Source organism: Natator depressus, chromosome 11 (assembly GCF_965152275.1).
Source record: "Natator depressus isolate rNatDep1 chromosome 11, rNatDep2.hap1, whole genome shotgun sequence".
Classification (NCBI taxonomy): domain Eukaryota; kingdom Metazoa; phylum Chordata; order Testudines; family Cheloniidae; genus Natator; species Natator depressus.
Genome location: NC_134244.1, coordinates 75785600 through 76935215, shown reverse-complemented (window position 1 = coordinate 76935215; position 1149616 = coordinate 75785600). Strand labels below are relative to the sequence as shown.

Here is a 1149616-nt window from a genome sequence, read left to right as displayed (position 1 = left end):
TATGGCCGACATTCTTTGTTCCCAGAAGTATGCATTTACCTTTTGCCATATTAAAGCACATATTATTTGCTTACGCCCAATTTATCAAGCGATCCAGAGTGATTGGAATCAGCAACACTTCATTCTTTGCCACTCCCCCAATTCTTGTGTCATCTGAAAACTTTGTCAGGGATGATTTTATGTTTCCTTCAGGTCATTGATAAAGATGTTAAATAGTGTAGGGCAAGAACTGATCTCTGCAGCATCCCTCTGGAAACAGACCTGCTTGATGACGATTCCCCATGTACAGTTACATGTTGAGAGCTATCAGGCAGCCAGTTTTTAATCCATTTACTGTGTGCCATGTTAATTTTACATCATTCCAGTTTTTTACTAAACATGTCATATGGTACCATGTCCAATGCCTTACAGAAGTCTATTAGGTCATCACTATTACCTTTATCAACCAAACTTGCAATCTCATCAAAAACGCTATCCAGTTAGTTTGACAGAATCTATTTTCCATAAACTCGTGTTTAAAGGAGAAAAGGTGGGGGAGTTGCATTATATGTACGGGAGCAGTATGACTGCTCAGAGCTCTGGTATGAAACTGCAGAAAAACCTGAGAGTCTCTGGATTAAGTTTAGAAGTGTGAGCAACAAGGTGATGTCGTGGTGGGAGTCTGCTATAGACCACCGGACCAGGGGGATGAGGTGGACGAGGCTTTCTTCAGGCAACTAACAGAAGTTACTAGATCACAGGCCCTGGTTCTCATGAGAGATTTCAATCACCCTGATATCTTCTGGGAGAGCAATACAGCGGTACACAGACAATCCAGGAAGTTTTTGGAGAGTGTAGGGGACAATTTCCTGGTGCAAGTGCTGGAGGAACCAACTAGGGGCAGAGCTCTTCTTGACCTGCTGCTCACAAACCGGGAAGAATTAGTAGGGGAAGCAAAAGTGGAGGGGAACCTGGGAGGCAGTGACCACTAGATGGTCGAGTTCAGGATCCTGACACAAGGAAGAAAGGAGAGCAGCAGAATACGGACCCTGGACTTCAGAAAAGCAGACTTTGACTCCCGCAGGGAACTGATGGGCAGGAGAATAACATGAGAGGGAAAATAACATGAGAGGGAAAGGAGTCTAGGAGAGCTGGCTGTATTTTAAAGAACCCTTATTGAGGGTGCAGGAACAAACCATCCCGATGTGTAGAAAGAATAGTAAATATGGCAGGCGACCGGCTTGGCTTAATAGTGAAATCCTTGCTGATCTTAAACACAAAAAAGAAGCTTACAAGAAGTGGAAGATTGGACAAATGACCAGGGAGGAGTATAAAAATATTGCTCAGACATGCAGGAGTGAAATCAGGAAGGCCAAATCACACTTGGAGTTGCAGCTAGCAAGGGATGTTAAGAGTAACAAGAAGGGTTTCTACAGGTATGTTAGCAACAAGAAGAAGGTCAAGGAAAGCGTGGGCCCCTTACTGAATGAGGGAGGCAACCTAGTGACAGAGGATGTGGAAAAAGCTAATGTACTCAATGCTTTTTTTGCCTCTGTCTTCACGAACAAGGTCAACTCCCAGACTACTGCACTGGGCAGCACAGCATGGGGAGGAGGGGACCAGCCCTCTGTGGAGAAAGAAGTGGTTCGGGACTATTTAGAAAAGCTGGATGAGCACAAGTCCATGGGGCCGGATGCTCTGCATCCGAGAGTGCTAAAGGAGTTGGCGGATGTGATTGCAGAGCCATTGGCCATTATCTTTGAAAACTCATGGGGATCGGGGGAGGTCCCGGATGACTGGAAAAAGGCTAATGTAGTGCCCATCTTTAAAAAAGAGAAGAAAGAGGATCCAGGGAACTACAGGCCAGTCAGCCTCACCTCAATCCCTGGAAAAATCATGGAGCAGGTCCTCAAGGAATCAATTCTGAAGCACTTAGAGGAGAGGAAAGTGATCAGGAACAGTCAGCATGGATTCACCAAGGGCAAGTCATGCCTGACTAATCTAATTACCTTCTATGAAGAGATAACTGGCTCTGTGGATGAGGGGAAAGTAGTGGACATGTTATTCCTTGACTTTAGCAAAGCTTTTGACACGGTCTCCCACAGTATTCTTGCCACCAGGTTAAAGAAGTATGGGCTGGATGAATGGACTATATGGTGGATAGAAAGCTGGCTAGATCGTCAGGCTCAGTGGGTAGTGATCAACAGCTCCATGTCTAGTTGGCAGCCGGTATCAAGTGGAGTGCTCCAAGGGTCGGTCCTCGGGCCGGTTTTGTTCAATATCTTCATTAATGATCTGGAGGATGGCGTGGATTGCACCCTCAGCAAGTTTCCAGATGACACTAAACTGGGAGGAGAGGTAGATACGCCAGAGGGTAGGGATAGGATACAGAGGGCCCTAGACAAATTAGAGGATTGGGCCAAAATAAATCTGATGAGGTTCAACAAGGACAAGTGCAGAGTCCTGCACTTAGGATAGAAGAATCCCATGCACTGCTGCAGACTAGGGACCGAATGGCTCGGCAGCAGTTCTGCAGAAAAGGACCTAGGGGTTACAGTAGATGAGAAGCTGGATATGAGTCAACAGTGTGCCCTTGTTGCCAAGAAGGCTAACGGCATTTTGGGCTGTATAAGTAGGGGCATTGCCAGCAGATCAAGGGACGTGATCGTTCCCCTCTATTTAGCATTGTTGAGGCCTCATCTGGAGTACTGTGTCCAATTTTGGGCCCCACACTACAAGAAGGATGTGGAAAAATTAAAAAGAGTCCAGCAGAGGGCAACAAAAATGATCAGGGGGCTGGAGCACATGACTTATGAAGAGAGGCTGAGGGAACTGGGATTGTTTAGTCTGCAGAAGAGAAGAATGAGGGGGGATTTGATAGCTGCTTTCAACTACCTGAAAGGGGGTTCCAAAGTTGATGGATCTAGACTGTTCTCAGTGGTACCAGATGACAGAACAAGGAGTAATTGTCTCAAGTTGCAGTGCGGGAGGTTTAGGTTGGATATTAGGAAAAACTTTTTCACTAGGAGGGTGGTGAAACACTGGAATGGGTTACCTAGGGAGGTGGTGGAATCTCCATCCTTAGAGGTTTTTAAGGTGAGGCTTGACAAAGCCCTGGCTGGGATGATTTAGTTGGTGTTGGTCCTGCTTTGAGCAGGGGGTTGGACTAGATGACCTCCTGAGGTCTCTTCCAACCCTGATATTTTACGATTCTATGACAACAACATTCCAGTCATGGGAGTTGTCCCACCACCTTTCACTAGCACCAACTAGATCCAATTTATGCAACTTATCGAATGAGCAATTCCAGTTCCGAAGTGTGATCCTCACCTGCTTCCATTTGGGACTGTCTGGTAGTGGATCTGACTGCACTGGGAGCTGGGAGCACCCAGCCCCTCTGAAAATCAGCTCGCTGCTATTTAGATGCCTAAATGTAGAGGCAGGTATCCTGAGTTTGTGTCCAAACTGGCCTCCCCAGTCATGGTGGAGTTGGGGCCGGGCAGACACGCTGTCCCAGTGTATGTCTACACTACGAAATTAGGTCGAATTTATAGAAGTCAGTTTTGTAGAAAACGTTTTTATACAGTCGATTGTGTGTCCCCACACAAATGCTCTAAGTGCATGTAGTCAGCGGAGTGTGTCCACAGTACCGAGGCAACCGTTGACTTCCGGAGCATTGCACTGTGAGTAGCTATCCCACAGTTCCCGCAGTCTCCACCACCCATTTGAATTCTGGGTAGAAATCCCAATGCCTGATGGGGCTAAAACATTGTCACGGGTGGTTCTGGGTACATATCGTCAGGCCCCTGTTCCCTCCCTCCCTCCATGAAAGCAAGGGCAGACAATCGTTTTGCGCCTTTTTTCTTGAGTTACCTGTGCAGACGCCATACCACGGCAAGCATGGAGCCCACTCAGCTAACCGTCACCGTAGGTCTCCTGGGCGCTGGCAGACGTGGTACTGCATTGCTACACAGCAGCAGTTTATTGCCTTTTGGCAGCAGACAGTGCAGTATGACTGGTAGCCATCATCGACGTAGTCCTGGGTGCTCTTTTAACCGACCTCGATGAGGTCGGGGCGCCTGGACAAACATAGGAGTGACTCAGCCAGGTCATTTCCCTTTTAAGTTTCATCTCATGGAGATTCAGTCCTACCAGCTGTGCTCTGTCTTTTAATCAGCAGCCAGCAGAAGACGATGGCAGGCAGTCATACTGCACCGTCTTCTGCCAAGCACCCAGGAGATGATGATGGCTAGCGGTGGTACTGCACAGTCTGCTGCCAGCAAGATGTATAAAGATAGATGAAGTGGCTCAAAACAAGAAATAGACCAGATTTGTTTTGTATTCATTTTCTCCTCCCTCCCTCCATGAAATCAACGGCCTGCTAAACCCAGGTTTGAGTTCTATCCTTGAGGGGGCTATTCTGTTTCTCACAAAGCCACCCCCTTTGATTTTAATTCCCTGTAAGCCATGTCGTCAGTCGCCCCTCCCTCCGTCAGGGCAGTGGCAGACAATCGTTCCGCACCTTTTTTCTGTGCAGACACCATACCACGGCAAGCATGGAGCCCGCTCAGATCACTTTGGCAATTAGGAGCACATTAAACACCACACGCATTATCCAGAAGTATATGCAGCACCAGAACCTGGCAAAGCGAAACCGGGCGAGTAGGCGATGTCAGCACAGTGATGAGAGTGATGAGGACATGGACACAGACTTCTCTCAAAGCATGGGCCCTGGCAATGCAGGCATCATGGTGCTAATGGGGCAGGTTCATGCGGTGGAACGCCGATTCTGGGCTCGGGAAACAAGCACAGACTGGTGGCACCGCATAGTGTTGCAGGTCTGGGACGATTCCCAGTGGCTGCGAAACTTTCGCATGCGTAAGGGCACTTTCATGGAACTTTGTGACTTGCTTTCCCCTGCCCTGAGGTGCCAGAATACCAAGATGAGAGCAGCCCTCACAGTTGAGAAGCGAGTGGCGATAGCTCTGTGGAAGCTTGCAACGCCAGACAGCTACCGGTCAGTCGGGAATCAATTTGGAATGGGCAAATCTACTGTGGGGGCTGCTGTGATGCAAGTAGCCAACGCAATCAAAGATCTGCTGATATCAAGGGTAGTAACCCTAAGAAATGTGCAGGTCATAGTGGATGGCTTTGCTGCAATGGGATTCCCTAACTGTGGTGGGGCCATAGACGGAACCTATATCCCTATCTTGGCACTGGAGCACCAAGCCGGCGAGTACATAAACCGCAAGGGGTACTTTTCAGTAGTGCTGCAAGCTCTGGTGGATCACAAGGGACGTTTCACCAACATCAACGTGGGATGGCCGGGAAAGGTACATGATGCTCGCATCTTCAGGAACTCTGGTCTGTTTCAACAGCTGCAAGAAGGGACTTTATTCCCAGACCAGAAAATAACCGTTGGGGATGTTGAAATGCCTATAGTTATTCTTGGGGACCCAGCCTACCCCTTAATGCCATGGCTCATGAAGCCGTATACAGGCAGCCTGGACAGTAGTCAGGAGCTGTTCAACTACAGGCTGAGCAAGTGCAGAATGGTGGTAGAATGTGCATTTGGACGTTTAAAAGCGCGCTGGTGCAGTTTACTGACTCGGTTAGACCTCAGCGAAACCAATATTCCCACTGTTATTACTGCTTGCTGTGCGCTCCACAGTATCTGTGAGAGTAAGGGGGAGACGTTTATGGCGGGGTGGGAGGTTGAGACACCAGGGCGGTTAGAAGAGCACAGGAGGGTGCGGTGCGCATCAGAGAAGCTTTGAAAACTAGTTTCATGACTGGCCAGGCTACGGTGTGAAAGTTCTGTTTGTTTCTCCTTGATGAAACCCCCCCGCCCCTTGGTTCACTCTACTTCCTTGTAAGCTAACCACCCTCCCCTCCTCCCTTCAATCACCGCTTGCAGAGGCAATAAAGTCATTGTTGCTTCACATTCGTGCATTCTTTATTCATTCATCACACAAATAGGGGGATAACTACCAAGGTAGCCCAGGAGGGGTGGTGAAGGAGAGAAGTACCAGGAGGGGTGGTGGAGGAGGGAAGGACAAGGCCACACAGCACTTTAAAAGTTTAAAACTTTAAAACTTATTGAATGCCAGCCTTCTGTTGCTTGGGCAATCCTCTGGGGTGGAGTGGCTGGGTGGCCGGAGGCCCCACCACCACATTCTTGGGCATCTGGGTGAGGAGGCTATGAAACTTGGGGAGGAGGGCGGTTGGTTACACAGGGGCTGTAGCGGCGGTCTGTGCTCCTGCTGCCTTTCCTGCAGCTCAACCATAGGCTGGAGCATATTAGTTTGATCCTCCAGCAGCCTCAGCATTGCATCCTGCCTCCTCTCATCATGCTGCCACCACCTTTCAGCTTCAGCCCTCTCTTCAGCCTGCCACTCACTCTCTTCAGCCCGCCACCTCTCCTCCTGGTCATTTTGTGCTTTTCTGACATTGACTGCCTCCACGCATTCGTCTGTGCCCTGTCAGTGCGGGAGGATAGCATAAGTTCAGAGAACATTTCATCGCGAGTGCGTTTTTTTCGCCTTCAAATCTTCACTAGCCTCTGGGAAGGAGAAGATCCTGTGATCCTTGAAACACATTCAGCTGATGGAGAAAAAAAAAGGGACAGTGATATTTAAAAAGACACATTTTATAGAACAATGGGTACACTCTTTCACGGTAAACCTTGCTGTTAACATTACATACATAGCACATGTGCTTTCGTTCTAAGGTTGCATTTTGCCTTCCCCCACCGCATGGCTAGCCCCTCATCCCTCCCCCCTCCCCGTGGCTAACTGCGGGGAACATTTCTGTTCAGCCACAGGCAAACAGCCCAGCAGTAACGAGCACCTCTGAATGTCCCCTTAAGAAAAGCATGCTATTTCAACCAGGTGACCATGAATAATATCACTCTCCTGAGGATAACAGAGAGATAAAGAACGGATGTTGTTTAAACGCCAGCAAACATACACTGCAATGCTTTGTTCTACAATGATTCCTGAATACATGCTACTGGCCTGGAGTGGTAAAGTGTCCTACCATGGTGGATGGAATAAGGCTGCCCTCCCCAGAAACCTTTTGCAAAGGCTTTGGGAGTACATCCAGGAGAGCCACGAATGCCAGGGCAAATTAATCATTAAACATGCTTGCTTTTAAACCATGTATAGTATTTTAAAAGGTATACTCACCAGAGGTCCCTTCTCCACCTGGTGGGTCCGGGAGGCAGCCTTGGGTGGGTTCGGGGGGTACTGGCTCCAGGTCCAGGGTGAGAAACAGTTCCTGGCTGTCGGGAAAACCGGTTTCTCTGCTTGCTTGCTGTGAGCTATCTACAACCTCATCATCATCATCATCTTCCTCGTCCCCAAAACCTGCTTCCGTGTTGCCTCCATCTCCATTGAAGGAGTCAAACAACACGGCTGGGGTAGTGGTGGCTGAACCCCCTAAAATGGCATGCAGCTCATCATAGAAGCAGCATGTTTTGGGCTCTGACCCGGAGCGGCCGTTCGCCTCTCTGGTTTTCTGATAGGCTTGCCTCAGCTCCTTAAGTTTCATGCGGCACTGCTTTGGGTCCCTGTTATGGCCTCTGTCCTTCATGCCCTGGGAGATTTTGACAAATGTTTTGGCATTTCGAAAACTGGAACGGAGTTCTGATAGCACGGATTCCTCTCCCCATACAGCGATCAGATCCCATACCTCCCGTTCGGTCCATGCTGGAGCTCTTTTGCGATTCTGGGACTCCATCATGGTCACCTCTGCTGATGAGCTCTGCATGGTCACCTGCAGCTTGCTACGCTGGCCAAACAGGAAATTGAAATTCAAAAGTTTGCGGGCCTTTTCCTGTCTACCTGGCCAGTGCATCTGAGTTGAGAGTCCTGTCCAGAGCGGTCACAATGGAGCACTCTGGGATAGCTCCCAGAGACCAATACCATCAAATTGTGTCCACAGTACCCCAAATTCAACCCAGCAAGGCCAATTTCAGCGCTAATCCCCTTGTCGGGGGTGGAGTAAGGAAATCAATTTTAAGAACCCTTTAAGTCGAAAAAAAGGGCTTCGTTGTGTGGACGGGTGCAGGGTTAAATCAATTTAACGCTGCTAAATTCGACCTCAACTCCTAGTGTAGACCAAGGCTAAGTGACCCCGGGCTCAGACTCAAGCCGATTAACCGGAGATTAGGAGTCACACCCACATTGCTATTTGTAGTGCTCTAGACCTCAGGTGTCTAGCGGTGAGGCTCAATCCCAGCGGCCGGGCAGACATACCCATAGGTTTTGAGGCCCGAAGGGACCATTTCATCTGAGCTCTGCTGAGCAGAGGCCAGGAAATGGCACCAGTGAATTCCTGCATCAAGCCCATGACGTCTGTTTGAGCTAAAGCTCTTTTTAAGGAAGACATCCAGTCTTGGTTTACCAAACAAAGGCCCCCCCAATTTTCACTTCTGGCATGAGAACCTCCGCTGAGGTAAGGGGGAGTCCGTGCCCCAGGACACATTAACTTGGAACATCACTGAAGTTCAAGGGGGTCTCATTTTTATTAGAGTTGGTTGAAAAATAGAAATTTTCCCCGTGAAAAATGTCACAAAAGCCACATTTTCTGACAAAAAATATTTGGTTCAGAGACATTGCCTATCTGTAATTTTCATTCCCAGTCTCTCACTGTAATATGTATTTTGTGCCTTTTGTTCATCTTTGGGCCATTTGCATAACAGCCAGTCCAGAGGAGGTCTGTGCCCCGGAGGCAGGGTGAACCCATAAATGCTGGGCATTTCCTGTCCCCATTTCTGCACTCGGTCAGTGCTGTCATTTCGTTCTGCATTTAACTTCCTGTCCAAGGAAGGTTCAAGCCCCTGCAGGCCTGTTTTGTTAATTCTCAGTTGCCATGCATATGTACAGCAGGGCTGGGGGAGGGAGGTGTTCGATAACAAAGACAGACTTTGGCCCACTTCTCAGCCTTTTACTGTAACTTTCCTTGTTTGAGGCTAGTGCTGCTCCGTGTCCTTGAGCCGCTCCTTGCCCACAGGCGATAGGGGGTGTCGGTGTGAGCAGTGCTGAGCTCTGCTGGTTAGGCCGGGCTGGTGGGGAGAGAAGTCGAGTTGGCATTGCTGAACACACTTTGTAAGGAAGGCTGTAGGAACATTCACTGCACAGCTGAATTCCTAAAGGGCAGATGGACACATACAAAGCAGCTAATCACCCTCTGATGAGGAGTTCAACCAACACAAGGCCGAAAACAGGGGCTCTCAAACCGGGGCTCAGGACCCCTCATGGGGTCATGAGGTTATTACATGGGGGTTCATGAGCTGCCAGCCTCCACCCCAAACCCTGCTTTGCCTCCAGCGTTTATAATGGTGTTAAATATGTTAAAAAGTGTTTTTAATATATGAGGGGGGTCGCACTCAGAGGCTTGCTATGTGAAAGGGGTCACCAGTACAAAAGTTTGAGAACCACTGGCCTAAAGGAGTAAATTAGGCCAATTAAGTTTTGGAGGAAACCCAGGGAGTGCTAGGTCCTAATTGCTGATGAAGTCCAGCTGGAGAAGGAGGCAGTTAGTAGGCTGCAGGGAGGAAACCAGCAGTCATATTCCCTGATGCAGGAAGCTGTAATGATGGAATAAGAAGCAGCCCAGGGAAGTGGCAGGGAGGGCTGAGAGAGTAAAAGCCCAGAGCTGCTGGATCGAGGGTCCCCAGACTGGAGCCTGGTGTGGAGGGCGAGCCTGGGTTCCCCTACAAGTCACTGCTGAAGTGACACACTAGAGAGAGCCCAGTTGGGGACAGCTAGAAGCAGTCTGGAAGCAGACTTTGGTGCTACCCTAGAAGTGGGGAGAACTTTAATGAGACTTAGCCAGAGGGCTCATCCAGGATGAGAAAAGGGCTGCCATTCCCGGCTCCTGAGAAGCCATGGAGTGAGTGAGTGGAACCATGGGCTGAGTAACTGCTGGAAGGGGTGTCAGACCAGGTAGCAGAGCTAATTCCCCAGACAAACCACAAGAAGGCGCCACTGAGCAGTGAGTAAAGCAGACCCTGCTGCACACCCGTGCAAATGGGTAACTCATCAACTGGCAAAATAACCATCAGGATTAACCCAGTAACATGCAAATGCAGATATGTCACTTCTCCCCTTTTCAGAACATATCCCCCAAAGGGATGAAAGACACCAATCCACAGATATGCCTGTCCTCCCTGTGAGGCTCACTTGTTCCCCAGCATGCTAGATTGTCACACATGTGGACAGGATTGTTCTGTCAGATAATAACAGCTGAGATCTCTACGTTTCTTAAAGTAAATTGTCTCTTTATTAAAAGAATTATGTACAGAGGTGCTGCAGCTGTAGCTGGCATTCCAGCCATGCTCACACAGACTGATATCTTGGTTGCACTCCAAACTCTCGCCTGCTGCAACCCATGTTCCTCCTTCCAAGGCCCATGCAGGTTCTACATCTTTCTTTTTAATAAGTGTTGTTGTCATTGGCATGTTTCTTGTGCAAGCGTTTGCTGATGTGTTGGGGCAGAGGCCAGAAGTAGATAGCCCATTACAAGGACAAGCCCTTTAGTGCCAGCCTGTTGAGGCCTATCAAGCCTCAGTCCTTCAAGTGTGCTGTCTTCAAACCAGTCTCCCACACCTTGTTGTGTTATCACTGTTAGTGGGGGGACTTACTGCCTGCCTTCATTCTGTTGGGTGAGGATCAGCAGGAGGGTCTGGGTATGAGGGGGTGTCAGGGTTCCTTCCCCACTCTGAACTCTAGGGTGCAGATGTGGGGACCCGCATGAAAGATCCTCTAAGCTTATTTCTACCAACTTAGGTTAAAAACTTCCCCAAGGCACAAAGTTTTTGCCCTTGGATTAGGTAAAACACTGCCACCACCAAGTGATTTAACAAACAATCAGGGAAAGGACCACTTGGAGTTCCTATTTCCCCAAAATATCCCCCTGAACCCTGTGACGATGTAACGCAGCAGGGAGAGGGAAGAGTTGACCTGGGAATGTGCCCTGGGGATGGGAGACCTGAGAGCCTGTCACCTGAGCCAGGAGGGGGAGGTAACACCTCTGCCCAGGAATGTGAACAGAGGCTGCAGCAGGGAGCCTGCTGGGGGGGGGGTTAGTTTCAGTTTGGGGCTGGGTGGAGAAACGCAGGGAACCCCAGGGCTGGGGTCTAAGCTCCCTGCTCCCCCAGAAGGACAGGACTGAGGGGTCCTGGGTGTCCCCACAAGCTCTGTTTTGGACTGTGTTCCGGTTGTCCAATAAACCTTCTGTTTTACTGGCTGGCTGAGAGTTGCAGTGAATCCCAGGAAGAGGGGTGCAGGGCCTGGACTCCCCCACACTCCATGACAAGCCCTTACACCCCCTTTCCTGGGGAGGCTTGAGAATAAACAAGATGAGCACAGACCAGCCTTGGATTTTTAAGACCCCCAAAAAACCAATCAGATTCTTAAAAACCAGATCTTTATTAGAAGAACAAAAAAAGATAAGAGAACAACTTTGTAAGATCAGAATGGAAGATAATCTTACAGGGTAATCAGATTCAAAACATAGAGAATCCCTCTAGGCAAAACCTTAAGTTATAAAAAGACACAAAAACAGGAATCTACATTCCATTCAGCACAGTGAATTTCACAAGCCAAAACAAAGAAAACCTAACACATTTTCTAGCTAGATTACTTACTAACTTTACAGGAGTTGGAGGGCTTGCATCCTTGATCTGTTCCTGGCAAAGGTATCACACAGACAGACAAAAGCCTTTCCCCCCGCCTCCAGATTTGAAAGTATCTTGTCCCATCATTGGTCATTTTGGGTCAGGTGCCAGCCAGGTTAACTGAGCTTCTTAACCCTCTACAGGTAAAAGGACTTTGCCTCTGGCCAGGAGGGATTTTATAGCACTGTATAAAGAAAGGTGGTTACCCTTCCCTTTATATTTATGATGGTCTGGATGTGTGGGGGTTGGGTGGATGTGAGAGAAGGTCCCTGTACAGTGATCCCTCCTCCTTCAGCTGAGAAGAGATGGGTGCAGGAAACATGGGGTAGGGGGACAGTTTGCAGAGCTTCCTACAGTTGGAGGAGAAATCTAGGGGTGGGTCTGACACAGCCCCAGATGCCATGCGGGGAAGAGGAAGTCCCATCCTCCCCAGCCCAGCCGGGACTAGCAGAAAAAGTTTTCTCCAGTCCCGCCCCCTGCGCCACAGTGATTTACCTCTCTGCTGGCTGCCCTGGGCACCCGAAACATACTTCTGAGGAGGATCGTATGACTACTCTTGTGGGTTCCCTTTGCTTCCCCGTCAGAAAGTCATTTTTCTGCAGGGAAGCAAAGAAATCTGCGGAGGGACATAAATTCTGCACATGCACAGTGGCACAGAATTCCCCCAGGAGTAACCTGCAGCCAGCATTCTAGCCATGTGCACACAGACTGATTTCCTGGTGCTTCCTCCACACTCTTCCCTCCTGCAAGCTGTGCTCACCCCTCTGAGTTCCACGCTGGTTGCTCCATCCAACATGCCAGCGTGTCATACACACAAGGCTGGGATTGCTGTGGATGGCATGTTGATGAGTTCCAGGCACGCTACATGTATGTGCAAACAACAGCACTTTATTCTCAGAAACAGCAGCATCGGCTGCCAGTTCCCCAGTCCCACTCCAGCCCCTTTTGGGTGCTCTGGAGATGCAAAGGGCCCAGGAAGCTAGTATAACATGTCAGCTGGGAATTCTCTGGCCTGGAAGAATGCCTGGGTGGTTGGTGGTCAGCTAGCACTGGCTCTACACCACCCGCTTCCCCCAGGCTCAAGCATAAGAGGCGCGTCAGGGTGTGGCTGTGGGGAAGGGGATGTGTCCCTGGGGCTACAGCCAGCTGGCAGAGTGTAGAACAGCTCCCAGCGCCAGGAGCTGCCAGTGTCTGCTGTGGCTCTTCTCCATCCCCAGGCATGCCTGTCTTGTGCCCCATATCTATTACACAGGCAATCCCCCGGGTGGAGCCCAGCTCATACGAACAGCCCCAGTGCGCGGATCAGATTGCAGGATCGGGGCCCAGTGAGTTCCTACAGGTTCTAACCATGAGCAGTGTCTCCCTTGGACAGGAAACTTGTGATTTAGGAGCAATCACATGCCTTTGAGCAAAGCATACCAAGAGAGTTAGATTGTATTTCCACCAGGGATTGATAAGTAAGGCTCCAATTTATTCCAGTAAACTAGTACACAAGAAGCCATAGTTCCATCTGCTTACAGTCCCAATTGGACAAAACTTCCAGTCTCATCAGTTGTTGTGGTAAATGATTACAGGAAATGCTGTGTTTTCATGTTCCCCATGAAATGCTTGTATTTAGCTTCCAAGTGACTGGGACTTGCAATATGTAGGCCAGAAAAACACAGCTGGAGAAATTTTTCTGAATATTATCATTAGCAAAGAGAGAGAAATCATGATGGGACATCAGGATAATTCAGTCACATCGTATCCTTCACATCATGTTTCTGGAGATTTTTTTTTTCCTGGCAAAAGGACACTTTTGTCTGTTGTAACATTTAGTTCAGAATTATTCTAGGGGGCTTGGGAGATAAACTATCGATTGAAACTAAGAGATGAGTTGCCCAGTGCCTCTAGTAATAATTTATTTCAATGGAAGAAATGGAGACTTCCTGAGCATAGCCAGCTTCCCTGGCACCATTGTCCTTGCTTTCTGTCCTGCGCACATTGACAGACAATGCCGAAATGCGTTCCGGTGGCCAACGCACTGCTTCAGACACTGCTTTGGATTAATATCAGAAGGGTGCACACACTGTAGTTAATTGTTGTGCAAGCCTCTATCTACTCTAACAAAGTACTTGGAAAGGCCTCTCTTCATAAGAAGTCTTTACTTAAACACTGGGGTACACTCATTGGTCCCGGCTGGTTGGACTGCTGTGTGCCAGCCCAGCAGAACAGTTTGCAATTTCCAAAATGTTGTGATTGATTTTAATGGAATTTACTAATCTCTTGTTAAGTGTTTCATTATATCCTCATAAACAAGCATGTCCTCTGTAGCCAGTCAGCATTGTGATTTATCCAACACCAGTTATCATTATCATGAAGATGTCATCGCAGCTAACTTACAGATCCATAGGGAACCCTGCTCAGCTGGCGAGATAGCTTGTTTTCTACGTCTCTTACGGCTGGAAGGTTGCGCAATAATAGCACAGCTGGGATCATTATGGAGGAGAGCTGATCAAAAAGCAGAATTTCTACTGCGATGAGGCAGAGAAACTGCCCCTCAGCACAGCAGGGGTTAAGGACAGCCTTTGGGCCCGGCTAGCCCCACCCCCTTATACCTGCAGCCAATGCCAGGCCTGGAGGGGGGAGAAAAGGAGGGAGCCTGGCTCAGTTGGGGGATGAGTGGCGAAGGGGCAGGAGCTAGCCACCTCCCGACCTGAGAGGCAGGGGCACTAGCCTGCCAGCCAAGGCAGCCACCGGTGAGTGAGCGCTGTCTCCCCAGCCAAGGGAGACTGCAAAGGAGACCTAGGAGCCTCCAGCTCCAGAGGTAACTGAGTGAGGGAACCCACAAGAGGGTACTATGGGAAGCAAGTCACCCAGCCAACTGGGCTTAAGGGCCCCACCCCAAACTGGACGGACACAGGTAGGAAGTAGCCCAGGGCAGAGGATTGAGACTTCCTGCTGGGAGAGCTTCTCCTGTTCAGGGGTTGATGCACACAGGCCCTTGGGCTCGGACCCGGTGCAGAGGGAGGGCGTGGGATCCCTATCCTCCTGGTCTTAAAGACTGAGGCTCCTCAACCAAGCAGGGGGCCAAAGGTCTAGCACTCCAACCACTCGGCCACCCAGCCCTCCAAGCCACCCGTTACAGATTGGTGGAGAACACGGGCAGATGTCCTCGTCCCTGCATAAGGGAACTGAAAAAAACAGAAAGAGAGAAAGAAACCCTTAAGCCACCAGCAAATCCCATCCTGTTAAATGGAGATGGAGCCACTACTAACACAGATGGCCGAACAAAACACCCACCAGCAGCTGCAACCACAACTGCTTCAGCAAATGGCCGACAAGCAGCAGCAGCTGATCCACAAGCTTGCAGCCCAACAGCTGGTCCAGCTGGACCACGATATTCTGGCCACCCAATCTAGCGAAGCCAGCAAACCACAGCCCAGCTGGGACTGATGTTCTGATCAGGCTTACCAAGATGGGGCCCGATGATGATCCTGAGGCCTTCCTTGTAACCTCTGAGTGAGTGGCCATAGTAGCTCGGTGGCCCTGAGACCAATGGGCCGTGGTGCTGGCCCCATACTTAACCAGAGTAGCACAAGCTGCAGATCATGTGTTAGATCCTGGTGATGCCCAAGTCCATACACATGCCAAGGCAGCCATTCCTGATGCCTTGGACATCTCAGAAGAGACATTCCAGCAGTGCTTCCATTGGGAGCAGTACCCACCAGGGGCAGGACCCCACCTGGTTGTCCCGAAGTTACGAGAAGCATGCTGGAGGTGGCTCAAGCCCAAAATAAAAATGGGGGCCCAGGTAGTCAAGCTGGTCCCCCTTGAACAGTTCACCCAAACACTGCCCCTTGGGGGAAAGCAGTGGGTGTTACGGCACCATCCCGAGACCATAGTTGGTGTTGGTCCTGCTTTAAGCAGGAGATTGGACTAGATGACATCCTGAGGTCTCTTCCAACCTAATATTCTATGATTCATAGCTGATGCCATTTGGCTCGTCGAAAATTACCTCCTGCCAAGACCTCTGTAATGACATAGCACTAGGGGTCTGTGGCGACTAAGAGCCCCACAACACCAATGGAGGAAGCAACTCATGGAAGACAGGTTTCAGAGTAGCAGCCGTGTTAGTCTGTATTCGCAAAAAGAAAAGGAGTACTTGTGACATCTTAGAGACTAACCAATTTATTTGAGCATAAGCTTTCGTGAGCTACTGCATCCGATGAAGTGAGCTGTAGTTCACAAAAGCTTATGCTCAGATAAATTGGTTAGTCTCTAAGGTGCCACAAGTACTCCTTTTCTTCATGGAAGACAGGGTCTCAAGGGACCCAAATTAACTCCCCTATCACTGGGACACCAGAGGGCCTGGAGATCTAGGAGCCCCACGGTCTTCTGGCCCAGAAACCTGGGGCTATCAGCTCGCACCCCAGTCCAAGAAACGGCTGACCCACCAGAGGTTAAGAAAGGGATGTTGCTGAAGCCTGAACTCAGGGGATCCCCTGGGGACGAGACCGCTCGAATACCCAGGATGTGGGCCAGTCACCACAGCCAAGATCAAGACAGATGTTTCATCTGGGGCGTCCCAGGCACTGGTCCCGAGATTTCCCCGAGAAGGAATGCAGCTTTGGGAAGATCTGAACCCATGGGCATGAGCTCAACAAGGGAACCTGCGAAGTTGACCACCCCTGTACGAGTCAATGGGATAGAAATGGTGGGGCTTGTTGACTCAGGGTGTGCCCAGACCATTGTCTAGAACTCAATGATTTCTAACCCGGGGCTGACTTGGGGCTCCATCCGGGTACAATGTGTGCCTGGGGACGTGAAACCCTATCCATGCATTCAATTGATTCTAACAGTGGGGGATGGCACAAAACCCCTGATGGTTGGCCCTGCACCAATGCTCGCCTACCCCATTATTGTCGGCTGACATGGTAACTATTTTGAGCAGTTGCTAAAGGAGCTTGTGGGACCCCCCGTGAGACTGCAGGACCTCCCCACTCCCAGCCATAGGTCCAGCTGAGCCAGTGACCCTTGCAGGCATGGGAGAGATCCCCAATCTGGGTGAGGGGACATCCCATGCATTTGAGCCAACCCAGCAAGACAAGACCCCTTCCCAGCATCACGAGGAGGCGCCCGATTACCTGAGTCAGGGATTCTGACCCAGTTCTCCAACTTCGTAGAGGAACAATGAGCAGACAACACGCTGAGGCGGGCATGCACCCTAGTGGCGGTGGTAAATGGGGAGACCATTGAGTGTCATCAAGCAGCAGTGTTTCCATACTTTGGAAGTCAGGATGACACCCTATACCACACTGAGAAAGACCAGTAGCCCAGGGAAGTTTGGAATCAACTTCTGGTACCCCAAAACTACTGGAGGAGGTGATGTGACTCACCCACACCATACTCTTCACAGGGCACCTAGGGAGGGAGGGCTCCCATGTACAGGGGTTGATGCACACAGGGCCTTGGAAGGGGACCTGGTGGAGAGGGAGGGCCTGGGTCCCCCTATTTCCCTGGCCTTAAAGACTGAGGCTCCTCAACCAAGCAGTGAGCTAAGAGCCGTGTGCTCTAACTACTAGTCTGTCCAGCCCTCCAAGCCACCTGTTACATCCTCCTTATAGGAAATTCCAATATTTGGATATTTGTTTTTGTCCCAAAGTGGGACAAAAAGTTGAAACTTTTATTTATTTATTTATTTATTCACTGGGGATAAATTCAGAAAAAGTCAGTCTGGAAATGTCAAAATGTGTTTGGAGTCACTTCAATATTAAACCATCTCCATATGGTGCTATGGTGTCTCATGGGAGTTTTTCATTTGGCTGACCCTGTTCTGCCCTTTGGGCTGGACTCTCTTGCTGCACTACATCTCCCAAGATGCACTACAGCCATGTGACTCAGGGCTCAGTCAGATGTATCCTGGGAGATGTATTCTGGCCAAGAAGCCCACTCCATGTGAGAGAATCATAGAATCATAGAAGCTCAGGGTTGGAAGGGACCTCAGGAGGTCATCTAGTCCAACCCCCTGCTCAAAGCAGGACTAATCCCCAACTAACTCATCCCAGCCAGCTAAATGGGGGCAGGAGACGCAGTTGAATATCAATCTGACAATACCAAAATGTTTCGGTGCAGTTCAACAAACCATTTCAATTTGGGTTAAAAAAAAACCCAAAATGAAATGTTGTCGTTTGATTTTCCCAATAGAAAATTGAAACGTTTTGGCAAAATTGAAATTTTCCTGTACAAAATTTCATTTTAGCAGAAGCTTCATTATCTGTTGTCAGATCATTTTCATGAAAATTTCAATTCCATTTCAATTATGGGTTCATGTAACTTGCGTGCCTTCACTGTGCATTTCCATATCTTAATGTCTTTTAAGTTTACCCTAGTCCTGAAATTCCTGGGTTTAGAACGCTCGGTTTTATTTAGGATAATTACAACACTCTTGTGATGTGTGTTAGCCTGAATTTAATGATATGCATTTCAACCTTAGCACTATCTTAGTCATTTGGTATTTTATTTTCTATTATTTTTGGTCTGGGAATAGCTATAGATCTATAATGTGTTTAGTGTATGTAATAGTTAAATTTAAATTAGCTATAACTCTTATGAAGTTCAAACGTCTATTCTAACTCCCCCTCCTTTCGCCTCCCACACTTTTCCAGTTCCTGATGTCATTTTCTAACTAAGCCCTTTTTGGCTGAAATTCTCCAACCTCGATGTCAGCCTGGAGGTGAACTTTTTAAAATTATATTCTTGAGCTAAATTGGCTCATCATAAACCATTTTTGAGTTATATCTTCCAGGAAAAGAAGTGCACGTCCCATACGTTCTGATTATAAATACTGTGCAGTACATGCAGACCTACAAGCGTCAATCTTGACTTGATTTTGTAGATTTCAGTGAGATCGCAAACATATGGAGAGTCTGAAGAAAAGCCGTCCAGGGGTTTTAGTGCGATGAGCTTGTGAAAGTTGAACAGAACGATGCGGTGCCTTCTTGCACTGCACGAGTTATCACTTCCTTTATTACATGGTGCTGGGCACGTAACTGGGCAGTTGCTTGAACAGTTAACAACACAGAGATGCAAACTTACATTGTGAAGTACAAAGTGCCAGGTCTCGGGGGAGGGCGCAAGAAACAAAACGCACGTTGTCGTCAGTAAGTGCCAGGCAGCTCTGGCTGACGCCATGAAAACTGGGAAGCAGGAGCAGTGCCCATGCCTAGCGCCACATGGGGACCTAGCCAGTGAACCGGCTACATTGACCACCAAACTCATCCTGCAATATAGAATCACAGAATCATACATGTTCTCCAGCCAAATGCTGGCCCATCACAGACTGGCTACTACTATTGACCTTTGTGAGTGGGGCTCCTGGAGCATCTGCACCTGATCACACTCACTGTGTTACAAACCATGAGGAATGAGTAATCCTGTACAACTGAGATACTAAGAGAGTATCATAACCCATGGGTTTCAAACCCAGGCCTACAGGGGCACCCATGCTCCTATCCTCCACCTGGCAGCCTGCTGACAATTGCTTATCTGGGACCCATGAAGCCCAGCCCCAGTGTGAGGCTCTGCCCCAAGATCCAACTGGCAGAATCCCAGGGCAGCTGATTGGCCCAGTGTCCCTACTTAAGCCAGCAGCAGGAACAGGAAGCTGTCTGAACAACTGGGCTCCACCCTGCTCTGGACTGGGTGCCTTGTGCTTCCAGCTTCTGCTCCCCTGGCTTGACTTCCTGGCATCCCAACCCAGGGTGACTTCTGGCATACAATTTGTGGTTTCTGACCTCCAGCATGGCTCTTGCCTCTGACCCTCTGGCATCCTGACCTAGCCTGACTCGGGTTCCCAGCTCGTGGCTCTGATCTCCAGTTTGTCTCCTCCTTCTGATCTCCAGGTATCTTGACCCAGTTGACTCATGTCTCAAGTCTGCAGACTCTGGCTCTGACTGCTAGGTCTGGCCATCCATAACCTAGCCATTATTATCTATTTGGCGTATGCAATCCGGTCAAGCCCTGCCACAGCGTCTTATCAACGATGTTCAAGGCACGAAGACCTCCAGGAAGATGAATTATTTTGCCATCCTCAACAATGCGTGTCATGGTTTGTGGCCGCCCACATTGACATAGTGAGCCACCTCTAAAACGCCACCGAAATTCTGCTGCAACACAAATGCCATGTCCGGTATGAAGCCGGTTGAGAAGGCTCCATGGTAAATCATACCCAGGTTGACGCTGAGTGGGGTCCGAGACAAGATAATTATTTGTCACTTTTCCTACGAACCATGAAGCTCACCACACGTCCTCTACTGTAAATCCTTCACCTAGTAAACTTAACCACAGTGGGCGCCATGTGGTGGATTAAACAAGTCTTATATGAAGGGTAGATGTGGCATATCATTCAGTTTTGTCATGAGCTTTGCTTCACTTTCCTTTCTGCGAACATTTGGTGGAGCAATACGGCAGCGAACCAGTAAGCAAGGTAGAGGAGTGGATTTAAGTGTGCCTGAAATAATACGCATGGTGGGATTAAGTCGTACGTTGATCATCCTTGTGTGAGGCGAGTGAGTCCAGACTGGAGCGCAGTGCTCTGCCGCTGAGTAACAGCGCGGCCAGGCTGAAGTGCGTAATGTTTGGGCTTTGGCTTCCCATATTGTTCTGGCCTGTTTTCCAAGCAGGTTGTTGCCCATTTTGACCTTAGTCACTGTCTTTGTAAGATGGTCACACTATGTGAGAGTTCTACCCAACATGATACCTAGATGGACCGGGTGTGAAGCCATGACAAGGAATGGGATGCCCAAATCCCATTGAAATCAATGGAGAGTCGGGTTCCTGGCTCCTTTCTGCCCCTTTGACGTTCCAAGCTAAAGCTACTTGTCGCTGTTCTGCAGGTAACTTGCCCAGTCTGGAACAGCAGGCCTCTGACCTCAAGCCCGTGCAGGGCGTGTGGGAAGAATATGGGCTGCAGGACTAGGAATCTGGTGAATGCACTGGTGCTCAGCTCCTGCCCAGCTCCCTCCTCGTTACTCTGCACCACCCAAATCCTGGACATTGTGCCTGAAGGCAAATTCAGCCATACTCTGTGGCTGGGGCAGGCAGGGAGCAGCGCTGGTGCTCACTGCTGACCACGGCACGTCCTGCCATCAAGGAGGTGAGCACAGACTGTGCTCTGACGACAGAGAAACTTTTGGTGGAATGCTGTGGTGAGCTCCGCAGAACAGCATCCCAAGGAGTCACCAAACCCTGTGCGCCCCTGCCCGGCCCCCTCCTCTGGCTGCTCTGATGACATCTGTCTCACCCCCAGTTACTACGCCGGTAAATATGAGCCACATGCACTCATCATGGCCTGGTCCTCGTGTTTCATGACATGTTTGTTTCCTCTCCTTGTAATTTTTTTCTGATGTTTCAGACAAAACGTCGCTATTCACCACCTGTCTTTGTACTTTTACTTGTACTGCTTCAGACAAGAGATCCCTATTCATCACTTTTGTCAAACCATTTTATCGTGTGCTAGATTGGGGTGTTCTTGTGCTGGCCTGCTGGACTGTGTTTACACACAGGGTGACCAGGTGTCCGGTTTATGACTGGAACAACCTGTCGAAAGGGGATCCTGGCAGCTTCGGTCAGCACCGCTGACCGGGCCGTTGACTGTCCGGTTGGCAGCACCACGCAGGCTCCCTGCTAGTCTCCACACTGCGCAGCTCCTGGGAAGCAGCCAGCATGTCCGGCTCCTAGACTTTGGGGCAGCCAGGGGGCTCTGTGTGCTTCTCCCACCCCTTGCCCACAGGCGCAGCTCCCATTGACCGGGTCAGGGCAGGGGACAAACTAGCGCGACTCGCGAGTGCTCAGCAGGCAGCTATTGAGGGGTCGTCCTCCTGAGTCCACCGCCAGCCTCAGCAGCCATGGACTCTGGGCAACTCCTCCCACACAGCCCTGCACCCTCATCACTGCATCCCTCCCTGTCCCAACCCCCCCCCACTGCCTCCCTCCACTGTCGCATCCTGCCCTGCCCCCCACACCTACCCATCCCAGCCCTGTACCCCTTACAGCGCTCTCCCACCCATCCTCTCCATGTCCCAGAGCCACCACCCCCATGTCCCTCACCCCCCACAGCCCTGCACCCCATTCACCTCCGTACACTGCTGCACTCCCATTATGTTCCTATACACCCCTCTAGCCTTCTGCCTCCCCCTGCATCCCTATCCACCCCACATAACCCCCACGCCCCCTCCTCTCTCCGTCACTTTCCCCTCTCACCCCCACCTTGCTCTCATCCTTGGCCTCTTTCCCTCCCCATCCTCTCTCCTCCACCCCCCACATCTTTTTCCCTCCAGCCCACCCGCCTCCCTTCCCGGCTTGGTGATTTAGGCAGCCCCTGGAAGAGTGGCATCCTCCCGAGCACCATCATAACCACAGAGAGAAAATAAAAAGACAATAAAACCAGACAATGAAACTCAGCCAGCAGCCCGGGGCCCAGGCAGAGCAGAGCCCTCTCAGTGCCAGGCGGCCGCCTCTGGCCCTTCGCTCCGGGGCCCAACCTTCACGCCGGGCATGGCAGCGCTGCAGCCCCGAGGTGCGAGGTGCCCGCGGGCATGGGAAGTCTCCTGCAGCTAGGGTGACCAAGCGACAGAGGGAGGGGAATGGAGTGAGCGGGGGCGGGGCCTCGGGAAGGGGCGGGGCAGGGGGCGGGGCAAGGGTGTTCGGTTTTCTGGAATTAGAAAGTTGGCAGCCCAAGTTACATATTCAGTGTGTTTTAGCAGTACTGGCACTGGCTTGCAGGCGGGCCCCTGACTGTTGCTCAGAGCGTACCGTTGGCTGACTTCGGTTCAGGCCTCGGGCCTTGCACCAGGCCCATGCCTCGGGCTCTCCCACGGCTGCTAGAGAGGAGACTGGGTTTCACTTTGCTGGCAAATGACTACGTCTCTCTGACCTGGAAATAATGAACAGAACAGAGCACCAGAGCTTGGGCCACCTTCGGTGAGATGTGTTTGCATGGTAGACACTCTCCCCACCGACTGTGAGCAAACAGGCCTGGGCCAGCTTGGCACAGAGAGATGGCTGCAAAGGAGGGTTGGGTGGGTGGAGCAGAAAACCCCTTTGTAACGTGACTCAGCACTGTGAAAAATGTATGTTGAACAAGCCAAAATGGTACTTTCAGCAAGAAGGAGTGTGGGACCCCAGGGCCTGTCTGTGCTGTTCAATGGTCCTGGAGCTTAAACAGGGATTCAGGTGCAGAATGTGTATATATAGACTGCTTTGAAACAACGCCACCCCCCGCAAGCTGTCGAAAGTGGTGTCTGGGATACGTGCAGGTCAGCAGGGCATGCTTCAGTCAGATGGTTTCAGTATGGGGCTTAGAGTGCCCAGAAAAAAGGACCCTCTCTAAACTGAAAACCAGAATATGGGCTGGTCACTTTTCTGGGGATGCCACAAGAGACAGGGGGCGGGTTAGAACATGAGTTCCTAACAGTCGCCGAAAACCTGCATCCATCCAAGAAATTCAGCTGGGTCCGATTGCCACTGGGCAGGCCCTGCCTGGCTCTTTGCCCAGCCCAGCAGCGAGTCCCTAGAGAGGTACCGCTCCGATATGCAGATTTATCCAGCCCCAGGAGCAGCACAAAGGGATGGATCAAACAAGGGGTTGGATTGGCACAGGGACCGCAATGAGTTAGGAGACAAGTGTCTGGGTGCTGGAGATGGGAGCACTTGCTAAGCTGTGTTAATTAAAGCCTGCAGCTTTGGGGGCGTGGTTCAGACCCTGGGTCCGGGTTGCAGCAGGCTGGCGTGTTTGGCTCGACAAGGCAGGTTCTGGAGGCCCAAGCTGGCAGGGAAAACTGGCTCAGAGGTAATCTCAGCACATCAGGTGACAGTCCCGAGGGGCTCTCTGTGACCGAACCTGTCACATCAGCAAACTGTGACCGAATGAAGATGAGAACCCTCTCTGGATGGGAAGGAAACGGCCGGTTTCCTTCTGGTCAGGAGATAACACACAGCAGGCAGCAAATGGCCTTGGCAAGCCACCCCCAGAGACCTCTTCTGGTGAAGCTGCTGCTCACAGGAGGGGAGGGTCTCAGAGCTTGCGGCGGTGGCCCCATCGGGCTGGCCAGGCAGGACGGCTCAGCGCTCCGTCCGTCAGCCCCCGGGAGGGAAGGGCAGCACCTGCTCTGTGGAGATCACAGCTCTCTGCTCTCGCCCAGCTCCCCTTTCCCTGTGCCCTCTGCTGGGTGACTGAGGCCGGCGTTAAATGGCATGTTCCCGTGGAGAGAACTTCTTGTAAAGTCTAGATAAGCGGAAGCCTGGGCTAAGCAAGAGTCAAGACTGCTGGTCGCGACTACATAACCCAGCCGCTCAGACTTTCCGAAACATACAGTAACTCAATGCTGTGCACTGTCTTCCGCAAGCCAGCCAAGTCCTTCTCCTCTGTGTGCGAAGGAATCCACACCCATTAAGTTGTTGCTCTTCCACTTAAAACGTTCCTGCTTCCATCCCCAGTGGAGAGGCTGGGCCCAGAACTCCCCAGGATTTCTGACCTATCTCCCCAGCTGTTAAATGAACCCTTTAGATGTGTATCTAACATGAAAATGGAGTACACACGTATGTGGTGTTTTCCTTAAGTACCTCATGCCCTTGGAGCAGCTTTTCTGACCTCAAACGGTCCGGGGGAGTGTTGGACACCACCCTTGTCCCAGCGAAGGCCTGGGACATAACGAGGGGCTGCAGTTCGCTTGCTCTGAGAGCCTCCCAGGGAAGAGCCGGATGTGTGGTTAACAGGATGCAGCTGCTGGCGCCTACGGCTGAGTCACCCCAATGGAGTCCCAGCTGGAATTCCTTACAGCTCCTCCGAAGAGGGTGTGTTAAAGGAGGGTTAATGGGGTGGTGGGGGGGAGGGGATGAGAACAGATGCAACAGGTTAAGTCTGATAACGCCCAGCTCTTATCTAGAGCATTTCATCCACAGCCTTCAAAGGGCTTTTCAGGCTTTCATGTATTTATCCGCACACACCCCTGGGAGGGAGGCAAGCAGCATTATCCCCAGTTTTACAGACCCTGCTCCATGCTCAGAACTAGCCTCAATATCAGCAGTGTGAGAGCAAAACCCAGCCTCGGATTTCACTGAGAGCTGTGATGGGGTGTGTGCCCCACACAGGCCCTGAAGGGTTGAATGTGGGCCTGCAGGGCCAATGAGGACACCCGGCGGCACCTGGAAGGAGAGCCAGGCCTCACGGAACAAAAAGCCCAGCGGGGCAGGAGTGGGCTGGATTATAAAGCCGGGAAGTTTGCAGCGGAAGGGGGCTGCAGGCAGGCGGGCTGTGGTCACTCTCTGGGAGCAGAGAGGAGGCGGGGGGAGAACCCAAGAGGGGGAATAAGCCCTGGGGGGGTCTAGCCCTGGCAGAAGAGTCACCGCCTGCAGAGCTGTGGGGAAAGGAAGCCTGAGTGGGCTAGGTAGAAAGAGGCCCATGGAAACAGCAGCAAAGGGTGGAACTGTGCAGACCACAGCTGCTCGTTACAGAGGCCCTGGGTTGGACCCCAGTGTGGATGGCAGGCCTGGGTTCCCCTGCCAGTCACTGGGGAGTGGCACAGGAGCGTGGGAGATGCCAGCTTGACAGCTGGTCTGGAGAGACACAACTCCAAAAGGGGAGGACTGCAGTGACCTGGCTGGGGGGCCGAGCCGTGAAGAGAGAGAGGGTCACAGCCTGAGTAACCGGCAGAAGAGAGCACCAGAGCTGATCTCCAGAGCAGCCACAAGGAGGCGCCGCCTGCAGCGATTGGACTGTTCAGGAAGGCATGAGCCTGAAATAACTTGTTTGTTATAGGTCCTACTCTAATTATTATCTACTGTACAAAACTGATGCACCAAACCAACCAATGTGCTCGATTGGTGTGGGGTGCGTCTCGTTACTGACACAGGAGCTGGGACGGGACACGCTGTCCCCATTCAACAGAATCTTCCTCCTCTGTTAACGCTCCACATCCCACAGGAGATTCCACTTTTATTAGACAAACAGTGGGCCAGGCCCCTCCCCCGCAGGCAATCACACTGGCTCTAGTGACTTGACGAGCTAACGATTTGGCCCAGTGACTTTGGTTCTCCTGAAAACCAGGGCTCAGAGCCCTCCCCAAAGCCACGCACGCTGCAGACAGGCTCAGACTGCGCCTTGCCAGCCAGTACCCTACTGCATATCTCCCATGGCCCGTACAGCCCCGCCCAGAGTCCCCTGGGCTTTGGGGACAATGTGTCTCCTCGGCACTCCGGAAAGTACCTGATTCCGGTGCACTCAGGACTTGCTCGTGAAACACTCTCCTTGTCGCTGGAGGTCCCCTGGGTTCACCCACAGCGGGCTTGTGGCAAGCCCTAGTGCCGTCACGTCAGCCGGACCAGCACAGCCCTCCCCCTGGCCACAAACAGTTTGGGGTCCCCCTGAGACCGCAGGGGCCTGCAGCCGTAGAGCCCAGAGGTTGGCCTGGGCAGGGAGGGCAGGACAGAGCACAGTGGCACACATCGGGCCATGGCAGCCGACCCTTGGCCAGGTGCTGGGACTGGTCCCGCTGTCTGCGGGGCAGGGGAGGGACAGCAGCCATGGACTCTGCAGGCCTCCACAGCCAACGTGGGTGGAGCTCCATGGACTCAATGACACTACGGCAGGGCGCAGGGTTTCTCTGCTTCGTCCACGGCAGGATTCGGTGCCTGGATGCCCTTCGTGTGCGAGCCAGAGCTGTTCCCAGCAGCATGCTCAGCAAAGGAGCCATTGCCTGTACTGGAGCTGAACCAACAGCATCCCCCAGTTTCGTTGTTTCTCTGATTCGCTTTCAGGCTGACTTGCCACTTAACAGCCGATTCCGTACTTATTCTTGCTACAAAATCGACGCCTTGTCCCAGCAAAGACAGAGGCCGCCACTGGGTAATACGCGGATGTCGTGAGCGGCGGGAAGAAGAATGTGCTGAAGGCACTTCAGCAGGATGTCCTCTGTATACACTCCGGAGAGACCACGCTGCCTCTTGGCTGGCTGCGGGTGGGTGGTCTGGCAGGGAGGAGCTGGCTGATAAACACTTGCACCTGGTCAGTTGCCCGGGGGCTCAGGCAGAAAAGTGTGCTACGTCTTGGAAAGAGGAGGGCAGGACCACAGCATGAGAAACCTCTACCCCCACCTGTATGGGGACAGAGGGAGAGGCCCCTCTAAGACATAGCAGGCATTAGGAACTTTAAGCCAACTGTTGCCTCTGTTACATGGTTTATGGCTCAAAACCCCGTGGAGGGCACTTTCACCGAGTGCACGCCACGATCAGTGACCTACTGTGTACCTGTCGAGCTGATTTTTCAGACGGGGAGCTGAACTGAACAATTCAACCTGGATTATTTCAAGTCACCCCCAAAGGAGCATTTTCCACTGATGTTTGGTGAAAAGAGAAAGCTGAGAAAAGTCCATGTTGGATGGAAGGAGTCATTCCAGAGGCTCTGAGATGCCAGTTGGTGGCACTGACACAGGAGATGTCAATGGTGCCAGGCCCCTGCCCTGCTTGGGTGTGCTGACAATCCCGCCACATGCCTGTCTGCATCTGGAGGGCTGGATCCCTTGGTGGCTGTGGCCCTCAGCGGCTTGTGTCCCCACTGACTTTTAACAGGACTCCAGCTTCTCAATGCCACAGGGTACGTCTACACTGGGTTTAAAAACCCGCGGCAGCGAGTCTCAGAGCCCGGGTCGGCCGACTCTAAAACAGCACTAACAAGAGCAGTGTAGACACTGCTGCTCGGGCAGGAGCCTAGGGAGGGGGTGGGCTTCAGAGCCCCAGCTTTACACAGCTGCTCTTAGCGCGGTAGTGCGAGCCCGAGTCCGTACACCCAGGCTCTGAGACTCGCTGGAGCAGGCTTCAAAACCCAGTGTAGCCCTGCCCTGGTGTAAATGGGGCTCTGGCCCCTCAGTCACACAGGAACGTTGTAAATGTTACTCGGTATTTTCTGGGTGGATTAGCAGGAACCTGGCCAGTTGTGTCTTGTCTGTAAGAACTTTATCTCAGCTTCCTATTCTCCTTGGCTCATGGCAGCCAAACAAAATGAAAGGCTGGTGCTCTTTATCGAGCTGTGAAACTGGAAACCAGCGCCCACAATTGACATGAAAACACTGTTTTTTCAGCTGATTTTTAGCAAACAATTATTCGCCATTGGAACGCTATGGGAACCTTTGTGCTGCGTTAGTGCAAATAGATCTGCTACACTGCACATCTTTCCCGGGAAGCAGAAATTTCCATTAGGCCACTTGACAATAATTTTGCTTTATTATGTTTTTTAAAATAGACATTTACTGCCACCTGTATAAGATTATTCCATGAGAAACTGTCTCACAGACACTTCTGGTGCTGTAGGAATAACTTTTTTTAAAATAACTCAGAGGTAGGGTTGCCAGGTGTCCGGTTTTCGACCGCAACACCCGGTCATAAAGGGACCCTGGCAGTACTGCCGACCGGGCCGTTAAAAGTCCCATCCGCGGCACAGCGGGGCTAAGGCGGGCTAGTCCCTACTGTCCTGGCACCGCACCGCACCCCAGAAGCAGCCAGCAGGTCCGGCTCCTAGGCGGGGGGGCGGGGCACAGGGCTCCGCACGCTGCCCCTGCCCCAAGCACCAGCTCTGCACTCCCATTGGCCAGGAACCACGGCCAGTGGCTCTGGGGGGGTTGTACCTGCGGGCGAGAGCGGTGTGCAAAGCCTCCTGACCCCCCCCTCCACTTCTGCTTAGGAACTGGACCTGCTGGCTGGGGGCCAGGACAGGCAGGAAACCTGCCTAAGCCCCGCGGTGCCACTGCCCGAGGTAAACCCATGCCCCAGCCCCGAGCCCCAACCCCCTGCCCCAGCCCTGAGCCCCCCCCAAACCCAGAGCTCCCTCCTGCACCCCAATCCCCTCCTCCCCGGCCCCTCTGCAGAGCCCACACTCCCAGCCCAGAGCCCTCAACCCCTCCCACACCCCAACCCCCTGCCCCAACCTGCAGCCCCCTCCCACCTGCTGAATCCCTCATCCCCACCCCCCAGCTTGGAGCCCCCTCCTGCACCCCAAGCCTCTCAGCCCCACCCCAGAGCCTGCACTCCCAGCCGGAGCCCTCACCCCCTCCCGCCCTCCAACTCCCTGCCCCAGCCCAGTGAAAGTGAGTGAGGGTGGGGGAGAGTGAGCCACCAGGGGAGGGAGAATGTAGTGAGCGGGGGGGCAGGGCCTCAGGGAAGGGGTGGGGCAGGGGTGTGGCCTCTGGAAGGGACGGGGCTAGGGTGTTCGATTTTGTGTGATTAGAAAGTTAGCAACCCTACTAGAGGTCTGATCCCAGGTCATAGAATCATAGAATCATAGAATCATAGAATATCAGGGTTGGAAGGGACCCCAGAAGGTCATCTAGTCCAACCCCCTGCTCGAAGCAGGACCAATTCCCAGTTAAATCATCCCAGCCAGGGCTTTGTCAAGCCTGACCTTAAAAACCTCTAAGGAAGGAGATTCTACCACCTCCCTAGGTAACGCATTCCAGTGTTTCACCACCCTCTTAGTGAAAAAGTTTTTCCTAATATCCAATCTAAACCTCCCCCATTGCAACTTGAGACCATTACTCCTCGTTCTGTCATCTGCTACCATTGAGAACAGTCTAGAGCCATCCTCTTTGGAACCCCCTTTCAGGTAGTTGAAAGCAGCTATCAAATCCCCCCTCATTCTTCTCTTCTGCAGACTAAACAATCCCAGCTCCCTCAACCTCTCCTCATAAGTCATGTGCTCTAGACCCCTAATCATTTTTGTTGCCCTTCGCTGGACTCTCTCCAATTTATCCACATCCTTCTTGTAGTGTGGGGCCCAAAACTGGACACAGTACTCCAGATGAGGCCTCACCAGTGTCGAATAGAGGGGAACGAACACATCCCTCGATCTGCTCGCTATGCCCCTACTTATACATCCCAAAATGCCATTGGCCTTCTTGGCAACAAGGGCACACTGTTGACTCATATCCAGCTTCTCGTCCACTGTCACCCCTAGGTCCTTTTCCGCAGAACTGCTGCCTAGCCATTCGGTCCCTAGTCTGTAGCGGTGCATTGGATTCTTCCATCCTAAGTGCAGGACCCTGCACTTATCCTTATTGAACCTCATCAGATTTCTTTTGGCCCAATCCTCCAATTTGTCTAGGTCCTTCTGTATCCTATCCCTCCCCTCCAGCGTATCTACCACTCCTCCCAGTTTAGTATCATCTGCAAATTTGCTGAGAGTGCAATCCACACCATCCTCCAGATCATTTATGAAGATATTGAACAAAACCGGCCCCAGGACCGACCCCTGGGGCACTCCACTTGACACCGGCTGCCAACTAGACATGGAGCCATTTATCACTACCCGTTGAGCCCGACAATCTAGCCAGCTTTCTACCCACCTTATAGTGCATTCATCCAGCCCATACTTCTTTAACTTGCTGACAAGAATACTGTGGGAGACCGTGTCAAAAGCTTTGCTAAAGTCAAGAAACAATACATCCACTGCTTTCCCTTCATCCACAGAACCAGTAATCTCATCATAAAAGGCGATTAGATTAGTCAGGCATGACCTTCCCTTGGTGAATCCATGCTGACTGTTCCTGATCACTTTCCTCTCATGTAAGTGCTTCAGGATTGATTCTTTGAGGACCTGCTCCATGATTTTTCCAGGGACTGAGGTGAGGCTGTGAGGAATGGTACGCTGAGCTGCAGCTGAGCGTCTCCACTGCCTATTCCTCTTCCTCCTCAGCCCCGTGGCTCCTCGCAGAGCTGGGCCGACGCCCAAGGTCAGCCCCGGACCCGGACCCTAGCTTCCCTGCAGGTCGTGGGTATACCCAGTGCTGGCTCACACCCACTGCTCCTTGCCGCATTTGCAAACATGAGCCTATCGCTGGACATTGCCTTCCTCCAGTGGCCCAAGGGTTCGCTTTCGTGCTGGGTGCTGCGTTGCATCTGGAACTGGGTTATTACTCAAAATACCCATTCAAGGGACAAGTCATGCTTGTCTGCCTTGTGTGAATGAGAGGGGCTGGTGCCCAGCTGGGGCTGCAGGCCACCTACCTCCCCCCACCCCAGAGCCTGCAGGGAAGCGTTAAGCCTCTGCTCTGAGATGTCACAGAGAAGCGTTTTGGGGGGGTGGGCGGGAGATGAGGGAGGTCAGTGAGAAAAAGGGAAGAAATGGGGGTGCCCTCTGCCACCCCCCCTTTGGCTCAGGCCAAGTCTCGGAGATGGGAAGCACTGTTTATACTCCCTGACGCGTCCCTCCTCCCTCACTCTCCCAGATTTGACCCATTTTAAAGCGGGCCAGGTTTGAGGCCCGCACTACAGCCGGGCCACTTTGGCACGGGTTGGAGGGCGAGGCTCCCCGGAGGCTGACGAGCTGCCAGCCTCCCCCTGAGGCCGAATGACATGTTCTCCAAGTGCAGGACGGAGCGTCCTAAAATCACTTGCTAGCACGTGTGCCTGGCAGGGAGGAGCAGCAGTACTTCCACCGAGGGGGCCATATCTTGTTTTAATTGCACGGTTCAGTCAACGTCCCAGGAACTTGGCAGCTCTGCCTGCCCCTTCCAAATGTTTCCATTTATGGCCGGGATCTTGACTTCTCTTTCCCTCAAACCAGCACACAGATGGAAAAGCTTAACTGGACAGGCAGCAGCCTTAAGAGCGTCTCCAGCAGCCAAGGGAGGAGGCGGCGGGAAACACACACTGCGTACACCACACTGTACGCTTCCAATGCCTGCCCAGGAAGCACACAGCTCCAGCCCGCCCTGGCCGTGCTGAGCTTCCCAGAGCGTCGTGAGGGTCCTTCTGGCACAAAGCGAGTGACTCAGGGAGCCCTGCTGAGTCCGGGCACAAGGGCATCCAGAGACAGAAGCATGATGCTAACCTGGGCATGTCCTTCAGGCTGCCAGCACACTATGTGCCTATGGCTTATTCCATGTGCAGTGTGGGTATGAAGGAAAACAGGGCTGCAGCAAACATGTGGGCAAGGGGGATCCAGAGTGTACTTGGACTTTCAGAAAGCCTCTGACAGGGTCCCTCACCAATGGTCCTTAAGCAAAGTAGAGACAAGGTGGGGGAGGTAATAGCTGTTATTGGACCAACTTCTGTTGGTGAGAGAGACAATATCCTGGGACCAATATGGCTTCCTGAAGCAAAGTGAGCTGTCACGGGGTAAGAGGAAAGGTCCTGTCATGGATCAGTAACTGGTTAAGAAACGGGAAACAAAGGGTAGGAATAAATGGTCAGTTTTCAGAATGGAGAGAGGTAAATAGTGGTGTCCCCCAGGGGTCTGTACTGGGACCAGTCCTATTTAACATATTCCTAAATGATCTGGAAAAAGGGGTAAACAGTGAGTGGCAAAATTTGCAGCTGGTACACAGCCACGCAAGACAGTTAAGTCCCAAGCAGACTGCGAAGAGCTACAAAGGGATCTCACAAAACTGGGTGACTGGGCAACAAAACTAGGTAATCCGACATCCTGATATTTTTGGGACTGTCCTGAGATTAGGGGCTTTGTGTTATATATGCAACTGCATGGAACAGCTTCCAGATGAGGAGAGAGTAACAAGACTGGGACTGTTCAGGTTGGAAGAGACGACTCGGGGGGATCCGATTGAGGTCTATAAACTCATGACTGGGGTGTGGAGGAAGTGACTAGGAGAGTGTTAGTTACCCCGTCATGTAACACAAGCACTAGGGGTCACCCAATGAAATGAATAGGCAGCAGGTTTAACACAAACACAAGGCAGTATTTCTTCCCACACCGCACAGTCAACCTGTGGAGCTCGTTGCCAGAGGAGGTTGTGAAGGCCAGTAGTATAACTGGGTTCCAAAAAGAACTGGATAAGTTCATGGAGGCTAGGTCCATCAATGGCTATTAGCTAGGATGGGCAGGGGTGTGACCCCATACTCTGGGTGTCCCTAAACCTCTTTCTGCCAGAAGCTGGGAATCGACAACAGGGGATGGATCACTTGATGATGACCTGTTCTGTTCGTTCCCTCTGGGGCACCTGGCAGTGGCCACTGTCAGAAGACCGGATACTGGGCTAGATGGACCCTTGGTCTGACCCAGTCTGGCCGCTCCTATGTTCTTATTTCCTCAGCTGGTGTAAATCAGCTTAACTCACTGGAGCTACAGCAACAGACACCCACGGAGGGGCTGGCCCAGGATCTCCAGTGCAGCGTAGAAGAGAGGTGGAGAGTGACCAGATTGCACTGCTAGTCCATATTGTCAGGACAGGCTGGAGGCTGCAGCGGGGGCTTCGTTATGCTACAAAACCATTGAGCTGATTGTTGGAGTTACTGCATGGGTACTGGAAATGGCACAAAGGGGTTACTGAGCAAGCCCAGCCCAGGCCAAACGAGAGCGAGAGAGCGAGAGCGAGAGCTCTGTGCCGTGAGAGTCCTGGCATCGTAACCACAGAACAATGTGACAGGGTGGCAGGGGGGTAACAAAATGCTCTGTGCCATTGCTGTAGCTTCAGCAAACAAGGATATGGGTGCAAGGGTGTACGGCATTTGGGATTCATACCTCCTCTATGTTACACGTGTGCCTATTACAAAAGCCGGCCAGTGCTTCTTTGGAAAAAAACCTACGCGGCTTCTGAATGTCTGAAGGACAGATTCCAAAGGCCCTTGGTTAGAGCTGGTGCTGGAGAAGCCTGTTGCTCCAGGTGCTAGGAAGAGGTATGTTCAATATTGTGTAGCACGGGATTGTCGTAAGCACCTCATCAGGCGTTCCCCTTCCCATCTCCCTCACACGCCGGCAGGCTCTGCAGCGCTGCTCATCCAGCCTGTGCGGCTACGTGGCTAACCTGGAGCAACGTTTGGGCTTCGGCCGAGCCGAAGCGATTTTAATGAACAACGTGTATGTCACCGCTCCACTAGAGCGCTGGGCTTGGGACGAGGATGGATGCTGTCCTCTTAGGCCCTGATTCAGCCAAGCACTTGAGTGGGTGCTTCAGACCCACTGACGTCAACGGAACGGAGGAACGTGATTAGTGCTAAGCGCATCCTTCAGTGCCTGGCTGAATGCGGCCCTGGCCTGGGAGAATGAGCGTTCTGCAGAGCGCTGCAGTCTCCGGCCCCCTGGAGGAGGTCCCGCCCAGAAAGGCAGGAGCAGGAGGGATGTGGTGGGGTGATGAGAGAGAGATTGCTCAGCTTTGGCTCACAACATATGTACCTATTCTCCGTGGGGAAGCCATCAAAACAGGGCATAGGCCTCATTCTGGCTCTGCACAGGGCCGAACTTCATCCTGTGACACCAAATCCCACAGCCTCCCCCTCAATTCCCACCCCATGAAACCGCCATCGAAGCCAGCTGGAGTCCTGGTAGAGCTGGATTGGTATTTTATTTTATTGTTGTGTGTTTTGAGGTAGAGCCTGGAAGCCCTAGTCCTGGACCATGGCCCCAGGGTGCCAGGCGCTATACAAACAGAGAACATAGAGATGGGCCCTGCCCTGCAGACCCAATGTTCTAAGTACAAGACAAGAGACGCGATAAAAAGGACCAATGAGACCATATTGGTCAGCCTTAGGGGCAGTGCTCCCGCCCTCATTGAGCTCTTCGCAGGCACTGCAGCAAAGCGGGGCCAGGGGGCTGTGAGGTGACTTTGTGGTGGGAGCTGGGTGGCCTTTTTCAGCCAAAACATCAGGTTTCGCCAAATTGTTCATAGTAAAACACACACTGGAAAAGTCAAAACAGTTTCCACATTTCCCAAACAAAACGTTTTGACTTTTCAGTTCAACATTTCCTTTGTCAAAGTCAGATTCAGGACTCACATAATCTGTCAGACCACTCTGTTTATTAGCAAAGCGCTTTGCTAATGCACCCAGATGTGAGCCCCTCTCTGAGGCTCAAGATAACTTATTTATACAACTAAGCCAAAGCCAATTTAACATAAGAGACAAAAGAAAGCAGAAACTGACAAATATACATACATATCTTATTTGCATACTAACGTTTACCAATCTCCTAGCTCAGTAGGAGCTCTAAGTTAATTAGTTTGAGGACCCATTGTCTCACACTCCTTAATGTTTCTCTTCCTGACAACTATATTTCAACAAACCCTTCAAGTAGCATTTCTTTAATGAATTATAATTTCAATATAATTCATTCTACTTTCACACCTTTAATTTTGTTTCATATATTTTAGGTCAAACAAAGTGTTTCATTGGGCCCAGAATGAACTGTTTGATTCACCAGAAATTTCCAAAGGTTCAGTTTTGAGTTCCCCTGAAATGAATGGGGGGTTTTCCAAGCGTTGTGAAGTGGAAAACTGCACAGCTGTATTTGTGACTATACGGGGAACACCTCCCAAGTGTGAGGGGCAGCATGGGGAAAGCACAAAGCTGCTTGTATGAAAATGTAACAGCTGGGACTGAGGTCACGGGCCGCTGGGAGGCAGGAACCTGGAAAATGAAGACAAGCAGCTTATGTTTGACACGACTGAGAAGCAGAGTTGGCCAGGGCAGAGGGGAGCAAAGAGCCCTGAGTTAGGATGCTTGCCCTGGCTCCTTTCACTTCCACACAGACTGGAGATAAACTATTCAACTTTTTTTAAAAAGTTGCTTAAAATATTTGGCCTGTTTCTGTGCAGAGTCTTGTGACTTCTGCAGAAGCCTTGGAAAACGGGGCCTCAGTTTTCCAGCCAAAATTGACAACACTTGGCAGATCTGATTTCTGTTGAATCCTGTCTAGCAGGCGATACCCTGCGTTCCGTTCCCGCAAACACAGCCCTGGGGGTGGGTAAAGCCACCCCGGGACGGATGAATGCCTTAACAAATCCTGTAACGCCTAATGAAACGGAGCGTGCTTCGCTGTGGGCCTCTGGCACAGCCAGTGCTCCCTAAAGGGAGGGAGATCCAAGAAGAATCTGTTGTTATAGTGCATCCTTCACCCTCCTGTCTCAGGTCCCTGGAAGAGGACCCAAAGTGCAGAGACCAGTTCCTAGGAATAGGAAGCGCACCAAGTCTGATCCAATTCCCCCTGAAGTCAATGGGCGTCTTTCCATTAGCTGCAGGGGGCGCTGGATCGGGCCAGCCAGCACTGGGCAAGCTATGCATCTCTGATGGCAGCCGGCAGTAAATTCCTTAGCTGGGGCATGTCACTACAAAACACTTTCAAGACCCCTGACTTGAGTGTATACGTGGGGCACGCCGACCTTGGCAGCCGTCTGACTAAGGCTAAGCTGGAAAGAGGGGCAAATTGCCCCCCCATGCAGAGATCAGCAATGGACAAAGCAGCAAGAAGCAGCACCCCCAAGTCAGGCCTAACAGGGAGCTGTATGTTAAATCAGTCACAGGATGATTACAGTAGGACCTCGCTAATTCACAGTCCTGCTGGCAGAACCCATGTCCCTAAGCCTCTGTTTGCCAGAAGCGGGGAATGGGCAACAGGGGATGGAGCACGTGGTGATGCCCTGTTCTGTTCCTTCCCTCTGGGGCACCTGGCACTGGCCACTGTCGGCAGACAGGACACTGGGCCAGATGGACCTTTGGTCTGAGCCAGTCTGGCCGTTCTTATGACCTAGCACATTTTGGTAAACGAATGACAACACGAAAAAGTGAGTCTAATGCCGTTCCAGATGTGCTTTTTCCTTTCTTGGCAATTATGGCTCTGCTCTGCTTAGCTGTGATCCTGCATGATACACTGTACTTTCCCTCCTCTGTCTCCCACTACTTCCTCTTACCCACGTGGCCCCAAAAGCCAAACCCTGAACCAGAGGCGGTTTGGCCATTTGCTTAAAACACAAACCACGACTGAGGTTTTCTTCAAACCCAACACCGCCTCCTTCTGCTCCATGGCGTCTCCTCTCGCCAGGCAGTTCTCCCTGAGAGAGGACGACATTCCAGCTCCGCCAACGCAGTGGTCTGGCAATGGCACTCGGACGCTCATGAGGCAAGGCTTGAGTAACTTAACCGCACGTGGTCGGGACTTTTCCATCGGCTGCTCTCACAGTCTTCGTGAGCGGGATCCCCAAACGGGGATGTCCACCTTCCCCCTGCCCCGCAACTTCTTACTAACTCCTCCTTCCCCACTCCCCTTTGCAGCCTCGTTTCCTGGCCTGCCTGCTGCCCCACCCGCCCCAGTCCCCAGCTTGCTCTTCCTCCAGTCTCCCGGTAACACAGCGCCGCACTCCACCTGATTGTTGGCTTAGGGTTTGGATTACGGTGGTGCCCAGCCCCCTCCAGCAAGCTATGGGTCCCGTTGTGCGAGGTGCTGAGACAGAGACTCAGTGATTCGCCCAAGGTCACACAGGGCACAGATACAAATGGAACCTGGGGCCCCTGAGCCCCACCCCAAGTGCATCCTTCCTCCTGGGGAGTCAGACTCGGACCTGTCCTCTGAGCCGTACAGAGCGCAGCGCCCAGGGGCCTGGCCAAAGCGAGCTGGACAGCCGCGTGCTACCCTGCTCACTGAGGCAGAGTTGAAAGCAGGTGGTTGACATAAGTACACACATCCGTGTGGGGGCAGCACTATGGGTTCACACCAGAACTGGCCCTTCTCTCCTGGGAAACCCCCTCGCTTTGGTGCTCATGGGAGGGGGCGGGCTGCGGTTGGCGTGCTGTGCACCGGACCAGAAGCTGTCTGCAGGCAGGGCGGTAGCTGTGTGGCTGACGTACCCCAAAGGAGAAGTGTGTCCCTCGTATTGCAGGTACCCAACTCTTCAGACCGGCTGACAAGCAGCCAGCGATTGGAAACGGGTCTGATCCTAGGAAGGTGCTAACGACCTCAGTGCACTGGGCGGCCTCCCCACATGCAGCTACCCCTGACATACGGCACGGCTGCTGGGCCTAGGAGACTTTCCTAGCCAGGCGCACCTCACTGCCCGGTGACTCTCTGTGAGCACGGAGGAGCAGGAAGACGAGAACAGCTCAGCTTGTGACTTCGAGCTTGTGCTGAGCCAGGTGCACGGCGCTGGCTGACGAGCGCTTCATTCCATGGCGCACATGTGGTCCTGAAATTAGGATTAGCCACGTCTTCAGGCTTGGGACAGCAGGCTTGACTTGCCCCGGCCGGACCCCAGAGCATCAGCGGCAATGGCCCAGCCCCCAGCAGCTGGAATGGGCAAGGAGCGAGACCCTGTGCTCTGCGCTGGCTGACAGTGTGGTGTCCATTGAGAACACTGGGGAGAACGGAGGGATTTTTTTGGCCTTTGAGGTTTAAATATCTACAGTTACTTCCACACTGGCCAGGAATCCTCACTGTTATTCGAGCAGACAAGCTCCACTCAGCAGGGGCCAGGGACCAAGCTAGCAGGGATTGTACATGTCTGAAACCTGTACACAGTACACACGTACAATGCTCCCTGTTGCTATGGGCCTGGTACAAAACAGCGTGGCTGGATTGAACTCAGGCCACCCCCATTCATACCAGCTGAAGGTCTAGCCCTATACGTATACAGTGTATAAAATCACGTGTAAAACCATCACCACTGCTGGGTCTGGTTCTGGGGCAGGGATGGAGAGCCGGGGCAAAATACTTTGGAGCTTCCCCATTATAGGGCTGTGCCGGGGCCTGCATAAACCCTGGTGTAAGCAGCCCTGAGGCTGCTCTAAATTATGCTCTGCTTCCCATGGCACTCTCTAGCCATAGTGTAGCCCAGCCACGCCCCGACCCACCCCACCACTCTACAGGGGCTGGGAGTAGGATGCTATTTCTTTTCCGGACAAGGTGGCATTCTCCAGGGGCTTTCTCCACTCACTTCCAGGCCCCTCTCGGCCGCCAAGGAGTACGAAGGGGCCATAGTGTAACTGAGAGTTGGGCCCGTTGTGTCTCAGCCAGTTCGTTTGTAATGAAACAATGTAAACAGGTTTCTTTGTTCATTTCTCCTCCATGTTCTTTCCTGCATGGCAGCAGCTGCTGCTGCTGAACTGCAGGGCGAGAGGGCGAGAGGGGTGCTGGAGGTGCACGATCATTTGTTCATCAATGGGTGAATGATCATTTCAGTTTTCACCTTCGAAGAACCTGTTGTCTGTTCATCATGCGCTAAAGGTGAAAACCCAGCCGCCACTGGCCTGCAGATGGCGTCCTGCATTTCCATGGTGCCCCCATGAGCCAGGAGAAAATCTAACCTACCGTTCTGTACCACCTACCCGTGGAAGGGTTATGCAGCGTTAACAGCAATGGCTGGATTCCTGCAAGGACAGGCCATCCTGATCCCCAGCCAAGCGCTGCTTGGAGAGCAGGGCAGTTCTCCGGATTGAAACAGCCAGAAAGAGCAAAGAAACCGAAGTCCCTCCAGGCTGGAAAAGCGCCCCGCTGTTAGCTTTGTGTACCCAGCTAGCTAAGGTAGACCCCTACCTTGCCCTAGCGTCCAGGGATGAGGATTCACCAGGCCTCTCAGCTCTCCACACAGCACTCCCCTCTCATGCATGCTCCCACTCCTGATTTGGAGACGCCAGCGTGAAAGTGACGAACGCTTTCAGCACGGCGTTCTAGCCATGGCTCGCCACGGTCTTTGAGGCCTCGCTGACTGGCGATGCTGTGATGGAGTCTCACGGTGCTGCCACGCTCCGGCTGGCAGGAGCCCCTTATCCATTTGCTTTACAAGGTAGACAGACAGAAAGGGGCCTCTGTGGGCAAAAGTTTCCCTAGGGTACAGCAGGACTGCCAGTGCATCTCCGGGTGCCTGGCACAAGTGATTAGTGTAACCTAGGACAATGTCAGAGTCATCTTCAGGCCACAGGCCTCTTCTTTCAGTGGTTGCCATGACAGGCTTCCCTGCTGCTGGAGCAGTTTTCCAAAGGAGTCTGCTATTGGTCTGTGGAGGGGGCATGCGTGTATCTACGGGTGACCCCATCTTTCTGTGGGATTGCACCGGCTCTCATGATGTCAATGTGCCTTGCCATCCTCGAGCAGCGAGACTTTATATAACGGTTTAGGAGTCTGCGGCCAGGCTCAGGCTGCCAGAGCTGGTCCTTTATACACAACACAAGAACAGGGGCCGCCCAATGAAAGTAACAGGCCACAGGTTTAAAACAAACACAAGAAAGTATTTTTTCACACAACGCACTGTCAACCTCTGGAACTCCTTGCCAGAGGGTGTTGTGAAGGCCAAGACTATAACGGGGTTCAAAAGGGAGCTAGGTAGATTCATGGAGGCTAGGCCCATCAATGGCTATTAGCCAGGATGGGTAGGGATGGTGTCCCTAACCTCTGTTTGCCAGAAGCTGGGATTGGGTGACAGGGCATGGATCACTGGATGATAACCTATCTGTTCATTCCCTTTGGGGCACCTGGCACTGGCCACTGTCAGAGGACGGGATACTGGGCTTGATGGACCTTTGGTCTGACCCAGTCTGGCCGTTCTTATGTTCTTTAGATCAGGCAGTAGAGCAGCATGCTTCCAGATCCCTGTGTCCTGGGTTCAGTCCCGGCTCACAACCTGTCCAAGAGCATCATTAAAGGAGGTGCTCTGGGCGCTTTCGGGTTTGAGCTAAAGGCTGAGATCTCATTAGCCCAGAGGGAGCAGTAGACTCATGAATCTCAGTGATGCAGACAGAGTGTAGCAGTGGCTACATCTACATTGATTATTTGCATTATAATAGCACCTAAAGAACCCAGTGAAGATTGGGGCCCTTTGTGCCAGGTGCTGAATCAACACATCAGAACTCTCTGCCCCGCAACACATGCAGTACAAATGGGTGGCCCAAGAAGGAGCCAGTGGCTCAGAGCTAGCTGGTCACCTTGGCTTCAGTGGAGTTAGTCCCAGTTTGCAGCAGTGCAAGTGAGAGAAGAGTCAGCCCTTTGTCTGTGGAGGCATTTGTGTGCTAGTCACGCCCTCCTCCAGGCTCGGGGCTCTCGCACTCACTGTCCCCAAGAAGTGCAGCAGCTTGGAACAGGAGGGATAGGATTTTCTGGTAACTTCCACTAGAGAGAAGGGGGAAGCCTGACAAGTACTTGGGGAGTGACTTCTGGAGAAGGCTTGGGCAGGCTTTTCCGTCGTGTGCACAACTGGACCAAGTGCCCGTGGGAAGCAATGCAATCGTGTGAGCACGTGTATGTCTAGGAATGTGCATCACTGGGCTCCCGGGGTGCCCCGGGTCAGGTACTGCTCCTCTGCAACACATTTCCATTCCCGCAATGAGGTGGAAGCCTTGGGTACGACACCAGCATCTGGGCTGGAGTTATAAACCCCAGGTAAAATGTGTGGGTTACAGATACCCCAGCAAAGGACGAAATCATCCAAGCCATCAAATTCTTAAAAAAGGGGAAAGCTCCTGGCAAGGACAATTTGAATGCAGAATAGTTCAAGGTGAATCCTGAGTTAGCAGCCTCTATCCTGGCCGCTCTATTTACATCAGTCTGGGAAAGGGAAAAAGTGCCAGATGAGTGGACCAGTGGGGTTATAGTGAAGATACCAAAGAAAGGAACTCTCTGAGATTGTAATAACTGGCGTGGTATCACTCTTCTATCTGTGCCAAACAAGGTATTGTGTAAGATCATAGTCCAGCATATATCGGAGGCAGTTGATAGTGTTCTCAGAAAAGAGCAAGCCGGTTTTCGGAAAGGGCATCGATCCATGGACCAGATCTTCGCTGTACAAAACACAATAGAACAATGCTTAGAATGGCAATGGCAACTCTACATAAACTTCATATACTTTGAGAAGGCTTCTGATAGCATTCACAGGACCAGCCTATGGTGCATTCTGCGGGCATATGAAATTCCTCTCCATATAATCAACATCATCAAAAGCTTCTATTCCAACTTTACATGCAGTGTTGATCACAGTGAGCTCAGTTTTGAAGTCAAAACAGGAGCACGTCAGGGGTGTGTCATGTCCGCAATCCTCTTCAGCATTGCCATCGACTGGGTAATGCAGCGTACAACAGAAGACATGCCAAGAGGCATGAAATGGACACTCTTCTCATCCCTTGAGGACCTGGACTTCACAGATGATCTCACTCTCCTATGATATACCCAACACCATATACAAGAAAAAACAACTCGACTCAACACATTCAGCCAGCAAATCGGACTGAAAATCAACAGCAATAAGACAGATCTCATGACCTTTAATATTGCCTCACCATCACCAATATGGATAGAGGCTTATGTGCTCACCAATGTAGAAACATTCACGTACTTGGGCAGCACCATAAGCCAGGACGGTGGAACAAGCCAGGACATCCGGAACAGAATCAATAAAGCCAGGAACACTTTCAGGAGCTTAAATACAGTCTGGAAATCATGAAAATACGACACCAAAACCAAACTCAAGATTTATCAGAACTGTGTCGTTTCAACACTACTTTACAGTGCAGAATGCTGGGGAATGAGAGAGTCTGACATGTCCAAACTGTCTTCATTCCATACAACCTGCCTCAGGAAAATCCTCTGTATCTTTTGGCCCGGAACAATCTCAAACCAAGACCTATCCACACAGTAAAACCAAGAGGATATGAGCACCATCATTGTCAGGAGACGTTGGAGATGGATCAGTCATGTGCTTCGGATGGAAACTGATTCCATCACCAGAGTAGCAATCAGATGGACACCTGAAGGCAAGCGAAAACGAGGCCACCCAAAAACAGCATGGTGAAGGGCTGCGGAAGCCGAGCTGAAAAGCCTGGGGCACAGCTGGGGAACGCTTGAAAGACGTGCCAGAAACAGACGGCAGCGGAGGAGCTGCCATTAGCGCCAGAGACATAATGGGTATGTAACTAACTAAAGGTGGGGCTTTCCAGGGGCCCTCCAATATGGCCACAGGCCATGCACCGCCAGCAAAGCTGTCAGTGGGTCTCGCCTGCCTGGCGCTCCTGGGGTTTGCTGCTTGAAGAAGAAGGGCTGCATTCCAATCAGCTGGAAGGAAGCCAACGCTTGCCCGCACTGCAGTCCTTTCCCTAGGCCCAGAGGGTAAGTCAGAGCGGGGCAGAGATCTCTCCGTTATTTTTATTATTTACTATTTTACTGGCAGGATCAGAGCCCCTTTGTGCTACGTTCTGTGCAGGGACCCAGACAGAAGCAGCCCCTGCCTCAAAGAGCCCACAGCCCACCTCGCAGCAGGCACTGTCTCAGGAGAGCGTTCTCCTCTGAGCCGACCAGCAGGAGGTGCCATTGTGCCAGGCAGTGTCTCAGGTCCTTTTCTCTGGGCCCAGGCTGGGTTCCGTTCCCGGCTGCTGGCCCTTTACCCTTCAGGATTCAGTGTCCGAGCTGGTGTCTCTCACAAAGGTATTTGTGCAGATGGCCCAGCCTAGGATTGCATCCGCCAAACCCCACCAATGCGGGGTGCTCACCTGCATTCAGGATTGTAGTCAGTTCCCATTGGACAGCTCCACTTTCACACCCCCACATGCTCCTAAAGACAAGCCTGGCAGCTGGGGACTGCCAGTCCCTTTTCCAAGTGGGGGAGGACGGACATACCTTTTGCTAATTAACTCCGTTGCTGATGCTGAGTGGCCCTGATCACAGGTATAACCTTGAACTCCACTCCCTATCTGTCTTCTAGGGCCTGACCCACAGCTCAGCCAAGTCAATGGAAAAGCTCCCCCTGACTTCACTAGATTTGGGATCAGCTCCTTCCCGCTGTATGATTCCCTTTTTCCAGTGCCATGTGAAATGTGAGTTGCCCACACAACATGAATTACTGTCCCAAGGGTCCGGGTCACTCAGGAGCCAACACGGGGGGACGTTCCTTTAAGAAATGGAACAGCGGGGCAGTGCACGGACTCTGGGATTAAAGGCAAGAAAAGCGATTCCCATGGAGATTTCAGTCTCTCATCCCTAACACTTCCTTGCCAGCTCAGTGACCCGCCCAGGGAATGGACACAGGAAAGCCACACTCACTCCATTTGGGAACGATTTATTCCCAGTTCCAGAGCTGCGAAGATCGCTTGGTCGCATCTACAAAGCCAGAGGAAAGTCTTGTTTTCTCCCTGACTCCTTTAAGCTTCAGCCCCCTCTTTTCCCAGACTGCTGAGCCTCTTCTGATGGCTAATGCTCCGATTAAAACCTTTCCTCTCTATTTATAACTGCTTAGTCACTGCGGCGGCGTGGCTTCATGGTTTGAGTTAGCCAGTGTGTCCCGAGGGGATATTATTCATTCAGTCAACGCAGGCTAACAGCAGAGAGACTGGATGGGGTCTGTAACCTTAGCCCGAGGCATTACTTCATGGGGTGTTGCTGCCTTCAGGTTCAGGCAGTAAAAGGCAAATGCTTCCCTAGAAACGAGGTAGAAAAAGGGAATTCAGATCCATTTTCTTAGGCGTGTGTATGCAGTGAGGGGGGTAGAGAGGGAGGGAGTACAGAAATGTATGTGGGTTGGACCATCACTGGGCCTGGCAGGGAGAAGGGAGCGGGCTTTTCTCCATAAAAAATACATACGTGAGTTGTTAAGATTGCCTGGGAAGATCAGGATTTTCCCCCTCGTTCCTCTGGTGACAAGAAAACAAAACACATGCAGCTGGGTCACTCGGCTCGAGCTGTCTTTCACCATGGAACGCCAAAGGCAGAGGAAAAAGCCATCTTGTGCACCCCGCCGTCGAACCCGACGGTGCTAACCCTTGCACTGCCCTGGCCGAGGACAGGGGAACTGGTCTGCAATGCCCTGTGGGAACTGCACGGCAAATCAGTGGAGCGGCGTATGTCTGCACTGCAGTGGAAGCCCAGGGCTAGTGGGACTCGAATCAGCTGACCCACGTGAGGGACCCCTGGGCTTGAGTGGCTACATAAGAATTTTCTGACCCATGCTCAGACGTAGGACTCTGGGGTCCATACTGCAGTGGAGGGGGGGATGGGATGATGGCCACACCGGTAGACACCCACACTAGCACTGACTGAGATCAAAGCAGGCTCGAGTACCAGGAGCAGTGAAGCCATGGCACCGGGAGAGACGGCACAGGGTAACCACTCGAATCTGCAGCCAGGATCCTGCCCACGCTGCCCTGGCTTCACTGCTCTTGGTACTCTACTTAGATCAAAGCTAGCTGGGGAGCATCCACACACGCTGCAGTCCCACCCCTGCCCTGCAGTGCAGCCACACGCAAAGAGTATGTCTACACAGCAACTAAACACCCGGGGCTGCCAGCCCCCTCAGGCGTGAGAGGTTCAGGCTGCGGGTTGTTTATCTGCTGTGCAGATGTCTGGGCTGTAGGACCCTGCATGGTGGGAGGGTCCCCGAGCCCAGAAGTCTACGCAGCAATGAACCAGCCCTGCAGCTGGAGTCGGCTGGCCCAGGCCGGCCGCGGGTTTTCTTTGCTGTGTGGACATATCCAGAGAAATCTGCTCCAGCCCTGCCAGCAGTGATGGGTGGGATGCAGGAATTGCACGCTAAGGGTCTCTGGCCTGTGCAATGCAGGTCAGTCTAGACGGTCACAGTGCTTCCTTCTGGCCTTGACATCAATGACTCTGCGAAGCCTGTCATTATTGCAGGGCAAATTACGTTGCTGGCCTCCAGCTGCACTTGGAGGTCCATGTTAACTTTCTAAACATCCTGGAGCCTTTGGCTGAGTGGGTGAACTCCTAGGGAACAGAGCCAGAGCGGGAGCTGGCCAGTGCGCGTTTGCACGGCTGTTAGAGAGACTGTCAGTGCTGTCACCGCCCGCCAAGATTCAGGCATAACGGGTCTCTGGCTTATCGATTCAGAGCTTACACACCTTCCAGTGGCTGCTGTGGGCATATCACTGCTGCTCCCAAGGAGCTCTATCTGGCACTTATACAGCCCCATTGCTAGAGCAAAGGACCAGATCAAAACCACTCCCGGGACACCAGCTCGTGCTAGTATCTCCATTGTACAGAGGGGGAAACTGAGTCACGGAGAAGCTAAGTGACTGGACCATGGTGACACCAGGATGCTGCAGCTGAATAATGCCAAGTCTCAGGCTAGCCCCTTAATCCCTGGACCATCTTTCTACTCTCTTTCATCTTAGCCTCAAATCCCATGCAGTGGTATGCCAGTCTCCCTGCACCCACTGGGTCATACCACCAGCCATAACAATTCAAAGGCACTTCGGTTCAGTTCTGCTCTTTCATGGCCCCCAGCCCCCTGCCCCCTGGATAATGCTGCTGAAACGGAGCTTCCACGGCCTTTTCTTGCCAATGCCTCCCATTCAACCCTGTAGCCTTCACCTCCTCCCTCTTATCAGGTCCGGCGCCAAAATGACCCAGGCTAGACCAGTCAAACAATTGCTTTTGATGGCTGCTTCATGTTTATTTCCTGGCCTGAGAGAGGGGTGGAGAAACCTCTCACAGCCCTGGGCTGCAGTAAATGAGCATTTTCCAGGTGGACTTGCAGGGAGCCTGGGCTGCTCTGGGCGGTGCAGCGTGTGTGTTGGAGCTGTGCGGAGGTTGTGTGCCAGTCCCTAACTGCAGGAGTTCTAGTGCCAGTCTGCACGCCCAGCCCGAGCCGTACGTACAGGGGCAGTCCCACTCCCATTCCAACCCTGTTGTTCTAAGAAATTCCTTTGGGGAGGAACTGTTTCCATGCCGGCAGTGAGGGGATCCACTGATTTACTGCCAGCCAAGGGCTTTCGATTGTGAGGCAAGGGCAGAGATCCTGGGTATTAATCTGGTTTCATCTTTTGGGCAATGGATGCATATTTCTGGATTCAGAGCAGATTTTGCTTCTCTCCTCCCACTGTTGAACTCCACTGGCCTCCAGCTCCAGTCTTCCCAGTTAGGAAGGTAAGGAGAGCAGATTTTGAGAATTTAAATCCCTTCTATGTCTCTTAGGTGCTTATCTGGCCCGCATCACCATGGTACCTGAGCAGCTCACAGTCTTTCCCGGATTTACCCTCAACCCCCCACCCCCACCCCCGTTCTGCAGGGAAGGGCTGTTATCCCCATTGGACAGAGGGGAACTGAGGCACAGAGAGGCCAAGTGCCTGGCCCAAGGTCACACTGAAAGTCCATGGCAGAGCAGGGAACTGACCAGGTCTCTGACTGGGGCCCAGCAAACCCTCTTAACACTTGTATCACAATTCAGTAACAGCTGATGTATCAGTATAGTAGAAAGGTTAAGGGCTCTTCCGCAGCCCATAGATGATAACTCTGGGGTGTAGAGAAGCTACAGAATCAGGGAGTAATCACAGCAAAGGGAAGTTCTCTGGTGGTGTAAGGTTGACACAACAGACCTACGCCAGCCTCCATCAGAGGCCCAGGGCTTAGCTGAGAAGGGGAGGGGGAGGTGTGGCCACGGCACACTGCACTCCAGCTATTCTGGGCTGCTTGCCAGCTACATAGGAAGCTGTGCAGGCAGAAGAGGTTAGAGTAGCCCTGGGGCTGCTCTAGCTTACAGTGAGGACTGTCTGAATCCGGGAGGCTCAAGTTGGGGAACCAGAATCCAGGCCTATGTTTAAAGCTGCCATTTCTGAATGAGTTCCTCTGCTGGGTGAGACTGTGGAGAATATCTGTGTTACTACAGGTGCATTCTTTACAGCTAAGGACTAACTGGGAAGGGAGGTGAGGTACTGAGGGAGAAGGAGGGGGGAGGAGTGATAGAAAATTTTTGTTAAAATTGTGTGAATACTCCTTGGCAGAGGCCCTGGGCCAGGCTCTGCTGACAGCTGCTCCTCGTGACTGGACTAACTGATCTGTGCCTAGATCTGACAGCGTGCACTGAGTCAGCTCTGCCTTCCCCACAGTGCCCAATTTCACAGCCACACAGCGAAGGTGGGAACTCCAACCCTGCACCCGCACACACCCCCCAAGCAAGCAGGTGACTCCATGAGCTCCCCGGCAGATGTGCCCTGAATCATTCTGCCGGGGGGGGAGAGGGTGGAATTTGTGACACACACACACACACACACACACACACACACACACACACCCCACCAGCAGGAGGCCTTGCCTTCATCTAGGGTCAGGAGCATCCAGGCAACCCCCCAGTGACTCTGCACTGATCCTGGTGACCCTGCTCCAGGACCCTCCCTCTGGGGCATGCCCAGCGGGAATGTCCATGCAGATTTCCACTCAGACACACTTGGCAGAGCTCTGACTCCTGCCCAGCCTGTGCCCACAGAGCCCCCCGTCTGAAAGGGCTTCCACAGTGTCTAGTGGCCGGGTGGAACACGCAGCAGGAACGATGTATCTGGGGCCTTTGGGGGTTTCCTGCATGCTGCACAGCAGACTGTGGCCCTCGGCTTGGCATGGAGATCAGGGAGGTGGCGTGGTCCGGTGTGTAGGACACTAGACGGGACAACTGAAGACCTCCGTTTTTCTTCTACCTCAGCTGCTGGCTGACCGTGGGCAATTCTCTTCACCTTGTGGTGTACCTCATATATCTCGTGTGCACAATGCTATCCACCCTTGTGACAGGTTGTCCACCCCACACCGGGCTTGAAAGGCTTAAGGTGTCCGCAGGGCCAATTAGCTCCCCAGGCTGCACCTGGAAGCGGAGCCCGGTTTGCAGCTCAGCGAGGCAGGAGCAGGCTGGGTGAAGCCCAGGAGCTGAGAAGGCTGCAGGGAAGCAGGCTGCAGTCACTCTCTGGGAGGAGGGAGTTGGGAGGAAGCCAGGAAAGGGCTTAGGAGGGAAGCAGCAAGGTAGGACAGTGGAGGTGTAAGCAACGGATTGGTCCCGCTATTGTGGAGAACTTTCCTGGCTTATACACTACCCCGGTGGGGTGGGCTAGCGAAAGGATCTGAGTCCTCGCTCCCACTCCCTTTACCCTGCTTGACCTCGAGGGCCCCCCTTCCACTCTCCTGTGGGGCGAAGTCCTCATAACCCCGACAAGGCTGGGCCCAAGAGTCCTGGGGTCTCGACCCCCCCAGGCTTGTCATGGTCTCTTATGCCAGTGACTACGGTGTCCCCACTCCAGGTGCTCTCTCTGCATCAGACGCCTCCCGGGCCCACTGATCAGTGCATTGAGTTCAAGCCAAACACAATTTATTAACCAGCAACCAGGAGAAAACATAAGGGGAAAATGGGAAAGTTTAAAGGAAAACCGGTCACCCCGCTGCGTGGCGCGAGGACGCCACAACCAGCTGCCTCTGGGATGTGAGGGAAGCCCACAGTCCATTCCTCACTGCTCTGGCGGCGGCCACACGCCCTCAGGCGCTAGGTGGCAGGACCCTTCCCCCCGCATCGCCCCCCGGTCAAGTCACGACACCCCTCCGAGTCCGGCCTGCCAGACCCCTTGTCCAGAGACATCTCCCTGTGCTGGGCCCTGGGCCCAGAGCCCCCCTTGCTCTCTCGTCCGCTCACCGTGCTCGGCTCCAGTGTCACTTCTGGCACAGCGGGTTCTGCCCCCCAGCTCCAGGCCCGCGGCTCCCCGCGGCAGCTTGGCCCTGGTTGCTTGTCCATGCAGCCGGTCTCCACTGCCCCAGCTCCAGCTCCAGCTCCACTCTGCGTCCTCTGGCACCGCGCTGCTGCTCTGCCCCCAGCCCTGCCCTGCCCCAAGCCCAGCTCTGGCTCTGGCCCGTCCAGCTCTGATTGCTGCTCCTCCAGCCCAGCTCAGGCTGCTGCTCTCCCCTTAACTCTGCCCTACCCCAGCTCACACAGAGGATGGGACCCCACGCTCCTGATTCCCTCGTTGGCCTGCCCACCCTGTCAATCAGGCTGACTTGGATCATTGGGCTCTCCCCATTGCCCCCGGCGACTGTTGGTCTCAGGCGATTGATTTCTCATTGGCCATTCCCCTTCTTTTGGTACTGGGAGAGGGCTGACTAAAACACCCTGATAAGTGTCAGTGGTGGGCCAAGAGCCCCCCGACACCGGCAGTGGCTGCAGACCGGGGGCCCCTGAGCTGGAACCTGGAGGAAAGGGCAGCCCCGCATCCCCCTGCCAGCCCCGGGAGGGTGGGACGCTCGGAGCTGTAACAGGAGGACTGCCATTGTGTACAGAGAGATTTTGACACCCCCCATGAAGGGGAAACACCTTTGGTGGCCGGGCTGAGGGAGAGGGAGCCCCTGGAACAGCAAACAGCGAGAGGACGAGGGGAGAGACACTGCTGGAGGAATGCTGCTCGCCCCAGGACAGCCAGGAGGAGGCGCCACAAGCAGCGAGTGGACCCTGTGACAGCCCTACGTCGGAGCACCCGGGAACCTGCTGCTGAAAAGTGCTCAGTCAGGCCAAGACTTGTTATTACTGTTGTAACAGTCGACCCCTTCCTGCATGGTCTCTGGGGCAAGCTAAATCTTGCGCAAGCCTGGAGCAAATGAAACCACCTGAATCCCTCAGTCTGAAGGGGAACCTGTCTCGGATCCACAGGATCTGTGCTACGCCCCAGCTTTTAAATGGTCTCTGGGGGAACCCCATTAGTGTGCCAGAACCCCAAGGGGTCCCACTCTTCTTTCAGGGTAGGCCATGCAGTCTCACCGCCTCCTAGACTGAGCCTCTGGTCCCCAGCCCTCCTGCTTCACCCAGTAAGCGGTGCCCAGCGAGTCCCACTGAGCCAGACTCTGCTCATAGAATCATAGAATATCAGGGTTGGAAGGGACCTCAGGAGGTCATCTAGTCCAACCCCCTGCTCAAAACAGGGCCAATCCTCAACTAAATCATCCCAGCCAGGGCTTTGTCAAGCCTGACCTTAAAAATATCTAAGGAAGGAGATTCCACCACCTCCCTAGGTAACGCATTCCAGTGCTTCACCACCCTCCCAGTGAAACAGTGTTTCCTAATATCCCACCTAAACCTCCCCCACTGCAACTTGAGACCATTACTCCTTCTTCTGTCATTAGCTACCACTGAGAACAGTCTAGATCCATCCTCTTTGGAACCCCCTTTCAGGTAGTTGAAAGCAGCTATCAAATCCCCCCTCATTCTTCTCTTCCACAGACAAAACAATCCCAGTTCCCTCAGCCTCTCCTCATAAGTCATGTGTTCCAGTCCCCTAATCATTTTTGTTGCCCTCCGCTGGACTCTTTCCAATTTTTCCACATCCTTCTTGCAGTGTGGGGCCCAAAACTGGACACAGTACTCCAGATGAGGCCTCACCAGTGCCGAATAGAGGAGAAAAACCACTTCCCTCAATGTGCTGGCAATGCTCCTACTAATGCAGCCCAAAATGCCGTGGGCCTTCTTGGCAACCAGGGCACACTGTTGACTCATATCCAGCTTCTCGTCCACTGTAACCCATAGGTCCTTTTCTGCAGAACTGCTGCCGAGCCATTCGGTCCCTAGTCTGTAGCGGTGCGTTGGATTCTTCCGTCCTAAGTGCAGGACTCTGCACTTGTCCTTGTTGAATCTCATCAGATTTGTTTTGGCCCAATCCTCTAATTTGTCTAGGTCCCTCTGTATCCTATCCCTACCCTCCAGCGTATCTATCTCTTCTCCCAGTTTAGTGTCATGTGCAAACTTGCTGAGGGTGCAATCCACACCATCCTCCAGATCACTTATGAAGATATTGAATAAAACCGGCCCGAGGACCGACCCTTGGGGCACTCCACTTGATACCGGCTGCCAACTAGACATGGAGCCATTGATCACTACCCGTTGAGCCCGACAATCTAGCCAACTTTCTATCCACCTTACAGTCCATTCATCCAGCCCATACTTCTTTAACTTGCTGGCAAGATTACTGTGGGAGACCATACCAAAAGCTTTGCTAAAGTCAAGGAACAACACGTCCACCGCTTTCCCCTCATCCACAGAGCCAGTTATCTCGTCATAGAAGGCAATTAGATTAGTCAGGCATGACTTGCCCTTGGTGAATCCATGCTGACTGTTCCTGATCACTTTCCTCTCCTCTAAGTGCTTCAGAATTGATTCCTTGAGGACCTGCTCCATGACTTTTCCAGGGACTGAGGTGAGGCTGACTGGCCTGTAGTTCCCAGGATCCTCCTTCTTCCCTTTTTTAAAGATGGGCACTACATTAGCCTTTTTCCAGTCGTCCGGAACTTCCCCGGATCGCCATGAGTTTTCAAAGATAATGGCCAATGGCTCTGCAATCACATCCGCCAACTCCTTTAGCACTCTCGGATGCAGCACAACCGGCCCCATGGACTTGTGCTCGTCCAGCTTTTCTAAATAGTCCCGAACCACTTCTTTCTCCACGGAGGGCTGGTCACCTCCTCCCCATGCTGTGCTGCCCAGTGCAGTAGTCTGGGAGCTGACCTTGTTCGTGAAGACAGAGGCAAAAAAAGCAGTGAGTACATTAGCTTTTTCCACATCCTCTGTCACTAGGTTGCCTCCCTCATTCAGTAAGGGGCCCACACTTTCCTTGACTTTCTTCTTGTTGCTAACATACCTGAAGAAACCCTTCTTGTTACTCTTAACATCTCTTGCTAGCTGCAACTCCAGGAGTGATTTGGCCTTCCTGATTTCACTCCTGCATCCCCGAGCAATATTTTTATACTCTTCCCTGGTCATTTGTCCAATCTTCCACTTTTTGTAAGCTTCTTTTTTGTGTTCAAGATCAGCAAGGATTTCACTGTTAAGCCAAGCTGGTCACCTGCCATATTTACTCTTCTTTCTACACATCGGGATGGTTTGTCCCTGTAACCTCAATAAGGATTCTTTAAGATACAGCCAGCTCTCCTGGACTCCTTTCCCCCTCATGTTATTCTCCCATGAGACCCGTACGCTTGTCAGGCACCCCCGCCAGCATCTGCCTTGCCACTAGTATTTGCAGCCGCAATGTTTTTAAAACAGAGCAGGGTTTATTAGTCAACCCTGGCAGTCCGTAGGTTAGCACAGAGAAATAAAAGTTCAAGCATAGTCCATTCTGGCCAATCCAGCACCATTCAGCAGCCAAGCTGTAATGACTCCATTTCATGCTCTGTCTCTCTCTGACCCCTCCCAGTCAGTCCCAGGGGAGAGCAGTCAACTTCGACACTTCTCCTCTGCTGGACACGGGTCTCAGTCCTTTGTTCTTGAGCTGGGGTCTCTGCTCAGCTTCCCTTCTGCGAGGGGGACACCCAGACCCCATGTCTTGCCCTGCCCAAAGACAATGCAAAGTGCAGGGGGAAACTGAGGCATGCGTAGAATTTCTAAAGATATTACCGAAAATTCCCACTTTGGCACAGAACGTATGAGGGAAGTTGGGAGAGATGGTTGCAGTGCTTCCAGGTTGACCTGGAAACAACAGGGATTTCAGACACCTGCAAAAAAACATGAAAGCAAACTCCATTCCTCGGCATATAGGCAGGGGAGACTGCTCTGATAATGCAAAGACTACACCTTTTGTTGAGTCTCTTAATATACATTTATCAAGCAAGGCCCTGCAATGGAGCAGTGCATGCTATTGAAAATGCACCAACGCACGGTGAATTTCCCAGTACATGGATACTGAAGTAGAGTGCAGAGTAACCACAGTGTGTGCAGTGGAACCACTGAAATCACATGAGATTCCTGGTCCCCATCCCTGGGGCAGACCTATTTGAGTTAAACAGGAAAGATTAATTTGTACTGCGGGGCTGCTGCTCAATTTTAAGAAAAAACTCAGCAGTTACCCAGCCTCTTGAGTAACAACATAATAATGCTTCGTAAATCACGTTACTTACCATGGGAATGCAGATGAATGACTAACAGCTAACAGCTGTGACTTGTTCATGTCAAGCCCAACCTATGCAAAGTCAAAGGTGTTAGCAGAAAAGTCAGCCCAAATACCAAAGAGCAAGGAATCTGATTTTTTAGAAAAAGCTGGCTAGATTGTCAGGCTCAACGGGTCAATGGCTCGATGTCTAGTTGGCAGCCGGTATCAAGAGGAGTGCCCCAGGGGTCGGTCCTGGGGCCAATTTTGTACAACATCTTTATTAATGATCTGGATGATGGGATAGATTGCACCCTCAGCAAGTTCGTGGGTGACACTAAGCTGGGGGGAGAGGTAGATAAGCTGGAGGGGAGGGATAGGGTCCAGAGTGATCTAGACAAATTGGAGGATTGGGCCAAAAGAAATCTGATGAGGTTCAACAAGGACAAGTGCAGAGTCCTGCACTTAGGATGGAAGAATCCCAGGCACCGCTACAGACTAGGGACCGAATGGCTCGGCAGCAGTTCTGCAGAAAAGGACCTAGGGGTTACAGTGGACGAGAAGCTGGATATGAGTCAACAGTGTGCCCTTGTTGCCAAGAAGGCCAACGGCATTTTGGGCTGCATTAGTAGGAGCATTGCCAGCACATTGAGGGAAGTGGTTTTTCTCCTCTATTCGGCACTAGTGAGGCCACATCTGGAGTACTGTGTCCAGTTTTGGGCCCCACACTGCAAGAAGGATGTGGAAAAATTGGAAAGAGTCCAGCGGAGGGCAACAAAAATGATTAGGGGACTGGAACACATGACCTATGAGGAGAGGCTGAGGGAACTGGGATTGTTTAGTCTGCAGAAGAGAAGAATGAGGGGGGGATTTGATAGCTGCTTTCAACTACCTGAAAGGGGGTTCAAAAGAGGATGGATCTAGACTGTTCTCAGTGGTAGCTAATGACAGAACAAGGAGTAATGGTCTCAAGTTGCAGTGGGGGAGGTTTAGGTTGGATATTAGGAAAAACTTTTTCAGTAGGAGGGTGGCGAAGCACTGGAATGCGTTACCTAGGGAGGTGGTAGAATCTCCTTCCTTAGATATTTTTAAGGTCAGGCTTGACAAAGCCCTGGATGGGATGATTTAATTGGGGATTGGTCCTGCTTTGAGCAGGGGGTTGGACTAGATGACCTCCTGAGGTCCCTTCCAACCCTGATATTCTATGATTCTATGAAAGCTCCATTATTAGATCATCACAGTGCCCCTCACAACGTTATTATCAACATCTCCAGTTCAGGGACAGAGAGGGAGAAAGGGAGAAACCATAGAGCCAGCCTCTAACAGTCATGCTGAGGCAAAGAAAATTACCTGTCACTTAAAGCAGCTTCTGTACCAGAAGACTAGCGTAATGCCGATTTTTAAAAAAGGCTCCAGAGACGATCCCAGTAATTACCGGCCGGTAAGCCTCACTTCATTTCCAAGCAAATTGATTGAAAGTATAGTAAAAAAACAGAATTATCGGACACATAGATGAAAACGATTTTCTGGAGAAGAGTCAACACAGCTTTTGTCAAGGGAAATCATGCCTCACCAACCTATTAAATTCTCTGAGAGGTTCAACAAGCATGTGGACAAGGGGGATCCAGGGGATATAGTGTACTTAGATTTTCAGAAAGCCTTTGACAAGGTCCCTCACAAAAGGCTCTTAAGCAAAGTAAGCTGGCATGGGATAACAGGGAAGGTCCTCTTCTGGATCAGTAACTGGTTAAAAGTCAGAAAACAAAGGGTAGGAATAAATGGTCAGTTTTCAGAATGGAGAGAGGTAAATAGCGGTATCCCCCAGGGGGTCTGTACTGGGACCAGTGCTGTTCAACATATTTATAAATAATCTGGAAAAAGGGGTGAACAGTGAGGTGGCAAAATTTGCAGATGATACAAAACTACTCAAGATAGTTAAGTCCCAGGCAGACTGCGAAGAGCTACAAAAGGGTCTCTCAGAACTCGGTGACTAGGCAACAAAATGGCAGTTGAAATTCAATGTTGATAAATGCAAAGTAATGAACATTGGAAAACATAATCCCAATTGTACATACAAAATGATGGGGTCTAAATTAGCTGTTACCACTCAAGAGAGAGATCTTGGAGTCACTGTGGATAGTTCTCTGAAAACATCCACTCAATGTGCAGCGGCAGTCAAAAAAGCGAACAGAATGTTGGGAATCGTTAGGAAAGGGATAGATAAGAAGATAGTAAATATTATAACGCTGCTATATAAATCTATGGTACGCCCACATCTTGAATATTGCGTGCAGATGTGGTCGCCCCATCTCAAGAAAAAAACACATTAGAAATGGAAAAGGTACAGGGAAGGGCGGGGGAAAAAAGACAAAGGATATGGTACAGCTTCCATAGGAGCAGAGATTAAAAAGGAAGGGACTGTTGAACTTGGACAAGAGACAACTCAGGGGGGATGTGACAGAGGTCTATAAAATCATGACTGTTGTGGAGAAAGTAAACAAGGAAGTGCTATATACTCCTTCACGTAACACAGGAACCAGGGATCACCCAATGAAATTAATAGGCAGCAGGTTTAAAACAAACAAAAGGAAGTATTTCTTCACACAACGCACAGTCAACCTGTGGAACTAGTTGCCAAGGGATATTGTGAAGGCCAAGACTATAACAGGGTTCAATAACGAATTAGATAAGTTCATAGAGGATAGGTCTATCGATGGCTATTAGCCACGATGGTCAGGGATGAGACTCCATGCTCTTGGTGTCCCTAAACTTCTGACTGCCAGAAGCTGGGAATCGGTGACAGGGGATGGCTCACTCGATAATTGCCCTGTTCTGTTCATTCCCTTTGAAGCCCCTGGCACTGGCCAATGTCGGAAGACAGAGTACTGAGCTAAACGGACCATTGATCTGACCCAGTATGGCTGTTGTATGTTATATTGTATGTATACATAAGAACAGGCATAGGTTCAGGGAGTAGCCCAATGACCTTATGTGTGTATGTATGAGCTGCTCCTCCAATTGTGTGTATGTATTGTATGTGTACATACAATGCGGAGGACACACACAACCCCGGCTCCAAGTGTAGATGCAGCCCAGATCTGTACACAACGGCACAATGGGGCTCTGATCTCAGTTGGAACCTGTACTGGAACAGAAAGAATCAAATAATACCATATGACTGGCCCCAGGGGACATCTTCCAAGGGAACATGGTCTAAACTCAAAATCTGCTATGCAAAAGCTGCTCAGAAAGTCCAGAAAGATCCGGACAGAGCACACACTAAAATGCACAACACCGGGGCACTGGAGAGCTGTAATGAGCCACAGCTGGCTTGGAAGTGACCGCGCGGGCTGCGAGCTGCATGTCCCTGGCCCAGCAGAGGGCACTCGCGGAAGGAGTGCTGGGCACAGGGGACGGCCCAGGGGACTGCAGGAGAGAGGAGGGGGGAAGCACTCGCAGACTCGTGCATAGGAAAATGCAGCAGCTGCGTGTTTTGACTGTGTATCTCTCCCCCGCCCCCCCATGCCTTGTTTTGTTGCTTGGTTTGGTATGTCTAACTTTGGATGGCAAGCCCTTTGGGGCAGGGGAGGCTGGAATCCAAGAAACTTGGAGCCCCTGACAGGTGAGACCCCAGGATGATCCCGAGGCAGGACCCACCAACATCAAACCCCAGCGTGATGACATCATCATAAGCTGATGTGGGGGTGTGCTGATGATGTTATACCTAGGGGGTGTCAACATCCCCAAGAGAGATGCAGTAACATCATCATAAAGAGCAGGGGCCTCAGTGACAACACTGCTGGGCAAGGAGGGATGGTGACACCACAGGCCAGGGGTTCTGGCTCTACCCTGTGACTAGGGAGAACTGGGTTCAAGTCCCTGCTCTGCCATAAACTGCTTGGGTGACCTTGGGCCAGCTCCTGGGTGCCTCAGCTCCTATCTGTGAAATGGAGAAATAGCCTTGCTCTCCTGCCCAGGGCTGTGTGAGGCCCAGTGCATTAGACACTGGGCGGGGCTCAGATCCAGTGGCAATGGGGGCCATGTAAGTGCCTGAGATAGATAGGCGACATGTCTGCTTTGTGGTCTGGGAAACACCAAGTGCACTGCTGGCTCCTGGATAGACACTGATAATATGGCAGGTGCAGAAACCTGCCTGGAGCATTGGGGATCGGCCCAGAAGGGATGGGGATGGAGGAGGCACGCAGAGGTCAGTCTGCGTGCACATGGCTGGAGTGCTAAGGAGTCACTGGAGCAGCTCCAGGAATAGCTGGTTGACTAATGAGCCAGTTAAGGTTAATAAGAAGGGAGTCCTCTCCTGTTCTGGCCCAGCACACCATGCATGAAACAATAGGGAAAGGGGTAGAGGCCGGGTTTGGATGTCAATCCAAGGGCATGAATTTCTAGCTCGTGCAATCATTTGCAGTCACTCTCCACAAAGGGTATAGTATATCATGGTACTGTCTCTTTAAAATTAGCCATGCATAATCCCCAGGGGGTTTCACACCCTGAGGATCTCACCCATGAAGGGGGCAAATTCAAGGTCTGCGTGCTCAGGGCCTCTTGTCACATGCCTAGTGGAGTTCTGCTTTAGACTTTACAGCCCTGGTCTGGCTCCAAAAGCAGATTGGCTGCAGCATCCTCCCAAGGACGACACTGCCAGCTGCCTGCCTATGTCAGAAAGCAAATGGGGGGCATGCCGATGCAAGTGTAAGCAGGGTATGAATGAGCTCTCCCCTGACAGCTAGCTGGGAGGGGGAGAGACTTCAGGAGCAAACTGTATTTACATGAACACACCTACTCTGCCTAGATATCTAGCAGATAGAGCGCTGTTGCTCAAAGTAACCAACTTTGGCGGGTATTGGGTTACAAATCACTGAATGTGGGGGTAGTGAAATGCTGTTATCAGTGTTGTCTTTATTGTATGAATAAAGGGGAGCAGAACTGTGCTTAACCTGTCCCAAATGAGAGGGTCACCCTCAGCTGAAAGGACCTCATTAAGCCAGGGGCTCTCATGCCAGACCCCTGTGAAAGTAAGAGGAGTGGGGATAGGTATCCCAGCTAGGAGATGTAGACGCTCCCTAACGGTCCTTGGTCAGATTTAGCTTGTTTCTCCCCACTATTCAAAGATAGGCTTCATTAGGAGCCTTTTGTTATTTTAAGTGTGCAAATGAGCTGAACTCATTTGTGGTAGGTCAGCATTTCTGCCCAGCCTGCAACGCTAAGAGCTGACAATCACTAAGAGGCTGACCAGCGGAGGTCACAGCAGAGAGGCAGCAGAAGGTAGCTGACAAGCAGCCAGCCAAAGCATGTGCTCAGATGGCAGAGCAAGCCAGGTGCCTTTCTTCCCTGGGTGGGAGGTGAACTCACACAGATGAATCTCTGAACCCTGGGTCCTCACTGACCAAGGACAACAACTGTGAGTGGGGTATGGTGAGGGAGCAGAGGGGGGCACGGCAAAGGAACTTTTGGCTGTAGAAGTCAAGAACGTGAGGTGGAAGGTACTGCCTCACGCACTCTGGGGTGGGCATCCTGCTCACAGTTTTAGGTTTATGAATCCTGCTTGTGGTATTTTCCCTCATTATTGTTGGGTGATTTCCTTCCTTTCATTAAAAGTTTCTTTGCTACACTCAGACCCTGTGCTTGTGAGTGGGGAAGGATTGCCTCTCAGGCACCCAGGGGTGGTGTGTAATTTTCCCAGGTTACTGGGTGGGGGTTCAAGCCAGTTCTGTGTTGTATTGTTGAAAAGGAACCCCTAGATACTGAACCCAGCCCTGGTTGTTGCCGGCTTCACCTGGCAGAAGGGTTACACAAGAAGCCAGGCCCCACACATCTGGATGCTCCTACTGAAACTTTTGGGACTCTACCAGCTGGATCACCCCTCGCTCCTTCTCTCTCGGCCCTGAACGTGGGTGAGGGAGGTGCAATGGTTGCTGTGCTCCACCGATTTTGTAGATGCTTCGGGGGGGGGGGGGCAGCTCTTTGGCAGGTATTTCTCAGACTGTGAGCTCTTTGGGGCAGGGAGCATCTGTTTCGGCCATGCCTGGCACAATAGGGGCTTGGTCCAGGATGGGGGTCTGGGAGCACCACCACAATAATGAGATTTCTGAACCTCAAAAGGAGTTTGTTTGGCTCAGGAGTTTATGTCCCTTCCATACGCGGCCAGAGATGACAAAAAGGTTTTCTCCTCAACCGTTTTTTCCCCCCTCTCTATCTTCCTGGTCCCAATACACTTGCTTTTAAGATAATATTTAGAGAAAACAACCTATGCAAACTGAAAACTGTTCTGCTCCAGTGCAGACTGTACATGTTGTGTTTGGTGCTGCACAGCTGGAGTTTATACAGCAATGTCAGTCTCTCAGGGGTATATTTTATGACCCAAGGAGTTGGCACTGAGCAGAGTATTGCAACAAATGACACATCTGATTTATGACGAGGAGACAGTTAACATCATTTTTGTCTCTATCTGGAATTTCAGTGTTTAGAAAATGGACCATGACTAATCCTAGTTATTTGGCTGATGAATTTTTAAGCAGTCAATTTGCAAACATCTAGAAGATAATAAGGTGATAAGTAACAGTCAGCACGGATTTGTCAAGAACAAATCGTGTCAAACCAACCTGATAGCTTTCTTTGACAGGGTAACAAGCTTTGCAGACAGGGGGGAAGTGGTAGACATGGCATATCTTGACTTTAGTAAAGCTTTTGATACAGTCTCACATGACCTTCTCATAAACAAATTAGGAAAATGGAACTTAGATGGAGCTACTAAGAGATGGGTGCAAAACTAGTTGGAAAACCGTTCCTAGAGAGTAGTTATCAGTGGGTCACAGTCATGCTGGAAGAGCATAACATGTCGAGTCCCGCAGGGATCAGTTCTGGGTCTGGTTCTGTTCAATATCTTCAATATCTTAGATAATGGCCTAGAGAGTACACTTACAAAGTTTGCAGACGATACCAAGCTAGGAGGGGTTGCAAGTGCTTTGGAGGATAGGATTAAAATTCAAAATGATCTGGACAAACTGGAGAAATGGTCTGAAGTAAATAGGATGAAATTCAATAAGGAAAAATGCAAAGTACTTCATTCAGTTGCACAGATACAAAAAGGAAAATGACTGCCTAGCAAGGAGTCCTGCGGAAAGGGATCTGGGGGTCATAGTGGATCACAAGCTAAATATGAGTCAACAGTGTAACACTGTTACCAAAAAAGCAAACATCATTCTGGGTTGTATTCAGAGGTGAAAGTAAGCCGGTATGGCGTACCGGGGTGGATCGGCTTCCCCAGGTGTAATTTAAAGGGCCTGCAGCTCCCAGCAGCGGCTGGAGTCCCCAGCCCTTTAAACTGCTGCCGGAGCCCTGGGGTAGCGGCGACGGGGCTGGGGCGGCGATGTAAAGGGTCCGGGGCGGTAGCGGCAGCCGAGCCCTGGGCCCTTTAAATCATCCCCGGAGCCCCGCTGCCGCTTCCCCAGGGCTCCGGCAGGCTCCAGGGACGATTTAAAGGGCCCAGGGTGGTAGTGGCGGCCAGAGCCCCGTCCCCCGGAGCCCTGTGGCTGGAGCCCTGGGGAAGCGGCGGTGGGGCTCCAGGGACGATTTAAAGAGCCCAGGGCTCCGGCCGCCGCTACCACCCAGGGCCCTTTAAACCACTGCCAGAGCCCTCGGCTGCCGCTGTTACCCCGGGGAGGGAGAAGGAGGCACTTGCCAGTACAGGGTGGGCCGGGGCTGGCTCTGACCTCCCCCAGCCCTGCCCCTTCCGCCCGAGGCCCTGCCCCTTCCAGGGTTCAGAGCCGGCCCCAGCCCAGCCCTGTACCGGTAAGTCCCTAGACTTACTTTCACCCCTGGATGTGTTAGCAGGAGTGTTGTAAGCAAGACACGGGAAGTAGTTCTTACGCTCTGCTCTGTGCTGATTAGGCCTCAGCTGGAGTATTGTGTCCAGTTCTGGGCGCCACATTTCAGGAAAGATGTGGACAAATTGGAGAAAGTCCAGAGAAGAGCAACAAAATGATGAAAGGTCTAGAAAACATGAGCTGTGAGGAAAGATTGAAAAAACTGGGTTTGTTTAGTCTGGAGAAGAGACGACTGAGAGGGGACATGAGAACAGTTTTCAACTACATAAAAGGTTGTTACAAGGAGGAGGGAGAAAAAATGTTCTTAACCTCTGAGGACAGGACAAGAAGCAAAGGGGTTACTTTGCAGCAAGGGAGGTTTAGGTTGGACATTTGGAAAAACTTCCTAACTGTCAGGGTGATGAAGCCCTGGAATAAATTGCCCAGGGAGGTTGTGTAATCTCCATCATTGGAGATTTTTAAAAGCAGGTTGGAGAAACACCTGTCAGGCACAGACTGATAATACTTAGTCCTGCCATGAGTGCAGGGGACTGGACTAGATGACCTCTCGAGGTCCTTCCAGTCCTGTGATTCTGTGCCCCTAGGGCCAATGTCAGCACACTTGCATACTATCCTACACTTAAAGATACAGTGCACATCGAAGTTATCTCACTGCTACCATGCAAAGCCGCACGACTGCGTGCTCTGAGGGCCAGAGGGTTCCCTATGTTGGCAGCTGCAGATTCCTTCTGCAGGCAGGAATCCTGGGAGGTGTAGCGCTGGCTGGGTAAAGCTCCCTGGGGGCCATTAGGAGCCAGTACAATTTCAAGCAGCCCAGGGGCATGACAGGATGAAGCAGAGCTGGGCTAGCGGTGAGGATCAGGGCTCTCGAGAGGGTCCCGGGTAATTTATCATTTATTTTCTAATGTATCTAGGCAAAGCCATCCCTCATACATACCATGCTAAGCTGCACACTCCGCCACGCTGCTGTGAATCTGGGGTAATGGCGCTTACCTCCATGAAACGATTTCCCTTTTCCACCAATGGGTATGTCCACATTTCAGTCCTGGGGCGTGACTGCAGCTCACATAGACAGCCCGAAGCTAGCTGTGAAGCTGCGGCAGCATGGCTAGCTACTGAAGTAATTACCAAGGATCCAGGCAGGCTTGTACCACCCGTACTGAAGACCATGCTGCTGTGGCTTCACTGCTCCAGTACCTGAGCTGGCTAAATTAAAGCTGTGATTGCAGCATAGGCATTGTAAGGGCTGGGGTGGGGTCTCGAACCTGCAGAGCTGCCACCTAGCAGCAGCTGTAACCAGCTTGCACTCCACTACCTCTGACCCACTGTGGACACAGATCATGGGAAGTCCCACCTCAAGGGGTCTGACAGGCAGCGGCCTCATGGCTCCTGATTTGGCTCCGTGCCCTATATAAACCCAAGGGGCATTTCAGGAAGTGCCCAGACAACAGTGCAGATCTCCTGTAGCTGTCATGACCACTTCTGGTCTTGAATTTTGACCTCGGCTTGATTTGGACTCTGCTTCCTAAGCTGAACCCTGAAACCTGACTTGGCCTCTGACCTTTGGTCTTGACCCCGGCCTGGAACCTGACTAAGAACTCCTCCACTACTCCCTGCCTCAGGTTTGGCCCTGCTCTAACTCTTGCTCCTGACTCTCCTTGCTGGGATCCTGATGACATACCCCAAGAGTAGAATTTGGCCTACATTGTACACGCGTGGACTGAGTATATTTCTTATGGTATCTAATGAGTCAGATACCAGATGGGTAGGGAGTCATGAAAATCTATCCATCTGAGAGTTGGTTGAAAGATTCATTCGTCTGAAATGTTTTGGCTTAAACTTTCAATTTTTGCTGGAAAAATTTGAAACAGTTTTTATTTTGATGCAATTTTCAAAAATCTGAAAACCTTGAAAATTTTGGATGTTTATGTTTTCTCCTTTCTGTTTTCCACTACTGAATGCCATAGAATGAATTATATCTTGGGGTTTGCTTGTTTTCTTTTCTTTTTTCCCCCCTTTTTCCACTCTGTAATTTCTCAGGATTTCTACAGCTTTGGAAAAGTTAGAGTAGCACATTTATATTCTAAATTCACATTCCTTGTTGTTGCTTATTTTTATTATTATTTCAAGCATATTTCGTTTCATACCATATGTGCTTCACAAAAGGAAACTGCCCATATATGACTGTACCCTAAGTCCTGCCTCCAGGGTTCTCCAAGTTTTCCACTCTGCAGAGCATTCTGGGAAAGAAAGACCTTATCATGAGCCAGCTGCCCACCTCACTGCTTGGTTCTCAAATATTCCATTCCGTGGACCACCAGGAAGGGCTCTGTGACCTTTGGTAGTCCCTACACCACAGTTTGAGAACCACATAAGTATATGGAAAATAATTGGAAAATTACATGCAAGGGCTCTTTTTCCATGTCCGGCTTTTCCATGTCCAGTACTGTGGAGTGAATGACTCATCAGTAAATCAGGACTGCTAGCCTGGTGAACTGAAATGCATGGGGCACACTGGGCATGGAGCAGTTACAATAGCAGGAAAGCAGCAAAATTCAGATTAGGAAAACAAATAGTAACACGGGTATTCATTGAAATGACGGGTCTGGCTTGTACTGGGAACCCAACGGGATGCAGCCTGTGAGAGCTACGCACAGACTACAAACCCAGCACCACGACTGGCAGATCCCTCCGAGAGGCCAAGGGCTGAATGGGTTTGGAGAGTGACCTGGTCCCCCACCCCTAGACTGGGAGGTCAGTTCAGGGCAGTGTACATGGGTGGGGAGGGAACAGGACGATGTGGGGACACTGGCGCTGCCATTCACCCTACTGTGTTTGTCTTTGCATTAGTGACATTAATGGGGGTTGGATCAGGCCGTTTTCCTGGCCAGGAGGTTGCCAGGGTCCCTGAGTAAGAGGTGAATATTTGTGAAGTCTGTGGGAAGCTGAAGTCTGAGGCCATCCTGTTTTGAAATGTGCCCGTCCATTTTATGCATTCTTCTCAAGATAGGTTACAAACAGGGGGAAGAGGAGTAACATGAGTGAGTGGTGGAAATCCATGTGGCAGGCACAGAGAGAGCTCCTGTGCTTGGAAAAATATGATTTCCTCTTCCGTTTTGTTTTAAAAAATCTCCTAACTGCAACATTACAACTTCCCCCCACCCCACTCCAGACACCCCCCAGGAAAAGGAGTGGGAGTTGGAGGGCGATTCCCTCTCCCCAGCCTCACCTAGTGGGGCTTCGATGGATGCGCAGTGACACCCTGTGGATACTCGGAGTAAGGACGTCTTTGACCCCTGTCACAGACCGAGTTGAAGGAGGAGAATTATAAAGTAGGCAGTTTCTTTTTTGCCAGAGAACAGAGGCTCTCGGCTGGAGAAGCCACTGCCACTCCCAACTGATCCCTTCTCTTCATCAAAAATAGACACCAAAAACTCTAAGAAAAGAAATCCAACCCTTCCAACGGAAGATGCAGAAGCCCTATTGACTCAAAGATTCCAAGAATTTTCCCGATTTGACTTTCTGGAGGAAACTTCAGTCTTGTTTTCAGGTAGGCAAAGACTCCTGCTTCACCATTTAATATCTCCACAAACCTTCCTGCTTCTTTTGAAGCTGCTGCAGACGTGAACAGGGAAACTAACCTTTTTATCTCCAGGTTGTGTTTGTGCATATAATCCATCCAGTGCTGCTGGTTGTTGTGAACTCTTGATCAGATTGACACAGGAGACTTTTTAGGCATGTTGCTTTCAGAGACTAGCCACAGTAAACAGATGGATATTTCACTTATCTCTCTGAGCTGCTCGATAGTTCAGGGATTTACATGTGTGGATGTTTTGGGCAACAAACTCTCTTAGGATTAGAATAATTGTTAATGAGGTCGCTTTCTGAAGGAAAGCTTTTTGGGAGAGATTCTGCAGTCTCTTGTATAGGAACTCAAGTTTCAGGCGTCAGGGCCAAGGGGCTAGTCAGTCACTGTAAAACTTGTTGGGCCAAATTAATCCCTTGTGTAACTCCACTGAAGCCAGCGGCGTTATCTGAGGGACAAACTTGGCCGACTGTAGCAGTACCAGCGTGTTGATGCTGCTACAAAGCCTGAATTATTAGACCCAAGGGCGGCTCTTGGACTTTCAACCACACACGAGTACAAGATCCTCTTTGCGCCCCACAGAAATCGGGCGTTTTGTTCTGTTGAATTTCACAAGCGTGTCTGTTTTCTGCAAAGAGGTAACCGGCAGGATTTGAACGGGGCTCAGTGTTGTTGCGAGAGTACGCGTGACTTGCTTTGTTCGGGCTGATGGTTTTGAGGAGCGTACTCTGATTTCATGCTCACCACTTGAGCTGTGCATGTGGCTGGGTTGCTAGTACTGCAATGCCAGCAGTTCGCTGATGGGGGTGGTTAACAGGGCAGTATAAGCCAGCCCCTGGAAGAGGTGCCGTGTCTGCACAAGTGAAAATGGCAACCAGGCTGAGATTGTTCCTCCCTCACAAAATGACATTTCCAGGCCTCTTGCCGCCTCCTTCCCGTGTTATCTGTGCTGGTTGAAGTCCTGTGTTGTTTGCAGTAGGACAGACGTGGTACAGCTGGGTGCCGGGCAATGGAGGGGAAGTCTTTATAGTGGGCGATCTGCCTGGGAATCGACAACTGAGCACTAAGGGAAAGATCTAAGCAGATTGTTTGACACACACTGAAACGACTGGCACCTGCACTGAGTGAGCCCAGCCTGTGTGTGCCTGAGGGCAGGAGGCAGGCATTTGCCTGGGCATTTGTTACAGATGGAGGCACAGATTTCTCCTAGTCTTATCTTACTTGATTTTCAGAAGAAACCCTAGTGCCTTGGACAGAGCTAGAGCAGAGGCTGCCTTTCTGACTGCAGACCTAGGCACAGGTGTCAGGGTTGTACCCCGAGATCACATATTCCAGTGCACGTATCCTGCTTCTCCACACACTCAACACAACCCATAGCCACTGCCATGAAAACCATGGGCCTGGGTGGTTCTCCGAGCAGGAATACAGAGTGTGAAACATTACTGTACATTTGCCATTGGTGAGATGATGCACGTGGGAATAGCTCTCTTCTTGTAAGCGAAACACATCTCATGGCATTAACTCTGCTTCTTCCATACAGTGTTAGCCCAGACGCTGGGGCTGGGACTGGTTTGCTCGGGTCTGCTAGGGGCACCTCAGGCAAGTGACATACTCAGGACTCTCTCAGGGATGCCAAGTAGATCTTCAGTGTAGGAGGTACACAAGATGGGGACACCCAACTGTGAGAGCTGGGAGCATCAGCAGGTGAGAGAGTGGACCAGAGTGATATGGGGGACCCTGGCTATGCAGGGAGGTTCTGGGGCACTGAGCTGGCCCTTCTGGCATGTTAGGGGATCTGCAGGCTGTCTCCACTGTCAAGGATGGGACAGAAGGTCTGTCATGTCTGCTGGCTGGTGTCCCGCTGGTCTGCGAGCAGAGGGAATCTGTACCCCTCATTGTGAGATTACTACCACATTTCACTGGACTCTACACTCCACCAGCCAGAGTCTCCCTTCTGTTGTAGGAAAGGGCAGCAGGGACAAATGATTTGAATGATCTCACCGTGTGCAACAAGGCTTGTGGGGGAGGAGTTCAGGGGAGGGAGAGGTGCCTTTCCATTCTGCCTGCAAGCGCAGAACTAGCAGTCTCCTGCACGGCCACTGTCCTTGCCAGGCCACTGCTTGGCCATTAGGGCGTGCTGCAAACAAACAGAGCAACCTAGGACTGGTGCGGATGGGTGAGCTCCTGGGCTCACTCCTGTGCATCGCTCCTGCACGCGCCCCCTCAAGTCTCCATTGATCGCTTGAGGTGAGGCCTGAACCACGTGCAGGGAGAGGGTCACAGCGCAGGCTGGGGCCTTCCGCGTCCGCTGCGTGGACGTGAAGCCAGGCCTGGCGAGTCCCAGGGCTGCTTCCTCCTGTCTCTATCACCAGCAGGGACATCACACTTCTGACTCCCAGCCTCTGGAGGAGGGGAGGTCGGGGGAAGCTCTGAGAGGGTCCCCTCATGGACTCTGCTGAGTCACTCCCTCAGCCCCCACAGGCCCATGAGATCAGTGGGAGGCCACTCCCCATCATGCCAGGCTGCCCAGGACGCCCTAAGCGGGCCAGAGTAGGCAATACTGTCCAGGCAATACGACCTTCCCTGCGCACCTGTCTGCGGGGCTGCCTGGAGGATGGTCAGTATGTCCGTCCGTCGTCCCCCACTCCCCCCGCTCGCGCACACCTCCCCAACTGCCCACTACCTCCCTGTGGATCCTGGACTCAGGAGAGAACCCTCCACGGGATCCAGGGGGAAGGCAGGGGACAGCGCCCAGCCAGTGACCGGCGGTCCTGTTGGCATGTGGGCCTGGGGAACACGCTGCCCCCATGGGAGGCTGGGGGAAGCAGATGGAATGGTACCACCTGAGATGGGGCGGGGGTGGGTGGGAGCTGAGATGGGGTAAGGACCCTGGCTGCTTTAACTGCTGCTCATACAGCGACTCTTGATGGGAGCAGGCCAGTCCCAGAGGAAACCTCTGGTTGCAAACGCCAGGTGGTTTGCCCGGGGGCTCTAGGGGGGCACAGAGGAGAGAGGGCTCTGGGTACACACCAGCAGCTCCAAGCCAGCCCTACTCTTCCAGTAGCATCATTCCTCCTGGTGCAGAAGAGGCCGTGGCTGGCAGAGCTTCCCCGCCCCACGCAGCGAGTGCACCCCAGCCCTCTGCCTCTCGCCCTTCCAGCAATCTCTCACCATGCCCATCCCCTCCTTGGCTTCTCCAATAGGGGGCAGCAAATTGCCATGCGGGGCCCAGGGATAATCAGCTAATTCTTGAGCCAGCCTGTGCTCCAATGACTGGCCCCAGACTGCACAGCAGCATCGTCCTCCAGGGCTGCAATCCTCACCTGTCTTTGTTGTTGGGAACCTCGGATTCTCTTGCCTAGAAATGACCGTTCGGCCCGGGGGCTGCTGAGACCCCATGGAAGCCCGGGAGCTGTTAGGAGCCTGCAGACCCTGGCTGCACTTTTTCTGCCTCTTGAGCCAACTCCAAGTCCTTGGTGCTCTGAGTGCAGCTGGACGTCAGAGGGAACCTGGCCCTTTCCTGCAAACTAAACAAACAGGGCGCTGATTTCGCTTTGCGAGCACAGCTTAAGTATTTCTTTAATAGGCAGATGCTCTTTGAATGCTGGCTACAGTCCTGGGGCTCAGGATGGGGCCCAAAAGGGCTGAGGGGTAATACTGGAGGATTTGGGGGTCTCGGAATGCTTGGCACATCTCTCATCCGAGCCCCTCAAGCACTTTGCAGACATGACTGTGTTTTCTCAGCGCCCTGCTGGCAGGCAGGAAGCTGTGGCATGGGATCCCGATTCCCAGGTGAGGAAAGAAAGGCACAGTGGTTCAGTGACTGGCATGCGGCCAGACAATGGCTCTGAGGCTGATCTCACATCCCTGTGAGTCAGGAATAGCCTTGTTGGACCCAATGGCGTGACGCTGGTGGAACCAGCGTGAACCTAGCGAGTCAGTGCAGTCGGGACAGCCTGACTCCCACGTTGCTGCGCTGGCCACCAGACCCCATCCCTTGGAGCAACATGGGCTGGGGAAGCAACCGCCCATCTGGCATAAGGTAAAAGCCACTTAAAAACAACTCCCAGCCACACTCCAAGAAGAGGGGTGTTTAAAATAACGTAGCTGGATTAGTTAGACCTGAAATCTAACTGAGAGTCCCCGAGGTACAGCCACTCTGTGATGAATGAGGGTGGAGCCGCGCTCTGGCCTGCGCAGAGAGCACTTTGCTTGGTGGGTCACTACCAGCATTGCCCCGTGCTGTGAATTGTAGATTCCAGGCCCTGAAGGTCGCACTGTGATCATCCAGTCTGCCCTCCTGCAGAGCACAGGCCAGGGGACTTTGGGGATTCATTCCTGTTTAGACGAGGGCGCTGTCAGAGAAACATCTGCTCCTGATTTTAAAATGTCCAGTCGGGAGAGTCCAGCCCAACTCTTGGTAAGTTGTTCCGGTGGCTAATTACCCTGACTGACTCCTGGGCTCGGTTTGTTCTCCTGCAGGAAGCTGAATGCGAAGTGGCCTGGCCGAGATGTCCCAGCCGGCCTTTTTTGCCGTTCTTCTTTGCATGACGCTGGTTCCCCTCCAGGCTCAGTTTGATGAGGACGAGTACACAGCCTTCAGTCCTCGCCCAACTGCCTGTCCAGGTACCTGCAGGAAAACTTGTCTCTCTGCCTCTGTCCTCTGTATTTAGCATTAACATTGAAAACTCCCCTGGGTTCAGTTCTAAAGGCTGCTCAGAGGGGCCACACCGTGGCATCTCAGAGCTCACTGCTCCTTTACACTGGCTGAAAAGTACCAAGCCCCGAGGAGCTTCCTTGCCCTGTGGGTGGGGCAGGGCACACATGCAGCTCCCATTTCTGAGGGATGAGCTGGGGCACGGATGTCTGGGCATGAGCAGCTCAGTCTGGAGGGGTGGGGAAATCTCCCCGGCTTTTAGAAAGGAAGCAAGATCCATGTCACATGTCAGGAAGTAAACCTGTCCTGTCGCACACGAATGAGAGAGGCAGATACTGGCTCAGACTTGACAGATGCGGGGGGCAGGGGCCGAGTGAGTATGTGTGCAGGAGGTGGGATGCCATTGTAGACAGCATGGTGGGCCCAGTTTGTGTGTACGTTCTTTGTTACCATTGAGACCCTCCCCACACCTCCCTCCCAAACCCATTCTAAGAAGTCAGCGTAGACAAAGCCCAGTGTAGACAAAACTGGGTGACTGGGCAACAAAATGGCAGATGAAATTCAATGTTGATAAGTGCAAAGTAATGCACATTGGAAAACTTAATCCTAACTATACATATAAAATGATGGGGGTCAAAATTAGCTGTTAAGAGCATAAGAACGGCCATACTGGGACAGACCAAAGGTCCATCAAGCCCAGAATCCTGTCTTCCAGCAGTGGCCAATGTCAGGTGCCCCAGAGGGAATGAACAGAACAGGGAATCCTCAAGTGATCCACCCCCTGTTGCCTAATTCCCAGCTTCTGGCAAACAGAGGCTAGGGACACCATCGCTGCCCATCCTGTGTTATGAGAAGGAGTAAATAACGCTTCCTGATTTACTTTCTCCACACCAGGCATGATTGTATGGACCTCTCTCATCTCCCCCGTGAGTCGTCTCTTTTCCAAGCTGAAAAGTCCCAGTTTTATTAATCTCTCCTCATACGGAAGCCGTTCCATACCTCTAATAATTTTTGTTTCCATTTTCTGAACCTTTTCCAATTCCAATATATCTTTTTTGAGATGGGGCGACCACATCTGCATGCAGTATTCAAGATGTGGGCGTACCATGGATTTATATAGAGGCAACATGATATTCTCTGTCTGCTTATCTATCCCTTTCTTAATGATTCCCAACATTCTGTTCGCTTTTTTGATTGCAGCTGCACATTGTGGATAGTTCTCTGAAATCATCCACTCAATGACTCCAAGATCTTTCTTGAGTAGTAACAGCTAATTTAGACCCCATCATTGTATATGTATAGTTAGGATTATGGTTTTCAGTGTGCACTACTTTGTATTTATCAGCATTGAATTTTCTCTGCCATTTTGTTGCCCAGTCAACCAGCTTTGTGAGATCCTTTTGTAGCTCTTTGTCTGTCTGCTTTGATCCCCCTTGTCCACATGCCTTTTGACCCCCTCAAAGAATTCTAGTAGATTGGTGAGGCATGATTTCCCTTTACAAAAACCACGTTGACGCTTCCCCAACAAATTATGTTCATCTCTGTGTCTGACAATATTGTTCTTTACTATAGTTTCAACCAGTTTGCTGGTACTGAAGTCAGGTTTACCGGCCTGTAATTGCTGGGACTGCCACTGGAGATTTTTTTTTTTTTTAAATGGAGTCACATTAGTTATCCTCCAGTCATCTGGTACGGAAGCTGATTTAGAAGATAGGTTACAGACTACAGTTAGTAGTTCTGCAATTTCACATTTGAGTTCCTTCAGAACTCTTGGGTGAATACCATGTGGTTCTGGTGACTTATTACTGTTTAGAATATCTTTTTTTTTTCCAAAACCTCCTCTAATGACACCTCAATCTGGGACAGTTCCTCAGATTTGTCACCTAAAAAGAATAGCTCAGGTTTCAGAATCTCCCTCACATCCTCAGCCGTGAAGACTGATGCGAAGAGTTCATTTAGTTTCTCCGCAATGGTCTTATCGTCCTTGAGTGCTCCTTTAGCGTCTCCATCGTCCAGCGGCCCACTGGTTGTTTTGCAGGCTTCCTGCTTCTCATGTACTTAAAAAAAATTTTGCTCTTACTTTTTGAGTCTTTGGCTAGCTGTTCTTCAAATTCTTTTTTGGCCTTCCTAATTATATTTGCACACTTCATTTGCCAGAGTTTATGCTTCTTTCGATTTTCCTCACTAGGCTTTAACTTCCACTTTTTAAAGGATGCCTTTTTGCCTCTCACTGCTTCTTTTACTTTGTTGTTTAGCCATGGTGGCACTTTTTTGGTTCTCTTACTATGTTGAATTTGGGGTAAACATTTCAGTCGTGCCTCTCTTATGGTGTTTTTAAAAAGTTTCCATGCAGCTTGCATGGATTTCATTTTTTGCACTGTATCTTTTAATTTCTATTTAACTAACTTCCTCATTTTTGTGTAGTTCCCCTTTCTGAAATTAAATGCTACTGTGGTGGGCTGCTGTGGTGTTTTCCCTGCCAAAGGGATGTTAAATTTAATTATATGGTCACTATTACCAAGCGGTCCATCTATATTCACCTCTTGGACCAGATGCTGTGCTCCGCTTAGGACTAAATCAAGAATTGCCTCTCCTCTTGTGGGTTACAGGACTAGCTTCTCCAAGAAGCTGTCGTTTAAGGTGTCAAACTTTATCTCTGCATCCCATCCTGAGGTGACATGTACCCAGTCAATTTGGGGATAGTTGAAATCCCCCATTATTATTGAGTTTTTTATTGTAATAGCCTCTCTAATCTCCCTGAGCATTTCCCAGGCACTATCACCATCCTGGTCAGGTGGTCAGTGATATATCCCTAGTGCTATATTCTTATTATTCGAGCATGGAATTACTAGCCATAGAGATTCTATGGTACAGTTTGGTTCATTTAAGATTTTTAGTTCATTTGATTCTACGCTTTCTTTCACATACAGTGCCACTCCCCCACCAGCAGGACCTGGTCTCTCCTTCCGATATACTTTGTACCCTGGTATTACTGTGTCCCATTGATTATCCTCATTCCACCAAGTTTCTGTGATGCCAGTTATATCAATATCCTCATTTAATACGAGGCACTCAAGTTCGCTCATCTTATTATTTCCACCCTTCGCATTGGTATATAAGCACTTTAAAAACTTGTCACTTTTCAGCTGTCTGCCATTACATGATGTAATTGAATGGGACCTTTTTTCATTTGACTGTTTCTCATCAGGTCCTACCCATATTTTATTGTCTTCCATCCTCTATTCCTGACTAGGACATAGATAATCTCCATTAAGAGATCCTCCCCTAAGGGATGTCTCTGTCCGAACCACGTGCTCCTCCACACCTGTCGGCTTTTACCACTCAAGAAAGAGATCTTGGAGTCATTGTGGATAGTTCTCTGAAAACATCCACTCGGTGTGCAGCGGCAGTCAAAAAAGCAAACAGAATGTTTGGAATCATTAAGAAAGGAATAGATAAGCAGACAGAAAATATCATGTTGCTTCTATATAACTCCATGGTACACCCACATCTTGAACACTGCCTGCAGATGTGGTCGCCCCATCTCAAAAAAGATATATTGGAATTAGAAAAGTTTCAACAAAAGAGCAACGAAAATTATTAGAGGTATGGAACAGCTTCCGTATGAGGAGAGATTAATAAGACGGAGACTTTTCAGCTTGGAAAAGAGATGACTAAGGGGGGATAGGATAGAGGTCTATCAAATCAGAACTGGTGTGGAGAAAGTAAATAAGGAAGTGTTGTTTACCCCTTCTCATAACACAAGAACTAGGGGGTGTCACGAAATGAAATTAATAGGCAGCAGGTTTAAAATAAACAAAAGGAAATATTTCTTGACCTTCGCAACAACCTCTGTCAAAGACTATAATGGGGTTCAAAAAAGAACTAGATAAATTTATGGAGGATAGGTCCATCAATGGCTGTTAGCCAGGATGGTGTCCCTAGCCTCTGTTTGCCAGAAGCTGGGAATAGGTGACAGGGGATGGATCACTTGATGATGACCTGTTGTGTTCATTCCCTCTGGGGCACCTGGCATTGGCCACTGTCAGAAGACAGGATACTGGGCTAGATGGACCCTTGTTCTGACCCAGTCTGGCCATTCTTATGTTCTTATGATGTGGTTTCTAACCAATAGCCATTTCCAGGAGCCATCACTAGAAGCACCTCCAGGGGTGTTCCTTGTGCAGAAGGGGTAGGTCTGTGTCGTGCGCTCACTGCTCTGTGGGGTTTGCACCTGCCCAGTCTGGTGCCGGAGGGGCGCACTCCATCCCACTCTGATGCTATCTGCCCCATTGTCTCCACACAGAGAAGACCGACTGCCCCATCAACGTGTACTTTATCATTGACACCTCGGAAAGCATTGCCCTGCAGACTGTGCCGATCCCGAGCCTGGTGGAGCATATGAAGCAGTTCATCCACGCCTTCATCAGTAAACTGGAGACCGAGGTCTACCAGAACCAGGTCTCCATCACATGGAATTTCTGGGGACTTCACTTCTCAGACTTGGTGAAGATTTACAGCAACTTGACCAACAGCAAGGACGTGTACCTCGCCAAGCTGAATGCCATCAACTACATTGGTCGGGGCACGTTCACAGACTGCGCGATCTCCGAAATGACCAAGCAGATCATGAGCCACGCAGTCCCTGCCGTAAAATTTGCTGTGGTCATCACCGACGGCCATGTGACAGGCAGCCCCTGTGGCGGGATGAAGATGCAGGCCGAGAAGGCCCGGGATGCAGGGATCAAGCTCTTTGCAGTGGCCCCCAGCCAGAACATCTTCGAGCCGGGTCTCCGGGAGATCGCCAACCTCCCCCACGAGCTGTACCGCAATAACTATGCCACCACCAAGAGAGGTGCCATCGAGGTGGACGAGGACACCATCGACCGGATTATCCAAGTCATGGTAAGGGACGTTGGCTCACACCACTCCAGCCTGACGCTGCAGCCAGAGGGCGCAGGGTCAGGCCGATGTGACACACGTAGGGATGCAATAGAGATCTTGTCAGACTGGGCTGCTGGGACAGAGGCACTGGGGACCAAGGAGAGGCGATCCAGGGGCTTGTCTATACACAAAAGTTGTACTGCTCTGACTGTACTGGTGCAGATAAGCCAGCAAACCCCCAAGTGGATGCAGTTATACCAGGATTAAAGTGCTTATGCCAGTACTGCTTAGTCTACGTGTATGCTATGGGGCCTGTACCAGCGTAGCCTTCTTGTGCAGATACAACCTACACCAACAGAAGGAGCTTTTCTGTCCGTGCAGGAACGCCACCTCCCCAAACAACATTGGCCACGTCGACAGAAGCACTCTTCTGTCGACATAATTGTGTCTGCACTGTCGGGGTAGCTCCGGCTGTCGGGGTGCGTTTTTTCACAGCGGTAGCTATGCCGACATGACTCTTAATTGCAGACCAAGCCTTACTCCACAGGGGAATGAGGAGAATAAGCTATACTGGTATAAGCACCTTTATAGCGGTAGAACTGTGTCCACACTAGCCAGTCGTACCGCTCTAACCCTCCCTCCTGTTAGCAGAATGGGTGAATCAGTACAAAAGGCGCGTGCAAACCAGGCCTGGCCCGGACATTGAGCACCATTGAAGCAGCTGGCGCACACAGTTTAATAAGCTGATAGTAAATATTTTGGGGGGAAGCTTGTGTCAGATCCCTCCCCCCTCCGGACAGTTCGTCCCAAGGAGAGAGATTCTGATGGACCACGTCATTGCCGTTTGTCATCGCCACGTCTGTGTTCCCTCCCTATATCCTAGAACCCTCGTAAGCAAGATTTGAGCCACCAGTTTTATGGTGAATTACTTTACTTCATAATGTTAGAATTGGTGCCAACACCTCTTTGTGGGAGGAGGGGATGTAAACAGTCGATCTGCAGTTCACCAGTAGCTCTCCTGGGTGAGGAAGGTTAGCTCCTGAAACCGGCATTTTGTCACTCTGGGAACGACAGAGTCTCCACTGCTGTCAGTTTCCCTCTATTCGGTATAGGAGTCAGGATGAAAAGAAGCTTCACCCCCAATCCTAAATCCCTCCCACAACCTCTCGGAGCAGGATGTCTCTGCTGGAGTGAAATGAAGGGGAGGGATAGCTCAGTAGGGGGAGGGATAGCTCAGTGGTTTGAGCATTGGCCTGCTAAACCCAGGGTTGTGAGTTCAATCCTTGAGAGGGCCATTTAGGGATCTGGGGCAAAAACTGGGGATTGGCCCTGCTTTAAGCAGGGGTGGGACTAGATGACCTCCTGAGGTCCCTTCTAACCCTGAGATTCTATGATTCATGGTAGGCGGCAGGAGGAGAATTAAGGCCAAATGTTATCTGTAACTAGAAGACAATGGTCCAAGACATTTAAAACAATTTTAAGGGGGAGGGATAGCTCAGTGGCTTGAGCATTGGCTTGCTAAACCCAGGGTTGTGAGTTCAATCCTTGAGAGGGCCATTTAGGGATCTGGGGCAAAAATTGGGGATTGGCCCTAGCTTTGAGCAGGGGGTGAGACTAGATGACCTCCTGAGGTCCCTTCCAACCCTGGTATTCTATGAAGTAGTTAGCCAGGCTGACACTTCACGGAGTTCTTGCCCCCGTGGGATGAAAAGGTCAGCTCACAGTGACCTGAGGAGGACAGATGCTGTCGGTCTCTCTGCATGCTCAGGAAGACCCAGGGCTGGTGCAACCACTAGGCGGTCGCCTACGGCGCCAAGTGATTGGGGGCGCCAGAAAGCGGTGCCCTGGCTCGGCAGGGAGGAGCCGCCTTCCAGAGGCACCGGAGAGCCAGAGCGTCGGCTTGCGGGGGCGGCGAGCCCCAGCCACGGAGGCGCAAGCGCGGCGCAGGGGGGCAGCAGCCCCGCAAAGGCAGAGGGGATCAGCTGCGCCCCCTGCCCCTCCTGCAGCCAGGCGCTTCCCCCGGGGGCTCCTGCAGGCTGCAGCGGATGCATGTGGGCGGCAGCCCCCGTGCGCCCCCTGGCTCCCCCCTCGCCGCACTCGGGCTCGGCAGCTCCCGCTGCCTCGGCACCCTGCGGGGAGGGGCTGTGGGCGCAGCAGCCCGGCAGCGTCTTTGCCCCCCGTGGAGCCAGTGTCTGACCAGCATGGGCATGGTAAGGGGGGTCCCGGCCGGGGGGCAGGCAGGGAGCGGGGGGGGTGGTTAGATGGGGTTCTGGGGGGGCTGTGAGGGGGCGGGGAGTGGTTGGATGGGGCGTGGGAGTCTGTCTGGGGGCGGGGGTGTGGATAAGGGTTGGGACAGTCAGGGGACAGGTAGTGGGTAGGATCCTAGGGGGGCAGTTAGGGTGGGGGGGGTCTCAGGAGAGGGCAGTCAGGGGAAAAGGAGCGGGGGGGTTGGGAGTTCTGAGGGGGGCAGTCAGGGGGTGGGAAGTGGGAAGGAGTGAATGGGGTGGGGCTAGGGAAGGCCCCCCCAATCCTCTTTTGTGATTGTTGAAATATGGTAACCCTAGGCGAAGGAGGAGCCAGGGGGGTACATGGGGGGGCCGGCGCCTGCATGCATCCGCTGCAGCCTGCAGGAGCCCCCAGGGGGGGTGCCGGGCTGCAGCCGGGGCAGAAGGGGCGGGGGGCGCGGCCTTTGCAGGGCTGCTGCCCCCCTGCGTCGCGCCGGCTCCTCCGTGGCTGGGGCTCACCGCCCCTGCAAGCGGACACTCTGGCTCTCCGGCGCCTCCGGAAGGTGGCTCCTCCCTGCCGAGCTGCTGCATCGGCCCAAGCCCGGCAAAGCCAGTGAGTGGACTCGGGGCAGGAGCCACCGGGCTGGGGTGGGGAGGGCTCGCGGGGGGGCTGTGCACCCTCCAGGGGAGTTCAGGGGGCGGAGGGGGGGAAACTGGTCTGGGCACAGCTGGCCCCTGGGGTGTATAAAGGCTCGTTGAGATTTGTCCCTCAATGAAGCAATGTGCGGGGGGTGGGGCACAAGGTGGAAGTTTCGCCTAGGGTGCAGAATATCCTCGCACCGGCCCTGGGAAGACCTGGACACCTTGTGCAAGGCAAACTCTCAATACCAAGATAGGCAGAGCACTGTAAGCATTTACAGTTAGGTTGTCTCCAAAGCCATGAAGGGGGAGAAACGGTCAGGTGCTGAGCTCCCTCCAGATCTGACTTCAGTGACAACAGCGACACTGAGCATCTTTGACAAGCAGGACGTGTTTTTACAATGGAAGCTTCGCTCTTGCAGCAGCTGATGGACCCACAAGAAGTGATCAGTGGGCCACCTACTCAGATGCATGCAGTTAAGAACGTGCATACGCGTCTGCAGGCTCAGGGTCTGACTGAAAAGTTATTGGTAAACTTCCTTAGGATTCTTACTGGTTTCATGTTCAAGGCTTAGTTAATTCTTGCCTTGTTTGCAGTGTCTGATTCTCCAACCCAGCAAACACGCTTGTACTTTACTAGGAAGGCTACAAACGTCCATAAGTCTTGAAAGGATCAGGGCCCAAATTTGCACAAAATCAGTGTTCCCCCAAATGTTCAGCTCCTCTTCCCTCTTTGCACCATACTGCACTAGGTGGGGTAGACCAGTGTATGCAGTCGAGTATTTAAAACTACAGTCGTACAATCCACTTCACCTCATAGCCAACAGCCCTTATTTTCAGCGGAAACACCTGCTTTTCATCAGTGCCAAGTACCCAGGAAACTCATTCAAATGCCCAAATAATGAATTAGGAGCCTAAGTTTAGGACCACTTTAAAAAAAAATCTTGGCAAACAAAGTCTATGAGAGAGAGAAGGTGGATGAGGTAATATCGAGCTCAAAAGCTTGTCTCCACCAGAAGTTGGTCCAATAAAAGCTATTCGCTCACCCACCTTGTCTCTCTAATATCCTGGGACCAACACGGCTGCCGCAACATGGCATAATTAAGTTCATGGATGTTTTGTTCTATCCAAGTATTGTCTGACATAAATCCATCCTTTAAAACCTTATTGGCGTAATAGCACTCGAAGGCCTGTCCTGCAAACGCTCATGTCTGTGCTGAACACTCAGCATGGGAGTCACACTCCATTGAAATCACACACTGCAACGGAGGCGAAGGATGGCCCCGTGGTGAGGGCACTAGCCCAGGACGTGGGAGAGCTGTGGGGGTCAAGTCCTGGCTCTGGCCCAGATTTGCTGTGTGACCTTGGGCAAGTAACTTCACCTCTCTGTGCCTCAGATCCCATCTGTACAATAAGGACAACAGCCCTGCCCTGCTCACGGGGGGGAAGTCCAGTACCAATTGTGAGGTGCCCAGACCCTGGGGTGACAGGGGCTAGAACATCTCAAAGGACAAAGCTGCAGTGACAAACACTCTCTGTTCCTAACCACCAGTAACTGGGAAAAGGGGCCAAGACCTTGCCTTTCACTGTCACTCACTGAAAACACAGGGGCAAAACTTGACCAGAGCTTTCAATACAATCCAGTTCCCGGCCCTGCCTCCTCAAAGCTCACGCACGAGCTCCACTTTGGACAGCGTGTGCCGTCCCTTTCACTGTAGCAGCGCTGTGCACAGGGCGTAACGTTACGCCCCAGTGCACGTCTCTGCAGGACTGGCCCCACGGCCCCAGCTGGGGAAGGCAAATGTAGTGCGCTCTTGCATTCTCTATGGTTTAAAATGTGTACCAGTGAGAAGTGCTACTCTACATGTAAACTAAAAGGAGACAGAGCGAGTTAGCCCTTCTCTTTTCTTGAAAAGGGCTGTCTGTGGCCCCAGGCTGCAGGCTATTCCATCCAACAGGCCTGGACTCCCACCCAGAGGCCTGGGCTCATACAGAACAATATGCAGAATCGGGGCCTTTGTCCTTGGACAACAGGATCCCAACCTCTGTGTCAGAAATCGGAGTAGCTGTACCTCACACCTGGGACTGAAAGTCACCACTGCTTGGGTTACTTGTATGGTGCTTTTAAACCATACAACTACTGTCTCCCGCTTTCCCTGCTCCTAAGGGGAGTGCCAGGACTGCCCAGCTCCAGGAGGGTGAGGCGCTCCAGGTCTCTTCATGCTTTTTTATCTAAATGATCTGTTTTCTCTCTCTCTCTCTCTCTCTCTCTCTCTCTTTCACAGAAACACGAAGCCTATGGAGAGGTGAGTGAACAGCACCTTCACGCAGCTTGCTCACTCCAATGAAATTGGATTGCACCACAGATGAGTAACCCTGATCCTGCACTGAGCTCCATGCAGCTGGACCCCTGCACCCATGTGGAACTCAGTGTGGGGTCAGGGACAAGGTCATGTTGCCTTTTAGTTAAAGTTCCTGCCCTAAATCCCAGGTTAGTTTTGCTGAGCATAAATAAACAGCTGCTGTGTACCCAGAGGTGGCTGCATTACAGTGCTGGGCATAGTGATTTCTGCCTATGTAAAGTTTTGTGAAATGTTTCTGGCTCCTTCAGGCTGGAAGGAAATATATATGAGATTCTGGGTTAGAAAACAGCAGCAGGACCTAGCAACCTGCATCACCGCCCTGGAGGCTGCAAAATCACCATCAGATGGAAGAGGCAGACACTGCTCCCATGAGGCTATTTAGTCCACTGTGATGGTTTGTTTTATTGAACTGCTTTGGGGAGTGAAAGAACTTAATGATTCAATGCCCAGGCCAACTCGAGCCCAGATCTTTCTCACTTCTTTATTTGTTCAACTCTCGGGGGGCTCAGCTCTGGGTGTGGATAGTATTTAAGTACCTTAGCTGGCTTTTATATCTCTTATAAAGACCCCTTAGGCCTACTGGAGCAAATCGGTGGCTGCATTCCTGCTGTAGAGACAGCCCAGCTCTCAGCTGCAACTGCGCACATGGAGGCCCAACTTGGAGATCTTTGTACCAATAACACAGGCTGTGCGGCCCCTCCATTAATTCACTTCGTGTCACCTTGGACCTCTAGGGGAGAACATGGCGTTTTCCTGCCCACCTTCCTCAGGCAAAATCCCCAGGCACTTTGTGGCAGTTTTTCATGAGAAGAGCTGGCTGAGACCATAGCCTCAGATATCCTGCCTGGCTGCCCAGAGCAGAGGGCAGCAGCAGACCCAGCCCTTCGATACCAGCAAAGCCCATTATAGCATCGATCGATCGGTCCCCAGGCCAACTGAGGAGAAAGGAGTAAAAACGTGCAAAGGGGTCTCGGCGGCTTCGTGTTTCAGCTGGTGTCTAGCCTCACCTATGCTCCCGCTGTCCGTTTATCTGCCCACACAGACGCGCAGGAGAGCTTCAGCCGCACCAGGCCCCAAAGGGCACAAGAACTGCGCAGAGATGCTCTTTAAACCCAGCCAGGCCAGAGCGCAGTCAAGGCTAAGCGTTAACAGTCCCTGCTCCTCAGGGCTACCCCTAGCCAGGCCAGGATTTGGGGGCTCCTGGCCGGTTCCCATTCTGAAGTCTAGGGTGGGGTTTTCCAGCACGCTGCCTGGTGGCCCCACTCGGATCCCATCAGCGCAAACGGGGCTGTTCCCTCGAGGCCTGTGGGAGCGGAGCTAGACCGACACGGTGCAGCGTCGGCATCCCAGCCCCAACGTTCCCTCGGGCTGGGCACTCCCTAGGCCAAAGCTCAGTGTGTGCCGGGCCCAGCCTGAAACCCCAGGCTGGCTGCGGAGGGCAGGGCCCATGCACAGAGCAGCAGCAGTCTCCACCTTCTCACTAGCCGGTGGGCACAGCGAGATCAGCACCTGGGGACTGAGAATTAGGCTTCTGAAGACCCGTAAAGGCTACCCGTTGTTTCCATTACCTCTGTCATCCTGGCCTGGTTCTCCACCTGGCTTTCCCCACGCGTCCTGCCCCATGCCTCATGTTTAATCTGGTTTATTTCAGTGCTACAAGATGAGCTGTCTGGAGATCACAGGCCCGCCTGGACCCAAGGGCTACCGGGGGCAGAAGGTGAGTGACGCTGGCCTGGTGGGCAGGAGGGGCCATGCTGGGTGAGTCCTTCGACTGGGCTGGGCTTGGAACTGGGCGATGACACCGACCAGCCAAGCCCAGGCTGTCACTGCCTTTGCTGGCCTGCAGGATGCAAACCCCACAGCTGCAGCCGGGCCCCCCTTGGCAGAGAGAGGTGCAGGGAAACCAGCCCCCTGCAGCGTCACAAACCCAGCACCACCCCACTCTCGCTGTGCTGGAGACAAAAGGAACTGGGGACCCCTCCCCACGCCCAGTAACCGCCCCTGCCCTCTGGGCTCGAGGCTCACTCATAACCACACCTGCAGGCTGCCCCAGGCCAGGCTCCTGTGCTGACCCTGACTCTCCCTCTCTCCCCAGATGCCCCTTTCTTCTTCCGCTCCCCCACTCCTGGGGTGCCCGGGCAGTACCCCTCCACCAGCACACTGCAGCCCCAGCCAGGCTGCTCTTTACCCTGGGCTAGTCCCAGCTGGGCTGCCTAGTCCCTCCCCCCGAAGCAGAGCTCTGAGTCCAGATTGTATGTCTGTCCCTCTGGTTGTCCATCTCCTGCGCTCCTCGGCACTGAGCCCAGCCCACTCCTCTCTGGGCCTGCTCTGCCGCTGGGGGCTCTGGGGGAGAGGGGCCAGCACACGGTGCCCTCTGCTGACCACGAATGAAAAGTCACGGTGCTCTTTGTGTGCTTTACTTGCAGGGTGCGAAGGGGAACATGGGTCAACCAGGAGGTCCTGGGCTAAAAGGGCGACAGGTGAGTGGTGTAAAATCCCCCTTCCACCGCTGGCGAGCAGCACCGTGATGGGTCAGCTGGAGACTCACTGACTTTGGACTAACTCACCATATCTTCTCTCTTGAAGGGTGACCCAGGTATTGAAGGTCCCATCGGATACCCTGGTCCCAAGGTAAAGAACCCTGCGCCCGGTGGCTGAGCTGCCTGCCTGCATTCTGGTTCGGATTCAGCAGTGGCGTGCGTGCGTGTGTGTGATGTGCGGCTGCCAGTCTAGTGCGCGTCTTACAGCCCCGCTGCGAGGCCATGGGGCTGGATGAGGGCACACAGCCTGCCCCACAGCCTGCCGGAGTCAGTGACTTGTCTCCCAGGGACTTTGGATCCGTCCACGAGAGAGGAGATTTTTGCTGAAGCGAATCTATTCAGCCGAATTTTGGCCTGCAGCATCGTGCCAGCTGGGTGCAAGACACAGTTATAACAAGGCTTGCTGTCTGCCATGGACAGGACAGATGGCCCGTAGCCCGTGCGCTACCGCAGCCCACCTCAGACATGCAGGAAGGCTGCAGCCTCAAGTAGCTGCTTGGCCAAAGAGGTGCCCTTTGCACTGCCCCCGGCAGGTCGGCAAACAGGCAGGCTCCCAGCCAGAGAGCGTTCCTCCGCCAGGGCCCTTTGCCAGATAGGCCTGGCCTCTAGCCACTGCACATCAGCTCTGTGCCGCATGAGGGCGCTCGAGCAGATGGCTGGTCCCTAAGGCAGGTCCCTAAGACCCGGAAAGGGCTGGGTTGGTTGGAACAATCACCCTGCATGGAAGCTGGAAGCGGATGGGAAGCCAGGGCAGCTCCTGGGGCACATCAGGAGTGTTACGTGCTCCTGGCCCCCATTCCATTCAGCAGTCAGGTCCGTCCCCGCCACCACGGCACCAGGGGATGGTCGAGTGGTGCCGCAGGTTAGCCCTGAGGAGGGGCATGGCAGAGACCAGCCTGGAGACTGATACTGCCTGTCAGTACAGATCATTATAAAACAGGCAGAGCCTCCATGTTCCTGGAGGGCACTGTATGTTCGTTGGGTGGGAATGAACATGTGTCCAAAGGGGCCGGGTCTGATGGCCGCTGGCCCTCAGCACTCACTGGCTGAAGGCTCCATCAGGATCCAGACACTGCTGTTCTGTGTCTGCACCAAGCAGTGTGGAGTGCTGAGGATCTCGGCTTGTCTCTCTCTCACTCTAGCTGGCCATCTCCTACTTGCTGCAATAGTTGCATCTCTGAGTCCACTTGTCTGCCTGCCTGCCCAGAGCCCCTCGCTTCCCCCACCTCCACCTGCCCGCCCACAGACACTAACAGAAAGGGTTTTGTGTTTTTTCTTGCCCTAGGGTATTCCTGGTCTGAAAGGAGAGAAGGTAAGAAAGAGCCTCTGATCCTGATCTGTGAGCACTGTGCAAGGGGCCAGCGGGGCATTTCCACGGGAGCATTGTTTCTGGTGCATGTTTAGAGACGGGGCTGGGAACAATCGTAGCAGTAGCTGGGAAAATGAGGAGGAATATTCTACAAGTATTTTGCTCACAGTGGAGCTTGATTGCGGGCATCTCTCCATGTTTGTGGCCTTTCCCGCAGCACGTCTGTGCTTTAACTTTGCTACTTTTACTACATGCAAAGCACATTTCAGACGCCCACGACTGACACTCATCGACAGTGAACTCAGGATTGTATATTGAAAGGTAGTGCACCTCCACCCCGATATAACGCCGTCCTCAGGAGCCAAAAAGCCTTTTACCGCATTGCATCGAACTTGCTTTGGCCTCAGGCGTTTCCATTATTAATAGTCGCTTCCTGCCCAGAATCCCCGACTCATCCAACCCTCCACCGCTCCTAGTCCCCTGACTACCCCCTCCACAACCCCCCCAGGACCCCACCCCCTACCCAACCACCCCGCTCCCTGTCCCCTGACTGCCCCGATCGCTATCCAAACCCCCACCCCCTGACAGGCCCCCCGGGACTCCCACGCCCTATCCAACGCCCCCCAGAACCTCAGAACCATCCAACCCCCCCCTGCTCCCTGTCCCCTGACCGCCCCCCGAGACCCTCTGCCCCTTATCCAACCCCTCAGTCTGGGCCCGGCACCCTTAACATGCCGCTCAGAGCAGCGTGTCAGAGCCAGACGCACTGATCCCCGCCCCCCAGAGCACTGCTTTACCACGTTCTAGCCGACTGCGTGTTATATCGGGTCGCATTATATCGGGGTGGAGGTGTATTTGAAATTGAAGTATGTTGGTAAATTACATAAATCATCCTATGTGGGAGCAGAAACAGCAGCATGTGATTTATGCAACTAAGCAACACGTGGCCAGACCAGGACTGGTGTAGGTCAGGGTAGTTCCTATGAAGTCAGTGCAGATATGCCAGTTTACGCCAGCTGAGGATCTGGCCTAGGGTGTGGCGCATTGACGACAAACTGCCCCATGTCTGTGCCGGAGGAGTGAGGAGGGGTTGCTGCGAGGATATAACTGAATGGTTGCCAGTAACGAGCAAATCTGAGAACTCGGTGATCTGCTTACAAACACTTTTCCTGAGCAGAAAGGTGGGGTGGGGGGCACCTGGGACACGTGGTCATCATTAGGAGGGGTAAGCGGTGCAATGTACCCAGAGCTGACTACGCATTGTCCCCTTTCTCCGCAGGGCGAGTTTGGAGGCGACGGCCGGAAGGTAAGAGGGCACCTTTCATGCAGCACCTATCCCAGCTTAGAGCCTCAGAGAGTCTCTAGCAAGATAATTACTTCTTTTCCTTTGGTCCCAGGGGGCAGCTGGTTTGGCAGGAAGGAACGGCACCCATGGACAGAAGGTAACGCCACACAAGGGACGAGCCGTGCCCAGTCCAGCTCCGGTGTTCTGGTCGTTAGCTGATGGGGGCTCCTGAGGCTGGAGAGAAGCTGTTACAATCGATGAAAACGAACCACAGGAAAATATCCGTGAATTCTTTCCCGGGGTGGGGGAGGTTCCGTCCCACTCCCGTACCTGCCCAAACACCTTCATTGCTTCCACAGAACAGCCTTCAGCCCTCCCTTCTACACCACCTCTGGGCACTGCGGGGGTCTCAGCCCCCACAGAACCCAGCCTGAGAAAGAGACCTGATATATAGGCAGGGCATCACTCCCGTGCCCCCTCTGGGGCATTGAAGCTGCCTCCCCGCAACGCCTGCAGGGCGTCACTGCTGCCTGCCAGGCCTTTCACCAAACAGGGCCAGGCCTGTGCTCTCTTTTTGGTTTAAGGTCGATGTTTGCAGTCCCTTCTCTAACTGGCCTCCTTGGGCCAGACCCTTGTGATTAGCTGTGGGTCAATTATTAACAGTTATTTACTGTGATAGAACAGAAACTCCTAATTCTTTCCCCCTAACTCTCAGGTTTTCTCTCACCTCTTTCTGTTGTAATCCCTGCAGGGCAGGCTGGGACGGATTGGATCCCCTGGCTGTAAGGGAGACCCTGGGGACAAGGTAGGAATGTTTTCTCGTGCTTAATCAGCCAACGTGCAGTTCACCATAGCAGGGCGGGCTTAGCCCGGCCTTACCTGTCGCCGTGGAGCTGCATCCCGAGCAGTGAGTCTTCCTGCTCCGTTGTCCTGATGCAGAGTGGAACGCACACCACGGTGTCAGAGCGCTCGTGTCTCCTGCCAACGCACGGGGGAGCACCAAGGGGATGAGAGCTGGCCTCTGTTTTTTGTTCCCACTAGCAGCAAGTTGAGGCCATTCTTGTATCTGAAGCTGCTCTCCCTGCAAAGTGATTTTCTAGGGGAGGTGTTTTATCTGGAGGAGAGCTGCGCACTGTTATTACTGCAGGCGGACAGTTCCTTGTCCTTTCCCTCCCTAGGGCCCTGATGGTTACCCAGGAGATGCAGGAGACCAAGGAGAACCAGGAGACGAAGGCATAAAGGTACGTGAATTTCAAACCAGAGAGCAGAGCTGCAGAGTCTGGACAGAGCACCAAGCGGGAGAGCTTAAATCCCCGGGCCAGAGCCAGAACTTGCAGACCAGGGGGCAGCCGTGTCCCCAGCAGCAGAGCAGTGCCCAGTACCGCCCGCGGTGAACACAGCCCAGTGGGGAATGGAGCAATGCCGAGAAAGTGGGAGACTTCCCCTGACAAAGTGTTGCTCAGTTTCACTGCTTCCTGTACCCGGCGTGCACTCGGGTGACCTGTGAAAGGCACCTGTGCTCCCCCAGCCCTTGTCTGCGCCCTCTGGGGACCTGTCAGAATAAGAGGTTGCGTGTGTGTGAGCACGGAGTTGGCCGCAGTACAACCGTGGGAGTGACACAGCCACTAGGTGGCGCACGGGAGAGACTCCAGCTGAGAGGAGGAGGTGACTTGTCTGGAGTCCTGCCTGTGTCCCTGGGAGGCTGTAAGAAACACAACACCACACAACACACCCCGCACACACGCTGTTCTGAGCTGGCCTGATGCCCTGACTGAGGCTCTCGTGTGAGCACTTCTCCCAGAGCCGGGAGTGTGATGGCCCCACCGTCAAGGGTAAGTGCAGGTGGACGGCGCTCCCCACTTCGCTCTCGGGGAGGGTGGAGTTCAGGTTACTTGCTCCCCCACGGGCACAGATCAGCCACGAGCAGCAGCTGGGACCCCTGGGGAACAGGGCGGTGATGTCCCTCGTGACTGTTCTTCTCTTGCTGTTTCAGGGAGATCCTGGCCGCCCTGGCCGCAGCGGACCCGTGGGATCTCCAGGAGAAAAGGGAAACCGGGTAAGTTCCCCGCCATACCGGGATCAGGCCCCTCCCGCTGGAACCTGCCTGTGATACTCTGGGGCCACAGATAAAAGTACTCACAGACCCAGTGGTCCTGGGGCACCTGCAGCCCCAACCCGCGGGCCATGGCCCAGCGAAGTAAAGAACCAGCCACTCTGAGAGCTGAGATCTGCCCGGTGGGTAGGGCTCGCACCTGGAAAGGGCAGGGGATGTGCGCACGCCTGCCAGTGCCCCAGGTGGCACTGAAGGAGACACCCCCTGCAGCTCACCAGGCGGCTTGGAGCAGGAGCCGTGCTAATAGTCGCTGGGAGACACGGGAGCAGGGCTGCTGGAATGGAAAGGGAAATCTGTACTCTGCTGCACAGCCGCTCGACAGCCGAAGTGGAAGTTACACCTGGGAGTGGTGGGGGTGCCAAAGAGTGCCTGCGGCCAGGTGCCACGGGGGGGCTGGAACCTCTTCTTCCTGGCCCAGGGGACCACGCAGGCTCTGCCGCTCCAGCAAATCCCTTGCTTTGAGGCCCGCCTCATTCCCATCCCTTCGCTGGGTGTGCTGGGCCCCAATGCAGCCGTCCCAGCAGTAACCCCAGTGCTCACCATTTGTTGGCACTGGCAGCTGTGGCAGGAGCTTTAGCACCACAAAAGCAAAGCGTAGGGAGGAACAGCTCACAGCCTTAGCAGAGGTCCTGCCCCCTCGCTCAGGCCAGTGCCTCAGTGTCCTCCAGGAGACAACTCCGATTGCGCAGGGCACAGCTGCTGCAGGGGTGCCTGGGCTCGGGGACACAGGGCCAGGGGCTGGGGGACACAGTCACAGTCCCTGGGCTCCCTGATCAGGGACAGAGACAGGGAGGTCTGGTGGGAGGGGGAGCCAAGCCCCTCGGAGCCCGATCCCCTGCACTAGCTAGGTGAGAGGGGAGGGTGCGGCACTGCTCTGTGCTGGGCCTGGAGCCAGGGGGGCTGGGCAGCGTGTGTTTGGTATGGGTGGCTGGGTGGGGAGGGGTGTGGCTGGGGGGCGTGTGGGCGGAGAGGGGAGGCGGGTGACCCCTGCTGGCTGGCCTGTCCGCTCTTGTCAGACACGCTCTGACTATTTCTTTTCTTTGCAAAGGGACCTAAAGGGAACAACGGAGCCCCTGGGAGCCCTGGTGCCAAGGGAGGCAAAGGCAGCCCAGGACCTGCTGGACCCAAGGGAGAGCCGGTGAGATCCCAAGTGGTTCCCCTCTCCCTGCGTGCTACATAACGCCTTGCAGTGGGTGATCCTGGCACCCGGTGGGCACACTGACTGTCCCTGCAGGAAAGGCAGCTAAACCGCATTCCTGCAGTGAGCTGGCAACGCCTGGCATCCCCTGCCCGCCCTGGTCGCAGCACCCCCAGGGGAACCCCAGCAGGGAACTGCAGGGATTCGAGCTCCTCATCTGTTGCAGTCGGAACTGGGATGTAAGACGCTGTCTTTAGCCCTCTTGATTGCAAAGGAAACCTTGAAAACCTGAAGTGAGAGGTCTGCCTGAGTCTGCAGGCAGCCTGAAACAATAGGTCAGAGGGACGTGGGACTGGCCCCATTTGCCTGCATTGATTCTGCAAGCCCAAAGATGACCAGTTAAAGTCCACATTGTTAACTAATTCACTGCTGATCATTTTAACAGCATCACCCAGCCAGTGTGCTACCCCCAGGCCCAAATCACCTCTCTTCTCAGCTGCCCTCTCCCCAGTTCCCCCCGAGCTGTGATTGCAGGCAATGCGATACGAAGAGCAGAAAATGACAATGTAAGGGCAGTGGAGAATCAATTGATTTTCAGATCAAAAGAAAATCCTGGCCCCTGGAGCTGCAGGACTGAGCGTAACATCCGTTGTCAGATTTCCTCCATTCAAACCCTCCGCGCTTCACTTACACGAAGCTGCTGCAGAATCCGCAGTGCTCTTCTCGGGCGTGGCAGAATCCAGGGAACTTGCTACAGACTGTGGGCCAGCTCCCCCCGGCGGGGCTGTAAATCGGCACAGCTCCCCGGGGGAGGGGCGGTAAATCGGAGTCGATCCGTCTGAGTCAGTAGACAAGTTCCAATGGCGGGAAGCTGACACTAGACAAATTCAAGCTAGAACTAAAGTCCCATTTTTAGCCGAGGGGAATTAACTGTCTGTGTCCCTGTGGGAGCTGCGCTATGTTGACTCTCCTAAGACAATGCTTAACAACAAACCCAGCCGCTTCCCGCCATAGGGCAGCGCAGCCCAGCGAGGCCATGGGGGCCCTCTGCTCCCGTCCCGGGAGCCCCGTGCTGCCAAGGGAGGGCAAGGAGAAGTGAATCTCAGGCGGGGTGTGCGGCGGGGGGGATGGACATCAGAGGGCAGCAAAGCCGCAGCAGGTTAACTGAGCTGGTTTCCACCTTTGTGCCCCGTCTCTCTGGTTGGTGTCGGTGTGCGCAGGGTCGTCGCGGGGACCCAGGGACAAAAGGCAGCCCGGGGAACGCTGGGACCAAGGGAGAGAAGGTGAGTGCTCGGGGGACGACGTGCACGGCTCCGTCAGGCCCAGCCGCCGGGCTGAGAGCGAGCTGCTGCTTCCCCCCAATGCCACCAGTCTCCCCTCCTGCGGCCCCGGGGGGCAGTGAAGGCAGGCCGGGCTTGGCTGGGACACGCTTGCTCCTGCCGAGGAGAGCAGGCTGAGTGCAGGGCGCTGAGCCGGGCTCTCCAGCTCAGGCGGGAGGCGTGGACGTGGGCTGCCTTCGGGTCCATACCCTGAAAGACCGAGCCATCCGTTCACCCCCACACCGGCCCTGGCTCTGGTGGGGTCTGGGCTCTGGCAGAGGAGTGCCCTGCACCATTCTAGCAACCCCTCTAGCAGACGCGGGAGCAGCTACGGGGGGTCCTGCTCCACCTGGAGCCTGGGGGGCCTGACCTGGGGCTGAGGGGGTGAAGAAAGGGCAGTGATGGATGCTCCAGGCTGTGCGGGCGGCTGAGGACACCTGGCCCTGATCATCCCCCCCCACCCCCCCAAAGAAAGGAACCGGGCTTGGGGCTCTCCTGAGATGGCGCCTCTCCCTGGGCAAGCAGCGTAAGCAGCTGGAGCTGAGCTGGGGGCCCTGGGTAGCTGAGACACACTCACTGTCCGGTACTGCCCTTGGGCCGTATCTTCTGACCTTTTTCTGCCAACAGGGAGACCCCGGCCCCGAAGGCCCCCGGGGCCTAGCAGGAGAAGTCGGCAGCAAAGGAGCAAGGGTAAGCACGAATTCCAGGCTCGGGGCAGCCAGCAGAGGGAATGGCTCATTGACGCCCTCCCCAGCCCGTGCAGGATCGCTCCCTGCAAGGCGGCCCTCAGATGAGCTGTCTCCACAAAGTGTCCGCCCCCCATGTCCGACTGCAGCGCGTGTGCCCTTCCTCCAAGCCCCCGGCAGGCCCCGCTCTCCAGCCCCGTGTGGAGCTGCTGCCCCTGGCTGTGCGAGAGCCGAGGGGGGGATCAGAGCAGAGCCTGCCTGCAGCGTGTCCCCTCGTGCCGACCTCCATCACACAGGAGGGCTGCCCAGAGGGCAGGAATCCGTCTGGATGCTGTGCACGGTCACGCAGGCAGGTGTCCCAGCCATGAGGAGATCAGAGCCTGGTGTGGGAAGCCACGTTTCCCTCTCCGCAGTACCCGCCGCCCCCCCCCCAGCCAGTCCCTGTAATCTGGGTGCTGGAGAGAGGTTTCCTTAACCCTTCTCTCCCTTTCCACAGCGCCACAAACTTGACCACCTGCTGCCCCTCTTGTGCTTGGCCCCGGGATGAAGAGGCAGCTGCTTGCAGCTGCCCTGTGGGTGTCAGCTGGGAAGGAGCCCCCAGAGCGCCAGCCGGGGGATGGCCCAAAGCAGAGGAAGCTGGGAAGACGCCCACTGGCACCGCACCTGGCAGGGACACTAAGCTAGGCCTTCCCTGGTAGCATAGCCCTGCCCGGGGAGCAGAGTTCGAATGCTGAGCACTTGGCCCCGCTCCTGCAGTGCCAGCGGGGAAGGGAACATCGCGCTGCGTGCTCAGGCGGGCGGCTCTGCCATGAGTTAGTACAGCACCAGGAGGGCGTCCCTTGGGCAATCTGCACCCCCGGGGCAGCAGCGAGAGGCTTCCCCTGGGAGAGGGGACGCTACCAGCCAAGGGCTCACGACTCAGAGGTGCCCAGCTGGAAGCCTAGACTGCCCAGGAGCCCTGGTTGACCCCACCCCATCCAATGCCCTGCTGCCAGTGACCCCTGCCCTGACGGCGCTGCGTACGCTCTGCGCTGCCCGTTAGCTGCAGAGAGCTGGTGTGGGCCTGTCTGCTCAGCGCGGTGACCTGTCTCCTGGCTTTGTTCCTCAGGGCGATCGAGGAGTGCTGGGGCCCCGAGGCCCGCAGGGTGCCGTGGGAGAGCCGGGTAGGCCTGTAAGTTTCCCGGTGATTGTGGAATAGTGTGTGACTTTGATAACAGCCCCTAGTATTTACAAAGAACGGTACAAACATCCGCTCACCCTGCCCACCTCCCCACAGTGGGGCCAGCATGTTTTACAGATGGGCACAGGGACTTGCCCACAATCCATGTCAGAGCCAGGGTCAGAATCCGGGACCCGTGCAGTGGCTCCCGCTGCTGTGCTCTGTCCACTAGGCCGCACTGCCTCTCTCCGACCTGACTTCCTGGTTGCTTGGCCAGAGCTGGTTTCGTTTGTGATTAATTCCAGCCTCGTTTGGTGGCAGTGGTGGTTTCCGCCTGGAGCCCAGTAGTGCCGAGAGAGCTAGGTGCATGGGCCCTGCGGGGGCGTGAGCAGTAATTGAAATGGGGAATTGTTCTGTGTTATATTAACCCCTGTAACTCCCAAGCCATCCACAGCACCATCCCCTGGCCCAGGGTGCAATCGGTGCCCTCAGCTTACCCTGCTCTCTCCCACGCTGTCTTGCAGGGATCTCGTGGGGACCCGGGCGACATGGGCACAAGGGGCAACCCAGGGCCCCCAGGACCAAAGGTAAAGTCTAGATGTACGTCCAGTGCAGTAGAAAGGGGGGAACCAGCGGCTTCACCTGTGTGCTTCATGGGGGCCGTGAACGCCCCCACCTCAGTCTGCACCTCTGAGACCTCACCTGCCCCCTCCAGTCCTTCCCCCGGCCAAAGCCACGCCGCTGACACCTGGGTGAAGTGTCCAGGCCCATGACGGCTCCCTGCCCAGCCTCTGCTGCCACCAGGCAGCCCCGCTGTCTCTGGAAGGCCGGTGCTGTTGGTGCAGAGTGCTGTGCTGAAGGCATCGCTCTCCATGGCTTCTCTTAGCCCCGTTCCTCTGCCTGACAAACCAGGACGCTCCTTCTAGAGAAGGGAAACTCCTGACTCGGTGACGTCGCCAGCTCAGCCCGCGCTGGGTTTTAATGTTCTGCTTTCACTGACCTGTTCTCTCTTTCCCCCCAAAGGGAGACCGAGGCAGACCTGGCTTCAGCTACCCTGGCCCCAGAGGACTTGGGGTACGTATGGCTCAGGCAGAGGCGGATTAAGCTTTTGTGGGGCCCTGGGCCAGAGCAAGTGGGGGGGCCCCTCCCACCCCTTCTGCTTGCAGTCCCCCCTGCCTCCCGTCCTGCACGCCGGCTGGGGAAATGGGCTTGGGTCGCAGTCCCCTGCTGTCCGGAAGGCGGAACAGGTTGGGGCACAGGGGCGCCCATTTTTCTGGGGGCCCCCAATTAGACGGGGCCCCTGGCCACGGGCCCCATTGGCCCAGTGGTTAATCCGCCCCTGGGTTCAGGCAGCACATTCTGGCCCGGCATACTAGCTGCTAGGGCTGCAGCCGGCTGTGCAGGGGAGATCCCAGCTCTCCCAGCGGCCTGGCCTCACTCTGCAGAGGAAAGCAGTGGGGAATCCTTCCCCCACAGCAGAGGGGCAGGCCTGGAAGGAGCGGTGAGAGGCTGGCAGGCGGGTTCCATTGGCAGGGGTAAGCATTATTGCTCCCCTGAATGAGTAGGAACAGAATGGTCATGTTGGAGGGTCTGGTTTCCTCACACCCCTTTGAATTCAGTGTAATAAACCAGGGTTTGCACGTTACGAATCCCCTGCTCCCTGATGGGTAAAGGTGGTGCGAGGAATGCAGGCCTGCTCTAAACATCCCCTATGAATCAGACTCTGCATCGAATAGGAGACTTACTGGTCTCTGTGTTAAATAGCGGCCTGCGGATTATCCCAGCCTGAGCCAGCTGGGCAGGGTGCGGAGAAGTGCAGTGATACGTGTTCCCACCACAGTTCTGCCGGGGAATCTTACCCTCTGCTCACAGCCATCAGCCGGTCACTTGTGGGGCGCCAGGGCCAGGGCCAGAGCCCATTCGACTGTGGAGAGCCTCCCACTGACTCCAGTGGGCTCTTCTGGCTGGGCTGTCAGAGGTGCTGGGGACCTGTAGTCCCCACTGAAGTCCAGGGAAGTTGCAGGGGCTCCACCCCTTCCTAAAACCAGGCCACAAGTATATTGGTGTATTATTTTGAAATGTGCCCATCACCATTGTCTCTGGGCACATGTGCAGCAAATTTCAATCCAGCACAAAACTGAAGCTAACTAACTCCTGTCTGTTCCCAGGGCGACAAAGGCGAGAAGGGACCGCCTGGTCCAGAGGTACGGGGTGTGTGTGTGTGTGTGTAGGGGGGTGTATTTATGAGGTTATCGAATTGACCACTGAGCTAAGCAGCTAGTTCCTGGCCTGTCACTGAGTGACGGAGGAACCCTGCACTGATGGGCATGGCTGACCCGTGACCTGCGAGCAGCTCTGTTGATCCCCGGGGGGCACTAACCTGGGGGCCTGGTGACCTGTGTCCTACGAGCAGCCCCATTGGTCCCAGGGGTCACTCACCTGTGGAAGGGTGAGCAGGACCCTGATCCATTTGGCTGGATTTAGCGATCTGTGTACACACAGACACAGGGGTTCGTGTCGTGGGGTGCGCTGCCCTCTCTCAGCACACGCAGGGAGGGTGCATTGCCCTGGCACTAACATTCTGTGCCCCCCTTCTCTGATGTGGGGTCTGAGGACGGGGCTGGCGCAGCAGCGCTGTGTGGGCGCCACCCACCCTAAGGATTCCCCTGACCCAAGGGAGCCAGGCACTGCTCTGTGCCAGCTGCCCCCCCCCCCCCCCCGAGAGCCCTGCAGTGAGAGCTCGGGCACCGCTGGTGTCTAACAGCTGTGCAGCTTTCCCAGCACACGCTCTGGACTGCCATCACATCTCTCCCTCCTCTGAACAGGGTGGAAGGGGCGACTTTGGACCGAAAGGCGCTCCCGGGGTGAAAGGAGACACAGGGGAACCTGTAAGTACACTGTCAGTGCCGCTCCCACGTCCAGGCCCCGCTTTCCTACCGGGCTGGCAGAGGTAGAGGGGACGCCATACGGACCCTGCCGTTTTGCACGTCTAGCCTCTGGGGCGCCTGGGTGTGGTAGACCCAGGTTTAAGGTCAATAGAGCTCCCACCTGGCATTGCTACTGCGCCCCAGCCTGGGCAATGCCTGTCTCTGGACACTGGGAGTGGAGCTGGAATCGCAGTCTGCCCCCGCTCCCACCCCCCAAGCCAGAAACCTGAACCAAACTGGCAGCTTGCGGGCCATGCCACTTGCAAGACCAGAGCACACCCTGCACGTGGCTGGACGCCGGACGTGTTGCCTGCCGGCCCCTTGGCACATGTGGCCCCTGCACCAGGGGCACCGTGTCTCGCAGCCACTCCTGCGGCTAGGAGCTAGTGTCCAGCAGCCCTTGGGGTACTCGGCTGGGGTGTTGCTGACCAGGGCGAGTGGGAGGGGCTTTTCCTTCAGCAGTATCACCCACGTCATGCCTGTCCAATTCATTCCTTTTCTCTTCCTGCCAGGGTGACCCCGGCCCATCTGGCGAGCCTGGCCCCAGAGGCAGCCCAGGCCCAAAGGGCATCGAGGTACCGTACCGTGCCACCGTGAGATCGGTCACGCCCAGCTGCTCCCTTTCTCCCTGCATCTTCCATGTGCTTGCAGCAGCTAGGCTGAGGAAGCCCTGGTAGGGCCTCCCCCCGCCGGACTGGCAGGGGGCTGCTCCCTTGCGGGCCAGCCATTAACGATTCCAGCTGGGCGCTCTGGGGTCTGTTACCGTTCCCCTTCCTGCCAGCGCCTGCCTGAATCCAGCCCCAGCAGGCAACTGTGTCTAGATCCCAAAGGTGAGTCCCAGGAAAGGGCATGACACTGCTGTGTTCTTCTTACAGGGTGATCCGGGCCCACCCGGAGATCCTGGCCTAACCGTAAGTAGAGCCAGGTTCCTAATTACCTCATAGGGATACAGCTGGGGGGCAGGGGGATGGCGCCCACCCAGGGACGGTTCCCCTGCAGCATGCTGAGTGGGACTGAGACTCAGAGGCAGATCCTGCTCTTGGTGCCAGGGATGCAGCTCTGGCTGGACTCACCCTGTAGCACAGAGCAGCAGCGAATGCCCCTGTTGGCCGCAGAACTCGCAGGAGAGCGGTGTGGGACTGGCCACAGCCAAAGCGGAGTCTGAGGGAGGGAATGCAGAAGGGCATGATCAGAAGGGAAGCCGGGCTGCGGGCCAGGAACGGTTGGGGCACCCCCACCGTATGGGCAGGCTAGCATTCACCAGCTCTCTGCTCCTTGTGTTTTGCTGGCAGGACTGCGATGTGATGACCTATGTGAGAGAAACCTGCGGCTGCTGCGGTCAGTCCAATGCTCTTCTCTTTGGGGGCTCGGTCAGTGCTGAGCAGCTTGGCTCTGAACCCCGGGGGGTCCCTCCCCAGTCATCCCCCTCCGCGCCTCTGGTGTTAGCAGGAAGGTCGTACGTGGCAGACCTCACCCCGAGGAGAGGGCCAGCTCTCCCCTGTGTGCCACTGACGGCCTCAGAGTTGGGGCACAGCAGGACTCTCGTGGGTTTGCTCACAGACCGTATGGCCCGCAGGCACGGCTGCTGCCCATTGGCACCGTTCGTGCCGAGCGTGCCCTGCCCGTGGATGCGATGCAATTCCCAGCAGAGCACAGACCCACTGCTCAGTTTCAGGGAAATAACAACCCCTCTGGGCCTGACTGTCCATGCCGGCCCCTGCACGCTGAGCCATCGCAGCGATGAAGCTGCCCAGACGGCGTGAAACAGCCCGGCTGGTCTCTAGTGCTCTCCCAGCAGAGGTGCTGCAGAAAGATCTCAGGGAATGGTGGGTCGCAGCCGGGCGCAGCCTTCCTCTGCCAGGGACAGGGACTGAGTCCCTGCTGAGCTGGGTGTGTAAAGGGCTGGATAATTCACTCAACTCTGCAAACTCAGATAAGGCTAATGAGCGTCCAGTCACGTGCGTGCCTCAGAGCATCAGCTTAGTTTCCTCCCAGAGGTGCCCAGCTGCCTGTGGATAGCTTCGCTTTCCTTCAGGTATTGGCCGGAGGCCGGATGGCAGGGACCTGATGGGGGATCTTCCCGTGGACAGCCTCCCATGCGGAGGAGACCCTCCCTGCTCTCTGGGCAGTCCCTGCTGGCCTTGTCCCCCCTGTGATCCACTCCTCTCTCCCATCCCCAGACTGCGAGAAGCGCTGCGGTGCCCTGGACATCGTGTTTGTCATAGACAGCTCCGAAAGCATCGGCTACACCAACTTCTCCCTGGAGAAGAACTTTGTCATCAACGTGGTGAGCCGCCTGGGCTCCATTGCCAAGGACCCCAAGTCAGAGACAGGTGCGGGATGCGTGTGAGCAGTGGCGTGGGGCTCTGAGGGAGAGACAGATGGGGCCCTCGGGCCCCCACCTCTTAACCACCTGCCCTAAGGGAGGCGTCCACACGGCAAGCAGCCTATAGGTCCTTGTGCAGACTGGGCTCCGAACCAGAGGAGAGCCCGGGAAGAGGCGGCTGCTATGTTCATGACACGGCCGGCGGCCATTGCTGACTGTCTCCCAGCCCTCCTGATTGCTGGGGGCAGTCACATGTTTCTCATGGGACTCCCTTCCCTCCGCAGGCTCCCACTGATACCAGAGAAACTCCATTCTGTGTCCCTGGCTCCCATTTTAAATAAGCAAGAGTCACTCCACCGTTAAAGGTCACAGTAAAACTGGCGGGAAAACCAAATTAGGGTAACTCTGCGGTAACGAGAACGGTGGGACTGCGAGGACTGTTGGCGTGCGTTCCAGCATGCTTGGAATTGGGCGTGCGCAGGAGGGAGCTTAGCAAACGTGCCTAGACAGTTCGGACAGGACAGTAGAAAAGGCAGTGTGGCAGTGGGCAGCCAAAGGCACTGACGGGAGAGAACAAAGAGAGAAGAAAGAAGCTTGCTGGGTGGTCCATTGACATTAGCAGCAGAGGGAGAGAGCTCAGGAGAAACAGTCAGCAAGTGGAGTAAATCTGTCAGCCAGTGTGGTGTAGGGCGGTGGGAGTGTGTATGTTAATAAAGACGAAGGTGTGTGTGTTGATGGTAAAGGGAACGTTTACATGTAAGATTTAAAGAAGTGTTACCGCTTGCTATCAGCGACCTGTGAGAGGTGGGTCAGCTGTCATAGACCGCAGCTACTTAGGAGCATTTCAAACTGTAAGGCAATATGATTTGGGGTGCTCTTTAGCTTTGTATTTGTGTTTTAGAACAGCAATAAGGGATTGGTGTTTTAGATTATTATTGTATTAGGGATTGTTCTATACAAAAATCCAGGTTGTTTTCTATTGTTCAGAGCCTGAGAGAATTGGAATTGTCTGGATTTTGTTTTAACCCCCGTTGTTTTGTAACACCGTGTCAGCACTTTGACCGTGTGAAACCATTCTGTCTTTCAGTGCTCGTCACTAGTGCATGTCATTGGCATGCATGACGCAGCGTGGCAGTGTCATGATGTCACATGTGATGCTGCCATGCAGGGGTCTGGAGTGATGATGCCCTCCCCAGACAATTTGGCATTTATAGTGTGGTGCCAGTGTGTGCCCTGCGTAGGGAACACACCCCAATTAGCTGCGGGAGGGTGCCAGGGGAGTGAGGATGGCGGGGTGTGACCATCTGTCTCCCTGCAGGTGCCCGGGTCGGGGTGGTGCAGTACAGCCATGAGGGGACATTCGAGGCCATCCAGCTCAACGACGAGCGCATTAACTCGCTGTCCAACTTCAAGGAGGCGGTGAAGCGTCTGGAGTGGATCGCTGGGGGCACCTGGACACCCTCCGCCCTGCAGTTTGCCTACAACAAGCTCATCAAGGAGAGTAGGCGAGAGAAAGCCCGTGTGTTTGCCGTGGTGGTGACAGACGGGCGCCACGATCCGCGGGACGACGACAACAACCTCCAGGCCTTCTGCCAGGGAGACGTGATCGTCAACGCCATCGGCATCGGAGACATGTTCAACCAGCCAGACCAGGACGAGACCCTGCGCTCCATTGCGTGCAACGAGCAGCAGCGCGTCCAGAAAATGAGGCTCTTCTCGGAGCTGGTGGCTGAGGAATTCATTGACAACATGGAGGACGTCCTCTGCCCAGGTCTGCACCTGCCACCCTGGCTCAGTCACCGAGCGAGGCCAGGGCTGGGGTGCGAGTTGGTCAGTTGTATGCAGCACACAGCGCGGTAACACCGGCTGCCAATGCATGTGGTTGGGTCAGTTACACTGGAGAGCGCATCTCCCTAATGCAGATCAGCACAACCGGCTCTTCCCCAACCAGAGAGCAGATCCCCATGGATCCATGGAGAGCAGATCCCCATGGGCAGCACCCACCCCGGTGTGTGTCCTCGCCCACCATGGGGCGAGAGGCCTGGCCTGCTGCTGAGGCCATCTCGCTAGCTGCTCCTTTATTCTCGTTTCAGATCCACAGATCGTCTGCCCAGAACTGCCCTGCCAAACAGGTAAAAATAATGCCAAACGGCTCCAGATCTTCCGCGCCGCACAGTAGTGTCATGGGCTGTGGGGTGGGTGGGGAACGGCAGCCTTTCTAGCCACGCAATACCCCGGGGGGGGCAGAGAAAGGGGCTGTCACTTTATCTCAAGAGAGGCCCCAATTTCCTGCTTTGCCTGTCTGGCTGAGGGCTGTCCACAGGCGGGTACGTGTGTGCAGTACAGCCATGCTCAGCCCTCTCTCCCTTCTCCTCATCCCAGTGGAGATGCCTAAACCTCGGATCCTAAATGCCCACGGGACCTGGCAGGGCTTGGAATCCAAATCCAGGAATGAACTGCTCACATGGTTCCTGTCTGTTATCGGACGAGCCGAACCCCCAGAGCCAAACTCCCCACCCTTTGGAAATCCTGCCCTGCAGGTCTCAGTGTGGCACCGGGCATTCCCTGGGGCTGGGCGGGCAGTACAGTGGAACTGGAAGGCTTCCAGCGGAGACTTGGCTCACACTGGCTGTACTGAAATGAACTAGTAACACCGAGTTGGGGAGCAGGGTGCAAAGGGGCTGTGTGATGGGGCGGGACAACCCTGTGGGGTAAGAGAGGCAGGTGCTGCTTGGTGCAGATCCCGGTGCTTGGACCACGTTCTGCCTGTTAAGTGGTAAAACTCCAGCCTCAGCTACTGTTGCTAGCACAGAAAGTGCAATGTCTCTCTGTCTGCAAACCTGCCAACGAGCTCTGTGCAGCTTGAAAGCTTGTCTCTTTCCCCAACAGAAGTTGGTCCAATAACAGATATTACCTCCCGCTCCATATCTATCGATCTAATCATAGACCCGGTGTTTGGCGATATGCGAGTCGTGCGGGTTACAACAGGTCACGCAGTGCTGCCGATACTTGTGGTTTAGTCATGAGTCTCACCATGTTGTTTTCCGAAAGCCTCCGCTCCACAAGTCAGGGGACTGCGGGATCTCAACCTACGTGGACCGGAAAGTGACTTGTTTAAAAAGGAATCTGTGGAGCAAGGCTGGAAAACGGGCCCCCTGCAGGCTGGGAAAGCAGACGGAAAGAAAAAGAATCCCAGTTTCTTAGCTCTTTAAAATCTCGTGATTTTTCAGCCAGTCTCATGACGTTGGGGGCCCTGACTTGTGAATTTGGAGTGCAAGACTGAGGAGGGATTGCAGGGAGCTCCGGGCCATGCCCTATGGCGAGGGTTGTCCTGGAAAGCCATGTGTAGGGAGCTCTCCTTCCCGACTGCCCTGGGGAAAATACTGTGCAAGCTTCTTTAGAGAGAAACCTCTTCCAGGCTGCCCAGCCTCCCTCTCTGGGGAAGACTGGCCAAGGACTGCTGGGAGGTGGGAGAGATGGCAAAGCCTTGAGCAGGGAAGACGGTGGAGTTTTCCACCTTGTGATGAAAGTGCCAACCTGCTGTCCCAGGCCACAGAGGGGCTAGCTGGGCGCCTTCCCCTCCTGCCGATCTGCTGCTGTGCGTCGCGCTGACCGTGCCTGCTGCTGCAGCCGTGCCTGGCACCTGAGAGTCGGGTCAGTCTGTGTGTTGTGCACGAATATCCAGTCGGGACTGTGCAAACCCCGCTGACTCCTTTCGCTGACTCAGGTTTAACCCTGCGCTGCGGAGCTGAACGGCTAGCCCCGAATGCGGCACCTTCCCCCCGACGGTGCACTCCAGCCCCTCGTCTGATGGAGTCCTACCCAGCTGCTTTGAATCTGGGTCTGGAGAGATCTCAAGGGATGCAGCAGCCTGCTCTTCCAGCCGCTGCTTTGTCGTAGGCTGCGCCAGGCGTCTGCTTCAGAGCCCTGCTTGTGCTTAGTTGCGAGGTCAGACTGGCAGTGGGGTGGGAGCAGTGCCATGGGCGCAGGATTGATTTGTAAAGAGGAACCATGCCAGGGCAGCGTCGCTGGCAGCTGGAACAGCAGCATGTTCGGGTTCTGCTCGGTCTGGGCCAAGCGTCCATCCGGAGTCCCCGGGCCCGGGCGAACGTGGCCTTCGTCACACAGCAGCTCTCGGCCATTCTCATTGCCCGCGCCAGGTACGGCACCGCTTAGAACCACTTCCCTTTTCCTGCACTGCACAGGGCTGGATCAGAAACCCCCTGGGGGGAGACAGGGGACTCTCAAAGGGTCCCCCAGCGGAATTCCCCCACCCAGGCCTTAGGCTGGACAGGGCTCAGCCTGCACCCACAGAACACGGCTGTTGTAGAATGACTCCCCTCGGGAGCGGTGGCCGAGAAGGCGTAGGCCTGGCGGTGACGGGTGGGTGTCGCTTTGCTCTGGGTGGGTGGAATTCCCACTGGGCTGGGGAGTGAGTGGGATTTAGGGGGCGCCCGGGTGCCCCCCAGCGCTGTCCTGGCTCTGGCTCCCTGCCAGGCTGTGTGTGACATCTGGCAAGGTCCAGCTGGGTTTGGCCCTGGGAAGCCGGGCCGTGGCCAAAGCTGGGAGGAGCCCAGCTGTACTGGAGGAGCCCAGCGACGGGCAGCATAGGCGAGCTGAGGGCTTGGTTGTACGTGGCTGCAATGCTGTGGTGGGCTCTGCTAGACAGAGCCACTCTGACCTTGAGCTCTCTGCCCTGTGGCTGACAGCTGGGTCCGTGCTGAGCTCTGAGGAGCTGCCTGTTATCTGGGGTACATGAGATGTGCATGTGTCACCCGCCCCTCAGATGGGTCAGTGGCCAGCCAGGGCCTGGAGCCAAACACAAACAGGCCTGGCCCGGGGGCACGCCAAGGAGCCCCACCCCCACTAATGCCAAGCCCTGGGTCTTACAGAGCGCATGTCAGCAGCAGGCCTCAAGGCACTCGCAGTCTCTAATGGCTTTCCCCTGGCCCCAGGGCAGGGCAGGGTTGGCATACCCTGGGCAGGTAGGGGCTGGCACTGGGAGGCTGAATGTCTCGCCCAGGGTCACACAGGCAGGTCTGTGGCAGGGTGGAAATTGGCCTCAGTGTAGCAATCTTGGGGTTCATTAAACATCCAGCCAGGGAATTAGAAAGGAATAAAACTTGTAATAAAACAAACTAAAGAGCATCTGAGGTGAGGCCAGCCTCCCGAGCCCACCCCAGCCTCCCGAGCACCTCTGTAAAGTCCCGTATTTATCACACTGTCCCTTATGAGGGAGCATCTCTAAATTATAATCTTCCCCAAACATGTCTCTACATCGTCCCTCTTAAAAAAACAAATTAACTCTTTATATACATATCTATTAATAGCTAACAACTATCTAACAACACCTGCATTAAATTCTCAACCCATCTAGTACATTTCCATAAACCCAATGTGTCCTCTCCCTAGAGATTACCAGCACATCACTCTGGAGTGAGTCTTCACCACTCACTTTTCTCAACTACCCCTTCTCCAGGCAGGTTAGCAAGTCTCTGAGTCTTTCAGGATGTTTAAGCTCCCTCTCCAATCTTCTCAATATCAGTCTTTTCTTTCATTAGAGTCTGAGTTCTCTTGTTCCTTGACAGTTTCTCCTTTCTCTGGTGATGATAAAGGATCAGTCAGATGGGAAATGCCAGAGTCCACCTCAGCTGTCAATGTGTTGGAACTTTCTGGGATTACTCGTAGATCCCTTCAGTTATGCCAAAATGTGTCCCACTGGTCTATCAGGATGACATAAGACCTTGGACACTGTTGTTCTTTAATGGAACCCCTTTGGCTCCAAGTGTCAGAGGTGTGATTCCTCAGGCACACCCCGTCACCTGGGTTAAGAGATGGGAGATCTCTGGCCTTTATGTCAAAATTATATTTCTGCTTCCACTTCTGCTTTTCTTTCATTTCCATATGGTTTCATTGATATGAGCTTTCAGCAAGTTATCAGTGATTGGTACCTTAGATCTGGGCCTTCTTCCCATTTACAGCTCAGCTGGAGAAAAGTCATTCTCCAGAGGTGCACTTCGGTAAACCAATTACACTTTACACCAATCACCCCCACTGGCAAAAACCTTTTTCATAAAGTTCTTTACTGTCTGTAGAGACTTTTCCACAAGTCCATTTGATTGGGGATAATTCAGACTTGATGTTTTGTGATGAAAATCCCAATCTAGGGCAAATTGCCTAAAATCTGCACGAAAGACGTCATCTGGAATTCCATGTCTGGAGGAGATTCCCTTCATGCCAGCTATCACTGACTTACTGTTGGTACTGTCCAGTGTGCACATTGCTGGCTACAGAGAATAATCTGTGACGATTAAATAATCCTTTGATTGCCAGGTAAATTAGCCAGCACGAACCTTCTCATGAGGCCTTCGTGGAACTGGGTGAGATCTCAGTGGCTCTGCCTGTTGGCTTGGCTTGTTCAAGCAGGAAAAGCAGTTTCCTACCACATTAGTAATGTCATGATTGATCCGCAGCCAATACAGCACCCCTCGTGCTCATTGTTTGCACTTCTCAATTCCTAAACGACCCTCGTGGATCTTCTGTGGCATTTCTTTTCAGAAGCTCACTGGAATGACAACCTTACTGCCCTTGAAAACCACCCCATCTAGCACGGAAAGTTCATGTCTGCTGTTCCAATAGTCTCTTATACCTGGACAGCAACTGCTTATTTCTTCAGGCCACGCTTTAATTATCACTTCTTTGAGGATCCCCAATTATTCATCTCTCTCCATGTCCCCTCTGATTTGTTGCAGTTTCCTGATAGCTATGGGAATTGACTTTACAATCAAATCTACCTAGGCTTGCATTTCTATCTCTAAAGTCTTCTCTGGTTTCGTGGGAGCCACTGCTCTGGAAAGTGCATTTGCAGTGAACACGAATTTACCGAGAGTGTAGGTCACAACCACATCGTACTTTTGCATCTTTATCGTCATGCTTTGACTCATTAAGGTGCAGTCATTTAACAGTTTGCGAAATAACACTATCCAGGGCTTGTGGTCCATTTCAACTTCCACTGTCTGGCCATAAATATACTGAGTGAATCTCTCACAGGCAAACAATATTCCTAAAAGCTCCTTCTGGATCTGTGTGTATCTGGTATCTACCTCAGTCAGTGATTTGGCTGGATATGACACTGGTTGCCAACAGTCCTCACCAATGTTCCCTCTAATTTTTTCCATCCATGTGTGGAATGAATTTTGTTACGGGCACCGAGGTAATATGCGGATGTGCGCCACCAGTAGAAACGAAAAACCTACATAGAATATTTATTTTTCAAAAGTTACCATAGGGATAATTTACTCCAGCCAGGACAGGTTAGGCATTTAAGAACTCACTATTCAAAGAATTAAACTTAAGCATAAGAGAGAAATAAAATTATGAAATGCACAGATCAGTCAAACTAAAATAACAGCACTTTGAAAGAATAAAATTACAGAGACTATCTCTGCATTGCAAGAAGTACCAAGAAGTAATAACCACAACACAAAAAGAAAAGGAGGACTTGTGGCACCTTAGAGACTGACCAATTGATTTGAGCATAAGCTTTCGTGAGCTACAGCTCACTTCATCATACTGTGCATCCGATGAAGTGAGCTGTAGCTCACGAAAGCTTATGCTCAAATAAATTGGTGAGTCTCTAAGGTGCCACAAGTCCTCCTTTTCTTTTTGTGAATACAGACTAACACGGCTGCTCCTCTGAAACAACAACACAAGTACGTGTTGGGAGATGAGTATGTCAGAGACTGTGAGAGTGTGTGTGTGTGAGAGAGACACAGAGACTGTGTGTGTGAGATTGACACACAGAGACATAGTGTGTGTGTGCTGGGTTCTGGGGAAGTCTATGAGAGACCATACGCCGTGTCTTTTTAAGGCACTCACAACAGAAGGCTCAGATTCAGATTACAGCAGCTGAGCTGTCCTGCTCCTGAGCCCTGTCCCCCCTCCCCGGCTCTGGAGAGACGGGGTACGTGGGTAGGGGGGAAGCAGGGGAGAGGGACACCCTGACATCAGCACCCCCTTCTTCCCCCGGGCTCTGCAGAGCCAGCAGGAGGGTCCCGGAAGCAGCTGCCAGGGGCTCCAAGGCAGAGGGCAGGAGCAACGTGGCTGCAGAACTGTGGGAGGAGGGTCACCTGAACACACGTTGCCGTGTGCGACTCTGCTCATCAAGTGTGTGGCACTTGTTTCACTCCTGGGCCGCTGCACAACCGCACAGCTTAGAGGGAACACAGATCTTCACGCGTCTGTAAAATCGCTGCACCTAACCCAGACTATGAAGCGTTTGCTCAAATTTCTAATAGGCCATCCTGGTGGATAGAACTTCAACACTGGTTCGTGTATTAGTTTGTTTGTTTTTAAATCTTCCTATGATTCCTCCTGTTCTGCACCCTGATTTTTATTCTCTAGGAGTTTTCTCAAAGCCGCTGCTTTGGGAGAAAGCTTATGTATGAATTTTCCAAGGTAATTAACCATTCCCAGGAACCATTGGACATCTTTCATTGTGTGGGGACATGGCATCATTTCAACAGCTGAAATCTTCCTCTGATCAGTTTTTACACCTTTGGTGGAAATAAAGTCCCCAACAAAAGTCAGTTCTGTAACCCCTAAAACCCATTTCTCCCTAGTTAGTTTGAGGTTTGCAGCTCTAGTTGCATCTAGGACATCCTGAAGTCTGTAATCATGTTCCTCCCTAGTTGAGTCCCAGGTGAGGATGTCGTCCACTGAGGTGTCAATGACATTAATGTTTCCATAGATCATCTGTATGGTTTTGTGGTACACTTCTGATGCTGAAGCTAAGCCAAAGGGTAAACGTAAGAATCTGTATCTTCCAACCGGGATATTTAATGCGCATAGTTTTGAGCTTTCTTAGTTAATTTTAGCTGCCAAAATCCTGAGGCTGCATCCAATATACTGAAATACTGAGCATTTGCAAATTGCGCCATAATCTCTTCTCTGGTTAGTAGTTTGACATGTTCTCTTTTTATAGCCTTGGTGAGGTCTCGGGGATCTAAGCATCTGCCTAGCAGGCCGCTGCCTTTTCTCCACAACGACTAGCGAGCTCACCCATTCTGCTGCCTCCTCAGTTGTTTGTGTTACTTTCATTGCATCCACCCTTGCAAGCGCAGCCTTGAGTTTGTCACCGAGTGCAAATAGCATCTTTCCTGCAGGGACGGGCACTGGAGGGACCTGCTTGTTTGTCTGGATTCTGTGTTCACCCCGCAAGCAATCCAGCTCTTGAAACAGATCACAGTATTCCTGAACGAATGCCACGTAATCAAATTCAGTGTGGTCTTGATGAGGGAGAGCGACGGGTCTTGCAGTTTTACAGATTGAGTTGCTCCTATGCAGCCAGGCCTAAAGTTGGTGTCTCCTCCTTTGGCACTACAATGCAAGGGAGCCTGTACATGTTGCTATCAGTTCACATCCCCTTCATGGGTATATTTGTTCCAGAATAACCAGTTACTTTTATTTTTGTTGGTCCCAGTTCTGGTCTTATTTTTAGTCTCTCATAATCTTGTTCGGACAGAATATTAACCTGAGCTTCTGTGTCCAGGTTCAGTGGACTAATTGCTCCATTCACTGTCATAGGCAGTATCCAGGCCCTCTCAACCGGCTTGCTAGATCCCAGCATGTCTGTGGGAAAACTCCTCAACCAGATTGTCCTTAACTGAATGCACTTGACTCTTCTGCAGTTGGGATCGGCAGCATTTTTCAAAATGCTTATTTTTCCCACATTTATGACAGAGTTTCCCAAAGGCAACACGCTGTCGGGGCCATGCTGTGATCCACACCTTCGACATGACGTTCTGTCCCCAGCCTTCAGCTAGAAGTGGTTTTCATAGCAAGTGGTTCCACTCTTTGATTTGACCTGTTCCGGCTATCTGCCGTTGTACTTAGTAGATGGAGAACCCCTTCTGGTGAATGCAGCTCTCTGGCTTGTGCTTGCACCATTTCGGCTGCCCTGTAGGTCTGGAGAGCTTTTTCTAAAGTGAAGTAGTCTTCGCAGAGCAGTCTCTCTCTTAGGATCACTGGTGGCATTAAAGGCCATGTGTTATCTCTGATCAGAGACTCGGTCAGCTCACCAAAGTTTCCTTAATTCTGCCACGTGTTACTATTGGTGTCGCCATTTTTTTTTTTTTTTTTTTTTTTGCATGCATGTAAACGATTTGTCTCTCTCAGAGGTCTCATTCCTTTTTGGCATGCAACGTACCTCAAATTTAGTCAGTATTTTACTTAACTTCATACTTTCACCGTCTCCAAACTTCAAGTTGTTATAACTGTCCAATGCTTCCTCCCCAACAACGTGCAAAAAGATCGATGATTTCACTTTATCACTTTTCTCAACTGCCCCTATATACAATTCAAATCTCTGTCTGAATTTTTTCCAGTTCTCTGCAACTTTGCTGGACAATGACAGACTGGATGGAGGTTGCGACATATCCATTTTTGCCTTCTTATCCCCTTCTGAAGCTAGTCAAGCTATTGTTGTGCTCATAAAATGCATACACGAGCCTTAGCTCTTCTCTGTTTGCTGCTCCCCTCGCCTCTGCTTTCAGTTTCAAACACAGGAGCTAACCTCACAATGAGGCAGTCTCCTCATTTGGCACTTCTCAGGCCATGTAACACTCCTGGGGTTCATTTAACAGCCAGCCAGGAAATGAGAGAGGAATAAAACTTCTAGCAAAACAAACCAGAGAGGGCTGTGGTGAAGTGCTGTGCTTGGTCTCTCCGCCCCCATTTGCAGGGCACCTCTCTAAATTCCTGTGTTCACCCTTCTGCCCCCTGTGAGGGAGTGTCTCTGCATTATAATCTCCCACAAACATGTCTCTACACTCAGGTCTCCAAAGCGGTAGGCCAGCCTGCGCACAGCCCCTCGGCATTGCAGTGCCAGCCCTGGAGGGGTCCCAGTGACTTCTTCCACCACATGCTGCCCCGGGGTCCATCGCCCAGAGGAGGCAGCCCATGGAGCCAGCTGCACCGCACCTACTCCCCACCGGCATAGGAGGCCCAAAAAGGTTTCTGCCCCCCAGCGCTGCCAGCTCCTCAGGGCAGCTGGGGCCTAGCAGGAGCCCCAGGCCCCTCCCATGCACAGGGCTGCTCTTGCTGGAGAACAGGGTATTTATTGCTTTGGGGCCCATGCTCAGCGTGCGGGGCTGAGCACAGAGCCCACCTGAGCTGAGGTAAAGGCTGGCATGTGAATCTCTGTGGGTCTGGGGGGCCCCTTCCAACCCAGGCAACCGTCCGCTGCAGACGAGCGCTGTGTGGCGTGTTAGGGGGCCGGCTCAGTGCAGTGCGGGAATGTAGCCTGTGTTCGTGGGGTGGCTTCTGGTGGATGCCTCGTTGGCTGCCCGTGGCTGTGCCCCGATGCACCCTGTTGAGTTCTGCATGGATGGGCCCTTGGAAACTCTCTGACAGCTGTCCAGAAACAACCTGGCAAACCCTGCTGTCTGCTGCCAGCTGACCCCTTGCTCAGAGGGAGGTTGGACAGTTTCCTTCTTCAGCAGCTCTCTCCGTAGCGGGAGGTGCAGGAGGAAGGAGGGGACATGCATCAGTAGCTGTATAGAAGCTTCATACATTTATTGCAAATCCTCTTCCAAGTACTGTCTAAGGGCCCAGTCCAAACCCCATGGGAGGCAGCAAGCAGCTCTCCCTTCACTTTGGATCTGGTCCTTTAGTGAGATAGGGCTACAGCGGAGCTTCCAGGCTTTGGTCTTTGCTGCTCCCTCCCGTGCTGGCTGCCTTTCCTACAGTGCAGGGTACGTGAGAACCGAGCAGCAGTGGGGGACACACCAGTGCTAGCGAGCCCTGAAAATATTCTTTTGACACTCACTTGCAGATGACAGGAACCCTGGGAATGCAAACCCACTTATTTTCCGCCCCATGGAAGAGGAGGTCAAGATACCTTTCCCCTACACCAAAGAGTCAATCGCCCAGTTCCTAAACTCTACGCGGGAAATCCAGGACCCCAGCACGTACAGCCAGCTGGTGGCCACTTTGGCCTATACCGCCGAGAACGCCAAGTTTGCCACTGGACATGAGCGGCAGGAGTGGATGGACCTGTTCATTGACACTTTTAAAATAGTGCACAGTGAAATTGTGGGGGATCCAGAAACCGTGCTGGGGCTCTGCTGAGCTTTGCACTAGGGACAGTGTACAGGACTGGCAGCTGAGCTGGAGCAGGTGCTCTTGGGAAAAGCAATGTTCCCTGTAAACAGCGCCTCTTGAGAATTCCCGGGAGGGGCTGGGTACCATGGTGGACGCACTGAGCTTAGGAGGAGCCCAGAGAGTCTCGGTGGCTCCCAGCCAGTGATTTGATGGCGGGGCGGTTCTCTCCAGTGTGGCTGGCAGAGCAGCCCGGTGCATCTTCCCAGACACCAGGAGAGATGCTCCTGCTTCACCCACTGTCTCTGCAGCACTTTTTAAGGGAATATTGGGTGCTGGCAGAGGAGCTGTCCTGTCCCGAAGAGACACTCCTATTCTCTCCTTCTAAACACGCCAAGCCCACAATGACAGGCTAGCCTGTCAAATAGCCCTCGTGGGCCCTCCCAGCCCTCAGTCCCACCTGGGCTCCATGGCTGAATCAGGGAGGTTGCTTGCCGATGTGTACCTGAGGGCCAGAGCAAGCCCTGTCTCAGCGATGGGTGTAGGGATGTGTGCTAACATGTCTGTTTTCCTACATAGCTTTTGTTCTGATTGTCCTTGAATTTTCTCCTGTGTTCTCTTTTTGTGTTTAACTAACCAGGCTTTCCTTGGGTTATGCCAGCCCCGAGAGAGGCCAGGCTCCCAACTGAAAAGCCCCACCACGCTACCCCCTTTGCTATAATCACGTTTAATCACTCAACTTGCGCTGTAACCTGTGCTATTAAAGAAAAGAGAGCCGTGCGAGCGGTTCGGGGTGGGCCCCCTTTGTGTCTCCCTTGGGCTTTGCTGGAAACTGCCCCGGTCTCAACATGTGCCCTGTGTCTTTGTCTGAGTGTCATTCTGCCTGCATGTCGTATGCATACTGGACTTGCTCTTCTCACTGTCCTGCAAGCCACATGCCTACTCCTAGGCAGGAAAATCCAGCACATGTCGGAACAAGGAGCTAAAAGCTATTCCCCAGTGACTGCGCCGTTCTGAAATACCGTAATGTACCCTACATGTGCGAGGCACTAGGTGTAAACATGCTGTCATTCGGGGCATGGAAAGTTCCTAACCAGCTGTGTACGCGATTCAGAGAGGTTACAGTCCCATCGTGTGAGCCCTGCTCATTATAACCTGCTCCAAGGGACCACATGGGGAGAGTTTCAAAGGCACCTAACTCCCATTGACTTTGAAAGAGAGTTGGGCACCATGCTGCTATCTGTGCTTTCAAAACTCTCTCCCATAGCTACAGAAGAGCAGACCAAAGAGTATGGGGCACAAATATTAGGTTCCAGTGGGTGAATTCTGCTAGCCCCCGGCATGGAGGTAGCCTCATTGCAATGACTTCAGCTATCTTGTGCATTTCATTAGTTAATATGCAGATGAAAATACCCAGAACTGGACTGAGCATCCCATCGTGCAGTGATGTTTGGGCTATAATGCCGTCTGCTTTCAAGGGCCTACAGCGGGTACATTTGCCAGAGCACTAGATGGGGCCAGGGTGGGAAGCAGGAGCTGGAACTGGGAGTCTGCAAACCTCAGAAATGTTTTGTGCCTCTGCACCCCAAATCCTGGCTAGGTGCGAGAGCTTCACCAGAATGAGCCAGAGCTCTGGGGCTTGTGAAACCAGGCTGAGCATTGCATGGCAATAGGCATGCTCAGCTGGGATCTGCCATTTTCTGCTTTGGGTGGGGCAGATGCCCCTCTTGCTCTGCAGCCGGACCCTTTTGCTGCCAGCCTGCCCCATGGGAGGGAGCTCGGAGAATTCCAGCGCTGGCAAATATCGAGAAAAGGGCTGACAACGCTTGGCCAGGCTTTTGAATGGCTTGGCTTGGCTTGAGCTTTGAGCAAAGGGTTGGGAGCAGGGCGAGGTCCTACCAGTGTGAGTCCATTTGTCCGTCTCTGGATGTAATCAACGTAGGTAAGGTGGGGTAAAGTGAACAACCTCCCCACACACCACCACCATTTTGGTGTGTGACACTAAAGAGAGCCGTGGCTTTAGCTTGCGGGGGTGCAACTGAGAAGCACTAAACTCAGAGCATTGTTGCTGCTTTGACCTGAGCCAAAGACACACAACTGTTTGGCCCAGGAGGAATCCCGTCTGGTTTCTGCGGGGCTGCCTGAGGCCTGGCGTGTTTTGCTGAACCGGCTCCTAAGTCAATACAGCTTAGTTTGTTTTAGCCAGGTGAGTTTATCCCTCCTCCCCCTCAGGCTGCAGCTAGTTGTTTGGTTTCCTGGGCGGAGCTCGCCCAGAAAGGGAACACGACAAATCAGCAGAAATCTAAGTCCCAGAAGACAGGAACAGTATCTCCGAGGGCAGCCTCAGGATCTCTGTGCAGTTCTGAGCCCGTGAGTGGAGAACCTGCCCTTGGCAAGTCCCTAGCAGCCCCCAGGCAGGCTCTGATGCAGAATCCACGTCTTTCCCTCTGCCTCACGGCGCAGCAGACAGGTGGGGGGATTGAGGGGACAGATGATCTCAGGGGGAGGGGGTTGCCGTGAGACTGCCCACCATGCAATGGCAAAGGGGTTCCCTGGCTGCTGGGGCTCTTCATTGGAGGGAAACGATAAAAAGACATGGAGAGAATTGCGAACAGGGCCGTGGGTGGTTCTGTCAGAGCTCGGAATTCCCCGCATGTAAACTCAGGTGGTCGGTGTGGGAAGCAGGGGTGGGCGGGACGGGCTGGGTTATCGGTGTGGGACAGGCAGGGTTCTCTGCAGCAAAGCACTGGTTCAGTTGATCTGCTTTACCCACCGTCTCCATTCTCCCTGCGCCGCCTGCTGCCAGCTCCTCGCTCCTGGTGCAGCCGTAGCCTCCTTGCTCTGTACGCTGCAGGGGATGGACCCGTACTGCAGTTGCAGCTGGCTGTGAAGAGCACAGGCTGCCAGCCCTGGGCTGGCTATTGCGGGCCTCGAGGATGCTCCTCGGGGGTGGGGGTGGCAGATTTGCCGAGCTTAGTGGCAGCCCTCCCGTCACATCCCAGTGGGGTAGTTGATGGAAGCAGCCCCCGTCCTTCCCGGGAGAGGAGAAACATCAGCCCCACCTCTGGGCTGCACCCACAGCCTGGCTGGCAGCTGGGAAGACAAATGATGGGCAGCAGCCTGACACCAGGGACCACTAACGCTATGGGGGGCTTGTCTAGATCTGCTTCCCCTGCCCCACCTTGGGGGAGCCTCCAGCCTAGGGGGGGCCCTTCCCTCCCTCCCTCACCTGAAATCAGGCCATGCCAAGCAGGGATCTCGGGGGCAGCTCTTCCCCACAGAGGCGGGTGTGTAATCCCCCTGACTCAAAGGGCAGCCGTACCCACAGCCCGGGGCAGGGAGCCCTGAGAGTGGAGTAACGTCCCGCTGGTGTGTGGGTGCAATGTGAACGGGCTGGGAGCCCGCGGACGTGCCCCTCCACGCCGGGCAGGGAGCACGCCCACGTTCCAACTGGCTCTGAGTGCGCCCGGCCATCGAACGGGGTGGCAGGAGGCTCGGGCTGACCTCTCTGCTGCGGGCCACAGCACAGGGCTGAGGTGAGTGACGGGTGAGCCCCTTTCGGACGCTGCCGCAGCCCCACCCCTGGGACAGAGCTCTCTGGGCCCAGCTCAGCCAGCCGCTGGGCTCAGGGGCCTGGCACGGCACAATGGAAGCACCCACTTGTTGGGGGCAGGCCGGGCAGAGTCTAAACAGCCTTTTTCCCCCATGGCGTCATCCCTTGCGCCTACGATCGGTAGCTGCCTGCAGCTCTCCTGGTCTCGCTCCTCTGGGGCAGGATCCCTGCTGGAACTGACTGGTGGCAGGTCTCAGCCCCGGGACAGAGGGGCTTGGGCAGGGGGAGGTGTCAGGGAGACATTCAAACCCTACAAGGGCTTTGTTATACTCTCCCGCTTCCAACAGCCCCGGCCTGAGGGTGCTGGGGCTCTGTGAGAGGAGCCCAGCGAAGACACACCCGGCAGAACAGCCAGTGCCCCCAGGGAGCACAGTGCCCCAGTGAATGACCAGACCATGGGGTACACAAGACAGCTGCCAGGGAGAGAAAGAGAGTCAGCCCCCTCTTCGTCTGTTCTGACACTGAATGGGGCTTCCCCTTCCACTGGGCTGTGGCAAGGAGACTGCTTCCTTTGTCTGCCAGCCCTTGTGCTGGTCTGTACCCCACGCCAGGGGTGGCTGCAGAGCGGGTGGTTTCCCGCTGCACCATTGCCCTCCTCGCTGTGGCTGCATGGCACAGCCCTTCCTCAGCTGCCTCACACCCCTGCTCAGACTGCGACTCTGGCCTGGTGGGGAGCAGAGGAGAAGATTGGGGCTCCAGGGAAGCAGTGGGGGGTTGCCCCCACAAACACATCGCTCTCGTGCAACCCAGGCAGCGTGAGGAAATGGCGGAGCCCTCCCCTGGTTCCTTTTCCCCAGGCTTGACGTGACTGTTTTCCCTCTGCCCACAGAGCTGGCGGTGGCGCAGTGCACACAGCGCCCTGTGGACATCGTCTTCCTGCTGGATGGCTCAGAACGAACCGGAGAGGTGAACTTCCACAGGGCCCACAACTTCGTGGAGGAGGTGTCCCGCCGCCTCACGCTGGCCAGGGGTGACAATGACAACATGAATGCACGGATCGCCCTCCTACAGTATGGCAGCGAAGAAGAGCAGGTGGTGCTCTTCCCCCTGACGTACAACCTGACCTACATCTCAGAGGCCCTGTCCACGATCAAGTACCTGGACTCCTCCTCCAACATTGGCTCTGCCATCATCCATGCCATCAACAACATCGTCATCAGCCCGCAGAACGGGCAGAGGGCTGCCCGGCGCAACGCCGAGCTCTCCTTCGTCTTCATCACCGACGGCATCACGGGCAGCAAGAATCTCAACGAGGCCATCAACTCCATGAAGAAGCAGGACGTCATGCCCACAGTGGTGGCCCTCGGGAGTGATGTGGACATGGATGTCCTGCTGAAGATTGGCCTAGGGGACCGAGCTGCCATCTTCCGGGAGAAGGACTATGCCAGCCTCTCCCAACCTGGCTTCTTCGACAGGTTCATTCGGTGGATCTGTTAGTTCAGGGGAATGCGCGTGTGCCCCGTCACCAATACACACACCCATGATATTCCTTGGTTTGTTTTGTTCTCTTGCCATTCTATGGTTGTAGGCAGGCCCAGAGCGGTCGGTACAAACTGCCCTCTGGACGGTCTCTCTTTTTTATTTTTTTATTTTCATGATGAACAACAGTGTCACTCACGTTAATGGTGCTAATTATAACCGATCAAAGAAGTATTCAGAGCCATACCATGTCATTTGTCATGCCCTGCGCAAACTAAACCGCCCTTAGTGTGTGTGTGAGCGCTGTGATCCTATGGGCGCTAAACCATGGGGCAGCAAACCTTTCCAATTCAGCAGGAAGAAGAGTCATCTCTGGCCCCCAAGAATGTGTCCAGCCACCAGCTCCACAGCCCCCGTCCCCACTCTTAGGTGGAGCTTGCGTCATGCTGAGGGCAGTGCATCCCCACTGCTGTTGCTCTTTGTCCCAGGATCAAGCTCAACGGCTTCTAAGTGGGCCTGTGCACTGAGCTTGGACCTCAGGTTTATTCATAGTTAAAAGGAACAGAAGAAACGTAACTGGAGCCTTCATTATCCTAGTGGCATCCCCAGGCTTTGACACGTTCCACTGGTGAGCACCTTCTTTTCCCGCTCCCCTCCCCTCCTGCCCTCGCTGAGGGGCTTCAGGGGTAGATTGCCTCTGGTGCATCACGGTATGTCTTGATGTGGCCAGCAAAGTGCACTTCCATTGCCTCCTTACCTGTTCTTACCAGGGGGGTTACCTGTCCCCCGCCCTAGCAATGATGCATTGGTCTGTTAGCCAAAGTTCAGATCTGAACCATTCCTTAGCCAGATGCTCCCAGGTGACCCATTCAGCCCTACATCTGCCTTGCATTTCACTGGCCTCCTCCTGCATCCAGACTGTTCTGTGACTCTCCTTATCTTGCTTCCTTCTGCTGCCATCACCCATCTCTCCTGAGTGCTTGTGCATTTACCACCTCCATTAGAGTCCTCATGGGGAGGACCAGGGTGCAGGGGGGCTGGCAGCACCCAGCCAGGCTCCTGACGGGGCGGTCTGAGCTTGAGCGCACCCCAGGGTGTGCATGTGAAACCAGGAAATTGCAGCTTAGAGCACACGTGCGACTGGGGGCACCTGAATGACAGCCAGCCCTGGACTCCGCTTGTGCTCTGCAAAATACATCAATAAATAAACTACCCCACCCTAAAACTGTTGTGTGGTGTGTGTGTGTTTGGTGCATCTGGGAAATGAGCTCAGGTTCCACCTGGGGCATCTCAAGTGGAGTCAAAGGGCCAGATCCCCCATGCTGATGCAAATCACCATGACGCAACTGAAGTCCCAGGCCCTATAACTCCTGAGTGAGTCCCAGCAGCACTGGGAGGCTAGGGTTGTTTCTAAGAAGCCTCTGTTCCATAGGATCTCTGTGCTGTGGGGAGACAAATAAGAGAGATCATGTCACTGACCCCTGCCTGGCCACTACAGCATGTTAATCCTGGCTGGACAGAGCCAAAGTGGAGCAGGAACTTCACTGGGGACACTCTCCGCCAGCCTAGGATTATTGTACTTGGAAAGAACTGAAGGACTGGCTCTGCACACCCAGCACCTCCTGGGGATTGGCCACCTCGTTCCATAGTGACCCTGAATGCCCACCCACCTATGGATAAACTGGGGGAGCGGAGGAGCAGACTACGTGTCCATAGACACACCTGTTTCCCCAGTGTGCTCGGCAGACAGACCTGCTTTGTCAAGGTGATCAATTTTGGCTGTTTTGGGTTAAATTTCACGTAATTCTTGGAGGTGGGCTGATGAAATGTTGTTCTCCTTATTGTATGAGTCACGTGCAGCAGAACTTAGCGTATCCTGATTACTCCTAGGGGAATTCTGCGCCACTGCACAAAGCGGAATTTTGCAGAAATTAATGTTGGGTGAGCAGAATTTCCATTTTTCCCCACAGAAATGGGCTGCAGAGATGTTGGCTGCCACTAGCCACAAATACAGGACAAAGCCGGGGGGGCGGGGATGTGGCGGGAACTGGAGGGTGCCCAGGAGCTGCAGTTCCCAGCATGCCCAGAAGGAAGGAGAGGGTGGTGCACGGGAAACTGTGCAAGCCAAGGCCCCAGCATCTGGATCCCTGGGCTCCGGTGTGTGTGTCTGGCCTGGCTGGCCATGGGGGCCGTGGTTGGGCTCGGGGGTAGGGGGGTTGTGAGTGTCTGGGCTGCAGGGGCCACTAAGCGAGGGGTAGTGAAGTAACTCCCAAGTCATGGGCAGATGGGGTGGGGTCAGGTGTTTCTAGGGCGAGGGGAGAAAGGACTTTGTTTAAGGGTCCTAGACTTCATTTGACCCTCCCCCTCCAGCGATTAAAGATGAAGCTGCATAGACCCCACGGAGAGTCTTTGTCCCTTCTCAGTGACCACGAGAGTTGAAATCACTGATGAGCTGGTCTGGGGCTGAGCCTTAGACCCTGGGAGGGGCTGGAGCACTGGGGAGTGGATGCAGGAGCAGTGAGGCCCCCACCCCTCTTAAATCACTGGGAGCTGAAATCACAAAGAACGAGGCTTGGCGGTGGGACCTCAGATCCCCCCGGTGCAGCCAAAGGCAGCAGCGAGAGACAGAGCAGCTGCATCAAAGGTGCCACCGCCCCAGCAAATTCCACAGCTGGGATTAAATAGAATCATAGAATCATAGAATATCAGGGTTGGAAGGGACCTCAGGAGGTCATCTAGTCCAACCCCCTGCTCAAAGCAGGACCAATCCCCAATTAAATCATCCCAGCCAGGACTTTGTCAAGCCTGACATTAAAATTGCCACTAGCTGGGCTGGGTGGCCATGGCGCTGCAGGACCGGGCTGAAGTGGACCAAGGACCCAGCAGGGCAGCAGCCAATGCAGCCGCAGACCAGCAGTCACAGGGCATCACTCGCCCACCACAGGGGCACAGGAGGTGAACCCACAAACACCCTCCTGGATGCTGGATCTTTGCTCACCTCACACAACAAACTGTGAGTGGGGTGCAGCGGAGGCAACGGGGGAGTGGCATGTTAAAGGGCCATTCGGCCATCGGACTTTACCACTGCCGGGTGGAAAACTGAGGCAAAGGACACTGCCCAAGGTACTGTGGGATGGGGTTTCACATACTGTTTGTGAATACTTTGGAGTCACTGCTCCCTCTTCCCAAGTTAATTTGCTGTTCCTGCTCCGCTCACCACAAGATTTCTGTTTGTTGTGCCCAGACTCAGGGCTCACGTGTGGGGAAGAATGGCCTCGTAGAGGCGCCCAGGGCACTGTGTCGTTTTCCCAGACATCTGGCTCAGGGCGCACACCGTTCTGGTGTGCATTGCGAAGAGGAACCCTCAGGTATCGACCATGGCCCTGGTTGCTGCCGATACCACCTGGCAGAGGGGTTACATAGGAGGGGAAAATCTCTTCAGTGACAGAGGGGAAACGAGCCAGGTCACGAGTTTAAAATGCTTCCAGACAGAAACTGAACAAACCAAACAGAAGAGAATCACTAGCCACAAGGTTACACGACATTCATTTCGAAGAGGGAGCAAAGGGCAGCGGAAAAGCGAACTGGAGCCAACTAACAGACGTTCTTAAACTGTCTTTGGCTTCCGCTGCTGATGTGCCACCGATGTGAGCCAGGCCGGCGGGAGGCGCTTTCTTAATCCGAGTCAGAACTGCTGCTCGATCCACTTCCATGCTGAAAGGGACAAGGATTGACGTGTATTAGATGCCATGAGACTAGCCCTCTCCCACGGCTGTCTGCATTCACAGCAATTACCGTCCCACAGCCTGAGTCACAAGGCGGGAGCTGGCCCTGCTGCCGGCCCAGCTACACTCCGGCTCCTCCTGTGTCAGCTGTACGTGGTGCCCTTCACTTCCTGACCCAGACTTTGGCATCATTTTCTGGTGGCTCCTGGGAGGGACGGCCAGGGCTAGTAATTGGTTTCTCTGCTCCCCCGTACCAGACAGAGCTAGGGATGATGATGGAGGGTCTCCTAGCCAGGCCCGCAGCAGACATGGGGGGAGCCAGGGCTGCTCAGGCATTGAGGAATGAGCTGGGGTGTGAAGGTGGAAGGTCCGACCTTCGAGGGGAGTGCAAGCCCACGAGCTACCCTTCAGGAACGGCCCTGGCCGGCTGGGGGACACTCCTGGCCAGGCCTAGCCAGCAGGAAGGATACAGGAGGGCTGCAGCCCTGGCCCTTGAGCATGCCCAGTGTGATGAGAAGGCCCTGGGCACACAGGAGTGGCCAGGCCCAGCGGGCAGCCGGGCACCTCACAACGCTAAACCATGAGCCAACTGCACAATATTTGTTGCCAACCAGGAGGCTGCTTCACCTTGGAAAGGATTCGCCCCGGCAGTGACGAGCTGCACAGGGAGACACTGAGACAGCCCGACCGGCAACCCCTGGCACTGCCCAGGGGAGGCTGGGCTTTGAGTCCAGTTCTCAGCCCCCAACCTCTGCACCCCCCATTCTGCTGGGCGTCTCTACACCCGGCAGGTGATTCCAGGGGCCAGTCCCCGCTCCTGAGCCCAGCCAAGTAGAATGGCCACTAACTGCACCCCCACAGCAACCCCGGGGCTGCGGCAGCCCGTGTGTGCAGTGCTACGGCCCCCGCCGGACGCCAAGGCCCCGCCCTGCAACGACGTACCCGTGGCTGACGGTACCTCGGACGTAGCAGCGCTGATTTCCAGGTGCTGCTTACAAGCTAAGGCTGAGGATGTGCACACGTCTTTGCAGGCTCGGGGCCTCAAGCAGGGAGTCAGCCCCTGCAAGGGCTCCCAGCGCGGGGCTCGGGGGCAGAGGGATGTTCTGGCTGGATGACGTGTTTTTACAAAGGCATCACACCCGGCAAACTGGGCTGGTTTGTTGCAGCCGCATGGGCCGGTACATGAGTGAGGCTGGCCACAGAATGCAGGGCAACATGGGCAACATGGGCAACAAGGCTGGGCAACATGCTGGAGAGGAGCCTGGGAACCCAGCCGGCATTGTGAGGAGGGTCGAGATGCCACATCACGGCTGTGATATTCTGTGCTGAATAGGATTCCCACCTGTCGAATCGCACAAACCCAAACACCCTAACCCTGCCCCGAGGCCACACCCGTCTCCTGCCCCTTCTCTGAGGCCCTGCCCCTGCTCACTCCATCCCTCCTCCCTCCGTCGCTCCCTCTCCCCCCACACACACACTCACTTTCACAGGGCTGGGGCAGGAGGTTGGGGTGTGGGAGGGAGTGTGGGCTCTGGGATGGGGGGTGGGGCTGATGGGTTTGGAGTGTGGGAGAGAGCTCCAGTCCGGGACAGGGGTTTGGGGTGTGAGAGGGGGTGTGGGCTCGGGGAAGGAGTTTGGGTGCAGGAGGGGGCTCAGGGCTGGGGTTGAGGTGCAGGAGCGGGTGCCGGGTGCAGGCTCTGGGAGGAAGTTTGGGTTTGGGAGGGAGCTCCGGGCTGGGGCCAGGGGTTGGGGCGCAGAAGGGAGTGAGGGGTGCGGGCTCTGGGCGGCACTTACCTCCGGTGGCTCCCGAAAGCGGCGCCATGCCCCTGCAGCTGCCATTGGCCACGGTTCCCAGCCAATGGGCGCTGCAGATTCAGCGCTCGGGGCGGAGGCAGCGCACAGAGACCCCCTGGCCACCCCTGCCTGCGCCTAGGAGCTGCAGAGATATGCCGCCACTTCCGGGAGCCACACGGAGCCAGGGCAGGTAGAGAGCCTGCCTTAGCCCCACTGTGCCGCCCTCGCCAACTGGACTACTGGCTTAGTAAAATCTCCCAGATTGCTTTCAATAGCAACTGGAAGATTGACGCTGATTCCAGGAGACTCCCGGCCAAGCCTAGTGCTGAGCTGAGTTCTCCGTCCCAGTCGAGTGCCCTGAGCTGTGGCTGCATGCTAGTCCTGCTCCCTCTGTTTCAGTTCCTGACGCTGACTGTAGGAACACCGGGGTTCCCAGCAGAGCTGGGACGGTCCTGCACTGGTTTGGCTGCACAAGGTGGGATGCAGCAGCCTGTAGGGGCAGGAGGGTTTGGTTTGGGGTTTGAATACAGGAACCAGTGATGCCCTGGTCAATACAAATCCTAATCCGGAATCCAGGGACCTGATGAAAACAGCCGACTCTTAAGGAAAAGGAAAATGTTTCCCGGGACTGGTGTAATATCCCCTGGCTGCAGGGAGCAGACAGGGTGGGTTCTCATGTCCCCCCAGCCCCACGTACGGGTTGGGAACAGAGCAGTCCCTAGCCCAGCTAAGCTTTGGGCTGTGGGCTCTGCACGGCATCCCAGCACAGAGCTGATGCTAATGGTGCAGCTTCTTCTCCAACGTGGCCCCCGCACCCAGTGACCAGGGCTCCGTACCTTGTGTCCATGATGACCATGGCCATGCTTCTTATGCTTCTGCTTTTTATGATGCCCATGAGGACTACCTGGGGGATGACACCCAGGAGGGGGAGGGCATCCAGGTCCACCGGGCATCGGGGGTCCATGTGGGTGTCCATGAGGGTGGTGTCCATGCGGGTGGTGTCCATGAGGGTGGTGTCCATGCGGGTGGTGTCCATGCGGGTGTCCATGAGGGTGGTGTCCATGTGGGTGTCCATGCGGGTGGGGTCCATGCGGGTGTCCATGTGGGTGGGGCACACCAGGCCCAGGGCATACAGGACAGGGAGGAGGACAGACAGCAGGAGGGAATGGATTCATGCCAGGCCCGGGGTAAGGCCCAGAGCATGGTCCAGGGGGAGGGGGACAATTTGGCGCATATGGTGGGGGCATCCCACCAGGCGGTCCTGCCAGACCAAAGGAAAGAAGAGGAGATGCGTTAGGGACCACGGCACAGGCCCTTCCCCCATCCTGACAATGCCCCAGTCCATGGTGCAATCGCTTCGGCCAGACGACTCATGCCGAGAAGGGCATTGCCTGATTTCAGTGGCCTGCCAGCTCTGGAGTAAGGGGGCTGGGGGAGGCGAGGAGGCAGAATGGGGCCAGCATTTGGAGTTCCTTTCAAACCGGGCCATGAATCCGACCCACGTATATGTACACACATCATGCTACTGTTGGGCTGGGTGCTGCAGTCCTTACACAGGCAAATCTCCCAGGGACAGCCATGCTGTCTGTCTCACAGCCAATCCCTGCTTTGGCCACGGCCCCACACAGAGAGCCCTGAAAGCCATCTGTGTCCCCGTAGAACAGAGGAACTGCCCTTAGACTTAGGCCCAGGAAACAGCCCTTGATTTCCACAGCTTTAAGCAAAGCAGCCGGAAACAGCCCATCCTGGCCCCCACCCCGGCAAGCTGGCCTGTGCTGAGCCGGGGTCTCACCTGCATTCGGATGCCACATGTCGGGTGTGTCTGTCAGCACCTGCCAGGGGAGGAGAGTCCTGGTCAGAAGGTTTCTCCCCCCGACCCCACCCTCCATTCACCTGCCTCACACCCCTGGAGCCGCTCTCTGCACCAGCGCAGCAAACCACGGAAAAGCCCCATCAGCAGGGAGGCAGAACGGTCCCCGCCCGCAGCCTGCGCCCCCTGCACTGCCCCGCTGCCTGGGGAGGTCGGGGAGGGGGACACAGCCCTGCCTCCTCCCTGGGGAGTAGGGAGTGAGCAGGCCCTGCACCCCAGCACTGGGGCTCGGGTTCTGCTGGCCCTTGCCCACGCCCTCCCACAGATCCAAGCCGCGGCCAGGGCTGGGAGGTGCCAGGCACAGAGCTCAGTTCAGAGCCAGGAGCAGCAGCAACGGGCTATTGCCCCCCCAGGCTATGGCCTGTCTCCTCTTGGCCAGTGGTCTCCCAGCCAAGGGTTAGAGCAGCTCCTGGGGGCTCTGCCCAGCTCCGCTGTCCCTCCCACATGGGGCTGGGGCAGGCGGTGGTGCACACCAGCTCCCCCCACCTGCACGAGGAGGGGAGCTGCTGCCAGCGTGCGACGGCACCGCACACACACGCCCTGCTCCAGCTGGCTGCCAGCCTGGACGCCCGGCCTGCCTCTGCCACAAGCTGCTGGGTCACCTTGGGCACTTCCCCCGCCCCGTGGTCTGCCTTGGCGGCAGCTCCTCAGAGCAGGGCCTGTCCCAGTGCGTGTGCAGCACCCCGCACCAGGGACCCCTCAGCTCAGCTGGGGCACCATGGGGCTGCTGGAACACACAGCGCAAGGAACAGGAGCCGCAAACCCACAGGGCCGCTGCGCTCAGGGCCGTGTACTTCTCTGCCTTTTGGAATGGGGGATTGGCTCTGAGCTACCAGCCTGGAGCCACCTGAGCAGCGCTGTGTGTCCAGCCCTCTTGGCGTCATGCACTTAATGCCCTGACTGCCAATCCCGTGCAGCCTGGCACTGCTGGCACACAATGCCCACCGCACTCTGCTAGCCTGGCATTCCTACTGCCCATTGCAGCGTGTGCCCGGGCGCCTTACAGCACACAGCTGGCATCCCGCCGTCTCCAGACCGGCCTCTCCATAGCCAGCGGCTCTGGGCTAGATCGGGATTGCGCAGAGCCATGGGCGCTGGCTGGTGCAGACGTGGCACCCCCGAGGGCCACTGCCTATCTAATCTCCGAAGTCTGACTGCGCGGCTGGCCCTGGCAGACATGGCTCTGCTGCCGCAGACATGGAGAAGGTGAGACATGATTGGCATTTGGCCTTGCGGCAGTGCCCAGAGACCAACCAAGAGTGCCCTCCCCCGCCGTGCCAGGCACTGCACTAACCCAGTCCAAGAGACAATGTTTGCCCCAAATAGTTTAGGATCTAAACAGACTAGACAGACAAAGGCCGGGAGAAAGGGATCGAACACATGCGCTGAGGGAAACACACACACACACATACACACACACACACCCCCATAGCCGGGGAAAGTGTTGCAAGGAGCAATGCTATTTCAAGCCTAGCAAGCAGACTGAAGCTACTAAACAAAACTGCCTACGATACGAGCACGAGACGGTTACACAGACGCCGCTCCCTCTGGCTGCTCTCTCCGGTCTGGCTAAAATGTGCTGAGAGAACAGACCACAAGTCCCTTAAATACGCTCCCCCACCCTGCCCATCGTCGGCTAAGCCAGTGAGCAGCAGGGTGCACAGAGCACCAGAGACGCTGTGGGCAGGGTTGGGTACAATAAAGCTGCGTAACTGGCTTCTCACCTCTTGCCTCCCGTGTTGCCAGGCCCTGGCGCTGTGTACAAACATGACGTGAGTACTCCACACCCAGGTGAAGAGCGAAGGTCACAGTGGGCTGGGAAGGGCTGGCGCAGTGCCCTGCGTGGGACTTTGTTTAATCCCACTCCCGCTATTGTCCCACTGCAGGGCTCGACACTGGTCCTGCGCAGGGCTCCAGGCAGGTGCGCAGGCTGGAGGGGTGGGTGGTCACTTCCTCTCCTGGCTCAGCAGTGATAAATCATCAGCTGAGTGAAATGAGTCCTACTTATTCCGATTGCTCTTGGGCATGGGCCTTTCCCGTGCCCGCACTGTCATCAGCGCTCACCCCCGTGACTTCCATGGGCAGAGGCCCGGGCCTTGGGGGCAGGCTCTCCTTTCTGCTCTGGCCACCTAAACTGGGCATAAAGGTAAAGCTGATGTGGGTTGGGAACGTGCGTGCAGCCCCGGGGCCTGTGGATGGCGAACAGCACCAGGCACCCCCTGCCCCTCCCGCAGGGCCCAGCGGCCATGACGCGGCCCAGGGAGGAGGCGCTGCAGCTGCTCTCTCCAGACAGCAGGTACCAGCCCTCACCTACAGGCAGGGCCTGGAGGGGAGGTCAAGGCCTCGACAGGCCAGGGAACCCCACAGCATCTCCCCCCGCCTGCAGAGGGGAGAGGCCTGGGGCACCCAGGGCAGGGGGCTGGCAGTGAGGAGGAGCCTGGAGAGTCCTTGCGGAGCGGGAGGGGCAGGGCAGCCAGCTCTCGCAGTGACATCATGACCTCCGTGGACGCCGTCCCATCTGCCATGACATCATTGCCACGGCGGGCCCCCCCCCGGTGCCATGACATCATCACCACAGCAGAGGCCCACCCTTCTGACATGACAGAACTTACAGCCCTGTCTGGGATTGGCTGCTCTTCCCCAGGAGGCGGGGCAGTGGGGATGGCAGCCACTCAGCGCTGCTGCAGGAGGCAGAGGAATTTGGGGTCTGCTCCCTCCTGTGCCCAGTGGGTCAGTCTGACCCCACTCCCACCCCATGAGCACTGAGTCAAGCTGCTCCCGCAGTTCTGCCCCTACTCTCCCCTGCCATGCAGCACCAGCCCTGGGGCGGGGGGAGGGGGTGAAGAGCCCCTGGAGGGGCAGGTGTGGGGCTCAGGGGCAGAACTGCATGGGGCTGGGAAGGGGCATAGTCCCCGCTGGGTGGGGGAGGGGCAGGTATGTGGGGGGGGCACAGAGTTAATCACTAAGGATGTGGCACAGGGTGAAGCTGGGAGCTCTGTCCTGTCCAGCAGCCGCGAGAGCCCCTGCAGGGGCCACAATCACCTCCCTGTGCACCCCCAGCGAGCTGGCAGCACAGAGACTGTCACCCACACCCCTCCACCCTCCCCTAGCCCGGGGGGCGGGAGTCAGATGGCAAGGTCACAGCAAAATAGAGGGTATTTAAATCTCCTGAGTTTAAAGGTGAGAGTCCTGATTTTTAAACTTTTGGGGTAGGCAAAACTGAGGGACTGGGGGGCATGAGGGAGGGGTGATGGGGGTATGTGGGGCAGGGGCAGTGGTGCCAATCATTGCTTGGGGGAAGGGCAGCTGCTCAGGGGTACTGGAACAGTTTGTACCGTGGGGGGCCTGAACCAAACTGTAAGCCCTGGATATGGTGGAAACCACGACAAGCCAGGGGATTCAGTAGCCCCGCCAGCCCCCCTCGGGCCAGCACCTGTGGGGGTGGAGTGTGAGTAACACTCCTCAGTGAGCTGAGTCCGCGGGCAGGTGGTGCTTGGCGCGGCTAGCTCAGTGCCGTGCCTGTAGCAAGGTGAAGACGGCCAGGGGTGCGGTATTACCAGGCGGGTGAACAGAAGCAGTGGAAAGTGTCCAGAGTCAGACGACAGCACCGTGACAACGTGCCGGCTGGATGACTCATGTGGGCCGGTGTCGGACACTGGGCGCGGAGGGGGTATTTTTTCCTCTGATGTTTTTCCTGTCCGAGGCCCTGCTGACAAGCCATGGGGAACATGTACAGGAGTGGACAGTGGTGTGCTAACTGGCCCTACACATTTACCCTAAGTGAGCTCAGCTGTAACAAGTCCCAGTTCTTATTGTGATCCTGGCAGACCAGGTGCCAACTTATGCCAAGGCCCCGGGCCCCACCACCCACTGATAAGCGCATAGCTGGAGCAAGTCTGGCTCCCCTGTGTGTTTGCGTTGTTAAAACAGATGTTATGTTGCTACGAACATGTTTAGTGTGGAGACGTGAGGAAACCTGTGTTGGCTGCTGCATGCAGTGAACTCGCCGATGACCTCTGGATCCCATGCTGTAAAGTTATAATGAGTGTTTGCATTGTAAAGCTCTGTAACTGTGTAACTCCCCCATCAGGACAGCAGCGTTAAATGAGTGTAACGAGCTGCTCCTGCCCACAGAAACGCCCATTGAAACCAAATGAGCCATTGTGAAACGTCGAAGGACAACGACTGTGAATTGCTCCCCCCCCCAGCCACGAAGAGGGGACCTGCGTGTGAGCTCGTCCCAAAGGCTGGAACTCTGGGGGAAGGAAGGAAGGAAAATGCCTGACAACACACTGGATCTCCCGATGCTGCGTGCAATTCGGAGCAGGCAACATAAGCCAGGGATCCCCACTTCCTAGCTTGGGTTCGCTCTGGAGGCCATAGAAAGCGTGCACATTGCAGCAGTTTCTATTGCCTTTTGGAACTTAAGACTGTAGCTCATTTGTGTGTGTGTGTTTACCTGCTTTAGCCTAGTAAATAACTCTCTCATTTCTTTTTCTCAGCTAATAAATCTTTAGTTAGTTTATTATAGGATTGGGTACAAGCGTTGTCTTTGGGGAGAGATCTGAGGTACAGTTGAGCTGGGGTAAGTGACTGGTCCTTTGGGAGTGGGAATAACCAGACTATTGTGACTTTTGGTGGAAGGGCCCATCTATCACAAAGGCAGGCTCAGCTGTCTGTGACTCCATGGTAAGTCTGCTCTAGCGCTTGAGTTCACACCAGATACTTGAATCTACAACACACAACCCATTTGGGGTTTGTGCCCTGACTGTGAGCCACTCGCGACAGCCTTACACGAGACAAGTCGTAATAACCTACAACAATCAATGTTTATGGGAAAAGGTACGAAAGGGAGACAGACTGAATTTGACCAAAGTGACCTACTGCTGTCATTCAAAGAGTGTATTAAGATCATGCTGGGTAAACCAGAACAGCGTGAGACTGAAAATGTATGAACCAAAATTGGTAAGAACATAGGAGCGGCCACACTGGGTCAGACCAAAGGTCCATCTAGCCCAGCATCCTGTCTTCCGACTGTGATCAATGCCAGGTGCCCCAGAGGGAATGAACAGAACAGGGAATCATCCAGTGATCCATCCTCTGTTGTCCACTCACAGCATTTGGCAAACAGAGGCTAGAGACACCATCCCTGCCCATCTTGTGTTATGAGAAGAAGTAAATAACATTTCTTTTTTTACTTTCTCTGCACCAGTCATGATTTTATAGACCTCTATCATATCCTTTCTTAGTTGGCTCTTTTCCAAAATATGGAAGCTGTTTCGTACCCCTAATAATTTTTGTTGCCCTTCTCTGTACCTTTTCCAATTTCAATATTTTTTTTGAGATGGAGCAAGCTGATCTGCATGCAGTATTCAAGATGTGGGTGTACTGTGGATTTATATAGAGGCAGTATGATATTTTCTGTTTTATTATCTATCCCTTTCCTCATGATTCTTAACACTCTGTTCGCTTTTTTGACTGCCGCTGCACATTGAGTGGATGTTTTCAGAGAACCATCCACAATGATGCCAAGATCCCTTTCTTGACTGGTAACAGCTAATTTAGACCCCACCATTTTATATGTATAGTTGGGTTTATGCTTTCCAATGTACATTATTTTGCATTTATCAACATTGAATTTCATCTGCCATTTTGTTGCCCAATCACCCATTTTTGTGAGATTCTTTTATAACTCTTCTCAGTCTGCTTTGAGTAGTTTTGTATCATCTGCAGATTTTGCCACCTCACTGTTTACCCCTTTTTCCAGATCATTTATTAACATATTGAACAGCACCGGTCCCAGTACAGGGATAAGAGGGAAGGTCCTCTCATGGATCCCTAACTGGTTAAGAGATTGGAAACAAAGGGTAGGAATACATAGTCAGTTTTCAGAATGGAGAGAGGTAAATAGTCATGTCCCCCAGGGGTCTGTACTGGGACCAGTCCTATTCAACTTATTCATAAATGATCTGGGAAAAGGGGTAAACAGTGAGGTGGCAAAGTTTGTAGATGATACAAAACTACTCAAGATAGTTAAGTCCCAGGCAGACTGCGAAGAGCTACAAAGGGATCTCACTAACCTGGGTGACTGGGAAACAAAATGTATGCAGTGTAGCTGTAGCCAGGTCGGTCCCAGGATATTAGAGAGACAAGGTGGGGGAGGGAATATCTTTTATTGAACCAACTTCTGTTGGTGAGAGAGACACGCTTTCGAGCTACACAGAGCTCTTCTTCAGGTCTGGGGAAGGTACTCCCAGTGTCACAGCTAAGCACAAGGTTGAACAGATAGTTTAGCATAAGTAGTTAGCACATAATCTAAAAGACCATTCGAGGTGGAGTAACACGTTAACACCCCAGTAGTCAGAGGACAAAAAGAGGGGGTTAGTGGGTTACCGATTGTTGTAATCAGCCATAAGTCCAGTGTCTTTGGTAAGACCATGGTTTTTTGAGTCTAGCAAAATGATGAATTTAAGTACCAGGCGTGAAAGTGCTATGCAGGTTTCCTTCAAGGATGAGGACTCAGAGGTTGGAGATAGAGTGATTGCTTTGTGAGAAGTGTTCACCCACAGGTGATGGGAGCGTTCATCCAAGAGTGCAGTGATTGTCTGGTCTCACCCACACCGTTGTTATTTGGGGCAGTTAGGGCACTGGAGGAGGTACATCATATGTTGTGATAGGCATGTATCAGACCCTGGGGTCTGGGCAACAAAATGGCAGGGGAAATTCACTCTTGTAATACAAAGTAGTGCACATGGGATTATGTTTTCCAAACTATACATATAAAATGATGGGGTCTAAATTAGCTGTTACCACTCAAGAGAGAGATCTTGGAGTCACTGTGGATAGTTCTCTGAAATCATCCACTCAATGTGCAGCGGCAGTCAAAAAAGCGAACAGAATGTTGGGAATCGTTAGGAAAGGGATAGATAAGCAGACAGAGAATATCACGTTGCCTCTATATAAATCCACGGTACGCGCACATCTTGAACACTGCATGTAGTTCTGGTCACCCCATCCCAAAAAAAGATAGATTGGAACTGGTAAAGCTACGGAGAAGGACAACAAAAATGATTATTAGGGGTATGAAACAACTTCCATATGAGGAGAGATTAATAAGCCCAGGACATTTCAGGTTGAAAAAGAGATGCGTAAGAGAGAATATGACAGAGGTCTATAAAAGTGTGACTAGTGTGGAGAAAGTGAATAAGGAAGTGTTATTTACTCCTTCTCATAACACAAGAACTAGAGGCCACCCAATGAAATTAATAGGCAGGAGATTTAAAACAAACATAAGGAAGTATGTCTTCACACAACACACAGTCAATCTGTGGAACCAGTTGCCAGGGGATGTTGTGAAGGCCAGAACTATAGCAGGGTTCAAAAAAGAATGAAATAAGTTCATAGAGGCTAGGTCCATTGATGGCTATTAGCCAGGATGGGCAGCAGAGACACAACTCCATGTGCTGGGTGTCCCTAAACCTCGGACTGCCAGAAGTGGGGAGTGGATGATGGGGTGGATCACTCGATAAATTGCCCTGTTCTGTTCATTCCTTCTGGGGCACCTGGCATTGGTCACTGTCAGAAGACCAGATACTGGGCTAGATGGACCATTGGTCTGACCCTGTATGGCCATTCTGAAGTAAGGGCCTTACATTATAGCACAATGGTGCACTGGGTCATTCTTTTCAAAGTTATCTGCAAGCATGATGAACTCCATGAAAGCGAGGGGGCTATGGAAAGTAAAGTACCACAGTCACTCTCCCTTTGCTTATAAGACCCATGAAACCAAATAGCTAAGGCGGTGAAAGAGTATCCATTGGATGCGTGGTTATTGTCCCCAGCTCTTCCTTCTTCAAAACACCTCCCCGAACTTTGGGGGAAGTTGGCTGTTGTCAGACAACAGGGCAGCTCTGAGTTACGAGAAGCTGAAAGAAGAGAGGAGGCTTTTCATTCTTTGTAAAACTTCCTACCAGTCACTGGACCATGCCCTCTTGGCAAGGGCTGGCTGTGTTATCTTTGTCCTCACTGAGATCCGGTGTCGTGGGCTGCCTGGGACAGGAAGTGCTGAGCCGGATCACTCTCTCCTGTGGAAAGCCTTGCTGGAAGGGGTAGGGGGGCGGGGGGGGCATGAGGTTTTCCTTCCAAATTGCTCCACTGGTGGGATGGATTTGCCCCACAAACAGATCACAGGGCCTGTCTGCAAAGCCAGCAGTTCCCCAGGAGTTGCCTCAGCCCCTCTGTGGAGGTTCTGGGGGCTGGTCGCCCCTGGCTCGCTGGCAGTCTGGCTCTTTGGAGTTGTGCTGCCAGGCCCTTTCCTACCAGCAGAGCACCCAAGGTCGCCCTCGCAGCAGGATCCCGGCCACACTGGTGGTGGCGCCCCGTGTGTACGGGAACAGCACAGATACCACCTGGCCTCTGCCGATGCTGGAGCCACTGCCCTGGTGCGGCAGAGCCCATGTGCTGCCTGTGAGACTCTCCCCCCCCGGAAAAGCCCTAAAATGCAGCCTATGAGGTCACAGGGGGAGAAATGAGCCTATTCCCCCAGAGCCCAGCCTCATTGCTGCAGCCCCAGCCCCTCCAGAGGGCAAACCAGGGCCGACGGGCCCCAGGCAGGGAGGGGGAGAGCTGGGCCACCATTACCCAGTCCCATCTCTCTTTGGCCCTCCAAGGCCTCACCTGTGCAGATGACGGAGACTCTGCAGCTTTGGGGGGGGGACGGGGTGGGAAGGGGCAGGGCAGGGGACAGCCACTCTGCACTGCCTGCACCGCGTGGTAACAGGTGGAAATCCACCCCACAGCTGCAGCAAGGGGAAGGTTGGTGCTGCAGGGAGAACCCAGGGCCAAGCCACTGCATAGGAGCCATGCTGTTGCAGGGATGGGCAGGCCAGGCAGTAGGTAGAGGGAAAGGCGTCCCACGGGGAGCTGCAGGGCAGCTTCGAGTTCCCCACTGATCAGCTCCCCTCCACGGCTCACGCTGCTTCCCTGGGAGGGTGTGACATCCCTTCGCACCACAAGCCCTGACCCAGAGTACTGGCCACCGGCCACGGGTGAAGTCTGCGCTGGCCGCAGCCGTGGGCCCGTTACGGGACCGGAGAGCATGGTCTGTCTGGGCAAGGACAGCTACCTCATGACGAGACCACAAGAGGAGCGAGAACATTTCAGGTTTGTATTCTGTGCAGTTGGGCCAGCCGAGCCAGGCCTCAGCCCTAGCACTGCCAACGAGCGGCCCCCCTCTCTCACTGCCCCCGGCCCTCCAGCAGCTCCAGGACCAACGCCGCGCTCTGCTGGGCCTCCGCCAAGAAGCCGGAGACTCTGCCGTGCGTCTGTGTGTAAAAAGAAAGTGAATTGTTTCCCACTGAAAGGGCAGCGGAACTATTTCCTCTTCCCCAGCCCCCGTCCCGGGGGTCCCCCCTCTTGCACTGTGTATATTCCCCTCATCCCAGGCGGGGTCCCTTGTCAGATGTGGATGCAGCACACGGGGAGCTACGTTTCCAGAGCCTGCCCCGCGCCCCCAGCCTGAGGCGCGAGCGCCCACAGGCCAAAGAGGAGCTTCCCGCCCAATCCATTGTAACAGCTGAACGGGCCAGCACCCTCTCCCAGCAGGCTTCCCTTGCAGTTAACGGTTCGCGCTTCGGGACAAACTCAGCAGTGATGTCAGTTACGTGTAGGGTTGCCCGGTGTCCGGTTTTCGACTGGACCGTCCTGTCGAGAAGGGACCTTGGCGGCTCCAGTCAGCACCACTGACGGGACTGTTAAAAGTCCGGTCGGTGCAGTGGGGCTAAGGCAGGCTCCCTACCCGGCTCTGTGCAACTCCCGGGACGTGGCCGGCGTCTGCCTCTGGCTCCTAGTCAGAGGGACACCTCTGCGCACTGCCCCCACCCCCACACCCCAACCCCCTGCCCCATTCCACATCCCCCTCACACACCCTGAACCCCTCATTTCTGTCCCCACCCCAGAGCCTGCACCCCAGCCCAGAGCCCATACCCCCTCCCACGCCCAAACCCTCTGCCTCAGACCGGAGCCCCCTCCCACACCCCAAGCTCCTGCCCCAGCCTGGAGCCCTCTCCTGAACCCCAAACCCCTTATCTCCAGCCCCACCCCAGAGCCCATACCCACAGCTGGAGTCCTCAGCGCCACTCCCCCCTGCGCCCCAACCCTCTGCCCCAGCCCGGTGAAAATGAGCGAGTGAGCGAGGGTGGGGGAGAGCGAGTGATGGAGGGAGGGGGATGGAGTGAGCAGGGGCATGGCCTCGGACAAGGGGAAGGGCAGGGCAAGGGTGTTCTGTTTGCTGCAAATAGAAAGTTGGCAACCCTAGTTACGTGCATGGTGTAAATGGGTTCAAAGTGGGTGTGAGTGCTAATGTGGTTAAGGCAGCTGGCCTGAATTGGGCATTTAGTGGGTGAGCAGCATGAGAAGTCACTATTGGGCGAGGTGAGATAAGCAGCGCCCTGCCCCACACCCCCATCTCCTGATTCTTCAACACTTTCTCCCCAAAAGGGGCTCAGAGGCCTGTGGCTTTTGATGGTTCCAGCAGTAGGTAACATTTTCCAAAGCACCTAAGTGACTTAGGAGACTATGGCTCCGGATTTACACTCCTAAGTCACTTGGGAACTTTTGAAACTTGTGCCTAGCGGCTCAACAGCTTGTCACTTTCTGCAGGCCCCGGGCTTGTTTCTCTCCTCCCGTCCTGCGGGTCTCAGTTTCCCCATGTAAGGAGCCCAGCGCACAGTGGACCAGCACCGGAACAAGTGAGACTGGAAAGGAAATGAAAAACCTGTCCCTCCACAGGGCCACAGAGTATCCTCTGGTCCTTGCAGCAGGGAGTGCCACAGGATGGCTGGCGTACAAGTCGTTTCCCAGGCAGCAGGGCAATGGAGCTGGTGTGTTGGATGGCCCAACGAGCCAGGGCAAGAGATGCGGCATTTGTCTGAGCTCCCCTGATCTGGCTTCGGGAGGCTCCTGATTGCTATGGCGCCCTGAGATGCACCAGATACCACACGAGCGACACAGCCGGGCAGGGCGGCTCTGAGAAGGGGCCAGTGTTTCACTGGGATGGTGCAAGGTTGGCTGGCTGGAGTGTACTAACTGTGCTGCTCTCATACCCTTGAACTTGCCCATTGTTTTAAATTCCCGAAAGGGCAGGGGAGCAGCAGAAGAGCCCGTGCCCTACAGGGGGCAAAGAGGCAGAGGCAGTGACCAGACTGCCCTGGGGTGGCACTGTGAATTACTCCCTGGGCTCTCTCTGGAAGGCTGAGGGACAGACTCAGTGTGCACGCCACACACGGGGCTAAGCGGGCTGCTTCCCCCTCCGGAGCGAAGAACTACTTCGTGGGGCCTTTACCCCCCAGCAGGAGCTCCTGGGCCAGCCACGGGGCAGGAGAGAGGGTGCTGGGGACAAGAGACAGCCTGTTCCTACATCCCAGCTCTTCCCAGGCTGCCATAAGGACTACAGCACTCTGGCAGCTAGACACAAGTTTAGGCAGCCCTCAGAGTAGGGGGCCCTACACTGGGCTCCCCCCTGGAGCAGGGCTGAAGTGGGGCACAGAGAGTATCCACAGGAGAGGTGTAATTCTAGCCTGCAGTGCCATCGCCTGACACATCTCTCCCCCACCGGGCAACAGCCCAGGGGCAGGTGAAGGTTCAGACACATTACGCCTCCTCGGGACCCTGTGTCCCCAGCAAGGGCCTGGGGGACAACTGGAGGAGCGACCTACCTCCTTCCTGAAGGCTTCATCCGTTATATCTTTCAGGTTGGTCACCACATTGAAATAGGCACCAAACACTCCCGCTTCCAGTGCTTTAGCCGCCACCTGAATGCAAGTGTTAAAGGCATGTGTGAGGAGCTACCTGCATAGCTTACGTATGCCGGGCTACCCCTTCCTTGCTGTAAATTGGCACGGCTCCTCCAACCTCAACAGCCTGAGGCTGATTTACACCCACAAAGATCTGGCCCAGGGAGTGGATCGTGTCCAGATACCGATACTCAGACCAACACTCCAAACTGCCCATGAGGTGGCACTTGTCAGCTGTAGATCTCAAAGGAGGGGAGCATTATTGTCCCCTTCCGACGGTCAACATTTTCTAAAGATGCCACTGGTTTTGGCCATCAGAACCTGCCAAAAATTTAGGCAGCTAAAATCAGTGGCTAACTTTGAACCCGTTGGCTGAAGTGACTTGCCCAAACTCAGACAATGAGCCACTGGCAGGTCCTCCACCTCTCATTCTGGCAGCCTGGCCACTGGACCTTGCTGGTACAAGACAGCAGGGGATGTGGGACAGACTCTGGGGCACTGCACTTCTGTGGCAAGTCAGAAAAATTATGGCCACCACCGGGATTTTTCCACTGCTTGGGCAGAGATGTGGATGGTCCAGTGGTCAGGGCGCTTGCCTGGGACTTGGGAGACGTAGGATCAGTTCCCTGCTCAATCACAAATTTCTTGGGCAGATCACTTAGTCTCTCCAGACCTGAGTTCCCCACCTGTACCATAGCAGTAATATCCTCCAGGGGGGAGGTGAGGATTGCATTACAGATTGTAAGTGCTCAGTCTGGTGAGGGGAGTCATACAAGTACCAGTGATCGACAGACCGTTTGCTTCCTAACAACAAAAACGAGAATCTGTACAAGTCCTCCCACTGCTCAAAGGCAGATTTCTTCCATTCTGCACGCCAGCTGGGCCAAACTTCTTAAAGAGCTGCGAAAGACTCGGAGCCCACTGCCAGCACTCAGGCCAGTACCTGGAGATCTGATTTGCAAGCGAGGTTCCCATACTGAGCCATCTCTTTTAACATGGGCCACAAGGCGTTCACTTTCTCTGCCAGTGAGAAGGGGACACCTACAGCCTTCTTCAGCCCCTGCTGCATAGCAGCTGTGCGCCTGCGAAAGGCAAGACATAAAGTGAACCTGACTGCAAAAGGCAAGCAGGGAAACCATTGTGAGAAGGGGTGATATCGCACCATGGACACTAGTCTGGCCAAACCATTAGGCAAATACGTTGGTTTTAGGTTCTATTTGCTCATCCAAAAATGATCCACCCTGTGATGAGTTAACAATATGCCTTTCCACAGAGCATGGGGCATACACAAAAAATGATTAACAAACACTGAAAGTAGGACAAATGTCCAAAAAAATCCACCCAAACGCCCACCATTCAGGGCAACTCACTGACTCTGCTGCCCCCATAAGAAGCCTGAGGGAAGCCAAACTTTAGCTTTGCAGTATGGTGTGAGGATTTCCTTCTCTCTCTCACACACACACACAAAATGAGGGCCTGAGCCACAGCCCACTGAAGCCAATGAGAGCCCCTCCATTGACTTCGGTAGCTCTGGGTCAGGCCATTGGCCTTCAGCTCATTCCAGCGGCTACCCCAGGGGATCATACGCCAGAGTTTGTGTTTCAGCTCTTCACACAATACAAACTTTTCTCTCTCTTCTGGCGTGTTCTTAGGCAGCTTCATCGCATCCTGTTGAGAAACAAACAAACAAACATGCATCAGACCAAGGATGCTGGAGATGGAAGAACTACCCCAAATAAAGTACAGCTCCTTGAGCCTTCGCCCTTCCCCACTGCCTGACCCCAGCATGGGCCTGTCTGCACAAAGGGGGAATGTTTCCATCCGGGTGGTGTGTTTATATCCCACTGCTGGCTGAAGTGACATGCCAGTCACCCTCCACTGAGGACGCTGCCCTGCCGTGCACAGTAAAGTTGCCCGGCAGTTGCTTAGTCACATCAAGGCTGGGGCGGACCCTCAGTGTTGGGATGAAGAAGACAGAACTGCCCCCTTCTCTTTGCTCTTCTGCCTAGCCGAGTGCTGGTGCCGGAGGGAATCTGTCCCACTGGGCACGGGAGGACATTCCTTGGCGTGCCACCCTTCCGGTCACTCTTTGCTGCGACTCTCAGCCTGAACACCTGTGGGAACGGATGGCTCAGTGTGATGGCTGCAATGCAACCCTGGGGAGCCAGAGTGCAAAACTAGCGGGGCAGGGCCCCAGGAGCAGCTCCGGGCACCCTGGGCACTCAAGCAGGCTGTGGATCTGTGAGGGGCAGGCTCACATGTTGTGCAGTGCTTTCTCTGCCCCTCGTCATCCTCCCATTCAACTGGTTTGTGCTCGTTCGTTCTGTCGTAGGTCTCTTCTTGTTACGCAGCAGCACCCTGGTGTGCCCTGTACGTATCTCTGTGCAGGAAGAGTCCTTTGCTTGCTTCTCTCCTCGCAGCCTGATCCGTGGAGCCGATCTCTCAGCACAGACAAGACAGCTAAATCGTGAGAGATTTTAGGATCCGCCTTTGATGTATCCTGTAAGGTCACTGGAATGTCATCCGCATGGATTTGGTTTGTTGTATTAATTTGGCTTTGGGGCTGTTCTTAGTTAGATACAATGCACCTTTCCTGAACTCTGGCTTATCGCACTGTTTCATTTCAGAATTCAGGGCCAGGCCCTCAGCTGGTTGAACTCTGCCCAGGCTCACTGATCTCGATGGAGCTGCAGGGATTCTCATTAGCGGAGGATCTGGTCCTCTCTACCTGTCATTATGTCTATGCCCAGGAGACATTGGCAAGCTCAGCCCTCCACCTAAGCAGGGCTAAGTAGGAAATCTACCACAGGCAACTATCAAGTCAGCCAAAATTTTGCAGAGAGTCCCAGCATAGCTCCTTAGCTTTACCCAGAGCATCACGCTATGGGAACGACCAGAGAGAGAGCAGGCTTGCGAGCAGTCCCCACATATAAAGGGGTGAGAAATGGAGAGACGTGCAGCTTGTGCAGTGCTTAGAAACCTCACTCACCATGTAACTGCTGAAGGCAAGTGAGTCCGTGTCCACCATGACGATCAGCTCATTCATGGCCTGATGGAACGGAGGGATCAGCTTCCTCATGACCAATTCCAGTGCCTCAAACTGACGCTTCCCGTAGGACATCAGCCCCACCATGCAGCCCAGAGCTGCCCCCTGCAAGGAGACATGGCGAAAGCTCCACGCGTGTGCTCTCCTCCAGCCACAAGAGACATTAACCTGAGTGGATTGCCATTGCCATTCCCCCCACGACACACACACACCACCATGCCCGCGACTGGGCAAAGAGCCCCCAACCTGCCCAGGAAGAGTGCAGCGAGACACTCAGATGAAGGACGAGGGATACTTGGGCACTAAAGAATCAGCCAGGAAGCGCTATTTGGAAGAGAGCTGAATGTGAAGCCAGCAGTGAGACCATGCCAGACGCAGGCGAGTGAGTACAACAGTTACCACATATCACTTTCACTGGGCCACCGAGGAGGCTGATTTGCCACGTCCCATTGCCAAGAGGCCCACCAGCCCAGAGTGCACTCTGCACTGCCCGACAGCTGCTGGAAGGGGGCGCCTGCTTGTTACATGCACCTGGCTTCTGAGACTTCCTCAGTGACCTCAGCCAGGTGGCTACACTGGCCCAACTGCAAAGGTATTATTTGTCAAAGGCGATGAATGTCAGGGTCTGAATGAGCTCTCCCCTGCCATCTAGTGATGGACTGGGGGAAAAGACCTCACGAGCAGGCCATATTTGCATAGACACGCCTAATCTGCCAAGGTGCTCAGCAGATGGATCTGCTTTGCCAAAGTGATCGATCTGGGCTGTTTTGGATTAAAATTCACTTTAGTGTTGGATACGCGGTAATGAAATGTTGTGCTTATTGTACGAGTAAAGGGCAGCAAAACAGCACTTAATATGTCCTACTTGAGGGGGGTCACCCTCACTTGCTAAGCACAGGTAGTGATGCCAAAGCCAAATCGGGGGGGAATGGGTGTTCCTGTCTGGAGGTGTAAACTCTGTTTAAAGAGTCTTAGACACCGTTTGATCCTCCCTGTAGTGTTTAAAGATGGAGATGATTGGACTCAATGGGGAGCCTTTGTTTCATCTACAGTAGAACCTCAGAGTTACAAACACCAGAGTTATGAACTGACCAGTCAACTACACACCTAATTTAGAACTGGAAGGGGGGAGTTTTAGCTCAGTGGTTTGAGCATTGGCTTGCTAAACCCAGGGTTGTGAGTTCAATCCTTGAGGGGGCCATTTAGGGATCTGGGCCAAAAATGGGGATTGGTCCTGCTTTGAGCAGGGGGCTGGACTAGATGACCTCCTGAGGTCCCTTCCAACCCTGATATTCTATGATGCGGAATTAGGCAGCCGCAGAGACACACACAAAAAGCCAATACAGTTCAGTGCTGTGTTAAACATACAGTACTAAAAAAAAATAGAACCATAGAATCATAGAATATCAGGGTTGGAAGAGACCTCAGGAGGTCATCTAGTCCAACCCCCTGCTCAAAGCAGGACCGATCACCAATTAAATCATCCCAGCCAGGGCTTTGTCAAGCCTGACCTTAAAAACTTCCAAGGAAGGGGATTCCACCACCTCCCTAGGTAACGCATTCCAGCGTTTCACCACCCTCCTAGTGAAAAAGTTTTTCCTAATATCCAACCTAAATCTCCCCCACTGCAACTTGAGACCATTACTCCTTCTCCTGTCATCTGCTATCACTGAGAACAGTCTAGATCCATCCTCTTTGGAACCCCCTTTCAGATAGTTAAAAGCAGCTATCAAATCCCCCCTCATTCTTCTCTTCCGTAGACTAAACAATGCCAGTTCCCTCAGCCTCTCCTCGTAAGTCATGTGTTCCAGACCCCTAATCATTTTTGTTGCCCTTTGCTGGACCCTCTCCAATTTCTCCACATCCTCCTTGTAGCGTGGGGCCCAAAACTGGACACAGTACTCCAGATGAGGCCTCACCAGTGTCGAATAGAGGGGAACGATCACGTCCCTCGATCTGCTGGCAGATCTGCAATGTTCTGCAGTTCCATCACTTGGCCTGCTCCTTAGTTTTTAAGGTCAGGCTTGACAAAGCCCTGGCTGGGATGATTTAGTCGGGGATCAGTCCTGCTTGGAGCAGGGGGTGGGACTAGGTGACCTCCTGAGGTCCCTTCCAACCCTGATGTTCTATGATTCTAACACAGCATGGCAGCTAGGGGGAGCAGCCCGCGGCAAGCCGAAGGGGTGGAGCCAGCAGAGACAGCGGTGAACAGTGGCAAAGGTGGCAGCAAGCAGCGGTGAGAACAATGGCAGCAAGTGAGCAGCGGCAGAGGCCTCTTAGAGTCACCCGGGGCAGTGTGTAGTTTTCCAGATGGGGGCTCGAGCCAGTTCTGGTGTGCATTGTTAAAGAGATTCCCCTAGATAGTGACCCCAGCCCCTGTTGCTGCCAACACCCCCTGGTAGACGAGCTACAGCAGGGGTTCTCAAACTGGGGGTCGGGACTCCTCAGGGGGTCGCAGGGTATTACATGGGGGGTCATGAGCTGTCAGCCTCCACCCCGAACCCTGCTTTGCATCCAGCATTTATAATGGTGTTAAATATATTTAAAAGTGTTTTTAATTTATAACGGGGGGTCGCACTCAGAGGCTTGCTATGGGAAAGGGGTCACCAGTACAAAAGTTTGAGAACCCCTGGGCTACAGTTTCTCCTACTACTCACTTGTGGACAATGTCAGTGTTTGACTTAGAGTGGGCTCCCACCCCACCCAGGGCAGGCTCTCCACCCCGCTAGGAAGCAGTCGCCCTGCTGTAACACAGGAGAGCCAAGCGCAAACCTACCAGAGCAGACATTGCTGCAGACACCGATCCTCCCCCAGGAGCTGCTGACCTCGCACCAACGGCACGCACGAACGTGTGGAGAGACTTGGACACCAAGCCTCCGTCTGCCTCACCGTTCTGCACCAGGTACCTGCCAACAGCAAATCAGGAGGAACTCAGCCCTTCCCTGCTCCAGGCCAGAGTGTCAAGCAACTGCAGGGAAGCCAGGCATTCTGAGCAGCCCCAACCATGCTCCGACGGCTCTTCCCAGCATGCCCTGATAATTCCTTTACCAGAAACCTGAACCGGGGTCCCATGTGGCACCCTCAGGCCTAGACCATCACAGCCAGGAGCTGCATTGAATTCACTGGGCCTTTCGGGGCTATATCTGTGGAGAGAAACTCCACCCCCAGTTTGGGAAATGGAAACCAGCAGCAGCCTATCCTGAAGGAGAACTGCTTATTCCAGGGCCTGCGTGGGGGAGCCCTTAGTGGAGACACTTCTGGCAGAAGGGATCGTTCCTCTCTCCTGCAACGCATGAACCATCCCCACAAAAATCCAACTCTTCCCCTTTAAAAATCCCCTCCACTGCTCTGAGCAGAGGCGTCTCGGAGCTGGCAGCAGTGCCGTGAAATGAGAGGAGCTGCTCTTCGGGGCAGAGAAGGGACTGGGCACTGCCACTTGCCAAGGCATCGTCCCCCAACCCCATGGGGAATGACCATGCTGCTCTTCTCAGGGGACAGCCACCAGCTGGGCTGAGCCTGCAATGGCCAGTGATGAGTGAGGGTGGGAGGGAGGCCAGCGGAGGGTATCCAGCTACAGAACAGTCCTCCAGAGTCTGACCAGCTCTAGGAAACGCTGCAAACCCTTCCTCTTGGAAACAGCCCTTCCACAATAAACCAGAGACTCCATGAAGTCCTCTAGGAACTTTGCTCTTGCTAATGACTTTACATGCAAGGTGCTAGATACTATGGTGAAGGGAAGCAGCATACAACCCTGCAGGTGTGTCTGCACTGCGATTGGCAGGTGTGAGTGCAGCACGTGTAGACACCCATGCTGGCTAAACTGGATATGCAGTGGCATGTTAAGCCAGGTACGCTGATTGCTAAGCAAACCCTGGATGCTCCTGATGGTGCTGTCTAAACCCAGCACTTCATTGTCCAGTACTAGAACTCGGCAGACACTGGAATTTCTTGCCTGTGGGAAATTCTGACATTATGAAGAAAAAAAAACGTTCTGAATTAGAACAAAAAGCCAAAATTTTGAAATTTCCTATGAAATCAAAATTCTGAAAAAGTTTGATTTGGGACCACTGAAAAGTTTCATTTCAATAAAGTCAGATTGTTTTGTTTCAATAAGGTAAAAATGTGTCATTTTGACAGTGTTTCATTTTATTTTTAACATATGTTATACATAAATATGTCAACTATTAAACGTAACATACATTATATTTTATTAAAAACTTAAAGTCAAAACAAAATTAAAGTGATAAAGTTGAACCAAAACTTTTTTACCTTATCTAAATGAAACATTTCAGGATTAGTGAAACAAAATGAGAAAATCAAAGCGATTCTTTTTGACTTTTTCCCATCAAAAATGTTGTTGAAATCAACATTTCATTGGGCAGCCAGGAGCATTTTAAACCCTGTAGGAACACAAATGAGTTCCTAATGGCATCCCAGGAAGATTGTGCTACTTTGGGATCTGAGCAACAGTAAATTGAGTCACCAGCTATTCTCCTGGGCTACAAACAAGGAGAGTGACAAAAAAAATGGACAAGGTGTCCATACTCAATAATGCGCTCCTGGGGGTTAAATGAAGACAAGGAATCCAGGCCCAGCCGGCTGACTACCTGAAATGAAGAAAGACACATTCATCAAGGCAAAGTCAACATATTAGCCTTGCTCACTTCTGGGGGAGAATATTCAGTTCCAGGGCTCATCGGATGGCCAGGAATTCCGAGCGAGTGATTTGATGTAAATATCCAGCCAGTAAGGACTGGCCTCACTTGGGACACTTAGGTCATGTACACGTTTCTAAAAATCAATGTTAAGTTTTTACAAGGAACAGTATCAAAGCTAGTAACCTACAATTGGTTCCAGCCATGAGTATGTTCTGATATCCATCCAAGCTGTCCATCACCATCCTCATCATCATCATCGTAATTAACTAACTCTTATCTAGGGATTTTCACCCACCCTATTCAAAATGCCTTAGCAAGACATTAACCCAAAGTGTGATATCAGAGCTAAACAAAACTGGTCCTTTTTGGTTCTAACGAAGCGTGACATGGCATTTGAAATACAGCACCATGTCTTTAAAACCCTGAAAGCTGATTCATTTTCCCTTTGTATATTATTTTTAAAGGGCACCATACATCATGATACCTACCACGTGGAAAATGAATTATCCCGTGGGCCAAGGAAACAGTTGCCACTTGGGTAAGGCTCTGGGAAGCTCCTGTAGAGTTTTAATAAACCCAATACACACAGAAATAGATTCCTTAAGGACATTAAGCAGGTTGCTTTCCCACACAGCACTTCTCCAACCTCCCAAGTCACTGAACATCCCTTTGGAACCTAACCCAATGAATGCTGTCTCATTCACAGCAATAAGTCCTTCTTCAGAATGTCACTGGGAGTTTTATCTGCCTCAGGGGCTTGGTTTGGTTTCTGAGCAAGGGAATAAATAGGAACCTCCAAATCTTTCATATTCTCTGGTGGGAAAGGAAAAGACAGATCTGATTTTGCTCCATTGCTTTTTGCCTGACCCTCTGTGACCCTCTGTGCCCCAAAACAACACCCTGGCACTCCCATATTCACCACTGTCATATAATTAGGCTATGTTTTGTACAAAGTATGCGTTGTGAGGTATCATTCTAAAAGTCTTGATCTGTTGAACATTAATATCCGGTTGGATTGTATGTGTTGTCATTGTATGGGAAGTTATGAAGTTTTGCTGTGTGTGTGTTATTGAAATATGTTGTGAGGCTGGGAACACCCACAACCAGCCTTTCAGGTACAACAATGAAGAAGCCAGACAGTACTAATGGCCCCATTAAGGGGAATCCACACGCTCAGGGACTATCTCAGGAATTGTTTACGATGGAGGTTTCCCAGAGGGATCACATGTAGGCAATGGAAGATGCTTGACCAGGGGCCAGGGGAGAGTGGAGCGGAACCCCAAGTCATGAGCAAAGATCTTTCTAGCAAGGTGGAAGAAGCTATAAAAGAGGGGAAGTGACATCATCACTTGGCCTCACTCCCCTTGCAACTGAACACCTGGAAACACCTTAGGAAAAAAGACTGAACTGGAAAAGGAGGTCTCACGTGGGACAGAAGAATTCCAGCCTGTGTATGTAAAAGCTGTAACCTGCTTGTACGAGCTAACAGGGTGAGACACCGCTTGATTCAAACCTTACCTAGTTTATAAAGCTTAGATTGCATTTTTGTTTTATTTCTTATGTGACCCGCTTTGATCTGTACGCTCAGTACTTATAATCACTTAAAATCTATCTTTCTGCAGTTAAGACATTTGTTTTGTATATTTTTACCTAAAACAGTGTGTTTTGCTAGAAGTGCTTGGGGAATCTGCTCAGGAATAAAAACTGGTGCATGGTCCTCTCCACACTGAGAGAGGGGAGGACTGGGTAATAAACTTATACTGGTCGGGCCTTTGACCAGGGCAAGATGGTACAGCTCTGGGGTCCTAGGCGGTGGAGCTGGGGGGAGCTGTCTGGGGCCTCTCCATTGTTAATTCATGAGTGGCTGAGGAGAAGCATTCATGTCACTGCAGCTGGGTGTGTCCCTGCCTGTGTAGATGTTTGTGTGAGTGTAAGACCGGGAGCAATCTGCAGCTTGTCACAGCCTCACAGTGTGAGATGGGGCCCAGATTGGTATGTCAGAGGGCTCAGCAGTACCCCAGTTCCAGGTTGCACCCCAGGGAAACCCATCACACCCTTTCACAGGCAAGAAGCTGCCAGCTCAGCTGCTATCATTTGCAGTTCCCTCCAGGGAAAGATTTCTGAGCAGGGATGTCAATGGGCGTTGGCCTTACCAGTCTGATTTTCTGTTCCTCCTCCAGGATGAAGAGGTTTTCTTTCTGAATGTAATACTCTGCTGCATCAAGCATGGCCTTCTTGGGGACAAGCCCCACCAACTGGGAGCCCACCACGGGCAGGCTCAGCTTCTGCAAACAAGGACTAGCATTTAACAGCCCTTTAGCATTACAGCCTCCCTGCCTGGCCACCTCTCCCACTGCCCCCGACTCTTGATCCGCGCCAAGGGGTGCTCCGGACTCAAGCAGGCCCCTTCCCATTCTAGGGATTGGGACTCATAGTCAGAGATCTCACTTTGCTGGTCCTTCCTGCTGCTGTTTGGACCCAGCCAACTGACCCCTCAGTCCCATCCGCAGCACACAGGGTCTGTGCAGCTGGTCACCTGCTCGCCTCCTCGCCCCCAGTTCTACAGCACTGGGACCTTAATGTCACCACGGGGGCCTGCTGCCACCACGCCCCTCACTCCAAGGGGTAGACATCCCAGTGTGCCTGGTGCTTATGGGGAAATGCCAGGGAAGGCTGTACAGGGGAGGGAGGGAGTGAGCTGGCTGGCTGGCTCCCTAAGGGATAAGAAGTGGGTGTACGCCATTTAGCAGCCTCCTGAAAACATGAGAGGAGGAGAGGATAGCTGGCAACTCACCAAACAAGGCCATCTGGACTCCCTCCCGAAAGGCACTGAAGGTAGGGTACAGAAGCAGAGGGGAGCCCACAAATAGCCTTGGGGTCCAGGGTGTTCCCTGTATAGGCTCACAGATCTTAAGCCTAGGCCAACAAACTTGGCCATGCCGCTGTCCCATGCCACGTGACTGCCAGCCCGGAGGGGACGGTGCAGCAGCTGGCACGTCTCAGGAGGCACACATTCCTGCTCCCTTAATGCCTTAAGCATGGAGGGTAGGTTGTGGCTCCCTGTGTATTCACACACACACCTCCTACAAGACAAGCTCTCATGCCATAGGTGCGAGAACTTTCTCCTTCTCCACCAGCCATGGGCAATTTGACTGTAATTTTACTTCTCTGAAGGAGGCTGGTTGCGCTGGGTAAAGCTGCTTCAAACTTGCATAGCACCTGTGCAACTCACCCGGGCATCTTTGCAGACCTCCTCATAGACTGTGTGGAGGGAGGTGATTTCAAAGTCCAGCAGGTTTGTAGAAACCTGGGCAATATTCTCCTCATCCAAGTACCAGCCCATGCCTTGGACCTTCTTCAAACGCCCCGGCTGCAAAGAACAACATACTTCAGAGCTGTGGTGGCTGACAAGCCAACTCAACCCTGGGAATAAGTCTGTGAGAGAGAAAGCATTCTGCAGATGAGGGGAACTGACTGATATACAACTGGAGGCCACTAGCCCACATATTTGGGTTTGCTGATGACCCAGAAGTAACAGCAGCCAAATATTGTACTATGAAGGAAGAAGAGTCCCTACTGATAACGGATAAAGTTGCCTTCATATTTACTTGTACAGATTTAATGGTGTGGGACTGTGACCCTTACCAACTCTCCTCTAGTTATTTGTTCTGCTTCATAGGTTTGCATGGGGCCTTGCATACTAATAGAAATGGCAGGTCCCTGCTCTAAGGAACTTACAGGCTAAAGACGGTGTGCACAGATAAGAACCTAACAACATAAGAACGGCCATAGTGGGTCAGACCAAAGGTCCATCTAGCCCAGTATCCTGTCTTCTGACAGTGGCCAATACCAGGTGCCCCAGAGAGAATGAACAAAACAGGTAATTATCAAGTGATCCATCCCCTGTCACCCATTCTCACCTTCTGGCAAACAGAGGCTAGGGACACCATCCATGTCCATCCTAGCTAATAGCCATTGATGGACCTAACCTCCATGAACTTATCTAGTTCTTTTTTGAATCCTGTTATAGTCTTGGCTTTCACAACATCCTCTGGCAAAGAGTTCCACAGATTGACAGTGTGTTGTATGAAAAAATGCTTCCTTTTGTTTTTTTTAAATCTGTTCCGTATTAATTTCATTCGGTGACCCCTAGTTCTTGTGTTATGAGACGGAGTAAATAACACTTCCTTATTTACTTTCTCCACACCAGTCATGATTTTATAGACCTCTGTCATCTCCCCTAGTAGTCTCTTTTCCAAGCTGAAAAGTCCCAGTCTTATTAATCTCTCCTCAGATGACAGCTATTCCATACCCCTAATCATTTTTGTTGCCCTTTTCTGAAACTTTTCCAGTTCCAATATATCTTTTTTGAGATGGGACGACCACATCTGCACGCAATATTCAAGATGTGGGAGTAGCATGGATTTATATAGAGGCAATATGATATTTTCTATCTTATTATCTATCCCTTTCTTAATGAGTCTCAACATTCTGTTCGCTTTTTTGACTGCCGCTGCACATTGAGTGGTTGTTTTCAGAGAACTATCCACAATGACTCCAAGATCTCTCTTTTGAGTGGTAACAGCTAATTTAGACCCCATCATTTTATAGCTATAGTTGGGATTATGTTTTCCAATGTGCATTACTTTGCAGTAATCAACATTGAATTTCATCTGCCATTTTGTTGCCCAGTCACCCAGTTTTGTGAGATCCTTTTGTAGCTGTTCGCAGTCTGCCTGGGACTTAACTATCTTGAGCAGTTTTGTATGATCTGCAAATTTTGCCACTCACTGTTTACCCCTTTTTCCAGATCATTTATGAATATGTTGAATAGCACTGGGCCCAGTACAGACCCCTGGGGGACACCACTATTTACCTCTCTTCATTCTGAAAACTGACCTTTATTCCTACCCTTTGTTTCCTATTTTTAACCTGTTACCAATCCATGAGAGCACCTTCCCTCTTATCCCGTGGCAGCTTACTTTGCTTAAGAGCCTTTGGTGAGAGACCTTGTCACAGGCTTTCTGAAAATCTAAGTTCACTATATCCACTGGATCCTCCTTTGTCCACATGCTTGTTGACCTCCTCAAAGAATTCTAGTAGATTGGTGAGGCATGATTTCCCTTTACAAAACCCATGTTGACTCTCCCCCAACAAATTATGTTCATCTATGTGTCTGAAAATTTTCTTTACTATCGTTTCAACCAGTTTGCCCAGTACTGAAGTCAGGCTTATCAGCCTGTAATTGCCGGGATCATCTCTGGAGCCCTTTTTTAAAAATTGGTGTCACATTAGCTATCCTCCAGTCATTTGGTACAGAAGCAGATTTAAATGATAGGTTACAGAAGACAGTGAGTAGTCCTGTAATTTCACATTTGAGTTCCTTCAGAACTCTTGGGTGAATACCATCTGGTCCTGGTGACTTATTGCTGTTTAGTTTATCAATTTGGCCCAAAACCTCCTCTAATGACACCTCAATGTGGGACAGTTCCTCAGATTTGTCACCTAAAAAGAATGGCTTAGGTTTGGGAATCTCCCTCATATCCTCAGCTGTGATGACGGATGCAAAGAATTCATTTAGTTTCTCTGCAATGGCCTTATCGTCCTTGAGTGCTCCTTTAGCATCTCCATCATCCAGTGGCCCCTGTCATAAATAGAAAGGGAAGGGTAAACCCCTTTAAAATCCCTCCTGGCCAGAGGAAAAATTCTCTCACCTGTAAAGGGTTAAGAAGCTAAAGGTAACCTCGCTGGCACCTGACCAAAATGACCAATGAGGAGACAAGATACTTTCAAAAGCTGGGAGGAGGGAGAAAAACAAAGGGTCTGGGTCTGTCTATATGCTGCTTTTGCCGGGGACAGAACAGGAATGGAGTCTTAGAACTTTTAGTAAGTAATCTAGCTAGGTATGTGTTAGATTATGATTTCTTTAAATGGCTGAGAAAAGAACTGTGCTGAATAGAATGACTATTCCTGTCTGTGTGTCTTTTTTGTAACTTAAGGTTTTGCCTAGAGGGATTCTCTATGTTTTGAATCTAATTACCCTGTAAGGTATCTACCATCCTGATTTTACAGAGGTGATTCCTTTAGTTCTATTAAAAGTCTTCTTGTAAGAAAACTGAATGCTTTTTCATTGTTCTAAGATCCAAGGGTTTGGGTCTGTGGTCACCTATGCAAATTGGTGAGGATTTTTACCAAACCTTCCCCAGGAAGTGGGGTGCAAGGGTTGGGAGGAAAGACGTGTCCAAACTACGTTTTCCCAGTAAACCCAGTTAAAGTTTGGTGGTGGCAGTGGAAATTCCAAGGGAAAGGGTAAAATTAATTTGTACCTTGGGGAAGTTTTAACCTAAGCTGGTAAAAGTAAGCTTAGGAGGTTTTCATGCAGGTCCCCACATCTGTACCCTAGAGTTCAGAGTGGGGAAGGAACCTTGACAGCCCCACTGGTTGTTTAACAGGCTTCCTGCTTCTCATTTACTTACAAAAAAATTTGCTCTTACTTTTTGAGTCTTTAGCTAGCTGTTCTTCAAATTATTTTTTGGCCTTCCTAATTATATTTTTACACTTAACTTGCCAGAGTTTTTTCTCCTTTCTATTTTCCTCACTAGGCTTTAACTTCTACTTTTTAAAGGATGCTATTTTGCCTCTCACTGCTTCTTTTACTTTGTTGTTTAGTCACGGTGGCAGTTTTTTGTTCTCTTACTATGTTTCTTAATTTGGGGTATACATTTAAGTTGAGCCTCTGTTATGGTGTCTTTAAAAATTTTCCACGCAGCTTACAGGGATTTCACTTTTTTCGCTGAATCTTTTACTTTCTGTTTAACTAACTTCCTCATTTTTGTGGTCCCCCTTTCTGAAATTAAATGCTACTGTGGTGGGATGCTGTGGTGTTTTCCCTGCCACAGGGATGTTAAATTTAATTATATCATAGTCACTGTTACCAAGCAGTCCAGCTATATTCACCTCTTGGACCAGATCCTGTGCTCTCCTTAGGACTAAATCAAGAATTGCCTCTCCCCTTGTGGGTTCTAACTAGCTCTTCCAAGAAGCAGTCGTTTAAGATGTCAAGAAACTTTATCTCTGCAGCCCCTCCTGAGGTGACATGTACCCAGTCAATATGGGGATAGTTGAAATCCCCAATTATTATTGAGTTTTTTTATTTTAATAGCCTCTCTAATCTCCCTGAGCATTTCACAGTCACTATCACCATCCTGGTCAGGTGATCAGTAATATACCCCTAGTTCTAGATTCTTATTATTCGAGCATGGAATCACTATCCATAGAGATTCTACGGTACAGTTTGGGAATCACCCTGGCTGTAGTCAGACGTGCCCAAGCACTGCTGGGCTCAGTGGTTCCACGTTACATCTGCTCTGCCCAGACTATGCATTCCAGTACAATATTCTGCAGTGCATTTTTGCGTTATGCTAACAAAGACCTTAAGCTCTCCTGCCAGACTGACTGAGGGTATTTCCACACGGTGCTAGGCACTAGTGACTGCAACATATGTAGACACGCCTGAGGCAGCTTTCATCTAGCTAGAGAACAATAGCAGGGAAGTGGCAGCAGCATAGACTGCACAAGCCCATGCGGGAGGCTGGATATGTATGTCAGTGGCTAACCCATGCTGCTCAGCTACACTGCTATGGGTACCCACACTATCTAGACCAAAGCGAGCTTGGGTTTGTCTTCACATGCTGCAGTCACCCCTCTGATTGCAGTGTAGACAGACCCACAGCCTAGCTCCAGCAAACAGGTGTTTTATGCTGAAAGCAACCTGGCCAGAGACCAGTAACACTCCCCCCAACAAAAAATCAAACAAACAAACAAGTGCATCCTGTTTTATTTATGGTGACAGCCTCAGTGTCCAGCCTCCCATTGCTCAGCCCCAGAAACCCACCCTCAATCTCCTTGCAGATGGATCCCTCTAATCGCCTGCTCAGATACACTCCCATCCTGTGGAGCACTAGATTCCCACTGTCAGACAAGGGAGTCCATCCTGAAATCTCTCTTGTCTGTGAGCTCACTTTGGCAAGCCCCGCCTGCTGCTCTCAGGCTGTTGGATCACATGAGAGATTGACAAGGCAGTTCTATAAAGTGCAAAGTATCTCTGGGTGCTGGCGAGGGACATAAGCAGCTTCCCTTCTCTCCCAGATACAGTAGATGGACCCTCAGACAAGGCTCTGGGATGGCCCTGGGGGATGACTCAACTGACACACTTAGAACATGGGATACTCCCATGTACAGAGTTTGATGAAACAACAACAGACACCACCCCAGTGGGAACCCAAGCACACGCCTGCTGGGACATCATGCCTGCCCTAAGCCAGAGAGCACCATCACATACTATAAATGGGTAGATATGTCAAGGAATATAGGAACCAGCTTACATTAATCAGAGCCTCATATGCTCTTCACATCAAAGGTCAAAAAGCCAATGTTGCTACAACAAAGGTTGCATTTACCCAGCTACTCTGATCTAAGGATCCTAAATTCCTCCTCCCCCAGAACCATAATTCAGCAGTATGAAAATAGCTGAGGGGGTAGTAAACCTGTACAAGCCCAGTTTGTAATTTTTGTAGTGATCAATTCAGGTGTAGCCTGTAACACAAACTGGCACCAGTCTCCCTTACTTTGGGACAGCAAAGATGGACAACTCAAATCTGAAGCACTGTGGAATTAGGAGTGGGTGGGAGAGGGATTTATTCATTTTTTTATTTTTGAGCCAACGCTCTAGTTATCCAGTGCCCTCTCCCAGGGAAGCCTCATTATTCTGAATAAGGAACTGAATGGGCTTACCTGGTCCTTTGCACGGCCCTGCTCCCGGATGTTGAGAGCAATCCGATGCGCCAGCTCCTTTGTGCACAGGAGGTTGATGTTGTACGCAATGAGGAATGTGCGTGCACCAGTGACTGTAGCTCCCCATCTTGGAACAAAGGATGCAGAGCCAAAATCAGGAACCCACTCGGCCTTTGTGAGCTTAGAAGAGAGCAAACGAAAGGAACAAAATCCATTGAAAAGGAACTCCTCATCGTTTAAGGTCAGCCGGGTTTATTTGTCACTCCAGAGAGCTGATTGCAAGAGTTAATTCAGAGTTCATAGACCGTCCAGCCAGAAATGGCCATTAGGATCTCTAATCTAGCATTCTGTGTAATGCAGGCTGGAGAACCTCGGCCCATCATTCTGGCAGGAAGCTCAGGAACCTGTGGCTGAGCTAGAGCCGACCTTTTCGAGAACATCCAGTCCTGATTTACAATTCCCGCTCTTGGGAATCAGCACCGGAGACATGGTGCATTCCTCACTCAGAGCTATTCCACGCCCAGTCGCCAGGATTGTGGGTCAGTGTGTGTGTGTGTTCCAAGAGCTGGAGCCAAGAGCCCCGATCTTAGCCCAAGGCCAAACAACGTGTGGCTCAAACAAATGACTGGGGTGGAGAGGAAGGACAAGGTCACAATGGACCCACCATGCTGAGCGCGATCCGCAGCAGCCTCAGTGCAGCACACCGGCTGCCTGGCCAAAAGAACACGTTCTGGCTGCACAGAAAGCATCTGGGAAATTCCGGAACAACTCAGAAGTGCTCCCTCTTCTCCCCATGAGCCAGCACAACCAGCTTCATTAGCCTTTCCTCAAATTTCTCCCGATGCCCCCTCTTGGCTGACACCAAACAAGAGACATTTCAGCCCCTACGGGAGACTCTGAGAAACTATTAGGAATGAAAACAGGAGCTCACAGAGCTGCCACGTTCTGCACAGCTCCGTGGGCGACGTCTTACCAGCAACCAACCATTGCTGACTCCCTCCTGGCACCCCAGGCTGTGGGGCAGGTCTGGTGGGGAGGCACGAGCCATCCCTCACACCATGGAAAAGGTAGTGACGGGGGACTGGGGAGATGCAGGGGGCACTTGGCGAATGGGGCAGCCAGAGTAAATGGGGAGCCATTGATTAACAGATCAATAGGGCTTAAGGCCAGAAGAGACCATTAGATTATCTCGTGTGACCTGGGCAAAGAACTCCCCCAGTTACCCCTGTACTGAGCCCAATGACTTGTGCCTGGCTAAAGCCAATCTCTTCGACAGGCATCCAGTCTGGAGTGGAAGACATCAAGAGATGAAGAATCCACCACTTCCCTTGGTGGTTGGCTCCAATGGCTAATCACCCTCACTGTTAACAATTGGTGCCGTACTTCTCCTTTGCAGTTGTCTGGTTTTAACTTCCAGTCATTGCTGTTTGCTCTGCCTTGCTCTGCTCGACTAACGAGCCCTTTAGTCCCGAGTACTTTCTCCTAGTGAAACTACGAAGTATCGAGGTGCCTCCCTGGCTTCTTTTTGATCTGCTAAACAGACTGCGCTCATTAGTCTCCCACTGTACGGCATTTTCCTCAGGCCCCAGATCACTTTTGTGGCTCTTCTCTGCACCCTCTCCAATTTCCCAGCATCCTTTTTAAAACGGGAACCCCAGAACTGGAGGCAGTATTCCAGCATTGTCTCACCCTTGCCATGTACGGAGGTAAATCACTGCCCTACTTCTCTGCACTCCCCACTCTACACATCCCAGGATCGCATTAGCCCTTTCTGTGTCACCATCACACCGGAGCTCACGTTGAGTTGTTCTCCACTCTTCTTTCAGCGCCACGGCTCTCCAGGTCACAGCGACCCGCCCTGTCGGCATCCCTTCTTCACAGATGTCTATAACTTTGTATTAGGCTTTATTAAAAAACATTTTGTTTAAAGGGGCCCAGCTTACCAAGTGATCCAGATCAGGCGGTATGACTGTCTTGTCCTCACTAGTTACCACTCCACCAATCCTTGTGTAATCTGCCAATTTGATCAGCAGTGATTTTAGATCTACTTCCAGCTCGGTGATGGACATGTTGAGCAACATCAGGCCTAGTGCCGATCCTGATGGAACCCTGCTGGGAACCGCCCCATTTGATGGTGATTCCCCATTGACAACTACCCTGTGCGATCTGTCCATTAGCCAGTCCTCCGTCCATTACCAGGCGCTATTCACGCTGTAGAGAGCTAATTTCAAACAGCGTTGTGTGGTACAAAGTCAACTGCCTTCCAAAACTCAACGTGTACAGCCACACAGTTACCTGCACCAACCAAACGGGTGAGCTCCTCAGAAAACCATAAGAGGTGTGTTTGACATGACCTATTTCCATAACGCTGCAATGAGTGGCAGTAATTATATCCCTGTCCTCAAATACTGTATTGATGGAGTCCCATATCAGCTCTCCCACTGAGGACCAGAGCATTTCAGGGAGTCAGAGACTGACTATGGAGGAGGAAGCCAGGGGGCTTGCCTGGAGATGGGAGAAGGATTGAAGGAGGGCCTGAGGCAACTAGGAGACATTTCTCGGATGAAGCCTGTAGAAGCTGGGGGGCAGGGGCATTTTGGGATGAGGCCTGTGGCAGCTGCGGGGGAGGGGGTAGGGATGAGGCCTGTGGCAGGCAGCTGGGGGGCAGGAGGGTCATTGCAATTAGGGCTGTCACAGCTGGGGGGCGGGGGGGCCATTGGCTTGAGGCCTCTGGCAGCTGGGGGGTGGGGTGTCATTGGCATGAGGCCTGTCACAAGTGGGGGATAGTTGGGGTGAGGCCTGTGGCAGCTGGGGGGTAGGGGGATCGTTGGGGTGAGGCCTAGGGTTGGCAACCCTCCCAATTTTGCTGGGAATCTCTCGGAATCGGGCTCTATCTCCCGGAGGCTACTGCAGCCAAACCGGGAGATTTTAGGGTGCTAAAAGTGTGGTGGCGCAGCTGGGTTAAGGCAGGCTCCCTGTCTGCCCTGGCCCCATGCCGCTCCTGGAAGCGTCCAGCACATCACTGTGGGGGGGCAGGGGTCTCCTTGCACTGCCCACGCCCCGAGCGCCGACTCCCCAGCTCCCATTGGCTGGGAACTGCGCCCAATGGGATCTGTGGGGGCGGTGCCTGCAGGCGGGGGCAGTGCGCGGAGCCCACTCCCCACCCGTCAGGGGCTGTAGGCACGTGCCAGCCGATTCCAGGAACATCGCAAGGCCAGGACAGGCAGGGAGTCAGCCTTAGCCTAGCTGCGCTGTCGACTGGGACCCACCCAAGGTAAGAGCCACCCGATCGGAGCCTGCACCCCTCACCCCCTCCCGCACCCCAACCTCCTGCCTGAGCCCTGAGCCCCCTCCTGCACCCATTCTCCCTCCCAAAGCCCGCCCCACTCACCCCCTCCCACACCCCAGTGTCCTGCCCCAACCCTGAGCACCCTGCTGGAGCCTGCACCATGAACACCCTCCCGCACCCCAAACCCCTGCCCCAGGCTTAGCCCAGAGCCCCCTCCCACACTCCAAACCCCTTGGCCCCAGCCCAGAGCCCGCACCCCCTCCCACACCCACTCCCCCTGCCCCAGCCCGGTGAAAGTGAGTAAGGGTGTGGGGGAGCAAACGATGGCGGGAGGGGGGAAGGGAGTGAGCGGTGCGAGGCCTCAGAGAAGGGCCAGGGCAGGTGCATAAAACCAAACACCTTTCCCTGATGCCCCGCCCCTTCTCTGAGGCTCCACCCCCGCTCACTCCATCCCCCCTTCCTCTGTCACTCGCTCTCCCCCACCCTCACTCACTTGCTCATTTTCACCAGGCTGGGACAGGGGAGTGGGCAGCAGGAGGGGGTGCGGGCTCCGGGATGGGGCCAGAAATGAGGGGTTGTGGGTGCGGGAAGGAGATCCAGGCTGGGAATGGGGCCGAGGGGTTTGGCGTATGGGAGGGGGTTGGGATGAGGCCTATGACAGCTGGGGAGCGGGGGGTTGTTGGGATGAGGCCTGTCACAGGTTCTCCCTTCTTCCCCAGCTCTCTGGAAGCAAGTCACTGATGCCATCAGCTCCTGCTCATTCTTCCCATCATCTTGGCTCTGGCTTGGCTGGTGCCAGGCAGGAGGGCACTGCAAAAAAGAGGAGAGATGCCCTCAAGGGCAGGTAGAGCCTGAGCTGAGGCATCCTGGCAGCCCTCTGGCTGTGTGAGATGCTGGGCAGATGTGGGGGTGTTGGGCCCAGACCCGGGCCCTGGGCAATGAATGGGCACCTCAGCCATAGCATCACAGCACAGAGACAATCCTTCACTCACACCCTGGAAAACACTGGCCTGGGTCAGGGCCAAGCCTGGCTCCTGGAGGTGATAGAGGGGGGAAAAAAAAAACAATCGTGTAAAGCTATGCTTCTGTCTTTTCTCTACGCTTATGGGTAGAAAGAATTTGCACTGTGTGTAACCTTTACTTCCTGTGCGGGGAAAGAACCCCTTATAAAGATAAGCCTCCATGTTCATACCACAGGACCCAAACAGACTGGGTTTAACTGGTTTGAACTGGAAGAAATGTCACAATTTATGTTGAGCCAAGCTATAAAAGCTCAACCTTGTTCTTTGTTCAGGGCTTCGCCATTTTCCTCCATGTGGGAAATTGGTGAGCCCTTCAGCTGTCCTACTTGCTAGCGTTAAAGTGCCTCATTTTATCTAAGAGCCACGACTCTGTGTTTGTTTGGCTAATACAGAAGTACAGGGAAGGCTGCCCTCCCGGCCCTGGACGGGAGGGGAACCCTTTTTCCCTAACAGAGGAGTTTGGCCAACAAGTTCACTGGGCACAGGGTTAGGCTCCTCCGTGGGGTTTACCCTTCTGGTTTTACTAGACTCCTCTCAGAAGGGGTGAGATTTGTAAAACCAATTGTACTACAAATTGTCAGACATATATTTGTCACAAAAAAATTCCAATTTGGGTTGACCAAAATATTTAGCAAGTTTGTACAGAAAAACAAACAAATTCATAAGAACATAATAATAAGAATGGCTATACTGTGTGAGCCCAGTGGTCCATCTAGCCCAGTGGCTCTCAGCCTTTCCAGACTACAGTACCCCTTTCAGGAGTCTCATTTGTTTTGCCTACCCCAAGTTTCACCTCACTTAAAAACTATTTGCTTACAGAATCAGACATAAAAATACAAAAGTGTCCCAGCACGCTATTAATGACAAATTGCTGACTTTTTCATTTTTACCACATCATTATGAAATAAATTGACTGGAATATAAATATTGTATTTATATTTCAGTGTACAGTATAGAGAGCACAGTACAAACAAGTCATTGTCTGTCTGAAATTTTAGTTTGTACTTAGTGCTTTTTATGTAGCCTGTAGTAAACTAGGCAAATATCTAGATGAGTTGATGCACCATCTGGAAGACCTTTGAATAAAACTCAAAATTAAACAAAATTACCCCTCCAGTTTTTCAGTTTGGTCAACGAACTAAAAACTTGGTTATTTGCATAGCGGTAATGAAGGCACTGCCTACAGAACGTCTCTTGGTCATTGTGGCATGCGTCACCCCAGTGTTACTCCATGGACCTCCACTGGAATGAAGACAAGCCTGGGTGAAACTGGGGTGTCAGAGGGAAGAATCAGGCTCAGAGCTTGTACCACCACTTAGAGAAGTGGCTTATTCATCTCCACTTGTTAATAGCAGATGAAATGAGCAAAGGCAAAAATAGGCTAAGAGGTCTCCGATTACTGGGCATTCTCTTCATTGCCTCCAAAATAAAATGGCATTTAAAACATGGGTGTTTATGCTGAAAGTAAGGGGGCTTTCCTGTCAATTAACATTTCTTGAAACCTGTAAAGAGTTAGCCAGCAAAGCTCCCGGCATGGGCAGTGCTGATGCTGCCTGATCAGCCAGTGCTAAGTATGCAATATCCCAACACCACAATTCAAACCTTCAACTCAAGACTGCTTTGTGTTTCAACATTTCCCCTGATACATTTTGTTTCAGTGTGTGTGTGTGTGTGTGTGTGTGTGTGTGTGTGTGAGTGAGAGAGAGAGAGAGAGAGAGAGAGAGAGAGAGAGAGAGAGAACTGGTTTGGGACCGTCCCAAGACTATTTCCCCCTCCATTGTTCGGAATGGCTGGCAAACTGAAAAATCCCTTATTCACACAGCTGTAATCCGAATCCAGCAAACCCACAGGGCATGATTACATGCCTGTTCCACTGAGGTTATACTGTACATATCACAGCCATGGCCACTCACAGGGTAGGAGCTGGGTTTTCTCTGCTTCAAGAACATGTATATTACAGGGTTTTAAGCCTCCCTCTGATGGTGCCATTAGTCCTTGGGATGAACAGGGTGCTGGTCTGGGTGAATCACTGTCTGTTCCGAGCGGCCGTTCCCATGCTGATGCATGTGCGTGTGGGAGAGAATTGCTTGCTGTGTGAGGAGCGATGGCCCCGCTTCCTTCTAAACATCTGCAAACCACTGGCTGTTTAGGTATTGCAGGCCCTAAGCTGCCTTCTCCGCCCCATTTCCTTTACACCACAAAGGATTTGAAGGAGAATGATTCTGCCAGTGATGGCATTCAGTTCAGTGTCTCAGGACTGATGATCTGGAGAATGGCGTGGATTGCACCCTCAGCAAGTTTGCGGATGACACTAAACTGGGAGGAGAGGTAGATACGCTGGAGGGTAGGGATAGGATACAGAGGGCCCTAGACAAATTAGAGGATTGGGCCAAAAGAAATCTGATGAAGTTCAACAAGGACAAGTGCAGAATCCTGCACTTAGGACGGAAGAATCCCATGCACCGCTACAGACTAGGGACCGAATGGCTCGGCAGCAGTTCTGCAGAAAAGGACCTAGGAGTTACAGTGGATGAGAAGCTGGATATGAGTCAACAGTGTGCCCTTGTTGCCAAGAAGGCCAAAGGCATTTTGGGCTGTATAAGTAGGAGCATTGCCAGCAGATTGAGGGATGTGATCATACCCCTCTATTTGGCACTGGTGAGGCCTCATCTGGAGTACTGTGTCCACTTTTGGGCCCCACGCTACAAGAAGGATGTGGAAAAACTGGAAAGAGTCCTGGGGAGGGCAACAAAAATGATTAGGGGGCTGGAGCACATGACTTATGAGGAGAGGCTGAGGGAACTGGGATTGTTTAGTCTGCAGAAGAGAAGAATGAGGGGGGATTTGATAGCTGCTTTCAACTACCTGAAAGGGGGTTCCAAAGAAGATGGATCTAGACTGTTCTAGACTGTTCTCAGTGGTGGGAAGTGACAGAACAAGGAGAAATGGTCTCAAGTTACAGTGGGGGAGGTTTAGGTTGGATATTAGGAAAAACTTTTTCACTAGGAGGGTGGTGAAGCACTGGAATGCGTTACCTAGGGAGGTGGTGGAATCTCCTTTCTTTGAGGTTTTTAAGGTCAGGCTTGACAAAGCCCTGGCTGGGATGATTTGTTGGGGATTGGTCCTGCTTTGAGCAGGGGGTTGGACTAGATGATCTCCTGAGGTCCCTTCCAGCCCTCATGTTCTATGATTCTATGAACTGTATCAGATGTCCCAACAAAGCACAGTCAGCCCCTAATGAGAATCGTTACACTGTCCCCTAGTGCCAATTCCAGGTACTGCAATTGGGCAAAAAATAGCTCAGGAAAAGGTAACCAATCACCAGCTTTCAGCATGGGATTTCATCTTTCTTAGCAGTCTAAAGTGCTAGAAATGTCACAAGAAATAGCTGATCTTCCACTTGCTCCCGGGCTGGTCCAGCACTTTTAAGAAGCTCTTTTATGCTCGAAAAAACCAAGCACTTCAGGCTTATCAAGTTCACTGACTTTTCAAATTTATTTCAATTTTTAAAATAACCAATAACCTGCCTTTGCAAGGCTCTAGGGCTCAGCTTGTTAAAGGTATTTAGGCACCGATGACACTTAGTCTCATTTGAAAATCCCATTAGGTGCTTCTGCATCTTTAGGCACCTAAATATTTGTAAAAATCTGGCCCCAGAAGCCCCTACACACCTTAACACTACGATACAATCTCAGCAGCATTAACAGAATCAGCTCAGCAGCAGCTCCGCCAGCCACCTCCAGAAACTCCTTTCCATCCCTGCATGGTCTAGGAAGGACAACCTCCGCCCTCCAAACACCATTTTGCAGCACGCCTAGAAAGTCACCGTATGGGCGCTCCTGTCAGTATTGCCAGCCCCACACTTTTAAAATCATGAGTCGGGACCCCCAGAATGGTGAGATGGCCTTAAAAATCAAGAGACTGATGTAAGCAGAGTCAGATGAGCTCCACCCTGACATCTGGTGGTGAGGTGTGGCAAGTTGTGGAAAAGAACTTCAGGGGCCAATCTCATTTGCATAGGCACACCCACCCCACCTAGAATGAGGCCATAGCTGCCCAAATGGTCACTTTGGCTGCTGTGGGATCCCCAGTGTCTCTGTTATTGGGACAGGAAGAATAAATTGTTATTACCCTGATTATGGGAACTGTGCTTGGAACTGTACTTGGCCTTTTGTTATGATGGAGGGACTCACCATCAACTAAGTAGCACTCGCTAGGCAAGGGTCATGGGTTCCAAAACTCTGTGAATTGAGAGAGATTGGGGATAAGTATTAATACTTGGTGGTATGGGCCCCTTGGTGAGGGCCTTATATGCTAATTGTACTTCCTTCTCTCTCCACTGTGAAATATCAGAGCTAATTTTGATTCCTTTAGGAGTCTAGTTACAGGCTGCTGAGCTCACTTTGGGCTAATGGTGCACCAGCACTGAGGCTCCCCTACTACAAGCTGAAGTCACCTAAGAGCTGAAATTGCTGAGTGTTGTGTTAAGTAGTGGGGGGGCCTGAAGACATAATGTGGAGCAGTTTGTGGGACGGCTGGAGTGCCCTGTGGACAGGCTGGTGGAGCAGTTCATAGGCTGGCGGGAGCTGCTTGTGGACAGGCTGGTGGAGCAGTTCATAGGCTGGCGGGAGCTGCTTGTGGGACACGGAGCAGAGCCCTATGGAGCTGCGGGGCAGTCAGCTTCAGATCATGTAAGGTACCCCTTACCTCTCTTTCCCCTTTCCCCCCTCCTCCCCGATCTCCACCCAGGTTGGGAGGTAAAGCTCTGCAGCTAAACTTTCAAACTCTGGGGCTGCCCTGACCAGGGACAGAGACTTTTGGGTCATTGGACTTTTGGGATTTTGGGTGATTTCGGGTTGCTGGACTCAAGAACCAAAGGGAAAGGACACAATCCAATTTGCTTGGGGTGGGTTTTTGCTCATGGGTTGTGTTATGGATCCTGTTGGTGGTGTTTCCTCAACATAATGCCACATTGTTTCTCTCTGTTATTAAAAGGCTTTTTGCCACACTCAGACTCTGTGCTTGCGAGAGGGGAAGTATTGCCTCTTGGAGGCGCCCAGCGGGGGTGGTATATATTTGTCCCAGGTCACTGGGTGGGGGCTCAAGCCGGTTTTGCATTGTGTTATTGGAATGGAACCCCTAGATACTGAACCCGGCCCTTGTTGCTGCCAACTCTGACGGGCAGAAGGGTTACATTTAAAAATAAAAAGACTGAATAAGAAATGTGAGGTTCTTTCTATTTGCCCTCTGGCTTCTCAGACCTCGGCTGCACTTGGGTCACATGTTTACATTTTTCTCTGTAACCAAGAGAGCTAGAAACTTCCTTTGGTTAGGAAATGAAAGCCAAGAGTCTCACCTCATCAGATGCTTCCAGGAGCTGGAGCTTTAACAGACACACCAAATACCAGGAGAGTCATTGCAAAATCACAAGTGTTGGCAACACTGTATTGTGGACGAAGGCTGGCAGCAAATTCCGGAGTCTCGGAGACCTGGTAGACATCACCCAGCCAGCCCCCACCTCTCCTCTGCTCAGGCGAGGCAATGGGAAGCTGCCTCCTTTCTCACACACAACTGCACATGCATATTTCCCACAGCTTTCCAAAGCAAAAGCAAGAAGAGAAAAGTACCAAGGTGATTACCATCACTAACTGAGTGCTGACACTGTACAGGATGCAAACTAAGACCCAGGCCTTTCCCTTCCCCAAGGAATTTGAAAGTTTTTAAGGTAAAAGTCTCCTCCAGTCACAATACCCGTATTTGGCTTGTGCATTTTCAGAGAAAAGTGGAAAATACCATTGAGGTGGTGATGTCAAACTCTCTAGTCAACCTCTCTCCAGGCCCAAGAACGGCCATTCCTGTCAGCCTTAACAAAGTGTTTTGTCTGGAATGAGAAGTGTATTGAAACCATCTATCTGGTCCCTAACACTGTGATACTATCAAAATCCCATCCTTAGCCAATGACAGGTCCAGTGCACAAGACCACCTGACACCCTGCTGGCAGACTGTAAGTGTAACAGTGAAAACGCCCAGAGCATCCACGGAGGCTCCCGCACTCTAATGTGAGCAGCGCCCCTTTGGGTCCATATGCAGCATGCTACTCCCTCCCCGCCGTTCCCAGACACCACGAGGACTCTAACCTTTTCAGGGAGGGCTTCGTATTCCCCAGCTCGGATTGCTGGCAGTGATTTCCTGCTCTCCTTCCGCGCTGCTTCTCCGTACAGGTACACTGCAAGAGGAAATGCATACGTGACGGACCACTGGCCTGAAACCATCCAACACATGCATGTTAGTGTGGGTGCGGACACTGGGGAAAGCCCTGGATATCGCCCAAGGTGTTCAAATACAGGCCAGCTCTAACATAAAGCGCCAAGGCAATGGACACCACATTCTGCCCCCGGTGAAATCACACGTAGCTTAAGGGAAACCGGAAAGCTTTTAAAAGAGATAAAAGTTCTCGGGTCCTAATTCAATAACTAGGCCTGGATATCACAAATATACACCGAAACCAGCTTCTCCTTCATTTGCTGTCCAAGTCATGAGTTAGTGATTCGGCACTTTCCCTGCCACCAAGAACAGAGGTAATGTATGAAGTGCTCTCAGCAGGGCTTATACGTTTTTACTAGTACTTCCAAGAGTGCCTACTAATTAGGGCTTAAAATTTGAAAAGCAGCCAGTGATTTTGGGTGCCTCCAGTCCTGAGACTCTTCAAGTGAGCGGATGGCTAGGCAGCAGTTCTGCGGAAAAGGACCTAGGGGTGACAGTGGACGAGAAGCTGGATATGAGTCAACAGTGTGCCCTTGTTGCCAAGAAGGCCAATGGCATTTTGGGATGTATAAGTAGGGGCATAGCCAGCAGATCGAGGGATGTGATCGTTCCCCTCTATTCGACACTGGTGAGGCCTCATCTGGAGTACTGTGTCCAGTTTTGGGCCCCACACTACAAGAAGGATGTGGATAAATTGGAGAGAGTCCAGCGAAGGGCAACAAAAATGATTAGGGGTCTAGAGCACATGACTTATGAGGAGAGGCTGAGGGAGCTGGGATTGTTTAGTCTGCAGAAGAGAAGAATGAGGGGGGATTTGATAGCTGCTTTCAACTACCTGAAAGGGGGTTCCAAAGAGGATGGCTCTAGACTGTTCTCAATGGTAGCAGATGACAGAACGAGGAGTAATGGTCTCAAGTTGCAATGGGGGAGGTTTAGATTGGATATTAGGAAAAACTTTTTCACTAAGAGGGTGGTGAAACACTGGAATGCGTTACCTAGGGAGGTGGTAGAATCTCCTTCCTTAGAGGTTTTTAAGGTCAGGCTTGACAAAGCCCTGGCTGGGATGATTTAACTGGGAATTGGTCCTGCTTCGAGCAGGGGGTTGGACTAGATGACCTTCTGGGGTCCCTTCCAACCCTGATATTCTATGATTCTATGATTCTATGATTCTAAAAGGGCTGAGCAGCCCCCGTCTACGATCAGACTCTCTCCATTGTCTCTCAAGTTGGGCTCCCCAAATCACTTGTGATAGTTTTGAAAATCTCAGCCCTCCTTGCTCATGTGTGGCAGATTTCAAAGTTCATACACTTCTCTTGCTGGGATAATTGAATGACCGACATTTTAGCCTAAGTTAACTCTTGTAAAAGGGGTTTGTTTGTTTTTATCACGGCAGGACAGTCCCAGTGCAGAAGCAGAACAGAACCATGTACTGTGTCCATGTGAGCACAGGGCGAGATGGTGGAATTACTGAAGAGGTCAGAAAAGAGGTGGATACAGACAGAATTCTCTCCCCTCCCCATCACCAACTCACCAGGCACGCCCAGCTCCACTGACAATTGCTGCCCAAACAGATTGGCACAGCGAATGCATTCTTCCATGGTGACATTCCTCACTGGGATGAAAGGACAGACATCCAAGGCACCCATCCGTGGATGTTCTCCTAGGAAAGCAAAGCACCATTCCAGAGATGTGCACAGAGGCCTGGAGGGGTATGGGGGTGGGTGGGATGGAGGGGAGGGGAGGATGAGCCAGTTTAGATAAGGCCGGACTTTATTTATTCATTCCTTATGATCTCAGGACTCAGCTAACACCCCTCCTGCCTCAGGACCATTGACGCGACAGGACTAACCGATTACGCTGTCTGTATTTGCTCAACTGACTGCCTTGTTTATTCCAGCCCAAAAGAAAACGACCACAAGTTCAGGGTCGTCAGAGGGAGATGCGGAATCTCTGCTCCTATCGCAGCTTGCACCTGGCTGGGTAGATTTGTTGGCCTCCCACAGGACATGGGGAGGCTGTTTGAAAAGTGACTGCCCTTTGTGTTTGTGCAATGTAGCTCCAGCTGCAAGGAGCGCACGGCTCCCCTAACAGCTGCCCGCCAGGCTTGGCTTCCATTGTACATCACAGGGAGGAAAAACCCTTAACGTCATGAGACGGGAGAGGGAGAGCCGTCCAGTAGCAATCTGAGTAGTGCTCGCAGGGAGACCCCGTGACTCGAGCACAGCCCACACTCATGGCTGCTCCGGTTTGGGCCTGTAGTTGCTGCTCTGCGTTGGCTTTGGCAAATCACCTCAGCCAGCTCCATGCTGGACCTGACAGCTGAGACCTTTGGCAGCTCACTCCCCTGGGCCCCGCCGAGCAGCCCGTCCTCCTGCTCCGCCACCACCCTGATCACCTCTGTGCCTGCCCATGTCAATGAGCTGAAAAGCCACTCTGGCTGCACGCAGAGCCCCCTCGACGACGGCGTCTGGACTCCCCACAAAGGTGTAGACCGTCCGGTTGGTGGATGGGCCGGCATCCACATCCAGCAGGACGCACCCCGGTGTCTGAGAGACAGCCTCACCAATGGCATCGATCACCTGCAAGAGAGCACAGCCGAAGAAGGGTGTTCCGCCATTCAGAGCTACGCCCGGCTCATTAATGCGTCCTCTCAAAAGGCAGCCCAGCATGGAGTCTGCTAAAGAAAGGAGCCAAGGCATGGCTGGGTTTGTTAATGTTTCAAATGCACCCCTAAAAGTGAGCCAGGAGCCAAACGTCTGCTTGCAGCGGAATCATTCACGTTCAAAGCACAGCTCGTAATGTCACCCTCCAGCTCCAGATCACGGCCTGCCCTGGGGTCTGCAAAATAGCTGGTCAGCGTAATCAGAGCAATGTACGACTGGAAGGGACCTTGAGAGGTCATCTAGTCCAGTCCCCTGTGCTGAGGCAGGACTAAGTATTGTCTAGTCCAGTGCTACTCAAAGTGGTGGTCCAGGGACCGGTGCCGGTCCACGAGGCATCGGCTGCTGGTCTGCGCGCACATTGGAAAAAAAAACTGCCAGTCCCCCACATCCGATAGCTTGAGAAGCACTGGGCTAGACCATCCCTGACAGGTGTTTACCCTGCTCTTAAATACTCCAATAGAGGAGATCCCACAACCTCCCTGCACTATTTGTTCCAGAGTTTAACTACCCTGGTCATTAGGAAATCTCCCTTGCTGCAATTTAAGCCCATTACTTCTTGTCCTGTCCTCAGTGGTTAAGGAGACCAATTTATCATCCTCCTCCTTGTAACAACCTTTTATGTACTTGAAGCCTGTTCTCATGTCCCCTCTCAGTCTTCTCTTCTCCAGACTAAACAAACCCAATTTTTTCAATCTTCTCTCACAGGTCATGTTTTCTAGACCCTTCATCATTTTTGTTGCTCTTCTCTGGACTTTCTCCAATTTGTCCACATCTTTGCTGAAATGTGACACCCAGAACTGGACATAACACTCCAGTTGAGGCCTAATCAGCACGGAGTAGAGTGGAAGAATGACTTCTCGTGACTTGCTTACAGCACTCCTGCTAATACAGCCTAGGATGATGTTCGCTTTTTTTGCAACGGTGTAACACTGTTGACTCATATTTAGTTTGTGATCCACTAAAACCCCCAGATCCTTTTTTGCAGTACTCCTTCCTAGGCAGTCATTTCCCATTTTATTTGTGTGATTGATTATTCCTTCCTAATGTGCAACTTAACCTGGCCCCTGTTGTGTATGCGTCATGTTAATGTATTTAATTACATGAACATATAGAATTGCTCACATAAGACAAAGTTCCCATATACTGTTTTTTCCTACAACCATAGAGATGCATGTGAGCTGCTTGTAACCTATGTATTACACTGCATGCCAGACAGTCCGCAGAAGTCTTTTATATGAATACTAGACAGTATGCTGTACTTAGAAAACTGACTACAGATGATGTATAGCAACACAGAATAATGGGGAAGGGCTAGCATATGTCATATAAGGCTTTAGAATTAAATTGCAGCAAGGCTGTAACACTGTTAACGGGGTTTCATTAATGTAGCTTTCAGTAAATTCTTTCCATCTGGAAACAAGCATACTGTGATGAAGGGGGGAGATTTTCCTAGCGTTGTGCATGAACACTGCGTGTGTCGGTTTTCCCTGCGTGCGGCATGTGTAACAAGGGGTGGCAGAGAGGGGTTTGTTACTGCAAAGGGCCAGGTGTGACCTTGCCTAGCAAGCTGGCCCCTGGACAATGGCCTGGATGCTGTGGAACTTAGTAGCCAGGGACTTGGAGGCCCAGAGGCCCACCCCATCTTGGGAGCCAGATGGTTTTGGCCAGGGGAAGGACAAAGGGCTGAGAAGAGAGGACTCTGGTGATCAGACCTGGCAGGGATGGAAGAGAGAGGGCCCAGGTGATCTGTTTGCTCAGGACTGAAGACAAAGGATGGAGGAGGGGCTTTGGGGAAGTTGATATATGGTGGTCGGCTGGAAGGAGGGGGCTTCTAGACCAGGGACAAAGAGCAGCCTGAGCCACCTGGACGCTGGACAGTCCCATCCAGACTGTGCTGAGACTTTGTGTGCTCAAGGCCCTGAGAACTGTCTGTGCTGTGTTCCAGACATACAATAAGCCCCTCTGTTTTAGGCTGGCTGAGAGTCACGGCAGGCTAGAGATCATGGTGGCATTGCTCCCTCTGGGGGTGGAAGCCCCGAGGGTCCAGAGCGAGTGAACTCCCTGGTGAGAGACAGGCGTCCTGAAAGCTTAGAGGTGTGGTCCTGGGAGGCAACGAGGCCAGAGGGCCTAACCCCAGGGAGTGCAACCTTCACAAAAGGATAACACACTGAAAGGGGTTACTCCCAGGGGTGAGAGCACTGGGCCTGTGAGTCCGTGACACATACATTTTTATGTCAGTGTATGAGATAATTCACTGTTCAATACCCTTGTTGTTGTCCACTTAGAAATATACTGATACCTTTCAAATCAAGTACAAATTCTGGTATATAAGGTCACCTGCATTAAAGAAACAGAGTAACAATATTTTACAGCACGTGCTTTACTCAGGGAAGTTGTTTATGGACTTTCGCAAGACAATCAGATTGTAGGTCATATGCAACCTGTGTCAGCTCGAAAACTTGGCTCTCTCCCCAACAGAAGTCGGTCCAGTAAAAGACATTACCTCCTCCGCCTTCTGTCAGGAGTGAGGCCCTCAGCTGTGCCTGCTCAGTACCCCTGACACCCTAACGAGCCCGCCAGGCTGCCGGAAGGACTGGCGGAGGAAGCCAGCTGGCCACTTTTTAAATCTAACAGCAGCAGTAGCTTGCTGGCTGCTCAACGCCCATGGACACTCTGCCTCCCTGGGCTTATCTCTCCAAGCCCTGCTCCTGCTTTGCTCCTCCACCGCTCCAGCCCAGATCCTGCCCTGCGCCCAGCCCTGTGCCCATCCTGGTCCAGCCTTGCTCCTGCATCAGAGCCAGCCCAGCCCCTGCCTTCCCTGACACCTGGTAAACCGGTTCTGACTCTCGGCTCTGACTCCTGACTCCGACTCTGCCTCTACCCTTGTCTCTGGCATTCAGCCTCCGACCACTAGGCCTGACCGCCTCTGACCTGGTCTGCTGACACCTTGTCTCTTGAATATCCTGGGACTGACATGGCTACAACAACACTGCATGTCTGAAAGGGCAAAACTCCTCTTCGGAAGCCAGAGCACACGGGTGCTGAGAATGGCTGGAACTGCCAGTCTGGGAAAGAAGCGAAGGCCCAACCTGAGAGGTGCTAAACATTTGCACTGCCCACGGATGTCAGCAGGAAAGCCTGGCCCCCGTAGGCAGTGGAAGTTGGGGGCTGTCATAAATATAAAGGGAAGGGTAACAACCTTCCTGTATACAGTGCTAGAAAATCCCTCCTGGCCAGAGGCACAACATCCTCTTACCTGTGAAGGGTTAAGAAGCTCAGGTAACCTGGCTGGCACCTGACCAAAAGGACCAATAAGGGGACAAGATACTTTCAAATCTAGGGCCGGGGGGGGAGGCTTTTGTCTGTCTGTTCTGTGTGCTTGCCGGAGAGAGATCAAGAAAGCAAGCAATCCAACTCCATTAGAATTAGTAAGTACTAGCAAGGAAATGTGTTAGCTTACTTTTGTTTTGGCTTGTGATTTTCTCTGTGCTGAGAGGACGGTGTATTCCTGGTTTTCTTTTTGTAACTTTAAAGTTTTTGCCCAGAGGGAAATCCTCTGTGTTTTAAATCTGATTGCCCTGTGAGATTAGCTTCCCTTCTAATTTTACAGGGGAGCTTCTTTTACCTTTTTTCTTTCTAATAAAGTTCTGTTTCTTTTAAAAGCCTAACTGATTTCTCTATTGTCCTAAGACCCAGGAGTTTGGGTCTGTGATCACTTTGTAACCAATTGGTTAGGATATTATTCTCAAGCCTCCCCAGGAAAGGGGGTGTAAGGGCTTGGGGGGATATATGGGGGAAATAGGAATTCCAAGTGGTCCTTTCCCTGATTCTTTGTTAAATCACCTGGTGGTGGCAGCGTACCCTCCAAGGGCAAAAAGTTTGTGCCTTGGGGAAGTTTTAACCTAAGCTGGTAGAAATAAGCTTAGGGGGTCTTTCATGCGGGTCCCCACATCTGTACCCTAGAGTTCAGAGTGGGGAGGGAACCTTGACATGGGTACACAGCAGTTCTCCCCATTGGTGCCCACCTGGATAAGGTACAGTGGAACAGTGGTGAGGGAGAGCGTCAGCCGTTGTAAATTCTTATTGCTCGGTCAATGGAACAATGACAATTTACCCCAATTGAGGATCCTACCTCAAAATGTGTGAGTGTACAAGACTAACGTCGATAATAACAACAATAATCCCTAGCTCACATCTAGCATTTTTCATTGGGAGATCTGAAAGTACTTTACAAAGGGAGGGGAGGTTCAGTATCATCACCCTGATTTTACAGGTGGGGAAACTGAGGCACAGAGCCATGATGTGACCTGTCCAAGCCCACTCAGCAGGTCAGTGGCAAAGCCAGGAACAGAGCCCAGGTCTCCTATGTCCCAGTCCTGTGTTCAGAGCTAGGCCACACTGCTCTGAAAAGAAGCCAGTGTACAAGATGTTACACATGTGACTAAGGAAGTAGAAAAAATGGTCTACTATTGTATGAGCTGCAAATCGGCATGTGATCATGTAATGGAAGACGTACAATGCACGGAGGGGCAGAGTTAAAGCTGCAGTCCATTTATTATCATTACTATTACAGTAGCGCCTAGGAGCCCCAGAATTGGCCCAGCCCCCCCCCCAGTGCTAGGCGCTGTACAAACACACACCAAAGAGCTGACAATGTAAGTAATCGGAGCACAAAGCCGGGCACCCAGAGGACGTGGCAATGAAAGAGTGAAAACAACACTCTCAACTGGCCTTTTCATAAGATGGGAGCGTACCAAGCTCTGGGGCTGGAACCCTGTGTTGCTGTGGCAACAAGATGCTGTTCTCCGAAAATCCAATCCGCTGATCCAGACAGTCAGATCCCTAACTCAAGGCCAGAGTGTAGGCCGGTGCAGAGTGCAGCGGTGCCTGTTAGGCAGTGCTGCGGCTTGGCGGGAACACATGACTGCTGTCTCCTAGTGGCTGTGGTCTGCTGCAGCTGATCGTGGCTCCTGGATTGAATGTAAGGTGATGGTTCTGAGCTATAAAGCCCTGCCTGGCCCAGGCCCTGATGCTAGAGAGACGCCTTTCTCTCTGTGCCATGCAGCTACAGCGCTGCTCAGCAGAGGGGCCCTCCGTTTAAAAGAGCGGGGGCTGTTGGTGACGAGTTCTCCCTGGGAGGGGCTGGACTAGCCTAGGGCAGCTGGCCTTCAAGAGGCCTCTGTGTGCACAGACTGCTGCAGAGAGAGGGGTTTGGTGAAGGCTGCTCTGGGGGAGGTGGGGAACAGGCGTTTAGTCTTCTGCTAACAGTTTTATTTCTGGTTTTGAACTTTATGGCGGGGGCACCTAGCGCAATGGCCTGATGCCCCTTTTATACACCTCCAAATACACACATCACAGCTACACACAAAAGCTATGCTAAAAATACTAACGCCGCAAACTCAAACACTCAAAAGTTCGGAAATGCCAGAAACCAGGCTGCCCGTGGACCCTTAACAGAGCCCCCTGGTGCACATGCAGGATTGCACTGCCTTCAATGACATGATCACATGCTATTTTTTCCTCCAGACTCCTGCCTCTTTCGGCGCCCAGGGGAGCACTAGACGGGGGAGAGACACCCACTCTGCCAGCGGGTTTCACAGATTTTTGCTGGCAGCAGAGGAAGGGTGAGACTCAGAGATCCCAGGCTCTGTGGGGTAGGGGATGGGGGGGCTGCATATTCTCTAGAGGTCACAGATCCTTCTTCCCCCTCCCCTGAAACCTGTCCTTGTCCCAGTCCTGCCTCTTCCCCACATCCCAGTTCAATTCTCCTCTCCTAGCCAGTTCCAGTCTCCACTCCTCCGCTCTCCCTCTTCCAGCTCTTTGTGCAAGCTGTCTGGCTCTCCCGTCACTTCCCACCGTCACCCACATTCCACACACCGCTGGCTCCCCATCCCAGGCTGTCTCCTCGGATTCCCCATCTCGCCTCAGTGCCCTTCCCCGCGCCGTGTCCCAGTCTCCTCCTCAAACGGCTGCTCGGCCCTGGGTGGAGCATGCTCAGTGCAGACAGGCATTACAACGCAGGGCAGGCTGCATGTGTGCAAACTGCGATTTTTCTGTGGCCAAATCAGGGTGGATTTTTAGAGGGATGGCAGAGGCACCTTCCAGACACAATGGCCGGGAACGCCACGTTTCCAGTGCCTTCTCCAAACACCGGAGCTCCTCATAAGAAAGGGGTCCGAATTTTTTAACGTGGGCAAACTGGTGTATTTTTCCCTGACCATTTTCTCAGAAATGACTGAACTGTTGGGGGTGAAATGTAAAGTCAAACTGAAGAGCAGGCTGAGGACAACACCTGCCGTGGAAAATTTCAGCCCAAATGGTTAAAGTTTGGCAAACTTATAAGCAACTGAATCAGGGTCTTATAATGGGTCCTGCCGGTCCCACCTGTAATTAGCCCTGGGAGCTCCGGGGAGGAGGTGCAGCTGGGACCAGAGGGCAGCAGGAGCGAGCGGCGATTCCAGCTGCTGTTCTTCGAGAAGAGCGGGGCAGTGAGCTTGGCCTCGGGCCTTTCCAGCGCTGGCCGGGCAAAGGCAACCTCCACCAGCAGCAACGGAGCAAGGGCAGGGCGTGGCAAGCGCACAAGCTGGCCCCCACTGGAGAACCGGAGCAGCCCCTGGAGCTGGATGGTCTCCTCAGCATCTCGCCATGGCACTGGGGAAACTAGCTTGCTCCAGCCAGGAGCGCTCCGGGGGAGGGGGTATGGGATGGCATCCTCGCTCAGCCCCAGCTCGGACGACGTGGGAGCCAAGCCACAGCCACGAGTCTCCCCTTTGGGGCAGCGGAGGTGATGTGGAACAAAGGGCTGTGACATGTGCACCGCAGGGCCTCTCCACGCCCCTGGAGCTCAGGGAGTCTCACCCTGGATTCCCGTGGGAGCATTTGAGAAGCGCCGGGGGAGGGGAGGTCATTGGGCCGTGCACCCTGGGGGCCATGCTGTAAGCTGCCGCAGATACGGGTCGGAGGAGCTGTCATCCAAGGACAAGCTACAAGCATTAACTCCAGCCCAAACGCCATCGCTTCGGCTCAGAGGCAATCAACACAAAGCAGCACCCAGGGCAAATGAAAAGCAAACAAGCCAAGGCCTTGCACACAGTTTATCTCCACAAAGCAAGTCACGCAGCACAGAGAGAACCCAGCCCCTTACCTCTTTGTTATTGCCCTCGGAAAAGTTGGGGACACACTCCACCAGTTTGGACATTGTGCTGGTTTCGTTCCTCCCAGGGGAGTGCCTTGGCCTGGACCGCACTGGGGGTTTGCTCTGACCTGTGTGGCTTCAGAAATGGAACTAGAAGAGCTGGAGCCTTTTACGGCCTAGCCAGTGACCTTTCCCAATCTCCAGGGTTTCTCATTAACTACCCAAAACTGCAGCCAATAGAAGGAGAGTTTCTTAATTAAACAAATAAGAGGAAACTTTTGGCAGGGAGGCCCATCTGGCCTCTAGTTACTGGCCTGAGTCTACTGTCCGTTATGCTGGTGTCACTCAGGAGTGACACCCCTGCACTCGCAGATCGTTTGTACCTGGAACCTTAATGGTCAAGTCTTGCTCTGTTATAACCTGGGCTTTAGTCTCTGCTGTCAGGCTCTTGTCTGATTCAGTTTCATTAAGAGCAGCCAATATTTATTTATCCATGTAACAGCAGTTCTAAAATACAAATAAAATATAAACATATGTTTTTGTTACAACAGAATAAGACACAAATTATACCCCAATTGAAAGGCTATCTTCTGCCCCTCTACTTTTTTTTTTTTTGCTGATAAATCAACCATAGAAGACACTTTCTTCAGTTGCCCACAATTTATTCTGTGCTCATAATCCTACACAGAGGTAAGCAAATCCTAGACATAGACACGCAAGGATTTAGTTATACATAGGAACACAAAGAATCCTAACAACAGTATTGGTCCTTATTACATGGCAAAGGCAGAAATTGTTTTTGCATTATTAATGATTAAAGAGGCCAGAAGTGTTTAGTAAATATTTCTGTTCTGTATTTGGGGGGAAAAACAGATGATGTAATCTCATCCTATGATGACAACATTCTTTCCTTTCCACTATCATTTCAGGGAAATGTCACACAACAACTACTAAAGTTAGACATTTTTAACACAGCAGGTCCAGATAATTTGCATCCAAGAGTTTGAAAAGAGCTGACTGAGGAGCTCGCTGGACCCTTAAATGTTGATTTTCAGTAAGTTTTGGAACACTAAGGAAGTTCTAGAAGACTGGAAGAAAGCCAATGTTGTGCCAATATTTAAAAAGGGTAAAAGGGTTGCCACCTTTGTAATTGCTGGCAACTGAATCCCCGAGGCCCCGCCCCCTGGCCCACTTCTTCCCCCCAAGACCCTCCCCTTGCTCTGCCTCTTCTCCCCAAGGCCCTGCCCCACCTCTTCTCTCAAGTCCCTGGCCCCTTCTCCATCTCTTCCCCCCAAAAAGGCTCCACCCCCATCACTTGCTCCTCTACCCCCTCTCCCCTGTCGTTCATTGGATCATCTCAAGGAGCCTGCCTACCTAGTAGTCAGAGTCTGCGATCATGAGACAGGACTCTCAAGAGTCGGCTGGGTCAGGATACCAGGGGTCAGAGGCAGGAGACAAACGGGAGATCAGAACCACCAGTCAGATGCCAGGCATCAAGCTGGGTCAGGATGCCAGGAAAATGAGCTGGGGGTGGGGGGCAGCAGGAATGGGTAGCAGAAAGCACAAGGCACACAGTCCAGAACAGGGCAGAGTCCAGTTGTCAGGCAACTTCCTGTTCCTGCTGCTCTGGGACTCGGCCAGTCGGACCTCAGGGGACTGGAGCCTCCCAGGTATCCTGGGCCCAGCCTTGTCGAGGTTACGAGGACTCTGCCCCACAGGAGAGTGGAAGGGGGGCCCTCGAGTTCAGGCAGGCCTCTGGGTAAAAGAAGTGGGAGCGAGGCCTCAGATCCTTTCGCTAGCCCATTTCACCGGGGTAGTGTATAAGCCAGGAAAGTTCCCCACAATAGCAGGACCATTCCCCCGCTTACATAATTGGCATCATGGACAGACTCCTATCCATAAGGTCCACCCCATTGGTTTACTGGTTGAGTTCCTACCATGGCTGGAATTGAAGAACTACAGGCCCAGTTTGCTGAACTTCAGCGCAGATTATCAGACCAAGCTGAGGCATTACAAAAAACTAGAACCGAACAGAGAGAAGCCTTATCGCTGACTAAGGCAGTAATAGACCAACAGGCAGCAGAAGCTAAGAAACCCCCGATTATTTATGCCCTATGGGAGCAGAAGGTCCCAGAGTTTGGTGACTTCCTGACTAGACCAGGAGACATTATGGTAGAGGAGTGGGTCAAGTCTGTGAAGGCAGCTCTGCGTGTGCTAAGAGTACCTGAAGAAGATCGTTTGGACTTCATAGAGGAGCACCTCAAGGGCCAGGCCAAGGCCACAGTAAAGTTCATGGCAATGAGAGACAAGAAAGATGTGGAAAAGGTATTTGTACTCCTCCTAGAAGTGTATGGAGACAAGGCACCTATTGGAACCCAACTAAAGGAGTTCTTTGAGAGAAAGCAGGAGCCCGGTGAAACTGTCTGGGCATACAAGTATGATCTCCAGGAGAGAATGAGCAAAGTGGAGCGGCGAGACCCTCGATGAGTTCCAGACCCAGATGCGGTTCTGAAAGAGCAGTTGGTGCAGGGGCTCTAGGATGACTCCCTCCACTGTGAAATGAAAAGAAGGTTGAAGGAAGAGCCTGGTAAGAAGTTCCATGAACTCATGCAGGCTGCCATTATGTGGTCGGAAGAAAAGGAAGTTCCTGTGGAAGAGACGGTTAAGATTGGAACATTTAAGCGAAGGTGTCCAAAAACTGGCGGTCCAATGGGAAGAGATGCTGAAAGTGATGACTGAGTTGATGAAAGAAAAAAATCCCATTAGTATGCCAAAATCTCCAAGGACACCGGGATCCCCCTGAAGGATGAGCAGGGAAGGTACATTTGTTACACTTGTGAAAGGCCAAGGCATACTAGATAAGAATGTCCACGCAGAAGGAGAACAGAGTCCCAGGCACTCGAAACCAGTGGGGCACCAGGAGCGAGTGGTCCATCTGCAGTAGTAGGCCAAGCAGTGGCAGAAGGATTCCTAGGCCTGTCCTTTGTGGAAAATCACTCTGCATACAGTGTTGAGAGGAAAGCGGGCAGTGCCAGCATATCTAGTGACGTCTGCAAGCGAGCATTTGGAGACTGTCTAACTGGTGAAGTATGTACAGCAGGGGCGAAGACCAGATGTTTGTTAGATACCGGCTCAGAAGTCACCACCATTACTGAGTCGCATTTTCAAAAATATTTGAAGGACAAGGCGCTGACCATGCACAGCACATGGTTTGTATGTCTAACAGCAGTTAATGGACTGGCAAGCCCAGTGGTGGGATGCCTTGAAGCAGACATAGACTACATGGGTCAGTCACTGCCAGGGAAATGCAACTTCATCTTGAAAGACAAAGCCTCTGAAGGGAGCCATATGGGAGAAGGAGTACCAGGGATTCTAGGGATGAATATCATTAGTAATCTCGGGGGGAGGGATAGCTCAGTGGTTTGAGCATTGGCCTGCTAAACCCTGGGTTGTGAGTTCAATCCTTGAGGGGGCCATTTAGGGATCTGGGACAAAAAAAAATTGGGGATTGGTCCTGCTTTGAGCAGGGGGTTGGACTAGATGACCTCCTGAGGGCTCTTCCAACCCTGATATTCTACGGTTCTATGATGATCTGAAAGAGCTACTGTTGCCAGGAGAAGGAACCAGCACAATGAACCGTCATGGGCACTCTAAGAAGAATGCTGTGCTAATTAGAGTACTGGCTCGAGCGGAGAGGCAGAATCGTTCCCTGGGCCCCGTGGGGCAGATTGGAAATGTTAAAGTGGGCAGAAAACTGTTATTCCTCCTCAGAGAGGGAAGATCCTTGACGAACACTGCTGGGTACCAGGAAATACCAATAGATAGGGAGCTCTTGTAGAGCCTACATCTGGGGTAAACCTACCTAATGGGCTCCAGCCAGCCAATGTACTAACTAATGCCCTCAAAGGAAGAGTACCAGTGAGTCTTCTAAACTCGAGTGCAAAGGCTATGGAGTTGCATCCTGGACACAGAACTGCAGAGGTTCACCGGCCTGAGGAGGTGGTTCCTCAGGTGAAGGTAACATTTGAAGAGAATGGCAATGAGCTGCGGGTGACAAGAAGGGAGAAGGGAGAACAAGTTACCTTTCCTCGAGAAAGATGTGGTGGGAGACTGCCAGCGTCAGTTCAAGCAGTGCTCAAAGGGCTGATTCCTCGCAGGTGGCTGACTTAAGGGCCTTGCCTCGGAAGCATCAAGAAGCCTTTTCTCAGGATGAGGTGACCAATTTCGATGTCTGGGTCAAAGGTGTCCATGACAGGCCAAAGACAGCCAGCGAAGTTGCTCTCAGTACAACTAAAGACACAGCCCAAAGTAGGAAAAGGACTTACGATCGCAAGTCCAGTGGGGCTCTCATCAGGCTCGGTGACTGTGTTCCAGTTCGTAGCCATAGACACAGGAGACATCATGAAATACAGGACAAGTGAGAGTCAAATCCCCACACTGTGGTCACCAACAACAATCCCGAACTGCTGGTTTACACTATCCAGCCTGAACGAGGAGGTCCTGAGAGAGTAGTACATAGAGACCAGCTCAAACGTTGGACTTTTAGTCTGACCAGGGCTCGTAGGAGGCATAAAGCAGCATTTCCTGAGGAGACTGAAACCAATGGGGCAAACCCAAACCCTGATGAAAATGGCCAGATCCCTCACATTGACCTGGTGTTACCCAGGGACAGGGCAATAGAAAATATGGGTAATGAACCATCAGTCTGAAGAAGGTCCTGAAGAGAACTACTAAGATTATATTGCCTGTTAAACTTAGAAATGACGATGTTATTTGTTCTATGTAGTGTTTTAATGAATATTATTATGTATAGTATGAAGAATTAGACACAGAATGTTAAATGTTCTTTTCTTAATTGTTAGTGTTTTTTATATGACATGATGTGGGCATATGGTGTCACTCTGGGGCCCGGATGTACTGATGTGAATACTGTCACTGTGGCGGAATTTTAGCAAGGGGGGAATGTAAGGGGACTGTTGGCCCCTTACTAACATTCAGTGGGGCTGTTTTGGTTGGGTACCTCCCAGTACCAAAAGAAAGGGGAAGGGTTGATGGGAAGTCAGGACCCTGCGACTGACAGTCCCCAGGGGGAATGGGGAGAGACCAGTGTTTCAGGTCAGCCTGATTGAAAGGGTGGGCAGGCCAATGATGGAGTCAGGAGGCCAGGGGTGTCCCATCCTCCGTGAGCTGGAATTGCCAGGGTCCGACAGAGTGGGGCCAAGCTAAGGAGAGAGCAGGGCTGAGGCCCGAGCTGAGCTGGGGAGCAGGGCCGGGCCAGCCAGAGAGAACAACCAGAGAAGCAGCCCAGGAAGCAGGTCCGTCCTGGGAGCAGAGCCACAGAAACAGCCCTGAGAGCAGACCTGTGCTGGGAGGAGTCCAGAGCCAGGTGCAGGGAGCAGCTGGGGAGAGCGAGGGAGGACCCTGGGCAGTGGGCCCAGTGCAGGGAGACACCCCCAGCCAATAGACCCTGCAGGCCAGACTTGGGTGTGGATCATAACCCTGACAGGGTGGGCTGATGCTGGGAAGAAGGGTCCTGCCACCTAGAGCCTGAGGGCGTGTGGCCACCGCCAGAGCAAGTGTCCGACCCGCAGCATCCCTGCAGCACAGCCAGGGCCGGAGAAGGGGCCTGGGATGTGGGAGGAGCAGACTGTGAACTGCCCGGACGTTCCCGAGCTGGCTGGCTGTGGGGTCCCCGGGCCACAGAGCAGGGTGACGGGTTTTCCTTTCACCTTTCCCATTCTTTCCCTATATTTTAAAAATCGGTTGCTGTTTAATAAATCGTATTTGCTTTGAACTGCATGTGATGGTCAGTGGGCCAGGGAAGTGCCCAGCGCACAGAGAGCGCTCTGGAGTGGGGACACCCTGGCCCCTGCCCTAAGTGACCGTGACAAGGTTGGGGGTCAAGCCCCCCCAGGAATCCTGGGCCCAGCCTTGTCAGGGTTACGAGGACTCTGCCAGACAGGAGAGTGGAAGGGGAGTCCTCAAGGGCAGGGAGGCCTCTGGGTAAAGGGAGTGGGAGCGAGGACTCAGATCCTTTCACTAGCCCACCTCACCGGGGTAGTGCAGAAGCCAGGAAAGTTCCCCACAATAACCGGACCATTCCCCCGCTTACAGTATCAATGATTGTGGGACAGGTCTCTGGCCTGTGCTGTACAGGAGGTCCGACTAAATCAGGGGTGGGAAACTACGGCCCGCGGGCTGGATCCGGCCGGCGAGCTCCTGCTGGGGAGCAGGGTCAGGGGCTTGTCCCGCTCCAGCGCTCCAGCCAGGGTGCTGGGTCAGGGGGCCACACCATGCAGCTTGGCCCCGCTCCAGCCAGGGCGCTGGGTTGGGGGCTACACCATGCGGCTCGGCCCCACTGCAGCGTTCTGCTGGGGCGGTGAGTTGGGGGCGACTCCACGTGGCTCCCAGAAGCCGCAGCATGGCCCCGCTCCGGCTCCCACATGCTCCAATGGCCCTCTCCGGCGTGCCGTAGGAGCCGGAGAAGAGACATGCTACTGCTTCCGGGAGCCACATGAGGTAAGCGCCGCTCGGAGCCTGCACCCCTGAGCCTCTCCCCAACCCCCTGCCCCAACCCTGATCCCCTTCCCGCTCTCCAAACCCCTCGGTCCCAGTCCGGAGCACCCTCAGGCCAAAAAGTTTGCCCACCCGTGGCCTAGATGGTCACAATGGTCCCTTCTGGCCATAGAATTGATGAATGCCTCTATGAATCTCAGCACCCTCTCTCCAGGCCCCAGCAACACAGTGCTGGTGTCTCTCCCCAGAAGCGGAGGGCTCTTCCCAAGGAAACAGAGCATACTGGACCCTATTAATGCTGACTCCTCCGCAGAAGATAAAAAGCATATCTGTAAATGGCCCAGGCTTCCCCTCCTCCCCCACTTATCTATGGGGTAAGCCTTATTCAGACCAATGGGATTGCTCACATGAACAAAGGCTACTCATGTGAGAAAGGGATCAGGGCTGACTGCACCAGTTGTCCAAGAGCAACACGCTAATCGTTAAATGTTACCTAATCCTGGCTAAATCTTTAACAGGGCTCAGGCCAGAGGCGGATTTTCCATGAAACAAACAGTGCGGTGGCATGGGGCTCCCAACGACAGGGGCCCCAAAATGCAGGACAAATCTCATCTGACAACCTGCCCCCAAGTCCCAGCCGGTGGCGCACCAGGGCTCAGGCAGGCTGCCTGCATGCCTTGGCCGGTGGCCCCATGCTGCTGCCAGAAGTGGCCGGCTGCTGGCAGGGGGCAGGTGGCTCCGCACACTGCCTCCACCCCGGGCAGTGCACGGAGACCCGCTGCCCCCCCCTCTCCCCAAGGGGCGCAGAGACGGGCAACCAGCAGCACAGGTGGGCTCAGGCCACCCCTTGCCCGTGCTGTCTCCCCTCCCTCTGAGGGGTGCGCCGGTCACTTTGGGACCCACACCGCCCAAGGTAAGTGCCACCCCCCTGGCCCCTCCCACACCCCAACCCCCTGCCCCAGCCCAGAGCCTGCATCCTGCACCCAAACTTCTTCCCAGAGCCCGACCCCCGCACCCCTCCTGCTCCCTAACTCCCTGCCCCAGCCCAAAGCCTGCACCCCGCCCCCCCTCCCGCCCCCCAACCCCCTGCCCCAATCAAGGTACCTCACTTTATTGTCATTTACTTCCTATTATTTATAATATAGGAGGAGGATGAAGAAGAAAAGAATGGAAAATGGGGGGGAGATAAGAGAGAATGTCCTCTTTCTTGGCTGGGTCCCGAGGTGGGGCCCCGGAAGTGAAGTTGCGCACAGGGCCCCACTAACTCTGAGTCCGCCACGGCCTCAGGCTGCTCAAATTAACAGAGTTACACATGCAGGATCCGATGGCCACTGCCTGGCAATGCAACAAGCCATAACACATACTAGCCCTTTGAGCCGGTTTCTGGCCCCCCAGGAAACAATGAAATGAGCTTCCCAACCTAGAGGGAAAAGATCACAGCTCTAAAGCCAAAGGCAACCCTGTGACGCTTTGCGTGTGTGTCCCTCTCTCTCCCTGTAACCCTGGGTGTGTACGTGTACATCTTCCTCTCTGTGAGCCTGTGTGTACGCGTCTGTGTCTCTCTCTGTGACCCTGTGTGTGTCCCTCTCGCCCTGAGACCTGTTCTGTGTGTCCCTCTCGCTCCGTGACCCTGTGTGTGTCCCTCTCTCCCTGTGACCCTGTGTATGTGCGTATGTGTCTCTCTCCCTGAGACCTTTTCTATGTGTGTCCCTCTCGCTCCCTGTGACCCGTGTGTGTCCATCTCTCTCCCTGTGACCTTTTCTGTGCATGTCTCTCTCTCTTCCAGTGACACTGTGTGTGCGTGTCCCTCTCTGTGACGCTTTCCGTGCGTGTCCCTCTCTCTCTGACCCTGTGTGTGTGTCTCCCTCTCTCCCTGTAATTGTAACCTTTTGTGTACGTGTCCTTCTTGCTCCCTGTGGCCGTGGGCGTGCGTGTCCATCTGTCTCCCTGGAGCCCTCTGGTTTGTGTGTCCCTCTCTCTCCCTGTAACTCTGTGTGTGTGTGTGTCCCTCTCGCTCCCTGTGACCCTGGGTTTGGGTGTCCCTCTCACTTTGTGTACCCCTCTCTGTCTCCCTTTGTGTGCACATATCCCTCTCTCTCTGTAACTGCTCTCGTTTTCCTCTTGCTCCACGTAAACCTTCATGTTTGCATCTCGCTGTGTTTTTGGTGTATAAACAATGTTAGTGCATGAAGACCCAGGCCCGACAGGCCCAACTTTGCTCTGGTACCCGTCAGACTGGCTGGCTGTTTCCATCAGACAGGTTCGGGGTACAGGGCATTTCCTTTCCTTGCCCGGCGTCTGTTACAGCATCTCCTACCGCGGGCAGGCTGAGCAGAGCCAGGACACACTGGCGCTTGCATGTGGACGCTCCAGTACCGCATGGCGATGCTCGATGCTTTCACGTGTGGTGGGCGCTACCCTCACCCTTGACTAACAACATGGCGACAGGCCAGATCCTCCCACAGCTGGCAGAAGCCAGTTTCACTCCACGCCTTTAATGGGGGCAGGCTGGTTTGCACCAGCCAAGGATCTGGGCCTTATGTCTCAGCCCTCTGCTGGCCCTTCAGGTCGCCCTGGGCTAAGGGACGGGCAGCGGGAGGTGAATGGGAATGGATGGGGGCTACAGCATTGGTAGGAATCTGCCTGGTGGTGGCACACAGCATCTTCCAAACCCCCTGCGCGAGCCGTGCCGGGGACATCTGCACCTCCTCCAGCAGGCGACGCTGCTCCACGCCGGAGCCGCTCTGGCTGGAGCCGGCTGGGGGAATCCAGGCAGCCCTCTCGCCAGGGCTGATTGAAACGGCCGTGGTAACCGTGCCGTTCCAGGGGGAACCCAGGCCACGGCTCCCTGCGCGTCGGCCACTTTTGCTCATGGAGGCTCTGGCAGGGCCACGACCTGCTGATTAGACCCAAGCCCCTCCCCACCTCTCCAGGGGGGCTTTTGGAAGGGCCCCTATTCCCAGGGCTGGGGGGTGCATTTAGGGTTTATTTGCACCCAGGGCATTGCCAGGGCTGTTAACTGAATGAGAAATGGAGGAGCAGGCTCTCTCCCCCTCCTGGCCCTGGGGACCAGCAGCAGACACACAGAGGGCCCTGGCCAGTGACCACCAAGCCTGGGTTGCTGCCCTCCTAGGGCGGCCCCAGGACTAAATACACGTCAGGGGGTAGCTCGCCCTGCACAGCCTCACCTGACTCTTCAGGCGGGGGTTTGCTTCCGAATTCTCCACCCAGCCGCCCCCTGCTGTGGGCTCCTCCTCCTGCTGCAGGGGGGAGACAGCGCAGCCAGCTGCCCAGCTGTTACACCCCCGCTGGGCCGGAGGCGCCTGTCTCATGGCAGTCTGGGAGCCCCTCCAGGAGACAAGCCTGGGGAGTGCCACGGCCAGCTCCCACCTGACGAACTCACCCCTTCGCTCTGCTCTGGAGTCTCCGCTCTGCACAGTGGGGACTGCTGCTTGCCTTGTGTCTGTACAGCGCCTAGTGCAGGCCCCAGGCCGCGAGCGAGGGTCCTGCAGCGGGGGCCACAGCACGGTGCTCACTGAACCGTCTCGCTCGGACACCGGGGCAGCCCCGGGGCGCCTGACATGTCAGGAGACGGACTATAAATATGGGGTCAGCTTTTCTAACAAGCCTTATGATTTGGGGGGGCCAATCTCATGGGAGGTTTCAGGGGGCAGGGGGACGACTCATGATTTTAGATGTTTCAGGGTTGGCAGCGTGGTCAGTGCCCAAACACTGTTCAGCTAGCAGAGTGGGGAGGGGACGTCCCTGTGTCCCCGCCTGCCCCAGAGCACACTCCCCACAGTCATAGACGCACTGGAGGTCCAGTCCAGTCCCCTGCACTCATGGCAGGACTCTATTAATAATAGACCATCCCTGCCAGGTGTTTGTCTAACCTGCTCTTATCAATTTCCAATGATGGAGGTTCTACCACCTCCCTGGGCAATTTATTCCAGTGCTTAACCACCCTGACGGTTAGGGAGTATTCAAGGGATATCGAGCAGCAATGGAACGAGATCATTCATGCTGCCCGACCCCGCCGAGCGCGGGAGCACAGGACTGGCTCACGGCGCGATCCCACACCTCGTACCAGATACTCCATGGGACAGGAACTCTCCCAGGGCCAGCGCTCCCCAGCGCAGGCCGGCAGCACAGCCGAGCAATGAGTACATTTGTCAGGCAGCTGAACGAGATTTCACACACCGCTGCTGCCTCAAGGTAAAAACTATGATAAAAATACCTCCGTGCTCAGCCGAAGCCCTGGCAGCCTGTGCCTGCAGGAGCTTCTCCTCCATCTGTCTCAAGGACAGAGCGAGCAATGCTGCCCCCCGGCACGACGCACCATTAGCCACCACCCCGCTCCCTTGAGGGATAGTTAGGTGGGAGACAGCCTGACCTACAGCGTGGCCTAGTGGACAGTGTACTGGCCAGGGACTCTGGCAACCTGGGTTCTGGTCCCAGCTGGCCCACGGGGTGACCTAGGACAAGTCATGTGGCCTCAGTTTCCCCAGCTGTACAGCACGGATAGTGACACTGCCCTCCTGTGTAAAGCGTTTGGAGAGCGACTGAAGAACAGAGCTATCTGTAGGATAGTACTTGGCCTTAGGTGGGGGAGAGGGGGCTTGCAGAGCACCAGTGTGACTGAGGTACCTGCCTTTTCACGGGGAGACCAGCTCCACCCATGCCCCACGGCAGTGCGTGTGCACAAGGCCGTGCCAGGCTAGTTATACAGAGCTCGGGAACAGGCCCTGCAGCACAGCCGGGGAGGCAGCTCCCAGCACCAAGCAACACTGCCACAGGCAACGAGGCGGAAATCGAGAGCACCCCAGGGAGGGAGAGGGAAGCCCCCTTTGCTAAGTATCCCATCTGATACGCTGAGCTGGGGAGGGGCAACTCTGCAGGGGACAGCGAGGCCACGAGCTGGAGGAGACATACCCAAGCTAGGGCACCACAGCCGTGCGAACAGGGGGAAGGGCGGGCGCCTTGGGTACATCGCTACGGTCTCAGCAGGATTGTACTCAGAGCACCCAGCCCCTCCCGCTGCTCTCACTGGGGCAGATAAGCTCTGCCTCCAGCATAGGGGTTTCCACGCTGTGGGCCACAGAACAGCTCCTAGCTATCCCCTGCCTGCACCCTGAGCTGCTCCCGGCCTGCACTCATCCCCTAGCTACTCCCTCCCTGCACCCTGAGCTACCCCTGGCCTGTACTCATCCCCTAGCTACTCCCTCCCTGCACCCTGAGCTACCCCTGGCCTGTACTCATCCCCTAGCTACCCCCCTCACACCATGACCTACCCCCTGGCTGCACACAGCCCCTAGCTACTCCCTCCCTGCACTGTAAGCTGGCTGAAAGGCTGAAAATTGAAGATGAGATCAGGTTGAGTCTTGCTAACATATGTCCCCAGCTGGAAAAAAAGTGCAAGGAGAAGCAGGCACACCTGTGCCATTAGGAAGACTCCTGGTCTGTAAGTTATTTTATATTTTTATTTACAATATTTGACCTAATTAGTAGAGAGCTGAGCTGGGTCTTTACTTACACACCGTAAACATTCAGATTTTACACTAAAAAAAAAAAAAATAGAAAACACAATATTGTGTGCTAAGTTGGCCAACTATTTTGTTTTAAAATCAAAAGAACACAATGTGTAATTATTCAACAGTTGTGTTACCATTGTTGTGTTGCTTATTGTTCCATTGTATACCGAAGTGCGTTTTCCTTGTGAGAACACCACATTTTGCTCTCCACGGGGTTTAAAGCGTAGCTTTACCGACCGGTTTGGTTTCCGAGACCCTGGGGCATTTCTCTGAGTGAGTGCTGCTCGGGATGTCCAGCTGAGATCACAAGGGAAAGGAACCAAGCACATCGTTTCTAGTGTTATCGTTTATATGGATGCAGTAATTAAAATTAACGGGTCTCCTCAGGAAGCGTTTCTAGTGGGCGGCAGCGCCCATGGCAGTTACACAGGTGGGCCTCGGGGAAAGAGGTTTGGGAACCCCAGGGTCAGGGCATGATCTCCGTCTCAGCGAGCGCTGGCGTCTCCTCCAGCTTGAAGTGCAGACACCTGCTCGAGGTCACCCGGGTAGGCCCCACCCCACAGCAACCTGCCCTGCACGGCACAGCCTTGTGACACAAGGGAGCCGGGAAGAGGGGTCCCTTCAAGCCAGGCCCCAGCCGTACAGCATGTTTGACTATAAGCCAGCCAGTGCCCACACACTCACTGCCCCTGCCAAGGCTCAGACAGAGGGGGACCCTAACAGAACCCCATCCCACGTCCCTCCAGCCAGGATCTCCTCTTCGCCGTGCAAGGACCTGGGCTGCAGCTTGCCAGCAAGGCTGCTGCCGGGGTGCAGGCGTGCAAAGCGCCCCAGGGCCCAGATGGGGAAGACGTTGCGGTAGGAGGTGTAGCTGATTGCACAGGACTTGTTGAACACTCCAGAGATGTTCTCCTGCGAGAGGAGAGAGACAGAAAGAGGCAGGATTGGCAGGGTGCTCACGAGCAAGGGGAAGTCCCACAAGCCCTTTGCACTCTCACAGGTCTGTTGCAGGTACTGTGCCAAGCAGCCATGTTATGACTGATGCACCCATGTTTCCCACATGTCCCGGCACACGGATACACTCCCTGCCCTCCTGCTCACTCCTGCTGAGGCAGGACTCACCGCACACACCCAGGGCCAGGCTCCCCACCCACTCCGGTGGCCCCTAGGGGCCAGACACTGGCCAGCAGTGCCTAGGTGGGGACTGCCCTGCCTGGCACAGAGCCAGCGTTAACAGGCTCTTGCAGCCTCCAGCATGTGGCGTGGTCGTGGCACGGATGGAGCGTGCTGCTGGATGGGATTGCGGCCAGCCCCATGTACTAAAACAGTCCTTGGGCTGCTCTAACGTGTGCTGGGGCCGGCCCCAGAATCAGGCAGTCAGACCTCCCCACCTCCCAGAGCTTCCCTGCAGCCCTTTGCCCATCCACTCCCATCCCCTTAGCACACGGTGCCCGCATCTCCCCGTACACCTCCAGCCACTGAACAACAGGGGTCAGCAAATGAGCCGCGCCCTGCCCTGTTCCTGGTTCCAGCTGGATCCAGGGCTCCGCTAGTCGAGGGCACGGGGCCCTGGGAAGGGTCAGGTAGAGTCACACAAAGCCACGCGGCCTGAGCGAAGGGGGAATACCCCAGAGATATATAGAAGAAGCCTCGTCCTGCCCACAGTCCTTGCACCCAGGGTTCCCTGCGGTATGGTGAGCCACTGGGATGCAAAACGGATCCACATCCAGGGATTTTACAGGCTACTTCCATGTGCACAAAGCAGCAAACCCCACAATGGCCCCAGCTCCACATAACGCGGAGGGCGAGTGCTGGCAGGGGAAGACAGGGCACACAGGGTTGGCTTGGGGCGCTCTTTAGTTTGCCAGCATGAACAGCGGGGAGATGACAGGCAGCTGGCAAAGCGGAGCCCAGGGGCAGCGTGGTAGGGAGAGGAGGGAGGTCAGCCAGAGACCCTGCCTCATCTGGGACACTCCCACTGCCGAGGGCATCTGCTCCCACAGCATTTCGCTGCTTTGCAGCCTTGGGCTGCTTTGGGCTCTGCATGGTGCCTGGATCCCCAAGCAACCACGACAGCAAAAGCCCCCTCACCTCATGGCCTCAGCCCGAAGCCTGCACTGATCAGAAGCAGGGCCCACCCAGAGTGTATCCCGGCACCCCCACCTCTCTGTGAGATCTACAGCTCATTACTGCAGCTAGGGATGGACCGACATGCTCTGAACAGCTCCTGCTGGTTCAACATGCTGCAGCTCCCTGCTCTGCCCCACAGGTCACCCCAGTACCTGCTCCCCTCTCACAGAGTCCAGGGCAAGGGCTCCAGCTGCTGTTTAAACCTTCTCCACCAGGGAGATCGTCCCTTCTCCTGAGACCCATGACTTCTCCTGACAACTGCATTCCACCAGCTCACCCAGACAGGGAGGCTTTTCAATACATGAGACAGTTCTCCCTGGAGCTGGACCTGGACTGTGGAACTCACTGCCACATGACAGAAGAGACCACAGGCCGGAACGAAATGCAAAGCTCAGCGATTCCACGGAGCCATCCTCAACCAGCGATTCCCCCTCACTGACAGCTCCCAGCAAAACCCTTTGAGTCGTCAGCCTGCTTCTCCCACAGCTGGGAGGGACGAGAGGGAGAAGGCTGGCTGGCTGAAATGCCTGCAGTGATAGGGGCTGGACACATTAGAGAGAGCAAAGAGGAGCTGCATACCTGAGGCCAGTCACCATTGGGCAGCTGCTTGTCAATCAAAGCCTTGATCCCCTTCTCCAGCACCCCAACATCTGGGTATCTGCAAAGCAAAGGGGCTGAGGTCAGTGGGGCTGACTCCGAATAGCATGCTAGCCCCCGACCCCTAGCGCACGCAGCCACAGCCGGAGCTGTCCACTCTCCCTCCCCGGCACCGCAGCGGGAACAGGAAAGCTCTTCTCCTCTCCCCACTAGCCCCCAGCACTCACACTATGGCCACACACCCCCCACCTCTGTGTCATTCACAGGCCGGCAGGGTGGGCACCAAAGGCCCCAGACAACCAAGCAGGTGAGGAAGCACCAGGCATTAAAGCCAGGCCTGCGACAGCAGCCACATCCGGCCGTGCCAAGGCTGGGGTGGCAGCTCTGGGCTGCGCTGCTGCCTGGCAGAGCCCGGACGCTCGCTGTGGGGAAGCCGGTGGCGTGACGACGGCACCAAGAGCCAGCCCGTGGATCGGAGCGGTCACTGGCTAACCCCTCTTGGCACGGGCGCCTCCCGATCGCTGGGGCGTGTGTTCTGGGCTACCCAGGCCAGGACACCGCAGAGCACAGCAGGGGGCAGGCATGGCGCGAATGAAGGCTTCCACGCCAGCGCCCCGGTGCCAAGCTCCTTGGCAGGGCCGTGCTCTGTGAATGCGGGTGAAGAGGGCGATGTTCTGCCGTGAGAAGCGGCGTCGGTGCTCCTACCTGACGGCCATGAGCCCCAGCAGGGCCCAGCAGGTGTTGTGGATCTGGGAGGTGGGGCTCTGCACGTATCTGCGCTGCTCGCAGGACTCAAAGTCCTCTCCCCAGCCACCGTCCTCCATCTGCTTGGAGACCAGGAACTGGCAGGCCTGGCTCACCTCCCTGCATGCGGCTCTGAAGGGACAAGGCAGAGCAGTGGGAGTCACTGGGGGCAAAGGGCCTAAGCCAGGGCGGCCTCGTGGGGCTTTGGGGGAAGGGGCTGGTGGAGCAGGCAGGGGCAGGAGACAGTGTGAAGCTGGGCCAGTCAGGCTCTAGCAGGAGCCTGGGGCTCCGAGATAAGCCCTGGCCCCGGGGGTGGGAGCAGCAGCCTAGGGCCAGGCGAGCTCCTCTGGCGAGTGCACAAGCTGGCTCTGAACACCAGAGCCCCCAGCTGCGTGCGGCCAACAAGCTGGAGCAAGGGGACCACGGGCTGGGGACAAGGCCCCAAGGGCTGTGACTGTCAGTGAGTGGAGGACGGGAGGGCTACAGGACAGGACAGAGGAGCCCGGCAGGGAAGGCTGCTCTGGGTTTGAACAAGCTCCTCTCCCAGCAGAGTGATGCAGCACCTCCCGTGCTCCAGGGATGGCGCCAGCCCCTCCAGGCCATGCCCTTCAGGCCCCGGGCAGCCAGGGAGCCACGCTCAGAGCCGTGCCGGATTCCCACACTCACCCGTTCTCGTAGGTGTGCTGCAGACAGGCCAAGGCCTCCAGTCCGAACCAGGTGCCGTAGGTAAAGCACACGCCCCAGCTCCTGACGGGAGGAGAGCGCCGGCGTCAGGCAGCGCAGAACACTCTGCGGCTCTAAACACCACCGGCCCCCCGCACCACAGATGGGCATGGGAAGTCCCCCCCTCTCAGTACAGTCCCTCCCCGCCACAGACCATGGGGAGGACCCTGTCGCCTCCGGCTGTCCCCTCAGGCTACACTGAGCCTTTACTAGAGCTGTCGCACACACACGGGCCAGGAGTCACATCCCATCCCACGTCGCTGCATGTCTGGCTCGTCTCTAGTCCGCAAGCTAAGGGGGCTAGTCACTCACTGTACAGCACCCAGCGCCACAGACTCCGGTCTGCAGCGGCACCCTAGACACAACCATAACAGGCCGGACTGCTGTGGGCTCCCTGAGCCAGCCCCCCACACCCCGTCCCCCAGACCCTGGCACACCCAGAGGGAAAGGGGAGAGAGGGTTGCCCAAGAGTGCAGACACCAGCCCCTCTCCCCTCACCCCAGCCGCCTCCTGCCCCGAGCAGCAGGGAGTTTGCTGCACGAGAGGTGCCCGTGGCCACTCACCCTTCCCACGAGCCGTCAGCTCTCTGCAGCCTGCAGCAGTACTCCAGGCCCTTGCGCAGCGTCTCTCTAGACAGGAGGAGAGGGGGTTCCTTAGTGTGCATCGTCTGTCCTCCTGCCTGCCCGACCCAGGGGCTCCTTGGGAGCTCACATCCCCTCTGAGAAGTGGGGGCCTGGCCCCTATTAAAAGGATCACCCGAGGGCCTTAAGCTGCAAGCGGGACTGAGCTTCCACAGCCCCTGGGGGCTCAGATGGAGACAGGACCTCCACCCCGGGACGTTTGCTAGTGGCCTCCCAGCTGGTCTGCAGATGAAACACATCCTGGCCTCACACAGGAAGCAGATGTACTCAGGTGGGCTGTTCTGAAAGGGTAGCTAGGAAAGGAGGGTGCCCCCCACTACCCCAGGGCAGGGCTGTCCCAGGGGCGTGCACCCAACCAGCGGCACCCGCTGGGACAGCAGCTGCCATGTTCGGTTACCGGGTTCGTTCCCGGAGCTGTGTGCGGCAGGGTCTGCCCTGCGGGTCAGAGCATACAGGCGGAGCCCGCGCCAGGTTCATCCCAGCAGGCCCCACTTACTGACCTCTCCAGGGTGCAAGCTTTGAACTGACACTTCGGTGCTCCCTCTCCCTGTTACCTGACCTCCTGGGCCCGGTGCTCAGGGAAGGCCTCGTGGAAGTGCTTCAGTGCCTGCACGACGGCCGACGTGCACTCCACATAGCAGTAGTCTATCATGATATCACCTGCCAGACAGGAGAAGCAGCAGTGAGCATCCCCATCATACAGGGACTCGTGGCCAGCAAGCAGCTCGAGGACAATGCCAGGCGCTGACAGGGGCCCTGCCTCCCCGGTGCACTCCCATCCAAGGAGCTGTGCAGAGGGGCTGTCTCTGGGGATGGGCACTGGCTGTGTGACTGGGCCGAGACCCCCCGAGCCTGCCTTGGGCAGCACTCCCAGCAGACCTGGCCCTGCCTCCCCTCGCGGTGCGAGCAACAGTAGCTGGAGAGAGGCACATCGCGCCTACCCTTACCGAACACCTCCGAGGGGTTCAGGAGCTCCAGCAGCCGGCCCCCCCTCTTGGTTTCGTACGTCGCGAAGCCTCCATCAGGATTCCTCATGCTCAACAACTGCCCGGACATGGAAAGGAAGAGATTGACAATCCAAACCAGCCTTGTTCACTCCCTGCTAAAAATCAACCCCCTCCCCACGACCCCCACAATCCCTCTCCAGAACCCTAGATCCCAAGGCCAGAAGGGCTGGCCTGACCTTCATAGCACAGGCCAGAGACCAGCCCCAAAGTAAGTCTTTTCCAATGACAGCAGACCCTCTAAAAAACAGCCAATCTTGATTTTAAAATGGCCAGTGATGGCGAATTGACCACAACCCTTGAGTTGTTCCAAATTTTAAATACCCTCTCTTTCCAGTCTCAATTTGTCTGGCTTCAGCTTCCAGCCATTGGATCATGATAGACCTTTCTGTGCTAGACCGAACAGCCCATTATTAAATATTTGTTTCCCATGTAGGTACTTCTAGACTGGACTCAAGTCACCCCTTAACCTTCACGTTGTTAAACTAAACAGTGATAGACTCAAGGAGGTCAATCTATGGGACAGGTCTTCTAATCCTTTAATAATTCTCGTGGCTCTTCTCTGACCCCCCCAGTTTATCATAGTCCAAGAAGGATTTTGGACACCAGAACTGGGCACGGGATTCCAGCAATGGTCACACCGGTGCCAAATACAGAGATAAAATAACCTCCCTCCTCCTACTTGAGATTCCCCTGCTTATGGATCCCAGGATCCCATTAGCTCTCTTGGCACTGGGAACTCCTGTTCAACTGATTCTTCAGCAGGCCCCCCAAATCTTTTTCAGAGTCCCTGCCTCCCAGGATACAGTCCCCCATCCTGTAAGTATGGCCTGTACTCTTTGTTCCTAGATGTATACATTTACATTGAGCCATATTAAAATGCAGTTTGCTTCCATCCAGCTTACCAAGTGATCCATATCGCTCTGAATCAGTGACCTGTTCTCTTCATTATTCACCACTCCCCCAATCTATGTGTTATCTGCAAATTTTATCAGTGATGATTTTATGTCCTCTGCCAGGTCACTTATAAAATTTAGGGCTATCAAGCGATTAAAAAAAAAATTAATCATGATTAAATTGCATGATTAAAAAAGTTAATCGTGTTTAATCGTGCAATTAATTGTGCTGTTATACAATAATAGAATAGAATTTATTTAAATATTTTTGATGTTTTCTACATTTTCAAATATGTTGATTTCAAGTACAACACAGAATACAAAGTGTACTGTGTTCACTTTATATTTTTTTATTACAAATATTTGCACTGTAAAAAACGAGAGTATTTTTCAATTCACCTTATACAAGCACTGTAGTGCACTCTCTTTATCATGAAAGTGCAACTTACAAATGTAGAATTATGTACAAAAAAATTGCTTTCAAAAATAAAAATGTAAAACTTTAGAGCCTACAAGTCCACTCAGTCCTATTTCTTGTTCAGCCAATCGCTCTGACAAACAAGTTTGGTTACAATTTGCAAGAGATAATGTTGCCCGTTTCTTATTTACGTCATCTGAAAGAAAGAACAGGCATTTGCATGGCACTGTTGTAGCTGGCATTGCAAGATATTTACATGCCAGATGCACTAAAGATACGTATGTCCCTTTATGCTTCAACCACCATTCCAGAGCATGTGTCTATTCTTTCGACTCATCGGGATGGTTTGTCCCTGTAACCTCAACAGGGATTCCTTGAAATACAGCCAGCTCTCCTGGACTCCCTTCCCCTTCATGTTAGTCCCCCAGGGGATCCTGGCCATCTGTTCCCTGAGGGAGTCGGCATTGATGCCGATCCCCTGTTTACAATTACATTTGGAAACCCATCAGTTAGCCAGTTTTTAATCCATTTAATGTTTACCATGTTAATTTTGTATCGTTCTAGTTTTTTCACCAAATTTTGTGTGGTACCACATCAAACATCTTACAAAAGTCTAAGTCTTACATCAACACTATTACCTTTATCAACCAAACTGGACAGGATCTATTTTCCATAAATAATTTTTGATTATTCTAATTTTATTCTCAATGGTGACTGGCATTAATTATATTACCCTCCTTTAATTTTTTATTAATGGAGTTCCTTAGCCGCTCCATTATCTTGCCAGGGACTGATGTCACACTGACCGGCCTATAATTAACTCAAATATTTTATTTACCCTTTTCAAATACTGGCACAACATTAGTTTTCTTTCAGTCTTTTGGAATGTCCTCAATGTTCCAAGGCTTATTGAAAAATCAACATTTACAGTCCAGTGAGCTTCTCAGCCAGCTCTTTTAAAACTCTTGGATTCAAGTTATCTGGACCTGCTGATTTTAAAATGTCTAACTTTAGTTGCTGCTGTAACACCCTCCAGAGATACTAGTGGAATGTAAAGATCATCATCATATGATAATGACAACACCATCTGGCTTTTCCCCAAATACAGATAAAAAATATTTATTGAACACTTCTGCTTTGTTTTGCATTATTACTGATCATTCTATCATTTTCATCTAGTAATGGACCAATACCATTGTCAGGATTCTTTTGTTCTTAATATCTTAAAAAACTCCTTCTTATTGTCCTTAACTCTGCAGGCCATAGATTTCTTCTTGTGCCTCTTTGTTTCCCACATCCATTTTCTACAATTCTTAGCATCAGGTTTCAACTTCCCTTTTCTTTCATTTGTTATATATTGTTTTCTTATTTTTATAGGTGCCCTCACTTCCCCTCTTATCCAGGTGTTTCGTTATCCACTACCGCCTTCTTCCTTGATTGTGGGATTGTAGCTTTTGGACATCGAATTGTTCTTAAACGATTCCCAGTTATCATCCACATTTTCTCTGATTAAATTCTTCCTCCCAGCTGATTTGGGTCATAATTGTTTAGCTTTGTGAGATTGGTCCTTTTAAAGTAACAAGTATATATGCCTCTGGTCTGCACTTTATTCTGTTTGCACATTACTCATGTGATCAAGTTATGATCACTTGTACCTAAGCTACCATTAATATTTAGTTGTGTGATCAGTTTCTCTTTATCTGTCAAGACGAGGTCCAACATAGAATTCTTGCGTGTCTTTTTGAGTTAGGAAACGGTCAATGAGATTTTGAAATCCCAAGGATGTTTTGGTACTGGCTGCATGAGCCCTCCAGTGCGTGTCACTCTGACTGAAGTTCCCCACGATCACACAGCTTTTCCCCCTACACACTGTAGATAGGTGCGTAAGGGTCCGGTCATCCTGGCCCCTCGTGTGATTTGGGGTCTGTAGCAAACACCAACTTGTGCTCTGTCTGTCAGAACATTGATCTATTAGCATTCGAGATCATTGGCTTCTGAGTTATCGGTGACTCAGGACAGGTGATGCCATTTTTTATGCAGATGCCACTTCCCCTCCCCTTCTGCCCACTGGATCCTTGCTAAATAGGCCGTATTTAACATTACGATTAACGTTAACGATTTTAACATTCCAGTCGTGAGACTCGTCCCAGCCGGTTTCAGTAATGCCAGCTAGATCACATTTATGCTCATAGATGAGCAATTCCCATTCCTCTTGTTTGCCACCCGGGCCCTGAGCATTGGTGCATAGGCAATTCAAGAATTTTTTTCTCTTCATGTTCTTTGGCTCCTTGATTTTATTCTCAACATCTCAATTTTGTGCTAAATGAGGCCTCATTTCTTCCCTCTTTTTTCGTTTCCCTTTTGCTAGGAGCTGCCCAGAGCCAGAGGCACTTTTATCCTCCCCACGGAATAGCCGCCTGGTCTCCAAGGCCCTGGAGCCAGCTCGGGACGCTCGCGTCTGCTCCCCAAGACCTGGGCGAATGAGCTCCCTGCCCAGGGTGTCTGTGCTGTGAGCAGCCTGCCCGCCCGGGGAAAGGCGCTGCGCTGTCACTCCACGCACCCCTGCAGGGACTGAGAACAGCTCTGCGCTCTCTCCCGCACCCAGGGCAACCTGGTCGTGGCCTGTCAGGCTGCATGCGCTGCTCCTCTCTCAGGACTCGGGAGCGACACCCGTTGGCAGCGAGAGGCCCTGCACTAACAGCCCTGCCGGGGCTCCTCCTGGGGTTCATGCCAGCCAGGCCCAGCTCACATCCAGATGTGATCCCAGGCTCAAACCCAGCAGGTCGTATGTCCAGCCACAGGACGCCGGAGGCCACAGGGGGAGAAGATCCCTCACCCAGAAGCCATTTTGTTTTAAGCTGTTCCGAGAGACGTGGCGCTGACTCGGAGGGTCTCCCTCCCCACTGGGTCTCCGCCACCTCTTACCACATTCACAGCATCAAAGAGGCGCCCCGTGGGGACGTGCTCTGCTATGAAGGGACACGTCTCCTGCAGCAGCATCACCGACTTCAGCCCCTCCGCAGTGCAGTCAGCCACGATCCAGCCGCAGTCACGGGTGCTGAAGGGGAATCCGCCCTGGGGAGTCAGGCACCAGCACTCAGCCCCAGGAGCACGGAGAGCGAGGGCAACTCCCCCGCCACGCTCTGCCCTGCCCTGCCCAAGGGAAGGTGGAGCCCCCTCATGCAACCCCACATTACAGCTCCGCTTGTGCACACGAACTGGGGAGAGAACGCTCACAACCATCCCCCCCGACCGAGTCCAGCAGGAGGCTGGGGAATCCCTCCTTAACAGCGAGGTGGCACCAGGAGTTACTGCAATAGCTTTCACGCTGGAGGCTGGGACCAAACCTAGGTCTGGGCCCCAAGCAGAGTGCCAGCGACAGGTGAAGTCCAGCCCATGCCATGGACAGGCGTCCTCACAGACAGTCACAGTCACTGAGCAGCTGGGCCCAACGGGAGCCCCTGGGGCAGGTGAGGCCCAGAGCTGGCACAGCGGGGGCTGCCGCGGAGGAGTCTGGGGGCAGGAGCTCGTGCTGTGTCTGGCTGCCCTTTGCCTGTTATATGGGACCCTCATAATTTCCCAGGTGAGGCAGCCTCCCTCACCAAAAAATACCGCACTGGAGAAAACAACGCTGCCCAGCCCCAGCCACAAACAGGCCTTAGTGGGATTGTGCCGCATCTCCTTCCACGGCAACTGGCCTGGCGGCCACCCCTGCACCCACACCCTATCGGCCTCGGCTTACAGAGCCCCTCCGCTGCGATGTGATGTGTATCGGCCAAGCCCCGCCCGCATATACGGACACCAGGCCACCTGCTGTTCTGCTTCATATGCCACGGGCACCGCCAGGTAAACGCCAGCTCGTGCCCTTCTTCCAAGCAGGCAGAGCGTGTGCGCGGTGGCCCAGCCTGTCTAACTGCCAGCCCCTCGGCACCTGGGATCACAGTCACAGCCGCAGACTCCTCCGGGCACCAGAGAGTCGCTCTGCGGCCAGAGCCTCCCTCTGATGCTATCACAGGATAGCTCCGCTTTGAGTCTAACAGAGCTAGGGGCAGCCGGACACATGAGGAACGAACATGGAACGACAGGGGAGAATCATCCCAGGGAAATCCAGGCCTGTGGCAAGCTGTACCTTGCTCATCTGGCGATAGTATTTCTGGTAGTCGGGCGGGTTATCCGGAATCTGCAGGAGATACAAGGAGCACCAGTGAGGAGGAACGGCAGGAGGTCCCGTACGCCCCACCGCAAAGGGCAGGGGTCCCACAGCTATGGCGATGGCCATGGGATCAAGGCCAGCCGCGCCCACAGAGTACTCCTGTCTGCGCTGCCACAGTCTGATCGCCAGAGGCCAGGCTGGGATTGGTGCTTGTCCGTGCCACGTCTTCCTGGATCGGCCCAGGGCCAAGGCTGGCCCTAGACTCTAGCGCTGGGGTGGGGGGATGAGCAGAAGGGACTTCCACTGCTGACCTATTGCAGTATGCCCCGGTGCTGCCCTGGCACAGCTGTGTCAGCACACATGGCACCTGGAGCTCTCCCCCCAGCCCGGCCGCAGAGGGCCCTGTGCGTCCACTCGTTTTCAGTGCTTCACCCCCCAGAGCCCTGAGAGGGCCCCATGGCTCAGTCCGCACCAAGCTTCCCATGAAGCTGCCCTGCCACGCGGGGCCCAGCACCAGGGACAGGGCAGCCTGAGAGCCGTCGGCTGCGGGGGTCTGACCCCGGGCCAGGCAGCCCTGCTTAGAACAGGCCTGGACGATGCAGTGGTGAGAACACCAGCGGAGGTTCACTAGCGCCTGGGGAGCAGCCCCGGGAAACGGGACCAGCGCAGGGACGTCACAGGAAGCTCAGGGCCAGCCAGGCCCGTGTGCCAGCTGTGTCCAAGAGCAGGCGGGTCTCCCTCCCTGAGAGGGACGAAGCACACTACCGTGCCCTGCAGCACTTCCCGCCCTGGCTCCAGGGCTGGGTGGGGAACAGCTCACTGCGAGAACTCTCACTGGAGCTGCAGGGGGACAGAAGCAGGGCTCTGGAAACGGGACCTAGAGAGAACCCGGCTGGGTCAGCCCCTACAGAAAAGCCCCATGGAATGTAAGAAGGAGGAAACCTACAGATCCAGCGACATTCGACAGGGGCGCACAGAAAGGACTCTGCAAACTAGTGCATTTGACAGACAACAAAAGCCCCTGAGCTGCGCAAGCTTGTGGGACACACAGCATTCGCCTCCCTGCCACGCTGCTTTAAAATGCCCCGGGACTCTGACCCCCAGCCCCAAATGGAGTTAAGCATCTCAATACCTTTGAGACTCTGGGCCTCTCTCCCTACCGTGGTCTGGTACCAAACCCCTTCCCTCCATATCTCCTAGGACGGCCAGTGGCGCTGGGTGCTGAAAGCCAGCTAACGAAACTGTAAACCCTGTGTGTTCAAACGCAAGGCGAAAAAACACAATTCCCGCTCCCTCCACAGGGGGGCAGCACAGCTCCGGAATTCTCGAGAACTGCAACGTAAGGCTAGCTTCATTCCAACAGCACCAGCGCACGTTTCACAGTGAAACCTGGGGGAGCTGCACCACCCCCCGGCCCCTAGCTCCCGCGCCTACAGCGCACGGAGGGGATGAGCCGCATGGCTGGACGCCGGGAAGCTGTGCAGCAGCTCCGTGCACGGGAGGACACTGCAGCCTTACCGAAGTCTGACTCCCCACATCTGCGACCCCAACTCAGTGCTCACCTGGGTGATTTTGAGGAACTCATGGGCCTGCCTCAGACAAGAAGCGAATGCCGGGTCATTCTGAGCGCCAGCCTAGACAAGCAGGCAGACACACAAAATAAAGAGACGTCACTGCTCAGTTCTGTGATCAGCTTAGTTCTTCGGGAAAAACAAATGAGAAGAGATCTCCTGGAATCTGTGCCCGGCACAATCACTCCCTGGTAAGAGTCAAACACAGCACTCTGGCCAGCCAGGGACTCCGGGGCACCAGAGTTTCACCCAGCAGATCTGCACTAGGGTGGCTCATCTCGCACTGGCTGGTACAGGCGAGGAACAGGAACTCTCAGGCTCTGAGCGACTGGCAGAGCAGCAATGCAGTGCCCAACGCTGGAGCTACGCCAAGCAACACACCTCCATCGCGCGCTCGGAGCGGTCAAACCCCAGTCTCTATATTCCAACACCGCTGCTGGCTCCGAGCCGCGCTGGGCCCTGGGCGGGTTTTACACAGCTGGTGCGATGTGGCCCATCTTCGTACCAGTGCCCCAAAGAGAACACACTGCGCGTGCAGGGAAGAGGTAACAGGAACTCCCCTTGATCCCTGCCCATATGCACGTCAAGGCCTACCCACCAGTGCCGTGGGGCCACGTGCCTGCACCTGACGGGGGCTAGGACAGTATTTGCAGGGGCCATCGCTGGCAGCATGCCACATGCCTATGGAACAGCTATAGTGGCTTCTCCCTGCAGCTGGCCAAGTGCAGGTTCCCAAGCGGCGAGACAGTGCTGCTCATCTCTGGGTGTTTACTACCGGGACACGCGCAGAGCCCCACGACATTCTAGCCTTCCTCCGATGACGCCTCGCACCCAGCGTTCAAAGGCCAGTCCGCCTGCAAACCTGCACACACCTGCCTTTGTACGCAGGTGCGTCCACCCGACGCTACGGGGCACTAGCTGTTCCGCACCCCTGGCGTGCATTCGGAGCTCTTTGGGATCGCAAGCCTGCAGGTCTCTCGCTAACAGCTGCGCTCTGGCTGCGCCACCGGTTACCGCAGGGGTGGCCAACCAGAGCCTGAGAAGGAGCCAGAATTTACCAATGTACATTGCCAAGGAGCCCCAGCAATATGTCAGCAGCCCCCATCAGCTCCACCCCCCACACTCCCAGCACCTCCCACCCACCAGCAGCCCCGCTGATCAGCGCCTTCCCCTCCCTCCCGATCAGCTGTTTCGTGGCATGCAGGAGGCTCTGGGAGGGAAGGGGAAGGAGCGAGGGCACGGCAGGCTCAGGGGAGGGGGCAGGAAGGGGTGGAATGGGGGCAGGGTCTGGAGCAGAGCCAGGGGTTGAGCAGTGAGCAACCCCCAGCATGTTGGAAAGCTGGTGCTGGGCCCCGGAGTCGGTGCCTGTACAAGGAGCCACATATTAACTTCTGAAGAGCCACATATGGCTCCGGAGCCCCAGGTTGGCCACCCCTGGGTTACCGGCTCAGTGCAGGGAGCTCAGGGTGACATTCTCTGGCCTATGCTATGCAGGGGCTCAGACTCGATGATCGTAACAGTTCCGTCTGGTCTTGACACCGGAGGCTGTAGAAACCTCTCTCTAGTGTTACTGTTGAGTGTAAACTGTAGGAGCTGGGCCCCCAAGAGCCATGGCACTGAGGAAAGTGCAGGATGGTGCCTGTCTGAGACCCACATCCCTTGTGGGGCGGCCAGCAGGCTGGCACAACAGCAAACATTACCTCCAGGAAGGCTTGGACGGCAAACGCTGTGTCCCAGAGCTGGGATCCGTTGGTGCCCTGGAACAGAAGAGCGTGCACTGAGAAGCAATTTTTCCATCCGCCCCAGGCTTCCCACCCACCCCTACAGGACACGCTGCACAAGTGCTGCCACGCTGCCTGCAGGCTGCCATCACGCTGTACCCATGGGCCCCGCAGACAGAGGAGGCTATAGGGCACACTGGCTGGGTACCGCCACGCTGCACCAATGGGCCTCGTGCACAGGGAGGGCTGCAGCCTAAGGGAACCCACTGGGGCAGAAACGGGCAGCAGGAGCAGGGTTATGGGGTTTTTTGGTTTGGGGGATGGGAGTTAGAATTTCCCTCCAAAGCTATTTTAGGGTCTGATCCTGCAAGCCCAGTGGACCCAGTGCAGGATGGCTCCAGGCACCTCACCCAATCCAGTGCTGGTGTATACAGCACCCTAGGCTGCACGCTGCATCCCACACACAGCGACTGGAAAAGAGAGAGAGCCCCCAGCAGCAGGGAGAGCGCGAGCCATCGGCACGGGCACGGGGGAGAGGGTCTCCGAGCCGAGATGTGAAGCGAGGCAGAGCCAGGAAGGCTGGCCCAGAGGGAAGGAGCTGCAGGGAACATGGCTCTCGCATGGTAGAGGAGGCCGGAGGGAAGGGGAGAGAAGCTGCAGCAAGCCAACAGAGGGGTTCAGAATGAGGTCAGTTTGGCCATGGATCCCAAACCCAGAGGGGAGCGCGAGGAGGGGACTGGGATGGGCCGACGGGGCTCCAGGCACATGGGGGGCTTGGGCAGCAGCCTGTGGGTCCTGCTGGGTTCTGCGGGGCTGGGCCGTGGGGCAGCCCAAGAGAGGGCAGGTGCGGTAGTCAAGCCCAGAGGAGCTGAAGGCTGGGAGGTGGTCTCGATGGAGCACTGCACTGCTAGACCACCTGCATGGCGGATCTGTGAGTGCTCTGTCAGCCGGGACCAGGCCACGACACCAGGAAGAGTCCTTGTTTGCACAGACAGACAGCAGTGCGAGTGGCTGGCTGGGGGCAAGGGGAGCTGTGGGGCAGGGTAGAAAGGAGGTGGCAGAGCTGCGTCTGGGGGATGCGCCACTGTCCCAGGAGAAGCAGATTTGCCTGGGAGACACTGAGCTGCAGGAGGTGGGACAGAGAAGCAGGCCTGCGTGGCCAGGGCGTGGGGGAGCAGCACGCAGCCCCTTTCCTTGCTGGACACTCAGCAGAGGCCAAGCAGCCGTTAGTGCTCTGTTCCAGCCCCCAGCACAGGCAGGAGTGGGGCTGCCCGCTAACGTGGGGGCCAGAACCGCACAAGCAGAGACAGGACAGGACAGGGCTCCTCCCCTAGGCTCCACCTCAACAGCAATAAATGTGTGGCAGGGGCGGAAAGCCAGAGCAAAGGGGCTGGGCACGGGATGACGGGTGCCGAACAACCCCCAGAGGTGCAGGGGAAGCAGCTGCCTGAGAGCAAGGAAACACATACTGCTCCCGACACCTATCCCTTCTACCCTCAGCCAGGAGGAGGAGCAGGGATGGGAGAGGCGGCTGCCACGAGCCACACAGCTGGACCGGGGCTGGTCCTGCGACTATCAACAGCCTGGCAGGAAAGGGAGACATTGCAGGGGTGGCAGATCCCCTGAGGCAGAGCAGCCTGGCGAGACCCCCTCTGCAGTACACGCTCGGTCCCCGGATGAGGGATCCCTGCCCAGCCCTGCGAGCCGTCTCAGCAGCAGCGAGAGCGCGCCCAGCGTCCCTGCGTTCGCTGCCAGGGCCACAGCGCCGTACCTGCATCTTCAGGCCGTCGAGTCCCAGCCTGCATGGAGAGAGAGCACATCATTGCAGCAGCCTGGGGAGCGCGGTGCTGTCCCCAACCTCCCACAACCACCCGGCGTCTGACAACACTGCTGCCGGGGCATGGAGTACTCGGCTTCAGTGACAGTCTTTCAGCGGATTCCCCAGGGGCCCTGGCCGGCCCCTTCCCAGCCCTCTGGCCCCCACCTGACTGGGAGAACTGGAGCGAGTGGGACTTGCTAATGACAAGCCAGCGTCTGGAGCTGGCTGCTGATCAGTGCGGGACCCCCCTGTTCGCATGCTGCCTGCAGAGAGCTCCCTGCTCCTGGGGCCTAGGCAGCGGGGTAGCCCTGGGAGCAGAGTGGGGTCCCCCACGGCAGGGCTGGGCAGCGGGTTCCCTGCTAGGGCCTGGGGACTCCTGCGCAGGACAGCGGGGCTCTCTCTAGCAGAGCCCTGCACGGTCTTCGGGGCTGGGGAGGTGCATGGCCCTGGCCTTACCAGAGGTAATCAGGAATCCTGGAGACATGCTCCTGGAAGGCTGGAGAGCTCTCCCCCTCCACGTACCAGCGAACCAGCATGTTAATGGTCTTGGAAATCTGCCGAGAGAGAAGGCGTCACTCCCCTGCAGAGCACAGCCGACCTGACCTTGTGGCCAGCCACAGGAGCAAACCCCAGGCTGGGGGCTGTCTGCAGGTGAGCGAGCACGTCTACATGGGGCTCTGGCCACAGAATGGACCCCTTGGCACCCCCACGTCTGTTCCCCATCACAGTGCAGGAGATCACTCTCCAGCCAGGGCCTTCCACCAGCTGACTCCACACCCCGCAGCTGTTCCCAGAAGACTCCGCAGAGGGGGACAGCTGGCATGCCCTCCCTCCACTGCCACTGGACAATGAACAGGCGGCTGCTCACGCCCCTAGTCATCTACTGGGAACTCTCCTGTGTGCAGCGCCCAGCACCACAGGCCCGGAGCCAGCCTGGATTGCTGCTTGCTATGGTTCCATGCCAGGGCATCTGTGCAGAGCCGGGGAGTCCCAGGCCGGTCTCTCCCACGCCTGGGCAGGAATCGGAGCCAGCTCCGTTTAGTCGTTGGGAGCGGTAACGAGCAGCCTACCGGGCCAATGCTGATGGCCTTGGTGAATCTGTCATCAGCCTTGATGTGGTCGTACAGCTCCGCGATGGCTCGCTGCCTCAGCCGAGCACTGTGGTGGGCTTCGTATACGTTCAGGATAGCTGAGACGGGAACGAGAGAGACACAATAAGGAAACTCTTACCAGCTGCATGGTCCCAGCTCCTGTGCAAGCAGGGCCTGGCCCCGAGCCCCAGAGAGCTCACCCCACCCCTTCCCTGGCTGGCCAAGGCTCTGGGGGGAGCAGGGCACAAGCCCCAGAACACTCCACACCTGGACTAAACCCTGGGCGTCTCACTGCTGCTCAGCCCGATACAGGGCCAGAGGGAAGGGGGAAGCTGCTGAATGGGGGACAGAGCCTGAGGAATTAAGATTCACTCAGTGCCCCAGCACACAGGCCGCACGGGACTCAGAGCCTCGGCGCTGTTCTGCGAGCCCTGATTTGGCACCAGTGGCACCAGACACTCAGGATGGCCCTGGGTTCAGCCTCCTCCAGCGGCAATCAGCACAGAGCCCTGCGCCTCTTCCACCTGCTGGGCCCAGGCGGCTGCTGCTGGCTCGTGGCCGACGCAAGCAGGCCAGGGCAGCACGCAGACTGCTCTCACGCCCACTGGGCAGGGCAGTAACTGTGGCGCTATGCTGAAGCCAGGCGGACACTGCTTTGTCAGGCACATGCATTCCCTCCCGGCTTAGTAATTTACTGCCTTGCCAGCTTCTGCCCCTGGCCCCTCTGAGATCCCACTGGCAGGGCAAGGCTGACAGGAAGCTTGGGGGCTGCACTGGGGTCGGATGCAAGGCTACGGGGCAGCTCTCAACTCCGTCAGTGACCCATGGCTGTGGGGACAGAAAACAACCTGCACATCCGCTATCCCTCGCCCTGCCCTGGCCAGGCCCAGCCAGTGCCCCACTCACCATTGGCGAGCGTGAGAAGCCAGCTGTGCGGGGTGTAGAGATCGCAGGCTGCCACGTTATTCCTCTGGGCCGGCCAGTCAATGCTGGAGTAGTCCTGGACGTACAGCTCCTGGCGGGGAGCAGGCAGGAGATTAGCCAGCCGGTCACTAGCGCGCCATGGGAGCAGACCCATGAGACGGCTGCAATTGTCTGCACGGCAGCATTAGCAGCCAGGGGGAGTTCAGCATGGAGTGCGCAGGGCAGCACCAGGGAAGGAGGACAGCGCTGCCTGGCCCGCTCTGCGGGCTCCACACCGGCCACCAGGAAAGGTCCCATGTGGGAGCTGCTGCCAGCGCCCTTCGCTAAAGAGACTTAACAAGAGCAGAAAGCACCTTCAGATGTGGGGGGCCTCCAGGGCCCACATAGCCCAGAACAGGGGGAGCATGCTGGAGCATGCTCAGGCAGTAGGGAGGGCTAACACTTCAACTTAATTCTGGCTGGAGGCCTGTGTGCAGGACTCCACCCCCCTCCAATTCACAGCAGGTCTCCCACAGCCCCGTGGGCAGGAAGACGACGGCCCCCTAAGGCGTAACTCCCCTTCAGGCCTAGGGGTGTCAGGTGCCCAGCCTGAGACACCAAGTCTGATTTGCAGAGGGCAGGGCTCAGCTCTGTCAAATCAGACCCCTCCCGGGGGGCCAATATGGCCTCCCAAAATATCACTCTTCCCTTTGGAAAGTGCAGGCCTTAGGCATTGTGAACCAGTGTGTGGCAAGTACCGTGCCACGGCATTCACAGGGAAAGTCTGCTCCCTGCACAACCCCAGACACTCTGCCCTTGGCTTTCCTTCCTACCTTGTCCTCCCAGCTCTCTCCTTCCTTCCCCAAAGCCCACCCCAATTCCTGCCCCATAGGGCTCCCTCCACCCCTCCCCTCCCATCAGCCAAGGTTATCAGCAATGGAAGAGCATTAATGCGGTGCCTTACACTGGCTATTTGAGGAGAGCACTCCCGGCCCCCCCTGACTGTCCTGGCCACTGATTATCAGAAATAAGACTGGCAGGTGACTGGATCACAGGGCAGAAGAACCTTCACAGGCAGAAGATACCAGGTACCGAAGGGCAGAGAAAGGCAGAACAAGAACCAGTGGCTGAAGCTGAAGCCATAAGGCCCGAACAGTGAACAACGAGGATGATCAACCACCGGAATGAGCTGCCAAGGGAACTGGCAGACTCTCCATCTCCCGACTGGCTGCTTTTCTGGATGGCACGCTGTACTGAAGCCAGACATCGCTGGGCTCAGACTGGAGTAACCGGGTGACGTTCTCTGGCCTGTATTATACAGGAGCCTGACGAGATGATCTACCAGTCCCTTAACGTGATGATTCGGCCTCCAGGCTGTCATGCAGACAGCAGGGCATCGGTCCCATGCAGCTCCTGTTTGGAAGGTTACTACCACACGTATGATGGCAGAGCCTTTCCGTCCGCTAACGAGAGCTGGGATGCTGCACAGAAGTAACACACCAGTGGCCACATACTGACATCAAGGGGCCCAACCCAGCATGGGCCAGTCGTACCTCAGCCCTAAGCTAAAAGGAAAGCATGGAAGGGCCACGTGGCTCAGTCAAGCAACAACCCCCTGAAGGAGCAGAAATGCAGCCCACACGACGCCAACAGACAGAAGCATCAGCTGTGACAGGGAAGGCGTAAGGAGGCTCAGAGGGAACCGGAATGGCCAGCAACAAATAGGAACTTCTGTAAGTCTCGGAGAACCAGAAGCTGGCGAGAGCCGCTGGCCCCGCTAGAGCGGCAGGGAGTGAGCGGAACAATCAGAGAGGACGAGACGCTGAGTGGCAGGGCTGCCAAAGTCTTCGCCACAGAGAACGAGGGGAGATTCCCACCCCAGAGCTCCTCTTTGGTAACAGAGATGAGGCAGCAGGAGGAACGGAGGTGTCAGACACGGGGCTGCTGGGACATGGCGCAGGGCCATCGTGGTTAGTGCCCAGGCAGAGGGGAAGACCCAGAAGCTCTGGTGGGATGGGGGAACAAGGGACCGACGTGGGGATCACATCACAACACAACGAGCCCACAGGGATCTCCAACAAAGCACCACCAGGTGCTGCAGGGCCTGCGATTCAGGTCCAGTGAGGCGATTCGGGTCCTTGCGACTAGACACAGCTGGGCCACGGCAGGAAGGGTCTCCAGGCCACCGCTACCCAGGGTGGGTGCTCAGGGAGTTCGTTTACCTGTCTGAGGCTCTGGACAAGCTCATCCTCCCCGGCAGTCAGGCGCATGGCGTAGCAGTAGCTCATCGGCAGGTACACCTGGCGGCAGTGACACCAGAGCGTGGAGGGGTGGGCTGGCATCCAGCTCGGGAGCAGCCTGTCACACCACAGAGGGACGCTGTCGGCAGGGTGCGGGTTGGGGAGTGGAGGGTCGCAGGGACACGGGCACAGCTAAGGACAGGGCTGTGGGGCAGTCAGAGGGGTAATGTGCCCAGGAGACACTCGGGGGCCAGGACAGCTGCTGCCTCAGCGTCAGAGCAGCCCTACAGGACAATGCGCAGACCCCAGGCGATCACTGCTCCATGCTCCTGGGGTGCGGCGGAGCTGGAGGAGAAGCCGGAGCCCTCGTTTGGAGCCAGGAGACTGTCTCCTCCAGCCCAAGGAGAGCGCTCCAGGCTCTCCCAGCAACGCAGCGAGGCTGTTATCCTGGGCGAGGCCTCTGCCAACAGACTGCATCTGATTCACTGCACTCCCAGTTCCAGGACGGGGACAGCCATGGCATGCCAAATGGGGAGGAACCATGTCAGGACCCAGCACAGGCTCAGCCCCAGGAGGAAGGGATTTGAGGCAAGCACAACGTGTGGGTCTGGAGGCTGGCAGAGAGGGCAGGAAGGCTGGAGCTCGAGCTTGGATGGGGGAGGGAAGGTCATCAACAGAACATCCCTCCTGCATCAGCCCACGCCCCAGCGTATCCCCTCTGCTCCAGGTCCTGGCAGGAATGGTGCCTGGTTTCTGTGCCTGAAGCCTGCTGGCCCAGGCTGAGCAGGAGAATGGGGGACTGGTGCAGGCCGGAGACTGCTCTCAGGGTCCCTGGTGTTCAGTGTTGGGCTCTCTGCTAGGTGCTGCTGTGAGGGGACGGGGCTGCAGCTTGGGACTGAAAATCAATACACTCTGCAGATACAGAATAGCACCTACCACAGCTCAGGGAGCAGCGTGTTCATTCCCTCCCAGCTGTAAACATTCAAGACGGCCAGCCAAAACTTCCCCCAGGACGGGATTCCCACAGCACCACCTGGAGAGACACAGACACAGATCTGGGCTCTGATGGCAGCTACAGGGCCTGGGGACACGGACCTTACCATGTGACAGGGCATGAACAGAGGCTCCTGAATCCTGGTTTGGTCGTGCGGCAGGCCAGGGGCCCTGGACAGTTGCAGGCACACAAAGGGCACTGCACACCGACAGACAGCCATTCAGAAACGACATGTGGGAAAGGCACGTTTTCTGTGCAAGGTGCAGCTGGTGAGAGCACTGAGCATCGTGTCATGGAGCCACCTAGTGAAGCTAAGCCACGTGAGGGGTGCTGGAGATGGCGATTTAACCCACAACCGACTGCTGAGAGATGGACCGGATATTTGCAGAGATGGACGTGCCTCCCAAACGGAAGTGTTTGCAACCGGTGAAGGAGCTGAGGTTTCACCATCACCCCAGAAGGTAAGCACTGTAGGAGAAGCTAGGGGCGGCAGGGCAGAAACTAATGTGCGAACCGCACACGCTGCCATGCAGCCGAGGACAAGCCATTGCAAAGGCTCACGCCACTCTGGGAACATGTCCCCTCACCTACCACTCACCCCTTCGAAGCTGGGCAAGTCCTTCTCAACAGTCCCAGCCCTATGACTGCTGGGGTGAGAGGACAGGATGTCAGAGAGCTCCAGCCACGTGCTGACCTTTGCTGTGGAGGTTGATCCGAGCCCTCACGAGGTCAGGGTCATCTGGCCCAACTCCCAGGATCCTCAGGGACACGTAGTTGAGTGCTGTGCCAAACACTGTCGATTTGTCTTCCACGTGCCTGCCACATACAGAGAGCGGGGAAGTCAGACGTGGCTGAGCGCTTGTGCCATCAACCGAGACTGGTTTTACTGGGGCAAACCTAAGCAGGGGATTAAAGCTAACTGGGCAAACTAACCACTCTGGGCCATGCTGCTGGGAAAAGGGAAGGAAATGTTCCCGGTCCCTCACGCTAGAGGTCTCCCCGTGGTGAAGAAGGGCTCTGGTCACGCCACATGCTGGCCTCCACGGCACTGCAGCACCAGCAGTCTCGCACTCAGCAGAGCTCCGAGCCATTTCCCACACGTAAGGGAGCACCAGGCCAAGCTCGGGATGCTGCGGCGGGGGCAGGAGCTTCAGAAGCACTCAGCCATGGCCTAGCCTGTCCCCGCTGAAGCCATGGGCAAGCGCTCTCGTCAAGCCAAGGGGGAGCAGAGCGACACCAACGCCACGTACTTTGAAACCCCCACCGTTGCGTTGCTGGAAATGCTGATGAAGTGGGGCTTGATTTGATAATGAAATCAGAGTGTTTTTCTCCCAGGGGCCAACTTGAGGGCTGGTGGGATTTCAGTGATTTTGTTTAATCGGTTGAAGGTGAGACACACTGAAAATGAGCCAGTTTTGAACATTCTCCCTCATTTCCTAATGCTCCTCCGGGTCCCTCTCTCCTTCGCTGGAATAGGGAAACCTGCCTAGACAGTGGCGGAGAGCTGGCGGTGCAAGCGTCCGTTTCTACCATGATTTCTTTCCCTTTCACCAAGGCCTCTGATCACAGACCCTCCTCCTAGAGACGGGAAAGACATTCTTCTCCAGTGAAGCCAAGACAGAATGCACGTAACAAGGGCTACAGCCACAATGCCTCTGCAGGCCGGCCCCTGACACCACCCCAGCAAAGTTCCCGGCAGTCCATCCCTGCCTGCTGGAAGGCTCCCCTCGCCCTTGTTTCTGTGTCCTCCTTCCCTGAGTGTATTTAATGACCCAGCCAGCCCACCCCACTAACACACCTTGAGCCACTACAGCTGCTCTGCACCCCCCCAGGAATGCCATGACCCAGGGCGGGCTAGTGACGGGCAGCACAAAGCAGGTGGAGCAGGACCTAATGCCTGGCAATAATGTCTCAGATATAAGGCTGTATTAGAGTAGATTAACAACACGCGAGGCAGACATCTCAGGAATGGAACCGGCTTTTGTGCTTGCGAGGGGCTTCTGAGATTTCTATACCATTTTCACTGGCTGTTTAGTACAGGGACAGACAGATAGGAACCATTCCTCTGGTCAACCGGGTCTGGAACACACAACCCGCCCATTGCAGCAAGAAAAAGAAGAAAGGAGCTTCTCTGCTACTCACAAGCCCCAGCCTCCATCAGGGAGCTGCACCGAGCGCAGGTAACGCACCATCTCCCTCCTGTACCCTTCTGGCAGTGGGATCTTGGCAACGTGGCAAGTGATCAGGAAACCTGTTGGACAAAACAGTCCGCCCTTTAGGACAAACTACCCCCCGATTTCAGCCACTGGCACACTCTAGTTGGCTCAGAGAAGCATTCAGAGCAGCAGCCGTGTTAGTCTGTGTTCGCAAAAAGAAAAGGAGTACTTGTGACACCTTAGAGACTAACCAATTTATTTGAGCATAAGCTTTCGTGAGCTACAGCTCACTTCATCGGATGCATAAAGTGGAAAAGCTTATGCTCAAATAAATTGGTTAGTCTCTAAGGTGCCACAAGTCCTCCTTTTCTATTTTCAGAGAAGCATGTGTCCTCTTCATGGTCAGCACAGGACACAAGAAATCACTGTAGCTAGGAGTCCCAAGTAAGCACTGCACTTATAGCTAACAGGGAGCAGCTGCAGCCCAAGGCTAAATGACTCCAAGGTCATCGTCTGCTGGAACCCAAAAGTGTCATCAGGGCCATTCAGACAGCATGCACATCAGCCTGTAACAACCACATGACCTTCCCTAGCAACCCCGGTTTCAGCCCCGACGGTGGAACAGGCTGTTGGGGTCAGAACTGCACCAAAGGACCCCCCACAACACACACACACACTTTCAGCAAAACCAGACAGGGGATTTAACTGGCTAGGTAGTTCTTGGTGCTTCACAACAGACGCCAGCTCATTATTAAAGACACGTTCATTGGGGATTAACTGTAGTGCAATGCAGCCGGGGCATTTCCTAGGTCACTGGCTGGGGAAACAATTGACCACTAAAGGTTTAGTGCCCAGTGCGCTGGGGAATAACAAGACGCTGCCCTGCCTGGGCCTGCGACAGCGTCTGAGCCTGAATCATCCCCCAGACAGCTAAGCAAAGAGCCCCGGACCCCACAGACCCTGGCAACGCTGCCAGACCCTGCTTGGCACCCGCTATCCCAACCCTAGGCAGGTAACTCTGTAGGGAAGTGCTGACGCTCAGAGCACACGGCGCAGCCCTTTCATCCACCGTACCTGGCAGCAGGAAGAGGGGCCCCCCATAGTCACCGGCCCAGTGCCCATCCTCCGCCTGCAGGCCAGAGTAAAACTTCATCCCATTCAGCGCTGCTTCCTGAGCTGTGCAGGCCTGGGGCAAGGCCTTGAAGAACTTACTCTGCAAAGAAAGGAAGAGGAGCGGGGAGAGACACAAATTAAAAGAGCAATGCTCCAGCTCGTGCACAAGGAATGGTCAGCGGCCAAGACACCAGCAGGCTCCCAGCACCGCACTAGCTCGTGCAGGAAGGGCAGGGGAGGAATCATGTGCCCTATGTTAGGGAATATGGCAGCACCGCAGGCCCATGGGTAATCCGGGTACGTGTACCTCCCCCATGGCCTGCACTGCACTGGCCTTTCACACAATGCTTAGTAGCAACGCCAGCAACCAGACACCAAATCCAGCACCAAGCAACTGTGCGGCACCCGCGTAGGGATGAAGAGGGCATGGGAGGGGAGCAGAGGAGGAGCATGGATACAAGTAGGGTGCTTGCTGCCTTGAAGCACCTTCTGAGTCATTCAGTGCATTATCCGCAGAGAGGACCAGGCCTGCCTAGCCCAGCATGGGTCAGCAGGCAGGGACAGAGCAGGGCAAACAGTCTCCCCCCATATTTTCATGGGCCAGATTCCAGGGCTCCAGGCATGGAGGAGCCAGGGGATTCTGGTCCCAGGTGTGTACGATGCCCTCTTGCAGGGGGCTGTGACACCTCCCCTCTTCCCCAGTAACCAATACAACCAGGTTGGCATGGGGTTGCGCATACTGCCCCTGATGCCGGCATTACCTGTGCCTGCCCTGTAGAATTATCAAGCACATGAGTCCAAGACAGTCACTGAAAAGAAGCCTTGCTTCAGAGACAACAGCTCAGCATTTGGGGGCAGGAGACAATGGCAGAAATAGGGGAATTACGGCCAGCCACAAGAGCATAGGGTTCAGGTGGGTGCCCCCTTCCCAGCCTGGGCAAGTGCTGCGCTGCGCGTGAAGATCAGCCACCCACCGTGTCCAAGCCGAGGCTGTGAGCCTCCAGCCCGCTCTGCTCTCGCTCACATTCCTCGCCAGCCTCCAGATAGCGCCATCTCTGCCGCCCCTCTTCATTGCTCAGTCGCCAGCGGGCGAGGTCACTGGCAGGTTCTGTTTTATACGGGCCGCCCCTTCTCCGCAAACACCTGGAGAGACCACAGGGGACCAGAAAAACCCCAGGCGCATCACCAAGCGCTGCTGGCTCTGAGCATCAGGCGGCCAGTGCCCTGGGCCGCGCAGTAGACAGGAGAAGCCAGAGAGCTCTGCACTGGGCCACGCGCTGGCTGCCATCACTCAGATTTTGCAAAACAAGAATGAAGGGGCAAGCACCTGACAGGCCCTCAACCGGGCCCGTACAGGGGGCCACTTCTGACAGCGCTCCCCCTTCCTGGCACCTTCCCGCCCCACGCTGCCCTCCTGTCCTCGCAGCAAGTTCATGGGGAGCCTCCCATCGGCCCATGGGGACCGGTCACTGCAAAGGGGTGGCCGCTCTCTCACCTCCCGCCGTGCTGGGAGGGGTGTGGCAGCTCATGGCTTTAAAATGTCTCGAACTCCTCGGAGCCCCGGCCCCGCCCGCACTGCATGGGGGGGGGGCTGCACTGCATGGACCAGTGACTGCGGGCACCGCGCTGTACAGCGTGACACCCAGCCGTACAGCGCCGAGCACAGGGCTCGGCCCGACTGCCCGCTCCGGGAGCCGCCGGAACAGAAACAGGCTACAACTGGGCTGCAGCAACAGCACCGGCCAGGGACACACAGAGAGGCGCTCTCGCAGAGAAACGCGCCCCCCCCCCGCCGCGCACACTCACGTCTCGCGCCCCATCTCGCGGCCGCCCCGCAGCCTCTGGCGGCCCAGGCCCCCGGCGCGCGGCTCCCCGGCTCGGCAGACGTGGGCCCACGCGGCGCCGGCCAATCGCGGCGGGCCCCGCCCCCGCCCCGAGCCGCGACCGGCCGGGCCCGCAGCGCCAGCCCCGCCCCCCGGCCCCGGCCCCGCCCCCGCAGCCCCAGCCCCGCCCCCAGCCCGCCAGCCTCGCCCCCGCCCCCCAGACCGCGCTCGGCCCCACGAGCCGGCCCCCAGGAGGCGCCCGCGCCGGCAGCCACGCCCCTAGGGCCCCCCCCCCTCCCGGACACTGCTACCCGCCCCCGGAGACCCCCCCCCGAACACAGGGTCAGACCCCCCCCGGACACTGCTACCCGCCCCCGCAAACCCCCCCCCGAACACAGGGTCAGACCCCCCCCGGACACTGCTACCCGCCCCCGGAGACCCCCCCCCGAACACAGGGTCAGACCCCCCCCGAACACTGCTACCTGCCCCCGGAGACCCCCCCCCCCCCGAACACAGGGTCAGACCCCCCCCGGACACTGCTACCCGCCCCCGGAGACCCCCCCCCGAACACAGGGTCAGACCCCCCCCGGACACTGCTACCTGCCCCCGGAGACCCCCCCCCCCGAACACAGGGTCAGACCCCCCCCCCCGGACACTGCTACCCGCCCCCGCAAACCCCCCCCCGAACATAGGGGCAGACCCCCCCCCGCACACTGCTACCCGCACCCGCAAACCCCCCGCCCCCGAACACAGGGTCAGACCCCACCCCCCCCCGGACACAGCTACCCACCCCCGGAGACCCCCCGCCCCCGAACACGGGGTTAGACCCCCCCCCGGACACTGCTACCCGCACCCGCAGACCCCCGCCCCGAACACAGGGTCAGAATCCCCCCCCGACACTGCTACCCGCACCCGCAGACCCCCCCCCCGGACACTGCTACCCGCACCCGCAAACTCCCCGCCCCCGAACACAGGGTCAGACCCCCCCCCCGTTCACTGCTACCCGCACCCGCAGACCCCCCGCCCCCGAACACAGGGTTAGACCCCCCCCCCCGGACACTGCTACCCGCACCCGCAAACCCCCCGCCCCCGAACACAGGGTCAGACCCCACCCCCCCCCGGACACAGCTACCCGCCCCCGGAGACCCCCCGCCCCCGAACACAGGGTTAGACCCCCCCCCCCGGACACTGCTACCCGCACCCGCAGACCCCCCCGCCCCCGAACACAGGGTCAGACCCCCCCCCCGACACTGCTACCTGCACCCGCAGACCCCCGCCCCGAACACAGGGTCAGAATCCCCCCCCGACACTGCTACCCGCACCCGCAGACCCCCCCCCCCGAACACAGGGTCAGACCCCCCCCCCCCGGACACTGCTACCCGCACCCGCAAACTCCCCGCCCCCGAACACAGGGTCAGACCCCCCCCCCCCCGTTCACTGCTACCCGCACCCGCAGACCCCCCCCCCGAACACAGGGTCAGACACCCCCCCCGACACTGCTACCCGCACCCGCAGACCCCCCGCCCCGAACACAGGGTCAGACCCCCCCCCGTTCACTGCTACCCGCACCTGCAAACCCCCCCCCCCGAACACAGGGTCAGACCCCCCCCCCGGACACTGCTACCCGCACCCGCAGACCCCCGCCCCGAACACAGGATCAGACCCCCCCCCGGACACTGCTACCCGCACCCGCAAACCCCCCCCCGAACACAGGATCAGACCCCCCCCCCGGACACTGCTACCCGCACCCGCAGACCCCCGCCCCGAACACAGGGTCAGACCCCCCCCCCCGGACACTGCTACCCGCACCCGCAAACCCCCCCCCGAACATAGGGGCAGACCCCCCCCCCCGCACACTGCTACCCGCACCCGCAGACCCCCGCCCCGAACACAGGGTCAGACCCCCCCCCCGGACACTGCTACCCGCACCCGCAAACCCCCCGCCCCCGAACACAGGGTCAGACCCCCCCCCCGGACACAGCTACCCGCACCCGCAAACCCCCCCCCCCCGAACACAGGGTCAGACCCCCCCCCGGACACTGCTACCCGCACCCGCAAACCCCCCGCCCCCGAACACAGGGTCAGACCCACCCGCCCCGGACACAGCTACCCGCCCCCGGAGACCCCCCGCCCCCGAACACAGGGTTAGACCCCCCCCCGGACACTGCTACCCACACCCGCAGACCCCCCGCCCCCGAACACAGGGTTAGACCCCCCCCCGGATACTGCTACCCGCACCCGCAAACCCCCCGCCCCCGAACACAGGGTCAGACCCCCCCCCCGACACTGCTACCCGCACCCGCAGACCCCCGCCCCGAACACAGGGTCAGACTCCCCCCCGGAAACTGCTACCCGCACCCGCAAACCCCCCCCCCCCCGAACACAGGGTCAGACCCCTCCCTGGCATCCCCACCCCCCAAACACTTTCTTGAGGACTCAAACCCCAGACGGCAGGGTTCGTTGGCTGACCGGAGAGAGACAGGCAACCCCAGCAAGGTCCGAACACAAAGCTCTTTATTGAAGAGTGCACACAACAATAGAGAGCAGCCCGTCTCCAGAGAGAACCAGCCGCCTCTAAGTAAAACTCATAGGTTTTATAGACAGTCCCGTCGCGTCACAGATTTATTCATAAAGCAGCCCACCCCTCCCCTATCTTAGTTAAAATCCTCTTTCTCTGTATGCATCCACATCTACCCCCCTTATTGTAGATAACTTTTAGCAAATCGTAGTGCTTCACTAACTGTCTTATCAGTGTGGGTGTCAACCAGGAGCCGAGGAGTTAACACAGACATAACACCAGAGCAGGGAGTGGAAAACAGCGCCTCTGTATGTCAAGGACTGTTCCCAGCACATCTGGCACAGGAATGCAGGCCTCCCCTTTTTTCTCACTCTTTGTAACTTAAACCAATATTCCTTCATTCTACTTTTAGAGACTTTCCCAGCAGCCTCTTTTAGCCTGACTTTGGTTCAGTTGGCATAACTGCCTTTTATTTAGCCTTTTTTACCTAACAACTTTTACATTCACCCGCAAACCCCTGGCCCGAACACATGGTCAGGCTCCTCCCTGGCATCCCCCCTCTCCCCCCCGGACACTTTTACCTTAACGCACAGACCCCCTTGCCCAAACACATGGTCAGACTCCGCCCTGGCATCCTCCCCCCGCCTGGACACTTTTACCTTCACCCGCAAACCCCTGGACCAAACTCACGGTCAGACTCCTCCCTGGCATCACCCCCCCCACCCCCCGGACACTTTTACCTTCACCCGCAAACCCCTGGCCCAAACTCACAGTCAGACTCCTCCCTGGCATCACCCCCCCACCCCCCGGACACTTTTACCTTCACCCGCAAACCCCTGGCCCAAACCGTGGGCACTAGGATGGCTCCCCAATACACCAGCCTCTTCGTGAGCCGCCTTGAGAGGAAAGTCCAGACAAATGCACCCCGAAACCAACGATCGCCTGAGTGTGACGGGATCCCCAGGGTGCAGCCTGGGAGGGTGGGCGTGCTAGGCCTCCTTAACTCACGGCTCTGGGTCGTCTCTCACAATGCCTTACTGGTGACCAGCAGTAAACCCCTCCCGGTGCTGTTCCCGCTCAGTACAGCCCCAGGTGGAGCCCCACACCCAGCCAGATTGCCCGAATGCTCCCGCAGGCACTCGCAAATCACACAGAGCAAGGCACCAGCCAAATCCCCCCCGTTCCCGGCCTTGTGCCGCCAGAATATACCGTCTTGCACTGCTCAAGACCCTATCGTGAGCAATGAAAGTTTATTAATTGGTTCACCACTTCATCAATGGAAAGTGGACATACACCAGCCTTTGTAACCTGAGCAGATTTACCAAACCTTTCAGTCAAACTCACTGGTCAGGATAAATATTAGAATAAGTCTATTGATTACAAAAGATGGATTTTAAGTGATAGGCAAGGAGTCAAAGTAGTTACCAAAGGAAAATAAAAGATAACCATGCAGTCTAAATTCTCAGCCTCATTAGACCAGGCAATATCTGGACTAAGCAGTTTTTCTCCCCGCACTGGATATTGCAGGTTGGTTACAGTCTTTCATACACAGGCTCTCCCTGTTAGCCTGGGGACCCATCTCCTCAACTCCAGCATCATATGCACCAACTTCCCCTCTTTCCTGTGGGTGCTCGACCCCCTCCAGCCGTGGCCCCGCCCACACTCCATCCTTTCCATGAGGCCCTGCCCCTGCTCCGCCTCTTCCACTCCTGCCCCAGCCCCATTCCAACCCCTTCCCCAAAGTCCCTGCCCCAACTCTGCCTCCTCCCTGCCCCTATTCCAACTCCTTCCCCTAATCCCGGGCCCCGCCACTTCCCCACCTCCTCTCCTGAGCACGCCATGTTCCTGTTCCTCCCCCTCCCTCCCGGAGTGTGCTAACGCTGCCAAACAGCTGTTTGGCGGCAGCCGGGCAGGAAGCGCTGGGAGGTAGACGGAGGAGCGGGGACGTGGCACGCTCAGGGGAGGAGGAGGTGGGGTGGGGGGTGAGGGGAGCTTGGCTGACAGTGGGTGCAGAGCACCCACTAATTTCTCCCCATGGGTGCTCCAGCCCCGGACTTAGCGCCTATGTCCAGCGTTCTCGTTGACTTCAGCATGGGTGAGGGAGGAGAAAGGACAAACCATGCAGCCTCTATCCCCTATTTTATTTCCTCAGTCATGTGCTTGGAGAACACAAGTCCAGGTATGTCTGGTGGGCATTGCTGAAAAACCAGGCAAGGCTAAGCAATTCCCCTGGTGTGGCCTTGTGCAAGTGAGTCATTGAATTGTAACTCCCTCACTAGACAATGTTGTTGATGATTGTTCAGCACTCACCTGGGTGTTTGTTACCTCCCTTGTTGTTGTGTCTGGGGAATTAATATCTGGGCGATTCCCCAACTCACCATCAGAAACGTACCAGCTGTCTGGTGCAAAAGGCTCTTCTTACTCTCAGTACTCCCAGCCATGTGGTAAAGAGGAGCCCTGCCAGTGAGCCCTGCTGGGAATCTGGATAAAAGCCACCAAGCCAGTTACTGAGTTTTCATAAGGAAATCCATCTGTGCCCATGGTGCTCAGAGGGGCCACACTGAGAATGCTTATTCAGGGCAAACTGCAAGGAATAGGGCAGACAATCCCCACAAATGGCCGTTTATTCTATACTTAGATTCATCAAGCCAGTAACAAAACAGTGTCTGTAATACCACAGTGATTACCAAAAAGCCAAAATGCAGTCCCCTTTAAGCAATCCAGCCTTTGGCTCCCATCCAAGCAGCCAAATCTAGTATAGTGAGAGATTACTAACAATCTTGTTCACCGTACTTAAAGTTCTATCAATCCAAGGGACCAGACACATTGTCCACCAGGTCAAGGAATATTTCAGATCTCATCCAAATACATGCTTACAGCTAGTCCTTATTAACTAAATCTAAGATTTATTAATAAAAAGAAAAAAGAAAGAAGAGTGTTGCTATGGTTAAAAGATCAATATACATACATATATGAGTAAAGTTCTTAGATCAGTTTCATAGCAGATATGCTGAGGCTGCTGATTTGTAAAAGTCTTTCTGGAATCAATTAAAAAAGTTATAGTCCAATAGGCAGTGCATGTGCAGAGTTTGTTACAAATGGTTTGTTGTCATACTGGGAGGATGTCTCAAGTGGGGTCCCACAGGACTCAGTCCTGGGTGCGGTACTACTCAGTATTTTCATTAATGACTTGGACAATGGGGTGGAGAAAATGCTTATAAAATTTGTGGATGACACCGGGCAGGGAGGGTTGCAAGTTCTTTGGAGAACAGGATTAGAATACAAAAAAGACTTTGATAAATTAGAGAATTGGTAGGAAATCAACAAAATGAATTTCAATAAGGGCAAGTGCAAGTACTACACTTAGGAAGGAAAAAAATCAAACGGACAACTACAAAATGGGGGATAACTGGTGAGGTAGTAATACTGCAGGAAAAGATCTGGGGGGCATAGTGGATTAAAAACTGAACACGAGCCAACAATGTGATGCAGTTACAAAAAAGGCGAATATAATTCTGGGAGGTAGTAACAAAAGTGTCATATCTAAGACATGGGAGGTAATTGTTCTGCTCTACTCGACACCGGTGAGGCCTCAGCTGGAGTATTGTGTCTAGTTTTGGGTGCCACATATTGGGAAAGATGTGGATAAACTGAAGAGCGTCCAGAGGAGAGCAACAAAAATTATAAAAGGTTTAGCAAATGTGACCTATGAGGAAATGTTTAAAAAAAAAACGGGGCATATTTAGCTTTGAGAAAAGAAGACTGAGAGGACCTGATAGTCCTCAAATATCTTAAGGGCTGTTATAAATAGGACAGTGATCAATAGTTCTCCATGTCCACCAAAAGGACAACAAGAAGTAATCTATTCAATGTGCAGCAAGGGTGATTTAGTTTAGATATTAGGAAAAACTTTCTAACTATAAGGACAGTTAAGCACTGAAATAGGTACCTGAGGGAGGTTGTGGCATTCCCATCACCGGAATTTTTAAGAACAGGTTAGACAAACACCTGCCAGGGATAGTCTAGGTTTACTTGGTCCTGCTGCCTCAGCACAGGGTAATGGACTAAATGACCTTGAGATCCCTTCCAGCGCTACGTTTCTGTGATTCTATGATCTCACTGGATGTGGCTGGAACTCCTGCTACAGCAAGCAGAACCCCTGCTCTGTGCTTCACAGAAGAGGTGATTTGAGGATTTTTGCTAACTACTAACTCCTGTTGCATTTGTGGTAGAGGAGCTTCCCGACTTCCTTTCCATGCTCTGGTTTGTACTGACATCGACTGATGCTTTAAAGTTGCCGTATTTGATCTTGTGGTCAAGACTGAAGAAATAAACCCCTTTTACAGGAACTCAAATGTCCGTAAAGAAAAGGAATAGTTCTGAGGAAACTATCTGGAGAATTAAGGCTAAGAAAGGTGTTCTGGACACAGACTTCTTTCATGGTAACTTATCTTAAATGATGACAGGTTTCAGAGGGGCGGTCGTGTTAGCCTGTATCCACAAAAAAACGAGGAGTCCTTGTGGCATCTACTGTATTTTCCACGGCATGCATCTGATGAAGTGGGTTTTAGCCCACAAAAGCTTATGCCCAAATAAATTTGTTAGTCTCTAAGGTGCCACAAGGACTCCTCATTCTTTTTATCTTAAATGGAAGTTTGTTGATAGAAAATTATAACCACAAAGCGTCAGGAGATTGTGTTTTTATTTTAAAAAAGAAATATTGACTAACGAGCATACTTAGCAGATTGCACCCCAAAACTACGTAAAAACAATGTTATTTAGGTTGCAAAGGAAAGAACTTGACAGTTAGGAAAGGCCAGTATAAAAAGGTACGTGGCCCCCACTTAAATGCAGTTGGGCTCAGCTCTCCTGTTCCAGTCCAGGTGCACCCTACTTTGGTGTAGTGAGAAGGGTGGGGCTGCCCCTGGAGTTATAAATGAGAGATCACAATCCTGAGAGGGAAGTTCCAAACCCCGAGTCCAAAGTCCTGTGAGAACGCAGGGCTAGTCGACACTAGAAGCGCTCCATCGGCGCAGCTGCTCCAATGCCACGGTGCCACTGAAGCGCATCTGGGGAAGATGCTCCATGCCGACAAGAGAGCTCTCTCTGCTGAGGTCGCTGTAACTGACATCGCTCAGGGGGGTGGCTTGTTCATGCCCCGGAGTGATGTAAGTAATATTGACTTAAGCGGTAGTGTAGACCTGCCCTGAGAAGGAGAGTTGAGAGCCCAGAGCAGAAAGGAAGAGAACCCAGAGAGTAACGGGAGCTCAGAGGCAGAGCAGAGCTGGGCGCAGAGCTTTCAGGGGGGCTGTCCCTGAAGGGGGAAGCAGTCAGTTCCCCAGTGAGCAGTGGAGCCAGAGCAGGCTGGTGAAAGCTGCAGACAGGCAGGCAGGGGTCACCTACAAACTTCCCCAGGCCAGAAAGCCACAGCTAGAGAGGGCTGAAGGCTGAGAACAGCAGAGGGAGATGCCTGCTGGCTCCCTGAGCTGGAGACCTGAACTCAGAGGGCCGCTGAAGGCTGGGGAGTGATGGAGGGTGAGTCCACTGATGTCTCCAGGCAAGAGCCGGAGCTCTGCCTGGCAAGAAAACAGGGTGGAGAAACACCCAAGCTAGAAGTGTGGTGAGAGACACTGGAGCCATACCTGGAAGCTAGGGTGTGAGGAGAGCAGCCAGAGCTGCACCTGGGTGCTGGGGCAGGTAGAGATATTAGAGCTGGACTTGGTGCCGGACTGTTGGGACGAATGTACTGTTTGGACTGCACTGGGGGGATTCTGATAAGAAGGAAACCGTGCAAAAAGGGCTATTGATATACTTTGAAGGCTGCATTGAGTTTATTTGAGGAATCAAGATGGAAACTGAGGTGGTGGGCCACTTGCAGGGCTGCCCTCGGGACACATGTTTACAGCCAGATTTACACTAGCCCACGTAACCTTAATTCTGCTCCTTTGTAGATCCAGTCTGTGCACCAAATGAGGCAGGGGTCCTGTGGGTAAGATAAGATGTGATCATGTAATTAAAGACCATACCATAATGCATGCGCACAAGGGTGAGAAATTAAGGTTGAATGGAAAACTGCAGATCTGGCATTTCCCAACTTCTGAGTGTTTGACTTTGCAACCTAAATAACATTCTTTGAACAGTTTACACTGTGTGTGTGTCATTTCCTAGCTATTTTTTTTAAGAATGTAAAAACTAAACTAAAAGTCTATTAAATACAATTGTTAACACACACAGAGCATCATCATTGGGGTTTGAACCTTCAGTGCTGCAGGACACTGGTACTATGCAAGCTACAGGGAAAGCTGGCAGCAGGAGAAGGCTGTTTTTCCAAAGGGGTGGGTGGATTGCTGGGTCTGGAGATGGCTGGGGGGAAACCAACTTCAGCCCAGCCAGGCTCTCTCTCTCGTTTTGCTCTTGTGTGCTACATCAAGAAGCTCTCCTCTATCAGAAATCTTCTTCCTGCATCTGTACTTGTAGAGTGTGATCAAGTCACCTCTCAACCTTCTCTTTCAACCAGTTTAATAGACTGAGCTCCTTTAGTCTCGCGTTGGAAGACATGTTTTTCAGACCTCAGATCAGTCTTATGGCTCAACTCGTAACCTTCTCCAATTTTTCATCATCCCTTTTAAAGTGTGGACTCTTAAATGGTCTCAGTGATGCCTTATTCAGAGGTAATAGCACCTCCCTACTCCTGTTTCATACTTCTCCTGTTTATATTTCCAAGGCGTGCATTAACCATTTTTGTCCCAGCATTATCGCACTGATAGCTCGTTCACTTGGTTTCCTCCATGACCCCTAGTTACTCTTCAGTAAGTCCAGGACACAGTGCCACATCCTGTAATTGTGTCCTACATTCTTTCTTTGTTCCTAGATGTACAACCTTACATTTGGCTGTGTTAAATGCATGTATATGATTGTGTCCAGATTACCAAGGCTGAAAGTAGAAATCAGCTAAATTAACACTAGAAATAAGGTATCAATTTGTGTTAGTGAAGGAAATTAACCACTGGAACAGCTCACCTAGGGATGTAGTAAATTCAACATCACATGGAGTCTTTAAAACAAGATTGGCTGTCTCTTTCTAGCTCAGTCACGGGTTACTGGGCTTGACACAGGAAACACTGGGTGACATTCTATGGCCAGAACATCTTGGGCCAAAGGTTTTTTTGCCAGTGAGTTGTCCCACATCCAGCGTGTGTCTCTATGAAACACATGGATAACACAGGTTCTTTCAGTCTTTGAATCATTACCAGCACTTTGGTCTCCAGTGTCCCTCTGACTTCACCACTCAGCTGGGGAGATAGGAGTGTAGAGGCAGAACTGATTATCAGCCTAGAAGTGGGAGGAAAGGTCTCCTGTTCTCGGCAGTGCCTTGCATTAGCCAACAAAGAGAAAGAAGAAGAGCTGACAGGCTCCGAAAGGCACCTAATCTAGTCCTCATTAGCCAGAAGACCTGTGGCCACAACTCAAGGCATTTGCAGGTAGTTTGTACAGCAGAGAAAGAATGAGGAATTCTTCAAGGTTCAGAGCTCTGAAGAACCTCCCCTCCACAAAGGCAATGTGCCAGGGAAATGGGTTATTGAGCAGGGATAGCATTGCTGTGAAACAGACATGTTTACAGAGGACACTGTACATGGAGCTTAGAATTCAATTATATTCATCAGGAAGAGGAGGACAGACTGACAAGAAAAATCAACCCAGGAATGGAAAATTTAACATACTAAAAAGAGACAAACCAATCCAGCACCATAATGTCTTGGGCTCACAGATCGGAGGGGAAATACTGCTGAGAGCCCCAGCGCAGTATTTTGATGTGGGTTTTTGTTTTTTTGTTTGTAACATCTACATCATGTACCTGAGGCCAGTCACCATTGGGCAGCTGCTTGTCAATCAAAGCCTTGATCCCCTTTTCCAGCACCCCAACACTTGGGTACCTGCAAGGCACAGGATGGAGAGGTCAGCAGTTCTCATGCATGATACAGAGCTGTGGAGAACTGCAGGGGTGAGTTCCCTGTTCCTCCATTATCCTCCTCTGGAAAATGAGCCTATGCCCATCCCTGGCACCAAAGTGGCATTTTGGTGGAAAACTTCAAAGAAGAGAAATTGTACATGTTCTTGGAGCGCCCTTTCCTCTCTGAAAGGAGGGCTTGCCAGTTGGTTCTGAAAATAGTCTAGTAGCCCGGGCATTTTCCCTGTCTTACAGAGAACAATGAATCATTTTCAAAACAATGACAATTGCTTAACAATTTCATAGATTCATAGATTCATAGATATTTAGGTCAGAAGGGACCATTATGATCATCTAGTCTGACCTCCTGCCCAACGCAGGCCACAGAATTTTACCCACCACTCCTACAAAAAAACCTCACACCTATATCTGTGCTATTGAAGTCCTCAAATCGTAGTTTAAAGACTTCAAGGAGCAGAGAATCCTCCAGCAAGTGACCCGTGCCCCATGCTACAGAGGAAGGCGAAAAACCTCCAGGGCCTTCCAATCTGCCCTGGAGGAAAATTCCTTCCCGACCCCAAATATGGCAATCGGCTAAACCCTGAGCGTATGGGCAAGATTCATCAACCAGATACTACAGAAATTTCACAACCCCTGCTCCTGTTAAGTGCTTCATCCATGATCCAAATGTCCAGCTTGCCCATGCGTGTGGTGCAGTGTGACCCCACTGATGAGACAGAGGGACACAGAAAAATGAGGGACTTGTAACAATTTTAATCTCAAGGAGGGTGGCGGTCATTCCCCAGACATTTATCTGAGCCCATCCTGCCCAGCTTTGAGAAACACCTGAGAACACGTCTTTGGCAAAGGTGATGAACCTGACTAATATCAGCTCCTTCATTTCCCTTCTTCCCATGCAGTTTGTACTCTGGGTTTGGCTTGAAGGACGGGTGTTGAAAATTATATTAGTTCCTTACTGCAGTCTATATTGTATTGTATTCATTGTAGATCCTTGTACAGCACCTTGCGTGGTCAGGGGGCTTCATAAATAAAACTGTTAATCATATTATGAAGACGCAAACGTGCTAGAGACAATTAGTTATTCTGCACCAGTTATTACTTTGTTCTACTGACCATTCAGTGACGACACCAAGGGTTATGTCTCCACCGAGGTTCATTGGGTTAGTTTGGTAACTTCCTGTCTGATAGTGCAATCAGAGCATCAGGCACATAGGGTAGGGTAGGGATAGGATACAGAGGGACCTAGACAAATTGGAGGATTGGGCCAAAAGAAATCTGATGAGGTTCAACAAGGACAAGTGCAGAGTCCTGCACTTAGGATGGAAGAATCCAATGCACCGCTACAGACTAGGGACCGAATGGCTCGGCAGCAGTTCTGCAGAGAAGGACCTAGGGGTGACAGTGGACGAGAAGCTGGATAGGAGTCAACAGTGTGCCCTTGTTGCCAAGAAGGCCAATGGCATTTTGGGGTGTATAAGTAGGGGCATTGCCAGCAGATCGAAGGACGTGATCGTTCCCCTCTATTCGACATTGGTGAGGCCTCGTCTGGAGTATTGTGTCCAGTTTTGGGACCCACACTACAAGAAGGATGTGGAAAAATTGGAGAGAGTCCAGCGAAGGGCAACAAAAATGATTAGGGGTCTGGAACACATGACTTATGAGGAGAGGCTGAGGGAACTGGGATTGTTTAGTCTGCAGAAGAGAAGAATGAGGGGGGATTTGATAGCTGCTTTTAACTATCTGAAAGGTGGATCCAAAGAGGATGGATCTAGACTATTCTCGGTGATAGCAGATGACAGGACAAGGAGTAATGGTCTCAAGTTGCAGTGGGGGAGATTTAGGTTGGATATTAGGAAAAACTTTTTCACTAGGAGGGTGGTGAAACACTGGAATGCGTTACCTAGGGAGGTGGTGGAATCCCCTTCCTTAGAAGTTTTTAAGATCAGGCTTGACAAAGCCCTGGCTGGGATGATTTAGTTGGGGATTGGTCCTGCTCTGGACAGGGGGTTGGACTAGATGACCTCCTGAGGTCCCTTCCAACCCTGATATTCTATGATTCTATGATAGCTAAAGAATTGGGCTGAGCTCCTGGCCCACTGAAGTCAATGGCAAAACACCATTGTTTTATGTTCTGCCATTGAGAAGTGGTGTCGGTGCTCCTACCTGATGGCCATGAGCCCCAACAGGGCCCAGCAGGTGTTGTGGATCTGGGAGGTGGGGCTCTGCATGTATCTGCGCCGCTCGCTGTCCTCTCCCCAGCCACCATCCTCCATCTGCTTGGAGACCAGGAACTGGCACACCTGGGCCTCCTCCCTACATGCAGCTCTGAAGGGACAAGGCAGAGAAATGGGAAGATATTGGACATGATAGAACAACACTGACTTGTATTAAAGAGCTTTTCTTGACTTCCTCTAGTACAGTGAGAAGACCAATAAGAAAGGCCACAAGTAAAGTCTACACAAGAGAGCCCAGTGTGTTTGCCCTCTGTAATGAGCTACAGTCACCATGACAGCAAAATGTCACATGGAAAAGAAAGACATGGCAGCTGCCGGTTACAGGCATCCTATAAGCATTCTCCTTTCTCAGAGACAAGTGCCCTCATTTGGACAAGCTAACCAGCTCCTGGGAAATTCTTAAAGCACAGGTCTATTATTGCACAATCCTCCGTCAATATAACAGCGCTACTACAAGAATTTCTTGATTTAGAGCCTTGAAACACACCCTACTCTGTGAGAAATCCAACTTCTACATCCTTGCTAAAGAACATGCTAATATTGCTCAGTACGGCACAGAGAGGATCACGTCATATCCTAGGGGCCCTCCGGTGCAGACTCCTGGAGCTGCCAGGCTGGGTCAGATCCAGGAACCATTATATGTTCCACATAATTAAATAACTCAATAATAGTGAAAAGAATAGCTCGTAGCCCCATGAGTACAGGAGCCAGAATATGCAATATGGGAGATAAAAGGGAAGGCATCACATATGAGTTATTTGATCACACGCCAAAACACACATGGAAACTTCTCCCGTAATCAGCGATCAAGCAATACAATTCATCTGATGAGGCAGCATGAGGAGAACTAAGGGGCCAGTGAAACTCAGACACAGTTTGTCATGTGCTCAAGTTCCAGATCCTACAGCCCACACCGTATTTACTGACTACAAAGGAGGCGTTGGGGTCTCCCTCCAACACAGAATTTAAATTCACAACCCAAGACAATTGCTTAAGAGGAATTCTCCATTTTTCTGCTCTCTGCCAGGTCAGCTAGCCCCACACCTTGTTTCTCTAGACTCACACAAAGCAGATAAGTCCCTCTATGACTAGGACTTCTAAGTGACCCGCCAAACTTGTTCACTTAGGCCCAGATCCTCAGAGCTATTCAGGTGCCTAGCTCCCACTGATTTCAAAGGGAGTTAGGTGCCTAAATACCTTTGTGGATCTTAGCAACTTAAATATAGATACGGGATGGTGCTGTGTGTTAAAACTGTACAAGAAGGTAACTTCCCGTGCTCATGGCCACACTGCTTTCTGTCCTCTTCCATTGCTTCCCGTTCAGGCTGTGCACTCAGATAGCGCCAGACCCTTGTGTTCCCAGCTGTTCTGTGGGGAGTTAAGAGCAATGGCTCGGCTCTGCTCTTTGGGCCTCGGAGTGCAGTGGTTCTGCGGCTTGCCTTCAATGCCCGGTACAAGACCCTTCCTATGACAGGTTGTGGGGGCGTCCAGCCATGTTGGTTCCACTGATCAGGTTGCCAGATAAGAGAGGGAGTAGCGCCCCACCCAACTCGTGGGAATCAGATGGCAGCTCCTATCAGTGCCATGTTCCCCAGCATGTCCCGTAGATGGCAGTGCTGCATTGCAAATTGTCCACAGGGGGCAGGGCATCTCCCAGGCGAGTCCCAAGCACATTCATTGTACTTGGGAAGAATTCCTTTGACCTTACCTTACGTCAAAGCTTACAGAAATAATTTAAGTTGTGAGTGTGAGTGAGGTGTGTTCTCACCTGCACCACGTGGTCACTTTACATTCTCCAGGCGTGCTATACCTCTCAATAACACCTGGGATCCTGGCCCCATGGACAGAGCTGGCTCTGCCTCCCAGCGGCCAGGCAGGCGGAAGTGACAGATTGGCGAGCCCTGCGGGATGGAGGAGATCCAGAAGGCAGTCTGTTCCAGTGCACTACACAGGGGGCAAGGAACTCGGGTCAGCCCTGACCTTGGATTCTAACCGTGGCATTAATCAAGTCAGTTCACCTTAGTGCTCTCATTTGTAACGTGGAGCTAGGAGCACCTAGCTCACAGGGGCTCTGTGCCATGGAATGCGCTGCTGCTGTATAAATGTTACGCTTCACTGCAACGCACACAAAGCAGCCACCTCCTCCCGGGACATGCAATTTGCCAGTTGTTCCAAGAGCCACTGCTGCTTCCTCTCTGCCCCCTGCGCAGCACTTAGAGCAACCACTAGGAAGCAGCCCCTCCATTGGGTGGGAAAGGATGGATCCCAGCTCCCTCCTCTGTGGGCACTGCTCTGTGCTCCCGTAAACTGCACATCTGGATGCTTGTTGTCAGTGCGGATTTACACTTTTCTGACTCTCTGCGTATCAGTTCTTCCTTGGGAAATCTGTTTGGTCCTGACAGTCAGTCTGATGGCCCCCAACACCCATTATACTTGGAATTCACTACAGTACCGCATAACTGCATAACATTACGCACCCTTCCCATGAGCCATCGGCTCTTTGCACCTTCCGACAGTATTCCAGGCCCTTCTGGAGCGTCCCACTAGATAAAGGAATGTAAGTATTTTCTTTACAGTTGCAAATATCCAATCAGGCCAGGTTTATTTTGGTATCTAAATCCAGATCTGGGTGTCTGACTTTAGGCACTTGGATTTGAATATTTTGGCCTGAACAAGTAGACAGAGTGTGTGTAAGAACATCAGCAGGTCCTGCCTTGGCTCACCAGGCCCTGTGGCCAATGTCCTTTGTGACACACTGTCTTCTCAGGACAAAACTTGACACTTGAGAGGCCGCCTCTCTCCCACGTGGTGCTGCAGATGGTTCAGACCCTGAGAGTTCTGAGCAGACATACCCTCCAGGTAAAATTGGGGTGGGCCCATGTTAGGGTGTTCTTCCATTTTTAGCTGGAGGGTTTGCCAGCTCCAAACTCTCGGAGACTATATCTGCTGCAGTATCACATGGGAGAGAGGCAACCTCTCAGGTAGACAGAGTCCAAAGCAGGTCAGGTTTATTAGGGCAAACTAGCACCTTGAATTTCACTTGGAAATCAGCTGGCAGCCAGTGCAAGACACAGGACCTGATGTCAAGTGCAAGAACAAGGGCAACATAGGAAGTAAATACACTGAGAGCAGCGACCCAGCATTTTTGTGGGCAGATTCGCATCTGACGTGCAGCAGAAATGTATCAGAGAAATAATATTCCATGGATCCATGGTTATACTTTAATCTGGTATATGTCTTGAAATGGCTCTGTTTCAGAGACGCACGCTGCTGTGTTCAGCTTGCCCCTGATTTACCAGCTCCAGTTCTTATACAAGCCGGTTTATTGTTTGCTTTGCTGGGATTTAGGAAGAATAGTTTCCTCTGTGTGTCACACTGCGCAACTGATCAGGTGCATTGTGGGAGGGTTCATCTTCCTGGTCCGACACAGGTGCAAGATGTCAGACCACCTGGTCCACTGGTCCAGCCAGGTGGAGCAAACCCTACCTGCACTTCCAGAGCTGAGTGAAGAACGGATTTTTAGGTTCAGTGGCTGAACCAGAAATTTTTTTTAAAAAAATTGGTTCATTTCGAACCAAAACTGAATTGTTTTGGTGACTAAACAAATTAAAAAATAAAATAAAATTCATTCAGGTCAAAATGAACCACTTTGAAGGTCAAAGCAAAACCAACATTTACTAAACGAAATGTCAAATCACAATGACGGTTTGAAAATGAAATGTTGAGTCAAAATATTTCAGTTTTTTTCAAAACAAACAGTTTTGATATTTCCAAACTTTTTGTTTTCAGCAGTGTTTCGTTTTAGCTGAAGCTATTTGCTGACTTTGCCCCAAATTCAGGAGTAGTTTTGATGCCCCCCAAAATGCATTTTTTAGCAAATTTACTCTTCACCCAGTAAATTCAACCAGCTCTATTACTTTCACAAGCTTATTCCATTCATTTGCATTAATATCAGCAGGCATCACTGTACTGACCTCCCCAGGGTGCAAGTTCTTTCCCAGGGACAATAAGCTCTGAATTGAAGGTTTCAGGCATCTCACTTTAAGACTTCCCCTCCCTCTCTTGTTTCTTCCTCAGTAACTGATCTCCTGGGCCCCATGCCCCAGGAATTTCTCCTGGAAGTCTTTCAGCACCTGCACGACTGACAAAGTGCACTCCACATAGCTGTAGTCTACCATAATGTCAGCTGCAAAACATGAAGAGGAGAGACAATGGCACCATCCTGCCCAGTCGAGAGGGGTAACCAGCCATAGCATGAGGAAACAGCTGAGGCAAGATATGCTCTAACCCAGATGGCAGTTGAACTGTATCTGTTTAAATGGACCCACTTTACATGTTTCAAAATATTGCACGGACTTTTTTAATTGCTTAAAAATGTTGATTTAATTGGTGATTTAGTTGGGGTTGGTCCTGCTTTGAGCCTGAGATTGGACTAGATGAGGTCTCTTCCAACCCTAATACTCTATGATTCTATGTTTTTCTTTGATCATTTTTCCTTTTCCTGTCTTTTCTGGACAAGAGACCCCTAAAGCAGGGAGAGGGGACAGGGAGCGACTCTTGCTGAGAGGTGAGTGGGAGAGACCCACAATGGGGAGAGGTATGGGGGAGATTTATTCCCAAAGCTAGTGATCCAGGTGGAAGGGAAGCCCCCCAGAGAGGTGGCAGTGATGAAAAGGGGAGACACGCCCAAGAGGAGAGGGGCTTGGCTAAGTGCATATGAGAAGAGAGACCCCAGGGTAGTGACCATAAGTGGGGAAGGAGATCCTGGGGAAAGACGAGAAGAGAGACCTCTCATGATGGAGCCTGGGGGAGAATGAAGCAGAAAGAAGCAGAGGAGTGGGCTGGCAGAGAGAGGGAAAGGGGGACAGTGACACAAGGGAGAAAGGTAGTCAGAAAGTAAACATGAACTGGAAAATGGTGAGAGAAACAAGGAACAGCCAGACTGGATCAGACACACTGTCCATCCAGCCCACTGTCCTGTCTCCAGCAGGGGGCAGCACCAGGGCCTTCAAAAGAACCCTGCGAAGGCAGCTATGGGATAATCTACCCCTATAGACATCTCATCCTGGTCTCCAATAGCTAGAGATTAAGCCCTGGAGCCAGATGTTTTATCTCCCTTCCAATACTCTTTTACTGTTTACTCATTAGCTGTTATAACCCTGGATATTCAGGATCGCCATACAAAAGTCCAATCTGTCTAGGGTGACCGGACAGCAAATGTGAAAAATCGGGACAGGGGGTGGGGGTAATAGGAAGAAGAAGTATATAAGAATATAAAATATATATATATATATATATATATATATAAGAAAAAGACCCCAAAATCGGGACTGTCCCTATAAAATCGGGACATCTGGTCACCCTAAATCTGTCTTTGGTTTGTGTTATGTTCTGGGCCTCAGCAGCCACCTGTGGCAGTCAGTTCCGCAGTCTAATTACATGTTGTGAGAAAAAGTGTTTCCTTTCATTACTTTGTCATGGAGGTCGTGGAAATCTCAGAATCAGTGACTTCCAAAGACCTCCGTGACTTCAGCCCGCCAAGGCTGGGAGCTGCAGGGTCCCGCCGCTGCCTGCCGGGAGCTGTGGGGTATCCTGCGCTCTGAGCCACCATGCAGGGTGAGGGGCCTCGGAGCTCCCAGCCAGCCCCCACAGCTGCCCTGCAGCTCCCCATTTTGTCATGGATATTTTTAGTAAAAGTCAGGGACAGGTCACGGGCTTCTGTGAACTTTTCTTTATTGCCCGTGACCTGTCCGTGACTTTTACTAAAAATATCCATGACAAAATCTTAGCCTTATTCATTACTTTTGAATTTTCTGCCTTTCAATTTCATTGAATATCCCCTTGTTCTTGTGTTATGAGGTACAGAGAACAGAAGCTTCCACAGTAACATCCCTAGATCAGTCATTAATAGAGTTTAAGACCATAACGAACCATTATGATCATCTAATTTAACTTCCTGTGTAACTCAGGCCACAGGATGTAACTCAGTAAATTCTGTATTGAGCCTATCAGAAACGGTTACTTTAACTCTGGTTCTTTGAGATGTGATGCAGACGTCTATTCCAGGTAGATGTGTGCAGGCCCCGCGTGCTGGAGCCAGAGACTTTTGCCTAGAAGTACCCGTGGAGGGGCAGCACTCGCCCCTCATGTCTGTAGCCCCTCCCCGGCTATACGGGCAGCACTGCCCCACCCCATTCCATTCCCTTGCACTCAATATCCAGGCAAAGACTCCAATGCAGCAGGAATGGAGGCTGCTTCGTGGAATACACGTTGGCATCACATCTCCAAGAACCACCGTTACAGTAAGTAACCATTTCTTCTTCTTCACATGGATGCAGACGTGTGTTCCAAGTAGGTGTCTCACAAGCAATAACCCTTGTTGGAGGTGGGGCTCGGAGTCTATCAGAGTAGGGACTGGAGGACTTCTCTTCTGAGATTAATGTCTGCTCTGGAAAATGCAGTGATAGCATAATGATCTGCAAATGGATGGATGGATGACCAAGTGGCCGCCTTGCAAATGTCTACTATGGAAATGTCATTGAGGAATGCTACGAACGTTGACTGTGCTCTCGTCAAATGAACCCATATCTGCTGAGGAGGTGTAGCCGACGTTATCTCATATACAGACCTGTCAAGGCTGATTCCTCACTCTGGCACTTTGAGTGCAGAAGATGGGGGCCCGCAAGGATTTTAAAAATTAATACTGGCCACTCCAGGCTTGTATTCACTCCCCGGGTTACAGCTTTTCTCTGACCTCGGCTTGGTAAACCCACCCAAATGCAAAAAAAACCCCTTGGACCCAGGAAGGAGCACTTGGGAATTCCTCCCTGTGGGGTACCCTCAAGCCCTTTCACCCCCCACCCCCCGGGGAAGAGCTGAGAAAGGAAACAAAGGAAATTAGCTGTTGCCACCATCTAATTAAACAATATGCACAAATCTCTTAGGACACCAAAAATCCAATCCTGTTCTTAAAAAAGGTAAATTTGATTAAAAAGGAAAAGGAAGACAATACATCTGGAACTTAAGGTTTTGCTAGATTTTAAAAGAGCAATTCCAAAAATTAAGTACCACGAATAGCTTTCTTGGGGTCCAGCTTAAAAGTTACAAGCAAACAAAAACACCTGGGGGTTAGCACAGAGGAGATCCACAAGCCAAAATAAAAAAATAAACCTGATTGCGTCTATTTAAACATTCCCTGTCCCAAATGATTCCTTCTAGGTATGGAAAATGAATTTTCATACCTGGTTCAAACCTTACACAGCATTCCTGCTTATAGCGTTGCTGCTCAGTGTCTCCTTCTCTGGAGAACAACAGACAAAGGGAAAGTTTCTTTCCCAATTTTAAAAAGTTCTAGCCTTCTGTGACGTGACTGACATAAACTGTGACCGTACAGATCATTGTTGCAACCAAGGTCCTATAGTTGCACCAAATCTTATACAAAGAAGGTCCAGTAAGGTGTCTATGGAAAGGGTATGATTTGCTGGTTATGATTATGCTATCTGTAGGTGTGTATCATTTTTGTAGTTAAAGTTATGAATATTGGCTCTGTACTTGTATCTCAATGTGTTTTGATTCTAAGAAGCCTCAGTGAAGCATTTGGACAGCTTCTTGAGAAAGGACTATTTTCAGTAAGTGCCCAATCAAGAAACACTTAACTGACAATGGACTATGGAAGATGCCAATCCACATCTGAGCTTTCCTGGGAACGTTCAAACTAACACATAAACAATGGTGTTGGCCTGTAAAGAACTGAGTCATGCATGGACATGCAACTTGCCCATGTGACTCCAAACTCCATCTTGCTGGTGTGATCTTCCACTGGGCAGAGGATATAAAAGGCCCTGAAAACTCCTCCATTTTGTCTTCAATCCTGCTTCTTGCCTCTGGAGGGACTTTGCTGCAAACTGAAGCTCTGAATAAAGGACTGAATGACCCATCCCAGCTGTGGATGTACTCCAGAGACTGGATTTGAACCTGCAGTTTATTCCATCACTGCTACAAGACTGAACCAAGAACTTTGCCATTACTATATGTAGTTGATTCCATTTAACCAATTCTAGCTCTCATCTATATCTTTTTCCTTTTATGAATAAACCTTTAGATTTTAGATTCTAAAGGATTGGCACCAGTGTGATTTGTGGGAACATCTGATTTGTATATTGACCTGGGTCTGGGGCTTGGTCCTTTGGGATCGGGAGAACCTTTTTCTTTTACGGGGTATTGGTTTTCACAACCATTCGTCCCCATAACGAGTGGCCCTGGTGGTGATACTGGGAAACTGGAGTGTCTAAGGGAATTGCTTGTGTGACTTATGGTTAGCCAGTGGGGTAAAACCGAAGTCTTCTCTGTTTGGCTGGTTTGGTTTGCCTTGGTGTGCAAAAGAACCCCAGCCTTGGGCTGTAACTGCCCTGCTTTAAGCAATTTGTCCTGAATTGACACTCTCATTTGGGTCCCACCAAAGCCAGCATCGTTACACCTTCCCATTGGCTCTTTTGGTCAGGTGCCCACTTCCTTTTCTTTACCTGGGGGACTTTTTAACCCTTAACAGGTAAAGCAAGCAGAGAACAGCTACCAAGAGGGATTTTACAGATAACTGGTTGGCTGGGTGTCCATAAAAGGGCGCTACCCCCCTACCTCATTTATCAAAAGACCTGATACAAGATGTTATCCATCTAGAGCTGGCCTGCACAGAGACCCCTTGTCCCTTCATGCAGTCCACATATGACACAAGCAGGCGAGGCGAAGCACAAAAGAGTTCTGTCCTGTTCAGATAAAAGGCTAGACCCCATGTAATGTCTAACATATGGAGACGAAGCTCCTCCAGAAAGGAATACGGCTTAAAGAAGAACACAGGCAAATATACCATCTGGTTCAAATGAAACTGAGAGACCACTTCGGATAAGAACTTTGGGTGTGGCCGAAGCATTATCTTGTCCTTGGAGAACTGAATGTAATGAGGCCCAGCCATCAGGGCCTGCGACTCACCCACCCTCCTTGCACCCACTCACTGTCTTCTGAGACAGAAGGGGCAGTGGACAGGATGCAAGAGGCTCAGATGGAGGCCTCATTAGAGGCACTAAGACAGTGGAACTGGCTCTCTGATCAGAGGATGCAGGCGGAGAAGTCCTTTCAGAAATCTCGTCACCATGGTGTTGGAAAAAACTGGATAGGAGGATGAAATGCTAATACTGTTGCCAAGTGCACTTGGAGAACTGAGGGCCAAGATCAGTTTCTGAAGGTGTATTAGGTACTCTAAGATGTCCTGGATGTAAGCCTCCACCGGATGGGTCCCACAGGCCAAGGACCACACTGAAAACCTCTTCCACTTCGCTAAGTTGGTCATCCTAGTGGACAACTTCCTATTGTTAAGTAGGGCCTGTTGGACTGTCTCCAAGCATAGAATCATAGAATATCAGGGTTGGAAGGGACCTCAGGAGGTCATCTAGTCCAACCCCCTGCTCAAAGCAGGACCAATTCCCAATTAAATCATCCCAGCCAGGGCTTTGTCAAGCCTGACCTTAAAAACTTCTAAGGAAGGAGATTCTACCACCTCCCTAGGTAACACATTCCAGTGTTTCACCACCCTCCTAGTGAAAATTTTTTTCCTAATATCCAACCTAAACCTCCCCCACTGCAACTTGAGACCATTACTCCTTGTCCTGTCCTCTTCTACCACTGAGAATAGTCTAGAACCATCCTCTCTGGAACCACCTCTCAGGTAGTTGAAAGCAGCTATCAAATCCCCCCTCATTCTTCTCTTCTGCAGACTAAACAATCCCAGTTCCCTCAGCCTCTCCTCATAAGTCATGTGTTCCAGACCCCTAATCATTTTTGTTGCCCTTCGCTGGACTCTTTCCAATTTATCCACATCCTTCTTGTAGTGTGGCGCCCAAAACTGGACACAGTACTCCAGATGAGGCCTCACCAATGTCGAATAGAGGGGGATGATCACGTCCCTCGATCTGCTCGCTATGCCCCTACTTATACATCCCAAAATGCCATTGGCCTTCTTGGCAACAAGGGCACACTGTTGACTCCTATCCAGCTTCTCATCCACTGTCACCCCTAGGTCCTTCTCTGCAGAACTGCTGCCGAGCCATTCGGTCCCTAGTCTGTAGCGGTGCATTGGATTCTTCCATCCTAAGTGCAGGACTCTGCACTTGTCCTTGTTGAACCTCATCAGATTTCTTTTGGCCCAATCCTCCAATTTGTCTAGGTCCCTCTGTATCCTATCCCTGCCCTCCAGCGTATCTACCACTCCTCCCAGTTTAGTATCATCCGCAAATTTGCTGAGAGTGCAATCCACACCATTCTCCAGATCATTTATGAAGATATTGAACAAAACCGGCCTCAGGACCGACCCCTGGGGCACTCCACTTGATACCGGCTGCCAACTAGACATGGAGCCATTGATCACTACCCGTTGAGCCCGACAATCTAGCCAACTTTCTACCCACCTTATAGTGCATTCATCCAGCCCATACTTCTTTAACTTGCTGACAAGAATACTGTGGGAAACCGTGTCAAAAGCTTTGCTAAAGTCAAGAAACAATACATCCACTGCTTTCCCTTCATCCACAGAACCAGTAATCTCATCATAGAAGGCGATTAGATTAGTCAGGGATGACCTTCCCTTGGTGAATCCATGCTGACTGTTCCTGATCACTTTCCTCTCATGTAAGTGCTTCAGGATTGATTCCTTGAGGACCTGCTCCATGATTTTTCCAGGGACTGAGGTGAAGCTGACTGGCCTGTAGTTCCCAGGATCCTCCTTCTTCCCTTTTTTAAAGATTGGCACTATCTTTAGAAGAAGAAGAGCAACACTCTTCTTCTTCATTTAGCCATGCAGCAGCCATGCCATAAGGTGCAGGGAGCAGATGACTGATGCAGCATGAGGCCATGGTCCTGTGTGAGGAGGTCGGGATGGAGAGGAGCTGGTATGGGAGGCTGAACTGACAGAGCAAGGAGTTCTGAGAACCAGCACTGTCTTGGCAACACTGGAGTGATCATGATGAGCCTGGCTTGATCCACCTTGTGCTTGGTGATGACCTGAAGAATGATTGGGATAGGAGGAAAGGCATACAGCAGAGTCGACTGCCAGCTGCAGAGGAAGACGGCAGAAAGGGAGCCCGGGCTGAATCCCCTGAGAGCAGAATAGATGATACTTCCTGTTTTCCTTCATCGCAAATGGGTCGATCGTGGGGATGCCAAACGTTGCAAAGATGATCCAAAGGACAACTTGCCTTCAGGGACAGCTCGTGGCTCAGGGAGAAGATCCTGCTGAGATGGTTGGCAAGACGATTCTGCACACCTGGTAAGTGGACAGCTGCCAGGGTGATGTCCTCTTCAATACAGAACTGCCACAGGTGGATCGCCTCTAATCTGGAGTGGCCTCCCCATTGTTTGTTCACATAATACATCGTGGTGGTATTGTTGGTGAGTATGTGAACTGCTGAATGCCTGATACAGTCCCAGAAGGCACAACATGCATTGTGGATGGCCCAAAGGTCCAGCACATTGATATGGAGTGAGGCTTCCTGTTCCAACCACAGGCCCTGCACTTCAGTGTGTCCAGATGCGCCCCCCAAACCAGAAGAGAGGTCTCGACGACCACTGTCTTGGTTGGAGGGGGCTGAATGAAGGAGTCTCCTTGACACACGTTGAGCGGGGACTCCATAGGTACCAGGAGTTGAGGACTAAAGGTGGGAGGTGCACTCATTTGTCCAGGGAGTGCATAACCATCCCAAGCAACATGTGAAGGGGGCAAAGGTGCAGGCTGGTGAACTGGACCCCCTGTGTACAATCGGACAGGCTCAGGCACACTGAGACAGTTTTGGAGGGCTGAGACTGCAGACTGAGGAAAAGCTGTTGGACTGCCTTGAAGCAGTAGGAATGCTCTTGACTTCATGGAATCTTAAAGTGCCTCAAGTAACTCGATTTTTTGAGCGGGAGCCAAGGTTGACTTTTTGGTGTTTAAAATGATTCCCAGATGGCTGAGCAAATCTCAATGTAGTGTTGACATGGGCAAGAACCTCCTCTTTGGAACCACCCTTCAGCAACCAGTCATTGAGATTCAGAAAGGTGTGGATTCCTTTCCTCCTGAGATATGACCACTGCCATGCATTTGGTGAAAACTCAGGGGGCTGAAGAAAGGCCAATAGAGGACAGCCAATAGAGCGACCAAATGGAACCTCATGTACTTGATGAATTTGTTGAGGCCGTGAACGTTGAGGATGGGTCTCATCCCGCCCTAGGATTTTGGTATCAGGAAGTACCAGGAGTAAAAGCTGTGACCCCAGTATTCTGGCAAGACTTCCTCCACCACTTCCAATGTCAACAGAGAGCTGACCTGCTCTATGAGGAGTGTCTTGTGAGAGGGGTTCCTGAAGAGGGACGGGGAGAGAGGATGCGGAGGAGGCGTGGAGAGAAACTGGATGGAGTAGCCTGATCTGAGAGTGTCTAGGACCCAGCTGTTGCAGATGTTTGAGACCCAGGCATTGTAAAAATGGATCTGCCTGTCCCCAAAGGAATGGAGGTACAACTGGAATGGCGCTCTGGACAAAGATGTCAAAATGGGACCTTAGCAGGCACCAGAAGAGGGCAAGAGGATCAGCCAAGTCCCGAACTTGAGTGTTTCCTTTTCCTGGGATAGTCTCGGGGGAAAGAGCTGCACGAAGGGATGCTGTGGCCTATTCTGCTGTTGTTGCTGTGCTCCATAGTGGCATCTCTGCCTTGGCAGTGTGTACACCCAGAAGGATCTTAAGGTAACCCAGAAATCCTTAAAGTATTCCTTAAAGGAATGCAGGGTGTCATCCATCTTATCTAAAAACAAGGGCTGGTTAGCAAGGACATCCAAAGTGATCCCCGAGTTTTGCAGCCAGAAAGCCTTCCTCATAGTAATTGCAGAGGCCATCATCCTGGCCAAAGTGTCCGTAATGTCCAGGGCAGACTACAGTGACATCTTGGCCACAAAGCAGCCCTTGGCGACTGTGGCACTCTGTGCCTCAAAGCACCACCCTGGAACCCCCATATCCACCCTGGCATATGGTATATTTCATACAAAGTGTGACGCTGTATGGAATATGGGAGAACATTTATAATATTTTTGATACCAATGTTATAAAACTGCAACAAGTCTGACCAGATATGCCAGGTGAGGTATCTGCAGAAATGTTATAATTTGCCCAGTATGATAGTCTTGTTTATATGTTTGTATCACCTTTGTATTATGAGTTATAGATATGTGGGGTATATCTGTAATTCCAAACGTGTGCTCTGTTTCTGGGTGACAACCCTAGACAGATTGGCATCAGCACTGCTTAGCCTGTTGGATGGCCCATCAGGGGTCATCAGCTGTATGATGAATCAATTGAAAGGAATTAGGGGATACACCTTATGAGTCAGCAAGACATGTGGTATGCCTGTGAATAGAGAACTCTAAGGGTTTTCCATGCCATGTGCTGGGCAGCTTGTGTTTGGGACAAAGGAAGTACAAGCCACATGGCAAAAGGTGTAAAAAGGCAGCTGCATCTTCTTGTTTTGTCTTCAGTCCTGCTTCTTACCTCTAGAGTAACTCTTCTACAAACTGAAGTTCTAAACAAAGGATTGAATAACCCATCCAAGCTGTGGATGTGTCCAGAGGGACTTTCAAGCCAGCAAATTCACCAACACTGCTAGGAACCTGATATATGGAGTTTGAAGTCTTTGTATGTATGTGACTGTTTTACCATTTAACAACTCTCTTCTTGTTCTTGCTTTTGTCTTTCTAATAAACCTTTAGTTTTAGACACTAAAGGACTGTCTGGCAGCGTGGTATTTTGAGTAAGATCCAACCTGTTATTGACCTGGCAATGTGGCTGGCCTTTTGGGGTGCAGGAGAACATTTTGTATAGTGAGCAGAATTTTTAAATAACTCCTCACTGTACTGGACCTAGGGGCTGATTAGGAGCTAGAGAACTGGAATGCAGTAGAAGGGGCTGTGTGGTTTCTTTTTCTTTTTTCTTCTTCTTCTTCTTCTTTTTTTTTTTTTGGCTTCCTGATAACCAGTGTGGAGATCAGAAGCACAGTTTGTGAGTGGTTGGGAAGTTTAACTTCAGTGTTACGCACCAGTCTTGGGAGTATCCTCTCTCCTTTTTGCAGCCTGCCCTGACTTTAGCATTTCCAGTGAGGGCTACCCCAGGTCACACAAAGCATGCCATGTAAGATGTCATATAAAAGGTCATGATCTGCTGAAACCCATTGTTCTGTCCAAATATGTATATCATTGGTGTGTGTGAAGTTATGAGATTCTGCTGTATGGCTGATACTGAAACATGTTGTAAGTTTGAGACTCAGTACTGCCAGGTGGGTGTTAACTGACCACTAAGCAACTCTATGACTCAGTTGCACAAGTCCACACCATGGGGGTTGACTCGATCACTGTGATTCAGCAAAGCCCACCAGGACATGTCTGGGCAAGTGCTTCTAGGCATATGGACTAAAGATATAAAATAGGGGACAGTGGCCCCATGTTTTGGCCTTTCTCCTCCCCCAACCACGCTGGAAGCAGCGAGACAGAAACTTGAACTTGTTAGGGGGCTTATTCCTTCACCCACTTATCTCCCTGGTCCTTATCGCATGAACAGAGAGCAACAATACCCGAAGTCCAAAGGTGCAAACAATTCGATGTTTATTGGGGTGAACTTCCAGCAAGCATGATTCCAGTTTCCTTCCTTAGTATCCTCCTTCCCAGCTCTGACACCACAGAGCCTTACACCTGTGTCCCTGTTCCCATTCCTGCCCTTAGCCAAACATGATTCCAATTTCCTCACCCCCATTCCCTGTTCCCATTTCCCCCTTTAGCAAAACATGATTCCAATTTCCCTACCCCCATTCCCTGTTCCCATCTCCCCCACCCACACACCCACCCCCTCACTTCCTGATTGACTGCAGACTATATAGTAAAACTTGAGTTCTGCTTAGCTATACCTTAACCAAGCATTTTCCTGAAATTTAACTAACCAATCCTAACATGATTATGTAACCAATTATAGCCCACCACCTTAATTAGTTTACACCAGCAAAATTAATTATACAGCAGACAGGAACAATCACAGACCCAGACAGAGATTATACAGACAAACAATAGCAAAGTGGGAACTATAATGACAAAACAATACAGAAGTGAGGATTTCACATCCCAGCTATTGATAAGCGAGTTCTTGCCAGACAGGATGCTATCAAACGAAGTTTCCTTTTATATTTTCTAGGCACTTCCCTTTCTCTGGAGGCAATGGGCATTATCAGGACAGGATTGTATTCCTAACAGCCCAATAGCACCTTATTTCAATGTGACTAGTTTGGAATGTGGGGATGTGACCGTTGGCTTCCCAGCTTATGGCTGCCTCTGCTGCTTAGCCAAAGGCCTTAGCCTAAGCACAGGGCCTCAAACTGTCACAGTAAGAGAAGGCCCTTACACCCGCAGACAGTGATTTTGATTCTTTCTTTTGTACCTCTAGAACTAGCCAAGTGATAAGAATACACCTAAATTCTTAGAGTATAGGCCTTTACAGACAGGCCTGAATATCTATATCCTAACAGAACTGAAGGAGATTGGTCCCAGGTGAAGCCTGTGTATTAAGAACTGTAACCTCCGGTGGGGTGAGAAAACTGCTTGATCGAAACACTGCCTAGTGTTATAAGGTTTAAGATTTAGATTGTGTGCTTATCTTTTATTTTCTTTGGTAAATATAGCTGATCTTTTATGCCTACCACTTATAATCACTTAAAATCTATCTTTCTGTAGTTAATAACCATGTTTTATATTTTACCTAAAGCAGCGTATTTTGTTTGAAGTGCTGGGGAAATCTCAGCTCATTTACAAAGGCTTGTGTATGTCCCCTCCACATTGAGAGAGGGGCGGACTGGGTAATAAACTTACACTGGTCAGGCTTCTGACCAGGACAAGGCAGTACAGCTCTCAGGTCTTAGGCTGGGGAGCTGGGGGGAACTGGCTGGTGTCTCTCTATTGTTGGTTCATGAGTGGCTGGGAGAGCATTCATGTAACTCAGCTGGGTGTGTCCCTGGCTGTGGATGTCTGTGTAAGTACAGTACTTGCCAGAGGTTTGCAGCTTGACACAGCAGCACAGTGTGACAGGGAGCCCAGATTGGTGGGACGGGGGGCTCAGCAGTAACCCAGTTCCAGAATGTACCTTGGGGAACCCAGCACAGCAACCCTGGAACTCCTCACAGGAGGGCTTGGGCAAGTGATCCACAAACTTGGACATAGCAAACCAATTGAGAAAATCATATTTGGACAGCAAAGCTTGCTGGTTCACAATCCTCATCTGTAATGACAATGAGGTATAGACCAGGGGTGGCCAAACATTGTTTGTCCAACACATGGTTTCAAACAGTCCTTTCAAGCCCACAACGCTTCCCAAGGTTTACATTAGCCGCATCTCCTCTTTACAGAACTTCCATACAGTCCCACAATAAAACAGAAACATTTGCATTTTTAATACAAGGATCTCCTAAAACACTGCACCTTAGTTCAATATCGTATAACTTTATTTACTAAGGTTTGGTGAGATGTGCTGGGGTCTACAAAGCCCACACTGGGCACCCAGGGGTGAAGGAGCTGCTCTGGGCCCAGCCAGCCAGCCCTGCCACACCTGCGAGAGATGCACAGACTGGAGGAGGAGCTAAAAGGGAGCGGACCCGCTCACTGGGGGGCAGGCCAGGGCTGAGAGCCGACCCACAAGTCGCAGCTCCTGAGGAATGGGCTGAGAGCAGGTAGGCACTCTCCCTACAGCAACTGCCCACAGGTCCCTTCCCGAGGGAAGGGAGGGCCTGCTTCGGATGCCTCCCTGGCAGGGTGTATTCCCCTCCCTCTCACACGAACTCAGTCTGTTTGTGTTAATTCCCTGGTTTGGTTTAGGGACTGCCCCAGCAGGGGAGAGACTTGGCGGCCCTGACCTGGCCGCAGGGCCAAGGCCCGGGAGCAGGCAGCTGCCACCCTGAGAGAGAGAACGGCCACACCTGGCCACGAGGAGGCGCCCAGTGGTGAGCTGACCCCCTTCGCTCCACCTTGCTACAGACCGTCAGCAACAGCGGGGTGGGAAGTGGCCCAGCGAGGGCAGCCTCAAGGGGCTCCTGGGTGTCAGACCTTTGATAGCCCTCACAGGGCCCTGGGCTGGAGCCTGCTGGAGTGGGAGGGCCCTGGCTCCCTTACCAAACCCCCCCTCCGCACTTCCAAGGGACAACCCCCCCCAGCCACTAGGCAACGCTCCCCACGAGTGAAGGCCATCACATCAGGACCTTGCAGGAAATTGCCATCTGCCACAGGCAGTGAGAGGAGGGATAGGCCTCACTCCACTCAGACACGGGCTGCGTTCCTGCCCCTCCCACGCCCTGCCAGCTCGGCCTCCGTTCGCAGCAGAGAGTTCAGCCCTCTTGTTATCCTCTGGTAAGACCAAGCAAAAGGTCAGAAAAAAGACACAGGATTTTTCAGAGCCTGTGAAGGGGGAAGTGTCTAGTTGGCAGGCGGTGTCAAGTGGTGTGCCCCAGGGGTCGGTCCTGGGGCCGGTTTTGTTCAATATCTTCATAAATGATCTGGAGGATGGTGTGGATTGCACTCTCAGCAAATTTGCGGATGATACTAAACTGGGAGGAGTGGTAGATACGCTGGAGGGGAGGGATAGGATACAGAAGGACCTAGACAAATTGGAGGATTGGGCCAAAAGAAATCTGATGAGGTTCAATAAGGATAAGTGCAGGGTCCTGCACTTAGGATGGAAGAATCCAATGCACCGCTACAGACTAGGGACCGAATGGCTAGGCAGCAGTTCTGCAGAAAAGGACCTAGGGGTGACAGTGGACGAGAAGCTGGATATGAGTCAACAGTGTGCCCTTGTTGCCAAGAAGGCCAATGGCATTTTGGGATGTATAAGTAGGGGCATAGCGAGCAGATCGAGGGACGTGATCGTTCCCCTCTATTCGACACTGGTGAGGCCTCATCTGGAGTACTGTGTCCAGTTTTGGGCCCCACACTACAAGAAGGATGTGGATAAATTGGAGAGAGTCCAGCGAAGGGCAACAAAAATGATTAGGGGTCTAAAGCACATGACTTATGAGGAGAGGCTGAGGGAGCTGGGATTGTTTAGTCTGCGGAAGAGAAGAATGAGGGGGGATTTGATAGCTGCTTTCAACTACCTGAAAGGGGGTTCCAAAGAGGATGGCTCTAGACTGTTCTCAATGGTAGCAGATGACAGAACGAGGAGTAATGGTCTCAAGTTGCAATGGGGGAGGTTTAGATTGGATATTAGGAAAAACTTTTTCACTAAGAGGGTGGTGAAACACTGGAATGCGTTACCTAGGGAGGTGGTAGAATCTCCTTCCTTAGAGGTTTTTAAGGTCAGGCTTGACAAAGCCCTGGCTGGGATGATTTAACTGGGAATTGGTCCTGCTTCGAGCAGGGGGTTGGACTAGATGACCTTCTGGGGTCCCTTCCAACCCTGATATTCTATGATTCTAAGTGCAGTGACTAGGGCGGGTGCGGGGAGTCAGGACACCTGGGTTCTATCCCCGTCTCGGGGCCGGGTATCTGTCGCCTATGGCCAGAGCAGGAGTCTGGACTGTAAGGCCCTCGGGAGCTGGTGGCCCCCGACGTCTTGCTCGGAGCCTGGAGGGGACGGCGGCCGGTCCCAGCCCCGCCCGGCTCCGGGAACACGCGGGGATCTACCTCCACAGCCAATCAGAAGCCAGCGCTCGGAGACGGGGTTGGTTTACACTCGGTGGTCGGCTGTTGGTGGAGTGGTGCAGGGCGAGATGTGTCACAGCCTGGGTGCTCCCCATCCAATGTCCCATTGCCATGCAAAGGGAAGCTTGGAACCTGTGGGTGCTTCCGGGTGCTGAAGGGCCTCAGCCCAGCCGAGACCATTGACCTGGAGGCTGAGGACGATCCCAGGTCACGCTACCAAGAGCCAGCCGAACTGTCCTTTGGACTCCAGGGCAGGGAGCCTTAGCACCACGCTGCCTGCTCAGGGGGGAGCCCTTGTAGGAAACCTCACGTTTACTTGTGAGTTTTAGGCTGGCTGATGAGTACATCACTCTTCCCAGAGCAGCTTCCCCACCCCCATTCTCCCTGGGCTGGGGCTGGGAGGTAGCCAGGGGCGCGGGGGGTTGGGCCCGTTGTGAATGTTGGGGGTGGAGGGTTTAAGGTATTGTTGATGGTTTAATATTCGAGTTACTCCTGTTCTTTCCTTAGCCCCAGGCCTTTCGTCCCTCTACCCAGTAAAGCTCCCCCTCTGGTATTGTTACTGGGACGTTGGGATAGTTATTTTCTCCCTTGTGCACTGGACTATACCCCTAGTGTATTATATGGTACTAAACACTTCCCCGGGGCACAGCAGCCCTTGTGACCCAGCCGCTAGGAGGGGCCCCCTGGGGTGGAGTCAGCAGGTGCCAAGAGAAGGACCCAGGTTCCATCCCCCTGAGGGAAGAAGCTCCACTGAGCAGCCAGGAGAAGGCTTGATCCAGGCCCCAGGGCAGGGGTTGCAGGGCTTTGTCTTCTCTTTCTGGCTCTCCTATTGCCCTGCTGTGGGACCCTGGGCAGGTCACTTCTCGTCTCTGCACCTCAGTTTCCCCATCTGTCCAGTGACAGTGTAGACACGTCTCAAACTCCTGGAAGTAGTGAGTCCTGATCAGATCATGAGTGTTGAATCCTGTGAGCTAACAAGGCAGTGGGAGGGTTGTTTGGGCAGAAATCCTTGCTGATCTGCTGGGCACCATCCAAGGCCAATAACAACACGTCTTTGGGCTCCTGCCTCATACTGGGAATGAGGGGCGATCAACAGGTTATCTCAAGTGCTTATATACAAATGCACAAAGCCTTGGAAACAAGCAGGGAGAACTGGAGGTCCTGGTGATGTCAAGGAACTATGACGTGATTGGAATAACAGAGACTTGGTGGGATAACTCACATGACTGGAGTACAGTCATGGATGGTTATAAACTGTTCAGGAAGGACAGGCAGGGCAGAAAAGGTGGGGGAGTAGCACTGTATGTAAGGGAGCAGTATGACTGCTCAGAGCTCCGGTACGAAACTGTGGAAAAACCTGAGTGTCTCTGGATTAAGTTTAGAAGTGTGTGCAACAAGAGTGATGTAGTGGTGGGAGTCTGCTATAGACCACCGGACCAGGGGGATGAGGCGGATGAGGCTTTCTTCCGGCAACTCACGGAAGCTACTAGATCGCATGCCCTGATTCTCATGGGTGACTTTAATTTTCCTGATATCTGCTGGGAGAGCAATACAGCGGTGCATAGACAATCAGGAAGTTTTTGGAAAGCGTAGGGGACAATTTCCTGGCGCAAGTGCTAGGGGAGCCAACTAGGGGGGGCGCTTTTCTTGACCTGCTGCTCACAAACCGGGTAGAATTAGTGGGGGAAGCAAAAGTGGATGGGAATCTGGGAGGCAGTGACCATGAGTTGGTTGAGTTCAGGATCCTGACGCAGGGAAGAAAGGTAAGCAGCAGGATACGGACCCTGGACTTCAGGAAAGCAGACTTCGACTCCCTCAGGGAACAGATGGCCAGGATCCCCTGGGGGACTAACATGAAGGGGAAGGGAGTCCAGGAGAGCTGGCTGTATTTCAAGGAATCCCTGTTGAGGTTACAGGGACAAACCATCCCGATGAGTCGAAAGAATAGTAAATATGGCAGGCGACCAGCTTGGCTTAATGGTGAAATCCTAGCGGATCTTAAACATAAAAAAGAAGCTTACAAGAAGTGGAAGGTTGGACATATGACCAGGGAAGAGTATAAAAATATTGCTCGGGCATGTAGGAAAGATATCAGGAGGGCCAAATCGCACCTGGAGCTGCAGCTAGCAAGAGATGTCAAGAGTAACAAGAAGGGTTTCTTCAGGTATGTTGGCAACAAGAAGAAAGCCAAGGAAAGTGTGGGCCCCTTACTGAATGAGGGAGGCAACCTAGTGACAGAGGATGTGGAAAAAGCTAATGTACTCAATGCTTTTTTTGCCTCTGTTTTCACTAACAAGGTCAGCTCCCAGACTGCTGCGCTGGGCATCACAGAATGGGGAAGAGATGGCCAGCCCTCTGTGGAGATAGAGGTGGTTAGGGACTATTTAGAAAAGCTGGACGTGCACAAGTCCATGGGGCCGGACGAGTTGCATCCGAGAGTGCTGAAGGAATTGGCGGCTGTGATTGCAGAGCCCTTGGCCACTATCTTTGAAAACTCGTGGCGAATGGGGGAAGTCCCGGATGACTGGAAAAAGGCTAATGTAGTGCCAATCTTTAAAAAAGGGAAGAAGGAGGATCCTGGGAACTACAGGCCAGTCAGCCTCACCTCAGTCCCTGGAAAAATCATGGAGCAGGTCCTCAAAGAATCAATCCTGAAGCACTTACATGAGAGGAAAGTGATCAGGAACAGTCAGCATGGGTTCACCAAGGGAAGGTCATGCCTGACTAATCTAATCGCCTTTTATGATGAGATTACTGGTTCTGTGGATGAAGGGAAAGCAGTGGATGTATTGTTTCTTGACTTTAGCAAAGCTTTTGACACGGTCTCCCACAGTATTCTTGTCAGCAAGTTAAGGAAGTATGGGCTAGATGAATGCACTATAAGGTGGGTAGAAAGCTGGCTAGATTGTTGGGCTCAACGGGTAGTGATCAATGGCTCCATGTCTAGTTGGCAGGCGGTGTCAAGTGGTGTGCCCCAGGGGTCGGTCCTGGGGCCGGTTTTGTTCATATAATATCAACCCTGATATTCTATGATTCTATTCTATGATTCTACGTCTGAAGAGCAGCTTTCCCTGGGTAAATCTCACAGCTCTTTACAAGAGCAATCCCCATAGTGCAGATGGGCTCAGAGAGGGGAGAAACTTGCCCTAGGTTCCACATGTCACTCATGAAACCAGCCAGTCACAGACTCCACTCACCACCTAGAGCACCTCCTCCTGGCCTCTCTGGGGATTGGCTCTTTCCATGTCTGACACCCCCTTCTGCTGCTTGTTCACATGCCCCGCCATCCCCTCTTTCTGTGACTCAGCATGCTCTGTCTTCGTGGGTTGGCCCTCCAGCCAGGCCGCTATGGGCCTCCCCTTCTGGGGTAGCAAGAGCAGCCTTCACCTCCACTGCCAGCCCCGTGCCACTTGCCCAGCGGCTTGTAGGGGAACTGAAGCCTGCCCACCTCTCCAGGTTCCAGCCCAGGGACCCTACAACCAACAGCTACTGTTTATACTGTACCAAACTTCGTACTAGTTCCCTGGGTTGCTCCTACTTCACTTCCACCAGGCTCCTTCTCCACCCTCCTCTGTGTAAACCCTTCCCTTAGGATCAGCACCCCCCGAGCTTCTATTCTCCCCCTGATTTCCTCCTTTCCCTCTGTAAGGCTAAAGAGCGACTGCAGGGTCCACATTACAGACCCTTCTGTTCTCAGCTTCCTAGTTGCCTACCAACTCAGCCTGTTCCTGTCCAGAGTAGCAGCCGTGTTAGTCTGTATTCGCAAAAAGAAAAGGAGTACTAGTGGCACCTTAGAGACTAACCAATTTATTTGAGCATAAGCTTTCGTGAACTACAGATTACCCAAGAATCATGCGGTTGCCAATCCCTTAGTATCTAATATCTAAAGGTTTATTTATAAGAGAAAAGAAAGAGGAGAGAGTTAAAATGGTTAAAGGAATCAAATACACACACTCACTGCAAAGTTCTTGGATCAAGTTTGTATCAGTGATGGAATAAACTGCTGGCTTATAATGTCTCTGGTAACATCCAAAAGATTGGAAGGTCATTGGTTGTAATGCTCTTGTTAATGTAAGCCCATAATCCAGAGATCAGAGCAGGAAAGAGGCAAAACAGAGATGCTTCCAGAGTTTTTTATAGTTTCTCCCATGTGGAGGGAAACTCATTGTCCCAAGCAAAGCCCCCAGCACAGTTTGTGGAAAAGTACAGGCACAAGATGGAGTCCAATGTCACATGAACTGGTCACATGCCCTTGAATGCTTTGATGAGTCAGGGGAGGGGCCATTACCCATGTTCTGGTTCAAACGTCCACAGGAAAGTCTATCGTGGGGGGACAACCTTCTTCTATGGCCCATTGTATTTGTTAATGGGCCATCAACTTGAATAGTCGATTCACAATGTGCTGGCTAGACTGGATGTAATAAATCTCCCCACTGTATTTTCCACTGAATGCATTCGATGAAGTGAGCTGTAGCTCACGAAAGCTTATGCTCAAAAAAATTTGTTAGTCTCTAAGATGCCACAAGTCCTCCTTACCTTGTGGGTGTCACCCCAGGAGCAAACACATTTGAAAGACAGGTACATAGTCAATATTCATAACTTCAGATACAACGATACATGAATACAAATATGATAATCATATTGAGCAACTCATAACTCTTCCATTGACACCTTACTTGACATACTTCTTACAGTTTTGTTGCAATTATATAACAGTGGTAGCAACAATGATATACATGGTCATATTTCATTTGTATAACCTCACAAAGACCACAACACACAGCCATAGAACCCAGGAGTCCTGACTCCCACTCCCTTGCTCCAGTCATTGCAGCAGATCCCACTTCATCTCCAGGCCAGGGCCAGTGAGAACAAGAGCCAGGCTGCAATTCCCAGCTCTGGGAGGCAGTGTGCTGTAGTGGTTAGTGCAATGGCCTGGAAAGAAGGACCCCTGGGTTCCATCCCTGGCTCCGTCAGTGACTTGTGACCCTGAGCCAGTGGCTTCCCCAGCCCAGATACCGTTCCCATCAGAGGGGCTAGGTCCCCAGTCCCTACAGCCCAGGGGTTGGGAGGCTTCAGGAATGTGTGTAAAGTGCTGGGGGATCATGAGCGGGGAGGTGTCACCCCCCCCACACACACAGAGGGTCAGTGTTCTGGCCCCTGCTGCTGGCCTGAGAGTTCCCATCCCTTGGCAGTAGGACCTGCTCTTCTTTTCACAGACGTCATCTGCCCAGTGTCTGCACCCACCCTGCTGCCCGGGCAGTGTGAAACCCCAGGGCAGGACCCCTCCAGCCTGCACTGGGCGAGGAGATCAAGGAGAAGGCAGGGGGCAGGCAGTGACCTGGAACATCTGTCTCTGTTGCTGCAGCGAGTGAGTGCCATGCAGCGTTTCCTTATCAGCCTCTCCTTTCTGTCCGAGCAGGGGCAGAAATGGGGGAGAATCTCCCCCAATGAGAGATTGATTTCTAAGCACAGCCCCCTGGAGCCCCTCACTTGGGGCCTGGGCAGCACGTTCCCTGCACGTTCTCCAGAGCCAGCTCCAGTGTGTTTAGAAACATCCCAGCAATGGGCCCCCAGCCCTTCCCTTGTAGGAGACTGTTCCCCAGGCTGGAAGTCTCTGGGGGGGCCAGACCCTGGGAAGTGCTGAGCACCCACAGCCCCCACTGAAATCAATGGGAACCCAGGCACTCCACTCCCCACGACTGGGACCTTCTGAATCTGAGCCAGGGAAGTTTCCCAGGGGAAGCCCAGACTCTTGGGTTCCCTTCCTTCTCAGGCCAGGGAGGTAGTGTGGCCTGGGGCTGCAGGAGGGAGCTGTTTGGCCAAACTAACTGCAGGTCTCAATCCCTGACCCCACTGCTGGGAATGGGTGAGACTCCCCTGGTGTCCCTGTGCCAGGACGGGAGCAGCCTGTCCTATCAGCTCCTGCCAGTGCGTGCAGAGCCCAGACCAGGTGCCCCTTGGTGGGCGTGGGGTGAAAGGGAGTCTCCCGAGCTGGGGTGCAGACAGGCCCATTGCCCCAGACTCACAGCTACCCCCGCTCGGTTCCAGGATGGACGTGCTAAGGAGGATGCAGAGGAGGACGGCTCTGCAGGTGGCCCCGGAGCCCACTGGAGGCAGCTGCCAGCAGCCCCAGGCAGAAAGGGCCCCCTCAGTCTCTGCCGGGAGGGAAGCAGCCACCAGCCAGCCCAGGACAGGGACACATTTGGCCTTCCTGACCAGGAGGAGACCAGCAGGCACTGAGCGGGGAGAGGCTGCATCCGCCCTGAGAGGGAGGTGCCCCAAGTTCTGTCCGGGCAGGCGGGACCCAGCCCACGACAGGAGCCAGGCAACGCAGCTCTGGGTTTGCTTTTGCTGCAAGGCCAGCCCCCAGGAGTCCAGCCCTGTGGCCCAGCAGGAGGCATCTCCCGGCCTGCTTCCTGGCGACCTCGCTGCCTCCCCAGGGCAGGAGATGGGGGATCCCTGCCCCAGCACCAGCAGCTCGGCCTGCTCCCAAGGGGAGAGCAGACGTTTCCTGGGGGGTCCCTGGAGCACGGAGGCCGAGTGCTCCTCCACTGCAGGTGAGGAGACCCCCTGGGCACGGGGAGGAGTAAGGAGCCATTTACACCCCGTGCCATGTTGCTCTGTCAGTCATTGGGGGATCCCAGCCTGGGCACCAAAACTGGGGGGGCATGGCCCCCACACTCTAAAAGTGGGAGCCCTGTGCCCGCCCATTTTTTAACATGGGCATAGTTTGGGGGGTAGGGGGCTGCATTGTTAGTTAGTGCCATATAGGTGCTCCGGGAACCCGCCCAGGGACCTGCTGCAGCTGGGGGAGGGGTGCCCCAACTTAGCCCAGCTCCCAACCTGCCGTGGCCAGGGGACGGACGGCCCGAAACCAGCCCCAGCCCAGATCTGCTGTGGCGAGGGAGCCCCTACCCTGCCCAAAACCAGCCGCGGCCAGGGTGGCTCGGACCTGCCGTGGCGTCTGGACCTGCCGTGGCTGGGGCACCCCTACCCCAGCCCAAACCCAGCCCCAGCCTGGACATGCTAGGGGAGGGGGGATGCCTATCCTGTGGTCCCAGCCCTGGAGCTGCCGCAGTGGGGAGAGGCGCCTCTCCCCCACAGCCCAGGTACTGCTGCGGGGAGAGAGAGCTGGGGGAAGTCCTCTCTCCCTGCCGTAGCCCCACCCCAGAGCCCACACCTCCAGCTGGAGCCTGCACCCCCTGCATCCAACCCTCTATCCCAGCCCTGAGCCCCTCATCTCCAGCCCCACCCCAGAGCCCACACCCCCAGCTGGAGCCCTCACACCCCTGCACCCCAACCCTCTGCTCCAGTCCTGAGCTCCCTACCACACTCCGAATCCCTTGGCCTCACCACATGAATTTAGTTATGTGCACCAATATGAAGGTGATGTGTCACACCTCACCTCCATATTGGTGCACATAACAAAATTCATTCCGCACATGGGTGGGAAAAATTAGAGGGAACACTGCTCATGGCACTGGCTCCTCCAGTTCTACATGGTTCCAGTGCTCCTGGATTCCAGCCAAGGGGTTTAGCCTGAGCTTCGTGAGCCCAACGATGCCAGCAGGAGTCACACAGCAGCCCCCTGCAACAGGGCATGGGGGGAGCTGCTGGCAATTGGGTCCCTGATGCTCTGGGGGTGGGCTCTTCCAAGGGAGGAGAGGGCAGTTCAGGGCTCTCTCTGCCATGAGGCCCTGGGGCTGAGAGGGTCAGTGTGGGGCCCTCTCTGCCATTGGGCCCTTACATGGCAGTTGGAAGCATTAACACTATTTTCCCTCAGGGCTCCTGTTCTTCCTCTTCCCCCCCATAGCAGCAGCAGGAGTCACCCTCTGCCCTTCTCTCCCCGATGCAGACTATCTCAGTGACCTGTCAGAGGCGAACTGGCCATGGAGGAGGAGGAGAAGGAACCAACCAAGAAGGAGGAGAAGGAACCAGCCACGGAGGAGGAGGAGAAGAAGGAACCAGCCACAGGGGAGGAGAAGGAACCAGCCACAGAGGAGGATAATGAGGAGGACTCAGCCACAGAGTAGGAGGAGAATAATGATGAGGACCCAGCCACAGAGGAGGTTATAGCCAAATATTTATTTTAATAGAGGACTTATGGTTGTAGTTATACACAATCATCTAAGGGGTGATGAATAGGTTCAAGTAGGACAGGATCACAGGCGTATAAGGTTGATAAGCATTTAGGAGGGATGAGTGTATTCAGTATATAAGCCAAGTAAGGCTGTAAAGCAGGGCCTACAGGCTGAGGCCTGTAAGATTTCAGCTTCATTACACTAGTCCTGAGGAGGGTTGACGTAAGTCAGCGACCCAGAAATAATCCTGTACCAGTAAAGTCACAAGATTACTGTAAAGAATGTTCCAGTGGGTGATGTTCAGGACAATATACCACAATGCACCCATCTAAACCGCAAGACACCTGATTGTGACATCATGAAAAATTCTGCAGTAACTACAGGTTACCATGGGGACTTGTTTACCTAGATGCATAATGAGAAGAAGGGGATCTAAGGGAATAGCCAATGAGATATGGGGCACCCAGAATTACTGGGGTGTGGAAGCATGGATAAGGAAAAAGGGGTTGGAACCCTTATGCACATGCATGAGCCGTAGTGGGTGTAAGCTTGACTCAGAATAAAAGGTGTTGGCCAGCCTGTGTGTGGAGGGAAGAAATGCACAGGAAATGCCAGGATGTCAAACCATGGGTTGTAACGACAGCAATGATGAGGAGAATAATGACTGATGTTTCAGGGTCCCCCAGCAAGAGATGGGAGATGTGAGTGAGGCTGGTGATAGGGCTAAACACTTTGCACTATCTTTCTATCTGCTATTGAGTATGTGTGGGATTGTTTATCTGTTTAGTGAATTTGTTAATAAAGCAAAATTGTTTCTTGTGTGTTCTAGGGTCTCTTAATACTAATAATATTCCCAATGCTGTAGCCCTCAGGAGACCAAATCTTTAACCAATGCTGTCTAAGAGATTAATCAGTGATCAGTACACCGATCCATAAATAAGGCTACAGATTAGGGACCCATCTCGGGTGCCATGGGTCATTTTACCGACCTGTTACAAAGGTAGAAGGATTTATGTAAAGTGTATGTATGAAATAAATAGACCTTTAAGAAAGTCCACTAAAAATCTGTTTGCCTTAATAATTAGAAGGGTAATAAGTTAAGGTCAAGTATATTAAGGCATAAATTGTCTCTATGCCTATAAATTGTAGTTTTTGTGTAATCTTTTGGTCAGGACTAATGGAATAGCAAAAGTTACTAAAGCTCTTCAGGCAGCACTCAATATGTTGCTGTACATAGAAGGGGAAGTAACTTTGGGGAAATTTATCTGCGAGAAGAGAGCAGACTAAGCAAACAGGTTGAACTTAAATGTGGCTGAATAAAATTAAAATTAGCGTCCCAGAAGCCCATGTTAAAATTGTTATTTTAAATTGTCTTTGTCATATGGCGCATCTAATATGGTCATTTAAAATAGTATAAGTTAGATAGTTTAGGGTTTTTTTTAACAAGGCTATGTCTGATGTAAATGTAAAAGGTGACTTAGTAAATAGAGGTAGGGAAAAACTGACCCTACCTCTTGCAGATGACACTAAACTAGGAGGAGTGGTAGATACACTGGAGGGCAGGAATAGGATACAGAGGGACCTAGACAAATTAGAGGATTGGGCCAAAAGAAATCTGATGAGGTTCAACACAGATAAGTGCAGAGTCCTGCACTTAGGGTGGAAGAATCCCATGCACTGCTACAGAATAGGGACCAAGTGGCTAGGCAGCAGTTCTGCACAAAAGGACCCAGGGGTTACAGTGGACAAGAAGCTGGATATGAGTCAACAGTGTGCCCTCGTTGACAAGAAGGCTAACAGCATTTTGGGCTGTATAAGTAGGGGCATTGCCAGCAGATTGAGGAACATGATCATTCCCCTCTATTCAGCATTGGTGAGGCCTCATCTGGAGTACTGTCTCCAGGGTCTCCAGTTTTGGGCCCCACACTACAAGAAGGAAAAATTGGAAAGAGTCCAGCAGAGGGCAACAAAAATTATTAGGGGGCTGGAGCACATGATTTATGAGGAGAGGCTGAGGGAACTGGGATTGTTTAGTCTGCAGAAGAGAAGAATGAGGGGGGATTTGATATGTGCTTTCAACTACCTGAAAGGGGGCTCCAAAGAGGATGGATCTAGACCAGAGGCGGGCAAACTACGGCCCTCGCGCCACATCCGGCCTGTGGGACCGTCCTGCCCGGCCCCTGAGCTCCTGGCCAGGGAGGCTAGCCCCTGGCCCCTCCCCTCCTGTCTCCCCTCCCCCGCAGCCACACTGCGATGCGGGCAGCACTCTAGGCAGCGGGGCTGCCCACTCATGCAGGGCAGTGCGGCAGCGTGTCTGGCTCTGGCTGGGCAGCACGGCAGCCAGACATGCTGCTCTGAGTGGCATGATAAGGGAGCTGGGGCCAAGGGTTGGATAAGGGGCAGACGGTCCCAGGGGGCAGTCAGAGGACAGGGAGCAGGGGGCGGTTGGAGGTGGTGGAGGTTGGGGGGGGGGCAGACGGGGAACAGGGGGCGGTTGGATAGGGCAGAGGTTTGGGGGGGGCAGTCAGGGGACGGGGAGCGGGGGGGGGTTAAATAGGGGGTGGAGTCCCGGGGAGTGGTTAGGGGCAGGGGTCCTGGGAAGGGGCAGGAGGGGGACAAGGAGCGGGGGGTGGGAGGAGGGGTTGGATGGGTTGGAGGTTCTGAGGGGGGCAGTCAGGGGGTGGGAAGTGGGAGGGGGTGGATAGGGGGCAGGGGCCAGGCTGTTTGGGGAGGCACAGCCTTCCCTACCTGGCCCTCCATCCAGTTTTGCACCCCAATGTGGCCCTCAGGCCAAAAAGTTTGCCCACCCCGATCTAGACTGTTCTCAGTGGTACCAGATGACAGAACAAGGAGTAATGGTCTCAAATTGCAGTGGGGGAGCTTTAGGTTGGATATTAGGAAACACTATTTCACTAGGAGGGTGGTGAAGCATTGGAATGGGTTCCCTAGGGAGGTGGTGGAATCGCCTTCCTGAGAGGTTTTTAAGGTCAGGCTTGACAAAGCCCTGGCTGGGATGATTTAGTTCGGGATTGGGCCTGCTTTGAGCAGGGGGTTGGACTAGATGAGCTCCTGAGGTCCCTTCCAACCCCGATATTCTATGATTGTATGACCCGGCTCACTACCCCTCTAACCTGTGAAGTATGGCGGGGAAAGAGTGAAGAAAACAAAGGTAAAAGTCTGGGGTAAAACTGAAATATTAAGTACATGTATTCTTGTATTGCTGCAAGTTTGCATTATTTTTGTTGTTAAAAAAAAATTGGGTTGTTGAACGAAAAGAACGTATTCTTCAATTGAACCAATCAGTTATTGCCTGTTATTATCCCAAAGAAAGGTGTCGAGTCCGTTACAGTTCCGGACACACCCACCATGGGCATGGTAAAGGAAATCAGCAATCTTTCTGTTTTACACGGGAATCGTTCTTCTAAGGAAGTATTAAAACCTCTAACAAAATAAATGTAGCAGCCTCTGCTATTCACAAATAACGATCATGGTTATTAGTATTAATTCTTAATAAAAGTGTTTACACGTCTTCCTTATAAAGTGTTTATAATTCCCTCGGTAAAATAAAGCATTTGTTAATTTTTTTAATCATTTGTTTTGTTTTCTTCTTTTTTAGGATGTAAATATTCAGGATAGACACCTTCGGCACCCAACTAAACTGTTTACATCTTAATTTTGCTTGTTAAAATAAGTTACTCTAACTAAAATGTAGTTGTTAATTCAAACAGGGTTTGTTTTTTGTTTGTTCATTTGGTTTTTAGGTATCATCCTGTTTAAAAACGAACAAATTTCCAATGCCCGTCTGCCTTATTGATCAATCTTGGTGGTAACTAAGTATTAAGCAATTAATAATTTTAACCCTTAGGTTTCCTGGACCTGCCCTAAACAGCAATGTTTAGAGGTCTGTTTTATGTATTTAACTCTTTGTTCTCTGATGTTCTGTTTTATGTTTCAACACAATTATACTGAAATTGTTTTGTCTTTATTTGTCCCTTAGTTATGTTTTAGGTCATGTGACTGTTGTGGGTTTTCAATTTGCGGGGGTTATTTTATTTTTGTTGTTGCAACAAAAACATTTTTTGCACAAAGGTATAAAAAAGCTAATTAATAAAACATTTTTTGTGGTCCCACACTATTTCAATATTATAATTAGGCTATAACCACTATTGGTGTACTGTTACAATACACGAATGATAGTTCTTTTTTGCAAATGTTAGTCATAAATACAGGTATATTTGTTTATAATTAAGTTATGTATTGATGCAATGTTTTTGGTTAATCTTAATTCGGGGTTTGTCAAGCAATGTGGCAAGTTGTTTGGAACAATCAGGTTAAAATGTATAAGTTCATTAAAGGCGAACTATGGCAATATTTATGTAGCATTAATAGCTGTGTTATGGCTACAGTGTTTTACAATGTAACTCTATATTGATTGGTTATCTGTGTTTATAAATTGTTAAACATCATCAAATTAATGCAAATAAAATCAGGTTCCAGCTAAGTAACACAGTAGTGAGGTCGTTATCAGGGCTATCCCCCCAACAAGGGGGCGAAAGGGTACACACCCGAAACCTAATTTTGAGAGATTTCTTTCAGATCAAACTTCTGTTTATATGGGTGTCAGGAGAGGCTTGTGTAATAGCATTTTCTGGGGCATTCTCAGTTAATATTTGCATTGTATTCTTTTTGGATTTTGGTTTGGTATTTTGAGGGTTCACCTGTTCAAACGGTTCACTCCTCGAGTATGCAAAAACACTCACTTGTTTTATTATTTTAGCCTCTTGCCTGAGCAAACCACTTTATGTTTTCAAGGTAAAAGCTCACTTCAAGCGGCTGCTTTGTAGGTCCAAACAATAAAGCTAATTTGTTAGCTAAAAGAGGAGCACGAAGAGGCATGATGTAAACAGGCTATGACACATTTATGAGTCACCCTGTACCCTCATCCATTGTCTTCAATTAAGGGAAGTAAAAACCATCTCAGCCTTTGATGTAAAAGGCCCTATAAAGGAAACTAAAATGTTTGTAAAACAATTTGGCAGTTAAAACGTTCAGTAGAGGATGTTCCCTCTGAAAAACAATTATACCCTCCAAACTGATTTTATAGGACCACTACCTCTTAAACATAAGTTAAGTGATTGTGGATCCAAAATGGATAAAAGATTTTCCCTTTAAGGTTAATATTTCTGCCACCACTAAGGCTCTGGGAGAACAGATATTTGGCGCTGGGGACTCTTATCAAAAATAACATCAAGGCAAGAAGAAAAACCACTTTATTGGTTCTATATTTCAAAAATATTGATAATATTGTTGACAGTTTAACAAAGTTCCACTTCCCTTATTACTCATAGGTTTGAGGATAGTGGAAAGGATCAATCAAATTAAAGGGTGGTAAATGCCCAAAGCAAACTGGGAAGCTTTTAATTCCCATAATTTTAGTGGCTTTTTAAATAACTTCTGTTGCCTCAACTGGCCAACCACCCTTGAGGTGATGACCAAAAGATAAATGGAATTGAGAAAATTAAAATTAATACATAGCTGCAAGTCTTATACAACCATGGATGCAGGGTGCATGAGTTGTCAAGATTGGGAAAATCCAAGTGTGACAGGGTGCACCTGACCGTTTGAGGCCCCCTGCTGGAGGCCCTGCAATCCTATCACACCCCACCCCAGGGAAGGAGCAGCGGATGTAGGTCCTCCAGACCTTCCTAGAGAGGCCTTGTGGAAGCAGCCAATCAGAATCCAGCAAGCTCAGATAAAAGGAGCTGCAGGGCCTGAGCAGGTCAATTCTGGGCTCAGACCAGAGGCATGGGGAAGGCTCTGCTCTCTCCAGAGGAGCTTGACTAGCTCATTTACTGGCCCTGGGATCAAGAGGACCAGAGAACTGTAACCATAAGGTAATAGGTGAAAGGAAAAAAGCTAGGTGGGAAAAGGCCCAAAGAATAGCAGCAGCAGCAGCAAATGAGGCAGCAGTACATGGCTGCTGTGTATAGGGTCCCTGGGTTGGGACCCCGAGTAGTGGGTGGTATTGTGATATTGGCACTCTATTTGGATTTGCATATTGAAACGCATAATGTGATAATATTGATTTGGGCTTGAGAACAAGTGAAACAGGATCAAGGACTCAATTTGATTGCATGCCCATCAGCTAAGATTGTCTTCAAACACAGAGATCAACTAACACAGGGACAATCGATAACTAAGACTTGGGATAACCTATTGCTCACAGCATGGACTAACAGTAAAACTTTGAAAATTCATAAGGTACAAAGTTGTATGTATAGATGAGGGATCCATATGACATTAGATGGCAGACAAAACATTTTATTGTGGAAGTATTTCCAATTGGAAATCCAAGAAGCTGAAAAATCTGGTGGAAAATGTGCATTATTTTCCAAAAAACACAGTAGGCTGAATAATTTTTCCAACGCAAAGTACAGTGTTGGAAATAACAACCACCCATAACTGATTCTATCAAAAAGTTAAGCAGATGATAAACAAGGAAATCATCCTACTGTACAGTAGGGTGGTACTCTCCAGTACGCACTACCGGCAAGAGATTTTTAGCAGGTACCGGAAAGACATGGGGCTAGCCAATCCCCTTTCAACCCCTCCCCCTGCCTCCAGAGCCAAGTCATCTGACTGAGTATTCCGTTTGCCTTTTGTCTTTGAGGAACCAGTTTGTGCCTCCTTTTCTAAAATTAGCATATGTCTCAGTAATGCTATATTGTAGAATCTTATAACTTTACTTACGATCTTGCCACACATACTTTGCCAGGATGAAAATAATGATCCGATTCAGTACATTATGAGTTTTCAAATTATAAGTGATCCAAGGCATACTTTGTACAAAATCCAATATAGCTTTGTAAAAATGGTGAACAGGGGGATCCAGATGGTCACAGGTACTATGTAGGGTATTGTTTTAGGTACTGGAAATATGCTCTGCATTCTGGATGAAGGCAGAGTTGACAGACAGATTTTCTGTTAGACAAACTATGTTCACCCATCACCTGATTGACATATAAATTAAGCATTGTAAGCCAACACCATGAAAGCCTCATTTACACACAAAGTCAACAAGGGGACAGGAAATCAATAGGGAAGAAGCAAGACTCAGGAAAGAACAAACAACCAAAGGTTTCACTGTCTCTGAACTTTCGGGATATAAGTAGAAGGAAAAATACACCCCTTTATCCTGCACCTAGGAAGTTAATGCACAGCCCGTTCATGTTCCTGAAAATGGGGTGCCAACCAGGCTTGGTTGAAATGCCCCAAACGACATTTGGGTAACACAAACTTCCTTAGGCAGAAGGTGAGCCTGATTTTTTTGTTTCCAGTCTCTTTACTCACGATCTCTTGAATCACGAATTTTTGATGACAAACCTACCCTTGTTTACACCAGATCTAGCTCAGCACTGTGGTGTCACTCAAGTAGCTGATGCTGAGATGAATCAGACAAGCTGGTGTGTGCACTGTTCTCTTGGGGACAACAAACCTGGCATTTCTGCGAGTGTTCAGGGGAGAAAGGGCTGGACACTGTAGGGGAATGCTCTAAAGAGGCTTGGGGGCTGGGGTGCACCTATTGTTGAACTGGAATTGGCAAAGCTTCAGAAAAGGGGCAACAAAATGAGTCGGGGTAGGGAGCGTCTGCCATATGAGGAGAGATTAATAAGACTGGGACTTTTCAGCTTGGAAAGCGACGACTAAGGCGGGATATGATAGAGGTCTATAAAATCATGACTGGTGTGGAGAAAGTAAATAAGGAAGTGTTATTTACTCCTCATAACACAAGAACTAGGGGTCACAAAATGAAATTAATATGCAGCAGGTTTAAAACAAACAAAAGGAAATATACAATACAACACACAGTCAACCTGTGGAACTCCTTGCCAGAGGATGTTGTGAAGGCCAAGACTGTAACAGGGTTCAAAAAAGGACTAGATAAATTAATGGAAGATAGGTCCATCAATGGCTATTAGCCAGAATGGGCAGGAATGGTGTCCCTAGCCACTGTTTGCCAGAAGCTGGGAATTGGCAACACGGGATGGATCACTTGATTACCTGTTGTGTTCATTCCCTCTGGGGCACCTGGCATTAGCCAATGTCAGAAGACAGGATACTGGGCTATATGGACCTTTGGTCTGACCCAGTATGGCCATTCTTATGTTCTTATTGTTATCCCGCCAGGCAAAGTAAGGGCTGCCATTGCCCTGAGGAGAGGGCTTGTGTGACTAACGAGCTGGAGGTGTCATGGAGCTAACACCCTGAGAAGCACAAGCAGGTCTCCCTCTCACTGGAGGCAGGGGGTACAAAGGGATCTCACTAAACTAGGTGCCTGGGCAACAAAATGGCCCATGAAATTTAATTCAAAGTAATGCACACTGGAAATAATAATCCCAACTATACTTACAAAACAACGGGGTATAAATTAGCTGTTTCCACTCAAGAAAAAGAACTTAGAGTCATCATGGCTAGTTTTATGAAAAACATCCACTCAATGTGCAGTGGCAGTCAAAAAAAAAAAAAAAAAGCTAAGAGTGTTCAGAAGCAGAAGGAAAGGGATAGATAATACAACAGAACCTATCACGATGCTGCCACATAAATCCACAATACACTCGCACCTTGAATATTGCATGCAGTTCTGGTCGCCCCATTTCATAACAGATATGTTAACATTCAAAAAAGTGCAAAAAAGGGCAAGGGAAATGATTAGGGGGATGGAAAAGCTTCCATAGGAGGAGAAATTAACAATACTGGGACTCTTCATCTTAGAAATCAGACAATTACAGGGAGGATGTGATAGAGGTCTGCAAAATCATGAATGGTGTGGAGAAAGGGAAATGTTGTTTACCCTTTCACGTAACAGAAGAACTAGGGGGGTCACCCAATGAAATTAATAGGCAGCAGGTATGAAACAAACAAAAGGAAGTACTTCACACAATGCACAGTTAATCTGTGGAACATGTTGCCAAGGTATGTTGTGAAGGATGTTGTATAACAGGGTTAGAAAAGTTTCAGAGTAGCAGCCTGTCATAAATATAAAGGGAAGGGTAAACACCTTTAAAATCCCTCCTGGCCAGAGGAAAAACCCTTTCACCTGTAAAGGGTTAAGAAGCTAGGATAACCTCACTGGCACCTGACCAAAATGACCAATGAGGAGACAAGATACTTTTAAAAGCTGGAGGGGGGAGAAACAAAGGCTCTCTCTGTCTGTCTGTCTGCTTTTGCTGGGGACAGAACAGGAATGGAGTCTTAGAACTTAGTAAGTAAGCTAGCTAGATATGCGTTAGATTCTGATTCCTTTAAATGGCTGAGAAAATGAGCTGTGCTGAATGGAATATAGATTCCTGTTTTTGTCTTTTTGTAACTTAAGGTTTTGCCTCGAGGGATTCTCTGTTTTGAATCTGATTACCCTGTAAGATATTTACCATCCTGATTTTACAGAGGTGATTCTTTTTACTTTTTCTTCTATTAAAATTCTTCTTTTAAGAATCTGAATGCTTTTTCATTGTTCTTAAGATCCAAGGGTTTGGGTCAGTGTTCACCTATGCAAATTGGTGAGGATTTTTATCAAGACTTCCCCAGGAAAGGGGGTGTAAGGTTTGGGAGGATTTTTTGGGGAAAAGACATTTCCAAACAGGCTCTTTCCCAGTTATATACCTGTTAGACGTTTGGTGGTGGCAGCGATAAAGTCCAAGGGCAAAAGGTAAAATAGTTTGTACCTTGGCAAAGTTTTAACCTAAGCTGGTAAAAGTAAGCTTAGGAGGTTTTCATGCAGGTCCCCACATCTGTATTTTAGAGTTCAGAGTGGGGAAGGAACCTTGACACAGCCGTGTTAGTCTGTATCCGCAAAAAAAAAAAAGGACTTGTAGCACCTTAGAGATTAACAAATTTATTTGAGCATAAGCTTTTGTGAGCTACAGCTCACTTCATCGGATGCATTCAGTGGAAAATACAGTGGGGAGATTTATATACACAGAGAACATGAAACAGTGGGTGTTACCATCTGTATGTTTCATACACCCATTGTTTCATGTTCTCTGTGTATATAAAATCTCCCCACTGCATGCATCCGATGAAGTGAGCTGTAGCTCACGAAAGCTTATGCTCAAATAAATTCTAGTCTCTAAGGTGCCACAAGTACTCCTTTTTTCTTTTTAGGGTTAAAAAAGAATTAGATAAGGTCATGGAAGATAAGTCCATCAGTGGCTACTAGCAACCCCTTGCTCTGGATGTCCCTAAACCTCCAGCTGCAAGAGGCTGGCACCAGACAACAGGGGACAGATCACTTGAAATTGCACTCTTCTGTTCATTTCTGGCACTGGCCACTGCTGGAAGACAGGATAGTGGGCTAGATGGACTGTTGATCTGACCAAGTATGGCCATTCTTATGGTGACTTGCAGTCATGGTACTTCAAGAACCATCACATAAGGACCCCCAGCTAGTCTGTTTACCTGTTAGCTTAACCCAAAAGCAATCTAATGAGTGCAGTTGGGCCCCACTTGAGCCACCTGATTGGCCAAACCACCTGATTGGCTGAAGGGATTAGCAGACCTATACTTAAAACAGGCAACATTTGACTTCAGCACTGTTCCCTTCTGCTCCTACCTTGTTTCCGTCCCACTCCTCCCTTGTTCCAGGTCTGCCCCAGCCCTGCTCATCCCTCGCACCCAGCTCTGCTCATGCCTTCCCTGACATCAGGTAACCTGCATTCCTGCCTGTGACTTTGGCTTCCCTAGATTCATAGATTCCAAGGCCAGAGGGAGCCATTGTGATCATCTAGTCTGACCTCCTGTGTATTACAAGCCAGGATTTCCCGTCCCCACAAAGGGATGCAGGGCTGAAGGTGCAGATTATAATAACTCTACTTAACTCCTGATCTACCCTAGCGCTCAGCTACCCTCACAGCCAGCAGGGAGCCCTGAGCTAGCAGCCGGAGCAGAACCTGCCACTTGCAGACTGATTTATCTAGGAGCTGAAGGGCTAATTCAGTTGGGGCAGGGGGGAGTTTTCCCAGCAAAACTCTACTCACTGGGTGTCACCTTGGAAAGGGAAAGGCCCAGGCTGAGAGTGTTGCTGCCAGACCCCAGAGGACAGTTCTCAGGGGGACCCTGCATGCAGGCCTTGGACTCACCAGCTCACCTGCCCTTTCTGTGGCTGGCTCAAGACCCCTCCAACATGGCTTCTCCCCTCTCCTGGGGGCGGGTATCGCACGTCTGTTGGTCAGGCTAACTCCTCTTCCTCAGCTCTGACTTGTCAATGGACTCGAACCCCCCAACCGCCCCCCGTCTCTCAGACACTGCTCCTCCCCTGAGCTGGTGGGTGGTGGCCATCCAGGCACCCTGCTATCTCCTCAAGACAACAGGGCCCCCCATCGCTCAAAACAGCATCTCTCCCTCTTGGTTACCCAGCAGCCTCTGCGTCTGCCCTTGGCCCCTGTTCCCCAGCGAGCCCAGCCCTGAGCTACAAGCACACAGAGACCCAGGAACCAAGGAAAGCTCCACGGGGGGTTACCCTTAATTCACTAAGTTTGGTGAGGAGATTGCAGAAAATTCCCATCTCTGTCTCAGGCAGTGAGAGGAGGGATAGGTCTCAGACACAGCTTGCTACAGGGCAGGGACAGAGGCTGCGGGGGAGAGTGAAGGCGAACCGGGGACTGGCGCCCCTGACCAGCTGGGCGGTGGGTGGGGCCAGACGTGGAAGCCGGGCGGCCGTAGACGGCTCCTGGGGTGAGACGTGGTGCTGGGCCTAGCCTGGGAGTCCGGCATGCCCCTTGTTTTCCCACCCTGGGCCTGGCCGGTGTCGCCCGCAGCACAGCCCAGGCTGTGAATTGCATGTGCCCCTTGGGGTCACAGCCTGGGTCACGGAGTTGGGGGAGACAAGGCCCTGCACCCCTGGCTTCCTGCAATTCACCATGACTCTCAGCCAGCCAATACAACAGAAGGTTTATCTGGACGACAGGAACGCAGTCCAAGACAGGTTTTGCAGGTACAGACAACAGGACCCCCTCAGTCAGGTCCATCTTGGGGAGGCCAGGAGGTCTGTCTGGAGCTGGCTGGGAAAATGGAGGGGAGACCAAACTGAAACCCTCCAGCCCTTCCTCTCTGGCCTTTGCTCTTTCCCAGGCCAGGAGGTCACCTGATCTCTTTGGTCTCCAACACCTTCAGTTGCACCTTTGCAGGGGAGGGGCCCAGGCCATCAGTTGCCAGGAGACAGGGTGTCGGCCATTCTCTGTCCAGACAGCCTCACACTGGCCATGCAGGGCTCTGCAACAATCACACACCCTTATCCCCCCACCTAGATACATAAGCACTGCATAGGGGAAACTGAGGCACCCACACAGTATTCAGAGAGAACATCAAGAACAGTCCCACTTCATCACAGCCTGTCACTAAAAGCTTGTTGGTGTGTGTGGCCAACACACCAAAATGCAAGTTGGCCCAGGGCGCCATTTTCCCTAAGGCCGGACCTGCCTGTCTCGGGGCGGGTATCTGTCATCTATGGTTAGAGCAGGAGTCTGGACTGTAATGCCTCGAGAGCTGGTGGCTCCTGATGTCTTGCTCTAAGCCTGGAGGGGATGGCAGCCAGTCCCAGCCCCTCACTGGAAAGTCTAATACCCGCTCCTCTCTCCTGCCAGCAACCTGCAACCAGCCCTGGATCCAGAGCTGGAATCTCACCTCCTGTGGGCCACCATGCGTGGCGTGTTCACCATGGGCATGGACAAGGACCCTCCGAGGAGCAGGAGCAGCCTTTGGGAACAGGCCGGAGCGTCAACAGAGGCGCAGAGAGAGGCCCTTCCTCCATCAGAGATTCCTTTACCCTCCATGTGGGCCCCTTTCTTCCTTCCACGTTCTGTGCTTTGGAGCCTGGAGCCTGGCCACAAGCCCAGCTCCCATCCACAGCTGCTTGGCTCTGCCACCTTGCTGTGTGCCAGGCCCTTGGCAGAGAACCGCTAAGATCAAGGCCTGAGGAGGGGCCAGCTGTCATCCTGCCATGAACTCTGGCCAGCTGCCCGCTGAGGGATCTGAACAGGAGAGGCTGGGCCGTGTGTTTGGGGTCTCATTGGGGCTCCCCTTAGCACCCATGCCCCTGACCCAAGGCTCTCTCTCCACTCAGGCTCTGGATAGAACGCTGAGGAGCCTGCTGGCAGCGACCCCAACACGGACCAGCTGCAACTCCTCTCGGAGGTGAGCAGGATGGGGAGAGGCCAGGGGATGAGGGGATTTCTGTTTGAACCCTGTGGGGGCTGCAAAGGAGAACCTGGAAGATCCACATTTCCCTGCTGTCCTCCTGTTCGGAACCCATTGGGCCATCTTGGCCAGGGGAGCTGGGACTTCAACCCAAACCTCTGTACGGTTCTGTTAAGCACCAATCACAGGGCCTCAGGCTGGTTTGGGCAGAGTCCTCAAACCCATTAGATCCAGGAGATGCCCTTGAGAAGAGTCATCGGCTCCTCTCTAGGAAGACCCTTGGGGAATCGACTGTGACACTGAGACCATTTGGCAAGGGGTCTGCTCTTCTGTGCAAACAAAGACTTGACAAACTCATTGACACCAACTCATGTCCTTCAGGGTATTTATCCTTGCATGGTACCATCTAAGGTATCTTCAGAAAGTTGGTGGCTTATCCAGATTCATAATCATTTGTATGTGCAGGCTATACAGTATAGCCAAGTTCAAGAGACAAAACTGAGTCAGACCCCCCCAAAAGTCATGAGAATAGCCCCAAAAACGTAAGACTTTTTAAAAATAGTGTTTTTAGGTGAGTCTGTTGATGTTTTGAACCCCCCCTACCCATCCCCAGGGCGTGCGCATGTGACAATTGTGTTGCCCACTCTCCCATCTGTACTGGATCAGGTGAGTTTGGCCCCTGCTGCAGAAACTTTTACCCCCACATCTGCTCAGCCCCCCCCCCCAAAGCTCATCAGCCTTGACCCTCCTCGCTTCAGCCCCCCTGGAACTCCCAGCCTCATTTCCGCTCCTTAGGGTTCTTCCACCTCCTCAGGCCAGGGGTGGGGGGCTGCAGTGGGGTCCCTCTCCCACCTTCCAGACTGGCAGGGGAGCAGCTGCCCAGGGTGGCTGACAGGATTTCTAAGTAAACTTAAGGCTCACTTTTAGAGCTCTCAAATGTCGAATTTTTTTTCAGTTGATGCTTATTTGAGGGTTGCCTCCCCCTGCCCCTTTCTATCTCCAGTAAAAAGAAAGGGAGTACTTGTGGCACCTTAGAGACTAGCAAACTTATTTGAGCATTACATCCAGTAAAGTGTCTCTTCCCTGCTGGCGTGTAGCCAGCTCTGTCTTGTTAGCTTGATAGCTTTGTTTATCTGATATGTAAATGAATTCTCATTGTCTTTCAAAGTACTTTGGAATTAACTGCCCAGTGAAGGAACCACATCCCTTTGTTTGTGGGGGGTAACGCCTGGTTCACTGGAGACACATGATTTGTGCCGCAGCTGAAAAAAGAAAATCCGGACATTTGAGCGTTCTGTGGCATGATCATGAGTGAGAGGCTTAATTTTACTCAAATCACGACTCTCACACTCAGTTCCTGAGAGTTGGCATGTCTGGGTTATATTTAAGGAATAATGTAACTGTGTTGGAAGTATGCTTCGTGGTCTTGGAGTAAAAGTTAGTCACCATGGGGATAATGTGTCTTGGTGAGGGGCCATTATTTAAATCAGCTTGTGTACTAAATGACTGGAGGCTAGCTAACGTGATGCCAATTTTTAAAAAGGGCTCCAGAGGTAATCCTGGCAATTACAGGTCGGTAAGCCTGACTTCAGTACTGGGGCAAACTGTTTGAAACTATAGTAAAGAACAAAATTGTAAGACACATAGATGAACATAATTTGTTGGGGAAGAGTAAACATGGTTTTTGAAAAGGGAAATCATGCCTCACCAATCTACTAGGATTCTTTGGGGGGGGTCAAAAAGCATGTCAACAAGGGGGATCCAGTGGATATAGTGTACTTAGATTTTCAGAAAACCTTTGGCAAGATCCCTCACCAAAGGCTGTTAAGTAAAGTAAGCTGTCATGGGATAAGAGGGAAGAGCCTCTCATGGATTGGTAACAGGTTAAAAAGTAGAAAACAAAGGGCAGGAATAAATGGTCAGTTTTCAGAATGGAGAGAGGTAAATAGTGGGGTCCCCCAGGGGTCTGTACTGGGACCAGTTCTATTCAACATATTCATAAATGATCTGGAAAAAAGGGGTAAACAGTGAGGTGGCAAAATTTGCAGATGATCCAAAACTACTCAAGATAGTTAAGTCCCAGGCAGACTGCGAACAGCTACAAAAGGATCTCTCAAAATTGGGTGATTGGACAACAAATGGCAGATGAAATTCAATGTTGATAAATGCAAATTAATGCACATTGGAAAACATAATCCTAACTATATACATACAAAATGATGGGGTCCAAATTAGTGGTTACCACTCAAGAAAGAGATCTTAGTCATTGTGGATAGTTCTCTGAAAACATCCACTCACTGTGCAGTGGCAGACAAAAAAGCGAACAATGTTGAGAATCACTAAGAAAGGGATAGATAATAAGACAGAAAATATTATATTGCCTCTAGATACATCCATGGTACACCCACATCTTGAATACTGTGTGCAGATGTGGTCGCCCCATCTCAAAAAAGATATATTGGAATTGGAAAATGTTCAGAAAAGGGCAACAAAAATTATTATGGGTATGGAATGGCTGCCATATGAGGAGAGATGAATAAGGCTGGGACTTTTCAGTTGGAAAAGGGACGACTAAGGCGGGATATGATAGAGGTCCATAAAATCATGACTGGTGTGGAGAAAGTAAATAGGGAAGTGTTATTTACTCCTTCTCATAACACAAGAACTGGGGGGGGGGGGGTCACCAAATGAAATTAATAGGCAGCAGATTTAAAACAAACAAAAGGAAGTATTTTTTCAGACAATGCACATTCAACCTGTGGAACTCCTTGCCAGTGGATGTTGTGAAGGCCAAGACTATAACAGGGTTCAAAAAGGAACTACAGTTCATGGAGGATAGGTCACTCAATGGCTATTAGCCAGGATGGGCAGGGATGGTGTCCCTAGCATCTGTTTGCCAGAAGCTGGGAATGGGCAACAGGGGATGGATCACTTGATGATTATCTGTTCTGTTTGTAAGCAGGATCTGAATGAATGCTTCCCTGACAGCTAGCTGGGAGGGGGAGAGACTTGGGTGTGTTTATGTAAACACAGGTTGCTCCTGCTCTGCTTACATACTGAGCAAAAAGTGATCAACTTTGGCTGGTGTTGGGTACAAACCACCTTAGTACTGAATGCAGGGGTAGTGAAATATGGTTACCAATGTTGTAATTATTGTAGGAATACAGGAAAGCAGGACTGTGCTTAACCTGTTGCCCTCAGTTGAAAGAACCTTGTTAGGTCTGGGGCTCGAATGTCAGAGCCCCATGAAAGTAAGAGGGTGGGGATATGTGTTTTTAGTTAAGGGGTTGCACATCTTGTAGAGTCCTGTTGTAATCTGTTCTTTTCCACTGTTCAAATAATACAACTAAATAGACTTTATTAGGAGCTAATCAGAGCTGAAATCAGTTGTGATAGGACTGTGTTTCTGCCAGCCTACAAAAAGCTAAAAAAAATCACTGAGAGCTGAAATCATTTGAGAGGGGGCAGTGTGTCTTCCCGGCCTACAAAGAAGCTAAAAATTATTAAGAGTGCTGTGCAGTGGTCCCAGCAGAGAGGCAGGTGGTAGTAGAAGGTGACTGATAATCAGCTGATGAATGTCTGGTGCGGTGGAGAGGCGCAGTGAGCGGCTAGCAGGACAGCTGGTGGAGAGGCACGGTGAGCCGGCAGCCAGCGTGAGTGGCCAGCTGGGTAGCTGGCAGAGAGGGGTCTTGTGAGTTTGGTCCCTCTTTATCCCGCCCCTGGCGGGGGTGATGAATTCTGCACATGCACCTCTGGACTCTGGGTCTGTGCTGACCAAGGACAACAACTGTGAGTGGGGTGCAGAGAAGGGTTGGGCACATGAAAGGGACTTTTGAGTTGCTGGACTTAAGAACCTGAGGGGAAAAGGACACTGCCCAACCTACTTGGCGGTGGGTCTTTTACTCATGGTTTATGTTTATAAATCCTGTTTGTGGTGTTTCCCCAAATTAACGCGAGTTACTTCCCTCCTTTAATTACAAGTCTTTTCTACACTCAGACTCTGTGCTTGCGAGTGGGGAAGTATTGCCTCTCAGAGGTGCCCAGGGCTGATGTGTAAATTTCCCAGGTTACGGGGTGGGGGCTCAAACCGGTTCTGTGTTGTATCAATGGAAAGGACCCCTAGATATTGAACCTGGCTCTGGTTGCGGCTGGCTCCACCTGGCAGAAGGGTGATACGTTCATTCCCTCTGGGGCACCTGGCATTGGCCACTGTCAGAAGACAGGATACTGGGCCACATGGACCTTTGGTCTAACCCAGTATGGCCGTTCCTATGTTGTCTCCCCTCCCCTGATAGCCAGTGAGGTAATGCAAGGCTTACCTATGTAGACTTGGGGTGGAGCAAGGCTATCAGTGGAAACCATCAGAGACAACTGCAAACCCCTGAACCCGCTTGAGGTGAAAACGGAACATGAGCCAAGGCAGGGAATTACCCTAGGGAGTGGGGAGAGGCCTTCTGGAGCCCAGTCCGGCCAATATTCAGAGATCAAACGTCATGAATCAGACTCCCCAAAATCATGAGATTGGCCCCAAGATCATGACATTTTAAAAAAGGATATTGTGTTTTTAGGACAGTCTCTTGCTTTGTGAACAACCCCTGCCCTTCCCAGAGTGTGTGCGTGTAATAGCCGGCAGAGCATGAGCAGCAGCAAGCCACTGGGTCATCTGGCTCAGTTAGGGAGGAGACGGGGCTGGGGGCAGCCCACCCTGTTCCATGACTTAGTCCCTTAAAGAAACTGGTTTAAGGGACCAGCAAACAAGCTGGTGAATCTCTCCTCTCAGCCCCATCACCCAGAGAGCTGTGGATGTGGGCAGGGATTGTGAACCCCTGCCTCATGATGGAAGCAGGGGATGGGTCCACAATGCCTGACCATGTATCATCCCAGGCTCTGATGAAGTGGGACAAAACCCAAAGGACACGGGCCGAATCCTGAGAGGAGCAAAAGCCCTTCTAAGGCTCTTCTCTCAGGAAGTCCCATATTCCACCATGGCCCCTGAGGATTAGCCCCGGGAGTGGGGGAGGGGAAGGGGCTCACTGGTACAGAACATTGACCATGACCTGCCTCCTTCTCCCACAGCACGTTGACTTCTGGATCCAGTCCGGAGCCAAGGGAGAGCCAGGGCCACGAGGAGCAGCACCACCCTGCTGCGATTCCCCACCGGCCTCCTGGGATTTGACGTGAGTGACCTTTACCCCTGGGTCCTGCTCCTCGGCGTAGCCAGGGCCAGTTCTGACGGGCAGCGGGAGCTGGGGCTGCAGGTGCCCAGCCGGGCAGTAGGGTCAGTGCTGGGCTTGTGCTCACCCACCCAGAAGTGTGAGGAGAGCTGAGCTGGGCCTCATGGGCCAGAGCCTTTCACCCTCAGCTGGAAGCTGTCTGGGGCCTGCCCTTCCTGGGCACGTCTGGTGCCTGGCTGAGGGCTTCCTCCCAGACCCCTTCCAAGTAACGTCATCTTGTTCCTGACTAGACAGGCTTCTTCAGAGGCCCCACCAGTTCTCTCCTTTCAATCAGTGGAAAGTGCCTGCACAATTTTCAAGGTACCAGTGGAAAATCTGAATGGTTGTCCTCGGAAGAAGAGCGCTGGGTGGCTCGAATGCTTGTCTCAACAGAAGTTGGTCTCACAAAAGACGTTACCTCTCTCCTCTCTAACAGAGGAAAATACAGTCCACTGATCCAGCCCCCAGCCAGCCTGCTGTCCTAAAGCAGCCATGCTGTACGTGCCGTGATTTATTTAGTCTGGTTCTTGGTGTTTTGCTCCAATGATTGAAAACCCGCCTTGGAGAATCCAATTTTCTGCCTACTTTATTTTGTCACCATTAGTGCAAGGATCAAAGCCCTTCTGTTCGACCAATAGGGCACCATAGCAATGGAAATGTCTGCTACCACCACTTGCTGAAAACATACTCGGACATTGCGCAGGGGATTCTGCTCTCTTTCCATTTTCCCAGTGGTTTGAAAAACTAGTTTAAACTTACAGAGCAGGAGTTTGTTAGCAGTGGCTGAGAACTGTGAAGTCACTGTTCTTCCCCATGTTGGTGTGATTCTTATTTACTCTTGCAGCTCTAGCCAGCACTGAAGTCAAACAGTACAAATCAGTCAGCTCGCTCAACTGCCTGAATGTTCAGAACCTTTTTACAAAGCAGCCGAGTGACCTACTCAGCAGAACCTTCTATTTAGGTGGCTTGTTTGCATAAGACATCTCTAAGAAATACCCCACAGTCCAGACCTCTGTTAACGTCCCACAATCTTACAACCCCTGCCAGCTGAGCAGCTTGGTATCTCTCACATGCATTAATCAAGTGTGGTGAGACTCAGTTATTATAGACAAGGAAACTGAGGCACAGAAAGGCTAAGGGACTTGCTTGTAAGTCTAGGCTCCTAATTCACAGTCACATGCCCTGGCCACCTCCCAGGAAGGGTGGGTAAATAGGGCTAACACGTAATTAATGCTCCTACCAGCATACATTTTCTTTTTAGGGTTATTTCAATTTTAAGAGTCAAAAAGAATGAAGGGAAGACTGCTGACAATATCAGGTCTAGAGTGGGAAACATCTCATTAGCAACAATTATTCAGATAGGATCAGGGTTTGTACTCTAAGTCTGGTTTGCACCCCTCCAGTGCAACCGGCGTCCAGGGGAATTCCCAGGTGCCGGCCATCCCTCTCCACTAAGCACAGGGGGCATGGCCAGGCAAAAGGGATTGTGTCTCATCTGCTGATGCTGTAATGGCCCCGGGGGGCCATTGGCCGCTCTGTGGCAGGTGAAGCATCCCTGAGCATGTCTCAGCCAGTCCAGCAAATCTGGATCAGACTTTTTCCCCCACTAGTATAATATGCAATTGAACTATTTTTGGAAGGGACCATTCACTTGCTGTCCTAACCTGTTTAGTCTTGCAATGCCCCGCTCACCAGTTTGTGCATTTCAACCCTGATGTGGCTGTATAGGATTGTATTTAGGTGCTGGTTTTACTAGGAATTTATTATAGCTGCATGTGGTACCCAGAGGTCTCTACGTATTAATTGCATTGATTCTCTTTCCCAGTTCATGCAAATCAACAGAACAGTTACCCCAGAGCGCACCTGTTCTGCTGACTTGGTACTTTATCAGTCACACAGTACCTGCAGGGGGCACGATGAACGTATAATACCTTCAATTCGTACAGTCTAGGAACACTATTGTAAACATTGTAGATAGAGACAGATGTTACCACTGAAAGGGTTGTAATGGTCCCTCAGCTGGGTTTTTGGTACTTTATGGACAGTGCCTAACCTGAGACTGGAAGGATTGACAGAACTGCTATTTTGGAGGGTCTGATGCCCCACACATCAGTGATCCATCACCATGCATTTCCCAGCTCACCATTTGTGACAACTGCCTGCCACGGTCAGCAGCAAGGACTGACCCGGAGCCCTCTCACCTAAAAAGGGTCACACATGAACTGCTACTGCTTGAGCTAAATGAGTAAATCCAGCTGGTAGCTGGAGCCTGTAGCAGACTCAAAGGCCTTGTGTGGGACTGGCCACTTGAGGGAGACAAAACCCAAACTGAGTTAATGAGGGGGACACACACGTATCTTACCCTCAGAAACTGACTGATAAATACCTTTTAGTGGGGCTGCACGCACATAGATCCTGCTGCAGGATTGGGGCCTTCATTAGCAATCAAAAGGGCTGAAAAATAATAGAACCAAAAATTCCCAAAGATGTCAAAAATATGATGGTGGGAACACTGAATGCTAATTTACTTTTTTCTAAAGAACTGAACTTAAAAATAAACCCCACAATCACTTGGTTAGAGCTGCTGCTTTAATTTGAATCCGAATGTAGGGCAGTACCTTTCCTACATGCATGTCCTTAGCAAGGAACTATAGAAAGATATCTTCATTTCCATAAAACATAGGGCATTTTGTAAAATCAAATTATAGAACATTTAAAATGTATAAAGTGATAACCTCACTCTGCATTCTTTATATCCAAATACAAAATTTAGAATTTGAAACACTATTTCTAAACATCCCAGAAATTATATATACACATATTTAATATGGAAATTAAGGCCATCCAGATAATATCATACAGGCAAACTTAAAGTGACTCCCTAATTTAATTTAATTTAATTTTTTACTGTTCAATATTCATTAGTCCAGAATTAAAGTTTATCACTGACCCATTGCTGAGCTATGGGGAGATTTAAATTGTGGCCGACTCTTCTGAGCTGAGTTTGCTTGCTTGCACCATGAATTCAGTAGCACATTTGGAACGTTAGGGTATGTCTACACTGTGGAGACTGTATCAGCATAAACTGGGCAGCAGAGCCCTGTAATGGAGACCCCACCGGGGGGTTTCTGTAGGTGTAGGAATATCACCTCCCCGAACATTAGCTGCAGCAAAGGAAGCAGCGCTCTTCTGTCAACACAGCTGTATCTACGCGGGGGGGTTATGGCAGTTTTCACACCCCTGACTGAGGGAGCTATGCCGATATAACTTCCACGTGTAGACCAAGCCTTAGTCTAGAGAGTCAGTATTCTGAGATGGTCCATGGAGATGTACATCTTGTTCTGACCAGTCAGGATCAGTGGAGCAGGATTTTTATAAACATGCTTAAAATGGGTGAAGGATATTAGGTTCCTGGATCTCTGAAAGGGATACAAGGACCCACCACCAACACAAAACCCAATACAATAGCTATATTACTAGCCCACAACGGTAACGTGATAGTGTTTTTCATTCCTTCCTTCCCAGCGATCAGTCAGGGTAACTTTATACTGGGGGCGCTGTCTAAATGTACCGCTGTCTCTAGCCTATTTTTTTCAGCTCTCTCATTATCACGGTAGGTTTATGTGCCCTGAGTGCCCCAGCACCTATTTCTGCGAGTAGTTAAACAGTAGGAAGAGTTAAAAATAAGAGAAAAAGCCTAGAATGTTACCTGCTATGCCTTTTAAAAACAATACTGTTGAAGATAAATAAGCTGCTGAGAAATGAAAATGCTCATGCAAGTGTAGTGTGGCCACTGAGTAATTAGCAAGCATCCTATCTATTGTTCTTTCACCATTCATATTGCCCACTGGGTCTGATTCAAAGCTCACTGAAGTCAGAAGAAGTCTTGCCATTTAGTCCAATGAGCTTTCGATTAGGTCTCTGTTCTCCAGTCCCTTTATTACTTACTAACCCCCCTTTTTAAAAAAAAAACAAAAACAACCTTTACAATAAAACTTGGACGACTTTGGAAGGTCTATCTACTTGCATCTGAATCTGTGTATATATCTGGGCACGTAGCAGGAGAATGCTGTGCACGCTAGTTAAAGATAGATATAATACACATGCTGCTTAAGAGCTAGGCAGACACTGGCAAACAGCCCTTTAAAAGACATTTATATGTTTCCATTCACAAAGCACACTGATCTTACTAAAACTACTTAGGATTAGCAGACTCACTCCTAGTAGCCCCTAAACCGGCTTGGTATCTCTAAATTAGAATTCATATTCTATCTTTAAAATCACACACAGCAGGTTCTTGGTTGCTTCTCTGATGTTTCACTCATGTTCAAAGAACTCATGACAAGCAGAAGTGACCATGGCAATGAAGGCTACAAATTCCTGGAAGTCGCATTCAGCGTCACCATCGGCATCCAGTGTCTCCATCACCTTATCCACTGTCTCCTGATCTTTAATTTCCTAGCCAAAACAAGAAAGAGCAGTTAAAGCTGGTGAACAAGGGATAGGGCTGTGAATAGGATTTAGGAGTCCTGGTTCGTAATCTGGTTGTCTTCAAATGGAGCTAATAGACAGTACAGTAGATGTCACCATACTGGGTAGTCTCATCATTCACTGTTTATTCAAAACACATCCAAAGAAGTTTCCCTTTCGTAATGTATCCGTTTTCCATGTTGCCTTCCAAGCACTGGCACAGGACTGTGGTTCCTTTTGCAGCTTCCTTGCAACAGAGACCCACATGAAGTAGGAACGGTCAGGCACTTTTGTTTACTGCATTGACCAGTATGTAAAACCACTTTGGAATAACGGTTTGTTTTTCCGTGGAAAGATTAAGGTGGTGGACATTTAAATCTAATCTGACTGGAAATGCTGTAACAGCAGAAAAGAAGCTCGTTCTTAAATGATCGACACATGGGCTACAATTTGGCTATTATTCAATACAAATATTCTGGGTCTGCAAAGAAGAATCATGTCTTCCCAGGATCTTTAATACAAGGACACACATTACGACATAGGCATGGAATTACTATTCATAGAGATTCTGTAGTACAATTTAGTTAATTTAAAATTTTTACTTCATTTGATTCTATGCTTTCTTTCACATACAGTGCCACTCCCCCACCAGCAGGACCTGGTCTGTCCTTCTGATATATTTTGTACCCTGGTATTACTGTGTCCCATTGATTAACCTCATTCCACCAGGTTTCTGTGATGCCTGTTATATCAATTCCTCATTTAATACGGGGCACTCTAGTTCACCCATCTTATTATTTAGACTTCTAACATTGGTATATAAGCATTTTAAAAACTTGTCATTTTTTGGCTGTCCCCCACATGATGTAATTGAATGGGACTTTTTATCATTTGACTGTTTCTCATCAGATCCTCCCTGTATTTTATCATTTTCCATCCTCTCCTCCTAAGGGATGTCTGAACCACACGCTCCTCCGCACCTGTCAGCTTTCCCCTAGCCCTTAGTTTAAAAACTGTTCTACAACCTCTTTAATTTTAAGCGCCAGCAATCTGGTCCCATTTTGGTTTAGGTGGAGCCCATCCTTCCTGTATAGGCTCCCCCTCTCCCAAAAGCTTTCCCAGTTCCTAAGAAATCTAAACCCCTCCTCCCTACACCATTGTCTCATCCACACACTGAGACCCTGCAGTTCTGCCTATCTAACTGGCCCTGTGCGTGGAACTGGGAGCATTTCAGAGAATGCGACCATGGAGGTCCTGGACTTCAATCTCTTACCTAGGAGCCTAAATTTGGCCTCCAGGACCTCTCTCCTATCCTTCCCCATGTCATTGGTACCTACATGTACCACGCCCACCGGCTCCTCCCCAGCACTACACATAAGTCTATCTAGATGTCTCGAGAGATTCCCCAACCTTCACACCAGGCAGGCAAGTCACCATGCAGTGACTATTTCTTTTTTGTCATTCAAATGGATTTTGGGTCATGGCTAAATCAGGCTGAAGGAAGGCTCGTACCTCAGCTTTGGATCCACAGCCAGAACCCTCTCCTGGAGTCAGCATAAGCTGTTTCTTGTGAGAATGGCCCTGGTGTACACCTAACTCCACACCAAACAGAAGGGTGGAGAGAGCGGTGGTGGACACCTCCCTTAGCTTTAGCCCAGTGGTTAGAGCACTCAGCTGGAATGTGGGAGACCCTGGTTCATTTCCAACCCCCAGCTGATGAGGAGAAGGGATCTGAACAGCAGTTTCCCACCTCTGCTTCCTAACCACTGGACAAGGAGATATTCTCACCTGGGGCTCTCTCAATCTTGTGTATCAGTGACTAAATACAGTATGCATTGGGCCAGAGAGAGTGACTATAATACAGGGGTTATGGCACTCGCCTGAGACATGGGAAACCCCTGTTCAAATGCCTTCTCTTCTTCAGGCAGAGGTTGGAACTAAGCTGGGTCTCCCACTGCCCAGGTGAGTGCCCTAACCACTGCGCTAAAGATCAGAAGGGAGTCCCCGCCTCTTCCTCCTGCCACATGTGTGGAGTTATGTATGCTCTGAGCACCCCTACATGTGAGCAACACCTCCCTCCATTGGGTTCGAGCATGGTGCTGGGGCTTAGGCATGAGACAGGCATCCAGACACCTGCCTGAAGCAGCAGTGCACGTGCACAGAGGCAAAAACATAGGCACCTAGGGGGCTTTTAGAGTACAAATTTAGGCATTTATAGGACTGGGCATCAGCTGAGCAGGGATTTTGTGGATCAGAGGAGCAACTAAAGCTGCAATTTAGGTACCTAAATTTGGGGATCTGGGCCCTTGTGCTTTCCCCCACAGGTGACTGGACCTTGATACGTACAGTCTGGCCCCTCACATATAAGCACCTGGGAAATACACAAGAAAAGCAAAAAGATAATTCCACGGAGAGAGAGCCGCCTGCCATCCAGAGGGGATATGCTTTGCCTTCTGAATGAGCTAACTCCCTTTTATTGCCCACCCTCTGAGTAGCCATTAAATCAGGACTGTCGCTTCCCTACCCCCAAGAAACACAGTACAAGACAAAGGCTGAAGTACTGGAAGCAGTCCATTGCACTGAGCCCTTTGACAGTCACAGCTTGAGTATATGTACTGTTCCCATTGCCACGGGAAGCAGCCTGCTAGCTAAAACTATTTCAACAAACAACATGAGCGCTGAGAACTGTTGAAGGCTACAGTAAACATCTTCAGGCATCTCGACATTTGGTACACAATAGAGTAAAGGGCAAGTCATTGTTCAAAAGGCAATACTCACGCCTAAAAAATGGGGGAGCTCATTGTTAATGAGCTCCTTTAATTCAGATTTCTTCAGCTTGTGTTTGTCTCCCTCCTTTCCCGAGTACTGGTGGAAAGCTTCAATGATGGCAATCATGGCCTTTTCCAGAGCAGACATTGTTACAGTGGCACTGGCCTAAAATGAAAGGGATTGGGAGGAAACACCATGTTAAGCTCAGCGTGTGGGGGGTTTAAACGCCTTTCTGCCTTCTCTGTGCAACTAGACAACCCTTGGCCCAACAGTGTTATGCCACAAGGGCCTGATCCAAAGCCCATGGAAGTCAATGGAAAGATGCCAATAAATTTCAATGGGCTTTGAATCAGGCCCCAAATGAGCACTTAAGGAAATAATGCCAGCAAAGAGCTGACCATCTGTGGAAACTTATTTCAATTGATGTAGCTTAAGGTTGGGAAACACGTGTGGGACATTGTTCTTACTTTAAAACCTTGGGTAACAAGCAGAATATTTGTATATTGCCAAAACAGAGTCAGCACAGACCTATTGTTAAAAAGGAGGTACCCTGCAGTACTAGATGGTCCATATATTCATTAGCTTATCGTCAGCATCACTAACAAAAAGTAATATTCTGAAGGGAGGATTACTGGGTAACATAGACATAGGGGTTTTTCAATTTCACCATTACATTCAAGAAGAGTGCACTGTGGGGTGTTAGGGAGGGAATAGCTGCTATCTGTCCGGAAAATTCCCAGACTTCCCTGAAGTGTGAACACAAGTTTTGCACCTTGATCTCCACTTTGGCAGAGTACAATAAATACATAAAAGCCAGCAAGCTGTTAAAAGACGTAAATATGGCATAGTCAAAATACACAACCCTCACCAATACATCAATGATTAATTGATTTTTTTCTGTAAAATGGTACTGACTGCCCTGCTTTTCAGCGAATGGGCCACCAAGCCACAGAGAAGCATTTCACCCCAAGATGTCAGGGAAGATCCTCAGCACTGACAGAAAAAAGGGGAAAAAAGCAGCAAGTGAAGGTCTGAAAAACAGTTTGTCAACTGAAGTGCCACAAAACTATTTTCAAAGGGACATTTTGGCCAGGTTTCAGTTTCCGGCCTAGCTCTTTAAAATAAAAATCTGTTCAATCCAGAGACTACTAACACTGCAAAAGAACTAATCTTTGAAACCATCTGTGACCATGTAACATATTCCCGTGGCAACTACGGCCATTGCTTACATAGGAAAGTATTTAATAGATTTTTAGCTTTTTTTAAGTGCAGTTTAACAGCTGGGAACAAGGACAACCAGCCCCGTGGGAATCGCCAGCTTTCTGCAGACCACCAGGAATGCTCCATGAACCACGATCTGCAGCCCACAAATTGGGAACTACAGACCTACACCAATTGCCTGAGCAACACATCACCTCAATTATGGTATTTTTTGAGGTTCTGGTTTTTTCACCCTTTGGAGATTGTAATCACATATGGAAAATACTGCCCTCAGTATGAAAACAGTGTATAGGTCTCCAACACAGTATCTTTTCCCCAAATTTGCTGCAGAATCACAGTTCCAGTTTCCTGTGCTGAGATTTTTCTATTTAGGTTCTTACTCTAGTGTGACCTTGTCTTATCAAAAAGCATCCTTTCTTACTTCAAAAGGAAAAAGCTTACAATTTTTGTCACATCACAAGAACCTGTCTTAGTCAATTACATAGCACTGGGGAACCGCAGGGTGTAAATATTTATTTACACATGTGAGTTTTCTTGGTTCCTAGCATGTGTTATTGTTACTTCTTATGTTGAGTCTTTGAGCAGCTGATTTGCTCCATTTTTAGTCTGCTGGATTTTGTACATTTGTGTTTTCGGTGCTTCACAAAGTTCTTTGTAATCATCTCTATTCTCCAGCTTTTTCTTTCTTTTACTTCTCAGATTTGGTTGGCTCTGTCTTTATTACCCGATCACTGAACGTCTCTATCCCCCCTGAACCAACAGTACATTATGAGATCCAGTTTTCATAAGCACTAAGTGCAAGCAAATATGCTCATTTCCCTTCATTCTGCATTTGCTTCTGATATGCTATTTATTATGCTAGCGATAGAATTTAAGTGATGTACGTCCTTACCTCCTGAAGTTACATAAATATTTGATTTCCAGGTTTCCTATAGATTTCATATAGATAATAAACCCCCTTTAAAAGATTATGATGTAATGGGAAAAGATGTAGAAAAATCAGGCCCCAAAGTTTCACAGTACTCTGATATTAACTAAAACCTTTCTTAACAAAATAAAAGCAGACTTTGCTTTTGTTGGGGAAAAAAACGTGGTGCTTGAAGATCCTTGCTGGTGCAAGTCAGCACTGCTCTATTGACTTTAAAGGAGCTACTACATCAGAGACTAAGGACTTGCCTCATGATGTAACTTGCTATTATAGACCAATCTTTCTCAGCCACAGGAGTAAGAGAACGGGCAAATTGGCTTAAATTAGATACAATTAATGCTCTTTGGAAAAGTTACAGCCAGTAACTAGCACTGCTCTTCATTTATTCAAATCAATATTCCCTGCTCATGTTGTAATGGAAATTGCTTGACAGACACAATTACATTGTATCACTGTCTAATTTGACGACGTTTGCAGACATAACAAAATGCATGAAAAGTGTGCCACAACTCTGTTTTGGCTGCTGCTTCCCCCCTCCTTATTTTCTTTTTTTAAGTGTTTAGTTTGACAAAACCCCAATGGTTTGAAGGTTCCAAAGTGGGGGAGGGGGGAGGGAAATGACTCCTACTTCAATAATTAGGTTGGTATGTGACCCACCTGCATAAATATTCAGAATTAGCATTTTCTAACAAAGTCATTTCCTTCTAAACACCATCGTATTATTTCTGCTACTCACCTTCCTTCTGCGCCCACTTTTTGCTGGAATCAGAGCAATGTCTTCTAAGCCAGCAAGGGGGAAGCTTCTTATTTCATCTGTGGGGGAGTGGAGAAGTCCATCGACTAAGATGCTGTACTTCTGCAGAACAGCAGCAGCCAATGAGGACCTGAGGAGGAGGTGGGGGTAGGAAGGAGGCAGCTGATTCTTGGACCTGATTTCCTGGAATGGGTGGAAATACACACAAGGGTGCATTGAGCAAGCTGTTATCCCACATCAGTTTGCTCTGGGAGCTGCTAACTGATACACTGGTACCAGCGAAAGAAAGATCTCTTGTAAGGAAAAGTAGACAATCAGCTTTTTAATTCCTAACAAGAAGTTTGTCCTGGGTTTCTTGTTATTAACAAAATAAGGGAGAGGAATTAGCTAACTGCAATAGAATGTATATGCCAGCCCTCTGGTGACAAAGTGGAGGCAAGGATTAAAACTGGAAGAATGACAGAGGGATCACATATTTATTTTTCAATAGTTACTAATGCTAATAACTCTCAGTAACAGCAGTGTTGCAGTTGCAGATCTGCTGTACTGTGGGACATCAACCAGAGCCAAGGGAAGTAAAATTAATTGACATTTTTTAAGGGATGCCAAAGGGGTTCAGATAAAACATTGGCTGGACCAGTACTTAAAACTCAAATCCAACCTGACTATTTTTTAAGTCAAAAACAGTTTAGTTAACTATATCTGTTACATACCCCCACATCATTAGCCTCTGCACCTCCTGCTCTTGCCCAGCTTGAGAAAAGAAATGCCATGAGAGAGAATCAGTTTGAAATCCTTGCAGAAACAGCCTATTTTAGGGGTTTATACTGCACCTTCCACATAAAATCGATAGTAATAGCAAAATTCCTAGTGGACTTCGTGGAGTCTCTGGCACGTCTCCTTTTTCAGGGTCAAGGCATTGTTTGGGTTTTTTTAGATTTTATTAGTCCCCCTGAGAACTGTCCTCTGGGGTCTGGCAGCAACACCCTCAGCCTGGGCCTTTGCCTCTTCAAGGTGACACCCAGTGAGTAGAGTTTTGTTGGGAAAACTCGCCCCCCCCCCCCCCGACTGAATTAGCCCTTCAGCTCCTAGATAGATCAGTTCGCAAGTGGCAGGTTCTACTCCGGCTGCTAGCTCAGGGCTGCCTGCTGTCTGTGAGAGTAGCAGAGCGCTAGGGTAGGAGATCAGGAGTTAAGAGTTTAGTAGTTATTATAATCTGCACCTTGAGCCCTGCATCTCTGTGTGGGGAGGGGAAATCCTGGGAACAGAAGCAGCGTGACTCCTGCAAGAAGAGGACGCCTGCCAGCTGTGATTGTCAGCCCTCCGCAGTGGCTGAGGACTCTAGCTTCATCTCAGACCCCGAGGATGCTTCATGGAGTTGTGAGTCACCATCTTGTAGTTAGACGATATCGTTGTCACAGGACATCAAGAGCCCCTATGAAGTACGTGTGCCAATGGGATGCTAAATTTTACTCTTGCTCTATCTGGTCATGTGACTAGGGAAATTCATGAGGATTATCAGTGACCCCGAGAGTCATATTTCACCCTGTTCTGTTATATTTCCTCCCTGTCTATACATTCAACAGAGGAATTATATTATTGTGTGTTTGTAGTATTTCTTGGGAGTCTCCAGCTATCTGGCAAGTAAGTGGAGGTTACCCCATGGTTAGAATTTTCCTTCCTAGCTGCCGTGGTGATCCTGCCAGGAAAGAGCGCGGAGGGTGGAGGCACCGCCAAATAAATTCCTATGAGAAGAAAATAAGGAAGTTGCACCCTGCTGGAGGCGGGAGCCAGAAGAACTCAGGGCTCTCTATCACAACCTGTAAGTAGATTGGCATTAAAGGAGGTAACTGGGAGGACTGGGGCAGTACATTGCACTTACTGGGCAGTACTGGGAGTGCCACTCACTACAGGGATTGCTTCTCAACAAGAGAGGTGCCTTTTAAAGCCCTGGGAACCGAGCATCACTAACAGAAGAAACTTGTTCAAGCCCCTCAATAGGAGAAGAAGAAAAAAATTGAGTGCACAAGTGTGTGTATTATATTTTTTAGAAAAGAAAAGAAGAAAGGGGAAAACAAATGTTCCAACGCATTCCAGTGCTTCACCACCCTCCCAGTGAAATAGTGTTTCCTAATATCCAACCTAGACCTCCCCCACTGCAACTTGGGACCACTGCTCCTTGTTCTGTCATCTGCCACCACTGATACTCATACGTCATGTGCCCCAGTCCCCTGATCATTTTCGTTGCCCTCTGCTGCACTCTCTCCAATTTGTCCACATCCCTTCTGTAGTGGGGGCCCCAAAACTGGACACAGTACTCCAGATGTGGCCTCACCAGTGCCGAATAGAGGGGAATAATCACTTCCCTCGATCTGCTGGCAGTGCTCCTACTAATGCAGCCCAATATGTCTTTGGCTTCTTGGCAACAAGGGCACACTGTTGACTCATATCCAGCTTTTCGTCCACTGTAATCCCCAGGTCTCATAGACCTCATAGATATTAAAGTCAGAAGGGACCATTATGATCATCTAGTCTGACCTCCTGCACAACGCAGGCCACAGAATCTCACCCACCCACTCCTGCAATAAACCTCTCACCTATGTCTGAGCTATTGAAGTCCTCAAATTATGGTTTAAAGACTTCAATGTGCAGAGAATTTTCCCGCAAGTGACCTGTGCCCCAGGCTGCAGAGGAAGGCGAAAAACCCCCAGGGCCTCTTCCAATCTGCCCTGGAGGAAAATTCCTTCCCGACCCCAAATATGGCGATAAGCTAAACCCTGAGCATGTGGGCAAGATTCATCAGCCAGATACCCAGGAAAGAATTCTCTGTAGTAACTCAGATCCCACCCCATCTAACATCCCATCACAGGCCACTGGGCCTATATACCATGAATAGTTAAAGATCAATTAATTGCCAAAATCATGTTATCCCATCATACTATCTCCTCCATAAACTTATCGAGTTTAATCTTGAAGCCAGATAGGACTTTTGCCCCCACTGCTTCCCTTGGAAGGCTGTTCCAGAACTTCCCTCCTCTGATGGTTAGAAACCTTCATCTAATTTCAAGTCTAAACTTCCTGATGGCCAGTTTATATCCATCTGTTCTTGTGTCCACATTGGTACTGAGTCCCCAGCCTGTAGCGGTGCATGGGATTCTTCCATCCTAAGTGCAGGACTCTGCACTTGTCCTTGTGGAACCTCATCAGATTTCTTTTGGCCCAATCCTCCCATTTGCCTAGGTCACTCTGGTCCCTATCCCTACCCTCCAGCATATCTACCTCTCCCCCCAGCTTAGTGTCATCTGGGAACTTGCTGAGGTTGCAAGTCAAGATATATCACATCCACTGTTTTCCCCTTATCCATATAGACATCCAAATATACAACACTGATGTTAGGGGACACATAGTACAAGCACTCGTCTTGGTGAACAAGGTGAAAGGGTCACTGAGAGTTTCAAGCAGCCCTGTGTGCTGCTTCCCTGCACCCCCCAGCTGTGTGCGGTTAAATTTAAACCAGCCATTGCCCATTGTCACTACCCAGCTACATGGAGGCAGGATGCCAACCTCTACAACACTCCTACTTGTATGATATTAGAAAAATCTCTGCCTTCCAATGCAACCAGGAAACAATGTGCTTTTGGGGCATTTTTTCTTCATATTCAAGGGACACCAGCCAGAAACTGAGTCAGTTGAAAATAGAGTTATAAGCAATCTCCAGTTCCACACCTTCCATGTGTCTCCAATTCTTCAACCTCAAAAAGGAGGTTAGTCCTGAAGTATGCATTTCAGTTTATTCTGTCACAGATGAGAAGTGAGAGAGATGCTTATTGCTCCATCAGTTTGATGAGAATAAGGATAAGAAGGATGCTCATTACTACGCTGACTAGTAACCATGGGCAAATCTTAAATGCCTTCTTCCTGGTCCAAGAAGGTAATGAGAGAGCTTGTGTGAGATTTCTCTTGCTTATTCTTTTGATTAGCAAAACTGGTAGTTCTTTGGGTGAAAACTCCCAGAAAAATCCCAGAGCTTCCTTCCAGGGCTGCAACCCTGCATACTTGCTCTCCAGGCTGAGGACTGCCCTGGCACCAGGGGCCAGGGCTCCACACACCCCAGCACTTCCATCCATGGGCTGCAGTCCCTATGGAAAGCAGATTTACGGGGCTCCAGCCAGGGATGGAAGTGTTGGGACATGCCAAGCCCCGGTCCCCGGTGTCAGGGCAGGACGCAGCCCAGAGAGCAGTACCATGTGACCCTGTGGGCCCCCAGCATCCCCATTCCACATGTAAAGCCCCAGCATCCAGGCAGCAGCCCTGCCTGCAGCCTGGGACCCACTGCTTCCATTCCTGGCTGCCAGCCCACAAACCTGCTGGCAGCTGGGCTTTCACATGGAGTGAGGGTACTGGGGGCCCACAGGTTTGCACAGCAAAAAAAATGTTGCCAATAACCAGCAAGCCTGTTGCCAATATCCAATTAATGCTGTAGTTAACTGGATGATATTGGTGACAGGCAAAATGTAACCACCAACAGAAAGGTGTGATTAACAGGGTTGCTGTTGACATGGGAACCTTCAACCGTGCTACCATCAAAAAAGCAGAAATCTCTGCCAGGGGCTGAAAAGAGAACACCCCAGGTTACCAGAGTTGATGCTATGCAACATCAGCAGGCCAGCCTAGCTGAATGGCTTTTTGGTCCTGGGTTCAGGAAAGAGAAAGATCATTTAGGACATCCTGCACAAAATCATAGAAATGAAGGGCTGTAAGGACTTTGAAGAGTCATCAGGTCCAGCCCCCTCTGCTGAGGCAGGACCAGATAAACCTACACCCTCCCATCAATGGCCACAATGTCTGTCTGCATTAAAATTCAGAAGAGAACCTTACGAGATGAACACTTCTGCCACTTCCAAAGCTGGGAGAGGTAGCACAGACAATGTAAACGAGCCATCGGTTCCTATTTGTCTTGCGGATGGATGATGAATCTACGAGCTCAACATTCTCACCAGGAGTCCAGAAAGAAGTCCCAAGCAACAGCTCATCACAAGACAGCTGGGGGCAGGATCCAGTAATGCGGCCACGTCCCCTGAACTTTCTTGTTGAGAAAGTATCTATTCAAAGGACATCTGAAGCTTTTAATTTTCCATGCGGAATGACAGGTGACATTTCCCTGATGACCAATATAAAAAGAGTACTAGAAAAGGGCAAAGCTGTCGTTTGAAGCTGGACGGTGTGTGCCTGTGTAGACGGTATTCTGGTTTCCATGCTATCTGTTTCCCAGGCCAGCTCCCAAGACAGCTTCTCCGATGTTTACATTTCATAAATGGCGTGTCAGACTGGAAGAAATTGGAAGCTAAACTAAGGAAGCATGAGGCATCAGAGGATCATATGAACTGTTACTTGGTCTAAAGAGAATTGCGCAACTGTCAAGAATTCTGTGACTATTGATGAAAAGCTGCAGCAGGAAATGGAAGGTGAGAAACACAACTGGTATTTAATATTGCAGAGACTTCTACATGTTATACTATTTCTTGGTGAGAGAAATCTGCTACTTCAAGGGGATGTTGAACACTTGGGGAGACAGATGGAATTGAAACTTCCTGGGAGGGACTGGAGTTAAGTATATTCCTGTTTTGGCAGGTCATTCGGAAGTGAAGGCAGGTGCAAATGTGCATGATCTTAGTAAATACACTCAGAATGGGTTTAGTCAACTGTTGGATCAAAAAATTAAACAAATTCTGATGCAAGTGAAAACTGCAAAATACTGGGCGTTGCTTGACTGTACGCTGGGTTGTTCTCATGTGGAACGAATATCTTTAATTCTTTAGTGTGTAAAAGTGAATGAAGATGAAGCATCTGTTCAAGAGCCTTTTCTTGTAGTTCTGAATGTCAACGGCACTACTGGAGCAGAACTTGCTGAAAACGTTTTAAAGCAACTAGACGACATGGACTGAAAACAACAGACTGCAGAGCTCAGTGTTATGACAATGGCTCACCCCGGAGGGGCAAGCACTAGGTTTTACAGGCATAAATTAGGAAAGTTAACTCCCATGCCATGTGTGTGCTGTGCTGTAGTCCCAACTGGAACTTACTGATTTCTGGTGCTGCTGCTCCTTGCCTTGAGTCCAGGAATGTATTTGGTATACCGCAAAGACTGTATGTATTATTTGGGGGAATCTCCTAAAAAGGTGGGATATTTTAAAAATGCCTGTAGCTATTTCCCTGCAATCCCTCTCTGAAAGAGGATGGGGAGGCAAGCAGAGACACTGTAAAAGCTGTTCATTAACATCTCCCCCAGATTTGTGATGCACTCCTGGAGCTACATACCTGTACCTCTGACTGTATGGTTCATTCAGAGGCAAAAATCACTGCAAGAGAAACTCCACTTATCTCTTCATGGCAATCCCCACTGGGTGGAACAAGGTGCTGAAAGAAAGCAGCACAACCGACAAGCAGGGAAATTATCTGGATTTTAGTATAGCATGCAGATACACAGAAACAGCAGCAGCAATCTTCCAGGATTATTGAGAGACAGATTTTTAAACAGCACTTGAGAAAACAAAGAAATGGCTCATGAGTTGGACGTAGAGCCAGTGTTTCCAGTTATTCATTCAAGGATACAGAAAAGGTTACCTAAAACAGCAGCAGATGGGAGAGTCTTCATCCTTTAGAGGAATCATCACAGCAAAATACTGCCACAGTAGCCAATGGTTTTTAACTCTTAACATCTTACCTCCCCAATAAAAGGACCCTAAAACTGGCTCTGCTGGACAGCATCTTCCTTCACTCTCCCTTTTGCTGAAGTGGCAGCAACATTAGGTCCATATTAGGGTTAGCAACTTTCTACTCACACAACACCAAACACCCTTGCCCCGCCCCCTGCCCCACCTCTTCTCCGAGGCCCAGCCCCCCTTGCTCTCCCCACCCTCACTCACTCATTTTCATTGGGCTGGGGAAGAGGGTTGAGAAGTGGGAGGGGGTGAGGTCTCTGGCTGGGGGTGCAGACTCTGGGGTTGAGCTGGAGATGAGGGTTTTGGGGTGCAGGAGGGGGCTCTGGGCTGGGGCTGATGGGTTCGGAGGGCAGAAAAGGGATCACAGCTGGGGAAGGGGTGCAAGGGGGGGGTGAGGGCTCCAGCTGGGGGTGCAGTCTCTGGAGTGGGACTGGGGTTGAGGGTTTTGGGGTGCAGGAGGGGGCTCCGGGCTGGGGCTGATGGGTTCGGAGGGTGGTAGGGGGAATCAGGGCTGGGGCAGGAGCTTGGGGCACAGGGGGGTGTGGCTCCTGGAAGCAGTGGCACATTCTCCCTCTGGCTCCTACATGGAGGCATGGCCAGGCAGCTCTGCATGCTGCCCTGTCTGCAGGTGCCGCCCCCACAGCTCCCATTGGCCGCTGTTCCTCGTCAATGGGAGCTGCAGAGCTGGTGCTTGGGCTGGGGCAGCGTGTGGAGCTTCCTGGCTATCCCTACGTGTAGGAGCCAGAGGGGGAACATGCTGCTGCTTCTGGGAGCCGTGCAGAGCCAAGGCAGGCAGGGAGCCTGCCTTAGCCCTGCTGTGCTGCTGACCAGACTTTTAACAGTCTGGTCAGTGGTGCTGACCGGAGCAGACAGGGTCCCTTTTCGACTGGGCATTCCGGTCGAAAACCAGATACCTGGCAACCCTAGCCCATATGGACCCATCAGAGCTTGTTTTCTGAAGCACGGCACCTGCAGCTCTATCCTAGGCTAGAAGGGCATACCCATGAAATAAGTTAATCAACAAACCCCCTTACATAAGGTGGGCATCAGCCAACACAGCCTTTGGCAGGCTGGCCAGGGATGGCCACGATACGGTTGTAGACAAATAGTAAAATAATTATACAGAAATTATCCCCGACCAACACCCAACCCTGGAACGGCATGGCTGGATTCTTCGTTCCCCACTCTCCTTGCTCTGTCAGTAACATCCCACTTGTCAAGATTCCTGGCTAAGGACCTGTCAGAGAAAACCTCTTCTGACCTGTTAATCTCTTTTCCTTAATGACAGCTTGGCTAAAATTGATCCTTCCCAGCTGTGAAAGGATCACCCTCTCTTTCTTCTCAGATGAGCCCACCTAACATAGTCCTCTCTAGGCTTTTCCCTAAAATAACACTGGCCAATCACTATTTGCCTTTCCCCTCTCTGTCCAAGAGTGGGTGCCACACTGGAGCTGTAGCATGCACCTGTTTTGGAGTTACGGCTATGGAAGGGTCCATCTGTCCAGGGACATGACCAAAGAAACAGAGATAAGGGTCACTGTGACCCTCCTTGCCTGTAAAAGTTGCCTGGCTTCCAAACCTCCGGCAAGTACGTGGCACCTCCCGTATGAGGGACTCCTGGCCAAATTGTTGTCAGAGAAAGATTAGCTGCCAACAGAAAACATTGTTAGCTTATTTTGAATGGTACCCCTGTGGGTTGTTTTCTTTGTTGTAGCTCACTACCATGGAAAGTAAATCAAACCAGAGACCCCAACTCACTTACAACCTTCACTGCTGGAGGGGTTTAATTATTCATCTCTCAACTCTGAATATCACAAGGGGAAATTATGTAATATGAATTTGTAGTTCCATAGGACACAGGAGCTCCTGCACACTAAAGTCATGCCCACGACTAGGTACTGAAAAAAGACAGCCCCTGCTCCAAAGTTATACATGGCAAGGAGGAGGCTTTTTAAAAAAAGGGCTTTCTGGATCTAACACCACCACCTTCCACTTCCAGAGCACTTTCCAGCAGGAGGTGACAAAGCATTTTACAAAGGAAGCAAGTATCATTAGCTTCACGTTACAGATTTGGAAGCCAAGGCACAGAGAGGTGAAGTGACTTGCCCATGGTCACCTAGCAGGCCGGTGACAGGGTTGGAAACAGAACCCAGGTCTCCTGCACCTCACTCCAATGTTCCACCCAATAGACCACACTGCCACACCCCATTATGTTATGGATACATTGGCGAACACAGACCTCATATCAGAAAGGTTACATCAGTTAACCTGCAGAGATAGAGCAGAGGAGAGGTTTAGGAATTAATATTCGAAAGTTGTGAATGCTGACAGTGACTTTAAATTACAAGAATAAAATATAACCCTACTGCCATAGCTATAAGGTAATGAACTAAAAATAAATAAATGTATCTGCTATTGGGAAGTTCTTCTCACAGAATAAATCGTTCCCAGTACCCATGGCCTGAAATATCTCTATAGGAAGGTGTTAGGGCACAATTCTGTAGTGGTTTTAAATGGAAGTAAGGCTATTTCCATAACAGTATTGACATTACTGTGTCTGGGCGATTTCCTAGGAATTATGTAGTTTTGTTACTCGTCAGCACAATGCTTCCACTGTTCCCCCCTCTCTTTATCTAGTTAACACACATATCAAATACCGCTGCCTCTGCTGGTTTTCTTGTTTTTTTAAATGGTGAATAAACTGAATTCATGGACTTGCAGCTGCTTTCTGCCTACCCGTTTACAGTTTCCAAAACAGCTCTTTTTTAGCATAGCAATTGAGGTTGGAAAAGGGACTAAAATCTCTTCAACAACTGATCTTGGGTACTTCCCAAGAAACAAATACTCATGCTGGACAAATTCAGTCGCAACTACTGTCTAATCTTAGTTCTTATAGCTGAAGCCAGACAAATTCAGACTGGAAATAAAACGTTACTGTAAGAATGAGGGTAATTAACCATTAGAACAATTTGTCAATGGTGATGGTGGATTCTCCATCACTGGCCATTTTTAAATCAAGACTGGCTGTTTTTTTACAAGCTCTGCTCTAGGAATTATTGTGGGACAGGTCTCTGGTCTGTGTTATACAGGAGGTCAGACTAGATGACCACTATGGTCCCTTTACCAGTCTTGGAATCTATATTAGCCCCCATTACGATAGTATCCGCCTGCCACCCCATATTCAAATGACAACAATGAAGTCTCTCTGTTTCCTGCTGGCAAGATATTTAGGCTCAGAGTTGTTTTTAAATTATTATGGAATATAGAAGAGTCAGAGGCGGTGTGAGTTAGGGCAGTTTGGCTTGATCCTATCCTAATTGAAATCTAAGGCAAAGGGCAGGAGGGACCATTCAATCATCTAATCTGAGCTCTTGCACAATTCTAGTAGTAGAATTTCACTCATGTATTGAGCCCTTGTGTCATTAACGTGTGTCTTCTAGACAGTCACTGAGTCTTGAAGACTTCCAGAGATGGAGAATACACTACTTCCCTTGGTAGCCCGTGCCACAGGTGAATCAGCCTCACAGTTAAAAATGCATGCCTTATTTCTACTCTGAATGTCTGGCTTTAGCTTACAACTATTGGCTCTTGTTATGGCTTTCTCTGCTAGATTAAAGAGCCCTTTGTTACCTTGAATTTTCTCCCCAGGAAGGTGCTGACACACCACAATCAAGTCACCTCTTAATCTTTTTTAAAAACTAAGATAAACACATTAAGCTAAGTCTCCAGCTTTTGAATAATTTTTGTGGCTCTTCTCTGCACCATCTCCAATTTCTCAACCTTTCAAAAGTTGACACCAGAACAGGCCAGTATTTCAGTATCAGTCTCACCAATGCCACAGACAGAGGTAAAATCACCTCCATACTTATTACTGCCCTGTTATACATCCAAGGATTGCATTAGCTCTTTCACCACAGCATTGTACAGGGAGTTCATATCGAGCTACTTGTCCACCATGACCCCTAAATCCTTATCAGAATCCATGCTTTCCAGGATACAGTCCCCCATTCTGAACGTATGGCCTATATTCTTTGTTCTATGTCTATGGCCTTGAATTCAACTGTATTAAAACAGGTTTTATTTGAATGGACACAGCTCACCAAGAATCTAGATTGCTCTGTATGTCTGCCCTGAATCTGTGTTAAAAGTCACACCCTTTCCTAGAATTCCTTCATAATGAATATCTTAGATCGTAGAATCATAGAATCATAGAATATCAGGGTTGGAAGGGACCTCAGGAGGTCATCTAGTCCAACCCCCTGCTCAAAGCAGGACCAATCCCCAATCAAATCATCCCAGCCAAGGCTTTGTCAAGCCTGACCTTAAAAACTTCCAAGGAAGGAGATTCTACCACCTCCCTAGGCAACGCATTCCAGTGTTTCACCACCCTCCTAGTGAAAAAGTTTTTCCTAATATCCAACCTAAACCTCCCCCACTGCAACTTGAGACCATTACTCCTTGTCCTGTCCTCTTCTACCACTGAGAATAGTCTAGAACCATCCTCTCTGGAACCACCTCTCAGGTAGTTGAAAGCAGCTATCAAATCCCCCCTCATTCTTCTCTTCTGCAGACTAAACAATCCCAGTTCCCTCAGCCTCTCCTCATAAGTCATGTGTTCCAGACCCCTAATCATTTTTGTTGCCCTTCGCTGGACTCTCTCCAATTTATCCACATCCTTCTTGTAGTGTGGGGCCCAAAACTGGACACAGTACTCCAGATGAGGCCTCACCAATGTCGAATAGAGGGGAACGATCACGTCCCTCGATCTGCTCGCTATGCCCCTACTTATACATCCCAAAATGCCATTGGCCTTCTTGGCAACAAGGGCACACTGCTGACTCATATCCAGCTTCTCATCCACTGTAACCCCTAGGTCCTTTTCCGCAGAACTGCTGCCTAGCCATTCGGTCCCTAGTCTGTAGCTGTGCATTGGGTTCTTCCGTCCTAAGTGCAGGACCCTGCACTTATCCTTATTGAACCGCATCAGGTTTCTTTTGGCCCAATCTTCCAATTTGTCTAGATCCCTCTGTATCCTATCCCTGCCCTCCAGCGTATCTACCACTCCTCCCAGTTTAGTATCATCCGCAAATTTGCTGAGAGTGCAATCCACACCATCCTCCAGATCATTTATGAAGATATTGAACAAAACCGGCCCCAGGACCGACCCCTGGGGCACTCCACTTGACACTGGCTGCCAACTAGACATGGAGCCATTGATCACTACCCGTTGAGCCCGACAATCTAGCCAACTTTCTACCCACCTTATAGTGCATTCATCCAGCCCATACTTCTTTAACTTGCTGACAAGAATACTGTGGGAGACCGTGTCAAAAGCTTTGCTAAAGTCAAGAAACAATACATCCACTGCTTTCCCTTCATCCACAGAATCAGTAATCTCATCATAGAAGGCTATTAGATTAGTCAGGCATGACCTACCCTTGGTGAATCCATGCTGACTGTTCCTGATCACTTTCCTCTCGTGTAAGTGCTTCAGGATTGATTCCTTGAGGACCTGCTCCATGATTTTTCCGGGGACTGAGGTGAGGCTGACTGGCCTGTAGTTCCCAGGATCCTCCTTCTTCCCTTTTTTAAAGATTGGCACTACATTAGCCTTTTTCCAATCCTCTGGGACTTCCCCCGTTCGCCACGAGTTTTCAAAGATAATGGCCAATGGCTCTGCAATCACATCCGCCAATTCCTTTAGCACTCTCGGATGCAACTCGTCCGGCCCCATGGACTTGTGCACATCCAGCTTTTCTAAATAGTCCCTAACCACCTCTTTCTCCACAGAGGGCTGGCCATCTACTCCCCATGTTGTGATGCCCAGCGCAGCAGTCTGGGAGCTGTCCTTGTTCGTGAAGACAGAGGCAAAAAAAGCATTGAGCACATTAGCTTTTTCCACATCCTCTGTCACTAGGTTGCCTCCCTCATTCAGTAAGGGGCCCACACTTTCCTTGGCTTTCTTCTTGTTGCCAACATACCTGAAGAAACCCTTCTTGTTACTCTTGACAACTCTTGCTAGCTGCAGCTCCAAGTGCGATTTGGCCCTCCTGATATCTTTCCTACATGCCCGAGCAATATTTTTATACTCTTCCCTGGTCATATGTCCAAACTTCCACTTCTTGTAAGCTTCTTTTTTATGTTTAAGATCCGCTAGGATTTCACCGTTAAGCCAAGCTGGTCGCCTGCCATATTTACTATTCTTTCGACTCATCGGGATGGTTTGTCCCTGTAAACTCAACAGGGATTCCTTGAAATACAGCCAGCTCTCCTGGACTCCTTTCCCCTTCATGTTAGTCCCCCAGGGGATCCTACCCATCCGCTCCCTGAGGGAGTCGAAGTCTGCTTTCCTGAAGTCCAGGGTCCGTATCCTGCTGCTTACCTTTCTTCCCTGCGTCAGGATCCTGAACTCAACCAACTCATGGTCACTGCCTCCCAGATTCCCGTCCACTTTTGCTTCCCCCACTAATTCTTCCCTGTTTGTGAGCAGCAGGTCAAGAAAAGCTCCCCCCCTAGTTGGCTCGTCTAGCACTTGCACCAGGAAATTGTCCCCTACGCTTTCCAAAAACTTCCTGGATTGTCTATGCACCGCTGTATTGCTCTCCCAGCAAATATCAGGAAAATTAAAGTCACCCTTGAGAACCAGGGCGTGCGATCTAGTAGCTTCTGCGAGTTGCCGGAAGAAAGCCTCATCCACCTCATCCCCCTGGTCCGGTGGTCTATAGCAGACTCCCACCACTACATCACTCTTGTTGCTCACACTTCTAAACTTAATCCAGAGACACTCAGGTTTTTCTGCAGTTTTGTACTGGAGCTCTGAGCAGTCATACTGCTCCCTTACATACAGTGCTACTCCCCCACCTTTTCTGCCCTGCCTGTCCTTCCTGAACAGTTTATAACCATCCATGACAGTACTCCAGTCATGTGAGTTATCCCACCAAGTCTCTGTTATTCCAATCACGTCATAATTCCCTGACATCACCAGGACCTCCAGTTCTCCCTGCTTGTTTCCAAGGCTTTGTGCATTTGTATATAAGCACTTGAGATAACCTGCTGATCGCCCCTCCTTCTCAGTATGAGGCAGGAGCCCGCCCCTCACAGACGTTCCTGCCTGTGTTTCCTCCCGGTATCCCGCTTTCCCACTTACCTCAGGGCTTTGGTCTCCTTCCCCCGGTGAACCTAGTTTAAAGCCCTCCTCACTAGATGCTTTTCTCTTTCTATACTATCTTTCCACATTCTAGTGCGGGAGTTGCCTCAACAGTTAACTGCCAGGGAATCAGGAATCTGAGCTGCAGAGGTTATTTTTACTCTTTTTTTAAAGAAAATATTTTATATTTTTTCAAAAAAAATCACGATGGCAGAAAAAGAAACAAAAATATATCAGTATGGAATAGTGATAAGACATTGCATTGTAGAAAAATATATTTGAGAGAGTAGTGACGAAGGAGCATCTTAGCAGTAAAACAAAATACATTTACATATAAATGCTGAAGAAAAAAAAAAGGACGAGTCTTTGATATGTCATTCAATACTGGTTGATAGTTTTAATAACTGAAATGTTCAACGGAAGAACATCCATGCTGGGTCAGATCAAAGATCTATCTTGCCCAGTATCCTGTCTTCTGACAGTGGCCAATGCCAGGTGCCCCAGAGGGAATGAACAGAGACAGGCAATCATCAAGTGATCCATCCCCTGTCTCCCATTCCCAGCTTCTGGCAAACAGAGGGTAGGGACACCCAGAGCATGGGGTTGCATCCCTGAGCATCTTGGCTAATAGCCATTGATGGACCGATCCTCCAAGAACTTATCTAATCCTTTTTTGACCCTGTTATAGTTTTGGCCTTCACTTTGGGTTGTGTGCGTTGGGTGTAAACCTCATTTTTATTTGGGAGTATTTTATCTGAACATCTGCAAAGTACTCCTAAAGCAGCCCAAATGGTCCCCATTGCCTTTAGCAGTGAAATTGCCCTTCTCAAGCGTGGTGTTTGTATTTCTGTGGTGACTTAGGAAAACACCAATGAAGCACAGGAACAAGTTATTGGATTTAAAGGCCTTGTACCGAGACATCTAGTCCCCGCAGCCCTACACAGCTCAATGGAAGCCCATAAATGCCCCATCCAGAGCCCAAAGAAAAAAAGAGTCCCATCACTGGGATATTTGCAGTCCTTTAACTGCACCCTCCAAACTGAGCCTGACTGTAAGAGGCAGCTTCTATCTCAGCCAGATCCTAAAGCTTCCCCCATCCCCTTCCTATACCTCAGCCCTGCAGATACTCCCAAAATCAGTCCATGTTTTGGGGCAAGCAGGCGATGAAATACCCACTTCAACATAAGGGATTCCTGCCTAAAGCAATAAAGAATCGGATTTCTACTGATACCAGACACACCTCAGCACAAGTGTCACCACAAACTAAAGCCTTATCCAAGATGACCTCATAGCCATGGCCCCCTAATTAACAGCAATTCACCAATCGTTTCTCGAGTCAATGAAAGAGAGACCTTGCAAGTGTTTACTATACCAAAAACAGGATTCATGCTGCTAAGCTGCCTGACCAGTAACTATCTGGCCATGCCTTCCAGCCTCCCCTGGGGCTGAGGTTTTATAACCAGGCACACCCCAGTGCATACTACTGTGTTTTCACTTTGCACAATCATTTGTACGAATGCTTCTAGCACCAAACAAACAATGCAGCTGACAGGAGGCCTTTGTTCAGATGTCTATCCATTTACCAGACTCGAGGCTTTCAGAGATATCAGACTGCAGGCAAGCACACAGATTTAACGCATAAGATATAAAGCCTGCATCCAGATGCTGCTATCACTGATAAGAAAATCCTGTCCTACTCTTTCCCTGTATAACTCTGGCCTTTGATTATTAATTATTATTATTATTATCTGTATCACCACAGCACCTAAGAGTCCTTCTCATGGCCCAGGACCCTGTTGTGCTAGGTGCTATACAAAGAGAATAAAAACAGTTTCTACCCCCAGGGAGCTTATAATCGGAGGGCTTGTCCACACTGGAAGTGCTACATCGGCACAGCTGCATCTGCAGCGTGTCTGGTGAAGACGCTCTATGCTCACAGGAGAGAGCTCGCTCATCGGCATACTGAGTGGTGGTAGGTATGGTGATGGGAGAAGCTGTCCACACCAGCGCTTAGGTTGGTGTAACTTACGTCGCTCGGGGAAGGGGGGGGGGCTTATTCACACCCCTGAGCAACATAAGTTATTCTGAAGTTAAGTGATAGTGTAGGCCTGGCCTAAGTATAAGACCAAGTGACAAAAGATGGAGACAGATAGATGAGGAAGTCCAAGGAAATTGTATTGGTCAGCATGATAGACAGTATTAACAGCACACCAACGGCCTAATCATTGTCAAGTGTTTTTTTAGTCATCACGGCAAAGGAGAGTTTTGAAGGAGGATAATTTTGCAGATGCTTATGGGGAGCATCTCCAAAGCATGAGGGACAGTATGTGAGAAAGCCTAAAGGTGGCTGAAAATTTAACAAGTGAGCAATGAAGGCTAACAGCATGGGCTGATTGAGAGATGACAAGCGGGGTGGGGATAGGCCACAAAGGGACGTGAAAGTGCAGACAAGCAGCTTTCATTTGATATGATAGAGAAGATCCCAGTGGAGGGATTCAAAGAGGGTGAATTGGAATAGGTTCAGAAAAGGGCAACAAAAATGATTAGGGATATGGAACAGCTTCCATATGAGGAGAGATTAATAAAACTGGCTCTTTTCAGCTTGGAAAAGAGATGACTAAGGGGGGATATGCTAGAGGTCTATAAAGTCATCACTGGTGTGGAGAAAGTAAATAAGGAAGTGTTATTTACTCCTTCTCATAACACAGAAACTAGGGGGTCAGTAAATGAAATTAATGGGCAGCACATTTCAAACAAACACAAGGAAGTATTTTTTCACAGAACACACTGTCAACCTGTGGAACTCTTTGCCAGAGGATGTTGTGAAGGCCAAGACTATAACAGGGTTCAAAAAAGAACTAGATAAATTCAGGGAGGACAGGTCCCTCAATGGCTATTAGCCAGGATGGGCAGGGACGGTGTCCCTAGCCGCTGTTTGCCAGAAGCTGGGAATGGGCAACAGGGGATGGATCACTGGATGATTGCCTGTTGTGTTCATTCCCTCTGGGGCACCTGGCCTGGGCCACCATCGGCAGACAGGATGCTGGGCTGGATGGACCTTGGGTCTGACCCAGACTGGCTGTTTTGTTTTCATATGACATGGTCACAGTGACAGGCTAGGCAAAGGACCTGCAGCAGCAGCATTCTGAATGGACATGAGCAAGGCTAGAGAAAAGGAGGTTGCATTAATGGAGCCTTGGGATGGGGAGACCCTGGATGAGCCGTGTGGGTGGATAGGAAAGGCTGTGTCTTAGAGCTGTTATGCAGAAAATCAGCAAGACTTAGGCATGGCCTGGATGGGAGGATCTGTACAGAGATGCGAGTTGAAAAGGATGCCCAGGTTACGGGATGAGTGGCAGGCAGAATGATGGTGACCACAGTGATTGAGAAAGGAGGGAATGGGGAGGATTTGGAAAGGAAAATTCAGAGCTCTGTTTCAGCCAAAGTGAGTTTAAAATGATAGTTATAGATGAATAAACAAACTAGTTTTCTTGGTCCTACTCATTTATCCTTCTGTTCCTGGCCTAGGCCTTACCCTGTTCTCTCTTTCCCATTTCTTTCTCAAAACTTCCTATCTTCCCAGGGACCTGTAACCCTCCAGAGACATATTCCCCCCACCCACTATCCTTTCCCCCCCGGAGAGAGGCATCACTGCCGCTTCCCCAGCTTTCCTCAGGAGGCAACCACCAAGCCCTGGGAATTCCTCCCAGGGCAGAAAACTCCCTCCTTGAGGCCCTATTGGCGGAGAGGGATTACGTGCTGGCTTCCCAGCCAATCAGCGCCAAGGTTACCGGCGCTCAACAGTCTATGAATGGACAGTTGGCCTCCAGCAGCTATGGATCCTTCCTGAACCTTCTGCTCCCTGGGCTGGTTCTCTTTCTGTTAAAGCCGTCGCACCTGCAGCTGCTATTTGTGGCCATATATTTTACATTCATCTAAAAGGGCAACATATGGTTTCCCTTCAGCAGTATTAGCAACGATATCTATTATCTTAACATTGCCATGTGGTACTTAACCTGAATTGTAATATATGATGGTCACCTGTAATACCTCTGATATTACCATCAATCCACCCTGCAATGAGCAGCTTTCCTGCTTGGGTTCACACTGACAGACTTTTTGATAAGGATAGAACTGTGAACCGAACTCAAGTTTTCCTATCCTGCTGATGGCAGCTGGGATAGATGTGGTCCAGAAGTTGAGCCAAAGCAACAGAAGTCATTCATTCATGGAGAAGCAGCAAAAAGGCACAACAGAAAAGCAGTCAACATGCAGCAAAGATCCTTCCTAAGAGCAACCTCTGGCTACAAGGTCTTTCTGATTGTATAGGATCAGAGGCCCAGTTGCTATGTGGTCCAGAGTCAGAATGGGGGCCCTGCAGACCCTCATGCAGAGCCTGGGGTGGGCCAAAGCTTTTTATTCAAACACAGCTACAAAAAATATCTTCTGTTTCTTCATCAGAAGAACTGAAACCCCTTAGTTAATATTATTGCTCACAGCCCAGGCGCGTAGAGGAATATGACAAGTAGAGAAGTAGTCTGTATACGCAGAGGGGCCAAAGGAATACAGAACAGATTCATTATCTGATTTGCTTTCATGTGGATGTCTGAGTTCCAACCCAGATGAGCTTCAGGCCAGCTAGAGGAGTCACTTGGCACTAGCTGTGTTTGCAATAACTAAACATCATGGACTTTACATTTGTTGTTATATAAAAGTCCCTGTAAACACTCTTTCCAGCTCAGGACCATTTCTTGTAAGAGTGCGTATAGCTTTGGATGCCATAGGAGAATGAAACCTATCAGAGAAAACTTAGCTGCAATGCAGCAAAGAGGGTGTTTCACTGTAAACATGGCAGTTTGGGTGGGACACCATGTAAATACCAACAACCAAGCACAAAAAAGAAAAAACCCACAAGATCTTCCCCCTCCTGCTACTTCTGGATATACAAAGGGAAGTGGAGGTTGATAATCACAGATCACATGCAGAACAAAGCTGATTTTCATAGACTTCAATTGTCTTTTGTGCCTAGCAAAGCTGTGTCTTGAAAACGAGTCTGAATCAAGGCTGTGACGCATTATTGATCCTTAAAGTCTGCAATGCTGCTCTCTCAGTGCCACTGAATCAATAGTTGCATAATTTCACAGGGACTTTATTGCATTCTTATTCAGTGCAGTGGATTCAGAACAAGTCAGATTTTTTTCATCCATAAATGTCAGTAAACGTCAATTTCACCAACATACAAACCCGTGAAAAATATTTCCATCGGTAATAATCAAAATTTACAGATAGACAAAGTAAGAAAAATGCTGCTTGAGAACTTATTAGTTCAACAGAAGGATATTTGCTTTGTATAGTTTGACACGTGATGTGGACAGTGTTTTAATGTTTATTAAAGCTGTTAACTTTTTGAATCTCAACATCTGTTGTTAAATAATTATTGCCTAATCTCCCTTTTGTCTGACTCCCCATGATTACCCACTACTGTGAAGTTTTAAAATCAATAAAAATTAAAGCTTAAAAATAAACATTGATATCTGTCAAAATTGAATCATAGAATTAGGTTATATTATTCCATTTCTTAAGTAGGTTTCTCCTCTCTCTCCTTCTTTCTCATGATTTTTTAAAGTCAAATCTCATCCCCTTACCTGCAGATGCATCAGAAATGGTGCAAGACTGAGTCAGACATACTTCATTCCAATCCCATGGCCTCTATGCAGTCTGAAACCAGACATTATGGCTGTCACATTCTGGAGTGCAATCCAGACCAGTGAGGGGTTGTGTCACTGCCTGCCCCATAACCCTGGGCACCTCATAATGCTTTCTCATTGTAGCTCCCCACCTGTGCAGCTCTCAAACAACCTAACAGCATGAAGGTCTCACCCTGAGTGTCTTTGTATAGCAATAGCCCTGGCCCAGCAGCAATGACCCCAGAGCCTGTCAGCAACACTCCAGTCACACTCTGGCTTCCACAAGCCTGGGTTACAACTTGCAGGGTGACCCCAGCACACTCCCAGTCCTGGATTTGCCCCAAAATGTGTGTTTTGGGCTATTTAGGTATTAAAGGTCCATTCTCCCTGCAAGGGGTCAATATTCAACAATCAGCTACTTTCACTGGAGTTACCCAAACAGTTCAGTTTAAACACAACACTGGATTAGTTTTTATTTTAAAAATAAAACCAGGTTATTTAACTACAAAGAGAGAGGTTTTGAGTACAAGTATAAGGTATTAAAGTCAGAAATGGTTACAAGAGAAATAAAGATAAAACACTTTCTAGTAACTAAAACTTAACAAGCTAGACTTGGTTCAAGGTAATATCCTTACCAGATGGTCCCAGCAACAGGCCTGACCCAATTCTTAGGTTAGGATCTCCTCTCAAAGTCAAAGGGCTGGTTCCTTTGTCTTCTTAGGTGAAGGGGCTGGGGAAAGGTGGAAGATATGCCTTGGGGTGTTTTTGCCCTTCACTTTTGTAGTCCAGTCACTCTTTGAAATGGATTCTTCTGCAGCTTACCCCTCAAAGCAAAGATTATTCAAACAGTAAAGAAGGCAACATGGAGTCTGATGATGGAGGTGCCCTATGCTCTTTCTTTTCTCCTTTGCACACTGAAATGCAGATTTGTCTTGTCTCCTGCCATTTCCCACTTTTGCTGCCCGAAGGACCCTGTTTATTACTTATATATACACACTTCAACATGATATTACTGACGACCAATGTATTAGTTTTCAAATGATACCCCACAGGGCATATTTTTTTTTTTACAAATATTATTACAATAGTGAGTAAGGGGTGAGTAGAGGGGTGCTTTCGGTCACAATGACTCAGGAAGAATGAAGATTCTTTTCCTCTGGAGTCTTCTGAAGGTGAAAAACAAACAAATCACTTTGTCCTCATAACCAAGAGCAGTGTTACGGATGCTAGCTGCACTAAAGACGCTAATATTACTTTTGAAAGATTTTTGTATTATTCTCAACTTGTGAGCCATCCTGTGTCCCATTCTGATGGCTGCCTGTGTCAAGCTGTGCTGACTCAGATTGAAGGACATTTTTAAAGATACACTTGCACCTGGTAAGCCTCTTGTTGAGATAGCAAAATCCTGTTCCCCAGAGGCAGAGCCTATAAATATCTGAAATTGAAACCAAACGAGGAAGGAGTCTCACCCCTTCCCACCTGACTGATGGGGCAGAGAAATGGGGCATTCAACACAACAATCCCTCATTGTGAGGTCTGTCTTTCATTTTAGACACATTCTCCTCCACGTAGCAAGATGTCCCATGTATTTAAAAGGGAAATGCTGGATTCAGTAACCGAGGTTACAGACAATATGCCTTCTGCAAAAGAAATTTAGCCTGTGGCATTTTAATCTCAATTCCCTCACAGATCACATGATTTTATAAGCATCCCATGGGAATAATTCTCATTTCCCCACATTTGTGTTCTTTTGTGTCAGCCTCAGGCAGGTGTGAAAGGCCCCGAATACTCATGAGGCTGGGGGACCCCCACAGGGTAAGACCTGGGCCTGGGGATATTGCAGGGACCCTACAGACCGAAGGCTCTGCTAGAAGGCCTTGAGGACTAAGAACATTCTGAAGGCCCTGCAAAGTGACAGCCTCAGGCCAGACTGAGAGGCCCTCCCTGTGCAGATAGCGTTGGAGCCGAGATTGCCGCAAGTCTGTTTTAAGGGCAGATAACATTAAATAGAGAAACCAGCTGCACCCACAGGCCTCCCATAAGCCCGCCTCACCCGGCAGCATGGCACATAAAGCTCCCCACAGCAGCAGGATTTCAGTCTCTTTCCTTAGGGATTGGTTTATTTTTCAAAACTGTCCAATACAAATCAAGAACATGCAGCAGGGCCTGCTGCCTGCCCCCTCCTCCGGTGTCTTCCTCACAAGGATCCTGTCCCCATTCAGCCAGCAGGTTTTCCCAGCCAGGTACTCCACCTCAACGGGGGGGAAGCCCCATTCCAGGTTCTCCCCCTCCGGTCTCTTCCTCACAAGGATCCTGCCCCCATTCAGCCAGCAGGTTTTCCCAGCCAGGTACTCCACCTCAACGGTGGGGAGCCCCATTCCAGGTTCTCCCCCTCCCTGCAGGAGTCTTCCTTTAACTACTGCTGCTGCTGCCAGCTGGCCTTTTACTGAGGACAAGGTGCCCTGCAGCTATCATCTGATCCCTGGTATCAAACTCATCACATGGGAAGCAGCTAATTAGTCATGGGGGTGGGGGGGTGGCTAAGCCCCTTTCTTATAGGACCATCCCACCCTGTGACACTCCCCCTGCCCCTCTCAGCCCCAGCTCATTTGCTGCCCCTTTTCTCACCCATTCTCCCAAGCAGCTGTGGAGCACAGGAATAGTGTCCTGCCCCCCCGTCTGCGTCCCTGTGCCTTGTGGTCATGATATAACACACAGAAGGGCTGGTAAGAGAGAGACTTTATACCCCAGCCCCAGCCCCTGCAGCTGGCTCAGGGTCGAAAATTTCATTCCCCTGTTGCCTAGCGGGAGGTAAGAGACTCTGGCTCCACTGGTTTCTGTCCCATGACTCACTTCCCTCGTTTTCAGTGTTTGCCGTGCAGTGGCAGGTCCTAATTTCCCCCTCCCTTGTTAATGTGCTCGTCTGAGAGATGGGGGCATGTGCACAAACAGGGAAGCTCTTGCCCTCACCTGGTGTCAGAATCTGCCCCTGGGAGCAGAGCCGTATATTCAGAAGGAGAAACAGGGGAGGGGCCAGAGAAGGATAAGTTGGGGGGAAAGAAGCAAAAGCACTTCAGGGGCCTCCGTCATGAACGTATGCCAGAGAGACGTCCACTGCCTCTCCAGTTTGCTAGAAGGGCAGGGATGAGAAATGAGACATGGAGGGGAAAAGGAGTGAGGCAAAGGTGAAACACCATAGCATTTGGTAGAGTTAGACATCACTGTGCAGTTAATTAGATAACTGGGGATAGGAAAAAGTGGGAGGGTTTTTTTCCCTTCATTTAAAACATAACCTCCACTGGCAGAGAGAGAATACTGGCCTGGATGGACCTTGAGCAATTCCTGTGTTCCCCAGAGCTAAGGTTCATGCCTAATTCCAGAGTGACAATTAAATCTACAGATATTAAAGTGCTTATGTGGCCACATTGGCCTGAGTCTAAAAGAACTTAATCTGAGCTCAGGACCGCATTGTGCCAGCCAGGTTACATGGTCAGAGACCATCCCTGCCCCAAAGAGTTGACATTCTAAACAGATGAGACAAAGGGCAAAAGAAAGTGTTATTTGTCCCCATATTACAGATTTTAATCTATATTATAATGGTTCTTATCCTCCCCTCATTCCTGTAGGATCTGAGCATCTTCCAATAGCACATTAAGTGATGTGACTAACATCTGTCATATGGAATGGGGAAATTGATCATTTGGGGAGAGTATTTTAGTTTGGGTTGCTTTGTATGGGAAGCTTATTATGCAGTTGTTATCCTGGTTTTGTATTTAAATGTTGTTGGAGTGCCTAGAGCCACTCGGGTGAGATTTTTAAGAGGTATCTAAATGCAATATATGAAGCGTGGTGAGTGTGAAGTGGTTTTCATAACGTAGATACCTGTCCAAGGGAAAGTAGCCTCTATTCACCATCTGCTTTCACATAGCCCACTAAACAGTCTTCAGATGGTTTGGGTCATTACTGAATTTAGATTTGAACAAAAAACTTACAGGAAAAAGTGCTTCCTTATTGCTATGAGCTATAAGCTTTCAATTCCTACTTACTTCCTTCTTGTGCAGAAAAGGTAGGGAAAATAGAATGTATGGATGGAAAAGAAAATCTGGAGAATCCCTTTTAGATCGTTCTGTTGCAGATGAGACATGGTGTGAGCATGCAGGTAACAGTCGAATCTCTTGTTTCAGTTTCACCATGCAGAGGTTAAACTTTGTGCAGTTCCCACATGCAGGGTCTCAGGTTTGGGGAAAGCTAAATCCCTGCAAAACTAAATGAATCTACACTTTCTTCTAATTGCAGAAGCGATAACTCCGTCTGTTATACCAATGGATCTTGTATCCATCAATTGAATTGTAAAATGTAGCGTCATCTATGCTCTCAGACCTCTGGCAGGGATATCTGAGTGCTTTTAGTGAGTGGGTTTTGATAGCTGACAGCATTTGGCAGGAACCCTATGCCACCCAGTTTTCAAGGGTATTTGTATTCACCTACGTACACAATATAAGTGAAGGGAAAAGCAGTCAGCCGGGGAAAAAATACTATATATTTTCCTCAGTCATAGCTAATCAATCTCACTATTTTCTCTCTTCCACTGGCCAGGCAATGCATTAATGTACAAGGTTTAAATTCCTAAACCAGTTTCCTGCTTTGTCCTTCCTTCCTTCTATTATCCCCGCTTCCCCCATGTAGACCTTACTGGTAAGGTAACCCTTCCTCGGAATGGAAGAGGGAAAGGTGGAGGATGCTCTGTAGCAGATGCTTCATGGCACCTTTACAATTAACTCTCATTTCTAGTGCTGGGGGCCCATTAATCCGAGGATTCTGAGCTGGGTTAGATGGCATCGTGGTGTAAGAGCAGAGCACGTCTACACTAGCGCTCCTGCTTCGGCGCTGTGCTGACGACAATGCAATGGTGGGAGATTTTGAGGAAAGCAGTAATGTAGACAAGGCCTTCAGGATCAGGATTAGTTTGGGTCACAACTGCCAGTAAGTTCAATGAAGCAAAATGTACAGAGATCCAAACAAGCCAACCATGCTTGCAAAAGAAACCTCTGTCTAGAACATTGCACCTTCCTAAAAATGGCTGAAATGGGAATTGTTTCAACAGGACATGCACAGAAGCAATGCAGGCAACAGACATCCGGTTTCATTCTCTGTTAGTGTGCTGGGCTATAAGTCAGACATACTCTGTGGGACTTCCTTGCTATTGCACTTACGTTGTATGGAAAGGTGGATGCACCGCTGGTGTGCCCCCTCCTGGCCAGGCACAGTCTACCAGCTCTTTCCCGTCTAGTGCCCCATCTCAATGGTCACTCCAAACCTGTGGGGGTCCACCTCTGCTGGCCAGGTCAGGGGGTTAGTTCCACATCCACGTCAGGGTAGGCAAGTGCCAAGTCCACATAAAACAATACCCAAATTTTCAGTCTTTTCAGCCCCTCCTTTTCTGGGGGTTACTAAGACCCATGGGTCCTCCCCTGGGATCTTCAGCGAAGGCCACTCACAGAAAACTCAAGGCCTTGAAGTCCCACTCAGCACCCCCATACTTTCCATACCCTGGCTCAGGCTCACTACGGTCACAAGAACTCTCATTTCCCCGTCATGGTCTTTCCTAAGTCTCTGCTCTGTACTGGTCTGCTGCAGTAAAAACCACCATCGCCTGTAGCACTATCCCTACCCAGGGTTTTCCCTGCCTTGACTAGCATTCCCTGGCACCCTCAGCTTCCTTCCCCGGGCCCACACCCGCTCGACTTCTTAGAACCTGACACCAGCAAAGTTCTTTCTTGCTCTTATTTCAGAGCAGTGCTTCCTCCCTGCCCCAGGAGCCTGTCCCTTACTGCAGCTCCTCCCCCCAGGCCCGCAAACCTCAGTCCAACCCCCCCATAGGCTTTAGGGTCACTGCCTTTTGGGTGTCACCATCTCCAGCTTCCTCCTGGCACAGGACAACACACCTCTCACCCCAGCCTCCACTGCCCAGAGCCTCTCTCTTGACTCTGAACCCTCTAGTGCTGGCTCCAAGCTTCAGGCTTCCCATGCATCTCTTCACCTTTAGCCCAAAAGAGGAACAAAACTCCCAGCTGAGTCCTCCCTGGCCTTTTCCCCCACTGCCCTACACACCCTCCTTTCTGAAGCCCCAACTCCCTCCCAGTGAGGTTTGATCACCAGTTATGCCTAATACATCTCCAGCTGCCACTCAGAAGCCTAATTGGGCTCAAGCTGCTGTTAACTCAGGATTAACTACGGTTGGGTTTATATATCTTATCATAGATTGACTATAGGTCATTTTAAAGCCCCCCCCCCAAAAAAAAGGTTAGCAGCCACTTCCAGTTCCTCTTATTCTTGTGTGTGATCAGTTATTGCCGTGTCTTAAAAAAGCAAAAACCCCACATACCCCATAAACAAGGCACTGGTAGAACTTTACTACTGCAGTGATAGCTCACAAGCACCAGCTGTAAGGTCTGGGCATTAGGCTTTTAACAGCCCAGATTAGCAGGAGGGGATAGACTGGCTGGGCATGGAGAGGTCTTGAAAGCTGCTTTCCAGATAGTCAAATTAGCCAGAACCTAGAGGAATATTATGTTTGAGACTCCTAGCAAGATGAAGAGAATTTTAACAGATACTGACCGTTTTTAAATAGATATATATGTTCTTCCCATTTACTCTCACTTTCCACCCTGAATTGTTCTTAGCTTCTGTCCTTACTGGCAAAGCCTCCCAATAACTTCAACAGGCTTTCGATCAGGACCACATTGAAAACGCCCAGCAGTATTAGTTATATATCCCCATTGTACAACTAACTGTCCTGCCCCATAAATAACTCTTAAAAATAATGAAAAAAGACAGATTTATTAAGAAGTTCCATCTAGAAGTGTTAGCAGCCTGGTTCAGGCAAAGATGGGCCCCAATACTATCCTGCAGAATGAAGATGCTCTGAAGGGTGATTATTTTGGATGTTGACTGTTAGACTGGGCTCATCAGCCTCGTTTGTGGGCAGTATGCAGCCTAAGGCAGTGAGTCCAGGGTGTTCTGGTCTTGAAAGCATATTTGTAAGGGGGAGGCGTTGGTGATACTGTGGGGCAATGCTCTGACTTTTTACCTCTGGACAGCTTGAATAAAACATTAGGTTGGATTTCTAGGCCTGCTGCAGCTCCTAGTGCCCTCACTGGGTTCTGGATCAGGCCCCCTATCACTAATGAACGTTTTTCTACATTGCTGCACATTGGCAATTCCAGCTCGGGTACAGTCCAGACTGAACGGTAAGGGGGTTGGGGGGGAGGGTGCAGAAATATTGCTTACTGCCAAACTGCTATTCTTGGCCTGGCCAGCACTATTACTTCATCGCTTTCAGGATTACATACCGAATTGCTTTTTAAAGGGACACTATGTTATTTTAAAATCGATGGCCAACATCGTCAAGTGACCTCAAGTTTGGGGTGCTCAGGATTAGTGGAACAGAAAGGTGGCTTGGAGCCAGTCCCCATCCTCTATCCCACTTTCTTCAGCACAGTCTAAATTCAGTGTAGCTGAGGATCCATCCCCAAACGGTTAAAGGAATAGGGAGCAGTACATGAAATTGTGCTATGTCAAATATTTCACTCTTCTGTTTGCACCCCACCCTCTTCTTGATAAAAATACAACGAGGCCTTTTTACAGCAGCCGCAGATGAGAGAGCCAATTTATTTCTTTGTTCTCTATAAGCGTATGCGCACCAGGCTCTGCCTGACAACGGAATAGTAACTGGCAGGTCTACTCTGCTATGGGAGAAAAGAAACAAGAGCAGGAGATCTTTGGGGGGGGGGGGAAGGGGTGCCACCAGCTTCTAGTTTAATCACAGGGGTTCACTTGCAAACACAGCTGCACGGAAAAACACCTTCTGCAAGAGCAGAATGCATCCAGCTGCTTCTAACAGCTAATTTCATTGTGTAATCTTCCCCTTTGTAGCTGCTGGGTTGATTCTAAAACATACAAAACCAGAAAAACAAATGTGGAATTCTCAGCTGACTCCCACGTAGACGCCATGGACTATAAGGACCCATAGTAAATATGCTGATGGGCTGGCCCCTGGGCCTGGGCCTGATCCAAAGCCCGTTGAAATCAATGGAAAGACTCACACTTACTTCCTTGCTGGGGACCTGATCCAAAGCCCACAGAACTAAGCAAAAATTATGGGGAAGTGAGGAATAAATGTTTGTTAAATATAAAAGGCCAGTCGATGGGGAAAGAATTACTGTCACATTTCTAAACTGCCAGGGGGTGCTCCCCCTGGCTCCATCCAGGCCCCACCCCCACCCCCACCCTGCTTCTTCCCACCCCAGCTCCACCTCCTCACCCCACTCGCCTGCCCCACCTCTTCCCGCCTCCTCACCCCACTCGCCTGCCCACCTCCTGCAGGGTCCCCCAGAGCACGGGGCCCAGGGCGGTCACTCCGATTCGCCATACCCAGGGATGGCTCTGCCTGTGCATGATGAACAGACAGCTGTGCCCAAACACCTCAAGGTGCGCACACAAAACCAGAGCTAAGGTAAGGGTAGAGCCAGGGCTCAGATCCATCCTGCCCCTCCACCTGGGCCTGCCATTGCGTACAGGCAGGCCATAGAGCTCTCCCTAACCCTCCAGTCGGGGCACAGGACCTGGCCCTACCTTGTCACAGGGGGCAGAAGTGAAGATAAGGCAGTGACTGAGTGTTTTTAATTTTCTGACATTGAAGGGTTAGGAGCTAAAGACCTTGGCACCGGGTATTCTGAGCTGCATGTCTCGGGAGGTGCAGCCTGGTGGGGGGTTGGGGCAAAAGTGGCTTTACATCAGCTTTCAACCTCTTAAATCCTGGGCCCCAGAGGCTGTTCTTCCTTAAAGCTGTTTCCCACAGCCTATAAGCCAGAGCTTACTAGTCATAACCCTCCCCAGCAAGGCCTTACTCTGGGGCTATGCAACGGGTAGCACAAGACCATGTTGCTGCTCCCAGGCTAACCAGGAACACGCCTATGGCCTGGGTGTGCGCCAGCAGCTGGCATTGTGAACACTTTAAGAAAACAAATATTAATAGACTTGCAATAAACTAGGCAAAGTTGACAACACTGGGACCCTCCTAAATCATCTGAAATCTGGTCAGCGTTGGGTTAGTTTAAATAGATAAAAGCCCTTATATAATGCATTTAAAAACAAACCTATGATTGTTTAAACTCGAGCAAGTCTCTGGGTAGACAAGGCCTAACACTGCTTTAACCTGCATTTCTATGTCTGGGCCTCATTCTCCAATGCCCTGCTCAGATATTTACACCAATGCAAGAGGAGTGCAAACACTACCAAATCAGCACTGGCAGAGGCCTGTCCTCACTTTGTACGGGTGTAAAGGACAGCAATGGAGACTCAAACCCTGGGTGCTTCTCAGGCTTTCAGAAGAGGTGCCAGTGTCTTAGGTCTCATGCTCCCTCTCATGGCTCTGCTGTAGAACGGCACAAAATAATCTAGCTACAAAGAGATCTTACAAGGTCCATTTCCTTCCCCCGAAAAAGAGAATCGTCTTTCTTCATCTATCGAATCCTTTGCAACTTGTTCATATTAAATTCCCTATCGCACAGAACAGGGCTGGGGCTCTGGCGTTTGCAGTACCTTTCAGAGTTCCATTTATTTCAGTGTAACCGCCTAACAGCTGAGCCAGTTGTAAGTTATATTGATTCACATATTCGGGGCAGAAGACAAATGGGAAGAGGATCTAGTTTCTGTCTCTTACTACAGCCATCTTCTGCATCTCTACATAACATAATCACATTCTAATGCCTTTAGTCAGCAGAACAGTCTTGCATGAATGGAGTTTTACTTTTTTAATCAAGCTCTAAAGTTCAGAATTATCAAAACTATAAAACAAAAATTAGTGTTACACAAATACCAGGAGATTTCATTCCACGTAGCAATATTTTGATATTTGGAAGTGAAACTATACTGGTATAGTTAAAGTGGTAGCAGTCCCCTGGTGTGGACGCCCACATACCAACACAAAGGTGAGGACAATCGTGTAGCGTATTCTTGTATCAGAAGGGAAGGAAGCTATATCAGTATAAGGCACCTTCCATGCTAGGACTGTACCAGTACAATTATTGGGAAAAACAGCCCTAACCAAAATAGTTATACTGGTACAAAACCTGTGTGTAGAGGGGGCCTCAGATATTTTGCTGTCAGAGCTAGGCGGAGCGCTGGTCTGAGCCGGCATGGTGCTTCCTATATTCCTAAACTGAGCAAAACAAGAACAACTGTTGTCATGGGGGGGTGAGGTTCCTCCTATCACATATAAACTTCTATATAAAACGCATTGCAGGCGAAAATGTTGCATATACCAGATTTTCATTGCCATTGTCACTAACATTTTTACATTTCCAGCACTGATTCAACATCATCTCAGTAAGTTAAACGTGAACAAAAATGTAATGCAACTGTCATAGGCATTGCAAAATACCAGCAGGGCTACATGGAAGTTGCACCGCTAAGGTAGCTTTTGCATTACCATTCTTTTAGGTTCCTTCGAACATTTTCCATACCATTTGTCTTGTTCAAGATGCAGTCTGATTTTAACAGTTGTAAATATATACCTGCAGCAAAACTGCTGTGTACACACACACACACACACACACACACCTCTCTCGATGTGACATTGCAGCACCTGTGCTTCCTTTTCCCTCTTGTATTCGTCAGCCTGTGCTGGCCGCAGGGGTGGCCTGACTCTCCGACCATGCCATGTTCAAGAGTCTGACCCCATCTGGGACCACAGAGGCCTTTAACACGTCCCAGAGAATCATAACTAAATCCTCAGCCCCAGTCAGGCTCGTCTGGCCATCCCGTTCCTGCGCAGGCAAGCCTCATTCATCATCAGCATCCTCACTCCATGCCACAGTCAGGGCCCGACAGTTCTCTGCCTTCCCAGGGGTCCAGGGTCCCGCAGCAGCTCCTGATCCTTCTGCTGGCTCACCTCAGGGGCAGCCTGTCTGTTTTTCTCCATGTCTGCTGAAGGTAGGACAAGAAGTAATGGGCTCAATCTCTAGCAAGGGAGATTTAGGTTAGATATTAGGAGACACGTTCTAACTAGAAGGCTAGGTCAGCTCTGGAATGGGCTTCCGATGGAGGCTGTGGAATCTCCATCGTTAGAGCTTTTTAAAAACAGGTTGGACAAACATCTGCCAGGGCTGGTCTAGGTTTACTTGGTCCTTAGCAGATCAATCTGGACTTGATGACCACTTGAGGTCCTTTCCAGCCCTACATTTCTATGGTTCTCTAGCCGTCTATCATCCCACTTCCCGGAGGGAGGGAGTACACTACGTACTCTCCTCTCCCAAATGCCTTCTCTCTCCTCTTTTAAGTCCACCCCCCTCCCCGGACCACACCTTCCCCAGGTGCAATCAGTGAGGTTGAGGTTCCTGACACTCTCAGGTTCCCTTAACCCTTCTGGTGCTTGTACATCACTATATCATAAAATACAGATTTACATAGCTAAGCAAACCCTGCTATAGAAATCTTAGCTTCTGCAGTTCTTCTATCGTAAGTGCTTATATAGTCCCCATTAGTGCAATATCCAACCGCCTCACAAGCTTTAATGTATTTCTCTTCACAACTCCCCGGTGATGTTGGAAAGTGCTGTGATCCCCATTGTACGGATGGGCCCAGAATCCTAGATCCACAAAGGGATTTAGGCTCCTAACACCTTTGTGGAACTGGGCCCAAGTGACTTTCTCAAGTTCACGCAGAAAATCTATGGTGGAGCAGGAACTTGAACCAGTCTCTCCCAAGGGCTAGATTAGGACCCTAATTCCTGAGCCATCTTTCTTCTCTGCATTCATCTGAAACAAGCAGCCTTAGTTTTGCACTAATCTTGCTTTTTATATATAACTAATTTGGGTTTAAGACAAGTATGTTTGCCTGCACTTCATATTAGCATTGACAATTAGACTTTGAACTTCATCCCTCATAAGATGCGTGATGTAAGAAATACACATTCTAAACCATATTGGACAATTAATTTAATTAACCTATTATCTATTAGACTACAATGCAAAATTAGGTCAATATAACTACATCACTCAGGGGTGTGAAAATTCCACACCCAGGAGAGACGCAGTTAAACCGACCTAGCCCCTGGTGTAGACAGCGCTAGGTCGATGGGAGCATTCTCCTGTCGACCTAGCTACCGCCGCGTGAGAAGGCGGAGTGCCTACGCCGTCAGGAGAACCCCTCCCATTGGAATAGCACTTCAGCAGCACACAAGCCCTCAGGTTCTTTCTATATCTGTTCCTCAGCTAAAATACAGACTGGGGAAGTATGGTAAATGTATCCATTTATTAGCCAAAATAGAATTTCAAAAGCAACTAAGAAATTACAGAAGGTCAAATAAAGCTGGTTAGGTGATAGTGTTGACAGTGTTTAAAAGAATGAATTAAACATGGAATGTTACAGTTGACCAAGAAATAAGAACTGAGAGAGGGTTGGGGTTGCACCTTCATGTAGCCAGGGGAGGGGCTATGGCCATGAGGTGCAAGCACCACCCTCTACAGGTACCGGTAGGCAAATTTCTCAGGCTCCAGTCTGCTGGGTCCACACACACCTATGTGGAATACACGGCTGCATCTATCTGAAGAAGAAGATTTAACTATAGTGTTACCAACTCTTAAAAACGTAATGCAGCTCTCATTATATTTGGTGTTTTCCAGCCCTAGCTGCTAGAATCAAGAGACTGAATAAGAAGCTCAACTTTCTTTTCTTTCCTTTTTTTAAGGGAGATTCTAGCCCTCGTGGTTGCAGGGAAAAGTCTGAAAACATGAAGCACGTGCACGCTAAAGACTCAGAAACCAGAAGAAATAAAAAACTTCAAATGTATTATTTTTAAAACACCACTGGATTTTTAAGCCAAATTTCATGTTTTGGGGGCTGGACTCATGATTTTCGCACGCTTGGGGTTGGCAAGGCTGCACTGAGGGCTTGTACTCCTTTAACCTAAGGTGGGAACTTAAGCTCTTTCAGTTAAAACTCTGCACATCCCTGTGTAGATATGCTTATTTCAATTTAAGAGTGGCTCTTTTTGATTAAGCTTAAAACTGCTCCCAATCAATCTGTTACGTGGGTTTTGTTGGCAGAAGTTTTTCTGCTTTTGTTTTATTCTTCCGCCTGAGATCATAGAATCATAGAATCATAGAATATCAGGGTTGGAAGGGACCCCAGAAGGTCATCTAGTCCAACCCCCTGCTCGAAGCAGGACCAATTCCCAGTTAAATCATCCCAGCCAGGGCTTTGTCAAGCCTGACCTTAAAAACCTCTAAGGAAGGAGATTCTACCACCTTCCTAGGTAACGCATTCCAGTGTTTCACCACCCTCTTAGTGAAAAAGTTTTTCCTAATATCCAATCTAAACCTCCCCCATTGCAACTTGAGACCATTACTCCTCGTTCTGTCATCTGCTACCATTGAGAACAGTCTAGAGCCATCCTCTTTGGAACCCCCTTTCAGGTAGTTGAAAGCAGCTATCAAATCCCCCCTCATTCTTCTCTTCTGCGGACTAAACAATCCCAGCTCCCTCAGCCTCTCTTCATAAGTCATGTGCTCTAGACCCCTAATCATTTTTGTTGCCCTTCGCTGGACTCTCTCCAATTTATCCACATCCTTCTTGTAGTGTGGGGCCCAAAACTGGACACAGTACTCCAGATGAGGCCTCACCAGTGTCGAATAGAGGGGAACGATCACATCCCTCGATCTGCTCGCTATACCCCTACTTATACATCCCAAAATGCCATTGGCCTTCTTGGCAACAAGGGCACACTGTTGACTCATATCCAGCTTCTCGTCCACTGTCACCCCTAGGTCCTTTTCCGCAGAACTGCTGCCTAGCCATTCGGTCCCTAGTCTGTAGCGGTGCATTGGATTCTTCCATCCTAAGTGCAGGACCCTGCACTTATCCTTATTGAACCTCATCAGATTTCTTTTGGCCCAATCCTCCAATTTGTCTAGGTCCTTCTGTATCCTATCCCTCCCCTCCAGCGTATCTACCACTCCTCCCAGTTTAGTATCATCTGCAAATTTGCTGAGAGTGCAATCCACACCATCCTCCAGATCATTTATGAAGATATTGAACAAAACCGGCCCCAGGACCGACCCCTGGGGCACTCCACTTGACACCGGCTGCCAACTAGACATGGAGCCATTGATCACTACCCGTTGAGCCCGACAATCTAGCCAGCTTTCTACCCACCTTATAGTGCATTCATCTAGCCCATACTTCCTTAACTTGCTGACAAGAATACTGTGGGAGACCGTGTCAAAAGCTTTGCTAAAGTCAAGAAACAATACATCCACTGCTTTCCCTTCATCCACAGAACCAGTAATCTCATCATAAAAGGCGATTAGATTAGTCAGGCATGACCTTCCCTTGGTGAATCCATGCTGACTGTTCCTGATCACTTTCCTCTCATGTAAGTGCTTCAGGATTGATTCTTTGAGGAACTGCTCCATGATTTTTCCAGGGACTGAGGTGAGGCTGACTGGCCTGTAGTTCCCAGGATCCTCCTTCTTCCCTTTTTTAAAGATTGGCACTACATTAGCCTTTTTCCAGTCATCCGGGACTTCCCCCGTTCGCCACGAGTTTTCAAAGATAATGGCCAAGGGCTCTGCAATCACAGCCGCCAATTCCTTCAGCACTCTCGGATGCAACTCGTCCGGCCCCATGGACTTGTGCACGTCCAGCTTTTCTAAATAGTCCCTAACCACCTCTATCTCCACAGAGGGCTGGCCATCTCTTCCCCATTCTGTGATGCCCAGCACAGCAGTCTGGGAGCTGACCTTGTTAGTGAAAACAGAGGCAAAAAAAGCATTGAGTACATTAGCTTTTTCCACATCCTCTGTCACTAGGTTGCCTCCCTCATTCAGTAAGGGGCCCACACTTTCCTTGGCTTTCTTCTTGTTGCCAACATACCTGAAGAAACCCTTCTTGTTACTCTTGACATCTCTTGCTAGCTGCAGCTCCAGGTGCGATTTGGCCCTCCTGATATCTTTCCTACATGCCCGAGCAATATTTTTATACTCTTCCCTGGTCATATGTCCAACCTTCCACTTCTTGTAAGCTTCTTTTTTATGTTTAAGATCCGCTAGGATTTCACCATTAAGCCAAGCTGGTCGCTTGTCATGTTTACTATTCTTTCGACTCATCGGGATGGTTTGTCCCTGTAACCTCAACAGGGATTCCTTGAAATACAGCCAGCTCTCCTGGACTCCCTTCCCCTTCATGTTAGTCCCCCAGGGGATCCTGGCCATCTGTTCCCTGAGGGAGTCGAAGTCTGCTTTCCTGAAGTCCAGGGTCTGTATCCTGCTGCTTACCTTTCTTCCCTGCGTCAGGATCCTGAACTCAACCAACTCATGGTCACTGCCTCCCAGATTCCCATCCACTTTTGCTTCCCCCACTAATTCTACCCGGTTTGTGAGCATCTGTTCCTCCCTGGCACTGGAATGAGGGTGTGACAATTAAAAGTACTAGCTTGAAAACGGAATGAACCGACTGCAGACTCTGCTCAGACAGCATTAGGATGAGACACAGGTCTCCATTTCCTGTCCCCTAACACCCTATTACTTTCTGCAGGGCTCTCCTCAGCAGCAGGGCTAGCATGTCATCATGAATGGTGTGGGACGCACAGACCAGGCAGGACAGGATTTCCAGGAGCTTGCCAGGGCGAAAGGCAGAAAATGGGGGTTGGCTCCATTGGCAATTCAAGGCACTTTCAGGAAAGTGATGTAGGTGGCCCCAGATGACCCTGGGCACCCAAGTGGGAGAGAGAAGGCAAGGAGCAGGGAGAGAATGGAGGGTAGATTCTATAATTGGCAGCATACATAGAGACCCCCATAGTTCAGGCTGCCCGACACATCCATTCTGGGCACTGAATGAGGCAGGAGCCCTGCGGGGAAAAATGGTACGTGACAGTGTAAATTAAAACTGTACCACAATGTATTTGCACAATGTATTTCCACAAGTGGCCAGGATTAAAGTTGTTTGGGCAAAATCAAGCTCCAGTTCTGGATCAGTTTGAGAGCCCAGCCCAGCCCAGGTCTGGGGGTGGGTGGCGATAGGTGTTCTGAGTTAGTTTAGGGCCTGAGCCATGTAGCTTTCTCCCACCTGAGGAAAAAGGGGCTCCTGGAGGGATTTTCCTCTCTCCTCCCATGTTGACAAGAGACAGAGGGCTTGGCAGCTTTGCAGCTGGGGATGCACCAGTTAAATAGGAGATGATGCGGGCTTCTTCTCCTCTGCCTAGGACTTGCTAGAGGATCACCACCAGTCATCTTAGGGGTGGCTCCCGCAGTCAGTTGACCCAACAGATGTGCAGACGGATGGTGCTGAGAAGCCAAATACCCCCATGTGTTGTGGGAATGGCCATGGATGCCGTTCACTGGGGACAGCCCTGGTCAGGGCATTGTTCCTCCGCCGGGTGGTCTCTCTGATGCACATTCAGGCTGGTTTTCTTGCGGAACCCCTTCCCACACTCCGGACACGTGTAGGGCGTCTCGCCAGTGTGGGTCCTCCGGTGTGCAATAAGTGGGGAGCGCGCATAAAAGCCCTTTCCACACTCAGGACACTTGTAGGGCCTCTCTCCTGTGTGGATCCGCTGGTGGGCAAGCAGGGCGGAGCTCTGACTGAAGCCCTTCCTGCACTCGGGGCAGTGGTAGGGCCGCTCCCCCGTGTGGTTCCTCTGGTGTTTGATGAGGGCGGAGCTGTTTGTGTAGCTCTTCCCGCACTCGGCACAGCGGTAGGGCCTCTCGCCCATGTGCAGCCGCTGGTGGGCGGTGAAGTCCGAGCTTTGCGTGAAGCCCTTCCCGCACTGGGAGCACCGGTAGGGCCGCTCCCCCGTGTGCACTCTCCGGTGCGTGGCCAGGTTGGAGCTCTGGCTGAAGCCCTTCCCGCACTGGGGGCATTCGTAGGGCTTCTCTCTCGTGTGGAACCTCTGGTGGGTGATGAGGTGGGAGCTCCGGCTGAAGCCTTTCCCGCATTCGGGGCATTGGTAGGGCTTCTCTCCCGTGTGGGTTCTCTGGTGGGTGATGAGCTGCGAGCTCTGGATGAAGCTCTTCCCACAGCTGAGGCACTGGTAGGGTTTCTCCCCAGTGTGGATGCGCCGGTGCTTAGCCAGGGTGGAGCTGACAGTGAAGCCTTTCCCGCACAAAGGACACCTGTAGGGCTTCTTGCCCGAGTGGATTCTCTGATGTCTAGTAAGACCTAAGCGCCCACGGAAGCTTTTCCCACAGTGTGGACACGTGTTCTTTCCCTCTCCTGGGTGGAGTCTCTGCGGGATTGCGAGGTCATTGAGGTCACCTCCCCCAAGCGGGATGGATTTCCCCAGTCTCTTTGCCGGAGGGTTTCTTTGCTCCCTTTTGGACCTACCTGGACTCTCAGAAGCTTTGCCCTGCTCAAGAGAGCAGAAATTTCCCTTCTCTTTGGATCTTCCCAGTAACGTCCCATGAAGTTCCACTTGCTCAGGATCTCCCTGCTGAGGACTCTCCTTCTTATTCTCACTCACCGTCCCCTGACCTGCTGGGATAGAGAGAGTGAGCCAGAAGTGAGTCGCTCCCAGGATGCCTCAAACGGGGCAGGGAGGGTGCAAACCAAAATAACTGTTTGGGATATTGAGGAATCCGGAACAGAATCCCCCCAGCCATTCCTCCGAGGGGAGTGAGGAGGGACTGGTTCTACCACCTTGTGCCATCCAAACTCTGTGGAGGACAAGTGGCCACGAGAGGGAATTACCAGAAGGTGGCAGTCAGGATTACTGGAAAATCACAAGGATACGACACCTGCCAATAAACCCTAGCTTTCTACTCCCTCATCTCAGGTTCCTGACATCAGTCTCCCATGTGCCCTACCTGTACAGGTGTTTCTTCGGTTCTCCATTTCCAGGACCGACGGCTCTTCCCCTCGTTCCATCTGCGAGATCACATCGTAATTAGACACAGTGCTGGGCGGGGTGGGGGGGGAGAAAACACATCAGGGTAAATTACATGATTGTGGAATCTCTCACAAAAATCTCCCAAGATATTATACAACAGTAGAACTCCTGAGCTTGCTCTCAGTGCTCAGAGCCATAGGGGTCCGCATTAGCCAGCCGCTGAGCCCCTGGCTATGTCCAGTGCCTTTTCCCCTGAACCCCACCTGGCTCAGCTCTCCACACACGCAGTATTGCCAGCCTCCAGAAACCAAAGATCAGGAGGGGTTATTTATATCAAACCCTGTTTTTCCATCTGTCTTTTGACTTTTAACTCTCCTCTGTTCCTCTGCCACTGGGGGTGTCAGAATTCCACATGAAAAGGCAACCTTTAATGGACACAACCCATGCAAGTGACTCCATTTACCATCTCCTCACCCCTATCATAGAGGAACTGCCATCCAATTTGTATTACCCAAGTCCCCCTGCTCCCTCCTCTACCTGGGTCCCAGCAGCACAATCCAACTTGCCATTCCCTGCCTCCCATTCCCCCAGGCCCCTCTCTCTGTTCCAGGGCCATACAGGTCAGATCTGAACCCTCAGCCCTACAGCACTCGCACAGAACGCTGCCCACATGCCCAGCCCAGAAGATTGTGGGTTTGCAGTGACTTTTTGAATCAGTGTGACAGCTCCTGCAGGGACCAAGATCCTAGACTCTCGATCAGTTTGTGAGAGTTTGAGTTGGCAACGCTGCCTTCCCCTGGCTGCAGGAAGGGGACTGTTCTCTGCACCCCCTCAGCCTCCCTCCTGCCCCCCACATTCCCTCAACTGCCCTTCTTCCCCTCTCATTTTCCCCATCCCCCTGTCATGGTGTCTCTACTGCTCCTCACAGTCCCTGTGTCTTGTCCAGCCCCTTCAACCTGTGGGCCTGGCTTCAATCCCATGGAAAACAGTGGGAGGTGGCAGTCAATTTTATGAAGGGTAGCCTCACATTAGAAGATGGCAGCCATCTTGCAGGCTCCAGCTGCACCGATAGTAAGGGGAGATGGGCATTTTGAATAAGGGAAAAGTCATGAGTTGGCACCTTTAGTCACGTTTTCATGAGACAGGACCCCCCCAATCACCAGAGTTGTGATCAAATCACCAGAGTTGGCAATACTGGGTATGTCTCCACTTCAATCAGATGTGTGACTGCAGATCAGAGAGACATAACTAGCCCACGCCGGCACGGCTAAAAGTAGCGGTGTAGACGTGGTGACATGGGCTACTGTGCTTGTGCAACCTACAGAGACAGGAGGTAAGTCTATGCTTGTATCGGTTGCAATTTACTTACCGATTCTGTGCTACAGAACTCTCTCTGACTTAGTGTATCTGGACAGGCCATGAACTCATATCCTCGCTGCAGACTACAGCTGGGTTTTCTATAGGAACCCTCTAAATACTAAAAAGTGGAAATTATAACAGGATTTGCTTTCTTTTTCTGCTTCTTAAGACTCCAGTACCAGTTTTCAACATAACACAGTTTCACAAACACAAACACACACGCAATTAGCAGTTTCAAATTTCTTTTCCCCCCATTCGTTTCTTTTTACTGAATAACACTCCAAAGACAAACCAGTACAGCACAGCAGTGACAATGAACCCTAGCTGGATTAACATCACCAACGAGAGATGCGTTACTTTCCTTAAAATGAAGAATATAGCATAGAGCCTACACCCAAAAATATTTATATTTAAACCTTGCAAAGTAAGGGAGATTGGGACTTTTGTCAAACAAAGATTATCTACTTTCATGCAGGCTCGGCCTAGGTATTATACTGACAACTAGATCAAACATTTGGCTGCCTGGAGGGTAGGAGTAAGATCCTGACTCAGACACCAAGAAATCCCAGCCCGTCCGATTTGTTTGTAGCCAAGAAAACAGAGGGGGCTGGTGCCGATGGTGGAAATGGTACCGCCGGCACTGAGTACACCTCCATTGTTTGCGGTGCCAGGAGCAGTGTTGACCCCAAAGTCAGCATCGGTACCGAAGTAACTAACAGTGCTGAAGAGGAGGGCGGTGACTGATGGCACAGTAACATTGGCAGAGCCAGCCACAGGATACCGAAGAAGTTCCCTGTGCTGAGGAGGGAGCCCCGTACCAGCCCCATTTCCACTGAATGTGGAAAGGAAACACTGGGGTGTGGTGCTAACAGACCCATAGGTTCAGCAGCGTGCCCAGTCAGCAGGGCTGTAGACGATGCAAGTCTGGCAAAGTCCTGGATCAAGTGGGAGGTCAGGACAGAAAGGCAGAGGAGGTCCACTGCTGCCTGATACAGAAACAGCCAGGGCCGGCATTGCCCTCGTCGGCACCGGGGTCAATGGACACCCTGGGGCCAGAACCGGAGTCAATGGTAAGGGATCTCTGACCTCCCTGCACAGTGCTCGGGAGCTGTTGACAAATCCTGCTCCATCCTGCACACTGGCACTCACACTGTGACAATCCACGCTCCTTCTGGAGGAGGGAGACGAGTCCCCACGGGAGCTGGAGTGGCCTCAGTTGGTCTCATGTGACATTTTCCATGGCATACTTGATGGGGAAGGACTCTTTGGGGAGCTGCCAGCCCCAGGACGTGAAGCAGCAGCTCTTTCCGACCCCAAAGGCGACTTCTGAGCCAACGAGGCCTCGTGCTGAAGCAGGCTGCGTGGCCTGTTCAATGAGTCCGTTTGGGGAACGAGCTGCAAACCAAACGCTGCTCCTTGCTGTGGGCCTCAGCCAGCACCGGTGTGGAGACCGCCCTTCCCCTGCCCCAAACAATGTTTCATCCCTGGGGAGAGCGTCACCCAGGAGCACTTAAATTCCAGCACACACACACTATACTAGGAGTACTAATGAACTACACGCAAGTCGAAAAAAGTCACTGAATAGAGGATTACGAGGATGAAAACCACACAGACCTCTGACTCCAGCCGTGGGCACTAAGAAGGAACTGTGGGGGGTCAGGCCCCTCATGTAGCTGGGGGACAGGCCGCCCCTCTACAGATACTGCTTGGTAAAATTCTCTGGCTCCGGCGCTCTGGGTGCGCACACAGCTAAGTGGAATACACAGCTGCATCTACTCAAGGAAGAGAAATTACTTATTTTCGTTCTTGGAATTAAAGACGTTAACATATAAATGCTGCAGACCAACCTGTAAAATTACAGGAAATTCTATTGAGAGCCAACCCACAGATTCAGTCTACATTACCCCTGGCAGCTCCATCTTCTCCTCGCTGGGCTGGGCTGGACCTACCGGTGCTCAAATGGTTGCCAGTTTTCAATCCCTAATAGAACTCACTACAGATTGGTAAGGAGCTTTGAGCTTCTAACTAAAGATGCATGCCGGGGAATGTCTGCCCTTAACGAAAACTTCCACACCAGCTTCCAAACAGCTCCTGAGCTGGTTAACAACTTCCTGCACTCCCTCTAGCGTGCTGAAATAGCAAACCCTTGTCTGCAGTCCCTTGAGCCTCTCTCAAGCCACCTTGTCTGGGAATGTTCCCTGTCAACACAGAGCAAGCAGAAACAGCAGCTGAAACTACAGCAAAAAGCCTTCTGCCTGAACCCTGGAAAAGACAGGAAAGTTATGGATGTGCAGCCCACACTGTTGCGCTTTTTAGCCATGCTGGCAGTGGTAAAGCTAGAGTGGGTGTAACCCACACACTTTCTGAGTGTGGTGTCCTGTCCCATCGAGTGGCACTGAGACCCCATAGAGAGCAATTAATGAGTCTGCTCTACAGTCTTGGCTAACAGCAAGTTGGCTTTTAGCTCATGCGGTAGAGGCTCGTGCACTAAGCTCCAGAGGTCCCCAGTTCGATCCTGCCCACTGATAACCAGGGTCTGTCAGCGTTAGGTGTGCCCTTACTGCAATCAAATCTCCGCCATCTGCAGATGGTGAATGTGGGAAACCTCTAAGACTGTTTGCCCTCGGTGGAATCTGTCCGTACAGCTTCAAAAACAGCTACTGAACAGGTCCACTAACTCCCACACCCGCCTCTGGGCCCTTCTAACGAAAGCCCTGTCTACACCAGCACTTACATCAGCAAAACTTTCATCGTTGGGAGTGTGAAAAAAGCCACCCCCCCGAGCCACATAAGTTTTGCCGGCATAAGCACTTGTGTGCACAGCACTATGTCGGCGAGAGAGGCTCTCCTGCCATCATAGCTACCACCGCCCGTTATGTCGACGGGAGCGCGCTCTCCCATCAGCGCAATGTGGCTACACAAGCGATCTTACAGCAGCACAGCTATATCGGTACAGCCGTGCCGCTCTAAGTGTAGACAGTATTGACGTTTTTGGCCCTGCTATCTTAGGCTTTGTCTACACTGGCCCTTTCATCGTTAAAACTTTTGTTGCTCAGGGGTGTGAAAAAACACCCCCCGAACGACAAATGTTTTAACAATGAAAAGGGCCTGTGTGGACAGTGCTTTGTTGGTGGGAGCCACGCTCCCGTCAACGAAGCTACTGCCCTCATTCGGGGTGGTTTTATTTTGTGGCTGGGAGAGCTCTCCCAGCAGTGCGCAGTGTAGACATAGCCTTACCGGGGGTGTCTTTGAAGAGCCAGGGGCTGCTTCTGCTCAGTGAGTTTTCCTGATCCTTTAGGGCTTGTCATCGTTACAAATGTTACTGTAACCTACATGTTTACACTACAGAGAGGCAGGGACATGGAATTTAGCTGAATTCTTTGTCTCTGCACACTCTCATTATTCCCCTGCATGACGTCCCTGTAGGGAGTCCTCTAATGAGGGGTCAAAAATGTCTGCTGCCTACACGGCCACCACCTTGGAGTCACTGGCCCCTGAGACATCCAGCATCCCCCACTCAGTGGCTGCTCAGCACTGAACCCACCAGCTCAGCCCTGGCCAGGCTGCGAAACACCCACTGGCCGACAAAGACCAGGGAACATTCCAGTATTGCCAAAGCTTCTGATTTAATCACGTGTCTCACAATAGATGGTTTCAGAGTAGCAGCCGTGATAGTCTGTATCCACAAAAAGAAAAGGAGGACTTGTGGCACCTTAGAGACTAACAAATTTATTTGAGCATAAGCTTTCGTGAGCTACAGCTCACTTCATCGGATGCATGCAGTGGAAAATACAGTGGGGAGATTTTATACACACAGAGACCATGAAAAATGGGTGTTACCATACACACTGTAACCAGAGTGATCAGGTAAGGTGAGCTATTACCAGCAGGAGAGAAAAAAAACCTGTAGTGATAATCCAGGTGGGCCATTTCCAGCAGTTGACAAGAATGTCTGAGGAACAGTAGAGGGGGAAAATAAACATGGGGAAATAGTTTTACTTTGTGTAATGACCCATCCACTCCCAGTCTTTATTCAAGCCTAATTTAATGGTGTTCAGTTTGCAAATTAATTCCAATTCAGCAGTCTCTCATTGGGAGTCTGTTTTTGAAGTTTTTTTGTTGAAGAATTGCCACTTTTAGCTCTGTAATCGAGTGACCAGAGAGACTGAAGTGTTCTCCGACTGGTTTTTGAATGTTATAATTCTTGACGTCTGATTTGTGTCCATTTATTCTTTTACGTAGAGACTGTCCAGTCTGGCCAATGTACATGGCAGAGGGGCATTGCTGGCACATGATGGCACATATCACATTGGTAGATGTGCAGGTGAACGAGCCTCTGATAGTGTCACCACAGAACTGTATCATGTTCGTGGGGGTGGAGGAGCAGAAGGAGAGGCCACGAGATAGCCCAGCAGAAGAATCTGTCCTAAGAGTATAGCTGGATAGACTAACCCAGGAACCTATCCTTGCAACAAAGCCTGTTGCCAATTGTGTCCACATATCTATTCAGGGGACACCATCATGGGGCCTAATCACATCAGCCACACGATCAGAGGCTCGTTCACCTACACATCTACCAATGTGATATATGCCATCATGTGCCAGCAATGCCCCTCTGCCATGTACATTGGCCAAACTGGACAGTCTCTACGTAAAAGAATAAATGGACACAAATCAGATGTCAAGAACTATAACATTCAAAAACCAGTCGGAAAACACTTCAATCTCTCTGGTCACTCGATTACAGACCTAAAAGTGGCAATTCTTCAACAAAAAAACTTCAAACACAGACTCCAACGAGAGACTGCTGAATTGGAATTAATTTGCAAACTGGACACTATTAAATTAAGCTTGAATAAAGACTGGGAGTGGATGGGTCATTACACAAAGTAAAACTATTTCCCCACGTTTATCTCCTCCCCCCACCCCCGGTTCCTCACACGTTCTTGTCAACGGCTGGAAATGGCCCAGCTTGATTATCACTACAAAAGCTCCCCCCTCCCCTCGCTCTCCTGCTGGTAATAGCTCACCTTACCTGATCACTCTGGTTACAGTGTGTATGGTAACACCCATTGTTTCATGGTCTCTGTGTGTATATAGAAAAGGAGTACTTGTGGCACCTTAGAGACTAACCAATTTATTTGAGCATAAGCTTTCGTGAGCTACAGCTCACTTCATCGGATGCATGATGAATGGATGAAGTGATGCATCCGATGAAGTGAGCTGTAGCTCACGAAAGCTCATGCTCAAATAAATTGGTTAGTCTCTAAGGTGCCACAAGTACTCCTTTTCTTTTTGCGAATACAGACTAACACGGCTGTTACTCTGAAACCTGTGTGTATATAAATCTCCCCACTGTATTTTCCACTGAACGCATCCGATGAAGTGAGCTGTAGCTCACGAAAGCGTATGCTCAAATAAATTGGTTAGTCTCTAAGGTGCCACAAGTCCTCCTGTTCTTTTTACAATAGCTGGTGCTTTTTACAGTCCCAAGTGCTCTGCCGGAATCAGATTATTACCTCAGAATCACAGCTTCCCCCCCCCGAAGCCTCTCGCTCTCCTGGTTGCAGAAAAAGCATAAAATTATGACCTTGGAACGCACCAAGGCCAGAAGGCGAAGAACAGGACCCGGCATTATTTTTAAAGATCATGATTTTTAAGCCACTCTCGTGATTTTTTTTTGGGGGGGGGGGTGTCCTCGTAATTTTTGAACGCTTGGTGGTGTCAACACTGCGGTCAGTGCCGCCGGGGGTGGGGGGGGGGGGACACTTTGGAAGAGTTTAAGGGTTTGGTTCAGAAAGTCCGTGTTTCCTGTGGGACGGGGCTGGCTGGAGCCTGGGGCCCCGCTGCCGGGGCGGCCCCTCCCCGCATTTCACACCCGTCCCGTCCCCCGTGGGGTTGGCTTCCAGCTGCAGCGGCGGCGGCGGGTTCCCGCCCCCAGCCTGGCCCCTTCGCCCCCGCCGCCCGGGGCAACCCCCGCCCCAGCCGCCGCCGGACACGTCCCCTACCTCGGCCCGCTGCCCCCGGCCTTCGGGGCCCGCGGATCCCGCTCCCGGGCGGGGGTTGTGGCGAGGGACACAGGAAGGGGCGGCCCGGTCCCGGGGGCAGGGCTGGGAGGGCCCCCGGGGCGCGGCGGCAGACAGGGCGAGGCGGGCAGAGGCCGAAGGGGGCAGAGGCCAGGCCGCCCCGGCAGCGTCCCATGCGTCTGTCACAGGGAGAGGGACCGAGAGAGGCAACGCCAGGGCCTGCCTCTGCCTCCCCGCCATGCTGGGCCCCGGGGCCCTGTCCCGCCCCGGCGGCTCTTTCCCAGCCCGGTTCAGAGCCTCCCCTCGGCGGAGGGCGTCAGCTGACTTGGGCCGGGGCTGCAGGGCCGTGAGGCCAGGGAGAGTCCCCCAGCGACCCGGGCTCAGGGTGTGAAGTGGCCTCAGGCCCTGCTGAAAGCGCCTCGCTTGCCCTTTTTGCCAGAGAGGCGGCCAGGTTTGGCTCTGGGGCGCCCCGTCATGGAGCCAGCTCGGATAGGAGACTGGAGGGAGCGGGTGGTGGATTTGTCTTGGAGGAGCTGTAAATACACCGGGGAGGTGAAAGGGGCGATGGGACGCAGCACGCGCTGGGAAGAGTTGGCCTGACTTTTGAGGACAAGGCGAGATGGGAGGGGGCAGGCACTCCCCAATGGGACCCAGACATTCGGTCTCCGGGACACGAGGGAGCTTTGGGAATTGTTTCGGCCCCAGGAAGATGGATGACACCTGAAGATCCCCAGAAGAGTCTCTCTGAATCGTCCAGGCCTGCCAAATCTAAAACGTGGGCCCTGTGGAGCCTGGCAGGGGGAGCAGCAAAGGGATGGGCGAGCAAGGAGCTCCCGGGGACTGGTTCTGTCAGCACAGAGAGCATTTGCTATGGTCCCAGTTTCCAGAGTCAACATTGCTGCTGGTGCTTCTGGTGCTGACAGTAATTTGCACCAATGTCTAGGGGAGAGCAGCAGGGCTGAGGGAGGGGTGGGGGGTGGTCTAGAATTAGGAGCATCCTGGAAGCTGGGTCTGAAGCGGGGCTACGGAACTGTCACCGTCACCAAAGGGCGTAACGCGCACACAGCACAAATGTGACAGTCTGGGGTCGTTGTGATGGTCACTGCAGCAGGGGAACTGAGCAGCAGATTCTTGGGTTAGGTGCCAGTGACCTTCGAAAAGGAGGCTGTGTATCCAACCAAGGGCCCTGTCACAGGAGAATGAGGAGATGCTGAGCTCACAGGATGAGGGCTTGTTTTCCCTCATTCGTTAAAAGCTGTGAGGTCCTTGAAGTGCCCAGTCTGGCGTTAGCCCAGGGTTTTTCCTGCTCTATAGTATTTCTGGTGCATTAAGGCCTATCATCCCCAGAACCCACCCGAGAGGGATAGTCACCTCCACACCCAATCACAGAGAGGTTCAGGATCTCCATGGGGTTCTCTGATCTCCCCATCCCCGGAGCTGCTAATAGGGAAATTTACTTTGTCCATGTTCATTCATACACAGATAGAATCCCCTCATTTCTGGCTTCATGCTCTGAGCTACTCAGGTATCTCTGCAGGTTTAGCAATGAGCAAGTGATTGAATGTTTGCACTGTGACTGGGATCCAGGCCCCAGTGTGTGTGGAGGGCCCTGAATCTTTCTCGGGACCACATCTCCCACCAGCTGTCAGACTTTCTCAAAGAGTTTCCATGAACTCTTTCCCATCGTTTCTGATAAAACAACCCCCAGTAAAGACAGCAGCTGGCTGTATGCTCATAGAACATCTGTATTACAATATCTGATCTCATCTGTTTTAATTAACATGCATGGGATTTCTGATTCCTAAAGCCGATGTGACCTCCCAAATGGAACAAGGGGAAGAACTCTGTGTCCCAGATCTCGAGGATCCAGAGGACAGTAAGATCCTGAGAAGTGCCAGTACAGGTGAGGAGGAAGTTAGACCAAGTCCAAACCCATCTCTAGAATTCTCACAAACCTCATCTATCTCTATATTATAACCAGCAGTTGTCTCATGCCCATGACAGATTTCCCACAAGGCTTTGCAAGAAGTATGTAGTTCCTTCCCTTACACAATTATCGGAAATGTCATACTGGTTCAGACCCAAGGTCCATTTTGTCCAGTGTCCTGCCTCTGACAGTGGCTAGTGCCGGATGCTTAAGAGGAAGGTGTAAGACCCTACAGTCACAGATGTGGGGTGACCTAACCCCCACATAGGTCTCATCCTGGTCTCTAATACTTAGAGATTGTTTTAAGCCCTGAAGCAAAAGGCTTCTCCCTTCGCAAATGTTTGTTAACTTTCATTACAACTCTGGATATTCCTGTTATCTGTATAAATGTCCACTCTCTTTCTGAATCTTGCTAAGTACTTTGCCTTGATGACTTCCTGTGGCAGAGAGTTCCACCTCTAATTTCTAAGGTAACAAACCCAATCGTTTCAATCTCTCTTTATAAGAGTTTTTCCAGCCTCTTCATATTTCTCATTGCCTATCTATATTCTGCCCTTCAGCAGGGGCAGTGCAGCTGAGAAAGGCAGGAGGAGAGCAGCAGCTGCCTCAGGCCTCTCCTGCACTGCTCAGCACAGAGACCACGGAGGTGTTAGGTGGCGAACAGTTTTTGTTTTAAAGAGCCCAGCCTGCTCCTTGGGACTTTGATCAGGACTGCGCCAACCCAGGGCTGGGTTTACAAACCCAAGCAATTTGAGATAGTTGGCAAGTATAAGGACAGGCATGTCTCCGGCTTTGACCAACCTGATGACTGTGAGCAGCATGGGTAATTTTGTCTAATCTCTCTCCATGTTTATAACACACACATCACACAATACCAGGGCGATCAGATCTTTTAGTTCTGCAGCCACCTGACAAACTGCTGTGATTTTGCTCCATGGACCACTTCACCTGCTCTTTGCTCACTCATCCTTCTCTGCCAGGGCTCTTTATAACCATCCTTGCCTCTAAGCAACTTTCTAACAGCTGCTGCTTTCAGTGAAAGAAAGGCCATCACAAAAATATTTCCTTCCATTGCTCCTGGATAAAACATACAGCAGCTCAGGAGAAAAAGAAGGATTAGAAACGCCCCTGCTCTGAAGTGCAGTACCAGTGATACTCATGCCTGAACAGGTGACAGGTTCAAAGTCTGATATAGCACATGTGGAGTGTCAACTGCTGCTGGATCCCACTGAGAACCTTGCTGTTTGTGCACCCTTATAGGAACGTAGGGCCTGCCAGACTGGCTCAGACCTGTACCCCATCTACCCCAGCATCTTGGTTCTGACGGTGGCTGGTGCAGATGCTCCAGCAGAAGCTGCAAGAATCTCCGTAGTGGACAATGATGTGATAATCTGCCTGCATGGGAACTTTCTTCTGAAACCCAGTGAGTGGTTGGCATTTGCCGTAAAGACTGAGGGTTTCAACCCCATTTAATAAACCTCCAATATCCTTTAATAAATCTCTTGACTCATGTAACTGGATGGTCTTGATATTAGGATTAATGGCTCCTCTCCCGAGTTTGCTTTCTACTCCAAACCCCAGTGAAATTCTTTTGCTGAAGGACCCTAGCTACAACCTTAGCTCTGTTTAGACATTGTCACGAATAGCTACAGCGTGCATTGAGATCCCTGCATGGGAGATGCTAGAGAAGAGCAAAGTGTTGTGCTCCTGTGAAAAGTCCCTTGGATCTTAATAGCCATTCAGGGCCCCACGTGGCAACAAGGGAGGAGGGGCACACGTAACCCGGGCCATAAAATCATAACACTCACTGAGGTTCATCTGAGGACAAAGTCTCAGAAGAACCTACTATGAGAAGCCGTTCTGGAACCAAAGCTCTGTGGGTCATATTTTTACCATTGCATGATAAAACTGGTGAAGTCCAGGGACTTCTCCAGACTCACAACATCCACTCCCAGAGATGGGGGAGAGAGGAAGGTTTATGACAGCGCTGAACCAAAAATTACTCATCTGAGAAAAAACAGGTATGAAGGGAGCAAAGACAGGGATGTTGGGAAGTTGGCATCCTTTGGGTGCCTTAGCTGTGAGTTCCCAACCTTCGTAATGTTTGTTTCTTTTAACTGCAATCTGAAGTCTGAATTTTCTGCCTCTCTAGTGAGTGCTATTTTGATAACTGCGATGTAATAACACAGTGGTATGAATTCTCAGCCTTAACTCCAGCTTAGTTTTTGTCTGTGAATTCTTACTAGTGTTTAATCCTTTCCTTTTATCTAATGGCGCATCAGTCTCTCTCTCTCCAGTTGCTTGCACGATTCCTTCAGCTTTGATTTTATTGCCTGCCGTGGCAAGATCCACTCACTGCAGTGTTCTTGGTTAGTTCCAAAATGAGATGTGCTGAGCTGGGTTCTGTGAACTAAGCTGTTTCTTGCTCTCCATAAAGAGTAATGTCAGCCAAATGTAGTCTTTATTTGGAAAAGCACAAGTAAAAATGGGCCTTCCGCGGTGCAGGACGAGCTCTTGGAAAGACACCGATGTTTTATTTCACCAGCCCTGGTAGCCACGGACAGCAGATGTTTTGGCGCATGCGGCTGTTAGTAGCTGCCCTTCTCGATGCAAATAATGGGCCTTCTCCTGCCATTATTGCTGGTTCTACAAGTCCCAATCCTGATTTAGGCCACAGTCCAGCAAAGCACTTAAGTGTGTGGGTGACTAAGTAGAACTTGCATGCATAAAGTTAAGTACAGGCTTTGGTATGTTGCTAGAGCAAGGCCTTCCTCTGCCAGACGGAATTAGGGCCATGGAGCATGAAGAGTTGGCACTACTCCTGAAAGCCTGTCTCCAGTGAGTCCAGCAAGACAGGTGTGAGCTGGGAATCGGCTAAAGGTTTACAGCAAGGTTGGATCTATCACTGGCCAACAATGGGCCTGCATTGGTTGTTTAGATACATCTATAATGCCCCTTCACCACTTCTGCACAGCCTCAGAGGCCACTATATATTTCAGGGCCAGATTTGAAATCCCATATGACCCATCCTACTTTAAAAGTGACCTGCAAAAAACCCACTCTACCACCAGCAATACATCTCCCCCTCCCACCCCCGGGCTTGTCCCCTCTTTTGGTCTGTTTTGATGTATAAAGAGGGGTTTATTGGTTTTCTACATTCCCAAGGTCTGGCCCTTCCCTAGTGTTGCTGGGAAACCTGCTGGATGTTTCAGACCCTGGCTCTCATGAGCTCCTTAATTGATGGGGTGTTTAATCTTTGACAAAGATTCCTTTATCCAAAATGTTCATTCATCACTAGAGTTAAATTGTGTGTTAAAAACAAAAAAGAAAGCATTTAAACAGTTTGACTAAAAAGCCTTTCCCCTCTCAACTGCTCTCCTCTTGGCTTGTGTGATATCACTGTCTGAAGCATTCTTTAGTCACTGTCTTTCACTTTTTTGCAAAGGAAAGCTACAAGGTGGTCTCATGAGCAGTGGTTTGCACACCTCTGCAGACGTGGTTGCTTTGCAGTCAGAAATGAAACTGTTCTCGTAACAGCTCTGTAATGCAGCCACAGGCCGCCCCCGCTAGACTTGCACAAGCTGTACGCTGACACAAAGGAAGGCACTGTTAGTGTCAGCTGTCCAGTCCAGTATACGGAACAAGCGTCAACCACATTGTGAGGTTTAATTATAGCCTGTGTTTAATATTAACTAGTGCTGGGGCACTGCAACCTGCTTCTCCAAACTTTATTACAGCTCAGACCTAACTGGCTCCTTCCAGCAGGACTAAACCCACTGAGGCATTTTGAAACCCTCCCAGTACCAGAATCTCTGAAAGAGCAGAATCAGAAGCTCATTTTGGCATATCCCTCTGACATGTTCCCTAGGACAGTATATTCCCTTAGTTACTAGGCAGTGGAAAGCAACTGGTTTTTCCTCTCTCTTTCTCACCTTATTTAAAGGAAAGTAAATCTCCCCAGCGATGATGCAGTAAATGGACCTAGACGAGTCTGGGAACTTTAACAAAAGCCGCCACGTAAGCAAAATATAACCCTCTCCCTTTAAGAGCTTTCAGATCCCTACACCACAGGGAAAAGTGGCAGAAACTCCATGAAGTCCACTAGGGCTGTGGTTCGTAACCAGGGGTACGTGGTGTTGAAATGGATCTTTTAACGACCCACAGCTGGGCAGGTGTTTACCGATACCAGTGCGAATTCGGAAACCAATATGCTTAATGCACAGTCATTTATTTGAGAGAGAATCACACAAGCAGTTAAGGTTACATGGTATACATTCTTTTCCATAAGCCTCAGTTCCCCAAGCATAAACCCTCAGTAACTATATTGGCCTTACTGAAACCTAACAGTATCCTGATTGGCCAACAAAGCAGGTATAACTACCAGCTCTAGATGGAGACTTCTTTTCTTCTCTTCTTTCCCCTCTCAGGCACTTGGTCTGTCCCTCGAAGCAGGGCCTTGGTTACCCTGACGACTTCTGGTTCTAAGGTCTTGAAAAGGTCCCTCAAGGCGGGGTTTTGGTTACCCCGATGACTTCTGTCTCACAGTCTCGAACCTCTTCGTATATTAATTGGGGACTTAATCTGACTCATTTACTTTGCTTAGCACTTATATATCTTTTTGTTCTCAAAGGAGCCACATGTTCCAGAATTGTGCCTCATAGGTGTTATATTACTGGTTTACTTCATAATTTTGGAAGGGATTGCAAAGCAGACACACAGACCAAAGCTCAGCCATAGTTTACTCTCTCATAAATCATTCACTTAAGCTCTTAGAATGACCCTTTTTGGATAACCTCACACTGACCCATGTCAGCCATGTCACCAGGCTCACTGATCGCATGATCTTACGTGTTCTTTACTTTGTGAGCGGGTTCGCTGCTGAAATATTCCCGAATTCGGGGTTAAAACACACATGCCCATTGAGCCGTTGTTAACCACTCCAGTGCAGTTTCAGCATTTCCAGTAGTATTCCACTCCATTTATCAAATGCTAAGAGTCCTGCTCCCAGAATCCTCTAGCCACATCGAACTTATGCTTGCCACATTCATATATATCAGTCACAGCAATTCATAATAATTTGGCACAGTCTCAACATGTGTGCCCATGGGGGTATGCAGAGGTCTCCCAGGGGTACCTCAACTCAGCTAGATATTTGCCTAGTTTTACAACAGGCTACAGAAAAAGCACTAACTAAACGAAAAGGTCATACAATGACTTGTTTATACTGTTCTGTATACTATACACTGAAATGTAAGTAAAATATTTATGTTCCAATGGATTTATTTTATAATTACATGAGAAAGGAAGCCACTGGTCAGTAACAGTGTGCTGTGACACTTTTGTATTGTTATGTCTGATTTTGTAAGCAAGCAGTTTTAAAATGAGGTGAAACTTGGGGGTACACAAGACAAAGCAGACTCCCGAAAGGGGCACAGTCGTCTGGAAAGGCTGAGAGCCACTACATGCAGCAGATGCTCTGACCTACAGTGATGGGCAGCAGTGTAAAACTCAGATAGATGGATATTTAGTTACCTAGACAGCTTTCATTGCTCCTTCCTTCTTCTTCTGCCCCTTTAAGGCTCTCTGGCTGGGACACTTGGTCACTGTCCCATTCCCGGGAGCAGTCTCTTTCCCTGAGCTGGATCAGCTCCTGCAAGTGCTATGGGGAGAAAGAGCCTGTGTCAGTAACAGCAGCAGCTCTGGGACTTGGTAAGGAGGGGGCTTGTGCAGTCACTTCCTTTCCCTCTCTCAATTACCTGGGGTCTGTGGCTCGGGTGAATATCTGCAGAGCCCCTGGGGCTTCTCTAGGGGCTAGATCAGGCCAGAAGACGGTGAGTGTTGCAGCCCGAGCTGGTATGGGCGACACAGGAAGGGGATGGAGTAGCTGATGGTGGCTGTAGCTCTGCACTGGGAGAAGGGGAGGGGAGGCAGGAAGTGGATGATAAGGAACAGAAGGGTCAGGGACTGGACAGCTCCTGGGTGTAATTTCCAGGCTGCAGCACAGCCACAGCGGAGACAATAACCTGCTCTCCCAGGGGAAGGGAAGACACAGGAATACGAGGGACGGAAAGGGGCAGGCGTGAATGTCCAGGTGCTCATCTTGCCCTGATAGGCTGCAAAATAGCGTCCACGTTTCACTCCCCATTGCCCTCCTCTGATGAAGATGGGAAATGGCCACAGGGGAGACGCTCAGGTAGGGGATTTCTGGGGACTGGGTGTGTCCTGCAGAGGGGAGGGGATGTAAATACACTGTGGGGCTGAAGCTGTCTGTTCAGGAGCTGTCTGGGAGGAGAGACTTGCCAAGTCACTCACTTGGTGGGACAGCCACATGCTGGTCCCACCCATCACTCCTCCCTGCTCAAATGCCATTCAGACAGTGGTGACCAAGGCCATCCTGAAACTCCTGCTTTCCGCTTCTAGGGGTACTAAGCAAGCAGCCGAGCCCCACTTCTACCCTGGCCCCACTCTGCCTCTCCTGACAGCATGGCAGGGCAAGCATTAGGAAGGTTAGTCAGACTGTGGGGAGAAGGCCGCCAGCACCCCTGCACATTCACACTGAGCCTCAGCAGCAGCTCATCCCATTCTAGGAGGGGGTTGCCACGGCTGGGGGGTTACAGAAAAGAGGGGGCCTGGTGGGTGGGATACAACCTATGAGCTGAACAAATTGGGAGAGGGGTCATGGCGGTACAGGGAGAGTACCCCAAGGACAGGGACAGGTGAGGTGTTAAGAGAAAGGAGGAAAACGGAGATGGAAGAGACTGGCACGGAGAGAGAAAACAGATGGTGAAATAGAAGGAGATGGAGGAATGGGACTGGGAGGCAAGGCTCCCAGCAACTGTCCTGCAGCTTTCTGTCTGTAAAAATGAGTTGATACTGACCTCAGCTCCTGGGCAGGACGGTGCTGGAGAGAGAAGCTGAATCCGAATGGGTTTTCCTTGCTCATGCACCTGAACAATATGCCTGGAGGAGCTGTGGGACCCGGAGCAGCTCTGGGCGTGGCTTATTGGAACCTGACCTTTTAGGATCAGACACCTCGGGTGGGGAAATCCACAAAACTGAAGAATCTAATGCCCTGAAATGCCTGAGGCTTCTAGCCTGGGATTTAGCACCGCTGTGACTGACAGGGACTTCTGGGAATTGTTTCCCACCCCCAGATGTATATAATAGTCTGTGTAATCCCAAGAAGTGAGAGCGCGAACCTCTCAGCCCTGCTGAGGCCCAAGCCTGGGCCCTTCAACTCCTGCAAGAAGTGAGGCAGAGAAAGGGAAACAGAGGGAGCTCAGGACAAAGACAGATCTGTTCCTCTAGTGGTTAGCTGCAGCTTCCCAGTACTGGCAGCATTTACAGCTATAACAGGGAGAGGGCAGCAGATCTCTGAAGCCTGTGAAATATGGGAGAATGGAGAGGAAGTGCTGGCCTGGGGCTTCTCAGGATCAGTAGTGGGATTGTTTCAAGGGCAAAAGGTATTGAGCGGGAGATGCTTCTTTTTTCAGGTACCAGTGACCATAAAGGAAGTGGAGGACTTGTGGCACCTTAGAGACTAACCAATTCATTTGAGCATAAGCTTTCGTGGGCTACAGCTCACTTCATCGGATGTGACAGTCTATTGCACCAAAGGGCAGTAGGTGCTTTTGGACTCTCATCAGAGGGTCTTCTACAGGGATGTCATGCAGGAGAATTACAAGACTCTGATCTCCCTGGGTAAGGGCTTGTTCTCCTTCACTTATGAGAAGGCTGCACTCTCTATGAAGGACATAGGTCAGTTTCTGGACAGGGATCTTCCCAAGTCCCTTAGAATTCTGGGCAATCAGCACAAAACTGTGCGAGAGAGAGAATGCCACAGTCCCACCTCTTCCTAGGGAAAAGAAGTTGCAGAAACACAATGGCAGTGCTAATTTCCCCAGAGCCAGAGCTTGCACTGAGGGAGGAGATATTATATTTATTTGTCCAGGGTCATTTATGTACATGTAATCACTGTATTTCTCCACTTCATCCTCTGAGTGTGTTCTGGACACTCTGAAGGTTTAGTAATGGGCAAGTGGCTTAATGTTTGCAGCTCAGCTGAATCACTGAGTCCTGCAACGGGTGGAGACTCAGTCTGAATCTCTCTCGGTCACATCTCACACCAGAACACTGCCTTTCCCAAAGAGGCTCAGCAAACTCTTTCCCATCCATTTTGATAATACAAGCACCAGTAAAGAAAGACACTGGGTTTAAAATCACAGAACACTTTTTGTAACCAACCTGGATCTCCCATTTTGCTTTCCGTGACCAGGATTTCTGACACCTAAACCTGGCAGGATCTCCTGCACAGAACAAGGGGAAAAGCCATGGGTCCCTGGAATCAGAAGAAAGTAAGATACCAGTGACACCTGTACAGGTGAGGAGGAAAATTAAGTCAGAAACCATTACTAAGTGAAAAAAAGAGCTGAAGTCCCAACCAAGCCATTGTGAGCTCTCACGTTTGTGTTTCATCAAATTCAATACTATAAACAGCTGTTCTCTCACGTCCCTCATAGATCTCCCAGAGGTCTTTCTAGAAGCCAGTAAGCCCTCCCTTCACTCGGCCTTTGTAGAGCTGAGGATATGGGATGTTGGCACTGCAATGCTCTCTCCTCTGGAGAAGGGATTTAAAAGAAACTGGCTCCTGAATTTCAATCTGAATTAAAACAGACAAAAATCATGATGAACCCTCTGCAATTTCCTTTCTCCTTCACACAGAGAATGAGTGGTGTCTGAGTTTTTGTTTTTTCCAGCAGATGTTTGGATCGTGAATGAGAGTGCAGAGAACCTTCAGCAGAAAGGACTTGAGCAAGGGGAACCAGATGGAACAATTTCAGGGAGATCCGAAGAGAATGTTTTCCAGAATCCTGCTCAAGAAAGAGCCCATGAGAGTTGTAACTGCCCAGAAAGACAGTGGGTAAACTCTCCAAAAGAGAGAGAATCATAGACAAGGTTAGACAAACACCTAGGTCTAGGTGAAAATCCACTCACTGTGGATGAGACCTCACAAACATCAAAGGCACCACTGTCCATCAGAGAGCTGTCGCCACAGGCAGTCAATGAACACTAAGTGTTGTGAGAAAAGGTACAGTAGGAGCTCAGGCCTCAATGGCTGCCAAAGAGCCCCGATGGGAAAGAAATCCTATCCATGTGCAGACTGTGAGAAGGTCTTCAGCTGGAGCTCAGCCCTGATCACCCACCACAGAACCCACACGGGTGAGAGGCCCTACAAGTGCCCTGCCTGTGGGAGAGGCTTCAGCCAGAGCTCCAACCTTGTCAGACACCACCGCACCCACACCGGGGAGCAGCCCTACGAGTGCGGTGAGTGCGGGAAGAGCTTTGGCCTCAACTCCCACTTCCTCAAGCATCAGTGCACCCACGCCAAGCCCTACCCTTGTGGGGTCTGCCAGAGAGGCTTCTACGGCTCCTTGGCCTTGGGCAGGCACCAGAGAGCCCACGCACAGGAGCAGTGCTACACCTGTACAGACTGTGGGAAGAGATTTCGGGTGCGCTCGGCACTAGCCCAGCACCGCAGGACGCACACAGGTGAGAGGCCTTTCCAGTGCTCCAACTGCGGGAAGGGCTTCAGCCAGAGCTCCAACCTGCTCACACATCAGCGCGTCCACACTGGGGAGCGGCCCTTCCACTGCACTGAGTGTGGGAAACGCTTTGCTGTCAGCTCCCACCTCAGCACTCACCAGGGGAACCATCGCGCGGAGCGGCCCTGCCAGTGCACTGCCTGCGGAAAAGGCTTCGCCAAACCTGCCAAGCTACTTGCCCACCAGAGACGCCACACGGGGGAGCGGCCCTTCCAGTGCCCCGAGTGCAGAAAGTGCTTCAGTGACAGCTCCCTCCGGATGAAACACCAGCGTATCCACACTGGGGAGCGGCCCTTCCAGTGCCCCGAGTGCGGGAAGAGCTTCAACCGGAACCTGACCCTACTCAGACACCGGAGAGTGCACACCGGGGAGAGGCCCTATATCTGCCCTGCCTGCGGGAAGGGCTTCAGCCAGAGCTCCCACCTCATCACTCACCAGAGAGTGCACACAGGGGAGCGGCCCTACAAATGCCCCACCTGCGGGAAGGCCTTCAGCCAGAACTCCAACCTGATCCGGCACCAGAGGAACCACAAGCACCAGGGCACACTGTAACCAGCTCATCAGCACTTGCCTCACACAAGCAAAACCTGCACAGGCACACTTTGTGGCAAAAGCTTCAAACAGAGCTCAGACCTTACAAGGAAACAGGGAAGCCACATGGGGAAGGAAGCGACGGCTGTCAAACAAATCAAGTCCTACCATTTGAATAGTGCCGAGGAAGTGCTGAAAGCAGGAAGCGGTGCACTGTAGGGAAGTGATTGCTTGGTGATATTTTTGGATGGAGTAGAAGGAGAAACAATGTGACAAAAAGAGGGGGATAAATCTGATAAATCTACAGGCATTTGAAAGGGATACATACCAAGGGCAAGGAGAACTTATTTAGGGTTGCACAACAGATGCAGCTAACAGCAGCCGGATGAAATTAAAAGGGGAAGCATTTTTTAAAAAAGTTCTTGACAGGACTATGTATTATTGAGCAGTTGGATATTATCCCCAGAAAGCAATGGTAGCTTCCTCATTTGGGACTTTTTGAAATGTGTTTTTCAGGTTAATATACTAGAGGGAGACAGGGAGATGGATTAGATGAATTCATGAGTCCTTTCTACCTCTCATGTCTCTGATTCTCTCAAAGGAGGGAACAAAGGCAAAGTTGCTAAAAACTATAGTGGTAAAGGAAGGTGAATTTGTTTTAATCTCAAGTCTATTGAATGATCCAACCTATCCTTAAAATATGTAATTTACTGATACTGGATACATGATTCCTGCCATCCTTCTCTCCAGAACAATAGGGTGAGCCATCTTGTTTAGACAGTTTTACTAACCTATTTAATGCTGGTATTTTTATTGTAAAGCTAAGTGATATCAGAGACCAGAACAGAATGCAAATAAGTTTCTCTACCTCTCTAAGAGGAGTAAGAATTTAAGGCTTCCCAATTTTAAGCCCAGATATGCAAATTAGACAGAACTTGTTGCAGAAAGGAAGGTATCTGAGGACTAAAGCCACAGACATTACAGTCCTTACCTTGCCGAGAGGAGCATTATCTATCAACAAAATCATACGTTAACTGGAAAGGAGAAATACTTGGACAAAATTACAGCAAAAATATGTGGATTGTGAGTGGTATAAAAAGGACTTTCCATACAAATTGCAGAGATTGAAAAAGAAACATTAACATAGGAGCAGTTTGGTTCACTGATACTGTTTTGTAATTCTCTCCAGTTAGTTCTGTCTTTTCAAACGTTTCCACTACTTTCTGCACTGTGATTTTACTATCTGAATTGTCGCTGTACATCTTAGCTCTTCCCCCGACTCCTCAAAGACAGACCAAGTATTTTTAGGACTAAGAACCCTCCCCTTTTACTAAAGCAGCCTAGACATGAAATTATCAGCACCCGTAGAGGGTTTCTTATTTATGCACATTAATATCCGATGAAGTGAGCTGTAGCTCACGAAAGCTTATGCTCAAATAAATTTGTTAGTCTCTAAGGGACCACAAGTCCTCCTTTTCTTTTGGTCTTGTATCGGTATCCTGATAGCATACTTACAAAAATGCATTGTTTTGTTCACCGTTAATGGTATGTGCACTCAGGAGAGAGCCAAAGGAAAGCTATGAATTTGTATGTTGACAGCAACAAAATGAATCTGGAAGGGATTAAATCCATACATCTGTTGGTCCCTCATTCTCCTAGGCTGGTATTTGCTGTTTGCTCCAATTTAAGTGTTCATTCCAGCAGCACAGTGTCCCCCACTGTAAAGAGCCACTGAGACTGCTAGAGATGTATGTCACTGGGCTTTCAGTTTGTAAACCATTCCAATCTCAGGCATGTTACTAGAATGTTTTAAGGCAGTGGTTCCCAAACTTTAACAGCCTGCGAACCCCTTTCACTAAATTGTGAAATCTTGTGAACCCCCTCCTAAAAATGAATATTTCCAGGGATTTAAGTTAAAATTTCCTCTGCACTCCATGGGGCTTCTGCTGCTGGACCCTGTTGACCGCCCCGGTCAACTGAGCTCCACTGAGCTCGGGCTGCAGGTCCTGCTGACCGCCGGGGCTTGGGGTGCCAGCCCCAACTGCTCAGCCCCGCTCTCCCTGGGGCTTGGGCTGCCAGCCCTGCGTGGAGCACTGGGGTTCGGGTGGCTGGCTCCCCTGCTGACTGGGTCAGGGCTCGGGCTGCCAGCCCCAACTGCCTGGCCCTGCTCTCCCTGGGGCTCGGGCTGCCAGCCCTGCAACTGGGTCCCACCTTCTGCCTCTAATGCCCAAGGTCCTCTGGCCGCCATTAGTGAAATTTTTCTGGCGAACCCCCTGTAATGTTCTGCGAACCCTAGTTTGGGAACCACTGTTTTAAGGGAAACAAGGTCTTTTATTAATATTATTTAGCCAAGTTCCTTTACAATGAAACACAAACCACAATTTTTTTAGTGCCTGATGAGTGAATTAGAGGAGCATTGTGATGAATGAGACTGACCAAGCATGTGACACTTTGGACATCTGAATCCTACTTTGGTGGGAAACTACTCTACTGTAAATAACCCCATTACTATTTTCTCAGCAAATGGCTAAGATAAGGGGCTAGGATAAGGGCCATGTGTCAGGGCTGACCCAATCTCTTCTAAACACACAAATGATTACAGAAAGCAGGTGAATCTGTTCCATGGGGAAGGTGGCACTTCATCAAAAAAGCTTTCCCAGCTCCAACAGGGAAAACATTACCCTCCTAAAAAAAACCCCCAAATCATTGCACCATTGGATGGATCTTGAAATTCATGAGTAATTAGAATCAGGTACTATAAGTTACTTCAGTATGGAAAGTTACTTTCATTTTTGAGAGGGAGGTGACACAAAAACAATTTTTTCTGCTTCCTTTCTGTGCATTAGGCTGAAAAATACAGGGATTGGCATTATTTCCGTTAATCACATTTTTGAACTTGCTCTCTCCTAAGAGTTATATTTCAATCTACATGATTTGCCCAGCCTTACTTACATTAGTGTAACATTCAGGGCATAATAGAGCATACTTTCATTTTTCCACTCTGAAATACTCCTTGAACTTGTTTTTTTAATTTACAATTTCTGGGTCGATCCTGCATCCTGGGCTTCCGGTCACTGGGAGAAGACAGCTGACAGAGCAGGAAACTGAAAAAGCAAAAGGGGAAGATTAAAAAAGAAAAGGGGGGGAGGGGTGGAGATGTAAAATGGAAATAAATAAGCACAAAGGAGCAACATGGTGGGAAGAAGATAGCCCTTAAGAAGTTTCTTTTGTCATCATCTTTGAATTCTGAATGGAAGTACACTACGTTGCAAGAAAGAACACAGCGTGCCAATGACTTCTACATTTTGTAAGGGGAATATCACAACTAGCAGAGAAATATTATATAGCTAGCTAAAACAATTTAAAAGTTTTAAAGGAAGCTAAACTACTAGTGATTTCCATTTTACTTTGGGCAGCAAATAGTTTAGGGTAAAATCAGAAATGTCAGGATGGACAAATAGAGAGCCATATATAGTGGTTATTTTAATAGGCATATTGAAGTACAAAAAGATAAACTCTACTTGTATGGCACTGCTCCATCACACGACTGCAGATATATCCCAGTGAGTCTGGTCCCTCTCAAAGAACATTACAGTTCACAATAGAATGAATCTAAAGTCTGTAGCAAAAGTTTGCATTATAAGTTACGATGACAATAAACTCTGACTTATATCAGAACTTCTATTTGTCTGTTTGAATACTGCAAGTGTACAACTCAGCTATATAAAAATATCAGGTCTGCGAAAGACTTTTTGTACCTCAGGTCATCCACTGTACAGTAAATTCTGAAGACAAGTCAAAGGATTCTTTCATCAGTTTTGTTAACTGTGAACGTGCTGTTAAATTGAATTCAATTCCCCCACAGCGTAATTCATCTGACTCAATTCTTTGATATATTTACAATGCATAAGTTTTCATTCCAACTGCAACAGTACATTTTTGGCCTAAAAACATGGAGTTGTGAGTATGCAACAGAGAACCAAAGACACATGCCTTTCTAAATATATCCTTAAAGTGCAAAATGTGTGTTTCCACACAACGGCATGAAAATATAGTTAGTCTGAGAAAGTCAATGCACTCAATATAGAAAATAGGAACATGCATTTAAACATGCTCAAAGTATGGAAACTATTTCTTCCTTTTTTTCCTGGCATAAGTGACTTTTTGTGTAATAATAAGTGATAAGTAAACATTTAAAGTAGGTTCTATAAGAGTGTTGCTAAAATGATTTAAAGCTTACAGGAACTTAGGACGAAGCCCTGATTTAAGAAGAGCTATGCTGTCATAAAGGCACCACATTTTCCCCTGCTGTTTTTGTTTACTTTAAAAATATGTTTAGCGCTCCTCAGAATCTGTAGAGTGTCATCTCAGTTCTGTTAAAGATGATCTCTCGGCCATATTTAACATGAAATCCCATAATGACCGCAGTCAAATCAAGTTATTTCCAAGTTTTCCCAATGTAATAGGTTCAGTAACCAAAGACAGCAATACGTTAATAGTATACTTGATTTGGCCAAACAACGTCAGAGATTAGAATCTCTCTCCACCAACAAATTTTCTGTTCTGAAAAGCTTAAATTAAAAAAAAAATTTTTACTCTTTCAGCTTTGATACAAAATGATGTTCTGGAAGTTCAAAATTGTTCAAAGTAAACTGAATTACAGATTCACCCCACTTGCCTTATTTATTTTCTGAAATGAAAAAAGGCTGATCTCCAACATCACACAGTAAGACCTGCCACTCTTCAAACCTATCTCACTCAGGGCACCAAGCCGTGCTCGGATGCTGAACAGAACTTTCCTTTCCCTTGGGAAAGTAAGAAAAAAAGGCTCAGACACTATTTTCTAGATATTTACAGTGCTTTAGAAAAAAATTGCACTTCACAGGTTAAAATTCCATTAATCTTTCCCTACCCAATTTCTGGTACCAGCGTAAGCAAAAAGTTGGACTCCAATTTGGGCAGGAATGTCACTTTCTTTAATCTTCACCCAAGGGATCTCAATTTACATCTTGCAGCCAAAGACTCACCCCCCCCCCCTTTTTTTTTAAACAATCCCTATAAAATTGAACATTTTGGCTGAATGGTAATCCTTACGACTCTAGCTTAGAAGAGGCATCCTACCTATTTAAAACAAAATAGCGAAGGATGAACTCTGTGAAACTCTATTGTAACCGTGTAACATTTTGAACACAACACTGATTGTATGGAGCATTGGGAGACTTCTTGGAGAGATGTCTGGTGTGACAAAGAAAAGTGTTTGCCTTGCACCTTTAGGATGCAGAATTCCACTTCAGAATGTTTTCTTGAACAACACTGGTGTGACACGGGGTTTTTATTTGATAGAAATTAACTCAGCCACTCCCTCCCCCATTTGGGGTGGGGACACAGGGAACCACACCCAATTTTGGTTTTAGTGATTATTTACTGCTCTCCATCTTGTTGCTGCTCTCTGTCATGCTGATGATGTTGTTCTGGGCGGTCATCTTGGTGCAGCTGTTTCTGTTCCTGCCTTTTCTTTTCAGCTAGTGCTTTTGCCCTTGTAGTCATTGCTCTGGGCCTGACGTCGCACCCCTCTTCATCCTGCTGATGCTTTTTACAATGTTTCTCAAATGTAGACATTTTGGCATAAGTCCGGTTGCAAACCATGCAATGATAGGGCCTCTCCCCACTGTGCGTTCTCATATGAAGCTGGAGATAAGAAGACCTAGAAAAAGTTCGGCTACAAACAGAACAGCGGTGAGGCTCACGGGCTTCATGTGTTTTTAGGTGCTGTTTGAGAGATGACGCCTGCTTAAAGGCCTTACTGCATGTGGTACATTTGAAATTCCTCTCCCCAGACTCAAGGAGCTGATGCGACATGAGGTGAGCGGAGGAACGGAAGTTTTTCCCACACTTCTCACATTTGTAGGGCCTCTCACCAGTGTGAAGGCGGATGTGCAGGATTAGCCCTGCCTTCTGTGTGAAGGCCTTCTCGCACTGGGTGCATTTGAAAGGCCTCTCCCCTGTGTGGACACGTCGGTGAGTCTTCAGGTGTGAGGCACGCCCAAAGTTCTTCCCACAGTCCTCACATTTGTAGGGCTTTTCCCCCGTATGGATTGCTTTGTGCCTCACAAGGTGCGAGGACTGTAGGAAGAGCTTCCCACACACATTGCACTTGTACTTCCTCTCGCCTGTGTGCGAGCGCAGATGCAGGGCCAAGTGGGAGGAGGAGATGAATTTCTTGCCGCAGAGCGGGCAAGTGTGGGGTCGCTCGCCAGTGTGAATGCGTTTGTGCAGTACCAGGCCAGAGGACAGAGCAAAGGTCTTCCCACACATGGGACACTTGTAAGGCTTCTCTCCTGTGTGAACGCGCTGGTGCTTCACCAGAGCTGATGTCTGCGCAAAGGTCTTTCCACAGAGCTCGCAGCGATACGGTCGCTCCGCAGCGTGAGACATCTCATGAAGCTCCAGCTCTGTCAGCTGGGCAAAAGACCTGCCACATTCAGAGCATTTAAACGGTTTGCTAATGAGAACTGATTTGCTGGGTGGATTGTTTGTTGATAAGTTACTAGTCATGGAGCTATTAATAACAGAACTACTGGGTACCATTGTTGGTAATGAGAAACTTTGAGAATTCATCATTGTATCAGCTTGGCATATAACGTAATGTAATGTAACGTAACGATGGGGGGAATGGTACTTAGTCACGGAGAATCATAACAATGGTCTCCTCAATTTAAAGAGGAACAAATTTCAGCATCAGGTACACAGATGAATAGTTAATACCTGAAAGGGGAAAAAAGACGACAGAATGACATTCACCCTCACAATGCAATTCCACAAAACAATTTGATGTAAAGTGAGCCAATGCTAAGCGCTGTCATTGTCTCACGGTGTTTCTCTGCTTTCTGCTTGTGACCTACTGCGCCATGGTGTCTCAGTCTTGTGTGTTTGGGTTTTGTCCTTGTTTTAAATTAAGGTGTCTCTGCGGCTACCAAATCAAGAATGGGTCTGTGTAAAATTTTCAAAAATACCTACGCGATTCAAGTAGCCTAAGCCTCATCCTGAACAGTGACACAGGCACTTTGGCGCTTTCCTCACCCCCTTGTTGTTACACGTTTCAGTAGCTGCCCAGTGACCACGGGCAGGAACAGAGGCTGCCTGGTCAGACGCGCAGAGTTGATGATTAAGACTAAGAGGAGGTCGCAGAATCGATGACATTCCCCGCTTCAGCCTCAGGGCAGCGGGGCTGGGGCTGGCAGCCAGCCAGGCCCCTCCCGCCCGCCGCCGCCGCGGGCGCCAAAGCGGGACACCCTGGAGCTCCCAGCCGGAGTGGCGGTGGGTGCCGGACGCCGCTCCCTCCCCAGGGCTCGGGCGCAGCCCCCTTGTGTGGCGGTTGTTTTCAGTGAGAGGCAGGGACGGGGCTGGGGCGTCCCTGACTGTGTGTTTATTGCCCTGACCCGTCCCTGACTTTCACTGAAAACAACCGCGACAAACCCTTAGCCTGACTGGTGACACGGAGCAGCGCCGGCCCGCCGGCCGCTCAGTGAGGAGCAGCCTGCCGGGCCGGGCCGGGCCGCGCCGGGCCTGGCCGCCACCCACCGCAGGACACGGGCGCGGGCCCCGAGGGCGGAGCAGGAGCCCCGGGGGCTGACAGCGCCGGGCTGCCCGGCCACGCAGCCGCGGGCTCCTCGCCCCCCGGCCCGGCGGCAGGAAAGGGCCGCCCCGCCCCCGCCGCGCCCCAGAACCGCTATTACCCGGCACCGGCAGCTTCCCAGACTGGCTTCCACGCCCCGGAAACGATCCCTGCGACCCGGAAACACAGCACCGGCGCCGCCGCCCCACACTGCGCATGCGCTCCGGACGCACACGGCAGGGGTGGGAGGTGAAGGCCCCAACCACCCCCCGCCGCGGAAGTCCCGTGCCCACCGTTGCCTGCCCGGACTGGAATTTGCGACACACGGGGGGCGGGAGGGGGCGAAGCTTCAGGCTGTGCCCCGCCCCCTCCGAAGCCGGCTGGGCACGTCCACCTATGGGACTGCTGCACGGCACAGCGCACGGCAGGGCGGGGTTCCAGGCGCACGCCGCTATTGGGCACCGTGCTTTCCACGGTAGCTCGTAGGGGCCAAGACAGAGTGCGCGCTGCGTACTTAAGAATCCGCGAGGCCAGAAGCTCTGCGCCTGCGCGCAACGCTGCCCCCATCACCTAGGAAACCCCCTCGCTACAGACTTGTTCCGGCCCCGCAAAGCCTCCCACGTCGCCCCGTAACCCGCCCGGCCCCTCACCCCGCCTCGCCGCCCCGTAACCCGCCCGGCCCCCGCCCCCTCACCCCGCCCCACCGCCCCGTAACCCGCCCGGCCCCGCCCCCTCACCCCCACCCCGCCGCCCCATAACCCGCCCGGCCCCTCACCCCGCCTCGCCGCCCCGTAACCCGCCCGGCCCCCGCCCCCTCACCCTGCCCCACCGCCCCGTAACCCGCCCGGCCCCGCCCCCTCACCCCCACCTCGCCGCCCCGCAACCCGCCCGGCCCCGCCCCCTCACCCCCACCCCGCCGCCCCGTAACCCGCCCGGCCCCGCCCCCTCACCCCCACCCCGCCGCCCCGTAACCCGCCCGGCCCCCGCCCCCTCACCCCCACCCCGCCGCCCCGTAACCCGCCCGGCCCCGCCCCCTCACCCCCACCTCACCGCCCCGCAACCCGCCCGGCCCCGCCCCCTCACCCCCACCCCGCCGCCCCGTAACCTGCCCGGCCCCCGCCCCCTCACCCCCACCTCGCCCAGCCCCTGCCCCCACCGCCCCGTAACCTGCCCGGCCCCGCCCCCTCACCCCGCCGCCCCGTAACCCGCCCGGCCCCCGCCCCCTCACCCCCACCCCGCCGCCCCGTAACCCGCCCGGCCCCGCCCCCTCACCCCCACCCCGCAACCCGCCCGGCCCCCGCCCCCTCACCCCCACCCCGCAACCCGCCCGGCCCCCGCCCCCTCACCCCCACCCCGCCGCCCCGTAACCCGCCCGGCCCCCGCCCCCTCACCCCCACCTCGCCCAGCCCCTGCCCCCACCGCCCCGTAACCTGCCCGGCCCCGCCCCCTCACCCCACCCCGCCGCCCCATAACCCGCCCGGCCCCGCCCCCTCACCCCCACCTCGCCCAGCCCCTGCCCCCGCCGCCCCGTAACCCGCCCGGCCCCCGCCCCCTCGCCCCTGCCTGGCCCCGCCCCCTCACCCCCACCTCACCACCACATAACCTACCCAGCCCCCACCCCCTCACCCCGCCTCACCACCCCATAACCCGCCCAGCCCTCACCCCCCCATTAACCCGCCCGGCCCCCGCCCCCTCACCCCGCCTCCCAGCCCTCACCCCCCCGTAACCTGCCCAGCCCCCGCCCCCTCACCCACCTCACCACCCCATAACCCGCCACAACCCTGCCACACCGCTCCGTAACCTGCCACAACCCTCCCACGTCACTCCATAACCCCCCCTCACTCCGCCTCGCCGCCACGTAACCTGCCCATCCCCTGCCCCCTCACCAACCCATAACCTGCCCCCGCCTCGCCGCCCTGTAACCTTCCACAACCCTGCCATGTCACCCCGTAAGCTACCCGAACACCTCACCCTGCCAAGCCGCTCCATAACCTGCCGTAACCCCCGCCCCAGAACCTGCCTCAACTCCACCACCTCACCCTGCCACAGCCTGGTGTAACCCTGCCACACCACCCCGTAACCTGCCCTAACCCTGCCACACCGCCCCATAGCCTGCTGTAACCCCACCAAGTCACCCTGCCACGCTGCCCTGGAGCCTGCTATAAAAGTACTACATAACCCCCTGCCACGCAACTGGCCATAACCGTGCCATGCAACCCATAAGATAGAATCAAAGAAGATTAGGGGTGGAAGAGACCTTGGGAGGTCATCTAGTTCAACCGCCTGCTCAAAGCAGCAGCAAACATAACCCCCTGCAGGCAAACTGCCGTAACCCTGGCACAGAGTCTGCCATAATCCCACCACATCACCTTCTGCGATGCAGCCTACCGTAACCCCACCATCTCACCCACTGCCACGCAGTCGGCTGTAACCCAACCAGGTAAACCCCTGCCATAACCCTGGTATGCCACCTCATAGCCTGCTATAGCCCTGCCACATAATCCCCTGCCATGTAACCTGCTGTAATCCCACTACATCACCCTGCCACGCAGGCGCATGGCCTGCCAGAATCCCACCATGTCACCTGGCCGCACAACCTGCCCTAACCCACCATGTAATCTGCTGTAATCCCACCACGTAAACTCTTGTAATCCCCGCCTTGTCACCCTACCACACAGCCTGCCCTAACCTACCATGTAACCCTGCCATGCTATATCACCCGCTAGCCTGCTGTATCCGTACAATGTAACCCCCTACCATGTAACCTGCTGTAACACTGCCACAGCACCTAGCCCCACCCCCTGCCATAAACTTGCCCCGCAGCCTGCTGTAACCCAGGCACATCACCCCAGCATGCCACTGCATAGCCTACCATAAACCCACCATGTAACCTGCCACACACCTTGCTCTAATCCTGCCATGGTGCCCTGTAGCCTGCTATAACCCTGTCATGCTACCTGCTGTAACCCCACCAAATCACTTGGTCACCCACCTTTCCCCATTGTAACCCTGCCACGGTGCCCCATAGCCTGCAATCTGCCGTGCAGCCACATCCTACAGCAAAGAGAGGGGGGCTTTTGTGTGACTGCAGCTGATCCATTCCCCAGCTATGGACATGTTCTCCCATTGTCCCAGCCGTACCCACTCCGGTGCTGTGTGCGGGTGTGGGGTAGCTGTGGCGCTCAGGAGGCTGCGTTTGTCACAGCCATGACCCACATAGTAGAAAGGTCAAGCTAGCATTTAAGTGTGGACCAGGCCAGAGTCCTGCTGCTAAGGAGACCCAGACTGATCATTGCTGTGTGGAGACCGAACAGAGCCACCAGTGCTGACAACACTGTAATTTGCATTGCACAACACGATAGGTGAGCACTTGAAGCAAATTGCATTTCGTCGTAAGAGGGATGGTCTAGGTCGGGGTGGGCAAACTTTTTGGCCTGAAGGCCACATCGGGGTTCCGAAACTGTATGGAGGGCCGGGTAGGGAAGGCTGTGCCTCCCCAAACAGCCTGGGCCCCGCCCCCTCCCACTTCCCGCCCCAACTACCCCCCTCAGAATCCCCACCCCATCCAACCCTCCCTGCTCCTTGTCCCCTGACCACCCCTCCCGGGACCCCCCATCCCTAACTGCCCCCCAGGACCCCCCCCATCCAATCCCCCCCCCCACTCCCTGCCCCCTTACCATGCCACTCAGAGCACCAGGACTGGTAGCCGCGCCGCCCGGCCAGAGTCAGCCACGCTGCCGTGTAGTCTAGATTCCAGAGTGCTGGCAGCACGGTGAGCTGAAGCTGCGGGGGATGGGGGGACATCAGGGGAGGGACCAGAGGCTAGCCTCCCCAGCCAGGAGCTCAAGGGCCAGGCAGGACCATAGGTTGCCTAACTCTGGTCTAGGTTGACAGTCATGCCTCAGTACAGGGGGATGGACTATATGACATCTCAAGGTCCCTTCCAGTCCTGCTTAAATCTGTGATGTACAAATGAAAACATTTACTTTGGATCAAGCCAATTTCAAATGTGGCAGGATAAACTGTAGCTTGCATAATATTTATACTCTTAATTCTGCATTTTAATTACTAAAAAGGGATGCTGTTCCTAATTTACAAACATATATATATATTATAAATATTAAAGTATATACACACACACACACTCAGATGGAAAGTTCCCATAATTTCAAAGAAAGTGGAATGTAGAAACATTAGAAACCAGTGTGCCATTGGAGCCTTTATACATTACTAGTCATATGGGATAAATCCTCTAATTTACTGTAAACTAATGTAGACTTTGCTGTGCCTAAATCTGGAGGAAATCCACATCCTCATAGCTGAATGCAGCAAGCATGGAAAAGCTGCAGAACATTCTTTGTTTCTGAGTACAGCTCACAATGGTCTGTTAAAGAGAAATGGCAACATGCAGCATGACCATTTAAAAAAGTTTATTATATTTTTAAACTTACAGACCACTTCATGTTTAAAACAAAAATACCAGTGTCCAGTCATCACAGCTAAACAATTCTGAACACTCTGGCATCATGCTGGAATAATTTGCTACTCACAACTGTTCTTCCACCATTGCTGCCACTCCATAAACAAACGATTGTGCATTTGTTTGATCATTTACTGATAAATTGAATACTGTATTGCAACTAACCATGATTATTGGCACTACTAGGTGTTTACGAGTGTCCACAGTCAAAAACATATTGTCAGTTTCTGGGATAACTGCACCTCTGACTTGCTGGTCTCTCTGAGCCTCAAGTCCGAGGCCTTGAGCTGTCACCTCTCTCCAGGTAGAATCCTGAAATTCTCTCACTCTCAGCCCAGGCTTTGGGCTGCAGTCCCCTGGTGCTGATTATCTCCAGCAGGTTGGACTTAGGTTCAGTCCCTGCAGTTCTGTTCTCTGGGAGCTCTGACCAGCAGTGACCAGACAGCCTTCTTAAAGCAATCCAATTGTTTATTTGGAACCAAAGCATTTCGGAGAAAGATGATTTTAGATAAACAGCTTATACAGATGTCAAGTTTACCAGATACCACACGAGAACCTGCTTCCACACAGAAATAAAACCCCCTCCGATCACACACTCCTAGCTGTCACCCAGCACCCCCACACTGGAACCCATATTCGATGGGGACCCCATCCTGAAAGAAATCTTTCCTGAGCCCCCTCTTCTGGCCTTCAAACAACCCCCCAACCTTATTATCAGAGGCAAGCTCCCAACAGACCAGGACACAACTCAAAGTGGCACCAGATGCAAAACCTGCAGACATATCTCCACTGCTACAATGACCAACACTCCCTACAACATACCTTTCAAGATCCATGGATCCTACACATGCCTATCACAACATGTGGTGTACCTCATATGGCCCACTAATGCCCCAGTAGCAACTATGTGGGTGAAACCAGACAATCACTATGCTCTTGAATGAACTCACACAGGAAAATGATAAAAGACAAAAACACCCTGTCACCTGTGGGTGAACACTTTTCACAAAGCGATCATTCTCTATCTGACCTATGAGTCCTCATCCTCAAAGGAAACCTGCACAGCACTTTCCACAGGTGCGCCTGGTACTTAAATTCATCATTTTGCTAGACTCAGAAAATCATGGACTGAACAGAAACATGATTTATTGAAACAATCTATAATTCACTACCACCACCTGCCTTTCCCTAACCCCACCTTTATTTCCCCCCTGTGACTGGAAGGGTGTTAACAGGATACTTCATCTTGAGTGGTCTCTTGAAATGTGTGTTAGCTACTTAGGCTAAACAAACTGTTCCACCTTGTACTTAGCTGTGACACTGAGTACGTTTCCCAGACATGAAGAAGAGCTCTGTGTAGCTTGAAAGCTTGTCTCTTTCACCAACAGAAGTTGGTCCAATATAAGATATTCCCTCACCCACCTTGTCATCTTCCACCTGGGCATACTGGGTAGGTCTAAACTTCCAACAGAACCCCAAGACTTCTAGGGACTGGGTGGCATAATCTGTTCCCTTCACATTCAACACCAGTTCAGCCTGTCTGCTTCAGGGATCATGTTTTTAGATTCTGCTCCATCTTTTGATGACCACCCTTCACAGGGTCGAAGTCACTTTTTAACTGTTTATAGCCCTTTGATTGGTTAACTCCCACCACTAGGAAAACAAGGTTTGTAATTTTGTTGGAGACAAAATTGATGTAGGATCCCTGAAGCTAAGATCTTTCCCCACTGTCTTTCAAGTGTGTGCTGGACTATTCTTATCTGGGAGTTGTCTTGCTGGCTCACCCTCCACTGACTTAAACCAATATAAACATATAATAAAACATTTCACAAGCCTCATACAAAGAGAGGTTACTTACCTTGTACAGTAATTGGAGTTCTTTGAGATGTGTCCCCCTGTGGGTGCTCCATGCCTGTGCACTCTTGATTGGAGATTTTTGTCAGCAGCTTCCGCATCTGTGCCCCAGGCAGCCTTGTGCTCCAGGATGTGGGTTTCTGGGGGAATGGGGGGCTGACCCTGCTGCCACCAGTCTAGTTCCTTCTTAACCACAGAAGTCCGACAAAAGACTGAGGCAGAGGAGAAGAAGAGCTGGTCGTGGAGCACCCACAGAACACAAATATAAAATAATTCCAGTTACTGCACAATGTTAGTAACCTCTCCTCCTTTGAGTAGTGTTCCTATGGGTGTTTCACATGAGGAGATTCCTGAGCAGTACTTCAGTTACAGAGGAGGGTGATGTACAGACTGTGGAATAGCATCACCAAAAGCTCTGTCACTTCTGGAAGCAGCCACGAAAGCATAGTGCTAGGGAAATGTGTGCACCAAAGACCAGATGGCTGCCCTGCAGCTGTCTGAGATAGGCATATTTTTCAATAGGGCTACAAGGATAGATTGAAGCCCTGGTGGAATGAGCAATGGCTCTTAGGGTGGGGGAAGAGGGAATGAACCCCTGAGGCTTCGTAACAGGTTAAGATGCATACTGCAACCCATTTGGACAATCTTTGGGTGGAAAACACTTGTACTTTCATTTGCTCTGCAACTGAGATGAAAAGCTGGGATGAAGTCCTAAAGGGCCTACTCCTGTCTAGGTAAGGGTGAGGTCTCTTCTTACATCCAGTATATGGAGGCTTATTTCCTCTCTCAAAGAGTGAGGCTCGGGTAATACACTGGTAGGTGAATCTCCTGATCAATCTGGAATTCTGAAGAAATTTTAAGTAGGTCACAAAGCTGTGTGTGATGAGTGACAAGGCTCCAAGCTCCACTACCTTCTGGAAGTGATGGCTCTGAGGAATGAGATCTGAAGGGACAGATGAAGGAGGGAACAGTTCCCTATAGGTTCCAAATGCGGGTTTCCTCAGGGCATTGGTCACACACACACACACCCCCACCCACCACCGGAGTGGATACAGCTGGAACGATGGGAGAACATGGTGGAGCTGGTTCCTTGACAGGAGGGAAGAGATAAGAAGGCCCTTGAAAATCCTTGTAGTGGTTGCGTGGGTGAACAGTGAAAACCTCTCACTGGGAGGAGCGAAAAGCTGTGGTGAACTTTAATGGAGCTCAGCGATAAGCCTGTTTTTAAATTCAGCAAGTAATTGAGAATGTGTTAGTTGAGATTCAAGAGGCAGTATCGATTGGTTACTACACCAAATCTAGAAGTGTTACTATGAAGCAGTACTGTTTGTACTTCTGGGGAGCAATCTTGTTCTATACCAGAGAGCCATCTAGTACCCATGCCTTGGGGTGAAGCACTAAGAGATTGGGGTGGGTGATGAATTCTGATTCCGGGGTGAGGAGCTTTGCTGTCACAGACATGAACCAGCTCCAGGAGCTACACCTGTCTTGGCCATGATGATGATATGCGGATGGCTACTAATTTACCTGTTTCAGTTCGTTCAGGAACTTGCCCAATAAAGGCGTTAGGGGATAAGTGCATAGCAATATGCAAGGCCAAGGAATGACTAGGGCATCTCACATTGAACTCCAACCGTGCCGTCTCCTCAAGCAGAATCATCTGCACTTTGCATTGGATGGTGTTGCAAAGAGCTATGTGTGGATGACCCCACATTCAGCTCTCACTTGTGGTTGATGGTGAAATGCCTGCTGAGGGAGTTCGCTACTGAGTTCTGCAGTCCTGGTAGGTGCTGAGATGCAGTGCAATACACACCCATTCCATAGCTTTACTGATTTGGTGGGATCATGCTACTCTGTTGTCCAGCATTATTCTGACTGCATGGCCCCTGATGTGGGGTAGGAAGTGCTGGAAAGCATAACAAACCATTCTGGGTTCTAACATGTTGATATGAAGTATCACCTCCTGAGGGGTCTATTTGGCTTGAGCTGTGAGGTTTTGGAAGGCTGCACCCCAGCCTATCAGGGAGGCATCTGTAGTGATAGTCCCTGTGGGAGGAGGCTGCAAGAACAAAACTCCTATGCATACCTTTGTGGATCCTTCCACCAGTTTAGAGAATCGAGGACACTCCAAGATATGGACAACCACTTGGATAGACTGTGCTTGAGTGTATCGATGGTTCTCAGCCAGACTTGAAGATGCTGTCTTGCTACATGTGTCACAAACTTACCAGCTGCCATATGGCCCAGAAGTTGCAGGCAGGCCCTTGCTGTGGTTTGCAGCCTCTGTTGTATTATTGAGATGAGGCTGGACATAGTGGCAAATCTGTCCTGGGGCAACTGTGCTCTGGCAGTGGAGGAGCCCAGAGTGGCCCTGATGAAATCTATGAATTGAATGGGTGTGAGTACACTTTTCTGCACTGAGGCAGAGGCCCAGTGAGTGGAACAGAGAGAAGGCCGTGCTAGTTGCTGCCTGTATATTGAGGAATGAGGGACCTTTCAGGAACCATTCATCCAGGGAGGGAAAGGTGATTATTCCCATTTGGCGAAGATGAGGTGGTGGGGTTCAAACAGGTTACGAGATGCCAGGTCACTATGCGTATTTGACTTTTCTGGGGTATTAAAGTTTCTTCTAACAAAGTCTCAGGCAGTCTTCCACTTCCCCAGTGGCTGGCAGGGGAACCAGGGTCCACCCTCTAAGCTGCGTTCCAGCTCAGGGACCCTCTAGTTAGCAGCTGTCTGTTCCCTCACTGCCTTTCCCTAAGCCCCTTCCTTACCTTCTGGCGCTCCACTCCCCCACAATCTCTGGATTTGCCAGCTGCACAACTCCTTTCCCCCAGGGAGTAACTGGAAGCTACTTGCCTCTGTAGCCCCAAACACACCTCTCTTCTCCCAGGAGTGACTGCCGCCTATGTCCCAGCAGCCATCTTTGCATTATAAATTCAGCCGAGTTGGTTCCTCTTCAGCTGGGCTCCCTCATTCAGTCAGGGGCTTACTTAAGCCACCTGATTCCTCTCAGCTGTGGCCTGTCTTGTTAATTTGCCCCCTTCTTAGCCTACATTAAACCCTTCAGGCAATGTGGGGTGAACACCCCATCACAGGGTCTTTATTTCAAGTTCTGTTCATCACGCCACTTTATATAAGCAATAACCCATTGTAATAGGAAGAGAGCCTGAGACATAAGCCCTTGTATGAAATCCTGCTCACAGAATCTGGCAAGAACAGGGCTGATCTTGCAGAAATACATATTCCTAAGAAGTGCTAGTCACAGAGTACTCACGCAAACACATCCCAATATCAAGTGGTACCAGAACATCGCGATATCAAGGATGGTACAAAAACATTCCCCAAAGATAACAGGAACACACTGACCCCTCCTAAAAGAGAAGGTCAGCATGACAATACGTAATAGAGATGTTTTGATTGAACCAACATGTACAAGATGATAACTAGCCACATCAGGGAGCAGTAACTGTGCTAAAGGGGCAGTACTAACTTGTTTGTATTGGGGAATAAAGCTGTCTCTCAGAGGGAGTATCTTCGTCTGGCCAAGGGAGGAACGGAAAGTCCCGCCGTTCAGTGGTCCATTGTTATGGGCATGCATGTATTACTGGTCTGGTAGAGTCTGCAGGAGACTAGTACCATGCTTTGCCAACAATAAACCTGGCTGGGTGCCTTCGTCCCTTAATGGATCTTGTGGTCATTGAATGGTTCACTTGAGGTCTGCCATGCCAGCTCTCTGCGCAGGGTTGGGGCGGCACACAGAAGGAACACACACACAGAGCCAAACATCTATCAACATCTAACCACACTGTATACTTCCCTGGGTGTGCGGGATGGAGATGACCCAGTAAATTCTGGTTCTTGCCACAGAGTTGAGCGTATCCAATCTCCATCTTCACATTGACATCAGGCCACAGGAGTCCATGCTATCTCCATTGCTAAATAAAGAGGGAATTTTTTTCAAGACGATTTCCCATACACTGGATCTGTCTGCAGTACTTTTATATGAAGACAGACTTGGTTTGGAATGCGAAAGACATTTTTCTGTCACCATGAGCAGCCAAAAATTCTCAAATCCAAGAGGTTTGAGGATCTGTCATACAGACTCAGTATGAACAGATCTTTAATATTTTTCCTTAGCCATACTGCTCCAAATTGTCATCTATTGGAATTCTCTCTCATTTCCCTTTTCCTCCTTGGTGACTTAGGAAATTAATGAATCTCTGATGTCTGTCATAGTTCAGAGTTCTGTAGTAAACAGTTTGGGACGGGACTATGGAACCTTTAATAATATATATATATATTGCTACAGTCATATGTAGTATGCAGCTGTACGCCTCTAGTGTGTGATCTCACCACAACTCATCCACTACACAAGGTTGGGCCGGGACACTGCTTGCATGGAAGACCTGTAAGGAAAGCACCAAAAGAAATGGTGGTACTGATTAAGCAGGTGATACACTTCCCTTGAAACAAAATACTTCAGACCCCGCAAGACGACAAATTCTTTCCCACAAGACTCTCACCACAGGTTTCAGTGCATTTTGGTCTTAAAAGATTCTGGCCTCTACCCATCCTCCTCCCATTTCCCAGCTTACGCACCATAGGGAGAGGCTTTGTAGCTCATCCAGTGTTCCTAGCCTCCCTCCAAATCTAGTTTACCTCTCAGAATGGAAACCTTTCTTCCCTCCTACTGACAGCAGCAGCCAGACTTCTCGCTCAAGCTCTGGCCTAACGAGTCGGGAGAGTGTCTCAGGAACTTGCTCCTTTGCCTGCTCAAGAGCAGGGAGTGCCAACGTGGGACCCGACTGGCAGTGGCTGGTTTTCTTCCTCCTCCTGCAGCACTCAAGTAGACGGGGAGAGCTACTCTGATGGCTGCTGCCCACTGCAGTGATTGTGTCTTGAACATCGTGGTGGTGGACACACAATTAAAATCTAAGCAAGTCCTGTTTGAAGTAGTTTTAAAGAAATTCGCAACGGAAGTTTTAAAAACCTCACTACTGAGAGAAGTATTTAGCAAACCCTAAATGTGGACACAAAACTGCTTTATAGTGACTTTCCATATAGACAATAGAAAACTTTTTTTGGGGGTGTTAAGATATGACAACTTTTAACATCTGGCAAATCAAATTTCCAATAGTCATTTTCAAATGTTTAATGTGCTTTTTTAAATCTTACTTTACAAGGCAACTTATCTCACTGTCACCAATATATCAATACAAAAATCTTACAATGTTTTATTTGCTAAAAAACTACAACATTAAAATTGGGGTTAAGTAGTTCTTTCCTCTTGCCTGCTGTTTTACTACAAGGATGTCCATTAGTCCATTGCTAAGACTGCTGCATTTAATTCAAACAATAAGTTACACAATTCTGTACATAATTACAACAGAGTCAAATTAAAGTTCCAAGGTATGTATCTGTATAGTATACCACAGTCAAACACCATGAAGGAAAAGAGAACTACTGTATGTGACAGCCTTTTTTGGGAAGATTTTCTAGTTTGCTAACCAAGAAGAGTCATTTAGTGTCCTTATGTTGGGGAACTGACATCCAGATTTCTTAGGCACTGATCCAGGCATCCTGTCTTTTGGAAAAACCTGTCTGTTTCACCAAACTCATGCATTATTTAAAAAAATCACATAGCCATTATTAGCTATACAAAAATAATTATTTGCTAAAGTCATGCCTCTCTTCAGACATTGGAAGCAGCTGAATGATTTTACATTCTCTTTCAGAATTAGGTTCACGATAATATTAGATCTGGCAGAAATGTCAAGAGTGTTATTTATTGGACTCAACCACAACTGGATATTTTAGTTTGAACAAAAAAAGTTTGTCTATGCACAACTAAAAGATGAAATTTTACACCATGGCAGATCCAGCTATCTTTATCAGATGTGTTCCATGGCGAGAAATCATTATCTCATAACTTTTAGTTCAGTTCAGTATTTTAGTTCAGATACTTGGTGAATAATGTATCGGAAGATCATGCTTTCAGGCATTTACACTAATGATTCTGATTCTTTTGGCATTGGAATGAAAATAATTGTTCAAAAGTTGGCATTATGCAGGGCAATAATTAATAGCTTAGCACTACGAAAACAAGCACATTTACTGTTTAACTAATATGAAATTATGAAAACAAGAAAGCAAGCAAGCCTCCTGTATATCAAGTAGTTTAAAACCAGATACTAATTTATCTTTCTACAATAGAGTGTATAATGCTACAGAATCCAGTATGGCACTACGAGTAACCTTGTTAAAGAAGCAGTATTCAGTTTTGCTTGGTACTAGAAGGCTGAACAACATTATAGTTTTAAACGCACAATCCAGGATTGGAGTGAGTTGGTGTGCTCCGAATGTGCTGAGTCATTGGTTAAAAATAAAAAATGGCTCTGCATTTTTAACCTCAAATATGTACAAAAACCATGCAATACAGTAGAGGACAAGATGGAGATAAGAAAAATTGTGAAAGTTATGTGCCAATGTAGTTACCAGACATCAAACCAGAATGGGGAGGAAAACCTGGAGGATGACTAGCCACAACTTTCCTCACTGTTCCCAAGAGATGTCTTCAGCTGGTGTTTTCTCCCCACCCGTTTTTATGTTGCATTATGCAGTGCATTAAGATACTGACATTCATAAGTATTGTAAAAAAAAAATTAAAAAAAAATTGTTCCTTGACAGTTTAACAAATTTCCTTCAAGAATTCCAGTAATTCTCTGTCCTAATAGAGGAGTTGTAATGGATTTATGAAAGCCAGTGCGGTGTGAGAGAAGTTCCATGAAGACTGGCACCTCGTTTTTCACTAAGGTCTTCAAAAGCTTAAAAAAAACTCAGCAAACTGATTTAGATCCTATTCAGAATGCCTCTAGATTTTGGTGCTTCAGCGTCAGTGTGGTTTTGTATTTTCACATGTTGTAAGCGACATAAATAGGATCCAGTTGGTCAGCTAAAAATCCATCTCTCAAGTGCATTCGCTGCTTTTCACCACGAGAATTGATGGGAATAACTCCCGGGTCCACAATGACTACAACACCAACTATGAGATAATGTTCTTCCAGAACCACATTTGTTACCAGTGCCACCAAATCCAATGCTTCCTGCTCTGAGCCTTCTAATTCCACAACCACCACCAGCAAGTTGGTCCATGTAAACACAGCACTGTTGGTATAAAACAAGCATTAAATGTGTGTGTGGGGGGAAATAAACTAGTATGAATAAGCACCAAAGAAAAAAGTTCTCCTAGACAGAGGCTAACTGGGGAAAAAACCAACACCCAACCCTGCAAAAATACTTGAGATAAACAATACAGTCAATGTAAACAAACTCTGTTGATATAAAACTAAGTACATAAGAGACAGATGTGGAAGTTCTAGTTGAACAAAATCTGACTCTGCCACCTCTTGATTACATTTTATTATTGTCCAAACAACAACATATTAAATATCAAAGTATATCTTTTTTCTCCTATAAACATTAACGTGTATCTAAGATAACACATGACCATGAATTTAAAGACTGCACTGTAATGCGTAAGTACATGGGGACAGAGTTAAGATTGATTGTTCAGCTTTAACTTCCTTGTTTCTTGATTTCAAAGCATTTACAGTCATTTATTTATTTTGCATTTAATATATACAGGTTGTCCAAGGAACAAAAAGGAAACTCTCTTTTATAACAACTAGCAACACTAACATCCGATGAAGTGAGCTGTAGCTCACAAAATTTGTTAGTCTCTAAGGTGCCACAAGTCCTCCTTTTCTTTTTGCGAATACAGACTAACACGGCTGCTACTCTGAAACCGCCTTTTCTTTTTGTGAATAGAGACTAACACAGCTGCTACTCTGAAACACTAACAGGGTAACTGGCCCCTTAAATGAAACCAGGCCCAGCCTCCTGTTGCAGCCCAGGTGTGCCCTCACTTGGTGTAATGATGGGGTGGAGATGCCCCCTGCACATGGGAGATGGCCCAAAGGCAAAGAAGGGAGGGTGGGGGGGGTCAGAGTCCTGAGAGGGAGAATCCCAGAATCAGAGAGAGAAGAGCTGAAGGTGTCTAGAACAGTAGAGAGAGAGCTCAGAGGCAGAGCACAGCTCGGCGAGCACTTCAGCGGGAGGTGCTGTCCCTGAAGGCGGGAGTGGTGAGAGTTCCCCAGTGAGTAGTGGAGCCAGAGCAGGTTGGTGAAAGCTAAAGGCAGGGGGTCACCTATAAACTTCCCCAGGCCAGACAACCACAGCTAAAGAGGGCTGAAGGCTGAGAGTAGCAGCAGGAGATGCCTGCTGGCTCCCTGAGTCAGATGGCAACAGAAGGCTGGGGAGTGATGGAGTGGTGACCCCACTGACGTTCTTTAGGCAAGAGCTGGAGCCCTGCCTGGCAAGAAACAGGACAGAGACGCACCCCAGCTGGAGGAACTGGGGTGTGGTGAGAGAGATCAGAGCAGTACTTGGTGATGGACTGTTGGGATGAATGTATTGTTTGGACTGTGCTAGAGGGATTCTGGTTTATGGTAGTGGGACTTTTGCAATAAATTAACCCCATGGAAGGTCAATTTATATACTCCAGAAGCTGTACTAAGTTTTTCTGAGGAATCAAGAAGGGAAACTGAGACAAGGGACTGCTTGCAGGGCTGCCCTGAGGCCACCGGGGGTGCCTGGGAGATAGCCACCAATCCACAAACACCATCAGTCAACTCTACACTTTTAGAGTGAAAGGGATCTATCAGCAATTGGCAAATACACCTATTAGCATTGTACGCTCAGCATGTACAATGTGAAATGCACCATGCAAGAAATCTCTAAGGTATTCTACGTACCTCTAATCCAGCCCTCCAGCTCCATATTTTCTTCCTTCAAACTGAGTTTTTAAAGTACATATTGTGTGGTATGTATCTAATGACTTAGATTGTGTCTAAATGGCTTAAATCCACTGTAAGGCTATGTCTACACTATGTGCTTGGGGTGTGATTCCCAACTTGTGTAGACATACCCATGCTTGCTCTCACTGAGCTAGCAAGTTGAAAATAATTGTGTAGCTGCGGAAACCTGAGCTAGCCACTCTGAGGTCCCCAGGGGTTCAGACGGGCTACCTGTGCCAGCCCTCTCACTGCTGCCCCATGTGCTGCCCCACCTGCTACCCCACCTCACTGCTACTTTTAGCAAGCTAGCTCAGCAGCAGCTAGCATGCATGTGAGCTGGGAATCACACCCCTAGCTCCAAGGGTAGACATAGCCTAAGGGCGTAAAAAATGATTTATGTTGCTTATGGCTGGGCTTTTCAAAGGAGCCTTAAGGGAATAAAGCCCACAAATCTCACCAAAATCAGTGGGCGTTGGGTGCCAAAGTCTCTTAGGTTCCTTTGAAAATCCCAGCCTTTAGCCTAAAGTTTTAAAACTGCCAAACATATTTCACACCACACAACTGGGGGAAACAAGAAGAGAGCTGGTGGCTCCGGAGTTGGAACATACAGATTGAGAGGCTGCAGTTGGGCAAAGCTTGACTGCTTCTTTTTAACCAGTTTTGAGTGGTATTCACAATCGAAGCTGCTGATCCATGCACACCGCATCAATCTACGCATGCTCTTCGGATTTAACATGGGAAGTCCATTGCACACGTTCATAATGCCAGCTACAAATGCCCTAGCTCACTCAAGTGGTTCTTTCCAAATCATGAGGAGGACTCTCTCAATGATGGCTTTGGTTTTCCAAGCTCCAGCCATTTTTGCTGGAGTCATGCTCAAGAAAGCAGGTAGAATATTTTAAGTGGCAGAACTGTAGTTCCTACCTTCACCTCCATTTTCCTGCAAATCAAATATATGAAAGCATTTTCCTCAAACTTTCAATCACAAATATCACCTTTGAACAGAAATCAAACATGGGAAATATCAGTTTCCAAAGACAACTATCTGGGAAAGCTAAGAGAACGGGGGGTTTTCATGATAGAGTTCTTGCAGCTAATTATAGAGTTCCCCACCATCCTGACCTCTGTGACGTGTGCCATTTTATTTTATGGCATACTATGGAGTAAAAGTACATTAAAAAAATGTGTAAAATCAAATAATTTTGCATGGTTAATACATTGGTAAAAGTACAGAAGTATCTGATAAGCCCACAAAGTATACATCAAAACTAAAGGCTACACAAATTTACTGATAATTTTCAAATCAAGTTGCGATACAAGCAATTCTCAAAGTTTCTACTTGGATGCAACTTTAAAAAAAGTTCTTTTCTTAACTGATCATTTAACTAAGCATGTGAAATTTATGCTCGTTATGCAGAAGGCGCAAAACATATAGCGTAGCTCAAAGATAAATGTAGCACAAATTGCTTAGACTGCCTTTCCACTAGCTACAATATATGTTACTTATGGAGGACCGGCCCACAGAGAAGGCCAGTTAAAGTTTGCTATTCCACTAACTAGAAAAACAGGCGACGTTAACTGAGGGTTGGATGTTGGGGCCATGGAGAATTACTGTAGGGTTAGAGGAACAACAAGAGGGAAATCAGTGAGGGAACCTGCTCAACATTTTAGATGTTTATACACAAATGCAAGGAGAATGGGGAATAAATAGGAAGAACTGAAAGTATTAGTACATAAACTAAATTATGACTTAACTGGTATCACAAAGACTTGGTTGGAGAAGTCTCAAGATACAAAATATATCGGAAGTACAGAATAGGTTATACTGGTTGGGGAGTGGCACTATATGTGAAAAAGCACAGAGTCAAATGAAGTAAAAATGTTAAATGAACCAAACTGAACCACAGAATCGCTATGGCTAGTAATTCCATGCTTGAATAATAAGAATATAGCAGTAGCGGTATACTACTGACCATCTGACAGGATGGTGACAGGGACTGTGAAATGCTCAGGGAGATTAGAGAGGTGATAAAAATAAAACTCAATAATGGGGGATTTCAACTATCCCCCAATTGACTGGGTACATGTCATCTCAGGATGGGATGCAGAGATAAAGTTTTTTGACACCTTAAACGACTGCTTCTTGGAGCAGCTAGTCCTGGAACCCACAAGGGGAGAGGCACTTCTTGATTTAGTCCTAAGTGGAGCACAGGATCTGGTCCAAGAGGTGAATATAGCTGACCCGCTTGGTAATAGTGACCATAACATAATGAAATTTAACATCCCTATGTGGGGGAAAACACCAAAGCAGCCCAACATGGTAACATTTAATTTCAGAAAGGGGAACTACACAAAAATGGGGAAGTTAGTTAAACAAAGTAAAAGGTACAGCACCAAGCTGTAGGGCAGGGGTCCCCACACGGTGCCCGTGGGTGCAATGGCGCCTGCTGGGGCAGTTGTGTGTGCCCGCAGGACACCACGCCGCCGAAAAGCTGCCGCTGAGCGTGGCTACCTGAGAACCGCCTGCCGAAATGCCACCGAGAAGCGTTGCCATTTCTCAGCAGCGAGGCTTCTTTCCGTTGCCACTTCTCAGCGGCATTTCAGCGGTGGGGTGCTTGGCACACGCCATAGTCTGTTGGGAATAGGAATGTGCTATTCCCACAGAAAGGTTGGGGACCACTGCTGTAGGGAAATCCCTGCAAACTGTAGGGAAACTTTTCAAAGACACAACAATAGAGGTTCAATTTAAATGTATGCCCCAAATTAAAACATAGTAAGAGGACCAAAAAAGTGCCACCGTGGCTAAACAACAAAGTAAAAGAAGCAGTGAGAGGCAAAAAGGCATCCTTTAAACAGCGGAGTTAAATCTTAGTGAGGAAAATAGAAAGGAGCATAAACTCTGGCAAATGAAGTGTAAAAATAACTAGGAAGGCCAAAAAAGAATTTGAAGAACAACTAGCCAAAGACTCAAAAAGTAATAAAAAAAATTGCTAAGTACATCAGAAGCAGGAAGCCTGCAAAACAACCAGTGGGGCCACTGGACAACCAAGATGCTAAAGGAGCACTCAAGGATGATAAGGCCATTGTGGAGAAACTAAATGAATTCTTTGCATCGGTCTTCATGGCTGAGGATACGAGGGAGATTCCCAAACCTGAGCCATTCTTTTTAGGTGACAAATCTGAGGAACTGCCCAGACTGAGGTGTCATTAGAGGAAGTTTTGGACCAAATTGATAAACTAAACAGTAATAAGTCACCAGGACCAGATGGGATTCTCCCAAGAGTTCTGAAGGAACTCAAATGTGAAATTGCAGGACTACTAACTGTGGTATGTAACCTATCATTTAAATCTGCTTCTGTACCAAATGACTGGAGGATAGCTAATGTGACACCAATTTTTAAAAAAAGGCTCCAGAGGCGATCCCGCCAAATACAGGAGCCTAACTTCAGTACCAGGCAAACTGGTTGAAACTATAGTAAAGAACAGAATTATCAGACACCTAGATGAGAATGATTTGTTGGGGAAGAGTCAACATGATTTCCTGTAAAGGGAACTCGTGCCTCACCAATCTACTAGAATTCTTTGAGGCGGGTCAGCAAGCATGTGGACAAGGGTGATCCAGGGGATATAGTGTACTTAGATTTTCAGAAAGCCTTTAACAAGGTCCCTCACCAAAGGCTCTTAAGTAATGTAAGCTGTCATGGGATAAGAGGGAAGATCTTCTCCTGGATCAGTAACTGGTTAAAAGATAAGAAACAGAGGGTAGGAATAAATGGTCAGTTTTCTGAATGAAGAGAGGCAAACAGTGGGGTCCCCAGGGGTCTGTACTGGGACCAGTGGTGTTCAACATATTCATAAATGATCTGGAAAAAGGGGTAAACAGTGAGGTGGCAAAATTTGCAGATGATACAAAACTGCTCAAGATAGTTAAGTCCCAAGCAGACTGCAAAGAACTACAAAGGGATCTCACAAAACTGGTTGACTGGGTAACAAAATGGCAGATGAAATTCAATGTTGATAAAGGCAAAGTGATGCACATTGGAAAACATAATCCTAACTATACATATAAAATGATGGAGTCTAAATTAGCTGTTACCACTCAAGAAAGATCTTGGAGTCATTGTGGATAGTTCTCTGAAAACAGCAGCAGCAGTCAAAAAAGCTAACCATGCTGGAATCAATAGGAAAGAGATAGTAAGACAGGAAATATCATATTGCCTGTATATAAATCCATGGCAAACCCACATCTTGAATACTGCGTGCAGTTCTGCTCGCCCCCATCTCAAAAAGATATATTGGAATTGGAAAAGGTACAGAAAAGGGCAACAAAAATGATCAGGGGTATGGAACAGTTTCAGTACGAGGAGAGATTAATAAGACAGGGACTTTTCAGCTTGAAAAAGAGACGAAGGGGGGAATGTGACTGAGGTCTATAAAATCATGACCGGTGTGGAGAAAGTAAATAAGGAAGTGTTATTTACTCCTTCTCATAACACAGGAACTAGGGGTCACCAAATGAAATTAATAGGCAGCAGGTTTCAAACAAACAAAAGGAAGTATTTCTTCACACAATGCACAGTTAACCTGTGGAACTCTTTGCCAGAGCATGTTGTGAAGGCCAAGACTATAATAGGGTTCAAAAATGAACTGGATAAGTTCATGGAGGATAGGTCCATCAATGGTTATTAGCCCCAAGATAGACAGGAATGCAAAACCATGCTCTGAAGTGTCCCTAAGGAATGGGTCACTTGATGATTGCCTGTTCTGTTCATTCCCTCTGAACCAGCTGGCATTGGCCACTGTTGGAAGACAGGATACTGGGCTAATGGACCATTGGTCTGACCGAGTATGGCCGTTCTTATGACTAAAATATTGGTATAGAGGGGAATAGGTTATTCAGGAGGGACAGGCACGGTAAAATGGGCGGAGATACCATATTATACATCAAGAATATATACATTTGTTCTGAGGACCAGAAAGATGTGAGAGTCAGACCAGCTGAAAGTCCCTGGTGAAGATAAAAGGGGAGAAAAAGAGGCGATGTCATGGCAGGGATCTATTAAAGACCACCAAATCAGGAGCTGGATGAGGCATTTCTAGATCAAACAACAGAAATATCCAAAACATAAGACGTGGTAGTAATGGGGGAATTTGCTACCCAGACATCTGTTGGAAAAGTAATGTGGCAAAACACAAAATGTCCAGTAAGTTCTTGGAAGGTATTGGGGACAACTTCTTGCTCCAGTGCAGGGGGGCTGGACTTGATGACTTCTCGGGGTCCCTTCCAGCCCTGGGGTTCTACAATTCTAACTGCTCTGCGCAGGCCTACATTTTTTGTTTTCACTCCCAGCTAACTGATCTAACAAGCAATTTATTCTCTTTTTATTTCTGTCAGACAAAAGCAAATAAGGTGGGTGAGAGGGCTCCTGGCAAGTTGCCTACAGAGCATTCTCGGTTGCAAAACCTGGGCTTTGATGCTTTAAAAAAAGAAAAGGACACAGAAAAATTTCTTAACTGAAAATGCATATAGCTCTGAACCTCTTACCATTCGGCAATACTTTTGTGCGCTCTGATCACAGAGGTCTCAATATCAATGGGATGATACCTCATTCCTCTCAGCTCCAGTGTTTCATCCAAGGAACCTACCACATACAGGGCATCATGCCTCTCTGGAAACAGTGAAGACATTCAGGATATCAATGAATGTGAAGAACAGAAAGTCTAAAATTCACATGCACGTACATTAATCAGCTGGCCTAACATTTTCACGGCCCATTTCCTATGAGGAGAAGCAGCATGTAATAGATAGTCCTCCCAAATGGCAGAGCATCCTGAGTTTAGGAGCCAGCTCAGTGCTCCTCTTAGTGACTCAAGGTGAGATCTGCTGAACTATATAGAGTTACCCACTGATAAAAGGTGTGACCTGGCAGACCAGGTCAGATCAGTGTATTCAGGTCAATTCACTTGTGTGTTAGTATAGATCGAAGTGTTAAACGTATAAGTGTGTATTCAGATGTTTAACCTTCATAAAAACTAGTGGAATGTTACTTGTAATGTTTTTACTTAGCTGTTCTTGTCAGAATGTAATAGCAAACAGTTACATGGCAAATACCCTTGTAACTAAATTACCCATCAAAGAAATCTTGTGAAATGCTAATGAAAGACTTAAGGACTTTAACACAAAATGCTAATTTCAAAGCAAGTGGCATTTCTCACCCATCCTCAACAAAGGGAAAACCCAGGTGGGTAGAGACACGGTCAGCTTGCTTTCTGTGTGAAGATACTATAAATATAGATTCAAAGAAAGATCCTTAATCTCCGAACTATCTTGGACAGGGAAGTGTACCAGATGCAAAGTGGAGATCTCCAGAGTTATTCTGGGTACCTGAAATAAGTTTTGGTAGACTGGCAATTTATTACATCTCTACCACCATTTTGAGTTACAAACTATGACTCACCTGTTAATATATTTTACCTGCTTTAATCTTTCAGTAACTCATTTCCTTTTCTTAGCTAATAAACCTTCAGTTAGTTTACTATAGAATTGGCTGCCAGCATTGTCTTTGGTGTAAGGTCTGGAATACCAATTGATCCGGGGTGAATGACTGGTCTCTTAGGACTGGGAAAAACCTAATGTGTTGTGATTTTTGTCTGGGTGGCAAGATAGACTGGAGAGGCTAAGGGGACTGTCTGTGACTCCATAGTAAGACTGGTATAGTGATCCAGGAGTTCACATTTGTTATTGGCTTGGTGAAATCTAATTCTAGAACATACCCCTAGTTTAGGATGTCTGCCCTTGTTTACGGACAGTCTGCCCCGAGACAGGCCCTCATGGTTGTGAGCTACTCCACACAGCTGACAACAGGTACCAGATGTTGAATGAGACTTATCAGATTCACACTATTTTCTAAATTGGACCAGCTACAGTGGGGTTAGTGTAGTAGGCTTTCACCTCTGGAGAACGGGGAAAACGTTCCCACTTGTGCACGTTCCAGAAGCACCAGATAATTTGGTATAAGTAGAAATCTCAGGATGAGGACTGGAATGTGAGTTATCCGCAGGTGAAGAATGCGGTGCCTGACAGAGCTGACTGGAATAGCACATGTGATACCCTTCGGATATGCCAGTGCTACTAGTCTCCCAATTTCAATCCAAAATAAAAAGGAAGATGGTCACATTGTTAAAATAGTACAGTGGGCAGATGCATTACCTATTTTGCCTCATTATTCAGAATCATTACATTCAATGAACATGTGCCCATTAAGGGCCCGAATTCCTGGGAAACTGAGTATTTATTATTTCTCACTGAAGCATCTTGCAGGATAGGGGCCTTAATTTTCCACAGACAATTGAAATTTCTCTGACTTTCTCTGCCCTGTGCTGATTGGCTGTTGCTTCACTCTCCTCCTCCCCCTCGGCTTCACTCCCATGGGTGGTGGGTGAATCACAGGCCTGGGGAGGCTAGCCCCCGCCCCGGCCTGCCCCTTCTGCCTGAGGCCCTGCCCCTCTCGCCCTCCTCCCCTGCCGAAGACCAGAGGGGGGGCCCCCCCCCAGCCCCGGGCTGCCCAAGCGCCTCCAGCCCTGGACAGCAGGCGACCCCTCACCAATTCTGGAGCGCTGGGTGGCGCATGGCCCCCCCTCCACCCCAGCGCTGGGCGGCCCCAGACACCCCAAATCCTGGCTGCCGGTCAGCCACCCTAGCTTCAGCAGGATTCCCAGAAGAGGAGCCGCCTGCTTGTGCTGCCGAGTAGAGGACAGCGAGCAGGAGGGGCCCTCTGGCAGCACATGGGTGGAGCCACGCAGGGCTGTTGGGGGAGGCAAGCCATCCCCTGCCTATGCTACGGGCCGCCCATGTTCACTCCACATTGCCCCTGTCTCCCCTGCACTGTCCCAAGTCATCCAGTCTGTTCCCTTTTCTTTCCACTTAGCCGATCCCCTCCTCAGTAAACCCACCGGGGCGGGGGGGGACGGACCCTGTGGAACTAACATGACCCTTGCTGCCATCGCATCATTCTCTCTACTGGTGTGTTCTACCCCTTCCCTCACCCTATGTCTGTCTTGTCGAGGTTAGCCAACACACTCATCATTTTCTTCTACTTGCTCATCTGTCTGTACCCATCTTATACTGTGTCTTGATCTTATACTTCGATTGTAAGCTTCCTGGGGCAGTGTTTGTACAGCGCCTAGCACAATGGGGCCTGGTCCATGCTCCTAGGTGCTACCGTAATACAAATAAATAATACAGACTTACTCTTTGCTTGCTCAGCTACATAAGGAGTTACAAACAAATGCCCCTGTATGTTAGGTGACACTACCAAGACCTGGTTTCCTATCTCACCTCCACTGGCATCAGTAAGTTCTGTCCTGCGCAGGAAGCCCAGGTACCCGGTCCGTGCCCATACTGTCTGTGTGTCTCCAAAACTCAGCCGAGCGCTGAAGTGGTCAGCGTGCAGTGCCTCTTCTCCATAGACTGTGTAATAACCAGTAGCATTGTGTGGACTACTCACCCAAATCTAGGACATAAAACGTAACAGGAGGAACCCATGGCATTATATATAGACACTGTTATTTTCCATATTTAGACAGAAGAATTTCCTGATGGAATAGAAATCTGTCACACTGATAATCTTGGTGCCCAAGAACTGCCAAGAATGATCTTTTAAAGAGAACAAACTTCCAGTGCACATAAAATTAAAAGTAGTAGAAATACAGCATCTTCATTGCATGCAACTAAAAACACATTTCAGAGGCCAGCAGAGCTCACTTAAATGGATCTCTTTCAGTTTGGTGCGTGGAAAAGAATGTCTTAACAGGCCTCTTCCATCAAAAAGGGCTTCCGGTTTAAGTGAGCCCCACTGTATGTAATAGCACAAAATGCTTTGTTTGTTTGTAAAATAGGGATCTGTATAAAATCAGGAAATACCACTATTAAGCCAATACTCTGCACTGATGGGGGCAGGCAATGCTAAAGAAATGGTGGGACATTTATTTTACCACCCATGGCTGCTAATTAGATACAGGTCAGTAAGCAAGCACAGATTACCTCATAGTTCAGAATGGAGGAGAAGACAGGGCATGCAGAAAGCTGCTTAGGCATGTTGACATTTTCCTTGGTTTTGTTACAAAGTTTCAGCTATCCTGGTTTACTAATCTCTGTCTGACAAAGTGATGTTATCAACATTTACCTCTCCCAAATGTGAATCTCCGAGAGGTCCCTTAGTTTCAGTGTGTGCTATAATAACCTTTACGCCAGGCAGAATCTGCAACAGGAAACAAATATTGTAATGTTAAAGTCATGTTCATTTTTTAAACTCACCTCTCTCGGTGAACTCAGTCGTTCGATACTTTGACTAGAGATTAATTCTAGGCTCTCTCACTCCTCTTGTTCTCTATAAAGCGTGATTGCAAAAGTGTATGAGGTTTCTTTAACCCTAGATAAGTGAACGAGAGTCTGTGCTGTGCCTCTAACATTACTGGGGCAGAGGCTAAGGTGGCTATAAGCCAGCACTGTACTATCCTGATTCTGGGCTGCTCCAGGAGCCGATGCAGCCCCGGGACAGGGAGGCTAAGTAAAGGCAGGATCTCCAGAGGGGTATGGAGGGTAAAGGGGCTGGGGTGAGAATCTCACATGGTGGTTTCAAATTAAAAATCCATTCAATCCCCATCCCATGCTTTTAAACTTTAAAACCATCGAACTGATTTATTTAAACTTGGTTTGTTTCTTAGATCTCATGATATGTACAAATCAAGCAAAGTTTGAACAAAAGCAATTCAGTGATTTGGGCTGTTTGGTCATATTACCGATCAGAACATATGCAAACACTTCTAATATGCAGTTAATCCATTACACTGAAAAGGACGTCTGGGTAGATCATACCCACCCACATGGTCAAACCAAGAGTCCTTTCCAGATTGGTGGAAACCAATTATTATTTTGTCACATGCAGAAAACAACAGATGAGCCAATTATACTCCAACTTCCAGAAAAAAAATTACCTCAGGACTGAGATTAAGCGCTGAATATTTTAGCCAAAAATAACTTTTGCTGGAACATGTAAGGGGGAAAAGAAGAGAGGAAGGGTTTACAACAGAAGCTGGAACGCAAGTGTAGCTATACTGTGCCCAAGTTAAACTCCTGAAGCTTGCCTTTTAACTTGGCTAAAACAATTTATTTTTAATTTCTGGGGGCTCTATTTCTATGGCATGAAGTTCACCTCTCAACTTAGAAAAACATATTTAACTCCCTAAGCAATTTTCGAGATAGCTATATCCAAGCAAAGAAGCTGAACACTGAGAAAACAGTTCATGAGACAGCTTTACAACAAAAGCCATCCACTTACCTTTCCAGACTCCATCAACGGCAAACTGTGCGGAGAACCCCGCTCCACCAAACGTACCCTGGAAAGGTAAATGGAAAATGCTTTTGCTCAGTAAAGATTTATTTGTGGTATCACAGCGACATTTTAAAAATGGGCAAGTGGGTTTACATTTCTTCTCTACTAAATAATTTTGTTTTCCTTTCCTTGACCTATATTTTCTGTCAACGCCTATGCTCGGTTGCCCATGATGGTGCTCACTGGCTGTGGTAGCTGGCAGTTAGTGAGCCCCAGCCATCTTTGGGAACTCAGAGGTGACCACAATGCCTCCATATTGTCCTGGCCTTCTAGGAGTGCCCCAAAACACCAAGAACTCATTTCAAAAGCAATGCTAGAAATTCACAGCAACTGCATTCGCAACTGTTTCAACTAGATTCCAAAGTGCCAAGGGCACCAAATGCCAAGCCACAATGTGTCTCTTCCAGTCAGATCACATTGATGTCATTTTGCTCAAATGAGGACACTGGCACCTACTGACTACAACCATTCTAGCCTCACCTAACTCAACAAAGAAGCAGATCTCAGCTTCTTGTATGAGTGGTGGGCTCCACAGATCTGGCCAGCTGAAAATTTCATCTACAGTTGAAACATCACCTTTGTTGAAACTCTCATGACCAAATTCAGGGGTGATGTAAATGATAGTGCAAGTTAAATGTCAAGAATTTAGCAAGCAAACGGGCAAACCAGGATGAAAGTAAATGCCATTGTAGCATAACCTGCACTGAGCTGGTGTGCAAGTACATGCCAAGAGGCCAACAGCTGGGTGTAGCAGGAAAAACAACAAACAGAAGGGCATAAAGAAAACAGCCCCCAACTCCAGGGGCCAAATTCAATCCTGAGGCAAACAGACATCACTCCCATTGCCTGATATCAGACTCATCTCTCTATTCCAGGGGCTGAATTTGGTCTCAACAGACTGATCTCTCTTTGCGAGTCTACATCCGGCTCTATGATAGTATGACAGTGTGTGCCCTAGAAATGAACTAGACAAGGGGAGATTACGTTATTGCAATTTAAGATGCTTTGCTCAAATGCTGCGCTGGTTGAAGTTAGGACCACAAATACTGTTACATAATATTTTGACTGTGATCCAAACACTAAGATTTGTTTTAGTACGCAGAAATTAGAGATGATGCAAGAGGGCAGAAGAAGCGGTGGGAGGGGCAGGCTGGGACACTTCCAGGGTGGAGGGGCAGTGGGTGGAGGGATCAGGAGCTGACAAGCACCTTTTAGTATAAAGCACAATGTGGTGAGGATGAACAGACTTGTCTGCAGTGTTTCAGGGGTTACTGCTATGTATTATCATGTGTACCTGTCGTGTCGAAGTGCTCTCATGTCTACGTAGACTGTTGTTGGATCTGGTCCTGCAGTTCCCTAAGAAGAAAGGGGGGGAGGAGGGGACGGACAATTTTAACATAAACCAAAAAATCTTGTTTCTGTTTTTCAAATCACCCTCTGTCTTTCACTGACACACAGTGTTGTCTCTGTTATACTGTGAGTACAGTAAAGAGCTCTTCCTACCGCCAAGTCCCACCATGCAGCTTTGGTTTTTCATACAACTGACAAGTAAACACAGAAGCAGCTCATGTATGCATGGAAACTTTTCAAGGCACCAAATTTTATTGTGGTACTAATGCACTCCTCTAAAACAGGATCGCGTACTATGCAGGCATAACCCTGTTCCCGATACTCAATTTCTATATCCAATGATATGATCCTAGAAAGAACAAAACTCTTTGGTAATCAATATGTACAACCAGTCAGGCTATAACATCTTTTCTTTGTAAACTTTCAGGAGCTGAGTGCTCGGGGAGAGAGGTTATTCTTTGCTGGAGTTAGAAAGTGCCACCTTGTGAGCAATTCTGATAAGTGGTTTCTAGACCTAACAGTGGACCTGAGTCTCAGTGGATGAACCACACAAGGCACCATTTAATTCCAATAGTGCTTAAACTTGGAGCAGTTTATAAGTTTATGCTCCAACAAACTGAAAATTAGACAACTCCCCAGCTGTATCCCTCCCCTTCACCCCACACAGGGAAACACAGCATGGCATTAGGGGTCTGTTTACACTGCAGCTGGGAGGTGAGATTTCCAACCTGGGTAGACACACTTACGCTAGCTCTGCTGTGGACATGGTAGTACAGCTGGCGGGCGTGGACTCAGGCAGCCACCCCAAGCCATGGCCCATGTCACAATGTCCACGCTGCTATTTTTGGCATGCTTGCTCAAGCAGAGCTGGCATGAGTCTGTCTACCCTGGCTGGGAATCAGACCTCCCAGCTGCAGTGTAGACCCACCCTAGTACGGACCAGGATCCATAAGAAGACAACAGTTTGTAATCCGCTCAAGATTCCAGGGCTGGAACGGTAACCAGCGGTTTCCTTAGAATAATGTGCCTTAGTGCTCTGTAACAACGTTGATAAAAAATCTTGTGTGTTGTTTTCTGTAAGTACAGTGCTGCTCTGTAGCCGGGTTAAGAATGTGAGCTCCATCTCTGGGAATGAACCATTAAACACTTCCTCTAAACACCTGTGCTCTATACAGTGACCTCTGCTTGCTTAACAAACAGGAATTCTTGTACTTCAGCTAGAAGTGACCTCTGTGAGCAAAATACAATTTCTTTAAAATGAAAAACTCGTTTGACTAGTTTCAAGGGAACTCCCTTAACCGGGTACATGTACAGCGTGTGCAGTGAGAACGGAGGACTTTAGGGCGTGACAAGCACACACATGCATCACTGTACCTGTTCAGCCAGCTTGCGCAGCCTGTTTGGCTGACAGAGGGACCACAAACAGAAGTGACAGAGGCCAGCGAAGTGTGAGAAACAGAGAAAAGAAAAAACACAACAAAGAGGCACAGGAGACATGAGATACACACAATAGAACGGGAACAAAATGTCATTGTATCTTAGAACAAAAAAAAGGAATTTCCATTTCAGATTTTTTTGAAAGGACTGACATGGATTTTCTTTAAATCATTAATTGGGAAACATGCACAAATCTCACAAAGCACTGAACCTGCATGCTTACTGCCATACCTTATTTAAAAGTACTTAATGTTATTTATGGCTTCAAAAGGAACCTTTAAATCAGTCTGTTAAGATAGGAAGATGTTATGTATTATTTCCATACTAAACAGTACCAAATATATTTGGCTTGGATAGCATTGATATGCACTTAAATAGAACATTGCAGAATGAGAATGTTGTGGGGTTTTGGGGGGTGGGGGGAGGAACAACTTAAAAAAATCTTTTCAATACAAGTGGGCAGTGGTCAGAAAGCGCATGTTGGGTGAACTTTTCACTGTCCATACTGCTCACTCCTAGACAGGTTTCTTAGGAAGAGTTTAAAAATAGGAATTGTTTACATTTGTGGAGTACTATAGGTGCTTAGGGGTTAGTCCATGTCCATAAAATAGACACTTCCATTGAAAAAAACATGGATCAGACAATCTTTTGTCTCCCACTACTTATGAATTCAGCAAGCAGATCTCTTCATACGGGCTCTCTAAAGGATGGCTCTGTGAGGGGTACAGATTTCCAGAGGCTCTTCCCTCCCCTATTTTGCTTGCGAATATCTGCTGTGCCTTCATTTTCAGTTGTAGGGGAAACTTTCAGTGGGCCCAAATTAACCTTTCCCATTCTTACTTTGTCATCACAGATATTGCCCAAGACTTTAAAAAAAAGGTGTCTAAAGTTGGGCTCCTAAATCCTTATTTAGGCACTTAAAACCCTTCTACGCAATCACATTTCTACGCACTCCACTCTTGATTTTATGTATCTCTTGAGTCTTACTCTGGGATTTTCAAACAGACACAACACACGTTTGTGTCTATATGTGTGGGTAACTTATCTATTTGCTCTCCCATGTAATAAGTTCATTAAATTACTTTATTTACACCTATTTTACCTTTGTATTTAGGTCTTTTAATTAATCTTCCTTCATATGTGCAAAAAAAGACACTGTAGCTCTTTTAAAGTGCAATTATACCAGGCACAGCATATTCAAAAGGTTTGAGGTTCTCAGTCGTAGAATAAGTGATATCATGCATGGCCCATTCTGAAGCTGAAGTCTGCTAAGAGGAAATGCTACTGGCACACAATCCAAGATCTGGAGTCTTGTCAGTTATCTTGGAGGGATTTAACACAAGAACTTCAAATGCCGCAATATTACTAGGTGCTCTCCTTATGTGGTACTGCTGCTACTATATTGATAAATCATTTCTTCTGCGGGTTGTCACCTGTCTAGCTCCTATCCGAGAAAACGTATTTATACAGGATGCAAAGTGTAGAACACCAACTTGCACTTCTGAATTCATTGGGGTTATAACATCTATTCGCAAGGATGAATTACAAGAGACTCTGCACATAAGGTTAGAGATGCAATATGGAGAGAAGGAGAAAAGAGGAGTTTGAAAAGCTGTCAGCTATAAAAATCAACAGACTACAAATATGTGTCAAACCATTTTTAAAAAAACCTCTTTCCCTTCTGAAAGAGTTAAAGAAAGGTATTCTTTTAGGGTTAAGATTCATACAATTTTTGCTAAGGATTATTTCTCTCTTCTCGTGGGAGCATCTAGAGTAATAACATGCAAAGATGCCCAAAAGGATATAACACAGCCTGTAGCTGACATTTTAGGAAGGTGTGGTAACAACCTGTACCGAAACGCTTCCAATGCGCATTCACTGGCTGATTGCAAGAATTTACAACTTCAGGCCCCAAACCTGAAAACAGTTATACACGTGCTTAACATTATGCATGTGATTAGTCCCACTGACTTCAGTGGGAATTCCCACGTACATAAAGTTAAGCATGGGCATACATCTTTGGAGGAAGGGGGCTTAACACCTGACAGATTCATTGAAACTTTCCTTTATCAAAACAGAGTTAATGTAGTCAGTCTTCATATAGGGGTATCTGCCACTTTACTAGACTATAACCCTTCATAGCCACAGGATGCTCTGTAAGAACATGTACTGCCCTTTTTGGGAAGAGGGAGCACCATACCTCTGTGGTTGAACAGAACTAGATTTAAGTCCAATTCAGTTAGCCAAAAAAAAAAGGGTAGCTGTGACTGAAGTACCAAACCACCAAAACAAGACACAGCTCAATGCAATCCTCCCGACTCTAGAAATGCTGGGCTGTGCATTTTAAAGGCCTATCCACTGTGTGTCTGATTATCCTTTTTCCTGGAAAAAGTCTGTTGTCTTTGAATGTGCCACACTAATACTTTGCCCTGAAAAACATACCGTAAGCCAGATGGCATGCAAAGAAAATTGTAGAACTTGTCAACATGACAGTCTCTTTAACATGGAATTTCTTATCTGAAGAACTCTCCAATTTGCTCCATATATACATAAGCCAGTATCAAAATGCAAAGTTTAAATCATACTCCCACAGAGCTAGAATGATATTGCTTGGAATATTTATGATGCACAGCCATAGCAATGTACATAGTTATCTTAGTACCGTTCGTTCATAGCAGACAATGTCATAATACACCTTTTTGCACTGATTAAAAGCTAACTCAGTTGGCCATCCACCACTGCAGAAGGGCAAGACTGACATATACTCAAAATCCCCCATTCCAGCCATGTAAAAAAAAAAAAGAAAAGAAAAAACCTTCAGAATTTATTTCAGTGATTTAGTAGTAGAAAGGCACACAGGGAGTGTGTGGTTTAGAACAAACCACTGATAAAATTCAATAGAAAAAATATATTCTAGACACAGCTGTATTTAATTTTTCTAATCAAGTTCTCTGATATGCATTAGCTGAAGGGAAGGAATATAATCCAATCTCACCTGCAAGCAAATTGCTACGTTGACCCTGCAGCCAAATGTGGTGCTCACTGAACGTGCAGAGAGGCCCAGGTCTTTGAATAATTTAGAGAAGGACTGTGTTAGTGCAATCCTTGGTCTCTCTTCTGCCACCACCATACATGTTCGTACACAGGACAGGTTAACTCCCTTCATCTGTTGGAGAGGGTGTTTGAAAGAAGACAGGGAGAAAAAACAATACCTCATGACACAGAAATTAGCAATTTCAGGAGACTCCTACTTCTGCAGTTGGATTAAGGGATAGACTGACTTTAGAAATGTCAGGAAAAACTGTGTATACTGGAGGAGGGACCTAGGAAATGTAATACATACTATTAATATATACTTATGCTTAAAAATATAATATCTAATCAATAACCTCTCCTCTTTTCGTTTTTAAAGGGATCACAACGAGACTACCAGGCAAAAGGAAGTCTACTACTGTCAGCCAGGTTAATGGTAATGATTTTTTTGGCATTAGCAGTAAGAATGAACGAAGATAGTAACCTCTGAAGATAGCAACTATAATAGGTACCCACTTCTGGGTCTTTGCTTCTGTATGTTTCCAACTTAGGAAAAGTCCCCAACTACAATTCTGAGTAGTAAAATCACTGCTTCAGTGTGAGCTCTTCTGCCACTGAAATAAGACCCGAGTTCCTTTTCAATCAAATTATGGGTCTCAGAACAGAAATCTTCCCCTCAAACATAGAAGGGAAAAAGGGTGCTGTAGATGAACATGGAACTACAGTATAATTACCACCTTTAGAGAAAAAGATTGAGAGATAGCTTATTTATTCTTCCCTTAAAAGTACAAAATAATGGATTTTTTATTGTATACTAAAAACCTCCAGAAAGATCTTGCCAAGCAAAAAATATGCAACGATAAATGGTTACCCAGTGCATTAAGATGAGTTCTGCTAACAGGTAACCATCAGAAATGCAGTGGGTGATTTATTTGGGATTCTGCTCAAATTGATGTGTTGGTGTAAACTGCAACAAAAATTTGGATTGATTTTCAAGGACTTGTGTGTCCACCCAAACGGATGCTTTTGTACATTTAGCTTAAGGAAAAGAACTTTTAGGAGTGTGATGATTGACTAAGGTGAAATTCTGACAGCACCTTGGAATTTGGGAGGTATAACACGCCTGTAGGGCTCTGCTGCCTGATTTGTCATATGCTAGCTCACTGTCACCCACTTCCATATTTGAAAATTGAGATCCCTGAGCTCAGGTTGCTCAAAAAGAGGCTGTGTCAGCTGAGGGTGAGTACAGTGTTACTCCATGGCACAGATGCCTCAGAAGTGGGAACAGGATGGGAGTTTTTAAAAAAACAATAAGCCCTTAATGAACCAGCTCACTCCAAGCTGCCATCCTTTCTATATGCTCACTGGATGCTGAAACTGCTGCCCAATGTATCTAAAGGGAAGAGGTCTGTAAAATATAAATATAGACAAAATATAAAATGTTATCAGTCTGTGTGGGATATACACAGACCTTCACAAAAGTGGTATCGCAGCAAAAACCCATGTTACTTGTAATTGATGGGAAGTTGCAGGTTTCAACTGGTAAGCTTTTGTTCTTGCCAATTGCCAAAATTTAGAGCTATGTTCTGGCTCAGAGTACAATTTATTATGTCCATTCTGGTCTTTGTGTCTGTGTGGCAACAGCTAATGGACAACTTAATGGTTCAGAACTTTTGATGTGGAGAATTCTGACATAGGAAAAGAAGGGACTGACAAATGGGTGGCAGGATTCTGTTTTATTTTTGGCTTTCATTTTTCAGAAAGAACGAGTTCACTGAACCTGCGGAGTATTTTCCTCAAAATTTCAAAAATAAAAATACCTTGTTACTTGAGATCAAGCATGGAAACACCAAATCCAAAATGTGATTTTTTTTTTCTGAAATTTGTGAGCAAGTGACAACTTCCTGCAATTTCAACTATAGCATTTGCCAAGAAGCAAAGCATAATCAAGGGCTTTCAGAGATTCCATGAAGGAGCTCATTTTTCAGCTGATGACCTACAACAAACTAAAAACATTAGCGAGAGATACTTGTACATTAGTATACGCAGAAGTGAAGTCCACTTACCCGAAGAACGTCTGTCTGTGTTCCCAGGCCTTTGGTGCACATCTCCATGACCGAGTAAGAACAGAAGGTGACCCGCACTTTGTACTGACTGACAGCAGACAACCACAAAGACACATTGCTCTCCAGTTCAAGAGGAGGGACCAAAATAGACTGATGTCCTGAGTATACACTATCCGCCACCCAAGAGAGAGAGAAACACACCGATAAAGTACACTTCAACTATGATGAACAGGCATCATGCCAAAAGTGAGGAGGCATGGAAAGACCGAGATAAAGCAGACCAATAGCAGAGCTAAGTACCCAGAGCGCCTGCTTAAAACTCAGTTAGCCCTCCATTCAAAGCAAGCATCCAGGCATCCCACTGGGGTTTGCAGAGTGACAGCTTGCGTCAGAGCTAAGGGAAGTCCGTCCTCCAATATAATGAAGTTTGATTTTAATTTATGAAAGCCAAATAAAGTGATTCAAAGTGTAAAGAGGGATTAAATTTCAGGGAGCGTATACGCACCCTCAGTAAATCATACCAAAGGGCTGAGGACAAGTAGACTCTCACCTTGTGCACTTCGTCTGCTCCTGGACCCCTCAAACTCATGATCCCATATTGTCCCTCACCCATTTTCAAATGGAGCCCTCCACTACCTTCCCAGGCCTCCCACAGAACCTCCAAGTTAAAGCCATCCAAAGAGTCACCCCACAGCTGGGTTGTCAGCCTCAGCCTCAATGCTCTGCTGTGGTCCACATCCCACCTCCTCCTCAGCCAGAGATCTGCTGTGGGCTCCATCTCACTAGTCTCTGTTGCAGGCATAAACCACCTCCCACACTGCTTTCTGAGCAGAGGAAGAGGAGAGATGTAGCAGTTGGCGGAGGCTGTTCTCCCAGAGGAGCCAGTGGGCAGTGCATGAAGCAGGAATATGGGGCAGGAGGGGACTCAACCCAGACTCTCCACCTGTGAGTATAAACCACCCACCCCCTAGAGGTCTCAAAGTCTCGGAAATGAGTCTATTCCCAGGTTACATCCATCGGGGAACTGGCCATTTTCCTCACTGTTAATATCAGTGTAAGACAAAAACAGAATCCAGCATGCTAAATTTGCCTTCAGTGGAAGGTTTTATATATACACACAAGCTACATGAGAAAAATTAAAGTGTTATACACAAGATAATTTTTCTGATTGTAGGACAAAAGGTGGGCGATAAAGAAATACTCCAAACTTCACTGAAAAAAGAAAGGTAGCCAGTAAACACTGCCTGCTAAATGTATTTCAGAATGAGACAACAATAAGGAGGAGTCCTTTTGAGGAGGACTTGAACTTATTTTCATGATGCTGAAAAACTAACGAGGGAAGCAATGCCAGTTTAAACATTTCACTAGACAGCATACATTAAAAAAATAAAACTTGCAATTAACAAAAAAATTCTCTATTGATAATTTAACAAATAATTACAGCACATGATGGATCCAGAATGTGAGACAACAGAGAGGTTGAAGAACTCATCAAGATTTTACGACCAGCGTTATTTCTACCCATCATGCGTGTACATTTAACCCCACTCTTACTAGATACCCTCTGATTTTCCCTTGACAGAAAAGTCAAATATCTCTATCTTTCTATCTCTTATCTTCTATCTTATTCGTTATAAAATACGAATGCTGGCCTATTACAAAAAGGGTTTTGTCACTACCTACCCACAGAAGATTTTAGTACTACTGTTCCCACAGTAGTTACTATTCCTCATAAATTCAACTGCCTTTCACATATTTGTTAGATAAATGTATAATGTTGTTAGAGAATCAGTCTTCCAGAAAATGCACTAAGTGGTTCCTAATGGGTCAACTGGATCTTTGGTTGACTGTAGATCCATTCACCTTTCAATGTCAATGAAAGTTTTATTGTGTTCTCCCCAGCAGGTGCCCTGGATCTGTCAGCTTCCAACGAACAGAGTCTATGTTCATATCAAAGATTTTAATTTAGAATCTGGTTAACAGTTAGCAGATAGGAATGGAAAGCAAGAGAGAGTTTGAATTAGTTCCAACTTTATTTTTTTAATATAGTTTGTTAATTTCAAAATGACAGATGTATGTCTGTGTGATGCTACATTGGTAAATACGGTCTTAAATCAATTAGTGTCAAGGGAACAAAGGAACAACCCTTTCAGTGGCACACTGAAAAACAGGCTCAGAAGAGTATTGTTCAGAGTGTTCCAGCTTCCCCAGTGTGCATTCAGTGGGTGACCATGTTCCCTGCCAGGCTCGCCCCTTCAAAAACTTTTGGCTTGTCAATGGCCAGTACTACAAAGAGGTTTGGGTTTTTTAAATAGCTCCTCTGTATTCTGTTTCTGGATCAATTCTGTACTCCAAATAGATTAAAAAAACAATAATGCTGCATTCAGAGAGAGCAACCTAGCTTTGTATAAAGAAAAGGAGTACTTGTGGCACCTTAGAGACTAACCAATTTATTTGAGCATAGCTTATGCTCAAATAAATTGGTTAGTCTCTAAGGTGCCACAAGTACTCCTTTTCTTTTTGCGAATACAGACTAACACGGCTGTTACTCTGAAACCTAGCTTTGTATGCAGTCCAGCAGGGCTTATGTAACGTGAGAAAGCACCTCATATATGCAAGTCCCCTTTCTTTAAAAAACGCACACCAATAAAGAACACAGACTGTCTGATTTTATTTAACTGTATTTTGAAACAATGCTTTTTTCCCCGCCCTTGCTGAAACCATAAGATGTTCTCAAGATTTAAATTAAATTTATTCTCCTTCCCCCACTATTTCCCCACCATCTAAAATGCAGGGTACCTGACTTATTGCAATGGTCTCGATTTTCGATCTTTGTTTAATTAAACCTCTTGTATTCCATTTATGTATCGATTCATTAACCATCTAAAAAGTGAAAGCATTTCACAGCAGAGGGCGGCTCATACCCAATCAAAAACTAAGTAATTAGCTTAACTCAATTTAAAATGAATTAGGTAATGAGACACGAACAATTGTACAACAGTACTGGATGTGTTGAATTTTTAGTGATTTTACTATCTGAGCCAAACACTTCCCCTTGCATTTTAGGAAATGTTAAATTGCTTGCTTCTAATTACATTGTTATTTATTACTGTATAATGCCAATCTGGTGTTGGGTGCTTTATGTACATGTATCGAGTTAGGGCCCCTGCCTCCAAGAGACTTTTGGAGAGGTTTATTTGATCTAGATCAGCTGTTTTCAACCCACAGGCCCCATGCAGCACAATTAGCACACAGCTGTGGCCCAGCTGTGTGCTAAAGGCTGCATGAGGTCTGGGTTCCCGGCTGCCTGGCACAGCGGGGTCAGGGCCGCCAGCCAGCCCTGCAGAAGGTCCAGGAGCTTCCCCATGAGGGCCGGGCTGCTGTTGGGCTGGGCTGCCCTGCTGCATGGCCAGATCCAAGGTCCCTGCCACCCGGCCGCCTGCCCAGGGCCCCACTCCTGGTCCCACTCTGTGGAGGGGTCTCTGAACGGGAGGTGCTGGGCATAGGGGTCTGTGGGGAGGGGCAATGTGGGTCTCAACCTGAGGCCCAGGTAACACATTGTGGGTTGCATATGATAAACAGGTTGAGGACCACTGATCTAGATGAAACCAATACTGAAATCCTCTCTCTCTTGTACTTGAAATCTAAGTAACCCGTATTTACAAACAACAACATTTCTTCTCTCCTACAAAACAAATGAGTTTGGGTCTCAGAAAGTTGCCAGATAACCAGACGTAAAAAGTACCATAATAGTGACTGCAAACAGAGCAGGCAGACAGAAAACAGAAAAGCAAGGAAGCCCCAGGTAAGTATAAGGTTTAAATACTGTACCTGCAGAGGCACCATAGTGCAAACCCGAGGCCACAATAAGGGTCAAGGCAGATGGCAATCTGTCGTGAAGGGTAGAGTTCACACTGTAGCTTTACAGAGCGACATAAGGCACTTGTAGCTGCATGTGACATCTGGAGAAGGAAAACAGGCTCATGAAAGGCTCATGGACTTTAGGAAATTTTTACATGTTTAAACACACTTGGGAATACTGGGGGTAGAGGCCATGATGCTGGCCACGATTTTGCAGTCACTGTGAATAAGGGAAGCCATGTTCAGCATCATGTAACCCCTTCAGTAAAGGTGCGAGTGCCAGTAATGTACATCTTCAGATATCCAGGGCGTCCTCCAGCAAGCACAGGGAAGACCAGAGTTGACATTCCTGAAAAGTCTAAAGTACAAAACAGAGAAAATTTTTTTAACCCCCCGGCCCCGTAAGCCCTCTGTATGCATCCTACAGGAACAGAAAGGTACAAGCCCTGTGTTTGCTAAGATATTTTGAGGGTCATCTTTAAGTGATTTGCCTGTAGTTGAACAGCATTTCTGTGGTAGTTGAGAACAGGATTCTTTACTCCCAGTCATGCCCCTTAACTTCAGGACTATCCCTTCTCTGACCATGTCTATGCTACAAACTTATGTCGACGCAAGTTACGTCGGCATAGAGCCATTGCATTCAGTACATCACTTGTTCGCGTGCACACCTGGCTCCTTGTGTTGGTGGTGTACGTGCTCAGCAGGAGTGCTTGTTTCGATGTACAGTGCAGAGCACCATGGGTAGATTAGCACCCTATCACAGGGTGCCATCCCTGCAATGGAAAATTTATCTATACACTTACCTGAGGTTCCTTCTCCTGTGTTGGGCTCGTCTGTGCTCAACTGGCTGGACTAAAAAAACAGGTCCTGGCTCACTATGCAGCTGGACCCCCAACTGCCTGTCCCCCCATCTTCCTCCTCCTTGTCCACCTCTTCCTCCTTGCTGTTCATGGCAGGGACCTGTGACTTGGGCTTTTGGAGGTATCCACTGTGGTGCGTATGGGTGGGAGGTCTCCACTGAGTATGACATGTGCCTCTTTGTAGAAATGTCAGGTCTGCGGCTCAGCACCGATTCTTGGCCTCCTTGGCCTTTTGGTGTGCTTGCTGCAGCTCCTTAGCTTTCATGCACAGTCTCTTCTCCCCACTGGTCCAGGAGATCCAGTATCTCCTGTCTCCAGACAGGAGTGTGGTGCCAGCAAGGTCAGCTGCACTTAAAGGAGAGCAGTGTGCTCACCAAGTCAGGCAATCAGGAAAAGGAATTTCAAAAATTCACAGGGCTTTAAATGGTGGGTGGTGGCAATAGGGGGCTTCTGGTCTATGTGACCCCTGGGCAGTGGAGTTCACAATGGTGACCAGAGTGGTCAGCATGAGGCACTGTGGGACAGCTGCTGGAGGATTATTAGGGTTGACTTGGTAACAAGTGTCCATGCTTGTGCTGTGTTGACCTCAGTACATCAACCATGGCTCAATATTGCTCAGGGTAGTGGTGTCTCTATGTTGGTGTAAGAGAGCTCTTACATCAGTGCGAGACAAAGTTAAGTGTGGACACATGCACGACTAGACTGACGCAAGACAGTTGACAACAACGTAACTTTGCAATGTAGACCAGGCCTTCACCTCTTCTCTTAAGTCTCACCAATTCCCGAGCTATAACCATCATTAACTGAATATTTCTAAAAAGAGTCATAGATATTAAGGTCAGAAGGGACCATTATGATCATCTAGTCTGACCTCCTGCACAATGCAGGCCACAGAATCTCACCCACCCACTCCTGCGATAAACCTCTCACCTATGTCTGAGCTATTGAAGTCCTCAAATCGTGGTTTAAAGACTTCAAGGAGCAGAGAATCCTCCAGCAAGTGACCTGTGCCCCACGCTACAGAGGAAGGCGAAAAACCTCTAGGGCCTCTTCCAATCTGCCCTGGAGGAAAATTCCTTCCCGAGCCCAAATATGGCGATCAGCTGAACCCTGAGCATATGGACAAGATTCACCAGCCAGATAACCAGGAAAGAATTCTCTGTCGTAACTCAGATCCCGCCCCATCTAACATCCCATCGGGCCTATTTCCCATGAATAAAGATCAATTAATTGCCAAAATCATGTTATCCCATCATACCTTCTGCTCCATAAACTTATCGAGTTTATCTTAAAGCCAGATAGGTCTTTTGCTCCCACTGCTTCCCTTGGACGGCTATTCCAAAATTCACTCCTCTGATGGTTAGAAACCTTCATCTAATTTCAAGTCTAAACTTCCCGATGACCAGTTTATATCCATTTGTTCTTGTGTCTGCATTGGTACTGACCTTAAATAATTCCTCTCCCTCTCCAGTATTTATCCCTCTGATATATTTATAGAGAGCAACCATATCTCCCCTCAACCTTCTTTTGGTTAGGCTAAACAAGCCAAGCTCCTTGAGTCTCCTTTCATAAGACAGGTTTTCCATTCCTCAGATCATCCTAGTAGCCCTTCTCTGTACCTGTTCCAGTTTGAATTCATCCTTCTTAAACATGAGAGACCAGAACTGCACACAGTATTCCAGGTGAGGTCTCACCAGTGCCTTGTATAACGGTACTAAAACCTCCTTATCTCTACTGGAAATACCTCTCCTGATGCATCCCAAGACCGCATTAGCTTTCTTCACAGCCATATCACATTGGCGGCTCATAGTCATCCTATGATCAACCAATACTCCAAGGTCCTTCTCCTCTGCCGTTACTTCTAATTGATGCGTCCCCAGCTTATAACTAAAATTCTTGTTATTAATCCCTAAATGCATGACCTTACACTTCTCACTATTAAATTTCATCCTATTACTATTACTCCAGTTTACAAGGTCATCCAAATCTTCCTGTATGATATCCCGGTCTCTCGCTAAATTGGCAATACCTCCCAGCTTTGTATCATCCGCAAACTTTATTAGCACACTCCCACTTTTTGTGCCGAGGTCAGTAATAAAAAGATTAAATAAGATTGGTCCCAAAAACTGATCCCTGAGGAACTCCACTGGTAACCTCCCTCCAGCCTGACAGTTCACCTTTCAGTAGGACCCGCTGTAGTCTCCCTGTTGACCCGTATCCACCTTTCAATTTTCATATTGATCCCCATCTTTTCCAATTTAGCTAATAATTCCCCATGTGGCATGGTATCAAACGCCTTACTGAAAGCTAGGTAAATTAGATCCACTGTGTTTCCTTTGTCTAAAAAATCTGTTACTTTCTCAAAGAAGGAGATCAGGTTGGTTTGGCACGATCTACCTTTTGTAAAACCATGTTGTATTTTGTCCCATTTACCATTGACCTCAATGTCCTTAACTACTTTCTCCTTCAAAATTTTTTCCAAGACCTTGCATACTACAGATGTCAAACGAACAGGCCTGTAGTTACCCGGATCACTTTTTTTCCCTTTCGTAAAAATAGGAACTATGTTAGCAATTCTCCAATCATATGGTACAACCCCTGAGTTTACAGATTCATTAAAAATTCTTGCTCATGGGCTTGCAATTTCTTGTGCCAATTCCTTTAATATTCTTGGATGAAGATTATCTGGGCCCCCCGATTTAGTCCCATTAAACTGTTTGAGTTTCGCTTCTACCTCAAATATGGTAATATCTACCTCCATATCCTCATTCCCATTTGTCATGCTACCATTATCCCATAGATCCTCATTAGCCTTATTAAAGACTGAGGCAAAGTATTTGTTTAGATATTGGGCCATGCCTAGATTATCCTTAACCTCCACTCCATCCTCAGTGTTTAGCGGTCCCACTTCTTCTTTCTTTGTTTTCTTCTTATTTATATGACTATAGAACCTTTTACTATTGGTTTTAATTCCCTTTGCAAGGTCCAACTCTACTTGACTTTTAGCCTGTCTCACTGTATCCCTACATGTTCCGACCTCCATAAGGTAGCTTTCCTTGCTGATCCCTCCCTTCTTCCACTCCCTGTATGCTTTCTGCTTTTTCTTAATCACCTCTCTGAGATGCTTGCTCATCCTGCTTGGTCTACAACTCCTGCCTATGATTTTTTTCCCCTTTCTTGGGATGCAGGCTTCCGATAGCTTCTGCAGCTTTGACTTGAAGTAATCGCAGGCCTCCTCTGCCTTTAGATCCACAAGTTCTTCAATCCAATCCATTTCCCTAACTAATTTCCTTAATTTTTGAAAGTCAGCCCATTTTCAAAAACCCTAGTTGCAGATTTACTTTTGTTTATCCTTCTGTTCAGTTTGAACTGAATTAGCTCATGATCACTTGAACCAAGATTGTCCCCGACAACCATTTCTTGTATGAGGTCCTCGCTACTCACCAAAACCAAATCTAGAATGGCATCCCCTCGTCAGTTCAGCAACTACTTGCTGAAGGAATCCATCCGCTATCGCATCTAGGAAAATCTGAGCTCTATTATTATTACTAGCACTCGTCCTCCAGTCTATATCTGGGAAGTTAAAGTCTCCCAGGATCACGCAGTTTCCATTAGTATTTACTTCATTAAAAACAGTAAAGAGGGCTCTATCCATATCCAGATTGGATCCCGGTGGTCTATAGCACACCCCAAGCACTATCCCAGGGGAGAATCTAGTAGTTTTCTTCCCCAATGTAATTTCTGCCCAGACGGACTCTATCTTATCCATTCCATCGCTTCTTATTTCTTTACATTCTATCTCATCATTGATATACAGTGCTACTCCACCACCTTTACCTTTATTTCGGTCTTTCCTAAACAGCACATACCCGTCAATACCCGTACTCCAGTCATGACTACTATTCCATCAAGTTTCTGTTATCCCTATATCATCTGGTTTCACTTCCTGCACCAGTAGCTCTAGTTCCTCCATTTTGTTACCTAGGCTCCTCGCATTGGTGTACAAACATCTTAATTTTTGCTGTTTGGCCTCGCTCACATTCTGTACCCGATTAGGCACGGTCATTCTACAGCCAGTATGACCTATTAGATTAGTATCCACCCTGCCCTTCCTCCTACCCACGGCTGTATCCTTTCTTACTCTGTTTTTTTCCCTCTCAATGCTAAAATCCGGTATGGAGATTACCTGGACATCTCCCAACCATCTCCCCCAAATTCCTAGTTTAAAGCTCTCAATCAGTTGTGCCAGCCTCCATCCTAGAAGTCTATTTCCTTTCCTACTCAAATGAAGTCCATCCCGAGAGAACTGTCCTCTGTCCATGAATGCCTCCCAGTGGCCATACATCCCAAAGCCCTCCTTATAGCACCACTGCCTAAGCCATCTGTTGACAGTCATAATCTTGTCACGCCTTTGTTGCCCTTCTCTAGGAACAGGCAGAATCCCACTAAAGATCACCTGAGCCTCAATTTCCTTAAGCGTCTTCCCCAGCCTAGCATAATCTCCCTTGATACGTTCCAGCGAGAATCTACCAGTATCATCTGTTCCCACATGAAGGATAATTAAGGGATTCTTTCCCGCTCCCTTTAGGATCCTTTTCAACCTCAGGTCTACATCCCGTATCTTAGCACCTGGAAGACAGCACACCCTTCTATTCTCTGGTTCAGCTCTGGTTCCAGGCCTGTCTATTCCTCTCAGTAAAGAGTCCCCGATCACGTAGACCTGCCTTTTCCTGGTGACGGTGCTATTCTCCAGTCTATCCCCTGTTCCCTCTGCCTGCAAGTTCTTTCCATTCCTATTCTCCCTTGTAATCCTCTTCAATCCATCCTGTATCCTCCTGGGGCTCATATTTGGTGTAGAACAGGAGTACTTGTGGCACCTTAGAGACTAAAATTTATTTCTAGACAGCTGTGTCTGACATTTCTACATCAGAAATCTTGATTGCAATGTGAGATTTGAAATATGCTTACATTAAAACATCTCTCTCACCATTTTTAGGCTTCTTCCCAGATTGAGTTGAATGGAATAAAGAATATGAAAAGATTTCAGGGAAGAAACCAGTTAAGACAATCATCTCAATTCAATTAATATACCTTTACTCCTGCTAATATGCCAGTCGTAGACACACTGAAGTCCAAATAGGCCAACATATCCGGGGATGGAGGTCTAAAAATATTAGCCACCTTCTTTTTAGGTATATCATCTATTTAAAATACACAAAAGCAATACAATTACACATTACTATTTTGGAAAAGGTAGAGCAGGATAATAAAACCTTTAAAACATTGGAATATTAGGTTATTCATGGTTTATGGATTGACATGAAGCCACAATACAAGAGACTCAACACCAATCCAGCTAGCCAGCTGTGCTAACAAGATAAGTAATTTACAGGTCTCGAGGCTAACTGACATCCTTGCAAAGACAGCCAGTTATGCTAACAGCCTTAAATCATATTGGAAAAGCCATGATGTATCTTTTCAGTTATCCACACTTCTTTGCATATGCAAATTAAAATCTTATTATATTAGCAGCAAGTAGTTAGACATCTGGTACCTGTATCCAAAATGGTGGGCCATGTTTTAATATCTACAGCTGTGGCAGCTTCCTTGGACTTCAGCAGTTTCATTATTCCTTGTGTTGTAAGGATACATGCAGACTTACTGACCTGTACAAAGTACAACATTCAAAAAGTTAAAACTGATGAATGGATGCTCTTGTGCTTTAATATCCACTCAAGTCAGTCCAACCTGAAGGAGTTGATTATAAAAAAAAGTTCTAAATGAAGAAAAAGAAAATGGTGATAATGGAAAACAAGTTTTAAACCAGTTTAATGAAACATGTATTGACTCTGGGTCAGAGGGTCACAGCACAAAATTTTTCAGAAATTCAGCTTATTTTATATTTACTGTACCATGATGTTTATTGGGCAATTTTTTACTTATTAGATCAACAGTTTTAAACAAAACAAAAACAATACACAATGGAATCTCTCATACCTCTACAATCATCTTGACAGTGGGCAGAGTAGTGGCAAGATTTTGTGGATGAGGGGGTCGAACTGTTATGGGTGTACAGCCGGCATATAAACAGCCATAGAAAGTTGCTATTAGGTCTACTCCTGTTAAGGACAAAAACTAGTTTTAATTTCACAAATCATCATAATCTCTCATACCAATTCCAAAAAATATCCTCACTACATTTTAAGAATTAAAAGACTATACAAGATATTTGTCATAAAAGGTTCATGTAAACCAGTGCCCTGCCTCAGGAAGTAGCCCGTCCTGGGGGTTTTGAGTTTTTTGCATTTAAATATTAGTACATTTGTAGTAATTATTTAAGCTCTTCAGATGAGAAGATCTGTTGAAATACATTTCGACAAATGTCCAGTTTTACGTGCCACCTTTTAAGAAAAATTTGGACAAACTGGAGAGAATCCAGCAGAGAACAAAAATAATCAAAGGTTTAGAAAACCTGATCTGTGAGGAAAGGTTAAAGAACTGGACATGTTTAGTCTTGAGAAAAGAAGATTGAGGGGGGACCTAATAACAATCTTCAAACATGTTAAGGGCTGTTCCAAAGAGCATGGTGATAATTGTTCTCCATATCCACTGAAGATAGTACAAGAAGAAATCAGCTCAATCTGCAGAAAGGAAGATTTAGGTTCATTATTAGGAAAAACTTTCTACCCATAAGGGCAGATAAGTACCTGAACAGGTGACCAAGGGAGGATGTGGAACCCATATCAGTGGAGGTTTTTAAGAACAGGTTGGACAAACACCTGTCAGGGATGGTCTAGGTACATTTGGTGGACTAGCTGACCTGTTGAGATCCCTTCAAGTCCTACATTTCTCCAATTCTCTAATTAATACATTCCATGAAGTTTGAGATGGTGTGGTAGGTTATAAAGTGGACAATCCGATCTTTCAGAATAATATATATTTGTCTTTCATAAGTTAACATTATGCAGTCTCTAAACTACCCTATTTGCAGAGATACACACTCCTGTTCTACATTTACAAACATGCATTAGTGACACAGAGACCAAACATGAACTCATTCTAGAGATGGTCACTTCCTGTTAGGACACAGGTGCATTTGTGGCTCAGCACTGCCCTCTACTGTATCTATTCTGTGAATGCGCACACCATTTCACTGTTTGGAACCGAGAATCCGGTACCTTTCATGTGATCTAAATTCATTCCCTATTCACTTCCCAATGGCCTGGTATTGCACAACTGTCCAGATACATTCCATCTGACCTTCATAGATTTGATAAATTTATCCTGCCAACTGGAGAATCGGCTTAGCAGAAAAAGCAGTGAAGCGAAGCAGCCTTCCTCTTAACAATTACATGCTGGTCACTCTGAGATGAATTACCAAATTAAATGGCTGTGGGACTGTTCGAGCATAGAAATGCTTACATTCCTTTCCCCACAATTTATTACTTTACAGTATCTGCCATCTCTATTCCCTTACCTGGAGGATAAACCAAAGCGACATGGTCTCCAACATTCAGTCGTCCCTTCTCCATCAGTGCAGCTGCCACCCTCTCTGCTTTCTTGTGCAGTTGTACACATGATGCCGTGCTAGCTACTGTGCCCTATATAATACAAATGTGACTTAGGAAAAATTGGCAGGAAATATATTTTGACACTGAGTAAAATAAATAGCCTTAGATCTAAAATTTCATTACAATTATGGTTTTAGCATTGTACTGGATAGAATTAAAGACTTGTTGAAACAACATTAGGATGGCAGAATTCAGTTAGTTTTTACAATTTTGACAGCTAATACAGGTATTTTAAAGTTTTTTATTTTTATCAATTTTAATTTTCACAGTTGTGCAAAATTATGGGTTAAAAGCATTTTCCCCCCAATTTATATAGATTTAATTTTATCGGGGAGTCAGCTAAGGGTGGGGGTGGGGTGGCAATTATTTATTGACAATAGACACCGATTCGAAAACCTTTATAACCATTGAAACACAAACTGTCAACCACGTCTCAAAATATTAAGCCTTAAATCAAACTTTAATAAGTTCTCAAGCAACATTTTTCTGACTTTCCAACATGTAAATTTCACTGATGATAGACGGAAATGTGTTTTAATCAGTTTACCTGTGCACAGTGAAATCTGCGTTTATGGACGTTTACCAATAAAAATTGAACCCTGCCAAGCCTAACTATATTCAAACACTTTAGCAGCTCAGAAACTGGGCCAATTGCACCAAAAACTCTTAAAACGCACACAGAACTGGCTGTGCTGTAGTCCACGTATTTACAAGTCGCCAGTGTTATACATATCAGATAATGAAGATACTCTGGTTCAAGTTCTAAATTTGCCTTTCCACACAAATTTTATAGCTTAAACCTATCTTTGTTATTTGAAACCAAGATGATGAAAATGGAGCATACTTTTCTGATTCTGCCAGTAAAATGATTCATTATAGTAGAAAACAAAAGAAGTTAAGGCATTCTTTCACCTTCAGTGTCTTGTTCAAACAAGTCTGTCCAGGGGGCAATACAGAAAATCCTCTATAGTCCTTACAATGTTAATTTACTCTCCTTTCCCTCCACCCACTTCTTGTTCCATTCCCTGCCTCACAACCAATTACCTTATCTAGACACTATTTAAAGGCTTGTCACCTTTACAGTTAGACTTTCCCCCACTACTTTAACTGTCTTAGTCAAAGTTTATTTTATTCTTAATTCAGTGTTTACCTCTTACATTTCCGATACCTATATTTGCATTTCCTAATTTAATGCCCTTTGCTTTAAATTTCTCTCCATTAATGATATTGTTCTGTACTGCACAGTAGATAGTAATACCAGGCCCTCACAGGGAGCACCAGTAAACATTCCTAGCTAGCAAAGCAGGTAACCAGGAGTCCGGAGGAGCTCTGCTAATGAACATGGCAGTTGACTTTCAGGTCAGTGAAGAAAAAAAATAAATTCATTTCTGGGGGTAACAATTCAGTGTGGAGGTTTCCTGGACTACAGTAGGATAGTCTGCAGCCTTGGGGAACATTTTAGAGAAGTGGTTGTCGAAGCCCTGCAGTCCCAACAGTGAGGAAATTTGATTTTGGATTAGGACACAGGACAGAATATGCTGATACAGCATTCATCAGCTCGCCCACAAGGCCCCCCTACCCCACCAACATTTAAGCCTCTCAAAGACTGACTTTTGCCCTGCTGCCTAGGTTCACCTAGATAACTTGTACAAACATGCTTCTTTGCCACTCCTCTTCTGCGAGCCGCTTGTTTGTCTGCTCCTAGGCAGCGAGCTCTTCAGGCCCAAGCACTCCCACAATCACATCGTAAACCAGATCGGAAATGTCTGGTGAGAGGTATGGTATGGGGCTGCTAGGACAGATTTACATTGCTTGGCCCAAGCTGAAGCGACCACAATGACTCAGGTCTTGTCCTCTTTCACATTCCTGACCGGTCGGTAGTGAGAGAGTCACTGGAAAAGCACACAGCAGAACTCTGAACGGTAACTGAATTTCTGTCCCTCCCTGCTCTGGAGGTGAAGGTCACTTCAGAGAGCTTGCTGCTACAAACACCACCACAAAGACAGCGTCCCTCCCCACCAACCGGCTCTTCAGAGACCATTTGTGCTGGTCATGTGTCCTGCACCTTAGCTTGCCTGCACACACGTTTTATTTGCCCGCAAGGTGGAGGGTCACAAGGTAGCTGGTGAGTCAGACACCTCAGACCTACTGCTTCCCAAGAGCGTGTCTGCAAGCAGGCAACCCTGCTGACGGAGGCAGAGCACAGCTAGCTTGCTGTCGGTCGCAGCAGCAACAGGCAGTCCTTAACCACAGTGGACTTTTAGGATATGTCTACACTGCAATTAAAAACCCGTGACTGGCCTGTGCCAGCTGAGGTGGGCTCAGGGACTTGGGCTAAGGGCCTGTTTAATTGTGGTGTAGACATTCGGGCTTGTGCTGGAGCCCAGAGCCCTGTGAGGTGGGAGGGTCCCAGAGCTCAGGCCTGAATGTCTACGCTGCAATTAAACAGTCCCTTAGCCCGAGCCAGCTGGCACAGGCCAGCCATGGGTTTCTAACCGCAGCGTAGACACATCCTTAGGGCCCATCTGATGACCCAGAGCTCTAGAACATTGTACATGGACACGTTCCATTGACTGTCAGCACCATCCCCAAAAGAGGTAGAACCCACTGGCACAAGTGGAAGGGTCAGAGGTGCCCCTGAACCCAAGAAAGCAGGAACAGAGACCTCCAATGTGTGCCCTGGATCCATGACAATCTTTTTTCTCCTCTGTCACAGCTCTGGCAAGATCTGCCTTCTCTTACCCTTCTACTCGAAGGGTGATGAGAGTGAAACCACAAATGCCAAGCATGGTGTAGACTTCAAATCTGAGGGAAGCTGGACACGCAGCTGCTGCAGCTCTCTGAAACTAGCCAGGATGTAGACTAGGGTTCTAGGGAGGGATCAGAGAGCGAGCACAGCGTGAAGAAGCTAAAATGCGGACTGTGCGCATTCATTAGTGTGTGCTGGGAACCAGAGGAGTCCGCCCACCATCAGTAACGCGTGGAGCATTTTAGGCTGTAACATGCACCTGCCACGTCCCATTTTCCTTCTTCAAACCCAGATAATTTTATTCATTACTTGATATGAAAACAAGCCTCAGGGCATCTCACCTTGGAATTCAGCAACAGAAAGAGAGGGTGATCTGGGGTTGTCTGGGCTCGCCACTGAAGAACATCTGCTAAGTACAGGAACTGAAACAGAAAGAAGACAGGACAGAAAACATTCAGACTCCCTTGACACATACCATGGTCAGCTTCAGTAGGGTACCAAAACAACTGCTACCCTTGGATACATGCAGAAAGACTGGGTGCTACCTTTCTTGCCTGGTCATTATCCTCCAGCTGGGTAACGTCTCTCCCTGAGGCTTGTGCAATTCTCTTTCCAGCAACAAGGTTGCCCACTATCATAGAAGCAGGACCAACATCTGGGTTAACAAATTGAGCAAAATGAGAAGATAACTCCATTTAACAAAGCCAATCATAATTAAATAACTAATAATTAAGCATGCATATTACCATAAACAACAAATGCAATGTAACGTTAAAAAATAAAAAAGGAAACTGAAAGGATGAAACCAAACATCAGATCTGACAGAACAAACGTAACCTGGTAACACAGACTTTAACATGTTCAGTTACTGAGATAGCAACAGTTAGAGACAAACATGAAGGCTGACCTACATACTCCGCTTTAGTTACCTGGCTGTTTTTGTCGAGGTTTAGGCAAGTTGGTAACACAGGTATGAGGACACATCAAGACATTGCAAGGGTGCAGAGCACCCTCTAGAAAGCGCTGTTTTGTTTCTGAAATATGAATTCCTCCGAGTGGAGCCTTTGGCAAGGTGTTGGCAGGAACCAAAGCAAGACAATACACACCCACTTGGTGAATGCTGTCAATTGCCTTGAGGGGGGAAAAAAAGAAGTAATTATGTACAGTGACATGGCACTTAGCTGGAACAAGAATTCTAAAGTAATTTATAACATCACAAATTTTACTTGCACCATCCTTTGCAAATAAAGGGTCCAATTCTGCACTCACTGAATTCACAGAAGTTGTCCCATGACTTCAATGGGAGCAGGAGCAGATCCATATTTCCGCTCGCGCAGTCAAGCCCAAGGTGATGCCACTTGCACACCACTGATTAGGGAAGTTACTGAAACGTGGGTGATAAGTGCAGAAAGGTTGTGAAGGCCAAAACTGTATCACAGTGTACTTAGCATGTATGGTGCAACTACAGAAACACAGTAGAACGTAAACCACAAAAAGATATAGAGGGGAAATATTTAACTGCTTAACACTTGCTATCTGCTCCAGCCTGAGAACCACGCAGAACAGAAATGGCTCACACTTGTGTTTCTATGAATGACATCCTTACCATTACCAAGTAAATTGGTAATAGAAGACTTAAAATTCTATGAATTTATGTAGAGACCATTGTCTCTTTATTCCTACACAGCTTTCCCCTCGGCTTAAGAGTCATCCCCCTTTACATTGTTCTCCTCAGCCCTCCCCTCCTTCACACTTTATTTTCTGATTCCTCGACCATTCCTGCTCTTTCAGTTATTGCACCTTGCTGCCTCCTTAGAAGTGATTGGCTACTTCAGAAATACCTGACTACTAGTGGACAAAGTGACCGAAAGTAGCTGTTCAATTTAGGGGCATACAGGAGACATGGAGCACTCCCAAATCACACAAGCTACTAACACACATTCTAAAATAGACATTTGCTTTCGATATTTTGTAGACGTTCAACATTAAGTTCTTTCAGAATCAAACAGACCAAAGGACACTGGCAAAAATAAAGATTAACGAATTACAAATTGAAGTATCTTCTGAAGGATTTGAAAATTCCAATCAAAATGAACTGCAGAAATAATTTCTCAAGAATAAACTGATTTTGGTCTTGAAAAAGTTCCATTAGCTAACACCCCAGAAACACATTCAGAAGTGAGCTTATCAGAGGTTTTTTAGGCCAGTTTGAAGGTAAGGCTGTTTATATAGAAACTAGAAGCTCTGACATTCTCATTTGATACATTAGCCTTATTCACCTGAAGAGAGAGAAAGGACAGATCTGACTACCTGTAGAACCCTGCTCATCCACTGAAAACTGTCCTCCTCTGAGGCATCAGGGCGCTGCTCTGCCACAAGCACTATTCGATCGTCGTGCAAAACGGTCACAGAAAACACTGCTATCCTAGAACACAAAGGAGAGAAGAACGGCAGGACTAGAAAAGATGTTACGTATAATGAACCCAGCAGGGTTTATTACAATATGGATGGCTGTAACTCCTGTGGAACAGTTTTCACAGACACAAACATTATTTATGCCAGACCACCACAAAATCATTCACAACTTGAGGACAAGAAGCAGTGTATTTTAATGGTCTTTTCTCAGACTTGAGAGAATTTTCACTTCGCCACTATGGTACGTGTGCGATTACAAGCAGGGTTCAGCACATACAGGAGCTGGGCAAACTTTCACTATCTTTGTCGTGCACATTGACTCTAACCTACATCTAACTACTGACTCTCTCTCTGAAAGAGGTGGTCAGCTGTACCAGATCAAAGGGTGGCATGTCTAGCTGTATATCTAGACTGATAACTAGACACCTGCTTCCTTTGTGGGCCAAACTGGCTTTGAACCCAGGTCTCCAAGGGGGAAAGGGCTAGCAATACCTCAACAAGCTGGGAGCCAATTTTTGAAAATGATGCCTTAATTGATGGAAGTGACACACTGAGGAGGAAACAATACACTTTTGCTGTAGGTTCAACAAGTAACTCAACAGCAGTTCCTCATGCCACAGCTGTAATCAGTGGGGACACCTGAGCTGAATGCCCCTCTACGTAAGAGCGATAAGTTGGGCACTATAGTATTACTTTCCAGGGTCCTTCAGAGGCCCCAAACAGCCAGCTTGTTCTTGCCAGGTGCATCTATTAGCACGAGCACCTGTGGGATGGAGATGTCTGGAGGGGTTAGCTCTGTTACGGGGAAGGGAACTTGTGTTCTAGGTTTGGTAGGGGTCTGCTGGCTCTTGGGGGGAAGCTGCTGCTTAATTTTATTTGTCTTGTGTTAGGGTGCCTAGAGCTCTGGATAGGCATCCACATTTATTTTTTTAGAAATCAAAATAAAATACATACACAGATGATGCAAAACTGAACAAAGAGGTATTGCAAAGTTTTAATTAGAAACTTAAACACAGAGAGAAGAGGTCAGTAAGACTAATGATTTCACCAGGTCAAGGGAATTTTAAACAATTTAGAATCTAGTTTACATAAATTAGGTTTCATGCTGTATGCTGCAGGGGAAGCCACACTTTCACATTCATACTCACATGGTGGCGTCTTGCCCCCAAAGCACATGTCTAGAAGTTCAATTCAGAAATCTCCCACACCTTGAAAGCATTGTGAAATGCTGGATGAGCAGAGGATAAATACACAAGAATACAATGTTAGGGAATAAGTTCCTCTCCAAATACTCACCTTCCTCGGTAGACAAACTTCATTGGTTCTACTGCCAGTGCTGTGGCTACAACATCATCAGCGTTGTGTTTGCGAATGTTCACCACCATCAGGCCATCCAGCTTTCCCACCACAAAAACCAAACTGTCCTGAAAAGACGACAGGCTTAGAAATAGAAAAGCCAAACAAAATGCAAACCCAAGACTCCCAGCAATACAAGATCATCAACCCTATGGATAAGAGAGTGACATTATATAGACTTATATGAGGAAAACAGACTCTCTGGATAGAGAATCCTGTTGAATGCAGCTGTGCTCACACAGAAGAAGGCGGCTAGCTGCCAAAGCCGGCTACTTGACCCAAGATGTGCTCTTGCTCTATCAAATGAGTTCAGGGACATGATCCTGTCATTTGGCTTTGAAATCAGGAGCACTAGGAACCCATGATCCAACAGCTGGAGAAGATATCTGGAGGATACTTCCCCTTGGGAGAGCAATACTAACTTGACATTCCAGCCTTAGTTTCATCTGATCTGCAGATTGTCACACAAGATAATATTTCAGTATTCCTGTTCTGTTTTCCTAAATCCTCCTATCTACTTCCTACTGGGTAGTCTATTAATTCAATAGTGGATTCACTTGGGCATTTGGAACAGTTTTGTCCATTCATACTTACAGGTCCAATAAAGCCAAGCAATCCTGTTCTCGTGAAGGGTTGATCTGAAACAGGCACCCCTGCTGCTGTCACTGGAATGGTCTGATACAATACAGAAGATAAAGTATTCAGATACACACCACAGGCAATTCACTTTTTAACGAGTACTGTGAAGCTAAAACGCATTCACCTTCCGTTTCAGTGAAAATCTTTTATGATTAAACACAGAATGCACTAGAGAGAGTGAGAGAACATTTACTGTCCTCCTGGCTGACGTGGCTGTAACTCGCGCTGTGAGGAAGGCAAGTACAATCCTATTACGGGGGGAGAACAGGCACAACGGGAGCTGAGTGACTTGCCCAAGGTCACACAGCAAGTCCATGACAGGGCTGGAACATAACCCAAAACTGAAAACCAGAGCTTGTGTTTTAACCAGGTAAGGTCCACGAACAACCCCTCTTGTGTTGCCTCTGCTGGTTTCCTTACCGTTTCTGAGGACTACCCCCCCTGGCCTGCCTGCCTCCTCACTGCTACATGACTGGACAGCCTGACATTGGAAACCCTCAGCACGAACTCCCTCCAGAAACATAACCTGGTTCAGGTACTGGGAGCTGGCTAGAAGTTGTTTCCAGCAGCGAGGAAGATGGCCAGGACTCCTTGTATAAAAGAGTCCTGACGCATCATTTTTGAAACAGAAAACCCTCCCTGATCCCATGATAGCACCGGTGTCTGCAACAGCAGTGTCTGAGTGCCTCCCAAAAGTAAAACAGGACAACAATGGTCACTTCCTTCCTTCCTTGCTGGCAAGGATGCGTAAGGTACTACTTTTTGGTTGTGCTTTCTGGGGAATGGGCCTGTATGTGTGAAAACATGAGATTCAGACACTGCTGCAGTAAAGCTTGGGCAAAACGACGGGTTTTGCATCTGCCACCAAATGCAGCGAGGCTGCCTGTTCTTATTTCATCCTCTCTTCAAACTGCCTCCAAGCCCGAAGGAACATCGTCTCATGTGTTACCCAACCGCAGATTATTCAGAGTTCTAAAGATTACAGCAAGTAATCAGAATCTACTTTTAGATCAAAAACGTGCGTATGGTTTTCAATACACTAGGAAAATTGTTACTTAAGCAATGTGGCAATAGCTGAATAGTATTAGTATGCATGTAGGGGATTATGACGTGGTATCAGATCTATGCGAATCATCACCTGACTTTATGCAATATCATCTCTGAAATGTCTTAATGTAACTTTACAAGCTAATGCTGTGCTGGCACAGAGGTGAGATGATCCTACACGGATTATGTACAAGATGCGAATATTAGCATGATACTAGCATCCTGAATATAAAAAAAGATGATTGACTGCTAATGCTATTTCATAATTTGGTTAAAGCAAAAACAAGTTGCAGGTGTGATGTGTTATTCGAGTGGATGAAGAGAGGTGTATTTTGCCATGGCTTTTATTGAATTAATTAAAACAGATGCTGTTGCAATCAACATGAGCATATCTGCTGTGACACAGGTCCAGAAAGGGTTACACAGCTAGCCCGCTAACTGACTCAGATTCAACCTTTAGAGACATATTAGTAGACAATGTTTGTGTTTTTTGTGTGTTTACATATATATTGTTAGAGGCTGACAATGTAACCAAACGGTTCCTGTCTATCGCTGTATTCTGTTAATTCAGAGATCAAAAGGGTTTGTTAATATTTAAATGAACTGTGAATGCAGTGATATCACTGTCTTCATTTCTCTCTGAAGTACATAGTGAACTCCCTATAAATGGTGGGAGATAAGCGATTGCCTTATGTTAATCCGTGAAGCTAATTACCAGCGTTGCTTAGGAAATAGGAGGTTACTTCAAAGACACTATTCTTCACCCAAGGAACACCTGCTATCAAGAGGCTGACAATAGCCTGCCAGGGATCTATAAAAACTCTTGGGCCCTGATGCTTTCATCTCAGATCTGCTTAAGCTTCATCGGGGAAGTCTGGGAGTTGTAAGACTGAGGTTTCCAGTTCCATTCTGGATCGCCCTGATATTGGGCACTGGACTATAACCCAATGAACTGATTCTGGAAAGGATTCTTTGTAACTCTAAAGCTCACCATCTCTACTATTAGACTGACCTAAGAACTCTCTTTGTATCTGTATGTATAATGATCCTTTAACCAATATGCTCACTCTCTTCTTTTTAAATAAATTTTAGTTTAGTTAATAAGAATGGACTGTAAGTGTGTATTTGAGTAAGATCTGAAATACACATTAACCTGGTGGGTAAGGTGTCCAATCCTTTGGGACTGGTAGAACATTTTATGTGATGAACAAGATTTTCAGTCATTATCATATTTGACTTGGCTGTCTGGGTGGGAGCTCAAGGGTGGTTTCTTTAAGGGAACTCTATTTCTGGCTTCTGGGTAACCAGTAAGGTATTGTAGAAGCTGTTTTGTCACTGGTTTGGTGAATCTAAGTATTAGAATAACCACCAGTTTTAGGGATTGTCTGCCCCATTCTTTGCAGTTGGCCCTAATTAAGCACTCTCAGCATTTCCCCCTCTTTCCTCCCCCGGGATCCCAGTCACACCTGCAAAAAGAAACTGATAGGCAGAATTATGTATCTCCTCACTAACTGAAATAATAAAAATCTTTTTAATCGAAGGTTATCAAGGGCATAAAAATTATAGAAAGACACAAACCTCAAACACATTCTTGGTGATTCCAAGCAGACCATAGTATGCTGTCCCAGTTGCACCAGAATTCACACATATTTCACCAACCTCATCAGTTTTACATAGATAAGGAGTTCCATCCACCTTCACAACACACACATTAGCTAAAGAGGTAAAGCAAGAATGCAATGGTATTATCATCTATGTATATTTTGGTAAACTGGTAGACACAGAAATTGGCTTGCTGCTAAACACAGTAACATGATTAAATAAATTTCAATATTGAGCAGCTAAACCACAAACATTACATATAAAAAAATATGTCAAAAAGGAGGGTTTGTTATAGAAATTTAAAAAGCATTCTGATAATCTGAGTAACGCTATATCTGATTTATGTATTCTCTAGATATGAAAACTACAAACTTTCAAATTTCTGATCTCCCCTCCCCATTATGTTCTAGGCCTTACTACATAATACCACAACCTCTTAGCATTTGCTTTTGAATATGAAGGCCAAAATATAATCCAGGGCAGCTGGTTAGGTAAATGAGGATTTATGTAGTATTAAAGATGACAAATTTCGATAATACCAATTACAAATTAATAATTGCTTTTGATTTACTGTTGCACATAGCATATTCGGAGACATTAAATCCTTAAATTAAATATGCGACACACACAAGTTAGAAATGGAAACAAAAGCTATTAGGCCACTTTTATTCCTGCTGCCAGTTTAGGATTGGTTCAAATGAATTTTTCTAGTACTTTGTCCAGTCTTCTTTTCAAACATGCCAAGTTTCCAACAACCGTTGAGATGCTCTTTCATAATCTAACAGAACTCCTTTGCTATGTTGCCTAAAATTTCCTTTTCTTCACCAACTCTCATTACTTCAGATTACATCACCTGGTACCACCATAAATAAGCTTTCCTTTAGAGTTTGTTGATATTTTCCATTCCTTAGATAAACTATCTATGTTTAGCTGTTTTAATACTTCCTCATAAATCATTCCCTCTACTGCCTTATTCTTGTTGCTCTTCTATGAAGTCTCTTCAATTTTCTACACCATTCTGGTACTGAGGGCCACAGAACTCAAGGCGAATTTCCAGTGTGGTCTCACTAAAGCTGTCTACAGAGATTATCTTCTCCCTGCTCTGGAACACTCGTGTTTGCAAATCAGAGATCACACTGGCCTTTTTCACAGCAATCCGTGGCTCTCTTCCTCTGAGGCCACCCATGGGTCTCTCAAGATACAGCACTCCATACAGGCGTCTATGCCTGTGCCAGCTTGCTGGAAGTATTCTGCATTTCCCAAACCCTGGGAGAGCCAGTATCTGACCACGTCTGGGATGGGGCAGTACAAGATAACTCGCCACCTGCGTGGGGGTGGTGATGATGATGATGGAGCTAGCCAGCTCAGATGCAGGGGAACGAAGACCAGGATGGGATGGCCTAGGTGGGTCAGTAGAGCAGCTGGAACCCTACCCTCACCCCACCCTGTGTTATCCAAACTAGGGCCAGCATGTAGGCAGGGCTGCCATCTCTTCTAGTGGGCTAACGAGCTCTCTGTTGAAAAAGGGAGCAAAACCACAGAGTATTTCTATATCCTTCTGCGGCTTGTTGGTTTCCAAAGCTGGATGCTCGTAACCAGAAGTGATATTGGGGTAAGTAAATTGAAATTGCTTTTTCTTTAACTCCGTGTGCTTGCACCTGTTACTGCTACAGAGCCTCCTTTTCCCTGTCCCCACATGCCCTCTGCAGTTCACCCGCCCCCTGCAGCGGGGATTAGTGACTGAGGACCCTTCCTCCATAGGGCTAGCACCCCTGCAAGGGACTTCTGTTCTTCCCTCCCTCCCGCCTCCCAAGTGCTGGCAGGAAGCACTGTTAGTGTTGGCTGCTGCAGGCTCCAGGAGGAAGTGTCATTCCTCGCAGGGCCCTTTCTCCCTTGGGCATCCCTCCAGTCCCCAGGCTGAGCTGAGCCCAGCCCCCTCAACAGCACAGGCTTGCTGTGCCCTTTTCTCCACTTGCGCAGACTCCAGTTCTCCATTGCTCTGGGATCTCTGTAATCAGTGTGTGAAAGGTGCTTCAATTTGAAATGAGAAGCCAATCCCTTAATCCAAGTCCCCATCCTGCCCCATTACATCTCGCTCAGAGCGCCCTGTGAAATCTTTGGAGCTTCTCACAGTGTTTCTTAGGAACACATGGGCTCTGGACCCTCTTGGCCCCAGCGCAGGCTGCTGTGTAGATGGGAAGCGACGTGGAAAGAGCCAGGACAAACGATGGGTATGTCCATGCAGCAAGAGCTGTGAATGGTCTAGCATAGGTAACAGCAGCAGTGAAGACAGCACAGCATGGGCTAGCGAGCCAGGTATGTACCCACGGTCTGCACTGCGCTTGCCCTCCCTGTGCTGACACCCACACAGCGCTGCCTTCATTAATCACACTAGTTGCATTCAAGCTAGCTCGGGCAGGCAAGCCTGCGCACAGCTTCTCTTACAATCTGTCACAGTTTTCCAAGTCAGTCTTTGAACTGAAGCCTTGAGGGGCTTATAGGCAGCACTTGCTTCTACCACTGTCCAGTAAGTGCTGAGAGAGGTCACTGAATAGAAACAGGAATATTCCCTCCCTCACTGAATTTGTATAACTCAGCCCCCAAGCCTGGCCTGGTGCAGACAGAGACTAAAATCTTTGGTGGCAGCTCAGGAAATGTCAACCTTCAGAGGACCTTTCTGTCCTTGCCAGCCTGTATCTGAACCAGGAGACCCTTAATTCACCCTAATGAAACTGAGCATGTGAAAGACGAATGTGTCAGTTACCCACTGGTCTCCATCCTAATTTTAAATTGTCCACCAGAATGATCATCATTATCAATAAAGTGGAACTTTGGATCTGTTTACATGATAGCATCTGGCAACGCCAATAAGGTAACACCGCAACCAAAGCTTTGACACAGGACAAAAAGTTTAAACTGCTCTAGTGAGAGCTCACCAGTTGCTAGGCAGGATGTAAACCTCTCTTCCCTAGCCCTGCGGGCGTGGACTAGAAATTGGAAGTTTTTAAGTTACACAGACGTATGAACCATTAGCTTCAGGCTCAGCTACGCATAAACCCATTTTCAGATTCATAATCCTGATGAGTTCCAAATATAAGGCTGTTAAGCAGGCATGCCAACGGAGAATTAGTCCTTTCCTGTGGCCGCAAAAAAGGTTCTTCAATTAATTCAAAAGCTATCTACAGTACTTTCCTTAACGACGATGCAGGTGAGAATTAGATACACAGTGCAATGACCTACGGCCACACACAGGTGCCACAGTCATCAGCTAACCTGCATGCGTGACGTGAGCAGTAGCCTTGATTACCTTCCAATAACCCGTGTCTCCCTCTGTGGAGCGAGACAACAATGCTACTGTCAGTAACATTAAGGCTCACATACAGTCACCACAACCTCTACCAAAAAGCAAGACCACAAACAAGTGAGCAGGTCTGATTCTAACCAGTAGAAGATAGTGATACTCACAAATGAGTACAATACAGTAGCCAGCATAGGTCATTTGAGGACAAAATGACAGTGACAGATGCATGGTAGATGGCAAGATGATGGGATGGATTGCACCTTCAGCAAGTTCGTGGATGACATTAAGCTGGGGGGAGAGGTAGATATGCTGGAGGGTAGGGATAGGGTCCAGAGTGATCTAGACAAATTGGAGGACTGGGCCAAAAGAAATCTGATGAGGTTCAACAAGGACAAGTGCAGAGTCCTGCATTTCGGATGGAAGAATCCCATGCACCGCTACAGGCTGGGGACCGACTGGCTAAGCAGCAGTTCTGCAGAAAAGGACCTGGGAATTACAGTGGATGGGAAGCTGGATCAGAGTCAACAGTGTGCCATTGTTGCCAAGAAGGCTAATGGCATATTGGGCTGTATTAGTAGGAGCATTGCCAGCAGATTGAGGGAAGTGATTATTCCCCTCTATTTGGCACTGGTGAGGCCACATCTGGAGTATTGTGTTCAGTTTTGGGGCCCCCACTTCAGAAAGGATGTGGACAAATTGGAGAGAGTGCAGTGGAGGGCAAGGAAAATGATTAGGGGGCTGGGGCACATGACTTATGAGGAGAGGCTGAGGGAACTGGGCTTATTTGGTCTGCAGAAGAGAAGAGTGAAGGGGGATTTGACAGCAGCCTTCAACTACCTGAAGAGTGAGGGGGGTTCCAAAGAGGATGGAGCTCGGCTGTTCTCAGTGGTGGCAGATGACAGAACAAGGAGCAATGGTCTCAAGTTGCAGTGGGGGAGGTCTAGGCTGGATATTAGAAAAAACTATTTCACTAGGAGGGTGGTGAAACACTGGAATGGGTTCCCTAGGGAGGCGGTGGAATCTCCATCCTTAAAGGTTTTTAAGGCCTGGCTTGACAAAGACCTGGCTGGGATGATTTAGTTGCGGTTGGTCCTGATTTGAGCAGGGTGTTGGACTAGATGAACTCCTGAGGTCTCTTCCAACCCTAATTTTCTATGATTCTGCTATGATTCTATTTGACATATGGAATAAATGGGACAGTCAGTTTAGCCCTTGTCTGATGTGAAATTTGTTATGGATATTGGATGCCATACAGAACTCTGAAGGAAAGGACAGAGGCCCCCTTCTCTTCATACAATTCAGTATTTTCATTAATGACTTGGGTAACGGGAGTGGAGAGTATGCTTATAAAATCTGCAGATAACACCAAGCTAAAAGGGGTTGCTAGCCCTCTGGAGGACAGGATTAGAATTCAAAACACCCTTGACAAACTGGACAATTGGTCTGAAATCAACAAGATGAAATCCAATAAAGATAAGTGCAAAGCACTTCACTTAGGAAGGAAAAAGCAAATGGACAAGTACAAAATGGGGAGTAACTGGCCAGGTGCTCGTACTGCTGAACAGGATCTGGGGGGTACAGTGGATCATAAACTGAATGAGTCAATATGATGCAGTTGCAAAAAAGGCCAATATATTTCTGGGGTGTGTTAAACGGAGTGTCGTACGTAAGATAAAAGGTAATTGTCCTGCTTTCTTTGGCACTAGTGAGGACTCAGGTGGAATACTGTGCCCCGTTCGGGGTGCCAAACTTTAACAGAGATGTGGACCAATGGGAGAGAGTCCAGAGGAGAACAACAAAAACAATCAATCAAAGGGTTAGAAATCCCGACCTACGAGAAGAAGTTAAAAGCTGGGCATGTTCAGTCTTGAGAAGAGACGACTGAGGAGGGGATGATGAGCCTCTTCCAGTACATTGAGGCCTGTTATACAGAGGACGGGGATCAGTTTTCCATGCCCACTGATGGCAGGACAAGAAGTCACCAGCTTAATCTGCACCAAGGGAGATCTAGGTTAGATATTAGGAAAAAACTTTCTAACTATAAGGTTAGTTAAGATCTGGAAGAGGATTCCAAGGAAGGTTCTGGAATCCCCATCACTGGAAATGTATAAGATTACACAAACACCTGCCAGCGATGGTCTAGGTTCACTTGATCCTGTTGCAGTGCAGAGGGTGGACTCGGTGACTCTGGAGGTCCCTTCCAGCCTCACGTTTTCATGATGCTAGAGCCTGGATCTGTCAAACTTAGGAGGCTATCTACTTTCTTCCTCTTCTGAAACAGATTTTTCTTTTGGATTCTGCAGATAGTCACACCTGCATGCTATATTTAACTAGATCAGGCAAGGCAGAACTCAGTACTGTGAGGAACTCAAAGACCATATCGCTCAAATACCCTCTTATTTTCCCTTTTATGCAGGAACATTGTCAAAGACAGAAAGTATCAGTGACTTGCTCAAAGAGCTCATTTTTAAAGAAAATTGAAAAAAAAACTATACTACTTTCTGAGAATCAAACGTCTCAGTTCTCAAAAGGATTGAGAGCTTAGGAGAAGTTTAAAACAACCTGTTAAATGGTTTACCTGCCAACAAGATAGAGAGATTTACCCATTCAGGAAACTGGACTGCAGAGCTCGAATTGTCTCAGCAAATTCCACTCAGACTACACGTTCCTGTCATGACAAGAAATCAGGGCACTCTAGTCTTCCAAATGATTTGAAGAGAGGTACAGAGCTATTTTCCCCAGACACTGAAGGTTTGTTGGACATGATGAATGTCCATGACTGAGGTTTTTAAATTAAAGAATTAAAGCACACATGCTAAGGCAGCAGGCTGTACAGCTGTAAGGCCACTTTCATCCAGGACAGAGTGCTACTTATTTGATCAAACCAAAATACACCACAACATCATCAGAAATTCAGTGGACTTCTATTAAATATAGATGAAGTATACTCATCCTACCTCCAGGCATAACCTGACCAACATCCTGTACAGTGAGTACTGACAATTTTTCTTCTGTATCCACTCTAATCACGCTGTAACTCAAACAATTCATAGACAACACTGCTTTCCCAGGGGGTGGCCCACCCAAATCTGGAGGTCTGAAAAACAAAGTAAAATATCAAAACAGCAATGACACTGGGAACACCCCAATGGCAACACATCCAACAAAAAAAGCTCTGTGCAGTTCTGTCAGGGATGAAAGTGCGTGGCAAGTTTAACCACGGAAGCCATATCAGTAAGGAGACCAACTAAAGCTGGGCTCTAACTGATATTATTTACAGTAGTTCATCTACCACAGACCAAAAACCTTTTAGTAGTGTGGTCTAGTGGATACAGCACTTGACCGGGACTCAGGAGACCTGGGCTCGGTTCCTGATTCTGCTGCTCGCTGGGTGACCTTGGGCAAGTTGCTTCACCCCCGTGCCTCAGTTTCCCCATCTGTAAAACGGGGATAATTATATTGTTCTCTCTTTGTAAAGTGCAATGAGATCTACAGATGAAACGAACTATGTAGGATCCATGTGGTGGTGGTGGTGGTGGTAGTAACATTTTAATATGGAAGGAAGCCCTGTGATCTTCTCTCTCTACTTATCTAAGTGTTTGCACCCTGTAATGTGTGTTCCTATTTAAATGCTGGTGTAATTCTTTAGTATGGGTCCTGTCATCGTGGGGAGATGAGGATGTAGAACCATTAGTTCTCTAACCAAATGGGCAGTCTCCCACCACTGTAAAGATAAACTAAAACCAGTCTTGACTTTTGGAGGAATGCATTCAGTTGTGTGTATACTCTGAGTACAGCTCGCTGGAGACTGCCAATTGCATTTTGAGACAAATTGTGAGGTTCTGAAATCTGTTCTTATTCCATATTGGAACAAACCCAAAACCTTTTGAACGTTTTTGCAAAATGGAACAGTATCGAAACATCTGTTTTCCAGATCAAGAAAGTTAAGTTTTCAATTCAGGGGTTTCCCTCACTCACTGGAGACTGAACCCTTAACCTCAGAAACCTTCCCAACTAAAACTTAATTGAAATAGATACTTTTCAAGAAAACAGTGTACTTTGACAACAAATTACTCAAAAACGTTCCTATCTGTGACCCTGCTGAATAATCACATCAATTTTCACTGACTACAAAATAGTTATTTTCCCTTCCCTAAGAGTGCTCCTCAGAGCCCTTTGGATTCCCAGTGGTATTTTTTAGATGGTTAAAACTTTTTTTTTTTTTTTTAAATTACTCACTTATGTTAAACAAACGTTAACATTTTAGAGAGAGGAAGCCATTTAGCTAAAGACTCAATACCCTCATTCCTTCAGTTAATGTTATTACAGAGCTCACACTCAACATCCTTGAGATCTCCTACAAAACCAGGGAAGATCAGACTGGATACGACTGACATTTCTGAAGCAGATGCAAAAACAAAAAACCCTCAGTCAGATCATCTGTATTCATCGTAAAATAGGGGAAAAGGGCACAAGGCCAGTTTCAAAGGTGATCTTTAAAATGAGACACTGAGCAAGCCTCAGATGAGCCTCTCTAATTTTTGTCTTTTGGGTAACCGGAAGTTGTACTCTGATTGTCCGTTTGGCCTGCGCATGTACCCTATGGTTCCTTGTGCTGCGTTACCTGCCTGTTCACACGTGGGCGGAAGAGTGGCAGGTGTCTGCCACACTGGCATAGCTTGATCTAGTAGTGTCTCGTTAATGGGCAACAGCACCTGGCGGGTGTTGCTGACTGCAGGATATCCACAGTTTGTGTTGTGAGTCCTGGACTCCTTCATGTGGAATCCGAAGAGCGTCAGCTACCCTCTTTATGAGGTCTCGAAATTGCTGAAAATCACCAGCCATGGAAGATGGAAGAGAGCTTCAGCCAGAAATGAGGATGAAATAGGTGCTTGAGAGCTGGCCTCCTTATCCTCCCTGGCCTCCTGCTCCTCAAACACTTCTGCCTGTGGGGGCGCTGCGGGAACGAGAGGGCCGGACAACTCTAGCCTCCAGATAATATGGTATCGGTGGTCTGGCAAATTGTTGTCAATAGGCAGCCCAGGGGTCCCAGTATGGCCATGGGGGGGGGGGGGGGAAGGGAATACTGGAGAGAGGGTGGCATGCAGGGTTGATTCCACCACTCTTGATAATGATTCTGATTTTCCCTGATTTCAGAGAATGGATTCCTGAAAGGATATGTTGGAGAAACCAAAATAGAAATAAAGGAGACCAACTGGAAGTCTCTTTCATCCACCTCCATCTCATCCAAAGGATACTCCTGGGGGAATTGTGTGCCACTGCGCATGCGCAGAATTTATGTCCCCTGCAGATTTCTTTGCTTCTCTGCAGAAAAATGACTTTCTGACAGGGAAGCAAAGAGAAGCTGCAAGAGCAGTTACGCATCACTCAACTAGCTGCATCCAGACCCCCACAGCACCAAGCCCCACTCCCCCAGTCCCCCTGCTGAGACCCCCACACCCAGACCCCTCCGCTGAGCCCCAACCACTTTCACCTGGAATCTCCTGAAGAGTCCCATTGCCCTGCACCTGGAAACGCACCCCCAAATGAGCCTCTGTGCATCCAGATCCCCCCACACCCAGACTCTCCACTGAGTTGCCTGCACCCAGATTGTCCCACACAGAATCCTCTCACCCCACACCTGGATCCCCCCACACTGATCCCCTCCCCTTTCTGCCTGGTTGAGCCTGCCTGCCATACACCTGGTGCAGAGGGTCAGGGCCACAGGGTGTTTCTGGGGTAGGCCCAGACCTTGTGCTGTGTCAGGGTCTGGTGCAGCTTCACCGCTGAGTCCGTGTCCCCGGGGTAGGGGGTGGGAACACTGGGGAGGCTGCAGGGTGATCTCCCACCTTCATGTAGCAAGTGGTATGTGCTCCCCACTGCCATGCTGGAGCCTCTGCATTTATTTATTGACCAATAAAACTTTCAGAATTTTGCAGAATTTAAAAATATTGTGCACAGAATTTTTAATTTTTTGGCACAGAATGCCCTCAGAAGTAAAAGGAGGAGCACCTGGAGAAAATGGTAAAGTACTGTGGTACCGGATAGTGGTAGTCCAGAGATTGGGGCCTCAATACAGAGAGACGCTCTGTACCCATGAGGAGCAGGGACTCTCAGTCATCCGTTATAGAGAAATCCTTAGCATATCTGAACTCCTGTGGTACTGAACAGGGGACTGGTACTGATGCAGTCGGCAATGCCACAGTCACCGAAGCCAACAGCCACTGCTGGTCGGTGTACTGAAAGAGACACTGATGGTGTCTGGTGCCATTGCTTGCTTGGTGCCAAGGACACCGCATGCATGGGTACCGACGGGTGCGCTGAACTCGACGGTGCCAGTCCCAAGTGTCTATACGTGACCTCTTTGCTGCTAGAAGGTACTGAGGTCCTACCAGACCCACGTCTCTCATTCGTGCTCCGGGATTTTACGGCCCCGCTGGTACCAGAGGAGGAGTCCTTTGACTCAATGGTACCAAAACGAGAGGTCAAGGCTTTGGAGACTGTAGATCTTGCCACGTCCTGGTCTTTTTTGAAGATGGCATCTTAAGGTGAGAGTCCACGTTCCTCTTTTGGGAATCCTTCCCTGAGGTGTCCAAAGTTTTCCCTTTCTTAGGGGAAGCCTGCGCTGATGGAACCATGGATCTGCCCCGAGACAGACGTACTGGGGGGAGTCTCCTGACCTGACTCAGAAGTTGGTCTATGATTAGCAGTCTGAGTTTAATCTCGTTTACCTTTCCCCTGGACTTGAGGGCTAGGCAAAAGTTGCACTTCTGGGAGACGTGGAACTCCCCCAAGCAATGGACACAGTCAGAGCAGCCATCGTTTACAGGGATAGTCTCTTGGCAGGAGAGGCAACATCTGAAACCTGACAAGCCAAGCATGCCCTGCCAGGAAAAAATAAGTCTCCCCAAGGGGAAAAGAGAGGAATCAAACAATCCCCTCACTACTTATCTAACTATAACTAACTACAGAAACTATTTAAACCACTGTCAAAATACCCAAAAAGCTGAGGCATGCTCAGGCGGACACGCTAGCGTTCCATCTCAAACTGAGGCAGTTGAGAAGGAACTGAGAGCTGTTTGCACCACAGCCCCATAAGGCCTCGGTATCTGGCACTAGGAGGCACAGGACATGTGTGGATCGAACAGACACTGCCAACTGAAAAATCTCTGAGCAAGGGCATTAGCACTTGAAGTGGAGTTCCCATGGGGACACTACTTGAAGAGCATACATTTTGCCTAGGTTAGAAATGTATTTAGTTAAATTCTCACTAAATATAATACCTGCGAATAGCAACCGTTAATGCCTCTGAAGAACTGGCACAGGGACAGATAACTTCTGGTCTCAAACCTCTGGACTGAAATACGTTGAGGAATGCATCACAGGAAGATATTGACCCTAAATACAATAAATCACAAAAAGGGAAACACATGCGTGATTGCAAGGAGAGAGAATGCTGAAAAAAATCCATTTTGCCCTAATAGAATTTCCATATTTATTTTTACCTGTGATTTAGCTGTAGAATATGCAAATGTCCTCACACCACATGTCATCAAGTCATACTTTTGACAGATTATTCTTTAAAGAACAGCATACCCCATTAGTGTTTTAGCAACAGAGCTGCACAAAATCCTAACATAGTCAGGCCCAGATATTCACAGGTAGTCAGTCATTGCTGCACTCAGCAGTGCAACGCCTAACTGATTTAAGAGTCTACTTCCCATTTTCAAAAGGGCTTTAGGCACTTAGGACCCTAAAACCTATTGACTGTTGATGGAATTTTGGCTCCTAAGTGCCTAAAGCCCTTTTGAAAATGAGATTTAGACTCCTAAATCCGTTAGGTGTTGCATTGCTCAATTCCTTTAAAATATGGTCCTTAATGATTAACTAATTCACAAAGTGAAATCAGTGGAGAAACTCTCCCTGCAAAGGCAAAGTTAAAAATCATGGAATTCTGCAAGGGATCTAGTAAAGGTATAAATGATCAGTCATTAAAATTCTGAAAATTGTCTCATATAAAGTTTCCTGCAGGTATCATGGGACCAGGATGCATACACACCTTCTAAAAATCGTTACATGATTTTGAAAAGCTCCATTTGTGTTCAGAACTCTATGTCAGACCCATGTGAAAAAATGACACGTGGGCCCTGAGCTTTATTATTTTAAATTCCATTTTATTGTAGCAGGGAAAATTTTCCAGCCAGCACACTTCAGAGTTAATTTCTAAGATGGGTCCAAGTCATTCTGTATTGCTCCTGGGCCTTATATTACCATCATGCTTCAATCACTGAGAAACGCACTACCAAGTTGTGTGTGATTGTTTGAGTATTAATGGATGGTGGTAACAGTATTGTAGGTAGTTCTGTGGGTACAATTTTCAACATTTTATTACAGAGTAAATGGCCTAATGCCCTAAGCATCAGGTCTCAAATATCTAAACTCTTCGGAACCACACATTTAATCCTCACAAGATCAGTTCAGCCTTTCCTCCTTCCACGGTAAATAAATGGACTTCCATACAGCATGTCATTTCTGTGAGTTCTGTCAGCGATTGCATTCCTGGAGGCTCTTTGTAGCTGTTCGAGATCTCTTGGAACTCTTTATGAGAGCAGACTTTTGCCCTAATATCCTTGGTCAAGAACTGTCCCACCCTACTCTGTTTTGCTGTCAATCAGCTGTTCTCCTGGCTGCTGAGCTCCCTCACTAAGGTTTGCTCACTGTCAGTGTGCCAGGCACTGTAAATAACTTGCAATATGCTTCCATACACCCGGGGTTGAAAGACACTATAGAAATGTAAAATATTATCCCCATGCTTACATGGATTAGCTCCATCTGCCACTATTAGCATTCGTAAAGAGCTGAGGTTGACATCTCTTTGATCCCGCTGAGCCAAAAGCGACCAGTGCATATCACGTGATTTTACTACTGCTACACGGGCTGAAAGTAAAAAAAAAAAAAATTAAAACCAAAGTAATGATTTTAAATAGGCCACGTATGTGGCGAACACACTGGGCATATCACATGTCCTGTCAGGAGGGAGCTAAGCCTTGCCCATCATGCATCCAGAAATACTTCTATTAAAAAGTATTTGCTGTGTAACTAAACTGTGAAAAAGTGAAGTTGGTTGAACTGCCAACAGCACTTCCTGATCAGACCATCTTTTGAGGAGCCAGTTGCTGAGGTAGGGAAAACCTGTTATTCCTAGACAACAGAGGTAGGTGGCTGCAAACACCAGGATGTTTGAGAAAAACCCATGGGACAGAAGAAAGCCAAAGCCTACTGTACTGGTAGGGATCGTGCTCAAGTGGAAAAATGAAGAATTTTTTTGAGAGAGGGATGAATTGCTATGTGGAAGTATGCATCTTTGAGGTTGAGAGTCACCAACCAGTCCCCAGACTCCAGGGAGGAAATTATAGCTGCTAGGGACTCTGTTCTGAATTTCAGATGTCTGACTTACTTGTTCAATTGTCTGAGATCTAGTATTGGCCTCCAACCTTTGTTTTTCTTGGGTAGCAGAAAACTCCTTGAATAGTGTTGAAGTGGAACTGGTTCTATGGCCCCTAGACTTAGGAGCAAGGTGATCTCCTGTCTCAGCAACTGATTGTGAGAGGGGTCTGTAAAGAGGGATGGGGAAGGGGAGACCGATTGGAGGTAAACTGGATCGTATAACCAGAAGTAATGGCCTCCACTGTCTGATGTTATAGGCTGCCACATGTGTTGGTATAGAGGGAGAGTGTCCAAACTGAGAAAAGGGATGGAATGGTGCAGTCAAGAAATCCTGACTATTCAGTGGTTCAGACTCTTGACCAAACCATCAAAACTGGCGTTTGGAAGATGTTGATGGTGGGAATGAAGCAGCTGAGGTAATGATTTCCTTTTTAGAAAATCTCAGCCTCTCAGCTGGTGGTTCAGATGGTCTATGAAAGGTAGAAAATTGAGCAGGACGGTATCTTTGTACTGACTGAGACCTCTGAGTTTCCTTTTATTTGCAGGTATGTATATCCCCAAGGATCTAAGTGTAGCCCTAGAGTCCTTTAGAGTATTGACAAGTTTCAGAGTAGCAGCCGTGTTAGACTGTATTTGCAAAAAGAAAAGGAGGACTTGTGGCACCTTAGAGACTAACAAATTTATTTGAGCATAAGCTTCCGTGAGCTACAGCTCACTTCATCGGATGCATACAGTGGGGAGATTTTATATACACAGAGAACATGAAACAATGGGTGTATGAAAAATTCAGATGGTAACACCCATTGTTTCATGTTCTCTGTGTATATAAATCTCCCCACTGTATTTTCCACTGACTGCATCCGATGGAGTGAGCTGTAGCTCACGAAAGCTTATGCTCAAATAAATTTGTTAGTCTCTAAGGTGCCACAAGTCCTCCTTTTCTTTTTAGGGTACTGAGTAAATCATCTGTGGAGTCCACAAAGAGCTCGTGGCCATTCAATTGTACCTCCCACAGGAAACTAGATAACTGACACCAGGAAGCTCATCTTGTCACTACTGTGGTGTCGGCCACACCAAGTGAAGCCTGCAAAGACATCTTTGCCAAGAGCTGAACCCCCTTTCTTCTGGCACTAAACTAATCTTGGTGTTCCACTGGTAAATGGTCAATACAAGCACTGAACTTCTCATAATTCAGGTGATCATATTTCGACATCAGCACCTGGTGATTTGCAATCCTGAACTGTAATGTTGCCGAAGAGTAGCTTTTATGACCAAAATGCTACAGGACCTGGCCTACACTGCTGTTTATGTCGATGTAACTTATGTTGCTCAGGGTTGTGAAAAAAATCACTCCGCTGAGTGACATAGCTTTCATCGACCTAACGCGGTATCTACACTGTGCTATGTGCTTCTCTTCATGTGTCAGTATAATAATGCCTGCATCTGTAATTTTCACTCCATGCATCTGAAGAAGTGTGTTTTTTACCCACAAAAGCTTATGCCCAAATAAATCTGTTAGTCTTTAAGGTGCCACTGGACTCCGTGTTGTTTCAGTACCTCCAGGCTGTCTTAATTGTAGAAGTTGAATACTCACTATCATTCCGAGTACTACTGAGCTGAAGAAATATGCTCTTTCTCATGGCATGGATACCTTCTCTCCCTCCCACACACAGCATCCCGAGAGGGAAGAGGCAAAAGGGTGGGCTTGTTCTTCATTCCTCAGTGCATCTGCATCAGCAGAAATACATCAGCACTGAAGAAAAACTAAATAGCAGTATCAGTGAAGTCTGAGGCTCGGAAGGCTCAAACATCAGTTGGATGCAGTGACAAAAGGAAATCAGCTGTGATAAGATAGCAGTGGCATCTAATCGTACACTAACAGGTTTTTCTTGCCCCTTTGAAGTTTTAGGTTTTTCTCTAATTTTGCTTAGTTGGCCCATTTCAGCAGTAACACACTTCACAATGTCTTTGTTTTGGCTCATTAGGAGATGGATGGATCAAGTCAAAGTACTTTCAGATTACCTTTGTATGAGCAGACTTTCTGTATCCAGGAAAGCGGATTAACCTTCATTAATGCATAGGGGATACTGACAACGTGCATTCTGTTCATTACGCTCTGTAAGTTAAACATTCAAATGTCTCAAAGGGTAAATGAACTACACGGATACATTTAAAATATCACAGCTGCAGCACATGTTCAGTGCCATCTAACACCACGCAAGCAGGATAAATGCATATATCCAAACAAACAACATTTCCTATGTGCCTAAATCTATTTATCACTATATATCAGCAAGTGTTTTTTGAAGCCTTGATGTAGTTTGTTCATTCATTCATTCGGATATCAAAATACCAGAGAAACTCTACCCTCCAACATACTCTTCTTAAAATCTTGTCCTCCCTTGCTTTCTATGACTGTCCTCTTCTTGTTCTCTTCCTACCTCTCTAATCGATCCTTCAGTGTGTCCTTTGAAGGATCTTCCTCAATGCCCCCACTCCAGATTCCACAGGGTTCTGTCCTAGGTCCTCTTCTCTTCTCTAAAACTTTTTTCCTCTGGCAATCTCATCTGCAAACACAAATTCAACTACCATCTCTACATGGACAGTTCATACATCTACCTCTCTACTTCAGATCTGTCTCCTGTCAAAACTAAAATTCAGCCCGTCTGACATCTCTTTGTGAATTTCTAGCCATCAGCTCAACCACAACATGGCTAAAACGCAGCTCTTTAATCTTCCTCCCCAAGGCCCTCCCTACTATCTCCTTTCTCAATCAATGTAGACAATACCACTATTCTACCTGTCACTCAGGCCCGTAACCTGTGTGCCATCTGTGACCCACACGTCTCTCTAGGTCCTCACATCCAAGCTGGGACTGTCATGCAGATTATTTCTGCATAACATCTTTAAGATCCATCCACACAGCTAAACCTTTTGTCCAAGCTCTCATCATCTTGCATCTTGGTTACTACAACCATCCTTCTCTGTCCTTGACAAATGCAATCTCGCCTCACTCACATCCATTCAGAATGCTGCTGAGACGATCGTTTCCCTAGCTTATCGCTTTGACCACATCTTCTCTTTCTTTGCATCCCTTCACTGGCTGCCTCTTCTCTATCATGCCAAACATAAGCTTCTTGTCTTCACTTTCAAGGCCCTTCACAACCAATCTCCGCCTTATCATCTCACTCCATATCAACAAGTCAGCTCCCATTTCTGAATGGCCCAGGATGCCAGCGTCCACTGCTTGTTTGTTACATGTTCAAACAGGCACCATCATGCTTTCTCCCATGCTGCCCCTCACACTTAAGGAAGCTCCTTGTAACCATCCACAAAACTAGCCCTACTCTCCACCTTCAAAATACTCCTCAAAACCCTCTTCGCTGTGAGGCCTGCAAAAAAATTGACAGCAGCTAAGCTGCTGGTGTACAGAGACCATGGACTGTCCCGCTCCCCAGTACTGTCTCCTTGCACTCGTCTGTCTGTGTCTATCCACCTGCTGTCTCTTGCCTGACATTTAGATTGTAAGTGCTTTGGGACAGGAACGGTCTTTCTCCTGTTTTTTGTACAGCACCTAGCACAACGGGGCCCTGGTCCATGACTGGGTGCCGAGACACTATGATAATACAAATAATACAATTCTTCCTTGTTGAATATATTCAAACACTCACTGTTAAAACTCCGTGCCACAGACCAGCTTCCCTTTTGAAATCCAGCACATTTGTTAACGTTTCAGCTGAAAGTGGATGAAGACTTTGGTTACATTTGCTGACCACCACAATGGCCAAACCTTTAGAACATTTGAGAAGCATGGTGTAACTCCCAAAGGAGCTGTGAAATTTGTAAGACTTTCAGAAAAGGAATAAGCCAAAGTCACAGTACCATGCTCCTATTACGTGTACACAGTCTGCTAAAGCCTACAGCATCTTAAGTTACTTGTTACAATTGTCCTTGTATCATCATTTGTTACAGATGACACGAGCAGTGATGCCTATAGTTAAGGTTGCCTGGGGCCCCTGACACTTTCAATTATAACACCTTATTTTCGATTGCTTACAACTTTGCTAATCTTTAATAGCTTGAGCTGAAATTTTTCCATACTGGGTTTTTATCTCAGGCTGAATATAGGTGTGTATCTTAAGTTTCAGCTAAAAAAGTTCGAGTGTTTCAAAGAATACGATTAGAGAAAAATGTTGTTTTGTCCGTGTTAGTTTTCCTTCTTTCTTTCTTCATTTTGACATTTGTCTCACTGAGAAACTCCAGCATCCTTCATGTTTCGGAGCAGGGACTTGGAATTAGGATTGCCCTGCTGTCAGAGATGGATGGCTTAGTGTCCTGAGAAAGTTCACCCAAATTTGGCTAAGTTACAAGTGAAAATCAGTTTGCACGTGCTCAACGGAGGTTTGAGAGAAGCTGGCAGAATTATTTTCGGAAAACACCACCCACAATGATCATGCTCCAACCCCACATAGCTCCTGTGTACTGACTGGACTGAGCATGCTGAACCATGGAATCTTCCTCCTGGGTGCCAGGCCTAGAACAGAGAGCAAGGAGACTGTCTCTCTTATCCTCTCACTGCCCCCACTGCTGGGTTGGTCCCTGGGCAGTGTGGAGAAGGAGAAAGCAGCCTGACTTGCTTGACTACAGAGGAGTGAGGAGAGGATGACAGGGGCAAGCCGGGGCAGGCTTGGGGGTATACAATTTTGCTGCAATTGGGCCAGAATGCTCAGCACCTTGGAAGATTGAGCCAAAATGACATTGAAACTGAAGGGAATCCAAATAAAGGTGACAAAGATGATAGAAGGATTAGGAGGTAAAATTTATGAACAGATTAAGTGGTTTTAACAAGTTTAGTCTAGAGAAAAGAGTATGAAGTCAAAAGTGCAGGTTGGGGATTGGGACTCTGCTGTTAATAGTCTCCAACTGGTAACAGATATGTACTGGTAATTAAGAGTCATTCTTGGTATTTTTTTTTTAAAAAGGCTGTTATTGAAGATTCTGTGAATTCCTTTTTAACAGAAAAAAGTGACGGGCAGATTGAACATGGATTGTTTTAAACCTTAATTTAATTCATTCAAGGCAAACATTCTTCTGAAAATTAAAAAGCATTATGTTGACACTAGATTGCTATTTGGATAAACATATAATTAAAAATATTGAATACTAAACTTGTGACAACAGCTTCAATACAGTTGCCTACCCCTTACTAAAGAGCATAGTTTACTGGTGTATTTTAAAATTTGGAATTTTTTTTTTTTTTTTTTTGCAATTCTGAGCAGTGATTGCTATATATTTACTTTCAAATTGATAAAGCTATCAGCTGCTATTTACGTACACTTCACATATTTTGGCTTAAAAATACAAAAGGGTAAAGCAAGCACACTCTCAGGGGGAGGGAAGCTGATTGCCAATAATAATGGCTACATTTAATAAATTTATACAAGTCTTACACGAAAACAAACTTTTTTTTTTTTTTTTTTTTTACACAAGTTGATGTGGAAACACATGTATTCATAATTTTGCTTAAAGACTGATCAAAAATTGGAAACTGCTGGCAAAAACCTACCCTGTGAATATGACCATTTAACCCCCCCTGTATTGGCTGTTCTTTTAGGGTGTGATTTTCTGCACATGCAGTTACTCCAACAGTACATGCACATTAGGAGCATACTACTGTCGGCTGTACGGAAAGAAACAGGCCACATATTCATAATACAATAAAGATATTGATCCTCCCACTGTTGTGAAGCCTTCAGTCTGATCAGCAAAAGTTGTTGCTGATTAACCCTTTCAGAGTTGCAAGATTTACTTGGATTGTCCAAGAAATCAAATATTAGTTCTATTTATTTCAACTTGTGTTTTAATTAGTATGTTGCTAACACGTACACGTATGGTCATAGAAGACTTCTTTTTTCTCAACAGTGTGGAATTAGATGGTATGAGATGGACACATACAATCAACTGAGCAGGTTAACAAGGGTCTCAGATTAGAACTGCTTAATACATGATGTGGATGAAGTTACAAGTGGCTCCTTATTTTTCTTCATATTTCATGTCAATTACAAGCAAGTAAACAGCACTTTCCTTCAACAATGAAAAATGTCACTATAAGACTGGAGATGGGCACTAAAAATGCTTTCCCAACATAAGATACAGTATGTTTTGCTTAATGTAAATATCAATATGTATTATTTTTGAAGGACCTCTACGGAACGTACCTTCTGAGTAACCGCATGACTGGGTCAATGCGTGACAGTGGGCCAGCATGGACGCATGAGATATAGTGATGCCCATTGCGCTGCCCTCTTTACTTGTCTTATACTGAAAAGAGAAAATTTACAATGTTTCTTTAATAATTGAAGTTAGCCAACTAATGACGATTAATTTGAGGGGCGTCTTTGTGTGTGTACGGTATGTTAAACTGTACATACTTAGAGGAGCAGCCGTGTTAGTCTGTATTCGCAAAAAGAAAAGGAGGACTTGTGGCACCTTAGAGACTAACAAATTTATCTGAGCATAAGCTTTCGTGAGCTACAGCTCACTCCATCGGATGCAAGTGAGCTGTAGCTGTAACTCTAGCTCACGAAAGCTTAGGCTCAAATAAATTTGTTAGTCTCTAAGGTGCCACAAGTCCTCCTGTTCTTTTTGTACATATTTTGATTGTTTCCCTGTCCCTTACCATTTGTAAATTACTTGTCTCAGTGACCCCCAAAATGGAACACCATCAATACATGATCACCACCACCCTGCCACTTTGCTGACATTGTATCCCTTTCCCCTCCCTTTGTTCATTACTTGTCTATGTACATTGTAAAATCTTTGGGGCAGTAACCTCTTTGCCTCTGACTACGTATTTGTACAGTGCCCAGCACAACGGGTGCTACTGTAACACAAATAAATACCGAGGGTGCATCTGACACTATCCTTGAGTACGTCACAGGAATCTTGGAAGGAAGATGGTTAAGTTCTCTATAATGCAAAGTTTACACTTCCAACCTGGTATGGGAATTTAAAAGTGAAAATATGGTAACTCAGAATGAAAGGCTGGGTGAAAGCCTCAAAAGCAAAGATGAGTGTAACTGGGTGGGGAGGGCTGCTGCTATAAAAACAAAAGCAAAAAGATTCTAAGCTAGGTGACTGAGTAAGAGGAGAGCACAACATTACAGTGACAGTCTGATGCCCCTAATTATATGGAAACAAGGTGTGGGGGAAAGGTACTGCACTTAGTTTTAGGGGAGAAATATTATTTATGTATAATCTATAGCACCATAACTTTTCATGACACCTTACAGAGATTGAGAGACATGGTCCATGCACTGAAAACTTACCAGGTAAATGTGAGAGACACAATGAGGATATAGATACAGGGTAAAAATTTTAAATGGTCTAGGTGACTTAGGAGCCTAAGTCTCATTGCAAGAATAAAAGTCACTTAGGCACTTCTGAAAATTTTACCCAAAGGAACAAGCCACAGGATTACAAATAAAATGATACATCCGATCACATGGCGAGATAATCATTTACACACTGACTGTTTTCAGTAAGGACAGAGGGAGAGCAAGAGAATGGATACATTCAGTACAGGAGTGGAAATCAATGATGGAACCCATGTGTCAGATACAGAGTGATACTTTCTATCATCACTTAAGGTCAGATATAAAGGAAAAGAAAAAAAGACATTGACGGTCAGATGTTGGGATCATAGCTAGCTGGTGAAAGATTCAGAGACTGGGACAATTTCTTGCTCTACATTGAAAAATTAAGTAATTTACAATCTCTCAGGACTACAAAGAGAACAATAAAGTGTTCTGTGGAACAGGTGACCGTAGCGTAAGTACTTGCTAAGCATATTGCATTTGTTTACCTCAATATAAGCGATATCAGCACTGGCATCCCGTACTTGTGGATGCCAGTCCTTGGCTGGTTTTGCGAGATGCTTTCCATCAATCACAAACCAAACAAGACGAGGCCAACCTTAAATTAAAAACAAGACGAAAATTATTAAAACACTTCCAAAGAAATATTTTGTTTTTCAATATTCTGGGACAGCAACAACTAGCTAAGCAAAAGCACCAGAATCATGCTGCTGGGGGAAATGTGGAATGAAAATCATTAACAGCTTGATCAAAGCACTCTTTTGACAAGAGGCAGACAGTTTTCAGATTTCTCTTCCTTCATATGCACAGTTAGAAATGTGTAATCACAATCAAACTAGTAATTGCACAGAAGCATTCAATATCTATGTTCTTCGCTCTGCAGAAAAATAATGGATAACAAAAAATGTACCTTTGAATGTAACTACCTCCCCAGTTTGAGCTTTCGGAAGGCCTTTTTGACAAACGTCTGTTGTCAAAGCTAACGTTACTCCACAACTGCCCAAGAGAAATCCAATCTGTTGGCTGCCAGCATCCTGTAGAAAAACCACGATGTTATTGTAAATATGCAAATAGTAAAGCTTAGAGTTTTCTGCAATTCTGCCATGCTTAGAAGACGTTAAGAAGTTACATGCGAATAATCATGTGTTTCCAGATACCGCATTTCTTAGCCTTCACACAGGTACAATCACTTTAAATGTCTCCCTGTTTTGTGGTGCCCATTACTGCAGTATGAGAGTGTCTATCCAAATCCTTGATCTCCTGTGACTCCTATTCATTTGGATGCACCTCTCTGTTGTGAGTAACTCAGAGATGTGCAATTCAACACAACAGAGATGTTTCTTTCTTATTTTTAAATAAACGTAAGTTCCTAAATCCAGGAAAAAACAGTTACCTTTCCTGTAACTGGTGTTCTTCGAGATGTGTTGCTCATGTCTATTCCACAATAGGTGTGCGTGCTCGCCATGTGCACCGGTGCCGGAAGTCTTCCCCCTAGCAGTACCCGTAGTGGGGGAGCGCCCCCGTGACCCCTGGAGCGGTGCCTCCATGGCGCGGTATCAGGGGAGCTGCGTACTCCCCCCACTGTTAGGATATAGATATTCAGGCCTGTCTGTAAAGGCCTGTACTCTAAGAATTTAGGTGTATTCTTATCACTTGGCTAGTTCTAGAAGTATAAAAGAAAGAATCAAAATCACTGTCTGCTGGTGTAAGGGCCTTCTCTTACTGTGACAGTCTGAGGCCCTGTGCTTAGGCTAAGGCCTTTGGCTAAGCAGCAGAGGCAGCCATAAGCTAGGAAGCGACAGGTCACATCCTCACATTCCAAACTAGTCACATTGAAAGAAGGTGCTATTGGGCTGTTAGGAATACAATCCTGTCCTGATAATGCCTATCACCTCCAGAGAAAGGGAAGTGCCTAGAAAATGTAAAAGGAAACAGCATCCTGTCTGGCAATACTGGGATTATATCAATACTGGGATGTGAAATCCTCACTTCTGTATTGTTTTGTCATTATAGTTCCTACTTTGCTATTGTTTGTCTGTATAATCTCTGTCTGGTTCTGTGATTGTTCCTGTCTGCTGTATAATTAATTTTGCTGGGTGTAAACTAATTAAGGTGGTGGGATATAATTGGTTACATAATCATGTTACAATATGTTACGATTGGTTAGTTAAATTTCAGGAAAATGATTGGTTAAGGTATAGCTAAGCAGAACTGAAGTTTTACTATATAATCTGTAGTCAATGAGGAAGTGAGGGGGCCTTGGTGGGAGGGGGTGGGTGTGTGTAAAGGGGGAAATGGGAACAGGGAATGAGGGTAAGGAAATTGGAACCATGTTTTGCTAAAGGGGGAAATGGGAACAGGGAATGGGAGTAAGGAAACTGGAATCCTGTTTGGTTAAAGGGAGAAATGGGAACAGGGACACAGGTGTAAGGCTCTGTGGTGTCAGAGTTGGGAAGGAGGATATTAAGGAAGGAAACTGGAATCATGCTTGCTGGAAGTTCACCCCAATAAACATCGAATTGTTTGCACCTTTGGACTTCGGGTATTGTTGCTCTCTGTTCATGCGAGAAGAACCAGGGAAGTAAGTGGGTGAAGGAATAAGCCCCCTAACACCCACCCTCAGTTCCTTCTTGCCAGACAACTCTGACGGAGGGGAAGGAGGGTGGGGTGTGGAATGGACATGAGCAACACATCTCGAAGTACACCAGTTACGGAAAAAGGTAACTGTCTTTTCTTCTTAGAGTGGTTGCTCATGTGTATTCCACAATAGGTGATTCCAAGCTATATCTGTTGGAGGAGTTCACAGATCCCTGGGACGGAGTACGGCCCTGCCGAACCCGGCGTCATCCCTGGTTTGGGAGACAATCGCGTAGTGCGAGGTAAATGTGCGAACCAAAGACCAAGTGGCGGCCCTACAAATAACCTGGATAGGGACCTGGGCTACAAAGGCAGCCGATCAGGCCCAGGCCCGAGTAGAGTGTGCCTTTACAATGGGTGGCGGAGGAATGCCCGCCAGATCGTAACAGGTGCGAATGCACGAGGTGATCCAGTGGGAGAGGCGCTGGGTGGAAATCGACCGACTCCACATGTGTTCAGCTGAGGCAACGAACAGTTGAGAGGACTTCTTGAACAGCTTAGTCCATTCCAGGTAGAAGGCCAGCGCCCTATGCATGTCGAGCGTGTGGAGGCGGCGTTCCTCACTGGACGCATGCGGCTTGGGGCAGAGGACAGGCAGGAAAACGTCCTGGCCCAAGTGATAGGCAGAGACCACCTTAGGTAGGAATGTGGGGTGTGGGCGGAGCTGAACCTTATCCTTATGAAAAACCATGTATGAGAGTTCGGAGGTCAGGGCCCTGAACTCTGAGACCCGCTTGGCCGACGTGATAGCAACCAGGAAGGCAACCTTCCATGAGAGGTGAGACTAGGAGCATGTGGCCAGAGGTTCAAACGGGGGCCCCGGGAGACGGGATAACACCAAGTTCAGGTCCCACGGTGGGACAGGGGGCCTAGCACATGGAAAAAAGACAGTCCAACCCCTTAAGGAATTGTCTAGTCATAGCATGTGAGAACACCGTGTGTCCCTGCACCAGCGGATGGAAGGCCGATATGGCCGCCAGGTGCCCTCTGACCAACAAGGGCGCCAGGCCCTGGGCTCTAACGTGAAGGAGGTAGTCCAGGATAAGCTGGACCGGGGCGGACACCGGGGAAACACCCTGCTCGGTGGCCCGTCTGGAGAACCAGGACCACTTCACCAAGTAGGCGCGGCCTGTGGAGGGCTGCCTACTTTCCAGAAGAGCTAGACCCCCTCCAAACACACCTGCTCCTCCCCGCCTAGCCATTGAGCAGCCACACCGTGAGGTGGCGAGCCGCGAGGTTGGGATGGAGGAGGTGGCCCCGGTCCTGGGAGAGCAGGTCTGGGCGGAGTGGCAACAGCTGTGGCGGAGCCACTGCCAGGCCATGAGGGTCCCATACCAATGCTGCCGGGGCCATGCCGGGGCAATCAGGAGAACCCGGGCCTTGTCCATTGTTACTTTCTCCAGGACCCTGCTGATGAGAGGGAACGCACAGAGAAACTGGTCCGACCAGGACAGGAGGAAGGCATCGGAGATACCGCCCTTTCCCAGACCCCCCCGGAGCAGAACCTGTCCCGGGCCTGGCAGAACTCCGAGGCCAGCTAAAGCTGGAGAGGCCTCATTCGGAGCCTGGCGGACCACATACATGCATGCCGATATGTGACCCAGGAGCTGGAGGCACGCTCTGGCTGTTGTCACAGGGAACTTTGTGACCGTGTCGATGAGGCCTTTTAGGGTCTCGAATCTGTCTGGTGAGAGGAAAGCCGTGGCCGATGAGGCATTTAGGAGTGCCCCGATAAACTATGTGCTGGACCAGGACGAACATGGGCTTGGTGTCATTTACTAACAGGCCCAAGGCAGCACATGTGGACAATAGAAGCGTCACATGATCCTGCACCTGCGACCAGGAGCTGCCCTTGACCAGCCAATCATCCAGGTAGGGAAAGATCTGGACCCCCCGGCACCTGAGGTAGGCTACCACCACCAACATACATTTTGTGAACACCCTTGGGGCAGTGGATAGGCCAAAAGGGAGGACCATAAATTGGTAATGATTCTGTCCCCCAGGAAATGGAGGAAGCGTCTGTGCCCCTCCAATATGTGGATGTGGAAATATGCATCCTGCAGATCCAGGGCAGCATACCAATCCCCTGGATCCAGGAAGGGGATGATGGAGGCCAGGGAGACCATGCGAAACTTGAGTTTGACCATAAGCTGGTTCAGATCTCACAAGTCCAGGATGGGCCTGAGTCCCCCTTTGGCCTTCAGGATAAGGAAATAGCGGGAGTAGAACCCCTTGCCTCTGAACTCCCCGGGGACCATTTCCACTGCTCCCAGGTCTAGGAGCCGCCCCACCTCCTGCTCTAGGAGGGCTTCGTGCGAAGGATCCCCCAGAAGGAATGGGGGTGGGGGATGGTTGGGTGGGGGCGAAACAAATTGCAGCGTGTAGCCCCGGGAGACTGTGTTGAGGACCCAGCGGTCCGAGGTTAGTTGCAACCACTCCAGGAGGAAAGCACACAACCGACTGCAGAAGGGAAGCTTTATTGAGGGGGGATTCCCTTCGGGAACTGTCAGGGTGCACCCCGGCGTCCCATCAAAACTGCCTTTTCCCCGCCTGCTTGCCCTTGGAGGACCCAGGCTGCGGGGCAGGCCGTGACTGCCGCTGAGCGCGCCTCTTATAGTCTCCCGACTTTTTATTGGCAGCCTCGTGCTTAGGCTGGGCATCCGGAGCAGGGACCTGCTGCGGCTTAAACTTAGTTTTGGCTGGAGCTGGAACATAAAGACTCAGGGTCTGCAGGGTCGTGAGGGAGTCCTTCATGCCATGCAGCTGTGTATCCGTTTGTTCCGCAAACAGAGCCTTGCCGTCAAACGGGAGATCCTGCATGGCCAACTGCACCTCGCCGGACAGCAGGAGCCATGACGCCCTTCTCATGAACACCGCTGAGGCCATGGATCGAGGTGCCATGTCCGCCGCATCTGATGCCGTCTGCAGGGACAGCCTGGCAGCAGCTGCACCCTCCTCCACCAGCGCCTTGAACTCTTTCTTGTCGCGCTCCTGGTGGGAGTCCTCGAATTTGAGCAGCGAACCCCACAAGTTGAATTCGTATCTGCCCAGGAGAGCCTGGTGGTTTGCCACCCACAATTGGAAACTCGAGGATGAATAAACCTTTCTGCTAAAAGAGTCCAGCCTCCTTCATAAAATAATAGAATCATAGAATATCAGGGTTGGAAGGGACCACAGGAGGTCATCTAGTCCAACCCCCTGCTCAAAGCAGGACCAATCCCCAATTAAATCATCCCAGACAGGGCTTTGTCAAGCCTGACCTTAAAAACTTCTAAGGAAGGAGATTCCACCACCTCCCTAGGTAACGCATTCCAGTGTTTCACCACCCTCCTAGTGAAAAAGTTTTTCCTAATATCCAACCTAAACCTCCCCCACTGCAACTTGAGACCATTACTCCTTGTTCTGTCATCAGCTACCACTGAGAACAGTCTAGAGCCATCCTCTTTGGAACCCCCTTTCAGGTAGTTGAAAGCAGCTATCAAATCCCCCCTCATTCTTCTCTTCCGCAGACTAAACATCCCCAGTTCCCTCAGCCTCTCCTCATAAGTCATGTGCTCCAGTCCCCTAATCATTTTTGTTGCCCTCCGCTGGACTCTTTCCAATTTTTCCACATCCTTCTTGTAGTGTGGGGCCCAAAACTGGACACAGTTCTCCAGATGAGGCCTCACCAATGTCGAACAGAGGGGAACGATCACGTCCCTCGATCTCCTGGCAATGCCCCTACTTATACATCCCAAAATGCCATTGGCCTTCTTGGCAACAAGGGCACACTGTTGACTCATATCCAGCTTCTCGTCCACTGTAACCCGTACGTCCTTTTCTGCAGAACTGCTGCCTAGCCATTCGGTCCCTAGTCTGTAGCGGTGCATTGGATTCTTCCGTCCTAAGTGCAGGACTCTGCACTTGTCCTTGTTGAACCTCGTCAGATTTCTTTTGGCCCAGTCCTCCAATTTGTCTAGTCCTTGAGTCTTTATTTTTCGGAGTGAGGACTGGTTGGCCCTGCCACTCCCTGTGATTGACCGACTCAACCACCATGGAGTTGGGCGTCGTGTGGGTGTATAAGTACTCGTGCCCCTTGGTGGGTAGAAAGTACTTGCGTTCCGCCTTCTTTGAGATGGGGGCCAGGGAAGCTGGCGTTTGCCACAGGGCATTTGAAATCCTTGCCACCCCCTCATGGAGGGGCAAAGCCACCCTGACCAGTGCCGAAGATGACAGTACATTGAACAGAGAGTCCGAGGGCTCCTCCAGCTCCTCTGCCTGGAGCTGAAGGCTCAATGCCACCTGTTTTAAAAAAGTTCTTGATGGGCCCTAAAGTCCTCCTGCGGGATTGAGGGGGTCGGGGCTGCTATAGCCTCATCCGGCGAGGAAGCCGGTATAGTGCTCTGGGTATCCGCTGGCACCGGAGGGTCCACCACCTGGTTGGTCTCCAGGCACGGTGCCAAGGACGTACGTTCCACCGATCCTCTCATTGGGGGCCTGGAGAGAGAGGCCGACGACGCCTCTGAGGCTCCGGCTACCAAGCGGGCCCCCACCGGGGGCTGCGTCAGAGGCCACGGTGCCCACTGGTACCGTGCTGGCCACTGGGCCTGATGCCACTGCACCTGCTGTGGCACCAACGGCCCCGGCTGTTCGGCCTGGCCCATGGAAGGTTGACTACGAGCGGAGACCAGGCTGACGAACGACCTGCCGCTGCCATGGGACCGGGAGGACCAGTACCGCCTGTAGCTGCTGCTCCTACGGGCGGACCCATGATGGCATGATGCTGGTGATCTATGCCCTGGGCTGCAGAGACAGTGCCTCGGCGGGAACCGGGAGTGGGATTCCGAGCGGGAATGGCGACGACGTCCATGCTGCAACTGGCTGCGGTAACCCCTGCGTGACGAGGACCTCTGGTGACATCTGCTTCGGTCCCGTTGGTAATTGCTCCGTGGCACGGAGCGGTTCTGGGAGTCCCGGTCGGACTGTACCCAACCAGACAGTCTGGTGGGAGTCGAGGACAAGCCACGTGGACTGAGTCCTGAATGGTCGCTGGGTGGAGAACGGCGTCAGGAACGTTCCTGCGACCGAGACCAATACTGAGCCAGGGGCAACTGTGGAGAACCCAGCGGTGGCTTGCCTCTGGAGTGGGGGGCCGACACCGGCGGCGCTCCTGGTAATGGCATGGTCATAACATCTCTGGCCACCTGCAGGGCCTCCGGCATGGACGGCATCCGGACATCCGGGCAGGCCTGGTCCTACGTGGTGGGCTACTCTGCTCAACGTGAGTCAGAGGCCTAGAGGGGATCGAGGACTCCCCGACATGGGTCTAGTCTCTGCCTCTGGTTTACCTCGGTGCTGCTGCGAAGGTGATACTTTCTTAGCCTTCTTATGCCCCATAGATGGGGAGCGGTGCCGACTAGTCGAAGGCACCGGGAGGTCTCTGTGCACCGATGCTGTGGTGCCTGGTGCCGACTCAGAGCGGCGCGCTGGAGCTGGGGTCAGCGCCGACTCCATGAGAATGGCCCACTCTCTTAGTCCGAGGTTTAAACGACTTGCAAATTTTGTAACGATCACTGATATGGGTCTCACCCAAACAGCGTAGACAGTCTGCGTGTGGACCACTTAGATCTCCTACAAGTGTTGCACACCTTAAAAGCCGGGTCGCGGGGCATGCCCCGGCCCGGGTACTCTAACTAAATGAACTAACTGTAACAGCGAACTAACGACAGGTACTAGCACCAAACAAACAAAAAGTTCTGGGGACGAGCTACAGCAGAGCTGGAGCAGCACAGTTCCGATGCATCTTCACTGATGGCAAGAAGGAACTGAGGGTGGGGGAAGCACGCAGCTCCCCTTATACCGCGCCATGGAGGTGCCACTCCAGGGGTCGCTGGGGTGCTCCCCCTACGGATACTGCTAGGGGAAAAACTTCCGGCACCAGTGCACGTGGCGAGCACGCACACCTATTGTGGAATACACATGAGCAATCACTCGAAGACCCACCTTAGTCTGCCTATATGTATCAACTGCTGTTCTATATTGCTACCGAGCTGAAAATGTAGCCTCTATAAAAGTTAGAAATGCCTTTCTCCAAACAGCCTGTTTTCATCCACAGTACTTAGAGTTATGACAAGTAACATTTTAACATGTTATAGTTACAAAGTACAGAGCTTTTAACATATTGCTGATGACATTCAACAATGGCTCAAAACAACCTCTAGTCACAAAGGAGGGGGCATTTCTGTAGGACAAGCGAAGCACAGAAATGCATACTTATGGAATGGATAGACAGGCAGTATCATGGAACTATGAAGACGACTAAATACATTTACAGAACTAGGCCAATGCTACGCTACAGTGTTAAACATGACATACAAGTTTTTCCAGGATCATGTCAACATTAATAGGAAAGGGTCTATTTTTCATAGTCCTGAGCTGACTTTCATCTATGCAAGTAATATTTTTGATATTAACTGACCCCGTCTACCTTACAGCTCAGGTTAGGAAATCTGCTTCATTAAACCCTCAGGGTAAAACTGAGTCACAGACCAAAAATCTAAAAGGTTAAAGTTGATATAATACAAAAAATGTTAATACGACAGAAATGTGCTGCAAACTTTTATACTGAAAGTTAAAAAAAGGAATAAGGCGTCAATACAGATAGTTTAGACCTAGATTTATTTTAATTGAGGGAATTATTAGCAGGAATGGGAACTAAATTGAAAATCCAAGAGTTTCTACTGTATGATAAAGCATTTCATCAAAATAGTAAAATCTTCCACAACAGGTAAAAATTTTAAAAACTCATAGACTTTAAGGCCAGAGTGGACCATCGTGACCATCTGGTCTAACCTGCACATCGCAGGTGACAGAGCCTCACCTACCCACTTCTGTAACAGACCCCGAACCTCTGGCTGAGTTACTGAAGTCCTCAAATCATGGTTTAAAGACTTCAGGTTACAGAGAATCCATCATTTACACTAGTATAAACCTGCAAATGACCCCATGCTGCAGAGGACGGCGAAACCCCCCCCAGGGTCTCTGCCAATCTGACCCAGGGGAAAATTCCTTCCTGACCCCAACTATGGCCATCAGATAGACCCTGAGCATGTGGGCCAGACCCCTGGGAAAGAATTCTCTGTTGTAACTCAGAACCCTCCCCATCCAATGTCCCATCACCGGCCGCTGGAGATATTTGCTGCCAGCAGTCACAGATCGGCCACATGGCATTGCAGGCCGTCCCATCAGACCTTCCCGCCCATCAACTTATCAAGCTCAGTCTTGAAGCTAGTTAGGTTTAAATACATATATTTAGAGATTTAGTTAACAGTGTTGACTAAGACTGCCATCATAACATTCAACATTAAAAGAAGTTTGAAAAATTCATGAACATCTCTACAAGCATATATATACTAAAGGGGCAGTTCAATTATTTATATCACAGGTTTTCCCAGTTTAGGTATTAAACTCCGCTCCACAAACATACTAGCATGCACTAAAATCTAACATTTAGAGAGAAGTACAACCATCAATTCAGCTCATGCACTGTGCTGCTTTCTTCTGCAGACAGACACTTCAGTTCTACTGCTGTTTGGATTTATAACATCCCTCTACTCTTGAAGCCATAAAAAACTAACTACAAAAAAACCCACTTATTCTTCTGCCTAGTTGAGGCGCATTGTACCTCAAAGCAACACTGTGGAACCGCCATATTCTCTTGTAAAACTGATTATTTTCACTACCTAATGTGGCTGACACACTCGGTTACCTTTCTCGTTAGTGGTACTTCTATGGGCACAGGAACCAGGTCTGCTAGGAGGCACCCATAAAATGCCACCATAAACATCACAGGATCACTGTTAGGAAATACGAGAGCCACCTATAACAAGATTGAGCAAAGCCGGTAAAAGTCTTTTAGAGAGTCTTTTTGAAAATACATTTCCCACATATTGTTCAGGATCATAACAAGAACTGGAGATATTTAAACAGTGGTAATCACCATAGCGCACACATGCACATTCATCATTGTTTAGGAAGGTATACAAGCTTCATTCACTGGATGAAGCAAACTGATCTCCCTGCTTGTGAATACATTATATAATCAATACGATCTTCTTGAATCAAAGGATTCCACAGAGCAATTCACTTTTATGTAGTTCATTTCCACAAACCCCTTATAAAGAAGGTCCCTTCAATCAGATTTTTTTCCAGAAATGCTAAATATAATATTGCATTTAGCAATAATTACACTGACGTTACAAGGCTTTTTTGAGACAAAGCCATTTCTGACTGTCCAACTCATCCATAATTTTGTTCAGTCTTTACTGTCTTACCAATGATACAGCAATTTGTACACAGCACATGCAAGAGACTGTACTGACATTGGCCTTTTGCTTACTGTGATTCATTATGAATTCTATGCTTGCTGAAGGAAAAAAATATACAAAAAGGAATGAAGACAGCTGCTTATTTTAGGGAAAAAATGCACTACCTTACATTTATTAGCCAATTAAACGTGATAGTGATGTTTGGAATAATGAAAAATGACCTCATCAGGTACATGGATTTTGCATTGCTAGTATCGAGGCCAGTAGCTTCAGGACTTGACGTTTTGTCTGTGCTAAGAATTCACACTCCGGGTACAATAGGGTCAAGTATAAAGTCTACTGTTAAAAGGCTTGAGCAACTGAGAATAACTGTACGTTACGGACCCGAAGCATCAGCACATACTGTCCCTGATTAGTCCTTCCGAAGAGCTGTCTAATAGAAATGACCACACCAGCTCCATGTCTGAATTACCAAGCTACCTCAAAAAGAACAGAAGGACTTGTGGCACCTTAGAGACTAACAAATTTATTTGAGCATAAGCTTTTGTGAGCTACAGCTCACTTCATCGGATGCATGTAGTGGAAAATACAGTGGGGAGATTTTATATACACAGAGACCATGAAACAATGGGTATTACCATACACACTGTAACAAGAGTGATCAGGTAAGGTGAGCTATTACCAGCAGGAGAGCGGGGGGCAGTGGGGGGGGGGAGAGAACCTTTTGTAGTGATAATTAAGGTGGGCCATTTCCAGCAGTTGACAAGAACGTGTGAGGAACCGGGGGGGGGGGGGGGGATAAACATGGGGAAATAGTTTTACTTTGTGTAATGACCCATCCACTCCCAGTCTTTATTCAAGCCTAAGTTAATTGTATCCAGTTTGCAAATTAATTCCAATTCAGCAGTCTCTCGTTGGAGTCTGTTTTTGAAGTTTTTTTGCTGAAGAATTGCCAGTTTTAGGTCCAAAGGCCTCAGTACAAATGAAGCATAAATTCTGAAATAAGCATTTTAATAAGACCTAATCACTTCATTTAACATCATACCTACCACAAGGATTCCAAAGGTAGGACTCAAAAACCCTGTTGCAATAAACACCATTTCAACAGTGTTGTTCAGTGTACAGCTGTGTGTATGTGGTGTCCAAGAATTCTGGGGCAAGGAACAGAATGGCAAACAAACCTCCTCTCACTCTCATTCAGGATTCTCCAGAAGACCTGCTTTTGTTCCATGAGGCTCAGACAGGAGGCAAAGCCAGTGAGAAATACCAGCACGGTGGGAATGTGGAGAGTTGGCCTGACCAAGCAGGTCCCCATCCCCGTCCTCCATGACACAGAGGGGAGATGACCTGGAGCACTAAGCTCCCTGTGCGGTTCCCCAGCCACTCAAATGGGAGCAACAGCTCCATCATCTATGGGAAGCACAGACCAGTGGGTAGCAAGCTGTAGGCAGGAGGGCAGAGGGAAAGAGCAGGACTAGCAAGGTCCTTCAACTTCTAAGCCTTGTGTGACCACCCCACCTGCCCACCTCTAGCCATGCCACCCTACCATGTGGTAACACCAGCTCCGTGCTATCTGTTTAGATTGCAAGCTCTTTGTTACAGGGACCCGTCTTATTACTTGATAGTACAGCACCCAGCAAACTTTTGGACATCATATAAATAAAATAATACAGGCAAAATTCCCAATAGAACTTTAGTTCCAAAACGCACAGCTCCTTTCAAATCTAGTTTTAAACATTATTCCAGTCTTACTCCAACGCAACGCCAGTAGTTACCTACCCTGTGTCCAGGTTTGAGCAGTGGTTCATTCTTACTGGTTAGTTTGTTAAGAAGTGTATATGCTAACTTCAAGCTCCGGCTCCAGAGTTTGCCTAGAATTAGAGCACAGATATAAGAATAAAAAAGCAACAGGTTACACTTTGAACACTGACTAATGATCTTGGGTCCCCAACTGGGAACACCATGAAGGGGCCTGATTTTTAGAAAGCAAATGCCAAGCACCTTCTGAAAATTAGGTGCTTTTAAGGTGTCTCAAAGCTCTTAAATTTTCCACAATAGAGTTACTGCCTGTCTTATTGTGCGAACACCATAATGTATGAAAAACTACTGAGTAATTAATTCACTGAGCTAAGGGGGGTGGGTCTATGGCTTCCATCACTTCTACTTAAGAGAACTGCCTTTCAGCAAATTGTGATTTAACAACTAAATTAGCCCAAGAATCTTTGCCTGGAGTATTAAAATATCTGGCAGCATCTTGTCAACCTTCCTCTCCGCTGACAATGCATACAAAGGGCAATTTCTCAGAATGACCCTTTTATGGTAACCTATTAAATGAATCATAGAAACACAGGACTGGAAGAGACCTTGAGAAGTCATCTAGTCCAGTCTTCTGTACTGAGGCAGGACTAAGTATTATCTAACCATCCCTGGTAGGTGTTTGTCTAACCTACTCTTCAAAACCACCACCAACAGCCATTCCACAATCTCCCCAGGTAAACTGTTCCAGTGCTGACCTACCCTGACAGTTAGGAAGTTTTTCCTAACGTCTAACTAAATCTCCCTTGCTGCAATTTAAGCCCATTGCTTCTTGTGCTGTCCTCCTGAGTTAAGGAGAACAATGTCCCACCCTCCTCTTTGTAACAGCCTTTTACATACTTGAAGACTTGTGTCCCCTTTCAGTCTTCTCTTCTCCAGACTAAACAAACCCAGTTTTTTTCAATCTTCCCTCATAGGTTATGTTTTCTAGACCTTTAATCATTTTTGTTCTCCTCTGGACTTTCTCCAATTTGTCCACATCCTTCCTGAAGTGCGGTGCCCAGAACTGGACACAATACGCCAGCTGAGGCTTCATCAGCGCAGAGCAGAGCGGGAGAATCACTTCTTGTGTCTTGCTTACAACACTCCTGCTAATATAGCTCAAAAGGATGTTTGCTTTTTTTGCAATGGTGTTACATTGTTTACCCATATTTAGTCTGTGATCCATTATAAGCCCAGATCCTTTTCTGAAATACTCCATCCTAGGCAGTCATTTCTCATTTTGTATTGTGCAATTGATTATTTCTGCCTAAGTGGGTACTTTGCATTTGTCCTCACTGAATTTCATCTTATTTAATTCAGACCACCTTTCCAATTTGTCAAGATCATTGAATTCTAATCCTGTCCTCCAAAGCACTTTCAACCCCTCCCAGCTTGGTATCGTCTGCAAACTTTATAAGTTATAACTCTCTCTGCCATTATCCAAATCATTTATGAAGACCCCACTCAATATACCCTTCCAGCTTCATTGTGAATCACTGATAACTACTCTCTGGGTATTGTTTTCCAGCCCGTTGTGCACCTGTTTCATTTAGGCTAAATTTTTCTCTAAGTTATCACGGTCTTCTCTACATAGTTTATTGGTTTTACCAAGTTCCGCTTTTACTCTCTTCATGCTTAAAACCAGGTAAAATAAAGTCAGCATTAGGTCAGTTAAAATGCATCTTTTTAATGTACTCTATTACAGTGGCTCCCGAGCTGTGTTCTCTGGAACAATTGCTGGTCATTTGCAAAGAGGCGGCTGGTGGCAAGGTGCTGGCTCTTCTCATTTCCAGCTGATAATCCGCATTTAAAGAAGCTTTGTTGGTCACCTTCTCCCACATTTACTATCACAAATTCGTAGGGGAAAATGTTGCAATGGCTTATGTGCAAAAGGAACATTAGGAAAGTTTTTAAAATGTACGACTGGTACTCTAAAAAGGAATAATTAAATATTCCTGATTTTAGAGTAATTAGAACATTCACATCATACACAGTATTTGAATTCAGCTACCAGAATTAAAAGTCTGTTTTTAAAATGACATTTCACTGAATATTTTGACAGATATAGATAGATTTGCATTATTAATAAAAGCATATTCAGGACTACAATACTTTTATACTAGTATATAACAGAAACATACATCAAATGATAAATTATCTTATGAACAACACTTTCATTTAGCCCGCTCTCTAATTAAGAATGGTACTAGGTCTTTGCTCCACTAATATTTCAACATTAAACATACAAAAGTACATAAAGAAACTGGCTGTCCTGAATGCCATGATATCATACTTCATACTTAGCTAAAAAACAAGATCATCAAGAAAAAGATCTGAAAAATAATCTCAGTTAGACAAACTCAAAATATGACTGGTTACCTTTTTAGGATTGCCTATTTTTAAAAAGGACTCCTAATTTATTACTATGACTTCAACTACTCTGCTTAAACTAGAACTAATTTCTAAGATAGTTAATTATCAGACATTATTTATATCAGTTCTGATTTTTTATTTATGGCTATCAAAAGAAAGCATCTGAACACAGTTCAGACCAATTGGCCATCTTGCTAAAGCCTCACCACTCCATCTACTCATATTAATTTATTCAATTACCTATCAAATAATGTTGCATAATTGCCTAGTCAAGTTTCTTGGATGTTTCATAGGAAATTTTAATATAATGCATAAAGGCAAAGATAATTGCAAGTAACATGCTGCTGAGCTGCCTCTGAGGAGTAACCAAATTATCTCCTAAAAAGCACCTGACTGCTGGAATACGTACTGTTCACTGATGCAGCAAAGTTTCCTATCTGACGATTATGCTTCCATTAGCATATTCTGAATTCTAGAACTTCTGTTCTAAGTAATCACGTGAACAAGCTCCAGAAGTATCTACTTTTCAAATTTGATGAGTGCACTTTATTCTAGTCGTCATCTGTCCCTTTCTGCTCTACATACATGAAAACCTCACAAAGGAGGGTTGCCTTTAGTCTCCTCTTCTAGTGAGAAGAAAAGGAGTACTTCTGGCACCTTAGAGACTAACCAATTTATTTGAGCATAAGCTTTCGTGAGCTACAGCTCACTTCATCGGATGCATACTGTGGAAAGTGTAGAAGATGTTTTTATACACACAAAGCATGAAAAAATACCTCCCCCCACCCCACTCTCCTGCTGGTAATAGCTTATCTAAAGTGATCACTCTCCTTACAATGTGTATGATAACCTGGATTTGTGCTGGAAATGGCCCAACTTGATTATCATACACATTGTAAGGAGAGTGATCACTTTAGATAAGCTATTACCAGCAGGAGAGTGGGGTGGGGGGAGGTATTTTTTCATGCTTTGTGTGTATAAAAACATCTTCTACACTTTCCACAGTATGCATCCGATGAAGTGAGCTGTAGCTCACGAAAGCTTATGCTCAAATAAATTGGTTAGTCTCTAAGGTGCCACAAGTACTCCCTTTCTTTTTGCGAATACAGACTAACACGGCTGTTACTCTGAAACCTGTCTTCTAGTGAGCAAGTCCAATGAATTACTATGCTTATTGCTGATGAAAAAGCCATTTCTTGGAGAATCAGTGCAGATCCCTATTGTACATTCCCCCTCCAAACTACGTTTTTCATCTTTTCTAAGATAAAGTCAACATTCAGTGGTCCAGGATACCACAATCCACACCTACATAGGAGTCTCAAAAGTGACAGAAAAATGTACTGTATTCAGCAAGTCTCTTTTATACCGAGTGAAGCAAATGGCTCATTCCCAAATAACCAGCTCTTCCTCTTTCAATTTTTTCCCCATTTTTATTAAAGGTACCAAAGCCAATACTTGCCATAGGTAAGAGTATAGATGGCTTTCCCGGTTGTATCCAATGCAGTTAGACATGGGGTTTTCGGCTGGGTGGTCCCCCAGCGCTGCAGAGCAGCCAGGAGTGATGGGGGCCAGTTGGTAACCACACCTAAGGGTTCGCCTTTAAGTACAGTCATCAGACCTCCCTCTGGCTTTGGCTGATTTGGGTCAGGTTGTTGTACTAAACGAAGAAGAACATTAAAATTACAAAATTTTACGCTTGAAATGCATGTGTCATACTTAACATCTCTGGAGTCCATTAACCAGTTCCACCTCTCCATTCCTCACAGCTGTAGTGGCTTATTTCATCTTTAAGATGATGCTGTTTAAGGATCTGTGGGCTTCCTCCTTGTCAGAAAGTGTTTACCTTGGCTGGCATTTTTTAAATTCCAAATCTTCTATTTCACAAAAGACTTGGACAGATGACTAGTGAATCTGAATCCCAAGATCAACCTACAGCTCTGCTGTGGGAAAAAGACACTTCTGCTAACATGTCTTCTGCTTGTTTACACAGAGGCAAGATAGGCAGCAATTGGGGACAGGTTAGTAGAAAGGTAGCACTCCCAATGATTAGAGCAGTGGTTCTCAACTCTGGTCTACTGCTTGTTCAGGGAAAGCCCCTGGCGCACCAGGCCGGTTTGTTTACCTGGTGCGTCCACAGGTTTGGCCGATCGCGGCTCCCACTGGCTGCGGTTCACAGCTCCAGGCCAGTGGGGGCTGCGGGAAGGGCGGCCAGCACATCCCTCGGCCCGTGCTGCTTTCTGCAGCCCTCATTGGCCTGGAGCAGCGAACCGTGGCCAGTGGGAGACGCGATCGGCCGAACCTGCGGAAACGGCAGATAAACAAACTGGCCTGGCCCGCCAGGGGCTTTCCCTGAACAAGCGGTGGACCAAAGTTGAGAACACAGGATTAGAGGGATATTCATTTTTGGGCACTAAGTTCCCACATGATTGATGCTAAAGGTTTGAGAGGACCGGGGGACAGGTAGGACTGTAGAATATATTTAGACAGGGCACGTATCAGCGTATCAAAAGCCAAACCAGTACATTGCTTCTGTTTGTTAGGACAAGTCTACGCTACCATGCTACATCGGCACAGCTGCACCGATGCAACTGTGCTGCTGTAGCGCATCTGGGGAACACGCGCTATGCCAACGGGAGAGCGCTTTGCCATTGGCATAATTAGTCCACCTCTGTGAAAGGTGGAAGCTATGTCAGTGGGAGAGCGTCTCTCGCCTTTCATAGCGTGGTATGGACAGTGCTTTAAGTCGATGTAACTTATGTCACACAGGGGGGTGTCATTTTCACACCCCTGAGCGATGGAAGTTACACTGACTTAAGCAGTTGTGTAGACAAGCCCTTAGATATTAATTACAATACAAAAACAGATCACGATTAGGCTTAGGATTAGAGAACATTTGACATTCCTAATATTTTAAGGTAAAAAAACCTCCCATCATCATACTATAATACTCATATTATATTACTCATTAATATTATTATATTATTTACTCATCATATTATATTACTATAATTCTGCTCTTATTGAAGATTTTTAAATAAAATCATCTTTTGAAAAGGTCAGCCTCAAAGATGAATGTTTCATAAATTTTTGAACACGTGCAAACAAAAAGTTAGAAAAAACTATTTTGCAAATTTAATTATAATGGTCGTAACTGGTGGGACTGCTATTAACATAAGAATATTAAACATGCAATATTAAATATGAAATCTGCAAAAAAGAAAACAATGTTTATTTAGTGACATCCAGCAGTATTAATAGCAAAAGTTAAAATAATTAGAAGAGCTGTGATATTCTACACTAGTGTTGGCACAAGGTCTGACACTCTGAAATACTGGACATACCGTAATGTTTTGTACTTGGAAAAGACAAGAAAGATAAACAATACGCTGCCAAAGAACACCAACTCTGCCATGATGTAAGCCAAGAGCATAGGGGAAAAAATGTTTTATAGTACTATTTAAAGAAGCAGAAATCCCTCCTCTCACATAGCTTATGGGGACAATCAGAAAACTGTGGAGATATTAGTTAACAGCTCTTACACAGCTATTACCTTCAAGTAGTTCTTCAAAATCATCAACAAAGAACTCTTTCAGTGGTGGGCGCTTTGGTCTTTTCAATGTGTTTAGAAGTTGTTGGATTTTTGAGGAAACTCTGCTATTCACTGGAACGCCTGTCAAATTCATATAAAGAATGAGCAGAACAGAGACTTACATATACTGTCCTCCCTAAACAAAATCTGTCATCTTTCTGATAACATCGGCCCATACACTGAGGAGCACATTTACACTGTGAAAGTGAAAAAGTGGGTGAAAAAGGCAGTTGTCTGGAAAAAAACTCCATCAATAATAGCTTTACACAAATATTAAGGTTGCTTTAAAGCAATGCTATTTACTAGCTGTTTGCCTGCTCTATGTGCCTTCTCACCATCTAATCTAGCTGCAAACAATGCTGACTTTACAAAGTTAGATAATAAACCTGAGTAATGGTGTAGGATTAACCAACGGGATGCTCAGTTTGTTTTATATAGGATGAAGGGTTTTTGCTACATCAATATTTATTCAACGTCAAAATGTGTAAAAAAATAAGATACTGTAAAGGAGATAGTATCTTTTTTTAATTGAGTGAAGTTTAGAGGGTTTCACAGCGCCAGAAAAACACTACTACAATACACAACTGGACAGAAGAGAGCTGACTTATTTTTAGCTTTTGCTTATCTCAGTTTGGGGATTTCCAAGTTTGAGATTCAATATACAATTATGTTTTTGAAACTAAAAATGCTATATGACCTTTTTTTTTTTTTAAAACACACACAACATATAGGTTTACTATAAAGATGGACACAGGCCAGTCTGGCTGCCCAGTGGTAACATTCCCCACTGCAAAATGGGAAACCTGGGATAGATTTCCAGGCTCTCATTCACTAGGCTATTACAGTGACTTAGAGCACTTCAGTGGCAGCATACTTGGCCACTAAGGGAGAACGAATTGTGCACATCACTAAGAGTAGCCATCCTCTGACTGATTAGTACATAGCATTAACTTCTTCAAAACCCTCTGCTGGAAGGATGGTGGCAAAGAAATGAAACACAGTACGCTAAAGGATTAAAGTGGTTAAGTAAACAATGTGCCATGCTTGCCACTATCTGCTCTGAAAAAAACACAACATACAACCTGATGACTGATACACCTTGTACTGAGAAAGCAAAGGATCAGGTGTCAAGAAAAACCATATGGAGAGGGAATGTGCATCTCTGAACCACTTCCTGGCCACAAGGCACACAGCAGCTTTGAACCAAGTTACTGGCTTTCTCTGTCACAGTGCTGTTGAAGCTCATGAATGGGAAAAGAAAGGGGACTGAGCTTCCAGAGGCAGAATACAATGATCTTCCAAAATACAAGACGGGGTAGAACAGTGTGTCAAAAGGCATGATTTACAAAACATCATTCCAGTCAACTTCACTTCATGTTTGAATCTTTTACTCTATAAGAACAGTTGCAATCCTCTCTCTGATCCCTAAGCTTCAGTCCCTGCCATATACACACTGAACTACTCAAGTCTGAATCTGAATGACAACATACTTCTAGAAAAGAGATTATCCAAATATTACTGATGAGAGTCTAACTGGAAAGCTATAACCATTGCTGGCACTGAACAAACAGCAATATAATAGCCTATGGTACACTGCATATGCAAGTCAGGTACCATGGCAAATGTTATATAGACCCTCTGTCTATTCAGTGATGCAGAAAAATGGCCAGGTGTTGGAGAGTGGGATCATTTTGACATATTCACCATCTGCAGTTTCTAGTATGCTGCTGTTGTAGCCCCTAGGAATTCCTCGTACTGACGCTACTTGTGGTCGCTCATGATGCAAGTGTTCCACAAGACCCGTTGTTACGTCAGGAGGAGCGGAGTGGTTATCTGTGAGGATATAAGAAAGACACAGAAGGCACATCAAACATCTTAGTTATTAAGATACAAAGTTGCCTCTCACTGTCCACTTATACTTTTCCAGCTTTTTCTCTGCAGAACCCCCATCCCAAGCCAGATAGTAAGAAAGAAAACAGCTAAAATATTGCAACAGACACTGCATCTTTGGGAGTGGTCAGAGCAAGTTTTGGTGGGCAGCCAAGTCCCTTCCCCTTAGCCAATCTGATCACTTTGGAGTGAAACTAGAGGGGACCCACTGTGGGTGAATAGAAGGAAGGAGTGAAAGGCAGGCAGCCTCTGGTCCAGCTGGCAGAAGGGGGATGCTCCCAGAATCCAAACTAGGAAAGGAAGAGACTGAATTAGGCACTTCAGGGAGCCTCCCAGCAGGAAGAGTAGTGAGTCAGTAAGAAAAGGTCCCTGATGGGAGCCTCAGCCCATGGACTGCAGCAAGTGCTGATTTTAGATCTCCAAGAGAAAGACATTTGTGGGAAGACCCAGAACGCTGAGGACCAAACAGGAGACAAATGCAGCACAGTTAAGCCCAAAAGATGTTGAGATCCTCATTTAAGGATGGACTTTCATAATCAGGTGTGTGGTTCCTTTGCAGGAGTGTGTGGCCCCTCTGTGGTTAGCTCCAGGCTGGATCAGAAAGGGGTAACCGTGCCTTGTTCATTGTGTTATGCCCTCATTATTTACTCGTAAGGGTTACTGCCTGTCTTTTACACTCTCTCTGTTAGACTGAGTGAAATTCCTTGTTTACTGTGAGAGTTTCATTCTTCATCGGACCCTCTGAATGTTAAGAGGCCCATGTGGCTCTAATAGATGGACAGTCTTCAGCACTCGGCTCCAGAGATTGTAGCTGTGACAACCATGCTGTAAACACTTAGGTCTGGGCTACACTGGGGGGTGGGGAGGGAGGGGGCGGTTTCGAACTAAGATACGCAACTTCAGCTATGCTATTTGCGTAGCTGAAGTCCAAGCATCTTAGTTCGACTTACCTGGGTGTCCTCACAGCAGCGAGTAGACCGCGGTGGCTCCCCCGTCGACTCCGCTTACTCCTCTTGCCGAGGTGGAGTACCAGCGTCGATTTGGGGATCGATTTATTGCATCTAGACGAGATGTGATCAATCGATCCCCGATAGATTGATCACTACCTGCCGATCCGGCAGGTAGTGAAGACGTACCCTTAATGTTTCTGGGTACCAATACTCACAGAGGAGTAGGCTCAAGTCTGTGAGAGACAAGAGCGAGTTGCAATCTGGTGGGATAAATTCAGTTTAAGATGCGGCTGGCATGAGATGACAGAAGACACATTGTGCACCATTTACACACATTTTATATTTTAATATTACATGGAGGAAGCAGGAGTGCCCCGGGGTGAAGCCATTGAAACAGCTTCTAAGGTTAAAGGCTGGGATGCATCTGCAAAGCTGAAGTTTAGAGATGGGTTCCTACGTGGAGAGACTCCTCATGTGTATGGAGGGCTAAGTTGAGAAGTGAAGCAACAATAATCGCCTGAAAACTGCCCTCCAACAACCAGCATGCGATGACTGAGATCACACCATCTTCTTCAACCTAGGTAGAGTCCACCCACCTAAGCCTGTGGCAATGACCGTCAGTTACAGTTTTCCCTCAAGAGGGTCCAACTACCCAGGATCAATATGTGACCCATATTAGGGAAAGAGTTCAGAACGCAGCTGCAACTGAAAAACCCACCGTCTGGAAGAAGCAATCAGGCAGGCATCAGAGCTTGAACTGGAGACCCTAGATATCCAGAGTCCTAAGGAGGAGCTGCGTGAACAGAGCAGAGAGAATGAACTACCTTTGCGAGGCAGGAATACCCTGCCCCTAGTACTGAAGGAGGTGATCTATGTCAATGAGAGCTGTGTAGTGACCTAGTGCAGCTCAAGGAGCCTGAAATCCAAAGGAGGATTTCAACACATCACAGAATTCTACACCGGCAAGGCATGGCTGCATCAGAGAAGTTGTCAAGGATGGAAACTGGAGCTTTAGGCGGCTGGATAGAGGACAGTTGGGACTTTTGGGAGCTGGGGAGATGTGGGAGGCACTGAGGGATAAGCAAGTTAGTGAGCTATTTCTGCAAAAGTGACCAGCAACGAAACAGTTAATATCGACAATTACATTAATCGTTAGGTTCCAGAGGAAACGATCCATTGAAACGAATGGGATGGCTTAAATTTTGTAGAGCTATTATTTCTGTTTGCCTGAAGACTCAGGACAACAATACTGCATTCGGTTCACCGATCTTCACACCACAAGAGCCAGATACCCTTTTCTTCCATTAAAGTTTAGACTCCAGAGCACAATTCTGGGGCACACTCAGGATCACAGAACACTCTGGGCTTTGATCATAACTTGGCAGTTTGCATCCATCAGACGTGCCCACTAAAATGGCCAAGACAGAGACCACCATCACTGTTTAAAAATTAACAACGTATTGTAATCTAGTTCTCACAAATGGAAGTAAACAAACAGCAGCGAAAAGTGGAGTCACAGAGCAAATGAAGCATAAACATCTGAAGTGCAAACTTTTCTACATCATCACACCAATAGGACTCAATTCAGTTCTGGAGGAATCATCCAGGGGACAAAGGTAGTTCTGTTCTCATGCCTATTCAAATCCTTGATATATGTTGAGAATACCTCCAAGGGGGCCACTTGTGAGTTTCCTGTAAGCAGACGCTTGTTCGCAGCAACAGCTTGTAAGAGCAATCGCCGCTTACGGGAACATTTCCCTTGGGAACACTTTCTCTGCTGTGAATTGTCAACACTCCTCACAATAGCAACAGCTGCTTAGGAGCAACAGAGCAAAAGAGCATGAATATGTTGCTACTAATGAGCGTCTACTGTATTATGTAAGTTGTCTACCAGGTACTTACAGGGGTTGGTCCTGCTTTGAGCAGGGGGTTGGACTAGGTACCTCCTGAGGTCCCTTCCAGCCCTGATATTCTATGATTGTACTGAACTGAGATCACAAACTCCTTTCACAGGGACAAAACCCCAAAATATCAGAAAGTAATATTTAGTCAGTCACTCTCTCAGAACAGCCTAAATTGGAAGGGATAACAACATGTGGTAACTGAATATGAAATCTGACTTTTCAAACCATTTAAAAGGGTTTTATGATAGAATATTGAGTATTTGGCATACACCCAAAATGTCATTGGTATGTCCTATTGAGCCCAGTTTTGATTACTTTATTAAAAACGGAAACATTCTTCGCTTTAATAAAGCACGAAAACAAACATTGACTTAATGTAGCACACAAGGGAATGCAGCACAGACGGGAAAACTGAAGTCAAATGTACATATGAGCCGCTGACTGCAACATTAATCCACAAAACTCATATTCTGCTAAATTTACAGGGTCCAGCCTCAAGTGACAATATCTTGCACAGCTCACGATCCCTGAATGTTCCCCCCAAAATGATCACTCAAAATCACATCTGCTATGTGGCTTTGTCAATAAAAGGTCAGAAGAATACCACCACCTTTATTTATACAAGTCATGAGCTGGGAAAGGGAATTGGGAGCCAGTAAGAAGATAATCTGAGGGAAAGAATCTTGGGGTATATGAGGACTCTAAAATTGGGAACTAAAGTGGGAAGCTAGTTTAGACCTACAGATTTGTATTAGATTTTCATTGTTTTGTCTTCAGGTACCCAGTCAGTCAAACAGGCCTTTTAAATAACTAAAAAGCTATTGAAATTGAACCAGAACAACCAGAAAACTAAAATAGTTAAAAACAAAAAACAAAACAGGAATTCAGTTGGAATGGCAAGTGGGTCCTCACATAAAATCTGGATCCAGATCTACTTCTTTCTTGGGTTCACTCTTCAGCCCAACTCTTCTCAACTCAGCATTGCAAGGCTTGTCTACACAGAATAGCAACACACACAACAGGGGTGCGATTGCTGAAGTACACTGAGATGCTGAGCATTAAGTGGTCCTTTAATTATTTCAACTGTGCTGATCACATATCCTGACCTCACAGCTCACGCTTTTCAGTCCTCCTTTCAAATCCAGTGCCCTCCCTTGTACCTTCCACTATGTTGTTAGTCTGAATTTAGTGTACAGTTGAGAACATTAAATATTCTGAGTGGTCTTCTCTGGAAAATTACTATTCAAGCTGACTTGAATGTCTCACTATTGTTGTACCTACCTTCAGAATACTTTAAAAAAGCACCTTGGAATATAAAATGTGTGCGTATTGTTGAAGTCACCCATATAGTTTTATTCTACTCTACTTATCCTTGTGAACATACTCGTATTTACATTAACAATCCTTCCACAAAACATACAAACAATTATTCCAATCCTTTCAAGTTTAGATTGCTAATATCCTTCTCAGAGTGATTAAGTACTGAGAGCCCCATAACTCCATTGTGTGAAACAGAGAATACGCTCAAAGCTCCAATTGGACTTTTCTATTCTACTTACACTCACTGGAGTCCAAAGACCACACGTCTTTCTAAAGACAGTCTGAGGTTGAGCAGCACTAACGGCTGACACAAACCAGTTTCTTCTGCAAGCCTTCAAACAGGCAACCAGGATCTGTCAATGGTGCAATGCCACCCCCAGTTCCCCATATTTATAGAGCTGTAGGGAGTAGGGGATGCTCCGGGGACATGAAATAAAACATCCCTGGTGGGAAGAGAAAGATGGGCCCAAACTTAAGGCTGATGGTTGGTTTACATATAAGGAATTGTTCAGACCGGTTACTAATGGACATATGTTCATATAATTAAAAACACCCTCAAAAGACAGCACTAGCAAAGGAGAGCGTTCTATACTCAGCCACAGAGCTGAACCCTCCTGGTCAGCTAGTCAGGGTTAAAGAACAGTGAGGAAGGAGAGGGAGAGAGAGGGAGAGAGAGAGAGAGAGAGAGAATATGAACACTTCAGCCTCTCGGAGCTTTCTAAAACACTAGCATTTCAACATGCAAAAAGTTAAGACCAGATTTCTTTCCTATTAATTCCCAAAGTGGAGAACAGATCCCTATATAAACAGAGAAACAGAGGAGGAAGCTGGAGATATGAGGAAGGGACACACTCCCCTCCCCAAGAGAAGCTTCCTGAGAGGGGGATAAACTTCCATCTCTCTATCTGGGCTTCCATTCATTCCCTGCTGCATTAATGAGCTGGAGAAAATGGCCCATCTGGGGGGAAAGGGACTTGAAGAGTAGCAGGACAACTCCAGTTCCTACCAGCAACTGCCTGTGGAGAGTCCAAGGGAGCCTGCTGCTGCAGAGAACTGGGGCACCTCATGGTCATAAGAGAAGATGAAGGTGCCCCATTGGAGCCTGGGTATGAATTCATGGACTGGCAGCTTCTTTTATCATTCTTAATTCTGATGACAGGCTGTAGAAAAACAAAAGTGGGTGCTTCAAGCTCAGCCTGAGGCAGAAAGCAACTGGGAAGCAGGCCAGCAAGGAGCTTGGATGGGGAGGAGCTGGGGATGAATCCTTTCCGGCTGAATGGCTGCTTCCTTCCTGATGGAAAGAAGACAGGAACACTCCCCCCGATGTATCAGAACCAGTGGAAATCATACCATAGGAAACCAGATTTAGCAGGCTGGCTGGGTTTGAAGTGTCGTAAATGAACTACTACATTGCTGTAATTTTCCACACAGATACTGAAGCGATTCAGTCTAGAGGATACACCGAGCAGACAGCAGAATGCATAGATCATTGTGCAAAGTCTGAGGATGGTAGCTGGAATGGTGGAATTAACTGAATATTTGATGAATATATTCATTAACAGTCTTTTCAGTTAAGTGTGTTTCAATTAGTGTTGGAGAAAGGTCTGTATGTTCATTTTGTAAGTCTACTGAAGTGCTTCAATATAATTCAGCAGGACCTCTGAAATATTTGCAAAGCAAATGTCTGTATATAATACATGCAGGCAACAGACCCATATAAACAAAGAAGAAAGATAAGTAAAGTGACCAAGTCCCAAAGTCTTAAGACAGAACTCTCATTGTCTTCAATGACCGCGTCACCTGTGTACGCATGAGGTAAGAACTTCAAGATATAGATCAGAGGTTAATTAAAAATAACTCCTCATTTTATGCTGTATTTTTAAACTTCTTCAAACAATTTGGTAGATGTATCGAAAATGTACTGTTCCCCACTCCCCAAAGGATCTTTTAGTATTATATAACCACTAGACCATTATTAAACACACACACATGCACAGACACAGCATCAACCTTCACCAGTCTAGATGAAATAATCCCTTACACTTTAATTCTAGAAAGAAAAGGAGTGGGCTTTTCTCTGTACCACTGAGTCTCCCAACTGCAGAAGACCACTATTCTGTAAGAACTCTCTAGGATGCGTCCAGCACCCTGGTAACCCTGAGTTCTAGCCCTGCAGTGTTAGGGAGAATGAGGCAGGACTATTGCTTGAACGTGGGTTACAAAAACATTTTGTTCAACAAATATTTCTGTGCTTTTCACATCCGTTCCGATATTAAGTGTCATTCAGGACAAGTTGCATAACTTTCCTCTAGACAATAACACTATACCCAGATACATCGTGTACACGCTGTTAATCCAAACGTTTAAAAACATGTGGGTCAGCACCTAATCTAAATGTAAATCTTGTATAGCATTCCAACAGACCTCTTGTTCATGGAGGTTTTCCAACTAAATTACCTTTGAATCCCAGATCCTGAAGTAATTTGGGCTAGACAAGTGGATGTCAGAAGACATGTCCTGAACATTTGATACCTCCTTTTGAAATGGTGTTTCTTATGAACTAGGAAAGGTACCTTTGATTCGATTTACCAGGACACTAACATTTTAGCAAGGGAATGCTTGTTTGCAATTTGTAAGTATCTATTTCTGTTTATAGTGGAAAACAATACACGGCCCGTGGATCATACTTTAGTTAGAAATACTGCTTAGAAAAGTACGGCACTCATGAGAATACCTGACTTTCGTGTTTAACCACACTTATATTTTTCAGGTTTGCTTGACCAGGTCTTTACTCTTTTTAGCAACAAACAGGCGGTTCTTTTACTGACCTAGCTGAGCGTGCGCCATAAGATCTGCAAGCACAGTGGCAGCAGCGGTGGCAGTACTGGAAGCAGCAGCAGGTTTCCCTCCGGGATGGGATGAGGTGGAGGATGCAGAGGATGAGGTGGAGGAGCCCTGGATAACCCGGTTAAGCCAGGGCTCTACGCTGGAATGGCTCTGGAACGGAGTGGAGGTGATCCGCCCTTGCCGACGTAACGAGCCCTCATCTTCTGAGGCAGACGATGTGTCTGTGATTAAAATAATGATGACAGGCATGTAATGTAGGAATGACCCAATAAAGGGGAACATGAAGTCTTTCCATGTTCTCCATTTGTCGTTTCTCATGCACTAAACATGAGACGCATGTACTAAGCATATGGCACGTTCACATGCACAAATTCTGTTCCACTGCCACCCTTCCACAGGGTGCTTAACTTCTATGCAGGATCACTGGAAAACAATGTCTGACAGCAAAACATTTCATTTTAACTCCTTTATTTGGAACGACAAAAATATAATCTGCTAAATAAACCACTTCTGCCTAAACTATTGAATACATACAGTAACAATGTGGAATAAGGACATATACCCTTCGTGCACACTTAGTGCTCTCTATTTTTGTATAGTCTGAGTAGAACTACCCCCGCAGTTAAGAATTAAAAATTCAGCACTGTTTTCCATTTGAACCCCTGCATAACTTGATTCCTTTTTCTAGATTCATAAAACAATTACAGCAAAAAGCACACCCAGAGGTCAGCTCATTTACTGCTAGTAAATCTGTGCTGCTCAATAAAATATTTATTTTACATTTGTTTAGTTTCATCACAACTATAAAAAATTAGGAACCCAATCAAAAAAAGTATGTGTATTACATCTAATCGAGTGCATTACATGGATGAAACGTATTAAGGCCTTTTGTTATAGTGGAGCCAGCCACGCATTGCTACAGCTAAGGATTGATAACTCCTATTTTAACTGCCTGCTTAAAGTTATTTAGAACTTTCTGAAACTTTCTCAATCTTCTGGACTAATTTTCCATGTTAGAAATCATCACCTTTGGGCGGAAGACAAACAGCTCAAGGAAGTAAGGTTTGCTTGGTTTTGAGTGACAAAGCAGAGGGAAATTAATTTTGTTGCATTATGGAAAAATTTTTTTTTTTTTTTAAAACAATAGTTCTCCAGCCAAAATAGCTGAGGTCTGAAGCTGAAATTGGGCATGGAAGTAGCCATTGCTGAAGAGGGTTGCATGGCCTTTTCCTGAGAAAAACTGGTTCTTGCCCGGACAGAGGTATGAGCATCTGAATCTCAGTGTTCACAGCATTTATTTTATTTTTGCTACGCTCATTAAATGAAAAACTAAGGAATGACACAGCGCACATGTTATCAACTAACGAGTGTCACAGCAAACTGGTTAGTAATCAATAATCTAAATACATTCACACTGAAAGAGATAACTGAGGCTGAGGGAAAAGCTACTAAAGACTGTAAGGTGAACAGAAGGTCCCTTGCCAGGTTTTTTAAGGTGTGAAATTGTGGAGGAAAGGTTCCAACCAGCCTTGGAAGGCGTGAAGGGGCTGAGACAAGGGTTGAGGACTCTGAATGACTCTCAGGACCATTCACATTCCCTCAGTCTCCATCAAACCCCACTGGGCTGACAGGTTTCTCCTGGCCATAACCTGACAGACATTTTAGAGCTCAGCAGCTGGGGAAGGTGCCTTCCTGGGGAGTTCTTAAACTACACAAGAACAGGCATTGTCCTTTGGTGAAGCCTAGGATCTCTGCCAGGCCAGACATTTCCCAGTAGCAGAGATCCTGAGAGTCACAAGAGAAGGGTCCTTTCAGAGAAACAGCAACAGTGCAGGGGAGAAGTGGTGTTCAGATGGTCTAGGAGCCAAATAGCTTCAGATTATGGCATTTACACTGCTCTGTACAATTTGCATAAACCAGCAAAATCTTGGAGGCTGAAGCTCCTCCTCTGGATATTTTTCTTCCAGACTTTCTCAAATGATGCTACATGGGCAGGAGACAGAGTTAACGTGGAATACATGCAATCTTAACTTTGATATTTCCTAACCTTTGTATGCTTAACGGTTCAAATGTAATGTACTATGAACAGTTTTGATATGGAATTGCATGAAGAATCCCAGATTACATATAGCAACAAACATGAATATTGCCAGATAACTCCAGGAAATAATGTATGAAGTATCAAGAATTTAACACTCAGTAATTTGAGAATGACTGGTTTTAAACAGTGCAAAAATATGAGAATTGGAGATCACCCTTGTAAAGAGAGAATCATCCAGTGGCTTCAACTGGGCTGAGTGAAGCTAAACTTGCAGATCTAATATCATCTGACCATTTCACCTCAAATTATGGATTTATGCCAAACAGGACATATTTTGAGTAAAAATACATTTATCTGTAATAATAGTTCTTTGAAGAGATACAGCTGTCAGAGATCAGCAGGCTTGGATTTGTGCCCTGTGGATAATACTTCTGGGGAACTCCCATAGTTTAAAAGTTCTTGGCTGCTGTCTCTAGCAGGGGCCATTGCAGCTGCCTTTCTAATGAAGCCAAAGCATAAACCCTTAATGCCTGCAACTTGCACTTCCTCTGAGGCTAAAGGTGAAAACTGAATATACAAAAAAAGTAACCAAAGAGGGTTACCAACCCCTCAAGTATGAAGGACATTGGGTGGTGATCAATCTCAGATATATCTCCAGAGAACCATAGTGACGGATGAGTAGGTTTCTTGTCACCAAATACATATGCTCTGATAACTTTCCATACTTGGTTCTTGAAGAGCTGTGCAGAGAATGCTTCGTCTGCCCTACAAATCTCCCTAATGAAATCTGATCACAGGTTAGCTGCAAGAGCCAACATCCTTTGGACCAAATGTATGTCAGCATGATATCCGAAGTCACAATTCAATAATATTTATGCAGGAAAAAAACCACATTCAGATGGACACAAGAACATGTTAACAGGATGAGACTAATCGATTAAAAGGGAATTTAAAAATCTCTGAAAGGATTTTATCCTTGAACTTCAGTTTAAGTCACTAAGATATGCAGCTTCCTCACCCTGTAAACTGAAGTTACGGCCACCAGGAAGTGACATCTTGTATGAGAAACTTCAGTTCCCAAGTATTAAGAAAACTTCTCCAATGTAGTCAAAACCACACAGACAGATTAAAATGTTTACACACATTAAGTCCCACACAGTTCCTGATACCAGGAAATTGAAAATGATGTACCTTGAACATTATTGCAAAAAGCAAAAGTAGCTGGTAAAGGTGCTATTTGGAAAGAAGTCTGTTATCCTGATTTATGAACAGCAGTGTTCATGAGGAGTATGAAAAATGGTCCACGTGGGACTTTTTTCGACAGGCCACAAATGTTTTCCACTTGCACTGTACACCCATCTGCTAGACTATTTCCAGGCAGTTAGGTGAACCTCAGAGACCAACATCCTTCGACTTTAACACATTAGCAACCATGCAGATTGGGAAATGTATCCAGGCTTAGATGCAGGAAAGTGCCATGATTCCATGTACTTGGATGTGGCAAGCTTCTCAGTGCAATGGGACTGGCTGTCAGCATTTTTACAAGGTCAAAAACTATTTCCTTGGCCAACAGAGGATCAATACCTTTTTTCTGACCTTAGTCAAGTATTTACTGCCGGAGGATATTCAGACATGAAATTTCCCTTCCTAACCGATCGGGAAGACATTGTCCAAAGGAAGCTTTTTGGTGATGCACACAGAACACCAGTAATTTTACGTTCATAGAAGGGGCGATAAAATTATTTTCTACTTGACCAGCCCCTGATCCAGGATACAGTAATGATCAACTTAGCCTGTTTGTAATCATGCTATCCTTTCCTGACTTGGAAGGGACAACTAGTAATGTCTTTAAGGGAAATGTTCATACAGAAGAAATAAGTGAATCAACTCTTCCATATTTGTTTATATAAAATGTGGTAGCATAACTGCCTGTTTGGATCAAAGACACCATTTGGGTTACCACATATGTCACGCTCTGGACAGCATTTAAGATCACCCTTGCCTGCAGAGTTTGATGTAGATTTTGTTCTCGGAGATATCACATACCCTAGAAAGTGCGAAGCTATGCCATGTGAGCTCCCCATCCCACGCAGGATGCATTCATAGTTACTTGGACTGGAGTAATTTGGGAGACTTTCCCAGTTACAGGTTGTCCCTGAACTGCCACTCAAACATGTATTGTAGTCAGTCTGTCATTCAGATGCTATGCAGGAAATGTGTGGCTTGCAAACCTTGAGACTTCAGGGCCCATAGTGGTTGCCTCATATGCAGGAGTGCTAGGAGTAACACAAACACCCCTGTGGCCATGCTGCTCAACGTTTTCAGCAGGTATTTGTTGAAACCTTCTGACTGGCAAACCTCAAATTCCATGTCTCGTCCTAGGGTACAGTCTTTTTACATGAGCCCCATCTAGCATGGGTCGTATAACCTTCAATTGTCTGAGGAACAAGCTTAGACTTTGGGTCTAAATCCTAGTGACTCCAGCACTGGTAGAGACTGATTCTTGTCCTACCAAAATGACATCCTTCTTGATGGGCCAGTCCTCCAAATAAGGGGAAACATTTGCTCTTATTCTGTGTAGAAACATTACTAAGTATTTTATGAATTCATGCAGCACCATTGCAAAAAAGGACTTAAAATGGTTCAGGAGCTCTCTCCTTAATGACATGGAACTCAGCTGGGTGATGTACCCTCTTGTGTTTGTAGACCACAGCAAGTCCCAAATTTCATAAGCAGTCACTCTCACCTAGGAAAAACATGATTGTTCCTAGAGATACCAGTTGACCCTTTCTTTCACTAGATATAAGTTGGGATCTTCTACTTCCTTATAAGGACCCTCCTGGGTGCACTTGGCACCAGCTATAGCAGTGACAGGCATGTCAGAATATACATACCTCCCTTCTTTAGCAGGCGGCTGATACTTTAAGAGAATGTATATCCTGCAGTTTCTTCCTGATACTGATGATGTCAAGAGCGTTCTCGAGCAGGGCACTTTGGAGAAGTTTATCTAATCTGAATTCTGTAGCCACGCTTCATAAACAGAACTCAATATGCCTGAGGTAATCAGGGTCACAAGGGGGAAAAGGGCTAGTTTCCCCTCCCTCAGGGTAGTCCTCTTGAGTAGATAAAAGATGACTGGCCGCTTGTTTTAAATTCTATCAAAAAACCAGATTTTTTGCTTCCTAGAAGCAGGGTTCAGAACACAGATTGCTGTTGGAAGAGAGCCAGAGAACTAGGAGCATCCCAAATCTAGTAGAAGTAATAACTAGCTTCTTTGCGGGTGCTTTCCCTTGTCAACTCTATGAAGGAGGAGGACTGGATGGTTGTCTAAGTAAATAAACTGTGTTTGAGAAACACACTTCCCATTTTTCTCCCAAAGGTTTCCACCATCGTACAAGCCACAGCTGTATCTCTACATAAAAGCTCAATGTTCACAACCATGCATGTCTATATGCTTCGATTCTGAAGCGAGCTACTTGTGCTGCCAATCAAAGGTAGTTCAGATCTGATGTCACGATGTTTCCAAACACCTCTAGAAACCACTTAAAATGTATTTCAGGGAAGAAAATTCACAAAGATGTGGACCTTTCCCATTCCAAATTGGTACGCACACTGAAACAGACATTACAGGCTGGCAAACCCTCCTTCTGAAAAAAGGTGGAACTGTGTACTGTCAGGCTTCCTAATGGTGACAACAGCCTGTGACACAAGACTTGTGTTAGGAAGGAGAACCAGCACCTCTTGTAACCAAGTATTTCCTTTTCATGCATCTATCAAACATCAGCTCAGGACTGAGTGGGTGAAAAACATTCCTTTATTTGCAGGGGGAACTATCAGCAGATACTTCAAATGAGGTGTCCTGGAATGCTTCCAGAGAAAACAATGACCAACCTCATTTTCTCAAATAGAGGGAAATTCCATTTTGGTTTTGGCTTTTATAAGAAAGGAGGCGGCTGTGGAATCTAAACATTTTTAACTCCTCTGCCTCAGAAACTGGAGCACTTATGATGGCAAGTAGTTTTCCACCAAGCCTGAGGCCAACACTCCTGTACGCTCCCCTATTCACAGTACGCTTCATCCCAGACAGACCCAAACTGCTGCGCTGTCACAGGAAGTTGTAGGACTGATGTTGCTGAAAGAGGCATTGACCATGATTACTCCAAGACACCACAGCTGATGCTTCAAATCACCTTTCCTGGACACCGGATTCCCTAAGCACGGTGGATGTTTCAAGGGCTCTGAATAGAAGCTTCAGGCTGTCTACTTGCATGTGAGCTGCCCCATGAGGAAGCTCTGCAGTCTTCACCTGTAGCTGGGTGCTGAACTCTGGTTCACTTGAGGCTTTTAACTGTGAGGCAATCCAGGCCAACTTGAAATCTAACTTGTGAAAGTCATTGCGGATGTCCAAGACAGACTTCAGACAGAAACCACATCCCAGCAACCACAGTCCATGCCCCAAAGTAAACTTGTCATTGGTTATATTTTTCTGAAATTATTAATAGATTATAACATAACAGTGTCATCAAACAAAAATACTTGCAAAGTTTTTAAAGGTGATGAGCTTCTCTATATCTGAAAGACAAAAAGGGTAAAGGGGAAGAGAAACAGAAGCTACAGACCATGAACTTAGACTGCCACAAATATCCCTTCAAAGTACATTTTTATTAATAAAGGTAGGCAAAGAATCCATAAAAATGCATTACACAAAGGACATGTAAATAGCAAAGTTTTCTTCAAAGGCTGAGGGATTGAGAGAAAAAGATACGGCCCAGCAAACAGCTGAGGCACGACAGCCCAGGCCGTACTTCCGCAGCTGGTGTTAAGAAATGGAACTGAGTTGAAGGCATCAGAGCTCACTGTGGCTCTACTCCAGGGCAGCACACAAAAGGACTGTGACAGAATCAGTTGTTCAAAACGTAAGAGTCGGTGAGAAATTCACTTATATTTGCATACAAGACACTGACCCCAAAGTAGTTACATGCTGTCCTACCAAGCTATCTGGAGAATGAGGTTTTTCTTATCCTTAAGGTGATCTGCGAGGAGAAGGCAAAAGGCACCTAATATTTTTGTCTTTCCTCTCTTTAAAAGTAATAGAAGTAACATGGTGGGGTTTTTGTGGCTTTTTTTTTTTTTTAAATATACTCTGGGCTAAACAGTCTCAAATTCACAACAAGTGATGAGCTCCACGCATGAACCATAAGTGATTTAAACAAACTAGGAGGCTATTTTACAAAAAAGGAGCTTTTTCAATAATTTAACTTTTTAAAGCATTTCCCAGCAGCCATTTTAAAGAAAGGCATCTCACGCAACATTTAATAAAGAATCTATAAAGCTCTGACATATTTTTGCCACGATGATATCTTTCAGAATGAGACTTTACAAATGAAGATAAACAAGTTTTTTGTGCTTAAGGGTACTATTCACCCTAAAGCTCTTCCAAAATTTTAAGAAAAGAGACAGAAAATCTTGTGGAAGAAAAATTCTGACAGTGACCAAATCCAACCTAAATTTTAGCATCAGGACTAACGTTCACATAGCATGCAAGAAGCTTACTGCAACAATGGGAGACTTCAAAGTCAGTAGAACAAACAACACAGCATTCACTTATTGCATTTGCAATGTTAAGTTTACCTGACAATGTTTATGTATGCTGACTTATTAGATACCTGGAGGTGTATATGTTTCTACTGAAGAGTGTACAAGAACAGAGCGTCTTTTTGAAGGCATGGGCATTTTCCTCTCTTTGTATTTAGCCAAAGCTGCTTGTACTGCTTCAGTGTGGACATCTAGATAGTAACAAACAACAACAAAAATAGTTATGAAATGAAGTACAGCTACCTTTTCCTTCCAAAACATTACACACACCACAGATTTAACCTTCTTTACAAATGACTGGTGCTGCACCACGGTTCAGAACACTAATTACTTAGTCTGACAACGTATGCTCAGGCCCCTTGTTCTAGAATCCATTTCTCTCACCGGCACTTAGTTACGAAGTAGAAGCAACCTATTTCCGGACTCACCAGCAGCAGCTTTTTCACCATGTTGGAGAGTTAGAAAGCACAAAGGTCTAAAGGCCAAACAACAGTAACAATGTAATGTTGAGTTTAGCAGCCGTGATATTTGCATTTACTCATCTACCCGAGCAAACTCAGTGACACATCCATACTGCAAAGTCTCCCCAAGTATGCTCTGATCCCCCTCAAATACACACTTACCAGTGTTCTCTCTAATTTTTCCCACCCATGTGCGGAATGAATTTTGTTATGCGCACCAATATGGAGGTGAGGAGTGACACATCACCTTCATATTGGTGCACATAACAAAATTAATGTTGTGGGAGGTGGGGCTGAGGGGGTCAGACTGTGGGAGGGGGCTCAGAGTTGGGGCAGAGAGTTGGGGTGCGGAGGGGGATGAGGGCTCTGGGGTGGGGTCCAGGGTGCGAGAGGGGGCTCAGGGCTGGAGCAGAGGGTTGGGGTGTGGGGGGGATGAGTGCTCTGGCTTGGGTGTGGGCTGGGGATGAGAAGTTTGGGGTGCGGGAGAGGGCTTAGGGCTAGGGCGGAGGGTTGGGTGCAGTGGGTGAGGGCTCCATCTAGGGGTGAAGGCTCTGGGGTGGGGCCAGGGATGAGGGGTTCAGAGTACAAGAGGAGGCTTAGGGATGGGGCAGATGGTTGGGGTGGGGGGGGGGGGGGATGAGGGCTCTTACTTGGGGTGTGGACTTTGGGGTGGGGCTGGGGTACAGGGGGGTGGGCTCTGGGGCGGGGCCAGGGATGAGAGGCTGCCCTAGGGCTGTGATGGGAGAGAGCACCCGCCCCCAGCCCTCTCTCACCACAGCAGCTTGGGACGGAGGAGAGGTGCCTTTCCCCAGCTGTGGCAGCTCCAGCTGGGCCGGAACGAGGGAGGGGCTCCTCTCCCTCAGCCGTGGAAAGTCCGCAGCAGGTCTGCACTGGGGGAAGAGGCATCCCTCCCTGCCGTAGCCCTGAGCCCCTGCGCGGGGCTTAATAGGCAGCTGGGTGGCCACGTGGCTGCACAGCTTGAAGGTAACTTAGACTCTTACAGCCGATTCTTATTAACTAAACTAAAATTTATTTAAAAAGTAAAGAGTATTGATTAAAACAATCAGTATACATACAGATATGAGTACAATTATTAAGATTAAGATTCATAGTGGAGATGGTGAGCTTTGTAGTTGCAAAGAGTTCTTTCAGAATTAGCTCATAGGTTATAGGCCAATGTTTGTATTCAGGGAGATCCAGTCAAGACTGGAGAGCTCAATCTTGGGCTTGAGCTTCCCCTGCATGAAGCATCAAGCAGATCTGAGAGAAAAAGGATCAGGACACAAGCCCTTCTTTATACAGTTTCACACCTTCTTGTGACAGGTTGGAGTCTCTCGGTAAACAATAGGCAATTATGGAGACTTATTTCCTAAGCATCACCAATAATTAGTTACCCAAATTAACACAAGGCAATTTATCCATTAGGCAGTTTTATCACAAACTTCAGAGACACATAGACAATGACATTATTGCACCCAAGATTCATCTAAATGTTAATATTTCCTTTTGATCTCTGAATCAAAAGTGATAGTGACAGACAGGAACTGCCTGTTTACATGGCTAACATCTTAACAAGATATGAGTGCACACACACAATTAGTATCACCTCTAATTCCTAACAATATAGGTTTGCATTTCAAAGTTCTAGCCTATCTACCATGGAATGGTCCTAATTATCATTTACATACCTTTCTAACATCTCTCTCATGGTTGACTCTGGGTTATTTAGCCTACAAGCTGCTTAACCCTTTCTGGCCATGCTTCACATTTTGTATAAAATTTGTTGGAATTATATAACAGTGGTAGCAACAATGGTTTGCATGGTAATATTTTAATTAGGTAACGTCACACCAGCACTTCCCATATTGGTTGGGGAAGGGGAGAGTGAAGCAGGGTGCCTCAGAAAATGTATAAGTTAAGATTTTATACCTTTAATACCACATGGCAAGACTGTAGGGTAGTGCAATTGCTTCCATTTCCCTCAATGGGACTCAGCTCCCAAAAGTCTGGGAAACACTGCCATCCTGTAACAGTTGTGTCATTTGTGACTTCTTCACCTTCTCCCCCTTATTGTTATTTTTAAATTTTAGGTAAACTGGACCTGATGAAAATAAGGACGTGACAGGACTGCCAAAACCAGGGTCACATTGCAGATAGAGTCTATACAAGCTTTCTCCACAAGACTTTGCCTGTGCACTTCAATTCTGGCGTGCAACCCGCCAAGTATCCCAAGCCTGGAGAGAAAGAAAATCATGCCAGACTGTGTGATTGTTTGGGGAAGTGGGTAGATGTCCAGAGAGTAGGTAGGTCAAATGCATGTTTTCATTTATGACCTAAGTAGGATTCAAACTCATGTGAAAGACTAGTATGCTATATATAAACAGAATATTTTGGTGAATATTTAGCATGCTGAATCTCATTTCCTGTCCATCAGCTCCTGAATACTGAAATCTTAGCTTAAAATAATGTTCTATTTAAAGAAAAACAAAGCTGCATGCTATCATTACAGCGTTCTCTTCTAGGTTTAAGAGTGATTTGCAAATATATAATGAAACAGTTAACAGTAGGGTTATGTGTTGCAAATATAAAATGCAAGAGGCAGAAGGGCCACCAAGCTCATAAGTGATTAACTTTTAATAAATGTGGCTTCCCCAAAGTATATTCAAAACTGTTTAAGAAATCAAGTTCAGTTGTGTTTGGAAATTATAAGCCCAAAGTCTTCTTTAAAACAAAATCATTTAATGGGGGTTGAGGAGGAGAGAAGGAATAAAAGCACACCGCCATAGAAGTTGACATGTAGGCTTCCTGGTGGGACTTGGTGGCAAGGAATCAGTTTTCGAGGTAGGGGAAGACAATGAGACCACAACGTCTGACGTAATCTGCTACTGCTGAGAATGTCCTGGTAAAGTCTCTGGGGGCAGTTGCTATTTCCAAGGGGAGTATTCTGTACTGAAAATGGTTGGAGCCCACACTGAATCTGAGGAAGTGTCTGTGAGCGGGTTGAATAAAGTAGGTGTCCTTCATACCAAGAGCTGGAGGATGCTGAGCCAGTTGCAGAGAGACTTGTAGCGAAGAGGGACTTTTGAACCCTGTCTCTTACGTGGTGGTTCTTAGGGTCTCTGATGGAAAAAGTGCTGAGCCACAAGTCTAGATCTGAACAATGGGCAGTGAAATTTCCTTTAAGGGGCAGATCTATGTCTCCCCAGTGAGTGGAGGGTAGCCCTGGAGTCCTTCAGGGTATGGAGGGACTCGTCCGTCTTTTGGTTGAAAGAGGTGTGATTCATCAAAGGGAAGGTCCATGATAATTTTCTGGACCTCCCTAGGGAACCCTGACTCACGGAGCCATGACTTCTTGCACATCACTACTGCAGTAGCCATAGCTCTAGAGGAGGTGATAGCAGCATTGACTTCAGATTGGAGAATAATCTTGGCCTTCATCTATCAGAACTTGGAAATGAGCTCTAGACTGCTGCGGAAGGCTGTCAGTAAACTCTGCAAACTTGGCGTAGTTCAGGAAATCGTATTTAGCCACTGGCAACTGGTAAATGGCTATCCTGAACTGGAGGCTGGATGACGAGAAGACCTTTGTCCTCAGAAGATCCAGGATTTGCCTTCCTTATCAGCAGTAGAAGACTTGGGATGTTGCTGTCTACCCCTTTCAGAAATAGTGTGGACCACCAGTGAGTTGGCAGCGGGCTGAGAAGACAAAAATCTCGCTCCTTTGGCCAGCACTTAACACTTCTCTGTCCTTTTAGGGATAGGAGTGCGGATGGCAGAGATGTAATAGCTGGCTCCAGTATGGCTTCACTAATGGGGAGAGCTATTCTGTTGCGTCTGGGTGCGTGGAGGATGTCGAGGAGTTTGTGCTGGGAGTCCTGGATCTCCTTGAGAGGAATCTGAAGCTCTCCAGTAATTGAGCAAAGGTGGTTCTGGAACTGCCTGAAATCACTGGGGACAGAGGGGGATTGGGGTAAGAGTCACCACCTCATCCGGAGAAGAAGATAGCAGTCTTACCGGTTCCGGTAGAACTGACTCCAAGTTAGATGAGCTGGAGGTTTGTCCCAAACCAGTGTGGTCTTTTGTGGGGGTGGAGAACACGTAGGGAAGAAAGTGTTCATCAGGTGGTTCAAAATCTCCCAGTGAAGAGAAGGATGATTCCGGTTCCAGTGGCGGTACTGTCGGTGCCGTGGGAGGGAGAGATGTATTCTGTGCAGTTGATTCCCCCAGAGATATTATCTTCCTGGCGACAGAGGGGCTCAATGGAGAAGGGGATTCCTTTCACTGGGAGAGTGAAAATGTCTGTGGGGCAGCAACAGATTCAGATTTCTCTGGTCTGAGAGGAGTTCTACTTGTTCGAGCCACTGCAGCAGACAAGGAGAGTGGTGTCCAAAATTGAGGGTGATCAGACTTCATGGGTGCTGCTGGATCCCAGGGTGTGGGAGGTGCCAAGGCTAATGGTACCGACAGAACATGGACCAGTATCAATGCAGCCCAATGCTTATGAGCTTTGTCATGTCATGTCTCTGGGACTTTGTATGTCCTAAGGCAGAGGTGGGCAAACTGAGCTCCCGGCCAGGGAGGCTAGCCCCTGGCCCCTCCTCCGCTGTTCCCCCGGCAGCGCAGCTTGCGCCTGCCCACCTCCCAGGCTTTCCAACAAGCCTGTCCGGCTGCTCTGAGCGGCCTGGTAAGGGGGCGGGGGTGGATAAGGGGCAGGACATCCCGGTGGGCAGGCAGCGGGCGGTTGGATGGGGCGGAGGTTCGGGGGGCAGTTAGGAGACAGGGAGTGGGGGGGGGGTTGGATCGGGGTGGAGTCCTGGGGGGGGGCAGTTAGGGACGGGGGTCCCAGGAGGGAGTGGTCAGGGGACAAGGAGTGTGTGGGGGGGTTGGATGGGTCCCGGGGGGCCTGTCAGGGGGCAGGGGAGTGGACAGGGGTGGGATCCCGGGGGGGCAGTTAGGGGACAAGGAGCAGGGGGGGGTTGGAGGTTCTGAGGGGTGCAGGAAGTGGGCAGGGGGATGGGGGGCAGGGGCCAGGCTGTTTGTGAAGGCACAGGCTTCCCTACCTGGCCCTCCATACTGTTTCGCAACCCCACTGTGGCCCTCAGGCCAAAAAAGTTTGCCCACCCCTGTCCTAAGGCCTCATGGGGCGAGCTGACTGGCTTGCTTACAGCCAAATCTGACTTCTTTGAAGTCGATTTAGAGGAAGACTTAGTTTCATGCTTAAAAGAGTGCTTCCTGACAGGACCCCACAGAGAGGTAAGTGGGGGTAGATTCTCCCGCACCAGAGCTGGATTTAGCAGCAAGGAAGCACACTCCTTGCTGAATCAGGCCAAGGTACGGGGGAGGGGGTCCCCTGGCCTGGGACTGACTGAGACCTATGGCCTCCTCCATGAGGTATTTGTGGAGATGAAGTTCCCACCTTTCCTGGTTACGGCTAGGGAACGATTGGCACATACTGCACGTCGCTGTGATGTGGGAGTCTCCAAGGCAGTACAGGCAGCACTGGAGGTCATCGCTGACTGAGAAGGATCACGGGTAGGAAGCAGAGTTGGAAGCCCGGAGTTCTGGGCACAGTCCAGTACCTGAATGGGGTACGAGGCAGGGCCCCACCGTGAGACTAATCTAAACACTAATAGCTCTATAAAACACTGAACTGTTAAAACTATTTACAAACTAGATAATTATTTTGTGGGATGAAGCCAAAGTGTGGACATGGAAGGTTGTGACCTCGACCATGCAGCAGTGAGAAGGAACTGGAAAAGCAGTCGGTCTGCCTTGCCCTTTATTCCCTTGGACAGAGGCATAAAATAAGCTGGGGTGCATACACAGATCAATGGCCACTTTTCAAATTTTCCAGTTTCAGATGCCTGGTGTGCAGGCGTAATCCCCAGTGGACTATAATAGGCCTATCACTCGAAGAAGAGTGTGTGTTAACTACTTATGCTAAACAATCTGTTCCACCTTGTATTTAGCTGTGACTCTGAGTACTTTTCCCATGCCTGAAGAGCTCTGTATGTCTCGACAGCTTGTCTTTCTCCAACAGAGTTGGTTCAATACAAGATATTACTTCACCCACCTTCTCTCTCTAAATTAAAATGTTATATTGTTGTGATACTAAAGCAGCATTCAGTAGGAATTAGCAAAACAAATAAAGGTTTCACTTTCCAGACAAGTCCTCCCAGAATAAGATGGTAAATGGATAATATTTATAGTTCATGTTAAACTAAACAGCACAGTGAATAACTGCACAGATTAAGACAGCTTTTCCCAATTGGTAGAGTGTGCCCCATATAGGCATATGGAAGTCAAGCTGGTAAGTAAGGGCATGTAAGTATGCATATGTGGAAGATATAAATTAAGATGGGTAGGACTTTAAACACCACCTGAAAGATTTGGGTTCGGAGCTGGGGGGCACATTTAGTTTCATTTTCCTGAGAGAGACTCAGCTTTCAAATGTTTGGGAAATACTGGATTAAGAGGTGAAAAGTAAAAGGAGCACAGTCAGTATTAACTCACTCTATTCATAAATGCCACAATCACAACCACAATCTTCTACTGCCTTCTCAGCTCGCGGGTCTGGAAGTATTTTGTCGGCCGAAAAGAGCATTTATACATGCTGACTTTTAGCGACAAGGCTGTGTCAACGCAGCCTTCTCACTAAAAGCTGCGTGGTGTAGACAAGGCCTCAGACCTCAGTGGTTCAGAAGCTAAATTAGCCATCAACATTACCCAAAAGAGCCACAGGAGTGTGACCTCATTGTTTCATTAGTATATCTTTCTCCCAGAAAAATGACTGACCAAGTATTCTACAGTAGGTTAATAACATAGAAAAAGCATCCTGATTGGTTAATAACTGAGTTTGGTTAATAATCAAATCACACAGGGTTCTAGTGTCGTCATGTACTGCAAAGCGCCACAGGAGACACATTAAAGAGCCACTTGCGGCTCCCGAGCCTCAGCCTGAATATCGCTCCCTGAGCCTCCCTCCTATATCCACTTAAGATTTATTTCTTATGTGAAGTATCTTTATTTTCAAAATTAAGAGGTCTTGCCCCCACAAAACAACTGGGCAGGGCCATAATTTACTTGGCTGATAGAAAGAGTAAGTAATTGGTTTCTCTTCCCTTGACACACCTTATTTCTTTCCCACATGTTGCCACAAGAAAAATTTTCCCATATTATCTAGATGAAAATGAAATCAAGTTCACTTCTGATCACCAAAAAAATAAAAGGTCTAGAATGATGATGATTCTATGAATAATGTTGGAGAAACAGTGTTCTGTGATAGCAAATTTGGCTCCTGCCCTTAAAGATGCAAGCGTCCAGGAAACCATTCCCACTTAAAGTTTTCAAGTCTGACTACCCAGATAAAATGAAAATGTCTATTCGTCAAACCATTGCCAAACACTTTAAACAAAAGGAAAATAATTTAACCTACAATGGTGGTTAACGAACATCTAGTTAGTCTGCTTTGTAAACTTCAGTTGATTGATATTTTTCATTTGGTTTATCTGACAGAGGCAGAAGAGTACCCAGAAATCACCTACTACAGGACAGGCCCAACAAAGATAATAACAGAACGCCACTAGCCATCACCTTCACCCCCCAACTAAAACCTCTCCAAAGCATCATCAAGGATCTACAACCTATCCTGAAGGATGACCCATCACTCTCACAGATCCTGGGAGACAGGCCAGTCCTTGCTTACAGACAGCCCCCCAACCTGAAGCAAATACTCACCAGCAACCACACAACAGAACCACTAACCCAGGAACCTATCCTTGCAACAAAGCCCGTTGCCAGCTGTGTCCACATATCTCTATTCAGGGGACACCATCATAGGGCCTAATCACTTCAGCCACACTATCAGAGGTTCGTTCACCTGCACATCTACCAATGTGATATATGCCATCCTGTGCCAGCAACGCCCCTCTGCCATGTACATTGGCCAAACCGGACAGTCTCTACGTAAAAGAATAAATGGATACAAATCAGACGTCAAGAATTATAACATTCCAAAACCAGTCGGAGAACACTTCAATCTCTCTGGTCACTTGATTACAGACCTAAAAGTGGTAATTCTTCAACAAAAAAACTTCAAAAACAGACTCCAATGAGAGACTGCTGAATTGGAATTCATCTGCCAACTGGATACAATTAACTTAGGCTTGAATAGAGACTGGAAGTGGCTAAGTCATTATGCAAGGTAACCTATTTCCCCATGTTTATTCCCCCCCTCACCCCCCACTGTTCCTCAGACGTTCTTGTCAACTGCTGGAAATGGCCCACCTTGATTATCACTACAAAAGGTTAGGCCCGCCCCCCGCTGGTAATAGCTCACCTTAAGTGATCACTCTCCTTACAGTGTGTACGGTAACACCCATTGTTTCATGTTCTCTATGTATATAAATCTCCCCACTGTATTTTCCACTGAATGCATCCGATGAAGTGAGCTGTAGCTCACGAAAGCTTATGCTCAAATAAATTTGTTAGTCTCTAAGGTGCCACAAGTCCTCCTTTTCTTTTTGCGAATACAGACTAACACGGCTGCTACTCTGAAACTTGGTTTCAACAGGCACTGTCCCGAGAAGTAGGAATAGTCAGTGTGCAACAGATAAAGAGGACAGTAATGGCAATGCTTACTAAGCTGAGGGCCAAGCCTACTAACCAAAGAGGGAAAAAACCTGTGCAATGCCTTTTCCATTTTAAAGAAAACGGTTGTTGTATACAGTATTTAACTGAAACATACTGTCAATCCATTTTCTATTTACTGTTTTAAAAGTAATTTAAAACTAAGATGTGCGATATTTTCTTTCCTTTTATGCCCTCAGCCCATTTCCCCCCTTATTTCCTATAAATATATCATGTATCTTTTTATACATTTTCAGTGCATTCTCTTTTCCTTCTACTTCTGCACCTAATACTAAGGACCCATACTAGGATCAGTGCTATTTAATATATTCATTAATTTTCTGGAGAAGGGGAAGAAAGTGAAGTGGCAAAATTTGTGGAGGACAAAATTATTTAGGTTAGTCAGAATGAGAGAAGACTTAGGAACTATAGGAAGACTTGCCTAAGGCTAGCAATTGGCAGATGGATTCACTTGTATATAAGTGCAAGGTAACGACCATAAGGAGGAACAATTTTAACTAATGACTCCGGAAAGAGATCCCTGACCTGCAATACTGTGCTCCATTCAATCATCTCATCCTAAAAAAGATACCGCATATATAGAAAGGGTACAAAGAAGGGCAAGAAAAAATATGTAGAGGCATGGAAAGACTTTGGTACCAGGAGAGATTAGAAAGATCAGGACTATAAATTAGAAAAGAAACAAAGAAGAGGGGATATGACAGAAGTATGGAGAGCAGACCAGTACCCAGAAGGTCAGTTTGAAACTCCTATTTACCCTTCTTATTATACTAGCACAGGGGACATCCAGAGTAATATAAAATGCAACAACATTTTAAAGTGATAAAAATACCTTTTTAATTTTTAAACACAACTTAAACTACGTGGAACTAATTGGCTTAGACACTACTGAGGCTAAGAACTTAGCAGCAATTAAACAAGGATAATATGTATGTATGAACATCAACAGCTACAGTTGTTAGATTGAAATGGAAAAGAGACTGTCATATTTCAGGACATAGGCCAACTACTAAGTGGCTGTGGTCAGAAACAAACTTCCCTTTTGCACAGGTTATTTCACAATTATCTATCATGTGGTTCCTTATTCTTTCCTCTGAAGCACCTGGTGCTGGAGTCAGAATATTGGATTGCTGGTCAGATCCAATATGGAAAGTCCAATGTTCAATTAACATGCCATTTGGTTCAATGCAGGAATCTATGGCTGCTCTGGTACCATGCAAGAATAATGGGAAACAATTTTCTCTACGTCTTTCCTACAGGAGAGAAATTTTCCAAAACTTTTCTCCCACTGCTAATACCAGTTTACTTCTACTACTGTTAGGGGCATCAGGAGCCCAAATGTTGTAGAATCTGTCGCTGGCATTTAACACTACTTTGATTAGACATGCTCCCCACAAGGTTCTGTGATGCAGCATCGCAAGGGTCTCTCATATAAGTTACATCTTTTAGCTAACGTAAAGAGTGCACTTTGAAAAAAACCTCATCTTATTATGTTGGTTGTTATTCAGGCTTAAACATTTTGGGGAAGGAAAATTAAATCAACAACCACTAAGCTAAAATTCTTTACTGTATTTCAAACAAAATTAAAAGCAAGCCCATAGACCAGCACTTCTTGTCTGAATGGGAAATAGAACAAGCCTGGATAACATTTTCTCAATTAATATTAAAACTCAGGGGAAATGAAGACAAAATACACTCACATTTGTCCTTTTATCTCCTTTGGTCATAAAAATAAAGATGGAGGGAGCTGCTTGCTTCACAGGTCTGAGCTTGCAAGCTCTCTGGATTTATTCTAAAAAATCATGGCCTCTGAAAGATGTCATGTCTATATGATCTTGGCTGGGCACATGGCTAAACAGTACCATAAGCTGAATATAAATCAAGACATGCCCTTTAACTATGAATCTGGTATCATCTTAGCATACTAGGGTCTTCTGAAACACCACACAGGGACAAAAGAATCCAGTTACATAAATTCCAACTGAGAATTTTTTCCTCTCTAACACCACATTTTAAGCTTTGAAACACAGAAATCACTCCCCGCCAGTATTTTAAGTTTTAGTTGGTATAGCAGAAAGTGAAAACAACCTAATCATGGTAATCGCCATACTAGATGAAACCAGTGGATTCATCTAGTACATTATCGTGTCTCTGACAGCGATCGGTAACTGTCACAAAAGATAAAAACCAAGTTAGAAGCACCATTCATTCACCAGTCACATCAAAACAGGACTGATTTTTTCTTGACTGTTCAAAATCTGGTCACTCCGAAAACTTGAAATTCAAAAAGAAAGGATTTGCTAGGTTTAGAAATTGTGATAATCAGCAGAATGTTTAACGGAATTAAATTAAAAGTCAATTTTGAACGCTGCTCTAGAAATACTAACTGAAGTTTTTGGAACAAAGAAGAGGAACAGCAGTGGCAGCTAGCATGACTGTTCTCTGAAAGAGTGTTCACTTACTGATATATATGTATAAAGAAAAGGAGTACTTGTGGCACCTTAGAGACTAACCAATTTATTTGAGCACAAGCTTTCGTGAGCTACAGCTCACTTCACTGCATCCGATGAAGTGAGCTGTAGCTCACGAAAGCTTATGCTCAAATAAATTGGTTAGTCTCTAAGGTGCCACAAGTACCCCTTTTCTTTTTGCGAATACAGACTAACACGGCTGTTACTCTGAAATCTGATATATATGTATGCAAGCTGAAATTCTTCTCAAGACTACCCCAATAACCATTAACAGTGGGAATACAGTAGAACCTCAGAGTTATGCACACCAGAGTTACGAACTGACCAGTCAACCACACATCTCATTCGGAACCGAAAGTACACAATCAGGCGACAGCAACGACCAAAAAAAAAAAAAAAAAAAAAAAAAAGGGAGGGGGGGTAAATACAGTACAGCACTGTGTTAAATGTAAACTACTAAAAAAAAAAAAGGGAAAGATTTAAAAAAAGATTTGACAAGGTAAGGAAACTCTGTGCATGTTTCATTTAAATTAAGATGGTTAAAACCTGCATTTGTCTTCTGCATAGTAAAGTTTCAAAAGTGCATTAAGTCAACGTTGAATTATAAACTTTTGAAAGAACCACCCTAATGTTTTGTTCAGAGTTACAAACCACCTCCATTCCCGACGGGTTTGTAACTCTGAGGTTCTACTGTCAATGTTTCTATGCTAAACCCTTCCACACAATACAGAATCTTTTTATTATACTACCAACACCTTTAGACACAAAAGGCCCTCTCATAGTTACTGCCCTAGTTTGTCCTTTTCTCCACATCAACCAATGATAGGCTTCCTCTACAGTGTATTTTTAGATACACATAAAACACTTTGTTTGCAGATAGTAAAATTATATTGCAAATAAGTCTGATACACAAAAGAGATGGAATTTAAAGCAAATGACTAAATTATATATTCAAGTTAACCTTAAGTATCCCATTTAATTAATTCTCATTGATATTTATTATTATGCTCATCCCCAAACTTCAGAAAATCTATTCTTTGGATAGCACATATCTTTCCTAAAAGCCCTTGCACATGCTACCCAAAACACACAAAAGATCCCATCAACCCTTGGATTATTCAAAAAACAAACCATGGAGATGTAATGCCTTGATTTTAAGAGCAGGGTTTTCTCAATGGGAATGCCAGCAATAAAAATGTGAATCCATAAGTAGGGGTGCCAAGCAGTTAAAAGCAAGGCGACCCAAGGATTAGTAGGATATTACTTCAAAAATTTAGATTATGCAGCCATTTGCTCCTTCCTCCCCAGTCCTGGGACATGTAGTTACCCTCAACAGCACACCGAAATAGCATTCTAGTTAGAACCTCGTGGACAGACTTACCAGATGACTGCTTCCAAAAAGCACCTGCCTTTCTCAGTATTGTGAGAAGGAATTTCACATCAAAACACAATGTATTTTAGCCACCTGAGCAGTAACAATGGAAGCAGGATATGAGGAGGATATGGATATTTTCATAGAAATTTCCAAAAACAGGTTTCTTTGTTGCACTGAAGCATGTTTAAAAGTTCATGTGGAATATCCATTGTGATGTTTCCCTTTCTTGTGTGTATTTGCTTCAAGTCAGGAAACGTTTGAAAGAGAACTTTGGTAAATATGGTAATTCTATAACCCTTATGTGAAAAAAAAAATCACAGCCCTGGAAAAATTAGCACAGGGTGCTCCAATGATAGGAAGCAGGACTGGCTGACGAGAGAAAATTGTTAAGCATGGTTTAAGTCCATAACAAGGAAAACATCAGAATGTGTTTATGATTTTCTTTCTTCCCCAATCATTTTCTTCACTTTGGAGTTGGCCAGGCATTGCCTATGTGTACATACAGCACAGCTGCTTGGACACATTTCCTCATATCTTGCCTTCTTCCAATATGGAACGCACTTCACTTGGCTCCTTAAGCATAATATTTGTACCTCTTTATGGGTGTAATGATACTGTTGGGGCACCCATTTTGTTTTAGCTGCATAGATTTTCCTTACCAGATCGGAAGCGCTCATCTCTGGAGTTGGTAGACCGTGATTTTTGCTGTTTAGATACAGCAGCTGTAGCCTGTGAAGAGCCTGGGATTCTGTTCTCTGCTTGCAGGGATGGATCTACACCTGAAATACAATTCCACCTCATGTAAACAATTCACATCTACTAACAGACAGTATCTGGCCAGTGATGTATGAATGCTTGTATCTCCCAATACAAAGAGACCTATTTTTTTTTTTTAGAAAAAGTAAACTATACCATCCAAGAGCCAGGTTTAAAAACTATTACCAAAGGTTACAATGAAAAAGGATATTTAATTAAATTCCAATAGTTGAAGTATTTTTACAAAGTCTGATGCTGACTCACAAACGTTAATTCATGCAACCTATCTGTAAAGCAGAACTGAAACATAACTCAGTCAATATTAAAAAAAAAACTAATTTTCTTACCTGCAGCTTCAGTTTCTATGACTCAAATCCATCAATCTGAACTGATTATTATTTTACCCAAAACTATCCAACATTTCTAAACAATTGAAAATACAACTACTTCGATCAACAGCATAGTGTAAAGAGTGCTTATCAAAAGTAGTGCCTTCATGCTAATCCAAAGACAAGTTCATGGAAAGATGGGACAGGCAGATCTAAATCCCAGAAATGATTTCTCCTAATAAATTATTCTGCATCACAGACCGTCCAAATGGGCTGAAAGAACTTATTGTAAAATGTCAAGAAAAAAGCTGAGACGGGTGTGTGTGAGAGAGACGGAATATCTTTTATTGGATCAACTTGTGTTGGTGAGAAAGACAAGCTTTTGAGTTACACAGAGCTCTTCTTCAGATCCGGGAAAGGTACTCCCAGCATCACAGCAAAATTCAAGGTGGAACAGATTGTTCAGCATAAGTACTTAGCACATATTGTAAGGGACCATTCAAGGTAGAGTGGCCCATTAACACCTCTGCAGTTATAGGACAAAAAGGAGGATTAATGGGTTACAGACTGTTGTAATAAGCCGTAAATTCAGTTCAGGTTATGATTTTCAGTGTCTAGCAGAGTCATGAATTTAAGCTCACAGGGTCATCTTATGAAAAAGTGGTGTGCAGATTTCCTTTGAGGATAAAGGACTGAGAGGTCTGATATAGAGTGATTGCTTTGTGAGATGCATTCAACCACAGGTGACAGGATGGTTTTGTCTTAACATTTTCCTGTGTGAATTCATTTGAGCACACAGTGATTGTCTGGTTTCACCCACAAAGCTGTTACTGGAGCATTTAGTGCACTGGATGAGGTACACCACATGTGATAGGCATGTGTAGGATACACGGATCTTGAAAGGTGAGGTGGTGGGGGGAGAGTGGATGTTGATCATTGTAGCAATGGAGGTATGTCTGCTGGTTTTGCATCTGTTGGTCTGGCAGGGTCTGGTGCTACTCTGAGTTGGTGTGTTCTGGTCTGTGGGGATCCTGCTTCTGATGATGAGCTTGGAGATGCTGGGGGATTGTTTCAAGACCAGAGGAGGGGGGTCAGGAAAGATTTCTTTCAGGATGGGGGTCCCCATTGAGTATGGGTTGTATTTGTTTGACGATACCCCATATGGGTTCCAGTGTGGGGTGACAGGTGACAAGTAGGGGTGCGTGGTCAGAAGGGTTTTTATTTTTGTATTGAAGCAGGTTCTCTTAGGGTATTTGGATGGTACATTCCACGATACGATCTACTTCTCTGGTGTAGTGTCCTTGTTTGGTGAAGGCGGTTTTAAGTGTGTTAAGATGTATATCATGGACTTTCTTCTCAGAGCATATTCTGTGGTATTTGAGTGCCTGGCTGTAGATAAACAGACTGCTTGGTATGTTAGGACTGGTTACTGGATCTAAGAAGGTAGGTGTGGGGATCCATGAGTTTCTTGTATATGGTGATCTATAGGGTTCCACTGTTGAAGCTCATTGTGGTGTCCAAGAAGTTGATGGTAGTGTTGGAGTGTTCCAGAGAGTGTTTGATGGATGGGTGGCGGTTGTTTGAAGTTGTGGTGGAAATCTATGAAGGCGCTTAAGGCGTCTGTCCTGAGGATGAAAATATCATTGATATATAATCTCAGGGATATCACTGGTTTCCTGGTGCATTTGTTGAGAGATTCTTCTTCAAGGTGGCCCATGAAGAGGTTGGCATATTGGGAAGCCATCCTAGTACACACGGTTTGGACAAAGTGTTTGCTGGTGAATGTAAAATAGCTACGAGTGAGGAAGAAATGGATGAGTTTGGCGACATGTTTGGGTTGGATATCCGAGAGTTGTCCATTGACTTGTAAATATTTGAGGCAGACGGCTATGCTGTCATTGTGAGGGATGTTGGTGTATAGGGAAGAGACATCCACAGTGGCAAAGATGGTGTTCTGAGGCAGGTTGTTAATGTTGCGGAGTTTGTACAGGAAGTCAGTTGTGTCCTGGAGGAAGCTGGCCCTTTGTGTGGTAAGCAGTTTGAGGATGGATTTTATGAATCCCAATATTACTTCAGTAAGGGTGCCATGGCCAGATATGATGGGTCTGTTTGGATTCCCTTGTTTGTATATCTTAGGAAGTATACAGAAGGTCCCTGGGGTGAGTTCATGGGGGATGAGTTTGTAGAGTTTCTCTTGATTTGTTTGGGGAAGGATTTGATGATATCCTTAAATTCCTGGGTAAAGTGTGGCGTGGGGTCTTCTGTGAGTTCTATATTTTAGGTGGTGTCAGAGAGTTGTTCGTTGGCCTCGTTAACTTAATCATCACAGTTGAGGACTACAATGGGGCCCCTTTGCTGGTTTGATCACTATCTGGTGGTTAGATTTCAGGGACTATAGGGCTGTCCTCTCAGCAGTGGGGAGATTATGGTGAATGTGATGTTTGTTAAGGATTTCACAATCAACTTTTTTCCCTGAAGCAATCAGTGTAATGATCAAGAGCGTTTCATCCGCTCTGTGGCGTCCAGTCAGATGATTCTTTTTTGTTATGATGGTCAGTGGGGATGTGGTGTCTACCTTGAACGGTCCCTTACAATATGCACTAACTACTTATGCTGAACAATATGTTTCACCTTGCATTTTGCAGTGTTGCTGTGAGTACTTTTCCCAGCCTGAAGACGAGCTCTGTGTGGCTTGAAAGCTTATCTCTCCCAACAGAAGTTGGGACAATAAAAGATATTACCTCACCCACATTGTGTCTCCAATATCCTGGGAGAGACACAGCTGCAACTAACACTGCGAACAAGAGAAAAGGTGTGAATTGCCCAGCACTAAGATACATACTTCATCCTAAAATCAACTAGGTAGGGATCAAATCTATCCCATTATCTGAAAATCATTTACTTAACAGGAAATAGATCTCTGCCACAAAAGCAATTTAAGACTTAGTTAGTCTTAATTCTACAGTAAGTCAACCCTGCACCACAGTAAACTGAAAGAACAATCTGATATTTCCTTATTTTCAAAATAAAAACAGAAGAGTGTTCCTTCCTCTCCCAAGCAATTCCACAAATAAGGCAGCCAGATTATGCAAGGATGACAGCAGGCAGGGATGAAGAATGTAAGTGTGTGTAATCAGAGTCAATGTAAAAGAGCAGTACCGAGAAGATTCATATTTTATAAGATCCCTGTAACATCTCCAAGGGAAACTCAGTGGAGACCAACAATCCCTACTTGCTGACAAATAAAAGGACAAAATGGTCAACCAAATCAGAGACCCAAACTTCAACAACAACTAGTAAACCCCCCTCCCAGAAGACGAGTTCTTGCACTTTTAACTACTACTAAAATCTACAGGGAAACTCCCAACTTTAAACTGAATGCTTTCACTTAATGCTTTTATCCTCTCATCTACTACAGAAGCTTTGTCAAAAAGTATAAAACCAAAATCTTAAAAAAATATCATTAATTCAAGTCCTCAGTTTCTTCACGGAAAGCAATGGGATGCCAGAACAAAATATAAATGAACAAAACAACGATCCATTTAGTTTGCTCTGTCTCTGATAATGAAGAATGGTAAATTCTTCAAAAGAAAGCATAACCACCATAACCTGTGCAATGCTACATCATGAGAGCAATTTTCTCCCTACCACCACCAGGTGACCAGTTTATACTTTGAAGTAGTATTTTATCCTTACTTGTTTAACTGCGGATACATTTTTAATGTTTACTAGGCTATTTGCCTTAATATCACATGGTGTGATATTTCCTCTGACCCATGTAAAATGTGCTGCCAGAACAAATTCTTGTTCTTGTATCAACGCAACTCTGAGCACCCATTTGTCCTACCCTGTATGTCATTATTTTACATAGAGTATCTCTTATCTATGTCTCCCGTACTCTTTTCTTTTCCAACCTAGTCCTAGTCTCTTTAGAACTAAAGATAAACTCTCTCAAAATCCAGATGTTGGAGGAAAGAAGCTTTTGATAACTCATGCTCTGACTCATAAGAAAGCAGGTAACAACTCTTACTGAAAAAATACTAATACACTTACAGAAAAGCACAAAACGAGAGAGAAATATTTGTGATATTTTTATCTTACACAAGAGATCTTCCAGCATTTATGCAAGTGGTCTTCTCCAGGAAGGTTTTTTGAAGACTTTTGAATATCTGGCCTTCACATCTACACCGACAGTGAGTTTTCAGAGTTTGATATAAGTATGCCAGCTGTTCTGCCTCAGCTTACCAAAGTGAATTTTCAAGTTCATTTTCTTGAAACATAATATTCTCAGTGTCTTACTGTCCAAAACTCTGACATACTTCTCATCCTCTTGACCAGACCACCTGCTCTACATCAACTTCTTTCCTTATGTATGCCTCTGTTAAGAGCATAGCATAAATCATATCTTGTACCCTACAATTTCTGGTTTTGTATTTGCTGTCTAATAGCTAATAATTTGTTTTGCTCAGAAAGGATGATGTGCTTGAGTTAGGAAAAAAACCAAAAATATGAAAGGCAAGACTCCAACCCCTCAGACAGAGACAAACACCTACAAGATCTCTATCAAGAATTCTTACAACTACAAATACCCACCTGCGGAAGTGAAGAAACAGATTGATAGACCCAGAAGAGTTCCCAGAAGTCACCTACTACAGGACAGGCCTAACAAAGAAAATAACAGAACGCCACTAGCCGTCACCTTCAGCCCCCAACTAAAACCCCTCCAACGCATTATTAAGGATCTACAACCTATCCTGAAGGATGACCCAACACTCTCACAAATCTTGGGAGAAAGGCCAGTCCTTGCCTACAGACAGCCCCCCAACCTGAAGCGAATACTCACCAACAACCACATACCACACAACAGAACCACTAACCCAGGAACCTATCCTTGCAACAAAGCCCGTTGCCAGCTGTGCCCACATATCTATTCAGGGGACACCATCACAGGGCCTAACAACATCAGCCACACTATCAGAGGCTCGTTCACCTGCACATCCACCAATGTGATATATGCCATCATGTGCCAGCAATGCCCCTCTGCCATGTACATTGGTCAAACTGGACAGTCTCTACGTAAAAGAATAAATGGACACAAATCAGATGTTAAGAATTATAACATTCATAAACCAGTCGGAGAACACTTCAATCTCTCTGGTCACGCAATCACAGACATGAGGGTCGCTATCTTAAAGCAAAAAAACTTCAAATCCAGACTCCAGCGAGAAACTGCTGAATTGGAATTCATTTGCAAATTGGATATTATTAATTTGGGCTTGAATAGAGACTGGGAGTGGCTAAGTCATTATGCAAGGTAGCCTATCTCCCCTTGTTTTTTTCCTACAAACCCCCCCCAAGACGTTCTGGTTAAACTTGGATTATTGCTGTGCACATTGTAAGATGAGCTATTGCCAGCAGGAGAGTGAGTTTGTGTGTGTGGTTTTTGGAGGGGGGTGTGGGGGGGGGGGTGAGAAAACCTGGATTAGTGCTGGAAATGACCCACCTTGATTATCATGCGCATTATAAAGAGAGGTTTCAAAGAGGGATGGGCTACTACCAGCAGGAGAGTGAGTTTGTATGTGTGTGTGTGTGTGGGGGGGGGAAGGGTGAGAAAACCTGGATTTGTGCTGGAAATGGTCCTACTTGATGATCACTTTAGATAAGCTGTTACCAGCAGGAGAGTGGGGTGGGAGGAAGTTTTGTTTCATGGTCTCTGTGTGTATATAATGTCTTCTGCAGTTTCCACGATATGCTATGCATCCGATGAAGTGAGCTGTAGCTCACGAAAGCTCATGCTCAAATAAACTGGTTAGTCTCTAAGGTGCCACAAGTACTCCTTTTCTTTTTACGAATACAGACTAACACGGCTGTTACTCTGAAACCTCTAAGACCTACTATAATACTAGTCATCTTGGTTGGAAAATAAGAGATGAACTGCAAATCCAAAAGAAATGGTTTTGTCCTTTACTGATTTTCTACCTCATATGTGGAACTGGGAGGCCTACCACTGTTCATTCTAACTCCCTGTTTTCAGTTACTTACAATTTTGCCAAATGTTAACCATTTGGTCTGAAATTCTTAATGGTTCTCTCAGCCTCAGGCTGATATTTTATTTTTTTGGAAAGTTTCAGCAAAATAAGTCAGGCATTTCTGTGAATGAAATTAGCAAAACAACTTATTTTCCCTTAAGGTTAATAAACCTTCCAAATGTTTCTTTGAAAAGTCCTTGAGCCTCCATGCTTTGGAGCAGGAACTTGAAGGTTAGTGGGGAGATAGTGGTAGGGTCAGAGAGATGCTTTCTGTTATGGTCATGAAAAATCCACCAAAATCTGGCAAAGTTACAAGTCTCTGAAAACTGCCATTTGCAGGTGCTCAGTAAAACTTCTCAGAGGCTTGCTGCTAAAATTTTAGAACATTCCATCTGCACTGACCATGATCCAGTCCCACTGACCTCAGAATCATAGAATATCAGGGTTGAAAGGGACCTCAGGAGGTCATCTAGTCCAACCCCCTGCTCAAAGCAGGACCAATCCCTAACTAAATCATCCCAGCCAGGGCTTTGTCAAGCCTGACCTTAAAAATATCTAAGGAAGGAGATTCCACCACCTCCCTGGGGGTAACACATTCCAGTGTTTCACCACCCTCCTAGTGAAAAAGTTTTTCCTAATATCCAACCTAAACCTCCCCCACTGCAACTTGAGACCATTACTTCTCGTTCTGTCATCTGCTACCACTGAGAACAGTCTAGATCCATCCTCTTTGGAACCCCCCTTTCAGGTAGTTGAAAGCAGCTATCAAATCCCCCCTCATTCTTCTCTTCTGCAGACTAAATCCCAGTTCCCTCAGCCTCTCCTCATAACTCATGCGTTCCAGTCCCCTAATCATTTTTGTTGCCCTCTGCTGGATGTTTTCCAGTTTTTCCACATCCTTCTTGTAGTGTAGGGCCCAGAACTGGACACAGTACTCCAGATGAGGCCTCACCAATGTCGAATAGAGGGGAACGATCACGTTCCTCGATCTGCTCGCTATGCCCCTACTTATACATCCCAAAATGCCATTGGCCTTCTTGGCAACAAGGGCACACTGTTGATTCATATCCAGCTTCTCGTCCACTGTAACCCCTAGGTCCTTTTCTGCAGAACTGCTGCCTAGCCATTCGGTCCCTAATCTGCAGCAGTGCATGGGATTCTTCCGTCCTAAGTGCAGGACTCTGCACTTGTCCTTGTTGAACCTCATCAGATTTCTTTTGGCCCAATCCTCTAATTTGTCTAGGGCCCTCTGTATCCTATCCCTACCCTCCAGCGTATCTACCACTCCTCCCAGTTTAGTGTCATCTGCACACTTGCTGAGGGTGCAATCCACACCGTCCTCCAGATCATTTATGAAGATATTGAACAAAACCAGCCCCAGGACCGACCCTTGGGGCACTCCACTTGATACCGGCTGCCAACTAGACATGGAGCCATTGATCACTGCCCATTGATCCCGACAATCTAGCCAACTTTCTATCCACCTTATAGTCCATTCATCCAGCCCATACTACTTTAACTTGCTGGCAAGAATACTGTGGGAGACCGTGTCAAAAGCTTTGCTAAAGTCAAGGAACAACATGTACACTGCTTTCCCCTCATCCACAGAGCCAGTTATCTCATCATAGAAGGCAACTAGATTAGTCAGGCATGACTTGCCCTTGGTGAATCCATGCTGACTGTTCCTGATCACTTTCCTCTCCTCTAAGTGCTTCAGAATTGATTTCTTGAGGACCTGCTCCATGATTTTTCCAGGGACTGAGGTGAGGCTGACTGGCCTGTAGTTCCCAGGATCCTCCTTCTTCCCTTTTTTAAAGATGGGCACTACATTAGCCTTTTTCCAGTCGTCCGGGACTTCCCCCAGTCGCCATGAGTTTTCAAAGATAATGGCAAATGGCTCTGCAATCACATTTGCCAACTCCTTTAGCACTCTCGGATGCAGCGCATCCGGCCCCATGGACTTGTGCTCGTCCAGCTTTTCTAAATAGTCCCGAACCACTTCTTTCTCCACAGAGGGCTGGTCACCTCCTCCCCATGCTGTGCTGCCCAGTGCAGTAGTCTGAGAGCTGACCTTGTTCGTGAAGACAGAAGCAAAAAAAGCATTGAGTACATTAGCTTTTTCCATATCCTCTGTCACTAGGTTGCTTGAGGTGTTCCATCTATACCTCAAAGATCTTGGGCTCCAGACAGAATACATCAGTGGAAGCCACTACCCACAGCTATCTCTTTGGCCTGTGAAAAGTAGTACTGAGCAGGAGGGCACCATAAGTTTAAGTCTCAGCATGTCCACTTACTGGTATTAATGATTCTGTGTACTTCACAGTTCTTAATATCAAGCAAGGCTTTATAACTCTGAACTTGGGAGGGAGACAAGTATTCTCTCCAGTTTACAGACTGAGTAACAGATGTTGCACAATGTCACTTCAGAGTATGCAGTAAGATGCCATCTCTGATGTGGCAGACTCAAACCTCACCCACAATCATGATGCCTTTAAGAATGAATGCACCAAATCTGTGTGCTTGGCTATGCTATCTATAATCACTAGACTCCACTCCCTGCTAGAGCTAGGAACAGAACCCAGGGATCTTGATTCCCAACATTCCACTTCTGTGTAGCGAATATTTGTGTAAACCACGAAGGCTCCTGAGCCCCAAACTATGGACAGTGGTCCAGCCCAAGGCCATGAGAGAAAAGAAGATTCTGGGCCCGAAAGACCTTTGAGGCTGTGACAGAAATAATTTTTGTCTTTTGTTTGGACTCTTGTTTATCTTCGGAAGGGGAACTTTACAATGTAGCCAAAGGGCCAGTGCACCCTAACACCTCAAGCCATCCTACCATTGGGCAGAGCAGAAAGGAAACAGAATTGCAGAGCACAAGAAATCCAGACAAAAAAACCAGAGTGAAGGATTCAGGAAGCCTATCATGGTACAAGCATGAAGGGTAAAGAGCTCAAATCCTCACCACAATGCGTGCAACAGATTTTTGACGAAAGACCGACAGAAAGGTGAACTCTTTGTGAGCTGAAGAAAATGTAAGGCTAGGTTCATGAAAGTAAAACCAATTTCTCCAGAAAGGCTAACTCATTAATTCAGATGAGCATGGATACCAACATTAAGGTACCTTATATCAGAAACATGCTTTCCTCAACCTTGCAAATCTGCATGGAAATTTACCAGACAACATGCCCCATGCCATTCTAATGATACTATGACGACAGATGACTCAAAAGTTAATTTGTGGGTCAGAGCTAAGATTGTTGCACTGTAATTAAATATACTTTAATGCATTTAACATCACAAGATCCCTGTAAGGTAAAGATTTTCCCAAGATCACACAGAAAGTCTGTGGCACAGGTGAGAACTGAACCCAGGTTTCCTGAATCAAAAGTCAATGCCCTAACCACAAGATCATTACTACCACCCTTCAAGTAAAGTGTTCACAAAGAGTAAGGTATTGAACTGTGAGTTAAAGACACCAACATTAAATCTACAAAAAACATGGCCGTTTATTATGCTACATTGCATTTTTGCTTTGGTTTAGAATGAATTTGCTTTTGAGTTATGGCACTAACATCTATTTAATTTGGCAATGAGATCTTTTCTTCTGCTGAAAATGTCTCAGAACACAATAGATAACAATAATGTCTACCAGCTACTTCAAAAGACCGTGTGCCAGAAGAACCCTGCTCTGTAAACCTGGCTGAATGGTTAATTTACTGTTGTGCTGAGCAAATCACTTTACTAGCTTATCCCTCAGTTAAGCTAGCTGGACATTTTGGTTTAAAAACACACTGGGGAACCACACTGAAAAACCAGATGCTGTAAAGAGCTGTTCACAGACAGAAGCTAAATCAACTTTAAATAAAACAATCAAAGTATTAGTATCTGAGATACATCTTCAACACTCGATCTATTATCACTACCTCTCTAGTCTTTTAGATATATCCCAAAGCTAAAGAGAGTGGAAAGTCACCTTCCAAGCCCAATAGGTGAATAAATCTAATTAGTTGAGAAGTCTCATTCTACAAAGGATAGGATTACAATTGAATGGGACCAAGATTTAAATATTTTCTTCCTCCAATGGTTAGGAATAAATTTATGAATTTAATTGAGCTATGTTAAGATACAGATATTCAGGCCTGTTGGTAAAGGTCTGTACTCGAAGAATTTAGGTATATTCTTATCACTTGGCTAGTTATAGAGATATAAAAGAAAGAATCAAAATCACTGTCTGCTGGTGTAAGGTCCTTCTCTTCCTGTGACAGTCTGAGGCCCTGTGCTTAGGCTAAGATCTTTGGCTAAGCAGCCATAAACTGGGAAGCGACCCCTCACATCCTTACATTCCAAACTAGTCACATTGAAATAAGGTGCTATTGGGCTGTTAGGAATACAGTCCTGTCCTGATAGTGCCTATCACCTCCAGAGAAAGGGAAGTGCCTAGAAGATGTAAAAGGAAACTTCGTTTGATAGCATCCTGTCTGGCAAGAACTCGCTTATCAATAGCTGGGATGTGAAATCCTCACTTCTGTATTGTTTTGTCATTATACTTCCCACTTTGCTATTGTTTGTCTGTATAATCTTTGTCTGGTTCTGTGATTGTTCCTGTCTGCTGCATAATTAATTTTGCTGGGTGTAAACTAATTCAGGTGGTGGGATATAATTCGTTACATAATCATGTTACAATATGTTAGGATTGGTTAGTTAAATTTCAGGAAAATGATTGGTTAAGGTATAGCTAAGCAGAACTCAAGTTTTACTATATAGTCTGCAGTCAATCAGGAAGTGAGGGGATGGGTGTGTGGGTGGGGGAGATGGGAACAGGGAATGGGAGTAAGGAAATTGGAATCATGTTTGGCTAAGGGCAGGAATGGGAACAGGGACACAGGTGTAAGGCTCTGTGGTGTCAGAGCTGGGAAGGGGGACACTAAGGAAGGAAACTGGAATCATGCTTGCTGGAAGTTCACCCCAATAAACATCGAATTGTTTGCACCTTTGGACTTCGGGTATTGTTGCTCTCTGTTCATGCGAGAAGGACCAGGGAAGTAAGTGGGTGAAGGAATAAGCCCCCTAACAAGCTATCTTATTTCCTGTGATTTTACTTTATACAGGTCAATGTAATGATCAGATTTCACTGGTCATGAATTAATCTCCTACTCAGGGAGGATTGGTGGTCACATTTCTTCTAATGAAAGTAGAGAGAAAATGCCTGGTTTAGCCTACCTGCAATGAGATGTACTGGGTTGCAAATTCTGAAAGTGAAAAACAATTCATCCTCTAATTATGTAGATTGTTTTAATTTGGGTTATATAGTTCTCAGTTTGTAATCTCTTCAGAATAAAGACCACGTCTACCTTTACGCTGGAACAGCACTAAGCAGAATGGAGAAATGATCTTGATCAGTGCCTCTGAGTTACCATATTAGAAATATTACATAGCAATAATAATAAATAGTCTCATTTGATATTTAATGTTCTATCAAGTAGAGCTGGGTGAAATTTTTTTTGGTGAATAGAAAATTTGCTGAAAAAATGATTTTTTGAGAGACAAACGACTAGCAAATTCAGCAAAAAAGAAATATCATATTGAATTGACATGTTTGATTCTTCATTTTGGTGAGGAAAAATCAAAAATATAATTTTGGTTACAAACAAATTTTTTAAATGCATTTTTCAGTTTGTCTATTGAACTGAAAAATCAATTATTTGCTCAGTTGTACTATTAAGTTGCCCGGTAAGGTCCATTGGAGTCTGTAGCCATTCATACATTTTTGCATATAAAATAAAGTTGCCTGTTTGGGTTTTTTCAGGGGGAGGAGACATTTTAAGATTTCTTTAAACACAAGGAAGCAAAGAAAGTAAGAGGCAAAAAGCCATTTCCCCCTTCACATGTCACCTTTAAGTCTTCCTGCAGCTGTCAACCTAGCTCTAAATTAAAATAGGAGCAAAACAGAAAAAATAAAAGGAGAGGGGTTCAATGTACTGCAGAGGGAAGGAGAAAGAAAGCCGATGATAAAACAATGATAGCCCAGTTTTGTAATTTACTGTGGCACCCCACAACTTTTGTTATGAAAATTGCGGGGGCAACCTAAATTTAGAGAACTACCAATATTTACCTTTGAGTGACCTATTTTACTATATTAAAGCCTTTTTATTCACACCAATTTTCTATATAATTGCCATTTATTTATTCCAAAACCTGTACACACCCACAGAACACACACACCCCCCTTAGGCAAACTGTCTCATGCCCTCTACTCCTTTAAAGTGATTTTTAGATATGAACAGTCACAACAGAACTGTAAAGCGAGAAACATGCACTTTTTTTGGTTTGTTGCAAAATGAGACAGTAATGTTAAGTTTTTACATTAGAAATAGCCGGTCTTGATGTCCCTGACTTGTTGCAGGAACTTTGTGAGAGCTGGAGAACTAATGGATACAGGACCTATTCTCAAGGGACTGAAACCTGGGTGTGTCAGTTCCAGGACTAGCTGCACGTCTGCCCACCTTTTGGTCTCTCCTGCACACACCTAGCAAAGATGTTAGGCCTCTGGGCCTTACCTGTCTCAGGATTGAATGTCATGATTATTCCACTCAGACTGGGACCCAGGTACACTACCACATGCTTATCGCCGGTTCTCTCTCTCAGGGAAGCTAGATGTAAAAATAACACCCCCTTCCATGTGGGTGTCTGGGTCCAATATAATTGCCATACTATTGCTCATTCATTTATTTGTCTCAGGCACCATGTGTGAAATCTTCTTTCTGGGAAAGTTTCAACACTCCCTTGCCTTCAACTGAGGGGCACAAGACTGATCTACCACAGCAGCCTCAAGAGCTAGAGAACTGTGGGAAAATGAATGAGTAGAACACAGCCTCTAAAATTCATTAAGAATGTGTTATCCATGCTTGAATTTACCAGACACTAGCCAGAGACCTAACCCTATTACCTTGTCTCTGGGTAAACCTGGGTACCTTATTTTATCTGTACACACAAATTCAACTACCCTTACCAGGTTGACAGCTCACAGATTTACCTCCCTACTCCAGACCTGTCTCCTGTCAAAACAAAAATCTCAGGCCCAGTCTCTGCCATCTCCTCATGAATGTTGACCCGTCAGCTCAAACTCAGCATGGCTAACACAGAGCTCCTAATCCCATCCACCCAAATGCTTGCTGCTATCTTCTTTTCTTGATCGCTGTCAGCAACGCCATAATTGTGTCTGTCACTCAGGCCCGTAACCTGGGTATCATCTTCAACTTGGACCCCTCACTAGGTCCTCATATCCAGGCTGTGTAAATCTTGTCAATTTTTTTTGCATAGCGTCCCTAAATTCCAGCATTTCTTACTCATCCACAGCTAAAACGCCCATCTGCAGCATCCTTCTCTCTGGCCTTGACAAATGCAATCATGTCCTGCTCATATCTGTTCAGAATGCTGCTACAAAAATCATTTTCCTGGCCCACTGCTTTGACCACACGGCCCACCCATTTTCAAAGCCCTTCCTGGTCAAACACCCAATCATCTTTCATTCACTAATGAACGCTCACCTTGTTCAGCCCCTGATTCCAGTCTCCATTGCCCACTTGTTATGTTTTAAACAAGCACCTTTGTGCTTTCTCCCATGCTGTCCCTCACATTATGGAGGCATTCATTCCCTGTGAAAATCTACAAAGCTAACTTCATTACCCGCCTTCAAGTTCCGCCTCGGAACTCTCATTTGCCATGATCCCGACAAAACCACACAACAGTTAGGCTGCTGGTGTGCAGATGCTACTGCCTAACATGCTGATCAGTGCAGTCTCTATTTCCTCGTGCTCCCTATCTGTCTGTATCCCTCTTTTGTCTCTTATCTTACATTTAGACTGCAATCTCCTTGGAGCATAGGCCTTCTTTTTGCACTGTTTGTGTACAGCCCCTGGGACAACGAGGTCCTGGTCCATGGCTAGCGCTGCTAGATGCTGCAGTAATACAAATAAACAACAACAAACAACAGATGCAGTTACAGAAGGTGAGAAGGGCCCCAATTAGCAAGATTTAAGGGCAACACACTGGTGAACAGCCCAACTCCCCACCTTCTCCAGCTGTTAGAACTCCTGAATGCCATTCCTGGATCCTGGCTTCGACCCTACATGTTTGTATCAGCCTCTAGTTTGTAGTTATCCGACACGTGCCAAATCTTCCATCCCCCCTCTAACTCCTAGGAGGGAGAACTCTCACTTCCCCACAGCAACATGGCTGGTGCAAAAGCGTGTGGCAGGAGGAGAGAACAACGGCTAGAAGGGCAGAAGGGGTCTCCATTGCATTGTCCCAGCCTGCAGCTGCACGGCGTGCGTCTGGTTTCAGCGAATTACCCCTCCCTGACTACTGCTCTGAGGAAGGTGGCAACCAAATACTCTAATCCTTCCCTCACCTCCTGCCTCCTAACAGGTGGGTAGATTAAGGTCTATGCTACTCTACCACCCCGCCCCTTGTTTTTTAGTCAGTCTCTTGGGATTGCCATGAGTATGGGTTTCCCGGCTGCCCACAGTGTTCTGAAAGGAAGCAGGGGAGCGCTGGAGCTGCCTGCCTGGCGCAGACTCTGGAAGACAGCAGGGCACATTTGGAGCATTATTTTCACAACACCCAGGATTTCCAAGATCAAGGTTAAGTTATGCAGAAGATTTTGACCTGACTCATCAATAAAGTGTTCACAGTCACCACCAGTGAGCGCATTTTTCAGTTCTTGTAGAGTCAAATACCACTAGAGAAACGGTTTTCCTTAAACCTTTCAACTATGAAAAGGTCACTGGGTTTGGAAAAAGCCTCACCAAAGCCATATAGCCATGTACACAAACCACCTGACCAATTCTACCACCAAGTAATTCAGGTTTAGAACTGTCTCTACTCAACAAACACAATCTGACAAAAAAAGTGTGCTATACTCTTTCATTGTTAGGGTTCTTTTCCCTCAACTTTTAGTGGGATATGTTTCTCTGGAAAGAAATCAACATATTCATATTTCCTCCCCTCCACCCGAGTCCCAGGAAAAAAAGACTTGCATTGAATTGGATGGGAATTGGCCTGGGCCCTCAGCAAATCTTTACTGCTAACTGGCTGCCTGGATACCAGTAAGGAACAAATTTAAAAATATCTGATGACTTTTTTTCTGAAGATGAGTTATCAGAATGCACTTTGAGAGAGACATTCTCTGTAACCTACAATGAACAAAAATGCAAGACTATATTATCCCGTCAAATAAATACCACTGCAGCCTATGCTGCTAATAAGATATTACAATTTAATTTCCTTTTAAAAGGGAACAGACAAATTAAAAACATTAAATACCGGCACTTAGAACTACAACATCTTTTGAACAAGTTGTTAAGTTCTATCCTGTGCACAAGACAAGTTGCAACGTGCTATAGGTCTATTCTATCTTCAACTTTTCCCATTACTTTCCTCTACTTATACTATTTCCACATTATCTGTATAACTCTTCAAAGCACTAGAAGAGTTATTTTAAGCCTCAGTCCCATACAAGTCAAGTCTTATAAACCTAGTAAATTAAAACTGTTGTGTGAACTACTGTTTTCTTAAGTCAGTTACAGATTCTGATTAATGCAAGGTACTTCTTCAGAGGATATTGAAAAGGCAGATAAAACCAATTCTATTTAACCCTGGATAGCAGTAGCATCACAGAACCTGCAATTACATGTCAACTAGAATGAAGAAATCTTCTGAAGGAAAATCTGTTGAGTCAGAACATAATACACATTACTGACGTTAAAGAAAGGCTGAGAATGAAATTGTTTGTTTTTAAACACAGGATTATACATATTCAGCAATCAGATTTTGAGTCCTTCTAAGAACGGAGAGACTCAGTCTCAGCACTAAATAGACTCTGTCCATCAAAAGGTAAAATCTTCAATGGCTGGCTGCCATTCTCTCAGGAAACTGAAGCCGACGTCCACGATGAATGTCTTTACAATACATGAAGCCATGGAATGGATCCCAGAATCCACTGCATCCAATACAGCCTAAAGGGAGGTTTTAGCAATCAATTGTCCGTCATCAGAGACCAATTTAAGCCCCAACTCTAAATTCAGTAGGTAATCTATCTATCCTATTGGAGATAATGATATTTGGATACATGGCTTGGTAATTAGCTATTCTGACTTTCATTGGATTTGATTTTTCATTGGCAGCAGAAACCACCAGTGAAGATGGAGCTGGATGAGAACAGAAACATTCAAAGCCTCTGGGCAGTACATGATATGTATGATCAGGACCTTCTGCTGAAGTAGCTGAAAGTAAGACAGGAATATTCCAAAAATTGTATGCTGAATCCAGTATTCCCTCATTTATAGGCAAATTCAACTCTGCCTTGATGCGTGGATTGTAAAATATCAGACAGCTTATATGCTTTTTCTTGAACCATCTCCCTCTGAACTTCCAATGTTTTTGCCACATGCTTCAAGAATTTACCGTTTTACTAAAGCCTGAAGTAAAATATACATTAAACAGCTCAACCTTCTTGGTGTCGTCCATTACTATTAGGGCTATGATACTGCCACAGAGGTCATGGAAATTGTGAATTTGAATAAAGCCTGTGAAACTAAGTGCCATTTTAGCCTGATGTATGTGGTCACAGCCCCACTCAGGTTTGATCCTTCCACCTCCATCTACGGAGGGTCACATGGGCCATATCTGAGTGGCACTGTGACCACATGCACCAGGTAGCAATGCCCAGAATGGGAAGCAAAGCCCAGCTCAGTGGGACAGAAAGTACTGCTGCGGGATGTTCTTGCCCTGATACCTCCCCCAATCTTGGACCTCATCTTACAGCACTCCCTGGCCTTTCCATGATTTATCGACCCCTCCCTCCTCCCAATGAAATTTATGATAAATTTCCATACCAAAATAGCAGCCTTGATAATTAGCTCTGCTTCCTCACTAAATAGAGAGCCTACATTTTCCTTCATCTTTTTCTTGTGTCTAATGGATTTATAGAACCTCTTCTTGTTGACTTTCATGTCCCTTGCTAGGTGCAACTCATTTTGTACCTTAGCCTTTCTGATTTTGTCCCTACATGCTTCTGCTTTTCTTTTGTACTCCTCTACAATTCAGCCATGTTTCCTCTTTTTGTAGGACCACTGTTTGATTTTCAAGTCATTGAAGAGCTCCTGGTGGAGCCACACGATATGTCTACACAGCCATGTTGGCCTCTTACTGCTTTTCCTATCTTTTCTTCACATTGGGAGTTTGTTGTTGTGCCTTTAATACTGTTTCTTTGAGAAACTGCCAGCTTCCCTAAAATCCCTTTCCCCTTAGATTTTCTTTTTATGGGACCTTACACCTATCAGCAATCTGAATTTCTTAAAGTAAGCTTTTTACAAGTCCATCACCCTTATTCTGCTGCTCTCACTTCTTCCTTTTCCTTAGAATCATGAACTCTAGCCTTTCATAATCACTTTCACCCAAAACAGCCTTCAACTTTCAGATGCGCAACCAATTCCTCCCTTTAAGTCACAACCAAGTCTAAAATGGCGCCCCCTTAGTTACTTCCTGTTGGGACTCCCTCGGAGACCTTTTCCATTCGGCTCACCCAGAACATCTTCTCCCAAAACTGGACAACACTTCATTCAGTTTTCTGGGATCCCAAACAGTCACCGTTGACTCCAGATTTCATTATTCAGCTTCCTTTATTTAGCATGCAGCAAAGCTGGGCTGAGTTGATCAGACTCAACCCGGGTGGTGAGACGGGTGGTGGTGGTGGTCGTGGTGGTGGGGAGAATAGGGTGTCCAAAGTTACACAATAAACCTCTTCCTTTACATACATTTACACACATTTACATTGCATTACACTTTTGGATTGCCTTGGTTACTTTGCAGGAACCAATCCCGAAGCAGCATGCTCTGTCCCTGCACTGTCTATGCTCCTTTATCTCATCTCTACTTTCCTAAATTATCTTGTCCATTGTTAGTGAATCTTCCCTGGGTGTTCTCTCTCTTATCTTAGCTGGCTCACACATTCTGTCCTAGTAGCCTACAGACCTATTTACTTATTTTATTTGGCACAAATGTTCTGTTTTCAGCCTAATGATCTGTTTACCTGCCTAATTATATCCCCCAAGAAGTGAGGCCTCCCTCCATGTGTTAATTACTCATATCAGGCCAGGCCTCAGCTACATTCCAGTTAAGATAAGAGGAAGAACATTAAATATGAAGGGAGAAAAGAATGTCTGATCTGATGATAAAACCTGGTTACAGCAGGGGAGGTCAGGTGGTAACAATGCCACCACTATGCTTGGGTCCTCAGAAACCTTTACAGTCATTCTGAAGGAAAACGGGCCCTTTTCCCAAAGGAAAGGATTGTAAATCAATTGTAAATGATTGCTATAGGCAGAGAATCTAATTAGAATCATTTAACTATGAACAGTTTTGTCAAAATCACTAAAAGGAAATAAGTGGTTTCCAATTGAACTTGGCTGCCTCTGAACGTACAAGTAGGGAATGTAATCTGGGTACAGTATAATTAGAGCAACACAAGGTGTGTTGAGCAAAATATTTCAGAGAAATGCAAGTATATTTGTGTAATTATGCAAGGTTTTAAGTACCTAAACAAACACTCTTGGCTTATAAAACCCTATTTTGCATGTCTAAAATGAATTGGCTTTTAAAAGACTCAATTAAAAATCCATCTGAATCTTTCATTCAAAGTTGCAAAAACTGAGAAATATTTTTTAAGCAGCTCCAGTGTTTCCTGGGAGTCTTTGCTAAATTCCTCCCCACCCGCCCAAGCCAAACACAAGTAGCTGGTATTATCTGGCTTTGATACCTCAATGGTTTAATGAAGTTCAACATCTTTTAAAATAAAAACAGGAGGACATTGTTGAGGTTGTGGCAGGGATAGCCAGAATCAAGACAATAGGAGGAGACTCTGGATCCTTTTACAAATGAAATGACAGAGGAAAATGCAGCAGGAGAATGAAAAATTAAAGATACAGTGCACCTATGGACAGGTTTCAGAGTAGCAGCCGTGTTAGTCTGTAGCCGCAAACAGAAAAGGAGTACTTGTGGCACGTTCGAGACTAACAAATTTATTTGAGCATAAGCTTTCGTGAGCTACAGCTCACTTCATAGGATGCATGCAGTGGAAAATACAGTGGGGAAATTTTATATACACAGAGAACATGAAACAATGGGTGTTACCATACACACAGTAACAAGAGTGATCAGGTAAGGTGAGCTATTACCAGCAGGAGAGAAAAAAAACCTTTTGTAGTGATAATCAAGGTGGGCCATTTCCAGCAGTTGACAAGAACGTGTGAGGAACAGTTGGGGGGGGGGGGGGTAATGGTGTAATGATACATCCACTCCCAGTCTTTATCCAATCCTAATTTAATGGTGTCCAGTTTGGAAATTAATTCCAATTCAGCAGTCTCTCGTTGGAGTCTGGTTTTGAAGTTTTTTTGTTGAAGAATTGCCACTTTTAGGTCTGTAATCGAGTGACCAAAGAGACTGAAATGTTCTCCAACTGGTTTTTGAATGTTATAATTCTTGACGTCTGATTTGTGTCCATTCATTCTTTTATGTAGAGACTGTCCGGTTTGGCCAATGTACATGGCACAGGGGCTGGCACATATCACATTGGTAGATGTGCAAGTGAAGGAGCCTCTGATCGTGTGGCTGATGTGCTTAGGCCCTATGATGGTGTCCCCTGAATAGATATGTGGGCACAGTTGGCAACGGGCTTTGTTGCAAGGATAGGTTCCTGGGTTAGTGGTTCTGTTGTGTGGTTGCTGGTGAGTATTTGCTTCAGGTTGGGGGGCTGTCTGTAAGCAAGGACTGGCCTGTCTCCCAAGATCTGTGAGAGTGATGGGTCGTCCTTCAGGATAGGTTGTAGATCCTTGATGATTCGTTGGAGAGGTTTTAGTTGGGGGGTGAAGGTGATGGCTAGTGGCGTTCTGTTATTATCTTTGTTGGGCCTGTCCTGTAGTAGGTGACTTTGGGTACTCTTCTGGCTCTGTCAATCTGTTTCTTCACTTCAGCAGGTGGATATTGTAGTTGTAAGAATGCTTGATAGAGATCTTGTAGGTGTTTGTCTCGGTCTGAGGGGTTGGAGCAAATACGGTTGTATCGTAGAGCTTGGCTGTAGACAATGGATCGTGTGGTGTGGTCTGGATGAAAGCTGGAGGCATATAGGTAAGTATAGGGGTCAGTAGGTTTCCGGTATAGGGTGGTGTTTATGTGACCATCGCTTATTAGCACTGTAGTGTCCAGGAAGTGGATCTCTTGTGTGGACTGGTCCAGGCTGAGGTTGATGGTGGGATGGAAATTGTTGAAATCATGGTGGAATTCCTCAAGGGCTTCTTCTCCATGGGTCCAGATAATGAAGGTGTCATCAATGTAGCTCAAGTAGAGTAGGAGCGTTAGGGGACGAGAGCTGAGGAAGCGTTGTTCTAAGTCAATCATAAAAATGTTGGCATACTGTGGGGCCATGAGGGTACCCATAGCAGCGCCGCTGATTTGAAGGTATATATTGTCCCCAAATGCGAAGTAGTTATGGGTGAGGACAAAGTCAGAAAGTTCAGCCACCAGGTTTGCCATGACATTATTGGAGATACTGTTCCTGACGGCTTGTAGTCCATCTTTATGTGGAATGTTGGTGTAGAGAGCTTCTACACCCAGAGTGGCTAAGATAGTGTTTTCTGGAAGATCACCAATAGATTGTAGTTTCCTCAGGAAGTCAGTGGTGTCTCGAAGATAGCTGGGAGTGCTGGTAGCGTAGGGCCTGAGGAGGGAGTCTACATAGCCAGACAATCCTGCTGTCAGGGTGCCAATGCCTGACGATGGGGCGTCCAGGATTTCCAGGTTTATGGATCTTGGGTAGCAGACAGAATACCCCTGGTCGGGGTTCCAGGGGTGTGTCTGTGCGGATTTGTTCTTGTGCTTTTTCAAGGAGTTTCTTGAGCGGATGGTGTAGTTTCTTTTTGTAACCCTCAGTGGGATCAGAGGGTAATGGCTTGTAGAAAGTGGTGTTGGAGAGCTGCCGAGCAGCCTCTTGTTCATATTCCGACCTATTAATGATGATGACAGCACCTCCTTTGTCAGCCTTTTTAATTATGATGTCAGAGTTGTTTCTGAGGCTGTGGATGGCATTGTGTTCAGCACAGCTGAGGTTATGGGGCAAGCAGCATCAATGTATACCTTCAAATCAGCGGCACTGCTATCAGTACCCGCATGGCCCCATAGTATGCCAACATTTTTATGGCTGACTTAGAACAACGCTTCCTCAGCTCTCGCCCCCTAATGCCCCTATTCTACTTGCCTCTCCTTCTGCCCCTCCACCCCCACGAACATGATACAGTTCTGTGGTGACCTAGAATCCTATTTTCGATGTCTCCGACTCAAGAAATATTTCCAACACACCTCTGAACAGCATACTAACCCACAGAGACCTTCCTACCAACACTACAAAAAGAAGGATTCTGGGTGGACTCCTCCTGAAGGTCAAAACAACAGACTGGACTCCTACATAGAGTGCTTCCGCCGATATGCACGGGCTGAAATTGTGGAAAAGCAGCATCACTTGCCCCATAACCTCAGCCATGCAGAACACTAAGCAATTTTATAAAAGGTTGAAATGCCCTAGTTTGGAAAGAAATCCAGCTAATGGTTTAGGATTAAATCTCTTAACAAATATTGTTTAAGAATGTTTAGTTTATTAAGGTGCCAAGTGTTACTGAATGTGACCAATCTGCAGTCACTGGGGTATGGTCAAAAATGGCTAAAAACTCCTGAAAGCACTTTATAGACAAAACATGTAAACTTTTAAAATGCATACGCCTGCCAAGGGGGAGGACAGCAATGGAACTGGAGGGAGCTTGACATGGGAGCTGAGCTGTTAGGAACAGGTAGGTTGCTCTGAAACCAAGTTGACAGGGCCACCGAGGGGACACGACCACACATTTCAACAGAAGCTAACAGCAGAAGTACTGCATCCATTACATGAGCACGCGCTTCAACCAGAATTAGCATGTGGAGTATATTTTGAAAGTCAACAAAGCATTTATCAATAAAAAATATTTAACTGTTTTACATGTATAATAGTTAATTTCCTATCATGAAAGATACAAATCAAAACCAAGGACATGTGTAGTATATGGGAAATACTTGCTATATAAAATCAGTTATTGTGACGCACGTGGGCCGTGGACTTTTTATAGCATGTTGGGGGAGAGACTCAAAGAAAATGGTTGAGGCCCCAGGCAATTGCCCTGCTTGCTACCCCCTAACACCAGCCAACGTTGAGAGCCGAGAGGGATGGGCTTGCTGTTACGAGCAGAGGAGCTACCAGAGATGAAACAGAAAGGACACGAGAGACACCCCACATCCAACTCTAGAGATGCCGCCAGAGTGACAGGGACAAGGGTAGGAAGCGACCCCGGGAACCCACTTGGGGAACTGGGATCTGAACTGTGTGTCAGGGTACCTTGTTTCAAAGGACCCTGGGTCGGAACCCAGTGGAGCAGGGCGGGCCCAGGTTCCCCTCCCCACTCTCGGAGTAGGGGACAACTGATAGCACCGCGTGGCGAAATGGCCCCTTTGCACTCTCACGAGCAGGCATTACACCCCCCAGCCTGGGACATACAGGCAACCCTCAACAGAGAGAGACTTACTCAGGAGCAACAACAGCAACTAACAAGAAGACATAAAAGTGTGCAAATTAAAGTAGGCTAACACCTACCTAGTGTATCATATGCTTTTTCAGTCTTTTCAGCATATAAATTAAAACAAGGTTTGTCTTCCTTAATGTACATTCTAAATTAGTGGCTTGTCCCACTAAATTCCTCATTTTACCCCCAAATGTGTGTGCTACTCCAGTTTATACCCCATTATTCTCAAGCTTGGAAAGATCCAGTATGCTGGATTCAAAGGTGATGTGTAAAGGGTCTATATGAAAATTTTACATTGGTAAGTAGGTAAGAGCCCATGACAAAGGAAGTCTGAGTATAACATATGATATACTCTGAATGGGCCAGAATGTGGTCTAATCACATCAACTTAAGTCCTGCTGCGTGTCCTCGGGGAAGTCCCTTATCCTTTATACTTCAGTTACTCCACGTATAGGAAACCAGGGATAGCTTCATAATGGAAGGATTAAGAGGTGTTTGCAAAAGGTTACATAAATGTTGAGCATTTTTAAAAAGCCAAGAAAGAGGTAACAGGTGGGAAAAGATCTCATATTTTGCTGAATGGTTCAGAGTCCGATAGTTAGCATCCATGCATTGTGTTTCACAAAGAGTGCCATAAAGAAAAAGTTACCTGTGGCTATTGGTTTCTAAAAGGTATACAGAACTGTAACAGGTCTCTCTGAATATCATTTTTCTCAACTTTCCCTAACTCCCAAGTTTGGAGCTGCCTCGGCAATCATATAGTAACAACATACAAAGGAAAATCTTACTTTTAGAGCATGCAAAAAGCCAGTAACAGCTATTCTGTGCCTTTTGAAACAAATAATAAACCAAAAGAAAACTACCACCAACTCCAAGCGGAAGGTGGGTGGGTCCAGAAAACATTACAGTTACATAACTCCAAGTACAAGACTGATAAGACAGCTACTCAAAGGTTTGTAAAAACTAGTCCCACGTGCACAGTTGAAGATTTTTGCCTTACAGCAGGGGTCCCAAAGTCCTGGCCCATGGGCAATCTGCGGCCCGAGAACCTCTCCACTGTGGCCCAAGGAGGAGAGACGCATGCTGCCACGCTGCCGGCGCCGCCCCCCCGCAGCTCCCATTGGCTGGGGGAGAGGGACAGAGATACCATCACTAGTCACTGGGCAGAGTCAGCCATGGAGGCAGACTCACTTTTTACCATAATGGATATAAACAAGTCAAAATCCCGAACACAGCTATCTGATGCCCACCTTGCTGCAATCCTGAAGGTTTCAACTGCTCAGTCACTGAGGCAAAACATCAACAAACTGACAGAACTGAAGCATTGCCAGGTGTCTGGCAAACACTAAAAACTCTCTGGCAGGCGAAGAATTGCATAAAGTTGTATGACAGTTTTATTATTTCTAAGAAATTCAAAATAAAAAATACAGTATAAATGTTTTCTGAACACCAACTTCAGTGACATCACTGGCCCGCTGGGAGGATGAGAGGACTGGCACTGGCCCTAAGGCAAACTGAGTGTGAGACCCCTGCGTTAGAGGCATCTGTCGGGCTGGGTGTGGCGCCCCCTGGAGTGCTGCGCTCATGTGGCAGTATATCAGGCGTTGCCAGCCTTATGCCCTCTTAGGTCCTGCTTGTCAGCAACTCCGACAGAGGGGCAGGACGACGGGTAATGGAATGGACTTGAACACCACATCTCAAAGAACAGTTACAAAAAGGTGGGTAACTGTTTCTTCTTCGAGTGCTTGTTCATGTCAATTCCATTCTAGGTGACTCACAAGCAGTATCTATGGAGGTGGGCTCAGAGTTCACTGCTTGGCAGTTTGCCGTACTGCTCTACCGAAGCCAGCATCGCCCCGGGCCTGTTAGGTATGAGCGTAGTTGGAAGTAAAGGTATGGACCAATGACCAGTTGGCCGCCCTACAGATGTCCTGAATAGGCACTTGGGCCAGAAAGGCCACTGAAGAGGCCTGCACTGCGGTAGAGTGGGCAGTGATAATCGCCAGGGGTGGCACTTTCGCTTGACCATAGAAGAAGCGAATGTAGGCAGTGATCCAAGTAGTAATTCTTTGCGTGGATACAGGGTGACCTTTCATTCTGTCGGCCACAGTGATGAATAATTGTTTCTGCTTATGGAACGGTTTGGTCCTGTCAATGTAGGCTAGAGCCTTCCTGATGTCCAGAGCATGTAGCCTGTGCTCCTTCTCTGACTTATGCGGCTTTGGAAAGAAGACTGGTAAGTAAATGTCTTGGCTCGAATTAAACTGAGAGACTACCTTGGGAAGGAAGACCAGGTGCGGTCTTAGCTAGACTTTGTCCTTGTAGAAGACAGTGTAAGGCGGCTCTGAGGTGAGCACTCGAATCTCAGATACCCGGCAGGCTGACATCACCTCAACCAGGAACGCGACCTTCCAGGACAGGAGGACAGAGCAGGAAGCCAGAGGCTCGAAGGGGGGACCCATGAGCCGCAACTGCACCAGATTCAAGTCCCACAGAGGGACGGGGTCCCTGACGTGTGGGCAGAGGCACTCCAGGCCCTTAAGGAATCTGGCCGTGATATCCTGAGAGAAAACTGACCTGCCCTCGAATGGTGGGTGGAAGGCTGAGATGGCTACCAGTTGGACCTTGATTGATGAGAGCAACAATTCTTGGAGCTTGAGATTCGGAAGGCCATCTAGAATGAGCTGGAACGGGGCTCACTTGGGATGGACGTCCCTTATCCACCATCCAGCAGGTGAATCGCTTCCATTTGGCCAGGTAGATCACCCTGGTGGAGGGCTTTCTACTTCCCAATAGGACTTGCTAGACCTCTGACAAGTACTGCCGAGCACCACCCCAATAAATTCTATGCATTGCACTGGGGTGAAGGTTGACTGTCATTTATTATTAGGCCAAGGCCGCAACAGGTGGAACAGACCAGAATGAGATGCCTCCGCACCTGATCTGAGAACCGGCTCCTTATCAACCAATTGTCGAGGTACGGGTAGATTTGGACTCCCCGATGTTGCAGGTAAGCGGCCACTGGCGCTATACACTTTGTGAACACTCTTGGAGCCGACAAGAGACCAAAGGGCATCACTGTGAACTGGAAATGGTGCAGGCCCAACGTGAAACGGAGGAAATGCCAGTGCCCCAGGAATATGGAAATACACGTCCTTTAAATCGAGGGCAGCATACCAGTCTCCCAGGTCCAGGGATGGGATGATGGAGGCCAGAGAGACCATACGAAACTTCAACTTTTTGACAGACTTGTTGAGGGGGGCGCAGGTTTAGGATAGGTCTGAGGCCCCCTTTTGCCTTTGGATTTAGGGAGTAGCAGGAGTAAAATCCTCTTCTTTCCATGTCTTGTGGAACATCTTCCACTGCCCCAGGAGGTTTTCGACCTACTGAACGAGAAGCTGCTCGTGAGAAGGGTCCCTGAAGAGGGACAGGGAAGGGGGGTGGAAGGGTTGGTTGGCTATAAACTGCAGGGTATAGCCCGATGAGACTGTGTCGAGCACCCAGTGGTGATAGGGGACCAGGCCGACCGGAAAGGGAGGAGGCGATTGAGGAAGACAGGGAGCAGATCCAGTGCACTGACTCGAGCGTCGTCTTCGAGCGCATCCTCAAAATGACTGCTTTTGGCTGCCTTTGTCCCTGGAAGGACCAGGCTGGGCAGGTGGATGAGATGACGACCGGGGGTATCGCTTAAAACCCGCCTTTGTTCTTTCTGTAGGAGCCGGATGGAGGGGCACCCCAAGACCTCGACGACTGAGGTGGTGGAGGAGAGGGGGGGAATGGCTTTCTAGCCTGCTGAGTAGTATGCAGGCCTAAGGAGCGGAGGCTGGCCCGGGAGTCTTTAAGGCTATGGAGCCTTGCATCAGTTAGTTCCGAGAATAGCCTGGTTCCCTCGAAAGGGATGTCCTGGAGGATGGATTACATCTCCTGGGACAGCCCGGAGGTCTGTAGCCAGGAGCTATGCCTAATGGCTAGAGCAGAGTCCCTGGGCGCTGAGTCCACGGCATCCAAGGCCATTTGGAGGACACTTCTGGCTACCACCATCCCCTCTTCCACCAGAGTGGCGAACTCCTGCACCCGATTCTGCGGGAGGCTCTCTTTGAACTTGCTCATGGAGTCCCACTGCTTGAAATTTTATCTGCCAAGTAGGGCCTGATGGTTAGAAACCCTAAATTGGAGGCTTGCTGTTGAATAAATCTTTCTCCCAAATAAGTCCAGCCTCTTGCCATCTTTCTTTTCAGGGGTGCCACTCACCTGGCCCTGCCTGGCCCTTTTGTTGACAGCAGACATGACCAGGGACCCCGTGGGAGAGTGCGTATATAGATATTCAAACCCCTTTGCAGGGACATAGTACTTTTCTGCCTTCTTGGATGTGGGTGGAAAGGAAGATGGGGTCCGCCACACCGATCTGGCAATCTTGAGGACCCCTGGGTGAACGGGAAATGCCACCTGGGCTGGGGAGGGGATGACACTGACGAGGTCATCGGGCTCCTCAGCTAGCTCCTTGACTTGGCCGCCATCCTTTTAAGTAGGGCTTGGTGCTCCCTGAAGTCATCAGGGGGACTACTGGTTCATGAGGGCCCCGTCACTGCCTCATCCGGGGATGACGAGGACAACTGCACCGCTGGAGGGTGGGGAGCATCCCCTTGCTGCATCGGGGCCTGCTCTGCAGCCACCGGAGCCGCATGCAAAGTTGCCGCTTCAGATTCGGCCCCTTGCTCCAACACCGGTGCCAGCTGCACTGAGGGTAGGTTGTCTGATGCAGCCTGGGAGAAGTGGTGGGAGTACAGTGCCAGAATAATAGGCACCCACCACGGGTTCCAGTACTGCCTCTGTGTGGGCCATTGCCCTGGACCCCATGCCGGTGCCACAGGTGCTTTGGTGGGTTCCTGGCTAGGAGGCGATTTGCCCTCTATGGGGGAAGGGCTGAACTGTCCCTCCGACCTGGACCACTGCCCTTCTGGTGACCAGGGTGGGGCTGTGGAAGCCTGAATCTGTCGACTGACTCTCGTCTGCGACTCATACAAGGAAGGCAAGAGATGGTGCTGCAACCAGGAACAGTTTCATGTGGAGGGGACTGACGCCTGAGAGATCTATGAGGAAATGGTAATCAGCACCTTGGTGATCTCTGGCAGGAGAACCATCGGTACAGAGAGTTTGGGTACAGAGAGTACGGGGATCGGCTACGAGTTCCATGTCTTCTAGGCAGTGACTGTGGTGCCAGAAACCAAGGTTGTGGTATCAGGGTCCTTGGCCATGGGGAAGGGGAATGACACCTGCAGTCCATGGATGTTCCTCTGCCTTTAGGGGCAGTCCCATAACCGGCCTGGCTCTCTGAACTGGTGTCTTGATGGGATCTGCCATGCAGCCAGGCATCTGTGGTGCCAGTCAGCCTAACTGTTCTTTGGCCGCCAGGCCCACCTCGGGCGCTGATGGCCCTGCGATGGGCCAGGACTCCCTACCGCTCGGAGTTGGAGGTGGGTCCCTGGCTGGGCTAGGGAGTCCAACCATAGCAGTACCCCCAAGAGCCTCCGTAGCAGGCATGAGACCTAACTCAGGCCCTCTGCCCGAAGTTCCCTTCTGTGGTGCCTGCGGACCAACTGACAGACTGCTTCTTCGGTACCAGTGAGGGGAACGGTGTCCGACGGATCCTGGTGCCAGCAGTGTGCTGCATGCTGATGCCCAAGTACTGGGCGTGGAGTCCGGGTGTGAGGGCTCTGATGCCGGGTGCTGAGCAGCCTCCATGAGGAGGGCCCTTAATCGAACGTCCTGCTCTTTCTGAGTTCGGGGACGAGCGTTTTGCAGATCCACCACTTGTCTTTTCTGTGGGACTCCCCCAGGCACTTCAAACAACTGCGGTGCGGGTCATTGATGGGCACTGGCCGGCTGCACTCAGAACACGGCTGGAACCCCGGGGAGCAGGGCATGCCCCACTCCAGGGCAAAGTCCCAACTGGGACTCTAACTAGTAAAGTACTACTAAAACACTTAACAGCTAACTAATTACTCGACTGAATAACAAAGGAAAATGATCTAAACAGTGAAGAACCACTAATGCTCTTGCTAAGCAAGACCAGGCGCTCCAACCAACCGTCATGGGCGGTAAGAAGGAACTGAGAGGGTGTAGGGCTGGCAGCGCCTGATATACTGCCACATGAGTACGGCACTCCAGAGGGCACCAGAGCCGGCCCTATGGATACCGCTAAGGCAAAAATCTCCGACAACTGTGCACATGGGCGCGCACACACTGAGAACAGAACTGACATGAGCAAGTACTCGAAGGAGGAGGAAGCTCACTGACGGCACGTCGACACAGATGGTGGGATGTAGAGTACAGACATGGCATGCCTAGATAGCATGGGTATAAGCGGTAGTGCAGGCAGAAAGGCCCGGTTTAGGCAAGAAGAGCAGAATGCCCTACACCCCTGACTGAATACCCCTAGGGCACACACCCTGCCTGGGCTTGATACATGCATGCAGTGCCTCCCACATCTGCACGAATAGGTTTACCGTGTAGCATCCCACTGCCTCCCTATGGAATAACGCAAGTTAGACAAGATCACCTAGAATTCCTGATTCCAACCTACGACTTCTGGAGGAGCTAGAACACATCTTTCTGGGACAAACAGACACAAAGACAGACACACACTGCTGTCCATGCCAGGCTGCAGCCTTATTCTTTCTGCTCATCCTGGGACCCAGTAGTGCTGCTTCTTTATTCAACCATTCCAGGAAGAGGCCTCTACTTCAGTACCTCCTCCTCCATAACCTATTCTGTAGCCTGTCTGTATCAACCCCTGGTCAAGGACAACAGTAACAACCAGTTGGGAGATATACTAACCTACAACTAGGAAGTGGAGGGAGATGCACGTAAACCTCTGAAGAAAGATTGAGACTTGTCCTTTAACAGCCTTGCAGATTTAAACATAACCACTTTTAAAAGCACCAAAATGAGGACATTCAAAAATAAGCTCTCCACAGCAATTTTAATGTGCTTTCAGTTATGTAACATTTTGCATCCCTATATATTCTGTTAATTTGCCTTATGATGCAGATACAGTACATGGCCACTGACAGCTGCTGCGGGAACAACTTAAAATGCCCTCACTTTGGTATATTTCAGTTCTTAATCATAAAGTTTAACATTTAACGGTTTTCTGGACTAAATTTTTTCCCTATGAATCTGATTTATTACACAAGTTAATATCCTTTCAAATACACACAGAGAACATGAAAATACGTCAGTATGCAGTGTTCCAGATATAAGTGTAGAATGGGACATTAGGAGCTCTTTAGCATGGTAAAGAATAAAAAAATCACAAGGCACACACAAAATACATGATTTTCAAGGACGTAACTGTTTCTAAAACAAAACTTTGTTTTATTTTATTGAAGACAGTACTTTTTGAGTACTAGTATGGCTAGTATGAAGTTTTTAAAACAAATGTGAATTAGAGCAAAAAGGTTTCAAAATATTATATTGTGCATTTTAAAAAAACATAACAAATGGCCAAACTGAACTTTTCAAGTAGTTATAAAGGCTTTTGAAAACAGAAGCTTCAAATAAAAGCACCTCATCAGACATAGATATACTGTAGCTTTAATAGTATTAGGAGTCAGATTAAATCTAAAATATATGGGGCTTAGACACAAGCAGTCATGCAATTGCTTTTAACTCAAACACTATACCATCAATTTTTATGTTAGAATAATAACTTCAAAAACAAACAAACAGATTTCTGTATCAAAGCAGTCCCCAATATTATTTGTAGAAGTGGAAGTATATGTCAGTTATCAGCAGACACTGTAGTTTGAGTGGCAAATGTAATGTTAGTTACAAGTAGCTTTATTACGAAGTCTGTATACATAAAAAAAAGCCCTGTAGCTTGATAATGACAAAACATGGTACCCATTAATTTAATAATTAATTAAATTATTTGTCAGAAAAGACTCTAAAGAAAATGCAAAATACAATAAGAAAGGTATACAACTACAAGAAAACTGGAAAATTTTGTATTACATTTTTGAATGCTAGCTTCAGTAGCTTTTTTTTGTTAATTAAAATTATCCCGTTATCTTACTCTTTTAAAGAAGTCATGAGGACACCTAGATTAAGTTATTTATCAAGGCAAAAAAAATATAACTAAAAGCTAAATGCTCCTGAACAAAATTCTCAAGAACAAACATTAAACACCTTGATATAAAAATCTCTCAGGTACACGTCTCACTCTGGATGCAAACTGCTGATGTAATACAGTGTTAAGACGTACATAAGAACGGCAATACTGGGTCAGACCAAAGGTCCATCTAGCCACGTATCCTGTCTTCTGACAGCAGCCAATGCCAGGTGCCCCAGAGGGAATGAACAGAACAGGTAATCATCAAGAGATCCATCCCATCGCCCACTCCCAGCTTCTGGCAATCAGAGGCTAGGAGCACCATTCCTGCCTATCCTGGCTAATAGCCATTGATGAACCTATCCTCCATCAATTTATTAGTTATTTTTTGAACACTGTTATAGCCTTGGCCTTCACAACATCCTCTGGCAAGAAGTTCCACAGGCTGACTGCGTTGTGTGAAGAAATACTTCCTTGTGTTTGTTTTAAATCTGCTGCCTATTAATTTCATTTGGTGGCCCTTAGTTCTTCTGTTATGACAAGGAGTAAACAACACTTCCTTATTTACTTTCTCCACATCAGTCATGATTTTATAGACCTCTATCATATCCCCCCTTAGTCATCTCTTTTCTAAGCTAAGAAGTCCCAGTTTTATTAATCTCATAGAATCATAGAATATCAGGGTTGGAAGGGACCCCAGAAGGTCATCTAGTCCAACCCCCTGCTCGAAGCAGGACCAATTCCCAGTTAAATCATCCCAGCCAGGGCTTTGTCAAGCCTGACCTTAAAAACCTCTAAGGAAGGAGATTCTACCACCTCCCTAGGTAACGCATTCCAGTGTTTCACCACCCTCTTAGTGAAAAAGTTTTTCCTAATATCCAATCTAAACCTCCCCCATTGCAACTTGAGACCATTACTCCTCGTTCTGTCATCTGCTACCATTGAGAACAGTCTAGAGCCATCCTCTTTGGAACCCCCTTTCAGGTAGTTGAAAGCAGCTATCAAATCCCCCCTCATTCTTCTCTTCTGCAGACTAAGCAATCCCAGCTCCCTCAGCCTCTCTTCATAAGTCATGTGCTCTAGACCCCTAATCATTTTTGTTGCCCTTCGCTGGACTCTCTCCAATTTATCCACATCCTTCTTGTAGTGTGGGGCCCAAAACTGGACACAGTACTCCAGATGAGGCCTCACCAGTGTCGAATAGAGGGGAACGATCACATCCCTCGATCTGCTGGCTATGCCCCTACTTATACATCCCAAAATGCCATTGGCCTTCTTGGCAACAAGGGCACACTGTTGACTCATATCCAGCTTCTCGTCCACTGTCACCCCTAGGTCCTTTTCCGCAGAACTGCTGCCTAGCCATTCGGTCCCTAGTCTGTAGCGGTGCATTGGATTCTTCCATCCTAAGTGCAGGACCCTGCACTTATCCTTATTGAACCTCATCAGATTTCTTTTGGCCCAATCCTCCAATTTGTCTAGGTCCTTCTGTATCCTATCCCTCCCCTCCAGCGTATCTACCACTCCTCCCAGTTTAGTATCATCTGCAAATTTGCTGAGAGTGCAATCCACACCATCCTCCAGATCATTTATGAAGATATTGAACAAAACCGGCCCCAGGACCGACCCCTGGGGCACTCCACTTGACACCGGCTGCCAACTAGACATGGAGCCATTTATCACTACCCGTTGAGCCCGACAATCTAGCCAGCTTTCTACCCACCTTATAGTGCATTCATCCAGCCCATACTTCTTTAACTTGCTGACAAGAATACTGTGGGAGACCGTGTCAAAAGCTTTGCTAAAGTCAAGAAACAATACATCCACTGCTTTCCCTTCATCCACAGAACCAGTAATCTCATCATAAAAGGCGATTAGATTAGTCAGGCATGACCTTCCCTTGGTGAATCCATGCTGACTGTTCCTGATCACTTTCCTCTCATGTAAGTGTTTCAGGATTGATTCTTTGAGGACCTGCTCCATGATTTTTCCAGGGACTGAGGTGAGGCTGACTGGCCTGTAGTTCCCAGGATCCTCCTCCTTCCCTTTTTTAAAGATTGGCACTACATTAGCCTTTTTCCAGTCATCCGGGACTTCCCCCGTTCGCCACGAGTTTTCAAAGATAATGGCCAAGGGCTCTGCAATCACAGCCGCCAATTCCTTCAGCACTCTCGGATGTAACTCGTCCGGCCCCATGGACTTGTGCACGTCCAGCTTTTCTAAATAGTCCCTAACCACCTCTATCTCCACAGAGGGCTGGCCATCTCTTCCCCATTCTGTGATGCCCAGCGCAGCAGTCTGGGAGCTGACCTTGTTAGTGAAAACAGAGGCAAAAAAAGCATTGAGTACATTAGCTTTTTCCACATCCTCTGTCACTAGGTTGCCTCCCTCATTCAGTAAGGGGCCCACACTTTCCTTGGCTTTCTTCTTGTTGCCAACATACCTGAAGAAACCCTTCTTGTTACTCTTGACATCTCTTGCTAGCTGCAGCTCCAGGTGCGATTTGGCCCTCCTGATATCTTTCCTACATGCCCGAGCAATATTTTTATACTCTTCCCTGGTCATATGTCCAACCTTCCACTTCTTGTAAGCTTCTTTTTTATGTTTAAGATCCGCTAGGATTTCACCATTAAGCCAAGCTGGTCGCTTGCCATGTTTACTATTCTTTCGACTCATCGGGATGGTTTGTCCCTGTAACCTCAACAGGGATTCCTTGAAATACAGCCAGCTCTCCTGGACTCCCTTCCCCTTCATGATAGTCCCCCAGGGGATCCTACCCATCCGTTCCCTGAGGGAGTCGAAGTCTGCTTTCCTGAAGTCCAGGGTCCGTATCCTGCTGCTTACCTTTCTTCCCTGCGTCAGGATCCTGAACTCAACCAACTCATGGTCACTGCCTCCCAGATTCCCATCCACTTTTGCTTCCCCCACTAATTCTACCCGGTTTGTGAGCAGCAGGTCAAGAAAATCTCTCCTCATACAGAAGCTGTTCCATACCCCTAATAATTTTTGTTGCCATTTTATGAACCTTTTCCAAGTCCAATGCATCTTTCTTGAGATGGGGTGACCACATCTGTACACAGTATTCAAGATATGGGCGTACCATGGATTTATATAGAGGCAATATGATATTTTCTGTCTTATTATCTATCCTTTTCTTAATGATTCCCAACATCTGTTGCTTTTTTGACTGCCACTGCACATTGAGTGGATGTTTTCAGGGAACTATCCACAATGACTCCAAGATCTCTCTCTTGAGTGGTAACAGCTAATTTAGACCCCATCATTTTATATGTAGAGTTGGGATGTTTTCCAACGTGCATCACTTTGCATTTATCAACATTGAATTCCTATTTGCTATTTTGTTGCCCAGTCACCCAGTTCTGAGAGACCCTTTTGTAGCTCTTCGCAGTCTGCTTGGGACTTAACTATCTTGAGCAGTTTTGTATCATCTGCAAACTTTGCCACCTCGCTGTTCACCCCTTTTTCCAGATCATTTATGAATATGTTGAATAGTTCTTGGCCCAGTACACACCTCTGGGGGACACCATTATTTACCTCTCTCCATTCTGAAAACTGACTGTTTATTCCTACCCTCTGTTTCCTATCTTTTAACCAGTTACCAATCCATGAGAGCACCTTCACTCTTATCCCATGACTGCTTACTTTACTTATAGCCTTTGGTGAGGGACCTTGTCAAAGGCTTTCTGAAAATCTAAATACACTATATCCAGTGGATCCCCCTTGTGCACATGCTAGTTGACCATCTCAAAGAATTCTAGTAGATTGGCGAGGTATGATTTCCCTTTACAAAAATCATGTTGACTATTCCCCAACAAATTATGTTCATTTATGCGTCTTACAATTTTGTTCTTTACTATAGTTTCAACCAGTTTGCCTAGTACTGAAGTCAGGCTTACCGGCCTTTAATTGCCGGGGTCACCTCTGGAGCCCCTCTAAAAAAATGGTGTCACATTAGCTATCCTCCAGTCATTTGGTACAGAAGCAGATTTAAATGATAGGTTACAGAAGACAGTTAGTAGTCCTGCAATTTCACATTTGAGTTCCTTCAGAACTCTTGGGTGAATACCATCTGCTCCTGGTGACTTATTACTGTTTAGTTTATCAATTTGTACCAAAACCTCTTCTAATGACACCTCAATCTGGTACAATTCCTCAGATCTGTCACCTAAAAAGAATGGCTCAGATTTGGGCATCTCCTTCACATCCTCAACCGTAAAGACCGATGCAAAGAGTTCATTTAGTTTCTCCGCAATGGCCTTATCGTCCTTACGTGCTCCTTCAGCATCTTGATCATCCAGTGGCCCACTGGTTGTTTAGCAGGCTTCCAGCTTCTGATGTACTTAATTTTTTTGCTGATACTTTGAGTCTTTGGCTAACTGTACTTCAAATTCTTTTTTGGCCTTCCTAATTATATTTTTATACTTCATATGCCAGAGTTTATGCTCCTTTCTATTCGACTCATTAGGATTTAACTTCCATGTTTTAAAGGATGCCTTTTTGCATCTCACTGCTTCTTTTACTTAGTTGTTTAGCCCGGGTGGCTCTTTTTTGGTTCTTTATGTTTTTTAATTTGGGGTATACATTTAAGTTGAGCCTCTATTGTGGTGTCTTTAAAAAGTTTCCATGTGGCTTGCAGGGATTTCACTTTTGGAGCTGTACCCTTTAATTTCTATTTAACTAACCTCCTCATTTTTGTGTAGTTCCCCTTTCTGAAATTAAATGCTACAGTGTTGAGCCACCACAGGGATGTTTAAATTTAATTATATTATGGTCACTATTACCAAGCTGTCCAGCTATATTCACCTCTTGGACCTGATCCTGTGCTCCACTTAGGACTAAATCAAGAATTGCCTCTCCTCTTGTGGGCTTCAGGACTAGCTGCTCCAAGAAGCAGTCGTTTAAGGTGACAAGAAACTTTATCTCTGCATTCCATCCTGAGATGACATGTACCCAGTCAATAGGGGGATAGTTGAAATCCCCCATTATTATTGAGTTTTTTATTTTAATAGGTTCTCTAATCTCCTTGAGAATTTCCCAGTCACTATCACCATCCTGGTCAGGTGGTCTGTAATATATCCCTACTGCTATATTCTAATTATTCAAGCATGGAATTATTATCCAGAGAGACTCTATGATACAGTTTTGTTCATTTAAGATTTTTACTTCATTTGATTCTATGCCTTCTTTCACATATAGTGCCACTCCCCCACCAGCACGACCTGTTCTGTTCTTCTGATATATTTTGCATTACTGTGACCCATTGATTATCCTCATTCCACCAAGTTCCTGTGATGCCTATACCACCAATATCCTAATTTAATACGGGGCACTCTACTTCACCATCTTATTATTTAGACTTCTAGCACTGGTATTTATGCACTTTAAAAACTTGTCACTTTATAGCTATTTGCCATTACATGATGTACTTGAATGGGATTTTTTTTTTCTTTTGACTATTTCTCATCAGATTCTACCTGTATTTTATCATCTTCCATCCTCTCCTCCTTATTAGGACATAGGGAATCTCCATTTATAGATCCTCCCCAAGGGATGTTCAAACCACATGCTCCTCCGCACCTGTCAGCTTTCCATCAGCTCTTAGTTTAAAAACTGCTCAACAACTTTTTAATTTTACGCACCAGCAATCTGGTTCCATTTTGGGTTAGGTGGAGCCCGTCCTTCCTGTATAGGCTCCCCCTTTCCCCAAAGTATCCCCAGTTCCTAATACATCTAAACCCCTCCTCCCTACACCATCATCTCATCCATGCATTGAGACCCTGCAGTTCCACCTGTCTAACTGGCCCTGAGCGTGGAACTGGAAGCATTTCAGAAAATGCGACCATGGAGGTCCTGGACTTCAATCTCTTACCTAGCAGCCTAAATTTGGCCTCTAGGACCTCTGTCCTATCCTTCCCTGTGTCACTGGTACCTACATGTACCACGACCACCGGCTCCTCCCCAGCACTACACATAAGTCTATCTAGATGTCTTGAGATATCCGCAACCTTCACACCAGGCAGGCAAGTCACCACGCGGTTCTCCCGGGCCAGGCAGGCAAGGCACCACGCAGTTCTCCCAGTCACAACTGATAATATTTCATTGTAGAACTCTGCATAGTTATACTTTGTTTGCTGTAGATAGCTAGCTAGAAGATAGAGGCTTAATTTCTGAACCTTCTTGCTAACATTCAGGTCTGATGCCTACCACAATGTGTCCACTCAGATATTCCAATGGGGGCTGAAATTCTATTTACTACAAAGAAACCCTGAGTCTTCTGTAAAGTTAGTAATGTCACTAACTCAGGGCAATGGTCCTTCTGCTCATTAAGGATTTAGTGGATATACAGATCAGTTTTTACAATCATTTAGTACAAAAGGCTTCCCTGATACTTTCAGATAGTTTAAATCTCTTACCTTGAATTAGTGGTATGTAACGTGCAAGTAGCTTTGCCCTTTTCTTTTCATATCCTTTTTGAGTGATGTCTCCTAAAGCAACAAAGAAAAGAGTAAGTCTTCTCAATGTGTTTTAACACACCTATCCTTTATCAGAACGTCATCTTCTTAGGATTTTTTTTTTTTAAATAAAGGAATTACACTTGTGTCTAGCCATTGGGCAGGATACAGGAACAATGCATGACCTTATATACCATATGTGCTGTAATACCTGGACACAACAGCATGAAACCAAAAAAGAATAAAAGGCTGTTACAAAACTTGGAAGCTTCTATAGATTAAAGTTAGACCCATAATGAGTGCGTGTGTATTTGATTAGTACCTGTGCTAGGGTTAACTTTGCAGAGGGTATTTGTTGTCTACCAGAGCACGACAGTTCTACAGCAGCACAAAAGATCTGTAGCGTTAAAGGAAACCAGAAGAGACAATGTGCTTTGAATCAGACCATTCTGTGATGCCAGAAATGTTTATTGCATCAAGGCTTAACAGAAGAAGCTTCAGCAAAATGGATGTGCAGTACTTTTTCCTAAGTGTTTAAGATCTTACTGCCTGCTCTGTTTTTTTCTAATGTTTACTCTTTCAACACTGCATCAAATTACAACAATTTTCAGCACTAATCTTGATTCTGCTATAAACTGGATAGTTGACACACAAATCATTGCGTTTTCAGCCATATTTCCATACATTGTGTGTCTGCGAACCATGACATTTCCTTTTGCATAATGTATCCCAGCCTACAAGAGAAATGTAGAACAATTCTATTTCTCTAGAAATATTTATGGACTGTTAAGAGAACTTTTGGGGACTAAGATTTGCACAACTTCTGAAAAACAGAAGGAAAAAGCTTCCTATAAAGCTTGCAGCAAAGTTATCATTAATTACTTCTATCAAATAGCTTAAATCTGCTCTTAGTGTCTGTCCTGAGCATGAGCCAATGTGGAACAATAATTTTTAAACCAAAATTTCTCTTCACAACAGTCCCTGCTTCTTGAAGGTGGACTATCTCCCCTTTCATATTTTTCCACTACATATTGGGGACGAGGGGGAGAACTCTGCAGTTCCACTCATAGTACTAACAAAGCACACCTCATGGTACTATACTAGAGAAATATGCAGCCACAACAAAAAGTATGAACTGAAGCTGGGACAGAATGTCAAAAGCATTTTCTCATAACTTTTGCCATGAAATACATTTCAGACACATTATTATTTGTTTCTACTAGTAACCACAGTATGAGAGACACTATGTAAACACAAAGAAAGCCTAGGTCCTACCAAAAAGCTTACACTCTTCCAAAAAAAGAAAAAGGTACATGAACTTGGATATGGCCCTATCAAATTCATGGGCATGAAAAATGGATCATGGAGCATGAAATTTGGTCTGCCTCGTGAAATCTGGCTATCACTGGGGGACGGGGGAGAGGGTTTTGCGGTCCTTACTTCTGTGCTGCCTTCAGAGCTGGGCTCCTGGCCAGCAGCTGCTGCTCTCCAGTCACCCAGCTCTGAAGGCAGTGTCACCACCAGCAGCACCCCAGAAGCAAGGGTGGCAAGACTGTGATCACCCTATAACCACATTGAGCCCCTTTTGGGTTGGGACCCCCACAGTTACAACATCATCAAATTTCACATTTAAATATCTGAAAACATGAAATTTAAGATTTTTAAAATCCTATGTCCATGAAATTTACCAAAATGGACCATGAATTTGGTAGAGTCCTAGACATGGATTAGGTTACACCAAACAGAACCAACTGCTTTCTAAAAGTTGAGATATTTTCTGTCTCCATCCCGTCGTCAGAGGGAACCAAAAAATTAAAGCCTGGAAAACAGAGAGAGAATTTAAAAAGTTTCAGCAATAACCAACTTTGCTGATAACTGATGTGTAGCCTTCATCCAGAAAAGTGGGACCTATTATACCCACTGGATGAACACTAAGTAGGCAGTCACTCTACTGATGTATACAACACGGCTTTGAATGTGTATGAATACAAACACATGCCTGTCAGACATTAAAAAGAATAAAACCTGGTCCTTAAAACTTGTCCATTTCTCTCAGAATACTGGAGGATAACCATTTCAGTGTTCTCAACTGTACCAACATAACATATGTTTTAAACACAGGCATTCCTCAACTCCCCAGGTCCTACCTGCATCAATATTCACTGATGATATACAAGTGAAATTACTTCAACACCATTACCAGTTACAAGGAAAACAGAACTATAAAGATGTGTACATGACACACTAGCACACAAACGGGTTACAGTAGCCGGCAGGTACTGTTCTAAATAAATCCTAAAAATATGAAAATTACTGAGAACTGTTGAAACTAAATATTATACATGGACATAATAACTTCAAATTTTTAGTAAAGATCTATAAATATTGTTTAAAGTACACTTTCTACACAGGAGAAACAATATTTTGGATTGTATTTTCCCTGAAATATAAACTGAGAAGTATGCTAGGAAAGTCATAAAGTTATAAATATTCACAAAACAAGAATTTCAAAAATACATCTGGTGAACCACGTACCAGGGAAACCTGAGCAAAATGACAAAGGCACATTTATTACAGAAATCATTTATACAAAAGGAAAGGGAGCTTACCAAACCAACAGGATACAATGCTTTCAGTTCTTTACAAGGCTACCATCAGGGAAAACATATTTTGTCTTAAAAATAAAAACTATTGAACAGGACAGAAGTAATCTCCTCCTCTCAGCAAACACCACAAAAATCACTGAGTGCTACACGTAATTCAAGATAAATCTACCATACCTTAAACTGGGGGAGATCATCATTTTCATAGCTCTGTACCACAGCCCAAATAATCCTTATGTCAACTTTCTTTGCAAGACAATTACCTTATCAAATATCAGCCAACAGACAAGGTCTTCACAGCAGAAGCCGACCCGAGCACATTGTTAAGGGGAAAAAGCCTTATTTAGAGTCAGAATATTGTATAAACTCTCTCTTTTGACAAAGTACAAACTCAATAATCCTACTGAATAAAAAGAAATTATGAATTAGAGCGCTTTCTTCAATCAGGTTAGGAAAAGTCTAAAGTCAAAAGCTTCTCTATAGATCTTCAGGGCCCCAAGTGAAAGTCAGACACTGCACAGCAGAGATTTCTTTGTTCCTTTCTCAAAAGCTCAGGGGTGGATTCCCTACTCTACAATTGCACCCCACCCCCACCACATACAGAGTGCCACAGTGGGATTAACCCAGTTCATGTTGGGTTCCTTTGTAATTCCCATCCCCTTCCTAAAGAAAAGGGCCCCAAGTTCAGTCCCAGAGGCACATCTGGTGTTGCAGGGTCACAGCTGCTGTCATTTAGCCTCACTTTCTCCCCAGTTATTAGACAAGACAAAAGCCGCCTGATGTTCCTCAGTCCCAGGGAACCAGCTGGGAACATCTCTGTGTAAAGTTAGAAATTGGCTTGGATGGTTTGAGCTGTCAATCTGCCGCTCAGAATATATACATATTTTAAAATGTGCCAAAATGGTTAGAGCGAGATGAATTAATCTAGTCTGAAAAAGAAAAGGACTGGAGTTTTCTTGATCTAAACTTATCAGAAAAATTTAACACACAAGTACACAAAGGTAAATTCTAAAATGCTGTATTACCCGCTAAACTACCTGAGGAATGCGTTATGATTTATCACAAGGTAATTTAGTCAGTTTAACTGATTTTGAATGGTTTATGTCTCTGAAAAATGTGCAGCAATGGGAGCTGCACAAGAAACAGATGGGCCCTTAGCTCTGAGTAACGCTGAATAGTGGTGAGCAGACTCCCTCAACGCATGTGAAAGTTTGTGAAACCTTATTGAAATCGCTTTCAAATACCATCCCACTGCCTGAAGTCACAACTATTTGCTAACTAAAAATAAATTTTGATTTGAATATTGACTCTTAAAACTTGAAAAATAAATTTTGTATCCATTTTAAAATGTCAATAAAAATAAAATAACTACACGAAGGAGGCAAGAAACCTCAGCTTCAATCCTCCATCCCTACTTGTGTCACACTTAAGAAGATAACAAGGGATTTGTGTAGCACAGGGTACATGTTGATGTCACCTGGAAAAGGATCATTAAGCACACCAACTGGTTTGACTTCCAACAGGCATTTTTGGGCACATAATATTATTTCTAGAATTCTGTTAATTAAGTATACTGAGAGCATCAATTACCTTTCAAAATTGTATAAGAACAGAGGTAAAAGTAAGTTAGAGGACTTACCGGTACGCTGGAGTCCTGAGCAGGGGGCGTGGCCTTAACCAGGAGAGGCGGGGCCTTAAATCCCCAGGCCCTTTAAATCTTGATTTCAAGGGCCAGGGCTCCAGCTGCAGTAGTGGCAGCTGGGAGCCCGGGGCCCTTTAAATCACCCCTGAGCTACCAGCTGCATAGGCAGCTGGGAACCCCAGGGCTCGGGGGCGATTTAAAGGGCCCAGGGCTCCAGCTGCCGCTACCGCAGCGGAGCCCCGGGCCCTTTAAATCACTGAGGAGCTGGGGGCTCCCGGCTGCCACCGCTACCCCAGGGCTCTGGCAGAGCTTTAAAGGGCCTGGGGCTCCGCTGTGGTAGCGGCTGCCCAAGCCCTTTAAATCCCCACCTGAGCCCTGCTGCCCGAGCCCTGGGGTAGCGGCGGCTGGGCTCCGTCAGCGATTTAAAGGGCCCTGGAGCTCCAGCCGCCACTACCTCCCCGGCCGTTTAAATCCACTCTGGAGCCCCACCACCGCTACCCCAGGGCTTCGGGAGCAGGGCTCCAGCGGGGATTTAAAGGCCAGGGGCAGTAGTGGCGGCTGGAGCTCCGAGGCCCTTTAAATCCCTGCCAGAGCCCCCCCACCCTACCCCAGGGCTCGGGCAACAGGGCTCAGGCAGGGATTTAAAGGGCCAGAGCGGTAGCGCTGGCTGGAGCTCTGGGACCCTTTAAATCCCCACCGCCACTATCCTAGGGCTTCATCAGCAGGGCTCAGGTGGGGATCTAAAGGGCCCCGGGGCAGTAGCGGGGGCTGGAGCTCCAGGGCCCTTTAAATCCCTGCCTGAGCCCTGCTGCCCGAGCCCCGGGGTAGCGGCAGCGGTGATTTAAAGGGCTAGGGCGATAGTGGGGGCTGGAGCTCCGGGGCCCTTTAAATCCACGCCAGAGCCCCGCCGCCACTACCCCAGGGCTTCAGCAGCAGGGCTCAGGTGGAGATTTAAAGGGCCGGGGCGGTAGCAGCGGCTGGAGCTCCGGGGCCCTTTAAATCCCCGCTGCAGCCCCGCCACCACCACCCCAGGGCTTTAAATTGCCGTCTGGGAAAGCCGGTCCCGGTACGGCGCACCGGTTCGTACCGGTACGCTGTACCGGAGCGTACTGGCTTACTTTCACCTCTGTGTGAGAACAAATTTAGCATAGCACTATCAAGAAAATATTATGGGGAAATAGTGACGAATTCTGAGAGTGGTCTGCATATTAAGAAAGCACACACGTACCCACATTTTCATGCACAAATTCATCAAGTGCATGTGAAAGGCTCAGCCCAAACAAGCAGCTACTGGATAGTAACAGGACTGGTCTACACAGTGTGGCAAAGCACGCTAAAAGGGTGTGATTTCTAAAGCACACTAATATGTTCCGAACTAACTCGTCCACATAGAACCTGCTGGTGTGCACTAGAAGTACATGAAAGCACACTAGAGAACTGTTAGTGCTCACTAGCAGGGTCTACATAGACCAACTAGTGCACTACGCATTACTCTGCTTTAGAAACCACATCCTGTAGCACATGCTGTTCTGCTGTGTACACAAGCCCTTACATCTCTTAAAAAACAGGTACTAGACGCGAGACTAAATTTGACTACAGTATGACAATTTAGAACTACAACTGACAGTCCTACAGATAAGCAATTTCATATCACTTAATACCCAGAAAATTAAAATGGAAAAAAATTACTGTGTTCAATTACACAACAGTATTAGTTATCTAGTAATTGCAGTGCCTCTTCATAGCAATGATTATGTCCTTTACAAAGCAAGGATGGGATTTTCAAATACACTTGATGTTGGCCTAACTCTGCTCTGACTTGAATCAATGAGAGTTTCACCATTAGCTTGAGAGAAAATCTAAACCAACACAGAGCACTTTGGAAAATCCCATCCTGAACAGAGATTTAAATACCACAGATCCACAAAGCACTCTATTAATGTGGGTATCACCACCATTTTACAGATCAGGAAGTTGAGGAACATATAGGCCCACTGTGACCTAAAGTGTGTGACACAGCAAGGAACAGAAAACAGGGCTACTGACCCTCAGTCCCATTCTCTATCTACTGTAGTACAGTGCTGTGTACATGCACTACTCCTCACCCAAAAACTGTGTATTTCTATTAAGAGTCCAGAGATTTTCTGCACTTCAATTCTTAGATTCTGAAATATCTTAATCGTTTGCCTCTAGAGCAAGAGTCTGCACCCCGCAAGTGCAAGCCAGGTTAAGTATCAGATCACAAAAGCAACATGGCAAGCATCCAGGCTCAGTTAGGCCAATTAATGAATTGTTGTTCTAGTGATTCAGTAAATCCCTAGCTTATTCCACAGAGAAAAGGAAAAGCTCGTCCTACAGATCCTGGTCAATCCCATTAGCACTCTCTATGGAGAGCGTGCAAGCTGATTGACTGACACCCACTCTAAATAAATACGCAGGTGCACCAGTCTAATTCTAGCTACTGCTGCTACAATTTAATTATTTGAAAAATTGGTCATATTTGAGATGCAAGTTTTCTGTCTGTGACTTAAACCCAAACAAACTCATCTAGTGCTACATTAGAGTGAGAGAGAGTAACTAAGAACTGTTTTCATCAGGCTATTACAAGACTCTGGCTTTTTCATTTACTGCAGATATGAGCTACAGAATAGAACCAAGTCCTTGCAATATATTTGAACTATTTAAAACAAATTTAAAAAGATGGATAAATCAAGATGCATTTTTAATCCATTTCAGGTATTGCGAGTTTACAATAAACATTAGGCATTTTTAAAAAATATGTTTCATACAAAACCTTCATAGAGTCTTCACAGAGAGGCTTTTATTTGGTAATAAACACAATGTAATTAAAGCAGATAATGCTTTCATATGATGCCATTATGGCCAATCATGAATGTTAGGTTTTTCTCTGCTAGTTAATAAAGGAAAAGACATGTGCATGTAGGGAAAAAATCACCTGGTAGGGGATGCACTATACTACCCACAAAAAGAAACAGGAGAAGTTGAATGAGCACATTAGCAAGGGTTGAGCAGATCAACAATGGCATGCTTTAACACTGTGTCTGACCTAAATGTATATTTTGTGTCTTACGTAGTACTGATAAAAATACCTAGATGCAGTACCACAATGAAGACCCCTGAAAAGCTTATTTTATTCACCTTGAAATACCATATTTCATAGCTTTGTCTTACTCAAGGACTAAGTACTACCAAAATATGCAATATTTAATCCTTATGGATCCAACTTGATTACTGTGTCAGAAAGGCAATATGAAGAGTGAAATAATTATCCATTAACCCAGTATTGTGTCAAACTAGTATTCAAATGTATGTCTAATTATTTACTACTTTTGCTGTAGTGCCTAGGAGCCGCAGTCATGAACCAGGACCCCATTATGCTAGACACTGTACAAACTCTTAACAAAATGGAAGTCTATGCCCAAAAGAGCCTGCAGTCTAAGTACAACACAAAAGGCAACATGTGGCTATACCCAGATGGGAGAAAACTAAGAAGCTTACACTATGGCACTCAGCTATAGTAGCGTTAATGAACTTAGGCTCCCACTGTCCTGGGAGGAAAGGTACTATTCCTATTTTCCATGTGGGGAAACAGAAGAAGAGAAAGTAAGTGACTTGCTCATTGTCACACAGTATAGCAGAACTCGGAATAAAATTCAGATCTGAGTTTATGTTCAAAGTCTTAATCATGAGACCATCCTTGCTCTGACTGGATCAATGTGTATTTAAAAACTGATAAGAGATGCATGAAAAAATCTTTTTATTTAGGGCAATTTAAGGAGCTGATCCATAAGACCACTTACCTCCCTCTTTAAATTTGCTCTCAAGACCCAAGGTATTAGCCAGCTAATAACAGAGAAAGGGATATTTGGGGATAAAAATTAAAAATGATCATTAAATTACAATCACATTGTAATTTGTCTCCTGCACCTTTTGAATGTTGCTTGTTTTAGATTATAATCTCTTTGGAGCAGGGATCAAATCTTTCTTGTGGATTGCATCAAGCACTTGTGGGTGCTATCTGAATACAAATCAAAACGATTATTGGTTATAAAAATAACGGTAACATTTGAAGGAATTAAAGGCTAAATTCACAGTGGCCTCCAGCTGTGTGGGATCCAGATGAGGAAGCCCCAAAAGTTAATTGCCAGTTATTCAAATGGATTAAAATGAAGAAAAAATATTGAACTTTTGAAAACTAGGTTTTTTTGCTATTTTTATTCCCCTCCCCCTCCAAACTACAGGCATCTTAAAGAGGTCAATCTATTGTCTCTCAAATTAAGTACAGTCAATTGGTTTAATAAGATATAGCTTCAAGAATTTTACAGATTCTACTGTTTGATACACAAGTTTCAGGAGACTTCAAATTGTGGGGAGACGTTATTTATATTGTGGTAGCACCTACAGGCTCCAATCAAAGAACAGGTCCCCACTGGTGCTATAGCTCCTGCCACACACGGCTCCTAGTCCAGGATTATCGGAAGATCCCTGTCCAAATGATATTTGCAATAGCAGGCAAGCTATACATACACACTGAGCTGGCACAATACTGCATTTTCACAGATCTATCATTACATATAATGTTCTGCAAATTGCTAGTCTGCTTCCTTGTTATAAATAACAAATCTTTGTTCTAGGCTTGACTAGTTACATGACATTGCTTTGCCAAGGCCTCTCATAACACGTCATGAAAAGTGTTAGCACAAGCATTTGGGGTTCTTTTGAACCAGAAGGCGTTCAAGTTGATCTTGAATACAAATTCCCTTAATTGTAGATGTATAAAACATTGCCTAAAGCAGTGGCACACAAACTTTTCCAGTCCCACCCCCCCTTATCATTAACAGAATCTGTCCTAGGGTTGCCAACTGTCTAATTACACAAACCCAAACACCCTTGCCCTGCCCCTACCCCTTCTCCGAGGCCCCAATCACTCGTCCCCCCCCCCCCCAGCTCTCACTTTCACCAGGCTGGGGCCAAGGGATTCAGAGTTTGGGAGGAGGCTCCGGGATGAACCTGGGACCAGCATTTGGGGTGCAGACTCTGGGAGGGACGCTGGGTGCAGGAGGGGACTATAGGCTGAGATGTGAGAGGTGGTGTGGGGTGCAAGCTCTGGGAGGCAGTTTGGGTGCAGGAGGAGGCTCTGGGAGGGAGTCTGGGGTACGGGCTGTGGGAGGGAGTTTGGGTGCAGGAGTGGGCGCAGGAGTGGGGATTGGGGTGCAGGAGGGGGTGAGGGCTTTGGGCTCTAGCCGGGCAGCACCTACCTCGGGTGGCTTCTGGTCAGCAATGCAGAGGGACTAAGTCAGGCTCCCAGCCTGCCCTGGCTCTGCACTGCTCCCAGAAACATCTGGCGCATCCCTGTGGCCCTTGGTGAGTGGGGTGCCTCTGTGCACTACCTCTGCCTGCAGGCACCACCCACTGCCTGCAGTTCCCGGCCAATGGGAGCTGCGGAGTCTGTGCTCGGGGCAGGGACAGCTCACAGAGACCCCCTGACCTCCCCCAAGGGCCGCAGGGATGTGCCAGGCGCTTCCGGGAGCAGCACGGGGCCAGGGCAGGCAGGGAGCCTTACTTAGCCCCGCTGCGCTGCCAGATTTTTAGAGGCCTAAAATCTCCCGGTTTGGCTTCCAGAGCCTCCGGGAAATAAGGCCCGATTCTGGGAGACTCTCGGCAAAACTGGGAGGGTTGGCAACCCATGCCTCCCCTCCATTACTGCACAACCAAGGCTTCCTCAGCAGTTGAGCTTGGGCTGAAGGCAGAGCTGAGGATGGGGGCAGAGTGGAGCTGGGGGTGGAGCTAGGCCTGGAGGTGGAATGGGATTGTGGGCAGAGCTGGGCCTGGGGGCTAAAAGGGTCTGGAAGCATGATCCTCCCTCCCTCCCTCCTAGGGGGACTGGGTTGGGCTCCACTGCAAGCCCCCCAAATGTTCCTCTGTGCCCCCTGTGGGGACATTCCTCAGAGTTTGGGGACCACTGGCCTATAGTGAATTTATTTAATCTTCTTTAACAATAAAACCTTACTCTAGAAGTAGTCATGAGTATATGGTACATCTTGGGCTAACCAGTCTTTGTCAGTTAATACCATCTCCTGCTTGGATCTATGGTAAGTTATTTTTTTTTTTTTCATTTGTGTGTCATTTCTCTAGGAATAGGAGCTTGCTACACAATATTTTATGATCCATCCGAAATATTTGGTAGGTTTTCTCTACATCTCAGATTAACAGGGACTACTGTGAGCTGCACTATAAATTTCATTTTTATGATATCTATAGTACATTTACCATATTTGACCAAATTAAATTACAATTGACAAAATACATAAGTTGATTTTTATGCATTACCCATGTTATGTCTTTGTTCATTGCTCATCTACATGAGAGACTACCTGATTTTGCTCCTATCTACATCTTGGTTTCATTTACAAGTACTCCTCGTCCATCCTCCAGAATTCTCTCAAACCTTTCTCCTTTATTTCCTTGCCATTCCATCCACCATATGCTTCTTACCCCTCGAACAAACGCTAGGCTTCCTCCCGCTAACTCCAACTCTCTCAAAACTCACTTCTTCCTAATTAATCCTTGCCAGCATTTCCTCTAAGAAGCTCATAGATCAGTGACTGTCATGAAGGGAAGCTGCCTCTTGTGTGCAGCTGACTGGGGAGAGAAGACATGGTCCAGGGATCTTGCTTCCTATGGCTACACCTGCTGCTGCAAGTTTGTACAGAGGGTTTCCTCATTCCCTCTCCCTTACTCACAGGGAAAGACAGTGGTGCCAAGGAGGAAATAATGAATCAGTGGCTTTCAATTAATGAGCGAGAATGAACAGGTGAATGAGGGGACATATATCAAGAGAAGAAGGGGAGAGGAGTTGGAGGCAAGTTTTAAGAATGAGCTTGGGGCAGTGATTCATTGCACACAAAGAAAACTCAGGCTGTGAGCATGTCTCTTGTTATGTACATAAACTACTCCTGGGGGAATTCTAGACCACTACGCACGCGCAGAATTTATGTCCCGCACAGATTTCTTTGCTTCCCCACAGAAAAATGACTTTTTCTGACAGGGAAGCTGCCAGAACAGTCACACCACGCCCTGGCAGTGCAGGTACATCGTTTCAGGCACCCGGAGCAGCCGGCAGAGAGGTAAATCACCGCAGGGCTGGGGACACCCCAGCCAGTGGCTCCTACCCTGAGCTGGGATTAGCCACTAGTCCTGGCTGGGCTGGAGGCAGGAGAGGACAGGATTTCCTCTTCCCCTGCAGGGAGTGTCTGGGACTGTCTCAGACCCATCATCAGAAACCTTCCCCAGCTGCAGGAAGCTCAGCATCCTCCCCTGCTTCCTGCCCTCATCGCTCCTTAGCTGTGGGGAGAGGGGTAGCTATAGAGGGAGCTGCAACCCCATCTACCCAGCCCCCATGCATCCAGACCTCCCATACCCGGACACCGCTGCCAAGCCTCACCTGGTAAATCCAGAACCCCCCTAGCCCTCCATACCTGAACCCACCCCACTGAACCTCAACCCCTGCCTCTAGACCCCCATCCCTGCATCCAGACCACCGCTCACTGAGCTCCCTATAGTCAAACCCCTACTCTGGTGCCCCACCCTGAGCCCCCATGCCACAGACTTCCAATTAGCTGCTCCCAGACTCAGACCACCATGCCCCACTTCCCCAGCATCCAGACTCCCCAGCTGACACCCCCAAATCTAGACCCCCTCAGTTCAGCCCCAACCACCTTCATCTGGAAGCCCCTGCAGAGCCCCATTGTCCCTGCACCTGGAACCCCATCAATGAGCCTCTGTGCATCCAGATCCCCCCTACACCTAGAGCCCCTACTGAACTGCCTGCACCTAGACTGTCCCACATAAAATTCTCACCACACACCTGGATCCCTCCACATATGGTTCCTGCCTGGATGAGCCTTTCTGCCTCACACCTGGTGTGCCTGGCGCAGAGGGGCAGGGGCTCCAGCGTGTTTCTGGGGCAGGTCCAGGCCTTGTGCTGTGTCAGGGCTGGGTGCAGTCTTATCGCTGAGTCTGTCTCCTGGAGGTGAGGGGGCTGAAGGGTGATCTCCCAACTTCATGCAGCCAGTGGCCTTTGCTCCCAAGTGCCATGCTGAAGCCTCTGCATTTATATATTGACAAATACAACTTGCAGAATTTTAAAATATTGTGCACAGAATTTTTAATTTTTTGGCACAGAAAGCCCTTAGGAGTCGTAAGCACCACAGACTCACAGCATGATAGAAATTATTGTGAAAGGGCTGGGAAAGAATGAAGAAAACAGAACGAGGAAGACATGAAGCCTGTCACACAGCTGGAACCACAGGGCTTGGAGTCCTATTATATCAACTGATGCAGCCTGAGGAACCCCCCAACAGAGCTGGTTCACAGGTAGCCACATAAATCTCCAGGAACCCAGGTGACTTCCTCACTAACTGCTCAGAGAAAAATCTGCTGGATGCACAAGCAGATACCTATGTTTCACTGCAGAAAGGGAACTAACAAATTGCTCCGAACCATAAACTTCTGCACTTCGAGATTGTGGCCCCTATTCAGGAAAACTCTTAAGCACATGCTTAAATACATCCCTATTCAGAATAGCTTTTAAGTCCCACGATTCATCAGCATTTAGGCACATGATTAAATGCTGTCCTGAATAAAGATACCCTCCTGAATCAGGGCCTTGGTGATGTGCAGGAACTTGGGTCCAGGAGGAGTGAATGGTTATGCTAGAGAGCCAACTAGTTCCTTACCACATATTCAGATGTTTTTTTACTACAAGACATGAGCATATGCCATATACATTTATATCAGGTACATATTACAAAATAATTAAATTGATCTGCTCATGCTTGCTTCACATTCTGAAGGGTGCTAGCCAAATAATCCCCTACAGACACACATCTTACCAGCCTGTCACCTCTGCTCATGGATTGTTTTTTCACAGCACCCTCCCTCATAAATTGTGCATTTTCTCTTTCGTTCTCAGCATGTCTGCCTCACAACAGAAGGAACGGTTCCTTACTGTAGCTGTGGTTCTTTGAGATGTGATGCAGACATGTATTCCACTTAGGTGTGCGCGTGCCCAGCACAGCAGAGCCAGGGAAATTTGCCTACCAGTACCCACAGAGGGGTGGCACTCGTGCCTCATGGCTGTAGCTCCTCTTCTTGATACGTGAGGTGGCACTGCCCAGACCCTCCCTCGGATTCTCTGCACCAAACACAGGACACGAGACTCCGATGCAGTGGGGACGGAGGCTGGTTCATGGAATACACATCTGCATCACATAACGTCTGCATCACATTCCAGCCTGTGGAAGGAGGACACTGGGGCATGGTGCTGCACTATCCTGTGTACCAGCATCAACTCCTTGTCGCTCCACACTTTTCTTGGGGGAGGCAGAAGTCACCCCAAGATGTGGAAGGGTTTCAATTTGTCTAATGCAACCTTTTCCTCGGTACAGCTGACAGGGAATGGCTCCTCCGTTTCCTTGGAGAGATGCCTGCTCTGGAATATGAAGCAGCAGTACTCGGAGTCTGGGGGCCATCTCTGACCCGATGAGGACCTCGGTACCAAAGCAGGCCAATGGTCTGTTTGAGCAGGTGCTGCTTCAGGTGAAGCCATTTGAGTCCATTTCTTAAATGATCTGCAGATCACTCAATGCTCTTTGACATGGGTCTTGCTGAGACTGAGCAAGCACGGTGCGTGGGGATCACTATTGTGGATTGCTCCCCCATACAAAGGACAATGTTTAAACAACGTACTACAACTAATAAGAACTAACACTAAGGGTACTACTAACTATATACAACAAGAGAAGAAAAACTGGTTGAGAGGTTGAGACCTCAAAGAGCTCCAAATCCAGCCACAGGCAGTAAGAACGAACTGAGGAGGAGCTAGGGATGTGGTGCCTCATGTAGCCAAGGGAGGGGCTAAGGCCATGAGGAGCGAGCGCCGCCCCCTCTGCAGATACTGCTAGGCAAATTTCTCTGGCACCAGTGTGCTGGGCCGCGCACACACTTAAGTAGACTACAAGGTTGCATCTACTTGAAGAATCAGGCAACTCTAGCATGCCCCAGGCAAGCCTTTTTCAGGCCTTACATTTTGTTTTGTTTTTTATATAAATTCAGGCACTATTTAGCCTTATTCTAATCCCTGCATAGAATGGTGGCTTTCCAGCTAACTTCAAAATCATGTCAGTTTAACATTCTTTTTTAGTTACCAAGCAATTTGGTATTTTGCCAGTCACTGATATTAACTTTGTTTCTTCAAAAGGATAGTTTCCTTTTTAAACTTCACAGGTATGTCATATATAAAAACAAAGCTCCACCCCATTATGTATTCTTAGGAAGAATATTAATAGTTAAAATGTCTCATGATTACAGGTACAGGAACAAAGCTTTCTGTTACTCAAATATGCTGCTATGCTTTTTCCTCATTGACCTTGAAAAGGTGTACATTGTTTGTGAGGCGTCACACGAAAGTTTAGTTTACTATGTTTATTGTTTTAAATTTTAAATATTAAAAATGTTACTATAAGCCTGTTTCATGCTGAGTGTTATGCTACTAAATTTTTCATGCTAAGGCAGTGATTGACAGTGGAGTCCTCCTATAATATGAGATTTAGTAAACTTGAGATATTGGACTGCATCTTTATTACTACATTAAATCTTTATTTAAACCCAAGGATAACATGTTAGAGACTACGTCATATGAGTTCACACTAAAAGGCTTAAGGAATAAAGCAAACAGATGCATCTACAATTTCTCGTTCACAGTCAAAGGCTGCAATACGACTGCAAACCACCCTCTGCAGAAGAGCACTTAGCTAGCAACACAGTAGCAGTGCCAGCAGGTTAAGCAGAGCAAGGCTGCAGCTGCTTCATAGCACCTATGCTTATAGCTCTTCACTATTTGCACAGAAATCCAACAGCGGTATCAGAGAAAGTCACTGCATAAAAGTAAGCTTCCTAACTAGAACCACCACAAATTAAGAAGAAGCAGTTTTAATATTGCTGCATTCACTAAACCTACTTGTTCATGTTGATAACCTTAGCGCTCCGATCGTCAAATTTATAATGCATACTACAAAACTCGGATTACCTAACAAACTAAGAATGCTCTAATTGAGGAAGAAACATCATAATCATATAAGTTTTACCTATCATTTATGTTTACTAGTAAAGACCTTAAATATCCACAAATTACTATTTTGAATCTAGTGTTCCTTTTTTCCAATTCTACAACAAACAATTTTAAAAACTGTGCCAGTTTAGAATTTCAACCCTGAGAAATTCTACAGACTAGATGGGACTATATTGCAACTCAGAGTTATCCAAAGGATATTTTAATTTCACCCCCATCTGTTGAAATATACTCTGTCTGCCTTTAGATAATGTGGAACATCCTTTCATCTTTTAATTACAATTCACATATATTATATTGATTCTGGTATCTCAATGGAGAATAGTTTGCAATGCCAGAAAACAGATGGTCATAGTAGATTTTTTATTAAACTATTAGGTCAAGAAGCAACTGTTTGTGAATGACTAATATTCTTAAAAATATATTCAGTCTTACAAAAAAGAGCAAAAATTAGTTAATCTAGAAGACTGTTCTAGAGCCCATTTTTTCCAGCGTGTAGCCTTTGTCAACATTAAATTTCAAAATTCACAGAGGATTCTTGCATTTAAATTTCAAAGATAACGCTACAGATATATACAACTAAATCTTTATATTTGTCAAAATAGAGTAGATTCCGACAGAGCAGATATTACAGCCAAATATTCAGATTAATATAAAGCAAACTTAATCTTGGAGGTTTTTTCCCCACTTACATGAGGAGCAGCAAGAAGACTGAAAATTCTAATAAAAAGAACAGGAGTACTTGTGGCACCTTAGAGACTAACACATTTATTAGAGCATATACAAACTAGATACCATTAACTTGGGTTTGAACAGAGACTGGGAGTGGCTGGGTCATTACACATATTGAATCTATTTCCCTAAATTAAGTATCCTCACACCTTCTTGTCAACTGTCTAAATGGGCCAGCTTGATTATCACTACAAAAGTTTTTCTCCTGCTGATAATAGCTCATCTTAACTAATTAGCCTCTTACAGTTTGTATGGAAATTTCCAACTTTTGTGTGTGTGTGTGTGTGTGTGTGTGTGTGTGTATTTTTCTTCTTACTATATGTTCCATTCTATGCATCCCATGAAGTGGGCTGCAGCCCACGAAAGCTTACGCTCTAATAAATTTGTTAGTCTATAAGGTGCCACAAGTGCTCCTATTCTTTTTTGCAGATACAGACTAAACATGGCTGCTACTCTGAAAATTCTAATGTAAATCAGACTATGGATTAGATCAAATATGCTTGAGAGAAGGTAGCTATCTGAGCATGCATAATTCACTCGGCTTTTTTCGTTCTGGGAACTCAAGATTAAAGGAATCAATTTTCACATGAATGGCTACCAAACATGTCTGCTCTAGATTCAATGCCCATCCGAAGACCCAAGAAACGAGGTAGAGAGAGTGTGGATGGGGTTGTCTTCTGATCTTGCCCCTGTCCTGTGTCAAGAGACCTGGGAAGAAAATGGATACTGATGGGTGGCAGGGCTGAAAGCTGGAGAAAATTGGGAGAACAAAAACTGTCCTTAAAGAAAGACTTTGGGGGGAAAACTGGACACTGTGCTACCTCCCCCACTGTCTCCTGGGACCATAAGGACCTTTTTCATCTTAATCTTGAAGATGTACTGACCAGACCGGGCCAGAGAGAGAACCAGAGGACATCACCACCTCTAGTGGTATCAGCTGAATCCCAAACGCTACCTGAGATGTAAGACTGACTCCTCCCTTCAACCTCTGTGTCCTTTTTCTTCCTCATCTTATATTTTTTCTTTCCTTTCTCATTTCTTTTTCCTTCTGTACAAAGAGAGTCTGGCTTAGCTGGCCAAGACTATTTTTCAACACTGCCGTAAGCCTGTGATAAAAAAAGGCAAAGAAAACCAAAGCCCTAAATTGCCCAATGGTGGTACAAGTTTGCCAGGTCTCAGAGTGGCTGATAAGATCATGTGCTGTGCCTTGTTTCTCCAGCAGTGAGGTTGCAACTGAGTCAGTACAAGAGACAAAAGCTGCATTTTCTATCTTTGTTGTTCTTTTTGCCCCTGCGTGTGAGTTTGCCTTGTTTTGTCTTCTAGGAAATGGGACTGAACTTTAGCAGCAGCAGCAAAAATGACAGCTTCAGCCCATCTCAGCTAACTTCTTCCCCCCCACCCCCAAAAAGAACAGTTATTACCTAGCTTTAATACCATCTAAAAGACGATCAAACTAGGGGTTTATTCCTTCTAAAAAACCTCTCTCCAGCTAAAGAGAAAGGGAACAAAGGAGGTTATTAAAATGAAAGCCTTACTTAATACTTTATATTTCAAATGCTTTAACTGTTTTACCTTCTTTTCTGAACCTTTAATAAAAGGTTAAAATGATGTTTAATGGTGCGTTTGCCATGGTATTAAGCAGGCCGAGGTCTCTATGTAACAAACCCTGAGCCTTATTTAAAGTTGGACAGTGACAGGGTCTCGTTAAACCCCTTTGATTCTTTGGGCCCATATATTCATTCTTTATTGCTACAACAGTGCTGTCAGTACCATCAATACAGAAATGCAGAGGGAATAGGGGATGAACTACTTCTCACAATGTCAGAAGCTCCCTTGTCAGAGCCAAGTCCGATAGGAGAGGAGATTCTTGATCCAGAAAGATGATATCCTCCTTGGTAGCATAGCAGTCTTCTCCCTATGCATCTTTGGAGCTGGAATTGAAAGGCCCTTAAGAACCTGGTGTCTCCCTATGCGAGCACATTGGTACTGATGGCACATGGGATTATATAGTGTCTTTTGCTGCTACTGGTGGTGGTCCCAGTCTTGGCTCGTGTTTCTCCTTGCTTGGTACTGATGGCCCTGCTCCTGTTGCCGATGTCGAGACACTCATTTTTTCAGAGCCTGCAGGTCAGTCCATGACTCTGGATTCTAGCGCCTCCAGAAACAAGGGAAAAGGAGTCATCCAACTGAGAAGATGTGGGGGAAGCAGCCCTCCTCTTAGAATTGGATCTGGAGAGGGATTTCTAACCTTGTAACGAGTCACGGAAGAGGAGTCTTTAGCTCTACCTCTGGTCACTCCTGTATCAGAAATGGTAGGGCTAGCCTCTACCCAATGTACTGGTCTACCTGGCTTGCATCAGACTGAGGCATCATAGCATGCACCTATGAGATGTTTCCTCAGTCTCAATGCCCACGCTTGCCAGGTTCTGCTGGGAAACAAGCGGCAAATACTGCACTTGATAGGGATACATGCTTCTCCAAGGCAGTATAGGCAGCTCTGATGTTTATTGCTGACCGGGAAAGACCATGGGCTGGAGACAGTTCCTGAATCAATGCTCTGTGTCCTGACCATGAGGTGGGGTGGTTGCGGGTGGATATCACTGAATTTTAACTAAACTAACAATACTCTATTGGTATAATATTGACAGATTTGAAGTTAGAGGATCAGCTACAAGGACAGTGGAGGGTTCCGTCTAAGAAAATCTGGCAGCAGAAAGGAACTTAGAGGTACTTGATCTTCACCGTCCCTTATACCCTTGGTCTGGAGCATGAGAAGAGGAAGACCACAGATGTGGACCAATGGATACTGCTAGCAAAAATCTTCCAGTCTCAAGTACCTGGAGCACATGCATACCAGAGTGAAATACACATAGGGACCAGCACTCAAAGAACTGGCCAGGATGACAATCACCTTAAAGTCTGTAACATTTAATTTAATCAGTTGACACCGCTGTTCATTCAGCGAAGCTGTCATATACATTTGTTAGTCTCTAAGGTGCCACAAGTACTCCTGTTCTTTTTATTAGAATTTTCAGTCTTCTTGCTGCTCCTCATGTAAGTGGGGAAAAAACCTCCAAGATTAAGTTTGCTTTATATTAATCTGAATATTTGGCTGTAATATCTGCTCTGTTGGAATCTACTCTATTTTGACAAATATAAAGATTTAGTTGTATATATCTGTAGAGTTATCTTTGAAATTTAAATGCAAGAATCCTCTGTGAATTTTGAAATTTAATGTTGACAAAGGCCACACGCTGGAAAAAACAGTATATTTGCTGTGAGACACTCTGGATTAACAAAGGATTTACATTCTAACAAAGCAACACTAATTTAAATATCAATGAAATCACATGGTCTTTTGGTAAAGCAGGGTAGCTAATAGACAGCATTTTAACTGTATTTCTCCTGCATCAGGACAGACTAACAAAATCCACACAGGTGGCAAAGGCAAGTCTTTTCATATTTGCCTAGCACATGTAAAGGAAGAGCCTATATGAGCATACAGACTTGCCATAAAAACTCTGATTTTATATTAAATGGAATTTATGTTGGGAAGTTGAAAAGCAGCTTTTTCCTTTTAGAAGGAAAATTAAGAATAAGCCATAACCTTTGACACAGTTAAGCAACAATGGCTAATTCCCTAATTTTTTTGGTCTGATGAAAGGATAAGACAAGCTGTAGTGAGCTGGTGAAATTTATTTTCAGAATGTTAAGAGGATGTGTAAGAGGTATAAAAGACAGCTCGAAAGCTCGTCTCTCACCAACAGAGGTTGGTCCAATAAAAGATATTACCTCACCCACCTTGCTTCCTAATTAGGCCATTAGCTATTTTTATGAACCAGTTTAGGACTGTCCTGGATGATGTCGCTATATCGTACTCCACAATTACTTCATAGGGGAAGACTGGGGAACCTCAGAGGTGGGCCCAATGTTTTTCCTGTTCTAATATTTTGGGAAACTATTGCATACAGTTGTAACAGTGGATATTTTCAGAAAATGGTCCTCCGGAGTGAGACTTTCCAGAGTGACCTCAGGCTGAAGCCTTCCCTCTTTAATAGGACTGGACCATGCTGACTGTATCAAGGGTGCACAGACCATCTGATTGGCCCCAAAGTTATTAAGGTACTGCCATCAGGTGGAAGACCTGGAGTTCTGTCAGACTACCAAGACATCTAAAGAAATCACCCCTCCTATATAAGCCACCTAAGGAAAGACATGGTAAAGACCACAACCACTGGCTATGTCAGCCTGACCAGTCTCCTACTGCCCAAAGACTCCAGCAGCGAAAAGCACTATACTGCATCACCTGATTCCTGTAACCACACTCTCAGATCTGCAAACCACCACTGCAAACACTATGGAAGCAGAAGTGTCTGAACCTTTCTATGCTAATTAACTTATTGTTCCGCTTTCTTTTTTAATCTTCATTTTTATCCCTAGGGAGATGTCCCTTTTATTTTATCATAGAGTGTGAATGTGTATGCCTATGTGTAAGCAACTGTAAAGTCCACATTGGGAAGGTGTCACAGAATAAATCCCATAGTAGCTCTTATTCTGTTTTAGTGTCATTAAAGTGTGTAAAAGTGTCAGATTGAAGCTGCTATTGCTTAGGGAGAGAGATGCTAAATTTGCTAAATTTTCTTTGCTAAAATTTCCTCTTATTGGAATATCTTGTGTCCTGAGGAGAAGGGAGGGTGAAAAGGAAATATTAGGAACAACAACAGTGAGCTTTAAGGAGAACTTTGAATAGGCATTAAGTTTGTAACCTAAAAATAAACCATAATTTAGTTTCTATATTGATATTTTTATGCCGCTAAATGTTGAAGGACTGCCGTGGGCTTTGCTTAATAATAAAGCTAAATGTAGAAGCTAACAGCTATCTCCTTTAATCACCTGGTTTAAGATTCAATCAATCATCTTTTTGTATTACCTGCTATAGAAATCATTAAAAAAGGGATAGAGAATAAGACGGAGAATATCTTATTGCCCTTATATAAATCCATGGTACGCCCACATCTTGAATACTGCATACAAATGTGGTTCCCCCAGCTCAAAAACAGATACACTGGCATTAGAAAAGGTTCAGAAAAGGGAAACTAAAATGATTAGGGGTTTGGAACAAGTCCCATATGAGGAGAGATTAAAGAGGCTAGGACTTTTCAGCTTGGAAAAGAGGAGACTAAAGGGGGATATGATAGAGGTATATAAAATCTTGAGTGGTGTGGAGAAAGTGAATAAGGAAAAGTTATTTACTTGTTCCCATAATAGAAGAACTAGGGGCCACCAAATGAAATTAATGGGTAGCAGGTTTAAAACAAATAAAAGGAAGTTCTTCTTCACTCATCGCACAGTCAACCTGTGGAACTCCTTGCCTGAGGAGATTGTGAAGGCTAGGACTATAACAGGGTTTAAAAGAAAACTGGATAAATTCATGGAGGTTAAGTCCATTAATGGCTATTAGCCAGGATTGGTGTCGCTAGCCTCTGTTTGTCAGAGAGTGGAGATGGATGGCAGGAGAGAGATCACTTGATCATTACCTGTTAGGTTCACTCCCTCTGGGGCACCTGGCATTGGCCACTGTCGATAGACAGGATACTGGGCTGGATGGATCTTTGGTCTGACCCAGTATGGCCATTCTTAAGTTCTTATTAATTTGGTGATTTGATCAGTCGATTTAATGCAATATCAGTGTTAATCCATTGATTTGATTCTGTTTTAATTTTGATCATGATTTGATAACTGTACTGTTTAATTCCTTGTTAGTTCCATACACACGTATGGTAGTTTAGCCACAGCAACAATGTTTCTTGGATTTGCTGGTTTATTAACTTTAATAAAACCCACACAAAGTATACAGAGCCAGTTATTCTTGCCACTTAGTGACATGGCCTAGAACTTTGAGAACTTAGGTAAAATGCCTGAGTCTATGTACACACATGCTTTATACTGCAGTATTTGAGTTTGTTTTGCCCAAAGAAAGGGTGGAAGGCAGTGGAGAGAGGACATGGATTTTAGATGGAATATATGTACAGAGTACAGGGTAGGGCAACTCAACTAGAAGGGCCCAGAAACATACAGAATAGGGTGTGGCAGTTGCTAGACATGCTCAGTAGCTGTTTCAGAAGCTGTATAGGAATTTTTCTTTATAGGCAATCCACCTAGCAGGCTACCCCCTTAGCCAACCTCTGACAGCTGAACCAATCAGAACACAAGGTGTTCTGAAGACATGTCAGCTACTAACCCAAGGGCTGGAGAGACTCCCAGAATTTTTTGCTTGCTGATAGGGTTCTGAATCATTTGAAAGGACTGGGATAATGCCATTTCTCAAGCTCTAAAAAGAGTCCAGGTGACACTATATATTAGAACCACATTATAAGGACTCAAAAATAATCTCAGCGAATCAGGGAAGAATGCGTTTTGATGAGTGTACTAAAGTATAGACAATATTATGCTGAAACCTTACATTTAAATATATATATATATAAAAGAAAAAGCTGGGAAGTCTGTATGAGGAACACCAATAGATTTACTAAATTTTTTGTATGAAAAAAGTTAACCTTTCCGTAACTGTTGTTCAAGATGACCATTGCATGGTTCGGGTGTGCACTCTCCGGGCACAGATGTCAGATTTTTTTTCCCTTAGCAGTAATTATCAGGGTGGCAGGACCTCCCCACGTTGTCACTGCATGCTGATATAAGAAAGCAGAGCCATCCCCGACTCTCCTCAGTTCCTTCATACCTGTCAGATGCCGACAGAGGAGAAGCCAGGTGGGACATGGATTGGACATCTGGAAGAACAGCAGTTACAGAAAGGTAGGTTATCCGTTTTCATGTCAATTCCACTGCAGGTGACTCACAAACACTCATGGAGGTGGGTTCGGAGTCAATCGTAACAGTGAACGTAAGACAACCCATCGGAAACTGGCACAGTCTTAGTTGGGGATTGGTCCTGCTTTGAGCAGGGGGTTGGACTAGATGACCTCCTGAGGTCCCTTCCAGCCCTGATATTCTATGATTCTGGACTGATGTGAAATGGTGTAGTAAGTGGAGTGCACAGATGACCAAGTCACTGCTTTACAAATGTCTACAGCTGACACTTGTGCCAGGAAAGCTGCAGAAGCTGCCTGCACTCTAGTAGAATGTGCCAACACTCTAGCTGGTGGGACTGTATTAGCCAGCTAGTAGCATAAGACAAAGCACAGAGAGATCCAGGAAGAGAGTCTCTGAGTGGGTCCTTAATTCTGCCTCTGCAGCTGCTACAAACAGATGTGTAGAGGACCTGAAAGATTTAGTATGCTCCAGACAGAAAGCTAATGACCTTTTCACATCCCATGAGTGAAGCTCTTCCACATCTCTCTGTGTGTGTAGGATTTGTGGAAAAACTTGGGCAAATAGATTCTTGGTTAAAATGAAAATTAGTGTTTTTCCACTGTATTTTCCACTGAATGCGTCCGATGAAGTGAGCTGTAGCTCACGAAAGCTTATGCTCAAATAAACTTGTTAGTCTCTAAGGTGCCACAAGTCCTCCTTTTCTTTTTGTGAATACAGACTAACACGGCTGCTACTCTGAAACATGAAAATTAGAGTTCCTATGTGTTGTAAGAAGTTTGGCGTGAGGACACAGATAAAGTTAAAGGTTATGTAACTGCCATTAGAAATGCCACCTTCATGCCAAGGTGAAGGAGGAAGCAAGTCACAAGGGGTTCAAAGGGGAGTCCCATCAATTTTGCTAGGACTAAGTTCAGATAGGGTCTTGTACTTAAGGATACAATCTGGCCAAACCCTGTAGGAACTGGGTGATGATGGGGTTAGAGAAAAGGGATCTATTATCCAACCAGACACAGAAGGCCAAAATGGCTGCCAGATGCATGCTTATAGAACTAATAGCCAACTCTGTTTCAGAGCTAGAAGATAGTCCAGTACTACGTCCGAGGTACCCACTCCGTAGATACACCCTTCCTAAGAGACCAAATGGAGATGTGCTTCCACTTAGGCAAGTAAGTGTTCCTCATTGAGGGTTTTCTGCTATTCAGAAGCATGTTTTGGAAATACTTTGAGCAGGATTTTTCAAAGGGTGTCACCCACAAAACATCCACATGCTGTTAGATGGAGAGCTGGGAGGCTGGGATGGAGTAAGCGCTCGTAGTCCCGGGAGACTATGTCTGGATCCAACAGGAGGGCCAGAGGAGGCTCAAACAACGAAGTCAGTAGGGTCAAGTACCAGTGTTGCTGAGGCAATGGCGGTGCTATAAACATGAGGTGAGTATGGTCTTGTTTTATTTTGAATAGGACTCTGGGCAGTAAAGGAATTGGAGGGAAAGCATACAGGAAGGAATTTTTCCAGGATAGGAGAAAAATCTATCAGTGAGCCTGGGCTGAGCCCTCCCCAGGAACAGAACTGATGCGATTTTCTGTTGGTTCTTGTTGCAAACAGATCCACTTGTTGTGTTCAGCATCATGCCAGCTAAGTCATGGTTAATAGGATACTGAACACAACTTGTCCTCGTAACTTCCTCGGAGCTTATTCCATTCTCTCCATGCATCAGCTTTACCACAATAAGTGGTAATCTACCACTGGATTAAAAACTGCAAATATCACTCATCGACCTATGATACGGAAGTTAATTGCTAGCGTCTGCCCAGGATAGGGCTTCACATTGTGATTTATTGCATTTAACTTCGTAATCCCGAGCATTCCTTGCCATGGCAATCAAGTATGTTGAATTGTGGAAGCACTGACAACTGCGCCTGCTGCCTAAAACTTTCTCCCTGCCTCAGTCTAGCTTTGCACACACCCTACTAGTGACAGGTTCTTGCCCAGTCACCAGCAGGCAGAGTCTGAGATCCTGAAAATCCTATCTGCCCACTTGTCCGAAGCAAGTCTAAATAATGAATGGGATAAATGGCACCCCAACTGTCTGAATCTTAATTTCCCATTTGCAACACTAAATTGTACTCAGCGTTGCATCCTCTCCTCCCTTTTCCCAGACTGTTACCCTTTGAGCAAAAAGAGGAGCTGAAGGTTGCAGAAAGCTGAGGAGCAGTCCAAGCAGCAGAACTCAGCAAGCCAGTCACTAGAGGTAAGTGAAAGATTTTGGACAGGAAATCAGCTGAGCAAACTGGGCAAGAGGTCACTGGACTTTCCTGGGCAAGAACTCTATTGGATACCGTCCCAGAAACGGTTGCTGAAGCATAACTGCCTTTTTGATTTTTAGAGATAAGAGACCTGGCAGCAGAAGCAGGTAGGAGGGGAGCACAGCAGACAGTAGGGTCTGATCAGCAGTGAAGATCAGGCAGTTTGGTAGCTGCTTTGACAGTTGCTTTCAACTAGCTGAAGGGGGGTTCCAAAGAGGATGGATCTAGACTGTTCTCAGTGGTGGCAGATGACAGAACAAGAAGCAAAGGTCTCAAGTTGCAGTGGGGGGACTGTCAAATATAAAAGGAAGGGTAACCACCTGTCTGTATACAGTGCTAGAAAATCCCTCCTGGCCAGAGGCAACATCTTCTTACCTGTGAAGGGTTAAGAAGCTCAGCTAACCTGGCTGGCACCTGACCCAAAGGACCAATAAGGAGACAAGATACTTTCAAATGGGGGGGAGGAGGCGAGAAGGGTTTTGTTTGTGCTCTTTGTTTACGTGATTGATCTCTCTTGGGACTGAGAGAGGCCAGACAGAAATCCATCTTCTCCAACCCATCCTAATCCAAGTCTCCAATATTGCAACCACTAGAGGTAAGCCAGGCAAGGCGGATTAGTTTCTCTCTTGTTTTATGTGAATTTTCCCTGGGTTAAGAGGGAGGTTTATTCCTGTTTTCTGTAACTTTAAGGTTTTGCCCAGAGGGGGATCCTCTGTGTTTTGAATCTGAATACCCTGTAAAGTATTTTCCATCCTGATTTTACAGAGATGATTTTTACCTTTCTTTTTCTTAAATACAATCCTCCTTTTAAGAACCTGACTGATTTTTCCATTGTTCCAAGATCCAGGGGTTTGGGTCTTTGATAATTTTGTAACAAATTGGTTAGGATATTATTCTCAAGCCTCCCCAGGAAAGGGGGTGTGTAGGGCTTGGGGCGATATTTTGGGGGAAGACGTCTCCAAGTGGTCTCTTTCCCTGTTCTTTGTTTAAAACGCTTGGTGGTGGCAGCATACTGATCAAGGACAAGGCAAAGTTTGTACCTTGGTGAAGTTTTTAACCTAAGCTGGTAAGAATAAACTTAGGGGGTCTTTCATGCGGGTCCCCACATCTGTACCCTAGAGTTCAGAGTGGGGAAGGAACCCTGACAAGGAGGTTTAGGTTAGATATTAGGAAAAACTTTTTCTCCAGGAGAGTGGTGAAGCACTGGAATGGGTTACCTAGGGAGGTGGTGGAATCTCCTTCCTAAGAGGTTTTTAAGGTCAGGCTTGACAAAGCCCTGGCTGGGATGATTTAGTTGGGGATTGGTCCTGCTTTGAGCAGGGGGGTGGACTAGACCTCCTGAGGTCCCTTCCAACCCTGATATTCTATGAAGACCTGACCAGCAGCTCAGCCACAGACTCCAGGGAACCAGGGGAGTATAAAAGTTAGATTTGTTTCCTCATTCTTATCTTCCATCACTCCTCCCATTCCTGCATGTGAAACTTCCCCACAATGAATCAGTAAGTATACATATACTATAGTCCAACTAAAACAGCTGCATACATTCCTGGAGCCAGGCAGTTAACCCAGTGTGCTGACATTTTTCTCCTCCCCGAGTTCCACACTATTTCCTTCAGTGCTCAACTTACACCAAGACTGATAATCATTTGGCACAGTTTATTAATAGATTTATCGATGAAATTTTTTTTTTAAACTGTTCTGAAGACTTTTAGTCCATGAGATGGGTGGTTGAGGAGAGGGGGGCAGCACAAATGTGTTTCACTCTGGCAAGAAAGCCAAGTTCTCAGGCTAGTAGCTGTCAGGTTTTTCAATCTCTACCCTCACCCCAGTCCCCCCCACTCCTCCCCTAGCTCCTTAGTACAGATCTCTTGCAGGTCCCGGAGACTGGACAATACCTCGGTCCTCCCACTGCTCAGGATGTCTCTTTTGATACTGGAACAGCAGCAGCCTCTATCTCCAACCAGAAAAAGGATCCAGGGACTACAAATGTTGGCATTTTATCTACCAATAAAAATATTTTCACTTCTTTAAAACTGAGGAGAAAACTGGCAATAAATAAAGATTTACATTTTGAAATTTAGCTTGAGTGGTGAGTTTTAAGTTCACATCTGTACTGTGAAAGCCTTGAAAATTCTTTTGCAGAGTTATTTCAGTTCACTTAACTACTGTTACTAGTTCTGTATTTCAGAACTCTCTGCTACTGCAGTTGTGGATGTGTACACTATTGTAGCTTTGAATCAGCACCCCAGATACGACACTGGATAATAATATCTGGTATAAAGTTAAACATGCAAATTTGAAAAAAATTAAAGTGGGGGTGAGGAACTAATTGCACACTGGCTGGAATTAGGCAAAGTACACTGATGCATGGCTTCCAAGGCCAGAAAGGACCATTGTTCATGTCTGACCTCCTGTATAACTCAGGCCAGGGAACTTCCCCAATATAATTTGTACAGATCTTAAAGAAAAAAAACAAACCAATCTTCATTTGCTAGTGGTGAAGAATCACCACAAACCTTGGTAAATTGTTCTAATGGTTAACGACCCTCACTTAAAAATGCACACCTTATTGTCAGTCTGAATTTGTCTAGAATCAACTTTCAGCCATTTAACCCTGTTACATCTTTCTCTGACAGATGGAAGAGCCCATTATGAAATAGTTTGTTCCCATGTAGGTACTTATAGACTGTAATCCAATCATCTTTGTTAAACTAAACAGCCTGAGCTCCCTGAGTCTGTCACTATCCGTATGCCTACCGAAAGACACAAAACCCACGGCTGACCTAGGTCAGTTGACTTGGGCTCCGGGGCTGAAAAATCACCGGATAGATGTTTGGGCCCTAGCTCTGGGACCCTGCTGTGGTGAAGCTTCCCAAAGCTTGGGCTCCAGCCCAAGCCCGAACATCTACACAACAATTTTTAGCCCTGCAGCCAAACCCAGAGTCAGCTGACCAGGCCAGCCATAGCTATGTCGCGGATCTTTTATCCCTGTGTAGGCATACCCAACAAGGCAGGTTTTCTACTCCTTTAATCAGTCTCTTCTCTGAACTCTCTCCAGTTTATCAACATCTTTCTTGAACTGTGGACACCAAAACTGGACACAGGATTCCAGCAGCGGTCACACCAGTGCCAAATACAGAGGTAAAAATCACCCCTCTACTCCTAATCACAATTACTTTGTTTATACATCCAAGGATCATATTAACCCTTTTGGTCAGTGCTGCATTGGGAGCTCATGTGTAGCTAATTATAAACCACCACCCCCAAATCTTTTTCAGAATCATTGCTTTCCAAGATAAAGCCCCCCCATTCTTCACATATGGCCTGCTTTCCTTGCTCCTTCCATTTAGCCATATTAAAATGCATATTGTTTGCTTGAGCCCAGCTGACCAAGTGATCCAGATCGCTCAATCTCTGACCTGTTCTCTTCATTATTTACCACTTCCCCAATTTGTGTGTCATCTACAAACTTTACCAGTGATGAATTTATGTTTTCTTCCAAGTCACTGACAAAAATGTCAAATAGTTAGGGCCCTACCAACTTCAAGGCCATGAAAAACACGTCATGGACTGTGAAATCTGGTCTTTTATGTGCTGTTACCTTATACTATACAGATTTCACGGGGAGAGAGCGTTTCTTAAACTGGGGGTCCTGACCAAAAAGGGATTTGCAGAGGGGTCATGGTACTGCCACCCTTACTTCTGTGCTGCTTTCAGAGCTGGGCAGTCGGAGAGCAGCGTCTCTCGTCCAGGCGCCCAGCCCTGAAGGCAGCGCTCTGCCAGCAGCAGTGCAGAAGTAAGGCTGGCATTGTATGGTATGGCGATTGCCCGCCAGCAGCAGTGCAGAAGTAAGGGTGGCAGTGCCATATCAGGCCATCCTGACTTCTGTGCTGCTGCTGGCAGCGGCTCTGCCTTCAGAGTTGGGCTCCCGGCCAGCAGCCGCCGATGATTTCCAGCTGCCCAGCCCTGAAAGCAGCACCGCCGCCAGCAGCAGCGCAGAAATAAGGGTAACAGTACCGCAACCCCCCCTACACTAACCTTGCAACTCCTCCCCACAACTCCTTTTTGGGTCAGGACCCCTACAACACAGTGAAATTTCAGATTTAAATCGCTGAAATTATGACATTTATTATTTTTAAAATCCTATGTCTGTGAAACTGACCAAAATGCTCCGTGAATTTGGTAGGGCCCTACAAATAGCATAGGGATGATCCCTACAGTACACCACTAGAAACAAATCTGCTCTGTGATTCCCTGTTTACAATTACATTTTGAAATTTATTAGCCAGCCAGCTTTTGGCACATTTAATGTGTTCCACGTTAATTTTAGATCGTTCTAGTTTTTTAATCAAAATGTTGTTTGGTACCATGTCAACACGTCTGTGTTCTGCCAACACTATATTTCATTATATTGTACTCTGCAGGTATTTCTCAAGTATGTTCAGACTGTTTATGATGTCACTGTGCAACAGCAGTTTCCACTCCATAATGAAGTTATTCTTTGTATGGCCATAGAATTGGTTACAGATTCCATTTAACTACGTATAGAATCATAGCATAAGAAATGGACCAATTTACACAGAAGGTAGCAACAGAATAGTAAAAATTATTCTATCACAATAAGTTTGTCAATACGAACAATTTAAAGTTTTATATACAGTAGCTATGCTAAATATATTCTTGTACAGAGTCATAATCACCAAATGGGAGAAGGTAGCAGTTAAAATATTGTACTAATCTTTGATTAGTAACAGTCAAAGGCAAAAGTATCTAAATTGCTAAATTAAAAGCACTTAGTTGAACTGCCACAAAAACTCAGAGCCTAGTTTTCAGAGGGGCAGAATATCAGGTCAGTGTAAAACTATTTTCCTTCCTGAACCCTTCTGTGGGATCACGAAAGAGAGATTTAACGATGTACTGCCTGCACAAACGGCAATTTATTCAAATCTATTTGAACCTTTAGTTTTTAAAATTGCATTCCACTCCATTTGTAGTGTTTTAAAACTAGAATGTAATCTCTTCAGCAATAAGTATACTGTATAGCAACCATAAATCTAGTATTACCAGGATCAAATATTTACAAAGAACATATATTTTAGTGGGGCTTCTGTTGAGAAGTGAAGGATTTATGCTGTTTTATGCTGTCTCTTACAAGACAGTCTACGATTTCTCAGAAAAATCTTTTGCAGCAAACTAGCATTGAAACAGTTGTTCTATTATGGAAGCTTGTCAATATCCAATTTCATTCTGTAATCAGGGAAGAGGTCTCATATTCCAAATGAACTTAAAAATAGTTAAGTCAATTTATTATATCTGAAAGTAAGAGGTTGAAATGTGTAAGGATTCTGAACTGGAAACCTGTTAGTAATGAAGTTGGCCTGGTTTAAATAAGCTTGTGCTTTGGAGACTCACATCTGGCAGCTTTGCAGAGCCCCTGCAAACTCTGCATTACTCACAAAGCAGGTGTTTTCTGAAAACAGCTCTCTATACAAAACAAATTTTCCAATTATGCAGATGAAAAAACACCTTGTATACCAGTACACTATGCCATTTAGTAAGTAAATTGATTCATTTTAGTGATTTTTAACATCTCAATGAAAGAAACCTGAAAACACCAATTCCCCAACAGTTTCAGAAAGCAGTAAAGCCCTGTGAATATATGCAACTTCACCATCTCAAGGCATGAATATAAATGACCACCTTGCTGCCAAATTTCTGTAATCAATTATTTTATTTTTCAAAATATTTAACTGAAGATTTGTAGATGTATCAGCTTCCTGGTAAAATATTCTATTTGGCTGGGTATTTATTTGGTGGGGTGGGAGGAGAGAAAAAAAGGAAAAGATGCAATCCTCTGGACTTCATGGTGTGTTTGCTAAGTTGAATAGTTCTAAACAGCCTATTTCAATTCAGCATTACCAGCACAGTTCCTGAAAACTACTACATCCATCTGTCAAATATAACTGAAAAAAGAAAACATTTCATTTTAACTAAGTGTAATAAATTAAAGTGTGCAAATCCAAACACATTATTAAAATTATCTATGGATTTCTTTTATTCTATTCCTTAAAGTAAATGACTGGTGAAGTGTTATATTTATCAACATTTTCAGGGCAGCAGTATAGAAGCAATACAGCTGAGCTATGTTACAAGTCTTGGGTCCTGTCTACACTTAAAATACCGCAGGGCTTCAGTGAAGACACTACCTGTGCCAACAGGAGGGCTCCTCCCATTGGCATAGGTGCTCCACCTCCCCAAGAGACAGTAGCTAGGGGCTTGTCTACACTGGCAATTAACAGCGCTGCAACTTTCTCGCTCGGGGGGGGGGGGGGGGGGGAATACACCCCCCTGAGCACAGCAATTTCCAGCGCTGTAAAGCGCCAGTGTAAACAGTGCCCCAGAGCTGGGAGCCGCGCTCTCAGTGCTGGTAGCTACGCCCCTTGTTGAAGTGGGTTTTTTACAGCGCTGGGAGCACTTGACAGCCCTACTTTTAATATAGTTACTCTGCATGCATAGATCTTCAAATCAAAGGCTCTATATGAATTGATCCAACATGTGCCAAAGTTCAACTACCATCTTTATACTGTTCATTATTTTGTATACTTTTGTATCTTCTCTTGTTCTTCTACTTACTAAGATAATCAATTACAATATCCTGAAGGACGACCCATCACTCTCACAAATCTTGGGAGACAGGCCAGTCCTTGCCTACAGACAGCCCCCCAACCTGAAGCAAATACTCACCAGCAACCACACACCACACAACATAACCACTAACCCAGGAACCTATCCTTGCAACAAAGCCCGTTGCCAACTGTGCCCACATATCTATTCAGGGGACACCATCATAGGGCCTAATCACATCAGCCACACTATCAGAGGCTCGTTCACTTGCACATCTACCAATGTAATATATGCCATCATGTGCCAGCAATGCCCCTCTGCCATGTACATTGGTCAAACTGGACAGTCTCTACGTAAAAGAATAAATGGACACAAATCAGATGTCAAGAATTAGAACATTCATAAACCAGTCGGAGAACACTTCAATCTCTCTGGTCACTCGATTTCTGATCTAAAAGTGACTATTCTTCAACAAAAAAACTTCAAAAGCAGACTCCAACGAGAAACTGCTGAATTGGAATTAATTTGCAAATTGGATACAATTAACTTAGGCTTGAATAGAGACTGGGAGTGGTTGAGTCATTATACAAAGTAAAACTATTTCCCCTTGTTTATTCCTCCCCCCCTCCCCCCACTGTTCCTCAGATGTTCTTGTTAACTCCTGGAAATGTGCTGGAAATGGCCCACCTTGATTACCTCTTCAAAAGGTTTTCTCTCCCCCCACCCCACTCTCCTGCTGGTAATAGCTCATCTTAAGTGATCACTCTCCTTACAATGTGTATGATGAACACCCATTTTTTCATGGTCTGTGTGTATATAAATCTCCTCACTGTATTTTCCACTTTATGCATCCCATGAAGTGAGCTGTAGCTCACGAAAGCTTATGCTCAGATAAATTGGTTAGTCTCTAAGGTGCCACAAGTACTCCTTTTCTTTTTGTGAATACAGACTAACACGGCTGCTACTCTGAAACCTGACAATATTTTCAGTTTCTCTTCATGTGAGAATTCCATAATCCTAATCATCCTCATCTCATCTCATCATTATGTTTAGTATAAGTAATTAACACCTATTTCAAGAGACCATTCAAGGTGAAGTGGCCCAGTTGTATGGGGGAAAATCTTTCCTGAACCTGCTCTTCTGCCCTTCAAACACCCCCTCAGTCTCTCCAAGCTCATCATCATAAGCAAATTCCCCACAGACCAGGACACACCAACTCAAAGAGGCACCAGACCCTGCCAGAACAACAGATGCAAAACCTGCAGAGATATCTCAAGTACTACAATGACCGACACCCCGCCACAACTCACCTTTCAAGGTTCCTGGGTCCCACACATGCTTATCACAACGTGTGGTGTACCTCATCTGGTGCACAAAAATGCTCCAGTAACCAGGGTGCTCTGGGCTGGAGCACCTAAGGGGAAAAAATGGTGGCTGCTAAGCACCCACTGGCAGCCCCCCATCAGCTCCCTCCACCACCCCAACACCTCCTGCCTGCCAGCGGGCCCTGCCAATCAGCACCTTCCCCTCCCTCCTGCCGTGAACAGCTGTTTCATGGCATGGAGGAGGCTGCGGGGGGAGGGAGGAGTGATGACATGGCACACTGGGTGAAGGGGGCGGAATGGGTCGGAAAGAGGTGGAGCGGGGGTGAGGCTTGGGTCAGAGCCAGGAGTCAAGCACCCCTCGGCACTTCGGAAAGTCGGTGCCTGTACCAATAACTACGTGGGTGAAACGAGACAATCGCTACGCTCTCAAATGAACAGTCACAGAAAAATGATAAAAGACGAACACAGTCACCTGTGAGTGAATACTTTTCACAGAGCGATACTTTAAAGCTGCTCTCTCAGTCCACGTTCTCAAAGGAAATCTGTACATTACCTTCAAAAGACTAACCTGGGAGCTTAAATACATCACTTTGCTATAACCCACTAACCCACTCCCCCTCTCTAGCTGCCTTATTTTCCCCATCCTCCCTTCCTTCCCCCCCATGACTAGAGAGATGTTAACAGGCCACATCCACTTTGATTGAATTGGCCTTGTTAGCACTAGAAAAAGTAATTTTCTCTCTGTTGATATTCACCCTTTCTTGTCAACTGTTGTGAATGGGCCACATCCACCCTAACTGAATTGGCCTCATTAGCACTAACCCCCCCACTTGGTAAGGCAAATTCATCTTTTCATGTGCTGTATATTTTATACCTGCTTACTGTATTTTCCACTCCATGCATCTGATGAAGTGGGTTATATCCCACGAAGGCTTACGCCCAAACAGGGTGGATTTGATTTAAATCATGATTTAAAATCACTAGTCAGGAAGACTCGATTTCATCATGGATTTCTACATAAAAGTGCATTCTTGTTGGTTGTTATAACCTTAATACATACAACTCAGATAGATGTAGGATTCATTTTTAGAAGGTACACACTATACATTTTTAAACAGTGATTTATTTTGAAAACTTTTCCGATTACTTTTACAGCTATATCAGAAAATGAATGATTGTTCGGTTATTTAATTTACCAAAGGTATTTGAAGCAGATATTTATGAAGTCATCTGGAGGTCAACGATCTCCAATTCAACAGGTTAATCATTAGTATTTGGAGGATTTTCTTGTCATGCTGTATTAGGAGGAGATCGCCACCAGACAGACATTTAAATTGATGTAACTAAAACAACGTTATGTAGTCTGGATTTTTTTCTTCAACAGCAAACATATAATATTTTAACAAAACAAGCATATGTCCCTCGCTTCTCACATTTATCTCCAGACATCTTCTCCTTGTCCAGATCTATTTCACCCCCAACAATCTTCTATTCATTGAACTTTTTGAAACTTTGCATTTTTAGAGAGAGGTAAGGGATTGACTGTGTTCAAAATTTAGAGAGGGACAATACAGTTGAGGTCTGTTATTTCTCACCTCTATATATTATTTATTTAAAACATTTTTGCTGTTAACAAGCATGTTACCTCTGGAAAGACAAATCCACAGTTTGAGACCTGCAAAACTAAGCATTTCTGATGGTATCTTTTAGATTGGAGCACTGAGTCCCATTGGGCAGATAGAAAAATTAACCTAAATAATCTATATAGAAGGCCCTGGAACCCCATAAGATTGGGTCCCTGATCCATGAACTATTGGAACTCATTTACAAAACTTTTCTTAAACATTACATGAATATATTGTCTCATACTGTAGAATTTGAATTTATAATCTCTGTTCCATGATGGGATATCTTTGAGCTACAATGTATCTTAATTAAAACTATCTTTAGATAAGTTTTTCCTCAAAAAGCATTTTATAAAAAAATCCAATTAAAAAATCAGATTTAATTTTTTTTTAAAAATCATTGATTTTTATTCACCCTATGCCCAAATAAATTTGTCCGTCTCTAAGGAGCCACAAGGACTCCTCGTTGTTTTCACCTTGAATGGTCCCTTGAAATGTGTGTTAACTACTTTATGTTAAACGATGTGTTCCACATTGTATTTAACTGTGACCCTCTGAGTACATTTCCCAGACCTGAATAAGAGCTCTGTGTAAACTGGGAAGCTTATGTTTTTCACCAGCAGGTGATAGAAGATAATAAAAGATATCATCTCTCCCACCTTGTCTCTCTAGTGCACAAAACTAATTATTCTTTTATTTTTGAGAACTTCATTTCATTGTGTTTTGCATTTTTCTGAGTTAAAGTATCTCAGTTAACTTGTTTTTGCAACTGGGCATATATATCTAAGGCCAAGCCTACTCGAGACCATAACATTTTATTTTTTTCTTATTGTTACCGTTCTAATAAATTAATGCTCTAGGATATTTGACCATTTTTGACATTATTTAGTAATATTTGACCAATCATTTTTGGACCAGTCAAATGCATAAAAAACTATTCCAGTCCCATGGTATAGGACTCCTGTGTATCTGGAGCAGGTGACTTTATGCTTTTCAGTCAACTTTCTGCAGCACCTCTTTCTGAAACCTCAGTCTCAGAGTGTTTCATTTTTCTTACCAAAAAAGAGTAGGTCCAGAGTAAATCCCACTCTCACACCCTCTGTAGTGAAGACTTATTCATAGAAATAATTTAGTGTCTCAGTAACTCCTTATCCTCCTTATTTATTCCCTTTGCTCCCTGGTAGTCCAGCAGATCCCACCAATTCTATTGCAGAATCCTTGCTCTGATATACTTAAATTTGTCTTTAACACCCTTAGTTAAATGCTCATCAAATCCCATCTTATCCTCAGTAAATTCTCTTCTTGCATACTGCCTGCTGCTTTTTATGTTTTCACTAGGCTTGGATTCTCAATTCCTGTCAGATCTGTTTGGCCTGAATAACCTTGAACTTGCCATTCAACCACACTGGTTAACTTCTTGCCTTCCTGCTTCCTATTTTGTTTAGAGATAGGCATGCCTTCGGAGACTATTACTGCATCCTTAAGCAGCATTCACACCAAATCTAAAAACTTTAATTCAAGGATATAATTTGCCTATTGCTCCCATTTCTTTTCTCCCTAAATTTATCTACTTATTTGTTCTTGGATTGAGAGTTCTTCAGTGCAGGAATCAAGCTGGTTTGAGTGACTGAAAGATTCCTACCACACACTGGACACAACTGTCAAATAATAAATTGCTACGATTATCATCTCCTCTAGGAGTTTGGGAGTAGCAGCCGTGTTAGTCTGTATTCGCAAAAAGAAAAGGAGTACTTGTGGCACCTTAGAGACTAACAAATTTCTTTGAGCATAAGCTTTCGTGAGCTGAGCTGTAGCTCACGAAAGCTTATGCTCAGATAAATTTGTTAGTCTCTAAGGTGCCACAAGTACTCCTTTCCTTTTTGCGAATACAGACTCCTTTTCTTTTTGCAAATACTCCTTTTCTTTTTTCTAGGAGTTTGATAGACTTTTGCCCTATGCCTATGACGACAGTCAGCCAGGTTACGTACCTTTTACTTTTGTCTGTCCCCAGAGAGCAGTTCATTTTCCTTGGCTCTGAGAATGGGCTATGATATCCCAAATATCATCCAATACCAAAGTACCTTAAATATACTGTTGATTAAATGAGAAAAACTAAAAAGTAAACTACTCCAGAGCGTTTGTATGTTATCTAGCTAATTGGGTACTTACAGATTTAAGTCAATATATTAATTTACATCTATGAGCTTAAGTATTTGTGTTTCTGATTCTTTCCTTCTGATCTGTTAGCATTGCAGAATCTCTGAGGACCAACTGAGTTATAGCATGCTCACTTACATGTCAGTTCCCCCTTCTGACTGCAGCTTTATACACCTGAGAATTTTCCAAGTGTTTGGTATGATCTTTATATTGCCATAGAAATGCAATCATGTGCTGTATGCACCAGAACATTTGTGTTGGTCCAGTATCTTGGGAAGAGAGAATCTCCCCTTTTACTGAAAGCCCCCATTCTACTCTAGATCTGTTATTTTACCCTTTTCATTTCCTCAATTTCAAGAGCTCTTTTCATTGTGTGTGTGTCAAACTTTTCTTTGCATATACCTTGGGCTGGATAAAAATACTGCGGATGTTAATAACCCCATATTCCTTTGGATTGTTGGCTGCATTGGTCTTCTGTATTAGAAAGGACGCCAAGTTCCTTCTCAGCTTCCCTCAAGAGTAAAGGGAGTACAGTTTTTCATAATTCCCCTTTTTCAATTGTTAGAGTGCATATCAAATATTTCTTTGACTATATCAATCTGTCATAACTGTCAATGATCTGAATTAAAAAAATATTTCTCTAAGAACTGACGTGAATGACAATTTCATTATCTCATGTATTTCTATTTAAAATTGCTGAAATTATTGGATTCGTGGTTAAAACTATAACTTACTGAATGATCTAGACAGTAATTTAAAAGTTGCATATCAGACAGAATAGGAAACTGCCACAAGTTTTGAATCTTTAAAACAGTTTCAGAAATCTTTAAAAGATTTTTCAGTTGCCAAGAACATTCTTGTATATGCTCTGCAAGTGACCACTTTCAATTATTTTAATCTTCCTATTGTAAACTTTATGACTAGGAACGTTATGAAGAATTCATCTCTTAACCATCAACATGATTAGTAGAGGATTGGATGAGCCAACGCAACTGGGGAAAATACAAATTTATTGCAATTCCCCTCATTGGCTGTGATAGGTCTAATTCTTTATAAATTAGAGCACTAGCTTACAGATTTTACTTAAGGTCCCAGTATTACTACCTTTGCCTGCTGTAACCAGGAATAAAATTCACCATACAGGTAAGCAGACGTTTAAATTCTCTTACAGGAGCTTAAGAGATAGTTTATCAGACTTAGATGTTGATGAGAAGACAAAGAAATTCACCAGAAACATTTTTAAATACAATGGTGTACATCAGTTTTCTCTAATATTCTTACTCTTGTAATACATGTTCACTAGAACGAGATTCATTCTATGCACAGATTTCATAGGTGAAGTGCTCAAAATATGCTCCTGATCTCTTAACAGGATGTAAGTGCAGAAAACAGATTTCAATATTTAGTACAATGCACAACTATTCAACTTCTATTCATGGAACAGGTTAGATATCTCAAAGTGAGTAGTGTTTAAAATTCAAAAGCAAAAACTGCCAAATACTTAAGATTCTGTTGTGAAATAGCTGAGCGAACAGCAAAAACCATATCTTCATCTTGTTTAGTCTTACTGCTGAAGCATGCTTTTCTTCCTCATGATTTACAGAGTGTAATCTGTTCAACTCGACAAAGCAAAAGAGGAAAAGGAGGCGAAAAGGGATTGCTTTATGTACTCATAACTATAGACAAGTTTAATGTAAATTTAGTGTCTAATATACAGCAAAGTAGCATTTTTTCCCCTAATGTAATTCTTTGAGACTGGATTTCCATGCATTTCACTTCCTAGGCCCCCAATTAATACACTAACTGCTACAGCAGAATCTCTTTCCTAGTGGAAAAACAGATACATACAGGAAATGAAACGAGGGACATATCACTAAGGAAGCACACATGGGAATAGTTTGAGCCTGTAGGGACAAAATCAAGAAAGCCAAGGCAAAGAATGAGTTACGGCTGGCAACAAATGGTAGACACAACAAGAAGGGATTCTACAAATATGTCAGACAAAAAAGAAGGATTGGGGATGGTGTGGGTCCGCTGCTCAATGGAGAAGGTGAGTGGTAATGGAAGATAAGAAGGCAGAGCGGCTCAATGCCTAGTTTGCTTCAGTCTTCTCACAAAAAACAACATGTGACCGGACAACTAGCGAAGTTACCATACACAATAAAGGGGAAGGGATACATATCAGGATAAGTAAAGAACACGTCAGACATCTGACTAATTTTAACAAATTCAAGTCAGTGGGGCTGGATGCTATTCACTCAAGGGAAATGAAGGAATTAGCTGAAGAAACTTGGAGCCATGGACAAAAATATTTGCCAACTCATACATGACAGAAGAGGTCCCAGAAGACTGGAGAAGGGCTAACGTGGGGCCCATCTTTAAAATGGGGGGAAAGGAGGAGCTGGGGAACTATAGATCAGTCAGCCTGACCTCGATACCTGGGAAGCTACTAGAGCAATGGATAAAATACACAATTTGCAAATAATTGGAGGATGGAGGGGTGATCACTAGCAGCCAGCATGGATTTACTAAGAACAAATCATGCCAAACCAGCTCAATTTCCTTCTTTGACAGGGGGTTAGGTGAACAGGGGGAATGCGGTGGACGTAATATACCTGGACTCCAGCAAAGCTTTTGACAGAGTCCCACATGACTGATAAGTAAGCTGGATTCAGAGTAACAGCCGTGTTAGTCTGTATTCGCAAAAAGAAAAGGAGTACTTGTGGCACCTTAGAGACTAACCAATTTATTTGAGCATAAGCTTTCGTGAGCTACAGCTCACTTCATCGGATGCATACTGTGGAAAGTGTAGAAGATCTTTTTATACACACAAAGCATGAAAAAAAGTGAGCTGTAGCTCACGAAAGCTTATGCTCAAATAAATTGGTTAGTCTCTAAGGTGCCACAAGTACTCCTTTTCTTTTTGCGAATACAGACTAACACGGCTGTTACTCTGAAACCTTTCATTATGCAAGGCACTGCATTTAGCCGTATGGAGTGGAAATCTATCAACTGCATGAAAAAACTTGTACAGATACAGATAGACATCATCTTCCTTTCCAAATGCAAACAGATGGACATCGTACCAAAAGGACTGAAGGTAAAAAATCCATTACAATCTACATACCACACAGACTATGCTGACAGCTTGTGCCACACGCTCTCAAAGAAACTGTGGAACCACCTGATCAACATCCTCTACAGCAAACAGGGAAAGAAAGAATGAGCTCTCAAAAATGGATACTCTCATAAAAAACCAACCTTCCACACAAACTTCCTCGTGGCTGGACTTTACTAAAACTAGACAAGCCATTTACAACACACACTTTGCTTCCCTACAAAAGAAAAAGGACACTAAACTTTCTAAACTACTACATGCCACAAGGGGCCACAGCAATGGTTCCCTCAACCCACCCAGCAATATTGTTAACCTATCCAACTATACTCTTAGCCCAGCAGAAGCAGCTGTCCTATCTCGGGGCCTCTCCTTCTGCCCCTCCACCCCCATGAACATGATACAGTTCTGTGGTGACCTAGAATCCTATTTTCGACGTCTCCGACTCAAGGAATATTTCCAACATACCTCTGAACAACATACTAATCCACAGAGACCTCCCTACCAACACTACAAAAAGAAGGATTCGAGGTGGACTCCTCCTGAAGGTCGAGACAGCAGACTGGACTTCTACATAGAGTGCTTCCGCCGACGTGCACGGGCTGAAAAAGCGGAAAAGCAGCATCACTTGCCCCATAACCTCAGCCGTGCGGAACACAATGCCATCCATAGCCTCAGAAATAACTCTGACATCATAATCAAAAAGGCTGACAAAGGAGGTGCCGTCATCATCATTAATAGGTCGGAATATGAACAAGAGGCTGCTCGGCAGCTCTCCAACACCACTTTCTACAAGCCATTACCCTCTGATCCCACTGAGAGTTACCAAAAGAAATTACAGCATTTGCTCAAGAAACTCCCTGAAAAAGCACAAGATCAAATCCGCACAGACACACCCCTGGAACCCCGACCTGGGATATTCTGTCTACTACCCAAGATCCATAAACCTGGAAATCCTGGGCGCCCTTTCATCTCAGGCATTGGCACCCAGACAGCAGGACTGTCTGGCTATGTAGACTCCCTCCTCAGGCCCTACGCTACCAGCACTCCCAGCTACCTTCCAGACACCACTGACTTCCTGAGGAAACTACAATCCATCGGTGATCTTCCTGATAACACCCTCCTGGCCACTATGGATGTAGAAGCTCTACACACCAACATTCCACACAAAGATGGACTACAAGCCGTCAAGAACACTATCTCCAATAATGTCATGGCTAACCTGGTGGCTGAACTTTGTGACTTTGTCCTTACCCATAACTATTTTACATTTGGGGACAATGTATACCTTCAAATCAGCGGCACTGCTATGGGTACCCGCATGGCCCCACAGTATGCCAACATTTTTATGGCTGACTTAGAACAACGCTTCCTCAGCTCTCGTCCCCTAACGCCCCTACTCTACTTGCGCTATATTGATGACATCATCATCATCTGGACCCATGGAAAAGAAGCCCTTGAGGAATTCCACCATGATTTCAACAACTTCCATCCCACCATCAACCTCAGCCTGGACCAGTCCACACAAGAGATCCACTTCCTGGACGCTACAGTGCTAATAAACGATGGTCACATAAACACCACCCTATACCGGACACCTACTGACCGCTATTCCTACCTACATGCCTCCAGCTTTCACCCTGACCACACCACACGATCCATCGTCTACAGCCAAGCTCTGTGATACAACCGCATTTGTTCCAACCCCTCAGACAGAGACAAACATCTACAAGATCTCTATCAAGCATTCTTACAACTACAGTACCCACCTGCGGATGTGAAGAAACAGATTGATAGAGCCAGAAGAGTTCCCAGAAGTCACCTACTACAGGACAGGCCTAACAAAGAAAATAACAGAACGCCACTAGCCGTCACCTTCAGCCCCCAACTAAAACCCCTCCAACGCATCATCAAGGATCTACAACCTATCCTGAAGGATGACCCAACACTCTCACAAATCTTGGGAGACAGGCCAGTCCTTGCCTACAGACAGCCCCCCAACCTGAAGCAAATACTCACCAGCAACCACACAACAGAACCACTAACCCAGAAACTTATCCTTGCAACAAAGCCCATTGCCAACTGTGTCCACATATCTATTCAGGGGACACCATCACAGGGCCTAATCACATCAGCCACACTATCAGAGGCTCGTTCACCTGCACATCTACCAATGTGATATATGCCATCATGTGCCAGCAATGCCCCTCTGCCATGTACATTGGTCAAACTGGACAGTCTCTACGTAAAAGAATGGACACAAATCAGATGTCAAGAATTATAACATTCATAAACCAGTCGGAGAACACTTCAATCTCTCTGGTCACGCGATTACAGACATGAAAGTTTTGATATTACAACAAAAAAACTTCAAATCCAGACTCCAGCGAGAGACTGCTGAATTGGAATTCATTTGCAAATTGGATACAATTAACTTAGGCTTGAATAGAGACTGGGAGTGGCTAAGTCATTATGCAAGGTAACCTATTTCCCCTTGTTTTTTCCTACCCCCCCCCCCCGATGTTCTTGTTAAACCCTGGATTTGTGCTGGAAATGGCCCACCTTGATTATCATACACATTGTAAGGAGAGTGGTCACTTTAGATAAGCTATTACCGGCAGGAGAGTGGGGTGGGGGGAGGTATTTTTTCATGCTTTGTGTGTATAAAAAGATCTTCTACACTTTCCACAGTTTTCAGAGTAACAGCCGTGTTAGTCTGTATTCGTAAAAAGAAAAAAGAAAAGGAGTACTTGTGGCACCTTAGAGACTAACCAGTTTATTTGAGCATGAGCTTTCGTGAGCTACAGCTCACTTCATCGGATGCATAGCATATCGTGGAAACTGCAGAAGACATTATATACACACAGAGACCATGAAACAAAACTTCCTCCCACCCCACTCTCCTGCTGGTAACAGCTTATTTAAAGTGATCATCAAGTAGGGCCATTTCCAGCACAAATCCAGGTTTTCTCACCCTTCCCCCCCCCCCACATACACACATACAAACTCACTCTCCTGCTGGTAATAGCCCATCCCTCTTTGAAACCTCTCTTTATAATGCGCATGATAATCAAGGTGGGTCATTTCCAGCACTAATCCAGGTTCTCTCACCCCCCCCCCACACACACCCCCCTCCAAAAACCACACACACAAACTCACTCTCCTGCTGGCAATAGCTCATCTTACAATGTGCACAGCAATAATCCAAGTTTAACCAGAACGTCTTGGGGGGGGTTTTGTAGGAAAAAAACAAGGGGAGATAGGCTACCTTGCATAATGACTTAGCCACTCCCAGTCTCTATTCAAGCCCAAATTAACAGTATCCAATTTGCAAATGAATTCCAATTCAGCAGTTTCTCGCTGGAGTCTGGATTTGAAGTTTTTTTGCTTTAAGATAGTGACCCTCATGAGATTGAAGTGTTCTCCGTTTGGATGGGAACTGTATTGTCACTGACATGCCCCTGAAGGTTCAGTTCTACTAAGAAAAAACAACCACCAGTAGTCACAGCACTATTTAGACAATTCTTCTGGACACAGCCTGTCTTATAATATTCACTTCAAGTGAAACAAGCTAGATGAATGCTGAAGGTGTTAGACTAATAATGATATAAACCAAAAGATGTTTATTTTTAAAGATATGAAGAAAGACCTAGCAGGGATAGATGTACTGGAGTGGGAAATACATCAATCAAATGGGATTTCACACATCCAAACAGAATTTCCAGTGAGTTCTTAACAGATCCTCAATACAATGGAGTAAGATCTATTAATTACTATACCGGCTGAAGTCACTTCTACCAGAAATAAAACTTTCCACTGACAACTTGTGCCATGGTTATTCAGTTGTTCAAAAAGGAGGTATCAAATGAGAAAGGAGAGAATATGACTTACAAATAGAAGGGATTTTTTCCCCATTTAGATGTCTTAACTATAACAAACTCATTGTATGAATAAACTGTTAATTTAAATATTCCCCTGAAGTGTTTGAAGACCAAAACCAAAGCATCATGCTACTGCATTAGAATCAGAAAATGAACCTGACTTATGCTCTGTTTTTCTTGCTGAACAGTGAAAATGAGTGCCATCTGTCCCTCCTGAATAATCCTATGGGATTTTGTAGGGAAAGATGATTTAACTTTAGAGGGAGGAGCAGAGATAATTTTTCTTGCTGGTTGAATGACCCAAGGAGTCTCCCCTATGCCTATAGTACCAAGTCCCAGACTCTCTAACCAGTAAAAAGAAAAGGAGTACTTGTGGCACAAGTGGTCAACAATTTCCATCCCACCATCAACCTCAGCCTGGACCAGTCCACACAAGAGATCCACTTCCTGGACATTACGGTGCCAATAAGCGATGGTCACATAAACACCACCCTATACCGGAAACCTACTGACCGCTATTCCTACCTACATGCCTCCAGCTTTCACCCAGATCACACCACACGATCCATGGTCTACAGCCAACTCTACGGTACAACCGCATTTGTTCCAACCCCTCATACAGAGACAAACACCTACAAGATCTCTATCAAGCGTTCTTACAACTACAATACCCACCTGCTGAAAACAGACTGACAGAGCCAGAAGAGTACCCAGAAGTCACCTACTACAGGACAGGCCCAACAAAGAAAATAACAGAACGCCACTAGCCATCACCTTCAGCCCCCAACTAAAACTCCTCCAATGCATCATCAAGGATGTACAACCTATCCTAAAGGACGACCCATCACGCTCGCAGATCTTGGGAGACAGGCCAGTCCTTGCCTACAGACAGCCCCCCAACCTGAAGCAAATACTCACCAGCAACCACACACCACACAACAGAACCACTAACCCTGGAACCTATCCTTGCAACAAAGCCCGTTGCCAACTGTTCCCACATATCTATTCAGGGGACACCATCATTGGGCCTAATCACATCAGCCACGCTATCAGAGGCTCGTTCACCTGCACATCTACCAATGTGATATATGCCATCATGTGCCAGCAATGCCTCTCTGCCATGTACATTGGTCAAACTGGACAGTCTCTACGCAAAAGAATAAATGGACACAAATCAGACATCAAGAATAACATTCAAAAACCAGTCAGAGAACACTTCAATCTCTTTGATCACTTGATTACAGACCTAAAAGTTGCAATTCTTCAACAAAAAAACTTCAAAAACAGACTCCAATGAGAGACTGCTGAATTGGAATTAATTTGCAAACTGGATACAATGAACTTAGGCTTGAATAGAGACTGGGTATGGATGGGTCATTGCACAAAGTAAAACTATTTCCCCATGTTTATTCCTCCTCCCCACCCCCCACTGTTCCTCACACGTTCTTGTCAACTGCTGGAAATGGCCCACCTTGATTATCACTACAAAAGGTCCCCCCCAGCCCCCTGCTCTCCTGCTGGTAATAGCTCACCTTAAGTGATCACTCTCCTTACAGTGTGTATGGTAACACCCATTGTTTCATGTTCTCTGTGTATATAAATCTCCCCACCGTATTTTCCACTGAATGCATCCGATGAAGTGAGCTGTAGCTCACGAAAGCTTATGCTCAAATAAATTGGTTAGTCTCTAAGGTGCCACAAGTACTCCTGTTCTTTTTGCAAATACAGACTAACACGGCTGCTACTCTGAAATCTAACCAGTAAGTGTCCCTAAACCACCAACAGCTAGAGGCTGGGACTGGATGACCAAGCATGGATCACTTGATAAATTACCCTATTCTGTTCACTCCATCTGAAGCATCTGGCATTGGCCACCTTTGGGCTAGATGGACCATTGGGCTCAGCCAGTATGGCTGTTCTTATGAACCAGACTGAGGTGAGTTGGGTAGGGAATACCTCTCATTTCTGCTCTGAAGGGGAGGAAGAAAATGAGCTCTTCTCTAATGGCAGGGCCAACCCAGCACGAGTCACTGGTTGAAGTAGAAATTCTCCTGTTGTTGGCACTGAAGATGTGCTCGGTAGCATACGGTGTTGGTAGTCAGTACCATACAAGATACTCACAATGGAGACAGTGGTGATTCAGGCTGTACAGTCACTGTAACATCCTTTATCCTGTGAGGTAAAGGCGAGGGTGGATGGGCACTTAGGACACAGGTATGGCCCCAATGGATACTCCTGGTCAAAAGAATCCAATCTCATGAGTGCTCCAGAAATGGAAGACATGTGGACGATCACTCGAAGAATTGTGCTTGATAAGATGGCTATATTTAAAAATGGAAAGGTACCCATATTTGTAATAGAAATGGAGAGGGAAAAAGAACAAATCTTAGTGTGGTTAAGTTGGTATCCACTATTAGATGATTCAGATGATCCATATAAAACCTTAAAGATGACCTCTAGTTACTCCGATAAAGCCTTCGGTAAAGTCATCCCAGTCAGGTAGGCTGTGGGGAGGGCGGGGGAGGGGAGAAATTAGTCATTCCAAGTATGACTATTTAACTTCCAACAAACCTTTGCAGTTTAATTTGATTACAGAAATAATCAGGGATTGAAAATATCTCAGTCACCAACTGCAAGAAGAAAAGTTTCCTTTATGAATAAATTAGTGTGGTGATTAAATTCTAAAGAGGTCAAAGGCTAAGTATTATGGCTACAAAAATAAACTTCCAAATGTGAATTACTCGAATACTGTCTTTAAGAGTCAGTATTCGCAGACAATCTCAGTATCTCTTTTCTTCTTTTCCAAGCAGCAGTAGAGTGAAATTAAGAGACTTCAATGATTGTCTCCTGATGTTCAGAACACTGTAGTGATTGTGATTAAAGGTCAATTTCATAGATTCACAGATTCCAAGGCCAGAAGAGACCATTGTGATCATCTAGTTCTGACCTCCTGCATAACACAGGCCAGAGAACTTCCCCAAAATAGTTCCTAGAGCAGAGCTTTTAGAAAAACATCCAGTCTTGGTTTTAAAACGTTCAGTTATGGAGAATCCACCATCAACCTTGGTAAACTGTTACAATGTTAATTACTCTCAGTGTTAAAAATGTATGACTTATTTCCAGTATGAATTTGTCTAAGTTCAACTCCAGCCATTGGATTGAGTTGTACTTTTCTCTACTAGACTGAAGAGCCCATTGTTAAATATTTGTTCCCCATGTAGGTACTTACAGACTGTGATCAAGTCCCTCCCCCCTTAACCTCCTCTCTGCATTAAACTAAACAGACTGAGCTGCTTGAGTCTATTATTATGCAGGTTTTCTAGTCCTTTAAATCATTCTCTTCTCTGAACACTCCCCAATTTATCAACATCCTCCTTGAATTGTGGACACCAAACAGGACACAGTAATCCAGCAGTGGTCACACCAGTCCAAGGACAGAGGTAAAACTTTCCTCTGTACTCCTACTAGAGATTCCTGTTTATACATACAGGGATTGCATTATTCCTCTTGGCCTCAGGAGCTCATATTCAGCTGATTATCCACCACCACCCCCAAAATCTTTTTCCGAGTCCCTGCTTCCCAGAATAGAGTCCCCCATCCTTTAAGTCTGGCCTACATTCTTTGTTCCTAGATGTATACATTTACATTTAGCCATATTAAAACACAGTGTTTGCTTGAGCTCAGTTTACCAAGTGATCCAGATCACTCAATCTATGACCTGTTCTCTTCATTATTTACCACTTACCCAATTTGTGTGTCATCTGCAAACTTTATCAAAGATGATTTTATGTTTTCTTCCAGATCACTGATAAAAAATTTAAATAGAGTAAAGCCACGTACAGATCCCTACAGGACTCTACTAGAAGCACACGTACTCGATGACGATTCTCTGTTTACAATTACATTGAGGCCTGTCCACCAGCCACCTTCATTAATTTAATGTGTGCAATATTACATTTTATATTATTCTAGTTTTTTTGTTTTTAATTCAAGTGTTGTGTGGTACCAAGTCAAACACCTTCCAGAAAGTCTAAGTATATTAAATTACCACCACTACCTTATCAATCGAGCCTGTAATCTAAAATACATTTTTATATACACACACACACCCACACAGAGGATCTATTTTCCATAAACCTATGCTGATTGACATTTACTATATTGCCTTCCTTTAAATCTTTATTAATTGAGTCCTCTATCAACTGCTCCATTATCTTGCCTGGGATTGAAATCATGCTGCTGCTACCCATTGGGAAAGCTGACAGCAGCAGCAGAGGCAGCTAACAGTCGCAGGTGAAGACCTACAGTCTTAAGGGTGAAGTATAGGCAGAATATAGTCTAGTCCAGGGGTGGGCAAACTACGGCTCAGGGACCGCATCCGGCCCTTCAGACGTTTTAATCCGGCCCTCGAGCTTCCACCAGGGAGTAGGGTCCAAGGCTTGCCCTGCTCCGGTGCTCCAGCCAGGAGCAGGGTTGGGGGCTTGCCCTGCTCTATACATGCCGTAGCTCCACACAGCTCCTGGAAGCAGCGGCATGTTCCCGCTCCGGTTCCTACATGTAGGGGCAGCCAGGGGACTCCGCATGCTCCCATTGGCCCGAAACCATGTAGACGATGGAGAGGGGACATGCCGCTGCTTCTGGGAGCTGCTTGAGGTAAGGGCCACCTGGAGCCTGCACTCCTGAGCCCCCTCCCACTTCCAACCGCCTGCCCCAGCCCATATCCCCCTACTGCCCTCCAAACCCCTCGGTCCCAGCCTGGAGCACCTTCCTGCACCCTCAACTCCTCATCCCCACCCCAGAGCCCGCACACCCAGCCGGAGCCCCCCCCACCTCAATCCCCTGCCCCAGCCCCTTCCCGCACCCTGAACTCCTCATTTCTGGCCCCACCCCAGAGCCCACTCCCCAACCCCCAGTTTCATGAGCATTCATGGCCCCCCATACAATTTCCATACTCAGATGTGGCCCTCAGGCCAAAAAGTTTGCCCACCCCTGGCCTAGTCAGAGGTTGATATTAAAAAGATCGAGTTCTTAACTTGGTCCAGAAATAGCACTCACAGGAACTCTCCTCCTTTCCAGTGATGTCTCAGTGATGGCTCATCCCTACATCAGCTTTATCAGCTACTAGATTTAGTCCTCTGGTCAAAAGTCTTTCCGGTAATTTTTTTCAAACCCTTAACAGTATTTATTTTAAAGGTAAATTAATTTCAATATGTTACATAATGTGCAGTTCTCTGAACAGTGTTTCAAGTTAAAATAATCTTCTCCAAGGATAAGGTTCTACCCATTTGAAAATGTGACTCTAGATAGCAAGGTGTGTGTCAAAGTTTATAGGAAAAGACTCCCATTATCCAAAAAGGATGTATGTTTAATTAAAGTACAAATAGAAATCTCAAAGCTAAATGCACTAATTTGAAACATTTAGTATGTAAAACTGATGCTATGTAAAACTGTACACTATTTTACTTTTTTGCTCAGAGAAGCAGAAATGCAGTTGTCAACTCAGCTTTGGAGACCTTGAAAAACAAAATTATATCCTGTTTTTATTGTATGGTAACCATATTAAATATTTTAACTACGGATTTGTGCCAAACATTGCAATTTTGTTTGCATCAAGGTCACATCAAAGTATATGAAGCTTAGAAGAGTTCTTAAAGTCCTCCCACAGACTCTATAGTAAAACCACAGAAATAATCATTAACTGGGCTAATAAGTGAGGCAAGATGCAGTGAAGAAGGATGATTAGTGAGTTTGCAGCCCAACTGCACTGGTGGGTATTGGGCCATTACACCAAAAGCATGTCTAAACAGCAGCTGGGAGGGTGCTTCCCAGTGCAAGTAGACAGACACATGCTAGCGCTGCTTGAGATAATGTACTAAAATAGCAGCATGGCCACAGTAGCAAAGGCAGCAGCTCAGCCTAGCCGCCCAAGTACAATCCTGCCTGACCCTCTGGGTACACACTGTGGCACCTAGCATGAACCACTGCCCACAGTCTCATGGCCACATTGCTATTTTGAGTGCGCTAGCTCAGAGCTACCATGTTTGTCTACCTGTGCTGGGAAGCGCCCTTCTAGCTGATGTGTAGACATACCCAAATAGACTTGCACTTTGCTTTCACTGGGAGGAAGTATAATGGTTTTGTCAATAATGTACTAAAACAGGTTTCAGCAGCTACAAACTCTTTTCCAGTGGTTTTTAAACGGACCACATCTCACCAGAGAGTGTCTTATTCACAATATCTTCTTATCTCCTCTCCCATTCACAACCACGTCAATTGCTTAGATGGAAAGTAAGCTGTCTTAATTAAATTTAGCAACTCAAAACGAGAACAGTGATATTTAGCTCTCCATAGATCAACAACGAAAGCTGTGCAGACCACAGTTTGAGAACAGCTCTTTATTTTGATCTCAGTCAGTCCCTCTTGCTGAAACCTCAACAGAAATGCTCATTACCCCAGGGGAAGGGAAGGATTCAGTAGCATGTAAAGTCTGGAAAGCTGAAAGTCCATTAATGTATCTGCTGTTTTTAATTTTTGCATGTTTATCTCTTAAACATGCACCTATACAAAAACCATCAAACCTGAAGTCCCTCAATTAGTGCAATTAAACTTTCATGCAAAAGTTTTTTTTTATTATTATTAAAAACAGATTCAAGAAGGTCAGTTAGCATATTAGTAAGCTACACATGCCTACAAAAATATATTTAGACACCATGGAGCTAGATGCCTTAGAAAAAGAAGAAGACATATAGACCTTGCAGTGTGAAGGCCCAGCATACACTTCACTGACACACACAGACCACTGCAGGCTACCCAACGGGATGAGAAAAGAGTTGTGGTTTTTTAAACTTACATAAAATTTGCATAAAGTGCATTATAATAATCATATATACAAGAAAAATTAAATTCAAAAACCAGTGCAGATTTTAAAAAAGCCTTCTCTTACCACCATGGCATCTCACCTCTCAGCACAGGTTCACTGAACTAAAACAGGAAAATTCATCCATGCCTTACCTGAAAATTTCTTGGAGTAATGAGAGCCACAGCTCCAGGACACCAGGTATTTTACTCTATGCAGCCTTGTAGGCCTACCAAACGTGTCAGAGGCTGGGGAGGTGGGGCACTCCCTCTGAGAAACTGCCAACTGAGACACTTCCATAGCACAGGGAATTTTGCGGCTGAGGTGCTGCCACTGGTTCCTGGGAGCTCTCCTGCTCACGAAAACAGGCTGCAGGAAACCCTGCCCTTGCCTAAGCATTTGGGTGGCCTGGGTCTCCACAGAACAGGCACAGATCTACATCAAGGTACTTCATCAGTAGGGGAGGTGCAGGAGACCGTGTCTGGCTATCCCTCTCTTAGCTTTCCCTGCCATGCTGCATTCCGCATGGGTGACCAGGGAGCACGGAGAATCCCAGTAACAATGGGGAGAATGGATCCTGACAGCCTGAAGACTTTAAGGCTGTCAAGGTTCCTTCCCCACTCTGAACTCTAGCGTACAGATGTGGGGACCTGCCTGAAAACCTCCTAAGCTTACTTTTACCAATTTAGGTTAAAACTTCCCCAAGGTACAAACTATTTTACCTTTTGCCCTTGGACTTCATCGCTGCCACCACCAAACGTCTAACAGATATATAACTGGGAAAGAGCCCATTTGGAAAAGTCTTTCCCCCCAAAATCCTCCCAAACCCTACACCCCCTTTCCTGGGGAAGGTTTGATAAAAATCCTCACCAATTTGCACAGGTGACCACAGACCCAAACCCTTGGATCTTAAGAACAATGAAAAAACAGATTCTTAAAAGAAAACAAAAGAAAAAGAAAAAGTAAAAGAATCACCTCTGTAAAATCAGGATGGTAAATACCTTACAGGGTAATTAGATTCAAAACATAGAGAATCCCTCGAGGCAAAACCTTAAGTTACAAAAAGTCACAAAAACAGGAATCTACGTTCCATTCAGCACAGCTTATTTTCTCAGCCATTTAAAGAAAACAGAATCTAACGCATATCTAGCTAGATTACTTACTAAGTTCTAAAGACTCCATTCCTGTTCTGTTCCCGGCAAAAGCATCACACAGACAGAGAGGCTTTGCTTCTTCTTCCCCCCAGCTTTTGAAAGTATCTCGTCTTCTCACTGGTCAGTTTGGACAGGTGCCAGCGAGGTTATCCTAGCTTCTTAACCCTTTACAGATGAAAGGCTTTTTCCTCTGGCCAGGAGGGATTTTAAAGGTGTTTACCGTTCCCTTTATATTTATGACAAAGGCTCTCCTCCTTCAAATTTGCTCTAAAGCAGGGAAGAGCTGGTCTGCCTACCTGCAGCTGGAGGGGCAAAAGAAACCTGGAGATGTCCCAGAGGTGCAACCACACTTCCCCTGCCTTTGATTAACAGAGTTAGTCTGCCTCTAAGGCTGCACAAAGCAGAGCGCCCAATGTCATGGATCGGTGGGCCTCATTATGGATGAGAATTAGTATACCTAGAAAAGATGGTCAAAAATAATTTTTTTTACCCAACTATTTTCCAGGACGTGACCAAAGCAGTGGGTGTGTTCCTCATTGGCTGTCACACCACAGAGGCATCCAACCAGAAGATTTTTATGACCATCCCTCCTCCTCTCCACTCTGTTAGACATCTATTCCCCAGTTAACGTCAAAAGTTGAAAGATAAAATGTTAACCCATTCTGCCCACACCCACCCAACTACTTAGCCATGCTACTTGGGTTTTATGCTTAGCAAATTGATACTGCTCTGGCTGTGACCCCGAGTATGTTTTCCTGGGATGTGTCTTTATGGTCTGTGTAGAAGTAAACCACACAAGTTGGGCCAGCTATGACCTAGTATATGTGACCAGAAAGGGACCAAGAAGGAGAGAGAGGGGAGAAAAGAGAAATACAACAGAAGGGAAAGGATGAGAGTGGAACATGGGAGGAATTGCTCCACCTTCTCATCTGCCCCCCAAGAAGTCAGAAGCTCGACAGCTACCACCATATCAAGTCTGTTTGAAGAACCTATGATGACACACATTGGCTGAGGAGGTTATTTCTGGACTGCAGTGCTCAACAAAACACACAGATGAAGTGCAAGTTGGCTGTTCACACAGGCGTCTCTTCTCGCAGACCAGGAATTGTGAATTGCAATAGTGGAGAAGAGAACACAAAGGCTGCCAGAGCAAGGGAAATTACCTGAGGAGTAAACAAGCTGGATGCAGAAGACCCAATGGGAAGAGACATTGAGAAGTTCACTCCCTCTTAAAAAAAATCATCCAACAGTATAAGGGTGAGATGGCTTAGAGTTCTATGTATACCGAGGGAGTGCCAGAGGACGAGTCCAATTACTCGGAGATCAGGTCAGAAATATCCTGGTAAATGTGGAAAGTGAACAAAATCAGAACCAGGGCAGAGAATGACTTTTTCCTTGTGAAAACTGAAGGGTATCGTAGGCTTCAGATGCTAATTCTGACACCCTAGGCCAAGGTAAAGGCCATTAGGAAGGAAGCTATCCAGGAGACCAGATGACAAGGAATAGAATTTAATGCTCAAACATGACTAAAAGAAAAGGAGTACTTGTGGCACCTTAGAGACTAACCAATTTATTTGAGCATAAGCTTTCGTGAGCTGCAGCTCACTTCATCGGATGCATACTGTGGAAAATACAGAAGATGTTTGTTTTTATACACACAAATCATGAAAAAATGGGTGTTTATAAATACAAAAGGTATTCTCTCCCCCCACCCCACTCTCCTGCTGGTAATAGCTTATGTAAAGTGATCACTCTCCTTACAATGTGTATGATAATCAATGTGTATGATAATCAATGGCCCACCTTGATTATCAAACACATTTTGTAAGGAGAGTGATCACATTACATTACATAAGCTATTACCAGCAGGAGAGTGGGGTTGGGGGAGAGAAAACCTTTTGTAGTGATAAACACCCACTTTTTCATGATTTGTGTGTATAAAAACAAACATCTTCTGTATTTTCCACAGTATGCATCCGATGAAGTGAGCTGCAGCTCACGAAAGCTTATGCTCAAATAAATTGGTTAGTCTCTAAGGTGCCACAAGTACTCCTTTTCTTTTTGCGAATACGGACTAACACGGCTGTTACTCTGAAACATAACTAACAGAATGTATGGGACAAAGTTAATGTTCTAGTGAGGTACTGGGGATATGAAGTATGAAACTGCCTTAAGGAATCTAATAAATGAGGGATGAACCCCTACTGGGTACCTGTCTAAGACTGTCCCTGAGGGCACTAGAATCATAGAATATCAGGGTTGGAAGGGACCTCAGGAGGTCATCTAGTCCAACCCCTGCTCAAAGCACGACCGATCCCCGACTAAATCATCCCAGCCAGGGCTTTGTCAAGCCTGACCTTAAAAACTTCTAAGGAAGGAGATTCCACCACCTCCCTAGGTAACGCATTCCAGTGTTTCACCACCCTCCTAGTGAAAAAGTTTTTCCTAATATCCAACCTAAATCTCCCCCACTGCAACTTGAGACCATTACTCCTTGTTCTGTCATCTGCTACCACTGAGAACAGTCTAGAGCCATCCTCTTTGGAACCCCCTTTCAGGTAGTTGAAAGCAGCTATCAAATCCCCCCTCATTCTTCTCTTCCGAAGACTAAACATCCCCAGTTCCCTCAGCCTCTCCTCATAACTCATGTGTTCCAGTCCCCTAATCATTTTTCTTGCCCTCCACTGGACTTTCTCCAATTTTTCCACATCCTTCTTGTAGTGTGGGGCCCAAAACTGGGCACAGTACTCCAGATGAGGCCTCACCAATGTCGAATAGAGGGGAACGATCACATCCCTCAATCTGCTGGCAATGCCCCTACATATACATCCCAAAATGCCCATTGGCCTTCTTGGCAACAAGGGCACACTGTTGACTCATATCCAACTTCTCGTCCACTGTAACCCCTAGGTCCTTTTCTGCAGAACTGCTGCCTAGCCATTCGGTCCATAGTCGTAGCGGTGCATTGGATTCTTCCGTCCTAAGTGCAGGACTCTGCACTTGTCCTTGTTGAACCTCATCAGATTTCTTTTGGCCCAATCCTCCAATTTGTCTAGGGCCCTCTGTATCCTATCCCTACCCTCCAGCGTATCTACCACTCCTCCCAGTTTAGTGTCATCTGCAAACTTGCTGAGGGTGCAATCCACACCATCCTCCAGATCATTTATGAAGATATTGAACAAAACCGGCCCCAGGACCGACCCCTGGGGCACTCCACTTGATACCAGCTGCCAACTAGACATGGAGCCATTGATCACTACCTGTTGAGCCCAACAATCTAGGCAGCTTTCTATCCACCTTATAGTGCATTCATCCAGCCCATACTTCTTTAACTTGCTGACAAGAATACTGTGGGAGACCGTGTCAAAAGCTTTGCTAAAGTCAAGAAACAATACATCCACTGCTTTCCCTTCATCCACAGAATCAGTAATCTCATCATAGAAGGCTATTAGATTAGTCAGGCATGACTTTCCCTTGGTGAATCCATGCTGACTGTTCCTGATCACTTTCCTCTCATCTAAGTGCTTCAGAATTGATTCCTTGAGGACCTGCTCCATGATTTTTCCAGGGACTGAGGTGAGGCTGACTGGCCTGTAGTTCCCAGGATCCTCCTCCTTCCCTTTTTTAAAGATGGGCACTACATTAGCCTTTTCAGTCATCTGGGACCTCCCCCGATCTCCGTGAGTTTTCAAAGATAATGGCCAATGGCTCTGCAATCACATCCGCCAACTCCTTTAGCACTCTCGGATGCAACGCATCCGGCCCCATGGACTTGTGCTCGTCCAGCTTTTCTAAATAGTCCCGAACCACTTCTTTCTCCACAGAGGGTTGGTCACCTCCTCCCCATGCTGTGCTGCCCAGTGCAGTAGTCTGGGAGCTGACCTTGTTCGTGAAGACAGAAGCAAAGAAAGCATTGAGTACATTAGCTTTTTCCACATCCTCTGTCACTAGGTTGCCTCCCTCATTCAGTAAGGGGCCCACACTTTCCTTGGCTTTCTTCTTGTTGCTAACATACCTGAAGAAACCCTTCTTGCTACTCTTAACATCTCTTGCTAGCTGCAACTCCAGGTGTGATATGGCCTTCCTGATTTCACTCCTGCAAGCCCGAGCAATATTTTTATACTCATCCCTGGTCATTTGTCTAATCTTCCACTTCTTGTAAGCTTCTTTTTTGTATTTAAGAGCAGCAAGGATTTCACTGTTAAGCCAAGCTGGTCGCCTGCCATATTTACTATTCTTTCTACACATCGGGATGCTTTGTCCCTGTAACCTCAGTAAGGATTCTTTAATATATAGCCAGCTCTCCTGGACTCCTTTCCCCCTCATGTTATTCTCCCAGGGGATCTTGCCCATCAGTTCCCTGAGGGAGTCAAAGTCTGCTTTTCTGAAGTCCAGGGTCTGTATTCTGCTGCTCTCCTTTCTTTCTTGTGTTAGGATCCTGAACTTGACCATCTCATGGTCACTGCCTCCCAGGTTCCCATCCACTTTTGCTTCCCCTACTAATTCTTCCCGGTTTGTGAGCAGCAGGTCAAGAAGAGCTCTGCCCCTAGTTGGTTCCTCCAGCACTTGCACCAGGAAATTGTCCCCTACATTTTCCAAAAACTTCCTGGATTGCCTGTGCACCGTTGTATTGCTCTCCCAGCAGATATCAGGGTGATTGAAGTCTCCCATGAGAACCAGGGCGTGCAATCTAGTAACTTCTGCGAGTTGCCGGAAGAAAGCCTCGTCCACCTCATCCCCCTGGTCTGGTGGTCTATAGTAGACTCCCACCACGACATCACTCTTGTTGCTCACACTTCTCAACTTAATCCAGAGACTCTCAGGTTTTTCTGCAGTTTCATACTTGAGCTCTGAGCAGTCATACTGCTCCCTTACATACAGTGCAACTCCCCCACCTTTTCTGCCCTTCCTGTCCCTCCTGAACAGCTTATATCCATCCATGACAGTACTCCAGTCATGTGAGTTATCCCACCAAGTCTCTGTTATTCCAATCACATCATAATTCCTTGACTGTGCCAGGACTTCCAGTTCTCCCTGCTTGTTTCCCAGCTTCGTGCATTTGTATATAGACACCTGAGGTAACCTGCTGATCGCCCCTCTTTCTCAGTATGAAGCAGGAGCCCTCCCCTCTCACGCGCTCCTGGTCGTGCCTCCTCCCGGTATCCCACTTCCCCACTTACCTCAGGGCTTTGGTCTCCTTCCGCCAGTGAACCTAGTTTAAAGCCCTCCTCACTAGGTTAGCCAGCCTGCTTGCGATGATGCTCTTCCCTCTCTTCATTAGGTGGAGCCTATCTCTGCCTAGCACTCCTTCTTGGAGCACCATCCCATGGTCAAAGAATCCAAAGCCTTCTCTCCGACACCACCTGCGTAGCCATTCATTGACTTCCACGATTCGACCGTCTCTACCCAGGCCTTTTCCTTCCACGGGGAGGATGGACGAGAACACCACTTGCACCTCAAACTCCTTTCCTTCTTCCCAGAGCCACGTAGTCTGCAGTGATCCGCTCAAGGTCATTCTTGGCAGTATCACTGGTGCCCACGTGCAGAAGCAGGAAGGGGTAGCGATCCGAGGGCTTGATGACTAGGAACTGATGCCTACACCTGAAGGATGCTGGCTTGCAGAACTTGTTTTTTTCTAGTGGAAACTTGTTTGGCTCTGCATAAGTACGAGAATATTGACTCCAGCCTTCATTGCATGTTGTCCTCTTATCTGTGTTTTAAAGTAGTACCCACTGGTGGTGGTAAGGTGTCTTAAGTGTGGTGAGATCACATGGTCTGGCCCCACTCCTGCAGGCTGCAGAAGAGCTGCACTAGGCAAGAGCTGTGATGGTCTGGGTAACTGTGTACCAAAAGAGCTCATGCCAGAGGGCTGCAACAGATAAACTGCCATGAGCGCTCATGCACCCGTTTCTTCTAGCAATCACCTTCACGCAGCCAACGTAGGCCAACATACACAGGAAAAGTGGGCCAGAAGGCAGGAAGCAATCCTTGGGAGGAGGAAGGGGGGGGGGGAGGAGGGGCATAAAAATCTCCTCTCATTTTTGAGTCACAGCCAGCAAAAGACATACCCAGAGCCTGCACTGCCTACAGTCATTACTTTTAAGCTTAAACCATAACTACACTCAGCTTAAGTTAGAATGGAACAGTAACTAAGCTGATATTAAAAAAATATATGCTTCCTCTATGCATATGTTGCCTACAATATCTGTTTCCAGGAAAGGGGATAGCTGCCAGAACCAGGGCAGGGAGTATATACACTGAGCAAGTACTCCAGCTGTTTCTCTCTACAGGAAAAAACAGAACTGGTTACCATCTGGAAAATAATTCCACTACCTTTAAATAAAACAGAATACAGATTCTGCCCACAGTGTTACTCTGTAAATGGTGCGTGTGAACTGAAGACTCTATGGCAGATTTTAGATTAGCAAGAAAAACTTGCTCGGAGAATATAGTATTCTTTTTATTTAAAGTGCTATTCTATTGAAAATTTCAAAAACCAGCCAATTAGTAATTTAATTGCCATTATAAATTTTCTTTATAGCACAAAAACATCTGGGGTTTGGGTTGGTTTTCTGTGGGGGGGGAGCAGCTTAGAGATGAATGAATAAAAATCTCTTTATAATTTATTGTACTGGCAGAGCCTGGAATTATTAATTAGAATATTGAGAACTCATTTCATGTCATGAATGAACACAATTTTCACAGCAGCTCAATATTGCCGGATGAGTCATCAATCCATATAGCAATACAGTTCAATCACCACAAACAGGGAAACATCAGATACCAAAACACAATCTCTCTTTATTCTGTACTTACAAAGCATTACTTGTTACAACACAGCAAGAGTTAATCTTGCTATGACATAGCCAGAGCCGCCACTGTTGTATTAATCATTATTTATGGCTCAGTGAATAGCCAAGAAAGGAGATCTCATGGATACGGGCAAGTAAAGAATGGGTAGGCTTCACAGAATACTTCAATTATGTTTTTTTAAGATGTTTGTCACATGCAGTGACTCTGGTCATTAGAACATAGCTATTCATTTTCCTACTTCAATGAGAAGTGTTCAACCCACTAGTGTAACTTTTCTTTGTAGTAAACGAAATACTATAATCAAGGATGACATACAGTTAAAAAGCTGTATATACAGCAGTGTATACCATACACTGAACTATATGACTACTATGAAAGTTTGCCTCCTTTGAAATCCAGGTAACTTTACAAAGTTACAATTGGTATACATTTTAATTCAAAAGAATACTAGACAGTAAATACCCAAAAAAGCACAGAGCAAGGCCAAGTCAGCCTGATTTCCTGAAGAACTTCTCAAACCACAGCAACACAAGAACATGGATGCACTAGATGGCTGACACACCAGGGAAGGTAGCTCAATATGTGAGCAAAAGTCAAATAAATACAGTGTGTGTATGTATACTCCTCATAGGAAGTGACAGAAAAAGGGGTGAAGCAACAAAAAAAGTTAGTCAGTCATCACTAGAGCCGGTAGACAACAGAAAGACTGGCTGAGAGAGATGCTGTAATAATCTGGCCTACAGCTTTACCCTAATTGTTGGCCTAACTACAAAAAGTCAGTGAAAGTTCATAAAATGTCATCATAACCTATAACAAATGTTGATAGGAAAAGGTGCAAAAGGGAGACAGACTGAACTAATTCCAACAAAAAGGCTGACTGATACAACTCAATGACTGCATTAAAATTATGCCTGGTAAACAAGAGAAGTGTGGGACAAGAAATCAATGAACCAGAATTGGTGTGTCTGAAATTATGTCTAATAGGGGAACAAAATGAGACAATGAGCAATTCTACCCATTACTCCCTTCACCTGAGGTCCTTAAAAGAAAAGACTTTGCGGGGGGAAACTGGACATAGATGCTGGCTGGCTGAAAGAGGGGGAAGTAGCCAACTTTGCCATCCTAGCTGCCACCTGCTCTGTTTTCTGAGACCCTGGGATCTATTGTAATACCTTCTTCATCCTAATCTTGAGAGATGCCATGACCAGAGAGCAGGTCAGAGAGAGGGACCCAGATGACATCGTCATCTCGCTGCCTCTGGCTAAATCCCAAACGCTATTTGGGACATGAGACTATATCATACACAACCCTCCCCTCCACGTGTATTCTCCCTCACCCCCCTTTTTTTTAATTCTCTTTTTGCTTTCTGTTTAATAAGTCTGGCTTAGCCAGACAAGCCCCTATTATTTTGCAGCACTGCTCTAAGCCTGTGATCAGAAACACATATAAAAGCAATGCACAAAGTGGCCCAATACTGGTACAAGTTGGCCAGGTCTTGAAATGGCTAATAAGACCATGTGCCGTGACCATGTTTCTCCAGCAGTAAGGCTGCACGTGTAACTTACCAGGGAAAGCAGCTACGTTTTCTAACTTGGCTATCTTTCCCGCATTATGTGCGCGCGTTTTTGTTTGCAGGAAATGGGATTGGGCATTAGCAACAGCAGCAGCTTTAGCCCATCTGAACTAACTTCTGCTTTTTTGCAAAAAGGACCTATGTTATAATTTACAATACCATCTAACAGACTGTCAAATAGGAGATTTTCCTTCTAAAAACTTTATGCAGCTATTGGAAATGGGAACAAGGGATATTGTTAAAATGAAAGCCTTACTTAATACTTTATATTTTAAATGTTTTTATTGTTTGTTTTGTATTTTTAATATAAAGGTTAAAAAGGACTTTTTTATGGTGTTTGGCATAGTACTAAGCAGGCTGAGGTCTCTGCATACCAAATCCCACACGTCGTTTAAAACTGTTTAATGTTGGACAGGGTCATGTTAACACCTTTGACTCTTTCAGTCCACATGTTCCACCTAAATTAGGAGAACAGGGACTCAAAAAGAGATGTTTCTCAGCTGATTAGCAACAGTCAGTATGGAAAGGGATAATTATTTGTATTGTAATAGTGCCTGGAGGGCCAAATAACCAGAGAAACCCATTGTGCTTGGCTCTGAACAAATACACAGTCTGAGTATCCTTGCCCCAAAGAGCTTATAGTTCAAACTGACACGTTACAACAAGTGGGTATAACAGCGAGGGAGTGCAGGTAGGAGGGCAATGACAGGAACAAATAGCCACGCAGAATAACTATGCACTCAATTTGCATACTTCAAATTGCTTAATTTTAAATAAAAGAAAGATATATGGTTAGTAACCCCTTCTGGCCACTCGCTTGTCAGGAAGAGTTCTCAAAATCCCATTCCCCTTCGGGACACCTGAGAGTGCAGAATGATCTGCATTATAGCATGACTGGGTGACCTAGTCAGTTAAAAAAACCAATAACTAAGATGCTCAGAAAGTTTGACAAATATGTGAGACACTCAGTTTAATCTCTTACCATTGTCTACGGTCGTGTTTCAGATTCTCATTTCCTTAATCCCCACAAGAAACGTACACATTTTTATTAGCATAGCTATTTGCTGCATTTTTAAATACATAGATTCAGCTCCAAATAAATGTAAATGGCATAAGTGGCCGGAACCAATAGAAATCTAGACCTTGATTGGCACTTGGTTATTTTAATATCAACAACATGTAGATGGAAAATTTTACTAGACACTTACAAGCCAGAGGACTATGTGTCCTAGCCACAGGCCAATACAAAACATGAGGGATGCCTAATGACCATGTGCAATACTCTGTGGAGAGAAAACTCAGCCCCAGTGAGTGGGAAGGTGCTGGGATTCCTACCAGGATTCTGTCCTCATAGTTAAGGGTTCAATTTTTTCCAGTCATACTCTGGCTAGTAGATGTGATAAATGTGCCACCTACTAGTTTTTTTTCTCTTTGCTGAGAGGGAGAGAGCTTCAGTTTTTTTAGCAGCATTCTCCACTTCTCACTGCTCGGCTTGTGGCAGGACGACAGAATTTGACTCATTTTAATATATTTATTCAGGTTCTTTTACTGCTTGTATGATCATAGCATCTGAGCACCTTCAAGAAGTTCATTAAGCAACGTGTCTAGAATTTGACATGTACGGGTCTCCCCTCCTTTTTCTTTCCTGGGGAAAATTATGTGAATTTTTTAAATTTCATGTCTGCTTTGCTATGTATTTCTATCATTGAAGGCAAGGTCAGAGAAGTGTGCCCTGCACTTGAACAGGAAGTGGTGAGGTTTGAGGCAGTTCTTAGATCCTGTGGATGTTCATTTTCCTGCCTTGGACAGGCCCTGAGAAAGCTGTCTCCTGCACAAACTAGCTTCAGCCTTGCACTGAACAGCTCTTTTTATGAAAGTTACTTTCACAACCATAAGCATTAGATTATTATTATTATTATTATCAACAAAAGCTTAGGCTCTAATGAAATTCATGATACTTAATCCCTTCATTTAGGAGGGAAAGATTCCTATCTGCTACTGGTGAGCGGACTTTCAAGACCCTGATAATACAATTCAGAATTAATAGCCTATGCAAAGAACATATAATTAAGTTAGAGAAGTACCCTCCTCTATTAAAATACATGAATAGAAAGTTACAGCTTTTGACTCTCAGCTTAAACAATGATTACTGAAGTTTCTAAGGTTGGTGCCACATTGCAACATATACAAATATTTTAAAAATGCTACTGAAAAGCTATTATATTTAGCCAGTCACCTAAGATTTTGTTTTTATAGATTTGAAAGGTACATTAACTTATAAGTTTATAAAATATTTTTACTGTTTAAAAAACTTCTGGAAGCCTGAAACCAACATCTGTTTCCTTAACAGTTCCCTCCTTCCATCATGTGATCATACTAGTTAATTGTAGTTTTACTTGTGACAGATCATAGACCACTATTAAGGAATATCATTTTATATTTGCTTTAAGAGGAAGAGAGTACAGTAAACGGATTTAGCAAACTCCAGACTTCAAGAGAATATCCATGTAAATATCAGATACTATCTAAAATGGTCTGCTGCTAACTACATTTCACTAATAAAGCCCTCCCCAGCCTCCTCTTGCTTTTCCTTCAAGGACTAGAACAGCATTTCTCAAACTGGGGTCCCAGACCAAAAGGGGGTCGCAAGGCAATTATTGGGGGGGGGTCCCCGCAAGATGAGGGATACCATACATCTGGATTTTCCCAAACATGACCTTTTTTGTCCCTGTGATCTCCATCCAGGCTGATTTTTCAAATATGAACAAACATCCGTGATTTGGTATTGCCACTTTTCCTTCTGTGCTGCCTTCAGAACTGGGCAGCCAGAGAGCAGCGGCTGCTGGCAGGGCGCCCACCTCTGAAGGCAGCACCTCCACCAGCAGCAGCACAGAAGTAAGGGTGGCCTGGCATGGTATTGCCATTTAGTGCTCCCATGGGTATGTACAGTAACTTACTATCATTTTGAAGGGTGTGTGTGTGGGGGGTGTTTATCGCAGCCTGAAATATTTTCAAAAGGGAGGAGGGAGCAGCAAAAAACATTTGAGAACCCCTGGTCTAGAAAGTCCAAATATTACTCTCTCCCACCTCAGACCTTAACACATGCTTAAACAAACACCTCTTTAAAATGGGAAGTAAAATAAAGATATGAGCATATGCTGTGATTTGTCATAAGGCACAGAGAGATTACTCACCCTGTGTAGTAACTGCAGTTTGAGATGCGTCTCTATGGATGCTCCACTTCAGGTGTGCTTACACCCCATGCGTCTTTGATCAGAGATTTTTGGTGGTAGTGCCCATTCGGCCCTCACATGCACCCTACATCTCCTCACACCCCACAATAAGGTTATACATAGCTTCGTGGGCAAACCCCCTCAGTTCCTTCTCCACTGCAAAGTCCCACAGAGGAATCCCAAAGCAGCAAGGAAGGAGGGTGGGTAGTGGAGCACGCATAGGGACACATCTCAAACAATTCCAATTACTGCACAATGGGAGTTACCTCTCCCCAACCGCATTCAGCCCATTTGCCGATATAAAATTTCCACTTGGAATATGCAAGCAGCTTTTTCAAGCCCTTGTCTATAGCAAAGCCCAGTGACTCTTTTGTGTGTGCGTGCGTGCGTATATCCAGTTAATTAGTGCTCAGCTGTACCCTAATTTCCTTATGTCTTGCTAATGATCCAAGGTATCTGTTTGATAACCCAGTGCATTTTTGAGAGAACTTTACCACCTCACTCACTTCTATGAGCAGCCGTGAAATTGACAAAGATCACATCTGTTTCACACTGCCACAGTTCAGCAGGGAAAGCTCTGAAGAACAGCAGCAGTGGAGGCAGGCCATGGAGATATTCATTCAGGACTTAAAAATGGAGATGGGGGAGTGATCCCCCATCTTCACCCCTTCTAGAACGCTGAGAAGGGCAAGGTCAACAGCCTGCTCTTAAGAGCCAAGAGGCTCTTGGGCGGAAAGAGAAAAGTGGAGAATTCTTCTTCTCTAAGAGCAAGAGGGAGCTTAAAATTCATCAGAAACCTACTAACCAAAGGCTCATAAGACACAAAAAAGATGTCTGACAGAATCCTGGCAGGAATCCCAGCACCCCCCTCTCCCAGCAGCTGCGAGGAAAGAGCTGGCTTCTCAACTGCCATCACCCCCACATCCATCCTCAACCTTTTGTAATTAGTCTTTTATTAGCTTTAGCCCTGTAGCTAGCAGGCGTTTCAGTGGGTGACTGGGTGGTTGTGGGGGACGAATTAAAAAAGACTAGCGAGTAAGTCAGAAACCATAAGTGCAGTAGCAATTCTGGAGAGAAAGTGGTAGGGTGTGAAGGGGAGGGAGAACAAAACAAAACAGACATTGAAAACAACATCCAGAAAATACAGCACCAGAATGTATCATAGGAAAAAAAAGGAAAGGCCAGGAGCAAGGCCAGAAAACAAGAGAAGTAGCAAGTAAGACCTCCCAAACAGTATCTGGCTGGTCAATGATGTTTGGCTATGGTTGATTCAATAAATATTGGTGGTATGTGACTAACTATACCTGATAAAATCTTATTTTGCAAATATATTTGACAAATAACCTATGTCATTTTAAGAAAATATATTGAAATTTTTTTTCAGCTATTTGGTTGGCCCTACCAGTGAGCTACCTTAAAAAAATATTAAATAGAAAATGGACTGACCTTACAATTAAATCCAGTAAATTTACAGTGTACAACTACCTTATTCCGTTAAACTACAGTTGACTTGACTTCGAGCAGGTATAACATTCAGGTACTTTTAGCTATGGCTATTAGGTTTAGATTAAATCTGACAAGTCCTCTCTCATAGACTTTAAGATCAGAAGGAACCGTTGTGATCATCTCATTTGACCTCCTGCACACCGCAGGCCACAGAACCTCACCCACCCACTCCTATAACAGACCCATAGTTACAGAGAATCCACCATTTATACTAGTTTAAGCCTGGCAAGTGACCCATGCCCCACGCTGCAGAGGAAAGCAAAAATATCCCGGGTCTCTGCCAATCTTGACTGGCTGCTAGCCTGCAGGGGGCGGGCATTAGGGTGTCTGTCTGTTTGCGTCAGGGAAGCCTGGCTGTTTAAAAATAGCCAGAGCCTCGCGAACCAGCTGAGCGGCAGGGACAGCAGAGCAGCTCACAGCAGGAGTTTGCCTGGGACTGGTAAGTATCCGAGTGTGTGTGTGTGTGTGTGTGTGTGTGTGTGTTTGCTTGCTGAGGAAGTATCCGAGCGTGTGTTTGCTGGGAGGGCAGTGAGAGAGCCTGAGTGAGTGTCTGATTGGCTGCTAGCCTGCAGGGGGCGGGCATTAGGGTGTCTGTCTGTTTGCGTCAGGGAAGCCTGGCTGTTTAAAAATAGCCAGAGCCTCGCGAACCAGCTGAGCGGCAGCGAACCAGCTGAGCAGCGGGGACAGCAGAGCAGCTCACAGCAGGAGTTCGCCTGGGAGTTCGCCTGGAGTGAGCCCAGGGAGGCTTACGTCTTGCAAACGTCTCTGAGGAAGCTCATAGTAGGTAGGTGATATGGAAGGGGGGGGTTCAGCTGTTGTGACCTGCACTGGATGTGCCATGTTTGTCTTTCTTCCACAGGACAGAAGCGGCTTTGTCTGTACAAAGTGCAAGCTGGTCTCCATATTGGAAGAGAAGATTGAAGGTCTGGAACAACAGATAACGACCCTGCGTTGCATACGAGAAACTGAGGATTTTCTGGACAAAACACAGGATAGGCTTCTAGGGGCACAAAGCTCTAAAGATATAGAGCAGGTTGCACAGAGGAGCCAAGAGGCCAGTGAAGAAGCTTGGCAACATGTGACCTCCAGAAGAGGTAAGCGGAATGTCCGGGTTCCAGTAACACAGACACAGGTAACCAACCGCTTTCATGTTCTCTCCACAGGTACCATTGCGGAGAGTGGACCAGATGATATGTCTGGGGGGAGAAAGCAGAAGGAGACTCCGCTGGTTGGAAGGCATGAGATGCGATGTCCTGAGGTTGGGGGTTCCACGACCACCACTCCCAAGAGGAGAAGGCGGGTGGTGGTGGTCGGGGACTCTCTCCTCCGGGGGACTGAGTCATCTATCTGCCGCCCTGACCGGGAAAACCGAGAAGTCTGCTGCTTGCCAGGGGCTAAGATTCGCGATGTGACGGAGAGACTGCCGAGACTCATCAAGCCCTCGGATCGCTACCCCTTCCTGCTTCTCCACGTGGGCACCAATGATACTGCCAAGAATGACCTTGAGCGGATCACTGCGGACTATGTGGCTCTGGGAAGAAGGATAAAGGAGTTGGAGGCGCAAGTGGTGTTCTCGTCCATCCTCCCCGTGGAAGGAAAAGGCCTGGGTAGGGACCGTCGAATCGTGGAAGTCAACGAATGGCTACGCAGGTGGTGTCGGAGAGAAGGCTTTGGATTCTTTGACCATGGGATGGTGTTCCATGAAGGAGGAGTGCTGGGCAGAGACGGGCTCCATCTTACGAAGAGAGGGAAGAGCATCTTTGCCAGCAGGCTGGCTAACCTAGTGAGGAGGGCTTTAAATTAGGTTCACCGGGGGAAGGAGACCAAAGCCCTGAGGTAAGTGGGAAAGCGGGATACCGGGAGGAAGCACTGGCAGGAATGTCTGTGAGGGGAGGGCTCCTGCCTCATACTGGGAATGAGGGGCGATCAACAGGTTATCTCAAGTGCTTATATACAAATGCACAAAGCCTTGGAAACAAGCAGGGAGAACTGGAGGTCCTGGTGATGTCAAGGAACTATGACGTGATTGGAATAACAGAGACTTGGTGGGATAACTCACATGACTGGAGTACTGTCATGGATGGTTATAAACTGTTCAGGAAGGACAGGCAGGGCAGAAAAGGTGGGGGAGTAGCACTGTATGTAAGGGAGCAGTATGACTGCTCAGAGCTCCGGTACGAAACTGTGGAAAAACCTGAGTGTCTCTGGATTAAGTTTAGAAGTGTGTGCAACAAGAGTGATGTAGTGGTGGGAGTCTGCTATAGACCACCGGACCAGGGGGATGAGGTGAATGAGGCTTTCTTCCGGCAACTCACGGAAGCTACTAGATCGCATGCCCTGATTCTCATGGGTGACTTTAATTTTCCTGATATCTGCTGGGAGAGCAATACAGCGGTGCATAGACAATCCAGGAAGTTTTTGGAAAGCGTAGGGGACAATTTCCTGGCGCAAGTGCTAGGGGAGCCAACTAGGGGGGGCGCTTTTCTTGACCTGCTGCTCACAAACCGGGTAGAATTAGTGGGGGAAGCAAAAGTGGATGGGAATCTGGGAGGCAGTGACCATGAGTTGGTTGAGTTCAGGATCCTGACGCAGGGAAGAAAGGTAAGCAGCAGGATACGGACCCTGGACTTCAGGAAAGCAGACTTCAACTCCCTCAGGGAACAGATGGCCAGGATCCCCTGGGGGACTAACATGAAGGGGAAGGGAGTCCAGGAGAGCTGGCTGTATTTCAAGGAATCCCTGTTGAGGTTACAGGGACAAACCATCCCGATGAGTCGAAAGAATAGTAAACATGGCAAGCGACCAGCTTGGCTTAATGGTGAAATCCTAGCGGATCTTAAACATAAAAAAGAAGCTTACAAGAAGTGGAAGGTTGGACATATGACCAGGGAAGAGTATAAAAATATTGCTCGGGCATGTAGGAAAGATATAAGGAGGGCCAAATCGCACCTGGAGCTGCAGCTAGCAAGAGATGTCAAGAGTAACAAGAAGGGTTTCTTCAGGTATGTTGGCAACAAGAAGAAAGCCAAGGAAAGTGTGGGCCCCTTACTGAATGAGGGAGGCAACCTAGTGACAGAGGATGTGGAAAAAGCTAATGTACTCAATGCTTTTTTTGCCTCTGTTTTCACTAACAAGGTCAGCTCCCAGACTGCTGCGCTGGGCATCACAGAATGGGGAAGAGATGGCCAGCCCTCTGTGGAGATAGAGGTGGTTAGGGACTATTTAGAAAAGCTGGACGTGCACAAGTCCATGGGGCCGGACGAGTTACATCCGAGAGTGCTGAAGGAATTGGCGGCTGTGATTGCAGAGCCCTTGGCCATTATCTTTGAAAACTCGTGGCGAACGGGGGAAGTCCCGGATGACTGGAAAAAGGCTAATGTAGTGCCAATCTTTAAAAAAGGGAAGAAGGAGGATCCTGGGAACTACAGGCCAGTCAGCCTCACCTCAGTCCCTGGAAAAATCATGGAGCAGGTCCTCAAAGAATCAATCCTGAAGCACTTACATGAGAGGAAAGTGATCAGGAACAGTCAGCATGGATTCACCAAGGGAAGGTCATGCCTGACTAATCTAATCGCCTTTTATGATGAGATTACTGGTTCTGTGGATGAAGGGAAAGCAGTGGATGTATTGTTTCTTGACTTTAGCAAAGCTTTTGACACGGTCTCCCACAGTATTCTTGTCAGCAAGTTAAGGAAGTATGGGCTAGATGAATGCACTATAAGGTGGGTAGAAAGCTGGCTAGATTCTCGGGCTCAACGGGTAGTGATAAATGGCTCCATGTCTAGTTGGCAGCCGGTGTCAAGTGGAGTGTCCCAGGGGTCGGTCCTGGGGCCGGTTTTGTTCAATATCTTCATAAATGATCTGGAGGATGGTGTGGATTGCACTCTCAGCAAATTTGCAGATGATACTAAACTGGGAGGAGTGGTAGATACGCTGGAGGGGAGGGATAGGATACAGAAGGACCTAGACAAATTGGAGGATTGGGCCAAAAGAAATCTGATGAGGTTCAATAAGGATAAGTGCAGGGTCCTGCACTTAGGATGGAAGAATCCAATGCACCGCTACAGACTAGGGACCGAATGGCTAGGCAGCAGTTCTGCGGAAAAGGACCTAGGGGTGACAGTGGACGAGAAGCTGGATATGAGTCAACAGTGTGCCCTTGTTGCCAAGAAGGCCAATGGCATTTTGGGATGTATAAGTAGGGGCATAGCCAGCAGATCGAGGGATGTGATCGTTCCCCTCTATTCGACACTGGTGAGGCCTCATCTGGAGTACTGTGTCCAGTTTTGGGCCCCACACTACAAGAAGGATGTGGATAAATTGGAGAGAGTCCAGCGAAGGGCAACAAAAATGATTAGGGGTCTAGAGCACATGACTTATGAAGAGAGGCTGAGGGAGCTGGGATTGTTTAGTCTGCAGAAGAGAAGAATGAGGGGGGATTTGATAGCTGCTTTCAACTACCTGAAAGGGGGTTCCAAAGAGGATGGCTCTAGACTGTTCTCAATGGTAGCAGATGACAGAACGAGGAGTAATGGTCTCAAGTTGCAATGGGGGAGGTTTAGATTGGATATTAGGGAAAACTTTTTCACTAAGAGGGTGGTGAAACACTGGAATGCGTTACCTAGGGAGGTGGTAGAATCTCCTTCCTTAGAGGTTTTTAAGGTCAGGCTTGACAAAGCCCTGGCTGGGATGATTTAACTGGGAATTGGTCCTGCTTCGAGCAGGGGGTTGGACTAGATGACCTTCTGGGGTCCCTTCCAACCCTGATATTCTATGATTCTATGATTCAATCTGACCTGGGTGGAAATTCCTTCCTGACCCCAAATATGGCCATCAGTTAGACCCTGAGCATGTGGGCAAGATCCACCAGGAAGATACCTGGAAAATAATTCTTTGAACCTAACTCAGCGCACTCCCCATCTAGTGTACCGTCTCTAGCCATTGGGGACTTTTGGTATTGGCAGTCACCAATGGACCACATGCCATTGCAGGCAGTCCCATCAGACCATCCCCTCCATAACCTTATCAAGCTCAGTCTTGAAGGCAGTTAGGTTTTTTTGCCCCCTACTGCTCCCCTTGGAAGGCACACATTCAGAAGTGATTCTTGTCACAAAGGCCTCATTTCAAAGCAAAGCACCTAAGCATGTGCTTACATCCCTCTAAAGTCAATGGAACTTAAGCACGTGTTTAAGTGCATTACTAAATTGGGCCCAAACTAGAATAAATTGTGTGTGTGCGCAATTCCTTGCTTTCAAAAGAACAGGACCAAAATAGCACACAGACCCATGCAAACTGCCTTTTTAAAAAAGGAATGGCCACTTTTCAGTAAATTCTCTAGGCAAATAGATTCCCAGTTTTAGAGACAAAAAAAAGTGTGTTAAAACAGCATTGCACTTGTATTTTCTATTTCTGCTTTAATTTTTCAGTAGTAAAATCCACTCCATGGAGGAAACACAAGTTACATACTAGTCTGAAGGGACTTAGATATGTTATATTTCAAGTCAAAGCAGTTAGAAATAAAGCAGTGCATTGATAGGGGAAAACAAGGGTATTCTTCTTACAAGATGAAGCTGTGAATATTAGTTTTGGATTTCTGTTCTAACTTCCAAAATCACGTTAAGATTTTTTTTGTAGATGTATGAAATGTAGGAAAAATCATAGCTTGTTTAGAAAGAGACAAGGTAGGTGAGGTAATATCTTTTATTGGACCAACTTCTGACAGTGGAAGGTACAAGCTTTTGAGCTACACAGAACTCTTCAACTTTGGGGAAGGAAGCAGAGTATGAGCTAGAGGCAAGTTGCAAAGAGTTTAGTTTAGGAAATAATCCATTTATTTCAGACTACCAATTCAGGAAATTTAAATGTGGATTTTGGCATGAACTATGGAAACTTCTGAACTCTAACTAGAACAATTCCATTTTTTGAATAATTTTTCCTTTTTCCATTCATTGAACAATATGAGCTCCCATCTTGTGATCAAACACTTGAATTCCCAAATCTGTTCAGTATAGTGAATAAAGCATCTGCATATATCTTAATAGTGGACCCTCTGAAGGTTATTTCTTCATGTTTTCACAGCATTTTCAATCTCTAAATTATCTATCATACCCTCTGCACAGCAGATCTTATATGGTCCAAGAGGTAACTTTAACAGGACCGCTTGGAAATAATGACCATAATATAACATTTAACATTCCTGTGGTGGGAAGAACACCTCAACAGCCCAACACTGTGGCATTTAATTTCAGAAAGGGGAACTATGCAAAAATGAGGTTAGTTAAACCGAAATTGAAAGGTACAGTGACTAGAGTGAAATTCCTGCGAGCTGCATGCACATTTTTCAAAGACACAATAATAGAGGCTCAACTTAAATGTATACCCCAAATTAAAAAAACACTAAAAGAACTAAAAAAGAGCCACCACGGCTTAACAACCATGTAAATGAAGCAGTGAGGTAAATAGAAAGGAGCATAAACATTGCCAAATTAAATGTAAAAATGTAATAAGCGAAAAAGGAGTTTGAAGAACAGCTAGCCAAAAACTCAAAAAGGTAATAAAATATTTTTTAAGTACATCAGAAGCAGGAAGCCTGCTAAACAACCAGTGGGGCCCCTGGACGATCGAGATACAAAAGGAGCACTTAAAGACGATAAAGTCATTGCGGAGAAACTAAATGAATTCTTTGCTTCAGTCTTCACGGCTGAGGATGTTAGGGAGATTCCCAAACCTGAGCAGTCTTTTGTAGGTGACAAATCTGAGGAATAGTCACAGATTGAAGTGACATTAGAGGAGGTTTTGGAATTAAGAAACTTAAAAGTAACAAGTCAGCAGGACCAGATGGCATTCACCCAAGAGTTCTCAAAGAACTCAAATGTGAAACTGCGGAACTATTAACTATGGTTTGTAACCTGTCCTTTAAATCAGCTACTGTACCCAATGACTGGAAGACAGTCCATGTAAAGCCAATATTTAAGAAGGGCTCTAGAGGTGATCCTGGCAATTACAGACCAGTAAGTCTAACGTCAGTACCGGGCAAATTAGTTGAAACAATAGTAAAAGAATAAAATTGTCAGACACATAGAATATAAATCGTTGCGCAAAAATCAACATGGTTTCTGTAAAGGGAGATCATGTCTTACTAATCTATTAGAATTCTTTGAGGGGGTCAAACAAACATGTGGACAAGGGGAATCCAGTGGACATAGTGTACTTAGATTTCCAGAAAGCCTTTGACAAGGTCCCTCACCAACGACTCTTATGTAAATTAAGTTGTCATGGGATAAGAGGGAAGATCCTTTCATGGATTGAGAACTAGTTAAAAGACAGGGAACAAAGGGTAGGAATAAATGGCAAATTTTCAGAATGGAGAGGGGTAACTAGTGGTGTTCCCCAAGGGTCAGTCCTAGGACCAATCCTATCCAACCTATTCATAAATGATCTGGAGAAAGGGGTAAACAGCAAGGTGGCAAAGTTTGCAGAGAATACTAAACTGTTCAAGATAGTTAAGACCAAAGCAGACTGAAGAACTTCAAAAAGATCTCACAAAACTAATTGATTGGGCAACAAAATGGCAAATGAAATTTAATGTGGATAAATGTAAAGTACTGCACAGTGGAAGAAATAACCCCAAGTATACATACAATATGATGGGGGCTAATTTAGCTACAACTAATCAGGAGAAAGATCTTGGAGTCATCGTGGATAGTTCTCTGAAGACGTCCATGCAGTGTGCAGTGGCAGTCAAAAAAGCAAACAGGATGTTAGGAATCATTAAAAAAGGGATAGAGAATAAGATGGAGAATGTCTTATTGCCCTTATATAAATCCATGGTACGCCCACATCTTGAATACTGTGTACAGATGTGGTTCCCCCAGCTCAAAAAAGATATACTGGCATTAGAAAAGGTTCAGAAAAGGGCAACTAAAATGATGAGGGGTTTGGAACAGGTCCCATATGAGGAGAGATTAAAGAGGCTAGGACTTTTCAGCTTGGAAAAGGGGAGACTAAGGGGGGATATGATAGAGGTATATAAAATCTTGAGTGGTGTGGAGAAAGTGAATAAGGAAAAGTTACTTACTTGTTCCCATAATATAAGAACTAGGGGCCACCAAATGAAATTAATGGGTAGCAGGTTTAAAACAAATAAAAGGAAGTTCTTCTTCACACAGCGCACAGTCAAGCTGTGGAACTCCTTGCCTGAGGAGGTTGTGAAGGCGAGGACTATAACAGGGTTTAAAAGAGAACTGGATAAATTCATGGAGATTAAGTCCATTAATGGCTATTAGCCAGGATGGGTAAGGAATGGTGTCACGAGCCTCTGTTTGTTAGAGAGTGGAGATGGATGGCAGAAGAGAGATCACTTGATCATTACCTGTTAGGTTCACTCCCTCTGGGGCACTGGCACTGGCCACTGTCGGTAGACAGGATACTGGGCTGGATGGACCTTTGGTCTGAGCCAGTATGGCCATTCTTATGTTCTTAAATCACTGATATCTGCTGAATTTAAACCACTGTTTAAAGAGATTTCTAGTCCATGAGGCTGTGAAGATCTCATCTGGGAGGTAAATCCAGCATAACCAATGCACCCCATCGACCACACAGTTTGCCAAGCAGCAGTAGTAGTGAAGCTGACAAGATTCTACTCAGATTCAGAAGTCTATGAAAAGCAGTGAAACTGTCGAGAATCATGTTAATTACATTCGGCACCTGCTTAGGGAATAAGAGAGGCAGATATTTATGTTATTCATAAAGGATCCCCCTAAGTAGTGGAGATTGGGCAGAGTACTGATCACATCTTGTTTCACCATCCTTAACCCCCCTGTGGCAGCCAGGAGGAAGGAAGAAGGGTGGGAAAAGTGTATATTTATCTACCTTTGGCCATTAAGATTTCAGGTAATTTTTCAAGTCGTGTATAGGAGCTCAGTGTATTCTAATATAATCAGCCTGTCACATGGGAATGTGCAGTATCCACATTTACTTCTTGTAATAATGTTCCTCAATTTGTACAATAGTCCCTGCAGATAAAACAAAACTTCAGTCTCAGCAGTATTCAAAATCCCAGCATTAAAATGTTTTATCATTTAAAATCTTTGATGAAATGGATACAACCCTCAAACATTTACCACAGTTCTGTAAAAGCATCAAGAAAGACGAAATCACATCTATTAAGTGACTCGTCTTCCTACATTATGAGAGTTATGGAATATAAACTGCATAATTATGTAACCAAGCATATGTGCAAGCTTATAAGTACTTGGCCCTCAAATATTTTGCTGGCAATTTAAAAGCTACTGAAGTTAGCTGAAAACACCAATTTATACTTGCCAGTAAGTTTATTTACATCTACTGGCTGAAGCTGTGTTCCATTATACCAGAGCCAGTTTTTGCTGTGATCCAGCAGGGCCTTATTCAATCATCACTTAAGATGGTGCTTTAACTTCTACCTTAATTATTGAACTGGAATCATAAGGGAACAGATAGGGCTTAGCTTACTTGTGGATTTTCCCCTCCCACTATATGTTTCAATTACCAGGTTATCACCTACTTTTGTTTAAAGTGGAGGGGAGAGAAAGAGGGATGTCAGGAATGCACTTCATTGTAAGGGAATTAACAGAAAAATGCATAGCTATCATTTCTGAAGGCCAAATATGCAAGAAAAAATGAACCAGCAGAAAGATCAGTTTCAGAGGGCAGACCCGACCTGCCACAGTGATGAAAGGATCAAACTTTTCAGCAGTTCCAGGGTCTGTGCTCAAGAAAGGATCTTTAGTTTCCACCAACCATCCAGGAACTACACAACTAGATGTGAAGTCCACATTGTTAGTTAATTTGATTCATATTTAGCCTTTGAATTTGTCCCTGACCACAGAGGTTCCTACTTCCTCACAAGATGAATCTGTCATCTGAATTTCCCATAAATCAGTTATGTCAGTACTGGAATTTTGACCCATTTCAACGTAATTGGCTGACCATCAGCTCACCTCTCAACCTTAAAGTATCATTGTACCCTGAAAAATGACTCTGAGACTGGGCTGAATTCCATGTTTACAGAGTCTCAACGATTTCCAGATAACACTTTTAAAAGTTCCAGAGGGGGAGCCGTGTTAGTCTGTAACAGCCAAAACAATGAGCAGTCCTTGTGGCACCTTAGAGACTAACAAATTTATTTGGGCATAAGCTTTTGTGGGCTATAACCCACTTCATCAGATGCATGGCATGGAAAATACAGTAGGCAGGTACAAATACACAGCACATGAAAAGATGGGAGTTGCCTTACCGAGCGGGGTCAGTGCTAACGAGTCCAATTCAATTAGGGTGGATGTGACCCATTTCCAATAGTTGACAAGAAGATGAATATCAGAGGGAAAATTATTTTTTGTAGTAAGCCAGCCACTCCCAGTCTTTATTCAGGCCTAATTTGATGGTGTCAAGTTTGCAAATTAATTTCAGTTCTGCAGTTTCTTGCTGAAGTCTGTTTCTGAAGTTTTTTTGTTGAAGAATGGCCACTTTTAAGTCCGTTATTGAGTGTCCAGGAAGATTGAAGTGCTTGCCTACTGGTTTTTGAATGTAATAATTCTTGATGTCTGATTCGTGTCCATTTATTCTTTTGCGTAGAGACTGTCCAGTTTGGCCAATGTGCATGGCAGAGGGGCATTGCTGGCACATGATGGCATATATCACATTGGTGGATGTGCAGGTGAATGAGCCCCTGATGGTCTGGCTGATGTGGTTAGGTCCTATGATGGTGTCCCTTGAATAGAAATGCAGACAGAGTTGGCAACATGGTTTGTTGCAAGGATTAGTTCCTGGGTAGTGATTCTGTTGTGTGATGTGTAGTTGCTGGTGAGTATTTGCTTCAGATTGGGGGGCCGTCTGTAAGCAAGGGTCTCCCAAGGTCTGTGAGAGTGATGGGTCGTCCTTCAGGATAGGTTGTAGATCCTTGATGATGCGCTGGAGTGGTTTTAGTTGTGGGCTGTAGGTGACGGCTAGTGGCGTTCTGTTACGATCTTTGTTGGGTCTGCCCCGTAGTAGGTGACTTCTGGGTACCTTTCTGGCTCTGTCAATCTGTTTCTTCACTTCACCAGGTGGGTACTGTAGTTTTAAGAACACTTGATAGAGATCCTGTAGGTCTTTGTCTCTGTCTGAGGGATTGGAGCAAATGCTGTTGTATCTTAGAGCTTGGCTGTAGACAATGGATCATGTGATGTGGTCTGGATAAAAGCTGGACGCATGTAGGTAAGTATTATGGTCAGTAGGTTTCCGGTATAGGGTGGTGTTTATGTGACCCCTCAGTGGTTAAAAGGTGACTTATAAACATTTTAAAAAATAGGTTTGTACTCTTTTTTGCTTCTTTATGATGATTTTTCATTTCTTTGGAAAAATTCAGGTTTTTTTTTTTAATCTTAGAAATATCAGGAACATCAACTCTTATCTTCCCTCATATTGCTGGAGGACCTCCAGGAAGTCCTTGAGCAAATGAGAGATCTAACACTTCTTAATTAAAGAGGTGGGTGATGATAGTATGTGGAGAGGTTAATTATTTAACAGATATAAAATCCCCAAATTTCACCACCATGCGGTCCCTAGAGTCTTCCAGGCTAGACAGGACCTGAATTTCTAAATGAAATACATTTTCATATATGTTTCAGACTCCTATGTGGAAGCAAAAAAGGATACAATCCTAGTTTTCTCCTTTGCAAGTCACTATTGAAGTTCAAACATGGTTACTTACCATGGCAAGACTGAAAAGTACTGGAGGTGGGGGGAGGTTCATGGGGAGTGAGAGCCAAAAACAGGTTCCTGATGGTTGCAAAGATGTTAGGAAAATTAATAAGTTAAATTTTCCTATTTCCTTTTTTCCTAATGGGAATGTCCACAGATCTATTACAGTGGGCCTCATGCCCTGCTTGCACTTCTGTGGAGGCACAAATCAAACGAGGCAATCAAGACAGGTGGGGAGGAGCTACGCCCACAAAGACACAGCCAGTTTAAGATGCTTTCAAAACTGCTTCTTAGAGCTAATTTTTTAAAAATCTTAAATTCTCAGGTGATTGTTTCGTACTGCAGAGCAACTTTAAATTTCACCCCAACTACTGGAAGACACAGAAGAAAATCGAGAACTGACAGTTTACGCAGCCTTCATAATTATATCTTTGGGAAAGAAGGTTGGATGCACACTTTCCTGCTAGAAGAAAGAAAATTTTCAGTTAAGAATTTTTACTATTCTTTGCAGGGAAAGTCTACAGATTCATTACAATAGGGTTACAATAGGCTTTCCATTACCAGTATATCACCAGGGAGGGAAACAAAGGATGAATGAGAGACAGATGTGTGGTGGGTTTTTTTGTTTGTTTTTTTTTAAAAGAGACAAGATCTAAGAAATAGAATGTCTGAATGAGAAGATAACCTTGAATCTGCTTGCTGTCATTTGTGAGCAGAAAATGTCTACCACTTGAATCTGAGAGTCTAAGGTTCTAGGCCTGTATTAAAATTTCACTGTTAAGAACGCCACAAAAAATATGTTTGGTCTTAGTTGGATCTGTCCATGCTAATGTCTTAGCACCGTGTTTACCTATAGACTGTGAAGTCAAAGATGCCCTGTTTGTAGAATACTTTCTCAAGGCAAGGTATCAGCACAGCTGAATAATTTATTTTAACAGATACCTCTTACGTACCCTGTAGCTAGATTGATTACTCTGGGTTTGGATATGAAATTTGGTCTTTGAGAAGCAGACCTTTCTTGTAGGCCGAAGTGAATTCTTTTTGTCACCTGAACTGGATACAAGAACCAGTACCTCCTTGGCCAATTTGGGCTACCCACCTAACTTCTGCCATCCTCATCCCATCCCATCCCACCCCCAGTTCCCTCTAAGCTGCGTGGCCGCGCACCTGCCTATTAAGCCCCGTGCAGGGGCTCAGGACTGCGGTGGAGAGAGGTGCCCCTTGCCGCCGGCCCCAGCCTGGAGTTGGTGCACATAACAAAATTCATTCCACACATGGACATAAACTTAGAGGGAACACTTCCCTCCTCCTTTTTTTGTAATTGTCCTGGCAGAGTATGAGCAGAAAAAGACAATCCCGATTTTGGTCACGAAAGAAAGGATCCACTTTGGGTTGTTTTGTTTTCTTGTTGCTCTGAGCAGCTCTCAGCCTGCCTTGATTAATAGGTCTGGTTTCTGCCTCCAAGGAACTGCAAAAGCAGAGGAAAGACCCATTGTAAAAGATTTGTGGATTTTCCCTGCAAAGAACTGCTGTTTGAAAAAAAGAAAGTATGCTTAGCTCTCAGCCCTGGAATAAAACCTCTCTCTCCTTATAGTACATCCACTTTCTTTATTCTATGCCAGTTTTTTAAAAAGAATAAATGTCCTTCCAAAACTGGCTTCAATTTAAAGTTACCTTCCCTTGACTACATGAAGTAGAGAAGTATCATAGCCCAATTCACTACACAAATCCATAATCCCAGTGATTTATTAAAATTATTAAATATTTGTTCAATCTGAACTAAATCTAGGTAACTAAACAGATCCAAATCCCTGTACAGTAACTCCTCACTTAAAGTCGTCCCGGTTAACTTTGTTACGTAGCTGATCAATTAGGGAACATGCTCGTTTAAAGTTGCGCAATGTTCCCTTATAACGTTGTTTGGCAGCCACCTGCTTTGTCCACTGCTTGCAGGAGGAGCAGCCCATTGGAGCTGGTGGGGGCTTGGAACCAGGGTGGGCTGGCAGCCCCCGCATCAGCTCCCCTAAGATCCCTGTGCGGCAGCTACCCAGCAGGCTACCAATTGCTGGGCAGTTCAGCTGTCCCTCCCCCCACTGCCATGTGCTGCTCCTGCCCTCGAGCTGCTCCAGGGAGCCTCCTGCTTGCTGGGCGGGGGAGGAGTAAGAGAGGTGCTAATGTCAGGGTGTCCCCTTTCCCCCCGCTCCTGTACCTCACCTCCACAGACACGACAGGGCTCAGGACACAGGAAGCCTGCGGGTAGCAGCTGCTGACTCAACTTGCTGATCTACTTAAAAAGACAGTGCTTAGGGTGGGGTCAGCATACTTAAAGGGGCGATGCGCGTCTCCCTCACGCATGGTGTGTGTGTCTCTCTCTCTCTGCCATGCTGTCTCCCCTCCATCCATTCGTGCTGCCTTGTAGAGTGTGAGGCTATGTGTTAACCCTTGAGGGCTCAGCCGAGTGCTAGTTCATCATTTAGCAGCAAGGTATCTTTTGTATGGTGAAAAAAATTTCCCTGGAACCTAACCCCCCCCCATTTACATTAATTCTTATGGGGAAACTGGATTCACTGAACATCGTTTCACTTAAAGTAGCATTTTTCAGGAACATAACTACAGCGTTAAGCGAGGAATTACTATACATAATTTTCTACTTTTCTTCTTGCAGCTTTTTCCTTTACTCCAGTTACCATGCCCCACACCTACTTTTAAACAAGATTTTTGATATTTTCCAGTTCTCTAAGAAAAATATTTCCTAAAACAGTCTGAAATCCAGTTTTTCATCTTTATCTTTGGACCATTATAAGGTTTCTTTCCCCAGAGTGTCAAGTTTAACTTGATAAAAAAGTAATGGCTTCTGCCCCTTCTCTCCAATTCTTAATTAACTGTATTTTAATCTCCAGTGGCAGCAAGTATGGTTAATATTGCATCTATAAGCTGATGGTATCTGTGATGGAACTGCTTAAAAAAGTAAAAATAAAAAAAGTCATATACTGCAATTTATTTCCGTATCTATTTTAATGCAAGCATCTCAAAGCCGTTTAAACATAAAGCCTCAACATCACCGAGACTTTCATCATCTATATTACAGATGGATAAACTGACACAGAGATTAAGTGTCTCACAGCACCACAACTTAGTGCAGAATCAAGCAGTCCTTGACAAAACCACCTGTTCTCACCATATAACACTGTTTTTTGTATTTCCTTAGCACCTTAGATTATTAAAAATGCAAGTTTTTAAAATCTAGTTTACCTTTCACCACTTAGGGTCTCTTTTCACATTTTGAATACCTTAGTCAAACTGACCTAGTTCTTTAAGTTAGATTCACATCTTGTTTCTACACACTATTGCAGCAATGTGGTTGTGGCATTTGCGTTACAGTCACTGCAGGGGAAGCTTAAAAACAAAAATTATAAAAAACTAAGTGTTTTCATGAAAACAGTATTACATTTCATAACACTTTCTAAGCTAACCTACACTTGCAGATTTAAACTGCTCTGCCATTCTCCTATTAAAGGAACACACCCAGATGCAGGATCCTGAGATTACAAGCTTCTGTTTTACCTCTCTGTCTGCAAGTATATTGCCCTCAACACCGTAGTATCTGCAAACCTAAACATGTAGTCTAGTTTCCTCCCTCCTTCCCCTGAGATAGCTGGTGGGTTTTTGTTTTTTGTTTTGTTTTGAAGGCATCTCAACACAGAGGATCTCAAAACATAGCATAGCAAGATCCACTAACTGTAAACTGAAGGTAGATAAATTCAAGCTAGAAATAATTTGCAAATTTTTAACAATGGCACTGAACTTACCTAGCAATGTGATAGATTCTCAGTCATCTGAAGTCTTCAAATCATGATTGCTGTGTTTCTAAAAGATATGGTCTTGCTTAATCAGAAGCTATGGGCTTGATGCAAGAATCACTGTGTGAAAGTCTATTACTCCTGGGGGGAATTGTGCACCACTGTGTGTGCATGGAATTCATGTTCCCTGCAGATTTATTTGCTTCCCCGCAGAAAAATAACTTTCTAACAGGGAAGAAAAGAGAAGTCACACACTATTCCCTAGCAGCGCAGGTACATTGTTTCAGGCACCTGGAGCAGCCGTCAGACAGGTAAATCACTGTGGAACTGAGGACACCCCAGCCAGTGGCTTCTACCCTGAGCTGGGATCAGCTGCTAGTCCCAGATGGGCTGGAGGCAAGCAAGGACAGGACTTCCTCTTCCCCTGCAAGGAGTGGCTGGGGCTGTGTCAGACCCACTCCCAGAAACCTCCCCCAGCTGCAGGAAGCTCAGCATCCTCCCCTGCTTCCTGCCCCCATCGCTCCTCAGCTGTGAGGGGAAGGGGTATTTGTATGGGGAGCTGCTCCCCCATCCACTCAACCCCCATGCATCCGGACCTCCCATACTCAGACACCTTTGCCAACCCTCACCCGGTAAATCCAAAACCCCCCTAGCCCTCCAGACCCTAACCTCACCCCACTAAACCTCAACCCCTGAATCTGGAGCTGCCCTGCACCCAGACCCCCTATCTCTGGACCCCCACCCTGATGCCCCACCCTCTGCACCATTGAGTCCCCACATCCAGACCATGACACTGACCCCCAGCGAGCTGCACCCAGACCTTCACCCCACCATGCCCCACTCCCCCAGCATCCAGACCCTGCTGCTGAGATCCTCCCCCACCCAGACCCCTCTGCTGAGCCCCAACCACCTTCACCTGGAAGCCCCTGCAGAGTCCCATTGCCCCTGCACATGGGACCCTCCCCCCCTGCAGCGAGCCTCTGTGCATCCAGATCCCCCCACACTTAGACCCCTCACTGAGCTGCCTGCCCCCAGTCTGTCCCACACAGAATGCTGTCACCCCACACCTGGATCCCCCTCACACTGAGACCCTCCACATTTGGATCCTGCCTGGTTGAGCCTGCCTGCCCCACACCTGGTGCAGAAGGGCAGGGCCCCAGGGCATTTCTGGGACAGGGCAAGGCCTTGTGCTGTGTCACAGTGGGGTGCAGCCTCACCGCTGAGTCCCTGTCCCGGGGGTGGAGGATGGGGAGACTGCAGGATGATCTCCAATCTTTGTGTAGCCAGTGGCCTGTGCTCTCCACTGCCAGGCTGGAGCCTCTAGATCTACTTATTGACAAATAAAATCTGCAGAATTTTAATTTTTTGTGCACGATTTTTAATTTTTTGGCGCAGAATGCCCTCAGGAGTAGTCTATGCAGGTCAGACTAAACAATCATAATGGTCCCTTCTGATCTTAAAATCTATGAACAGGCGTTGCAATTATTTACCTACTGGGCAGAACGCTTCGACTGACATGGTCTCAATAGTATGTCAGACCTTACCCTTGCTAGGCAAGAACTATAGTTAATTATAACCATAAGTCACTACCAGCAGCTCCAGCAACCCTTTTTACACTAGTATTTCCTTAGGGGCTATTACTGGTATATAGTTCCAGGCCAGTGGTGATTTATGGCTTCGATTCTTGCTAGTATAAACAAACTCAAAAATCACAAACTGGTGTAGACTGCAATCTTGCATTGAGCAGTGAGGAGGTTGCTTATGCTAAGTTGCCAATTCTTAGGAGTCTGCATTCGGTGTTTTCTTAAACTGCTCATGATGCCAAGAGATGACAGTTTTTCCACAGCTTTGCCCTTTCTAAAAATGGCCATTTCCCATTTTTCCTAAATGAGACTGAAGCCAAAGACTTCACAATGAATATGGCCATTTCCTTGCATCCTTTGAAGTACCAAGTGAGACTGCCCCTAATAAAGATGGCTTGTACTTCCAATTGCTTCCAATACGAGTGAAATCACACTGCCCTCAACTAAAACAGACACCCCCTTCTTTATCACACGCTGCAGAGAAAAAAAGAGAATTAAGGGGAGAACTGAACATGGAGGTGCAGGGAATAAGATTGGTAGATTGGAAATGTGGGGAAATGAAGAGAGGGAGCCAGGGGTCGGGGATAGGAAGAAGAGCAGCAATGGAGATTAAGACCTTGCCACACAAGTTCGTTCCTCAGGCACAAGAGAATTCTCCTCAATAGGGATACAGCTCGTCTGGTGTAGGAGACAGAACATTCTTGGGGGCCGTCAAAAAGTGCAGAATGAAATCCCTGAGGAACTAAGGCACATCACAAACCTCATCAGCTTCCACTCCAACTGCAAGGTACATTTCTCTGCCTTCTCTAATAGAAATACATAGCAACATGTACATTTTAGAAAAACTCTGCCAAAACACAACTTTTCTGCACACACTTCTCCCCTGAGGGAGAGGATGAGAGAACAAACAAAACATCACTAAACAACTGGAAGGCACTCAGATACTACAGTGAGGAGCACAGTACAAACCCATATAGAAAATAAAACAGATGGACAGCACATTGTGAGGTGAGAGCTAGGAGAAAGACAGAACAGTGGCAAGAGAGGGAGTTAGAATGGCAGTTTCCCCATCCTAGAGATTAGGAGAGACTAAATGAAATCCCAGTCTGATCAGCCAGCAGGCAGGGCGATGACTTCATTCTGTGTGCATGTTTAAGACTGAATTTTCAAATGATCACAACTAAGGTTGGGGATTCCTCCTAAACGTTAAAAACTCAGGAAATAAACCAAGTTTATATTTTTCATTTCTTAGGGCTGGCAATACCAATTGCACCCCTCCATAGTCTCTTCCAGATCCTTTATGAACCTGTTGTACTCAGAACTTAATTTTGCATAAGATGAAGGGTTTTTTTAATTGAAGCAAAGTTCATTGCAGTAAGGCTTCCGAGTACAATACTTGATATAAAGTAGAGAACGACTTGCCTTCATTTAAAAAAAATTCAAAGTCGTTGAGAGGAAGGCTGGCATTCCAGGCTGAAAGGTTAACCACATGACTGGGAATCAGGAGATCTGGATTCAGTTCCCAGGTCTGCCTGAAACAAGTCACTTAGCCTTTCTCTGTGCCTTATCTCCAGTTGCTATCATCTACTTCTCGAGTGTAGTAACTGATCAAAGAATTACATCATGTATCCTCTCAGGGTCTCCTACGTGACAAAAATGGTATTTCTGTACATGGAGTTAGCCAACACGACTTGATACACCCCATTAAAACCAGTGTAGATGTAATTTAAAACAAATCATGTTAGTTGGTCGTGTGGTAACCTATGGAGACACCACGGCTATAAGATGATCAGTTAACTATACAGTAGTTAAATTGTAAGGATGTTAAGAAATGTTAGGGCCAGAGGCCCAAACCCTGGTTCAAGTACCCAGGCCGAGCAGCTGGGGGAGAAAGCACTCCCCTGCATTAGGCCACTCCAGTCTCATGCCCAGAGTAGCCTTCATGCCCACTTATGCCTCCATTAAGTGGAGGGGATTGGCAAGAGGATTAATGTAGAGGCAGATCCATTGTCCATAAAATCTTGCTGCACAGTAGTGACTAGGAGCATCCCTGGAGCTCAGAGATGCAGCAATCTCAGCATGCAAGAAATGCACAAATCTCTGTCCCATGCCATTCACATGAACCACATAGGTTATGTTACAAGGATCTTCCACAGCTGTGGAAGGGGAGACAAGGTTTTCCTGAAGAACATGTTAACTGCCTACAAATAAATGTGGTGTAATATGACAATTTTTAGTTTTATACCTCAAAACTGCAGTATGTTTTGAATCTCCTGTAGAAATTACTCTCTCTCTTCTGCTCACCCTCCACCCACTGAGCACTGGGGATTACTAAATTAAACCTTCCGGCTAGCAGCCTACTCAATTTTTCAAGGGTTTCCTTTTTTTCCTGCCTCCCTATAATTATTATACAGCGGAATATTTCATTGAATAGTTTTACTCAATAGCTCACATGGCTAGAATGACAGGAGAATTGTATTGCGCTCAACAACTGCCAGTGAAACCGATTTCCACAATGCAGAACTATTACAATACCAATATAACCCAATTCTTTGAAGATTTCAAAGATGCAAGCATACATTATGAAAACAGTACTGCAAATTAATATGCCTGTCAAAGCAAAAAACTTTGTGCAAACAAATATTATTAAATCGGAGTGTAATTTTTATTATTCTCATAGTCCAAAGCATCATAAAGTCACATCACAACAAACAGTAAACACAACAGGGCCAGCAATCTTCCTCCACATTTTACGGTCTTCATGCTGCTTTGAGAAGCATGCCATGAAACATCCTGTCCAGCCAGCACATTTGCTGCTGGTGCCACCTACTCCTGGCACTTGCTTTGGCAATCTTTCTCCACTCATCTGACCCACATGTCCCGCAAATTCAAGCTCTCTCATCTGATCATCTTAATGATATCATGCATCACTCTGGTTATGCTGTAAATTCAGCTGATTACCTCTTCATTGGGCGTGTGAGGTATCACTAAGTCAGCAATCACCTGTAGCATTTCAATTCAAAAGGAAGAAAGCCTCTTTCCTTAACTTGCATGTCTCTCACATGCACATAGCAAGATGCTGAAGATAAGAGACTGCAGCAATTTCGTTTTACACTTCACAGTAATATGAATAATAAAATGGCCATATTGGGTTAAACGAAGGGTCCATCTAGCCCAATGCCCTGTCTTCCCACAGTGGCCAATGCCAGGTCTTCAGAAGAAATGAACACAACAGGCAATCACTGAGTGATCCATCCCACCATCCACTCCCAACTTCTGGCAATCAGAAGCTAGGGACGCTCAGAGCATCCCTGACCATCCTGGCTAACAGCCATTGATGGACCTATCCTCCATGAACTTATCTACCTCTTTTTTGAACCCTGTTATAATCTTGGCCTTCACAACATCCCCTGGTAACGAGTTCCACTGATTGACTGGGCATTTTGGGAAGAAGTATTTCCTTGTTTGTTTTAAACCTGCTGTGCTGCCTATTAATTTCATTGGGTGACCCCTAGTTCTTCTGTTATGTGAAGGGGTAAATATACTTCCTTATTCGCTTGCTCCACACCAGTCACGATTTATAAACCCCTATCAGATCCCCTCTTAGTTGTCTCTTTTCCAAGCTCAACAATCCCACTCTTGCTAATCTCTCCTCATATTGTAAATCAATGCAATGTTTCTGTATGGCATTTATTGTATATCAATGCAGTCTTCATCCGTCATTTTAATAAGTGAATCTCTCTCCCGTCATATGGGAATATTACTCTCGCAGTTTCATCCATCTTCCTTTGTAATTGGTGTGCATAATATAGCTGTAGTACAAGTCAGTATGTAGCTATGTCAGTCAGGGGCAGGACAAGGTATAGTTTGGACCAATATGGCTGGGGCTTTTGCTGGAACTAGTATGGTTGCCTTTACACCAGCAAAATTGTGCTTTTGCTGATATAGCTTACTTCAGATAGTAGTGCTGGAACGGAGTTTTACCAGCATGTGTGCATACTAGGAGTGTTTTGCAGGTGTAGTAGACTGGGAAAGCCTGCCAAGTGCAGACCTATCCCTTAGGGCAACTGGCATACTCTATACCAGTGGCTCTCAACCTTTCCAGACTACTGTACCCCTGTGACGGGTTGGACCCCCAGTACATCAACCACCTGATGTGCTGGGTTTCACTGAGCCTGCCTGCTCCACTAGCCTGGGCTCCCTCTCTCTGTTTTGCTGAATTAGGTTCTCCGGCTTCTGGTTGCGCGCGCGCGCGCACGCACGCACACACGCACGCCCCAGCTGTAAAATCACACAGTCTGCAAACAGCTCTCTCTGAGAAGACTCAGCCATGAAATTGCCCAGCACTCAAGTGCAACTCCCCTCTGGAAAGTACACCCAAAATAATATTGTCCTGTACTGTAGAGAAATTTATACAATGTAAGCTCATAAATTCACCCCCTCCCTCAATGTGGAGGAAGAATGCGCAACTTCATGCACCCCCCAGTTATACACCGCACAAACTGGGTTCTATAATAAACAAAAACAAATGTATTCACTACAAAAGGCAGACTAAGTGATTATAAGGGATAGCAAACAGAACAAAACAGATTACTGAGCAAATAAAACAAAACATGCATACTAAGCTTAAGATCTTAAAGAAACTGGTTACAAGTAGTAATTTCTCACCCTAACTGTTGTTTTTGGGCAAGTTGCAGAAATTCTTGAAGGTTAGCTACCCCTGCTTGCGGCTTAAATCTTCAGGTATCTTATTCACAGACCAGATCCCTTTTCAGCCTGTGTTCAAATCAGTACTCCTACACCTTTCCCTTTGTCCCATAGGTGTTTCCAGCAGTCATCCTGGGTGTGAAATTCAGTGAAGAGTGAACCAAGATCAACTTACTCCCCAGCCTTAAATAAGATTTACATAAGGCGGGAATCTTTTGTTCCCAGGACACTTCCAGTGGAAAAATACCAGCTCAACATGGGAACCAAGGTTAGGTAGTCAAGTCAGGTGACATGACTACTTAACCTTGTAGTATCAATGTAGCAACCCAGGAAGCTTCTCAGGAAGAAGAGAGATTAGTATCTTCCAAGTCTTCTTATTCTTCCTAATGGCCCATGGGCTGGTGGGTGTTTCCCAAGTGTACACACAGTTGTAATTGTTACACAGTCCATATTTCTAACTTCAGATAAAAAAATGATACATGCATACAAATAGGACAATTATATTTCAGCAAATCATAACCTTTCCAGTGATATGTTACAAGGCCCATCTTGCATAAAACATATCTTAGTTATGCCATATTCATATCTTAAGCATTTTCTATAAAGAATATGGAGCGTCATGTTACAACCCCTTTCAGGAGTCTTGCGTACCCGCAAGTGAAACCTCACTTTAAAAATCTACTTGCTCAAACAATCAGACAAAAATACAAAAGCGTCACAGCACACTATTACTGAAAAATAGCTTACATTCTCATTTTTACCATATGATACAATAAATGGATTGGAATACAAATATTGTACTTACATTTCTGAGTATAGTATACAAAGCAGCATAAACAAGTCATTGTCTGTATGAAATTTGAGTTTGTACTGACTTCACTAGTGCTTTTTATGTAGACTGTTGTAAAACCAGGCAAATATCCAGATGAGTTAATGTACCCCAGTTGTGGGCAACTTGCGGGCCCTTAGGGTAATCCACTGATGGGCCGCGAGACAGTTTGTTTACACTGACCTTCCGCAGGCACGGCCACCCGCAGCTCCCGGTGGCCGTGATTCACCGCAGGTTGCCCACCACTGATGTACCCCTAGACGACCTCAGGTTGCCCACCATGTGCACCCCTGGTTGAGAACCACTGCTCTGTACTAGTATAAGCACTTTTGTATCAATATAACTACACACACACGAATTTAACTACACCAGCAAAACCCTTCAAGTGTAAACAAGACCAAACAGCACTTTCCTATAAAAGATGCCTCTGTAGAGGAATGGAAACCTACTCTGCAGAGTTTGATAAATGCATATTGGCATCACGATGATGTTTTTCTTCAAATTTTTTCCAATGAGGCCAAGACACTTTCTGCCATGATACACGTAGGAACCTGATGTAGGACACCTCAATTCCTTCATGGAATGGTTTCCCAGAAGCCTAGTATGCCAGGCAATACAGGATTTTAACATCACATCTGCAAAAGCTTTGAAGCCCGTAAAGCCCTGACATTTTGGACAGAACAAGGTACAAGAAGTGTGCATACATTCCACATGCATGAAGTATTTATTTCTCTCTACAGAAGTCCAGTTTGCCACAATCTTTTCAAAAAATGCTCAGAATCTTGGCAAAATGATAGAACTCTCTCCTGAGAAGCGTGAAAAGATGGGTTTACTGTGAACAGAAAGATTTCTGGAGTTCTGAGGGCAATCTTGCCCTCATATGAAGTGTAGTGATAGTCCTTGTATGGAAAGAGGTGATAACCCCAAAACCTATTTTTCAGAGATACTGTCTAGTAGAAAAGCAGGCCTTGATGGACAAATGGAAATGGAGAGGTAGATATCCGGGATGCCACTAGATTTGTTACTGCTCTTTACAGGTCACTTGGTTGTAGAACCCTGTCCAAAAGTTGGTGGAAACACTCTAGTATTGCCAAGATCACCAGAACTTTTGTATTCTTCCAACTGTTGCTCGCACATGAGAAGTGAAAACTTGAACAGGTAAATGAACAGAACTGTCTGTCAGAAATCTATCTGGATACCAAAAGTGTATCGAAGACTCTAATAGCAACTCTTCTTTCCTCTCTTCAGTGCCAGGCAATCACTTGTCATTGGCCCACATCAGGAAGAAAAGGGCCTTGTTTCAGTAGATCTAGTGTTGTCTACAGGTGCACCGTATCTATTACGTCCCATAAAATGTGCCTTCCGGGTTACTGGGCATTCAGCACAAGAAAGAATGGTTACTTACCATAGAGGTTTGAGGTGTGTTGGTTTCCACTCATGCTGAGTAAAAGTGGATGTGGATTTATCTGTACTGACTTCAAGACCTCATGAGGTGAAAAGTTTTAGGATTGTTTGTACTGAGTTGGTCACCTATCATGGTGATCGCCCTCCAATTAGCCAATCATCTAGACAGTGATGTACCTGGATTCCTTGTCTTCTCAGAAGAACTGCCACTACTACTGGACATTCAGTGAAAACCCCTGGAGCTGTGGAGAGGCCAAAGGGCAGGACTCTGTACTGATAGCATGATATTCCTACCAGAATTCTCAGGTATTTTCTGTGAGCTAGATTTATGGAAATGTGAAAATAGGCTTCTTGCAGAGAGCTATGAACCAGTTCATAGGATCTAATTAAGGGTTTAAAAGAAGCTAGGCTCACCATGCTGAATTTGAAACTGTGGATGAAGGTGTTGAGATGACGAAGACAGAGGATGGGTCTCAACAACCTTTCTTCTTTGGGATTAAGCAGTGGGAATAAAAAGCCCCTGCGCCCCTGAAGTTCAAGGGCACCTTGTTCCCCAGTTGTAAAAGGGAGTCAATCTCCTGCTTTCACCATCTCTCAGGAGAATGGACCAGGGAGGGGTTTGGAAGGGACTGAAACTGGATGAGATACCCTTTACTTACAATCTCGAGGAACTGCTCTCTACTCCAAGCCACAGATTGTGGGGGCAGCCAAGGATATTGCCGTGCATTGCCTCCAGCGAATCTTTCCTTCTCTCTCAATCAACGACCATAAGTGAGGCAAGGGGCCTGAAATATGCCTGTTGTCTCGACTGCTTTTCTTTCTGGAGTTGGAACAAAGCCCCAAAGGGGAACAAAGTTGCTCTGGAATCTTTCAGGGCACAGAATGCCTCGACAGTGCTAGCTCATGAAAGCTTGTGCTCAAATAAATTTGTTAGTCTCTAAGGTGCCACAAGTAATCCTTTTCTTTGTACAGCTAAAGAGGCCACTGCCCTCAATTGTTACCTGTCTGGACATCCTTAGGGAAAGCTGAGGACTGGAGCCATGATGACCTCCGCACTGTTACTGCAAAGGTCACTCTGTGGCATCGAGTCAGACACTTCCAGCACAGCCTGCAGAGATGTTCTAAGCTGTCAGTTGACCCTCAGCCATGATTAGCCACAAAATTAGACAGTTTGTACCAGTTCAAGAAATCAAATTTAGAGAATGGCCGTTGGTACTCTGCTACCCTTATTTTCAGATTCATGCATGAATAGGTCTTTCAGCCAAAAAAATGCAATTTTCTGGGATGCTTTTCCCTGGTTGTGATTTCAGGGGACCTTGCTGCTTTGTCCTCTGCTGTTCTGCTTGCACAACCGGAGAGGCAGGTGCAGGATGTCAACAAAAATATCCAACCCCCTCTGCAGGGACTTCCTCACTTCTGTCCATTCTCTTGGAGGTGGCAGAGACAGAAGCAGGTGGATTTGGAAGGTTCAGCAGACTGTCAATTATCAGCATGGCTAATCTCCCTGGAGTTGCAGAATGAAGTATACCCCAAAGTATACTTTGCATCCGATGAAGTGAGCTGTAGCTCACGAAAGCTCATGCTCAAATAAATTGGTTAGTCTCTAAGGTGCCACAAGTACTCCTTTTCTTTTTGCGAATACAGACTAACACAGCTGTTACTCTGAAACCCAAAGTATCTGTTTCTCTTGTATTCAAGGGGAATATACAAGATTTCTGCTATGCATTTTTATTAAGTCTTGGAAAACCTTGAATGCATCTGCAGAAGATACTACAGCCACACCCAGATGTTCCTGCTCTGGAGAATACTGCTCCTCTCCAATCTCCTTCTCTTGCATCTGCAGCAGCTGTGGATGGAGTTGAGTTGTCTGGGAAGGCTGAATGTCTCCTATACCCTGACACAGTGCAGCATGCTGGCTTCCTGGAGGAGGGCTGAACAGCCCAAGGGGTCTAGTACGGCCCGGGCTGATATGGATACTGCAGCAAAGGACACATGGAGGGACACCAGGTGCAGTGATCTCTATGAAGGTCTTTGCCTCTTCCTCACTTCCCTCACCAATTCTTCTCTGAAGTCTCTCCCTGACTGCCAATGACCTACCTACCCAGAGCAGAAATGGAGGACAAGGAGGAGATTTTTCCCTGCTGTTTTCAGGGGAAGAGAAGGAAAAGAAACATACCTCCTTTGAGAGAGGGGCAGTGCTATCAGGAGTACTATGCCTGTGAACTGGTGAGGTTCGTATGCAGGACACTCTTCTGGCCAGGGAAGTAGGTCAGCACTGACGACTCATATCAAGGAGACAGTCAGTACCATGGTGATGGATACTGCCACCATAAAAGGATGTAGTCAGTGCAGAAGTGCTGGGCACCAAGGTACTCTGTGTCACGGTCAGTACAGCGGTTCCTAGGCTTAGACAGTACAGCCTGAGCTGCCTCAGACATCAGCACAGAGACACTGGAATGAATCCTCTCAGTCTTATCCTTCACTCACCAAGCCCAGGTGTTATGGTGACTCATGCCTCGTGCTAGATGCCAGGAAAGATTACTTGGAACGGGGATCGTCTCTGGAGCAGCTCTCCTTCCTGCCACTGAGACACACCAACACTGACCCAGTAGCAGATGAATGAGGCCTCAGAGGAAGCAGCTCAAGAGCTTAGAGTGGAGTTGTAGCTCACTGAGGCACTGAGGGAGATGGACTGACCCACAGATTGAGGCTTTGCCAAAGATCTGCCAGAGTCTGAGGAGACTTGCATCAACTTCTCTGGCAGGAAAACTTTCAGCCTCACCTCCCTTGCTCTCCGGGTGCACTTAGAGAAAGAATGGCACACGGAACTACATTCCAGAAGGCAGTCCTCCAAGACATATGAGGCACCTAAAGTTTCCATGGTTGATTGGCACAGCAGAGTCACATGGTGACTTAGTTTAATTTTCAATTAGCCTAGAGACATACATACACACCCACATCCATACAGGGAGTATTAGAATCATGGCAGAAGTTAACTATGAAACACATTTCATTTTATTTAGATGTCAACAGGCAAAAGAAAAACTAAAACCAAAACTATACACTACTATACCAATCTAATAAATTAAACTGCACACTGCACAAGAGCAACAGACACTGCCAGGGGTCCAGTCTTGCAGTCGTGAGTGGTAAAAAGGAACTGAGTAGTGCTTGGGCCCTCTCTACCTTTATGCCCTTGGGGATGAGAACAAGGATACCTAGAGCATAAGCATGGCCCCAACAGAAGACAGCGAGACAAGTTTCTTCGGGTTATCGTCCACACATATTCTCCTCTTGGTGAACATGTATCCCATGCACTCGAGACTGTTCTTTCCTGGCTAGCCATGCGCCAAGATGGGAATCTGTGTGGACGATCACTCAGAAGACCCATGACTCGCTCTTCCTCTTCTTCAGTGAACGCTTTACTTTGAATTACTTGAATTAGAAGGAGTCTTTCTTTCTCTACCCAGGATATAATTTCTATAGCTTTTATGGGGAGCTTTGAACTTCTCGTACTCCCTGGATTTTGTTCAGACATACGACTGGTGGTGCTGTCAGAGTCAGTCAAAAATGGTGGACCCTGAAATTCTGAAAAATGGTAAAGCGTTAGTGGCACATTTCAGAGGTTGAAGTTTTCCTTTTCCTCAAGAAGCAACCATAACCGCTATGGAGAGGTAAGCAAAGGTGAAAGGGTGTCTGAAGCCTTACACCTACTCAAAGATTCAGTCAAAGGATTTGAACAAAGGTGTCCACTCCCAAAAGACCTGACACAAAAGCCTGCTGTCAGGTAAACACAAAACAGAAGCCTAGCCATAAAGGGAGAACTACTTGAATTGATAGGGCTGTAGGTGACAATACTTAACTACTGTCTTATTTGTATTTTAAAAAGTTGTGTAAAATTTTGCTTAATTTCTGAAAATGTTAAATTGAAAAACTACTGTATTTATTCCTCTCCAACAGAAGCACATATTTTTGTAAGACAAAAAGCCAAACATGATCAACTAGCATGCAATCTTGAAAATACTTACCGTAAATCTTGTCTGTGTCTGACAGTACTATGATTTCCCCCTACTCTTTCCTTAATGCGCACTCCTTATTTCAACATTTAGTTGCGAATTTTTACTCTCTCAGAAAAGCCATGTTTCTCTGTGTGCCTCATTGACCCACATGTGGGTGCATTTTATTTTAACTAACAGGAATTGAGGGGACTACATGGTGAAGTGCCTAGCCACTCATCTGTGGAAAGCTGAATGAGGTATAACATGTAGAGACATGTTTAACAGTCTCATCCGGTCCCAGTGGGTATTTGGCAACCCCGCAGTCACCACCGCACAACTGGCAGTTTCTGTTTGAGGTGCCCAGGACTTGAACAACAGGGATGTGGCAGTTCTAGTTTCAGGCTCTTTAGCAGCTTGCACAACACACTTGCCTCTCAAGTTTTAACAGCCTTTCACATTCACTAGTATTACAATTTACTAACAAATGTGTTTTAAAACTATACTTATGAGGAACTGGTAAGCAATAACTTTATTTATACGGTTTAGGTGACATCACAGCCAGGATAATCTAGTGGAAAAATCACAAGTAAACTTCATAACCCAGAGTGTCTTGGAGAATTATTAAATTAATCTTACATCTTGCAAGAGGAACCTCTTACAGCCCAAAAGTTTTGTAGTGAGTGTTCTGTATTTTAAAGCAGACTAATATACACAAGGCAACAGTTAACAAGAGATACTACTGCTTTGCTAGTAGTCTCACTGTTAGGATACAGATATTCAGGCCTGTCTGTAAAGGCCTGTACTTTAAGAATTTAGGGGTATTCTTATTACTTGGCTAGTTAGAGGTATAAAAGAAAGAATCAAAATCACTGTCTGCTGGTGTAAGGGCTTCTCTTACTGTGACAGTCTGAGGCCCTGTTCTTAGGCTAAGGCCTTTGGCTAAGCAGCAGAGGCAGCCATAAGCCAGGAAGCAACAGGTCACATCCTCACATTCCAAACTAGTCACATTGAAAGAAGGTGCTATTGGGCTGTCCTGAATACAATCCTGTCCTGATAGTGCCTGTCACCTCCAGAGAAAGGGAAGTGCCTAGAAAATGTAAAAGGAAACTTAGTTTGATAGCATCCTGTCTGGCAAGAACTCACTTATCAATAGCTGGGATGTGAAATCCTCACTTCTGTATTGTTTTGTCATTATAGTTCCCACTTTGCTATTGTTTGTCTGTATAATCTCTGTCTGGTTCTGTGATTGCTTCTGTCTGCTGTATAATTAATTTTGCTGGGTGTAATCTAATTAAGGTGGTGGGATATAATTGTAATCTAATTAAGGTGGTGGGATATAATCATGTTACAATATGTTAGGATTGGTTAGTTAAATTTCAGTAGACTGATTGGTTAAGGTATAGCTAAGACTATTACTATATAAATTAGGGGCAAACAGGAAGTAAGTTGGGATTCGAAAATAAGGAAAAAGGAACTTGTATTTAAGCTTGCTGGAAGTTCACCCCAATAAACATCGAATTGTTCGCACCTTCGGACTTCGGGTATTGTTGCTCTCTGTTCATGCGAGAAGGACCAGGGAAGTGGGAGAGTGAAGGAATAAGCTCTCTAACACTCACTACAATAAATTCTTGCTAGATTACCAATAAAATACAAACCAAATTGAATTATGCATTCAAGAGTTAAATTTCACTGTGAACTCTTAATACAGTAGAAGTTTATTCACTTGTTTTTTTATCTATATTTATAAATTTATACTGGTTTCAATATATCAAATGCCAATTATAAACAGATAAAAATGAATATGAAGACTTCAGAAATAATTGCTACATTACAGAAATAAACACTACTTGCAAACATATTAATATGCATTGAGATGGCTGTTACTCAAATGTATCTTGTCCAAGTAATAAAAACCTATTAATAAGTGGGCACCGTCCATAAGAACTCTCAGTATTTGATTGAAATTGGAATTATGGAGAAATAGGAACCATCTGACCAAAGGTGGATGGAAAGAGCCTTCATCATAAAGCGAAGGTAAAGACTGGGAACATCCAAAGGTGGAACAGAGCTACCGGCCTACCAATACGCTGTTCTCTAACACAGCTGTGTGTAAAAAGATTCTGTATCTTTCACTTAACATGTATCCAGGTTCCAAGGGACCTTCTGAGTGATGTGCTACACGGTAGAATATGCAAAACAAACCATGTAAGGAGGGAAACCAAGTACCATTTAATAAAGCAAACATATAAAGAGATTATCTATTTCAAGGCACATGCTATAACCTGTTTGATAGAAGTCACTGCGTAATAAAGGATTTCATCTCTTATAATTAAGGCTACGATTAAGTCACGGAGATCATGGACCCTACAGCTGCCCAGCCGTGGCAGGCAGTAGGGGCTGGCAGACCCCCCTGCAGCTGCCCAGCCACAGCTGGCGGCCGGGGGACTCTGCAGCTACCAGCTGCCTGGGGGTGAAAGGATGCACTGCAGCAGTGGGGGGACCAGGGAGCGCCAACAGCAGTGGGTGCTGAACCCAGTTGCCCCTTTTGTCACGGATATTTTTAGTGAAAATCAGGGACAGGTCACAGGCTTCCGTGAATTTTTGTTTATTGCCTGTGACCTGTCCATGACTTTTACTAAAAATATCCGTGACAAAAACGTAGCCTTACTTATAATCTATGGAAATTCACTTGTTCTGAGGAGAACTTTCACATCTCAGGTATACTCTTTGCCAGGAAGAAAGGGAGGCTGAAGTAGACAAACTGACCAATAATATAATACACAAAAGTCTAATTAGAATCTTCTCTGAGAAGATAACTACCAACTACATCTTTACAGATAATCATGTAAGAACACATGGGAAAAGAGGGAAATATATTTGCCTACTTTAATGAGATTGTGACTCAAGTTATCACCCAATTTCAAACTACAAATTGCTACAAAATTGAACTGATGGAAAAAAATTAATTTCCATGTACCAAATCTGTCAACTCCAAGAAAACAATCATGCAGTCAGAAAGAACAGAACAAATGTAATCTGTCTACTCATTTCAACATCCACATCAGGGATGCCATAATTCTGCTAGAGAAGTCCCCAAACCCAGACCTTTTTCTGCAAAATGCAGAGATATAACTCTTACTTGCATGCTGATAACATGGCCATATCCCCCACACACAGTGGTCTCCCAAGGAACTTACATCTACTAGAAACAAACTACAGTATCCTAATGTAACACATCACAGACAAAATAAAAATGCAAACAACCATAGATTTTTAGAAAGAGAAATTGAGCTCACCTGAAATCACACAATGACTGTAGGAAGTTTGTCAGCTCTAACAACTGTCAAAGACAACAACCCACAACCTGTTCCAACAGGGTGCATCCATATAGAAACCATAGGTGTTTCCCTCTGCCACTGAATGTTGTCACCCCAACAATCAATTGAAACATCTGGTTGTCTAGGAAGATTAATTTTTTCGATTGAGGAAACAATGTTTTTCTCTATGTATTTCTCCAGTGTAGGCAATGCCTGAGAGCAGCAAAAAATAACCCACTTCCAGATCTCTTGTATCAAGAAGGAGTGAAGCTGCTCCAAGTAGTGGAAAAGGGCTGCCTGCCACTTCCCAGAAGACATCTCTAGATGATGGTCTGGGAATTCCAACACTGCTTTTGTTGGGGTAAGGTTTTGAGGGCCTCAAAGCTTTTCTTTCCCATCCAAGTAGGAGGGTTGTTGCTGGAAGACAATTATCAGTGTGGCCAGAGTGTTTCTATGGGGAAGTATCTGTCATGAAAAGTTATAGCAGAGAATGATCCCAGGGAAACCAGGAAAATAGAAAAGGCCCTAGGAAGGGTGGAAACCAGAGTCCTCTAGTCGTTTTTGTTTATGTTTTTGTTTTTTGCATGTGTGAAAGAAAATAAGAGATTACTGTATAAAGGTGGAGCTTTTAAATATACAGTAGCAGTAATTAAATAAAAATTCATTAAATACATATCTTCAGATATATAATGTACTATTCTTTTAGTGTATGCACAGACTTTCAGAGCATACACTGTGTTAGCATATTGGTACACTTGGTCATAAAACCACTGTTTGTATTAAAAACCCAACAAGAAACAAAATTTCATCAACCTCCACTAGTTTTTTAAAATATTTTTTAAACGTTCTACATAATCCCAACAGATTCGGCACCTCCGGCAGAGGGCTTTAAAAGTGAATTTCAGAGCAAAAACAAAAAATTGTTTTGTACTCTTTAGTGCTGTTTTACAGTACATAAAAATAGCCTTGATCTTTAAAAAAATGTAACTATCAAGATTATCAAGGCCTCCTTTCCCCCTTTTTGCTGAATGACTGACAAAATCTTTGGAGGACGTGAATAATGACATCCAAGGCCCAAACCCTAGCTGCATCTCCTTCTCCCTGGTCATAACTGAGGCTGAAAGATGTCCAGTTTTACAGTCTAAAATCCACACTCCCACTCCCCTCAGTTGGTGAAAAAGGGAACTGCAGAACAACTTACACTATTCCTGTCCTCAGAATGGCTTGACAAGGTTCTCCAGAATAGAGAGGAAGTTTGGATCTGGTAATCCTGATATTTGTAACACAAGTGGAGAAAAGGGTTTAAATACAAAATCTTGACACATCACAAAGAAGCAACTTAGTGAAATTTTTGCTTTGCAGTTCACCTACCATTATTCCACAGAAAGGAGAAGTTAAGTGTCAGTCTTAAAATGTTATTAGAATCTTATAAGTAGGACCCTACCAAATTCACAGTCCACTACAGTCAATTTCATGGGCATAGGATTTGAAAATTGGTAAATTTCACATTTTCAGATGTTTAAATCTGAAATTCCAGGGTGCTGTAACCGTGGGGGTCCTGACCCAAAAGAGGATTGTGGGACAGGGGGTGTTGCAAACCTGTTGTAGGGAGGTCGCGGGATTGTCACCCTTACTTCTGGACTCTGAAGGAAGCAACTGCAGAGCTTCCTACAGCCGCAGGAGGTTCCTGGAGGTGAGTTTTATTTAACTTTTGCATATAAGATGTAATTTACCTATTTAGAGTGGCCTTTTAATGGACAAACACTTAATAGTGATGTTATTAGTCTCCTTTCTTTTCTCTCCACACCTTTAAAGTTATCAGCATTTCCACAGCACCCATTGTAGTAATGTCTTGTTGAAAAACAGGAGAAAATCTGATTTGTTGAGCCACCTTCATATGAAATTGATTAAATAAATGTTATAGCCAATCAAGAGGAAATACATAAATATATGAACTTTTTCTGGGAAAAAAATGTGTAATTTCATTCCACCATAAATGAGTGAAAAATAGCATTATGTATAATTCCTATTTGTGACTTTTTAAATGTTAAGTGGTACGTAATATAAGAGGACTCAATTTTAACAGTCACTGTCCTATTTTTGTTAGGTATTTCAGAACAGAAGCCAACACAGCTCCACTTTGTAATACTAATTTAGTAAGTGCAGCTACAAAATCAAGCATACCAGCTTAGTAGGTTATGTAAGCAAAATTAAATCATTTGATTACAAATGTGTTACCTCATTTTGTATAACCGTGCCCTGTACTTCCATCTCTAATCACTGTTCTCATGCTGTCAGTACAATGGTCACAATTCAAATAATATTGTAACATCTACAAAGTGCAGTCTTTTCTATTTTAAAAAATAAACCAAATATTCCATATTCAACCAACCACTGACTGTCTTTTTCTTATGAAATCAATTCTAGAATTAATTTTTACAGGTGTCAATTATGATGTACGTAAACCAGACGAGGCTGTAGGAGTTAACTACATATACATTCAAGAAACTACTGACAACTATTTTGAAGGTTTGAAGGATTCGGTTTTTATCAGTAAATGTTGATTTCACCATAAACACACACAGACGAAGAAACTGTTCCACTGATGATAATTGAAATGACCAGATAGGGAAAAAGAAAAATGCTGCTTGAGAACTTAAGAGTTTGATTTAAGGATACTTTCTTTGTATGTTGTGATATGTGAAGTTGACAATTTGTGATTTAACCGTTATGGAGCCTTAACTTTTTGAATATCCACGTCTACTGTCATTACATTATCGTCTGACGCCCTCTCTAATTTCCCACAACTAAGAAAATTTAAATTGATAAAAATAAAAACAATGCTTAAAACCCATAACTTTGGGCAACTTAATATTTAAAATCAATAAACATTTTAAAATGCTTAGAAATAAACACCACATTGTCCATCGAAATGATAAAATAAAAATTGAATTTTGCCAAGCCTAGCTATTCTTAATAAATGAAAAGCAGGTGTTAACTTAGGGAAGTGTTACATTAAACTGCTTAGGTTCAGCATCTTTCCAATGATGAAAGTACTGCAAAAAGATTAAAAGAGTATTTTCAGACCATATTCATACAGTAGAACCTCAAAGATACGAACACCAGAGTTACAGACTGACCAGTCAACCGGGCACCACGGGGACCTGGAAGTAACCAGCCAGGCAGCAGCAGAGATTTTTTTTTTAAAAGCAAGTACTGTAATGTGCCTGTCTTGCATCTTAAAGGTAGGTACATCTGGGCTGCCCGTCCCCACCCTACCCCCAGGGCAACCACTTACAGCAAGATGCTGGGATTACCAGCCCCAGGCAGCCAGAGCCAGCAGAGCAGGGGTCTGCGCAGCTTTCACCCCTCATTCCCCCTCCCCGCACCGGGAGGGGGACAAGCTGTTTACACACACACACACCCCCACCTTCCAGGAGAGGGACAAGCTTGCAAACCGGGGCTGAGTAGGGAGCCCAGCAGCTGCTGAATCCAGGCCTGGAGTGTCAGCTGCTGGATCTGATTTACTTGGGGATTAACCTGCTTTGAGCAGGGGATTGGACTAGATGACCTCCCGAGGTACCTTCCAACCCTGATATTCTATGATTTGGAGCCTGAATTATGCTTTGCTCAGAGCTACGAACATTTCAGAGTTACGGACAACCTCCATTCCCGAGGTGTCTAACTCTGAGGTTCTACTGTACCTGCTATACTGGAATACGTTGTATAAAAAATTGTGGCTAACTGACAACTCTCAGTTAAATGTACTTAACATGTAATGTTTATGACTGTACTACTGTCATATTGCCCCACAGCATACAACAGATCTGCAAATCATCACCATTCAACAGGATAGTGAATGTGACATCTATACTCAGTAAAAGAGCAGGAGCTGATAACCAGACATTTTCCACAAACACCGATCACAATGAAAGTCTTCACAACTACAGAGGTGTAAAACAAGAAAATTGTATCAATTTTAGACAAGTTAAAATTAATGTCTTGCCATAGCTGAGTTTGAAGGAGAAATAAGTTAAGAGATTGATGATAGTAATTATTTGTATTACAGTTGCACAGAGGTTCTCAAACTGTGCTCTGCGGACCACTCCATTGAGGTGGGTCACGGATAGTTCCCTCTAAGGTGTGCACCTGGGCGGCCACACAAGAGAATGAAGGGCCACCCATCTTGTGCAGGGCTGCAGCGGACAGAGAAAGAGGCAACTTTCCCCAGCTCCAGGGTGTGGCTGCCAGGGAGAGACGGCCGTCCTTCCCAGCCCCAGCTCAGGGGCTGCCGCAGCAGGGGAGAGACCCGCATCCTTCCCAACCTCCGCTCAGGGGCTGCTGCGGCAGGGGAGAGAGGGCACATCCATCACTTTAGAAAGGTAAGACTACTGATATTAAAATATGAGTTGTGTGCTTTTATTTGTAGAACAAAAATACATTTATTATTATTAAGGTTTTTTTATATAGCGCTTTTATCCAAAGCACTTTACAATAGTTAGCTAATGGTACAAAAAACATTTGGAAAGATCATTAAGCGGTCCACTGAGACCGTCAGCAATTTTCAAGTGGTCCGCAAAAAAAAAGGTTTGAGAACCACTGCAGTAGCACATAGATACCCCAATTGGTATCAGAGCCCAATTGTACTAGGTGCTATAGAAATACATAATACAGACCCTTCCTGCCCTTAAGAGCTTTCAATCTAAACAGACAAAATAAAGGCTGTAGGAAAGGAAGTATTATACCCATTTTACAGATGGTGAAACAAGGCACAGAAAGATCAAATGACTTGCCTAAGGTCACACAGGAAACCTGTGGCAGAGCCAAAAACCGAACCCAGGTCTCCGAAGTCCTAGGCCGACTCCAGATTGAAGTTCTGCCACCAACGTAGCTACTCCAATACCCAGTGTAGCTTATCCATCACCTTGCAGTCATGCTTACCCCAGGGCACCATGTCTATACCATAAGTTGGCCCCTGTGCAACTATACCAAGGTAGGTACACCAGTGGATCAAAAGCCCTAGTGTAGACATGGCTTCGAGCAGAGAGGTGACTCATATCACAAAGAAGATAACAAAAACACATGCAAAATTAAAAGAATTACAATTTTACCAAACTTTCTAATGGCAATTTAAAAGAATGCACAATGCATTCAGTCCAAGTTAATAGGTTATACTACTTCCTCTTGTAAAAACAGCAAGGCTCTCTGCTTCACATACTTTTAACACTTCTTAGCTGAACAGGTGTGTAGACAAAAAACCTTTTAAAGCTATAAACGCTCCAGAAAAACTGGAACGCCTTCTTGGCCCAAGACACCAGGATCCCTACTTCTACTCAGTCTTCCAACTTATTATAGTTATAAAAAAAAAACCTTCCAAAAATGAACTAATGCAGTGTTTTCTTCCCAAGTCTCCAGCAAGCAGATCACTCGAGAACCTCTGCTGTTGCTCATAACTACATCAAGGCTTAGCAGAAGGAAAATGATCAATTCAGCCCTGCTGCTCAGAAACCCAGCTGTGCAACTCACAGGGGCTGGTGCTGCTCTGGAAAACTGCAGCGAGAACCAGAGGCAGCACCTGAGGCAATTCACGGTGAAGGACCCAAGAGAGGGGGTAGGGCAGAACAGAACCCTTCGTCCTCATATACACACCCCCTCCTAACTGCCGGGCAACTAAGAGCCCACCACCGCCCCCCACACACACGCTGCACAGCAGTCAGGAGGTGGAGCATTTTACAGCAAGCAGCTTTGGCTGGAACAGCAGGGCAGACATCACTCCCTCCCTGGAGGCTCTCAGGTACAGAGGGAGAGAGAAGAGGGTCTTTCCCCCTTCCCGCACCAAGAATCGAGTGAGGGGGGAAGCGGCTTCTAATCTATTAGACGCCCTATTAGCTAAAGGCTGGTCCAGAAGACCACGCTGGAGCCCCTGAGCAGAATCCCAGCACCTTCCCACTGCCCAGGATCCCAGGCAGTATTCTAGCCAAGAAACTAGGAAGAAAACAAACGTTAGCACGCTCTGAGAGGGCCGCTGGGGAGGCAGAGGGGCGTGGGGGCTCGCTCGGGGCGAAGCGGGAGAGGAGTTCCAGCGCGAGGCGCATCGCCCGGGACCCGGCTCTCCCACTGCACGGCGCGGCTGAGGGAGCGTAACTAGCCTCAGGCCACCCAGAGCTGACGGAGAGTCACTTTCCCGTTTAAAGTCAAAATAACTGCACATCAGATTACGGTGTAAAATGTCCGACACCGGGCCGGCGCGTCCAAGCGCGAGGCAGAACCGGACCCAGCGCCGGGCGGGCGCGAGGCGCTCCCATAGCACACAGCTGCGGGGCGCTTCGCGAAGCGTCGCCGTGTAGACGGTAGAAACGACCCAAAGCCAGGGTCGGGAAGGGACCGAGGCGGATCTCCTCCTACGCGGGCGGAGAAAGGGGGCCGGGGGGGGGGGGGGGCGCACACAAGTCACGAAGGCAGGAACGGGTCCGGCGAGCGCCGCGGGCTCTCCCGGGCTCTCCTCAGCACCCGGGCCCCGCGCGAGGCCTGTGGCGGCGGCGGCCCCGCACCGCGGGGAGCGGGACGCGCCGGGGATCGCGCGGCAGCTCTGCGGGCCCGAGCGCAGCCGCCCAAAGGAGCCGGGGCCCCCCGGCCGCCGCACCCCCCGGGAGCCTGAGCTGAGGCCGCTGCCCCGCCCCAGCGGGCGCCGCTCAGCCCAGGACCCCCCGCCCGGGCCGCAGGAGCGGGGCTCGCACCGCACCCCCCCCGGGACCTCTCCCGCCGCCGCCTCTCACCTTCCGACAGCTCCAGCTCCAGCTCGGCCAGGCTCTCGCGCACCTCGGGCGGCAGCGGCACCGCCTCCAGGGAGCAGCCCCCGCGCTCCGCGGCCATGTCCGGCTGGCGCGAGCCCCCGCCCGCCGCCGCCGCCGCCGCCGCCTCAGGGGACCCCCGGCCCAGACAGGCGCCGCGCCGGCCACTCCCCGCCCCGCGCCGCGCGGCCGCTGCCGCAGCCACCGACGCGTGCACTGCGCAGGGGGCGGGGCCGCGAGCCGGGGGCGGGGCTCCGGGAAGGAAAGGGGTGGGGCTCGGGCACTGATCCGGGAGGGGCGGGGCGGGCGGACTACATCTCCCAGGCTGCCCCGCGCCTGGACGGCGGCTACGCCGGCGGCAGGGAGCGGAGAGGATGCCGGGAAGTGTAGTCTCCCGGCGCGGGGCCGGAAGCGGTCGAACCGCAGTGATTCCCGCCCCGCGGTGGTGCTGGGGGCGCGGCCTCCCCGCCGGAGCAGCCCCCGCCCGCCCGGGGCAGGACGGCTAAAGGCCGGGCAGCCCGACGGGTCGGCTCCGGCGGCCGCATCCAGACGGTGACCGGGATAATGTAACCGATCGCGAACCGCATTCGGCCCCGCAGGCGCCCACGTGTCCCGGCCCGGGGGGGGGGGGGGGGGCTCTCTCCTAACTCCTAGGGTGAGGAGGGAGCCTCAGGGTCCGCTAGTTTAAGCCCCTGGCAGGAGGCGCTGTGCCTAAACCAGGGGTCTCACCCAGGGGTGCCTGTAGCCCGAGGGGGTACTCGGAGATCTTCCAGGGGACGCGTCAGCTCATCTAGAGATGTGCCGAGTGTTACAAGAGGCTGCATGAAAACCACGAGCAAAAGCAGTTCAAACTCAAAATTTCCTACACTGACTTGTTCACGCCGCTCTATATACCACCCCCTGAAATGCAAGTTCAATATTTATATTATATGGTAAAATGAGACAGTAAGCAATTTTTCAGTAACAGTATGCTGTGACACTTCTGTATTTTTGTGTCTGATTTTGTAAGCAAGTAGTTTGTAAGCGAAGTGAAACTTGGGGGTATGCAAGACAAATCGGACTCCTGAAAGTGGTATAGTAGTCTGGAATGATTGAGAACCAGTGGGCTAAACCTTCCAAGACAGATGGCAATCCAGCCTCCTTTTGAAAGCCTCCAGAGAAGGAGCTTCCCTGATGATCTCCCTAGGCAGTCTGTTCCATGGTCCTACTGTTCAGTTAGGAAGTTTTTCCTGAGATTTAATCTAAATCTGTTTTGCTTAATTTGAACCCATTGCCTCTTGTCCTGCCCTTTGTGGCAAGAGAACTTTTCTCTATCTGCTTTTTGGCAGACTTTCAAGTATTTGAAGACTGCTATCATGTCCCCCCCTTAATCTCCTCTTTTCTAAACTAAACATACCCAGTTCCTTCAGCCTTTGCTCAGATGGCTTGCATTCCATCCCTTTGATCATCTTTGTTGCTTGCCTCTTCTGGATCCTTTCCAGTTTCTCTACATCCTTCCTATGCATTGGTGACCAAAATTGGAAACAGTACTACAGTGGAAGCCTAACCACAACCGAGCAGAGGGGTTACTATCACCTCCAGTGACTTGCATGCTATGCCTCTGTTAACGCAACCTAAAACTGCATTTGCTTTTTTTGCGGACACTACTGACACCACAACTCCCAGATCCTTCTCAGCAGTGCTACTGCCAAGCCAGTTATCCCCCATTCTGTATTTGTGCATTTGGTTTTTCTTCATTTTATCATCTACAGCCCACTTCTCCAATTTATCAAGATCCCTCTGACTCTTAGCTCTGTACTCCAAAGTGTTTGTAAACACCCACCCGCCCTGCTCCTGCAGCTTTGTGTCATCTGCGAATTTCATCTCTATATAACATTAATAAAGATGTTAAACGCCAGACCCAGAACAGATCCCTGTGGAGCCCCACTTGAGACCTCCCTCCAATCTGACATAATTCCATTAATAATTATTCATTTTTTACAGTTGTTTAACCAATTATGTAGCCACTTAATGGTAGTTCCAGCAAGCCAGCATTTCTCCAGTTTAATCATCAGAATGTCATGTAGGACTGTCTCAAAAGCCTTGCTAAAGCCCAGGTATATTATGTCCACCGCATTCCCCCGCATTTGATATCATACCTCCATCCTTTCCCACAGCAAGGATAGGCAGGAAAGAAGCTTCTAAACTAACTCACTCAAACAGCCAATCTCTATTCCACGTGGAACTCAAAAGATGATGGCTTCACATAGTGGTGGTGGTTGGTGAGAGGATCAGGACAGGAGTTACTTTCAGTGTTTGAAAACCCAACATGTCAATCCAAAATTTTCAGAATATAATCACAAGATTTATACATGAGTGCTTCTTACTGATGCATATGTAACTGTTTAGTTGATATTATTGACCTTACTTGCACATGAAAATCTTGAGCAGCTTTATAGTAAGAGCAGCAATTAGATACACAGTGTAGGAACCAAAACCAATACATAGTAAGAATTCGCTAATAAAATGTCATTTTAATAACTTTTTACAAGGAATCCGGCTATACACTTTAGAAAAATAAACATAAAAAAGACACTTTGTGGCTTCCAGTACAATGCTGCAGGCACACTTAAGCTGTTAAGGTTAACAGTTATTCCACATAAGTATGTAAAACGTTGTGAGTGAATAGAGACTTCCTCTAAAAGTGTAAATGTACTAAAATTTAATAAACCGGTTACATAAAAATCTGATGCAAAAACATTGCATAGACTCAAACCCCTTTATTCAACTGCACGTAAGTGTTGGATTTCCTAGTAATTGGATACACGAGAATACAAAAGCATCCACTTCAGAAGCAAGCAGCAACCTGGGGTTTTCGGTCACAGGTCTGAGAAATGCTCTGATTACTTTATGTTTCTCTGGTGAGGTGGTCCTGGAGTGTTTCCTAAATTTAAATAAAACAACCAATGAATACTGGCAACCTACTAGTATTTACATTACCAATTGTCACAGTACAGTTGTGCATTACTTTCTGTGGTGATGTTTGCTTACCACTATGAATTTCATGTTGGCTTTGTTGAAAGAGGTGATCTCTTCCACAATCCACTTAGGAACAATACATACAAGGGACTAAATGGCCTACTAACCTGGAGACCTGGATTCAAGACTAGGTTCCTTTCACAAGCAGCAATGAGCTTGACTGTCTGGTCCTAATCTGATACCTTTTACCAGCAACGAAGTGTGATCTCTCTGGGCTGAAGTGTACATGTTAAAGTTTACTGGAAACTAGAAACCATTTTATTCACAACATTGAGAGATTTTGCTGTGACCTTTTCAAACTATGTCCCACATAAACTAAAAGTGTGATTAATAATTAAAGCAGCATTTCTGAGCCTTCTTCCAATGATAGCCACTTTTCTGAAAAATGTCACTGATTTTGCCAAGGTTCGGTAGTAAACTGTTAAACAAAATATTTGGTTCTGTGAGGTACTATCAAGTTTCTATCACAACATATGGGGGAGGGATATCTCAGTGGTTTGAGCATTGGCCTGCTAAACCCAGGGTTGTGAGTTCAATCCTTGAGGGGGCCATTTAGGGATCTGGGGCAAAAATTGGGGACTGGTCCTGCTTTGAGCAGGGGGTTGGACTAGATGACCTCCTGAGGTCTCTTCCAACCCTGATATTCTATGATTCTATGATATCTGGATTACCTATTCTGCTACCAGGAGTTTCAATAATTATGAAAACCACAGTTTTTCAAATTCATGGCAACAAGCTCTGGTTGAAATCCTGGCCCGACTGAAGTCAATGTCAAACTCCCATTGACTTCAATGAGGCCAGGATTTCACCCTCAATATATAAAATACATCACCTTCAAGTATAATAATTTTTTTCCTCTTAATCGGCCTCCTGAAAGTGCTTTGCAAAACTCGGAATTAGAAGCTGATATTAAAATGACCACGTCACTAAAGATAGGAGCCATTATATACAGTTAATATCAAACACAGAGTGACATTATTTAGCTTCTAATAACTGGTAAATTACATGATAGCAAGTCCTGGGTTTTCCAATTCAAAATAACTTTTTGTTTAGAAATTTAAGCTATTTAGACTGAGGTTAAAAAGAAAAATGGTTGAAATAGAAAACTGAACCAAAAAAAAGTTTCCGTTCATGAATATTTTCAGGATTGACTTTTTGTCCTGAATCTAGATGGAAAAATTTTAGAATTCTTAAGCATATTCGACTATTCCATTCCCTACCCAACTATCTGTATAGCTTTTTAGAGAGCTAGTGGGAATGAAGCAACTTCAATTTAAACCCTCCTCTTACATGCTTAATGTCTGACAGTATAAGATGACAGAAAAGAAGAACTTTTATCTTTGAACAGCTCCAGTTAAGAAATCATTTGTCGAAGTGTCATGCTTTGAATCTTTTAAGATACAATCCATGAAAGCAGCAAAACTTCCCTTCAAAGATGCACATTTTAATCTCCCCTCCCACCATGACAAATGCAAAGTTGTTTCTTTTTAAAATGTTCTTCACATTTTGTGACTATTAAGGACAATATGTAGAAGGCTTTTGAAAAAAGAATACGAGACTTTAGAAAAGCCTGAGGGATGATGAGGTTCATTTTACCTGTTTGTGCACCTCCTAATCTCTGCTGGATAACCTCTAAGCGATGGATGTATTCAGTTAATGACCGTTCGGGGTCTTGAGTAGACACTAGTGACTTCTCCGAAGCTGAACTTGTGGATGGATGTAATCTTAAAAAGAAAAAAAAGAAAAATTAAGCTTCTTCCTTTGTAAAGCTCACAATATACACGCAGAGGTGGTGAGTGAAGCGGTATCTTTTACTGATCAACTTCTGTTGGAGAAAGTGACAAGTTTTCAAACTACACAGAGCTCTTCTTCAGGTGCTAAAGAAGAACTTTGTGTAGCTTGAAAGCCTGTCTGTTTCATCAGCAGAAGTTGGTCCAATGAGATACTACCTCACCCACTCTCTCTCTCTAATAGCCTGGGACCAACATGGCTACACCGCACTGCAATATACACACAGCTAAGGCCAGCCTAAATGTCCTCATGTAGTTAATAATTCAGTGCAAGGGAAACTGGAATTTCAAAAACTGTTGCTGTATGTCTCAGCCCCATTCTGTGTAACAATGTGATGAATGAGGATGCGTGGTGTAATATTTGGAATGGAGTGTGAAAGAAAGTAATATCCTTGTTAAGGGCTGGAAACCTAGGAGTCTCAACCCTGCTGATATCTAAGGCCTTGTCTACACTACCAGGGTAAGCTGACCTAAGTTACACTACTCCAGCTACGTGAATAACTTAGATCGACCTACCGCAGTGTCTTCACTGCGCTATGTTAACAGGAAACACTCTCCCGTGGACTTACCTTACTCTTCTAGGGGAGCTGAAGTACCAGAGTCGACAGGAGAGTGCTCTGCCGTTGATTTAGCGGATCTTCACTAGACCCACTAAATTGACACCCACTGCATCAATTGCAGCAGCATGGATCTCCCTGGTAGTGAAAAGCCCTAAGAGGTAGCCGCCTAGTGGAAGCAGTTGGCAGGAAACAGCTGTAGAAGGCAGCTCAGGTGCTAAATCTTTTGCTCTGAGAAGTGGTGGGGAGAGCAGAGTCGGAGTGCTGCAAATTCTGTGATGCGCCTCTTAGGGGTACAGCGCAGAATCTCTCCCTTGGTATCTAAGACCCCCTTTGGGACACTGGGATTTGGCCACTCCTCCCTAATATTGAAAAAAACTGCTAAGTTGGAGGTGAGCGCACCCTCCCCCCCTTGCACTTCCCCAGATACACACACCTGAAGCCTGCAGATGTTTGTTACTAATGAAGCATCATAACATTGTGGCATAGCCATCTCAACTAACACATGCCTTTCACACAAGATTATTGAACTTGCTTCTGTGACGACATGGTAATAAACTTCAATTTGTGAGACACAAATAATCAAAAATTGCCTCTGTAGGGAGGGATCATGAACACAAACATTAGAAGTACTTTGTTTTGACAAAATAACATCATTAGATTTCATTAAGCAAAATATCTCAGACCAAGAAACCAAGCACATACTGTGTTTAAAACCATTCAAAACAAATTGGAAATTCAACTATGTTGAGCATCATGAGACAAATGTAATACATTTAATAAACGTAAAGAATCAAATTTCCATTCTTGTTCACCTAATCTCCCAACAATAGGTTATATTCTTATGAAAGACTACGATCTGGCAGAACAAATACAATACATTATGTTATACACTAGGTACCTGTTATGTAACCAGTAAGAGGATTTCGGTGAGTGGCTCACAAATCTAGCAGAACTGGTTCTGTGGCACGATCCAATATCTCGGGTAGGAGGGGAGTTTACATTAACACTTGGGAACTGCTGCTGTCTTAAAACTTCTGTTCTAGCACCAGAAACTGTATTAAACAAGTAATAGTCAACAATGAAATTATGCACAGAGAGCCACAATATGGAACAAAACTAGCGAATGATAGCAAAACAACGTTTATTTTGGTTTTCAAGTCAAAGGCTGAGTCCGTATTTTGAACAATTGTTTTTGACAGTATTCGAAAAGGCCAACATTTTAACGTTTGTAGTAATATAACTACTCCACACATACAACTCTCTGACAAATCATGCACATGCACAGTGTTGAAAGCTACCTTGTGTCTCCCTTCTACAGTCATTTTTCATGACTATTTTATTATAACACCAGAGGCACTTTCATTCCCTGTTCCTATTTTCAAGCCTTTAATCCCAAATATTTCTTTCAATCAATTCTAAAATCTCATGCTTGTTCTCCTCTGTATCTACCGTATGGATATAATGCTATAGATAGCGAGCAACACAGACATCCACACTTTTTTTTTTTTTTTTTTTTTTTTTTTGATGAGGGAGAGGAGACAGGAGTCCAAGAAATTTCAGTCACTCGGATCCATTTGACCATGAAAAACAAATCACAAAAATTGGCTTTTAAGGAAACTGCCGAGATGTTGTTTTGCATTGAGGTAACAAAATTAGTCATGTTTATTTTTTTTAAAGATTAAAATTTGGGAGGTACCTAGACCTTAATGAGAAATACAAAGCTTGAAAGATATTTGTTGAGGTATAAAAGTGATATAAGTAAGTTAAAAATAGTATAAAGAATGAAAAGTAATGTCCCACGTACATCGGGAACGGGAAAATGCACTATATATTTTTTGTTGGTTAAATCGGTATTTAGTTCAATATGCAGTCTAATTTTTTATTAAAAACAATGAATTAATGAAAAATGACATCTGAGATATTATATACACAAGTCCATGTATTAAAATCTGTGGTTCTCATAACACATCTATAAGATTAGGCATGGGAACATAATTGCCAGAATGGATCTGATCTCTAATAGTGGTCAGTAACAGCTGTTTTAGAGGAAGGTTCAAGAAATCCCACAGAAAGCAGTTATGGAATCACTTACCAGCAGGGAAAGACCTTTCCCAATCTCTATTAACTAGCTCATGTCATTCAAAAACTTTTGTTTTTTATTTTTAATATTTACAGTAACAACCCTGGATACGGTTATCTGTGTGCACGTCCAGTCTCTGCCTTACTGATATCTTGCGGCAATGAGTTCCACCCACAGGGTGACTGTGCATGGTATGAAAGATAATTTCCTTTGTTCAGCTTTAAATGCCTTTCATTCTCACTGCCTGTGCCCTTACACAAGCAGAAACAATTAGCTGCTGCTGGAATGATAAATCCTGAATTCCCCAACTATGGTGAGTGGGATCTCAACCGTTAAGTTGGGGGAACTGACGTTGTAACGGCTTTTTGTGATAAAATATCAAACCATTTCACTACTAAAGTCTGTTAGTTACTACTTAATAAAGACATGTACTATTGCAAAGAAATGTTAATAAACCACAATTATTTGTTCAAAAGAAATCCTCACCTGGGTTATGTCCGATACTGTGAGAAATGTTTTCTCCCTGTGCCCCTTTTCTGTTTACTTTATGCCATTTTTTCACCAAAAACTTTAACCTTGCAAATAATGTAAAGTTTGTATACGGATTAAAAACAGCAGAAAAACAAAAATTCACTTAGTTGAAATATTAAACATTATTGCTGATTTGAACATCTTAAGCAATATAAATAACAACCCCAGAAAGGAACTGGGAGCACAAAGATATTCAATTTAAGTCTCCTGGGCATAGGCTTATCAAATAGTTTACTGTGTTAACTGCCCTTCGGATATTTATTAAACGGCTGATGGAGTCAGACAAGAAAATTCAGAATTTATAAACTGGTTTTAAAGCAGAGCTTCTCTCTACATTGCACCAAGTTGAGAGAAACATGTCATCCCTTGACTTTAGCAAAGCTTTTGATAGTCTCCCACAGTATTCTTGCCACCAGGTTAAAGAAGTGTGGGCTGGATGAATGGACTATAAGGTGGATAGAAAGCTGGCTAGATCATCGGGCTCAACAGATAGTGATCAATGGCTCCATGTCTAGTTGGCAGCCAGTATCAAACAGAGTGCCCCAAGGGTCGGTCCTTGGGCCGGTTTTGTTCAGTATCTTCATAAATGATTTGGAGGATGGCGTGGGCTGCACCCTCAGCAAGTTTGCAGATGACACTAAACTGGGAGGAGTGGTAGATACGCTGGAGGGTAGGGATAGGATACAGAGGGACCTAGACAAATTAGAGGATTGGGCCAAAAGAAATCTGATGAGGTTCAACAAGGACAAGTGCAGAGTCCTGCAGTTAGGACGGAAGAATCCCATGCACCGCTACAGACTAGGGACCAAGTGGCTAGGCAGCAGTTCTTCAGAAAAGGACCTAGGGGTTACAGTGGACGAGAAGCTGGATATGAGTCAACAGTGTGCCATTGTTGCCAAAAAGGCTAACAGCATTTTGGGCTGTAAAGTAGGAGCATTGCCAGCAGATTGAGGGACACAATCATTCCCCTCTATTTGGTATTGGTGAGGCCTCATCCAGAGTACTGTGTCCAGTTTTGGGCCCCACATTACAAGAAGGATGTGGATAAATTGGAGAGAGTCCAGCGGAGGGCAACAAAAATGATGAGGGGGCTGGAGCACATGATTTATGAGGAGAGGCTGAGGGAACTGAGATTATTTAGTTTGCAGAAGAGAAGAACAAGGGGGGATTTCATGTTGCAGTGGGGGAGGTTTAGGTTGGATATTAGGAAAAACTTTTCCACTAGGAAGGTGCTGAAACACTGGAATGGGTTACCAAGGGAGGTAGTGGAATCTCCTTCCTTAGAGGTTTTTAAGGTCAGACTTGACAAAGCCCTGGTCGGGATGATTTAGTTGGGGATTGGTCCTGCTTTGAGCAGGGGGCTGGACTAGATGACCTCCTGAGGTCTCTTCCAACCCTGATATTCTATGATTCTATGAAACGACAGTTATCTCAATTAAAAAAACCCTATTAAGTTTCACCCCCTCTGCCAGCTGTAACAGAATGCAGTGAACACAAACAAGAAAGGTGTAATACTAAGGCACAGGATGAGGAACCTATCTTAACATATTCCCTATGAAGACATAAGATGCCATTAGGAGACTTTCACGCAAAGGTTTTCAAGATTCTATACCGGGGCAGGAGGAGACAAAAGGAACAAAAGCATAAACAAGCTTCTTATAGTGAAATCTTAATTTACTTTTTCATTTTAATGTATTTGACATTTTCTCCCTTCCTCCTTTGTGTGTGTGTCTGTCTCAGATGTTTAAAAAAGCCATGTTTGGTGACATACAATATGCAAAGGCAAGTCCCTGGTAACAGAAACCCAGTCACAAAAGACTGTTCATGTGGCAGGAAGAAAAGGAACAAATAGGGTAATGCAATTTTAACACCCTAAGAACACCATCCAATCCCCTCAATAGTTCCTGCCTTCCCTTTGTTTTGTCTCTGAGCGAAGCAGATCCTTCCCTTTCTCCCTCCCTGCTCAGCATGGGCAGAAGGTTTGTGGCACCTTTCCTCCGTACCCCTTATGAATGCATGATGTTGGAGGATGCCCTCCACTATACTGCAGCCTTTGGGGGCTGTAGGGAGCCCTGGGGCAGCTCCTCATGCTCCGCAGGATTGGTCACTGGCTTCCTGCTCCTGCATGTCATCCTGCTGCTGTTGCCATGAAAGCTTCCCTCTCAGGTATAACAAAGTACATCAGCAATTATTAACCTCAACCAATCACACTTTTACCAAGTGCGGGAAAAAGACTCAGGAGGAACCACATTTAGAACAAAATTATTGTTAAATTTAAAAAGTTATATTTCAATGACCTCCAACCAATAGGGAGCTGGGTTTTTCATTTTGAAATTATCTGCTTATTACAGATTGATCCTTTGTGGATAAATCAATGTGACAAGCTTCGTGACGGATGAAAAGTAGACTTGTTGGCAGAACTCAGAGGAATGTACTCATCGCTGATGAAGCATGAATGAGGTCAGATGGAAGGATTAATACTTCAGGCCAATGACTGGTGATACAATAGTCTCCTCTGGGTTAGGATACACTCAGTAAGCCCAGACAGAGGGGACATTGCCTGAATGGGTCATTCCTTCACAGGTGCTACATGTGAATACAGATACCAGATACTATGGGGTTGGGTGCAGTATAAAAATAGACAGATGCAGCTTTCAGGAAGCAATATTTTAAGGTATTCTAATAAGGCACATATGAAACACATTGGCCTTGAACATGCCATATTGGTTAAACACACTATTATTGTCTAAGTAACACTTTGAAATAACTGTTGAACAAATCTTTCACTCCAGAGTAAGGGAATTACAACTAAGCAGTTCTACAAATGAAAAATCTGGGGAATGTATTGTGGATGCTGTAACATTTACAAGGAAAACAGGAACATTATTTTATGAGTTTGTTTTTACCTTGATACTGCAATGACCACTCTCACTGCAGATCTGAACTTGGTAAAAGGACGGGAACGTGATTCAGAGACCTGCAGGTCTGCAGGCGAAGGATAGACTCCCATACGAGCTATCAGCGACAGCGTTGCTTGCTCACAATCCTGGAATCCACCCAGAAGTAGAAGAAGGTATTTCTTCTGATAAACGAGAGCCTTTCTAAAACTCTCTGCTCGCAGATACTTCCTGTATAATTTCTGCAACTGAAAAAAACCCAAGTCATTGAAATTTAATTAAGGACGCCTGAACACTCGTCGTATAGCCAGACCTGTTTACTCCCACAAGTTCTCCCACAACCTGTTTTCCGTGGCTTGACAAAAGCTAGCTAAAGCGGTTTTACTTTGGAAAATTGTGCGGAAGGCCATATAATAAGAACTGCTTCTAAAACTTTTAAGAAATTGTATAATGTTTTTGAAAATGAAACTTCCAATTAAAATTTGCATTACTGAAGCTCCTGCTAATATGGACCATTTACTGAAAATTAACAGTGTTTGTGATACTGGCAGCATGGAAGCCTTACATGAAGGTTTGTAAGGCTGCTATACCTCTACCTGTCTATGAGGCCTTGTCTACACCAAGGAATTTTTGCAGGGTTACTTGACCTGTCAAGTAAGGTTCTAAGAACAGCTGCCAGAAGACATCTCCTTTAGTGCTTCCAACATTGCTGATATGAGGGCAGCTACAACAGCAGCTATTTGCTAGCATGGACAAGGCCTCATGTAACTAACTTTACAGGCATTTGATTTTGGACAATCCAATTGTCTTAATATTTGTGAGCTTCTGAACACCGTATTCACACCCGGCACTGGGAAAATGGTTTCACTGTTTACCTTCTAGAACAGGATTTGTGTTAACTAGTTAATGTGAATGAGCATGTATGTTGGATTCAATGTTAATCTAACTTGATCACGATAAAATTGTCACAAAGGGGTTAATAGATGCTTCTGAAGTTCAAAGGAAACTATGCACTGAATACATAATATTCATGGATGGTTGGTAAGTTCTTGTGACAGACAAGAGGCTTGTGTCTCCCTCAGACAGCTTTTAGACCACAGAGAAGCCTGAGAGTTACAGAGGAATTTGTATCTTAAATGACTTGGCAACAAGAGTAACTTTTCTTATTGAAGACATACGTGGAAGAGTATTTTTGAATGGCCTTGTGAACATGTTATCTAACTATCACTAACCATCTTTTGAAAGGTGACTGCAAAGCTTTTCCTAAAAATTGAAAACTTGTAAGATTCCAAAAGTGTAAACAATAAATGCAGTTTATATAGCAGCAAAATAATTCTATATTTAATGAAAATTACCTAATATCCTGACAAATATGAGATGCAGAGATCTTGGGTTCTTTTGTTACAGCAAGTACGATCATATTTATCATGAACAAAGAGAATTCAAATTGAATTTGGAATAGGATGATTTTTCTTTTTTAACCTTCTTTATGGGTATCCACTTAAAACTGCAGCCTGGGTTTCCCCAGAAGTCAAGGGTCTCGATGCGGTAACTGTCTCAAACTGTGTTAAAATAAATGGAGTCCATTGCTAACAATGGGTATATACTTCATCTACTCTCTGACTCCTTCTCAAGAGGTTCTGTCTTTTTTAATTAAATATATGCTTCGATTCAAATTTAAGATTAGATCTATGCAGAGGATAACTATGTTCATGAAGTAAAGTAAAACCTACCTGTTTAGTTTTTCTAGAATATGATTTAAAGGGATACCACCAATTTGAAATCTAGTGAATTTCAAAAAACATATTAAGTAGTTTAAATATTACCCCAGCCAATTTCTATTGTTTAACAATGTTTTTAAAGATTTTTCTTCCCAAGTTACATGTGAAAGAGCCAAACAATAGGGGAAACTGACTGGCTCTAAAGAGAAAACAGTGGACTAACTTTAAACACTGTGCTATGGAAGGCACAAAATACAAAAATGGGAAAAAACTAGGGTTTTTTTCCCCTCTCTAATCTTTGGTTACAGTTACTTTAGACAGAGCAAACAAGCATAACAGCCTCTTCCCTGAAAATCCACCTGGATTGCATGAAGTAACAAATTTAGTTAAAACTAGGGCTGTCAAGCGATTAAAAAATTAATCACAATCATTCACACTATTAAACAATAACAGAATACCATTTATTTAAATATTTTTGGATGTTTTCTACATTTTCAAATATATTGATTTCAATTACAACACAGAATACGAAGTGTAAAGTGCTCACTTTATATTTATCTTTGATTACAAATACTTGCACTGTAAAAAACAAAATAAATAGTATTTTTCAATTTACCTAATACAAGTACTGTAGTGCAATCTCTTGATCATGCAAGTTGAAAAACCGGTTACCTACCTCTCGTAACTGTTGTTCTTCGAGATGTGTTGCTCATGTCCATTCCAAATCCCACCCGCCTCCCCTCTGTCGGAGTCTTCTGGCAAGAAGGGACTGAGCAGGCGGCGGGTCGGCAGTGTCCTATATACACCGCCATGAGGGCGCCACTCCAGGGGGCTTCACAGTCGACCCAACGTGTACCGCTAGGGGAAAATCCTTTCGACAATCATGCGTACACACTTATTGGAATGGACATGAGCAACACATCTCGAAGAACAACAGTTACGAGAGGTAGGTAACCATTTTTCTTCTTCGAGTGCTTGCTCATGTCCATTCCAATATGTGACTCCCAAGCAGTTTCTTTGGAGGAGGGGTCGGAGTTCAGCTGATTGTAGGACTGCCCTGCCGAATGCTGTGTCATCCCTTGTTTGGTGGGTGATGCCATAGTGTGACGTGAAGGTGTGGATGGAAGACCATGTTGCCGTCTTGCATATGTCTCGAACAGGGACGTGTGCAAGGAAAGCTGCAGATGAAGCCTAAGCTCTCGTGGAGTGCGCCGTCAATGGCAGGGACGGAACGTTGGCCAGGTCATAGCATGTTCTAATGCAGGATGTGATCCACGACAAAATGCGCTGGGATGAGATGGGAAGCCTTCTCATCCTTTCGGCGATTGCAGTAAGGAGCTGTGGAGACTTACGAAATGGTTTTGTGCATTCAATGTAGAAGGCTAGGGCACACCTCATGTCCAGGGAATGGAGCATCCACTCTCTGCCAGTGGCATGAGGCTTAGGGAAGAAGACCGGTAAAATATGTGCTGATTCACATGAAACTGGGAGATCACCTTGGGTAGAAACGCAGGGTGAGGACGCAGCTGAACCTTGTCTTTGTAAAAGACAGTATGGGGGGCTTGGAGGTAAACTCTTTGAGCTCAGACACCTTTCTGGCTGATGTTATAGGCACCAGAAAGGCAACCTTCCAAGTGAGGTAGGAGAGAGGGCAGGTGGCCTTGGGCTCAAATGGAGGGCCCATGAGCCTGGACAAGACTAGTTGAAGTCCCACTGGGGAACGGGCTGCCGCACATGGGGGTAAAGCCTGTCCAAGCCCTTGAGGAATCGGCCCACCGTGGGGTTTCCAAAGACTGATCTACCCGCTGCCCCTGGTGGGAGGCTGAGGTGGCAGACAAGTGCACTTTTATAGATGATATTGCCAGCCTTTGTTGTTTCAGGTCCAGTAAGTAGTCCAAAACGGGGGGAATTGGTGCTTGCTGCGGTGGGATATCCTTCTGCAGGGACCAAATAGAAAACCGCTTCCTCTTTGCCAGATATGTGGCTCGGGTGGAAGGTTTCCTACCTCCCAGGAGAACTTCTCTCACTGAGTCTGAACACTGGAGGTCCAACGGGTTCAACCATGGAGTTTCCACGCCGTGAGGTGGAGGGACTCCAGGTTGGGGTGTTGGAACTTGCAGCAGTCCTGAGTGATAAGGTCTGGGCATAAGGGAAGGGTTACTGGTCTGTCGACCAATATGCTTAACAACGTAGTGAACCTGCACTAGCGGGGCCACGCTGGCACTATGAGGATCAACGAAGCTCTGTCCTGGCGGACCTTGAGAAGGACTCTGTGTATGAGAGGGCAGGGCAGGAATGCATAAAGCACGTGACTCATCCATGTGAAGTGAAAAGTGTCCGCGATGGAGACCGCTTGCTGATTAGCAACGCGAAGCTGGAGCCCCCTGGTCGAGTTGACTTTACGGCCAAAAAGGTCCAGCTTCTTAGCGTCCCGCAACTTTGAGACGGGACCTGGTTGACCCTGCCGCTCTTTGTGGTTCGCCGCATCCACCACTAATGTTCCAGGCTGAGGGTGGGTAAAAAGGTGGTCTGCCATAGCACCTTTGTGGTGTTTTGTATGGTCTTGTAAGGGGCAAGGCTAACCTAGAGGTACCCTCCTGGGCAAGAATGTCCACCACTGGGTTTGAGTCTTCTGACACCTCCTCAGCCTGGAGGGGTTAGTTTTGGGCCACCCTCCTAAGAAGGTCCTGGTGCGCCCTATTGTCCATCGCAGGGAGTGTGGTGGCAGAGGTGCCAGCCACTGCCTCATCCACTGAAGAGGATGATGAGGCCCGTGGGACTGGGTCCTCCTGATCCTCAGGCGCTCTGGAGGCTGGCTCTGGTAGGTCTGCCCTATTTGGGGCAGACTGTGGCACTGGTACCACATGGGGTGCTGGTTCGAGAGTTGCACCCGTTTGTGAAGACCCACTCAGTCCTACTGCCTCTGGAATGATGGCCAAAGCATGAAGGGACATACAAATGTTTAGCATATCTGGCATGTAAATACCTCACAACACCAGCTACAAAAGTGCCATGTGAACACCTGTTCTCACTTTCGGATGACACTGTAAATAAGAAGCAGGCAGCATTATCTCCCATAAATGTAAACAAATTTGTTTGTCTTAGCGATTGGCTGAACAAGAAGTAGGACTGAGTGGATTTGTAGGCTCTGAAGTTTGCCATTGTTTTGATTTTGAGTGCAGTTATGTAATAAAAAAAATTCTTCATCTGTAAGTTACACTTTCACGATAAAGGGATCGTGTGAGTTAAGTGTGATTAATTGACAGCCCTAGTTAAAACTATACACATACTTCAATTAAACCTTTGATATTAGCTATCTGAACAGGGCTCAGACAACATAAATCTCAATTCCACACATCAAGTATTAAAATGATGCCAAAGTATCACAGTCTTTCACCGAACAATTTTATTCAACATTAATCTCCTGCATGTCTCAGTTTACAGAAAGGACTAAAACAGTTACAAAAATGATCATCCTTGTACAGTAGACTAACTCAAGAGGAGCTAGCTGCATCCCTACCTGAGGGGAAGGATCACTAGCCTGCAGCCAAGGCAGTCACCAAGGAACAAGCACCATCTCCCTGGCCAGAAGAGACTGAGGAAGAGGCCTAGGAGCAGCTGGCATAAGACAGAAGCGGATGAAAAAAGGTTCTGACCCTGTCATACCTTACAGCTGCCCTGGTACCGCAACAGGATGCCACCCAGAGTCCATGAGGAGTCACTACTAGAGACAAGCCACCACTGCAACTTGGATTATAGGGGCCACTCCCCAAACTGAAGGGACAACAGTAGGAAGTAGCCCCGGACAGTGGATGTAGACTCCCCACTGGTAGGTCCCTTACTCAGGGGTTGACTTCCAAAGGATCCTGAGTTGAGACCTGATGGAGTGGGAGGGGCCTGGCTCCTCCTAGCTCCCCTGCAGCCTTAAAGACTGAGGCACCTTGACCAAGCTGGGGGCTGGAAAGCAAGCGCTCCAGCCACTAGGCCACCCAGCCCTCCAAGCCCTCTGTCACAATTATTTAAAGAAACATTTCTGTAAAGTACTCCAGAACAAAATATAGGAAATGATGATGCATTGGCTGGGGGAATGGGACGCTCACTAAATAATTTAACAAGTCTAATCCTGAAAAATCTGTGTGTTCAATGGAATACACACATTTAAGCATGGCAGATTTATGCACAAAAATGCCACAGTTGCATGAACTAAACCAGGATGTGCAAACATATTTGGCCAGTTATGACCCTATATAGCCACATTTGCCCCAAAATACCTAATTTAAACAAGAAGTCATGGGATTTGTATAAATAAATTAGATACTTGCAAACATGCTTGTATATTCAAGGTATGTCCACACCTTAAATACAGTGAGCAGTTCTGGTCTCCCCCATCTCAAAAAAGATATATCAGAATTGGAAAAAAGTACAGAGAAGGGCAACAAAAATGATTAGGGATATGGAATAAATTCCACATCCAGACAGATCAAAAAGACTGGGACCATTCAGCTTAGAAAAGAGACGACTAACGGCAGTTATGAGAGAGGTCTATAAAATCATGAATAGCGTGGAGACTGTGAATAAGGAAGTGTTATTTACCCCTTCCCATAACACAAGAATCAGGGGTCACCCTATGAAATTAATAGGCAGCAGGTTTACACCAAACAAAAGGGAATACTTCTTCACACAGTGCACAGTCTACTTGTGGAAATCATTGTCAGTGTGAAGGATTTAGCTGTGAAGGCTAAAAGTACAACTGGGTTAAAAAATAATTAGATAAGTTCATGGAGGACAGGTCTATCAATGGCTATTAGCCAAGATGGTCAGGGATGCAACCCCATGCTCTGTGTCTCCCTAAACCTCTGACTATCAGAAGCTGGGACTGAAGATAATTGCCCTGTTCTGTTCATTCCCACTGAAGCACTTGGCACTGGCCACTGTCGGAAGACAGATACTGGCCTAGATGGACCACTGGCCTGACCCTGCATAGCCGTTTTTATGTTGTTGTTATCTTACAAAGTCAGGCTCAAGATGTTTTTTCCTGAAAAAATTACAATGTGCATCCAATCCAACCATATGTAAGAAATATCATTCCATCTTGCAAAAGTGTCACATGTTAATTCTGAGACATGTATAATAGTAAAAATAAGTGTCTCATCACATTTTGAGGAGAATCTTAAAGCGGTTTCCAAACATCATTTCACAACAAATCTGTAGGTATATGAAAATATGGGTAAACTACAGTACAAATTCTCTGTGGTCGTGGGTCTAGCAACCTGACTGCTCTCCAGAGTGCATTTCTGATCATATTTTGCAACATCCATTTTACCTTTGGGTTGGAAGTTTCCATAATTGGCTTGTTTTCAATTTCAACAGTAGCTTTAGCCAGCTCAGATTCTGCCTGTTTCAAAGCATTCTGCAAAATAGTTTTTTCTCGCTGCCATGAAGCCCTTTCTGATCCCTGGACGGAGTGAGCATCATCTGTAGAGCGGATCTAAAAAATGAAATTCAAAGAAAGAATATAAAATAACCATCAAGGTTCACTACTTCCAAAGGAATGCAAAAGTTATACCTTTTAAGTCAAATTCAATAGTAAATTGACTTTATGGAAAAACTAGAATGCCAGAATAATTATACTGGAAATTTCCAGCAGCAAAAAGATGTTATTCAGATAGGTTGGGAATTTCAAGTAGAACTTCAGTCCATGTTAACAAGTAAAGAAAATTAGACAGTCCTTGCCTAAAAATCTTAGTCTTATTAGTTGATATGGCTCCCATTCAGCTTAATACCAGAGAGACTCCAAAATGTTTAAAAATAGAAATACTCATCTCAGTCTTCCTTCCCACCCTATATGTAGGGGAAAGAGCTTGATTTGCTTATAGTTTTTGTATGCTATGTACATGCATAGAAATTACTCATGAATTTGAAAAAGTGGGTTCTGCACTTAATTCTGAGAGCAGTTATTCTCATCTCATATGGTCACTCTCATCTCTTGTGGGAATGAGTTCCCTGCTCCAGGTCCAGCTCCAGTGAAAGATCAGTCCCTTGTGCTCACAAGCGTCACTCTATTGGTTAACCCTTCCAGGGTTGGAATGGAACTCTAACTATCACAATAGGGTATGGCAACAAAGGGTGGGGAAATCTCTCAGGTAGCTAGGTCAAATCCTTTGGAGTCTATGTTCAACAAAAAAGCAGGCCATAGAATAGGGTATCAAGGTGACATGCTGACAGTGACCTATATTACTTGGCAGATGAGCTGCTGTTTGTGCAGATTTGAGCTTTATCAGTATGCATAGCATTATTTCTCAATAATCAATTAATATACCATCACACTTCGAACAATGAAGGGCACCGCATATCTGATGAACAGAAAACCCCAATATGTACTAGACCATGCAGGTCTAGTATATTGGTATTTTATTAGCATCAGGCCAGCAGGTAGTTGCCTTCAGTCTCCTGCCACGTATACAGCTATGCGACAGCAAAGAGAAAAATATAAATCAAATAAAAATGAATATATACCTGTCTGTTACCAATTCCCCTATGATGCTGCTGCTGAAGATTCTTCTCAAGTTGACAAATTGCTGCTCTTAATTCTAATTTATCCTCTGTCAGTGTTGTTACAGACTTTGCAAGTTCTCCATTTTCTTTCAGCAACAAGTCTACCAGAGAAACTGAACCTTGCAGTGGTTTCTTTTTAAAAAAATTGGGGAAAAACAAATTTGAGTTCTACTAACATTTATAGCTTCACCAAGCAATAAAACAGACTGCAGTAATTTTCATTTTTAAACTTTACAGTAGGAGGAGGCAAAGCATAAATTGCTCCTCTCCTCTATAAAAAACACAGTTGAGAAACAGGCTAAACCAGCCATTTTATAGAGCTGGTAGAAACCATCCAACGATCAACTTTTTGACAATTTGACAGGAGAAAACTGGAAAAAAGATAAACAAAATTTGTGTGAATTTTTGAAAGGTTCCGACCAGTTACAGAGTTTGTCAGATGTATTTATTGTGAAAAATGTCAATGAAATTTAAAAAAAAATAATAAAAATGTTTTAAAAAATTCACATTTTTCCACTAGCTCTACTATTCAAGCACTTAAAATAAAAATATGACTATAAAACAAAACGCAGCAAAACTAAAGTATTAAAATTAATTAGAAAAAGCTTATAAATGATACCTTTGTTCTCTTACAATGTTATTTTTTAAAAACAGTATTACATTGTTGTCTAGCAATCATTGAGTCAGAGTTTCAGGCCAGAAGGGCCCATCAGATCTAGTCTTACCTCTTGTAATAGCATAGGCCATCACCCGCACACTATACCCAACAATCGAAATGGGCCAAAGCTGCCATATACACAGTAAACAATTTTATACTGACTTTTAAAATTATATACTGCATTGTGGTGTACCTGGAATTTTGCATATTCAAATAACTATGTAGATCCGTTTATTTAAAATGTACACTATTGCAACTTCCTTATTTCTTTGAAAAACAAGCCACAAGAAAATTAGAGGCAAAGAACTTCATTACAACACTACTATGGTCATTCGTGTACACGAGGTACACAAAAAAAACTTTTTTGGGGGGTGCAGTGAGGGGGAAGATCAATGCAACATGGATCTCTAAGGGAGAATTCGCAAAAAGAAAAGGAGTACTTGTGGCACCTTAGAGACTAACCAATTTATCTGAGCACGAGCTTTCGTGAGCTACAGCTCACTTCATCGGATGCATACTGTGGAAACTGCAGAAGACCTTATATACACACAGAGACCATGAAACAATACCTCCTCCCACCCCACTCTCCTGCTGGTAATAGCTTATCTAAAGTGATCATCAAGTTGGGCCATTTCCAGCACAAATCCAGATTTTCTCCAGTGGGGTGGGAAGAGGTATTGTTTCATGGTCTCTGTGTGTATATAATGTCTTCTGCAGTTTCCACAGTATGCATCCGATGAAGTGAGCTGTAGCTCACGAAAGCTCATGCTCAAATAAATTGGTTAGTCTCTAAGGTGCCACAAGTACCCCTGTTCTTTTTGCGAATACAGACTAACACGGCTGTTACTCTGAAACCTAAGGGAGAATTGTGCCCCTAGGCAAACTAAACTCTTTGGGCCAGATCATCAACTGGTGTAAGTCATTGTAGATCATTTTGGAGCCAGTTATTATTTACTCTAAGGTCACTTTAGAGTGACCTGGCGGAATAAAGGAAGCTTAAAACGGGAATAAATTATATTTATACCTATTGTAAGGCTGCTTTAAACAGAGAGAGGCATAAAGAAGTCTTCATATAATGGGAATCAAGCCTACTGACTACAATGGAGTTTTGCTGATATACAGCAGCTGAAGATATGGCTTGGTTTACACAACAAAGATATATTGGTGTAGCTATGGCATTATGAAGTGTAGTAACAGGATTACTATAGAAGACACAGGAGGTAACTGTTCTGCTTGACTTCACACTGGTTAAGTCTCACCTCGAGTAGCGTGTCCAGTTTTGAGCACCACACCAAGAAAGATGCAGACAAACTGGAGAGAGTCCCAAGAAGAGCAACATGAATGATAAAAGGCTTAGAAAACATGACTTAGGACAAGGGTTCTCAACCTTTTCCTTTCTGAGGCCCCCCTGACAATGCTACAAAAACTCCAAGGCCTAAATGTGCCACAACGACGGTTTTTCTGCATATCCCAGAGATTAAAAGCTGTATTAAATGGATTGTTATACAGTTACACACACACACAAATATATAAAAAAGACAATATAGGCACAAAAATAAACTGAATATTATTTTTCTTTACTCAGTGTGAAACTTCTTGTCGCTGATCAACAATTCTGTCAAGATGTGGGCATATCTTTGACAAGCACATGCGCATCTCATGGTCAATGTTCAACTTGGTTCGGTGCTTTGTTTTCATTGATGTCATGGCTGAAAATCCAACTTCGCATATGTAGGTGGTACTAAAGAGGATCAAAATTTTCAGTGCTGCAGAAACAGCAGTGATGTACTCATCGGAACACTCACACCAAAATCTCTCCAGCGGCATTTCTTTGAACTTGGTTCTGAGGGAGCTGTCTGATGAAATCTCAATGAGCTCTTCTAACAATTTTGATGGAACCTCAGATGGAAGCTTAGCTTCAATGTTCTCACTGAAAGGGTTTGTAGTCCACGTCTGTAGCACCTTGTTACTGTTGTGAGTTTGGGAAAATAAGCATTACATTTGTTAAGCAGACCAGACAGATGTGCTGCTAGCTGAGGTTTAATTACGTCAAAGTCCATGTTTTGTTCCTGAATGAAAGAATGTAAGAGCTCAAACAGATCACTAGTGCCCCCACAGACACAAACTTTCCAGAGCTGTAGTTTTCTTTTGAATGCCTCAATTCTTTCATGCTTGGCAATAAAATTAGTGTTCCCACATTGCATAGCTTTATTCAGCTTATTCATTTCACTGAATATATCTGCGAGATAACCCAGTTTTGCCAGCCACACATCATCTTTCAGCACTTCGGCAAATTCAGTTTTCTTATCAACTAAGGAAGTACATAACTCTTCCTTGAAATTAAATATACAGGCAAGCATTCTGCCTCGAGATAGCCATCTCACCAGTGTATGCATGAGCAAGGAAAGGTACTCTGCACCCACTTCCTCACAAAGTGCAGGAAAACACCTGGAGTTTGTTGCTCTGGATTTAATAAAATTAACAAGCATTATTGTGAAGACCTGGTTCAATATCTTTTCCAGCAAGCGCTTCTCAGTGTAAAAAGCAGTGTGTCCAAATAGCACGAGGTGCAACGACTTTTATTTTGCACAACATCAGAATGCTTTGCAGTCATTGCTGTGGCTCCAGCAGTGCAGACCCTAGTGCAATTAGTCCAGCTGATTTCTGCTGAAATCATAAAATCATCTAACAGTTTGAAAATGTCGTCTGACTTTGTTGTTGTCTTGAGCTCTTTGAGGAACAAAAAGTCTTCCTTTATTTCCTTATTCCACATATACCAAACATAGGCAAGTAAATGGGACATTTTTGAAATGTCTGTGGATTCATTTAGTTGTATAGCAAAATCATTTTGTCACACAGCCAATCAATACACTGAGAAATTAAGTCTTCTGACATAAAAACGATCTGTTGTCTGACAGTGTCATTAGACGTTGGTATTTTTGTCAGTATCTTGGCCTTCTCCTCTCCAAACACTTCCTTTGTTACTTCAATAACACCTGGCATCAAAATCTCAGCAATCGTAAGTGATTTTTTTGTTTTTGCAATTTTCTGCACCACTATGTAGAATGACCTTAAAAGCTTTTTATCTGCAGTAGTTGTGGATTTCATTACTGCTTTAGTACCAAGCAGTTCTTTGGCCTTTCGCTCCAAAAATGAACGGTGCTTATCCTTATAGAGTTCATGTTTTGTAATTAAATATCTCTCTAATTTGGAGGGTTTCAAACATTCAATGGACAATACCTGTGCACAAATTACACACTGCGGTTGAGGTATACCTCCACTTCTGGAACAAATAAAACCAAAATTCAAATAGCTGTCTTCATACTTCCTAAATTTTGTGAGGTTAATAGCGGCTTTATGTTTCTTATTCACATCACCTCCTTGATGTTCTTCAGGCATTATGGTGGTTGAACTTGTTGAAGAAAGTTCCGCACCACTGTCCTGTGGATTTAGTTGTTTTGAAGCTGATGGTCAAATTAAAAATTTATCCATTTATCTGATATTATTTACACTTACAATTTTTTTTTCCTGTGCTGTGGAACTTGTCCTGCTCCTGTTGAACTAGTTCCTTTACAACCAGTAAAGGGAGCTAGTTAACTTGCAATGCTCGCGTCAAACTCACTGGGCCAAGGGCAGAAACCAAGGAGTGAGCCCTCGCATGCAAAGTCTCTGTGGGCAGAGCCAGAGCTGGGCCAGAAGGCGTTAAGGCTCACCGGGCAGGCTGGGTGACCCCCACCTCAGGGGCTGACCCAGAAGTCTGAGCCCCGACCTTCCATGCAGGAAGCTGGGGCTTGAGCTTCAGCCCACTGGGGGGCAGGGCTTCAGCCCCCGGCTAGCTTCAGCATGGTCACTGGGTCTCAGATTCAGCCCTGGCTCCCAGCTTTTGCCCTGTGGGGGCATGCAGGCTCTGGGTTTCAGCCACAGCTCCCAGCTTCAGCCCACGGCACCGTGGCTTCAGCCGCACGGCAGCACTGGGGCTCAGGGCTTCAGCCCGCAGCTCCCGGCCGCTGCCCCTCCCCTTCCCCCTCTCCCTCCACAGCACCAGGGCTTGAGGCTTCAGCCCCATGGCGGCACCGGGACTCAGGGATTTAGTACGGGGCTTAGGGTTGCAATCCCGCAGCTCCCCGGTGCTGCAAGCCCTGCCACAGGCGTTGGGGCTCCAGGCTTCAGCCGTGGGACCCCACAGACCACTGACCTATGAGGAACTGTTAAAAAACATGACATATTTAGTCTTGAGAAAAGAACAATGAGGGGAGACCTGATGATAGTCTTCAAATGTGTTGAGGGCTACAAGTACTCCTTTTCTTTTTGCGAATACAGACTAACACGGCTGTTACTCTGAAACCTATAAAGAGAATGGCGATCAACTGTTCTTCATGTCCACTGAAGATAACACAAGTAGTAATGTGCTTAATCTCCTGCTGATATAAGGAAACTATCCTTATAGTTAGAAAGATTTAAGTATTAGAATAGGCTTCCAAAGAAGGTTGTGGAATCCACATCCTTGGATGTTTTTAAGAAGAGGTTGGGCCGACATCTGTCAGGGATGGCCTAGGCACACTTGGTCCTGCCACAGTGCAGGGGGCTGGACAAGCTGGCCTCTAGAGGTCCCTTCCAGTCCTCCATTTTTATGATTCTATGACTGTCTCATGGACCACTCTCCTTCCATTCACAATCACACATTCCACCTACCTTCCAATTATGATCAACAACATCCCTTTGACAACTACAGCAATTACTTACTTGAAAAGTAATAAAAGGAAAGTACTTTGGGTTTTTTGTTTCTTTTAATGCGATTAAGCAGTTGGAAACAATGAGAATTGGCACTAGGTGACCAGCTCTTCATGGAGAAACAGCAAGTTTTCTTCTCAGACTGTGCTCTGTAGCACCGGTCTAATTATAAAAACTGCACTCAGAGATTTTGAGTCAGAGGGATAGGTTCTCAAAAGTCATCTTCAAATATTTCTCACATGAGGTTTTTCTAGGAGCATGTTATAGTAAGACTGGTAAAGGCAGACTACAGCCACAAAGTCAAGATTAGGCTTTTTAGTTTAAAGCAGTTAAGAAAGGCTGGGCAGGTTGGGTTTAGGGGATCTCTTTTTCCATTTACATGGAACTGGATTGAAATACGACTTAGGGAAAGTACCTTAATGACAGGGCAATGTTTTTGGAAGATTTTAAAGCTATATTTAGTTTGAGACATATTTTTGTACCCAGGAAATTCTTCTGCACTAGGCAATTTGGGTCTTGGACTATTCCTAGACTGTCTACAATATCCAAAATACGATGGATGCTTCAATTAAATGCTCCCTCCTGTGACTTCAAGCCACACCTGTGCTTTTCGAAAACTACTGAAAAGTTTGCTAAAAGGTAAATCTGTCTCTGGATGCCTACACAACAGGAAGCAACATGTGCCACAGAGGAAAAAAATCTGCCTGACTAGAGAAGCAGCCTTTGCAATAGCAATGACAGTAAGAATCTAAGATGAACACACATCAAGACAACAAAGGTAAGATAAGAAGTCAGGAGTGGGCACGGGGGCCGAATCCAGCCCTTCAGATGTTTTAATCTGGCCCTCAAGCTCCCGACGGGGATCAGGGTCCAGGGCTTGCCCCGCTCCTGTGCTCCAGCCGGGGAGTGGGGTTGAGGGCTTGCCCCACTCCACACGTGCCGTGGCTCCACATGGCTCCCGGAAACAGCAGCATGTCCCCCCTCCAGCTCCTATGCGTAGGGGCAGCCAAGGGGGTTTCGCACGCTGCCCCCCCCCCAGTGCCCCCCCCCCAGTTCCCATTGGCCAGGAATTGTGGCCAATGGGAGCTGAAGGGGCGGCGCCTGCGGACAGGGTAGCATGCAGAGGCGCCTGGCCACGCCTCCACATAGGAGCTGGAAGGGGGACAAGCCACTGCTTCCAGGAACTGCTTGAGGTAAGAACCAGCCGGAGACTGAACCCCTGACCCCCTCCCGCACCCCAACCCCCTGCCCCAGCCCTGATCCCCCTCCTGCCCTCCAAACCCCTCAGTCCCAGCCTGGAGTACCCAAAACCCCTCATCCTCAGCCCCACCCCAGAGCTCGCACTCCCGGCCGGAGCCCTCCCCCACCCCGCACCCCAACCCTCTGTCCCAGCCCAGAGCCCCTTCCTGATCCCTGAACTCCCCATTTCTGACCCCAGCCAGAGCCCTCACCCCAACCCCCAATTTCGTGAGCATTCATGGCCCGCCATACAATTTCCATACCCAGATGTGGCCCTTAGGCCAAAAAGTTTGCCCACCCCTGTAATAAGTACTAAACTGTTTCCCCTCCCCGCTCCAATCCCCAAGGGAAGGGAGGAGCTAGTTTCCTTTGGAAGTTGTACAAAGTTGCAGTTTACATGTAAAATTGCAACCAAAAGCAGAAATAGAAGTATATTAGAATAAAACATATATATGTTGTCTCCCTTACCAGAGGGTTAGAAGACGTCAATAACTCCGATTTCAGCTCCTTTAAAGTATGCAGTAAAGATGCTATAGCTTCATCATTTGATGCAGACCAATCATTAACTGTTCTGTTAAATACAAATTATAATGTTTTCAGTAAGTGGCTTTGTTTGCTGTTATTTTAGATAAGACTATAACATTAATTATAACTTTTTACTAGAGTGAGCTTTTTACTTCTGGAACTTTAGAGGCATAATTTAATTGTGGTGGGCTGAGAGCAGCAAGGTTTCTTAACTTCTAGGGTGGAAATTCAAAATAGTGCCAGATATGGTTTTAGCCCACAGGCCTATAGTTTGAAACTCAAGCCTCTATTGTGCAAACTCAGAGAAGTGAGAAATCCTATTAAGAAATATAAGAATTGACATACTGGATCAGACCAGTGATGCAGCTAGTCCAGCAGCCTGCCTCCAACTGTGGCCAGTGCAAGCTACTTCAAAGAACAATAGCTTAAAATAATTTAAATATTCTTACTACTCACTTGTCTACAGTTTTATATATGAACTCATTTAGGTGGACAGCAGCAAAAAGCAATTGTTGCCTTATCTTCTCTAGCTGCTGCTGCTGCAGGTGCAATGCTTCAGTCTCGGTTACTAAGGACAAGTTAGCATTATAATTATTTTTTATAGGACATGAAGAAAGTTCTTGCTGACTTTTATGAGAGGCAAGATTTCGTTCTTGTTCCTCTAATTCTGCCAGGGTCTGCTGGAGCTCCTTGATTCTGTGTTCATCCCTCTGACGTTGCAACTCCAATTCATGCTATTGGAATAAGAATAAGTCGTCATCGGTAATTTACATGTACAGACTGCCAGTAAACACCACACTCATAGATATTACTAAGTAACAACCACAGCTCTCCCTAAGATGTGTACCCTTGCTGATAGAACTATGTAGAACAAGCCTTTGAGACCAAAGAGCCAGAGAATACCGCAAGGAGGAGGGTACTTGTCTAATTGATTTCACTTAAAAAAAAAAAAAAAAAAAAGGTAAAATTAAAATATTAATTTCTGCTTTATCCCCCTGCGCATACAAATTAGAGTGAGAATTCTTCTGCCACAGACAGGAGAGAGAGAGACTTGTCCAGAGACAATTCTGGCATCAGAACAGTCCCCTCAACGCTGCCTGGCCCTCAAAGCTCCTGCTCATCTACCTCTGAACCAGCAGCTTCCATTCTCTGCTCGCTCTCTGATGGTCACTGTCCTTCCCAAAGACAGGGAGGTTGTGCATAAAATGTGCAACAGGGCTCTCTCAGGCAGAAGCTGGGATATTTTGCCCCTCCTGCCCTCGGCTCACTTCTCCATACACAAGGGCTGAACCTCAGAGCCCTTTCCCATTCAAAAACTGCTCAGGAGCAAGATCAGGCCCTTGTTCATTGCAACTGCATTCCAGGCAATGCACATGACCTACTATGAGAACCAGTGCACTGTGCTACACTCAGGTATGCTCCCTCCGCACTCTATCATAGCAAACAAAGCCTCAGGAGCAGCTGCTGCACAAGGATCCTGCTCAAAGGGTCATTTTTCCTGTAACCCCCTTATAGCCACTCCATGTCCCTTCATCTCCTTTCTCTGACAAGGACAAAGAAGAAAAATCTTACTGTGGTAAACGCTCCTGAAAACAGCCCTGTCAAGAGCAGGCACAGCCTGTACTTACACGCCTCTACCCCTAAGAGATTTTCCAGAAGGAGGCAGGGTCAGAAAGACAAGTCCCATATCAGCGCTTCACTTCAACAGAGGAACTCCTCAGCCACAAAAACAAAACAAAAAACACCCAACAAAAAAATCAGTACACACACACACACACACACACACACTCCCTTGCTTTCCTAGTCCTGCTGGAGACAGCAATCACAGCCTAGAAACCAAGGAGAGAAATGTCTATCTGAAGAGGGAAGAGTACTCTGAGGACGGAAGGGACAATGATGAACCTGAGCAAGTCACTCTTGCACTTCAGCACAGAGGACTTCTACTTTTTAAATTGACACTCTCCAAGACTCTGGATTGATGAGCAGAGGAGAAATGTGGCCAACACTAGATGCCTTTTCCACTCCAAGGATGAAGGTCCCACCCCCACGCTCCCCCATGTGACCAGGTTTGCTCAACATCATCAAGGAACCCTGTGGCCACATAGATAACATACTACCCAAACCCAAGGCAATTCACAAACAGCATAGGTTGCCCAATATGTCTTGAGAAATGGGGAACTGTCCCTAAGGTGGGCTTTTAAGTGACTTCCAAAGTAAGAGACTTCTATGTACCATACACAGGGCTGTGTGAGAATGGAAATTCCATTTCACTGGGAATTCTGAGGTTCCGAAATTTGTTTTCATTCCGATTTGAAACAAAACCCAAACATTTCAAAATTCTTCACAAAAGAAAATTCATCCCAGAAATTCATTTCAGATCAAAATGTTTCATTTCAACAAAATCAAAACATTTCACTGTGATTTCAACTTTTATTTTATACTACAATATATATGAATATACAAAATAAAAATTCAAAACAAATTTGCTTCAAAAGGAAAAATCAGAATGAAATGTTTGACAAGGTCCAAATGGGATACTGTTGGAACTTTTCTCCTTTTTTCTGTGAAACAAACTGTTGAACTTTAACACAATTTCACAAAGCATTTTGATTTCAACAGAACTGCATTTTCTGATGGAAAATGGCTCCCTCAAAGGTTTTCCAACCAGTTCCACAAATGAAATACTTGACACAAGCTCTAGTAAATAATGTAGTCTACATATTGTGATCTACTATATGGTATAGCGGTAGAAGAGGTAGTAGAAGTGGTAGAAGAGGACAGGACAAGGAGTAATGGTCTCAAGTTGCAGTGGGGGAGGTTTAGGTTGGATATTAGGAAAAACTTTTTCACTAGGAGGGTGGTGAAACACTGGAATGCGTTACCTAGGGAGGTGGTAGAATCTCCTTCCTTAGAAGTTTTTAAGGTCAGGCTTGACAAAGCCCTGGCTGGGATGATTTAATTGGGGATTGGTCCTGCTTTGAGCAGGGGGTTGGACTGGATGACCTCCTGAGGTCCCTTCCAACCCTGATATTCTATGATAGCAAAATTATCTGGCTATTTCAATATAATGACAGATTTGAAATTGAAAATCTCACCAGTCTCTCTCTGTCTTTCTGCCATTCCTTCTGTTTCTCAAATTCTTCCTTTTCTTCTTGTCGTCTCTCTTTTTCCCTTTCTTCTTTCTTGCTTTTCTCCTGTTCTTTCATTGACCTGAAAAGTGTCTGCAATTGTTCCCAATCAACTTTCAGTTTTCCCTCTCTTTCCCTCTGTATCTCCAAGGAGCGGATTACCTCCTGTTTTTGACTCTGAAGAGACTCCAATGTAGCTCGTAACTTGGTACTGACTTCTCTTTCCTTTTGTGTTTCTTCACAACACATTTGTACCTCAGCTTCTAGCTGCCTCTTAGATTGAATGGCTTGCTGGTGTGTCTTCTCAATTATAGCAGCTAGCTCCATAGCACGGGATCGCTCTTCATCCAACTGAGCCTGCAGTTCTTGCACAAAGGTTTGTTCCAGCAATGATTCTTTATGCTTACAAGAAGAATCTTCATTTACTCTCATACTCAGTTGTTCTGTCAAAACACGTTCATGATTCAAGGCATTCAAAAGCTCCAAGGAGTGATTCTTCTCCACCTCCAAATTTCTCTGTAGCTCTGTCAGTTTGTTTCGTTCTTGGGACAGTAAAGCCTCACATCGAGAGTGTTCAATTTGAAGTTCCTTACGGAGATTATTATTTGCTGATTTTTCATGCTCTAAAGCCACTGACATTTGATTATTCTGAATACATTGCAATTCCAAGGCAGCCTGCAATTCCTATTCAAGAGAGGTACACATATTAACATTATAACACAAATGCTTATTTGCAGGCTACGCAGACTCTCTAATGTAATATTTATACATTGCATTTATTTATTGCATTTAAAACAAATTAAGAAGCAATTAGAATAATTTACTATTAAACAATTAAAATCTAGACAAAGGACATTTTCCAATGCTTAATGACGTGCTAGGAATTCAGGCTAGATTGAGAAGCATCACACCTGGTGATTAATTCCAGAAACATACTTTTTCCTCTTCAGACTAAAGAGTTATAAAATGAGAGCACAGACATTTACAAATATTTTAATGGGTGACAGTTCCTACAGTAGCCAATCAGATTGCCTAAATGACATCTGCAGTGGATATAGGCTGGGTTGATCTTCATTGTGGAAGATTTAAAAAAACAAGAACACCCCAGATGAGGTTCTGCTCCTAGGGCAGGAGAGTCCTTGGACTTTACAGCTTCTGGTGGTTAAGAAAGCTAGCACTCTGAAAATAGTGAATATACTTGAATCCTTTCTTGTAAGTCAACCTCTTAGTCAGTGCATCTCTCATAGCCCTTCCTGCAGAAGAGTGAGGAAGTTTAGGTCAGGGTAGTTTTGTTCTTCTTTTGTCTTGGCCAATATGGCCTCTTCTTTTCCCTGCTTCAACATGTTTTTTGTAAGATCCTTCTGGAGGCTTTGGGATGACAACCCCACATCTATCCCCATGGCAGAAAAAGAAACCCCCCCGAAAACAATGTAAATAAAGAAACAGATCCAAAAGGAAACTCAGACAAGACGGAATTAAAAACATATGAGCTATCTATATAAGGTGACTTACTGAGAAAAACAGGTGAGTATTGTTTTTGAGAGGTGCTTCCTGTGTTTTTCTAATTTGGCTCAGGCCTACCAGAAGCAAACACTTATTTACACAAATATAGAGGACAATTATTTCTAAGAGAAAAGGAAGAATATTCTGCAGCAGCAATTAACAAGCAACAACTCCTGTTAACTTGGGAGGAAATAGGAGGAACTAATTACAGACAAGTGCTGACTTTTATAGCTCAACAAGTTGTGTCTAGCTATACCAAGACAGTACCATTATAGACTAGATGCTCTAATGTCAACCTGAAACAAATGGGAGCAGAATGCCTCTGTTCTAGCTTTGACAATTCTTTCAGTCACTTACTAGGGGCAAAGAAGGAGAAGTGGTGAACTGTTATTTACATGTGAATACTTTGTTTTTAAGACATGAAGGTTCTTATAACCAGAGTTCTTTGAGCGGCTTTACATATTCCCACCTATGAGGATCGCGCTGCCTGGTGACATCTAACGGTAGACCCTTTTCCAAGCAGTGCCTGTTGGAGCACATGTATGCCCCCTCCTATCTCTCTTCTCAGTATTTTTGAATGTTCCATGGGTGAGGTTATATAAGGGGACACTTTTCCCTCTACTTCCTCAGTTCCTTCCACCGCTAACCCAGACAGACCATAATAGCACTCTGAGAAAGAGGGGAAGGTGGGTGGGAAGTGTAAATATGCAGAGTCATCTTGAAGAATCCTGGTTACAAGACAATAACGTCCATTTCTTCTTTGGGTGGCTCTACATATTTCCACTTGTAGGTAGTTTGACAAGCAGTGCTGAAAACCCGGGAGGAGGAACAGAGTCCTAATTAAATCACCACCACTCTGCCAAATTTTGTATTCAGTCTAGAAGCTACATTCAGAGCATAATGTTTAGTGAATGTGTACACTGTCTTCCAGGTAGCAGCCTTGAAAATTTCCCTAATAGGAACATGTTTAAGATAAGCAAAAGATGCTGCTACTGCTCTAGAAGAATGAGACTGTACCACAGAAGGCACAGGAATTTCTGCTAATTTGTAACACTGACCTATGCACTGTTTAACCCATCTGGAAATAGTCTGAGCAGGAACACTATGACCCATATGATTCTTAGTATAAGAAACAAACAAACAATCTAAATGACTTCCTAAAACTATTAGTTCTATCTCAGTAATATGCAAGAATCCTTCTAGCATCTGAAGTATTTAACATAGGCTCGGCCTACACTGCAATTAGACACAGGCGGCTGGCCCTGCCAGCTGACTCAGGCACACAGGGCTCAGGCTGCAGGGTTCTTTAATTACAGTGTAGACTTCGGGGCTTAGGCTCTTCAGCCTGAGCTCTTAGACCCTGGACCTGCCCACCTCGCAGGGTCCTAGAGCCTAGAAGTCTACACTGCTATTAAACAGCCCTGCAGCCCAAGCTCTGTGAGCCTGAGTGAGCTGGCATGGACCCACCATGGGTTTTTAATTGCAGTGTAAAAATACCTGCCGACTCCCAGTTATTAGCATGAGGTTTCTGGGGAAAACCTGGTAAATTAGTGGTCTGATTGATAGGAAACTCAGACACTATTTTTGGTAAAAAAAAAAAAAAAAAAAAAAAAAAAAACCCAGGGATTAGGTCTAAGAGCCACCTTATCTTTATGTAAAAGCAAGTTAGCCCACAGGGTGTGCAATTCTCTCACCCTTCTGTCTGACGTTATAGCAATAATGAAGACCACTTTAGTAGATAAATAAAATAAACATTTTGCCAGGGGCTGAAAGGGTGACCTCAGGCACACACAAAACCAGATTTAGATCCCAAGGTGGGACTGGATTCCTTAAAGGAGATTAGATGTAAACCTTTATAAACCTTTTAACAGAATCATGTACAAACAGCAATGTACTGTACCATTTACTAAAACACAGTAAGCTGAAATAGCCGCTAAGGGAACTTTTAAAGAAGAATTAGATGGCCCTTCGTATTTTAAGTATATTAAATATTCCAAAATACAGAGTGTGGAAGCTGAAATTGTTCCAAGCAACAAATCCAGTCCTTTTAAAATAGTAACACTTTTAAAAGGAGACAGTTTTGTAATATTAAGTTTTGTAATATTAAGCAATACATTCTGTATCAACAAGGAACGAGACTAATCCAAGTCTGATAGCTCAGTCTGTCAAGGTGAATGCACTGTGGTTCTGGATGAAGGATGTTGCCTTGTTGCTGTGACAAGAGACCTGCAGACAGAGGAAGACTCATGTAAAGTCTGTATGACAGCTGAAGCAAGTTTGTATGTCACCATTCTCTTGGCCAAGCTGGGGAAATCAATATAATTTTTGCCATGTCCTGACAAATCATCTTCACTGCTTCTTCAATTAATGCAAAGGGGGATGGGGGAAGCATATACAGAAGGCCCTATCCCCAGTGTAGAAAGAAGGCATCCAAGATGGACTGACTGCTCTTGACTGACCCAACACAAGAAGATATCTTGTGCTACTTGATCCTTCATGGATCCTTCATCGGATGAAGTGAGCTGTAGCTCATGAAAGCTTATGCTCAAATAAATTGGTTAGTCTCTAAGGTGCCACAAGTCCTCCTTTTCTTTTTGCGGATACCGACTAACACGGCTGCTACTCTGAAACCTATGGTTTTAGTGTTGATACTCTCCTAGATTGCAATGTCTTAATGACTATGCAAGGCAGACTGAGACCTTCTAGTATCTCCCTTTCAATAACCAGACTGTTAGTTGAAACTGATGCCATTTGGGGTTTGGATGAAGAAAAGGAACTTGCAGGAGGATGTCCAGTCTCCATGGAAGCTGGAGTGGGGGGCTCCAGTGTCAGCTCTATCAGGTCAGAGATCTTGGTTCTTGTCAGCCAATGAGGACTTATCAGTATTACCGTTGCCTGTTCTCATTTTATTTTCAGGACCACCTTCCCCAGTAGTGGAAATGGTGGAAATTCATAAAGTATGTCCTGCAGCCAACTGTACGATTAGGCATCTATCCCCATGGATGTGGGCTTTGCCTCACTTATGAAGTATTTCAGTCTCTTTTTGTTCACATGATTTACAAACAGGTCGGCTGAAGGGTGGCTGAATGTGTGAACAATAAGGTCAAAAACCTCCTGATTCAGGCACCGCTTGGAGTTGCTGACCTTGCATCTGTTGAGTCATTTTGCCTTTTGGTTCAGGTCACCTTTGATGTGGATTGCTCTGAAGGAAAGGAAGAACTGTTCCACTGACCTCTTCATTTCCGTTGCTTCCACGTGTATTGCAGGATTCCTTGCACCCCCTTAGACTGTAGTTGTATTGTCTGATTGAACCATGATGTGTTTCTCCCTCAGGGTGGGCCGGAACCTCTGCAGAGCTAGTTTGACTTCTCTCAGCTCTAGGATGTTTATGCTATGACCCTTTCTCCTTGCTTCTGACGCTCTGGGCTGTTTGGGTGAAGTGAGCTCCTGAGCCCTCCACGCTGGCATTGGTTGGGAGGACTAAAGGTTCTGGAAGGCAGATGGGCATGCCTTTGCAGATATTATTGTGGGCTGACCACCACTGTAAGAAGTTGAACACCTGTGTTCCAGGGAATGGCCCCACACCTTTAGTATGAAGGCTTCAAGACTTCTGATGTGTGATTGTGCCCATGCAGTGATCTCTATGCAAGACACCAGGAGTCCTACCAGTTGGAGACATACAGCTATGGTAGGCCTTCTGCGGCCCAGGAGCAAGAAAATAAATTCCTGGATGGAACCAGAGAACTCTTCTTGACACTGATGATGAAGCTGCTTGCCTGGAGGAGATTCAACAACTGAGATGCCACCCAGAGCGCTGCTGACTGCAGTGGACCTCTGATCAGAATGTAGCCCAGGAACTGGTACAGATGAGTTCTCTGCAACCTGAGTCTTGCTATTACCACCAGCAGCATCTTTGTGAAAACCCTGGAGGCCAAAGACAGGCCAAACAGGAGTGTTTGGTACTCATAATGTTTCCTGCTGTGAGCGAACGTCTGTCTGTGGTAGCATGGTCTCATGGGGATATGGAGATATGCATCTGCTAGATCAACTGAAGTGAAGAAGCCCACCCAGGACAGAAATGACACCTTAGAGGCCAGGGTCTCCATATGAAACTTTTGTTTTCTTCATCCACTTGTTGAGCCTTTTGAATCAAGAATGGCTCTGATAATTCTCATGTGCTTCTGTACCATGAAGAAAATGGAGCAGAACCTGGAGAACCTTTCTTCTGATGGAACACTGACATTCTGTACCTCAAAGCAGCACCCTGGAACCCCCATATTCATCACTATGATATCAATATGATATGTTCTGTACGAAGTATACCTTGTGAGGTATCATTTTAGAAGTCTTGATCTGTTGAACATTAACATCCTGTTGGATTGTATGTGAAGTTATTAAGTATTGCTAGATATGTTACTGAAATATATTGTGAGGTTGGGAATGCCCACAGGCAGCCTTTCAGCTGCAACAAAGGAGAGCCCAGACAGCATTAATGGCCCATCAAGACAACAATCCACTACTCTAGAGGCTCCTTAGAGAAGGCACATACATAATGGAGACTGCTTGACCAATGAGGATTGACTGCCCCCCATATCACAGCAAGGATGTTTCTAGCAGCTGAAAGAAAATATAAAAAGAGAACCAGTGACATCATCACTTGGCCTCTCTCCTCCCCCCCCCCCCCCCCCATCTCAACATCTGGAAGAAAGAGACTTTGACTGGGGAAGAGTGGTCCCAGGCTGGAAGGTGGTCCAGTCTGTGTACTGAGAAACTGTAACCTGCTTGTACCATCTGTTAGGGTGAGATACTGCTTGATTCAAATCTTGCTTAGTCTGTTTAAGTTAGAATTAGACTGCAAAAATGTGTTTGCTTTTTAGGTAACCAACTTTGATCTCTATGCCTCATACGTATACATCACTTAAAATCTATCTTTCTGTAGTTAATAAATTTTGTTTTATATTTTACCTAAAAACATTGTGGTTTTGAGTTGAAGTGCTTGTGAAATCTCAGCTCAGGTTACAAACGGTAGTGTATGTCCATTCCACACTGAGGAAGTGGCCAACTTATTAATGAGTTTATACTGTCCAAGGGAATCTTGAGCAGTGTAAGACAGTACATCTCTGGGGTGCAAGGCTGGGGAGCTGGGGGGAACTGGCTGGAGCCTCTATTGTTGGTTTCTGAGTGGCTGGGAGATCATTCATGTAACTCAGCTGCCTGTGGATGGCTGTGTAAGTGCAGTGCCTGCCAGAGGTTTTTATCTTGACACGAGCAATACAGTGTGAGGGACAACCCAGGCTGGTGGGTTTGGAGGGCTCAGCAGTCCCACAGTCCAGGCTGCACCCCGGGGACCTCGTCACAAACACACACTCTAACTCCCATATCCAGAAGTTTCATTGTGAATCAGATTCTGTTTTATGGGGCCACTGGAACTGGGTTACTAGATGAAGAACAGATGAGGTGGAGCCTGCAGCTCAAAGGAGTATCCGTGGCTGACTATTTCCCTGACTTACTTGTGTGTGGTCAATGAAAATCATTTCTCTAGGAAATGGGAATTCCTGCCCCATAGCTTCAGGTGTGGGCAGAGGCCTATGCAGTCTTAGTCAAAGTGCATTTTGGGTGGGCCTGAGGTCACCGAACTTTCACCACAAACCACAATTCCACTGTTGTCCATTGGGAAATCTGTTATCCCCTGGCTGGTACCTCTAGGAGGATGAGGAGCATCTCTGTCAAAGAACAGTCTAATATTCTCTCCTCAGGGACCTTACTAGGGAGGAGAGAGACTGTCTGGATTTTGCTGCATTGTCAGCCAGCACCTTATTCAGCTTTTCTCCAAAAAGGAGGGAGCCTGTAAACTTAACATAGACTGGCTTAGAGTAGGGGAGGAGTCAGATGAGGAAGAGGAGTCAGAAGATATCTCCTAGATTTTGTGTGCTTTTTCCTCTCCTGTTTAGCCCTTTAGATTAAGCTTTTTAGTGTGCTCTGGGAGCACAGAAGTTCTGCTGCGGCTTTGGTGTGGTATCTTGCAGCTAGCTTTCCTTAGGACCTGGAGCCCATTCAAGAGGTCTATGTCAGAATCCTCGCTCGCTGGGTCCCATTCCCACTGGGAGAAGGAAAAGAGGAACTCATTATCAGAGCCCTCCTGATTAGCTTAGGGAGGGAAGGGGGCTGATTAGAAGCCCTACTTCTTTCTCCAGGGTGCTGAGGACCCACTTTAAGACTTGGGGAGCCCAGGGGGACCTTTGTTCTGCCAGGGTCCCCTGGCACTTTACCCTGAGTCAAGTAGTCAGGGTTTTCTTCAGTCTGCACTGGAGTTCCTGGTCCATTTTCCCCCCATTGGAGTCCTGGCTGTTTTGGTGTGTATGGAATCCCATCTGCCTGTCCAATTCATAGCCCCGGGACCAAATGGAGTTAGGTCTGGAAGGCTGGGCACGGGCTGGATACAATGTATCATCTGTCAAGTCTGGGAAGGCTGCAAAAAAGAGGTCTGGCACACAGGTAATTACAAAGGCTGATCAGGCTAAGGGCATGACAACAACAGAGAGTTTATAGCGATGCTTTAAGTTCTCTAATGTTGCTGCTCTAAGCAGACAGGAGAGAGGTCTCCCGTCGGCTTAACTACTTCAGCCTCCACGAGTGGAAGTAGCTATGATGGTGAAGGAGCTCTCACACCAGCACCTATATCGTGTGTGGGGGGCCTAATTCACACCCGAGCAACAGAAGTTATGCTGACATAGGCTGTAGTGTAGCCATAACCCTAAGATGGGGGAGTTACCAAAAGTTGCATTCTGCTGCCATTTGTTCCAGACTGACAGAGTTTCTAGCTTACAGAGTAACTCTTGTTCAACCCAGAACATAGGCAACATCTGTAACGAGGCTAAGAAAATAGTGTTGGTTGGTTGGTTTTGTTCAACAAGCTCTTCAACAAGTTTCCAGGCAGAGGTAGCAAGTGACAGCCTGGCTGAATTTTCCTCCATCTATTCATACAAATAATCATTGTACATGGACTGATTCATAACCCACTTGATATAATAAAAATCACAAATTATTTTAAATTTAACTTAGAAGAAAGAGAACAGAAACAAAAAGCAGTTCAGCTGACCTGTGAAATATGTATTCTATTAGAAACTTTCCAATTACTTAACTCTCAGCCAACATCTGACAATGTTTTCTACTCATAATCCTAAATGATCATGCAGCATGTGTCCACAGTACACAGCATGCTTGTTAAGGAACTTGGGGAGCAGTTACAAATTGTGAAATGAAACTTCATGGCAGGATCAAGTGGAAGTAGAAAACTGTCTTAAATACAAGTCTCCCTTAAAACAGCAAAAAAGGTACAGGAAGTTGCTTGTTTTTTGTAAAGGAGGGAACATGGACACGGGTGTAATTAAAAATGACATTTTAAAACTTTCAGTTTTGAGCAAGTCCTCCAGAATCACTGGGATTGAACAAACAAGAGAAGAAAAGGGTTATCAGAGATTAAAAAACAGGAAAAAACTCTGTTTGGGGAAAGAAGTGCAACAGATATTTTGTTAATACAAGTCAGTCTATTTATGAGATTAGCTCTGAGAATCTCATTAACATGTAGCATGTTACCTCTAATGCTTTTGTCTTTTCATCCTCTCTTAGCTTATGCTGAAGGTGTTGTTCTTCAAACATATTTCGTAACTCTTTTTCTTTCGAATGTTCATTCTGTATGTCTTGGAGTGCAACTGTCAGATCTTTTTCTTTACTTTCCAGTTCAGAACTGCAACATTCAGCAAAGATACAAATGACACTTATCTCAGTTTAGAATGGATCATCCTTTTTGTTTTTAAATATTATTGTTTTGGAAAGAAATCTTTTCTTCAGTATTTTTAACCTTTCTTTCCATTGAAGCAGGAGCAATTAAGTCACTTTGCAACTCCTCTCACAACACAAGTGGGATAAATTTTATAATTTTGTTAGTTGGCCTACTGTCTCTTCTACCTTTTTAATTTTTGCTCTTTAGCTGTGCCTTTAAAGTTGACCCCCTTCCTATTTTAACTTCTGAAAAGGGAGCAGTCAGTTATCCTCAGCAGAACTAGAAATCATAGCAGCTGTTGATGAATAGGATAAGCTATCTTTCCTTGTGGCAGAGCAACCCCGGTGCTATATGGGAGGAAAAACTCCACCAGTGTGCACCAGAACTACAGGGGAGAGAGAAAACAGGCCCAAGCCTGATGACCAGGCCACTAACTTAGCCAAGGAAAGTTACCTAGCTCTATCAGACAAACTAGAGCCATTGGGGAAGGAACGAGTAAGACCTAAAGTAGTATCAGAGGCAAAATAGAAGGTCAGGGGTTCGAAGAAATTCTAGGCTCACCAAGATACAATGCCTCTGCCCATACAATGTGTATCATCAGCTGCAACTCCCAACCTTGTCAGTCAAATTTTCAAATTTGCATCACTGAGCAAAAATCAACAACAAATTAGCAGCCAGTGAACATTCAAAGTAAATTATTTCATTAAACTCTACTTCAGTATAGATTAGCAGAGGTTACCATTTCTTCATTTCCCTTGCACATCAGAGGGTTCCAATCCATTTCTGGATTTAACCAACACAAGTTCACTACAGATTGTTAATGTAGCTCTCAAAAAGTACTCCTTACCGAAGCTGGTTCGTTTCCCTCTGAAGCTTTTGCAGGGATTTTTGTAGACTTTCATTCTCTTGTTTGCTTTCATAAAGCTCTGATTTCAAGTCCGATACTGCAGATCGCTCCTGCTTCAGGAGTTCAAGCATCTCAGAGGCCCTCTCCTGTTCCTCACTTAGAGAGTTCTGCAAGTCACTAGCTATGGTTTTTTCCTGCTGAAGATTATATTCTAATAATTCAACTGGGAAAACAAACAAAGTCCATTTGTATTATAATATATTTAACAACTCTGTTCCCAATTATATGGGTTTAAAAGTATAGACAAATATGTGGACCATGGCTACTACTGCTCTTCCCGATTCTCTGCTTATAAATAACTCAACTTTTCAAACACAGTTTAAATAAAAAACATTTTAAAGGATTATACAACTCCTGTTTTACTGTTAGTCTCTCATTCAGCTTTCCCATTCTCTTTGGCTTTGACTGGTTCATCAGAGAACTGGCTCCTCTTTGGCTTTTAACTATTTTGATAAAACAATAATTGCAACCAGCCACTTATTAACATCTTCCATTTACCAATTTTCACAGATATACACACCAATATGGAGACTTTTCTGAAAACCCTAGTTGTTGCTCGCTATTCTTAAGTTTTCTACCTTCATACATTCCTTGACATTCAAGTCGCCCCCCAACTTCATCTTTGCATAAGATAAACCAAAGACAATTCACCTCTATTTTTATTTTAAACTTTTCAAATATAGCCTTTTCTGAACCACAGGTATTTTGACAATCTGCCCTCCCATCCCCACAAGAAACCGTAATGAGTTCACAAAATGATATCTGACGTCAGAATTCATTTCTCAGAATGTTTACTGCACTTTCCCCCTCTCCCCTCCCTAATTTTTTTTGTCTGTTTGTGTGTGAGAGAGAGTGGAAGAGCAGATGAAAAGTGTTTCCTAGGTGCTACCCTTCCTCCGAAGTTGGTGTTCTTGTTTACTCCCATGATCCTCTGCATTAGTAAGAGTTTCCTGTAGCTGCTGCAGCTTCTCCTGGTTTTGAAGATGTGTCATTCGTAGCTGAGCTCGAAGGTCCTGTATTTCCGAAAGTAAGCTGTTCCTATCAGAAGACAGAAGGTGCTCTAAAACTATCCGCTGCTGTTCTTCCTGAAAACAGACCAAGCCCATTGCAGACATCAGGTGGATGGGAGGGAAATAAAAAGACTGCAACTTGTAAGTAATATTAAATTCCCAAGCATAGTCCAATTCTTCCCACAATATAAATCCTAGCGATCCCACAGGTCATGCTCTCCTATATAGTAGGTCAAACTTTATGGAAACAATGAAGAAAAGTAATTTAAGATGATCAAACTCATACCCCATTTTATTAACTCTCAAATACTGAATTAAGTAAAAGAATGCACTTTTTTGGTTTCCCTAATAGGGTGTTAGTTATTGCAAACTCTCTGGCCTGATGCTAACCTATTAGTGTGAAGTTAACCAAAATCACATCAGGACTAATTCAGCTATGAATTTTGCCAAAGAAACATTTGTGTAGCTAGGAGTAGATGTTGTTTGCTTTCATGTGAAGCATCTCCTTCCCCGATCACAATCTCCTGAAGACCAACTGATTGGCTAATAAACACTACAATCAGTAGATCTCATAATGAAATGTAGAGAAAAATGGCAGCCAAAACAAAGCCTGTATAAAAACCCATTGCTCGTAACTTGTTTAAATTGCAGTACTAGATTTAAGAGCATAAGAGATGAGACTGGAAAGTGAGGGAAGCATTCGTGCACTATGCCCACAACCATGGCCTCCAAATCCAGGGAAAGAAAGTGTCTGATCTGTAAGTGTTAATACTCCAAGGCAGTCTTACTTGTCGTTTCACAATATGCTCCAGTTTTTCCACTAATGAACCTTCATCCCCAGAACCAGGATTGCAAAGGTGTGACTGCAAGTCAATTTGAAACATGTTCCGCTCCTTCTCTAGCACACCCTGAACTGCCTGGAGAAGTTCTCCTCTCCAGTCCAAACAAGTATCTGAAGATTCCTACAGGAACAGAGTACATTTATTAGCATCTATACAAAAAAACAGGTAACTTATTTTAAAGGAGGTACAACACACTTTATCCTGGATACCTTGTCTCCTCTATCTTCCACTTTGCTAAGGTAATCCTTCAATGATTGTATTGCATCCAGCAAGGTTAGTCCTTCTTTTTGCCATCCCTCAGCTGCTGCAGACTGCTGAATGCTTTTTTGATCACTAAGAGGAAAGGGATGTTCTGACAAAGCCAGTATTCTGTGGCTGTCCTCGTACACCATCTTCAGCACAGACTGAAAAGGGACAAAACATTTTGTATAAACTGATGTTATAGTACCAACAGAATCTAAAACGCTAAAAGATCCAGAAAGCTTTTTGGAATTCATGTTTCTGCAAATTAAGTTTAAACGTGATCTTATATTCAGAGTGTTTTCTAGCAGAAGGAGCTGTCTGCACTATAAACTTTAAACAAAAACACAGATGAAACAGAAAAAATATAATATAGATTGTAAGTTAAGAAGAGGAGGTTACTCACCTGTAACTGGAGGTTCTTCGAGATGTGTGGTGCCTGTGTATATTCCACACGTGGGTGCGTATGAACACTATACACCAATGCCCATTAAGCAACATGTGCGTTGTGTCCCCTTGTGCTCCCAGCCAAGAGTATTATACATTGTGTGGGTCAACGCCTCTCCAATCTCTCTTACTGTCCTAGAATATAGTCCGAAGCAGAGGGTAGTGAAATATGGATAGGGGCCACACATCTTGAAGACTCTCCACTTACACAAGTAAGGAACCTCCTCCTCGTCTTCTTTGAGTGATGGTCCCAATTTGTATTCTACATGTGGGTGACGTGCGAGCAGTGATCAGAGCAGTGGTGGGTGCAAGGATACCAACAGAAGGGCAGTCCTCAGAACAGCTTGGCCATCTGCTGTGCCTGTAGCTGCCACTTGTGCAATGACATTGTGCATTGTGAAGATGTGGATGGAGTGCCAGGTGGCTGCACGACAGATGTCTTGCCAAGACACATCAGCTAGTGAGGCTGATATGGCAGCTTGTGCTCACGTAAAGTGAGTGGTAACTCTATCAAGTGGGGGTATGGCAGATTGGTTGTAGCATTCTCGGATGCACACAAACTCATTTGGAGAATGAACTTCTGCCAATCTGTACAGAAGTAGAGTTTAATGAAATAATTTACTTTGAATGTTTACTGGCTGCTAATTTGTTGTTGTTGTCAGTTCAGACTTGGCCCCTAGGGCAGCTAACACAAGCAACAGCTAACTTTCCAACAATTTTCAGGCAGCATAGTGTCTACGCCTAACATGAATGTCCCTTCTACCCACTAGCAACTGTACTCTTAGTTATTAGTACAGCTTCCACCGATATCGTAGAATACAACTAATGGCCTAGACTAGTGCATTTTGCTGCAAGGCATGCCATGTGCCTACGTGACTTAGATGAAAAATATTCACAAACTTGGTGAATATTTCAAAAACAACAAAGGAAATTTCTGGCAATAAACCAAAATTTATTAAATCTGTTGTCATACAATTAACCCCTATTGTTACTAGATGACATCTGGGGTCCAGTGAAATGAGTCATGAATCTAGACGTGATGGTCTCAACTTAATTTAACACATTACACAAAAACAGCATCCCCAAAACATTTAAAGCCTTAACAAGCCAAACACTGGTAATTGTTTCCGGTGTAATTATCAGGCTGAAACATCTTTCTCAATATGAATTCCGTGCCTCCAAACTATTATATGATGTACAGATGTTTCCTTGTCTCATTCCAGGGAAGGTCATTTAAAATTTAAAATAAATACTTTTATAGATTATTTTAATTAGAAATATCCTACCCTGGATATAGAGATATGGGTAGTTGCAACTTACTTTTGGAACATTAATATAAGCAATTTAGAAGTATAAATATTTAAAACAATTAATACATGCATCTAAATCTCTAGCTCCTCCAGTGCGTCCCATGCCACTACCACTGAAGAACCAACAGAAGCTCCTGCAGCTGAGAGTCTCTCTTCTGAATAAAAGAACAGGTCCAAGGAGGTACATACCCATAGCCATAGATGGCAAGCTATCCTTGCCTATTTGCTTCAGAGTCCCCAGCTGAGGTTGATCAATCTTTGATCTGCTAGGAGAGGGGAGGATGGAATAGACTGGACAGATCCCACGCTACTTATATGAGAGTATTTAGGCACCAAAACTTAAATGCAGTGAGTTAACTTCATGAGAGCCTGAGGGCAACAGTGTGCTCCATATAATGGACTCCCTCTGTTTGAGAAAGGGAAATGTTTCTTAACTGGTGATTTTCTTTCTTCACATTCTTCTACGTCAGTTCACATTTTGTTTATAGTTCCTCACATCCAACAGATGGAGGCAGAAAGAATGGTTATTTCCTTTGTACAGTAACTGAAGTTTGAAATGTGTAGTCCCTATGTGCATTCCACTTGAGGTGCAATGTACTCCATGTGCCTGAGACTGGAAGATTTTTCATTAGCAGTGTTAGATGTGCCCTTTTCCTCCTTGGCCTCCCAGCCAAAGGTGTAAGGAGCAGGGCAGAATGGACCAAGTGCCTCTCCAATTCTTCATCTATAGCAAATAATCTTAAGATAAGGATCTGAAGCAGAGGGAAAGGAGGGCAGTTAGCAGAATACAGATAGGGATCACAATCTTCAGGAACTCCATTTACTGCAAAAGGTAAGTAACCATTCTTCCTTTGGGTGATGGTCCCTATGCGTTTTCCACTTGAGGTGACTCACAAGAAGTATTCATCAAGGAGGAGGGTGCAAGAAATTGACTGAAGGACTGATCTGCCAAAGGAGGCATCTGCTGTTGAAGCCTGCACCAGGACGTAACACCTCACAAAGGAACACATGTAGCCTCCTTTTGTTGCTCTACAGACCACTAGTAGAGGGATGTCTCGCAGTATCCACAAAAAGAACAGGAGGACTTGTGGCACCTTAGAGACTAACAAATTTATCTGAGCATAAGCTTTCGTGAGCTACAGCTCACTTCATCGGATGCATTCAGTGGAAAATACAGTGGGGAGATTTTATATACACAGAGAACGGGAAACAATGGGTGTTACCATACACACTGTAACGAGAGTGATCAGGTAACGCGAGCTATTGCCAGCAGGAGAGCGGGGGGGGCGGGCACTCTCGTTACAGTGTGTATGGTAACACCCATTGTTTCCTGTTCTCTGTGTATATAAAATCTCCCCACTGTATTTTCCACTGCATGCATCCGATGAAGTGAGCTGTAGCTCACAGAAGCTTATGCTCAAATAAATTTGTTAGTCTCTAAGGTGCCACAAGTCCTCCTGTTCTTTTTGCGGATACAGACTAACACGGCTGGTACTCTGAAAAGACGCCACCTGGGCTCTGCTCGAGCATGAGGCAGGGTCGCTGCCAATTCACAGCAAAGCAGGATGGAGCCTGAAATCCACTTAGTCTCTATGAGGAGACAGCTTTCTCCTCTCATACATTTGGTAAAGGAGACAAATAGTTTTGGGGATTTTCTGAAGGGTTTTGTCTTCTGTAGGTAGAAAGCCAAGACTCGGACATCCAGAGAGTGGAACTTGCTGTCCTCCCTTGTGGCATGTGGCTTTGGGTAGAAGACAGGTAAGTGGATGATCTAGTTCAGATGGAATTCTGACATCTCCTTCAGAATGAACTTAGGATATAGCCATGTATGGAGGGGGTCTACCATGAGAGCTCCTAGCTCTCCTACACTCTTCGCTGAGGAACTGCTTAACCCCCATCTCTCAACCAATGGGATGCTTCCCCTCTCTCTGCAGGCACTGGAGACTGTTGAGTACTATTGCTAGTGCCCTGGCACCAGACCCTGTCCTCAAGTTCCATCCATCATTTTTAATGCCTCCAACAGTGAAAATGGTCTTCAATTACCACATCTCCTGCTGCAGATTTCTGCCTGTATTTCTGCCATTTTTTAGAGCAACAGGCAGACTTTGCTACCGCAAGCCTGCCTCTGGCCTTGGGAGTAACTGGATCTGTGAGGTGTTTTCACTCCCTGGGCCCCCAGTACAACACTTTGCTATGGGGCTTCCCCATCAGGATAGCAAAGCAGCCAAGAAAACACCACACTAAATCTAAGGAGACGTTTATTCTGTGAGCCAGCTTTTTCTGGAGTCTGAGAGCAAATGATGCCCCACTGCTACCAGCTGGCACATGTACCACCAGGATGTGAGACTCAAAATCAGACTAGCATGTTGGGGCATCACCCCACTTCAATGAATGCAGCTGTGACTCCACCACGGAAAGGCAAGACAAAGAGCAGTACACCTCGTCCTAGAGAGAGCCAGGGGAAGGAGAGAGACGGGGAGGGAAAGGAGGATGACCTTACTGCAGCCAGCTCAAGAGGTAAATGATTAGTGAACATATATGGGGTAATGAACTGAGCAGTTGACTTATAGCTAACAGCTTTATAGAATTTATATTTCCTAGTGTTTTGGTTTAAGGTGAAAGACCACAACCAGTTCCTAGTACACTGGCTTTCCTACTACATATTACCTTCAACTGTGGTGAAATAGTTTCTTTTTCTTTCACTGGGTCCACTGCATCCTGAAATATTCCACAGTACTGCAGATAAGCCATGAAACTAGCATCCAGGTGTTCAGTTGGTTCCAGCTCCTGATTAAGTTTAGCTGCCAAATCTGAACTGGTATCTGAAAACAAACACAAAATAGTATTACAGACTGAACAAATCTGTTGTAGTGCAACCATAAAAGCAGTGGACACAAAATAATAGATTCCATAGTCAAAAGTTAGAGATGCTGTTGTAGGGTTCAATAGACAAGATATGCCTTGAATGATTAATAACTACAGATTCCTTCTGGCTCTCAATAATTAGAAAAGTTGTCCACATCTGTTTATCCCAAAACAGAATCCACCTATGATGATGATAAGAAAATGGTTCGCATCACGAGAGATACTTTATCTAAGGAACCTACAGATCAGCCAAAGTCAGGAGTTCCTCTCTCCAAAAATAGAAATAAAAATGGCTAAATAAGAGTATGGTTAATCCTCTAGGCAAGAATCTCTCAGAACTTGCGTATGGATAAAACCTGCTAAACAGAACTCCAAGTAACCATCCTGCTTTACTATTCAAAGTGCCCCACTGCACATTTGTGAGTGGGATAGCAGCAAATTAAGCAAACTAGATATGACTGGCTGTAAGACTGAAGATCAAATTGGGCAAACTGCCTGTTACCCCAAGAAATGCAAACCACATGTCTTTACCCCAAATTACAAACCATACATGGTTTTCCTTGTAAATCAAATATACCATGGATAATCTGCCCTTCTCCCCAAATTAGAAGTGCACATTCGCTTGCCTTGTGAGTCAAATCTACGTACTTCAATATGTGGATAACGTCTCTTGTTCTATTTTAAGTAATAAATAATGTGAAATGCTTATGTACAACCAAATATATGGAGTATATCCTCCAAATTTAGAAGATAAGGGATTTTGCTGGTTTTCACTGTAAACAATTGTTGTATTCTAAAAGTATTAATTGTTTGACACAAGGCAGAAGGAATGATGGAAAATATAAAAACCAGGGTATAACTTTGGAATATTAAGAGAAATTGCTTAGAAGGGGGGATCCCAATTAATAGTAGAGTCTAACAATGAAATACAATCCTTGAAATGGATCAAATGTAAAAAGCCTCCGATAAGAAAAAGGATTGGATTAAAGAAATTTGTTATACACCAAAATCATCTACTGGATACCAATGGAAGCAGCAGAGAAACTAAGAGTACGTCTACACTGCAACATAAGCTCCGGGTTCACACTCCAGCTTTAGCCTAACCCCCCTTCCATCCAGAGAGAGAGTCCAAGCCTGAGTCAAGTCATGACCCAGGGTTCAAGCCCTATTGATTTGCAGTGTGGACACAGCCCCACTTGACTCATGCTCTGGGAGTCTGCCAAAAGTATCCTACGGACCAACTTTCTTTGTCCTCTGGAAAGTCATGTTTTCCCAACTGCACCATGAACATAGGGTTAAAGTGGCCACATTTTGGGAGAGTGCTAGGAAGTCTGGAATATGGATGGTTGGACTTCTGCCTGCATAATGGAGTGTAGACGCTGGACCTCCAGGTTGGGACCCGGGTTCAACAATTCCTAACTTGGAGTTACAAATAAGCATATACGCTCAAGCCCTAGGTTAACAAACCCCAGGGTCTGCTAACTTGAGTTCTAGTAACCCTGGCTTATGTTGCAGTGTAGATATACCCTCTGCAAGCTGAAATCTGAGTACGCACATGACACATGTCCAACAGGATTCAGAAGGTGGTCCTCTCCAACAAGATAGGACACTAGGGTACATAAACTGAAGTCATCATGCACTCAATAGAGTTGACTGGCCCCAACAAGAAGTTGCAGAATCCTAAGTACAACCGACACCTGGACCAGCCATGTGGAAAGAATTCTTTCCCCCATCCCAGGGTTAACAGGATAAGAAGTGGTGAGATTTCATTTTAAAGATTGTGTTTCCCCTTCTATAATAAAAATAACTGAAGGTTATCTTTCTGAGCCTAGACTCTCTAATGAGACCTCCGGCAACCATAGTTTAGATTTTAACTCCTTTATAAGACCAAGCAAATTAGCCTAGAAGAGATTGAAAACAATACCTTTAAGCAATTGCTTTTAATATTCTAAACTTGTCCCTTTTGGACCAATCTAGTCAAAGAGTAGCAACTTCCCTCTTAAAAGCACCTAAAAAAACAAGGGCATCCTCAGAAGTGCAATACGTGTTAGGAAGGGCGAATTTATGATCATAAGTAAATGTAATAAGAAATCTTGATAATTTGCATTGTTCCTTGATATAACAACTGCTGAGACTCAACTCTGGTCTGTGATAACTGTTTGCAAAACTATCGTGGTTGTCATGCACGCCTAGAACATTACTTGTTGTCTGCACTTCCATGGTGAACTGTTGACTGTACACTAATGTGGTTCTGAGTGAATTAATAAATTGTTGTTTTGTTAAGAATAAGCTAGTGTCTTGATTGGAAAAAATACTGTGCAAGTTAAAAGCTGATCTGAAAAGAACCCACCAGTAAAACTAGTGTGCTAACACTCCCTGGATTCAATAAAAAGGGGTTATTCTATTAACACTTATCCAACTGGCAAACCTAAGTTTTTAGCTTTCCGCTTTAAAATGTAATTGGCACCTTGGCAAATTCATAAAAATGTATCCCCTTTCACACTTATATAGGTAAGCCCCTAAGCTTTACTGGAGGGGTTCCCAAACTTGGTTCGCAGCTTGTTCAGGGTAAGCCCCTGGCGGGCCGCGAGACGCTTTGTTTACCTGAGCATCCACAGGTACAGCTGCTTGCAGCTCCCAGTGGCCGCGGTTGCGCGAACCAAGTTTGGGAACCCCTGCTTTACTCGTATAAATAAGTCATTGAGAACCCAAAACTACTACTACTGATTTTAAATAGTTCAGTCTGGGAGAACCAACAGCCAAATGTAAGTTTCATTCAGGGTGTTTCTAGATTAGAAGAGTGTGTGAAGATTGGGTCGGGGTGTATTAACCAGTTCCTCCCTAATCATGATCTTTTCCCTACCATAAATGCAGTTTCACATTCTTTTCCTCAATTTAGCTAGTTGAGATCAACCCGGGATATGTCTCAACCAACTGAATCAAGGTGAAAAGTGTTAACTTGCATTTATGCTAGGGAAAAGGTCATGATTAGATTGTGACTAGCTAAAACACCCTGACCTCTTTCTAGCATAGACAAGGTAAGACGACATGGGAAGGAACCAAGACACTGTTCATTAATTCAGTATTCAACTACTTTTCTAAAGAGTCACGATATCTGAAATAGGTTATTTTCTTCACCTCAAAGAGATACAAAAGTGAAAGAAAATACTTCTATTGATATATTTTGGGTCTCACTTACTGAAGTTATCATACAAGCAAAATGAGTTATACATTAACTAATAGAAATTAAGACTCACTGCTGACATATCCATCACTTGCCCCCTCTAGACCAGACATTGTTGATCGTAGGTCATCTTGTGAATCAGATGGAGTTAAAGTGAAGTCATCAACATCTCTCACCTGTTAAAACAGTATATACACAACATGAATCAGAATCAGGAGACATTTCTGGCCCTAATGGATCCAGCTGCACACTCCTTACTATTTAAAATCACCACGAAATAACTAAGTTATTACAAAACGTCAAATCAGTTATTGCATTCATGGTTGTAAACACCGTAGTTAAGGCTACGTACAGAGTTCCTTTGGAAGCTTCTTCCGCCCATTTTCACTTATTTCTAATGGTCGTAAAAATGTCCCTTTAGGGTTGAAGTTCTCTATGCTTGGTCACAGCCAACGTGAATTTTTTGGGAAAATTTTGGGGGAACCCTTCAGCTACTTTTCAATTATGGGAGAATTGGGGAAACTAGAATATTTAAACATATAATATATAAACTAGATATAAACTATAATATAATATAATATAAAATATAGATATAAAATATATAAACTAGATATTTTTACTCTTCTGTTACACAAAATGTTGAACAAATGCCTTCTTTTTGTGAAGGCAGAGAGGATATGAAAGATAAGTTATAAGTGACTGAAAAAATACCTCTGATGACACCCAGTAGGGGCATTAGCGGAGATGTGATCAGTCTCTCGTGAAATCCTGCTCACTGTGTGACCACAATTAGAGCAAGGCAAGTTCTACATTCTTCCTGCCAGAGGCCAGATAATGGCAGGGGCTACTCTACTCCTAGGACAATCTCATGAGTGAAACTGTAAAATGTTTAACTGAAATTTCACATTTAAAGTCTTTGGAACTGTTGCAGGATTAACCAAATTTTAAACTTTCATTTAAAGAAAAACAGTTATTTTTCTGCTGGCAAAAAGGTACGTTCTGCTGTGTAATTACCATTCAATTACTATACATTCAGTTAAGTATTAAATCTTCATTAAAAACTCAAAAAGCATTCAAATGCTTATTAAGAGATTGTTGCTGAACATTTTCAAGGAAGAATGGTCTTATGGGTATGGTACTGGACTGGGATTCAAGAGGTCTCAGTTCAAACCCCCAGTGTTGCCACTGGCATCCTGGGTGACCTTGGATCAGTCAGTCCCTGGGAGTCTTTCCACTGATTTGAATAGACATTATATCAGGCTTTCTGTATCTCAGCTCCCCATCTGCAAAACGGGGATAATATTTCTTTTCAGCCACCCTTTGCCTGACCTGCCTTGTCTATTTAGATTGTAAGCGCTTCAGAACAGGGACTCTCTCTTACTAGTGCATATAGAGCATGCCAACCATAATCAATGCTGAAGCCTTTAGGCATTATTGTAATACTACCCATAATGAATTATAAACTCTACCAAAAGCAACTTCCTGCAGTACTCACAGCTGAGGCTGTGGTAGGTTGTCTAATACTGAGGGCTGGGTCTGTGGTGAGATTTCACTGCACCAAGTGGTGGGAGGGAGGTATATGTTTATCAATATCACACTACAGTTTCCAATAGACTCTGTACATTACAACTCAGTAGATACATAATTGTAACCACTCCTCCAAGAGGAAAGCACGAATACATATAGAAGGTAATATATAAGCTATTTAGAGCAGAGTCTTTAACTTTTAATGCAATTGCACAGAGCCTAGAACACTACTGGCACCACTGTAATATAAATAACACTGCCTTTAAAAAAATCAATTACCATGATAATTTGGGAAGAGACACCTTAAACAAAACCGATCTTTTAAAAACTGAGGAAAAATATTCACATGCAGACAATTGTTGCAGTAAGTTGAAGACTCCCATGACAACATGTGAACTCTTCACTGAGTGCCATTAATTACAAGCGGAATTTCATCCCAACAGTCACATTACTTTACCGTGGCCTTCAATTTTGAATTGCCAGGCCTAACACACTGAGTCCCTTCTCCCTGAACTTTCTGAAGCTGCCAGGATACCATGAATGCTCCAAAAGTTCCAAAATAAAACCCACACTCCATTGCCATTATTTATATTGCAGCACGAATCTACAGTGACGTCGAAAGAAAGCCTCTACCTTGAGGGGCTTACAGTTCAATCTAGTTTTCAGAAAACGAATGTCACTTACAGAGAGCAGTGATAAAATGATGTTTCAATACAGCCTAAAGCATGCTTCACTGTCTCCAACCAGGAGATGAACACATAAAAGATACCTGCTATGACACAGTATCTATTCTTCTTGATGTATACTTACCAATATTAGTTTCCATGGGAACACACAGAGCACATGACCCAGCAATAAAAACTTATTGGTGGAGGGATGGGAAGGAAGGATCTTACGTTTAATATTTTTAAAAAACCCTGATAATTACCAGAATCCTTTTTTCCATATTTTGGTACTCAGCGATAGAGTAGGTACTTTCAGAGAAAGCTGGAGACTTTAAATCTAGTCTGGCCACTGCTTCCTCATTGGTATTAGCATACAGACTTTGATATCCCAACAGTCCAGGGGTGTCTCCTTGTACGACAGAGGATTTGTTGTGCTTCATTTCAAAGTCTGTGCTGTGTACACTATCAACTTCTGAGAAGGGTGTTAAGTGAAGACTTGGTTGAAGTTCTATGCTTGTCTCCTGCTTTCTCACAATCTCAGGTGAGTCCCATGAAGTCATATCCATGACTAAACATTTAAAGTCCTTGGGTGTCTCTTTAGCATGCTCTGTGTTTTGTGAAAGGTTGTTCAACTTGCATTTCATTGAGTCTGGATTTTGATGAAATTCCATGATTTGCTGACAGTGCTTTTTCAGATCTTGCAGCTCTCTGGCCTTGTCTGTCATCTCTGCTTCCTGAGTCAGGAGTGTCTCTTGCAGTTGCTTAATCTGAGTTTTTAGGTTTCTGCTGTGAGTCTTCAAGTCAGCTATAGCTGCATCTTTCTCCTAGAGTGAAACAACACACATACCCATCAATTTTCTGTTTCCTGAATTCAAATAAAAGTTCCCATAAGTGCAAAAAATATTCAGCTTCTGAGAAGATTCTTTTAAAACAAAATATCAAATTTGTTATTAATCCTAGCTATGATTATAAGAACTCAGAAATAATTCAACATACTTCCTCATGACAGTTTGGCCTTCTTTTACCTTCAAGCCAAGATAAATGAATGCATCTAACTCTTCAGAATAGCTACTGTAGTAAAACTAAAACATTTAATACAGATTATATTAGTACACTACACAACAGCAATGTGTAAAGTAAACTATTAATGTAAATTTTTTAAATTACTTCCCTTTTGCGTTTCACTGGTATAGTGAAATGTAGCTGGCCAAGTTGTTTTTCGGTTTTTTTTAAACAGAGACATCAAAACACATTACCATTGGTATATGTGACATCTCCACTGAAGCAGGGCTTTTGCTGGAGAAGAGGGATTTTCCCATCCACTTCTACAGAACTGAACTATTCATTTAAAAAATTAAATTTATCCCTTGTAGTTGTGAAGATTATATTCATTTGACATTAGGAAGGTTAACGAATGCAGTGTTCTTTTTCTGAGCACAAGTTGCTAAGAAGGTGTACAAAAGAATAGAACAAGCTTGTAGGGACAAAACCAGAAAAGATAAGGCACAAAATAAGTTACACCTAGCAAGGGACATAAAAGGCAATGTGAAGCGGTTCTTTAAATACATTACAAGCAAGAGAATGACAAAGGAAAGTGAAGGTCCTCCACTTAGCGGGGAAGGAAAGCTAATAACTGAGGACATCAAAAAAGCTGAGGTGTTGAATTACTATTTTGCTTCAGCCTTCAATAAAAAGATTAATGGTGATCAGATACTCAACACAAATAATATTAACAACAAAGGAGATGGAATACAAGCCAAAATAGGGAAAGGACAGGTTAAGGAATATTTAAATATGGTAAGATGTATTCAAGCCTGAAGAAATTCATCCTAGGGTACTTAAGGAACTAGCTGAAGCACTCTTGGCACCATTAGAATTATCCTGGAAAATTCATGGAGGACAGGTGAGATCCCAGAGGACCGGACAAAGGCAAACATCAGACCTATCTTTAAAAAGGGAAACAAAGAGGACTCCAGAAATTACAGACCTGTCAGCCTAACTTTGATACCTGGAACGATACTGGAACAAATTATAAAACAATCAATTTGTAAGCCAGAGGGTAACAGGGTCATAAGGAGTAGCCGGCATGGATCTGTCAAGAACAAATCATGCCAAATCAAATTTCCTTCTTTGACATGGTTCCTGGCCTAGTGGATGGAAAGAAGCAGTAAACATGATAGATCTTGATTTTAGTAAGGCTTTTGACACAATCCTACATGACATTCGGACAGTGATTAATTGTTCCCCATGTCCACAGAAGGTAGAACAAGAAGTAATCAGCTTAATCTGCAGCAAGGGAGATTTAGGTTAGATATTAGGAAAAACTTTTTAACTATAAGAGTAATTACATTCTAGAACAGGCTTCCAAGGGAGGTTTTGGAATAGTCAACACTGGAGGTTTTTAAGAATAGGTTGGACAAAAACCTACCATGGATTGTTTAAGTGTACTTGGTCCTGCCCCACCACACCAGGCTGCACTTGATGACTTTTTGATGCCCATTCTAGTCCCAGTTTCTATGATTCGATGCTCCTGTCATGAAACTGCCCTGAGGCTCAAATCCTCAGCCAAGTGCACAGCCAGTCTGTGCACAGTGCAGTTGCTCTGAGGTTTGGAAGCAGTGCTACCCCCACAGGCTTCTCTGTAACCGCCAATCTAGCCTCTTGGCTACAGTAGTATCTATGCCACTTCCATCCACACGGTGGCAGAAACTGATGGATCCACGTAGTGGTGGACCCACCAACCTTGCCCCCAAATTTTAGTTCTGCAGTAGTCCACAGAGAACACGTGCACAGCAGCATACGGCATGTCAGCCATCCCCAGACCCTGGCACACCTCTTACCAGCCACATGAACACACAGTACATCTACTTCAAGCAATGGCAAGGAAATTAAGTATTCTGGCTCGTAACCTACTGGATGATTTCTCAACAGCTTCCTGAGCCAGTAGAACTGAACCTTCTAGTGTCATACTGAATCTGACGCATCATCTTTCTAGCCTTCTATATTTATAATAGTAGCTTCTAAAAATACTACAATTATGAATAAGTAAGTACTAAAGGATATATACAATATACAAAAAGCGTTAACATGAAGAATACAGACAACTTGTAGACATATGAACAGTACTTCAGTCTTTATGATCTGAGATTCTACGATCTCATTTCCAACATTGACATTTGGATCTTATTTCTATCTGAAGCCTTTGCTTTAATGACCAGGACTCAAAGCTTCTCTTTGAAACCACTTTAATATTAACAATTGGAGAAAATTGGCAATGATGAAAAATGTGCCAAATTAGCTCTCAGTCCCTTTCACCCCATTACTACCATTACTATTCCAACATACCTTTATGTCCTCCAGTATTTTACCAGTCTGTTCTTCACTTAATTCTAATTCCTTTTTCACACAGGCTAATTCAGACTTAAGTTCTTCCTGATGCAATGTCATCTTTGTGATTAGATCTTTGTGGTTTTCTGAAGTGTTTGTTGCCTCTAACTGTACTAGAATCTGTAAAAGAAAAAACAATTGTAGGTTGCTCTTTTAGAAAGTGAGCCATTTCCACGTTGGTGGACTTTATTCTGTCAGTTTTGGAATTCCTATCCAAGCATCAACTACAATAATTGTCATTTAAAAAGAATGAGCTCCCATAAGCAACAATGTTTCTATAAAAGTGCTGATAACTTATGGGATTTAAACAAAAACGTGTTTCAAGTTATTATTGTATATGTTTATTTTACAGAAAGCAGAGAATGAGGACAGATGCACTTCACACGCTAGGGGAGGATTTCACCACACAATCTTCAGCACAACCTGTGTGGTTCTACTTATAAATCCAGGTGTGTATTTAGTATTAGCACTGTACCATCAGCAATTTGAGATTCTAGTAACATTAACCAATGACAATTTGAGATCAAATAATTCTATTCCTATTACAGGACAGCAGTATCAACACTGCCTTCATTAATGTTGGTGCCAACAGAATACATATTTGCTATTTATTATATGACTCATTACAAGAAAGGTCTGAGGAGAAGTATAAAGCATATGTTCTAAGCATGGCTGTATATAACAATCACCCTCTTTAATGTTTTAAGAAGCTGAGTAAATGCAACATTTGGACAGGCCGTGTGGTCTAGGGATTAGGGCAATAGACTGAGCTCAGGCACATGGGTTTTCATCCTGAGTCTGTCACTAATCTGCTATGTGACCCCTCTTTAAGGTCACTTCACCTCACTGTGCCTCTGTTTTCTCTCCCACCCTCTGTCTCTCTCATCTATTTGCACAGTAAGTCCTTTGCAACAATCATACCATGTGCCTGTACAGTGCCTAGCACAATGGGGTACTGATCTCCATTAGGGCCTCTATCTACTGTAATACAAATAATTATAAAAGCATTTGCTTTGCTTAAGGATTAATACTTTCTATAACCACTTAAGAAGGAACAGACCCATTGTACAGAAGCACACATCTACAGATGAACAACATATATGTAAGTGATTTTAGGCAGTATTAGTATTTGTCTTGTCCAATGTGTACCTGAAGAAAACACGAATGCAACATCAGTGAAGTCTAACTAAATTCACTATTGCTACCTCAGTGATAAGCTACAAAAGCCTAACTAGTGAAATCACTCCAAATGTTAACAGAGTAATTTCTCAACTAATAATGAGCTACACACAGTTGTGATGTTTGCACTGTGAAGCAGCATGTGAAAGTAATATGATGTAACTATAATGTTTTATGACATCATGACAGATGTGCATGCATGTTTTATATCAGTAAGACTGTAATTAATGGTCATTTATTTTGCTTAAGTCTCAGCTGTTCTGCCCTGAATTGGACATTGTAAAGACTGTAATAATGCCAGAGAAGCATTTTGCCTAATCCATGTAGCATAATTAGTATCTGGTCTAAAAAAGCCACTTTCCTGCCGTCCTGGCTAGGGACAAGTAATATGGTGTGAATGAGCAACTCTGGACTTTTATACGAGTATAGTTCTTTTGAAGTGGGCATCCTAAATCACAGAAAGGTTTCCTCCCCATGTGTGCATTCATACACCCAATCTCTCTCCCTTCGAGAGTGCTTAACCAGAGCAGGTTTGCTATGCATACTCCTGATACCACAAAGCACTCTGCTCTATTCCACCACCTTAGAGAAGCCTTAACCAGGCAGCAAATGTGTGCATAATTGGCACCTGCAGAGCAAAGCAGAATACGCTCCAAAGAAGTGCTCTCCAGGTTAGGGCAGCTAATGAAATTAACGGAGATCAAATGATCTTTTCTGATCAACTGATTCTACACAGAGGGAGGAAAAGGAAACCTTGGTGATGTGTCCTCAGAATCTTTCAACTGTGTCAAATTTTAGAGGTGAGCTACCAAAAATATGTTTCTAAGTAGTTCTCAAAGACTACCAGAAAACGAGCGTTCATTTATCAATGTTGATTTCCTTAGCTTATCTAGGTTGACACTATTGGTGCTCATAACATTTACCTTCACGCTTTCTCAAAAGCCTGAATGGTGGAGGAAATCTATCACCATTGTAAATTTTATCCTTAGTGAAAGCACCAAATAGTTCAATCTACACATTTTAGGCAGTGACAGCCAATGGTCGCACTAGCATCACCACACCAGTGAATTTCATAGTAGTTAGTGCCCAGTGTCAGAATAAAGTTTCTAATTTTACAAGTTAATAAGATCAGACAATAAATCTCTTAGACTCACCCAGAGAGATAAATACAAAATGTACAACATCAGAGCTGACTTGACTCTTCAACATTTAAAAAAAGTTGTTACAAAAATAATGCATACCAATTTATCACTTTGGGAAACTGAAGCTGCAAATGACTGATCAGCATTTGCTCCTCTCTCTTCTCCCAATTTCTCCATTCCATTTGTATGAACTTGAACCTCTCCTTCTTGTTTTAAGACCAGTTTATTAAGTTTAACTTCTTGATCATTACTTTGTTCCTTTTCCTTGTAGGATTCCAGCTGTGAATAAAGGTCATCTCTTTCAGAACACAAGGCTTGGAGTTCTTTCAAAAACTCCTGGATCTGATCTTTCAATTTTGTAGCATTTGCTTGAAGTTCATCTATTTCTCTCTGGTAAACTACTTCTTTCTGATTCAGTGTTTGAACCTTGAAATCAAGCCTGGAGACTTCTGATTGAAGGGTTTGAACTTCTTCAGCCTCAGTTTTCTGATGCAGATCCTTCTGTAACAGTTCACCTTCAAGCCTCACAATCTTTTCTGCTAGGTGCTGTAATTCAGCTGCCTTCACTACTCTCTGCTCTGCTACTGTCTTAATCTGCAAGTCGCTCTCTAAAAGAGTTGCTTCTCTCGCTCTCAGTGTATCTTCAAGCTCTTGAATGCGCGTGGACATGATCCCCACTTCACCATCTCTCTGAGAGAGGTGTGTTCTTAGAAGGCTGTACTCCTCCTGAAATGCATCATACTGTATTCTTAGGGACGTTAACTCTGCCAAGTGCTGCCTTGAAGACTCCTGTACATTTTGAAGATTTTGTTCTAAAATTTCCACCTCTATTTTAAACTGAGATTCCTTCTCTTCAAGCAGCTGCTGCAGGGCTTCTCGAGCAGTTGAGACAAGTTCTAATTCTTCCTGAAGCTCCTTCAGGTTGGAATGTAGCAACACAGTTTTCTTATTCTTATCTGAATGCTCCTGAAAATCTAGTGATCCTTTCTTCAATTCATTCTGAAGGTTCTCTACCTGCTCCTCCAACCGAAGCAGGTTAAGGTTATCTTGGCTGTCACTAACTTCATGACACACGGGTCCAAGTTGTACCAGCTCCTTTTGAAGCTTCTCAATTACTCCATGAAGCTGCTCTACCTCTTCTGCTTTATCCCTATGCAGTCTTTCCTGGTCACCACGAAGGTGCTCAACGAGTAACCTGAGTTCATCAATTTCAGATTTTCCGTTCTCCATGACCTGAGAGAAAGAACAAGACTGAAATGCCAATTGGTACACAGACTTACTTCTGTTGAAGTATCAGAATTCCCACTACTTAAAAGTTCATTTACCAAAACAACATATGTGCAATTTCAGTTACTAGAAGGACCTCATCTTCAAAGCAGCCAGTCAATAAAACAGATTTAATAAGGGCTAGGTTTGAAAACCTTACCGGGCACCTTGTAGCTAAAACACTAACCTCCTTGACAGACATGAAAAAAGCCCCCACTCCCAAGAACAGTCCAGAGATAGTTCCCTGGTGAGAAGGCCAGTACATCCATTTCCCTCCCTCTCACAGCTGGAAAGGATGGGACCTCTCAGTTTCCCCAAAGAATGCTGTCCCTCAACCTGACTTGCAAGGACACCATCGTCCTGTCCCCGCAAAATGAAATCTTTCACAATAGCTTCATTAGTGTGAGAAGTTCGATTTTCCTTCCCCTTCTCGCAGCTGAAAAAGATGGACTTTGAATAGCTAAATATTTATTTTAAGTATTAGCATACCCACATAATGTATACTATATAATTACATACTACTCACTAGTGTTTTGAAAGGGGTTTTTGTTACATTTGATTTTTAAAAATTTAATGAAAATACATGTATTTTCAACAAATGCTTAACTCTAAGACTAAGAATTAAGCAGCTTCTCCCCTGAGCAGCATGTGCCATAAGAGAGGATACAGATAATAGCAAAGCTGAGAAACCCACATTTGGGAGGGGAAGCTACGCCCTAAACACATCCATGTAGCCACCCCAAACTCTACTACAGTTTAAAATTGACAGCTGAACTCTGTACTACCAGGATACTTTTGTCAGGGGGGCATTAAGGGGGAAGGGAACAACTATTTAATGAACAATTCTCTCAGAGCAGCACATGTCATAATGCAACCTTCTGTGCAACAATTATTCTCTATTGCAGGTTTTTCCAGATTATGGAGAAGATGTGGCAAGCTTAGCATAGGGACCTGCGGTGGAGGAAGAAGGGGAGTGATCCCTTTGTTAAGGTTGACATCCGGGGGTCTAAGTTTTCCCATGGGTCTAGTCCCATTACAGGTTTTGGTGGCCATGTTCACCTAGCCATGCTACAATTCTGCCAGTCCACACCTCTGTGAGAAGAGGATGGGTTGGAGCTATGCAACATCCTGAGCTGCAGAGATTTTCACATATTTTCCTTTGAAATAAAAGGAAGAAATACATGGATCTATGTCAGCAACCTGATAAAATGGCAGCTAACTATTCATAATTCATTAGCTGAAGTGATTACACTTCAGTTCATCTTTAAATACCCCAATATTATCTCAAAAAAGTGGTACACTAGGACACATTTTAAAAAGCAATGTCCTGACAAAATGATTTTTTTTGTGTGTGCGCCCCACATTTTGAGCCTCCAAAAGAGAAAATCACTCATAACTTTGGTCCTATGATAATATTGGGAACATAGTTAGCAAGGTGAATGAGCTTCATGGGGTATGCTCTCATTTATCCAAATGGCCTGAGGGACATCCAAAAGTTTTGTATAACTGAGTGATTGGCTAAACAGAAGTACTATTTTGAGATGCAGTTTCACAACACTTTATCAATGATCTGGATGATGGGATTAATTGCACCCTCAGCAAGTTCACATATGACACTAAGCTGGGGGGAGAGGTAGATAAGCTGGAGGGGAGGGATAGGGTCCAGAGTGATCTAGACAAATTGGAGGATTGGGCCAAAAGAAAGCTGATGAGGTTTCACAAGGACAAGTGCAGAGTCCTGCACTTAGGAAGGAAGAATCCCATGCACACCGCTACAGGCTGGGGACTGACTGGCTAAGCAGCAGTTCTTCAGAAAAGGACCTGGGGATTGCAGTGGATGAAAAGCTGGATATGAGTCACCAGAGTGCCCTTGTTGTCAAGAAGGCCAGCCGCATATTGGGCTGTATTAGTAGGAGCACTGCCAGCAGATCAAGGGAAGTGATTATTCCCCTCTATTCGGCACTGGTGAGGACACACCTGGAGTATTGCGTCCAGCTTTGGGCCCCCCACTACAGAAGGGATGTGGACAAATTGGAGAGTCCAGCAGAGGGCAACGACAATGATTAGAGGGCTGGTGCATATGACTTACGAGGAGAGGCTGAGGAAATTGGGGTTATTTAGTCTGCAGAAGAGAAGAGTGAGGGGGGATTTGATAGCAGCCTTCAACTACCTGAAGGGGGGATCCAAAGAGGATGGAGCTCAGCTATTCTCAGTGGTGGCAGGTGACAGAACAAGGAGCAATGGTCTCAAGTTGCAGCGGGGGGAGGTCTAGGTTGGATATTAGGAAACACTATTTCACTCGGAGGGTGGTGAAGCACTGGAATGGGTTACCTAGGAAGGTGGTGGCATCTCCATCCTTAGAGGTTTTTAAGGCCCGGCTTGACAAAGCCTTGGCTGAAATGATTTAGTTGGTGTTGGTCCTGCTTTGAACAAGGGATTGGACTAGATGACCTCCTGAAGTCTCTTCCAACCCTAATATTCTATGATTCTATTATTCTAACACAGCTTTCCCCCAAACCACAAAATTGCCCTTCAAAGCTGCTGTTGTAGCTGAATCAGGATTAGGTCTCACTATCTGCTCAGAACCCACCATATGAATACATAGCACTAACAGGTGCTAAGAATTGAGACGTTATTAGCATGTGATTAACATAGGGAGACATCGGGGGGAGGGTGGACACTGGATTTGGATACCTAGGATTTTTGGATAAAGGGAATTTAGATAACTGGAATTATACTGTAATTAGTACTGCATGATTAAGTTTGTTATCCTTCGAGAAATTATTATTCTATAAACTATTATTTATCATTTCTATTATCGTAGCACTTAGAGACGCTGGCTGGAGATCAGGACCCCACTGTGTTAGGCAATGCCACCATCTTCCCTTACAGAGGGCAGATTAGGCTGAAAGGGGGCAAATTTTGGACTACACGGAAAATGGTTAGGTTGTAGGGCAGAGTAAATATTATTTCTTTACTTTATTAATTTTGATTTAATATTTTAAGAGACACCAATCCCAGACTAAAAGAACAGGAGGACTTGTGGCACCTTAGAGACTAACAAATTTATTTGAGCATAAGCTTTCGTGAGCTACAGCACTGACACCCATTAAATACAACCCATGATGATAAATAAAAGCAGCAGTAGGTCCCCCTCAAAAGCAGCCTGTCAATCAAATAACAAAACAAAATATGCACAATAGCAAATTCCCACTTCCACCGAGTCTCAAAAGGGATCCTTATAAATGACCCTTCCTAAATGTGGTCTTGTCTATTTTGTAGTTGTGTTACTAAATATGGCATGAAAAACCTTTCACCAAAGACAGGAAATGACCAGAGAAGGACCGCATAACACAGGTGGTTAGAATTACTGTGGGATGTATGGAATTGATTGAGACAATCAGGAATTCCTGCCCTGGAAATTGAAGGCACATCTGTTTTTTTTTTTACCCCACTTGACACTACATAACAAGAGAACACAAAATTAAAAAGGTAGTAAGTTAGAAATCAACAAAAAGAAATGTTTGTTTACCCAATTTATAATCACACAGTGGGACTGACGAGTACTGGAGCTCATGAAACTGAATATTGTGCCTTCGTGTTTTTCATAAGTTTGATAATTGTGTGATTACTAACATCTGAAGTTACACAAATTACGGTAATAAAAGTTATCAAATCTCATGTTTCAGAGTCCAGGCTAATGCCTGGTAGGGACCAGAAAGGAGCGCTCCCACTCCTGTGCACAGCACTGTGCAACAGCCTATAGGCTCTTCGCTTATTTTAATCCTCCCTCTGTAGTACTAGACACTCCCTAAGGAAGTAACTCAATATGGGAAACTGTTTCTCCTGAAGACAGTAACAATACTAACATACTAATTATTTTTTTGAGGCAAAACATCGGATCTATTCCACCTGTAATACCACATACTCTCACTCCGTAACACCACTGTTTCTCACCTTATTATCTGTGGCACCGTCCAGTTCACGCTGGAGTCTCTCAATCTGCTCATTCAAATGATCAATTTCTTGATTCTTTTCCTCAAGCAAAGCTTGTGGGAACTGCAAAACTGCTGATTCACTATTACCCACGTTCTGACTTTGCATCATGTGGAGTTTTGCTATGTCCTCCTGATTGAAAAAAGAAACAATCTGGATCATAAAAGGACTATCCATCCCCAGTACAATATGAAGGCAAAACTGTGCTGATTTTAGTCAGTATTTGATTTTTAAGTCCTACAAACTCAAAACAGTTAACACTATAAGGCAGCCTCTTTCTGCTAAACTATTTTGATTACACCCTTACTACTGATAAATTGATTTTCACCAATTCCCCTCCCTATTTCTCCCCCCAGGAGATATTTTTTTTTTTAAACTATGATTTCCATGGGATTTTTAAGTCCTTACTTCAAAGGACTAAGTTGCCAGGCTGAATTTTCCAGTTTTGAGGGAAAGTGTTGGACTATAAAATTGCCCAACTGACTGCTGATCAATTCTATAATGTGGAATATTTATTTAACATGGCTGTACAGGTCGGGAAATGAAAGCTCACATTAAATGCATTTTTTAAAAAAGAACAGAATAGAATTTCATCAGTTTAATAAATACGATAGCAGTTTCACGAGAAATCAGCATTATAGTTATCAATGGTTCGCTGTCAAACTGGTAAGGTATATTAGTGTGGTCCTGTAAAGGTCTGCCCCGGCTCCGGAACTATTAAATATTTTAATTAATGACTTGGATAACGGAGCAGAGAGCACACTTATAAAATCTGAGGATGACACCAAACTGCGTTGGGGTGGGTTGCAAGCACTTGGGAGGACAAGATTAGAATTCAAATAACCTTGACAAATTAGAGAATAGTTCTGAAATCAACAAGATGAAATTCAATAAAGATAAGTGCAAAGTATTTCACTTAGGAAGGAAAAATCAAATGCACAGCTACAAAAGAGGGAATTACTGGCTAGGCACTAATACTGAAGAAAAGGATCTGAGGGCTATCATGTGTCACAAATTGAATATGACTCAACAGCGTGATGCAATTGTGAAAAAAGCAAACATCATCCTTGGGCATATTAACAGGAGTGTTTATCTTTTAAATACCTTATCTTTTAAATACAGAGTTTATATAAAACTATATAAACTCTGTATTTAAAAGATAAGGTTACTCAGCTTGTGCAGTAAATGAAGTTCTCCGAGATGTGTGTCGGTGCATCCCAGCACTGTTGATTGGAGATTTTAGGTAGCGGTGTTTGGTCGGGGCACATATGCGCAGTAGCAGTCTCGCGGCGCCACTGATGCCTCATGTAGCATGCACACGCCCCAATCCCTTCAGTTCCGTCTCTACCGTGGAACTTTTAGCTCGTACTCCGAAGTAGAGGGGAGGAGGGTGGGAAGTGGAGCACCCACAGGGACACACATCTCAAAGAACTTCAGTTACTGCACAAGGTGAGTAACTTTCTCTTCTTTGAGCGCTGTCCCTGTGGGTGCTCCATTTTAGGTGAATGTAGAGCAGTGCCCTCATAAGGATGGAAGGCACTTTGGAGTTGCGTTCATTGCTGAGGCTAGTACAGTGAGGCCTAGTCTTGTGTCTCAACTTGAATTGAGTGTGATAGCATAATGATTTGTGAATGTGTGTTCAGATGCCCAGGTAGCTGCTCTGAATATGTCAAGAATGGGCACATTGTGTAGGAATGCTATGGAAGTCGATAAGGCTCTTGTTGAGTGTGTTCTGATGCCCGGAGGGGCTTTCGTGTTGTGTAGTGAAGAGCACAGATGGATACAGCTAGATATCCATTTAGATAATCTTTGCGTAGATATAGCAGATCCCTTTGATCATTCTGTTATTGACACAATGAGTCTGGGGGATTTTCGGAAGGGTTTTGTTCTGTCCAGATAAAAGGCCAAGGCACAGTGGACATCTAGCGTGTGCAGGACCGCCTCTTGGGTGTTATGTGTGGATGAAATGTAGGTAAGTGAATCGGCTGGTTGAACTGGAACGAGGACGATATTTTGGGCATAAATTTTGGATGTGTTCAAAGTATCACTTTATCCCTGAAGAATATTGTGTATGGGGGGAAGGGAGAGGGGAGAACATGAGAGCCCCGATCTTGCTCACCCTTTGCACCTACGTATTGGTGACCAGGAATGCCACTTTCACAGATAAGTGAAGTAACAAGCATGTGGCTAAAGGCTCAAATGGTGTTCTGTTTACACTTTTGAGCACGAGATGTAAATCCCATACTGGTGTTGGTTCACGGATGTTCGATACATATTGTGTATGCCCATTAAAAATCACTTAGTAATCAGATGAGCGAATATTGAGGTCCCTATTGATGGAAAGCTGTTATGTGCACGAGATGAACCCTCAGGAAAGTAGATATTCTAGAATTAGTGGGAGTGGTGCCTGGCTTGCAGATATTTGTTTGTTCTGGCACCATAGGAGGTAAGTAGTATGCATGCTATGTTTCTTGCTGTTTATTAACACTTGTACTTATTCCAAGCAGGTTAGTTCGTCGCATTGGAGCCATGCCTACGGGTGAAGTTTCGCCGGGTCCTGATGAAGGACTTGACCGTTGTCCTGCGAGAAAAGATTCGGTAAGCGAGGGAGAGTGAATGGTGTGCAGATCGCCATGTATGTCAGGTAAGGAAACCAAGTCTGTCTGGGCCATGTTGGTACTATGAATATTATGTTAGCCCTGTCAGTTCGTATTTTGTGTATTACTCTTGAGATTAGAGGTACTGGTGGGAATGCATATAGGAAAGGAGGGTTACATTTGATGAGGAAAGCGTCCCCTATGGATTGTGTTTCTCATCCTGCTCATGAGCAGAACTTTGGGCATTTCTTGTTTGCTGGCATCACAAACAGGTCTATGCGTGGGGATCCCCACTTGTGAAAAATATGATGTGTTATTCCATTGTTCAGTTCCCGTTCGTGCTTTTGGAAAAACCGTCTGCTTAATGTGTCTGTCATTATATTCAGTCGACCCGGGAGGTAAGATGCTATAATAGTGATGTTGTGCTTTATGCACCAGTTCCATAGTTTTAAGGCCTCTGTGCATAAGGAGTGGGAACGTGCTCCACCCTGGCAGGTGATATAGAACATACACTCAATGTTGTCTGTCAGGATCCTTAATTGTTTTGTCTCGTATAAGGAGGAGGAAATGGAGGCATGCATTTTGGACTGTGCGTAATTAGAGTAGGTTTATGTGTAGATGTGTTCCTGTGGAGGACCATTTGCCCTGGGTGGTATGTTGGTTTAGGTGAGAACCCCATCTCATCAGTGAGGCATCTATTGTGATTTGGTATGGATGGCGCATCCTATTGAAATGGGAGCCATAGCAAACATTTGTTGGGTTTGTCCACCATTGTAGTGAATGTAAACCTTTGGGGTTTGTGTGATTCTTTTGTTTAGGCTATTTTTGTGGAACATATACCAAGCTCAGCCATCTCTGAAGGCATCGCATGTGTAGCCTGGTGTGTTTGACAATGAAAGTGGTGGCTGCCTTGCGTCCCAAGAGTTGTAGGCAGGTTCATGCAGACACCCACAGGCAGTCTGAGACCACCAATATGATGGAAGTAATTGCTGTGAATCGGGTGAGCAGTAGTGATGCTTTGGCCGCAACTGAGTCCAGGTGCACTCCTGTGAAATCTAATTGTTGTACTGGGATTAGGGTAGATTTCTTTTAGTTGATTTGAAGCCCCAGGGAGTGAAAGAGAGATGGTTTGCCGGGTGCTTCGTGCAGTCTCTGTCAGCCTCTAAGTAGGCAATCATCCAAGTATGGGAATATCAAGATTCCCTGTCTGCATAAATGAGCTGCTACTACCGTTAGTATTTTGGTGAAGACTTATAGAGCTATCAACAGTCCCAATGGTAGTACTCTATATTGGAAGTGGTCTTGTCCCACCGTGAATTGTAGGAAAGGTCTGTGAGCAGGATGAATGGTAATACGGAAATATGCATTTTATAGGTTGAGGGCTGAAAACCAGTCCCCCTCTTCCAGCACAGGGATTATCGACTTCAGGGTGACCCTTTTGAATCTGAGAGTGCAGACAAATTTGTTGACTTTTCTGAGATCTAGTATGGGTCTCCACCCCCCGTTTTTCTTTTGATTCAGGAAATAATGTGAATAAAATCCCTTCCCTTTGTGTTGCCATTGAACTTGTTCCACTGCCCTATTTGCAAAAGATAATGTACTTCTTATCTCAATAGGTGCCTGTCCATCATACGGTCTCTGTTGGTGCTGCAACGTCTCGTCTCTGTTTCGATTGTATGGTTGGTATCTATGTCTCCTGTTGCAGGGCGTGTATATCCCGAGCTCTAGAGTCCTTCATGGAGTGGAAGACCTCATCTGCCTTAGCGGAGAAGAGCTTGTCCCTATCAGAGGGAAGGTCTTCAGCCTTGTATTGCAGTTCTTTTGGGATGACAGATGAATGAAGCCATGATACTCTGCGCATGACTATGGCTGTTGCTGTTGTGCATGCTGCTGTGTCTGCCATGTTGAGGGATGCCTGGAGTGCTGTCCTAGCAATAAGTTGTCCTTCATTGACAATGGCCCGAAATTGTTCACTTTTTTCCTCAGGGACCTCCTGTACGAAATCTGTCAATTTGGTGTAACTGTCATGGTCATAGTTTGAGAGTAATGGTGTATCGTTTGCTGTGTGGAATTGGAGAGTTGCTGAAGTGTAAACTTTGCACCCCTGGAGGTCCAATCTCTTCCAATCCTTGTCCGGGGGTGTGGACTTGAATTGAGGTTGTTTGTCCTGTTGGTTAACCGCCTCCACTACTAAGGAGTTGGGCTGTGGGTGTGAGAACAAGAAATCCATTCCTTTGTTTGGTACATGGTATTTCCTGTCCATACATTTATTGGTTGAGGGAATGGTGGCAGGAGTTTGCCACACCGTGTCTGTGAGTTCCAGCAAGGCGTCATTCATGGGCAATGCAATCTTTGACGTAGAGGAAGTGTGTAGGATCTTAAGGTGTTGGTATGTGTCTCTGTTATCTCTTCAAAAGGAATGTTCTGATTCTGAGCCACCCATTGGAATAGCTCCTGAAATTGTTTAAAGTCATCTGTAGTAGCAGGAGGTGGGGGCATAACTGCTTTGTCAAAAGAAGAAGAGAAGTTGTGCTCTGGGGACGCCTCATGTTCCGTAGTGTCATCCCTCTCTTCCTCCCCTTCCTCTCTTACCTCAGAGGATTTGGGTACTGACGTTGGTGCAGAGCATATGGGCTTCCTGTGGGAAGAGGGAGGTCCGTGGAATTGAGACCTACAGGCTGCCCATGGATCCCATTGTGGCCACTGAATGGGAAATGGCATGGGAGGGCACATCCAGGGGTTAGCGAGCCACAGTGGCAGGTCCCTGGTGCTCTGTTCCTTGGGTCTATAATGAAGTTCGGTGCCTGTTGGGGAGGAGTGTCCTGAAGAGAAGACTGCTTCCTCTGCATCGTCATCCTCATCACTCGAGAAAGGTGGAACAATGGGAGAATCAGGTTGGCCTGGTGCCATTGGTACCAGCGAGCAAGTGGTGCCGAGTAGTGGAGATTAGGACGCAGATGACGCTTGCATGTAGATGTCTGTATTAGAGGGATCGGTGCCGACATATGCAGTGCCATATCTTTCTGTGCTGCCTCCTTACGTAGAAGTGAGGTTGATGTGGGTCTTTTGTGCGTAGCCTTCCTAGGTGCCGCAATCACCAGTTTTGGCGGTTCCATGTTCAGTGCCGATCAACTTGGTGCTGGAGGGGGGGCCATCACATGTGGTAGAGGTTGTGGTACCTAGCCCTTTGCACGGGTAGCCGGTGCCATGGAGGAGGCAGCCGTTTTGTGCCTGCCACTCGACTCCTTCATCCTGCCAGCAGAGGTCCCGGAGCAGACGGTGCCGGAAGTGCCCAGTGCATCAAAGGTGCTTACTCTGAATAAGGTCGGCACCATTGGCAGAGATCTCTCCAGAGACCGTTTCTTTTTTTATCGGTTCTCGGCTCAGTGAAGATGTGGCCCGTTTCCTCGATTTTACAGAGGAGGTGCCACTTAGTCTGTCAACAGAGGTTGTGCCCGGAGAGTCCCTTGTCATGGTCGGTCTGGAGTCCGATGTAGGAGTTAGGGATTTCTCCATTAAAATGAGTTTGAGTTAAAGATCCCTCACTCTCCTTGCCCTAGCCTTCAGATTGTTGCACTGAGCGCACTTCTGTGGTATGTGCAATTCACCTAAGCACTGGACACAAAGGAAGTGTCCATCAGAGATTGGTATTGCATCTTTGCAAGAAGTGCACCTTTTAAAACCTGGGGAGCCAGGCGTAGCTGAGATGTCTCTGTTTAAAATTGTGGGACACAAGCAGTTCCCCCGTCCCCCAACTAAATTTAGCTAACTAACTACACTAAAAAAAGTAATAAATTGTGACTAAACAAGGGTAAACTCAGCTAACATCTCTAATCCTATTTTAAAGTTCGTAGTGACACCACTAACAGACTCCGTCTCAAGCCAAGGATGGTTGAGAAAGAACTGAAGGGATCGGGTGTGCACATCCTACATGAGGCACCAGCAGCGCCCTGACCAGAAACTGCTACCAAAAATCTCCGATCGACGGCACCGAGATGCACCGACACCTAAAGTGGAGACCCACGGGGACAGTACTCGAAGAAGAACTGGTATACCAAGAAAGAACATGATTCTGCAGTGAAAACCTGTGCCCATGCAGAGCTCATTGCGGGATCAGAGCCATAGTGTCAGTTCCACCCCCCAAGAACTGTGAACAGTCATTGTGCCTTTCTGAATTTGCAGTCACTAACAATGCATCCAGAAGAACAATGGCAGCAGATCACCCAGGTAATTCTTGGAATCCAAAACTAATGACAGGATAAGGAACGGAGATGTGATGTTGCACCCCATAAGACTTTATGGAAATATGCTTATGAATGTATATATGACATAAGTGGAATATGTTTTATGCTACATATGCCATGTAACATATCTATGTAAAGGTTACAATCTATTGAATATATTCATCCTATTTGTATGTGTGTGTCGTGGTATTCGAAGTTATGAATACTGGCTGTATACTTGTTTGATTTTAAATAGCCTTAGTAAGGCATTTGGTCAGCTTCTTTAGAAAGGAATTTGTAAGTTAAGTGCCCAATCAAGAACTACTTAACGGACAATGGAACTTGGAAGGCTCAAATCCACATAAGAAGTCTACATGAGGACATTCAAGGTAGCATGTGAACCATGGCTGCTACCTGTAAGTTCTGAGTCATGCATGGACATGTGACTTGCACATGTGACTCCAAAACTCCTCTTGTAGCTGGAATTCTACACAGGGGAAGGGAGGGGTATCCACCCACAAGAGAAAGTCTATTTAAATCCCTGGGAGACCCCTCCATTTTGTCTTCAGCTGGTTCAAGAGATAGCCTCTCCACCCCCAAAGGATATCTGAGAGAAACTGGAACAAAAGACAGTAACTACAGGAGGTGAGAGTGATTGCTGGACCCAGACTAGGAGGAGACAGGTCTGTAAAAGGAAGCTTACTGGAACACCTCTGAGGGTGAGGTTATATCTGTATTCAGTTTTCTTACTGTATTAGGCATAGACTTGTGTGTTTTATTTTATTTTGCTTGGTAATTCACTTTGTTCTATCTGTTACTACTTGGAACCACTTAAATTCTACTTTCTGTATTTAATAAAATCACTTTTTACTTATTATTTAACCCAGAGGGCGGGGAGGGGTGGCAAACAGCTGTGCATATCTCTCTATCAGTGTTATAGAGGGCAAACAATTTATGAGTTTACCCCGTATAAGCTTTATACAGGGTAAAACGGATTTATTTGGGGTTTGGACCCCATTGAGAGTTGGGCACCTGAATGTTAAAGACAAGACCGCTTCTTAAGTTGCTTTCAGTTAAGCTTGCAGTTTGTGGGATGTGGTTCAGACCTGGGTCTGTGTTTGTGGCCAGTAAGCGTGTCTGGCACATCCAAGCTAGGGGTTCTGGAGTCCCAAGCTGGCAGGGAAAGCAGGGGCAGAAGTAGTCTTGGCACATCAGTTGGCAGCCCCAAGGGGGTTTCTGTGATCCAACCCGTCACAGCAGACACTTGCATTCTTTCATTTCCATCCCAGGTATTCTAGATCTGGCAATCATAATGCTATGGATGTGTCTCTGAATCATGAATTAATACAGAATTCTAAGTGAAACTTCATAGATACTAAGGTCAGAAGGGACCATTATGATCATCTAGTCTGACCTCCTGCACAACGCAGGAATCTCACCCGCCCACTCCTGCGAAAAACCTCACCTATGTCTGAGCTACTGAAGTCCTCAAATCGTGGTTTAAAGACTTCAAGGAGCAGAGAATCCTCCAGCAAGTGACCCGTGCCCCATGCTACAGAGGAAGGTGAAAAACCTCCAGGGCCTCTTCCAATCTGCCCTGGAGGAAAAATCCTTCCCGACCCCAAATATGGTGATCAGCTAAACCCTGAGCATATGGGCAAGATTCATCAGCCAGATACTACAGAAAATTCTTTCCTGGGTAACTCAGATCCCACCCCATCTAACATCCCATCACAGGCCATTATGCCTATTTACCATGAATATTTAAAGATCAATTAATTACCAAAATCATGTTATCCCATCATACCATCTCCTCCATAAACTTATTGAGTTCAATCTTAAAGCCAGACAGATCTTTTGCCCCCACTGCTTCCCTTGCAAGGCTATTCCAAAACTTCACTCCTCTGATAGTTAGAAATATAACTTTTGGTAGTAAACTGTATTTCTACCCTCTGAAAACAGTTTCACACATTGGCACATCACTTGGAGTCAGATGTTCTTCTGTGCAACTTGCTCAAAAAGTGTTGCTTTTATAGACTCAGCTGTTAATCCACGCTTCTCCACTGAAGAAGAAAAACCAAACAGCTTCTGAAAGACTTGTCTTGCCAGCTTCCTGAAGCTACCATGAATACCATGAAGCTATATAATAAATGATTTACCCTGTGAAACCATGAAACTAAGGATTTCTTCAGAATATTGGGAGATAGTGTGGATTGTACTGTGCCACATACTAGTATTTTCATGTTCCCTCCATTTCCCACACTCTGTACCTTATATTATGCTAACCAAGAAAACCAGGAGACACTGAAATCTATCACTTGCTGACACAATGTGGTTATTTATGCATAAACCATCGGTGTAATGTAACCTACTGTAGCGGTGGCTGGGCCACAGACAGAGGTTGATGAGCCTCCATTGTTTGAGTTAAAAGACCCAGATCTGTCAGCCAAGGCTGTATGCATTCCTATTTAAAAGCACAAATTTAACTAAACGCTCTACTATATCAAATGATTTAGGCCTTGTCTGACTTCCATACAATGTCTCTCAACTGCCAGAACTGAGATACCTTCTACATTGACTGTACCACTCAGCCTTTTAATATCCGTGAGTGGCACCCTAAAATTAAATCTATCACGCACCTGCATTATTTTCTGTAGGCTGACTTCATAACCTACTTGATATGAAGAGCCACCACTTAATATCTGACTCTTGTCATTACATTGGTTACATTCAAGTCACATTTGCAAGCTTTTCTTTGTAACCATGAGTACTGGAAACTTAGCTTTAAAAAAAAAGTGAGATTCAGATGTAATTGCATGACTCCAAGAGCTGAGGGGCCCTATGCACGGTCCAAGATTACCAATGCCTTCATCCAGCTTTGGGAATACCCCCTAGTGCCTGCAACAGGAGATTCCTTTTAAAACTAGAGGCAAACTAGATACAAAAGTTACTAAAATTATTAAACCAAAAAAGGTTATAAAACACTGAATCCTGCAAAGACAAGCATCTCTAAAGAATGATAGTAAAACCTGCTGAGAGCGACCACTCACGGAAGTTAGCAAAAGTGGTCTTTTGTAAGAGGTGGTCTCTCTTCAAAGGTTTGTACACCGGAGAGCGGTGACGTTCCGTGGCCTTTCCAAGAAGTTGCTCATGACAAGCGGTCTCTAAGGCAGGTTTTACTGTAGTTAAGGTAAAGTTAAATGGTTCAACATACCTTCAGATGAGCATTCTCTATTTGAAGCTGGCCAATGCCAGTGGTAAGGTTTTTTTGCATCTCTAACTGCAAGTTCAGCCGCAAGATTTCCTCATTTTTATTGATTAAGTTCTCTTTAAACTGTTCTAGTTGCTCTAACAAACTCAGGATCTAAAACACGGAAAAACATCGTTTCGACGGGCGCCTTTATTTAAACAAAAATTGGTTACATTGGTTCTTCACATTACTTTACGGAGAATAAATAACTACAGCCAATTCCATTGCTACAAAATTGTCTAAATAGAACACACGTAAATATAGTATTAGAGACAAAAGGGAGAGGAAGAATCCAGTGTCCTAACATCCAGACTGGGATTAAACTTCCAAATTCTAATCTCAGTTTGGAAACTAGCACAGTCATTGTGTGTAAGTCACTTAACCCTTGACTTCACCCTTCCACCTGTAAAATGAGGATTCTTCTACTACATACTTATCCATCATTCAGGAGCCTACAAACTTGGCAAGGATCAACACTGAGCTCAGAAGCACTCTATGACCTGTGCCTGTTGAGCTTCTAAACTTTGTAACTGTCTTTATAGATGTCTATATGCTCTAGGAATGACTTTGGGGACATTCTATGGCCTGTGTTATACAGAAGGTCAGACTAGATTATGACAATGGTACATTCTGGTCTTGGAATCTATGAGGATGTCAAAAGCAACACACTAGTTGGGCCTGTTGGGGGGCATGGAGTGAACACAAACCAAGACTTGGTTTGGTCTATGGGGAGGAGTGGCACTGTGAAATTGGGAGATAGTGGGCCATTCAGCATATAACATGAAGCAGAACTCTTATTCATTTTCAAAGTATTACCATTCCAAACTGTCCATATAGACTAAGTTTTCCTGCATGAAGTGTGCTTACATATGAAATTTTCCTATCGAAATCCTCAAGTAAGAATTTAAACAACCAAAGAGTGCTTTGGTAGCTACACATTTTAAAGACAATGCCATGATAAAACATTTTAGATATGAAACCAAGAAGGAATGACACATGCTAATAGGTTTGTTTGTGAAAAATTAGCTTATGCATGGGATTTTAAGCATATTGAAACATGAAAAATTTGAAGAAGTGAGCCATTTTCAAGTTAGAGACCCAAAAACCTTAGAAACCTTTTAAGATGGTTATTTTAAAAGTGCTATATTGGTGTCTGGCACATTGGACAGGCAATTTTTTTGTACTCATTTTGTGATAAGAACAGCTTATATAATAATAAAGCCTGTTTCTTATGTAGTGCTTTTCCTCAGCAGATTTCAAAGCACTCCGCAATTTTTTAATTTATTTATCCTCAGCACCTGTGCCCAGTAGGGAAACATTATCAGCCCATTTTTAAGGATGGGGAACTGAGGCACAGAGAGGCTCAGTGACTTATCACCAGAGTTATGCTACTCTGGCTTCCAAGCATAGTATTGGGCATTTTCTGCAATGAATTGTGGAACTGAGAAACTGCAGGGAGAGACCTGAATAGAGGTTCAATGCCTGAGTAGCCCTGTCCAAAAGTGCTTGCCTTCCAAATTAGGCAATATACAGCCAAACAAAAGTTGGGGGGAGGAAGGAGAGAGTAAAATGTGATCACCAAAAAGGAGGCATAATTTAGATTGTTGAGGTTAGGCCTAATTCTTGGTCCAGTGATCATTAATGATAATCAAGGTCAGGAACATACAGAAACAGTAAAAGAACAAAAATGGAGATATGCCCAGTGAGGTACAGTTGATGTAAGAATTATGAATTTCCTGATTTTAATGGATTAAATTCTCAGACATAATTTTACATAGTTTTTTTTATTCTCAGATTCTAGATATATCAACTGAAATGTTAGTTTCAGATTTACCTCTCTCTCTTTCATTAGGAGTGCCTCCTGCTCTGCCTGTAACTGTTCCTTTAGCCCATGATCAGAACTGCCTTCAGTAGGTACCCTGTGCCTGGCTTCATCCAGTTTAGACTGCAGGGCAGAGATCTGGATCAAATTATTGTACTGCTGCTGTTGCAATGCCTCTTTATCCTGCAAAACATGGATTTTAGTGTTAAGACCAATTATTACACATACATATTTAGAGACAACAAACCTGTCAAAAATACTTTATCTTCTAAAAACGCTACAGTGAACAAGCACATAACCAAACAGATCTTTAAAAACATATAAATTAAAAAGTGGTGTCTAGATATACATCCAAAAATGTAACTAAGTAAATTTAAAAGCCAACCTGAGTCTGTTTTGAAAATTTTGCCCTCAGTGGTTTATAGGTTCCAAGGCCAGAAGCAACCATTGTGCATATCTAGTCTCACTTCCTGTGCAACACAGGCCATAGAAATTCCCCAAATTAATTCCTAGGATATCTTTAAGGGAACCATCCAATCTTGTTTTAAAAATGGTTAGTGATAGAAAATCCACCACGACCCTGGGTAAATTGTTCTAACTGTTAATTATTCTTACCATTAAAAAATTATACCTTATTTCCAGTCTGAATTTGTCTAGTTTCCAGCCACTGGATCATGGACCTTTCTCTGCTAGATTGAAAAGTCCATTATTAAATATTTGTTCCTCATGTAGATACTTATCAGTGATAATTACATCATTCCTTAATCTTTTCTTTGTTGAGTTAAATAGATTGAACTCTAAGTCGATCATAATCTTTTCTCATCTTTTAATCATTCTTGTGCCTCTTCTCTAAACACTCTCCAATTTGTCAACATCCTTCTTGAACTGTGGACACTAGAACTGGGCATAGTATTCCAGCAGCAGTCAACCAGTGCCACAGTGCTAAATACTCAAGTAAAATAACCTCCCTGCTCCTTCTCAAGATTCCCCTCTTAATGGATCCCAGGATTGCATTAGCTCTTTTGGTCACAGTGTCATATCAGGTTTCAGAGTAACAGCCGTGTTAGTCTGTATTCGCAAAAGGAAAAGGAGTACTTGTGGCACCTTAGAGACTAACCAATTTATTTGAGCATGAGCTTTCGTGAGCTACAGCTCACTTCATGTCATATCAGGAGCTCACGTTCTGGTGATTATCCACCACAATCCCCCAATCTTTTTCAGTCACTGCTTCCCAGGATAGAGTCCCCAATATTCTAAGTATGGCCTACATTCTTTGTTCCTAGATGTACATATTTACATTTAGTTGTATTAAAACACATAGTGTGTGCTGCCACCCAGTTTACCTAGCTATACAGATGGTTCTGAAACAGTCACCTGTCCTCTTCATCACTCCCCCAATGTGTGTGTCATTTGCAAACTTTATCAATGATGATTTTATGCTTTATTACAGGTCACTGATAAAAATATTAAATGGAGTAGGGCCAAGAACTGATCCATGTGAGACCCCACTGGAAACACACCCGCTTCAGGATGATTCCCTGTTTAAAATTACATTTTGAGACCTACTATTTATCCAGTTTTTAATCCATTTAATGGGTGCCAGGTTAATTTTAATATCATTCTAGTTTTTTCATCAAAATGTTGTGTGGTCAAATGTCTTACAGAAGTCTAAAATATATCATCATCACTATTACCTTTAATCTACCAAACTTGTAATCTCATAAAAAGAATATCAAATTAGTTTGACAGGATCTATTTCCCATAAACCCATGTTGATTTACATTACTTACATTAACCGCCTTTATTTAGTTATTGAGTTCCTTATCCATTATCTTGCCCAGGATGGATGTCAGGTTGACAGGTCTATAATTACCCATTTATCCTTTTTTAAAATTGGTAACATTAACTTTCTTCCAGTCTTAGGGAACTTCCCCAATGCGCCAAGACTGATTGAAAATCAACATTACAGTGAGCTCCTCAGCCAGCTCATTTAAAACTCTTATAAGTTACTGGACCTGCTGATTTAAATATGTTTCAATACCTTCTACAGTACTAGACAACTCAATTTTTGACTACCCTAAAAGAGGTTATTCTTCTAGCCACAGTTACATCTGTGCTCCACTACTCCATTTATTGTGGGTAGCACTTTTATTTTCAGAGGTGAAGTGGCTTTAAGAAACGGAGGTTATTTTTCCAGGTATAGCTGACTTTGAAAGTTTAAATGAGCCTATGGGAGAACAACGTAAATTGTAATGTCAATAAATCTTAAGTTAGTAGCTGAAATGACAACACAACAAACCCCTTTTAACAAAGTATTAGATTGTTTTTGCTATATCAGTCAGGTTGACAAGCTACAGTAGACTTTTTCTGGACTTGTTTTTTTTCTTGGAGTTTTCCTTTTAGCCTTGATCTGGTTCTCTCTCTCAATTATTCTTCTCAGGCAAAAGGTATTTTCATTAGGGATTACAGGTTCCAGAACTACCATCAGATACCATTTATATTCAATATATGTTACAAAGGAAACTGAAAAGGAGACTTCAGATGGAGGCACTCTGTCTTCAACTGAGCAAGCCCATTCCCTCTCTTACAGATCTAGTGTACCAGTGCCTCGATACATGTAGTTCTAACAAAGGAGCGACATTAACTTCTTTATATAATTTGATAAAAACTATAATAATAAAAGTAACATTATGAGGCTGTCTTCCCTCATTCTGAAAAGCTTCAAGAACCAGAAGAAACTGAAGAAAATTATTCAGATCCTACCAAGGAACAAGTCCACACAAAATGTGACATGCAAAGTTGTTTAACAACATTTTACACTATAATACATGATAATATGCTCATAGTATAGTCAAGATTTCTAAAAACAGGCATCTAAAGATAAATTCTTGAGTCTTTATGCAGGTGCATAAATAATTGTCCCAATTTTCAACTTCTCAACATCCAATAGTTCCCACTGGCATGCAGACCAGCTCAGGAAGAGCATTCCATGCATGTAGGAGTCATAAAAAAGAATGCACGCAGTTATAGGACAAAGATAAATGAGGCATCAAGATGTCGTCGCCTACAACTGACATAACTGGTAAGGTAGGAAGGGGAGAGCATGATACAAGAAAAGATTTCCTAATTAACTACGTAAGTATTACTTGGTAACTAGGGCATGAAAGGGGTTTGGGTCGGACACCTAGTGTGGTAATGGATTTCTCTCATCTGGTGAAACCCAAAAATCTTCATGCCATTCCACAAAGTCCATGTCACAAGTATGATAAACTACTCCTCAATCTCCCTAATGACATACTACAGAAGGAGAGAAAACAATTCAACTTTAGTTCTAGGTGTGCCCATGTTTTAGCCCATGTGTAAGAACTCTAAAGTAAGAAATTATATATGCATCAGTTTGAAGTTTATCTTGATCACTGGCAAAAAGTCTCCACCACTAATGTGCAACAGATTCCTTTGGAATATAAATTATATGCCTTAAAAGTTCTTCCTACTCATTGGATAATAAGGTTACTATAGTGTCTTAATCAGCACGATTCCATATTTAAGATTAGGTTTCTCATAACATTCTATTATTGCCATGGTGACCTAGTTAAAGGCCAAACAATACATTTATGCAGAGTATAACATTTGTAAAAACTATTCTTGTATACACATAGGTGTAGTTCTAGTCCTACGTTTTAAATAAAGGGGACCTGCTTATCAAATTCAAATGTATTCTTTCTACACACACGACTTATGAGGCCTGCTCTCCAATTTCTACAATGCATACTATTCTGCGTGTGCACAGAACACACAAATAGATGTGCAATCTCCAGTGAGAAAGAAATATATTCTTTGTGCACAAGGTAAACGATATACGATCATTTTGACAGCAGATCTAGGAGTGTGTTTCAGCTGATGAAACAGCTTTATGGCAATGTGTCTGTACAATTATTACAACTAGCAAGCTATTTTCTGAAGTTAAATATTACTTCAGAGGCATAGATATCAATCCCTCTAGTAAAATCTTAAGTTAAAGGACATTTCGGACCATCTAAGACTCTAAAGCATGTTGCAGTAAATTGGTCACTCCAACCCAAGTCATTCAGACTACCAGCAGGACGCTTCATGTTTTACACGGATCAAAAAGAAACATTTAATGAAAAGCTAGTATTTGAGAGCTTTTCATTCCACTTGTTACAGGTAGCCCCAAATGACATTTAGTGGCATCACCAAGGCTTCACTGTTCTCTGGCAAGCTGGACCCAAATTCTGTGGGAAGGCCACCTGATTTCTGCAACACTCCAGTGGAGCACACCAGAAAGTCTACAGCAGCTTCAGGTGAATGAAAAGAGGGATTTTTTAAACTGATTTAAATTAAAAATGAACAAAATCTAGTAGTATTGCTTGTGTTAATTATCTGACTATTAAATTCAATTTATTTTCTGCTGCTCCCAATTTTTCTATTTTGAAGTCGCCACACATTTGCATTGACTATATATTTAACTCCATTGCAGAAAGTTGTCCGGGATAAGATGAGGTTTTGGCATTAACTAGGGAACAGTTGGGGCACTTGAACTAGGAAGACAGGGAAGGTAACTTGGAGGTTTGACGTAACTTAGTAAACACTTCTATTAGAATGGCAACTGTCAATCTTGAAAGACGATGATGTGTTTGCCAAAGCAGTTCAGTTACTGTGTGTCACGCTGCAGCTTAGCAAGTGGCTTCAAAGTCTAATTCTTGAGTGACCGTCCTTGCCACAGATAATGCAGGCATAAAGCGCAGGGCCAGAAGATGAAGCCAGGGCACTACTAGCTCTTGAGGCCTGCTGAGGTTTCCTCTTCACTTTTCTCTCTCTCTCTCTCTCCCCATCACCTCTCTTCAGCCTCTAACTCTCTGGTGCAGTGCAGCCCTCCAGCATAGCCTGTTGCTACCTGCATCTTCCCAGTTTGTAGTGTCGATATTGAAAGTTTTCAAGTCTCTCTTTCAAATGTCCTTGAACCTCAGTTTAGGTCAGCCCAGTGGTCTTGGAGCATCTGCAAGTTCTCCATCCTTTGGAACCTGTCCATCTAATTCAGATCAAGACAATGGACCTGTCTGTGTTTGAGAACAGTGATTAGACTTGGCCATTTTGCCTTCTCAACTACTTTGATGTCAGGAACTTTGGTTTCCCATTTGATATTTAGAATACAGCAAATGTATGAAACTGGAGAAAAGCCTGTTGAGAGTCTTTGGGTTAAGTTTAGAAGCAAGAGCCACAAGGGTGATGGCATGGTGGGCGTGTGCTATAGACCACCACACCAGGAGGATGAGGTAGACGAGGCTTTCTTCAGACAACTAACTGAAGTTTCCAGATCACAGGCCCTGGTTCATGGGGGACTTCAATCACCCTGACATCTGCTGGGAGAGCAATACAGCAGTGCACAGACAATCCAGGAAGTTTTTGGAGAATGTTGGGGACAACTTCCTGGTGCAACTACTGGAGGAACCAACCAGGGGCCGTTCTCCTCTTGACCTGCTGCTTACAAACAGGGAAGAATTGGTAGGGGAAGTAGAAGTGGGTGGCAACCTGGGCAGCAGTGACCATGAGATATTGAGTTCAGGATCCTCACAAAAGGAAGAAAGGAGAGTAGAAAAATATGGACCCTGGACTTCAATAAAACAGATTTTGACTCCCTTGGGGAACTGAAGGGCAGGATCCCCTGGGAGGCTAATATGAAGGGGAAAGGAGTCCAGGAAAGCTGGCTGTATTTTAAAGACGCCTTATTTAGGGCACAAGAACAAACCATCCCGATGTGCAGAAAGAATAGCAAATATGGCAGGCAACCAGCTTGGCTTAACAGTGAAATCTTCGGTGAAATTAAACACAAAAAGGAAGCTTACAAGAAGTGGAAATTTGGACAGATGACTAGGGAGGAGTATAAAAATATTGCCTGAGCATGCAGGGGTGTAATCAGGACGTCCAAAACGCAACTGGAGTTGCAGCTAGCAAGGGATGTGAAGAGTAACAAGAAGGGTTTCTACAGGTACGTTAGCAACAAGAAAAAGGTCAGGGAAAGCGTGGGACCCTTAATGAATGGGGGAGGCAACCTAGTGTCCGATGATGTGGAAAATGCTGAAGTACTCAATGCTTTTTTTGCCTTGGTCTTTACAGACAAGAGCAGCTCCCAGACTGCAGTCCTGGGCAACACAGTATGGGAAGGAGGTGAGCAGCCCTCAATGGTGAAAAGAACAGGTTAAGGACTATTTAGAAAAGCTGGACATGCACAAGTCCATGGGTCCAAATCTAATGCATCTGAGGGTGCTGAGGGAATTGCAGAACCATTACCTTTGAAAACTCGTGGCGATCGGGGGAGGTACTGGAGGATTGGAAAAAGGCAAATATAGTGCCCATCTTTAAAAAAGGGAAGAAGGAGAACCTGGGGAACTACAGACCCGTCAGCCTCACCTCAGTCCCTGGAAAAATCATGAAGCAGGTCCTCGAGGAAACCATTTTGAAACACTTGGAAGAGAGGAAGGTGATCAGGAACAGTCAACATGGATTTACCAAGGGCAAGTCATGCCTGACCAACCTTATTGCCTTCTATGATGAGATAATTGGCTCTGTGGATATGAGGAAAGCAGTGGACGGGATATAGCTTGACTTTAATAAAGCTTTTGATATGGTCTCTCACAGTATTCTTGCCAGCAAGTTAAAAAATTATGGATTGGACAAATGGACTATAAGGTGGATAGAAAGCTGGCCAGATTGTCGGGCTCAATGGGTAGTGGTCAACAGCTCGATGTCTAGTTGGCAGCCAGTACCAAGCGGAGTGCCCCAGAGGTCGGTACTGGGGCTGGTTTTGTTCAACATTTTTATTAATGACCTGGAGGATGGGATGGATTCCACCCTCAGCAAGTTTGAAGATGACACAAAGCTGGGGGAAGAGCTAGATATGCTGGAGGGTTGGGATAGGGTCCAGAGTGACCTAGACAAATTGGAGGATTGGGCCAAAAGAAAGCTGATGAGGTTCAACAAGGACAAGTGCAGAGTCCTGCACTTACGACGGAAGAATCCCATGCACGGCTACAGGCTGGGGACTGACTGGTTAAGCAGCAGTTCTGCAGAAAAAGACCTGGGGATTACAGTGGATGAAAAGCTGGATATGAGTCAGCAGTGTTCCCTTGTTGCCAAGAAAGCTAATGGCATATTGGGCTGCATTAGGAGGAGCGTTGCCAGCAGATCGAGGGAAGTGATTATTCCCCTCTATTTGGCACTGGTGAAGCCGCACCTGGAGTATTGTGTCGAGTTTTGGGCCCCACACTACAGAAAGGATGTAGACAAATTGGAGAGAATCCAGCAGAGGGCAACAAAAACGATCAGGGGGCTGGGACACAAGACTTATGAGGAGAGGCTGGGGGAACTGGGGTTATTTAGTCTGCAGAAGAGTGAGGGGGGATTTGATAGCAGCCTTCAACTACCTGAAGGGTGGTTCTAAAGAGGATGGAGCTTGGCTGTTCTCAGTGGTGGCAGATGACAGAACAAGGAGCAGTGGTCTCAAGTTGCAGTGGGGGAGGTCTAGGTTGGCTATGAGGAAACACTATTTCACTAGGAGGGTCGTGAAGCACTAGAATGGGTTACCTAGGAAGGTGGTGGAATCTCCATCCTTAGAGGTTTTTAAGGCTTGGCTTGACAAACCCTGGCTGGGATGATTTAGTTGGGGTTGGTCCTGCTTTGAGCAGAGGGTTGGACTAGATGACCTCCTGAGGTCTTTTCCAACCCTAATCGTCTATGACTCTATGAAAGATATCAAGTGTGGAAGGTGTTTAGCTTTCCTTCCTGCCAGCTGCAGGTGGTCCAGGTGTCACCACCATACAACAGCATGCTTGAAATGCATGTCTGGTAGACCCGTTTAATGTCCTGTTATGTGCTAGGTCAGTTGGCTGGAGGTGATGGCTTCTATTGATGATCTACAAAATGGAACATGATGGTCAGCTCACAATCTCTCTGAGCTGTGGCTGGCTCTGAAGAGCTAACAGTAGCAAAAGCAGTAAAATCTCTGGGTCTAAAGTAAGTAGACATGGCTCTGAATACACATTGCAAAAAGAGCTGTTGACTTCAGTAATACTAATTTTACATAGCATTTTTCAAAGTAAAACCACATGAGATCTGCTGAGGAACAGGCTGTATACGAGTTAGGCATTATGATGTAGTATTTAGTAGCACCTTCTCTAGCACCTGTAGGAACAAAAGGAGAACATACTACCCAATACATTTCTTGTGACTGCCAAAAATGTTCTTTGCAAATACTGGTTTTTTTCAGTTCTCAAAGCAAAAATTTGTTTCAAATTACCACTGTAATACTTGTCATTGGTACGAGACAGTAAGTGACATCTGATGGAAGAGACAAGGTGGGTGAGGTAAATATCTTTTATTGGACCTATTTCTGTTGGTGAAACAGACAAGCATTCAAGCTACACAGAGCTGTTCTTCAGGTCTGATGGAAGAACAGACACTGGAAATCTATATCCATTTCTCCCTGGCAAAGTAAGCCCAGGGCCTGGCATAACTTGACTAGTTAAAAATCCCATATGGAATTGTCAGCTATAATCCCTAAATTACCCTCCACTAGTACATCCCACTTAAAAAAAATCTTTAAAAAGTATTACTTGTGTTAGTTCAGTTTCCCTTTTCTTCATTTTTTGCAGTTCTTGTTCCAAACGGCTGACAGTCTTTGAGGCCTCAGTATTGGTGTGCTCCAGCTCTCTAATCTGCGCTGTTTGCTCCTCTATTTCTTTATCTCGAACTGTAACTTCCCGGTATTTCTGCTCCTTTTCTAACAACAGTTTATTGAAATCATCTGTTTTGTCTTTTATTTCTGCTTGCAAAGACTCTATCTACACAACAAGACAAATATATTACATAGATGCAACAAACAAACAAAGACATATTAAATATTTCTACAGAAAGCAAATATTCACTCTGTGGCTAATCCTAAAAATACATTATTATTGGCAGCCCCAGAATTTCATATGAGTCAGCATTAGTTATCAGATACCAACTGAAAGCAAAACTAAAATAAAAAAGGTAAAAATGAGCCACCTGTAAATCTTGCTCTCTGAAGATGGTACCTTTTAAAAAGCCATAAATGTATTAGCTTACTATTTACAGCAATCTAGAAAAACAGCAGCGCATTAATATAACAAAAGGCCCTGAAAATGGAAGTACTATGGATCTGTTAAGAATAAAAAACAAATTATTAGGTTTCACTCTGAATTGTGTATGGGCCCAACTAGGATTATTTAGTTTTTGCATATCTCCTTTATGTTCCATAAGCTATTACTCAAGGATCAATCATAACATAAACCTGTTTTAATCTTACAGAAAAGCTTTTGAATAACATTTGCAAAAAATAGCAACACTTTCTCTAGGGCTGATTATGTTACAAAAATTTGGTCAAAACGATTTGGTTAATTCATCAATACACAAGAGTTTAGGACAGAGGTCCCTAAGCTGTGAGGTGCGCCCCTATATGGGGGCGCAGAAGAACATTCAGAGGGCGCGGTTTGGGCACAGCACAGCCCCCACGGGGTTTGGAGAGGGAGCACCACCCAGCTCTGCTCCTAGCCCTGGCCCCGCCCACAGCTGTGGCCCCAGCCTCGGCCCTCTTACCCCAGTCTGTGTCGTCCCGTCCCCACCCCGAAGCCACAGCCCCAGCCCCAGCTCCAGGGGGGACGTGGATGGGGGAAAAGGGGAACGAGAGGTAAAAAGTTTGGAGACCCCTACGTTAGGAGACCTCTTTTTCTGAGGCACATCGTTCTTAAACTATAAATTTCTTTTTAAATGCTATGTTCCAATAGCTCCATTGTTATGATGCTGGCAATAAGGGAACAAACACTTCCACAACCTTCACTCTAATCCCAAACCCTGAGATGGTGGTTCTGATCACCACCTGGCATTTCTTTTTTTTCACAAAATAGCCCTATTAGATATTCCCCTATTTTAGAGGGTGAGAAAGTGGGCAAGTGTGGATCTGTTACAGTGATTATGTTCACAGAACAAGAACTTCAGGCCATTGTACTGTAGCGGAATTGTCTCAGCCAATCACAGTGCATATGTGCTATATATTCACTGACCTGCAGCCACATGTTTACTTACAAGTAATTGCATAGCAACTATCTAGTTCCTTGCACTTTGATCTGGTACTGACCACAAAACTCACTTCAGATTAACCACATATATTGCCAACTTAATTTCTCACCCTCTCTCATACCTTTTGCATTCAATCCTGATGCTCTTCCTTAGGAAGTCAAAAGTAATCCACTACACAATGAACATTTTTTTAATTAGGTTGCAAATGTTCAGAACAGCAAATATAAGCTAATTTTTAAACGTATCATTCTTTCCTCATCTCTACATGTGCTGTTTTATTAGTGAGTAAAAGGCTGTTCAAAAACTTAATCTAACGTCTTTGACAGTAAACAAGGACATTTTCAAGCTGCTACTAGAATGCTTGTCATTTTGAACACATCCCAGATTCATTTCTTTTTATGATTTCCTTTTATGATCTTATGATTACTCAAGACTTATGTTTCTGGTCTGGCTTCTACTTGTCTTTGAAGGGGGGATACCCAACCCACACAAAATCAGCTTAAACTAAACAAGTTATTTGACCTACAAACTTTAAACAAATATATGATTTAAGCTTCCTTGGACTGGTCATCTTAAACTTTCCTCTACCCTTTGCTGAAATATGTTTATAAAACAGTTTATATACCTGTTGACAAGATTTTCTAAATATATCAACATATCAGCATTCTGTCTCGAACACTATGCACAGGTAAAGGGAGAATGAAACAGCTAGAACTCCTAAGGGTATGTCTATACTACCCGCCGGATAAGTGGGCAGCAATCAGTCCAGCGGCGGTTGATTTATCGCATCGAAATCAACTCCCGAGCGCTCTCCCATCGACTCCTGTACTCCACTGGAGCGAGAGGCACAGGCGGAGTTGACGGGGGAGCGTCAGCAGTAGATCTAAGTACATCGACTTCAGCTACGTTATTCACGTGGCTGAAGCTACATAACTTACGTTGCACCACTACCCCCCGCCAGTGTAGACCAGGCCTAAGATGATAAACAGGAAATAGAGCTACATTACACTTTGGGACCTTATACAACGACACTGACATATGATTTGTCTGGAAAACTCCACTGTCCTGAGAGTTTAATTGTTTATAATGGGTTTATTCTTCTACCATATGACATTTAAAGGTTTAGAATTCTACAGACTTGATACAGATGAAGAGTTAGAAATAAAGTTAGTAACATGTAACAACCATATACACACAAAATATGTGAAAAGTGATGCCACAAATAGAACCGGATAGCTGAGGCATAGGGAAAATGATTCCATGCTACTTATTTCCCAAAAGTTTATGTTTTCTTTTAACAGTATGCATTAGAACAAAAAATTGTTTTACAAGAGCAATTACATGAGGATGCATTTGATCAATAAAGCCAGAAAAGTGAAGTAGTTAGAAATAGAAAGTTAAATACAAAGCATTTTTTCCAACGTAAGAGTTCTACAAAGCTAAACATGAACCCCTACATGTAAATCAGTCTGAAGCAGATTTTACATTTGAGGAAGGCAAACAAGCAAAGCAGATCTGAATAAGCAGAAGAAATTGAGGGGGAAGGGAGAACGGGCATGGGGATGCTCATGCTATTTTTCCATACCTGGAGAGTCAATTCAAAGATCTGTAATGTTCATTTATGTGAGAGAAAAAAACAAAACAAAAATTACACTGTTAAATTGAATATCAAACTAACAAGCATCTGAAAAAAAAAAAGAAAAAAGGCCAGATGCCATAATTTTTAGTGTCAGTATTTTGCTCTCTCTAAATCAAATCAACCTGATATGTTGGCAACACTTTACTGTAATACACACATTCAAACATACCATTTCCTGCAATCTCGCTAACAAAACCAAAATTAAGACATGCGCCACCACTCATGCCACCAAAATTGTACTTCAGCCAGTTTTAAGAAAAAGTTGATTAATTCAGTACTCTGGATTTCCTAAAATACTTGAGTAAATGATTAATACAAAGTGAGATATTCAGCAAACAAAGCAACAACAGATTGCCAAAAGTGGATTTACATTTGGATATTTACTAAATAAATATAATAAACTAAAACATACACAGTCACTACCTGTGGTTTTACCTACCCCATATTGTCTGGGCTCTCCACAAGTCTGGGATTTTCCTGACAGTTTTAACTGATCTTCTAGTTTCTGAATTTCTTGCTGAAACTCATCACGTTCATGTTCTCGCTCTATAGCTTGTTCCTGTAAGATGAAAAAAATTGTATTTCATTTTTGCTATGAGGAAGCTGATGTTTGCATTTTCCTTTTTTCCTGCATTTGCTTGGCAGTTCTAGAAGCCAGGGAAGAATTTACAGGGACAACAGGAGATTATTATTTCAATTTACAAAACAAATGAACAGCAGAAACATGGAAAGAAAAAGCTACTCTCCAGACTCCTATTGATCAGGAAATTTTTAAAAACAAACATCCATCCTTGGTTTTTACATAGAGAAACACAAAGGTCTTATTTTTGATAAAACCAAAACTATCCTGGAAGAGACTGATCACAAAATAGGAGGAAGTGTTTTTCCTCTCCAAAGCTGCAGAAATTGGGTGTTGAGCTTGCTTACATCCATGAACTGTCGTTGACTTCTAAGCTGTTTTTCAAGGACTTGAATTTGCTGCCTTAAATCAGTAACCTCCAATGACTTCTTTGCCAACTTCTGATTTTGATCCATCTGTTCTTCAAGTTCCACTTCCAAAACCTTCATCTGAGAGCGCAAGTTGGAATGGTCTTTCTCTGCCTGGCACTGCAGTTCTAACTTCTCTTTTGCTAAAAATTCTACTTCCTTTAGTAAACCTAAACACACACAATAGTAAGAAAGTCAGTCAGTCAGTCCAGAAATATGCAAATCAAACGTTGTTTAAAATTATATTTTATGCATATAATACACACACACACACACACACACACAGAGCTACAACACATGTCAGTACCAAAGGGGAAATTTTCAAATACATAAAAAGAGGCACCCAACTCCCCTACTGTGTCTTTGAAAATCTTCCCCACAGACAACAAAATAATTACATATGCAATATCAGCAATGTCCAGTGGAAATAAGTCACAGTTCATGATTACTTGATTAACCAAGACCAATCTATGGCTACAAATTGAGCTTTCAACGAACAGGATATACTGTTTGGAGGATCCAAACAAAGGCTTTTTGGAAAACATCAAATTAAATACTTACAACTGATAAGTGTTAGAAACCTGAACACAAAGATGAGAATCAGGAGGTCTAACTTTTAAATGTATTATACTTAAAAGGAGGGTGGTGAAAGAACTATTATTCTGCCTTTCAAATGTGCAATTTGTATCTTCATTATTTGCCAAGAAAGCTTTTCCTTACTGACAGGTTTCAGAGAAGCAGCCGTGTTAGTCTGTATTCGCAAAAAGAAAAGGAGTACTAGTGGCACCTTAGAGACTAACCAATTTATTTGAGCATAAGCTTTCGTGAGCTACAGCTCACTTCATCAGATGCATCTTCCACTGAATGCATCCGATGAAGTGAGCTGTAGCTCACGAAAGCTTATGCTCAAATAAATTGGTTAGTCTCCTCTAAGGTGCCACTAGTACTCCTTTTCTTTTCCTTACTGTAGCAAAGAGGTGTGGCCCCCTCCGAGATTGGCAGCGATACCAGGTGGGCGGAACCAGGAAGTCGACGCCACCATGCCAGAAACAGAGGGGCAGGTCAGGAACAGGAAGCATAAAAGGTGGGCCCTGTAGCTCAGTTGAAGAGGAGCTGCCGAGGGAGGCACATGCTTCCAGCTCAGCTCGCTGCTGGAACTGGAGCCTGCGGAAGACTTCTGCTGCCCTGAGAACACTTCCCAGGGGCCAGGTTTGCCAGACATGCCTGACGCTAAGGAGCTGCTGGGATTGTCACTGGCAGTATACCCTGAGGAGACTGAGGACAACTCTGGGGTTCAGGTACATGCGAGGGGGAGTATAGGAAGCAGCCAGGGGAACCAGACGACCATCTGGCTGTGGGGCCACCAGAGAGAAAGTCAGAGTGTTGCAGGTTGATTCCCCGCTGACCCAGTGGCAGACCATTCTGTCGTCGCTGTTAGGGCCTGGGGCTGGGACACCGTGGAGTTGGGAGGGCCCGCATCCCCCACTGACAACCCACCCTTGGGCTGGCGGTACTCACCCTTCTTAGACCAAGAGGCCTGCGTTTGTTTGTCGCCCACCAGACCCAGGACGACAGACTGAGGGGCGTTCACCTCTGACAGAGCCCCTAGACTGTTTGCTGGGTGCTTAACCCATGCTGGTGCCCCGGACGGTTTGCTGGGTGCTTAATCCCTGGCCTGAGCCCCATAGACTGTAGGTGGTGCTCGCCCTTGCCCGAGGGGGCCAGAGCACTAGATTGCAAGGCGCCCCGACCTGCCCAAAGGCCTGGGCCCCTGAACTGTCCCTAACTACAGTACCCCGCTTGAGGGCTGGAACCCTAGACTGGTTGGGGGCCTGCCTTGTCTACGGGCTTGGGACCCCAGAATTATTTGCTCTCTCCCAACTGAGGGTTGAGCCCACAAGACTGCTAACTTTCCCGCTTTGATAGACTACTCCTCCAGGGGGGTGACAGCAAAGAGCTGTGGCCTCCCTCAGAGATTGACAGTGAAGGAGGGCCACACACCCCTACAATTACCAACATCTAGAAATTCACTGAGGCAAGAGGATTCAGTAGATAGTGTTGTGTCAACCTTTTAACTGTTTTCAGATTTGTAAGTGCTCACAATAGAGTTCTGAAATAGATTTAAATGAAAAACAGACAAATTTCAGTCCCCAAATATCAGATTCATACTTCTCAAGGAAGAGTTTCAAAAAACTGGTGGACACAGCAATTTTATCCCCACCAAATTGTGAGTAACAATGGAGAATGAACTATATATTTTAACTGATGATTAGCGGAGTCTTTTTAGCTTCAAAATGAGTTTTACTGCCATCTGTGAAACAAAAAAAACTGCTTAAATGAGAATTTGAAATTTAAAAAAATTCTTACCACCTACCTCCTATTCAAAAAAGCCAGTGTCTGTATGGAATCTAATTAGGCCCATAAACTCTATGTAGAATGTGAAATTTGTTGCCAAAACTTAATATCTGATTGTGTATTAATGCAATATCAGTAACTGTACTCTGCTTTGTCGGTCTTATTTTTCTCTCCTTTTGATGTTACAGAAGAGTCTGATTCTCAAAACATGTAGATATATAATTAAGGGTAACACTAACAGATTGTCAGGACACTGATTTGACTCTGAGTAGAGAATCAAATTGATATTGTTTTATCAATACTAGCTCAAGTCATGCAATCCTTCTCGGGTGACTCAAAAATCACATTAGAAAATGCTATGGTAGATTCCATTAGGAAGCTCATTTTTCACATCAACATAATGCAGCTTTGTTGGCTCGTCCAAAAATAATAATAATAAAACATTTACGTTAAATCCAGTATGATTTTTATACAAATACCCGGCACTACAAACAATAATTCCACACAAGAGGAAGAGTACTATTTTAAATGTTAAAAAATTTGATTTGTTCAATTAGAAAAAATAAAAAAGGAAATGTTCTAGCTTCGCACCCCTAGTAATAAGTAATTTGTTAGGCCTTTAACAGTTAACTTCTACAATAGCTGGAGTTTAACTATATGGTGAATTTCAAAACCCAATCCTGTTACATACCACAGCCAGATTCTCAATCATGCGACAGGGTAACATTTAAGGACAAGGGCCTAGTAGGCATGTGAGGGTAAGTCTACACTGCACCAAAAAAAAAAAAAAAAAAAAGTCCTGCAGGAGAGAGTCTGAGCTCAGCCTCACATGGCTTATGCTAAAAATAGCCATGTAAAGGTTCCTGTTCCAGCTGGAGCTCAGGCTCTGAAACCTGGTGAGGGTGGGTTTCAGAGCCCAAGTGGGATCCTCCACATAGCTACTTTTAGCACCGTAGTGCAAGCTCATGCCTGTAGACCGGGCCTCTGAGACGCACTGCTGCAGGGTTTTTTCCTGCAGTGTATACAATCCCATAGTAGCATTTGAGAGAGAGCTAGAAGACATATGTGGGAGCTGGACAAACAAAAGGAATGGAGCTGCAGCAGTTGGAGACAGCTCAGCACTGCTCTCTCCCTATATCCTAGACTGTGATCTGGCCAGATAATCCCACCTCAGTTACCTGAAAAATGCAGTCCCCCAGCTCATGTCCTTCCCGCACAAGCCTAGAGCCATCCTAGCATGCACGAGTATCCAAGGACATACATTTTGGGGCTTCTCAGAAGAAAAGCATTGCTCCTGTTAATCTATCAGAGCCATATGTGTATTACGCACACAACCATATATAGAGAAAGTGTTATGGCTGCATTTTCAAGCTAGCTCAAAATTTCTCATTTGCATATAAAAGCAAAACTTTTGTTTGCATTTATTTTAGCATTAGACTTCAATAGTCATTTAAAACCATTTGTCTCCCTTATTTTTCTGTTCATTCCTTCCTCTGAGAAGCCTGACCTTTTTTTCCCTATTTCCCTTCAGATTCATTTTTCCTTCTCTACCAATTTCCCCTATATTTTCTTTCAAGAGAACTCATCCTTCCCTTTAGTCCATTCTTATCTTTCTCCTCTTCTCCTCCTCCCCATTCCTACTCTCTCTCCATTCTGCTCCCACAATCCTTCTTCCAGTTCCTTCAGTTCTCTTTCATTCACCATCTCTAGATCTCCTGCACTTGGTGTTCCTACATTTTAAAAATACATTTACCCTCTAAGAAACCCAGTTCCACACCATTAGAACCTTATAGCATATTTATAAAACATTTTTGTCTGCTCAAAACAACGATTTTGGTTGCTTATAATTGCACTATGGAATTTAAGACGGACATCAGCAGACTGATATCATTTAATAAATATTGATTAAGTTTTTTTACATAATTCAAGTTTAGTGATTTTTGTTAAATTGTGAAAGTAATGTCTTAAACATGTCCACATTATTAATAATGTGGAGGATGTATTACTAATAATTTACTGGGCATAGTTCTGAAGTACTATTCCTCTTTGTTAGATTAAATTCAAAGTCATTAATTAATTCACATAATTTCTCATGAAATCACACTCTGTTACAAACCTGAATCTTCCTTTTGTGCTACATTAGCAACAGGAACTCCTATGAATAGAAACACGTACAAGACAAAAATAGGACATTTTGATTCATTCCATCTTCCATATCACTAATGAGTTTAAAACAAGATAGGGATAATGCCAGACTTTGTAGCATTCCTAAAGGTAACCTGTCTCAATGTGGAGAAGTAGTTGCTAATCATATATGCTGACCATGCACTACTGTTCTTATATAGCTCATGTTGGGTACAATTTTGCCAGGCACCCGGCCATCTCTTTACTGAGGTCCTGTATCTATTGAATTCTTTCATTTGGCAATTCTTCCCCCAAGCTTCATTTGTTTCTTACTTTTTTTTTTTGCTAAGTGCTCAGGGCTCCTTTAACCTCTAAATCAGTCGTACCAAAAATTGTGTAGAGCTAGAGTACTAATTCCGTCACTGAAAAGCACTTCAGAGACCCTAAAATAACTGTACAGTGATATCCTGACATTGCATTATTTCCAGTGGGACACATGACCCAAAGCCATAACCACCTGGCAACATAAAGATCCCAAAACAACATCCATGTGTCCTGATATGATTACTGTGTGTCCCTCTGTGGACGTTTGAAACTCAGTCATCCTATACATGGCAGAAAATACTGTTTCTCCTTTCTCTCTCTCTCTCCCCCCCCCCTTCTAGAAGCACTGGTCGGGGCAAATATTCTGGTGGACCTTATGTTGTAATCAGTCCATTGCTTGCTCAACCTAAGACCAAGACGAACAGTGAGAGCTCAGCAGAGGCCTGCGGAGTCTACAAGTGGAACAAGTTAGTGTCACAGCCACCACAGGTTATTTTCACTACTCAAGACTTAGATTTTCTTCTGAAGGATATAATTATCTTTCCTCATGCTAATACCATTTCTGAGATTTTGATACAGTGCCTCCATATCAGCAAATAGAGACAAAACATCAAGATTTTTGATGGCATCATCCTGTGAGAGGAATGTGGGGTTGCAGGAGCCAGAGAGAAAGGAAGAACCATGGGGACAGGGCAGAGGGAGACAGGAGATGGAGGGGATGGACAGGAGCTGAAGGGGTAGGTGTCAAGAGACAGAGGTTGGCGTGGTGGATAGGAATAGCATAGGAGGAGAAAGGCAGGAGCCAGAAGAAGGGGTTGGATAGGAGCAGAGGGGGGAGGGGGCAGGTGGTAAATAGAAGTAGAAGAGGAGAGGTGCAGAGCCTGAAGGTTCAGGAGGCAGACAGGAGCAGAGAGGAACAGGGCTTTTGAGGGGAGGGTGGATAATTGGGACAGAAGGGTCTAAAGCATGCCTGAAATTGAACCCTGTAGTCCTGAGACTCTACATTCCCCTGCTGTCAGCAAACAGCTGTCTAGAGTCCAGATCATTAAAGCCTCCTCCTAGTTGTCCCTCCTAGATTGCTTGCCCCAGGGTTTTGACTCTCTGAATTCTAGTCTGTAGGGAGTTTACAGCAGATGCCCATTACAATTTATCCTGCATCTTTAATTATTTTAGCCTTATCCAAGATATTTAACTACTTCCTTCATTTTCAGTCCATTTCCTTGGTATTGTAGTGGTGTTCCAGAGCTTGTCTACACTACCGCACGGGGTCGATCTAAGATACGCAACTTCAGCTACGTGAATAGTTTATCTGAAGTCGACATAATTAGATCTACTCATCGCGGTGTCTTCATTGCGGTAAGTGGACAGCTGATGCTCTCCCATAGACTCCGCTTGCGCTCCTCGTTCTATATGAGATGTGATAAATCAACCTACGCTGGATCGATCATTGCCCGCCGATCCGGTAGGTAGTGTAGACAAGCCCCTAGTGACACAGATCTACTTCTTTCCCTTTCTCTCTTGCCTATGCTCTATCAGTTAACTAACATTTTAGTTAACAGATCTTAATTATCAGTTACATCCCCTTCCATTCAGTATCACTTTTAGTTCATCATACTTATTTTTCCATACTCCTTCCATTTGTCAGACATTGGAGTACTCCTCATTAACAGCAACATCATCTTATTTCTAAAAACAGAAGTGTCACGTCTGGGTTTATTTCTTTTTCAAGTTAACTGGAAGTCTCTGAATAACTCAGGACAGGAAAGGGTAGAGCAATCAACCATTATACAAAAGAAATATCAATAAATGTTATTAAAGCATTTCTTACCAACTTCTATTTCTCCTACGTTGGCAGCCAGAGCTTTCTTTTGACTTATTAGCATATCCCGCTCCTCACAGAGTATTGCCTGTTCCTGGGTTAGCTTCTGAAACTGTTCCTGCAAGCTCTCCAGTTCCAAAACAAGGCGTCGTTCAGACTCTTCTTTCAGGCTCATTGCCTCTTCTAAGGCTGCTTTCTCTACTACATAACCTTCAATGATACCTAAAATCCAAAGGCAAAAGTGAACTAAAGGAGTAGACACTGAATTTCTTACATAAAGTACTATCAACTAACTATTGAAACTATCACCAATAAGAAGGGAAGGTTACTCACTTTGTGCAGTAACAGATTCTTTGAGATGTGTGTCCCTGTGGGTGCTCCACTTCGGGTGTTGGTGCATCCCAGCACAGCTGATCGGAGATTTACAGTAGCAGTGTCCGGGCGGGTCATGCATGCACAGTAGGTGGGTCGCAGTGCACATGACCTGAGCCCTCCAGTTCCTTCTCTACCGCAGAGTCCCTACTGCGAACTCCGAAGTAGAGGGCGGGTAGTGGAGCACCACAGGAGACACACATCTCGAAGAACCTCAGATCCTTCACAAGGTGAGTAATCTTCCCTTCTTCAAGTGCTGTCCCTGTGGGTGCTCCACTTCAGGTGACTGTACAGTAGTGCCCTTCAGAGGGCTGTGGGGACTTCAGGTTCATTTGAGTCATTGAGGTAAGTACTGTGAGGCCCACTATGGCATCAGCCCTGGAGTCATGAGCGATTGCATAGTGTTCAGCAAATGTGTGGACGGAGGCCCAAGTGGCCGCCTTACAAATCTCTAATATTGGAACACTATGTAGAAATGCTATTGAGGTTGAAACAGATCTAGTAGAATGTGCTCTAATGTGTTCCGGTGGTTCTGTATTCCAGATACGATAGCACATTTGAATGCATGTGGAGATCCAGTTAGACAAATCTCTGAGTAGATACCGTGTCTCCTTTTGAGAGCTCAATAGTAGAGACAAAGTCTAGGAGAATTCCGGAAGAGTTTGGTCCTTTCAAGGTAAAACGCTAGCACATGTCTAACAGCTAGTGGGTGCAGGGTGGCCTCTCTTGGATTCCCGTGAGGCTTAGGGTAGAATGCAGGGAGATGGATTGGTTGGTTCAGATGAAATGTAGATGTAACCTTTGGTAGGAATTTTGGGTGCAGACGCAGCATGACCTTCTCTTTGAAGAATATTGTGTATGGAGGATCAGCCATGAGCTCACTCACCCTTCTGGCAGAAGTAATGGCGACCAGAAAGGCCACTTTCATGGATAAATGTAGCATGGAACAGATGGCTAATGGTTCGAATGGTGGTCTGGTGAGGCATTTCTGCACCAGACTGAGGTCCCACGTCGGGGTAGGCCGACAAACTTCTGGTTAAACGTTCAGGAGACCCGTGAGGAAGCATTTAGTACTTGGGTCCACGAATGTCAAGGTTCCATCCATCTCCTGATGGAACTCGGTAATGGCCGCCAGATGAACTTTGATTGAGCTCATAGTTAAACCTGAACTTTTCAGCTCCAGTAGGTATTCCAGCACTAGTGGTACTGTAGAAGCCGTTAATTGTCTTTCTTGATACGAGGCTGAGAACCTCTTACATTTTTGAAAGTAAGTATTACGCGTGGTCATCTTCCTGCTGTTTAATAACACGTGTTTAACTTATTCTGAGTAGGTTAGTTCACCATGGTGGAACCATGTAGGAGCCATGCTTGTACGTGGAGTAGCTCCAGGTTCAGGTGAAGAGTACGACCGCAGTGCTGAGACAGCAGGTCTGGATGAGGAGGGAGGTCTTGTGGGGCACATATTGCCATTCGCATCAGATAAGGGTATCATGCTTGTCTGGGCCATGTCGTGACTCTGAGGATAACCTTGGCCCTGTCTGTTCGTATCTCGTGTATCATGTTTGATATCAGTGAAATCGGTGGAAATGAATACATGAGTTGTGCCTCCCATTTGATAAGGAAGGCGTTCCCCAGTAATCAGAGTCCTGCTCGTGAACAGAACATTGCGCATTTGCAGTTCGTTGGGGATGCAAACAGGTCGATGATGGGAATTCCCCATCGGCTGAAAATGGATCTCAGAACTTCGCCATTCATCTCCCATGCGTGGTCTTGAGAGAAGCACCCGCTGAGTGTGTCCGCTGTCATGTTCTGACAGCCAGGCAGGTAGCATGCCGAGATGTTTGTGTAGTGTTATATGCACCACTTCCATATTTTATGGCTTCAGTGCATAGCGAGTGTGAATGCAGGACAGTACAATCCCATATTTGAAGGATGACTCGTACATCTGAGATAAGGTTTGTGAGAGTTATGAATCTGGCCTGAGGTAGGGAAGTCTTGGCTTCAGCCAGAAGGCATGGGATGCATTGTCCTAGGGATGGGGGTTCCATGACCACCACTCCCAAGAGAAGGAGATGGGTGGTGGTGGTCGGGGACTCCCTCCTAAGGGGGAGGGAGTCATCCATCTGCCAACCAGACATGGAGACTTGAGAAGTATTCTGCTTGCCTGGAGCTACAATCCAGGATGTGACTGAGTGTTTGCCGAGACTGATCAAGACCTCGGATTGCTACCCCTTCCTACTTCTCCACGTGGGCACCAATGATACTGCCAAGAATGATCTTGAGCGGATCACTGCAGACTACGTGGCTCTAAGAAGAAGGAGTTTGAGGCGCAAGTCGTGTTCTCGTCCATCCTCCCTGTTGAAGGAAAAGGCCCAGGTAGGGACCGTCAAATTGTGGAGGTGAATGCGTGGTTATGCAGGTGGTGTCGGAGAGGGGGCTTTGGATTTTTCAACCATGGGATTTTGTTCCGGGAAGAACGATTGCTAGGAACAGATGGGATCTACCTAATGAAGAGAGGGAAGAGCATCTTCGCAGGCAGGCTTGCTAACCTAGTGAAGAGGGCTTTAAATTAGGTTCACCAGGGGATGGTGACCTAAGCCCAGAGGTAAGTGGGAGAGTGCGATACTGGGAGGAAACACAAGGAGGAGGGTACAAGACGGGAAGCTTCCTTATTCATACTGAGAAAGTAGGGCAACAGGCTAGTTTTCTCAGATGCATGTGCATAAACGCAAGAAGCCTGAGAAACAAGCAGGAAGAATTGGAAGTCCTGGCACAATCAAGGAACTATGATGGGACTGGAAAAACAGAAACTTGGGGGGCAGTTCAAATGACTAGAGTGCTGTCATGGATGGGTATAAACTGTTCAGGAAGGACAGGTACAGGAGAAAAGGTGGAGGAGTTGCATTGTATGTAAGAGAGCGGTATGATTGCTCAGAGCTCCAGTTTGAAACTGGAGAAAAGCCTGTTGAGAGTCTTTGGGTTAAGTTTAGAAGCAAGAGTCACAAGGGTGATGGCATGGTGGGCGCGTGCTACAGACCACCACACCAGGAGGATGAGGTAGACGAGGCTTTCTTCAGACAACTAACTGAAGTCTCCAGATCACAGGCCCTGGTTCTCATGGGGGACTTCAATCACCCTGACATCTGCTGGGAGAGCAATACAGCAGTGCACAGACAATCCAGGAAGTTTTTGGAGAATGTTGGGGACAATTTCCTGATACAAGTGCTAGAGGAACCAACTAGGTGCCATGCTCCTCTTGACCTGCTGCTTACCAACAGGGAAGAATTGGTAGGGGAGGTAGAAATGGATTAAAACCTAGGCAGGAGTGACCATGAGATGGTTGAGTTCTGGATCCTGAAAAAAGGAAGGAGAGTAGCAAAATGCGGACCCTGGACTTCAGAAAAGCAGGCTTAAAGTCCCTTAGGGAACTGATGGGCAGGATCCCCTGGGAGACTAATATGAGGAGGCAAGGAGTCCGGGAGAGCTGGCTATATTTTAAAAAAGCCTTATTGAGGGCGCAAGAAGAAACGATCCCGAATGCAGAAAGAATAGCAAATATGGCAGGCAACCAGCTTGGCTTAACAGTGAAATCTTCTGTGAAATTAAACACAAAAAGGAAGCTTACAAAAAGTGGAAATTTCGACAGATGACTAGAGAGGAGACCAAAAATATTGCTGGAGCATGCCGGAAGGCCAAGGCACAATTGGAGTTGCAGCTAGCAAGGGATGTGAAGAGTAACAAGAAGGGTTTCTACAGGTACGTTAGCAACAAGAAAAGGGTCAGGGAAAGCGTGGGACCCTTAATGAATGGGGGAGGCAACCTAGTTCCGATGATGTGGAAAATGCTGAAGTACTCAATGCTTTTTTTGCCTCGGTCTTCACAGAAAAGGGCAGCTCCCAGACTGCTGCACTGGGCAACACAGCATGGGGAGTAGGTGAGCAGCCCTCAGTGGTGAAAGAACAGGTTAAGGACTATTTAGAAAAACTGGACATACACAAGTCCACGGGTCCAGATCTAATGCATCCAAGGGTGCTGAGGGAGTTGGCTGATGTGATTGCAGAGCCATTGGCCATTATCTCTGAAAACTCATGGTGATCGGGGGAAGTCCCAGACGATTGGAAAAAGACAAATATAGTGCCCATCATTAAAAAAAGGGAAAAAAAGAGAATCCAGGGAACTACAGACCAAGTCAGCCTCACTTCAGCCCCCGGCAAAATCATGGAGCAGGTCCTCAAGGAATCCATTTTGAAACACTTAGAGGAGAGGAAGGTGATCAGGAACAGTCAGCATGGATTCACCAAGGGCAAGTCATGCCTGACCAATCTGATTGCCTTCTATGACAAGATAACTGGCTCTGTGGATATGAGGAAAGCAGTGGACGGGATATAGCTTGACTTTAGCAAAGCTTTTGATACGGTCTCCCACAGTATTCTTGCCAGCAAGTTAAAAAATTATGGATTGGATGAATGGACTATAAGGTGGATGGAAAGCTGGCTAGATTGTCGGGCTCAACGGGTAGTGATCAATGGCTCCATGTCTAGTTCGCAGCCAGTATCAAGCAGAGTGCCCCAGGGGTCAATCCTGCCGCAGGTTTTGTTCAAATTCTTTATTAATTATCTGGATGATGGGATTAATTGCACCCTCAGCAAGTTCACAGATGACACTAAGCTGGGGAGAGAGGCAGATATGCTGGAGGATAGGGATAGGATACAGAGGGACCTAGACAAATTGGAGGATTGGGCCAAAAGAAAGCTGATGAGGTTCAACAAGGACAAGTGCAGAGTCCGGCACTTACGACGGAAGAATCCCATGCACCGCTACAGGTAGGGAGCAACTGGCTAAGCGGCAGTTCTGCAAAAAAGGAGCTGGGGATTACAGTGGATGAGAAGCTGGATATGAGTCAGCAGTGTGCCCTTGTTGCCAAGAAGGCCAATGGCATATGGGGCTGTATTAGTAGGAGCATTGCCAGCAGATCGAGGGAAGTGATTATTCCCCTCTATTCGGCACTGGTGAGGCCATACCTGGAGTATTGCATCCAGTTTTGATCCCCCCAAACACAGAAGGGATGTGGAAAAACTGGAGAGAGTCCAGCGGAGGACAACAAAAATGATTAGCGGGCTGGGGAACATGACTTACGAGGAGTATCTGAGAGAACTGGGGTTATTTAGTCTGCAGAATAGAAGAGTGAGGGGGTATTTGATAGCAGCCTTCCATTACCTGAAGGAGGGATCCAAAGAGGATGGAGCTAGGCTGTTCTCCATGGTGGCAGATGACAGAACAAGAAGCGATGGTCTCAAGTTGCAGTGGGGGAGGTCTAGGTTGGATATTAGGAAACACTGTTTCACTAGGAGGGTGGTGAAGCACTGGGTGACCTAGGGAGATGGTGAAATCTCCATCCTTAGAGGTTTTTAAGGCCCGGCTTGACAAAGCCTTGGCTGGGATGATTTAGTTGGTGTTGGTCCGTGATATGAGCAAGGGATTGGACTAGATGACCTCCTGAGGTCTCTTCCAACCCTTATATTCTATTATTCTATGGTACCTTCTTCTCTTCGCAGGTGGGGTATAAATCACCAAAGTGCGGACGGTGGCCCAAGAGTCCTTCATCGTATGAAGCACCTCATCAGTTTTCTTTGAGAAAAGCTTTTCTCGATCAAAAGGTAGGTCTTCTACCTTTTGTTTGCAGTTCCTCGGGTATATGCAAGGCCTGTAGCCAGTATCCCCGGCACATCACTATGGCTGGGGCCATGGTTCTGGCTGTGGTGTCTAGCGACGCTTGTAGGGCTGTTCTGGCTATCTGTTGACCCTTGTTGATGACAGCTTGAAATTGTGACCTTTTCTCCTTGGGGAGCTCTGCTATGAACAAGCTAAGTTTCACATAGTTATCATAGTAATATTTAGCTAACAAATGCAGAGTGATTGGCCACTCTGATTTGTAGGGTGCCTGAAGAATAAACTTTACACCCAAACAGATAGAGTCTCTTGTGCTCTTTCTCCTGTGGTGTAGATTTAAACTGTGGTTGCTTACCGTGTTGATTCGCAACATCGACCACTAAGCTGTTGGGGGGGCAGATGTGCAAAGAGAAAGTCTGCCCCTTTTGCATGTTGGCAGAATTGAGGCCGGTGTCTGCCAGACAGTCTCTGCCGGTTCCAAGATGGCATCGTTGATAGGACGAACGATCTTGGAAGTAAATGATGGTTGTAGTATTTGTACCAGCTTGTGCTGGTTTGTCTGCACCTCCTCTAGTGATATTTCCTGGCTGTGAGTGACCCACTTAATCAGTTCTTGAAACTGCTTGAAATCTTCTCCTGAAGTTGGCAGTGGGGGCATAGCAGCCTCATCTAGGGAGGAGGAAGTGTTGTGAGCAGGAGAGGTAGTTTCTTGGTCTGTGCCAGTTTCCGTGTCCTCGCCTATGTCCTGAGCCTCCGTGGCCTGCAGTGTGGGAGAGGCAGGGTTAGAGTGCAGATCATGTCTGTGCGCCGTGGGTGGCCTGGAATGTGGACCTCTGTAAGAAGCCCAGGGTTCCCAATGTGCCCACTGCATTGGGAAGGCCACAGGGGAGTACATCCATGGTGGTCAGCACCATGGTTGAATTGTCTAGTGGTATCTTGGTCCCATATGGCTCCAAGGTCGTCGGTGTTCTTTTGGTGGGGAATAGTGTAGTGAGAAGGTGTTTTGCTCCTGCATCTCCTCTTCGTGTTCACTGGAAAATTGTGAAATGTCATGAGAGCTGTTGGGATCTCCTCCATAGCCTGTTGGGGAGCTCTCGGTACAGAGTATTGGGGAGTGCGGTGCCAACAGTATCACCAACTCTTTCTGGTGCAACAGAGACCGTGTGGTGCCAATGTCTGGATCATCAGTGCCATGAGGTCCGCTCTCACCGGTGCATGCGTCAGTGCCGACAAATGCTGTGGCTGTTTAGTCAGTGCGGTCGGTGCCGACTTGTTTTTCTCCACCAGTGCCGACTGTGTTGTTGGTGCTAAGGGCGTAGGCATGGTGCCTGAGGAGACGCTCGGTGCCAAGTCCCTTGCAGGTGAACTTGGTGCCGTGGAGGAGGCATGTCTTTGTGCCTCGACTCTGTCTCCTTTGCTCGGACTTTGGCGTTGCTGGAGGTGCCTGGAGCATCATAGGTGCTCCCACAAGCATATGTCGGCATCCGGGGTAGCGACCTGGCAGGAGACCGCCTGTCTTTTCACACTACTTTCTGCGGAGAATTCTGAGCCCTCTTTTTTGGTCTTTCATAGGGTACGTCTTCTTTTCCAGTCTGAGGAGTATCCGGAGAGGCAGTCTGCTTGTCCAAATCGGATGTGAGGGATTTCTCCATTAAAATCATTTTTAGCCGGAGATCCCTGTCACATTGGGCTCTGGCTCTCAAACTGCTGCAGTGGGGGCATTTTGGGGGTTATACCCCTCACCGAGACAGCGCACACACAATGAATGCCCATCTGAAATGGGCATAGCTTCACGGCAGGAGCCACAGTGTTTGAAGCCTGAGGAGCCAGGCATCTTAACGGATAACCGTCCCCTGAGAGGAGGTAGCTAACGAAAAAAAATTTTTTCCCCCTCAATAAAACTAAACACTAACGCTTTCTAACTAACTATCTAATTAAACAGTTTTTTAATGGTTTGAGGGAAGAGTGCTGATACTGCCCCAGAACTCAGTCTTCAGCCGAGGACAGCTGAGAAGGAACTAGAGGGCTCAGGTCGTGCACGCACTAAATGCAGCACCAGTGGCATGGCAAGACGCCTACCCGCGCAGACATGGCTACCATAAATCTCAGATCAACGGTGCCGGGACGCACCAACACCCGAAGTGGAGTACCCAAAGGGACAGCACTCAAAGAACAAACCGTTTATTTTAAATTCAAGTACTGTATCTTAGTTCATTCGTAGAAAAAATACCCATAACATATTAAGGGCATTTTAAGCTGCTCCAAAGACTGTCTGCAGGAGAAAACATAAACTAAAATAAGGGCATATGACAGAAGTCTGGCTAGTTCTCAGCATATGTATTGATAGTGCATATGACATGTTTACATTTTCTTTGAGCTATTAGACAGGTCCAAGTTGTACCGGAGGTGTGCCTTGCACAAATAGCAGCACAGATTTATGAAAGAAATCCCTTAATGAACATTTATTTGTAACTTATACAAGCCAAAATTTAGATATATACTAGCTCAGTGGTTTTACACCTGTGATCCGCAGACCCCTGGTAGTCCATAGACTATGTCTAAGGGGTCCGCAGAAGGTTGTCGTTACCACAGAACTGTGGTTTTCAACCTGGGCTCTGCAGACTATGTCTAAGATTTCCAAAGGAGTCTGCACCAGCATTCAAATTTTTTTTAGGGGTCTGCAAATGAAAAAAAGGTTGAAAACCACTGTAAAAGCAAATCTGTTACATGTTAACTTTAAATCCACTATATAAATCCATGGTACACCCACACCTTGAATAATGTGTGCAGTTCTGGTCAATTGGAAAAAGCACAGAGAAGGCTAGAAAAACAAGTAGAGGTATAGAACAGCTTCTATATGAAGCGAGTAAGAAGACTGGGACTGTTCAGCTTGGAAAAGAGAACTCAGGGAGGATATGACAGAGATCTATAAAATCATGAATGGTGTGGAGAAAGTGAATAGGGAAATGTTATCCATTCACGTAACACAAGAACCAGGGGCCATCCAATGAAATTAATAGGCAGAAGGTTTAAAACAAACATAAGGAAATATTTCTTCACACAACACACAGTCAGCCTGTGGAGCTCATTGCCAGGGGATCTTGTGAAGGCCAAAACCATAACTGGGTTCAAAAAATAATTAGATAAGTTCATGGAGGATAAGTCCATCCAAGGCAATTTGCCAAGAAGGCTGGGAAGAAACCCACTGGTCTGGGTGTCCCTAAACCTCGGACTGCTACAAGCTGGGACAGGAGAACAGGGCATGGATCACTCAAATTGCCCTGTTCGGTTCACTCCATCTGAAACATCTAGCACCAGCCCCTATTGAAAGACAAAATACTGGTCTGGTTGGGCTATTTGGTCTGACCTAGTATAGCCATTTTTATGTTCTTAACAGTAAAGTTTACCATGTACAAGACACAACAAAAGAATTTTCAAAAGAAGTATCACACCCATTCATATAATCATAAAGGATAGGGGAAAAGTCTCTTTTTGGTCATTAGTCTTATTTCTCTTTGGCAGGACTTTCAGCATAAAAAATGCTCATCAAGTTGTGACCAAAATCTCAAGTACTGATGAATTCCACCACTGCCTTTAGGTGCATGCCATAATGCCACAACACACTTTTCTCTGTTTTAAATATATTTGTAAGAGAGGATAACGCTCAAATATCGGCACTTCTTAAAATAGATATTTAAAGTTGAAATTCTCTCCCATTTAAATCCATGATTTCATGTCTTATTGGTAACATTTCTCTTCCCCTTCCTGTTTATAGCATCCTTGTATGCAACTGTGACAACCATTACCCTTTCTCTAAACAGCCTCTCCTCCACACTCCCCAAAGAAATGGACAGCACAGCCTTTTGTTGATCAATTTCCTCATGTGTAAAATGGGTGTAATATCTGCCTACAAAGGTTGGTATCAGGCTTAATTAGGTAATGTTTCTGAGTGCTTTGAGGGCATAAAGCACACTACAAAAACTCAATAATACTATTAAACTAGTTATTTGACAAGGAATGACATTACACGCATTTTGGTGCAATCATCAGTCTTTTAAACCTATGCTGGCTTTTATCTCCCATGTAGTCAGAGAACAACTGGTTTGTATTTCACTGGGTCTCACATTTCCCAAAACTGACAGTATGTTTTCCCTATGCACCTCTTGGGACTTCTGTCCACCAGAAGTTTCCAAAGCAACTGCTAATGACAGAATTCCTTGATTACTTCCTGCAATACTCTGAGTAATTTTCATCACATCCTGCTAGTTTTAAAATTACAAACATCAAGTACTATGGTCACTTGTTTCTTTCAGTGCTAGACAAAGTAAAATAATTATTTAGCAATTCCGATTTTGCCTGACAGTTGGTATTCAATGCTCTCCAGTTAATAGCCTTTTCTTTCTTTTGTCTCCCATGTCTTATCATTTCCTTTGCATACATCCTCATCAAATATTTCCTTCTACTGTCAGTGGGTCCTTCCTGGACTAGCTGTGAGTGCTGGGACCCACTGGGAAACTAGGCATCTCCCCTTCCCGAATAAAGCTCCCATTTCTAGCCATGCAAGAATGTGAGATACTGGTTTTTAAAGTCCTTACATTTTTAGCATAAAAAACATGCCACTAGTACAATCCTGAACACTGGGCCCATTCCGGGGCTCAGGTAAGTGTAACTCTGATGGTGGGGAGGCAAGTGCCACATCTGCAGGGAGAAAGAGGACGTATCTGTTTCAAGTGACACAGGGATTTAGAATGCCAAAGTGGGCAGGTAAAGCAATTAAATGTGCATTATAAATTCATTTATCCACCTCCAAATATTTTTTTGTTATATTATATAAATAACATCTGAAATCTGTTTCGGTTTCGTTTCCTTACCTTCTGCTTTATGAAGCTCCAGTGCCAGTTGATTCTTTGCCTCACTTTCCTCATTTAGACACTCTATCAGATCATGGTGCTGACTAACCACTTGGGCAGTTTCCTGATTTCTGCGGCTGAATTCCTCCTCAAAGTGAGCGTGAATTTCATGCGTTTTCTCCAACTTAAAAAAAAAAAAAAAAAAGGTACATCACAACATACGACACTAAACATGTGAACTGCAATGATCATCTGAACCCTTATAAAGAGAACTTATTTTCATTTTTGTAATATTTATCTATCAAGTGCTTCTGCCAATTACAAAGCAGCTTGTAGCTTAATTGCTGCATATTCCTAACATGTTTTATTACAGGACTTTGTTTTAATGTATTAATAGCCAACTAACTGTTTTGAAGCAGTAATAATAAAAATAGGTCTTTATTATATTTTTATTAAAAGAACCACCTCACTGCATAGTGCATGACTTTAAAAATGTGTTTTATGGCTCAATTCTGTTCTCACTGAAGTCAAAGGTAATTTTGCTACTGGCTCCCAGTGAAGTCAAAAGTTTCTCTTTAGAGTTACAGAGATTCACAATATTGTGAAACACACGATGAATCTTTCTCCTTGCAGTGCTTAACTCAATTCCAAGTTCTCAGTTTGCCATCACTGAAACATCTACAGGTTTAATCTTTCAGCTATGCACTAGTTTTCATCGTAAAAGTCTTCCACCCCTTTTTACAGTATGTAAGCCATGCAAAGTATATTTGCAGGTATGTGGGGTTAAGAGTCTTCATTATTTGCCCTTTACCCCTTTCCTAAGAAGCCTCTGTCATGACAGTTTTCCTCAGTAAGAGTGGCCCCCTCTAGGGTCAGTCATCACTGTTTTATGCAGGAAGGTCACTTCAGAGGGGTCTGAAAGAGCTCCTCTGCCCTTTGCTTCACTACAGGCAACCTGAAAATCCTAATTCTGATCTCCAACAGGAAGCTGAATACATATCTATAAAACTGGTGGGTAAAGTTCCAGTTTAAACCTTGCCATAACAACAAACACCTTGTTTCATTATTACAAGCACCCCATAAAATACAGATGGCATGTAATCTAATCCAGGTCCAAAATATAGTAGAACCTCAGCGTAACGAACTCCTTGGGAATGGAGGTTGTTCGTAACTCTAAACAAAACATAATGGTTGATTTTTCAGAAGTTTACAACTGAACACGGACTTAATACAGCTTTGAAACTTTACTATGCAGAAGAAAAACGCATCTTAATTTAAATGAAGCAAGCACAGAAACTCTTTCTTTACCCTGTCATATTTTTTTTTAAAGCTTTCCCTTTCTTTTTTTTTAGTTTACATTTAACACAGTATTGTTTTGTACAATGCTTTTTTTGGTCTCTGCTGCCTGATTGCATACTTCCAGTTCCAAATGGGGTATGCTGCTGAACAGTCAGTTCATAACTCTGGTGTTCGTAACTCTGAGGTTCTACTGCACATATTAACAGACATTACAAGAACAGTTCTTATAGGTTATGAGGACAGAACCATAAATGCAGCAAGTAGGAAGAGGTGTACAGATTTCTTATTGGAAATGTGAGCTGTGTACATAGCTTTTCATGCACTTTCCCAAGAACCCAATCCTATAAAGTGCTGAATTCCTTAATGCCCAAGAGTGTCAGCATGTCACAGGATCAGACCCCAATTGCCTATGACAATATGTAGCTAAAGGCTGAGATCTAGTTTTACTTGTTTCGTTGATTCTGTAACCAGCTCTAGAAGTTTCTCCACAGCAGTACGCAAACGGCAACAAATTTTCAGGATCATCTCTTCATTCTCCAATGCCAGGTCTGGGCTTGCAAAAACACTCTCACATAAGTGTTGGCTCAACTCAGACCCTTCATCTGTCACTGCAGACACCTGGTTGTGTTCTGTGAGAGTTTCATCCAGGTCACCTACCAAAAAATTAAATGAATTAGAAAAAACACTATTACAAAAAATTAGTCCAGAAACAGCTACTCGTTACACAGCTGACTGACATGATCATATGCAAATATAACAGTGACACTACCTGGGACTGAGCGATGTTTAATTAATGGAAAACATCTCAACATAAAGAAGTTCTTTAATACTTAAAAACTGACATGCCCCTTCACCAGATTTGGACGTATTTTTGTAAGTTATGAAACTACTTTGAGATGTTTGAAGAGAATAGTTACACCTAGATGAACGTTGCCCAGTTAGATATGACAAATCTTTTAAGATATAACAGGAGGCCCTGTGGCCTGCACATAGTTGCTACAAAGTCCAAGACCTGCCCAGCCATTCATTGTTCCAGTTCAGGCTCACAATGCTATGATAGAAAAATGCTTGTCTCCTATTAGGAAGTTGAGAAGGGCACATTATAATGGTTTTGATGAGCACACAATGGAACTATCTTTGCCACAGTACAGCATCTTCATGGTCAAGAGGATTAAAGCAGGATATTGACAAAGGCCATCATAACTCTGGAGAACCCCACTGGGTGGATGTGGAGAACACTGCAATATAAAATATCCATGTGGAGAGCCTTAGCTGTATGATATGAAATTAACAGTATCTTAAAAAAATACTATGCCCAGACTGACACTCACTTTTTTCTAGGTCACGCTTCTCTCTGGCTTTGAAATGCTGTATGAATCCCACTTCTTCCATCATACTGCGGCTTTCTCTAGAATCTCCAGATGCCAGACTGTCATCAAGACAGAGACCAACTTTCTTACAGATAAGGTCTTCTGTGGCGATAGTGGCCTTTACCATTTCCACAAATAATTTCAAAACTTGCTGATAAGATTCCTGCAGTTTTTTCCTAGAACAGAAATACCATATAATGCAAAGTACAGTATATTTCAACTAGAAGAGGTACTTAAATATTGATAACACTTTAAAAATTCAAAACCTCTCTGCAGGTTTGAAAGATTCTGTGACACAGCATGTTATCAATATTTAAATGCCTCTTCTAGTAAGGATGTCACTTTGCAGCTATTTTCACTACTAAATTCCCAAACGAATGAAGGATTAATTGTTAAATTAGACCTTGTTGATTAGACCTTGAGACCTTGCCTCTTCATTGCTCTATCAGAATCCCAAACAATTGCTGTCTCCCAATAACAAAAACATCTGTACAATATTGATTTGTTATTACAAGCTTCTATACCATTCATACATATTAGGTAAGTATTGCAAATTAATTGAAGGTTTCATGCCATCATTTTTTACTGAATAGTTACATATTAATGAAGGGAGGAGACATCTGGATGTTTGCTAAGCTTCTCCATACAAAAGAACATTACAAATATGATGAAAATGCTTTCCATAAAGTAATGGCAATAATTTGAGTTCTCACCGGTGTGTAGTGTTAAAGCCTATCCTGCGTAATAATTATTTATCTCTGGAAAATACATGCCAATCAAATCCAGTTCCTCTTCTGCTCTCCGTCCTGTCCCCAGAGTTCTGCCCCTGATTCCTTTTAACTCTCACTCTGAGGAGCTCATCTGCTCCCACAATTTCAGCTACCATGTCTATGCAGATGACTCACATCTATCTCTTCCCTCCTGATCTCCCATCCACATTGAAATATTATATTTCCAAACATCATCTCCTGGATGGACCACTGCCCTCTCCCACACAGTGAAAAATTAACAGGCCTTCTTCCTCCTCTCTCCATCACTGTCCCCAGCTTACAGCACAGAGCCTGTAGTACTCAGCCCTCTCCTGCACCACATTCAGTTTTAAGCAAATTCTTGCTTTTTATTCTACGCTCTTAAAAATCATGCTTTCCTTCTCCATCCTTGGTCACCCTTGACTAATGACCCTTCTCATGACTGGCCTTCATGATGCCTAACTTAATTCTAACCTATGAAGAAACGAGATTGGAAATATTAACTTCACTCCTACAACCCTGGCCACTTTCTCCGGCCTTCAAACTGCTCCAATGGCTTCCCCTTGTTTTCCATATTATATTCAAGTTTCTCATCTTTATGGCATGGCACAATTCCACTTTTGCCTCTCCCATTTCCTCCTACTCCCAATCCTGCTTTGTATGCTTCAACATGCCCACTTCCTGAAAATCTTTTTGTATCTTTATCCCACTCTCCTCTTTGCACCTTCCATTCCATGCACCTGGGTCTTCTTTCCCTTGTTTTTGCACTAACTGATCTCCCTCTCCTCTCTCAGGTGTCTCTTAAAAAAAAAAAACAAAAAAAAAAACCACACCCCCGCTCACATCACACTACTAATATTCCTGGGGGAATTCTGCGCCACGGTGTGCGTGCAGAATTCATGTCCCCCACAGATTTCTTTGCTTCCCTGCAGAAAAATTACTTTCTAACCAGGAAGCAAAGGGAACCTGCAAGAGTAGTCACACACCACTCCCTACCTGCATAGATACATCATTTCAAGCACCCAGAACAGCTGGCAGACAGGTAAATCACCACAGGGCAGGGGACACCCCAGACAGTGACTCCTACCCTGAGCCGGGATATCAGCTGCTAGTCCCAGCTGGGCTGGAGGCAAGAGAGGATGGGATTTCCTCTTCCCCTGCAAGAAGTGGCTGGGGCTGTTTCAGACCCACCCCCAGAAACCTCCCCCTGCTGCAGGAAACTCAGCATCCTCCTACTTCCTGCCCCCATCACTCCTCAGCTGCAAGGGGAGGGGTCACTGTGTGGGGAGCTGATCCCACATCCGCCCAGCCCCCATGCATTGGACCTCCCATTACCAGACACCCCCGCAAAGCCTCACCCCACACAACCAGAACCTCCCTAGCCCTCCATACCCAAACCCCACCCCACTGATGCTCAACCCCTGCATGTACCCCGCCCCTGCACCCACACCCCCCCTACTAATCTCCCTGTACTCAAACCCCACCCTGATGAGCCCCACCCCCTTGTACTCCAAATCCCCACATCCATACCCCCATGCCACTGACCCCCAACTAGCTGCACCCAGACCCCCATCCCACCAAGCCCCACTCCCCAGCACCCGGACCCCCTTGCTAAGACCCCCACACCTAGACCCCTCCACTGAGCCCCAACCACCTTCACCTGGAAGTTCCCGCAGAGACCCATTGCCCCTGTACCTGGAACCCCACCATGAGCCTCTGTGCATCCAGATCCCCCCACACCTAGACCGCCCCACTGAGCTGCCTGCACCTAGATTGTCCCACACAAAATCCTCACACCCCACACCTGGATCCCCTCACACTGAGCCCCTCCACACTTGGATCCTGCCTGGTTGAGCCTGCCTGCCCCACACTTGGTGTGCCTGGCGCAGAGGGGCAGGGCCCCAAGGTATTTCTGGGGCAGGCCCAGGCCTTGTGCTGTGTTAGGGTCGGGTACAGCCTCACCACTGAGTCTGTGTCCCGGGGGTAGTGGGTGAGGAGGCTGCAGGATCTCGAACCTTCGTTCAGCCAGTGGCCTATGCTCCCCACTGCCATGCTGGAGCCTCTGCATTTATTTATTGACAAATAAAACATGCAGAATTTTAAAATATTGTGCACATAATTTTTAAATTTTTGGCACAGAATGCCCTCAGGAGTAATTACAGAAAAGTTTTCAACCACAACCCATCAGGTATAGAATACATATTTATATATCTTAAAAACTAAAACCTACACAGCTTCTGTTTTGGTATACCAGCCTCTGCATCATCATGTTTTAACTATACTGTCTGCCCCTGTTTTCACTGTAAGCCATTTGGGACAATGCTACATCCTTCTCTGTTGTATAGCCCTGGAGCACACTCTTGGCAATCAAACAGGTAATAGTCATCACCATGTGTGATATTTAAAGTATCAACTCTGACCCCTTATGAGGCAATAAACTACAGTAAAAAAAAACCTCAAAATCTGGCAAATTACAAGATTATGAAGAGCATAGGAAAATGAATTGCAGCAATTCTAATTTTGATCTTTCAAAAGATATGAATACTAAATTCAGGACACTGTTGTTGAAACAGACCATGCTTACAAACACACCTGTAACTGGCATCTAGTGTAAACATGGTCATTCCCAGCACTGGCATATTTGCATTTGTAAAGGTCAAAAGAAGACAATGGTGTTTGACACAGTCTGGCAAAACTTAATAACTTTATGTTGTACAGAGTTTTTCTAAAGTTTGCCTACCATGAGATAAAGACTATACATTACTCTTATTCCAATCATCAATATGATTTCTCCACTACAGTGTCTACTTTCAATAACTACTCAGTTCCAATTGTTTCCTAAAGAGATTCTAATGTATCCAGAGGTAAACGAAAAACAAAGAATCTACCCTGCTCTTCCATCTGACCCCCAAAAAAGCCTTCACCATTCTTTTCAAACTCTGAGCTAATTTGTATACCTATTTCAGACAATAAACAGATACCAGAGTTAGTGAAGTGGGTATCAGAATGGTAATGTTCATTTTCAAGGTGTCCTAGATTTTTAGCATGTCAAGTAAAGACTAACAGTCACTTGGATATGCTTCAAAAATAGCGAAAACATTGTCACCTTCCTATACATTTAATTTGGCTTAGTTACTTTTTCGTTTAAGGAAGCAAAAAAAAAGATATAAGACATAGCACACTACATAACCCAAAATGAACTAACCTTTCATTCTGGGACAGTTCAATATCAGATCTCAACATAGCTACCAAGTACTCTCCTTCTTGGTTTTCTCTGTCTCGTCGCTGTAGGAGGGTCTCTAGCTCAGAGTTGGTCTCCTCCAACTCATGATTTAAAGACTCCACTTTCTTTTCCAGCTGTGGGAAATGGAACAACAAGGCAAGGGATAAAAAGCCAGTCATTTTTTACCAAACCAGCAGAGCTTTATTCAGTTATCTTATTATGAAATCTCATCTACAATACAGAGAAATCACAAACCACTCTGGAGACCACATTCCATTTATAGGTTTCAGAGTAACAGCCGTGTTAGTCTGTATTCGCAAAAAGAAAAGGAGTACTTGTGGCACCTTACAGACTAACCAATTTATTTGAGCATAAGCTTTCGTGAGCTACAGCTCACTTCATCGGGTGCATACTCTGGAAACTGTAAAGATCTTTTTATATACACACAAAGCATGAAAAAATACCTCCTCCCACCCCACTCTCCTGTTGGTAATAGCTTATCTGAAGTGATCACTCTCCTTACAATGTGTATGATAATCAAGGTGGGCCATTTCCAGCACAAATCCAAGGTTTAACAAGAACGTCTTGGGGGGGGGGGGGGGGGTAGGAAAAAACAAGGGGAAATAGGTTACCTTGCATAATGACTTAGCCACTCCCAGTCTCTATTCAAGCCTAAGTTAATTGTATCAAATTTGCAAATGAATTCCAATTCAACAGTTTCTCGCTGGAGTCTGGATTTGAAGTTTTTTTGTTGTAATATAGCAACTTTCATGTCTGTAATCGCGTGACCAGAGAGATTGAAATGTTCTCCGACTGGTTTATGAATGTTATAATTCTTGACGTCTGATTTGTGTCCATTTATTCTTTTATGTAGAGACTGTCCAGTTTGACCAATGTACATGGCAGAGGGGCATTGCTGGCACACGATGGCATATATCACATTGGTGGACGTGCAGGTGAACGAGCCTCTGATAGTGTGGCTGATGTTATTAGGCCCTGTGATGGTGTCCCCTGAACAGATATGTGGGCACAGTTGACAGACAGAGACAAACACCTTCAAGATCTCTATCAAGCATTCTTACAACTACAATACCCACCTGCGGAAGTGAAGAAACAGACTGATAGAGCCAGAAGAGATCCCAGAAGTCACCTACTACAGGACAGGCCTAACAAACAAATAACAGAACGGCACTAGCCGTCACCTTCAGCCCCCAACTAAAACCCCTCCAACGCATTATTAAGGATCTACAACCTATCCTGAAGATGACCCAACACTCTCACAAATCTTGGGAGACAGGCCAGTCCTTGCCTACAGACAGCCCCCCAACCTGAAGCAAATACTCACCAGCAACCACATACCACACAACAGAACCACTAACCCAGGAACCTATCCTTGCAACATAGCCCGTTGCCAGCTGTGCCCACATATCTATTCAGGGGACACCATCACAGGGGCTAATCACATCAGCCACACTATCAGAGGCTCGTTCACCTGCACATCCACCAATGTGATATATGCCATCATGTGCCAGCAATGCCCCTCTGCCATGTACATTGGTCAAACTGGACAGTCTCTACGCAAAAGAATAAATGGACACAAATCAGATGTCAACAATTAGAAAATTCATAAACCAGTCGGAGAACACTTTAATCTCTCTGGTCACGCGATTACAGACATGAAAGTTGCTATCTTACAACAAAAAAACTTCAAATCCAGACTCCAGCGAGAAACTGTTGAATTGGAATTCATTTGCAAATTTGATACAATTAACTTAGGCTTGAATAGAGACTGGGAGTGGCTAAGTCATTATGCAAGGTAACCTATTTCCCCTTGTTTTTTCCTACCCCCCCCCCCCCCCAAGACCTTCTTGTTAAACCTTGGATTTGTGCTGGAAATGGCCCACCTTGATTATCATACACATTGTAAGGAGAGTGGTCACTTTAGATAAGCTATTACCAGCAGGAGAATGGGTTTGTGGGGGGGGGGGTGAGAAAACCTGGATTTGTGCTGGAAATGGCCCAACTTGATTATCATACACATTGTAAGGAGAGTGATCACTTTAGATAAGCTATTACCAGCAGGAGAGTGGGGTGGGAGGAGGTATTTTTTCATGCTTTGTGTGTATATAAAAAGATCTTCTACACTTTCCACAGTATGCACCCGATGAAGTGAGCTGTAGCTCACGAAAGCTTATGCTCAAATAAATTGGTTAGTCTCTAAGGTGCCACAAGTACTCCTTTTCTTATTCCATTTATAATGGATTCTAATACCACAAGAGTTGGAGGACAGCAGAAAGACCAAAACAGAATGGCGGTTAAAATTGTTTCTCTCTCTTTCTGGTATAGTTTTGTTTAAAGTCGCTGTTCAATCCGCATCCATAGTCTCAGCACATTGAAGTAATGCTGACAAGTTATATAGCCTCTTCATGACACTTCAGTTTGTTTTGCATTACCTCCATCCACGTCTCAAGGACAGAAGGCAGTGCTCTGGCAGAATTTTCTACACTGCACCACACACTCTTCAACAGATCCCATCCCAACCAACTTTTCTCCATTCTTTATGGCAGTAAACCCTTTTTGTCCAGAAAACATCCTTTATTCTCTGCTCTCATTTTTGTGTTAAGTTGACTTCAATATGCTGCTCTTTTAAAAGCAAATAGTTCTTTAACTGCCTGCAGCTATCCAGCACATTTACATAAATAACATGACACCTGATCACCTGAACATACCATTACTATGGCAAGAACTTTGCCACAACACAAAGCAAGTATTTAACTATACTTTTTCTTTGGAGAGGTAGGAGGAGAGACCAGAGTAAAAAGCGTTCCATTTCCCTGCCAATTTTCTGCCGTTGTTCATTAAACACCGTATGCTCTTCTTGAAGTTACTATTACCAATTTCCAGTTTTTCTACTAAACAGAAAATGAAGTTTCATTGCAGAATAGTTTTTATGTAAAAATTCTACATTTTGAGCATTTGCATTAAATATTGGCCAACAACATTAAAATAAACTCTGGGATTCTCCTGAACTGTTAGAAAGGAGCACCACAACTAAACTGGTACTTTACTCCCTTTCATTTCCAACCTTGACAACTCACCTTCACTTTTAATTATTCTGAGTACAAAAAACAGCTAATTTTAATTCATTTGCTGTTTCTAAATTTCCTGTTTAAGGGCTAGTCTACACTGGCAGAGCTTTAATGTGGCTTGTATAGTCACAGCAGAGGTGGGAGACAGCTCTCCCAGCGCTCTAAAAAAACCACTTCCACAAGAGGCGCTGCTCCCAGCGCTGGTGTTTTTTCACCCCCGAGAGAGAAAGCTGCAGCGCTGTAAACTGCCAGCGTCGACAAGCCCTAAGACACACAGCCTTTACAGTCTGTCACTGCCCATCCTAAAGCCGGAAGGGAATCTTGATTCTACCAAGATTTCTGCTCTGCAAGAGCTTTCCAAACAAGCTAAATTAGGCCTTGTCTACACTAGCAAGTTACTGCGCAGTAAAGCAGCCTTCTGTGGTGTAACTCCTGAGGTGTACACACTGCCAAGCCACTTAGTGTACATTGCAAAAAAAGCACCTTGCCGAGAGTCCTAAGCCTTAAAGCGAAGAGGCTCCAGTGCTGTATTGGCAGTGTAAACACATTACAGCACAGAAAGCAATCATTTGGCCTCCGGAAGTGTCCCATATCCCTCAAGTGGCCACTCTGCTCATTGTTTTGAACTCTGCTGCCCTGGAGACGTGCACTCCTCCCCTTTCAAAGCTCCATTTCTGACAGCCCTTGCATGCTGTGCAGATCTGCTCTGGGACACAAAGCAAACCATTAATGTGGAATTTTCCTGCTGTTGAACACAGAGGCAGGCATGCCTGTCAGAGAGAGAGAGCGAGACACACACACACACACAGCTGGGGAGGGAGACGGGGGCTGACGTCAGGGTTTCCTCCTCCCCAGGACTGGTTGCTTCCTGATGCTGTCTGAACTTTCAAGACAGCATGCTGACACACACTCTGTCCCCCAAAACACACTGTCTCTCCCACCCTCCACACACACACTCTGCCCCCCTATCCCTTCAGTTGAAAAGCAGCTGGCAATGTAGTAGGACGCCCATGGAACAATGGGATTGGGAAACCTGCATCATGTGACGTTGTGTCTGCCCACGAGGCACTGCAAACCCTTCCCAAAGCACCGTGCAGCCAGATGCACAGTGGGATAGCTACCACAATGCACTGCTCTCTTTGTGGTTGTAAGCGCTGCTAATGTTGACGACGTCCACCGTCACAAGGAGCACAGGGTGGACACGCCACAGCGGTTTAATTCCAGCGCTTTAATAAAAGTGGTGTAACTTGTTGCGCAGAAACCTGCCAGTATAGACACTCTTAGATTAATCACTCTCATTCTTGGATCCATCTTTCCGTGTAATTAGCAAAACTTTTGATGGTTAGAAACCTTCTATTTCCAAACTAAATTTACTCATGGACAGTTTTGATAGTTTTCCAATCGATGGAGAATGAATTTTTCTTAAACTTTAACAAAAGATTTAAACCAATTACTACAATATGGGGATGGAGGGGCCTAGTATGATTTACAGTATTAAGATTAAACTGTTTTGATGTAAAACAAGGCACCTTGTAATTGCATAAAATTTTAAAGAAATAATTTTCAATTTTGTTTCGAGAAAGTCACAAAGGTAGCTTATTTTTTATCTAATACTACTAACATTAATACTTATGCATTACAAAAAAGTATGAGTTACTATGTAGGAGAATCGAAGTTCAGTTTCTGTAACCAAGAGAGGACTATAGAGTTTATAGAAGAGGCAATGTTTTTAGATATCAATACATCAGCCTTGATACCCCCTTCACCGTCCCTCATAGGTGTGTCTGCACCTTCTTTCATGCTGCCCCTGATGCCTCAAATTTCTTTGCCAAGCCATCTCCCTCCTAAACCTTACCCATCTCACCTACAAGAAACAAAGGGCAAGACAGGTAAGCAATCGAACACACAGAATCAATATATGCACATGCCTTAAGAGTAATTATTGTCATCCTTGTCCATCCCTTCCTCGCCCTTGTCAAATACCCTCACTTCAACACAGGGATCATGTCCTTGTTTGTTTTTGTGACATACCTCCTACATTTTTCTCAATACCAGAAAATCATTAAAATATTATATCTCAGGAAAATGGAATAATCACTGAAAATTACCAGCAAGAGAGTGAGTTTGTCTGTGGGGGGGCGGAGGGTGAGAAAACCTGGATTTGTGCTGGAAATGGCCCAACTTGATGATCACTTTAGATAAGCTATTACCAGCAGGAGAGTGGGGTGGGAGGAGGTATTGTTTCATGGTGTCTGTGTATATAATGTCTTCTGCAATTTCCACAGTATGCATCCGATGAAGTGAGCTGTAGCTCACGAAAGCTCATGCTCAAATAAATTGGTTAGTCTCTAAGGTGCCACAAGTCCTCCTTTTCTTTTTGTGAATAAAGACTAACACGGCTGTTACTCTGAAAACTGAAATAACTGGATAGGTTCCCTCCTGTAGCAGCCACAACCATGCTGCACCCACACAACTTTTTTTCCACCCACTGAGGTACAATGATACCCCCATAACACACTAGCTAACAGAAGCAGCCAACAGTGCCTCAAAAACTAGTTAATATAAACCAATGACTGCACCAAAGTGGTAGCCCCTGTACATATACATCTTAATGGGGAAAGGGGAAGGAGAGGAAAGCTATGTTTAAACAAGACACAAGGAAAGTGCAATTAAAATCTATGCCTCAGTATTTTCACATACCTGGATGATTATATTTGTCTTTTCCTGGATCTGTACTGATAACTCCTCTCTCTCCTTTTGGTAACGGGCTTGTGCCTTTTCTGTCTCTTGTATCAACACCTGCTCCTTGCTGCGCCAGGCAGTCTTCCTTTCAGCATTAAATTCCTCCTGCGTTAAAAAAAAAGTTTTAAAAAAGATTCTCAGACCAACCAACCAAAAACAATTTGCAGAAATCTAACTAAAAATTACCAAGAAGTGCGGCACTTTAGAGAATATTTACATAGATGAAGGGACTATCTGGAAATGTCAAAAAAAATTCCTACATGGTTTTCAATAAACTCACATAACATTCTCACCAGTACCGATACTTTATCAAGCTCTCTGTTAAGATCTGAGATATGGTGACAGCATAAAGACTAGTGCATCTCTGAACATGGGGGCACTGAAGCACCCACATGTAGAGCAGTACTGTTCCTTGGCGTAGCATTTGAACAAACAACTCTGTTCCTCACTATTGTTCATTAGAGATTATTGTCCCCAAAATATAGTATTTCCCAGGAAGACTATAAAAATATCAGAAATGCTTATCTGGTATAGCTATCAATATCAGACATAGTGCTTTCTAGAGAGAATACTGGGAATGACAACACAACATTATAGTTACACTAGGAGATTTACCGATATGCTTCTAAGAGTAGCATTTGGGAGAACTCATTAATTCAAAGGATCCAACAGAGCAAGTGCAGAGAAGTATCTTTTGAAACAGCTAAAAATTGTACAGACATAATGTATTTTAAAAAATCCACTAACTCTCTTCAACCCAGCAGTCTGAACATTCAAACCCAAGGAATAATATTGGTAAGTGATGCTTAAATTGAAATATATTTGAAAGTGCTTAATCACATCTTGAATTTCTAAAGACATTTCTGGAGGCAGCCACCTTGGTACAAAATATCCTACCATTGACACTGTATTAAAGGAGGAGATACTTACCCTGTACAGTAACTGAAGTTCTTTGAGACGTTTGTCCCTACAGGTGCTCCACTTCACTTGTGCACGTGCCCCATACACCTTTGATCAGAGACTTCTGGTAGCAATGCCAGTTCAGTCCACACAAACGCCCTAGTTATCTTCATGCCTCGTGATAAGTGTATATAAGGTCAGCATCAGACAACCCAATTCAGTTCCTTCTCTAACTAGAGTCCCACAAAGGAAGACTCAAAAGCAGAAGGAAAGGATGGCACCTACTGGGCATCCAGAGGGACAAATATCTCAAAGAATTCCACTTACTGTAAGGGTAAGGAACTCCTCCTCCTCCTTCAAGTAATGTCCCTATATCGGTGCTCCACTTCAGGTGACTCCTCAGCATTACACTGTAAAGGAGGTCTATGTTTTGGAGCTAGATCTAAGACTGACTGGAGACTAACAATGCCAAGGTGGAATCTTGCTCTAGAGGCATGTATAGAATGTAATGTTTAGAAAAAGGTGTGAACCAAAGCCCATGTGGCAGCTTTGCATATTTATCCAACGGGAACATTCTTTAATGGGGTTATGGAAGTAGACTTTGATCAAGTGGAGTGAGATATAACCCGAGGAGGAGATTGGCCTTGTAGCAACAGAGAATACAACCAAAAACCCACTTGGAGAGTCTTTGGGTGGAGACAAAGGCTCCTCTAACTCTGCCACAAACAGTCTGGCAGAGACACTAAAGGATTTAGCGCTTTCCAAATAAAAGACAAATGCCCTTCTGACATCTAAGGTGTGAAGAGAGGCTTCCTCTCTAGTCTGAGGAGGTTTGGGGTAGAAAACCAGAAGTGGAATGTCCTAGTTGATGTGGAAGTCTGAGGTTACCTTGGGCAAAAGTGGAAGTGTGACCAGAGAGATACCTTTTCTTTATAAAATGTGGTGTAGGAAGAATCAGCTATCAAAGCCCACTAACTCACCAGTTGTCCTAATGGAGGTAATAGCCACTAAGATTGCAGTCTTCACAAACAATCGTGGAAGGGAACATTTAGCCAGTGGTTCAAAGGGAGGCCTCATTAGAGAATTGAGAACAATGTATAAGTCGCACTCCGGGTTACGCTGTTTGACATGAGGAAAAAGATCTGATAATTCTTTGATGAATCATGAAGTGGTGAGGTGAGTAAAGACTAAAAACCCTTGACTGAGGAATGGAAAAATTGCAATAGCCACTAGATGAACTTTAATGGAACTCCAACAGAGGGTCCCAGTTCTTCATACCCAAAAGGTAATCCAATATATCAGACAGATTGTATTTCAACAGGAGACATGTACCTTTGGAACCTCTTCCTCTTCTGCAGATATGTTTTTCTAGTTGACTCATTTCTACTATTGAGCAAAACTTCTTGCAATTCTTTTGAACAGGAGATCTCTACCCATAAGATCCATCTATATGCCAAGCCTTGAGAGACAGAGCTGTCAAACTGGGGTGAAGACCTTCCACCGAGTCCTGAGTTAGCAAGTCAGGTATTATTGGTAATCGAAGTGCAGGGCAAGAGGAGGGGCAAATCAGGTATGGGAACAATATCTGACTGGGCTAAATTACTGCAATTAGGATGACTGTGGTTCTGTCCTGCTTGATCTTGTTTATGATTCTGAGTAGCAATGGCATCAGAGAATAGGCCTATAGGAGGTTTCTGGACCACAAAATGAGAAAGATACCTCCCAGAGAATGACAACTAACACACCCTCCTGAGCAGAGTATTCAGCATTTTCTGTTGGGGGCAGTGGCGAAGAGATCTAATTCTTCTGAAGAGAACTCCAGGTAAGAAACATCAAGGGGTTGAGGTCCCATTTGCTATCATGGCAGAAGTGTCTGCTCAAGTTGTTGACAATGGTGTTCTGGAAGCCTGGTAAGTATGTGACAGAGTTGAAGATTTAATGGGCTATGCATTAGTTCCACCGCTTTACTGGTTCTGTACAAAAGGAGGAGGATCTTCCTCCTCCCTGGTGATTTATACTGTACATGCCGGCCATGCTGTCTCATTATCTTCATGGACTGACCTTCAATCATAAGTAGAAAATGTCCGCAGTCAGATCTGACCATTCTGAGCTCTAGTAGGCTAATGTGGAGAATGGATTCTTGAGTTGCACATTTGCCTTGAATGGTATGACTTGAAGACAAGCTCTCCATCCTATACGAGTTGTGCCAGTCACGATATTTGTAGCTGGGGATGGAGAAGCAAATGGAATTCCAGTGCATACTGTGACAGGTTGGACCCCTTGGGAAACCACCTGATATGCTGAGATACCAGAGTCTACCTGTTCTACCAGCATGGGTCCTCTTTAACCTGTCTTGCTGAGCCAGGCTCTTAAAACCTCCTCTAACACACACACACAGGCAGGGCCACACCCAGCTGCAGATCAGCTCTGGGGAGACTCAGTTTAAGGGACTAGCTCCAGCACTCAGGATATCCACCTTTCTTGGAGCGCAGACCCAAAGATATATTTTGAAATTCACCCCCTTCCTCAATGTGGAGAGAGGTGTGCACACTTCTTACCCGCCCAGTTACAAATTACAGAAACTGGGTTTAATAATAAACAAAACAAATTTTATTGACTATAAAAGGCAGATTTTAAGTGATAAAGGGGTAACAAACAGAACAAAGCAGATTACTAAGCAAATGAAATCAAACACGCAAACTAAGCTAGTTTCACTAAAGAAATTAGTTACAAATAGTATTTCTCACCCTAAATATTGTTGCAGGCAGTTTGAGAAGTTTCTGTGGTTCAGAGTTCCAGTTATATTCCTTTTCAGACTGGACTCCTGTCTCAGTCTGGACTCCCCCCTTGCCTTCAGTTTTTCTTCTTGGGCAGACAGGCCATGGTGAGGAGTCCTGTTTGAAGTCCTCCCCACCCTTAAATAGGATTTACATAAGGCGGGAATCCTTTGTTTCCCAAACTTGACCCCCCCCCCCCCTTCCCTTACAAGAAAGGGAAAGTGACAAGAAGTCCCAGGTATCAGAGGGGTAGGCGTGTTAGTCTGTATCCACAAAAACAATGAGGAGTCCGGTGGCACCTTAAAGACTAAACTGGCCAATGGGAGCTGCAGGAGCAGTGCTTGCGTGCGCCAGCAGCGCACGGAGACTCGCTGCCCCCCTCCCTCCAAGGGGCATGCGGAGACATGTCAGCAGCAGCCGGCCACTTCCGGGAGCGGCATGGGGCCACGGCATGCAGGCAGCCTGCCTGACGGCCCTGCTGCACAACCAACCAGGAGCCACCTGTGGTAAGCACCTCCCGGCCAGAGGTGCACCCGCTCCTACATCCAAATCCCTGCCCCACATCAGAACCCCCTCCTGCACCAAACTCCCTCCCAGTCCCAACACCCCCTCCATTAATATAGTAGAAATGTGCGACTCGTGATGACTTACCAAAATTCCTGGAGTGGCCCTCCAGCAAAAATTATTGCCCACGCCTGATTTAGGCCATCCCTGACAGGTATTTATCTAATCTGCTCTTAAAAACCTCCAATGACAGAAAACCTCCCTAAGCAATTTATTCAAGTGCTTAACTGCCCTGACAGTTAGGAAGTTTTTACGAATGTCCAACCTACACTGCCCTTGCTGCAATTTAAGCCCATTGCTTCTTGTCCTATCCTCAGAGGTTCACAAGAACAATTTTTCTCCCTCCTCCTTGTAACAACCTTTTATGTACTTGAAAACTTATGTTCCCCCTCAGTCTTCTCTTCTCCAGACTAAACAAACCCAATTTTTTCAGTCTTCCCTCATACGTCATGTTTTCTAGACCTTTCATCATTTTTGTTGCTCTTCTCAGGATTTTCTCCAATTTGAACACATCTTTCCTGAAATGTGGAGCCCAGAACTGGACACAATACTCCAGTTGAGGCCTAATCAGTATGGAGTAGAGCAGAAGAATTACTTCTCGTGTCTTCCTTACAACTCTCCTGCTAATGCATCCTAGAATGATATTTGCTTTTCTTACAACAGTGTTACACAGTTGACTCATATTTAGCTTGTGATCCATTATGGCCCCCAGATCCATTTCTGCAGTACTCCTTCCTAGGAATCATTTCCCATTTTATATGTGTACAACTGATTGATCCTTCCTAAGTGGAGTACTTTGCATTTGTCCTTACTGAATTTCATCCTATTTACTTCAGACCATTTCTCTGGTTTGTCCAGATCATTTTGAAATATGATCCTATCCTCCAAAGCACTGCAACCCTCCCATCTTGGTATCGTCCACAAACTTTATAAGTGTATTCTCTATGCCATTATCTAAATGATTGATGAAGCTATTGAACAGAATCAGACCCAGGACCAATCCCTGTGGGAGCCCACTCAATAGACCCTTCAAAGCATGACAGTGAACCATGGATAACTTTTCCAACCAGTTATGCACCCAACTTATAGTAGCTCCATTTAGGTTGCACTTCTCTAGTTTGTTTATGAGAAGGTCATACAAGACAGTGTGGAAGAAACACAGCCTTCACTCTTAGGTTGGATACAAGTCAGAGACAGCTTTATTAAAGCAACTGCAAGGGAAGAAATACAATGGCCTCAGTAGTTCTTCAAAGGACAAGCAAAATCACACAAGCATTTATACCTCTTTGTGATGTGCATTAATTAAAAACATCTGCATTTTATTTAGGCTATTTACTATCTATTCCAGTATTTTCTCACTTTCTCTTCTCAAAACATTGTCATCTCAAGGCTAGGTCACACTGACTCTGTTCTGCTGTTTTCCCACTCACTTCTGACGTGAGCCCTGCTTCTACAGGTCTCGCGATATTAGGCTAAGACTTAGCTCAACAGTTGCTCTGTCTCTGACAACTTAAAATGGCTTCACTTGAACCCTCTCTTTCTTTTCCTACCTCCACAACAGTATCAAAAGTCTTACTAAAGTAGAGATATACCACATCTGTTGCTTTCCCACCATCCACTAGGCTTGTTACTCTGTCAAAGAAAGCTATTTGGATGTTTTGACATTATTTGTTCTAGACAAATCCAGGCTGATTGTTAATCATCACATTATCTTCTAGGTACTTGCAAACTGATTGCTTGATTATTTTCACTATTATCTTTCTGGGTACTGAAGTTAAGCTGAGTGGTCTGTAATTCCCCGGGTTGTCCTTATTCCCCTTTTTATAGATTGGCACTATATTTGCCTTTTTCCAGTCCTCTGGAATCTCTCCTGTCTTCCATGACTTTTCGAAGATAATTGCTGATGGCACACATCTCCTCAGTCAGCTCCTTGTGTATTCTAGGATGTATTTCATCAGGTCCTGGAGATTTGAAGACATCTAACTTGTCTAAGTAATTTTTAACTTGTTCTTTCCCTATTTTAGCCTCTGATCCTACTTCATGTTCACTGGCATCCCCTATGTTAGACGTCCAATCACTACTAAACTTCTTGATGAAAACTAAAACAAAGTCGTTTAGCATTTCTGACATTTCCACATTTCCCACCCCCCAATTGAGTAACGGGCCTACCCTGTCCTTGGTCTTCCTCTTGCTGCTAATATATTTGTAGAATGTTTTCTTGTTACCTTTTATGTCTCTAGCTAGCTTAATCTATTTTGTGCCTTGGCCTTTCTAATATTGTCCCTACATGCTTGTGTTGTTTGTATTCATCCTTTGTAATTTGACCTAGTTTCCACTTTCTGTAGGACTCTTTTTTGAGTTTCAGATCATTAAAGATCTTCAGGGTGGTCTCTTGCCATACTTCCCATCTTTCCTAAGAAATGGGATAATTTGCTCTTGTGCCCTTAATAATGTCTCTTGGCAATTTTTCTAGCTCCCTTAAAATGCTTTTTCCCTTAGATTTGCTTCCCATGGGATCTTACCTACCAACTCCCTGAGTTTGCTCGAGTCTGCCTTCTTGATATCCATTATCTTTACTGTGCAGTTTTCCCTCCCACCATTCCTTAAAATCATGAATTCTATCATTTCATGATCAATTTCACCAAAGTTGCCTTCCACTTTCAAATTCTCAACCAGTTCCTCCCTATTTCTCAAAATCAAACCTACAACAGCCTCTCCCCTACCAGCTTTCTCCACCTTCTGAAACAAAAAATAGTCTCCAATATATTACAAGAACTTGTTGGATAATCTGTGCCCTGCTGTGTTATTTTCCCAACAGATGTCTGGTTAGTTCAAGTCCCCCATCACCACGAATGCTTTGAATGACTGTGCTACTTGTTTAAAAAAAGCCTCACCCAACTCCTCTTCCTGGTTAGGTGATCTGTAGTAGACCCATACTATGACATCACCCTTGTTTTTTAACCCCTTTATCCTTTCAACAAGTCTCTCTCCCATTTCCATCTTAATCTCAGTCCAAATGTACATATCTTTGATACATAAAGCAACACCTCCTCCCTGTTTTCCCTGCTTATCCTTCCTGAGAAAGCTGTACCCTTCTATACCAATAATCCAGTCATGTGTATTATCCCACCAAGTCTGTGATGCCAGCTATGTCACAGTTGTGTTTATTCACTAACATTTCTAGTTCTTCATGCTTATTTTCCATACTTCTCTCATTAGTATATATTTAAAATACTGATTTGATTTCCACTGTGTTCTCGTCTCTCCCTTTTCCCTGCTACAATGGCCCATGCTCCCCTCAGATTCTGACTCTTCTCCCAGGTCTCCATGTTTTTGACTTACCTGGAGGCTTTTGTCTCCTGCCCCCATTGAACCTAGTTCAAAGCCCTCCTCACTAGATTAGCCAGTCTGTATCCAAAGATACTTTTCCCCTTATTTGATAGGTGGAATAATTCTTGCTCAAAAACTTCTAATTGCTTCTGACCCTTAGCAGAAGTGGGGGGTTGGAAATCTACAGAGATGTTCTCGGTTTGTTAACAGTATCAGGCACCAAGGAGATTGGGGCTGGGTGCATTCGGAGTTCCTGTTTACCTTTAATGGAAATGTAATGCTTCTTATCTGCTCTCTTACAGGTTGGGGGCTTGGCAGCTGGGTTTGCCAAACTATTTGGGCAGCTTAGAGTACAGTCGCATTTACAGATAAAGCTACCTTACAAGAGGAGGCAATATGATGAAGGATGTCAGTCAATTTGTGTTGAGTCTCATGGATCTCCAGAGGGATTTGGAGGGAATCTAATATTTTCAGGAGTTCCTGGAATTGTCTGAACTCACCTGCATATAGGACGGGGAGGAGGCATCAGGTGAGGAGGAAGAGATGTTAGTCTGTGGTGTAGCTTCTTCATCAGTACTTTTCTCCTGAACCTCAAAAGATTCCTCCTGGGGAGTAAACTGATGCAGGAGAGCTGAAGGAGGAGAAGGGTTTGCCTTTGACATTTGACATGGCTGTAACTTGGACTTCTAGAGAATTGCTTTCTTTTAGCAGCCCACAGACTCCAGAATGACCACGGGAGAGGGCAATACAGAAAAGGGGGTACACCCCAGATTTATTCATACCAAGAAGAGAGTGCGGTGATCCATGCAAGTGCATGCCTTGTGTTTCCCTTATGGAAAAGGTGTCAGAAAAAGCAAGCCTTGAACAAAGATGCATAAGTCAGAGAAGCTCCCCTCATGATAGTCCAGAGGAGAGGCAGATGGTGGAGGAGTTGAGACAGGGAGGCTGTCCATTTGAGCAGGTACCAGAGAGCATGTCGGTACCAGGGAATGGTACAGTACCAGAGATAAAGGAGGTCATGGTACCTAGACTCTTTCTGCACCCATCAACAAGGGTGACACAAGTTTATTTAGTTGGGGATTGGTCCTGCTTTGAGCAGGGGATTGGACTAGATGACCTCCTGAGGTCCCTTCCAACCCTGATATTCTATGATTCTATGACTACCAGGTCTTTGGAGTATCTAAACTCCTCCAGTAGAGGATGAACCTGTGCAGGATCCTGATGAGTTTGGAGCCAGAAGGTGACGGTACCACGGATGATCTCTACTTCAATGGTACCAGTTGGTCAGGTTGTGGTTTGGTTTTGGGTACTGCAGGAGCTACCAACACAGTAGTCTGTACCAGTCTAGTCACGGTAGAGCACTTAGAGTTTCTACAACTATCATCATGCTTGGACAGTACCAGAACTGACTTTGATACTAAGTAATCCTGGGTACTGTGACGTCTTAAAGGGCACCTGGGGTCCTCCTGGGACCCTCAGTACCAGGAGATCTTTTTAGGATGTAAGGTCTCCAAAGTGGCAGGTCTCTGAGGTGATCTGGGCTTCTTGGCACTGATTTATTTTTGAGGAGATCTACATCTCCTCTTTTAGAAGCCTTAGAATTGTCCCCCACAGATTTTTTCCCCAGGTGTGCCTACTCAGTGTGAGGGCTACAGACAAAATTGATGGGACACTCTGGTTTCAGAGGTCTGTTGTACAGGGCTGGTGTGGGGAGTACCTGGCCCAGGTCCGAAGAAGTATTTGCTTCAGGTTGGGGGGCTGTCTGTAAGCAAGGACTGGCCTGTCTCCCAAGATCTGTGAGAGTGATGGGCCCCCCCAACCTGAAGCAAATACTCACCAACAACCACACACCACACAACAGAACCACTAACCCAGGAACCTATCCTTGCAACAAAGCCCGTTGCCAACTGTGTCCACATATCTATTCAGGGGACACCATCATAGGGCCTAATCACATTAGCTACACTATCAGAGGCTCGTTCACCTGCACATCTACTAATGTGATTATGCCATTCTGTGCCAGCAATGCCCCTCTGCCACGTACATTGGCCAAACCAGACAGTCTCCACGTAAAAGAATAAATGGACACAAATCAGACATCAAGAATTATAACATTCCAAAACCAGTCGGAGAACACTTCAGTCTCTTTGGTCACTCGATTACAGACCTAAAAGTTGCAATTCTTCAACAAAAAAACTTCAAAAACAGACTCCAAAGAGAGACTGCTGAATTGGAATTAATTTGCAAACTGGATACAATTAACTTAGGCTTGAATAAAGACTGGGAGTGGATGGGTCATTACACAAAGTAAAACTATTTCCCCATGTTTATTACACCCCCCCCCCCCGGCTGTTCCTCACACGTTCTTGTCAACTGCTGGAAATGGGCCACCTTGATCATCACTACAAAAGGTTCCCCCCCCCCCCCTCCCGCTGGTAATAGCTTACCTTACCTGATCACTCTCATTACAGTGTGTATGGTAACACCCATTGTTTCATGTTCTCTGTGTATATAAATCTCCCCACTGTATTTTCCACTGCATGCATCCGATGAAGTGAGCTGTAGCTCACGAAAGCTTATGCTCAAATAAATTTGTTAGTCTAAGGTGCCAAAAGTCCTCCTTTTCTTTTTGCAGATACAGACTAACATGGCTGCTACTCTGAAACCTTCCTTATTCACTTTCTCCACACCAGTCATGGTTTTATAGACCTCTCTCATATCCCTGCTCCAGCCCCGTCATCTTTTTTCCAAGCTGAATAGTCCCAGTCTTTTTAATCTCTCTTCATATGGAAGCTGTTACATACTCCTAATAATTTTTGTTGCCCTTTTCTGTACCTTTTCCATTTCTAATATATCTTTCTTAAAATGGGGTGACCAGGACTTCATGCAGTATTCAAGGTGTGTGTGTATCATGAATGTATGTAGCAACATTATAATGTTTACTCTTTTATTATCTATCCCTCTTCTAATGGTTCCTAACATTGTTAGCTTTTTTTGATTGCCGCGGCACTTTGAGCAGATGTTTTCAGAGAACTATCCACAATGATTCCAAAATCTCTTTCTTGAGTGGTAACAGCTAATTTAGACCCCCATTATTCTGCTGGGATTATATTTTCCAGTAAGCATTATTTCATCTGCCACTTTGCTGCCCAGTCGCCCAGCTTTGTGAGATGCCTTTGTCACTCTTCACAATCTGCTTTGGACTTAACTATCTTGAGTAATTTTGTATCATCTGCAAACTTTGCCACCTCACTGTTTACCTCTTTTTCCAGATCATTTATGAATATGTTGAACCACATTTGTCTCAGTACAGACCCCAGGGGGACAACTATTTACCTCTCTCTATTCTGAAAAATGACCATTTATTCTTATCCTTTGTTTCCTATCTATTAACCAGTTACTGATCTATAAGAAGACATGCCCTTTTATTCCATGACTGATTAGTTTAAGAGCCTTTGGTAAGGACTGTTGTCAAAGGCTTTCTAAAAGTCCAAGTACACTATATTCACTGGATCACCCTTGTCCACACATTTGCTGATCCTCTCAAAGAACTCTAGTAGATTGGTGAGGCATGATTTCCCTTTACAAAAACCATGCTGACTCTTCCCGAAAATATGATGTTCATCCATCTGTCTGCTAATTCTATTCTTTACTATAGTTTCAATCAATCTGCCTCATACTGAAGATAGGTTTACTGGCCTGTAATTGCCAGGATCACCTCTGGAGCCTTTTTTAAAAATTGGCATCACATTAGCTACCCTCCAGTCATCTGGTACAGAAGCTGATTCAAGCAATAGGTTACATACCACAGTTAATAGTTCTTCAATTTCATATATGAGTTCCTTCAAACTTTCGGGTGAATACCATCTGGTCCTGGTAACTTATTACTGTTTAGTTTATTAATTTGTTCAGAAACCTCCTCTCATGACACCTTAATCTGGGATGGTTCCTCAGATTTGTCACCTAAAAAGAATGGCTCAGGTGTGGGAACCTCCCTCATATTCGACACTGCCCTAGATACCACTTGTATGGAGCACAAAGATAGCTTGGACATATGTGCAGACTGAACACACACGGCTATCAAAAGACTAATCAAAGCAGCATGGGGCGCATGCACACCTGAAGTGGAACATCCATACAAAACTACACAAAGAAGAATCTGTATTTAAGCAAGTTGAAAACTGGTTTACAACTTCTGAAATGAAGATCTCACGCTGCCAGTATTACAAAGTATGCCTTTGTCAGTGATCCTCAGACCTCAGTGGTTCAGGAGCCAACATTACCTAAAGAAGCCACAGCAGCATGAATTCACTCTTTCATTTACTATAATACTGTAACAGTACCACAGGGGAAATATTTTGTTTTTATATATATAAATTATTCTCTCAGCAAAATAACTGACCAAGTATTATTTTATCAGCTACAGTAGGTTAACACCACAGTAAATGTATCCTGACTGGTTAATACTTAAATCACACAGTGTTTTAATGTCATGCGCTGCAAAGAGACACATTAAAGGAGACACATTAAAAAGCCACTTGCAGCTTGCAAGCCTCAGTCTGAGCATCACTGCTCTATATCTAGCTAGTTGTCATGAAATAGATGGAGAAGTAGTCAGAGAAGTAGATGTACTTTCAGATCTATTTCAAAGACTCTTTCTGCTGATAAATCAGTTTCCTTCCATCCTTCCAAATGCTAAACAAGACAAAGTGTGTACAAATCTCTTTAAAAAACTGAAATTTTCATATTAACAAACACAAGTATATCGCAAATCAGAACTGAAGGTAAAATATAGTCCTTAAATGCATGATCGTGTTTATGACACATTATGCATTTATCTCTGAACAGATATTTTACAAAGGCCATTTCTTCTAATACCTAACTGTAAATGGAAGCGTTAAGGACAAAGTGCCAGGTTTACATTATTTTAATATACATTAACTCCTCACTTAATGTTGTAGTTAAAACAATGTTAAACGAATCCAATTTCCCCATAAGAATTAATGTAAATGGGGGGGGTTAGGTTCCAGGGAAATTTTTTTCGCCAAACAAAAGAATATATTTTATACATATACACATACATACCCACCCACACCGTATAAGTTTTAAACAAACAATTTAATACTGTACACAGCAATGATGATTGTGAAGCCTAGTTGAGGTGGTGAAGTCAGAGGGTGGGATATTTCCCAGGGAATGCCTTACTGATAAATGATTAACTAGCACTCAGCTGAGCCCTCAAGGGTTAACACATTCCTGTTAATGTCGCCTCTCACTCTACAAGGCAGCACGAATGGAGGGAGGGGAGACAGCATGGCAGAGAGAGACAGAGACACACACACCGTGTGTGTGTGAGTGTGTGAGAGAGAGAGAGAGAGAGAGAGAGACACGCATTGCCCCTTTAAGTACGCTGACCCCACTAAGTACACTGCCTTTTTAAGCGGCAAAGAGTCCTGTGGCACCTTATAGACTAACAGACGTACTGGAGCATAAGCTTTCGTGGGTGAATACCCACTTCGTTGGATGCATGCCTTTTTAAGTAGATCAGCAAGTTGAGATAGCAGCTGCTACCAGCAAGCTCCCTCCATTCCGAGCCCTGTTGTGTCCCCCCCCGGCTCTGTGGAGATGGGGTAAAGGAGCGGAGAGGGCAGGAGGGGGACACCCTGACATTAGCCCCCCTCTTCCCCACATAGCAACCAGGAGGCTCCCGGGAGCAGCGCCAAGGCAGTGGGCAGGAGCATCACATGGCAGTGGGAGGAGGGACAGCTGAACTGCCCAGCAATTGATAGCCTGCTGGTTGACTGCTGGACAGGGAACTTAGGAGAGCTTATGGGGGGGCTGCTGGCCCACCCTGGTTCCAAGCCCCCACCAGCTAGCTCCAACAGGCTGCTCTTTCTGCAAGCAGTGGACAAAGCAGGTGGCTGCCAAACAACGTTATAAGGGAGCATTGCACAACTTTAAACAAGCATGTTCTCGAATTGATCAGCTACGTAACAACGAAACAATATTAACCGGGGCGACTAAGTGAGGAGTTACTGTAGTATTTTTTTCAGCATTGTATGGGTTGTTCTCCAATTCAGAATACACATATTTACAAAGTTTATGTACAACATATTAAAAAAAATGTAAACACTCTTTTACCCAAAAGCAAAAAGGAGAAAAGTAAAAGGAGAAGACATCTTAAAAGAGAGACTCCTTCATGAACCACATCTATTCCCATTCATGATTGCATAGCATGTCTGTGGCAAATAGATTAACTGATTACATGAAAAAGTGAAGTTAGGAACATAATGTATTTTTAGTCCCTTTTAATGTGATTTAATTGACAGAAACGATCTGAAGAGTTAGACTCATGTGACTAGCAAGCAATCTGGCCCACAGACCATCTTTTCTATCTTCAACTCCTATGTCTCTAGGACTTTAAAAAGACAATCTGGGGAAAAAGTTTTGTAATAACTGTTAAACCTCAGAAAATTCCACTAATTTTGGAACATAAATTTTGGAATTTGTTAAAAAACATTTTAATTAGAGCTCACCTTTAGCTGTGTAATCTGCTGTTCCAGTAATACCTCTGACTGACATTTGAGCAGTTCAATCTCATCCTGGAACTGAAGCTGCTGCTTCAATTTCGCCTCCTCAAACTGAGCTAGGAGAGCTGTTCGTACAGTTTCCACTTCAGAGGCAGAAGCAGAAGCATACATCTGTAAGATTTTTTAATCAATTTTATTATTGAGAAAAATCAGTAACTCCCATATCCCACAGTGATCTTCCCTCCAACCCTAAGGGCCAGATTCTCAGCTGGTGTGAACTGCCATACTTCCACTTCCATCTTGACTGAAGGAAACCAGATCTGATCTCTGTGCAAGTTCGCAAAGATACAGGCAGGTGGAAGTGGAGGTGGAGGATTCTGGGAGAGGAGATTGGCACCAAAGTCCTCCTAAACTAATTGCCTAGTTAATCGAATGAGCAACTCAGATTGCAGAGCACACCACCTGCTTGCATCTTCTGATGCCCATAAGGTTCATGGAAATACACCAGAAAAAGGGGAGTCAAACAAATGGCAGCTGTGCCTCATTAAAACAATATAACAATTACCCAATGACCAGTGATATTGGGCTTCTAGGAAAATTTCAGCTGCATTCTCCTTTGTAAACTCAATCACTGCAGCCATTAGACTGATGGAAAATCCTGTTTCCAGGATCAAGACACTTAAAGGATGAGAATTTTCACTTGATCAACAAAGCTAACTTCCCAGGCGTATACTTCTTCTGCAGAAAACCCAAAGGGACAAGCAGTACATATTTTCAGGTCACCCTAAAGTACAGCAACCTGTCTGATACTAGCAGCTCAAAGACACCTCCTCCTTCCCCTCCCTCCCCCCAAACCAAAGGAAATTAAGGTTTTCCCCAAAGGTAAACCACTTTTGCAAGGGGGACACTGCCATTCAAACTCACAAAAATTGCACTTATGATTAACAGTCCCATCGCTCATTACTGAATTTTGCAGAGCAATGAGTGAAAAAGCAAAATAATGTATCATAAAAAAGGGAAGTTACTAATCTTATAGTAACTGGAGTTACTCGAGATGCATGGTCCCTAAGGGCACTCTGCCTGTGAATACGCATGCACTACATGAGCCTGAGACCAGAAGATTCTCCTTAGCAGCGTCCAACTGGTCAGTGCCTGCATCCTTGCTCTCCTCATGCTCCATGCCGAGGGCATAAGGGGCGGTACTGTGCAATCACCTCTCCTGTTCCTTCTCTAACCTTACTTAATGGATAGGATCTGAAGCAGAGGTGAAGGAGGGTGAATAGTGGAATATAGATAGGGATCACATCTTGACGAACTCATTACTATAAAGGTAAATAACTTACCTTTCTTCCTCAAGTGCTGATCCCTAAGTGTATTCCACTGTGGGTGACTGAAAACCAGTACTCAGAAGAGTCAGGTGCGAGGCTGCAGGCAGTAAAGATGTTTGTAGGACCTCCACACCAAAGAATGCATAAGCTGTGGAGGCTTGAACTAAGGCATAATGTTTTTTGAAGGTACAAACAGAACTCCATATTGCTGCTTTGCAAATACCAAGCAGGGGCACTTCCTGACGCAATGCTAGTGAAGCTGCTTGTGCTCTAGCAGAATGAGCCCACACACAGTGTGGGAGAGGAAGATTCACCAAATAAAAGTAGGTTTCAGAGTAACAGCCGTGTTAGTCTGTATTCGCAAAAAGAAAAGGAGTACTTGTGGCACCTTAGAGTCTAACCAATTTATTTGAGCATAAGCTTTCGTGAGCTACAGCTCACTTCATCGGACGCATACTGTGGAAATTGCAGAAGACGTTATTATATACACAGACACCATGAAACAATACCTCCTCCCACCCCACTCTCCTGCTGGTAATAGCTTATCTAAAGTGATCATCAAGTTGGGCCATTTCCAGCACAAATCCAGGTTCTCTCACCCTCCGCCCCCCCACAGACAAAGTCACTCTCTTGCTGGTAATAGCCCATCCAAAGTGACCACTCTCTTCACAATGTGTATGATAATCAAGGTGGGCCATTTCCTGCAGAAATCCAGGTTCTCTCACCCCCTCACCCCCCTCCAAAAGCCACACACACAAACTCACTCTCCTGCTGCTAATAGCCTATCCAAAGTGACCACTCTCTCCTTACAAGGTGCATGAAAATCAAGGTGGGCCATTTCCAGCACAAATCCAGGTTTTTTGCCCCCCCCCCCCCCCCAACACACACACACACACACAAACTCACTCTCCTGCTGCTAATAGCCTATCCAAAGTGACCACTCTCTCCTTACAACGTGCATGAAAATCAAGGTGGGCCATTTCCAGCACAAATCCAGATTTTCTCACCCCCCCCCCCCCCACACACACACAAACTCACTCTCCTGCTGGCAATAGCTCATCCAAACTGACCACTCTCCCCACAATGTGCATGACAATCAAGGTGGGCCACTTCCAGCATAAATCCAAGTTTAACCAGAAGGCCGGGGGGGGGGGGGGGGGGGGCAGGAAAAAACAAGGGGAAATAGGCTACCTTGCATAATGACTTAGCCACTCCCAGTCTCTATTTAAGCCTAAATTAATAGTATCCAATTTGCAAATGAATTCCAATTCAGCAGTTTCTCGCTGGACTCTGGATTTGAAGTTTTTTTGTTGTAAGATAGCGACCTTCATGTCTCTGATTGCGTGACCAGAGAGATTGAAGTGTTCTCCGACTGGCTTATGAATGTTATAATTCTTGACATCTGATTTGTGTCCATTTATTCTTTTACGTAGAGACAGTCCAGTTTGACCAATGTACATGGCAGAGGGGCATTGCTGGCACATGATGGCATATATCACATTGGTGGACGTGCAGGTGAACGAGCCTCTGATAGTGTGGCTGATGTGATTAGCCCCTGTGATGGTGTCCCCTGAATAGATATGTGGGCACAGCTGGCAACGGGCTATGTTGCAAGGATAGGTTCCTGGGTTAGTGGTTCTGTTGTGTGGTATGTGGTTGCTGGTGAGTATTTGCTTCAGGTTGGGGGGCTGTCTGTAGGCAAGGACTGGCCTGTCTCCCAAGATTTGTGAGAGTGTTGGGTCATCCTTCAGGATAGGTTGTAGATCCTTAATAATGCGTTGGAGGGGTTTTAGTTGGGGGCTGAAGGTGACGGCTAGTGCCGTTCTGTTATTTGTTTGTTAGGCCTGTCCTGTAGTAGGTGACTTCTGGGATCTCTTCTGGCTCTATCAGTCTGTTTCTTCACTTCCGCAGGTGGGTATTGTAGTTGTAAGAATGCTTGATAGAGATCTTGTAGGTGTTTGTCTCTGTCTGTCAACTGTGCCCACATATCTGTTCAGGGGACACCATCACAGGGCCTAATAACATCAGCCACACTATCAGAGGCTCGTTCACCTGCACGTCCACCAATGTGATATATGCCATCATGTGCCAGCAATGCCCCTCTGCCATGTACATTGGTCAAACTGGACAGTCTCTACGTAAAAGAATAAATGGACACAAATCAGATGTCAAGAATTATAACATTCATAAGCCAGTCGGAGAACACTTCAATCTCTCTGGTCACGCAATCAGAGACATGAAGGTCGCTATCTTACAACAAAAAAACTTCAAATCCAGAGTCCAGCGAGAAACTGCTGAATTGGAATTCATTTGCAAATTGGATACTATTAATTTAGGCTTAAATAGAGACTGGGAGTGGCTAAGTCATTATGCAAGGTAGCCTATTTCCCCTTGTTTTTTCCTGCCCCCCCCCCGGCCTTCTGGTTAAACTTGGATTTATGCTGGAAGTGGCCCACCTTGATTGTCATGCAAATTGTGGGGAGAGTGGTCAGTTTGGATGAGCTATTGCCAGCAGGAGAGTGAGTTTGTGTGTGGGGGGGGGGGGTGAGAAAACCTGGATTTGTGCTGGAAATGGCCCACCTTGATTTTCATGCACGTTGTAAGGAGAGAGTGGTCACTTTGGATAGGCTATTACCAGCAGGAGAGTGAGTTTGTGTGTGTGTGTGTGTGTGTGTGTTTGGGGGGGGGGGGGGAAACCTGGATTTGTGCTGGAAATGGCTCACCTTGATTTTCATGCACCTTGTAAGGAGAGTGGTCACTTTGGATAGGCTATTAGCAGCAGGAGAGTGAGTTTGTGTGTGTGGCATTTGGAGGGGGGTGAGAGAACCTGGATTTCTGCAGGAAATGGCCCACCTTGATTATCATACACATTGTGAAGAGAGTGGTCACTTTGGATGGGCTATTACCAGCAAGAGAGTGAGTTTGTCTGTGGGGGGGGCGGAGGGTGAGAAAACCTGGATTTGTGCTGGAAATGGCCCAACTTGATGATCACTTTAGATAAGCTATTACCAGCAGGAGAGTGGGTGGGAGGAGGTATTGTTTCATGGTGTCTGTGTATATAATAACGTCTTCTGCAATTTCCACAGTATGCATCCGATGAAGTGAGCTGTAGCTCACGAAAGCTCATGCTCAAATAAATTGGTTAGTCTCTAAGGTGCCACAAGTACTCCTTTTCTTTTTGCAAATAAAAGTAGAATACAGCCCAAAATCCACTTAGAGAGTCTGAGAGGCTATAGCTTGTCCTCTCATTCATTCCACAATGGCAATAAACAATGGAGGCAGCTTTGTGATAGATTTCATTCTTTGCCAGTAAAAAGCTAATTATGCTTCACATCAAGGGAATGAAGTCTCTTATCTTCACTGGTGGCAAGAGGCTTAGGGAAAAGAAAACAGGTAAGTATGTGTTTATGTGGAAATCCAAAACTACTTCAGGGGTGAATTTCAGGTGCAGCCATAGTGAGACTTTGTCCTGTACGATATATGGTAAATTGGTTATAAGCCATAATTGGTAAAATGGCTTTACTCCTGGGGGAATTCTGCATCACTGCACATGCGCAGAATTTATGTCCCCCACAGATTTCTTTTGCTTCCCTGCACAGAATTTACTTCTGACAGGGAAGCAAAGGGAAGGTGCAAGAACGATGACGTGCCCCTCCCCAGCAGCGCAAGCAAGTTGGTTTGGGTGCCCAGAGCAGCCAGTAGAAACATAAACCACCACCTGGAGGGGGGTGGGCAGTCATGCATATGTGTGAGAGGGAGACAGAGACACTGTTCCTCTCACTCACTTTTGCAGTATACTTAGAGTGGAGGGGCTTCAGGGTGTTTCTGAGGAGGTAGGCATGGGGCAGGCTCTGCCCCCTCAGTCAGAGCAGAATGTAGCAGCCTGCTTGCTTAATCAATTGTTCCAATTGTCTTTGTGAATTCCCCCAGGAGTATTAAACAGGTGTAAAAGTTTTAAGGCTCCTTTACATTGCCAGAGTGGTGTAAAAGACAGTATGGCCTTATAAATGCTTATGGTGCTTTAGTGATTAGAACTGGTCTAAATTTTTGGACTGAAAAATTTCCTATCGAAGTACGCTCCATGAACTGTTACACGCTACTGACCTTTCTGGAGATGTTCAGTAGCCAATATAAATTGAGTTTGATTCCCCAGCCCTCACTTGCTCTTCAGTTGCCTATGATGCAATACTGAGCATACGGCTGCCTATATTTGTTGACTAATAACTAGAAAGAAAGGGTCAAACCTAGCTACATTACTTTAGGCAAGGGCATTTGCGGATTTCCTCCAATGCTCCCCACTCCCATTCTTCATCCATTCTATTGCAGTTTAAATAAATTACAGAAATAATTGAAACCACAGTGATTGTACTGTGTTATTTCGACAACTAAAATATGCAGAATTTTAAAATATTGTGCGCCGAATTTTCAATTTGTTGGTGCAGAATTCCCCCAGGAGTAATAAGGGCTCTAAGCTCCCTTACCTTTCTGGCCAAAGTGATGGCAACAAGGAAGGCAATCTTATCAACAACTAGGACATTGAACACATAGCTAATGGTTTAAACAGCAACCTAGACGATACCAAGAATACTAAATGAGATCCCATTGTGGAACTGGTTGCATTATTGGTGGAAAGGTTCTAATCAAACCCTTCAGAAGCATGACTGTCACCGAGTGAAGATGAAGGAGTCATCAATTAGTAGGTGGACATGTGCTGATTGCCGCTAGGTTAACACTTAGTCAGCTAAAGGAAAGATACACAGTCTTCAGAGCAAGAAGATAAATCCAGAATAGCAGGATGTCTTCTGTCTCAGGGGACATATGGTGTTGCTGGGCTCACATACAGAAATGTTTCCGCTTAACTATGTAACATTTTCTGGTGGAATCCTTTCTGGTATTTCTTAGAATGGCTTGTACTGCTTTCATACGTGATTGTTCTAGGTGTGATACCCATCCAAATACTAAGCCATGAGATGACAAGAGATCAGGCTGGGATGTTTGACCTTGCTGTTGTTGTGGGTCAAGAGATCCAGGACAGACTGGATGCTGATGGGTGGACAGGTTGACATCTGCATAAGGCCAGGAACCAGAACTGTCCAGGCCACATGGGAGTCAATGAGGATGATTAGCACTGTGTCCTTGTGGAACTTTAAGTTCTGCGGAAGAACGAGTGGATTGGGAGGCAAGGTGTACCTCAGATGACCCATCCAAGAAAGTAGGAGAGCATCACTCTTGCAGCCATGACCCTGAGCTCCTCTGGAACAGAAAGTGCTGCAATTCCTCTTCATCTGGGATGCGAAAAGGTCCCAAAGTAGGTGCTCCCTACTGAGCAACGGTGCTGCTCATTACAGAATCGTGTAGTTCCCACTCGTGGCTGGTGGCATAATCCCTACTGAGGCTTTCCGCCAGTGAATTGTGAGCACCCAGAAGGTGCACTGCTGACAGGGTAAAGTGGTGCCCCATAAGTTCACCATGTCTATGTACAGTGGGATGGATTGCACCCCTCCCTGCTAGTTGACATAGAACACAGTCATTATGATTTCTGACATTACCAGAACATATCAAGGTCATATGAGCAGTAAGAATGCCTTGCAGGCTTCCCAGACTGCTCTTAACACACCGGATATTTATATGCATTCTGGTCTCCCGAGGTGTCCAAGTGCCTTGCACTGTGCAGTCATCCATGTGGGCTCTCAAGTCTAATAGGGAGCCATCCATAAATATAATTTTGTCTGGTGTGGGAGTGAGGAAAGAAACTCTCACTCACACACACACACACACCCCTGGCGTCTTCTTTCACTTCAGCAAGGCCTTCAACCTTGGAGGGAATCGTCATGGCATGATTGCTTAGCACATACACTACTTAGAGTCAGGCCTAACAGGCAACAGAGGTGCAGACTTGCAAATGGTCATGTAAGTACATAACACCAGATGCCACAATAGCATGAGGCATACCCGAACTAATGTTCAAGGACTGTGCATGGCCTGGTAGATTAACATGCTCATGAAGTGGCCGATAAGCTCCCACCCTCACTGACTCCAGAGTCGCCCATATGAAGTCTGTATTTTGTATCAGATTCAGGGTTGACTTGTGTGTTCACACAGATTCCCAGGTGTGTTAGGAGATGGTGCAGCAATGATGTGGATGCCAGAACTTCTAGACAGGATCTGCCTGTCAGGAGCCAGTCATCTAGGTATCGGAAGATGGTGGAGCCATTGTGATGGCCTTGTGCTGTTGCTACTGCAAACACTTTCTTAAATACTCAGGGTGCTGTTAGGTCAATACCCTGTATTGGTAGCCGTTGGGAGCTACTACAAAGAGAGGGTTACTCACCCTTTGCAGTAACGGAGGTTCTTTGAGATGTGTCTCCCTATGGGTGGCTCCACTTCCGGTGTTGGTGCATCCCGGCGCCATTGATTGGAGATTTTCGGTAGCGGTGTCCATCTGAGTCACGCATCATCTAGTCTGTAGCAGTGTCCGTTGACAACTCATCTAGTGCATGCGCAACCCAACACCCTCAGTTCCTTCTCTACCATACAGTATTTATTTAGTGCATGCAGTCGTCTAGCCAAGCGATGGCATCTTCAGTGGCGTGATGCAGTTCTTCTAGGCCACCGCTGAACGTAGTCAGCAGGCATTCATCAACAATGTGCGTCATCGTTTGTGTTGCGCCACAGCTGCACAAAGGGCTGTCGCGAAGGCCCCAGCAATACTAGTTGGCTGCACAGAGGCCTTGCCCAGTCTGGAACCTGTTCAACACAGACCATTAGCGATGGGGCAGGTCAAACCCAGATGAGCAAATTGTGGGGTTGCCAATGAAGGACTGGTTGGGGATTATAACAGATATCCATTCCTCTCGCTAGAGTGTTTTTGCCCTAACTTCCTGGCGTGGCGGATGAGAGCATAATGGGTGACGTGATGGCAAACGTGCAGCTGGTGGTTTAAAAAGGTTATTGTGCAGTGGCAGGCTTGAGTTGGTGCGTACTTTCTCCAGTAATTTGCCAATGGCAACCTCTCGTCTGATATGAGGAGGAGCGATATTGCTCAGAACTGGGAGCCAGGGGAGTGGAGTTGGACGCAGGGTATTGGAGAGGATACACCTGGCGGCATGTAACTGTGTATCCACCAGTTTGGTGTGGGACGATCGGCTCCATATGGGTGCGCAGTACTTGGCCTTTGAATACGAGGTGGCAAGAGTGGACATCCGCAGGGTTGGAGTACGAGCACCCCATGACGAACCTGCCAGTTTGCTAAGAAGATTGTTGTGTGTCTTAATTTTAGCGAATGTCTTCTTCTGGTGGGCCTGGTAACTCAATGTCCAGTTTAAGGTCACACCTAGACAGACCGGTTCTACTTCATGCTTCACCTTCTGACCCTTCAGATAAACATTCAGTTCTCAGGTTGCGCTGGCGTGATGAAGATGGAACAAACTGGTGACATTTTTATGATGCTTGACTGGAGGCACCAAGTTTTACAGTAGTCAGCTAACTTTGTCATGTCCCGGTTTAAGGGGGTATCAAACTGATGGAATGTCCAGGCCTGGGTACCGCAATGGATGTTGTCTGTGTAAATGAACTTTCGTGACTCCGTTGTTGGCAGGTCATTGATGTAAAGGTTGAACAGGGTTGGAGAAAGCACAGAGCCCTGGGGTAACCCATTGCTCTGTCTCCAAGCACTCGTCTTCTCCCCCATATGGACTCTGAACTGCCTATAGCAGAGGAACAGTTCAATGACACCTGTGACCCAAGGTAGCAGGACCCGTGATACCTTCACGAGTAGGCCAGTGTGCCATACCATATCGTACGCCGCTGTTAGGTCAATGAAAATAGCGCCTGTTTTCAAGTTTCTCTGGAAGTTATTTTCAACATGTGCTATGGCCTCGCGAAAGCTGGCTTGGTCAGGGCTCAAACTTCTCTCCACGTTGGGTAATATGTGGTGTAGGACCAAGCGTTCCAGTGCCTGGAAGCACACCAACAATAATGATATGGGACGATAGCTTGATGCTCGACTCGGGTCCTTTCCAGGCTTTAGGAGGCCAATGACTTTTGCGGTGCACCATATCTTGGAATGCTCGGTCATGGAAATAAGGGATTTTTGGAAAGGCTTCATTCTGTCCAGGTAGAACGCTAATGTGCGTTGGATGTGTAATGTAAGACAGCCTCTTGTGTATTCACATGGGGTTTGGGTTAAAACGTAGGCCAGTAAATCAGTTGACTGAAGTGGAAAGAGGATGATATTTTGCATATACATTTTGGATGTGGACTCAGGGTGACTTTGTCCATGAAAAATGCGGTGTACCAAGGATGAGCCATGAAAGCCCCTATTTCACTTACTTGTCACACAGATGTAATTGAGACCAAGAATGCTAACTCACTGATAAATGAAGTAGAGACCAGGTGGCTAACTGTTTGAATGGGGTTCTGGTAAGGCTTCTGAGTACCAGATTTAAGTCCCATGGTGGCGTAGGGTTGCGTATTTCCGGGTACATATTCTGTATGCGCATGAGAAAGCATTTCATCATCTGGTGTGCGAATATTGAGATGCCATCAATCTTATGGTGAAAAGTGGTAATGACTGCGAGGTGTACCCTAGCCAAGCGTGTGGAAAGCCCTGAGTTCTTTAGGTCTAATATTGTAGTCCAAGACCAACAGGAGTGGTGCTGAGAGCACAGATACATGTTTGTTCTGGTATCATAAGAACCTTTTTCATTTTTGTATGTAAGTGGTATGCATAGCTGGTTTTCTGCTGTTTACTAACACCAGTTTTACTTGTTCCGAACAGGTTAACTCGTCATGGTGGAGCGATGCCTTCAGATGAAGTTGACTTTGCGCACATACAAAATGGGAAATGACTGCCTAGGAAGGAGTACTACAGAAAGGGATCTGGGACCACAAGCTAAATATGATTCAATACTGTAACACTGTTACAAAAAAAAGCAAACATCATTCTGGGATGTATTAGCAGGAGTGTTGTAAGGAAGACATGAGAAGTAATTCTCCCGCTCTACTCCACGCTTATTAGGCCTTAACTGGAGTATTGTGTCCAGTTCTGGATGCCACATTTCAGGAAAGATGTGGACAAATTGGAGAAAATCCTGAGAAGAGCAACAAAAATTATTAAAGTCCTAGAAAACATGACCTATGAGGGAAGATTGAAAAAACTGAGTTTGTTTAGTCTGGAAAAGAGAAGACTGAGTGGGGACATGATAACAGTTTTCAAGTACATAAAAGGTTGTTACAGGGAGGAGGGAGAAGAATTGTTGTTCTTAACCTCTGAGGATAGGACAAGAAGCAATGGGCTTAAATTGCAGCAAGGGAGGTTTAGGTTGGACATTAGGAAAAACTTCCTAACTGCCAGGGTGGTTAAGCACTGGAATAAGTTGCCAAGGAGGTTGTAGAATCTCCCTCATCGGAGATTTTTAAGAGCAGATTAGACAAGCACCTGTCAGGGATGGTCTAGATAATACTTAGTCCTGCCATGAGTGCAGGGGACTGGATTAGATGACTTCTCAAGGTCCCTTCCAGTCGTATGATTTTATGTCCATACCAAGACTGCATGTCTCAGGCGTACTGGTCTCTGTATCTCGTAGTTCCCAGAGATTGTCCTATGCTGGTTGCTGAGGAATGGTGTTATGAAAAGATGCCATCCTCCTGGTCATCACCCTCATCGCCTGACAAAGGAGGGGTGATGGGGGAATCTGGCTGCTCCAGTGCCATCTGCACTGGGGAGCCATTGGTGCCGAACAACGGAGACCACCATATCAATGCGTTGTGTGAAGCGGTGAAATTCCGCTGGTTTCAGTACCGTGTCTGTCAGTGCTGACTATTTTTGCAGTACAGTGTTCGGTGCCAGTTGAGCATGTGTCAGCTTGACTGGTGCCGTTGGTGCCGACTTGGATCTCTCAGACTGTGACGACACTGATAATGGCACTGGTGCTGCCAGGCATCGCTATTGTAGAAGGTTGCGGTGCCACCCCTTGCAATGACGTTGTCAGTGCCGTGGAGGAGGAGGTTGGCTTGTATTTGCCCCTCGACTCCTCATCCTTGCTGGCAGAGGTCAAGGTGCAGGCAGTGCCGGAGGTTTCTGATGCCTCAAAGGTGCTCACATTAGATACGGTCAGCACCAAGGACAGTGATCATGCAGGAGAATGTTAAAGAGAAAACTTTCTCCCAGCAGGGAGGATGTGGATCATTTCTTCGGGTTTTTTGAGGAAGAATGTTTTTGTCACATCAGATTACGAGGTTCCCAGAGTCTCTCCTGTCGAGAGGCCCTGTTGTCCGGAGTCAAAGTCTAGTTGTCGGGACTTCTCCATGACAATAAGTTTTAGGCAGAGATCTCTATCACGCCTAGCCCTGGCTTTGAGGTTGCTGCAGTGAATCCACTTTTGCAGTATGTGCAACTTCCCTAAGCAGCGGACGCAGAGTGAGTGGCCATCAGAAATTGGCATTGTGTCCTTACACAAAATGCATCTTTTAAAGCCTGGTGAACGAGGCACGTTTTTAATGTCCCTCGCTGAGGTAATTTTTAAACAGAAAGAAAATGAAAGGTTGGGGGGTGGGTTTGAAAGAAGAAAAAGGGAGACTGAAAGCTACCTAAACTCTTAATGAACTGAAACTTAACTGTCACTGAAAAACTATTCCTACTTATTTTCCTAGTTTGTCACTGACACCGCTACAGAGCTCTGCCTCAGGCCAAGAACGGTTGAGAACTAACTGAAGGGCTCAGATTGCACACGCATTAGATGAGGCACCAAAGGCACCGCGAGATGACCACTATGCATGCGCGACCAAGATGGACACTGCCACCGAAAATCTCCCATCAACGACGCTGGGTTGCACCGACACCAGAAGTGGTGCACCCACAGGGACAGCACTCGAAGAAGAACCTGATGTGCCGTCTGTGACAAGGGTGGATATCTACATGAAAGTACGCCTCTTTCATGTTGAGAGCTGTGAACCAAATGTGTCTATCAAGGGACAGAATTACCGACGTCAGTGTGACCATCCAGAATTTCAATTTGCAAATAAAAATTCTGCATTGGATGTCAAAAATGGGTCTCTACCCTCCCTTTTTCTTGGGAATCAGGAAATACTGAATAAAACTCCTTTTCCCTGATACTGAAGTGGGACTCATTCTCTTCCCGCTCTCCTAAAAAGAGATTCTATCTCCTGAAGGAGGATCTCTTTGTGAGAGTGGTCCCTAAAGAGGGATGCATAAATGGTTTTTGGAGGGATGATGAGGTGAACTCAGTGATATAGCTGGAATGGATAATATTCAACACCCACTTGTCTGCAGTTATCACATTCCAGTTCTGGGAAAACTGTGCTAGGTGGCCAGCAAAGCGGACACCATAATCCAGTAATGATGGCATCAATGAAGGTTCTCAGCACTCAAGATCCCATCAAAGAGATCTTTTGTCTGGGGGATAAGGTTGGGTGGATGTAGAGGAAATGTTGGGAGCAATCAATCTAGATTTTCACACCCTCTGTTGTTTACAAGGCAGCTTAGAATATCGCTGGTGATTGAAGGGTTGTGGCAACAGCCTGGGCTTGTACAGCTGCTTGCAATATTTCTAACAGCGCTGCTGTACATGCGTCCTGAAAGCAGGGTTGTCCTGGAGTCTTTTAGCAAATGCAAAGACTGGCCTGTCTTTTAATTGAAAAGGTTAGTTTAATGAAAGGGCAAGTTCTATCCCATATTTTGGACCGCCCCAGGAAACCCAAAGAGTGTATCCACGATTCATGGTGATTTGTACAGAGGTTCTGGACACCAACATGCCCTCATCAAAAAGGTCTTGAAATTGAGTCCTGTCTTCTTGTGGGAGTTTATTTTTGAACTCCAAGCACTTCAAATAGTTGTTAAAATCATATCTGGACAGCAGCACTTAGCAGTTGAATGTTCACAATTCGAGGTTAGTGGTTGTGAATACCAATCTCCCCTCCCCAGAAGGTCCAAGCACTTGGCCTCTTTATCTGCAGGAGCATCCCTTGGGAGCTGTGGCCTGGTGCTTTCAGTGGCTGCCTGACCAACCAATGAGTGTGGAGCAATGTCAGTAAATAAGAACTCTGTTCTGTTAACTGGACGACATATTGTTTCTCTGCCCTCCTGAGTACATGTTGCCAGGCTGTGCTATATGGCTGTTCCAGGATGGCTTCATTCACTGAGAACACTACCAGACTAAATCCTACAGGCTGCATGACGTTCAGGAGCTTGTGGTGTATCCCCTGAACCTCTTCTTGAGATCCTGGAGCTTCTCTGATACCATCCACAACAGCTCTTGAAATTGTCTGTGATCATCCAGGAGAGAGAGTAACGTTAGAGCGACTGACTCCTCAGAAGATGGGGATGATACCGTGTCAGTACCAGTAGGACCAGCGGTTCCAGTTCCTTTTTCCCCTTTTCCATGGGCTCTGGGGGAACCTTTGGCTGATCTCTTGGAGAAGGTTGATGAGACTCCCAGTAGGACAACATGCAGTCATGATACCCGTATGTACAAGTCCCATGGACCCCAAGTAAGGGCAGCTCAAGGAGTCGAAGGTAGGCTGTGGAGGCCCCCTGGATGCCACTGGTCCTGAGGAGAATGTTCCAATTTATGAGGCTGGGATGTGGCTCAGCAGATTCTCAATCCCTCCTCTGGGCTGACCTCTCTCAGTTGAGGTGATGTTGGCTCTTCAGACACATCCAATTCCCCTGAAGTGAAAACATTGGGTGCATTTCCATAGGCAGTGTCGGTGGTCCTAACTGAGTGGGGATGCAACAACTGAAGGACAAGATAAGGGACAAACCTCCCCTCTAGTAGTCCCTGCCAACTGTTGGGGTCAAAATCTTTCTGCTGGGAGCTGGTTCCATCATTACTGGAGATTACGGATCCAAAAGGACAAAAATATCCTCCGGAGTGATTTAAGTCTGTATCCTTTTAGGGGAGTGCAGTCTTGTCCCTCTGCACCACTGGAGCCAATGTGATTGATGGCTCCTTATGAGATCTTGGCAGTACAGACAATGTGCTGAGGTCTTACTGACTTTTCTTGGTTGGTACTGACAGTTCTCCATCCTTCAGGTTCTGCTGCCTAATCCTGGCCAGTATTGGAGTAGATATCACAGATGTCGAGGCTGGTACTGAAGTACTCCTGCTCTTACACACCTCTTACAGAGCCATAAGTCTTAGATGGACCTAAATCCATGGGACCAGGGTGATAAGACTTTCCTGACTTCAAAGTCAGGGAGGGATCCCCTCTTTGAGGTGAATTTAGAGGGGGATCTGCTCCTATGCTTACGGAAGTACTTCCTGCTCTTCTGGGGAGCCCGGGGAGAAAGGTCTTTGGCACTGCTCTTTCGTGCTTCTGAGTCAGACATTGTGGTGCTAAGAGGCACACATCTGGCTACCTCTACCAGATATACAATGGGATCCCCCAGCCCGGGTCTGACTAAGGCTTCAATGCATGCTCCATAAAGTTTTTCGTCAGCCTGAATTCCTGTACTTGCCAGGTTTGGCTGGGAAAAGAATGGCAGATAGCCATGTTGCAAAGTGCAGTAAGGTACCACCGATGATCGTTGTTAACCAGAAAGGAGTGCGGGCAAGAGATACAGTTTTTTAAAGCCCGATAATCTGGGCATAATCTAACCCCATACTGGGAAGGGCTCCCAGATTTGGGGAGGGGATTTCTAACTAGCTATACTAAGCAAACTAACTAGATAACTATAAAAAATATGTACAATATTTACAGGTTGAAGACAGAGGAGCAGCTCTGGACACTGAAGGGCTCTGTCTCAGAACATCCAGCAGTACGAAAGAACCGGAAATGCCGCCAGTCCACACTGCCCCTTATACTCTCAGTGGAAAACACAAGGAGAGCAAAGGCACGTATGTGGACCACCAGAGATTGCCAGCAAGAAACTTCCAGTCTCCGGCACATAAAGCGCATAAGTACCTACAGTGGAATACACATAGGGACAGGTGCTCAAAGAATAAAGTGTCCCTTCTTTAAAAGAAATGTTGTTCATTTATTTTGTCAGATGTATTTAAATGAAGTTCAATTTTAATCATTTGTGACTCTTCAGAGCACACTTGTAAATGTGTTTCATTATTTTTTCAGTACATACTGCAATAATGAAATCTTAGTCATTTGAGGCCCCACTACAACATCTGTGGTACACAGCTGAACCAAGAAAAAGCTAGATTCTATTGTACTTCAGCAGTAGCTCAAGAAAAAAAACAAAAACTAACACTAGCCAAGAAGCATAATTAAAAACGTTTCTTGGACTTCATTCAAGAAGCTTGCTTCCTTCTGTACATACACTAGCAACAAAAAGTGGGAAACGCTCTAAGGAAAGAAGGTAAGAACTGTAATCTCATTTTCAAAAGTGACAGCTATCTAGAAGTCTCAGTACCACTGAAAAATCAATGCTGCTCAAAACAGTTCACTTATTCTCACATTGAACTTCAAGATAACTATTGCCCTTCCCTTAAATAGATAATGCAACATAAAAATAAGTCAGTATTGGGTACACATATTCAATTACAAAGGATGTTTAAAATCTTTCAGTTAAAAAAAAACGGTGAGGAAAATGAAGGTCTGATAAAATCAACAACAAAAGATTACACACATATACAGGCATGATAAGCTAAGCTAAATAAATTTGTTTGTCAATATATTGAAGTGAGTTATAATTTTAATGTACTTTAGATTAGAGGTAGGTTTAAATGTCTCAAGGTTGTTTTGTTTCTTTACTTACACGAGTGCATCAAATCAAGTAGTATCCAACTCCATAACTGGTGATTTTTGTTTTCAAGGTAACAAAATTTTATTTGTTCTATTTTAGAAGATAAGCTATTTGAGCAGTCCTTACCTCCTCTTCATGTTCATGCTGTGCTTTTAGCTTCTCTAGCTCTTCCTGCAGCTGCCAGGAGTATTCTTCTTTCTGTTTCTGAACTTCTGCCACATGGAGATCTTGGAGCTCTTTTAGTGCTTTTTTATGATTTTCCTCCATATGCAATACTTCTTCACGCAATACATCCAGAGCCTTATGATTTTCTTCTTCCAACAAACATCTTTGATTTTGAAGAGTTGTATTCAAATCTTCCTATAATATTATTCATTTAAAAATAGCAAACATCCTCATTATATCCAGTTCATGAATGGTATGCTGCAGTATTAAAGTTACCCTCTGCCCGGTGAATTTCCAAACCACATAAGTGAATATTTACCACCAGCATCTCCTGGACCCTGACTGAGCATGCACTTCACTTACCTTTGAATTTATTTTTTAAAACTTACTAGTAATAAGAAATTACATCTCTATAGGTCTTCTTGTTCCTTCCTACATACAACTCTCATCACCACAACCCCCCGACATCAAACTCATTACAATCAGGAGCACTTAAGCATGAGACTTCAGTGGAACTTTAGCACCAATTTAAGTGTTGACATGAAAAGGGATGCTTTCTTGAATGAGGGGCAAAGAGTGGCAACTTTTGTGCCTATCTTCAGTATAATCAAGTAGGCTTACAAAAATTTAGGCTCTAAATAAACCAGTACAAAATGATGCCCTTTGTGTCCTTACTCAACAGAAGGAAAATATTCAATAGCATCTGCTGGGACTTTATATCCTAGCAACAAGCCACTACCCTACTTCTGGGACTCATGATACATAACAAGAAGCTAAAGCACTCTCAAACACCCTTAGAAGATGTTATTTCAATGTACTGGAAGCGTAACATATTTCAAGACTTCCTAAATTCTGTTCAAGTTTCGAAAATTATGCAAAATGTGATTTAGCAGGATCGTAGGTTTACTCTAAACCTGGGAATCTATTAAGAGTATTTTTACCTTTAACAAGTTGCTAAGAACTAATTAATGAGAAGGATGAAGTTAGTTACAAAATGGAAGGTTTCTGGAGTGCCAATTAAGTTGTACTATATATACACACATTAAAATGTATAACTTAGCTAGATAAAAGATGCAGTATTGTCACACACTAGGACTGAAGCAAAAGAGTTACTGTCCTATGACTGCCACCTTTTATGCTTCCCCTCAGCCAGTTTACTCAACAGGGTCCAAAGGAATAATTGATGTTCTGAGCTTGCAGTTTAGAATATTTCTGTATGATGTACCACTAAGGAAGAATATCAGTAACAATCAAGAACCAGCTTTACTACTATATTGTTCTTAAGAATTACCAGCTCTTCCTTACTGCACTGTGGTTGAAACCATTTTCAAAATATAAAAATTTTGTTACATAAGGAAAAGCAAAAAACCGCAGGCATCTGCTCATTCTAGAAGGTTCATGCAAAACGTGTTTTGAAATTCTTATTTCAAAATAATTTTAAAAATACTTTATACAAAGTAAGTGATTGCACTTCTCCAAAATGATATCCTATGGGAAGTAATAAAACTGTTGAGGAAAATGCATGAACTATTCTCTCATTTCCAAGCCCTGTAGATTTTAAACATTTTTACACGTAATAAAAGTAACAAAGAAGAAAAACTTTGTATTTCCATTAAACTCAGTATCTAAGCTTGCATAATGGTCATATTTAAATATGTATTTGCCTATAATCTCTCCTTTTGCCTTTGTTCTTAATAATTAAGAAAATTACTACAAAGGAGTTAAGCAGCAGCTGCTCAATCAACAGAGCATTTCGCAAATGGAACGAAACAACTCTAGAAAACCAACAGTCTTTCATTTGAAATCAATCTAAACTCAAAACCAAAGAGGGTCATCTTACTGTCTTGTTTTCCCCTGACTCACCTTATGAGCTTCTTCCAGCTCAGCAGCCATGGCTTTAAGTTTTTCAATATGAATAGTAGCTAGCTCAATTTTCAGATTGTCTTGTGAAAGTTGCAGCTCTTCAGAATGTTTTAATTTCAGCCTTTCCATTTCCTGAGTCAAAATTGCTTGATTCGCCTTATCCTTCTCATGCAGCTGCGCTATGAAATACATCTGTAGATCCTCAACAGCTTGTTTGTGCTCATCTCGTATAATCTGAATTTCAGACAGGTATGAAGACTCCAAAGAATCCAGATTTGACAAGTGTTTAGCTTCCAATTCATCAATTTGTGTTTGATGCTTTGCCTGCAGCTCAGCTATATGAGCTTCAAGATGAGCCTGCTGTTTGCTTTGTAATGTAGATGTAAGTGTCTCAATTTCAGCTTGGTGCTTTGCCTGCAGCTCAGCTGTGAGGGATAAAATATGTTGCTTATGCTTCTCCTGTAGCTGTTGACTCTGGAGTTCTAGCTCATCAGCATGCTTCCCTTTCAACTCTTGGAGGAGAAGCTCTTGCTCTGTTGTGAATTTTTGAGTCATAATTTTGTGTTCCTCCATAAATCTAATTTCCAAGAAAATTAAGAATGTTGTCAAACAAGCATTGATAAGATGCAAAGAAGAAAAACTAGGCAAAAATTGTTAAATTTGATCATCACATTTTTACCCATTTTATCCACAGGAACACAAAGGAATTAACTTAGAACAGTGCAATGGCTCTGTAAAGTGAGATGGTCATCTCAGGTTACTGCTTAGTAGACAAGTGCCCATATTACAAAAATCATTAATATAGGTGGCAGCATCCACAAAGATAAGCATTTAATGTGCATGCACAGAGATTATTCCCTTTAACTCACAATGAAGGTATATTAACAGGACAGTGTGGGGAAGTCTGTGGTACTTGCTTTGTAAACACATTCGGAGCTTCAGTTTACTGTGAACTGAACAGAAAGCAACCAAGGGAGGCAGGGCTGGATATTACCCTTATTAGGAGGCTAAAAGTACAAAATTGAAGTTGCCATTTATTTCTATATGTAATACTGTAGTGATTATTTTTTAATAATTGCAGGTGTTAGTGTGTATTTATATGAAGTAAAATCTAGCAGTGAGACTTCATGGATAACACTACCACTCCTTGCTAAAATAATACACGTTGTTATATTTAGATAATTTTTTGGTGCCACCAAGTGACAAAATTATGAATTGCCATTTCTTATGAGGTTTTAAAACAAGAACAGTAAAAACCAATTAATTACATACTTGTTCTGTGCTTCCATAAGTTTAGCTGCACATTCCTCTTGGAGCCCAAATGTGGCTTTTTCCAACTTTTTTTCCATGAGTGCCTTGGCAGCTTGCAGTTCGCTGTCATACTGAGCTTTCTGTGTAGTCTGCACACTTGCTAAGCTATCCTCTAGCTGCTGCAGACTGTTCTGCTGCTCCTTTAGGGACTTCTCCAGTTCTACAATTCTGGCAGCCTGCTGATCCTGAAGCTGATTCATTTCAGCTTCACGAAGTTCAAACTCCTTTTGCAAAGTTTGTTTCTCATACTCTGCCTTGTCTTCAAGTTCTGTACGTAACCGTGATAACTTCTCTTCAACTTTGATCCTCAGGGCCTCTCTTTCACACTTCCATTCCTCCTCCTTTTCTTTGTGCACTTGTTCCATTTGCTGGACCTCTTCTCTAGTTCTTTTTAATTCATTCTTGTGATCATCAACAAGTCTACATTTTATCTATGAACATTACAAAAATAAACAGATGAAACCATATCAACTGGAAATGTTCAGAATAAAATATTCTTATTAGCCATTTAAACGCCTACAGATCCTCAACTGTGGACCACTGGGTCTTCAGAAATTCGACTAGTCATAAGGTCCTGGGTTTACCACCACACTTTCAGCTGCTAAATTACATTAAAAGACAGCTAAAATGCATTAAACATTTTACTTTTCTACCTAAGCAATTGCTGTAGTTGACGCAGGGATGTTATAGAACTGTAAATAGGAGGAAGTGATCTGTGTGACAGTGACCGGTGAACGAGAAAAAAGGTGGCCCTCAGGACACACTGCATGAAAAGGTGGGCCACACCACGCACAAAAAATTAACATTTTTCCATCTTCTAAGAACCATCTAAATATTCAAGTCTTGTGCTTGGGTCAGCTTTCAAAACAAAACACAAGATTTAAGTGTCAATTTGTTGATGCCTTATTTAAGTCAAAGCACTATTAAGAATACCAAAAGAATAGTAAAGGAAGATTTAAATAATGACTAAATTCCAAAAAACATTTTTACATAAATTCAGGCTTCACGGCATTTTGAAGTCTTTCAACTTATGTCTAAGATCCTTGTCCTCCTCTCATTCCCTATACTTGCCATTATGTCATTTCACAAGGGGAAATAAGCATTTAGCACTTCAGATTCTAATCTTTCCGCAGGTTAGGGCGCAAACAAAAAAATCTGAAATGGTATTAATGTAATTTCAAATGTGTGATTTATGGGCAAAGGTTGAAGAATAGGTGTGATTGAGGTCCTATGAAACTATTCAACCTCATTTTCAACTTCAACCTCCTTCATCCCATTCTTCAACCTTTACATATGTATCACTCATCTGCAGACCCAACTCATCAGAACATTACAAGGTTTTAGCTATGCAACTCCCATTAATATTAAGACCCCACTACAGACAAGAAAGTTCAAATGGTAAGTATCGTTCCACTCACTATTCCCATTAATTTTGCTTTATGCCTGGCAGATGTTGTATTTGACATAGTTATGTCATATTAAATACAAAAAACAAACTAATACATACTACCTTTTCCATCTCCTCTTTCAGATGGATTTCATGCTGGACACCAATGTCTTTTAGTTTAGCACTCTCTCTCTCTAAGTGTTGTATTTCTCCCTGCAGTTCTGCAATGTACTGTTTCTCAGACTGAAGGAGGGAGAGTTTAGCTTTGTGCTCATTCTCCAGCACACATACTCGTTCAGCAACCTCTGCTTCAACCTGGCGTGCTGCATCTTGAGCACTCTGTAGACGCAGTTTGGTAATTTCTGGATTGACGGTGAAAAAAACATTTTGTAGTTTGTTTTAAAGGATCTTGATCATTCATAAAAGTAAAAAAATTAAGTTCAGTAATGACAGTAAAACAGCAAACATATCAGTGGCTCTCTCGATTTCAAGGCTACCAAGAAGTACGTAATAAAATCTCTCCATTTACATTTCTTATAATGGTCCCTTCTGGCACTGGAATCTATGCACTATCTTTTAATCTACTATACATCACCACTGCCTATTAAGCCTATCAGCATCTAAAATGCAAATGGGAGAAGGAACAGGTGATAACTTTTTGCCCCGAGGGCCACACCGGGGAATAGAAATTGTAGGGCGGGCCATGAATGCTCACAAAATTGAGGTTGGGGTGCGGGCTCTGGGGTGGGGCTGGGGATGAGGAGTTTGGGGTACAGGAGGATGGTCTGGGCTGGGACCAAAGGGTTCGGAGGGGGATCAGGGCTGGGGCAGGAGTGCGGGAAGGAGTGCAGGTTCCCGCTGGGGGTGCGGGCTCTGTGGTGGGATTGGGGAGAAGAGATTTGGGGTGCAGGAAGGTGCTCCAGGCTGGGATCAAGGGGTTTGGAGAACGGGAGGGGAATCAGGGTTGTGACGTGGGGAGAGGCTAAGTGGGTGCAGGCTCCAAGCAGCGCTTACCACAAGCGGCTCCCGGAAGCAATGGCATGTCGCTTCTCCGCTCCTATGCGGAGGCACAGCCAGGCGGCTCTGCACGCTGCCCCATCCACAGGCAACGCCCCTGCAGCTCCCATTGGAGAGCGAAGGAACCAGAAGAGGGCCATGCCACGGCTTCCGGGAGCCACGTGGTGCGGCCCCTGAGCCAGCACTGTGGCTGGAGCGGGGCTGAGACGCTGATGCAGCCCCCAACCCAGCACCCCAGCCGGAGTGGGGCCCAGCCGCGTGGTGCAGCTCACGGGCTGGCTTAAAACACCTCATGGGTCGGACTGTAGTTTGCCCAGCCCTGGCCTAGTGGATAATGAGGTGGCAGATTTTCTGAAGATGCAATATTCTCTCAGCTCAAGCATATCCTCAGTAAACAACAAACAATATTTATAAACACAACCTCCCCAAAAATAGCAGAAAAGCAGCTTTGACAAAAATTAGCAGGATAATGAATTTTTAATTTGAACAGTTTGTACAGTATCTCACAGAGATTGCTGAACAACAGAAATATAGTATACCTTTTATAAATGATTTGATAAATAGCAAATTAAATAACATCTGACTGATAGTCAGAGTTGTTCAGGAAGGACAGGCAGGGCAGAAAAGGTGGGGGAGTAGCACTGTATGTAAGGGAGCAGTATGACTGCTCAGAGCTCCGGTACGAAACTGTGGAAAAACCTGAGTGTCTCTGGATTAAGTTTAGAAGTGTGTGCAACAAGAGTGATGTAGTGGTGGGAGTCTGCTATAGACCACCGGACCAGGGGGATGAGGCGGATGAGGCTTTCTTCCGGCAACTCACGGAAGCTACTAGATCGCATGCCCTGATTCTCATGGGTGACTTTAATTTTCCTGATATCTGCTGGGAGAGCAATACAGCGGTGCATAGACAATCCAGGAAGTTTTTGGAAAGCGTAGGGGACAATTTCCTGGCGCAAGTGCTAGGGGAGCCAACTAGGGGGGGCGCTTTTCTTGACCTGCTGCTCACAAACCGGGTAGAATTAGTGGGGGAAGCAAAAGTGGATGGGAATCTGGGAGGCAGTGACCATGAGTTGGTTGAGTTCAGGATCCTGACGCAGGGAAGAAAGGTAAGCAGCAGGATACGGACCCTGGACTTCAGGAAAGCAGACTTCGACTCCCTCAGGGAACAGATGGCCAGGATCCCCTGGGGGACTAACATGAAGGGGAAGGGAGTCCAGGAGAGCTGGCTGTATTTCAAGGAATCCCTGTTGAGGTTACAGGGACAAACCATCCCGATGAGTCGAAAGAATAGTAAACATGGCAAGCGACCAGCTTGGCTTAATGGTGAAATCCTAGCGGATCTTAAACATAAAAAAGAAGCTTACAAGAAGTGGAAGGTTGGACATATGACCAGGGAAGAGTATAAAAATATTGCTCGGGCATGTAGGAAAGATATCAGGAGGGCCAAATCGCACCTGGAGCTGCAGCTAGCAAGAGATGTCAAGAGTAACAAGAAGGGTTTCTTCAGGTATGTTGGCAACAAGAAGAAAGCCAAGGAAAGTGTGGGCCCCTTACTGAATGAGGGAGGCAACCTAGTGACAGAGGATGTGGAAAAAGCTAATGTACTCAATGCTTTTTTTGCCTCTGTTTTCACTAACAAGGTCAGCTCCCAGACTGCTGCGCTGGGCATCACAGAATGGGGAAAAGATGGCCAGCCCTCTGTGGAGATAGAGGTGGTTAGGGACTATTTAGAAAAGCTGGACGTGCACAAGTCCATGGGGCCGGACGAGTTACATCCGAGAGTGCTGAAGGAATTGGCGGCTGTGATTGCAGAGCCCTTGGCCATTATCTTTGAAAACTCGTGGCGAACGGGGGAAGTCCCGGATGACTGGAAAAAGGCTAATGTAGTGCCAATCTTTAAAAAAGGGAAGAAGGAGGATCCTGGGAACTACAGGCCGGTCAGCCTCACCTCAGTCCCTGGAAAAATCATGGAGCAGGTCCTCAAAGAATCAATCCTGAAGCACTTGCATGAGAGGAAAGTGATCAGGAACAGTCAGCATGGATTCACCAAGGGAAGGTCATGCCTGACTAATCTAATCGCCTTTTATGATGAGATTACTGGTTCTGTGGATGAAGGGAAAGCAGTGGATGTATTGTTTCTTGACTTTAGCAAAGCTTTTGACACGGTCTCCCACAGTATTCTTGTCAGCAAGTTAAGGAAGTATGGGCTAGATGAATGCACTATAAGGTGGGTAGAAAGCTGGCTAGATTGTCGGGCTCAACGGGTAGTGATCAATGGCTCCATGTCTAGTTGGCAGCCGGTGTCAAGTGGAGTGCCCCAGGGGTCGGTCCTGGGGCCGGTTTTGTTCAATATCTTCATAAATGATCTGGAGGATGGTGTGGATTGCACTCTCAGCAAATTTGCAGATGATACTAAACTGGGAGGAGTGGTAGATACGCTGGAGGGGAGGGATAGGATACAGAAGGACCTAGACAAATTGGAGGATTGGGCCAAAAGAAATCTGATGAGGTTCAATAAGGATAAGTGCAGGGTCCTGCACTTAGGATGGAAGAATCCAATGCACCGCTACAGACTAGGGACCGAATGGCTAGGCAGCAGTTCTGCGGAAAAGGACCTAGGGGTGACAGTGGACAAGAAGCTGGATATGAGTCAACAGTGTGCCCTTGTTGCCAAGAAGGCCAATGGCATTTTGGGATGTATAAGTAGGGGCATTGCCAGCAGATCGAGGGACGTGATCGTTCCCCTCTATTCGACACTGGTGAGGCCTCATCTGGAGTACTGTGTCCAGTTTTGGGCCCCACACTACAAGAAGGATGTGGATAAATTGGAGAGAGTCCAGCGAAGGGCAACAAAAATGATTAGGGGTCTAGAGCACATGACTTATGAAGAGAGGCTGAGGGAGCTGGGATTGTTTAGTCTGCGGAAGAGAAGAATGAGGGGGGATTTGATAGCTGCTTTCAACTACCTGAAAGGGGGTTCCAAAGAGGATGGCTCTAGACTGTTCTCAATGGTAGCAGATGACAGAACGAGGAGTAATGGTCTCAAGTTGCAATGGGGGAGGTTTAGATTGGATATTAGGGAAAACTTTTTCACTAAGAGGGTGGTGAAACACTGGAATGCGTTACCTAGGGAGGTGGTAGAATCTCCTTCCTTAGAGGTTTTTAAGGTCAGGCTTGACAAAGCCCTGGCTGGGATGATTTAACTGGGAATTGGTCCTGCTTCGAGCAGGGGGTTGGACTAGATGACCTTCTGGGGTCCCTTCCAACCCTGATATTCTATGATTCTATGATTGGCTGAATACCATCTTTCAGGGTATGGATGCCAAGTCCAAAAAGCTTTGCTCTCACATATACTATCTCAGAGAGGAAATAAATATAAGAACTACCACTATCTCCTCCCCACACTTTCATGGCACATGTAAAATTTATATAAAAAAAACTCTTGAAATTGCTTTGCACTGTTTTAGTATAAATAGGTTAGAAGCAGCATGCTTCTTCCAGGAAAAAAGGGACACTGGTGAGAAGCTGAATAAAACGTGGCTTACACCCAGACAGAACATTCCTTTGTTAAACTTAGTTATACAACAGTAGTAAAATAGCAAAAGATTTGGGTTTTAGGAGGGGATTACTACTTTAGCCTGAGCTCTCTGGCCAATTTTAAAGTAATATTTTCCTGACTTTTAAAATAATTCTCTCCCCCCAAAGCTGTGAGAAAGATCTGCACAAACGAAGAAACTTACCCACGGAATATGCAGGAAAGACAGTGAACCCTCCTATTCACTAAGTGCTATTAAAGCCATAAAAATCAAACAAAGTGAAGAGATATGGAACAGGATTTTTTCCCTCCAATCTCTTTCTGCTAGTGGTCTAGGTGTTTCTTGTAACACTAAAGTAGAGAAATTTTCAGCAAAGTGCAATAACTTGACAGGGCCCCTCTGAGCATCAAATATGGCAAGTTACATCCATGAGACACTCCTGTGGTAATCATTCCTCAGCTGTAGTTCATTAAATTCTAGAAACTCACATTTAGGACTCTACAGGAGGAATACTTATGAAAATGAAGATAAAGATGTTCAAAAGAATCATAAAAACAAACAATTCTAAGTACCATAATTAACAAGTTTAAAGCGCTAAATTTCTTTTATGTAATTCCAAACTAATTTGGAATTTTCATATTCCTTCAAATAATCCTTTAAAGCCTAAAGATAAAAAAAATCAAAGCAGCTTTCCATTTTACACATGAACCTGCAAGTACACAAGAACCAGGCAGAGGAAAAGAGGGGCTAGTGAAGGAGAAATAGAGCTTAAGAATAAGTATGCAGAGTTGGAAAATGAAGAAGGGGCTCAGCAGGTAGTCACTGAAGGTGGAAGGGCAAGGAAGAAGAGAAGAGCGGCTAGTCCTATAGGATAAGGGGAAGAGTTAATGGACATTACACCAAATATGAGCGCTAGGAGGACACAGGATGGGTTAAAGAGGATTACAAGGGAGAATAGGAATGGAAAGAACTTGCAGGCAGAGGGAACAGGGGATAGACTGGAGAATAGCACCATCACTAGGAAAAGACAGGTCTATGTGATTGGGGACTCTTTACTGAGAAGAATAGATAGGCCTGTAACCAGAGCTGATCCAGAGAATAGGAGGGTGTGCTGTCTTCCAGGTGCTAAGATACGGGATGCGGACCTGAGGTTGAAAAGGATTTTAAAGGGAGTGGGAAAGAATCCCCTAATTATCCTTCATGTGGGAACAAATGATAGGGCTAGATTCTCGCTGGAAAGTATTAAGGGAGACTATGCTAGGCTGGGGAAGACGCTTAAGGAAATCGAGGCTCAGGTGATCTTTAGTGGGATTCTGCCTGTTCCTAGAGAAGGGCAACAAAGGTGTGACAAGATTATGACTATCAACAGATGGCTTAGGCAGTGGTGCTATAAGGAGGGCTTTGGGATGTATGGCCACTGGGAGGCATTCATGGACACAGGACAGTTCTCTCGGGATGGACTTCATCTGAGTAGGGAAGGAAATAGACTTCTAGAATGGAGGCTGGCACAACTGATTGAGAGAGCTTTAAACTAGGAATTAGGGGAGATGTCCAGGTAATCTCCACGCCAGAATTTAGCATTGAGAGGAAAGAAAATGAAGTAAGAGTGAATACAGCCGTGGGTAGGAGGAAGGGCAGTGTAGATACAAGTCTAATAGGTTATACTCATAGTAAAATGACCGTGCCTAATAGGGTACAGAATGTGAGGGAGGCCAAACAGCAAAAATTAAGATGTTTGTACACTAATGCGAGGAGCCTAGGTAACAAAATGGAGGAACTAGAGCTACTGGTGCAGGAAGTGAAACCAGATATTATAGGGATAACAGAAACATGGTGGAATAGTAGTCATGACTGGACTACAGGTATTGAAGGGTATGTGCTGTTTAGGAAAGACCGAAATAAAGGTAAAGGTGGTGGAGTAGCACTGTATATCAATGATGAGATAGAATGTAAAGAAATAAGAAGTGATGAAATGGACAAGACAGAGTCCGTCTGGGCAAAAATTACATTGGGGAAGAAAACTATTAGAGCCTCCCCTGGGATAGTGCTTGGTGTGTGCTATAGACCGCCGGGATCTAATCTGGATATGGATAGAGCCCTCTTTAATGTTTTTAATAAAGTAAATACTAATGGAAACTGTGTGATCATGGGAGACTAACTTCCCAGATATAGACTGGAGGACAAGTGCTAGTAATAATAATAGGGCTCAGATGTTCCTAGATGCGATAGTTGATGGATTCCTTCATCAAGTAGTTGCTGAACCGACTAGAGGGGATGCCATTTTAGATTTGGTTTTGGTGAGTAGCGAGGACCTCATAGAAGAAATAGTTGTCGGGGATAATCTTGGTTCAAGTGATCATGAGCTAATTCAGTTCAAACTGAACGGAAGGATTAATAAAAATAAATCTGCAACTAGGGTTTTTGATTTCAAAAGGGCTGACTTTCAAAAATTAAGAAAATTAGTTAGGGAAGTGGATTGGACTGAAGAATTTATGGATCTAAAAGGTAGAGGAGGCCTGGGATTATTTTAAATCAAAGCTGCAGAAGCTATCGGAAGCCTGCATCCCAAGAAAGGGGAAAAAATTCATAGGCTGGAGTTGTAGACCAAGCAGGATGAGCAAGCATCTCAGAAAGGTGATTAAAAAAAAAAGCAGAAAGCATACAGGGAGTGGAAGATGGGAGGGATCAGCAAGGAAAGCTACCTTATGGAGGTCAGAACATGTAGAGATAAAGTGAGACAGGCTAAAAGTCAAGTAGAGTTGGAACTTGCAAAGGGAATTAAAACCAATAGTAAAAGGTTCTATAGTCATATAAATAAGAAGAAAACAAAGAAAGAAAAAGTGGGACCGCTAAACACTGAGATTGGAGTGGAGGTCAAGGATAATCTAGGCATGGCCCAATATCTAAACAAATACTTTGCCTCAGTCTTTAATAAGACTAAAGAGGATCTTAGGGATAATGGTAGCATGACAAATGGGAATGAGGATATGGAGGTAGACATTACTGTATTTGAGGTAGAAGCGAAACTCAAACAGCTTAATGGGACTAAGTCGGGGGGCCCAGATAATCTTCATCCAAGAATATTAAAGGAATTGGCACAAGAAATTGCAAGCCCATGAGCAAGAATTTTTAATGAATCTGTAAACTCAGGGGTTGTACCGTATGATTGGAGAATTGCTAACATAGTGACTATTTTTAAGAAAGGGGAAAGAAGTGATCCAGGTAATTATAGGCCTGTTAGTTTGACATCTGTAGTATGCAAGGTCTTGGAAAAAATTTTGAAGGAGAAGGTAGTTAAGGACATTGAAGTCAATTGTAAATGGGACAAAATACAACATGGTTTTACAAAAGGTAGATCATGCCAAACCAACCTTATCTCCTTCTTTGAGAAAGTAACATATTTTTTAGACAAAGGAAATGCAGTGGATCTAATTTACCTAGATTTTAGTAAGGCATTTGATACCGTGCCACATGGGGAATTATTAGTTAAATTGGATAAGACGGGGATCAATAGGAAAATTGAAAGGTGGATAAGGAATTGGTTAAAGGGGAGACTACAACGGGTCCTACTGAAAGGTGAATTGTCAGGCTGGAGGGAGGTTACCAGTGGAGTTCCTCAGGGATCGGTTTTGGGACCAATCTTATTTAATCTTTTTATTACTGACCTCGGCACAAAAAGTGGGAGTGTGCTAATAAAGTTTGCGGATGATACAAAGCTGGGAGGTATTGCCAATTTAGAGAAGGACAGGAATACCCTACAGGAGGATCTGGATGATCTTGTAAACTGGAGTAATAGTAATAGGATAAAATTTAATAGTGAGAAGTGTAAGGTCATGCATTTAGGGATTAATAGCAAGAATTTTAGTTATAAGCTAGGGACGCATCAATTAGAAGTAACAGAGGAGGAAAAGGACCTTGGAGTATTGGTTGATCATAGGATGACTACGAGCCGCCAATGTGATATGGCTGTGAAAAAAGCTAATGTGGTCTTGGGATGCATCAGGAGAGGTATTTCCAGTAGGGATAAGGAGGTTTTAGTACCGTTATACAAGGCACTGCACACAGTATTCCAGGTGACGTCTCACCAATTCTGGTCTCCCATGTTTAAGAAGGATGAATTCAAACTGGAACAGGTACAGAGAAGGGCTACTCGGATGATCCGAGGAATGGAAAACTTGTCTTATGAAAGGAGACTCAAGGAGCTTGGCTTGTTTAGCCTAACTAAAAGAAGGTTGAGGGGAGATATGATTGCTCTCTATAAGTATATCAGAGGGATAAATACCAGAGAGGGAGAGGAATTATTTAAGCTCAGTACCAATGTGGACACAAGAACAAATGGATATAAACTGGCCACCAGGAAATTTAGACTAGAAATTAGATGAAGGTTTTTAACCATCAGAGGAGTGAAGTTTTGGAATAGCCTTCCAAGGGAAGCAGTGGGGGCAAAAGATCTGTCTGGCTTTAAGATTAAACTCGATAAATTTATGGAGGAGATGGTATGATGGGATAACATGCTTTTGGTAATTAAATATTCATGGTAAATAGGCCCAATGGCCTGTGATGGGCTATTAGATGGGGTGAGATCCGAGTTACCCAGGAAAGAATTTTCTGTAGTATCTGGCTGATGAATCTTGCCCATATGCTCAGGGTTTAGCTGATCGCCATATTTGGGGTCGGGAAGGAATTTTCCTCCAGGGCAGATTGGAAGAGGCCCTGGAGGTTTTTCGCCTTCCTCTGTAGCATGGGGCACGGGTTACTTGCTGGAGGATTCTCTGCTCCTTGAAGTCTTTAAACTACGATTTGAGGACTTCAATAGCACAGATATAGGTGTGAGGGTTTTTTTTGTAGGAGTGGTGGGTGAAATTCTGTGGCCTGCGTTGTGCAGGAGGTCAGACTAGATGATTGTAATGGTCCCTTCTGACCTAAATATCTATGAATCTATGAATCTCCATCTTACCTTTGATGTGCTCTTCCGAAAGCTTGGCACGGAGTTGTTCAAGATCTAGACAATGTTTCTTTTTTAATTCCTCAATTTCTGAAATATATCTGTCTGAGAGATCCATCTTCATCTTCATCAGGTCCTCCTTATATTGGAGTGCAAGGGAAGATCTTAAAGAATCTAGTTCATGTCTGTGTTTTTCCTCCAATTGCAGTCGCAAACAAGTAAATTCTTCCTGCAGAAAACACACATTCAGAACGGAGATGGATACCTTTATCTTTCAGATAATTAGGCTAAAGAATTAATTTGACAGTAAGTACCCATAGCATACTGTAAACATACAAGTTCACTTACCAGTCTGCCTCCTCAAAATATTCTTGCTTCTACACCCACTTCTACCTCCTCAACTCTGGGAGTAGAGGGATCCCCAGAAGGCCTAACTCTGTTTATACAGCCATGCTGCCACAAGGTAAAGTAGAGTTCCAGGAGCTGCCAGAGGATCTAGGAGAGTGGGAAATGCCTGTAGGCACCTGAATAGGGAGCTTGTCAAGGTTTTTGACACTAACATAGGGGAAGGAGACTGCTTATACTATCGTTTGTATTACCATAGCACCTAGAAGCCCTTCCTTTGGACCAGGACCCCACTGTAGCACTCAGCCAGCAGCCACACAGGGGAAAGGACTTCCCAAGCTCCATGGCAACTCTTGAAACACTTATTTCTTAAGCAGCAAGTAAACAAAAAAGCCAGGATAATGCATCAAAAACATCCTTTGTTCACTTATTTTCTCAAGTTGTATAGTTTTGTTTAAGACAATACCTTCTAGTATACTTGGTAAAAACAACAAAACAATAGTAATACAAGGCCTCAGAATAGCACCTGCTATGAAAACCATGCTAAGAAGTGTGAAGTATCGGTCATGTTTTTGTGGACATTTTAAAATGTGCACTATCATTTTTGTTAAAATTGACATTTCACCTTGTGCTGCTCCAGTTGCTGAGTTAGTTGGTCAAGCGTATCCCTTCTCTCTTTTTCACTTGCCTCTTCGAAAAGTGTGACCGAGGAGCTGAGCAGAGAAAAGGAACTTAGAAAATTAACTTGAAGACTCACTTTATAAAATATAGAATTAGAAGAATGTATTGATTCTTAAGATATTAGAGTATAGGTATGTACAGACCAGAATCTAGTCAAACACTCCTGAATAACCATTTCAGCAAGAAACTGTCTGCATCCATTACTAACTTCCATCCTGGGGTTTCTGACCTCCCACCACCAATCCAAATACAACACACAAAGCCTAAAGTCTTTTCTAGGAAAGGAAAGTTGAGTGTGTTTTGTCACAGATGAGATTAAAGAAAAAAAACAGTCATCACCTGATATCTAAAGGCTGATCTTGACTAATCTCTGACTCCAACAAAGAGTATTCCTTTAATTCTTGCAGCCTCTGATGCAGCAGAGTTAATTCTTCTCTGTAGTTTTCTTCAGCTGCCCCTAGTTTCTCTTCAAAATAAATTCTCAGTTGTTCCAACTCAGTTTCATGTTCGCTTCTTCTCTGCTGCCGCTGCTGTTCAAAGTCTTGCTTTAAACGTTCTATTTCATCCACATGTGATGTGCGAGCCAGAAGCTGTTCTTTTAACTCTGAGTAGAAGATGGAAAAAACAGCAATACCTTTAACCTTGTTTTTAATCAAAAAAAAAAAAAAAAACCACCACACACACACTTTGGACTCCATCATAGATCCTATGAAGATGAACCATATTTTGGATGGGGAGAAAAGCACAGAACCCAACAGGCAGCATCAGGAGTCATGTCTTCAAAGACATAATGCCAATGCCTCAACATTTTTGGGGAAGGTTAGCAGAGCAGGTCTTGCTACACCTTACACTGAGTACAAATTAAGGGGTGAGGGAGCAGAGAAAACATAGCCATGTCCCCATTTACCCCACTCTTAGGCCTCGTCTACATCTAAAAGGTTAGACTGATCGAGTAACATCATCCAGGACTGAGAAAAAAATTGCACCATGGATGATGTAGTTAGGTCAACCTAACCCCAACTGTAGCTGCAGGTAGGTCAATAAAAGCATCTTCCATCGACCTATCTTCCTCCTCTCAAAAGGGTGGATTACCTACATTGACAGGAAAACCACTTCTGTCCCTGTAGTAAATGTCCACACTACAACGCTACAGCTGTGCACAGCAGCATTTGTGTTGCACACATACCCCCAGTATTCTGCACCAAAAAATTAAAAATTCTGTGCCAAAAAAGTAAAAAATTTGGCACACATTTTAAAATTCTGCAAAGTTCTGCATATTTTGTCAAAACAACACAATATAATCACACCATTTTCAATTATTGCTGACAAGTATTTTGAAATAAATTACCAAAATAATTAAAAATGGTCTGATTATATTGTTATTATGTTACTATGTTATTTTGACAAATAAATATGCAGAACTTTGCAGAATTTTAAATTTTTAAATTTTTTGGTGCAGAATTCCCTCGAGAGAATCAGGGTTCTGTGTTGAGCAATCTGGGTGCAGGCAGTTTGGTGAGGGGTTCGGTTGCAAGTGGAATCTGGATGCACAGGGGTTCAGTGCGGGGTTCTGGGTGCATGGAGAATTGGACTCTGCAGGGGAGACCAGGTGAAGGTGGTTAGGATTCAGTGGGGGTTGGTAAGGTTGGGTGCAGCAGGTTGGGGCTCAGGGGGCTCTCAATGCAGGGGGTGAGGCTCAGCAGAGTGGAGGTTCTGGGGGGGGATTCTCGGTGTGTGGGTGGAGGGAGGGGTCATTGTAAGGGGAGCTGCTCCCCATCTGCCCAACCCCCCCGCATCCAACTCCCACCACTGAGCCAACTCCCTCCCTGCACCTGGAACCCCCACCCCACCAAGCCTCACCCCCCTTCACCCTGACCACCCCTGCCCTCCCGCGGTGCAGAGCTTCCTGAAGCCAGGAGAAGTTTCTGGGGGTTGATTTGACCCAGCCCCGGCTGCTCTGTGCAGGGAGAATTTAGTCTCTGTTGTCCTCCTCCCCCCATCCACCCCCCTGGCCCAGACGGGACTAATGTCCCTGGCTCACCAGAACCTTCCCAGACCCTCCCCCCCATGATTTACCTCTCCCCCAGCTGCAAGAACAGAGGCATCTGACCTGCTGGGGAGGAGCACTGGTGCAGCATCTCTTTGCTTCCCCACAGAAACCATTTTCTATCAAAAGTAAAGACAATCTGTGGGGGGGCATTTGTCTGCTGCACCGTAGTGGTGCAGAATTCCCCCAAGAGTACTCCAGAAACTACGCCTCTTGAAGTGAGTTAGCACTGCAGTCAGCCAGCCCGTCTCCCTTCCTTTGTGCTCTTCAATGCTGGGAATGGTTACGGAGAGGCAGTGTCACCTAGTGGATGGAGCACTGGACTGGGATTCAGGAGACCTGGGTTCTATTCCCAGCTCTGCACTAGCTCAGTGTGTGACCTTCGGTAAGTCAATTTCCCTCTGTGTGCCACTGTTTTCCCATCTGTAAAAGGGGGATAATGATTCTGATGACTTTTGCCAAGCATTTTTTGATCTACTGATGTCAAGCATTATATAAGAGCTAGGGATGATAATGATGCAGAGTCCTGCAATGGGGGTTGAACCCTACACCTTCTAATGCTCCTATGCAGCAGGAATAAGAAGAATTACTGTAACTGCTTTGAACTAAATTGATTTACCCCAGAAACAGCCTTCCTAGCACAAACTACTTTGAAAAATGTAAATCCAACAATTAAACTTAAATATAATCTTGTCAAAGGACTTGCTTTGCTGATAGATTGGCAAAGTGTGGACAACCCCCCCCCCGGATCATGTTAAAATGTTAGAATGCAATGGCTCTGTTGAGTACACAGTGGTCAGGATTCTGGTCACCTAGAAAGATAGGATAAACTGGCTTAACCCTTGTGAAGGATAACTGTCTTCAATCAATTACAGTTCTTGTAGGAAGCCAAGAGAATAGTAGATGAAGGAGACTCATAGGTTTCTGTATACATGAACTTTCAGAAGGGCTTTGTTGAAGTGCCTCACTAGCGGCTGTGATAATTAGGAACTGGTAAAGAGGTAGAAAACAAAGGACAGATTAGTCGTGGGATGCATCATGGGTCAATAGGAGGACCAACTAATTAGAAGAGGGAGCGAACATCAAGGAGGCAAAGTTGCAGACAATTATTTACATTACTCAAGAACATAATTTCAGAGGGACCTACGAAAGCTAGATACCGGGAAACAGGGCTTATGGAATTCAGTATGTACTGGAAGGAATAATTCGAACTCTAACCAAATGCTGATGTATTCTAAAATACAGCTGTCTACTCAGGAAGAAAACATGGGTGTCCCTGTGGACAGCTGAATGTGCTGTGAGAGGGGGCGGGAAAAGGACTATCTGAGAAAAGAATACCAAGGGAGGAAAAATAACTTTTGAAGTGGTAATGAGAGTGGCCCATTTCAGGCAGCTGACAAGAAGGTGTGAGTAACAGTAGGTGGAAATTAGTATTGGGAAAATTAGGTTTAGGTTTTGTAATGACCCAACCTCTCCCAGTCTTTATTCAGACCTAATTTGATGGTGTCCAGTTTGCAAATTAATTCCAATTCTGCAGTTTCACACTGGAGTCTGTTTCTGAAGTTTTTTTTGTTGAAGAATTGCCACTTTTAGGTGTGTTATTGAGTGACCAGGGAGACTGAATGTTCTCCGACTGGTTTTTGAATGTTATGATTCCTGATGTCAGATTTGTGTCCATTTATTCTTTTGCGTAGAGACTGACCGGTTTGGCCAATGTAGATTGGGAGAACAAGGGGATTGTGGGGGCATTCCTCCTCCCTCCCAGTGGATCTTCTAGGGATGAAAGGACTAAGCATTAAAATGACCACCTGAATACTAATGAATCCCTTTAATTTTAAGATGTAATTCCAGAATCCTTGTCCACCTCAATTCAAATCTACTAGAAAACCCTATTTCAGCTTCAGAACTAATCTAACCTGTGCCTTTGTTCAGATTTTAAAGGGGGCCAAGATCAGGGTAATGATAAACAGCCAAATGACAAGTGTTATAGATGGGCAGTAGGGATTACTGCCATCAATATTTCGTGTTGATTTAGATCTTTAAAAACCTCCACATATCGTACATAATACTAGTTTGTCATAACCATGTGTTCCTATTGCTGCTATCCTCTTCCTCCCTCACCTTCATTTGTTTGTTACACCACATTGCAGCTCATCTTAAATTTGATTTTAAGATTTAAGGGACATGGGCTGTATTTTACTACCTGTTTGTAAACTGTCAAACACTACGGGTCCTCTGGTTCCTAATGCAACATAGACAGGTAATAGCAGTGGCAGTGACAGTAGCAGTGATGACAGCTCAGCTGCAACTTCAACTTTGGCACAGATACCACCACACCATAATTTGATACAATAAAATTGTATGGCTCCTCTGCCTTCATACTTCAGGACAAATTATAAACCAGCAGAACAGGACTGAAACTTTTCCCATAGGCATGGTATTGCCTACTTGAGTGTTTTAAACCTTATTCTGAAGCATCTGGTACTGGCCAGAAACCGAATTAAATGGACCATTTGTCCAATGCTGTGTGGCAACTCCTGCTGTATGCTCCTGTGACTGAATGCCTGTTCAATACATTTTGTTAAAAATTGTTTCACACGCAGTGTTGTTCTATGTGAGCTAAGGCAAGAACCGTAACCATACCACTTAGCTCCTGTCGACTTGTTCGTGTGCTATCAAGCTGAGACCAAAGCTGTTTGATTTCTTCTTGTGATCGAGTTTTCAATTCTTCATATGTGGCCTGAAGTTTCTCCATCTATGAAAGATGCATTAAGAATTTGTTTGTTTGTTTGTTTTGTTTTAATAGCTGCCTATTTTCATGTCTTAGAAACAGTTAAGCTGCTAATGGGCGGAAATGCTAAGTACCATTCAGACCCTGGGCTCACAGCGGAGGCTTGTGAAGACACTGAAACACCTAACTCCTCTACGAATATCCCCCTAATTGAGACAAATGAGGGAGCCATCTGTTTGTCATGCCACTTATGTCATGACTTGTTCTCCACATTCATAGTCTCACCAAACAACGGAGAAAAATATAGGAATCAGTAACTGAAACTATATTAAATAAGAACTAAGATAAAGATTTGATTAAATTGCAGGAAGGGCCACATTAGTAGATCTAGCAATGTGTTACACAGAGTTAAATCCAGCTTAAAAAAACCTACGAATACTAATCTAATATTGATTTGGGCTTCATGCCCTTAATTTTGGTATAAAAAAAACAAAACAAAAACAAACAAAAAAAACTTACATCATGCTATATTTCCCCTTAAAAAAAATCTAAATTTTAAATACAGAAGAGTGGCACACATTATTTAACAACACTTGTGGCTCCTAAATACTATGCCACTTACCTAATTCATACCAAACATTCAAAACAAAAAATCTTATTAACCTCCTGCTGCATCTCCCGTTCTCTTTCCTTGCTTTTCCTTTTCAGGTTTGCTAGACATCGGTCATGTTCCGTCTGCAGCTGTTCACGGAGTGTTGGAATTGCCATCTGGTGTTCGTTCTCCAGATTTTTACATTTCACTACAAAACAAAGTTAGTGCTGTTATATTACTAGATCAGACTTTTTTTTTTTTTTTTTGGTGAACTACCTAATGCAACATCAGTTTTGTGACGAATTAAAGCACAAAATAATGAATCCAGGCCAACAAGCTAATAGGTTAGCTAACTGTAAGTTTAAGGCATTCTCTATCTAGGTTAATAACTGACAGGGCCGTTACAACCTTGTGAAAGGAACCAACTGGCTAGCTCAGTACAGGCACTTATACCACAGTAATCAGCACGCTAAGAACTTTAACAGTAAAGAAATGCAGCAGGTGGAAACTTGGTATTTCCACACAGAGCCTTATGGTCCACTGTGTGCAATGCCATCAACAGGTGGTGAGGTCCTCAGGGAGGACACCAGAGGTGGCTACCTGAAGATGAAACATATGTAAGAGACAATACCATAATAAACAGCAGCAGCCTTAAATGCACAGAGAACACATTTCTCCAGAGAACCTCCCATTCACAATGTTGCTGGCAGCCAGGACTCGAAAGGCAAGGAGAAATAGTTGGCCATGGGACGGGAAAGCACTTCTGCTACCAACATAAACAGTTGCAGAAAAAGGAAGGGAGATAAGGACAGATGCACTCACCTCAAACAGAAAGGAGCACTTGAAAGATTCAGGGCAGCTGGAGTCACTCCCACCATCTAAGTGAGCTCTCCCTAAGCAAAATGGACCTGCCACCTGCTTCTCCTCAACAGATCTTTGCTCTGCCACAGAGAGGGAACCCTGCCTGCAAGTCACTCCCATCCAGCCACAATGCAGTGACAGAAATGATTCTGTCACATACAGATAGCTGGACTCTGCACTCTGGGGGAACAAGTAAAGGATCAACAGGAGACTGGATAGGAAGAAACTCATAGGTGACTTCCTTCACAGCAGCCAGAGAACTGCTAGCAGGATAGCAAAAGCATCCAATGCTATACATGAGTAACAGGATGGAACTTATATCTCAGGGCTGGTGTTGCTGCATGCCAGCCGGCACAAAGTTCCCCACTGCCAGTTACCCTGAAGCCAGCTTTCCATTTATTTGCAATAGTTGCCATTTCCCCCACCTCTCACATATTAGGTACCTCAGAGGACATATGGCTCCCAAACCAACTGGCCAGCTCTCCCTGCTTCACCTCATGTAAGCACAGTGCAGGAGGTACTGGGTGCCAAGTTCTCCACAGGATAAATTCTTTGTACTCCTCAGGCTGCTGCTATATAAGGCAGTGGGCCTATTATATTCTCGGAAGGCAGCAGCCTCTGATGCTGCTGCCAGCTATGCCTCCTGCTGATAGAATTCTCCAAAGGCAAGGGCTTCAGGAGCCCCTCACACTCACATTTCAGACTCCTAAAAGCAACAAAAATTTTCACACATGTGGTCATGTATTCATCCTGGCCCTCACTTTTCTGAGTAATGAGGCTTTCAGTTACTCTGCTGTTTAAGCAAGGTAACTTTTGAGACAATTATTTTAAAGAATTGCCAAAATCTATCATACATCCATATTGTTAAGATCCAAACAGGAGTCTGGCTGTTCAGAATACTATCTGGAAATCTTTAAATCAGGCAAAACACTCACTGAAATTAATGGAAGTTTTGCCTAATTAAGAGACTCACAGACTATCATAGACTTTAATGTCAGAAGGAACCATCATGATCATCTAGTCCAGGGGTTCTCAAACTTCACTGCAACCCCCATCTGACAACAAAAATTATGACACGACCCCAGGAGGGTGGACGACAGCCTGAGTTCACCTGAGCCCCACCACCCTGGACAGGGGGGCCAAAGCCCAAGCCCAAGGGCTTCAGCCTCAGGCAGGGGGGTCTGTAACCTGAGCCCTGCCACCCAGGGCTGAAGCTCTCGGGCTTCAGCTTCAGCCTCAGGTAGTGGGGCTTGGGTTTCAGCTTCAGATTCGGCCCTCAATTGACAGCAAAATTGTAGCTTGCAGTCTTGTTGTAGCTATGTTGGTCCCAGGATAAGAGAGACACAATGTGGGTGAGATATCTTTTATTGGACAAACTTCTACAAATTGTAGGCACTTGCATTTTCTGATATTTGTGGGGAAAATGCATTCTGGGTTTTCACCTTAAGTTTGCTACAATTACAACTACACATTAATATAAAGACTGATAAGCTACATTGGCTAAAGAAGTAGTCACTTTGTAATTGCTAATTTCTGAACAATTATGCGTCATTGGCATGGTTCTAACTGCAAATGTTAAAACTGAAAAATTATTGCTGTTTTATATGCACTGTACAACTCCTAAAGTTACTCTAGCCAGCTTTGAATCCCTCACGATAAATATCTTGCAACAAAGCTAATACTTTCCAACACATAACACTTACTTTCCGCCTGCTCTTTTTTAAGAGACAGACTCTTCAGCTCTTCTTTAACTCTTTCTAGTTCCAATTTCAGAGTTTTCTGCAGTTCACCCATTTCAGTCTGATGTTTTTCAGATAGCTCCTCACGGATGTTTTTTAAACATGTTTCGGTCTTCAGTGCACAGTCTCCTTTAAGAGTCTAACAGAACAGGATAGGTGCATTAGTAAAGCAGTTAAGAGTAATATTTTACTGCTTCTTTTTATTTTATATTGCATTTATTTGCCTTTCAAAAATGTTATAATAGAAAAGGGAAGAGATCATGGCAGCTTTGATTTACAGTACAGTTTTATCTTGTCCAGTATACAGTATGGAACTTATACCTCCAGGGTCTGGATGTGTTTCTTTTCCATTTCCAATTCTATTTTCTTCCTCTCATCTGCAAAATAAAATTCTGTTTACTAAACAAACTAGTAAGAAACAATTGGATCTAATGACATTTTAAAATATGGAAAGACCTACTTTATTTTAAACATCACATTCAAGGCTTGAATTAGGAGGCACATAGCAGTATGATGTACCACCACCTCTCTCACGACTGCTCTCTTATATGCCAGAGTGTCAGCTCTTATTTTATAGGAATAAGTGTCTAGCTTGTTTCAGTTGCAAAGAAAACCATGGAGATGTAAATTTAGTGCAACTGGTCCAGCAATGTTTGCCCAAGTCCACAGAGAGCATGACACCATTAGAGAGGTGTAAAGTGCCCCATTCATTTACGTAGTGTTAACTTAGATGCCCAATAATAACATTTCAGATACCAACTTTGTTAACTACTTCACTGTGCAAAGAATGCAAGAAAGAGGCGGAAGAATCATATTGCTAAATTCTGCACAAATTTACTGAAAGTGGCATCTTATTTTAACCAGAGGGGGGTGGGCTTGGGAGTGTAATCCCATTTATATGTTCCTAATCAAAAAGGAGCTCAGCAGAGGACACAGATATATGCAAACTTCACTTGGGGGGAGGGGCAGCCCAAGGAGTTCAAAGAACATTCATGATCATATTTTGAATGTCTACATGATGCAGTGCAAGAGGCAGACTGAGGTCTTAAGCGGATGGAGCTTATTTTGCCAGTAGAACTTGGGAGAGAACACTTACTGTCCCCCCTCAATTCTACCCCTGATCAAAATAATATTTCAAGCTTCTACTCACATGTCATAAGCCTAAAAAAACAAGCATCATGTGTGTGGAAGGGAAATGGAAACATTCTTCATCTTCCTTTTACTATCTAGCAGCCAGAGCCACTACATAGCTAACGTTTCCATCACAAATTTGATTTCAACCCTTGCGCCCACCACCTCCCCCTCTGAAATTGTAGTGTATAAAAATGTGCTGAGAGATTTTTTTTCTAGCAAATTCTAAGTAAATCTGGAACACTTTATCTAATTTATCACATAATTGAATTTTTAAAATAGACTTGTTCAGAGTCTTAAAAATCTAAAAAAGAGAAATAGTTTACTGAACTCATCTAATAGCGATCTAGTGCATAGGACCAAAGTTTAATTGATAAAACCAATTTAAAGAGCTATATACATTTTAAATATCATCATCAGAACGGGTCAGTGGAAGTTGCAAAGCTAATTTCGGCTCATCAGTAGCTCCAGAGACAGGAGCAGAAGCAGGAGGCAGCAAATAGTGAGAAAAAGTACCTCACTTTCGGAGTCTCCGACACAGAGCATGGGGGACGGACGATGATGCTATTTTTTTGGATCACTACCTGAAGGCCGCTTTTCCCCCCAAGCTCTCTCTACCCCCTCCTCCCAACCACATCCCATTCCTCAGCTCTTTGCATAGCATCTCCTACGGTCTAAAGGAAAAGAGGGAGAGAAACTGGAGAAAGCAGAGGGCTTGAAGGGAGGATACTGGATGATTTTCCCTTCCCTCCTTCATGCTAGCCTCCTGAAGTCTCCAGCAAGTGAAACCCAACAGCAAACCTGAAGAGGACTGTCAGCATCCTTTCACCACCACTTTCAGCAGTCTTAGCATCAAAGGCTGAGGAACAAGCTTAGGCTTGTTAAAGATTAAGAGAGAGAGAGTCCTAAGGCTCAGCGGCTGACCACCACTAGTCTCGTAAGCTTCACATGGGGATGGGAGTCCTAGCAAGCAGCTACGGCCAAAGGAGGCACTTCTCAGCAGAACTACCCTAAGACACACTGGAGGGGTGTGTGTGTGTGTGTGTGTGTGTGTGTGTGTGTGTGTGTGTGTGTGTGTGTGTGTGTGTGTGTGTGTGTGTGTGTGTGTGTGAGAGAGACACACACACACACACGTTATGCAAACTTTTCCTAAAGAAGAAATCAATATTTCTCTCTCACTCTGCCCAATGAAGATGCACTTGTCCTCAAACAAGTCTCCTGCATCATCTATACCCAAAAAACAGTTGAGGACAGGGCATAGACTTCAATCCTGACACACACTGAAATTCCACAATGCAGAAGTCTTCCTTCACCATAAGCATAAGGGACCACTTCATTGAACTGAGAGAGAAAGAAATCAGCTTCCTCAGTATTCTCTGATGGCACCTGTAGGCCTCAGCTGTTTCCACGAATTGAGACAGCTGCCTGTTGGCTCTCAAACAAATTGTCATTGCCGTTCAAAGAAGGCAATGACTTGCTCAAGGAATTATCACCTGTGTCAAGAAACACCAGAGTGGCATGTAGAAGCACAAAGAGCAAAACCTCAATGCAATTTCAGCAATTCCAAGTCTAGCTGATTATCTCGATGGTGTTGAAACAGTCCTGTAGAATCTTTCACCAAACCTACGCCACCAAGGGCGGCACTGATACAGATTCGTAACTCATCTGGGACTCTTGACTCTGGCTCTCCAGCTGAAGCTTTCAGTACCTTCCAGGCAGACTTCTCACTTAATTTCCAGGTATTGGGAGGGGAAGCCAGGAGAATTTTCAGGTACTTGCTCCGAAAAAAACAACAATGAACCTGGTGCTGACTCAATGTAAGGCAAAAGCTTATGGGGTACAACTGGTAACAGCAGCTGGCACCAACCAAAGTCTGATCCGGAGCAAAGCATACGAGTTGAAATTCAAAGTCAAAGAAACAGATAATCCTAATACTAAGCGTCAGAACACCAAGAGTTTCAGAAATAAATATTGAAGAGGACAGATGACTGAAGAACCAGTTGTTTAAAAGGATATTTCTGGGAGAATAAAGGTTGACAAGATGACAAAATGTGATGCAGCAATCTAGGAGGTCGTCTTCTCTGAAGATGTTTAGAAAGAAAGAAACTGCTGATTGACTGGAACACCAGTCTATAGGGATGACATAAGATGATCATGCTGGAACCAATGAGTTTAGAAACCTGAGTTTGGAGAAGGCCTTCAACCTACGAATGGGCAACTATCACAGCTATATCTTTCAGAGTAACAGCCGTGTTAGTCTGTATTCGCAAAAAGAAAAGGAGTACTAGTGGCACCTTAGAGACTAAGTAGAGTGGAAATCTATAAATTGGTTAGTCCCTAAGGTGCCACTAGCTATATCTTTGGAGATCAAGTCATTCTCTCTTGCAAAGGGCTTTATAACTGAGGCAGGCCTAAATCCCTTGAACATATAATGCCTAACCCTGTTCCTACTGCAGTCAATGCCAGTTTTCACAGATTTCAACAGGGACAAGGACAGGCCATAGGACAGACAAAAAGAGGCTATGTTTACACTATGGGGAATATAGTGGTCCAGCTACGGGACTGTAGCTCCACTGTCATAGCCCCATAGTGTAGATGCAGAAATGAGGTTTTTGTGTAGCTGTAAGAACACTACCTTCCTAACCGACAGTAGCTGTGTCGATCATTCTTCAAGTCAACCTGGCTGCATCTACAACAGGGGTAAGGTTGGCATAGCTATGATGCTCAGGTGTGTGGATTTTTCACATCCCTGAGCTTCACAGTAATGCCAACGTAAATTTTAAGCGTAGACCAGGCCTGAGAATCTCCCCATCAGAAATTGTGTGGCAATCAAATGCTCAGCAGTTGCATGATCAGCCCCCTAAGTTCCAAGTTCATAATACCTAGTTCTTGTTGATATTTCAGTGCAATTTCTTCTTTTTCCTTCAGATTTTGTTCTTTAATATGCTCCAACTCAAACTGATGTCGGCTCTGTAGAATTGCTACTTCCTGAGCACGCTTATCATTGAGCATCTCCCGTAACTCCACAAGAGCAGTTTCCTTCTCTTTTCTCAAGTTAGACTGCATCAACTCCAACTGGGATGTATGCATATTAGTTAGACTTAGTCGTAAACCTTCCAACTCAAGATTGTGCAGTGTCTATAGTGGGAAGGGGAAAAACATGGTTTAAGTGAAATATATTACCATTTTTCTATACCAGTTTCAATTATATACACCTCTATATTTATTGCTAGTCTGTTATTTTCATATAAAACATATTTATGGCTGGAAGTGGAATAGCAGAAAAACTAGATTCTAGTTCTGATCTAGCTTGCAGAAGCTTTTTATTAATGAGTACAGTCTTTACTATCTCTCCTTCCAGCAGTAAAGTCTGTTTGATATTGTATCCAAACTGTTTGCATTTTCCTCCTCTTAAGTTTATCTACTGATAGAGAATGCCTGCCAGCAACCTGCCTCCCTGCAGCATCTTCAGAAAGGTATGAAATGTGAAAAGGAAACTGCAAAAATACACATTATTATTGTCTATAGCATTGCTGCAAATTTCCACTTTTATCCTTTGAGTCCATCACAGTGCACCATACCTCACAAAGCTGTCACTGGCTATCATTTGATATTACAGTAGAGTGAATGACCAATATCTGAAGTGTTGAAATAGAAACAATAATGTAAATATACTTTACTCTTGTGCTGCTCACCGATTCAGTTCTGAACTATCCGTTAGCAGTAGGAGCAACTAAGCTTTACAACGGATTATAAAGTTTCCATTCTACGTATATACAAATACATATAGCCAATATTTAGGGATTAGACAAAAAATAATTGTATCCTATGTATTTCTAGAATGAATGGGTGTTTTAAAATGGATTAAATATTTAGAGAGAAGGGAATTTAGGCCCTCAACCTGCCAAACAACATCAATGGGGCTACTCACATACATATAATTATATATGCATGTAACAGCTTGCAAGATCAGGGCCTCCACTTGTAAATTCAAGTAATGTTACAATCTTATCTGATAAAGAGTCAATAAATATGTAACAATTAAAAGGTCCAAGGACTCTTTAGAGGGATATTTGGAGTATTTTTTAATATTTAAATTCAGAGCTTACCTAGCGTGAACTCAATAACAAACTGTAAAACCCATGACAAGGGATGTGACACTCTGACAAAAATACACTCAGTATACACATTGCAGTAAAGTTGTGTGATGGATTACCTTCATGCGATTCATAAGACCATACTGAAGCAAGACTAAGTTTCAGTTTGATTTTCTGCCATACTTTGCAATTCCCAATACTGCAGCACATACAACTGCTATTCCACATTTCTAGGGGTCTAGCAACACTAGACAAAGGGCAAAACATTACCTTGCACTAGAACTTTGTGCAAACCTAACATGCAAAGGGAAAAAATGCATATCTAGTGATCAGAACACCAAAAAAGCATACTAGGCTCTTATTCTTTGCCTGCCTCTCTCCATTCCGGGAAGTTACTGCAGATCCTTATTTATATTTATGAAGATACGCAAGCTTCTTCCCTTCACAAATTTTCTAAATTTTGTCAATTTTCTAAAGAATAAGTGGTAAGACTGAGGACATTGGAGACCCTTCCATAGCAGGTGGTATCTGCAGTCCTTTTAGCGTAACACTCCCTACTGATTCTTCAAATGTAGTCTTTACAATAACACAAGGCATTCCTCCAAAGACGGCTTATTTTGTTAGAAAAGAGGCTCCTCTTTGCAAGAGAATTAACTGTAAATTGTGACAGCTAGGAAATTTGCCTAAATAATTACTGTGTATACATACTGTACCTGTGACTGGAGCTGAGCATGCTGCATCTCTGTTTTATGTGTACCTTCCATTTGTTGCTGAAGTTCATCCAACAGTTGCTGCTGTTTCTTAATTAGTTCAGCATGTAGTTCTTTCATTTCATCTTCATGTTTCATAATTAGTTCAGCAATTTCACGATCATGTTCTCGTTCATGAACCTGGAGAGAAGAACACTGTGATGCTCTGTACCTCGGGGGAACACCCTACACCCCCATGTTCATCTTTATAAAATGACTGTGTGGTATGCAATGCAAAGTTTGTCATGTTGAGTGTCTTCAGAAGGCTCATGATGCACTGAGCATTCTTGTTACAGTAATATTATAGTAATGTTATAGTTTATAATTTCATGTATGTAGTTAGGAGGCTGAAAATGTATCCACATGGCTCAAAACAAGCCCAGGCAAAATCTCTCCAAGAGCAGAGAGAGAGTTCACACCTCATCAGAGCAGGTATGGGACAAACCCAGCCCAGCCTCACAGTTTGGAACTGCGATGAGGTAAAGCTCACCTGACTGTGAAGGGGGGAGGGGGGGCAAAGTCAAGAGGGAAGAAAGGACGTGATAAAAGGAAGAGACATTTGCCATGCTCTTCCTCTATCTTCCACCTACATCTACAGGCACCACACCAAGCAACTGAAGCGCTGATCAAAGGGGAGAGCCTGGCTGAAGAGCAACCAGCCAGCCTGGGCTAGAAGTATCTAAGTTTGTAAGGACATTGAAAGTGTTAAAATCAGCTTAGAATGCGTTTTGCTTTTATTTCATTTGACCAAATCTGACTTATGTTTTGACTTATAATCACTTAAAATCTATCTTTATAGTTAATAAATGTATTTGTTTATTCTACCTGAAGCAGTGCGTTTGGTTTGAAGTGTGTTAGAGGCTCCCCTTGGGATAACAGGCGTGATACATATCAATTTCTTTGTTAAATTGACAAACCCATAGAAGCTTACAGCATCCAGCGAGCATAACTGAACAATGCAAGACGAAGGTTCCAAGGGTTGTGTCTGGGACCGGAGGTATTGGCTAGTGTCATTCAGTTGCACAATCCAAGGAGTAGCTGACATGCCAGAGGCTGTGCGTGAACAGCCCAGGAGTGGGGGCTCTCACAGCAGAGCAGGGTAAGGCTGGCTCCCAGAGTCAAGGATTGGAGTGACCTAGCAGATCACCAGTCTGGATAAAACCAGAGGGGAACGTCACAAACACAGCACAGAATTTTTACTGCATTGTGGACATTTTACACTTTTGTCCTTCCAGCATTAACAAGCCATTAGGACAGTAGTCTCAAAGTCAACAAAACTATCTTTACTCTTGCAAAAACCCAATTGATTTTCCGCCTCTGAAGAAATCATTTCATTTTGACTGAATACAACTGGACATGCAGCATCTTTCAAAAGCCTGTTACAAAAAATACCTTTTTAATTAATCCAATCTGTTCTTTTCGTTCCGCCTCCAAGTTCTGCTGTTTTTCCACCTTCTCTTTTATTTCTGCATTTAACTCTTCTATCTGAAAAGAATGATGACATTTTTTGAAACTACCATTTACCAAGCATTCAGAAATACAAATCCTTGTGTCATTATCGAGCTACCTACCTCTTCCTGGTGTACCAGATTCATTTTTGTTGTTTCAGAAAGATGCTGAGATTCCATTTTACTAATTTCCTCTTCATAATGTCTCCTCATCTCAGACTGTACCTCCTGTATGGCTTGTGCAGATTTCTGCACAGTTTCCTGAAGGTGATTCTCCAGTTCCACCTGAACCTTCTTCAAATGAGCCACTTCCTCAGTCAGTTTGTTTTCTTTCTCAGTGTATTCCATTTTTTTGGCCTGCATTTCAATGTTAAGTTTCTGGAGTTCCAAGTTACTGGATTTCAATTTGTCCTCAAATTCCACTCTTTCACACTCCAGTGCTTTTTCAAAGTTTTTTGTTTTCATATTCAGATCGTGTATATTTTTTTCAAGATTCTTTTCCAGAGCTTCTTCTGCTTTTATTAGATTCTGCTCTACAGCAAACAATCTTTCTTGTAAGGTTATATTCTCCTTAAGTGTGAGTGTTAAACTTTGTTCTTTATTATTGATTTCAGCTTTGAGAGCCTCCTGTTCTTTCAGTAATGTCTCTTCTAATATGGTTTTCTGACCAAGAAGTTCGGCCATAGTCTGGTTTTTGGCCTTCTGGGCATCAAGCTGGGCTTGCATTTGATCCCTTTGGCTTTGCAAAGCAGCTAGTTGACGTCCAAAAAGGGACTGTACCTCACTCGTTACTGAATCAGAGGCAGTTTTCTGCTCTTGAACTTCTTTTACTAATTGCTCCTGAGCCCTCAATTGCATCATCAATGTTTCTCTTTCCTGCTTGAAGTCCTTTATCATCTCCTGCCAAGTATGTGACTTAGAAGCCTTTATTCCAAGCCCTAATTCTTCAATACAAACTGTTAGATCTCTGTCTTCACCCTGCTTTTCCAGGAAGTTTATTTTGTTTTCAAGCTCTTTCTCCTTCTTTTCTTTTTGATCAAGTTCTTCTTCACAACGAACCCGTGCTTCTCGCTCCTTATTCAGTTCTAAATGTGTAATGGAAAGTTCAGCTGTTGCTTTTTCCCATTTTTCAAGAGCTTCTTGGGTCTCCTGATATGATTTGTTCAGTGCTGACTCTTTTTCACTGAGCTCCTTAAATAGCTTAACACATCTCTCCATCAAGCCAGCTCTCTCTTCATCCTTCACCTCCTTACAGTCACTTATTTCACTTTGCAGCAAGGAGTCACCTGACAAATATGAAGCAAAAGCCTCAGCTTCCAGCTCAGTTTCATCAGAAGTCCCTTGCAGAACACTGCTAACGCACTTTTGTTCATCAGGGCTAAACATTAACTTATCTGCTGTAGAGTCCATGTTGGATTCTAAAATGATGTTACTATCTAGCACAAATCTACCCTCTTCAGTGTCAAGAAGTTCAGAGTTGTCTGATATGTATGACTGCTCCTGTCTCTCAGTGGAGACAAGATATTTCGTTAATATGTCAGCATCTTCTATGAAAGATCCTAGTTCTACCATATTTTCTTCAGACGTGTTATCGGCTTCATAACTTTTATGGTCCTTCTCTGCTTTGACCTTCTTTAGATTTTTCTTTGTGTCTTCTAATTCAGCTTTAAAAGAGTCCACTCGCAAGCCATGTTGGAACTCTAGTTCTTCACGAACTAACTGTATTTCACCTTCATGCTGGCATAATTTATTCTGCATCTTCTCAAGCTCTGCTTTCTGTGATGCTGACACCTCCTGTAACAATTTTTCCTCCTGCTCTAACTTTTTTAACTTCAAATTATAGACAGTTATTTCTTCATCATGCTTATGCTTTAAATCTTTGTTATTTTTTGTCTCAAGGAGCAGCTTTTCACTTAATTCCTGGATGAAGCAGTTGAGCTTTTGGATCTCATCATTCAAATATTCCTTTTCTTGTTTAGATTCCTGTGCTTCCTTAGCCTGTTTTTCTGCATTAGTAAGCTGTAATTTGAGGTCTTCTACTAAATCCTTATACTTCAGCTCAATCTCAGACCTCTCTCTCTGAAAATCCTCCATTTGATTTTTAAGTTGCTTGCACAAGTTTTCTCTATGAATTTCAGACTCATGCAGTTTATTATTTAAATCAATAATTATTGCATTTAAATTCTGAAAATCTTCATCAGAATTCAAAGCAGAGAGTTCTCTTTTTATCTGCTCAAGTTCATTCTTATATTTTTTATTCATCTCTTCTTCACAATCCTCCTTAACTCTTAGTATCTCTTTTCTGTAACACTCTTCCAAACCAGTCCTCAAATCTTGCAACTGTCTACAAATATCCATTTTGTGATTTCCTTTCAATTCTTCGATATATTCCTGTTCTTTCATCTTGGCTGAAGCAATTTCATTTTTTAACTCCATTATCTCTGTGTCCCGGAGAGAAAGTGTGTGTTGTAGGAGAGATAAATTAGACCTTTCTGATGTCACTATATCTTGAAGACCTTTAATTGTTTCTTCTTTTTCTCCTATATCGTTGTACATCTGTTGCATTGTATTATTCAGATTCTCTTCCTTCTGTGCAAGCAGACTCTCTTTATCTTTGGTATTCTTAAAAATAAAATATTACACATGAACTAAACACCCTGCTATTTCCATTTCTTTGAAAATTCCAGTTTAACATTCTCCTCCCTTCCCTCCCGCAAGAATTTTTTTTCCCCTTAAGTGGGGGGCTTGCTGATTTGTCTATGCCAAGGAAAAAGCTGGCCCTTGAGAGTGGGAGGACTTCACACCATAAATCTATGGTGTGTTTAAAGGAAATGTGTCCACTTTTAAACTATATTTTAAAATCACAATTCCACAGTATTAGGATGAATGCATATTAGTGACTGTGGTTCCACACTAACTTTTAAAAACAGATTTTTTTCTCAATGTCACGACAGGCAAGTGTGAACACTGCACAGGTGTTTTAACTGTGCATCATCATATCTCATCATATTTGGGTTTCTTGTATGACCTCAGTTGAATTTCTTGGTTTAGAATGCTTATTTTGGGGCTATTTACAACATTCTTGTAATTCTCTCCTGACCCCCAAATCACTGATGTGTATTTTCAGCCTTCAATGCAATTTAAGGGTTTTTAATTCAGGAATTCCCTTGCATTTTAAATTAACATTTTCACTCATGAACACTAAATAAGAAACCCAAAGAGACTGCTACTCGTGATACTTCTAATCACTTGAACGTGGTTAGTATTTTTTAACTTTTAGGGCCAGATTCACCAGTGTATGCTAGCTGCTCTGTACTACTCTGAACGAGTGCTAAGCAGCCAAAGCATACTGGCCAACTAAGCTGGGTTTACAGGTGTTCTGTATCAGCAGAGGAACGCATCAGAGGGCAGAATGCACTCCTCGGTTTCCCCTTCCCTCCTGCCTTTTCTGTTGAATAGATCTAGTGCAACAGGTAGATTTTTTAGTATGAAAAATAAGCTTTGTAGCATTATTTTTGATAACTGAACATTTCTCCTTCAACACAGGCTGGCACATAAAATCTTCTATTTCAGAGAAACTCATGAAGAGCTGTCCTATTTCAAAACAGCCTCCATTACCCCTCATTCTCACTGGGACTGAGGTCACAGCCTGCCCTTAACAAGATAGCTACTGCCCCTCATTGTTCCCAATGGAAACAAAGTCAAACTGCCTTCAGGGAAGACTGCTAGGGGTAGAGAGGAGCAGATGAATGGAAGCAGTGGCAATCTTTGCTAATGACAACCTCTGCCACCAGTCTCATTCAGAAGACGACAAAATGACAACCCTTTTGAAAGACGGTGGTTCTTTGAGTGTGTGTCTGAAAAAAAACCAGTTACCTTCCTTTTCGTAACTGTTGTTCTTCGAGATGTGTTGTCCATGTCCACTCCATTTTAGATGTGTGCACCCACATGCACAGTTGTCGGAGATTTCTGCCTTAGTGGTATCTGTAGTGCCGGCTGTGGGGCCCCCCTCTAGTGGCACTCCCATGCGCTGGTATATTAGCCGCCGCCAGCCCTGCACCCTCTCAGTTCCTTCTTGCCAGCAACTCCGACCGAGGGGCAGGAGGGCAGGAAATGGAATGGACATGAGCAAAACATCTCGAAGAGCAACAGTTACGAAAAGGTAGTAACCTTTTTCTTCTTCGAGTGCTTGCTCATGTCGATTCCATTTTAGGTGACTCACCAGCAGTATCCATGGAAGTGGGCTCAGAGTTCACAGTTTAGCGGCTTGCAGTACTGCCCTACCAAAGCCAGCATTGGCCCAGGCCTGCTGAGTCAGGGCACAGTGGGATGTAAAAGTGTGGACAGATGACCAGGTGCCTGCTCTACAGATGTCCTGCATAGGCACATGGGCCAGAAAGGCTGCCAAAGAGGCCTGCCAATCGCCGGGGGAGGCACCTACCCTTGGTCGTAGCAGAAGTAAATGCAGGCAGTGATCCAAGAAGTAATTCTTCTTTGAAAGGTAGTCCGGTATCCACTCATTCTGTTGGCCACAGCGACAAATATTTGCGTCAACTTACAGAACGGCTTGATCCTGTCAATGTAGAAGGCCAGAGCCTTTCTGACGTCCAGCACATGCAGCCTGCGCGCCTCCTTCGACCTACGCGGCTTCAAAAACAAGACCATTAAGTAAATGTCCTGGCTCGAATAAAACTGAGAGACTACCTTGGGAAGGAATGCTGGGTGCGGCCTTAGTGGGACCTTGTCCTTGTAGAAGGCCATGTAAGGCGGCTCCGAGTTAAGCGCCCGAACCTCGGATACCCAGCACGCCGATGTCACCGCGACCAGGAACGCAACTTTCCAGGAGAGGAGAAGGAGGGAGCAGGAAGCCAGCGGCTCGAAGAAAGGACCTGTAAAGCTGTGACAGCACCAGATTCAAGTCCCACAGAGGGACGGGGTCCCTGACATGCAGGTAGAAGTGCTCTAGGCCCTTAAGGAATCTGGCCATGATATCCTGAGCAAAAACCGACCTGCCCTCGAACGGCAGGTAGAAGGCCGAGATGGACCTTGATCGATGAGAGGGACAAGCCCTGGAGCTTGAAGTGCAGGAGATAGTCCAAAATAAGCTGCAGCGAAGCCCGCTCAGGACAAACACCTTTGTCCGCAATCCAGCAGGGAAATCATTTCCACTTGGCCAGGTAGGCCACTCTGGTGGAGGGCTTCCTACTTTCCAACAGAATGCGCTGAACCTCAGCCAAGTACTGCTGCTCCTGCGCATTTAGCCATACAGCAGCCACGCCGTCAGATGTAACTCCACCAGGATGGGGTAGAAGACTGCAATGGTTCTGGGACAACAGGTCTGACCTGAGCGGTAGCTAGAATGGGATAGTCACCGAGAGGTCCAGCAGAATGCTGAACCAGTGTTGGCGCAGCCAAGCCAGAGCTGTGAGGAATACCCTCGCCCCGCTCAGTTTGATTTTCAGGAGGACTCTGGGTAGCAATGGCACCGGAGGAAAGGAGTACATCAGGGCTCCCAACCACGGAAGCAGAAAGGCATCCGACAGGGCTCCTCTGTCCATGCCCCCAGTCGAGCAGAAGATATGGCATTTCCTGTTCTGCCTGAAAGCGAACAGGTCCACCCGGGGAGTTCCCCACCTGCAGAAGATGGAACTGACCACCTCCGGATGAAAGGACCACTCATGGAGAGACGAGAACGTCCTGCAGAAGCAATCTGCCAAAGCGTTTTTGGACCCTGGAAGGTGAGCGGCCACGAGATGAATGTTGTGCTATAGACAGAAGTCCCAGAGCCAGAGGGCTTCCTGGCAAAGGGCAGATGACCTGGCTCCACCTTGCGTGTTGATATAGAAGACCATAGTCATGTTGTCCATCAGGACCTGAACCACCCTGTCTTGTATATGAGATAGAAAGGCTTGGTAGGCTAGTCATACCGCTCCGACTTCCCTGACATTGAAATGCAGGGAACGATTGCAACTGGACCAATGACCTTGAGTGCTGAGAGCGCTCAGGTGGGCTCCTCAGCCCAGGTTCGAGGCATCGGAGACAAGGTTCACCGACGAGGCCAGGGTCACGAAGGGAACTGCTTGTAACACCAGCATAGGATCCTGCCACCAGACGAGGGATGACCGTACACTGTCCATGCTGACCACCCGGTCCATGCTGGGCCAGTTAGGGACATAGACCAATGCCAGCAAAGCCTGAAGAGGTCTGAGGTGGAGTCATGCATGACCGACCACGTAAGTACATGCTGCCATGTTGCCGAACAGCCTCAGGCACACGATGAGGTCCACCATGGCCTGGAACGGAGTCTCGGGGAAGGCGGCCCTGGTCCAAGTGGAGTCAAGGTCTGCACCGATTAATTCTGTGTGTTGTACTGGCGTTAAAGGTTGATTTTTTTCTCGTTTATTATCAACCCCAGGTCGCGAAAGGTGGAACATTCCAGGTCGAGATGTCTCTACACCTGATCCAGAGATGGGCCCTTTATCAACCTGTCACCAAGGTACAGGTATATTTGGACCCCCCGAAGTCTCAGGTAAGCAGCCACTGGCACTATAAGCTTTCTTTGAGGTGGGCAGAATAGATAAGGAGGTTTGCCACACCAATTTGGCTATTTCGAGCACTCCTGGGTAGACGGGCAATGCCATTTTTGCCGGTGTGCTGGCCAAGATGACATTGAAAAGGTTGTCTGCCTCCTCAGCGACCTCCTCAATCTGCAGACCAAGATTTCCAGCCACCCATTTAAGGAGGACCTGGTGCTCCTTAAAATCATCCAGGGGACTGCGATGTGGGAGGTTCTGGCCACCACCTTGCCCAGGGACGATTGTGTCGCCAGAGGGATGGTGTCATCCCCTCCTTGTCGGGGGAGGGCTCCCTCGGTGCCAGGGTACAGTGCGCGGGCTCTGCTTCTTTTAAAACTCATGGCAATCGGGGGAAGTCCTGGACGACTGGAAAAAGGCTAATGTAGTGCCCATCTTTAAAAAAGGGAAGGAGGAGGATCCTGGGAACTACAGGCCAGTCAGCCTCACCTCAGTCCCTGGAAAAATCATGGAGCAGGTCCTCAAGGAATCAATTCTGTAGCACTTAGAGAAGAGGAAAGTGATCAGGAACAGTCAGCATGGATTCATCAAGGGAAAGTCATGCCTGACTAATCTAATTGCCTTCTATGATGAGATAACTGGCTCTGTGGATGAAGGGAAAGCAGTGGACGTGGTGTTCCTTGACTTTAGCAAAGCTTTTGACATGGTCTCCCACAGTATTCTTGCCAGCAAGTTAAAGAAGTATGGGCTGGGTGAATGCACTATAAGGTGGATAGAAAGCTGGCCAGATTGTTGGGCTCAACGGGTAGTGATCAATGGCTCCATGTCTAGTTGGCAGCCGGTATCAAGTGGAGTGCCCCAAGGGTCGGTCCTGGGGCCGGTTTTGTTCAATATCTTCATAAATGATTTGGAGGATGGTGTGGATTGCACCCTCAGCAAGTTTTCAGACGACACGAAACTGGGAGGAGAAGTAGATATGCTGGAGGGTAGGAATAGGATACAGCGGGACCTAGACAAATTGGAGGATTGGGCCAAAAGAAATCTGATGAGGTTCAACAAGGACAAGTGCAGAGTCCTCCACTTAGGACAGAAGAATCCAATGCACCGCTACAGACTAGGGACCGAATGGCTAGGCAGCAGTTCTGCAGAAAAGGACCTAGGGGTTACAGTGGACAAGAAGCTGGATAGGAGTCAACAGCGAGCCCTTGTTGCCAAGATGGCCAATGGCATTTTGGGATGTATATGTAGGGGCATTGCCAGCAGATCGAGGGACGTGATCATTCCCCTCTATTCGACATTGGTGAGGCCTCATCTGGAGTACTGTGTCCAGTTTTGGGCCCCACACTACAAGAAGGATGTGGAAAAACTGGAAAGAGTCCAGCGGAGGGCAAGAAAAATGATTAGGGGACTGGAACACATGAGTTATGAGGAGAGGCTGAGGGAACTGGGGATGTTTAGTCTACAGAAGAGAAGAATGAGGGGGGATTTGATAGCTGCTTTCAACTACCTGGAAGGGGGTTCCAAAGAGGATGGCTCTAGACTGTTCTCAGTGGTAGCGGATGACAGGACAAGGAGTAATGGTCTCAAGTTGCAGTGGGGGGAGATTTAGGTTGGATATTAGGAAAAAAACTTTTTTACTAGGAGGGTGTTGAAACACTGGAATGTGTTACCTAGGGAGGTGGTGGAATCTCCTTCCTTAGAAGTTTTTAAGGTCAGGCTTGACAAAGCCCTGGCTGGGATGATTTAATTGGAGATCGGTCCTGCTTTGAGCAGGGGGTTGGACTAGATGACCTCCTGAGGTCCCTTCCCACCCTGATATTCTATGATTCTTCCGCCACGGTACCATGTTCCAGTTGCAGAACCAGCTGTGCCTCAGCTGATTTGGCTGATGCAGCCAAGGAGGGCTGGGAGTACTGGACCAGCATTACCAGTACCGCCCCCCCGGATTCCAGTATGGCCCCTGCTGCGTTGGCACCGTTGCCAGAGCCACCTCCATCTCCCATGTTGCAGGAGAGTCACCTCGTCTCTGCGACAGGCTAAAATTGCAGTTCGACCCTGACCACTGTCCCTCCGGTGACCACAGTGGGGCCGTTGAGGCCTGGGTCTGCCTACAGACCCTGGTAGGCAATCGACGGGGGGCGGGACAGGTACCAGGGTGAGTACGAACAACATCGAGATCCTGAACAAGCCCTCCAGGACGGAGACTGATGACAACGAGACCTTCTGGGAGAGGGTGTTTGGAGTCTAGGCAACCTATGGCTAGACGGTCATTGGTACTGGAAGCAGCATCATGAGTCTGGAGTCCCATGACTAATAGGAGGGGATCTTGATGGAGATCTAGGCTTTCTGGCCAGCGAGCCAGGCTGTGGTGCCAGGTCCCGAGGTCACAGCGAGGGGGACTTGCGCCTGCGATCCAGCAACCTGGGATGTCCTGCCAGTCTACGTGGCAGCACCCCCGTAGTTTTCCCCTTCGGTGTTGTGAGTGGAGCTGCATCGGTCACCTGGCAAGGCATCTGCGGAGCCAGTCAGCCTTGTTCCTTAGCCACCGGGAATGCTTTGGGCACTGAAGGCCCCATCACTGGCTGTGAACTCCTGCCGCTGCCTGGAATAGGGGGCGGGTCCCTGGCCGGGCTGGTGGGTCCGACCTCTACAGTACCCCCATGAAGGCACATAGCAGGCACATGGCCTGACACAGGGCCTTTGCCCAAGGCCCCTCTCTCCTTCAGTGCCAAGGGCTTCTTTTCTTCAGCCTCTTCTTCAGCGCAGGCAAAATGGAATGGTCCAGGCCAAGTCAGGCACCGGCGGTGTGCTGCACGCCGAGGCCAAAGTGCTGAGCGTGGTGCCACGCTGGAGGGTTCTGACACCAGACGAAGAGCCACCTCCATCAATAATGCCCTCAAGCAGATATCCCACTCTTTCTGGGTCCGCAGGCGAAAGTTCTTACAGATGCGGCACCTGTCTTTCCCATGACCTTCACCCAGACACTTAAGACAGCTATTGTGCGGACTGCTGATTCGCATTGGCATGCCCCATGACACACACGGCTTGAAGCCGGGGAAGCAGGGCATGCCGGCTCAGTGCAAAGTCCCCACTGGGACTCTCTTGACTAACTAACACTATCAACTATCTATGAAACTATATACAACCACCACTAAACCAGTCAATGGATAACCACTGCTGCTCTTGCAAAGCAAGACAAGGTGCTCCAACCAACCGTCACAGGTGGTAAGAAGGAACTGAGAGGGTGCAGGGCCAGCGGTGCCTGATATACCGCCACATGGGATATACCGCCACAGCCAGCCCTACGGATACCACTAAGGCAGAAATCTCTGACAACTGTGCACTTTAGGTGTGCACACACCTAAAATGGACTAGACATTGAGCAAGCATTCGAAGAATAATGCTCTTCAGCTTCTGCTAAAAGGAGAAATTTTCATTTATGAAGAATAACGGGAAAAGTGACCATTAATTGTAAGTATTTCTTTTCAAGAACTATCCAGTGCACTAAATCTACTTAATATTTACCTCCCTACCAATTTGTGTGTAGTTTGTGTAAATGCCTGAGATTAAATCATTCAGGACAAAATATGATCTGACACAGGGTGCTGTACTGGTTAAAGGACTCACTAGTAAATTAATTTTAACTTAAAACAATTAAATGTATTTACTTGTCAATTCTTAGAAAATTTCATTCTATACTCAAAGAGCACATGCTGTAATTCTGGGGAGCAGAGTGTATTCTTCATAACCAACAGAGAAGTTGAATCCCTGCTTTAGACAAAACACTCAACTTAACTTTAATTATGGAGCCACAACCATTACCTCTATAATAAAAATAAATTTGTAGAACATTCCCCAATGGGTAATATTTTAAAGTATCAGACTGGGAATCTTAAATCGGTTGTGTTGATATAAAGTATATATTTAATGAACAAATCTATGACTCTGGAGACCAACAGAAGCTTTCACTTATCTTTATGTCTGAAGCTAACATGATTACAGATATACAATTAAGTTTTGTTCTCATTTAGACCTTAAGGGTAACTCCTGAAACATTCTTGTATAACTATAGAATAATCATCCTACACCTATACAGCACCTTTCACTCCAATGAATCAAAGCAATCGCCACACAATCTCTAACACCTCTACACATGGATCACTTCAACAACCATTGAAATGCAGCCACTTTGGGAATGAAGCATCTCAACATTATACACCAGTTTAGGTCTAGTAGCGAAGACCACCATCTACAACTGAAATTGCGGGGTGAATTTAGACAGAAAGAATGTAATGACCCGAATTTAAATGTAGTCAGGACCTAGTCATTATCTCTTAGAAAGATTGCTATCAATCCCTAATTGTTAAGATCTTGATTTTTTGTCTCATCTAAGTCAACATCTCCAAAAGAACAGTAATCCTCCCCTAACATCATGCTAAAGAATGGGTTCAGTACCACTGATCCACAGCCCTTTACAGAAACATCAGCACTACTTCATGCAGAATCTAAGTGTTCATTAGTGGGCTCTCTTCCAAAAACTTTTAAAAGCAACACAGCATAACCCTGCTTGGATTGCAAGATCACATTACAAGGCTATATTCTAACACAAAGTTAATTGTGACTGGCACATTTAAGAGAGGGGTTTTTTTACCTTTTGAGAAGACTCCAGTTTTACTGCCAGGTCATATGCTTTTTGATGCATTATCTGCAATTGAGTACTTTGTTCCTTGAGTCTGTTCTGAAACACAGCCATCTGCTCCTGGGCTTGAGATAATTCACTTTTTCCAGGAATTCTACTTTTCAGAAGCTCATTAGCCTAAATTCACAAATATTTTTTTATAGTGAGGGTAAACAAAAATTTACTCACATATATAGTAACATGAGTTCTTCAAGAAGTGTTGTCCAAATGCATATTCCACTCTAGGTGTGCATGCACCCCACAGCTAGAGATTGGAGTTGAGTTTTTTTGCTAGTGGTGTTTGTTCAGCTCATGCATGCACACCCCTACTTTCCTCATGCCCTGTTCTGAGGGTATATAGCATTGTGTGGGACCAATTGCTACTCCAGTTCCTTCTCTACTGCAGAGCCCATAATAGCATAGAAGTACTCGAAAGCAGAGGGGAAGAAAGGCAAGTCATGGAATACACATGGGCAGCATCTCAAAGAACTTCAGTTACTGTACAGGTGACAATGGAGGGTTAAGTAGGTTATAGATTGTTGTAATGAGCCATAAATCCAGTCTCTTTATTAAGTCCATGATTTTTGGTGTCTAGCAGAGTCCTATCTACCACTGATTGAAGAACTGCAGTATCAAAAGAGGTATCTGCTCTAGAAGCCTTTACCAACGAATAATGTCTAGAAGAACTGTGACTGGAACCCCAGGTGGCAGCTTTGCAGATATCCCCAATGGAAATGTTCCTGAGGGCAGCCACTGAGGCCTGGTTAAATGAGCCCTAAGATTAGCTGGTGGGACTATTATCTCATAACATGATTCAATACATCATGAAACCACTTAGACAATGGTGGTTGGGTGGAAACTGGAGTACTCACTCTTCATACTCTCTGTAAACAAAACAAAGAGCTTCAGGGAAGATCTAAAGGACTGGTTCTTGGGAGATAAAAGGCTAACGCCCTACAAACATTCAGAGTACATAATCTAGCTTCATCATGATTAGAATGAGGTTTTGGAAAAAAAAATATTGGTAAGTGAATATTCTGATTTAAATGGAGCTCAGACACCATCTTGGATATAAACATGGGTATAGCCTGACTCTGATTGGTATTGTCTGGAGAGTCTGTACCAGTGACAGTCTAGTATCTCATAGGCAGAGGTAACTGTAACCCCGCTGACAACAGAGGGGATATCTACGTGGTACCAATACTGGAGATGGAGCAGAGCCCTGGGTCACAAACATTCCGTGCAACAAAGTGCTCAGTACTGGCTCACCTGGTGGTGCTTATGGTCTAGTTGGTTCAAAGCCTTTTTCCAGAGCCAATGGTTTCACAAGTGCCACAGGTTTAGAGGCAGACAGTACTTTCTCAGTACTGAGTATGTCTGTATTACTGATAGATTCTGCACTTGGGATGGACACAGTGGTCTTTTATTTCAACACTGAGCTGTCAGTATGATGTCCTTTCACAAAACCTCATCAGGGCATCATCAAAACCTCATCAGGACCCATACCAGGACAGGAGATCTCCTTTGGAGCAGAGCAAAGATCTTTTTCCCCAAAGATTTAGATGGATGTTGTAGTAGGAAGAGGGCCTGAAACATAAGCCCTTGTTTCACAGGCCTGGTATGAGGCTTTAGGACAGGGCTAAAGTAGTGGTCAAAGCTTTGCTGATATAAATCAAAGTCAAGTTGTGAGCAAGAGGCAGGCCCTGCACCCAGAATCTGGCAAGAACAGGGCTAATATTGCAAAAACACACATTCCGAAAAGGTGCTAGGCACAGAGCACTCGTGCAAACACACTCCAGAAGGGTGGTACCAGAACACCTCAATATCAACACATTCCCCAAAGATAACAGGAACACGCTAACCTTTCTTAAAGATAAGGTCAGGATGACAGTATGATGAATAGAGATGTTTTGATCAAACCAACATGTACAAGGTAATGGGTGGCACCTAGATACATCAGAGGGGCAATATGTAACTTTTTGGTATCTGGGTATAAAGAGGCATCTCAGAGGGAGTATCTTTGGCCACCCAAAGAGATAGTGGGAAGTCCTGCCACTAATTAAGCTGTGTCCATTGTCATGGGCATACATACATTGAGTGCACTTGTAGCAAGTATAAGGCACCAGTACTATGCTTCATCAACAATAAACCTGGCCAGGTGCCTTTGTATCTTAACAGATCTTGTGGTCATTGGGTGGTTCACTTGAGGTCTGCTGTGCCAGCTACCTGCGCAGAGCTGGGACAGCACAAAGAGGGAACACACACAGCCAACATCTGATGACAGAGGTCTGCTCCTTATCTCTTTGAAAGAGTGTCTCACTACCCTCTCGTAATGCCTTCTAAGGCTTCCTACCTAAGTCCTTTGAGGAGTGAGCCCTGAAGCTAACACACATAGCACTACTCATTCCTGCAGTCCATTGTACAGGAGGGAGAATGGGTCAGACAGTCCCAGGTTTGAGATTGCCTGCATAGAGTGGTCTAACAAATGCTTTTTCAGCCTCGCTTCCCTGAATGTTTTTGTTCTCGGAATGATATGCATACACCACACTTAGCAAGAACTCCCCTAAACACAACAGAAGTGAATATCATTAAGGGGAAAAGCTTCCCCATAAGACCCACAAAATTTAAATCCAGGGGATTTGGGGCATTACAGAAAAACTAAATTTCTCCACTAAATATAGAGGTTAGGGTGCAACAGGCACACAAGCAAATCCTTACAATTAACTCATATTTAATTATACTAAAAACTATTTGTAAAACTATGCACAACTCTCAAAAGCTAAGCTAAGACGTGCAGACACTGAACTGGTCTGTCTCAGGACAAGGTGGTGAGAAAGAACAGGAGTGGTGGTTGGTTCCCCACCATCCATTATACCTTCAGTACAGACCACAAGGATAGTCAGAGCACATCCACGGAGCAAAGGGACTCCGTTAGCAAAAAAAATTCTCCCATCCCAGGTGCATGCTTTCCTAGAGTAGAATACACATATGGACAGGGACTCAAAGAACTCATAAGACGGGGTGGGCAAACTACGGCCCGCGGGACGGATCTGGCCCCTCAGGGTTTTGGATCCGGCCTGCAGGATTGCCAGCCCCAGGGCACCACAGGCCCCACACCACTCCCAGAAGCAGCCAGCACCACGTCCCTGCGGCCCCCGTGGGAGGTGGACAGAGGGCTCTGCGTGCTGCACTTGCCTGTGGGTACCTCCCCTGAAGCTCCCATTGGCCGGGAATGGGGAACCGCAGCAAATGGGAGCTTCGGGGGATGTACCCACAGGTAAGTGCAGCGTACGGAACTCTCTGCCCCCTCTCCCCCAAGGGCAGCAGGGCCGGCCACTTCCTGGAGCCGCTCCAGGTAAGCAGCACCGGGCCAGAGCCCAAACCCCTCACCCTAACTCCCTGCCCTGAGCCCCCTGCCTCCACCCCAACCCCCTGCCTGCACCCTGCACCCCAACCTCCTGTCCTGAGCGCCCGCCTGCACCCCAGCCCCCTACCCCAAGGCCCCTGCCACACCCCGCACTGCACCCCAACCCCCTGCCCTGAACCCCTCCCGCACTCTGCACCCCTCCCTGCACCACTGCCGAGCCCCCTCCTGCACCCCAACCCCCTTCCCTGAGCCCCTTCATACACCCCACACCCCTCCTCTGCCCCAACCCCTTGCCCTGAGCTCCTTCCTGCACACTGCATCCGCCCCCCACACTCCCTCCCACACCCCAACCCCCTGCCCCAGCCCTACATTCATGGCCCTGCAAGCAGTTTACCCACCCAGATGTGGCCCTTGAGCCAAAAAGTTTGCCTACCCCGTCATAAGATGTCCTCAGTGCATATATGTGTAATATACATTACATACTTTATATAATATCAGTCATGCACAAAGACTCTGTATCATAGATTTTAGCCTTGTAAAAAACAAACAAAATTATAATCTGATTTTCAAATTGCTGTTTTTTTAAAATGTACTGAGTACTTATATATCACTTGTATTGCCATAGTGCCCGATGGACCACAACCCATTGTGCTAGATGCTGTACTAACACAGAACAAAAGGACATCCCGTGTCCCAAAGCACTTACAATTTACTTACCTGAAGTTTTCCTGCAAGGACAAAGGAGATGAGTCACTTTTAAAGACATTTACAAAAAGTTCTGCTGAAAAGTGAGGGGAGGTTTCAGGTTTGCCAATCATCAAAATTGTCAGTGTACTAACAACCAAACGACTTGCATCAAATTATCTCCTTTTGTTTTAAGCATATCCTACACTGGCTTACAGAGCAAGCCCTAACACCAACTGTAAAATAATAAACTAAGTACTTTGTCACCAGTAATAGCAGCTCATGCAACACAAACAAAATGTTATTTAATCCTGAAAAATGTCCCATCCAAAACAAAATTCTATTTCTACTGTGCAAGAAATGTAATCCAATATCCCCTCCAGCTGAGGACAGGATTTCAACCACCAACAACCACTTCTTTCTTTTTTCCTTCTCTCTAGCTACACCTGTTTTCCAGGTAGTCAATCGCTGCCAGTTTGGTTTCCTAAACACCTGGCAAGAAAAATTATAATGTGTACTTTGGCCCATCCAGCAAGCCTTATGGGACCTGCACAGGTAATACATAGGTACTCAAATAGAATCATAGAATCATAGAATATCAGGGTTGGAAGGGACCCCAGAAGGTCATCTAGTCCAACCCCCTGCTCGAAGCAGGACCAATTCCCAGTCAAATCATCCCAGCCAGGGCTTTGTCAAGCCTGACCTTAAAAACCTCGAAGGAAGGAGATTCTACCATCTCCCAAGGTAACGCATTCCAGTGTTTCACCATCCTCTTAGTGAAAAAGTTTTTCCTAATATCCAATCTAAACCTCCCCCATTGCAACTTGAGACCATTACTCCTCGTTCTGTCATCTGCTACCATTGAGAACAGTCTAGAGCCATCCTCTTTGGAACCCCCTTTCAGGTAGTTGAAAGCAGCTATCAAATCCCCCCTCATTCTTCTCTTCTGCAGACTAAACAATCCCAGCTCCCTCAGCCTCTCCTCATAAGTCATGTGCTCTAGACCCCTAATCATTTTTGTTGCCCTTCGCTGGACTCTCTCCAATTTATCCACATCCTTCTTGTAGTGTGGGGCCCAAAACTGGACACAGTACTCCAGATGAGGTCTCACCAGTGTCGAATACTATGGTGACGGAACCACACGAGGCCTGGAATTAATTATTAAAATGTAAGAGGAGGATGTAACATATCCTGTGTGATGAAGTGCCAATTTTGTAATATTTTTAGAGGCCTCTGTGCCTCGGTTTCCCCTACATTTCACATTACTACCTAGAGCAGGGAAAAGGATTATGTTTGATCTCAGGGAAGGCTAAGAGACATAAGTGTGTGTGTATGTCTCACCTCCCTGTCTGGATGGAATGAATAGTGTCATTAAGGGATCTGGCTGAAACTGACCCAGATCAACAAGGGGTCCAGAGAAAGAATACAAGCTCCAATGATTCACGAATCAACACGCTCAGCAAGGAAGCTGAGCAGAGACCCAGCTTGGGAACAAAGGATTGAGATGTGTGAGGTGGAGGTAAGCGGGGGCTCTGAAAGAAGCTTGGGATCTTTGACCTGGATGTATTGGTTTATCACAGGATAATTATGAGCCATCAATGTGATATAGCCATGAAAAAAGCTAATGCAGTCCTAGGATGCATCAAACGAAGTATTGCCAGTAGAGACAGGCAAGTGTTATACATTATACAAGCGGCAAAGAGTCCTGTGGCACCTTATAGACTAAGGGACGTATTGGAGCACAAGCATGCACGCATCCGACCAACAAAAGCTTATGCTCCAATACGTCTGTTTGTCTATAAGGTGGCACAGAACTCTTTGCCGCTTTTACTGATCCAGACTAATACGGCTACCCCTCTGATACTAGATACCATTATACAAGACACTGATGAGACAATCTGGAATACTGTGTGCAATTCTGGTCTCCCATCTTTAAAAAAGATGAATTCAAAGTGGAAAGGTGCAGAGAAGGGCTACTAGGATGACCGGATGAATGGAAAACCTGCCTTATGAGAGGAGACTCAAAGAGCGTGGCTTGTTTAGCCTAATCAAAAACAGGCTGAGGGACGATCTGATTGCTCGCTCTCTCTCCACACACATACACATTACGCATACACACCAGAGGGATAAATATCAGGGAGGGAAGAAGAGTTATTTAAGTTAAGCACCAACGTGGACAAGAACAAATGCCTATAAACCAGCCATCCACAAGTTTAGGCTCAAAATTAGATGGAGGTTTCTAACCATCAGATGAACGAAGTTCTGGAACAGACTTCCAAGAGAAGCAGTGGGAGCAGAAAACCTAACTGACTTCAAGACTGAACTTGATAAGTTTATGGAAGCGAAGGTATGATGGGACTGCCTTTGATGGCATGTGGCCCATTGGTGACTATAGTAGCAAAAATCCCCAACTGCTGGAGACGGGACACTAGATGGGGAGGGCTCCAAGTTATTACAGAGAATTATTTCCCAAGTGTCTGACTGGCAGGTCTTGCCCACAGGCTCAGGGTCTAACTGATCGCCATATTTGGGATCAGGAAGGAATTTTCCCCCAGGTCATATTGGCAGAGATCCTGGGGGGTTTCACCTTTCTCTGCAGCATGGGGCACAGGTCACTTGCAGGTATATACTAGTGTAAATGGTGAATTCTCTGTAACTTGAAGTCTTTAAACCATGATTTGAGGACTTCAGTAATTCAGCCACAGGTACAGGGTCTATTTCAGGAATGGGTGAGGTTCTGTGTCCTGTAATGTGCAGTAGGTCAGACTTGATAGTCCCTTCTGACCTTAAAGTCCGAGGCCTGGTCTACACTACAAAGTCAGGTCGACATAAGCCGCGTTAGGTCGATTTAATAATGTCTGTGTCTACCCTACCAAGTCCCTTCCACCAACCTAAGTGGCCTGTAAAGTCAACTTCTGTACTCCACCTCTGCAAGAGGTGTAGTGCTTGATTCAACATCCACGGGTCGACATGGGGATAGTGTAGACACTGCGTTGTATAATTCGAATGAATTGGCCTCCAGGAGGTGCCCCACAATGCTCTGCTGTGACCACTCTGGCGAGCACTTTCAACTCCACAGCACGTCAGCCAGGTACGCAGGAAACAGCTGCTCCCCTGTTGAAGCCCTGGGAACTTTTGAATTTTCATTTCCTGTTTGATCAGCGTGGAGAGCTTGTCGGTACAGCTTATAATGGAGACTCAAGGCCGCAAACCAGGAGATGCTGGATCTTATTGTTGTGTGGGGAGAAGAGTCTGTGTAGGCAGAGCTCCAATCCAGCAGAAGAAACGCTGACATCTATGCCAAAATCACGTGGGGCATGGGGAAGAAGGGCTACAAAAGAGACACGCAGCAGTGCCACATGAAAATAAAGGAGCTTCATCAAGCATAACAGAAGACAAGGGAGGTGAACAGTCGTTCTGGTTCTGCCCCACAGACATGCCACTTCTATGAGGACCTACATGTGATTCTTGGCGGTGATCCCACCACTACCCCAAAATGCTCTGTGGATATCTCCCAGGAGCCCCGGGCAAGCTCAAGCAACAAGGAGGACACTGTTGACGAAGAAGAGGAGGAGGAGAATGTGAGGCAGGCAAGCAGAGGATCCATTCTCCCTCACAGCTAAGAACTGATTTTAACCCTGGAGCCCATCCCTTCACAGGACTAATTGTTGGCGAAGTGTGATGCCTGAGAAAGCACCTCTGGTGAGTACAGATTTCCAATCAAACTGTAGGGGTTACATGCTATTTTTAATGTTTAATCTGAACAAAAAAGTAGATGTAGTGGGTATCGGTGGCCACGCCAGCTACGCAGCGGGTGCTCTCCGAAAAAGACTGTTTATGTGTACAGGGATGATCCTGGAATCCCCCACAGAGATCTCTAAGAAGCTTTCATGGAGGTACTCTGCAATCCTTTGCAGAAGGTTTCTGGGAAGGGCTGCCTTATTTCGTCCACCACAGTAAGACACTTTCCCACGCTACTCCAGCATTAACTCTTCTGGCATCATTGCAACACACAGCATAAGGACCAGGTCTGTACCCAGATGCTTGTAGCATCTGCTCCCTTTCCGCCTCTGTTACCCTCAGGAGCGTGATATCGCAAATGGTCTCCTAGAGTGAAACGGGGGAACTTTTAAATGCTAGCCCTTAAACCACAAGCAATTCAACAAGTAATCTGCCCGTTTGGTGAAATCTGGGTCACACAACCATGCTTTCCCTAGCGTGCCGTGGCTGTCGTTGGAAGAGACCACTATGTATTTCAACTAGCATTTAAAAAGGTGGGGTGCTGGCCTCCTGTTTGTCTCCCTTCCCCCGCAACCCGGTGCCGCTTATGTAAAAATCAGACTATTTGGGGGGCTTTACACTGGTGCCTGTCCTCAGGCACCATCCAGGTTGCTGGGGGAAAAGGGGGTTTTTCTGAAGTTGCAACCAGTGATCCCAAGGATGTCGTCACAAAAGCTGCAGCACAAGACCTCTCATCCATGCCTCATGGCTTTACTCAACATGGCTGGAGCAGAAAACAGACTCTTGCAGTACCCAGCAGTTGTGATTAAGTTGTGGCTTTCAGGGAAATGCATTGAGGGGTGTTTCTTTTATTTAAAAAATTAACCTTGCACCAGAAAGAATGTATGCAGTGTCAGTGCTGCCCTTGTGCTTTGTATTCTTTGCGGCTGAAACCTTGTCCATCGGCACATCCTCCACCCCGGGAGGGAGACTTTCCCAGATTCGAAGGCGGAAAAAAAAGACTCAAGAGGACATGTTCAGTGAATTAATGTGCACCTCCGAGAGTGACAAGAAGGGAGCTCAGTGCATGGAGGATTACACTGTCCAACCTGCACAAGGATAGGGAAGACTGTAGAGCATGAAGGGAACAAGAGCGTGCCACACAGGAAGAGAAGCTATGGATTATGAGGGAGAAATCAGACATGTTGAGGCATCTAGCTGAGGTTCATGAAAGGCAGCTGGATGCTAGAGTCCCTCTGCAGCCTATGCTGAACGTGATGCCATCATCGCTGGTTTCCACATCCTCCTCTCCCAAATGTCCTTTGAGGCCGGGGGGAAAAGTTCGGTATCCCTTGCACTCAACTCCAGGGAAGGGTACAAGGTCCACCTTTGATTGTTATTGCAGTGCAAATGTAACCAAGCTGTCCTTGTTTCTCCCCTCACCCAGTGTTATCTACCCTATTGCCCCAGGTTATCTTACTTTTCTTTGCTGTCTCTGTGTGTTTGTGAGCATAATAAAACGTAACGGATTGAGGAGAAAAGGCTCTTTATTCAGTCAGCACACTATGGTTAGTGGGGATGGAGTTTACAGGAGAGAAAATAGAATGAAGGGGACAGCTTAGTAAGGAACAACACAGATAGTGTCATGTTACTGTGGATCATTGCTGAAATTGGTTTTCAAAGCCTCACAGAGATGCAGAGCCCCTAGATGTGCTCTCCTTATTGCCCTGGTGTCCGGCTGTTCAAAATTGGCTGCCAGGAGATCTGCCTCAACCCCCGTCCCTGCCGGAAACTTTTCTCTCTTTGTTTCACAGATATTATGGAGCACACAGCAGGCAGCAACAATGGGGATACTGCTTTCACTGAGATCTAACCTATTAAGCAAACAATGCCAGCAACCCTTTAAACGTGCAAAGGCACATTTCACCACCATTCTGCACTTGCTCTGTCCTTACCGCTGTCCAGGTTGCCTGAGTACAGCCTTATGAGCCATGGGAGCAAGGGGTAGGCTGGGTCTCCCGGGATCGATTGGCCAATGGTTATTTTGCAGTCTGGAAAGAAAGTCTCTGCTTGCAGCTTTCTGAACAGACTGGAGTTCCTAAAGATGCACACATCATGCACCTTTCCTGACCATCCCACGTTGATGTCGGTGAAATGGCCCCTGTGATCCACCAGCGCTTGCATCATCATTGAGAAGTACCCCTTTCAGTTTATGTACTCTTTGGCAAGGTGGTCTGGTGCCAAGATAGGGATATATTTTCCGTCTATAGACTCATCGCAGTTAGGGAACCCCATTGTGGCAAAGCCATCCACTATGTCCTGTGCGTTGCCCAGAGTCACTATTCTTCTTACCAGAAGTCTATTGATTGCCCTGCAAACTTGGATCACAACAGACCCCATGGTACAGTTACCCACACCAAACTGATTCCCCACTGACCGGTAGCAGTCTGGAGTTGCAAGTTTCCACAAAGCTATCACCACTCGCTTCTCAACTGTCAGAGCAGCTCTCATTTTAGTATTGCTGCGCTTCAGGACTGGGGAAAGCTCTTCACACAGTTCCATGAAAGTATCCCTATGCATTCAAAAGTTCTGCAACCACTGCTCATCATCCCATAGCTGCACAACGATGCGGTCCCACCAGTCAGTGCTTGTTTCCCGTGCCCAGAAGCGGTGCTCCACCGTGTCAAGGTGATGCGTAACTGTCATCAGCAACTGCGAATTGCTCCACTCCTTGGCTTCCAGCAGGGCCGTTTGCATGGCATCACATTGTTCTGCACGGCGGCTCCTGCTTCAACTGAGTAAATACTGCATGATTAGGCACGAGCTCTTTGTAATGCTCACAACAGCATACAGCTGAGCAGCGTCCATGCTTGCCATGCTATGGAATCTGCGTAGGTAACCAAGGCTTAGGGGAAAAGGCACATAAATGTTTGGCTTCTTTGCCGTTGATTTCAAAGAAGGAGAGAGGTAAGCGCATCATGGGAGGCTAATGCCATGCTCCCATAACCATCTGCACAAATGTTTTGGTCCCATAAGGTAGCCTACATGCGCTGTAGGATAGCTACTCACAGTGCAGCACTCCTTGTATCGATGCAAACCCTGCTAGTAAGGATGCACTCCGCTGACACAAGCATAGCGGGGACATGCAAGATCTACTTGCTTAAATCAGAAACTTGATGTCGACTTACATAAAATTGACTTAACTTTGTAGCGTAGACATGCCCTGAGTCTGTTCAATTGCTCTGCGCTGACCAGAATGGACTATGCTTTAAACTTTATTTCTCTGTGCTAATTTATGCACTTCCAATGCTGTGTTCCAGTTGACTAATAAACCCTACTGTTTTGAAAACGCTGCTTGAGGATCACTGTAAATACTGGGTGAAGTGCATTAGTCCCTGATGAGTGTACAAGTCTCTATGAGGAGTCTATCTCAGTTGGACTCACTGAACAGAGTTCATAATGTGAATGAAGCATGAATGCTTAAGTCCAGAGGGTCAGCCTAAGGAGGCAGCAGTGAGGCTGCGTGGCCTACCCTGAAGGAAGAGTGAGACCTGTAAGGGATCTGGCACACAGAAGGGATTTCTCAAAGAGACTATTTACAAACTAGGCATAGCACCAATCCTGTGAATCAGTGACACCGTCATATAGTTTTATAGTATTTTTCATTTACAGAGCTCAAACTGCTTTCTTCAAGAAGCTGGGTAAAAGTTCCCCCTATTTTAACAAGGAAAAAAACTCAGGCATTAAAATGTGAAGTGACTTCCTGAAGGTTTCCCCTCAAGTCAATGGCAGAGCCATGAAAGCACCCAGAGCTTCTGCCTCTCAGTCCAGTTTCCCAGCGAATGGAGCGTGCTTCCTCTGCACTGCAATAAACTGCACTACAAAAAAAATCAAGCCATTAATTCAGATTTAGTTTAGTAAGCCTGAAAATCACATTTAAACCAAATGTTAAAGAGAAGAAAGGGGAAGAGGGGATTTATATAATTTGCTGAGGTCAAGATTTACTAACATTTTTTCCAGTTAATGTTCTGATCCTCATTTTCTGGTAACAATTTTAAAAAGCCAGCACACACCTCATGTAACTGAAGCTGTAAACCATGGATCTGATCAGCTAGGAGTGAGGCCTCTTCCTGAATGTCATCCCGATTTTGCCTTGCCTGCTGAAGGTTACTTGTCAGCTGAGCTATTATCTCATTCCGTTCCTGGACAGCCGTCTCCAGCTCCTACATGAAACATTAATGCATCTTTAAAACCAGACATTTTTCAGCACTTTAGACACATAAACCTTCATTAAAAACAAAGGAACTAGCTCTTTGCACTGTACTTAAGGCATCAGTAAAACTTGCTCCGAAGGAGCAGTCATCTTTCTGTGAAAAGTGCAAATAAAAAAAAAGTTTATCTTCCACTGATCTCAAAGGGTAAAGGAAGCCAATTTAGAACACTGTCTTTAGCAAGTGCAAACATTTTAATAGGTAAAGGGGGAAACAAAGCGTAGAATTTCTACACTAAAACTGAATCCTCAGTGCCCCCATTATGTAAGACAGGCTGTATTGATCTAGGGTGAATGGAGCAGAGATGTTCGCTTCTTCTCATCCAAGTGAGAAAAAGCTAATGATTTGGGGCATGTTAATCCTATTCCATATTAATCTCATTAGCGTCTTTAAAGTATTTCTCCATGATAGGAAACTTCTTGGTTTCCTACTCCTAAAAGGAAAAAGTAAATCTGCAGTTACGGAGGAAGCAGGAAGACACTCTTCAAGCATGTGGGGTGCAGTTCATCTTCATGTGGAAGTCCTAGAAACCAGGAGCCTATAAAGTGAACACAAACAAACTCTCCTCTCACCCCACACACATTTACCCCATTTATCACCACTACCTGCAGCCCTGCAAAAGAAAAAAAACACAGTACAATACATGTTGAAACTCACTTTAAACAAGCACAGAAGAATGATCTCCATAAAAAAAAAAAAAAAAAAAAAAGGAAGAGATGCTCCATATTATTTCAGAGTAACAGCCGTGTTAGTCTGTATTCGCAAAAAGAAAAGGAGTACTTGTGGCACCTTAGAGACTAACCAATTTCTTTGAGCATAAGGTTTCGTGAGCTACAGCTCACTTCATCGGATGCATACTGTGGAAAATACAGAAGACGTTTGTTTTTATACACGCAAATCATGAAAAAATGGGTGTTTATCACTACAAAAGGTTTTCTCTCCCCCCACCCCACTCTCCTGCTGGTAATAGCTTATCTGAAGTTACATAAGCTATTACCAGCAGGAGTGTGGGGTGGGGGGAGAGAAAACCTTTTGTAGCGATAAACACCCACTTTTTCATGATTTGCGTATATAAAAACAAACGTCTTCTGTATTTTCCACAGTATGCATCCGATGAAGTGAGCTGTAGCTCACGAAACCTTATGCTCAAATAAATTGGTTAGTCTCTAAGGTGCCACAAGTACTCCTTTTCTTTTTCCATATTATTTGAGCCTTTATCCAGAAACATAGTTGCTTCCATGAAGTTGATTCAGAGCCATCTAATTCCAGAGTAACGCTGAAAATTCAATAGATGTTTGAAATTTGTATTTTTAAAAACAATTATCTACACAATATTTGATAGACAATGGAGTATTCATTAAACCTGGTTTTTAAATTTGAACAACAAAAAGGTAATAAAAAGTACTGTTACATTTGATTCTTGTTTGCAAACACAATGCAGAACATTTAAATAATCACATAAGAAAGTGAGTCCCTTTTCTCCACAATGCAACTCCAGTTTTCTAAACTCCAGTTAACTGACTTGGTTAAATTTGGCTTACAGTGACAGTAGCTTCATTCCTTTATAGCTCCCAAAGCTTTGCTTCCACAGAGCACTAGTCTTCAATTTGGAAAAGCTCTTACACTTGGGAGCTCTCCATGATTGAAGCTATGTGGTGAGCCTAAATTATTTAAATCCCTAAAAAGGTTTCAGGAAACCAAAATAATAATGTTTTAAACCCGCCCAATCCAAAAGAACAAGGAATTGTTTTCAATATCAGATATGTTAATTACTGATACTTAAAAGAAAAGAGTATACTCTGGAAGTTTGGTTGACTTCCTTTAATTTGGTGCAGTTTTAGGTGTGCGTTTTTTCAGAGAGGAACCTCAAGATTGTATCCTCTTGCCAATCTGGATAATCAGTAAGCCTCAAATTTTATGAAAGTCTCAGGACACCTGAAACTTTAAAAATGAAGGCTTTGCAAAACTGGTTTGGTTTTGATACAAGAGGGGTTTGTCTTTTTCTTATAGTTTGGCAACTCTTTATAGCTTGTCATGCCAATAAAAGCTCAGTGAATTTCTCTATCATCATCATATTTACTGCAGTAACACCTACGAGCCCAGGCATGGACCATGACCCCAATTTTGAATAGATATAATTTTCAGATAAATTTACACAGATTATAGTTTTACTAATAGTTGCCTCGATCAATGATATTTCATAGCATAGCAGATTTGCTGCTGCTCTGTAATAATTTATGAATATTATATCTTCTATTTGTCTGATTGTTGTAAGGATATTTACTGTACGCCTCTACTAAGTTAATTCAATAGCAGGATTGTCAGCAAAAGCACCCAGGAAGAGTTGATCTTGATACACACTTCCCTGCAATCACTTCATGACAATCAGGAGTCATTCACTTTGATGCTCTGGCTCCTGACCCCCCTGAGGAATTCAAAATGGTTTTGTGCAGCTGTTCCAAGCATGTGAGCTGAGACAAAAAGAAATCTGGCTGGATTTAAAGACCACCCCTCAAAAGAAAAACAAGAGAAAATCAGAAAGTGAACTCAGATTCCACAGTTGGGGTCGCTGTATTCACCGCTAAGTCATAAGCTCCCAAAGGGAAGAACCGCATGTATCAAATCCAGACAGATCAGTTGAGCAAGCATGACTGGGTCGCTGGCTGCAGTGTCTTGTGAAAGAATCTCAAGATTCCACCCCAGAATAGGTAGTCATGAGAGCCTACACATGTGATGGTGCACTCAGACACCAGAGAAGGAGTCAGAGGTGCAGCTAGTCCTGTAACCATGACACATACTACTTTGCTGATCTCTAAAAGATCTCTATCAAGCATTCTTACAACTACAATACCCACCTGCGGAAGTGAAGAAACAGATTGATAGAGCCAGAAGAGTTCCCAGAAGTCACCTACTACAGGACAGGCCTAACAAACAAATAACAGAACGGCACTAGCCGTCACCTTCAGCCCCCAACTAAAACCCCTCCAACGCATTATCAAGGATCTACAACCTATCCTGAAGGATGACCCAACACTCTCACAAATCTTGGGAGACAGGCCAGTCCTTGCCTACAGACAGCCCCCCAACCTGAAGCAAATACTCACCAGCAACCACATACCACAAAACAGAACCACTAACCCAGGAACCTATCCTTGCAACAAAGCCCGTTGCCAACTGTGTCCACATATCTATTCAGGGGACACCATCACAGGGCCTAATAATATCAGCCACACTATCAGAAGCTCATTCACCTGCACATCTACCAATGTGATACATGCCATCATGTGCCAGCAATGCCCCTCTGCCATGTACATTGGTCAAACTGGACAGTCTCTACGTAAAAGAATAAATGGACACAAATCAGATGTCAAGAATTAGAACATTCATAAACCAGTCGGAGAACACTTCAATCTCTCTGGTCACGCGATTACAGACATGGAAGTTGTGATATTACAACAGAAAAACTTCAAAACCAGACTCCCTCGAGAGACTGCTGAATTGGGATTCATTTGCGAATTGGATACAATTAAATTAGGCTTGAATAGAGACTGGGAGTGGCTAAGTCATTATGCAAGGTAACCTATTTCCCCTTGTTTTTTCCTACCCCCCCCCTCAGATTTTCTTGTTAAACCCTGGATTTGTGCTGGAAGTGGCCCACCTTGATTATCATACACATTGTAAGGAGAGTGATCACTTTAGATAAGCTATTACCAGCAGGAGAGTGGGGTGGGGGGAGAGAAAACCTTTTGTAGTGATAAACACCCATTTTTTCATGATTTGTGTGTATAAAAACAAACGTCTTCTGTATTTTCCACAGTATGCATCCGATGAAGTGAGCTGTAGCTCACGAAAGCTCATGCTCAAATAAATTGGTTAGTCTCTAAGGTGCCACAAGTACTCCTTTACTTTGCTGTGGTATTTAATGAAGTTACACTGTTACCCATAACTCTGCTGGTAACATTTTCAGTAAATACCCTTGAAATACAAGTTATCTGATTTTATTAATAGTACCTGAAGATGTGTGGCCCCACTATGCTGGGCAAGTTGTTCCAGTAAATCATCCACCTCTGCAGTGAGTCTTTCAGTTGCTTCCTGTTTGTCCAGAAGTCTTTTTTCCAGCTCCACAATTCTAGTCCGACACATCTGGACATCAAGCTGATCGTATTCCTTAATAGAATATAGAACATCTTTCTTCATAAAAGAAAAGGAATGGTATTTACTTAATAGTGTGACATTGTTACTTTAAATGTATGGCAAAATTATATTCCTATCTGGCATAATCTCTCTACTCATCCATCTTTATAAGTACCTTACACCTCTACCTTTGGACCTCGTGTCATATAATATACTGACATTTTTAAAAAAGGAGTACTTGTGGCACCTTAGAGACTAACAAATTTATTTGAGCATAAGCTTTCGTGAGCTACAGCTCACTTCATTGGATGCATTCAGTGAATTTCCACTGAACGCATCCGATGAAGTGAGCTGTAGCTCACGAAAGCTTATGCTCAAATAAATTTGTTAGTCTCTAAGGAGCCACAAGTACTCCTTTTCTTTTTGCGGATACAGACTAACACGGCTGCTACTCTGAAACCTGAAAATTTAAACAGCATCTTTATTTTGAAAATTTGAATGAGAGAAAACACTTTGAAATGTCATGTATTAAATTTAATGGACCAAATTAACTCTTAAGAAGAGCAGTGTGATTACATAGCCCCATTTGATGCTACAGTGACACTCTACCACAACCTGAGGTTTAAATCTGATTTCCAGCAGCAAATTTTAAAAATGAACTGCAACTATATAACCAAAAATAAAATTACATTTGATTATACTGAATTTCCTTCACCACCGCCCACAAGAAGAATTCGGGAATATTTTGTTAATTTAAAATTATATTAACAAGCACAGATAGTGTCAATCAGCTGCAAACAAATAATGCATGCTTAATGTACTAAAAATAATAAATGTCTAATGTTCAATTATTGTTTGCAGTGCACCACAAAACCAAAGATATGTCTGAGATACATTGACCTAAACTCCCTCAAATTTTCATCACAACTTCAACCACCTCTACCCATCCAGTAAGACCTCTCTGGAACACTCCCACACCAGCATCAATTTCCTGGACACAACAATCATCTTCGACAACGGAACCCTACAGACAAAAAACCCACAGATCATCACACTTAGCTTCACAGATTTAGTAACCACCCAAAATGCAGCAAGAAATCTGTTATCTACAGCTAGATGCTCAGATGCCACAGAATGTGCTCTGAGGAGAAAATCCAAGTTACACACCGTCACACACTTGAAATCACCTTCACCAAACAAGGACACTCCACCAGAGAAGTAGATCACATCATGGAATACCATGAGTAAACCTGCTTCAATACAGGAAAAAAGCCCTCCAACCACACACCCCCTAGTTGTCACCATACACCCCACACTGCAACCTATATCGGGTATCATTAAACAACCCACACTGGAACCTATATGGGGTATCATTAAACAATTACAACCCATACTCAATGGGGACCACATCCTGAAAGAAATCCACCTCTTCTGGACTTCAAATAACTCCCCCATCATCACCAAGCTCATCATAAGACGCAAGCTCCCCACACACTAGGACACATCAACTCAACTGCCAGAACAGATGCAAAACCTGCCGATGTATCTCCACAGCTATGATCATCAATACCCACCCCTCGCAACACACCTTTCAAGATCCATCGGCCCTACACACACCTATCACAAAATGTGGTGTAACTCATCCAGTGCACTAAATACCCCAACAACTAAACCAGACAATCACTACACTCTTGAATGAACTCACATAGAACAATGAAAAGACAAACACACCATATCACTCACAGGTGAATACTTTCCACAAAACAAATCCACAGCTGACCTTTCAGTCCTCATCAAAGAAAACCTGCACAACACCTTCAAAAGATGACCCTGGGGACTTAAATTCATAACTCTGCTACACACCAAAAATCATGGACTTAATAAAGACACTGGATTTATGGCTCATTACAACAATCTGTAACCTGCTAACCCCCCATTGTCCTACTACTGGAGAGGCATTAACTGCCCATTTCACCGAGAACGGTCTCTTACAACATGTTAATTCTTTATTTGTTCTACCCTTGTAGTTAGCTGTGACACTCTGAGTACCTTTCCCAGGCCTGAAGAAGTGCTCTGTACAAGCTTGAAAGCTTGTCTCTTTCACCAACAAAAGTTGGTCCAATAAAAGATATTATCTCACCAATCTCATAGCTTTAATTTTCAATTAAGCATTCAAAAAATAGTTTCCGGTCATCTGCAAGTTGTTTGTTGTAGAGTAGGAGTTCTGCTATATCAAAGCCCTTTGAAAGCCCTTAGAATAATGAAGCTGGTTCATTGGAATTCTCAGGCAAGAGATGGGTTTCTGTATATTGCTTCACTTCAAAGAGGAATATTATTTATATTCTTAAGGTGTTATTTTTTAAATTAAGAGTTTGATACCATTATCTAGTAAAAATGTTTATCCAATTTCCTATGAACAAGCACTGTACGCGCCAGAGAATTACTGGTTCCAACTGTCAACTTGATTTGTTAACCACACAGTGCAACTGCCTACAGAATCTAGGCTACAAGAACACAAGCAGGATTGAATTATTTTAATCATGTCCTAACAAATGTTTAATGAGTATCTCATTTATAGCACTTTAATAATCTCGTAGCCATAATGCTCCTCTCTCATGAGCACACCAGAGCATACAAAACACATTTGTTCAGCACTTACTTCAGAAGCATGATCATCCACCAAGTCTGGGTTAGAAAGGTCAACATCAGCCTAACAAGAAAAAAATCAATAAATAGATACCACAAAGTAAGTCATGTATGTTTTTAAAATACATAAAGAAAAAGTTTTTGAAGAACCTTCATGAATCTGCTCACTAAATATGAAAGCCAAAAAGTTAGACAAACTGGCAGGGTCTCAAAGCTATATAACTTAATAAATCCTCCCCTGCTGAGCAACCAGTTAGACAATGATTACATTCATATACAGCAGTAAAAGTTAACAGGTTCAGATGCAAACACATATGATGAAACGATGTGGAGGTTTTAAATTCTATTGCGAACTGAAGCTCAAAAATATGTTAAAACTAATGATTGAGAGACAAGACTTTACTTTCTCCCATCATGACTTGCAAATTTACCAATAAATCTCCCCTCCCAGCTTGGTATGCTTTAGGTGTCTGTACAGCAGTGCCCTACTGTGGATGGTAGGGACTTCGGAGTTGCATGTGTCACGGCCGAGAGCACAGTAAGGCCTAGTATAGCATCTGACAAAAAGCACTGAGTGATGGCATAGTGTTTTGCAAAAGTGTGCTCTGATGCCCATGTGGCAGCCCTGCATATATCTATTAGAGGAACGTTGTCCAGGAAGGCTGTAGGTGTAGACAGGGCACAGGCAGAATGGGATCGGAGCCTGGTGGAGATTCCTTGTAGAACTGTTAGCAAAGTTGGATACAAGTAGAGATCCATTTAGATAGTCTCTGGGTCGATACTGCACAGCCCTTGGAGTGTTCTGCTGTGGAAATAAGAAGTCTTGGAGATTTCTGGAAGGGTTTGGTTCTGTCTTAATAGAACGCTATGGCTCATCTGACATTGAGTGTATTTAGGATGGTCCCCTGTGAATACCCATGTGGTTTGGGGTAAAATATGGGGAGGTGTATGGCTTGGTTTACATGGAAAGATGTCGCTACTTTAGGTACAAATTTTGGGTGTGACGGCAACATGATCTTGTCTTTAGTGAACACAGTATAAGGGAGCTCAGCCATAAGTGCCCCAGTTTCACTGACTCATGTAGCTGAGGTGATCACTACCAAAAATGCGATTTTCATAGACATATGAAGGAGTGAATAAGTCATCAGTGGTTCAAAAGGTGCATCTGAGTACAAGATTCAAGTCCCATGGGGGTGTAGCTTGTCGGACACCCGAGTACATGTTCTGTATACCAATAAGAAAGCATTTAATTGTTGGGTGAGCGAAGACTGACTCTCCCTCCACCTTGTGGTGAAAGGCTGTAATAACTGCCAGGTGTACATTGAGCTTATGGATAAACCCAATTCTTTGAGTACCAGTACGTAGTCTCGTATGACTGGTAGAGGAGCCGTGACTGCAGTTAAATTTTTTTGTTAGCATCATAGTGAGAATCTTTCATTTTTGGAGGTAGTTATGGCAAGTGATGGATCTCCTGCTATTTAATTACAGCAGTTTCACTCTTTCTGAACAGGCTAATTTGCTGTGTTGGAACCGTGTAGGAGCCATGCTTTGAGGTGAAGATTCTCTGGATTGGGTGGAGAGTCCGGCCTTTGTTCTGTGAAAGGACATCCACCCTCAAGGGGAGAATTCATGGAGCGCAAACTGCTAAAACACATCAGGTAAAGGAACCAAGTCGGTCTGGGCCACGTTGGAATGATCAGTATGATATGGGCCCTGTTGGTCCGTATCTTGCGAATAACTCATGGGATTAGAGGTATCGGTCCGAATGCATACATGAGTGCTGTGTCCCATGCAATGAGGAAGGCATCCCCTAGGCACTGGGGTACTAGTCCCGCCCTGGAGCAGAAGAGTGGGCACTTGTGGTTCGTTGCTGTTGCAAACGGGTCTACTAAGGGAAAGCCCCACTCCTGAAATATCACTTGAAGAACACAGTTGTACATTTCCCATTCATGTTCCAGGGAGAAATATCTGCTTAGTGTGTCCGCTGTCTTATTCTGACACCCCGGGAGGTAAGATGTTGAGATGATTATGTTGTGGTGAATGCACCAGTTCCAAAATTTCATGGCCTCGGTGCAGAGTGAATGGAAGCGAGCTCCTCCTTGGCGATTGATATAAAACTACATACTATGTTGTCGGTCAGTATGCGGATTGATTCATTTCCTATGATCAGGAGGAAGTGCCTGAACGCATTGTATACCGCTCGGAGCTCCAGGAGATTGATGTGGAGCAGCGTTTCCGTCGCTGACCACTTGCCTTGTGTGGTGTGCTAGTCCAAGTGAGCTCCCCATCTTATCAACAATGCGTCAGTTGTGATTATTAGTGATGGGGGATCCTGTTGGAAGGGGATCCCTGTGTAGATGTTTTCTGGTTTCATCTATCACTGTAGTGATGCATGGGGGTACTGTCACCCTTTTGTTTAGACTGTTTGTGCTGGGAGTGCACTCTGTGCTCAGTCAGCGCTGTAGGCAACGCATATGCAGTCTCGCATGTCTCACAACGAAGGTCGTAGCCACCATATGACCTAATAATTATAGGCAGGTCTGGAGGACGTTTGAGGGTTGCCAGTGACTGTCGAGATGAGGTTGATTATTGTTCTGAACCTGTGATCAGGCAACAGGGCTCTGGCCCGGGTGGAATCGAGGAAGTCTCGGATGACTTCCAGGTGTTGAACTGGGGTCAGTGTAGATTTCTATAAGTTTATTCGCAATCCCAGTGACTGAAACAGCATGATGGTGGTCTGCACCGTGTTTGTCGCTTCTTCTTGAGTTGTACCTTTTAGTAGACAGTTGTCTAGGTACGGAAAGATCATCACTCCTTTTCTTCATATGACACTACCGCGAGGGTTTGGAAAAAACTCAAGGGGCAGTGGAAAGGCTAAAAGCTAGGCCTCTGTACTGACAGTGATTGAGGCCCATTGTGAATCTTATAAATCGCCTGTGAGCCAGGTGCATGGTAATATGAAAAAAAGCATTTTGGAGGTCGAGGGCTGAAAACCAGTCCCCCTTGTCTAGCGCTGGGATGATTGTGGCCAGTGTGACCATTTTGAATTTGTGACTCCTCACAAATCTGTTGAGCTTCCAAAGGTCTAAGAAGTGTCTCCACCTGCCACTTTTCTTTTGGGTGAGAAAATAACGGGAGTAAAAGCCCTTCCCCTTGTACTGAGTTGGAACTTGTTCCACGGCACCCAATTGTAGAAGATGGTTCACTTCCTGTTTACAAGGTGCTCGTGAGAAAGGTCCCTGAAGACGGATGGGGAAGGGGATAAGGTAGGGGGAAGGGAGAGGAAAGGGATGACATAACCCAAGCTTATAATCTCCAGTACCCATTGATCCATTTTTATTGCTTCCCAGGCATGGTAGAATGCATGCAGAAAGTGGCCAAAAGGGTGGGTAGAAGTACTTAACAGCTCTGTATTGTGGGGGAGGTCATTCATACCCTTGATCAAGACTTCAAAATTGTAGCTTGGTGGTAGATGGTTGCGAAGACGAGGACTGAGTTTGGGAAGCCCTACGTCTTTGTGAGCATTGCTTATTTCTATTCTGATCAAAGTGCCGCTGTTGTGGGCGACGGAAAGAGGTGTGTCTACCCTTTTGGTATGGTTGATACCGACATTGTTTGTTCGGTGGCATGTATATGCCTAAAGTGTGTAGAGTGGCCCGAGAGTCCTTCGAGTGAAGAACATAGTCAGTTTTTGTGGAGAAAAGTTTCTCCCGATCGAAAGGTAGATCCTCCACCTTGAGCTGGAGCTCTTTCGGGATCCTGGATGACTGCAACCACGAGGCCCTGAGCATTATGACAGCTGTGGCCGTTGTTCTCGCAGCAATGTTTGCTACATCCATTGAGGCCTGAAAGGCTGTACAGGCAAGTAGTTGCCCTTCTGTCATGACAGCATTGAGTTGGGAACGTTTCTCCTCTGGTAAGGCCTCAAGGAATTCTTGTAGCTTACCGTAATTATCGAAATTGTACTTGGCTAGAAGAGCCAAGCAATTGGCTACCCTAAATTGGAGAGTAGCCGATGAGTGTCTTTCTACCAAGAAGGTCTAAACGTTTGTGTTCTGTCTTGTGGAGTGGACTGGATTGAGGTTGTTTGCTGTGACAATTGGTGGCTTACACAACTAGGGAATTGGGTTGTGGATGAGAGAAGAGAAAGTTCATCCCCTTAGCTGGGACAAAGTACTTTCTGTCAGCCCGTTTGCTGGTAGGTGGTATCAAGGTGGGGGTCTGCCAGATATTCTCTGCTGGTTCCATTATGCATGACTGATTGGTAGAGCAATTTTGGAGGTAGTGGATGTCTGTAAGATTTGCAGTAGCTTGTGTTGGTTTTCTTGGGCCTCTTCTACAGGGATGTCTTGGCTGGCAGCTACTCTTTTAAATAATTCCTGAAATTGTTTCAGATCGTCCACTTTACTTGGAGGTAGTGGTATGACTGTCTCATCAGGGGAGGACAATGAGTTGTGAGCCGGAGAAGTGTCTGCATAGTCCGGACCTTCTTCCTCCTTATCTCCCATGTCCTCCGGTGCTTCTGATATATCCCTGTTTGGGGAAGGTGAAGAATTAATTTCCCTTCAAGCTGGGGTCAAGGGCCTAGTGTATTGAGCCCTATACACAGCCCAGTGGTCTCAGGGGGCCACTGCATGGGGACACATCCAGGGTTGTCCATACCCTTGGCTGCATCTCGTGAGGTTGGCGAGATTTGGTCCTAGCAGCTTCCCATGGTGGTCTTTGTCCCGTGGGTGAGGAATGTTGGGAAGAGAAGCGGCTCCCATGTACTTTCTCCTTTGCGTCACTGGAGATGGGCTGGAGAGCGGGAGAAGTGGATAACTGCTCAGTTATTTGGCCTGAAGATCCCTCAGTACCAAATAAGGGTGACTGTGGCACCAAGGTGATCGCAGCACCAAGGTGATCGCTATATCCTTGTGCTGTAGAAACTGTTGCAAAGCCGCTTGTTTCTGTGGCGGCAGTACTGCTGGTGTAGATGCAGTTGGTGCCTTTGTCGAGATGGTCAGTGCCGTTCTCAGCCTGTAAGTTGGTGTCGACGACTGGGTCGGTGCCGGTGGGGGTGACATTGTCTGTTGTAGCGATATCTGGGCCGACTCCTGCACCCGGGTGGTCAGTGCTGTAAATGAGGAGCATCTCGACTCCACTCCGGAGCACCAGGGCTCAGCAGAGATCAACAGAGGGATGGTGCCAGAGGTGCCTGGAGCCTCAAAGGTGCTCACTCTACTCGAGCTCGGCACAGAGCAGAGCGACCTCGTTGGGAAACCTCCTTTTTCTCTGAGTGTCCCTATCTGGGGAGGTTGCAGCTCACTTCCTGGACAATTTGGAAAACTGAGCGCTCCCATTAGTACAGGTTTTGTTCAAGGAACCATCTGCTGATGTTGATTTTCATCCCTGAGGAGTAGGCTGAAGGGAGTTCTCCATTAAAATCATCTTGAGGTGGAGATCTCTGTCACACTTTGCCCTGACTTTAACATTACTACAATGGGCACTTCTCTGAGGGACGCCCAAACAGAGACACACGATGAGTGGCTGTCTGACACAGGCATCGCCTCAAGGCAAGAGTCACATCATTTAAACCCGGGCGAGCCGGGCATTGTGTCCATTAAAGTTTCCCAACGGGGAAAGGGTGGAAAAATCATCTCTAACTTTTTTTTTTTGGTAAAGAAAACTAACCAGCCAATCAAACAAAATTTCCTGAACTATAATTAATCTAACTCTTTCTATAGAGAGAAAAAACAAAGCAGCAGTACTGCCACTGAGCTCCATCTGCAGCCGAGGACGGCTGAAAAGGAACTGAAGGGTCGAGTCGTGCATGCACTACATAAGGCACCAATGGTAACATGAGACGACTACTCCACAAGCCTGCCCTGACCGAGCACTGCTACCAAAAATCTCCGATGTGCATCATTTTTAATTTTTTGGTATAGAATTCCACCGGGAGTAAAAAAAGGTCTATTTGTGGGAAAACCCATTCCTGGGAAACCCAAAGAAAGATCATATTCTTCAGTGACCATTTAAGAACATAAGAACAGCCATACTGGGTCAGACCAATGGCCATCTACTCAGTATCCTGTCTTCCAACAGCAGCCAATGCCAGATGCCCCAGAGGGAATGAACAGAACAGGTAACTACCACATGATTCATCCCCCTTCGCCCTTTCCCAGCTTCTGGCAACAGAGGCTAGGGACAATTCAGAGCATGGTTTTGCATCCCTGCCCATCCTGGCTATCAGCCATTGATGAACCTATCCTCCATGAGCTTATCCAGTTCTTCTTTGAACCCTGTTATAGTCTTGGCCTTCTCAATATCCTCTGGCAAGGAGTTCCACAGGTTGACTGTGCATTGTGTGAAGAAATACCTCCTTTTGTTGGTTTTAAACCTGCTGCCTCTTAAATTTCATTTAGTGACCCCTAGCTCTTGTGTTAAGAGTAAATAACACTTCCTTATTCACTTTCTCCACACCAGTCATCATTTTAGAGACCTCTATCACATCCCCCTTTAGTCATCTCTTTTCCAAGATGAAAAGTCCCAATTTTATCAATCTCTCCTCATACAGAAGCCGTTCCATACCCCTAATCATTTTTGTTGCCCTTTGCTGAACCTTTCCCAATTCCAATATATCTTTTTGAGATGGGATGACCACATCTGCATGCAGCATTCAAGATGTGGGTATACCATGGATTTATATAAGGGCAATATGATATTTTCTGTCTTATTATCTATCCCTTTCTTAATGATTCCCAACATTCTGTTCACTTTTTTGACTGCCGCTGCACATTGAGTGGATGTTTTCAGAGAACTATCCACAATGACTCCAAGATCTCTTTCTTGAGTGGTAACAGCTAAGTTAGACCCCATTATTTTATATGTATACTTGGGATTATGTTTTCCAGTGTGCATTATTTTGCATTTATTAACGTTGAATTTCATCTGCTATTTGTTGCCCAGTCACCAGTTTTGTGACATCCCTTTGTAACTAATCACAATCTTCCTGCGGCTTCATTATCTTCAGTAGTTTTGCATCATCTGCAAATTTTGCCAGCTCACTGTTTACCCCTTTTTCCAGATCATTTATGAATACATTGAACAGGACTGGTCCCAGTACAGACCCTGTGGGAGACCACTATTTACATCTCTCCATTCTGAAAACTGACCATTTATTCCTACCCTTTGTTTCCTATCTTTTAACCAGTTAGTGATCCAGGAGCGGACTTTCTCTTTTATCCCACAACAGCTTACTCTGCTTAAGAGTCTTTGGTGAGGGACCTTGTCAAAGGCTTTCTAAAAATGTAAGTACACTAGATCAACTATCACCTTTGTCCACATGTTGATCCCCCTCAAAGAATCCTAGTAGATCTCTGGGATGACATGTGCTTTCTGCTTAAATAATCCGCCAGAATACTGACCTGTCCTGCAAGATGAAGTGCTATGCTGATTATCACAGGATTAAGGCTTCCTGGCAAAGAGGATCTGATCTTGTCCGCCATCTTGCCTATTTATAGACTATATCACTGTGGAGTTCACTGCCAACACTTGTACTGACAGAACCCTGAGTAATGGAAGAAAGGACTTGCATGCTAAGCGAAGCACTGTTAACGTCAAGACATTTATATGACTCAAGGTGTCCTTTAACTACCCAATACCATGGTGTCTGAAATTGGTCTCGGTTATCACCCTCACCCCTTTCAGGATCCATGGGTAGTCAGAATCTTGGTAGATTTGGACTTTGAAACAGACTTCCCTGGCGCACATCAGTCAGATTCCACCACCACTGAAGAGACATTAGAACTTGCTGAAATAACTTTACCCCCCGCCCCCACAGAATTGACTAAGAGACCGATTTGCTCCAAGACTGAAGAGGCCTCATTCTAAGCATGATGAAGGCTGGCACAGAAGCACAAGATACCATGTGGCCTAACCATTTTAGGTAAACTCTTATAGGGTTCTGAGGCTGAGCACTCAGATCAGTAATTAATTGGCAGATATTTAGAAATCTCTCCTGAGGACATAAAGCTCTTGCTGCTTTGAAGTCCAGAACAGCTCCAGTGAATCCAACTAATAGGATGGAACCAGATTTACTTTCTTTAAGCTGACAATTAGACCCCATTCCAAGAAAGACACAGGACTAACCAAACTGATTCTATAAACTTGATTCACTGAAGTTCCCTAAATTAGCCAATCATCAAAATAAGGATACACATGTACGCCCTAACAACAAAGATAAGCAGCAATGACGGACAGGTAATTCATGAAAACTTGAGGTGCTGTTCATAGGCCAAATGGGAGAACTCTAAACGGACAATGTTTGCCTGCTGTCACAAAATTAAGACATTTTCTGTATGCTTTATGGACTCTGTACGTGAAAGTATTTTGTAAATTGAGAGTACTGATCCAGTCCACATGATCCAGGGAGGGTATAATGGAAGAGTTATCATGCAAAATTTCATGCAATGAATGTAAGCATCGAGTAGCCTGAGGTCCAAAATAAGTCTCCAACCCCCCCTTCTTTTTTGGGATCAGAAATTATAGAGAATAAAGCCCTATTCTTACAAATTCAGGAAGAACGATCATATACTGTAGTGTCAGTCTCTCTCTTACTGCAAGATATCAGTCCCTGAAAAGGTATTGGGGGGGGGGGGGGAGGAGAGAGAGAGAGAGAGAATGGTCTGGAAATGTATGGTGTAACAATCCCGGATGACCTGAAGGCCCACATTGGTCTGTAGTTATTCTAGACTAAGCCTCCTTCAAAAACCAAACCAGGAGAAGAAAGGGTACAGGTCTATGTAGACTGGATCCATATCCTCCACCACAGCAGCAAAATTGTTTCTTTTGAGCATAACCAGGATATGCTGAGATATTGGATGAATTTGACAATTTCCTCTTCTAGAGTCTTGATCTCTGTCTACCCTGATCAAAAGATCTCTGAAGGAACACAGCTATAAGTGGAACGTTGAGACTTCTGTTTGGTAGATGCACGAGATCTATACTGCTTTCTTCTGCAGGGCAGAGCATAGAGGCCCAACAATCTTCATCTGGGTCATAAATCCTTTAAAGAATATGCATCATCCATTTTAGCCCTAAAAAGATCTTGATTGTCAAAAGGGAGGTCTTGTATTATAGTCTGGACCTCTCTAGCCAGGCCCGATAAGGAGAGCCAAAAATCTTTGCATGACAAATGTAGCAATTTCCTGGATAAGTCTTACTGAATTATGTTTATGTATGTACCATTGTGGGCCATGGATTATATGTTACTCCATGGGAAAGGGAGACCACAGCCCCCCAGGACCTAAGAGCAGTGGAGGATGATTAAGCAAATTCACTCAGGTTGTCACACCCCCCAAGAGGTGGTACACCTGGAGAGGCTTGCATATACTGGTTCAAACTGGATTCTCTGGAGAACCAACAGACAAAGGACTTTTGGATAAACAGCCTAAATTTAAACTGACTCAGGGCTTGCTTTTATCATCTAGAAAACAGACAGTACCTTCTGTCCAAAGGAGGCTCCAACCCTTCCTGAGAAGGTTGGAAGAGCATGACCTATTCATGCATGAGCTTGAACTTGTGACAACAAAAAATAAACCCTGGTGAGGCTTGAAGAACTGATCACCTGCCACAGCACTTGTTGGAATTGTGGTGGTCTCTGGTAAGCTTATTAGCATGTGTGTAAGTTTTTCCTTTTTTAATACATATTTTTCTGTAGTGCTTTCATCTTAAGAATAAATGTGCTTGCTTAGAAAGAGCTATGTGGTAACTTCTAACTGTGGAAAATTACGCTATTTATAGCATCTGAAGAGAAAAGCAAAGCAGGCCTGTTTGGGCATTTCAACTTGCTAGGAATTCACAGTATGTGCAGGGAATTATGCAGCCCGGAAAAAACCTAGTCCGACAGGAGAGTTGTGGGTCTCTACCCAAAGAGAGCTTGCGACCAGAGACCCAGGGGAGCCAGTTGAGGTCACTCAATTAGGGTGAACTGCAAAGAATGGGGCAGACAATCCCCAAAGCTGGTGGATATTCCAATACTTAGATTTACCAAGCCAGCGCAAACAGCTTCTATTATACCTCACTGGTTACTCAGAACACCACAGTTCCCTTAAAATAACCCAGTCTCAGGCCTCCACCTAGACACCCAAGTCAGATACGATGAGGATTTCTGAAAATCTTAATCATCATATGAAAAAGGTTCTACCAATCCCAAAGGATTGGACACATTACCTCCCAGGTTAATGAATATTCCAGACCTTTCCAAAATACACGCTTACAGCCAATTCTTACTAACTAAACTAAAATTTATTAAAAAAGAAAAGGGAGATAGAATTGGTTAAAAGAACAGTATACATACAGACATGAGTCAATCTTGAGATTCAGATTCATAGCAGAGATGGTGAGCTTTGTAGATGCAAATAGTTCTTTCAGAAATAGTTCAAAGGTTAGTTTCCAAAGTTTATATTTCAGGGTGGTCCAGTCAGAACTGGGATCTCAGTCCTTGTGCCTTAGGCTTCCCCTGCATGAAACCTCAAGCAGGTCTGAGATAAAAAGGATTGGGACCCAAAGGCCTTTTATACAATTCCAGGCCTTCTTCGACAGGTCGGAGTCCTTAGTCGAACAATAGGTACTCGTGTGGACTTTGAAGGGGACCCATTTCCTAAGCATAGCCGGTAATTATTCACACCGATTAACACAAGGCAATTGCCAGTTTTTCCACCATTCGCAGATGATTTGCTCTACATTTGAAAGAGAGATGAATACAGCTGGACTACAGAAGGGGAACACAGGTGCAGTTGCCCTGAACTGACACACACTTCTCATGACAGTTCCACTTGCCACTGATTGTGTCCCTAGCCTCTGTTTGTCAGAGGTGGAGATGGATGGCAGGAGAGAGATCACTTGATCGTTACCTGTTAGGTTCACTCCCTCTGGGGCACCTGGCATTGGCCACTGTCGGTAGACAGGATACTGGGCTGGATGGACCTTTGGTCTGACCCAGTATGGCCATTCTTATGTTCTTATCATGTTCCTGAATTACTGGAGTTTAATGCTGCTTGTGGAGATGTTTTTCTAATCAACATTCCTTCAGAGCAAATGGAAGTAAATTCTTCTTCCTGCAGAATCAAAAGTTTATCCTGAAATTCTGCCACTTTATCCCACTGGATGTAGTTATACTTAGCCAGCATGGCTTGATAAATCGAAAATCTGACCTGAAGGGAAGCAGAGGTGTAAATCTTTGTCCCAAAGAGATCCAGGGCTTTTTTGGTGTTCTCTCTTCCTGCCTCAGGTAGATCTCAAAGCCTGCCTGGATTTTTCATTTACCACAGTGACTACCAGTCGCAATGGAGCCAGACAAGTATAAAAATACTCAAATACTTTATGAGAAACTTGATATTTCTATCAGCCCACTTAGAAGTCCCTGTTCTAAAAACTGGTGTTGCCCTCAGTTTGTTAGCTGGCTCAAGAATGCCCCATTAATAGATAAGGCTACCCTATTTTTGGTGGAAGGCTGCAGGATATCAGAAAGTTTATGACTTTTCCTGAGTATTTCCAGAGGAATTACTAATGTTTCTGCCATCCTCTTTAACTGTTCTTCAGAAGTCTTGAAGTCATCTACCACCGTAGGAACAAGATACCATAGCATCATCAGAAGATGATGAAAACTGTCGAGCTACAAAAGGTTCATCCTGAATCCGCTCGTCCTCTTCTTCAGAAAGAGGTCGCTGTGTACAAAATACTGTAGACTTCGGGAGGAGAAAGCAAAGGAAAAATCTCTAAGGAAATTTCTCTCCTGAAGTGGAAAGAGAAGGAAAAATTGTTGACTTGGATTGTACCAATGTAGCTAATAGGCCAGGATTGACATCCATATGGATAAGGCATAGCATTCCAAGGTACTGACATCCACACTGGTAATGGAGTATCATGCGATGAACTCCTAACAGTGTAGCCCAGGAAGAAAAGTTCTTATGATGTTTAGAGCCCTCAGCAGATATTGGGGAAGGCTCCAGGCAAGATTCCGCTGATGAAGATGATAAAAAGTCCTCTAACAGAGGGACTACTCACTAGGTGCAACTATCTGTTTAGGGGAAGAAAGCTCACCAACATCCGTAACAGCAGGCCATAATTAGATTTTCATAATGGTAGCCTGGGCTCCTGTTGCATTGGAGATTTTTGGGAAACGAAGAAAGAAAAAGCATGTAAAAAAAGGTTTGTAAAAGATGACCCAGATAGCTCCCTGAGAACTGAGTGAGAATCTGAAGTCTGTGGCGCCGATTTCTTTGGATGCCAAATCCCTGGTACCAAGCATTTTGATGTATGGGGGTGTTTCTGATCTCCAGTACCAGTGTGGCACCCAAAGTAAAATAAGTGCAGAAGAAGCTGTCTGGAATGGTATCAATTCAACAGCCAGCATTATTGAATGTGGCCTCCATGCCACCAGAGTACTTTGGTGCTTGCTTCTCAGGCTTCTTATGCAGTACCAGGGACTCAGACATGCTATTGGTACTGAATTTTCTCCCTCAGGCAACAGGGGTCTCTGACTATTCCACTGGGACCTTCTTCTGATGTGGCAAGTTCTTGTCAGATTTAGGAGGCCTCTTTGCACCTTGATGGCTATGAGGGATTCCTCTTACCTCCAGAGCACTCAAGGCATGGCTCGAGCAGGAAGGGGCTGTGGTCCCCACTCTCAGAATCTCTAAGTTAGAAGCTGCTCTCATGGATTTCTCCATGAGGAAAATCTTGAGCCTGGACTCTAGATTTGTGTGTGTTTTTTTTAATACCTTACAAATAGCACACTTAGAAGTTACATGGCTCTCCCTGAAACAACATAAGCACTCATGTCCCTCTTCCAACAGAATAATTCTTCCACACAACGGACAAGCTGTGATGCCCGGTGAGGATGGGAGACGCAAACAGCCGAAGTCCAGTACAACTACTTACTACCTACAAAACTAATTTTTTCGTAAGCCAATGGGTAACAAAACAAGACTAATAAATCTAAGACTAATTATTACAGAATTAAAGTAAGTAAGAAGTAAGGACATTAAGAGCTTTCAACTCTCTGTCAGGGCAGAGAGCAGGAACTGGCTGGTGGCCAAGACCGGTCCGCATTTTATTTTCTTGGGTGAGGGAAGTGCAAGAGCATATAGGGTGCATGTCCAAGCCCTAGTGGACACTGCTAAAGAAAAGCTTTCCAAACTTCTGTATAGAGGGCACAGACAGACCATGCATGGCATCCACATACATGAGAGCTCAAAGAAGAGTCTGTTAGTTGCAGACAGATTTGGATGAAACATGGTGAACAATAAGACTTACCTTACTCTCAGATCTTGTCTCTGTCTCTTCAGTCTTACTCTCTACACTTATATTAAGTTCTGGAAGAACATCAGAATCCTGGGCCACTATCATGCACTCTTCCTTTGGAATGTCTTGCGTGTGGTCAGACGAGCCCTTCCTCTTCGCCGCCTTTTTCTGCGACTGCGTGTTGTCACCTTTTGTTTTTCGCTGTCTGAAGTGAGCAAGCTGTGCAGGAAAGATTGAAAGAGATAAAGGGAGAGGTAAGTGAGGAAAAGATAACAAGACCATAAGATTAACACACTCATGGATAACAAAGAATCTCGTGATCTGACAAAACATGCACGTTCACAGAGAACCTGCTTTATCTTCCTACTTACTGCACATTCAGTTTCTACCTAGGAAGCAGCATAATTCACAAACACACAACAGTTAGACTCATTTCAAGAAAAGAATCAAATTTTTACTAATACTTTCCTAACTTATATTTGTCATGTTGAAATAGTCCAAAGTTACAGCCAGATAAATTAGTAAGAGACTAAGTGTTGTCCATATACTAGAACCAATAAAAATGAGACAGTCTTGAAGTCTCTCTGAAAGTCCTACAGAAAGCAGCATAGCCTCTTAGAAAAATATCTTAAAATATCTTAGCCACAGCAAATATAAAGACTAGAACTGACAAAGGTGAGTTTTCTTGCCCTTCCCCTCCCAACAAGAGAATATATAGCAAAAGTTCCCAGACAGAAAGCAGACTGAGGTACATAAATAGAAATTTAATTAAGCCAAGTCATTTTAATTTCTTCTGTTGAAAAATCAGATGCTCTACTTTATCAAACTAACACGCCCCAATGAAGCCCTAGGGATTTCCAAATAATGTCACCCATCAAAATCTACTATCCATCTTTCCTCAGTAACTTAAACATCTTAAAGAGGATTAGAGTATTTTAAACTCTAGCACTGTATGTAGGCAGCAATTCCAACCAACATCTCACTCACAGCATAAGACCAGACATTCTTCTAATAGGGAAAACCCTTCACCAAGGTTACAGCCATAGGTTATCAACTATATAGGTAAAATACCGTTATTAGTAGCTAAAAGATCTATTCAAAATCATAATAGAATGTAGAAATCTGAGAATGTAGAACTACTACATGCTAACTATACAAAAATCAATACCTGAAATAGTTTGTTTTTGTTGCGGTAAACTCTACTGAAAGAAGCAAGATTGCACTTTTCATTTCACTTGTTTTGGAAAGTGTACTTTCTGAAATGAACTAATTCATTATTTTTCATATCTACAGCAACTTGTGTAATGATAGATTACCTAACAGCAGCTGTGCAATTGCATACCTGTTCTATACTAGACAATCTGTTTAAAGTGCTTAAGACTATGTCCCTTTGCTAAAGAAGGAATGCCAAACACCTCCCTACTCTTGAAGTGTTTATGCAGGCCACTTGATATGTTAAGAGCACTTATGAGGATCGATGCTGCTGCGATCGATGCAGCAGGAGTCGATTTAGCGGGTTTAGTGAAGACCTGCTAAATCGACCGCAGAGTCCTCTCCGCTTGACTCTGGTACTCCATTAGAACGAGAGGAGTAAGGTAAGTTGATGGGAGAGCGTCTCCCATCGACGCAGCACGGTGTAGACACTGCAGTAAGTCAATCTCAGCTACGTCCACTCCAGCTACATTATCGTAGCTGGAGTAGTATAACTTAGTTGACTTAGCCCAGTAGCGTAGACAAGGTCTGAGATGCAAACACCATTCTTCACAATGTAGTGTTAACAACAGACCCTAATGATGCTGCATTGCATGCCAACAATAGCTACTGCATTGCTGATTAATTCATCAGTCAGAATGGGGAAGGGGGCAGAGGGAAGCTCACAAAGTAAAACAGTAATGGAACTAGGGGTTGCTGCAAGGAGAGGGAAAGGCAAAGAAAGAGGAGAGAGAAACAGGAGGATCAGAAAAGAGAATCAAAAGACACAAAGAGCGGTAGTTTTAAAGGTCAGAAAACAATCTCAAAAAGTGAGGTTAAATAAGACAATAAATAATAAAAGATTAGCCACCGCACAAAGATTATATTTGACTCCTGATCTTTGTGCAAATCTCACATTTACATCAGTGGGAGAGCCACATGCACTGCTCATTATAAAAATTGTAACGTGGTCCACTGGTTTGAACGTATTTTATTAAAAAAATACCACACAAACACCAGTGGCTATACTTGAGCTCCAAGTGACTACATTAGGGACAGGAAAAGAGGTCTACACAATAAAGCCTACGAATGCACAGCTATGTCAGCATGGCCCCATAGTGAAGATGCAGCATAGACCAACCGGAGTTTTTCTACCAGTGTAGGAACATCACCTCCTGAATGACATTAGCTATGCCGATGGAAGCACTCTGTCAGCTTTGTCGTGTCTACTCTGGGAGTTTTGTCAGCATAACTATATTGTTCGTGGTGCTTTTTTCATGCTCCTGACTTAAAACTTACATTAGCAAAGCTGTGTAAGTGTAGACCAAGTCTGGTATTTGTTGGGTGCAGGTTTTATGGACTCTGAAAGGCCCTCATAATCTGTTGGGTCTTCGGGCGGCTGAAGCTTTGTTTGGTTTTGACTATAATGGAGGAGAATAGAGAGAAGGCATTCTGAGAGAGTAAGATGGAACTTTAGATTAGTGATGACAGACTCCTAGTGACTGAGGGGGAATTGTCCTGGATTCCGAATGGTTAAAAATAGTGAGGATTGCTGAGGGGAAGCACGGAATGCAGTCTGTGTAGAATTTATTTTTGTGTACCTTGTGGCATAAAATAATTACACGTAAAAAACCTACTTCTGTTAATATTCACAATACTTTAAACACATTACCCAAGACTGACACTGCACCCCATATTCTTCATAAAACTATTATGATAGGATTATGGCATAACTATGATGTATTTTATGCAAGATAGGTCATGTAAGCTATCATTGGAAAGGTTATGATGTACTGACTATGATTATCCTATTTGTATCCATGTATCATTTTTGTATCTGAAGTCAGGAATATTGCCTATGTATCTATTACAAATGTGTTTACACATGGAGAATGCCCACTAGGCAGAATGCACTCAGTCTAGATGGCTGGCTGGGAAGGGCCCATTCAGGTTAAAGGGCCATTAGGAGAAAACAACAGGCCTTAGAAGACGCTTCTCTCTCACTTGAGGGGCAGGGCGGACCCTTCCTGAGGACTCTACAAACTGCCTCATGCCTGCTATGACACTACAGCCACATGTGACCAGGTCACCTGGCACCGGACACCATGTTGGGATACCAGTGTTTTTCCACTGACTGGCATGGGAACCAAGTTTTGAAACAAAGGGTTCCTACTATATGCAAAAGCTATACAAGGCAGGGGAGTGACCTCATCGGGGTACTTCACTGACTCCCTGCCCAAAGAGACTCCTGGAAACACCTAAGGAACAAAGACTGAACTGGGCGTAAGTGCTGAAGGGATTTTTAGGCGTAAAAGGGCGTAAGACCCAGGCTGAAGGGATTTTTAGCCTGTGAATGAAACACCTAGGGATTGCAAGCTGTAAGTTAGTGCAGCTTGCCCCTTAAGAGCCTCAGTCTGCTTGCATCATCATTTAGGGTGAGAATTTGCTATTTATATCCAATCTGTGTAGTATATTAAGCTTAGTTTGTGTTTATTTGCTAGGTAATCTGTTTTGATCTGTTTGCTATCCCTTATAATCACTTTATCTTTTGTAGTTAATAAACTTGATTTTGCTTTGTCTAAAACCAGTGTGTGGGGAAATCAACTTGGAGCAGAAAGCTGTTGTATATTTCCTCTCCACATTGAGGGAGGGAGCGAATTTCATGAGCTTACACTGTACAGTTCTCTCTGCAGTGCAAGATGATATAATTCTGGGTTTACACTCCAGAGACGAGGTGCATGCCTTAGGAACTGGGAGGTGCCCTTGCTGTGCCTCCCCATGCAGAGCTGATCACAGCATCTGTATGTAACTGCAGCTGGGTGTGTCCCTACCTGTATGTGTGCTGGTAAAGAGCAGGCTGGAGCCTGGGAAAGGGCTTGGCAGGCTGGTCACAGCAGTACAGTGTAAAGGGAGCCCAGTCTGGTGTCTCAGGGGGGGCTCAGTAGTACCCCAGTTCCAGGTGGCACCCAGGGGGAACCCGTCACAAAGACATTCACATCTCTGAAGACACATCGGCAGTTCTGGTGTATTGCACTCTTCACTTTACAGAGGAGATGGAAAACAAGTTCCCAGAATCATCCAAGACCATGATGTCATCATGTTGGTGCAAATGAAAATTAATTAAAAGCTCCCACTTACACAATTTGAAAAAAAATACACAGTTACATAAATGGAAATACATGAAATTTGAAAGCTGATCGCAGATTTACATGTCTAAAGTTATATTAGTAACAAAAGGGAAGTAAAAATTATTTCTTCAAAAAGTATTTTCAAGCTTGAAACTGAAGGCTTTTTAAAGTAAGCTAACTCTTTTTATTCGTAGATAGAGAAGATTTGGACTGGCAGTACAAAAAAATACTCAAGGAAGGGCACCAAAGCTCATGCTGTTGTACCACCATTGTTTTTCTAAGTAAAAAAAGACACCACATATTGGATGTAGATCCGAAAGTGTAAAGAATTATACTTTGTTACAGGGAAAAAATGGTATGCTAAAAACACTGCTGGTTTAGGACCACACTGCTGGTATGATATGGAGTTAATCTCTGACTAATTTTAAAAAGGGATGCTGTTAAAGTATAATGTTTCAAATTTGGATTAAATGAAAAACTGCACATTCACAATACTTTACAGCTAGTTATCCACTGGATCTGTTGAGTTTTTCAAAAAGTAGGGATGCCATGGATTTGAAATTAGTTAACCTTCTGGTTAGAGCTACTAAAACAAACTCAAGGTACTTGCTGTTTTGACAAATGCATGTGTATACATAACACTTTCCCCCTATTTTGTTGTGCATGTTTGAAATTTAGCATTCTTATAAACATAGCTGCAATTTACCAAACTGAAACAAGTATCGGAGGGGTAGCCGTGTTAGTCTGGATCTGCAAAAGCAGCAAAGAGTCCTGTGGCACCTTACAGACTAACAGACATATTGGAGCATAAGCTTTCGTGGGTGAATACCCACTTCTTGCTTGCATATTTATACCTGCCTCTGAAAATTTCCACTACATGCATCCGATGAAGTGGGTATTCACCCAGAAAAGCTTATGCTCTAATATGTCTGTTAACCTGCCACAGGACTCTCTGCCGCTCAAATTGAAACAATTTACCAAGATTTGTGGTTGATTCTCCATCACTGGCAATTTTTAAACCAAGATAGGATATTTTTCTAAAAGATTTGCTCTAGTTCAAACAAGACTTATTTTGTGAAAGTTCTATGGCCGATGTTAAACAGGAGGTCAGTCTAAATACTCAACAGTCCTTTCTGGCCTTGGGATACACGAATCATTGATGTGAGTTTTGGGGGTGAGATGAAGGCTGGCAACAGTTGGTTTTACTAATGGTTTAACAGATTGTAGAAACTGAACAAATTAGATTTTGGTTCTAGTTTTGGCAAGTTTTTTGACTCCAGGATGAATAATTTGTGTCAGCAAGGATTAATTCAATGGAAATGCAAGATATGTGTCGACATATAGTTGCACATTTATTTTAGTGGATGGTGAGATCTTATATCAAATCCAACTAGTTAGGAAAACTTAACACTTTTAATAGAATGATTCCATGATTATAAATTATACCACAATTTAAAAAGTGAGTATTTTCTAATTTTCTAATAATATGAAGAATGTATAGATCATAAAATCCTGGTAATAAAGCACTTGTCACATTAACAGCAATTCTCCACTGCATTCTCCTATGTGTTTCCTGTCTGGGAAATGAGTTACAGAGAAGATCTCAACAACCAATGATGCATTTTCCTTAATTGCTTACTTACCAATTGTAAGCTAGAATATAAATTATTCTATTTATTTTACTTTTCTTTTCTTTAAATGGCCTCTCCAGGTAAATAATGGCTCCTGGAATTGATGAGCTACAAAGCCTTTAATAGAATGCATCCAATGAAGTGAGCTGTAGCTCATGAAAGATTATGCTCAAATAAATTGGTTAGTCTCTAAGGTGCCACAAGTCCTCCTTTTCTTTTTGCGAATACAGACTAACACAGCTGCTACTCTGAAACCTTTAACAGCTAGGTTACCACTCACCATACAATACAGGTCAGCACTGACAGTCATTACCACTTGATGTCTGATTTCTGACCTGTGTGAAATGAACTTTTAGCTTCCCTATTTTCATGGACAGGATTGCAAATGACAAATTATTGTCAGTACTTGCATTGTTGAGAATCTCAAAAGAGAGCCAAGAATTGAATGGTCTGTGGAGTCTCACTTTCACTGCTAGGGGATGTGGATTTAGGCATATTACCCACCAACGTGGAATAGAAGTCTTTGCTGTGCAAACTAATAGACTTCACTTTCTGTTGCTGTCAGATATAGCATTACAGTTCATTTAAAGAAGCTGAAAGCACTTTGATAAATTGATTAAAAGGTGGTCTGATTTCATGGTACAGTAATTTTTGCAACTGCCCCTGTATCCTTTGCTGAAATATCACATGTAAACTTCCTACCAGAATACACCTCAAAGTATCACAGTAGATACTGCCAGATGGCCAACAGTACAGGAAGCAGGCCTATGCTTCCCTCTCTAGTCCATGAGTGAAAATACCAGTGTCACAAGACTGAATTGAAATCACTGGCGTTTATGCTCTATAGAGTGCTACCCAAAGATCCTTAACTTAGGGCACATCTACACTTGCAAACTTACAGCGCCAGCAGTTATAGCGCCACTCAGAGAGCACTAAAGGAAAACCGCTGTTGTGTGTTCACACTGACAGCTGCCTGCACAATAGGGTGTTCATAGTTGCAGTGCTATTCGGAGCTGTGCATTCTGGGCAGCTATCCCACAGAGCACCTTTCGCTTTTGCCACTAAGACTTGTGGGAAGGCGGAAGGGGTCACGGGACATCCTGGGTCCTGTCCCAATGCCCCATGATGCATTGCTTCACTTCCCAGCAATCCCTGTGCTTCCGTCCGCATTTCGTGCCATCTTTCAATGGTTTGTGTACTGTGCACCCTGCCCTGCCTCTTTCTGGGTGCAGGAATGGATCCCGAGCTGTTGACCAGAACGTTGCTCATGCTGATAACACATCACGAGTGGCAATGGAGTTACTCCTTAAACTACAAAGGCAAGAGGAGTGCGACATAGATCTCGCCACACATACTAGCTACGACACGAGATTGCTTGTGGCATTCACGGAGATGCTGACCACAGTGGAACGCTGCTTTTGGCTTGGGAAACAAGCACTGAGTGAGGGGATCACATCGTGATGCACGTCTGGGAAGACGAACAGTGGCTGCAGAACTTTCGCATGAGGAAAGCCACATTCATGGGACTGTGTGATGAGCTCACCCCAGCCCTACGGAGCAAGGACACGAGAATGAGAGCTGCCCTCTTGCTGGAGAAGCACATGGCGATTGCACTGTGGAAGCTGGCTACTCCAGACGGCTACCAATCTGTCGCTAACCAGTTTGGAGTGGGAAAGTCGACCATTGGAGTCGTGTTGATGGAAGTGTGCAGGGCCATTAATCACATCCTGCTCCAAAAGACAGTGACTCTGGGCAACGTGCGTGACATTGTGGATGGCTTTGCACAAATGGGCTCCCCTAACTGTGGAAGGCCGATAGATGGCACACACATTCCAATTCTGGCACCAGACAACCTAGCCACCAAGTACATTAATCGCAAGGGGTATTTCTCAATGGTTCTCCAGGCGCTTGTGGATCACCGTGGGCGTTTCACAGACATTAATGCAGGCTGGTCTGGAAAGGGGTAGGATGCATACATCTTTCGGAACACTGGCCTGTTCAAGGGAGCTGCAAGCAGGGACTTTCTTCCTGGACCAGAAGATCACCGCAGGGGAAGTCGAAATGCCCTCTGTGATTCTGGGAGACCCCACCTACCCCTTAATGCCGTGGCTCATGAAGCCATACATGGGGCAACTTGACAGCAGCAAGGAGTGGTTCAACAACAGACTGAGCAAGTGCAGAATGACTGTGGAGTGTGCATTCGGCCATTTAAAAGCCCGCTGGTGATGCCTGTATGGGAAGCTGGACATGGCCAAAGTCACATAGCCAAAGTCAATACTCCTATGCTTATAGCCGCGTGCTGTACGCTCCATAGCATTTGTGAAGGGAAGGGTGAAAGCTTCACTCAGGGCTGGACCGCAGAGGCTCAGCGCCTGGAGGCTGAGTTTGAACAGCCGGAGACCACGGCTATTAGAGGGGCACAGCACGGGGCCACAAGGATCAGGGATGCTTTGAGGCAGTAATCTGAAGCTGAAAGCCACTAATATTTGTTGCTATGCTCGGGATTGCAGTGCTTGTAATGCTAAGAGGTGGATGGTGCACATGATGCAAGAAGGGGCCTTAACATAATTGTATGTTGCTTTGCAGTGCTCTTTTTGCTTTCACATAATAGAAAAAAAGATTGCTTTCAAACAAAATTCTTTTATTGAAAGACAACAACCAGAGAAGAGTCAAATGGAAAAAAAAATTCATTAGCAGGGAGGAGGACGGGGGAAGGGAAGGTCTCAAGTGGAGGAGGGGTCCCGGGATGGCTACAGATTTGCGTATGCCCAGGGATCATACCCAACCTTCTCCTTTGGAGTACAATGCAGCGGGTGCTGTACTTCAGCAGGGCCAAACTGCAGAGGGATGGGTGTTGAGTGCAGTGCATAGTGGGAGTCCACACTGCTGGACTGTGAGGAGGGAGGAGTGGAATGCTGCGGGTAGAGAGTGGAGCCAGGAGGTTGATAGGAGTGTGTAGGCAGTGGGGGGGGGGCCCCCCCACGGGACAGAGTTTTGTGACAGCAGCTGCAGGGGAGGGCAGGCACAGAGCTGCTCGGTCTGAAGAGCTAGTATCGGCTGAAGCGCGTCCGCTAGGCGCTCCATAACTGTTAAGAGCCACTCCGTGGCTTCTTTCTGGTGTGCCGCGTTCTCTTTTCAGTCCTTTTTCTCGCTGTCCCGCCACTCCTTCAATTCCTTTTTCTCAGCGGCGGAGTGCATCATAACTTCACACAAAGTCCTGCTTAGTTCTTCTTGGACACTTCCTAATACTTCACAACCATTCTACCACCGATAAAGAGGGAAGCTCCCAAGGTCATCTCTGTGAAGTTTAAATGCAGCACTCTGCAGAAACAGTATTGTTTGCAACATAGACAACACTGTTTCAGTGCTTTAAAACACAGCCAGTACTCTCACACCTGTCACTAACTGGCTGACCCCAGGTAAGCACACAAGCCCCAAGACCTCCAAAATGGTGAGTAGCCGCAGGGGCAGGGTAAATCACTGGACCCTGCTATACACTGGGCACATGCCTCTTGGGAACTTGGGGAGAGTTGGCACTGTAGGGTGGGCCTGATAATCATTCTTGTACCCACACTTTCCGGAGGAGGTGAACATTATGGAAGATATCTCGCTGCTGAGGGTGAGCAGGGAATCAAGGGAGGGTCTTCTCCAAGCCTGTGGCTTCCACCCTGGCCCCTATGCAGCTAGCCTCTGTGCGGCAATGGTGTCCCCCCACCCCACCCCACCCCACCCATAACGGCACAGTGGCGCAGGAAATTTATGGTTAATGGGGCAAGAAACAAAGCAGCTCTGTCAAGGAACCTGCAGCAGCGGATTGCCCAGTATCTCCACAAGAGTTTCCTGGAGATCTCGGACGGAGATTCCCGTGAAGTGAGGGAGTGTATCAACAGCCTGTTCCGCTGCTCAAACTAGGCATAGAGTGAGAGACAAGCCTGCTTCCTGCAACCCTCCTGCCCCCAACATCTCACATCAGCAATTCCCAAACCCAGATCCACTTACCAGGGGCCTCCTCTCTTGTTTGTGCTTCGGCAAGATCCAACCGCTGTGACTGGCTAGGCTCCTCCAGGGTAGAAAAGAGCTCCTAACTGCATGCATCTCTGGCCTCCAAGTCATCCTCTGCCTCTGGGTTCCCCTCCCCCCTTCATCCAAGATTGCCTCCTCCCGGCTCAGTGCACTCTCAACTGGCACGCAAGCCAATGAAGTATCCACAGGGGACTTCGCAGTGGAGGTGGGGTCACCACCGAGTATCGCTTCCAGGTCTTCGTAGAACCGGCAGCTGGTGGGTGCAGCACCGGAGTGGCAATTTGCCTCCCATGCCTTGCGGTAGGCGTTCCGCAGCTCCTTCCCTTTGACCCCGCACTGCCGTGTGTCCCGGTCACGGCCTTTTTCTATCATGCATCTAGAAATCTGTCTGTAGGTATCATCATTCCAACGGCTGGAGCGCAGCTGTGACTGCACTGCCTCCTCTCCCCAAATCCCGATGAGGTCCAGCAGCTTGGCATTGCTCCAAGCAGGGGACCGCCTGGTGCGTGGAGCAGGCATGGCCACCTGGAAAGATGCGCTGAGACCACTGCACATATCACCGAGCAAACAGGACTGTCTGGGCTGGGGCTGAGAGTGGGTCACCTGAGGGCAGGGCAGTCGAGTTCAAACCGACGGGCAGAGAGGTAAGAACAGATATTGTGGGACACCTCCTGGAGGCCAATCGCAGCAGTGTCATCACCCCGGTGACTACACTGGCACCAGAGTGCTGTAGCCCCAGCACAGAAAGCTCTACGCCCCTCCTCGGGGTGGTTATCTTAGAGCGCTGCACCTGCACAGTTTCTGCGCACTCGGTGGCTTGGCCGTGTGCGCACCTCGGGAGCTACAGCGCTCACAGCTGCTTTACTGCACGCAAACTTGCCAGGGTACATAGGGCCTTAAAGTGCAAATCAAACAAATTAGCTTAGTTCTTGTTTTTTCAGTTACTAACTGGATTAAATTTGCTGGTAGAAACATAAGAATGTAGCCAAGGTGCTGCATGCTCTGCAGCAAGCTGGAAATTCTGTTACAAGGACCCTTGATTCTATGACACTCTGGTGAAAATTCTCAAAGTTCAGTGGCAGTTTTAGATACATTTTAATAATGAGTTTTCTAAATCCACTATGCAAATGAATAATTCAATCACAACAGTAGTTCCTGTATTTGATATTAAATTTGTTTGTTTTATATTCTCCATGCATTTTCAATGCCAAATGTTGTCATCTTGAATTTTCAAAAGTTAACTAAGGGTATGTCTGCACTGGAAACTTCAAAGCACTGCTGCGGGAACGCTCCTGCAGCAGCGCTTTGAAGTGCGAGTGTGGTTGCGTGCGAGTGCTGGGGATTAGCTCCGAGTGCTGGGAGCATGGCTCCCAGAGCTCAGAGCCTATCTACACTAGTGCTTTAAAGCGTTCAGCCTTGCTGCGCTCACACCCCTGAGCCAGCAAGTTAGAGCGCTATAAAATGCTAGAGCGCTATAAAATGTAACCTAATTAAGATAAATGGGGCAGTTCACACCTCTGAGGTGGTCTGCAAACTATTGGCCAGGTCTACATTCAAAAGTTAAGCCAACCCAGCTATTTCTCTCATAACTGTGAAAAAGCCAGACCCCTGAGCCCTGTAGTTAGGCCAACCTAACCGCCGTTGTAGACAGCCCTACATAGACGGAAGAATTCTTCCATCGACATAGCTACTGCTTCTCAGGCAGGTGGAGTCACTACAGCAATGGGAGAATCCCTTCCGTCGCTGTAGTGAATGGCTATGCTGAAGAACTACAGTGGCACTGCTGTAGCTATCCTGCTGTAGCATTGTTAGGGTAGGCTAGCCCACAAGAAAGTCTGGTCCACACAAAACATAAGTCAACACAGCAACAGTAGTCAGCAATGTGAAAAATCTACACCACTGGCCAATGTAGCTAAGCTGACCTAACTCCCAATATAGATGCAGCTACATAATGGAAAAAAATGCTTCTGTCGATGTACCTACGGTTGCTCGGGGAGGTAGTATTCTTACACTAATGGAAAACCCCTTCCATTTCTGCAGGCTGGATCTACACTACAAAGTTATGCCAGCATACCTACAGCAATGTACCTATGCATCCGATGAAGTGAGCTGTAGCTCAGGAAAGCTTATGCTCAGATAAATTTTAGTCTCTAAGGTGCCACAAGTACTCCTTTTCTCTATGCCAGTATGGTTTCTGTAGTGTACAAATACCCAAAGAAAATGATGCACCAGTTTACATCCATTTCAAGGTTACCTTTGTATCCAGGAGGGCTAGAAATATAATTTAAGAACAATGCAGTTTGCAGAATTCTACAGCAAGTAGTGAATTCCACAGCAAATGCTGCTGCCATGGGACCACTGAATACACAGGACCTTTGTTATAGCAGACTTTCCCTTTTCACTTGTTTAAGCTTCTTATCTGATGCTTCTTTCTAGAGATCTGTCATACTGCTGAATCTTTCCATCACACTAAACAGACAATATTTATCAAAGTATTAACTGTGTGTGTTTTCAAAATTAAAAGTATTCTGCAATTATATAAAAATAGTATAGCAATACATTTCAAGTAACTTTGGTATTACTCTTGGAATCCAAGGATCTGGTGAGGACTAAACTTACTTGCAATACAAGTACTGTATGTTGGTATATTTTAATGCTGTAAGATTATTTTAATTCTTGAGTCCAGGAGTCTGATTTGCTTGTTTGTTACATTCCCTGCAATGCCTGGGGAAATCCTTGAGTGTTTGGGAGATGCTTTTAGAGAAGTTTAAAACCAGGTTACAGCTGGTTGCTCTTCACTCAGCCACAAGAACAGGATGCTAAAGTTATAAGATATACATGCTGGAATACAAATCTAACCAAATGGCTGCCTTTCTATTAAAAAAGTAGGAAAACCTCTAGACCAGCGGTGGGCAAACTTTTTGGCCTAAGGGTCACATCTAGGTATAGAAATTGTATGGCGGGCCATGAATGCTCACAAAATTGGGGGTTGGGGTGCGGGAGGGGATGCGGGCTCTGGGGTGGGGCCAGAAATGAGGAGTTATGGTGTGGGAGGGGGCTCCGGACTGGGGCAGGGGCTTAGGATGGGGGGGGGTGCTCTGGGCTGAGACCGAGGGGTTCGGAGAGCGGGACAGGGATCAGGGCTGGGGAAGAGGGTTGGGGTGTGGGGGAGGGCTTAGGGGTGCAGGCTCCAGGCAGCACTTACCAGAATCAGTGGTATGTCCCCCCCTCCTGCTCCTACATGAAGGTACAGCCAGGCAGCTCTGCCCCATTTGCAGGCACCGCCCCTGCAGCTCCCGGAAGCAGCGGCATGCCCCCCTCCCCCCCCCGGCCTCCAGCTCCTAAGCGGAGGCGCAGCACCAGGCAGCTCTGTGTCAGGTTCCCAACCAATGGGAGTTGCAGGGGGCAACGCTTGGGGTGGGTGCTGCATGCCGAGCCCCCTGGCTGCCCCTACACATAGCAGCCAGAGGGGGCACATGCCGCTACTTCCGGGAGCCACATGGAAAGCCCGCAACCCCGCTCCCTGGCTGGAGTATGAAGCAGTGCAAGCCCCTGACCCCACTCCCCAGCAGGAGGTTGAGGGCCAGATTAAAAGGTCCAACGGGCCGGTCATGGCCCGTGGGCCATAGTGTGCCCACCACCCCTGCTCTAGATCAAGACTTCCTTGAATTGATAACCTTCCATCATTCTGTCAGGACGATGGCATTTCATCTTTACCCAGCGTCCTCTCCCCCCAACACCAGTAGAACCCCTGTGATCTGCAGGAAACCACAACCCTGCACCCCTCTGGAAGCTCACTCCTCTTCCCCAGTAGCATGGCTCAATCCTACCTAGGACTCTCCTCTTTCTAGAGTGGGATGTAGGTGGAGCAAAAGTGGGGAGTATATGCAGAGAAGCTAATATAGCCTGGCATTGTATGAACTTTTTGCAACCATCTTCTGTGGATATGTAGGAATGACACTGCAACCATCCCTGTCTACTGCAACTCCACCCCCTCCTCCTATGCAGAAAAACTTTGCAGAGAGCCTCTCTGTGTCTATTGGGGGCAGATAGACTCCAATGAGGTCATTAGGTATGGCAGCATACTTCCTTTCCCAGAGCTGGGGATTTAGCTTGAGTGCCACCTGTCCCAAAGTGGAGAGGAAAAAGCCTATCTTTTTCCATCACTTCAGGTCTACATGCAGACTAGGGATTGGAGGTTGCAAGCCTTACCACACTGATGTGCACCTTTGAGTGCTTATCCTCACTGCAAAGCTAACTCAAGTTCCATGCACACACAAAAACCTTGAAATCAAGCATGATGGTGGTTTTAATTCAAGTTGGCTGGCCAATCAGAGAGTAGATACTAAAGATCAAGTTAGCACAACTCATCAGCTGCTAGAACAAATAGTTAAACTTAAATACAAAGAGAACAAACAGTCTGTGCAGCTCAAATATTATTTTGCAGCGTGGCTGCTTTTATGTGAAAGGAGTTAACTCAAGTGCAGGCAACTCTAGTTAACTATGCAGTGAAGAGGAGACCAAGAAGTTTTGCATGCCTCTCTCCCCTCACTTTTCTGGACAGACAGCTTTCCAGACTTACACTTGGAATACAACCAGTTTTGTATGAATTGGGTAAAGGAGCCTGCTCTGCACTCTGAAAAGCCATTCTATCCTGCAAAGACTATGAAAATAGTTACCTTCAGGAAAGACTCTTTAGATAGCCTACAAATATAATTGTAGTTAAAAAGCAGCGAGCAGTACTGACCTGCATAAAATAGATTTAGAGGTTGAGCAGAGTCTACCAATACAAAATGGAAGTTGACTAGACTTTTTACAAATTCTGTGACTTTTTGCTTCGGAACACTGATTGGTGTCTTCAATGACGAAAGTACTATACTTGAGACTTTCCGATACACAATAGAACGGTCCCACCCCCGGACTGACAGCCTCTGTGCTGTTGCGGAGGATGAAAGTCTCAGGGAAGGAGAACATCCAACTAGAGCAGAGGGAAACGATCCCATAGTTGGGACTCTCCTTCCAGATAATGTTGTGGTATCCTCTCGCACTGAGGATACCTCTCCGGAGGAGGGAACTCCAGTTATTAGGAAGAGACAGGTATTAGTAATGGACAATTCGATCATTAAAAACATAGATAGCTAGGTTTGCGATGACCAGGAGAACCGCATGGTACCTTGCCTGCCTGGTGCGAAGATTGCGGATCTCTCGAGACATCTAGACAGACTTATGCAAAGTGCTGTGGAAGAGCTGGTGGTCGTGGTACATGTAGGTACGAGTGACATAGGGAAGGATAGGAGAGAGGTCCTAGAGGTCAAATTTAGGATGCTAGATAAGAGATTGAAGTCCATGACCTCTATGGTAGCATTCTCTGAAATACTTCCAGTTCCACGCGCAGAGACATTTGAACAGGCAGAACCACAGGGTCTCAATGTGTGGATGAGACGATGGTGTAGGGAGGAAGGGTTTAGATTTATTAGGAACTGGGGAAACTTTTGGGAAAGGGGGAGCCTATAAAGGAAGGATGGGCTCCACCTAAACCAAAATGGAACCAGATTGCTGGCACTTTAAATTAAACAGTTGTTGAGCAGTTTTTAAACTAAGGGCTGGTGGAGAGCCGACAGGTGCAGAGGAGCACATGGTTTGGACAGAGACATCCCTTAGGGGAGGATCTGTTAATGGAGATTCTCTATGTCCTAGTAATGGGAAGAGGATGGAAGATGATACAGGTAGGATCTGATGAGAAACAGTCAAATGATAAAAAGTCACATTCAATTACATTATGTAATGCCAGACAGCTAAAAGGTGACAAGTTTTTAAAGTGCTTATGTACCAATGCTAGGAGTCTAAATAATAAGATGCGTGAACTTGAGTGCCTCATATTAAACAAGGATATAGATATAATAGGCATCACAGAAACTTGGTGGAATGAGGATAATCAATGGGACACAGTAACATAAGGGTACAAAATATATCAGAGGACAGAACAGGTCATGCTGGTGGGGGAGTGGCACTATATGTGAAAGAAAGCATAGAATCAAATGAAGTAAAAATGTTAAATGAACCAAACTGTACCACAGAATCTCTATGAATAGTAATTCTATGCTCTAATAATAAGAATATAGAAGTAGGGATATATTACCGACCAGCTGACCAGGATGGTGATATTGACTGGGAAATGCTCAGGGAGATGAGAGAGGCTATTAAAATAAAAAAGGGGGATTTCAACTATCCCCATATTGACTGGGTACATGTCACCTCAGGACGGGATGAAGAGATAAAGTTTCTTGACACCTTAAATGACTGCTTCTTGGAGCAGCTAGTCCTGTAACCCACAAGAGGAGAGGCAATTCTTGATTTAGTCCTAAGTGGAACACAGCTTCGGGTCCAAGAGGTGAATATAGCTGGACCCCTTGGCAATAGTAACCATAATATAATTAAATTTAACATCCCTGTGGCGGGGAAAACACCACAGCAGCTCAACGTAGCATTTCATTTCAGAAAGGGGGACTACACAAAAATGAGGAAGTTAGTGAAACAGAAATTAAAAGGTTACAGCACCAAAAGCGAACTCCCTACAAGCTGAGTGGAAACTTTTTAAAGACACCATAATAGATGCTCAACTTAAATGTTTACCCCAAATTAAAAAACATAGTAAGAGAACCAAAACAGTGCAAGCATGGCTAAACAAAGTAAAAGAAGCAGTGAGACACAAAAAGGCATCCTTTAAAAAGTGAAAGTTAAATCCTAGGGAGGAAAATAGAAAGGAGCATAAACTCTGGCAAATGAAGTGTGAAAATATAATTAGGAAGGCCAAAAAAGAATCTGAAGAACAGCTAGCCATAGACTCAAAAAGTAATAGCAAAAAAATGTACATCAGAAGCAGGAAGCCTGCTAAACAACCAGTGGGGCCCCTGGATGAGGGAGATTCCCAATCCTGAGCCATTCTTTTTAGGTGACAAATCTGAGAAACTGTCCCAGATTGAGTTGCCATTCAGAGGTGGTTTTGGACCAAATTGATAAACTAAACAGTCATAAGTCACCAGGACCAGATGGTATTCACCCAAGAGTTCTGAAGAAACTCAAATATGAAACTGCAGAACAATTAACTGTAGTCTGTAACCTATCATTTCAATCAGCTTCTGTACCAAATGACTGGAGGATAGCTAATGTGATACCAATTTTTAAAAAGGGCTCCAGAGCAGCGTTCTCTCTAATTTTTCCCACCCATGTACAGAACCAATTTTGTTACATGCACCAATATGGAGGAGATGCGTGACACATCACCTTCATAGAATATTAGGGTTGGAAGAGACCTCAAGAGGTCATCTAGTCCAATCCCCTGCTCAAAGCAGGACCAACACCAATTAAATCATTCCAGCCAAGGCTTTGTCAAGCCGGCCCTTAAAAAGCTCTAAGAATGGAGATTCCACCACCTCTCTACAAATTCATGCAGTGGTAGTGCGGGCTCTGGGGTGGGGCCAGGGATGAGGGGCTCAGGGCCAGGGCAGAGGGTTCAGTGAAGGGGGTGAAGGCTCCGGCTGGGGGTGCAGGGATGGGGGGCTCAGGGCAGGGGCAGAGGGTTGGGGGGCAGAGGTGTGAGGGCTCCATCTGGGGGTATGGGCTCTGGGGTGGGGCCAGGGATGAGGAGTTTGCAGTGCAGGAGAGTGCTCCGGGGCTACAGCGGGCAGAAAGGACTCCCCCCAGCTCTCTCTCTTCACAACAGCACCTGGGCTGTGGGGGAGAGGCGCCGCTCCACACCACAGCAGCTCCGTGGCCGTGCCACCCCACCCCAGCCACAGCAGGGCTGGGAACCCCGGCCACCGCAGGTCTGGACCGCAGCAAGGCTGGGTGCCCCAGCAGGGCCAGGCTAGGTTGAGGCTGGGGGAGGGGCACCCCTGGCCTGACCCCGTGCGAGTTCCCTGAGTGCCTGCACAGTGCTAAATAGGCTCCTGCGCGGCCACGTGGCTTATAGGGAACCTAATTCCAGAGGTGATTCCGGCAATTACAGGCTGGTAAACCTGACTTCAGCACCGGGCAAACTAGTTGAAACTATAATAAAGAACAAAATTGTCAGACACATAGATTAACATAATTTGTTGGAGAAGAGTCAACATGGTTTTTGTAAAGGAAAATCATGCCTCACTAATCTACTAGAATTCTTTGAGGGGGTCAACAAGCATGTGGACAAGAGTGATCCAGTGGATATAATGTACTTAGATTTTCAGAAAGCCTTTGACAAGGTCCTTCACCAATGGCTCTTTAGCAAAGTAAGCGGTCATGGGATAAGAGAGAAGGTTCTCTCATGGATTGGTAACTGGTTAAAAGATAGGAAACAGAGAGTATGAATAAATGGTCAGTTTTCAGAATGGAGAGAGGTAAACAGTGCTGTCCCCCAAGGGTCTGTACTGGGACCAGTGCTGTTCAACACATTCATAAATAATCTGGAAAAAGGGATACTCAGAGACATGGCAAAATTTGCAGATGATACAAAAATACTCAAGATAGTTAAGTCCAATGCTGTCTCCGAAGAGTGACCAAGGTATCTCACAAAACTGGGTGTCTGGGCAACAAAATGCAGATGAAATTCAACGTTGATAAATGCAAAGTAATGCACATTGGAAAACATAATCCCAACTATACATATAAAATAATGGGGTCTAACTTAGCTGTTACCACTCAAGAAAGATCTTGGAGTCATTGTGGATAGTTCTCTGAAAATATTCACTCAATGTGCAGCGGCAGTCAAAAAAGTGAACAGAATGTTGGGAATCATTAAGAAAGGGATAGATAATAAAACAGAAAATATATTGCCTCCATATAAATCCATGGTACGCCCACACCTTGAATACTGCGTGCAAATGTGGTCTCCCCATCTCAAAAAAAGATATATTGGAATTGGAAAAGGTTCAGCAAAGGGCAACAAAAATGATTAGGGGTATGGAACGGCTTCCGTATGAGGAGAGATTAATAAGACTGGGACTATTCAACTTGGAAAAGGAATGACTAACGGGGGGAATATGATAAAGGTCTATGAAATCACGACTGGTGTAGAGGAAGTAGATACGAGAAGGAGTGAATAAGACTTCCTTAACACAAGAACTAGGGGTCATCAAATGAAATTAATAGGCAGCAGGTTTAAAGCAAACAAAAGGAAGTTTTTATTTTTTCACACAACGCACAGTCAACCTGTGCAACTCTTTGCCAGGGGATATTGTGAAGGCCATGACTATTACAGGGTTCAAAAAAGAACTAGATACATTCATGGAGGATAGGTCCATCAATGGCTATTAGCCAGGATGGGCAGGGATGGCATTCCTAGCCTTTGCTTGCCAGAAGCTGGGAATGAGCAACAGGAAATGGATAACTTGATGATTACCTGTTCTTGTTTATTCCCTCTGGGGCACCTGGCATTGGCCACTGTCAGCAGACAGGATACTGGGCTAGATGAACCTTTGGTCTGACCCAGTTTGTCTGTTCTTGTTATATTCTTAATTTCTTTGTAAGTTACACTGCCCTAATAATTCAGCTATGAATGAATCCCACCATATTAGTTTCTCAGACTGCTCAACAAGAGATGGATAGATGGATCAAGTGTAACTACTCTTGAACTCGGACAATTCCTTCTTTGGTTCTGATTTCACTTCCTAAAAATTCTCAAGAAAATATCCAAGATACTGTCATTATTAAATGGATCTATGGTGGCGATGGCTAGATACAGATAAGCTGCCTAAGATATGTTTATAAAAACAAGCATAAAGTTCTGATAAAAAGGAGGATATTTCACAAGTACTGTATTGCCATTCCTTACTGTCGGTATTTTAAAATCACTTTCTCTGATACTGGCATTAGTTGATGCAAAGTAGATTTTTTCCTCACCTCATTCTATAGAAAATTGGAAATCCACAAGATGACAACCAAAACACATAATGGAATACTTCTGGTCCTTTTTACATCTACAGGGAGTAGAGTAACTTGTCACATAATTTTATTGCAAATCTCATAATAGTTGGCATTTTCCATGACATGCCAGCTGCTGGTGTAATGTGACTATGTGAGAACTTCATCTCTCTCACTTTTTTTTTTTTAAGTTTCTACCCCACATGGACGCAGAGAAAAGTTTGAAAATATGAACTCTAAAAGGCACGAACACCAGAAGTCAAATAACACAAATTTATTTTTTAAATCTCACAATTTTTAAACCAATCTCATGACTTCAGGAAAGGCAGGGAGGGCTGACTCAACATTTTTGAATGTTCAGGGTTGGCAGTATTGCTCTTCTTCTAACCATGGTTTGAACCATGCAAGTTGTTCCACCTTGTCAGACTCCCATGCAGAGTCCCATTGATGTTAATGGGATTCTACAGTGGTCTTTTCACACAGAACTTTCAGGATTAAGGCCCACATTTGATCCACAGAACTGTTTCCAGAAACCTAGTTAATGTTTCTTTTAGGTTCAGAACAGGCAACATCAGGATATTAAGCTTCCTCAGAATGAGAGTGCTAAGACAGCGGAAGGGTGACAAATATTAAATAAAATATTTCACCTGAGTAATTAGAGGTGTAACAGTAGCTCTGATTTTTACCTACCTTTGAATTTTTATGTAGTGTAATGTAACTAATTAGCCTACAAAAGCTAAACATTTAATATTGAACTAAAGAACTCTTAGGGCATGGCTACACTTGCAGATGTAGAGCGCTGTGAGTTAAACCATCCTTCGGAGAGCGCAGTAGGAAGAGTGCTGCAGTCTGTCCACACTGACAGCTTCAAGCGCACTGGCGTGACCACATCACTTGCAGCAGCATTGGGAGCGGTGCATTGTGGGCAGCTATCCCAGCATGCAAGTGATTGCAACATGCTTTTCAAATGGGGGGGCCGGCAGCAGAGTGTGACAGGGAGAGTGTTGTGTGTATGTGGGGGGAGAGAGAGTGGGTTTTGTGGGGCTGAGACCATGTCAGCATGCTGTCTTGTAAGTTCAGAGAGCAGCAGACTCCCCTCTTCCCCCCTCCCCCGCCTCTCTCTCTCACACAGTATTCCACACGAATGACTTGCTTTGTCTAGGAGCAGATAAGCAGCCAGCTGTCAGAAACAGAGCTTTCAAAAGGCATATCCGCATTCCTGCAGCAATTCAAAAACAAGAGTGGTCACTTGACTTAAGGGGATTATGGGATGTTTCCAGAGGCTGATCAGAGCGCAGTAATGCAATACCTCATTCACATTGGCACCACGGCACTCCAGCGGGGGCACAGCAAACGTTATTCCACTCGCCGAGGTGGAGTACCAGCAGCGCTGTAGCCACGGAGTCAGAGCACTCTTAGTGCCTTGCCAGTGTGGACGGGTGGTGAGCTAGTGTGCCTGGGGCTCCTTCACTGCGCTGTAACTCGCAAGTGTAGCCAAGTCCTAAGATGCAACACTGGCACAGCATGCAGCTTTAAATATAATATAAGCCCCCACTGATTTGGAGATGGCAAAGTGACAGCTGTCCAACAGGTGGGAACAGTTTGCTTCTTACACTAGAATACCACATTTTTCTTACTATAGCCAGATACTGTACTAGTAGGGGACTTAATACAAGGAAAGTTTTAACAAAATCCTGTTCACACATCATGTACTACTTTGTCCTGTATAATGCAGCCAAGAGAAACATACAAGAGCTTTAGGTCAAGTCATAGGTCAGAACTACATGTAAGTAGTGGTAAAAAGATAAAATTGATATTTAAGTGATTTTTTTTCTACATTTTATCCACAGTGCTTCAAAAGAATCTACTTTTATTTCCCACAATGTATATGATGGAATTGTTCAGGTGTGATGACTATCATTTTTACTCTGAGGTAAAAAAAATCATTAAATATAAACTCCTTTTGTCAAAATGCCTCCTTCTGAAAGAATAACTCTGGGTAGCTTGAAAGCTAGTCCTTTCACCAACAGACGTTTGTCCAATAAAATATATTACCTCACCCACCATGTCTCTCCGATTCTGAAATACAAGTAAGAACTCTCAAATTAGCATTTCATATTCTCACTGGCTAAAGAGCTACAGCCGCTGATACTAAATCTGATGTAGTGTGATTTGGTAACTTAAGACCAGTCTGAAGTTACGCAGCAGGTGGATAGCCAACCCACAACTAGATTCCCAGTCTACTGTCCTATGTGCTGGATCACAGTGGCTTCCGTTACCATTTCAACCAGTGGTGAGCTGGCGCCGGTTCGCTAGAACCGGTTGTTAAATTTAGAAGCCCTTTTAGAACGGGTTGTCCCATGAGGGACAACCCGTTCTAAAAGGGCTTCTAAATTTAACAACCAGGCAAATGTGGCGCTTTAGGTGCCAACTCCATGGGTGCTCCAGGGCTGGAGCACCCACAGGGAAAATTTGGTGGGTGCAGAGCACCCACCGGCAGCTCCCGGCCCCACGCCCAGCCCCAGCTCACCTCCGCTCCGCCTCCACCTCCTCCCCTGAACGCGCCGCCCCGCTCTGCTTCTCCGCCCCACCAGCTTCCCGCGAATCAGCTGTTCACGCAGGAAGCCTGGGAGGGCTGAGAAGCAAGTGGCGGCTTCACGCTCAGGCCCAGGGAGGTGGAGCGGAGGTGAGCTGGGGTGGGGGGGCACGAGGAGGGCTGCCCGCGCTGCAGCAGGTAACCTGGGGGCCGCAGGGGAACCGCTCCCCGCCCCAGCTCGTCTCCGCCTCCCTGGGCCTGAGTTAGAAGCCGCCGCTTGCTTCTCAGCCCTCCCAGGCTTCCTGTGTGAACAGCTGATTCGCGGGAAGCCCAGGGGGCGGAGAAGCAGAGCGGGGCGGCACATTCAGGGGAGGAGGTGGAGCAGAGGTGAGCTGGGGCCGGGCGCGGAGCGGGGAGCTGCCAGTGGGTGCTCTGCACCCATCAAATTTTCCCCGCGGGTTCTCCAGCCCCAGAGCACCCACGGAGTCGGTGCCTGAGGCGCCACTTTTGATGTGATCAGTGGGGGGAGCGGCCACTCTCCTTATTCCCCCGCTAGCTACGCTACCCCACCCCTAGGAGCCAGAGTGGGCACCCACTACAGTGGCCCACGAGACCCTCCTGCCCAGTTCTGGGGGCAGTCAGGGGACAGGGGAGGGGGATGGATGGGGCAAGGGTCCCGGGGGGCGGGCCACGACCCCCTAGTGGGGTGAGGAGGGAACCGGTTAAGATTTTGGCAGCTCATCACTGATTTCAGCATCATATTTCTCTACTTGGAGACCAAAGACAGTCCACAAAAACAAAAGAAACCTTGGACATAAATGATACAGTGACTGGTCATATCAACATTTATGAAAATGATCAGGTTTTATCAATGTAAAGCACATGTGATTTTTTTTTCCGAATAGTGCTATTTGTTTGTTAGGTACCACCAAAGTGCTCAGCACTGTACAAGACAAAGACAACAGTAACCTCAGTGAGAAGCTTACATTCTTGGGCCCTGATGCTGTACGTTTCTAAACACATGGGAGGTTCCATTGACCATAACAATACTAATCGTGTACATATGAGTAAACGTTTTTTTTCATTCCACTCTTAGTACAGAATAAATCTGTTTCCCACTACCTATAATTATAATCTCAACTTCTCAAGTATCAATATACTTCCAAGTAAATGAAGTCTGAGTATTAAAAAAGAATCATCCTTACTCTGACCCTGACATGCCTCTAGAGTTTATCAGTTATTTAAGCAGCAGAAAATGTAACTCATATTTTGGGTTCATACCACTATTCTGAACTCTGATCTCCTTGACCCTTGAGAACCCTCCAAAGCCACCAAATTAAGACTCTCACTTCTCTGGTTACACAGCTTCTGAAACCATTATTTTCTTACACTGAAACCATTTAGAACCTGCATTTAAGATTAAAATGTTAAAACAAAGCAGCAATTTTTAAGTGAGCCAAATGAAAAAACCGATGGCATTGGTAACAAAATTCCCAACCTTGAGTGTAACTTTTATATTGATTTCCAAGGTAGATTGTTTCCCCAATATCCCTGCATTAGGCATGACATTCAGCAAGACAAGCATTTCAGCTACTCCCAGCTGGAATTCAGGAGAACTGTCACTGACTATATATAAAATTAACCATTTTGATGTAGTTGCACTTAGGTACGTACGCAAGATGTGCACACATACAACATTAATTATACACTGGTGCAACTCACAAAATATCCACTGCATACTCTCTTCACTCTTTTCACCTACTTATCCTCAGTTTGCTCTTTATAGGAAACTGAACAGCCATCAGAATCCAGGGCCAATCCATAAACAAACACCACGTTTTCACTTACATGGATTTTGGTGTCTTAGATCCCAAAACTTCAGTGGTGCAGGACTTCGCCCCAACAAGGGAGATTTCCGCACAGAGCTCATTGCAGGGCTGGCTCTTGACTACAAGTTTCTCGGGACAACAGCCTTGTTTTTGTGTTTGTGAAGCAGGGTGCACGCTAAGGAGACCAGCTAGGAGACCCTCACCTCGCGCCGCTAAGGGCCAGCGGTTGGCCTGGAGCGCGAAGTCTCAGGTCAGGGCTGTGATCCTGTCGCAGAACCGACATTGAACAACACACAGCCCCACCCGGGGGTCTCAGCCCGCCACGGTGCTGTCATGGGGACTCTCCCCCACACAGCTCACCTGGGGGGGGGGGGGGCTGAAGCACCGGAAAGGAGCCCAGGTCCCCCGCCCCCCAGGCTGGGGGGGGGGGGGAACAGGAGTCCAGCCGCTCATCGACCCACCTTGACCCACTCTCCCCCCGCGGGAAAAGAGCCCGGCAGCCGGCCCCCAGGGGCGGGGAAGGAGCCCGGCAGTCCCAGCCCCCCAGGAGAGGGGGAAGGGGAGCGCCATCATCACCTTGGCTCTACCGGCCTCCAGCTTCCTCCGCCTCTCCTCCGCGTCCATGGCCGGGGCCGGGCCGGGGGCGCGAGCCCGACGAACGGGGCAGGCTCCCGACGGGGGGCTGGGGGAGGGGACCGGGCTCCGAGGCGCCTCACGGCCGCCAGCGGGCTCACAATGGCGCCCGCCGAGCCCACGCTCAGGGAAGGGCCGCACTGGGACCGGGGCCCCGCCCCCCGCTCCGCCCCAGGCCGGGCAGGGCGGCCCGCGTGGGGCTCGGTCCGGCGAGGGCCCTGCCGCAGGGAGCCTGGCCGCTCCCGGGGGGCTCCTGCCGCGCTGCCGACTCCGCCCAGCGGCCACCCACCGGCCAGCGGGGGATGGGTCTCGGCCGGGCCCGGGCGGTTGGGGAGGGTCCGGGGGGGGGCGGGGCTGTGGGCGGGGAAGCCCCGGGGCAGTGGGAGGGGCAGGGGGCGGGGCACTGTGCCCAGTCGCAGGAACGGATGGCTGGGATTGACAGCGGGGGCTGGCGTTCTCCTCCCTCTGCAGCTCCCGCCTCCGCCAACGGAAGCGCCGAGGAAGAAGCTCCTCCCCACCGCGGAGCTACGGCTGCCTGGATGGTCAGTTCAAAAGGATGCGGGGCTAGGGCCCGCCCCCACAGGGGAGCTAGCCAATCGCGAGTGGGCGGCCTCAGCCCCGGGAAAACCGAGCCGGCCAGTCAGGAGCTGGGATAGTGGAGGGGGGAGGGGGCAGGGGGCCTCCGCCCCCAGGGCCAGGGCGTGAGGCGCTTCCCGCCGGTTCCTCCCTGTGGGGGCGGGGCAAGGAGAGCGTCTGGAGCTGCGCTGCTCGTGCGGGCTGCGTGCGTCCCGGGGGGGGCCGCGGGGATTCCCCGCCGGGAGGAGTTCCGAGGCCCCCCCCCGCCCTGTCCCCGCCGGGAGGGGCTTCTAGCTCTACGGACCCCCCCCCGCACCGGCCCCACCCTGCCCCCTAGCTCTATGGACCGCCTCCTGAGGGCCTGCCCCCCCCAGGGAGGGGCTCCTAGCTCTGTGCCCCCTCCTATCCCAGCCCCAAGGGGAGGGGCTCCTAGCTCTAGGGACCCCCCCTTTGGCCCCACCCCACAGGGAAGGGCTTCTAGCTCTGTGCCCCCTCCCATCCCAGCCCCAAGGGGAGGGGCTCCTAGCTCTAGGGACCCCCCCCTTTGGCCCCCACCGCACAGGGAGGGGCTCCTAGCTCTGTGCCCCCTCCCATCCCAGCCCCATAGGGAGGGGCTCCTAGCTCTATGGAAATTCCCCTTCCCTGCTCTTCCCCCCCCCCCCCCGGACCAGTGTTGTTGGAGGGAAATAAGAGGACAACCACATAATAACAAGTTTCAGAGAAGCAGCCGTGTTAGTCTGTATTCACAAAAAGAAAAGGAGGACTTGTGGCACCTTAGAGACTAACCAATTTATTTGAGCATAAGCTTTCGTGAGCTACAGCTCACTTCATCGGATGCAGTAGCTCACGAAAGCTTATGCTCAAATAAATTGGTTAGTCTCTAAGGTGCCACAAGTCCTCCTTTTCTTTTCACATAATAATAGGGGCTGGCCCTGTATTTTAAGTGATAATTTAGGGGAACACCCTTTCCCGGAGCATGTCATGGATTTTGCTCTCAAGTGTACAATGCAATTATCATAAACTTCAGTTTAATATTTAAAACAATCAAGGTACAGCCCTTAAAATAGGGGACAGGTGGTCATCCGAAATGGGGAGGAGGTTGCTAGTACTATGCCACCCCCCAATCCCCTGTCCTCCCACTCAGGGCTTGGACGTCACAGGGATAGCGCTCCTAGCGCTATGAGCCGCCTGTTCTTGTCCCCCTGCTCCCTCAAGGCCCTGGCTCCCCCACCTTGCTCCAGCTGCCCCCCCTTCTGGCTGGGGCTAGCCAGCCCATCCCCCACTACCAACCACCATCAGCCTTGCCTAGGCTGCGAGGGAGCATTGCTGAGGCATGTGCTGGCCAATGCTACCGCTACCGTAGTGGTGCAGACATATCGTTAATTTTAAAATGCAGCTGTTCTGTCCCTTTCCCAGCACGTGGTGGGGATGAGATCACCTTCCTTTTGATAGTCACTGTTTTAGGCACCTTGTAACTAGCAACTGAGAACTGTTCTTTAAACAAAGGTTAGAAACGTAAGAGTCCCCACAGAGCTTAGCTGGAAGGCACCACACTCTGTATAGAATATCAGGGTTGGAAGGGACCTCAGGAGGTCATCTAGTCCATGGATTCTCAAACTGGGGGTGAGGACCCCTCAGGGGGTTGCAAGGTTATTACATGGGGGAGGGGAGTCACAAGCTGTCAGTCTCCACCCCAAACCCCGCTTTGCCTCCACCATTTATAATGGTGTTAAATATATTTAAAAGCGCTTTTAATTTATAAGGGGGAGTCGCACTCAGAGGCTTGCTATGTGAAAGGGGTCACCAGTACAAAAGTTTGAGAACCACTAATCTAATCCAACCCCCTGCTCAAAGCAGGACCAATCCCCAACTAAATCATCCCAGCCAGGGCTTTGTCAAGCCTGACCTTAAAAACCTCTAAGGAAGGAGATTCCACTACCTCCCTAGGTAACCCATTCCAGTGCTTCACCTCCCTCCTAATAAAAAAGTTTTTCCTAATATCCAACCTAAACCTCCCCTACTGCAACTTGAGATAATTACTTCTTGTTCTGTCATCTGGTACCACTGAGAACAGTCTAGATCCATCCTCTTTGGAACCCCCTTTCATGTAGTTGAAAGCAGCTATCAAATCCCCCCTCATTCTTGTCTTCCGCAGACTAAACAATCCCAGTGTCTGTCCTCAGGTGGGATGGGACTTGTGGGGGAGGAGAGTCAGAAGGCACTGAAAATATTATTACAATCTAAAGCAAAGAAAATCTTGCTCCCCCAGCTCATTCTAATTTCAGGCACCCACCTCGCTCTCTCAAAACACACATCAATTACACAGGCGTAGCATTTTGCTGTCACTGATATATTTTTTACTGTTGCAGGGGTGGGGTTTTTGTTTTTTCCAGATCAGGTGTTGCTGTAGTACATAGAGTACAGATCTGGTATCTAGAAGACCTCTCTTCTTTTCCCAGCTTTTCCACTCCTCTGCTGTGTGACCTTGGACAAGTCACTTTTCTCTGTCTCTCTTTAACCTCCCACATGTAGTTTAGAATCTTTAGATCCCACTTTTGCCAAGATTTATGCAAGTGTTTAGTTTTTAAAATGTGGATAATCCCATTGACTTTAATGGGCTATTCACAGCACATAAAATGAAGCATATACATAAATATCTGCATGATCAGGGCATTAGGCTGTACTCTTTGTGGCAGCGACTCTCATGGGTTTGTACAGCACCTAGCACAATGGGGTTGTGATTTCTGTTCGGGCCTTTAGGCATTACTCTACGAGGAATAGTAAATAATAAATGTAGACATAACATCCTGTTTTTTAAAAAAAATCAGAATATAAAGATATATACATACAAACTCTAGTCATAACTAATTTTGAGCTCAATTTCATTATGAAATAGCCCAGGGAGAAAATTTACATTTTGATTAAATGAAGCAGGAAGCATATGCATTTGTTTATTTTATTTTAGTCATAGTACTTCTACTATTCGTGCTGCTTCTATTTTATTTTGCTTCCTCATGAAGTGTTATTCCTCTACTGTGTTTTCTGCATGAAACTGAGGGCTGATGGCTAAGGGCACAGAAATGTGGAGGAGCAATAACGGTTTCATGATTTGCTTGCATTCGTTAATTTAATAAACATTAAAGGAGGTTGAATTCATTGTGTGTACAGAGACAGAGATATCGGTATAGATAGTACTATGACCTAGATTTGGCAAAGCTCTTAGGTATATGGGTAATCTAACTGAAGTCAATGGGAACCCTCATATGAGGGTAAAAAGAAAAGGAGTACTTGTGGCACCTTAGAGACTAACCAATTTATTTGAGCATAAGCTTTCGTGAGCTACAGCTCACTTCATCGGATGCAGTAGCTCACGAAAGCTTATGCTCAAATAAATTGGTTAGTCTCTAAGGTGCCACAAGTACTCCTTTTCTTTTTGCGAATACAGACTAACACGACTTTTACTCTGAAACCTGTCATATGAGCGTAGACAGTTGTGAGTATTGTGCTAGGTAGAACAGCAGAAGCAGGGATGGGAATAAAGCGGTCCTGCTATTCTCTTCATTGTGTTTAGTGTCACCAAATACCCTAGGGTGGGGAGTACTAGCCTAATAATTCAGTAATCTCCTTTCTTTCCTATGTACTGTTTTGATCTAGGTCAAAACAAACTGCAAATTGCTAGTGTATTGAATATAGGAAAAGACAGGGACACGCACACAGCACCAAATTCTGCTCTGTTGCACCTCTGTGATTGCCTTGCCATAAGGGATCAGCTGGGTGGATCTGGAAGAATTTTAGGCCATTGTTTCCAGTGGCTAGAATTTATTTAATCAGTGATCTGTGAATGAACCAAGAGAAAACATTGCAGTGCCTGTTGTTTACCCCTCAGAAAAGCGTGGTATGAGGTGTGTATTTATTTTTCTATTCTCTCTTTTGTGAGTTGACATATGAACTATTCAACATCACATATTAATGTGCTTGAGAGTCCAAGCAACCACTTAAACAACTGCCCCATATGACAAGCCACCAGCAAGAAATCCTTAGCTGTAGTAATTAATGCATTTGCTGCAAAGAAAATACAAAATATAATAATTAATTTATAAACAAACAGGTCTCGAGGGGTTTTTTGTTTTGGGGTTTTTTTTGGGGGGGGGGGAGGTTGCTAATGTAAAATCAGCTTCTTTGGCAGTGCCGAGAATGTTATAAGGGTACTTTTGTAACTTTCCTGTGATAGGATGCTGAAGTTCACAGCAAAATCAGCCTACAGTGGAGGGTGCTGGATAGGGTGCTGGACTGGGACTCAGGAGTATGAGAGAATACTGCAGGGGAGGACAAACTTTTTGGTCCGACAGCCACATTGGGGATTAGAAATTGTATGGCAGGCCATGAATGCTAATAAAATTGATGTGGGGGTGCAAGCTCTGGAGTAGGGCTGGAGATGAGAGGTTTGGGGTGCAGGAAGGTGCTCTGGGCTGGGATCGAGGGGTTTAGAGAGCAGGAGGTGGAATCAGGGCTGGGGCTGGGGCATGGGGAGAGGCTCAGAGGTTGCAGGCTCTGAGTGGCACTTACCTCAACTGGTTCCTGGAAGCGGAAGCAGCAACAGCAGCAGCATGTCCCTTCTCTGGCTCCTATGTGGAGGTGTGGCCAGGAGGTTCTGCACACGGCCCCATCTGCAGGCATCGCCCCTGCAGCTCCCATTGGAGCTTATAGGAGCCAGAGCGGGGCCAACCTGGGTGGTGCGCCCCCAGCCAGGGCGGAGCCGAGCCACGTGGTGCAGCCCCTGGCCCAGCACCCCGGCTGGGGTGGGGACAAGCCGTGTGGTGCGGCTCGCAGGCCGTAGTTTGCCCACCCCTGGAATACTGATATATCCAGCCAATAGTACGTTGATACACAGTCCCTGTGTGCTACAAATGCCCTAAAGACATTGCAATTTGCAAGCAACTATAGGTTTCCATGGTAGAAGACTTCCACAGCTCTACAGTCCTGTTCATCTACATCCTAACTATGATATGGCATTGGTTAGTTGCAGTCCTTGGGACAAGAGGTTTGCCTCAGCTCCAGGCAGTGATGAGCTGCCAGAAGCTGAAGAACCGGTTCCTTCAGTCGCTCCGGGTCTTCGGCAGCACTTCGGCAGCACGTCCTTCAGTCGCTCCAGGTCTTCAGCAGCACTGAAGGACCCGCCGCCGAAGGCCCGGAGCAAGTGAAGGACCCGCCACTGAAGTGTCGCCAAAGGCTCGGAGTGCTGCCAGGTGAGTAAAAATTCACAGGGGAGCCTCCCCAGCTGAGAGCTCAGGCGGGACGGACAGGACAGTCCCACGGGCCACATGTGGCCCGCGAGCCGGAGTTTGCCCACCCCTTTAACAACCGGCTTCAAAATTCTAAACCGGCTTCAAAATTTAACAATCGGTTCGCACAAACCAGCTCCAGCTCACTACTGGCTCCAGGTAACCCTAGTGCATGGCTGCAAAACTTTTTGCTCCCAGTTTGGATAGAAAAACCACGTGTGGTTTCAGAATATAGCATACTCAGATACTGCTTCTAGCGTGAGATATGTCAGGGTGTGCAGGCACAATTCTATTAAAAATAATGGTGCTCTTTAGCTACAACTGTGCTTGATCCTCCCCTTACCATCCTTGGTTTACATCTGTAACTTAAAAAAAAAATCTAGCACTATACAACATCAATAAAGCACTTGTTAAAATTGATAAATAAGTGACGGAGATCTCAAAAGTAGTTGTCAATGGGGAATTAAGTCTGTGAGTTTGTCACAGAGGTCACGGAAGTCATGGCTTTCCAGGACCTCTGTGGCTTCTGCAGCAGCTAGCCTGGGGGCTGCTTGAGAAGCTCGGGCAGCCCCCGGGCCAGCCACACCGGCCGCTACTGGGGCAGTCTCGGATCACAGTGTGCCCCCCACCCCCAACAGCAGCAGGAGTTTGGGTGTGGGAGGGGGCTCAGGGCTGGGGCACAGGAGGGGTGAGGGCTCTGGGTGGTGCTTACCTGCAGTTCCTGGCCAACGGGAGCTGTAGAGCCAGCACTTGGGGTAGAGGCACCATGCAGAGCTGCCTGGCTACGCCTCCGCGTAGGAGCTGAGGAAGGGGGAATATCACTGCTTCTGGGCAGGCGCAGAGCCAGGTAGGGAGCCTGCCAGCCCCACCATACCCCCGTGGTGCCCTCCAGGGCCATGCCCCACCGCACCCCCAAGATTTAGTCAGGGGTGTATAGTACAAGTCATGGACAGGTCACTGGCCATGAATTTTTGTTTATTGCCTGTGACCTGTCCATTACTTTTACTAAAGATACTTGTGACTAAAATGTAGCCTTAATCATTATCAAATATGGGTGTTTGTAATGCGGTTCTGGAAGAATCCATTCTAGACCCAATGCTATTTAATATTTTTATCAACGATCTAGAATATAAAAATCACTGCTGATTATGTTATCCACTAATTTTAAGATTGTCTGAGTGGTAAATAAGAACCATTATGCAGAGCAGTTGAGATCAGTTGGTAAGCTGAGCTCATTTCAACAAAATGTATTAATGAAGTCAAATACAAGGTCATACATCTAGGAAGAAAGAATATTGTTAAGACTGATATTGGTGTTTATTTTGGTGTCCACATTTTAAAAAGGATGTTGAAAAATTAAAGATGGCACAGAAAATAGCCACAAAAATGATTTGAAACCTGGAAATACTGCCTTACACTGAGAGTCTTTTAGCATTTAGCTGTTTAGCTTATCAAAAAGAAGGTGAGCTGATCATGGTGTATAAGTACCTACTCAGGGAGAGAATACAGATACTAAAGGGCTCTTGAACCTAGCGGAGAAAGGCATAGTGGGTGGAACAGTGGTGGGCAATCTGCTAGCGGGCCGCGAGACAGTTTGTTTTCATTGACTGTCCGCAGACCCAGCTGCCCGCTGCGCCCCGTGGCCATGGTTCGCCATTACCAGCCAATGGGAGCTGCGGGAAGTGGCATGGGCTGCAGGGACGTCAGGTTGCCCATCACTGGGCTAGAAACTAAAGCCAGACAAATTCAAATTAGATATAAGGTGCAAATTTTTAACAGAGAGTGATTAATCACTTGCCAAAGCTACCAAGGGAAATAGTGGATTCTCTCTCTTCAAGACTGCAAATCAGAACTGGGTGCCTTTCTGGAAGCTATGCTTTAGCCACCTTATTGGGCTTTATATAGCGGTAAGTGGTTGAAATTCTATGGCCTGTGTTATACAGGAGGTTAGATTAGATGATGTCCCTTCTGGCCTTAAAAAAAAAAAAAAAAAACCCTATGAATTAAGTTATTCCTGATTTACACTGCTGTAAAAGGAGAATCAAACCCACTGCCACTGAATCATGCAGAGAAAATTGAGACAACAGTTTCATACAATGGTACATCATGGTAGAGACTGCCCTGCCTTGTTAATGGTAGGATGGGCCTCTGAACACCTCCTGTGGGCCTTGACATGTCCTGCTGATGACCTGCTGGGAACCCCTGAACCACCACCAGAATAACTACTGGGGTCTACTGTTGGAGACACTGGGACAGACTCCTGTACACTGCCTGTAGGTCCAGGGACAGACAAGGAACTGCAGGAGTGACCCTTCAACACCCCTTGAACACTCCTTGAGATGCTGCGATGGACCCTTGGGGCAACCTGAGTGAGCCCCTGAACACCTCCTACAGACACTGGGCCAGGCCCTGAATAATCTTGGGTCACCAGAATGAGCCCCTGAACACTCCTTGGGGACCCATGGATTGGGCCCCTGAATGCCATCTGTGGGCCCTGGAATGGGCCCTCAAACATCCCCTGGAGCAGCAGACTTGGTATACACAGCATACATCATCATCCCAACCTCACTTAGACCCTGATCCTGGAACAACTTACGCACATGCTTAACTTTACTTACATGAGTAGGCCCGCCCCTGGGCTGCTCTAACGTATGCCAACAACTATAGGGAGGATCAGTATTAGGGAGATGGGAAGGTGGCTTTAAGCCACCTTCTCCTCCCAAGCTCTGTGTAAGCTTGTCTCTCTCATCACCAGAAGTTGGCCCAATAGAAGATATTGCTTCACCCACCTCATCTCTCTCATATCATGGGACGGATACAGCTACAACAGCACTGCCACCTTTACTCATGGATGCAATCTGGTCCCCCGAAACTGGCCTCATGTTATGGACAAAACTGGCTGTGGTTTCAGTTTGGCTTTTGTCTCTACTTGATGTGCTGGTAGTTCAGTATACTGTATGCAAGTCATGTAAGCCTGGAGATAAGTTGTTTAGATTGTAGACAGGCACTACAAACTTAGCAACCAGGCTACATGGCCTGTACTCAGAGCTAGTCATAAGAGCATGCTAGCAACGCATAGGGCTGGGCTTAGTGACGCTTTGAAGCAAAGGCTAGCAACAATTAAGAAAGGAGTGACAATTTCAAGCTGAGCAACATTGCAGCAACCATGACCTATCCCCAGCACAAGGAACTGCAATAAGAAATAGCAGAGAAAGGTGTGCTTGGAATATCTGTGTTGCCCTTAGTCATTCATCTGAGTCTGGGAACATTTTTTAAATTTTTTTTAAATATTGTCTTCTATTGTCACCCACTCATATTGAGGAGACTTTTTATGGAATGCTTCTTTGAAGATCCTTGAGGACAAAAAGCACTGAAATTAAAAGCTGTCTCCCCTAGTTTAGCTGTGTAATCTACATCTACCTACCTATTACTCTGAAAATTTGCCACAATGACAGACTCTTCAATGGTAGATCACATGACCCGACTGAAACTCAAACTCCTGGAGAAGGTAAGATAACAATGCAGCATTCATATTTTTGTATCTTTGTAAAACTTCAAATAATTATAACCATGATAATTATAGTTATTAACTCAAAAATCATGCAAATCACAGGACTTGGTGATGGTGGGGGACTTCGACTACCCAGACATCTTTAGGAAAATACAGCAGGGCACAGATTATCCAACCAGTTCTTAGAATGCCTGGAGCAGCTTTTTATTACAGAAGATGGAGAAAGTGACTAGGGGAAAGGCTTTTCTAGATTTGATTCTGACAAATAAGGAGGAACTAATTGAAAATTTGAAGGTGGAAGTCAATTTGGGTGAAAGTGATCATGAAGTGATAGAGTTCATGATTCTAATGGTAGGAGGGAAAACAGCAGAATAAAGACCATGGACTTCAAGAAGACAGGCTTTAGCCAAGTCAGAGAATTGTTAGGTTTAAGATCCTATGGGAAGCAAGTCTAGGTGGAAAAAAAAAAACGTTCAGGAGAGTTTGTACTTTTCTAAAGAGACATTATTAAGCGCACAAAAAACGCAAACTATCCCAACATGTAGGAAAGATAAGTTGGGGTGGTCTTTTACCCTACTTCCTAACCAGCAGATCTTCAGTGACCTGAAACTGAAAAGAGAGTCATACCAAAGTAGGTCAGCTTACAAAGGATGAACATGGGGGGGAACCAAACACACCATAAGCAAATTAAAAAGGCCAAGGCACAAAACAAGATTAAATGAACAAGGGACATAAAGCGTAATAAGAAAATGTTTATAAATTCATTAGAAACAAGAGGAAGACCAAGGACAAGGTAGGATCATTACTCAATGAGGAGGGAAAGACAATAACAGAAAAACACTGCAATGGCCTGAAGTGATAATGCCCTTTTTGTTCCAGTTTTCACAACAACAACAAGCAGTGACTGGACAACTAACAAAGAACATCAGTGTAAATGGGGTAGGATCTGAAAGACCAATGGAAAGACCAATGTAAGAAATACTCAGATAAGTTAGATGTCTTCAGGTTGGCAGGGCTTGAGGAAATACAACCTAGAATACTTAAGGAACTGGCTGAAGAGATTTCTGAGCCATTAGCAATTGGAGGATAGGAGAGATCCCAGAGGACTGGAAAAAGGCAAATATAGTACCTATCTATAAAAAGGGTAATAAGGATAACCTAGGCAGATTAGACTAGTCAGGTTAATTTCAATAGCCAGGAAGATAATGGAACAAATAGTCAATCAATTTATAAGCACCTAGAAGATAATAAGTAACAGTCAACATGGTGTCACAACCAGGACATAGGCAATCGACTGAGTGGTCAGAGCAGGAATCAGGAGTTAGGCCAAGTCCAATACCAGGAGGTTAGAGTCTGAGACAGGCCAGAAGGCAAACCAAGAGTCAGGTGTCAGAAGGCAGGCAGGGTCAGGTTACCAGTTGATCAACAGCAGGCACAAAGAGCAGGAATCACAGGGAAAGCAGTCCGAAGCAGGGAGGACACAGTTGTATGGCCAACTTCCTGTTCCTGGTCTTGGGTTAAATATAGGCTGGGGACTAATCAGGATCCGCATGGTTTCACCAATCAGATCTCAGGACTGGGGTCCTCTACTAGAGTTCAGCTGCTATTCATATCACTAGGTGGCAGATTGGGACTGCCTTGCTCTTATGAGCCTTGGGGATCAGGGTTGGAGACCCATGTGGTCCCTAAGATGTGTATTTGTCAAGAAAATTGTGTCAAACTAACCTAATAGCCTCCCTTGGCAGGGTAACAAGCCTTATCGATGGGGAAAGCAGTAGATGTGAGTTACTTCTACTTCAGTAAAGCTTTTGATATTGTCTCACATGACCCTCTCGTAAGCCAACTGGGGCAATATAGCCTTAGACAATCCTACTATAACATGGATGTGCAACTTGTCGGAAAACAGTGCTCAGAGAATAGTTATCAATGGCGCACAGTCAAGCTGGAAGGGAGTATCTAGTGAGATCCCACAGATAGCTGTTCTACATCTGGTTCTATCCAATACCTTCATAAATGATTTGGATAATAGATAGACAGTAGAGTTATAAAGTTTGCAGACGACACCAAGCTGGGAGGAGTTGCAAGCACTTTGGAGGACAAGATTAGAATTCAAAATTATCTTGACAAACTGAAGAAATTATCTGAAATAAATAGGATGAAGTTCAATAAGGACAAATGCAAAGTATTACACTTTGGAAGGAATAATCAATTGCACAAATACAAAATGAGAAATGGGTGTTTAGGAAGGAGTACTGCAGAAAAGGATCTCGGGGTTATAGTGGATCACAAACGAAATATGAGTCAACAATGTAATATTGTTGCAAGAAAATTGAACATCATTCTGGAATATACTAGCAGGAGTGTTGTAAGCAAGACATAAGAAGTAAATCTTCCACTCTACTCAACACCAATAAGGCATCAACTGGAGTACTGTTATCTCAAGTGCCTATATACAAATGCACAAAGCAGGTTATCTCAAGTGCCTATATACAAATGCACAAAGCCTTGGAAACAAACAGGGTGAACTGGAGGTCCTAGTGATGTCAAGGAATTATGACGTGATTGGAATAACAGAGACTTGGTGGGATAACTCACATGACTGGAGTACTGTCATGGATGGTTATAAACTGTTCAGGAAGGACAGGCAGGGCAGAAAAGGTGGGGGAGTAGCACTGTATGTAAGGGAGCAGTATGACTGCTCAGAGCTCCAGTACAAAACTGCAGAAAAACCTGAGTGTCTCTGGATTAAGTTTAGAAGTGTGAGCAACAAGAGTGATGTAGTGGTGGGGGTCTGCTACAGACCACCGGACCAGGGGGATGAGGTGGATGAGGCTTTCTTCCGGCAACTCGCAGAAGCTACTAGATCACATGCCCTGATTCTCATGGGAGACTTTAATCATCCTGATATCTGCTGGGAGAGCACTACAGCAGTGCATAGACAATCCAGGAAGTTTTTGGAAAATGTAGGGGACAATTTCCTGGTGCAAGTGCTGGAGGAGCCAACTAGGGGGGGAGCTTTTCTTGACCTGCTGCTCACAAACCGGGAAGAATTAGTAGGGGAAGCAAAAGTGGATGGGAATCTGAGAGGCAGTGACCATGAGATGGTCGAGTTCAGGATCCTGACACAGGGAAGAAAGGTAAGTAGCAGAATACGGACCGTGGACTTCAGGAAAGCAGACTTCGACTCCCTCAGGGAGCGGATGGGTAGGATCCCCTGGGGGAATAACATGAGGGGGAAAGGAGTCCAGGAGAGCTGGCTGTATTTCAAGGAATCCCTATTGAGGTTACAGGGACAAACCATCCCGATGTGTAGAAAGAAGAGTAAATATGGCAGGAGACCAGCTTGGCTTAACGGTGAAATCCTTGTGGATCTTAAACATAAAAAAGAAGCTTACAAGAAGTGGAAGATTGGACAGATGACCAGGGAAGAGTATAAAAATATTGCTCGGGCATGTAGGAATGAAATCAGGAGGGCCAAATCACACCTGGAGCTGCAGCTAGCAAGAGATGTTAAGAGTAACAAGAAGGGTTTCTTCAGGTATGTTGGCAACAAGAAGAAAGCCAAGGAAAATGTGGGCCCCTTACTGAATGAGGGAGGCAACCTAGTGACAGAGGATGTGGAAAAAGCTAATGTGCTCAATGCTTTCTTTGCCTCTGTCTTCACGAACAAGGTCAGCTCCCAGACTGCTGCGCTGGCCAACACAGCATGGGGAGTAGGTGGCCAGCCCTCTGTGGAGAAAGAGGTGGTTAGGGACTATTTAGAAAAGCTGGACGTGCACACGTCCATGGGGCCGGATGCGTTGCATCCGAGAGTGCTAAAGGAATTGGCGGCTGTGATTGCAGAGCCATTGGCCATTATCTTTGAAAACTCGTGGCGAACGGGGGAAGTCCCGGATGACTGGAAAAAAGCTAATGTAGTGCCAATCTTTAAAAAAGGGAAGAAGGAGGATCCTGGGAACTACAGGCCAGTCAGCCTCACCTCAGTCCCCAGAAAAATCATGGAGCAGGTCCTCAAGGAATCTATCCTGAAGCACTTACACGAGAGGAAAGTGATCAGGAACAGTCAGCATGGATTCACCAAGGGAAGGTCATGCCTGACTAATCTAATCGCCTTCTATGATGAGATTACTGGTTCTGTGGATGAAGGGAAAGCAGTGGATGTATTGTTTCTTGACTTTAGCAAAGCTTTCGACACGGTCTCCCACAGTATTCTTGTCAGCAAGTTAAAGAAGTATGGGCTGGATGAATGCACTATAAGGTGGGTAGAAAGTTGGCTAGATTGTTGGGCTCAACGGATAGTGATCAATGGCTCCATGTCTAGTTGGCAGCCGGTATCAAGTGGAGTGGCCCAAGGGTCGGTCCTGGGGCCGGTTTTGTTCAATATCTTCATAAATGATCTGGAGGATGGTGTGGATTGCACTCTCAGCAAATTTGCGGATGATACTAAACTAGGAGGAGTGGTAGATACGGTGGCAGGTAGTGATAGGATACAGAGGGACCTAGGCAAATTGGAGGATTGGGCCAAAAGAAATCCGATGAGGTTCAACAAGGATAAGTGCAGGGTCCTGCACTTAGGACGGAAGAATCCAATGCACCGCTACAGACTAGGGACCGAATGGCTAGGCAGCAGTTCTGCGGAAAAGGACCTAGGGGTGACAGTGGACGAGAAGCTGGATATGAGTCAGCAGTGTGCCCTTGTTGCCAAGAAGGCCAATGGCATTTTGGGATGTATAAGTAGGAGCATAGCCAGCAGATCGAGGGACGTGATCGTTCCCCTCTATTCGACATTGGTGAGGCCTCATCTGGAGTACTGTGTCCAGTTTTGGACCCCACACTACAAGAAGGATGTGGATAAATTGGAGAGAGTCCAGCGAAGGGCAACAAAAATGATAGGGGGTCTGGAACACATGACTTGAGAGACTGAGGGAACTGGGATTGTTTAGTCTGCAGAAGAGAATAATGAGGGCGGATTTGATAGCTGCTTTCAACTACCTGAGAGGTGGTTCCAAAGAGGATGGTTCTAGACTATTCTCAGTGGTAGAAGATGACAGGACAAGGAGTAATGGTCTCAAGTTGCAGTGGGGGAGGTTTAGGTTGGATATTAGGAAAAACTTTTTCACTAGGAGGGTGGTGAAACACTGGAATGCGTTACCTAGGGAGGTAGTAGAATCTCCTTCCTTAGAAGTTTTTAAGGTCAGGCTTGACAAAGCTCTGGCTGGGATGATTTAGTTGAGGATTGGTCCTGCTTTGAGCAGGGGATTGGACTAGATGATCTCCTGAGGTCCCTTCCAACCCTGATATTCTATGATTCTATGATCCTATGATTCTATGTTCAGTTCTGGGCACCACACATTGGGAAAGATGTGGACAAATTGGAGAAAATCCAGAAGAGAGCAACAAAAATGATTAAAGTTCTAGAAAACATGAATTATGAGGAAAGATTTTAAAAAATGGGTTGTTTACTCTGGAGAAAAGACAACTGAAAGGGGACATGATAACAGTCTTCAAGTATGTACAAGGTTGTTTTAAAGAGGAGGGTGATAAATTGTTCTTTTTATCCACTGAGGGCAGGACAAGAAGTGATGAGTTTAAACTGCAGCAAGGGAGATATAGATTAGACATTAGGAATAACTCTTAACTGGAAGGATAGTTAAGCACTGGAACAAATTTTGTAGGGAGTTTGTGGAATCTCCATCATTGGAGATTAAGAACAACTCGAGAAATATCTGTCAGGGATGGTCTAGATAATACTTAGTCCTGCCTCAGTGTAGGGGACTGGACTAGATGACCTACTGACGTCCCTTCCAGTCCTACATTTCTATGATTCTGTGACTGTACTTCACCCAAAATACAAGAAGCGTTCCTCATCCAACTCACTATCTTTTTCCTATAGTGAGAAGCCGAACAGTGTGCAGCATTAGAGTGTCATAATTATAATCATTTTCAGAGAATAAAATATATAATATCAATGCTATATAAACCTTAAAACAAATTAAAGTGGGAAAATAATGATAGAGTGATTACCATCCCATAATGTCAGAGTAATAGTTGGTTAACTAAACAAGCTTAAGTTGCCTATGGAATAAAAATTTCAATGTCAATCATCGGGGTGCTTGTATTCCCTGGAAATGCTCCCTTGGAAAGCATACACGTTTTTTGATGAGATGCAGGTCTTGATCAGTTTTGGTTTAATTTTTCTGTTGCACCTCACAGATCCAGGGCCTTTGCTTCTTCTGCCTTAGGCAAAGGAGATTCAACAAAGACCTAGGTATTGTCCTAGGTCTAGGTGGGGGTTTTAGACTTTTTTTTTTTAAACTGTGATTATATTTTACCTCAAGATATGCCAGGGGGAAAGTACCTGCACTTTTAATCATTCCAAGCTGCCCCCATGTTTGTGTATTAAAGGGGTACTTGTTTTACCTGTGCACTCTCTTGCTTTTTGTAATCTTTAAAAATGGCATCAATCATTTTTTTTCTTTATGAGGGGTGGGTGTGTGTACATGCCGACGTTCTTCTTGTTTTTTAGCCTAGGGGTATAAAGGATGGTCAAGTTTTCCCTTCCCTGTGTATGCTGGAGGACACTCAGGAGGACTGGAGAGCTCACCTCAGGCCCCAACTAAAGGGAAAGGGGTAGGGTGACCATATGTCCTGTTTTGGCCAGGACAGTTCCTTTTTTAAACCCTGTCCTGGCCGTCCCGACTTTTTTTTTCTTTTTCTTCTTCTTTTCCAAAAGGAGGCATTTGTCCCATTTGCTCTTGCTGACTTCATCAGTTTGCTCTTGCCAACAGGACAAATGCCCACTTTTGCCAAAAAAAAGGGGGGTGCGGTGCAAAGGGGGCAAGCAGAGATGCCAGCTCCCCACAGGTTGGGAGGTGGCAGTGTTCCAGCTTTGTGGGGGGCAGGGTTCCAGCAACAGACTAGAGCCTCCTGAGGGGGCCTCACAGGGTTCCAGCAACAGGCAACAGCCTCACGCAGCGGGGAGCTCGAGCGAGCAGCTTCTTTAGGAGATAGGACAGAGGCTTTCTTGTATGTTATATTAACCCCTTGGGGCTGTTGGCAGCAGGTACACATTCAAACTGTCTTCAAAGTACCCTAACTTGTCACTATGGGACTGCTGCATACCAGGCAAATCACCAAGGCAACCCCCACCCCCAAACCTCCAACCCTAGCCCGGGAGTTCCCAGCCACAGCCAAGGATGTGGACCGGTAGCTCTGTATGGGATTCCTTTTTCTGTTGCAGATGCACAATAAGGCCTTGTCTACACTATGAAATTAGGTCAAATTTATAGAAGTCGGTTTTGTAGAAAGCGTTTTTATACAGTCGATTGTGTGTTCTCCCACACAAATGCTCTAAGTGCATGTAGTCGGTGGAGTGTGTCCACAGTACCGAGGCAACCATCGACTTCCTGAGTGTTGCACTATGGGTAGCTATCCCACAGTTCCTGCAGTCTCCGCCGCCCATTTGAATTCTGTGTAGAAATCCCAGTGCCTGATGGGGCTAAAACATTATCGCAGGTGGTTCTGGGTACATATCGTCAGGCCCCCCTTCCCTCCCTCCCTCCCTCCCTCCATGAAAGCAAGGGCAGACAATTGTTTTGCGCCTTTTTTCTTGAGTTACCTATGCAGACGCCATACCACGGCAAGCATGGAGCCCGCTCAGCTCACCGTCAACGTAGGTCTCCTGGGCGCTGGCAGACGTGGTACTGCATTGCTACACAGCAGCAGTTTATTGCCTTTTGGCAGCAGACAGTGCAGTATGACTGGTAGCCGTCGTCGACGGAGTCCTGGGTGCTCTTTTAACCGACCTCGATGAGGCCAGGGGCGCCTGGGCAAACATGGGAGTGACTCAGCCAGGTCATTTCCCTTTTAAGTTTCGTCTCATGGAGATTCAGACCTACCGGCAGTGCTCTGTCTTTTAATCTGCAGCCAGCAGAAGACGATGGCAGGCAGTCATACTGCACCGTCTTCTGCCGAGCGCCCAGGAGATGACGATGGCTAGCGATCGTACTGCACAGTCTGCTGCCAGCAAGATGTATAAAGATAGATGAAGTGGATCAAAACAAGAAATAGACCAGATTTGTTTTGTATTCATTTTCTCCTCCCTAGCTCAGTGAAATCAATGGCCTACTAAACCCAGTTTTGAGTTCTATCCTTGAGGTTTTGAGTTCTATCCTTAAGGGGGCCATTCTGTTTCTCGCAAAGCCACCCCCTCTGTTGATTTTAATTCCATGTAAGCCAAGGCGTCAGTCACCCCTCCCTCCATCAGAGCAACGGCAGACAATCGTTCCACGCCCTTTTCCCTGGATTGTCCGAGCAGGAGCAGACGCCATAGCACAGCAAGCATGGAGCCCGTTCAGCTCACCACAGCAGTTATGACCATTGTAAACACCTCACACATTATCGTGCAGTGTATGCAGAACCAGCACCTGAAAAACCAGGCGAGGAGGTGATGGCAGCGCGGTGATGAGGACATGAACACACTTTTCTCTAAAACCGCGTTCCCCCGCAATTTGGAGATTATGGTGTTAATGGGGCAGGCTTATGCCGTGGAACACCGATTCTGCGCCCGGGAAACAAGCACAGAGTGGTGGGACCACATAGTGTTGCAGGTCTGGGATGATTCCCAGTGGCTCCGAAACTTTCACATGCGTAAGGGCACTTTCATGGAACTTTGTGACTTGCTTTCCCCTGCCCTGAGGCGCAAGAATACCAAGATGAGAGCAGCCCTTACAGTTGAGAAGTGAGTGGCAATAGCCCTGTGGAAGCTTGCAACGCCAGACAGATACCGGTCAGTCGGTAATCAATTTGAAGTGGGCAAATCTACCGTGGGGGTTGCTGTGATGCAAGTAGCCAATGCAATCACTGAGCTGCTGCTATCGAAGGTAGTGACTCTGGGAAATGTGCAGGTCATACTAGATGGTTTTGCTGCAATGGGATTCCCTAACTGTGGTGGGGCTATAGAGGGAACGCCTATCCCTATCTTGGGACCGGACCACCAGGGCAACCAGTACATAAACTGCAAGGGGTACTTTTCAATGGTGCTGCAAGCACTGGTGGATCACAAGGGACGTTTCACCAACATCAACGTGGGATGGCCGGGAAAGGGTCATGACGCTTGTGTCTTCAGGAACTCTGGTCTGTTTAAACGACTGCAGGAAGGGATTTACTTCCCAGACCAGAAAATAACTGTTGGAGATGTTGAAATGCCTATAGTTATCGTTGGGGACCCAGCCTACCCCTTAATGCCCTGGCTCATGAAGCTGTACACAGGCACCCTGGACAGTAGTCAGGAGCTGTTCAACTATAGGCTGAGCAAGTGCAGAATGGTGGTAGTGTGTGCATTTGGACGTTTAAAGGGTCGCTGGCGCAGTTTACTGTCTCAGTGAAACCAATATTCCCATTGTTATTGCTGCTTGTTGTGTGCTCCACAATCTCTGTGAGAGTAAGGAGGAGACGTTTATGGTGGGGTGGGAGGTTGATGCAAATCGCCTGGCTGCTGAATACGTGCAGCCAGACACCAGGGCAGTTAGAAGAGCACAGCAGGAAGCAGTGCGCATCAGAGAAGCTTTGAAAACCAGTTTCGTGACTGGCCAGGGTACTGTGTGACACTTCTGTTTGTTTCTCCTTGATGAAAACCCAACCCCCCTTCGTTGACTAATTTCCTGTAAGCCACCTGCCCTCCCCCCTTCGATCACAGCTTGCTTGCAAAGGAAATAAAGTCACTATAGTTTAAAAAACATGTATTCTTTATTAATTGATTATAAAAATAGGGAGATAACTCACAAGGTAGCCCGGTGGGGTGTGGGAGGAGGGTAGGAGGGAAGGAAAAGGCCACTTTAAAATTTGTTGAATGCCAGCCTTCTGTTGCTTGGGATGTCCACTGGGGTGGAGTGGTTGGGTGCCTGGAGCCTCCCACCCCGCGTTCTTGGGCATCTGGGCAAGGAGGCTATGGAACTTGGGCAGGAGGGAGGGCAGTTAAGCAGGGGCTGCAGCAGCAGTCTGTGATCCTGCTGCCGTTCATGAACCTCCACCAGATGCCAGAGCATGTCCGTTTGATCCCGCAGTATCCCCAGCGTTTCCTCATGCCTCCTCTGATCTTCCTGCTGCCACCCCTCCTCACGTTCATCCACCACCGTCCTGTACTCTGCTATTGTGTCCTTCCACACAGCTCTGTCACTGCCAGACGACTGCATGAGCTCAGAGAACGTTTCATCGCGCATGCGTTTTTTTTCGCTGCCTTATCTGAGATAGCCTCTGGGACGGAGGAGGGGGGCTTGAAACATTTGCAGCTGCTGGAGGAAAAAAAGGGAGTGAAGTATTTAAAAAGATACATTTTACAGAACAATGGCTATACTCTTTCACGGTGAACAACACTATTCACATTACATAGCACATGTGATTTTTGGTACAAGGTCGCATTTTGCATCTTATATTGAGTGCCTGCGGATTTGGTGTTAGAGATCACAGACGCAGGGCCGGGCAACACAATTCAGCTTGCAAGCAGTCATGGTAAGCCATAGTCTTTCAGCTTCTGCAACCTTCATAACAGCAGCCCCCTCCTTTCCCATACCAAGCAAAGCCCATTTGAGTTGGCCATTTACTGCTGCAGTTTTCCTGTTAATGTGCAGCAACAGAAACCAAACTAACCCCCTCCCCACATCCAATTCTATGGGATGATCGCTTTACCCTCCCCCCCACCGCCTGGCTGGTATCAGGGAAGATCCCTGCTAGCCAAACGCGAACAGCTCAGCTCCAATGCCCCCCCCACCGCGTGGCTAACTGCGGGGAGGATTTCTTTTCAGCCACAGGCAAACAGCCCAGTAGGAACGGCCACCTCTGAATGTCCCCTTAATCAAATTCCCCTATTTCAACCAGGTTACCATGAACGATATCACTCTCCTGAGGATAACACAGAGAGATAAAGAACGGATGTTGCTTGAATGCCAGCAAACACCGGGACCATACGCTGCCAGGCTTTGTCATGCAATGATACCGGATTACTTGCTACTAGCACGGCGTGGTAAAGTGTCCTACCATGGAGGACGGAATAAGGCTGCTCTCCCCATAAACCTTCTGCAAAGGCTTTTAGAGTACCTCCAGGAGAGCTTCATGGAGATGTCCCTGGAGGATTTCCACTCCATCCCCAGACACGTTAACAGACTTTTCCAGTAGCTGTACTGGCCACGAATGCATCCCAAGTCCTCAGGGCTACTTAATCATTAAAAACCGCTTGCTTTTATAACATGTACTATATTTAAAAAGGTACACTCACCAGAGGTCCCTTCTCTGGCTTCGTTGGGTTGAGAGGGTATTTCAGTCAGGGTGATAAAAAGATCCTGGCTGTCAGGGAGAATGGTGTGCTGTGTGCTCTCCCCAAGCTTGTCCTCCTCCTCCTCATCTTCCCCATCTGCAAAATCCTCAGCCATGGCAGAGATTATCCCATCCTCGGAGTCCACGGACAGGGGTGGGGTAGTGGTGGTGGCCCCCCCTAGAATTGCATGCAGCTCAGCGTAGAAGCGGCATGTCTGGGGCTCTGTCCTGGAGCATCCGTTTGATTCTTTGGTTTTCTGGTACGCGTGTCTGAGCTCCTTAAGTTTCATGCGGCACTGTGTTGTGTCCCTGCTGTAGCCTCTGTCCCTCATGGCTTCTGAGATTTTTTGAAATGTTTTGGCTTTTTGTCTTTTGGAACATAGTTCTGATAGCATGGATTCCTCTCCCCATACAGTGATCAGATCCAGTACTTCCCGTTTGGTCCATGCTGGAGGTCTTTCGATTCTGGGACTGCATGATCACCTGTGCTGATGAGCTCGCCTGGCCAAACAGGAAATGAGATTCAAAAGTTCCTGGGGCTTTTCCTGTACACCTGGCCAGTGCATCTGAGTTCAAAGCGCTGTCCAGAGCAGTCACCGTGGTGCACTGTGGGATAGCTCCCGGAGGCCAATACCTTTGAATTGTGTCCACACTAACCCTAATTCTAAATGGCGATGTAGATTTCAGCGCTAATCCCCTCGTTGGGGAGGAGTACAGAAATCGGTTTTAAGAGCACTTTATGTCAAAAAAATGGCTTTGTTGTGTGGACAGGTGCAGGGTTAATTCAGATTTAACGCTGCTAAATCCAACAAACTCATAGTGTAGACCAGGCCTAAGTGTGACTAGCAGGAAGTGAGAGATGTCCCTTCTTTCTAACCCCATTTTATTTCCTTGTGTCCCAAAAGTGTTTGTTAGTTATGCAGGACTGGATGTTCTTGTGAGCCTCAGTCCCTGACTTTTAATCTGTTCTCACAATGGTTTTATCCACAGAAACTACAAAATGAACGCGAGACCCTGGAGAATATTGAGTCGCCCCTCTCCACAACAAGTAAGATAAAAGATTTGCTCTAGTTCAGATCATAGTTTCATGCAGCAATCATTGAGTGATGTTCTCGGACCTGGGCTATGCAGGAGGTCAATGGTCTCTTCCAGCCTTCAGATCTAGGAGAGGCATCTCTGCTCTCACCCAGCACACCCAGTAAGGCAGTCAGAAAGCACCCTATGTTTGTTATGATGATAGAAATATTAACAGTGGGACAGGAAAGTGGCCTCAAACTCCTGGTGCTTCCTTCCCTCAGTGTAGGCATCTTGGGCAATGGGGAGAGGCCAATTCGCTAGGTCAGCCTGATTGACAGGGTGGGCAGGCTAATGAGGGAGTCAGGAGGCCGGGGGGGTCCCATCCTCTGTGTGTGCGCCACAGAGTGGGGCCAAGCTAAGGAGAAAGCAGGAGCCTGATCTGAGCTGGGGAGCAGAGCTGCAATAACAAAAGCCAGAGAAGCAGTGCAGAGAGCAGACCTGTGCTGGGAGGAGAGCTGCAGCAACCAGAGCCTGAGAAGCAGCCCAGGGAGCAGGAGGCAGAGCAGCAGCTTCAGTGCTGAGGAGAGTGGAGCAAGAGCTGGGGCTGGAACAGTCCAAAGCCAGGTGCAGGGAGCAGCTGGAGAGAGCGAGGGGGGATCCTGGGCAGGGGGCTCAGCACAGGGAGACACCCCCAGCCAAGAGGCCTTGCAGGCCGGACTTGGAGGGGGATGGGATCATAACCCAGACAGGAGGAGCTGATGCTGAGAAGAAGGGTCCTGCCACCTAGAGCCTGAGGGCGTGTGGCCACCGCCAGAGCAAGTGTCCGACCCGCAGCATCCCTGCAGCACAGCCAGGGCCTGGGCAGGAGGCCTGGGACGTGGGAGGAGCAGACTGTGAACTGGACATTCCAGAGCTGGCTGGCTGTGGGGTCCCCATGCCACAGAGCAGAGTGATGGGTTTTCCATTAGCCTTTCCCATGTTTTCCTTTTTTTTAAAATTGGTTGCTGTTTAAATAAGTTGAATTTGCTTTGAACTGTATGTGATGATCAGTGGGCCAGGGAAGCACCCAGTGTAGAGAGAGCACTCTGGAGTGGGGACACCCTGGCCTCTGCCCTAAGTGACCGCAACAAGGTTGGGGGTCAAGCCCCCCAGGTATCCTGGGCTCAGCCTTGTTGGCGTTATGAGGACTCTGCCCCACAGGATAGTGAAAGGGGAGTCCTTGAGGTCAGGCAGGCCGCTGGGTAAAGGAAGTGGGAGCGAGGACTCAGATCCTTTTGCTAGCCCACTTCACGGGGGTAGCATATGAGCCAGGAAAGTTCCCCACAATAGCGGGCCTATTCTCCCACTTACACTAAGACAGCCGCTCCACCTTCAGCTCCATAGGCCAGCAGAAGCTGGGGCAGGGTGAAGACACAGCCCTTAATGGGAGGAAAGCATTCTCCACTCAGCAGTGATCTATCTTGAAATCAGTGCTGGAATGAAATACCAATTGCTTCCGTGGGTGACAAGGAAGGGCACAGTGCACTATGCAGCCTTTTGATTGGTGGAATTTCTCCCCCCAACCCGTTTCAGTTGTATTTGTCTAAAAGAGCAGACAGGGTCAGATCCTCAGCTATTTCTGAGCAGCGCTCAGTTGTAACCGAGGCCATACCCCCAGCAGTCATGACAGGGGTGTGTGTGTAAAGGAGCCACTATGATAGCTCTGCCCTGCCCAAGGATTCCCCTAAGCAGGAATAATCCTTCAGGCAGCTGCTAAGTCAGTGTTGGCCTGCTTTGCACCAGCAAAGCTGCACAGAGAAGAACACAGATCACAGTTTGTAGAATGTGAATCAAATGGGAGAGAGAGGATGCCAGATTATTAAATCCAGGGAGTAAGCTGTGCTGGCCAAACAGATGCAATTGGAAACCAACATCCATATTCCCCAGGTTGCTGTGAAACTTGTGCAAAGAATGTCAGATAACAGACACAAGTGATACAAATGTATTGGGGTGATGTAAGGGCCAAGGGGACCTCCTGTCTATAGGAATTCAGTGTATAAGTGAAACATCCCATCAGTCTGTTCTTTTCTTACTGAAACCATCTGCCAGTGAGAGGTGATATTATCTTTGCTGTACTTGGTACAATAAAATCCTTGTTCATTCTTGTGACAGGATTGTCAAAAAAGTGACCAGAAAATAAATTTTTTTGCCTGGAAAAAAGTAATAACAATAGAGTATCACATTTTCTAGAGTTAACCCTCTATGGTAACTGCTAGAACCAAGGCCGGCTCTAGGTTTTTTGCCGCCCCAAGCGCGCAACTGCCCAAGAAAAAAAAAAAGAAAAAAAAGGATGGCCGGAATGCCGCCCCTGGAATTGTACCGCTCCAAGCACGTGCTCACTTTGCTGGTGCCGAGAGCCAGTCCTGGCTAGAACAGCCCTTTCTCTTAATTATCCTTTAAGGAGGCAACAGAGCCTATCAGATTCCTCTTTCAGGGAGTAACGATGGACAGGAGGATGCACTGCAGAATGCGCTGAGACGAAGGAAAGACCTCCTGCAGAAGCTTAGGGTAAGATCTTCCCTGTACTACGAGGTGACTGCTGCAGGGGCTTTCAGTAGTTAAACAGTATCCTGGAGTGTGCATAGCCCATGGATAATGGCATTGCAATAGCAGTTACCAGACTATGCTGGTATTGGGAGGCTAAGGGACTGCATGATTGAACTTTGAGAAGAATGTAAAAGGGAAGCAAAAATCCATGAGTGCTTTTTTTATTCCTGGGATACTGGGGGAAATGCTGCAGGAGCAGGTCCAACCCTTGTGCCCCAGGGCATGCTCCAGACAAACAAATCACCCCCTAAGGGTCTTTGGGAACTTGTTGTATGGGCAGCTGCTAGTGGGGCCATGTGAGTATTACAGGGCTTGTAGGCAGCCAGGGAACCGAGTATCCCTAGAAAAGCTGTGGGGGGGGGGGGGGGGGAGAAGAGAGGAGAAAGCAGCGTTTGCCCCAAAGGGCACTCCGTGCCCCCATAGCTGTGCCAGTGCAGAGGCTGACCGGGCTTTGGGATGTTTCCAGTTAGCCAGTCATGTCCTATGACTGTGGCGCCACTGTGGGTCAAATTCAACCCGGGTGAGGAGTTGCTAGAGTTACATCAGGGCCAAGTGGAGCCCTGTGAACATATTCACGTTTCCTGCCTTTACTGCACAGAGTTGTTCCCCCCACCCCTGTGTCACTGATCTTTCAGGAGCAGCACCTTTTGGAAGAATTTTCACAGCCCTGTGTGTTGGCAGGAGGCCACAGAAAGAACTACCGGCCGGAGCCAGTACCTGTTTACCTGACGTCCCCTCTGGCTCCTGCACCAGAGCCACCAAGGATCATCCAGCAGACAGTAAGATCTTCCCCATGGCAGTACCAGTGCATACCCCCAACAATACATGCTATAAGTAAGGGTAAGATTTTGTCATGGATTCTGTGACTTTCCAAGACATTTTCTGGCTCAGGTTTAGCCCTGTGCCCAGAGCAGCAGGAGCCCCAGAGCGGCCAGTCTCCCCCCAGCAGCCAGCCCCACCATTATTTTTAATAAAAGTCAGACAGGTCAGGGGCAGTAAACAAAAAAAAAAATCACAGAAGCCTGTGACCTGTCCGTGACTTTTACTGAAATAACAGTGACAAAAATCTTAACATTAGTGTGAGGGGGCATGACTCACCACCTCAGCACCTCCTGCTAGCCATGCTGGGAATTAGCTCTTGGTTGTCAGTGCACCTTCCTCTAGTGGTGTCTCACCACCATCACTTCTGCTCCACCTCTAAGAGCCACATCATTCCCCGGACCACAGCGTCCTCATCTGGGCTGTGCCCCACACCACTTTTTCCTCTCACTTCTGGGGGGGGGAGAACAGCTGTCTCTAGTCCAGCCACTTGCCACCATGGCCTACTGTAGCCTTTGGTCTAGCCCCTCACCTCAAGGAGTAAACTGCAGTCCAAATACTGGCCACCCCCTCTGTGGCAAGTGAGGGGGATGGGGGGGGACACCTCAGGCCACACCTGCCCACTACTCCAGGCCCCAACCCAGGGACCCTATAGCCAGCAGCCATGTGCTGCCGCTCCTCCAACTCCCACTGCCTGTTTCCATGGGCCACTTCCCCATAGCCCTAGCACCTTCCCCACCCTTTGCATCGGGGCCTCAGCCTGGAGCTCCCTGTTACTCCTCTGACCTCAACTCCGCTCTGAAGTACTCCTCTAAGATAGCCAGTCCTTCTCCCTTACACTCCAGTGAAAGACTAACTCTGCTCTCTTGAGCAGCCCTTCTTATATGGCCCTCCCTGCTCCGATTGGCTGCTCCAACAAACCTTCTCCTGATTGGTTCTCTACAAGTCCTCCTCCCATTGGTTGGGTTTTGCACAGCCTCCATGAGGGCTGCTTTAACCCTCCATCTACCTGTGTAGGGCAGTTGCCCTACCACACTTAGTTATAAGAGACAAGTACAGTACCCAACGTCTCACAGCAAGGCAGCTATCAAAATCCTGGCTGAGCAAGTGGTTTCTCAGGCCTAGATTCACAGAAGTTTTAGTCTGTGATTTAGACACTTCAGTACCAGTTTGAGGCACCACTGCAATTCACAAAATTTCCACAGAACCCTGGAGCACCTAAACTCACTCAGCACCTATGTTTTGCAGTAAAAAGTTCCCTGAGCACCTGTGTTTCGTCCTGGGAATGTGTTCACATCTGCTGCCTTCAGGGCCACCAGAACCTAAGCCCCAGAGCCATTCAAAAACCCAGGGCAGATAGGCTTTTGCTGCCTAAGTCGCGGGTAGGCCCCCATCTGGTAGGCATTTCTAGCAGCCACCTACTCGACTGGGCCCCTCAGGCCAATTCCTACAAGATGGCTCGGAGGTTGGGAGAGAGAAAAGGAGGCCCAGTGAGCCAGGACACTCACCGGGGATGTGGGAGACCCTCCCTTCAAGCTCCCCTTTGACTGACGGGGGAGAAAGGATTTGAACAGAGATCTACCACCTCTCAGCTGAGTGCCCTAACCATTGGGCGAGGGCAGCGAGACTCAGGCCTCGGGGGTTCAGGAGCTGAATAGATGATCAGCATTACCTGAAAGAGCCACAGTAGTGTGAGTTCATTGTTCCATTTGCCACACACACACACACTCTCACAGCAAAGTGACTGACCAAGTATTCTACAATTAGTTAATAACACGGTAATTGGGTAATTATCGAATCACACATGAAAGAGCCACTTGTGGCTCGTGGGCCTCAGCCTGAGTATCACTGGGCTATGGGATAGTCTGATGTAGGGCTCCATCAGCGTAGGTGGCTTTCGTGAATGGCAATTGAAGGCACCTATCTCTCCCCCGTCCATTTTAGGGGAGCTGTTATGCTTTTGGGGGTTCCCCCAAGGTGTCCAGGGTGAATCACTACCACCTGCTTACAGCACAAGAGAGTCTAGTCTGGGCCCACCGAGGGAAATCCTCCCAACTCTGCCAGCAGCACAAGTGTTCTGCCCCTGGCTCCGCAAGCCTCGCTCTTCCCCTCTGCACACCAGCAATGAGCACACCCCACCTTGTTACAATTCAATGCCCAGTGCCTTGTCTTCTGGAAGCTGCAGTGTGCACCAATCCACTGCCTCTGTGCAAGCAGAGCACCCTAGTTTACTGTCTTCACCTCAGTTCAACACCCTTCTTCGCACAAGGCACTCAGACGTGTTGATAGTGAAACCAAACAGGAATTTATTTAACAAAGCTAGAGTTAAAAAGTCACATAAAAGCTAGGAAAAGGCTTTGGAAGCATAAGGTTACAGGTAAAAGAAAAATATAAAACAATCTATAGCCTATACTTATTAACAAGATACTTTCCTGGCCAATAAGGTATTTCTCGCCCTATGGTCAATCCTTACAGCACTTGTCCAGTCCTGGGAGCTGGGATCCACTTTTCATGAGACATTTGCGCTGGGAGAATATATCCTCCATAACAGATAATATCTTGTGCACTTTCCTCTTCTCTTATACAGCCCCAGACTGTGTCTCTTTTCATAACCAGGGAGTTTCATTACCTTCAGCTCAGGCCTGAGGGTCCCCTATTTTGGGTCTTTTCTTGGGGTTCTTTGTAAATGCTCAGGCCTGCATCTGGTGATCACTTTTGATTGAGTTAGCAGAGACCCAGCCCCCACTCAGGTGACACGCTTCATCTCCAACAGCTTTGGAACATAATATTCTACATCTCTCAAATATTTCCTGTACAAACATCTCTCCAAACATCAACACCATGATGACCATGTTCTCAGCTTTTGGCAAAGAACACACCCGACCCTCTTGGTGACATATCAGGAGACTGGTTGGACACAGCTGTAATGTACCTACCGGGGTATGTCTGTGCTGTGAGGACTCACAGGTCGTGCCCACTCTTGGCCTCGTACAATCCCTGTGGGGAACCCCCTTCAGTGTGACAGCCCTTCTCAGGAGTCCACTCTCTCCCGGGGGTTAAGCCCCTTCGCCTCCTGGAACTGCACCTCTCTGAGCCTTTAGCATGTCTGTCTATTGCCGTGGGCCCCCTCAGGGAGTCCACTCACTCTGGACCCCCAGGGCCGCAGAGGGAATAATGCAATCCTGTTCTCTAGATCGGAGCGACTCTCAGCCAGCGTAAAACAGGGAGGTTTATTGAGCGTCTGAACACAGCACAGGAACTCATGGGGCCCTCAGGCCTGGCCTCCCTCAGCACAGTACATCTAAGTCTCTCCTGCATCCAGGTGTGCTCTGCCTGCTCTCCCTCCCCAGTCCAGAGACCCCCTTGCTTTCTAGCTGGGCATCTGATATCACCTGCCTCCAAGCCCCTCCTCCGTCCTTTGTCTTCTGTCCAGGTAAACAGGGTTGCCTAGGCCTCCTCTCCTCTCATCCATCCTTTGTTCCCCACTGGCTGGTCAGGTCACCAGGGTCCTCTCTCTGAGCCCACTGTCCTCCCACTGGCCAGATCCGGCTGTGATGTCCAAGCTGGGCCTTCTGGTCACCAGGCACCAGTCGCTGGGGTATTCATTCTCCTGGTCATTAGCCAGGGTCCCAAGTTCCGTTGCTGGTCCTCTGTAACAAACTCCCTCTCCCATCACTTCGTTAAACCAATAACGCCCAGGGAAACTGAATTCCACCCCCCCTGCGTGCAAACCATTGAAAAAAACCCAAGAAAATCCCTCACTTCATCACATCTCTCCCTGCTTCGAGTCTGAACTGAGAGGTGTCACTTAGCCAGTGACCTGGGGAAGTTCAGGGCCCCCGCCCCGAGATAAAGTATCAGCTATAACATTGGCACTCCCCCTCACATGGGCCATCTCCATGTCATAATCCTGCAGGAGCAGACCCCACCTCAGGAGCTTGGCATTAGCGCCTTTCATTTGGTGTAGCCATGTTAGGGGCGAATGGTCAGTGTACCCAGTGAAGTGCTGCCCAAATAGATACGGCTGCAGCTTTTTAAGGGCCCACACCAGAGTCAGGCATTCCTTCTCTATGGCCGCATAGTGCTGCTCCCGGGGCAGCAGCTTCTTGCTCAAGTACACAGTGGGATGTCTCTCCCCCTTAGTATAAGTTTGCATTAGCACCACGCCCAGCCAGGTGTCTGAGGCGTTGGTGAACACCAGGAAGGGTTTATTAAAATCCGGGTTTACCTACACCGGGCTTTGGATGAGTGCCCCCTTCAGCGCACAGAGAGTCCTGTTGGACTGCTTGGTCCAGACCACCCTGTCTGGCTTGCCCTTCCTAAAAAGCTCCATGAGGGGAGCTGCCAGGGAGCTAAAGCGTGGCACAAACCTCCGGTAGTACCACACCATCTCAATGAAAGCCTGGACCTGCTTCTTAGTCTGGGGAGCGGCCCAGTCCTTGATTGCCTCCACTTTGGCCAGCTTCAGGTGGCTGCTCCCTACCTTGTGGCCCAGGTATGACACCTCTGCCATCCCCACCTTGCACTTTCCCGCTTTTATAGTCAGGCCTGCATCCTGGAGGTGACCCAGCCCCCTCTTCACCTGGGACACATGGTCCTCCCAGGTTTGGCTAAAGACACAGATATCATCAATATACGCTAGAGCAAAGTCCTCCATCCTCCTCAGTAACTGATTCACCAGGTGCTGGAAGGTGGCAGGTGCCCCCTTGAGGCCAAAAGGCAGGACCAGGAACCTGAAGAGCCCTACTGGGGTGGTGAAAGCAGACTTCTCCCTGGCCTCTGAGTCCAAAGACACTTGCCAGTAGCCTTTGGTGAGATCCATAGTAGTGAGGTACTGGGCAGCCCCCACAACTTATCTAGGATCTCGTCAGTCCTAGGCCGGATTGAACCATCCTTCTTGGGGACCAACACGGGAGAGGCCCAGGGGCTGGAGGACGGCTGGATCACCCGTAAAGCCAGCATGTCTCCGACCTCTCTCTCCAGGTCCTGGGCTTCTTTCCCAGTGACCCTGAATGGGGAACACCTGATGGGAGGGTTGGCTCCTGTCTCCACCCGGTGAACAGCCAGGTTAGTGAGCCCAGGCCGGTTGGAGAGCAGCTGCCAGTATGAAGGCAGCACCGCTCTGATCTCGGCCTGCTGGGCAGGGGTGAGCTGGTCTGAGAGGGGAACTGATTCCAGCGAGGGATCAGCCCCCGCCTCAGGGAGGAGACCCACCAGGGGATCCTCTCCCTTCTCCTCCCACTGCCCACACACAGCCAGCACCAACTTCTCCCTGTCCCAGAATGGCTTTGTCATGTTGACATGATACACCGGGTGGCTGTAAGCCCAGTTGGACAGTTGCACTGCGTAGTTCACCTCGTTTACCTGTCTGATGACCTTGAAGGGGCTGTCCCAGGCAGCTTTCAGCTTGTTCTTCCTCATGGGGATCAGAAGCATCACCTAGTCCCCGGTAGCATAGGAGCGGGCCCGCGCTGAGTGGTCGTACCAGACCTTCTGCTTCCTTTGTGCCTTGGCTAGGTTTCCCCTGGCCAAGCCCTTGAGCTCAGCGAGCTTTTCCTGGGAGGGAAGTACATACTCCACCACTGATTCTCCATCGGAAGAGGCCTTCCCCTCCGACTCATCCCTCATCAAGTCCAGGGGTCCCCTCACTCTCCTCCCATATAGCAACTCAAACGGGGAAAACCCTGTGCATACCTGGGGCACTTCCCTGTATGCCAACAGCAGGTGGGGTAAATACTTGTGACGTCCTGCAGGTGCTGGTCCATAAATGTTTTCAGCATCATATTTAGGGTCCCATTGAACCTCTCCACCAGCCTGTTGGACTGAGGGTGATATGCCGAGGCCCAGGTGCATCAGACCCCACACTTCTCCCACAAGCACTGGAGCAGTGTTGACATGAAGTTGGACCCCTGATCTGTAAGGACCTCCTTATGGATCCCCACTCTGCTGAAAATGGTCAGCAGTGCATTGGCCATGGTCTCTGCCTTGACAGAGGACAAAGCCACCGCCTTGGGGTAGCGAGTAGCGAAATCCACCACTACCAGAATGTATTTCTTCTGTGACCGGGTTGCCTTGCTGAGGAGCCCCGTGATGTCCATAGCCATCTTTTGGAAAGGCTCCTCTATGATGGGCAAAGGTCTTAGAGCTGCTTTATACTTATCCCAGGCCTTCCCCACCCTCTGGCAGGAGTCACAGGACCTGCAATACTGTTAGACTGCGTCAAAGACCCCAGGCCAGTAAAAATTCTGCAGCAGCCTTTGCCTGGTGCGCCGGATGCCCTGATGCCCCAAAAGGGGAATATCGTGGGTCAAATACAACCTGCAGCAGTACCTCCGGGGTCCCAAGTTCTGTCGCTGGTCCTCTGTAACAACAAACTCCCTCTCCCATCACCTTGGTAAACCAATAACGCCCAGGGAAACTGAGTTCCACCCCCTCTGCATGCGAACCATTGAAAAAACCAAACAAACCAAGAACCACCCCCAACTTCGTCACAGTGAGTAACTCAGACTTTGTGAATCGCAGTGTCTTCCAGGGATTTTAAGCTGTGTGACACTCAGCGTCACAACACCCAACTCCTTGTGTGCATCCAGGCCTCACTCCCTAGTCTAGCACAAACAAGGAAGGCTGCACAGGTTGCAAGCACTCCCCACCACATGGGAAGAAGTGCCTCATGTTGCTTTATTTACAAGACTTGTCGAGGGGATTATAGATTGGCAGGCTCTAATGGAAATCCACTCCCACTTTAAAAAAAGGCATACATTTAACAGAGGGCAAGATTAACCATTGCAACAAGCCACCAAAGGCTTGATATTTTTTTCCTTACAGATAAGTTTTAGCCAAACACAAGTTATTGGTCTCAATACAGAGGTAATGGGGAAATTCTATGGCTTGTGTTATACAGGAAATCCAACTAGATGATCGAATGATCACTTTGGGCCTTAAAACCTGAGCCTTTGAATCTCATTGGTTGGGGAAAACGGTGATTGTGAAATGGAACTTTGCAGGTGGTGATGGGATTGAAACAGGAGAGAAATGGGAAGATTCTGAGGTTTTGATCAGGGTGAGTCATTGAACCACATGATTCTGGTGTGCAAATGCAGTTTGTATGATCAAACTGGAGCTTTTCACATGCAAAAACTTAGTGATGGAAGAACTGTCTGCAATTTTAGAGACTGCTTTTGAAAATCTGGCCCAGATTCTCAGAGACAGATGGATCTGGCTGCCTGACAGTATCTACAACAATGTTCAGGCTAGGTATAATCCTCTGACTAAACAGAATTTACCCCCAAACTCTGAGAGCGGTCGGGTAATGCAGGCTTTGACACACCCCTGTGCTGAGTGAGATTTAGAGGGAAGATAGAGATAAACGACCTTTTCATGCCTATGTCATCCAACATGTTGGATTTCTGTATTAATCTTTCAAAGGCCATGTGGGACTATATTGAGATCTGTGCTCCCACCTGCCCCCCCTCCCCCATAAAAGTAGCTTACAAATGGAAGCAGACACATTCTGCAGTGACAGAATAGCCCCAGCAGGGCTGAGATGGAATGGGTGTGGAAAACGCCATACATTTAGAGGTTACAACGATACATATTATAGCAAAGGAGCCTCCAGTGCAGGGAGGATAGGCTAACTCATAGTTTGTGCTTCTAGTTCTTTCCTGTTTGGCAGGACATGTGTAACCCAGGCCTGCTTGGTGTGGCTCTCTGTCCCCCCTCTAGAGGCGCCTAGACCATCGAGAGATTGATGAGTCTGCTACAGCCTTGGCTAAGAGCCACGGGGCTTTTAGCTCATGCAGTAGAGGCTCATACACTAAGCTTCAGAGGTTCCCAGGTTCAATTCTGCCAACCAATGGTCGTTACCCTTGCCCTTACCCTCTACCCACCACTCAAGGTGCGAGAGACAGAAGTGCTGCTGAAAGACTTCTCCCTATTGCCTGGCTTGGGTCTGGGTTACAGACTGTTATCATATACCAACGGGTAGTATTCACCATCACTAGAGGTCCCACAGGGAAGCGTGTGTTCTTCTAACCACAAAATCTGTGGAGGTTCCCACTTAGTGTCACAGGGATAGATGCTGTTACTGTTTGGTTGTTAGTTCTTCTATTACTTTGGCTCAGTTTCCCTTTGAGATTTCTTTTAGTTCCCTTCTCTGAGAATACTTGCTATCCCCAAGCGTTATTAAAGTGGTTATTCAGTACTCAGAGGAGACAAGCAGCATCTGATTGTGGGTCTGTTACAGAGGCTGTGTCACTGAATTGCAGACACTATGGGCTATTGCTGGAATGGGGGTAGGAGATAGCACTGTTACTAGACACGTTAACACCAGATGTACCCCAGCTCCAATCTGAGCCCCCTGTGTCCTGCGGCGGAACAGAGATTAGTGCTCAGGACTGGTACTGAGCATCTGTGTTCACAGCCCTGGAAGGGAGAACATGATGACAGATCCATATATAGTTGGGGATTGGTCCTGCTTTGAGCAGGGGGTTGGACTAGATGACCTCCTGAGGTCCCTGCCAACCCTGATCTTCTGTGATGCTAGGATTCTATGAACCTGGGTTGGGTACGTGGTTTATACAGCATCATTATGGCAGCACACCAATATCCCCCCCAATTCCTTGTCCATTGCCAAATTATAGCGCGTTTTCTCATCATGTTCACAGAGAGCTGAACATACATGATATTCTGTGTCAAGCCGACAAGCACAGCTCATCGCAGCTGGGCTAACCTGCTCTGTGATTAAACGGCTTCACAGCCTCATTAGCTACCCGATCCCCGCTCTATGGCACTTGTTTATCATGCTCCTCTTCAGTGCCTTGGCCCTCTGACTGGCCCTGAAAAGGAGCCCTGCCTCTTCCCCACTCCCTCCATTCAGGCTCAGGCTGTAGCCCACCTGAGTCAGCTGACCCAGGCCGATTGTAGTATGGGACGTACCCAAAGGCTAGGTCTACGCTGCTGTTAAAAACCCACCATTGGCCTGTGCAAGCCGACTCAGGCTCGTGGGGCTCAGGCTAAGGGGCTGGTTAATTGCAGTGTGGGCATTTGGGTTGCAGCTCAGGCTCTAGGACCCCGTGAGCTGGGAGGGTCCCTGAGCTCAGGCTGCAGCCCAAACCTGAATCTCTACACCACAATTAAACAGCCCCTTAGCCCGAGCCAGCTGGCACAGACCCATCATGGGTGTCCAGCTGCAGAGTAGATACCCACAGTGACCTAATCCTAGGAACCTGCCCTCACCTGAGTGACATCCACCTGAGTTAGCTCCTTCCCTAAGGGCTAAGCAGACGTTTCTCATCCGCAGCAGTGGGTCTTCCCTTGCCAGGATGTCAAAAGCCTGCTGGTATAAATACCATCTACCCCAACTAGAAATGTTATGGTAAATGCCAGCATACGAGGGCACAGCTGCGGTTTGGTCAGGCCAGGTCCCAGGACAGCCCTGCTGGGGTTAAGGAAGGGCGAAAGGAGCGCCTCTCCACCTTGCCTCTGTGCGGTGCCTCAGGAGATGGAGTCACGCTTGTGATGATATATACTTGGGCTGCCTTCGATGTGCAGATGTGTTTGCCATGGTATCGCCGCCCCCGCCCCCCGGCTCATGCATGGCGCTGCCTCTCATGGCATCTTGCGTCACCAGGAGCCAAGCCAGGAATGACAACAGACATGAAGGAACCTGGACTCTTTGGGCTATATTCAGCTGTGGCCTAAGCAGGCATGTAGCAAGGTCTCTCCAAGGCTGGAGTCAGACCCTGTCTCAGTTTCCAAGCACACTCAGGTCATGGCAGTGACATAGCCCTTCAGTTAAGTCCAAAAGTCCCCCCCCTTCCAGAGCTTAACTCCAGCATAAACCAAAACCAAATCTTCCACCGGGCACAGCCTTCTCCTCTTGTGGTCTGTCCTCTGCCACCCTGTCTTCACTCCTCTGGGCTCTGACCATTCCCGCCTTCCCTGCTTTACAGGGCTATTGCACCCCTCACTGCTTGGCTGCATAAGGGGAGCCCAGCTTACCCTCTACTATGGTTCCCAGCCCTGGGAACCCTTAGCAACCCAGCTGTCTGTCCTGTAACCTCCTGCTCAGGGACGCTTCACGGTCCCTTCCCTGGGGAGCCTCCTGCTTTCGAGGGAGCACTGCCTCCCACCTACGGTGTTCCTGGCGGCTCCCGAGACTGTTCTTATAGCCCAGCAGGCCTGGCTTTTAGTCACATGAGCCTTGCGTTCATCCTCTCCCCCTGGGGAGGCAGCAAGCACCAGTGTGCCACTGAGCCCCATCGCCCTTAAAGGGCCAGGGCCTCCTGGGGCAAGGTATGGCTAACTCTGTTTCACTTCGGGGGTTGTGCAGGTTGCAGAGTGTCTTGGAAGTAACCTGCCCTGCTTGCAGCTTAATAATCTCCAAGTATTCCTTTAACAAGCAAGACCTTTCTCACCTGAGCTCAGCCCGACCCCCAGCTTAGTTCCTTTCTCTTCAGGTGTTTTCAGCAGTCTTCCTTCTTGGGCAGGGAGGCAGTGGAGAAGAACCAAGATTAACTCATTCCCCAGCCTTAAATAGGATTTTCATATGGCAGGAATAATTTATTTCCCAGTTTGACCCCCACCTCCTCTTAATGGAAAAACACTAGAAGTCCAAGATGGTGTCCCTTTCAAAGCAGCATCCCAGGGAACTTCTCAGGAAGGAGGGAAATTAGTATCTTCAAAATCCTATTGTCTTTCCTAATGGCCCATCCAGGCTGATTGCATACAGTCTGCTGGGTGTTCCCCAAGTGTAAACACAGTTGTAATTGTTATATAGTCAATATTTGTATCTTCAGATACAAAAATGATACATGCATATAAATAGGATAATCATATTCAGTAAATCATAACCTTTCCAATGATACCTCTGTGATATTATCCGATTAAAATATGTCCATGTAGATCATTGTTGCTACCACTGTTATATAATTGCAACAAATCTTGTACAAAATGTGGCATGTAAGAAGTCTATGGAAAGGTTATGACTCGCTGAATATGATTATGCTATTTGTATGCATGTATCATTTTTGTATTTGGATTTCAGATGTTTGCTCCTGGGGTAACGCCCACAAGGTATTTAGCCTGCACATCTTGAAGGGACTATTCAAATTAAGTGGCTCATCAAGGTATACTTAACTCACAATGGACCGTGGGAGACACTGATCTACACTTAATGGATTTTCCTGCTATGACTAAGCAAATTCATGCATGGATGTGTGACTTGCCCATGTGACTCCAAACTCCATCTTTTACCTGTAATTTTCCACTAGCTGTGCTGAGGGCTTTGTTTGAAACAATGGGTTTCCCTCCACATGGAGGGAAGCTATAAAAGGCCCTGGAAACATCTCCATTTTGCCTCTTTCCTGCTCAAGCCTCTGGACTATGGACTTACACTAATGGGAGCTGTCATAAATATAAAGGGAAGGGTAAACACCTTTAAATCCCTCCTGGCCAGAGGAAAAACCCTTTCACCTGTAAAGGGTTAAGAAGCTAAGATAACCTCGCTGGCACCTGACCAAAATGACCAATGAGGAGACAAGTTACTTTCAAAGCTGGGAGGGGAAACAAAGGGTCTCTCTGTCTGTGTGATGCTTTTGCCGGTACCAGAGCAGGAATGCAGGTCAGAACACCTGTAAAGACTTAGTAAGCATTAGATTCTGTTTTGTTTAAATGGCTGATAAAATAAGCTGTGCTGAATGGAATGTATATTCCTGTTTTTGTATCTTTTTGTAACTTAAGGTTTTGCCTAGAGGGATTCTCTATGTTTTGAATCTGATTACCCTGTAAGGTATTTACCATCCTGATTTTACAGAGGTGATTCTTTTACTTTTCTTTAATTAAAACTCTTCCTTTAAGAACCTGATTGCTTTTCATTGTTCTTAAGATCCAAGGGTTTGGGTCTGTGTTGACCTATATAAATTGGTGAGGATTTTTATCAAACCTTCCCCAGGAAAGGGGGTGTAGTGCTTGGGGGGGGGGTATTTTGTGGGGGAGACATTTCCAAGCGGGCACTTCCCCTGTTCTTTGTGTAACACTTTGGTGGTGGCAGCTTTTAACCTAAGCTGGTAAGAATAAGCTCAGGGGGTCTTTCATGCAGGTCCCCACATCTGTACCCTAGAGTTCAGAGAGGGGAAGGAACCTTGACAGGAGCATTCTAACCAAGGGACTGAGGACCTTCCAATGATTTGGAAGCAACCAGAGACTTGATTTAAGCCAGCAGTTTATTTCATCACTGCTACAAGCCTGAACCAAGAACTTTGCAATTATTGTATGTATTTAACCAATTCTCATAGAATCATAGAATATCAGGGTTGGAAGGGACCTCTAGAGGCCATCTAGTCCAACCCCCTGCCCAGAGCAGGACCAATCCCAACTAAATCATCCCAGCCAGGGCTTTGTCAAGCCTGACCTTAAAAACTTCCAAGGAAGGGGATTCCACCACCTCCCTAGGTAACGCATTCCAGTGTTTCACCACCCTCCTAGTGAGAAAGTTTTTCCTAATATCCAACCTAAACCACCCATACTGCAACTTGAGACCATTACTCCTTGTCCTGTCATCTGCTGTCACTGAGAATAGTCTAGATCCATCCTCATTGGATCCACCTTTCAGGTAGTTAAAAGCAGCTATCAAATCATAGAATCATAGAATATCAGGGTTGGAAGGGACCTCAGGAGGTCATCTAGTCCAACCCCCTGCTCAAAGCAGGACCAATCCCCAATCAAATCATCCCAGCCAGGGCTTTGTCAAGCCTGACCTTAAAAACTTCCAAGGAAGGAGATTCTACCACCTCCCTGGGTAACGCATTCCAGTGTTTCACCACCCTCCTAGTGAAAAAGTTTTTCCTAATATCCAACCTAAACCTTCCCCACTGCAACTTGAGACCATTACTCCTTGTCCTGTCATCTGCTACCACTGAGAATAGTCTAGAACCATCCTCTCTGGAACCACCTCTCAGGTAGTTGAAAGCAGCTATCAAATCCCCCCTCATTCTTCTCTTCCGTAGACTAAACATTCCCAGTTCCCTCAGCCTCTCCTCATAAGTCATGTGTTCCAGACCCCTAATCATTTTTGTTGCCCTTCGCTGGACTCTCTCCAATTTATCCACGTCCTTCTTGTAGTGTGGGGCCCAAAACCGGACACAGTACTCCAGATGAGGCCTCACCAATGTCGAATAGAGGGGAACGATCACGTCCCTCGATCTGCTCTCTATGCTCCTACTTATACATCTCAAAATGCCATTGGCCTTCTTGGCAACAAGGGCACACTGCTGACTCATATCCAGCTTCTCGTCCACTGTCACCCCTAGGTCCTTTTCCGCAGAACTGCTGCCTAGCCATTCGGTCCCTAGTCTGTAGCGGTGCACTGGGTTCTTCCGTCCTAAGTGCAGGACCCTGCACTTATCCTTATTGAACCTCATCATGTTTCTTTTGGCCCAATCCTCCAATTTGTCTAGGTCCCTCTGTATCCTATCCCTGCCCTCCAGCGTATCTACCACTCCTCCCAGTTTAGTATCATCCACAAATTTGCTGAGAGTGCAATCCACACCATCCTCCAGATCATTTATGAAGATATTGAACAAAACCGGCCCCAGGACCGACCCCTGGGGCACTCCACTTGACACCGGCTGCCAACTAGACATGGAGCCATTGATCACTACCCGTTGAGCCCGACAATCTAGCCAACTTTCTACCCACCTTATAGTGCATTCATCCAGCCCATACTTCTTTAACTTGCTGACAAGAATACTGTGGGAGACCGTGTCAAAAGCTTTGCTAAAGTCAAGAAACAATACATCCACTGCTTTCCCTTCATCCACAGAATCAGTAATCTCATCATAGAAGGCGATTAGATTAGTCAGGCATGACCTACCCTTGGTGAATCCATGCTGACTGTTCCTGATCACTTTCCTCTCGTGTAAGTGCTTCAGGATTGATTCCTTGAGGACCTGCTCCATGATTTTTCCGGGGACTGAGGTGAGGCTGACTGGCCTGTAGTTCCCAGGATCCTCCTTCTTCCCTTTTTTAAAGATGGGCACTACATTAGCCTTTTTCCAGTCATCCGGGACTTCCCCCGTTCGCCACGAGTTTTCAAAGATAATGGCCAATGGCTCTGCAATCACATCCGCCAATTCCTTTAGCACTCTCGCATGCAACTCGTCCGGCCCCATGGACTTGTGCACAATCCCCCCTCATTCTTCTCTTCCGTAGACTAAAGAATCCCAGTTCCCTCAGCCTCTCCTCATAACTCATGTGTTCCAGACCCCTAATCATTTTTGTTGCCCTTCGCTGGACTCTCTCCAATTTCTCCACATCCTTCTTGTAGTGTGGGGCCCAAAACTGGGCACAGTACTCCAGATGAGGCCTCACCAATGTCAAATAGAGGGGAATGATCACGTCCCTCGATCTGCTGGCAATGCCCCTACTTATACGTCCCAAAATGCCATTGGCCTTCTTGGCAACAAGGGCACACTGTTGACTCATATCCAGCTTCTCATCCACTGTAACCCCTAGGTCCTTCTCTGCAGAACTGCTGCCTAGCCATTCGGTCCCTAGTCTGTAGCGGTGCATTGGATTCTTTCGTCCTAAGTGCAGGACTCTGCCCTTGTCCTTGTTGAACCTCATCAGATTTCTTTTGGCCCAATCCTCCAATTTGTCTAGGTCCCTCTGTATCCTATCCCTACCCTCCAGCGTATCTACCACTCCTCCCAGTTTAGTGTCATCCGCAAACTTGCTGAGGGTGCAATCCATGCCATCCTCTAGATCATTAATGAAGATATTGAACAAAACTGGCCCCAGGACCGACCCTTGGGGCACTCCGCTAGATACCGGCTGCCAACTAGACATGGAGCCATTGATCACTACCCGTTGAGCCTGACAATCTAGCCAGCTTTCTACCCACCTTGTAGTGCATCCATCCAGCCCATACTTCTTTAACTTGCTGACAAGAATACTGTGGGAGACCATGTCAAAAGCTTTGCTAAAGTCGAGGAATAACACGTCCACTGCTTTCCCTTCATCCACAGAACCAGTTATCTCATCATAGAAGGCAATTAGATTAGTCAGGCATGACTTTCCCTTGGTGAATCCATGCTGACTGTTCCTGATCACTTTCCTCTCCTCTAAGTGCTTCAGAATTGATTCCTTGAGGACATGCTCCATGATTTTTCCGGGGACTGAGGTGAGGCTGACCGGCCTGTAGTTCCCAGGATCCTCCTTCTTCCCTTTTTTAAAGATGGGCACTACATTAGCCTTTTTCCAATCTTCTGGGACTTCCCCCGATCGCCATGAGTTTTCAAAGATAATGGCCAATGGCCAATTTTAACTCTCACCTTTTTTTCTTTCTTTTTATAGGCTATGTTTACACTATCGCGGTAAGTCGACTTACACTACGCAACTCCAGCTACGTGAATAACGAAGCTGGAGTCGATGTATCTTAGGTCGAGTTACCGCGGGGTCTACACTGCAGGGGGTCAACGGGAGAAAATCTCCCGTCGACTTACCTTACTCTTCTTGTTGGGGGTAGAGTACAAGGGTCAACTGGAGAGCAATCTGCAGTCAATTTGGCGGGACTTAACTAGACCTGCTAAATCGACCGCCGGTGGATCGATCTCAGAGTGTTGATCCCCTCTGTAGTGTGAACCTGCCCATAAATAAACCTTTAGATATTAGATACTAAAGGATTGGCAATGGCATGATTATCGGGTAAGATCTGAGTTGTATATTGACCTGGGTGGGTGGCTGATCCTTTGGGATCAGAAGAACCTTTCATTTGATGAAATTGGTTGTAAAGAACTGCTCATCTTAAAGTCTAGTGTTTTTGGTGGTGATACAAGGACTGGAATGCCTAAGGAAACTGCTGTTCTGACTTCTTGTTAGCCAATGTGGTGAAACAGGAGTTTACTTTTGTTGCTGGTATGGTATATCTTATGGGAGAATAACCACCAGTTTGGGCGGGGGCGGGGGTGTCTGCTCTATTTCTCAGCTGTTTGTCCTGAATTTGGTATTCTCAGTCGTGATTCACGAAGTCATGATTACAACTTCACATGACCCATCTTGCATAAAACGTATCTTAGTTGTGTCATATTCTTATCATAAGCATATCTCTGTGACGAATATGGGGCATGGGGCCACACCCTTATCTTTGAGCTGGACACCTGCAGGTGTCATGGGTGGCTCAGCTGTGAAGCATGCAGGGCATCAGAAAACAAAACGCAGTAGCCCAGAGAGCCCAGGATTGCAGGCAGATGGCAACCCTGACTCCTCTTGTTTTCCTCTTGTTCCTAGATGCCTCAGCAACCGGCAACCATCATCCAACAGTTACCTCAGCAGCCACCTCTCATCACACAGATCCCGCCTCCACAGCCCCTCCCGGCCCCCCGCTCTGGAAGCATTAAGGAAGGTAAGCGTCAGCCACCCCAACATGCGGGGTCATTCACTGCTCCGAGATCAGAGGGAGCTCAGGAAAGCAGGAGAAAGTATCACTGTGGTGACATGAGACAGCACTCAAGTTACCTTGTGACCTAGCACAACCAGGCTGTCAATGCAATTACTGATCTTGCCAATCAAATATCTGGGCCCTCTGACGTGGTAACTTAGAATAACTTTAGAGCTGCTGGGCACTTTATCTTGCAACAGACAGAGAGGCAAAAACCAGGTTAAGCAGTGGAGAGGGTTTGGGGGAAGTAGAACAACACAAGGGAAGATACTGGTTAAATATTAACAAGGACATTTGCAGCTAAAACTTTACAAACAACTCATAATGCCAAAATGAGCAAATGGGGTTTTTGTACCCACTGTCTATTCTCCTTAGTACAATATAAGCGTTTATTTTAAAGTGTGTAGGAATGGCCTGTCGCTGGAAACAAGAGGGGGCAGCTGAATGTGCTACCCTGCGTGCACATAAACAAATCTGTTTTGTGTTTCTGAACAGAAGTGAGCACGGTCCAGGAATAGCATATGGAGCTAATATCTGGGCTTCTTTCCCCAACTCAGATTTTTGCATGGGGTTTCCTGGTACTGCAGGGAAATGAAAAAATCCGAGAGCAACTCCACAGTCCATTGCTTAGGGATTTAATAAAGTCTCTGGTTTATTTGAATCAATTTATTTTCTAAAACAAAATGGACCACATTTATGTCTGACCACCCTGAAGTTGCCTGCAGTGTTCCTCTAGCCATATCGGTCCCAGGATATTAGAGAGACAAGATGGGTGAGGGAGTAGCTTTGATTGGACCAACGGAGCTCTGTGGGGCTCGGTTGGTCCAATCAAAGCTATTCCCTCACCCATCTTGTGTCTCTATTCCCTGAAGATGACGCATTTACACCAGGGACGAATTTGGCTCAATGTGTCCAGTTAAATGAAAAACCTGGTTACTTTAATTGTTTTTGTGTTGTGATTGAATTGGTTCTGGTGACAAGATACCAGGATGATCGGCTCAAGGTGGATATATGCACTCTAGCTGCATTTTTAAAGCCACATGGAAAGAAATTTCAGGGTGACAGTTTAATGTCTCTTCAAGCTGGGGAACAAATGTTAAACTAACATTTAAAAGAAGTTTTTTCCCTAAAATTTCTGGTCATGTTTTCTGATTATAGAAGCCCTGGCTGATTAACAGTTTGTCCCTCAGCAGCTTTCCCTGTGTGATCTTGCAGTGAAGGGATGATGCTCACTTTGAGGCCTCTCAATCATTTTCATGGCAGCAAACGAAGGTCCCAGACACAGGTCTGCACCGCAGCTGTGTGTCGCGCAGTGGTTTGGGCTCCAGGGAGGAGTAGGTGCAGACCGCCTTTCACTTTCAGTTTGTTTGGGTTCTCACTAGAGCACCAGGAATGGTTTGCCTTAACCAGCAAAATTCCCCACAATGTCAGCTCATGTTTGAGCAACGTCTGGGACCCAGCCATGCCGGCTGGGCTCTCGTTCGTTCCTGCAAATGGCCCACAAGGAGCTTTTTGTGAAACATTTTCTCTACCTGGCTTCCCCCAGAATTGGGCAGGCTTCAGCTGGCGGCATGAGGCTGGTTTCTTCGGATAGGTCACTCAGTGGAAAGCATGTAGTATCCTCCTGTGCCCTGGTTGGCTGTGGTTGTGCTCTGTGGCCAGCGGGGCTAGCCCAGCCAAGCAGAAGCTGTTGTCCGGGAGTTTCTCAGACTGACCTCTCTAATTCAGCTGGAAAAACAAAGAACAGAGCACACTGTCCCAGGCCCCATGGCTGCATCAGTCTTGTACCTCCCACAGTTACCCTGCGTGTTGGGAATGCTCTCATGGTTCAATGGGCAGGAATCCAGTGACACTGAACTGTGAATGTGGGTCGGTGACATGTTTCAGCCATAGGCAAACCAGGTGTTTGAACGGGAACCTTGTGGGATTTTCTGGCCTGTAAAGCCATACAAACTGGTTCCTACGCAAAGACTTGTGATGAGCCTCTTTGGACCTGCATGTGCAGGGTTTTGGTCAGCTAGGGTCTGCCCCTTCTGAATCCATCTCCATTTGAGAGTCTGGACAAGCCCAAACCAGCGAGGCTTGCCTTAGTTTGGGTCACAAACACGTAGCGAGGGCTTCTTTGCAGAGACAGGGAAAAGCTAAGCTGGGCTGAGAGCCTGAACACTCTCATCCAGCCCTAGGTATCTGCCATAAATGGCAGTCACTGGCCAAGGAGATAGTGGTGTCTATTAACATTCTCCTCCTCCAAGTGTGAAAGGCCCTTTCAAGATCTCCTTTCAGCTGCGTTCCCTAAGTCGGAGCTGTCTGGGCGCTCTGCTAAGAGTCTGACCCACTGAGATGCCCTTTGCCCTCTGTCTCTCACTGGCAATGCTGTCCCTTTCCCCTTGGAATCTGTCCGTTCCCAGACATGGTGGAGATGATGTTGATGCAGAACGCTCAGATGCACCAGATCATTATGCAGAACATGATGCTGAAAGCTCTGCCACCGACGGCGTTCTCACAGCCCAGTGGGACCGGGCCTCCCTTGCTGCAGCACACCCAGCAGGTAACAGGGTGCAGCACACCCAGCCATTCACCCCTACAAAGAGACGCTGGGGCAGGAGAGGGGGGCTGATCTCCACACGCCGGGGCAGGGCCTGGGGAGCGCGTTTTGAACCCATTGCCCATGGACGCGTGTCCTAGGGCACTGCACACACGGGCTGGTCTATGGGATGAGCTCAGGCTGGATGGCGTCTTCTGGAGCTGAACCCCCGCACATGTCTCCTGACTCTGCCTAGGGTGATGGAGGGGTTCAGCTGCTATGCCACCTCTGGATAGAGTGTACAGGGTATGCCCCCCGTCCACAGCAGGCCAGCTCTGCTCTGCCACAACCTCACCTGCTCTCTGCCCAGCGCCAGCCTCGTACAGGCCTGGGGCCAGGCTGTGTTTGGCAACGTGCAGACTGCTGCTGCACTCCCGGGGGCTGGGCACACTCCAGCCCTAAGAGCGTAGCTGAACTGCATGTTTTACATAAGAAAACATTCAGTCATCCAGGGAAGAGCCCACTTCCCAGGTGCCCACATGGTGACTGGGAACCTGGGATTCTGCCCTAGGCTGGGGCAGACACACTTGCATTTACATTCATGGGTATATTTTTATGGGCCTTCCATTTCCTGAAAGCTTATTTTGATGGAACCCGTAATTGGTAAAGTCTGGCGTGGTGCTTTGCGATGGGCTGGAACGGAAGCACTGATGTGATGGTGGGGCCTAGAGACCCCAGTCAGGATCAGGGCCCTGCGTACTCAGAGCTGGGCACACCCACACGTGTAGAGACAGAAGAATTTCCAAAAGCACCTAAGGGCCAGATTTGTAAAGATTTGTCTAACTCCCACTGAAATCAACAGGAGTCAGGTGCCCTCATACCCTTAAACTCTGGCCCTAAATGACTTAGGAGCCTCAGTCTCATTGAAAGTCAATGGGAGTTAGGCTCCTAGGCTCATCTGAAAATCCCCCTAGGTGCCTCTCTGCATCTTTAGGCACCTAAATCCCTTTACAAATCTGGCTCTAAGTGCCTAAGGCCCAGATTATTAAAGGTATCTAGACACCTAACTCCCATTGAACTCAGCGGTGAAGTTAGATACCTAAATCCTTTTGCCTAAAATGCACCTAAGATTGGAATGTGACACAGGAACCTAAGTCACTGAGGTGTGTTTGAAAATGTTACCCCAGCCCCTGCCCGGAGGGGTTTCCAATCTAAGTAGGAAGGGCAGTTAATTTGGGAGTTCCCCTGGATGCCTCACGCTGTGCTGAGATGCCCTGGGCTTCCCTCCCCATTTCACACCTGCATGCATGCCAGGGCCTTTTCTTTTCTCTGTGCGCACAGACCAGAAAGTACTCTGGCTCCTGGCCTCACTCAGGTGTGATGCTCTCGGGCCCCCTTGTGTTAAGACTATCACCACCACACATCTGAGCTTGTAACACTCACCCGGCTCGTAAAACCTGCGCTGGGTGCTATTTCCAGCTCCGATGGCTGGCTTACACAGCCCAACCCCCTAGCGTTCCCAGGGCTCTGGTAGGAAACACAACACCCTTCTCTACCTGATCAGCTTTGGCTGTGGTGGGCAGAGCTGGCATCTGCTGCACCTGTTCGGGCCACTTCTCTACACCAGACATACTCCAGTGTTTAAGAGCAGCTGTCGGCTCTCCTGTTTCAGGACAAGCTCTGCAGCAGCCACTGCCAACTGGCAGAGTATTGCACAAAGGGAAGCATGAATCTTCTCCGCTGTGCCTGCTCTCAGCCAGGTTTGTTATGGAGTGGCATTTGCACCGCACCCCAGAGCCGTGCGCAGTGTGAGCGGGGCCGGGGAGGGCGGGAACACCTGTGCTCATAGGGACACACATGAGGAGAATCAGGGTGCTCATAGGACACTGCAGCACTGTCTTAAAGGGAGAGTAGTGCACAACGAGCGTCCCAGCCCTGCCAGAGGGATCCCCGGCCTGCCTAGCAGACACACTTTCTGCCCTGCTTTGTACTCTCCTCACTCCAGTTTTGGTGGCTTTAACGTCCCAGGTGAATAGTCTCCTCCACATTGAACAGAAAGGCAGAGCCTTGTTTAATGCGGTGCCTGACGCTGCAGGAGGGGAGAGCAAACAGCCTAATCGCAGGCTAAAGGAAATGAGACGAGTAAAGGTTCACGAGCCTGCACCTAAGAGCCAAGGAACAAGCAGAGCTGCCCTCTCGTTCTTTACATCCCATGGCAAGGCCAGTTGCTTTGCCCCGGCCGTTCCCGAGGTGGGGAAGTGTGAGTGGAGCCGGAGTGTGCAGTAGGTCTGCACTGCAGTTAGACACCCACGGGTGGCCCGTGGACACTGACATGGGCTCATGGGGCTGCTGAATTGGGTTTACATGTTCAAGCGCAGGCTGGAGCACAAGCTCTGGAACCCCCCCAAGGGGGTAGATCCCAGACACCAGCCTGACTCCGAATGTCTACAGTGCAGTTAAAAAGCCCCGTAGCCTGAGCCCCTTAACCCAGGTCAGCTGACATGGGCCAGCCGCTGATGTCTAATCATAGAATATCAGGGTTGGAAGGGACCTCAGGAGGTCATCTAGTCCAGCCCCCTGCTCAAAGCAGGACCGATCCCCAATTAAATCATCCCAGCCAGGGCTTTGTCAAGCCTGACCTTAAAAACTTCTAAGGAAGGAGATTCCACCACCTCCCTAGTTAACGCATTCCAGTGTTTCACCACCCTCCTAGTGAAAAAGTTTTTCCTAATATCCAACCTAAATCTCCCCCACTGCAACTTGAGACCATTACTCCTTGTCCTGTCATCCGCTACCACTGAGAATAGTCTAGATCCATCCTCTTTGGAACCACCTTTCAGGTAGTTGAAAGCAGCTATCAAATCCTGCCTCGTTCTTCTCTTCTGCAGACTAAACAATCCCAGTTCCCTCAGCCTCTCCTCATAACTCATGTGTTCCAGTCCCCTCATCATTTTTGTTGCCCTCCAATTGCCTGTCAATTCCAATTTGACTCTCTCCAATTTTTCCACATACTTCTTGTAGTGTGGGGCCCAAAACTGGGCACAGTACTCCAGATGAGGCCTCACCAATGTCGAATAGAGGGGAATGATCACGTCCCTCTACTTATACGTCCCAAAATGCCATTGGCCTTCTTGGCAACAAGGGCACACTGTTGACTCATATCCAGCTTCTTGTCCACTGTAACCCCTAGGTCCTTTTCTGCAGAACTGCTGCCTAGCCATTCAGTCCCTAGTCTGTAGCAGTGCATTGGATTCTTCCGTCCTAAGTGCAGGACTCTGCCCTTGTCCTTGTTGAACCTCATCAGATTTCTTTTGGCCCAATCCTCCAATTTGTCTAGGTCCCTCTGTATCCTGTCCCTACCCTCCAGCATATCTACCACTCCTCCCAGTTTAGTGTCGTCTGCAAACTTGCTGAGGGTGCAATCCACACCATCCTCCAGATCATTAATGAAGATATTGAACAAAACCGGCCCCAGGACTGACCCTTGGGGCACTCCGCTTGATACTGGCTGCCAACTAGACATGGAGCCATTGATCACTACCTGTTGAGCCCGATAATCTAGCCAATTTTCTACCCACCTTATAGTGCATTCATCCAGCCCATACTTCTTTAACTTGCTGGCAAGAATACTGTGGGAGACAGTGTCAAAAGCTTTGCTAAAGTCAAGGAACACCACATCCACTGCTTTCCCTTCATCCACAGAACCAGTTATCTCATCATAGAAGGCAATTAGATTAGTCAGGCATGACTTTCCCTTGGTGAATCCATGCTGACTGTTCCTGATCACTTTCCTCTCATCTAAGCGCTTCAGAATTGATTTCTTGAGGACCTGCTCCATGATTTTTCCAGGGACTGAGGTGAGGCTGACTGGCCTGTAGTTCCCAGGATCCTCCTTCTTCCCTTTTTTAAAGATGGGCACTACATTAGCCTTTTTCCAGTCGTCCAGGACTTCCCCGGATCGCCATGAGTTTTCAAAGATAATGGCCAATGGCTTTGCAATCACAGCCGCCAACTCCTTTAGCACTCTCGGATGCAGTGCATCCGGCCCCATGGACTTGTGCTCGTCCAGCTTTTCTAAATAGTCCCAAACCACTTCTTTCTCCACAGAGGGTTGGTCCCCTCCTCCCCATGCTGTGCTGCCCAGTGCAGTAGTCTGGGAGCTGACCTTGTTCGTGAAGACAGAGGCAAAAAAAGCATTAAGTACATTAGCTTTTTCCACATCCTCTGTCACTAGGTTGCCTCCCTCATTCAGTAAGGGGCCCACACTTTCCTTGGCTTTCTTCTTATTGCCAACATACCTGAAGAAACCCTTCTTGTTACTCTTAATATCTCTTGCTAGCTGCAACTCCAGGTGGGATTTGGCCTTCCTGATTTCACTCCTGCATGCCCAAGCAATATTTTTATACTCATCCCTGGTCATTTGTCCAATCTTCCACGTCTTGTAAGCTTCTTTTTTGTGTTTAAGATCAGCAAGGATTTCACTGTTAAGCCAAGCTGGCCGCCTGCCATATTTACTCTTCTTTCTACACATCGGGATGGTTTGCCCCTGTAACGTCAATAAGGATTCTTTAAAATACAGCCAGCTCTCCTGGACTTCTTTCCCCTTCATGTTATTCTCCCAGGGGATCTTGCCCATCAGTTCCCTGAGGGAGTCAAAGTCTGCTTTTCTGAAGTCCAGGGTCTGTATTCTGCTGCTTTCCTTTCTTCCTTGTGTCAGGATCCTGAACTCGACCATCTCATGGTCACTGCCTCCCAGGTTCCCATCCACTTTTGCTTCCCTTACTAATTCTTCCCGGTTTGTGAGCAGCAGGTCAAGAAGAGCTCTGCCCCTAGTTGGTTCCTCCAGCACTTGCACCAGGAAATTGTCCCCTACATTTTCCAAAAACTTCCTGGATTGTCTGTGCACCGCTGTATTGCTCTCCCAGCAAATATCAGGGTGATTGAAGTCTCCCATGAGAACCAGGGCATGCGACCTAGTAGCTTCTGCAAGTTGCCGGAAGAAAGCCTCGTCCACCTCATCCCCCTGGTCCGGTGGTCTATAGCAGACTCCCACCATGGCATCACCCTTGGTGCTCACACTTCTAAACTTAATCCAGAGACTCAGGTTTTTCTGCAGTTTCATACTTGAGCTCTGAGCAGTCATACTGCTCCCTTACATACAGTGCAACTCCCCCACCTTTTCTGCCCTGCCTGTCCTTCCTGAACAGTTTATATCCATCCATGACAGTACTCCAGTCATGTGAGTTATCCCACCAAGTCTCTGTTATTCCAATCATATCATAATCCTTGACTGTGCCAGGACTTCCAGTTCTCCCTGCTTGTTTCCCAGGCTTCTTGCATTTGTGTATAGGCACTTGAGATAACTCGCTGATCGCCCCTCTTTCTCAGTATGAGGCAGGAGCCCTCCCCTCTCACATACTCCTGCTCGTGCTTCCTCCCGGTATCCCACTTCCCCACTTACCTCAGGGCTTTGGTCTCCTTTCCCCGGTGAACCTAGTTTAAAGCCCTCCTCACTAGGTTAGCCAGCCTGCTCGCGAAGATGCTCTTCCCTCGCTTCGTTAGGTGGAGCCTAATTGCGGGGTGGACAGACCCTGGCTGCCTGGATGGGACCCAGCCACCCATGCAGTTGTTGCTGCACTGTAGTCCGTGTAGCTGGGCCTTGGGCCCAGGACAAGGGACTGCTCTTTTCAAGAGTGCTCCAAGCTGGCACTGCGTTGGTGAGGAACAGACCATTGTGCTCACCTGCCATATGGATACAAATTTAACAAATTACCCGTTTTCCTTTAAATTGAGGATCCCCAGTTTGCTGCTCCAGTTGTTGTGAAAGCAGAAAAACCAAGGCCATCAGCGGTGCATCATCACCACCATTACCCTTCTCCAGGAGTGCAGGCCATTCCTTCTCAGCCGCTCCCAGTTGGCTACTCCATGTGGCCCCCCATGATGTCATCCAGCCTCATGGGACAGACTGGAGGATTCCCATCCGCTGTGCATCACATGACTGGCCCAACTAGCACCTTCCCTGCAATGCACACGTAAGTAAATAAGCTGCCCCGCCAGGAGCTGTTGTAGTCCCTTTCCTCCTGCCACCTTGGGGTGGCTAAGCGGGCTCACAGGAGGCCAGAGCAGCAGACGCCCTGAAGTCTGACTTACTGTTGGTTTCTGACTACAGCACAGTTTGCAAACTGCTTTGCAAACTGAGTTTAAGTGACAAGAGTACTGTGGCAATGGGAGAGACTCTGCGATAGGAACTAACCCTCACTGACTGCTGCTCAAATGGGAGTGTCACACAAGAGCTACAACCCCGACACTGGAAAGGGTGATTGGTATACTATCCCTGTGGAAACGCCAGCTGGAAGATCCCAACTGCTTTTTGGAACAAGTAGCAGGGATGTTGTTCTGTGGCTCCTGGGCCTCCATGAGAACCCAGCAGAGCCCTTTATAACCCAAGAATGCCCAGCTGAATGAAAGTGTCCACTGTAATTTAACTCGGGTTAATAGTGCCCTCAGGCGTGACGTCCCTAAAACACCAGAGAAACAGTCAAAGGTTTATGAACAAGACTATACACTACGGCAAATATTTGACCAGGGAGAAGAATTTATTCCTGGAATAAAGCTGAGCCCTTGGTATACACCCATGTTTCTAACTGGTTTTTCTTTTTCTAAGTGTAGTAAGCGATGGACTCCTCCGCAGCCTGCCCCCGGGTTTGTAGACTCCTCAAGCCTGTAGCAAAGGTAACCAATCAGCTCAGCTCTTTCTTTCCCTGTGCACCTCTGCCCTGTGTGCTCCCTGCTGTCCCACAGCTTCTCTTGACTGGGATATTGCCAATTGCAGTACAGTCTGCTGGGGCTGGCTTTTGGTTGTGACCAAATCTCCTCTGGGGCGACTGTTTTTGCACAGTCCTCCTGTGACCTTTCAACCTGGCCATTATTAGCCAGCCAGCTCCTTGGGAGTGTCACGGTCTGAGCAGGCCGTGAGGAGGAATCTGAAGACACAGAGGTGGATCATCATGTCATGGCAATGGCTGATGTCATGGCATGTCACGTCATGGCAATCCACTGAGAGAATTTGGCCCAGTAGCTGAGGGGTTTGTCGCATGGCACTGTTGTTGCTTTCATTTGAACCTTGCATTTGTTTCGGTGCCATTTCTCTGACGTTACAGCTTGGAAATGCTTTGTAAACAAAGTACCAGAGGCAGAGGCTGCCCCCTGAAACGTAGGAGGGCAGGGATGGACGGGGTCTGTTTGCATTGGCATTCATCCCACACTGCTCACGGTGGGATCTGAGCTTGGGACCACAGCCCAGGAGAGGGTTAGCTAAACAGATCACAGTATGTTGAACACTCCTAACCCTGTTGCTGGATAGCGTGCTGCAGGGTAGAAGAACTAGTCTCTGAGAGCTAAACACCGAGCGGCGCGGGGCATCTGTAAGTCTCAGTGAACTCATTGTGAGTTGCTAGTGTTCACCCGCCTCTGTGCATCCAGCCTGGGAAGATTTGGGCCACACCATTTGAAAAGGATTTTCCCCTTTGTTTCTAAAGTTCCCTCTCTAGCCAAGGGTCCTGTACCCCTATGCCCTTGACACCATCATTTTATAGTTACACTAAGCATATACTATGGGCTAGCATCATACACTTTACAGCCATTTCTTTCTGTTGCAGGTGGCTAGTGAGTGGACCTGGCCTGTCTGCGTCACCCATGCACGTGGAGCATAGCATCACTGGAGACGACTTTTAGAGAGTTCCTAACAGATTCTGGCTGACAGGAATCTGCTATATAAATAGTCACGTGACATTAGTGGAGCTGATAACCAAGGGAGAGATGGCAGAATGGTGTAATAAACTGTGGAAATGCAAAAAAAAAAAAAAAAAAAAAAAAAAAAAAAAACCACAACAAAACATTGTTACCTTTTCTGGCTCTGGGCAGTTAGCCAAACCTTTGGGGCCCTGAGGCGGTTTCCATTAGGAGGAGCAATGGATGATAGAGTCAGCTATTTCTTTGATGCAATCCTGGTTATTTACGAAGAATGTGAATAAAGTCCTAATTCCTAGAACACAAGAGGACGCAAACAGGAGACAGTTTCTTTGCTCAAAATTCTAAGCTTCTATTAGTCAGCACTTGACCCAAAAGCTCTTAGGGCTTGTCTCTTCTGCAGTCAGGAGGTGTAATCGCAGCAGGTGTGGGCAACCAAACTTGCTTTGATGTTGCTGGCGTGAATAACAATAGCAATGAAGCCACAGCAGACAGGAGGTGGCAGCCACTCAGGTGTGCACCCGGGGTCATGGTCGGGCAGGGCTAGCCCATGCAGCTGGCCGGGCTGCCGTAGCTTCACTGCTATTGTTACTCAAGCCATGGCTACACGTGCTGCAATCACACTCCCAATCGCAGCGTAGACACGCCCTTCACTTTTCCTCAGGGTCATGCTACCAGTGTCTCAGTGGCTGGGTCTGGTGCTTCCTCGGTCTCCTTTCGTGGTGTTTCTCCTGCTTTTCTCTCACTCTTCCCCCCAGATCTACCGGAACAGTACCCAGGAAAAGTACCTCTGCCCACTTACTTCAGATTCCTGAGTGGCCTCCCATGTGCCTCTGTTCTGACTGCAGACCCCTGTTGTTCCAGCTCCCTGGTTCCATGCAGTCGCTCAGTGGCTTCTTACGACTAGCTTAAATGAAAGGCAAAGGCTGCACCCCTCCCCAGTTTCACGGAGGTAGAACCCAACCCATAGTGTCATTACCTTCAGCCACCTCACCAGTGTCCCCGAGTTCATCCATTTAACCTGTGTCCTCTCCGTCGTTCCAGCCCCCTAACCAGCTACAACACGGCCACAACTGTTCAAAAATCAAAACCAAACTCACAAAAAGCCCTTTCTCCCCCACCCCCCAATCCCATAGGCCTGAAGTGCAGAGCGAGTCTGGGCCACCAACAGGGTTTATGTCCAATGCGGAATTTTTAGTGCTCAGTAGCAAGGTTCAGACAGCCAGTTACCACACAGCAGGCTAGTGCATGGTAGATTTACACCCCAGCTTGCCACTGCTAAGTCTGTATAAACAAGCCCCTCCTTTCCTAGGTGATTCAGGGACTAGAATACAGACAGTGGCCATGCCTGGTGGGGGAAGGAGAGTGCAGATGTGGATCAGGAGTCACAAAAGAAGCTGTATTTCTTGTTCTTTAATATAAATGCACAGAACTGTGTAGCATTCAGTAACAGGCATTTATTAGCCTTGCAATACGCATCTTATTTCATGCCTCCAGAATTCCCTTTTTCCTCAGCATAGCTGTGTCCACCAACAGGTCTCAGATCCTTCCATTTCTCGTCTAAATGACAGGTTTGCTGCAGCCTCCTGCTCAAAGGCACTTCCTTGAAGTTCTAACTTTCTTCCCCAGGAGGGCTACGTACAGCGATTCCTTCTACCTGGTGTTACCCAGTGTTTTTTCTTGGATAATATTACGAAAGTTGCTTAAGTCGACCAGGCATTTCTCCCCCACTTGTTCCATTATTCCACATTGTTCCATTATTTCATTATTCCATTATTCCATTTTACCCATACAGTCAAGGTGAATTCTGGTAAATTCTTTTCTGAGAGTTCAAGAGGATTCTCCTGGAACCTGCAGGAATTTCATATTCTTCAGTTGTATTTTGAGAATTGTCAAGGTTTTGTCCTTGTCCATCAATTCTCATATGGCAACCTGCAATTCTGAGTTCATCCTGTCTCTTTCTCTCTCTCTTTCCACTGTCTTCTCAGAGACATTTGAAGAGACTCACTTTGAGGTTTTGGTTGTTATCTCCTCTTCACTGTCTTCTGTGCTCTGAATTATGTCCAGTGCAGAATGATGGATCCTTCCTTTTATTTATTATCCTTCCTTTCCACCTTATTTTTCAAATATTTTTTCCATGGGAAGTAGCTCTTCACACTTTTTTGCAGCTGTTCCAGTTCCTTTTCTTCTGGTTTTTCTGTAATTTGCCCAAGATGGTTTCAGAGAGCTTCTTCCACCTAGGCCAGGAGTATCCATAAGGGTGGGCATTTCTGAACTGTAGATAATAAATTGTCTTGTCCTGTTTTTATGCTGGAGCTATCTGATGCCTGTGAAGGAGACTGGTCTGAGGTTAACTGATTCAGCTTTCCAACACTGGAGTTGACACATTCTACAGTGTTACAATGAAATAAAAATGGAACATCACAGCAAGGTACCTACAGAACTGTTTTTGACTTGAGACAAGTATCTACAATTTATGACTAAATGAGATGACAAAGTCCCCCAGGAAGGTAATCTGTGAAATTCAAGTCCTTCCAGAGCTGTTACAAAGAGGAGTGTAACAGGGTTCACAATCCCCCCCCTTCCTGGGGCCCGCTCACTCTCCCCAGTAAGGCTCAGTGAGGTTTCAGGGTTGTGAAACACCTGTGTCTTTATTTACTTAAGGTTGTCCCTCCACCAGCGTCCATCTATTTACAAGCTTGACAGGATTAGTCATCTCCTTTACAGGCAGAGTCGGCCTTCAGCTAAGAGGCCTCTAGTTCCCCCCCTGGCTGCCCCCTGCGTCCCTCCCAGCCTTTATAGCCCTTGGCTTCTCAGGCCAGCAAGCATTGCCAATCCTCAGTCCAGCATCAGGCCTTTTCCATCAGCCCCAATCTGTTTCCCCTGATTGGAGCTGACTGGGCCAGGGCTAATTAGGTGCTTTTGCACCAGCACCCTGCTACATACCTCCCCCATTAAGCCGATACTGGGCCTGATCTTACTCGGCCCCGCTTTTCTCGGCCTGGGGTTTTACTCCAGGGATGGCCTCCCTGCCCATCTGGGTGGTCCCCGGGCTCAACTCTGTGGGGTTTTGGCATGCCCCACCCACAAAAGGTGCATTGGGTAGGGGGTGGGCCACCCCACAAGTCCACCTCCGCCCAGAGGTTTTCACACCAGTCGCAACCTTGGGCAGGTCGCCCCGGATGTTCTCTTTCCTTCCCTGGTGTGGGAGACAGATCGGCACCAACTGGCCAGAGGTTGCCCTGTGTCTCTGGTTCAGGGCCTCTGCCTATTGGAGCTTGAGCCTCCTCCTTTTGGGTTCCTACCCTCTGAACTTTCTTCAGCTGCTCTTCCTCTATCATGGGGATTCCCTCCCCTCAGTGGTCCCGTCCTGAGACTTCTGTTCCCTCATCGGTCACTTCCTTAGGGTCTGTATCCTGGCAGTGTTGTCTAGGGTTCTTATCCTTTCCCCCTTGAGGTTGTGGGGACTCCCTTTTCTCAGGGTCCACCCTCTAGGGGCCTGGCTCCCTCCCTCCAGGTCCTTCTCTCTTGCTTTCCCTGTTGGTCTCCTCCCTGTGCCTTCTTTCCCTTTTGGGGCAGGGTTCCAATCCAACCCCAGGATCCATTACCCCCACCCGCTTCCAGGCAAACCTTCCCTGCACCTCCAGGGGTACCTGGGCCGCAGGACAATACTCCCCATCCCCGTGGATGCATTCCACCAGCATCCTTTCTCCAGGGATAAGCCAATGCAGCTTCACCAAGCCCCGCTGTATGAGGGAGCGGGCTGAGGCCGTATCCACTAGACCCCTCTGGGGCTCTCCCCCCACCCGCATGGGGATGGTGGCTATTCCACACCTCTTCCTCCGCCCCCCAACCTTGGTCCAACCACAGAATTCAGCAGCCCCACAGTCCATCGCTGGGCAGTCACAGCTCTTGTGCCCCGACTGTCCACTGCACCAGCACACAAGCTGCCCTGGGCGGCCAGGGGTTCCCTTGCGCTCCTCCCGTCGCTTGTCTACCGGCTTCCCAGCAGCGTGCTCACAGGGTTTCTTGCCTCCCTCTGCGTCTCACAGGGTCCAGTGCTCCCTTGAGGGGAGGTCTGCCTCTGTATATTCCTCCATCCTTTTGACGGCGGCTTCTATGGAGGCAGGCTGATGTCGCTGCACCCAGACCCGCATGCTATCTAAAAGGCACAAACTGTTCAAGGATCACCTGATCCATGATCTGTCCTACGGTTTGGGCATTGGGCCTCAACCACCGCATCGCCCAGTCTGTCAATTTCTGGGTGAAGGCCCAGGACCGCACACCCCCTGCCCACCGGGCTGCCCGAAACTTTTGTCGGTATTTTTCCGACAAAAGCCCCAGGCGGTCCAAGATGGCTGCCTTCACCGTGCCATAGTCTAGACTGGGCATCCATCAGGGCCATATACGCTGCTTGCGGCTCCCCAGCAAGATCTGGGGTTAGCTGCAGGGCCCAGGTTGTCCTGTCCCATCCCTCGCCCAGGGCCACCCACTCAAGGGTACCCAGAAAGGCGTCTGGGTTGTTCGCCAGGGCCATCTTACAGAGGCTGAGGCTCAGGTGCCATCTCCCCCCGCAGGACTCCCCAGTTTCTGCAGGAGCTGCTGGTGCACCACGGCCTGTTCTTTGATAAAGTCCTGCCAAGCCCGTTGTTGCTCGGCCTGCCAAGCCAGTAAAGCTTGCCGCTCCAGCCGGTGGGACTGCTGAAAGGCCTGCAGTGTCTTCTGCATCTCCCCATGTTGCTCTGTGAGCCACTGCAGAGTGCCCTCCATCTCCGGGTCGCCAAACGGTGTCTCTGGCAAAGGATCCCAGACAAGCCCCCACGTGTAACAGGGTCCACGACCCGCCCCTCTTCCTGGGGCCCGCTTGCTGCCCCCAATAAGGCTCCGAGAGGCTTCAGGGTTGTGCAACACCCATGTCGTTATTTACTTAAGGTTGTCCCACCACCAGTGTCCATCGGTATACAAGCTTTACAGGATTAGTCACCTCCTTTACAGGCAGAGTCAGCCTTCAGCTAGGAGACCTCCAGTTCCCTCCCTGGCTGCCCCCTGCCTCCCTCCCAGCCTTTATAGCCCCTGGCTTGTCAGGCCAGCAGGCGTTGCCAATCCTCAGGCCGGCATCAGGCCTTTTCCATCAGCCCCGATCCGTTTCCCCTGATTGGAGCTGACTGGGCCAGGGCTAATTAGGTGCTTTTGCACCAGCATCCTGCTACAAGGAGGGAAGCTACAGTGGGAGGCAATCTGCAAATGGGGTGTTTAGTCCATCTTATCCTGAACTGCCTTCAATAGTTGGGAAGCTAAATTTGGCACAGTTAGAAGGACCTACATCATTTGGGAAGAAAAAGACTTCGTAGGCAGGGCCACATTTTCCAATGCATTTTAGGTCTGCAGTAAGGGTCGCTTAGGTGTGCAACTGCCTGCTTGTGGGAAACTCTGGCACCTATTTTTGAAAATGTAATTCCAGATGAAAAATGAACTGTACTTCCGCTGAAGTGAGCTGTAGCTCACGAAAGCTCATGCTCAAATAAACTGGTTAGTCTCTAAGGTGCCACAAGTACTCCTTTTCCTTTTTCTTTTTACGAATACAGACTAACACGGCTGTTACTCTGAAACCTGTACTATAATCGTATCTCCACAGAGGCACCTTGTTCATGAGGCGTCTACCCAGGGGATTTTCAGTAACGGATATAACGCCCCTTAGATTGCTTGGGTAACCTTTCCCTCCCCCTATCTTTTCGCTGACTTCACTACAATTTCTAACTAACGCTACAAGCATTCGGAATGGACTTTGTTCCTGTCTATCTGCGAACATAGAGTAGGGCCAACCATGGGTTTACCACGGGAAACAAAGCAGGTTTCTAGTTTATTCAAAACATGCACAACCACACTAAAACTTTTACTGTATCTGCCACCTATGCTGATTGAGAATTTCTGGACCCCAGTTCTTCTGTAGACACGTCACTAATAGTTTTAAACAATGCCACAAATCAGCACATTTGGCCTACATGGCCATCCAGTGTCTTCTTCATTTCACCAAATAGAATAAATATTCCACAAATTAGACTCCATACCTGACATGGTGACAGAGTGTGGTAAGCTTCCCAGGACTAATTAACTCAACAATTTCATCACTGTATTGACAAGTCACTCTAGATTTGTGTTTCTCAAATCTGTCTATAGGACAGTCTCCAAAAGATAACTAGTGACATGGACACAATGCTTATTAATGGTTTATAGAAGGAGGTGGAAAAGAAACGTGTAGATGGACATTGCCTTGGTGTTCAGAGATTACACATCACGGATATGAAAAGAAGCGTGAGCACCACATCACAGATTATCATAGCTGGTTCTATCTAGTTCTGCAGGATCACAGGACTTCTTAGGATGACAACCGGACAGCCCAGACTTTCCCTCGACTAAAGCAACAGAACCTATCCAACCGCTTAGGGTGATCTGCCTACAGCACATATTGGCCCTTGGGCTAGTAGGACTGTATTGAATGAACTGCCCTTTTAGGTGATGTTCCTGTGATCCTTCTCGGTGCATCATTCAGAAGTCTGTGCTCTGGATATTGGAGGCCAATGTTCCCCAACTGTTGTCTTATAGCTACTCTCCCCTGCTAGAGCCATTGATGATCATTCATCTTAGCTATGGTTTGAATCACTGCATTCATATGCAGTAATCTTCAAACATAAGTCAAGCTCTGCATACATGTAGTCCACATCTTTTATTGCACAATTTTAAAAAAAAGGGTCTCATTTTTAAGTCTGACTTACCATTATTTGGAGATACTGTTCTGACTAGACATTCTCGACCGAGAAGGATGTAAGTAACAGAATCTGTTTGAAAACAGAAAACCCAGAGATGCAACAGACATATTGCATAACCTTTATACAGATTGTGAAGGCGATGTGGCTGTGAGACATACCTGCACTCGGGTCATCTGGGCTATATTGGCTGGGTCCCTGTCACCCTTCCATGTGCATCTCACTGGAAACTGTGCTCTGGCTCTTGGAAGAGGTCCTTTCCCTGATAGAGGAGTACAACTCTTGGGGGTTTCTCCCTCTTGAGCCTGCGCCCTGTGTTTAGGCTGGTATAATCAAGAATCTTCCATGACTTCTTTTGCTGGATCACCCAAGGGTCTTTATTTACAGTGTTTATGCAGTTCCCAGATCCCACAACAGCTAGTGCCCCATAGACCCTCCCCAGGGTCTCCTGGCTTTTGAGGCTTCCTTCTTTGGTGAGGAGACAACGATACCACCCTCCTGTCTCCTCCCAGGCTAGCCCCCCACTGAGGTTTGCCCAGGGCTTTTATGTCCTCTCGTGCCTCAGCCCAGCTGTCACTACTTAGCTCAGCATGTTCCTCTGAGCCAGCCCTCCTTAGGGCTTGCAGCTGGGCTCCTGCTGAGTACCTGTATTTCTACACCTGGCCTCCTGGCCAGAGAGCAGGCTGCAGCCAGCATTTTGGCAGGGCCTTAAAGGGGTTTACCCCTGCCCTGCCCCGCCCCAGTATCCTTACACGTGTTCCCAGGTGAGAACCATCGGCTTCCCCTGAAGAAGTATCATTCATAAGCGTAATATTATTTTTACTAACTGCACTCTCAAAAGGTAGAACCAGGCTTCACAGGGATACGGTCAGTTCATCACACACTCCAAGTGAGGAGAGCTGAACTGCACCTACACAGATAATCACAGGATTCCAAATCTCTTCACACACTATCGAAAGGACATTTCATCATTTGCAGTTCTGGTTTACTGTTGTTTGGAGACACTCTTCTGACATCACACAGAAGCGGAGGATATGTGATGAGGAGATGAAAACGGAAAGTCTAGAGAAGCATGGACCATATTGTAGGGCTTGTGCAGAATGGGTGGGTCATAGGCCTGGGCTTTTGCTTTTCCTAGTGAGTGCTTGACCCTGGCTCTGCCCCGAGGCCCCGCCCCACCCCACTCCACTGCCCCCCCCCATCCCCTTTAACTTGCTCCTCTCAGTCCCCTCCCCTAAGCACCTCCCACCAGCCACCGAAGAGCTGATCGGCTTTCTAGGTTCAGCTTCATCGGCAAAAGTAAATGTGGAGGCGCCAGAATTTCTTTTCTTCAAATATTTGTCCATTTTTGAGTCTTCGGTTGAAAATTCACCACTGCACCTTAAGGGCCAATAAGAAACCAGGGCTACTACGGGATACCAGACGAAGAGCAAGGTCATCGGAGCATAGCGTGATGCAACGTCTGTCTCACACAGGTACATCCACAGAGCAATGGCACAAAATGTGATTTGGTTGTGACACTACTTAAAATAAATCAGAACCTTTTTACCTCCCAAGGGATTTTTCCAGAATTTTGCGGCACCCCCCTACATGTCTGGCGGCACACCAGCGTGCCGTGGCACACTGGATGGGAAACACTGCACTAGACTGCAATTCAACAGTCATTTGATCCTAATCTAGGTACTATCATGGTAACAGGGGCCTTGATTCTGACATGGTTGTGATGGGGCGTCTGCCCCACACTGGCCCATAAGGGGTTAACAGAGCCCTAGGGAGGCTGCACAAGAGGCATCCAATCAGAGAGGGGCTGCAGGGAGCTGCCAGTCAGGGCCGGGTTGACCCATATAAGGAGGGCTGCAGGGCAGAGCAGCTTCTGTTGCTCCCTGGAGCTCAAGGGAGGGAGGACTGGCTGCCTGGCAGGAGGAAGAAAGCCAGCACCCTGGGCAGGATCCAGGGAGCGAGCTCCTGGCTGACTGCTGGTATGCTGAGGCCCTGAGACAAGGGCAGAGAAGGTGCTGGGGCTGCAGGAAGAGGCCCAGGGAAGTAGACTGAGAGGTTGGAGGGGACTGTAGCAAAGTGGACTCACCGTGCAGCGCCTCCTGCTGGTTACCCTGGGAATTAGCTCGATTCCAGCTCAGAGCCCCCTCTGCTGGCCATGTGGCTCACCTGCCTCAGGCACCCCGTGTCCCTCCCAGTGCCCCTTACCCTGGTGTTCTGCCCCAGCCATATCCCCACTCTCTGGGTCTCCTGTCCCAGGGGAACCCCCAGCCCTATAAGCCCACCTCACTGGTTACTGCCAGTCATCATCATGCCCCTGTTCACTGGGGCAGACTGCAGTGTAATGGCCACTCATCATTGGCGGGGGGGGTTTGGACCTGCTGCCTTTCCCTGCAGCCCAGTACCTCTCTAGGCCTTCCTGTCAGGCCGCAGCTTGGGAGGTCGCCAGGCCTGAGCTCCCCAGCACTGCTCTGGCCATGGTACCCTTTGCTCCTTCAGGCAGCTAGGTCCATCTCTCTCCAAAGCGAGAGAGAGACTGACCCAGCTCCTGGCTCACAGCCCTTTTATAGGGCCAGCTGTCTCCTAATTGGGCGTGGCCCCAGCTGTGGCTGCCTTCCCAATCAGCCTACCTTTTCAGGAGTGGGGTAACTGCCCCGCTACAGGGAGGCAGCACATGGCTGCCATCTACAGGGTCCCTGGGCTGGGACCTGGAGTAGTAGGTGGGCCTGGGTCCCCGTCCCCCACGCACTCGCCACTGAGGAAGTGGCTGGACAGAGGACTGCCATTCCCCCGGAAGGGGGGAGCACAGAGTGTGGCGTGCGGGAGGGGCTGTGTCATGAAGAGGACGCCCCTTTGCTGGAGTGACGTGGGTCCCTGGAGCAGAAGTGGCAGTGGCAGGATGCCACCAGCAGAGGGTGCACTGGCTAGCAGAGCTGATCCCCTGGGACATCCAGCAGGGGGCGCTGCAGTGGTGAGTCGCACCCCGTCACAATGGCCTTAAACTTCTGCACAGACAGACTAGAAAACAGACATACCTGATTTGGGTAAATACAACTTAAGCTCCGTATTTAATTCCTGTATGTCATTAGCCAAAGCAGATTGTGGCAAGAAGTTCCGCAAATTAGCACATTTTTTAAATTTTGCCTGTTTTGTCAGCAATTCATTGTGTCCCAAAGCATGCTAAATATTGTACACACAGGAGGAGGCTCCAGGCTGGGGCCAAGGGGTTCGGAGTGTGGGAGGGGGCTCTGGGCTGGGGCAGAGGGTTGGGGTGTGGGAGGAGGAATGGGGTGTGGGCTCTGGGGCGGGGCCGGGGATGAGGGGTTTGGGGTGCAGGAGGGGGCTTTGGGCTGGGGGGGTGGGGCCAAGAGATTTGGAGTGTGGGAGGGGGTTGCGGGATGGGGCAGGGGTATGGGGTGTGGGCTCTGGAGTGGGGTCAGGGATGAGGGGTTTGGGGTGCAGGAGGGTGCTCCAGGCTGGGGGGGGGGCAAGGTGTACAGAGCGTGGGAGAGGGCTCCAGGCTGTAGCGGGGGGTTGAAGTGCGGGAGGGGGTGAGGGCCCTGGCTGGGAGTGCGGGCTCTGAGGTGCGGCCGAGGATGAGGGGTTGGGGTGCAGGAGGGGGCTCCAGACTGGGGGAGGTGAGGGGTTCGGAGTGTGGGAGGAGGCTCCGGGCTGGGGCAGGGGCTAAAAGCCCACTGGCTGCTAGCTAAATCTGTAGAGCCAGACTCCTTTAACTCTCTGTCTCCGTCTCTCTCTGGTCTCGGTGCCACTAGACGGGACAGGACACCACACCCAGGAGGTGTGTGGGTGACATATGCAACACAGCAGTCACGCAATGGACTCTTGGAAATTTGAAAGATACCTTTGTGTTTGCAACCCCCCACTGTAAATAACACCCCTCCCCCCCAGGTACCTGAGCCGAGCTGGGCCCTCTGCCTGGATCTGGCCTTGTCACATGGTCAGAGCTGATCCAATGATGAGTTTGAGGTTGGAGAAAAACCTGAATATTAACCAAGGAAGGTGAATCAGAGCACGACTAGACTGCCTGCTTCCCCTCCCCTCTGTTTGCTCTCTGGCAAATGCAGCCCGGCTGTGTAACAGCGTGAGCAGCGTCACTAGTCTCTCAGGGGACAGAAGACCACAAAAACCATGCTGCAGTGAGATTGTTGCAGTCATGAACTCCACTGACACTCAGAAGGGGAAAGTAGCCATTGTTGGAGGTGGTCTGGTAAGAAACTCACTGTTATCTCTGTTGTGGTTTGATTGGATCCAGGGCTGCGGCCTGGGATGAGAACAGACTGCCGCCCGGACAAGCCATTCTTAGCAAGACCTGAAAATGTGAAGAGCTGTAGCAAAGTGCTTGGTGTTTGGGTTGTGTAACTGGCCAGTTCAGGCCCAGCTTTCAGAGTGAAAATCATTGGACGGGCTGCGGCTACCACTGACAGAAGTGGGCTCCTCCAATCCAGGCAGCTGCCCCTGGGTGAGGCGTGATTGCTGGGAATAGCTGATAGTGATGGTTGCAAGCGTTTGAAATGCAACCAGCTCTTTTGCCTCCTTTCTACAGTATTTGCTTGTCTGTGCCTAACTAGTTGCTTTGTAAATGAAGGGAATAACACCAACTCTGCTGGTGAGTTTAAACCTCAGGGCTACTTGTAGCCCTCTGTCTTCATTAAGGCACCGGCTCTTTCCGGAGAAGCCTGGAAGCTAGAATGGGCTCAGCGGAGCGACTGCTGGGGGAGCAGTGCCTAGCGTGTTGGGGCAGACGGGACTCTGCACCACATCCATGGCTGTGTTTGCTGGGTCGAGCCTTTCTACTGGGGCGCTGAATGAGAGGCTGTTGAAGACCGAGCTTGTGAACGAGTAACACGCTAGGGTGAGACAAGTGCCAGGACTGGGTGTGAAAAGCCACCCCTGCCGCACAGAGTCCCTGCCAGTTTCGCAGAGGAAGTGCCCTGTGTGGGAGCCGGTGGACGTGTGTTGCGGACACCTGGTGGTGTAACACGCGGCAGGCCCTGGTCTGCCTCAAGTGCTGGGGACAAACTCTTGCCACCCCGGGCCCCTTTTCTGCCTCGCAGCTGAACTCTAGGAAGCAGCCCAGGCCACGGTCTGGCTCCTCCGAAAGCTTTACCCCGCATTACACCTCAGGACTGCTGTGTGCAAAGGGCTGCGTGGGCCTGTTCGTCGCAGCTCCCAGTCAGCCTCATGCAAAGGGGGAACAACCCAGAACCGTGTCAGCAGGGTTTGGAGTGTCGGCTAAGCAACATTTAAACAACAGTTAACAGTGACTCGACTGTTTCCTTACACAGACCTCCACCCCTTGGCAGCTGTTACGGGTGCCCCAGCCTAACATTTACCCTTCTGCCTGGATTGCTGAGCTGCCCTGGCCCACCCCTGGGACGGGGGCGACAGTGGATGTGTTGGCAGGGGGGATTCTGGCTCTGCTGCAGGAACTCTCACCCCATGTCTATCCATTGCCTGCCCAGAAATTAATCCTGCCCCCCCCCCCGTGCTCCTCCTGGGGTTCTTCCTCCCCTGCCCTTCCCCAGCCTGTGATGTATTAAAGTTCCCTCTCCCCCTTCAGGACAGAGGATGGGGGCAGCTCCAGGGACTCTTTGCCCCCCTCTGCCCTACCAGGCAGTGTGCAGGAGGATGGGGGAGGAGCACAAGACCCATCCCATCCCCATTGCTCACAGGACCAGGGGGGAAGTGGGGCTGCCCTGAGCTGCTGGCTCTTCGCTTCCCCCCTCCCCTCCTGTGAGAATGGCTTTGGGTTGCGAGGGGGAGAGAGAACTCTTCCTGCAGCAGCTCTGATTGGTTGCTCTGCTCCAGGAGGCAGGGCAGTGGGGCAGGCGGCCAATCAGAGGGCGTATTTCCCCCATGCAGGCCTCATATTTGCTACGGAGCTGGAGCCTCTTACATCATCCCCAGAGGGTCCCAGCCCCAGCCATTCCTGTGGCTGCGGAAGCCTCGGGAGAGCTGGGAACAGGGCGGTGGGCTATCCTATCAGAGTTGCAGTGCTCTGCCCTCTGCATGTGTGCAGACCCCCCACCCCACCCCGCAGCCTCCCCCTTCACTCCACCCCGACCCTCCTCCCCCCTCACTGCCCTGTCCCCCTCACTCCCCTTGTCTTTCCAGATAGCTGATTCCCCCCCCCCATTTGCCTCCCCGCCAAAGAACAGTGGCACTAATGTGCATTTGGTGGCATCACACAAGTCACTCTGCTGGTGCGTTCCTTCCCCACGCTCGGTCTCTCTGGCCTAGTTAGATGGGATTGTCTGTTGCTTCCAATCTGTCTGTATCCATGTGTTGTCTCGTCTTACATAAAGATTGTGCACATCTTGGGACAGGGACTGTCTCTTTGTTCTGCACTGGTGCAGGGCCTAGCACAGTGGGTGGCCTGGTCCAGGACGAGAGCCCCTACGCAACAGTGATACAAAGGAAGAAATAACAAGAATAATGAAATTCATGTCTCCTCCCCACTGTTGATCTCCTTTTCCTTGAACTTAAAATAAAATGCTGTAATATAACATACATGGGGAACAGTAGCATGAAGGCAGATTTGACACGTTTGCCAGATCTTCGCTCCTTGACTAGCCAGGTCAGTGGAACAGACTCCTGAAACAAAGGGTCTGGGTTGTCTTCTGGCATGGATTTGTAGCAGACCTTGTGGAAAATACACAAGGCAATGATGCTGGATATGCAGAAAGCAAGTGGTGCAGCTGTGGACGCTTCCCAGGTTGTTAGGCACCTCTCCACCATCTAAAAAAAGAAAAGGAGGACTTGTGGCATCTTAGAGACTAACACATTTATTTGAGCATAAGCTTTCGTGAGCTACAGCTCACTTCATCAGATGCATTCAGTGGTTTTCCACTGCATGCAGCCGATGAAGTGAGCTGTAGCTCACGAAAGCTTATGCTCAAATAAATGTGTTAGTCTCTAAGGTGCCACAAGTCCTCCTTTTCTTTTTGTGGATACAGACTAACACGGCTGCTACTCTGAAACCTCTCCACCCTCTGCCTTTTGCGTGAAGCAGTCTTGTCTGTGCCTGCCAGGGCTCAGTGCCCTGAAACCACCAGCCTCTGCCAGCACAGCCCAGCCTTCCAGGCCTCGCTCTCCATACAGGTAGTGATAGGCATGTGCCAATGCCTGAATACATGGCGCGTTCCCTGCCGTGTCCAGTTCCTTATCCACCACACGCTCACCGAATGACCAGGCCTGCTGGTCCCAAAGGAACAGGACATGCCAATAAGTGAGCTTCAACTCAGGACCAGAACTTTGCTTCACACACCAGCACTGAGATATATTTGTAGTGGAAAACAAGACTACATTTATTATCAAAGACTCGAGACTCAAGTGATGGTGAGTAAGAGTACTGGAAACAAAGGGTTACATATAAAACAAATCATAACACGCTTTTTAAAGACTAGACAGAACTAACGAGTTACTCTTTTGTCTAAAAAAGCTTATCACACCCAAAGTTCTCTCCAGCGTTTCCAACCAAGTCTGGCTGAGCCCCCTTTTTCATGAAGCAAAGTCACTGGCCTTTTACTTTCTCAGTGAAGGATGCCAAACATGTCGTCTTTGCCTCCCAAATATAGTGGAGCAAATCTCTGGTGTGTAGCTCTAGACAGGGTTCTCTCTCTCCCGCACGCACGCTGTTTTTCTCTTCCTGTTTCTCTTCTTGAAGACCCCTCAGCCTTTCATTTGCATGCAGTTCAGACTGGTGATAAAGACTCATTATGAAATGAGACAATACTCCGTCGACACATAAACTGGCAGCCAGATAAACATCTCTTGTCTGACAGAAACTGTTTTTCACCTTTGCTGTGACCAGTACCTTGATACTGACTTTAAGAACGTATTTTCAGTATCTACACGTGATTCCTTATCTAGTATCTGTACATACATTTCTTGATGCTTTTCATAACCAGTGTGACTCCGGCTTTTACTTGAGATCATTCTTTGGCGAACAGGAATGTACATGGCAGACGCAGGTAATTCCTGTAACCGCTCTGCATGCTTTTGCCAGTTGGCATTAAGAGGTTCTTAGGTCACAGCAACAGTCAAAAGCATGGTGTATGGGCGATATACAATCTAGATTTGCCTTTGTAGCACTTTGTGTATCTAGGCAAAGTTAGCCAACCATAGGTTCCCTGAAGTCAGTTCACAAGAGAAACACCACAACACCCTAAATTCTCTCATGGTAGATAAATAGGGGCTTGACAATTGATGCAAACTCTAGCTTACCCTTGCCTACATGTAGAAGTCAGCACTGGTGCAGTTACAATGCTTGCTGAATCAGGGGTGTGTGTGCCTGAGTGTAGACAAGGCCTACATTTCAGTGCGAAGGGATCTTTGACTGGGAACTTTGACCACCAAGTCCTAGCTACCCTGTATGCATGTTAGGGATTCTAGCGCCCTTTTCCTAGGAGAAGACGTCTCTCGGGTACATGGTCAAGATGCCCCGTTTCCTGCTGAGCTGTGTACCAGTTGGTTGTCACCGTCCCCTCTATATAAGAAGCTGCCCGTCAGTGATGCTGCATGTTTATAACTGGAAAGCACATTCAGAGTCTCTGCAAGGAAATTGTTCTATAACTGTAACATGTTTCTGTAACTCTCTTGTAGGTGGGTGCTTTAAATGTCTGTTTCTTTGCAAGAAGAGGGTTCCAAGTTGATATGTATGAAGCCAGAGAAGGTGAGCCCAGTCTTACTATAATTACACAATTACTAATCTGATCACTTCTTTATTTCCACCAGCTCCTAAAAAGGGGTGAAGTGGGGAGGGGGAAAGGAATGTTATGGGCAAAGACTGTGGAACAAACAGAATCTGAAAATGTGTCTTTAGAATATTTGCTTAGCTTTCCCTCGGAACATGTGATTGAAAGGCTAGCATTTACTCTGCAATGTGCCTTTCTGAATGTGCGTGCAGGTAACGCAATGAACCCAGCTTTCAGAACTTACAGGTGCCCTTCTTTTTATGCACCTATGGTAAGGGCTGATTTGAACGCCCAAGTCTGACAATTGGGCTCCTTACAGGATGTGTATAGTGATGCAGAAGCTGTCCCAGAAGCTTGCCAGTGCATGATTGATTAACGCTGTAGAATATTTGCTGACGCCCTGGGTTTGTCAAGGCTGAAGGTTGCGCAAGGTTTGAGTACTCCATTCCCCTCAGTCCCAAAGCTATATGGAGAAAGAGCTGCAAGAGGCACAGATACCAAAAGAGGAAGTTATTGCACCCAGGGCTTGTGTTTAACTTTTAAAGGTAACAAATCCTCTTAACAAGTTTTCGCCAAGGACAAGGCTAGTGGTAACGGTGACTAAAGCCTCATATACACAAAGCATCAGGAAAAAAGAGGATATGGTCATACACGTGAATGAATACCCAGTACCGCTGAGTCAGTTTCTCAACTTCAGCAGGGACCCGAAGAAGTCTTTACACTGCCAAGAGCTAACCTTGGATCTTCCTAGATGTAAGCGGGGGAACGGTCCCGCTCTTGTGGGGGAACTTTCCTGGTGTCTGCACGACCCCGGTGAAGTGGGCTAGCGAAAGGATCTGAGTCCTCGCTCCCACTTCCTTTACCCAGTGGCCTCCCTGCCCTCGAGGACTCCCCTTCCACTCTCCTGTCTGGCAGAGTCCTCGTAAACCCGACAAGGCTGGGCCAGGATTCCTGGGGGGCTCGACCCCCAACCCTGCAGTGGTCACCTAGGACAGGGGCTAGGGTGTCCCCACTCCGGGGTACTCTCTCTGCACTGGGCGCTTCTCTGACCCACTGATCATTACATACGATTTAAAGCAAATACAGTTTATTTAATCAGCAATTAATTTAATTAATTTAATTTAAAAAATTTAAAAGGAAAAATGGGAAAGATGAAAGGAAACACATCACCCCGCTCTGTGGCAGGGAACATCACAAACCATGTCTCTGGAACGTCAGGGCCGTTCACAGTTGCTTCCTTGTAGGTCCCAGGCCCCTTCTCAGGTCCTGGCTATGCTGCAGGGATGCTGCGGGTTGGACACTTGCTCTGGTGGTGACCACACCCCTCCGGGCTTTGGGGGGTGGGACCCTTCTTCTGAGAGTCAGCCCCCCGTTGGGTTCAGATCCCCCTCCCATTCGGGCCTGCAAGGACCCTTGGCTGGGGTTGTCTTTCTGTGCTGGGCCCTTTGCTAGGGTCCCCCCTTGGCTGGCCCCAGTGGCTCACCACACCTGGCTCTGTTGCTGCAGCCCTGCTCCCAGCACAGGGTCTGCTCTCCCTGGGCTGTGTCTCTGCCCCGCTGGCTGGCCAGCCTCTGCTCCCCAGCTCAGCTTGGGCCCCTGCTCTTTCCTTAGCTCGGCCCCATGCTGCCTGACCCAGGCAATTCCAGGTCACCCGGAGGAGGGGACGCCCCTGGCCTCCTGACTCCCTCGTTAGCCTGCCCGCCCTGTCAATCAGGCTGACCTGGAGCATGGGCCTCTCCCCACTGCCCCCGGGGACTGTCCATCTCAGGGTCCTCGTTTCCCATTTACCATTCCCCTTTTGGTACTGGGAGTTAGCAACCAAAACACCCCCACTGAATGTTAGTAAGGGGGCAACAGTCCCCTTACTTAGAGCAGAGGTGGGCCAAGTACGGCCCATGGGCCACATCCGGCCCGCGGGACCGTCCTGCCTGGCCTTTGAGCTCCCGGCCAGGGAGGCTAGCCCCCAGCCCCTCCCCCGCAGCCATGCCACCATGCGGGCAGCGCTCTGGGCAGCGGGGTTGCGTGCTCCTGCAGGGCAGCGCGGCAGTGTCTGGCTCCGGCCGAGCGGCGTGGCTCCCAGACATGCTGCTTTGAGCGGCATAGTAAGGGGGCCAGGGCCAGGGGATTGGATAAGGGGCAGCGGGTCCCGGGGGGCAGTCAGGGGACTTGGAGCCTGGGGCAGTTGGATGGGGCGGAGGTTCTGGGGGGGACGGTCAGGGGACGGGGGACAGGGAGGTTGGATAAGTGTGGGAGTCCCGGGGGGCCTGTCAGGGGGCAGGGGTATGGATAGGTGTCGGGGCAGTCAGGAGACAGGGAGCAGGGGGGGTTGAATAGGGGGTGGGGTCCCAGGGAGCCGTTAGGGTCAGGGGTGTGGATAGGGGTCAGGGGACAGGGAGGGTTGGATGGGGTGGCGTCCCAGGGGAGTGGTTAGGGTCGGGGGGGCCCCGGAAGGGGCCAGTCAGGGGACAAGGAGTGGGGGGGGCGGGTGTTGGATGGGTCGGTAGTTCTGAGGGGGGTAGTCGGGGCGGGAAGTGGGAGGGGTCGGATAGGGGGTGGGGGCCAGGCTGTTTGGGGAGGCATGGCCTTCCCTACCCGGCCTTCCATACAGTTTTGCAACCCCTTGGGCCAAAAAGTTTACTCACCCCATCCTAGAGGCTCACAGATGTGCTATAACCCATACATGCATCTAACTGGTTGGCAAAAGACCAGCTAATATTAGAGGGATATGAATAAAACCCTGGTTTTTGCAATTCCTGGCAGTACTGCCTCAGCTGATGGTCCAGCATAAGATAAGCTGCAAGAAATAGGGACCCCTGCGTAGCCTCGTCCTTGGAGATGGTATGAGCAGCTCAGGTTATTTTTGCTGAGGAAGGGAACCCCCCTTCCCCCAGAGGCAGACACATGCACTACCCTGGTTCATTTCCAAAAAAATTGCAAAGGTTACTGGTTATTTAAAAGCCATTAAGCAAAGCTAGGAAAGTGGAGTATGGTCACACCACACCTTTTGCTAATGGACACCTATACTGGTATATAGTGCTAAAGGCAGTCAGAATAGACTGGAAAAATACATGTGGGATATTTATTGGTTTGGGTTTCCTGTACCAGGAACTAGAAGTTGAGTTAAAAATCACGTTCACTGGAACTCCATGACATGCTGTTCTGCTCCTCCTTCGCAACGAAGAGTCCAGGTCAGCGGAAGAGTCATACGTCCTCACAAAGCTTCCCACTGAGCATAATTCATTTTTCTGGGGCAGTTTCAGGCTGCAGTGGCGCTCCTCACAGCACCACCCCTCAGTACCGAATGTTTGCAGGATTACACCCCTAGGCTGCAAAAACAACGCTAGGTGTGTGGCATCCTTGTCCAAGTTAACGTTGTGCATGTTCGAGAACCACTTCTCTGTACCTGGTCTCTGCTCACAGTGGACAAGACATGCTGCAAGTCAGGGCTGAGGCAGCTTGGCAGTTATGTGGGGAAGTGTGCACAGCTCTTGCTCCTGCTGCTGGGTGACCTCGACTTGCACGTAAATAACACCAAGCACACGTTAGCATTTGGTCTCCCAGCTCACCTGAAACTGTAGTATTCGTGTAGGGGGCTCCAGACAAACACACTCAGCCAGGCATGCTTCAGTCTGGGCGTGAACACGGAAGACACCACAAATGTTTAACCAGCACCTAATCCAGGCAAAGATCAGGGGCTCGTCCATCCAGGGGAGTTAATAAAGCTGGTTTGGCTCCCAGAGCTTTTGACTCCTCTCTGCTGTCCTAGGGCATGCTGGAGCCTAAGTGCCCAGCTTCAAGGCCAAGGTGTCAATGTGTTGGTAAAGATACACAACCACCTGATGAGCCCCACCATTGATAGGCCCCAAATTGCCCCTCTATCCCCACACTGCCTGAGAACATCACCAGGTTCACTGTAGGACACTGACAGAGGATTAGGATGTCGGGGGCACCAAACCCATTCTGAATCCATTCCTCAGTAGCACAAAGACTCTGCACAGGGCTGTACCTCTTTGGTAAAAGAGTTTGAAAGGACTTCTACCCTCAGCCTGGAGCTTCCGCACAGTGATCTCGCTCACCCCCAGACTGCGTAATTTGGCTAGTGGAGCCCAGCACTGACAGCTGTGAACAGCTCTCGGTATGCTTTGCTGAAAGGATGTGTCATATGTGACTGGAACACAACACAATAGAAACTCTGAGACAGAGATCTCCCAGTGTACATTCAACCAAAGAGGAAGTGAGGCTGGTTTGGTTTGGTTCCCCTTGCTTTATCCATGCTGATCAGCCACCCTTACAAACCTCTAAACAAGCCTCTCTAATACTGCTTCTTTTTGCTGCATCGCTGGGATGGGGCTGGTGGCTCCTTCCCCTCAGCATTCAATCAAAGGCTAGTGTCCCTGCCTAGCTATTGTTCCTGCCACCTCTAAGCTCTTCTAATGGACTCTTTCCAAATGCTGCCTTGGCTGGCTCTTCTCCAGCTCCCTTTACGGTCCCTTTCAGCATAGCTTCTGCCCTGGGCAGGCCTCAGAGACCACTCTCCACGATGGCTGCTCTCCTGGACCTAGCTCTGCCCATCTCCCTGGGCTAGGTCCAGGAGAGCAGCCGCCATTCCCACAGGGCTGGGAGCAGCACAGATGTTCATTGGCTGCTCTCACCTCTGCTGGTATAAGCTGCATTGCGGAGGAAATGGACACACTGAATGCAGCGTAAAAGAGAACTTGGTTTTTACATCCAGGCTTTCATGTTTTCCGGTTACTCAGCTCCAGCCACAGCTGTGGAGGGAGGGCCCACCTGCTGCTGTAAGAAATGACACAAAGAAAGGTGGTTTACCACTAACAGTGCAGCTGTCAAAAATTAACAGTTCAAACAGATCCAGAGCAATGAATGAATTGACTCACGCCAGGGTGCGCTGGGCTGGTGCTGCAGTCTGGGAGCGCCTTTGGTACCTCGCTCAGGCACCAGGCACACGAAAGGAAAACAAGCAAGCAACGTCAAATTACAGCAACATTCGTGAAGCAAAGCCAACCCCAAATCTCTGTTGCACCCTCTTTGGCCCTCCAGCATCGCTGGACTGGTCACCCTCAGAGAGCCAAGGTCACAGACTGGGGCGGGCAGGGGTGTTACTCTGGTTCCTCAATGGGAGACTCAAGAGGACCGTTCACCTTAAAAACAGGCCTCTACTGACCAGCTCTACTCAGCCAACCTCCCTCTGGAGTCACTGGGACCTGGGCCAAGCATGGACTGCAGGATTGGGCCCACCTCACACAGCAGCGTGAAACGTACATGCTTTAAGGGCTAGATCCGACGCTCATTGAAGTGATGAGTCCTTCCATTGCCTGGGACCAGGCCCCTGGTGTCTGTGTCTGCCGCCTTACTCAGGCCGAGTGGCCCTTTGTCCTGAGAGTAACGTCATGCGTTTCATGGGGCTAGTCCTGGGGTAAGGTACCGCTCGGCTGGTGTCGAGGGGGCAAGGTCAGGTCCTTCATAGTTGATGTACTTGCCCTCCAGGAAGCGAGGAGTGTGCCGGCCTCTCCCTGGGAGGGTTGGGGGAAGGTGCCACTGGCCTGGGAGGCAGAAAGCCTGGTGGAGGCCAGGCTCCTGCCATGGCCTAGCCCCCTCAGGTCACATGCGCATGTCTCCGGCATGGCGTTGGAGCAAACCACCAGGCCTGCCGCCAGCTGCTGCAGGATCCTCAGTCTTGTGAAGCTGTGTGTAAATAAACGCCTGGTTTCATGGGAGGCTAGTGTAAAGCTTTGCTTCGACTCCTGCCCGGCTAGCCTTCTGCCGTGTGCACAGGCTTTCCTCTGCGCGCGAGCCATGGCCGCCCCAGGGACAAACTGCAGCTGCTGTTTCCTTTCAGATATCCGCGTCGCCAGAGCTGCTCGGGGCAGGAGCATTAACTTGGCGCTGTCTCACAGAGGACGCCAAGCCCTCAAGGCCATTGGGATGGAAGAGCAGGTAGCCGCACTGCCTCCCTCGGGGGGTTTTAAGCGAATGCCTGACGACCTTTCGTCAAGCACAGGTTTCATTTCAGTTGCTGGCTGGCCGGGACAGCTCCAAGCCCTAGGGACAGGCCGGAGCTGTGCTTCTCCCTAACGTTGCCCGGGAGCCGTTAACACACCAAAGCTGTCCACTGGCACGGACTCCTGAGATAATCACCACTTCTCCTGCACGCCTGGCGCTCCTCTGCTGCAGGGCATGCGGCCAAGGTGCGGCAGCCTGGCAGGGCGAGTCCCGTGTCCCCTGGAGCAGGCGTGCGCGGAGGCCATGCAGCTGGCGCTCTGCTGTCGCGCCAGGGGACCTAGAGAGAGAGAGCACCGGCTCTTCATGGCAGCTATCTGGGCCGAGAGCCCTCGGAGGAGTAAGGACGGGGGGAGGGCAAGTACAATGCAGTCAGTGGAAGCATCATCCCTAGAAAGCCAGGTGTGGGCAGTGGTGCCAGGGAGCAGAACAGTGGGGCTGATTTTCAGGTCTAGGCCCCAAGCCATCCAGGGGTAAAGCTGAATTTTCCCATATATCCTCCGCCCAGGGCCTGCTGCAAAGGCCATGGAAATCAGAGCCTTTCCACAGACCTCACTGGGCTTTGGCTCAGGCCCGCAGCGTGCCATGAGCTCCGCACAACCCGCTTGAGTGCAAGCCCTGCCCCTGCCGCGTGGGGTCTAACTGCAGCTGCTCAGGCTTGTGCCGTTTCAGATCCGAGGGGAGAATAAAGCCCAGGTCATACACAACTCGTACCCCAGTGCAGCACCTTGGCTCGGATTCCCACACAGGCGCTGGGGGCTTTACGGACCTTTTCTGGCCAAACCAACTTGCCCAGGATTTTTATTAGAAGGAGCTGGCAGCTAATTGTCTCAGTGAGATGCAGCAGTTTTATAGCGTAGCACATCACACATTGCCAGGGCCAGATTAGGGATCCCTGACTCGCTGGGCTGGGCCTAGGCCCCACTGGATTTAGTGGGCTTCAGGGAGTCACACACTGGCCCCTCAGCCTCACTATTGGAGCTGAAGGTAATGGAAGTCTCTTCCTTTTGATTTCAGATTGTGGCCAAAGGCATCCCCATGCGGGCCAGGAGGATACACACACCCTCGGGAAAAACATATTCCATCCCCTATGGAACAAAGAGCCAGGTATTTTCCTTCCACACATGCCCTGGGGGCAGGGGCCTTTGTTTACGTTCACCGGACCGGTGTTACAGCAATGTGTAATGTTCAGTGATTGCATCCAGCGTGTGTGGACGAAAGGATGCCCTGGGGAGTGAGTTAAGAGTAATTATGCACAAAACCTTCCTTATCCCCCTCTCTGCATTTTCCATTGCACCCTGTCTGGCTGGGGCTGTGCTCTGAGCCCTCAGGGAAGGGACTGTATACCATCAGCACCATAATGGTGGAACAAAGTACATATTTTGGCTATTTTGCCTCTAATGCAAAAAATATCTTGTGGCCAAGGGACACTGTAATGTTTTTTATAACCATAAAACACAAATATTTTAACTCCTCTGGGTCCTCACAAAAACTGTCCCAATGGTTTGTTTCTCACAATCCAACTGTGTAAACGTGGCCTCAATTCCCTATGCCTTGCAATCCCACCTGGGGGCCCACTCCATTCCCATCTCCTCTCAGCCACCAGCCCTGACACCCGGTTTTTCTGCTCCACCACATTTTCCCTCCCGGCTTTCCCCACATGCAGCCTCCCTGCCTCACCCAGCGTTCCCTTCCCCCAGCCCTGCTGCCCCCTCCACTGCCCCCCACAGCAACAAGAGCACTGCTGGAAGACTGTGTCCAGTTCGGGTTGAAAAACTGGAGAAGGTTCAGAGCCTTGTCTCGCCTTCAGCAAGACAGCTCAAGTGCTTACAGTTAAGGACCCGTGTCAGTGTTTGCAGGACTGCTGCCTATCATGTCATCCTCCAAATATTTTTTGCAAAAAATGCTTCAGAAATACTCACTTCCTAAAACTGTTTCCCTGCAGTACATTCTCTCTGTGGACAGAGCAAATTTAAACAAAGAGCTGCTAACAGGTAAGTGTCCTGGCCTTTTTGGAGTGCTCCTAGGCCCTTTTCACTTTGTCCTACCTAAGAGAATCTAGGGTTGGACCAAGGATTTAAAGTAGGGCTGTCAAGCGATTAAAAAAAATTAATCGTGATCAATAGCGCAATTAATCGTGCTGTTAAACAATAACAGAATACCATTTATTTAAATATTTTGGATGTTTTCTACATTTTCAAATATTACAAAAATTACAAAATTAAATATTATTTCAAAAACTACAGCACAGAATAGAAAGTGTACAGTGCTCACTTTATTTTTATTACAAATATTTGCACTGTTAAAAAAAAATAAATAGTATTTTTCAATTCACGTCATACATCTACTGTAGTGCAATCTCTTTATCATGAAAGTTGAACTTAGAAATGTAGAATTATATACAAAAAATAACTGCACTCAAAAACAAAACAATGTAAAGCTTTAGAGCCTACAAGTCCATTCAGTCCTACTTCTTGTTCAGCCAATTGCTAAGACAAACAAGTTTGTGTACATTTACGGGAGATAATGCTGTAAACAAGAAGCAGGCAATGTCACCTAAAAGTGAGAGCAGATGTTTGCATGGCACTGTTATAGCTGGCGTCACAAGATATTTACATGCCAGATGCGCTAAAGATTCATATGTCCCTTCATGCTTCAACCACCATTCCAGAGGTCTTGCTTCCATGCTAGTGACAGGTTCTGCTCAATAAAGATCCAAAGCAGTGAGGCCTGACACATGTTCATTTTCATCATCTGAGTCAGATGCCACTAGCAGAAAGGTTGATTTTCCTTTTTGGTGGTTTGGGTTCTGTAGTTTCCGCATCGGAGTGTTGCTTTTTTAAGACTTCTGAAAGAATGCTTCCCACACCTCATCCCTCTCAGATTTTGGAAGGCACTTCAGAGTCTTAAACTTTGGTTCGAGTGCTGTAGTGATCTTTAGAAATCTCACACTGGTACCTTCTTTGCGTTTTGTCAAATCTGTAGTGAAAGTGTTTTTAAAACAAACAACATGTGCTGGGTCATCATCCGAGATTGCTATAACATGAAATATGTGGCAGAATGCAAGTAAAACAGAGCAGGAGACATACAATTCTCCCCCAAGGTGTTCAGTCACAAATTTAATTAACATATTATTTTTTTAATGAGCATCATCAGCATGGAAGCATGTCCTCTGGAATGGTGGTTGAAGCATGCAGGGACATATGAATCTTTAGCGCATCTGGCATGTAAATATCTTGCGATGCCAGCTACAACAGTGCCATGCGAACACCTGTTCTCACTTTTAGGTGACATTGCACGCTTCTTGTTTACAGCATTATCTCCCATAAATGTAAACAAACTTGTTTGTCTTAATGATTGGCTGAATAAGAAGTAGGACTGAGTGGACTTGTACGCTCTAAACCTTTATATTGTTTCGGTTTTGAGCGCAGTTATATAACAAAAAAAATCTACATTTGTAAGTTGCACTTTAACGATAAAAAGAGATTGCATTACAGTATTTGTATGAGGTGAAATGAAAAATACTATTTCTTTTGTTTGTTATTTTTACAATGCAAATATTTGTAATCTAAAATAATAATATAAAGTGAACACTGTATACTTCGTATTCTGTGTTGTAATTGAAATAAATATATTTGAAAATGTCGAAAAAATCCAAAAATATTTAATAAATTTCAATTGGTATTCTATTGTTTAACAGTGTGATTAAAACTGCGATTAATTGCAATTAATTGACAGCCCTAATTTAAAGGCTATGGTGCTGTAGAGACATAATATAGATGCTTCCTGCATCAACTGAAGGGGTTTTTCCATCAATGTAGGCAATCCAGCTCCCCAAGGAGCAGTCGCTAGGTCAATAGATTAATTTTTCTGTCGACCTAGCGATGTCTACACAGGGGCAGGGTGTGTGTGTGTGTGTGTGGGGGGTTTAGGTTGGCTTAACTAGGGCACTCAGGGCTGTGAAGTTTTCACACCCCTGAGCTACATAGCTAGGTTGATCTAAGTTTTAAGTGGGCTAAGTTTCCATGGTTTCCTCTGGAAATGCTGCTCTGGTTCTCCAAGAGTTCTGGGTCTCTTCACGATAGTCAGAAGCCACTAACAGAGTCTACAAGTACAGACTAACATGTAGCTTTTGAAGACACGTCTCAAATAATACTTAAAACTTATCTAGAGTGTTTTTTATCTGAAAGTCGAAAGGCATTTTACAAACATTAACCCCCCAACACACCTCTATGGTAGGAAAACACTGTGCTCAGTTGACAGAGGAACAAACTTGGACTAGAGAGAGTAAGGTCCAATGTTACAAAAGTTGCTACAAACTTTGGGGTGCCTCATTTTGGGGCTGCCTAATTGTCTCAAACTGGGTGCCAGAATTAGCAGGTCCTTCTGAACATTTGGTCCTGAATTATGTGGCGAGGCTCTCACTCCCACTCTGTGGCTGCTGTGGAAGTCGGCTTTAGGATTCCAAACTCCCTGCGTTCTGGTCTGGCACCTAGAACACATTTTAAGATGGGGATGTAAGGGAGAAACCAGCAGCAACATTTAAAACAAAGTTCTGATATGTAAATTTGTTTTAAGGACTGATTTCCAGAGCACTAGCTCTGAGAGACAGCATCCTGGTGCACATGGAAACTGAGCCCACAGATTAGACGTTCACTGAAAAACAGCTGATATCACGGGAGATTTTGACGGTGGGTGATGTTGAAGATTGGGTGAGATCATTTGAACTGTTCCTAATTATCTGCTTTGTGTATAAATAAGGGGAAAGTTGACAGGAAAGCTAAATAACCCATTTCTTCAGTGTATTTGCATTCTACTGAGTCCAGCTGAACACTGAGTTTGGAATGCAACATGGAGTGATTTAATAACATTACTAGGAAAAAAGTCATTACTTGCAGCATGTTACAAAGTAGTTACGTGTCAGCCGTACAGCTGGGTGGCCACATTCTGCCCTTGGATGCATGCCCGTTGGCTGCTGGGGGGTCACACAGGCCCAGTCTCTGTGATGATTCCTATGCTGCAGGGACAGGAGTCATGGCGGTATCTGAAGATTATCATTGTCTCGGTGAACAAGAATATTTTGCCAGGATGTATTGCACTGAGTAAATACTTTTCACAAGTTTTAACCATAAAATCTCGCTCCCCCCCTGCCCCCGCCCGCAGAAGGAATCTGATTTGATCAAAGGGACGAAAAGGGCGCTCTCTGGGATAGCTGTGTGGGCTCGTTCAATCCATTACATTGAAACTTCTCTTCTTTTCACAGCTGCTGAGAAGTACCCCAACGCTAAGTTGTACTTTGGACACAAGCTGCTCCGCTGCCACATTGAATCAGGGCTATTAACCTTACAAGGGTAATGCAGGCCCCGTCCCGGAGAGTGCTCTCTTCATAGAGCTTTTGCCTAATAATTAATCAAAACAAACAACTGGGCAAGGCTGTTCTGAGCTGACCCTTGACGTCAGGTTTGTGAAGACTCAGACATTGCAGCAGTTTTCACGAAGAGTTTAAAAGTGCCAAAGCAACTACATCAGCAGTGAGCCAGACACGAGGATTTACTTGTTTGTGCAAGTAACAAACATGCTTGTCTTGCCACGTTTAGTTTTCCACCCATGTCCTGGCTAGACAGTCTCCCCTGCGTTAAGGTAATGACTTGGTTTCTGTGACCTGGCAGGTTTGGATCACACCCCGGCACCGTCAGCATTGAACCAGTCCGTCAGATTTATGATGTGTTGGTTCTCCTGTGAGGGGATCTTGGTGGCCATTGAGCAAAGGTGTCTGCGGTGTCTGTCTGGGTATTCAAATACACCCTGTTCTAGCTGAGCGTGACGCATGGGATGGCCCCGCATGGCTCTGAAACACTGGCGGCTGCTGTCAGCACTAGGTCACCCTGTAAACAGAGGCCTTTTACACAAAGCTGTGGAGACTAGTTCACAAACACCAACTTTAATAACCTACAGACTAAGTCCTTACTCCACCCCCAGAGCTTATTAACTCATGGCCGGGACCTTGGGGTCCCGCGCTTTCCTCCGCAGCATGGGGCAGAGGCTGCCTGCGGGGATCACCTGGGCATGTCACCTCGTCCACTGCAGGGCCTCGGGTGCAGTGGCACCTCATGTTCCCCTGGTCCCCGCCTGTGGCACACAGGAGTTTAGTCTCCTGAGGCCTGAAATGCTTTGGTCTAACTCAAGTCACTGAGCTCAGCACAGGTATCGGGCTGAAATGTAACAGCCTGTGACAGGCGGTCAGGCTCAATGGCCCCGTCTGGCCTTGAACTCTATAAAATCTACGTTGATCAGACAGTCTCTTCATACACCTGAAGGCTAAACACACACCCAAAAATCAAGTCCAAAAGAGTGCTTAGACCCCTCTTCAGCAGAGAGCAAATGGCCCATCTACCCTGGCCACTGGTGCTGGGGGAGTTCACTGGTCCAGGCCAAAGTCCTGCAGCCGCATTTTAATGGTTTCTCTTGTTTTTCAGACCTGACCAAACACCCATGGAAGTCACCTGTGACCTCATTGTGGGATGTGATGGAGCCTTTTCTACAGTCAGAAAGCCGTTCATGCGGCAAACATGCTTTAACTACAGCCATGTGTACATTCCTCATGGGTACATGGAGTTGACCATCCCACCCAAGGATGGGGATGTAAGCAGCCGCCCTCCATCCTGTGCTCTGCTGTAACACCCTGGTCCTTGCCACAGCAACCCTTCTAGAAATCCCTTTTAAGAATGTTGGCTCTGGGGGAGGGATGGGGCTGGTCCCGCCTCTCAGAGCTATTATTTCAGGCTCGCTGCAGAGTCAGGCAGACATCACTGCAATGTCCCTGTTTTCAAGATTATCACAGGATCCATAAGAGCTGGTAGAACCAGTTAATCTTGGCTTTAAAAGAGGTGGTAGCACAAGGCAATTGCTTGTTAGCACAGGACTTGCAAACAGTGAGTATTTGGCCTCTGCTCAATGCCTGAGCATCCCTGGGGGGAGACCTTAGAACCCACTGATGCCCCTCTGCACGCCCTCCTCTCCCACCAGTGCTTGGAATCAGACGCAGCTTTCACCAAACCGACAGCTCCTTTCATTCTGGGGGAGGGCTCCTGCAGTCAGTCTCTGGTGCTGAAGGAAAAGGGAAGGGAGTGCTGCTGCGGCTCTGGGAAGCCAGTAAGTGGTGATGTCAGCAGACAGTCTAGGACACCACTAGGGCGGGGCACTAATGATAGCAAATGGAGGAAGAGCAGGGTTGCCAGGCATCCGGTTTTCGACAGTCGAAAAGGGACCCTAGCAGCTCCGGTCAGCACCGCCGAGCGGGCCGTTAAAAGTCCGGTTGGTGGGGCTGCGGCGCTAAGACGGGCTAGTCCCTACCAGTCCTGGCTCTGGGGCTGGCAGCAGGTCTGGCTCCTAGGCCGCGGGGTGGGCCCCACAGGGCTCCCCGCGCTGCCCCCTCCCCAAGCACCGGCTCTACACTCCCATTGGCTGGGAACCATGGCCAATGGGAGTTGGGGGAGCGGTGCCTGTGGGCGAGAGCAGCACGTGGAGCCTCCCACCTCCCCTAGGAGCTGGACCTGCTGCTCACTGCTTCTGGGGCGCAGCGCGGAGCCAGGACAGGCAGGGAGCCTGCCTTAGCCCTGCAGTGCCATGATTGGGAGCCGCCCGAGGTAAGCCGGGTGCCCCAACCCCCTAGCCCAGCCCTGAGCCCCCCCAAACCTGGAGCCCCCTCCTGAACCCCAAACCCTTCATTCCCAGCCCCACCCCAGAGCCTGCACCCCCAGCCAGAGCTCTCACCCTCCCCTGCATCCCAACCCCCTGCCCCAGCCCAGAGCCCCCTCCCACACCCTGCACCCCTCATCCCCAGTCCCACCCCAGAGCCTGCACCCCCTCCTGCACCCCAACCCCCAGCATCAACTCGCAGTCCCCTCCCACACTCAGACTCCCTTGGCCCCACCCCCAGCCTAGAGCCCTCTCCTGCACTCCAACCCCCGCGGCCCCAGCCCAGAGCCCGTATGCCCTCCCACAGCCCAAACCACTGCCTCAACCCGCAGCCCCTTCCCATATTCCGAATCCCTCGGCCCCACCCCCCAGCCTGCAGCCCCCTCCTGCACCCCAAACCCGTCATCCCCAGCCCCACCCCAGAACCTGCACCTCCAGTTAGAGCCCTCACCCCCTCCCGCACCCCAACTCTCTGCCCCAACCCCAGTGAAAGTGAGTGAGGGTGGGAGAGAGTGAGCCACCGATGAGGGGGAATGTAGTGAGTGGAGGTGGGGCCTCGAGAAGGGGCAGGGGAGGGGTCTCGGAGCAGGGGGCGGGGCTAGGGTTTTCGGTTTTGTGCGATTAGAAAGTTGGCAACCCTAAGGAAGAGGCAGGAGTGAGTGGGGTGGGGATGATGGGAAAACAACCCAGCTTGCTAAGGCTTTTACCACCTGTGAAATGGTGCAGTTTCCATCTACCCTGCCTGCCTCTCTGCAGGGCTGATCTGTGGGTAATGGGCTTGCTAACGAGACACTGACCAATCCCTTCCTTTCAGTTTGCCATGGAAGAGAATTACCTTCACATCTGGCCCAGGAACACCTTCATGATGATTGCGCTGCCTAACCTGGTAAGAACCCACCACTGCCATTCCTTTCGGGGCACAGGGACGGCTCCAGCCCTGGCTCCTGCAGAAGCTCTGGGGGCAGGAGGGGGCTTGGGGAGATACACAGACCCTAGCGCTGCCATGGTGAGCGGGGTGGACTCTTTAACCCAGGGAGGCTCACAGACTGAATCCGTGCTCTGCTGCTGATTGGGGCCATGATGGGGTGGGGAGAGGTCTCTCCTGGTTGTGCACCACTCCCACGTAAAGGCCAACCACAATCTGACCCTCTGTGGAACAGACCAGGAAAGTGCAGACCCTGTGTGAAAGGGCCTGGCCCCCAATTGACACACAGCTGGGCCTGGCAGCAGTGCATAACTCACTGCCAGCAAGTGGTCTAGCAATGCGCGAGTGGGGGAGGAACAGCTGGAAGTGGAAACAGCAGCCCCACAGAGGCTGGCAGGACACACCTAGCCCATGCAGATACAGCCTGGATCCTCCCTGCAGCTCATCGGCACTTTAACCCAACTCCTCTTTCGAAACTCCTGATGGCAAATGCCGTAATGTCAGAACTCCCCCGACTACTGCCGCCCTGTGCTGGACCCTCACACCAACCCTTCTGGTGAACTTGGCAATGGTGCCAGGTCCCAGAATGTGAGGCTGAGACTATTATGGAACATGGCACTAGGTTCAGTTCCCTTACTCCAAAGTAAGGCAGACGGAGACGAGGTCCAAGCTGCTCTCCAGCGAGCTGCATTCAGTATATGACCTGTGCTCCGCAGAAGGTCAGAGTGCTCCCTCCTGCCCTGAAAAGCTATGACCATGAACGCAGATGGGCAGATGGCCAGGTCCAATGATACACCTTGTGCAATGATAAATGTTCTTTGGGTAGCTGGGTCTGCTGGGGATTCCAGCCCCTGGCACATGGGTGAAGAGAATGCTCCATAATGCGGGTGCAGACAAAGGCAAAGGGCCTGCTCCTGTTCCTTTGGAAGTAATGCAGTTTGGTTACTGACTTTGGCAGGAGCAAGCCAGAGCCAGCCCATCCTACTGGCAGAAGGCTTGGCGAACAAACTGGGCCTTTCCAGTGCCCCCTCCCTAACAGGCCTCCCCCGTCCTGCTGCACAGGACAGCATGCTCCTCCTGCCAGCCTCACCAGTGGATCCCTGCACTGATACACCCCAGCACTGAGCTCCACTCCCTCCTTTCCCACTTCTCACACTCTCTACCCCCCCCAACTCCCCTGTACCGCACCTGCCACCACCTGCCCTACCAAGTCATGGCCATGACCAATCTGTGCTCTAGCTCCTTCTCCCCCCTTTCCTCCCTGTCTGCGGCTTGTGTGCGCTCGGGGACAGGCCTCTCCTCGGCATTTGGCGCATGCCGAGACCGTTGTGGGCGCTATGAGGATACAAACAATCAATGACAACAGCAAGACGGGAAATGGGGCAGCTGTCGCAGTCTGTAAGGGACTGCGGAAGGCTTTGTTACGGCCTAGGTAGGGAACTTCCGCTTTCTCGAGGCCGCCCGGTCACTGCAGGACATGGAGAACCACCTTGAACCGGTTTTAGGCCGGTTGTGTCTGCCTTGCATGGCCTGTTGCCAGGTAGCGGAAAGCCCCTTTAGGGAAGTACCTAATTATATATTCACGAGCTGTTTCTGTGCACTGCTTGTTACAGCTCGCTGTTCACCCCTTCGTCGGACTCCATCCCAGGCAAAGCTCCGGTGCGCTGGGTTCTCCACCGCCGTGACAGCAACGCTTGGAGTCCCCGTTGTGGGTGTGTCACTAACCTTCAATAAAGCCAATAACTCGCTGCTTAGCTGCGTGCGGGTCTCGTTTGCTCAGAGTACCTCTGCCGGCCTGCGGTGCTTCGAACACCTTGGCCCAGACCACAGTCCTCACCCCCTTTCCAAGCTGAGCTGTTTGCCTCCCTCGCTGGGTCACCGGCTGAGCTCTGTGCTGCATCTCCAAGCACACAGGGCTCATCTCGACCCTCTCAGCATCTCTTTGCATTTCCCTTACAACCCACAGGATAAGTCGTTCACCTGCACGCTCTTCATGCCCTTCGAGGATTTTGAACGGCTCACGACAGGCGATCAAGTGCTGGATTTCTTCCAAACCTACTTCCCGGATTCAATTCCCCTCATAGGAGCGTAAGTGTTATTTCTGGTGTTTCTTTGTTAATTAGTGCACTGCCGTAAAGCAACAAGCACATGTCTAGCACTCGAGTGCTCACGTGGGGCTGGTGACTTCATACTCTAGTGCGGATCAGCAGGGACTCTGCCTCAAGTGACAAGTACAGGACGTTACAGGTTCGTTGGGAGTGGAGCTCTGTATTTCTCTAGACACCAGATATATTGCAGAACGGATGGGTAGGAGAAGAGACTGAAGTCTGATTTGTACTTCCAACTGGCATAACGAGATGGAAGGTCAGGCTGCCCTTCACCAGGTGATAAGCTATGCTGTCTGTAGTCATTAGACCACATGCCACTCCCACAGCCAGAAACAGAACCCAGGAGTTCTGATTCCCAGCATTCAACTTCAGTCTACCAGTTACGTAATCCACTGGCCAGGTGTATATCACATATCCTTCTAGTGACTGGCCAGGTGTATGTCACATACCCCACTGGACCACGTTGGGGATAACAGCCTCCTACTGCTAACAGTTAATGCTTTAGCTCAATGGTAGAGGTCAGAGCTCTGGATCTGAAGGCCCTGGGTGACAAAACGTGTGAGGGCCATTTGGCTGCACATGATTGAATGTCTGCTTTGTCCATTTTCCTTTATTGAAAACCTAGAAAGTCATCTAGAACTAGAAAGTCAATGTCCCAGCCTGGCCCATTACTGCAGCGTAGGGCCATCAGTCTGTAGCAAGCAGACCCAATCACAAGGTCCCATGTGCTTCCAAGGTAGCTGGATCTGGGCAGAGTCTAGTCCCCATTCCCAGCTCTGGGTCCATAACATACAGTCCCAGGCTCTGACCTCTTTTCTGAGCCCATCTTTGAGACATGGAACTCGGGGTTCCAGCCTCTGGAACCAGTGCCTCAGATCTCCCGAGCCCCCCAGAGCTCCACCTTCCTGTGGTCACTCTGCCTTCTAGCTTAACCCCTTCAGGGACAACATCGCAGGAAAGCAAGGAACAGGGCTTAGCCAAGGACTGGCTTAACCACCGTCATTGTATTCGTAAGCACTAATGAGTTACAGGTCTTCAGAAAATAAAAGTTCTGAGGTACTCCAGACTGATCTCACCCCTCCTGTGAGTCCGAGGTGTCTCCATATTTCAGGCTAGGCAGAGTTCCTCCTCTCCTGTGTCTCTTGCTTGCAGGTGGTGATGGTCAGTGGCACCCCACCCTTAAATAGAGTCTGTTGCTTTTTAACCATGTGCTCAGCGAGAAGGTTCCAGCCCCCTCCCCAGTCAGGTTTGCCCCATCTGTGTAGAAAAGCCCATTGATCCATAGGGGTGAGCCAGTAGTTGAGAGCCAGTCAAGCTGACAACCCCAGATTGTGGTCTTAGTGACTTTTCTGTGAAACTCCTTTTCTGGGCAGTGCAGCTCTCTGGAATGCCATTTAATAGGCTGCCTTGGGCAAGTTTAGACATGTTCAGCACACAATACGAAGTGGAGAACACAATTCATATGGACATAGCCACTCTGGCACAATTACATACAAAACCCACCAATGTCCAAAGAACATTGCAAAGTCAAGCTCTCCGAAGGGAGGAAATGCCAGAATTAAGGTCGCTGAGCCACCTTAATTCATCCCCCTTGTGCATGTGCATTACGACACAGTCATTATTACATAATCACATACCGTTTTGCAACAAGACCTTTGCTTCATTCAGTGCCCAAGGATGGACCTGCTCAGGACTGAATCTGGGCTGTGCAGTGAAGGAGGCTGGTGTCCGTAGGACCCTGTCTCATTTGTTGCAGAAGTTGGAAGGTGTATAGTGAGTAAGTCAGGGATTGCCAGAGGAGAAGGGTCAGTCTTATGGTTCAGACAACTGGCTTCCATCTCTGACGCTGCCACAGAATTTCTGCGTGATGCTGTGAAACCAACCTTGTCACCGGTGGCCACTAACTGCGTGCTCCTCATTTGCTGGGTGGCCAGTTTGACCCCCTGAGGGCTGATTATCAGAGGTGTCATTTTTAAATCCCGCTGGGCTGGTCCTGACATCGCCCTTTTGCTAGCAGAACAATGAGATACGTGACACCTGTCGCTGACTCCAATATCCCCTAACCGGGCCCTGATTTCCAGAGAAGTCAGTGTGATGTGCATCCTTGCTGCCACCTACAGACCAGTCTCCAGCTTTACACAGCTGCCTTCCTGAGAGACTAGTGGGAGAGTGTGAGTTACTTCATCAGAGAACATTTTCCACACTGGCCACTCGTTTTTCTCCCGCAGTGGCGGGGAGGCACTCAGGTTCTGTGGTGACGAGTGGCAAGAGAAGCTCCTCAGAGAATGAGGGAATGAATATTTCTGTATTCAGAGCCAGGGGGCACTAGTGCACTGGGAATGAGGCAGAAACAACACACTGAAGAACAAGAATAAAACAAAGCATTGAATTCCTGCCTCATTCCCTCAGCAGAGTCTGCCCTGAGCTCTGAATGAGGCAGGGGCCCTGTGGAAAAGACAATGGGCCCGATTCTCAACTGCATCCCTTTGTGATCCTCAGGTGGCACAAAGGGGCCAAAAGGCAGCCGAGAGTCCGCCCGGCATAAGGGATGCCCGACTTGCCCTCTGCACCATTCACTCCACTCAGCCCAGAGCAGAAAGGGCGTTATGGGCTCCAGCTGCACTTAGGGTCCCATTAGCTGGTGCAAGCTAGAGCAGCCTGCTGGGGCGGGTGTGTCATAAGAATCAGGGGAGCTGTAACCAGGCCAGATTCTCTCCTGCAGATTCAGAACTGGCCCCTTATCTACCCTTTGACCTACCTGGCCATGTGGAAGAGTCGACTCCTGGCTGGGGCACCCCCTGGTGGCTGAGCATGGGGTAGCAGCTCTTTCCTCTCTAGCACCCTGGCCAGTGGTTGCTCTGGCCCTGCAGTGGTCTGCCCCTTAGGGTGACCAGATGATGAGAACACATGGGGCTGGGGGGGGCATCCACAGGCTCACGCCCCCACCAGGGCCGGCTCTCGGTTTTGCTGCCCCAAGCCAAAAAAAAAAAAAGGCGGAGTGCCGCCGAAGCAAAATGTCGGGACAAATGGCGTCCCGACCGTACCGTACATCGGTCGGGATGCGGGACAAACAACTAAATGTCGGGACAGTCCCAATTTTATTGGGACGTCTGGTCACCCTGCTGCCCCTCCTCGTGACTTGGCTGTCCAGCCAGGCCATGTTTTATTTCCACCCTGTCCGTTCAGGGTAACAGAAAGTCCAACACCCTCACATCAGGTTTTAGAACCACAGGGCCCAGAGCCAGGCCCCAAACACCTTCTCGTCCCAGGGCTTTCAGAAGTCCCTATCCCCTTGTATCAGGGGGATTTTCATGCCACCTTCCCTGGCGGCTGGTAGAGGAACCCAGGCCCCCCTTCCCCTCTGGGTTCCAGCCTAGGAACCCTGCAGTGAGCAGGCACTGTCTGTCTCTTCAAACCCATCCCCTGCTACCTCCCTGGGCCTCTTCCTACCAGACCTCGTCAGCAGGCCCTTCCCAGGCCCTGTACACCTGTCCCTGTACCCCCTCAGGCTCCCTGAGCTTTGGGACTGCACCCCTCCCTCCAGGCCACAACTCACAGTCCTCCAACACATCGCAAACCTCAACCCTTTGGCTCTTCCTGGGCTGGAGCATCAGTCCTGCCCAGCTACTCTGCTCCTTCCCAGGCCTGGCCTCTACCTAAAACTTGGCTGACCTAGCTCCGTCCCTCAGGGGAAACCTACCCCCCTGAAGAGGTAACTCAGAGCAGACACCGCTGGGTTGGCAGAGAGTCAGCCTAGCACCGGCCTCTCATGGGAGGGGATTTACCACAGCGACAGAACACCCCTCCCATGGCTGTAGCCATCCCCTCAGAGACACGCCCGCCCAACCGCCTCCCTCCAGGGTGTTTCCCTCCAGGAACTCTTTCCGGCCTTGTATGGAAGTCGGTCTCCTTTCCAGGTGGCCCTGCTGACTGACCTACTTAACACCGCTCTAGGTGCCAAGGGCTAGGTTAGCTGCAGGCTGACGCACCCATTAGCCCTCAGGACCCGGGTGGTGTATAAGCCTAACGCAGGCCCCCGTCAGCACAGTATCTGAGTACCTTGCCATCTTTAATGTGCTTATCCTCACAGCTCCCCTTTGACAGGTGGGAAACTGAGGCACAGAGAAACTGAGTGACTTGCCCAAAGTCACACAGAGAGCCTGTGGCGGAGCAGTGTATTGAAGCTGGATCTCCCAGCTACCAGGCTGATACCCTAACCCCTGGACCCTCCTTCCCCACTGGCAACGTCCCTCACCCGCTCCTGAGTTGGGCAGATCTCCCAGTGCAGGAGGGCCCATGGGCCAGCCTGCGATGGCATATTTCGGGAACAGGCACAGGCTCCCCTCCTCTTGGGGGCAGCAGGGCCCCCTCAGCCACAGTGGGTGTATTTGCTTGACTGGGGTGCTTGGCCCAGCACACCCTCCTCCTTCTGCGCTACGGAGTCATCAGCTGCAGTGGTGACAAGGCTGCCAGGGCAGTGGGTCCTGGTGCGAAGGCCCATCAAGATGACGGGGGCAGCTTCTGGGAGTAGGAGTAGGCACTGCAGTGCTCAGTGTCACCACGCCTCCCTTCCAGGGGCCTCGGAAACCCCAGGCGCGTCCTGCAATTCCCACAGCCCAAGCGAGGCACCCAGGGTCCTACACGACAAATAGGGAGAGACAGGCGCCGGGGCAGCTGTCCATAAAAGGCCACACGCAAGGCGGGCGCTGCGTCAGCAAGCCAATGAGAGATGCCGACAAGAGAGGTGCGTGCAAAGCCCCACTTCCCTCACAGAGTTGGGTGCCTAAATGCAGGCTTCAGGGCGGGGCCTGTCTCTGCTAGTGACTCCTGAGCTGGGGAAAACAGGTGCTCTCCCACCTAACTCATAGTAAGAGAATCCAAAAAGTGCCACCGTGGCTAAACAACAAGGTAAAAGAAGCAGTGAGAGGCAAAAAGGCATCCTTTAAACCGTGGAAGTTAAATCCTAGCGAAGAAAATAGAAAGGAGCAAAAACTCCGGCACATAAAGTGTAAAATATCATTAGGAAGGCCAAAAAAGAATTTAAAGAACAGCTAGCCAAAGACACAAAACGTAATAGCAAACATTTTTTTAAGTACATGAGAAGCAGGAAGCCTGCAGACCAACCAGTGGGGCCACTGGACGACGGAGATGCTAAAGGAGCACTCAAGGACGATAAGGCCATTGCGGAGAAACTAAATGAATTCTTTGCATCGGTCTTCACGGCTGAGAATATGAAGGAGATTCCTAAACCTGAGTGTGACGGGGCAGGACTCACCACCATGGCACCTCCTGCTGGCCGTTGTGGGAATTAGCTCTGGTTTGCCAGTGCGCCTTCATCTATTGGCATCTCGCTGCTGTCGCTTCTGTCATCAGGACCCGTGTCACTCTCAGGACTACGGTGTCCTCTTCTGGACACAGCCCTCCAGCTGTGCCCCACTCGGTTTTCTCCTCCCCCTTTCCTGGGGCCAGCAGTCCTCTGTCCAGCCACTTGCCTCAGTGGCAGGCTGCAGTCCAGGTTCTAGCCACTCGTCTCAGTGGCAGACTGCAGTCCCTGCCCTGGCCACTTCCCTCAGTGGCTGGGGCGCATGACTTATGAGGAGAGGTTGAGGGAACTGGGCTTATTTAGTCTGCAGAAGAGAAGAGTGAGGGGAGATTTGATAGCAGCTGTTAGGGGGCTTATTCCTTCACCTGCTTACTTCCCTGGTCCTTCTCGCATGAACAGAGAGCAACAATACCCAAAGTCCAAAGGTGCAAACAATTTGATGTTTATTGGGGTGAACTTCCAGCAAGCATGATTCCAGTTTCCTGCCTTAGTATCCCCCTTCCCAGCCCTGACACCACAGATCCTAGCCTGTGTCCCTGTTCCCATTCCCCCCCTTAGCAAAACATGATTCCAATTCCCCTATCCCATTCCTCATTCCCATTCCCCCCCTTACTTCCTGATTGACTGCAAACTATATAGTAAAACTTGAGTTCTGCTTAGCTATACCTTAACCAATCATTTTACTGAAATTTAACTAACCAATCCTAACATATTGTAACATGATTATTTAACCAATTATATCCCACCACCTTAATTAGTTTACACCCAGCAAAATTAATTATACAGCAGACAGAAACAATCACAGAACCAGACAGAGATTATACAGACAAACAATAGGGAAGTGGAGACTACAATGATAGGAAAGAAAGAAATGAGGATTTCACATCCCAGCTATTGGTAAGTGAGTTCTTGCCAGACAGGATGCTATCAAACTAAGCTTACTTTTACAGCTTCTAGGCTCTTCCCTTTCTCTGGAGGTGATAGGCATTATCAGGACAGGACTGTATTCCTAACAGCCCAATAGCACCTTATTTCAATGTGACCAGTTTGGAATGTGGGGATGTGACCATGTACTTCCCAGCTTATGGCTGCCTCTGCTGCTTAGCCAGAGACCTTAGCCTAAGAACTCGCCCTTAGACTATCATAGTGAGAGAAGGCCTATAAACAGGCAGACTGTGATTTTGATTCTTGTTTTGTACCTCTATAACTAGCTAAGTGATAAGAATACACCTAAATTCTTAGGCCTTTAGAGACAGGCCTGAATATCTATATCCTAACAGCAGCCCCCCACTGTCTGAAGGGGGGTTCCAAAGAGGATGTATCTAGACTGTTCTCAATGGTGGCAGATGACAGAACAAGGAGCAATGGTCTCAAGTTGCAGTGGGGGAGATCTAGGTTGGATATTAGGAAAAATTGTTTCACTAGGAGGGTTGTGAAGCACTGGAATGGGTTACCTAAGGAGATGGTGGAATCTCCTTCCTTAGAGGTTTTTAAGGTCAGGCTTGACAAAGTCCTGGCTGGGATGATTTAGTTGGGGTTGGTCCTGCTTTGAGCAGGGAGTTGCACTAGATGACCTCCTGAGGTCTCTTCCAACCCAAATCTTCTATGATTCTATGAACATGATTTGTTGGGGAAGAATTCAACATGGTTTTTGTAAAGTGAAATCATGTCTCACTAATCTACTAGAATTTTTTGAGGGGATCAACAAGAATGTGCACAAGGGTGATTCAGTGGATATAGTGAACTCAGATTTTCAGAAAGCCTTTGACAAGATCCCTCACCAAAGGCTCTTAAGCAAAGTAAGCTGTCATGGGATAACAGGGAAGGTCCTGTCATGGATCGGTAACTGGTTAAAAGATAGGAAACAAAGGGTAGGAATAAACGGTCAGTTTTCAGAATTAAGAGATATAAATAGTGGTGTCCCCCAGGGGTCTGTACTGGGACCAGTCCTATTCAACATATTAATAAATGCACTGTCTGGGAGCAGCTCCCTTACCTGGGGCAGCTCAGTGCCACCTGGCGAGAGCCCACACCCCTCCTGCACCCCAACCCCCAGTACCTCCTCCTGCACTCCAAACCCCCTCCTGCACCCCAACCTCCTGCCCCAGCCCTGAGCCCCCTCCCAGAGCCCGCATCCCAAATCCCCTCCTGCACCCCAACCTGGAGCCCCCTCCTGCACCCAAACTCCCTCCCAAAGCTCGCACCCCTCACCCCCTCCTGCACCCCAACTCTGTGCCCCAGGCTGAGCCCGGAGCCCCCTCCCACACTCCAAACCCCTCGGCCCCAGCCCAGAGCCCGCACCCCCTGCCCCAGCCCAGTGAGAGTGAGGGTGGGGGAGAGTGGGGGAGGAGGGATGGAGTGAGCAGGGCAGGGCCTCAGGGAAGGGGCGGGGCCTTGGGGAAATGGGGGTAGATCCTGGGTTGCTCTTAAATTCAAAAAGTGATCTTGTGCTTAAAAAGGTTGGAGACCACTGCTGTAAAGGGATGCGGTGTGAGCAGGACCACAAACATGAGGGGTAGCGTTAAATACGACTGTCTAGCTGTATAGTAATATACTACCTGATGGGGAACAGCACACGTCTGCCTCCATTAAATTACCATTACATTCTGCGGCATGCGGCTGCTTAATCCCCTGGGTTGAAGTTAATGATCTAGCTGTTCAGGTTTCCCGCAACTTTGAGCACAAGTACCCCAATGTAAAGGTTTGATTTCGCATCCTGGCACAGTACGCATTACATCGATGACTGATTCTCTCGTCTCCAATGATGACATCACACATTTCATGCAAACTTTCTGTTGTTTTGGCTGAAGGCAAGAGCTGCAGCGTGATTACTTTTTGCTGCCACCCCAGGCCATGATCTCTGTGAAGTGCTCTTCATACCACATCACCTCCCGGTGTGTGCTGATGGGAGACGCCGCCCACGCCGTGGTACCATTCTATGGACAAGGCATGAACGCTGTGAGTTTGCTATTCCTAACGTCCTGCATAATTTGTGACCAAAAAGCCACTTTTTTTGAGTTCAGACATTTAGCTCCAGTTGGTTCCATTTGCTTACACAATTGATTGGCTGGCCCTGGGTCTTGCCGGGTTTGAGGCTTGGAGGAGGAGGAGGAGTTGACTGGGTCTGGATCAACACAAGACTGAGATTCCCTGATAGGCTGAAGGGACCTCTATGAAGTGTGTTGGTTCTTTCTGCTCCCTGCAGAGTCACTCAAGTCTTTAGAGTGAGGTGCCTGTATCTTCAGCTGCTGCTGGATGTCCGGATAGCGGTGTAGGGAAATACATTTGATCATGCATGCTCAGGCCAGAAGGCTACATCTTCCCTTTTCAGGTAGACTGTCACAGTGTAGGGCAACTGCACCTGAATTTCCCTTCTGAGGCATCCAGAGCACCCACTCTTAGACATCTGCTGTTGCCTCTCTTGCATGAAGACCGGTGCCTCTCTCCCTCCTGAGCGGGGTATTTCCAGGTTGCCTGCTCCCTGCCTACATTGTGAATTCTCCTTTCTTTTCTCTTCAGAGGTGGTAAATAGTGTAATGACCCCAGTTCAGTTACCACACAGCTCTTTCTAAGCAAGCACATTTTTTCTTAAGGTAAAAGCCTTACAGAGGAAATTAAAACAATAGAAGCCCTACACACATGGTAATAAGCCACTAGAGATCACCACCTGATTCCAACAAGGGCCCTGGCTGGTGGACAGTCCTTCCTACCTCCCCAGGGGTTTTCCTGCAGTTACAAGTTCATAGCGCCTTCTGCTCAGAACCAGAACACCCAGTTTTATGGGGCCAAAGTCCTTCCTACCCTTCCCCAAGGATTGGGACCCACTTTGGGCCAGAGATCTTGTCTGTTTGCATGGACGAATCCCATGCACTGCTACAGGCTGGGGACCAACTGGCTAAGCAGCAGTTCTGCAGAAAAGGACCTGGGGATTACAGTGGATGAGAAGCTGGATATGAGTCAGCAGGGTGCCATTGTTGCCAAGAAGGCCAATGGCATATTGGGCTGCATTAGTAGGAGCGTTGTCAGCAGATCGAGGGAAGTGATTATTCCCCTCTATTTGTCACTGGTGAGGCCACGTCTGGAGTATTGCGTTCAGTTTTGGGCCCCCCACTACAGAAAGGATGTGGGCAAATTGGAAAGAGTCCAGCAGAAGGCAATGAAAATGATTAGGGAGCTGGGGCACATGATTTACGAGGAGAGGCTGTGGGAACTGGGCTTATTTAGTCTGCAGAAGAGAAGAGTGAAGGTGGGATTTGGTAACAACCTTTAACTACCTGGAGTGGGGGATCCAAAGACGATGGAGCTCGGCTGGTCTCAGTGGTGACAGATGACAGAACAAGGAGCAATGGTCTCAAGTTGCAGCGGGGGGAGGTTTAGGTTGGATATTAGGAAACACTATTTCACTAGGAGGGTGGTGAAGCACTGGAATGGGTTACCTAGGGAGATGGTGGGAGTCTGCTATAGACCACTGGACCAGGGGGATGAGGTGGATGAGGCTTTCTTCTGGCAACTAACAGAAGTTACTAGATCGCAGGCCCTGATTCTCGTGGGAGACTTCAGTCACCGTGATATCTGTTGGGAGAGCAATACAGTGGTGCACAGACAATCCAGGAAGTTTTTAGAAAGTGTAGGGGACAATTTCCTGGTGCAAGTGCTGGAGGAACCAACTAGGGGCAGAGCTCTTCTTGACCTGCTGCTCACAAACCGGGAAGAATTAGTAGGGGAAGCAAAAGTGGATGGGAACCTGGAAGACAGTGACCACGAGATGGTCGAGTTCAGGATCCTGACACAAGGAAGAAAGGAGAGCAACAGAATAAGGACCCTGGACTTCAGAAAAGCAGACTTTGACTCCCTCAGGGAACTGATGAGCAGGATCCCCTGGTAGAATAACATGAGGGGGAAAGGAGTCCAGGAGAGCTGGCTGTATTTTAAAGAATCCTTATTGACGTTACAGGGACAAACCATCCCAATGTGTAGAAAGAAGAGTAAATATGGCAGGCGACCAGCTTGGCTTAACAGTGAAATCCTTGCTGATCTTAAACACAAAAAAGAAGCTTACAAGAAGTGGAAGGTTGGACATATGACCAGGGATGAGTATAAAAATATTGCTCGGGCGTGCAGGAGTGAAATCAGGAAGGCCAAATCACACTTGGAGTTGCAGCTAGCAAGAGATGTTAAGAGTAACAAGAAGGGTTTCTTCAGGTATGTTAGCAACAAGAAGAAAGTCAAGGAAAGTGTGGGCCCCTTACTGAATGAGGGAGGCAACCTAGTGACAGAGGATGTGGAAAAAGCTAATGTACTCAATGCTTTTTTTGCCTCTGTCTTCACGAACAAGGTCAGCTCCCAGACTACTGCACTGGGCAGGACAGCATGGGGAGGAGGGGACCAGCCCTCTGAGGAGAAAGAAGTGGTTCGGGACTATTTAGAAAAGCTGGACGAGCACAAGTCCATCGGGCATCCGAGAGTGCTAAAGGAGTTGGCGGATGTGATTGCAGAGCCATTGGCCATTATCTTTGAAAACTCATGGTTATCGGGGGAGGGCCCGGACGACTGGAAAAAGGCTAATGTAGTGCCCATCTTTAAAAAAGGGAAGAAGGAGGATCCTGGGAACTACAGGCCAGTCAGCCTCACCTCAGTCCCTGGAAAAATCGTGGAGCAGGTCCTCAAGGAATCAATTCTGAAGCACTTAGAGGAGAGGAAAGTGATCAGGAACAGTCAGCATCGATTCACCAAGGGCAAGTCATGCCTGACTAATCTAATTGCCTTCTGTGACGAGATAACTGGCTCTGTGGATGAGGGGAAAGCAGTGGACGAGTTATTCCTTGACTTTAGCAAAACTTTTGACACAGTCTCCCACAGTATTCTTGCCAGCAAATTAAAGAAGTATGGGCCGGATGAATGGACGATAAGGCGGATAGAAAGTTGGCTAGATTGTCGGGCTCAACGGGTAGCGATCAATGGCTCCGTGTCTATTTGGCAGCAGGTATCAAGTGGAGTGCCCCAAGAGTCAATCCTGGGGCTGGTTTTGTTCAATATCTTCATTAATGATCTGGAGGATGGCATGGATTGCACCCTCAGCAAGTTTGCAGATGACACTAAATTGGGAGGAGAGGTAGATATGCTGGAGGGTAGGGACAGGATACAGAGGGACCTAGACAAATTAGAGGATTGGGCCAAAAGAAATCTGATGAGGTTCAACAAGGACAAGTGCAGAGTCCTGCACTTAGGATGGAAGAATTCCATGCACCGCTACAGACTAGGGACCGAATGGCTCGGCAGCAGTTCTGCAGAAAAGGACCTGGGGATTACAGTGGATGAGAAGCTGGATATGAGTCAACAGTGTGCCCTTGTTGCCAAGAAGGCCAATGGCATTTTGGGATGTATAAGTAGGGCCCCTGCGGGGCTTGGGCCAACAGCCCACTGGGGGAGCGGGGGGTGATTGTGGGTGGGTTTCCAGGAAAGGTGCTCCAGTGAGGACCTGGCTTCCCCACTGCTTGAGCTGGGCACTGGCTCTGAGGGGAGGGAGAGGTCCCAGGGAGTTGCCTGTGAGCCCTGTTCTTACAGCCTGGCGCTGGAACCCTTCTGCCCCTTAAAAACAGGAGAGTTAAAGAGATAGCACTTGGTGGCCTCTTTGTGGGAAAAGAGGAAGAGCCTCCCTGGGTAAATGGCTCCTTCTCCCTACTGTAGGAATGTCCGATGGGGAGAGGCTCTTGGGACCCGCAAGGGCAGGGAGAACTGAGCTCTCCAAACCCAGGGCTGCAGGCCTAGGCGCCGAGCTGCTCCGTGGCAGGCAGTAGATGCTGGGAGGGAGGGGGAGGCACTGATCGGTGGGGCCCAACGCCAGGCAGGAGGCTCTGGGGGGAGGGGGTGGTTCTGGTTTCCTGTGGGTGCTCCAGCCCCAGAGCACCCACGGAGTCACGCCTACGGCTGCAGGCTCTCCTGAGTCCCTTCGGAGTTGTATCTCCCCTTCACACCCATACACTCTCTGTGCTTCTGGATGGCTCTGTGCAGCAGGGCTGGAGATCACAGCTCTGGCTTTAGGGGAAATAACCCCCTTTTAAGTTTGCACCAAAATCGCTTTCTCTGCTCCCTTTTGGGGCATAGCTGGGGTACTGATTGCTCACGGTCACAAACACTGGGACACCAGACGGGTGCACATCCCAGTAACTGTTTTGCTGCTGGAACTGGTGCAAAGCGTGGAGTCTCTCTTAGCTCATTGGAGTCTTTGCTTGGTTCAAACTTCATAAATCTATTCAGAAGCTTCAAAGCCTGTGTGCAGCCGGAGAAATGTCTCGCACAGTTTGCTGCAGTCTCTTCTCACTGCATCGTTGTGATTTCCTGGTGGCGGAGAAGGTGATGGCTGTACTTCCCGTGTGTACTTCCTTCGTCAGTGCCCAGAGCGAGCTGGACTGTTTCCACTGGCTGCTAGTATTTGAGAGCCCCACACCAGAGCCAGCCTTAGCATTTTTGAGTGGGTCTGCCCCACAGTTGTGTGCCACATGCCCCGCCCCCCACTGTAGGGGACTTCTGTCCACCAAGAACACACCCCTAACAGAGCGCTGAGTGGAGGCGTTGGGGGGGGCCATAATGGGGTGATTCTTTGGACCTTCCCCAGAGTTATCTTGCTGTGTAGCCCTTAACTACGTCACTGTCACTTTGGGCAGTAGATGGGCTACCCCTGCTGTCTACCTCTGCGGAAACTGAAGCACAGAGATTAACATCTCAGATTCGGCTCCCTCACAATAGGGACCACAGTACAAGGGGCCTGATTTGCAAAGGTGCTGAGCATCCACAGCTCTCACTGCAGCTAATGGGCGTTGTGGGTGCTTAACAACTCTGGGGGAAATAGTGCAGTAATCCCTGTCCTGGAACACATCCGCACCAGGGACAAGGCCAGGGCTGCTCGGCCAGACTTCAGCATGCCTGGTCCCGACTTTCCAGTGCGACCCAGAGACCAGCCTTAACACAGTGGGGTTTGTATAGGGCAAAGTAGTTGAGTCTCTCGCTGGCATCTCTCTCACTTCCAGAGCTGCTCTCACTTTCTTCCTCCACCCCTGGGTCCTAGGTGCCCCACTTGCCCCAGCTCTCTCTTTGCCTTGCCCCATATCTTCAACCTTCTCTTGGTTCTTCTCCCTCCCCTGGCCAAAGGACGGAGAGCAGGTGCTGTCACTGTGGCTGGGATTCTCTCCAGGAGGGCAGGGCTGGTTCTCTTCCCCCCAAAAGGCTTAGGGAGGATTTTCTTGACCTCTCTTTCCTGCCCAGGGTGTAGGGGATGCATCAGCTCATCCCTACTGGTCCTGCAAGCACCCTACATTGGCATCAACCTCCTTTGGAGCCAGGCTCATCCCCCCTCCCCTGAGAAAGGGAGGGTCCAGCCAGAGATCAGGTTCAGAGGCACCTGCTGCTGCCCCAGGCCATTAAGGGTACCTCGACACAGCCAGCCCCCACCTCCCCTCAAAACTGCAGCCATGCGTCTCAGAGCCCAGGCTAACTGACTCAGGCTCGTGAGGCTTGCACTGGGGGGCTAGAAAGAACAGTGTAGACGTCTGGCCTGGGGCTGGAGTCCAGGGGCGGGTTTCAGGCCCTGGGCTCCGGCCCAAGCCCACATGTCTACACTGCTATTTTTAACCCTGCAGCGCAAGCCCCGTGAGCCTAAGTCAGTAGACCAGGCTCTGAGACTCGCTGCCGGGTTTTGGTTTTTTTGCTGTGTAGACATACCCTGAGCAGCCACTAAACCTGTTTAGACAGGGCAGCAGGTCTAGCCCAGGCCAGTGTTCCTCCCTGCCCCCTGCGTGCCAACCCCAGCTTAGGAGCAATAAGGCTTTTGCTGCCAGCTATTTTCCCTTTATTGTGTCTTCCAGGGATTTGAAGACTGCCTGGTCTTCGATGAGTTAATGGACCAGTTCCACAATGATCTCAGTGAGTAAATCCCTGGGCATGGAAAACAGACCTGGGTGGGAACTCCGGGCAGTTTCATCTGTCATCAGTCACCAAATGGGTGCTCCCAGAGATGGCCCCTGACCTACCCAGGAGATCAAGGGGGATGCTTATTGTGAGGGACAGTCAGGAATTAAACATTTGGCCAGGAGTCTCCCATGGTATCTGATTATCCCCAGGAAGGGGCAGTCCTAGGGACACAAGGGTCACCTCATCTAACCCCATCTAGTCGAGTCCTGGCCACTGTCTGCTCATGAGCTTCAGCACCAGGGGTTTGGAAAGCATTTTGGGTTTATTGCATTATACTCTCACTCCCTTTGCCCGTTCGCCCACGCTGTGGGTCTCTCTGTGCTGAGAACGGCTGTGGGATAAATCTGCGCCTTACAGTGATCCCTGGGTGAATTTCTACCTCCCCACAGGCTGAGCGGGTCTCCACCCCACAGCTAGGGGTGGGTGTTCGGGAGAGTGGGGAACCCCCACCACACTGAGATTCTCACACAACAAGAAGGAAAAGAGCCAAGGGCACTCAGATACTACCCAGTCATTTCTGTTTCCACTTCCGTCTCTCAACACGCCTTGGCCTCCACAGGCTTCCAGAGGAGTGATCCTAGTGCAGGAACTAGGAACACGGGGCAGATCATGAGCCCGTGTCACAGGGATCTTGGAGTCATCATGGATAGATCTCTGAAAACAACCGCTCAATGTGCCGTGACAGGCAAAAAAGCCTACAGAATGTGAGGCTCCATGAGGAAAGGGATCGATAACAAGACAGAAAATATCACATTGCCTCTATAGAAATCCAGCGCACACCCACCTCTTGAATACTGCGTGTAGTTCTAGTCGCCCCATCTCAAAAATGATATCTTGGAATTGGAAAAGGTACAGAGAAGGGCAACAGAAATGATTAGGGGGATGGAACAGCTTCCACATGAGGAGACATTGAAAAGACTATGTGGAACTCCTTGCCAGAGGAGGTTGTGAAGGCCAAGACTATAACAGGGGTTCAAAAAATAATTAGATAAGTTCATTGAGGATAGGTCCATCAATGGCTACTAGCTGGAATGGGCAGGGATGGTGCCCCTAGCCTCTGTTTGCCAGAAGCTGGGAATGGGAGATAGGGGATGGATCACTTGATGAGAACCTGTTCTTTTCATTCCCTCTAAAGCACCTGGTATTGGCCACTGTCAGAATACAGGATACTGGGCTAGATGGACCTTTGGTCTGATCCCTTATGGCCATTTTGATGTTCCTCTGTTGTCTGAATGGCACATGGCACTAGATGTGCCAAAGCCCACCCCTCTTCAGCCTTCCCCAGGCACCTCTCCCCTCACTCCTATCACCTCTTCCCCTTGCCCCGGTGGGCTGGCAGCAGCATGCCTTCCTTGAAGCCACTCTGCATTGCCTGCGACACCGACATGCCCCATATCCCCTGTGCTCATGCGTGGCCCGTTGGATGCAGGAAGCAAGTCAAGCGAGGCAGGACAAGAAGACAGGCTGGGGGATGGGGAGACAGGGCCAGACAAGACTCATTTCAGAGAGAAGAGCTTGGTGCCAGCCCTGGGACCCAGCAGCCAGAAACCCTCCCCACCACCGGCACAGCACCACAGCAGCTCCCCAATAGCCTTTGGGAACTGCACGGTGCTCGCAACTGGGGATGAGCCAGTGCCCACAGGGCTCACGGAGCGGACAATCTGCAGAGGCTGGAGCTGATCCAGCTGTTGGGCTGCAGTCCCAGAAGCTACCCTCCTTTGGCTGGCGTTCGGTCTAGCCACCTCCTGAGAGGCAGGCTCAGTCGAGTGACGGGCAGTCGTGCCATGTGCCCTGGGGAGAAGTGCATGCACCATGGAACGCCCCACTCCCCGGCTTGGAGGAGCTGGGAGAGGGACCAGGACAGAAGGCAGAGCCAGGGAGCAGACTGGAGACTAACTGGTATGGAACTGCTCCCTCTTCCCCAGGTGCCTGCCTGCCCAAGTTCTCCCAGCTGCGAGTGCCCGACGACCATGCCATTTCCGATCTAGCCATGTACAACTACATAGAGGTAAGACAGCCGAGCAGGGCGTGCAGACGCTCTACGCGTGGCGCGGATCTTCCCCTGCCGCGGGGGGGCCTGCGAGCGCTAGATGCCAGTGAGCAGTCCTGGGCTCAGGCAAAGCCCTGCGGGGGAAAAGAGGAGCTGTTTTAGGAACCTGGCCAATTGTGCTGAAATGTGGGTGCGCACGTGCTCAGGCAGGGACAGATTGACACCTTACGCGCCCCTAGGCACAGCATCATCAGCGCCTCCCCCCCCCCCCCCGCCAACAGCTGACCTTGTGTTTTCTGTAAAAAATTAAACTTTTAACTCACTTTTAACTCTTAGGCATCCCTAAGAGTTAAAAGTGCTCCTAGGCACGTGGCTACTGTGCCTAATTGGAAATCCGGCCCCGTGCACATGCTGTTTTAAGTGGCAGGTCTGCTGTGCCCTTAGCGTAGTCAGAGAGATGTCTCGTGTCTGTATTTTGTTGCAGTTACATGGTTCTGATAAGAGCAGCCTTTCCCCAGCTGTGCAGGAAGGGGCTGGTAGGGGCGCAAGGGTTGGGGGGGCAGATTTCCAGAGCGCTGAGATGCTTTGGGTCATGCCCAGAACTCGAAGCTTGGCTACAGACAGCAGCCGTCCCTTCCTCTCTCTAGAACTGCGTATTACCGGATCAGGAGGGCAAATCCCTCCTCCCCCACCCCCCACTGCGAGGGCCTGAGGGCAGGATTGGAGAGGCAGGGGTGTGATCAGTTACTCTCCAGCACCCACACACACAAATTGGAGTTACCCCCTTACACCACTTTCTGAATGTTTGGCTGTACAAGGGCCACAAATCGTCACACCTTTTGTTCCATCAGTGCCTGGCCTGTGTGGAGACCAGCCCTGCTAACTAATGTAAACAGAGATGTCCAATGTGCTGCTCTGAGTTCCCGGCTCCTCCTCTCAGTCTGTCCTCTGGATTCCTGTGGCACCCAGGTGTCCCACTCGAGAGGCTGATCTGGTTGGGCCCAGTGCTGTATGCACCCAGAGGGAAAGGCCCTGCTCTGAAGAGCTTGCAGGCTACGGGCTAGGCACCATGGGCATGTTCTGCCAGTTGAAGCGAAGATGTGAATTTAAAGCACTCGAGCTGTATTGGTCCAATCCCCCTCTCCCAGGGGGACCCTTTTAGTTTTGTATAGAAGGGGCTTTTTTCAGTTTAGATGATGTCTCTTTGGAAGGTGTTTAAGCTAAATTAAAAAAAAAAGACGTGTTTATTCTGGCCAAAGGAGTCCTCGCTGGAGGAGGTGCGGGTGGGTTTATACTGGAGTAACTCTAATTACACTGATCTAACTGGTAAAACTTGTCTGTGTAGACAAGACAGACACAGGCTGGGAGTGGGAACAGAGGTACAGCTGGGGAAGAGGCTTGTCTGTGGCCACCCAGCTCTCCTGACTCCCATGCCAGTGCTCTGCCCACTGGGCCATGCTGCCTCTCATCTGTGCCGATTGCTGTGCATTGTTTTGGCTTCATGATTTGTCAGGCACTTCGCCCCATTCTGTATCTGTTTGTGGCAGAGCACAGAGAGACCTGGGCCTAAGACGGCCTTTAAATTGACCCCGCTGCAAATTGCTAATACAGTGGGAGACTGCTGTCTACACTACACGGTTAGCCTGGCTTCTTCCCTGGCTTTTAGCCTTAACCCCAGCAAAACCTCTGACCTGGGTTGGGAGGTGGTTCCCACCAGCTACCGGGCCTGGCTGAGGGCAGGGGCTTAGAGCCAAGCGCTGCTTTAACTCAGGCTAGAACCCACCACTTTGCAGCCAGGACACAGGCTACATCACTCCAGTGCTGCTGGGCTCCCAGGCCTTCCCACAAGCCCCCCACAGCACAGACCACGTTTTCTGCAGTTGCCAAGGCAAGACTCCTAGTGCGTCTCAGCACAAAGAATCGTGGGATATGCCCTCAGACACACACAGGCGGGTGCAGAAATGGTGAGGCCACAGTAACCCGGGTCAGGCTTTCCTGTGGGGATGCTCACGCCCAGGCTCAGCTAGCCAGGGTGCTCAGACCGAGTGCCAATCCTCTGGACAGTAGGTGGTCCTAGCCTTAGTGGTAGGAAGTGAGAGCGCTGAGTGGCTGAAAAGGATGAGAGCAAGTAGCCACAGCACGAGGGGGAAGGTCCCCGCAAGCACCCCACCTTTTAAACTCTGCGCCTTGTTCCAGATGCGCGCACATGTTAATTCCAAGTGGTTCATTTTCCGCAAGTACGTGGACAACTTTCTTCACCGGCTCATGCCCTCCACCGTTATCCCGTTATACACAATGGTAAGACCTGCTTTTCTGTCCCCTGCCTGCTCTCCCCTCCCCAGGCTGTCTCTGGTCACCCCGAAGGACTAACAGCCTTTGCAATCTGGTGCAGGTGACGTTCACTAGAATCCGCTACCATGAGGCGCTGCAGCGCTGGAAATGGCAGAACAAGGTGAGTGGGAACTGGAGCCGATTTCCACTGACCCAGATGTCCAGAGCATCTCCTGCCCTCCCCCTTTGCCCTCCTCAGATGATAGAAGTAGGTGTGCTAGGGTCCCTGCTACTGGTAGGTACTTTTCACAGCCCCTTCTGGCTGTGCCGCACTGCTTGCCCTTGGCTCACGACACGCCTGGCTGTGAATCTGCATTGCCAGAGCCGAAACTGAGTAAGTAGGGGCCAGGGGCTCTGTGCTTCCTGAGCGAGCGGCACGGTGGTGCTCCCGTCTCAACGGGCTATTCCCCCAGGCTGCTGATTGGCCATTTCCCATAACCCTAACGCAGGGAGGTGTGCCACTCTGCACAGACAGCCCGTGTCTTGCCCCAGGTTCCTGCAAGGAGCAGACGCTGGTTCGGCCCCATTCCAGCTCTGTTCCCTGCAGCGTCTCCCCACGGCTCAGTGTAGCACATTTGTACTGTGTGCATCATGTCCCCCGCCAGTAACTAGTGCACTAGTGGATAACAGTCTACTACTGCTGCTGACTAATGGAGGTGCTCCTTTAGCTCAGCTGGTCTGTGCTAGTGGTGTTGAAAGTCCTGGTGACAAGGGGGGGGGTTATACTAGCAAGTGAGGACAATTGAGTACAATGCCAAAGAGCCCTTCAGATACGGAGATTCTCATGTCGTTTTTACGTGAATGGATGTTCAGGCAGAACAGCTGAGTGGGTGGGGTGAGGGACGGACAGTGCGAAAGCCCTGGGGAGCTGGCATGCTTCAGCTCTCCACACCATTGATTTGTGCATGGTGGCTCTTCCTCTTGCTGGGAAAGAGCAAATGACAGGCTGGAAACTTCTATCTGGTATGACTCCCTGGGTGTCCTCTTGGTGCTGTGGTAGCTGTGGGTTTAAGCCCCACGTGCCAGCATGAATACAGGCCTTTAGCATGCAGCCTTTTCAGCCCAGTCCCCCTTGTCTGACTTTATCATAAGCATGCCCCCGAAGACGCCTGTCCAGCTGGCACACCTCCTCCAGCGCGCACGGTGCTTTCGCCTGGCTTGGGAATCGGATGCCCTGGCCTGAACTTAGGCCAGTCATAGGCTGTGCCTCCCCAAACTGCCAGGCCTGGCCCTGCCCACACTCTGCCCCCAGGGCCCCGCTTCGGCGCTCTGGGGGGGCTGTGGGCACTAGCCAGCCTAGGGCAGGGGCTGGCGGCCGCAGTGGGGGTGCTCTGGGTTCCAGGGTGCATGGAAGGGGCAGGGCCTCAGGTGGAAGGGGCAGGACTGGGGTTTAGCTTCCCACAACCAGTGCCGCCCATGGCCAGTCATTGGGCCGAGCGTAGGTGGCCTGTCTGACAAAATCCTTTCCAGCTACCCTGGAGAATACCTGTGACAGGGGGCTCCGCTCACCGCCAGGATGGCGCCTCCTCCTGGCCACTCTGTGGAATAGCTGGCCGGGTCAACGCCCCTTCCTGCGGTTGCAGGCCATCGCTCTGTCTCTCTCTGGCAGCGTGCAGTCCTCTCTTGCTCCACAAGCTGCTGCTGCCTCTCTGTGACTCAGCCTCCGGCCAGCTCCCCATACGCGTTGTCCCCTTCCAGGGCACCAGAGCCTCACTCCCGAGCAGCCTCAGGCCGTCTCGCCATTCACTGCCCCCTGGGGCCACACCTCAGTGCCTGGCCAGGAACCTGGGCCTGCCCTCTGCTCCGGGTTCTGGCTCAGGGACCCTCTAGCCAGCAGCCAAGGTCTGGTCCCTCCGGGACCTCACGGCCTTTCCCTGAGTCCTCTTCTACCATCTGGCACCCGCCCGCCCCCCACTCCCTCCTCCCGGGCAGCAACTGCAGGCTACCTGTCTCCACAGCCTCCAGACCCTCCTCCCTCTCCCAGGCGTGACTGCGGCCTTTCCCAGCAGCCCCCTCTGCTATCACCTTCCTGCCTTTCTAAACCCAGCCCACCCTCAGCCGGAGGGGCAGGGGGGTGCGGGGCCACCTGATTCCTTCCAGCTGTGGCCTGTTGGGTTAATTAGCCCCCTTCTCAACCTGCCTTAGCCCTTCCAGGGCCAGTGTGGGGTGAGTGCCCCATCTCAAAACCCCACAGGAGCTTCCGAGAGCAGCAAGCCCTTCCTGTATCAGTGCGTCTCCGCTGGGGAGGAAGGAAGGTGTGTCTTCGCTCGTGTTATCCTAGATGAGGGAAACCCTAGTGAAGACAAGGTGGTGTGTGGTTTTCACAGGATTTAGCAGGTTGAGGCAAACCCTAACCTCCCCCAGCTTGACTTAACCATGGGGAGCTCAGGGTTTCCTTCAATCTGCTAACAGGTGAACACCACAAACTGCCCTGTCCCCACTAGGACTTTCCGTCCTGTCAGCTAACCTGAGCAAAGGACGCCCCTTTTTCGGAGTGACGACAAGTCCCCTGAGATGTCTCCACTGGCAGCTGTGTGGCTGGAGATGCTGCTCTTGACCAGAGGAGGGGCCTGCAACGCTCTGTGCTGATACTTAGCCAGCCGGGCTTGACTTCCCTCCTCTCAGCAAACTCCTTTTCCTGATCACACGGGGGCTTCTGGCCTTGGCTTAGCAGTCGAGCCTTCCTCTGGAGTGCCCCAGTCTGTGGGAAAGGCTCCATGCTGGGGGAGGGTAATCCCTGTCCGAGGGCAGGGGTGAGGAGGGAGTGTTATAAAGTGGTGTGTTCTCTCTGTTCGGGTCAAAACAAACCTTCTGAGCCAGGCTGAATTTCTCCTTACACTTGCAGGTGATTAATAAAGGACTCTTCATAATTGGGGCAGCAGTAGGCCTGGGTGGCAGCTACCTGCTCATAAAGTGGGCATCCCGTAAGTCTGACTCCTGCACAGAAAAGCTGTGGAGCTGGATACTTCGTCTCAAGGAAACTGGAAGTGTCCCACCGGGAACACGACTGGCATAAATGCCAGGGGAGCAGTGGAGGGGACACCTGGCAAAGGCCTAGGCTGTAAACTCAGAGAGGCGACTAGTGGGAGGGACACAAAGGGGGCACCAGCTAAAGGGGGGCACGTAACCTCCCCAAATGACTCCCACAAGTGACTCGTCCCTGCTCCCCACATGATCCCCCCATGTGACTCGTCCCTGCCTTACCCCCAGCCCAGAGGCCCTGCACTCTCCCCATCTCCTCCCATCCCATCTTACCTGGCAGGGAGGGGGGCTCTGCTCCAGTCCCCCTGGCATTTGTGGAGCCACTAACGCACTCTCCCAGGGGCAGCCTCCGGCCACGCTGCCTGCCGGGGACACTGCCCGTGGTGCGGCACACAGCGGCTGCTCTCTCCCAGGGGCAGCCTCCGGCCACGCTGCCTGCCGGGGACACTGCCCGTGGTGCGGCACACAGCGGCTGCTCTCCCAGGGGCAGCCTCCGGCCACGCTGCCTGCCGGGGACACTGCCCTTGGTGCGGCACATAGCGGCTGCTCTCTGTGGGCTGTCCCATACCAGGCAGCGTGGCTGGAAGAGGAGGCTGGACGAAGAGAGGCTCTGGATCTGCCTCTTCCCTTCCAGCTCTGGCCCTACCCCTTCATCTCCCCGGCTGCCGGCCTTGCCCCCCTCCCCAGAGTTTTGGGGAGGGTCATGTGACCCTTCCTCCCCCCTCCCCCCCACGAGTCGCCATAGGCTGTGCAGAGTGCTTTGAGATCCTTCCAAGGTGCCACACATTGGTACTTGTCTGATGAGAGCTGCCTTGCCGCTTTGAAATGTCGCTGCACCTGACAACCTGCATCCCTGCTTCCTAGCCACTCGCTAGCCCGGTGCTCCCCTCCTGGGCCTGAACACTGCCGCTGGGTTGGCCTCTGGGGAGTTGCTTGTCACCCACCAGCCTGTTGATTTCGGGCTAAAGCCGAGATTTCGCCAGGGGTCCCTGTTGGCTGCGTTTGTAACCACGAAGCGGGAGCCGTGCTTGTTATTTTGAAGCTGAAAACGCTGGTCGACAAGTGTGGACAGTTCCACAGCATCTGTGCCTGGAGCAAATGGACCGAGCGTCAGGAAGTCCCTGTCCGGCAGGATGTTCCCGAATGAACCTCATCAGACTTGGACTTCAGTGCAGTCACGCTCACTGCAAGCCATGTGTCTCCACGGGGAGGCTGCTGGCCACTCGGGATGGGACCAAACTCCCATTAGGACTTTCTGCAGAGAAAGCTCCTCCATGGTTTTCAAACGGGCGCTTACCGGGTCTCCTGGTAAGATTGAAAGGCGGTCTGCAGGCAGGCAGCTCCCTGATCAGAGATCACTGTCACTGAAACAGTTCAGTTCTGGTTCCCTCTGGAAAATTTTACTGCTATTGAGTTTGTTCAGGACTCAAGGATTTCCCTGCAACCCCAACCCTCTGTTTGGAAGGAGGAGCACTAGGATACACCCACCTAGGGTTAGCTGTGATAAGCAAGAGCCTTGGGCATGTGGCTAACTCTAGGCAAAGTGGAGAGTCCCACTGAGTTCAGTGGGATTACTCGTGTGCCTAAAGTCAGACACTGGCTGAAATGAGGCCTAAGCGCTCATGTAACACATGGGATTTTTAATCCATGAACTCCTGTTATTTTGTCATCCTTGTCTACCCAAATAAAAGCTGTTTGAAACCAAAAGATGGACCTTTGTGATTCAGACATATTTTGCCACTGGGTGCTTCTTCAGCTAGCCAGTGCTCAGCGCTGCCTGGCCTGTTTGCGGGGTCTCCTAGTCACTGGCACAACCTGGCTGGTTGTTCACAGAAACGTGGGTGCTTTGCACTGGTTTTGGACTCAGGCACAGCGATCGCTCCCTGGGATTGTCATTTGGTGCTTCAGTGCTAGCTACTAGCTTTTTTACCTCACTGCTATGAATGTCCAGGCCTGGGAGAGTAAAATGCAAAACCGGGATTAGTACCGGCCACCCCACCCCGAGACTGCACGCTCTTAGTGCCCGCTGTGGGCCTGGGAGTGGGGGCAGAAGGACTGAGTGTGAGATCTCAGGCTGCGAGTTTGCAAACTCAAACAGCTTCCTTCTTTCAAAATTGAAAACTTTTTTTTTTTTTTTGAAAAAGAAACAACTTGTCAGTAGAAAATTCCAGGGATGTGCTGGAAAAGCACGGCTCCATTTCAGCCCCTGCCCAGCAGAAAAGGCGGATGGGAGTGGTGGTGGAGATAAATGGCCAGGCACTGCTTTGCGAGTAGCTCTCCTGAGAGACAGCACTGGGCTTAGTCTGGTTGGTTTGTTTCTCTGGGCTCATGATCTCTGTGGCAAGGGGTATGGGTCGCTCAGTGCCCCCTGCTGGAGCCCCACGCGATTATATAGCCCGCTTCCCGGTGCTGCTCTTGGGTGTTTGCTCCAAGCCAGACTGTAGGGAGGGGCTTGGGGTGTTGTGAGTTTGATCCTAGCAAGGGGCAGCTGCGCCTAGGGAGAGGTGGGGCCAGTTTCTGGGAGCAGAAAGGGGCAGCTGCTTTGTTCATATGTGCTCAGAGCTGTTTCTAGGGCTTTGGTGCTAACGGCCCCAGTTCAGCAAAGCACAGCTGTTATGATGTCATGGGCCGTGGCCACGTATTTAAACTTACACCTCGTTGTACTGGGGCCTAAAGGTCTAAGCCGTGTGTGGTGTGTGGCCTGAGCCTGGGACGGGTTTCCCCATGTGGGTTTTGGCTGCAGCCCCAGAGAGGGCATCTGGCTGCACCTCGGCATCACGGGAGGTTTCGTGGCCCACTCACTCCCTAATGGGGGCATTTGAAGCTCTGCAGCAGCCACCTCGGCTTTCCTGGGAGTCTGACGTCCCAGCGCAGAGGGGCAGGCTCCCGCCCCTAAGTCCACATTAACTCACGAGCTGCGCTTGTAACTGCAGCACTGTGCACACGACCTGTTCTCCCCCGGGAGGGGTTCTGTGGGACCCAGAGATTCCTGCGTCGGGGGGAAGACACGCGCAGGGCAGCAAAGCGGTAATAACTGACGCTCCCCCAGCTCCGCTACGCTGTGCATACCATCCGTCAGCCTTCAAACGAGGGTGGTCCCACACCCGGAGCCTGGCTCCAAGCACCTGCTGGCTTCAGGCTGTGGGCAGCCCGGCTTTGCCACAACCACCCACTGCCCACAGTCAGTCCCATGGTCCTCAAGCCTGCTGCCAGGGGGTTGCCATCCCCACTGACAGTGCGAGCCCAGATCACTTGACCGTCCAGGGTGCAATGTGTTGCTGGGGGCATCGTGAGTATCACAGCTCTAGAGCCAAAGTCAGGGGGAGGTATTAGGCAGAGTCCCTTGGCCCTGGCTGCGCCTGCTCCACCGATGTGTGCGGGAGCTGACTGGAGTCAGCACAGGCTGGAGCGGAGCAGGAGGAGGAAGCCCAGTAACCCCCGCGGTGCTTTTCCTGCCGCCACAAGCCACTCCAGCACATGGGCAGACGCGGGTCGGGGGGTGGGGAAGCAGGCCTAAGGGGGGTCTAGCTCAGTAAGGGGAGGGACAGGGGAAGCCCACGCCACCTCTGACCGGGTGTACCCGTTTCCAGAAGAGCTACGTGAAGTGACCTGGGGTGGGCTCATCTGTCTCGCTCCCTCGAGAGGCTGGCGGCAGCCAGCAGGTGCCATCACGCAGGCTGGGGACACGCACTGCAGGCCAGCTGCCGGGTTTGATGTATTTTTATTAATAGACCAGGGTGGGGATGTGACATGTTACTACAGGCAAATTGTTCTCACACATAAAGCAAGTTCTAGATCGGGGGGGGGTGCAAACTACAGCCCGCGGGCCACCTCTGGCCCGTCAGACCATTTAATCTGGCCCTCAGCTCCCAGGAACGGGACTGGCACGAGGCACGAGCAGAGCAAGCACGTGCTGGGGGCGGCATGTTTCCAGGGGCGGCGTTCCGGCCACGCTTTTCTTTCGGGGCAGCGGCGCTCTCGGAGACGGGTCGAGGGCGCCGTGCCGCCGGCCGCAGCAGGAAGGGGAAGCCCCAGACCTGGGATAGGGCCCAGCCGCTACCTGGGGAGGAGAGGGCGAGTCCTGCCGTCTCATCTGCGCCCTGGCTGCTGCGCTGCCTTGTGCCACCCCTTATTTTGGGGGCTTCTCTGCGTGGCCGGGCGGGGGAGGGGGGAAAGCCCCCGCAGGCGCTGGGAGAAGGGGACGCCACTCCCGCCGCTTCCAGCGCCGCCTGCGAGCCCCAGCCCCACCTCAGCTTGGGGGCGGCAAAAAACCTAGAGCCGGCCCTGCCCAGGAAGCAGCCGGCATGACCCCCCTCCGGCTCCTACGTACTATGTGGAGGCATGGCCAGGCGGCTCTGCACCCTGTCCCGTCCGCCGCAGCTCCCACTGGCCGTGGTTCCTGGCCAATGGGCACTGCAGGGGGGGCGCCTGCAGACGGGGCATGGTGCAGAGCCGCCTGGCTGTGCCTCAGAGCAGAAGGGGGGACATGCTCCCAGGAGCTGCTTGTGGTACATGCTGCCTGGAGCCTGTATCCCTGACCCCCCCCGCCCCAATCCCCTGCCCCAGCCCTGATCCCCCTCTGAACGCCTCAGTCTCAGCCCAGAGCCCCCTCCTACACCCCAAACCCCTCATCCCCAGCCCCACCTCAGAGCCTGCACCCCAGCCAGTGGTTTCACACCCCCCCCATACCACAACCCCCTTCCCCAGCCCTGATCCCCCTCCTGCCCTCCGAACCCCTCGAACCCAGCCCAGAGCCCCCTCTTGTACCCCAAGCCCTGGACCCCCAGCCAGAGCCCTCACCCCTCGTACCCCAACAACCCGCCCAATCCCTGATCCCCCTCTTGCCCTCTGAATCTATTGGTCCCAGCCTGCAGCCCCCTCCTGCACCCCAAACCCCTCATCCCCAGCCCCACCCCAGAGCCCGCACCCCCAGCCGGAGCCCTCACCCCCTCCTGCAACCCTACCCCCAATTTCATTAGCATTCATGGCTTGCCAAACAATTTCCTTACCCCGATGTGGCCCTCAGGCCAAAAAGCCCCCCCCGCCGCCCCCGTTCTAGAGTCATACAGACTTTTAGAGGCATGACCGTCTGAAGCAAGGATTAGTCATTCAATGCACCACTTCCAGCTAGCTCCGAGAAAGCCCCAGGATGCGCCTGTCGCTTTCTCCTGGGCTGCATGTGTCCGACTGGCGCGCTGTCAAGGGGAGGAGACACCTTGTGGGGGAGGATGAAGTGAGCGCAGAAATCTGACTGCTGCTTCTGAACAGTTGTTTCCTTGCCACTAACCCATCACGGAGAAGGCTCAGACCCCAAGGGTTACGGGGCAGCCAGGGCTGCAGGCCCACTCCGAAGTGCAGCAGAAAGGGCTGAGGGGTCCGAGCAAGAGGGCAGTGATTTAGGAAGATGTGGGGCACGTCCCTGACAGCTCCCTCTTTCCGGCCACCAACATCCACCCACCCCTATGGCCACCGCCCTCCTCACTGCAGGTTTACTGCTCCGGAGACCAGCACGTGGCCTGACCCCCGAATGATTTTAGCACTGACTTTTCGACAAGACCTGCAGTAGTTCCCGTAGCCGAGCACAGCACAGCTGGACAGGGAATTGGAGTGACCGCAGCCTTTGAGCAGAGAGCTTTAGGCCAGAAAGAAGGTGGCATCTGGTAGAAAGCCAAGCAAAGATCAATACTGGTTGTACGTTGAAAACGAGTAACAATGCAGGCTCGGTTCAAGCTCTAACAGCAACTGGTGCCACTGCATGGCACGTATTTGCAGCGTGAGTTAAGACAGATGGTGGGATTGTTTTCCAGGCGCCCACGCTAATGCAAACTGACAATAATCCCACCAATCAAAGCTTGCACGGCTGCCTTCTCACAGCCCTATGAACACAGCTTGCAGGAGCCACGCAGAGGGAAGAGACTGCTGGAGAAGAGACCGCACAACACAGCCCGCCGGACAAAGCCCGCCCGTCACTGGCAGCGTCATGGAAGAAGGGAACAGCGTACGGCAGATCTCTGCTTAGAGAATAAAATGCTGGTGCCCTTAGTTTGGTATTTCCTGGTTTAACAGTTGAGCCTTCCCAGGCTTGCAGGGTAGCTCCACGTCATTCTCCATTGAATCTGGGGTTCATGACAGTGGTGGTAGCACTCTGGAAAAGGGGATTGTCACCCTGGGAAGAAATACCAGACAAGTACGTTGTGAGTGCTGCCTGGATCGTCCAGAAACAGAGCCTCAGTTCACCCAGCTGGCTAAGGATCGGATCGAGCAAACATTACAAACTGAGGGAAGACAGGGGCTGCTCACGTGTGGTCCTCCCCCAGGCACAGGGAGCTTTCTCCCCACAGCGTGGTGACAGGTGAGCCATCGCTCCTGTGCCATGAGGCGGACACACAGCTCCAGCCCTCCAATACTCATGCTCAGGTGCACAAGCATTGGCCCAGGTGTGAGCTTCTGGACTGTAAAGAGCCTGGCATGGCCAGGTGGCTGTCCCTCCCAGAGGGAGCGGGCAGCCAGTGGAGAGGCGATACAATCCACTTCAGCAACTTTTAACTTTTCAGGCCCCCACACCAGCCATGTACCGATGATTTCGGGTGAGGGCTGCATGGGCATTTCCTCCTTCCTGCCATGAGACCAACCCAGGACATGAGTGGCAGCAGCAAAGTCCAATGGGAGATATCTGAGCTAGCCAGGGGCCTCCAGATAAACCTGCTTTGGGTAAGTCTCTGGGCCCCCTGTGTCTCCCGCACTGCAGAAGGGAAAGTCCACCCCATCTTGCACCCAAACCAGGAGTGCCCCTCAGCATCTCTGTCTGTTATCTCCACACCCCCAGCCTGGGGATGTAAAGGAGCCGCTGGCCCTGGTGCTGTGTTTGGGGAGGGTACAGGACACCAGCCAGGGAACCACTTGGCAGTGGCCTGTACCCAGTTATTTCCCACACCTGCACGATTGCAAGAGGGCCTGAGGCCTCCTCCCCAGAGCCAGCCGCCCCACAACTAAGAACAGACACCCGTCAGGCTGGCAGGGCTCCAACCAGCTCTGGGGATCAGGCAGGGCAGGCAGAGCAGGGCGGCTGTCTGTGGGGTGCTACGGGAAAGGCAGAGCCAGCTCACCTCGTTCCACTTGGCCTTCAACTTCTCCTTCTCGAACCTGCTGTACTCCCTGCGGTCGAACACCTCCATCAACAGCCGCCACATCACCAGGAGCAGCAGCCCAATCAGGGCCACGCCCGCGATGGTGCCGCCCACGATTGCAGCGATGTTCGGGGGCTGCGGACACTCTGGGGATGAGAGAGAGCCCAGGAGTCGCCTCACGGGACTGAGCGTTCAGCCCTGCTGCCCGCAGGCAGGCTGGCGACATTGAAGGGCATCTGCCGCCTCCAGCAGTGTGTGATGAGAGCGGACCACACACCGAGCCTGACGGGGGCCGTTCTATGGCAGCTACCGTGCGCTGTACGCCGCCGAATCATGGCAGCAGCCACAGCACCAGGCGCCTGGCACGGGCAGCAGGGTGCAGCCATTCAGCTGCTAGATCTGCAGGCTGGTTGCTGTTACCCCACTGGCATGCTGGGGACCTGTCTGCAGCGCCCCGCCGGCACTGCCTGACCCGCTTTCCGGGGCCTGGGGGGAGGGCACTCTGGCTTGCGTCCGGCGAGGAGCAGGACTTGGCAGGAAAGACAGAACAGGGGAGGAAGGGAGGAGGATTCAGAACCTGGCGGGAGGAAAGGGAAGGGGCCATCAAGGGCTGTCTGCGCTCACCGAGGGACCCAGCGCTGGCTGTGGCTGGGGGCTCCTCTGTACCAGCACGAGCCATGCCCGCCTCCAGAATGTTCTCTGTCAGGGTGACAGCCTTCTTCCCCTCCCCACATGGGGGGCACTGCTCTGGGACGGGGGCAGGGGACTCCCCACCGGCAAGGACGGGGCGTGTTTCTCGTGGCATCGTTATTTTGAATGAAGCAAAATCCCCCATACTTTCTTTCTGTTTGAAAATTCCCCTCCTGCTGCGCCTGTAGGGGGCGCTGTAACCTCTTCTGGGTTTGGCAGGCTGGCTCTGGAGCGAAACCCGCCCCCCCTTACGGAGTACAGAGAGGGGTGTGGGACGAGATTCCAGTACCTTTCTTGGCATTGACTTGAAAGGAGTACTTGTCCTCCCCATCCTCCTGTCTCATAAGGTAGGAAATCCAGCAATTCTCCGAGTCCTTCTCCCGGCACTGCCGGCTGCCTGTCAACAAACCGGCTTCGACGATGTTCAGACACGCGGCTGTGCAGTTCTTCTGAAACGGGCCGCTCTCAAACGCCTTGCACTCCACACAGGAGCTAGAAGACAGACACAGGAGGCGCATGTCTCGGACAATAGGCTGGCCGCAGCTCAGGGATGGAGGGACCTGTGTGTGGGGTGGGAAGGAATATTCCCCAGCTCCGACGGGAAGTGACCTTGGGGGCTTTGCCTTCCTCTACAGCATGGCGTGTGTGTCACTGGCCCGGATTATCCGGGTGTAACACACTTACCCAGCAGCTGCCTCATGAACCAACACAGCCGAAGAGAGCAGTGTGAACCTGGTGTGCCTTGGCCCCCCGTTCTCTGCCGGGGGCACATTAGAGACTCGTCTCCTGTGGGCTGTCGCACTGTGGTCTTCCGTGAGCTGCTGGGTGCAGTGTGCGGGCGCCCGGTGGTGCTGCGGGCCAGTGACATGCGGGAGTCAGACCAGACAACCCGGTGCTCCCTTCTGGCCTTACGCTTGGGACTGGTTAGTAGTGAATCAGACACACAGGGGCAGGACGTGGCAGACTGATGGCGGGGAGGAGGGGGCTGTCTGTGACTGGGGTTCCACGGACCACAGAAGCCTCATGGGGGGCAGAGTTGCTGGGGGCACTCACGGGCCAAGGGCAGCTGTAGAGCCAGGTTCTTGTGCCTCCACCCCACAACTGTGGGGCCAAAGTGGCCATTTGCCCAAGCTTTCCAGGTTAGAACAGAAACAGCCACCTTCGATGTGAGAAGAAACTGCCCCCGCGCTGTGTCCCTGGGCTCCCGGCACCTGCTCCGGCCAGGGGGAGCAGCCAGGCTTCCGAACACAAGCCTGGCTCGGGCGCTTCCGCGGGTCACTTACATGTATCGGGCGCACGGCGAAGGGCAGCCAGGGCATTCCTGACAGAACGGGGGTTGGTAGCCTGGCTTGCACTGGCACGTATTGCATTGGCAGTACCCACGGCCACTGCATACGTTTCCCTGGACGTTCACGCAGCCGTCTGTAGACTTCTTGCACTGGCAAGCGCTGCCTTCGAAGCCAGCGTTGCATTTGCACTCCCCACAGTCACAGCGCCCTCGCTCTGGGGGGCAAGCAGAGATTTTAGAGCCAATACAGCTGCTCTGGGACAAATCCTGTAGGCAGGTATCCGGGTGGGGCCACCGGGAGCTATTAACCTCTAGAGTAACAGAAGAATCTAGGGGCTGCTCATGTGAGAGATATGGATTCCTTCACCAGCCTGGCCTTTGCCAGCCTGGATTTTCATCCTCACCTGTCTCAGCACTGACAGGCTCAGAACTCGTCCCTTCTTCCAAATGGGCAGGGCTTAAATTGCCAGAGTATTTCCTGGAGCCCCAGAGCTTGGGGCTTCAGCCCTGCAGGAGGCGCCAGGGCTCAGGGCTTCAGCTCCGTGGGAAGCGCCAGGGCTCGGGGCTTCTGCCCCGCGGGATGTGCCAGGGCTTGGGGCATCAGCTCAGTGGGGCGCACCGGCACCTGGGGCTTCAGCTTTGTGGGTGCACTGGGGCTTGGGGCTTCAGCCCTGAATGGTGTGTTGGGGCTCAGAGTTTCCACTCTGTGGGGAGTTGCGGAGCTTGGGGCTTCAGGCCTGTGGGCTTGAAAATATTTATCAGAGCTCTGCTCCAGGCAGCTCTGGCTGAATTTAAGCCCTGCACAAGGGGCCCTTCCTTCCTGGAATCAGAAGGCTTAACCTGCAAGCACTGATTCGCTCAGCAGGGCTCAGCCCACCTGTATCAGAGGCAGAAAACCTTCCCAAGCAGGGTCCTGCAGGACCCTAGCGTGACATGGACTTCTGGGTAGGGGCTCCACACCTCCTTCCCACCATGCAGCAGGCACATTTCTAAGGCATCTCACTTAGTGACCTGGGTAGCGTGGGCTGTATCAGCATAACTACTGGACACCCTGGAAGCATGCGGCTTCCTTCTCCAGTGGAGCACTCCAATTCAGCTAGTTCCCGCAGGGCCACAGCGGGGGTGGGAAGTTCAGAGGGAAGAGAAAGAGGCCGGACATTAGGGCTCTCTTGCTAGCTTCTCACAACACATCCCTTGTTCGAGCACACCAAGCCCTGGGTGTTTAAGGAACGGCCTCGTGGGGAACTTGTGAGGACAGTGAGGGAACATGTGGAGTGGAAAGAAGCATTTGGAGGATGTTCCCATTGCAATATTAGCCTGCCCCAGGACACGGAGCGTGCTGCCCGCACAGCCGTCGCTGCACTCCCGTCAGGCGATTGTGCTTGCAAAGCACTGGGAAATGGGCTGTCTTGCCTTTATAGCTCCACTGGATGGCGATCCAGGGCACGCAGCAGGCTAGTATGGAGGCTCCAAGTGAGACTAACCCGGCTGTTTCTCTGGGATAAGGCCCGGGTCTAACTCAGGAGTTTGTATGCTAAGAATAATGCACTGACGTGTGAGTGCACAGCAGGGGCCTGCAGTTAGTGCCCTGGAGCAGGTAGCCACTGGAACAGTGGCCATAGGACAGGAAGGGAAGGGGCTGAGTCAGACCACGGAGCCATCACTCACCTTCGCCGCCGCACAAGTGGCCATTATGGACCTCGCAATTCATGTTGTCGCACTCGCAGAAGGTCCCGTAGATCTGCTTGTTGGGTGTGTCGCTGGTGTGGCAGGTGCACTGCCCACACACGCAGTCCCCCAGGCCCGAGCAGATGACTGAGGCATTGTCCTTCCGACAGCTCCCTTCCAGCTCCTTGCTGGTTTTGCCTTTTGTTTCGCACTCGCAGTTCTTCCCAGTGTGGCTTGGCTTGCACCTGGTGTGAGAGGAGAGGAACCCAGAAATCAGGGTCAGAGGCAGGTGGAACGGGATGGAAACCATGACCTTGGTCAGACCATCCACAGCAACACAAACAGCTTGTGCCAAGGAGCTGGTTCCCAGAGATGCTGAGCCCCTGAAGCCCCCTTGGTTTTCCATTGTTCATCCCTGTGATCACGGCACCCCGTATTCTTCATAGTGATATAATTATGATATGAGTATGACATAATTATGATACATTCTGTGCAAAACGGGTCATGTGAGGCGTCATTGGAAAAGTTATGATTTGCTGAATATGATTATCCTGTTTCTATGCATGTATCATTTTTTGTATCTAAAGTTAGGAATATTGACTATGGATCTGTATTTCAATCCTGCTTACTCTGGGTGACACCCACAATTAGCCTTTCTGGTACAACAAAGAAGAAGCCAGACAGTGCTGACGGCCCATCAGCAAAGACAATGGACCCTGGAAGAACTTAACCCTCCTGTTTGAACACTCCTGACAGCCTGTAAGTAACGGATGCTATGACTCAGCAAGGATTTCCAGGGGATGTGACGAGGCCACAGGACTCTGACTCCATCCTGAGATGTCAGTGTTTTTCCACAAACTGAATTTGGGACAAAGGGTTCCTGCCATATGCTAAAGCTCTATAAGGCAGGGAGTGACATCCTCAGTTGATTTTCACTTCCTACACAAGAAGACTCCTGGAAACATCTGAGGAACAAAGACTGAAGTGGGTGAAGTGCTGGACCCAGGCTAAAGGGATTTCTCGTCTGTGTATGAAACACCTGGGGATTCCAAACTGCAAAGCAAAGTCAGCTTGTGCCTTAAGAATCTGCCAACCTGCTTGTATCATCAGCCAGGGTGAGAATTTGCTAATTCATATCCAATCTTTCTAGTATTTTAGGCTTAGTTTGCATTTTTGTTTATTTGCTAGGTAATCGGCTTTGATCTGTTTGCTATCCCTTGACCCCTAAAGGACATCCTGACAGGCAGAACTTGGCCCATTAACTGTGTCCTGTCACTGTGACATTCCCCAGTCATTGAAAATAAAACCAACCTGCTGAAAGTTCTCAAGGGAAGAAAAGAAATGGGCACATTAGATTGACTGACGTAAGTGTCTGTGCCTCACAGTGGATTTCATGGTCCCTGTGCACAAAGACTGTCCCAGCATCGCCACGAATGCCAGTACAGCCATCAGCTGGCCTGGTGCTTGGAAAGCTGCCCATTCCCAGTGATCCCCAAGCTCCTGAGGAGCCCTCGGACCCCCAATTCTGTGGCATGGTGTTACTCAGATCGTTTACCTGCACGTGCCACACACGATTGTACCATTCCCACTGCAGTCAGTGCGGCTGGGTCGCTCATCACAGTCACAGTTGCACCGGCTGACCAGTTCCACAGTGAGTGTGTCTGTGAAGCCCAGGGGCCGGATGGTAAAGAACGTGTTTTCAATGCACTCCTTTGCTGTAACTTTCACCCGGAAGGTAACCTGGAAGGAGATGAAGGAACCAGGTTATGGGACAGTTTTCTAGGAAAGCATCATGGTCAAGGTGCTCAGGCTACCAGCCCTAACCTAAATTTGCCTCTGTCCTGAAATGTCCCCTCCAGGAGACAGGAAATTTCTGGAATCGGGTCTGTGGGGTCCCTTTACAAATCTCTCACTAGAACACAGTAGAGATGGTCAAACATTGGAACTTTCATCCTACGGGAAATGCTTCTGTTTCAACATTTGTTTTTGTCCTGAATCAGGAAAAAAGTCAAAATATCAAACCCCTCCCCCCCACACAAAAATTTAGAAGTTCAAAGAAAAAAATGCCAGGTCCAGAAGGGTTGAAACACTTTGTGTCAGGTCAGTTTGACATTAAATAGTGTCCACTAAGCCGCCATGTGGTATTGCAGGTGCCCCATGCCCCCATCCTCCTCTATGGGCCAGGCTCCTGGGTTGGACTACATTTCCCATGATACACTGCTGCCACGGGATTCCCATGATGCACCATATTAAGTGGCAAGGCCACGGTGCATGGGAGGAGATGAATTCTAGCCAGAGAATCCAGTCCCTAGGGGACAATGGAGGAATGAGGCACCCATGAAATATCTCATGTAGACACACATTAGAAATGGCCCACCTTGATTATCATACACATTGTAAGGAGACTGATCACTTTAGATAAGCTATTACCAACAGGAGAGTGGTTTTTTTTGGGGGGGGGAGAGGTGTTGGGGGTGGGGGGAGAAAACCTGGATTTGTGCTGGAAATGGCCCACCTTGATTATCATACACATTGTAAGGAGAGTGATCACTTTACATACGCTATTACCAGCAAGAGAGTGGGGTGGGGGGAGAGAAAACCTTTTGTAGTGATAATCACCCATTTTTTTGGTTTGTGTGTATAAAAACGTCTTCTGTACTTTCCATAGTATGCATCCGATGAAGTGAGCTGTAGCTCACGAAAGTTTATGCTCAAATAAATTGGTTAGTCTCTAAGGTGCCACAAGTCCTCCTTTTCTTTTTACACATTGGTGTCTAATTGACCCGAAATGAAACATTTTGGTTTGATTCAACAAACTGAAATTTTTGGTTCAGGTCAATCCAACCCAAAACAAAGTATTTAGTTTTCAGTTTTCCCCAGTTGGAAACAAACAAACAAACAAACAAACTCTGTAAAATCAATGGAAACATGTTGATTTTGCAGAAACGACATTTTCCATCAAATGAACATGTGGCTGGAGAATTCCCAGCCAGCGCTGACAGATCGCATTGTGAAGGCAGTTCCTTCCTCAACTGCCATTCAGGGCCTGATCCTGGGAGGGGTTCAGGATTTGCAGGTGATGTTTCTGATTTGCCAAAAATTTTTTGCAGAAAAGAAAAGAAGTCCCGATTTTCTGATTCTCCCTCCTGATGTGACAGGTAACTTCAACCCTAACTTCACCTGACCGTGGAGAGGGGGGCAGTGGATTGGGTTCTGCTATGTAAAGAACATACAGGGACTCTGCACTCAGGATCCTGTGTTCCCTTGGAGCTCTAGGACCTGAATATTGCTCCTGATCTTTCTGCGAGAAACTAAGGTTACAGAAAGGACTGAGCCAGAGCTCTCTAGGGCGACCAGACAGCAAATGTGAAACATTGGCACAGGGGGTGGGGTGGGGAATAGGAGCCTATATAAGAAAAAGACCCCAAAATCAGGACTGTCCCTATAAAACCGGGACATCTGGTCACCCTAGGGCTCTCCTACCTCGTCATGGATCTTGACATCACTACATTCCCCTCTCATGCCATCCATGGTGGGTTTTTTGCCATGGCAGAAAGAATCGTATGTGACTTTCAAAACGTCCGGCAAGGTACCATGGTCCAGGATGACTCTGGAGGACAAGTTCTGTGAGGAAAACAAGAAAGAAAATGATACAGAAATATGTCAGCATCACAAAGAGGGGATCAAATCTGAGAACCGCCTCAGAATAAACACTCCTTGAGGATGGCTTGCCTGCATCACAGTGTATTATACCTCCTGCCGGGCGCTATTGCTTTTCCTTTGGGTGTAACTGTAATCAGTTCAATACAAGGGATGACTGAGAGGGAGGACTAGGAAGTGAGAGCTTAGCTCTGGTAAATGCGGTGGAAATGGGATTGCTAGAGTATGACTCAGGATTTGGGATGTGCAATGTATGGTTTGTTTTGGGGAAGAGTGTATCAGTCTTTCCCACCCCAGATCCATCACCCCTACTCTGTGATAATGAGGCAACATAACTGGGGACTTCCGCTTGGACTCTGCACTGCTCCAAGTCTTTCCAGACAGGGGAAATATGTCCATTATTCAATATGAGAGCATACAGTGGAAGGACAAGGAGGAAGATTTTGGTTCCTGCTCCGGCAATGACTCATATTTAGTGTAATGTTTGTGCACAGCACCTGCATGTATAATATAAGTCAGATACTTGGCATGTTAGAATTCTGTTGACCAGAATTTTATGGGTTATTTGTTATGGCTCGCCACTGATCACATCCGACCAGAAAATTTATATATACGTTCTTTTCCAATTCAGACTACAGGGTCCGAGAACTCAAAGAGTTCTATATCGGGAGAGGACTCTCAGGGTGCTTGGCAAAAACACTTACACTGAGGACAATACCAAATTGATAAAAACTTTATTGAGATTAACAAAAGAATAATAAATGCTACGAAACTTATGACTGCAAAACAGTAAAAGAATTCCAAAACTCCTGGTGGTAACATTTCCATCATAAGTACCTTAACTTAACATACCCACACCCTTCCTTGAGGACGCGGTAATAGGAGGTGAAGGACCAGCCTTACTCCTGGTGTGCCTGATAACACGATGGTGCTGGCTTCCCCAATAGTTAGGAATGCTGAGTAGTTACACTATACTACACAAGCTGAGCTGATAGCATGATAGAAGATAGAATAATAGGTAGATAAAAAGATAGTCTATGGAATATAGGAGAACACAGAAAAGAAAGAGCTAAAGACTAAAAGAGCTTTCTATGATATCCTTACAAGGTATTTTATAGGATCCTGACACTGTGTAATTCAGGCCCAACCAATCTTATTTCCGTACCCTAAGAAATGTATGGGTACCCTTATCCTATAGGTTAGTGGATTATGACACTTACTCTATATATTAATAAGGATTATCTCACTCCCCAGACTGCCAACCTAGGCTCTCTTGGAGACTTCCCGGTTTGTGGTGTGCCCTGCGGTTACCAGCTGGTTGCAGACGCTGGATGAACCTGTTCAGTGTTGTGTATAGTTCCTCCCTTTGGTTCCCCAAAGTTCAGGGACCATTCCTATCTGTGCCAAAGATTGCCAGCTTTTATGCTGACTTACTCTTAACTGATTATACTTTTAGCTATCTCGTGGATCTTACCGGATACAGGCCGGTAAACTTCTTGCATTTCAGCAAAACTTATTCTATGTATAATTATTAGGAAACACATATCATATACTTCAACACATCCTAAATTCATAGGGATTAATACTGATAAAATATAAGAATGAAATGGATTAATTCAGAAAGAGAAGCATATTATTTGATACGACTGGCTGGATTAGTAGGATATAATAGCTAGCAAAATAATCCTATGGGCTACAGATCTCATACAGAAAATTAAGGATCTGTGAGTAATTAATGGTTTGCTGCAAAAACAAAGACTGCACAAAAAAATTCAGGTTTCACTAAAAAATTTGCAGGTGAAACCCATGTTAATTGCCGTTGTCCCTTCCAACCTCTCAGTTCTGGTTTTGAAATGTTGTATTTTGCTTCTCGTTTATCCTGAGCCAGTATTGATTTTATTTAATACTCCTGTATAAGAGCTAGGTATTAGTATTGTTACTGGTGCTCAGAATGGGGTTTACAGACCCCCTACTGAACATGGGGAGGGGGAAGGAAAGTCTCCTCTTTACAAGCAAGCAGCTTGATCACACTCTCAAGCAGCTGCCATAGCAGCCAATCACGGAGGCAGGCACCCACAGCTGCAACCAGTAGAGAAAACAAGACTTGCTATAAAGGGCACAGAACAGAGACGGAAACAGAGGTGGAAAGGCCTGAGGTAGCAAAGGGGTGACAACCCCACACCAGGTTGCCTCCAAGAAAACAGCCAGGTGACTGAAAGAGACTGGAAGCCCTAAAACTGATAAAACTCAGTTGGATGTGACAGTCCAGGAACTGATTTGATTGAGAAGCTGAAACCCTGAGGAAGACCATACTAAATAGTGGATGTGACACACTGTACCCCATGTTCACCACTTTTATATGGTTATGATATATTTTGTACAAAGCATGCCTTGTGCAGTATCATTTGAAAACTCATAATCTGCTGGACATTATTAGCCTGGTAAAATATGTGTGGCAACTTTGTATGTAAGGTTATGAGACTCTAATCGATAACAATGATTTTACTTTAACATGTTACAAAGTTAGAAAAGCAGGCTCAAACTAGTTTTTCAGAGACTTCACACCAGCAGAGTGCTAAAGAGTCATTACCTGCTTAATTGGAAATTCACCAGCTGTAAACAAGAAATTTACAATTCACCTGAAGGACATCTGGCAGCTCATGTATGTCATGGAACTGCCTGACCCCATGACCCAGCAAAGACTTTTCCAGTACAGAGGGTCAGATTATAAGAAGGGGGGGGAAATGCCTCAGGCCACCTCACTTCTCCACCTTATGTTGCTCTGCTCAGAACATCAAGGAATACCTGGAGAACACTGAACTAAGGGGAGTGGTCCCAGGCTGAAAGGAAATCCAGCCTGTGAATTAAGAACCGGCTGCAGTATCTGGTGTGGTGAGAATGACGTTTGCTTCAAATCTCATTTAGCTTGGTAAAGTTTAGGAATTAGACTGCAGTGTTATCTTTTGATTTCTATTGTAACCAGTTCTGACTTTTATGCCCTAATACTTATAATCACTTACAATCTAAGTTCCCTGTAAGCTGTGTGGCTGTGCAGCAGCCTTCTTATCACCACGCAGGCACTCAGGGAACTCGCCTGGGGGCCAGCGGAGGGGTGCTCCTCTCCCGGCCTCAACCTAGCCTGCCCCCAACCTGCTGCAGCTGGGGCAGCCCAGACTTGCCACGGCTGGGGCACTCCTCCCGCGGCCCCAACTCTGCCATGGCCAGGGCGCTTGGACTGCCTGAGGCACCCCTACTGTGGCCTGAACCCAGCTGGGGCAGCCTGGCCTGAACCCAGCTGCAGCCGGCATGGCCCAGCCTGGACCCAGCCCTGGCCTGGACCTGCCATGGTGCCCCTCCCTCGGCCTGAACCCAGTCCCGTCCCAGACCTGCTTGTGCTATCCTGCGGCCCCAGCCCCGGAGCTGACCCCGTGGGGAGAGGTGCCTCTTCCCCCCAGCCCACGTGTTGCTGCGGGGAGAGAGAGCTGCGGGGAGTCCTCTCTCCCCGCCGTAGTCCCAGAGTCCCTTCCTGCACCCCAAACCCCTCATCCCCAGCTCATAGCCCGCAACCCAGCCAGAGCCCTCACCCCCTGCACCCCAACCCTCTGCCCCAGCCCTGAGCCCCCTCCCACACTCCAAACCCCTTGGCCCCACCCCCACCACATGAATTTAGTTACGTGCACCAATATGAAGGTGATGTGTCACACCTCACCTCCCTATTGGTGCACGTAACAAAATTCATTCCGCACGTGGGTGGGAAAAATTAGAGGGACCACTGCTTACAGTCTATCTCTTTCTAGTTAATAAACTTGTTTCGTTGTTTTATCTAAACCAGTGTGCTTGGGAAAATCTCTACCCAGGTCAACGAGGCTGGTGCATATTCATTACCCTTTGTTGGAATGATGAACTAATTTATGAGCTTGTAAGTCCAGTGGCACAAGAGGCATATTTCTTGGGGGCAAGGTTGGGGCTGTGGAATATGAGGGTGCCATCTAATCCTGGATGGCTGGGCCTGGCATTCATATACTCAGCTGGTGGCTGTAAGTGAGCAGAGCCTGGGGAGGTCTGCTATTCACAAGCAAAGCAGTGTCAAAGGCACCCGGGGCTGGAGCGTTCGGGGGACACAGCAGTTCAGGTGGCAGCCTTGGGTCCTTGCCAGAGGGATGAAGAAGGCATGCCTGAGCAGTTCACAGGCTTCAGGCAGAGACATGGGAGAAAGGGGTGCAGCATGTACGTTTATACTTTGTATAACTGGCTGAGCAACCTACCCTTCCCGTTCCATCCCTCTCCCCCCAGATGGTATAAGGCACACAGAGCTCTTGGAGCAGGCGGCCTGGCAAGGTCCAGAAAGATACATTGAGCGCGTGATGTGAAACTTACGTTGTAGGCTTCCTTGATGAGTTGGATGACGTTGCTGGAATCTTCGTGCAGCACCCCCACTGCTGATTTGGGGATCATTTCACTGAGCTTCTACCAATGGAGAGCACACACATGAAAAGCATCCCCTAATTTAATCATGTGAGCATGGGCACGTACTCTCCCTGTACTGCCAAAGGTGTTGTGCGGCATGACGATCATTCTGCCTCAGTTTCCCTCCTGGTCTTCCGCTAACCCACCCCACCTGGAACACCTTCTAGGCTGAGCTGGCTTAGCCCTGTGGCTAGGTCACAAAGACATTTCATCCATCCAGGGTACCCAAATTCCAAACTCTGCCTTCCCACCTGGGCTTCCTGCTCCTCTGACTCCTCCCCCAGCCCAGCGTCTGCCGAGTACCAACACAACACTGGCTTCCACCTCAGCCTACATCTTCTGTCCCTGCCCCCCAGCCAGCCGGCTCTCTCACTGCTTCCTCCACAGCAGGAGCCAGCTGAGCTGGGCCCCCATTTGAGCTCCTCCCTCCCAGCCAGGCCCCTGCTTCAGGCGTGGCAGGGCAGGGATGACTGGGCTCAACCAGCCCACTGACCGGTTCCCGATTCACATGGGGTTTGTACACCCCATCTGTGCAAGAGCAGAAGAGGAAGCATGAGCTGTGCTGATGTCACTGAGAGTGGAAGGAGAGACTTGGGCTTCCAGTTGCTTTTCATCCTCGTCTCTCAGAAGCACTGAACCACTGGGCAACGTTTCTGGGGCTGTTCAAGTTCTACTTACTTGGTATATTCCAACCATTCTGCTAGTGACCGCAAAAATGGGCTGAATGTTATTTTCAGCCAGCTTTTGTACCAGCTGGCCGACGGACGGGTAGTCCTGGGAGAGAAAGGGAACAGCAGCTGTGAGTTTATATTTTAGACACTTCTTTGCTACCGGGAAGATAAATATGCTTGGTTTCCAGACCCACTCACAGTACCAGCGTGGTCACGGGTTCTGATGGAGTGAGATCCCCTGGGATCTGCTCTCTTGAGACAGTAGCTGACTGGCTTTTCCTTTCTCCAGCAGAATCTTGTGGACCTAGCAACAGACTTTTAACCACCATCCCCCTGACTTTCCCAGATGGAACTGAGAGAAAAAGGAGCAGCCCCCAGAAATAGACATTTCAATTTCTCCGGTTTGCCTTCCTTGCTGTGTGAATGGGTTAAAGCATTTATCTGGGTGGCTGCTATAGGAAAGGCCTGCCAGAGTGTCCAGGACACAAACCCCAACACCTAATTCACTCCTCCACGCTCTAAGAGTAAAACAGGCGTCTGTTCTAGTAATAGAAAACTCCCCTCGGAGTCCAGCCCCACCCCCACCCCCCTAGAGCACCAGGGGGCCTGCTTTACAGTCTCTTACAATCTGATACCACGGGGGACCCTTGTCAGCAGGTAAGTGCCTGCCAGCAGCTGGCTAAGAAATGCAGATTTAATTGCAAACTTTACATTTGGATGCAGTTCACAGGAGCAGGCTCTGCCCCTGACATGGGGATGTACCAAGGGAGCAGCCAAGGATGGGAAGGGGGTCAAGTGTTGGAGGGGAATTGGCTCCAGCTAGTCTACAAAGTGGCTGCTCACTGCGGAAGCCAGGGTGAGTTAGAGCCAACATGCTGCTAAGGACACTTACAAACTCATTGCTCTTTTTGTATATGTTCTCTTCAAGGTGGCATTGACCATCATTAGGGGTCAGAATGGCTCCGAGTTTACCATCCCCAGCAAAATGGAAGCCGTCATCCGTGGCGTACACCAGCAGACGAGTTACATTGCGCCAGCCAATCTTGTTCTGAGAACAGAAAGGAGAGGACTTTACTGCAGTGGATTGGTAAGACCTGTTGTCACTACCTGAACAAGGAAACAATAGGGTCAGCGAGAGCCCAAGAATGGGAGAGCCCAGGCCACCTCAGGAATATAGAGTATCACGTCCTAATGAAAGAGAGACTCCGTGTTCATACCACCAAGAGACAGGACACTGGCATGCAAGTTCCCTGGAAACAGGTGGGGAGTAAGAGCAATGCAGGGAAATATACAGACATACAGCCACTCCATGAAGCAAGGAGTGTGTGGAGGTGCATGGCCCTGCTATAGACAGACATGGGCCTGCACTTCCCAGCACACCGAGACCAATGCAGGCAAATAGAGACTCATGCCTGCCTAATGGAAACCAGGGAGATGGACCCAAAGGGGAGACAGAGATAATCCATGCCAGGGCAGACCCAGACCCCATTTATGCTCCTGGGCCTGCATCCCTAGAAGTGAGGGCAGCCTCTGCGCCTAGATAGGCAGGCCTACGCCGACGCCCGCCAGCGGGACCATGGGGATCACCAGGCTGACCCCCTCTGTAGCCCAGGCCAGAGACCTGCCCCACAATAATCCCGAGAGCAGATCCTTTAGACAAACAGCCGGCCTGGAGTCAGTCATGGAGAATTGTCAGCCATGGAGAATCCAGCCTGATGCTTGGTCACTATTCTTAGAATCATAGAATATCAGGGTTGCAAGGGACCTCAGGAGGTCATCTAGTCCAACCCCCTGCTCAAAGCAGGACCAACCCCAACTAAACCATCCCAGCCAGGGCTTTGTCAAGCCTGACCTTAAAAACTTCTAAGGAAGGAGATTCCACCACCTCCCTAGGTAACGCATTCCAGTGCTTCACCACCCTCCTAGTGAAATAGTGTTTCCTAATATCCAACCTAGATCTCCCCCATTGCAACTTGAGACCGTTGCTCCCTGTTCTGTCACTATTAAAAACGTTCACCCTATTTCCCGTCTGAACGTGGCTAGCTTCAGCTTCCAGCCATGGGGCCGTGTCAGACCTCTCGGCTCAACCCAAGAGCCCATTATCAAATATCTGTTCCCCACGTAGGGACTTACAGACTGGGACCAAGTCATCCCCCAACCTTCTCTGGGTTGAGATAACTAGCTTGAGCTCCTTGAGTCTCTCCCTAGGAGTCCTGGTGTCTAACCCTTCAGTCATTCGCATGGTCCCTTTGGCCTGGCGTTATGCCCCTCAACGTCTGGCCACACATGCTCTAACTCTGAGTCATCCCCACCCGGTAATCAGCTTAAGCCGGGTGATGGTGACTGGACTTACCCCGCAGACTGCCACCTGCATCATGGCATCCAGCCCCCCCTCGGGGGCATCGAGGTTCCCCGAGATGGACTGTTTCTTGACCTCCCTATCAAACACATTGGCTTTTCCAGTGAGGGAGAGGACGTGCCTGAAAGCGAATGGCGGCTGGCAGGTGGTGTCCTTGTTTGGGCAGGGGTTCTTCAGCTTCTCGGGGTGCGTGTTCACGAAGGGCAGCACCGTCTTGTCCACAAAGGAGCCGAAGCCTGGGGTGCACAGGGGGACGCAGCATTAGGGAGCAGTGCCCAGTACCACACCCCTCAAACAACCACGGCCAGAGACTTGGCGGGTGCAGCTGTGGGGATGTAATAAACCCCAGGGGTCACTATGCCACGGGGCGTGGGCGGAAAGTGCAAGTAACCAGTGCACGGCAAACGAGGGGTGCCGGGGGGAGGCAGCCGCTTGTCCAGGGAGGGTCACTTGGAGTTAGAGTGCTCTGGGGAAAGCTGGGCCCGAGCTAAGTGCAGACGTCAGGTCAGCTACGCAGCCCCATCCATGAAGAAGGGATCTAGACCAGCATCGTGCCCCAGCCATAGAGCAACCCAGCCGTGCAGGGAGACACCATGGTGGATTATCCACTGAACCAACAGGGCCCATGCCCAGGGGTACCGGCCAAGTGGGGGCCCCTCGAAAAATGGGTGCCCTGGCACCCCGCTCCAGCTGCCCGGTCCTCCTGCTGGGGACCAGGGGAAGCCCCCCACACCCAGATCCCGCTCCCCAACAGGAGCATCAGGCAGGCGGGGGAAGGCCCTGTGCCCCAACCCCATTTCCCCAGCAGGAGCACAGAGAGGGGTGGGGGGACTTCAGGTGGAAGTAGTGGGGAGGCCCCCCACTTGCTCTGGCCCAGGGCCCCACAAAAGCTTAATCCACCTCTGGGGATGCAGTCAAGCAGCGAAGTGGGAATCTCCTCATGGCCCACTGGTGACTGCTGCCTCTCCCCTCCCCCTGTGGTTCCTGACCCCCATTCTCCCTTCCTCCGCCCTGGGATGTCACTGGCCCCTCTGTCCTGCTCTCCCCTCCCTTGGTGGCTCCCTCTCCCTCTCTGATGGACTCTGCCCCCAGCTGCCTCTCCCTGGCAGAGGGCTCTGGCTAGGAGAGCCTTGAGATGCGCACTGAGATGCCTGGGTGGGCCACATTTCCCCCAGGGCTGCTGTCTCTGGCTGGCCCAGTTCCTTCTCCATTTAGCCTGTTTTCTTTGCTGCCAGAGATCCAAATGGGTCAGACATTCCAGGCTGGTTTTAAGTGAAACCGGTGAGATCTGAGAGTCTGCAGCCACTAGGCTCCTTTCCTGTGCCCCTGGCAGCCAGGGAGAGTTTTGCCAGTGATCTCACAGAAAGCAGAACCAAACCCGAATGTAGCAGCAGCATCTGAAGCAAGCACATATGGAGCCAATGCGTCTCTTGGCTGCAGCTACGGGCCCCCTTCCCCTCCGTGGACATGTGACCGAGCAGAGCGCAGTGCTCTCCATGGAGGGGCTGGGCAGAGCAAGAGGGTGAGCCCAGTCTGCATTATCCCTGTGTGCTTACTGAACACCTCTTCCCCCAGCCCTGACGTCTCTCCTGGCCTGGCTACTGCAGGCTGGCCGCGTGGCCATATTCACTGCTGTGTGGTACATCTTCCTATGTTCTTGCTAGAACTGGATTTAGCTAGTGGCTCTTCAATGCTGCCAAGAGAGCGTGAGTGCCCAGAGAACCACTTACCGATCTGGCCGGAGGTGGTGATGGAGTTCAGAGCTGCGAGCAGGTCCCCTCCCAGCTTCTTCACTTTCTCCAGGTCATCATGCATGGAGTAGGAGAGATCCATCAGATAGTAGAGGTCAATAGGGTAGCCCTCGGCCCGGCGGAAGGTCACGTTGAACTCAGCCGGCTGACCTGCCAGGGGAGAGGCAGAACATGGAACACTGTGTCCAGTTCTGGTGCCCACAATTCAGGAAGGATGGTGTAGAATTGGAGAGGGTTCAGAGAAGAGCCATGAGAACCATTAAAGGATTGGAAAACCTGCCTTAGAGCGATAGACTCAATCTATTTCGTGTAAGAAAATAAAGATTAAGGATTGACTTAATCACAGTCTATACGTATCTACATGGGGAATGAGTATTTACTAGTGAGCTCCTGAAGGCAGAGAAAGCTGTAACACAATCCAATGGCTGGCAGCTGAAGCTAGACAAATTCAGATTGGACATAAGGTGTACATTTTAAACAGTGAAAGTAACGAACCATTGGGAAGATTTACCAAGGATCCTAGTGGGTTATCGCCTGCTCCACTGCACGACCAAGACAGTGACAATTCTTAAATCAAGAGTGGGTGTTTTTCTAACAGATCTGCTCTTGGAGTTATTATGGGGCAGGTCTCTGGCCTGGGCTATCCAGGAGGCCAGACCAGATGATCACAATGGTCCCTTCTGGTTTTGGAATCCATGAATACCGTCTATAAGAACTGGGCTTTCCTCTCCAGCCACACAGCTAAAACTCTCCTGCAGGTTCTCTGCCCCGCACGTCTCGATTATTGCAAAATCCTTTTCTCCGGCCTTCACAAATGCCGTCTTGCCCTGCTCACAGCCGTTCAGAATGCAGCTGCAAAGATAATTCTCCTAGCCCATCATTTTGGCCATTTCCTGTTGTAATAACTTGGCCGACCAATTTACTCCCATTGTGAGCTCAACTATGAGAAGTGAGTGAAAGTTCACAAAATATCACAATAACCTACAACAACAAACGTTGATGAGAAAAGGTGCAAAAGGGAGAGACAGACAGACTGAATTAATCCAAACGAAAAGCCTCCTGGTCTGACTCAAGGACTGTGTTAGGATCATGCCGATGTGGGACCTGAAATCAGTGCACCAAAGTCAGGGTGTCAGAAAAAGGAGGAGAGGATGGGCTATTCCACCCCTCACTCCCTTGGGGGGTCCCTGAAAGACAAAACTCGGGGAGAATTGAGCTGTCACAACCACAGGAGCGGATCACTGAAGGACAGGAGAAGAGAAAGGCGTGACCTTCACCATCATGGCAGCATCACCACCATCTCCTGGGACCCTGGTTTGGCTGCTGGTGCGCCTGTCCTGTTGACCAGTGCATCTCATTGTTTCCTTGTACTCCCAGATCTGTTTCCATCTGTCGGATCGTCTCTGATATTTACAGTGTAAGCTCTTCAGAGCAGGAACTGTCTTTTTACTGTGTGTCTATCCCTGCACCTAGCACAGGGTGGTCCTGCTCCATCACTAGGGCTCTAGGCACTATGGTACTTATTATTATTATGATAAAGGCAATTACAGCTGGTCAAAACTTGAATTATTCATTCCAGGGGAAATTCCACCATTTTGGGGAAAAAACCTCATTCCAAATAGGAATGAAAAGTTGAAATTTCAAAATGTCCTGCACAACAAAATTTAAAAGAAGGGGCGGGGGTTAAACAAAACATTTCATTTTGATTTTGACTTTATATTTATTTCATATAGTTTTTATTCTGTTCTTATAATATTTTAAAATTAGGGTTTAAAAATTATTTCTAAATTGTCAAATAAAACAACTAGTCATGGTTCAATAGCTGGTATAGTAGCTGGTTCAAGGTAACACAATAATGTAGCTCTCTCAATAGAAACTCATTTTGAAATGAAAACTCGAAACATTTTGTTGTGAAATGGAACATTTCGACCTTACTGAAACACTTCCATTGTTTCTGAAATGACATTTCATCGAAAGCGACATGTTCCTGCCTTTCTACAATTGAAGGAAATTTCAAAACAAAAAGCTGTTTTAAATCCAACAATCTAAATGTTTCGTTTCAACATTTTCAAAACAAAGCAGTTCCATTTTTTGGAATATTTTTTAGGTTTTATTTGGACTGAAACAAATTTAAAAAATTGACACAAATCTGCTAAATGTTTTAGTTAACCTGAATCTCCAGTTTTTAGAAAAAAGTTTTAGCCAATTTTTTTGCCCAGTTCTACTCATATGCTGATAACCATCTGTAACACATACTAGGCATGCTTGTAACATGCCTGTAACATGCTTGTAACATCTATTCATTATTCATCAGCTCCTAAAAAACCTCTGTATATAATGAGTGCAATTGTCAGTGGTGATGAGGCTCATCCCTTGGACGAGACTGGCTCTCAAAGCTCTTGTGTTTGCAGGTGCTCTCCAGGAGCACTGTTGGTTGGGGGGGCCCCAAGGTCTGCCTCCTTGAGATCTACAGCAATGGCTAATACTGTCTGTCAAGATTCTCTGTCCCAGCCAGGAGAGAGTATATCTGCTCTGCTGCTAGGGAGATGGCTGAGCCCCTTGCCAGCTGGGTTCTTTCACACATTTGGAAAACAAACGAAAGTCATGTACAAAGAACTGCGTTAAGGTGGAGATAAGGTCAGTGTCGCACAACAGGGCCTTTTGTCCCCTGTGTCTTTTCAGACTGAAAGCCCCAAACTTCTCTCCACACAGCCCTGTAAAGTAAGTTACTGTGACAAGAGAAAACTCACCACAAATTTATGAACCACAGGGAATGCAGAGTTAAAGTGCTGCTTGCCGCACCCCACTAGCCTCGGCCTTAACTCTGCCCCATTGGGACCACGCTAGGAACTGGGCTTATCCCTGGATCTTACTCCTGCCAAACAAAAGAGGCCATTTTCTTGGTACTCCCCACAGCTCCAGTCAGGACTCATGTTCCTACAGCCCCACAGCATTTCAGTGTTAGCTGGTCCTTGCTGCTGGCTGACAGGGATCACACAGGGTATACTGAGCTACTCTTCCTCCTCCTCTCCAGAAGCACAATCACAGTTAACGAGGCTAATGAGGCATCAGGGCAATTCCTAGTTACTGTTCTGCATGTTTGGGCAAATATTGCTCCCTCACAAGGAACCAGGAAAAGGGGGTGCTGGCAGGCCAAGGGGGCAGAGTCATGGCTGCGTGGTGCTGGGGAGGGCGGGAAGCTGCACCTTTGCTGAGCATTCCTGGTGCTTGTCAATGGGCTGTCTGCTTGTTCTGGAGACACTGACTTTCCTTCCCGGGTCATGGCCTTTCTGCTTCCCCACCCTTTGGGTCTGCCTTCTGTTCCCCACACTGGGCAAGGGCAGGGGAGCAGGCATCCATGTTGTGGGGGAGCTGCCTGGCTGCAGTGAGCCTGCTGCTGTCCGACCATCGCACCATCCTCAGCTCTAATTTCCGGACGTAACCCCACCCCCCATCTCAGCTGACACAAGGATTTTTCTCATGCACCAGTTTCCACACGCGAATGAAGCACCCACCTGTGATTTAAACACGCTGCAGGAAAAGAGGGACCCGGACACATTCTGGGCCTGAACCGATCCCATGCGTATCAGTGGCTATGGGCCTGTGCTTTCCTCCACACGGCATTGCTCCCCCCCCCCCCCGTGGTCAGACTCGGCCGCCAACCTGGCTTCCCAGCAAACTGTACCTCGTCTCAAGAGCAAGCGCACTTTCTGGGGAGCCAGCTGTGTCTTGTCCTCTAGAGCGGTGTTCTTTAGTTGGATGAAATTGCTTTCTGGGAACACGATGTCTTTTGCGTCACATCCCCTCTGCTGCAGCTGCTCTCTGGTGTCACAACGAATGGAGTCTGGCTCGCCCGCTTTGGTGAAATTCTGTGCGTTGCAAAACCAAAGGGGGAACAAAGGGAAATCCTTGAGCACAAGCCATGTTAGTTCAGAGACCTGCCCAAGCGAGTCATTCGGACAGCTGGGAACAGGGGGCACAGAAAAGAAGGTTACAGAGCCTACCGCCACCAGACACCTCCCAGCTCCCCCTGCCCCGCTTCTCCCCTCCTCCTCCCCACAGCCACAAGCACAGCGTTGGAGCTGCAGGGTTTGGTAGTTAACTACTGGCCTGGCCATCAAGATGGAGCAACTCACTCATCAAGGAAACAGGGAACGTCCTTCCACAGACACTGCGTCCAGCTCATCTTCGGCTCCCCGCCTGCCTTGCCGATCCTGCACTCGCTCAGCCATGGGCATGAGTGGGGCACTCCTCGGCTGGCTCCATCCCCCCTCCCAGGAAATAAACCTCCTTGCATTCTGCATTAACCCTTCATCTCCCCATGGGGAGAGGGCAGCAAGGGCCCAGATCACCCTCCGGGGAGGAGCCCCAGGCAGGGGCTCCGCCGCACGGTTTCCTGCAGAAGCCTAGCCTAGGCTAGGGGAAAGGGGGAGTTAGCACAATGGAACTAGTGTAAGCCAGCCAAAAGCCCCGCTGAACACCAGCCTGGATGCAGGGGAACGCCGTCCGTGGGATTGCAGCAGGTCGATGGACAGCCCAGGCAGCCACCTTCAACAGCCTCTGTGGGAAAAACCTTTTCCCTGTCTAGACAAGGCCAGAGTTGCTGCTAATGCTGCGGAAAGCAGATGCTGCTCCCATGGGTTAGCGACAGGAACCGGCTGCAGGGGGTTTGCGGGGGCGGCTGGAGGCGGGGCGGGGGAATGCCTCCATTGGAGCTCCCTGAGCCCAGGGGACGTACCTGGGAGTGTCCATCTCCCCCTGGAACAGCAATGGGGCACGACCCCTCTGCAGGGCCACTGCAAACAGACTCCCTCTGCGCCAGTCTGGGCCAGTGGGAGGTCTTCCTGGGGATCCCCTTGGCCCAGCCTCCTCTCCCAAGGGCGGGGTGACTTCTGCAGAGCAGTGAGTGTGGCCAAGCACCATCATGGGGCTGGGTGGTGGGTTGGGAGGCCAGCACAGAAGCTGCGAGCTGGTGCAATGAAAGGAAATGCAGACCTACCAGTTTCTTGCACCAAGCACAGCCAGGGCCAGACCGGATGCAGTCCTGACAGGTGCTCACTTTGATTTTGGGGCATTCCAGGGCGAGAGCTGTAACAGAGGGGGGTGGGGAAGAACCGTGATGGGAGCTCGGCCAGCCCACGTGAGAGAGGCTCAACCCTTGGGGACAGCCTACCGCCACCCCTGGTGTGCGCCAGCCCTAGTAACTCCATCTAGATAAACTTGTCACCCAGACCGCGCACACCGCCCTGAGCCCACACGGCCAATGATAAGAACAGCAGTTCCTCTGAAGCCAGGCGTGAGAGCGGGAGAGGAAGCAATCCTGACAGGCACCTTGCGAACCACAGTGTGGCTTGGCAGTGAGAAGTCCAAGCGGACATACCATGAGGGTGATATTACAGATCAAACAGAAACCCTATATTGAAACTCCACACACTCAACACTCAGCAAAAGGGCTGCACATCTGGGGGAGGGCTCTCTTATTTCCATCTCAGAGTGGCTTATTCAAGTTTAGTTTCATACCTGATTATGCTAAACCGAAGTAAGGGTGTCTACACACAAACTGGGGCTGGTGTAATGAAATCAGTTTAAAAATACCCTCAGCTAAAGTGGTGCCAGTTTTTGTGTAGATCTAGGGTGACCAGATGTCCTAATTTTATAGGGACAGTCCCGATTTTGGGGTCTTTTTCTTATATAGGCTCCTATTCCCCCCTCCCAATTTTTCACATTTGCTGTCCTGTCACCCTGTGCAGATCTGGCCTGCATTCCTGGGTACAGCCTGCACCCGGAGGGACGCGCCCGCCATGCGGCGGAGCCCAAAGCAGGGAGTAGCGTCACCAGCACACAGTTCTAACTAGTGCCTCCTTTGTACCAGTTTTCATGACCCTAAAATACGTCAGAAAAGTGTCCTGCTCTTGGATTTTGAAAATATGGTCACCTCACTTTGGGTCACCTCACTTTGGGTCTCCAAGGTGTGCCTCTTCACTGGGCATAGTCCAGATGGGTGTCTCATGTCAGTTCCTACCCACCCCACTTTCCTCCCCAGCCCCCATCCTCTGCATCCCAGCCGAGTCTGAGGGAAGCAACCCATGTCTCTCATCCAGCCGGGAGGTGAGCATATGTGCTTTCCACTGAGCTCTATGCGGTGCTTTGGCTAGCACATGGAAATCGACCAGCTGACTTGTATTTAGTTAATAAAGCTATAGCCAGTCTCCAGCACTAGCCAGAACCAGCTGCATCAGAGAAAAGTGCACAAAATGTTGACGAGGCAGTTAAGCAATAACCTCCCATAGGGGGACACTGCTTTGTAAACCCATCAATTGGCTTCTTGCCTGCCTCAAGCCGGAAGGTTTGTTACCCTTCCAAAGGCTGGCGGGTTTTTCCGCCGGTCTAATGTCACTGTAGCTATTCTGGCTCTCCAGTCCTTCTCCAAGTCTTGCCTCAGGAATGTTTTGTAGCCACACAGACTAACTGTGCATTGGATAAAAACCAATTTCCTTTTGTCCGTTTTGAACTGGCCACCTTGTAATTTCATTGAATGCTCCCTTGTTCTTGTATCACCTGTCACAAAGTTCCTCCTCTGCCTTGGTGGGTCCTGCGCTTATTGGCGGATTTGCTCACCTCAGAGGTTCACGGCCGCCCTCAGTCTGGCCACTTTCGTGGCTCAAATCTGCCGTTCACTCAGTTAGCCTCATCACTGGCCAGCATGGGGAAAAGGAAGAAGAACAATCCCCGCAGTCTCTGCTGATCCACCTAGTGGATCGGGGAACAGGCCAGAGACCTTCCCCTCTGGTGGAACCCACAGTCCAGGTCAACTCTTTCAGTATCAAGTAGGGAGTTGGGGGGATGGAGGGATGGGGGCAACCCGGGCCTATCCTCTACTCTACAGCCCAGGGCCCTGTGGATTGCAGCTGTCTACAGTGGCTCCTATAGCAGCTGCGTGACAGCTACAACTCCCTGGGCTACTTCCCCATGGCCTCCGCTCAACACCTTTCTTTATTCTTACCACAGGACCTTCCTCCTGACATCTGATAATGCTTGTCCTTCTCAGTCTTCCAGTAGTACGCCTTCTCCCTCTCAGCTTCTTGTGCCTCTTGCTCCCAGCTCCCCACACATAGACCACAAACTGAAGTGAGCTCCTTTTTTAAAAACCCAGGTGCCTTGATTAGCCTGCCTGTCTTAATTGATTCTAGCAGCTTCTTGACTGGCTGCAGGTGTTCTCATCAGCCTGTCTGCCTTAATTGTTTCCAGAAAGTTCCTGATTGTTCTGGAACCTTCCCTGTTACCTTACCCACGGAAAAGGGACCTACTTAACCTGGGGCTAATATATCTGCCTTCTAGCACTCTCTTGTAGCCATCTGGCCTGACCCTTTCACACATGAGAAAGGGTGAAAGCAAGTTCCTGATCCACTTTCTGTATCACATTCCTTATCTTCTCTACTTTTATCATGTCCCTTAAAAACATAAGAACGGCCACACTAGGTCAGACCAAAGGTCCATCTAGCCCAGTATCCTATCTTCCAACAGTGGCCAATGTCGGGTGCCCCAGAGGGAATGAACAGAACAGTAATCATCAAGTGATCCTTTTCCTGTCGCTCATTCCCAGCTTCTGGCAAACAGAGGCTAGGGACACAATCCCTGCCCATCCTGGCTAATAGCCATTGATGGACCTATCCTCCATGAATTTATCTAGTTCTTTTTTGAAGCCTGTTATAGCTCTTAGCATAACAACATCCTCTGGCAAGGAGTTCCACAGGTTGACTGTGTGTTGTGTGAAAAAAACCTTCCTTTTGTTTGTTTTAAATCTGCTGCCTATTAATTTCATTTGGTGACCCCTAGTTCTTGTGTTATGTGAAGGAGTAAATAACACTACCTTATTTACTTTCTCGACACCAGTCACGATTGTATGGACCTCTATCATATCCCCCCTTAGTCGTCTCTTTTCCAAGTGGAAAAGTCCCAGTCTTATTAATCTCTCCTCATACAGCAGCCATTCAATACCCATAATCATTTCTGTTGCCCTTTGCCGAACCTTTTCCAAGTCCAATATATCTTTCTTGAGATGGGGCAACCACATCTGCACACAGTATTCAAGATGTGGGCGTACCATGGATTTATATAGAGGCAATATGATATTCTCTGTCTGCTTATCAATCCCTTTCTTAATGATGCCCAACATTCTGTTCACTTTTTTGACTGCCACTGCATACTGTGTGGGTGTTTTCAGAGAACTATCCACAATGACTCCAAGATCTCTTTCTTGAGTGGTAACAGCTAGTTTAGACCCCACCATTTTAAGTATAGTTGGGATTATGTTTTCTAATGTGCTTTACTTTGCATTTATCAACATTGAATTCCATCTTCCAGTTTGTTGCCCAGACACCCAGTTTTGAAAGATCCTTTTGTAGCTCTTCGCAGCCTGCCTGGGACTTAACTATCTTGAGTAGTTTTACATCATCTAGAAATTTTGCCACCTCACTGTTTACCCCTTTTTCCAGATCATTTATGAATATGTTGAATAGGACTGGGCCCAGTACAGACCCCTGGGGGACACCACTATCTACCTCTCTCCATTATGAAAACTGTTTATTCTTACCCTTTGTTTCCTATCTTTTACCCAGTTACCAATCCATGAGAGAACCTTCCCTCTTATCCCATGACTGCTTACTTTGCTTAAGAGCCTTTGGTGAGGGACCTTGTCAAAGACTTTCTGAAAATCTAAATACTCTATATCCACTGGATCACTCTTGTCCACATGCTTGTTGACCCCCTCAAAGAATTCTAGTAGATTGGTGAAGCATGATTTCCCTTTACAAAAACCATGTTGACTCTTCCCCAACAAATTATGGTAATCTATTGTCTGACAATTTTGTTCTTTACTATGGTTTCAACCAGTTTGCCAGGTGCTGAAGTCAGGCTTACTGGCTTGTAATTGCCAGGGTCACCTCTGGAGCCCTTTTTAAAAATTAGCATCACATTAGCTATCCTCCAGTCATTTGGTACTGTAGCTGATTTAAATAATAGATTACAGACTACAATTAGTAGTTCTGCAATTTCACATTTGAGTTCCTTCAGAACTCTTGGGTGAATACCATCTGGTCTTGTTGACTTATTACTGTTTAATTTATCAATTTGGTCCAAAACCTCCTCTAATGACACCTCAATCTGGGACAGTTCCTCAGATTTGTCACCTAAAAAGAATGGCTCAGGTTTGGGAATCTCCCTCACATTCTCAGCCGTGAAGACCGATGCAAAGAATTCATTTAGTTTCTCCTCAATGGCCTTATCATCCTTGAGTGCTCCTTTAGCATCTTGATCGTCCAATGGCCCCACTGTGGTTGTTTAGCAGGCTTCCTACTTCTCATGTACTTAAAAATATTTTTTGCTATTACTTTTTGAGTCTTTGGCTAGCTGGTTTTCACATTCTTTTTTGGCCTTCCTAATTATTTTTTTATACTTCATTTGCCAGAGTTTCTGCTCCTTTCTATTTTCCTCATTAGGCTTTAACTTCCACTGTTTAAAGGATGCCTTTTTGTCTCTCACTGCTTCTTCTACTTTGTTGTTTAGCCACGATGGCTCTTTTTTGGTCCTCTTACTATGTTTTTTAATTTGGGGTGTACATTTAAATTGAGCCTGTATTAATGGGGCTTCTTATTAATCTCCTCTCTAAACTGAACAAGTTTAGCCTTTTCAATCTCTTTTCACCTGGATGCCTTTCTATGACTCAATCCAGGGGTTGTCAAACTTCATTGCACCGCAACCCCCTTCTGACTACAAAAATTACTACATGACCCCAGGAGGGGAGACGGAAGCCTGAGCCGGCCCAAACCCCACTGCCCTAGGTTGGGCAAAGCCAAAGCCTGAGCCCCACCGCCCTGGACAGAGGGCTAAGGCTCCAGGTGGCAGGCCTGTAACCTGAGCCCCATCACCCAGGCAGTGGGGTGGGGGCTTCAGCCCTGGCCCCAGCAAGTCTAAGCCAGCCCTGGTCCCAACCCACAGTTTGAGAACCGCTGCTCTAATCATTCTCAAAACCTGTCTCTGAATCTTCTCTAATTCTGCTATCCCATTTCTGAGATGGGATTCCCAGAACTGAACACACTGTTCCAGGGGAGGCCGTTTCATTGATTTGTATAATGGCATTATAATATTTTGAATATTCTATCCCATTTCACATCCATGCATACTGGATGGGCACAAGACTCATGAGTGGCAAAGCCACCACTGAGTTGGCAGATCATCTTGAACAAGAGCCAGTTCAGCCTTAGTTCCACGTCACACAGTCACAAATTCTGTTTGTGCAAGATGCTCAAAAGGAAGCTTTTGATACTTAAATTTTACTAGAGTTTTTTTAATTGGCACTATTTCCCCTCTCCATAAGTCCAGCCTCATGTAGTTACCGGGAGTCCAACTGCACGGGCCTCAGAAGAAGAGAAAAATTATAATGACTATGTTTTGGAAACCTCTGAAAATGATCTAAAATAGCTCTTTTCTAATCATGGAGTCACAGCTCTAAGGTTTGAGATCTTGTCATCTGCCAGGGCTAGAGACAAGAGATAACAGATTGTAGCCCTGAAGATTCATGAGATATTGGCGTGTGAATGAGTCACTAGTTCAGTGGTGAGTATTGTCCATCTCGAGCCTTGTGCAGAGATCATTGGGGAGCACATGGGGTGGAGGAGGAACAGTTTCTGTGGCAGGGTATTCATTCTTTTTACATGGCAGCTACTTGGGACCCTCTCAGTGGTTTGCAATGTTACACGTAGTCTCAGCAGAAGGAGACTGGCAAAGGTGTATGCTAAAGGTAATTAAGGCACGTCTCTGCAATTCATCACATGGATATCACCAGAACCCGTGAGGTACCTCCAAACAGAGAGACAGAGAGAGGTCTTTGTGAATTGGTTTGCTCTTCACTGGCAGGCGCTGAGCTCCCGGTGCCAGGACACATCCGCTGAGTAAGGGCACGCAACAATGTGTAGGATGCCAAGTGCTAACCCTACCATCACGGTAACAAACTGCTTCCCTGGGAAGTTATGTCTTGGGGGTTCTTTTTCCTCTGCCTTTGTGTTACTAACTGGGTAACATGCTTCAGGGGCTACTTTGCCTGCCTCGTAAAGCAGCGGAGACAAGTACCAGCTCACCTGTTGTCGCCAGCAGCAGCCCAGCCGCAGCCATCAGGAGGCAGCAAGAACGAGTCATCGCCTGCAAGACGAAAAGCACCACAATGACATGTCAGGGCTCAGAGCCTGCCAGGAGAGCTGCCCAGAGGATGTCCTTGGGATCATGTGTGCAACTGAGCCAGGCCACCGCTGCAATGATATCGGCACCCACTGACATGGGCACCCACCGAGATTCTGGAGGCTGACTGGGGGAGGCTGACTTGCAGAGAACAGAACAAGCCAAACCCAGGTTAGATCTCTGGGAACGGAGCGTAAATGGGTCTGACAATCTCACGGAGACCCAACTGTGAACGAGTCCTTCATCAACCCCTTTCTCAGCCAGACAGCAGAGTAACTTCCGTGGAACAGTTAAACAGGAATCACGAAGGGCCAGATTGTGGGTGGGGTTTCCAAAAGCAGGGTCAGAGGGAGTCAGGAGCACAATCGCCCCACCGAAAGTCAGCGGGACTTGTGCTCCTAACTCCCATAGGTGCTTCTGGAATCCCTGGCTGTGGTTTAGGCACAGCCCTGAGGAAGGATGCAGCAGGGGTAAGTCAGCAAGGATCTTGGAAGCACAGAGAGAGGGGGAAGGGGAAGGGCTGGAAAGATGTTGAGATGGTTTGTCATCCTATGGACTACAGCCCAGGTCCTTCTTGCTCTGCGTGGGAGCCAGAGCTGACCTGGCCTCACACAGGGGTGTGACACATCCACATCCAGCCCTAAGGGCCAGACTTCACAAGCTACACAGTGAGCCTCACAGAGGCACCTGTGGCTGAATGGGACAGGACACCTCCCCAGCACCTGGATGCATGGCGAAGCCCCCAACCAGAGGGAAGGGCAGGACTGGAGTTTGAGAGCTCCTGCTGCTCTGTAAGTGAATGCTGCAGGAGGGGGATGTCAGGTAGAGGAGGGGCAGAGCCCTGGCCGTGGCTGTCAGCCATTGGGGTGCCATCTGAGGCGTTGGTGGAAGCAGGGCTCCCACGGGGGTTCACATCTGGGGTTTGGCACTGGTGGAGCGCCCACTGGGACTCAGAGCCGCCGATGCCCGTTTCCTGGTTCCCCGGTGCGGTCACGGAAGGTCCCCTCAGACTCAGAGCCTGTAGGAGGGTCAGGGCATCTCCCAGCCTCCCACGCTGCAGCCTCCTTTCCCCAGCTGGCAACGGGAGGTGGAGACCCAGCTGATTTAGGTGGGACCCTGCAACCTCAGCACTGTATGTGTCCTCTCTTTTGGCCCCCCTTCCAGCCCCTCCCCTTTCCCAGGCATCCCAGACCCCACTCCCTCTCAGCCCTCCACCTCCTCTGGCCCTTCCCAGCACCTACCCTATAGGCCAGGGTGGCCAAACTTCAGCCCTGCTCCCGGTGAAGCCCCGAGCCCTGGTAGGCACGCCCCGTTGGGCTGAAGCCCCAAGATCCCCTCCCTGCTGGGAAGAAGCCAGATGCAATGCTAGGGGTGGCACGTGGGGTCATGTTTTTGCCAGGGTTTGCTGACCCTGCTCAGACACCTGCCACAGGGCCCCCTCATAGAATCATAGAATATCAGGGCTGGAAGGGACCTCAAGAGGTCAACTAGTCCAACCCCCTGCTCAAAGCAGGACCAACCCCAACTAAATCATCCCAGCCAGAGCTCTGTCAAGCCTGACCTTAAAAACCTCAAAGGAAGGAGATTCCACCACCTCCCTAGGTAACGCATTCCAGTGCTTCACCACCCTCTTAGTGAAAAAGTTTTTCCTAATATTCAACCTAAACCTCCCCTACTGCAACCTGAGAGCATTACTCCTCGTTATGTCACCTCCCACCACTGAGAACAGTCTAGAGCCATCCTCTTTGGAACCCCCTTTCAGGTAGTTGAAAGCAGCTATCAAATCCCCCCTCATTCTTCTCTTCCACAGACTAAACAATCCCAGTTCCCTCAGCCTCTCCTCATAAGTCATGTGCTCCAGCCCCCTAATCATTTTTGTTGCCCTCCGCTGGACTCTTTCCAATATTTCCACATCCTTCTTGTAGTGTGGGGCCCAAAACTGGACACAGTACTCCAGATGAGGCCTCACCAATGTTGAATAGAGGGGAACGATCACGTCCCTCGATCTGCTGGCAATGCCCCTACGTATACAGCCCAAAATGCCATTGGCCTTCTTGGCAACAAGGGCACACTGCTGACTCATATCCAGCTTCTCGTCCACTGTCACCCCTAGGTCCTTCTCTGCAGAACTGCTGCCGAGCCATTCGGTCCCTAGTCTGTAGCGGTGCCTGGGATTCCTCCCTCCCGGCACAGCAGCTGCCGGTGTCAACCAGCTGGGAGCTGCAGCCATGGGAAGAGGCAGCAGCAAACAGCTGGGAGCTGAAGGGACACTCGCTTCAGCTGAAGGGACACTCGCTGCATTTGCAGCTGCCTCTCTACGCGGCGCTAACACCTGGGAGTTGCAGGCAGAAGCCCCGAGGGGGGCCCCACCCGCCCTCCCGCAGTGTGGTAAGCAGAGAATGTGGTGGCTTGGGAGCCTGCACTTAAACTGTAAGAGAGACACAGGTGGCTCACGAGCTGCAGTCTGGGCTTCTACTTCTTCCTTCCCTGAAGGTGTCATGTAAAACGAGAGTGAACCGGAGCAGCCAGCGAAGGCCTGCTGCTGGCCCACTTCCCCCTGCACCTCCTGGCCTCGCCATGCTGCCGGCACCTTGCGCACCCCGGAGCACTTCTGCAAATGCTGTTGGAGCAGCCCCCCCCCCCCCCCACAGCAACGCCCTCAGGTGCTGCCACCCCTGGGTGCAGCCAGCGAGCCGCCCCAGGCTGCGGCCCGTGGGAGGGCCCTGTGGCTGGGGAAGCCACTCATGAGCTGTGAAAACAGAAAATAAAATCCATTTGCACAACCCTTCCCTCAGCACGTCCCGGTGCAGCCATGGCACTGTAAGCCAAGCCACATCCGCCGGGCTGCGCTGAGCAGGGCGCCGAGAAGGGCCAGGCCCTGCCCTGTTGACGGGGGGGAGAGGCTGGGTTTGTTCTTTGTGCTTGTGGAGTTACGGGGTCACGTGGCAGAATGGTTCCTCTCTGCTCCGGGGCCTCCACAGCGCCTGAAGCCTGTAACTTCCTGCCCTGAGGTCATGCCGAGCACCCAGCTTGTGGGCCTCTAACCACAAAACATGAGATGAGAATTTCTGAACTCATTGGCTGGGATGGCTGGGGGAGGCAGCCCTTCGCTGAGATAAAGGGGAGTTTCTCTCCCGCACCAGCCCCGAGCCAAGCCGTACTGCTTTCAGCGGGGCTGAAGGGAGTGGCTACCAGGGCTGGGTAAGCTGATCCAGAACCACGGGTGCTGACTGCTGTGTCAAGGAGCTTGGGGGACGCTCCTGTAGGGCTCCCCCTCCCCCATCGCTCCTTTCTCCTCTCCAAAGTCTTCCCCCGGTGCCATTGGGACATAGCAGGGTACAATGCAGACCAGTGAGTAGCTGTGTCCCCTGCCCCCTAACTTGGGGGGCCCTTTACACAGCTTTGCTGCTGCAGCCTCCAGTCCTGGACTGCTCGCAGCACCCAGGTTTAAGTCACTCCCAGCTATGTCTGTGGGTGCTGCAACCAGCCTGCAGGGTGACCCCAACACACCCCAGTCTTAGATTTCCCCCAGAAATGGATGTCCTGCACCACCCAGCCCTCTTCTGCACATACAAGCTTGTATACAGTCCATCATTTAATTAATAGACATGATATGCGTATATCCTGTTACCCCAAATGGAGTCTCCCAGACAGTTCAGTTCAAACACACTGGATTAGATAAAGCAATAAAACAAGTGTATTCACGACAGTGAGATTGACTTTAAGTGAGTACAAGTAATGAGGCACACAGGTCAGAAATGGTTGCAAGAAAAATAAAGATAAAGCCATAGGCAAGTGATAACTGCTGATAGTGGGGGGCACAATGGCAGGGCCCCCACTCACTACCACAGCCACTGGCAACTTCCAGGTGACTGCCAAGGGACCCGCCAGCAATAGCCTCTTGACCACGGCGCCTCCCTGACCATGGCACCCCTGCCACGGCCGGCCTTAGGGAAAATGGCACCCTGGGCAAACTTGTATATTGGCACCCTGGCCCGCACTGCATCCCCTGGTCCCCCACCCATTGCCCTTGGCCCCTGCTGCCTCCCCCTGGTCTCCCAATCCCCCATTCCCCCTGGCCCCCGCTGCCTCCACCCCCCCCATCACCCCCAGGTTTTTCAGATGGCTAAATCGTGTTCAGCAGCATGTCAGGTAAAATGACTGTTCATAACCAGGTCAGACATGATAACATGTCATAGGCCATGTCTGAGAAATGCACCATGATGGAAAATGTCTTAACATTGGTAAGCAGGACTGAGCATCTGGTCTAGATGGGAACAAGCAGCTAACAGGACTCTAAACAGGACTGTCTTTGTCTGCACGAAGGGCAAAACCGGGTTTTACCATCGTGCTATTTGAAGCACGTTTTCCAAATCAATGCAACTCACTGTTGGAGGCATGGCCAGTGTGGCCCTACAGTGCCGAATGCTGCCAGGGAGCAAGGAAAGGGTCATTAAGTTAAAAAAAAGGAACAAAGAAAATAAAGAAACATGGGTGTTACCCTTTTTAGAGTGTTAGTCACAGCACCAGGAAAATAGGTTTGAAATACCTGTAAACTCCTGCACAGTGAATGATTTCCCCTTGAAACATGAGTGCAATTTCACTGCAAATGAAATGTCCAAAATTAGCAGCCCTGATACAAGAAAGGAGCAAATAAACGAACTCTTTCAAAGGCTCTTAGGCCTGAGCAGTAAACACGCTTGCTACAAAGATCCCTGTTCAAGATGTAGTGAATTTTTTTAAAAACTCATCAGCAGACATAAGGTGTCAGATAAAGTGTGATAGTAATGCAGATAAACAGTTACACAATCAGTGCAGTTTTCCCCTCTAGGGCTCCTTAGGGGATGATTAAGTCTGGGTGTGCATGGGGAAAGGATTCAGAGTCAAGGGGAAAGCTAAATAAATGGCATTTCCCATCACAGGTAAAGGGAATTTTGCAGGATACCATGTGACTGGTCTGATGTTTAGCCGGGCTCCGTCACAGATTTTAAGACTGGAAGGGACCATTCTGGCCTGACCTGCTGAACAAGAGGCCATGATTTAGGGTAGAACTAGATGGTATCTTTTAGAAAGACACCCGATCTTGATGTAAAGATTTCAAAGGATAGAAACCCCACCACATCCAGACATAGCCCCTCCATTCACGACTTGGGACAATGCAGCTGTGGGACAGTACCCCACCCCCAGGGAAAGCTTTCTTAGATTTTAAGGCTCATCTAACCTCACCTCCTGCATGACACAAGCCAGCGAATGTCACCCAGTAATTTCTGAATCAAGATCAATCACTTCTGGCTGAACGACAGTTTATCTCTTAAAAAGCTGTCTCAGCTGGATTTAAAGCCTTCACGTACCTGGGAATACAGCACCTCCCACGGTAAATTTAATCTCAGCAAAGAATAGTATTTCAAGTTCATCTGACAAGACCTATTTCCCATAAACCCATACTGTCGTTAACGATGCTGCCACCCTTTAATGTGTTACTGATGCAGACTTTGCTCAGGATCCATGTCAGGTTAACTGGCTTATCGTTGCCTGGGTCATCCTGTTTACCCTTTTTAAATATTGGCATAACACTAGCTTTTTTCGGTCCCCTGGAATTTACACAGTCTTCCAAGATTTCTTAGTTATAGAGTCATAGACGATTAGGGTTGGAAAAGATCTCAGGAGGTCATCTAGTCCAGCCCCCTGCTCAAAGCAGGACCAATCCCCAACTAAATCATCCCAGCCAGGGCTTTGTCAAGCCTGACCTTAAAAACTTCTAAGGAAGGAGATTCCACCACCTCCCTAGGTAACGCATTCCAGTGCTTCGCCACCCTCTTAGTGAAACAGTTTTTCCTAATAGCCAACCTAGACCTCCCCCGCTGCAACTTGAGACCATTGCTCCTTGTTCTGTCATCTGCCCCCACTGAGAACAGCCGAGCTCCATCCTCTTTGGAACCCCCCTTCAGGTAGTTGAAGGCTGCTGTCAAATCCCCCCTCACTCTTCTCTTCTGCAGACTAAACAATCCAAATCCCCTCAGTCTCGCCTCGTAAGGCATGTGCCCCAGCCCCCTAATCATTTTTGTTGCCCTCCACTGCACTCTCTCCAATTTGTCCACATCCTTTCTGTAGTGGGGGGCCCAAAACTGGACGCAATACTCCCGATGTGGCCTCATCAGTACCGAATAGAGGGGAATAATCACTTCCCTCGGTCTGCGGGCAATGCTCCTACTAATGCAGCCCAAAGTGCCAATAGCCCTCTTGGCAACAAGGGCACACTGCTGACTCATATCCAGCTTCTCGCCCACTGTAACCCCCAGGTCCTTTTCTGCAGAACTGCTGCTTAGCCAGTCAGTTCCCAGCCTGTAGCGGTGCATGGGATTCTTCCGTCCTAAGTGCAGGACTCTGCACTTGTCCTTGTGGAACCTCCTCAGATTTCTTTTGGCCTAATTCTCCAATTTGTCTAGGTCACTCTGGACCCTGTCCCTACCCTTCAGCTTTTCTAGCTCTCCCCCCAGCTGAGGGTGCAATCCATCCCATCATCCAGATCATTAATGAAGATGTTGAACAAACATCCAGAGAACTCCTCAGTTAATTCTTTTAAAACTCTTTAGTGCCAGTTATTCAGTCCTGCGATTGATAAAGGTTAACTTTAGCAGTGCAGGTTAACATTTGTAGTTACTGTTGGAATAGAAAGCATTTCATTATGATGGTATGCTGTGAATGTGTCAGCCAGCTTCTTTCTAAACACAAAGTAGAAATATTTACTGGCTACGTCTGCCTTTTCAGCATTGTTATTGACAGTTCTACCAGCCTTATCTCGTAATGGCACTCAGGCAGCAGTGTTTGGCTGTGAGAAAAGGCTGCAAGCCTGTGTGGGAAAGCTGTGTGCGTACAACTTAGGAATTCTGGTTGATGTTATGAAATGATGTAGCATTGAATGCCTTGAGGTAAGCAGGGTTACCCCTATGCTCCTAAGCCTATGTATCTCCCCAATCAGGAACAATGGAGGGCCACTGAATCTAAGGTGCTCCCATTCAAGGGGGAGCACCTGAGGCCAATGGGATGGCTGAAGCCCAGGGACCTCAGTCTGTGTGCATGGCTGGGGCTTAGAGCAGTGGAATTTCCCCTGAAGCAGAACAAGGAGATCAGGTGAAAGCCACTGAGACTGAGAGACTAAGGGGAAACTCAGAAAGACTCACATGCTGGGAACTTGAGCAGGAGAGCTGAAGAGAGGGGCATGCTTTGGGAGCAGAGAGGTCTTGTTTAAGTGCAGGACCAGCTGAGGAAGAAGGGAACTAGCTACACAGGAGAGAGAAGGAGACCATTATTTGGAGGAGAAGGCATGTGCAGAAGGTGGATCCTTGACTCCTCAAGGGGATCCTGACCCCAACCCAAAAAACACTCCAAGAGGGGTGAGGAAACTGAGGTGGAGAAATGTGTGTAGGCATTTATGGATTTGTCTAGATCTGTATATTTCTTATGCTAGCTAGATTAACGCATGACTGGTTTTGGGGAACCCCTACAAAGCCTCCGTGTCTGTCTCCTTCCATTCTCATGTGCCCCTGAAGAGGTGAACTGAAAACCCAGAGGGCTCACAAGGTTGGAGCTCTGGGAAAGGGTTATGTGCTAAGCTCCTGCGAGGCTTGGGGGGGCCAGCACTTGTCCTGGGGGCGGAGGGCAGCTGGGCCGCAGGGTCTCACTTCTGTGAAGGGGTTACAGACAGAGAGCCTGTGCCCCGCCAGAGAGGCTATGCCAACCTACTCAGAAGCAAAGGGTCACACAGGTCTGGCCTGCTGGCACCCAAACCCCGCAGCCTGCTGAGTGTGCAGCCGGGGGAGGGTTGTGTGACACTCACCCTCCTGCAAAGCCTCAGGGCAGCAACCAAAGAGGAGCAACCGGAACAGGGGAAAACAAAAAAGCAAAAGCCACCAGTCCTGGCAGAGGTGAAGGGCAGAATCTGCTCTCCAGGCCCTAGCGTCAGTAGTATGTAGCTGCTCACATGGCATGGGGAGGGGGTGCCCTTGAAACGTCCCAGAGTAGTTCCCTCCCATGGTTCCCACAGACCACAGAATCATAGACTATCGGGGCTGGAAGGGACCTCAGGAGCTCATCTAGTTCAGCCCCCTGCTCAAAGCAGGACCAATCCCCAACTAAATCATCCCAGCCAGGGCTTTGTCAAGCTGGGCCTTAAAAACCAGGGTTACCATGCTTCAGTTCCCCAAAAGAGGACACTGCTGGAGGGGCAGAGGGGGTACAGCTAGGGGGTGCTGTAGGGGTGTGTGTGTCTGTGTCCCGGGAGGGGCACCTGGGGGGTGCCGTAGGGGCGCGTGGTGTCCCGGGAGGGGCACCTGGGCGGTGCCGTAGGGGCGCGTGGTGTCCCGGGAGGGGCACCTGGGGGGTGCCGTAGGGGCGCGTGGTGTCCTGGGAGGGGCACCTAGGGGGTGCCGTAGGGGCGCGTGGTGTCCCGGGAGGGGCACCTGGGGGGTGCCGTAGGGGCGCGTGGTGTCCCGGGAGGGGCACCTGGGCGGTGCCGTAGGGGCGCGTGGTGTCCCGGGAGGGGTACCTGGGGGTGCTGTAGGGGCGCGTGGTGTCCCGGGAGGGGCACCTGGGCGGTGCTGTAGGGGTGCGTGGTGTCCCGGGAGGGGTACCTGGGGGGTGCTGTAGGGGTGCGTGGTGTCCCGGGAGGGGTACCTGGGGGGTGCTGTAGGGGTGTGTGGTGTCCTGGGAGGGGTACCTGGGGAGTGATGGAAGTGGGTTGTACTGGGAGGCGGTATTTGTGGGGTGCTGGAGGGGGTACCTGGGGCCCCACTCCCAAGGTGGGGGGCAGTGTCGCTCCCTGTCACAGAAGCAGGGCAGCTGGAGCAGAGTCAGGACACAGCACCAGCTCCGTCATCACCTCCCTGCGGGACTCTCCCCTTCCCTAGCGCTGGGAGCCGGGGCCGGGGTGGGTGGGATCCAGCAGCTGCCAGGAGGCAATCAGATGTGGATGCAGGGAAGGGGCCAGTTGGGAGGTGGACCAGTTGGTGCTCTTTCTGAGCTGCAGCATCAGCTCATGAACATTGGCTCTTCCAGAAGAACCTCAGCGTCACAAACTGACCAGTCAGCCGCACACCTCACTGGGAACCAGAATTACGCAGTCAGGCAGCAGCAGAGACCAAAACACCAAACAGCAGACATGGGATAGCGCTGGATTAAACGTAAACTGCTAAAAAAAATATAGGGAGAGCAGCATGTTTCTTCTGCAGAGTGAAGTTTCAAAGCTGTATTAAGTCAATGTTCAGCTGTAAACGTTTGAAAGAAAAACCCTAACGTTTTGTTCTCAGTTACGAACAACCTCCGTTCCCGAGGGGTTTGGAACTCTGAGGTTCCGCTGTATTTCAAAAATCCGCCAGGCCAGAGGACGAGAATCGAAAAAGAAGCAATGTCTGGGAAAACCCGGATGAATGGTAACCCTACCCACAGACCACTTGCTGATGACCTGTCTGCTCACACAGCCTTACTCTTCTCTTTGTTTCCAGCTCTTAAATTACATCTTAAAAAGCTAAACAAACAAACAAACAAACAAAAACCCTTGAAAAGAGTTGCTAGGATTATTGTCCCACGTAGGTTGTTACAGAGAAGTGATGTGGTATAAGCTGGGAAGGCCGATGGTCTCTGTGGTTGGGAATGGAGGGGACACTGGCCAGGAGACTACACTATGAGTCACACCGTAAACATTTGAGAAGCCTTGAGCTAGCGAGTGGGCAGAGTGGATTAGAACGGTCGATTGCCACACAGCCAGGGTTGCAGTACCCCCAGCTCAGGGATTTGATAGAAGTGGCTGAAGCTGTGGAAGGAAAGAGATTCGTTGTTCATATAAGTTATCTCCTGCCCAGTTTCACAATGATGAGAGAGGTCTCCCACCAGTGTGTGCAGCATTACACAGCATCACTGCAGGGCCACTGTAGCCGTTACCTAGATATAACAAGTAGTTTGCTGAGGCCCTCGACCCTCCCTGAGGCATAAAGACAGAGCAGCGGCTGGGTGATTGGAAACTTATTACTGGAGCCCAGCCCCTTCCCATCTGACTCCCCCATCATGTGATGTGCTTCTTCCTCTTCCTGAACTCACCCCTGCTGTTATGTACCTCCAAAGAAAACCTGGGGAAATTAGTCATATCGAATACATGTCTGAAGAGAGAAAAAGTCACTCCCTGGAAAGCAATATTTCCCAAGGCCTTTTCTCCGTGGCTGATAGTGACCGGGGTGGGGTAGGGCCTGTATGAGATGAATGGGGAGCCCCAACACAGCCAGTATTTTAGAGAACCAAGGAGAACTTCCCCAGCTGGTCTTCAGCTTACGGAGGCTGGCCATTCGTCAGATCACTCCTGAGAAGCAGCCGGCTCAGTTTGCGCGAGGCAATCTCACTGGGCTCTCCTGGAGCTTGTTCCCCAGGGTTTATTTTATAAGCAGGGCTTGAAAACCTTTCAGATGTTAAAGGCAACTGCTTTGCCCCCAGAATGGGAGGAAATTTCCTCTTTGCGTGCACTGAGGTTTTCTCACAGGGGGAAGCTGGAGTAGCTTAGGAACTCCCCATCTGGGCACAGTCACAGGGCACTGGTGTATGCTGGGGGTACACAGAAATCCCTGGCTCCTTTCATTATTCATACGTACCCTGGCATAGCTCATTGCTATCAGACTTGGCTTTTTGAGGTGCGGGTGACACAGGGGATGGATCATTATGGAAAAGAGTTGTTAGCAGAGGGCTAGAGAGAGTTGTGAAGGAAGAGTTATAGGCTCTTCCCCCCGGGACTGGGTGAAATTCAGCCCTGAGCAGAGGGCAAGAACTAGGGCTCTGCAAAAGAACCAAACTGGGCACATGCTCTCTCCGAAAATGGATGAGGCCTTTTCTTTTCTGCTTGTTTGTTATCAGAAATTCATGTCCTGTCTAGGCCTGACTGGAGAGCAAGTGCAATGGTAAGCTCAGCAGAACCACCAGCATGTAAGCTGAGCTGCGGGGGAGAGGTTTTTAGTCAGACTGTCTGAGTTCTCTCTTTCTGAGCACCCGGTGAACGCCAAGGACTAACTAGCATTTAGGATAGAGGAAGCCTTTGTTAAAGATTCAACCCCCACAGCCCTTCATCTGGGGTGTTAAGAGCTGCCAGACATCCCTGAGGTGTCCCAGAAGTCTTCACATTGGCACACCAGCCATTTCTGAGGTAAAGAACAAACAGAGTTTAAAAAATTCAGGCTCTTTCTCCATCGTAAAGAAGCAAAAATGGTGCCAAGCCCAGTTTATTTACAACCCTTTGCAGGTTGCTTTGAGCCCATTTTGAGGGTGTCAGTGGGATCTAGTGGGGTGCTAGCCTGGTGTGGGGGCCCTCTGCACCACAGTGCCTTTCACCCATTGTCAGTATCTTTTTTCAAATCTCTGAAAAGGTTCCCTTGGCTATGTGGACCCTGCTCCCCCTCCCAGGAGCCTGGCAGGTTTTCAGCAGTTGTTTCTGGTCTGAAAGCCATTTTCAGCTCATTTTATGTTGTAAAAACTAGCCTGGGCACAGAATGCAGTCGTCAGCTGAGCGCCCTCCATGCTGAGTGAGCCGCCAGCCCTGCCACCACCCACAGACGGCTGCAGAGGGGGTCAGTTTAGAGCAGTCATCTTGTCTCCTCCAGACCTTTCCTTCCTTCCTCCCCCATAACCACTCCTCAGATGCCGCTGCTTGTATTCCCTTGCCTACCCACCAACTCGTTATCATGGGGGGGCAGGATGACTGCCCCCGCTGTTCCCTGTCAGGAGCCAGGGCAGCATTAATGGCATTGGCATTCCCGTTGCTGAAGTGCCCGTCTGTAGCACTGTGGTGCCCCTACAGCGACTTCCCCTAGTAGCAGGGGTGTGCCCCAGTCGCACCACCCGTCCCAACTTGTTTTCTACCTCCCAGCCACTGCTAGGGCAGTGGTTCTCCACCAGGGGCATGTGTACCCCCCGGGGGGTACACACAGGTCTTCCAGGGGGTATAGCAACTCATCTCGGTATTGGTCTAGTTTTACAACAGGCTACAGAAAAAGCACCAGCGAAGTCAGTGCAAACTCAAATTTCATACAGACAATGACTTTTTTATACTGCTCTGTATACGACACGCTGAAATGTAAGTACAATCTCTATAGTCCAGTCGATATATTTTATAATTACATGGTAACCATGAGAAAGGAAGCCATTTGTCAGTAATAGTGGGCTGGGACACTTTTGTGTTGTTATGTCTGATTTTGTAAGCAAGTAGATTTTAAGTAGGTGTAACGTGGGGTACACAAGCCAAATCAGCCTCCTGGAAGGGAGACAGTTGTCTGGAAAGGTTGAGGACCACTGGGTTAGGGGAATGTCTGCTTGTCTTACATTGCACCCTGCTGATGCAGAACCATCTTTCTTGAGCAAGGGTCAGACATAAGTTGGCAACTTGGACCCTTATAGCCCTGTCTGTCAGCGGTGAGCCAAGGACCCTGACTTCATTGGGGCAGAGATCTTCCCCATAGCCTTAGTGCCGCCCTTTCAGAGACTGGGCCAGGTTCAGTCAGGGGAACGGGGTTCCATCCCATTCTGCTCTCCTCCAGTTCAGTGAGACCCTGACGCTGTGCCACGTCATCTCAGGGTTTTCTGCAAAGTCAGACACACGCTCCCCATGGCAGGAGCCTTTAGGCGCTGGGAGCAGGCGAAGGCACTGACTTGATGAGACACTGCGCAGGCTGGTCCCACTGCAGGCAGCTTTGCAGGGGCCCTGGCAGAAGAGAAGAGAGATCTCTCAGCCTCCCTCTCTGGAGGGGAATAGAGCTGGCTGTGAGCATTGCCAAAGGGACTGCCTCATGGCCTGTCATTGCACTGAGAAGATCTCTGTGGTTAATGACTTCTTTCCCGTGCTTTCGGGCTGGGTTTGTGTGTGGGTGCTGGCCTGTGCTGCACAGGTCAGACTAGATCACTGAGTGGTCCTGTCTGGCCTTACACTCCATGACTAACAGCAGCGTCACCGACTTGCTGTCCCAAAGGCACGCCCTCACAGCTCTCCTTGGGACACCAGTGGCCTGTGGGGAGACTTGGCCCTCCAGACAGCTGACACTCACTTCCATTCCCCCATCTTTTAAACCCACAGCGTCCCATAAATCAAAAGCAATAAACACAAGAGCTTCTGCCCCACCTGGGCTTGTCTTCAGTTGCACTCTCCAGTGCCCACAGCAAACAGAACACAACTTCTGCCCCCTTCTTGGGCTCTATTCTCTGCAGACGCTTTGCCCCCCCCCCGGCCCTGCAGTTCTTCCCTGCTTTTGGTATAGAATGCTGCCTCCCGGGAGGCCCAGCTCCCCCCAAACCTCTGACCCTCACAGCTTCTTCTCTGGCGTCCTTCTCCTTGTCTGCCTCTTCCCATCTAGTGGCCTGGGGCGTGGCCTTTTCCAGGGCCTCCTCTCCAGCTTCCCCCTCCTTTCAGGGGACCTCCTCCCGCTGGCATTTCCTTATAGGGAATACCTGTCCCTGATTAGTACTCAGGGCTGGCTGGCTAGCCACCCGCAGTGACACCCTCACTCCAGAGCCATGTCAGTCAGTGCTCCCCTGTGACGGCCCTGCTGGAAGCTATCCCCAAGGCACCTGTTGTTCAGTGCGATCCCCACCAGCCAGACTCCAGTGACGAACCCCTGAGCCCTGCAGGCACCATTTGATGAGCTAGGTCAAAGAAACAACCAACACTGAAATATTGCTCTTGTTACAAAAAGGGGGTTTTGTCAGAGTGCTGACGTGCAGCTTCCTCCTGAGAAACTCTGAGGAGGTGTGAAGTGCAGGCTCCCACATGCTCTCTGCACCACCTCGCATCGTACCAACACTTACACCACAGAGCAGCTCGGATCCAGAGTCGGCACACACACGGCGGGCTTGGCTGGCAGTGCACTGAGATAGGTTCACCCCTGCTGTGCCCCAAACAGTGATGGCCACAGCCCAGGGATTCATCATCAGGGAAGGGCAGCCTGGGTTTCCATCACTGCCCTCCCTTGGGGATTATGGCAAGGAAAGGCTGGTTTTCTCTCTCCAAGGGGATGTAGCAGCTGCACTGGGAATGCAGTGAATCAGTGCCTCACCAGGCTTTCCCTGTCATTAGCTGGCTGCATGCTCTCCAGAAAAGGGGAACTGGCCCGTTACACCACTGTATGCCCCTGACTGGGCAGATGTTCCATCTCAGGCCCAGCTGGGAGGTTACATTTTTCTCACTCTCCAGTTTCCAAATACAGAATAACTTCAGCTTCACATGCATTGAATCCTGTGAAAGCTTCTTGCCCCAGAAAATGTGGGAATTTGTTCTCGCATTGTTACCCAGCCCGACGCGGCCCCTGCAAGCACACCAGCCCAAGACAGGTTTCTAAGAACTGCCAGCTGGTGTTGTGCAGTGTCTGCTCTGAGTTAAGGCTTGAGCGATGTTACACATTAATGTCTCAGTTGCATCGATTACAACTCCAGCACACGGGGTTCTCGTCAGACATATTCTAGGGGGCATTGCTGAGTTTTCAGTTTGATTGGGATATTTCAATGTACAATTAACAAGTCTGCTCCTCTCTCACTGCCATAAGGACCAAGGCCTTTATTCTTAAAGGTATTTAGGCTCCTAACTTGAAATCAATGGAAGTTAGGAGCCTAAATACCTTTGAAGATCTGGGCTTAAAGTTTCAGTGCCTTTTGGTAGCCACATTGCAGCATTTTGATATGACATCTCCTGGAATGTAACACGGAAGGGAAAGCTGGTGTCATTTCTCCTTTTGCTTAGTTGTGCAATGTTGAAAATTTTCCTATTAACTCCTTGCTGACAATACACAGTGCCTCTCTCTAGCATAGCTAGTTATGGGGCACCCAGGGCTGCAGGTCCTCAGAATCTTTACTGCATTGTTCCTCATAACACCCTTTCAGGAACCTGCTTCAGGGTTTGGGGCACTTCCCTTGTGCACCTTCCCCGCTGACATAGGAACAATGGGTCCTAGTGGTCTTCGGAGGCGTGGCAGCCCTCGGGAGCTGGGCTTTGTGGTGGGCATAGCTACAGAGCTGCCAGGGTTGTGTTCTGTATAGGGCCCCTTTAAGTGGGCTCTCCCAAGCCAGCTGCCAATTGGGGCTGCAGTCAGGGGCAGACACACAGCCACACACCGGGCTCTTCCCCGGAGCCTCAGCTTGTTCTTTCTCACTGGTTTCCCCTGAAGTAAAACACATGCTGCTTGAGAGCAGATGGCTGCTCCGTGGCTATGAAAAGCACAACGCTGTCAGGACGCAGGAGAGAGCTGCATTAGTCAGCAGCCAGGGCAGAGAGCTGGAAGCCAGCAATGGCTGCGTTCTGTTCCCAGGCTCTTCCAATTTCACTCAAGCTGCTTACCTGATGAACCCATCCTCACAGCCCCTCCCCGTAAGGTATTCTTAATCCCACTCTACCAAGGGGCCAGCCCAGGCTCCGAGAGGGGAGGTGACTGGTCTATGGGCACACGGTATGTTGGGGGCAGAGCCAGGCTTTTCCTTCTTCCAGTCCGTTAACCTAGATCACTACACTGCGGTACCCTGCCCTGCCATGCAAGTTACTGACCCTCTCCGGGTCCAGCCTGGGGCAATAATGCTCAGCCATATGCTGCATAGTGGGCTAGGAGGAGCAATCATTTCAGCCAGGTGCAAGGAACAAAGAAGTGGGTCACACAGACAGGCTGGGGGGCATCCTCCTGGAAAGCAGCCCCTCTGAGAAGGGCGTGGGGTTCCTAATGAAGAACTGATTGCACACGAGCCATGGAGAAAATGACTCCCCTAACAATGCTCGCATAGATTGTGGTACCGATAAAATCTCATTGAATTTAAATGAATGGAACTGAGCGTACGTGATCTTCTGATGTATTAACAGTGGACGAGCAAGTAGGAGCAGGGATTTGGTATTGCCTCTGTATTTGGCACTGGTGTGATGGCTACTGGAATATGGTGTCCAGTTCTGGTGTCCGCATTTCAGGAAGAGTATCGCACAGTTGGAGAGGGTTTAGAAGAGAGGCTCACAAAGGATTGGGGAGATGGAAAACCTACTTTTATGGTGAGAAAATAAAGGAGCGCAATCTTTTGAGCATATCAGAGAGAAGGTGAAGAGATGACTCGATCAACCTCTGCAAGTACCTCCACAGAGGAAAGCTGTCTGATACTAGAGGGCTCTTTACTCTAGGAGAAAAGGCTGAATGAGGGGCTATGGCTGGAAATTAAACTCAGACAAGTTCAAACTGGAAATAAGGAGAAAAGTTTTAGTAGTAAGGGGAATTAAGCATTCGAACGGCGCCATGAGATTTGTGATGGATTTTCATCACCTGGCTTCTTTAAACCAAGATTGGATGTCTTTTAAAAAAAAAACATTTGAGCTCCACAATAATTGATTGGCAAATCCCTGGGTGACATTCTCTGACCTGTAGTTATAGACTAGATGATCAGGATCGAGTGATCTTCTGGCATTTAGATCTCGGGCTCTGAACATTTATTTCACTTTGAAAGTAGAAAATGCTATTGGAAATGTTAGGTATTGTACTGGTCTGCAATGTAAAAGAAACTGGAATAAAAATAGAGATGAAACACACAAAACCAAGTGACTTCATGACTAAGGCAGGATGTGACCGCCATGGCAAAAACCATGACATCTAGGCTCTTCTCACAAGAAGTCATGTGTTTGCGTCTGAGTACGATTCCTCTGCAAATGTTCCCAAATTTGGCTGTGAGTCTGCCCTGGGGAGTAGAAGGTGGGTTTATGGGATTTTGGCTACTGTTAAAGGGGGTAAAACAATGCTGACTGTAAAATAAAGGCTATTTATCTGGCCTGCATTCCCATGACACACCACACACTGAAGCCATTTTGTTTGCCCAAATATTTCCTTTTCTTTCATTAAAAATAGGATGTTGCCCTTTTTAGGCATTGGAAACGACCTGCCATAATCCTGCCCCTGTGCTGTGTAGCTCTCCTCCCACTGCTCCTCTTCCCGCCCGGGGCCATGTGGTCACAGGCAGGGGGAAGCTGTGCCTTGCCAAACAGCCTCGCATGAGGCCACCCACACTCCACCCCCAGGCCAGGCCCCCGCTGCGTTCCCCCGCTCTGCCCAGGCTGGTTGGGGCTGGTCGGCCGGCTGGCCTGCCGCAGGGAGTCGGGGCGGCTGGTGCTGGAATGTTGCTGCCCAGAGCACCGGGGCTGGCTGCCCCACCCAGAGCACGGGGGCTGGGGCCTGACCCCCTGGCCGCTCGGCGCTGGGGCCAGGGCCCGCAGTGGGGGTGCTATGGGCTCCTGAGGGGAGGGGGGCAGATGGGGAGGGCTGGGGCCAGGGGCTAGCCTCCCCCAACGGCTGGGTCACCAGCCGCCCCCCCATGTGATGTTGTACCTGCCCTAGACTGTGAGCTCCTCAGGGCCATGGCATTTGTCTGTAAAGGGCCCTACACATCTTTGATTCTGTATTAACAGCAACAGTCAGCAGTGTTATTAGGTGCCGCATGGAGGAGCAGAGACAGCAAAGAGCAGGCGACCCATCTTCTTGCCTGGCTCTGCTACCTTCCCTCGAGAGGGCAGGCCCAATCCCACCAACACAAAGGAGCCCTGGCTTAGCAGGTGGCTGCCCTAGCTCCAGCCGGGGCAGCACTTCCAAGGAAGTTACATGAAGCCCTTCTTCAAACAAACACACAGAGCAGAGGGAAGGAGGACTTGTGGCACCTTAGAGACTAACAAATGTATTTGAGCAGAGGGCATTCCCAGACACAGCCTGTCAGAAAGTAGGAGTAAAGACTGTAGCTACCTATCAGTACATTAGGGCCAGATTGGGGCCTCTCCCTGGGTGGGTGGCCTGGCGCGGTGCTCCCTCTTGGCCCCTGCCCGGGCTGAGCAGAGCCTCGCTGGGGAGCGCACGCTTTGAAGGTGACATTGACCCTGTTGTTGTTCAGAGCACGAAGCTGCAGTCTGATCCTTGGGCAGCCTGTTGACTGTAATGCCACATCCTGTCCGGCTCGCTGATGATCTGGGGCTGTTCCCAGCCCTGCCATTGTTCATTACAGAGCGTGTTGGCTTTTTTAATGTCTGCATCTGGGTTTGTAACAAACCTAAGAGCAAGCCCAGAGAGAGGGCATGCTGAAATGCTAGCCAATATTCAGACACATTGCCCTCTACAGACAGGAAGGATCAGCATTTGCAAATACACCAGTGGAAATTAAAAACCGAGAGTCCAGACAACTGGCAAATTTCTCCTTTTAGCTTCTAGGCATAGCTAGAGTGAGAACGCACAGCAATCAGATCAGAGCTCACCAGCCCAGTCGTTACTACACAGGAACAATCACAGAGCATGCTGCAAGCAGTCAGCGTCAGCATCTAACCAATCTGCTGGTAAACCCTATAATCTTGGCCGTTTTCGGAGTGACAGATGCGTTTCCCTGTCCTAACAAACACTACGCACTGTTCTGTCTATGTGCACAGACTGAGGCTCCCATCCCCCACTCCCTTGTTCCTGGGCAGCCATGTGCACCAACGCAGACTGAGTGCCAAGCGGGTGTTATCAGACCAGAACGGTGGCATTTTACATCCACCCTGCTCTGCTTTACCCCCCAAAGGGCAGAGCAATAGTGCGCTGGGCCCCAAATCCTGCATCTCAATCGTCAACAATTCCACGCTCGTCTCCCCCTCTAACACGGAGCACATTCAAGAGGCAGAGCTTGACTTTAGAAAGGGGCTCCCTGCATCCCCCCCAGTCAGTCTGAGGGGGCAGGGGGCGAGAAGCTCTGTCTGTCTGTGTAGCACCTGAGCGTGCTGTCTCCTTAGCACACCCCTGGGAGGCAGGGCAGGGCTGTAGCTCCCCTGGCACGGATGGGGGCGTGAGGCCCAGCGAGCGCTGCCCAAGGCCACCAGGACACCTGGGGCAGAGCAGGGACCTGAACTTGGGCTCCCCCAACAGACTGTTCCAAGCTTTCTGGGACACGCATCGGGAGACCCCGCGTCCTTTCTGGACAGAGTGGAGTGTAACCCAAGCAATACGCTGCCATGCAGCAAGCAATGCGATGGGAAAACCCACAGACAGGCAGAGCAGCTCCCCCTGCAAGGGCATGGAAGCACCAGGAAGGAATTGTTTTTACCATACATAAAGTCTTCTCCTTGGCCCCTGGCCAGCTGTTCACAGGCTGTTGTGAAATAAGTTGTTGGGTGTGAGGTTCCGCCTGAAGAGCAGTGAGGAGCAATCACTTGCCAGGATCTTTGCAATACGCTCTGCTGCTTTTTCCTTCCTAGTGCTGATATATAGGCAGCCTGTGCGGGACAGGGAGGAAGTGAAGAGTTGGGTGTGGGTGGGGCCAGAGGTTTTCTGAAAGTACCAAATAGCTGCATTCGAACGCCTCTAGCACTGAGTCGAGTAGCTCCGGGGGTGTGCTGCCGAGCATCAGTCAGTTAGTGGGCTTGGGGCTCAGTTCTACCCCTTGGGATGTTTCACCAAGCTTAACATGCCTCTCAGGGCTGTATCACCTGGTGCTGGCATCTCCCCCCGAGACGCCGCTGCATACTGGCAGCTCCTCGGGGCAGCACGTGCTTCCCTTGGGGACTACGTTTAGCTCGTACCTGGGGGTACCCAGTAATTGCAGGGGTAATAAACTGGTGCAGGGCACCCTCTGTAGTGCCCTACCCAACCAGGCCCAGCAGAGCAGTAAGGGCGGTCATGAATCCACCTCTGCACTGGCAGGTGTCCTGCACCCAGAGACAGGAGGCACATTAGAACTGCTGCTTCCCCACACAACCCCAGAGCCTGCAGGAAACCCTTCCACCTGGAAAGGGATCGCGTGGAAATGTAACACTATTTTCAATACATGACATGATCATAACACACCGGGCGCTGCCTGGCTCCGCACTGACACCCAGGTGAGGCCGGAGCGGCGGGGTTTCACCTGTAAAGCCCTCACAGACCCAGGTCCCAGGGACTGAGAGACGTTTGCCACGAGGGCTGTGCTGACAGTGGGTGCGGACTGGCAGCAGGGCATTCTCAGGCAGGGCCAAGCTAATTCCTGTGCCCAAGCAGGGGCCATGTGCAGGCAGTTGATGCCTCCCCGGGGCTGGGGCTGCATGGACAGGCTGAGCCCCTGGAGCCGACTGGGGTAGTGCTGGGGGCTTCCCTTGGCCACGCCTCCTCTTACCACTGGGCTGGCCCTGACATGCCCCCACCACATCTCCTGCTCTGGGGCTTGTGGTGCCCTTGGCAACTTCCAGAGGGCCCCTATGCTGGGCATATTGCCAGGCGCCTCCCCCCCTTTGTATTGGCTAGGCTGGGGCAATCACAAAGCCTGGTGAAGGTTCCTCGGCTTTGAAATGTACCTTCCCCCTCCCTTCCTAAATCAACAAGAACCAGGGGGTAGCCAGGTGCAGGGCAGGCTGTGATGCAAAGGTTTCCCCAGGCTCTCCCTGGGGTGGAGAGTGGGAGGAGTAGGCTGAGGGCCTAGGGGGATGCAGGAGGCTGGGTTGGGAAGGGGGAGCCCTGTGTGCAATAGAGAAAGTTGACAGCGCCCCAAAAGCTGGAGATGGGCGCAGTTATCGGTGTAAATACCTTAGAGCTACTCCACTCGCAGGACGCCCAGAGCGATGGGGACGAGTGCTGGGCAGTGCATGGATCAGAGCAGCACGCAACGTCCCGCTCTCCGGTGGTCCTAGGGGGAGACAGGAGTGATGGCAGAGTGGTGGGAAGAACCAGGCACGGTGTGCGATGAGATGGGAGAGATGGGGGAGAAAAGCCTGCCTCCCGTGTCCCCCACAACAGGACGGAGCTAGAGGCACGGCCTGAGGGGCAGACCGAGAAGGCTTCTGTGTTTTCTGCAATGAGGAAGGAGATTACCACAGAGTCAGGCTTGAAACAAAAAGTGCTAAATCACTGTGAGAATGCCCAAATGTCTGATGCAGCCAGTCTGAGGCCACCCTGATACCAAAGAATTCTCTCCAGCATGGAAAGCCACAGTTCTTGGAGTTAAACCTGGCAGATGTCGCCTTACTATTTATCCAGCACCAGTGATGTGCTTGGACAAATGTGGATGCATAAAAGCATTGGCTTTCCACCTGGCCCTGGGAGGCACCGGAGGTGTCCTTAAAGGCAGATAGGAAAACACCTGCCTTACCTTACCCCTTAGCCAAATCCCCTTGAGTTACTGAACAGCATGAGCTGTGGATGTCATAGCCTAACCCTTGTGTTGCTCAGTGCTAAAAATGCACCACGCTGAGTTTGGAATCAAGTTGCCATGTTAATCGATTGCAGCCCCGTGCCTCCCGGAGAAGCACCTCACTCTCCACACGCTCAATCTGTTGTACACAAACTCTGCCGCAGGTAGTGGAGAGGAACAATCACTCTGGTGATAATTAACATAGCACCAGGGGCACTGTTCCAGAATTCGGTGCGTTCTCTCCATTCGTCCATTTGTCTGGAGGTGGTAGGCAGATGAGGGGCTGGAGCAAACTGCTAATATTCGGAAGGGACTCCTGCCAGAAGCGGGACATGAATTGTGGGCCATGATGCGCTCTGGAAGACCATGAAGCTGAATGACGTGGTCCACCCAGAAATGGGCAGTTTCCTCAGAGTGGGGAAGGCTGGTGCAGGGAACAAAGTAGGTCATCTTGGAGAAGTGGTCTAGTGTGGTCAGGACTATTATAAATCCGTTTGGTTTGGGTAGTTCCTCTATGAAATTGAGGCTGACGACTGCCCAGGGGCTGGATGGTACCTCGAGGGGCTGCAGGAGGCCAAGGGGTTTATCTTTAGCATGGGCACGTGTGTTATGGGGGCGATATAGGTCTGTATTGTGGCTCGCATGCAGGACAAGCTGCTGGGTCTTGGTACAGTCAAAATGCCTGGCCAGGGGGAGTTGTGATAGGCTTGCAGAGCTGCGACTGTTGGAGGCCAGGGGGAGACATAAATACATTCTGTCACATAGAATATCCCATAGTGGACATTGGAGGCCTCCTTGTTTAGCACTTCCAGTTTGTCATGGTGGACCCCTTGGATTACGACCAACCAGATCAAGGCAAGTAGGTCTTGACAGGGTGTCCCACAGAGACAGTTCCGGATGCTTGAGGCTTTGGGGCTCAGGCCTTTAGGGTCAGCAAGGTCTGGGACAGTGTGTGGCCTTTTATTTTTAGTTCCTGGACAAGAGGAAATAACAAAATCGAAGTGTGAGAAGAACCGAGCCCATTGAAGCTGATTAAGGGCCACTGACTAAGGGCCTTGGCCCTGCACAGATAGGTCTTATGGTCTATATACACCTGGACCAGGTGGCAGGCCCCCTCAAGATAGTGGCACCATTCCTCAAAGGCGACTTTAATCACTAAGAGCTTCTTGTCCAGGACTTCATAGTTTTGTTCTGTGGGGGTAAGTCTCCTGGAGGAGAAAGGCACATGAAAACAATACCTGTTGGGGGCCATGCCTTGGGAAAGCACTGCCGCCATAACCACGTTGGATGCATCTGCTTCAGTGGTGAAGGCTAGTGTGGGATCCCGGTGCACGAGTCCAGGGCAGAAGTGAATGCAAGTTTTAGCCATTCAAAGGCTTGTTGAGTCTTGGAAGGCCAGTGGAACTTGATGCTCTTGCAGAGCAGAAAGGTGAGGGGGGAGATTCGTTCCAAGAACCTCGGAATGAACTGATGATAGAAGTTAGTGAATCCCAAGCAATGCTGCAGGTTGTGAATGTTCCAAGGCACTGCCCAAACGAGGACTATCCTCACCTGGTGTGGGTCCATCTTGACACCCTCTGGGGACATGAGAAAGCCCCAAACTCTACAGAGGACTGCTGAAAGACACACTTTTCTAGCTTGGTCTAGAGGACGTGCTAGCATAGCCTTTGAGGACAGTACAGACAGGCATGGTGTACTACTCTGTGTCATCAGTGAAAACAAGTAAGCCATCCAGATATATCACTACGTACTGGTCCAACATGTCCCTGGCAGTCATAAAAGCTATAAGGCCTATGATTTCCCCAGAGTTCTGTCCACTCATGCTAAGCTACCTTCCAAAGTGCCCTGCCGTAGCAGAACCCAGCATTTGGCATATAAGCAAATAGGAAATTTGTCAAAATCAAGATACATTGTTCTAGGCCCGCTTAGTACAAGCCAAGGAGGTGCCTTCACTGACCAGTACCTGGAATGCTCACATCCAAAACAAAGACAAGGAAGGAACAGAACAAGAAGTTGAGGAACTAGGACACACTCATAGGTGGGATTTCAGTGATGTGTAAAGAGTTTTGTAATGTGTAAAGTCATCCTATAAGTACCTGCAATGTGTCACTTTGCCTTCAGTGTAAGATGCACGAGATGGCTTCCCGGAGACTGGTATCGTATTGAACCTTTGTCCTCTACTATATTATTATTGACTTTTAGTACTAAACCTAACCGACATTGGTTATTTGGCCTCGTAAATTTTCATAATATTTCATAATGACACAAAGTGTGGTCAAGCAACTGACCACAGTTTGTCAACACAGCATGGGCACTGTTTCTCCATAATCTGGACTGGATGATTGTTGGTCTCTGCGTTGAATTTTAGCGGGTGGTCACACCTACCATCTGTGCCGCCAACCCCTCTGGGTCTCTACGTGTGCCCCCTCAGGTCTCAGGCCTTGTGACTTTACCTTTCCTGGGGTGGAATCCCACAATTCTCCCACCCTCCCACTGGGCCCTGGCTGCAGTCCCCCGCGGCTAACCATGATCATCTCAGCAGGCCTGCCTTAGGCTCAGCTCCTGCAGTGCTGTTCCATTCGGGAGCTCTGAGCAGAGGTGGGGAGCGACCAGACGGCCTTCTTAAAACAAAACCTTGTTTACTAAGAACCAAAGCATTCCGGAGGAGGAAGATTTTAGAGCACGGAACTGCATATACGCAGGTCACATGTCCCAGGGTCGATCTAGCTGGGACAAAGTGGGAATTTTCTATAATATTTTCCAGGATGACTATGTATGACTTTTGCATGGGCTAGAAGTTCACTTCATTCCCCTCCTCCAGTGCCTAAAAACCCCAACTCCCCTAGGAAAGTAGCTGGAGACCCAGAATTCAGTTTTGAAGGACGGCTGCCCCACTCCCAGAACAGGGGTTAAAAGCAGCCAAGCTAGGCTGATTGGGGAAGCAGCCACAGCTGGGGCCATGCCAATCAGGGCCCAGCTGGCCCTGATCAGAGGGCTGTGGGACAGGAGCTGAAGGAGTCTCTCTCCAGCCCTGGAGTGGGAAGGGCTAGCTGAAAAGGTACCTCAAGTGGAGTAGTGCTGGGGAAGAGCAAAGGGGAGCTGGGGAGCTCCAGCCTGGTAAACCCCCAGGCTGCAGGCCTTGTTAAAGGCTCCAAAAGGTACTGGGGATGCAGAGGGACAGCCCGGGGATAGGCAAAGGCAGCAGGTCCTACCCCATTGCCAATGATGAGTGGCCATTACACTACAGTCTGCCCCAGTGAGCAGGGGCTAGATGATGACTGGCAGTAGCCACTGAGGCAAGGTGGGTGAGAGGATTGGGGGGGTCTCCTGGGAGGGGAGACCCAGAGCGGGGGTACTGCAGAGGGCAGAACCCCAGGGTAAGGGGCACCAGAGTCCAGGAGGGACACAGGGGGCCTGAGGCAGGCGAGACATCAGCCAGCACAGGGCGCTCCGGAGCTCGAAAGAGCTAATTCCTAGGATGACCAGCAGGAGGCGCCGCACTGGTGTGTCGTCGCTTTGCTACGGAAGGGTTTTGAGCAAGGATTGCTCAGGGTCAACCTCCCCACATCCAAGTCCCAAATGGAGTGAAAGGAATGAATTGAATTATTAACAACTTTGTAAAATCTTATGATAAAGAAACATAAAAAATAATAATAATTTAATTTTTACAACATAACTTGGCTACTTTATAATCCACAGATATTATCTTCACAGTTCTACGTAAACATAAATAAAGAAAACCAATTAAAACCTAAACAGGTCAGTCCCCACAGAAACACGATGAGAAGGAACTCAGCATTCCCAAAAGTTTAGGCTGAGTTCACTGGAGTCTCCGTTAGAATCTTTGATCACCAAATCTATACAAACTGCGGACTCTAAAACATCTTCCCTTCACTTGCTTGTAGGAATCTTAAAGATTGGAATCCACGCAGGCTCTTCCTCCTCCAACCTCTGCTGAAATCACTGGTAGCCAGTCAACTGATTAACCAACCACTCAGTTAAGTGTATAGATTTAAAAAACAAAAAAACAAAAAACCCAGTTACAAGAAAATACAGAACTGAGAACAGCAAAATATAACTGACTCTTTCCCCATTATCACGTTTAAGAAAAGTCGGTGAATCGCACTGGTTGAGACAATTTAACTAAAACAGTTTGGCTAAAATCAAACAACATTCCCAGAATACAGTTAAAAGAAAAGAAATTAGTTTCCCCGCCCAATTTCCCCTTTCTGTAATTAACACTGGCCATGCTTCCCTGAGGGTTATAACAGTATCACTAACCTGCTGCAAAATGCTTCTGAGTCAGGGAAAACTGCCTGCTCTCTGCTCCTGGGCTCAGCTTCGCCCAACTCAGACAATAGGGCACTGCTTCCCCACATATGAAGTCTGGCCCCAGCAACAGGGAACCTATTGGAGCAGCCCGAAAACTACCACACCCGATTCCCGAAACTTCTGGATGTGGAGTGCTAAATCTGCCTAGAACAATAGCAAACACAACTCACTCCCCCGCCCCATCGGTCTCTTCAAGAGATATCTCCCTGTTAGGCACATGGTTAAGGCTGCGAGTTTGTCATGGAGGTCACAGAAGTCACCGTTTCCGTCACCTCCGTGACTTTTGCAGCAGCCGGTGTGCCTGGCTCAGGGGCAGCTCAGGCAGGTGGCCAACGGGAGCTGCGGGGGCGGAGCCTGCAGGCAGAGTCAGCACACAGAACTGTCTGGCCATGCCTCAGCCTAGCAGCTGAGCGAGGGAGATGTCGCCGCTTCTGGGGGGCCCCCCAGGTAAGGGCAGCCCAGAGCCCGCCTTACCCCGTCTCGTGCCCCAACCCCCTGTCCCCTCCCACATCCAAACTCTGCTGCTGGGTGGGGGAGGCGTGAAGCCAGGTAGGGAGTCTGCTGGCTCCACCAACCTGCCCCCAGCACCAGCGGGGATCCTGGACCGTGTGCCACCACCCACCAGCCCCCCAGCACCCAGGCCGCCCTCCTGCAGCACCTGCAGGGCCTCCAGGCAGCCCCTCCCAAGTTTTGGTCACCGGTATTTTTAGTAAAAGTCATGGACAGGTCACAGGCCGTGAATTTTTGTTTACTGCCTGTGACCTGTCTATGACTTTTACTAAAAATACCTGGGACTAAAACGTAGCCTTACACATGGTGCGTGCTTCAGTTCCCTTTGTACTTTGCATTGCTACCCAGCGGGTGCAAAAGGGTTACAGAGCTTGCTCCTTGGACAGAGCAGGAGACACGAGGGGTGTGTACCAGGAAACTGTCTGGGGTGGAATGAATAGGTCATTAAAGAACTGGCGATGGTAGAACCTCAGAATTACAAACACCAGAGTTACAGACTGACCCGTCAACCACACACTTCATGTGGAACCGGAAGTACACGAGCAGGCAGCGGCAGCAGTGACCAAAGAAAAGAAAAGGAAATACAGTACAGGGCTGTGACATGTAAACTACTACAAAAATAAAAAAAGGGAGAGCAGCATTGTTCTTACACAGAGTGAAGTTTCAAAGCTGTATTAAGTCAATGTTCAGCTGTAAACGTTTGAAAGAAAAACCCCAACGTTTTGTTACGAACAACCTCCATTCCCGAGGGGTTCGTAACCCTGAGGTTCTGCTGTATATCAGTAGACAATATGGAAAGACAATGGGAGCCCCAAGGCCTGAACACTCACCACCTATCCAAGGGACACGCTCCCTGATGGAGCATGTGACCTCAGCATGGGTCTGCAGGAAGACAGTGCACCGAGAGGCGACAGGAGGGAGATAGGAGTTGGCTTTCAGAAAGACTCAGCAGCTCTCACCTGGGACGGACAAAGGGGCAGAGGTTGAGCACCAGACATGGATTCCACAGCAGCGTGGCTGGGTGGAGCGCTGGCTTGGCCAGGTTGATGGGCTGTGTCGTCACCTTTACATCTTCATGTTAACCCATGGACTTCCCGATGCTGCGTTCCAGTTGACTAATTAACCCTGCTCTATTTGGAAAAGGCTGCCTGGTGTCACTGCAAATACCTGCTGAGGTGCATTGATCCCTGAGGAGTGTAACAGTTTCTACCCAGGAGTCTCCCTCAGTTGGACTTGCTCAGCCAGTGAAGCAGGTGGGCTGGAGCCCAGAGGTTCAGTCTCAGCGGCATCACCCTTAAGGAAGACTCTTGGGGGTCTGGCAGACTGAAAGGGTTCCTCCAAGGGACTGCTTAAAAGCTGGGATATAGCACATACCTTGTGGATCTGTGATGACATTTTCCACCTGGGGGTACTGGTAGAGCTAAATTTCCAGCAGACCCCCAAGACTGCTAGGGTCTGGGGGGGCATAATCTGTTCCCTTAACACTCAAAACCAGTTCTCTTTTCCCTTGCTTCAGGGAGTGTGACTTTAAATCTTGCCCTGTCCTTTGATCAAACCCTTCACAGGGATCAAATCACTTTTGAATGGTTTATAGCCCTTTCCTCTGGTAGCTCCTGGCCATGGCAAAACAGCCATGGAATCTGGACGTAGCATCCTCATGGCTACTGTGATGGGGCAAGGCCAGATGGCTATAGAAAAGTCGGGGAAGAGAGATATATTAGCTCCAGGCTAAACAAATCCCTGGTACCAGGATAAGTTAAATGGCAGCTGCTCCAGGTCAATTAAGACACCTGGGGCCAATTGAGAAGTTTCCAGAAGGCAGGGAGAATGCTAGGTTGATTGGGACACCTGAAGCCAATCAGGGACTGGCTGAAACTAGTTAAAAGCCTCCCAGTCAGTCAGGTGGGTGTGGATGTCAGGAGCTGTGGGAGGAAGTTGCGCTGTTGGAGAGGCTGAGCAGTACACGCCATATCAGGCACAAGGAAGGAGGCCCTGAGGTAAGGGTGAAGTGGATCTTGAAGAAGTGGGGGCTGCTGTGGGGGAAGTAGCCCAGGGAATTGTACGTGTCATGTTTCTAAAAGGTCAGCTACCATAGCTGATACTATTAGGGTCCCTGGGCTCGAGCCTGGAGTAGAGGATGGGCCCAGGCTCCCCCCTTTGCCTGCCCCCACCCCCTGATTAATCACTGAGACTGGGAGACAACAGAGACTGTACACGGGAGAATAACTTCTCCTCACCTCCCTCACTGGCTTATGATGAAAATGGCTCAGTAGACTGTGACCCTTGTCTCTAGAGAAAGAAGGGTTACGTGGAGGGTCACAGTGAGCCTCTGAGGCTAGCGAAATCTGCCAGGAAATGCGGGACTCCGGAGGTAAGAACAGAGCTTTGTCACAACACCCACTTGGCCATTTCCTTGGAACTGCCCCTCATGTGTTTGTTGGGATGCTGGTGATCAATACGTTCAGAGCGGAAAGCCCAATAGCCCAGCCTAGTGATACCATGACGATCTCACTGACGGGGTCACATGCCATATTCGCAAGCATGCTACAGATCAGTGTTCCGAGATGGGCACAGCGGCTTTGGCCTTCCAGCCCTACACAGCCTGGGACCTTCCTCCATGAGAGACCGTTTCTCTCCTCATGCCACACTTGCAATCAGTGGAGGCACTCGAGCTGGATCCCCCTCAACAGAAGGGGTGCTCTGCTACCAGCCCTTTCTCCAGGAGGGGCTGTAACTAAGTGCCCCCTCCTTGCCTGGGGTGTCCCCACAGTACCCTGCCTCAGTTTCCCCTTTTGGACTCTTCAGTAACTTACACACCCTATCATTTTAAAACATTCAGTTTCTGGAGGGGGAGGCAATGTATTTAGTCTATACAGACATCGGCCCTCCAGGCCCCAGTTCAGTGTCTCTTCTGGAATCAGAATGCCCTGCCCCCCGTGCCTGGAACCGGGTTCAGTTCAAACACTCCCTGTATTCCCTGCAGCATCCCAGGCTTCCTGCCTGGCGCTCCCAGCCCTGCCTAGCTGGAGTGTTATTGGCTCCCCTGGCCTCTCCCTTATAAACCTGCACCTGGCCTGACCTTCTGGCAGCGACCACAATCTTTTTCCTAGCTGGGGAGGTGAGCTGGTCTCATCACAGCTGGGGCTGAGGCCATCTCCTTAAGGTGCCAGCCGCTCTGTGACAGGGGCCTTCAGTTCTGGAGCAAGCTCCCCTCCCCTGGGCCAGACTAGCCTGACCCTGTTGACATTCAGGGCGTGTTGCCCGGTGCATCTATTAGCAGAGGCTGCTGTGGAGGAAGGGGTGTGAGAGCTGCATGGGGGGGTGGAGTTTTGTAGAGGGGCTCAGTTCTCGTGTCCTCCTCGTCACTGTAGCATCAATAAACCACCCCCCCGAGCGGCAAGTTCCACGGACGTCCGTGTTTGTGTGCACGGCCTCCGCCGCTCGCCGAGCTGGGTTCCTGCACCGACGGGAGAGCGCAGCTGGATCGGTGCAGCACGTCCCGACATGGCCTAAGAACTCCCACACGAGGCCGTGTGACTAGCAGCTGTCACCGGGAATTTGGCCTTTCTCTCATTCCCTCTCCAGCCAGAGCCTGGTGTGTGGTGCCGTGTTTTGCTTTGGCAGGGTCTGGTTTGGCTTTGGGGGTCTTTTTACAAGTCAGTGCTGCTGTTTGTGTCAGACAAGGCTGGTCGGAGCGGAGGGTGGGGAGGTTTGGAGGGGTTCTGAGCTTCTGGCGGGAGTTCGTTCCACGCTTTGGGGCCAGCCCCCAAGAAAGCTCTGTCTCCTGCACAGGTGAGCTTTATCTCGAGGGTAGGCATTTCTTTTGTGCCAGAGGAGCAGAGTTGTTGACCACTGTCCGCGTCCCACAGCTTTGGCCTGTCTCAGAGCTCTTGGGCCCAGGCTATTGAACGGCTTAAAGATAAGGACCGAGACCTCCTAGGCGCCGACTCCGTGGGTGCTCCGGGGCTGGAGCACCCCTGGGGAAAAAATTAGTGGGTGCTTAGCACCCACCGGCAGCCGGCTCCCCTCAGCGCCTCCTGCCCGCCGTGGATCAGCTGTTCCGCAGCGTGCAGGAGGAGCTGGGGGGAGGGGGAGGAGCGAGGATGCGGCGCGCTCAGGGGAGGGGGCAGAGTGGGGACAGGAAGAGGTGGGGCGGGGATGGGACCTTAGGGGAAGGGGTGGAGTGGGGGTGCAGCAGGGGTGGGAAGAGGCGGGGCAGGGGTGGACCTTAAGGGAAGGGGTGAAGTGGGGGCAGGGCTTGGGGCTGAGCGCCCCTGGGAAAGGAAGAAGCCAGCACCTGTGCCAGACCTTGACCTTGCCTCCCACAGGAAGCCAGCATAGACCGCAGAGGACAGGTGCTGCGGAGCAGATGCGCTGCAACGCTCTGTACTAGCTGGAGTGTCCTACGTGCTGCCGGCTTCGTGCTCAGGTCTAGCCTGTTGCTGTCGTCCGGCCTGGAGGCGGTAAAGGGTAAAGGTGTATAACTGAGGCCGGTTCATCATCCCCCAGGATGAGAGGGCCTCTCCTAGCCAGTCAGAGATGGTAGTAGGTGTTACTCATGGACACTCCTGTACTGGAGCTCAGCTCCAGCCAGGAGCACTATGAAACTAATGCCTGGTTTGACCAACCCTGCCCTCCACAAACGGAGAAGTGCCGTAGCTGCAAATGGTTGAGAATATTTTCCTCTGCAGTTTCCCATCATTACGCGTTGGTTGCGTCTATCCAGGGAGACTCAGACCATTTCAGTCCCTTGCCCTGGAGCCCTGCCACCTCTCGCAGGCAGCTCAGCAGAACCTCATGGTCCGCAGTGTGGAATGCTGCAGAGAGGTCCAGGAGGATGAGAATGGATTCCTGTCCCCCCCGGCTGACAGCAGGAGAACATCCATCCGTGCTGCTCATGTGGTTCCCTTCCCATAGCCCAGCCAGCTCTGTCGGCTGCCAGGGAGCGGGGAGGGAGATGTCACTGCTTCCTTGTCATTGTGTTTTTGTGACATGTTTCAGAGCTCCTAGAGCTCTCGAGAGGCCCCCTTTTATTAGTGCACAAATCCAAATGGGTAAGTAGAGGAAGCGATCAGCATGGATCTGAGTCAGAGGGGGGCTGGGAACTGGGATTAGCTAAACCCCTTTTCAGTCCTGTCTTCCTCTGATGCCTAGAGGTATTGAAGGGGATGGATACACACCGACTGCCACTGGGTTAGTTAGACTGGTGAAAACACCTGTGTGGACACTTATGTTTGTTTAAGTGTAATTGGGTGGCCTGGGACTAGATCACTGACCTAGGACTCAGGAGATTTGGCTTATATTCCTGGCTCTGCCACTGGCCTGCTGGGTGACCGTGCACAAGTCACAGCCCTGTTCTCTGCCTCAGTTTCCCCACAGGTAAAATGAAGTAATGATACTGGCCGCCTTCATAAAGTGGTAAAAAGTGCTGTGCAAGAGCTGGAGGTTTATTTCGGTTGAGTTTAAATCTGTTGCTAGTCAGTTGAAGCTCGATGGAAAGATGTCTGCTTAAACCAAAACCAGCGCATCCACACAGTCGTCGGCTCCAGTTCAACTCAGTCAGTTTAGCATCACACTTCCAGTTAAGAGGGTGCACCTTGTGTGTGTAGACAAGCCCTTAGTGGCTGAGATTTCCACCCCAAAGACCCAGAATGTATAAATGAAAGAGTGACCTAGTGAACTCACCCCAGCCCTGACGGGCTTTTCTTGCTGCACTGCTCTCTTCTGACCCCTCAATAGGTTAGCTACACCCATTTACATTGTCTTGTCTTGATTGCTGAGTAAACTCAGTTATATCTCGTCTAGTCCGCACACACCCCCCCCTTTATGGGCTCAGGATCATACCGGAAGTCCTGCGTTTTTTGGTACATCCGAGCTGGCAACACTCTGTGTAGCAGCAGCAGCTGCCCTCCCCAAATACAGTTCATCAGCAGACCCATGGAGTGGCCTGATGCGATGTTAACTTGGAAAGTTTCTAAACTCAAGCCCAGAGCACAAGTGCAGCCTGCACCAACAGAAGGGATTTTTCCATCAGCGTTGGAACCTCCTTGAGAGCTAGTAACTCTGTCGATGGAAACATTCTTCCATCAGACTCGCTGCGCCTACGCTAGGGGCTAGGGCGGCATAGGTTTGCTGCATGGGGTATGGATTTTTCACACCCCTGAGCACCACCGCTATCTCAACCTAAATTTTAAGTGTAGACCAGGCCCGGGGGAGATTCAGAGATGGACAGACAGCCGAAAGGAGCGACCAAAGGCACAGGGTCTGATGCTGGAAGAAACCTGGGGAGTTTTTTGGGTCAGGGCTGAAAAGTGTCTCCTTGTTGCTGCCAGCAAAAGAACTTGTTGCCTGCTATTTGATTACTTTTGCATTCAGAGGCCTGGGACTTTGTAAATAAACAAAACTGCATCAAAGAAATACCTGCCTAGCACCAATTGCTGCTCCCCAACTGGAACGTCCCCAGGGCTCCACACTTTGACTGGCCATTCAGGTCAAAAAAGGGGTAACAATCTATTGAGTCACCATAGTCCTGATCCTGGAAACACTAAGACCTGTGTTTAACTTTGCACACGTGGGTATTCCACGCACTGCAATACGGCTACTCACCTGTTTACTGTTCAGCGTTTGTGTGGCTGTTTGCAGGACCGGAGCCAGTAGCTGCAAACCCAGGTCCCAGCTTGTGACAGGGCACCATCCTCAAACACACCCTTGCAGCCCTGCAGGCACAGAGCCCTCTTGATGCTTGCAATCATTTACTCAGGCTGAGGAACTGAGACCAGGATCCCCCCTTTGCGGGGCACCATTTATTAGCTCCTTTTGTAAAGTACCAAAAACTTCCTCATTAGCCCCTGAAGTCCAACCCTTCCCTTGGATCTATGGCCACGGCCAACAAGCGTCCTCTCCCATGTTCAGGAGCCCTCTGCCCTCCTCCCAGAGCTGGGCTATACTTCAGGCCAGTTGGAGCCCTCAGGCAACTTCTCCCTGTTTTCCTCCATCCTTTCATCTGTCAGCTTGGAGAGGTCAGCAGCGCGAGTGTCTCCTCTGTCTCAGATCCCTCTCTTCAGCTAACCGCTGGTTGCCTTCCATAAGACCCAGGCGCTTGTTAGTCAATTAGCTGCCAAGCAGTGAATTGCTCACAGGTGGGTTGAAATGGGCTCCTTCTCCTTGCAGAAGCCCATCTTGGATAGACTGGGCCCTGCTTGGCATCCGGCACCCTGTGACAGCTCTAGAAATGAAATAATGTAGAGAAATGGAACATGACTAGAAGGGACCTCCTGGGTCACTGAGTCCAGTCCCCTCATACCACTGGCAACAATGTCCTATGAGCCTTCATCAACGAAGCCTGGAGTGACTTCCTGCCTGTGTTAGACTAATAACTGCACTGTTACAGCAAAGCTGAGCCAAATGGGGTGAAGTGCTCTAACTTCAATGAAAACAATCTGTGTATTTACTGTAACTCGTAACCCAGGCAGCTCTAACCCCTTGGGCACGTCACTTCCTCTCTCAATACTCATGGAACGAAATCATATGTACTGTCAACAGCTTTGCTTATCTTTAATCAAAATGTAGCCACATAAAAACAAAGGAGACAGGTTTTGTGTGTGTGTCTCTGCTAAGAGCCCGCCTGGTTGCACAGGCTCCCTGGCAGTAACACAGGGTGAGTGACCGGAGGGGAAAACACTCAAGTGATGCTAGCTTTCACTAATACGCTTGCAGTGGACCATTGTCTCAGTGTAGCTTGTGGCACTGCAAAGTACAGTGGGAGTGGGAAGGGCACACGCTAGAATAGGGAGACCTTCGCCGAGGAGCAGAACAATGCAGAAGATGAACACTTAGGCCTCATCTACACTTAAAAATTAAAAGGAGTACTTGTGGCACCTTAGAGACTAACCAATTTATTTGAGCATAAGCTTTCGTGAGCTACAGCTCACTTCATCAGATGCATACTGTGGAAAGTGTAGAAGATCTTTTTATACACACAAAGCATGAAAAAATACCTCCCCCCACCCCACTCACCTGCTGGTAATAGCTTATCTAAAGTGACCACTCTCCTTACAATGTGTATGATAATCAAGGTGGGCCATTTCCAGCACAAATCCAGGGTTTAACAAGAACGTCGGGGGGAGGGGGGGAGGAGAGTAGGAAAAAACAAGGGGAAATAGGTTACCTTGCATAATGACTTAGCCACTCCCAGTCTCTATTCAAGCCTAAGTTAATTGTATCCAATTTGCAAATGAATTCCAATTCAACAGTCTCTCACTGGAGTCTGGTTTTGAAGTTTTTTTGTTGTAATATCACAACTTTCATGTCTGTAATCGTGTGACCAAAGAGATTAAAGTGTTCTCTGACTGGTTTATGAATGTTCTAATTCTTGACATCTGATTTGTGTCCATTTATTCTTTTACGTAGAGACTGTCCAGTTTGACCAATGTACATGGCAGAGAGGCATTGCTGGCACATGATGGCATATATCACATTGGTGGATGTGCAGGTGAACGAGCCTCTGATAGTGTGGCTGATGTTATTAGGCCCTGTGATGGTGTCCCCTGAATAGATATGTGGGCACAGTTGGCAACGGGCTTTGTTGCAAGGATAGGTTCCTGGGTTAGTGGTTCTGTTTTGTGGTATGTGGTTGCTGGTGAGTATTTGCTTCAGGTTGGGGGGCTGTCTGTAGGCAAGGACTGGCTTGTCTCCCAAGATTTGTGAGAGTGTTGGGTCATCCTTCAGGATAGGTTGTAGATCCTTAATAATGTGTTGGAGGGGTTTTAGTTGGGGGCTGAAGGTGACGGCTAGTGGCGTTGTGTTATTTTCTTTGTTAGGCCTGTCCTGTAGTAGGTGACTTCTGGGAACTCTTCTGGCTCTGTCAATCTGTTTCTTCACTTCCGCAGGTGGGTATTGTAGTTGTAAGAATGCTTGATAGAGATCTTGTAGGTGTTTGTCTCTGTCTGAGGGGTTGGAGCAAATGCGGTTGTATCGCAGAGCTTGGCTGTAGACAATGGATTGTGTGGTGTGGTCAGGGTGAAAGCTGGAGGCATGTAGGTAGGAATAGCGGTCAGTAGCTTTCCGGTATAGGGTGGTGTTTATGTGACCATTGTTTATTAGCGCTGTAGTGTCCAGGAAGTGGATCTCTTGTGTGGACTGGACCAGGCTGAGGTTGATGGTGGGATGGAAATTGTTGAAATCATGGTGGAATTCCTCAAGGGCTTCCTTTCCATGGGTCCAGATGATGAAGATGTCATCAATATTGCGCAAGTAGAGTAGGGGCGTTAGGGGACGAGAGCTGAGGAAGCGTTGTTCTAAGTCAGCCATAAAAATGTTGGCATACTATGGGGCCATGCAGGTACCCATAGCAGTGCCGCTGATTTGAAGGTATACATTGTCCCCAAATGTAAAATAGTTATGGGTAAGGACAAAGTCACAAAGTTCAGCCACCAGGTTAGCCGTGACATTATTGGGGATAGTGTTCTTGACGGCTTGTAGTCCATCTTTGTGTGGAATGTTGGTGTAGAGGGCTTCTACATCCATAGTGGCCAGGATGGTGTTATCAGGAAGATCACCGATGGATTGTAGTTTCCTCAGGAAGTCAGTGGTGTCTGGAAGGTAGCTGGGAGTGCTGGTAGCGTAGGGCCTGAGGACACAAATCAGATGTCAAGAATTATAACATTCATAAACCAGTCGGAGAACACTTCAATCTCTCTGGTCACGCGATTACAGACATGAAAGTTGCGATATTACAACAAAAAAACTTCAAAACCAGACTCCAGTGAGACATTGTTGAATTGGAATTCATTTGTAAATTGGGTACAATTAACTTAGGCTTGAATAGAGACTGGGAGTGGCTAAGTCATTATGCAAGGTAACCTATTTCCCCTTGTTTTTTCCTACTCTCCTCCCCCCCTCCCCCCGACGTTCTTGTTAAACCCTGGATTTGTGCTGGAAATGGCCCACCTTGATTATCATACACATTGTAAGGAGAGTGGTCACTTTAGATAAGCTATTACCAACAGGAGAGTGGGGTGGGGGGAGGTATTTTTTCATGCTGTGTGTATAAAAAGATCTTCTACACTTTCCACAGTATGCATCCGATGAAGTGAGCTATAGCTCACAAAAGCTTATGCTCAAATAAATTGGTTATTCTCTAAGGTGCCACAAGTACTCCTTTTCTTTTTGCGAATACAGACTAACACGGCTGTTACTCTGAAACTTAAAAATTAGATTGGCCTCGCTTCGTCATTCAGGGCTGTGAAAATTGGTGCTTCCCAAGTACAATAGTCAGGCAGACTTAACTCCTGGTGTAGCCACTGCTAGGCCTTCCATCGACCTAGCTCTGGGAGAGGTGGATTGCCTAGAGCAGTGGTTCTAAACCTGGGGTGCACGCACCCCCTGGGGGTGTGAGATGCCCTTTTTGGGTGTGCGAGACAGGCCAGATCTTTTTAGAAGGTAAATCACTGAAAACACAAATTAAGCACGGGCACATAAGTACAACTACTTTGTTTCGTCAAACCTATGTATTAACATTCTCCATTTTTTTAACGACTACTGTAATATACAAACAAAAATATATATCTAGGTTTAAAGAACTGACCTACTTCGATGATTTTTGATAAGGGGTGCGAGAACGTATTTTGAGACTCAAAGGGGTGCAGGCTGCAGTAAAGGTTAAGAACCACTGGCCCAGAGTGATGGAAAACCTGCTTTCGTCAGTGTAGGGAGTGTCTACGCTATGGCGCTACAGCTGTGCCCCTGGAGCGCAGACACGCCCGTAGATCTTAATGGAGAAGGAATGAGCTTGTTAGTGGGATGGGGAAAGACACGGAGGAGCCCCAAGAATGCAAGAAATAGTCTTTACCTTAAACTTTCTAGTCACTGTAAGATTTGATCCCATCTAGCAAAGCTCTGTCGGGGCCAGGTTGTGGGCAGCCAGAGTACGCAGTCAGGAGCCAGCTGGGTCAGGATACCAAGAGGTCAGAAGCCACAGACACACTGGAATCAGAACCACAAGTCAGAGGTCTGGAGCCAAGTCAGGTCAGGATTCTGGGAAGTCAAGTGGAAGCAGGGTGGATCTCAGTTGTTCAGACAGCTTCCTGTTCCTGTAGGCCAATCCGCTGCTCTGGGACTCTGCCAGTGGGGTATCAGGGGAAGAGCCTCAAACTGGGGCTGGGCTTCATGGGCCCTGCATCAGCAGGCTGCCAAGTGGAGGGCTGCAGGGTGGCTATTCCTGTTGACCCGGGTTCGAGGCCTGTGGGTTGAGATAAGCTCTGTGTACACTGGGGATTTGCTCTGGTTAGTCATCCATGTAGCTGCAGTGAAACAAACCCCTAATATAGACAGGCAAAGCCACTACAGACCACAACTCACACTGATACAGCAGATTCAAATAAGGATAAGCTGCACAGATGCAAATCACAGCTTATAACAGCCTTGTCTGTTTGCAGCATGAGTTTGAACCAGTCCAGCTACCCCTGTGGCTAGCCCCTAATTGCTGCCAGTGCAGATACGGGCTCAGACAAGACAGGAGTTTGCACTACTTGACTGGGATCCACGTTCACATTTCTCTTCGTTTTCTATAAATATCGCTTTTTAAAGCCATATTTTTGGAATGAGACTGTTACTGGGATAACCACTATGGGCCAGTTACTGGTCCCCACCCAGCAAAGCGCTTAAGTATATGATTAATTTGATGCATGTACTTAGGACCCATTGTTGAATGGGTGTCAGAGAAAAGGAACTTCTGACCTGTGGGGAGACATATGTGTATTAACACTTGCTTAAGCATGGAAAAAACAGCTATAAATAAGCACAGCTTTTGCAAGAAATTCACACAATTAGCAGAGTAATAATAATAATGCTCCATCTTATCATCTTGATGAGGTTGTGTCTAGGACATTGTGAGTGTACGTGTACAGTGAGAACAGGAATATGACTCTTTCCTTGTTCATCCCACATGATGGTTTATATAGTTCCCCCTGGTCTTGCTAACAAGAGTTTGCTGCAACGGAGATTTATTCTGGAGCAGGTTTAGATTGCGTTGAGGCTGAAGTACATTAATCCCAAGTGTTGCTCCAATTCACAAACCTGCTACAATCACTGAATGATTTCAACTAAATTCATGTCCCTATGAAGAAAATTTCAAACACATTTGCAAATCTTCTTTTAAAGGAAGATGACCGTCTTCAAGTTGCATCTGCACCGATTTCAGGGCCAAACTCTGCAACTTTCACTGAGCACAGCTCCCATTAAGGTCAATGCAACTTTGGCTCAATTAGGCAGGAATTTTCAAAAGCACGAAGGTGTCTGAGGAGCACAAATCCCACTGACAGTAAAGGGGACTCTTCAGCTTCTATTTTAGGAACTTTAACAAAATTCCACCATTATGAACCATGGACTATGACCTCAGAGAATAGTTTGTATATCAAGCTGCCAATTCCCCATTTTGTTTCAGCAATGCAACCCATTTGCTACTAAAGAAAACCCTGCTCTTTTGAAAACTCTACCACCAAGTTCCTATATTTCCTCCTCATTCTTTATTATTAGAGGACATTTACTTAAAGGAAGAAAAAACAAACCCCAAACCAAACCAGGAATTTTTTAAAAACAAACCTCATTTGTTTCTGCTGCCCACCAGAAGATATATCCTCTGATGGTGTTCTCCCAAAGGTCACTGGTTGCCTTTAGTCCCGATGGGCCCTGTGGTAGCTATGGAATACCAGGACTGTCACAGCCATATAACCTATGCACCACAACATGCTGCTGGTGCTCCGCACTCTTGTGAAGGAGATGACAGAGCTAGCTCTGCATTAGGGGCAAAGGAGCTTTGGGACCTTTTTGTGCCACTGTAACCAGTGGTCACCTCTTCGACCTGCTCAGTTAGCCAATATTTGGCATCTCATGGGCTGTTTTTGTAAGGAGAAGAAACTGAGGATGGAGTCAGGTGTTTCTTTGATAGAATCCTGTTTATTTACAAACAATGTACAAAGTCCTGTTTCCCTGAACACAGGAGGAATCAAACTCATGGAGGCAGTTTCCTTGCTTGCAGCTCCAAACCTTTTTCCAGCCAGCACTCCCCCTGCAAAGCGACTTCTCTTCACTTTCTCTCAGGGCCTTTTTCCCAGTTCTTCTCTTGTTGTTGGCTTGGGGTTTTTTTTGGCTTCTCTCTGCCTCTGAGTGCTTCTGCTCCCAGATATACACACCTCCATCAAACAATAGCCAGTGAAACTCCTCTGCCCAAATAGCTCTTTTTCTGACCAGCCTTGCATGTAGCTACATTTTGGGTGAGGGCTCCTATTGTTCCAGCTATCTTATTCCAAAAAGGAGCTTAACTGCTTCTTACATTTATCCTGAAGGATGGCTGTCACAACTACCAGATTCAATGGTTTCACCCAACCGCCATCATAACACCTGCATAAAGAGGCTTCAAGACAACGGCGAATTGGACCCCGAGCCCCATCCCACTTGACTGGTAATTGTCAGGGGCTACCCAGTGGGACAGACTGACAGAGACCCAGTAGAGGGAATCTGAAGGAGCTAGGCCTTCCTGAGCTCAAGGAATGGTAAGCCTTTGGGAGACGCAGGCATGAGTATACACTAGTTTATTGTTTTAAAATCTGTTTTCTCCTAACTGCCTCTGTTCCTACTAAAGGAGGTACTGCTTTGAGAAGGCTGTTTGGTTATTGGATACCACTGTCATTACTCCCAGCAGGAACAAAATTGCAGGAGCTGAAGATAAGTCAGGCCCTGCTGCGGTAATCATGGCTGAGCAGAGCAGACTGCAGCCCAGGGCCTGGTCTAAGAGTGGGAGAATTCTGTGATTCCACCTGGAAAAAGAGATGATGGAGGTGAAGATTCACTTCTCTACCTTGTTGCTTAGTTTACTCATCTGTAAAATGGGGACATTGCCCTCCTTTGTAAGAGCTCTGAGATCTACTGATGGAAAAACTATATAAGAGGTAGATATGTTTTTATTAGACAGGTTGTTCAGTTATCTTTGGTTCTGAAAAGAAGAGTGCCATCTAGTGGCTGCTGTTGATGAATAAATGGAGTTGAAGGAAAATAAGTTCAAATACTGGCAGTTATCTTTTTGAGGAAGGAAGAACAGGCAGGCTTTTAGCATATCATGTCCTAAAATGTCAGCCTCCAGAAAACACCACAGCAAAACAGCGCGGAAAGGTTGGAATAGACTGGATCTGGTCCAAAAATGCAGTCAGCTTTTCAGAAAAATGTTCACAATTTTTCAGCAACATTGTAAATAGTATTTTCACATAATGTCAACCACCTCTGTGAACTGGTTGAAAAATGGCAAAATAAATTGGCATGAAACTTCCTTGCAAAATTGTACAATCTTGTGCTGAAATACTGGAAACTTTAAAAATGTCAAAGAGCTGTAGAATGTGCTCCCTTTGTAGATCTGCTCCTCTCAAGAGACAGCCCAGCAGCTAGCTCAGCGATGCAAGAGTGTATTCACGGGTAGAATGTATTGTCATTCAGCATCCTGCTGCAAGATGAGAGGCTGCAGATCAGGGTGGATTTGATTTAAATCACTAGTCAGGAACACTCTATTTAATCATGGGTTTCTATATAAAAAAGTGCATTCTTGTTGGTTGTTATAACCTTAATACATATTCTTCACAACTCAGAGATAGATGTAGGTTTCATTTTTAGACGGTACACACTATACATTTTTAAAATTATTTATTCTGAAAACTTTTCATATTAGTTTTACAGCTATATCAGAAAATGAATGATTGTTCGGTTATTTCATTTACCAAAGGTAATTGAAGCAGATATTTATGAAGTCACTGGGAGGTGAACTATCTCCAATTCAACGGGTTAATCATTAATGTTTGGAGGATTTTCTTGCCATGCTGTATTAGGAGGAGAACATCAACAGACAGACATTTAAATTGTTTTATTTAACTAAAACAACAACATTAAGTATTCTGGATTTTTTTTCTTAAACAGCAAACATATAATATTTTAACAAAACAAGCATATAAATTTTTGAATTTAGTTAAACATTCAAGTTTTTTAAAATCAGGTTTGTTTGTGTTCAAATTGTTTTTAACTAAAATGTCAGCCAGGTCAACATGAGAAACTTAAAACACTGGCTTCTGCAGCTAACTCAGTCATCTTCACCTTCATTTTCCTGTTTGTTCATAATCTGGAAAAGAAAAACACGCTTCCCTGCTTCTTCAGGTTCCAAACGACTTCTCAATTTGGAATGAATTCGTCCAAAGGAAGAAAATATTATTTCTACACTAGCAGAAGAAGCTACTGCTGTTAAAAGTGAGATTACCACTTCAACAGTCTCTGAATCCAAGTGCTTACGTGACTTCCACCAGTTCACTGGTGTGACTTTCTTTAAAACATCATCAGCAAACATATATTTCTTGAATGGTTCACCCTGAGCTCTGAAGTTTATTATAGTTGGCATTATAGAGGGATCATTGCTGGATGTCCATGTCATCGCCAACTCCTCTTCAGCAGTTAAGGTTTGACCCTGGTACCGAGTATTGAGAATATTTGCAAGAAATTGAGCTGGAGATAGTGCTTGTCCCATTCGTTTTTTTAATGCTTTTAATTTAACTCTGTCATTGCACATTTCTCTCTTTAAGATCTCGCTCAGTTACTTCCAAATTTCAAGTGTCAGCAATAAAACAGCGATTTCCCTGTGTTTCGTTTGAGGCTACAAAAATAGGCTTCAGGGTACTCAGCATGTGTCCAACATTTCTCTTCAGCCCAATGTTGAGAACTTTGGCTGTGACAGTGCCATCTATTTTTTCACGATTTTGTTCACAAACTGTCACCAGATTAGGCCAGTTCTTGATAGCAGGCTTCAGAGTAGCAGCCGTGTTAGTCTGTATCTGCAAAAAGAAAAGGAGGACTTGTGGCACCTTAGAGACTAACAAATTTATTTGAGCATAAGCTTTCGTGAGCTACAGCTCACTGCATCAGATGCATTCAAGTGGAAAATACAGTGGGGAGATTTATATACACAGAGACCATGAAACGATGGGTGTTACCATACACACTGTAACAAGAGTGATCAGGTAAGGTGAGCTATTACCAGCAGGAGAGTGGGGGGGGGGAACCTTTTGTAGTGATAATCAAGGTGGGCCATTTCCAGCAGTTGACAAGAACGTCTGAGGAACAGCCGGGGGGGGGGGGAGGATAAACATGGGGAAATAGTTTTACTTTGTGTAATGACCCATCCACTCCCAGTCTTTATTCAAGCCCAAGTTAATTGTATCCAGTTTGTAAATTAATTCCAATTCAGCAGTCTGTCATTGGAGTCTGTTTCTGAAGTTTTTTTGTTGAAGAATTGCCACTTTTAGGTCTGTAATTGAGTGACCAAAGAGATTGAAGTGTTCTCCGACTGGTTTATGAATGTTATAATTCTTGACGTCTGATTTGTGTCCATTTATTCTTTTACGTAGAGACTGTCCAGTTTGGCCAATGTACATGGCAGAGGGACATTGCTGGCACATGATGGCACATATCACATTGGTAGATGTGCAAGTGAATGAGCCTCTGATAGTGTGGCTGATGTGATTAGGCCCTATGACGGTGTCCCCTGAATAGTGATATGTGGGCACAGCTGGCAACGGGCTTTGTTGCAAGGATAGGTTCCTGGGTTAGTGGTTCTGTTGTGTGGTTGCTGGTGAGTATTTGCTTCAGGTTGGGGGGCTGTTTATAAGCAAGGACTGGCCTGTCTCCCAAGATCTGTGAGAGTGATGGGTCGTCCTTCAGGATAGGTTGTAGATCCTTGATGATTCGTTGGAGAGGTTTTAGTTGGGGGCTGAAGGTGACGGCTAGTGCCGTTCTGTTATTTTCTTTGTTGGGCCTGTGCGGTAGTAGGTAACTTCTGGGTACTCTTCTGGCTCTGTCAATCTGTTTCTTCACTTCAGCAGGTGAGTATTGTAGTTGTAAGAATGCTTGATAGAGATCTTATAGGTGTTTGTCTCTGTCTGAGAGGTTGGAGCAAATGCGGTTGTATCATAGAGCTTGACTGTAGACAATGGATCGTGTGGTGTGGTCTGGATGAAAGCTGGAGGCATGTAAGTAGGCATAGCGGTCAATAGGTTTCTGGTATAGGGTGGTGTTTATGTGACCATCGCTTATTAGCACTGTAGTGTCCAGTAAGTGGATCTCTTGTGTGGACTGGTCCAGGCTGAGGTTGATGGTGGGATGGAAATTGTTGAAATCATGGTGGAATTCCTCAAGGGCTTCTTTTCCATGGGTCCAGATGATGAAGATGTCATCAATGTAGCTCAAGTAGAGTAGGGGCATTAGGGGACGAGAGCTGAGGAAGCGTTGTTCTAAGTCGGCCATAAAAATGTTGGCATACTCTGAGGCCTTGCGGGTACCCAGGGCAGTACCGCTGATTTGAAGGTATACATTGTCCCCCAATGTGAAATAGTTATGGGTGAGGACAAAGTCACAAAGTTCAGCCACCAGGTTAGCTGTTTTTGCTGTTAACAAACATGTTATCTCTGGAGACAAAAATCCACAGTTTGAGAGCTGCAAAACTAAGCACCTCTGATGGTATCTTCTAGACTAAGCACTGAGTCCCATTGGGTAGATAGAAAGATTAACCTAAATAATCTATGCAGAAGCCCCTGGACCTCTGTAGGATTGCGTCCCTAATCCATGAACTATTGGAGCTCATTTACAAAACTTTTCTTAAACGTGACATGAATATATTGTCTCATACTATAGAATTAGAATTTATAATCCCTATTCCATGATGAGATATCTTTGAGCTATAATGTGTCTTAATTAAAACTATCTTTAACTTTTCTCCTCAAAGCATGTTATCAAAAAAATCTGATTTACATCCAAAAAAAATCTGTTTGTTTTTTTTTTAAATTTTCTTTAAATCATTGATTTTTATCCACCCTGGTGCAGATCCAGCAGAGGGAGTCATCATCAGGTGTTACATGCAGTCCTGCTGTGGGGAGATAGGCCGGCAGATACTTGGCAGTGGAAGACCCAAAGAAAAGCAGAAGAAATATATTTTGTGAGGTTGCATCCCCTAGTTCCGGAGGGGGAAGATAAGAAGCTGTTCATTTCACCCTCACACATACCTAGATACAGATATCCAGTGGGCTGGGTATTTATGCCTTTTGTCTGTTCTGTAAATTGGTTCCTTACACCCTGAAACACATGCTTAGATTGCAGTAGAACAAACCCTTACAGCCTTCTGGCTAAGTGTTCACTCTTATTTGTCAACAGCTGAAACAAAATGCCCCTCTCTTCATAAGGGGAAGGGAGATAACTTGCACTAACATTAACGGGGGAAAGTGTTTTTGGTGAGAGTCCTAAGATTCACTGAAAATGGACCCCTGAACGAAGGTCTAAATTGGAGAGAAAAACAGGTATTTCACAGAGGCTCATTCCATCACATCTCTTACCATTGGTGCTGCATATTCCATCTTTATCTATGAAACAACAAGCTGCCGAGTAAATTCGCCGGGGGTGGGCAAACTAAGAACAAATGTGCTTTGATTTGACAGCTGTATAAGTGTTTCTGCTTTCCCAATTCCCTGGAGAAAGAGCACAGAAATATGTTTCTAAAAAAAGAAATGTAGCTTTTTCTCTGTTAGCAGTAAGTGTATTTTGTCTAATTCTATAAGGTTATTTCCGCCTCCCCCTACTCCCGGAGCACCAGGTTGGTCTATATCTGGTGTTGGTTTAATTGCTGTGAGGCTCCTGGCCCAGGGCCCCTGTGATCACCGTGTTTAGGCTCAGGAAGGAGTTTTTCCCTGGGGGTGGGGATATAGGCAGGAATTATTTTATGGGAACGGGGCTGCATTTTCTCCGCCCCACCATCCTTGTCAGCAACCAGCTCCTCGCAGCAGCCTGCCCTGGCACCTCTCCGGAGAGCGGCTACAACCCGCAGCCGCCAATCAGTCACTGGCATTTCACCTGGCACCATTAGGCTTCAGAGTTAACAGCGGCTGGCGCTGTTCTGCGCAGCGGCTCCAGCCCGGGCGCGGCCCGCAAAGCTGGAAGCGGGCAACACCCAACGCCCCAGGCCGGGCCGCTCGGCTCCGACCCGGGACCGGCTCCAGCCCATCGCCAGGCGGGAGCACCCGGGCCCCGCCCGGCCCTTGGGCGGGGGGGAACGCTCTGTGCGGCGCCGCGTTCCGGGGAGGGCCATAGCCGCCGCACACGCGCCGAGCCCCGGCAGCCCGGCCATGGTGGGGAAAGCGAAGCGTCCGCGGCTGCACCAGGCGGCCCCGAGGCCGAGGGGCCCGCGGGACCCGGAGCCGGGCGGCCACGATGGGGCGGGCGGGACCAGCGGCTGGAGGGCGGAGCCCGGAAAGGTAAAAGGGGTGCACCGGGCGATACTATCTCGTGTGCGGGGAGGGGGGCAGAGCCTGGCGGGCGGTACCATCCCGCATGAGGGGCGGGAGGAGGTACTAGTGCGTGGCCGTGCCATGTGCTCTGCCGGGGGGGCGGGCTGCGGCAGCAGAGGAGGGGTGGGCTGTACCATGGCAGCGGACGGGGGGATGCGGGTGCCCCATGCCGGCGGGGGTGGGGGTTGGCTCGGGGAGGGGCGGGCTGCGCTATGGGGGTGGGGGTCGGGGAGGGGCGGGCTGCACCATGCCGGCGGGGGTGGGGGTTCGGTCGGGGAGGGACGGGCTGCCCCATGCTGGCGGGGGTCGGGGAGGGGCGGGCTGCGCTATGGGGGTGGGGGTCGGGGAGGGGCGGGCTGCACCATGCCGGCGGGGGTGGGGGTTGGGTCGGGGAGGGACGGGCTGCTCCATGCTGGCGGGGGTCGGGGAGGGGCGGGCTGCGCTGTGGGGGTTGGAGAAGGGCGGGCTGTGCCATGCCGGCGGGGGTGGGGGTCGGGGAGGGGCGGGGCGGGGCGGGCTGCGCCATGCCGGCGGGGGTGGGGGTTGGGTTGGGGAGGGACGGGCTGCTCCATGCTGGCGGGGGTTGGGGAGGGGCGGGCTGCCCCATGCCAGCGGAGGGGTGCTACGTGGGGTGGCCGAGCCGGGGGGCGGTCTGGTGGGCATGCGCAGTGCCAGTGTAGCTCTCGCACTGGATGAGGGCAGTTCCGTGCTCGTGGCTGCTCTGGACCCCTGCTGGGTCTCTGGCGCATGCAGCCCTTTGCCGACAGGCCGTGTGAGCTGTGGGGCCTGGCAGCGCCCACGCTGGCAGCAAGGCAGCCTTTGTTTCCCAGCACCCTGCAGCGGGAGACCCAGGTGTCGGCTGCTGGGCCTGGCCTCACGTCCTGCCACCACGTGGGAGCCCCCTGCACCTGCCTCTCGGCCCGTGTCCTTCGCTGTCCGTTGTCTGGCCTGTTCGTGGCCTGTCCTCCTTGCTGGAGCCTCCTCCGCTCTGGCCGTCTCATCTCCCTCCCAAAGGCTGCTGCTCGGCCCAGGTCCGTGGCCTGTGTGTGATCACCTCTCTGCTCCATGTCCCGCCTCCTTCAAGTCAGGCTCAAATGCCTGGTCTTCCCTGCAACATTCAACCATGCCCTTCCTCGCAAGTCCAACCTCTGCTCTTCTCATAACACTGACCTTGATCCCCTCATTTTCCTGCAGGCACCTCTGCTTTCTCCTGTCCCTGTCCATCAGAACTTGCAAAGCCGCCCCATCCTCACTTAAATCTCTCCTTGAAACATGCCTTTCCCTTCATCCCTACACATGGTTCCTGTTGGCACCAGTTATGTTGGCGGCCACCAGAGACTCCAGTCTTCCATTCTGTGGCCAACGCCCTGCTCCTTGTTTATGTGTCTTTTTACCTGCCTGCTGCTGTTTAAATGCTGGGTTGTGAGCTCTCAGGAGAACTCTTGTCACATTCTGGGAGAAGCAGGAAAGACAATCCATGGTGACTGGGCAACACTGGGAGGTCTATAGTGACTGAAGGGGGTTTTAGCCCACTAAAGCTTATGCCCAAATAAATTTGTTAGTCTCTAAGGTGCCACAAGGACGCCTCGTTTTTGTTTGTTTGCTTTATAGTTGATCACTGACCTGATGCAATAGTGGAGTGTCTAGGAAAAGGGTGTAAAAGCTTTTGATTTAAGGGATTATGTAAGGTATTAGTCTCAGCCTTGTTCAGAGAAGTAACAAAAAGTACTCCGTTTGAGTATCTGTTGTTGAGTGTTTATTGCATTTGGCACTTTTAATCTTTAAAGTTGTTTACAAACATTTTGGAACATCCCCATGAGATACTCCAGGAAAATACTTTTATTCCTATCTCCGTGAATGAGAAAATGAGACAACAAGGCCTGGGGTGCGGGGCACTTGCAGGCTTAAGCTAGTGGAAATGGTGGATTCTCTGTAACTTGAAGTCTTTAAACCATGGTTTGAGGACTTCAGTAACTCAGCCAGAGGTTAGGGGTCTGTTATAGGAGTGGGAGGGTGAGGTTCTGAGGCACATTCAGGTATTGTCTCAACAAACAGAAAAGCTGATGAGATTGGATCTGTTTTTCAAACCCTGTGTTTAAATATTCTTGAATGGCAGAGACGTATGCATGGCTTATCTTTTTTGTGTGTTTTTGCAAACTGGTTTCTTTCACTTCTTGTTGATCATGTTTGAAAGCTCACAGTCAGGGCTTGTCTTCACTACAGCTGCTGGTCGATTTAAGCTACGCAATTTGAGTTATGTTAACAGCGTAACTCAAGTTGACGTAGCTTGGATCTACTTACCTCGGGGTCCACAGTACGCTGTTGATGGGAGACGCTCTCCCACCAACACTGCTTCTGCCTCTTGTTAAGGTGGAGTACAGAAATTGTTGGGAGACTGCTCTCCCATTAATTGAGCGTGTCTTCCCTAGACCTGCATCGGTTGCAGCAACGCCGATTTAGCTCCGTAGTGAAGACAGGCCCTTAGAGTAAGAATCTGAGATATGGAACAGAGAGACTAGCTGAGATGTTACATAAATCTTAGTTGCTTACAAGTCCATCTGGCCTGCATTGCTGCTTTTGTGAAAGGTGTCAGAGATGTTGACTGTGAGATATTGGTAGATGGAGGAGAGTGAGAAGCTACAGGGTTCCTGTACCACTGAAGGCACTGTGAATTGCTTTCTGTTCATTAGTATTCTTAAGAGCATTTCTGTAGAAGACACTGGAGCACAACCAAAAAGATTTTTCTCGCCAGCAGGGCTTTGCAGATGAACAGTGGGCAAGATCAAATGCCCTTACTTTTGTCCTATCTGAGGTAAGCAGAATTGGAATTTTGTCCCAAAGGAAAACAGATGAGCTCTTAAGGAAAATAGCGCTAGCAGGATGTTGGGTTTAGGGATGGAAGAACCTTGAAAATGTCATTTGATCTTCAGACCTCTTAAACCAAACTTCAGACTCATTCATAAGAGCGGCCAGACCGGGTCAGACCAAAGGTCCATCTAGCCCAGTGTCCTGTCTTCTGACAATGGCCAGTGCCAGGTGCCCCAGAGGAAATGACCAGAACAGGGAATCATCAAGTGATCCATCCCCTGTCGCCCATTCCCAGCTTCAAACCCCTTGCACAGGTGGTCACTAATGGAGCATTCTGCATGGCCAGGTGCCCAGCTTGAAGCAGCTGGGCCCTGGTTTTCAGAAGTGTTGAGCTCTCACCCGAACTCATTAGAACAGGTTTCAGAGTAGCAGCTGTGTTAGTCTGTATTCGCAAAAAGAAAAGGAGGACTTGTGGCACCTTAGAGACTAACCAATTTATTTGAGCATAAATTTATTTGATGCATCCGATGAAGTGAGCTGTAGCTCACGAAAGCTTATGCTCAGATAAATTTGCTAGTCTCTAAGGTGCCACAAGTACTCCTTTTATTCATTAGAACAGGGGTTCCCAAACTTGTTGCTGGCACAACCCCATTTTAATGCATATTTCCACCTGGGACTCCAGACAGCACGGAGGATGCCATTTTGAAGAGCGAAGTGGTGTTCTCCGCACAGTGTGACCGTGCATGCACCGGAATGTGAGGTCACACCGCAAGGAGGATGCCATTTTGTAGAGGAAAATAGCATCCTCCCTGAATAGTGACGTCACACACATTGTACATGTGAGGTCACTCTGTGCAGAGCAAAATGGCGTCTTCTGCACAGTAGGGATCGCCGTGCAGAGGTCGTGACCCTCTCTTTGGGAACCGCTCCATTAGAAGTTGTGGTTGCTTAGCACCTCCGGCAGCCTGGCAGGGCCGCTGGCTCTCGGTGGCCTTTCTGTTTGTTTCCCTCCATATTTACTCACTGGGCTCATTGGGCTGTTTAATTTCTGTGCCCTGAATATAGACAGGCTACAGAAATGCCCAGTATGCTGAAAAATTAGGGGTGCCTGATCCCTGAGGGACCTGAAGTTTATGGTCACTTGTGGATTTTGGCTTTAAATTTCCCAGTCAGTTCCCATGCTTTAGAAACCCTCACCATTTCACAGGAATGTTGTGCAGATAATTCATTATTGTTTGTGAGGCTTGGGTGATACAGCAGTCAGCACCATAGAGTTCTCAAGGAAATTAATAATTCTGTATTCGGTCCAGGGTTTGGTTGGTGTGCAGTGAGTGAAGCAGGGACCACACACTGAGAGATGAGGATAAAAACAAATATTGAACAGATGCCTCTTATCTTGTGAGCCCATCCACCCAGTGCACTGAATGAGGCAGGGGTCCTCTGGAAAAGATAGTATTCGATCATGTAATTAAAGACTGTATCACAATGCACATGCACAAGGGCACTAAATTAAAGATTGCACCATCAGCATTAACTTTAGCTTTCCTAACTCTTGTGTGCTTGGCTTTTCAACTTACAACTGCGTTCAGAGAATGTTGTTTATTTGTGTGTCACTAGACTCTAGCCAACAGACAATGAACCGTTCTATCAAATTCTTCCAAGCAATGCAGGCAATGTAAATGCATCAGTAAGGTGAAAGAGCCTAAGAAGGAGTGTCACATGTACAATAAGAGAGTGAATTTTAGTGCTCTCCTCTCCTCTCTTTCTTTGGCTCTTATTACCATATCCTGGTGTAGCTGAGAGAAATTTTCTGTTAAAATCTGTCTTGGTCTCTCCCTCTGTGTTAATAACAACAACTCTCATGTGCAGTGATCGTGACTGTGTGTTTAATGTGTACGTGCAGGGAGGAGTTCGTCTGTCATCTTTCACCCTCTGCCATCTCCTCTTCGCCCACACCTTGTTGCCTGCGTGAGTCACAGGACTATTTTTCATTGAAAGAGTATAATTTGTGGTGCAGGTGCAGTTAATGGTTTGGGGCCTGCTAAACCAAATCTGAGTAATCTCTTCTTCAGACTTCTTAAATATGCTAATATTTAAAAAAAAAACCAAGCAAGGTGCAAAATTCTACATTTCTGTGACTGTTCCTTGTGTAGTAGCATAACATCACTGTATCCCGGAGTGGGCAAACTTTTTGGCCCAAGGGCCATATCGGGGAATAGAAATTGTATGGCGGGCCATGAATGCTCACAAAATTGGAGTGGGGATCCGGGTTCTAGGGTGGGGCTGGGGATGAGGAGTTTGGGGTGTAGGAGGGTGCTCCAGGCTGGGACTGAGGGGTTCGGAGGGCAGGAGGGGGATCAGGGCTGGGGCATGGGGATTGGGGCGTGGGGAGAGGCTCGGGGTGCAGGCTCCGAGTGGCGTTTACCTCAAGCAGCTCCTGGAAGCAGTGGCATGTCCCTTCTCCGGCTCCTACATGGAGGTGCAGCCAGGCAGCTCTGTGTGCTGCAGCATCTGCAGGCGCTGCCCCCGCAGCTCCCATTGGACAGCTGGAGGGGGCCATTGTAGCGCGTAGTAGTTGGAGCGGGGCCATGCCGACCCCTGCTATATTTCCTTGTTTAACTGAGGACATGTGCCCTGCAGAACAATCAGAAGTCTGGAATAAGGGAACTATGCTGCATGAAGTCCCCTCGTTTTCTTTTCACCCCCACGTTTATTGAATGTGAGCTAGAACATTGCTGGAAGAATGTTATGGAAACAGTTAAGAGAGCAACAATGAAAATGTGGCTTTCAGAGGCCACATTTTCACGCTTTTCCCTACAACCATGAAGGCTAGAAACTTAGCTTCTTTTTACAAAATGAAAGCTGAGATTCTCAAAGTCACATGACTCTAGTAGCTGGGGCTTTAAATATTATGAGACTTATAGTACTGAAGAGTTGGGAACAGTGAAGGTCTCTAAAGAGAAATAGCTGTCCTCTCTGATCTGTGCTCTCATTTCTAGATGGAGTCTTTTTTGACAACACTCCATTAAGAAGGAACTTGCACTTCCTTCATTATATTGAAATAGTGTCTGTTTTTAAATGTCTATGACGTAGCCCAGGGTATAGTCTGGACTGTTGAATTGCTGTGTCCCTTTAATTCTCCAGCCCAGGGTGCCTTTTACACTGCTCTGCAGTGAAAAGCCACCAACATGTAAAGTCACTTCCAGCCAAGTTACATGAATGCTCTTCCAGCCACTCATGAACTACATATAGGGCGCTACCTGCAAATTCTTGGTCCCAGCCTTGCACCCAAGAAATGTACATCTTGCACTGTCCAGCACACTACTGAACAATGCAAGCTCATTAATAGCTCGTCATTTCATCAAAGGAAATGATTATGCACCAGCCTTTGTTAACGTGAGTAGAGATTCCCCAAACACTTCAAGCAAAACACACTGGTTTAGATAAAACTAATTTATTAACTAAAGGAAGATAGATTCTAAGTGATAAGACATAAAGGTCAGAATTGGTTACAAAAGAAATAAAACATAAACACGCAAGCTATTTCCTAAGCTTTAACAAGGTGAATTGTTCTAAAAGCAGAATACTTTTTCTCACTCAAAAGCTTTCAGCAGTCTGTACTGGCTGGAAAAACCTCTAGGCCAGACCACTCCCCCCAGTTCCAAAAGCTTCCTTTGTCTTCCAAGCCATCTTGCTGCCATGGCCTTTCCCACCGCCCCCCCTTCTTATATCCTGACCCTTTGTCCTGGAAAAGTCCTTGCTGGGTCATGGGGTCAGGCAGTTCCATGGCGCTGGTGAGCTGCCTGCTGTACTTCAGGTGAATTGTAAATTTCTGGTTTACAACTCCCCCGCTGGTGAATCTCCCATTGAACAGGTAATGGCCGTTTAGCCCCTCGCTGGCAAGCCAGGGTGCTTTTGCCTTTGATAAAATGGTCTGAGGGTGTTACCCAGAACTACAGCATATTTCAGTAACAATCTTAAGCAAAATCTCCTAGCTCCACATTTAGTGTTGATACGCGCATTTTAACAGGACAGTGACGTTCAGTGGATTATGCACTTTCAAATGATACCTCACAAGGCGTACATTGTACACAATATAACCATATAAAAGTGGTGAACGTGGGATGCAGGGTGTCACATAGGGTATGGGGTGTCCCAATGTCTCGAATGTGTGTGTGACCCAGAGGCACATTGGAGGTTCACTGTTCCATGTCAGCAACTCTTGCCAGGCCTGACAAACTCACTGCACCTGACACATTGCTGTTATGATACCAAATATAGCCAGTGACCTGCTTGTCTGCCCTAGAACCGGCCCTGATGGCCTGTCCTTCAGTAATGCTGGAGGAGTTCAGTGTTCAGCTCGGTGGGTTATGCAGTAGTTCTAGGTGGATGCCAGGACTGAGAAGGTTGGAGTCTGCTCTTGTAGTCCTGCAGTACTGTGCCCACACTAAGGGATGTATTGGTATAACTGTTATGGTAAGAAATGATACTCTTAACCACCGACAGTGATAAGACGAAAAGAATCATCTGACCGGACACCACAGAGTGGATGAAACCACACTCTTGATCCTTACATTGATTGCTTCAGAAAAAAATGACTGAAATGACTGAAGTCTTTAAACCACGATTTGAGGACTTCAGTAGCTCAGACATAGGTGAGAGGTTTTTCGCAGGAGTGGGTGGGTGAGGTTCTGTGGCTTGCGTTGTGCAGGAGGTCGGACTAGATGATCATAATGGTCCCTTCTGACCTTAGTATCTATGAAATCCTTAACAAGCTTCACATCTACCACAGTCTCTCCACCGCCGAGAGAACAGCCATGCAGTCCCTGAAATCCAACCACCAGAGAGTGATCAAACCAGCAGAGAAAGGGGGTGCCATTGTAATCCTCAACCATGATAGCGACGTTAACAAGGCCAACTTACTATAAAGAACTCAAAGAAGACCCCACACCACACTTTACCCAGGAGTTTAAGGATATCATCTAATCCTTCCCCCCCAAAAATCCAAGAGAAACTCTACAAACTCATCCCCCTGATCTTAGGAGACTTGCAGCCCTGTTTCCAGACTGAAGGGGCTTGGCTAGCCAAATGGGCCCACACCACTGGTGGCTACTTGTGGCTATCCTTAAATGTGCTTAGAAGAGACTGTGACACTCTGTACCCTAAAGCAAGGCCCTGGCACCCCCAAATTCACCATAGTAATATAATTAGAATATGTTTTGTACAAAATATGCTTTGTAAGGGATCATTCTAAAAGTCTTGATCTGTTGAACATTGATATCCTGTTGGATTGTATATGCTGTTGTATCTGAAGTTGTGAATATTGACTATGTACCAGTATTTAAAATGTGTTTGCTCCTGGGGTGACACCCACAAGGTAGTTTACATCCAGTTTAGTCAGCATATTGGGAATGGACTACAAGGTGGATAGAAAGCTGGCTAGATCATTGGGCTCAACAGGTAGTGATCAATAGCTCCGTGTAATGGTCTCAAGTTGCAGTGGGGGAGGTTTAGGTTGGATATTAGGAAAAACTTTTTCACTAGGAGGGTGATGAAGCACTGGAATGGGTTACCTAGGGAGGTGGTGGAATCTGCATCCTTAGAGGTTTTTAAGGTCAGGCTTGACAAAGCCCTGGCTGGGATGATTTAATTGGGGATTGGTCCTGCTTTGAGCAGGGGGTTGGACTAGATGACCTCCTGAGGTCCCTTCCAACCCTGATATTCTATGATATTCAAGCTGATGGCCCATTAAGTAACACAATAGGCCTTAGAAGAAGCTTGTGCCCACCCTGTGGATAATGGATGCTATGACTCATCGAAGCACGCAATGGCATGTGACCAGATCATGGGACACTGGACTCCATCTTGTGCCTGTAGTTTTCCATGAACTGTGCTGTGGGCTTTGTTTGGGACAATGAAGTTTCTGCCACATGGGAGAAGCTGTTAAAGGAGGAAGTGATATAATCACTTGTCCTCACTCCCCCAGAACTTAACACCTGGAACAAAGACTGGACTGGGGAGGTGGTCCCAGGCGGGAAAGGAGGAATCCCAGCCTGTGTATGGAAGATTGGTGAACTGTTTGTAGCACCGGGGTGAGACACTGCTTGATTCAAATCCTGTCTAGTGTATAGAACTTAGATTGCGATTTTGTTTTATGTCTTAGGTAACCTGTTTTGATCTGTTCACTATTACTTATAATCACTTAAAATCTGTTTTATATTTTACCTAAAAACAGTGTAGTTTGAGTGAAGTGCATGAAAAAAATCTTAGCTCAGTTAATAAAAATCTGTTCATGTCCTCTCCACATTGAGGGAGGGGCGGACTGGGTAATAAACTTACACTGGTCAGGTTTTTGACCAGGGCAAGACTGTACAGCTCTGGGGTCCTAGGCTGGGGAGCTGGGGGGAACTAACTGGAGCCTCTCTCTTTTTGGTTCAAGAGTGGCTGGCGAAAGCGGGGTGTGTCCCTCCCTGTGAATGCTTGTGTGAGTGCAGGACCTTGAGGGGTTTGCAGCTTGTCACATTATCACAGTGTGAAAGGGAGTGCAGGTTGGTGAGACAGAGGGCTCAGTGGTACCCCAGTTCCACATTGCACCCCGGGAATGCCCATCACAGACACTCATACATATTTGTAGTAAAAAACAATGAGCTGGAAACCAGTAGTTTGGCTGTGTCCTCTGAGGCATGGCACACATTTTACATACCATGAACCAATGGGCTACTATGTGGTGGCTATTGGAGGGTAGGCCTGAACTTTGCAATTATTTTATTCCTCTCAATATTAAAGTGCATGTTTAACTTTGTCTTTGGCTCAGGACTGGGCTTTTTTGTCCTCTGACGTCTTTGTTGGGATGAAGATTGATCCCAAAACTCTGGTGAAGAAGTTGGATTTGGACTCCCGAAGCATTGTCTCAGCCCAGACAGGTAAGGGGCGCTCTGTAGGGAGCGATAACTGCCAGACTGAGCACCTCTCTTCTGTAAGAGAGGGGGGTGTTTGTACCTGCTGCGGGGTTGGCTGGATTTCAGTTGCCTCGTTGGGATCTCAGGACTGAGGTTCTGTACCCACTGGGATCTTGTATCATGCTCATAGCTAGGCATATAGCTATGTGCATGTTGAATCAGGTGACCATCAGAAGTAAACATGAAGAAGTCAGTGCTGTTATTCCTTTGCACCTCTGAGCCCAGGTGAAATCTGGTGGTGGCCTGAAGGAAGAGCAGGTGTGCAATCACAGAATATAAACATGTTCTGAGCTGAGTAGTTAGTGCGGATTCAAACAGTAGCCATCTTAGATTGTAGAAAGACTCCTGCGAGGAACCTCACTTACCTTAGCTGTGTTTGGATGTGTGTGTTCAGCATCTGGCCTTGCAGTGCCTGTGAACAATTAATACAAGGAGAATGAAATCACCTGCTAAATTGTGATGCATGCATGACCTTGGGTCCGAGGAGAGGGTTTTAAAACTGGGTTCCAAGTGAGGGTTGGAGGTGGCAGTTAAGCTTTTGCCTTGCTCTTCATTGAGCCTTCCCTGCCCTTCTTTGGGTCCGTCATAAAACAAACCGTGAGAGGAAGAAGAGAGAGGACTGGGAGGGAGCACTATGGACCCTCATCTGTTCCCTCTCCACAGGATGCTGAGTGGCGGCCAAGCCGACTCCACTCTCGCGTTCCGAAGCGGAAAGCGGGTGCGAAGCTAATCTCAGTCCTGGGCTGGAACTACGGCTCGATGTACACTCTGATTCTCATCAGCATTTTCTTGTCCAAGTTTATTTTCTTCCTGAAAATTAATAGTGGTAACAAATAGCATGCAGTGCCTTTACTTTCCTTCACCATTACAGCCAGCCTGCGTCCTCTTGCCTCAAACGGGCTAAAGACAAAACCGGCCAGTGTCGCAGGCAGGGTAGTGATTGGTGGTGACGTGGAGCAGCCCGAGTGCACGGATCGATGGTGTTGGTACTGTGGCGTGAGGGAGCAGCAAGGTTGGATCAGGACACGTTAGCCCATGAAGGCAGCCTCCTGGGAGGTGCTAGGTGCTTTGTTCCATGACCAGCTTGCCTCTGTCTATGTGTCGGCAGGGCTGGGGGGAGAGGTACATAACCTACCTTCATAATTTGCGTAAACCATAGACTGTCACAGGCTGGCGGTCTGAGTCTCGCACTGCAGACCACAGCTGTACGCTGGTGGCTAGGCCTGGTTTATAAATAGACCCGTGCTGCTGGTCTCCGTGGAGCGCTGATGATGCAGATGTGCAGTGGCTGGCAATATTTAACCCTCTCCTGAGATTCTAAAGGCTGCTTTCTTCCAGACAGCGGTGTGCCGACCCCCCACCTTCTGTTCAGCCTCTTCCTTTTGATTGAGACTTTTGGGGCCGAAGGCTGTGACTGGAGACCAGTGGGGCAGAAAGGAGGTGCTTTTTCTTCCCTCCCTGGGCCCCTTCCTCTCCTGTTGCTCTGGAACCCAGGGGCGTTGACTTGCTATGGAAATCCGTGCACATTTTTTGTATGAATTCAGTGAACTCTAGCTGGGTCTTGCCTACAGCAGCTGACCACCCCAGAGGGAGAAGAGAAGGGTCAGCCAGTTTGAGAGGTATGTGCTTTGTCCCCAGGGATCATTGTGCACAGGGGAGAGCATCCCCCGTGGGGGAGTTCAGCCTGATTTCTCCCGTGGCCTTGGATCTGTGGGTGGAGGTGAACAGGAATTCTCCTACACACGCTGTTGTTTTAAGGCTCAGTAGCAAAGCACAGAAGTGTTTCTCTCCCACCCGCTTTGCCAGCCCTGAGAAGGTTGGGTTCACAGACTCCGCCGGTACCCTGCTGCGGGTCCGGGAAGAGTGCAGGAGAGGCTGGATTTTGCTCCATTTGAAAGCGGGTACACCGCATTTGAAGCGGTTGTTTCCTGATGCCCTCGCTGCAGGAGTGTGCCGCGCTCTGTAAGCCTGACGTGGCCAGGGGTGCCTGCCCCTGCCCGGAGCTGTGTGAATCGCCACGTCCTGCGGGCAGCGCCACACAGGGCTCTTGTCTGACTGCCAGCTACGTGCTAGCATCTGCGGCGGGGCCGCCGTGCAGAAGTGAACGCGGGAGCCAGGCAAAGCCCCACGGGCTGCTTGGGGTGCTTCCGGAGCTGAAAGGGGCCTCGCCACCAGCAAGGGTCAGGAATGGCCCCACTGCTGGGGAAGAGGTGGATTTGGGCTCCAGTCACTGTGGCTCCGGTGCGCTCTGTGTGGCCAGGCTCCGTCTACACTGCCAAAACCCACCACGGCAGCGTCTCAGAGCCGGGCCTATAGGCTCGCTGCGGTGCTAGCCATAGCAGGGTGGGCGCTCATGCTCAGGAGCCTGGTGCGGGGAGGGGAGGTTGCGGAGCCTGAGCTCCTGCTGAGGGGGAACAGCCACCCTGCTAGGTCTAGCACTGCAGTGTGAGCCCCGGGCCCCGAGACTGGCTGCTGCTTGTGTGGCTTCTTTGATGGCAGTGTAGAGCCAGGGAGTGGGGAGGCCCCATCTCTGCAGCTCCTGGCTCGTCGGGGCTAGGGAACGGCTCTTATTGCTTCCGGACTGGTCAGAGGCAGGGAGCCCAACAGCTGCTGCCCTGGGGGGCTGACTGGGAGGGACAAAGGGCTCTGGGGTTCCCCTTCCTATTTCTCTGTGTAGAATGAGACTGGCTGCCGGAGTCTCTGTTTCCCACTAGTGGTCTAGCTAACCCATCTCCCAGATGTCCCGGGTGACCTCTTCCTCTCCTGGTGTTCTGAGTCCTGCCCTCTGGCTCCCCACATTCCCTTGATCTGCCCCCCGCTTTGATTCCCCCGTCCATCTGGTCTCCCCCGCCCCTTCCCCAGCAGCCAGTCTCCACTGCTGGGGTGGGGCCCAGCGACCAGACTCTCCCTTCCCTGTCTGCAGCAGGAAGTTTTAGACCCCTGCTGCTCTGGAGTGCAGCCAGTGGGGGATGGGGGGCAGAAACAGGTTGTCAGCTATCTGGGCAGGGACCATCTTTGTACAGCACCTGGCACAGTGGGGTCTTTGGTGATGCCTGGGGTTCCTGGGCACTAGGATCATAATTTTCCCCATACGTGCTCCCCCGGGTGGCCAGCTGCAGAGGTGCGCTGCCTGTATCTTTGGTTTGGGGGCGCTTTTGTTGTAGCAGCTGCTCAGCATCAATGGCGTCTTCCCTTTCTCCCCTTCCCAGGGGACAGCAGCTGGGCTGGCTTTTGTTAGGTGGGGAGCAGGGGGAAGAGCGGCATTGCTGACTCGAAGTTGGCAGGGGGATGGCACCCCTCCATCGCTAGGCCCGTGCTCCCCGCCTTCCTGCACTGTTTCCTGGCTTCGGTTCCATGGTTTCACGCCAGCTGCAACAGCAGTGTAGGAGAACATGGAAGACTTGGGGGCCCCTACCCCTCAATGCCACATACATACTCCTCTCTCTGGAAGGGATAGCAAGGTGCTAGCACGGCCCTGACCTCCCGCTATTGCAAGGGGGAGGTGTGTGTGTTTCTAACACACGTGCGCGCACATTGGAAGTAGCAGGCTGTGGCCGGGGTGGTGCTGGGGCCAGTGTGATGGAGACCAGTCCTGAGGAATAATTTGGATGAATTTTTCCCAGCTCCCAGTTTTGGGAAGGAACAGCTGACGTTTGGTTTTTAGTGCTCTTGGCTTTTTAAAAATCCTTGCTGATTATTTTCTGCCTGGAATCTCCCTCAGCCACGTGAAGACACCGCTTCCCTCCCCCCGCTCCCCACAAACCCACCCCCCAAAACCCAGGGGACTTCATTTGCACCACTGGCTTGACCTAATTGACCATTTGGCCAGCGTTGGCGGTCTTGCCAGCTGTGATGTTAGTTAGGGCCACGCAGTGTCGGTGCACGCACTGTGGGTTACTGACATGGGCTGTTGGCTGTCGTTCCTGTCACCCCAGGGCAGGTGGGGGGCTCCCGGCTGCCCCTGGGGCTCCCTGCTTCCAGCCCGCCTGCTGCATGGAGGCTCCTGGCTCCCCGCTCGGAGCCTGGTAGCCAGCTGGACTCTGGGTGTGGAGCTCTCCACTGGGAACCTAGGTGGGTGGCTGCCGTGCCCCAAGCTGGGAGACTCAGTGCAGCCAGGCTCCTGGTGAGGAGCTGATAGCTGGGTTGGGGTGTGTGTGTGGCGGGGGGGAGGTTGGCGGTGGCAGCGGCTATGTTCCCAGCGGGTAGCCGATAGCCAGGTTGAGGGGGGCGGTAGCTATGTTCCCAGCGGGTAGCCGATAGACAGGTTGGGGGGGGGGTAGCTATGTTCTCAGCGGGTAGCCGATAGCCAGGTTGAGGGGGGCGGTAGCTATGTTCCCAGTGGGTAGCCGATAGCCAGGTTGAGGGGGGCGGTAGCTATGTTCCCAGCGGGTAGCCGATAGCCAGGTTGAGGGGGGCGGTAGCTATGTTCCCAGTGGGTAGCCGATAGCCAGGTTGAGGGGGGCGGTAGCTATGTTCCCAGCGGGTAGCCGATAGCCAGGTTGAGGGGGGCGGTAGCTATGTTCCCAGCGGGTAGCCGATAGCCAGGTTGAGGGGGGCGGTAGCTATGTTCCCAGCGGGTAGCCGATAGCCAGGTTGGAGGGGGGGAGCTATGTTCCCAGCGGGTAGCCGATAGCCAGGTTGGAGGGGGGGAGCTATGTTCCCAGCGGGTAGCCGATAGCCAGGTTGAGGGGGGCGGTAGCTATGTTCCCAGCGGGTAGCCGATAGCCAGGTTGGAGGGGGGGGAGCTATGTTCCCTGCAGGTAGCTGATAGCCAGGTTGGGGCGGGGGGGGGAGCTATGTTCCCTGCGGGCAGCTGAGAGCCCGGAGGCAGCTGCAGTCCTGGTGGGGAGCTGTACGTGGAGCTGAGAGCCTGGGCTCCCCACGCCACCCCTCTTCAGTCAGTGGAAATGTTCCTGTTGATTACTGGCATGCTGCCTTTTTTCATTATTATTATTATTTCTTATTTTTGCTGGCACCCTTGCATGTATCATCAGTCCACAGTGCGTCCCTCTTACTCTTTGCTCGGAAGGCTTTGGCTCCAGCTCGTGAGCAGCGTCTGCTGCAGCACTGGCCAAGGCCTTGCCGTGTTAAGCAAGGCAAGGATGCGAACGTGTCCAGTCTGTGTTAGGAATAGTTTCACGAGAACTCTTGAAGATCCCTGCAAAGGGGGTGAGAGAAAAATGAAAATTAATGTCTAAAGACAAAGACATGTGCATCCTTTCGGTGCGCGTAAAAAAAGGGAAGTGTGTGCGTTCATGTGTGGAGCTCTGCTAGTCGCCCAGGCCTCCCCGGGCGTGGACCCATTCACACCGAAGCTCCCTGGTTTTGATGTGCTCTAGACCCTGGAGCCGGTTCTCCGTCATTGGTGCATCTTGACCGTCGCACACGGGTAGAAAAGGGCGGCCAGCGTGGGAGCCTCTACTAGCTAGTTAAGCTCTCGAGTCACTCCCCTTTGAATGATGACTTCCTGCTGGTACAGTTGAGTTTCCACACTGCCATTGTGTAAGTCAAACGCCTTACCATAGCCTAACCCAGGCAAAGCCATGTTCTGCTCCTACGAGAGAGTAACTCTCAGCCGGTAGAGCCCCTGCAGCGTGGGAATTAGCTACTTCCGACACAGGCAGGAGTAACGGAGCGTGAGGAGTTTTGCTCTGGCATTCTTTATTGTTCACATTTGCTTCTTGAAACGGAGATGTCAAGTGTTGATCTGACAGCCCATCACCCTGTAACCCCTTTTGCCAAGAGTAGATGATGAAGCACTTGTGGAATGCTATGAACGTCTGGACTACCCTGAGAAACTTCCCTCTCCCTCGGCCTTCGCCTCCGACTCACTGGGCATGGGAGTGGCCACGAGACCTGCTGCTGTGAAGGGGCAGAAAGTCCGACTGGTTAGGTTGAGAATCGCATGTGAAGCGTCTAGGTTTGATTTAGAGCCTTAGAGCAGGGGCGGGCAAACCTTTTGGCCTGAGGGCCACATCTGGGTATGGAAATTGTATGGCGGGCCATGAATGCTCATGAAATTGGGGGATGGAGGGTGGGAAGGCTCCCACTGGGTGTGCAGGCTGTGGGGTGGGGCTGGGGATGAGGGTTTGGGGGTGCAGGAGAGTGCTCCAGACTGGGATGGAGGGGTTTGAAGGGTGGGAGGGGGATCAGGGCTGGGGCAAGGGGTTGGGGCACGGGAGGGAATCGGGGGGGCAGGCTCTGGGTGGTGCTTACCTCAAGCAGCTCCCAGAAATAGCGGCATGTCCCCCCTCCGGCTCCTATGTGGAGGCGAGGCCAGGTGGCTCTGTGCACTGCCTTGTCTGCAGGCGCCGCTCCTGCAGCTCCCGTTCACTGTGGTTCCCAGCCAATGGGAGCGGCGCTTGGGGTGGGGGCAGCATGCGGAGCCCCCCGGCTGCCCCTATGTGTAAGAGCCGGAAGAGGCATGAGCCGCTGCTTCCAGGAGCCGTGCAGAGTAGGGCAAGGCCCTGACCCCGCTCCCCATCTGGAGCACCAGAGCAGGGCAAGCCTCAGACCCTGCTTCCCGGTGGGAGCTCGAGGGTCGGATTAAAACATCTGGAGGGCTGGATGTGGCACTCGGGCTGTGGTTTGCCCACTTCTGCCTTAGAGGAAGAGCTCCTCTTCCCTTCTCTTGCTGTGACGAATGGGCTAACGCTACAGGGAGCTTCGTGCTCATTTCGTGCTCATTCTGCTGTATCTGACAATGAGGGCAGCACTGTTCCCTCAAGGGCCTTTGGCTCTCTCATGCTGCTCACCCAGGCTGATCCTGTCTCTTTACCGTCAGCTGCATTTGTGCCTCTGGTATTGTTCCTCCTAGTTCCCCCTTTCTGAGGTCACCTGGCACCTTGTCTGAAATGCCCAGCACCGCCCCCCACAGACCAGGTGTACCAGGGTGACGGCATTCTGACAGCGACCACAGGCATCTTGCATTCCTTGAACATGGTGAACGAAATTCTGTATTTGGGGTGGGGGGACTGCCGCTGAATTGTATTAAGTGCTGGGCTCTAGTGTTCCGACGTGGAGAAGGCTGCCTGCCCTCCCAGGGGGAGTACAGGAGATATCTAACTGCTTCTTTACAGCCAGCTGTGTGCTGAGGGGGAGATCGTCGAAGGCCCCAGAGTGGGTAGGCACCCTGCTCTCCAGCACGTTTCATTGCCGTGCTCCCGGTCACTGCGAGGGGCTGTCCAGTCCCCGGAGCTCGGAGCAGCACTCCCTGTTTATCTCCGAGTCACCGGCTAAACTCTCCTGGGTCATTGTTCCAGGCAGGCACCTCTGAACTCGCGCTAGTACTTGCATCTCAAGAATCTGGCTCTACCAGCATGGGGACATGGCGTTTTCTCATTACTGCCTGCATCACCTCTGCCACCGCCAGGCCGGTCACCTCCAGAGTCCCAGGAAGGAAGCTGACCTCTAGCAATGGTTCTGCATCACAGACAGAGGGCCCTTTAGCTTTCCCATCCAGTGCCTTAGGGTTGCCATCCGGGTAGCTTTTTAAACTGTGCTCAGCTATTTCTACCCTATCCTACCTGTCTTGCTTTTAGGTTCCTGGTCTACATAAAGGCCAGATGGTAGCGATGTTTAATGTCTTCATTTAGTTGAAGTGACTCTCCTGCATATGGCTCAAAGTAGAAAATATCTGCCAATCTGGCAATTGAAACCCCAGAGATAGTCAGCTATTTCTCCAACCAAGATCCACAGGGACAGACTTTCCTTGGAGGGTCCGAGGTGATGGTGTGGTTTGCCCCTGGGAAGCGCACTCAGCCGTGGCCTCTGCCTTGCCGTCCCTGCCCTGTCGCATCTCAGCTCCTGTAGGTGCTGCTGTAATGCAGACAACGGGCCCCGCTGTGCTAGGTGCTGTACCCAGACATAGCAGAAACAACCCCTGCCCCAATGAGCATGCAGTGAAAAACACCCCCAGCAGGGGGCGTGACTGTTGTCCGGGCTGGGGCAGGGAGCACAGGCCAGGGGACCAGAACCACGCTCTTGCCTAGGCGAGTAAGCGCACAGTTGGCGGGTAGCAGCTTGTAACGTACGAGAGGTATAAAACGGGCCACGTGGGTGGCTGCTCTTCCCTGCCCGGGGGCGTCTCGCATTGATGTGGGGGAGCAGACGGTCTGTGGGCGAGAGTCGGCCTGTGCCGAAGGAAGGGTGGAGGCGGCGAGGCTGCAATGCTGCCTTGACCCACGGGGGGGAGCTTAGTCACAAGCCAAGGCCCAGCAGTAGGGCGGCTGGCCGCTCAGCTGGGAAAACACTTGTTGGGGCCCTCGGCTGAACTCATCAGCACTGCTCATCTCACTGTTCGCCAGGCGGGGCCAGCAGCAGGCTCTGGGTGGTGCAGGGCATTTTTCGACTCTGCAGCTCCATGTCTGCGTGTCCTAGGCTCGGATCCCAGCTCCCAATTTCATTTCTTCCCCGGAGCGTGGCCATGACTTTCTCAGGGTCCAGGAAGCCTTTCTCCACAGCCACGCTCGTGTGTGTGTAACAGAAGCGAGTCCCCCTTGGGCACGAGAGAGAGGCGCTGTCATCCCTCGCTTCCTACCTGCTGCCGTCCCGGGTGGATTCCCCACCCGAGCTGTGTTTGCTTTTCAGGAGGGAGTAAGTCATCCTCCTTTGTTCAGCCGCTCAGGTAACCCCTGAAGGGATCCAACAGGAGATGGGCACGTCAGGGCCTTCGCTCTGTCTGTGGATCTGAATCTGGCGCTTGGCCAGCTGGTGGAGCCGCTCTGAACCCGTATGGACTCTTCTCTGTGGTCCTGGGGCCATGATGGCGAAGCTGTGGCTGAACGGCTCCATGGGAATTACACCTGCCGTACTCCGTTCCTCTCCCTCCGGCACCTCTGGGGGTGAGAATGTTCCACCCCCGTGTGTCCAGCTCCCTCCTTGCTCTTCATGCCCTGCCCTCACCCTGGAAAGCTTCCCGCAAGATTCCCATCGAAACCCATCGCTTCTCTGCCGCAGGCAGGCTCATCCCACCAGCCCCTTGGGGTCCAGGGATCCTCTGTCCAGGAGACTTACAGAACCTCTTGTATCTCTTCGATCCAGCTATAGGGAGAAGCCCAGTGAAGAAACTGCCTTTCCTGAGCGTTTGTCCCAGGGATAGGTGCAGTGCTACCTGCAGCCAGATCGCGTGTTCTAGCGGGCCTGTAATCCCCATTCTACCAGGGCAATGATGGCCTCTAAACCCTTGGGGCTTCCCAAGCTCCGCACGTGGAACTCTGCACCCACCGTCTCTCCTCACGGCTCTCCAGAGCCAGACGCTGCGTCTAGCTGTGTGGGGCTGTGGTCTCCTTCTCCGTCGCGCTCTCCTTCTGGGGCTTGTTGCTGTTCCCAGGCCTAGAGAATGGAGCAGGTACCGGAAGGAGGCAGCTAAGTTATTTACCGGGCACTGGAGTTCTTCAGAGTCCACATGACTTCCCTCCTGCCCCCATTGCGCGGCATTGCCTGGCTTTGAATTCATTCTCAGTCCGGGAGGCTGGCTGGGAAGGGAGCTCTGTGCCTGCCAGAGGGGAGCTCTCTGGGGGCAGGATTCTGCATTTGCCCTGCTCACGCGAGGAGTAAGGCACTGCTCAGTGAGCCAAGGGCATCATACTGGCCCTGCGTGGTTCAGTGCACGTGCTAGCCACCGCACCCCCTCTGGGCTCAGAGAGTCTAGCCCCGCATGGCCCAGGGCACGACTGCAAAGGTGACTCTGTGGAGGCGATGCTGTGGAGGACCCTGTTACGAGGACCCACCTGGCCTCTGGCGGGCTAGCCTTGGCCCTGCCTGGGTGTTAGCCCTGAGATGACACTAGCTCTGCTGTAATCCTGGGTTACCGTGAGATGGGTGGGTGAGGGGAGAAGGAGCAGGGACGGAGATCAGCGTCCAGCAGAAGAAGCCGCTCGGACCCAGTGGCGTGGGTCCCGGGGTGAGGGCAGTGCTGGTGAGAGGGCTCTGTCCATGGGCCTGCGTGGCCAGCTGTCTGTCTCTCTCAGCCTATTCCCCCTGCCTGGGCTTCTCTCCAGCTCGCTCTGCCTGAGACGCCCTGGGAGCCGTTTCCTGCCCCCGCAGTCGCTGCTCCTGCCAGATCCTCGACTGTCCTTCCTATGTCCCAGCCCCTCCACTCTCCCAGTGTCCTTTTGGATCTGCTGCTTCCCGCAGTTGCTTCCTTCCTCCTCGGGCTCTGCGGCTGCTCTCCTGGTTCTCTTTTCCCTCAGACGGTTCCCTGGGCAGCTCCGGCAGCACCCCCTGCTTGCAGCTCGTCAGCCTCGCGGTCATGCCATCGGTCTGCTCGGCTTCGCCACGCGTCCTCGCTTGCTCTCTGGCTTTGGCTGCCAACTCAGTAGGGACAATGCCCACTGAATGTTTCCAGCGCCAGCCTCTCCCACTCTGCCATCTCCCCCGGCCTCTCCTCTCCAAGCCTTGTCCCTGCTCTGGCTGCCTTTCACATTACAACTGCAGCTCCCTCCTTTCTGGCCTTCTCGCTACTAATCGTGTGCCCTTTGCAGAACGCTGCTGCCCAAAACCTTCATTAGCTACCCATTGCCCTGTGCATCTAGCTCCAGGCCCCACTGGCACGGAACTGCCCATCTCTGCCACACTCACTCCTGTCCCTGCCTCTAAGCCTACAGCCTAACCACTGCATGAAAACCTGCCCCTTCTCCGTACAGCCTCCCCGGGATAATTCCCTGCAGGCACAGACCTTGAACATTCCCACAACCTTCAGACCTGGGCCCTCCTCCAGCTCCCCAGTGTGTGTCTGTGAGGCAGGAACACGTCTTCCTCTGGGGCCTGGGCAGCGCTCAGCAATGCAAGGCGGAAGGCAGGGTTTCCTCTCCTTGGCTTCAGAAGCTTTACAGTCTGATTTTGATCCTATTTCTGTTTCAGTGGATACGCCCTTCCTCCAGGTCAGCAATCCCAGTTTTAAACTACTGCTGCTTTTTTTTAAATTCCAGGGTGGGATAGTTTTAAAGCCTGTTTTGCTCACAGTGTCCTTCGCACGGAGCATTGTGAGATCATCAGGAGTTTGCTACTGTCCGGTTTCTTCAGTGTTTATATTCAGTTAAGAGCTGTCCCGCTTGCGCACTGTTTGCTTTGGACTGTGTTATGTCCTACTGCGCTGCTTTCAGAAATGGAAAGGGAGGGAAAACTGTTCGTTATTCTGTGAGCTCTTCAACAGAAAGACGAAGGCTTTGTCCGCACTGGGAACTGAACGACAAAACTTTAGTCTTTCAGAGGTGTTGAAAAAACACCCCCCTGAAAGACACAAGTTTTGCTGATGACAAGTCCCGGTGTGAACAGCACGTTGTCGGCAGGAGGGGAAGCTGAGAGCTGGCAGCCAGTTACAGTTACAGAAGCACTTTGAGGAGAGGAAAGTGATCAGGAACAGTCAGCATGGATTCATCAAGGGCAAGTCATGCCTGACTAACCTAATTGCCTTCTATGACGAGATAACTGGCTCTGTGGATGAGGGGAAAGCAGTGGACGTGTTATTCCTTGACTTTAGCAAAGCTTTTGATGTGGTCTCCCACAGTATTCTTGCCAGCAAGTTAAAGTAATATGGGCTGGATGAATGGATAGAAAGTTGGCTAGATCGTCAGGCTCAACGGGCAGTGATCAATGGCTCCATGTCTAGTTGGCAGCTGGTATCAAGTGGAGTGCCCCAAGAGTCAGTCCTGGGGCCAGTTTTGTTCAATATCTTCCTTAATGGTCCAGAGGATGGCGTGGATTGCACCCTCAGCAAGTTTGCAGATGAGAGTAAACTGGGAGGACAGGTAGATACGCTGGAGGGTAGTGATAGGATACAGAGGGCCTTAGACAAATTAGAGGATTGGGCCAAAAGAAATCTGATGAGGTTCAACAAGGACAAGTGCAGAGTCCTGCACTTACGACGGAGGAATCCCATGCACTGCTACAGACTAGGGACCGAATGGCTCGGCAGTAGTTCTGTGGAAAAGGACCTAGGGGTTACAGTGGATGAAAAGCTGGGTATGAGTCAACAGCATGCCGTTGTTGCCAAGAAGGCTAACAGCATCTTGGGCTGTATAAGTAGGAGCACTGCCAGCAGATCAAGAGATGTGATCATTTCCCTCTATTCGGCACTGGTGAGGCCTCATCTGGAGTACTGTGTCCAGTTTTGGGCCCCACACTACAAGAAGGATGTGGAAAAATTGGAAAGAGTCCAGCGGAGGGCAACGAAAATGATTAGGGGACTGGAACACATGATTTATGAGGGGAGGCTGAGGGAACAGGGATTGTTTAGTCTGCAGAAGAGAAGAATGAGGGGGGATTTGATAGCTGCTTTCAACTGCCGGAAAGGGGGTTCCAAAGAGGATGGATCTAGACTGTTCTGAGTGGTAGCAGATGACAGAACAAGGAGTAATGGTCTCAAGTTGCAGTGGGGGAGGTCTAGGTTGGATATTAGGAAACACTATTTCACTAGGAGGGTGGTGAAGCACTGGAATGGGTTACTTAGGGAAGTGGTGGAATTTCCATCCTTAGAGGTTTTTAAGGCCCAGCTTGACAAAGCCCTGGCTGGGATGATTTAGTTGGGGATTGGTCCTTCTTTGAGCAGGGGGTTGGACTAGATGACCTCCTGAGGGCTCTTCCAACCCTGATATTCTGTGATACAGTTCCTTGGTCTCAGCTGGGGCCTGCTCTCCCTTGTCCTCTGAGAACTGCCACTGGTGGGGGGGGGCACTGAGTGTGTCGTGTGCCCAAGGCCTGCCCCAGCATGTGAGGGCCCAGGGGCTGCCACGATGGAGGCCTGCGAGCTGGGGTACACCCACCAAGTGCCCTGCCCAAGGCAATCCTTGCCAGAGTCCTGGGTGGATGATTCCTGGTCCTTTGGCATTGCCTGAGCAGCACAAAGGGAGCAGAACCAGCCCCAGAGTGTCAGTTGGATGAGCTGTGTAAAACAATACGTTCCACCCCCGGCAGAGAAGGTTGGAGCCCTTGCAGTTACAGCAGCCCTGCGCTCCGGCTGGGGCAGTCTTCTTTCCAACAGTGCAATGCATTGGCTCCTACCCCCTGAGCTCCCCCAGCTTGGCAGGTTGTGGGGCTCTGTAGGACCGTGTGTGTAGGAAGCACACTGTTATGTATGCTTCAAGCAGAGCCTGTCTGTGGAGTAGAGCAGCCATCCTGAAATGGTGGTCCGTGATGTACTCCTGGAGAGCAGGCAAGGACCCAGAGGGCTGGCCCCTCCTCTCTTCCAGCTGCCTCTGCGGTGCATAGAAACCTGGATTCCCTCCGAAGCAGCTGGAACAAGAGAAGGCGGCATCATCTGCGTCCAGCAGGAGGCACTGCGACAAGAAGGGAAGATCCTGGAGCTGGGGCTCAGACTGGAGTCAGGAGCCTTGCAGGGGATAGAGCCTCCGTGGGACAGGAAGACAGGAGCCCTGGCAGCGTGTGCAGGGAAAGGGGGAGGGCGAGTTGGCAGGGATGGCAGTGTGATTGTTTTCCATAACACCTGCTGTCTTAGACACTGTTCAGGTCCGTAACTAACCCTCCTCTTCCATTGCTGTGCACAGGGTTGTTCTAGCCAGGCTGGTCCCAGGATATATGAGAGACAAGGTGCGGGAGGGAATAGCTTTTATTGGACCAACTTCTGGGGGTGAGACACACGCTTTCAGGCCACACAGAGTTCTTCATGTCTCTCTCGCCAACAGAAGTTGGTCCAGTAACAGATATTACCTCATCCCCAGCGATTCCCACAGTGACTGGAGAGTGGGTGAAAAGGGAAGGGGCTCATAAGGGCTGGCCACATGTTTGAACTAAAGGCTCCAAAACAGGCATGTGCATGGAGAGGAGAGAGGCTCGCTGGACTGAAGGGGGCGAGATGCTCTCCCCACCACATAATGAAATGCAGCTCCGAGTGGACGGTGTGACTCTACGTGGCCGTGCCCTCTTATAAAACCTGACATTGGCCGTTGCTTTGGAGTGTAGTAAAGGAGAGATCATTTTGTTCCTCCTTTCAACCCCTTGCAGAAAGGTGTAAGTGTAATTTTTCACTGCCTTCGCGTCCTGCTTTCTATGACCCCTCCTTGGCTCTTGCTTAATTTACATGGGATTAAAATGCCACGTGTGCTGCAGGAAGCAACGCCTCCTGGGTCTCGCCTTCACCTGGCCGGCGCAGGAGCCGAGACGTTGGAAACAGTTTGCTTCTAAAGCAAGGCGCCTGCCTCAGGAGCTGCCTGGAGAGTTCTCGGTGCTGGCCTTCGTGACCGGATCGGGCACAAGCTAGTGTTCTCTCCACACAGGCCTAATCTCCTTTTCCCCACTGCCTGAAGAAGGGCCCAGTGCCCCAGTGTCACCTCACGCCCGCTTCTCCGAGCCTGTCTCGGAACGCAAGCCGACTTAGCGCCAGTCTGGTTCACACTGTGTCGGATGAGCTGCCCTGGTGGTGGTCTGCTCTCTTTCCGCCCTCCTCTCCCCTGCGGTGCGTACAAAGCCCCCTTTAGGATTGGTTCATTCACAGCACCCCTTCCCTGTCGGCTCTCTGCTGCCAGTGTGTGAGAGAGAGGGTGAACCCCCTGGCAGGGAGGAGATGAAGAGGCAAATCTCCAGGGCTTTTCTACCAATGCATTGCAACTGTGGTATCTCCTTGCTGTTGGCAGTAATTTAACGAGTGACAGTCTACAGGGGATGTCAGAGGTGATCTGGGAAGCTATGATCTGGAGTGCTGGCCTAACGTAAAGCACAATGAGCTGCCTTAGCCCCTCTCTGCAGTCTGAGCACTTGGGTTCAGGGCTGGTCGAAGGCTTCCGACTGCTTGGGCTAGCACACACTAGCTACTTGTTCATTCTTCAGAACTGCTGCACGTCCTGGCAGCCCAGCCCTGCTTCTTGTGTGGCAAGAGAGAGGCTCTGGGACATATCTGCTGGCTGGGCTGCGGTGTGGGCGGGGCAGGCACGGATGGCAAACGCTGAGCAAAGCAAAATAAAAACAATCTGCTTCAAAAAATGCAAAAGCCATGGGGTTTTATCTCTGTAATACTCAGCATGGTATGATTTGTGTTATACGAGTTATGGTGGAAATGTTCAACCCTGGCATCCAGATCTGCAGTGTCAGATGCCTACCTAGGGTCAGGCTGAGCCCAGGGCACCCCCAGCTGACTTCATTGGGGATTCATAGAATCATAGAATTTCAGGGTTGGAAGGGACCTCAGGAGGTCATCTAGTCCCACCCCCTGCTCAAAGCAGGACCAATTCCCAGTTAAATCATCCCAGCCAGGGCTTTGTCAAGCCAGGCCTTATAAACTTCTAAGGATGGAGATTCCACCACCGCCCTAGGGAACCCATTCCAGTGCTTCACTACTCTCCTAATGAAACAGTGTTTCCTAATATCCAACCTAAATCTCCCCCACTGGAACTTGAGACCATTGCTCCTTGTTCTGTCATCAGCTACCACTGAGAATAGCCGAGCTCCATCCTGTTTGGAACCCCCCTTCAAGTAGTTGAAGGCTGCTATCAAATCCCCCCTCACTCTTCTCTTCTGCAGACTAAATAACCCCCTTCCCTCAGTCTCTCCTCATAAGTCATGTGCTCCAGCCCCCTAATCATTTTTGTTGCCCTCCACTGGACTCTCTCCAATTTGCCCACATCCTTTCTGTAGTGGGGGGCCCAAAACTGGACACAGTACTCCAGATGTGGCGTCGCCAGTGCTGAATAGAGGGGAACGATCACGTCCCTCGATTTGCTGACAATGCTTCTACTAATGCAGCCCAATATGCCATTGGCCTTCTTGGCAACAAGGGCACACTGCTGATTCATATCCAGCTTCTCATCCACTGTAACCCCCAGGTCCTTTTCTGCAGAACTGCTGCTTAGCCAGTCGGTCTCCAGCCTGTAGCAGTGTATGGAATTCTTCTGTCCTAAGTGCAGGACTCTGCACTTATCCTTATTGAACCTCCTCAGATTTCTTTTGGCCCAATCCTCCAATTTGTCTAGGTCCCTCTGTATCCTATCCCTACCCTCCAGCATATCTAGCTGTCCCCCCAGTTTAGTGTCACCTGCGAACTTGCTGAGGGTGCAATCCATCCCATCATCCAGATCATTAATGAAGATCTTGAAGAAAACCGGCCCCAGGACCGACCCTTGGGGCACTCCACTTGATACCGGCTGCCAACTAGACATCGAGCCGTTGATCACTACCCGTTGAGCCCGACAACCTAGCCAGCTTTCTATCCACCTTATAGTCCATTCATCCAATCCATACTTTAACTTGATTCGCTAGTTCTCTGGGCTTCTGAAAGCCAGGCCGCTGCTCTTTGAATCCCTGAAGGAGTCCAGCTTTGGGCCCCCTGTTTTTGAGAACTTTGCCCTGTTTTTCAGCATCAGCGCAAGCTTTGAGAGAGAAGCACTTGGGTTGTGACTTTTCTTAAATGCTAGATCTATGCTCCGTTCCCTGCTGCTGCTGTTAACTCACAGAGAGTTCAGCCTCCTTAGCTGTTGGCAGGGCTGGATTTACACCTTACGTGCCCCTAGGCCCAGCATCTTCAGTGCCACCCCTGCCTGCAGCCAACCTTCATGTAAAAAAATGAAACTTTTAACCCATTTTTAACTTTTAGATGCTCCTAGAATGCCGATGCCCCTAGGCACTTGCCTGCTGTACCTAACTGGAAATCCGGCCCTGGCTGTTGGCTAGCTTGCTGTGTCTGGTGGGAGAGCCAAAGAAATGCAGTGAGGCCAGCCAGCAAATAACGCTCCTGTAATCCAGTGCTCGCTGGAGAGGTTCTAGCACTTTGTGACTCAGGGAGATGTGCCTCGTGATTCCCTGGATCTGTCACTGATCCAGCTTGAATCGGAATGGGACCATGCTGCATTTGTAACTCCCAGCACACGCTCCTGGGGATAGAGAGCATGGGAAGATGGCAGTGTCTGTGCTTGTCTGGAGTAAAGGAGGGCACTCTTTCCTTGCAGAACATTGATTAATTTTTCATTAGATGATTGCCCTTTTAAAATGTACTGGTTTGGCAGTGGTGGAAATGCTTCTTTCATGGAGTTGGAGAGAGGACCCCAAAGTTGAAACCTAAGTAACCCCTCTTCAGGAATGCTGTTAATGCACTGGCCACCAGATAGCTGCCTTTGCCTTGTAGTGAAAAGTCTATAAAGAACTTGGATTAAGGAGAGAAGAAGGGAGTGTACAGAGGTCTAGGAGCTGAGAATGTTGGCCATACTTGCAGCATGGGGGACTGTATCCTAGAAAGCTGTGAATCTGAAAAGGATTTAGGGATCCTGGTAAATAACCAGTTTTAACAGGAAGGGATAATTTGATATTTGGCTGTATAAACACAGGAATATCGCCTGGGGTCAGGGAGGTGGTATTACCTCTGTATGTGGGATTAGTGAGACTACTGCTGGAAAACTGTGTCCAGTTCTGGTGTTCACACTTCTTAAAAAGGGTACTATGAAACTAGGAAGGACTCAGCCATGAGAACCATGACATGTGGTTGGGGAAATATATCTCCTAATAAGACTAAAGGAGCTCTGTCTGTCTGTTTTCAAACAGAAAGGAGATCTAGATGAAGATATCTGATGTTAGCGGCCCTTTAATATAGTGGACAATGTCATATGAGGTTCAGGGGCTGGAAGTAGGAGCTGGACAAACTGAACTATCAACCAGTGGAATAGTGTTCGGAGGGAAGTGGTAAAGTCGTCATTATGGGAAATCTCTAGGGAGAGTTTCAGAAGCACCTAAGAATTTAGGCATGAACATCAATGGGATTTTATGCGCCTAACCCCATTATTATCTTTTGAAAATCCCACCCTAATGAGCATGGAGTGTCTGTTTATCAAATATATGCTCTAGTTCAACCACAGGTTATTGGCGTGGATGATGATTGTGCAATGGGGAAGAACCGTTCCCTCCACGGCAGGAATCCCTGGGAGAGTTTCTCTGGCTTGTGCTGTGCAGAAGGTCAGGCTAGCGAATCACTGTGGTGCTTTCTTCTCTTAACACCTGCGTTATTTCAGGTGCCGTGACTTCCCTTTTTGGAAAATGAAAGTGTTGTACAGCAGAAGAACAGCCTAACTCAGTGTCTCATGCCAGGCTGTAGAAAGAGATTCCACATTGTGAAGTACATGGGAAGAATTAATTGAGAACTATATTCTAGTACCAGCTAAGACTTGGAGCCTAAACTTTAACAAAACACAAAAACCCAACCCTCTATTCTCTGGTAGCCATGGGCACATAATAAACCTGTCTAGAATTCTCATAGTGGGCAAATGCAATGTCTAAGCTGCCAAGAGTGCCACAATACTCCTTAGGGAAAGGAGCTGTGCGAAAAATCTGCCATGATCTCCTTCCTCTAGAGCGCTCGTCCTTGGAACTCCGTTCAGGTCTCCCAGCGGGTAGTAAGAAATAGGGTTCAGTGAACTACTCAGTGTATTCTTATTAGGGCTGATATTCTTGCAATGTCATCTGCCTGACGTGTTTCCTGACTTGATGGATAGGGCTGTCTTGATACGGCTGGGGGGCCAGTTGCTGGGCTTGTAACTGATATCTGGCTGCCAGGTGAGTCATCCATCCTACTAGTTGCCAAGGCAAAATTCTCAGAGGCTGCAGCAGCCTTTATAAGGTTATTTTCGCTTGCATGCAGGGGAGGGGTGGAACCAGTCATGTTCTATGGAGATTAAGGGTGGTGAGTGTGTGGCTCTGAATGTCTAGAATATGGAATTCACCCTGTTAGGTTTGTGCTCTGAGGTCTCTGCCGATCCTTGGTCTTACAGGGATTGTTTCTACAAGAGCTGACCCCGATCCAACACTGCACTTCAGTGTCTGACTTAGCTTTAAGCACATGGCTATTCCTACGGGCTGCTTAAGTGCTTTGTTGAATCGGGACCTGAGTGCTCCACTCCTTGCAGCCCTCTGTGGGACATGACCACTGTCCCCTGACTCACTGTCTCACTCTGAGTCACTGTGATGTAATCTAGCATAGTTTTCTCTTACCAAACCAGCTCAGTGTGGTCAGGTCTCATTACTTACATCAAAATCCATCAGCCTTGCTTCGGACAGGGCCAGAGCGCTTTTACTGTAAGAGAGGGTAAATACTGGAATTGCTGCCCTCGGTTTTGGAATATTTCATAACTCTGGCATAACCCTGCAATTCTGAGATTATCAGCTCTGTAAAGAGACTGACCGCATTGCTTTGCACTTACAGCCCCAGTTCCCATTCGGCCCCTGCACAGGGCACAAAGGGAACAATTAACCAGTGAGAGAACCTAAAGCGATGATCTAAGGGAGCATAAAGAGCTTGTGAAAGGAGCCAGGCTGACAGCTCTGGAGGCTAGAGTCCAGTCTTTATCAGCAGAATGGGGACAGCCCAGAGAGAGGCATGTCGAGCTGTCAAGTACATTTCTGGGCTCCGCATGGCAGGAGCTGAATATTTAATGCCCACTCTGTTTGGGAAACAGGTAGAGAATGACAGGGAGCAGGATGAAACGTGTGTGAAGGAAAGCCCCCCTTCTTTACCTCTGCGCTCTCCTGGCCCTGATTTAGAGGGCATGGCCATTTGGGGAGGAAGGATATCAAGTTTTCTCTCTTTTGCCAGTGTCCGCAGGAATGCCCGGTGTGGGTGGGTACACTTTCCATTGGTATGGGATTGAGATTGCTCGCTCATTTCCCAGAGAGGGGATGCCGGTACGCATAAGGTGGAAACACCTTTCACTCACTGCTGACCCAGATCAGGTTTGAATCTGTGACCGAGAGGCCACATATCTAACTACTGATGCCTAGAAACAGCCAGTCCTATAATAATCTCTTACAAATCAAATTAAGCATAATCTGTGTTACTGTCCTCTGGAAGTTATCCTTAAATGGAATACTAATAGGGTTAGCTTACTTGAACTCTGCTGTAAGTATTCAGTCCCTTAGTGAGAGCACTTTCTGCAAGACTACTTGTAACCCTTCAGTTACAATGGAGATGGCATTTAGAGTTATAATTATGGGAAAACGGGATACTCTCCAGAACATGGAGTCTTCAAAGCCTCTCAGACCCCTCCCTCCTTGGCTGTGTGGCATTTCCCAAGGAGCATGGGGGGTTTCATCCTCGTGCTCAGCCCTGTTCTGCTCAGGGAATCCATGGACTAGCAGAGCAGGATTATAAGTGTTCTTTGTACACAATATGTAGAGATTTAGTTTCTTACTACTCTTAGGGTGAAACGTGGCCACAGAGGCTCCTGAAAAGTGACATTATTGGTCCCAGAGGGATGTCGTGGTGGGTGTCTGCTATAGACCACCAGACCAGGATGATGAGGTAGACGAGGCTTTCTTCAGACAATTAACAGAAGTTTCCAGATCACAGGCCCTGGCTCTCATGAGGGACTTCAATCACCTGGGCGTCTCCTGGGAGAGCAATACAGCAGTGCACAGACAATCCAGGAAGTTTTTTGGAGAGTATTAGGGACAACTTTCTGGTGCAAGTGCTGGAGGAACCAGCTAGGGGCCCATGCTCCTCTTGACCTGCTGCTCACAAACCGAAGAATTGGTAGGACAGGTAGAAGTGGGTGGCAACCTGGGCAGCGGTGACCCATGAGATGGTCGAGTTCAGGATCCTGACACAGGGAAGAAAGGAGAGCAGCAGAATACTTCAGAAAAGCAGACTTTGACTCCCTCAGGGAACTGATGGGCAGGATCCCTGCTTTGGGCAGGGGATTGGACTAGATGACCACCTGAGGTCTCTTCCAACCCTAATCTTCTATGATTCTGCGCTCCCCTGGGAGGCTAATATGAGGGGGAAGGGAGTCCAGGAGAGCTGGCTGTATTTTAAAGAAGCCTTATTGAGGGCACAGGAACAACAAAAGGGTGGTTCCAAAGAGATGGAGCTCAGCTGTTCTCAGTGGTGGCAGATGACAGAACAAGGAGTAATGGTCTCAAGTTGCAGTGGGGGAGGTCTAGGTTGGATATTAGGAAACACTATTTCTGAAACCAGAAGGGTGGTGAAGCACTGCAATAGGTTACCTAGGGAGGTGAGGAATCTCCATCCTTAGAGGTTTATAAGGCTTGACAAAGCCCTGGCTGGGATGATTTAGTTGGGGCTGGTCCTGCTTTGAGCAGGGAGTTGGACTAGATGACCTCTTGAGGTCTCGTCCAACTCTAATCTTCTGTGATTCTAGGATCCTTTTATTTATAGAGTGGTTGGTGACAATGAATAATTTGGCTTTAACCCTGCAACGAAGAGGTTAAAGAGAGGGAAACTTTCTTTTTATTCCCTTACCTCTGTATTGTGTTTTGTTTCGTTTTTAAATGGGTGTTATATTAAACCCCCGTGACTTGTATTTCAGAAATATATTTGGCAGCTATACATTATAGATCTAACGCAGAGGTTCCCCAAGATGAGGGGTGTGCTGCCCTAGAGGGTGCTGATGAATGTTTGGGGGGTCAGGGCCCACCCAGCCACGCCACACCCCCAGCTCTGCTCAGGCCCTGCTCCCGGCCCCAGACTCGCCTCCAGCTGGGGCCCCAGCCTCGGCCCCCTTACTCCTGTTTGCATCCCCCCATCTCGAGCCACAGCCCCGGCTCCTGGGGCGGGGATGAGGACAGGGTAAGGGGAGGGGCGTGACCCTGAAAAGTTTGGGGACCGCTGATCTACAGGGATGTTGTCTCTCCTGAGTCCTGAAAGGTAAAACAGCAGAGATTAAATGGCTAGTGCTCCAGGCATGTTACCATCGTGACTTCAGCCAGATTTGCAATTGTCCAAGGTAGCCATGTAAACCAGGATGGCTGCATGGCACGGGCTGTGAGCTTCTTGTGTAAGGAAGAGTAGCCAGTCCTTTTGGAGAGTTGTTTCCATATGAAGCAGAGCCTAAGCCTGTGCCCTGTTACAAAACAGGACCCAGAAATAGCTGGATTAGTTGGGGATTGGGAGCACAATGAAGTGGACGGTTTTCAGGGCTCTGGTTGGCATATGGTGGGACAGGTAGGAAGGATGGATTTCCTGTGTATGTGTGTGTAGTGTCAGTCACACCATATTGACTGACCTGATCACTCTCCCTTTGTGGAAAATGATGGCAAGAAAAAATAAAATCTGCCTGACTAGCAGAATAATTTGTGCGTCCTCTGCTGGGAAGCTCTGCCTGCACCCAGGCTAAACCGACAACAGCAATGTGTGTGTTACAACTCCGCCTGTCGGCTGTCTTTCATTTTCCGATGTTCATTGGTTTAGTTTTTGTATGATTCCCCCCCCTTGTTGAAATTACAAAGTTATTTTTAAATGCTGCTTATTGTAAATATGCTCCCAGCTGCTCTGAATACAAGCTGTGTCTCAAATGCTTTATAAAATTACTACTCCCTTGATAACATAGGGAGAGAAAGCGGCAGCGAGGGAGAAGAGAGATTGCTAGCAGAGATGTGAACTGAGCTGGAGCGCTCAGGAGGCAGGGAGATGGATGGAGGCTGTTCCAGACTGCAGGAGCCATCAGACTAAAAATAGAAACCAAAATCTCAAATTCAAGTCACTTATTCAGCCAGTGCATTTCTTTGCTTTAGAATATCAGTGGTGATTTCTTGGCAGTTCCTGCATCTCTTGAGTCTTGTTGGTGCTCTGGTATCACCGATTGCTGTGTGGTCTCTGGGAGACGCAGGCCATTTGAATGGCACAATTCATGTCCTAGCATGACTGATGGTGTTGCCGTTCATCTGTTCTAGTCCCAGTCCTCTCTATCCTTCCCAAGGCACTTTTCCGGATCCTTCTGTGTGCGCATGACTGCCTTAGGTCTCTTGTCTGCACCATTGTTCTGTGTGTGCAGATCACACACACTTACTTGCATATACTCTCTATCTATATGGCAGCTAGTATTATAACTTCCTCGTGTTTTGTACCTTCATGCTACACAAAAGGATTGGCAAATTTGCCCAAGGTCAATAAAACCAAGAATTCATAGTGACTAGATTTGGTATCAAACAGCATTTCTGTTGCTTTGCCCTTTTGAGCCTTTATTCCCTAGACTTTGGCTGCTGCTATTCACTTCTTCCCACGAGGGGTGCCAAGACCAGGAGATGAATTTATTTCCTTAGCTATGATTTTAGTTCTCATCCTGGAGGGCATCCAGTAACTAGGCAAGCCATCCCTGTGTGTCCGATCACATGTTCCGTGGGAGAATGTTTGGTCCTGTAATGTGTCCTCGGCAGTGCAGTCATTGGTATTGATACCCTTGACCCACAGTGTGTGCTTTCCACTTTGGAAATCATCTGCTGGGTCGGTGCAGCGTTGCCGTGGTCCGGCAGAGGGAGTCGGAGCTCGGGGGTGTCGGGGAGCAGAGATGGCTCCTGTGGTGAAATGGAACATGGCAATTGCCAGACTGGATCAGAGCCCAGGTCCATCTAGCCCAGTGCCCTGTCTCTGACAGTGCTCAGCACCCAGTGCTTCAGAGGAGGGGTAAGAGCCCTGCAGAGACAGGGGTGGGATAATCTGCGTAACTGCTGCTAGTCAGAGGTTGGCTTGAGCCTTGCAGCATGAGGTTTAATATCCCTTCCACGAGTCTTTGTTCTAACAACTCCGGATATTCATGTTCCCCATGTAAATATCCAGTCCCTTTGTTCACTTCAGTGTCGTTCCCATGATGCGGTTCCACCGTCTGACTTCATACCGGGTGAAACAGGTTTTTTTTATCCTTTGAATGAACCCATGGGTACTGCCCAGATCAACATGAAATGTCGTCTGTGACTGCTTGTTTGCCAAATGCAGCCAGCGTGCCCTACGGGGAAAGGAGCTGGGAAAGAAATGTCATCGTGGGGAAGCTCTGTATAAGTCCCAGGAACAGGCTCAAAGGGCCGGCTGGGCCTGAGCGCCTTCCCGACACTGTTTCTGTGGCCTGCACATCCTGACTGTGGATGGTATTCTCGTGTGTGTGTGCATGCGTGCGTGCACGTGGGGGTGTTTTAGGGAGTAAACAGAGCCGTGTATCTCTCCTTTCTCATTTGAAGCACACATGCTGTAGGTGTTAGATAATATGCACGTTAGGGGGCAGCAGAAAGCTCTGCCTTTTTCTAGGTCAGGTCTCTTGTTCTGCAGGACACAGACACACACACACACACACACGCTCCAATTCCTCCTTCCGTTTTCTCCTTATTTGCCCCCTTGTGCAGCCAGACTGCGAAACTGGGGCATGTGTGCAAAAACTTTGCCCCGGTGTAAATGGTTCAGGGATTTCTCTGATAGGAAAACTTGCTTCTCAGAAGCTGTTTGGGGGCAAAAGAAAAAAAATGAAATCAGAAGGGACCTGGAGTTGGGCAGCATAAAAGCAGGCAGGCTAATGCAGCGTGGGCGTGTGAAAGCATCACAGAGGTCTGGTTAGCAACTAACTTGCTTTCCAAACTGCCTAATTCTTAGTTGGATTGTGTCCATTCAGCAGCTATTTGATTGTCCACTGCACCAAACTCCCCCAGCCGCTGCCTCCTTTGTCTCCTCTCAGAAAATGTGTAAATCAGCCGACTCTTTATGTGAAGGCTTTTTTGAATGAGGTTCGCGTGTGAGCCCCTGGAGTATAACTCCTGTCAATAAATAAGGCACAGCTTTTGCAGGCCAAGCGAAGCTGGGACTCGCAGCCCAGTGTCACGTTGCTTTCACTGAAGGCATATTTCCACAATATGCTATGCATCCGATGAAGTGAGCTGTAGCTCACGAAAGCTCATGCTCAAATAAACTGGTTAGTCTCTAAGGTGCCACAAGTACTCCTTTTCTTTTTTCTTTTTTCTTTTTTCTTTTTTCTTTTTACTGAAGGCATAGTTAGTATGCCATGTGCGTAATAGACTGTCCATGCTGCTTGGCTTTGCCACTGTCGACAGTGGTGCACCAGCGAGGGCAGCGGCCGTCTGGAAACCCTGGCTGGAGGTGAATCGCTCCAGCGCATGTTCTGCTTAGCAGTGGTTCTCAAACGGTGATGCTGCCCGCCCTGGGGGGGGACATGCAAATCCAAGGCACTGGTATGGCAGGGAGAAGGGATCTTAGGCTTTAGCAAAATCGGCTGCTAGTGAGCGACAGACAGATCTGCTTCTACTGGGTCGTCAACAGAGACAAGCTGCAGTAGCCAGACAAGATGGAGGCTTCCAGAATGGACAAATAGATGGTTTCCAAGGAAGACGCCCCGCCCCCGGTTACTCTTTGCTAAACTACTTGATCGAGGGAAGTCCGAGTCTGCTTGTGTGGGAGGGATGCCGTGAGCTGGAGGGGATGCATTTTCGTAGTCACAGAAATGTGTCCGGGCAGCTGCTTCCTGGTAGACGTTGTAAACTGCAGCTGCTCTCCTCGTCCAGGGGTTTTGCCAGGCGCTCTGGAGGTCAGGCTGCAGTTTGCTCCGCGTGTCCCCAGCCCTGTGTTCTTTGCACTTGCTGACACGTTACCTGGGAAGGCTCTAGTGCAGGGGGACCCTTGGATTGTTTCATCCGCCCTACCTCATCCTGGTGGGGCGTTATACAGATCAGGGAGCTGGGGAAGCGCAGCGGGAGTCGACCCTCTTTTTAACCTGTCTTTACCTAGCCCCTAGCACAATGGGGCTCTGATCTACTTCCACTTACCACCATTGGTCTTTGGCTTGTCTCCTTTGAAGAGGGAAATCTGGTAATTTCGGGAAAACAGACATTTGGGGAGCAAGCCCTTGTGTACAAGCAGTGAACGAACGATGCATGTTGGACGACAAGGACTCTACCGTAGCCTGGGAAGAGAGAGACACAAGCTGAAAGTAGTGACTAAACCCCCCTGCCCCCCCCCCTTTCTGCTTGATCTCGCTGCTGTTTGAACAGGTTGTGGCTATTCATGAGAGATGGGGGGCAAACGGCAGTGAAGTGGATGGGAAGCAAAGGGGTGGTGAAGCGGAACAAGGCTTTGAAAATCAGCGGCATCACATTCAACAGCTCTCTCATTGTGAAGCCGTGTTTGCAAATTGTGGGGGGTTGGGTTGGTTTTTTTGCATAGTTATTCTATAGTGGAGGAGAAGGACTTTGATGTCAACAGATAAACAGGTTTACCTTAATGTGGAACAACAAAGCTGTAGGGCACGTCCCCGTAAAAGGTACGGAAAGAAGCTCTAAACACAGAACCGACTGATCTGTATGGGGCAGTGAGGGATGCTGGGATTTGTTCCAGCCGTTCTTCGTACAAAGAAAAATATTTCTTGACAATGTCTCTAGTGTAACTTTGACGCATCTTCCAAGGCTGTCTCACGTCTCCTGAACAGAAGGGGCTGCTTTCTTGGGACTTGGGCCCCTCCTTTGTTTGAAGAATGTGTACGCTTGTGTGTGTTTTAGTTTGGGGGGGGGTAATTGGCTTTTCAAAGGATTATTTTGGGCACAGAGATAAATATTGCAATGTCACTGTGCAGGGAAAGGTCCTGTTTAAAGGGCCACTGTCAAGTGCCTGACTCCCTAATTGTGAACAATACGTACGTACACAGTGGTTCTCATCCATAGACCCCAAAGCGCTTTACCCTGGAGGGGAAATATCCGTCTCCCCGTTCTGCAGCTGGGGAAGTTGAAGCCAGAGAGATGAAGTGAATGTTCTAAGGTCATGCAGTAGGTGAGAATGGGTCTATATTGACTCCGTTTGCTGTCCTACCCCTGGATGGTGTTGAGGTCCATGGGATCTGTGAGTGGTTGGCATCTCTGGAGATCAGGCCCAAGATGTCTTGGCTCAAGTGCCCGGAGTTAGTGGATACCCTTTAGCATATGGGCATTTCTGCAACAGTTTTCTGACCTCTGCAAGCCCAGGAGGGTCGTTACCTACCTCCCAGTGAGGTGGTGCCTGCCGATCAGGTCACAGAGCCAGTGGCGAAGGAGGCTGAGATTTTATATTTTACAGAGCACTCCCCCCATTGGTACGGCGGTCCAGCCCTGCTGGGAGAGCCAAAGCGGGAGAGCTGGAGAAAACGGGGCTGCAGGTGGCTGATGGCACTTTCCCTGCCGTGTTGTTGAACCCTGTTCAGGGCAGGCCTCTGGGCCGTGCCCACCGGCATTCTGAGCACCATCATCACCCTGTCTGTGGTAGCACTCCCCCCGGCACAGACCATGAGCAGAACGCCCTGGGGTAGGCAGTAATGCAGGTGTTGCCGGCACTAGGATTGCACTTGTCCCTGTGGAGAGCAAAGCTCAGCAGCGTCACCTGGCAAGTGTCACTCTGGACCACTGCAGTTAGCAGGGCGGGGCAGAGTTCTCTGCCCGGTGCAGGACCGGCGTGCTGTCATGTGCCTTTCCCTGCAGTCCCAGCCCCTGTGCCAGTCTGCACCTTGAGATCATTGGCTGCAGGCTGGCCCCCGCTTGGGGGTGGGCCCAAGGAACAGGGCCTGTGTGTTCTGAGCTGGGGGTGAGCCTTAGACTGTGGCTGCCCTGACGTTCCTACACAGGGTGCAGCAGCGAGAAATGGCCACGGGTTTGTTACCCTCTAGGAATCTTGACAGCTGAATGTGGTGTCAGAAATGATGGATGAGAACAGCAAATTGAGTTGGACGCTGTCCTTGTATAGAAGCATAACAAACAGCTCCAAGAACAATATATACCTGTAGTCTGGCAGTGCCTAGAAGTTCCCGCTGAGATAAGGTCCCAGGGCTGCTGGGCACTGCATAGACGCAGAGAGAGAGGCCTGGCCCTGAAGAGAAGACTGACAATGCTGCTTTCCTCCTGCTCTGTGTCCCCATTTTACAGATGGGGAGACTGAGGCCTGGTGCCAGGAACAGACCTCTGATCTCCTGCATCCCAGAGCTGTGCTTTCACCATGAGCCCAGCCGTGCTCTTACAAGGCTCTGCGCTGGGTGAACCAGAGAACTGAGCTGCCCTATGGGCATTGTCTGTTCAGCGAGGAGAGCTGGGGTATTGCGTTGTCTGGTGGGACTCCTGGAATGGGTCTCACTGTAGAAGGTCAGTGTCTGGTTTACAGCGTGAAGAGCAGCGTGATGGAAAGGAAACGTGATCCCTGTCTTGGTAAAGCGGGGCCTGGAGTATTTCTGGTGGGTATGAATTCTTGGGCAGCAGAGTGAGCAGGAGCCCTGGGGCTTGTCGTGCAGATCTCCATGGCTGATCTTTGGTGCTGGAGTATGCCCTAAGGAACACAGCAGGGTGCGTGCGAGGGTGGCTGTGTGGTGAGGGGGGGCACTGGCGGGGGCGTGCGAGGGTGGCTGTGTGGTGAGGGGGGGGCACCGGCGGGGGCGTGCGAGGGTGGCTGTGTGGTGGGGGGGGGCACCGGCAGGGGCGTGCGAGGGTGGCTGTGTGGGGATGGGGGGGCACCGGCGGGGGTGGCTGTGTGGGGAGGGGGGGCACCGGCGGGGGCGTGCGAGGGTGGCTCTGTGGGGAGGGGGGGGCCGCCGGCGGGGGCGTGCGAGGGTGGCTGTGTCGGGAGGGGGGGGCCGCCGGCGGGGGCGTGCGAGGGTGGCTGTGTCGGGAGGGGGGGGCGCCGATGGGGGTGTGCGAGGGTGGCTGTGGGGGGGGGCGCCGGCGGGGGTGGCTGTGTGCGGAGGGGGGGGCGCCGGTGGGGGTGTGCGAGGGTGGCTGTGGGGGGGGGGGCGCCGGCGGGGGTGGCTGTGTGGTGAGGGGGGCGCCGGCGGGGGCGTGCGAGGGTGGCTGTGGGGGGGGGGGGCGCCGGCGGGGGTGGCTGTGTGGTGGGGGGGCGCCGGTGGGCATGCGAGGGTGGCTGTGTGGTGGTGGTGGTGGTGGGGGCACCGGCAGGGGCGTGCGAGGGTGGCTGTGAGGTGAGGGGGGGGCACCGGCGGGGGTGGCCGTGTGGTGAGGGGGGGGCACCGACGGGGGCGTGCGAGGGTGGCCGTGTGGTGGGGGGGGCGTGCGAGGGTGGCCGTGTGGTGGGGGGGGCGCCGGCGGGGGCGTGCGAGGGTGGCCGTCTGGTGGGGGGGGGCTGCTGGCGGAGGTGTGTGAGGGTGGCCGTGTGGTGAGGGGGGGGCCGCCGGCGGGGGCGGGCGAGGGTGGCAGTGTGGTGAGAGGTGGCACCAGTGGGGGCGTGCGAGGGTGGCCGTGTGGTGAGGGGGGGGCCGCCGGCGGGGGCGTGCGAGGGTGGCAGTGTGGTGAGAGGTGGCACCAGTGGGGGCGTGCGAGGGTGGCCGTGTGGTGAGAGGTGGCACCAGTGGGGGCGTGCGAGGGTGGCCGTGTGGTGAGGGGGGGGCCGCTGGCGGGGGCGTGCGAGGGTGGCCGTGTGGTGAGGGGGGGGCCGCCGGCGGGGGCGTGCGAGGGTGGCCGTGTGGTGAGGGGGGGGCCGCCGGCGGGGGCGTGCGAGGGTGGCCGTGTGGTGAGGGGGGGGCCGCCGGCGGGGGCGTGCGAGGGTGGCCGTGTGGTGAGCGGGGGGCGCCGGTGGGGGCGTGCGAGGGTGGCCGTGTGGTGAGCGGGGGCGGGGGCGTGCGAGGGTGGCCGTGTGGTGAGGGTGGCCGTGTGGTGAGCGGGGGGCCGCCGGCGGGGGCGTGCGAGGGTGGCCGTGTGGTGAGCGGGGGGCGCCGGTGGGGGCGTGCGAGGGTGGCCGTGTGGTGAGCGGGGGCGCCGGTGGGGGCGTGCGAGGGTGGCTGTGTGGTGAGAGAGTCTTGCTCTGCGTTTCGCTGAGCCTGCTGCTGTCTCTGCCGGCCGCGTGGCACGTGAGGGCACATGCCGAGAGTTGAGTCTCAGAGTCCTGTGTTGTGTTTTTTCTCCTCACGCCGCCGTGTTTCCATGTCGGGGACCAGTCTGGGGGGAGCGAGCGGCTCCTCGCCGGCGGGCTCAGAGCCAGAGCTGAGGGAGCAGACCAGGGCCTGCCGCAAAGGGTTAGGTGCCCTCTCGCCTCGAGAGAGCCAGAATCTGGCAGCTGCTGCCTCCTCCCTCTCGGACATGACGCAGGTTTGAGTCAAGCTGGGAGCTGGAGGTTGACAGACGCGGGTCGTGCACAGGACCCTGCTGGAAGGGCTCGAGGGGTTTCTGAAGGGTCCTCTGACAGGCTCGTAAAGCCCACCTGCGAGAGGCGGGAGTAGCTGCAGTACCACTTCTCCCGTTGTGTGTGCGCGCTCTGGCAGGGCCCTTATAAAACCCAACCACCCAGCGTCCTCCTACGGACAGGCCCTGCGTGCCTCCTCCTGGAGCAGGGGGCTTGGCTTCGGCACGGAGAGCCGCTCTGGTTCAGCCACCAGTGAGTTGGCTTGAGGGGGGAAGGATAATCCCCTGCACTACAGGAATCGTGGGGCGACCGTCTCTGGCTTGTGCTGTGCAGGACGTCAGGCTAGATGCTCATAATGGTCCCTTCTGGCTTTAGAAGTGGGACTTGCTCATTCTGGGAGAAAGGCAGAAAGAGCCCGAACAGAACGAAAGCGACGCCCCCAGCAAGCGGTGAAGAGCTCACGAAGGGTTCTAGCGGACTGGCTCATGGAGGGGACAATCTATGCTCCTGCCCACAGGGATGTGGAGGGGGACGGGGAAATAAAGTAAATGTCAGTCACTGAGCGTCTCTGGAATGAGTGGTGTTTTGTCTCAGACCGAATTCTTGGAAGACTTGCCCTGATGGAGGAACCGAGGGGGGTTCACGCTTCTGAGCCTGCATTTCTCTCCTGGATTCTACAGCCGACTGCAGGGTGTCTCATGACTCAGGTTACTCGGAGATTTTATGGCTAGAAGGAACCGTGATGATCATATAATCCGCTCCTCTGCGTAGCGGGGCCCTGGTATTTCACTGTCATTCCTGCAGTCGTCAGTAATTTGTAGCTGAGCTAGAGCTTATTTTCTGGAAAGATACCGAGTCTGGATGCAGTGAGAGAGAATTTGCCGTATCTGGTGGTGGTCGAGTCCACTGCTCCGTTCCCTCCCTGCACGTTTTCTCCAGTCTGAATGTGCCTAGCGTCTCCTTCCTGCCCGTTGTACCTTTGTCTGCTGGGTGAAAGACCCTGGAGCAGCACCAGGTCTCTTCTCCCTGTGATAGGCACTTCGAGATTCTGACCAAGTTGGCTCTTACCCTTCGCTCTGAGAAGCTACACGGACTAAAGGAGCGCCGGCTGCCATTGTCAGGGGTGCTTTTCCAGGCTGCGAGTGATGCCTCTAGCTCTTTCCTGGCCCCGTTCCACTTTGTCAACATCATTTTGAAAGTGTGCACCCCAGAACTGGGCTCAGTATTTCAGCAGGGCTGTCTCTGACCAGTACGGTGTGGCCATGCTGGCCTGGGCCCTGACTGCATGCCTTTCTGGGGTCGGCAGTGAAGGAGTGGCAGTCCAGTTGTCTCCAGGTGGGTGAGTAATGGGCCCTTCCATCCCAGATCCAGCACACTTCTTCTACCTCACCCTTGTTCTTCTCTTCACTGTTGCAGCTCTCTGCACCTTCTCGTCTTAGTAAAGCTACATGAACTGTGTGGTGCTAAAGGAATTGGCCATGTGAAAAGTGGCCAGCATCTGTCCAGTGAGCAACCTGCTGATTATAGAAACAATGAATGTGTGTTGGCACTAAACAGGCTGGCTGGGGGTTAGGGAAGCCCTTTGCACTAAAAATACCTTCTCACTTGCCCACAATGGTGAAGCAAGTCAGTGGAGAAGAGGGAAATTAATCTGTGGAAATGTAAAGCGTGGCTATCAGGTGGTGGGCAGTCGGTGAGTTTGCCCTTTGCCTCTCCCTGTACTGTAAAGCCTGGTGGGTTGTTGGGTTTCCTGATGTGCTATAACTCTTAACAGCTGCAGATTGCTGGATTAACTCATGACGTATAGCTGTGCAATAGATAGATTAGTGTGTTGCCCTTCCCCCTTCTGTTCTGACCCATCTTTTGCAAAGATTTAAAAATCAAGGGCAAGCACTGACATGTGATTACCTTTTTCATTTTCTTTTGACTGCGTGGAGTGTGCTGGTAGCAGAGAAAACTAACTACGGGGAGATTGAGAATGGACATGTGAAAAGAACGCCAAGGAAAGCTGCCAGAAAAATAGGTTTAGTCAGCGCTTCCCTTAACCTGGTGGAAAATGTTTGTTGGGTCCTAATTAGCTCTAAAATAACGGTTCTGAGTAATTACTTCATGCAGCTTTTAAATCAGAGCAACAGGGAGCTCTTAAGGTCCCTGCTTCTTTTGCTTGTGTTACTTCCATTCATATCTGTGCCCCATCTCTGTTCCCATGGCGTCAGATGGACAGAATGTGCGTGGGTCTACTGAGTTATTTGAACTGGCTTCTTTCAAAATCAGGGTGCAGAAACCACAGACCATGAGCACATCTAGAGGAAGTGCTGCGGTGTTCAGCCTGACTATGGACTGGCAATACATCTTTGGAACAAAACTAGGCCTGTATTGTGGGCTGTAGACACCCGTATATTCACTGATGAGTAAACCCCATTAGCTCCATGATACCAATGGCATAGCTTGGATGTGGTGGTTAAGGCCCAAGTTTTCAAACGTGGCTTCTAACTTTGGGCACTGGAGTTTTGGGGTGGGCAGCATTAAATAGCTAAGGGGTGATTCCGGCAGAGCACCTGCCGCTGTCACTGACCTAGCTGGAGTTGTGGTTACTCACCATGCAGTGTCGGGGCAGAGCTGGAGGGGGGGAAATCCCGGTCTCTAGACTTCCTGCCTAGCACCAGAGCCGCTGGCCCAGTTTTAGTGTAGTTGGCTCTTTGTGTGGTTTCTCAGCAGATGCTTTGTTGCTTCCCTGATGAAGCAGCCCATCCCATGTGATGCTCTTTCACACGCTTCCGAGCCATGCAGCGAAGGTGCTGGTTTGAAAGCACTGTCGGGTGTTTCCATTGCCGGACAAAGGCTGATCAGATCCTGAATCGTTACAGTGCTGATCAGTCGTGGCGGATGTGACATCTGTGATCAAACTTGGGCAAGTCTCTGGGGAGCCGAGCAGAGGGCTAGAAGAACTCTCCGTATAGATCCAGACAGGAGGAGGGGGAGGGCAAGCAGTCTGGGGAGAGTTAGGGGAGCCTCTTTCTAGATACTTTCTGTGGCACTGACCGTGTCGATGGTCAGGGCTGCCCAGCTGCCCTAGAGGCTTCCCCAAATGCAGCGGAGGCACGTGCTGTGAGCTGCCTTCCCTCCCCTCTCGGCGTTCGCCAGCTTCCCCCTGGTGAAACATTCTCATTCGTTGGAATTCTGTATCCTCCCACACACCCACCCTGTCGTTTCCCCACACAGGGACCGATAAGCAGCTCTGATCAGGAGACACAACCCCAAGCCCCTATGCAGCTGTGGTGGTTCTTGAAAATGCTGCTCTCTGGGTGTTTTACTGTGGATTGGCCGAAGCCCCCACCCCACCGTATCGCTGATTTACTTATCCCAAGATCCAGGGCAAGTGAAGCGGACGTGGAAAGCAATATGCCAAAAGCTGTCCATTATGTTAGCAACGTGGTTCTGCAGCGTTGCTCCGAATGTGATAAGCGACACGTCCTGCTGGAGCCTGCAGCTAAACTCAGAGTTGGAGGCTGATGGCTAAAAGGACTTTGACAAGTGTCTATAGTAAAGGGCCCAGGCTTGTTCGGGACCCTTTAGATGTACTTGCAGCATGGTCAAACAAGGCAACAGAACGTGAGGAACCATTAGGAAAAGGACAGACAATAAGACAGAACCTATCCTAATGTCGCTATATACATCCGCTATATATATATATATATATAATATATGTTGCAATGGAAAAAGGTACAGTGAAGGGCAACAAAAATGATTAGGGGTATGGAAAGATTAATGAGGAGAGATTAATAAGACTGGGACTTTTCATCTTGGAAAAGAGATGACTAAGGGGGGATATGCTAGAGGTCTATAAAATCACAACTGGCTTGGAGAAAGCGAATAAGGAAGTGTTGTTTACTCCTTCTCATAACACAAGAACCCAATGAAACTAATAGGCAGCAGGTTCAAAACAAAAGGAAGTATTTCTTCACACAGCACACAATCAACCTGTGGAACTGCTTGCCAGAAGATGTTGTGAAGGCCAGGACTATAACAGGGTTCAAAAAAGAATTAGATAAGTTCATGGAGGATCGGGCACTCAATGGCTATTAGCCAGGATGGGCAGGGATGCCGTCCCATCCTCTGGGCTAGAAGGACCATTGGTCTGACCCGATATGGCCATTCTTATGCCCCTCTTCATTGTCTGCAGAGTCCTCTTAAATGCCTGAAAATAAGAAACCTTTCTGCCAGTTAAGACAATCTGTTTTCCAGCCATTGATGCCTTTTCTCCCCCATTTTTTAAAATTTCCCCCTCTCCCCTCATTTATGCATTAGCATCACCAAAGATGGCAGTAAAATGCAGGTAATGCTGGTGTGTCCGTTCACTGCTACAACAGTCAGCCAAGGAAGCCTAAGAGCACAAAACCCTGCTTTTCTGGGGCACTGACGTAAATTCTGCCCCTTCATTTTAAAACTTCTGGTCAGCAGCATGCTAGATCTCAAAGAAACGAATGGATGTTTGGGTGAGGAGTGCTACTGTATCCCCATAAACTAGGGGCTTGTCTGCACAAACACTGTGTTCACAGTAAGGCGGGGTGTAAATCTCCCCACACAAGCCTGCTGCGCACCGAAGTCCCTCAGTGCACTTTGGTCTACTCCTGGTTCAACAAGGGAGCTGATCAGAGTGTGCTAAAAGAAAAGGAGGACTTGTGGCACCTTAGAGACTAACCAATTTATTTGAGCATAAGCTTTCGTGAGCTACAGCTCACTTCATCGGATGCATACTGTGGAAAGTGTAGAAGATCTTTTTATACACACCAAGCATGAAAAAATGGGTGTTTACCACTACAAAAGGTTTTCTCTCCCCCCACCCCACTCTCTTGCTGGTAATAGCTTATCTAAAGTGATCAGTCTCCTTACAATGTGTATGATAATCAAGTTGGGCCATTTCCAGCACAAATCCAGGTTTTCTCCCCCCCCCAAGGGGAAATAGGTTACCTTGCATAATGACTTAGCCACTCCCAGTCTCTATTCAAGCCTAAGTTAATTGTATCCAATTTGCAAATGAATTCCAATTCAACAGTCTCTCGCTGGAGTCTGGTTTTGAAGTTTTTTTGTTGTAATATCGCAACTTTCATGTCTGTAATCGCGTGACCAGAGAGATATACTTTCCACAGTATACTTTCCACAGTATGCATCCGAAGAAGTGAGCTGTAGCTCACGAAAGCTTATGCTCAAATGAATTGGTGAGTCTCTAAGGTGCCACAAGTCCTCCTTTTCTTTCTGCGAATACAGACTAACACGGCTGCTACTCTGAAACCTGAGAGTGTGCTAAGGAACTGCTGGTGTACATCAGCAGGGCCCACGAGGCCGGCACATGCCGGGGAGAGTTCCTCCCCAGCTTGCCACAAACTAAACATTCGCTCAGCCAAACCCTAATTGCACATTGGGTTGAGCCTCGTCATATGGGGCCAAATAGGAGCTTGTCCAGCGGTTGCAGTGGGACTAGGGTCTGATCCGTTTTCCCTTTCATCTAGTTACAATAGGATTGGAGTGAAAGGTACGTAGCGGGTGCGAGGAAGTCTGCCCAGAGGATCCAATGCCAGGAACCACACTCAGCGGAGCATATCGTGACTCCTCCCGCAGCCTGCACCACCCCCCACAGGGAGAATTCCTAAGAACCTGATGGCACGGGGCTCTGCGCACAGCGGAGAGAGGAGCGCGATCCTGCCCAGGCTTCAAAAGCCGCTCCACAGGGATTTGCTAACACATGAGCTTTTAGTTAAGCCTAGGGAGGAGATGCAGCTGTTCCAGGTTTCTCGCTACAAGATGCACAGTGCAGCTTTTGTCTGCAAGGTGAGCGCTGCGGCCCAGAGTGGGAGCATGGGCCCAGCACCGTTCAGGCACAGAAAAGCTGGTTTTTAAAACGGAAGGCAGTGAAATTATTGACGCTTGGCTGTGTGAGGAAATAGTATCCCAGAGCCCCGAGTTGACCCGCCACTCAGAAACAACTGTTTGTCAGAAGGTCAAGTGGTAAGTGGATACAAAGGTCAACCAAGTAGGGCTGAGATCAATTGGATTAATTACCATGGACTGAACAGTCAACCCCCCTCATTAATTATTCACACTCCCATGGAGAGAGCCACAAGAAGCGGAGAGTGCTCCGACTTCCCTCGCCGGAGGCGCCAGCCCCCGGACTTCCCTTCTTAGGAGTTGGAACACGGGGTCTGTGGAGGATTTAACTCTAACGCTGCCCAGCAAATGGACTCATTCTGCTAAGTAACTTCTGCCGGTGGCCTTTCCGGCACCTGGCTCTAGGGACAGCCCTTGTGTTTGACAAAGAGCAGCTGGTGTTCCATAGTTCTGCTGGGATGGGAACGTTCAGGGTTTGGCTTGTTCGCAGGAAAGGATTTCAGCTGAGAAGAGCTGGGAGTTGGGTAGGAAGGAGCCCCTCACCCTAGGGTAGGAGCAGGCGCGCTCCCTGGTTTTCTCCAGATGGCAGAGCGGGAGACCAAAGGGGGGCCAGGCTGAGGGTTAACTAACATGTCTCTGTTTTGTAGCATAGGGCAGGGTTTTGAAGCAGCACACAGACCTGCGCAATAGATGGGATTCAGTTAAGTGTTACGTGACTGGGGTTCAAAGCAGCAATACTAAAATACCAGCGTGTTTTAATACCTCTCAAAAGCTCATTTCTGGGGTGGGGAAAGCCCAGAGCCACAGTGACGCCCCGCTGCACGTCGGGATAAATATGTTCTGGACACACCACTCTCACTGGCTCCCTGGCACTAACTATTTTTGCTTGCTTGTGTAACTTGCATCTTTGCTTTCTTTGTAAAAGTTGCGTGGAGCAGTTCTGTGTTCGGCACTACTGTGCCACTCTTGTGCCGCCAGGGATCACCTGGGCTTTTCATTTCTCTCAGTCACCGTGTTGCCTTTGTGTGCTACAGGAATGGTTCAGTGCAAGCACACACCTGAGAAGTGACTGCAAAGGGGCTGGTGCCCAGAGGGTTTTTCTGAAGGCAGGTGGCGCAGGTGTTCTTGCAGAACCTTTGTTTTGTGTGGTGCTCTCTGGGAAGGGACGATCCCAGTGAGACTTACAGATCCCAGGTGGGAGGTGTGTCAGACTGGCTGCTGTAAAAAGATGTTTTCTTTGTAACCTGGGCATAATGGAGCCACTGAGATCAAGTCGACTCCAAGTCCGTATCAGGTGTGCCTGGCTTACGCTGTTTCACACACGTGGCTGGGGCTTGGTGAGCCAGGCTGGGCTCTGCTCTCTCGTGTGTCTCCGTTCTCAGTAAAGGTGTCCCAGTGACACCCGTGCAGCCAGCCCTCCCACCGACATAGCACTTATGCTGGCGTAATTCATCTCTCTCGGGGGGTGGTTTATTCACACTTCTGCTGACATAAGCTGTAGTGTAGACTTGGCCTTAGTCTGGTCACAAAGGCTGGAGCCTGAGCGGGCTGGGTCGTTCACCCTCTCCCGCCCCACTTTATTTTTGTACAATTCACCCATGGCAGGAGCTGTGGTGGCCGAGTGCCTCATCCTCCTGGCTGGCCAGTTTGTCAGGCAAAGGGGAAACTTGATAGGTGCATGTTTAGATTCAGTTGGAAAAAAGGGTTCATTCCTCTGCTCCATGAGCTGGTGTTAAAGCAGCCCAGAAACGGTAAATCTGATGTTGGGACTGTGGGCTGCAGCTAACGGCAGTTCCTGTGCCTTTCCCACCTGGCTGCCCTTCGTGCTTTATTTCCTCGTCACCTCTCAGCAGTGAGTAGCATTTGACGCCTCGCCCATGTCTGGGGACAGGGCTGCTCTGGCGCGTTAAGCCGCAAAGAACTTGCTTTGACACAACGGCTGGCTGGCTGGCTGTCAGCGCCGGGGCAGAGTACCTGGTCCTTGGAAATATTTTGGCGACGCAATTTAAAAACGAATGTGTGGAAAGCAAAAGGCTACATTTTGGGGTCTGGCGTTGCTTCCCTGTGCACTTGTCTGAACAGTCAGTGTGCGGCAAGCTGGGGTATAAATCTGCCGCTCGCTGGCTGTCCCCGTGGACACTAGTACGCTGTGATCTGCCCTGCTTTGAAACAGGAGTAGCTCCAAAGGCAGGAAGAGACTAGTCGTGTGTGTCAGCAGGGTCCACGTGGCCCGTTTGTCTGCGGCACGCTGGTGCAAGGTGGGTTTATGTCCCAGTGTGCGAGGCACTAACCGTTCGTATATTCAAGCCCTTTGTTGTTATCCTCTGATACTCTAGTCTCCTCCGTACAGGAGAGTGAACGGTACCTTTACACCTAGGATTGTGATAGCATGTGCCGGGAGGGAGGGGTTTTGCAGAACTGCCGTTGGAGCAGATTTGTCTAATGCCATGACAGTTCAGCTAATCTACTTAGAGTCACTTCGGCAGACACAAGGCCATGCTAGTCCCAGATTACAGCCTTTCATCCCTTCATTATTATTTTAGTGTGAATTTAATGAATTATTGAAAAACAGATTTTTTCCCCAGGAGGAGTGTGGGGGTAGGGGAAAGTACAGTGGTTTTAATTTATTTATTTCCACTAAGCAAACTGCTGAAATCCACCCAAGGTCCCTTGAAATATCAGAATATAAAAATCTGTCGGCCAATGCACTTTATTCCATTGCCAGTTACACGTCCTTCTCGGGGTGAGCCCCGGGGGCACAGTGGTAAAACGGGACGTGCTCGAGGCCATTCTCTGGTCTCTGGACGTGGCGATAAAAAGGGCCCCCCGGCCGTGCTGTCTTTCTGAATTTGAAATGTGGTTAGTGCCAATACTCTTGTTGTGCCAGAACACCCCCAGTACCTCCCTAGGCTGGCTCTCTGGCTCTTCGTATCCCCATTGTGGGATAGTTTGGGTGTCTGGGTTTTTTTCCAAGCTTTATCAGAAATCTAGATTTGCTATTTGTTAATGGCAGCCACAAGTACTTCGTATGAATCCTTTCCTAGCAGAAGCCAAAGAAAGAGCAAATACCTTGCCCACATGGACCGAAACAGATTCTGCAGAAACTGGGTGATTCAAGCTTTTGGCTTGGTACCTGGAGACCAGGAAAGCAGAATTTAAAACATCCCCAAATGTGCATGTGCCTGCAACAGTGATTACCCCGAATCTCATCTGTAGCGCATCCTCATGCATTCCTTCCCCTACACAACCAGCCCCACCATGTGCTGCCCCAGAGTGGCACAGGGGTAAGCAGGATTAGCTGTTTGTCTGGGGGGTGATCCTGCATGAAATTGTGCTCAGGACTGGGTCTTTGCAAAGTGCGTTTGTGGCTAGGAGTGCCTAGGCAATGCTGTAGCACCGCTGTGCTGGTCACAGCCTGGCCACGCTCCCTTGGCAGTGTGTGTAAGGTTACCGACCGTTCTGGAGAAATGCTCAGTAGATCGCTCTGTGGTTTGCCTTTCCCTGGACACAGGGTAATTAAAGGTAGTAGCAGGAGTCAGATCCAATTTGGCATCTTGGAGCTGGCTTCCTGGTGTTCTCTAGCTACAGTAAGAAATAATTAAGGATAGGAACAGATCAATAGCAATGTTAGCTGGTGGGAGCTCTTTGTAAAGGAGACTCCGTAGCACTGGGGAAAAGTCCTTGGCAGAGCACAGGACAGAACAGCCACTGCAGAGGGAGGTGGTAATGTCAGCATCCCCACAAGTGGGTGTTGTCCTGGGTCCAGAGGGATCACTTGTAGGATGAGGGTCTGAACTGCCGTGCCCAGAATCCTGGGATCTCACTCCTGATCTGAGGCCTCTTCAGGCTTGCGTAATATTAAATAATTCCTGCTCTTTCTTGGCTTCCTGCTGACACGTTTTCCACTGAACACCTGTCTGCTGGGAGTTGAGCTCCGATTACTGACATTCCACTTTATTTGTGTTACAGTAGTGCCTGGGGCTCCAGTCAGGCCCCCTTGTCCGAAAGCATTCTACAGACACACCCTGCTCAAAGAACAGCCTGTCCTCTGTGGCGCTGCACTCGGACAGCAATGACCTGCGGGCACTAGCGGCCTAGAAAGGCTCTGTCACGTCGCCAAGCCCCAAATCAATAGTGTCCCTTTATTGGGGGCCGCTTATATCGGTTCAACTCTTGGCTGAGCCCGGGGCTTCCTGCTGGAGTTGAAGGCACCTCTCCCTGTTACTCTATAAACCTGGTTTTGAGGGGTTTGGCTAATTAGGCTAAAGAAAAGGCAGAGAGATGGTTAGCCTAGCGAGGCACGTTGCTATTAAATATTTGTCACTGTAATGTAAAATGAGGGGAAAAGGAAGTGTGGTGGCGTTGAGCTTCTCCTCAGTCTGTCGTAACTGACTGTCTTTGGCCTCTTGCCTCAGTCTCATGTAGCTGGCCATATAAAGTGCTCCGGGCCTCCTCGCTCAGTGTCCAGTACCACCCGTGTTAACACTGCCCCACATGGCATGTTGGTTTTCCCAGTGACACCCTGAGCCCTGCCTTCCCATGTCATTAACAGAGAAGTCAGTGAGTGATTCATTTATTTCCCTCGTTCCATTAGCGAGAAGTAATCCGATATTGCATGCATCCTCCCCATCAGCAGCTGAACACCTTCCCAATCCACTCCTTCCCTCTCCCCGCTGCTGCTGCTGCCCTCTCAGGGAGCCTGACGACCTGCAACGTTGGAAGAGTCTGGGTTTTTCCAGTTAGATCCCGTGGGCCAAAGAAAAGCTGAGACAAGGGCTGATTTTCTTAGCTGACCCATTTTAAACAGACAAGAACAGATTTAAAATTTTTATTAAAGCGAATGTTAAAAAAAATTATATAATACATAGGTTGGGAAAAGAGGGTCTGTGCATCTGGGTCTCGTGCTTGGATTATCCACAAATGCAAAGTTTTTGTTTTTAAAGTCATATGATACAGAGAGTACATAATCAGCAATAACCCAATTTTAGGTGAATAGATTTAACAATACAGTTTAGATATTAGAATCTGAATACTCGGGTACATCATGCATGAAAAGTTGTACAGAGATTTAGTTGTGGAAAGCAAAGTATATCAATGAGTGGAGATTGTCCCTCAGTAATTGAGAATTAGGAGAGGTTGTCCATTTTAGAGAAAAAAACAGTCCATCAAGAAAGCATTTGAATTACTTTCCGGACTGCGCTTCTCATCAGCACTCCAGCTCATCCCTTCTGGTACTGCCGATGTCCAGTGATGTGTTCTATGTAGATGTCCCTCGAGCACCTGATGACGTCCGACACCATGAGTTGCCGCATCAGCCGAGCGTAGTGTTGACTAATTCCACATTCTCTCAGCTCTCGCTCGTTACTGGGGTCCCAGGTGCCTAAGGCTCCGATGATCAGCGCGCGTGTCTGGACCTGGTAACCCTTAACTCTCAAGGTGTCAGCCCGAGGGGCATATTTTTCTACCTTTCGAGCTTGGGCATTGTGAAAGGCCGGGGTCCTGTTCTCGAAGGGCACTGTGATATCCACCATGATGATCTTCTTCCAGTCCTCATTGGTGGTGGTGATGTCTGGTCGCAGTTGGCTGTCAATTCCAGGGATGACTGAGTTTACGGCAACCTTCCCCATGGGTGATGGGATGGCTCTGGCCAGGCAATCTTGGATGGTGTTGTGTGGCAGCTGCCAAGCTCTCAAATGGGGCTTGCAGCCACACAGGATGTGGGGTAGCGTCTCGTTGGCATAGCTGCATTTCCTGCATCGCTTGTCCCGATTCCTGTGGTAGACGGCTTCATTCAGGAGGACGCAGTTGAGCCGGGCCCTGTGGATGAGCCTCCAGTCGGCAAATAGGGTGAAGCTGCCCCCGGGGAGAAAGTGGTTGCTGGCGTCCCACTTGCACGTCACCTCAAACACCTTGCCCTGGTCCAGCTTCCGTTTCAGGTCTTCCACTTATTGGCAGTGGCTGGCATCCTTCAGGGTCCTCTCCAGCATGGTTCTAGCTCTTGGAGTGATGGTAGTGTGATCTGTATTCCTCACTGGAGGCACCAGGACTCACAGCTCCTGGTGTTCCTCGCACCATGCAGAGATGCTTCTCCAGTCGTCACATAGTGTTGCGGACACGAGTCCAGAGCGAAGCAAAGTCTCCCCTGTCTCTTCCAAATTCACCTTCCAGTGAGCCGCTTAGGTAGGTGGCGACATCTTGGTTAGAGAGGGTCCTGGCGATTCGCTTCTTGACGGCATCCTGCAGAGCGCTCTCTGCGATGTTCCTCACCGTGGCATCTGGGCACGTCAGAAGGAGGAAGGCATGAGTGATCACAGCAACGTTGCACAGACCACCCATTCGAGGGACGTTGGTGCCGCCCTGCTGTGCAAGATGTACACCAGTTCATTGCTGGCCCTCTGGGGAAGAAACATCCACTTCTTCACCAGCTCCCGGATGGTGTTGTCTGCCTTGTTCAGAGGTACCTTCACTATGGCAGATCCCCTCAGGACGAATGAGTTACGGGGGATCAGGAAGGTGTCCAAGGCGTTGATCTTCTGCCATGGTGCCAATAGGGAGGTTTCAATCCTGGTCACATATTGTAGAATCTCTGCAATGGTATACTCAGGTGTCTGCTGGACGCAGAAACCCGTTGGCATGCCAAGATGTTGGTATGTTTGCCCGTCGTCGAGGAAGATCATGTGTTCACCAAATCCCTTCTACTGCCATCGATATGCAGGGATGTGCAGATATGCAGATATTCCTGGCATTGAAGCCGAGTCCCATCCAGTTGGCAGTCTGGCTGGTGATGTCAAGCAATTTGCTGGAAACTCTCAGGGTTGTCTGCAATCGGGACCAGGTTGTCTGCGTAGGCCAGGATATTCGCTCTGTTGTCATGAAGATCGAAACCACCTAGAACGCTGGAAATTGCTCGAATGAGCGGCTCCATGGCTAAGTTGAAAATGATGGGGCTCAGGGGGCAGCCTTGCTTCACGCCACTACGGATAGGAATTCCAGGCGTCTCTCCCTCCATGGAGCGCATGGTGGTGTTGCAGCCTTCATACAGTTCCCGGACCAGTTGGAAAAAGTTTCTCTCTGTGCTGATGACTCACTGATCTACCTCTCTACTCAGGACCTGTCTCTGTCTCTCTCTCTCTCTCTCTCTCTCTCTGGACTCAAATCTCAGCCTGCCTTTGACATCTCCTTGTGGATGTCCAGCTGTCAACTAAAATACAACATGGCTACATCCCAGCTCCTTCTCCTCACCCCCTTTCTCTGTCACGGTGGAGAGCACCACCGTCCTCCCTGCCACTTCACCCATAATCCCAGCTCTAGTTTTTGACTCCTCCCTCTCTTTTGAGCCAACATAGAATCATAGAATATCAGGGTTGGAAGGGACCTCAGGAGGTCATCTAGTCCAACCCACTGCTTGAAGCAGGACCGATCCCCAATTAAATCATCCCAGCCAGGGCTTTGTCAAGCCTGACCTTAAAAACTTCTAAGGAAGGAGATTCCACCATCTCCCTAACGCATTCCAGTGTTTCACCACCCTCCTAGTGAAAAAGTTTTTCCTAATATCCAACCTAAATCTCCCCCACTGCAACTTGAGACCATTACTCCTTGTTCTGTCATCTGCTACCACTCAGAACAGTCTAGAGCCATCCTCTTTGGAACCCCCTTTCCGGTAGTTGAAAGCAGCTATCAAATCCCCCCTCATTCGTCTCTTCTGCAGACAAAACAATCCCAGTTCCCTCAGCCTCTCCTCATAACTCATGTGTTCCAGTCCCCTAATCGTTTTTCTTGCCCTCCGCTGGACTCTTTCCAATTTTTTCACATCCTTCTTGTAGTGTGGGGCCCAAAACTGGACACAGTACTCCAGATGAGGCCTCACCAATGTCGAATAGAGGGGAACGATCATGTTCCTCAATCTGCTGGCAATGCCCCTACTTATACATCCCAAAATGCCATTGGCCGTCTTGGCAACAAGGGCACGCTGTTGACTCATATCCAGCTTCTCGTCCACTGTAATCCCCAGGTCCTTTTCTGCAGAACTGCTGCCGAGCCATTCGGTCCCTAGTCTGTAGCGGTGCATGGAATTCTTCCATCCTAAGTGCAGGACTCTGCACTTGTCCTTGTTGAACCTCATCAGATTTCTTTTGGCCCAATCCTCTAATTTGTCTAGGTCCCTCTGTATCCTGTCCCTACCCTCCAGCATATCTACCTCTCCTCCCAATTTAGTGTCATCTGCAAACTTGCTGAGGGTGCAATCCATGCCATCCTCCAGATCATTAATGAAGATATCGAACAAAACCAGCCCCAGGATTGACTCTTGGGGCACTCCACTTGATACCTGCTGCCAAATAGACACGGAGCCATTGATCACTACCCGTTGAGCCCGACAATCTAGCCAACTTTCTATCCGCCTTATCGTCCATTCATCCGGCCCATACTTCTTTAATTTGCTGGCAAGAATACTGTGGGAGACTGTGTCAAAAGTTTTGCTAAAGTCAAGGAATAACTCGTCCACTGCTTTCCCCTCATCCACAGAGCCAGTTATCTCGTCACAGAAGGCAATTAGATTAGTCGGGCATGACTTGCCCTTGGTGAATCCATGCTGACTGTTCTTGATCACTTTCCTCTCCTCTAAGTGCTTCAGAATTGATTCCTTGAGGACCTGCTCCCTGATTTTTCCGAGGACTGAGGTGAGGCTGACTGGTCTGTAGTTCCCAGGATCCTCCTCCTTCCCTTTGTTAAGGATTCTTTAAAATACAGCCAGCTCTCCTGGACTCCTTTCCCCCTCATGTTATTCTCCCAGGGGATCTTGCCCATCAGTTCCCTGAGGGAGTCAGAGTCTGCTTTTCTGAAGTCCAGGGTCCGTATGCTGCTGCTTTCGTTTCTTCCTTGTGTCAGGATCCTGAACTCGACCATCTCATGGTCACTGCCTCCCAGGTTCCCATCCACTTTTGCTTCCCCTACTAATTCTTCCCGGTTTGTGAGCAGCAGGTCAAGAAGAGCTCTGCCCCTAGTCCACACTTCATCCTGCTGCTTCTTCCTGAGCTAAAATTTCTGGGATCTGACCGTTCCTGTCTGCCCGCGCTGCCAAAACTCTTCTTATCTAAACCCTGAGCATCGTTACATTCTTGGGATGGTTCTTATGCTTAAATTAGTGATATGCATTCTCAGCTCAATCCAGCTCCAGTATTTTGCCTGGGAATATAGTGAGGTATTGATTGCCTTAACTCAATGGAAAGCAAAGAGATTGCTAAACAATCTAATTGGCTCATGCATTAATTCTATTACTGCTCTAGAAACTCTGTGTACACACTGATTTAAACTGCTTCTCCATGGTTTAAAAAACGTGTGCCTGTGTATGTATCTGTCTTCGTTTTCCTTTTTAATCGCAGTAATTACCTTGGCCCAAGGCACATCCTCGGGATTAATGATCTGCTGGAGTTACCTGGCCTCGGTGGTTGCATGGGTGGTTATCGATTCCCAGCCAGTCATCAAGTCCCAGGGAACACCCTGTGCTCCCTCAGTGGATGTGGCTTAAATTCTATTGTTTTTTCAGTGAGCAGGTTCAAATACTTTGCAGTCACAATTCCCAGCCGTTTTGTTGCCTCTGTTAAAGCCCCACAGCAGGACTGGGATCCTGCAGGACCCGCTGCCGTAATCGTGGGAGCGGGTAAAATATATTTTGTTGTGGGCAGGATTGGGTGGGCAAAAAAAACAGACTGAGGGAGTTTGCAGGAAAGCACTAAATATCTCGTCAGTTTACTAAGAGTAGCCTATTTGGGAAACTGCTAATTATTGTGTTTGAGCTTCTCTTTCCTGTCCATGTTTATGTCTCTCGCTACAGATCCGGTGTAGTGCACCGGCTCAAGTCAGGGCAGCGAATCACACTCGTGGGTTTTGTTTTCTGATGCTCCCTAAAGTCGTCCAGGGGCTTTTTTTTTTTTCCTTCTTAAATAAAGTTTTTAAGACTTCCATTTCAGGGAGGGATAGAAAGAGATTTGATGTCTATTATAACGAGTTGAAGTATTGTTTTATGTGGTTTAAACACGATTTGTTTTATTCTTTTAGTGGTAGAAATGGTGTCTGAATTCTGTAATATGTTAACCAAATAGGTTTTTAGTAGCATGGCGGGATCTCTCTCTCTCTCGCACGGGATCCAAGGGTTTTGCGGGTGGGAATGGAATAACAATGCAAGAAACAATACAGGAGTGGGTGGGAGTGGGAATTGCGGGGGGTGGCGGGGTTAACAAATGGGTTTGCGCAGGGCTCTACCTCCTGTCTAACTGCCTAACAAAAGAGGTGGAATCTATTTCTTTGTTTGTGGAGGAGCTGATGGCAGGGCTGTTGCTCTCAGCGGTGGACGGGCAGTTATTTCCACAAGAGGCTTTCCTCTACCAACCCTCCTTGTCCGAGAGGGACGGAATTAGTGAGACTCAGTCTCTTAGTCGGTACTATTGAACTCCTCTCTCGTGGTAACGTCCGTCAAAGGCTTGGGAGCCCAGGCTGTCTTGGCACAACTGGAGGGTGGGTGGTACCTGCAATTCTGCTATCTCAAGAAGTCAGGCTTAAACCACGTGTTTTTCTGCGGTGAAAGTCCTGGTGCTGGTTTATGCTGGATTCCATCCAGCAAGCAGCTATGACAGCATTGTACAGAGCAGGTGTTGGAAATGAGCATCCTACATGAGACATAAGGAATACCAGAGCACTAGTATTCCATACAGTACTCCATGTTTGATATTCCCCCCACAAAAAAGCTATTTATTTAGAAAACAAAAAATCCTCCTGCAGCTCACTGTTGTTAGCACTGGCACTGTTATGGATATCAGCATGTGAAATTAATTAAAAGGCAAGTTTAGTATAGCGTTAATAGCCTCAATGCCATAATTGTGATCAGTTTGTTTTAAATTAGGAAAAAACTTGTATACAGAAGCCCCACAAAATCGAATAGCCCTGGGCCCACAGGAGAGTTAATCTGGCCCTGTCTGAGAGTATCTAGATGGAAATAAGTATTTAAATGGGCTCTTCAGTCTAGCAGGGAAAGCTTTAACACGGCCCCATGGTTGGAAGCTGAAGCTAGAAGAGTTCAGACTGGAAATAAGGTGTAAATTTTTAACAGTGAGAATAATTAACCATTGGGACAATTTACCCAGGGTTGCAGTGGATTCTCCATCACTGACCATTTTTAAATCAAGACTGGATGCTTTTCTAAAGGATCTGCTCTGGGAATTATTTTGGGGAACCTCTCTGGCCTGTGCTATGCAGGAGGTCAGACTAGGTGATCACAGTGATCCCTTCTGGCCTTGGAGCTGATGGAAAAAGCCTTTCCCAAACTGATGGCTGCACTGGTAATTTGCCATGAGCCTCAGGGCTGCAGTTTAATTGGCATGAAATGGAAGAGACTGATTAGATTTAAAGCCAATGGGTACTGGCCCAAGCATCTAATGCTCAAGTCATGGCCTTCCGCTTGGCTGAAGCCGGAACGCTGCATCTCCTCCTGAGGGAGCTGTGCCCTGTCGGATGTTTTCGTGCACAATCACCCCACGCACCCTTAAAATACTCACTAGTCACCATGTTACATTGTAGCCGAGAGCGACTGCCTAGTGGGTGGATTAGTGAATTGAGGAGTGTTCTCTTGTCAGGCATGCGTAGCCTTCATGCCTCTATTTCAGAACTTCTTTTGGCCCTGGGCACATTCTGGACGTAGCTCAAAGTCCACCCTCTGGTCAGCAGGGAGTCTGAGAAGGGAATCCGTGCAAGTCACGTGGGGAGCACGAATGCAGAGGAGAGCCCTGGTTAGCGCTGGGGTCTGGCTGAAACCTGAGGCTGTCACCCATTTCTAGGGGTGTGTCTGGAGAGATGTAAGCACTTCCTCCACGCTCATTCTCTCTCTCAGCGTGGGGCTCTGTAATACATAGATAATGTTACTGCTGAGTCAGGAAATGCCACAGCTACATTTGTCTACGTAATCTAAACTCCTGCCCCTCTTTGTGTGTGGCTTAAGTACACTCACATAGTGTTTCTCAAAGAACACAAATATTGTACGATATTTTTCTTTCAAACCTACACACACAAATATAGTGTCTTGTAATCTTATTTTTCATTGATACTTCTATGTTTAGGCAAATTTCGTATCTTAAATGCTGTAGTATTTCACTATCGAACAAAACAGAAAGGAGCATGTCCTCTGAGAACCTGTTTTATAGGGCAGGCTGGGAATTTTGACTAAACTTTTTTTGTTGGGAAATGTCAGTTTGTCAAAACCAAAATTGTTTGTGGGGAAGGGTTAGTTTCAATGAATTTCTTGTTGGGAAGAGTTTCAAAACGGTCAAATCTCCTCAGCTTGACATTTTCCAGATGAAAAGTTCTATATTTCAATTTGAAATGACTTTTTGTTTAGAAATATAAATTAATTATAGTAATGAAATATATTACAAAAATTAACGGGTGCGATGTAAATGAAACAGTTTGGTTGCCCTGCCCCCCCGTGTTGGTTTCTGGATTGTGTGCTCACACCTTTTTTTGAGACTTTGACTTTTCGTTCCGATTCAGGACAGCAAAAAATTTCAAAATCTTGAAAACTTTCCCAGGCCAAGAACAGCCCAACGCTAGTATTTTAGTAGTTATGCTGGCAACCTTGTACTGTTCCTGTTTCTCGTCATCTGGCAGTACAACGGTCCGACAGTGCATCCTGGTATGTTATGGGCATGCACACCTGCAGCATGTGGTTCTCTCCCAGCTGAGTTAGCCACAGCTGTACTCCTCCCGGGGCTGGGGTGTATAATCTTACGAGTCGTGACTCTGTCCAACAGATCCCAGTGTTCCCTGCCATATTCAAAGGCATTGCTTTTTCGGAAGGGCTGCCCCCTGTCGAAGCCCAGGGTCTGTCCCTAGCTATTTTGGTGCTAGTGCTTTTTGTCTAACTTTAGAAAATAGTCACATCATTTCACGGTCACCCTTCCCCACAGCTTGAACTGTTTTTACTCAAACTTTCTAAAGGATATCGCTGTATAAATAGTTTCAGGCTCCAAGCCTGGAATAGTTCAGTGAGAAAGAGCAAACGCTTCAAAAACAACTTGGGCCACTGGAAAAGGGAGGACTCCATCTGCAACCTTACCCACAGCATTTGCTGCTGCCCCTGCTATAATTAGGTAATGCGTAACAGTCTTGCAATTCACCCGGTATCTTTCTGATGCCACCCTGCTGGGATTTTCTTCCTGTAACAGATAAAAGCTTAAATGTTTGCCTTATCCATCCTCACAGTTCCAGCCGACAGACAGTTGCAGGGTGAAAGTGTCACTGGAGGCCTGAAAATGTCTACACAGGAGCCGTGTCATGCGCCCCTTTGCTATCGACTGTGCTGTATTCTCTTGCTCTCTTTGTGCTGCACATTGCAAGCTCCCCTTCTCCAGCCCTGTCCCAGTTATAGTTTTAATCTGCAGCTTGGTTTAGACACTAACATTATCATGGTCATATACCACTCTCCTGAATTAAACAATCGCTTGAGAAGGCGGGAAGCGCATGTATTCGTTATATTTAAAAATAATCCTGTGTAAAACCAACAGCTGAGATGAGACAAACTCAGAATCTAAAAACCAGCAGTGGAGACATCCAGGAATGGGGGCTCCATCTGTTCCCACCCAATTCAGATGCAAACAAGGCTTCCTCATAATAAAACCCACTGGAGTGCAACCACTTAATCTGTGCATCCAGAGACGAGACCAACTTGGCTGTGCGAATAGAACCGGTTTCTTAAGGAGCAGAGGAGGCTTGCCCCAACGTTCTGGGGGCACAGCACGCGGTGAGACCAATGTGTAAACGCCTTCAGAGCGGAAACTACTGGGTACTAAGGCCTATTTCACCTGGCAGGGAAAGGCAAAACAAGAGCCAGTAGTTGGAAGCTGAAGCCAGACAAATTCAAATTGGAAATAAAGTACAAATGTTTCTCAGCAAGGGTGATTATCCACTGGAATAACCTACCCAGGGAAGTGTTGGGTTCTGCATCTCGTGAAGCCTTCCAGTCGCGACTGGCGGCCTCTCTGGAAGCTGTGCTTTGTTGGGCTTAATACGGGGAAAGTAGTGAAGTGTAATGGCCTGTGTTGTACAGGAGGTGAGACTAGATGGTGTAATGCTCCCTACTGGCCTTAAACTCTATGACAATGGAAGTTCCCAAGAATCATCATCCTGTGAGACTTCAGCATTCGTAACGAGATGTCTCATGCAGTGGCCCAAAGTCTCCTCTCCACCCCCGGCACATGTGGAATCCTACAGTAGTTTCCATACTTCCCTGGATCAGGCCTTTGAACTGGACTTGGATGTAGGGAAGAGAAAAATTACCCTTCTGGTTAGACTACCACCTTCCAGAGTTAGAGATCCAGACTCTCCTGGTCTCTGGGCAAGAGGAATGTCCTGTTGTCATGGTGTGTCGCAGAAAGCTCCCAGAACCAATTAAATACAAACATGTCCATAAAAGAAGTCTACCCAAGTGAGATATCAACTAGCAGAGACGCTGGCCATTCTGACATGGAAACAGCCCCTCCACAGCATTACTCCTATGGATCTCGATGGCAGATGAAACAGTAAAGAAGAAAATTGGTGCATCAGTGATGAAAAATACAAGCAGATTCTTTGCCTCAGCCCTGGAATTCCTTGTGCTGGTGTCTTAGACTTGTCAGAAGAGGCCAAGAGATCCTACTTCTCCGCCATAAGTCACTAAATTGCATCTCTCTGAGCTATTCTTGGGCATGAATGGCTTTGCCAAGCTTTGCTCAGCTCCAGCACTAAGTAGCAAACACGCTCCCCGTCAAGAATTCTGCCTACCACACAGGAGAATTTGCCTGCATTCCAGATGACTTCCCTGGACACCAGGAACCTTGCCTTGAGTTCAGATCCAATCATAGGATGTCTTCTCTGTCAGAAAGCCCTCCCTGCCTAGAAAAGAAGGATGGTCCAGTGGCTAAGGCACTAAGCTGGGACTCTGGAGACCTGGGTTCAGTTCCTTGCTCTGCCACACCCACCCTGTGCGACCTTGGTCAAATCACTTAGTTTTTCTGTGCCTTAGCTTTCCAGCTGTATCCTGGGAGTAATTGCTCTGGGGCTGTAGGGTAAACACATTAATGACCCAAGGTGATCAGACGCTGTGGTGATGGAGGCCACAGAAACACCTCTGATGGGAAATCCTGCAAGTACTAATGGAAATCCCAGACTCCATCTAGCCCTCTGGTCCTTGCCTCCTGGCTATGAGCAGATACTCCTCTCTTTCTGTACAGAGGTAACTAAATAATCACCCCTGAAGCACATAACAGTCTGCCCAGTGATGAAATAGGAAACAAGAAAGGCTGCTGGATGCATTTGACCCCCGACTCTCCCCTCTCATTCTTGCACGTTCTGAGGCACTAACGAAGGGCTTCCGTTAGCTTCAGCTGCCTGCTGCCAGTCAGTCGTGCTGATGGTGCTGTTGACATAGGGCAGTCGGATCATTGCTGGATCTCTCCATGGTATGGGATGCTGCTGTCCCCTGTAAAGAGGCAATGCACTAAGGGGCCTGCAGTGCTTTCTTCCAGGCCCACCCCACGTGGGGAGCTGTTTCTCTGCCCTTGGAGTCCGTCTGTGGAGTGCCTCCAAGCTCAAGTCTCTCCTCCTGCCCTGCTCACACTTTGTTTGGAGCTGCTGGAGGAGACTGGGGGACAGCACAGACTCAAAGCCATCAATGAAGCGCTGACTCCCAGCTGTCCACCTTCCCTATGTCCCCAGCAGAGCATCGTCTCACAGCTGTCGGTGACGGAGGAACGTTAGCATCTGGTTGCAGAGGTGATACTGGGGGGCAGAGGGAGGTGCTTTCGAGGTCTTGTCATCACCTGTGACACCATCAGGTTGTCAGGTTAGTTCCTGGTCTCAGGATCGTCTCTGGGTACCCAAATAGCGATGGTAGTGAAACATGCCTGCCTGCACTGTGCCAGAGCCGTCCCGTTCGGCCGTGCCCGTGGGGGCTTGCAGTGAATCTCATCTATTGCAATACAGCCTCGCTTGGGGAGAAAGCGCTACTGGGATGCGAATGCAGCAGCTCGCCTACTTCAGGCAGGCAGCCAGGCCTCGGAGAGCCTGTCGCTCCAGGAGATTGCGCAAAAACCTGGGAACGTTTCCAAATTCTGAGCTGTACCAAGCGCTCGGAGGGCGCCTGGTGCAGTCGCTCAGAAGGAAACCAAAGGCAGTCTCTGTGTCATAAGGTATAATGTTGGCTCTTTCCTAGAGGTGTGGATTGAGCACGTCAAACAGCCACACCTTTTTCACAGGGATTTTTCCTCTCATTTTAAGCTGCTCTCTGGAGACACGAGGTATGTATGCGGGGGGGTGGGCATGTAGTTCAGAAAGGGGGTATTCCCTTGTCTCTCCCACCTATGTAGCTAATTAAGAATTGTATTTAACAAAAGGCAAACAGTGAAGGTTGCACAGCTCCCCCACGCGCCCTTGCTACCAAGTCAGCTAGCAAGGTTTTTATAGCCAGAGACCCTCAGTAACCGTGGAGGGTCCCAGACTCCTGATCTCTTTTACACCTTCTGTGAGAAAGTCGAGTGACGGGTAATCTCACTGGAAGGCAAGAAAGTGACTTGTGTACGGAATCGAAGGTTTTGGGGAGACATTTTAAAATGCAGGCCTGCAAGGCATTGTCAAAAGGGCTGTCACAATTTCCTCTCACAGCACTAAACCCGGAGGAGTCTGAACTGTTGGTAAACGTGGCTATTTCTGGGCTCTGCAGGAGAAACCAGACAGCTTCCTGGCTTTGTCTGTTGTTTTTCAAATCTGGGAACTTCTGTAGAAGCTTGGTGGGGGCCGTCGCCCTCATTCCACGCTCTAGGAGCTCCGTGTTGGCATCACCCTCATTGCCCACTGCCCCACCTACACACTACCCATCTCCTGTGTGAGCTGCCCACTTTATTGGAAAGCACGCGCTTTAGTCATTGTCCCAGGGGGCTCCTGTGGCTGTCTACGGTCTACATGGCAATGGGTGCAGGGCTTGCTTGTGATGTCACAAAGCGGGGAATGCTGGGTAGAAAAGAGGACGACCGATCCAGAGACCAAGCCGCCCCTTGGGGCTCTCGGACGACGCGGAATTGGATGGCAGCAATAGGGAGCTGCTCTGTCCCTGCTGCGTCTGCTAAAGCAGCAGTTCTGCAGACACTATGGGGAACTCGCTACCCAAGTGGGGAGGCGAGAGCTTGGAACGGTGTGTCTCCGTTGTGTCCCTTGCAGAGTTCCCTACTCACGTCATGAGAGCAGACCCCCTGGAGGTACTCGCTAAAGGAGTACTGTTGCCAAGGCGCTTTTAAAACTCCTGCTGTGCGCAGGCAGGTTTCTCATGCACAGGCAGCCAGGAATGTGTGTCTTTGCTCCCCTCTTAGGGTATCGAGGTGGGGTGGGTCTGTCCTTGTCACAATTGTCTCTGTTGGGGTTATCAGCCAGGACACTGGGGAACTTGCCTGTGAACGGAGGGCGAAGGAGCAGCTCTGCGTAGTTGTAATTGTATTCCATGGGTGCTGGAAGCTAGAAGGGTACCGTGCGATAAAAAGGCACTCCTGCCTGGATGCCCTTTGCCTTTGAAATCAGTTAGGGCAAACCCTTCACGCCTGCCCATGCTCTGCTTTCTCTGCAGCGTGAGGCTGTTCGCATCTCCACTGCGACCACGGGAATGTTGTTTGGGAAATCCCAACGTGAGGGCAGGGGCAAGAGAAGGAAGACTGGTTTCAAAGCGCAGATGTGCCAGCCTAGGTCAACTCGTGACAGCCTTCTTTGGTGTGTGCAGGAGTGTTTGACACTTGTGTCTTCCTGTGCCGTAGCTCAGAGACCACCGTGAACTTCTGCAGCGCTTGACTATCGTGGAGGCATGGCAGTGACTCTCCAGCGCTTTCCACCGGACGCCTGCTCCTACAATTGCCAAGAAGGTCTACTGCCTCTTTTGCAGGTCATTGGCCAGCGTGTATCTCTCTCCCACCTTCCTCCTCTGCACTCCGGCCTGCTCTCTTACCTGTGAGAGAAGAGTTAACCGGGATATTTCCCCAGTGTCTGACATGAGGCGGATAAACACTGGTCTAACAAATGCCCCTTTGAACATAGATTGCCTAGGAGATCCTTGGTAGCTGGGAACTGTTCAGTGCTTAGCCTGGCCTTCAGCTACCGTAAGTCTGTTTGTTGGCACTGTGGCAGATTCTGATAGCCTTACGCATGCTGAGTAGCACCTTACTCTGGAAGTAATCCTATTGAAGTCCGTGAGACTGCTTGTGGAGTAAGGTATCAGAATCTGACCAAAAGCAAGTAGATACATAAGCACTTAGTGTGTGTGTGTGTGTGTGTATGTAAAAAGAGGTACAACTGTATTCATGAATGCAGCAGATCTTTGGACTCTTTAAAAGGGCTTGCCCATTAGTACCTTCCCTTACAGAAATGTCTTGTCCTAATATTGAACTGCTCTCTGTAGCTGTTCCACATTCGGCTGGCTGTTTAAAAATCTAGCAGAGGAGGATTTTATTTTTAAGTCAGCTGTGGTAGCCAAGTGAAAACAGATGGACTTTCCTTTGGAGCCCTGGCTGTTAGATTTCTGTAAATTAGGCTAATCTGATGCTGACACCCTTCTTTTCATTAGCGCCTCCGCTGTACTCCCTGGCTCACTCCTGCCGCCGACATGCACAATGTCATCTCCAGGTTTCACTAAAAATGTTTTCAAAGGAATTCAAGTCAGGCTGCCTCTTTTGTTGCAGCATTACTGCTGCCACCACCTCCTTGTAATTCAGGTCTTGTGTCCAGTGTACCGGTAACACACAATCCTCGGCTCTCTTTCAGCTGCTGGGAGGGAACCTGCCAAGCAGGAATGGCAATGGCCAGCTTAACACGTTAAAAATCAAGTTTTATTTTGCACTTTGATAATTGCAAGTATGGAGATGATTTGGTTTCACGCTAGCTGTAAGTAAGAGTCAGGGCAGAAGGGAACAGAGAGAAGGAGGTGGCAGGAGGGGGTGACAATCAGGGACGAGGAGGAGAGGGGCAGAGTCAGACTGTTACATTCTAAATATGAGAATCCACCTGTTTACTGCAGCGTGGGTTTCTGGATAACTTTACTGGCTTTTCTAGAGATGAGTGGGACAAGGGTGTGTTTGTGGTGAAGTGAACGGGAAGTCCCTGACTGACTTGATCTTTCCAGAAGCAGCTGTTGGTGTCTGTGCTGTAAAAGTCACAAAGGTGTTTGTCAAATATAACCTCCCCCCTCCCTCCTGGCCTGGTCTACACAGCTTAGGTTGACCTACCTCTGTAAGCGTCTACACTGAACTGTAGCTCCCACCGATGTAACTCGCCCACTACGCCCACGTAATAACTCCGCCTCCGCGAAAGGAGTTTCGCTTAGTTGATGGAGTTAGTGCGATGCACTGTCCGGGCAGACGCTGTGTTGCTTACATTGACTGTTGCTGCCTTTCAGAAGTCATCTCACAGTACCCCACGCTGACAGCTAAACCAGTGCAAGCGCTCCTGGTGAGATCGCACTCCGCTGACACAAGGAGCCTGGTGTGGACATGCAAAAGCAATGTAATGACTGCGGTGGCTGTACGTCGCCGTAACGTAGGTTGACTCAGTTTTGTAGTGTAGACTTGTCCTCGGTCTGTTCTGGCCTCTCCATGTCTCTCATGCAGTAGCTTCTCCACACCTGGCTCCTCGCTAATTCCCATTGCGGTAATTTCGTAGCTGCTCTAGAGGGAGATCTCCGAAGCACCCAAAGGATTTAGGAGCACAAATCCCATCGAAGCGTGATGCTCAGGCAGGCAAGCGCAGCCCATTCGGCCCGTCCCAATCCCCTTTGTTCTCACAACAGGGTGAAGGCACCGTCAGGGCTCTCTTCTTCCGGCTGCTGGCCGCCTGCCCCCATGGGCACTTGTGACTGATTGGGCAGGGGCAGAGGATTACCTCTACAGTCATTTTGAACAATGAACTGTCAGCCTGTCTAGCAGCTCTGCTTGTGAGCCTGTCTGCGCCCCAGTGGGCAGCCTGGGCCAGCCAGGAAACCGTACCGTGGACATCGAATGTTCGTGTGTCTGGCTTTACGCACAGCATTTGAGATGGCGTCTTAATAGTGGCTGAGGAGGGGTTGAACTCTAGCTAGCGAGGTGAACGCTCTCCTGGTAGCCATTTTCCCGGCAGAGGCTGAGTGCCAGCATTCCTGACAAAGGGAGACAAATTTTTTCTGTCATTTGAACAAACATCAAATGGTGCAAAGACTCCGAATAAACAGGCCAGAGAAAGGAAAGAGGGCAGTGACCGAGTTGGTCTGATTGTACCTCTCCTGCCGTGCTACCGCACTCCTGCTTTTCAGTGGCTACGGCCCACCCCCCACCTTCGGTGCTGGGTCAGACCTAAGCTGGCATGTAAAACAATGGCCGTCGAGCATTGTTTGTGCCCTGCTTTTCTACAGTGAATGATATGGGGGGGACTAATCCACTCCGAGACAGAAACTCGGTTCTGAAATCCTCCTGGAACACACGGTTCCTGCTCTGTCCCTTTCACACAGCTTGGCCAGAGGAGGTGTTAATGTCCTAGCGAGAACCCAGGTTTTTAAACAGAGCTGTGTCAAAGTCAGATTCAGGACTCACATATCTGGGTCTACTTTCACAGCTGAACTGGTTTGGTCCGCACTCAGCCGTTACTTGGTACTATTTCTAATGTTTATACAGCTTCACAAGTTCGCATGGTACTTTACAGAAATAAACCAGCTCACCCAGACAAGCAGCAGAAACAGGGCCCAGGCAAAGGAGGAAACGGGTGTTAAAGCAAAGACGATGTGAGTCCTGTTCCGTCGCCTGTCGGGCTAAGCTCCAGGAGGAGTTGCACGGGGAGTGCAGGCGTGCTGGGTGCACTGGCCACGGGGCTCTTGCATTAGGCTTTTTGCTAGAATTCCTGTTTTCTCTTACATTGCCACAGACGATGCTACTGCAGACAAGGACCCTTTCCCGCAGGAGTCTTCTTACCCCATGGTTTAACCCTGTTACAACCCAGGGGCTTTGGTTGGTTTGTTTTCTGGTGCAATGCAATGTACCTTGGGAGAGGAGGGAACAGCGTCCATGTGTGGTAATGTTCCAGGCCTTAACTAGTGAGCTGGAGGGACAGCGCCTCTGGCTAAGCCAGTCAGGTCTATTCCGTCGAGCGCGGGGCGTGGTGAATGAGACAGCATTTGGGTACAGTCTGCCTGCTGACCCAGCCCACGGGTGGGAGGCCCTGCGGTAAATGATACGCTGTGCCATTCAGTTTGCCATTCGATTTTAGCTACCATTTTTCAGACTCGCTAGTGACACCGTTTTCTCAGACTAAGCCCAGAGTAGGCTGGGTTTGAGAACTGCTCTTCCAGACTGCGCTCCCTGTTTCTCTGATCCTACAGCGGTTCAGTGCTCGCTCTCGCTGAGCCGTTAGGAGTACTAGAAACAGTCTCTGCCCTCAAGAACTGGGCGTCGCACTGGATGAACCAAACCGTAGCAGACGTAGCGCTCCAGTGTACAGATCTTGGTTAGGTTTCTTTTCCCTAACGCATCTCGTTCCAGGCCGGGTGCCCCCATGGCAGCGTCCTTCCATTCAGCGGAGCCTGACAATGTTGTTGTGCTTTTATGAGCCCTCCCTAGTGTGTCTGACTCCCACTGTACGCATTTGCTGGGCTGGGCTGCCCTGTAAGCAGCATTCCCCACCGCTCTGCTCTCTGACGGCCCAGATGGCTCTAAAGCTGTGCTGGTGTGACGGGGCTCCAGCCAGCCCTGACTCCCTGCAGCTCAGTGTTCCCTGCTGCCCCACTGGCCCATGTCCTCAGGCGGGGAAGTGTAGCGGGAGGAGGGCGGCGGGGTACCTTCCCGTGCCCTGAGTGAGGCTGCTGCCAGCTGGGGAGTGCCTGGTGGCGGCAGGGAAGGTTCAGCTGGCTTCCCACCACCCGCCGCTGCTCAGCTGCTGCATCCCCTCTGCCTCCGCAGGGGAGCTGTGGCCGGCCCGGGGAGCTGGCTGGTGGGTTTTGCCAGGTGTCCTGGGAGACAGGTGGCAGACTGGAGGCCCCGGAGTGCCTTCCTTCGAGTGGAAATGCAAGGCTCTGCTGCAGGGATATGGCTCCTCCGTTCGGCTTGAGTATAAATGAAGGCGACCCCCTGAGGCTCTGGAGCTGCATGAAGCACCTTCTCCTGCTTGTCCCAGCTAAGGAGGGGCAGCAGCTCGGCCAGGAACGGCCACACACTGCTGCAGGCTGCTCGCTGAGCGACTGCACGGCGCGGCCGGGGAGCAGGGGCCAGGTGGAAGGAAAGATGGAAATGAACGTGACGGGTTCAGCCGTGTGACTGGGAACGTGGTGAAGGCTTTGGCAGTTTGGGCAGGGAAGGCACAAAGGAGGGGTACAGAGGGACTCGAGTGGACGCTGGCCCTGGTTGTGCTGAGGGCACCTTGCCATTCAACTTCCACGCGGCATTGTCTGGTGCTTCTCCGGTAGCTCCAACCAAGTCAGGTGACTTTCAGGCACTCCTGATTGGCTAGCTTGGAAAAGCAACCTTACCTCGGGGTTGCTCGCCGAAGGAATGCGGCCACTTCCCTGAACTGGAGCCCTTTCAATTCCTGCAGGAAGCTAAGTGCCCCCACCCCCCTTTGCTAATGGACTTCAGGCATTGAGCCGGTGCCTCTTCACTGAAGTTAACGACAAAAAATCCAACAAGTGCAATGAGAACAGGATTTGGCCGTTAATTGCTCCATAGGAGGTTCAGGACACGATCTAATGAAAGATCATGTCACCACCCCAGTAATGGAATAACATTTACAACTGCATTACAGTGAATGGGAGCGACAGCGAAGAGAGGGAGAAACCCCAGGAAAGTTACGTCTTTCCAAACACACTTTCTTGTCACGTTGTCTTGCTTCAGGCTGCCTGACTCTAAGAATTGCAGCCTTTCTGCGATGAATTAAAACTCTGCATTTGCAATGACACTTTATTGAATTTCTGGATTTTTCGCCCTCCTATTCCTGTAACTTACAGAAGCTGCAGTGCCTTAATAGGATTACGCTATTTCTATGAACAGGATTCAGCCGATCTGGTCTTACAGAGACACTGATGATCTCTTCTGTTTGAAAAGGTTATTAGTTGGACAAATCCTCCAGCAAGGAAAATGAAATAGGGAAGAAATGACTTTACTGTGCAACCACATCAGTATTCTCCATGTTTGGCGAGCGCTGTCTGCACAGGTAGACTCAGTCCTTCCTCACAAGCCTGTCTCCTGAAGGCAACCCCATTTTCTCTCATTTGCTCCCCTTTCCATCCTTACCTTAGTTCTCTCTCAACAGCCATCCTTCTGGCTGAAGAGGGTAGGAACTGTTCCCTGTGGACAGCATTTCTGTTGCTTCCTAGAGGAGATGCCACAGAGGTGTGTGGCTCTCCCTTCCCACCAGGGAAGCCTGATTAAGGGTCAGACTTCTTGGGTTCCAGCAAGAAGCTACCCCTGGTCCAGCATCACTCTGACTGCTAAGGTGTGCATGTAGAACGTGTCCTATCCCTTCACAGACACTAAAGTGACGTGTAGAACTGGCAGCAGAGAGCATGCTTTGGGCTTGGCTTTCTTTAAAGGGACACGCTCAGCTGGGAAATCACACTTCTCTGGCAATTGTGAACCGTCAGTAAACAGTTACAGTCAGTGAGTAAGATCCCATCAATGCATGTGCTGTGTGCATGTGACAGCAGCTGGCATACAGTCATAGAATCATAGAATCATAGAATATCAGGGTTGGAAGGGACCCCAGAAGGTCATCTAGTCCAACCCCCTGCTCGAAGCAGGACCAATTCCCAGTTAAATCATCCCAGCCAGGGCTTTGTCAAGCCTGACCTTAAAAACCTCTAAGGAAGGAGATTCTACCACCTCCCTAGGTAACGCATTCCAGTGTTTCACCACCCTCTTAGTGAAAAAGTTTTTCCTAATATCCAATCTAAACCTCCCCCATTGCAACTTGAGACCATTACTCCTCGTTCTGTCATCTGCTACCATTGAGAACAGTCTAGAGCCATCCTCTTTGGAACCCCCTTTCAGGTAGTTGAAAGCAGCTATCAAATCCCCCCTCATTCTTCTCTTCTGCAGACTAAACAATCCCAGCTCCCTCAGCCTCTCCTCATAAGTCATGTGCTCTAGACCCCTAATCATTTTTGTTGCCCTTCGCTGGACTCTCTCCAATTTATCCACATCCTTCTTGTAGTGTGGGGCCCAAAACTGGACACAGTACTCCAGATGAGGCCTCACCAGTGTCGAATAGAGGGGAACGATCACATCCCTCGATCTGCTGGCTATGCCCCTACTTATACATCCCAAAATGCCATTGGCCTTCTTGGCAACAAGGGCACACTGTTGACTCATATCCAGCTTCTCGTCCACTGTCACCCCTAGGTCCTTTTCCGCAGAACTGCTGCCTAGCCATTCGGTCCCTAGTCTGTAGCGGTGCATTGGATTCTTCCATCCTAAGTGCAGGACCCTGCACTTATCCTTATTGAACCTCATCATGTTTGTTTTGGCCCAATCCTCCAATTTGTCTAGGTCCTTCTGTATTCTATCCCTCCCCTCCAGCGTATCTACCACTCCTCCCAGTTTAGTATCATCTGCAAATTTGCTGAGAGTGCAATCCACACCATCCTCCAGATCATTTATGAAGATATTGAACAAAACCGGCCCCAGGACCGACCCCTGGGGCACTCCACTTGACACCGGCTGCCAACTAGACATGGAGCCATTTATCACTACCCGTTGAGCCCGACAATCTAGCCAGCTTTCTACCCACCTTATAGTGCATTCATCCAGCCCATACTTCTTTAACTTGCTGACAAGAATACTGTGGGAGACCGTGTCAAAAGCTTTGCTAAAGTCAAGAAACAATACATCCACTGCTTTCCCTTCATCCACAGAACCAGTAATCTCATCATAAAAGGCGATTAGATTAGTCAGGCATGACCTTCCCTTGGTGAATCCATGCTGACTGTTCCTGATCACTTTCCTCTCATGTAAGTGCTTCAGGATTGATTCTTTGAGGACCTGCTCCATGATTTTTCCAGGGACTGAGGTGAGGCTGACCGGCCTGTAGTTCCCAGGATCCTCCTTCTTCCCTTTTTTAAAGATTGGCACTACATTAGCCTTTTTCCAGTCATCCGGGACTTCCCCCGTTCGCCACGAGTTTTCAAAGATAATGGCCAAGGGCTCTGCAATCACAGCCGCCAATTCCTTCAGCACTCTCGGATGTAACTCGTCCGGCCCCATGGACTTGTGCATGTCCAGCTTTTCTAAATAGTCCCTAACCACCTCTATCTCCACAGAGGGCTGGCCATCTCTTCCCCATTCTGTGATGCCCAGCGCAGCAGTCTGGGAGCTGACCTTGTTAGTGAAAACAGAGGCAAAAAAAGCATTGAGTACATTAGCTTTTTCCACATCCTCTGTCACTAGGTTGCCTCCCTCATTCAGTAAGGGGCCCACACTTTCCTTGGCTTTCTTCTTGTTGCCAACATACCTGAAGAAACCCTTCTTGTTACTCTTGACATCTCTTGCTAGCTGCAGCTCCAGGTGCGATTTGGCCCTCCTTATATCTTTCCTACATGCCCGAGCAATATTTTTATACTCTTCCCTGGTCATATGTCCAACCTTCCACTTCTTGTAAGCTTCTTTTTTATGTTTAAGATCCGCTAGGATTTCACCATTAAGCCAAGCTGGTCGCTTGCCATGTTTACTATTCTTTCGACTCATCGGGATGGTTTGTCCCTGTAACCTCAACAGGGATTCCTTGAAATACAGCCAGCTCTCCTGGACTCCCTTCCCCTTCATGATAGTCCCCCAGGGGATCCTACCCATCCGTTCCCTGAGGGAGTCGAAGTCTGCTTTCCTGAAGTCCAGGGTCCGTATCCTGCTGCTTACCTTTCTTCCCTGCGTCAGGATCCTGAACTCAACCAACTCATGGTCACTGCCTCCCAGATTCCCATCCACTTTTGCTTCCCCCACTAATTCTACCCAGTCAGTGTCTCTGCTTCCACCTTGATTTCACCAGGGAAGCAGAAAACCCTGATCAATGTGTTTCAAGTCCTTTTCAGGGGATGCTATTGAAAGGGGGTCCTGCCAGCATCTGGAGTTCTTAAAACTGGCACAGGGTCAGATCCACTGTCCACGCCATCCTCTGTGCTGCTCCAGCAATGTCAGAGGGCCCAAAGCTGCCCAGATCTTCCCAATGGGCATAGAACTAACATAACCAGCTCCTAGATTACCTTGCCCACCAAATGGTGCCCTTGACATTATGGGGAGGAAGCACCAGTATTCACCAGACCCTCAGCAGGCTCCTTGGGACCTGTAAATACCCAGCATAGCTTCGAGCAGCCCTCTGCTCTTGAACCAGGAGCCGGATGAGGGAGCTGTACCTGGCTCCCCCTCCCCTCAGCCCACCTGCCTCCCACTTCCACTGGGTACAGCACGGAGTCATGGCTGTATTGCAACCTCCCATCAGTCCCTGAGCGTTTGTAAGGGCAGCAGGTAATAGAAATTGGCATTCCAGCGCTTCCCTCTGGCCCGCGGAGAAATGGAGATTTGTTAGCGGTCTTGCTCTGGCCAAGCTTTTCAGACCCAGCCGCCCGTAGCAGGCACTAAACCACTGAGGGTGTGCAGCTTTCTAGGCTGAACTAGCTGCCTGAGAAGGCAGGGCAGCCTCCTGGTCTCACTTGGCCTTGCTCTGCGCTGGTCCGCATGACCAGAGAGAGGTGCTGGCAGGACAGACAGGGCCTCTGCAGCACCGGCAGGAAGTGGGCGCTAGTCAGGGAACTAGGAGAGGTGCTAGACGTGTCTCTGAATAATTCTGTCTGTCGCTGCCATTTTGATCATGTGCTTTATCTCTGGACGAGGCAAAGCTAACCTGTCTCTGGCAAGCCAGGGTGGCGCTGCTGAGGGACTAGTGGGGCTAGTGCTGGCCAGTGAGGCCGCAGACATCCGTTCACCAGCGACTGTCCGGAGAGCTGTGCAGTCCGCAGAGCTGGCTGAAAACGCTGCTGTGTGTGTAGCGGGAAAACCAACACATTTCGTTTTTTCGTGGAATCTTTCACCTGTTTCTGAATTCTCTAGAACACTTTTTAGAAGTTTTGATTGAGGGGTTGAGAGGGGCCTCATTTTCCCCCGCTTTCCGGGAAGGGATAAGAAGGTGGGGGTTTAAAGCCTGTTTTCTTTATTGAAAAACAAAAAATTTCCACCCAACTGAAACAGTTTCTCAATTTTCTGCCTTGTTTGAAAACCCCCTTTTTGGAGTGAGAGATTTCCGGCTGGTCCAGGGGCATGGCTGAAGCACTGCAGGCCTGGCTGGCACCAGGGCTTCCTGGTTCTACCACACACGCACTGCCAGCCGCAGAGGGAGCGGCTTATCCGGGGCCAGATCCTCCACTGGGGTAAATTGGGGTCGATCTGTCGAAATCGCCTGCAGCCCCATTGGTTATTTTGGGTTCCAGTGAGTTGTTTGTTGTTCTGAGTATCTTGCAATTTGCCAGATCTGAGTTTTAAATGTGTTCCTTCATTCCTTTGGGGGTAGAGCAGACCTGAGGCAGGAACGGGGCAAAAATGATCGAACAGTTTTTTTCTCGTAAAAGGCCTTGGAGGCTGGGGGCAGAGCTGTGCAGCAATTGGCGCACTGTCTGCTTCTGCTTCCACCCATTTGCTTTGTTTTGTTATAACTCTCCTCTTTCTGCTCCGTATTTGTGCGTGCGTTATACCAAGTTGTGCGATTCCTGGTGGTTAGGACTGGCTTGTATGCGCCCAGGGAGTAGAAGGCCTGATTAAGGAGTCAGTTCCCTTCTGCTTCATGGAGATGCAAGGCTAGGCAGCCAGGTTGTGCCATTCTCTAGGGCCCAGCCCGGACAGCGCTTCATGCAGGTGCATTCAGTCTTCACTCAGCTGCGCTGTGGTTATCGCGCTGGCTCGGAATCCCCATTTGACGCTGGGTGGCAAAGGGGAGCTTCGACTTGCTCCTCTGAAGTCAGGTTAACAAATGTGGCACTGCCCTTTCTGGCTGTTTGTGGCTCCTCTCCTGAGAGCGCAGTTCAGAAACGGGTTCAGTCTCGTGATAGGCTATACCCTCGTTTGGACTTGCATCATGCAGCAAAAAAGATGCAGCTGTTTCTTTCCGTTCGTTACCAGGCTGTAACTCGAGAAAGGCAAGGATGGCCCATGTGAGTCTGACCGGCATGGCAGCTCGTTCGGACATGGACAGGAACGATCACTGAATCGCTTAGCAATGTGCTGGGGAGGGGGAAATCCTGGAGGCTGCCAAAATGTTCAAACCTTGGTGCCAAAGGCCCCATTGCTCATCACTGGGCATCGAAGTAAAAGTATTTGACTTTTCCAAGGTGTTGCGCGCCAGGAGCTCTGGCTGGAGTCTGTGGGGGATGTGCATGCACTGCATCTTTAAAAGTCAGGTCACTGAAACGCCTACATTTGGGAGTGCAGGGGTGTGGCAATCTTGGCCTTAATGGGTCCAGTTTGGGTCTGCCTTGAAAAGTGCCTGTGAAATACATGTTGTGTGGGGCTCCATATTCCTCGTGTCTCTCACGGCTTTCTGTATGCCTTGTTTCCAAGTCAAAAGAAGTTTATTTCTGCTTCCCAGCTCCGCAGACTCACCCTGGACTGTCTCACTCAAGCTGGAATCTTTCCACCTCCTGGATCGTCCCTAGTAATAAAGATGCAGCAGACTAAACTGAGCTCTTAGTTACACTTGTGCAGCTCTGCTGGACTTCACTGGGTTTACAGAGGAGTAACTGAGAGTATAATGAGGGGAAAAATAAGGGCATAATTTGCCCTGCAGAGCAATTATATTTTCTGGTGATGAGTGAGATGGAAAAGATCCAGCTTGCTTGCCAGAAATTAGGCTCCTTGTGGTAGCTAGAGAAGGCACCTATTCTTGACAATCATGGCACGTTAGATATGGAAATCAGAGATACACAATGAATATGAAACACTCCAATGCCAATTATAGAGTAATTTTTCTGGAGAGAACTATGCATCAAAACTCCTGCTATTATGGGACAATTCTCAGCTGTTCCTTGAATTTAGTGTGGTTTCGCTTTCCAATCATTTGTCTTGTACCAAAGTCAGATTTTCTGAAAATCAAGCTGTCTAAAATCTGGATTTAGGAGCTGAGCTGTACCCCTGAAAGAGAAGAGCATGTCCCAGGGTGAAATTGCACACCAACTGAAAGGGCTAGTGCCACCCTGAATGGACAGGAGCGAGGCCTGGTGAGTGTGGGCCGCAGACACTCAGAGCTATGGGCAGAGACCACTAAGAACGAGACCTGCACGCTGGTGTAGTGCGTAATGAAGAGGGAGGTTGGAGAGCGGGATCAATGCACTGGGGATGTGCCTGCTGTGAGTAGTGCGCGCTATTCAGGGCTCATCTCTACTGGTAAGTAAACACGAGCCGAGCCCTCTTGGTGAGCTGCAGCCCAAACACTTTCTCTCCGTGGTGGGGGCACTTGTTGGGGTAACTGGTTTGTTAAGGAGAAAACTCCGAATGGCCACAATTCCTTCCATCCCCATTCTTTGACATCAGGTGCATTTGGTGCAGCATGCTGACTGCGATCCCCCTACAGCTCCTTCAGCCTCTGGCCCCTCTGGCTCTAGTTCTCCTCTTGGCTGGAAGCAGGTGGAATTTGGTGGGTGTCTTTCAAATGTGGCTGGCCTCCCCCTTCCAGTGTCAGGATGGCTTGAACATCCTTCCGGTGGCCCACACCACTCCTGGAAGCTGCAGTGTGCTTTTCAGAAGTTCAGCTAAGCACTTGCATGGCTGATCACTGTGTTGTCACACTCTTTCTTTTATTGTCGCATCCATCTAACTTAACTGGATACAGTTGCTCCTTTCCCCAGAGTGGGCGACTGCCCTGTTCTGCAGTGTGCAATCGCAGCTGACACCTCTCGTTCTTGTATTCAGCTTCCACAGGCAGAATCCCATTGGCTCTGTGCCTGCTTTCCTCTCTGTCCAATGAAAGGGTGCAGGAGATGCTCGATAACTTTTCATAATCCTCCCGGGAGGCAACTGGGACTGCAGGCCCTGGACTAGAGTCTCAGCTACTCCCAGCTAGGGATATCCAGCTGCAAAAGAGCCAGATCGCTTCTCGGGATCTGTTCTTCTGTGTCCAGCCCTGTCATTAAGGGATCGCCAGCCACTTGCCGTTCTATCTGAATGGCATCTGAGCTTGCTTACAGAATGCTCTCTGCACTTGCGCAGTCTCCAGAAGCAGCAGAGAGGATCCCTCATCCACTGCCCAGACTGCCCTATATTCTAGGCCAATTTTTGTCACCACTGCGTTGACCTCTATATGTACACTGGGCATTGTCCTTTCTTATTGCAATCTGCTGGCCTTGAAGCAACAGTCCTCCACTTTCTGATCTCTTTGGCCACAGCAAAACCATTTAAGCTCGGTTATTCTTTCTGACACTTGGTTAGTGTGGTGTTCATTTTGGTGCACCTCATCCTTATTTTGTTGCCATCTCCACTAACACAGCAGTATCCACTCACAGAATTATGGCTCCGGAGACACTAGGGGACTCATATTTGAGTTGTCTGTAAGCCACGAAATGTGCCATCGAGCCACATTCTAGTCCTGCACCCCCTGTTGCTGCTGTTCCTTAGAAAGATGGTGCCTGATGTACGATCTGAGCCTCTGCTATGTCAGAGAAGGGGCGTCTTGGCTTTAACCGGTATTTCTGATTTGGCTTTGTGATGAAATTGTGAAGGAAACTCTCTTGATAGTTGGCTGTGCAGAGTAACATGGCCAGGGCCCTGCCTTCACGCCTACTTGCTGGGGAAGCAATGCCAGCCGGGACTGGAAGGTTGGAGATGGGAGGTGTCCGGGCCACACCAGTGAGATCTGTAGGCCAGAGTTAATCATCGGGTCCAGCTTGTCTCAGTGACCATGGGAGCACCCTGCTGCTGCCCAGTGTTCGGCCGGTGCAATGATTAGGGCATTGGCAGATGTCCATAGAGTTGCCACGCCAGCACCCCAGGAGTTGCCAGCAAGCCTGTGGAGGAGTGGGACTCTCGACTGGATTTTGGTGCGTCTTCTCCACGTGTTGAGGAAAGGACAGGGAGTGGTCAAGCGTTATCCCCAGATAAGTAGGGTACAGCTCAAAAGCAGTTGGTTGGTTGTTCCGAGGACCTGCGGCTGGCAATGAGCTAACCAAGTGGCGAAATGGAAACAAGATGGCACTGAATTTTAGTGCATTCGGTTTAAGTCGCCACTTCAAAAAGTACTTGGCCTCGGTGTCAAGGTCAGATGGCAGGCAGCTCTCCAGCTCCTCAAAGCTCTTTCTGGTGACTGCCAGGCAGAGGTTAGCAGTGCACACAAACTTAGTTGCTGAGGCAGGTGGGCTGTGGGTGTGTGTGTATGTATATTAAAGGGCATCAACGCACGTAGAGCTCCCCGGGGAAGTCTCGTCTCTTCGTGTGACATGGGTGATGTGAACTTGACGATCACGGTCCCGTTAGAAATCATCTGCCTGATAAACTCTTCAAGTCTTTTGTCTAGGACCATGGGGGATAATTTTAGGACTAGTCCATAGTGCCAGCTGTGTTGTATGCTGACAAAAGGTCAACCAAAATGGTGCTGACTTCCTGTCCAGCCTCGGTGGCACCCTCAGTATAAGAGGTCTGTCTAATCACTTGATCCTGGGCACTATGGTCCAGTCAGAACCCTGCCTGGTAATGATATACATGTGGGGCAATTAAAGGCAACGGTCATTTAAGTACCAGTCTCTTGAGTACTTGTGGCACCTTAGAGACTAACCAATTTATTTGAGCATAAGCTTTCGTGAGCTACAGCTCACTTCATCATACTGTGCATCCGATGAAGTGAGCTGTAGCTCATGAAAGCTTATGCTCAAATAAATTGGTTAGTCTCTAAGGTGCCACAAGTCCTCCTTTTCTTTTTGCGGATACAGACTAACACGGCTGTTACTCTGAAACCAGTCTCTTGAGTGATGCTGATCTGAGCAATTGGGTGATAGTTTCTGGGTCATCGACCTTCCTTCCAGGATTGAGAAGTGCCCCTACGTGTGACCTTCGACAGGCCTTGGGAACCAGGCAGCCTCCCAGACAAGTACTAGAGACTCTTTGCAGACAGTTGCCCCAGGATGAGCTCATGCAATGCCAGAACTCTCCATGGATGTTGTCCAGTCCAGGAGCCTCGTAAGGCTTGGAAAAAGAAATGGCTGATTCCAGTTCCTCCTTAGTGAATGGCTGGGAGAAGCTGGAGGAGATTGACCGAGTGTTTGAGAGCAGACAATACCTTCCAACCGTGATTTTTGTAATTCTTGGTCGGCTGTTGGCCACAAGTGGGCTGCCACAGCATTTTCTGAAACGCATCAGGCATTTAGGAGTCTCCACCGCCTGAAGGCGATGAAGACTCCGGGTCCTACGGTTTGAGTACGCAAAGTCCAGACTTTCAGTGCATTCATGCCACCTTTCCTGTCTCTTAACACTAAGACATTCCATTAGCGTATTGGTGGCTGTTGTATCCCTTCAGGCGAAGCAGATTGCCTCTCCTTTGGGTAGAGGTCATCACAGATCCCTGCTGGGGTTATGTGCCCTGTGAAAACCACGTGGAATCGACTTTCAAGCCACGCTTAGCGAAGCCTCACCGAAGACCCTGTGAGCCAGGTTCCCGACATTAGCTACATGCCATGGCTCGTTGGCTCTGAGGAGTCTGTCTCTTTCTTCTCTGTGGTGGTTCCAATTGGCTCACCTCAAGTTCTGTCTCTTGGGTGTGTTCATCTCAGCCGCTGTAATCTCTAGCTCTGCTGTTGCCATTAAGAGGGGGCAATGCTGAGACTGTGGGTAGTTTCCAAGTGTTCACTTAGCGATTGAAAATGGACCCACCTCCAGAGGCGAAAACAAGAACCCCAATGGGCTGAATGGAAAGTACGACACTGCTTGGGGTCACAACAGCAGGATAGGCCAAATCACTGAGTACTTTGCTATTAGGAGAATCCATGGGATGGCCAGAGTTTGTGGGAGGTGAATTGAAATCTTCACACACCTCTGCAGGATAAAGAACAAGAGGGAGTGGTGGGTATTGCCCCTGTTCATAAGGGGCAGGAAACATTCATCAGCTTTGCACTGTTTACAAGTATTGAGGGGCCAGGTGGTGATGTCACCTTCCTTGGGTTGTCCAAATTCTTGAAATTTGAGTCCAGGTTTCACATAAGTGTAAATCCGAGTGGTCAGTGATGAGTGACAGCTGCAGTCTGATAACCCCTGATCTCTGAGCTGGAATGGGTTTCTTGAAGCAATAAAATGTCTGTGATGATTAAGGTTAAGATTCTGTCATGGTTATTTCTAGTAAAAGTCACGGATGGGTCGTGGGCAATAAATAAAAATTCATGGAAGCCTGTGACCTGTCTGTGACTTCTGCTAAAAATAATGGGGGAGACTGGCAGCTCCAGGGCTGGCAGCTTAGAGCCCAGGATCTCTGCTACCCGCAGCAGCTCAGAGCTGCAGGGCTGGGGGTTCGGAGATCCAGGGCCCTCACCGCCCATGGCAGCTGACAGCTTGGGGGGGCCCCGTGGCAGGTCAGAGCTTAGGGGCCCCGCGATGGCTGACAGCTCCAGCCCGCTGCCTGGGACATGGGGCTGAAGCTGAAGTGGAAAATGTCCCGGAGGTCTCTGAAAGTCACGGAATCCGTGTCCTCGGTGACAAAATCTTAGCCGTAGTGATGATATTAGCAGTTAGCGGCCGGAGAACCTGACGCTTCGGGGCAGAGCTGCCCTCTGGATTCAGCTGTAAGATTGTTAAAGTCCCCACGACCCTTGTGGTCCCTTGTCGCTCTCTGATGCTATGGCCGAGATGTCAGGCTTGGTCCCTCCCCTCCTGGGGGTTAATGGAAGATACCAGCAGAACTCCAGTCGCTGTATAGCTCTTCTCTTTGACGTTGCTGGGGCTGGGAGTGGACACAGTTGTCCATGGGGTTTATTTCCCATGAATCTTACAAGCATGTGGACAGGCGCCTTTCCCGACATGCTCTACAGACAAAGCACAGTGCGTGGACAGCCCCAAATGGCCCCATCCCAGGGCTTGACTTTATTAACAAAGGGAACACAGAGTTCTGCTAAAACCTGCTCCCAGGCTTTGCAACTCCTGTGGGCCCACTCTGGTCTGCTCAGCCCCGACCCTAGGTCCTCTATCGAGAGAGCCCTTGCCCCCTTGTACGTCCATGTGCCTCACACCACCAGCCTCACGCCGCCAGCCTGCGCAGGAGTCACCGGGAGGGGGTGCGTGTCCAAGAAACCCCACCACTACGGCTAGGCCAGGAGAGATCTTTACGCATAGCAGAGGCAGGCAGCAATTCTGGGGCTTCTTTTTCATATCCTGTATTTATATAGATCTATAAATCTATAATTTAATACAGACCAGGGGTCTCAAACTCGTGGGCCATCTGCAACCCGCGAGCCTCCCCAATGTGGCCTGCGGGGCTCCAGCAGTTTTGGGGCCGCGTCTCTCCCTTGGCCCCCCCAAGGCGCTCCCCCCAGGCGATTTAAAATGGCCCAGGGCCCCGGCAGCGCAGCGGAGCAGAATGGCGTCTGCTTGCTTGCTCCACGCGTCTGCCAGCCCCTTCCTGCAGCCCCGGGGTGGGGCTGTGCCTCCACGTGGTGCCCCCGCCCCAAGTGCCCTGCGGCCAAAGGGAAGCTGCAGTGCTTACCTGGGGCTCCAAGCACGCAGAGACCTCCCTGGCCCGTCCTGCCTTGGAGCCCCAGGTAAGCGCCGCACCCCCAACCCCCTCACAGAGCCTGCACCCCCTTTCCACATACTCCCTCCCACCCCCCCAAACTCCCTCCCAGAGCCCAACATCTCACCCCTTCTGCACCCAAACTCCCTCCCAGAGCCTGCACCCCAATCCCCTACCCCAGACCTCCTCCCCCACCCAAACTCCCTCCCAGAGCCTTAGGCAGATGGGGGGCAGCGTTTTGGGGGGTGGGTTCTGGGCGGCATGAGTGACATTATTGGCCCGCTGAGAGGATTTGAGGACTGGCACTGGCCCTAAGGTAAATTGAGTTTGAGACCCTTGATACAGGCTATTAAAAAGAAGCCCCAGAATTGCGGCTTTTATATCTGCTTCATGCTGAATACAGATACCCAGTGAGCAAAATCTGTCTGGCGGGGCGGTAGGGAGGCCAGAATTTGGAAAGCCACCTGCTGGCTTCTGGAGAGTGACCACATTTCCCTATGCTGAGTACGGGACACCTGGTAAAATTACTGGTATTCAAGCGAGTTGAACGGCAATCAATGAGAACTATGCAGTACAAACATTCAAATTAACATCAAGTTGACTTGAACCCCTGTTAAAAAGAAATACTGCGTAGTTGGATTATTTTCATTTACCTTATCTTTAAGGCTTTAGGGTTCACACGAGGAAGGGTGACACACACACGCACATACACATAGGGAGAGGTTGCACATCCACACTCCCATACACCTCTCTCACTCGGGACAGGGGGGCGGTGACTGGCTGACCCAACCCTCCCTGCCTGGGGCTTTCCGCCCTCCATGCCTGGCTGGGCCCCTGGGATGGACCTGCCTCCCCTGGTGCCGTGTGTCCCTGAGGCAACATATGGTGTGGGGGGACAGTGAGGGCAGGAAGGAGCCTGCCAGCCAGGCTGTTGGTGAGCTCAGCGCCCTGACCAGGGTCTGGTTCTCCTCACAGTGCTGGGAGCGGGACGCACCTTGCCGGGGGGTATGGCGGAGCAGCGGGGCTGCAGGGGTGAAGGGGCAAAGCAGGGAGAGACCAGCGAGAGGGGGAGCATGTGAAGGGCCGATGGGTGGGCAGCCGAGACGACATGCCGGTGCCAGCCAGAAACGGGACGGGGGGGCCCTGTTGGCCGAGAGCTGACGGACCAGCACAGGGAGCGGCTGGCCCCGTGCACTGCAGCTTTGCCCCGCCAGTACTGATCGGGTGCGGGGGGGGGACAGAAAATACAGGACAATTTGCCTGTTTTTAAGAAAAAGTTGGGACACCTGCGGGGGGGGAGAGGGGGCTTACATACTTTAAAAATGGGACATCTGGTCACCCTATGGCTTCTGCGACTTCTTCAAACTAACCCTCCTATCCCCATGGTGTTTGTCTGGGTGTATGCACTCTCGTTGTCATGGCTGTGGTGACTTCTGGGGCGGAGGGATGAAGGAGATCTCCAGTGGCAGGTGGGTTGGGTGAAATGTGCCAGTACAGACACGGCCAGCAAGCCAGCAATGCCTTGTCTAGCTGATGGGTAGGGGCAGGTTTAGCCACCTCCTTATGACGGTGATCGTAGAATCATAGACTATCAGGCTTGGAAGGGACCTCAGGAGGTCATCTAGTCCAACCCCCTGCTCAAAGCAGGACCAACCCCCAATTTTTGCCCCAGATCCCTAAATGGCCCCCTCAAGGATTGAACTCACAACCCTGGGTTTAGCAGGCCAATGCTCACTGAGCTATCCACCCCAAAAATTCTTACTATAGTACATATATGTACTATATGTGATCTTACTAATAACTTTCCAGCTAGCTTATTTGTAACTTTATTGCTAATTATTTTTCTAGGAAGCGAAGAGAATGTATGTTTGTTAATTTTGCTGCATTTGTAGCCATTCCTGGGACATGCAGGAGATTGTGGTGTGGATGCCTTGCCCCGCCCCTCTCTCCCGTTTAGAAACGTTTCAATTAAAGGGACACCAAACAAGTTTAAAACAATGCTTTAGAATTAAAAGAAAATACCCTCTGCTGCTCAACACCGTCTTAAACGTGATGCATGTGTGCAGCGTTTGTAGGGGAAAGTAGCTTTTCCCAGAAGGTTTGTATTCCAGTTGTATGACTGGCGCTGAAATTAACACATCTGTTAGCGTTCGGCTTCCATTTGCCACGGTGCCCTGTTGTGCCAAAATATTGTGTTTGTGCAGCAGCAGTGTGGATGACGTATCCTCAGCCGAGTTCTGGGGAGAGCCGTTGTTAAATCACTGCTCCTGCAGAACTGACACAGAAAGGGGGGCTATGCTCTGCTTGTTGGCTTTGCATGGTATTCAGAGCTCTCTGGTTGGATTACATTGTAACAGTGTCAACAATAACCGTTTTTACCATGAGCTGCCTGGTATTTGCTCTGTTACTGTCCCAGTTCCTGGAGTCATGGGGTTTGGTGCAAATCTGTTTTCTTTCCTTCTCTTAAGTAAATTTCTAGCCCTCATGTCTGGGGGGAAGGTTTGAAAACATGATCTGAGTGGCTCAAAACCAAACAGAGAACCCAAAAGCTATGAATAGTTTTTAAGCTAATCTCGTGATCGTTTGGGGCCTGACTCGTGCTATTTGAGTGCTTGGGGTGGGCAGTATGGAGATAACCGCAACTGCAAGGTAAAATAGCTTTTTTGTCTGCAGCGCTTGACAGGGTCCCTTCGCTGGAGAAGCGCAGCTGCTCAGAAATACAGGAATGGAATGGAAAATGCAGCTTGTCTCATCTGTCCTGAAAGCAGCATCTGGAGAGATGCAGAGAGTAGCAAGCAGGCGTTTTGATGCAGGAAGCACCAAGCCTTTTGTGTGTTTACAGTTAAAATGTTCCCGACTGCATAGATCCCATAGAAAGGCACCTCCCCGCTAACAGGAGTAAATGTCAAGGTTATAAAATGTAACTTGCACACAATTAATGTTAGTAGGTGTGTGCTAACTTTGTTCTCTGACCAAGGTTTTAAGGGCTAATTTCACTAGACTGTGTCTAGAAGGAAAAAAGAAACCCAAACCCTCTGGATTTCACTCAATAACATAAGTACAATGGAGCAGGAGTTTGTCTTGGTCTCTCAGAGGTGCCTGTGAGCCGACAGAAAATAAAAGCCACGCTGGGAGAGCATGGGCTGTAATTAAACCGGCGGAGGAATTTATTGTCTGGAACGTTTCTCAGCTGCCAGTTGCTTTGTGCATGTTGGAAAAGCATCGGCCGCTTTTTCCTTCGGATGTCGTGCTGTTGGAGGAAGAGGCGTGTGAGCCGCCGTGCTGTGCCATAGCCCGGGAGCGCCTGCAGATTGCCACCCTGGGCCGTGGTGGCAGCTGGCCAGAAGCAAGCTGTGTAACTTGCGTTGCGTGGAGCACATTGTGCGGGCCCTTGGTTTGAATGTGGAGGTGAGTCAGGCCCAAGGCTGCAGCAGAAGATTCTGGCAACAGCAGTCCCTGAAGTCTTGTTTCTGCACTGAAGAACAAGCCAACTGTGGGTCACTCTGTGGGCCCATGTAGTTCTTGGGCCCCTCCTGCATCCGTGCATCCTGGAGTGAGACTGCAACATCGCTGAGGTTTCCCGAGAGGCAGGGTCTAGTAGCACCTGCTATCTAGACGGCGTGACATACTGTTATGCCATCCGCTGTTTTCGCTTGCTCCTCGTTCATGGTGTTGGGTCTTGCGCTGAAGTTTCCAGGCTTAGCTTTGCCTGAGGGAGAGAGATTTTATTGTTGAAGTCTGAGTAGCTCTTTTCAACAACCTCTGATTTGAATGAAGATGGAAAGACCCAGCAAACGCTGATTTCAGGAATGGGGAGAGACTGGGAGGGAGCCCCAGAATTGAGGAAGGAGAAGACAGAGAAATGAGCACCTGTAGGGTGGGGGAAAGACCTTGGAGAAGAGAGATGTGGGACCCTTCATATGGCCGCTATGTTTGGGGAGTCCAGAAGAGAGGGGGCAGCTCTGCTCCAGAAGGTTGTGGAGCGGGGGCGGGGGGAGAATGGGCGACTCTCCCCTCTGCCTGCCACCAAACCGTACAGGAGAGTAGCAGACCAAGCAGCGCTTTGTTCCTTACTTGTCTTCGGCAAGAAGCCAATCACTTGCTGGGGAATGTTGTACGGGCGGGGTGTAGTGGGAAGGAGGTTCTTGGGGTTTGATGGGGTACCCCTGGTGGTCTGGAGAATCTTCCAAATTCCTCGAAGCTTATCCAAAGCCCAACTCTTCAGTCCTGGATTTGAGCTGCTCACTAACATACGTGCACACTCAACTCCCCGGGGATCAGGTGGAGAGCTGACCCTGAAGACTTTCTGTGACTTGGCATGCCCATGTGTGCCAGGTGCCCTGGGGGTGGGCGTGGTGGGAATACAGAGGGGACTAGATAGCCAGCATTTAGCTCTAGGGCCAAGCTTGGTTTGGCAGGATACAAAGGAGTAAGGCCGGGCTTCTGAGCATGATCCCCAGGAGCAGATAGAGACACACCCCTTGTGATTCCCCTCGCCCTGCCTGCTTTTACCCCAGGCACCGCAGCATCCACGCCCAAAGGAAGCCGTTTTGGGGAGCGGGCGTGTGAGCGCGTTAGTGTGACAGCGCTGCCCAGGGGGACCTGCGTGGGGCGGTGAGGGGCTGGGGGAACTATCCCGCTCTGGTGCTGGAGAGACGGTGCAGCAGAGTTGGGCTGAATGCCTCTGCTGCGTACACAGACTCGTACCTCCCTGCGCTGTCCCCCCAGTGTTCACTCCGCGTGTGCACAGCGGACTCCACATCCCCCTTTCTGAAATGGGGAGGAAGAGGAAACCTGTATCCAAAGAACAACATGTGACTGGAATGAAATAGCCACACAGAACAAGAACAAGCAGCCCTATGAAGGGCCAGGCAGACTGCCCAAACCAGCAGCTTGTGTCAGGGGTTTATTCTGCCCTTGTAAGACAGTCAGCTACTGATCCTTGAACTTTCTTGAATTCTCAGGATCTTCTGTAACCCTCCAGGAATGCAGGAGGCTGTCTGTCTCTGGTGGGAATCTCCCGGCAGGGAGAGGATCCGAAGGGGACATGGCAGTGTGGACTGCGGGCTGTTGCTCACAGGGTCAGTCTCAAGACAGTGACGGGGGGCACTGGAGGTCCACCTGGTGATGCAACAAGACGATGCCAGTTCTGACAGACAATTCCTGCTGGCACAGCAGGATTGAGGGCTTCTGGCACATCCCTGCGTTCTCCCCTCTTCTTGTGAATCGTTTCTCCAGATGTGATCTCCTGAAGTCAGAGCTGCCACAGGTTTGACTCTGTGGAGCCTGTCCCACTCCCTCTTCTCACACCCCATAGAGATCAGAGCTCCAGCACACCAGGGGTGGGGTGAATACAAGGCTGTCTCGCCTGCTTGTTCTGTGCCCTGGTGGTCATGCTGAACATTCCCCATTCACTGCACAGGTGCTGAGGTGGGGACAGTGTGCAGGAGAGAGGTTGCAGCTGTTTCAGTGAAGTAAACCTAGAGAAATGTTCCCCCGTCTCTCCAGCCCCCCAAAATGCCTTGGCATCCAGCAGAAGAGGACAGCCCCAGCTGACAATAGCCCTGCCTCATTCACTGCCTGTCCCGCGCGTAAATTACTCTCGTGAGCTCTGGCCTGCACAGGGCAGCACGCAGGAGTAGAAGACGCTACACGTGGCCAGATAAAGTGACAGAAAAATGTTGTATTTTATTATATTTTAATTGTTTGTACCTGCCCATGCAGCCTTTAACACTGGCAGTTCCTGGCTTGTGTCTGGATCTGTGAGCCTTTAACACCTGATCGCTCTTCGAATACCTATGTTCAGGGAGTATTAACACTGACCGGGCTCAGCGTGTGTGAGACACACACACACGCGTGCACGCCCTGCTCGGAGGAGCCCCGCCCACACCAGTTCACGGCAGGCACAAAGTGCGTGCATGGCTCAGAGGATGGCTTCCCAGGTCCCTGTCCTGCCTTCAGTTCAGCATAAACAGACGATTTCTCCCGTGGACATTACTGGCTCCATGTGGGCGCAAGGGTCCAGCTTCAGGCGGGGGCCCTACAGTTTAAATTCCTGCTAATCACAAACTGCATACAGAGCGTGTAGTGGGATGGAGTTACCATTGCGGCTGGACCCCTCCCTGCTGTGTGACCTGGCTGTGGTGGTTTAGCTCTGGGATCTACTGGGGCGCTAACACAGTGGGCTTCCTTGTGTTTCTGTCTAATTAAGGTATTTACATTTCAGGATAAAAAGCCTCAGCACTTTAGAGAGACTTCGCTCCCTGCCCATTGGATTATTCTCTCCCCAGTCTGTGAGTAATTTCCTGTTGGGACTTTGTGCAGGGAGCCCAATAATTCTGCCTGGTTCAAGGTTGTGCCAAGCAGGCAGTTTTTGCATTTCCTTAAATATTCTGCTTCAGTTTGGCAAAAATCAATCCATATCTAAATTACTGTTATTACTAGAGCTAGCCAGCTGGTTGTGGTCTTTCTCATTAGCAGATCATACCAGGCACTGTTTTCCAGTGAAGTAATGAACGTGTTTTCAGACAGGAAAAAACCACCACTGGAATACAGAACCATTCAGTCAGTATTAGCCAGCAATGAATGTTAAGTGCATGTTTGTCAAGTCTGGGCAGTTGCTCAGCAATTGTTGGGATATGTTTTATTATTCACATGCCATCCTGTGCTAGTGATTCACTCTTGCTTCCCTGGTGCTGCAGTCCCAAGTATTTAGTGCAAGGAAGCAGTGTCTGGAAATCAGTTAGTGGGAGCATAAGTAGAAACCACAGATCAAGGCCTCAATCCTGTAGGAATATTCACATGCTTGGCTTTATGCACGTAGGCAGCCCCACAAAAGCCGATGGGGCTATTCATGTGCTTTAGTCACATGCTGAACTTTAGTGTGTAGAGGTCCAGGGGCTAAATGTGTACCCAGAAATGAACACAGTGCGCTTTTGTGACTGTCTGTACCCTTATGTTCATCCTTTTTACAAGACTGTGATAAATTTTGTACAAAGTACGCTATGTGAGGTATCATTTGAAAACTCATAATCTGCTGAACATTGTTCTCTTGGTAAAATATGTGCGGCAACATTGTATGTAAAGTTATAAAATTTTACTGTAGAAGACATGTTCCAAGTCTAGGGAAACAGCTTTAAACTAGTTCCCCAGAGACAAAAGGCTAGCCAGCACCTCGGCCACGTGTCAGAATAATCAAATGGACTATCACCTGGTTAAGCGGCCATTGTTTGTCAGGAAAAAGAGTGTGAGCGAGAAATTAACATGTTGGTAAAGAAACAGCTGGAGGTTCCCATCCCACAGGCTTGCTGTCACCTGAACCCCAGCAGGAGATGATTCTCAAAGAAGAGAAATGCTGTAAGAAAGGAGAGCAAACTCCTCGGATTACCTCTCTCCCCTCATTTCTACTCATGGCATCAACAACACTTGAAAGACAAAGGAAGCATCACTGAACTGGGGGAGGGGTTCTGGCTGAAGGAATCCAGCCAGACTGCTGTAAGCATGTGATGAGAGAAACCTTTTTGCTTTGAATTCAGTTAACTCGTTAAGTAAGGTATTAGTTTGCATTTTACCTTTTTATTTCTTTGTAACCAATTCTGACTTTTGTGCCTCATTACTTGTAATCCCTTAAAATCTAACTTTCTGTAGTTAAACTTCTTTTATTGTTTTATCTAAGCCAGTATGTGTTTGTACTGAAGTGTTTGGGAAACTTCATTTGAGATAACGGGGTTTGTGCATATCATTTTCTATTAATGAAATGATGGACTTTCAGGGTCATCAGGAAGGAAAGAGTTGGGCAGTACAATACACACGTTTCTGGGGACCAGTCTGGGACTGGGAAGTTGCTGGTGTCACTTTGCAATGTAAGGAGTGGCTAGCTAGAACACGCGTAGATAACTCAGCTGGGAATGATTTACTTGCTGGAGGCTGTGTGGGAGCGGGCCAGGAGTGGTTGTTCTCGCAGCGGAGGAGTGTAAAAGGCACCCCAGGTTGGAGAATGGAGGGAACACAGCTGTTCAGCAGTCCAGATTGTACCCAGGGGAATGTCACAGCTTTATCGGGTGTTTTAGTCAAGAGGCAAAGACATTGATGCTAACTTCTTCAGCCATGACAAATACCACTGTATGATCCTAACCACAGTGAACACACGGCAGTGTCCAGAGAGGGCTTTATTTCTCAGTCTTCGGTTACTGCAGTGAATGCAACGGGGGGGGGGGGGGGGGTTGGTTTGTGTGTTAGCCACAGGAAAATGGAATTTGGAAACAAAAAACTGATCTAATTGAAGCCTGATTTAAGTTGTCAAAGTCTGAAATACCAAAACAGTTATTTCCTCTTTCTATAGAAGCCTGGGTTTATTTTTAAAGTCTAGCCCCTGTTGGAAAGCCTTGATAGAAAAAGGTATCGTTACATTCTGTACATTACACTATAACATTTCGTTTAAAATTATATCCCTGCCTTAGAATTCGACAGGATGGTTTAAACAAAACCGCAGCAACACTGTCTTCTGGTGAATTGTATCAGCTTTCAGAGAATTGTTGACAGAACCCTACTACGTTTCTATGAAATCCTGTTGCTTTGATCCATCTTTGGGGAAAGAGGGAGGTTGTAAATCTCCTGTTATATATTTGTTCCACGTTTAAGAATAGTTCCTCTACATGGGAGAGGCAGCAAACACTTCCGAAGCAAATAACTCATCAGCACGCCAAGTTCTTCCTCCGTCAACATTCCCAGGGCTAAGTTCCATCCTGGGACAGACCTGCATGGTAGCTGGTTTTGTGGGAAGTTGATTGCAGTCAGGTTTTCCTTTCTTACCATAAGGTAAAATTCTCCAGTCCCTGTAATAGACAGCACTTGAGATGGTTTTGTTTTCTGCAGTACTAGACTTCAAAATGCAGACTTTCATTTTCAGCTGGATGACTGGCTGTCGGCCTCACTCCTCGGCACACAGATTATTGTTCTTAATTAGTGCCTCGGTGCCGCCACCAAGATCCCATTGTCCTAGACTCGAGTGAGAGGCAGTCCCTTTCCCAAAGAGCTCGCAGTGTAACTGGAGAAGACAGACAAGGCTGGGGGGAGGGAAACAGGCACTCAGAGGTAAGCAACTTGTCCAAGGTCACGCAGCAGGTCCACGATAGAGATGGGAATCTAACAAGGTCTCCGGACTCCCAGTCCAGTGGCACAGCCACCGGGCCGTGCTGCCTTCTCAGTGTAAATGTATCGATAGATCCTTTTGGTAGTGTCCGGCCAGGACAAGCAGGGAGTGTGTTTCTAGGGGATTATTACACTTCTGGCCCTCTCAAGTCATCTTACAAATTCATTTTTTGCCATGCTACCTAATGTGTGTCATAACTCTGAGCAGTGGATAAACCTGTGTGTCTGTAATGTGCTGCCCCCTCCCTAGCTCATGTTTGTTCCCTATAGTACACTACTGAGCGCTTAGTCCAGTCTAGGATTGGATGTCTCAGGAAATAGGGCTTCCACCCTTCCCTTGGAGACTTTAATGCCACAGCAGTAGTAGACTTTGCTTTAAGGAAGTCTTCTTGCTTGCCAACCTCAGTTTCCCCTCTGAATGAATCCCATTGCTGCTCATTATACCCCTCTGGCAGTCCTAGACCTTTCCTCTCCTCCCTTCTTGTTTATGCTCTTCAAGTGCTTACACATCGTTTTCGTGCTTCCCCATTTAGCCAAGCTAAGTCTGAGTCTGCAGCGTTTCCTTATGAGTGAGTCCTTGTAGCCTGGTTATCACGTCTCTGAATAACTTGTTGAGCTCTTCCTGGGGTTTGAAGGCGACACTAACCAGGTGCAGTCTCAGGGTGCCTCTGTCTGCACAGTCCCTCTTGCTGCTGCATCTTACTAGAGGCTCATTTGTGGTTTGCTGTTCACATCCCTGAAGGTCTCTTCAGTGCTGCTGCTTCGTCAGTGTCTCTGCCCTTTGGCTGTGTGTCCCCCGCATTGGCTCTCCCCCGCCTATCAGTTTGTATATTTCCAGTTCTGAAACTAAGGTTCCAGCTCCCTCGCAATCTGTCCTTACTGGTCTTTGTGACCCCTCCCAATTAGTAGCCCTCTGTTCACATGCTTTTTCTAGACCACGAGTGCAAATGCGAAGTAAAGCCGGGCCTAACCCGGACCCTGGTGGCGATCCTACTCGACACCGCTGCACCCATTGATGCCGGCCGGCGGCAGGCTAAGTGCTCAGCACACACAATTGGGTCAAGGTTTCACCAGAGTTCTCTTCCCATGTGGGCCCCCGAAGAAGGGCCGGACTGTCATCGCTTCCAGGGTGCTGCGCTCCTGAGAACTCCAGATGGTGCGTGCTCAGCACTAAAAAATATGGCCCTATGCTTTTTTGAAACTGTGACCCTCATTGATACTCTCTCCTTCAGTCAGGTCCATTCAAACCAATTGTAATGAATTTCTGAATGATGGTTTCAGAGGATGCTGTATTGCCACCCACCAGCCTCTCCAGCTTCCTTAGTTACACACATGGCAAAGGATGAGCAGAACTCTTATGGCAGATTGTCTGGCCTGTTACGTTTGAGTACATCCATCGAGCACACCCTTGGCACCTCCGGGGGGGCGACCTGGCAAAGCCGCGCAGGGAAGCACCACTCAGACTGCCGTGCGTTTTTATTTTTCAGGTGTAGAAGAAAAACCACTTCTGTCAAAAAGAGAAAAAATGAAGCTGAGAAAAGACAGGTGGCTGCAGAGTAAGTATTCCCTCAATAAGATCACGCTGTCAGGGGGTGGCCTCATCAGAGGGCCAGTAGAAGCCCTGCATTGCGCTGCTTCCTAAACAACGTACGTGCCACGTGTAGCCGACTGTACTGGCCCTTTTTAGAAAGTGAAACCGCGTGAGCCCAAGAAGGACCCCGGGGGCCAGGCAGGTGCAGTCGCTGCGGGAGAGGAAGCGGACTCAGGGAGGCGCTGTGTGGCTTGGGGAAAACCCTGACTGCTGATTCCGCTCTGAGGGCGGGAGGCTGGAGCTCCACCACAGGGTGGGTGGGTGGGAAGCCCCCTCCTCTCTCCCAGTTCGGGGACAAGGCTGGCTGGAGATAATTCCCAGCTATGCTCTCCCTGTCCCGAAGAGCAGTGAGTGCTGGGAAATGCTGTCTTCCCGAGAGTCCTACATGGCGTACGTGGAAAATATGGGACTACAAAACCTCTGGTTTTCCCGAGCCCTGGAGAACCCTGGGAGGAGTTAGGTTTGCTGCGGGTCTCTCCTAGAAGCTCCGAGGCGTGAGGTCCCTTGCTGGCAGCTCTACTTTTTGCTGCGTTTGGCCTGTCATGCCACAGCACTTTAAACGCCAGGCTGCAGTATTCTAGTAGGAACACTGCTCTCCTTGGCACTTGGCTGTACACTCTAACACAGGGGTGGGCAAGCTACGGTCCACGGGCCACACCGCCAGCCAGTTTAATCCAGCCCTTGAGCTCCCGCTGGGGAGTGGGGTTGGGGGCTACGCTGCGTGCACATGCCACCACACCGCGCAGCTCCCGGAATCAGCGGCATGTGCCCCCTCCGGCTCCTACGTTTAGGGGCAGCCAGGGGGCTCCATGCTCTGCCCCTACCCCAAGCGCCACCCCTGCAGTTCCCATTGGAATGGGAGCTGCAAGGACAGCGCCTGGAGGCAGGGCAGTGCGCGGAGGCGCCTGGCCGCACCTCTGCGTAGGAGCCGGAGGGGGCACATACTGCTTCCGGGGGCTGCTTGAGGTAAGCACCGCCCGGAGCCTGCATCGCCCGGAGCTTGCACCACCCGGAGCCCCTTCCGTGCCCCAACCCCAGCCCTGATCCCCTTCCCACCCTTTGAACCCCTTGATCCCAGCCCAGAGCAACCTCCTGCACCCCAAACCCCTCATCCCCAGCCCCACCCCAGAGCCCGCACCCCCAGCCAGAGCCCTCACCCCCCCCATGCCCCAACCCACTGCCCCAGCTCTGATTCCCCTCCTGCCCTCTGAACCCCTCAGTCCCAACCTGGAGTACCCTCCTACACCCCAAATCCCTCATCCCCAGCCCCACCCCAGAACCTGCACCTCCAGCCGGAGCCCTCACTCCCACCCCTGCACCCCAACCCCCTACCCCAGCCCAGAGCCCCCTCCCACACCCTGAACTCATTTCTGACCCCACCCCAGAGCCCGCACCCCCTCCTGTGCCCCAACCCCAATTTTGTGAGCATTCATGGCCTGCTATACAATTTCCATACCCTCGGGCCAAAAAAGTTTGCCTACCCCTGCTCTAACAGGCTTCACCTTAGCCCTAGCTGGGGGAGATCTGCATCATTCTCCTGCACGACCTGAGTCGTCCAGACGCTGGGCAGTGTGACCTCATCCCAGCAACAGGACCAGGAAGTGCCTGTGAATGGGTGACGTCAGCCCCAGGGGACATCAGCTGCAGCCCTTCCTGGCTCAGCAGGGGCAATGGCTTGCTCTGGTCAGTGAAGCCTCTGCAGGGTTTTTCCACGTTTAAGCTCTTTTTGTTGTTTAGCTGGATGGGATTTTGGCAGCGTCGATTCTTTCCAGATAAGCAACGAGGTGTTTGTCTTGCTTTCCCTGCGCCCCCCGGAACTCTCAGGGGGGTTTGTCTGCTGGCTGGCTGGCTGTTGGGGTTACTGGCAGAGGGGACTTTACATACAGCCCCTGCTCCCAGGATCCCTGGTTTTGGGGGGGTAGGGGGTTCCTATGAACAACCAAGGAGTCACTCTTGGGTCAGGCGCACGCATGGCTCCTCCCCTTCTTGCCTCCCCAGCAATGGATGGTAGATTCCATGCAGGTGGCCCATGGCTATCTCTGCCTTTGCACGTCCCAGACGCTCTCTGTAAGTTCGACTGAGGCAGCCCATGGCTTCCCTGGTGCATGTGGTAGCGCTCCGGGTCCTGGGGGAAGACGAGATCTACGGAGTGGGCTGGTTTCCATGGTACATGAAATCCACCTGGTCCTGCGGGTACAAAGGGAACAAAGTAACAACCGCCAAGCTCCAGCAATGTGGGACAACCAGCATCCTGGGTGCCTTGAATCCGGTTCTTATTGGGGCGAAACCCAGAGACATCCCCAGTATCCCTAACATCCTCACTGCAGTCTCCATGCTCAGACAGCTCACCCTCTCTGTAGCATCTGACACAGTCATGGGACTTGGAATTGCCAGGCTGGATCAGGCCCAGGGTCCACCTAGCCCAGTCTCTGGCTTCTGAGAGTGGCCAACACCAGAGCCTTCAGGGGAAGGTGCAATAAACAACACAACAAGCAGATGATCCTCATGAAGGTTTCGTCCAAATCTCTGCTAGTCAGAGAGAGGCTTAAAGCCTCGAGCATGAGATTTTAAATCCCTTCCAAAATTTGTCAGAATTAATTAGAAACCTGGATATTCGTGTTTTTCCATATAAATGTTCAATTTCTTTTAACCTTGCAGAATTTTTGGCCTCACTGACGTCCTGTGTCAGTGAGTTCCATAGTTTCATTATGTGTTGTATGAAAAAGGGGATAAAAGAAAATCTCGGTGCCCCCTCTGCTGCTAGAAGCAAAGGGAAAACTCTCTCTGCCTTGTGTGAGCAGCACTCCCCAGGGTTTGAGGTAGGAAAGTCAAGCACTCAAAAGTGCAGAAATGCCAGAATTAAAGCTGACTATGCAAACTTAATTTGGCCCCTTTGTGTGTCTATGGTATGGTCCTTCCCAACGTCACACAGCAAGCCTGTACTGGAGCCAAGAATGTGTCATTTTCTGTCTTCTTACTCAGAAACTAAGCTGTTTCTACTCAGACTTCCCAGAAAACTTCCCTGGTGGGTGGAAACCAGAAGTAGGGACCTTTAACCCCAAAGGTTGCCACCTCCCTATACACCAACATCCCTCATCGTGTGGTGTTGCAGCCTGCTTCAGACATCTACAAGACAATGGACAATGCTCAGATCTCCACCCCAAACACCTTGCCAAACTCATCCATTTCATCCTCGCCCAGAACAATGATACATTCAACAACAAACCGTGGGAACAGCCCTGGGTACTAGGATGGCTCCCCAATATGCCAACATCTTCATGGGCCACCTTGAGGAAGAATGTCTTGAAGAACAGAGCACAAAACCACTGAATACCAGAGATACCTCAATGATACTTTCATCCTCTGGACAGACGATTTAAACTCCCTTATAGATTTCCTCCACAACTTTAAACCCACCATCCTTCCCTCCAGCTCTTTCTAGAGCAGTCCTACACCAGTATCAGCTTTCCAGAAACCATGATCAACTTCAGCCATGGAATCCTACTGTCAGTTATATGCAAGAATCTCACAGATCATCACATGGACCTTCACAGATCCAATAACCACCCCAAACACACAGGCACACAGAATATGCTCCGAAGAGAAAGTCCAGGATAAACACCTTTAACATGCTTAAAACTGCCTTCACATCAGTGAAGTAGATCATATCATGGAACGGGCCACCCACTTACCCCGAGAGAACCTGCCTCAGTACAGGAAAAACAGCAACCCATTGACTGCATACCCCTAGTTATCACCTGTCACCCCATATGGGTTCCAGAGTGGGGTGACAGGTGATAACTAGGGGTATGCAGTCAATGGGTGGTTGTTTTTCCTGTATTGAGGCAGGTTCTTTCGGGGTATCATCAAAGAACTACCACCCATACTTGATGGGGACCCCATCCTGAAAGAAATCTTTCCTGAACCCCCTCTTCTGGCCATTAAACAACCCCCCCGCCCCCCCGCCTCGCCAAGCTCATCATTAGAAGCAAGCTCCCCACAGACCAAGACACACAACTCAAAGAGACACCAGACCCTGCCAGAACAAAAGATGTCAAATCTGCAGACATATCTCCACTGCTACAATGGTCAACACCCCTGTGATGAGCTGGGTCACAGAAACCCCTTTGGGACTGCCACCTGATGTGCCGGGACTGCCTCTGAGCCTGTTTTCCCTGCCAGGTTGGGACTTCAGTTCCCTGCCTTGTTTGAGCCAGACACGCTTGCCTGCTGCAAACACAGATCCAAGTCTGAACCACGTCCCCCACAAGCTGCAGGCTTAACTGAAAACAGCTTTAGAAGTGCTCCTGTCTCCAGCACTCAGATACACAACTCCCAATGGGGTCCAAACCCCAAATAAATCCATTTTACACTGTATAAAGCTTATACAGGGTAAACTCATAAATTGTTCGCCCTCTATAACACTGATAGATATGCACAGCTGTGTCCCCCCCCCCCCAGTATTAATACTTACTCTGGGTAAATTAATAAGTAAAAAGTGATTGTATCCTGGGGAGTCTCAGCTTCACTTGTGGTTTTAAGTTTCTCTTCCCTGTGGTTGTGGAGAGAAGCTTGAAAATGTGATATCCACCCCACCCCACCCCCCAAAGCTCCACATCCAGGACACACACCTTTATTATTTTAAAATCAGGATTTTTAGGCCAATCTCCTGATTTTGGGAGTGGGTGGGGCTACCTCATGATATTTGAATGCTGGGGATCAGCAATGTGGAGGCCAATACTTTGCTTTTGAATAGCACTTTCATCCATGGATCTCAAAGCACCTTGCCATGGAGATAGTTACATAATTAGCTCCATTTTACAGGTGAGGAAACTGAGGCACAGAGCAGGACAGAGGCTTGTCTAAGCTCAGTGGCAGAGCTAGGAATAGAACCCGATCCAGTGCCGGTTCCATGCTGTTTATTATGACTGCTACTGAGGACTAAACCCTGCTGCTGTTTCAGAATCTAAAGCTTTGCTTTTAATTCCCCAAACTCTTTACATGGTGGCAGGTTCACACGAGGTTTGTGAGTTAAGCCAAGTCTGCGGCGTGCCTGAGGGATTTGCTCCCAGGAGTAGCCGAGCCAAGCGGAGGGCCAGGACCCCTTGGGCCAGTATTTGGGGAGCTATCGCACTGCCAGGCTCTTAGAAGTAGTGATGCGAAGGTCCTGCTTGGACGTGATCATCTCTTGCTTCAAGCACGTTGGGAGGCTTCCTCATGGGAACTTTTCAACCCCTCCCTGGCTGCTTCTCTCATTTCTGTGTCCCAGAGTCGGCAGCTTCTCGCGTCCATCCCACTGCCTGGAATTTACTTTCTGCTTGAGTAGCTTGCTTAGCTGCATGAAGCCACAGCGTCCTCTCTTGATTGCATAGCTGGGTTCCTGGAACTCGGGAACACTAGTTCTTTTAGCCCCAGCACTAATAGAGGCCTTGATTCAGGAAAGCAGGTAAGCACTTGCTTAACTTGGAGTGTATCCTTCCATCCCGTTGCCTTACAGGGGAGCTGAAAACGTGTCCGTACGTCAGTGCTTCCAGGAACTCCTGTCGAAGAGCAGAACTTCATTCAGTCACAGTTTAAATAAACCAACCCAAACAGCCCCCGTACATCACTGCTTCACCAGCTTTAACTGATGTGTGTCCATCACTCTTTCACTCCAAGGCTTGAGACGAGCCCTTGATCGGTCATTCAGTCTTTACTCACAGCCCCAGGGAAATCCAAGAAAACAAGCGACACTGCCCTTTTTTCCGCCTGGCGTGTTCTGGTTGATTACAGATCAGCAGTCGTTTATTTCCATGCCGTGTGGTACAGGCTGCACGCAGGAAATGGCCCTGAGTTGCAGTGAATGTCTGGGTTTCCCTTGAGCAGTTTATTCATCTCAGACGCTGTTTATTACATTGTTCCCTACAAAGCCACCAGGATTATCCTCTAAAAACACCCTTACATGTGGTGGGGAGCAATTTGCTACTTGTTCTTTCTTGTTTGTTTTTGTAATCTTGGAATGAATTATTTTTCTTTAACTCGCTTGTTTTTCTTGGGTGCCCTTTCTCCCTGCATTTTTTGGCATCGAATCCCAGTACCGAGTGCAGTGAAGTTCAGCCCAAGAGTGTAATGCAAAACTCTCAGCGCATATTCCGTTCCAAGCAGAAATAAATCATAAGAAAGATACTAAGGAAAAACTGATGCAAAGCTTTGGCCATTAGAAGCATGCATGGCCCCTTTACTGAAGAAGATTTCATAGAAGAAGAATTTGGGCTGTTTGCTCTGATGCGTCAGGCGCGTAATGCATGGTAGCACTGTGAAGTAGCCCAGCTCCAGAAAGCCAGACCAAAAAAAGAAGTGGTGCAGAACAGAAACCAGGGCCCCTGGTAGAGCCGCCTGCAAGGAGCAGTGTTTACAATCCAGATTTCTCACAAACCTCTGTGCACTGCAGAAATCACAGCTCACCCAGGACTGTTGATGGTAGAGCACCTCACTGGTTCAGCAAACGAGAAAATGATTAAAAGGTTGGCTCACAAGGTTCCTGGGGTAGACGTATCAGGCAATGACCATGGTCAGGGCCATGCAGTGCTCCTGCGCTAACTGGCTGACTCTCAGCCTGGACACAGGCCGCGCGATCTCGAAGGTCAAGGCCACAGTCGATACTGTAGGGCAGGTTCCACAGCCTGAGAATCACTCAGGAAATGCAAAGGAAGCAGAAACTTTCTCCGAAGCTCCCTCCAGGGGAGTCCCCTGCTGTGGGGGGAAGACCCCAGGGGGCCAGAGAGTGCCTAGCCAGCCCCCTACGCTGCAGGGACAGGAGGTGCCTGGAGCACACTGTATGCTGGCTGTCCCCACCTGGGTTTGGTTCTTTGGGTACCAGTGCCAGCTGGGGCAGAGAATGGGGGAGCTGTAACTGGCAGTTGGTTCTCCACTCTTTTCCTCCTCTCTCAGGCTGGATCCACCGGGCTCAGACAGAGCCTGCTCTCCCTGGGCTCCCACAGCCTTGCAGGGCCATGGGCAGGGGAGGAGCTCCCATGACTCTCTTTCCCTGCCCTGCAGCAGGAGCCCTCCCCCGTCTCCCTGCAGCGACAGGGCAGAGTCACCCAGCACTGTAACAGTGCCGTGGGACAGCTCACATGCTGTCAGTTCATCACCAGTCCCTGTGTTCTTGGGCTCGCTGCCTGCCCTGCGGGCCCCAGCCTCTGCACGCACTCAGGGTGCCTGGCATGCAAATGCTGCATTTTGGCCAACCAGTGGAAGTCCCCAGTGTAAATGAGTCCCAGGTGACTGGCCCAGAGCCATGAATTGAACCTGGGTCTTGTGAGTCCCAACCTAGGACACTTGCTACAAGACCATCCTTCCCCTTGTAAATAAAGCCAAAGTCAGTAAGGTTCATGGTTGACACCTGTCAAGGATGGGAGGCCAAACCTGGACCTTCCCCTTCCTCTCTCCAATCTCACTGGAGGGTCCATGTAATTCTAGCACATTGATTTATTTTCAGGTCTTCAGTGCTCCTCTTCCCGACTCTTAGCAGGCCCCCCCCTCGCTGTGCACGGGAGGGAAATACAGTTCTCTTGCTAGCCAACCTCCCACAGCAGTTTGTTCCAATGCTTAACCACCCTGACAGTTAGAAAGTTTTCCTAATGTGCGACCTAGACTTAAACCATCCTTGCTGCAATTTAAGCCCACTGCTTCTTGGCTTGTTCTCAGTAGATGAGAACAATTTATCACTCTTGTCTTTATAATAACCGTTTTCAAGCACATAAAAGGTTATCATGTCCCCTCTGTCTTCTTTTCTCCAGACTAAACAAACCCAGTTTTTTCAGTCTTCCCTCACAAGTCATGTTTTCTAGACCTTTCATCATTTTTGTTGCTTTTCTCCAGACTTTCTCCAGTTTGTCCACCTCCTTCCTGTAACGTGGCACCCAGAACTGGACACAATACTCCAGTTGAGGCCTAGTCAGTGCAGGGTACAGTGGAACAGCTACTTCTCGTGTCTTGCTTACAACACTCCTGCTAATACATCCCAGAATGCTGTTTGCTTTTTTTACAACAGTGTGTCACTGCTGACTCCTATTTAGTTTGTGGTCCACTATGACCCCCAGATCCCTTTGGCTAGGAAGCAGTACTGTGGAGTCATTTCCCTTTTTGTATGTGTGCAACTGATTGTTCCTTCCTAAGTGGAGTACCTTGCATTTGTCCTGATTGAATTTCATCCTATTTATTTCAGACCATTTCTCCAGTTTGTCCAGATCATTCTGAATTTTAATCCCATCCTCCAAAGTGCTTGCACCCCTCCCTGCTTGGTATCGTCCGCAAACTGTCTAAGTGTACTCTCTAGGCCACGGGTTCTCAAACTGGGGGTCAGGACCCCTCAGGAGGTCGCGAGGTTATTACATGGGGGGTCACGAGCTGTCAGCCTCCACCCCAAGTCCCGCTTTGCATCCAGCATTTATAATGGTGTTAAATATATAAAAAGGTGTTTTTAATTTATAAGGGGGAGTTGCACTCAGAGGCTTGCTATGTGAAAGGGGTCACCAGTGCAAAAGTTTGAGAACCATTGCTCTAGGCCATTATCTAAATCATCTTTGTCCTTCCTTAGCCGTGTTGCGGAGCCTGAAGTGGTTAGGGTGCTTGGAAATTGACAGTCTCTTTACGGTCTTGTTTCTGAATCAGAAATAGAAGGTGTGAAGCTGGCCAGACAGAAGCAAAAAGCCGAGGCAAAGCGGAAAGCGACGCCGGTGGTCGGAGACCTGCAGCCTTTGATGGAAGCCCTGCCTGAACTCTCCGAACTGACCACGACCAGCAAGGCCAGGAAGCAGCCCAAGATGTAGGTACCGTCTGGAGGGCTGCTTTATTGCGCTACTTCCTGCAGCGGGTACTGTTGTCCTGGCAGCGCCCGCCGGTCATCTTGGGGGCTGCACGGTGGGCCGCTCCCCTCGCTCAGTCCCTCGGACTGTCCGTGCTCGGCGTGAAGCACGGGGCAGCAGCATGCCTGGGTGTCCGCGGTGGCATGGTGCTTCCCCGTGGCCACGGCGTGTCGCTTGCTGGGGGGGGGAGGGAGGCTGGTGTGGCCCAGCAGGGTGTGGGCTTTGAACAGCCAGGCGCTCCCGAAGACAGGACAGGCCCTGTGCGTATGGCCAGTGTCGCAGCACAGCCGTGCTACGGCTCCTGCCGCGCGCGGGCGACGTTTAATGCCAGAGCGCGTTCCATTGGCCCTGACAGCACGGTGGGATTTCCTCCCAGTTCCCCAGGGACACGCTGCTAATTCCCCTGGGTTACAGAGGCTGGGGGTGGTTCCGTCACAGACGTGCCCGATAAATTAGGCCCTGGCGTTCCCGGCTGAAAGGGTCCCACTTGCAGCTGACTCTGCGGAGCTGTGCCGAGACAGACAAGGGGCTTCCTTTGGCAGTCGTGCGCATTCCTGTTCTTCTGACCATGAGTAGCTAACACCTTGCCTTCCAGCTGCCTGCTGAGCTTTCTCTGACTTCCCACCCTACCCCCTGCACTTGTGGAATGGTCCCTGGGACTTCTCTCTAACACAGCGCCTGTCTCCCCGTGCCAGCCGTGACCTTTGACCAGCGTGTGTGTGGCCGCCCTGATGTGGTGTGTGGGTTTTTTATCTTGTGAGTAGCCAAATCGGAGAGAGAAGCGTTCATGCTCTATGTAAACATATCCCCATCGGCACACGTTCTGCTGGGCCTGCAGCTGGGAACGTGCGGTTGCCATAACTGGCTGGGATTTACATTCGGGCCAGGCCAGTCTCCAAAGATGGCTTGGTGAAGACTCAAATCTCTTTGCACACGGAGCGAGGCTGGAGACACCATGAGCACAAGCTCTCGTGATATTCCAGGGCTAGTTGGAAGAGAGTGCTGGATTGGACTGCTCCCCACCTACGCAGACCATGTGTCTGCTGCTCCCTCTGAAGGGGGAGGTTAGGGAGCAATTAGGCACCTAACTTGTAGCTGTGCCTTTGAAAACCAGCCCCCGGAAGTTGACTCCCTAATCCCCAGTTCCGTGAATCACTTCTCATACTGCTGTCTTTAGATTTCTGGTTCCAGTCCCAGTGCAGAAGTGCACTATGTTGTTTCAGGTTTCAGAGGAGCAGCCGTGTTAGTCTGTATTCGCAAAAAGAAAAGGAGGACTCGTGGCACTTCAGAGACTAACAAATTTATTTCCACTGTATGCATCCGATGAAGCGAGCTGTAGCTCACGAAAGCTTATGCTCAAATAAATTTGTTAGTCTTTAAGGTGCCACAAGTCCTCCTGTTCTTTATGTTGTTTCAGACTTTTCCAAGGGTTCAGGTTTGGGCCGGTTGAATTTTGAGCCAGGATGTGTGGTGAATTCTTATCTTCCACAGAGATACCGTAGTGCTGTGCCCCTCAGCTGGGCGTGGAGCACTGGGACCTCCCCTCCGGGGGGTTTTCAGGGAAGCCGTGTGAACTGGCCAGGCCATTCTGGCAGCGCTGGGTAATGTGCATTGCGTTTGTGCATGAGGATCCCACAGACAGGGTTGTTACCCTGGCGTACTCTCTCCGCTAGACGCTGAACTCTTCTGTAAATGGGGCTGGGGACAGAAAGCCCAGTGTGGCAGTGGCACAGACACCCCGCTCTGGCCAGGGGGTCCGGGGCCAGCCAGCGCAGCCGGCAGAGGGCTAAGACTGATGCGGGGGGGCAGGGCCAGCGGCATGGAGGAGCAGCAGCACTGCCTGCCATCCATGGGAAGAGCCCCCCCTCCAGCTCGGGCTTTCCCCGTGTTGTGGCAGTGTGCGTGTGGCTGTTTGAAATCACCAGCAGAGGCTTTGATAGGGCTGGAAGCATTGCGTAAATGCAGGGTAATACTCCGGTGATTTTGTCAGCATTATTAATAAAAGATTAGATGCTCCAGGAATTTGATCTCCTGCTGGGTAAGAGAGCATCACAGTGAGGTTTATTCTCATTTATAATGAATGAAGGCAACAAAGTGTAATGAAACAAGGCTGCCATTCATAGCCAGCGCGAGCCGGCCGGCATCTGAGGACCGCGCTGCTGGAGTGGGGAACAAGCACTTCTCCCGGCACTGCAGCTGGCAAACCCCTTGCGAAAAGGGCTAATATTGTTCTGGGCTGTCCGAACAGGAGTGTTGTGTCAGACACGGGGGGCCATTGTCCCATGGACTCCGCCCTGGTGAGGCCTCAGCTGGAGGACAGCAGCCACTTGCTGAGAGATGGTCAGATAGGAGAGTCTGCGGGAGAACCACAAAAATGATCAAATGTTTAGAAAACCTGACCTATGAGAAGAGGTTAAATCACTGGGCATGTTCAGTCTTGGGTGGAGATGACTAAGGAGGGGCTTGATAGGTCTTCAAATACGTTAAGGGCTGTTATAAAGAGGACAGGGATCCATTGTTTCAGCCATGTCCACTGAAGGCAGGACAAGAACTAACAGGCTTAATCTGCAGTGCGGGGGATTTAGGATGGATAGTAGGAATAGTTTCGTGCTGGGACAGGCTTCCCAGGGAGGTTGGGGAATCCCCGTCGCTGGAGGTTTTTAAGAACAGGTTACACCTGTCAGGGATGGTCTCAGTTTACTTGGTCCTGCCTCAGCACGGGGGGCTGGACTTGAAGACTTCTCGAGACCCTTCCAGCCCCATATTTCTGAGATTTCTATCTGATGGGTCTGGTTGTGGATCAGAAGCATGGTATGCCTGCAAACGGAACTGCTGCAATTTCTGCCAGAATTGTGCGTTCGCAGGAGCTGCTGGATTCTCCTGGGAAATGCCCAGAGACACTGTGCGGAGCAATTCTGCCCCCAGTAGGTGTTGTTTCTAGGAACACTTTCCTTTAAATGGGATTTGTTTCCTGGAGAGATGCCACCTTCAAAGCTAATCCTTTCAGAAACTGAGTGTGAAGTACATTTAGAGCAGGCCCAGCCTCTGCTCTGACCCCTCCCTGCCTGTGTGTGTAGCTTTGCAATCACACTTTAAAAAACAAATGTTTTCTATCCCTGCTGCTGTCAATGACCCAGGTAAACAGGGGACAGTGACAGGGAAAGAGAGGAATTTACGGCTCACAAGGTGCTGTCCCATGTGCAACGTAAATACCCTGAGCCCCTGGAGATGTGTCCTCTCCTGGGGGACTGTAGCTTTTGATGTGGCAGTGCGATGGTCGCCTACACCCTGCGTGCGTGTTCAAGCTGACAAACTCCTACGGGGGCGCAATCTGCTCTCGCTGTTTGTTCCCCTCCCGAATTCCGAGTCCCGTCTGTGGAACGTGACGAATGACGGTTGTGTTACATCACGTTCTGGCCGGTGGCTCTGAGCAGCAAGCTGGGGGTCAGCTGTGTGGACAGCCCCTACTCCTCATTCACTGGAGGATGGGGGGTCAGCCTCTCTGCTGCACCCTCTGTTGCTCGGGTGGGCTGGCAGGAGAGGTGCACGTGGGGGTGTTACACAGCAGGGCTTCTCCCCTGCTCGCTAAGGACTCACTGCTGCACCCACGGGCTCTTTGTGCAGTTCTGCTGATCAAATTTAGGTCAATAACCCACAGTTCCTCAGCTCCAGGGGCTCCCCCTTCAGTTCCCGGGCTCCTGCTGCCTCCTCGCCTGGGGGGGCTCTGGTGCCCCTTGCTCCCCGAGGCTCCCCACTCTGGGGGACTCGGGCTCCCCATTCCAGGGGGGTCTTGCACCCCTCACTCCCTTGGCCTCCCTGTTCCCAGGGGATTCAGGGGCCTCTTGCTCCCTGTTCCTGGGGGGCTCTGGCTCCCTGGGGCTCCCCTTTCCCAGGAGGGCTCTGGCTCCCCGGGGCACTGGCAGCGAGAGCCTCAGGTCCCCTCTCTCTGCCCCTTCCCTGACTAGCTCTCAGCCTGACTCACCGAGGCTCCCCCTTGCCAGGTCTCCATGGAGGCTCAAGTACCCTTTTTTAAGCTCCAGGGACATCAGCTGACCGGTCACAGATGCACTGGTTCCTCTTAAAGGGCCAGTGCTGGCTTGTGATGGGGGTTAGCCATAGGGGAAGGGGGCCCAGCTGCCCAGACAAGGCAGTGGGGAATGGCCGGCGCAGCCCTCCTCTGTCCATTGGCGTGCACACGGCAATGGCCTTTGGGAGGCGTCCCCTGGTAAGCACATGGGGAGCTGGCGGCGTGGGTGCTCAGCACTTCTGGGCACCAGGCAGCCGCTGCCCCTAAGAGTGGAGGGGGATGAGCCACTTGGCTTCCCTCTCGGGAGAGCCCTTCCCAGCTGCAGGGGGCGATGGCTGAGCAGGAGCCGGTTGGAGCTGCTCCGGGGGAAGGTGTGGGAACGTACATCGTCTGTGGGAGACCGTGTCAAAAGCTTTGCTAAAGTCAAGAAACAATACATCCACTGCTTTCCCTTCATCCACAGAATCAGTAATCTCATCATAGAAGGCGATTTAGAAGGCGATAGATGAGGCAGAGCAGAGAACCAGGAAGAGGAGAGGGAGTGGGAGCCAGCTCTGGGCAGGGAGGGGACAACAGAAAGGAATGACATGAAGGAATCCAGTCAAGTCAGCGATCCCTTGGAGCTCGAGGACGATTGTCTTCCATAAAATGATAGCTTGTTATTGCTGGTGGGTCCACAGGTGGCTCGTGAGACCGAGCCAGGATCCACAGATCTTGTCACAGTTGGGGCAGACGTTTCCTGAGGGAAGGGGCTGGGCTGGATCGCTGAGTCAGGATGCAGCACGTTCTTCCCTCCTTTCCGTTTTCTCCCTTTGCTGTTGTCTTCGTTGGATCTTGAAATACTGGGATCCTTGCCACAAGTTCCTCTTCCATTTTGATTGGTAGAGGGTGTGGGGATCCCATGAGTTCATGGCAATATTGAACTTCTCTATGTTGGCTTTGAGGGTGTCTTTGAAGTGCTTGTCTTTGCCCGCCCTCATCTGTTGGCCATGGCTCAGTTGTGAGAACGTGACCTGCTTTGGGAGTCGATTGTCTGGCATTCAAAGAACATGAGCAGCCCAAGAGATCATAGTTTCCATGCTGGAGGTTTGGGCTTGGGACAGAACGCTGAGGTTGGTGCGTCGGTCGTCCCACTGGATTCGGGAGATGGTATCGTTTGAGAACCTTGCGGTGTCTGCTGTACGCGAGCCAGGTTTCAGAGCACAAAGGAATCCGGGGCAGAGGAGAGGCGGAACAAAGGGAGGAGAACAGGAAGAACGTAGCAAAGCGAGGCAGAGAGATGGAGAGGAGGCCAGGAACTGCTGCCGCAGGAAGCAGCGGTGGGGCTGGGAGACCTAAGAGGGAAGTGGAAATGGCTTTCCCAGTGTAGGCCGGGGGATGCTGTTGCTGGCATCTGGTACAGCCAGTGTTAAAGGGACTGTCTTGGGGGAGCAGCCCCCACCCCTCTGGCTGTGCTGCGAGCTCAAAACTTTGAGCAGGTCCCCCCAAACCATTTTATTCTGGCTGTTTTGTGCCAGCAGCTGCCTGTCTCTCTCTACCGGCTCCTGAGTGGAATAACCCCCCTCACTCGCTGCAGCTGGCTACAGTGCGTGTTGCTGGCAGAGTGCGCAGCAGCTCTGCTCGTGACCGAACGTGGGCTGGGACCCACAGCCCTCTTGCGGGGTGGAGTCCCGGGACTGGAGATGGCGTTGTTCTCGTCTGTGCGCAGGTGCTTTGGGGAGGCCACGCTCAGTGGCTCGAGTGACAGTTCCTTCCGTGCGGATTGTGCCGCTGGCTAATAGCCCGCACCCTTGGAAAATGTTCAGATCCTAAGAACAGACGTTTGCTTTGCTTCGTTGTGGTCCCCATTACTCCTCGTTTTGCCCATTGAATTCCCTCATTGGGAGAACAGTCCCAGTACTCGCAGACATGAATCGAAGTCTGTCAGCTCACCAAGCTGTGCAGAGGTGGTTGGTTAATCTGTTCTCGTAAGCTAATCCCTCCGGCCCCGTAACCACTCCTGCGCCTCTCCTCCGAGTCCCCTCCCATTGGTAGCATCGGTCCGGCGCTGCAGTATCCAGAAGCCGGCTTCCCTGTTAACGAACCTCTCTCTTCACTGGCGAGTCAGCTCTCCAGAGCCCTCGGCGCGATTTCCTTGGCTCTCTCCTAGGTGGGCAGGACCCAGACACTCTCTCCAGGAGGTCAGACCCTTGGTTAACCAGCTGCAAATCTTGCATGTTCCATGTACTCCCAGCATCTGTATACAGGCAAGAGTACGCTCCTCCACCCATTCCTTCTCTTTTGCCCCAGTCAGGGAGCCAGTGTTACCCAGTGTTACGTACATGCCCAGTATTTGAATTGGGATTTGATTGGTTCCCCCTTGACTCTCTCTCTGCACTGCTCCCTGCTGAAGGCTCCCTGTAACTCTGACAGCAGGAGGCTGCTTTTCCACCTGGCTGGATTAGACTCTCTCCAGGGAGTGAGGAGCCATCCCAATGCTCCATGAATTCCAGACATGCACTCCTCCCCCTTCTGCACATGCTTCAGCTGGTCACCAGGGCTGGCTTCTGGCCTTTCTTCTCTCCCACATGGCACCAGGGAGCTGCCACCTGCAGTTCTCTGCACAGGCTCCTAAAGTCGCCTACGATCCGCATAGATGTGTCCTGGCTTTGTGGGTCAGACACCATGAGCACAAACCCTGGATGGTTCTCAGGCTTCACTGGGCCTCTCTGCTCACATCTCAGGAACATGGCGTATATGGCCAGAAGGGGCCCCCAGGTCACGCAGTCTGACGAGCTGCCTGGCACTGGCCAGCAGCACCACCCAGCAACCCCAAGGAGACCTGACAAGTGACCCACACCCACACGCTACAGAGGATGGTGAAACCTGGAGGGTCCCCGCCAATCTGACCTGAGAGAAAATTCCTTCCCAACCCCACCTATGGCGATAAGCTAGACCCTGAGTATGGGAGCAAGAACCAGCCAGCCAACCACTGGGACAGAGAATGCTTGGCGCCAACTCGGAGCTCTGGCCAGTCCAGGCCAGTGACCTATCTCCAGCCATGGCCATCCCTGACACTTCAGAGGAAGGAGATAAAAAACCTCCCAGAATACACTGGGGGGGAAGAGCCCTTCCTGACCCCTGTCAGTGGCCAGCTGAAACCCTGAAGCATGAGCGTTAGGAACATAAGATATGACCCGGAAGTGAGCCCCAGGCTGCAGAGCCCTGCCCCCACTATCACAAGCAGCCCCGTCAGGCAGTTGCACGAAAAAATTATCCAGTGCTCTTAAAAACGAATTACGTTGTTTGCCCCCAAAACTCATAGTGGGAGGCTGCTCCAGAGCCTTCCCCCTCTGATGGTCTATGCCCAGCTCTCTGTTGTCCTCGCTACTTACTGAAACCGAGTCTAAAAGTGTGTCCTCTCTTGTTGGTTCTCATGGCCTGGTGCCAGGCGGCAGCACCTTGTGCAATCGTTCTACCGCGTAGTCGGCCATCGGCAGTAACTAGGCAGAGCTTTTAAACAGACACAGGACTTCCTGTCCCAGTGCTTCCCCTTCCCGTCTGACGGCCGGCTCTCCTAGCTGAAGCTGTGGTGGCGTTTGTGCCCCGCTGTACGTGTGGGGAGAGCCTCCCGTTGCTTTAATGCCAAGAAGCTGGGCTGGCTCTGAACCGAAGTGGGGCAGTGCAGGAGCGGACACAGCGAGGGGGGGACATGCTCCCTGGGTAGCTATGCAGGGCAGCTGGGCCGGCCAACCCTCCCCTGCATGAACATCCCACGTCGTTTGGGGCTGCCCAGCGCATACGCCACTGACCTGCCTGCCTCACTGGGGAGCCCTCCGATTCAGCCGGGAGCTCGGCACAATGGCTGTGGGAGACGTGAGCGGGTGGGGCAGGTAACTGGGTAGGTCACTCCAGAGCACCCAAGGGAGGGGGTTGCTGCACTTTGACCCCTGGTTTAGTTACAAAGAGGAAGTGAGCCCGCTGCAGAGTGCAGAGGAACTGCCTCCGCCTGCCGTCCTGTGACTCGGGATTCCCCTCTCCCTGCGGCCGCAGGACATAGCCGACAGACCGCGCTGCGTGGGGCTCGTGGCTGGGCACATGCATGGCAGAGATTTGCCTCTGGCTCCCTAGTGCGGACAGCTTCAGAATCGCTGGTCCCTTTGCCTCCCTTCGCCGTCCGGCACGTAAGAACAGCCAGACTGGGTCAGACGTGGTCTGTCTAGCCCGGTATCCCGTCCGCTGACAGCGGCCAGTGCCAGGTGCTTTTGGCAAAATGTTTTCCTTCTACAAAACTGTTCCCGTCTGTTCCTCTCTGCAGCCACGTGAGAGCGAAGGCAGAGCCCACCGACTTCAACCAAATGAAGCCAGCCCAGAAGCGCAGGCTCCTGTAAGTACCCAGCGAACAGAGTGAATGCATGAAAGAGCTGCCTTTGGCGATGCTCACGCACCTGTTCCCCGGGGACGCCCCGCCGCTCCCCATGGCCATGTGGCTGCTCTGTGCGGCTGCTCCCCGGGGACGCCCCACTGCTCCCCGTGGCCACGTGGCTGCTCTGTGCGGCTGCTCCCTGGGGACGCCCCGCTGCTCCCCGTGGCCGTGCGGCTGCTCCCTGCGGCCGCTCCGTGCGGCCGCTCCCCGTGGCCGTGCGGCCGCTCCGTGCGGCCGCTCCCCGTGGCCGTGCGGCCGCTCCGTGCGGCCGCTCCCCGTGGCCGTGCGGCCGCTCCCCGTGGCCGTGCGGCCGCTCCCCGTGGCCGTGTGGCTGCTCCGTGCGGCCGCTCCCCAGGGACGCCCCGCCACTCCCCGTGGCCGTGCGGCTGCTCCCCGTGGCCGTGCGGTTGGTCCCCCCGGCTGTGCGGCTGCCCTGCTAGGAGTCAGGTCTATCCAGGGCGTGGTTTTCCAGGTCTCCTAGCACAGCGTCACACATTTAAGCCAAACCTGCTGTTGCATTCTGGGTGGCGGGTGGGCATTCCTTGCCTGCCCCGGTTTGCCCTGGGGTGTGTCCTGGGGAGAACGGGCCCCTCGTGTCACGCCGACATGTCCCCAGGGCAGTCGGGTTTGGCAGCATCGGCACCCACCTTGCCCTGGTGTGAAGGACAGCCCCAGTGCAGGGCATTGGAGCACTGTGCCTGGGGGGCTCCGTGCAGAGGGCCGGCATGAGGCTGATGCCCCGGGGAGCCCTCAGAAAGGAGTGTGAGGGACCTGGGGAGAGTGGGGACTGGTGGCCACCGGCCTCTCCTAGGCCCCTTTTGTGTCCCCTGATGGAATCAGCCCATGTGTGCCTGAGGGACTGCTGGCCGTGGGCTGAGCCTTCTGCACGCCTTCCCTGGAGCCTGAGTGCCGACTGGCCAGGTGTCCTCCCATTCCCGCTGGCCGGCTGTCGTGCCCTGGCACTAGCAGCTGCCGGGGGGTTGCGTGGCCAGGCCTTGGGGGAAAGGAAGTGCCACGTGCTTGCTCTCCCCATGTGTCTGGTTCAGGGCCCATTTCTCACCAGAGGGAAGCTGGCAGGTCTGGCAGAGCCTGGGGCCAGTGCTGACCACTGTAACTGTCCACTCTGGAGGCTAACGAGCAACTAAATTAAGAAATCCCATCAGTGGCTTGCAAGGAGCCCGCAGATGCAGTGAGCGTTTAGTGCCCATCTGCACAGAGTAGCCAGGCTGTATCCTTGGCAGGAGCACGGACCTGCTCTCAGCTGCACACGTCCCACATGCTGGCAGGCCGTTGCCGTGGCTGACGCTTCCTGACAATAGTTTTAGAAGAGGAACCTGTCACAGTTCTTGCTTTTGTGGAACATTTTAAATGATTCCAAAATCTTCAGAAGACTCCCCCCAGTTCTCGCTATAGAGAAGGGAAAGTATCACTGGCCCCCACACCCTTTCGAGCTACACTTACAATTGTGCTCATTGCAAGCACTTACGGATGCCCACTTCTGTGGTATCTGGAGTCACTTTACAAGGCTTACTACCCCGTCGGCCCCATTCTGTCTGGTCGGCCCGGTGCGGTGCGGAGGTGGGCGCGGCCCGGCCGGCCCTGCTCTGGCTGGTCAGTGGAATACCTGCGCAGTCTCAGGCAGTTCTCTTGCTTCTCTCAGACAGGAGGAGGTGGCCAGGTTTCACGAGGTCATCGCAAACCCCGTGTACAAAGCCAATCCCCTGGCCGCCGTCAGTGAGCATCTCTGCAAGCGACTGAAACAGGAGGCGGGAAACGCTATCTGACAACTCAGCGAGGCCTGCATGAGCCTAGTGCGGACGAGGGCAGCTAGACCCCGCCATGGGCTCCTTGAAAACAGTCCAGCTGGGTATGAAATCCAGCAGTCCTGTTTTCTGTCAGCAGGACGAATGCAACGAGCTCTGGACAGTGGCAGCTGTTTCTTGGCCGGGAGCCCACAGAAGGCAGCGTCGCATGCGGTGAAATGTAACATCTTCTCCCTGCCTGGTGAAAGGCACCTGTATGTTTTATGTTGCTTTGGCTGTCAAGAGGGGTTGAACCTGTTTTTTGCTGCTTCCCACTGTGATCACCCCGAATAAAGAAACCCTCCAGTAACCTGCAGTGATGGTCCAGACGGCATGTTACGGGATACTGCAGGCCATTTGTGCAGAGATTTATATAAAGGTCAGCGCTGCTGTTTAAAGAGACACTTAGTATGTTATTAACTTGGAAATAAACCCACTTTGACATTGGTCTCACTGAGTTTGTCTGGATTGTGTTTTGGCATTGGTATAAAGCCATTACTGTATCCAATTACAAAGAGCAGATCAGTTAAACAACCCCCCCGCCCCCCCCCAGCCTGTGTTTCTACAGGCAAACCCGCTAAACTGACGCTGTGGTGTATGAATGAAAGGAGCTGCACCCCCCTTTGGAAGGGTTGCAGATCTGACTTTCAACAAGCAAGAACTTGTCTTTGAGCAGCCCGGAACCCCTGTCATTTCAAATGGGGACGCTGCTGCCTTCAGGCCAGCAGTGCATTCTCCACCCAGCCTGCCATCTGGGAAGGATCGCTAAGAGCCTGAAGACGAGCTGCTCTGGGGAGAGCTGACCAGAAGTTTTGAAAAGATGGCAAAGCATTCAAAAAACTCCTCTGAAAAGTCTTTGTATTGCAGCAATATTGAGCATTGTTATTTAGCAGCCAGCAGGATGGATGTTGGTGCCAGAGTTCTTCAGCTTCTTAACTCCTGGGACTTCCCAGTCAAGCACATGCTAAATTAGGAAGCTATCCATAGCTAGGGCCAAACTGTCACCTACATTGAGCTTGGGTCCAGGAGTGCATCCAGGCCTGCCCCACACACAATGGGAAACTGCGTGTAAACTTCCTTGATTTGTGCAATTTTTGAGGAGGAACCTTGGCATCTGTATTTTTTCCTTTTTCATAAGGAAAGTCTTTTTTAAGCTGGGAAATGTGGCCTAGGTCTTCAGCATTGAAAGGGTTAATGGTTTGAGTAACTAGACTGACATAAAACAAAATGAAAATGGTCAGATCCCTGGTAGATGCTGTGACCTGCAAGGAACTCGGTGCGTGCTGCTCTGCAGAGAGCTCTGGGCTGGTCTGCACTGCACAGGTAGGTGACATACAGCAGC

The 1149616-nt window shown here is 47.9% G+C and overlaps 12 protein-coding genes and 5 long non-coding RNA genes across 30 annotated transcripts; 8 read left to right on the top strand and 9 right to left on the bottom strand.

Moving 5' to 3' along the window:
• The first annotated feature begins 64157 nt into the window (after positions 1–64157).
• On the top strand, positions 64158–114335 carry COL6A2 (collagen type VI alpha 2 chain). 2 transcript variants are annotated; one of them, XM_074968210.1, is made up of 28 exons: positions 64158–64381; positions 68900–69043; positions 73381–73979; positions 79108–79128; positions 80837–80902; positions 81612–81665; positions 81772–81816; positions 83011–83037; positions 84314–84340; positions 84432–84476; positions 85071–85124; positions 85498–85560; positions 86313–86375; positions 87481–87570; positions 88791–88853; positions 89517–89579; positions 90684–90746; positions 91259–91321; positions 91758–91808; positions 92903–92938; positions 93560–93622; positions 94174–94236; positions 94537–94572; positions 94954–94999; positions 95842–95994; positions 97306–97758; positions 98081–98119; positions 107821–108504. In XM_074968210.1, the coding sequence occupies exons 2-28, from the start codon at positions 68908–68910 to the stop codon at positions 108114–108116; spliced, it is 2778 nt and encodes a 925-aa protein (XP_074824311.1). In that variant the 5' UTR covers positions 64158–64381; positions 68900–68907; the 3' UTR covers positions 108117–108504. The 2 variants fall into 2 exon arrangements, with proteins under 2 accessions (XP_074824311.1, XP_074824310.1); XM_074968209.1 differs by lacking the exon at positions 107821–108504 and adding an exon at positions 112529–114335 and having other exon boundaries at positions 64160–64381.
• A 5397-nt stretch (positions 114336–119732) lies between these two features.
• LOC141996264 (uncharacterized) lies at positions 119733–122367 on the bottom strand. Its single transcript, XR_012641515.1, has 3 exons — positions 122232–122367; positions 120430–120469; positions 119733–119898 (listed from the first exon to the last, which is right to left on the bottom strand). It is a non-coding gene; the product is annotated as an uncharacterized LOC141996264 (long non-coding RNA).
• A 7326-nt stretch (positions 122368–129693) lies between these two features.
• FTCD (formimidoyltransferase cyclodeaminase) lies at positions 129694–169902 on the bottom strand. 2 transcript variants are annotated; one of them, XM_074968215.1, is made up of 14 exons: positions 169179–169344; positions 161767–161950; positions 160903–161031; positions 159245–159333; positions 148797–148976; positions 143236–143373; positions 142157–142288; positions 139891–139952; positions 138122–138251; positions 135289–135450; positions 133924–133967; positions 133243–133381; positions 132222–132317; positions 129694–129830 (listed from the first exon to the last, which is right to left on the bottom strand). In XM_074968215.1, the coding sequence occupies exons 1-14, from the start codon at positions 169230–169232 to the stop codon at positions 129744–129746; spliced, it is 1626 nt and encodes a 541-aa protein (XP_074824316.1). In that variant the 5' UTR covers positions 169233–169344; the 3' UTR covers positions 129694–129743. The 2 variants fall into 2 exon arrangements, with proteins under 2 accessions (XP_074824316.1, XP_074824317.1); XM_074968216.1 differs by lacking the exons at positions 129694–129830; positions 132222–132317; positions 133243–133381; positions 133924–133967 and adding an exon at positions 134009–134799 and having other exon boundaries at positions 169179–169902.
• An 11283-nt stretch (positions 169903–181185) lies between these two features.
• LSS (lanosterol synthase) lies at positions 181186–208020 on the bottom strand. The gene is made up of 22 exons (XM_074968212.1): positions 207937–208020; positions 207105–207273; positions 206092–206230; positions 205004–205112; positions 203556–203677; positions 202804–202900; positions 201850–201985; positions 199631–199739; positions 198704–198822; positions 198090–198187; positions 197586–197613; positions 195794–195850; positions 194085–194156; positions 192499–192549; positions 191295–191444; positions 186999–187095; positions 186606–186711; positions 185974–186039; positions 185354–185434; positions 184649–184819; positions 183926–184004; positions 181186–182128 (listed from the first exon to the last, which is right to left on the bottom strand). Exons 1-22 carry the CDS (start codon positions 207948–207950, stop codon positions 181916–181918), a joined length of 2283 nt encoding a protein of 760 aa, XP_074824313.1. The 5' UTR covers positions 207951–208020; the 3' UTR covers positions 181186–181915.
• Positions 208021–268456: 60436 nt separating this feature from the next.
• S100B (S100 calcium binding protein B) lies at positions 268457–276184 on the bottom strand. Its single transcript, XM_074968227.1, has 3 exons — positions 276026–276184; positions 273150–273305; positions 268457–270359 (listed from the first exon to the last, which is right to left on the bottom strand). Exons 2-3 carry the CDS (start codon positions 273285–273287, stop codon positions 270219–270221), a joined length of 279 nt encoding a protein of 92 aa, XP_074824328.1. The 5' UTR covers positions 273288–273305; positions 276026–276184; the 3' UTR covers positions 268457–270218.
• Positions 276185–311995: 35811 nt separating this feature from the next.
• Positions 311996–340784, bottom strand: LOC141996309 (uncharacterized). The gene is made up of 4 exons (XM_074968288.1): positions 340668–340784; positions 338357–339696; positions 313464–313555; positions 311996–313134 (listed from the first exon to the last, which is right to left on the bottom strand). The coding sequence occupies exons 2-4, from the start codon at positions 339550–339552 to the stop codon at positions 311996–311998; spliced, it is 2427 nt and encodes an 808-aa protein (XP_074824389.1). The 5' UTR covers positions 339553–339696; positions 340668–340784.
• Positions 328704–336580, top strand: LOC141996253 (uncharacterized). 3 transcript variants are annotated; one of them, XM_074968222.1, is made up of 4 exons: positions 328704–328991; positions 330292–330499; positions 331074–331178; positions 331558–336580. In XM_074968222.1, the coding sequence occupies exon 4, from the start codon at positions 331798–331800 to the stop codon at positions 332950–332952; it is 1155 nt and encodes a 384-aa protein (XP_074824323.1). In that variant the 5' UTR covers positions 328704–328991; positions 330292–330499; positions 331074–331178; positions 331558–331797; the 3' UTR covers positions 332953–336580. The 3 variants fall into 3 exon arrangements, with proteins under 3 accessions (XP_074824323.1, XP_074824324.1, XP_074824325.1); XM_074968223.1 differs by lacking the exon at positions 330292–330499; XM_074968224.1 differs by lacking the exons at positions 330292–330499; positions 331074–331178.
• An 11242-nt stretch (positions 340785–352026) lies between the features above and the next one.
• On the bottom strand, positions 352027–606185 carry DIP2A (disco interacting protein 2 homolog A). Of its 5 annotated transcripts, none has more exons than XM_074968204.1 (39): positions 606067–606185; positions 502767–502838; positions 465107–465226; positions 451563–451682; positions 443837–444076; positions 436649–436777; positions 434906–435025; positions 432815–433012; positions 428965–429056; positions 426627–426737; positions 417153–417276; positions 416731–416840; positions 415085–415187; positions 412538–412602; positions 410889–410982; positions 408237–408356; positions 406703–406817; positions 402377–402516; positions 396095–396231; positions 393425–393505; positions 392771–392898; positions 391370–391484; positions 389989–390190; positions 389605–389714; positions 389401–389481; positions 386217–386340; positions 384737–384858; positions 384294–384405; positions 383831–383940; positions 377850–377980; positions 374019–374187; positions 371915–372085; positions 368857–368886; positions 367427–367488; positions 366079–366136; positions 364924–364998; positions 364077–364251; positions 361284–361407; positions 352027–354047 (listed from the first exon to the last, which is right to left on the bottom strand). In XM_074968204.1, exons 1-39 carry the CDS (start codon positions 606161–606163, stop codon positions 353795–353797), a joined length of 4740 nt encoding a protein of 1579 aa, XP_074824305.1. In that variant the 5' UTR covers positions 606164–606185; the 3' UTR covers positions 352027–353794. The 5 variants fall into 5 exon arrangements, with proteins under 5 accessions (XP_074824305.1, XP_074824306.1, XP_074824307.1 ...); XM_074968205.1 differs by having other exon boundaries at positions 389605–389690; XM_074968206.1 differs by lacking the exon at positions 368857–368886.
• LOC141995664 (uncharacterized) lies at positions 568572–580297 on the top strand. The gene is made up of 3 exons (XR_012641384.1): positions 568572–568715; positions 568791–569025; positions 579978–580297. It is a non-coding gene; the product is annotated as an uncharacterized LOC141995664 (long non-coding RNA).
• A 2415-nt stretch (positions 606186–608600) lies between the features above and the next one.
• Positions 608601–852426, bottom strand: PCNT (pericentrin). Of its 2 annotated transcripts, XM_074968199.1 has the most exons (56): positions 852309–852426; positions 827510–827716; positions 814224–814274; positions 811442–811621; positions 807233–807382; positions 795362–795526; positions 784301–786799; positions 784122–784214; positions 782694–782870; positions 780766–781021; positions 777074–777129; positions 776717–776891; positions 774224–774360; positions 773473–773584; positions 769122–769386; positions 768727–768814; positions 767769–767985; positions 758382–758620; positions 756833–757302; positions 755561–756137; positions 753659–753892; positions 737492–737656; positions 723343–723489; positions 717536–717687; positions 713543–713757; positions 712659–712864; positions 710934–711096; positions 700030–700242; positions 697870–697908; positions 693339–693568; positions 692851–692970; positions 692358–692378; positions 689290–689517; positions 680672–680842; positions 678802–678951; positions 668729–668899; positions 663605–664738; positions 661143–661304; positions 658061–658621; positions 655679–655781; positions 652224–652378; positions 647769–647963; positions 647506–647679; positions 646597–646792; positions 645648–645870; positions 644614–644764; positions 635482–636198; positions 632843–633120; positions 632330–632432; positions 625195–625365; positions 624002–624166; positions 616967–617205; positions 614016–614104; positions 612348–612501; positions 610696–610823; positions 608601–609004 (listed from the first exon to the last, which is right to left on the bottom strand). In XM_074968199.1, the coding sequence occupies exons 1-56, from the start codon at positions 852354–852356 to the stop codon at positions 608964–608966; spliced, it is 13926 nt and encodes a 4641-aa protein (XP_074824300.1). In that variant the 5' UTR covers positions 852357–852426; the 3' UTR covers positions 608601–608963. The 2 variants fall into 2 exon arrangements, with proteins under 2 accessions (XP_074824300.1, XP_074824301.1); XM_074968200.1 differs by lacking the exon at positions 697870–697908.
• LOC141996261 (uncharacterized) lies at positions 658068–675617 on the top strand. Its single transcript, XR_012641512.1, has 4 exons — positions 658068–658338; positions 661537–661633; positions 671275–671411; positions 675212–675617. It is a non-coding gene; the product is annotated as an uncharacterized LOC141996261 (long non-coding RNA).
• Positions 852427–852786: 360 nt separating the features above from the next.
• C11H21orf58 (chromosome 11 C21orf58 homolog) lies at positions 852787–904465 on the top strand. The gene is made up of 9 exons (XM_074968226.1): positions 852787–852907; positions 874035–874092; positions 876535–876608; positions 877283–877426; positions 893751–893865; positions 896310–896449; positions 902219–902457; positions 903090–903157; positions 904084–904465. The coding sequence occupies exons 1-8, from the start codon at positions 852791–852793 to the stop codon at positions 903133–903135; spliced, it is 933 nt and encodes a 310-aa protein (XP_074824327.1). The 5' UTR covers positions 852787–852790; the 3' UTR covers positions 903136–903157; positions 904084–904465.
• A 1272-nt stretch (positions 904466–905737) lies between these two features.
• LOC141996241 (uncharacterized) lies at positions 905738–914901 on the bottom strand. 2 transcript variants are annotated; one of them, XR_012641508.1, is made up of 3 exons: positions 914849–914901; positions 910948–911010; positions 905738–906501 (listed from the first exon to the last, which is right to left on the bottom strand). It is a non-coding gene; the product is annotated as an uncharacterized LOC141996241 (long non-coding RNA). The 2 variants fall into 2 exon arrangements; XR_012641507.1 differs by lacking the exon at positions 914849–914901 and adding an exon at positions 911100–911216.
• Positions 914902–914963: 62 nt separating this feature from the next.
• KMO (kynurenine 3-monooxygenase) lies at positions 914964–959695 on the top strand. 3 transcript variants are annotated; one of them, XM_074968194.1, is made up of 15 exons: positions 914964–915163; positions 919561–919630; positions 925510–925607; positions 926688–926777; positions 927616–927664; positions 930934–931021; positions 932147–932312; positions 934183–934254; positions 936260–936381; positions 944535–944682; positions 950586–950643; positions 952617–952699; positions 954878–954979; positions 955074–955133; positions 957858–959695. In XM_074968194.1, exons 1-15 carry the CDS (start codon positions 915110–915112, stop codon positions 958026–958028), a joined length of 1431 nt encoding a protein of 476 aa, XP_074824295.1. In that variant the 5' UTR covers positions 914964–915109; the 3' UTR covers positions 958029–959695. The 3 variants fall into 3 exon arrangements, with proteins under 3 accessions (XP_074824295.1, XP_074824297.1, XP_074824296.1); XM_074968195.1 differs by lacking the exon at positions 914964–915163 and adding an exon at positions 918178–918294; XM_074968196.1 differs by lacking the exons at positions 954878–954979; positions 957858–959695 and having other exon boundaries at positions 955024–955133.
• A 3392-nt stretch (positions 959696–963087) lies between these two features.
• ITGB2 (integrin subunit beta 2) lies at positions 963088–1012128 on the bottom strand. Its single transcript, XM_074966926.1, has 16 exons — positions 1012002–1012128; positions 992811–992871; positions 986675–986763; positions 985361–985544; positions 981655–981825; positions 979919–980160; positions 978458–978613; positions 977573–977668; positions 976805–976894; positions 972251–972391; positions 970323–970507; positions 968768–969012; positions 967095–967314; positions 966101–966303; positions 965101–965267; positions 963088–964160 (listed from the first exon to the last, which is right to left on the bottom strand). The coding sequence occupies exons 2-16, from the start codon at positions 992866–992868 to the stop codon at positions 964095–964097; spliced, it is 2313 nt and encodes a 770-aa protein (XP_074823027.1). The 5' UTR covers positions 992869–992871; positions 1012002–1012128; the 3' UTR covers positions 963088–964094.
• A 25939-nt stretch (positions 1012129–1038067) lies between these two features.
• Positions 1038068–1148707, top strand: SLX9 (SLX9 ribosome biogenesis factor). 2 transcript variants are annotated; one of them, XM_074968192.1, is made up of 6 exons: positions 1038068–1038218; positions 1047874–1047982; positions 1129088–1129156; positions 1137847–1138000; positions 1146365–1146433; positions 1148133–1148707. In XM_074968192.1, exons 1-6 carry the CDS (start codon positions 1038090–1038092, stop codon positions 1148254–1148256), a joined length of 654 nt encoding a protein of 217 aa, XP_074824293.1. In that variant the 5' UTR covers positions 1038068–1038089; the 3' UTR covers positions 1148257–1148707. The 2 variants fall into 2 exon arrangements, with proteins under 2 accessions (XP_074824293.1, XP_074824294.1); XM_074968193.1 differs by lacking the exon at positions 1129088–1129156.
• On the top strand, positions 1099883–1122346 carry LOC141996239 (uncharacterized). Its single transcript, XR_012641506.1, has 3 exons — positions 1099883–1100026; positions 1101527–1101651; positions 1121124–1122346. It is a non-coding gene; the product is annotated as an uncharacterized LOC141996239 (long non-coding RNA).
• Positions 1148708–1149616: the final 909 nt, after the last annotated feature.

What these genes read in the sequence shown, in the direction of transcription:
- ITGB2 (XM_074966926.1), bottom strand. Translation starts at nt 992,868, where the DNA reads ATGACTCGTTCTTGCTGCCTCCTGATGGCTGCGGCTGGGCTGCTGCTG. An exon ending in CACCACCTCCGGCCAGATCG is followed by an intron (nt 980,161 to 981,654) that starts GTAAGTGGTTCT and finishes TGTGCACCCCAG; the next exon opens with GCTTCGGCTCCTTTGTGGAC. An exon ending in TCATCAAGGAAGCCTACAAC is followed by an intron (nt 972,392 to 976,804) that starts GTAAGTTTCACA and finishes TTTTCCTCACAG; the next exon opens with AACTTGTCCTCCAGAGTCAT.
- COL6A2 (XM_074968209.1), top strand. Translation starts at nt 68,908, where the DNA reads ATGCGAAGTGGCCTGGCCGAGATGTCCCAGCCGGCCTTTTTTGCCGTT. An exon ending in TCGGATACCCTGGTCCCAAG is followed by an intron (nt 81,817 to 83,010) that starts GTAAAGAACCCT and finishes TTCTTGCCCTAG; the next exon opens with GGTATTCCTGGTCTGAAAGG. An exon ending in TCGGCAGCAAAGGAGCAAGG is followed by an intron (nt 89,580 to 90,683) that starts GTAAGCACGAAT and finishes TTTGTTCCTCAG; the next exon opens with GGCGATCGAGGAGTGCTGGG.
- DIP2A (XM_074968204.1), bottom strand. Translation starts at nt 606,163, where the DNA reads ATGGCCGCGGAGCGCGGGGGCTGCTCCCTGGAGGCGGTGCCGCTGCCG. An exon ending in TGCTTGGCTTTATTGGACCT is followed by an intron (nt 392,899 to 393,424) that starts GTAAGTATGAAT and finishes TCGTCTTTTCAG; the next exon opens with GACAGTTTGGTTTTTGTGGT. An exon ending in CTGTCAAGATGATTGTAGAG is followed by an intron (nt 384,406 to 384,736) that starts GTATGAGAGATT and finishes TACTTTGTACAG; the next exon opens with GTCAGTAAGTCTGCATGTAT.
- LOC141996253 (XM_074968224.1), top strand. Translation starts at nt 331,798, where the DNA reads ATGAGACCTCACAAACATCAAAGGCACCACTGTCCATCAGAGAGCTGT.
- S100B (XM_074968227.1), bottom strand. Translation starts at nt 273,287, where the DNA reads ATGTCTGCTCTGGAAAAGGCCATGATTGCCATCATTGAAGCTTTCCAC. An exon ending in AGCTCCCCCATTTTTTAGGC is followed by an intron (nt 270,360 to 273,149) that starts GTGAGTATTGCC and finishes TGTTTTGGCTAG; the next exon opens with GAAATTAAAGATCAGGAGAC.
- LSS (XM_074968212.1), bottom strand. An exon ending in GCCCCTCTTCCTGCTGCCAG is followed by an intron (nt 205,113 to 206,091) that starts GTACGGTGGATG and finishes TTTGTCCAACAG; the next exon opens with GTTTCCTGATCACTTGCCAC. An exon ending in AGGATTCCTGATTACCTCTG is followed by an intron (nt 197,614 to 198,089) that starts GTAAGGCCAGGG and finishes CTCTCCATGCAG; the next exon opens with GCTGGGACTCGACGGCCTGA.
- FTCD (XM_074968215.1), bottom strand. Translation starts at nt 169,232, where the DNA reads ATGTCCAAACTGGTGGAGTGTGTCCCCAACTTTTCCGAGGGCAATAAC. An exon ending in AGGGCCGTGCAAAGGACCAG is followed by an intron (nt 143,374 to 148,796) that starts GTAAGCCCATTC and finishes TGTTCTTTGCAG; the next exon opens with CCGGGGCGTTTGAAGAAGGT. An exon ending in CCCCAGGAGCGCATTATTGA is followed by an intron (nt 138,252 to 139,890) that starts GTATGGACACCT and finishes TGCTGTTGGCAG; the next exon opens with GTACCTGGTGCAGAACGGTG.
- SLX9 (XM_074968192.1), top strand. Translation starts at nt 1,038,090, where the DNA reads ATGGTGGGGAAAGCGAAGCGTCCGCGGCTGCACCAGGCGGCCCCGAGG. An exon ending in AAAAGACAGGTGGCTGCAGA is followed by an intron (nt 1,129,157 to 1,137,846) that starts GTAAGTATTCCC and finishes TTTCTGAATCAG; the next exon opens with AAATAGAAGGTGTGAAGCTG. An exon ending in GCCCAGAAGCGCAGGCTCCT is followed by an intron (nt 1,146,434 to 1,148,132) that starts GTAAGTACCCAG and finishes TGCTTCTCTCAG; the next exon opens with ACAGGAGGAGGTGGCCAGGT.
- C11H21orf58 (XM_074968226.1), top strand. Translation starts at nt 852,791, where the DNA reads ATGGCTGGGATTGACAGCGGGGGCTGGCGTTCTCCTCCCTCTGCAGCT. An exon ending in CTCTGGAAGCATTAAGGAAG is followed by an intron (nt 893,866 to 896,309) that starts GTAAGCGTCAGC and finishes GTCCGTTCCCAG; the next exon opens with ACATGGTGGAGATGATGTTG. An exon ending in ACCTTCCCTGCAATGCACAC is followed by an intron (nt 902,458 to 903,089) that starts GTAAGTAAATAA and finishes TCTTTTTCTAAG; the next exon opens with TGTAGTAAGCGATGGACTCC.
- LOC141996309 (XM_074968288.1), bottom strand. Translation starts at nt 339,552, where the DNA reads ATGATGAATTCTCAAAGTTTCTCATTACCAACAATGGTACCCAGTAGT. An exon ending in CAGCAACAAGATGGAGAGCA is followed by an intron (nt 313,556 to 338,356) that starts GTAAATAATCAC and finishes CACCCCGCCCAG; the next exon opens with CACTGTGTCTAATTACGATG. An exon ending in CCGAAGAAACACCTGTACAG is followed by an intron (nt 313,135 to 313,463) that starts GTAGGGCACATG and finishes TCTCTATCCCAG; the next exon opens with CAGGTCAGGGGACGGTGAGT.
- PCNT (XM_074968199.1), bottom strand. Translation starts at nt 852,356, where the DNA reads ATGGACGCGGAGGAGAGGCGGAGGAAGCTGGAGGCCGGTAGAGCCAAG. An exon ending in AAATACTGGAGGACATAAAG is followed by an intron (nt 658,622 to 661,142) that starts GTATGTTGGAAT and finishes GTTTCACTCTAG; the next exon opens with GAGAAAGATGCAGCTATAGC. An exon ending in ATATGGAAAAAAGGATTCTG is followed by an intron (nt 655,782 to 658,060) that starts GTAATTATCAGG and finishes CTGTTTTAACAG; the next exon opens with GTGAGAGATGTTGATGACTT.
- KMO (XM_074968194.1), top strand. Translation starts at nt 915,110, where the DNA reads ATGAACTCCACTGACACTCAGAAGGGGAAAGTAGCCATTGTTGGAGGT. An exon ending in TCCCACCCAAGGATGGGGAT is followed by an intron (nt 932,313 to 934,182) that starts GTAAGCAGCCGC and finishes CCTTCCTTTCAG; the next exon opens with TTTGCCATGGAAGAGAATTA. An exon ending in TGATTGCGCTGCCTAACCTG is followed by an intron (nt 934,255 to 936,259) that starts GTAAGAACCCAC and finishes TACAACCCACAG; the next exon opens with GATAAGTCGTTCACCTGCAC.